This window comes from Carettochelys insculpta, chromosome 1, assembly GCF_033958435.1.
Source record: "Carettochelys insculpta isolate YL-2023 chromosome 1, ASM3395843v1, whole genome shotgun sequence".
Taxonomy (NCBI): domain Eukaryota; kingdom Metazoa; phylum Chordata; order Testudines; family Carettochelyidae; genus Carettochelys; species Carettochelys insculpta.
In genome coordinates, this window is record NC_134137.1 from 288,889,680 (window position 1) to 289,829,883 (window position 940,204).

A 940,204-nucleotide genomic window follows, 5' to 3' on the forward strand; every position below is an offset into this window, starting at 1 on the left:
GGCTATATGTCTTTCAAGGACCTACCAAAGTTTGGACTTTCAGGAAGAATAAAACCATTCACGGGTCTTTGGCTTGACACTGAGCCATTAAGTTTCTGGAGCATGAGTAATAGCCCTCATTAGCACATTTAGAATTATAAACAGATACATACTTCATATTTCTAACCTCACATAGAAGAATGATACATACACATTCAGCGGATTATAACATTAAAATTAATTGGTTACATGAAGTATTTTGTCTAAAGAAAGGGTCAGCAACCTTTCCGAGGCGAAATATTGAAATATGACCTTTTGACCTCTATGTACAGTCTGAGTACCGGTGATACTTTTTAAAGTGACTAATAGTTTTACTTACAACAGATTCATTAATAAATTAAGATGCAGAGCTTTACTGTTTAGGTGATGGTTGGTAGCATCAGCTGGTCTTTCGTTAATCCACAAGTGGTATGGCTTTGAGCAAGCTCCTGCCTGTATGGGGGACACAGGTGGGCTGAGCTCCCACCTCATGTGCCGATGAAAATTGGCTCATGTGCCACTTTCACCATCAGTGCTGGTGTGGAGGTCCTGACCCCGATCTAGAAAATATCCTATCTGAAACCACTGCTGGATGCTAGTACAAGACATCATGTTATATTACTGCTTCATTTCCTTATGGTTACCATATAATGTCCCTGTTTGATTTCTTTGTCCCATAAGCAGTCTTGTTAAACCCATGAAAATATCATACTGCAATGTTTTTAATCGTGTTGCAATGATTCATTTTTATGGCAATATTTAAATTAAGGACATTTTCTATTAGTCCTTTATTCCTACTTTCTTTGACATGTTCAGTTTTGCTCTTCTCTTGAAGTATTCTGCCAATTCTTATGGGGTTTCTAAGACAAAACTATTTAAAATATATAATCTTAAACATCTTTTTTACAATATTCATATTTGCAGGACATCATTTCTGCTGTTAAAATGCAAAATCTTGGAACCTTGTTTTACTTCCTTTCTCATTGCATTGATAAGTCACATTGCTTGTCCATCTTTAGTTTCTTTGTTTAGCATTGAGGCTAGCTGGAAAATCTTTGTTTCTCTAATGAATGGTATGCATGTAAATAACCCAAAGCTACTTTGAAAATTTCAGACACATTAACATTATATCTGATTACATTCTCTTCCACTAGGTGGTGGTATAACAAGGTATTTTTCTTCTAATTTTACCATGAATGGAAAGTCATATTGGGCTCATTTCTTTCTAGATTATTTGTGGTGTCTAAAAAACCTATGGGAAGAATGAATAATATCAGAAACAATCTCCATAAAATTTACCAAAGAAATGTCATCAAAGTTATAAAAGTTATAATAATTCCCACACCACCACAGCCCTATGCAAGGAGCAGGGGAAAACAGCATGAAAAGCAGATGCATTTTCATCTAGGTTAATATTTAATGTGGTTAGTTCCTTCCCTGTAATCTCTTTAATAACAAAAATTCCTTGAGTCAAGACACACACACACAACAGTAAAAATATACCTAATAGTGTTCAAGATCATAATAACTAGAGAAACATCTTGCAGATATTTTTGATATCTTGGACTATATTACAAAAATAGATAATACATTGGACATTAACAGCTTCATCTGTTGACATAATTAAAGTTGAATTTGTTAGAGAAATCCGGCATTTCATGCAAAATACATAATATGATGAAAATCCAGAAAAATCTGTTACACTTAAAAGAAGACACATACTGCGTTTTATAAGATACTGCTTGGTGAGATGTGAAAAAAAAAACTTCACCAGAAAAAAAATCTATGTAGAGAATTCTTGAGTTTTTTCAAGATGACCTAGACAACAACTTAGTTACCAGGTCTTTAAAAGTGTAATCTCCAGCTTTTCAGTGAGTACAACAAAGATTCTGGTGAGCTGATAAATAATTTTTGTGAACCTCCTCAAAGCAGCATATTAAACCTATTAATTGTCTGTGGAAGCTTAATTAATCCTGAACTTTACTGGCCACTTACAAATCTTTTCACTAACATCTGACAATTTACAAGTTCAAATGAGGACCTGAGTCAAATGCTTTCAAATAATTTCCATCAGAAGAAATATCTCAGAGGGGTGATGGCCTGAGAATGATGTGCAATTTTCCTCTTGCAATTATCAGAAGCATTTTTAGTTTAGATGACAGAAAAGGTGTCCTTCAAAATCATAATGTTAACAAGATTTGCAGAGTCTCCATGAAGTGGGAGTTGAGAAACTATTTCCATGGACAAGGAAAACAGGGAGTCTAATTTCATTATCTTTGAATTTTACAGCCTAATGAGATGTATATTTGACACTTGGGCATTAATCCTCTCAGTAAGGGGCAGAAGAAGTAAACGCAGAAAAGAAAGATTTAAAATTCTTTCAGTGGGTCTGCATATTGCCAATTATGGCTTCTGTGCTGGCTTGTGGGACCTCAGGGCAGACCCTTCTCCAAGCAGTGTCCATTAAACTGCCTGGGCACCCCCTACACCTCTCCCCTCAGCATCTCCCAGGCTACGTCTACACTGCATGCCACTTTTGGAAATGGAATGCACATGAGGTAGATGAAAATACAAATGAAGATGAAAATGTAAATGAAGTGCTGATTTACAAACGTATTGAGCATATTTTTGAGGAGTAAAGGGACTTCAAAGTAGTGTGGGCACTTTGAAGTGCCCCTGGCTACATGCACGCCAGCATTTCAAAGTTTGATTCTTTGAAGTTGCCACAGTGGAGAATTAGCCTAATGAAGTGTTGCATATTCACCACAGCACTTCATTAGTAATCTTCTGTCCTGATTAACATTCCCCCTTCGAAGTTGGGGGCAGCTGTAGGCCCAGCCACAGAGTTTTAAAATCACTGGGGTTGGAGAAGGACAGCCTGCTGTGGAACCAAGACCCACATTGTTGATTCCAGCTGTATCAGGTCTGAAGAAAATGGGAAAGAAGATGGCCACTGTTAGCATTGCCAGATCCAGCATTTCAGATTTGTCACATGTCTAATTCTTGCAGGGTCTCTATAGTTCTAGCTCTGAAATGTGGGCCAGCTCCAGCTTCAGCTGCGAAGACTTATGGGTTAATCTAAGTATATCAGTTGATCCTAAGATGTTCTGATCTTAAACTCTGGCTTCAACCTCTGGTCCAGCTCCAGGTCTGTTTTCAGACTGAAAGAGAATTTTTATGTTGGTAACTGATGTGTGTTCCTTGGAACTGAGTGACAAGGTGTCAAGGAAGAGATAAGCATCATTGGTTCCAAGGCTGGCACCATTTTTGTCTGAAAGGAGAAGACTAGGAGATTATTTTTTCTTATTATTCTCTATCTCCTCTTCTAAAGACTTGTACAGGGTCTCTGCAAAGACTTTCTCCCCACACCCTCACCCCGCATCCCCTGCAGTCTTCAGTGCACTCCATCACAGATCTGAGGCCAGATCCAGGACTACAGGAAGATTGAAGAAATGTGTTTCTTCCTGGTTAATGCTTCCTTGTGCCCTTTCTACTGCAGATATGTTCCCAGAACCCATTTGCTGGGGACACTGGCAGACCTGGGCTCCATGCTTTACTGGATGCTGCCAGAGGAATTTTTCAGTTGTCCTCCGTAAGGATGGAGATGTGAGGTTTCTTCTGTACAGAATCTGTTGGTGGAGAAATCCTTTGATTCAATTCTAGCTGAACCATTTTCATCTCAGATGGTGGTGCCTGATATCTGTCTGAAGAGGAATATGAGGACACAGCTCCATTTTTTGAACAAGAATATACTGACACACACTACAATCCTGGTTTGTCACCAGATGGTGTTTTGAGAATTGCTTTTGTCTGTTCTCCCTCCACAGATACTTTGCAGTTCCATGGCCTGGTGAATCACATGGCTTCCACACTGACCTTACCTTCAGTCACTGTAGAGGAAATATCCTATCTGGTATTCAACATTCTTAGGTCTGCAAGAACAGGATATTGTTACCAATTCTTGATGGTCTACTACAGCTGCATTCCACTCCTACCTCTTAACAGCCTATCTCCAAGAAGGCAGACAAATTATATGCTCTTGGAGGAGTTTTTGTATTTTCACAAACATACAGTTCTTAATTCACTGGTGTTGAGATTTAGGTATGAATAAACACCTTTCACCCCAGCTGATAGAGCAAGGAAGATTTATTGTCTTTGGAGAAAACTATTTTCCTTTTCCTCTCTTGACATTAAACTGGCAAATTATCAAGGAGTTATGCCTGCCTATGAATTCCACCTATGGAAAAGATGGTACTGTTTATGCAGGATTTGATGCCTTAGACTCTTTCAGCCAGTGTGTTGACTTCTGCAGTTACTCTGAAGCAAAATGCTTTGCTTCATTACTTTTCTCTGTCTCTGGATACTAGAATTAAGGTGGATGTTCTCGTCTTTGAAGGAGATGATCTTTTCAGTGAAAAGATGAATGAGTTGCTAGGAAAGCTGAAGGAGACAAGATCAATGACTTACTCTTCGGTCTTGAGTTCTTTCCAAGGAGATCTTCTACTCTTTCTTTTCATTACCAGGAAGAATATTATCTCCAATATTCCTTGACTTATTTTTGTCAAGTACAAGACATCACCAATGATTAGGGTTTCCAACTTTCCCAACTGGATGGACTAGACACTGTTTTTAGTAATGGCATGTGGTCCATCTGGTGGGGAAGTTTGGCAGCCGCAGCAATAACACCAGCAAGCTATGTCTTTCTAGAACCAATAGAAAAACTGATCTTTTAAATCAAGGCCTAAAATCTGAACCATCTCCTTTATTTCTGATTTCATGAACCTGAGGTCTCAAATTTGATGGGGAAAATTGGTTGTTGGCTCTCATTCAGCAAGTATCCTTCTCTTTCTCTGGAGACAGACTAGTCAATTTTATCAACACGAGTGGCTTGGAATCATAGAATTGGAAGAGACTTCAGAAGGTCATCAAGTCCAACCCCCTGCTTGAAGCAAGACCAATTCCAACAAAATCATCCCAGTCTGGGCTGTGTCAATCTGGGACTTAACCTCTAGGGATGGAGTTTCTACCACCTCTCTAGGTAATGCATTCCAGTGCTTCCCCACTCTCCCAGTGAAATAGTTTTTTGTAATATCCAATGTAGACTTCTCCCACTGCAACTTGAGACCATTGCTCCTCATTCTGTCATCTGTTACCACTAAGAGCAGCCTCTCTCCATCCCCTTTGTAATCCTCCTTCAGGTATTTGAAGGCTGCTGTCAATTCGCCCCTCACTCTTCTGTTCGGTAGAGTAAATAAGCTTCAAACCCTCAGCCTTTCATCATAATTCATGTGCTTCTGTAACCCACATCTCTGTCCCATGTAGGGGCAGTATGTTGACAGAATTCAGTACTTTTGTCGACAGGCTTCTACCTTTCCACCACATGTCACAATACTTTTGTTGACAGATTCTGTGTACAAAAAACAGATGTGGATGCTCCAGGGGGCAGAGGACACTTTTGTCAACAGAATGGTCTTCCATGGCACCAGCTAGGCAGCCCCCATGTCCACAGCAACCACAGCTCTATACTCTCTGGCTCTGGCTGTGCTTAAAGCTGCAGGGAGCCCCAGAAACCCCATGGCAGGAAGCTGAGTGTGTGCAAGCAGCAGTGCCACCATGCTGCCTGCACCCATTCCCCCCAGCCACTCCCAGACCTCAAACACATGGCAGAGGCCGCCCAAATCTCCCATGGCCCTTTGCAGCACAGGCCTGAGGGGTCCAAGGATACACCCCAGGGGTTGAAGAAGTGGGCTCCATCTTGGTCTGGCGCTGAAATGCGAGACTTCCTGGGTCTCTGGGCCGAAGAGGCTATTCTACACAACCCCTCAGCTGAGTGGTGGAATGCCCCAGGCTACGCATGTCTGGCTGCAGCCCTGGCAGAGTGCAGGCACCCCACCTGCACCCTGGAGCTGGTGCAGGCCAAAGTGAAAGAGCTCTGCCAGGGTATGTCCGGGCACGGGATGCACAGCACAGGTTGGGAAGATGGACAGTCACCTGCCTATACTATACAAAGCTGCACCAGTTCCTTAGGGGTGGGGCATGGACAGCATCACTAGCTGAGAGGCCATTGATATGGCGATGAGGCACCCCCACCACAGCTGGAGCCAGAGCAGCTAGGAGCTCTGCTAGAGCCCCAGGTGGAGCCAGACTCGGACCCTGGTCATTGCCCTGGACTTGGGCCCCTCCAGTGAGGCGACATCCATGGCATCTTCAGACCTCTTTGGGGGATCGTCTGGTGAGTGCATCACCCGGCGCACACTGTGGGGCAGGAGGGCAGGGGCACAAACAGGGCATGCCATGAATCTCGCCAGGCTGGCTTGGGCAGGAACCCACACTGCAGGCCCAGCACATGCAACCATGCGCAAAGCAGCATGTCCTATCTGGACCAAGCAGGAAGCCCCTGGGCATTGGTGCCAGCCCACTGCCAGTACCATGGGGAGTTGCACGAATGCCAGGGCCCCAGAGGAAGAGGGGCCTGCCTTCCCCTGCCATGGTTGGAAGTGGGCCAGCCACACAGATGACAGCCCAATCCCATGACACACTACCAAAGAGTGTGACCCCAACACATGGGTAAGCCCGCATGTGAGTCAGCAACCAGCCCCCTGTGGACAGTGCTGTGGGCCACATGCACATGGGGGCCCTGGGAAGGGCCAGGCTGCACCTGGCTTGCCTGCCACCCATCTGCAGGCCCCTCTGTGGTTGTACATGCCCCCTGGGCTACAAGCCCATCAGGTGGTGGCGGGGGGCGCAGTGATCAGCCTGGTCCACAAGGCATTGAGGAGTCCCCATGGTGCAGGGCTTGTCATGTAGGGGGCACATGCCTCTGCTCCTGGGACATCCCCATCCCATGACCTGAGGGTGGGGGCTGCTGCTCATGGTGGGTGGGGGCAGGGCCATAGGGGCTGTGTTGCAGGAAGAACTCACCATCTCCTCCTCTCTTCTTACAGCTGCACCATCTGAGTGCTGGTCTGCACCGCCATGCCACCAGGGCCGGCCAGCCCAGGAATGGCATGCGAGAGGGCTGTCATCCCACTGCCACCAGGGCAGGCCCAGAGACAGAGGGCTCATCATCAGGCTGAGGATGATACCCCGCATGCCTACACATCCACACTCCAGAGGTAGACAGACCTCCTGGCGCAGCAGCTTTCGGAGAACCAGGCGTGGCAGGCACCAGCCTGGGACCAATTGATGCCCCACCTTGATGCCATCACTGGTTTCTGGCGGAATCAGGTGGCACAGCCACCCCTGACTGCCACTCTCACCTCCCCCGCACTGCTGCCGCTCGCCCTACCCATTGGCCTCGCTGCCATTCCCACACTAGACGTACCCCAGCAGTCCGGGGGTGGGCCGAGTAGTCAGTCTAGGGCCTCATGAGCCAGGACCTGAGGGAGTAGGTAGCATTTCCCCCTGATGCAGAGTGGCATCTGTATGTTCCCAGTGGCCAGCTCCCGGCAGCAAAGGCTGGAGTTGCAGAACACACGGGTGTTGTGTACCCAGTCCGACCACCCAACATAAAAGTCCAGGAAATGTCCCTGGTGGTTGACCAGTGCCTGCAGCACGATGGAGTAGTACCCCTTGTGGTTGATGTACTGGGCTGTGCTGTGGTTCAGGGCATGGATGGGGATGTGGGTCCCATCAATTTCGCTGAAGCAGCTGGGGATTCCCAGGGCAGTGAAGCTGGCCGTGACTGCATTCAGGTCTGTGAGGTGGATGACCCTCAGGAGCAAGGTGGTGGTGATGGCCAACACTGCCTGCACAGGGCAGAAACTGAACACGTGAGGGAGGGTGTGCCTAGGTCCCAGCAGGATCCCATGCCCCCTCCCACCCCCTTTTACCCTGGGCTGTCTCAGCACCCCCCTCTGGGGTCGCTCCCCTGGCAGTCTGTGTGAGGGTGGGACAGCACAGGTCCCCTTGGGTCAGGGTTTCCTCCTGCTCCCAAACCTGACCCCTAACATCCCTGACCCTGCTCCCCAAGGGTCCCCCTTGGCCAGAATCCCTCTTTCCCTTCCCCTGCATGCAGGGCCTGCAGCCCAAGCATGTCTTACCTGCATGAGGATGGCACTGACAGTGTATCTCCCCACTCTGAACTAGTGTCCAACAGAGTGGTAGCTGTCCTCGGTGGTGAGCTTCCACAGGGCGATGGTGACCTGCTTCCCTGGGAGATGGCAGGCCACATCCGGGTGGCTTGTCTGCAGTGGGTGGGGGCAAGACAGGTGCAGAGCTCCAGGAAGGTGTCCTTCCTCATGAGAAAGTTGTGGAGTCATTCCTGGTCATCCCACTGACCCATGACCAGGCGGTCCCACCAGTTGGAAATGGTGCTGTACCTCCAGACCCACTTGTTTATCTGGGGGTGGAGGTGGACATGGATGGGGGCGGTCTGTCCCACCGGAGGAGGTGTGCAACTGTGGTCAGGGTGAACAGCACCTCAGGCAACTGGGAGTAGGTCCAGTGCAAGCCCAGGGGCTGCTCTGGCACCATGGCTAACTGGAAAGGTCAAACTCTGTCTTGGAAAGCACGTGAGTCCGGCAGTAGCTATGCTGCCACTCATGGAGACAGGCAAGCCGTGGCATGGGCAGGGAGGGTGGGTTGGGGGAGTCCCTTCAAGAGTGTGCCTGGCTGGGTTTCCTGCAAGGACTTGCCAGCCATGCAACCCTGTCTGATGTGGTTCCAGGGTCTGTTTTGTTGAGACAGTGGCCAGGCTGTGGGGACAGATTGCTTTTTCGATCTGCTTTTGTGTGTGGACTTGCTCTATTGACAGAATTTTTATCAGAAGATTGCTTCCAACATTAACTTCATCAACAGATCAGTGTAGTGAAGACATAGCCCATGACAAAGGCAAACTGACATACCAGCTAGGGGCTAAAAGGCCATTACTTGCTTAATCTGAGATTCACCCACAGGGAAATTGTATACAATGAATTTACAATTCATTTGAAGGACAACTGGCAGCTCATGTATGGCATGGAACTGCCTCATCCATGGCACAGAAAAGACTTTTCCAGTACAAAAAATCACAGTAGAAGAAGTGGGGAAAATGCCTCCAGATACCTTTATTTCCTCATATCTACTCACAGCAGCAAGCTCACATAAAAGATGAAAAGTGCATCATTGAACTGTGGGAGTTGTCCTGGCCTAGAGGTTTTTTCCAGATGCTACATGCTACTGACAGCCCTTGAGAGAAACATTCATGTTTTTCAAATTATTAGCTTTAGTAAACTTTAGGGCTGTGACCACACTTGACTAAAACTTCGACATGATCATGCCAGTGGCCAAATCGGACAATACTAATGAGGCACTGAAATGAATATTCAGCACCTCATTAGCATGTTGCTGGCCACGGCACTTTGAAAGTGCGGCATTTTGCTCACACATGGCTTGTTTACACAGGGGTCCTTTTCGAAAGGACCCTGCACATTTCAAAATCCACAGGAATAGGGATTTCGAAAGGACTCCCGAGTAGATGAGCCCTACGCGAGCAAAACATCACACTTTTGAAGTGCCATGACCAGCAGCATGCTAATGAGCTGCTGAATATTCATTTAAGCGCCCCATTAGTATTCTCCAATTTGGCCATTGGCATGACCATTTCGACGTTTTTCCTAAATGTAGACACGGCCTAGGAATTTTTTTAAATTTTTTATTCTTATGTAACCAATTCTGGCTTTTAGGTCTTACCACTTACAATCACTTAACATCTATCTTTCTCTAGTTAATAAACTTGTGTTCTCTTTTATCTAAACCTGTGTGTTTAAGTGTTTGGGAAATCGCTACTCAGTTCAACAGACCTGGTTTATATTCATTACCTTTGTTGGAAAGGCAGACTTAAATAATGAGTTTGTATCATTTAGTGGGCTACTGAGGAGCACAAGATGCACATTTCTCTGGGGAACTTGGGGTGGGCGCAAGGTTGGAACTGAGAGATATGCAGTTGTCTCCCTGTATCTATTCATGGATGACTGTACATAGCATTCATGTATTCAGCTGACTTTATGTGTTGGTGGCTGTGAGTGAACAGATCCAGGAGGGGTTTGCTCTTGTTTAGCAAAGCGATGCAAAAGGCATCCCAGGCTAGAGACCTAAGGGGCGCAGAAGCTCAGCTTCAGGTTTCACCCTGGGAAATATCACAATTTTTTATCCTGGGGGATGTCACAATTGATTTAAAAAAAAAAACACTGTGACTACCACATTTGTTAGTAATTAGTCACCTTGTTGGCAGCTCCACTAGTGGCACTAACCAATGAATGGCCGTGTAATTATATGCTATGCAGCAGTGCACAAGGCTCTTTAAAGACAAGGTGCCTATTCTGAGTAATTGAACAACTAGTTTTAGATGTGAAGAGATTAAACTTTCCTCTTATCTTACTAGGCAGAACTTCAGCTCAAGATGAAGATATATGAATATGGTAATGAGGAAATCGTCCACTGATGTTGCTTGTGCTGTGTACTTCCTCTGCACTTCCATAGCTAACCTTCAGTCCCCATCACAGAAGGCCAGATTCTTAGTCACATTACGCTTGCTGCACAATGTCCTTTGAATATTTGCCCTACTAGCAGTACAAAGGAAACAAAAAACTAGCTTAAGTAGACAATTCAAGATTTTCCCTTTGTAGAAGAATCTTCTAGTGATGTAGAGCCATCTATGTCCCAAATATAAAGGCATGTCATGGGTATGGCTAAAAATCTGAGGGAATGGCCAGTGTATCATGATCCAACAAATGTTTACTTGCTGGAACAGGGCTAATACAGTCAAGTGTAATTTAGAGCACTCCTTAGGCTATTTTAAATGAAGGTGGTGGTTGAACTAATCCTAAGATTTGGATTCACACAAGCGAATAAGAGTCATACCTCTATGCAGGACACTATACCAATAAAAGTATGGCTAGGCCCAGGAATGTACTCCAAGGTTAGCTAGCTTCCACGTTCTGGCTCTTTAAAAGAAGTTGCAGAAATTAGCAAAGACTGATATTATCAGATCACATAATTAATTACACAACCAGGGCAGGATGCTTCCTTATCAAGTATTTGCTGTTCCCCTTGCCCATGCTAGTTTTGAGAATTTCAGGGGATAAGATTTCTACAATTGCCACTGAAAGACTATTCACAAGACTCACTGATACACCATTTGGAAGTTTTCCTGGTTTCATGTTGTATTTTTTCTCTTTCAGATGCCTTCCTGTTAGTCCCAATTACACCAGCTTATACCATGCGGAGAGTTATGTCTCACCCTTAATCAATATTAACCAAAACACTTAGACTGGGTCTACACGAAACTGCTCTCCAGGCAGCTCCATGCTAATGAACAGCCTCATAACTGCAAATGGCTGCTCATTAGCATAGTCACGTGAGAGCTTGCTCTCAGCAGAGGGGTGGCAGCAGTAAAGAGGCCTGCCAGCAAAAAAAACCCTCTGTTGCCAGCCCCTTATGCCTGAAGCTCCTGGGAGAGCAGCTCCATGTCGACCCAGCCATACTGTTGAATCTTTCCTAGTAAATCAACAGTTCCCTTATCCCTAGTTTTTGGTTCATTTTGGGTCAGGTGGTACCCATGAGCAGTGCCTTTTTTTTTCCCCAAAAAGTGCCGGTACTCAGCCAGCTCCCTATCCTCTCCCCACAGCCAGTCCCATGCCCCGCTTGCATGTGATGAGCTATGAAACTGCCCTCCCCTGCCCCTGCATGAGGTCTTTAAAAAGACTGCCCCCAAGGTCTTGTGATAGAGAAATTTGGTGCATTAACAACTACTTGGTCATCCAGGCACATGTCCACCTACTCAAGTGTACCCAATGGATGAATTGGTGATCACCCTTTGGATTAGACTTGATTTGATCAAGGTTAATCACCATCTAATTTTCTACTATCTAGCCTCCACCAGTGGAGAAATGAGAACATGAGACTCACTGGCAAAATGGATCTACCTGTACAGAGACCATCTACTACAATGTACCAGTTACTGCTTAGCAGCAACGAAGGGTCCTGTGGCACCTTACAGACTAACAGAAAAGTTTTGAGCATGAGCTTTTGTGAGCACAGACTCACTTCATCAGATGCACAGATGAGTCTGTGCTCACGAAAGCTCATGCTCAAAACTTTTCTGTTTATAAGGTGCCACAGGACCCTTCGCTGCTGTTACAGATCCAGACTAACACGACTACCCCTCCAGTACTTGACAGTTACTGCTTAGGTAACTTGTCTGGTCTCATATGAGTACTCTGTTATGCAAGTATCATGTTTTTACAGATAAATTTGTACCAATATTGCTGCACGCACAGAGAATCTCATTTGTGCTTTGCATTGATGATAATCTATTTCCTCCCCTCTGTTCTATGACATTCACTGCTAGCATGTCTCAGAGGAAGCTTTCCCGTGAATATTATTCCTGAGGACCAATAAGCTATGTGGCATGGGTGCAAAGATTTAAAATGGAAGACAGCAGGGGAAAATGTTTTTTAACTTACGTAGAAAGTGCAGTAAACTAACTGAAAATGTAGATTTGTATTGCAATAAAATACGTACTGGATAGTACAACCAATGTTTTTACGGTATTTTTACAGTATGTCTGCCAATGTGCTGGACTGACTGAGGCACTTAATCAGCATGCTGCTCCTACTTACCAGTGTTCACATTTCATTCTGCCTTTCCATTTAATGCATGGAAAACAATCAGGTATATTCTGAGAGCAGTGATGTAAAACTAGCACAACATATAGGGGCTCTGGGAATAATTACACTGCTCATTCAATCTGCTGGAATAAACCAAATTTATGCACAAAATTTAATGAATATGCTCATTAATTTTAGCTCTTATTTGAGCAAAATTGTGCTATGTACAGCATGGCTGAAGGAGACACCATTGCCACTTTCATCAGTGTTACCCCATCAATTCTCTTCCCAGTAGTCCTCTTCTCTAATGTAGGTACAGCCATGCAGTTCCAGGATATGCAGAAACAGCAAACTCACTACTATTAGAACCTCATAAGAAATGCAGCATATTCTCCATTACATGTTTGGGCAGTTCTGCTAGCCAGTACCTGAGGAAACACAGCCCTGATTCTTCCCCTTTTGGGTGTCTTGAGTCACAGTAAGCAAACACAGTCTGCAATTGCCTCCTGCAGCTGTGAAGGGTCACAAGAGAGGGGGAATCATTTTCTTATATACCTTCCTTGTTTGTACACCTGGAGAAGGGCATAATTTGACCTACTGGATAGTATTTCCACTTAGCATATAGTCCTTAGATTTTATTTTCTCTAGATTAATTATGTAACATTTATTTACACTGAGTCATGTTTTCCATCTGTTGGTTCAATCACCTAAACAATCCAAATTTTTAAAATCTGGTTGTTCCTTACTATTTGCTCTGCTTCCATTTGTATCGTTAGCTGCACACATGTAAGTTTTGTCCCCAAACCTCCAACGAGCACCACACAGACAGATCTCAGAGTTTTTATGGAAGCCCATCGACTTTGAGAGAGCTGAGCACAGATGCAAGAGCCTGCAAGTGCAGAGTTTATTGCAGGGTCAGAGTCTTTGTTTTCAATACATTCACACACACACATTGTGCAATATTTGACACCCAGAGAGATGCAATTCCATTGTCGGATGGAACTAAAGACTACATTTGACCAAACATGTAATGGACAACAGAAGTATAGATTTAAATGCTAAAATTTGGGAGATGGGGGTTATTCCATTTATAATGACTTTCCGAGTTGAAACTGGATGACTCAGATGTTTAGTAATAAGCTCCATATTTTTTTCTCTGCTCTAGATTGATGGTTCAAATGTGACCCAGATCCGTTGTGACTAAGGGTTCAAACTGTAAATCTTAATTCATGTATTTATTTATATAAAACTAAATTTTAATGAAAACACCGACATGAGTAAAGGCTTTCAGAATTGGGTCGTAGTATGTATGTTATTTATATCAAATAATGGTATGTATTCAGTCAGGAAGGCAAGAGCTATAGAGAGTCTCCACAACTAATAATCAGATATCCCATTCTGCTACCATTCCAGGGGAAAACGACATCTCCCATCCTAAATTTAAAATATGTAAGATTCATTTCCTGGATTAAAAAGTGGATTTTATTTGTTTCAGTATGGTGTGAGCAGCTGTATTTCAGCATAAAGCCTGGGTTATGACTTCAAATGGTATATTTTTATAGATAGAGGATAGTTAAGCAAAGATATAAACAAATTCACGTTAAAGTGTCAATGTAAATAACTAAAACATGAAATAAAATATACTTATATGATCTGCTATATATGGAGGAAAACAAGGCTCCCTAAAAGAGCAGTATTCCCCACCAAGGACTTAATTCTATTCCTTTTGAAGTCAATGAGTAAATTTCCCCTGCGTTTAATGAGAAGCTGGATAAGGCCTTGAGTATTTAACACGTTCTCCCTCAATTTTCTTCCTTATCCTCTGTCCTGCTATGATATGTGCTTTTGTTGTTAACTAAGGCCTCGATCTTGCAAGAACTTACACACATACACAAATTTACTCATGTATACTTACTGGATCTGGGCCTAATGAGTGACCTGATCCTGTACCATTGTAGTGGGCACCTTCTATTGCATTCCATTAGAAAGGACTTCTGTCTTACTATTTGCCTATTACCAGCTGTGTTGCCACAGAAATAGTAAATATTAAAGTAATGTACTAAACGAGGTAAGTGTGAAAAGGCTATTAATTGGCTTTACATATACAAACAGTATCAAGCAAAGCATTAGACAAGGATGAGTGAATGACTGTAGCGAGAAAGCAAATTTTTTACATCATTCATAACATCCTCTGGAATTGTACAGGAAAAATCATAATGGAGGAATCATCATCATCATCACCAAGAACCATGGGCTCAGCACCTACTGGTATCTGATGTCTCCCTCACCTTCCATCTTTCCCTGTCCAGTGTGGAGTGGCTTAGTTTCTGCAGACTAGCACCTCACCAATCTGCTATATCATCTACCCATTCACTGTGGGGTCTGCCTCTCCTATTCGAACCGTTCGTTACAACGAATACCAGGGTCTTGACAGTTTGCTCATAGTTCCTAGTGGAAGAAGCCTCACACTGAAGACACTCACTGTCAGCACCACTAGTACCAAAGCACCACTAGTACCAAGACAGGGAAGATCAAGGCCGAAGAGCATCCAGTTCCCTCGGTATTTCCTCTCCTTTGACAAAGGCGAGGCAGAACCCTGCAAACTCAGAGGACTCCTGCTAGGGTTGCCAGCCACCCACAAATGTCCTGGAGCCTCCAAGATATAAAGATGACTCTGCTCTGTGTCCTGCAATGAAACCTCGAGGAATGCAGCCACTCCAAACGGGCAGCCTTAGCCCCTGCTGACCCTGTGAGTGAAGCCAGTGGGAGTTTTGCCAGTGACTATTTATCTTCCCCCACACCGGCAGGTGTCCGTGTGGCTCACAGTGCGCCCCCTCCCCCGGGTTCATAGCTCAGTCCCAGCGACCCCCTCCCCGCCCAGCAGGCTGCGGTGACCTCGAGAGCACGTGGTGCCCGGCAGGCGGCGGGATGGTGCAACGTCCACCCCAACTTCTGCGCGCCCCATCACCAATCCCGTTGGCCGCCGAGAGCCCGTGGCCCTCGCCCTCTCCCTCTCCCCACCGCTAGGGGCTCCCACCGCCCTCTGATCCCGCCCAGCGCGAGGCTCCCGCCCTGAGCCCGGCACTAGAAGACCCAGGACTCACCCGGCTGCAGCTATTCCGAGGTCACAGCAAGAACCCCCGCCCTTGCCCTGACTGAGCTGCACCGGGAACACCTGCGTCTCGCCCCCGCCCTTCGCGTTAACGGTCCCGCCGCGCGCGCCCCGCAGTAGAGCGCGTGCAGCTCCTCCTGCTTTTGCTGCTGGGCGGGCCGGGCCGGGCCGGGCCAGGCGGCTGAGGGGACAGAATCCCCAGCGCATCACCGGCGGCAGCGGCAGCGGCAAGCCGAGGCGCTGGGACTGAGATCCTGGGAGGAGGGGGTGGGGCCAAAGCCAGCCAGCCACTCAGCGACAGAGATCTGTGTCTCCCCAGCAACGGGCCTGGCAGGCCAGGGCTGCGCCTCCTCCCTCCATCCCTCCCTGCTGGTCATTATCTCCACCCCAGACCGCGAGCTCCGGGGCTGAGCCCTGCAGGCTGGGATTTGATGGGTGGCGGGAGGTCCTTTATTGGCCTCATTTCATCCCCCTCACCTCCTCCCCCTTTTTCTGCCACACTCCACCCATAATTGAGCTAGTGCAACTAGAAGGAGGTGGGTCTCCTGCTGCTGCTCTGTAGAGGCTGCAGGGATCCTCCTCTCTGCCCAGATTTAAGGCAGGGCTTTTAGACGAGGAGGAGTTTATTTGTTCGAGGGAGGGGGATTTTGTGAAGGGGCTTAGCTATATCTACAGTATTTGTGCAGGGTGAGGGAGTGTTTGGCTTCTGACCATGGGGAAGGACCAGGAACTGCTGGAAGCTGCTCGCACTGGGAATGTGGCTCTCGTGGAAAAACTCCTGTCGGGGAGGAAAGGAGGGATCCTGGGCAGTGGATCTGGAGCTATTCCCCTATCCAGCTTACTGAGGTAGGGACATGATTCCCCAGCAGCTGCTAGGGATATTAACTTCCTCCCCAACATCATCATCACCACCACCATCACCTTTGTCACCACCCTCATCCTCATGCCTGCATTCTTCTTAGTAACCATAAACTGTTCACTCTCACAAACAAGTATAGTGTGTCAGTATTTAAAGTCACTGACATTCATTATATTAAAATAAGAATTTTGAATTTCTTGTCTTCAGTGTGTCAGAAGGGTTTCAGCTTCTGCTATATTACTAGCATTGGTGCCAAATTTATGCATTTATTGGGTGGATTGTTTTGCACAATGGTGTAATTATGCTCACATTTCATTTCAAATCTTATTTTTCTTCTTTGAATGGTTTTTAATATGTGATTCAGTTGTTAATGATAGAGAAGCTATTGTGTTCGTAGTTAAATGGAAAAAAGGCACAACTCCCCCCACATACTCTCACCCATAGTTATTAACCTTACTTGCAGAAGAAATTAACTATGCCATTATAATGAGTCTGTACAATGAGGAAAGTGAACCTTTTCATGAGAGGTCATCAGCATAGAGTAGGTGTAAAACTTATAAAGCAGGGTAGGTAATAGTAACTGTACTTCCTAGGCATCTGGATTTAGTTGAGTAAAATTGGGATACTGGTCATGTCTAAGTGAAAAGAGACAACTTTAGTCATTAGTCATATGCCATGCAGTGTGTAACAGGGCTTTTGATGTTAAGTTTCATCTTGTTGCAAATGAGAAGTGCATTATCACAAGCATTTATGACATTTGACATTTTTCAAATAAGAAAAGGTCTGCAGCATACAATCTGCTGCCAGACACACTAGACCCAGCACAGCAAAGTAGAATGAATTGAAACACTACTGACCTAAAACTTGAACTAATCATTAAATGTATTCTACTAGAAGAAAAGAAGCAGACTCAGATTAATGGAGATTCTTTAAATGAAAGGCAAGAAATGTTAACTCATTTGAGATTCTGCTGTCAGGATACCTCTATTTTCCAACGTTCAGGCCACTTTATTTATATTATATATGTTGTTCTTCGTAGTAGGCATAATAATGTTCCTGTCAAAATTATATCAATTTATTGTATTTTTTATTTTAAAAAATGTATAGCAATAAACAGCAGTTTAAATAGCCACACAGTTTATGAAAGTTCTGTGATGCCATAATGGGCACATCACAGTTAACTTCTATTTAATTATTATGTTGTCCAAAGTTAAAATACATTTGTACAATTCCTTTTGGTACTGTATTTGAATAGCTTACTTAGCAAGAAAAATGACAGATAATTGCTTGAATTTAAGCAATAAGTGTCACTTATTAAAATGTGATAGATATTTCTTTGTAACAACATCATTTTACCAGAATGAAGTTCATTTCAGTGCAATGATTATTTATGAACCACTTCAACTAGATACATTTATGTAGTTAAATTTTTTAGAGCTGTCCCTTCTGCCCTACTCTTGCACCATTACTTTCTTATTGCAGATCACAACTCCTATAAATCTCTGCAGGAAAGTGTCTTTGCTTGTGTTTATCCAATTATAAAAATTTTTGCATATTAAGTGCACTTATAATGTGGTTTGTACAATGTACAAATGGATATAATAGAAAACTGGTTAACAGGTTATGTTAGTCATTGATTACTAGTGGCAAAGCAAACATTTCATACTATGTAAAGTTAGGTAATGTTCTTTTCTACAATAAGCACTTTGGTTTGTTTAACTATAATGAAGGAAAACTATATTACTGTGATTATGAAATGCCTAACGTTATGACTCAAAACAATCTGGATATGCTCTTTCAGACCTTTTAAAAATGAAGAAATGTAAATAGGAAACTTTAAGCAATTTCAGAAATAAAAATACAATATGCAACATTTTTTAAAAAATTATGAAAGAATAAAATAGCTGATAGATAAAAAGGAATAAGTGTGGACTCAATCCTACAGTTATTTATTATGGGATATAAGATTTTCTACAGTGAATAGTACTATGACTTTGTCATCAGAACTACTCACAGTAGTAAGTAGAGCTGAGAAATTTTTCAACCAAAATTTTTTTGTGGTGAAAAATGCAGATTTGGCAACATCAAAACATTTTGTGAATTTGTGTCAATTTTGACAGAATGTTTTGGGTAAACAAAACCAACAAAACATTTTTATTTCAACTTTTTTTAAATGAAATGTTTATTTTTTAAAATTCTAAATGGCCTTTTGTTCAGATTTTTATTTTAGAAAAAATAAAGAGTAAAAATGTTCCAAATTAAAATAAAAATATTGCAGGTCAAATGAAAAGTTTAATTTGACACAAAACAATTTTTTTCAACGTTACAGTTTGCCAGAAGTTTAAAAAAATATTATTTTTAGTTCAGCTCAAAATTGCTTTTTCAGTTTTGTCTTGAGGTGACTATTAACAAGACTGAGCATTAAATGATTGAGGCGGGTAGATGTGTATGGCTCTCTCTGTGTGTATGATTAATTTTTATTGACTTTTTTCATAAAGAAACAAAATGATAAATGACTTTCATCTTGTATATGTTTCCAAATACTTCATGTAGTCTTTAATAGAATATGCAATTTTACAACTTGGCAATGCTGTAACTACACAGAAACTAAACAGAAACAAAATATTATGGTGGGGTAATGGTAATGAAATAGAAGAAGACAAATGTGAATAGGGAGAGGAGAGAAAGAGAGGAAGGGGCAAGTGGAGTGGGGGAGGGTCTGGAATTCTTTAAGTGGGGTAGTCAATAATTTTTGTCTAGGTCCAAGTTTCGTGGTCAACGTATAGCCAAGGACCAGACCCCAGCCAGCTCCCTTCTCCTGCTCCCTGCCCCCTCAGGTTTCGCCAAAGCTCCCTGCTCATGCAGCCTAGAGAGCAGAGTGGCTTTACTTCCCTAAATCAGCGATTCTCAAACTTCATTGCACTGAATATATTGAGATCCACTGAGGCCTTTCTAAAATTGTGTAATATCCTGTGGCACTGAGATTCTTTTATGGGCTGTGGTAAAGCCCCTTTCCATGCTTTCACAAAGAAATTCAGATTACAGAATTTCCTATTATTAACAAATGGTAGATAGTGGGCATGGATCTGGGGATTTTATAGAGCTTTTTTTTTTTTTTTTTTTTTTTTTAAGTTTCCAGTAGTTCAGGGACTCCTAGCAATCCTAGGGCATCTGGACAAAATAGATGAATTATAGGTATCTTAGTTGTAAGTACCACAAGTCCACTGAGAAAGGCAGGTCATAATATTGTTTTTGCAATAGAAAATGGAAAAAGGCCTCATAAGTGACCATCTGGGAAAGCTACATGATGCCTATATCAGCCAGTTCTTCCAGCTTTTATGTTTGTCCCCAGTTTGCAAGTTTGGCTTCCCCCATATGGATGCTTTTCATGACTGTGAGCATGAAATTGGTATCTCACGGCTGGGATAGGTCCACAACTGTAGTCACCTTATTTTTTTTTTCATTGGACAAAAGAGAAATGGAGGAGACCAGAGGCAGGGAAATAGGATGTATTAATGTAGGCTCAGTTTCCGCATGAGTATAAGAGTATTCACATGCTGCAATCAGTTTGACATCTGTGATGACATAAAACATGAATAGTAATTTTGTAGGTGGGAAACCAAAACTACCCCTTCTCTATAATAGTATTTAAAATGATATCCATAAAAGTTCACCTGGACCCTGCAGGAAGGTTCTAATAATCCTATTTAATTTTCTAAAATAAGACTCTGATATCTATGATCTCAGACCCAGGATGGTGAGGTGCTACACAGCATTTGTATCTTAGCCTTCGCCCAATGTCTGCAATGCTCCAGCTGTGGCCCCATCAGTGCCAAATAGAGGGGAATAACAACTTCTGTAGATCTTCTGGAAATGCTCCTCCTAATGCACCCCAATGTGCCATTAGCATTTCCTAGTCTCTTACTTTTATTCACCAGTTCTTTTATTTATCACCTCAGCTCATAGTCCAGCTCTGGTATATCAGCCAGCATCTAGACTCATCTCCTTGCCTCCTCCTTTGACAGCTTCTTCCAACTGTCTCCTTTGGTTGAATTTGCAGACTCCTACCCAGCTCAAGCTGATGTCTCATTGGCCAGCTTTCTCCCAGGACAGCATCTGTGCCACTGCCTCACAGCTGCTGCAGGTGCTTGTGTCAGGCTCAGGGTTATTACACTTGATCCTTGCCTCTCTTCTGGTCCCTACCCTTTATGCCTTGCTTCCAACAATTAGTTGAGCTTCTGACCTCTGACTTCAACTTCTGACTCTGGCGTGACTCTTGACTTTCATATTTGGCATCTGACCCTGGTTCCAACTCTCAGCTTTGATTCCTGACTCTAGTAAAAGGCAATTGACTTTGGTACTGACCCTCCACTTCTTTCCTCTTCCTGGACACCTGTCCACTAAACCTGACTCCTGCTCTGACCACTAGTCTACATATGTCCTATCGTCTAACACTTTGCTTGGACCACTTCTGTTGGGGAGAGCCCTACAGAATGGAAGCAGCATGTCTCACTTTTTTCCCCAAAGGAACCTAAAAATACTAAGTTTGTAGACTGTCTCCAGGTGGAATGCTAGGCAACACAGGCCCCCTTTATCCAGTTTATGCAGCAACTCAGGCAGTACACCAGCAGGCTGTGATCTCTCTGAACATACAGCTGGCCTCTGGACTTCATCTGCTGTGTCACTCCTCATGCAGGGACCTTGACTCTATTGCTGGGACATTTCAATGGGCATGGCATGAAGTTTTGTGGGTTTTTGAAGCATTGTTGTGTCCAGGTCCTGATTCAGATGCAAGTACACTGCCTTGGCCTACTCCAAAGAGGCCTTCTGGTCAGTCTGTTAATGGGGATTGGGTATACCCCCATTAGAGGGCAACAGCCCAGTGCTAACCAGTTGGGATGCCATCCAGAAGGTGATGTCAACAAGCTTCATCAATCTCCACTATGTCTGCATGGCAGAGGATGTTTTCAGGGTGCTCTAGCGGGGGCAGGGTGTGTCAGGTTGAGTCACAGATATCCCGCTGAGCTTGTCATCTGATGGACTGAACCTGAACCTGCCTACCTGTCCACTTGGGTGCCCTGCCACCCTGTCCTGCTGAGCTAAAAGTTCTGTTCTCCCCCAGCAAAGGCACAGAGTGGGGTTACAGCCCACAGTAGAGCAACAGAGACAGTGAGGGCAGCTCAGCTCTGGGAAGGTTCAGTCACAGGCTCCTGACAGCACCCAGATACATAACCTGAGTGGGTCCAGAATCACAGATAAATCCATTTTCCTCTTCATAAAAGTGTTAATTATACAGATGAAGCTCTTAAGTTTGCTTCTTTTATCAATGCAAGAGAGCTATGCAAAGTTGCTGTTTCCCCTAGGTAACAATTATTTGCACTGGGTTTAATGGTAAACAAAAATTATTTTATTAAATTAGGATTTAAGTGGTTGCAAGTGATAACGGATCAAAATAAGTAACCAAGATAAAGAAAACAAAACATGCCAGCTATGCCTAATATACTAAAGCTATGTCTATTGTTGCTGTTTTGAGATACAAATGTATCCTGAAATAGAAATTCTGTGGCTACTCACCATGCTCAAAATAGCATAGCTATTTTGAGTGTGGTATTCCATTTCTGCTACCCCTCATTGTGAGGAAGTAGTGGAAACCTCAAGATAGCCACTTATTTTGAACTTTGGTGCCATTTGGCAGCACCAAGTTCAAAATAAGTTAGCTGGAAATAATTTGTGTAATTTGCATTGCTCAAATTGCATAAATTATTTCAAGTTACAGTTACAATCTAGACATAGTCTATTATTTTAGGTAAGGTTCTCACTCCGGAGCTATTCTGTCTGACCTGGCTTCAGCAGCTTTTCTCCACACACGTTGTTAGAGTTCTTTTGTTTCCTGGTCTTATCATGTATGGTAGAATCATAGAATCCTAGGGCTGGAAGAGACCCCAGGAAGTCCTTTTGGGGTGGGGAGCAGTCTGTAAAGCTAGCTGAAGGCAATAATTGTTTACATCCCTTTCCCTTATCTAGAATTTTCCCAGTGTGGGAAGTTTTAGTTCAAGTTTCCAACCAATGTGGAAAAGTACAAAATTAAAGATGGATTCCGTTGTCCCATTTTACAGGAAAAACAAGACTATTCACAGAGTATTCACAGACTATTCACAGTCTTGAGTACTAGGCTATTACGGTCTTGAGTAATACCAATGGTTTTCTTTAACACATTTATTAGATATATAAGCAGGTTTATACTTCATATTTTAACTTCAAATACAGGAATGGTGTATACACACAAATGAAATACATGCATTCAGGAGAGCACTGTCTCTCCAATGATACATTGCATGCCACATTTTGCAAAAAGCATATTCATATTGAAAAATATATTTCCATAAATACAGTAAACCCTTGAGTTACATGGGTGTAACTCAAATTTTTGCACAAGCTGAGTGGAGATGGGAACCAGGCTGCAGTCAGGTTCCTGGCTCCCCTGGGCTTGCAGGAGTTGGGAAACCAACCAGCCCAGCAAGACTGGTTTGTTTCCTGGCTCCTAGAATGGCAGAGAGTGGGAACCAGGGGGCAGCCTGGTTCCCATCTCCCTGCTGCTTGCCACTTGCAGGACTTCGGAAACTGAGCGGTTGGTCAGTTTCCTGAGTCCCGCAAGTGGCAGGGAGCTGGGAAATCAGGCAGCAGCCTGGCTCCCCTCCACTTGCAGAGAGGGGAAACTGAGTAGGCAGCAGCCGTGTTCAGTTTCCGAGCTCCAACCAGTGGAGGGGAGCCAGGAACCAGGGGCAACCGGGCTGCTGGCTCCCCTCTGCTCCTTGGAGTCAGGAAACTAACCAGGGCTGCTGCCCTGCTTGGTTTCCCAGGTCTGCAAGCAGAGGGGAGCTGGGACCCAGGCTGACATCTGGTTCTCAGCTCCCCACCACTCCAGAGACTGGGAAACTGCTCCTGTCAGGGGTGGCAGCTGCGAGTCAGGGTGCCATCTCTGCGAGGAGCGGTTTCCCACTGCTGTCATGGACAGCAGCCTGTCTTGTGGCTGCCACCCCTGACAGGAGCAGGAAACCACTCCTATCAGGGTGGCAAGAGTCAGGCTGCTGCCCCTGACAGGAGCGGTCTCCCTGCTATCATCAGGGACTGCAGCCTGACTTGCTGCCCCCAACAGGAGCAGTTTCCTGCTTTTGTCTGGGGCAACAGTCATGTTAACCTGAGACACACACAACTTGATTGCATGAATCTCAAGGGTTTACTGTGTATGGGAGTGCAATTTCACACAGGGTCCAACTGCTACTTATGTGAATTTTACCAAATCTAATAGGGCACAGAGTAAGATTGCAGAGTGAGAGCAGAAGGAGGAAGCCTGCTACTTCACTTTCAATAAGGTGTGAGTGAGAAGGTCAAGAACGTTCTAGCTCCAGTGGAAACACAAACAAAAGTCCCTGGAGGGACACATGCCGGATCCCACCAGAAGGTGCAAGAGTCCAAAATGCCTGTTAGGTTACGGCTCTTAGCCAGCCTTGGCAATTGCCCATGCAGTGAGCCCTCATTGATTTGGGCACCAAAGTTCACTTTATGGATGAGACAACAGCCCATACCCTGCAGCATCCTTTAACATCAAAGACCTGAGAAGAAAAATGCAGATTCTCTACCCCCTTATCAGGATTATGATTGTTCTTCAGATTTATAGCCCAGGACAACAGTCCCATTCAGCCAGGTTTCTACAATGTGTGAAACTGAGCTCGTAGCCTTACATGCACACATCTGAGAGAATTTGACCATAGGTTTCATCTGTAAATCCACCTCACCTGCTTGGGCACCCATTCACTTTGTGGAAAAGAAATATGGCAGCTTGCTTCACAGTGTAGACTTTTATGCCTTGAAGCAGACGATAGAAATGAGTACCTGCTGTTCCTAATCTAGAGCTATTGTACTGAGTAAGGGGATACTAAAATATTCATTAAACTAGACCTTCAGGGTGCATTAGAGCTGAAGAAGAGTAGAAGATTGCCTTTTGGACCAGCTCTAGTCACTTTGGGATAAGACCTGGCAATTGCCCGTGTTACGTTACAGCACTTCATTGATGACATTCTGGCACATCCTAGCTTAATACACAGTAGTATGCCTGGATAATATATTTATTTTTTTAGGCAATTTCAAACAGCACATAACTCATGTCTGAACTTCCTGGAGAAAATGGACTCAGAAAAGGCAAAGGTGGTTCTCAATTGCTCAGTACCCTGGAACATTTGCAAAGTGCAGCACTTTCTGGGCTTCACAAATTTATCCCATTGATTCATCTCAAAATTGAATTCAGTGGGATTCATGGAGGCCAACATGTCTTTGAGCACCTGCAATTTGCATTTACTCTTGACTCTAGCTCACCATAGTACCAAATAAGACTTAATTGTGGAAGCAGATACCTTCAACATGGCAATTAGAGAACTGCTCTCCCAGAGTTGTGGGCCCCAGCAAATGATGCACCTCTATTATCTTCATTCCCATTAAGCAAAATTATGAAATCCTAAACAAGGAACTCCTGACCATCAAGAGTGCTTTCCAGGAGTGGTGAAACTACTTCAGAGGGATCTGACAGCCAGTCCAAATACACATGAATCATAAGAACCTGGAATATTTATAGAAAAATCCCATATCCCAAAAAGGGGAGTACTATGTTGATCTGAAGGGACCCAATCAAGTGTTCTAATACATCCTTAAGTCACATTACTTCTTTGATGCAATGCTGCACCCACATCTGCTTGCTATATTGTAATCTGTCCAGTCTCTATCAAGGGGGCTTCCCCAGATGATTGGGAAGCCATCAACAGAGAAGTGGTTGACAGTCAAGATGCACTGACTTTTGTTAAGAGATACACGTTTCCTGTGGTTGCCCCCTTGTGGCGGTCATGTGGATGTGCCATGATTCCTTCCTATGGTGCATTTTGGCAGTTCCAAAACCCCACATCTGGCCTCCCATTTGTTAATGACCCCACATGTATGCCACAACACAGGCATATGCAGCATCCTGTGATGTGTGTGCCCACTAGACTTCATCATGGCGTTACCTGAATCCAACAGCTAGCTATACAACAGTCTTAACTATTGTTCACCACCTAACAGAGATGGCCCTCTTTGTGCCCTGCTTCCAGGTACTCTGACTGAAGGAGACTGCCTAGCTATGGAAAAACTAAGTCATCTGTCTCCATGAGTTCATGGAGCGCATTATTTCTGACTGGAATGCTCAGTTCACCTCTCACTTTTTGTGGGACACCCTCCAGTTGTTGGGAGTATGCTCCAGCCTCTATGCACAAACAAATGGCCCAACAGCAAGGCTTAACCAAATCATGGAGTAGTAGCTCCAGTGTTACTTCAACCACCATCAAAATGACTGGTCTTTGCTGTTACTCTATGTGAAGTTCATGTATAATAACACTGAATACACCTCTCTGGGACAAAGCCCATTTTTTACAACCTGTGTTTTTCACCACTGTTTCCATCCTGAACTATGAATAAATTCCCCCAACCTGGCAACTTCAGAAAGGGTGCAACTGATCCATTGTATTCAGGGAGTGCTCAAGAGGCACTTGAAGAAAGCAAACAGGAATATAAGAAGTATGCAGGTCAACAATGACAGAAGATCTCCAACTTTTCCATAGATCAGAGAGGATGGATCTATGCAAGGTATCTCCATACTGACAGGCCATCCCATAACCTTGATCACTAGCTCTTTGGCCTTGCAAACAGGCCGACTGCTAACAGGCAGGAGTTTTGAGAGGGGCTCTCCTGGTGAAGGAGGGGGCAAACTACAGCACCTTCAGGTAAGTGGCTGTCTAGAGTGTGTGGGTGTTTGTGTTTGGGGGTTCTGGGCTTGTGTTTGTCTGTTTGTTTGGAGTTTGGAGTGCTGAGCTGTCTATTTGAAAGGCCGTGTGCTCAGGCTGGCAGTTGGAAGCTGTGAGCCTTGATTAGGTTTGAAATCTAAACCTCTGTGCTGATTGGCTGAGCTGTAGCCAGAGGGAGGGGCTATCAGGAAGGCCAGAGCATTTTAAACCCTGCTGGCAAGCAACCAGGGTGCTTGTGACCAGGGCTCTTGCAAACAGGCCGACTGCTAACAGGCGGGAGTTTTGAGAGGGGAATTTAGAGGGGGAGCTTAGAGGGAGCTAGTTACTTCTAACATCCTTAAATCTTTTATAACATCCCCATCTGAAACTTTTACTTAAGAACCCCATATAGGATTAAATTAAATCAGAGGAGGAAATGGAGGCAGAAGGCCAGCAACAGGGGGCTATCCTGTTTATTGCATCGAATGTAATATGTATGATTACCTACCCTGTGGGCGGGTGGCTTATGCGTGCACTCGATTCAAGGAGCTCCTGGCCCTCAGAGACCAAGTGTGGGCTTTGGAGACCAGGGTGGCTGAACTGAAGGAGCTAAGGGAGGCAGAGAGCTATGCTGATGAGGCTTTCTGGGATGTAGTAGGGCTGTCCCACCTCCAATCTGATAGCCCCGATGCTGTTAAGGAGGATGAAAGGCTCAGGGAAGGAGAGCAGTCAATGGGGGCAGAGGGAAACCATCCCATAGTTGGGACCCTCCTTCCAGAGGGTGCTATGGTATCCTCTTGTGCCGAGGATACCTCTCTGGGGGAGGGAGTGCCAGTTGTTAGGAATAGGCAGGTGTTAGTAGTGGGTGATTCGATCATTAGAAATATAGATAGTTGGGTTTGTGATGACTGGGAGAACTGTATGGTGACTTGCCTGCCTGGTGCGAAGGTTGCGGATCTTTCAAGGCATCTAGACAGACTTATATGCAGTAGTGGGGAGGAGCCTGTGTTCGTGGTACATGTAGGTACCAATGGCATAGGGAAGGGTAGGAGAGATGTCCTGGAGGCCAAATTTAGGTTGCTAGGAAGGAGACTGAAATCCAGGACCTCTATGGTGGCATTCTCAGAAATGCTTCCAGTTCCACGCGCAGGGCCAGGTAGGCAGGCAGAACTTCCGAGGCTCAATGTGTGGATGAGACAATGGTGTAAGGAAGAAGGGTTTAGATTTATTAGGAACTGGGGACACTTTTGGAATAGGGGGAGCCTATACAGGAAGGATGGGCTCCACACCTAAACCGAGGTTGATCCAGGCTGCTGGCATTAAACATAAAAAAGGTCGTAGAGCAGTGTTTAAACTAAGAGATGGGGGAAAGCCGATTGGTGCGGAGAAGCTCGTGGATCGGACGGAGACTTCTCTTAGGCGAGACTTCATTGATAGAGATTCTCTAGAATTCAGTCAGAAAGAGAAGAAGGGAGATGACAGAGTATGGGCCAGATCAGATGAGAAAAAATCACATATAAAAGAATCCAATATGTCAGGGAAGGGCAAGCATATGAATAGTGGTAGTTTTTTAAAGTGCTTTTACACAAATGCTAGAAGTCTGTCTAATAAGATGGGTGAATTAGAGTACCTTATATCAAAGGAGGAGATTGACATAATAGGCATCACGGAAACCTGGTGGAATAAGGACAATCAGTGGGACACTATCATACCGGGATATAAAATATATTGAAAGGACAGAATGGGTCGAACAGGTGATGGAGTGGTACTGTATGTGAAAGATAATATAGAATCAAATGAAATAAAAATCCTAAATGAATCAAAATGTTCCATAGAATCACTATGGATAGCAATTCCTTCCTCTGATGGGAATATAGCACTAGAGATATATTACCGACCACCTGACCAGGACAGTGACAGTGATGCTGAAATGCTAAAGGAGATTAGAGAGGCTATCAAAATAAAAAACTCACTAATAATGGGGGATTTCAATTATCCCCATATTGACTGGGTACATGTCGCCTCAAGAAGTGATTCAGAGAGAAAATTTCTTGATGCCTTAAATGACTGCTTCTTGGAGTAGCTGGTACAGGAACCCACAAGGGGAGAGGCAATTTTTGATTTAGTACTGAGTGGAACACAGGATCTGGTCCAAGAGGTAACTTTTATAGGACCGCTTGGAAATAGTGACCATAACATAATAACATTTAATATTCCTGTGTTGGGAAGAACACTGCAACAGTCCGACACTCTGGTATTTAATTTCAAAAAGGGGAAGTACACAAAAATTAGGAGGTTAGTTAAGCAGAAATTAAAAGGTAGAGTAACTAGAGTAAAATCTCTGCAAGCTGCGTGGAAACTTTTCAAAGATACCATATTAGAGGCCCAACTTAAATGTATACCCCAATATTAAAAAACACAGTGAGGCCATGTCTACACTAGCCCCAAACTTCGAGATGGCCATGCAAATGGCCATTTCGAAGTTTACTAATGAAGCACTGAAATAGATATTCAGCGCTTCATTAGCATGCGGGGGGCCACGGCACTTCGAAATTGACGCGCCTCGCCGCCGTGTGGCTCGTCCCTACAGGGCTCCTTTTTGAAAGGACCCCGGCTACTTCGAAGTCCCCTGATTCCCATGAGCAGATGGGAATAAGGGGACTTCAAAGTAGGGGGGGTCCTTTCGAAAAGTAGCCCCGTTGGGATGAGCTGCGCGGCGGCGAGGCGCGTCAATTTCGAAGTGCCATGGCTGCCTGCATGCTAATGAAGCTCTTCATTAGTAAACTTCGAAATGGCCATTTGCATGGCCATTTCGAAGTTTGGGGCTAGTGTAGACACGGCCTAAGAGACCTAAAAAAGAGCCACCGTGGCTTCACAACCATGTAAAAGAGGCAGTGAGAGATAAAAAGGCATCTTTTAAAAAGTGGAAGTCAAATCCTAGTGATCAAAATAGAAAGAAACATAAACACTGCCAAATTAAATGTAAAAATGTAATAAGAAAAGCCAAAAAAGATTTTGAGGAACAGTTAGCCATAAATTCAAAAAACAACAGTAAAATGTTTCTTAAGTGCATTAGAAGCAGGAAGCCTGCTAAAAAAGCATGGGGCCCCTGGACAATAGAGACATAAAAGGAAGATAATGCCATTGCAGAAAAACTAAGTGATTTCTTGGTTCAGTCTTCACGGATGAGGATGTTAGAGGGATTCCCAAATCTGAGCCGTCCGTTATTGGTGACAAATCTGAGGAACTGTCCCAGACTGAAGTATCATTAGAGGAAGTTTTGTGACTGTTTAGCTTATCAGTTAGTTCCAAGTTTCCGGGACCGGATGGTATTCACCCAAGGGTTCTGAAAGAACTTAAATATGAAATTGCGGAACTCTTAATGGTAGTTTGTAACCAATCCTTTAAATCAGCTTTGGTACCCAATGATTGGAAGACAGCTAATATAACACCAATATTTAAAAAGGGCTCTAAAGGAGACCCTAGCAATTATAGACCGGTAAGTCTAACGTCAGTACTGGGCAAATTAGTAGAAACAATAGTAAAGAATAAAATTGTCATACACATAGAGGAACGTGAGTTGTTGAGCAAAAGTCAACATGGTTTCTGTAAAGGGAAGTCGTGTCTTACTAATCTATTAGAGTTCTTTGAAGGGGTTAACAAGCATGCAGACGGGGGATCCAGTAGACATAGTATACTTAGATTTCCAGAAAGCCTTTGACACGGTCCCTCACCAAAGGCTCTTATGTAAATTAGGTGGTCATGGGATAGGAGGAAGGATCCTTTCATGGATTGGGAACTGGTTAAAAGACAGGAAACAAAGGTTAGGAATAAATGGTAAATTTTCACAATGGAAGGGGGTAACTAGTGGCGTTCCCCAAGGGTCAGTCCTGGACCAATCTTGTTCAACTTATTCGTCAATGATCTAGAGAAAGAAGTAAGCAGTGAGGTGGCAAAGTTTGCAGATGACACTAAACTGTTCAGGATAGTCAAAACCAGAGCAGAATGTGAAGAACTTCAAAAAGATGTCAGCAAACTGAGTGATTGGGCAGCAAAATGGCAAATGAAATTTAATGTGGGTAAGTGTAAGGTAATGCACATTGGGAAAAATAACCCCAATTATACATATAATATGATGGGAGCAAGTTTAGCTACAACAGATCAGGAAAGGGATCTTGGAATTATGGTGGATAGTTCTCTGAAAACATCCACACAGTGTGCAGCAGCAGTCAGTAAAGCAAATAGGATGTTAGGAATAATCAAAAAAGGGATAGAAAATAAGACAAAGAATATCTTACTTCCCATGTATAAAACTATGGTACGCCCACATCTTGAGTACTGCGTGCAGATGTGGTCTCCTCACCTGAAAAAAGATATATTGGCGTTAGAAAAGGTTCAGAAAATGATTCAGGGTTTGGAATGGGTCCCATATGAGGAGAGGCTAGAGAGACTGGGACTTTTCAGTCTAGAAAAGAGGAGACTGAGGGGTGATATGATAGAGGTATATAATTTAAAGAATTGGGCTTTTTTAGTTTGGAAAAGAGAAGATTGAGGGGGGACATGATAGCAGTTTTCAGGTATCTAAAAGGGTGTCATAAGGCAGAGGGAGGGAACTTGTTCTTCCTTGCCTCTGAGGATAGAACAAGAGGCAATGGACTTAAACTGCAGCAGGGGAGGTTCAGGTTGGACATAGGAAAAAGTTCCTAACTGTCAGGGTGATCAAACACTGGAACGAATTGCCAAGGGAGGTGGTAGAATCTCTATCACTTGAGATATTTAAGAAGAGGTTAGATAGATGGCTTTCAGGGATGGTCTAAAAAGTGCTTGGTCCTGCCATGAGGGCAGGGGGCTGGACTCGATGGCCTCTCGAGGTCCCTTCCAGTCCTACACTTCTATGATTCTATAAAATCATAAATGGTGTGGAGAAAGTGAATACAGAAAAGTTATTTACTTGTTCCCATAATATAAGAACTAGAGGACACCAAATGACATTAATGGGTAGCAGGTTCAAAACTAATAAAAGAAAGTTTTTCTTCACACAGCGCACAGTCAACCTGTGGAACTCCTTACCAGAGGACGCTGTGAAGGCCAGGACTCTAACAGATTTTAAAAAAGAGCTTGATAAATATTTGGAGGTTAGGTCCATAGATGGCTATTAGCAAGAGGTAAGGTACGGTGCCTAGCCTTTTGTCGAAGGCGGGAGATGGATGGCAGGAGACAAATCGCTTGATCATTTTCTTTGGTTCACGTCCTCTGGGGCACCTGGCATTGGCTACTGTCAGCAGATAGAATACTGGGCTAGATGGACCTTTGGTCTGACCTAGTATGGCCGTTCTTATGTTCTTATATTAAATCTGTTGACAGATCAACCCAGTTACCTTTGAACTCCTTCCTCATTCTCTCAAAATTCACTCTATTTCATGTATTCCTGCTGAAGCCATATATACCTAACCATTTTCCACAAAGAACCCAGCTACGTCATACACTGGTGCCTGTTCAAGACCATGAAGAGTATAATATTCACAAAGTCCTTGATTCCAAAACTAAATGGGGAAAAGTGTGGTACTTGATTAATTGGGAAGGTTTCAGGCCAGAGGAGCATTCCTAGGAGCCTGCTGAAAAAGTCCATGGCCCCCTGAACTCTGAAGACCTTTTGCAAGAACCAGCCTGAGAAAATCAACCTATTGCCACACTGAGGGTACGTGTGTGCTCTAATGTCCTGGAACTCAGACCTAGGGCTGTGTATTCCTAGGCAACTGTCACATGCTGGCCTCCACACAATGTTTGCAGAAACTTGGTGGGCTCAGGAACTACACCTCTGCCAAAGCACTACCCATAGGATCTCTGATTGGAGGATTCTCCACCTCCAACCATGTTATTTAAGTAGAAGGAGTCATAACAGAGTGTCTGAGATACTTTGTGGTTGCCTGTTGAACCTGTTTTTGCTTGCATCCTGCATTTTGCATCCTTTACCAAATACTGTTCCAGATTCCTGGTCTGTACCTGACTCCTGTCTTTGCTCCTGGTTCCCACCATGTTCCTACTCAGTGCCTGATCCTTGCCCCTCATCTACTTTCTGCCATTACCTGTCCCTTCCAACCATCATTTACCAGTCCTGTCTCTGACCTCTGGCTCTTACTGTAATTTATCTCTTGGATCTGGCATATGATCCTGACTCCAACCCTCAGGTTTGGTTTCTGGTTTTGACTCCAATTTCACCTTGGCTCTGGTAACTGGCAGATGACTCTGGTGCTGACCCTTAACTTCATTCACTACCTGGGGCATCTGCTTTTTCCAGGAAACTTGACTACTGCTCTGACGTAAGGTAGACTACCGGTGAAATGCTCCTGAGCAATTAGATCTATCTCCAGTCCAGGGGTGTTTGCCCCTTTACTCTCATTCAAAAAAAAACACATAATTTTTATGCACATGTTCCACATTACCTAATTTACCAACATTTATGGGTTCCTGGATTTGAGGTGATGTGCCTCTGCTGTGATTTGAAACTTTTTTATTAGAGATACTGTATTTCATAGCCTCATCTACTCCCTTATAATCAGCAAACACAGAGATATACACATCTCATAGGGCTGGAAGGTATCTCGGGAGGGCATCACGTTTAGTTCCCTGCACTCACAGCAGGGCCTATCGCTACCCCTGATGAATTAGTTTTCATTTTTTAAATCTAACCTGCCCTAGACAGGCCCCCTCAAGGATTGAGCACACAACAGGGGGTTTACAAGGCCAACACTCCAACCACTGAGCTATCCCTCCTCACAAGTTTGACAGTTAGCTTAGAGATCAAAACAGTTATTCTCCAATCAGCAAGGATTTTACGTACACTGTAGATCCTTTTGAAGGTGCTTATATATTCTTCAGTGCAATTAGTCTCCCTGTAACTGTGGCATAGTTTGTCCCAGTTATGTAGTCTTTGGAGTGGTGGAGTGCCCAGCAACTGAGAGACCTGTTCTTTTCCCAGTATGCTCATGGCATGCTGTCTCTTCTTTTTTGGGCTTTGCACCTTTTCATCTTCCAATTCCAAGCCTCTCTGAGGCTATGTCTAGACTGCAAGCTTCTGTTGACAAAAGTTCTGTCGACAGAAGTTTTATCGACAGAGCACACATCCAGACTGCAGATCTCTCAGATCTGCTGGTTGGAAGACTTCTCGACATCCCTGTTCACCTCGTTCCATGAGGAAGAAGGGATTTCTTGACAGAAGGTTTTTTCCCCAATGTTTGGCCCTGTGTGGATGGGCCAAATGTTGCCCCCCCCCGAATTGTTGTCAAATGATATGCAAATGTGTTTTCAGAAATCTAGCCATAGCCTGATGTGCAGCTATCTCTGCTCCCTGTTCTCTTGTCTGCTACTCTCTGTGCTCTTTCCACTGTTGCCTGTTTCTTTAAGGCCACCCATTTTTGGTTTTTCTGTCCCTTTGGGCTGCATCTATACTAGCGAGTTCTTTCAAAAGATCCCACGGAGAGTCGACACACAAAAAGTGTTCTGTAGGAAATCAATTGAAAGAATACAGTGCTCCTTTTGAAAGTGCTCTTCCACTCCCATTTCAGGAAGAGTGCCTTCTTTTGAAAGCTTCTTTCAAAAGAAAATGTGCGTAGATGCTCCTCAGGACCCTTATTTCAAAAGAGCAGTCCTCATGACTCCAGATTTTTTGATCCCTGGCTCATTCTTTTGAACGATGTGTGTGGCTGCTCTCTTTCAAAAGAGTGGATCGATCTTTCGATCTGCTTTTTCGTGTGTGGACGCACTCTTTTGAAAGAAGCTCTTGCTCCTCCAGTTGATGCTTACTTGGTTAGGATTATGTTTCTGGTCTGCTGATTCTGTGGTTTTCTGTGTTCTATTTCCCTTACCCAAAGCAAACAAATAGAAAATACCTCACATTTTCTTTGGCTGATCCCAATCTTTTCACTTGTGAAGCTTTTAAAACCTAGTATACAAGTGTTTGGTGTTATGATCCTTATTTGATGTGGAAATTGGATGTAAAATCATGCCAGCTATGCCACTGTGATGTTCCATAGGTGTACCAAGTGTTGTGTGGCACTTTACCAGCACCAGCCCTTAGCATGAGGAAGTCTTGTCTGTGCCAGGTGTGGATCTGCTCCCAGCACATACATTATCTACTGGGCCTCTGTAGGCCTCACTCTCATTGTCTAGGCTAGCACAAGGCACACACCAACAGAAATTCAAGTGATAGTGAGAATATTGGAAATAAAAGGTTCTCCTTCAAGGAGCATCCCTGTGAGCAATCTACTTCAGGTGATTCTACATCTCTGCACCGGCAATTGGAGAATTTCAATGGCAGTACTTTGCATGGTGACAAGTATCAGAGAGGTAGCCTTGTTAGTCTGTAGCTTCGAGAACGACAAGAAGTCTTGTGGCACCTTATAGACTAACAGATAATTTTGAGCAGAAGCTTTCGTGGTCAAAGACCCACTTCATCAAATGCATGAGTGGAGGGTGGGTTTCAGAGGGGTATTTAAAGAGTGGGGTCCCAGTAAGAGCGAGGGCCAGAGCTGACAAGATCTATTCAGCAAGGTGGAAATGGCCTATAGACAGTCTGCCAACCTTAAACGTATCCTCACCAGCTGCTACAAATCACAAACCAGTGACTCTAGGCCTGGAACCAGCCCCTGCAACAGTCCTCGCTGCCAACTCTGCTCACATATGTACATCAGTGACATCATCACAGGACATAACACCAATTATACCGTCAGGGGCTCCTTTACCTGCACACCTACTAGTATAATATATGCCATCATGTGCCAGCAATGCCCCACTGCAATTTACATTGGCCAAACTGGACAGTCTCTCCGTAAAAGAATAAATGGACATAAATCAGACATCAGGAACAGTAATGTACAGAAGCCTGTGGGTGAACACTTCAGTCTCCCTGGACACTCAGTGACAGATTTGAGGGTGACAGTCCTGAAACAAAAAAATTTAAAAAATCAAATGGAGAGAGAAATCTCTGAGCTGCAATTTATTTGCAAATTTGACTCCATTAACCATTGATTAAACAGAGACTGGGAGCGGCTCACAGCTTACAAAGGCAGTTTCTCTGCTCTGGGTGCTAATATCTCCCCATTAGACTCTGACAAAGGCTCATATCCCCCTGTCTGATCTGACTTGTTTTTTCCTCTTTCGATAAGTACTGTTGATACTGGGCCATTTCTACCTTGCTGAATAGACCTTGTCAGCTCTGGCCCTCCCTCTTACTGGGACTCCACTCTTTAAATACCCCTCTGAAACCCACCCTCCACTCATGCATCTGATGAAGTGGGTCTTTGCCCACGAAAGCTTATGCTCCAAAACATCTGTTAGTCAATAAGGTGCCACAAGACTTGTTGTTGTTCTCAATGGCAGTACCCGTTTGGGTTAGATGTGCTGTCCCTTTCTTGCGCCACCTTTGGCAGATACATAGCACCATGCAATCAAACCCTTACAGTTGCTTCTCTGTCACACTTGGCTTGATATGGTGTAATGAGCAGTGCCTCTGAGTTTGCCTTTATATTAAAGATTAGATTTAGCTTTAATAGTTTTAGAGCCTAGGTGGTCAGTTTAGCTACACTTTTCTTTCTGGTTTATTTTTACTTTCTTTAAAAAAATTTCTTAGGGAATAAATATTATTTCTTTATTATTCCCAGTTACCCCCTTTAGAATAGCATAGATTCCCCCGCCCCCACTGTCATGAGGGAAACATCTGTGATGAGTTGTAGCCCCTTCATCTGTCACAAGATTCTCTGAGATACCACAGAGCCCACCTTTTCTTCCATCTTGGGTATCATTTCACCTTGTCTTGCAGAGCCAGACTCTTAACCCTCCTCCAGCACACACTCACCCAGCTATGTAATGATACAGACACTGAGCTCAGCACTAGAAGGGCTCATCTTTAAGGACTTGCCAAAGTACCCTGTTGTCTACCTTTCTTGGAGTGCAAACCCAAAATTATATGAAATTCACCTCCTCTCTCAGTGTAGAGGAAGATATGTATAATTTCCTGCTGTCCAGTTAGAAGTTACATAAACTATGTTATATGATAAACAAGAGATAATTTATTAACTACAAAAGGAATTTTAAGTGATTAAACATGTAGCAAACAGAACAAAGCAGATTACAAAAAAAACCCTAAGCTAATTTCAAAATTTGTTATAAATAATAATTCCTCACTATAGGTTTTGTTTTAGGTAGATTCCTGCACAGACCAAATATCTTTCCAGCCTGGGGCAAGCAGTTCTCTCCCTCCCACCCAGTCCCAGTTTTTTGGTTCCAGGTATTTTCAAGTATCAACATGGGTGGGAAGGTGGAGAAGAAGCAAACCAAAGACCCTAACTGTTTTCCTTCCTGCTTTATATAGGATTTCCATAAGGCAGGAATCCTTTTTTTTTTTTTTTTTTGATTCCTCCACCTCCCAGTAGAAAAGTGTAGCGGTATATGATGGAGTTTAATATCAGGTGACCAGGTCCCCGATTCTGTAGTACTGCAGCATCCATAAGTCAATGGAAGTATAGCGTGTCTGAAGTAAGGCCAAGTGTGTCGTCTGTTGTCCTTGTTAAAGGGCTGTCAGCCCCGTCAAATTTTTCTGTTGTTGTACTTGAAGTGTTAGCAGTGGGTGTCACACAAAGCAGCATAGTTGAAATACAGATACATAGTCAATAATCTTAAGTTCAGATACAAAAATGATTCATGCATACAAGTAGGATAATCATATTCTGTAAATCATAACCTCTCCAGTGATACCTTACATGAGTTATCTTGTAGAAAGCATATCTTAATTATGCCATATTTATGTAATAATATTTCTATGAAGAATTCTGTGAATTTCTATGGGCATAACAACACAACATTATTCCTGCCTACCTTGCCAGGAATCAATCCGAGTCACCAGCAGACACTCACAGTATATTTGATATCTCAGTGAGACACATGTTCCATATAAGTACTTAGATTGCAATAATCTGAAAGCCTACACCTTAAAAGGAGATCTTAAAACATAAAACTTCTTCTGATGGAGAAGACTCTGTGCCTTGGTTTCAATCCAGGACTATATGTTTCTGTTGGACACTAGTCTTCATTTGTAGCTTCTGACAGACATTCCTCATCATCATCATCCTGGGATGGCATTCTCCCTCCTGGTTATCGAGGACTGTGTGGTTAGGTCTACACAGACATGTAGTTCTGGCAACTTCATGCTAATGAGCAGTGTCTCAATTGCAAATGTCTGCTCATTAGCATACTCGTGGCAATTTAGCATATCTATACGAGATCTCGCTGCTGTCAGAGGCAGTAAACACGCCACATAGATGTGCCTCTTCCAGCAAAAACACCCTCTGTCACCAGCCCCTTATGCCATTTTCAGTTGCAAGACTGCTCATTGGTATGAAGCTACTAGCACTACAGGTCGATGCCTGTGTGTTTGTCAGCCTCATCTTGTACCAGAGCCAGGGCCTAGTGAACTGCTACTGTTTGTTGACTCACCCTGAACCAGGGTCTGGGTATAGTGATGTCCAAGCACAGACCTGGGCCCTAGGTCCTAAGATGTTGAACTGAAAAACCTGTTGTTAGGGCCAGAGCACAGGTCCAAGACCTAGGACTAAGCCTTGTTGACCAACAGTTTGGTAGAGAACCTAAGAGGCCACCCCTCCTCCATTTTCAAGTGCTGGAACCATCTGCACCATACGTCCTTTTGGAGAAAGTCTGACATCATGACATCATTGTCATGCCCCCTGTGCTTTATGAAAATTGGATTATGAATATGCATAAATTAAGTGTCTTTACATAAAATACCTCATGTAATCTATCAATTTTAATGTTACAGTCTGCTGAATGTATATATGCTATTTTTGTTCACATATCATACATGTATGTGGAAACAATGAGGAGTCCTATGGCACCTTAAAGATGAACGCATTTATTTGGGCATAAGATTTCTTTGGTAAAATCCACTTCATCTGATACATCAGATACTTTCTTTGATCTGACTGTTTTCACTTGTAACTACTTAAACCCTACTTTTATATTTAATAAAAATACTTTTTGTTTATTGTTCAGCCCAGTGTAAATAATTGCTACCTGTGCAGAGGTTGCAACCACTGTGCATATCTGTCTTTCATTGATAAAGAGGGTGGACCTTTTGAGTGTTCTCTGTGCAAAACTTCTACACAGAATAAGATGAATTTATTTTGGGTTTTGGTCCCATCTGGGGGTTGGTTTCCTGGGCACTGAGCCCTGATAGCTGAACCCTCCCAGAGCTGAACTGATTCAGTGTCAATGTTGTGCTGCAGGGAGTCAGAAACCTCAATTCTGTGGTTTAGCTGGGGAAGACCAGAGAATCTAGCCCACTAGTACTTGGTGGTGGAGAGTCCCAGAGAGGAGGAAAGTGGGCATCCATGGCTTGATTAGCAAAGCAAGGGATGATCCCAAGGGGATTCCTATGATTGACCTCCTCACAATCATGTCAAACCAATTGATATTAGAAATAATCAAAGATAGCTAAATAATCCAATTCACCTCCATTCCCCCCACTCATCCTCTTTGTACATCCATCTTTAGGAACCTTCTCACAAGTACCTACTACAATAGGAAGTAAATGACCTCCTGAATTTCAGTGCCATAGAACTAATACCAACACAGTACATAGGGAAGAGATTTTATTCCCATTATTTCTTAACCAAGAAGAAAAGTGAAGGATGGAGGCCCATTCTTAACATAAGGAAATTCAACAAAGACATGAAGACTCCATGGTTCAGAATGATCACACAAGCAATGATAATCCCAGCACTGGAACTAGGCAACTTTTTCTTGGCTCTCAAATTTTATATTGTATATTCAAATATACAATATTTCAAATTGTATATTTTCACATTATGATAAACACATTACAGAAGAGGTTTCTCCGATTTGCTCTGGTACCAAATCACTACAAAGTGCTCTCTTTCAGACTGCGTGAAGCTCCCCATATGCTCTCCAAAGTTTGAGCAGAATTGGTGGCTCACCTCATTTTCCCCTACCTGGATGACAACTTACTCAAAGCTTCCACCTGAGAAGAAGCCTTAGAAGCTAACCAAAAGATAACAGCAACGAAGGGTCCTGTGGAACCTTATAGACTAACAGAAAAGTTTTGAGCATGAGCTTTCGTGAGCACAGACTCACTTCATCAGAGCATCTGATGAAGTGAGTCTGTGCTCACGAAAGCTCATGCTCAAAACTTTTCTGTTAGTCTATAAGGTGCCACAGGACCTTTTGTTGCTGTTACAGATCCAGACTAACATGGCTACCCCTCCCATACTTGTAACCAAAAGATAGTAGCTCTCCTAATACAACTAGGTCTACAAACAGAAAAGCAAAAAAATCAATGCTGATACCCGAACAAAGACTAGACTTCATTGGGGCTGACTTTGATTCACTGGAGGGAGGCCACAACCTCTTTACGAGCACACAGACTTGTCAAGCTAGTCAATCTGATCACTACAACATAAATCAGTCCACAGACATTGGCCAGGACGTGCCTCCAACAATGAGGCTATATGTCAACAACAACACTTGTGAAGCTTGCCAGGTTACACATGCATTGCCTTGAGAACTGGAGCAAGACAGCATGTATTTCACACAGACACACAGTCTAAACAAATGCCTCATAATGCTAATAAAAGCAAAACATTCTCTATGCTGGTGGATATAACCTCATAATGTTTGTGCAGTAGTTGCTTTTGCACAAACCTGTCTATCACTGATACAACAGAAGCTTCTCTGGTAGTTTGATGGGCACATTTGTACTACCACAAAAGTGGTACTTTCAGAGTCACTCTGCACATCAGCTACTGGAACAACAAGCAGTTCACAATGCCTGGTTGCATTTTCTGCCCACAATTAGGAGCAAGACTGTAAAATGATGATGGAAAATACTGCTTGTATGATTTACGTAAACAAATATCTAGTGCTATGTTGCCTTATTGGGCCCCCATTTGAGCACTTGGTGACATACTTCTGCTTTTCTTGGTAAAGGTGCCTTGTCTCATCACCATCACTTTTTGGCATGACAAGTTGGAGACCTTTGGGCTCTCATGGTGCACCCCTACACACAGCCTTTAAAAAAGTTACTGTAAGTTACTCTAAGACCACATCCTAATTTTTTGCTGAAAATACTTTCTTCATTCCACTTTGTCCAGCTTTTATTATTCTTTCCTAAGCTAATGGGAACAATTTAGAAACGATGTTCCATACCCTGGACATCAGAATAACACTGGCATTTTATATTAAAACCCTCTAAAAAGTAGCCAAAATTATTCCTTTCTATTACAGAAAGATCTAAAGGAGTTGCCATATCCGAGCAAAGACTCTCAAAATGGATCTATGGATGCATTGACCTTTAGTGTCATCAACAGGAATGACAACCCCTACCAGGACTGCACATACTCCACCAAATCACTTTCCATTTTGACAATTTTTTTCAGCAATGGATTCTACCAGGGATATCTGCTTGTCTCCAAATGGGATGCACCTGTACTGTATATATCCTCCCCTACCCCTCTCCTATCCAGCATCATACACAAGATAAGGACCATCCATTCCAGAGTCATCTTGGTAGTCCTCACATAGCTCAGACAAACATTGGACTGTTGTCTGTTGAAGATGGTGGTATGCTCACCACACACTCTACCCCTTCTTCCATATCTCTTGTCTCAGGATGCAGGTCGGATCGACCACTGTACCCTAGAAATACTCTACCTTAAGGCATATTTACTCCATGGTTCCAGGGCAGTGAAATAAGCTGTTTGGAGGTGGTAAGGGTCACACTGTTTAACAACACAAGAGATTTCACATATGGTGCCAGAATAGACAAACAGTGGCTATTATCTCTCCTTTACCATTGTTATTAGATTATATACTTGAATTAAAAAATTGGGCCTATCAGTGACATCAATTAAAATACACCTCATGGTATTCATGGCTTTCCATTGCAAAGTTGACAAGTTCTTGATCTTCACCCATCCTATCACTGTATGATTCCTCAAGGGCATTCACAACCCCTATTCAGTCACCTAATATGGAGCACCCACAGGACCACTTCCCAGAGAAGAAGAGATTACTCACCTGGGCAGTAACTGAGGTTCTTCAAAATTGTTATTCCCTTGGGTGCTCTGTTACCCATTCCCACTCCTTTGTACTTTGGCACTTCCTGTTTGGCTTTGTGTGGTAGACAAGGAACTGAGCAGGGTTTGATCACACAGTGTTCTGCCAGCGGTGGTGCAAGATGGGGACAGTGCATGTGTCACCTAAATGGGCACTCTCTTTCATATTCAAATTTGACACATTAACACGTGGTTTGAACCGGGATGCAAACTTTCTGGAACATTATAGGGGCTCTTTGGCATACTTGGCTTAATCTAATTCTTGACTTCCCCCTCCCCCCCCGCCCCTTTGCTCTCTGATTTGCTCACCTTGATAATTTTTTTTTTGATTTGTCAGCTTTGATTACTCTTTGGTTCTCTATGCCTTAAATATTGAGTCTGTTCTGGTATGGCTGTGGTCTGAAGAAGTGGGTCTGTCCCACGAAAGCTCACCTAATAAATTATTTTCATAGTCTTTAAAGTGCTACTTGGCTGCTTTTTTGTTTTGATAGTATATAGACTAGCATGGCTCTTTCTCTGTTACTAAATGGGCACTGCTGGTAAAATTGTCTGATCGCAGGGGCAGGAATGCAGATTCACCTAAAGTGGAGCATCAATAGAGACAATGATCTCAAAGAACTTCAGTTACTGCACAGTGAGTAACCTTCTCTTACATATAAAACAGAATCATATTGTGCTTTCCAGAGATAAAGCTTACCTAATAACTTATCCACCTGTCTAAAGGAACATATCTGTACTATTATAAAAGGAGAGTCATCTGTCTGTCCATCCATGTGTCTCACTGTAGTCATGAACATGTTCTGGAAGAGTCCAGAATGTGATCAGCCTTTTCCCATTCCCCCCTGCCGCCAGCTTCCACTGCCTCCCCTGTGGCCTATGCTGGTTCTCCCAGCCTCCCCTGCACAGCCTGTGTTCCTCTGCCCAATGTGGCCTCTGCTGCCACTGTTGCTGGAGGAGTGTGGTGACCAATGATAATGGCACCCGGCCCACCACAGTGCCCACGGGGCCTGCCCATGGAATCACTGCTGGTAAGTCTCGCCAGACCATGCACTCAGTGCTAGTTACCTCCGCCCCTCCAGAGATATCCCTCCACTGGCAGTGCACTGTGGGGACCAGACTACCAAGCCAGGAGCTTGCTGGCTGCCCCCATCACCTGACACAGGGCCTCCTGGTGATGCCTTTACACAGGCCCACCTGCCCCCCTTCTTGCCACAGGCACCAGTTGCCCCTGTCCCCCATCACAAAGAGCTGGGCCCTGCTAGTTTCACTCAAAGTTATCTCCAGATTTTCAGCGGAGCCTTGTTGAGACGCCTCTTTCATGAAGTAAAGCTGTTCATTTACTTCCTAGGTGAAAGGTGTCAGGGCCCTTCTTTGTCCCCCACATATGCTCAGGAAAGCCTCTAGTGTGCACTTCAAGATAGATTGCCTCCAAACTGCTTGATTTTTCTCTTATTTTTCTCTTTTTGAAGTTTTCACAATCCTCTGATGGTATTCAGTTCAGACTGGAGAAAATGCACTTGAAAAATGCAATACTTAATTTACATGTAAACGACCAAATAAAATTTCTTTTCTGACAACCAGTTTTTTCACATTTGATGGTGATCAGTGCCTAGATATAGATGTGGAGAATATTATTTTCAGTGTAGATATATAACTCCTTACACAACATCCATACATGCATTTTGCAGTGATATTGATGAATAGAATGACATTAGCTTCTGTTGGAAACCTCACATGATACTCTTTAATTAACTAGAATGTACAAAATGGACCTACTAGTTTCCTATCAATCATCTGCTCCCCTTCACCAATTGTATTAAGAGGTTCTTGGTTGGCACAGGTCTCATTCCATACTGTTAGAATTTAACTCCCGGTGACAATAAACATAATTTGACACTAACCACTTCACTATCTCATATCCCTTATCCCTTTAAGGATTGTGTTCTTCTTTTTCCCCCTTCCTGATGGGACCATAGCCTCCTCCTAATTGTGGAAAAGAGGGATAATGGGGAATAGGGTTTCCTATCTGATGGGTTGAATTGAAGGTCAGAGAGGAAGTCTACAGGTATCTGTGTACCTTCAGAGAAGGTTGTAAGATCTTTCCCCTTCTGAGGATGCTATTCTGCTTCAAAAGTCTGGTTGAAATAGCTCCCACTCTTCCTGCTGTCTTGCAGTAGAGTAGGCCAAGTTTTTGGTCTTTGCTGTTGATATCACGTCACCATTTTAGGTAATGGAGGAAATGCCATGCTACATAAGAACAGCCATACTGGGTCAGACCAAAGGTCCATCTAGCCTTGTATTGTTGCCTTGTCAATGTTCATTGGTTTCCATTTAAAAATACTACTGAAGGTGACTAGTTGATCTCTATATCTAAGTCATTTCTGTAGGTAAAACAAAAATGACAACAAAAAAACCTCCATAACCCTCTTTCCCACAGCATTGGAAGTACTGACCTCAGGATCTCGATTAAATCTCTGCTTTTATTTTCTGACTAAAATCACTGTTGCTTACTTTCAGTGTTCTCTTTTCCCAAGTAATTATTTATCCACTTCCATATCCTGCTTGGCATCCCTGTAGCTAATTTGACAAATTATGCACATAAATAATTTGCAATCACTTGGCTTCCTGTACAGTACACAAATACTGCAGTGTGATATTATATATAGCCAAGTGGCCAAGTTATCGCTCAGGGACCTTCTTGAATAATGGATATAAGTAGAATTTCAGTGCACCAAATATAAATTTATATATAAACTAAAATAGTTATATTAATTTATGCATATATTATCAATCAGCCTTCTTGCCTTTTATCAGAAAGTTTTCATTGTGAGCTACATTGTTTATTGGACTATGTGCTTGTGTAAGGGAGTAAGTAGCCCCTTCCCCTGTCACCCCTCACCCTCAGTTTCTTCTTACCACCAGTGATGATAGCTGGAAGTTCCCCCACTTGTCTCTTGCCTTGCAAGCAGATAAGCATTCTGTCTCAAGTTTCTTGTGCATGATTAGCATTATAGTAAAACCCCAAGATATACACACTTGAGTTGCATGTATCTTGTGTTAATGCAACTGCCGCCCCTGACTGGAAAGCCTTGAAACCCAGGGAATAAAAAATGCCCTGGGAACAGGTTTGACAAGATCAGTAGGGGACACAACTAACCAGCTTGTCCTAACAACTACACTAAGAACTACTATAACTATGAACTACAGTAGACAAGGTTTCCCCACTCCTGTCAGGGCCAGCAGCTGCTGCTGTCAGGGGCAGCTGAGAGTCAGGCTGCCATCCCTGAGAGGAGCAGGGAAACTGCTTCTGTCAGGGGTGGCAGCATGACTCTTGTCTGTTGCCCCGGAGAGGAGCAGTTTCCCAGTCCCTGGGAACCAGGCAGCAGTGTGGCTCCCAGCTCCCCTCTGCTGGTGGGAGCTGGGAAACTGACCAGCAACGTGCTGGTCAGTTTTCTGGCTCCTGTCAGTGGAGGGTAGCTGGGAGCCAGGCTGCCACCTGATTCCCAGCTTCCCACCTCACTGTGGGAGCCAGAAAACTGACCAGTGCTGGTTCTGGTCAGTTTCCTGGCTTCTGTGAGATACCTGAGTAAAACAAAAATTCAAGTCCTATGGGGTTGCCAAGAACGCAACCTCCGCGTAAGTTGGGGGTCTACTGTAGTTCATAGTTATAGTAGTTCTTAGTGTAGTTGTTAGAGGACAAGTTGGTTAGTTGTGTCCCTTACTGATCTTGTCAAACCTGTTCCCAGGGCATTTTTTATTCCCTGGGTTTCAAGGCTTTCCAGTTAAGCATCCAGCATATGCGAAAGAGTAACCCTCATTCCTCCTGTCTGAAGTGCCTTGGCAAGGGTCAACCAAAGGACCACTGCAAGATCTGGTGAAAGTCACAACCCAGAACCCTAGAACAAAGGGAGTGGTGTCTCTGGATTTTATTGATGAAGGCTGCTTTGAGACCACAGTCAGATCCAGGCAATGTGGATGCGTTGTCTAGCGTGTCCTCATCCATCTGGAGTGCTCTGGCACTGACAATAGGAATCGGTGCCAAGGAAGGACTCTGTCAGGTACTGGCACTGGAATTCGACCACTCAGACCCATGCCAGCAACTGGCACCCATCCCAGACCCTGGTCTAGAAGAAGAAGAGTCACAGGGGCTGTTCCCTGACTTGGCAGCCTGTGGATTTGCTGGCTCTGACAATGCAGTCAGGCTATAATGCTGAGACACCAGCTGAGACTGCGTCAACCCCTGCCTAGTCCAGGCAGTGGCGTTCCAGCCAGCCTAGTTCATTGGTGCCTTCGGGGCAATTACCCACCCCCTCCATGGCAAAGGAGTTTCATGCAGTGCAGAACCTGATACACCTCATGGCACCATGTTCACCTCCTAGACAGGACACAGAATCCAGTGAGACTAACAGTACAATCAAAGGGGAAGCTGGTAACGATGGCTATGTCTACACGTGCCCCAAACTTCGAAATGGCCATGCAAATGGCCATTTCGAAGTTTACTAATGAAGCGCTGAAATGCATATTCAGCGCTTCATTAGCATGCGGGCTGCAGCCGCGCTTCGAAATTAACGCTCCTTGCCGCTGCGCGGCGCATCCAGACGGGGCTCCTTTTCAAAAGGACGCTGCCTACTTCGAAGTCCCCTTATTCCCATGAGCTCATGAGAATAAGGGGACTTCGAAGTAGGTGGCGTCCTTTCGAAAAGGAGCCCCGTCTGGACGCGCCGCGCGGTGTCAAGGAGCGTCAATTTTGAAGCGCGGCTGCTGCCCGCATGCTAATGAAGCGCTGAATATGCATTTCAGCGCTTCATTAGTAAACTTCGAAATGGCCATTTGCATGGCCATTTCGAAGTTTGGGGCACGTGTAGACACGGCCGATGGCATCTAGATCTTCCTCTCCCTGCCCTTCCAGGGAGAGCAGTAAATCCCCTGTCTCGGTCAAATTGATGTTGAGAGGTGCCGTCCCGCCTTGGTCTTTGCTCTCTAAGTCTGACTCCTACAAAGTGGGGTACTCTGGCAGCCAGAAGTTGTCATCCTGACATGTAGAATACCCTGCTCCCAGTGGCCACTGCGGTGGCTGAACCCTCCCACCCCCTACAATGTCCCTTTTGGATCCCCTGGCCTTTCCCCAGGGTTAGGGCAGGGGCCATGCATTGGAGTGGCATTTGTGGTGTCGGCGACCTTTGTCGCTCTGTGCCATAGAGCAGTGGTCACAAGCAGTGGCCTTGGCACTGAGAACAGCACCAGTTCAAACTATACTGGCACCAAAGTAGGTCACAGCCACAGCAATTCCTGGGTGTCCTGATGCTCTGATGACTCTAGCTCCAGCACTGACAACAGCACTGGCACCATCACCAGTGCAGGCCCTGATGTCGGGACTGCCAACATCCAGTTCTTCAGGCACTGTCTAGGATGACATCAGTAACTCCATCCACTATACCACCTACAACACCATCTGCCTACATATTTCCCTTTTGGTCCAGCTGTAGAGGTGATGGGAGGGAGAAGCCTCCTGCTTTGCCAGCTTCAGCCTCTTCCTCACATGATGAGGCCCTATCAGGATCATCTGTGGCCCCAACCCTTGAGGCCCATCAGGTCTTGAAGCAGTTATTTTGCAGAGTAGCCCAGGGTTTGAGTATTCAGGAAAAGAGGTGTTCAGTGAAGCTGACCTAATTGTTGAGATACTGGTCCCATTGGGCCCATCCAGGATTGTGCTGCTATTTATCAAAACTGTCATGGACATGACTAAGACCTTGTGGCAAACCCTGGCTTCATTGCAGCCTATAGCCAAGTGCGATGAGAGGAGGTATTTTGTTCCCTCTGAGGGGTATGAGTTCCTCTATTGCACCTGCATCACGACTCCCAAGTAGTTGATGCTGCTAATCAAAGGGAGATACAGGGTTTGCAGTGACCCTCTCCTAAGAACAGAGAGGCTAAATGGCTGGACCTATTCAGTCAAAAAGTATACTCTACTGTGGGTTTACAATTATGCATTGCAAACTAGGAGGCCATTGTAAGCAGCATTACCTGCATGGCAATGGCAAAATTTACCAAGCTTTTCTCCTCGGAGTCCAGGGCTGAGTTTTTGACTCTTGTCGAGGAACTCATTTCCAGGCATCTTTGCAAGCAGCATTAGACTCTGCTGATGCTTGTACCAGGGTGATGGCAACCAGAATGGCAGTGTGCAGTGGGGTCTTGGCTGCAAGTATCAGGCCTCACCTACAAAGTGCAACAGACAATTCAAGACTTGCCATTTGAGGGGCACTTGTTTTCTGAGAAAACTGATAAGAGGCTTAGTAGCCTTGAGGACTCCAGGACCATCCTTAGGTCTTTGGGCCTTTATACCCTTTCAGCTCAACATCAGCTCTTCTGATCTCAGCCTCAACAGCATTTCCAGCAACAGACACACGGAGATGTCTAGGACAAGAAACTGAAACGGCAGAAGGAGGCCTTGTCAGCCCTCTGGTTAAAACTCGGGCCCTCCAAAGCCTCCATCAGGGCCTAAGCTCATTTTTTGAAAGCATGGTCAAGAGTGCTCAGTCAGGGAGACAGGGGTGTTCCATCCAATTCTTAGCTTTCCTACCCTTCCACATCCTTTCCCTGTCTGTCTTCAAGGACCATTCTCATGAGTAGCTACTAACACAGGAGGCACAATTTCTCCTATGATTGGGGGAAGTGGAGGAAGTTCCTCAGGAGCACAGTGGCAGTGGGGTTTACTCTTGGTGTTTCCTAATACCAAAAGCTGAGAGAGGTCTCAGACCTATCCTAGACCAGTGAGAACTCAACAAATTTACAGAGAAGCACAAGTTTCGCATGGTTTCCTTGGCTCAATTATATTGTCATTGGATCTGGCAGACTACTGCCCTGAACTCAGGGATGCATATTTTCATATAGCAACTGCCCACCCACACAGAAAATAGGTATGGTTTGTGGTGAAGAAGTGGGAAATGCTGTGATCAGTTTGGAGCTGCCTATGATAATGCATTACTAATGTATCTTGTGCCTGCCCCAGCCCAAATTTCTGTAGAGACCGCGAAGGACTTAGGGCTGCTGGTGGTGAGAATACTGGAGTATGCTCCATTTGATATTTTGTTGGAAAATGATGTTATATTGTTGAATCAGATTTTTGTTCTGTTGCCTGAGAAAGCTATGTTGGGGTCACAAGATCAAGTGCGGTGTGCTTGTCATAGTAGAATTTGCAAATGAACGTACTCAAAAGGGGAGAGGAGATGTCTCACCACCACTGATGATAAGAGAGGAAATAATTTCTGGTAAATAGCAAAAGGTTATCTTCAAGAGAGGCAATGATTCCTCGTAGTCACACAGCTGGAGGAGGGGGGGCAGCAGAATAGCCAGACCCCTCCCTGGGCAAGGTGGTGGGTGGTGACTTTGCACTCACAAAGGAGGGTCTTGGGTAGGAGGGGTGGGGCTGAGGCTAGCTTCCCCCTGCCAACTCTTCACTGCCACCCAGACTGTGCAGCTCAGGGCTCTGGCAGCTATACAAAGGGTCAGGGACTCCAGTTGTAGTGTGGTGGATTTATTGGCTCTTTCATGGATCTTTGGCTTTGTTGATGATGATAACCAGAAGTCTGCTTTGTGTGTTTGTGTTTGTTTGTGTGTGTGTGTTCATGTTCAATGATGTGGGCCCAATGACCACAACAGAGGTCCTCCAAAGACCACAGATGAGATAAGGATCAAAGGCACCTGGCCAGGTTTATTGTAGAGCGAAGTACATTAACTGTTGTCAGGTAGACTGTACTGAATGACTACCCATATGCACTTACCACAATAGAATGACTCAGTCAGTCAGACAAGACTGTTCCATCAAGACACCACCTTATATACAGATACAAACAAGTCACAATGCACTGCTGAAGTATCAAGTTGGCACCCTCTGACATTGTCAGGTTACCACTCTCTGGCGCTACTTAGATACCACCCATCACCCTGTACCTCATGGTCATGTTGTCATTTTAGACCTTTTCCTAAACCTGGGTCTGTATGTGTAAGTAGTTGTTCACAGCTTAATGTTGCTTTATGTTAGCCACGTTTTGTTCATTGTTGCTAGGCCTTAGGCCTCAAACTAAGCCTGTGCTGTATGGGCTTAGGCCTTCATCTTACTATGTCAGTCAATGCTGTTGTCATAGTAGCGGCTGTGAGCCCTGGGCCCTGTTGAATTGCAGGCCTTGGGGCATTTGTTCCCCCCCTGCACTCCACCACTGGCTGGCTTGCACAGAGGCCAGGGGTAGAGAAAGACACTCTGAGGCATGCCAGAGATGGAGAATGGGGAGGCTAGGAATTACTGTTGAACTAAGAACACCATTACCGGGGATTCAACCTGTTCTGACAAGGGAGAGAAAACCCAGCTTATAGTTTTGGCGTAAGTGAGCTGCATTGGGGTAAAGGAAGGAGAAAGTGTCCAGTTCAAGTCTCGGCTACAGAATCAAAGATTTTAGGGTAATGGTGATATGCAAGGGTAAATAGAAAGTTCCCATGCATACCTACACACATATCCATCCAGTTTGCTGTAAAGGGGGGGAATATGTGATAGATTTGAAGTCTCCTGTAATACTTTATACACTGTATTTGGACTTGGTTATTCTGATGTTTAATGCATTTATATATAATAAATGAGAGAGACAGATTTAATTTGATATCAGCAGTATAGGGAAATGTGACTAGAAAGGGGAAGGTAGATCGAGATATACGATAATTTTCTGCAAACACCAAGAGATTATGTAAATGGCAGTCCCTCAGCTCAGTCCCGTGTGTAGTTTTGTCAGCAAGTTTAAGCCTGAAAAACTTGTAACAAAGAATTTTATCTTTATTTAAAGCTGGGCTTGAAAAAAAGAGAGGGAACGTTGAGGTGAAAAATGGACACGGGCACCAAGAGAGTTGGGCTTCCGGTTAGATATATTTACCTGGTTGTCATGTGGTTGAGTTAGTGGGTCTGATAGGAGCGAGATACCACAAGGGCTATTCACTCAACTACTATTTTATTGAAAGCCTTATAATCAGTGCTAACAATGCATGTATGCATGCATCAGATACACTTCACCCATTATGCAGACTTACTTACAATGCCAGACAGGAGTTCGTGGCCTCTATTTTCCCCATGAACCTCCAAGGTGCCCACAATGGTATCTACCAGTCTGATGGGGTCAGCTCCTTTTGAGTTGTTGCGGCAGGCAAGGTATGTGGGGGCATCTTGCTCATTCCATCCCAGCGATCACCTCATTTCTGCCTATATTTATACTAACCTTTACTTTGTCGTTTATGACTATGATTAACCACACATTGTATATAGCTACTCTACTTTCTTATTCCCTAAACTAAATTACACTATCTTTACTATGCTGCTTTCATAAGTTGTATACTCTTTTTGTGACTAATAGTTTTATGGCTAGCAAACTTTTGAACTTATCTGACTGGAAATTTCCAGCACAGCATATTGTTTTGCACTGCTTATGGTCACATTCAGCCTGTCTGCCGTTAGCACAGGAAGTCACATTGGTGCACATCTGCTTTAGGCCTTATCTGCATGCACACGTTGCACCAGACTTTACCAAGACCTAAGCTTGCCTTGTCACATGCTCATACTTTGGTGAAAACAGGGATGTGCAGACTCCCCGCAACTAGTATTATAGGTAAGCCAGACATATATGTAGACCCATTGTTTTAAAATTAGGACTGTCATTTGATGCAATGCACAGTTAATGTGTTAAAAAATTAACATGCATTAATCACAGGCGTTAACACGCGTTAACTGACAGCCCTACTTTTTATACCTCCCAGTGACTGAGGATGTTGTAATCCAAAGCAGAAATTCCACTACTGCAACAGGGGTTGCTTCAGATTTCCTTAGACCATTTAAATGCTAAGTTTTCAAGCCCTGACTTGCATCCTGAATTTATGATGGTTTTTTCATGCTTCATTCAGAGTGCTTCGCTTTTCCAGTGCTTGTAAATAAATGTAGCTACAGCAAGTCCTGTGCTGCTCTTTTCCCACTGTTTGTGATCACTCGATACTTTTCCCAGGTCCTGCAAACATGTGATGCTCACGAGATAAAGACCCCAAGTGCATCGTTCAGTGAGTTGATCATTGTTCTTAAAGCTGTATCACCAACCAATATCCATTGTGAATCTTGCTGTTATTTCCTCTTTCCTCTGTTACCCAAAATGCTCTTTTTCAGTATAACCAAAGAAATGGCTATTGGAACTGTAGGCCTGGCAGTTGCTTTTGCTACAGGAGTGTTAGCAGGTAAGGGCTTCTTTATTCTCTGATGCAGAAACCCCAAAGCACCCTCCCAGTTCCCAACCACATGGCTAGCAGTGAGCTGTTCTGAAACAGAAGGAAGCAGTAGCCTTATCTGAAGCACTTTCAGCTCAGGTTTGCTCAAAGCAGCTATGCTTTACCAGGCATAACAAAAAAAGTTTGTGCATTTACTGGAAATAATTTACTAGGTTCTGGGGAAGGAGCAGAGAGGGAAAAGGTGGAGGTGCTGGAATTAGCTCTTGGAAGACTGCGGGCTTGCAGAATGGTAGACATGTAAATGCTTTGGTGAAGGTGTAATATATTGTCTGGGGAGCTAGAGAGAGTGCTCAATAAACTTAAAGGTTGTGATTAAAATTTTAAAAATGTAATGAGGGTTAATGGAATGTTCTGCTTCAGGTCACAGGCTGAGAGCTCCCAGGTCTCAGGTAGGAATTCCCCTTACTCCTCTCCCCACACATGAGCTAGATTCATGCTGGCTGGTTTACTTTCTTGTGTCAGAAACTGGCCTCTGCTGGAGGCACAATACCGAATAAAATCCTGGTTCTGCCGTGAGAATGGCTCTTGTGGACACCTTTTTCCCATCCTATGACTCTGCATGGGTTTATGTTAGCAGATCTCATTGTAGAATTAGCATTACAGGAAATCCTGTGCACATTGGGCAAAATTGCATGCTGCACCTCCCTCTGATTTGCTAACTTCAAGCATTCGAAAACTGGGAGATTTGATTTGCAAATCAGGAGATTTGTAGAAAAATAAAACTTGGGTGCTGTTTGCTTTCTGGGTTGTGATCCCTTAGGGTTCCCATCTTCAAGGTTTTTTTCTCTATAACCATAAAGGGTACATTTAAAAATATTGTTAAACAGTGTGATTAATTGCAATATTTTTTTTTAATTGCTTGACAGCCCCAGTGGAAATCCTTTTCTCTTATGTAATGCTGTGTCTGTATGGTTAAATAGACAACATGCTAGTTTGAAGAAGGCTGTTTTAGATTACTATCTTACTGATCACTGGCTTGTAAAGAGAAGAAATGCAGGTTCCAAATTCAGTTGGCCCTTCTGGGTGAGCACAGGTGATGTCCTGGGGTACCCTGTCTCTGATCTAACAGTGGTGGAATTGCATGATTTTTTTTGAGAGATTATACATTTCCTTTCTTGGTGTGCATGTGCTCTGCACGCAGTCGTAATTTTTTCTCCATCAGTAGTACCTGACGAGGTGGGTTGACCAGTTTCTGCTGCCACACACAATTACATGATATCAGAAAGGGTTCAGCAGGTTCCAAGCTCCCTGAGTTCCCACTTACTGCCTATGATGGTTGTTGGAATAGTTTGGCTTGCCTTTGCATAAGCTTTTGATGTGTTCATTGTAAATTAATTGTACGTAGTTAACACTGTAGATATTATAAGTTTTATTTTCTGGCCCCAATTAATGTTCTTTTCCATTACTTGTTACCAAGGGATGTGTTAATTTCTGGTCTTCTGGGGTGCTCATACTAGGAAAATCAAGCTGCAACCCTCAGGGTTTCCACAAGGCTCCCAACAAACTTTACAGGACTTGCTGTTTGTAAGAGCAAATTGACTGAGTAATATTGCTTGAAGTACTCAAGGGCAACTCTAAAATCTTTGAGGCTGTATGCTCCAGCTCTGTCCAGAAACTATTTCCACCATAGCAGACCCCTGTGACTCTTCCACTTCTCCTCAGCAGAAACTGCAGAGAAAGAAGAGTAGGCATTATAGACATAGACCTCTTTCTTTTTCTTCCTCTTCATCAATGCTGGCTATACCTAGACATCCAGAAGGTTCTAAACAAGTTTTCTGGTAGAATGCTTAAGGTTGCAAAGCCTGTTTTCAGAATGCCAAATTCCATTTTCCCCAGGTTTGGAAACAGCATTTCCCATTTCCTTTGTTTGGTCCTGGATTAGACCAGACCACTGGGCATTAAGCACTTTGAAAATGGATTATATTATTCAGTTTCTTTAGTTTTTTCTCTCTGACTCTTTCTTCAGGGACCACTCTCACAAGGCACTCATAATCCATGACGTGCAGTTTCTACTTGAAGTAGAATGCATAGAAGAGGTTCCACATTGTCACAGAGAGAAGGGGTTATTTGTTTGTTGTTTCTGTTATTCTTTAATTCTGTGACTTCAGACCAATTTCAGCCTTATGCCGGCTCAACACATGTATCAAAAAGATAAAGTATTACATCATTACCCTGACTTCCATTATTCCCTCCATAGATCCTAGAGACTGTTATGCTGCCCTCAAATTAAGATACACTTAATGTGGCAGTTTATCAAGGTCACAGAAAGTTTCTCAGGTTCACGGTGAGGCATTCTCATTATCAGTTCACTGTGCTGCCTTTTGACCTGTTAGCATCTCCTTGGGTTTTCACAAATGTATGTCTGTGGTAACAGCATTTCTAAGGTGGCTTGGAGTACAAGGTATACATTTGCCTGGATGACTGACTAGTCAATGGCCTATCCAAGCTCAGATTCTCTCCAGTATTAATAAACTCAGCTTTCAAAATTCTAGGTCCGTTGATCAACCTGGACAAGTCTACCCTTTGTCTATTGAAGAGAATAGAATTTATTAGACTTTACTCACGCCAGAGCTTTCCTTCTGAACACAAGATTCCAAACAATTTGATCTCTTATGGCAGATCTCAAGGTTCATCCACTCATAACAGTTCAGAACTGTATGGCATTCCTGAGACATGTGACTTCATACACATATGTTGTCAACATGCCAGGCTGCGCTTCAGGACTCTTCAAAATTGGCTGGTCTCCATTTGTTCACTAAGTCGCCACCATCTGAATAATGTGCTCACTGTGTCCTCTCAGGTACTGACTTAGCTAGTGGGCAGAACCACTTTGGCTGCCTTTGGTCTTCCTTGATGGTGGTGATGGACACATCTGCCCTGGAGTGGGGAGCTCATCTAGGCCCCGTTTGAGCTTGATGCTTGTGGTCTTCAAGGGATCTCTCTCTTCATATCAATAGCAGAGAACTAAGGGCTACTTGCCTCACCTGTCAGACCTTTCTGCTACATGCCAAAGGGAAAAGCCTGTTTGTTTTCACAGACAGCATTGCAGCAATGTTAGCATGCTGGGTGGGTGGAGTGGGACAAGCCCCCGTGTCCCCTGCCATGCCCCTGCCTCAACCAAGCTTCACAATCATCATTGGTGAATAAATTACTGAATTGTTTAAATGCATTTAAAACTTGCATTATATGTATATAATGTCTTTTGTCTGTCAAAAAAATCCATAGACCCTAACTTCCACATTTGCATTAATTCTTTTGGGGAAATTGAACACTTAACACAGTTTAGTTTGAAGTAGTGTTTTCTAGGAACATAACTACAATGTAAACAAGAAGTTACTATGGGCTTTCTCCCCAATCCAATCCTACACAAAGTGCTGCTAAAGACTAAGCAAGAGTTATATTAATAGTTTGAGTCTGGCCTGGGCTGCACTGGTTCTCCACTCAGTTGAATCTGTCTGTGACAGCCCCAACTTCACATTTTCCTGCTGGGCCAACTCATGGCTCATGTGACATGATTGCAAGCAACCTCAGTGACGTTCTTTGTGCAAATCTCTGTCTAGTACATTTGCAGAGCAGGAGCCTGGTCTTCATTTTATGCCTTTGTATCTTATTATGCCATTACTCAATATTCAGAGATGATGCTAGAATTGGATGAGATGTACTCTGCTTTCTGTGTGCATGAACTCTGATTCCTTCTTCTGTGTTATTGCTTGTGAGTCACCTATATTGGAATATATATATGCACTCATTCACCAAATCAAAAAACAGGTAGTAACTTTTGTACCTGTTATTCTTTGAGATGTTTTGTACATGTCCATTCTTTGACCTGCCCTCATGTTCATCTTACATTAGACCTGTCTGATAAGAAGCAACTAGATCCTTTATAATGGCATGCAGTTGAGCATGCAGCAGAGACCACTTGAGCCACATTGGTGGTACAATTAAGTAGACTGTATTCTAGTAACTGTACTCAGCATGTGCACACACCAAGAATGGAATGCAAATGTACAACACATCTCAACATTTGCAAAAGGGTATCAACTATCTTTTCCCTTACAGGTTAGATAAAAGCATGAGTTCTAAAACCTGTAAGTGGTATGTCTGAGGCCATGTCTACACAAGAGAGTTTTGTCAACAAAACCCGCAGTGTCCCCATTTCCAAGGCATTCTGTCAACAGTAAATCAGCAGAATGCGGCACTTTTATCAACAGCATTCTGCTGCTCCCCCATAAGGCAGAATGCCTCTATTGACAGAGATCTGTTGACAGAAAGCCCGTCTGGGTCTGCATGGAGCTCTGCTCAGTGCTGCTGCCAGCAGAGCTATGCAAAGTGAGCTTCTTGAGATTGCAAATGGCTGCTTATTTGCATACTCTGAAAGCTCATTATCATAGCCACACGAGAGTTCGGTGCTGCCAGAAGTAGGTGGCATAAGGGAATGTTGCAGCCATAAGGGACTGGCAACGGTAGCGGGGGAAGTTTAGCTGGCAGAGGCACATCCACACGGCCTCTGCAGTGCTGGCACCCAACTCATGCATAGCTATGGTAATGGGCTTTGGGAGTATGCAAATAAGCAGCCATTTGAAATCCCGAGAAGCTCACATTGCATAGCTCTGCCAGCAGCAGTGCTGAGCAGAGCTCCATGTAGATGCAGCCTGGATGTCCTGGGGAGCCTCCCGTCAATAGACAGGGCTTCTGGGATACTGGACAGCCCTATCTGCTGTGCTTCTGGTTGGCCATTCAGTTGGAAGAGTGGCAGTTTGGATGTTCTCTGTCGACAGAACAGATCCCTCTTGTGATCCACTTGGCATTCTGGTCACAATCTGTCGACAGAAGATTTGTCGGAAGATATCTTCCGACAGTAAATTCTGTTGACAGATCTCTCTAGTGTAGACATAGCCTGACATGGGTCAGAGATGTAGTTAACTCTTTAACAATAGCACATGCCTTACAGAAATATATATTTTGAAATGACTATGAATACATGCAACTATTAATATTTATTTCCTAATTTGAATAGTTATTTATAAATTATATACAATATAAAATATAGTCTTTATTTGGTAATAATTACTCTTTTTTACAAAGATACTTTCATGAAGAAAATGCAGAGGCCTCTTCACAGTTAAGAGTGCATCCACTTGCCTTGATACAATCTCTGTGTAACTCTGGCATAAAGGATGATGGGGGAATGAAACAAGGAGTCAGAAAAACCATTGTGCATATATTTGTTCCTTTCTGCCATTCAAATAACGGAATGACTTTGAGTAATGATATTAACCGATATTAATGCTGCTCAGCCTGAGTTAATTACCACAGTTTGATACACTCTTTTTATTTTGAAATAATAAGCTAAGAACAAAGATTCTAATAAGTTCTCAGAACATTGCAACATATTTCTGTCTCTAGGTCAGTAAGTATATTAGCAAAGTTACAGCAGTCTGCCATTTAGGGTGAAGAAGTAAATGTTGTAAATGAAACCAATATTCTTATTCTTGTCTGGTAAAACAGTGAGGTAGTCAATAGAACAGATGAACAAATACAATTCTAGAACAAAAAGCCAAATAGCTGAAACATTAACCCAATAACCAAACTTTATATCCCATTTCAGGAAAGCACTTAAACTTGTGCTTAACTTTAAATGTGTTTGTCTCATTGAAGTTAACTTAAAGAGAGAGCCTCAGTGAAACCTTTCTATGCTGAATGTGCAATTTTAATTTTGTTTTTAATTAATTTTTAAATGAAGAAATGTGGTATTAAGAATCACAATTGTTGTGTGCTAAGGCTTAGGCTGTCTACACTGTATCTTTTATAGTGGCGTAGGAGGCAGGAGGCACTAAAACAGTAGCAAGCACTATATAGCCCTCCTCCCCCAGGCAACATACACTAAATTTAGTGACTTTCACCTGGGTGAAAATGACTAAAGAGAACTTTCACTATATAGTGTTCACCGCCTGTAAAATGAAGTCAGGCATAGAGCATGCAATGGATTCATAGGAAAAACCATTGAAGGTATGAAATTTGTACTCCACCATGAATAGTAGAGAAGCAGGCATTTCTGAACAGTTGACCACTTAAATATTAAAACCAAATTTATTTATTATCACTGTTACAGTTACTCTGTATTATCCATTACTTCAAATTGTTAATCAGGACCCACCCCTTCCAGAATGGTGAAATATTTCCAAAAAGGTGAGACAATCAAAGATGGCGAGATCCAAAAAGGGGAAGGTTGGTGGTGAACCCAACTATGAGGAAATCAAAAGTTATTTGTCGAGTGATGATTTCTGTGAGCATGTTAAAGGAGTCAAGAATATTGGGGCAAAGAATAATTTTATTCAACAAGCTGGGCATTTCACAATAAGGAATGGAGAGTGCCATACTTTCATGAAGAAAATGCAGAGGCCTCTTCACAGTTAAGAGTGCATCCACTTGCCTTGATACAATCTCTGTGTAACTCTGGCATAAAGGATGATGGGGGAATGAAACAAGGCACTGAGAGGGCACATTGGTTGTGATAGGACCCTTTGGAAATGATCAGACTCAGGATTCTGGTGGCAAAATATGAACAAGGATGTTAGAGAATACATCGCCATCTGCGAGCACGGCCAGAAAGGGGCCATAAAAACCATGCAAGTCAATTCCAGAATGTCACAGTATGCCCATACCAAATACAGTATGGCACCAAATAGGCATAGATTTGTGTTCTTAGCCCAAAAATCCAAAGGGTTTTGTTTGTATTTGTGTTGTAGCAGATATTTCTCCACGTGGCTAAAGGCGAAGCCTCTGTTGGATAAGAATGCCAAACAGGTGGCACTCTTGCTTTATGATCTGATATGCAGATTTGGTTGCACCAAAATACAAGTTAATGACCAGGGGTGTGAGTTCTGTAACAAAGTTTAGAAAAATTTACATCTTTTAACAGGAACAACGAAGAAGGTCACTGGTGTTTACCACCCACAGGCAAATGGCCTTGTAGAATGTGCAAATTGGACGATTCAGGGTGCCATGCCAACAGTGTTAGAAGGTAGCAGAAATGTAGCACTTTAAAGACTAACAAAATGATTTATGTGGTGATGAGCTTTCGTGGGACAAACCCACTAGATCTGATGAAGTGGGTCTGTCTCATGAAATCTCATCACCACATACATCATTTTGTTAGTCTTTAAAGTGCTACATTTCTGCTGGCTTGTTTTGTTGGAGTGCAGACTAACATGGCTACCTCAGTGTTAGAAGGTGAACAAGAGGAAAGGCCAAAAGTGCTGCATTCTGAACATCATGGAATAACTCAACAGGGCTTGTACGTCTTAGCAAATGAAAAAGTCAATACAGTGAGAAGAAACATCATGGCTCAAATCTAAAATCCTTTTATGAGCACAAAATCCCTACAAAGATGAAAGAGCCTCCAAACTCACCACCAGCATCAAACCCTGCAGACACTAACTTCTTATTCAGGGAAAGCCATGATGACATGCCCGTCATTTCCATGCCTGCTACTACTTGTGGAAAAAAAATCACATCCAGAAGACACTGACGTCAGAATTATGGGTGAAAGTCATGCCGACAAGCCCTTCATACCCACCTCAGCTCCTTGGCGAACAGCAGCCTGTAAAAAACTGCAAATTCCAATTCCACAACCAACCAAAGAGCTACAGAAGAAATCAGCAAAGTTGAGTCCACTCTATAATCTAGACAAGATTATTGGTGATGACAAATGCTTCTTCAGGGCTATCAGCAAAGAGATTGCATTGTCTGAAGACTTACTACGCTGCAGTCAGGGCTGCTGCTGTGAATGTGATGAAATCACCTGAATATCAAGAAGCTTTTGAAAAGTTGGATGGTCTTCCTGAGAAGAATTACTTGCTCCAAAGCCAAATGAAACAAGACAAAGTCTGGGGTACAGATTTTGAGCCCTTCACTCTTACCACAGTTCTTCACACTCCTATAGCTGTCTATTACCAGCCATCAGGAGTGTTGAAGAACTAGTATTTTTACAGACTAACAAAGCAGAACATAGATTTGAGGCAATTGTGCATGTGGAAAAGGACCCCTGCATTTATTTACCTAATTCTGGGACTCATTTTGACCAGGTGCTGGGTGTTATCAGTATTTAATCTCCTGTCTTTTTTTCTGCATTTTACTGTGAAATTATTGAAAATGATGAAGAGTCTGAAGAGTCATTTCTTTGTGTTTTATACTTTTCTTCGTAACATGAGTGATTCGCACTGAACAGGCATTACGAACTATAAAGTGAAAGCTACCCAGGAATGCCTGGCTATATAGTGATTTGCGCCCAGGTAAGCTTCATTATATAATGCTGAATGCCTTTAGTCACAAGGCACTATATAGTGCAGTTTACCTGTAGCGCTCCATGACTGATACAGCTGTGCTGCTATAGTGCTTCTGGTGCAGATGCTGTAAGATGATAGAGAGCTCTTCTCTCAGCTTAATAACTCCTTTCTCTGAGAGCAGTGGTGAATTTGTCAGAGGGAAAAGCTCTCCCATCAACATTACACTGTTCACAGCAGTGCTTAGGCCAGTATAAATTGCAACTCTCATCAGTGTGGATTATTCACACCCCTGAATGATAGAAGTTATGCCAAAATAATTTGTAGTATAGACATAGATCTAGAAGGTAGAATTGTGTTGGTGTTCAATGTAACCTACACTTTTTATATATTTTCCTGTTAATATTTGCATAGTAGTGAGGAAATAATTAAGTGAAGGGAAGTATGCACAAGTTAAGTGAGGGATGGCTCAGATAATATAGTTTATGAAGGAGTGACCTTTTAAAAAAGGAAATGCTTGTTTTATAGTAATTATGATAGACAACTTTTTTAGATCTAATTTATTGAAAATTCATAGCTTAAAGCACCCTAGACATTTTTTAGGTAAGAAGAACTGTATCTTAATTTTCTATACTGAAAGTATTATCAACTACTAAATCCAAATATGGGTTAGAATTTGAGGAACACTTACTTCTCAAGTGTTGACTGCCTAGAAGAAGATCTAAAAATGCTGAAGTGAGAGAACTAGCTAGCCTCACCAAAGTGTCTTCATCAATATATTATGGTCTGTTTCCCTGTGTGTAGGCCAGATACCATTAGGACTGTGACTTGCATGCTTCTTTAGTTGGAAGAATATACTCATCTTTCTTGTTCTTTCTTTCTTCAAAATCTTGCACTTCTGTTCAGACAGAACTTGGTAGTTTTCATATTTTTGCTTCTCATAAAGAAAATGAATTTTACTGTGTTTACATTTCATCTTTCATTTGAAATTGGCCCTCAAGGCGGTCAGTTAACTGAGGAAATACTTTCTTTTAAAAATGTTATCTTCAGTTTATTTTCCTTTGATCACAATAAACAGGAGTGTTCCACTAGTTATTGAAATGTTAGGAAAAAGGAACAAAAGTAGAGTTGTCTACATTTGAGATCAAAACCACCCATCTTTAAATCATCTCTGAAAACTGACAGGAAAAAGCAGGGCCATCCTGTAGGGGATGGGGTCTGGGGCAACCCCCCTGCAGTGCCCCAGGTGAAGGACTCAAGGGAACCTCCCACTGCACCACAGGCCCTGCCCCAGCTCTGCCCTGTCCAGGCAATGGGGCCAGGGATTACTTGTGGCCAAGGGCTGGGCATAGCAGAGGCAGCAGGAGTCACACCCTCACCTTCCTGTGGGTGCAGGTGTAGTGAACAGCAGCCTGCTCCACCACGCTACACTGCACTGCTACCCCCACCAGTTTGCTGCACCTCACTTGTCCGCTGGTGGCAGGACCCAGAGGAGTTCTCTGCTTCCTGCCACTGCAGAACAGTGAGGTGCAATGGGCTGGGAGGATGGCATGTTGCAGTGCAGCAGGGTGGAGCAGGCTGTCGCTCCTGCCACTTGTGTGGTGAGTGGGGGAGGGGAGGCAACCCCTGCTGTCTCTGCTGCACCTGGTCCTTGGCACCAGGTAACTCCTGTCCTGCCCATCCAGAGGATGGAAGGAGCAGCTGTGGAGCCCCCAAAAGCATTGGGTCTGGGGCAGCTGCCCCAGTTCAACCTATGCATGGGATAGGCCTGGGAAAAAGCAGTAATGGACTGACTAACTTATCACCTGAAAGAGTACACATCTAATCATTCAACCAGTATTTCACTGCTTGGCTGGCATTACTCATACATTCCTTATGGCTGAATAATTCTGTGGTTAATAACAGATTTTTGGAAAATAAATGCCTATTTGGCTAGCGCTATTATGCTGGACTGTAGATCCGGTATGTGCCACTTAAAATTGGCTTTCCAGCTTTAACTAACTTTATGTTTCTTTAACACAGTATCTCAGGAGTAAGGCACTATTGAACAATGCAGATTTCATTTATATGTGTCCAGCTGCCTCAAAATGGCTCACAAATATGTGCGCCATCATTAGGTCAGATTGTTACAAACCAGGATACAAAACCCAAATTGACTGTGTAATTTATAACTAGATTTCATCAACCAAGTATCATTTGTGAATTTCTCAAGCCCTATGACAGCCTTAACAGGGAATTGGAGACAGTATCATCTGTCTTGCCACCTACGCAAGCCTATCTTTGTGATAAATATCAGAGGGGTAGGTGTGTTAGTCTGTATCCGCAAAAACAATGAGAAGTCCTGGGGCACCTTACAGACTAACAGATTTTTTTTGGAGCATAAGCTTTCGTAAGCAAAGACCTACTTCATCAGATGCATGTCTTTGCCCACGAAAGCTCATTATCCAAAAAATCTGTTAGTCTATAAGGTTCCACTGGACTTCTGATTGTTTTTGTGATAAATGGTCCCTTACACTCACAATTATGTTCATATTATTCCCAGTCCAAAAGTTTCTGTCACTCACCCCATGTCATTTGTACCTTAGGGTCTCTCACCTAAAACAATGCTTATACCCAATCCTGTAATAAACTAACATAAGATTTATTAACCATAAGAAAGAAATGAGAATTATTTACAAAGATAAATTAGGTAAATATATAAATCTGGATAAGTAACAGGTTTCAAGAAGTATAATCTCCTATATTATGCAAGCTTCATATATCCTAAGAGCTAATCCAGGCTGAGTTTGTTTATACTTTGAAATATTGCCTTTTCCAAATTCCAGGCATTGTGATCCAGTTTGTTATGGTCAGTGATTTTTATTCTCCCCGCCCTCTGAACCTCAGAATTCAAGCTGTGACCAGATGAAGTTCTGTGCATGTCCCCTCTTCACAGGTATGGGGGAAGCAATAAACAAGTTTTTTTATCTCTGATGTTCTACAATGACTTGTCTGGTGTGTATAGGCCTTTTTGTTTGGAGAAGAGATGACACCACTTGAAGTAAATGGGTATCTTGCAGTTGGTAAGAATGTGGGGTATTCCAGTTTTATAGCAAACATTTATATAGTTATAAAGCAGATACTTAAATATTTAACTTATAACATGGGGTACAGGTATTATAAGTGAAAATAATTCTCTCAGCACCTCATGAGCATTTCATAAAGTCCAAACCCTAAAGACTTTCTTTGAAACTTAACATCTATATTAATAATGCTAGAACAAAGTGAGCTAGGCTGTGCATTTGTCAGTGTTCAGTGAAGCTTATGGTCCATGAACCTGGTCTACGAGCATCACAATACTCTCAGAATATATTTTTGTGTACTCCTTTTGTTCACCATACTTTTGTGTTATATGCCTCCTATTCCTCTGAGAAAGTCTGTGGAAGAATTTTCTGATTATTTTCATATCCTTGGGCCAACTTCTGTGAAAGTGTTAGTATTAAAGTGTTAGGAGACTTTAATATTAGCTTTTATAGTCTATTTGAACCACTTTCAAAGAAAACTAGCAATTTTTGAAGTTATTAAGATCCTGAAACTCCATCCATTTGGGCTAAATGTCACACTTATAATTTTTATATCCCTTCCTTTGATCATTAAGCTCTTCCTTTTTTTAAGAGTTGTGCCAGTTCTCTCATGTATTCCATACTTCATAGTCAGTAGTCAACTGTCCTGTCAGTTCTTTGATAACATTGAATTTCCACTACAATTTGAATTACTTCTCATAAAACTTACATAAAAATTGCAACACTTAGGCCACGTCCACACTAGCAAGTATGTTCAAAATTGAGGCCAAAAGATGGCCTTCTTCTGAAATAACCTGCAGAGCATCTACACAAACTCCACGATCTTTTGCAAGTAACATCAAAAGAACTGGGCTGTTCCATTGAAGTTGGTCCTCCATTCCCCTGGTGGGAAGAGCTCATGTCTTCGAAAGATTGTTTTGAAAAAAAGTAAGTGTGAATACTCTGCAGACAGCTATTTTGAAAGAGGGAGTCCTCCATGGTGGTGATCAGCTGGCAGGCAGTGACACCGCTCTCAGCATAAGCAGAGCTCTACGGCTCCAGTGTCTGGCTGCATTTAAAGACGCCCCCCCTGGCTCCATGGATAGCCGCATGGACCCCCCCTCCCACGCCAGGGAACCCACAAGGAAAGTGGTGAGCCCTCCCAGGATGTGAGCCAGGCCCTGAAGTGCCAGGCCCCCTCCTGGATGGAGGCTGAGCTCCAGGACCTCCTTTCCTTATGGGACGATGAGGAGGTCCTCCACCAAAAAGGGGTCAGGTACCACAATGCCATGGCATTTGAGCGGCTGTCTAAGGGTCTGATCAGCCAGGGCCACCCCACTTGCACCCTGGACAAGGTCCGTTTGAAGGTTAAGGAACTCCTGCAGGGTTATTGAAAGGCCCAGGATGTGGCTGGGCAGTCGGGGGCAGTGCCCACAAGCTGCCCCTACTATAAAGAGCTTCACCGCTTCCTGGGGCTGAAGGAGGCCTGACCCTTGGTTGTTGTCCTGGACACGTCTGAGACTGAGCTGGAGATGGCAATGGAGACCGAGGAGCTCCCAGGACCAGCAGCCACCCCCAGGCGCCCACGGACGGTCTGGTGCCTGGACCCCACCAGCAATGACGAGGGCTCAAGTGAGGGGGTCTTCATCATCAACATCCCATCTAGGCTGTCCAAGCTGTCCAGCCAGGCCCCTTCCGCCCATGCCTTGCCTGAGTTCTCAGAGGGACCCACAGGTAGGTGGTGTGAATGCCAGCTGCCCCAGTGCCTGGGGAGAGGATTCTGGGTCCTGCCCAGGGTGTCCACCTGCTCTGGTGCATGTGGACTCCAGATGGCCATGCCCCCTGGGCCCCAGGGAGACAATGCGAAGCACTCAGCACCACTCAGCACTCAACTCCACCAGGCCGTCAGGCTGGGGGGGAGTCTGTGTCCATGAGAGGAACACTGGGGCATGGGCATCACAGGGCCCCCAGGACGGGCAATGGTGGGCAGGGACATGGGGGCCAGCGTCTAGGACTAATTGTCAGTTCCCCTCTCCCCTTCGCTCTCCACAGCTTCAGCAGCCAGACCAGCCCCACCACTGAGGGTGAGGGTGAGTGGCCTGGATCCTGAGCAGGCACTGTGCGGGGCTGCCACCACCAGAGCAGGGAGGAGGAAGTGAGGGACGCTTCCCACACCTCAGCCCTGCAGGACCTTACTGGCGTGCTGAGGGAGTGGCTCGCCATGGAGCGGCAGGCCTGGGACTGGGTCGTGGTGAACGTGGATGCCCTGACCCAGGCTGTGGTCCGCCCCCTGGCCCTGCTGCTGCTGCGCCCCCCAATGAGCTGCTCTGCTCCCACCACCGCCTCACCATCCCTGTCCCCCTGTCACCCGGCTGCCCCCCTGCCCTGGTCCCCCTGTCAGCTTCCCCCCCCGAACTTCCCCCACCCCACCACCCACAACAAATCCCTCCCCCACAAGCCCAACCTCGCAGCCCTGGTCCTGAACCACCTTTCCTGGGCCAGCCTCATACAGCTGGCCTGTATGTTGCTGGCCTGGCCTGGCCAGGAGGAAGCTGTCCCCCCCCACCCCCTGCTCCCCCTGTGCTGACCCCAGGGAGGCCATGGGGGCCTCACCCCAGCCATGCCCCTACCTCCCTGTGCCGCTGGTCCTGGTCCAGCCCCAACGGGGCCCCTGGAAATGGGGGGAAGGGGCAGGCACGTGCAATGGGGATCCCAGCCCTCGACCCCCATCGATGCGTATAGCCTGCTGCCCCGCCCCGACCCTCGGCCCTCCTGGGGCTCAGAGCGTGCCCGCCTGGGCCCATTATGCCCCTCTATATAGTTTCCCCCATCCCCCTGTTTGCAGTTCCCTCCATATAGTTCCCCTGAGCCCCCCATTTGCACTTCCCCCGCCCACATAGTTACCTGAAGTTGGCACAGGCACAGACTGGTGTCAGGTGCAATTAAAGAGTTTATTGTGGAGGTTAACCCTGTGTCCCCTGTGCATGTGTGGGGGTGGGGGATGCGTATGCATGGGTGTGATGGTGGGATGTGTGTGCAGGGCGCGGGGGGGTTACTGTGGGCCCCCCTCAAAGGCCTGATGCAAGGCCTCCCATACCCATACCTCATCCTACTGGGCCTGGCAGCACAGGGCAGCAGGGGGCTTCTTGTACCTGTTCCCTGCCTCAGCAGCCTGCCCCTGCATGAATGGTTCATGTTTCACCTCCACAAGGCTGTGCAGGATGCAGCAGGCCCCAGGCACCACCAGGATGCTGTGGAGGCCCACCTCCAGGCTGGTGAGGAGGCATCTGAAGCGTCCCTTCAAGCGTCTGAATGCCTGCTCAGCCGTATTGCGGGCCTGGTTCAACTGCTTGTTAAAAATGTCCTGGCTAGGCTGTGTGTGTCTCGTGTATGGCCTCAATAGCCAAGCCTACAGGGGGTAGGCTGCATCTGCCACGATGCAGGGCAGCATTGTGGTGTCCCCAAGGAGGAGCTCCTTCCAGGGGATGAAGGCATCTCTGCCATGTGGCGGCCAAGCTCCGAATTCTGGGACACCATGGCGTTCTGGGCATGGCTGGACCAACCCATGCAGAGGTCCTGGAAGTGAGCATTGGCATTGACGAGTGTCTGCAGGACCACAGAGTGGTAGCCCTTGTGGTTTATGTGGGCCCCGCTGCTGTGATCCATGACCTGGATGGCACTGTGTGTGCAGTTCAGGGTCCCAAAGCAGTTTGGGAAACCCAACTTGTCAAAGCCCTGGATGGCGTCATCCAAGTCCCTCATGCAGATCAGCTGCCACAGGAGGACCCTGTTGATGGCCCAGATGACCTTCAGGGCATGGCTGAGGGGATGGGCTTGTGAGTGTGGGGTGGGGTGCAGTGTGCTTGCCTGTCTCTGCCCCGTCATCTGCAGGGCAAGCCTCCCTGGGGCCTCCTGCCCCCTGCATGCCTGCCTGACCCCACCCCTGTCCCCGACCCCTGACAGTGCCGCTTGCTTGGGTGTCCCCTGCCTCCTGGCCACCGTGTGTGATGAGGGTGTGACCCAGGCATGGCTTAGCTTACGTCATTGAGGAAGGCCCCAATGGTGGCCCTGCCCACCCCAAACTGGTGGCTGATGGATTGGTAATTGTCCAGGGTGACCAGTTTCCAGAGAGCGATTGCCACTCTTTTCCGGAGTGGGAGTGCTGGCCTCTTGTGTCGCAGTACTGGAGGGCTGGGGCAAGCCAGTGGCACAGCTTCAGGAATGTCCTCTTGGTCATCCTGAAGTTCTGTAGCCACTGGTCCTCACCCCAGTCTTCCAGCACCAGCCGTTCTCACCAGTCCACAAGCGGCAGATGACCCAGGGGACTGGGTGGGGATGTCACGCCCTGAGGATGGCCTCCAGGAGGGTGGCTAGTAGGGTGGCCACCTGGAGCTGCTGATGCACGGTTGCCAGGACCACAGCCAGTGTGCCGCCACAGCCTCGATAGAGGGGGGAGCTGCTCGAGGTCCATGGGAGCCTGGAGGGCCTCCTTCACTCACTCTTCCTGCATGCCTGAAGACAAGTAGTTGGCCCTCTGTGTGTGCAGGCGAAAGCTTGGGGTGGGGGGCAGCCCCAGAAGGGCTTGTCTGCCATGTGATCCTGCCCATGGCACTTCCTGCCTCTGTACTTTCAAACAAGTGCCCTGGGACATATGGATGCTCTCTTTCAAAAGTGCCGTGGAGGGCATTCAAAAGGGCAGGTCGAACATATGCTCCCCATTTGCCTGCTTGGAAGCTCTGTTTCAAAAGGCCCTCTTTTGATGTTAAGCTTCAAACACAGTCCTTTTGAAATGGACCTGTAGTGTAGATGCAGCCTTACTGATCCAACTGTTTCTATTGAAGCACTCTGATGTACTCATGATTTAGGGCCAAATGACCTTCCTACAGAAGACTAGAGTAGGAGTATAAAGTGCTTAGAAAACATTGCAAGTGAGCTTGAATAGTTTTCTCATTATAGCACAAACTGTGCTATCTTTAGGAAGGTGTGAAGGCATGAGCATGAAATCATGTCTCTCTTGTGGATTCTGGAATATCAGTGAATATAGCTAGTCCCTCCTTCAAAATCATCTTCTTCCAACTCCACAGTGCCATTAGCTATCTTTGATATCCATATGCTCCACCTTCTGTCAAGGGGCGTGCATGCATGTATGTTTAAGGCACCAAAGAGTGAATTAATTCTGATGTAATCAGTGTTAAAATCCCCCTAGGCTGTTAGGGCACTATATTGCAAAGAGAAGATGTTTTCTGGCTCCATCTGTCCTGCTCAAATTTTAAGGTTTTCTTGGAGTGATTGTCCATATGCATTCCACTCTCTGCATGCATATGCCCAGCTGTGTCCGACTGGGAAGTTTTGGTCAGCAGTTTCAGTTGTGTCTGAGGAGGTGTCCTGCATGTCCTTGTGCTCTTTACCAAGGGCATAAAGGGCAGAGAAGGCCCAACTGCCCCTTAGTTTCTTCTTACCACCAGTAGCTGCAAGATTGAATCCTAGTGTTTGCAGTCCCTACACTTTTTTAAGCTTTGGTGTAGGTATTTGTATATTGATAGTATTAATTAGGTTTAGTAGCTAGGGTAGCTTGCGTACTGGCAAATTCTTTCACAGTTGAGCTATTTTGTTTTTGTTTTTGATGGAAAATTTTTCTCTGGTTCTAGGATTGAGCCAGGTCCAATCCAAAATTCCTGGGATTAAGAACTGTGAGTAGCCCTTTTAACAATGGTCACATTAGATGCCTTTTCTGCCTTGTGTCCCTGATACACATTCTATTTGTAAGTCCTTTTTCAAAAGACAAGAGCAATGTGTCATACAGTATTACAGTTAGACTGCTCCATGCACTGTGCTTTCATTCAGAGAAAGGTAGAGCCCCCTGGACAGTCTTCATCTAACTCCAGAAATGCACCACATGAGCTTCAAATCATCTTCTGTCTCCCAAAATCAGTCTTCTAAGGCTGCATCTACACTGTGAGATAAAATCAATTTTATTAAAATAGATTTCTTAGCACTGGGTTTTATCCATTCAATTCTGAGCATCTTCACTTTCCCACATGCTTCCCACAAAATCGATTTACTGCTGCCACACACAAGTAGCTTAAATCGAGTATCTCACAGCTCCCTAACCCCCGTAGCATTCTGGCCCTGCAAGTAGGTGTTGGGTATATGACAGCATTTTACATTTCATTCCCGTCTTTTCCCTGCTGTGTTAAGTATGTCTAAGTAGACCCAGGTGCTACACTGAAACTTGAATGAATCATTCACAGTTACGGCTCAGGGCGGCTATAAGACTCCAGACTACAGCCAGATTTGGACCTGCCAAAAAAGACACTCAGGGCAAGAATATTCCCTGCTGTAAGCCTTACTTTGAGAACTGTGGTAATTGTATAACTAATACATTACTTTAATTGAAACATGCGGCTCAGGGCAGCTAAAAGACCCTCGGCTCAAGTCAGCACACAAAAATTATGAAATTAACAGCCTGGAAAACCATGACCGCCCAGGGAGACCCACCACTTGCCCATATGAGCAGCATGCCTAGGCTTTCTTTTGGCCTTAGATATGGATTTAGGCCTCCAGAGAAAGAGGACTCTAAGTAGACACAAGTGCTACATTGAAACTCAAATGAATCATCAGTAATGGCTCAATGCGGCTAAAAGACAACAGACATTTGACAACCATGAAAATCACGACTGCTCACAGAGACCCTTTCATTATGTGGGAACTTGAATCTGGATTTAGGCCTCCTGTGAAAGAAGACCCTTTAGTTTAAGTAGACATGGTTGCTCCAGTGAATCTCGAATCATTGAAACAGTTACGGCTTGCGGTGGATAAAAGACCCCTGACTGAAGCCAGCTCCTTTGATAAAGCCTATATAAAAATTTGATCCCAGAGAACAGCCGCTATAGTAACAAAGTATTTTCTTCCATTGACCTAAAATTGCGTCTGCTGAGGGAGACATCCCCCAGGCAGCTCAAAGACCCCTGGATACAGTCAGCCCCCCAAAATGTGACTACTGAAGGAGACTTCCCCCAGGCAGCTAAAAGACCCCTGGCTACAGCCAGGCCCCAAAAATCATGACCCTCACTGCGCACAAGCTACCTGGCACTTCGTGCAGCATGTCCTTTTATTCATTCAGGGTCAAACCACGTGATGCGGCTCAATGCAGGAATGTTCCATACTGTGTGGTGCCTCCAGGGGGAGGGAAGAGAGGGGATGTTGGGGTCAGGACAAAATGTAAGTGGCTGAAATGAAGTTTCTCATCCAAGCATGACCTCCACCCACAGATCAGTGGCCACATGATGTGGGCAAGGGAAAGTTCCAGAATGCTTGTTGCCTCTCAGGGAGGGAAGAGAGGGGATGTGGGGGGCAGGACAACATGTAAACAGCTGAAAAGAAGTTTTTTGTCCTACCAGACAAGCGTGACCCCCACCCACGACCTAGCTGACACATGGTATCGGGGGGCGGGGGGCAGCGGCTGGCGACAGGCAGCATAGAAAAAAAGGCAGCTAGCAGGGGTATACCCAGAACCACAGATCCCACAGCCGTGGTAATAGCAAATAAAAAGAAGATTTTTTCAACCTGTCATGACCCTTCAGTCATGGGCTTCCACGTGCCAAATTGAAATGGTCTTTCTGTTGTCTAATTCCTCCACAACTGAGAGCAGTGGAGCTAGAAGAGGCCAGAGTGGAGAACTGTAGGGCATTGTGGGCATATACAGGACATCTCTGGAGGCTAATGAATTTGATTTAAAGACATGGTGCGTCGTCACTACCCTTCATTTGGAATTTTAAATTGAACTGAACACTACACCCACCAGGTTACTACGCTATTAAGATATTGATATTATGTCAATTTTAATGCACCATAAATCAAGCTAGTGGAATTTGTGGTGAAGACGGGGACTTGGTAAAATTGGGCTAAATGACTTAAAATGGATATTAATCTTGTAGTGCAGATGCAGCCTAAGACTGCTACGATTGAAGACTCAATAGAACTGTTATATGTTGAGAGGAAAAGTAGTATTGCTCCTTGAGAAATACAGGGAGAAGTCTCCAGTGAGAACAGATTCAGGTCACCTCACTATTCCTATTCTAAGTGGACTTAATGACTCAGCTTGTGTACCTCTGGAGTTCTATATACTCAGCACCATCTTCGGAATCAAAACTTCCTGGCTTGGCTACTGAATCCATTGTACTGATCTCTGCCGCAACACCACTTACTTGTGCATCAGTCCCTATGGTGCCACTCACTTCAACACTAACTACTTTGGCATCATTCATTTTGTCTTCAGCTGCCCCAGTGCAGTGTACTTCTCAGGTGAGAGACTTGGCTGGACCTTCCACTGCCATCAGAAATTTCAGACCTACAGCCTGATGGGGTCAAAGCATCACTCTCATCCTCTGCCTAGCAAGTAGTTTCCAGGAGGATGACAGGGACATGCACACACGCCAAGCCACATACTAATCAGGTATCAGAGGGGTAGCTGAATTAGTCTGTATCTTCAAAAGCAACAAGAGTCCTGTAGCACCTTATAGACTAACAGATATTTTGGAGCATAAGCTTTCATGGGCAAAGACATGCTTCATCAGATGCAGGAGTGCCCCCCCTCCACTCATGCATCTGATGAAGCAGGTCTTTGCCCACAAAAGTTTATGCTCCAAAATATCTGCTAGTCTGTAAGGTGCTACATGACTTTTGTTATGCTAATTATGCTATGCTAAAAGCTGGATTGCTTTTCTCAGAGCACTATTATTATTTACGAAGGATTTGACTCAGTAGTGTATATGGACAGGTTGAATTGCAAGGTGGTTTAACCAAGAAATTCTCCAAGTGGGTATCAAACTGAATCTGACTACTGTCAAATAAGATTTTGTCAAAGATTGTGTCAGGCAATAGAGAAAAATTCACAAAAGCCCATGACTTGCTTAGGACTTTTTCTAAAAATATCTCTGACAGAATGGGGAGCTGCAGGATCCTCACACTGCCTGAGATGGCTGCACAGCTGCAAAAGCTCTGGCTCAGCACTCCAGAGCCACCTCTCCCTGCTTGATATTGGCCACTGTGAATAACAGGGCTGACCCCACAGATCCCAGCCACCATAAACTGAAGTCACAAAGGTCTCTGGTCTCTGTGACCCCCATGACAAAACTGAAGCTTTGTTTATGAGCTAACCTGTTCAGATGTCCCAGTTCAGGTTAGTACTCATTCTGCTCAAGCTCAGGCAGCACCTGGAGCTTCTTTGAGAAGCATACCTATCTCAAAAATACACAGAGCATTTTCCTGGGTTCTACCTGTATTTTTACAAGACATTATTCCCCAGTCAAAGCATCATGATCTGATTAATTTTGTCAGAGAGAAGTAGGGCAATTTTTGTTTAGGTAGATTAATCACCCACTTCCATCTCAGCAGGTTACTGCTTGTGTTGCCAAGAGTGGGATATATATGGACAATCAAAGAAGAAATGGTTACTTACCTTATAGTAACCACCTCTAAGAGTTATGGTTGCTGTAAAGTATGTGACTGTTTCTTTCTCAGCTAAATGATATTCATGCATACGGGCTTTTTTGGGCTTTCAGGAAACAATCATATTTCAGAACCATTGTGCTACCTTCTTTAACTTCAGCAATTTTCCACTTTCTCCCTGCGTACACTCCTCAGCATGGAAAGGAAGGAAGTATGGGACCCTTAACTGTTCTGTATATTTAAAGTATTACTACATCCGTACAGATTAATCAAGAACTTAACCATATTAAAAATGCACTGGTCATAGGCTTCAGTAGAATGCTGAAATGGGATCATTCTATCAATCCATTCTTGTTCATAAGAAGTTTTTCTATTTATATAGTAATTTTCACCAGCTTAAATGATTTGTGTCACAGTGTGTGCTTCTTAATAGTCAGGAGAAAACAGCTTAATGAAGCATTACAGCATAGAATTGTCTGTTAATTATTTCAAGTTCCAATTTTCTCTTTTCACAATCTCACCACTCGTTTTATTTCATCAATATTTCAAAATCAGGATTCAGGCAATCAGCATTAGACTGTAGGCAACATATTGCCATTTCCTCCCTAATTTCAGTGTAGCAGATTCCTCTCTCCTGGAAGGAGTAATAGTGCTACATTGTCATTTTCTTTATGGATTAAATTGTTTTTCTTCTTTCTTGTAATGAGCTCTCAATATTTTCACATGATAGTATATTAGGAAATCCTTATTTTAAGCATAGTTATTTGAGGTGAAAATATAAATACAGCATTTTCAGCTGAATTCACAAGGAGAATCCTATGACACAAATGCAGAAGAAAAAAAAGCAAGTAACAGTATCAATTGGAAGAACAGATGATCAAGTAAGTAGGAGGAAGAATATGGCAACAAGTAGGAATATGAGAAGGTGAACCCTTTGTGTAGTTACAAAAAAGATTGGTGTTCTGACCTTGAGGAAACAGAGAAGTCCTGTCAGATTGCAAATAGATTCTCTTCTCTCAGGGAAAGCCTGGCTGTGGTTGTGGTCTGCCCATGTCTAATTCTGCTATCCAAATGAGGTAATTCCAAATCGTGCCCCAGACTCCAGCCATGGAGCATGGGGCAAGTGGTGTGGTCAAGTCTTAAAATCAGCTACTGGCTGCGGAATCCTAACAACATTGTTAAACGATGAGCTTTTCAGAAATAGAAAAAGACAAGAAGTTTCCAGTGCGACTTCATAAAGAATTGCACAAACATTGTAACACAGAAAGTGAAAAACCCATAGAAGACTCCTTACCCAGTAAAGGCTAGTAGAAGAAAGTTAAGAGCAGCTAAAAAGCAATAAGATGATAGTGCCCAAAAGCATTTAAGGAGAAATGAGAGGACACTGATATATGTGTCTGGTGGGAAGCAAAGAAGGCAGTAGGGAGAAAGCAAATCCATCAATAAAAGAAAAGGAAAATTTAATTAATGTTGACTCAGAATGGCTTGGATATTGAATTCCTTTATTAAATCCATCTTTAAAAGGAGATACACATTTTAAGTTTTTGAGCAACAGATAAAGAAAGAAGACATGGCAGAACTAAATATTGAAAAAGATGGTGTCACAGAATACAATATTTGAATATTTTTTATTCTAAAGGTTAAGTATCCTATAGTATTAAGGACTTAGCTAGGAAACCTGCTCTGACATTTATGTTTGAAATATCAGGGAGACCTGGGAAGATACTGAAAGATGAGAGCAGCAAAGATTATACCAGTTTGCAAAGAGGAAAAGAGATCCTAGAAGATGCTGCCATGGAATAAATGTTCAATTAGATGTATTACGATTGGGATTGTAAGAAAATAACTAATTCTCTACATGTTGAAAAAAGAGCTGCACTGATTTATGAAGAATAACTTGGGGGCCAAAGTTGGGTGCATTTTAGGACAGAATTATAGAATTAGAGGAGGAAGAGACCACAGAGATATAATATATTAGGATTTAAACTATACTGGTATAGTATTTCTGCTATAATTAAGGTTACAACACATCTATTTCAAGATCAGCTGAAGCCCTCTAAAGTTGATGTGCATAGACAGATTTCTTTGAAATTTGCTGTGTCTCAGGAGGGTGCAGAGTAGGGGTATGACCTCACAATTTAGAGTCCTTTGAGCCAAGGATTCCAGAAATACAAGCCCACCCTGAATATAACCATTTAAAAAAATTTCTGGGTGTTTTTTTTCCTCCAAAGCCAGAGATCAAACTATTGATGCAGGTCAAAACAGTCTTAATGTACTGAGTTTTACCCAAAGAAGTGCATGATACACAATAAATCAATGAGGGTTAAGAAAACATATTTTTACATTGCGCTTGCACAAATACAGGGAAGAGAAAAGCTGGAAAGTTTCTCTTCCTGCTACTTTATATTTTTAAACTTGGCACTCTAAAATCATAATGGCTATTCAGATTGCTTTGGAATTTGATGTTCCTCATGGGGGAATGGCATAGCATCAGTGATCCGAATATGGGATAATTTACAGGCTACCCCAATAAAACAATTTATTTTTGTTGTCTTGTATTGAAAGTGAGGCTATGTACATACTATAGCTTAAGTCAGTGTAAGTTATGTTGCTCAGGAGTGTGAATATTCTACCTCTCTCATCAATATAAGATATACAGATCTAAGCACTGGTGTGGACAATGACAGTGTGACTGTGTGTCCTGTTTTTAAAGGGATAGTTCTATATTTAAGGCCTCCTACAGCTATCCCAACTTTTTCTTAAAAATTGGCAAATTTTCCCATATGTTCTGTATTCTCCATCAATGCTGCAGAGTCCAGCTGCTGGCCAGATCTTTGCTTCTCAGCTACTGCCCATTAGTAGTAAGTTGGTGGGGGGAGATCCAGTGGCTGATTGGTGGGGGTGGGTGTTCACGGCTGGTGGTGGAGCAAAACTGCAGCACAGGAGGCCGGCTGCTCCCCCTGCTGCTGTGTATGTGCAGCCCCTGCTGTGTCCTGGCTTTCAGCCAGCAATGCCCTGCCCCCGCCTCCCTTTTCTAGCTGGCAGCGGCTGCAATGGTTGGTGAGTGCAAGCAGGTGCCAGATGGCTACCAGATAAATGTCACCTCTGTTGCCCACCCACCGGACCTTTATGTGCTTCTCTTCTCACTGTTCTCTTCCTGTTTTGCCCCTTCAACCTTCTCCCCAGTGGGACATATCCTGCTCCCAGCACTGCATGGAGAACCAGTCCCCTGATTGGAGCACTGAGCTCACCAATAGCTTGGCTGGCAGGCTCCTTCCTTCCCCCACTACCTTCTGGCTGGACCAGTGCCCTGGGAAAGCTCAGGATGTTCTGGTCTGGGGTGCTGGCCAGGAAAAGCCAATCCCATACAGTGTTGGCACTGGGAAGCCTCTCTTCCCCTCAACTAATCTAAGTAGCAGGTAGGTGGTGAGGGGATGGACAGAAATTTCCATTCTGTTCACACCCTAAACCCGCAGGCTCAACAGCACCTCCCAAGGCAGAAGCTTAGCACCCTCTTCACCCATTTGTAACGCTGCATTCTGCTCCATCCCTGAGGGTGCCCTCCTGCATCCTGGATGGTGTCCTTCTCTGCTGAGCCACCACTCTGTCTGGGTTCGCTGAAGCCCCTGCAGTTGGGTTCCCTGGTCCCTGATGCACACTGCATCCTTAGCGCTTAACTCCTTCCTGTAGCCAGGGGACAGGAGGTGGCTGGGTTATTGTGGTGGCCAGAAACAGCCTGGAGATGTTAGCTGACTTTTGACACTACATGGGCAGGAAGGGATAAGCTGTCTCCAGACACGTCAGAGCAGTGGCAGGGGGAAGAGAAGAATTCTGCTAGATAAGCCCTCCTCCCTTCCATCCCTTTCCTCCTGTACAGTGCTGAAAGGCTGCTGCTGCTGCCCCCATTCTGGAGAGAACCCTGGCAGAAATCGGAAGCAGGTGGGGGGGAGAACATGTGACGCTGCATTCTGCCTGCTCACGTGTTGCCTCAGGAAGATGCTATGCCAAGTGTTAGCCGATGGCCGGGTAATGAGTGGTCTGTGAGCCTAGTTACAGCCGAGTCTTTGACTGCTAGGACTGACAGTCCCTTTGCAGTGGGCAGCCAAAATGGCTGACGGATGCCCCAGAGATCCACCTGAGTCTTTAACTGCTAGGACAGACTGTCCCTTCACAGTGGGTAGCAAGGGAGGCTGACGCGTGACCCAAAGGTTGATGCAGAGAGCTTATTCCACCCGAGTCTTTAACTGCTAGGATAGACTGTCCCTTCGCAGCAGGCAGCCAGGGAGGCTGATGGGTGCCCCAGGAGTCTGTCCTGTGGAGGCGACACGACTCAGCACTCAGCTTTTACTGCACCTTACCACTGACCAGGCTGATATAGCCAAACGGCTAAGGTTCTTTGTTTTGTGTTCAGCCGAGTTACAGTAACTGGAAGGAGTCAGGCTGAAAGCTTAAATGGTTACTATTATTAAAAGCAGAAATAAGAAATCTTAATGGTTACAAGGTTATTGCTCTATCTTCTTAACTACTAGTAGGATGATACATATGACATGTCAATTAGATTACAAGTGAAAAGTTACTCATTTGAAGACCAGACACCTCAGCCTAAAGAGCTCTTACTATTAAATGTGCACAAAATACATTGCAGGTATAATTCTCACCCCTGCGTCCTCAGACTTCGGTGTAGCCAGCATCTTTCACTCAATCCGTTGGGAAGAAGAGTCCGAGGAGGGCGTCTTCTGGGGCCTCAGGAGGCAATAACCTTACCCGACCAGCAGGTATAGGTAATTGGAGCTCAGTTAGAGTGGTCTGCCGGACCCTTCTTTATACCCCTTGGGTCATGTACACTCTTCCTCACCTAAAGATACCAATTGTACTGGTTCATCTTTGTGACGCCAGTTCTTACAAGGGAGTTGCAACTTAATTTACACTTGTAAGATAGAGATAACTGAATCATTAAGACAGGACATTCTTTTCATATGGGCGGGAGATTCTTCTTCTGGGACGATGTGTAGGCGTATCAATTATCAGTACCAGCCAAGGGCAGTTTAAGGCCCTGTGGTCATCAGCTGGCCTGTTAGCCCTCTTATCTGTATTTTTCTGTCCAGGGTCATGATGAGGCAGCACATCTGTGCTCTTGTGGCATCAAAGACTGTGCTTGAGATAAGCACATCTGTGCTCCCAGGCATCTAAGACTGTGCTGTTTCCTTTATCTTTTGTGCTCTGAGGCACCTAAGAGGGGCAAGATGGAGTAGAGCAGGGGGATTCTGTCTGGCTACACCAAGTACCAGGAGAGACAGGTCTGTCTTGGGACCCCAGCCAGGCATGAAGAGCAGAATGTCAGGCACCCCACCCCCAAACGAGAGATATAAGGGAATGTGTGTGTGACAACCTTCCTTGTTTGAACCCTAAAGCCTTAAAGAGAAGGTAAATTAAATAATCCAGCTATGCAGTATTTCTTTTAAATCAGAGCCTCATCACCTTGATGTTAATTAGAATGTGTGGATGTCTGATACCTGTTGAACCCTCTTGAATATGAGTAATTTTACCAGGTGTCCCGTATTCAGCATGGGGAAATATGACCACCCTAGACAGTGCTATAATATCACCATTCATGGATTTTGGAGTAATTAAGTTGATGGAAGAGCTCTCTCCTGTGGAGCTAGAGCATCTGCACATCAGCGCTGCAGCTGTACTGCTATAGGCTTTGTAGTGGAACTGTAGCCTGAGAGGTACTAAAAATGACTTAAGAATCACAGCCCTCTTGATGGTTGTGCAGAGATGCCAACTTCCTCAGTTCAGGGTCATGTTTGATCCCTGCTCTGCCTTTCCTCTCCTTCCCCCCAGCCCACCTTTTCCTGCCCCTTCTCACCCCATTCCACACACCCCTACCCCTTCATGCTACTGCTCTTTCCCCTGCCCCACCTGAGCCTCCTGCACACCCTTGAACAGCTTATTGTGGTGGTCAGGAGGCACCGGAGTGGAGGGAGGCAGCTGATTTCTGGGGCTGACAGTGAATGCTGAGCAGCTACCATTTCTCCCCATGTGTGGTCCAGCCCTTAGCAACCATGGAGTCCATGTCTCTGTAGTTGTTAAATCATCCTTCAAGCAGCATATCTAGGCTACATCTACACAAGCACACTACGTCGAAGTAGCCTATTTCAAAGTAAGAACATCGAAATAGGTCCTTTGACACATATCGTCTACACATCCTCCAGGGCTGGTGCCATCGATGTTCAACATCAAAGTAGTGACGGGGAACATCGAAAGGCACCGCCCTGAAAGGAAATGCGGCACGTCCACACACACAAGCACTCTCCATCAAAATAAGGGGCCAGCAAAGACTGCGGCTGAGTTCATAGTCTGGACTAGCCCTTCTGGGGCAAGAGCAACTGCTCCCTTAAAGGGGCCCTCCCAGAAACACTCGGCCTGCACAGTATGAGGTCCACAGAGCTGACAACTGGTTGCAGACCCCGTGCACACAGCATGGACCCCCAGCTGCAGCAGCAGCAGCAGCAGCCAGAAGCCCTGGGCTAAGAGCTGCTGCACGTGGTGACCATAGAACCCTGCAGGGGCTGGACAGAGCATCTCTCAACCCCTCAGCTGATGTGCACTTCACAGATCTGTCAGTACACCCCCAGCTCCCTCTGGAGCCACCCTGTACCCTACCACTTTGCAGCTCTAGTTCTGCCAGTGCACCCCACCCTCTTGTTCCCCAACCCTGTGCAGTGCATAATTAGGTAAGAGCACCCCAAAACTTCATGAAGGCTACTGATGAGCAATAGGAGAATGTTGATTGGGAAAGCAGCCTTGGATGCCTTCGGTGAAGAGAGAAAGCAGTATATTTATTAGATTTGCAAACACTAAATTGGCAAGTTTTGTGAATAATAGTGAGGAAAGAGAAAAGACAGACATTCACTGAGGCTATGGCTACACTAGGCAAAGTAAGTCAACTGCAGATACACAAATCTAGCTACAGCAACTGTGCAGCTAGAATTGACCCATTTGCGCTCGGCTGACTTGGCCATCCCTACTGAACAAGGTCAACAGGAGAGTTTCTTCCAAGAACATCTTGTGAGGTGTACATGGGTTGACTGTGACCCCTGAGAAGTCTATTTTGCACGTCCCTACCAGATGCACAAAAGCAGACCCCAGAAGATCAACCCTGAGTGGGTTGATCTTCTGGGCTAGTGTAGACATAGCCTGAGATTAAGAACATGGAATGAAACTAATAAAGCGAGGCAAAATGGAAGCTAATGCATCTCTGGGAAGATAATCTGAAATGCATTTCTATGGGAGGATAATACTAATAGAGATTAAAGGATGATATTGGTAACCAGTTTGCTCTACAGTTGGCTGCAAAAAGGTCAATGAAATAAACTGCATATACCAGAGCATTATATTACGGAGAGGAAGGTAAAATAGACACTCATTTTAGGTCTCTGCTGTGACAACATTTGAAGTGCTACGTAAAGCTGGCAAAACTGGCTTAATAGAGAAACAATAACTGCGAATAATTTTAAGAAGTTAAATATATATTGTAAGGAATTTTATACTATACAAAATATTTGAAGGACATGAACCTCAAGGACAGAAAAAAATTACTGATAATGATATCGGGTGATATGGCTAGAGGTAAGAAGATTAAATTAAGGACGAACAGTTAAGATAAATAACATTAAGAGTTTTCTGATGGTGAATTTTATTAGCCTGTATAAAGTCTTCAAAAAGAAGTGCTGGACCATGTATAACATAGGATGTTTAAAACTAGACTGGACAACATACTAAAAAAGATACTATGAATAACATGGAGTATTTGACCTAAAATGACTTTAGTATGTCCAATTTTTATGCTAAAACTGTGATGGTATACAAAAATCAATGACTTAATGAGAACCTCTTTCTATAATTAAAATTTAAATACCTGGTAAATTAGATCAAAACTGAACAATTTGTATGCACCTGTGGGAAAATAATTTGCTAAATTCTAGGCAGACATTGGTTATTAAAAAAGAATTCCTAGGTAATCTAATTATATTATTTGACAGAGCAACAAGATTACTGGATAAACAAAATGTGATAAACATAGCAAAATAAATAATTTGGCATTAGTCAATTTATTTTATACTATCCCATAAGGTACTCTGGTAGGGAAAGTAGAGAAATCTATTTTAGGTGGATATACAATTGAGGAAGAAATCAAACAAAATAATTAGTAGTGTCTCAGTGTCTAGTTGAAATGAATTGTCATGCACCTGGAGACCTAAAATGGTTTATTTCTAGTTCAGTATTTTCATTCACAGCTTGGAGGATGGAATGGAGGGTAGGTTAATCAAATTTCCAGATTATGCAAATCTGAAAGGGATCAAAAATACTTCAGAGAATGTGTTTAGAATACAGTTAGAACAATGTGTTGAAATGAATGTAATGAAATTTAACCAAGAAAACTGTAAAACCATTCACATAAAAAGAATAAATAAAATGCACAGCTACAGAATGAGAAAAGCATCTGTGGGTTATAATTAGTATAACTTATTTATATTATAATATCCTCTAAAGACCCCAATCAAAATCAGGACCACATTGTGCAAGATACTTCAGATACACATGATAGAGACACACTTTGATGGGGTATGTAAATGCCATACTGGGCAAGAAGAGGTTAAAGAACAGTGCTGGGCCCAGGTATCCCCATCCCTCCAGCCCTGCAGAGCATGCTCTAGTTGGTGGAAAGTTCAAAAAGGAATTAACCCAACTCAGAAACGGGAGGATGACAGACCTACCCTGAAGGTTCCTGACAAGAGGAATGAAGATTGTATCCTGAGTATGGTTTAGGCTGATAGTTCGATTGCCTTTTCTTTTGTTTTTCACCTTATATTTGAACTGGAAGCTGGGGGACAACAGCAGAAAGTAGGAAGTGACCCCCCTCAGGTATCTTTGGCAGGCAGACACTGCTGACCCTCCTAGGTCTCTGGGTCAAAACCTGATGAAGTGGGTACAAATAGAGTGAAGAGATTATTAAGACAGGACAGGTGATAAATGAGAACATTACAAGGTTCTTTGATCAGTCACATATAACATTGATATGCTGTGTTCACAAAAAACTCTCCAAAATAAAGACAGCCCCTAATTTTTAGTGAAATAAGTTGACAAGGGAAATGTAGCAGTAAGGTCTAATGACCAGCTGTCATAGTGGTCAGATTATGGCCTTATGGTTGCTAACAACCTAGTCATTCCAGAGAGCCTGAAATCATCCCCACTCAGTCTGATTTCACCCCCCAAAAGTTGTCATTACAAAGGAGAGGGGAAGGGGACAAAGTCACGGGACTGCAACCCACCCACTCCACCAAGTCCTGACTTGGAAACCTAGGTATTTGTCAAACATCCAACCCAATTATTGGGCTATCCCAAACTGTATTTCCTTTAGGTCACATTCTACCAAAATAGAGTTCCTGAGTTTGGAGCATGGTCTCTGGCTTAGCAGACTCTCCTTGATTTCTTACTGCCCATCTTAGTTCCATCTCTTTAGGGCTTTCAGGTCCCAAAGAGAGGGGGAAAACAAATCAATATTGCTAAAGCTTCATAAAGCCATTACCATTCCTGACACAATTATCAGGTCAGCCTGCCTATTTAGTGCCATTATAGGTTTTTGGGCTACCATTGTCCATTTAAATTGTTCCTCCATTGATGGTTACATCTAGAGCCCTATCTGGATACTCAAGGCTAAATTTAAGAAATGTAAGTTAGAAATGGCATAGGACTCCTAAAATCGATGCTGAATTCCACAGAGTTTAAAGTCTTACACTGACTCAAGTGCTTGGCTGAACAAGGTTGTTCTTCAAAGTACACAGAGTTAATCATATGCCTAAGTGTTTTGCAGAATTGGGCCCATAATGCAGGAGATAGGATGATAAGATGCCTTATAGGCATGTTGCCATAGAGATATTGTAGAATACATTTATGCAGGTATGTGAAGGAAAATTTATGAAAAATATGAGTGGAAATCTTATGTCTTCTATGGAAGGCAATGAAGTAGAACAGATAACAAGGTAGTCTGTGTTATATGCTATTCTTGAGTGACATCAGACATGCTAGATTTGAGGAAGACCAGCCAATTCAGAACCATTAAGCACTGACTATCCAAAAATGCCTGCCACTCACACAGCTCACCTCACTTTCAGAGACTGTTCATGATGGTTATATTTAAATTGAAAGATGACTCTCTCAGTCATTCTTTTCACCCATTTCATATCTCCTTCAAATGGATTGATTTTCCATCCACATCACATCAGAGAAAATACAAGTAATGAAAAGATATCAGGAGATTTTATATATATATATTATATAATATTATATATATGTATATATAATATTAATATATAATATTCTTTTATGAGCTAGCAAAGAGAATCAGCAGATGGGAGTTTTTTGAGGATGTTCCCCAAGTAAAGGAGAAGCAAATACATGATCATGGGCTGAGGTTGGTGTCTATTAATTTGTTGTTTGCTTGCTGGCTTGCCATGTACATTCTTGATTCAAGTTTACAGTGTGCTCTTCTTGGAGGACTGTGTGCTGAGCCAAGAGGCTTGCTAGGATAGATTTAGAGCTTACTTATGAAGGTCTAGTCTCTACCCTTCAATCCCTAATCCTGATAGCATACCTTGACAAGGGCGGGAGGGTAGGAAAATTCAGGGAGAACAGAGGTGAAAAAAGCCTGCTTCTATGCAACCAGAGGAGCTACCAACTAGCTCATATCAAACAGGAGATTTGCAAGGTTGCTTAGAGAGGGAGAAAGATATAGCTAAAAACCATTCTAAATTTAGGCCATTACCCCCCCATCCCCACCAAGGAGCAAAAACACAAACAAACAAACCATGCAAGAGTAAAAGTAAGGCAATCAGCAGGTAGTATATATGCACATTCAGTGCAAGAATTTCATAGGCCTCAGAGACCAAATATGGATTTCTGGGAACAGAGCAGATTACTCCTGAGGGCACTCTGCACCAAAAATTTAAAAATTCTGCAAAAAAAAATCTGCACACTATTTTAAAATTCTACAAATTTGGTCATATAAATGTAGAAGTTCCAGTATGGTGTTGGGAAACACTGGCCACACACTGGTGGGAGATCACTGAGGTTCTTCCTCGAGTGTCCCCGTGGGTGCTCCACGATAGGTGTCGGGCTCGCCCCGGCGCCTCAGGTCAGATCTTTTCAGCAGTTTCTGCCGGACCGCGCATGCGCCGGCATGCGCCGCTCCCTTCCGCGCTCCCAGCCACGTGCGCGATCCGGTCCCCTCCAGTTCCTCTTTAACCACCATCGGCTGCAGACGGAATCCGCTCAGGCTATGGCCAGAGTTAGCATATTTAATGTTTTTAAAGTGTTTAGAGCTTCTTTTTCAGTCTTTAGCTTAAGTTAGCTTGTTATTGTTTTCAAAAAAAAAAAAAGAAAAGAGAGTAAAAAGTAAAGTTTTACAGCCTTAGTAGTGAGCGGAGCAGCAGAGGCCCGGGGACGTAAGGCCATTAGGCCTCCTGCCGCGGCAGGCTGAGTCCGAGAGGGGAACAGGCACAGAGAAGGTGCTAAGTACCCTATTAACAACTCAAAGACTCACCACAATGTCCTCTTCAGGATTCAAAAAGTGTGAGTCATGCCACAAAGCGATGCCGGCCTCCGTTGGGCAGAGAGATGCAGCTGAAAATGCTGCTCTTTGACAAGGCCCTCCAGCCAGACGCGCCGGAGCGGCCTCAGCAGGAGGGACCCGCAGGGGCCCATAAAAGGAAAGCTGCTTCCCTAAACCCATCAGCGCAAAAATGAAGGAAGCTTTCACCAACCCGATCCCTGCCGGCAGCCACAGCGAGCGGGACGGGTGGAGCGCATAGCCCCCAGCTGCAGTCACAGCTGAGCGGCGGCAGCGCGGAGACGCACATGGTAGAGGCTGAGCCTCCGATAATCAAACAGCTGCCCCGCACTGTGGGCAGGGCGGCGGCCAGGCAAGCGCCGGAACCGGTGGCACCGCAGCTAGCGGCACCGACCCCCGGGGAACTGGCGGTGCAGAGCTCGCAGGCACGTGGCCTGCAGGCACCGGGGGAGACCACCCGCGCGGCACCGCAGCGGAGCGTGCCGAGTGCGGCGCAGACAGCGGGGCCGAGATCCCCGACGCGGAAAGGGGCGGAGCCAGCCCCACAGGGGAGGGGAAAGGCAGCACGGAAAACCCGGCACCGCAGCCCTTCTCCAGACAGGGCTGCAGGGCTACTCGCTCTAAGCCCTCCACTTATGCTGCGGACTCCAACGAGGCGGCAGGGGTCACCTCCAGTATACCCTGAGCCCCCATCCCCGTTCCTACAGCCCAGCATCACCATGGCTCGGACCACCATTGCCCTTCCTGGGCTTTGAACCCCTGGAGTACTGCCACAAATCAGTCTCTCCATTATCTCAATCACCCGGACGATCTCGCTCCCCCAGACGCAGGGGGTATGCGCCTCCAGAGTGGTTCAGGTCTCCATCTCCGGAACAGTTCCCGTGTTGCCATGGTCGCCCCTATCACGCGGGGCATAGACACCATAGGCATACTCCCAGGGACAGATTCCCCCAGACGGCTCAATATCCCCGAGGGCAATCGCGGACGGGGACGGAAACGCAGATATCTCAGGGGGAGTTGATTCTGGAACCCCGAGATTTTCCCTTGCAAGCATCTAGCGAGAGGATGTATCACCGTCAACAGGACCCAGAGGGGTCCAGAGAGGCTTACCCTAGCGGTTCCTCGCTATCTTCCTCTGACGAGGCCACGGCCCCAGGGAACGTCCATCTCCGGACGATCTCAAACAGTACCAAGAGCTGTTTAAAAGGGTGGCCTTCACGCAAGGCATCCAAACAGCAGAGGTGCAGGAGAAACACCATAAGCTCCTTAAAAACCTGAGACCTCCGGCCTCTTCCAAAATAGCTATTCCGCTGATGAAGCAATCATGGAGTCCGCCACCACAATATGGCAGACCCCTGTGTCCACTCCGCCTATAAACAAGAGAGCGGATAAGAAGTACTTCGTCCCGACGAAGGGCATGGAGTTCCTGTTCAGCCACCCGCAACCAAATTCTCTGGTGGTGGAATCGTCTCAACAGAGGTCGAAAACTTCTCAGTACGAGACGGGGGAACGGACAAGATGCCAAGAAACTAGAGTTGTTCGGCAGAAAGGTCTACTCCTCCTCTACCCTACTGTTGAGAATGGCGAATTACGCAGCGCATCTAGCGAACCATAATTTCGACAACTACTCCAGGCTGACTTCCCTCATGGACTCGCTTCCAGAAGACACAAAGCCGGTGCTCAAGGCCATCGTGCAGGAAGTCTACGCAGCCTTGAGGACAGGAGTTCAGATCGCCCTAGACGTAGCGGATACGGCAGCACGCTCAACAGCTACGGCAGTGGTCATGAGCAGGGAGTCCTGGCTCCAGACATCAGGTATCCCGAGGGATCTGCAGGCGAAGATCGTTGATCTCCCCTTTGACACACAGAAGCTCTTTGCAGTATGAACCACAGCGTCCCCAGTACCACAGGGGCTACAAGCAAGGGCGACATAAACAGCACCAACAGTACAGAGCTCCCAGGCGACGTTCTCAACAGAGCCGTGCATCCTCGGGGCAGGGCCAAAGGCCACAAGTTTGACACACAGATCGAGGGCTGCACTATCACTACCATCGCGCAATGTCATCCGAAGCTACTGTTCCACCATCGCCTCTGACCATTCTACGACCAGTGGCAAAAGATCACCACAGACAAATGGGTACTGGAGATCATAGCCACGGATTACGCGATTCCCTTCCAGTCGCTCCCACTGCCACGACCTCCACCCAGACCCCACCTAAAGGACGCCTCCCACGAAGCGAGACTCAAGCAGGAGGTAGGCCATCTTATGCTTATAGGGGCAGTGGAAAGAGTGCCGGAGCAACTCCGAGGGAAAGGGTTCTACTCAAGATACTTCCTCACAGAGAAAAAGACAGGAGGCTGGAGGCCCATCCTAGATCTTCGAGGCCTCAACCGGTACTTGCGCAAGCAACGCTTTCGGATGATCACAGTCGCCTCTATACTTACGGCACTGGACGATGGAGATTGGTTCGCAGCACTCGACTTACAAGACACGTATTCCCACATAACTATTCACCCGGCTCACAGGCGTTTTCTCCGGGTTATGATAGGCATTTTCAGTACAAGGTTCTGCCGTTTGGCCTCTCCTCGGGCCCCAGAGTCTTCACCAAGACCTTGGCAGTGGTGTCAGCCTATCTGCACAGACAGGGGGTGTTTATATTCCCATATCTGAAAAAAAAAAAAAAAGACTGCCTACTGAAAGGGGCCTCGAAGGAGGAGGTACTTCGGATGATACGTGTCACAGCAGACACGTTCTCTTCGCTGGGCCTGGTCATCAATCTGGCAAAATCAAAGATAGACCCCGCACAGGACATAGAGTTCATAGGGGCACGTATAAATTCCATCACAGCAAGGGTTTATCTACCAGATGCCCGCTTTTGTGCCATTGGTTCCCTCGTGCAAGTCATCACCTTCAGCCCTACGGTGCCGGTTCTGACGTGCTTACAGCTGCTGGGCCACATGGCAGCAGCAACGTTTGTGGTACAGAATGCCCGATTGCATAGGCGCAGCATGCAGCACTGGCTGGCGAGTGTCTACAAACCGGCAGCACACACCATCCACAGGGTGGTGTCGCCCACGACAGAGGTGCACAGATCCCTGCAATGGTGGGTGAGCCCCAAGAACATGCTAACAGGGGTGCCCTTTCACCAACCACAAATATCTGTTTTTCTCACTACCGACGCCTCCCACATAGGGTGGGGAGCACACATGGGTGAAAAGGTGACACAAAGACTGTGGTCCTCCACGGAGCAGTCACTGCACATAAATATACTGGAGCTCAGAGCAGTGTTCAATGCCTGCAAACACTTTCGAGACCATATACAAGGCAAGTAGTCGGGATCAGTACAGACAATACCTCCACCATGTTTAATATAAATCGGCAAGGAGGAGCTCGGTCCCGTGCCTTATGTGTGGAAGCAGTCTGATTGTGGAACTGGTGCATCACCAACAATATAACCTTGAAAGCCTCGTATTTACTAGGCGCTCACAATGTGAAGGCAGACCAGCTGAGCAGGCGCTTCACACTCACACACGAGTGGCAGATCCGTCCCGATCTGCTACGACCGATTTTTCACGCATGGGGATTTCCCCAGATAGATGTGTTTGCCACTCAACACAACAAGAAGTGCCCACAATACTGCTCCAGAGCAGGACTGGGACGGTGGTCCCTGGGGGACGCATTCGCAATCCCGTGGAGGGGCCCCCTGCTCTACGCCTTTACTCCCACAGTGCTTATCCACAAAGTCTTTCAGAAAGCCAGGAGAGAGAAAGCCCGAATGATCCTAGTAGTCCCAACGTGGGATCGACAGCAATGGTTCCCCTTACTCCTGCGCATGTCGGACCGTCCACTGATGCCCCTCCCAGTGGCGCTGGATCTGCTCACGCAAGCCAAGGGGTCCATAGTGCATCCACACCCCCGAGGCCTGCGACTGCAAACATGGTTAATCCATGGCTCAGCTCCCTAGAGAGCACGTGTATGGAGGGAGTGCAACAAGTCATAGAAAGTAGCAGGAGGACTTCCACCAGGAAGCCCTATAAGCAAAAATGGACTCGATTCACTGCATGGTGTTCTACCAAGCAATTAGCCCACCTTGCTGCGCCTATACCTGTAATACTAGAGTATTTACTGGACCTCAAGAGAGGCGGACTCTCCCTATCCTCGTTGAAGGTCCACCTTGCCTCTATATCAGCTTTCAGACATGAAGAGGAAGGGCACACAGTGTTTGCCCATCCCATGGTTACCAGGTTCCTCAAAGGGCTGGTAAACCTATACCCCCCTCGGAAACCGCTTCCACCTTCGTGGAGCTTGGACCTGGTGCTTAATGCGCTAACGGGACCATCGTTTGAACCCTTAGCCATGGTTTCCCTCCGTCTCCTTATGATAAAGACGACCTTCCTTCGTGCAATCACGTCAGCTCGCAGGGTGAGCGAGCTTGCGGCAGTTATGGCAATGCCACCCTGCACAGTAATTTCCAAGGAGGCGGCAACCTTATGGCTGCATCCAGCCTTTGTTCCCAAAGTTTCTTCAGAGTTTCATATTAATGAACCTGTAGTTTTACCCTCGTTTATCCAAAGCCTCTTAACTCCAACAAAGAGGCGCTCCTACACCTCCTGGACGTGAGGAGGGCACTGGCTTTCTATATAGACAGGACTAAGTCCTTCCGGAAAACGGATAGACTCCTAGTCTCTCTTGCTCCCAAATCTAAAGGAGAAGGTCTCTCTTTGCAGAGAATCGTGAAGCACATCATATCCTGCATAAAAATGTGCTACGAACTTAGAAAGACTCCTTTACTGGCCCCGCCTAGGGCTCACTCCACTAGGGCAGTGGCGGCATCAACAGCCTTTTTCAAGGGCATTGCGCTAAAAGACATTTGCAGAGCAGCGACCTGGTCATCCTATGACACCTTCGCCAAGCATTATGCCCTTCACAGGGTATTCCAAGAGGATAGCTGTCTCTCGACAGAGGTCCTCTCGGGGACAAGCTGCACATAAACCGATTACCCACCTCCTATCTTGGGTTACTGCTGGGTAGTCACCTATCATGGAGCACCCACGGGGACACTCGAGGAAGAAAGAGAAGTTACTGACTGTTGTAACGATGGTTCTTCGAGATGTGTCCCCATGGGTGCTCCACCACCTGCCCATCCTCCCCGCTTCAGATCTCTGTTTAGTATTTTTCAGGAGCATCCGAGGCAGTTGGTCAAGGAACTGGCGGGGACCGGATTGCGCACGCGGCCGGGAGCGCGCAAAGGAGCGGCGCGGTCCGGCGCATGCGCGGTCCAGCAGAAACTGCTGAAAAGATCTGACCTGTGACGCCGGGGCGAGCCCGACACCTATCGTGGAGCACCCACGGGGACACATCTCGAAGAACCATCGTTACTACAGTGAGTAACTTCTCTTTCTCTAATCAAATATTAGTCTCAGCAGTGAGGCTGCTCCCAAACCTGACAGTGCAAGGCAAGACCTGTCCCAGAAATACTCCATGACCTTGTCTGTCCATGCCCGGTGTGCCAGGTGGGCAGGGAAGCTCAACAAGGCAGGATCCACCTGTGGATGGGCTTAGTGTGGGAGGATCCTGGTGCGAGTTGAGAAGAGTCCATGTGGGAAATTTGTATGTAGGTGACTCAGTAGTGCATCTGGGCGCAGAAGGGATCTAAGTGCCCAGGGCTTGCTGGGTGTGGGGGTATGAGTGCAGTGGTAATGGGGCTCTGCATGGGTCCAGGTGAAGGTGGCTAGAGCTGTGGAGGAGAGGCTGCGTTTGAGGAAATGGAGCTCAGGAGGAGGGTCTGGGTGTGGGGCATTCAGCGGTGGATCCAGATGGTGGGGAAATGGAGCTCAGTGGGTTGATGATCCAGGTGCAGCTATCCAGGGCTCAGTGGGGTGGGTACATGCACGCATGTGGCTGACTGGATTGATCCAGATGTAGAAGGGGTGGGAGTCATAGGAGGGGTTTTGAGTGCAGGGTAGTGAGGCTTGGCAGGAGGGCCAGGGTACTAGGGAGTCTGGATGCATAGGGGTTGGGTGGATGCAGGAGCAGCTCGCTGAACAGAGGTACCTCCCCCTGTAGCTGAGGAGCCATGGATGCAAGAAACAAGGAGGGGACATTTTACAGAGCTTCCTACAACTGGGGGAGAAATCTGGAGGTGGGTCTGATCCAGCCCCAGATACTGTGTAGGAGTACCCTCCCCAACTCAGCTACAAATAGCAGCGAAGCACAGGCCAGGGTAAGAGCTATCAGCTGGGTCGTCCGCAGTCCTGCCCACACTTCCCAGTGATTTACCTCTCTGGCAGCTGCCCTGGCACCAAAAACATACCGCTCAGAAGGGTTGAGTGATCACTCTTGTGGCTTCCTTTTGTTTCCCTTTCAGAAAATTATTTTTGAGGGAAAGCAAAGAAATCTGCGGTGGACATAAATTGTGCACATGTGCAGTATTACAGAATTCCCCCAAGCATAGTGGCTGAATTGGAAATGCTAAGGAAGGCTGAGGTCCATAGATTAGATTTCCTGGGACACTGCAGCATAGTCCCACTCCCCATATGACACCTTCTTCACTAATGAGGAAGATAGACATCTCAGGGAAAGATAAACTGGAGTGGAGGGAAATAATCCCATAGCTGAGACCAGGCCTGCTGACGGGAGGAGGAGGGTTAAAGGGGGCAGATACTCCAGGCCCAGCCTTGCAAGAGGGCCTGGAGCTCTGGTTTGCTGCTACTTTTGGCAGTGATGGTGGCCAGACCTCCAGGACCCTTTGAATTGCTGGAAGCATTTCTGTGCCACTCTGCGTGACTGTGGAGGGCACAGCACCATGGTCCTGGCAGCACTAAGGGCGACAGCCCTTGGCCCTGCCCCTTCCACCCTTCACCCCTTCCCTTCGTGGAGTATGGAGCTGGGCTCCCCTCCCACTTTGCCCTGTGTCCTGTGTTGGCTGTTGGCACCAGTGGTACAGAGCCTCATCCCATATCATGCCATATCTTTTTGTATTGAGGATACCAATCCATGGGAGGGGGCCCTCCTTATTCAGAGTAAATTAATGATAATAATGCGGGATTTAATTATTAGAAGTATAGGTAGTTGGATTTGTCATGACTGGGGGAATTGCATGGTAAATTGCCTGCTGAGTGCAAAGGACATGGACCTCTCAAAACAGCTATATAGACATATATGTAGTGGTGGGGAGGAGTCAGTTGTTGTGTTATACATAGGTACCAGCAACATACAGAAAAGTAGGAGAGAGGTTCTGGAGGCCAAATTTAGGCTATTAAGAGACTGAAATTCAGAATCTCCTTGGTAGAAATTCTTCCAGTTCCATGTACAAGTGAGGCCGAGCTGTAGAGTCTCCATGCAGGGATGATATGGGGTGGGATAGCTCAGTGGTTTGAGCATTGGCCTGCTAAACCCAGGTTTATCAGCTCAGTCCATTGAGGGGGCCATTTAAGAAGCTGGGGCAAATAGGAAAAGAGAAGGGGGGGGGAAGGGGTGGTGCTTGGTCCTGCCAAGAGGGCAGGGTACTGGACTAGATGACCCCCTGAAGTCCCTTCCAGCTCTATAAGATGTGTATCTCTATTTTATTATTATTATTATAGATAGTGTTGAACTGGAGAACCTTTTGGGAAAGGAGGCCTTTTTCTTTGGCAGAGGAGGAAGGATGAGCTCCAGCTACACCAAAATTGAACCTGCTTCTTTTCGTGTAAAATTAAAGGAATCATTGAGGAGCTTTTACCCTAAGGGCTGCAGGAAAACCAAGAGGTGTGGAAAGGCATGTGAAGGTGTGGTTTAAACAGAAACTTCCCTTGGGGCGGGGATACTCTACATTTTAATAAAAAGAAGAGGATAAAAACTGATAGGCTACGTCTACACGTGCACCCAACTTCGAAATAGTTTATTTCGATGTTGCGACATCGAAATAGGCTATTTCGATGAATAACGTCTACACGTCCTCCAGGGCTGGCAACGTCGATGTTCAACTTCGACGTTGCTCAGCCCAACATCGAAATAGGCACAGCGAGGGAACATCTACACGCCAAAGTAGCACACATCGAAATAAGGGAGCCAGGCACAGCTGCAGACAGGGTCACGGGGCGGACTCAACAGCAAGTCGCTCCCTTAAAGGGCCCCTCCCAGACACACTTTCATTAAACAGTGCAAGATCCACAGAGCCAACAACTAGTTGCAGACCCTGTATATGCAGCACGGACCCCCAGCTGCAGCAGCAGCAGCCAGAAGCCCTGGGCTAAGGGCTGCTGCCCACGGTGACCACAGAGCCCCGCAAGGGCTGGAGAGAGAGTATCTCTCAACCCCCCAGCTGATGGCCGCCATGGAGGACCCCGCTATTTCGATGTTGCGGGACGCGGATCATCTACACGTCCCTACTTCGATGTTGAACGTCGAAGTAGGGCGCTATTCCCATCCCCTCATGGGGTTAGCGACTTCGACGTCTCGCCGCCTAACGTCGATTTCAACTTCGAAATAGCGCCCAACACGTGTAGACGTGACGGGCGCTATTTCGAAGTTACTGCCGCTACTTCGAAGTAGCGTGCACGTGTAGACGCAGCTATAAAGTACAGACAGGAACTGAAATGAAACTATGTTCTTATGTTATGTTCTTATGTTCTTTAAAAAGGGAAAGAGAGGAGGAAGAAAAGTGTGTGAGAGAAAAGAATACCTTCAATAAAAGTGTAAATAGTGTGTGGTATCAAATGCATGATATGGTGTAGTAAGGATGGTGGATTGTTGTGAGTTTTGTTTTTCTTAAACCCTTGTACTCCGGGTGGAGCATAGGTCATCTGCAAGTCTCCTCCACTTCACTCTGTTTTGGGACAAAACTTTTAGCTGACTCCAGGAGTACCCCAGCTGTTGTCCTTCAGTCTCAGTAGATTTTTTCCACGTTGTCCGAGGCCTTCCTCCTTTGCATTTTTCTCACGGGTTCCATTTGAGAGCTTAATGGACTATGCTGGATGATGGTTTTGTGAGGGTGTGCTCTAGCCATCCCCACTTTCTTCTCTTGATTTGGATGTCAAGTGGTTCTTGTCCTGCTCTGTTCCAAAACTCCTCATTTGTGACAAAGTCTTGGCATTTGATGTGAAGGATGTACCTCAAACAACTGTTTATGAATGTCTGTAGCTTGTGATTTGAAGGCTTTTTAGTATACTAGGTCTCCCTTCCATACAAAAGCACACTCTTCACATTTGTGTTGTAGATCTGCAGTTTTGTCTTTGCTGATATTATTTGTGAGCTCCATATGGGACTAAGAGTCTTGACAGCAGCTGTTGCTTTCCCTATCCTGGCATTGATATCCTTGTCTGTTCCTCTGTCTCTGACCACAATATTCCCCAAGTAGGTGAACTGCTCCATGTCTTCCAGGTCATCCCCTCACAGTCTCATGGTGGTGTTGTTGGACTGGTTTTTCCTCATTGTCTTGGTCATTCCCGTGTTAACGCTCAGTCCAGTTACTGAGGCAGTTTTGAGTAGTGTTGTGACCTTTTCCTCCATGCTTTCATGCCAGTGTCAAAGGAGGGATACATCATCAACAATATCAATATCCTCTAGCCATTTGAAAAGTGTCCATTGATTACTTCATTGATGACCATTTGTTGTCTTGCTCATAATACAGACCATTGTGATCACAAACAGGAAAGGTGACAATAGCCACCCGTGTCACACTCCTCAGAATATGCAGAAGGTCTGTCAAGACACCATTGTCATCAGCTTGGCATGTCAAGGGTTCATATGTTGAATGGATCAGGTTAATAATTTTGGATGGGATTCCATGGTGTTGCAGCAGTTTCCACAATGTCTCTGTCAACATTGTTGAAGGCTTTTTCAAAGTCCTTGAAGGTTATGTATAGCAGGGAGATCCATTCAAGTGACTGTTGTATGATCACTGAAAGTTGCTGTTTGGTCAGAACAAGATCTCTCACTTCAGAAGCCAGCCTGTTCTTCCCTGAGCTATCAATTTCTGTCTTCATGCTCTTCAAGAGAATCTTACTGAACACTTTTCCTGGAATACACAGTAACGGTCCCTGCATTCTTTCAGGTTGCCTTTTTTGGGAAGCTTAATATGGTAGCTGTGTTTCCAGTCTTGTGGGATCTCCTCAGTTGCCCAGATAGATTATACACTGATGTCTCACTACTTGCCATGTGGGCAGGGCGATCCAGTAGCTCTTCAAAGTGTTCCTTCCATATACTTAGCTGCTCACTTGGGTTTAGTTAGCATACACCCCTCCTTATCTATTGTCTGCTGTGAACCAGCTAACTTCCGTGTGATGTCATACAGCTCTTTCAAGTGTCAATTTTTGTGAGCATATAAATGCACTAGTTGGCTGTATTTTACTTGTGTCTTTTGTAAATCAATTTAATTATGAGAGATTACATTTTCTAGGGAATATTAAATTTTAGAATGGAATTTCAGGGACAGCTGGCTTCAGTATAATTGCTAGAGCTGAAGTCTGACAGCAGTGATGTCTGTTTCTTTAACTTTTAAATCCCAAAGAATAAGTGTATGTTCCTGGAATTTTACACAAAACACAACTCCCACCTCTTTTCCTAATTTTATCTCACATGTTATCTCAGCCTAATCTTATTCTTCTCTTAATTTCCTTTCCTTTTTAAAGAGTTGCTTACTGCTCCACTAAAGTACCTCCTCCATCAGGAATCAAAAAAAGGCAGAAGGAGATGCACTTGCTCATCATCTTGTTTCATTCTCCTGTTGGCTGAATTCTGTCATGCAAAAGTATTCTGGGCTCTAGGCCTGTTCTGTGTCATCCTCTTCCTTGCGGACTTTTAGACTTGCCCACATTTCGTTTTTTCCTGAAGTGAGGTCCAGGCAACAATAGGAACTTGAACTGCCTTTTCACTTGATCTGTGGAGGAGGGGTGATCAGCTGCAAATAAAAGGCATGATAAGGCAGTATCTAGATTAACCATCCTTTCTGGCACAGAACTGCCAACTGCTCTCAACATCTGGAAACAAATCAGTGTATGCTCCTTACTTGGAGTGTAAACTCTTTGGGGCAGTGACCATTCGTTTTTTCTGTGTTTGTTCAGCACTTAGGTGTCAGCCAACCAGGATGAGAGCACCCATGCCTCATGGTCAGAGCAGGCATCAGGCCCACAGAGACAGAGTCAGTAGACAGGATCAGTGCTCAGAGTCATATCAGAGGACACTGGCTATCAGAGCCAAGCATCAGGCTAGCATCAACAGTTAGAAGCTAATGCCAAGAGCTGAGCCAGAGAGAAACAACTGTTGCAAGGCAGGGGTGAAACAGAGGAAAGGCAGGAGCATACACAGTGGCATGCATGAGCACTGAGAAGACATCAAGCTTCCATTGCTGCTGGTGTAAGAGCCAGCCTGCTGGCCCTTTTAGCCGTTATAGTGGCATGGTCAATCAGGCAGCCTGCAGCAGCTGTACTTAGGCGGTTGCCTGGAGATTAGTTATGCTGTAGGCCCTGATTCCTAGGACACAAGGACAAAGGGGTCCTGGTCCAGGACTAGGGTTCCTATGCGCTATGGTAATACAAATAATACTAATAGGCTATGTCTAGAATAGCCCCCAAGTTCGAAGGGGGCATGGTAATTAGGGTGTTGGGAGATTACTAATGAAGTGCTGCGGTGCATATGCAGCACTTCATTAGGCTAAATCTCCCCTGCAGCAACTTCGAAGTCTGAAACTTCAAAGTGCCGGCTTGCGTGTAGTCGTGGGTCAGCACAAGCTGGCACTTGGAAGTTTCACACTTGGAAGTTGCTGCGGGGGAGATTTAGCCTAGTGAAGTGCTGCATATGCACCACAGCACTTCATTAGTAATCTCCCAACACCCTAATTACCATACCCCCTTCAAAGTGCTAGTCTAGACACAGCCATAATGAGGATGCAAAACATTTGGGAACTAGCTCGTATTCTATGCAACATGAAAATTGAACTCTGAATTGTTTTGGTTTTCTTGCAGTATGGCTCTTTCTTTGATTAGATCTCAGGCAAAGCTGACCCATCTATAGGACAGTTCAGGGCAGCCACTCCAGGCCCTGCACTTTGAGGAGTCCAGGGCACCCAGGGAGGTAGTGGAGGACCTGGTGCCAGCAGCAGATACTAGGCTCATCCCCACATTTAGCAGCATAGGATCCTGAAATAGCACCCACTGTGTAGACATAGCCCTAGTGTAGGGGTCAGCAACCAAAATAGTATGAAGAGCCATTTTTTTAATTCAGTAAAAAACTCAGTAACTCAGGAGCCACAATGCACATGAATACGAGATGGTCCTTAATAAATAACATCAAAACATATTTTTGTAACCCCTATTTTAAGAACAATGCTCATATAAAGATCTGTAATATGATACATATTTGCTTCAGGATGTTCACCATTTATCGAAGATACTCAAGAGGATTTTTTTTTTTTTTACTTTGCAATTATAGCATCAGGCGCCACAGAGAAGTCCTTAAACAGCCGCATGCAGCTCTGGAGCCGCAGGTTGCAGGCCTCTGCCCTAGTGATTTTTAGGTGCCTAAAACCTAAGCATTACTACACTGTGTTTATGTCTACACAGCAGTGTTACTCCTGAATAAGCTATTTCTGAAGAGTTATTCTGGATGAGCTACACACAAAGTCAGTGTCTGCACTACAGGGTGCTTTCGAAAAGCAAGCTTCCAGAGGGCACCTTTTGAAAGACTGGGCTTCGACAGAGCATGAATGCACCCAAAAGTGGATCAATCCACTGATCCATTTTTTCGACAGGGAGCAGCACAGTTGGGGTCACATGGCAGGCGAGCCATTCTGGGACCTGCAGCCAGCCACTCTCTTAAAGGGCCCCTCCCAAACAACCCTGGCTTGCACATGCTGAGGTCCACTGTGGCATACAAAGCAATGCAGACCCCATGCCTGGAGATACCTCCAGATCCAACAGGCACCTGTGGCTGCCCTCCAGCTCCCTGACAGGGATGCCAGCAGCAATGTGGTCAGGCTGTTGGCCATAATAATTGCCACAGCCCTCCTCCTCCTCTGGAGGCTGACCCCTCCCCCCGACCCCGGTCCTGCAGGCCCTTGCCATGGGACATTACTCGCGCTCCATCCCTTGTGCCATCCAGAGCATGTGGTGTCACCCCACCAGCGCCAAGTGGTGGGACCGGTTGGTCATGCGGGAATGGGACGATGTGCGGTGGCTCCAGAACCTCTGCATGAGGAAGGAGACATTCCTAGAGTTGTGCCACTGGCTGGCCACCATCCTTCGCCGTCAGGACATGCGGATGAGGCTGCACTGCCTCTGGAGAAATGTGTGGCAATTGCCATCTGGAAGCTGCCCACCCTGGACAGCCACCGCTCGGTTGGCCACCAGTCCGGGGTGGGCAAGGCCAATGTCAGGGCCATCCTGCTCAAGGTACGTGTGGCTGGGGTCACACACCTACCTCGGGGGATGGGGGCCCATGGAAAAGGGCAGCCATCGGAGATGGGGAAGGGACATGGGGAGGGACCTGGGGATGGGACGGGGCACCCTGACATGAACTCGTGGTGTGCATTCCCTCCATCCCATGCAGGTCACCTGAGCGATCAATGCCGTTCTCCTTCAGAGGGTCGTTCACCTCCCAGACCTTGATGCCACCATGGAGGGCTTTGCCAGCCTGGGCTTCCCAACTGCTTTGGAGCCCTGGGTGGGACCCCTATGCCCATCCGGGCCCCAGATCACGGTGTGGGCTGTTGCGTCAATAGAAAGGGTACCACTCTGTGGTCCTGCAGGCCTTTATGGATGCCCAGGGCCACTTCCTGGACATCTGTGTGGGGTGGTCTGAGTGGGCCCACGACACCCAGATCTTCTGGAACTCCTGGTGAGGCTGCAGGATGGGACCTGTGTGCCCCCGTAGGACCTCCCCATCTGGGACACCACCATGCCCCTCTGCAGAGTGGCTGGTGCCACTTACCTCCTGCACCCATGGCGCCTGCATCCCTACACAGGACAGACCGACACCACCCGGGAGCGTTTCAATGAGCACCTGAATCGGGCTTGGGGCACAGTGGAGTGGGCCTTCAGCTGGCTCAAGGGGTGCTTCCACTGCCTCTTTGCAAGGCTGGAAGTCAGGCTCAGGAATGCACCCATGGTGGAGGCTGCATGCTGTGCTCTCCACAATATTGTGGAGAGTAAGCAGGAGCACTACATCCTGGGGTGGGCCACTGAGGCAGTGCCTGGGTACTAGCATCCGCCCCATGCCTTGGACCACCTGGAAAGCTGGGATGGAGTGTGGGTGAAGGAGGCCCTCAGGGTGGCCTTCAGCGAGGGGCCTCAAAGACGCTCCCCATGGCACCCTCCAGCATGGCCCCCAACACATGCCGTACCACTGCCCCCGTACGTGCATGCCTCACCACTGCCCCTGACATGCACACATCCCCCCTCCCCAACCTATCACATGGGACACAGGGGTGTTTACAGAGAAACATGTTGAAATTTAAAACGATCTGTCCTGAAACATTACTGCAAACAGGGGGTGCTATATACAGAGGTGAATGGGGAGAACTCTGTACAGAGCATGGGAGGGGGTGGGGGCAGTAGAACCTTGAGTTGGGGGCCTTAGTCCTCCATGGGGATGGTGGGGCTGTGACACATGGCAACCAAAGGAGGCCCTACTGCCCTGGTTCCATGGGCCCTGGTGAGGCTGGGATGGGGCTGGGACTATGGGGAGGTAAGGGCGTGCCAGGGTTGCAGTGACCACAGCCTGGGTGCTGGGTGTGGGTGGGGGGGCACTGCGTGGCTCACCCTGGCCCCACCCTGGCCAGGAGAAGCTGCGCCAGCTCCAGCAGAGCAGCTGGTTGGACATTGGGTGGGGGGAGGATGGCAAGGTTGGGGGTGGCAGGGGTGCTGGCGGGGGGGGCAGCAGGGGATTTGTCATGGATTGTGGTAAAGGAGGTGCCAGGGTAGGACATGGAGGACGTGGCAGGGGTGGTGGCAGGGTGGCAGTGGGTGACACCCTGGATGAGGGACCGTAAGGCCCCAGCGACCTCGCTCCAGGCTGCATGCTACCACCCTATGTCCACCTCCTCAAGGTCAAGCCACCACTGAAGCACAGCTGTCTGCTCCCAAATTGCCACCATCTGTGAGGTGGCCTCCTCACTCTGATCCTCATCCTCATGGCAGTGAAAGTGGTGTGGGCTTCACACACGGGCCTGCATGGGCGATGGGTGACACAGTGGCCCAGCCTCCTCAGTACTTGGGGTGGGTGGTGTTCTGGCCCTGGACGGGGCTCACGGAGCCCTCTGTCATTGGTGCTGTGGAGACAAAAGGAGGGGGTGACCCGTCAGCCCTTTGCTCTGGTCCCAGGAGCTGGGACACCCCCTGTCTGTGGCCAGCTCCCCTCCCCACAAGTGGCCAGTGGGCTCTGGGGGACCCTGGGCACCTGGGATTACTGCATAGGTGGGCCACGTACCAGACAGGACCTGTCTCCCTCCAGGGCCCCTCCCTGGGCTTGCAGGTTGTGTTGCTGAGTGCCATGCACAAGTCATGTCATGGTCTACTGCTCGCTGGCATGTGTTGGGACAGGGCAGTTGGCTGAATGGCCAGCCTGCTGCTGGCTGTGATGGGTGGCCCCCCACCCCTGGCCTGGGATGTCTGATTCCCCAGGTCACGTACCTGACAGTCCCTTGAGGACTTCGGGGTGGCCCGGGTGGAGGGGCCCTTACTGCAGGGGCTGGAGGGGATTTCTATAACCAGGACTCCCTCCCCATCCAAGGACGAATCCTATTTTCGGCTGTGGTCTGTGACCAAGGGTCCCATCTGCTCGCCCAGCATGAGCTGGGCCTCTGCCTCTGGCTCCACCGCATCCACCATAATCTCTGGCTCGGCCGCGTCCCTTGGCCCCAACAGCTGGGTGAGGGCTTTGTAATGGGGGCAGCCAGTGAGCAGTGCCCCTGAGCAGTCAGCTGTGTCCTGGGCCCGGGCATACTCCTGGTTCAGTTCTTTAACTTTCAGCCTCACTTGGTCAGCCAAGGAGGGTGCAGGGTGGCCTCAGGTCTTCAGGCTGGCTGACAGCTGGACAAAGTCTGCAGCATTCCTCCCCCAACAGCCCCAACAGATCTCTTATCTCCCCTTGATCCAGGAGGGGGCCATTTTTTTGGCTCCTGGCTGCCCTCCAGGGACTCCTTGGGAGGGTCAGAGGAGGGCCCCTGGGGGCCATGGGGGTCTTGGGCTGTTGCCATGGGGCCGGTGGGGTGCCTAATTGGCCTCTGCCCTTGCTGTGGGCCATACTGCTGCAGGCTCATGCGGTGCCTGCAGCCAGCATGCTCTCAGCGTCCTGCTTAGGGCTTCTGGTCTGGTACATCTTTAAACACAGCTGGACGTGCTGGCCATAGAGCCCTTCATGTGCTGTCAGGAGAGTCTCCACCTGTCAGCTGACCGGTGCCAAGGAGGACCGCTCTTTTGAAAGAATGGTCTGCACAGCTTCTACAGTGGCCCTCTTTCAAAAGAGGGTTTCAACAGGAGGGGCTTTTCCTGAGATGGGAAGGGAAGAATGGTTTTAAAAGCCATGCCACAATCTTTTGAAAATAATTTTGAAAGACCATTTTGTGTGTGTGGTCGTATTGCAGGTTCTTTCAAAAGGATCCCTCTTTTCAGTTTTGCTTTCAAAAGGGCTTACTAGTGTAGATGCAGCTATATACATTTCAAAATAGCGCTCAGCTATTTCAAAATAGAGCATCTATACACAATAGAACCTATTTTGAAATAGAACCATTGGATGCATTATAGCTTATTTCAAAATAGGCTCTATTCCCAGCCTAAATAGCCTATTTCGAAATAGGCACTATTCCTTGTACAGTGAGGTTTACCAATTTCAAAATAAGGCATCCACTATTTTGAAATTATTTCAAAATAGCACTTGTGTTGGGTAGATGCTCACAAAGTTATTTTTAAATAGTGGCTGCTGTTTTGAAATAACTTCGCTGTGTAGGCATGCCCTCTGTATCACAATTTGTAACATCCTTCTTTGGATCCCGGCTTTAGTAACTAATGAGGTTGTTATGCAGCATGTAACTATGAAGGATGTTAAGCATTTGCTGATGCTGGTGCTGATCTCTGAGCTCTGGGACTCTGATTTTAGTATTTAATGAATCATGGAACACTGGGAGAGTTCCAGAAGACTGGAAGAGTGCTTATATTGTATCAATTTTCATAAGGAACAAGCCAAATGGACTGGGTTAGCCAATTAGCGTGACATCAACCCCCAGCAAAATAATGGAAAAACTGATACGTGATTCAGTCAATAAAGAAATATGAATGAGACGATAATTAAATGCCAGCCAGTGTGATTTGATGTAAAGTGGGTTTTGTCATGCAAACTTAATTTCATTCTTTGAGATAAGAATTTATGTCGATAAATACATAGATAAAATATATTTCAAACTTTGTAAGATGTTCAACTTACTGTGCATGACATTCTGATTAAAAAACGAGTACTATACAACACACAGCACATGTTAAATGGATTAAGAGCTGGCTAAGAGGCAAATCTCAAAATGTAGTGATTACTGGGAATCATTATCATATGGGGTATTTCTAGTAGAGTTCAACTGGAAGCAATTCTGGGCCCAATGCTATTCAATATTTTTGTCAGTGAACATAAAATGAACATAAAATCACTGCTGATAAAATCTGTGAATGATGTAAAGACTATAGGAGTGGTAAATAATGAGGACAGAAGAGTCATTCAGAGTGATCTGGATCTCCTGATAAGCTGGGCCTGTTCAAAGTATGTGTTTAATATAGCTAAAGGTATAGCTCTACAGCTAGAGAAAAAAGATTCCAGGGCACAAAGACTTTTCAGAGTCTTTGCGAGTCATGGTAGATAGGCAACTGTGTATGAGTTATGAGTGATGAATTATGAGTGATCTTGCTGGAAAAAGAGCTGATGTCCCTTTTTGGTGTGTAAGCCAAGAAATAGAGAGTAGAAGTAGAGAAGTGATTTTGTCCTTTTGTGAGACAAGTACTGGATTGTTGTGTCCAGCTCAAGTATCCACATTTTTAAAAAAGAATGTTGAAAATTGGAGGCATGCAGAGAACAGTCACAAAAACATATTTTTAGGGCTGGAAAATATGCCTTGCACTGAGAAACTTAAATTGTTCAATCAGTTTAGTTGACCAAAAAGAAGAGAAAGTAATGCAAGTAATTTCACAGCCAGAAAACTTTGTGGTACTTAAAGGTTATTTAATTTAGTGAAGAATGACATAACAAAAGCAATATCTGGAAGTTAAAGCCAGACAAATCCAATTTAGAAATAAGGCACACATTCTTCATGCTGAGAGTGATTAATCACTGTAATACCAGTGGCACTGATAGGTGCCATGGCCCAGAGGCAAGGTGAGAGGGGGGCCCTAGCTCTGTAACCAGAAGGGGTGGGCCAAACAGGAGAAGGGGCAGGGCTAAGGGCAGTCAGCCCTCAATGTGCCCCATACTGCAGCACTAAGCACCCCCCTTACTTCCTGAAAGCACTCCCCTTACTTCCTGTGGTGTTTCAGAAGGACCTGGAGTTCCAAGCCCCTTTGAACCACCAGGCATGGGGCAGCCCTGAGAACACCCTACTAAGGGAAGTGGTGGATTCTTTATCATTTAATATCTTCAGATTACTGTTGGATGCATTCCTGGAAGATATGCTTTAGTCAAACAAATTATTAATTCATGAAAGGGGTAACTAGGTGAAGTTCTGTGATCTGTGAGACATAGTAGGTCAGACTCTGGATGTGAATTAAACAAAATCGAGTTAAGACCACTTTAATTATGAATGAGAGTGTTCATGTTGGTTTACAGCAGCTTAATGAAAGCATTTTCAATTTACACCTTTAGTTTATTCAGATTAATTTACCTGAGTGTTCCCATGTAGACAAGCACCAAGCTTTGATTAGGTAAACCAGACTGTGTTTATAGTTAAATTTGAACAGACTTATTGAAGGCAAACTAGGTTTGCACAAGTTTAAATGCAGACATTTGGTTGGAATAGCCTTATATGCAAGAAGCTCAGCTCAGTGCAATGTCATCCATATTCTGTGCCAGATTTTCTATATAGTTTTAGATATAGCTTCATGTAGAGCATTTTGCACTAAACCTGTGTAGAGATGATACAGGCATAGATTACCATAGAGCAGTCTGAATCCAAAAGAAAAGGGCACAACCTGTACTATTAACATTCCGAAGAATACAATGATTTCAGTAAATGAAAGATTGGGAAACTGATTTAGCTGAATTTTGAACCAACTTGAATGTTATGGGAATAAACAGAGGAACAAAAACTTGTACCTTTTGGAAATTCAGTAGTAATATCCCTTCTGGCTGCTAAGAGCTTTTCATGGACATTTTGGGCTTATCTACACTAGCTCCCTACTTCGAAGGGAGGATGGTAAGTAGGGTGTCGGGAGATTATTAAAAGTCCCTTTACTCCTCAAAATAGGGAGGTAGTGAAGAAACAGCCTTCATCTCCTCCTCCCAACCAAAGATATGCTGGAACACAAAAATTCTGACTCTGCACATGCACTCACACACATGTTCATGGCTTCCACATCATGAGGCAAACAAGAAGACTTGTTACAAATACATTAGAAGCAAGAGGAAGACCAAGGATAGGATAGGCCCATTGGTCAGTGAGGAGGGAGAAACAGTAACAGGAAACTTGGAAATGGCAGAGATGCTTAATGACTTCTTTGTTTCGGTCTTCACCAAGAAGTCTGAAGAAGGAATGCTTAATATAGTGAATGCTAGTGGGAAAGGAGTAGGTTTAGAAGATAAAATAATAAAAGAACAAGTTAAAAATCACTTAGAAAAGTTAGATGTCTGCAAGTCACCGGGGCCTGATGAAATTCATCCTAAAATACTCAAGGAGCTGATAGAAGAGGTATCTTAGCCATTATCTATCATCTTTGGAAAATCATGGGAGACAGGAGAGATTCCAGAAGACTGGAAAAAGGCAAATATAGTGCCCATCTATAAAAAGGGGAATAAGAACAATGCAGGAAACTACAGACCAGTCAGTTTAACTTCTATGCCGGGAAAGATAATGGAACAAGTAATTAAGGAAATCATCTGCAAACATTTGGAAGGTGGTAAGGTGATAGGGAACAGCCAGCATGGATTTATAAAGATCCATTCTGATAGCTTTCTTTGATAGGATAATGAGCCTTGTAGATAAGGGAAAAGCAGTAGATGTGGTATACCTAGACTTTATTAAGGCATTTGATATGGTCTCGCATGATATTCTTATCAATAAACTAGGTAACTACAACTTTGAGAGGGCTATTGTAAGGTGGGTGCAAAACTGGCTGGATAACTGTACTCAGAGAGTAGTTATTAATGGTTCTCAATCTTGCTGGAAAGGTATGACAGGTGGGGTTCTGCAGGGGTCTGTTTTGGGACCAGTTCTGTTCAATATCTTCATCGACAATTTAGATATTGGCATAGAAAGTATGCTTATTAAGTTTGCAGATGATACCAAGCTAGGAGGGGTTGCAACTGCTTTGGAGGATAGGGTCAAAATTCAAAATGATCTGGACAAATTGGAGAAATGGTCTGAAGTAAACAGGATGGAGTTTAATAAAGACAAATGCAAAGTGCTCCACTTAGGAAGGAACAATCAGTTTCACACATACAGAATGGGAAGCGACTGTCTAGGAAGGGGTATGGCAGAAAGGGATCTAGGGGTTATAGTGGACCACAAGTTAAATGAGTCAACAGTGTGATTCTGTTGCAAAAAAAGCAAAACATGATTCTGGAAGCATTAGCAGGTGTGTTCTGAACAAGACACGAGAAGTCATTCTTCTACTCTACTCTGCGCTGGTTAGGCCTCAGTTGGAGTATTGTGTCCAGTTCTTGGCACTGCATTACAAGAAAGATGTGGAGAGATTGGAAAGGGTCCAGAGAAGAGCAACAAGACTGATCAAAGGTTTAGAGAACGTGACTTCTTCTTCGAGTGGTCCCCGTGGGTGCTCCACAGTAGGTGTCGGGCTCGCCCTGGCGCCGCAGCTCGGAAATTCTTCAGCAGTCTCCGTTGGGTTGCGCATGCGGCGATGCGCATCAGCTCTTTGCGCACTTACAGTCACGTGCGCGATCCGGTCCCCGCCAGTTCCTTCTCAACTGCCGACGGCTGCAGACGGAATCCTCTCTGGCTCCAATGCCCGAGACAGATAAATCTTATTTTTTCTCGTGTTAATAGTTTAATAGTTCATAGTTAGCAGTGCTATAGTTATTATAGTTTAGTTACCTTGTTAACAGCTCATTTAAAAGTTAAAGACTATCTTAAAGACTGCAGCGGCCACCTCTGGGCCCGCTACTTTTTTCGTCAAGCCTCTAAAGGCCAGTGGTTATTAACATCACCTAATAGTCTGTTAAGTGTGCTATTAGCACCTAAGGACTCAGAGTTGAACTTTAACAATGTCATCCCCAGGCTTTAAGAAGTGTGAATCTTGCCGGGAGGCCATGCCTGCTTCGGATGGCCATAGCAGATGCATACAGTGCCTCGGGGAGACACACGTTCCCCAGAAGTGCTCCCATTGTTCCAAGTTGACTAATAGAGCTAGAAAAAATAGGCAAATGAGGTTGAAGATGATGCTATTTGACAAAGCACTTCAACCTGCCTCATCAGAGACAACGCATGCGGAGGGCTCTTCAGGATTGCACAAGAGGAAGGCTGCCTCTTTGACCTCCTCTGTGCAGAAGAAAAGAAGAGCCTCGCCTACTCGATCCCTGCCCCTTACCTCTCGGAGCGGGACAAGTGTAACAAAGGGCCCGCGCATGCTGGCTTCCTCCACTGGTAAAGCCGTAAAGCTGCGGTGCATGTAACCGCTCCAGGCCCTACAGCTACTGGGGAGACGGCACCGAAAGCCGTGCAGGCGTTAGACAGTCCGGCACCGGCTACTGCGGCACCGATCGAGGCTCCCCCAGAGGCACCGGAGACGACGGCTCCGAGGACGACGGCACCGGAAACACCGGCACTGAGGACGTCGGCACCGGAAACGACGGCACTGAGGACGACGGCACCGGCGACGACGGCACCAGTGACGACGGCACCGGGAGCAGTGGAAATCAGCATGACACCTGCTACGGTACCAAGCTTACCGATAAGACCACCCGAGAGGGTGAAGGCTAAAACAAAGACCAGGCACTGCAGCCCCTCTCCTGAGGTAATTGCGCTGCCTCTGTCACCACGATCACCACTGGAGATTTGACAGGCAGCAACACCTTCAGCCTGCCACAGACGTCCTTCTCCTTTTCTTCGGAGTCCATCTCAAGGGGCTGCACGCTTCTCTCCATCATCTAGCAGAGACCCCTATGAGTATTCCCACAGAGGCTCTCCCCATACGTCGGTATCATCTCAATGGTCTCGACATTCCATGCACCACCCTTACATCTTTGAGTCATGGTCCACGTCCCCATCACCGGGCCCCTGTCCCTGTTGCTACGAGCGCCATCATTATGCAGGGCGTCAGCATAGGAGGTCGACGTCTCACCGTGGATCTCTGTCGACTGCCCCCTCAACGCCACAGTGTTCAGCTTCCACCTGGGGGAACACCACAAGTTCCCCAATCAGAGGCTGGGTCTAAAGGCATTGAACCCCACCTCGAAATTCCACAAAGGCAATCACATCAATACAGCCAGGATCCAGAGGAATTGGAGGAGAGATACCATAGTGATGCCTCCTCATCCTCGCCAGATGAGGCTGCGGTCCCTGGAGACATTTCTCCCCCAGATGACCTGAAACAGTTCCAGGAGCTGTTCAAAAGAGTAGCTCAATCCCAGGATATCCAAGTGGCGGAGGTGCAGGAGAAACACCACAGACTCCTTAAAGATCTCAGGCCTCCATCCTCTTCTAAAATAGCTATTCCTCTGGACGATGCAATCATGGAGGCAGCCACTAATATATGGCAAACTCCAGCATCCACTCCTCCTACCAATAAAAGAGTGGACAAAAAGTACTTCGTCCCTGCGAAAGGTATGGAATTTCTATTTAGTCATCCACAGCCAAACTCGCTAGTGGTTGAATCGTCCCAACACAGGTCCAAATTGTCCCAGTACAAATCTGGGGGATTGGACAAGGACATAAAGAAGCTGGATCTCCTGGGTAGAAAAGCCTACTCCTCCTCTACTCTGTTGCTCCGCATGGCCAACTATGCCGCTCATTTGTTGAACCACAATTTCGACAACTGTTCCAAGCTTACTGCCCTCATGGACTTTCTTCCGGAGGATAAAAGGCCGATTCTTAAGGCAATTGTACAAGAGGGCTATGTGGCTTCTTGAGCGGGCGTCCAGATTGCATTGGATGTGGCAGACACAGCGGCCCACGCTGTGGCCACTGCGGTGGTAATGCGGAGGGAGTCATGGCTTCACACATCCAGCATTCCAAAGGACTTACAAGTCAAAATTGCAGACCTCCCCTTCGACAAAATAAAATCGTTTGCTGAATCAACCGACTCAGTCCTACACTCGAGCAAAGATTCCAGAGTGACACTCCGGACTTTGGGGATATATACCCCACCGTTCAGAAGGAAGAAGTTTTATCCTCAGCAACGCTGTTATGGTTACCAACATCAACGTACCCAATTTCAACGGGGGTATGATCAGGGACATCATCAACAAACACATTATAAGGGCCCTAGGCGCCGACCTCAGCAGGGCAACGCCTCCACAGGGCAAAGTGCAAGACAGCAGGTTTGATGGGTCTGTCGAGGGCTGCGAAGCCAAGACCGTATCTCAGTGCCAATCTCAGTACATGTTTCATCACCGACTCAAGCCATTTTACCCACAATGGAAAAGCATCACTTCGGACAAGTGGGTATTGGAGATTGTAAACACGGGATACACGATCCCCTTCCAGTCTTTACCTCCACCAAATCCTCCCACCGCACCCCTTCTCAGAGACCCCTCCACCTACCGGAATTAAGGTGGGAGGTGGACCACCTCCTATTCATAGGGGCGGTGGAGAGAGTACCAGAGCAATTTCAAGGCAAAGGTTTCTACTCCAGGTACTTCCTGACGGAAAAGAAGACAGGAGGGTGGAGACCCATTTTAGATCTATGCGCATTGAACCAGTATCTACGCAAACAGCGCTTCAAGATGACTACGATGGCTTCGATAATCATGGCACTAGATGACGGCGATTGGTTTGCAGCCCTCGACTTACAGGATGCGTATTTTCATATCGCAATTCATCCAGCCCACAGGCGCTTCCTCCGGTTCATTGTGGGCACAGATCATTTTCAGTACAGAGTCCTTCCTTTCGGCCTCTCTTCAGCGCCCAGAGTCTTCACCAAGACCTTAGCGGTGGTGTCAGCATACCTACACAGACAGGGCGTTTTCATTTTCCTGTACCTGGACGATTGCCTGCTAAAGGGAACTTCCCGGGCAGAGGTATTACGGATGATGCACATCACCACAAACACATTCACCTCATTGGGCCTCATCATCAACTTCTCAAAGTCAAAGACCGACCCCACGCAAAATATAGAGTTTATAGGGGCTCAGATAGACTCAGTCACGTCAAGGGTGTATTTACCCGAGGCTCGTTTTCGTGCCATCGAGTCTCTCGTACAACTACTAACGTACAGCCCCACTGTTCCAGTTCTTACGTGCTTACAGCTGTTGGGGCATATGGCAACCACCATGTTTGTGGTACAAAACGCCAGGCTGCACATGCGGGGATTGCAGCATTGGTTGGCAACCGTATACAAACCCTCAATCCACACCGGTCACAAGAGGGTGTCACTTACAACAAAGACACGAAAGTCACTAACATGGTGGGGAAACCCCAAGAATCTTCTAACAGGGGTGCCCTTCCGCCAACCACAAATTACAGTGTTCATTACAACAGATGCCTCCCATGTGGGATGGGGGGCTCACATGGACAACAAAACCACTCAAGGGTTATGGTCCCCCGTGGAGAAGACGCTGCACATAAACATATTAGAGCTCAGAGCAGTGTTCAATGCGTGCAGGCATTTTCACAATTATCTGCGTGGAAAAATAGTTGGCGTGAATACCGACAACACCACCACCATGTTTTATATAAACCGACGGGGGGAGCCAGGTTTTGTACGCTTTGTGCGGAGGCGATCCGACTGTGGAACTGGTGCATTGCCAACAATATAACCATAAAGGCTTCATACCTACCGGGTGTCCACAACGTCAAGGCCGACCAGCTCAGCAGACGCTTTGCGCCCACTCACGAGTGGCAGATCCGTTCAGACCTACTTCACCAAGTGTTCCGCAGATGGGATTTTCCCCAAATCGACTTATTCGCCACCCAAGACAACAAGAAATGTCCCCAATACTGCTCCAGAATGGGCATGGGACAGGGGTCTTTGGGGGACGCCTTCATGATCCCATGGAAGGGCCCTCTACTTTATGCGTTCCCTCCCACGACACATATACACAAGGTCTTGGAGAAGGCCAGAAGGGAGAAAGCACGCATGATACTCATAGTCCCAACCTGGGACCGGCAACAGTGGTTCCCATTGCTCCTGCGCATGGCTCAGCATCGGCCATTTCCCCTACCAACAGTACAGGACATTCTCACTCAGGCTCGGGGGTCAATACTGCACCCGCACCCGATGAGACTTCGGCTACAAGCATGGTTAATCCATGGCTAAGCGCCTTAGAAACTACATGCTCAGAGGGAGTACAACAAGTCCTTGAATGTAGTCGGAGAACTTCTACCAGAAAGACCTATCAGCACAAATGGTTGCATTTTTCCGAATGGTGCTCCTCCAGGCAACTAATACCCCAGGACGCCACCATACCTACGATTCTGGACTATTTGCTACAACTCAAACAAAAGGGACTTTCGCTATCCTCTATAAAGGTGCATCTGGTGGCTGTATCAGCATTTCGGCATGAAGAGGATGGATCAACCACATTTGCCCATCCTGTTGTCTCGCATTTCCTAAAGGGGTTGGTGAATCTGTACCCCCCTCAGAAACCAATACCGCCGTCATAGAGTTTAGACCTAGTTCTGCACACCCTCTCGGGACCGCCCTTTGAACCATTGGCTATGGTCCCCCTTCGACTACTCACCATTAAAAGGACTTTTCTCCTGGCAGTCACGTCAGCTCGCAGAGTGAGCGAGCTCGTGGCCATAATGTCCACACCACCCTGCACGGTCTTCTCAAAAGAAGCGGTGGTCTTACGATTACACCCAGCCTTCGTTTTGAAGGTCTCTTCAGATTTTCATATTAACGAACCAATAGTGCTGCCCTTGTTCTACCCTAAGCCTCACAACTCAAATAAAGAGGCACGGTTGCACTTACTTGACGTAACAAGGGCACTGGCCTTCTACATCGATAGAACTAAACCTTTCAGGAAAACGGACAGACTCCTGGTGTCCATTGCATCCAGGTCAAAAGGAGAAGCGCTATCTTCACAGAGGATTTCAAATCACATTGTGTCTTGCATAAGACTGTGTTACAAGCTTCGCAAGACTCCTCTGCCACTTCCGCCAAGAGCCCACTCTACTAGGGCAATGGCGGCGTCAATGGCCTTCTTCAACTGGATCACGCTGAGAGATATCTGCAGAGTGGCGACGTGGTCTTCCTATGACACCTTCGCCAAGCACTACACCATGCACAGGATGCTTGATGAGGATACACGCCTGTCGACAGCAGTCCTTTCACGGGCAAGATGCGCATAAATCGGGTACCCACCTCCTTTTTCGGGGGGGGTTACTGCTGGGTAGTCACCTACTGTGGAGCACCCACGGGGACCACTTGAAGAAGAAAGAGAAGTTACTCACCTGTGTACTAACGATGGTTCTTCGAGATGTGTCCCCATGGGTGCTCCACTACCCACCCGTTCCTCCCCACTTCGGAGCTCTGTTTGTGTGTTTTTCAGGGGTGTCCGGAGCGGTTGATCAGGAACTGGCAGGGACCGGATCGCGCACGTGACCATAAGCGCATGACGAGCCGACGCGCATCAGCGCATGCGCGACCCGATGGAGACAGCTGAAGAATTTCCGAGCTGCAGCGCCGGGGCGAGCCTGACACCTACTGTGGAGCACCCACAGGGACACATCTCGAAGAACCATCGTTACTACACAGGTGAGTAACTTCTCATTATGAAGAAAGGCTAAAAGAACTGGGCTTGTTTAGTTTGGGAAAAAGAAGATTGAGGGGGGACATGGTAGCAGTTTTCAGGTCTCTAAAAGGGTGTCACAAGGGGGAGGGAGAAAACTTGTTCTTCTTGGCCTCTGAGGATAGAACAAGAAGCAATGGGCTTAAGTTGCAGCAAGGGAGGTTTAGGCTGGACATTAGGAAAAGTTCCTAACTGTCAGGGTGGTCAAATACTGGAATAAATTGCCTATGGAGGTTGTGGAATCTCCATATCTGGAGATATTTAAGAACAGGTTAGATAAACGTCTGTTAGGGATAGTCTACACAGTACTTGGTCCTGCCATGAGGGCAGGGGGCTGGACTCGATGACCTCTCAATGTCCCTTCCAGTCCAAGTATTCTATGATTCTATGAGTCAGTGAAAATAAGAAGGGGGAATATGAACAGGTGGAGTTATTGAGCTGCTTTTAACAGATCTATTCACACTGGACCAAATCTTCAATGAGTACAAGTGGTGGGCAGCTATTTATATCAGCTACTATATTTAGTCCAGATTTAACCCATTCCTTTGATAGCTTCAGTGATAACTCAAATAATGACAACCACAACTTAAAATTCATCCTTGATTATCTCCTGTAAAGGGTCACTCAGATCCCTTGTATTCTGAGGATGGAATTAATGAGTAAGGCCTGTCACACTGAGTCAGTAAGAAACACCTCTCCATATAGGATTGCAATGACAGCAAATAGACTGATTTAACTGAAGCATCCTTTATGCTTCCTCAAATGTTTAGCCGTATTTTAGGTTAATGAAAATAGCTGAGTCAACTAATAACTTAAGAAGACGATGGGGTTTCAGAAGCATAGGATGTATCTGACTGTATGAAAAGGAGGGTTTGGAGGGAAGAGACATTGGCATTTTCACTTGTCCCTCACTCTGGAAGGCAGGTAGGCAGGCCTTTGTTCATTTCTTCCAGAAGGGGTATAGAAGGAAGTTAGGAGGAAAGGTATACCTAGGGAGAGATGGAAAATTTGCAAGCATATCCAGTTATTTTCCTAGAGTTTTGAGTTTCATAAGCTTCATAGAACTTCAAAATATATTTTAATGACTTTACAGGCTCATGGACCTTGAAGACTTGCCTCTTTTAAAACACTCCAGTAGGTTTCTTAGAGAGGTTGTATTTGTTTCTGAAAATTTAATTTAGAACTACAGAGGAGTGAAATTTTCTCCCAGAATTTTGGCAGTAACCATGTTGATTTTTAGATATATTTAAAGTTGCAAAAATTTTAAATTTGAAAAAGGGTCTTTCCTTCATTATGTAAAGGAGACCAGATATACATTTTTGTTGTGTTACTTTCTTCTGAGTTATTATTTATCCTCAGATTATTTGTATGTTCTTGTAGCAGTCAAAAAGAACGGGGGAAAAACAAAACAAAACAAAACATTATTTAGCCAGACTGGTCTTGTATATGTGGTAGCAAGTTGTGTTGTTGAATTATCTTGAATCTTAGACAAAGTAAATGTGCTGATTCAACTTCAATCATGTGTATAATTTACATCTGGTAAATTCCAAATGTTGTAGTAAAATGCAAATGAAGGCCTTTATAGTCTAATCCTCATGTTGAAATCTTGAATTGTTGTTTTCTATAGAAGATATATTTGACTTTTATATTGATTCTCACTGTGGAACGCTTGAGCTATTAATATCATCTGCGTCTACGCTATGTTCCCCTTTTGGAAGGGGAATGAAATGCAGCCTTTCAGAAAGTCAAATGCATATCATGCACCTGATTTATATAATGGCAGCCACTTGCTGTTCTGAAAGTGCTGTTTTCAGAAACAAAACAATCAGTGTAAACAGGGTTCATTCAAAAGGAAACTCCACTTTTGAAGGCAACTTTCTTCCTGAAAAATATGAGGAAGAAAGGTGCTTTTGAAAGCGGGGTTTTCCTTCGAATGAACCCCATCTACACTGCTTGTTTTGTTTCCAAAAACAACACTTCTGGAACAGCATGTGGCTGCCATTATGAGAATGAGGCACGTTGTATGCAAATCAGCCCTTGATTTGCATTTTTATCAGCTACATTTGCATTCCCCTTCTGAAAGGGGAATGTAGTGTAGATGCAGCCATCCTGATTAGTATGTCTCTGAATGTGTTGCTATATGAAAGCAAAATCCCAATATATTTTTTTGGTGGAATTTGAAGCATTTTATCAGAGATGCTAACAATGTAATTTCTGCTTCATGATGGCTTAATGTCAAGGGACAAGACAGATTTCCAAATACAGCTAAATGTGCTTTTGACATTAGGGAGGGTGTAGACGCCTGTGCTATGATAGTGCCCCTTGCTGGGCAGCACAGGCTACCCCAGCTTGCCCTGAGTCCCAACGGACCCCGGGTTCTGGCTCCTTTAAGGAACCGGCTGGCGATCGGTCCAGCTGGGGAGGCTGTCTCTAGCCTGGGCGGGGCGGCCCTGAAGGCTCACCCTGCCCTCAAGGCAAGGCAGCAGGCAGCCCACAAGTAGTTCAGGTGGCCCCAGCCCTTGTGGCAGGGCGGGGTGACAGGTAAGGCTGCAGGGTTTGGGGAAAAACCCTACACTCAGTTCAGGGTGGGGCAGCAGTTACAGCATTTAGGGGAAGAGCCCAGCCCTCAGTTCAGGGCGGGGCAGCAGTTACAGCGTTTTGGCTCTCCCCTACGTGGGGTTGGCTTTAGCCCGGCAAGGGTTGACCCCGCCAGGGAGGGTTAGGGGGTCGCAGGCCCCCCCCACTCCACTGCGACCCGGCCCGGGGCCCTGTGGATCGCTTACACCTGCCTGTGGTGGTGGGGATCCAGGCCGCAACACACCACCATGGGTTCCGGTGAAGCATTCCCCAGCCCACTTCCTACCTCCACCTCCATCTGGGTAGGGTCCCAGTCAGCCTGGTCGGCATGTCCCAGTGGGTAGGTCCCCTCCAAGTTGTCTGCCTTCGGGGGCTCCAGCCAGTCCAACATCTCTATGTCGTTGGGGTAGTCTGACGGCGGAAGCACGATGGGTCTAAGGCAATTGGGGGCTTCTGCACTGCAGGGGTCCAGTGGAACTCTGGGGTCAGCCACTTCCGGGGCCTCTGGGTGGCTAGGCCCAGGCCGTCTGTTTGGGCCTGGCAGGCCCTCCGGGGAGGGAGCTCTCCACCAGAGTGAGGGCCCTGATAGATCCGGGAACTCCGGGTAGGTCCCCTGGGGCATCCGTATCTGTAGCTGCCCAGGCTGGTCTGGGGAGCTGGGGGGTAGCTCCCACCGACAGGCTGGGCGGCAGTGGGCTCTCTGCCCCTGGCGCCCAGGAGTCCGAGCAGGAGCTCCCTTCCAGCACGGTGGCCCAACAGTTAATGGGCCCCGAGCTCCTCCCCTGGCCCTTCTGGCCTCAGGCCCTGACCTCTGAGGGGCGGGGCCCCGGCGTTCCAGCTCAGGGCCCGTCCACCAGGACCTCTGAGCAGCCTCCTTCACCTCTGAGTCTGCAGAACACCACAGCGGCTCGCTACACTCCCCCAACCCAGTCCGTTTCCCATGCCATGGGGGCGGACTCCTCCATCTCCCCCAGGCGGGATAGAAAGTCAGCGTTGGTATGGTCCTCACCTGCTCGGTGCCGCACATCGAAGGCTTTGGGCTGTAACGCTAAATACCAATGCACGATTCAGGTGTTGTTGTCTTTCATCCGGGACAGCCACTGTAAAGGAGCATGGTCGGTGACTAGAGTGAAGGGGGGCCCCAAAAGATAATACCTAAGGGCATTACAGGCCAACTTCATGGCCAGGGCCTCCCTTTCTATTACTGCGTAGCGTTGTTCCCTTGGGAAAAGTTTCCGGCTAATATAGACCACCCGGTGACCTTCTCCATTCACCTCCTGGGATAGGACAGCTCCTAGGCCTACCCGGAGTCATCAGTTTGCAGGATAAACGGGTGGGCAAAGTCGGGGCTATAGAGGACGGGTTCCCGGGTCAGGCAATGCTTCAAGATTCAGAATGCCTTCTCAGTAGCCGCTGTCCATACCACCCTTTGCAGCTGGGTCTTTGTTAACAGCTCCATCGGGGGGCAGCAATTAAGGCAGACTGAGGAATGAAGCGTCGATAGTAGCTGGCAAGTCCCAGGAACCACCGTACCTGTAGTTTGGTGGTGGGTGGAGGACAAGGCGCCAGGGCTTGCACCTTGTCCACGAGAAGTTTTATCTGTCCTCTCCCTATGGTATACCCAAGATAAGTTGTCTCTTGCCAACCAATGCAGCATTTCTTTGTGTTCATTGTCAAACCGGCCGCCCTCAGAGACCTAAGGACCGCAGCCACCCGGTTCAGGTGTTCCTCCCAGTGGCAACCATACACCACAATGTCATCGAGGTATGCCGCTGCATAGTCCTGATGGGGCTGGAGCAGACGGTCCATAAGCCGCTGGAAGGTCACCGGAGCGCTGTGGAGCCCAAAGGGCATCCGGGTAAACAGGTGCAGTCCTGAAGGGGTAGCAAAAGCTGTCTTCTCCTTGGAGGAGGGCGCTAGGAGGATCTGTCAGTACCCTTTGCTGAGGTCGAGGGTGCTAAAATAACGGGCCTCTCCCAGACGTCCCAATAGTTCATCGGCCCGTGGCATTGGATATGCATCAAATTTAGAGATGGTGTTCACTCGCCTAAAATCAATGCAGAACCGCCAGGTCCCATCAGGCTTAGGCACTAACACCACGGGACTATGCCACTCACTTTAAGAACATAAGAACATAAGAATGGCCATACTGGGTCAGACCAAAGGTCCATCCAGCCCAGCATCCCATCTGCCGACGGTGGCCAATGCCAGGTGCCCCAGAGAAGGAGAACAGAAGACAATGATCAAGTGATTTATCTCCTGCCATCCATCTCCTGCCCTTGTTCTGAAGGCTAGGGCACCATACTTTATCCCTGGCTAATAGCCATTTATGGACCTAACCTGCAAAAATTTATCAAGCTCTTTTTTAAACCCTAATAGAGTCCTGGCCTTCACAGCCTCCTCGGGCAAGGAGTTCCACAGGTTGACTATGCGCTGTGTGAAGAAAAATTTCCTTTTATTAGTTTTGAACCTACTACCCATCAATTTCATTTGGTGTCCCCTAGTTCTTGTATTATGGGAAAAGGTAAATAATTTTTCTATATTCACTTTCTCCACACCATTCATGATTTTATATACCTCTACCATATCGCCCCTCAATCGCCTCTTTTCCAAACTGAAAAGTCCCAGTCTCTCTAGCCTCTCCCCATATGGGACCCGTTCCAAGCCCCTAATCATCTTAGTCGCCCTTTTCTGAACCTTTTCTAATGCCAATATATCTTTTTTGAGGTAAGGAGACCACATCTGCATGCAGTACTCAAGATGTGGGCGTACCATAGTTTTATATAGGGGAAGTATGATATCTTTTGTCTTATTATCGATCCCTTTTTTAATAATTCCTAACATCCTATTTGCCTTACTAACTGCCGCTGCACACTGCGTGGATGTCTTCAGAGAACTATCCACTATAACTCCAAGATCCCTTTCCTGATCTGTCGTAGCTAAATTTGACCCCATCATGTAGTACGTGTAATTTGGGTTATTTTTTCCAACATGCATTACCTTACACTTACCCACATTAAATTTCATTTGCCATTTTGCTGCCCAATCACTCAGTTTGCTGAGATCTTTTTGTAGTTCTTCACAATCCCTTTTGGTTTTGACTGTCCTGAACAACTTGGTGTCATCTGCAAACTTTGCCACCTCACTGCTTACCTCATTTTCTAGATCATTGATGAACAAGTTGAACAGGATCGGTCCCAGGACTGACCCCTGGGGAACACCACTAGTTACTCTCCTCCATTGTGAAAATTTACCATTTATTCCCACCCTTTGTTTTCTGTCTTTTAACCAATTCCCGATCCATGAAAGGATCTTTCCTCCTATCCCATGACCACCTAATTTACATAAAAGCCTTTGGTGTGGGACCATGTCAAAGGCTTTCTGGAAATCTAGGTATATTATGTCCACTGGGTGCCCCTTGTCCGCATGTTTATTAACCCCTTCAAAGAATTCTAATAGATTAGTTAGACACGACTTCCCTCTGCAGAAACCATGCTGACTTTTGCCCAACAATTCGTGCTCTTCTACGTGCCTTGCAATTTATTCTTTACTAGTGTTTCTACTAATTTGCCTGGTACTGATGTTAAACTTATCGGTCTATAATTGCCAGGGTCTCCTCTAGAGCCTTTTTTAAATATTGGTGTTATATTGGCCGTCTTCCAGTCATTTGGTACCAAAGTGGATTTAAAGGATAGGTTACAAACCACTGTTAATAACTCCGCAATTTCACATTTGAGTTCTTTCAGAACCCTTGGGTGAATGCCGTCTGGTCCTGGAGACTTGTTATTATTCAGCTTATCAATTAACTCCAAAACCTCCTCTAATGTCACTTCAATCTGAGTGAGTTGCTCAGATTTGTCACCTAAAAAGGCTGGCTCAGATTTAGGAACCTCTGTAACATCCTCAGCCGTGAAGACTGAAGCAAAGAAATCATTTAATCGCTCCGCAATGGCACTGTCTTCCTTGATCGCTCCTTTTATATCTTTATCGTCCAAGGGCCCCACTGCTTTTTTAGCGGGCTTCCTGCTTCTAATGTATTTAAAAAACATTTTACTATCGTTTTTTGAATTTTTGGCTAGCTGTTCCTCAAAATCTTTTTTGGCTTTTCTTACTACATTATGGCTACGTCTACACGTGCAGCCAACATCAAAATAGCTTATTTCGATGTTGCGACTCTATTTCGATGAATAACGTCTACACGTCCTCCAGGGCCAGCAACGTCGATGTTCAACTTCAACATTGCTCAGCCCAACATCGAAATAGGCGCAGCGAGGGAACGTCTACACGTCAAAGTAGCACACATCGAAATAGGGATGCCAGGCACAGCTGCAGACAGGGTCACAGGGCGGACTCAACAGCAAGCCGCTCCCTTAAAGGGCCTCTCCCAGACACAGGTGCACTAAACAACACAAGATACACAGAGCTGACAACTGGTTGCAGACCCTGTGCCTGCAGCATAGATCCCCAGCTGCCGCAGAAGCAGCCAGAAGCCCTGGGCTAAGGTCTGCTGCCCACGGTGACCATAGAGCCCCGCAGGGGCTGGAGAGAGAGCATCTCTCAACCCCCCAGCTGATGGCCGCCATGGAGGACCCGGCAATTTCGACGTTGCGGGACGCGGATCGTCTACACGGTCCCTACTTCGACGTTGAACGTCGAAGTAGGGCGCTATTCCTATCTCCTCATGAGGTTAGCGACTTCGACGTCTCGCCGCCTAATGTCGAAGTTAATTTCGAAATAGCGCCCGACGCGTGTAGACGCGACAGGCGCTATTTCGAAGTTGGTGCCGCTACTTCGAAGTAGCGTGCACGTGTAGACGCAGCTTATGACACTTAATTTGGGAGTGTTTATGTTCCTTTCTATTTTCCTCCCTAGGATTTGACTTCCACTTTTTAAAAGCTGCCCTTTTCTCTCTCACTGCCTTTTTAACATGGTTGTTTAGCCATGGTGGTTCTTTGTTAGGTCTCTTACTGAGTTTTTTTATTTGGGGTATACATTTAAGTTGGGCCTCTAGTATGGTGTCTTTAAACAGTTTCCATGCAGCTTCCAGGGATTTTAGTTTAATTACTCTACCTTTTAGTTTCTGTTTAACTAGCTTCCTCATTTTAGTGTAATTCCCCTTTTTGAAATTAAATGCCAGAGTGTTTGACCGCTGCAGTGTTCTTCCCAACACAGGAATATTAAAAGGTATTATATTGTGGTCACTATTTCCAAGCGGTCCAGTAACAGTTACCTCTTGGACCAGATCCTGCGTTCCAGTCAAGACTAGATTGAGAATTGACTCTCCCCTTGTGGGTTCCTGTACTAGCTGCTCCAAGAAGCAGTCATTTAAGGCATCAAGAAATTTAATCTCTGAATCCCGTCCTGAGGTGACATGCACCCAATCAATATGGGGATAATTGAAATCTCCTATTATTACTGTGTTTTTTATTTTGATAGCCTCTCTAATCTCCCTTAACATTTCAGCATCACTATCACTGTCCTGGTTAGGTGGTCGGTAATATATTCCTAATGCCATATTCATATTAGAGGAATGAATTGTTATCCATAATGATTCTATGGAACATTTTGATTCCTTTAGGATTTTTACTTCATTTGATTCTATATTATCCTTCACATATAGTACCACTCCGCCACCCGCACGACCTGTTCTGTCTTTCCGATATAATTTATATCCCGGTATGATAGTGTCCCACTGATTGTCCTCATTCCACCATGTTTCTGAGATGCCTATTATGTCAACTTCCTCCTTTGATATGAGGTACTCCAGTTCACCCATCTTATTAGACAGACTCCTAGCATTAGTGTAAAAGCACGTTAAAAAACTACCACTATTTATATGTCTGCCTTTCACAGACGCATTGGATTTTTTTATATGCGATTGTTTCACATCTGATCTTGCGCATATATTATTTTCCACGTTCCCTATCTGACTAACTTCTAGGGAATCCCTATCTATGGAGCCTCGTGTAAGAGAAGTCTCCGTCCGATCCAGGTGCTCCCCCGCACCAATCGGCTTTCCCCCACCTCTTAGTTTAAAAACTGCTCTACGACCTTTTTAATGTTTAATGCCAGCAGTCTGGATCCACCTTGATTTAGGTGGAGCCCATCATTCCTGTATAGGCTCCCCCTACCCCAAAAGTGTCCCCAGTTCCTAATAAATCTAAACCCCTCTTCCCTACACCATCGTCTCATCCACGCATTGAGACTCTGAAGTTCTGCCTGTCTATCTGGCCCTGCGCGTGGAACTGGAAGCATTTCAGAGAATGCCACCATAGATGTTCTGGATTTCAGTCTCTTTCCTCTTTGGGATGGTTCGATCACTCCAAGGGCCAGCATCACCCGTACTTCTTCTTCCATCACTTCCCGCATCCGGAAGGGCAGTGGGTGAACGGCCTCGCGGACCACCTTCCCAGGCTCCGTGCAGATAATGTGGCAGACCGGGGAGAGTAGTGAAGTTGTCCCGGAATGCTTGAAGGAGGCACTGGGCCTGCTTACATTGTTCTTCAGGTCAGCATTGCCCCAACGGCCAGTTCTGCAAGTTCCCCCCCGTGAGGCACCTGGGGTCCCAATTCAGGGCCCAGGGAGCAGGGATTTATCATGAAGCCCTCCCGGTCCCGCCATGGTTTCAAGAGGTTGATGTGATATCGCTGCGTTTTCCTTCGCCGGTCGGGCTGATGGACTTCATAGGTAATGGGCCCCACGGCTCGAATGATCTCATGAGGTCCCTGCCACCTAGCCACTAACTTAGATTCATTGGAGGGCAGCAGGACTAGGACCCGGTCACCTGCTTGAAACTGCGGCTCCGCCCCTCCCGGTTGTGTGTTCGGGCTTGGGACGCCTGTGCGGCTTTCAGGTTTTCCTCAGCAAGGGCCCCCACCTGTTCTGGGTACTTCTGGAGTTGGAAAACATACTCCAGTAGCCCCTTAGAGGGGGACGAAGGTTGCTCCCAGACCTCCCGCATAAGGTTGAGCACTCCCCATGGGCAGTGTCCGTACAGTAATTCGAACGGAGAGAAACACGTGGAGGACTGGGGGACCTCCCGGATGGCCAAAGCAAGGGAGGGGTAGCAGCTGATCCCACCAGCGCAGGTCCTCTGGTGGAAATTTACACATAATATCTTTCAGAGTGCGATTAAAGCGCTCTACCAGGCCGTCTGTCTGGGGCGGTACATGGAGGTATGTAGTTGTTTAATCCCCAAGAATGCACAGACTTGTTTCCTCAGGCAGGACATAAAATTAGTTCCTTGGTCCGTGAGCAGTTCCTGCGGCAGCCCCACTCGGGCGAAAACGTTCATTAGCTCTCCTGAAATGGTGCGGCCTGTAATACTGCGCAGCAGGATGGCTTCCGGGAAATGGGTCGCATAGTCTATGAGGACCTGCACGAATTGATACCCTGTAACGCTTTTTGGGAGTCTACTCACCAAATCCATGGCCAACCCCTCGAACGGGGTCCCGACGACCGGCATCAGAATTAGAGGAGCCTTAGGGACCCGGGGAGTCGTGGCAAGCTGGCACGCGGGACAGGAGCTACAGTAGTTCTTGACCTCCTGGTGAATCCCCGGCCAAAAAAAGCCAGGATAGTATCCGGGCTAGCGTCTTTTCTTGGCCCAGGTGGCTGGCGGTGGGGATATCGTGGGCCAACTTCATTACTGCCCGTCGGTGGTGCCTAGGCACCAGTAGCTGCATTCTTTGCTCCCTGGTGTGGGGGTACTGGTCCACCCGGTACAGCTGGTCCCAGTGCAGTTCAAAGTGGGGCCACTGGGCCACCAAGTGGGTGTCCGTTGTCACCCCATCTACGGCGGCGACCTGGGCGTAGGCCCGGTTTAGAGTGGGGTCGTCCCTCTGGTCCCGGCAGAAGTCTGAGGTTGCCTCGACGTTGTGGCTGGTCCCTCCTGAGGCCTCGGCCTGTCCTTCAGCCAGTGTTTCAAGGTCTACCCCCATCCTTTCCTTGGCTGGGGCATCCGGCGTATCCCCCTTCAGGACAGGGGTCACTCCCTGCTTGAGTCTGGTGGCTCGGCAGAAGACCCCGGCGAAGCCTGGCCATTCTCGGCCCAATACTATGGGATAGGCCAGTCAGGGGGCTAGACTGACCATCAACCGATGGGTTACTCCTGCGACAGTCAGGGGTACCCACACACTGGGATAGGGACGCACATTTCCATGGATACACTGCAGATGGATGGTGCCTAGGGCGGGGTCAGCCTTCAACCCGGCTCGCTGGCGGACCAGGGTCTGGCTGCATCCTGAGTCTACTAAGGCCACCGTGGCCTCTGTCCCGACGAGCACCGGGACTGTAATCGTGGGCGCCTGTGGAGGCCGGGCCCTCCTTTTGGCCACCCATACTCAGCCAAAGCTGCAAAACTGTTCGGGCAGTCCCTCCAGAGGTGTCCCTGTTGCCCACAGATGAAGCAGGGGCCAGGCGCTGGGTGGGCCCACCAGGTCTGGTGTCCTCCTGGACCTGGTACCAGCGTATTGGCATCCCCCTTGGGTCCCCCTTGCGAGCTCCTGGGTTCTGGCTGCCAGCGTAGACTTCGACAGGGACTGGTTGGTTCCCACATCAGTCCGGGTAGTTCAGAGAGAGGCTCTCCTCGTTTCTTGAGTCCACGGCAGGTGGGGCATGGCAACTGGGCCCAGCTCGTGGGTGCTCCCAGCTCCTTGGCAGCGAGGAAGTCCTCCATGAGGTTGATGGTGACCTGAACAGCAGGAGGTCGGTGGCACCGCACCCAATCCCTCCCTCTCAGCGGGAGGATGCAGAGGAACTGTTCCAAAATGATCTGCTCCATGAGCTCTGTAGCAGTCCTCACCTCCGGCTGCAGCCACCATCAGCACGCATCCCATAATTCCTGTGCCACGCACCGTGGGCAGGCCCTGGGGAATAGGTTAAAGTCCGGAACCGTCAGCGGAATGTCTCGGGGCTAACATCCAGGGCATCGAGGATGGCTGCTTTCACCTGGTCATAGTCATGGGCATCTTCAGTAGATAGTGCCCAGTAGGCCCTCTGGGCTCCCCCCGTCAAATAAGGGGCCAGGAACGTGGCCCACTGGTTCCGGGGCCAACCAGCAACCAACGCCACCTGTTCAGAGGTCACTAGAAAGGCCTGCGGGTCGTCCGCTGGCCCCATCTTGTTCATCGTACCGGCAGGGTTGGGGCGGGGCCCCCCGCTTTGGGCTCCCTGCTGTATCTCTGCCGCCAGTGGCACCAGGGCTGCCAATTGTTGTAAGTATTGTCTCTGGTGCTCTTGGTTCTGGGACATCCGCTCGTTCAGCAGCTGTGTCTGCTGCGCTCCCAGCTGCTGTAGCAGCTGCTGTTGCTGCTGTAGCTGGGCAGTCTGCTGCTTTTGTTGACTGTCGGCTAAATGCTTCAGCAACTTGTCAATCTCCATCGTTTCGGAGGAAAGAGAATCAGCGTGTAGCTACTCACACACACCTCAAGCGCTTTCCCCCTTTTGGGACTCCTGGGGTACGTTCCCCACCCCTTACGTCAGGTGTTGGGATCAAAATACCCACATTCTCCACCATGTGTAGATGCCCTTGCTATGATAGCGCCCCTTGCTGGGCGGCATGGGCTACCCCAGCTTGCCCCGAGTCCTAATGGACCCCGGGCTCTGGCTCCTTTAAGGAACCAGCTGGCGGTCGGTACAGCTGGGGAGGCTGCCTCTGGCCCAGGCGGGGCGGCCCTGAAGGCCCACCCTTCCCTCAAGGCAAGGCAGCAGGCAGCCCACAAGTAGTTCAGGTGGCCCCAGCCCTTGTGGCAGGGTGGGGCAACAAGTAAGGCTGCAGTGTTTGGGGGAAAAGCCCAGCCCTCAGTTCAGGGCGGCGCAGCAGTTACAGCGTTTAGGGGAAGAGCCCAACACTCAGTTCAGGGCAGGGCAGCAGTTACAGCGTTTGGGGAAAGAGCCCAGCCCTCAGTTCAGGGCAGGGCAGCAGGTACAGTGTTTTGGCTCTCCCCTATTCAGGGTTGGCTTAGCCCAGTGAGGGTTGACCCCACCAGGGAGGTGGTAGGGGGCCGCAGGCTCTCTCACTCCATTGCGACCCGGCCCGGGGCGCTGTGGATTGCTTACACCTGCCCGTGGCGGTGGGGATCCAAGGCCGCACACACCACCATGGGTTCCAGTGAAGCATTCCCCAGCCCACTTCCTACCTCCACCTCCATCTAGGTAGGGTCCCAGTCAGCCTGGTCGGCGGGTCCCAGTGGGTAGGTCCCCTCCAAGTCGTCTGCCTTCGGGGGCTCTGGCCAGTCCGACATCTCCATGTCATTGGGGTAGTCTGGCGGCGGTAGCACGATGGGTCTAAGGCAATTGGGGGCTTCTGCACTGCAGGGGTCCGGTGGAACTCTGGGGTCGGCCGCTTCCGTGGCCTCTGGGTGGCTAGGCCCAGGCCGTCTGTTTGGGCCTGGCAGGCCCTCCGGGGAGGGGGCTCTCCACTGGCATGAGGGCCCTGGTAGATCCGGGAAGTCCGGGTAGGTCCCCTGGGGCATCCGTATCTGTAGCTGCCCAGGCTGGTCTGGGCAGCTGGGGGTAGCTCCTGCCAACAGGCCAGGCAGCAGCGGGCTCTCTGCCCCTGGCGCCCAGGAGCCCAAGCAGGAGCTCCCTTCCAGCACAGCAGCCCAACAGTTAATGGGCCCCGAGCTCCTCCCTTGGCCCTTCTGGCTTCAGGCCCTGCCCTCTGAGGGGCGGGGCTCCGGTGTTCTGGCTCAGGGCCTGCCCACCAGGGCCTCTGAGCAGCCTCCTCCACCTCTGAGTCTGCAGAAGGCCACCGCGGCTTGCTACAGAGGGACAACTAAATACGTTTATTGCCTGTTTGTATTTATGCAATTACAAAATCTTCCACAGAATGTAATATACAGAAGATTGTCACACTAAATTTGTGGTTGTGTGATTTTTTTTATAGCATATACTATATTTGATTAAAAAGCAGTTTTAGAGTCACTGTATATAGTTATTATGCAAGAAGAGATATAGTTTCCAGTTCTGAATTGTAGGTATATGGGCTAATTTGCTGTCTGTGAGTTGCTGATTTCTTTTTCTTGTTTGTCTGTGATCATGGGATGGGGTATAAATTTACGATTACACACTTCTCTTAGCATTATCTTTTATTATTTAAGTGCCTTATTGTTAATTTCAGTATCACTCATAAGGACCACTGCTCTACTAGTTTACTGTCTTTTCTTTCTCTATCCTTCTCAGTTGGTCTCTTCATTCCTTATCTTTGTATGTCTCCCTCCTTTCTTTTCTTTACATTTGGTTCCCTGCATCAGTGTCCAATCCCACCCATATGGGCTTCACTTCCACTGCATTCTATGTGCTCAAATGAGCAATAACTTGTTAACTATTGACTTCGAAGCATTAACTCATCTCTTTGCATTAACTTGTGTTGAGGTGAATGATGAGTTTGCTCCCCTCAGAGCAATTGTTTCACACTGTGTCTCAGGGAAATCAGCACAGCATCAACTTACATTTAGTTCAGCTGTGGAAGGTGTTCTTCCTAACTATGAGTGCTAGACTTTTTTTTTTTTTAAATGAAAGTTTAGATTCTGCAGAATCAATCAGAGTATGTCCACCGGGTCACATAAATACATCAAGCAGCTTGGCCAGCAATATATCTACTAAGCAACTTTTATTTGTCTATTTTTACATGATTTTGTGACGTTGTGTTCTTAGATATTGTGCTGTAGAAAAAAAAGGAGTATTTACCTTGAAGGATTTCAGATACCTCACTACTGCTTCAATACTCAGGCTGCCTGTACACTCGCCCTCTCCTATCAGAGGGGGCATGGTAATGAGGCAATTCAAAACAGGCTAATGAGATTTTAACGTGCATATTCAGTGCCACATTAGCATAATGGCAGCTGAGCAAATTTCAAAGTGCAGACTTCGAATTGCAGATTGACAGTGTAAAGGGGGCAGCTTTGAAATAAGGGTCCCTCTTGGACATTCCCTTATTCCCACCTAGTTTTATGGGAATAAGGCAATGTCGAAATGGGGAGCTTATTTTGAAGCTTCCCCTTTATACTGTCAATCTACGATTCGAACTCCACGCTTTGAAATTCAGGTGGCAGCCCTTATGCTAATGAGGCACTGGATATGCAAGTTAGCACCTCATTAGCCTGCTTTGATTTGCCTCATTACCAATCCACCTCTGACGGGATGGGGCAAGTGTAGAGGCAGCCTAAATGTCATTCTAAGCTTTTCCACCACACATTTAATGTCTGGTTACTATGAGATTTAGAAGGCTGACTTCTTCCTGCTCTATTTTAGTTTTAGTTGATCAACTTCACCACTGGTACAAATAGGTTATTTTTACTTATTTCATGCCTGCAATGAGTTTTAACTAATATCCAAATAACATGATGTGTCTGAACCAGGGAGTACTAAATTGTGCTTGAGTGACCACCAGGTAACAAGAATGATCATTAGGAATTGTCACTCTGTCATCTGAGACTGGCAAATGATTTAGTTAAATTATCAGTTACTATCAGTCACTTGGAGGGAGATCATTATCTCAAGTGTTTAAAAAAATAACAAGCTGTCAAGAAACAGATGACACTCTGAAACAATAAGCAGGTCAGCCTCGTGGAGACGGATATTTTAACAGTATTGTTCCCTCCTAGTAAAGATAATGGGAAAAAAAGGTTCCTAGATTGAGATCCTCAGCAATCTTATGAAGCACTGGATTGAAATTAGTTTGTAGTAATTTATTTCATGCAGTTATTACATATATTTTTATTCTCATTTTAAGTGAATGTACCAATTGTAGCTGTTATTTTTTGGAAAGGAAAGCATGTACAATTTCTACTGTTTGTTTTATCAGAGTTCAATTTTAAACCAAATACTTCAGTGTAACTTACACACAGCATATCAAAGAAAAGTGACAAGTGGTCCTATGGCACGTTACAAACTAACAAATTTTTTAAATCATGAGCTTTCATGGGTAGAACTCACTGCATCGGAAAAGGGAAGTTTTGTTATATATATAGGACAATATTCTGTATAAACTGAGATGTAAATCTCTAACGTGCCCGTTTCTATTACCTCGAGCCTAGAATTCTTCTTCACTTTTTTTTAAAAAACAATCATTCTTAAATCTATTCATTTTTTATACTGAGTTTGATATCAGACTTATGTCTCCTGTTTGAATGTACTGTCAACCACATGTATAGTTACCTGTCTGTCATGGGATTCCATTGCTCCATTAGCCTTTGAACTGCTGGGTTTTTCCATTTTTTCCCCTAAAGTTAGAGTCTGGCAAGGAATGTTGTTGTTTTTTTTTCATTTCACTATGGTTTTTGCCTTTCTATAACCACATCTGGTGGAATCTCACAGATATTTCAACCCTTCTGTTTCTGTGCTCAAAGAGGAGTTAAACTCAGTAGCTCTCTCAGCTGGCTCTTCTCCTGGAGAAGTGTTTAACTGTCCTTTATCTGTCCATCCTGGTCTCTGTTTGTCAAGGTGACAGTCTTTGTGGAAACACTTTGATGAAAGCTGTGAATTCCCTTATTTTAGCACCATATCCATATCCAGCTTTCTCAGAGTTGTAGCTAACAAAATAAAAAAAGCTGCTGTTCTGTTCTTGGGCCGAGAGACTGGGATGTCCCAGGAGAACGGGCATGTGTGCCTTGCAAGGCAGGCCCTGCCACATAGGGATCCTCTGGTGCCTCCAGCACCGGGGTGACCACTGTGTTCCCCAGGCTCTCCTGCCCTACAGTCTAGCAGCCTTGGAGGGACGAGGGCATTCCAGCCACAGAGGAGTCCCTGCATAGGTGGCAGGTGTGCTGGGTGCAGTCTGGCCCTCCCTGGAGCTCCTACAGTTATGTGTGACCCATGGTGCTGTCCAAGGGGGTGAGTGCTGACTCTCGCCTGAGGGCGTGCCCATGATCTGAGAGCCATGCTCTTCAGTGGTGTGTCTGGGGACATGCTGTTGCCCATGTGTCTGGTCCACTTGCAGCTGCTGCAGGGGCAGGTGCCCCCTGCTCCCCAGGGCCCTGGGGCTCGTGTGGTCTCCCATGGAGCTGGTAGTGAGCTGACGCCCATGCCCGGGGGCTGCCTGCTAGGTCCAGGTAGGACATGCTGCCTTGGTTGCACATGCTGGGACCACATGGGTTCCTCACCGAGCTGGCTTTGTGGGGCTTGTGGCTCACCACTTCTGCGCCTGCCCCACCACACCCCAGGATGTGTGACCTGTGGGGTACTCACCAGAGAGTCCCACAAAGAGGTCTGGAGACACCCTAGACATCACCTCCCTGGAGGAGCCCTAATCCAGGGTAATGACCAGGGTCCCCTTGCTAGAGTCGGGGTCCAAGTTGGGCTCCTGCTGGGGCTCCGGTGGGGTCCCCGGCTGCTCCAGCAGTGTTGCAAGGGCCTCCTCAGCTGTGTCAATGGGAGCTGGTGGAGCTCCTCATAGAAGGGGCAGGTGGCCTTCTCTCCCTCTGACCTGCACTGCACATTTCATGCCTGGAGGTACCCCTGCCAGAGTTCTTTCACTTTAGCCTGTTCCTGCTCCAGGGTGAGGGCAGGGTGTCCATGATTGGCCAAGGCTGCAGCAAAGTGGGTGTACCCCAGTGCATTGTGCCTCTTTGCTGAGGGGTCCAATAGTATGGCCTCCTCGGCTCAGAGGCCCAGGAGGTCCTGCAAATCTGGCCTGGTCCAGGATGGGGCCCACCTCTTCAAACCCTGGGGTGGGTCCTGGGACCCCCTCAGGCAGGTCCCATGAGGGGCAGTGGGGTCTCAGGCAGCCTCGGACATCCTTCCTGGGTCCCAGGGAGCAGCTGTGAGGGCATGTAGCTAGCAGTGTCTGGCTCTGCTGCTTGCATGCTCTCAGCTTCCTGCCAGGGGGCTCCCTGCAGCTTTAAGGACGGTGTGAGGCAGGGAGCAGAGAGCTTGGCTTGCGGTGGACAGGGAGCCCCTCTGTCCAGCTAGCTGGCAACACGAAAGACTTATCTGTTGTCAAAAGGCCTCTCTGGGCATCCACATGGCTTTTTTGCCAAAGGTTTTGCTGAGAAAGGTATTCTGCCTCATGGGGGAGAGGCAGAAGCCTGACAACAAAAGTGCCAGGTTCTGTCGACTTACTGTAGACAAAATGCATTTTTAATGTGTACAAAATTCACTAGTGTAGACGTAGCCCTAGAGAGAAGGGTCTCTATTGTAACATACTCCACACTAGTAAAAGATTAGAATTTGCCTCCTTCTTGACATAGAATAGGAAGAAAAGTCAATGAGGTGAATCTCATGGACTGTCCACCTATTTTTTTTTGCCGCTCCTTGCCCTGGATTTTTCCAAGGGAGGTTATCATTGGTCCAATTAATACTGTGTTTTAAAATGCTTAATTGTGCAGTTTATTACACTATTTAAAGTGTGTGTGTGTGTGAAATGTGAGTCATTGGTGTCTCTTTGGTAGTTTCGCTGCTGAATGTGGGCCCCATTTTGTCTGATTTCTGTTTTCTAGCTCTATCAGTAAAAGTAATACAAAAAACCTCTGTCAGTAAATGAATTACTGGATTAAAGTTGTCATTCATTCCTGATCTGACTACTTTCCTCCAATCAGGGTTCATTTACAATACTTCATCATGTGAAGGTTAAAGGCAGGCCATCAAAGGACAACACTGAGACACAATGTTATTTATGAGGGATGTCTTATTGATTGCAAGACAAATTCTGTTTGATATAATCCTAAGGATACTAATATCAGAGTTTTAAAAATGAAGGGTCATTTTCTGAGTGATCCTGATGCATGGAGATAGTTGGGAGTTAGGTGTGTGCAGGAAGCCAACAACTCTATGAGATGGAGTGGACAGGGCCCTGAGCCCCCTGTTGGAGGCTTGAGGCCTTGCCCTGTCCCAAGGCCATTGAGAAGTCCTCCAAGAATGGTGGCCGTGAGAAAGTGGCTTATCAGGAGCTAGGAAGGCCTGTAAAGGGGAGCTGCAACACCAGAACCAGATCAGTGTGGCTGGATACTTCTCTGAGGGAACATGTATCTTGAAGAGATTCATGTGGAGAGCTGACCAGCACTGACTGCAGCAGGTGCTGATGTACAGGTAGAGCCCTGAGAAGGGCAAGGGCTCTACTGAGGGCCATATCATCCCAAGGAAAGGTCAAGGACTTGGCAGGCCCATGGGAAGTGGCCCAGGGAAGTAACATCTGTAAAATTGAACTGGGCAGGTAGCTGCTATTTATAGGGTCCCTGGGATGGGATTCAGAGTTGTGCGGGACTATCCCTCCAATTCCCTCCAACCTCCACCCCCAGTAGCAAATGGGAGGTTGCCTTGATATTGGCATATAGTGGGGGTAGGGGGGAGGAGGAAAAGTGGAGCCTAGTAACCCAGCCAGAGTTCTGGAATTAAAAGGGCCAGACAATGACCTAAACACTGTTGCCGGGAGGAGAAGCCCTGGATTCACCATTCTCTCAGAGTGGGGAAACCAACCTGAGATATTATAGAGAGGACACAGGGACAGACCCTGGGAAATGTGTACCCTGGAAGGGGTTGGTTTGTTTTATGATACCTGGACTGTGACTCAGCTGGAGGTCTGAGTGGCCAAAAGGCAGAAAAGACTGAGCGAGAGCAGGTACATGCACTTGGCCAGACGGGGAGCGCTCACAAGAGCAAGTGCCATCCTGTTACACCTCTTTAGGAAGCCTCTGAAAAAGCCTGTAACTACTGCGATGAATTCTGAACACTTGGTTTCAGGCACTGTTTGTTTCATGCAACCTGAGTGTCTTGGATTAATTTAATCATACACCTATATTGCCTGTGATGAAGACATAAGAGCTCAGCAATAATATATTTTATAGATTGTATTTTCTGTCTTTAGAGATATGGACAGATAAGTTAAATCCTTCAAGGCTTACTTGGACAAAACTCCTATTGGAGACAATGGGCGTTTGTGTACAGATCGATTGAGGATTGCAGGATTTGACTAGAAGGGGCAAAACACTGTTGTAGAACACTGATTCTGGCATCACCCCTCAGTTAATTTATATTGGTATAAGAGTACAATTTAACCTAAGGTATTAACTTTATAAACTGCTTGATTTTGACAAGATTCTGCAGCTCTCACTATCTTTTTGTAAGTATTTGGGGTTTATATATTTCCATGATTTATTAAAAACGATGATATGGCTTCATATTCCCTGAATCAAAATCTGCTTTCAGATATAGTGGTGTTTACTGATTGAAGTCAATGAAATTACTGGTGCAAATGAGAGTAGAAATGGACACCCTGATTTTAAGGGTCAAAAGCCAAATCCTCCTTCCCATTTATTTGGTCATGGAAGTCCCTGACACTGAAGAAAATTATGCAGCTTCATTGTGCAGTGGACAGACAAGATACACTGACACTGGAGAGGAGTCTCCATCCTCTTCCCAACATGAGTCTGAGTTCAGTGGGATGTACTTCATTTCAACATGTACCAGGACCCTGGAAGAAAAGGGCCAAGATAGGAAAGGAATCGGAACAGGGCCATTGTGAGGCTACAGTAATGAAAGGAGATGTGCCTTCCTCCTAGCTTCCATAGATCTCTCCAACACACTGTATAGTTACCTGACCTTCTCTTTAAGATGAGAACAGTGCAGAGATAGACAAATTAAGCAGATAGGGCCAAACAGAGTTTTGTTTGATCAAAATGCTTCATTTGTGTGCATTTGTATAACTTTTAAAAATGAAATTAAGTAAATTTCCAAATGCAAAATTGTTTCAAAGAGAGAAATTGAGAGGATTTGTTTAGAAAGTGTCAAAATGTGATATTTAGGCTTTTTAGGTTCTCTTTTTTTAAACTAAAACATTTCTAGTTGAAAAACTAGAGTTGGATGAAAAAGTTGCGTCAACCTCTAGTCCAATCCTTTTAATCTAAATTATCTGCAACCTTGTTAATCTTCAAAGAATCTTCCTTCTGTGCTTGATTTCAGAATCATAGCTATCATTCAAAAATGTCTGGTCTTTTCTATGTACATCTATCTTCCTGAAAAATAAAAAAATGTTCTTTGTACAGCATACCACCAGTTATCCCTACATTTAGGACACCTAATTCTCCACAAAATTTCAGCAGCCAAGGAAGTTACTCAGCTGTAAAAATTATGGGAGTGTAACTCAAGCTATAAATTTTACTGTATTTTAATATAGTGGAGTGCCACATTGTTCTGACTTATTGCATGTGTAAATTAAAATTTCAATCATAGTTATTCAGTTAAAAAGACTTAATTATAAAAGAGCATAACTAATATGTTTGTGTAAATTGCTCAAGATCAGTTTACAGCACAAAAAAGTTAACACTACATAGCTGAATTAAAATGGCTTAAACATTCGAGATATTTTCTGTTGTGAATCGTTTCTCTTAGACTATGTCTAGATTACAGGGTTTTGTTAAAAATTAACAGCCGTTTTGTCAACAAAACCCGTGGAGTGTCCAGATTGCCAAGTGTCTTCTGTAGACTGTAAGTCAACAGAACGCAGCGCTTTTGTTGACAGTCATACCCTGCTTGCCATGAGGAAAAGCTACGCTGTTTGCAGAGATCTGTTGACAAAACGCTGGTCTGGACATTACAGGGGGCCTTCCGTCAACAGGAAAGGCCTCTGAGATGCTACACAATGCTGGTTGCTGTGCTTCTGGGTGGCTATTTTGCTGGTAAGGCAGCCAGGCAGTCTGACTGTTCTCTGTCGACAGAGTGGATCGCTCTTTCTATCCACTCAGCGGTCCAGACGTGATCTATTGACAGAAGTTTTGTTGCAAGATATCTTCTGACACAAACTTATGCTGACAAATCCCTGTAGTCCAGACATAGCCTCAGTGAGGTTGTAAGGGGGTAAAATGACTCATCTCATTAGAAAATGCAATGCTATCTCAATTAAATTAAAAATAAACAGCTATCTATAATATTAGCTCTCATATAGTCACCGAAAAAGAAGCCACTTCTGACTTACACAGACTTATAAATCTATTGAAATTGGCAGAATTTTTGTCAACAATTTCCTAGCTTAGTTGACATAGCCTAAAATCAGAGCATTCATACTGGCAAACATTATAGAGTCATATAAATCAAGAGATAGCTACAGCATATGACTGATCAATCAAGAATCTATTGTCTCTAGCAGCATGAATATTAAACTCTACAATCTAAAAAGTGTATAACACACTGCTGAAGAAGCTATATTTTTCTTTTTAGTCCGTATGAAAAATTTGAATTTTAAACAGAAATATAAGAACTGAATTACATTGTGAGCTATGTTTTGGAAGTCAACATATAAGTACAAATAGGTATTTTTAGAGTCCAGAAATCATCTACTTGGAAAGAGGACAAGGAAGTTAAGGGGGAAGGAGGAGAAAAGAGGGAAAAAAGGCTAGTTGATGTTTCTAATATAGTAGTTGAGATAGAAGTAAAACTAGTAAATGGAAATCTTGGCAAAAAGTTGTTGGAAATATTTTCAGTCCGGTTCCTAACTCTTTAGACTAGTGTACCTTAAATCAGGAGTAACTTTATTTAGGTGGAAATAACTCCATTGTACTAGAATTACAGTAGTTTTATATCAGTGTAATTGAGATAACAATCTGGGCCTATAAAAGTAAAAAGAAAGAGGCACATTTTTACTTTTTATAAAAGAGAATAAAGAGACAGAAGACCACAGAAAGTCAAATGTTAAAGGAACTCTGTCACACTGGGTATCTTTTTGTATGACTTCTGACAGTAAAATATATCTTCTCAGGAAGCATGATTTTTAGACACCATGTGGCTACAATATGCAATATTAATAGTACAGTATGTTTTTGGATAATATCTGCCATGATGGCAAGAGTTCAATATATTCCAGTTGCCTATAGATACAAGCTCTCACTCTTTGGATTGTCACCTTGTCTTGGGGAGTGGGCTTGTGTGTTCCAGTGAACCTGAGAATGATGCCGTAGGGGGTCTCCTGCTCTCAGCAGGGTCACCCATGGCAGCAAGGTCAAGGGGGATGGTCCAGATGAAGAAAAATCCTAAAAAACAAGGCTGCGTCATTGCTCCATCACTGTTTGGCATCTTCATCGCCATGGCCCTTGATCTCATTCATGGCAAGCTTCCAGATGGTGTGAAGATTGTCTATAGAATGAATGGGAAGCTTTTCAATCTGAGGAGACTGAAGGCTAAAAGCAAGACCTTTATGACCTTGATCATGGAGCTCCAGTACATGGATGAAAACATGGTTGCTGTTCTTTCTCCCACAGTCCTTCAGACCATCTTAAGTGCCTTTGCGGAAGCATACAAGAATCTTGGCTTCATACTGAACATCAAAAAGACCGAGGTGCTCCACCAACCCTTGCCAACAGGACAATCTCTTGTACCTTCTATTGAAGTCAATGGAGAACTGCTGGCAAATGTGGAACACTTCCCATACCTTGGAAGTAATTTTTCCACTAAAATCAACATTGATGTGAAAATTCAACATCATCTGAGCCGTGCAAGTTCTGCTTGCACCCACTTGAGACAAAGGGTCTCCAATAACCAGGACATCTATCCCAAGACAAAGCTCTTCATTTACCATGTGGCAGTTGTTCCATCACTACTGTATGCATGTGAAACCTGGACAACATACAAGTGTCATTTGAAGGTACTTGAACAATATCATCAGTGCTGCCTCAGGAGAATCAAATATCTCTGGGGAGAATAGGCACACGAACACTAGCATCCTGGAAGAGTCAAACATGAGCAGCATTGAAGCCATATCATTCATCAATTACTTCATTGGACTGGTCACGTGGTTCAGCATCTGATCAGTGCCTCCCAAAACAGATTCTGTTTGCCGAGTTTGAGGAAGGACAGAGGAGAGTTGGGGGCCAGCAGAAGTGATAAGGACATTCTGAAGACACACATGAAAAAGTGCAGCATCGGTGTTGACACTTGGGAAAACCTTGCCTAAGACCATCCTCAGTGCAGAACAGTAATCCATGAGGGGGTGGTGCAATTTGAGAGGTCCCACGGCAATGCAGATGAAGAGAGGCGGAGAAGAAGAAAAGAGCATCAAAAACTGCCCCACACCCCTCCAACAGCGACCAACAGCCACTTCTGTGATTAGATCTGTGGCTCCAGAATCGGTCTGATTAGCCATCAATGGACTCACAAATAGGAGGGTCACATGAAGATGTCCTACTTGCTATTGAGTGACCACCAAGAAAGATACAAGCTGGGATTTTGGGCACTTTACAGTAACACCTAGTACCTCCAGTTTGCCAGTGATGAGTCAAACTGTTCCTTGGATTCATTCAAGAGAAGAGACCTTGAGCATCCAGTCATCCAGATGGGGCAATACAATACTATGTTAATGTACTTTAACAACTATGTAAAAATATGAAGTGCCAAAGTCAGACTAAATAGGCAGAAATGAACTGATCAGAGTATTCATCTTTAAGAATTCTGAAATATGTATTACTAGTATTGTTATTACAGAAACACGCTGAAACATCACGAGGTTCATGGCTCCATTGTGCCAAGTGCTGTACAGATATAGCCCCTGCCCTGAGCATTTTACTTTCTAATACTGCTGAGGTTGAAAGCTCAATGAAGACGAATGTTGGACTTTCTCAAAGCATGATTTTGTAACTCCACTGTATAATGTTGAGCCACCATGTTTTAGTTGTGCTTAGGGATAGGAAATTGTAAGTGTTTATTCCACAAGGAGATCCTCCAAATGGCTAGTTAAGTACTGTGGAACATTTATGCTACTTGATTGGATAGGACCAAGAATCCTGAAGCTCTGGTTATTAGTAGGCTTAGCACTTTTCGGAAAGCAATGGATACTCAAGCCTCTAACTATTTGTATAGGACAGGCCTTTCCTTTGCTCCTCCAATATGCATAAGAAGAAGTGTACACAGTTGGATTAAGGGAGGGGTAAGTGGTTTCCAAAGTAAAGGGCCTTTCATTCTGGCTATGTCAAGATTCAAGAGAAACGTTGACAAAAGATGTGCAAATTGTGCAGAGCATTGGTGTATCTCCTGCCAATGGTCCTGTCAGGAGAGGCTTTCCCAACATTTGGCCTATCTAGGTCCAAATGTTGGGAAAACCCCCTCTGCCAACACTTCTCTTCTTCCTTGTGAAATGAGGATTTCCTGGATATCAGGAGAGGGTTCCCAGAGCAGCAGACTTCTATCAGGAAACCTCTGGGCTCCAGACAGAAGTCTGGAATCTAGACATAGCCTCAGATGCAAACCTTCAGACGTGAGATTATGTGCTATGCCTCTAAGAGAATGTTTGTATTGCAATCATGACATGTGATTGCAGTTCAGGAATTCATACCAAATGTAGCTATAATTTATCTAGCTTGGTTATCAAAATGGTGAAGCATTTCCTTTTTGCTCTGGCTGGTGTACTGAATAATTACTCAAGGTTCTGAGTCTAAGTTCCCTCTAAGGTGCATTGGCGCACAACCACTCAGCAGCTTATAAAGTGCAGAACACATCAGGAGCTCCATCTCCTGCTGCCAGACTGCTCCTGTCCCTACCTTAGAGGGGGACATTCTGGCCACCTGCTCTCAGGAACTCTTGCTTTGTATCCCTCCCCATGTCTGTGCACTCACTCTGTGTGGGTCATACATACATACATGCATACATACATACATATATGTATGTATGTATGTATGACCCACACAGAGTGTATATGTATATGCCTATCTCAGAACTTGAAGGGACCTTGAGAGGTCATTGAGTCCAGTCACGTACACTCATGGCAGGACCTATCACACTGACAGCTCTTTTTTTTAAAAAAAAAATTTGCCCCAGACCCCAAAATGGCCCCCTCAAGGATTGAGCTCACAGTCCTGGGTTTAGTAGGCTAGGGATCAGCTCACTGCACTATCCCTCTTCCTGAAGGTACACTGTGTGTTTCTGTTCATACATCAATGAAGGATCCTGTGGCACCTTATAGACTAACAGAAAAGTTTTGAGCATAAGCTTTCGTGAGCACAGACTCACTTCATAGCCGTGTCTACACGTGCACGCTACTTTGAAGTAGTGGCACTAACTTCGAAATAGCACCCGTCACGGCTACACGCGTCGGGCGCTATTTCGAAGTTAACTTCGACGTTAGGTGGCGAGACGTCGAAGTCGCTAACCCCATGAGGGGATAGGAATAGCGCCCTACTTCGACGTTCAATGTCGAAGTAGGGACCGTGTAGTCGTTGCGCGTCCCGCAACGTCGAAATTGCAGGGTCCTCCATGGCGGCCATCAGCTGAGGGGTTGAGAGATGCTCTCTCCAGCCCCTCAGCTCAATGGTGGCCGCATGGAGCGGCCCCTTAAAGGTCCCCTCCCCCTCCCTTCCTGTGCAGGAAGCTGAGGGAACGTGCAGGCGGCAGCCCAGACACGCGGCCAGCCTGCACGTCCCTCAGCCATCCAAACCAGCCACCCCACCTGCGATGGCTGCCCGGCAGCCCCCCCAGCGCCCCCAGGGGACCCCCCGCAAGGGGAGCCAGGGCAGCCAGCCCAGCCAGGTGGGCAGCCAGGCTGGGAAGCGGCAGCGGGGCCCCTCCTGGACGGAGGCCGAGCTGCGGGACCTGCTGGGGCTCTGGAGCGAGGAGGAGGTGCTCCAGGTAATGGGAAGCAAGAAGCGGAACGCGGATGCGTTCGCTCGGCTGGCCGACGGCCTGGCTGCCCGGGGTCACCCTGCCCGCACTCCTGATCACGTCAGGAGTAAGGTGAAGGAGCTGCGGCAGGGTTACTCCCGGGCCTGGGATGCGGCCAGCCGATCTGGGGCCGCCCCCGTCACTTGCCCCTTTTACAGGGAGCTCAGGGACATCCTGGGCCCCCGGCACACCTCCTCCCCTCCGGCCACCCTTGATACTTTGGCTGACGAGCCCCAGCAGGCCCTGCAGCCGGAGTCCGCCGCGGAGGTAAGCCCCGAACCCGGGGGCCCCCCCCGGAGCCCACCCCTGGGACATCGCGGCAGGAGGAGGAGGAGGAGGAGGAGGGGGGCTCCTTCTCCGCAGAATCCGGGCTGCAGATCCTCCTCCTGCCATCCCGGAGCAGCAGCCGGGCCTCCACCCCCCGGGGATCTCCAGACTGTGGGAGTGGACCGACAGGTATGTACCCCCCTCTGGTGTACACCCCTGGGCTTGATGGGCGGGGGGTAATAAATATGTGTCCAGGGCCCCCCACATGCTCACATGGCCATGGCCCCAAGGACAGCAGGGCCATGTCCCTCACAGCAGTGCATTAGCCCCTGCCCCGCCCCCCACCCCGCACGACAGTGCCATGCCCCATCCCCGGGGCAGGGGGGAGCGGAACCTCGAGGGGCCCCCGGGAGGAGGGGGTGGGACACCCCGCAGCAGCAGCAGCAGCAACAGCAGCAGCAGCAGCATGTGATGGAGTGGGGGGAGTGCAAAAGGGAGACTCAGGCTAGATATGAGCAACAAGAGCCGAATAGCTCCCAGGGGCAAAGGATGATCCTGGGGCTACAGCTGGCAGGTGACACCTCTGCCCTGAACAAAGAGGAGGGAGGAGCCGAGCTGGCTTTGAATTGGTGGGGGAGGGCGGGGGCCACAGGTAGAGGCTAGGGGAAGGGAGAGCTGGAAGGCAGCCAGCCTGAGGAGGGGGAAAGCTGCATCCCAGAGGGGCCCCCCTTGGGGTCTTCTCCCCAGGACGGGTTGGAAGGACTGTCTCTTCCAACAGCTGGTGCTGTCACTCCTGGGAGAAACTGGGCATCTGTGGCCTAAGAAACCTCTCCTGTCAGACCCTGCGGAGTGAAGTGAGAGTTGCTCCCACCAGGGGACGGGGTGCAGGGCAGGGGGACCCCTGAACCCCATCCATCACAGCAGCATCTCCCGGGGACGGGGATGGGGAACCTGCAGCACAGGGCTGGGGGGACAAAGGCCATGGCTCGGGGCCCACACTAACGCCTGTCTCCATTCTTCTTCCCCCCCTCCTCTCCTGTGTCCCGCACCTGCACCATCAGAAGGACTGGAAGAGAGCGCCAGCGAGGCATCAGTGGTCCCGGAGAGCCCTCCGGGGCCATCGCTCCAGGCAAGCCCCTCGGCCGAGGACCGACCGGCCCCACGGCGGGCTAGACGGCGGACCCCGCGCCACCACCAGCCGACAGCGATGGACCCCCAGCTGCTGGCCGTCCACCGTCGGCAGCTGGAGGTCGCGGAGCAGCACCTGCAGCTGCAGGAGTGGGTGCTGGCCTGGCGCCAAGAGGCATGGGGGGCCTACATGGAGACTTTCAACCGCCTGGTGGACTACCTGGCCCCCCGTGCCGCGCTGGCCGCCGCAGCGCCCGACGTGCCTGCTCTACCCGCTGCACCACCAGCTGCTCCGCCCATCGCCGTCCCATCCGCCGTCGCCCCGCCACCCACCACCGAGGGCCGGAGCGCCGAGGGACCCCTGGAGCCAGCTGAGACTCACCGAGCATATCTTCCGGTCCGGCCCGCCCCCAGCCAGACCCGGACAGGGCTGCGGCCACGGCAGGGCTCCCAGCCGCCCACACCCATTGCCGGACTTTAGGGGCAAGGGGCCCGGGACGTGGCCCCCCCCCCTTGTATATAGTTTGAACTTATTATTTTGTGCCCCCCGTTTGCCCCATCCCCCCCATGTAAATAGTTCTCCCCTTTATCCTCCCTGGTTTTCTTTTTATTACTGAGCACACTTTTTTCTTACTATTGTTTTATTTGTACATATTACTTTGGTTCCACACGTTGTATATAGTTTGTTCTTGTTTTATATATTTAATAGTTAAAAAAAAAAGTTCTCAAAGAAAAAGCAGTTTAAGTTCAGCCACAAGTGCGTGCTGTCATTTGTCCAGGAAAAGTGGGAGGGGGGTGCGGTTGGGTGCTCCATGGTGTGGGCGTTGGGGCAGGAGTGTGGTGGAGGAAAGGGCGGGCAGTGGGGGGCCTGGCAGAGTTCACCCCGCGGCCTCATCATCGAAGTGGGCCCGCAGGGCCTCCCGGACCCGGGTCCCTTCGGGGTCCACCTGCCGACTGGGGGCAGCGGGTGGCTGCACGTCGGCCCTGCCGGCCTCCACAGCCCAGCCTTGGAAAAAGGCCTCCCCCTTGCTCTCCACCAGATTGTGCAGGGCGCAGCAGGCACCCACAATCAGGGGGATGTTGTTGGGGCCCACATCCAGGCGGGTCAGGAGACATCTCCAGCATCCTTTCAGGCGGCCAAATGAGCGCTCCACCACCTGGCGCGCGTGGTTCAGGCGCTGGTTGAAGCGCTTCTGGCTAGCGGAGAGATGGCCCGTGTATGGGTGCATGAGCCAGGGCCGGAGGGGGTATGCCGCATCTGCAATGATGCAGAGGGGCATGGTGGTGTCCCCCAGCGGGATCTCCCGCTGGGGGATGTAGGTCCCCGCCTCCAGCCGGCACAGGCACAGGCACAGGCACAGGCACAGGCACAGGCACAGGCACAGGCCTGAGTTCCGGAAAACCCGGGCGTCGTGGGTGCTGCCAGGCCAGCCCACATAAATGTCCTGGAAACGTCCCCGGCTGTCCACCAAGGCCTGCAGGACGACAGAATGGTAGCCCTTGCGATTCAGGTATCGTCCTCCACTGTGATGCGGGGCGCGGATGGGGATGTGAGTCCCATCCAGAGCCCCGAAGCAGTTGGGGAAGCCCAGGGTGGCAAAGGTTGCGATGGTGGCATCTGGGTCCCCCAGCCTCACGAGCCTGTGCAGGAGCTTGGCGTTGATGGTATGCACAACCTGCAGAGAAAGCACATGGGACAGCACCAATGAGGGGTGAGCAGGGTGTGTGTGGCCCTGCCCTGCCCTCCCCGGCCCTGCCCTGCCCTCCTCTGCCCTGCACTGCCCTCCCCCGCCCTCCTCTGCCCTGCCCTGCCCTCCCCTGCCCTCCTCTGCCCGGGCCCCCCTCCCCTGCCCTGCCCTCCGCCTGTGGGTTCTCTTACCTCCATGAGGACAGCCCCGACGGTGGCCTTGCCGACACCAAACTGCTGCCCCACGGATCGGTAGCTGTCTGGAGTGGCCAGCTTCCAGACAGCAATGCCGACCCGTTTCTGCACTGTGAGGGCATGCCGCATGGTGGTGTCCTGGTGCCTGAGTGCGGGGGTGAGCCGCTGGCACAGCTCCATAAATGTCTGCCGGTTCATCCTGAAGTTCCTGAGCCAGCGGTCGTCATCCCACTCCCCAAGCACCAGCCGCTCCACCAGTCAGTGCTGGTGGGGTAGCTCCACAGCCGCCGGTGTGTGAGGCGGGGGTGGGGGCGGGGTGCTGCAGGGTTGGGGTTTGAGCCCTGCTGCCCTGGGGGCAGCTCCTCCTCCGGGGTAGCAAGGAGGTGCTCAGCTGCCTCCCGCACCGCATGGATCAGGGCAAGCCCTGCTCCTGCCGGGAGGGCTGGGTGGACCTCTGGCTGCTGCTGCTGCTGCTGCTGCTGCTGGGGGTCCATGACTGCGGCGCCCGGGGTCTGTGTGCCTATGGCTCCTCAGACCGCGTGCTGTGCAGGCTGAGTGTGTCTGGGAGGGGCCCTTTAAGGGAGCGGCTAGCTGTTGCCCCGGAAGTGCTAGTCCGCCCTGTGACCCTGTCTGCAGCTGTGCCTGGCATCCCTATTTCGATGTGTGCTACTTGGGCGTGTAGACGTTCCCTCGCAGCGCCTATTTCGATGTTGGGCTGCGCAACGTCGAAGTTGAACATCAACGTTGCCGGCCCTGGAGGACGTGTAGACGTTATTCATCGAAATAGCCTATTTCGATGTAGGCTTCACGTGTAGACGTAGCCCATCCGATGCTGGAGATCTGATCTGATCTGATGGAGATCCAGCATCTGATGAAGTGAGTCTGTGCTCACGAAAGCTCATGCTCAAAACTTTTCTGTTAGTCTATAAGGTGCCACAGGACCCTTTGTTGCTGTTACAGATCCAGACTAACACGGCGACCCCTCCGATACTTGTCTCATACATGTCTCTCTCTCAGACACACATATTGTCTTTCACATTCACCTCCCAATACATATTTGTGTTACTCTTTTTGTTACTTGTTGATACTACCAAAGTGCTGTTATTGGCATTTTTAACTGATCTATGTATTTCATAATTTTTCATTCTCTCTTACACTTAAATTTAATTATTTGAGTAATGAGTTCTAAAATGCCTAACCTGTCCCCTCTGGAATAGTTATCCCTATACTAACTTAAAAAATATTATATGTATTTACATATTTCGTGACAGACCCCTCAACGTCCCTAAAGGGTCGTACGCTTCCAGGTGGCTCCTTGTGGGCCCCAGAAACTCAGGGAGGTCCCCTTTGTTGCCCTGGGGCTTCCCAAAGGCAAGGGTCTCCCTTTACCGAGCCGTTTTCATCACAAGCCAGTCTGAATTTGGAGTGGAGCAGGTTCCTTCTCCACCAGCCTCAAGCTGCTCCAGCTCTACCCCAGTTAGCCAGCCCTACCAGGGAGAATGATGGTGGGAGCCAAGACCCACCCATGGCCCCGGAATCCAGCTCAGGGACCCTAGAGGAGGAGGAAGCCAGTGGATCTTTTTGCCCCTGCCCCACAACAGCTCCCTTTCCGTGGGACTCTTCACCCACCACTACCCTCTGGGTTCTTTTCCCCACGTGTGCTGTGTTGTGCTGTTTTTGGGTACGGTACGGTACGGTACAGTACGGTATGGTATGGTATGGGCCGGGCCGGGCCGGGCTGGGCTGGGCCAGGCCGGTTTCCACACCTCCAGCCTCCTTCTCTCTGGGCACCACCCCCCTCCTCCTCATGCTGCCTGGGGAAAGCCTTTTATAGAAAGCCTGAAGGTCTTTATTGGTCCCAGGTGCTTTAATTACGGCCTGATGCTGGCTGACCCTTGATGAGCCCCAGATGCCTATGCAGCCTTCAAGACTGCGCCCTCTGTGAACTTACAAGAGGAACAAAAAGGGGTTTCTCCAATGCCCAAAATGTTCCCCCTCCCTCAGGCACCTGTCAGCTGCAGTCTGAGATCTGTCATTCTGCCATAATATATTATGTCTAGGTTTTTCATTTGTACTGGTGGCACACACCGCTCAATAGTTTAGTAAACATAACAAATACATTCCACACATGGATGGAAAAAATAGAGGGAACGTAGTTCTGGGTGTACTTGGACACCCAGTTCTGATGCCTCAGCTGTCATGACCTCACTGCTCCATTATCTAACCTAGCTAGATTAAAGCTAACTCAGGTATGTCTGCACAAGATGCAGTCACATTTAACTGCAATGTAGACATATCCTAGGTTCCTAGGGAAATCAGATTACAACCTGAATGATCCCATGATTGTAGCACAGAGAAATGACCACTCTGTAGTGATCTCTACTTGTAGCACAACCTTTGCTTACTGGCTTTTCTGCATGTGGATATAGACATCCTGCCTCTGAGTAAAATTGTCACTGCAAACAGCATTATTTCCCAGGGGATTTTAAAGGCCATGTAGACAAGCCTTTCTTTCTTTTTCTTAGTGTAGCTTGAATCGGGGCTTCTGACTCAGTATTTCCTAATATAAAGGCTGTGATATTACAATCAGTACTTTGTTCCAGTTAGTTCTTTTACTTACTGCCTGCAGGATTTCATTAAAAATGTTCCAAAAGAGGAAAATAAAAAAGAAAGCACACAGGGACAAAATATTAACTCTGAGGGACTACGTCTCCCTAATCATGCAGTTACTCTCTGAGGTTTTTCATAAAGCAGTTTGAAAAGGGCAAAAAAGATTGAAATCTAAATCAAATTTCTCAAAACTACCAAAAAAAAGTTTCATTTGACCAAAACTGAAAAAAAATGGTTCGTCAATCTCCCACCTTTGTGACCTTTTTGTCCTTATTCAGGATAGGAATTTTTTTCAAAAATCTCAAATTCTTGTGGGATGGGAAACTTCCCACCATACCCAGTTTGCACTGTATCACACTTATAAGCTGTGTCTACACGTGCACGCTACTTCGAAGTAGCGGCACTAACTTCGAAATAGCGCCCGTCGCGGCTACACGCGTCGGGCGCTATTTCGAAGTTAACTTCAACGTTAGGCGGCGAGACGTCGAAGTCGCTAACCTCATGAGGGGATCGGAATAGCGCCCTACTTCGACGTTCAACGTCGAAGTAGGGACCGTGTAGACGATCCGCGTCCCGCAACGTCGAAATTGCCGGGTCCTCCATGGCGGCCATCAGCTGGGGGGTTGAGAGATGCTCTCTCTCCAGCCCCTGCGGGGCTCTATGGTCACCGTGGGCAGCAGCCCTTAGCCCAGGGCTTCTGGCTGCTGCTGCGGCAGCTGGGGATCCATGCTGCAGGCACAGGGTCTGCAACCAGTTGTCGGCTCTGTGGATCTTGTGTTGTTTAGTGCAACCGTGTCTGGGAGGGGCCCTTTAAGGGAGCGGCTTGCTGTTGAGTCCACCCTGTGACCCTGTCTGCAGCTGTGCCTGGCACCCTTATTTCGATGTGTGCTACTTTGGCGTGTAGACGTTCCCTCGCAGCGCCTATTTCGATGTGGTGCCGCGCAATGTCGAAGTTGAACATCGACGTTGCCAGCCCTGGCGGACGTGTAGACGTTATTCATCAAAATAGCCTATTTCGATGTTGCTACATCGAAATAAGCTATTTCGATGTTGGCTTCACGTGTAGACGTAGCCATAGAGTGCTTAAAGGAATCATCTAACCTGAAAGTAAGAAAGAATTTAAAACAATGGAAAACCATAAAGTAATAATAAAAGTGCTTATTTTAGATCTGAACAGATGACATCACAACAAAACGCTAGAGGTGTGTCAATTTCAAAGCATCTATTTCCAGTTAATTTTGACTTGATGATGATGATGATGATATCTGCTGAAGTTAGAAAAACCTTCTAACATTTATCTTTTTGACTGTTTTCATAATTTTACATTATGGGTATTTTTAATTGATTGGCTTTTTAATACTCTGTGGCCACGTTTACATGGGAAGCCTCTGTCAACAAACATCGCTGTTGGAAGAGATTTCCTAGCAGGACCTCTGTTGACAGATCAAATCTACACATAAAAGCAGATCTAAAGAGCAATCTGCACTGCTGACAGAAACCAGCCAGACTGCCCATCCCCCTCTCGACAGAATGGCTCACCGGAAGCTCAGCAAACAGGGCTGCCTGGTGAACCAGAAGCTCTGTATGTCGACAAAAGGGGCCCAGATCATCTACATGGCTGTTTTGTTGACAGAACATTGTGAAGAGAGGCATTATACCTAAATGGGGAGAGGTATAACGCTACTGGCAGATGCGTTGGGTTTTGTCAAAAAACTGTCGACAAGGCACATTTAGCATGTAGATGCTCCTCAGATTTTTCCAACAAAAGCCCAGTTTTTCCGGGAAAAGCCACGCATGTAAACATGGCCTATGTGTTCAGTAGCCCTTTTCACTACTTCAGTGAAGATTTAAAAGGCATGATTAAGGATAATTTCTGCCTTTGACAGTTTATAACTTGTAGTTGAGGTTGCCTACAAAGAATTACATTTTTTTAAATCTCGTTGCATGCACAACTTTTGAATACTTCGTATTGTGTACAAAAATATGTTTATTGGAATATATTGTATGTGAAAATTGTACCTTGTCCAATTTCATTCACTAATGACATGCATTAAAGCTCTTAAACCTACTTTCTTGCAAAGCGATTTGAAAAAAAACCCTAAAATTAAGTGAAGTAGAACAAATTACATACAGAGCTATGAAAAAACCCTAACCATTCTTTATGAAGAATAATAAATTTTATTCAATGTTATATTCCTCCAAGCTGCCACTCAATGGAGAACTCTGAGAAGTTTAAAACACATTGGCTGCGTCTACACTGGGACGCTACATTGAAATAGCTTATTTCGATGTAGCGAAATTGAAATAAGCTATTTCGACATGTAGTGTCCACACATCCTCCAGGGCTGTTGCCGTCGTAGGATAGGACTAAATCCAAATAGGCCCCGCAGGGGAGCGTCTACACACAAAAGCAGCCCCAATCGGAATAAGGGGGCAAGGAAAGCCAGCAGACGGGGTCACAGGGCAGACTAGCCCTTCCAGGGCAACATCAAGCTGCTCTCTTAAAGGGCTCCTCCCAGGTAGACTCGGCCTGCACAGCACAGGTCTGCAGAGCCCACAGCCACTTGCACCCCGTGCATGCAGCATGGACTCCCAGCAGCAGCAGCAGCAGCAGCAGGCAGAAGCCCACACAGGTGCCCCCAGAGCAGTGGCCGCCCTGCTTGGTGCCATGGAGGAGGCCGCCCAGCATCACCTAGAAGAAGATGAGCTGTCCTCCTCTGGGAATGAAGAAGCTGCCCCAGACCATGTAGCCCTCCCGGCCTCCGCCTGCTGGGTGCGCCGCCGGCTATGGAGGTACCCACCAGCAGAGTGGCGGGAGTGGCTGGTGTTTGGGGAATGGGGCAACGACCACTGGCTCCAGAATTTCTGGATGAGCCGGAAGACATTCCTCGAGATCTGCCCGTGGCTCACCCCTACCCTGTGGCACCACGACACCCCCATGCGACGTGCCCTCACCATCGAGAAAAGGGTCGGCATCGCTGTCTGGAAGTTGGCCACTCAGACAGCTGCCGATCCATAGGACAGCAGTTTGGTGTGGGCAAGGCCACCGTCGGGGCTGTCATCATGGAGGTAAGGGGACTCCAGGGGCGGGGTAGAGACCAGGGGGAGGGGGAGCCGGGGGGAGAGGGGGAACCTGGGGGGAATCTGGGGGGAGGGGGGGACCCGGGGAGAGCCTGAGGGGCAGGGGAACCTGGGGGGAGCCTGGGGGAGGGCCAGGCACACCCTGCACACCCCTCACAGGTGCTCATGTCCTTCCCCTGCAGGTGGTCCGCACACTGAACGCCCTGCTGCTCCACAGGCTCGTGCGGCTTGGGGACCTGGATGCGGCCATCGTGGGGTTTGCCAGCATGGGGTTCCCTAATTGCTTCGGGGCACTGGATGGGACCCACATCCCCATCTGTGCCCCAGAGCACAGCGGAGGACGCTTCCTGAATAGAAAGGGCTATCATTCGATGGTTCTCCAGGCCTTGTTGGACAGCCAGGGCTGCTTCTTGGACATTTATGTTGGCTGGCCTGGCAGCAGCCACAATGCCCAGGTGTTTAGGAACTTGGGCCTGTGCCACCGGCTGGAGGTGGGGACCTACATCCCCCAATGGGAGATCCCTGTGGGGGACACCACCATGCCCCTCTGCCTTGTCGCAGATGTGGCCTACCCCCTCCAGCCCTGGCTCATGTGCCCCTACACGGGCCACCTCAGTGCCAGCCAGGAGCGGTTGGTTCAACACCCGCCTAAACCATGCACGCCAGGTGGTTGAGAGGACTTTTGGCTGCCTCAAAGGCCACTGGAGGTGCCTCCTCACCCATCTGGATGCAGGGTTCCCCAGCATCCCCCAGGTTGTGGGTGCATGCTGCGCACTGCACAGCCTGGTGGAAAGCAAGGGGGAGGCATTCATGTAGGGCTGGGCTGTGGAGGCTAGCATGGCCTACGCCCAGCCACCCACCGCTCCCCAGTCGCCAAGCTGACCATGAGGGGATCCGGGTCCGGGAGGCCCTGCATGCCCATTTTGACCAGGCTGCAGGGTGAATGCTGGCAGGACCAGCCGATGAGCCACGCACTGCCCCCCCACGCCCCCCACAACACTACCTGTCCCCACGCCCACACCACTGAGCACCAAAGAGCACACACCACCACACGTTTTGTTTTAAATAAACCAAACCTTGAAACAATGATGAACTTTTACATTAATGATGGGAACTATGTACATCGGGGTGGGGGACAGCTACTAAAGGGGGGTGGGACAAGGCAACTATGTACAATTAATGGGGGGGGGGGATATGTACAAAGGGGGACCCGGGGGGCTCAGTCCTTGGCCTCCTTCACCCCTACTGTCCAGCGCCTGGCTTGGGGGGGCGCGACCCACGTCTGGGCCAGAGGCCCCATCGAGGCTGGGTGGGGGTTGGGAGAACCGGCAGGTATGGCCAGGGTGGTTCCTGAGCCCTGCGGTCCCCCTCCTCGGCAGGCTCCAGGACAGGTGGAAGGTGGCTGAGAGAGACGGCAGCTGGAGCAGCGGGGAGTGCCATCTGCTCTGTGATCTGCTTGAAAGTCCTCATGAAGGACCCCCAAGCCTCCTGGCGCCAGGCCAGTGCTCATTCCTGCAAGTGGAGCCGGCGCTCCTCCGCTTGCAGGCGGCACTCTGAAACCTCCACTTGACTCCAGAGGGTGGTGAGAAGCTGAGGGTCAGCAGTCACCCATGGCTGGCTCCAGCAGTGGCGGGCTTGTCCTGGGGCCAGTCCCTGCTCTGCTGCTGGGGTGCCCTGACGCGATGGCCCCGGTGGGCTGTCTGGCACAACAGACAAAGCGCCTGTGCTGTCGAGGCCTTCAGATGGTGCGGCTGCAGAATAGAGGGGGGAAGAGAGAGTAGAGACGGCCGTTAGTCTGGGCCCTGACCCGTGGTCCACGTCCCCCTACCCCTCCGCTGCTGGTTCGCCATCCCCTGTCCTCCAGAGATGATGATGATGGGTGTGGTATCCCCCCGGGGGGGTGCCCTTCTGAGGTTCTGCTCCCTCCTATCTCCAGGGATGAGGCATGGCACTGTCCTTGGGGGCAGGTGCTGACATGTTCTGAGGGACATGCCACTGCTGTCCTCGGGGCCGTGGTCTGGCTGGGTGTGTGGAGGGCCCTGGTTGTGTCCCTTGTCCCCGCCCCTTAACCCGGGGTTGTGCACCTGGGGTACATACCTGACGGTCTGCTCCCACGGCCGGGGGACACCAGTCGGGCAGACGTCCTGCTGGAGCTGCGGGAGGGGAGGTCAATGAGGAGCCCCCTGTCACTGGAGCCTTCCTCCTCCTCCTCTGCTGTCCCAGGGGTGGGGTCCTCTGAGGGCCCCGGGATGCAGGGCTGGCCTCCAGGCCGGACTCTGGCTCTGGGGCCTGCTGGGGCTTGTCGGCCGAGGTGTCAAGGGTGGCTGGGGGGAGGTGGCGTACTGGGGTCCCAGGATCTCCCTGAGCTCCCTGTAAAAGGGGCAAGTGGCCGGGGCGGCCCCAGACCATCTGGCCGTGTCCCGGGCCCGGGCGTAACCCTGCCGCAGCTCCTTCTCCTTACTCCTGACATGGTCAGGAGAGTGGAGAGAGTGACCGCGGGCAGCCAGGCCCTCAGCCAGCTGGGCGAACGCATCTGCGGTCTGCCGCTTGCTCCCCATTACCTGGAGCACCTCCTCCTCACCCCAAAGCCACAGCAGGTCCTGGATCTCGGCGTCTGACCAAGAGGGGCCCCGCTGCCCCTTCCCCCCTGTCTGGATGGCTGGGAGCCCTGGGTCCCCTTGAGGGGGGTGCCCTGTGAGTGCGTGGGGGGCTGGCTGGCTGCCACGGGTGCTGGGTGGAGGATCGGGACGTCTGGAGGGCGTGCATGCTGTGCACATGTCTGTGCTGCTGCCTGCATGCTCTGAGCTTCCTGCCACAGGAAATAAGGGGGCGGGGAGCTTTAAGAGGCTGCTGCACGCGGCGACCATAGAGCTCAGGTGCTGGACAGACCGTGTCTCAACCCCTCAGCTGATGGCCACTATGGAGGACCCCACTATTTCAACGTAGTGGGACGCAGATCGTCTACACATGCCCTACTTCGACGTTGGACATTGAAGTAGGGCTCTATTCCCATCTTCTGATGGGGATAGCAATTTCGATGTCTCGCCACCTTATGTCAATTTCAACTTCGAAATAGCGCTTGACACGTGTAGACGAACCAGGCGCTATTTCAAAGTTGGCCCGACTATTTTGAAATAGCCGGCTAGTGTAGACGCAGCTATTGAAACTTTTTGGAGCACTTTATCTCCATAATAGTTCATAAAAAGAAATTAAAAAAACATATGTAATAGACTAGAACTTGAAAAACAGATATATTAAAATAATTGTGGACCATGTGGTAGCTATTTATCGGGGGAAAAAAGAATGGAAGATAGTTGGTATCTACTCACAATGAGCCAAAATTACTGTTTTGCATTTTAACAGCTTGATGTTATGGAAAATGTGATGGAAGTTCCCCATTTTCAAAAGTGCTCTTGCAATAGTGTTTGAACATGTTTATTTGTTCACAAGCTTGTGTGATTGCAAATGCTACATGAGCATGTGCAAATCAGGAATTTGTGCAGGCACATAATTAGGCTCTTATCTGACTCTAATTTGGGTGTGCAAAAGTGAATATCCCCCTTTGGAAAGATGGATCATAATTGTATCAGTAAAGGAAGTCTTTACGTCTTTTTCTCTGTGAAAAAAATGAACAAATTATAGGCTTTAAACTTCTACCTTTGAAACTAATAGAGTTTTTTCCAGTAAGATCAGGATGAGGCCCAGGGTTGAAATTCACTAGTTCCATGGCTCTACCCTTTTAAGGACTTAAGTGGGTGTCAGTGAGCAGCCTAAGTAGATGCTACAGTATTAGGGAGCAGTGGAATGGGACACATGAGGCACAGAGTCACCCTTGCCCCCTAGTAAGCTCACCCCCAGTAATGTACAAGTGTGACCCCCTTCACCTATTTAATCATAGAATCATAGACTCATAGAACACTAGGACTGGAAGGGACCTCAAGAGGCCATCGAGTCCAGCCCCCTGCCCCAATGGCAGGACCAAGTACTATCTAAACCATCCCTGATAGACATCTATCTAACCTGTTCTTAAATATCTCCAGCAATGGAGATTCCACAACCTCCCTTGGCAATTTATTCCACTGTTTGACCGCCCTGACAGTTAGGAACTTTTTCCTAATATCCAACCTAAGCCTCCCTTGCTGCAGTGTAAGCCCGTTGCCTCTTGTTCTATCCTCAGAGGCCAAGAAGAATAAGTTTTCTCCTTCCCCCTTATGACTCCCTTTTAGATACCTGAAAACTGCTATCATGTCTCCCCTCAATCTTCTCTTTTCCAGACTAAACAAGCCCAATTCTTTCAGCCTTTCTTCATAGGTCACATTCTCTAGACCTTTAATCGTTCTTGTCGCTCTTTTCTGGACCTTCTCTAGTTTCTCCACATCTTTTTTGAACTGTGGTGCCCAGAACTGGACACAATACTCCAGCTGAGGCCTAACCAGCCACCTCCTCTTCCTAGCCATGTGGGTTCAGATAAGAAAGTAAATCCAGGCAGGAGTTGGACCCAGTGGCCAGAGACACGTAGTGGAAAGAGCAAACTAGTGAGAAACAACTGAATTGTTTTCTACAGATTTTACAGTGGACCTTCTTACCCAGCAATTATCTGTTTGCACCAGCTCCTGCACAATCTTTTCACCTCAGCTTCAGTCCACCACCCTCCATGCTCCTCTCCTCTCTTCCTCTTCTCTTCTGTGTTAGTCCACTTATAATTACTCTCTTAGGTGTCCTCTCCCTTCCTCTGGCTTATTGTTTACCTAATAACTTCCTAACAAAACTCCACCCAAAAGAATACAACATAAAAAATACCTGTTATGAAGCATCATGCTTCCCCCTCAAAACTGAACAAACCCAACAACATGGAACTCACTTGATTTTTACAAACCTTCACTCTTGTAATTCTGCTTATCTTGTTATGTTCCTTTCTTTTATCTTTCGTGTAGTCTATTTAGATTGGAAACATTTGGGGCCATGGGCTACCTATCATTCTGTGTTTGAACAATGCCTGCAATTGTGGGGGGCTCCCAGGCTTTACTGTAAACAGTAATTAGTAAAGTGGTGTATTGGTCCTTACTGAGTTCCTTTCCACAGAGGTGTGAAGCAACTCTCACCAAATAACAAATGAAAGCAATGAAAAAACTGCTATTCAGTGTGGGCTAAACAATTTCTTAATTTTTTTTTACTTCCACTATGAACTATTCAGTATATTTATTCATTGTTGGAAATACATTGAATTTCATTCTGTTGTATGTCATAAAGGAGGCGAGCAATTTGTTGAGGATAGTGAGCTATTAACAGTCTAAGCATTGGGTCACTAAAATGCTGAAAACATCAACATACCCATATGAAACACACAAGACCATTTGTGATCATGATTTTCAAGCTGTCACATCTCCCAGTGAAATTATAAAAGCTTTAGGAGTCTACTGAAACATCATGAAAGACAAAGGTTGAAATCCAGTTCCACTCTACTCTAATCAATGAGTCTCTGAAATACTTGAACATTGTGAAGATTAGATTAGTGCCAGAGGTGAGAATGCCGACTTGCAAATTGTTATGATATCAAAGGTCATGGGCACTTTCATTATTCTTTCCCTCATCTCTGAGAATTCAATTACTGTCCATTTTTCTTTTGCCTCTTTTCTTACAAATGTACCTTTGCAAGTGTAGGGACTTGTGTTAACCTAGAACTCTCTTGAGTGCTAGCTGGGAGGTCCAGCTAACATGAGAGAGCACATGTTACTGTTAAGATCCCATGCACATTGTGGGTTTTTTGGCATAAATTCATAGACATAAAAACAGAAGAGACCACCATGGTCATCTCCTCTTCTTGGTGGAAAGTACAGGCTTCTCTGAATTAATTCCCATTTAAATTAGGGCATATCTTTTAGAAAAAGCATCTGATCTGAATGTCAAAATTTCCAGTAATTAAGAATCTACCAACACCTCTGATAAGTTTTTCCCATATTTAATTAACCTCACTGTTAAATTTTTCTCTTTATTTTATTTGTTGTCTAAATATGTCTAGCTGCAACTTTCAATAGTTATTTCTTATTGGACTAATTGAAGAACCCTTTATTAACAAATATTCCTCATATGAAAAGTTATATAGTTTATGATATCACTTTTAACATTCTCTTTGATAAGCTAAATTTGAGTTCCTTGGGTCTTTAATATTAAGGCAATTTTTCCAGTCCCATAATCATTCTCAAGGTTCTTCTCTGAACCAAAATGAGCACAGTTTTACAATAGCAGTTGTACAAATGACAAAGAGATAATATAACTTTACTGCTACGCAATATTTCAGCATGACCCACAAGACTTTTTCAGAAATACTGTTCCCCAAGATAGTTTCCCATGTTGAAAGTGTGTCCTGCATTCTTTATTTTAGACATAATGACTTCCTATTTGGCCCTATTGAAAAGACAATACAATGTAAGAAGGTAAATAGAATAATTTTCCCTCAAGCACTTTTAGTAATTTTGTTCTTCGGGAGAGCTCTCTGCTCAGCCATCCACTCCTTCCAGTGAACATCATGCAATCAGGGGAAAATGTTGCCTGCTGTACAGGTAGCAGCTAAAAATTGTAGTGCTATACACCACAACTGTAACTTTCTCCCTAGAGGCTATGTCCACACTAGAGAATTTTGTCGACAAAACTGGCATTTTGTTGACAAAACTCTTGGAGTGTCCTTATTACAAAGCATTCTGTTGACAGTAAATAGACAGAATGTGGCACTTCTGTTAACAGTGTTCTTCTCTTCCCCCAGGAGGCAGAATGTCTTTCTCAACAGAAAGCAAGTGTGGATGCTCCAGGTGGCCCTGTATTGACAGAAAAGTCCTACATGGCACCAGCCAGCTTCCTCCTGGAGACTCCCTGTCTACAGCAATCACAGCTCTATGTTCCTTTTCTCTGGGCAGTCTTAAAGCTGCTGGGAGCCCCAGAAACTCTGTGGCAGGAAGTTAACAGCACATAAATGGCCCAGCAGCATGCTGCTCTGCACCTCACTCCACAGCCACTCCTTCCTGCTCTTCTGAGCTATGGCGAGCCCACCAGTGAGCCAGCCACATGGTGGCCCCATGGGTTCCTCTAGGAAGCTTCTGGAGGGGTCCCATGAGTCCCCCCCACCTCCCTCCAGGCACAAAATGCCAGGCCCCATCATGAACTGGGCCTGAGGTCAAGGACCTCCTCAGCCTCTGGGCCAAGTAGGAAATCTTGTTGGACTCTTCTGCCAAGAGGTACAATGCCCTTGCCTACATCCAGGGGCCACTGTCCTTACAGCATAGGCCACCCAGCCCACACCATGGAGCAGGTGAGAGCCAAAGTTAAAGATCTCCAGCAGGCATGTGTCCTGGCCCAGGACCTGGCCAGAGGTCAGAGGCAGGACCCACCACCAACCCCTACTAAGACGAGCTGCACCGCCTCCTGAGGGGTGAAGAAACCTCCCCTCCAACTGCACCCCTGGATACCACCTAGGAGGCCCTCCTTCCCTGCTGCTCCTAGAGCCAGAGGAGGAGGAGGGGGAGCACCCTGGGGCCCAACAAGATCTGGAGGCAGACAAGGGGTCCAAAGCTAGCGAGAGTACCCTGGTGATCACCCTGGACTCAGGCCCCTCCAGCCAGGCCACTTCCAGGGTATGCTTAGACCTGTTCGAGGGAGCCTCCAGTAAGTAGCCCATTCATCACACACCCCAGGGCATACGGCGGGGGTGGGGGCAGGTGTAAGGCTTACCAGACTGGCTTGGGCAATACCTTGCGCTGTGGTCCCAGCATGCACAACCATGTGCAAAACAGCATGTCCCACCTGGACCCAGGAGGCAGACCGTGGGCATGGGCACCAGCCTGGTGCCAGCCTCATGGGAGGCTGGACAGGCCCTGGGGAAGAGGGCCCTGCTAGCCCCTGCCATGGCTGGAAAGCAGGCCAGCCACATGGATGATGGCCTGACCCAAGACACACCAGTGAGGACTGTGGGTGCTGGCATGCGGGCATGCCCACAGACAAGAGTCAGCACCTGCTGCCATGGACAGTGCTGTGAGCTGCATGTATGTGTGGGGGTCCGGGGAGGGACAGGCTGCTCCAGCTCACCCAGCACTCACACAGGAACCACTCTGTGGCTGGACACCCCCGAGGCTGCTAGCCCCTCAGGTGGAGAGGGTCAGGGGGATTAGTGGTCAGTGCAGTCCCCAGGGCACCGTGGGGTTCCTGAGCACCAGTGCCCACCATGCAGGACACACATGCCTGTGCTCCTGGGACGTCCCCATGCCTTGGCCTGGGGGATGGTGGCTGCTACTCACAGGGTGGGGAAGGGCCTTTGGGGCTGTGTGGCATGAATGACTCACCATCCCTGCCCCTTGTCTTCCTTACAGCTGCACTGAGGGCCAGGCCAGCCCCACCTCCCTGCCTGGGCCAGCCAGCCCCACCCCGGCCCCAGAACGAGGCAGCCCGGATCAGCACCAGCAAAAGCCGGCACTCCACCATAGCAAAGGCGTGGTTCACAACCAGAAGGGCCATCACCGGGGGAATGACAACCTCCAGATTGCCCACACTGCTGCCCTCTGGAGGCTCATAGGCCTCCTGGAGTGGCAGCTGCAGGAAGACCAAGAGTGGTGTATCCAGGCATGGGACCAACTGATGTCCCATTTAGATGCTGTCACCAACATCTGTCAGAAGGAGTTGGCCCAGCCATTTGCAGCTGTTGCTCCCGTTTCTCCCCAGCCCCTGCCCCACCTGCCCTGTACCCCTGCTAGCCATCCCCCACGGTGTGGTAGACCTGGTGTGGTGGGTGATGTCCATGGCCACTCCCCAGATGCCCCCTGCCATGCCCGCCCCACTTGCTCCCCAGGCCCCCTTTGCTCCCCCAGTGGAGCCTGACTCCACGGCAGCCCCACTGTATCCATACCTCCCTGTGTTAAGGGCCTGAACCCAGCCCCAACGGGGACCCCAAACCCAGATCAGGAGAGGATCCCAAGGCTGACACTGCTCCACTGCCTCCTCCCTTGTGGGATCATGACCCCCTACACCCTCCTTGGACTGATGCTCCCCACCCCCTTTTCCCAAGCCTCCCCCTCACTGTATATAGGTACCTGTTCTGGCACATTGTACGTAGTTGGGTTTTTCCCACTACATTTATTTTACACAAATTCTCTATGTTCAAGTAAAGCAGTTTGTGGTTCACACCCTCCGCTCCTGCATCCCTCGTTATTGGAGAGGGGCGAGGGGTCGAAGGGAAGGGTCATGGTTGGGAGGGGGTAGGACTGCAGGTTCAAGGCCCCCATTGGGGGTGCCCCAGGGAGGGTTACTGGGGGCCATGGGTGAAGCTGTCCCTCAGGGCCTCACTGATCCACAGCCCTTCCTGATGGGCCTGACGGATTGGAGCTGCACTCGGCTGTTCATAGCCATGGCCGATGTCCGTCCCCCACCCCTGGAGGATGGCCTCCTTCTTCCCCTCCGCAATGTTGGGGAGGGCACAGCACACTGCCTCAACTTGGGGGACGTTCTGCTCCCCCACATCCAGGCATGTGAGGAGGCACCTAAAGTGTGCCTTCAGGTGGCTGAAGCCACGCTCAGCCTGCAGCCATGCCTGCTTGAACTGGTCATTAAACAGTTCCTGGCTGGGGTCCAGCTGCCCAGTGTAGGGCTTCATGAGCCAGTGCATGAGGTTGGTAGGTAGCATCCCCCACAGTGCAGAGTGGCATGTTCACATCCCCAACTGCCAGCACCCTGTGGGGGACGTAGGTGGCCACCTCCGTCCTGCAGCACAGACTGGATTTGTGGAACACTCATGTGTTGTGTGTCCAGCCTGATCACCTGATGTATACATAGATGAACTGTTGCCTGTGATTGACCAGGGTCTGCAGCACAATGAAGTGATTCCCTTTTCTGTGAATGAACTTGGCCATACTGTGGTCTGGGGCACAGATGGGGCTGTGGGTCCTATCGATAGCCCTGAAGCAGTCGGGAAACACCAGGGTGGCGAATTCAGTCATGACCACATCCACGTCTGCCTGACAGGTGGCCCTCTATACCAGGATGCTGTTGATGGCTGTCATTATCTGCAAAGGGAGGGAACCGAACACTCACATCAGGGACTGGAGGAGAGAGCCCTTGGGCCCTGGAGGACTCCCCCCACATCTTCCTTCTCCCTTCCCTAGCTCTCTGGGAGCCCCCCCCCATGAGGCTGACCGCCCCCCCAGCAACAGAGCTGTGCATGGGTAGGACAGCATGGTCCCCTGGGGATGGGGCTTCCCCCCACCCCTTTCACCCTGACCCTGCTCCCCGAGGGTCCCCCTTGGGCAACACCCCCCCACACACTTCCCTGTCCAGGGCCTGCAGCCTGAGAATGCCATACCTGCATGAGGATGGCACCAAAGGTGGACTTCCACACATCGAACTGGTTCCTGACAGAGTGGTAACTGTTGGGGTGGTGAACTTCCATAGGGCGATGGCAACCCACTTTTCCAGGGAGATGGTGAGCAGCATCTAGGTGTCCTGTCTCCAGAGGGCAGGGGCGAGCCAGACACAGAGCTCCAGGAAGGTGTCCTTCTGCATTCAGAATTTCTGGAGCCTCTGCTGGTCATCCCACTGCTCCATTGTGAGCTGGTCCCACCAGTCAAAACTGCTGCTGTACCTCCACACCCACCTGAGCACTTGAGAGGGTGAGCACAGGTGGGCCCATGTGGCATCCATGGTGTGTTCCTCAAAGCCAGTACTGGGCTCGTCTTCCCAGAGGAATTGGAGAGCGGCCAGGATGAGGTGCAGCAGAAGCTGCCGCACCTGTGTGTAGGGCCCGAGCAAGCCCTCCAGGGGTTGCTGCAGCACCATGGCTAACTGGAAAGCACAAAGTCTCTCAGCAGTGTGTGAGCCCTGCAAGACATCATGGGCAGGGAATGTGTGTGTTGTGGGGGCTTTAAGGGCACACTTTACTGGGGCTCCTGGAAAGGCTTGCTGTCTATGCAACCCTGTCTGACGGGGTTCCAAGGTCCGTTCTGTCAAGAGAGTGGCTGGGCAGTCTGTCCGCTCTCTGTTGACAGAGCGGCACTAGACAGAGTGATCTGCTTTGCTGTCTGACTGCAATCTGTCGACAAAAGTTTTGCCAGAAGATCTCCTCTGACAGTAACTTCTGTCAACAGATTGCTCCAGTGTAGACATAGTCATTGTATTCGCCAAACGACTAACACTCAGCAAACCAAACAACTACCCTAAGCACCCACAACTAGTAGAGTTGAGAGAGGTTAACACAGTGAAGGGATTTTTACTGAGAGGGACAGATTCAAATTGTTAAGTGTGGTCTGTACAGTACGATATGGAAGGTTGTGGTAATGGTAAGGTGCAGGCCTGTGTGTGAGCAGTGTAGGATATGCCGCGTTAGGTGGCTTAATTACTAATTTTCTTGCATGCGTAGCAATACCTACTTTGCAGTGATAACATTCAGGTGCATTAATATGTGTAGGAGTAGTGATATGGCTCAGTCAATATTGTTAAATCAGCTTTAACTTTTGATATTTCCTATTTCACATGCTTTTCTTGCAATTGTAAAATTCTAGAAATGCTAGGTTGTTGGGTTTTATTGTTATTTATTTTGATTTAATTTATTTAGCCTTAAAAGATTTTCTGGTTAATATTTTATAGTGATCAGCTTTGTCTATACTGACTGTACATGTCATTAAAGTCTTCATGTTTCTGCGAATATAATTGAAGCAGCACAAGAGACACAAGTAAATTCCTTTGTGCTTCTCTTCAGAAAATAGTTAATAGTAGAAATTCATAGGTGGACTCAATTACACGTATTTATTCAGCATCAGTTAAGCTTTACTTCCTTGAAGAAAGTAAAGTCTTTAAAAAAAGGAAATTTTCTTCATAAAACAAAACTACAGTTTAATTATATTTTTGAAAGTATTAGGTTAGGCTCAATATATTTCCTAAAACTCATCCTTAAATTAACTAAGAACAAGATTTTCTGGGATGTACTGATGTTTATAAAGCCCTGTGAATATTTCGTGTTTGCTAAATGCACAGAAGAAATTCAGAATAGCAAGTTTAAGTAGTTTTAAATATAAACATGCTTAAAGACTCATTTTTCTGTCAGGGAATGTTCTTTCCTGGAGGCTGAATGATAACTTGATTTTGTTCTTAATTCTCTTTGTAGAGAAAGGTTTTCTTCCATAACAGCTATTAAATGCTTCTCTTATAAGGGTATCCACTGGTTGTCACTAGTCATACGTAAGTCTTGCTAATTTCACAAGGAAGGAAGTTTTTCTCCCCTCCCCTTTCTCTTATGAAATAGGACTTCCTCTGCTGGACTGCTGCAGCGCTGCCCTCCTGCATCATTTTACTTTAATCCTGAAAGCAGCTTTATGCTAGCTACTTACTGGACACAGTAGAGAGCTTTAGAATGTGAGAATTTCCATGCACAGTTTGCAGGAAGTTTCAAAGGAATTAGTTTTTTTCTGTAACGGGAGCCTTTTGACTTTACTTTTAGGGGAACGTGACAATCTTTTGTGCTGAATCTGCACTAATTCTAGCTCCCTCAGTGTTTGTGTGGTTCAGTGCAGCCTAAGCCAGCCTGTTATGTCCCCACACTTCACTTAGACTTCCTTTAGCAACACTGTACTGTGGTCTGACCAATAGTGACATCCCATTTGCACCAGTAGACTACATTCTTTCTGGGTCCCTCTAACACTGTGACTCAGCCCAAGCTGCCATGTCATCACATCTTCTGTAGGCTTTGTACAGGGACGTAGCAAAAGTAAACTAGCCCATCACACTAGCCTACCTGAGATAGTGGGTCTTCTATATTCTCACCATTTCCATAATGTTTGGGTCTGTGACTGTGTCAATGCAGCCTAATCCAGCTTGCCGTTTGACTATTCCTTTCCATGGCTTTAACTGGCATCAAAGCAAATCCATCTAGCCCATTCCACAAGTATGTCTGTATCAACAGATGATACAAATATCTGGCATCTGCAAGAAAAGTACGGCTAAAATTTTCCCCTTCCTTCCTTCCTTCGTGTGTGTGTGTGTGTGCATGTGCACGCGCATGCCACAGAACTTTAGCGTAGACTTCTGTCTTATTGGGTGAATTGAGAGTTTTCCCAAAAACCAACACAGAACAGAGGTCTAATGTCCCATACCACCATCATGCCAGTGGACAATGCAAATGGGTTTAATCCTGTAGCAGTAGATCAGAATAAAGGGAGAAAAATGGAACAGATATGACATAATTATAAAGCCAATGAAGCTTGCCTATCAGCGCAAGGGAAGATTCCCAAACATTAGTGCTACTGTGCTACAATTCTAGTCATTCAGTCATAACCTCCCCTTTTTCAGAGGACGTTTCTCTCTTCATTCAAGGTATGCACAGGTTGCGTTAGCAGCGAATTGCTATAGAAGTAGAGGAGTCTAACATATTATTAGAATGTTAGTCGTGACAAAGACCCTGGGGATTATTAATATCTTGTCCCTGAAGAGTCTCCCACCCATGAGGCAGTACAAGCAGTTTCTCCCGGATATTTTATGCCTTTCACAACTAGTCCATCTGATTGGAAATAAGAAAGCTAAGAGGCATGAATCCAAGATAATTCCTTTAAGAGAACCTGCTTCTCTAAAGCAAAGTAATAAGCAATGAAAGATAACTTTTAGGGAAAGTAATAAAAGAAAAAAAGAGGAAAAGTTAATATCTCTTGAACAAATATTTATTGAATTCACACCTTAAAAATAAGGACTCAGGTTAACATAAAAAGAAATTTTGGTCTGGTCTTTTCTACATAGCATTGAATTAGAAATACTCCTTTTTTCTACTGAATGGGAAAAAAATTGTTCTCTTGACTAATGTGTCTGGAGGCTAAGCCTAAATATAGTCATCAGTGCCAACTTAGTGGATATGTCAGTAGTGGAAGAAAGGAATTAGCATCTAATAATGTTTCTTTTGTCAATTTTTTGATATGCCAAAATGCCTTTCAATTCTTCCTTCTTCAGAAAGCTGAAATTAACTGTTTTAATTGAAGGGTCCAGAGATAAATGTGACTCTCATAGCTGCAAGTTGCTCACATGACATATTAACTAACATTTTCAAAGTGGCTGGAGATCCTATTGTTGGACCCAGTGAGACTCTGGATAAAAAAAGTATAGATAGAGTGTTTTGTATGTACGATGTTAGAACATAGGCAACTGAAAAACAGCTTTATAATTCTTGAAAGACACTAAGAAATATTTGCTTCATAATAATTTCCAAGAAGACATTTAGGCTACATCTATGCTAGAGAGCGTTTTCAACAAAACTGGAGTTTTGTTGACAAAATTTGTGGACTGTCTACACACAAAATGCGTTTTGTCGACTGTCTGTTGACAAAACTCAGCACTTCCACCAACCGTGTTCTGCCTCTTCACAACGAGGAATAAAGCCTTTGTCAACAGTTTCTGTGGGCAAAAACTATGGGCAAAAAAGCCATGTGGATGCTCCGGGGACCCCTTTGTCAACAGTAAGAGTGTCAGGTTCACTGGGTAGCCCTGTTTGCTGAGCCTCTGGTTGTCTGTTATGTCGAGAGAGTGGCCGGGCAATAGTATTCCTCCTGGAAAATACAATTATTTATAATTCTGAACTAACTAATCACTCAGGTCTGAAATATGGATATATGTAATATCTAGACAACAAATACAGATCTGATATAAGAGTATTTAATAAAAAGCCTTTTAGACCAATCAGCCATTTCTCCAGCCAAGTTTGTTGACTTAGACCATAACAAACAACAATGAATGCAGAATGAATTTTAACTAAATCACTTTAGACCATTTTCTTTGCAAATACATCATGTCTGGGTCTACACGGAGCTGCTCTCCTGGCAGCTCCATGCTAATGATCAGTCTTGCAATTAAAAATGGCTGCTCATTAGCATATTCCTGCATCTCATGAGCATAGCCGTGTGAGATCTTGCTCTCGGCAGGGGGGTGCCGGTAGTAAAGAGGTCATGTGTATGTGCCTCTGCTAGTTAAAACCCTTTCTGTTGCGAGCCCCTTGGCATAATGGGCTGGCAACAGAGGGGGATTTTCCCAGCAGAGGCACGTCCACACGGCCTCTTTACTGCCAGTACCCCCCTCTGCTGCGAGTGAGATCTTGTGAGACTATGCTAATGAGCTGTGAGAATATGCTAATGACCAGCCATTTGCAATTGCGAGGCTGCTCATTAGCATGGAGCTGCTGGGAGAGTGGCTCCATGTAGACCCAGCCCATGTGATTCCCTAAGTAAAGAAAAAATAGGGGTCATCTCTGAAAGCTGAAAATTATGTGCGTGCTTGACATGAACAATGAATGTTGCTCAAGTCTCATATTTCCATATATTGAAAGTTAAAACATTATTTTTGTAAAAGTCTATACTGCGTAAAGTAATATAGCACTAAAATGCTTCCATAATTTAAAAGGACATAGCATCAGATGTAATCAATTAAAAGTGAACTGAAAATACATTCAGGTACTGCACTGACTTTTATAGATTTGCAATCATATTTTCCTTCTTTAAGAAGATTTTTTCCCTATTATTTTGTGAACAACAGGGGCAATCAACAGGAAAACTGATAATAAAGGATAGATAATGAAGTGGACTATGCCCAAATGATTGTCCAATGCACAAAGTTAGCAAACTGAATAAATAGATTAAATAGTTTTTACTGCTCTTTCACTTGTAAAATCTTAAGAGTTACTTTTCATGGAAGTGCATGTAACAGGCAGAATGTGATTTTTAAATTGTTAGTATCTCTTTAAAGGATGTTATTGGTAACAGCTGAATTTACACCAGTTTAAATTAGGAGTAACTAGAAGTTAACTAAGTTATACTTGTGAAAAACTAGTGAAAAGGAAATCACAGAGTATTTCAATATGTTCACTAGAGAATTCCAGGTAGTAGAGCCTTATGACTGGAAGAAGAGATCTGACTGAAATGAACAGAATAGTCATTAGTCTTTCAAAGTTGCTCTACATGAAATTCTAGCTTGATATAAGATGAACATACACAAAATTATTTTTATATATAAATGAACTTCAGTACAGAAAATCCCTTTCCACATACAAGATATTTCTAAATAATTTGTGCCTGATATATTAGCCATTTATATTGCAGGAATCTTTACATTCATGTTGTAATTTCACCATTTTTGCAACTTTTTTGTTTGCTATTACAAACAATAACTTTACAATTATGTTTTATTTTCAGCATCTGGCGAGGCCCAAATATAAACTGCACGGACAGTTCAGGATATACTGCTTTACACCATGCAGCTTTAAATGGACACAAGTAAGTGCCGTGTGGCCAATATTTATTACCATGTTTCTCTGGGTAAACTTAAAGAATGTAGCACATCACAGACTTCTTTGAGGATTGTCCCTATATATTTCATTCCAGGTGTTCATGTAGCCCATGTGACTTTGGTCAGAGAATTTTGGTAGCAGTGCTCATTTTGTCTACACCTGTATGCTAACCATATTGAGTGTATATAGGGCAGTGAAAATGAACTGCTCTCAACATCTTCGGCTTCAGATGGAGCAACTTGCATTGTGCACTTCTTTATGATTCTGCTTTTAGAGATAGCCCTCCACACTTGGACCGTTTCTACACATGCCAATAAATGTTCTGAAATATGCTAATGAGGCATGGATGCAAATTCCCCATGCCCGATTAGCATAAGGTCACATGATTTGGAGTCTGGAAGACGATCTTCCAGACTCTAAAACAGCGTGTAGAAGTGCGGCCCCTGGGGGGTCTTTTTGGGAAGAAGGGGCCTCCGGAAGGAGGACTCCCTTCCGGAAGACCCCCTGAGGGAGTCGCTTCTAAACGTTGTTTTGGAGTCCAGAAGAATGTCTTCCAGACTCCAAATCATGTGACCTTATGCTACTGAGGTGTGGGGAATTTACATCCATGCCTAATTAGCATATTTCAGGCTGTTTATTATCATGCCATTTTCGGAGAAAGTGGCATGTGTAGAAACGGCCTTGGAAAGCTTGTTCTGCCTGAAAGGGAAAACCTCTACCACAGGAAGGGTGTCAAGTAGAGGAAGACTCCCGAGACTGGTGATTACAAGGATAGGTCTGTTTAGAGGGAGATAGTAGCAAACACTGCCTTTCTTGATATTGCCTGAACCAGGTACAGAATGAGTGTTACCAAAAAGGGTGTGTATGCGATTCTAATCCAGGACTGGGCAATAATTTTTCATGGAAGTCCACTCCAAGATTTTGCTAAGTGGTCAAGGACACTTCTGTGGAATGGGTGTGGGGTCTGAGAAGGAGTTTGGATGGAGGAGGGGGTTTGTGGCCTGAGGTGGGCCTTTGAGGCTACAGGGTCTGGGAGGTGGTATGGTTGCAGGAGAGGATTCTAACCTGTGGTTGGGATGTAGGAGTGGATGCAAAGTCAGAGAGGGAGTTGTGACCTGGGGCAGTGGGGAGGAGGGTGCAGAAGGTTAGGGTTGTGACCTGAGGCAGAAGATTGAAGTGCAAGTTGTGGGGGGAGGTATGAGGCCAGGACAGGATTCTGGTCTAGGGAGAGGTGTAGGAGTGGGTGTAGGGTTTGGGAGGGAGTTGGGCTGCCATGCCAGAATCAGGCTCTGGCCAGGAGGCATTTACCTATGCAGCTTCTGGCCAGTAGCACTCACAGGCAGGTTCCCTGCCTACCAGCAGCCCCAGCCCACTAGCTGTTTCATGTGGCTCTCCATGCTGAGTGGGAGAGGGCTTTCTTGGATGCCAAACCCCCAACAAAATCTTTCATCTCCCATGGGCCAGTTTTGTGTGCTAACCTGAGCCCCCAGCAAAACCTATCAGCACCTTTTGGCCAGAAATTGACCAATGGGAGCTAAGAAATTATACTGCAGATTCCGCCCCCAGTCATAGAGGCCAGATGTGGGCTGATTTAAAAGATTTGATGGGGTGAATTCAGCCCCTGGGCTCTATCTTGACCACCTCTGCTCTAATCCCAATCAGGGTACTAAAATACCTGTCAACAAGGTGACACCATTAGATCACAGTCCATCTCTGCAGCCCTATCAAAAATGTTTCCATTGAAGAAATATGAAAATCTGCCACATGGGCTTTGGTTCACACCTTTTCTAAATATTCTGTTCTAGTTCATACTTCTGGGGTATTTGTCTCCCACAGTTCCGCAGTTTGCAGTGATTCTTAAATCTAGGTCTGAGGCACCCATCTCTTTAGAGGGTGTTGTTTGGAACTCATCTGAAAAGGAGCACCAGTGAGGGCAATACTTTAAGAAAAAGAGATTACTTACTTGATACAGTTATTGGAATTCTTTGAGATGTTTATCCCTATGGATGCTCCTCTACCTACCTCACGTTCCCTCTGCTTCAGTGTCTTTGAATTGTGGCCATTGCAATAAATAAAGAACTGAGGACAGTTCGTCTGACACTGCTGTATATACACAAGCTATGGGCACAAAGATAGTGTGCTACCAGAAGTCTCAAATCAAAGGCGCACAAGCATGAGTAAAGCACTCATTGTCAAAGAACTCCAACTTAATGTACAAAGTAAGTATCCTCACCATCTTAACATGGATGAAAACAGTCTAATAAATTGACTTAGCAAAATATTTGCATTAAACTCTTTTTCCATGTTGCATATTTACAGAAAAATTTCTAAGATTATGTGAAACAAAACAAGCAGTCCAGTAACACCTTAAAGACTAACAATTTTATTTATTAGATTATGAGCTTTCATGGGAAAGACCCACTTCTGCAGATTCTGTAGCAGAATCATGAGACTACATGGTTAGTACTGAAGCGACAGTATCATGAGTAACAAATTAGAACAGGGAAATGGGAGCCAGAACCAGAGTTCTGGATTCTGTTTTGGTTCTTCCACTGTCTCTTTTTTCACTGTAACCCTCATTTGTATTGTGAATATTAACCCTGTCATATCTTCTCATAGTTTGAAGAACATTTGGGAATCCTGACTGGATATAAGGGCCAGATCCAAAGCCTACTGAAGCTAATAGAAAAACTTGCATTGGCTTCAGTGGCCTTTGGGTTTGACCTAAATAAAATAGCATACACCCAGAATAATTGTGTAGTCTATGATATTCACAATTCATGACACTGTTGGCGAGACACAGGTGAAGTAATGTAGGAAAGACTGGATATTTATCATGCTATTAATTCCATTACACAAACCTTCCATTTCTCTAATATTGCCGTAGACCATATTCATCCTGCAATCTATGAGTGATAATTTTATTTTTAAATTAACGGACATAAGAACAAATGATGTAAATCATCCAAGTTTTACTCCTGGAGCTAGATTCAGAATAGTCAATTACTATAATTTGTCTCCCTGGAATTTGCCCAAAATAATTAATGTAGGCCACAAAACTCTGTCTCTCTGAAAAAACAGAAACATCATGAGCCTTTTATGATTTATTTCTTGTGCAACTCTGTATTTCCAGTTGTGAGAAGACCAAGGCTTAGCTTGCAAAAACTGCCCAGTTTTTCAGTCTGGCTGTGACTATTTCAGAAAATATGGTAGTATTGAACACAAACTGCCAGTTTGGTACTTTAAAAAGTGAAAATCTGAGCACAAGCATAGATGTTGCTACGATATCCAGAACCAGCCATAGATTTCAGACTAAACATAGTAACATGCTAATATTCTGGAACATAAGGAGGGTATGTGGTATCATTAGGTCTATTTACATTTTCTATTTAGCTAGTGTTTTTATATCTTACACTTTTTAAGAGATTATTTTCAAGCTATTCATTGTTGGCTTTACTCTGCTTCCATTGAAGTGAAAGTCAGGTTTACAGCAAAAATAGTTAGAATTTTAAACTTAAAAGTTGGTATGGACACAGGGCACAATTCTATGAGGTATAAGTACCTCCTGAGAACTGCAGAGCACCCACAACTCCAGATGACTTCAAAATCAAATCTGAGCATGCTCATTATAATTTGGTAAGATTTAGGAACAGCTAATGAGGCCTCAGTCTCTCCATAACCACTCTTGGGAGATCACAATGCACATTTATCCCATCCATTTTGACAGGCAAGTGGACAGCTGCTTTCCTGAGCAAAGGAGGAGTGTCTGGTGGGGAGTAAAATAAAACATGAGGGAAATTGTAAATACACGTTGAATCTCTTATCCAGCACCCTCAGGACCTGACAGGTGAGAAATCAGAGAATTTGCTGGATGCCAGAGAGTCAATATTGTCTAGCACATTACTAACACTTCCACGGCTTACTGGGCTCTTAGATGACATTTTAGAGGTAAAATACAGCTAAATAACAGCACAGAACACTGAGAGTCAAGACTCACGGATATAAACAAACTTTATGTGACTGTGAGAAACTTGGCTACACCTATGATAAGTGGTCATCTGGCTAACTAAAATCAGTCTGGATTACAGATGTTGCTGAACGAAAGAGTTATGGATTAGAGTGGTTCAACCTGTATCACTCTGAAACATGTTTCCAAACAGTTCAAAAATATTGCCTTCCCTTTCAACGGGACAGATAACAAAACAAAGTGCAATCTTGTGACCCTGTCATTGAGGGTATCTGGATATTTGTTACATTCAGTAGCAGTATCCAAAAACTCAGCTCTTACCATTTTTTAAATTAAATATCATTGTTCTAACAAAAGTGTGTTCACTATGTAAACCTATTATAAACAGTATCCAGCTAGCCAAACAAACAAACAAACAAACAAACAAATTCAGCTACCTGCCGGTGCGGAAATTAACGCTTTCCTCTCCCATTAATCTGAGTAAATTTCTTTGTGAATTTCACGTGTTAATGACAAGATTTTATGGTAAAACTAATCATGTCTTTTTTTGCTGTTAATTTTAAATAGCAAAAGATACTGAACAGCAAAAAAGTACAGTAAAATTTTTGAGTTAGTTGAAAATTAAAATTAAAAATAGTACATAAAATAGCATTCTCTACAGCAACATTAATTGGTTCTGTTGCAGATATATTACATTATCTATTTCTGCCTTTTTCTGGTTAAGCCTGTAGGTTATAATAAATATATTACTATTTACTTTAAAATATACAGGATGCACAATGAAGCTCAATAAACATTGTTCCTGGAGTCTAAGGCTATGTCTACATGGCGAGGTTGCTTCAAAATAATATATGCAATTATTTTGAAATTCCTTACTTTGAACTTGATTCCATCCAAATGGCACTGGAGTTCAGAGTAAGTGGCTATTTTGAAAATTCAAGTACCAGAACTACTGCACTTGAAACAACAGTGCTATTTCGAGCGTGGGGAAAAGTCACGATGTTGCTCTATCCCAAAATAGCAATTATCGTGCAGACATAGCCTAAATGTTAGTATTTTCTGATTGTTTGTTTGTGATTTTAATATGTACCTTTAATATTGCTTTCATATGGTTTTTCACATTTATATAGAACATTTCTGTTAAACTGCTTTAAAGCTATTTTTTAACTTTAGTCCATGACCTCTGATTTTTTTTGTCCTGTCAATACAGCTTTTCTCCTATTGGTTTCATGCCATCCACAATTCATGCTTTTCAAATGAGCTGTTAAAAAGACATCTATTCTTTACATTTTGGTAAATATCAGTAGGAAGTTAAGGTCACCTTGGCATTTTTGAAAGAAAAGATAACAAACAAATTTGCATATCAAAGTCTATTTTAGTAGAAGAAGAAATGTTGGCCAGGACAGTGATTATTTACCACTGAATGCATAATAGGTACTATATTTGACCTCATAATCACAGCCCTATTCGTAGAAAACTCAGTGCTTTGTGAAGTGTGTAGGGATACCTAGAATATGATAAACGCATTAAAATCAAATTCAAAACTATTCTATTATACTTTTTTACTAGTTGGTTCTACCACTGCTGTCAATGTTCTCTTCTGTACCTTTTATATCTAACCAATGATCTTTTTATTACCAGTGTGCATCATAGTGTACTACAGTCTTGTAGTAGATTAATGTCACTTGGGGGATGATATAATACATTCCATTAATATGTCATTTATAGCATTTGATATTTCTACTGCATGTCCTTATTTTCTGTTTGTAACTCTTCTTGGATATGGCTTTTTAAATCACTCTCATGTCTTTTTCTTGACAGAGTTTAGTAAAGAGTATATTCTTTAGGAAACTTTCCCCCCTAGACCTCAATAATTTGTATTTGATACAAATGTAAAACCTGCTCTAACTATGCTCATAAATATTCATTTGATTTGGCAAAAACAAAAGTACCTGTATAAAATATTTGTTTACTACTGCATCTTAGTTGTATTTTGATTATAGAATAAGTATTGGACCTATTCATATTGCTTTAGCTCCACATTCAATATCTTGTATGTTTTTTACATTTTTACTAGTACAGTCTGCTACCCTTTAAAAATGTAGCTTGTATTATATTTTTTCATTTGAATGTCTCTACTGTAGCCATTAGCTCCTTGGTTAACTATGCTCATCAGACACTTGAGGCAGTCTGAGGCACATTTTTGTTAGATGTCAAAATGTTGGCTGCCTAAGGATATGTCTGCACTAGAAGATTAGGCTGAATTTGTTAAGGTTGATTTTCTAGCACCCAGTTTTATAAAGTCAGTGGGTGCATGTCCACACTTGTACAGAAAGTCAACGGAATGTGTCCCCATTAAGTTTGCTATGTTTGACTTTGTCAGCAATACACTGTGGGTACATATCCCACAGTTCCTGCTGCCCAGTCACATTGGATTTTTCTCTCAGTGTCTGATGGGACAAAAATGTGCTACAGGTGGTTGTGAGTGTGTGATGTAAGCATCCCTTAATAAACTTCACCCTCCCCTTCCCTTTGGAAAACAACAGGAAAAAGTTTATTTGCGACTTTTTTACATATCCTTGAGGACGCCATTGCAAGGCTAGCATGAAGCCCATGCAGCTTAATAGTCCTGCGGAAACTTGTATAAGCACATCATGCACTGTGTTGTGATATGTTTGGGGCCTAAGGAGCCTAGAGAGTGATGAAGTCTACCAGGAGGAAACAGATATATATGAATATAAGACACTGGAGAAGAAGAATGAGGAGACGCAGACTACACTGGATGCTTTGTACACAGAGGAGTGCTGGTTCTGGTGCCATCAAACAAGCTCAGCTTGGTGGAACTGCATTCTTCTGCAGGTATGGGATGATCAGCAGTGGCTACAAAACTTCCAAATGCATAAGGCCCAATACATAAAACTTTCTGGAACCCTGAAGCCCTGTGATACCAAAATGAGACCTGCTTTGACAGTGTGGCAATAGCTCTGCAGAAGCTTGCAACTCCAGACAGCTATTGGTCAGTGGGCAAATCAGTTCAGACTGGGCAAATCTACAGAGGGGGCTGCTGTCATCCAGGTAGCCAAGGCAATCAATGCCCTTCAGCTATGAAAGACCATGACTTTGGGAAATGTGCTGGATGTAGTGGATGGTTTTGCTGTGATGGAGTTCCCTAATTGCAGTGGGTCAATAGGTGGAAAGCACATCCCTATCACGGCACAAGACCACCTTGCCACAGAGTACATAAACCTCAAGGGTTACTCCTCCATGAAGTTTCAGGCATTGGTGAATCTCAAGGGCTGTTTCACTGACGTCAATGAGGGATGGTTGGGAAAGGTACATGACGTGCGTCTTTAGGAACTGTGGTGTGTTTAGAAAACTGCAGAATGGTATTTTGTTTCCAAGACCAGAAAATCACCATTGGAGATGTGGAGATGCCAACAGCGATTCTGGGTGACCACCTTACCCCTTGGTTTATGAAGGCAGCCTGGACTGCATTAAGGGGCAGTTCAAATACAGGCTGAACAAGTGCAGAATTATAGTAGAATGTGCTTTTGGCCATTTAAAAGTCAAATTCAGGAACCTCCTGATCTGGTTAGATCTCAGCGAAGGCAACATTCCCCAAATGGTGGCAGCTTGCTGTGTGCTTCACAATTCATGTGAAAGCAAGGGGAAAAATTGGCTGGAGGGCAGAGGCAGGTCATCTGACCAGTAATTATGAGCAGCCAGACACCAAGGCTATAAGGAAAGCACAGTAAGGGCCACTGTTAATCAGGGAGGCTTTGAAAAATACCCTTATGAATGACAGACAACAACATGACAGTCATGTCTGTTGCTCTTAAGCAGATGCCCCTGCATGCTGTGTGCTTGCCTGAAAAGCTTGTAAACTGCCCACTCTCAACTCATGCAATAGACACACTGTGATTTTTATTTCAGCTTAAATCATTTTTATTCAGGGGACACTAAAAGAGTTCATGGCAGAGGCTTCAGGGGTAGGTAAGCAAGGGCATTTTGTCATCACATGTGGGGGAATATCAGCCTTCTACTCTCAGAAGCATCCCTGGGAGTGGAACGCAAGGCTTCCCTTGAATTTCCCCCCTGCATTCTGGGGTGCTGAGGAGGGGAGATTAGGGAACGTGTTGAGGATGGCATGTGGTGGTTCATGGATTGCAGTAGGGCTCTGTGCTCCTGTACCAGGGATTGCAGGAGCTCTGGTTCTGCCTCATCTGCTGCAACATCTCCTCCTGGGTTTCCATTTTATGCTCTGTGCTCTTTCCTTGCCTCATGATCCACTCTATTATCTTCCAGCATGGTTCTCCTCCATGGGTTTAATTATTTCCTCTCCTTCTGAGCGACCTCCATTTGCTCCCTGAACATATCTTTCCACTTTCATTTTCTCCTGTGGATCTGTGCCAGTTACACATCTCGGGGGGCGGGGGGAGGGAGGAAGCTAGCATTGATGACAGAGACCACTGTTAAGCACACTGCAACAAACCATAAGTGAAGGCCAGACATTAAGGAGATACATTTACAGTAGATAAGTTTAACAACATACAAAGGAAGCTCATGACTGAAGCTCGGTGAAAGACAGTAGACATGTATTCCCTGCAATGACAAAGTTGGGCTTTTAAGGGTCCTTTGGACATCAGGTACATAGGGATCTTAAGGGACATGCTTCGCTTCCGGCCATGGTAAGGCACAAATCGGGGGCATGCTTTCAAGCCTGTTATTAAAAATCAGTTTCTGCAGATGTGCACACTGCAAGAGGATTTGGGTGGGTTGGTAGGGGAAGTGGCAGTGGTGGTCAGTGCATATGTCTTGCTGTCTCAGTCACTGCTTTATCTAACCCCACCCCCACCCATGTGGCTGGGACATATTGCAGCCAGACAACAAAGTAGATCAAAAAAGCGATCTGCTATGTTGACAGAGAGCCACCAGACTGCTCTCGTGACAGAATGGCCAAACAGAAGCCCAGCAGACAGGGCTGTCTGGTGACCCAGAAACCCTGTCTGTCATCAGAGGGCAGCCCAGAGTGTCCACATGGATTTTTTGTCAATGGATTATAGAATCATAGAATCATAGGACTGGAAGGGGCCTCAGGAGGTCATCTAGTCCAGCTCCCTGCTTCAAGCAGGATCAGCCCCCACTAAGTCATCACAGCCAGGACCTTGTCAAGCTGGGACTTAAAAACCTCAAGGGATGGAGAATCCACCACCTTTCTAGGCAACACATTCCAATGCGTCACAACCCTCCTGGTGAAGTAGTTTTTCCTAATATCGAACCTATACCTCTTTCTCTTCAACTTCAGACCATTACTCCTTGTTGTGCCATCTGACACCACTGAGAACAGTTTCTCACCCTCCTCTTTACAGCTCCCCTTCAGGAAGTTGAAGACTGCTATTAAATCACCCCTTAGTCTTTTCTTCTGTAAACTAAACAAGCCCAAATCCCTCAGCCTCTCCTCATAGGTCTTGTGCTCCAGCCCCATAATCATTTTTGTTGCCCTCCGCTGAACCTGCTCCAGCACATCCACATCCTTGTTATACTGGGAGGCCCAAAACTGGACACAATATTCCAGATGTGGCCTCAGCAGTGCCGAGTAAAGGGGAACAACTACTTCTCTAGCTCTGCTCGAAATGTTTCTCCTAATGCACCCTAGTATGCCATTAGCCTTGGCTACAAGGGCACACCATTTACTCGTATCCAGCCTTTCATCCACTATAATCCCTAGGTCCCTTTCCATCGTACTGTTGCTGAGCCCATTGGTCCTCAGCCGATAACAATGCTTGGGATTCTTCTGCCCCAGGTGCAGGACTCTACACTTCTCCTTGTTGAACTGCATCAGATTTCTTTTGGCCCAGTCCTCCAATTTATCCAGGTCACTCTGGATTCTCTCTCTACCCTCCAAAGTATCTACCTCTCCTCCCTAGTTTTGTGTCATCTGCAAACTTGCTGAGGGTGCAATCCAGTCCGTCATCCAGGTCATTAATAAGGATGCTGAACAACACCGACCCCAGAACCGAGCCTTGCAGCGCTCCGCCTAAAACTGATCGCCATCCAGATATTGAGCCATTGACCACTACCTGTTGGGCCCGATCATCAAGCCAGCTTTCTATCCATCTTATAGTCTCAGGATCCAATCCATATTTCCTTAACTTGTGGGCAAGTATGTTGTGGGAGACTGTATCAAAAGCTTTGCTGAAGTCAAGGTATATCACATCCACTGACTTCCCCATGTCCCCAGAAACTGTTACCTCATCATGGAAGCTAATCAGATTGGTCAGACAGGACTTGTCCCTGGTGAATCCATGTTGGCCAATTTTGATCACTTTCCCCTCTTCCAAGTTCTCCAAAATGGATTCCCTCCATTATTTTCCCAGGGATTGACATAAGGCAGACCTGTCTATAGTTCCTTGGATTGTCCTTCTTTCCTTTTGGAAAGATGGGCCATACCTTTGCCTTTTTCCAGCCATCCGGGATCTCTTCCGATCTCCAAGAGTCTTCAAAGATATGTTGAGAGAGGTGTTCTGCCTTGTGGGGGAGAGGCAGAAATCTGTCAGCAAAAGTGCTTTATTCTGTCATTTTGTCAACAAATCTTTCTAGTGTAGAGAGTTTCTGAGATCTTTGCATATATGTCTGCATTTCTTTTGTTGCACCATGGTTTCACCAGCATGGATACATCCCCCCACCCACAGCAATGAGGTCCTGGATCTCCTGCATGCTCCATGCTGGAGCTCATCTGCAACCCTGAGAATTCATGACCAGATTTGCTGCTCACGTGTGCTGCCTGCTCCACTCACCACACTGGCAAAACAGGAAATGATTTCAAGTTTTCTTGGTCTGTTTCCTGCACATCTGGGGAATAGTGGAGCTAAAAGTGATGGCTCTACTGGTCACTTTGGAGCACTGGGGGACAAATCAGGAGGCCAAGAATGTTGAATTTCACAGCGCTCCATCTCCACTACCCTAAGGTCAATCATAGAAGGTCAAGTTTGGTGTTACTCCTCATGAAAAGTAGGATTACAAAAGTTGACCCTAGGAGTTTTTAAAATTGATGAAATGACCCCTGTAGCAAGGACACAGCACTTTTTCCAGTGGCCTCTTCCTCTCCCAGGCTGCGTCTACACTAGCAAATTTAAACAAAAAATAAAGGGGGATCTTCTGAAAGAACCTGCGAAGCGACTGCACACAAAATGTGCTTTTGATCCATGGCTACATCTATACTAGAGTGATCTTTCAAAAGAAGTTCTTCTAAAAGATCTCTTCCAAAAAAACTTCTTTTGAAAGAGCATGTCCACGCACAAAAAAGCAGATCAAAAATCACTCTGCTCTTTTGTTAGAGAGCATCCACACAGCCTCCACTCTTTTGAAGTGGGTCAGGGATCAAAAAATCCCGCACCATGAGGACAGCTGTTTTTAAAAAAGGGCCACCAGGGTGTCTCCACAGTTTTTTTCCCGAAAAAATCTTTCGGAAAAAGTATCGGAGAGGTAGCCATTTTAGTCTGTATCTTCAAAAACAACAAGAAGTCCTGTGGCACCATATAGACTAACAGATATTTTGGAGCATAAGCTTTCATGGGCAATGACCTGCAAAGGCACTCTTCCTCATCTGGGAGAGGAAGAGGGATGCCAGAAAAAAGTGCTGCATTTTTTCAATTTTAAATCAAAAGCACACCAGAAAAAGTGCTACGTTCATTCAGTTTCAGATTGAAAGAGCCCATTTTGTGTGTAGACACTCTGCGAGCTCTTTCGGAAAAGTCCTGTTTTTTTTATGAAAGAACTTGCTAGTGTAGATGCCTTTTTTTAGAAGATTAATTCAGAAAAAAAACATGTGTAGACACTCTGGGGCCCCTTTTTTGGAAAGAGCAGTCCTATGGTGCTGTATTTTTTGATCCCCGACCCGTTTTTTGAAGGAGCGGGGGCTGTGTGAATGCTCTGTATTGATAAGAGCAGTTTAATCTTTAAATCTGCTTTTTTGTGTGTGGATGTAGTCTTTCAAAAGAGGTTTTTTTGGAAGGCCTCTTCTGGAAGATCTTATTTAAAAAGATCGCTGTAGAGTAGACGCGGCCATAGAGACCACAGCTATTTCATTATGGTTTATTTTTGCCTGCATTTTTAGTCAAGGCCTAAGTTCTTAATGTATTAAATAATGTTTTTGTAGTCCGTTTGAAAGTACTCCTAAGATTTTTGATACATGGCAGCTTTTAAAGACCCAGTGTGCTCTTGTCCAGAACTTTCTTTCTTAGCTGATGGGTGTAGTTAACATATTAATTATTGAGGGATGCCAAAAAGTCATTCTGCAAGAAGACCAATTGACAGGTAAGACACAACTGGTTTATTTTTTAGCATACTTACTAACTCTAGCTTATACCTTATTGTTTTTAAGCAGAACTTCCTGATGAAATTAATATGGAATTTTGTTTTTAAATTAGTGGCTTAATATAGCACCTTATATTTAGTCTCTTATTACATAAAGTATGGTAAATCCCTATAATATATAGTTTAAAAATGCTAACAGAAACCAGATATAGATGAAAAAATAATAATGTTGTTTTGTCCCTCATTGCTCTTGGGAGATGGAAAACAAGAAACCAAAAATAAAAACAGGATTTTCAGGGAGATTAGTAAACACCTTAGTATGCTATCATTAGGTGATCTCTTTCAATAGGACTCAGTGAAGGCAAGGTAATGAAGATGTTACTCTACCAACAGTAACTCTTGTATTCAAAATGAACTGCTTTCCAAAATGACCCTCTCTCCTGTGCTGTGCTTCAGATTTCAATTTATAGCAAGACTTTTGAAGTGGGGAGGAACTAAAGGGATGGGACCCTTACACCTTCATTCTGTGTAAATCTGGAAGGAGATGCATGTGTTCGCTTACTGTTACCTACTTTTAAAAAAAATTCTGTGACACACATGGAGGGGTCCATGTATCCTAGAGTGTATCTCTGTGGATGCAATGAATTAAAAGAACCAAAGTTACGGTCAGTAAGTAACCCCTTTATTCAGTCATAAAAATAAAGAGCAAACATAAAATTCAGTAATATATAACATTTTGGCTATGTTTTGCAGTATGTAGTCAGTTCTTAGGCACATTAGTTTCACTAGGTTTGTTTGAATAATTGTGGGATTCAGCTCGTTGGTTAGTAAGAATAAACATTTTGACAATGTGTACAAACTTTATAAAACAAGTCGTCCTCTCAATTTTTAGCTTTTTTCCCTCCCTTCCCCCTGTTTTCCAGAGATGTAGTTCTCAAATTACTTCAGTATGAAGCATCAACTAATGTGGCTGATAACAAAGGTTATTTTCCTATACACTTGGCTGCTTGGAAAGGAGATGTAGATATTGTGAAGATTCTCATCCATCATGGGCCATCACACTCCAGAGTGAATGAACAGGTGAAGTGATTAAAAATCTTTGTTTATGTCATCAGAAAATAAAAGTAAGTATTGTTTAGCTTTGACAAAGCTATAGCTAGAGTCAGCAAAATATGTGTGTTTTCCAGGCAATTTAAGGCTCTAGAAAATTATTTCTGGGTTTGATAAAATCTTCCATGTTGTAGGTGCAGAATATGTTTTCTGTTGAATCAGACAACTATATTTATGGAAAATTTTATTAAACTATACTTAAGGAAGATTGAGACATTGCTATTTGTTTCTAGAGTTCTTTTGAAGGCATAACTTTAGCTTGTACTATACACTCAGCATACACTCAAGTACAGTAAGCAGCATACTCACATATTCACTTCCTTAAAGTAACTTTTTTGTTGTAAATTATAATATTTTCCTATTTTGAATATTTGGAATGTAACATCATATAAATGTACTGTGCAAACATATGTATTACAAGCAAATATATTACACATATATCTGTGAGTAGCAGGAGTTAAATAATCAATCTCTTCTACAGCTTGGCAAATTCTCGAAAAATATGGATATCATGAAAGATAGAGGACAGAGTCTGTGCAACAGGCTCCTAGCTGTTGATATAGATGCTGAAAGCCAATAGTTATACTGGTGGGATTCGTGGCCAGACAACAGCTCAGTCCATGTCAACTGAGCCCTAGGCTCAGGTGTTTTGCTTACCCACCAAAGTCTGTAAATTAGTCTGTGTAATGGCACTACTGATCAGGAAACCTCTTGATGCAGTGTAACTGATTCTCTGGATGCCCAGCTTATTCTGGAGTCCCTGATAATGCTTATCCATGCCCTGGATAATGCTCCAAATGTGCCAAACACCTGCATCAGTTTCCTGACCTCCAGATGCTTGTACTCTGACCATCCATCTTTGGATTTTGACCTGAATTTTGCCTCCAGTTGCGATGCTGATTTGGCTTTTTGTACAGACACTGATTTCAGTTTTGACCCCATCCTGTGCTTGAACCCTGGTTCCAGCGTTGGTCTTGTCCAAGTTCTGGCCTCCTGTGCTTGGCTTCAAACTCAGCTCAAGCCACAAGGCCTGACTAGATGGCACCAGCACCTGACAAGTATGAGACCAGTAGATTTACATGATTACCTTCCTGTCAAAGTGATGCACTCTTCTGTAGAGTGCTGAGGAAAGAGGTAGCTCAGTAGGTGGCAAGGAGGGCTACCTCAGTTTGAGCATTGCCTTTGTAAAACCTGTCTTGTGAGCTCAATCCTTGAGGAGGCCATTTAGAAGTCAGAGGCAAATTGAAAAAAAAAAAACAACTTCTATAGAAAGTGCTTGGTCCTGCTGAGAGCACAGGGGACTGGACTTAATGACCTCTCAGAGTTCCCTTTCAGCTCTGTGAGAGATGTACATCTTCATATTTAATTTAAAAAAGAAATAAGCAATGCAACCTCTATGGCTGTACTTATTCACCCTCTTGAAGAGACTTCTCTGTCTTCCATATCTCCCTGGTTCTTCGTCAGTGCATGCTAAGAATTAGGGCTGACTGAAAAAGGTACATTTTCTTTTTCATGAAAACAATCAGAAAGAAATGGAAATTTTTAATTTCATTGTCTTGTGGGTTATTTTTATCAAAGCATTCAAAATTAACTAAATGAAAAATTTCATTTTGCTTCAATCTGAAAAATTGTATGTCTTCTTTGAGGGCAGGAGAGTTCTTCTTCTAGTGATGTCCCTATCGGTGCTACACTGTAGGTGTCAGGCCCAATTCTGGTGGCACAGATCAGAGATTTTAATAGCTGTAGCCAGCTGGACCTCACCTGCCCGGTTGGCATCTCACTCTGTTCAAGCCCTTTTTGTCACGTGCCTGGTTTGGCTCAAGCCAGTTCCTTTCAGCTGCCCCGGCCATGGATGGAGGTAACAATTCTCCTCTCCTCAGAGATATTTTCCTCTTAAATATGTGTTATAAACTTCTCCAGTTAGTTATAGTTAGTTAATCAGTTATTACTTAGTGTTAGTTAATCATTCGTTGTTTAAAAAAAACAGTTTTTACTTCATCATTATATTTCAGTAGTTAGTGGTTCCATTTTTTTTGTTAAAATGTTCTCCTTGAACTGTCAAACGTGATGGTAAAAAAAAAGAAGACTGATCTGCCTGCTTCCCCCAAGCTTCACAAATGTGACTCGTGCCCCAAGACAGTGCTGGTCTCCAAAGGCCATTCTTCATGCATTCATTGCTTGGGCAAAGCTCACGTTCCCCAGAAGTGCCCTCACTGTTCAAGAGTTACCATGAGGGCTCACTGGGACAGAGAGATGCAGCTTTGAATGATTTTGTTTGATAAAGCCCTGCAGCCGGTGAAATCATTAACAGGCTCAGACAGTGCTACTGCCCAGAAACAGAGAGCCTTGTCACCAGGCTCGCGCCCTTCAAAAAAGATGAGAGCATTGCCCACCAGGTCTCTGCTGTCCCTTTCAGGTATCAGGGTAGGCTGAGGCTTCCAGTACCATCCCTTCTTAAGTGAAGATGGTGACACCACCGAAGAGTGAAAAGCTGGTGCCCCCCCCTGCCAACAGCATGGGGCCAATTGCAACTGAAAGCAACCTCAGCACCAACCACAATGACCAAGCCAACCGTATCGACACCTTCAGCACCAACACTGACTAACCTGACATGACATTGTCAGCCCCAGCGTCACTCATTTTGGCACTGGCGATCTATATGATGCTGCAGGTCTCGGTATCGAGTGTGTTGGTAACCCCTTCAACACCAAAGAAAGCAGCCTCCAAGTCTAAAAAGTACCACAGCCCTATGCCGGATTCACTGTCACCAGTGTTTTCTCTGGTACCGTTGCCCTTGCCTCTGGCACTGCAGTCTCCAGTTTTGCCCTCCCACGCTGTACCATGCTTGGTTCCCTGCCCTTACCTTATCTACCACCACCATCTCCCTTCCTAGAGGAACTGGAACCTGGATATTATCATTACAGGCACATCTCTCTGTCACCTCCACCTTCATCCAGGACTTCATACAGGCATTTTTACCATCCTGTATTGCCTCGAGCATGACATTAGCATGACTACATGCATCATTACTCATCATGACAGTCCTCACCAGACAGATTTAGTCACCACTAATGACAGATGACCACTACTGTCACAGATCTCATCGCTATCATTGCTATAAACTGAGATCTTTCGAATGGTCGCCTTACCCGGGCAAATCTCCACAGGAACCTTCCCCTCCCTCCTACCTCTTCACTGCCCTCCTGTCTCCAAACCTCAAACTTTACCACCTCAGGGCCCACCTTCTGAGCTTGAGGAGGCACCAATCTCAGAGCTGGAACATGCCCTGCTGGACATGTCCCCAACAGACTTTTCCTCTCCTCCCCTGGATGAGGAGGCCATTCCAGGTGAAGTTTCTCCCCTATATGATCACAGACAATTTCAGTAGCTTTTTAAAAGGGTTGCTGCAGGCCAAGAAGTTCAACCTACTGAAGTGCAGGGAAAGCGACACTGACTTCTGAAGAACTTATGACCTGCCCAAAGCTCTAAAATAGCTATCTCCTTGGATGACTTTATACTAGAAGCTGTAGATGATATTTGGCAAATGCCTTCTTTGGCCCCACCAACAAACAAAAGGACAGACAGGAAGTAATTTTTCCTCTCAAAAGGCATGGAATTTCTTTTTATGCATCCCCAGCCTAACTCTCTAATCATGGATGCTGCACAACATGGATCAAAGACCCGACAAAACAGGAACACAATACGTATAAGGACAGTAAAAGATTGCATTTATTTGGAAGGAAAATGTATGCATCTGCCACATTTGTACGGCAAATGGCAAATTATGCGGCACACCCCTTTAATCATGATTTTGACAATTATACTAAATTGGCTACTCTTATGGACCATCTTCCAGACTCTAAAAACCCCAGACTCAAGACAGTTGTCCAAGAGGGATACACATCATCTAGAATGGGCTTCCAAAGGTCCACAACAACTGTGGTTGTGATGTGCAGAGCCTCCTGGTTACAAATGGCAGGAGTTCCCAGGGGCCTGCAAAATAAAGTGGAATAGTTACCCTTTGATAAATTTAAGCACTTTGCAGAAAAGACAAATGTATTCCACCATTTGAGTAAGGACTCCGTTACTCCCGCACTACCTTCTGTACCCTGAGCATGTACACACCACCATACCACCACTGAAGCTACCCACTATACGAGAGACGGTATGACTACCCATTTGCCAGACAATAACATCAGTCGCAACAGCGGGGTTTCAACCAGTTTTGATTTTGGCAGAGGCCTCAGAGATGCCAAAACCAGCCAATAAGCAGCAGAACTGACTCTTCAGTTGACAGCTACAATACCACTGCCTTTGTCTCAAATGCCCCTCCGTCAACACCCTCTTCCATCATGGACTCAGACCCTTTTTTGACCAGTGGTCAATGATCACATCAGATCAGTGGGTTTTAGAGATAATTTCGTCATGATGCCATCCCCTTCCTTTCCGTTCCACCACTCACCCTCCCACCCGATCCCTCTTCAGGGACCCCTCTCATGAGACTTTGTTGAAAAGCAAAGCATCTCCTTTCTGGTGAAGCTGTGGAGAGGGTACCACCTGAGTTCAAGGGAAGAGGGTTTTATTCTCACTACTTCCTTACTCAGAAGAAAAGAGGTGGATGGTGACCCATACTAGATATTTGCAATTTAAATCATTGTCTCCAGAAACAGCAATTCAAAATTGTAACTCTTGCCTCTATAATCTCTTCTCCAGACAAAGGTGACTGGTTTGTGGCCCTCGACCTTTAGGATGCCTATTTTCATATTACTCATCCCGCCCACAGGACATTCCTGTGATTTACCATGGGCAGGGATCATTTTTGGTATCAGGTTCTACCTTTCAGACTTACAACCACCCTGAGGGTATTTTCCAGAACTCTGGTGGTAGTAACAGTGCACCTACATTGAAAGGGAGTTATAATTTTCCCTTACCTAGATGATTGTTTGCTAAAAGGCTGTTCAGCAGAAACACTCACTATGATAAATGTTACCAGATAAACCTCCTACTCTCTGGGGCTTTGCATGAATGATCAAAAATCTACCCTCAAGCCCATCCATAGTTTGGAATTCATTGGTGCTCGACTAGGCACTACACAGCCTATCTACATCTCCAATGGTTTCAGGCTATTCAGGACTTAATTGAGATCATTATTCACAGCCCAATGGTAAATAATTACATGCCTGCAATTGCTGGGATACATGGCAGCTATGACATACAGAGTTCAACACACCAGATTACACTTCCGTTGTATTCAACCTTGGATACCCCCGCTAAGCATCATGTGCACAGAGTAGCAACACCACCATCCTATGTGTGAGATTCCTTGTGATGGTGGACAAATCAAGAGAACCAACTTGTGTGTCCTTTCATCAACCACAACCTTCACATATCAGAACAATGGACACCTCTCTATTAGGATGTGGGGGGCATATACACAAACGTTTGGCCCAAGGCTAATGCTCACCTTGAGAGATATCCCAGAGATATCCCTGAATATAAATCTTCTGGAACTCAGAGTGGTTTTCAATGCTTGCAGGCACTTCTGTGCACACATCCACAGAACAACAGTAAGAATATTCATGGACAACATTGCTAAGATGTATTACATCAATTGGCAAGTCAGAGTATGATCCCACTTTCTTTGTGTGGAAACAATTTGCCTCTGGAACTGGTGCATTCAAAACAATATCACATTGGTATCATTGTACCTTCCTGGTATCAACAACATTTTTGCTGACTCCCTCAGCAGACATTTTGTACCAGATTACAAGTGGGAGCTGCACGATGATGTCCTTCACCAAATCTTTCAATGTTGGGGATACTCCCGCATAGACCTCTTTGCAACCTATCACAAGAAATGCCACCAGTATTGTTCCAGAACAAGAGTGGGCCCAGGCTTTCTGGGCTATGCATTCCTCCTCATTAAGAGAGGACCACTCCTATATGCCTCCCCTCCTATAGCACACATTCCCCAAGATTCTACAAAAAGTCAAGATAGAAGGGGCCATGGTGATATCGGTAATGCCTGCATGGGTTCATCAGGTTTGTTTTCCATTTCTTCAAGGATATCGCCTTACCCTCCATACCCACTTCTCAACCTAATGGATCTCTTAACCCAGAATCAGATAAGCTTACTGCGTCATTACTAATCTCATACACTTCACTCATGGCATGGTTTCTAATTGGTTAAGTGCATCTGAGAACCTCTGTTCAAGCAAAGAGGTATCGATTCATGGTAGAAGACAAGCCACATGAATTACTTACCTTTCCGAGTAGAAGAAGTATGTCTCCTCATGTTCCTTGCACCAACCTGACTGAAACACAGCTCCTCTGCACACAATCCTTGAGTATGTCTTGCACCTGAAACAGATGGGTCTATCATTAGCATCACTGAAAGTACATCTTGCATCGATTGCAGCCTTTTGACATTCTATTGATGGCATTTCCTTGTTCTCCCACCCTCTTACAAAACATTTTCTCAAGGGACTTGCAAGCCTTTATCTCCCTTGGAGGCCTGTTCTCCCACCATGGAGCTTGGATTTGGTACTTTCAGTACTGGCTGGACCATCCTTTGAACTAATGGCAACTGTTTCCCTCCAAATGATGACCCTAAAAACACGTTTTCTTGCTTGCCAAAACATCTGCTCAAAGGGTTAGTGAAATAGCTACCCTGATGATGAGTCCACCATATACAGTTTTCAACAAGGAAGCAGTCGTACTACGGCCCCATCTGGCCTTCATCCCCAAGGTCTCGTCTGACTTTCATATCAACGAGCCAATTGTGTTACCCTCCTTCTATCTGCAAGCACATGCTTCAATGCAAGAAGCACTTCTTCATTCTCTGAACATCCGTAGAACACTGGCTTTCTATATAAACAGAACTAAGTCATTCCACAAGACAGACTGCCTGATAGTCTCGGTAGCCGACTGGTCCAAAGGTGATGCGTTACCTTCTTAAAGAATTGTGAAGCTCATTGCCTATTCTATTATATTGGGCTTATCTACACTACCACCTTCCTTTGAAGGAAGGATGGTAATTAGGGTGTTGGGAGTTTACTAATGAAGTTCTGCCGTGCATAGGCAACACTTCATTCAGCAAATTCCCCCCCGCGCCAAATTCCCTTTGGAGGAGTAGGGGGACTGCACTTCGAAGTACCGGTGGGTGAACCATGGCTAGACGCGTGCCAGTACTTCGAAGTTTAAAACTTTGAAGTTGCCGTGGGGGGAATTTGCTTAATGAAGTGCTGCCTGTGCACGGCAGAACTTCATTAGTAAACTCTTAACACCCTAATTACCATCCTTCCTTTTTGCATGGTTTGCATTAATATTTTCTTAAGATTTTCTGCACAAAGGAATAATTGTGCCCATGATTAAAAGTTGTTCATGTTATTTTTGTAATATACCCTTGTCGCATAGTTTATTGCAATGCTATGTCAAATAGATATTTTCGGAATGAAAATATTAAAGAACAGACCAAGAATCAAAGATATACAACAAATGAGATCAGCATGTCTTACCTAATAGTAACAGAGAGAAAGCCGTGCTAATCAATATACTACAAAAACAAAAAAGCAGGCCAGTAGCACTTTAACAAAATAATTTATTAGGTGATGAGCTTTCGTGGGACAAGACCCACTTCTTCAGACCATAGCCATACCAGAACAGACGCAATATTTAAGGCACAGAGAACCAAAAATAGTAATCAAGGTTGACGAATAATATTTTTATGATTTGTCAGCCTTGATTACTATTTTTGGTTCTCTGTGCCTTAAATATTGAGTCTGTTCTGGTATGGCTATGGTCTGAAGAAGTGGGTCTACCTAATAGTATCACATACACAAAATTTTAGTAATTAATATATTTAATATGTGATATTGTGAATAAGCAAAATATTCACTACATATTTAAAATATAATCTGCTGATATCATAGAAACATATGCAACATTTTAAGCTCTGAATGCCCCCTACTGTTCCAGTTATGTAAAACTGTGCCTAAAAGGCAGTAAGGAGGCCAACAATTGCATGACAATTATGGGGAAGAGGGAAATGTAGGGTAAGATCTCTCCAAAATTAACACAGATCAATTAGTATAGGTCAAATAATGTATAATTAGGATTAGTGAGGGCAATATTCATGTAGATATATTTTAGCTAATGTGAAAGGTATGTAGATTGAGTTCCAAAAAGTAAGAGGGTTAATACTGCAAAACTGAAAAATGTTTAAACTGAACTGATGGTAGAATCCTGAGAATGTTTAAACTATAGTTTTGCTTTAGATTGATTGGAGAATGAGAGAGCTAGATTTATTAAATTCCTTCATGTCAATATAAGCTCAGGCTAATACTTTCATAAATATATTTCCATCTATTTAGGTATTTCTTGTGAATATTATAATAATAATTCTCATAAAATATGTATTTATAATAAGAAGCCATAATGTGTATTTTTAAAAAGTTAACATGCACCAAAGGACAGTCACCAGATAGCTCAGTATATAAGTGCAAGTAGTAGTAGAAGAAAAGTGTGAAAGTCTTTTTTCCATTTATTGACAAAATAAAATAATTAACAAATTTAAAGAAATGATGTGGACACTGATGATGTTTCTAGGTAGTTCTCCTGTTTACACTCTCTAATTGTCTTTGTCGTTTTCTCTGCATGTGGTACAGGCTTTCCAGAACTTTATGCACTTAATTTATAGCATCATGCTTAAGTGACTTGGACTATATTTTTCATTAAAAGGTAATATGTTTCTGTAGTACCTGTTCAAAGTTTTATTATGAGATGAAGAAAACGATTGTGGATGTTCTTATTGCTGTAATAACGTGTTAATAATTAACATTTATTGGAGCCCCTGAATCATCAGAATGAGGTCTAGGTATTACATGTTGTTACTAATGTCACTCAGTGAATGCAAGGATTAAGACCCAGATAGGCTAAGAAAATGTCTTTTTTCTATTCTGTGTTTAATACAAAAAATTGTGCCCACGCTCCCCCACCAGAGTTCCCTCTCATTTTTCCATCTATGTGCAGAATACATTTTGTTATGTGCACCAAAGCATGTGCAGATGCACACCACAAGTAGAAACACACACTGCTTGCTGTGGATGCTGTGGGTGCTCTGCTAGTCAGCTGAGTAGCATTTGAATCTCTCCTGAGTGGCCACCCAAGCACTCAGTTTACAGGGAACATTGCTCCCCACCTTCTATTCTTAAACAAAGATGTGGGCTGTCTTCTCCCAAGCATGACCTCTGCTTCATTCAAGGCATGCATGAAGCAACTGGAGAGCTTCACTTGCAAGAAAAAAATGGGGATAGATCTGAGTGTTATTAAGAAAGCTCAGTTCCTTAATATGATATATAGGCTGCTTGAAAGGAGAAAAATGAAGAGAGGCATAAAATCTTGAACAGGGAGTGTGAACGTCCCTCAACTCTTAATTGATTACTTAGCAGCATCTTCTTGCAGCTGACATTTGTAGCATCTGGCCGATTATTCTGTAATTTCACTACATTTCTGTTATAAACATCCTTATCCTATAGATATTTAATTCTCTTAAATGTGCTTGTGCTGGTTTGTTTGATCTTCTGACCTAATTAACCACTGTCCAAGACTAGATTATGTGAAAAAACCTTTCTGCATTCTCCCATGATATCTAGATAGCCCAAATCATCCCCCTCCCCCACCATGATGTTCTCCTGAAAAAATATAAGTTAATGTAAATTACATAGATACTGAGATAGACAGTGCCTTTTCTGTTAAAAAGAGGAGCTGGTACTCAGTCAGTTCCCTGCCCCTGCCCCACTACCGCCAGTCCCATGTCTAGGGCTGCCGAGGTGCTGGTACTCAGTACCAGCAAGTACTGGCACAAAAAAAGTACTGGATATAGATTAGATATAATATAGCTATAGATATATCCAAGAGCAGAATATAGTTGTGGAAATGCAAACATTTTCTTCATTGAAGTTTAGAATTATTCTCATTTCTATATTTAAATCACCCAGTGCTTGATTTGTCATTAAATATTTGTTGTTTTTTGGGCAGACCAGATGCAGGTCATGGAACCCTACTCTTTGATAAGAAGAGCTAGTAATCAGAAAGTTAAAGTAGCTATGGAAACCCATAATAAAGTGAAAGAAACACCCAAGTGCCTGGAAAAATGTAGACCCCCATATTAGACTGTTCAGATAAACAAGCTCTCAAAGTTCCTTTTTTACTATTCTTTACATTTGCTCTAGACTGAAATAATGTATTTTTCTTCAGTGAATGATGGTTATTGGAGGAAAGGTAAGAAAAGTGGGTCTTAAAATACTTTGGATATTTTACAGATGACAAGCAGTTCTATAGCAATGTATAGACTAACACATTTATTAGGTCACGAGCTTTTGTGGGTAAGACCCACTTCTTCAGAAGTATTTTTTAGATTATTTGACTTCACTGGGCACCAGGTGAGTTCCAATTTCTGGGGTTTGGGGTTTTTTGGTTTTTCTTTTGGATGGAGAAGGGTTGTTTGTGTGGACAAATATGGACTGTACATCGTATCTTCAATGCTCTTCCTTAGTTGCCTGTGCCATTCCTGAGGCAAGGAAAGAAGAAGAGCAGATGTACTTCTAAAACTGCTGTGAAACAAAGTCTGCATACCTACAGAGTCAAAAACAAATCCTTTCTTAGAGCATGGCTTTAAGAAAGAAATCAACATCAGACCTAGGTAGGCTTAAGAGTTCTCTCCAGTCCTATCTGTTCCTGGAGTTCCTACTGCCGGAGTGCCTAGCACACTCTTGGTTCCCTTTGTAGAAAGACACTCCCAATCCTATTATAACCAAACTAAGGAACAAGTCCTTTGCCTGAGCAAATCAGGAGAACCTGCTTAATTTTTTCCAGCAGGAGCAACACTTGATATCATGATGGAGTTCTTCAAGAAATCACTGTCAGCCTGTTATATTGCAGGAGATAAATGTAGTCCATTTATCTGTCTATTATGTGCATGGAAGATGCACCCAGACTGGTGATTATTCTATTATTAGATATACAAGCTAGAAACAAATTTGCACTTCTTTCTCATCACACCACTTAACAAGAAGTCCAACGTATGGTCTCCTTATGCATTCCAGCCTTGTTTCAGCATCCAGACGTTAAACTTTATGCTGTGTGGCTATTGAAAACAATCAAGCAAAGGGTTCTTTTGATCTCAAAAGACAAGTCACATATCTAGGTCAATATATAATTCAGATTCTATGAAATAATATGACTGTTGTCAATCTTTTAGTATTTAATATCCAAAGGTCTATTTATAAGAGAAAAGAAAGAGTTAAATGGCTAAAAAACATGTGTGTACAATCAAGGTGCTTGCATCAGGTTTGAAACAGTTATGGAATAAACCGTTAGTTTGCAAAAGTTTTCTCTAGAAGTTATGCAAACAGCTTGGAGCTCATCACTCCTTGTTCAGAGCATTTGTATTAGAAATCCAGTCCAGAGAAATAAACCAGGAAATGAAGAGAAAATAGAGATGTTTCCAGAGTCTTTTATGCCCTCTTCCATGTGGATGGAATTTACTGTCCCACCCAAAATTCTCCACCTCAGTTTGGGGAAAAGTACAAGGACAAGATAGAGTCCAGGGTCACAGGAGCAAGTCATATACCCATACCTGGTTTGCTGACTCACAGAAGCAAGCCATTGGTTTCTTGAACTATATCTACAAACTTGGAAATAATCTACACAGTTTGCACTAAGCAAATTGCATAGCTTATTTTGAGTAGATTTCAAAGGAGGCTATTTCATAGAATCATAGAATTCTATGAAAGGGAGGGACCTTCCATGAAATTCTATGAAATTTCATAAAATTCTATGAAAGGGACCTCAGGAAGTCATCTAGTCCAGCCCCCTCCTTTAAGCAGGATCAACCCCAACTAAGTCATCCCAGCCAGGACCTTGTCCAGCCGGGACTTAAAAACCTCAAGGGACGGAAAATCCACCACCTCTCTAGGCAATGCATTCTAGTGCTTCACCACCCTCCTGGTGAAGTAGTTTTTCCTAAAACCCAACCTACTCCTCTCCTTCTGTAACTTCAGACCATTGGTCCTTGTTCTGCCATCTGACACCACTGAGAACAGTTCCTCTCCATCCTCTTTAGAGGTCCCCTTCAGGAAGTTGAAGGCTGTTATTAAATCATCCCTCAGTCTTCTCTTCTGTAAACTAAACAAGCCCAGATCCCCCAAACTCTCCTCATAGCTCATGTGCCCCAGCCCCTTAGTCATTTTTGTTGCCTTCCTCTGAACCTGCTCCAGCTATCCACATTCTTTTCATATTGGGGGGCCCAAAACTGGCCTCATCAGTATCTAATAGAGCAGAACAGCAACCTCGCTAGATCTGCTCGAAATTCTCCTCCTAATGCATCCTAATATGCTATTAGCTTTCTTGGCTACAAGGGCACACTGTTTACTCATATCCAGCCTTTCATTCACCAAAACCCCTAGGTCCCTTTCTGCTGTACTGCTGCTTAGCCAGTTGGTCTCCAGCCTATAACAATGCTTGGAATTCTTCTGTCCCAAGTGCAGAACTCTATACTTCTCCTTGTTGAACCACATCAGATTTCTTTTGGCCCAATCCTCCACTTTATACAGGTTACTCTAGATCCTATCTACCTCTCCTGCTAGCTTAGTGTCATCTGCAAACTTGCTGAGGGTGCAATCCAGTCCCTCATCCAGGTCATTAATAAAGATGTTGAAGAACACCAGCCCCAGAACCAAGCCTTGTGGCACTACAGTTGAAACTGACTGCCATCCAGATAGTGAGCCATTGACCACTACTTATTGGGCCCGACTGTCAAGCCAGATTTCTATCCATCTTAGATCCATGGATCTAAGCCATACTTCCTTAACTTATGGGCAAGAATGTTGTGGGAGACTGTATGAAAAGCTTTGCTGAAGTCAAGGTATGTCACATCCACTGACTTCCCCATGTCCACAGAGCCTGTTACCTTGTCATAGAAACTAATCAGATCAGTCAGGCATGACTTGCCCTTGGTGGATCCACCTTGACTACTCTTGATCACTTTCCCCTCTTCCAAGTGCTCCAAAATGGATTCCTTAAGGATCCCCTCCATTATTTGCCCAGGGATTGAGGTCAGGCTGACTGGTCTATAGTTCCCTGGATTGTCCTGCTTTCTTTTTTTAAAGATGGGCACTATGTTTGCCTTTTTCCATTTATCCGGGATCTCTCTCAATCTCCAAGAGTCTTCAAAAATAATGGCCAAATGCTCAGCAGTGACACCTGCCAATTCCATCAGTACCCTTGGATGCATTAAATCCAGACCCACGGATTTGTGTACATGTAGTTTTTCTAGGTAGCTCATAACTCGTTCCTTCCCCAAGGATGGCTGCCCTCCACCTTCCCATACTGCATTTTCTACCACTGTAGTGTGGGAGCTGTCCTTGTCCGTGATGACTGGGGCAAAAAAGAAGCATTGAGTACTTCAGCTTTTCTTACACCAACTGTCACTATGTTACCTCATGCATCCAGTAATGGCCCCACACCTTCTCTGACAAGCCTTTTATTGTTAATGTACCTGTAGAAACCCTTCTTTTTACCCTTCACATCCCTTGCCAGTTGCAGTTCCAATTGTGCTTTCGCTTTCCTGATTACTTGCCAGCATTCTCCAGCCATATGTTTATGCTCTTCCTTAGTCAACTGTCACATTTCCATTTCTTATATGCATCCTTTTTGAGTTTAAGCTGACCAAGGATTTGCCTGTTAAGCCAAGTTGGTTGCCGACAATATTTGCATTTCTTACTATGCAGCAGAATGGTTTGTTCCTGTGCCTTCAGTAAGACTTCTTTAAAATACTGCCAGTTCTCTTGAACTCTTTCACCTTCATCTTCATTTCCCAACAGATCCTGCCCATCAGTTCTCTCAGGGAGACTAAGTCTGCTCTTTTGAAATCAAGGGTCTGTATGTTACTGCTCACCCTTCTTCCTTTTGTCAGGATCCTGAAATCTACTATCTCATGGTCGCTGCAGTCCAGGTTGCCACCCACTTCTATTCCTCCTACTAGTTCTTCCCTGTTTGTGAGGAGCAGGTCAAGATGCCCACAGCCCCTGGTCAATTCCTTCAGCACTTGTATTAGGAAGTTATCCCCAACATTCTCCAAAAACTTCCTGGATTATCTGTGTACTGCTGTATTGGTCTCCCAACAAATGTCCGGATGATTAAAGTCTCCCATGAGAACCAGGGCCTGTGATTTGGAGCCTTCTCTTAGCTGTCTGAAGAAATCCTCATCTACCTTGTTTCCATGATCTGGCAGTCTATAGAAGACACCAACTACAACATTGCTTCTGTTGTTTCCGCCTCTAAGCTTAACCCAAAGACATGCAATGGTTTTTTCTCCCTCCTTATACTGGAGCTCTGAGCAATCATACTGCTCCCTCACATAGAGCACAACTCCTCCTTTTCTCCCCGTCTGTCCTTCCTAAACAGTTTATAACTTTGCATGATCATGCTCCAGTTTTGTGAATCATCCCACCAAGTCTCCGTTATTCCCTGATGCCACCACAGCCAATCTGGTGTCTGACATCTGTAACTTTGTTCTCACACACAATCATTTCCGTTTTGGGGACAATTTATACCTCCAGATTAGTGGAACTGCTATGGGCACCCGCATGGCCCCACAATAAGCTAATATATTTATGGCTGACCTGGAACAATGATTCCTCAGCTCTCGTCCCCTATTACCACTCCTCTACTTAAGATACATTGATGACATCTTTATGATTTGGACCCATGGTACAGAGGCTCTAGAAGAATTCCACAGAGACTTTAACAATCTACACCCCACCATCAACTTATGCCTCAATTACAACATGCAAGAGATACATTTCCTGGACACTACAGTAATAATCAAGGATGGCCTGATCAGTACCACACTGTACCGAAAACCTACTGATCGCTATACTTATCTACACCCTTCTAGTTTCCATCCTGCACACGTGACTAGACCCATTGTTTACAGTCAAGCTCTTAGGTGCAATCGCATTTGCTCTGATCCAACTGACAGAGACCAAAAACCACAAGAACTTTACCAAATATTCATAAACCTGAATTACCCACCAGGAGAAGTAAAAAAACAAATCGACAGGGCCAGACGAATACCCAGAGACCAGCTACTCCAAGATCGGCCCAAAAAAGCCAAGAACAGAACACCACTGGTCATCACCTACAGCCCCCAACTCAGACCACTGCAACGAATTATTAAAGACCTACAACCTATACTTAATCAGGATGCTAGACTTCAGAAGGCCCTGGGTGACATGCCTGTTCTCTCCTACAGGCAACCTCATGAGGATCCTCACTAACAGCCACAGTCTATACCCCAGGAACACCAGTCCTGGAACCTTTCCCTGCAACAAAGCCCGCTGCCAGCTTTGTCCACATATCTTCTCTGGAAATACCATCACTGGACCTAACCAGGTTACTCACAGAATCACGGACACTTTCTCATGCTCCTCTACTAACATCATATATGCCATCACGTGCCAACAATGCCCAGATGCTTTGTATATTGGACAGACTTCTAACTCCCTTAGACAAAGGGTCAATGGGCACAAAACAGACATCCAAACACTCCAGATCCACAAACCAGTTAGTCAACATTTTAATGGAATGGGGCATTCTGTCAATGACCTAAAGGTATGTGTGTTACTGAAGAAGAATTATCGCACCATTCTGGAAAGAGAAGCAGCCGAGCTGGCTTTTATATTCAAATTTGGCACATTAACACATGGTTTAAATCGTGATGGGAACTTTCTGAGTCACTATAGGGGCTCGTCTGCATACTTGGCTCAATCTAATTCTTGACCTTCCCCCTCACCCTTCCACTCTCTGATTTGCTCACCTTGATTATCTTTTTCCGATTTGTCCTCCTTGCTTACTGTTTTTGGTTCTCTGTGTCTTAAATATTGAGTCTGTTCTGGTCTGGCTATGGTCTGAAGAAGTGGGTCTGTCCCACGAAAGCTCACCTAATAAACTATTTTGCTAGTCTTTAAAGTGCTACTCGACTGCTTTTTGTTTTGATATTTTTTTGACTGTGCCAGGACCTCTAATTCTTCCTGTTTGTTCCATAGGCTTCTGGCATTTGTGTATGAGCACCTTAGAGAAGTGGCTGATTGGCCCACTTTCTCCTCTTCATCCAGGAAACCTACTTGATTGTTCCGTACTCCTTCTCCATTTACCTCAGGGCTTGTGTCACCATCCCCCAACAAACCTAGTTTAAAGCCCTCCTCACTAGGTTTGCAAGCCTGCCTGCAAAGATGCTCTTTCCTCTCTTTGTTAGGTGGATTCCATCTCTTCCTATCAATCCTTGTATATGAAAGAGAATCCTCTGGTCAGAGAATCCAAATCCTTCTCTGCGACACCACTTATGCAACCACCCATTTACCTTGTTGATTTGATTATCATTACCCAGACCCGTTCCTTCCATAGAGAGGATGGACAAGAACACCACTTGTACTCCATATTCTTTGATCTTTCTTTCTAGGTTTATGTAATCGGCCGTGATCTCATCAAAGTTGCTCTTGGCTGTATCATTAGTTCATACGTGGAGAAGTAATAAGGGGTAATAGTCTACAGGTTTAATGATTTTTGGCAGACACTCTGTAATATCCTGGATTCTAGCTCCCGGCAAGCAGCAAACTTGCCAGGATTCTAAGTCTGATGACAGATGGATGACTCCGTCCCTCTTCGGAGGTAGTCCCTGACCACCACCACCCATCTTCTTCTCTTAGGGGTGGTGGTCGTAGAACTCCCATCCCTAGGACTGCGCATCCCATGCCTTACAAACCGTGGGATCGCCATCTGATCGATTCCCTATGAAGTATCAGCCCCATCTATCTCATCCATATCACCTGTTGAAAGAGGCTGAAAGTGATTACTTAACTCCACTGGAAGTGGAGAGACCTGAATTGGTTTTCTCCTCCTGGAGGTAACATGCTTCCAGCTCTCTTCCTTGTTTTGAACAGCCTGCTGTTCCTGCAGTATTATATGGTGCCTTGTATCCAAAAAGTCTTCATCCTCTCTGATGTACCTGAGGGCTGATATTTGCACATCAAGTCCTCTAAACTTCTCTTCCAAAATGGCTTCCAGCTTGCACTTGGTATATAGAAAATCTTTTCTATTGTCCAGGAGGAAGACAAGCATGGCACATGCCATGCAGGTCACAACAGCAGACTTTTCAATAGTCATGTTACTGTCCATTTTCTCCCTTTTCAGAGAGTTCCCTTAGATGCTTCTAGTGCCGCCTTGAAGGGCACAAGAGAAACAAAACTATAAGAAAGGGAAAACAGATATGGGGCTCCCCCAAAAGGTGAACTCCCAGGCAAACTCCCTGTTAACTGCTCCTGTTCGCTGCTCACAGTGTTTGCTGTAGCTACCTACTTATAAGGCTGCTAGCTGGTTAGGCCCAGCTCAAAGCCTTTGCCTCCAACCTGATCAGCCCTTGAAGTCCCACCTGGAGCAAAGCACTCACAGTTTACACCTTGCAAACTTGCCAAACTGCCAAACATGCTTTCCAACTATCCCTCTCTGCAAAACAAGTACTCAGGCACACAGGCAGATATTCAAACTGCCCCTCTCTGCAAAACGAAACAAATGCTCAGACACACAAATATTCAACCCACCAACTCACAATGCAGTCCCCCCAAATGCTGCACTCACCTGAGCTCTTCTTGGATTCTTTCCCAGGCAAACTCCCTGTTAGCTGCTCCTGTTCACTGCTCACAAAGTGTTCGCTGTGGCTGCCTGTCTAAATGGTGCCACATGCTGAAATAGAGCTCTATTTCGAGGCATGTCTGTACGCCTCCTGCAGTAAGGTGTACAGGGATGCCGGAATAGCATGTCCATTATCTCAAAAACTGTTTCAAGACAATGGGCATGTTTCTTAGACATGGGCAGCTATTTCGGGATACCACCATATCCCAAAATAGCACCCTCCATGTAGACATAGCCTTGGAGACTAAGGCGCCTGCAGAAAGAGCCATCAGGGTGATAGGAGTGTCTTCTGTTTCCCACTATGAGAAATAAGTGTTCTTTGGTGGCCATCAATACAAAGCTATATGTCTTCAGTGTAGATTTTACCTGGTTACTCAGGAATATAGCACACACGTAGGATGCCAATACATAAAAATATTTATAACTTCAGATATAAAAATGGCACATGTATGAACAGAATAATCAGCCAATAGTAACTTTCCATTGATACCTTATATAATATATTTTGTATAAAGTTTGTTGCACTTATCTAACAGTAGCAACATGAATGAGATATATATGTGGCTATATTTCAATCATACAGCATCATACTTGTAAAAGTGCCTCATTAAAGAACTCAGTTTTACATCATCCCTCTGCCTTTGGCAAACTATTCATTAGTTTAAAATTTCTTTGTGTCCAAAGACATTTTTTTTCAATACCCTTATTTCCTAGTCTTTTCTTAAGTCAGTTATGTCCATGCAGTAATGGAAGAGTTAGAACTAATGTTTGTCATTCAAAAAAAAAAAAGAAAAGAAAAATAACCCTCTTGTCTAGTTATCTGACACTGGGATTAATGTGATTTAGAAATGTCTCATTGAATTAGTTTGCCCTTTCAAGTTCATTAAATTGATTAAATAATAAAGGAGTCATATTCTTGGAAAACTCTGTAAATCTCCACCTGATTGTCAACACTTGTGTGTAGCTATGCAATGAAACTCCTTATTTATTCACACTATTTGTTAGTGGTGAAGTTTTTTATAAAGACCTATATAATATTCATGAAAGACATTAATATACTTGACTTTTGTCCCATACCTTTCAGCAACCCCACTAGCAAGCTATCAGCAATGTCCATAATATGACACATTTGGAAGTTTGCCATTTCACAATGTGTAAATGTACACTGCTTTCTTATGTTAGAGGTTCAGACCTACGCTGCTGTTTGGTCATATTACTCTTAGCAGCTAAATAAATACTGGTCCAGAAAATTCAGTGCTGACAAATCTAAAGCACATGTGATCATATTAGTCTCTAGTGACTTAACATCAAAAGGGTCTGAGTGTAAAATAAGCTAAAATGTGATTACAGAAATTTGGGCTTTATGTGTAACTACTTGTTTCAAAAATCATAATCAATAGGAAAGGTAAGACACTTTTCTGTACCTTGTCACTCCAATGGCTGACCTGTTTCCTCTTTTTACATCTTATCTTTTTTGGTTTCTTACTCTGCATTTGTCTGTATTTCTCATTTTCCTTATTTCTCTGTCTCTCTTTGCTCTCCTTTCCTGTTTTTTCCCCTTCTTTTTTAGCATCAACCTAACAGTTTCAATAGAACTCAATAAAAATTCTTTACCAGTGACACTGGTTTTAGATTAAAGTTCACTGGGCTCACATAGTCTTAGTCATTTTCAGTCTGCTGCTGCAGCCACAGGTAATGTGCTTGAGAAATTTCTTTCAACATGCTACTTTTTTTCTTCTGGACCAGCTGCATTAGTTATAGTATGTATATCAGACTGAGTGAAGGGAAACTATCCATCCTCGCAGAACAGTGTTCCAAATTCTCAGCTGTTGCTACATCTGTTGGCACCGCAAAAAGTACACACTAATTTGCATATAGACATTTGTATGTTCTTACCAGGCAGTAGTGCATCTTGCTGTTCTGCTGTCACAGTTTGTGCTGGTAGTATTTATGGCTGAAAAGTTATCTTGGGATGTTCTGTTTAGGTTGATTACCCATTTGTTCAACAAAGATGTCTATGTCATCCATGGTTTTAATTCAGAATGTAACTAGTTTTAGAGATACAAGGCCAAATGCAATTGTAATGAAATTCCGTTGAAGTCAATGGAGTTGCTTCAGGAATAAATTTTGTCCACACTATTTAGACAAAACAGTAATAACAGCGTTGTTGAGTTTATTAAATAAATAACTAGAGGCCTTAAAATAGCAAAACGAAAGAGGATGCATTAATCAAAAGTAAAAGCTATTATCTTGGCATGCTAGATTTTTACTTACCATAGGTCAAGATCACCCACTCCTATAGCAAAATAAACATGAGGGGTTCTGGGGCAGAAAGTTTGAAAGGATCCCTTGAAGAGTTCCTTCCCATCATTTCACTGGAGAGCAAGGTTTGTCTCACCCATGCCTGACAGTTGTCAACAGTTTGACATGTCATAGAAGGTCAGAGCCATCCGCATGGGTACCCTGTGCCTCTTCACTGGCTCTGGCTCCTGATTCTCCCCTTCATGCATGTTGGAACAAGGTCTGGACACCACGTATGAAACAAGCAGGAGGGTTTATTACGCACAGCTCTGGTGGAGTGTCACTTGGCCCATCAGGACTCAGTGGAGCACTGCCAGACAATAAGTTGCAATTGATTATATAGGATGCTGATGGGCTGGGGCAGGGAGGGGGAAACTACGTCATGGGTGTTAGCTAAGCCTGGATAGATTTTAGCAGCAAGACGAAATAAGCACAATAAGCTAGTAATCTAAAAAGGTTACAAAGTGTCCCCACCCATAGTTTACAGAACACCTTGTCTCTCATACAAGTGGTTTTCCTTAACAAGTTACTTAAACAAAGTAGACGTGCAATAACATCCATGTGTCTAATTGGATGGATGATGCGTCTACAAGAGTAATGATGGCACCTTCACACGGGCACATCCAAGGGGCTAATCTAGAAGATTAAAGCAGAAGAGACAATAACAGCATAGAGCAACAACGTGTTCGTTTTAAGTACCAGCCTGGGATAGGAAATGGGATAGTGCTGTATCCTGGTTCTCACATGCATGGCCTCTTTTTGAAATGTGGTTGCTGGGGCTACTATTCCTCCCTCCAACCTCCGTCCAAACTCAAGGCCCTGTCCGAGTTGGGATGACCTTCGCTGAGTCTTTTGAGTGAGATGAAGCGGGGCCAAGCAGGGATAACCTTCCACTCATGCTAACTGGGTTTCTGAACTATAGGATTATAGGCCTACTCCAGACTTTAGGGTTCCAATAGGGGATCTTTAGCAGAATACCATAACCTGCCTCAGAAGTTTCCATCCTACAATGCACATCCTGACAAGGCTATTTCCAGAATCCCCTGCCTGTGTCTCAAGGGAAAAGACAATTGAGAATGATCCCGTATTGTTTTTTTCATGGGGCTGGATATAGTAAATGTATTCTCCTTCTTGCTGACCTACCCCCTGTTTTTCTTCTAGCCAATCCAGTTTCTATACCCTCCCTTGTATTGCTATGTGGAGTCCATTCTGTGTGGTCCATAGGGCAGAGAAAGAGTGTTGTGGAGGTGGTTGATACCTCTGCGTTTCTCCTTCAATGCACAGATCTAGTGGGATGGTCCAGTCTTGGTAATGAGCATGACATTGCCTGAATATTTCAAAATACAATCCATACCTTATGGACAGTCCCTCCTTTCATGGGACTTTATTTTATTAATACAGAAATGAAAAAAAAATATTAAGTTCAGCTCAGATCTCGTCTCCAGAAAGGGCAGACAAGTTGCGTGGAAATACTCTGTACAAACTCTGTTTTCTCCTTAGAGACCCTCTTTGATCCTTGCTACATTCAAAGTATCAAAACAAAACAGCAGTCATGTATCACTTCAAAGACTAACAAAATAATTTGTTCGGTGATGAGCTTTCGTGGGACAGACCCACTTCTTCAGATCTACAGCCCTACCAGAACAGACTCAATATATCAAGCAGAGAGGTCCAAAAATTGTTATCAACAAAAGCTCAGCACCGAACAAATTATTTTGTTAGTCTTTGAAGTGCTACATGACAGCTTTTTTGTTTTGATAGGTTACAGACTAACATGGCTCTCTCTCTGGTACCTTTCAAAATATACTGACTATGTAAGAAGCTACTCAATGTTCCCTACTAGTATCAATACCTGCATATGGGATAGAACATTTCAGTTGTATACTGACAGTCTGCCAGAATAGCTAGAAGAATACTGTACAGGGTTCCTAAGTAGGTTGTTATTCTCATTTTTAAAAGTTATTCTGTTTCTCATTCATGAATGGATCCATCCATTTATATTTTTGTGGGGCAGAGGGGTTATTTTGTTCATTATTTATTTATTTAAGTTTTATTTAAAGGTGTCATAACGCAGTAAATACATTGTTCTGTCAGCAGATATATATTGTTTAATTAATATCAGGTCTTTTAGTAGTTGAATCTTTCTATTTCTGGTTCAGCAATGCTCATTTTTTAAATTTCAAAATCAGTTTGTCTTATCTTTAATCTAAGTATAGTTCTACTTCTGCCTACGGGCATTTGGGGTATTATGCAAAAAATGTAGAACTTTTTTTTTCAGAGAACTGTTGTTTATAGAATTAGTAATTCAAAAATTGTGTTTTAAATACATTGTCATATAACAATGCAGGTCAGGTATTCATAATAAAAGAGGAGAGAATTTTCATCCTTTCCTATAAGATTAGGATTTTGGACCAATTGGTGTGCTTTAGATACCCCTCTCTGTTTGTAACTGAATACATTTTGTTTGAAGTATTCATAGCAATATGTAAATAGCCTTGAGCATTCAAGATATGTGAACTGCATATGATTAATGAAAATGGAATTGAATTATTTTCAGACAAATATATCAAACTTTAGATTTGAGATTCTAGATGCTTTTATATATTGTACATGAATGACTAAAAAAGTTGTAGTCCTTCAGATGAACCTTTATAAAATTTCTGGAGCCCACATTTTTAATATTATCCATACATAATGTGGATACAACTATATACCTAATTGCTAAGTGAAACTACCTCCATTGTTAATACAAATAAGGTGTGTCTACATGACAAATGGGCAAGATCAGAAACGCAAATGAGGTGCAGATTTAAATATCTCTGCCCACATTTGCATATTCCTGCATGATCTGGCTTCTGGAAAAGCCATTTCCAGAAGCAAAATCAGCTGTGTGGATGGGGTTCCTTTGAAAGGAAACCACCCTTTCGAAAGCACCCTTCATCCTGAAACAAAATAAGAAGGGTGCTTTCAAAAATGGTGTTGCCTTTAGGTGGGACCCTGTCCACACGACTGCTTTGGGTTCTGGAAATGGCTCTTGCAGTAGCCAGATCAGGTGGGAATATGTAAATGAGGCAGGAGATATTTAAATATACACCTTGTTTACATTTCCAATCTCACTCATTTGCATGCCCCTTCTGAAAGGGAGGGGCTATGTACACATACCTATAAAGGAATTGCACGCACAAGGTACCATGACTGGTATTTTTATGGCAATTACCTCATGCACATACAAAATTGCATAAAAAGTAAGCTACAATTGCCTCTTTATTTTAGTGGAGTTTTGTTCACAGAGCTTTGAAAATTTAGGCCTGTATGAATAACTGATACTTGTGCTTTGGAGTACGGTTTGAGGGACAAACTGTTTACAAAGCTTTTCTTAATTGAAACTTGTATCATCAAAGATGTACTAGGAGTCATTACAGCATACATAGCATCTCAAAAATCTTAACCATTGTGGTTTGTCTGAAAGACAGGAAGGCTACGTCTAGATTATACCATTTTGTTGACAGAAGTTTTTGTCAGAAGCTGTCTTCTGACAAAACTGCTGTCAACAGATCTCTGCCAAACTGTTAAGCAGATCACAAGAGTGATCCGCTATGTTGACAGAGAGTGGCTGGACAGCCTGGCCATTATGTCAGCAAAACAGCCAACCAGAAGCACAACAGACAGTGCTACCCAGTGTAGTGGAAGCTCTGTCTGTCAACAGTGGGCCCCTGGAATGTCCAGACTGGCTTTCTGTTGTCAAATCTCTGTCAACAGAATCATTATGCCTTGTGGGGAGCGGGATATGTCTGTCAACAAAAGTGCTGCATTCTGTCTCTGCTGTCCACAGAATGCCTTGGGAATCTGGATGCTTCCCGGGTTTTGTGAACAAAATGCCAGATTTATTTTATAGACAAACCACACATATTCAAAGATATTCAAAGATGAAATAGTAAGGCAGAACAAACATATACAAGTTGCACGGGAAATAAGCATAAAGAAGCAACCTCAGACTTTTCATTTCTTTATTAAGTAAAATCCCTTTTCTAATACTGTTACCTATTGCCTTTCCACAGTTTGCTAAAGTATCCTCTAAAGCTGCATCTACACTACAGAGTTCTGTTGACAGAAGTCACTGTTGACAGATATTTCCCCAACAGAATCTCTGTCTACAGAACACGTCCACACCTAATACAGGCTCCCCCTGTCAATGCCTTCTGTCAACAGAGAGCGGCCAGACTGCCCAACCCTCTGTCAACAGAACAGCCAACCAGAGCTCTGTAAACAGGGCAGCCTGGTGAACTGGAAGCCCTCTCCATTGACAGAGTGTCCCTGGGGCATCTACACTATTTTTTTGACAACAGAATCTGTCGAACCAGGCGTTATGTCTTGTACTGTCAAAACAGAACTCTGCTGGGAAAACTCCTGTGTTCTGTTGACAGAGTCTCGACAGAACCATTCATAGCATGGATGCTCCCTGGTTTTATCAACAGAAGGCCTCTTCTGTCAACAGAACTCTGTAGTGTAGATCCATCTTAATTGTAGGGGAATTCAGTGTTTTACCAAGGCTATGTCTACACTAGAGGCATCTGTCTACAGAAGTAACTGTCAGAAGAGATGTTCTGACAGAACTTCTGTCGACAGATCACATCTACACATAAAAGCAGACCAATCTTTTAACCAGCTCTGTCGAAAAAAGGGCCCCCTGAAACATCTACACAGCTTTTTTGTTGACAGATTTTGTAGACGAAAAGCATGTTGTGTGTAGACGCTCCACAAATTTTGTCGCCAAAACCCCAGTTTTGTGTACAAAACTCTCTAGTGTAGATGTAGCCAAAGAGTTTCTAGAGGAAAGCTTCAGTTTATATTCTCCCATGGTGATTTGTGGTTATTCAGAATGGGGAGAATTGCCAACTGTAGCATTGTCTTTCCATTATCCCTAATGGCCCCTTATTTGTCTTTTTCTGGATTGTATGATATTAGGGGCATGGGAGCAAACTTCCTCTAGGTGGGAAAAGAGAAGTTACTCACCGTAGTAACGGTGGTTCTTCGAGATGTGTCCCCGTGGGTGCTCCACAATAGGTGTCGGGCTTGCCCGGCGCCGCAGATCGGATCTTCCAAGCAGTTTCTGCCGGACCGCGCATGCACCGGCGCGCGCCGCTCCCTTGCGTGCTCCTGGCCATGTGCGCGATCCGGTCCCCGCCAGTTCCTCGACCAACCACCTCGGGTGCCCCTGCAAAACACTAACAGAGATGCGAAGCGGGGAGGATGGGCGGGTAGTGGAGCACCCACGGGGACACATCTCGAAGAACCACTGTTACTACGGTGAGTAACTTCTCTTTCTTCTTCGAGTGTCCCCGTGGGTGCTCCACAATAGGTGACTACCCAGCAGTAACCCAAGATAGGAGGTGGGTAATCGGATTATGTGCAGTTTGTCCCCGAGAGGACCGCTGCAGAGAGACGGGTATCCTCTTGGAATACCCTGTGAAGGGCGTAATGTTTGGCGAAGGTGTCGTAGGATGACCAGGTTGCCGCTCTGCAAATGTCTTTTAACGCAACGCCCTTGAAAAAGGCTGTTGATGCCGCCACCGCCCTAGTGGAATGAGCCCTGGGAGTGGCCGATAAAGGAGTCTTTTTGAGCTCGTAGCACATTTTTATGCAGGATACAATGTGCTTTGAGATTCTCTGCGAGGAGAGACCTTCTCCTGTCGATTTGGGAGCGAGGGAGACTAGGAGTCTATCCGTTTTCCGGAAGGACTTGGTCCTGTCTACGTAGAAGGCTAGCGCCCTCCTCACGTCCAGGAGGTGTAGGCGCGCCTCTTCGTTGGAGTTATGAGGCTTTGGATAAAACGAGGGTAGAACAATAGGTTCGTTAATGTGAAACTCGGAAGAAACTTTGGGAACAAAGGCTGGATGCAGCCGTATGGTTACCGCCTCCTTGGAAAAAACAGTGCAGGGTGGCGTTGCCATAACTGCCGCGAGCTCGCTCACCCTACGAGCTGACGTAATTGCAAGAAGAAAGGTCGTCTTTATTGTAAGGAGGCGGAGGGGAACCGTGGCCAAGGGCTCGAACGGTGGTCCCATTAGCGTGGTAAGCACCAGGTCCAAGTTCCACGAAGGTGGAATCGGTTTCCGAGGGGGGTATAGGTTTACCAACCCTTTGAGGAACCTGGTAACCATAGGGTGGGCGAACACCGTGTGCCCTTCCTCCTCATGTCTGAACGCCGAGATGGCGGCAAGGTGGACCTTCAACGAGGATAGCGAGAGTCCTCCTCTCTTGAGGTCCAGTAAATACTCTAGTATTGTAGGTATAGGCACCAAAAAGGGGGGCCAGCTGTTTGGTAGAACACCAAGCCGTGAAGCGAGTCCATTTTTGCTTGTAGGTCTTCCTGGTGGAAGTCCTCCTGCTACTTTCTAGAACTTGTTGCACTCCCTCCGTACATGTGCTCTCTAGGGAGCTGAGCCATGGATTAACCATGCTTGCAGTCGCAGGCTTTGGGGGTGCGGGTGCACTATGGACCCCTGGGCTTGCGTGAGCAGATCCGGCTCCACCGGAAGAGGCATCGGTGGACGGTCCGACATGCGCAGGAGTAGGGGGAACCATTGTTGTCGATCCCACGTTGGGACTATCAGGATCATCCGGGCCCTTTCCCTCCTGGCTTTCTGCAAGACTTTGTGGATCAGCACTGTGGGAGGAAACGCATAAAGCAGGGGGCCCCTCCACGGGATCGCGAACGCGTCCCCCAGGGACCCCCATCCCAGTCCTGCCCTGGAGCAGAATCGTGGGCACTTCTTGTTGTGCTGAGTGGCAAACAGGTCTATTTGGGGAAAACCGCATGCGTGGAAAATCGGCCGTAGCAGATCGGGACGGATCTGCCACTCGTGTGTGAGTGCAAAACGCCTGCTCAGCTGGTCTGCCTTCACATTGTGCGCACCCGGCAAGTATGAGGCTTTCAAGATTATATTGTTGGCGATGCACCAGTTCCATAAGCGGATTGCTTCCGTGCATAAGGCACGGGATCGAGCTCCTCCTTGCCTGTTTATATAAAACATGGTGGAGGTATTGTCTGTACTGATCCCGACGACTTTGCCTTGTATGTGGTCTCGAAAGTGTCTGCAGGCGTTGAACACTGCTCTGAGCTCCAGTATATTTATGTGTAGTGACTGTTCCGTGGGTGACCACAGTCCTTGAGTCACCTCTTCACCCATGTGAGCTCCCCACCCTATGAGGGAGGCATCTGTAGTGAGAAAAACCGATATTTGTGGCTGGTGGAAGGGTACCCCTGTTAGCAGGTTCCTGGGGTTTACCCACCATTGTAGGGATTTGCGCACCCCGGCTGTGGGCGACACCACCCTGTGAACGGTGTGTACTGCCGGTTTGTATACACTCGCCAGCCAGTGCTGCATGCTGCGCATGTGTAACCTGGCGTTCTGTACTACGAACGTCGCCGCTGCCATGTGGCCCAGCAGCTGCAAGCACGTCAAGACCGGCACCGTAGGGCTGAAGGTGATGACCTGCACGAGGGAACCGATGGCCCGAAAGCGAGCCTCTAGTAGATATACTCTCGCTGTAACCGAGTTTATGCGAGCCCCTGTGAACTCTATGTCCTGTGTGGGGTCTATTTTTGATTTTGCCAGATTGATAACCAGGCCGAGTGAAGAGAACGTGTTTGCTGTGACGCGTATCATGCTCAGAACCTCCCCCTTCGAGGCCCCTTTGAGCAGGCAGTCATCCAGATACGGGAAAATAAATACCCCCTGTCTGTGCAGGTAGGCTGACACCACTGCCAAGGTCTTGGTGAAGACTCTGGGGGCCAAGGAGAGGCCAAACGGTAGGACCTTGTATTGGAAGTGTTTGTTGCCTACCATGAACCGGAGGAATCGCCGGTGAGCCGGATGGATAGTTATGTGGAAGTACGCGTCTTGTAAATCGAGGGCTGCGAACCAGTCTCCATCGTCCAGTGCTGTAAGGATGGGGGCGATTGTGGTCATCCGAAAACATTGCTTGCGCAGGTACCTGTTGAGGCCGCGAAGGTCTAAGATGGGCCTCCAGCCTCCTGTCTTTTTCTCCGTGAGGAAGTACCTGGAGTAGAACCCTTTCCCTTGCAGTTGCTCCGGCACTCTTTCCACTGCCCCTATGAGCATGAGATGGTCCACCTCCTGCCTGAGCCTTGCTACATGGGAGGCCTCCTGGAGGTGGGGCTTGGGTGGAGGTCGTGACGGTGGGAGCGACTGGAAGGGGATGGCGTACCCCGTGGCTATGATCTCCAGCACCCATTTGTCTGTGGTGATCCTTTGCCACTGGTCGTAGAATGGTCGGAGGCGATGGTGGAATAGTCGCTTCGGATGACCTTGTGCGATGGTAGTGATGGCGCAGCCCTGGATCTGTATGTCAAACTTGTGGCCTTTGGCCCCGCCCCGAGGACGCACGGCTCTGTTGTGAACGTCGCCTGGGACTTCTGTACTGCTGGTGCTGTTGATGTCGCCCTTGCTCGTAACCCCTGTGGTACTGGGGGCGCTGTTGCTGGTACTGGTACCGTCTTTGTTGAGGGTAGTACCTTTTCTTTGTGTATGGAGGGGTGTAAATCCCCAGGGTCCTGAGTGTGGCTCTTGAATCTTTACTGGAATGAAGGACCGAGTCAGTTGATTCAGCAAACAGCTTCTGCGAGTCGAAGGGAAGGTCAACTATCTTCGCCTGCAAATCCCTCGGTATACCCGAAGTCTGGAGCCAGGACTCCCTTTGCATCACCACTGCCGTTGCTGTGGAACGTGCTGCTGTGTCCGCAACGTCCAGGGCGATCTGAACTCCCGTCCTCGAGGCCGCGTAGCCTTCTTGCACTATGGCCTTGAGCACCGGCTTTTTGTCCTCTGGAAGCGAGTCCATGAGGGAGGTTAACCTGGAATAGTTGTCGAAATTATGGTTCGCTAAGTGCGCTGCGTAATTTGCCATTCGCAACGTTAAAGTGGAGGAGGAGTAGACCTTTCTGCCGAACAGCTCTAGCTTCTTGGCATCTTTGTCTGTTCCCCCTGTCCTGAATTGAGATGTCTTTGATCTTTGTTGCGACGACTCCACCACCAAGGAATTTGGCTGTGGGTGGCTGAACAGGAACTCCATGCCCTTCGCCGGCACAAAGTATTTCTTATCCGCTCTCTTTTGGACAGGCGGAATAGTCGCAGGGGTCTGCCATATCGTAGTGGTGGACTCTAAGATCGCTTCATCAAGCGGTATTGCTACTCTGGAGGAGGCCGGAGGTCTCAAATTTTTGAGGAGCTTATGGTGTTTCTCTTGCACCTCTGCTGTCTGGATGCCTTGCGTGAAGGCCACCCTCTTAAACAGCTCTTGAAACTGTTTGAGATCGTCCGGAGGATGGACGTCCCCCGGGGCCGTAGCCTCGTCCGGGGAGGAGAGCGAGGAACCGCTGGGGTACGTCTCTCTGGACCCTTCCGGTTCCTGCTGGTGATGGTACACCCTCTCACTAGAGGTTTGCGAGGGAAAATCTCGGGGTTCCATAACCAGTCCCCCCTGAGATGCTTGAGTCTCTGTCCCCGGTCGCAATTGCCCTCGGGGGTACGAGATCGTCTGTGGGGATCTTTCCCTAGTAGATTGCCGATGGTGTCTATGCCCCGCGTGGTAGGGGCGACCATGGCAGTATAGGCACTGTTCTTGGGAAGGTGACCTAGACCACTCCCTTAGTGCATACCCTCTGCGTCTGGGGGAGGGAGATCGTCGAGACACTGGAGAGAGCGATTTTGCATAATAGTCCAGCGGTTCAAACCCCAGGAAGGGTGAAGGTGGTCCCAGCCAGGGTGAGGCTGGTTGCAAAAATGGAGAAGGGGGCTCCGGGTAGGCTAGGGGGGACCCCTGCCTTCTGGTTGGAGTCTGCAACATAAGCGGAGGGCTGTGAGAAAGCAACTCCACAGGCCTGTCCGGAGAGGGGCTGCAATGCCTCCTCTTGTGTGCAGCCTTCCCCCTCCCTGGAGGAGGTAACTCCGCCCCCTGACGCACAGGGGATCCCGGCCCCGTCCGCACCGTGCTAGGCACGCTCGAAGGCGATGCCGCCCGTGCGGTGTCCTTCGGTGCCTGCAGGCTGCGTGCCTGCGCGCTCTGCACCACCGGTTCCCCGGGGGTCGGTGCCGCTGCCTGCGGTGCCGCCGGTACCGGCGTTTGTTTAGCCGCCGCCCTGCCTGCGGTGCGGGGCGGCTGGCTGATTATCGGAGGCTGAGCCGCTTCCACGTGGCTCTCCGTGCTGCCGCCGATCAGCTGTTGCTGCGGCTGGGGGCTGCTCGCTCCTCCCGTCCCGCTCGCTGTTGCTGCCAGCAGGGATCGGGCTGGGGAGGCTTTCCTCCGTTTTTGCTCTGATGGGGTGAGGGAGGCAGCTTTTCTTTTATGGGCCCCGGAGGGTCCCTCCTGCTGCGGCTGCTCCGGCACGTCTGGCTGGAGGGCCTTTTCAAAAAGCAGCATTTTAAGCCACATCTCCCTGTCTCTCCTTGCTCTGGCTGTTAATTTAGCACAGAAGGAGCATTTCTGTGCAACATGGGACTCCCCAAGGCACCTTATGCATAGACTGTGCCCATCGGACACTGGCATCGCCTCTCGGCAGGACTCACATTTTTTAAATCCTGAAGAGGACATTGTTGGTGAGTCTTTCAGTTGTTAAACGGGTACTTAGCACCTTCTCTGTGCTGTTTTCCCCTTCCAATGGCCTGCCGCAGCAGGAGGGCTGATGGCCCTATGCTCCTGGCCTCCAGCGCTTGTTACTGGGACTGGATTGAAGCTGTCCCGCTTGTAGTTTGTTTGTTGCTTTTGTTTTTTTTTTTTTTTTGCAAAAATAACAACCGGCTAACTTGCAGTAGCCTAAGTACTTGAAAAACTTTAAAGAAAAACAGTTAAAGTAATTGAATACGCTACTTGGCCTTAGCCTAGTTCGGATTCCGTCTGCAGCCGACGGCGGTTAAGAGGAACTGGCGGGGACCGGATCGCACACATGGCCAGGAGCGCGCAAGGGAGCGGCGCGCGCCGGCGCATGCGCGGTCCAGCAGAAACTGCTTGGAAGATCCGATCTGCGGCGCCAGGCAAGCCCGACACCTATTGTGGAGCACCCACGGGGACACTCGAAGAAGAAGCTGCCCTAACTGCTGCAGGCAGAGAAATTCCATCCACTAGCAGTGTGGTAAGTAAGATGTCTAGGGCCCATGTGGGCAGAGCTGAATTTCTGGAAGATCATTAGGCTGCATTAGAGAGATTCTTTCTATATTAGTAACACTTTGATGGATTTGTCTTCCAATATTTAAATTGTATCATATGTCAAACTTTTTCTTTATAATGGGTTACTAAGGACACAGTTAGCATTCTGTGTTGTTGACACAAACTTCTTAAGATTTTCTTTTTTAACAGAACAATGAAAATGAAACGGCTTTGCACTGTGCGGCTCAATATGGACATTCAGAAGTAGTTGCTGTTTTACTGGAGGAACTAACAGATCCTACAATAAGAAACAATAAATTGGAAACTCCTTTGGATTTGGCAGCATTATATGGGCGTCTACAGGTAGTGAAGATGATCATCAATGCATACCCAAACCTGATGAGCTGCAATACTAGGAAACACACACCTTTGCATCTTGCTGCACGTAATGGCCACAAAGCTGTTGTACAGGTGCTGCTAGAGTCTGGAATGGATGTCAGCTGCCAAGTTAGTGTTCTTTTTCTTCTTGTCTTTATATATAAATGAATTTTCCTTTCATTTGTCTGTTTTAAAGTACATAGATGTGGCATTATAAGAAATCATGAAACTCTGCAAGGTAATGTGTAATACAGTAATATTTACAATCTATAGAGTGTACTTAACGGGATCCTATTGCCCTGATTAAAAAATGTTCCTTGCTTAAATCCCATTATTTTAAAGTTAAGCATGTGCTTTGAGATTAATTTGATAATATGGATCAGATACACATCTGAAGTAAATTGGCATAGCCCCATTTTCAGTTGATGTAAATTGGTACAGGGGGTCCTCGTTAAAAGTCCAGGTTATGTTCCTAAGTAATGGAACTTATAGGCTACGTCTACACAAGGACACTACGTCAAAGTAGCCTATTTCGAAGTAACAACATCAAAATAGGCTACTTCAACGCGTATCGTCCACACATCCTCTGGGACTAGTGCCGTCAATGTTCAACGTTGAAGTAGCAATGGGGAACGTCGAAAGGAGCTGCCCTCAAAGGAAACGCAGAGTGTACACACACACAAGTACTCCCCGTTGAAATAAGGAGCCAGGAAAATCCGCAGATGGGGTCACAGGCTGGACTAGCCCTTCTGGGTCAACAGCAAGCCACTCCTTTAAAGGACCCCTCCCAGACATACCCAGCCTGCACAGCAGAAGGTCTGCAGAGTGCTAGCCACACTCTGACAGACCAGCGCACAGCGGCCATGGACTGCCAGCAGCAACAGCAGCAGCAGCAGCAGCACCTAGAAGCCTTCCAGGTTGTCAGCCAGGGAGCAAGTACCCTGCTAGGTGCTGCACAGGAGGCTGCCCAGCAGCTTCTGGCAGGGGGGCCCTTCCTGGGAGCAGACAGGGACGCCGTTGACCACCGGGCTCCCCTGTTCCAACCCCACCGGGTGCTCTGCTGCCTCTGGAGCTACCTCACCAGCTCCGAGTGGTGGGAGCAGCTGGTCATGGGGGAGTGGGATGACGACGTGTAGCTGTGGAACTTCCGCATGTGCCGGCAGACCTTCCTGGAGCTCTGCCAGTGGCTTGCCCCCACATTGAGGCACCAGGACACCCAGATGCAGCGCGCCCTCCCCGTGGAGAAGAGAGTCACAGTAGCTATCTGGAAGCTGGCTACTCCAGACAGCTACCGCTCTGTGGGACACTAGTTTGGAGTGGGAAAGGCTGTGGTTGGGGCTGTCGTCATGGAGGTAAGGAGGCCTGGGCATGCACCCACTGGGGGGGGCAGGGGTCCATGGAGGAGTGCTGGGTGTGGGGCTGGGGAGGGAGGGATGCCAGAGAGGGTGGGGTGCAGAGTGTGGGGCTGGGGAGAGAGGGGTGCCCTGGGAGACAGGGGGTGGGCAGGGGGGGTGCCTGGGGAGGTGCCCAGGCGAGGGGCCCAGAGGGAGGGGCCTGGGGCACCCTACACACAGGTGGTCCATGCGCTCAATGCCATGCTGCTCCAAAGGGTCATCCAAGTCAGGGACCTGGACGCAGCCATTTCAGGATTTGCTGTCATGGGGTTCCCAAACTGCTTCGGGGCCCTAGATGGGACCCACATCCCCATCCACGCCCTGGATCACAGCGGGGGAAGATACATCAACCAGAGAGGCTACCACTCTGTCGTGCTGCAGGCCATGGTGGACAGCCAGCGTCGCTTCCAGGATGTGTATGTGGGCTGGTCCAGCTGTACATATGATGCCCGTGTTTTTAGGAACTTGGGCCTGTGCTGCCAGCTGGAGGTGGGGACCTACATCCCCCAGAGAGATCTCCCTCTGGGGGACACCAACATGCCCCTCTGCCTTGTGGCGGACGCGGCCTACCCCCTCCAGCCCTGGCTCATGCTCCCATACACCGGACACCTCACCACCAGCCAGGAACGGTTCAATGCCCGACTGAGCCCTCCAAGTGGTGGAGAGGACCTTTGGCCGCCTGAAGGGCTGCTGGTGGTGCCTCCTTGCCCGCCTGGACATTGGCGTCCTCAACATTGTTGAGAGCAAGGGAGAGGCCTTCGTCCAGGGGTGGGCAGTCGATGCCGGCATGGGTTTCCTCCAGCTGGCCACCGCGTCCAGTCACCAGGCCCACCGCGAGGGGGTACAGATCCACGAGGCCCTGCAGGCCCATTTTGATCAGGGGTACCCCTGAACACTTCCCTGGCCTTCGCCAGAGGGCCTTCTGCACACCTTCCCCACCTCCTGCACACCGCTCCCCACCACACGCACACTGCCCCCACCACCCGCACACCATCTCCCCAATGAGCACACATCTCAGGTTCTTTGGAAAATAAAACTGTGGATTATTGAATACTGGTAAAGTGTCTTATGTGCACAACGAAAACTGGAACCAATATACAAAGGGGGACAACTATATACAAGGGGGACAACTATATATAAATTGTGGGCGAGCAGATGGCTCAGCCATCGGCCCATCAATTTGGGGTGGGAGTAGAGGGGTGTGACCCCTGGCAGTTATGGGTCGCATCCCCCCCCCTTGTCCACGGTCACCAGCACAGCCAGCTGGGGGCCAGGAAGACTGGCAGGTACTGCCAGGATGCCTCCACCGGCCGGTCTTCAGCTCCAGTGGGCTCCAGTCCTGGGGGAGCTGGCAGGCAGAGAGGCAGGAGGTGCGACGTGCAAGGCAGGTGAGCGGCGGGCGAGGCAGATGGGGCAGTGGGCGAGACAGGTGGAGCGGCAGGAAGGGCGGCAGGCGGACAGCGGGGGGCAGGAGCGGGGCAACAGCCTTCCAGAGTGACCCAGCTATTTCCCGGAATACGCCCATGAACTCCTTCCACTCTGCCCGGCGCCAGGTGGACTCCTCCTGGTCGAAGTGGAGTCGCTCCTCAGCCACCTCCACCTGCTGCTGGAGAGCCACCAGGAGCTGGGGGTCCACGGGGGCCATCTCCTGGGTCTGGCGGTGGCATGCCCATCCTGCTGGCCTTGGTGGTGTCCCTGGGTGCTGGTGGTGCCTGACCTCCAGCGGGCTCTTGGGGACCACGGAGGGTGCCTGGCTGCCTGGGGCCTCGGATGGTGCAGCTACGGAGAGGGAGAGAGGGAGGGGAAGGCTATTAGTACTGTGCCCTGGCCCGTGGCCCATGCCGCCCTATCCCCGCTTGGTTGCTGGGTCTCTGCCCCCCATCGGTGGGTGTGGTGTTTCTGTTGGGTGGCCCCATTGCATTGTCCCCCTGCCCCCAGGGTTAGGGCACAGTGCTGTCTATGGGTGTGGGTGCTGACGGGCACTGATGGCCATGCCGCCATCCTGGGACTGTGCTGTGGCTGGGCAGTTGAGGTTCGGGGTCCGCTGGGGGTGTGTGGGGCCCCCAGTGGTGTCTGGTGCCCCTGCCCTGTGGACCAGGGGTGTGTGCCCTGTGAGTACATACCTGATCATCCACTGCCGCAGTCAGGGGAACCCTGGTGGGCAGACTCCCTGCTGGTGCTCCAGGAGGGGAGGTCTATGAGGAGCCCTGCCCCTCGCTGCTGGACCCCTCCTCTGCCGTCCCGAGGGCTGGCTCCTTGGCTGGGCCCCGGGGTGCGGGGCTGGCATCCGGGCCAGACTCCGGCTCCCAGGCCTGCTGGGACTCCTCAGCTGCAGTGTCCAATGTGGCCTGCGGGGGAGGAGGTGTCCCGGGGGCCCAGGATGGCCCTGCGCTCCCTGTAATAGGGGCAAGTGGTGTTGGGGGTGGGGGGCAGACTGGTTGGCTGAGTCCCTGGCCCAGGCGTAAGCATGCCGTAACTCCTTCACCTTGCTCCGGATGTGATCCAGAGTGTGGGCACGGTGATCCCGGGTGGCCAGGCTCTCGGCCAGTCAGGCAAATGCTTCCGCATTCCACCACTTGCTCCCCATCATGTGGAGCACCTCCTCCTCACCCCAGAGCCCCAGCATGTCTTGGAGCTTGGCCTCCAACCAGGAGGGGCCCTGCTGCTTTTTGGCCCCCCGTTTGGCGGCCGGGGGTTTCTGGGTCCCCTCAGTGGGGGGAGCCCTGGGGGCGCTTAGGGGGCTGGCTAGATGCCATGGCACTGGGTGGTCAGGTCGGGGTCCATAGATGGCGTGCAGGGCTGGCACATGCGTGTGCTGCTGCCTGCACGCTCTCAGCTTCCTGACACAGGAAATCTGGGTCCGTGGTGCTTTAAGGGCTGCTGTGCGCAGTGATCATAGAGCCCCACAGGGGCTGGACAGCGCGTCTCAACTCAGCTGATTGCTGCCATGGAGGATCCTGCTATTCCGAAATAGCGGGACACAGATCGTCTACACACACCCTACTTCGACATTGACAGTCGAAGTAGGGAGCTATTCCCATCTTTCGACAGGAATAGCGATTTTGACATCTCGCCGCCTAACATCCATTTCAACGTTGAAATAGTGCACAGCGTGTGTAGATGTGATGTGTGCTATTTCGACGTTGTTCCGGCTACTTCAAAGTATCAGCTGGTGTAGACGCACCCAAAGTAAAATGACTTCTAAAGGGGAATTAACATCCATGAGGAATAATGTAGTTAGCTTGAGATACATTTCCAACACATACAATTCACACGTGTGGTACATATAATGTACTTAATACCCACAAAAACCAGTACATAGAAATAGAATAGAAATAAATAAATAGAATAAATAAATAGATAAATAATAATAAATAAATAAATAGAAAAAGATAAGCTAGATCTCTGTCTGTCCCTGTGGCTCCCTGCAGCCTCCCACTGGCTTCCTGCCAGCTCCCTGCCTCTCCCTGCCGGCTCCTTGCAGCTTCATTCTGGCTCCCCTCTGGCTCCCTGCTGGCTCCCCACAGCTTCCTGCCAGCTCCCTTTGGCTTTCTGCCTGTCTCCTCAGCTCCCCGCTGGCCCCCTGCAGTTCACCGCCACTCCAGCTACTGCCAGCTCCCTGCAGCTCCCCTCTGGTCACTCATGACTTCAGAGCTCTCTTCCAGGGCCCCTGCACTCCAGCACCTGCTGTCCGGCCACCACAAAGCTCCTCTATGTTCCTGGCTTTTGGTCCCTTGGCCCCTAAATGATGTAAATGAAGATCAGAGTGACTTATAATGAATCTGCTTTCCTGAATTACTTAACGTATATGCTAAACAACATAACAAAGCAAAGAGGACCCCCTGTATATGTAAATGGCACTATGCTGATTTATATCTGCTGAAGATATGTTCCTTTATGCTAAAGAGATTATAGAAGCTAACACTAAATTGGCCTGAGATTTCACTGTAGATGCATAGATAAGGAGTTTGTTCAACACACATAGACCTGAGAAATACACAGGAATTCCAAAAGAAAATTTAAGTAGAGAGCTCTTCATTGTTCTGCAAGATTCATTAATCCTCTTTCATTGTCATGTTTGCAAATCCAGCAGTTAAGTAAGTTTGTTGTGGAAACTGTTTTGTTTTGTAGCAATGGGTAGAGCCAGATAGCTTCAGTTTGCAATGGTCTACCCAGCTGTAAAGACAAAGATATGGATGCTCAGAAGTTCAATGTTCTCAGTTTTTGGGTTTTAATACATAAGCCTAGCACAAGGCACAAGCAACTGCACCAAAATTGTACTGAAAGAGTTTCCCTGAAACTTCTGATTTAACATAATTATTTTCAGCAGCATACAATTCCATATTTCAGAGGGTGCCATTTAAAAAAACCCTATAGAGAGGTACAACATATACAGTGCTGTAGCAATAAACCTTTGACATCCACTCTCTAATGCAGGAAAATGATCTGGCTTGTGAGGTAAAGAGTCTTAGGTAAGACTGTCCTAACTAATTTATGCAATTTTTTCTTGCTTTGTATGCCTGGTCTAAGTTTGGTGTAAAAAATAGTGTTTTTACTTCAAATATAAAATTGCTTGCTGGTATTCTAGGTACGTAGTACAGTAAAGTTCGCACATTCATGAACTTCAGGTTCGCAAATTCGATTATTCGCGAGCCTGGGGCACCAGGGCAGGGAGCCCCGGTGGCTGCCGCTTCCCCAGGGCTTCAGGACAGGGAGGGCCAACAGCTGTCCCTTCCCTGGGGCTCCAGGCAGAAGTGCCAGCAGCTGAGGGTCCAGGCGGGGAGCGCTGCCAGCTTCAGCTTCCCTATACTTGCAAAATTCAAAGAATGTTGAGACCCTGGTGTAATGTTCTGTCCCATATAATGAATGGTTCCTTCAAATTCTTCTCAAAGATAAAACCATTGACATTTTGAAAGATTTTTTGCAAAATTATTTTGTCACTTATGACTCACTCTATTTTTTTAAATATATCCTTTTCTAGAACATTATTGAACTATTCTATACAGGTTGAACCTCTCTGGTCTGGCAGTCTCTAGTCTGGCACATCTGTGGGCCAGCATGATCTTAGTTTACAGGATGGCCACTTTCTTGGGCATGGCCAAGTCTCCTGTGGTTCCATAAAATTTCTTTAAAACCATTAGTCCTGGCTCTCAATGTTCTGTGCTGATATTTAGCTCTAGTTTACCCCTAAATCTCTTCTAAGATCCCAGTAAGCAGTGGAAGAATTGATAACCATACTAGATAACATTGACCTCTATGATTTGGCAAATTCTCTGATTCAGAAGAGTTTTGGTCCCAAGGGTGCCAGACTAGAGAGGTTCAACCTGCATTAACTTTAATATAAATATCTATTTTTAATGTATAAAATACTTTACTGAAAACATTTTTCAGTCTGTGCCTACTTCACCACTTGACTCTTATTGTAACCGATTCTCAAAGAAATTAATGAGATTTCTTAAATATGACCTCTCATTTTAAATCAGTGCCTTTTATTGAGCAGTTTGCATAGGTGTTGTATCTGATGTCCTGACAAATATATTGGTTACTGATTGCCTTTAAAAGACTTCAGTTTTAGTTTTAACACTGAACCTTTTTTAAATGTAGCCTTTTCTTCAGTTTCTTGCCTTTGCAAAAAAAAAATCTTTTTTAGTGAGGAATAAAAAATATTCCCTACTTTTTAAGCCATTTTGTTTGCCATCTGTGTTAGATGACACAATTGCCTTAATTTTCAGTTACTCTAATTTTTCTCAACCAGTTTTTGAACCAGTTTTTTTGACTTCCCATTTTGTATGCCTGAAAAAAATCTGGTGACTGAGGGGCTTTTTGCTGGCAGGGGCACATCCACATGGCCTCTTCACTGCCAGCACCCCACTCTGCCGAGATCAAGCTCTCACATGGCTATGCTAATGAGCTGTGGGACCATGCTAATGAGCAGCCATTTGCAATTTCGAGGCTGTTTATTAGCATAGATCTGCCAGGAAAGCCACACTGTGTAGACCCAGCCAAAGTGTTTTGTCTACAGTCTCAACAGAACTCTGCGTTTGTCTCGACAGTGTCATCCCTCAAAAAATTGAGGAATAATGCTTCTGTCGAGAGAGTTCTGTTGACAGAAGTGCAGTGTAGACACTTCTGTTGACAGAAAAGGCTTCTGGTTCCCTGGGCAGCCCTGTTTGCAGAGCTTCCAGTCAGCTGTTCTTTTGACAGAGGGCTGGGCAGTGTGGCTGCTTTCTGTTGACGGAGCTGATTGCTTTTGTTTGTAGATACACTCTGTCTGAAGAAGTGGGTCTGTCCTACGAAAGCTCACCTAATAAACTATTTTGCTAGTCTTTAAAGTGCTACTTGACTGCTTTTTGTTCTGTCAACAGAGTTTCTGTTGACGCAACTCGGTCGACAGAAAAGTTGTTCCTCAAATTACCATCGACAGTTGCTTCTAGTGTGGACATACCCTGTGTGTTGTGTTTGCCCTTCTGTCCTTTGTGATGAATGTATTTATTTTTCCAAGCAATATCCATCTTTTCTGTCAATAAGTTGTAAATATAGTCTGTCTGTATTCTTAACTTATTGGTTCTGTAATCTCTGAATATTTTTGTGGATAATTTCTATCAGTTCATTAAACTGAGCAGAGCGTACAGTATCAGTCCATTATTAAAACTGAACTCAGCTATTTTAGTATTCATTAAATTGTTCTGCCTCACTAATTGGGAGAGAACAATGTAAAAAGTATAACCCCATGTGGTAAATTAAATTGCACATTTTAATACACTTCAGACAAATTCAGCTTTATCAGCACTAAGGAACTCTCAGGATATAGAGACACCATTATACAAGTAGTTGCAATCTCCTTTGTGTTTGTAAACATTTATTTGAACAAACGAAAGGTTTACTTTAGCTGTTTTCTTCATCTCTTCTGTACTCCCTGAGCACTTTTAATCTTTAGTAAATATTTGGACTAATAATAGATGGCATTTAATTTTAGATTGAATTAATCACACATTTTATTCATTTCCCAGCTCTTTCCAATGTCCTTCAGTATGACATTATTTAGAAGTGGGCAATACAAAACTGCTTCAACTCTTTATGCTTTGAAGTTTTCATTTTAACTGAAACATATGAAAAATACACAGGTTTTGGTGAGTGATAGACTTTGGGCCCTGAGTCCTAAATGACATTGCACAGAACATTGTGTTCCACGCAAGGATTATTTGCACATATGTAAGCGCCCTTCAAAACGTAGCTACTTCTTTTTATCCAATATTTTACCATTTTCACCTTCTTACTCTGTTTCATTAATGATGGCAACCTCCACTGCCTGTCAGTCCATTTTTCCCACAAACACATATGTCCCATCCTTCTTGCTGCCACTTGTAAGTGGAACACAGTTCCTGAATCAACTTGTAAAGCTGGTTCCCTATACTGTAAATCCTCTGCTCAAAACCCGTATCAATCATGAATTGCTTAATGATAAGGGCCGGGCAAGTTGCCTATTAGAGATTCATTAAAATGTCTTCTTTACTTATATATTAAAACACTGATAAAAAGCCCTGCAGCTCGCAAGTGAGCTTGCAAATTATACACCTACCTGAACTTTGTATTATGGTATTCCTTTTGCTTTTACCTTTTCTTTTTCCTCCCTCCAATGTTGTTTTCCATGTCTTCCTGTTATGTATTCTTTCTGTTTGGCTGTAAGCTACTTGGGGCAGATATTCTCTCCTGCTATATGCCTAGTACAGCTGGGTCTGAATCACAGTTAGCTCTTCTGTGGGCAGATATACACTACCAAAAAAAAATCAGCCTAAAATATGCTACTCCAGCTATGAGAATGGCTTAGCTGGAATTGATGTACCTTAAGTTCAATTTCAGGTACGGCCCCACAGCAGAAAAGCAAGAGAAGAAACTCTCCTAACAACTTACCGCAGTCAGTGTGGGTGCTCTCAGGATTTTATTTAGCCCATTCCTACTAGGCATGCTAAATCGAATCCTGGAAGATTGACTGAGGCAGCAATGATTTTCTGCTTAGTGTAAACTCAAATGTATTTGCTGAACAGAAAACTGCAGTTAGTGGGTTCATTTCAGATTTGAATGATATAAATGAGAGCAAAATTCGGCCCATTGTTCTTATGACATGTGATTGGTATCCTTTCCACCAGAGTTCATGTTTGGAGGGTTTCTAGGCACACTAAAAGCACTCACCTTGTGGGGAATATATGTTCAAAAAGGATGTGAAGCCCGGAGGGAGTAGGACAGAGAAAGTTGACTATAAGTCTTGACTTTACTTGCTATATCAAGAATAAAAAGTGTGCTGCTTTATTTTCATTATCAGCTGTAAATGAAAAAGACCTTTACATTTAACACTTTACAAATTATGTTTTATTTCAAAATAATGCAGGAGCAGCTGAAATTTCCAGTTTTTGTCATTTTATGTGGAACTAAGCTTTCTGCTACTGCATCTGTGTAACACTCAGGCTATGTTAAAAAGAACTATTAGTTTTAGTTAAAAAGATAAATTCATGGAGGTTAGGTCCATCAATGGACAGTAGCCAGCATAGGTAGGGATATCCCTAGACTCTGTTTGTCAGAAGTTGGACATGCGTGTCGAGAGAGGGATCACTTTCATGATGACCTGCTCTGTTCGCTTCTTCCGCGGCATCACGCCCTGGCCTCTGTTGGCAGACAGGATACTGGGCTAGACGGACCTTTGATCTGACCCAATATGGCTGTTCTTATGTTCTTATGTCTAGATTGCAGGCTTCTGTCAGGAGACTGGAGGTCTCCCAACAGACGTCTGCTGTATCCACACAAAACATCCGCTTTTCCAAGATCACTCTGAGAAAAGCAGACATGTTCTGCTGACATCCCTTGTATATTGTGTGCTGTGAGACAGAAGGGATGTCCCAGCAGAGGGGCTTTTCCCGACTTTTGGCCCTGTGTGGACAGGCCAAATGTCAGGAAAGCTGATCCCAACAGCCTCAGCATTAAGTTTCATACTGTGTTGCACCTGAAAGTCATGAGACTTGTACATTCCTTTAGGGCTGTGTTTCTTAAGTTATGTTCTGTGGAACGCTGATGTTCCATGAACAACTCACAGGAGTGCCACAAGTGTCTGATACTTCTTTGATGCCATACACTGATGGTGCATATTTTCTGTTATTAAAACCAGATACAATATTACTTCTTCATTGCTACCTGATTAAATTACTTCATTTTGTTTTTGCTGTATATACTGCTGTTTGTTTCTTTGTTTTTTCTTGGTTCAAGAAGTTTTTTGAGGAAAATTTTCATAGTTCTGCAGAAAAAATACTATTGTTTGGTGTTCCTTGGTCTCAAAAAGTTTAAGAAACACTGCTACAGAGCACAGAGATAACAAAAGTCAGTAGTTAAATGTATAGAATAGAAGTATTTTTAACTGTAAATCTTTCCACCATAGCAAAAGTGACACTCAACCACCGATACTCTCTTCTACTCAACTACACCCCTAAAGAAAAATAAAAAAGGAACAACATCAACAAGAACATTAAAACACAAGCAAATAATTCACCAGTTCAAGTTTTTACCTTGAAAATAGAGAAAATCAGATATTCCCTTGTGTCCACCAGGGATTTAAATATTGCTATTAATTCATATGCAAAGCACCCTGCTACTTTAGTGATGGGCAGCAGTATGAAATTTTAAGATAGATAGATTTATTTACTTACCCTAAGTTTTGTTGTCAAAGGTGAAATTTTTACTCAGGGAAAAAAAACTTGCAAACATTTCACTATGAATGTTTCCTAATTGCAGAATCAGCATTTAGTGTGTATTGTTTTTATATGTAACAGCAACGAAGGGTCCTGTGGCACCTTATAGACTAACAGAAAAGTTTTGAGAATGAGCTTTCATGAGTACAGACTCACTTCACATCTGATGAAGTGAGTCTGTGCTCATGAAAGCTCATGCTCAAAACTTTTCTGTTAGTCTGTAAGGTGCCACAGGACCCTTCGTTGCTGTTACAGATCCCGACTAACACGGCTACCCCTCCGATGTTTTTATGTGGTTATTAAATTATCTTTATGGTAGAACTTTCTCTACTTTTGTATGTTGCAGCTCTGTATGAATTATTTTAATAAATAATATTCATGATTATTCTTGCCTGGACAACAATCTTTTATCATGGTTAAGAGAACAAAAAGTACATTTTTTCTCTAAATATATTAGTTTTTGAAAGGATTCACTGGAAATAATTGTTCTATTCCAGACAGAAAAGGGGAGTGCACTTCATGAAGCAGCCTTATTTGGAAAGGTGGACGTAGTACGCATTTTGCTAGAAACAGGTAAACCACATTTCTCATATGATTTTTAAACTAACAAGAGTCCTGCATATTTCTGATTTCAAAAAGTGTTTTCTTTTTGATCTTCTGTGTGATCCTACAGCAGTGGATATAGTTCCTCCCTGCCAACAGATAGAGAAATTACATGTATGTTGAGACTTTGTGTTGATGTCAGCCTTGTATATTAGGGGCTTATGGGCTTCCAGAAAACATGGGGACCACCAAGGCACGGAGAGTTTCTGGCTGCACATGGTGGTAAACTGACAGCCTGCTCATACAGTGAGCCGATTCTCCTGCTCCAGGGCTGTAATATGACAATTCTATCTGGCTTCCTCATACAAGATAGACCCTAAGTCAGATTCTTCACCCATCCAACTGGATAGCAGACAAGGTACAAGATTAGGCTGATTACCTGTAAAACATATACAAGATTAGTCTGAGACCATCTTTCCAGCAAGACACCCAACTGTGAAAGAGTTCCACAAAGGGCAGATTTCTGAGGCCCCCTCAAATGTAAGTAGATTTAGGCCAATCAATCCCCATAAAGGATTCATACTTCCTTTATATGGATTGTTAAAGAGTTTCTCCCTGATTTTTCCAGGTACCTCTGACCCTGGCACCCTATCTGCCCCAGGGAATCCAGCTCATCTGACAAGTCTGTTGGTTTCTGAACCAATAAAGCCCCTTTTGCAACCTAGAAATACTCAAACTCCCAAGTCTGGGCCCCTCTTGAAGCAACACTACCTATGCTGCTAAAGCTCGGAACTGGTTACTGCTGCCTCTCTCAGCCCTTGTATATCCACATGCATAAATTACAGTCTAAATTCACTTTATTTTAGATTAAGAAGGAAGATCCAAGAAGGAACAAAACCAGCATGTGTACCCAAGGACTCAGGGTTTGTGTGACTCAGTTTACATCACACTAGAAGCAAGTTTGAGAACAAAATGTCTGTTATGCTGTACACACAGGAACAGAGCCCAAAATGTGTGGGTTGAATACTCTTACACAAAAGGATATCATCAACAAGTTCCCCATCCCTCCCCATCTACAGGTCCCACTGATTATTTGAAATCTGGGGAGGTTTGTTTGCAGCAGGCTCATGGTTGAATACAGCTCTATTTAGTTAAACACAAGTGTCAGGGCTGATCCCCACTCTGACACCCTGAGTGCAAAAGGTCAGGGTCCACTAGGGACCTAAAAAACACTTGCTTTCATAGGCTTCTACTTAAAAGCTTCCAAAGTCACAGATTCCCTCACTCTGGGAGATAGTTGCCACCACACAAGTGAGAAAACCCCCCTTTAATACCCAGGAAGACATGCTTGTGATGGCTCTTTGTGGGGTAACTCCAAGCTCTTAACCCTCCCTTAGGAGAGAGCTTGAAAACAAAGAGGAAGAAATTAAGCTGCAGTCTAATAACTGCCCTTTCAGTTTTAGGCCTGGATATATACAGACACAGGAATCAAATCATTGCCTTTAAACAAAAAGTGATTTAGTAACAAAACAGAAGATAAAGTATACAAATAAAGTGATAAAGCATACTTGTTTGCTAGGTGTTGCAATACAACTTAATAAAAAAACGGTAGATAAAAGCACAGAGAATTACTTTCCTGTGATTCAGTTTAAAAGTAAGTGTGCTGGAGTCGGGGGTGCATCATCCACCCTGAGAAGTCCCACACCAAACCCAAAATAAAAGTAATCTGATTGTTCCTGACTAAACATTTCCTTTCTTCTTACATACCTGTATGTCCAGATCTCCTTGTGGCCTGAATATTTACTGGATTCGTTAAGCCTTCTTAGGCATAAAAACATCTTTGTCTCTGTCCTCTGGTCACACAAGAGAAAGACCCCCTCAGCAGATAACTGCCTCAATTCAAAAGATCTCTCTTTTCGTTGGCTTACCTGACTGCTTACCAACAGAGAACTCACACTGTCTGGTGTTAACTCTTTACAAGCATTCATTCATGACAACAAGTTTTGATTTAGCAAATCATAGAATCCTACGGCTTAGAAGGGACCTCAGGAGATCGTGTCCAGATCCCTGACCAAAGCAGGATCAACCATTACTAAATCATCCTGGCGAGAACTTTGTGAAGCCAGGACTTAAAAACTTCTAGGGATGGAAATTCCATCTCTCTAGGTAACTCGTTCCAGTGCTTCACGACCCTCCTGGTGAAATAGTTTTTCCTAATATCCAAACTACACCTCCTGCCCTGTAACTTGAGACCTTTATCCTTGTTCTGCCATCCATCACTACTGAGATCAGCCTCTTTCCATCCTCTTTAGAGCCTCTGTTCAGGAAGTTGAAGGCTGCTATCAAATCACCCATCACTCGTCTCTTCTGCAAACTAAGTAAATCCAAATCCCTCAGCTTCACCTTGTAGGTCATGTGCTCCAGACCCCTAATCATTTTGGTGGCCCTTCACTGGACCCTTTCCAATTCATCCACACCCTTTCTGTACTGGGGGCCCCAGAACTGCATGCAATTCTCTAGATGTGGTCTCACCAGTGCCAAATAGAGGGGGATGATAACTTCTCTAGATCTGCTGGAAACACTTCTCCTAATGCACCCCAATATGCCATTAGCCTTCTTCACTACAAAGCCACACTGTTGACTCATATCCTGTCTCTCATCCACTGTAATCCCCAGATCCTTTTCTGCTGCACTGTTACGTAACCATCCTGTAACAATGCTTGGGATTCTTCTGTCCCAAGTGCAGAACTCTGCACTTGTCCTTGTTGAACCTCATCAGATTTTGTTTGGCCCAATCCTCCAGTTTATCTAAGTCACTCTGGAACCTATCCCTATCCTACAACTTATCTACCTGTCCCTCTATCTTAGTGTCATCCGCAAACTTGCTGAGGGTGCAATCCATCCCCTTATCAAGGTTACTAATAAAGATGTTGAACAATACCGGCCCCAGAACTGATCCTTGGAGCACTCAACTCGAAACCGACCACAAACCGGATATTGAGTTGCTGATCAGTACCCATTGGGCCTGATCATCTAGCCAGCTTTCAATCCACCTTACAGTCCGTTTATCTAATCCATACTTCCTCAGCTTGCAGGCAAAGGAAATGTGTTAGTCTTTGTTCTAGTGCTAATGTGTTTGGCCCCCAAATGTTTTGTAGTTGGTATGAAGGTAGAATGCTAGTATGTTTCTTGTTGATATATTGGGGCATCATTCAAAAAGATAAAAGATAAGGTATACACAATGTAAACCTACATACCTTAATATTTTGTATATTGGTTTTCAGAGGTTTAAGTTTATTAACTCACGACATTCTAGAGGAGTACAGGGCATCACTGGGCAACCTTAACTTTGCATTAACAAAGTTGGGATATTTATTTTGTGTGTATGTGTGTAGGGTTGGAGGTTTAAATAAAAAGATTTTCTCAACTGGTGAATGTACTATAACTGAACCCCCCTTCTCCACTACCCCTCACTACTTGACAACAGTTACTCTGGCCATAGAATGCAGTGATTTCATACTAATCCCATCATTCCTCCTGCATTGTCTCCTTATTGTTTGTCTCTGTGCCTGTACAACACAGCTTGATTCTCCCTTCTCAGTGCTCTTGCAAGGGGAAGACGTCATTAGCCAATTTGTGAAGCATGATATACAACATTTAAAATGGGATACATTTGGGTTAAATATTTCTTTTTCTATAATACGTTTTAGTTTTTGTTTTCTTTCAGGAATCGATGCCAACATAAAGGACAGTTTAGGTAGAACTGTTTTAGATATCCTTAAAGAACATCCCTCTCAGCAGTCCCTACAAATTGCTACCCTGCTTCAAGGTAAGTCATATTACAGTCAAACTACTACAGGTAAATTAAAATGTATATTATTCTCTTCTTGAGTTATTTTATGATCCTCTTGTGAATTAAAAAGACTGCAGTACCTGATTTTTATTTGAAAGTATATAAAGTTCAATGGCCACATTTTGTTTTCATTTAAAATTTCCCTGCTTTCTCCATCTGATAACAAAATGTAAGAAGTCACACTTATTTGTTGTGTCATTTGCACTTAATATTACATTTCTGTTAGTAAAAATAACTTTTGATAATATCTCTCAACTTTCATTGTTTGCTGTGTTGTAGCCATGTTGGACTCAGGATGCAAGATAGGCGAGATGGGGCAATACCTTTTATTGGAACAACATCTGCCAGTGAAAGAGACAAGCTTTAGAGTTCCACAGACCTGAAGAAGTCCTCTGTGGATCTTGAAAGCATGTCCTTTTCACCACAGACTTTGGTTTAATAAAATATATTAACTCGTCCACTTTGTATCTACCAACTTCATTAAATTGTATTCCTTTTAAGTTCTGTCGAAATGGTTGGTCAGTACATTAATAAAGCTAATTGAAAAATGAGGAAACTGCTCCACTGGCTTACAAGAGGCAAGTCAGGCCCGTGCCAATGAACACAATGCCTGTACTGAATCAGGGCAATCAGTAGTCTTCACCAGTTCAAGTTTTATCTTTGAGAGTTTGTGCCTCATGGGATTCCTGGTTGACTTTATGCTGAAAACTGAGCCATCTCAATGAGTGCCATAAGGAGGTTCTGAAAGTATTCTAAAGGTGTGCCTCACATTTCCTCAATACACAGGGGCTACGTCTACACGTGAAGCCAACATCAAAATAGCTTATTTCGATGTAGCAACATCGAAATAGGCTATTTCGATGAATAACGTCTACACGTCCTCCAGGGCTGGCAACGTCGATGTTCAACTTCGACGTTGCGCGGCACCACATCGAAATAGGCGCTGCGAGGGAACGTCTACACGCCAAAGTAGCACACATCGAAATAAGGGTGCCAGGCACAGCTGCAGACAGGGTCACAGGGCGGACTCAACAGCCAGCCGCTCCCTTAAAGGGCCCCTCCCAGACACAGTTGCACTAAACAACACAAGATCCACAGAGCTGACAACTGGTTGCAGACCCTGTGCCTGCAGCATAGATCCCCAGCTGCCGCAGAAGCAGCCAGAAGCCCTGGGCTAAGGGCTGCTGCCCACGGTGACCATAGAGCCCCGCAGGGGCTGGAGAGAGAGCATCTCTCAACCCCCCAGCTGATGGCCGCCATGGAGGACCCAGCAATTTCGACGTTGCGGGATGCGGATCGTCTACACGGTCCCTACTTCGACGTTGAATGTCGAAGTAGGGCGCTATTCCGATCCCCTCATGAGGTTAGCGACTTCGACGTCTCGCCGCCTAACGTCGAAGTTAACTTCGAAATAGCGCCCGACGCGTGTAGCCGCGACGGGCACTATTTCGAAGTTGGTGCCGCTACTTCGAAGTAGCGTGCACGTGTAGACACAGCTAGGGTGACATCTGTTGGCAAATTTGGCATCCCTGAACATCACTGTTGACACTAGGGCTGCATCTACATTACAAGATAAAATCGAATTTATTTATATCGATTTGCTAATTCTGGAATTGATAAGTTCAATTTTGACCATCCTCACTTCCACTGTGCTCTCCACAAATTCGAGTCATTGCTGCCACACACAAATTAACTAACATTGACTGTTGCAGTAGTGCATTGTGGGAAGCTATCCCACAGTTCCCTCATCCCTGCAGTGTTCTGGGTATGCTCACTGGTCTTGACGTCATCTTCCCCAATTTCATTTTCCTCATTTTCCTCCCAATGCCTGAAAATATGTTGATCCCTGGAAATAATGCAGAGACCCTCAAAATTAGAAGAGAGATTTTTTGGTTCCCCCCCGACACATTATATTGCCAACACAGGACCAGAGACTGTATTCTCAACTGGCCATCCACTGAGTGTCCGACCTCCCATCATTGCATAAATGTGATCCCTGAAATGAATGCAGGGGCCTGGACAGTTTTTTAAAGTGAGAAGAAGGAGGATAGGAAAGTGTAGGAAAAAGAATTTCTGGTTTCCCCAGACGTTACATTGCCAACATAGGTACAGTGACTGTATTCTCAGCTGGCTCATCCACTTGTCCCACTTCCCATCATTGGGTGCATGTGATCTCTGAAATGAATGCAGGGGCCCTGACTGTTTTATAAAGTGAAAAGAAGGAGAATAGGAAAGTGTAGGAAAAAGAATTTTTGGTTTCCCCCTTCACTATATTGGTGATGGGGAGAATCTTTGGCTTTCCAGTACACTATAAGGCTTCTGTGCAATGACTGTGTTTTCAACTGGCCATCCACTGAGTATTCAACCTCACATCATTGCATGCATGTGATCCCTGAAAGTAATACAGGGGACAGGACTGTGCTTTAAAGTGAGAAGAAAGAGGATAGAAAAATGTAGGAAAAAAGAATTTTTGGTTTTCCTCCGGTGTCAACAAGCCCCAGCATGGGTGAAGTGGGGGTGCAGTGGGGGGCCAGTTGAAGTGGTCCTTCCCTGGCAGCAGCAAGCCCCTGAGCTGCCCAGGGAGACCTTTTCCTCAGTGGCAGTGAGCCCTAATATGGGTAAAGCGGGCGTAGTTCACTGGAGGACCAGCTGAGGTGGTCCTTCCCCAGTGGTAGCAAGCCCGTTAGCCAGCAGGGGAGACCTCTTCCCCAGTGGCAACAAGCCCCAGTACGGGCCAAGGGCGTGGTTTAGTGGAGGACCAGCTGAAGTGGTTCTTCTCCAGGAGCAGCAAGCCCCTTAGCCACCGTGGGAGACCTTTTCCATGGCAGCAGCAGCAAACCCTTTAGCCTCTGGGGTAGACTTTTCCCTGGTGGCAGTTAGGCCTGGTATGGACGAAGAGGGGGCCAGTTGAGCTGGTGCTTCCCCATGGTGGCAGCAAAGTATCTTAACCACTTGGGGAGACTTCCCCATGGTGGCAGCAAAGCCCCCAGTATCTTAACTTCCAGAGGACACTTCCCCATGGCGGCAGCAGCGCACCCAGTATCTTAACCACCGTGGGAGATTTCCCCACGGTGGCAGCAAAGCCCAGAATATCTTTTCCGCCCTTGGAGCCCTAAACGCATGACTGGCAGCACGGTAAGCACCAAATGTCAGGCACATCCTTTTATTGGATTGGGTTGGTGGCTACCAATGTGATGTAGCTGAGCGTGGGAAAGTCCCAGACTGTGTGGTGCCTGTAGGGGAGGAAAGGGGGTTTGCAAACAAATGTAAACTGCTGAGAAGAAGTTTCTCAGTGTGTTATGCAAGAACAACCTGCAGCACAGCCTTTTTTGACATGTAGTATGGCGGGTCAGGGGGCTGGCACCAGGCAGCGCAGAAAAAAATAGCAACTGTACAGACAGAACTGCAAACTCCTTGCAGGGGCTATTTGAATGGGGTAGATGCACTCACAACGCCAGCAGCGTAGAAGTAAAGAAGCCATTTCTCGGGCTGTCGTAAATTAACATGAGTCCATAGCTAAAGGCTCACTGCTCCCAGTTGGAAATTCAGGCTCTTCCTGGCTGCGTCTACACGTGCACGCTACTTCGAAGTAGCGCCACCAACTTCGACGTTAGGCGGCGAGACGTCGAAGTCGCTAACCTCATGAGGAGATAGGAATAGCGCCCTACTTCGACGTTGAACGTCGAAGTAGGGACCGTGTAGACGATCCGCGTCCCGCAACGTCGAAATTGCTGGGTCCTCCATGGTGGCCATCAGCTGGGGGGTTGAGAGATGCTCTCTCTCCAGCCCCTGCGGGGCTCTATGGTCACCGTGGGCAGCAGCCCTTAGCCCAGGGCTTCTGGCTGCTTCTGCGGCAGCTGGGGATCTATGCTGCAGGCACAGGGTCTGCAACCAGTTGTCAGCTCTGTGGATCTTGTGTTGTTTAGTGCAACTGTGTCTGGGAGGGGCCCTTTAAGGGAGCGGCTGGCTGCTGAGTCCGCCCTGTGACCCTGTCTGCAGCTGTGCCTGGCATCCCTATTTCGATGTGTGCTACTTTGATGTGTAGACGTTCCCTCGCTGCGCCTATTTCGATGTTGGGCTGAGCAACGTCGAAGTTGAACATCGACGTTGCCGGCCCTGGAGGACGTGTAGACGTTATTCATCGAAATAGCCTATTTCGATGTTGGCTGCACGTGTAGACGTAGCCCCTGTTACTGTAGAACAGTGGCCAGAGCGGAGCAGTGAGAGGGGCATTATGAGTCACATACAGGACACCTCTGGAGTCTAATAAATTTGCTTTTAAGACATGATGCTTCCACATTTGCCTTTAATCGAATGTCTGAAGTCGAACGTTACACTGTACCCATCAGGTAACTGTGATTTTGTCATCTCGAGATTAGTGCACCCAAAATCGAGCTAATGGTCTTTACAGTGAAGACAGTCATGTTATCAAATCGAGCTAACTGAATTAAATTCAAATTTATCTCATAGTGTAGTCATAGCCTAGGGCAGACAGAGCAATGAACATATCTGCCATTTCAGGCATAGTTGTTTTGCATTTAGAAATTTTGAAGTCTCTGAGCAACCCTCTTTGCTTCTTTGAAGGCATACTTACAGGAACATATTGGACAGCAGAGTAGCATTGAATCTGATTATATTGTTTTGGTGTTTAAAATTCAGAGTAGGCAAAAAGACATGAGACACTGGAATGCTCTTACTAAGGGACTGGTGTACCAGGTAAAACAAGGTTTCATAGTTCAGGAGCACTTTGAAGAGAGCTTGTTAATGCATGGAGCTGAAGTTAGAAGAATATGGTTCAGAAGAGAGGAGATAAGCACCAAGTTTGACACCAAAGTGCCAGACCAAAACCACAGGTATGGATGGGCCACAGTATGCACTGGGATGCTAAAGCTCTGACTAAAGCCCGTGCCTGAGACACCAAGTTAAACAAATAATTGGCAACCATAATAAACTGAGCATGTGTGGGTAAATATGGAAAGAATATACTGATCTTTAATGACACAGTTGGAGCAATGCAGAAATTAATTCTCCAACAGGGAACTTCTTTTGACAAGTACAATCACGAAATGAATGGACTATTCATGGGCCAACATTTATACTTGTCAAATGGTGGTCTACAACATTCAGTTGAAGGGTCTGGGCCATGTTCCCCCTTTCTATAGCCATTCTTTAGGATCAAAAGCTGAAATAATTGAAGGAGTAATATCAGTCTTATTCTAAGGAACTAAGATTTAAGAACAAATATCTTGCCCGGGTAGTATCTATACAATTATAATATCACTGTCATCAGCACAATTACAAAATTTGCTGCTAGCTAGAGATGGTCAAAATTTGGAATTTCAATAAATATGGAAAGAAAAATGTAACTCATGCAAGAAGATGACTCAGGTGGCATGGGACCTTCACCTCAAACAGAACCTGCTTGAACAGGCCAGGCAGCTGGACCCAGTATTGAAGCCCTCTTCTGTGATCACCCTCCATCTCAGAAAGTACTGTTGCCTCTCATTCTGGGGCAGGGACCTCTCTGAAGAGACACAGGAGTCATTCTTCATTGTTACACCAAAGAAAAGGTTGAATAAAACCAATCAGGAGTGGTCCAGGTCTCATGGTAACTCTTCCATAAGAAGACAATGGACTACTACAGGGGCATCTCTGGCATGTGGCATGGCACAGATGTCTCTGACCCTCCCTCAGTATACAGCAGGGAGGGCAGGCACCCTGTACTGTTGGCTCTGGTTATGGCTTCTGGGCACCCATTGGGAATGATGCTAGTGCTGACAATATGTCAGTATGCCAAGCTGTGGAGGACATATTCCTCCTTTCAGTCCCATCCTCACTGTTAGAGTCTTCAGCTGCCAGAGTGGGGAGGTCAGAGTTTGAGACCTGTGGGGTGGAGGGATTGCCCCACATGACATGGGGTAGGGCTTGGGGCTGTAGGATTTAGCCACTGAGCTGGGGGCCAGGGGTTCAATCCTGAGAGACTGGGGATTTGGGACTTCTGCTGCACAGAGCATCAACACTCAGGGCTTCTGTCCCACAGAATACTAGGGCTTGGGACTCCAGGCTGCCAGCATTTGCCCTGCAGGATGTGTGGGCTTTAGGCTTGTGCCATGTGGGGCGGGTTGGCCCAAGGCTTCTGTCTCATGAGGTGGGAGGGGCTCCCCGCTTTGTCTCAATGAAGTAGAAGTGACTTGGAGCTTCTGCCCTGTTGGGTTTGGGTTGCCTGGAGCTCTGGGATCCCACTGCTTTAACCCTGTTTGGTTACAGATCTTGTTGCTCTGGGTTTTAGTTCCACAGAGTGTTGGCCTCAGTACTCCAGGATTCTGGCTTTAGCTCCATAGAGCAGTGAGACTCAGCGATCCAATCTCATGTCTTTAAACCCACATGACAGGGGCTCATGGAACCCCTGAAATGGTTCACAGCTCCTCAGAGGGCTGTGGACCTACAGTTGGTAGCTGCTGGTCTAAACCACTGTTCCACTTCTTCCCTTGTCTTCCCCCTGCTTTGGGGACAGGCTGACCTGCTTTTGTAATGCCTAGATCTTGAATATCTTGGACAGATGGATCATAGACACTGTAGACTGGGCTATACCATCCATTTTCCTCTCCACATCTCCTTTTTGTCCTTCTTTTGGGACCCCTCTTACAAGACCCACAAAATATCTTTGCTTCGTTATAGGAGAATGCAACTTTCAGTACACCATTCTCCCAGTTAGCCTCTTCTGCTTCCCTCTCACCCTGAGCCTTCCCCAAATATTGAGTGATAGTCATGGTGTACGTCAGGAGGAATGGACTCCATATCTTCCCCAAACTCAACAACTGGTGGCTGAAGAGTGGCCCCATAAAGGAGGTTCTTACTTATGTTGACGCCACAGTGTGCTTATTTGGCCATTTGGGAGTCATTCTAAACACTGGGATGTGGACGTTAGAACCCACTCAGCAAACAGAGTTCATTGGAGTCTTGTTAGATCCTGAGACATTAAGGATGTTCCTGCTGACTGCTTCTAGGTGATTTGACAACTGTGTCTGAGTTTGCTATCATAATTGTCTACAAAAGTCTGTGTGTGTCTGAGCCTGTTGGGCACCAGATGATCCAGCTGACCATTTTGCACTATTTCAGTCTTCAGATGTTGTTCAGGATTGTTTATCATCTTGCATTCTCTAGACAAGTTGGTTTGCCTTTCTCCATCAGTTCTCACATTGGAGAGAGTCCCCATCCAATGCATGTCAAGGGATGCCCTTCACTCATCCCTCTCTGACAAAGTCAATGGTTACCAGTGCATCCCATCTTGGTTGGAGAACACATCTGGACTGTTTGAGGATACAGAAGCTGTGTCTACACGTGCACGCTACTTCGAAGTAGCGGCACTAACTTCGAAATAGCACCTGTCACGGCTACACGTGTTGGGCGCTATTTCGAAGTTAACTTCGACGTTAGGCGGCGAGACGTCGAAGTCGCTAACCTCATGAGGGGATCGGAATAGCGCCCTACTTCGACGTTCAACGTCGAAGTAGGGACCGTGTAGACGATCCGCGTCCCGCAACATCGAAATTGCCGGGTCCTCCATGGTGGCCATCAGCTGAGGGGTTGAGAGACGCTCTCTCTCCAGCCCCTGCGGGGCTCTATGGTCACCGTGTGCAGCAGCCCTTAGCCCAGGGCTTCTGGCTGCTGCTGCGGCAGCTGGGGATCCATGCTGCATGCACAGGGTCTGCAACCAGTTGTCGGCTCTGTGTATCTTGTGTTGTTTAGTGCAACTGTGTCTGGGAGGGGCCCTTTCAGGGAGCGGCTTGCTGTTGAGTCCGCCCTGTGACCCTGTCTGCAGCTGTGCCTGGCACCCTTATTTCGATGTGTGCTACTTTGGTGTGTAGACGTACCCTCGCAGCGCCTATTTCGATGTGGTGCCGCGCAACGTCGAAGTTGAACATCGACGTTGCCAGCCCTGAAGGACGTGTAGACGTTATTCATCGAAATAGCCTATTTCGATGTTGGCTTCACGTGTAGACGTAGCCAGGGTCTGTGATCAGAACAAGAGGCCTCACTCCACATCAATGCTCAGAAACTTCAGTACATCCTCCAAGTCCTTCTTGCCTCCAGGGACCATTTCAGGTGTTCAGTGGTTCACATACTTGTGGACAATACCACCATGATGTACTATGTGAAATAATAAGGGGGAGCTCTCTTCAGATCACTCTGCCTGGAGGTGAGTACCCCTGACATTATACCAATAGCCACCCACATTTCAGGAGCCCAGAATCACCTCATGGATCATCTGAGCAGGATTTTCTCCCCAGCCGCAAGTGGTCTCTGAAGATACATGTCCTTTGGACTGTGTTCATGATGTAGGGCATACCTATGATTGACCCCTTTGTGGTGAGGGAAAACAGGAAGTGTCACCTATTCTGCTCTTGGAAGAGGCTCAGCCTGGGCTCCCTCTTCAGTGCTTTCCGCTGTAGCTGGCAATCAGCTACGCTACACTTGTTCCCCGCATCCTGATTCTTTCTAGGGTAGTTGACAAGGCTTGATCAAGGAAGCTCTGGTTCTTGGACCTCCTTGCTATGTTGGTTCAGCCTTGCAAGCTGCTTCTTCTCCTTCCTGACATCCTCACAAAGGACCACGGCCACATCCATCATTCAGTGAGCAACTCTTGGCACCTTACAATGCAGCTGCTCTATGGCTGAATGACAAATAAGGATATTGCTCTTGTTCAACAGGTCCTACTTAACAGTAGGAAGTCTTCCATGACAGTGTCTTATGTGGCAAAGTGGAAGAGGTTTCTGGGTGGTCTGTGGCCTGTGAGATTCCTGTGGTGGGGATTTTCATCCAGGACATCCTGGAATACCTGCTTCACCTGCAGGAATCAGGCTTGGCACACAATTCTCTGAGAGCCCACTTGGCAGCATTATTGGTGTTTCATCCTCCGATGCAAAGGAAATGGATTCAATACAACACCAAAGTGATGAGATTTCTGAAAGAAGTTCTTTGTCTATAGCTTGCAGTGCAAGAGCTGGTCCACTTGTGGGATCTGAACACTGGGTTAGCAGATCTAATGGGCCTCCACTGGAGCCCGTTGCATCTGGTCTGCTGCCACTCTTGTCTCAGAAAACTGCATTCTTGATAGCCATTACCTCTTCCAGGCTGATGTGTGAGTTATAAGCCCTGATGGTGAAGCCTCCTCAATATGCAGTACAACAGGGACAATGTTATGCACTAACAATACCCCATGTTCATATCCAAGCAGGTTTCTAAGTTTCATTTAAGCCAGGTGGTGTATTTTCTGGTATTTTTCTCCAATCTACATTCCTTCCGTCAGAAGCAATGCCTTCATATGCTAGACTTTAGACATTGACTAGCCTGCTATCTGAATAGCACTGAACAGATTTGTCTTTTGACTTGCCCGTCCTTATCATCTGCGAGCCACATGAAGACACAAAATCTCTGCTTGGACCTCTAGCTGGAAAATGTCTTGCATTAGGACATGTATGAGATAGTGTTGGCTGCATCCCCATGGCAGACTTGAGCAAATTCAAAGAGAATGCAGGGAGCATCAGTGGCATCCCTCAATAACATTTCCATATTGAACATTTGTAGGGTGGATCCATGGTCATTGGAGTATACATTTATAGACCATTATGCAACCATTACTGCTCCCAGAGTGGATGATAATGTCAACTGAGTGGTCTTGCAATCCTTATTCAAATAGGCTTTGCTTTCAGTGAAGGTACTGCTCAGTAGTTACCTGCTTGGACTACATATCTGCATTTATTCAAAGAAATCGTTACTTATTGTAACTCTGGTTCTTCAAGGTGTGATGCAGACATGTATTCCATAATTCACCCTCCATCCCTTGTGCATGAGAATCTTCCCCTTGAAAGTCAGTGTAAAGTGACTGAGTGGAGTCAGGATGGCACCACCTCATATAGCTGGGGAGGGTCTACTGGCATGAAGCATGAAGCTCCTCTCTACGTATAAAGCTAGGCAAGTCTCCACCTCCAGTGTGAGAGACGTGCACACACCTGCTTGGCATACACTCTGAATCACATCTCAAAGAACCAGTTTCAAAAAAGTAACTCCATTTCTCTCCATGAGTGAAATTCTTACAAGATGTTCCTCCCAGAAGAGAAAATCACTTATCCATAACACTGCTTCTCAAATAACATAACCCAAAGGATTCTCGCATACCCCTGTACCAACCTTCAGAGCCTGTGTTTATCTTACTTTTCAGTTGTCTTAATTTTTGCTCTGTGTTTTAATATTTTTTCTTTAAGGCGTATTGAAAATACCATGGATCACTTTACATTGGCTTATCATTCTGGAACCATCACCTGTTATGCAGCTGAAGAAACATGGAAGATAATACTTGAAAATGGAGCAATGAAAGCTCTCTTCATAAAGAAGCCCAATTATGGACCAGGACCACATTATGCTAGGCACTGTACAAACACAAAACAAAAGGACAATCCATGCATTATCAAAGAGAGGAGTATCAAATCCAAGAAAAGAGACAATAGGTGTCCATAGACAGACAGGTAGGGGAGTACCAGGAAACAACAACACAACACTGGTCATCATGGTAGGCTGTGATCTCAGTATATCAGCAATGTAGGCTATGTCAAGTGTTTTGTAGGTGTTACTGAAAAAGAGAGTTTAAAAAAGGGTTTTGAATGAAGATAGTGCATTAGTTTTGCAGGCATTTGCAAGACACTCCTCCTAAGTCTGAAGGGCAGCATGGGCGAAATGTAAAGGTCCTTATTAGAAAAATTAACAAAAATATGATTGGAAGCCAGCCACTCCAATATATTTCTCTTAATCAATGTCTACATTGTAAGCAATAGGTGATGTCATAGGGCTTATCTATATTATGTGGAAGATCAACCCAGTCAGAGTCAATCTTCCAGGGTTCTATTTTGCATATCTGGTAGATAAGATCTAGAAAAGCAAAGCGATTAGCTTAGGAATGAAGCTGAGCATCATGAAACCGTTTGTATTCAGCAGCATGTTGTATAGATTTAGATAATGAAAGATTCAAAGAGAATATTAGCATTTGAGAGAAATTATTATAGAAAGATCCTGAGAATAGGATGGACCCAGAAGGTCCCCAATGAGGAATTATATAGGAAGATACAACCAAAAGAGAACCTACTGCAAAAGATTATACAACGCAAGTTACAGCTATTCAGCCATATTTGCAGACAATGGATGAAAAATCAAAACCCTGGTATTTAGCATAATGAACTGTTCGAATAGGAGAGGCAGACCCCACAGAGAATGGGTAGATGATATAGTAGATTGATGTGGAGCTAGTCTACAGAAACTAAGGCACGCCACACTGGAAAGGGAAAGATGGAAGGGTATAGTGAGAAAGGCATCAGACACCAATAGGCGCTGAGCCCATGGTTGGTGCTGATGATGATGCCGATGACAGAAATGTGTGAAATTGATCTGTCTGGGGTCAGCAGTTGACCCCTGTACTCCTCACTATCACGAGGTGTAAGGGAAGTTGACAGGACAAACGCTCCCATCGACATCCCTCAATGAAGACACTCAGGTAAGTTGATTTCAGATACTTGCCATAGCTAGAATTGCGTATCTGAAATCAACGTAGTCCCCCTACTGTAGACGTGGCTAGAGGGTCCATTCCTTATCACTAGTTTCCTGATGTTACTTTGGGAATTCACTCAAAGGCTGTCCCTGATCCATGGTTTGTACCCCATGTTTCTGGCTCTTCATGCAGCCCATAGCCCCTTTCTCAGCTCCAGGAACTGCTGCATTCTTTTTGTGACTCAGCCTTCTGGCTATGCTGCTTTGTGTTTTCCCCTTCCAGGGTGGGGAAGTATAACTGTCTAATATTCAAGTCACTTCCTCACTAGAGCATGGAACTATTCTGCCCACTATTCTGAGTCCCAATCCAGGGTCCCTAGAGATAGCAGCCTCTTGTTTGACTCTTTAACTTCTCCCAATGCTGCTATGTCTCTCTTGGCTGCTTCCCAACTGGCCCAGTACCTTCTTTGTCCTTGCCTCAGGTCACACAAATACCAAGTCTCAGAAGCCATCAAGGAGCTCTCTCTTGCTCCCAGTTCCTGCCGGCAATTGTCCTGTTCAAGGTGCTGTAGGTGTCTCAGCCTGCAAGAGACACAGTCCTAACTTCTCAAACTGCCAGCTGTGAGTTACAATGTTCTACACTGCCTCTCTTCTTATATGGGCCTACTGGCTTCAGATTGGCTTCTTTGTGCAGACCTTCATTGATTGCCTGCACTCCACACAATCTTTCTGTGCTGCTTAGAGGATACACCTCCACTCTTCATCCTGGGGCATAGTACAGTAAGACCTCAGGACCTCCCTTAACTCCTTCCACTCCTGTGTATTGTGGACGTCCCATCATAGGTGTGATTGCTTTGATATGTATACACATACTCATCCTGGACCTCAGTATACCAGTGTGAGAGTAAATAACAAGTAAACCAAAATAGCACAGGTAACAAGAGAAGAGGCAAGACAGAGCTGAGCCACATACAAGCCACTTGAAATAAGTGAGTATGTACTTGGCACACCTTAGCATTGCATATCCTGTGCCACTGAGGCTACACTGCTTTGTATCCTAGCCAATGTGTACGTGCATATAATCAGGAAGGACATCCGTAGCTCATAGTATAGATATAGGACTTCTCCTACATAAATAAAGAAAAAAACTATCATTCTTTTCAAGATCATGGTACCTCTGCAAGCACTTCTCCGGTATTTGAAAATAGAAGATGAAAGTTTCTAAAGGCACTGTGGCCTCAGTTAACATACAACCATTCCCAAAGTGGCTTTTGACCATCTGCATGTTTAAAGAAGACAAAGAAATTACACAAAAGAATTTAGAATAGATTCTAGCTGTGGTTGCAATTTTTCTTATCCCATACTCTTTTCCAATGTCCTGACTAATTCAATATCTTGCAATGGTAGTTTTATTGTGTCCCTCATTTTGGGAGCTTGTTCAATGTTGTGTTTGATATTTGAGGCATGGGTGGTAGAAGAGTCTGCCCATAACTGTAAAAAAAAGTCTGCTCATTTTGTTCTAGAAAAAAACTGATGAAATCACTTGCAAAAACAATCAAATCCAGAATGTCCAAACTATACATCTGTTTACTGTGTTTTGGTTACCAATCCTAGAAGAACTGATTACAAATGACAGTTCAATTTTTAAATGTTTCCCATATGCTAGACGGAGTCATTTTCTGTGGTTTGTGTAGATGTGAGTTGCATAAAACCTAAGAGTTAAAACAAAAATGGAACAACTTCTTGCAGTTTAGTTGTCTTCACTTGCTTCTGAAAAAGTAGCTTTGTAGGCTTGCTCCATTCAAATGATAAACTATCAGGATTTGCCAAGTAAGGCCAGTTTAGTGGATATTTATTCAATGGAAATAGCAAAATGATATAATGAAATATTGAAGTAGTTAACGGTGGTGGCATTTAGGGAATTATGATTAGGCTTTGAAGATGAGAGGAATTCTGCCAAGGCTGGGAGACCTAAAATTAAACCAACCAGCTGTGTTTTAGTTTTAGCACATGCTAATATGACGCAGGTGCATATTGGACCATCATTTAACACTTCTCTGCAGTCTGCTCTATTCTATATTAGAATCCCTCTCTCTGACTAATTGAGGCAAGAGGATTCTTGCTATGAAAAAGGAGACAGCAAAAGACTGATCAGAGAAATGACAAGAAAATAATTCTATGACACAATTGCAAAAACTCACTTTTTGGGATTCATGTGGGATTATACAATACAACATCATGGCTTATTCTACCCTCTAACCCTTTACTCTCATTATAAGCAATAGGATTGCTTCCAGAGTAGGTAACTGCAACACGAGCAATGGAGGGGAGACTGTGTTCTTTACGTGGCAGATTTTTTAAGCTGCAGATTTCTGTTTATTATTATAGTTATTATTATAGGGATATTATGCAATACCTATGCTTAGCTTGATTTATAAGTGCTTTCGAAATCTACTGTGCTTCAGGAGCTAGATGGTAATTATTATTATTAATTTATTTTGTGTAATACATAAGAGCCCCAGTCATGGACCAGAACCCCATTGTGTTAGGCCTGTAGAAACATAGGGCAAAAAGACAGTCCCTTCCCCAAATTGTTTACATTCTAAGACCTTGTCTACATGAAAAATAAGTATGCACCAAGCTGTGTTGTGAATCTACTATGCGTTAGCCTGCCATGACCTAACAGCTAATGTGCACACTGCTGATGCACATTAATATTTGTTAATCTGCTTTGATCTAGTCTTGTTTCAAAAAGGACTAGTTCAAAGTGTCTTAATTTATACCAAGAGAGTCATAGAGTTTCCAAAAGCCTACATTCTTCAAGTAGTGGCCCTTTGGATGCTCCAGGTCAAGTCCCTCGTGTGCCTATGATTAGAAATTTTCACAAGCTGTGTCCATTTCTGGGAGTGTTCCCCAAAACTTCCTTATGATCTGCACTGAGACTATGGTGGACTGGTCAGGCAAGCAATCCTTGGGTCATTCTCAGCCAGCTTGGTTTGAGACAGAGCTCTAGCTTGAACACTTTGAGCATACCTTTTTGACTAAAATGTCAGTATTGGTTTGGACAATATACTTGTTTGGTAGCCTTTACTAGTGAAAGGACTATACCATTTTTCTTCTCCCCTCTATTTGGGAAGGTTTGCTTTCTTCAGGAAGGCATGTCTAGCTCGTCAAGTTTCAAATGCGGTAGCACGTAACTTTTTCTGAGAGATCTCCCACCCAATTACTAAAAGTAAACCTGCTTAGTTTACAAGGGCTGAAAATACCAGGTCATATGGATACAAAAGAGGAAGTATTTCTGAATTCAGTAGGAATTTTAGATGTGTACAGAACATAGGACTGGTTGCTGCATGATTACAGAACTGCAGTATAGTAGAACAATCTTCAGTTTGGTAAAACCAGGAGAAATGCACCATTTATCAAGGTAACTTGCTCTTGCAGACTCTCCACTTTATGTGTCGAATCAGTACAGATACAGAATTAGTATATAGTTTCTCTCATTCTCAGTAGTGTGTGGAACTGTTCTGCCCACTACTCTGGGTCCCAACCCTGGGTCCCAACCCAGGGTCCCTAGAGATAGCAGCCTCTTGTTTTGACTCTTTAACTTCTCCCAATGTTGCTATGTCTCCCTTGGCTACTTCCCAACTGGCATAGTACCTTCTTAGCCAGAGTGACCTGGATAAATATGAGGATTTGGCCAAAAGAAATCTGATGTGGTTCAACAAAGAGAAGTGTGGAGTCCTGCACATGGGATGGAAGAATCCCAAGCATTGCTATAGGCTGAGGACCGACTGTCTAAGCAGCAGTACAGCGGAAAAGAACCTAGGGGTTATGGTGGATGAAAGACTGGATATGAGAAAACAGTGTGCCCTTGTAGCCAAGAAGGCTAATGTCATATTAGGGTGCATTAGGAGGAGCATTGCGAAGAGAGCTAGAGAAGTGGTTGTTCCCCTCTGTTTGGCACTGGTGAGGCAACATCTGGAATATTTTATCCAGTTATGGCTCCCCAGTATGAAAAGGATGTGGATGTGCTGGAGCAGGTTCAGTGAAGAGCAACAAAAATGACTAAGGGGCTGGGGCACATGACTTATGAGGAGAGGCTGAGAGACATGGGCTTGTTTAGTTTACAGAAGAGAAGACTCAGGGGTGATTTAATAGTAGCCTTCAACTTCCTGAAGGGCAGCTCTAAAGGGGAGGGTGAGAAACTGTTCTCAGTGGTGACAGATGGCAGAACAAGGAGGAATGGTCTGAAGTTACAGAGGGAGAGGTGTAGGTTGGATATTAGGAGAAACTATTTCACCAGGCAGGTGGTGAAGCATTGGAATGCATTGCCTAGAGAGGTGGCGGAGTCTCCATCCCTTGAGGTTTTTAAATCCCAGCTTGACAAGGTCCTGGCTGGGATGACTTAGTGGTGGTTCATCCTGCTTGAAGCAGGGGCTGGACTAGATGACCTCCTGAGGTCCCTTCCAGCCCTATGATTCTGTGATTCGATGAAAACCAGGGCTATCCTAATAGTTGCAGCATGATCAAGGCAAGCATGACACCCTTACTTGTTTTGATTATCCCCTTGTCTAGCAATCAGTATTCTGTGCATCACTTCTCTCGCCTACCAGGACACCAGCCACACACTTCATCTCATTCTAAAAGTTCTCTGTTTCCAGGTATGGCTCCTCTATTGTTTGCAGAGATAGAATCTACCTGTTCTTAAGAGGTACAGCGAATATTTTTAAACAGCGGAAAAAACGTGCCTGTAAATTTAATGAATACTATCAGAAAAGGAAAATATTTAATTATTGGTTGGATAATCAGTGACTTACACCTGAATTTTTTTCACTTTCACTTACCCTGGATTATCTGCTACCACTGAAGAAAAATAAATTTATAAAGTAATAGTAGGGATTTTTCATCCTCTAGTGGAGGGCTTCTCAGTGTTCTCTCATTCTGTAACTGTAACATTCATTGGAGAACTGGGATACCTCTTCCCTCAGGTAAAGACTCTCGTTCCAGTTTGAGATCTTAATCGAGTGCTCAGAGGTCTCACAAGACCCCATCTAAATCAATGGCAATTTGTTCCTTTTTGAAGCTGTCTGAGAATATCGCCTTGTTAACAGCCATTACGTCAGCTCTCAGAGTTGGAGAAGTCAGTGTATTGATGGCTGATCCTCCCTTATGGTGTTCCACGGCAAGGTTTCACACTGAATTCCCACCTAAGGAGTCATCTGAATTTCATTTAAACCAGACTCACCCCATTGCCCTCAAACCATGTAGTCCAGGACGGGAAGCTGCTGTTCATGCTTTGTATATCAGAAAAGTATTGACTTTCTATCTAGATAGGTCCAAATCATTTCAGGAGTCTTTTAAGATATTCAGCTCTATTGTGGACAGATGTAAGGGATATACTGTTCCTACACAAACACTGTAAAGATGGGTTTCACTATGTATTATAACTTATGTTTCCCACTGAGATGGTCTTCACTCATGGGAGCCTTGCTTAGAGATTGGGCCTTAGGGGAGATTTGGTGGAGGAGACTGCTGCCCCACCCCACTCCGTCAGGCTCTCGCCCAAAGCCCTCTGAAGGCCAAGGAGGGGTGTGAAACCCAAAAGCACCTTAAAGCTGCCTTCCCTGTGCCACTTCCTACCACCCGCTCTTGTCTGAAATTCACAGTCTGTAACAGGAGGCTGTGATAGCGTCAGTTTATCGCTTGGTAGGCTGAGCCCAGAGCAACTCATTGGCTTCTTGTTGGACATTTTGAGGTTTGTGCACCTCAACACACCCTCATTCTACAAAGAAAGGGGGACATATGGCAGTCCAGCCAGCAGGCAGTTGCCAGTCAAGAGAATTTGTAAGTGTCATCCAGGAGACTTACACTTATAAAAATCTTCAAAGAATTCTAAAAGATAATTTGCTTTACTTGTCATATATTATTTCCTTGCTAATCCCAGTCTTTGTTGAGAGGGTTATTTTTAATGTAGGGTTGGTGTGGTTAAATTTCTTAAACAAGGTGAATTAATGTGTTGCTGACCATAGATTTTAAACAACATGGGAAGATTTCGCTGTCAAAGAAGTAAGTCAGTTATTGATTTCTAGAATAACTGCCCACACTACAAGTGAGATAGCAGTGAGTTAAATTATTGTGGTTCTCTTCTATATATTACAATATGTGCTGTTATCACCTCTCATTATTAGAGTGTCTGCATATACAAATAATGTGAAACTAACAGAGTGAGGAGTCAAAATATCTCTCAAAACTAAGTCTAAACTGAGTCACTGTTAGAAAAAAATGAAATAATTTATATCACGTTAACTTACTGTGTATTATTCTTATTTAATGTTTGCATTATAATAGCACAGAAAGGCCCTATTCAGGAGCAGTATCTCATTGTGCGATGCAGTGTACAAAAGTGTAGTAAGACAATCAAATATATACAATATGTACTTTTGCAGAAACCATTCTTATAATAAATGAAGTCTAGCTTTATCTGGTCATCACTCTAGCTATAATAAACTTGGTGATCTCTCATAAGCATTGCAGCAGAGTTGAGTCTTCAGGAGAGATTTGAAGAAGGAAAGGATATAGATCAAATCAAGGAGTTAACTTTTAGAATACTGCATTTTCTAAACTGCTGGCTAAAACAAACTTTAGGAGGATGTTGTGCGTGCATATGAATGTAACATAGTCTCCAAAGTATTAATGAACAGTGTATCATTTTATGTTCACTAGCTTATTTTAATAAAATCATTACCAATTTTAAACGCAAAACTGGAGAGATGTCATTCAGTAAAAATGAAATATAGGAATAGATGTGTACACTTTTCATAGAGAGAAAAATCATTGCAAAATCCAAACTGATTAATTCTAAATGAGGTTTTGATATTTTCAGCAAATTAAATGAGGTGACTGTCTGGCCCTTATGATGGTCTATCATATTTAAAACAAAGAACAATGCAGAGCAATCATTCAGGAAAGTGAAAAAAATGGAAATATCCTTTCATGAGAAAAAAAGGAGGCATACATTTGTTTGGAAAAACTGAATTTAAGAGTTGTGGTGTCTGTGTGTGTTTGTGTGTGTGTGTCTGTTTAATTACAGAATACATGAAAACAGGAAATGCAACCATTTTGGAGGAGACTGCACAGGAATGCCAAGGGCCAGAACATCAGTCTTGCGTTTTATCCCCAGAAGTTTCTCCATCACAAACAACTAAAAGTAAATATTTCTGTTTTATGACTGCAGAATGCATACCAAAGATTCTTTCTCTAATGATATATTTAATACAACTGATAAAAGATCATTTTATATTAAAACACATTACAGAGTGAGGAACTAAAGGAAGATACTGACATTAGGAACCTTTAAGGGAGACTAATGAGCTTGCCTCTCCATTCCAATAAGTAGCTAATTTTTTAACCCTATAAACCATAATGGGTATTATATAGAAAGCAGCGAGCTAGTAATTTGCTTGATTTTAAGGTACAAAGTTCACTATGAAGCAAAATAGAACCTTGCTCTATGTGGCAAAAGACTCTGCTGGCATTTCCTCTTCAAGTGCCCCATGCAATTTACTCTTGCTGCTCCATACAATTAGCTTGTCCTTTATTACCCTGTCATTCCTCCTGTAAAGATCGCCTATATATGTTGCCCTCCCATTCTCCATGTAGAGAACTTTTACGCCATGTCTTTCTTGGACCATAACCATCTCTCTGGTCCCTGGGTGCTTTCTGTTCAGGTTATGCACAACCACACTCTGCACAGGACCAGAACTTAATACTTCCCTGCCCTGCACAACCTTCCACAGTTAAGAGCTGTCCTATGTATGATGCATTCCTGCTCTCTATGTTGCAATACTCCAGCAGTAGTGATCCCCACAACCCAGGGCACCATTTTGGGAACATGGAAAGAGGTGTGGAAAGCAGCTGTGCAGATCAAGATGCTGCCTGCTTTTCTTCCTGTTCCCCAGACTATCAGAGAGGGAGAGGAAAGTACATGGCTTGCAGAATTTGCACTTTCTCCTCTCTCACCAATAGGCAGGGGGCCAGGAGGAAGAGCAATCAGTGTCCTGGTATGCGCAGCTGCTGCCCCTCCTGCGCTCCCAAAATGGCACTGTTGTCCACAACTCTAGCAGAAACAACCCTGAACAGTGGTTCTTTTCCCCCAAAAAAGAACATTCCCCTAGGTGAAATTCCAAAGTACTCGCATGGCAATAAAACTTTATCTTTTCACTTCTACTGCTCCTCCTGAAGAGAAAAATCAGCTTGATCCTGAAGGCCAGATGCTGATATTCTTAGTCATGTTCGCTACGGTTACACTACAGCCATATGTCAAAGAGGTCGTTGTTGGAAGATATCTCCCAGCAAAACCCCTGTCGACAGCTTGTGGCCATACTCAAAGGTGGATTGACAGAGGTATCTCCTCTGTTGACAGAAAGTGACCAGATGCCCTGGCCATTTTCTCAACAGAATGGGGCCCCGGAAGCTCAGCAAACAGTGTTGTGCGGCTGGCAAGCCCTTCTGGGAGCTCTGGCCAGGCATGCCCTTAGAGGGCCTCCCTCCACGGCCAGTGCCCACCCATGCTGATCCTTGCATACCCCTGTAAGGCACGCACAGGTGGCTGCAGGCCCACATGCTCCCCTTGAGGGATCAAAAACAGGGCACAGCCAGCATGGACCAGGAGCAGCCCCCCAGGCTTGCCCCTCACTGTCCAGCAGCTGCTGCTCCCCATCATCTTGGACTTCTTTCACAACGTGTGAGTGGACCTGCTGGATCCTGAGGATAGTGAGGACGCCCCTGCTGCCCCAGTGCCCCACCTGCCCTTGCCGCCCCGGAAGTCACGGCGGGTGGGGTGACACAACACCAGTGTGGACTGGTGGTACCGTCTAGTAATGGGGGAGTGGGATGACCAGGAGTGGGTGCAAAACTTTTGTATGAAAAAGGAGACCTTCCAGGAGCTCTGCACCTGGCTTGCCCCCGCACTATGGTGAAAGGATACCCACATGCAGCCAGCCATACCTGTAGAGACACAAGTGGACATTGCACTATGGAAGCTTGCCACCCTGGACAGTTACTGCTCCATGGCAAAACATGGGGAAGTCCACCGTCAGGGTCATCCTTATGCAGGTAAGCCACTGTCGGACTGCAGTCTCAGTGGGGAGGTGAGGGGGAAGGATGGGGCCCCAGCCAAGGTAGGGTCCTGGGGTGCCAGGGGTGGAGGAGCCAGTAGGAGAAGCCCCAACACAGGGGCCTGCTGCTGGGAGGGGTGGCCACAAGGGGGGGGGCTTGGGAGGGAATGGGGAGGAGGGGATGGGGGAGGCCATCAGGGCCCAGGGGATGCCTCTCACAGTCCCTCATATGTGTGTTCATTCTCTTCTCCTCCCAGGTGGTGAGGGCTATCAAAAGGATCCTGCTGAAGCAGCTCATCTGAGTCAGTGATGTGGATGCAACCATGGCTTTCTTCAATGCCCTGAGATTCCTGAACTGTTTTGGGGTGACAGATTGGACCCACATTCCAATCCATGCCCTGGATCACAGCACGGCATGGTATATCAACTAGAAGGGGTACCACTTGGTCATCCTTTAGGCCCTGGTGGACCACTGTGGTCAGTTCACTGACATCTACGTTGGGTGGTTGGCCTGGGCACATGATGCCAAGGTCTTTAGGAACTCTGGCGTGTGCTGTAGGATGGCGGCAGTCACATACATGCTCTTTGGGGATGTCCACATGCCCTTATGTATGGTGGCGGGTGCGGCATACCGCTTCATGCTGTGGCTATTTCACCTGTACCCTGGTCACCGGGACCAGAGCAAGGAGGTCTTCAATGCCCACCTCAACCGGGCACGTAACCTAGTTAAGTGCACCTTCGGGCATCTGAAGGTGAGGTTTCGCTGCCTCCTCACCTAGTTGGACATGGGGAGACCTGCATCCCCACAGTGGTGGTTACCTCTGCACCATCTACAATCTTGTGGAGAGGCTGGGGGAGGTCTTCCTCCAGGGGTGGGGGTTGGATGCAGACCACAGCTTTGATCAGCCGTCCAGAGCCCTGGCCCATCCAAGTGGACGTGGATGGGGTCTGCATCTGGGAGGCCCTGTGGGAGACTTTCTCCCAAAGACCCCAATTACCCTCCCCAGGGAGCCCCTGGCAGGGGCCTCAGGCCCACAGCCCTACATCATCCCCACCACAACCCTTCCCTTCAGCTCCTCACCCCCTCTGACCCCTCCTCAATAAAGAGAGATGTGGGGAATGGTGAACAACGAACCATTTACTTAACTGAGAAAAGTGCATTAAAATAAATATCATGACTGAAAACTATGTACTCTGTGCAGTTCAACATAACTATGTACGGGACGAGGGAGTTGGGAGGGGGATAGATCTGAACATGGTTGCAGGGGCTTGGAATAGAGGATATCGGGGGGCTTCAGTCTTGGGAGGAGGTGCGGAGCCCTGACCCCTGGATGAGTGGGACCCTGAAAAGCCTTGCCTGTGGGATGCTGTCCTGCCAAGGTTTTGGGGTCCCTGTCAGGTCTGGGTTGAGGTTAGGAGCATGGGGAGATGCAGGGCTTGTGGAGCTGGGATGGGGGCAGGGTTGGCAGGGGCATCAGGTGGGCCTGGGGAGCAAGGGGTGGGCATGTGGGGGTGACCTAGGGAGCATGGAGGGGCGGCATGGCAGGTGGGGGCCTGGGGAGCAAGGGCACCAGCCACAGCCATTGCCTGCTGCAGGGCCTGCAGCACAGTCTCTGGCATGGGGACTGGAAGGGCAGGGGCTGGGGTGCAGGGTCAGAGGGGGACTGATCACAGGGGGCAGGGAGGGGAGGAACTGGGTGGGAGGGGACAGGATTCAAGCGGGGACAGGCGGGGGACAGCATGGGACGGGGACTGGGGCAGCAGGCACAGTGGGTGGGTATGCCTGGTTTAACATGGCCTCCCAGGCAGTCTTGATCTTGTGGATCAGCATCTGGCTCCATGCCACTTCCTGCCATTCCAGGGCCAGCTCCCACCACCGCTGCTCCTGCTGCTGGTGCTGCTCATTGCTTCCACTCTGGTGGTGCAGCAGGACCATTGCATATGGGCCCACTCCCATGGTGGGGTGCACCAACTGTGGCAAGTTCTGGTCCAGGACTGGCTGGCTCCAGGCAGTGGCCTGGACTGGCTGGCTCTGGTGAGGTGGGCGTGCTGGCCCAGCCCTCTGATGGTGTGGCTGTACGGGAGGAGAGAAGGAGAGCTGGTGAGTCATTCTCACCACACATCCCGTACGGCCCTGCCCTCCACCCACTACAGGCAGTAGCCCCTGGCCCTGACACATGAGAAGGGGCTGTCCTGGGAACATGTCCATTTGTGCCCTGCACAGTAGGCCGTGCCACGTGATGTCCCTGCAGAAGTGTGGGGAACAGACTGACCACTGCACCCCCTTGGTTTCCCTGCCAGATGATCTGGTGGCCCGGGGGAATAATCTGGCCATGGGAGGGTAACTGTAAGGATGGCAGGCAAGTGAATGCAGACTGAACCTTCTCAAGTCCCCCCTTCCCCTGGTGCCCTGGGGTGCATGTGGCCTCCAATGGGGCTGCATTGGGCCGGTGCCCATGCCGGGTGCTATGCTCTGGGTCTTGGTGGGGTGTGTGGTTGCATGGGCTGGGCTTGCATGTTGTGGCCATACATGGGATGACCTGGAAAGTCACGTGGTGTGGCCCATGTGCATCCACACCCCCACCCCATGCCCCCGGGAGCGTGATGTTTGGGGTACTCACCAGAGGGTCCCCTGAAGAGATCCAGTGGTATCTGGGGTGCGGCCTCACTGGAGGGGCCTGACACAATTGCCAGGGTCCTCTGGCTGAAGTCCAGGTCTGAGTCCCCTGGCTGCTGTGGGGCATATGCCTGGTGTGCTCTGGCTCTGGTGCTGGCTCTGACTGTGGTGGGGTGGCCACCTTGGCCCTATTGATGTTGTCAACACTTGGTGCACCATCATCCTCCCCTGAGCAGCTGGTGGAGCTCATCATATTGGGGGCAGATGGGTGTTGCTGCCCCTGACTGTCCCCTGGCATCCCGGGAACACACATAGCCCTAGCAAAGCTTCTTCACCTTGGCCTGCACCTGCTGCAAGGTGCAAGCAGGGTGGCGCACTCCTCCAGGACAGTGGCCAGGTGAACATACCCCAGGGAGTTCTTGCACTAGGCGCTGGGGTCAAGCAGGATGGCTTCGTTACCCCAAAGGGCCAGGAGGTCCTAGAGCTTGGGGCCAGTCCATCAGGAGGCCCGCTTTTTGGACCCCCGGGGTGGGTCTTGGACCCCTGGAGTAGGTTCTGGAACCCATGGGGAACATCCTGTGAGGGGCCAGAAGGGTCTTCGGCAGCCTGGTTCATGTTTGCGGAGGCCAGGGAGTGGCTGTCAGTATGTGCAGCTAGCAGGGTGTGTGCCTGCTGCTTGCATGGGCTCAGCTTCCTGCCACTGGGTTTCTGGGCTCCCTGTGGCTTTTAAGAGTGCCCAGAGGCACTGATCATAGAGTTATGAGTGCTGTGGGGAGGGCGCCTCGCAGCTTCATCTGGCCAGCACAATGGAGGACTGTTCTGTGGACAAAAGCCTCCCCCCAGCTCCACCCCACAGTGTCCACATGCTTGTTCTGTTGACAGAAACTCAACATCAGCGATATGCCTCATTGCTGAGAGGCAGAACACTGTTGGCCAATGTGCTGGGCTTCATTGAGATACTGCTGACAAATCCTATTTTGTGTGTGGATGCTCCATTAGTTTTGTTGACCGAACTGGGGTTTTGCCAGCAAAACTCACTAGTGTATCCGTAGCCATTGAATAGTTAGTCCCTTACTCCACAAGCAGTCCTTTTGACTTCAACGGTATCATCCTTAGAGTAAGGTTCTATTCAACAAAAAGAATAATAGAATCTGGCCTGGAATTAATTAATACAAATTTAAGCATAAAGTTTCCTTTCTTGTTAATAGTAAGATCTTGGTCTTACATTTCTTCTTTCCATATTCAAGGTATAAATAATGTAAGAAAATAAGATCAATTTTGATTCTTTAACTGAACTTCTAATAAAGCCTCAGGGATGTTTTCAAATGTTTTTAATACTGCTAACCAGAAATCAAAATGTGAAGGATTAAAATTCCCGATTCTGAGCCATGTTCTACCCATAATTATTGTGCAAAAATCCCAGTGTAACTAATGGGGGTTTTGAATATAGAAAGTCCCTAGATTTTCAGAGCTGAATGGGGGAATTTAACATACAGCTCCTCATGGTGGTTTTGGAAATCTCAGCCATAATTTTGGCCTTAGTTGTATTTTTAAAAATTATCCTGAGAGCTAAAGCATGACATTTATACCCTACCCTGAACAGAGGGCAGAACTCTACCGGAACGCACACCAAGGAAACTGTGTCTTGAGCAGGCTCAATCTGTCTGAGGTTTCTTTAAGCACACAGACAGGCTACATCTACGCCACAGCGATCTGTCAACAAAAGTTACTGTTGGAAGAGATCTTCTGGCAAAACTTCTGTTGACAGATTACATCCACACACAAAAGCAGATCAAAAGAGCAAAGTAATCCACTTTCTTGACACACTGCACACCCAGGCTACGTCTACACGTGCACCCAACTTCGAAATAGCTTATTTCGATGTTGCGACATCGAAATAGGCTATTTCGATGAATAACGTCTACACGTCCTCCAGGGCTGGCAACGTCGATGTTCAACTTCGACGTTGCTCAGCCCAACATCGAAATAGGCACAGCGAGGGAATGTCTACACGCCAAAGTAGCACACATCGAAATAAGGGAGCCAGGCACAGCTGCAGACAGGGTCACGGGGCGGACTCAACAGCAAGTCGCTCCCTTAAAGGGCCCCTCCCAGACACACTTTCATTAAACAGTGCAAGATCCACAGAGCCAACAACTAGTTGCAGACCCTGTATATGCAGCACGGACCCCCAGCTGCAGCAGCAGCAGCCAGAAGCCCTGGGCTAAGGGCTGCTGCCCACGGTGACCACAGAGCCCCGCAAGGGCTGGAAAGAGAGTATCTCTCAACCCCCCAGCTGATGGCCGCCATGGAGGACCCCGCTATTTCGATGTTGCGGGACGCGGATCGTCTACACGTCCCTACTTCGATGTTGAACGTCGAAGTAGGGCGCTATTCCCATCCGCTCATGGGGTTAGCGACTTCGACGTCTCGCCGCCTAACGTCGATTTCAACTTCGAAATAGCGCCCAACACGTGTAGACGTGACGGGCGCTATTTCGAAGTTACTGCCGCTACTTCGAAGTAGCGTGCACGTGTAGACGCAGCCCCACTTTCCTGAAAGAACAGCAAACCAGAAGCTGAGCAAACAGGGCTCCCCAATGAACCGGAAACCCTGTCTGTAGACAGTGGGCCCTCCAGAATGTCTACACAGCTTTTTTGTCAACAGAAACTTTGGACAAAGATATTACTACTCATCACTGAGAGGCAAAACGCTGTCAGCAGAACTGCCATTTTTTGTTGACAGACTTTTGACAAAATGCATTTTGTGTGTAGATTCTCCGAAGCTTTGTCAACAAAACCAGGGTTTTGTCAACAAAACTCTGTAGTGTAGATGTAGCCACATTGTACAAGCAGCTTCGCCCATTAGAAGGGATAAGATTGCTCCTCCTCAATGCACCAGCGCCACTCTGTGAACTTGCGGGAATATTAAGAGGTCCCTCTTTTTCAGTATCTTACTCCCTAAGGCTATGTCTACACAGCAAAGTTATTGTGCAGTAACAGTTGATATTTCAAAATAACTTTGTGAGCGTTTACACAATGCAATGTGGATGATGTATTTTGAAGTTGGTAAACCTCATTCTATATCTATAGATATTTTGGAATGGGGGTGTGTAGAATCATAGAACACTAGGACCGGAAGAGGCCTCGAGAGGCCATCGAGTCCAGTCCCCTGCCCCGACGGCAGGACCGACCACTATCTACACCATCCCTGATAAACATCTATCTAATCTGTTCTTAAATATCTCCAGCGAGGGAGATTCCACAACCTCCCTTGGCAACTTATTCCAGTACTTGACCACCCTGACAGTTAGGAACTTTTTCCTAATGTCCAACCTAAACTTCCCTTGCTGCAGCTTAAGTCCATTGCCTCTTGTTCTCTCCTCAGAGGCCAAGAAGAACAAGTTTTCTCCCTCCTCCTTATGACACCCTTTAAGATATCTGAAAACTGCTATCATGTCCCCCCTCAATCTTTTTTCCAAGCTAAACAAGCCCAATTCTTTCAGCCTTTCTTCATAAGTCATGTTCTCCAGACCTTTTATCATTCTAGTTGCTCTTCTCTGGACCTTCTCTAATTTCTCCACATCTTTCTTGAATTGGGGTGCCCAGAACTGGACACAATATTCCAGCTGAGGCCTAACCAGCACAGAGTAGAGCGGAAGAATGATTTCTCGTGTCTTGTTCACAACACACCTGCTAATGCATCCCAGAATCACGTTTGCTTTTTTTGCAACAGCATCACACTGTTGACTCATATTTAACTTGTGATCTACTAGAACCCCTAGATCCCTTTCTGCTGTACTCCTTCCTAGACAGTCTTTTCCCATTCTGTATGTGTGAAACAGATTATTCCTTCCTAAGTGCAGCACCTTACATTTATCTTTATTAAACTTCATCCTGTTTACTTCAGACCATTTCTCCAATTTATGTAGATCATTCTGAATTATGACCCTATCCTCCAAGGTAGTTGCAACCCCTCCCAGCTTGGTATCATCTGCAAACTTAATAAGCATACTTTCTATGCCAATATCCAAATCATTAATGAAGATATTGAACAGAACTGGTCCCAAAACAGACCCCTGCGGAACCCCACTTGTTATGCTTTTCCAGCAGGATTGAGCACCATTAACAACTACTCTCTGGGTACGATTAGCCAGCCAGTTATGCACCCACCTAATTGCAGCCCCATTTAAGTTGGACTTACCTAGTTTGTCGATAAGAATATTATGCGAGACCGTATCAAATGCTTTACTAAAGTCTAGGTATACCACATCCACTGCTTCTCCCTTATCTACGAGACTCGCTATCGTGTCAAAAAAAGCTATCAGGTTGGTTTGACATGATTTGTTTTTTACAAAACCATGCTGGCTGTTCCCTATCACTTTACTACCTTCCAAGTGCTTGCAGATGACTTCCTTAACTACCTGCTCCATTACCTTTCCTGGCACAGAAGTTAAGCTGACTGGCCTGTAGTTTCCTGGGTTGTTCTTATTCCCCTTTTTGTAGATGAGCACTATATTTGCCCTCTTCCAGTCTTCTGGAATCTCTCCTGTCTCCCATGACTTTCCAAAAATGAGAGCTAACGGCTCAGCTACCTCTTCTATCAGCTCCTTGAGGATTCTAGGATGCATTTCATCAGGCCCTGGTGACTTACAGACATCTAATTTTTCCAAATGGTTTTTAACTTGTTCTTTTTTTTGTTTCAAAAACTAACTCTACCCCTTTTCCACCAGCATTCACTATGTCAGGCATTCCTTCAGACTTCTCTGTGAAGACCGAAACAAAGAAGTCATTAAGCATCTCTGCCATTTCCAAGCTCCCCGTTACTGTTTCTCCCTCCTCACTGAGCAATGGCCCTGCCCTGTCCTTGGTCTTCCTCTTGTTTCTAATATATTTGTAAAAGGCCTTATTGTTACCCTTTATGCCTGTAGCTAGTTGGAGCTCATTTTGTGCCTTAGCCTTTCTAATTTTACTCTTGCATTCCTGTGTTATTTGCCTATGTTCATTCTTTGTAATTTGTCCTAGTTTCCATTTTTATAGGATTCCTTTTTTAGTTTGAGATCATGCAGGATCTCCTTGTTAAGCCAAGGCGGTCTTTGCCCATATTTACTATCTTTCCTACATAGGGGAATAGCTTGTTTTTGGGCCCTTAATAATGTCTCTTTGAAAAACTGCCAGCTCTCCTCAGTTGTTTTTCCCCTCAGTTTTTCCTCCCATGGGATCTTACCTACCAGCTCTCTGAGTTTACCAAAATCTGCCTTCCTGAAATCCATCATCTCTATTATGCTATTTTCCCTCCTACCAGCCCTTAGAATTGTGAATTCTATGATTTCATGATCACTTTCACCCAAGCAGCCTCCCACATTCAAATTCTCGACCAAGTCCTCCTTATTTGTAGATGGGGAATAGGGGCTAGTTCGAAATAAGCTATAGTGCCTCTAAGAGCTCTATTCCAAAATAGCTGTATTGTGTTTGGACACTCTATTTTGATATAGCTGAGTTCTATCTCCTTAGGCATTTTGGCTGTTTCTACACAGGCCACTTTCTTTGAAAGTGGCATGGTAATACATGGCCTGAAATATGCTAATGAGGCGTGGATGCAAATTCCAAACTCCAAAACGCCGTGTAGAAGCGCGGCCCTGGGGGGGCTTCCAGAAGGAAGTCCTTCTTCCAGAGGCCCCTTCTTCCCAAATTTGGGAAGCCCCTTCCGGAAGCCCCCCCCGGGGCCGCGCTTCTACACGGCGTTTTGGAGTCTGGAAGAACGGTCTTCCGGACTCCAAATCACATGACCATATGCTAATGAGGCGTGGGGAATTTGAATCCACTCCTCATTAGCATATTTCAGCCCATGTTTTACCATGCCACTTTCAAAGAAAGTGGCCTGTGTAGAAATGGCCTTTGTGTGTAGCACAATTATTTTGAAATAAACTACTCCAGAATAGCTCTTCTGGAATAGCTTATTCTGACATAATGCTGTTGTGTAGACATAGCCTGAGGGAGCAGAATGGAGCGGTCCTTGTACTAGCTGGAGCAGAGGGGGTGCTTGCCCATGGCAGGGAGGGAGGGTGTCCTAAACTGGAATGTTTTTGAATCACCACACAGCACATACTAAAAAAGCAAATGGAGGTCACCTTGAGCTGCTCAGGGCCCCAAGAAATTGCTTCATTCACTTATGCATATTGCTGGCTATGAGCCGGAGTACAATGGAGTGAAGGGCCTTCTGTTAGAAGAAAGCCTTGTGTACTTGGGCAAGTGAGGGGGACTTCTACATGGCTCCTTAACGTGGTTACTTACAATTTGGTCCTTCTTCTTGAAGGCAATGGTTTTGTACATATAGCAAAAAAGACATTTGTTTAGGACTAGATTCTGATACTGTTACTCATGCTAAATTGCACTTTACTCCACAAGAGGTTCTACTAATTTAAATGGACTACTTTGGGAAAAAAGTGTTACTCTGTGTAAGAGTATTAGAATCTGGCTGGCCCTAATTAATTCACTGTCTCCATTGTCTCATGACCGGTGAACCTTGCATCACTAAAAGCAAGCATTAACAAAGGAATAACATCTTCAAAGTGAAGAATTTAATAACTGGGCCATTAATCTTGCAATACCTTGAAACTCACTAAACTTGGATTTTTGGTAGACTGCTGTAGGGATCAGATTCTAGTATTTGTTTTTCACTGAAAACATCTCGCTGCAAGTCCCAGAGAGGTTGATCCCAGGGACAGACAGCTGGAGTCTTATAGAACCTAGCCAACATTTAATTGCCCACAGAAATAAAGAGATAATCAAATCAAAGTATTTTGAGTGTTATAGCATGTTCCTCATTCTAGAAATGAATGGCATTCTTCCTTGTCTGCAGTTTTTCAGGCTTAGAGGGCAGAGGGAAAATGGAATCATGTCAAATGCCCCGTCCAGAGTGGCACACAGTTTATTGGAGAGAGCTGAGGATGTAGAAAGCCAGTTAATGCTCCTCTTGGAGTGATGACAACATTACACTATCCTTTATTTGGGATTATGTGTAAGCGTCAAATGTAGACTATAAGGCATGCAATGTAACGAATAGTTTTAACATTATATCTACCCCAAGACTCAAAAGTTTTGCAGTACTTATCACCAGTAAAAATCCCCTGATAAAATTCTGATTATTCTGACTAATTATATCTATTTTTTAAAAGGTGAAGCTGTGACTGGAGAGTTATCAAAGCTCTTAGATGAAATCAAACTATGCCAAGAAAATGAATATTCTTTTGAAGAACTGTGTCACACAATATCAAACCACTATCTGGACAATTTTAATAAAATATCAGAAGAAGAATTTATGAGTAATGGAATCCAAACTAAACTTAATATAGTAAGTAAGATGGGATGTCAAGTGAATGTTTTCAATTGTATTATTGTACATTCAATAATTAAAGAAAGGAAGTAATATAGAGAAGACTGATATAAGAAATCTAAGAATCTGTAAAAGTACACAGTGTATGTCTCTCACAAAGGTAGGACTACATTATGAACCCCATGCTTACATTGGTGAGGAGTTATACAGACAATTACTTAAGCTGCACCGTTTTGATGAGAAACTTTTCATGAATGTAGTAGAATATTTATAATCTAGCTCATAAGACGCATCCTACAATTAGTTAAAACAGAACTCGGAGCTTCCTTTTGAAAAAAATATCGTAGACGTCACTGGAACTATTCAAATTTTCAACTATTAGATGGAGCACCAAGTGCTCACAGGACCATGCGCAAAATGCTCAAACCTTGAAAATGCTAAGCCTCTTCAACATGCTATACAGGATCAGAAATGTATGGGCATGGAAAGGGATTAATTAATAAAGGTTTTCAGAATTAATTTCTTATTATGCATTAAAAACGTTGCTTCTTTTAAACCTGATTCCGCTACAATTATTTATGTTGAATTGTACCCACCTTATTCCATAAGCAAAATCAGTGGGACTACTCATGGAATAAGGTGGATGAACTGGGCTATTTGTATTCTTAAAGGACACAGAGCCAGGTTCCACCTCCAGATAATGCAGTTCTAAAAGAATATAATAACATCTTCTGTGTTATTGTCCCTGTTATAGTACAGGGTCTCAGGGCCACTTTTACAAATCTCACCTAGTGAGATTTACAAAAATGACAAAGCATCTCAGGCATCTAATTTCCTCACTGAAGTCAATGTGAGTTAGGTGTCTACTATCCTGTTTCTCCACATCATTCATGATTGTATAGATCTCTATCACATTTCCCATTAGTTATCTCTTTTGGAAAATGAACAATCCCAGTCTTCGTAATCTCTCCTCATCTGGAAGTTGTTGCATACCCATAATCAATGTTGTTGCCCTTCTCTGTATTTTTCCAATTCTAATATATTTTCTTTGAGAAGGGCAACCAGAATTGCACACAATATTCAAGGTGAGGGCACAGCATAGATTTATATAGTGGCAATATGATATTTTCTGTCCTATTATTGATCACATTCCTATGGTTCCTAACATTCTTAGCTCTTTTTAACTGTTGCTGCACATTGAGCAGATGTTTCCAGGAAACCGTTCACAGTTACTCCAGTATCTTTTTCTTGACAGGTAACAGCTAATTTAGACCCCATAATTTTTTTATGCATAGTTGAAATTACATTTTACAGTGTTAATTATTTTGGATTTATCAACTTTTTTACCTACCGTTTTGTTGCTTTGTTGCTGTTTTGTGAGTTCCCTTTGTAACTCTTTGCTCTCCCGTTTGTACATAACTATTTTGGGTAATTTAGCATTGTTTGCAAATGTTGCCATCTCACTACAGTAAACTCTTTCGTATCCAGCAGCCTCAGGATTGGGAGGTTGCCAGATATTCAAATATTCTGGAAAATAGAGAGGTTTACCTAACAATGAATAACGCTGAAGAAAAACAAGATTAGATTTTTAGAAGCAAGCAAAAATGTGTGAAGAGTACTTTATTTACCAGCAACAGTGGCATTGTACACTGTAAACTTATACTGTATTTGCTGTATCTATTTGTATTTACTTTCACTAAACTGTACGTCTGGAAAACGTAACTAAAATTTACTTATGGTTAAATTTTCAGTTATTTGAGAGCTGGATGATAGAATGTCAGATATGAAAGCGTTTACTGTATTAGCCCTCTTTTCTAGATCATTTGTGAATATGTTGAACAGCACAGGTCCCAGTACTGATCCTTGGGGTACCCTGCTATTAACCTCTCTCCAGTGTGGAAACCAGAAACTTATTTGTACCTGTGGTGTCCTATTTTATAATTAATTACTGATCCATGAGAAGACCCTCTTATCCAATGACTGCTTACTTTGCTTAAGAGCTTTTGTCACTGGACGCTGTCAAAGGCTTTCTGAATGTCCGCATACATTATATCAACTGAACCATCCTTGTGCACATGCTTGATGACTTTCTCAAGGAGTTTTAATAATTAGTGAGGCTTCCCTTTACAGAAGCAATATTAATTCTCCTCCCACAAATTATGTTCACCCATGTATCTGATAATTCTGTTCTTTATTATAGTTTCACTAAATTTGCCTGATGCTTAAGTAGGCTTACTTACCTGTAATTGCTACATAATTTTAATTCATAAGCAGTATTTCCTGAAAGCTGCATGCTTGCACAGCCATCCAGGAGATTCAAATGCTGCCCAGCTGATTAGCAGAGTGACCACAGTTGCATATATTTCAGTGCATATAACAACATTTATTGCACACATGGATGGAAAAAAATTAGAGGGAACATGCTCATAAGCTGTCCCCAGGCCACTCCATCCACTCAGTCTCTCCCAGGCTGCCAGTCGGTCTGGACACACTTTGTCACCAGCGTTCATAGATTCATGGATTCCAAGGCCACCTAGTCTGACCTCCTGTATAACACAGGCCAGAGAACTTCCCAAAAATAAGTCCTAGAGCAGATCTTCTATCAAATCATCCAATCTTGATTTAATATTTGTCAGTATTTGAAACTCCACTGTGGTAAACTGTTCCAATAGTTAATTACTTTTCCCATTAAAAAAGTATGCTTTATTTCTTGCTGAATTTGTCTAAATTCAACTTCCAGGCACTGGATCATGTTAAACATCTGTTAGATTGAAGTGCCCATTATTAAATATTTGTTCCCCATGTACATACTTGTAGACTGTAGCTTAACCCTTTGTTAAGCTAAATTGACTGGGCTTTTTGAGACTGTGGCCATGTCTAGATGGGCAGCTTCTGTTGACAGAACAGCCCTTTTGTTGACAAACCTGACCAAACATCTACACGGCTAAAGTGTTCTGTTGAGAGTTTGTTGAAAAAACTCAACTGTTCAGTTGGCAGCATTATCCCTGTTGCCGATCAGGAACAGCACCTCTGCTGACAGTGTTTTGTTGACAGAGTTCCTGTGTAGACACTTCTGTCCACAGAGAGGGCTTCCGGTTCCTTGGGCAGGCCTGTTTGCAGAGCTTCCAGTCAGCTGTTCTGTTGAGAGAGGGCAGGGCAATGTGGCTACCCTTTATTGACAGAGTGGATTGCTCTTTCGATCTGCTTTTATGTGTGGACGCAATCTGTCAAAAGATGTACTGCTGAGGTTTCTCTGTCAACAGTGACGTCTGTCGACAGAGGCTGCCTGTGTAGACATAGCCTGTGAGTATAAGATAAGTGTTCTAATATTCTAATCATCCTCGTGACTCTGTTCTGAACCCTCTTCATATCCCCAAAGTCTTTTTTAGTCACCCAGTTTGAGGATGTAATCCATCATCCTGAAAGTATGGCATACATTCTTTGTTCCTAGATTCATACGTTTAACTATATTAAAATGTATATTGTTTGTTTGCTTCCAGTTTATGAAGTGATCCAGATCACTCTGAATCAGTGACCTGTTCTCTATATTATTTACCACTCACCCAATTTTTGTGTGAGCTGCAAACTGGATCAGTAGATTTTATGTTGTCTTCCAAGGAATTGATTAAAACGTCATATAGCATGGGATGCCACTAGAAACACCTCCCCTTAGTGATTATACCCTGTTTACAACTACATTTTGAGACATATCAATTAATCAGTTTTAAATCTTTATAATGCATGTAATGTCAATTTTATATCATTCTAGCTTTTTAAACAAAATGTCATGCTGTATGAAGTCAAATGTCTTAGTGAAGTCTATGTGTATGTCACTACTGTAACCTTTATGAACCAAATTTCAATTTTCATTGAAAGATATCAGTTTAGTTATACATGTTAACTCCCCAGTTATCACCCATTTTTCTGAATAAATTCTCTCTCTCAGCTGATTTGGCTCATAATTGTTTTCAGCTTTGTGAAATTGGCCTCTTAAAGAATCTGTAACTAAGTCTTGTGAGCTCTGGGCCCCTTTGAAGAGCTGTGGCAGTGATGTAACAGAGGGCCAGAAATGGGGATAGGGCAGTGGAGAGGTCTGAGTGTCACGAAGACTGACTGTCCTAGACCCTGCCCTTGGTCTCACCTCTCCTGATGGCACAGAGCTGGGGCCTCCTCTCTCCTTGCCCTGGGGCCCACAGTGGCTGTTGGTCCCACTGCTTTGAGTTCATGATTTTGCACCCTTAATTTTCTTTTAATGCAGTGTTTTGGATTTAATATTAGATAAAGTCAATATTAAAATAACAGATTTGTTAATCTAAACTAATTTACCACAAAAATAGTAGTTGGTGGACTACTTGAGCTTTATGGGAAATCCTGAGTGTGTGATGCTGTTCAATGTCCTATGTGGCTCAAGGGAAGAGGAATATGCTGAGCTGTCCCATTGCTAGCAAAGCATACTCCCTTCTCTTTATATTGTTAGGGGTAAAGTCACAGCTATAATTCCTCCACACCACTTTCTGCCCATTTGATTACACTTAGGCATTGCAGCTTTGTTAAATATATTCCCCCTCTCCCCGCACTCAACTGCACATAGACTGTCCATCTAAATAAGCCCTAGATGACTCTGCAAGTGAGCTGGAAGGGCTTTAGACTTCCTTAGGGTAGGTCTATACAACAAAGTTATTTCAAAATAACAGCTGTTATTTCAAAATAACTCACCTAGCATCTGCACAATGTAACCCCTATTTGAAATAATTTCAAAAAAGCGGTTTGTTTATTTCAAAACTGGTAAACCTCATTCTATGAGGACTAGCACCTATTTCGAAATAGCTATTTCAAAACAGGTGCTGTAGGTGCTGTTAAGACAGAGAATAGAGCTATATTGTGGTCCAATGGCTGTATTTCAAAATAGGCTCTACAGCTATGTCTACACATGCCCCTCCCTTTCAGAAGGGGCACGTATATGATGCGAGTCAAAATGCTAATGAGGTGCTGGTATGACTATTCAGTGACTTATTTGCATAAAGGCAGCCACCCAGAGCATCAAAAGTGCTGCTTTCAAATTGCAAACTAGCCACGTGGACAGGGTTCCTTTGAAAGGAAAGCTTGATTTTGGGAAGAAGAGTGCTTTCGAAATCGGGGTTTCCTTTTGAAGGAACCCTGTCTACATGGCTATTCTACATTTCGAAAGCAGCCCTTTCGATGCTCCGGGTGGCCGGCTTTATGCAAATGAGGTGATGAATATTCACATCAGCACCTCATTAGCATTTTTGACCTGCTTCATTTACATGCTACTTCTGAAAGGGAGCAGTAGCATAGACACGGCCTATGTGTGTAGATGCTGTATTTTGAAATAGCTAACTGCTATTTCAAAATGCATTTTTTGTGTGTAGCAGCTATATTACAAAATAAGATCTTCTGGAATAGCTCTGCTGGAATAGATTATTTCAAAATAAGGCTGCTGTGTAGAAATACCCTTACTGCCCTCTGATGGTACCTAAGCCCATGTCACAACTTTCAGATAAGTGTTTGCATCAGAAGTATTTGCTTAAAGAATAATTGAGATTGACTAAGCAACAAGGAATGAAAGGAACCCTGGATCCTGATAAAGATTTGAAATTGTATAATGGAAATTTTAGAAGAAAAAATCCTTTTCTTTAGAAACAATATAATTTTTAAAATCTTTAGTTTCCAATAGATGGCAGCCTGACTCAGTACTTTAAAGAACAAATGCAGCCATCTTATATAAGAATTTTTCAACTTATAATTTTTTTCATTACTGTGCCAGTTTTAAACAGAATTTACTGGACAAATTGCTTTAGAAATAAAAAAAAGTCTTTATTTCTTTTAAGGAGAAACTACTGATTTAGCAAAAATTGATAGCATAGATACATACAAAACAAGATAAAAATCTTCTGTATGGTAACTTATAGCTCAGTAAGTCAATGCTAAAGTTGTCTAAATGAATCCAAGGGAAGCTAAGGATGTCTACTTACATTCCAGGGAGCCAGGAAGAAGGTATGTGATGAGAAACCTAATACAGGGAGGTAAACACAGCTGTGCATCCACACAACACTTTCTTACACTTTTTCCATCCCCTCTGTATGTTTATTGCTTCAGCTCAGATGCCACTTTCGTTTAACACTAATTTATATCTTATACCAGTACCACTTTCTGTATGGGCTTGATATTGTTGTACACATTTTAAAGCTCCAGAGTCAAAACAGAAATGTGTAGTATTTATTATACTGGAATTGTTTAGCTTTGCTTATGTGCAAGCAAGACCAGAGAAAAAATAATGAGGAAAGGACATACGATGCAATTATGTTCAACCTAAAAATAAGGAGCTAATTTTGTCCAAGCCAAAAATAAGTCAAATGTACACTGTAACTACATGTGTACTTTTTGTTTGATATGGGTAACTGATTAAATCTGCTGAATTGTGGAGCAGAAATGTAGTATTAAGGAAATTGCCACATCTCCCACACATGTATGCACAAGATTCTCATGCTGCATGCAGTCCTTTAATTCTTTTCTTTCACAAATGTGATATCATACTCTAATCATAGTATTTTAATCTGTTTATTTTTCAAGACAAGGAATTGTATAATAAAAATAAATAGTTTAAAGTGTAAAGTTTAAATATATGCAGAGAAGAAAAACTAGTATAAAACATGTAACTATTCATTTCTCACTCTCACTTCCACTACTAGTCTTATCTACTGTAGTTAGTTTCCTAATGATAGCTCCAATAGCTGGGCAGGAAAGCAAGAGGAATTTGGGGACAAGGGCTTGGTTTTGCAGGATTTTTACTGCCTCACATCCATGGTTTGAGCATGCTCTGTACCTCTTTTCTCATACAGCTCTGAAATTGTAATTTACTACTGAACTACATCACTCTTTCTTAGTCCAATTTATCAATTTCTTGTTAAAAGACTGCCTTTTGTTTGGTCTGATGGGCAAATGGGGATCTAATATGGAACTACCTTTATCATTTTTATTTGTTGTGTAATCTAAATCTCTATAGATGAAAACTAATTAATTTGCTGTGCTGCATAGTTCTGCCATATACTGCTATTGAGATAGTCAGCTCCAATCTGTTTTTAATTCTTTCACATCAATGTAGCCATCTGAAAAGTGTGGTCAGAGCACACACACAAATTAGAATTTAAATTACTGAAGGGGCAGGTTGGATCAGGAGAACAAAGCAGAAGTAGACAAGGGCGTAGTGTGTGTTGTAAATTACTCAATAATGTGTATACTTTTCGTGGTTTTATGCAATGTGAAATTCCATATATACAACAATGAACAACTTTATATTGTAGCTGATAGAATTATTCATAATCGCCTTAACTATAAAGGCTGTTCGTATATCTTGTACCATCATTCAAACTTGGTTCTGGCTGTTTGTAGTTTTTCTGAGGTCCGGATGACAGATGTTGCCAGATCAGAGAGTCTTGGATTTAAGAGGTTGAACCTGTACTAGCAATATCCTCCTCTTTCCCTATGTCTCGCTAATAATTCCTGTTCCTCTTCATATTTATACTTTTCAAATATTAGCAGACTATTAAGTGACTGTCAGTAATTTAAGCTCTTAGTTCTACTTATATTATGCATTACACACGCACACACATTAAGCCTTTAGTTCTCTTTATGTTCTTTCTGTAGCTAACCAGGCCATGGAAAATCAGGCCTAGTAGTTGAAACAAAAATTTGGCCTATTAGTTAAAGATGTTCACGGTGTGCACACGGTCTAAGAACAAACGAAGGATTAGTACTGGAGGAACAAAAGCCAAATGCCAGATTTGGAGTGTAAACCGCAGTCATACCCCAGAGGCAGAGCTGGGTATCAAAGCCAAAAATTAGTGGGGATTGGAACCAGGGTTGGAACAAATCCAGAGCTGGGACTAGAAGCATATTGAAGCAGGAGCTGTAACAAAGCAGAAGCAGGCAAAGTCATAGTACATGTTGAGCAGTCACTGAACTGCTTGGAGGGTCGGGATCATAAGTATAGTTCTTCTTCGAGTGTCCCCGTGGGTGCTCCACAATAGGTGTCGGGCTCGCCCGGCGCCACAGATCAGAAATCTTCCAGCAGTTTCTCCTGGATCGCGCATGCGCCGGCGCGTGCCGCTCCCCTGCGCGTCCCCGGCCACGTGCGCGATCCGGTCCCCGCCAGTTCCTTCTCAACCGCCATCGGCTGCAGACGGAATCCGCTCAGGCTACGGCCAGAGTCAGATTAGATAGTGTTTTCTACGTGTAAATTGTTGTTTTTTTCTGGTAAAAAAAAAAAAGAGGACAAAGAGAATATCAAAAATATATATATATATGTAATACAATGAGAGAGAGGAGCGGAGAAGAGGAGTGGACGTAAGGCCAGTAGGCCGCCCGCTGCCCCACAGGCCGGTGACTGCGATTCGGGTAAACAGGCACGGACTAAGTGCTAAGTACCCTATTAACAGTAAAAGACTCACTGCGATGGCCTCTTCAGGTTTTAAAAAGTGTGAGTCCTGCCGTGAAGCTATGCCGGCCTCTGATGGGCATAGTGAATGTATCCGATGCCTGGGGGAATCACATGTTACCCAGAAGTGTTCTCACTGTGCTAAGCTCACAGCCAGGGCCAGGAAAGATGGAGAAATGCATCTTAAAATGCTCTTGTTTGACAAGGCCCTCCAGCCGGACTTGCCGGAGACGCCTCACCCAGAAGGGCCCTCTGGGTTACACAAGAGGAAGGCAGCTTCTCTGATTCCCTCGGTGCAGAAACGGAGGAAACTCTAACCAGCTCGATCCTTGCCGGCGGTTTCAGCGAGCGGGACGGGCAGAACACACAGCCCCCAGCCGCATACTCAGGCAAGCGGCAGCGCGGCAGCGCACATGGCAGAGGCTGAGCCTCCGGTTACACAACAGCCGGCACGTGCAGTGCCTGGAGTGTCAGCCAGGCAAGCGCCGGAACCGGCGGCACCGCCACAGGCGGCACCGACCCCCGCGGCACCAACAGTGCAGGGCCGCCAGGCACGGAGCCTGCAGGCACCTGAGGAAGTTACCTGCGCGGCACCGCAGCTGAGCGTGCCAAGCGTGGCGCCGACAGAGGGGCTGAGATCCCCGGCGCGGGAGGGGGCGGTGCCAGCCCCACAAGGGAGGGGCAAGGCAAAATCAAAGGCCCGGCACCGCAGCCCTTCTCCGGACAGGGCTGCGCTGCTACTGGCAACAAGCCCTCCCCCTGTGCTACACACGCCACCCAGAAGGCCTGGACCTCTACCGGCCTATCCAGAACCTCCTTCTCCGTTCCTCCAACCAATGTCACCATGGCTCGGGCCACCTTCACCTTTTCTGGGAATGATCCCCTGGAGTACAATCACAAGCCAGTTTCACCGCTATCTGTGTCGTCGCGGAGGTCTCGCTCTCCCAGACATCGGGGGTACACACCCCGGGAGTGGTCTAGGTCTCCATCCCCGGACCCTTGCCCGTGCTGCCATGGTCATTCTTATCATGCTGGACACAGACACCCCAGGCCTATGGCCAGGGGCAGGTCCCCCTTGGCCATTCAATACCCCTGTGGACATTCCCGATCGGGGATGGAAACACAGTTATCTCAGGGGGAGTTAATTTTAGAACCCCGAGACTTTCCTTCACAATCCTCCAGCGAGCAAGTGTATCATCTGCTGCAGAAGCCTGAGAGTTCGAGGGAGGTTTACCCTAGTGGTTCCTCCTCATCCTCCCCAGATGAGGCCATGGCCCCCGGGGATGTCGCTCCCCCAGATGACCTTCAACAGTTTCAGGAGCTGTTTAAAAGGGTGGCTTTCACGCAAGGCATTCAAACAGCAGAAGTGCAGGAGAAACATCACAAACTCCTGAAAAATTTGAGACCCCCAGCTTCATCCAACATTGCTATTCCGCTGGACGAAGCCATTATGGAGTCAGCCACTACCATATGGCAGACTCCGGCCTCCGTTCCGCCTATGAACAGGAGAGTGGCCAAGAAGTACTTCGTCCCAGCAAAGGGCATGGAGTTCCTCTTCAGTCACCCACAACCAAACTCGTTGGTAGTCGAATCGTCCCAGCAGAGGTCAAAGACTTATCAGTACAAATCAGGGGGATCGGATAAGGATGCCAAGAAGCTTGAGCTGTTTGGCAGGAAGGTATATTTCTCTTGTACCCTGCTATTGAGAATGGCGAATTATGCGGCACACCTAGTGAACCATAATTTTGATAATTACTCCAGGCTTACTTCTCTCATGGATTCACTTCCAGAAGATAAGAAGCCGGTGTTAAAGGCAATTGTGCAAGAGGGCTACACAGCATCGCGGACGGGAGTCCAGATTGCCCTGGATGTGGCAGATACGGCGGCACGCTCAATGGCTACAGCAGTGGTCATGCATAGAGAATCCTGGCTCCAGACATCGGGTATCCCGAGGGACCTACAGGCGAAGATCGTGGATCTTCCCTTTGACACGCAAAAGTTGTTTGCAGACTCAACCGACTTGGTCCTCCACTCCAGTAAGGACTCGAGAGCTACACTTAGAACCTTGCGTATTTATACTCCTCCATATAGGAATTAAAAATATTATCCTCAGCAAAGACGCTACTCGTACCAACCACAGCGTGCTCAGTATCAACGGGGCTACGACCAAGGGCGCCATCAACAGCAGCAACAGTACAGAACTCCCAGGCGATGTTCTCAGCAAAGCCATACACCCTCAGGACAGGCCCAAAGGCAACAAGTTTGACGGGCATGTCGAGGGCTGCACTATCACTACCATCGCTCAATGCCACTCTCATCTCATGTTCCATCATCGCCTCAGACCGTTTCACCCCCAATGGCAAAAGATCACCACAGACAAATGGGTGCTGGAGATCATAGCCACGGGTTACGCGATCCCCTTCCAGTCGCTCCCACCGACGAAGCCTCCCTCCAGGCCTCACCTCCGGGATGCTGCCCATGAGGTGAGGCTCAAGCAGGAGGTGGACCACCTTATGTTCATAGGGGTGGTGGAAAGAGTGCCAGAACAATTCCAGGGGAAAGGTTTTTATTCACGCTACTTCCTCACAGAGAAGAAAACAGGAGGCTGGAGGCCCATCTTAGATCTTCAGGGCCTCAACCGCTACTTGCGCAAGCAACGTTTTCGGATGATTACAGTCGCCTCCATACTCACGGCACTGGACGATGGAGATTGGTTTGCAGCCCTCGACTTACAAGATGCTTACTTTCATATAACTATCCACCCAGCACACAGACGCTTCCTCCGCTTCACGGTCGGCAAGGAGCACTTCCAGTACAGGGTTCTTCCGTTCGGCCTCTCCTCGGCCCCCAGAGTCTTTACCAAAACCCTGGCAGTGGTGTCAGCCTACCTGCACAGACGGGGGTGTTTATTTTCCCATACCTGGACGACTGCCTGCTGAAAGGGGCCTTGAAGGCAGAGGTCCTACGCATGATACGCGTCACAGCAGACACGTTTTCTTCGCTGGGCCTAGTCATCAACCTCGTGAAGTCAAAGACCAATCCCACACAAGACATAGAGTTCATAGGGGCACGTATAAACTCTATCACAGCAAGGGTGTACCTACCCGACACCCGCTTCCGCGCCATCAGTTCGCTGGTGCAGGTCATCACATACACCCCCACGGTGCCGGTCTTAACATGCTTACAGCTGCTAGGCCACATGGCGGCAGCAACGTTTGTGGTACAGAACGCCAGATTGCACATGCGAAGCCTGTAGCATTGGCTGGCGAGCGTCTACAAACCGGCATCCCACACTGTCCACAGGGTGGTGTTGCCCACGACAGAGGTGCGCAGATCCCTGGCGTGGTGGGAAAACCCCAAGAACCTGCTAGCAGGGGTGCCCTTTCACCAACCACAAATTTCTATCTTTCTTACTACCAATGCCTCCCACATAGGATGGGGAGCACACATCGGCGACAAGGTGATGCAAGGGCTATGTCCCCCGCGGAACAGGCACTGCACATAAACATACTGGAGCTCAGAGCAGTGTTCAACGCCTGCAAACATTTTCGAGACCACATACAAGGCAAAGTAGTTGGGATCGATACCGACAATACCTCCACTATGTTTTACATAAATTGACAAGGAGGAGCCCGATCCCGTGCCCTATGTGCGGAAGCAGTCCGACTGTGGAACTGGTGCATCGCCAACAATATAACGTTGAAAGCCTCGTACTTGCCAGGCGCTCACAATGTGAAAGCAGATCAGCTGAGCAGGCGCTTCGCGCTCGCGCACGAATGGCAGATCTGCTCCGATCTGCTACGGCCCATTTTTCATACATGGGGGTTTCCCCAGATCGATCTGTTTGCCACCCAGCACAAGAAGAAGTGTCCCCAGTACTGCTCCAGGGCAGGACTGGGACGGGGGTCCCTGGGGGACACATTCATGATTTCATGGAGGGGCCCCCTACTTTACGCGTTCCCCCCCACAGCGCTCATCCACAAGGTCTTGCAGAAAGCCAGAAGGGAGAGAGCCCGCATGATATTCGTAGTCCCAACGTGGGATTGGCAGCAATGGTTTCCCTTGCTTCTACGCATGTCGGACCGCCCACCGCTCCCTCTACCAGTGGCGCCGGACCTACTCACGCAGGCTCAGGGGTCCATAGTGCACCCGCACCCTCAGGGTCTGCACCTACAAGCATGGCTAATCCATGGCTCAGCTCCTTAGAGAGCACATGTACGGAGGGAGTACAAGTAGTCCTGGAATGTAGCCGAAGGACCTCCACCAGGAAGACTTACAAGCAGAAGTGGACTCGATTCACAGCCTGGTGTTCTGCCAAGCAGTTTGCTCCCCTTGACGTTCCTATACCAATAATATTGAATACTTATTGGACCTTAAGAGGGGCAGGCTTTCTTTATCCTCGCTAAAAGTCCACCTCGCCGCTATATCAGCCTTTCGGCATACAGAGGAAGGGCCCACGGTATTCGCCCATCCTATTGTTACCAGGTTCTTGAAGGGGCTGGTAAACCTGTACCCCCCTCGGAAACCGCTTCCACCATCGTGGAACTTGGACTTGGTGCTCAGCATGCTAACGGGTCCACCTTTTGAACCATTGGCCACAGTTCCCCTACGTCTCCTTACAATAAAAACAACCTTCCTCCTTGCAATTACATGAGCTCGCAGGGTGAGTGAGCTCACAGCAGTGATGGCAACGCCGTCCTGCACAGTATTCTCAAAGGAGGCGGTAACCTTAAGGCTGCACCCAGCCTTTGTTCCAAAAGTTTCTTCAGAGTTCCATCTTAACGAACCAATAGTTTTACCCTCGTTTTACCCAAAGCCTCACAGCTCCAGCAAGGAGGCACGCCTGCATCTCCTGGATGTGAGGAGGGCGTTGGCCTTCTACATAGACAGAACTAAGTCCTTCCGGAAAACGGACAGGCTTCTAGTGTCTCTCGCTCCCAGGTCAAAAGGGGAAGGCCTCTCTTCACAGAGAATTTCCAAGCACATTGTGTCCTGTATAAAAATGTGCTACGAGCTTCAAAAGACTCCTTTGCTGGCCCCGCCTAGGGCTCACTCCACCAGGGCGGTGGCGGCGTCAACAGCTTTCTTCAAGGGCATCGCGTTGAAAGACATCTGTAGAGCGGCGACCTGGTCATCCTACGACACCTTCACTAAGCATTATGCCCTACATTGGGTATTCCAAGAGGATACCCATCTGTTGACAGTAGTCCTCTCGGGGGCAAGCTGCACATAAACCGATTACCCACCTCCTTACTTGGGTTGCTGCTGGGTAGTCACCTATTGTGGAGCACCCACGGGGACACTCAAAGAAGAAAGAGAAGTTACTCACCGTAGTAATGGTGGTTCTTCGAGATGTGTCCCCGTGGGTGCTCCACCACCCGCCCATCCTCCCCGCTTCGGATCTCTGTCTAGTGTTTTTCAGGAGCATTCAAGGCGGTTGGTCAAGGAACTGGCGGGGACCGGATCGCGCACGTGGCTGGGGACGCGCAGGGGAGTGGTGTGTGCTGGCGCATGCGCGATCCAGGAGAAACTGCTGGAAGATTTCCTATCTGCGGTGCCAGGCGAGCCCGACACCTATTGTGGAGCACCCACGGGGACACATCTCGAAGAACCACCGTTACTACGGTGAGTAACTTCTCTTTGCTAAACCAGCAGCCAACTGGAGGCTATGACTGCTCCATTTGTTCCAAGGCAGTGCATCTTGGCAAAATTAGTTAGCGAGCATGTCAGCAGCTGGTTTGCCCCGGTGCTCTCTTCTTAAATCAGTTCAGTCTCTTTATATTTTTCATATTCTTTTTTAAACTCATTTTACTTAACAGTAACAGGGAGGTAGCTGTGTTAGTTTGTTTCCTGACAAAACAAAACAGCAGTCATTTAGCACTTTAAAGACTAACAGATGATTTATTAGGTGATAAGCTTTTGTGGAAGAGACCCACTTCATCAGTTCTCCTTCAGATCTGAAGAAGTGCATCTGTTCCATGAAAGTTCATCACCTAATAAATCAGCTTGTTAGTCTTTAAAGTGCTAAATGACTGCTGTTTTGTTTTACTTAACAGTATTTTCTTCTTCACGTGCTCCTGTGGGTGCTCCTCCTTTAGTTGCATCAGTGCCGCTTTGCGCACTGGCTGTAGGTTTGTAGGTAGCAATGTCCCCCGCCTCAGCTGTCTGCATGCTCAGGGAACAGGCACGAGACACCTTTAGCACTTATTGCACATGTGTGGGCAGCCAGCTCCTCAGTTCTTCCCTGATCACTGTCAGCTTTGGTGGCAACAGTAGTCCTTCATCTCAGTCACCTAAAAAACAAACAGATAAATCAAAAGAATAACTTACTTTCAAGGAAGAACTAAATACAAGGAAAAGAAGACAACAGAGAAAAGCCATGGACATGGTTTCTCCCAAGTGGCTCCAGCTGCTTCTAATGGCTTGGCTTCATAGTGCAGCCACTCCAGTCAATTTCACTTATGCCCAACTCACTGGGTTTTAAAAGTTCTCCGCTATTGGCTTCAGTTTCAGTTGCAGACGGACTCTCTCTCTCTCTCTCTGCATAAGGTGGTTGGGTCAGCACCACAATACAGGAGGCTGTCTACATGGGCAAAGTGTGCAAAAGTGCTTAACGTGGCTACAGGCACTTCTTTGTTCCCGACACTGACAACGCAGGGAGCCCAGATACCAATGCCAGCTCCACCATTTATACTGCAATGCACCACTGCAGGAGAAGTGCCTGCCACCTCTGTACTGTGCACCCCTCTGCTTAGCGAGGGCTTTTCACACAGCACAGGGCTTTCACATTCATCTACTTGAATCAGGTGATGACATATATCTTCAGAGAACTGGGAGAAAATTGTCATCAAAGCCAGCAACAGTAGTGAGTGCCACCACCCATGCGATACGGGGATCCGTGAGTGGCTTTTTGTCACCAGCCCCTTCCCCAGCCATTACCTCAACCTCTACAGATGCACAGACCTTGACCCCTCAGGATTCAGTCACTGGACAAGTTGGAGTTTTCAGAGGTCGAGGACTATGCTGCTTATGCTAGAGGAGATGATTGCTTGAATTCTCCATTTCCATTACAATTCTCTCCCTCATCATCCTCCACAGGCTAGACAATACCACCACCCACTCCCTTCTCAGGTGATGACCCCAAGACTTTTCAAGACTTATTCAACAGGGGCTCAAACAGGATTGAGATGCCCATCTTGACCCCAAGGGATATACATCACAAGCTCTCTAATATCTTATACTCATCCACTTAGAACAGAGTGGCAATACCAATTAATGAAGCCCTCCTGGATCCCACCAGGCTTCTGTGGAAGACCCCAGCCTCCATTCCACCCATGTCAAAGAGGCTGGATGGAAAGTACTATGTGGCCTCACAGTGTGCTGAATTCCTCTTCTCCCATCCACCCTCTAACTCACTAGCTACGTCTACACGTGTATGCTACATCGAAATTTTATTTCGATGTAGCGACATCAAAATAAGCTATTTCGATGAATAGCGTCTATACGTCCTCCAGGGCTGGTGCCGTCGACGTTCAACTTCAACGTTGGGCAGCACCACATCGAAGTAGGCGCTGCAGGGGAGCATCTACACACCAAAGTGGCCCACATCGAAATAAGGGTGCCAGGAACAGCTGCAGACAGGGTCACAGGGCGGACTAGCACTTCCGGAGCAACAGCTAGCCGTGCCCTTAAAGGGCCCCTCCCAGACACACTCAGCCTGCACAGCGCGCGGTCTGCAGAGCCACAGGCATGCACACCCGTCGCAGCAGTATGGACCCCCAGCAGCAGCAGCAGCAGCCAGAGGTCCACACAGCCGCCCCTGCAGGAGCAGTGCTTGCCCTGCTCAATGCTATGCAGGAGGCAGCTGATCACCTTTTAGTCACAGAAGAAGAGGAGCTGCCCCCAGGGGAGGAGGAAGCAGCCCCAGACCCTGCTGTCCTCCGCCCCACCCTCCCCGCTGCACACGCCGCTGGCTGTGGAGCTACCCCAAAACACCGACTGGTGGCAGTGGCTGGTGCTTGGCGAGTGGGACAACAACTGCTGGCTCCAGAACTTTTTCATGAGCAGGCAAACATTCCTGGAGCTCTGCCAGTGGCTCACCCCCGCACTGAGGCACCAGGACACCTTCATGCGGCGTACCCTCAGCGTCGAGAAACGGGTCGGCATCACTGTCTGGAAGCTGGCCACTCCAGACAGCTACTGATCCGTGGGGCACCAGTTTGGCATGGGCAAGACCACTGTTGGGGCTGTCCTCATGGAGGTAAGAGGACCCACGGGGGGGAGCCCTGGGGGTGGAGGGAGCCCTGAGGGGGAAGGCCAGACACACCCTGCACACCCCTCACTGGTGCTCTCCCATGTCCTTCCCCTGCAGGTCGTCCACGCCATCAATGCCCTGCTCCTCCACAGGCTCGTGCGGCTTGGGGACCCAGATGCCGCCATCGTGGGGTTTGCCAGCCTGGGCTTCCCAAATTGCTTTGGGGCTCTGGATGGGACCCATATCCCCATCCGTGCTCCGGAGCACAGCAGAGGATACTTCCTGAACAGGAAGGGCTACCATTCTGTGGTCCTCCAGGCCTTGGTGGACAGCTGGGGCCGCTTCCTGGACATTTATGTTGGCTGGCCTGGCAGCACCCACAACACCCGGGTGTTCAGGAATTCGGGCCTGTGCCGCCGGCTGGAGGCGGGGACCTATATCCCCCTGTGGGAGATCCCTGTGGGGGACACCACCATGCCCCTCTGCGTCGTCGCAGATGCAGCGTACCCCCTCTGGCCCTGGCTCATGCACCCTTACATGGGCCATCTGTCAGCCAGCCAGGAGCGCTTCAACACGTGCCTGAACCATGCACCCCAGGTGGTTAAGTGCAATTTTGGCCACCTCAAAGGGCGCTGGAGGTGTCTCCTCACCCGCCTTGATGCAGGCCCCACCAACATTCCCCAGACTGTGGGCGCATGCAGCGCACTCCACAACCTGGTCGAGAGCAAGGGGGAGGCATTCTTTCGGGGCTGGGCTGTGGAGGCTGGCAGGGCTGACATGCAGCCACCCGCTGCCCCCAGTCGCCAGGTGGACCCTGAGGGGATCCGGGTCCAGGAGGCCCATTTCGACCAGGCTGCGGGGTAAATGCTGGCAGGCCCCCCACTACACCCCCCACATCCTCCACAACACTCCCTGCCCCCACGTCCACACCACAGAGCACCCAAGAGCACACCTCCCCCACTGTTCTTGCAAATAAAAATAGACCTGTTGTTTTTGAAACCCAAACAAAACAGTGGTTTCTCTTATATTAAAATACTAACTATATATATATATATATATATATATATATATATATATCTACAGTGAGAACAAAAGGGGGGAACTATTTACATGGGGGGCAGGTACCATAAAAGAACAGGGGTCTAACACAAACTATATACACAAATATTATATGATGGGGGATATGTACAAAGTGGGGGGGCACATCCTGGGCCCCGCACCCCCTACTGTCCGGCGCCTGGGGTTGGCGGGCGTGACCCTTGCCTCGGCCTCAGCCCTGGCCGAGGCTGGCTGGGGGCCGGGCGAACCAGCAGGTATGGCCAGCAGGTGTCAGCAGGCCCCAGGTCCCCCTCGGCGGAAGGCTCCAGGGTGGCAGACGGCAGTGGGATGGCGGTCGGAACAGTGGTCAGAGCAGCGGGTGGAGCAGTGGGCAGGGCGGGCAGGGCGGGCAGAGCAGCGGGCGGCATGGCATAGGGGGCCAGGTAGTCTGCTATGCGCTCAAAAGTGTGCATAAAGGCCCCCCATGCCTCCTGGCACCAGGCCAGTGCTCGCTCCTGCAATTCCAGCCGCTGCTCGTCCACCCGCAGGCACCACTCTGACACCTCCAGCTGCCACCGGAGGGTCGCGAGCAGCTGGGGGTCCGTCGCCATCCTCGGATGGTGGTGGCTCCGCTGTCGGCCCCGCCCTGGGGCTGGTTGGTGCTCCACCGAGGGGCTGGCCTGCAGCGATGGCCCCGGTGGGCTCTCTGGGACCACTGACACCTCGCTGGCGCTCTCTGGGCCCTCCGATGGTGCAGCTGCGGAACACAGTGGGGGAGGAAGAGTGGAGACAGCCGTTATTGTGGCCCCCGAGCCGTGGCCCTTGTCCCCCCACCCCTCTGCTGCTGGTTCCCCATCCCCATCCCTGGGAGATGCTGCTGCTGCTGCTGCTGATGGGTGTCCCACCCCTGCCCCCGCCGGGGGACCCTAGGTTCCACTCCCCCCATCCCCAGGGATGGGGCATGGCACTATCCTGCTGAGGGGACAGGGGCTGATGCACTCTTCTGAGGGACATGCCACTGCTGTCCTTGGGGCCATGGTCATCTGGGCATGTGGAGAGCCCTGGTCATGTCTCTTGTCGCCGCCCCTCAACCCCAGGGGTGTGCACTGGGGGGGGTACATACCTGACGGTCCGCTCCCACGGTCGGGGGACACCCTCAAGGCGGACGCCCTGCTGGAGCTCCGGGACGGCAGGACGATCCACAGCCCCCTGTCGCTGGAGTAGGATTCCCCCTCCTCCTCCTCCGGTGTCCCAGGGGTGGGTTCCTGGGGGGGGCCCTGGGGTGCGGGGCTTGCCTCCAGGGCGGACTCCGCCTCCGGGGCCTGCTGGGGCTCGTCGGCCGAGGTGTCGAGAGTGGCCGGCAGGGAGGAGGTGTACTGGGGGCCCAGTATGGACCTGAGCTCCCTGTAAAAGGGGCAAGTGGCGGGGGCAGCCCCAGATCGGCTGGCCGCATCCCGGGCCCGGGCGTAACCCTGCCGCAGCTCCTTAACCTTACTCCTGACATGGTCAGGAGCGCGGGCAGGGTGACCCCAGGCGGCCAGGCCCTCAGCCAGCCGAGCGAATGCATCCACGTTCCGCCTCTTGCTCCCCATTACCTGGAGCACCTCCTCCTCGCTCCAGAGCCCCAGCAGGTCCCAGATCTCGGCCTTCATCCAGGAGGGGCCCCGCTGCCTTTTCCCAGGCTGGTTGCCAGGCTGGGAGCCCTGGCTCCTCTTGGGGGGGTGCCCTGGGGGCGCTTGGGGGACTGGTGGGCGGCCATCGCAGCAGGGGGATGTCTTGGGGTTGCAGGGAGGCGTGCAGGCTAGCCGCGTGTTACTGCTGCTGCCTGCACGTGCTCTCAGCTTCCTGCACAGGAAGGCAGGGGGTGGGGAGCTTTAAGGGGCCGCTGCACACGGCAACCATAGAGCTCAGGGGCTGGAGAGAGCATCTCTAAACCCCTCAGCTGATGGCCGCCATGGTGGACCCCGCTCTTTCGATGTTGCAGGACGCGGATCGGCTACATGTGCCCTACTTCGACGTTCAACGTCGAAGTAGGGCGCTATTCCCATCCCCTGATGGGGATAGCGACTTCGATGTCTCGCCACCTTACGTCGATGTCAACTTCAAAATAGCGCTCACCCCGTGTAGACGTGGCGGGCACTATTTCGAAGTTGGCACGGCTACTTCGAAGTAGCCGGCACGTGTAGACGTGGCTACTGATAGTAGGGCCGTACATCAGAGGGGTAGACAGCAGAATGGCAGATGACCACAAGAGATGAAGAGAGGAAAATGCTGGATATCATGGAGGGAAATAGTCGTAATCATCGGCCACCCTACCATTTTGCACTGCCAATTATGGGGCATCGCTTGCAAAATACACACACCATGCTGTTGACCGAAGTCACACCTTCATTGAAACAATTCCAATAGATAAATAAATAAATACAAAGGCCTCATGAGAGAGGGCTGCCTCCTTTCACAGACAGTTGTACCATCAGCTTTGGATTCAGCAGACGCTGCTGCTAGGTCCCTAGCATCTCCAGTGGTCTTGTGGTACACATCGTGCCTACAGTTGTCTGGTTTTCCCAGATAGGTCCAAACCGCCATCAAGGACCTTCCCTTCAAAATGTCTCAACTCTTCACAGAAAATACTGACAAGATGCTTCACTCCTTCAAAGATTCACAGGTCGCCTTACCTACTCTGGGCATCCAAATGGTGGCTGCAAAATGTAAATAAAACAGACTATTTACACAGGCTCCACCCCATCAGTCATTTTAAACATTTGGTCAAAATTCAGACAGCCCTCACAGCTTAGGAGCTCCAGGACAAGCTGCATACCACCTTTGGCTCAAGGCTAGCAGCATGGTACCTTGCATGGCGAGCCATCACCACCGACAAGTGGGTCTTAGTGGTTGTATATCAGGGACCCCTCTCACAAGTCTGTGCTCATGCAAGTGGCACAACTTCTACAGCTGGGAACCATAGAAGAGGTACCCACCAAGCACAGGGGAAGGGTCTTCTACTCAAGCTCCTTCCTCACACAGAAGAATGGTGTTGAAGACCCATACTAGATCTCAGAAATCTAAACTGATACATACTTTGTCAAAGATTCAAGATGGTAACATTAGCCACAATCATCCCTGCACTGCAGAAAAGGAGATTGGCTGTCCACTCTCGACCTCCAGGATGCTTATTTTCATGTTGCCACCCACCCATCACACAGATGATTCCTCAGATTTATGATAGTGAAACAACACTTCCAACATAGGGTGCTTCTCTTTGAGCTATGCACAGCACCAAGGGTTTTCTCAAAGGTCTTTGCACTGGTCACCACATATCGGCTACGTCTACACGTGAAGCCTACATCGAAATAGCTTATTTCGATGTAGCAACATCGAAATAGGCTATTTCGATGAATAACGTCTACACGTCCTCCAGGGCTGGCAACGTCGATGTTCAACTTCGACGTTGCGCGGCACCACATCGAAATAGGCGCTGCGAGGGAACGTCTACTTGCCAAAGTAGCACACATCGAAATAAGGGTGCCAGGCACAGCTGCAGACAGGGTCACAGGGCGGACTCAACAGCAAGCCACTCCCTTAAAGGGCCCCTCCCAGACACAGTTGCACTAAACAACACAAGGTACACAGAGCTGACAACTGGTTGCAGACCCTGTGCCTGCAGCATGGATCCCCAGCTGCCGCAACAGCAGCCAGAAGCCCTGGGCTAAGGGCTGCTGCCCACGGTGACCATAGAGCCCTGCAGGGGCTCGAGAGAGAGCGTCTCTCAACCCCTCAGCTGATGGTCGCCATGGCGGACCCCGCTATTTCGAAGTTGCGGGACGCGCAACGACTACACGGTCCCTACTTCGACGTTGAACGTCGAAGTAGGGCGCTATTCCTATCCCCTCATGGGGTTAGCGACTTCGACGTCTCGCCGCCTAACGTCAAAGTTAACTTCGAAATAGCGCCCAGCGCGTGTAGCCGTGACGGGCACTATTTCGAAGTTAGTGCCGCTACTTCGAAGTAGCGTGCACGTGTAGACACGGCTATCTAAGAACAAAGGGAGTAACCATCTTTCCCTACCAAGACGACTGTCTAATAAGGGGCCACCCCTTAACGCAGAACCAACAGACAACAGCCGTATCCAGAACACTATTCTCCAGCCTGGGTCTATGCATAAACTTGCCAAAGTGCACCCTGACACCAACTCAGACACTCAAATTCATTGGGGCACTTTTGGATTGCTTGACAACAGCCTTGCTGCTTCTACACTGTCTACAGGCAAACCAAGACCTGGTCGTAGTGCTACAGGTCAGACCCAGCATAACTGCTAGGCAATGTCTATGCGTCCTTACCCACATGGCAGCAGCAATCTTGGTCATGCCCATGCATGGCTCCAGATGAGACCAATGCAGGCCTGGTTCAGAGCAGTGTTCAGGCACCAAGTCCATCTGCTGAACAAAACACTGAGCATCCTAGCTACAGCCAGACTTTCTCAGCCAGTGGATGCAGCCACAGAATCTATGCAACGGGCTTCCTTCCAGAGACCCACTCCAACTATCATGCAGATCACCAACAAAACAGTCCTCATAATGATGGACAGTATAGAAACAATGCATTGCATCAACAAAAAGGGTGGAGTATGCTCAAGATAATTCTGCTCAGAAGCAGTGCAACTGTGTGCGTGGTGTATCCCTCAACAAATCCATCTGGTGGCAGCCTACTTACCAAGCAAGATCAATCTACTTCGGACGACCTCAGCCGCAGTTTCCTTCCAATCACAAGTGAGAAATCAACAAATCCACCACCTGCCACATCTTCCACAGATGGGGGTTCCCATCTGTGTCTCTGTTTGCTACAAGGGCCAAGACATGCTGCCTCCACTATTGCTCTGGACATGGATTAGCCCTCAGTTCACTGGGGAATGCATTCAACATCACATGGAATGCACCTATACTGCATGCATTCCCACCAATTCCTCTCATTCAGAGGGTCATGATCAAGGTAAATCAGGACAGGGCTCGCTTCATACTACTAGCACCCAGATGGCCCAGACAGCCCTGGTTCTCCGAAACTCTACAGCTGTCCAGATGTCCCCCATATTGTCTTCCTCCTGTCTTCTTGCTCTTGACCCAACAGAATTGTTCATTTCACCACCCAGCTATCGACCACCTTCACCTCCACGCATCATTCCTGGCTGGCTGGCAGATTCAGAGCTGCACCGCCCACCTCAGGTCCAAACGATCCTGGTAAACAGTAGGTGACCTGCAACAAAGAAAACTTACAAAAATAGCAATGCTTCATAGCGTGGTGCATCTCTCACAGTCGTGACCCCATGCACCTGCCTATTCAAGACCACTCGGTCTTCGCCCAACCACTCATCAAGCATTTTCTATAAGGCTTCCCCAACATGTTCCCACCAGTTAAAGAGCCGATGCTTGCATGGGACCTCAATTTGGTCCTCAGGACCCTAGCCGGCAAACCCTTAGAACCTGTAGTCACCTGCTCTTTGCTGCACTTGTCCATGAAAGTAGCTTTCCTTGTGGCAATCACCTCAGCATGAAGGATGGGAGATATCAGTGAACTAATGTCTGAACCACCATATATGACCTTTTACAAGGAAAAAGTATTCCTCTGCACCCACCCAAAATTTCTCCCAAAAGCACTTACGTATTTCCACTGCTACGAACCAGTGTACTCAGCTGTCTTCTTCGCTAAACTGCATAAGTATGATGGGGACAGAGCCATGCATAATCTCAGTGTCTGTCAGGCCTTGGCCTTCTACCTGCAGAGAACACAGCCATTTCAGAAGGTGACCCATCTCTTCATCTGAAAGGTCCCATGACATGCCTGTCTCCAAACAGAGGCTGTCCAAGCGGATCTTGGGCTGTATGAGACTCACGTACAATAAGGTTAACAAAGAATCTCCAGCAGGCATTTGTGCCCATTCCACATGTGCAATGGCTGCCTCTATAGCCTTCTTCTGAGGCGTATCTACTGACGACATTTGCAGAGCAGCCATGTGGACGTCTGCTCACACTTTCACTCAGCTTTACACCATACAAATGCACAGACTGCATTTGGCTGATCTGTTTTGTATCAGCTGATGTACACAATCTGAAGGACCAATCTCCAAGCAATGACACTGCTTTATAGTCATCTAAAGATGGAGCACCCATGGGGACACTCCAAGAAGAAGGAGATGTTATTCACCCTGTGCAGTAACTGGATTTCTTTGAGATGTTGTCCTCCTGGGTAATCCACTGCCCACCCTTCTCCCCTCTGCTTCAGATTCCTTCTCTGGCTTCTGGATCAGAGAAAAACTGAGAAGCTGGCTGCCCAGGCATGCACAGAAAGTGCTATAGATGTTTCATGCCTGTGCCCTTTGCATGCGGACAGCCAAGGGTTGGGGGACTGCTACCTACAAATCTACAGCCACTGATGCACCTAAAGGTGGAGCAGTCATGTGGACAACATCTTGAAGAACTCCAGTTACTGCACAGGGTGAGTAAACTCTCCTTCTGGTTCTGTAATATGTGGAATTTGAATGCCGTATTCCAAGTGTGGTGTCATCCAGGTCACTGAGGCTAAGTCTACACTAGAGGGTTTTGTTGTCAAAACTGGCATTTTGTTGGCAAAACCAGGGGAGCATCCTGATTCCCAAGGTGTTCTGTTGACAGTAAATCAACAGAATACAGTACTTTTGTTGACAATCTTATCCCACTCCCCAGGAGGCATAATGCCTCTGTCAACAGAAAGCCAGTCTGGACATTCTGGGGCACCCTCTGTCAACAGACAGGGCTTCTGGGACACAGGAACTATGTCCGCACTAGAAGCATCTGTCAACAGTAATGTCTGTCAACAGACTGCATCTACACACAAAAGCAGGTCAACAGAGTGATCTGCTCTGTCAACAGAGCAGCCAGACCGCCCTGCCCTCTGTTGACAGAACACCCGACCGGAAGTTCTGCAAACAGGGCTGCCTGGTGAACCAGAAGTCCTCTCTGTCAACAGAAGTGTCTACACTGCACTTCTATTGGCATAACTCTGTTGACAGAAGTGTTATGCCTCAAATTTTTGAGGGATAATACTGTTGAGACAAATGCAGAGTTCTGTTGAGATTCTGTCAACAGAACACTTTAGCTGCGTCTACACGTGCACGCTACTTCGAAGTAGCGGCAGTAACTTCGAAATAGCGCCCGTCACGTCTACACGTGTTGGGCGCTATTTCGAAGTTGAAATCGACGTTAGGCGGCGAGACGTCGAAGTCGCTAACCCCATGAGGGGATGGGAATAGCGCCCTACTTCGACGTTCAACATCGAAGTAGGGACGTGTAGACGATCCGCGTCCCGCAACATCGAAATAGCGGGGTCCTCCATGGCGGCCATCAGCTGGGGGGTTGAGAGATACTCTCTCTCCAGCCCTTGCGGGGCTCTGTGGTCACCGTGGGCAGCAGCCCTTAGCCCAGGGCTTCTGGCTGCTGCTGCTGCAGCTGGGGGTCCGTGCTGCATATACAGGGTCTGCAACTAGTTGTTGGCTCTGTGTATCTTGCACTGTTTAATGAAAGTGTGTCTGGGAGGGGCCCTTTAAGGGAGCGACTTGCTGTTGAGTCCGCCCCGTGACCCTGTCTGCAGCTGTGCCTGGCTCCCTTATTTCGATGTGTGCTACTTTGGCGTGTAGACGTTCCCTCGCTGTGCCTATTTCGATGTTGGGCTGAGCAACGTCGAAGTTGAACATCGACGTTGCCAGCCCTGGAGGACGTGTAGACGTTATTCATCGAAATAGCCTATTTCGATGTCGCAACATCGAAATAAGCTATTTCGAAGTTGGGTGCACGTGTAGACGTAGCCTTTATGTGTGTAGATGCACCCTGAATTATGTTGACAGAAGGCCTCTTCTGTCAACAAAACTGTAGTGTGGACACAGCCAGGGCATCCCTGTCTGCTATGCTTCTGGTTGGCTGTTTTGTGGAGAGAGCAGCTGGGCAGTCTGGCCACTCTGTTGACAGAAGTTTTGTCGGAAGACGTATCATGATGGGGTTTCTGGGCACCGCTGAAGGAATCAACCCAGGGTATATTTGCTTAAATATGGGCCACTTACAGCGCAGTCTGTGATTTCCTTCTCACTAAGGCAAATCAAACCAGCCACAAAAGTACCTCTTCCAGCCCCACTGGCCAGCCAGAAGCCATGCAAGCAAACTCACAGATTCTCTAACTGCTAGAACAGCCCAGACTGACAGCCCCTGACTTGGGTGAGAGGTTCTTAAAACCTATTTCACCAGCTCCACACAGATTCTTTTGGGTCCCAAAAGCTGCGTCTACACGTGCACGCTACTTCGAAGTAGCGGCACCAACTTCGAAATAGCGCCCGTCGCGTCTACACGCGTCAGGCGCTATTTCGAAGTTAACTTCAACGTTAGGTGGCGAGACGTCGAAGTCGCTAACCTCATGAGGAGATAGGAATAGCACCCTACTTCAACGTTCAACGTCGAAGTAGGGACCGTGTAGACGATCCGCGTCCCTCAACGTCGAAATTGCTGGGTCCTCCATGGCGGCCATCAGCTGGGGGGTTGAGAGATGCTCTCTCTCCAGCCCCTGCGGGGCTCTATGGTCACCATGGGCAGCAGCCCTTAGCCCAGGGCTTCTGGCTGCTTCTGCGGCAGCTGGGGATCTATGCTGCAGGCACAGGGTCTGCAACCAGTTGTCAGCTCTGTGTATCTTGTGTTGTTTAGTGCAACTGTGTCTGGGAGGGGCCCTTTAAGGGAGCGGCTTGCTGTTGAGTCCGCCCTGTGACCCTGTCTGCAGCTGTGCCTGGCATCCCTATTTCGATGTGTGCTACTTTGACGTGTAGACGTTCCCTCGCTGCGCCTATTTCGATGTTGGGCTGAGCAACGTCGAAGTTGAACATCGACGTTGCCGGCCCTGGAGGACGTGTAGACGTTATTCATCGAAATAGACTATTTCGATGTCGCAACATCGAAATAAGCTATTTCGATGTTGGCTGCATGTGTAGACGTAGCCAAAGGGTCCAGCCATGCTCCCAGGTCAAAATATAATTGGGTGTTACCCAAATTTCCATGCTGATGTCAGTCCTTCAAATCTAACATCTAAAGGTTTATTAACAAAGAAAGAAGAACTAGGGTAAAAGAGAAAAATTGTTACTTTACATACATCAGTTACAGTTATTGAAGCAGGCCATTAATGTTGTATGCTGATTCTTAAAAGTCTCTGAAAGTACACCCCATAAGGGGTATGATTCCCGGTTACTTAGTCTTGGTTACTGGAATACTGGAGAGCTGGAATGTTGACTCCTTGGATTCTGGAACTGGACTAAGATAGGCACCGCCAGGGTCATCTTGTAGTTTTCCCAGTGGAGGGAAAAAAGTTATTTCATCTTCCCAAAAACCCTTATGAGTCAGGGTCATCTGAACCAGGTAGGCTGCTGTGGCACTCTACCATTGGATGCATTCCAGTTGGTTGGTGATGCACTGGTTGGTGACAGTTCCAAATTCCTGAGATGTATGTTGGATGTCTGGGAACCTGTTTCTTTTTTGTGTAGTCCATCACCCTGGCTGGGGAAGCGATCACATCTCCTATTGTGAAGCTTATCAATGAAATATTTCTAACACAGCTATAGAGACAAAAATCTAGAACTTTACATGCAAACATGGCACAGACATATAAGTAACATAGACACATTGAGGGCACCACCATCTTTCATTAGACACCGCAGTTGGCCGACCTGGCGTAAGGTTCAGCGTCAATGGTCACAGAAATGGTTTCCATATCCAATTTAAAAATCCAGTAAAGTCACAGATACCTTCTAACAAAAACTTCTGTCAACAAATCACTGTAATCTAGATATAGCCAGAGAGAAAATAACTGTCTTCTTCCTGTTGTGTGTCATATCTCTACCTTTGAAGCCTCAAAGAGGGCTGGTGGTGGGGGCTTGCTTCTTTGCACAGTAAGTCTGATTCTTATTTACAGGGGCTATGTATAGATTGCAGGCTTCTGTTGACAAAATTTCAGTGTCTACTTACAGATAGAGATGTATTTTTTCTGAGGGACCCATTAAAGTAGAAACATAGACACAGCATCATGAGCAGTAGGATGGGTTAATTGCCCCAAGTATTATCTCATCTGAAATCCTACATACTTTTTGAATTAGTGTGCGTTCAGTCCACACAAGCACCCTACATATCCTCGTGCCCTATACCAAGGCTGTATAGATCTGCACAGGTGAACTGCTCTGTGTTCCTCCTCAGTCACCTTTGGCCACAGATAGTTTAGTGTGATCTTGTCTTTTCTTTATATTTGTAGTCAGTAAAAATGTGATGGAGTGCAGAAAGAAGGGCCAGGTATCCAAGGGGTTAAAGAGAGCTTTTGGGCCCAGCTGACTCTGCCCCGCTTTACCTGCAACCAATGCCAGGCCTGGAGGAAGGAGAAAGGCAAGGAGCCTGACTCAGTTTGGAGCTGACTTGCAGGGAGACGGGGAGACTTGCAGGGAGAGGTTCAGTGGAGGTTCTGGGAGACTTGCAAGGAGAGGTTCAGACCACAGTCTGCCTGCTTACCCGTAATGGAATCACAGCTAGTAAGCTATGTCTACACTAGAGTTTTGTCATCAAAACTCCACTTTTATTGACAAAACTCACGGAGCATCCACGCTAAACATGCGTTCTGTTGATAGAGCTTGGCACTTTTGTTGACAGCCATGAGCCGAATGCCTTTCTCAACAGAATCTGTTGACAAAAAAGCCATGTGAATGCTCCAGGGGGCCCTATTTCAACAGACAGGACTTCTGGGTCACCAGGTAGCCCTGTCTGCTGTGTTTCCAGTTGGCCATTCTGTAGAGAGAGTGGTTGGGCAGATCAACAGAGCAATCCACTTTCATGTGTGGCCATGATCTGTTGACAGAAGTTTTGTCAGAAGATATCTTCTGATGGTAACTTCTGTCGACAGATCGCTGTAGTGTAGATGTAACCAGTAGAGGATAAGTGTTCTTCAGAGTCTTTTTTGACTATCCATTCTATCCAGAAGTCACCTTCAGATGACTAACCTGTGTCTCTTTTGAATGGCTTTTCTCATGCAGACATGATTTCTCTGAGGTCTTTATTAGAATATGGACTTCTTCATCAAAAACAACTCCACTTTCAGAAACACGCTTCTATTGAGAGTATGTATTTTAATCCAAAATATGTGTGAGCTGGTAGGAGGATAAAAAAATGGTGATGGCTGCCCACTCACTTATCACATAATTTCCCCCTGCTTCTTTAATTTCTGTTCCCTGTGGTCGTATTTCATGAACAATAATGCATTTTCTATAAGCTCCATCATTCTGCCACCCACCTATCTATCATTTCTTTCACAATTTAAAAGCAAAGCAAAAATATACATTTCCCAGATAATTTGCTTTTAAGATGTGTTGAGTTTTACAACTGTTTATATAACACTCAGATAGTACAGTGATGAAGGATATGTAGCTACATTCTTAGGTGTTTTACCTGCAGTGGTTTGGGGTTTTGCTGGGAAAGTGCATTACAAAACGTGTAAATGGGCTGACCCTGAATTATTTTTTCTTGTATGTATTAAAACTAAATAAGCATCATTTTTTTCTTCACACTGGATTGATAAGTTCTAAAAATATTAACCCTTCTTTCATTTTACGTTAGGCTTTAGTATGCTTCACTGACTATCTCTTTATTATGGACAATATTACACTGGCTCCACACAATGGCTGGGTCTACACTTGTCCCCAGCTTCGAAGGGGGCATCGTAATCAGGGTGATGGGAGATTACTAATGAAGTGCTCTAGTGAATATGAAGCACTTCATTAGGCTAATTCTTCCCTCAGCAACTTCAAAGTGGCAGCATGTGTGTAGCCGTGGGCACTTCAAAGTGCTTGTGCTACTTTGAAGTGCCTTTACTCCTCAAAATTTTGACACTTCGAAGTTGCCACAGCCTAATGAAGTACTGCATATTCACCACAGCCCTTCATTAGTAATCTCCTGTTGCCCTGATTAACATGCTCCTTCGAAGTTGGGGGCAAGTGTAGAGAAGCCCGCTGAGTCATATGTTGGCACAATGCATTTAGTGTGAATGTTCAGGCCTTGATGCAGTGAGATGCATAAGCTTGTGCTTAACTTCAAGCACATGAGAAGTTTCATTAACTTAGTTGAATTTTGTGATAAGCTGGAGTACTTTACTTAATTTAGGGCTCGTAATATACCATACCTATGCTATTCACCCAATCCATAGTAAGTATCCCTTCATGTTGGCCTACGTGCAGTTAATCTGAAGCTTGGATCCACTGTATGACTGTGATGCAGAACCCTCTATAAATACTCATTTTCTGCTGTGTGTGTGGGTGCGTACACAGTGCTTATGCTTGCTAACTGAATTTAACCCCTATAGCTTGATCTTGCAAGCAACATTTGACTGCTCTGTCATAGATTCAGCAAAACTTTTAATTCTTCTTCAAGTGATGGCCCTGTGGGTGCTCCACAGTAGGTGTTGGAAGAAAATAGCAACTAGAACAGGGAAAGCAAGAGCAAGTTTGAAGGTGATGGATAAGATATGGAAAAGCAAAGCGATTAGCTTAGGAACAAAGCTGAGAGTCTTGAAAACGTGTGTATTCAGCAGCATGTTGTACGGGTGTGAGACATGAGTGGTAATGAAAGATTTGAAAAGAAGAATATTGGCATTCAAAAGGAGTTGTTACAGAAAGATTCTGAGAATAGGATGGATGCAGAAGGTCACCAATGAGGAATTATGTAGAAAGATATAGCCAAAAGAGAACCTGCTGCAGAAGGTTATAAAATGGAAGCTACAACTATTTGGGCATATTCGTAGAATGAATGACAAATGAAAAATCAAGACCCTGGTATTCAGCATAATGGACAGTTCAAATAGGAGAGGCCAGACCTCACAGAGAATGGGTAGATGATATAGTAGATTGGTGTAGAGCTAATCTACAGAAACTCTGCACTGGACAGGGAAAGATGGAAGGAAATAGTGAGAGAGGCATCAGACACCAATGGGCACTGAACCCACGATTATTGATGATGATAATCTCCTATACCATCCTACCAACATAATGATAATGAGGGCAGTCATCATTTTCATTATAGGTTACTGAGGTCTCATCAATCACTTTGCCCTCACTATACTGCCACACATCAATCTCATTCTCCCCAACCTGCAAATCCACATGCCCTCACATCACCAGACTTCTCCAAGGCTAATAGATACTATGACCACAGAAGTGTTTTCTCCTCACAGCACTCATCCCTGAGTGCACCTCGTGCATTGCAGTCCTACTCAGATTATCAACATCCTGGAATACCCACACAGGTCTTACTTAAGTGCGAGATCTCGATCACACTGATCACCGGTTCACTGCTGTGAGCCCATTAGGGATCACTTGAAAGTAGCCCCTATTGCGGAATAGCACCAGCCATCTCCTATCGTATGTGTCTCTTCACACCATGAGAAGCAGGTAGATTTGCCTGATACTCACAAGTCAGATGATCTTGAATCACAATTGCTTCTGGACTCGTTATCTCAAGGGGAATCAATCATCCCCATAGATCATCCTTCTCCTGATGACCTAAAACTCTTTTTAGAAGGGTGGCAGTTAGGCAGGAGATCACCTTAACAGAAATACCAGAGAAACAGCATAAGCTTCTAAAAAGTCTACAGCCACCTGCCTTGGACAGAATAGCCCTACCACTCAAAGAAGCTGTAATGGAAGCAGAAGATGAAGTCTGGCAAAATCCAGCCATGGCTACACCTACAAACAAATGGGCTGATAGAAAGTACTTCATTCTGGTAAGGGGCATGGATTTTCTATACTTAAATCCACAGCCCAACTCTCTTGTGGTGAATGCAGCCAATCAGAGAGTAAAAACACCACAATATAGAAGTAACCTTCTTGATAAGGAGCATAAGCACTTAGAGGTATTTGATAGAAAGATGTATTCATCTTCTACACTTAATTACACATAGCTAATTACAAGTTACTTCTAGCTAACCATCACTTCAACACTTACTTAATTGATTCATCATCTTGAAGGCAAGAGACATATTCTTAAGTCTATAGTTCAAGAAGTTACACAGCACTGCAGATGGCACTAGATTCAGCCAATATGTCAGCCAGAGCCCTAGCTACAGGCATTGTCATGAGAAGATCCTCATGGCTACAAGCAGTAGGCATCCCATAAGAACTCCATGCAAAAGTAGAGGATTTACCATTTGATAAGATCAGGCTCTTTGTGGCTAACACTGATGAGCTCTTGCACACCAGCAAAGGTACATGCACTACTTGGTGCACTTTGGGGATGTACACTTCCCCATTCCGCAAAAGGAGATACACCCCATATCACAAGTATAAAGATCAACCCTTCACGAGAAAATCCTACAGGACATATCAGCATAATGCGAATAGACTGTGAAATCAGAGGCACAAAGCCCTGAATAACCATGCAGCGGCACTACCTGCCTCCAAACAGCAGGTTTGAAGTTTTGGTTGAGGGTTCATTGAACCTCCAACATTCTCCAGTGCGCCAGATATCCCAAATTCCATCAACGCCTTCACCCTTTGTATCAATAGTGGGCATTCATAACCACAGACAGATGGGCTTTAGATATCATTGCCCAGGGATATACTATCCCTCTACTCTCTATCCCTCCAACATTGCCTCATTCCCTGTCCCTTCTCAGGGACCCATCTCACAAGAACTTACTGCATCTTGAAATACAGCACCTCCTTCAAATAGAAGTTCTGGAACAACATAAGGGGAAAGGATTCTGTTCAAACTCCTTCATAACATAAAAGAAAACCAGAGATTGGAGATCCATCCCAGATCTACAGCAGCTGAACACATATATTCTCAAACAGTGTTTCAAGATGACTACACTATCCTCTATAATCCCTGCATTGGATGAGGGGGACTGGTTCACAGCCCTTGACCTACAAGATGCCTGTTTCCATATCACCATTCTCCCCACTCACAGGCAATACTTATATTGCATCCTCATGTCAAAGTGTTGTCAGTACAGACTCCTTCTGTTTGGGCTTTCAACTGCCCTCAAGGTATTCACCAAAATCCTCATACCAACAGCTGGACACCTCAGGTATTTGTGTATCTTGATGACTGTCTAATTTGAGGCCCTTCACAAAAGACCAGAAGAGCCATGGCACGGTCTATAAGACAGCTTCTACAATCTCTGTGTTTCCTCACCAATATAGCCAAATCAGCCCTGGAACCTACCACAGTCTTTGATTTTATAGGAGCTTGCCTTGACCCCACAACCACTCGTGCTTACCTACTGTCACAATGCTATGAAGTTATAAGAAGCCTTATATCACAATTCACGATCAGCCTTCAGAAGTGGAGGTTTCATTTCATTGTGCTCAACCAGCCTAACAAATTACAACAGATGTGTTGCTTCTCAGATGGGGAGCACATTGTCAGCAGTACGACATCCAAGGTCGATGGGCCAAGCATGAACAGAGGCTACATATCAATCTTCTCAAACTACGTGCTGTCTTCAATGCTTGCAAGTATTTTCTCCTGCATATTCAAAACAAGACCATCCAAATCCTTACAGACAATACCACGGCAATGTTTTATATCAATCGTAGGGGAGGGGCCTGATCACAATCACTTTGTGAAGAGGCTGTAAAATTGTGGAACTGGTGTATTGTTCACAACATTGTCCTTATGGCACCATATCTGACAGGCATGAACAATAGACTTGCAGACTCTCCTTCAGCTGTTGTTTCTCGCTAGATCATGAATGGGAGCTCCACCAGGATGTGACCCAACACCTCTTTCAGACATGGGGTCACCCAGCTATAGATCTCTTCATAACACCTCAAAATTCCAGACAGCAGGGCAGGGGGGCTGTTGAAGCAAAAGACTTCTCTGTGGTTAGGCGGCTAACATTCAGCTTTATTGAATTCAATAAGGCAACAGGTCCAGCAAGGCTGCTTGATGCAGCTAACTCTAGTATTTTATACCCTTACACAAACAAGCCCAGTGTCAGAGGCAATTAGAGAATTGTAAATCACTTTTCAAAGGGAAACCGTTATCAGCCAGGAGAAACAGGTACCAGGGAGCTGAAGCCCCAACTCCAAACAGTGCATTAACGCATTCCATAGAGCTCATCCTCCCTGCCATTCCCAAACAGGTCAAGGAAAGTACAGGCTCCTGTGTGCGTGCAGAAGTAAGGGATGTGAAAGATGGCTTCCACAGGGGCCAACAGACTTGCTGGACCTCTGGATAAGGTGGGAGGCTGGGTCCATGCTTCTGGAAGGGGCAGGGCCATGGGTGGAAGCAGGGCCATGGGTGGAAGGAGTGCATCAGCATGCTCCAGGCAGCTCTCAGTGCTGCTTGGCGTGCACTGCACCATACCTCCCACTCAGGCAGATGTGAGAGATACTTGGAGTGTGCCATGCAGTGTTCCAATGGCAATTTACAGGGCCTGCGCATCTGGCTGCTGCCTCTCTGGCACTGTCAGTGTCAGTGTCTGGGAACCCTGGCCTTTCCAAATCACCAGGCCTCAGGGAAATTACCTTTTGTACCCTCCATCCTCTCCTCTGTGGGCCTGCACCATGGTGACTCCAGTCAAATTTCAAGTGTTTTTCTAAAAGTATGAAGGCACTAGAGTGTTTCAACTAAAACAATGTGATACATTTTTTAACATGGGCAAAACAATTTATTTTTTCTTAAGCTTGTTCTCAAAAACAGCTGAAAATTTCTGCTGAAAATAAAAAAAAAACAAAAAAACACAAAATGGAACTTGTGATCTTATAATCAATTCTGCTGAAAATAAAAAAAAACAAAAAAACACAAAATGGAACTTGTGATCTTATAATGGAAAGCATCATGAAACCCTAATTATAGGCACTAGTAGTACCTCTTCTAGGGAGGATCCTCATAAAAGATGTCACTGAGTACATTGCCATTTTTTAATTCTCAAACAAAATTAAAATATCTCAGCTACATATAAAATTATTATCATAAGAACATACAACAGCTATTTTGGGTCAGACCAAAGGTCCATCTAGACCAGTATCCTGTCTCCTGACAGTGGGTAGTGCCAGGTGCTTCAGAGGGAACAAAGAGAATAATCATGTAAAGCAATAACAAACAAACAGCAGTCCATTTAAAACTATTATTGGGAAACAATTATTCTTGTTACTGGGGTCTATCTCAATAATATATGAGGTTAGATAATTAAAAGATCTTTCTATTCATTATTTCTACTCCCTTCAGAGTTCCAACAGAATTTATATTGCAGATTCATTATCTGTTATTCTGTCCATCTGATTCCAAAGATGAACCCTATTTTCTTTCATAGTAGCAGTAACAATGTCATATAGTTCAGTGTCAAAGGAGTAGCCATGTTATTCTGTATCTTCACAAAACAAAGTAAGCAGTCCTGTAGCACCTTAAAGACTAACAGTTTTACTTATTCAGTAATGAGCCTTTTGTCAGAAAAGCTCATTACCTAATAAATAAAATAGTTAGTCTTTAAGGTGCCACAGGATTGCTTGCATTGTTTTATAGAGTTCAGAATTAGAGATCTAGAGATTCATTACTTTATTTTCTAGCTGTTGTACAGTTAATGCAGTGCATTATGGGATACATTCTGCCTGGGTTTTGTCCTCCAGACAGGGCACATGAGTTGTATGGTAGACGTGATGGCTAAGGTCTTCTTATGCTCTGGCTGCCAGCAGCTGGGCATAATTTAGTGCAGAGATTCACAAACTTTTCTTATTGTGTACACTCTTCCAGAGCTATCTGCTGCCTGCATATCTCTGCCCTTCATAACACTGATGCTTTGTGTGGTCTTCTTAACACTAGTTGTCTTAAGCAGCTGTCTTTAGCACTGTCACATACTGATATAGTTGTTGTACAATGTATACAACTGAAAATACAAACATGTTCTATTTTGTTTTGAAAATACAAAAACCCTGTCCAAATTCTTTGTTCAGTTCAACTGGGCAGTTGATGGCCAAGTGAACCCAGACTGTACGGCGATGGGGGGAGTGGGCTCTGCATCTCAGTGTCTCTTTGTATCTGTATTCTCTGATTGAAGTAAATTATCTATCATATTTTATATAACAAATTCCCACAGAATTATAAAGTTTTGTCCCAGTAACCCATTATAAAAATGCAGTAAACAAAACAATAAAATCCACCATTACACAATTTCTTCCTCATACCACCAAGAGATATCTCTGTGTGTACCACAGTTAGAGAACCCCTGATTTAGAAGTCCCTCAGTGCAGCTCTAACTTATGCTGTGGAACAGATCAGCCCCTGGCTGTGCTCAGAATTGGATATTCACAAACGTGGCATAAAGTACAGTAGAACCAGATTGGAGGAGTAGGCAGATTGCATGGTGCTTTTTTAAATTTTAAATTATGCATGTGGGTAATATTCATATGAAATTTTATGCATAGGTTTGTAACTGCCAAATTATTTTTCAGATGCTCACAACTCCCATTGACTTCACTATCAGTTGAATATGCACAGCTGGTGGTATTGTTTGTCTGTTAGTGTTTTTGCTTTTTCTAAACTGCTGGAAAACACGAATGATGCAGCCTTAAAGAGGCAGGCATCTTTGTATCAATGTTCTGTAGTTTCCAAGGGGTTAAATAAAATGTTGTAAAATGACTAGCAACTGGGGCGGGAGGAGGAGGACAGCATTAGAGGACAAGTATTTACAGCTGGATGACTCCTGCAACCAAAACCTCCAGCTCTGAAATTATTACAACTGACTATTCAGTGGTTGCTCCTAAAATGACATCTGTTGCAAATACAAGTTAAGTACATTTCAGAATTATATGATGAAAAATGCTAAAAAGTGTTAGTCAAATCAAACATTTTTGCTGACAGTGAATTATTCCAATGGATACTGATTTAAAGTCAACCTATTAGCCATACTTCTGCAGATTGAAAGTAATTATGCTAAAATGTAGATAATATAAGCACAGAGACAGTTTAATGTTTGGTTTTAGATCTCAGCTGTGTAGCATACACTGTCAAATCTCTATTGGGTGCACAGTAGCAGATTTATTTTAGCTACAGAGTGGTCAAAATCAAAATTTCATGCTAGTTTGAGAAAAGCAACAAAATTATTCTTTATTATAAGGATTTTAACTGAGAGAGAGTGAATGCTGGATGAGGATAAGGAGCAGTTAGTGGAGTGTCTTGGAACAAGGGGATAAAATCAGGTCTTCACACCAATACCAGCCACATTTACTAACCTGAAAAAGGAGGGAACACCAGCTGTAAGTTACTAAATGAGGGAAAGACATCAAGTAAAAGAGAATAAAGCAGGCTTCTAACAGATATTTTATCACTGGAGAAGGCCTGTCTAGGTAGTAAAGTATATATGCAATGGCTTTGACTAATGTGAGAGAAGTTCCAAACTTTTGAGTGTTATTATACATCATGAGAAGCACAGACAGGTGAGGCTGCTCTGAGAGGATGGAAGACCTGGGCTATGGACTGAGGGAAGTGATTTTATTTTTACTTGGACTTACTGTAAACTATAGTTGAGAGAAGTATGTAGGATTTTGTTGAATGTGAGGGTGCAGAAGTTTGGATAAATAAAGTGTTTTTTTCTCCTTCCTTCCTGCTCCCACTAACTTATGGGTGCTGATTTGTGCTCTTAGATACTGGGCATGTCCAACTGATGTGATGATCCGTGTGCATGATGTGCACCAACTGGCTAATATAAATAAAAAAAACTATTCTGGAGACAGACAACTATGCTTTCATCTAAAGACACATACAGAGCATAATTATGCCTTCTCTAACCAGAAGTATATTGGAGTAAGTGCAGATGAAATTCATGGTAGATGGACATTCCTCACCTATCCCCTGGAGGAGTAATTCTGCATGCTTAATATCTGCAGTGATCAGGAGTCAAATTCTGGTTCCATAAGCCAAAATAGAACCTCTCCCCCAGCCATGACTTCCTTCCCAGAGTTGCCGCTGACTGCCAGGGGACAGGAAACCCTTCCCTGGTCCCCACCCAGCCTTACCCAGATCTGCTTCAGGTGGGAGACAGGTGCCCCTTCCAGGTGCCTGCTGGAGCTGCTCCAGCTATAGAGAGGAACTTCTCATCTGGCCCCAACTTGCTTTAGTCAGAGAGGACTAGGGTTAGTCCAATCTCCCTTGGGCAGCCTGCACCCCAACCCCCTCATCTTTGATCCCTTCCCAGAGCCTGTATCTCCAGCCAGAGCCCCACACCCCTCTTTTCCTCACTCCAAACCCTTGGCTTGTTCTGAGCTATACATATAGAATGTTGGAGTCTAAATTAGCTTTTACAACTCAGAAAAGAGATCTTGGAGCCATCGTCACTAATTCTCTGAAAACATCCACTAAATGTGCAGCAGCAATTTAAAAAAAAAGGCAAAGAGAATGTTGGGTAGCATTAAGAAAGTGATAGATAATAAGACAATATCTTATTGCTTCTATGTAAATCCATGGGACACCACATCTTGAATAATGTGTGCATATCTGGTCATCCCATTGCCAAAGAGATATACTGGAAATGAAAAAAGTTCAGAAAAGTGTAACAAAATTATTAAGGTTATGGAAAGGTTTCTTTATGAAGAGAGATTAACACGACTGGGATGTTTTAGCTTGGAAAAGAGACAACTAAGGGGAATTATGATTGAGGTCTATAAATACATGACTGATGTGGAAAAAGTAAATAAGGAAGTGCTATTTACTTTTTCTATTAACACAACAACTATAGGTCACCAAATTAAACTAATAAGCAGTATGCTTAAGACAAACTAACAGAAGTAGTTCTTTATACAATGCACAGTCAACCAGTGGAACTCCGTGCCAGAGGATATTGTGAAGACCAAGACTACAACAGGGTTCAAAAAAAGAAATAGATACATTCATAGAGGATGGTCCATCAATGACTATTAGCCAGGACTGTCAGGGAGGGTGTCCCTAGCTTTTGTTTTCTCAAGGTTTTTCATTCTTTTATTTTTTGTATATATCCTCTTCTGATCCTGATACACCTTTTAGGTTAGGACCACTGGTATTCCGTAATTTCAGAATTTCTGTTAGGGTGCAATCTATTGTTAGTATGTTAAACTCAATTAATTTAGGATTTAGGATTCCTAACCTCATGGCTTCCACCTCCCTTTATGGTTTACTAATTCTTTTCTGGTGGGCACTGCTATGTATAGGAGTCACCCTTTTGTTTCCATTTTAATCTTTTAATCCATTCTTTATGGAAAGAGAAACATTTACAGAGGTCTTTTGCTTCACTGAAGTTTCTCCCCAACTATCTGGATAGGTGGAGTCATCCAAGAGAATGAAATCATTTATTCTAATATCCCATTAACTCTGTGGACACATCTACATGGCGTAATGAGGTTCCTGGAAATTGCAAATGGTTTCCCATTTGCATACTCACACGGCAGATTTCAATCTCATCAGAGGGGGCTGCTGGCAGTAAAGAGGTGTGCCCTGGTTGCCTAAACCCCGCTCTGTCAACAGTCCTTTATCCCTGAATTTTTCAGGGAAAAGGGACTGGGGACAGAGGGCAGTTTAGCCAGCAGAGGCATGTCTACATGGCCTCTTTATGGCCAGCAGCCCCCTCTGATGACAGTGAAATCTCATGGAGCTATGCTAATTAGCTGCATGAGTATTTTGCAATTTCTAGGACCCTCATTAGCATAGCACTGCTGCCAGCAGTGCTATGCTCTGGGGCCGTGTAGACATGGCCTAGTTGTTCTTCTTATTCTTTGATTGGACAGTCTAGAAATATTCTGCCTAGAAAATATTTTCCATTTCCTCTTACCTTTTTATCCGTAGCATTTAATTCACTCTACCATTAACCTAATTTATTTCAATTTCATATTTGCATGTTTTACATAAAATAAATCATCCTTTCCTTCCTCTGTCATTTATGAACAGTTAATATTCATCTGCTGTTCATTAGCATTTCATCTATTTGTCTCACTATACTTCTATAATGGCTAAAGATCACATTGTCTCTCTAGCATAATTCAAATTAATCCAATTTATTGTGAATATTCATTTCACTCATGTTAAAGTAGCCTCTATTTCATGTAGTCTTTACGTTTTTTATTGAATTACCTTCACTTTTCCATGAAGTTACAGACTAGTTTGTTGCCTTCTTTCTCATTGTCAGGTACTATTGCTGTTCTTTGCCACATCCTGTAGGGAGTGTCTTTAATTTTGGTTTTTGGGCTAAGAATGCTTAGAACTCCTTATCCCCGTTGCACGTAGCAAAGCACAGTTATTTTAGTACTGCAGATAACTAGGCCCATAGGCTGATTTAAAATGCCACCCATCTTACAGATCAGTGAAAGGTGTATATTCCTCTTCACAATATGAGTGGACCAGCTTTCCTTCATATCCACTCTCCCATCTTCTCTACTGTATACTTGGAGTCTGGCTCTTCACCCTTCCTTTCTAGGTGAACAGTATAGCTTTGAGATTATCAGCTGCACTGTTTATCCCTTCATTGTCCAATCTCAGACTCAGGGCACGTGTCATTAATGAGTTTACTTAGTGCATTGCCCTTTTCTTATTTATACGGCCTGCATGAGAAAGAAGGGGGTGAGTGACTGGAAATAAGAAGGTGGAGATTGTTGTACAAAGTTGATCACATAGGTACAAGTTTCCCCAACTCACATTTTTAAGCAAACCTGTGGGCATGAGTCAAATTTTAGTCCTGCAGCCAAGTGGCAGAGTGCCATTGGCAAACCCCAAGCAAGATTACATATTATATCACATTTGGAGCGCAGTGCCCAGTATTAGTCTTGCCTGAATCAAGAAATGAATTTGGAGGAAGTAGGACTCAGATGTGAGAAGCTAAATATGAGATGTTATGATTAAAGCATTTAAAGCTCAGTGGTTATGAAATTAATCTTGGCTTATCTGAGGTCAATAGACAGACTAGAACTAGAAGACTAGAATTGGAGACTTATTTGTACTGACAGTGGCAGAAAAAATTATTATATCTTCTAGGGAATATTTCTTTATTTTTCGAGTGGCATAAGCAATCCGACAAAGTTATGAAAACAAAATAAGCAAGTGTGCCAACGCATGGGATAGGCGTTGTTTGTTTTATAAAGCTAAATAATTTTTGAGAATAGAAATAGATTGCCACCTTGGTTGGGGAACAAGAGGCAGGGTGGTTTGTTTGTTTGCTTGTTGTTAAGGGAGTGCTTTGTTGCAATGATTAAAATATGTATATTTCCTTTGTAAACATATAGAATAAACACAACATGAGGGAGAATCATATAATGGTAGACAGCATAGCCCCAAGGGCTGTGTCTGATCATAACTATATAACAATAGAATGCTTTCATGACCCAAACCCTGCACAGTTCACCCATGCAAGAGCCATGCAAGAATGCTGTTGTTATAGCAACACAATCTGTAGCACTACTTCACTGTTAAAATAAATTCATAAAATAATATGTTTGGAAAATTAATCTTAAAATGCAAAGTAAACAAACAGACACTCTTAAAAGCATTGTTCCTCTTCACACACACAAAAAAATAAAACAAAAAGAAAGAAAACAAACAAACATATCAAGGTTCTTTTGAATAAAAATAATATGTATTGTTCATTGTACATAACAAAGTTTCTTTTTTTCATCATTGATAAATATAAAATTAAAATGAGATCCTAAACTGTGATTAAATTTCTATTACTTCTCTGCAAAAGCCACTGGCCAATCCGTGCTAAAATCATTGTAGTTATATATTTTTAATTAATATAATATTTGACTGTGGAAACAAGATCCCATTATTTTGTGGTGTTTCTGCATTATTCTACCTATTGTACAATTTCTAAGGTTAGTATAAATGTAAAGCTAGTTTCAGAAAAAATGTTAGTTTTTCTTCTCTGGAGCCTATAGTGAATAATAATAACATAAAAGCTAAAGTTTAAATTACAATAAACTGATTTTATTTTTTAGTTGAAAAGTTACAAGGTGTCTGGTGCTGTACATTATATATAATATGAATTTTGTTTGTACACTGAAGAGCTGGGTGTACACAGCACGACTTTCCCGGCCGATCCATGCTAATGAGCAGCCTTGAAATTGCAAATGCCTGCTTATTAGCATGGTTCTGTGGCTCATTAGCATAGCTGCACAAGAGCTCGATCTCGGCAGAGTGGAGTGCTGGCAGTAAAGAGGCCGTGTTGATGTGCACCTGCTGGCAAAAAGCCCCTCTGGTGCTAGACGCTTATGCCTTTTTGCCAGCAGAGGCACGTCCACATGACCTTTTTACTGCCAGCACCCTCCTCTGCCGAGATGGAGCTCTCGTGCCGCTATGGTAATGAACTGCGGCACCATGCTAATGAGCGGCCATTTGCAATTTTGAGGCTGCTCATTAACATGGATCTACTGGGAAAGCCGTGCCATGTAGACTCAGCCTAGGTGAATAATTACAGTCTCTGAATGTACATGTGATATTCTATTTAAAATATAGCTTACTGTAGCTCACCACATATCTTTTTTCTTTAGATACTATGTTTTACTGACTATTGATTGAACAAATGCACTATATTAAGTTGAAAGTTCAGTATATTTATCATTTTCTAGAAATGTGAAGTTTCTAGATTATGGTGAAAGCAAAATATTTCTTGTTAATGTTCCCATAAACTTGTTTTGCTACAGAGGCCTTCACCAGCAAACCTTTCTCCAGGGGAAGAGGAAGAGGAAGATGCCCAGGAAAACACTTGTGGTCCTGCAGGTTTCTGGGAGGCACTTACACCATGCAATGGATGTAGGAACCTTGGATTCCCTATTCTGGCACAGGTATTTATGTTTGCATCTTAAAATCTGTAAGCTGTAGAGTAGTCTTACAGACTTTCTCTGTCAGACCTTTTGCAGCTGTGCTTATTATCATGTTTCTAAATCCACAGGAATGCAATATAGTGCCGTGTAGATTAGTGGCTCTGAGCCTTCCCAGACTATTGAACAACTTTAAGGAATCTGATTTGTCTTGTGTATCCTCAAGTTGCACCTCACGTAAAATGACTTGCTTGGAAAATGAGACAAAAAAGTACAAAGCACACTAATACTAAAAAATTGCTTAACTTCTCATTGCTACCATATAACCAGTGTTTTTTTTTCTGGGGTGCTGGTATGCACCCCTGGCCAGGAGGCATGGGCAATCCCACAGCCCTGCGGCTGGGAGTCAGCTGGGGCATGGAGCCCTGCCAGCAGCCCCAACCACAGGATCCCCAGCCAGCGGGCAGGGAGGATTCAGGCTGGGGCACAGAGCTTTGCTGGCAGCCCCAGCTATGGGAACCTGATCCAGGGGAGAGAGCCCGCAACCCCACAGCTGGGAGCCAGCTGGGGCATGAAGGCCTGCCAGTGGCCCAGCCGCGGGATCCCTGGATGAGGAGGCAGGGGGGTACCCCACAGGTCTGCGATTCGGAGTTGACTGGGTTGTGAAACCCCACTGGAAGCCCCAGCCATAGGAACCCTGGCCGGGGGGGACACCCCACAGCCCCATGGCTGGGAGCCAGCTGGGGTGCAGAGCCCCGCCAGTAGCCCCATCAGTCAGAACCTCGGATGTGGGGAACATTGATGCGGAGGCGCCACTATGCAATACCAACATGTACAACAAAAAAAGCCCTACGTGTACTTATTAATCAGTTGGAATATAAATATTGTAGTTGCATTTCATTGTATAGTGTATACAATAATATAAACAAGTCATTATATGAAATTTTTGTTTGTACTCCACTAGTGCTTTCTATGTAGCCTGTTGTGCTACAACTAGGCAAGTATCTAGATGAGTTGGTGTACCCCTTAGAAGACCACAGAGACATGCATACTCTGAGTTGAGAACCACAGATCTAGATTATGGACATAATGTACAGACATAAAAAATATCTAATGTACATATCTATTGATACAAAATAATATTTTTCCTGTGATTTCCTCTAGAAAACAGTAATGTTTTAAAAATAGAATAGCGTACAAAAATAAATGTCATGAGCAGTGGACATCCTGTAGAAGCAGCGAAATTCCAAATTCCTGATCACTCTTCACAAAGACACGGGGCAAAAGTACCTAAACGATTTTGGGATACTGTGAGACTTAAGACTCTGAAATGCCAAAGTGAATTTAAAAATGGGTATTAGTCTCTTAAGTCACATAGGCATTTCTGAGAATTTTATCTGAAGTCTTTTAACTTCAGAAAACATCTTCAAAATATAATTTAAAGGAGATGATCATCATACTGCAGTGCCCACCTTACTTTAGCTTACAAAATGTTCAGTTTACTAGGATCTATTATTATTTATGCCTATTTTAGGCAGATTATTTCATTCTTCCTGGGAAAGTCACAGACTTTTCACAAGGAAACTGGAAGTCAGGAAGAAAAATTTCTTCAAGGTCACATAAGGCTGTTAGACCATTGTACGGCAGCTACTGCATATACACAGGACAAAGTCTCCTTTCAGTTTTGTAATACACCTATCCCTCGATTTACAAACTTTCAATTTATGAGCTTTTGCTACAACAAACAATGTAAATTTATATATATTGTTCAATTTGCAAACAGAGTGGAGCGATCTTCCGATTGGCTGTTGTGTGTGGCTGCACTTTGTCAGAAGTTTTGCAGGGAAATCTCTCCTAACAGTGACTTCTGAAGGCAGATCACTGCAGCGTAACTATAGCTTAAATGTTTCTTTATTATATTGTTTATTATATCCTAATTTATAACATAACAAACGTTCAAACAAATGTTTCAGTTTCCTTGAATCAGTATTTTCCATTGGAATATTTTCAACCAGCTCCAATATTAACAAATTTTAAATATTCTGACTTTATTTTAAAATATTTCTTTATGGGGGAAGGGGTGGAGAAACAACAAGAGCAGTTACCCTTTTATACAGTAAGAAGTCTTGTGGCACCTTATAGACTAACAGATCTTTTGGGGCATAAGCTTTCGTGGGAAAAGACCTGCTTCATTAGATGCATGAAGCAGATATTTTCCCATGAAAGCTTATGCTCCAAAATATGTTAGTCTGTAAGGTGCCACAGGACTTCTTGTTGTTCTTGAAGATACAGACTAACACGACTACCTCTCTGATACCTTTCATACAGTATATTTCATGTTCTAAAAATAAAACAAAAAAAACTAAATAAGTTGTAACTGAAAGCTTAACATAATTGAAAGACAGCCACATATTTTAGCTTATCTAAAATGTTATATATAAATACACACTCCAAGTAAGCTTTTGATGTTAAGCTCAAAATGTAAACTTGCCTAAAATATACAATTACATAGGGCCAAATATTCCTGTACACTTATCCCTCAATTTACAAACATAATTTGTTCCATGAAACTGTCTGTAAGGTGAAAATTCACAAACTGAAAATGAAATTTCCATTAATTTCAATGTAAAAAATTGTGACTTGTTCCTGACTCCCAAAAAAAACCCCAATATTTTTCCTACATGTTACAATACTATATAGGGTTAAAAATAAGAACAGTGCTATTTTATTGTTTTTTATGATATTTAGTACAACTAGCCAGTTCTTAGATAGTGGTGAATAGGGTGGTATTGATGCGAGTTCCATGGGATCATCTGAGTCATCATCGGAAACAGCTCTGTAGTGACTTCAACCTCCTTAATTGGGGTTTTATTTTCAGCTTTTGAGGCTAAGGGTTGAGGATCAGCTGACAGTGACAAAGGTTTAGGAGGAGGTAATGAGATTAAGGGATGAAAAAATGATAGAACTGAAATTGGTACTACAGCCGTCTTTTGCCTGTCATACAACTCCTGATAACATTGAATGGCTTCATGAATTTGGGGCTTCATGAATTTGTCACTTGCATGCTGAACTCTTTTCTAAGTTTGGGCTGTTGTCATTGAGAATGTGTTTTCTGTAGTTCATCCAATCCTTCCTCCTTCTTTTCTGATAACCTTTCTGCATCAAGCTGAATTAATTCTCCATTAGTCAATTCTTCACCATGTGAGATTAACAGTCTTGAACATCATTTGTGTCCACTTCATTGAATCCTGCTTGAGTTGCAAATTGCATGATAGAATTTTAGTATCTTTCACTTCACCCTCAAAACCATGGAAATCATGAACATATTTTGGCAATAACTTTTTCCAAACATAATTCAGGACACTTAGGCTGGGTCTACACGTGCCCCTTCCTTTCAAAAGGGGCATGTTAATGAGTGGGTTTGAAAGATGCTAATGAGGTGCTGCAATGAACTTTTGTTAGTATAGTATCACTTCATTTCCTTTTTCCTATGTGTAGGTGTGTGTAGGAGAGTATTTTGGGTGCTTAATCCATAACATTTTGAAAAGATATAATGTATAAACCAAGACATCCTTTGTTGTTTGTATAACTTCCCAAAATATCTTTCACTTAAATTTTGATATTTGCCAAGGAATCATTAGGGCTATGGTTACACTAGCGAGTAGCATAAAGTGGTGAAATGTCCACACACAAAATGCATTTTTTCGACAGTTTGTTGACAGAACTCAGCACTTTTGCTGGTAGCGTTCTGCCTCTCAGCCATGAGGCATAATGCTACTTGCAACAGATTCTGTTGACAAAAAAGGCTTTGGGGACACTATGGGAGGACCTTCTCTCGACAGACAGGGCATCCAGAACAATGGGCAGCCCTGTTGGCTGTGCTTCTGGGTGCCTGTTTTGTCGAGAAAACAGATAGGCAATCCGGCTGCTTTGTTGACAGAGCGGAGCGCTCTTCCAATTGGCTTTTGTGCGTGGCCGCACTCTGTTGACAGAAGTTATGTCAGGAAATCTCTTCCAACAGTGATTTCTTTTGACAGATCACTGTAGTGTAACCCTAGCCTTGTACTCTTGATATCCTCCTCCTCCTCCTCCTCATCAACAACCATGGGCTCAGTGCCCGTTAGTGTCTGATGCCTCCCTCACTATTTCCTTCCATCTCTCCCTGTCCAGTGCGAGTGGCTTAGTTTCTGTAGATTAGCTCCACATCAATCTACTATATCATCTACCCATTCTCTGTGGGGTCTTCCTCTCCTATTTGATCCGTCCATTATGCTGAATACCAGTGTCTTAACTTTCCGCTTGTCATTCATTCTGCAGATATGCTTAAATAGCTGTAGCTTCCATTGTATAGTCTTCTGCAGTAGTTTATCTTTTGGCTGTATCTTGCTATATAATTCTTCACTGGTGACCTTCTGCATCCCTCCTATCCTCAGGATCTTTTCCTCTTGAATGCTATTATCCTTCTCTTGGAATCTTTCATTATCACCCATGTCTCTCATCTGTGCAACATGCTGCTGAATACACACATTTTTTAGATGCTCAGCTTCATTCCTAAGCTAATTGCTTTGGTTTTCCAGATCTTATCCATTTCTTTCAAACTCGCTCTTCCTTTCACTATTCTAGTCACTATTTACTTCTAACAATCGAGATCATAATGTCATGTTGCTCCACAGACACGTGAACTTTTCTATGTTCTCTAGTTCAGTCCCATCTACACTGATCTTTCTTCCTGTTTTCTTATCTCAAAATACCATTGTATTGGTTTTATCAATGTTCAAAATCAGTCCATACCACTTCCCTTCCACATTTAGGACCTGCACTGTTCTCGCTAGCTTCTCTTCGTCTTCCTCGATGATAACTATATCGTCCACAAACTTCAAGTTGTTAATTCTCCTGATTTCCCTTCTACCTGTTCTTTGATCTTGTCTATTGTTCTCTCTAGATGTGTGATGAACACACTCAGCAGTATCAGATCTCCTTGTCTCATACCTCTACTTGTTCTAAACCAACTTCCCAACTCTCCATGCTTTCTCACTGCTGCCTCTGCATTGTCATTGATAACCTTCAACAATTGTATCAGTCTGCTATCCACTCCATGGCTACGTCTACACGTGCCCCAAACTTCAATTTCGAAGTTTACTAATGAAGCGCTGAAATGCATATTCAGCGTTTCATTAGCATGCGGGCGGCAGCGGCGCTCCGAAATTGACGTGCCTTGCCGCCACGCGGCGCATCCAGACGGGGCTCCTTTTCGAAAGGACGCCACCTTCTTCGAAGTCCCCTTATTCCCATGAGCTCATGGGAATAAGGGGACTTTGAAGTAGGCGGGGCCCTTTCGAAAAGGAGCCCCATCTGGACGCGCCGCGCGGCGGCAAGGCACGTCAATTTCGAAGCACCGCTGCCGCCCGCATGCTAATGAAGCGCTGAATATGCATTTCAGCGCTTCATTAGTAAACTTCGAAATGGTCATTTACATGGCCATTTCGAAGTTTGGGGCACGTGTAGACACGGCCCATATGACTTTAACACCTCCCAAGTCACTTTCTAATCTATGCTATCAAATGCCTTCTGAAAATCAACTAAGCAATTGTAGTTGTTCTTTTCTTGATTTTTTTCCGCTAACAATCTTAGTGCCAACATCTGCTGTGTGGTACTTCTATCTTTCCTGAATCCTGCTTGCTCATCCCCTAGATGTTTTTCTATCTGTGATCTTAGTCTCTCAGTCAGTATCATCAGCAGCAGCTTGCCTAGATGACTTGTTAGAGCAATTGTTCTGTAGTTCTTGCACTCCAGTGTGCTCCCTTTCTTGTGTGTTGTCACTAGCATGGGTCTTGTCAATTCCTTAGGTACCTTCCCGTCTTTCCACACTATAAGACTGAACAGTGGCATATACTGAGGCCATGAAAGGTGAATCATATTGCCACAGGACAGGATGACTCTTTGGGACTGTCTACTTGCTCTTATCTCTTTTCTCATGGTATAGCTTTCTCACTTCTGTTATGTCTTGAATTTTGGTTGTGCTACTGAATGTGAGTTTGTCCAATTTCTGATTGGTCATGACATTTTACTATGTCTACTTTCCTAATTGTGTCCTTTCTTGACACCAGCTCTGGTACGCTGCAATAGGATAATATCTCTCATGCTTACTGCCTTGTATGTTCTGTGACTTGCTTATAGTGAATCGATTTTTTTTACATCTGTTGGTATCCTGTGACTTGATGCATGTGCATTTATTGCTACAGCGATGGATGTCTGCTGATGGTCATGTTTACTCCTGGGAACTTTTGTGCCACTCTGCATGCACATAAATAATAAGCCATGCATATTTCTAATTTTTGAAGAAGAAAGCTTCTGCTAGAATGTTGCTTTAGTTTCACCTTTTGTCTACCAGAGGACATTGTGGCAATAGAACAGAACAGCCACTCTCAGCCAGCTAGAGAACAGAAACAGCCTGTCTACTTCATGCCTGTCAAGCCAGGTCAGGAGACAGGGACTGTGGTGAGACAGACAGTGTGGGAACTGCTGGGGCATCAGACAGGAGCTCATAAGGGCTGGTGGGGAGGATGGACTGTATCAGGGGCTGAATTGGAATAGAGGCACAGGGTGACAGAAGAGAGGGAGGTGCAGGGCCACCTGGGCAGAAGAGGAGGAAGGTGCAGAACTACAGAGGTTAGCGAAGAGAGTATCTGAATGGAATGGGACAGATGCAGATTGGGGGTGCAAGGACACAGGCGGGTACAGGGACACAAATGGACAGGGCAGATGTATCTGACTGAATTGGAGGAGCTGGGGTAAGCCATGCTCAACATGGTGGAAGCTCCCTAACAGTCCCTCCATGCTCCCCTAAAAATCTGTTACACATTTTTCCCATCTTTATCTAATAACCCTCTAAGCTCACACAGAAGCTCCTTCCAAGCAAATGCTGTCCACTTCCTCAGCTCCCTCTCTTATTCCTGACTCTCCTAAGCCTTTGCACTGGTTTTGAGGAGTGTGGGAAATATGGTTCTTAGTGTAGTTTAAATGATCTGTTACTCAGGGTTCTATATTAATATGTTTAGCAAGGAATTTATTTGCCAAAAATATGTTATGTTATATTGTTACAGATATATTTGTTGACAGGTCGGTTGAAATAATAGACCAAAATATTTGAAACTGGTATGATTACATTGTGTTATTTTGACAAATTATATATGCTGAATTTGGAAATATTATAAGCAGAATTTTTAATTTTTGGTGCAGAATTCCCCCATGAGTACATGTTGCTTACCACATAATAGCTGTGTCTACACGTGCACGCTACTTCGAAGTAGCGGCACTAACTTCGACATAGCGCCCGTCGCAGCTACACGCGTCGGGCGCTATTTCGAAGTTAACTTCGACGTTAGGCGGCGAGACGTCGAAGTCGCTAACCTCATGAGGGGATCGGAATAGCGCCCTACTTCGACATTCAACGTCGAAGTAGGGACCGTGTAGACGATCCGCGTCCCGCAACGTCGAAATTGCCGGGTCCTCCATGGCGGCCATCAGCTGGGGGGTTGAGAGATGCTCTCTCTCCAGCCCCTGCGGGGCTCTATGGTCACCGTGGGCAGCAGCCCTTAGCCCAGGGTTTCTGGCTGCTGCTGCAGCAGCTGGGGATCCATGCTGCATGCACAGGGTCTGCAACCAGTTGTCGGCTCTGTGTATCTTGTGGTGTTTAGTGCAACTGTGTCTGGGAGGGGCCCTTTAAGGGAGCGGCTTGCTGTTGAGTCAGCCCTGTGACCCTGTCTGCAGCTGTGCCTGGCACCCTTATTTCGACGTGTGCTACTTTGGCATGTAGACGTACCCTCGCAGCGCCTATTTCGATGTGGTGCCGCGCAACGTCGAAGTTGAACATCAACGTTGCCAGCCCTGGAGGATGTGTAGACGTTATTCATCGAAATAGTCTATTTCGATGTTGTTACATCGAAATAAGCTATTTCGATGTTGGCTTCACGTGTAGACGTAGCCAATGACAATTAAAACGATTAGCATGGCCAAAACTAAGACTGTGACAGCGGTTCCCAACCTTTTCCAGATGGGGAGCCATTTTGGCAATTCAGGCAGACTTGGTAACCCAAGGCAATTCAAAAACAGGGGGTGGGAGGGTGAAGGGTGGAGCAGTGTGCCGCAACAAGCTAATTTTGTGCCAGAGACAGGAATATAAAATTGTGCCCTCTCATGTTTATATGTGAGTAGATATTCTATAAATAGGCGAAAATACATTAATAAAATAATACTATTTATTATAGTTTATTATTTTATTATGATGCTTAATCTGAGTTGTGCTGGGGGAGAAATTCATCCTCAAACCACTCCTCCCCACTACCCCAGCTTAAACCCCACACTCTGAGGCTGGAGGGGCTGGAGGGAGTCATACTTAGGGGCTGGAGGAGTCACACTTAGGGGCGGGAGGATAGTCACACAGGCTGGGGAGGTTGGGTGAGGGGGAGTCACACTGAGGCTAGGGAGGCTGGGGGAAATCACACTCAGAGGCTGGGGAGAAGTCACACTCAGGTGCTGGGAGGCTGGGGAGGAGTCACACTAAGTGGCTGGGGAGTATCATATGCAGAGGCTGGGAGTCACAAACAAAAAAATGAAAACTGAGGAATCAGCTACATAGATCAGAAGGAGGCAAAAGCGGGAGGTCGGGGGGGGGGCAAAAATTGCTTACTGCAGGAGTCTGTGAAGTGGTTTGCCTGGGATCACTATGAATATCAAAGAGAGGGAAGCTGTCCTTGTAATGTGTAAGGCAGGGATATCCAACATTTTTTTGCTGGGGGCCACATGGCAACTTTTTAAATGTTCCAGGGGCTGAACACAAAATAGCCTGAAACCACTACCACATCCCTGCCTCAGACTTAGAACTCCCCCCGCAACAGCCCCAAACAACCACTAGCCTTAGACCCCCCAGCAGCCCTGAGTGGCCCCTAAACTTAGACCCCCCACCACAGCCTTAAACCACCCCCCAGCCTTAGATACCCCCCCACAACCTCTTCATGGGGGCTACTAGGCTGGGCAGCTCCCTAAGCCCTCCTGCTCCTAGCAGGTAACAATTGTTAAAAACAAATTTACTCAATTGTTAAGCTTTCAGCACCTAGGCATAAAGTAATTGCTAACTGTATTGATAGAGATAACTGCTGGAGACAGCAGCTACCTCTGTTGATAGATAGTTGGTGGAGGCAGTAGCATAAAGAAACTGCAAACGGTTTCTTTAAGAGCCACATGCAGCTCAGATCTAATGGGTTGTGACCCATAGGCTGGGAATCCCTGGACTATGATAAATCACACATTGACAAAGAGCCCAGGAAAGTAGATGAACTTTGTAGTGTTGCTTGTTCTGAAGATCTGGGCCCTGGAAAACCAAATTCCAGCACCAAGGACTCCTCACTGAGAATGTGGGGGCTGTTAACTTAGGTGACCAAGTTGATTTAACTATTGCAATAGCTAATGAAGAGGGAGAGGAAATGTCTTCAAGATAACTAGGACATAAATCATTTAGAATATTTTAAAACTGACATCTTGATTTGGTTCCTCAGCTCATAGAGGGTTTAATCCAACTCCTGTATTTCTCAGGTATAACTGCAATAAGTGTTCTTACTAGATATGTCAGTACATTTGACATGTCAATGATTCAGATCTCATTATGAAGACATACATAGAGAAGCAAAGTATTTGGCATGAGTCTTTCAAAAATGCAAACTTTTTTTCCTGAGATGTCAAAGAGGAAGAATGGTCTGTCAGCTTTTAAACACCACCATTTAGGCCATTTTGCATTTCTGCTCCAGCTGGGAAAAAACCTTAATTGTTCTATAAGCACTGTATTGTAAATTAAAGCGGAATGGCACATGAAAGCTTATTTCTAATTGAACTGAATTGAATCTAAAGCAATTGGGAGAATAATTCAAATTAAAAAGGTAAAACCCTAAGTGGGATGAAGGTAGTGTTTGTCTCTGGCCTAATGAGCTAGCAGTATTAACAGAAAAGAGAGACTGATTTCCAAGTTTGAGACTTTTCTGTTTTCTTTGACATACAGTAGACCCTTGAGATACACGGGGGTTGCGTTTCTCACAACCCCTGTGTAACTCAAATTTCGCACAATTAAAGGGAGATGGGAACCAGCTGAGAGCCCGATTTCCCACTCCTCGCAGCTCTGGGAGCCAGGTGCCACTTCTCCATGGCTTCCCCCAGCGGTGGCAGCTGTCTGCCCAACTGTCTTCCCCCCTAGTTGAGGGAGCCTGGCGGGCAGACAGCTGCAGAGTGGCTTTGAGTAGTGCTTAACTTGCATTAATGTGAGGTAAGTGCAACTCATAGTTGTGCATTTTGAGAGTTTACTCTATTTGTATTTTAGTTCAGAAGAAAAGTATGGCTGGCTGTATTTCTGAGCACGCAATTGCTAATATCGTACCTATGCAGAAGTCTGCTGCAAAGATAAGTTTCTTACCTCTGTTTGACCATGTCACCCCTTTCTTTGAATCCCTTGACTGGTTTCTCCTTCTGTATCATGTCAAATAAAGCTACTTTATTCACTTTCAAGTTCCTTCATATTCAGGCCTCACCCTATCTATCAGCTCTCATTTGCAATCTATCTGTCAATGCTTTCCTCTAGTCAGTCCGCAATGGCAACCTTCACTGGCCACTTGTTACATTTCAGCTAAGTGCCTTCATGCTTTCCGCCATGCTGCTCAATACGCTTGGGTGGAGAATATTTAAACATCTGCAAAGCTATCTAATTCAAATTCCTCTTCTAAAGTCTCTTCCGCTGTGATACCTACAGAAAAACATGGCAATGTTCAGTTTGCTGGTGGTGTGCAAGGACTGTTCATTCTGACCAGCTGTGCTGACCAGTATTGTCTCATTACATTTGTGTACTTCCCAATCTGTTGTCTTTTATCTTCTCCTAAGGCTGTAAGACCCTTGGGTAAGGACTATGCTTTTGCTCTGTTCTATAGCAGTGCTCAGCAGGGTTCTGGGCCATAACAACATCTCCTGGGTGTTTTAGTCATACAAATTAATAATTTCTGTTGTTCTGTGTGTAGTTTTTAAAAAATTGGCAATAATAACTGAACTTTCATAGAAGTAGCTCTTTCATAGAAGTAGCATAGAAGTCTTGAAGTAGCAGTGATATAGTAGTCTCAGCCCTTCTGCCTCAGGCTCCCTTCTGCAGAGACATTCGATCAGTGAGGAAGGACATAGCAGATACCTAAGTACTCCAGTCAGTGCAGGAGGGGAGACTCTTATCTCCAGCAGTATATCTGCATAATAGAAACTTCCTTTACCTGCTATTGTGCTCTAAGATAATATTAAATAAAAATAACTCCCAAATTAAAAGTTAGAAAGAGGATGAGCTCTCTGTCCCCACAGCTCTCTGTCCAACTAGTGCCATAGTGTTTTTTACATTTGCTTACCCTGAACCACGCCTTTTGGTGTGTTTTTAACAGCCTTTTTACAGGTGTAGCACCGTTAGCGTCTCTTCCTGCTGCTAGAACAGAGCACCTGTAGTTAGAGTACATTCTAAAATAACTCAACATTTTAGTTATTGAATCTACTGCTGGTTCTATCTAGCCTTCAGACAAAGTATGGCACTACTGAGCATTCTCCCTGTCCCAAGAGCCAGGTTCAAAGAGAAAGGTAGTGCACATAAAGTTCTCTGATAAAATTCACTCAAAAGTGGAAAATGAGTAAATGAATCTGCCCTCAAGCATTTGGCAGCAACCCGTCCCTTAGCCAAGCTTATGTCAGATGACCACCAGTCTCAGAAATTTCCCCAACCTTGACAGAGCTGCAAACCAGTCTGTGTAACAGTACTACCCAATCAGGAACCCTCTTGCTGTTTCACACTGTATGAGGCTCTTGAGACTCCCAGCCTGCTCTTGCTCTTGTTCCTATTTCTGCTCCAGGCTTACTTGTACTCTGTTCCAGTTTTGTCCTTGCTCTATTCTGACCTCACTCCAGCCCTGTTACTGACTCATTCCAGCCTTACCTGTTTCCTGACCGTCCATGGACCATCGGATTCTGACCACACAGCTTCAACCTCTGGCTTGCATCTGGACTCCAGCTCTGGCACTGGTTGTCTATGGCCTTTGATCTCAGTTCTGACCCCTGCTTGTCCCTGGATCTCAGTTCCAGTGCCACCTTTGGCCCAGTGACAACCATATGTCCAGCTTTGTCTTCTGCTCCAACAACTAGGCATGAGTACCAGTCAGTCTGACAGTCTTGCTCTTAACCATCAGTGCAAAGTGATCTTAAGAAAGCCACAGATTTACAGCAAAAAATTCTTCCTCTTCAGGGAGAACCTCTGCTGGCATAGCACTGGCAGGAGCAGCATAACCACCTCTTATGCAAGCAGCTCCTCCACCCACTGGCATAAGGGAGATGCTGTGAGGGTGTGTGATAGAACTGAGCTCTGCTACAATCAGTCTTCCACTGGTGTAAGGGGACTTTCATGAGCAGCATAAGCAAAAGCAGGATCTCTGTAACCACACCAGATGTACAGTTTCTAAGTCGAAATTTGTCATATAGTCATTTGCTGCTCTCTTTGTCCTTGCCTTGCTGCATAGATGTGTCAGTATTGTGGAGCTACACTAATCTACATAAGATGAGAGGATGGGTCAGTGCCTTTGAAACCCAGTAATTCCAATTAGAATTCTTAATCCTTTTTGTGTTTTGCCTCAGTAACGCTTTAAAAGCTTTTAAGAATATGCTGAATGAATGATTTAAATGGGTAAATTTCTTATTCCATGTTCTAGATTTTTTTTTCATTCTCCTTTTTTAACAAAAAACAAACTTTGTAAGAAAAGAGATACGGAGATAGTTTTCATGTATATTATCTTGTTGACAAGCTCAGAATTTAACATTTTGTTGTCCTAATCTCTGGACACTTTCAAGGAACCTTAAATCTTAATCTGTTGATTTACAGAATGTATTTTTCTCCTTGCTACATTCTGTATTCCTATTGCTTGTGGTTGCAAGGCTGCTTATATTGCTTTTTCAGAAAGATTATTGAAACTTTTATTTGAGTAAGTGGGGAGTGAGAATGGGAGTGGTGATAAATGTGGTTATATGGACTTTGTCAGATTTTTGAACCTTTAATCTGTTTCTGAATAAATTGCCATTGAATGCCAATAAAGGAATGGAAATAGGGATACTATCCATGTAGCTGATTTTTAATTGCTCTCTATTGCCTCCACCAAACAACTGAAGTGAATGAATTGACACAATAGAAATGTAAATAATCAGTGACATACTTGATTGTTAACTCATTTACTTGTTCTATATCTGATACAATGGCATGCTTTAGTCCAAGACATCTTTATGACCAAATGATTCCCTCAGACATTCACACACTGCACTATGAAGTCAGTGGAAATAGCATGCATGCATCTGAGGGAAGCATTTGGCCATTAAATTTACTTCATTGTAATTTTTAATTGTTCTGTTAATTTATTGTTAGATATATTTCTAGTCTGATAATGTATAGTGTTTCTGCCTGTTATTGAACAACTTACAAGAACAATCACGAGAGTGGACCTAACTGTGGAATCCAATTTCCTGTCTGAAGAACTGAGTCAGGAACTTATAATAGAGAGACTTTAGGTTGGAATTTTTTTCCTTCCCACTCTCTTCAGTTACAGACTATTTGTGCATAAATCTTAACTTTTCTCTTGGGTTTATACCTCATGAATGTTTATGCTCCTCTTTGAGGAGTGCCTCCTTTGGTGCTTCACCAAGGTTTTACGGTATTGCTGCACCCCATCAGAGAATTACAGTAGTAGTTCACTTGGCAGGTTGCACATGTGGAGGAGCCAGCATGTGCTGAATGCAGTGGCTACTGCACGTTTGCATCCTGCCAACCCCTCAGTTCCTTCTTTGCCTCCATTGGCACTGGTGGGAACTGATTGCTGTTCCCTTAAATTGTTATCTCTTCAATATTTTAGATAGTCACTTGTTCATAGTTGAAATCTCAATTTTACTTAGTTGGAATTAGTTACTGTTACAGTAATTAAAAAAAAGTTTTCCTTAGTAGTCTGTTAGAGTTGGTCATGCCTGGATCACAAGGATTCAAAAGATGTCTGACCTGCAGACTGTCCATTCCCATTTCAGAAAGTCATTCTCAGTATGGGAGGTGTTTAGGTGAGGGACACTGCGTCCACTGGGGAAGCTCACCACTAGAACAAGAAAATCAAGAGAACCTCAACTTAAACTTTTCCTCATTAAAAAGTCTGTGCAACTGGTCTTCAACCCTAACACTGCTCACGACTGTTTCAGCCATCACTGATGGCTACTTTGGAAACTGACACCAATCTCTAAACCTTCCCCACTGGCCTCCAGCCTGCAAGGGGCAAGAAGAGACCCGCAGAGACCTGGGAGAAATTGCCTCATAAAAATACTCCCATAAAGAAAAATGAACCCTGGTACCAGCTCACTCTAAGGCACTGGACTGTGAGGTTCCAGGCATCTCTGGTACCAAGGTGACCCAAGGAGCTACAGTCCCTCCCAGGCCAGCCCTAAGGCACTGGCACAAAAGACCCAAAATAGGCTCTGCTGGCACTGACTACAATGTCCTTGATACTAAATATGCTACCGGCCTGCCACGCACTGTCCCTATGCCTCTGCTGGCAACACTGAAGGAGCAAAGCAAAACCTCCTTGGACAAGATTGACCTACAACTGATGGTACAGAGCAAAAAACAGTACCTGTAACAGCAATGTCTCCTCATGCTTCCTCCACACCAGGCTCCACACCTATTCCTCCAGTTACCATGCCTTTCTCCACGGCAACGAACTAACAGTGTCCTTGGTACCGGGCACTGCTCTGTTTGGCACCAGTGATATACCCCTAACTCCCTGCCTTAGCTTAATGGCATCTCCTGCAGGGTCAGAGCCATCCATGAACACTGATGAAAATGATGATGATAACGTAGTAACCTGTGACTCTCCTCATCATTCTTCTAAATTGCTACCACAGTCACCCTATTGGCAACCACAGCAACAGTGGATACCGCCTCCACTTCTGCCACCTCCCACCTGACCTTATTGGGATCCCTAGGCACCTTACAGGATACAACAGCCACAGCTCATGCATACCATGCCACCGTTGCATAGACCCAATATATCCCCAGCTATGTCACCATATTTGGATATAGAGAGAGGCTCTGACAACTCTACAGAAGGACCAGAACCTGAATCTCCTCTTTCTGCTCTTATTGTCATATCTCCAGACAATACTATAATGCCACCTCCACCAACAACAGGAGATGACTTTAGGTCAATTGAAGAGCTTTTCAGGAGGGTGGCTGATTCATTAGAAATCTCACTCCAAAATCTGCCTGAAACACATCACACTCTGATGGACATTCTTCATGCCTCTCGCATAGCTAAACTGTCAGTCCCCATGAACCCAACAATAATGGATCCTGCCAACTTATGGCAGACTCCTGCCACCATGCCACCCACCTCTAAAAGATTAGACAGAAAATACTATGCGTCGCCCCAGGGTGCAGACTTCCTTTTCACCCATCCTGCTCCAAATTCTCTTGTAGTGGTAAACCAGAAGTGTCATCAACAGTCCACCTACACCACTCCTTATGATAGGGAGTGATAAAAGCTGGGCCTTTTTGGAAGGAAGGCCTATTCATCAGCCCCATTACAGCTATGCATAGCTAATTATACCACACTTCTGGCAAAGTACACTAATAACATCTTTGCTCAAATGACAGACTTTATGGCTCAACTACCAGATATAAAGAGGGAACATTTTAAGCACTTCCTCAGTGAGGGAGCATTAATATCCAAGACAGATCTGCAGGCCTCCTAGATTCAACAGACATGGCTGCTTATTCCATATCAATAGCAGTCACCATATGGAGGGCCTCATGGCTGCAGCTCTCAGGCTTCCCCAAGTTGGTTCATGCAACAGTTGAAAATCTCCCCTTTGAGGGCTCGAAACTCTTCACTTAATCTACTGATGCCACACGCTACATGTTAAGACTCCAGGTCTGCCCTCAAAATGCTGTGTATTCATTTCCCTATAATACAAAACAGAGACTTGACTTTAAGCAAGTATACAAGTCCCATTCTCTTTGCATAACCAAAAAGTCATGAGCAGAGATGGAGGCAAAAATAAAACAGACGGCACCAGCAAACAGACTATTCCACCACTTCTCAGCCTTCTACTTCCAGGAAGACATTTTGAAACCCTGGTTGAGGAAAGCTTGGCCCAAAAATCTCTAGGGCAGTCTCAACATCCATTTGTGAGTAGACTCCATCAATTTTCCCTGGCGTGGAGCAACATCACCATGGACAGATGGTTGATTGAGATAGTGCCCTGTGTGCACTGCGTCCACCTTACAACTACCTCCTCTTCCCATCTCCCAGACCTGTCCTTCTTCAGGGACCCATCTCATTAAGATGGTATTTCCAAGGAAAATCCAATACCTCCTTAATCTAGGAGCCATAGAACCTATTCCACAAGAATACAGGGGAAGAGGCATCTACTCCTTGTACTTCCTCACACCCAAAAGACTGGGGATTGGAGACCTATTCTTGACCGATGTAAAATTGCTACATCAGTATGTATCGTTTCAAGATGATGATCTTCTCCATAATAATCCCTGCCATAGAGAAGGGAGACTAGCCAGCTACCCTCAACCTCCAAGATGTCTACTTCCACATCACCATACACCCAGAACACAAGGGGATTTCTAAGTTTCACAATCGTCAACCAGCATTACATATATACTGTACTGCCATTTTGCCTGTTGACAGCTCATCGTGTATTCTGTAAGGTGCTTGTGGCAGCTCACTTTGTAAGCTCACTTACATAGAAAGGGAATAACCATTTTCCCATACCTAGACAATTGCTTTCTGAAAGGGCCCTCTTTCACAGTTATAAAGGAGGCAGTTGCAGTTTCCAGGGCTCCTTTCACAGGGCTGGGGATCCAGCTCAACCTCCAAAAGTGTTTACTAACCACAAAAAGAAGCTGGAGTTTATAGGAGCCTTGATGGATTGCACAATAACTATAGCATTACTCCCACTTCAAAGGGCACAGGCTATTGTTGAGCTAGTATGATCCATGCAAAGCAGTCCCCAGACAACAGCAAAGACAGGCCTGAAATTGCTGAGACACGTGACTTCGTCGACATTTGCGGCAAGCAGACTGGGGCCTAAAAGGGGCAGAGCACCTGTCAGTCCCACGTTCTCCTCTTCTGCATGTGCCAAGAGCCGGGAATCTAAGCTCCTCTTCCTATCTTTCATGTGTGTGACAGGATCTGGTGGATCCTGCCTCTCAGTGAGGTTTCATACTTCGTGCCTGTTTCCATTTCCTCCCTCATGTAAGCCAGGTTCTGAAGGTGGCTTACCTGTCTGAAGAGCAAGTCTGAATCCCTCCCACCATCGGTTCATGTGAGCTGGGATCTGAGATGTCTTATCCCTCTGATTGGGTCTAAGCACATCTAGCTTGCTGCACCCATGCGTTAGGTAGGATCTAAGGAAATCCTGCCCCTCTGGACTGGGATATTTGAACAGGCGTGTTTGACACATACCAGAACCATCACCAGCACTAGCATGAGGAAATGGGAAGAACTGCTTACGTGAATGGAGTAGTAAGAGAGAGGTAGCCGTGTTAGTCTATATTCTATCAGAACAAAAAGGTAGTCCAATAGCACTTTAAAGATTAACAAAATAATTTATTAGGTGGCGAGCTTTCATGGGACAGACCCACTTCTTCAGACCATAGCCATATCAGAGTCTGTTCTGGGGACCAGAGTCCGTTCTGGTATGGCTATGGGCTGAAGAAGTGGGTCTGTCCCACGAAAGCTCGCCACCTAATAAATTATTTTGTTAATCTTTAAAGTGCTATGAGTGGAGTAGTACACCTATCTCAGAGCTATTGTTTTGGGCTATATTCATCTCCTTTGGATGCTCTTTCAACTGAGAACATGTCATTGAAATGAATGGGCCACTTCACATCTCTCTGCTATACTGATGTTGAATACTCCCAAAACATTTTCGAAGTTGCATGGGTACTTTGAAGTGCCCGGGGCTACATGGCTTGCTAGCACTTTGAAGTTAGCTACTTTGAAGTTCCTGTGGCGAGAATTAAGCTAATGAGGTGCTGCATATCCAGCTCAACACCTCATTGCTATTCACTGCTCAGGCTTGTTTACATGTACCCTTTGAAGGAGAGCGCTAGTGTAGACAAGCCCATATGGCTGCTCACTGTGAAGGGAGGTGTAATTGTGGTCCAGGAGTACATGGGATTAGGCGAGAGTGATATAGGTCTGCAACAAAGGAGGGGGATATTACGGTGAAGGAGATAAATGGGAAGAAGAACTGGGGACGTGATTAGGGGAGGGATGGAGAATATGAGTTGCAGAAAGGGCTGTAAGGGTCACTGTCAGCCCTGAATTATTCTCTTTTGTGTGTTTACTGGGATGTGAGGGAGCCCTCTCCCTCTATAGAAGTCTAAGTCCCTATCCCTGCTCTTCTGTGTAACCTGGAATATTGGGGAGGGACTGAAGGTAGTGCAAATTTAAATTCGAGATGTGGAAAACAAATAGTTAAGGTAGACATTACCCCTGTGTGAGATGGTGGTAGGAGGAAGAGTAGATTGGTTGGACTTGAGACATGGCTGGGGATCCCTGGCAGAAGAATAGGCAGGAATCCCAGCTGGGGTTAACAGAGGGAGGAATCTAGCTCAGTGTGCAGCTTGGGGAACATAACCAAGGTAGTCTGCAGCCCTCGAGTAAGCTACAAGTAAGCAGTATAGGACAGCTTCTCACAATAATCATATAGTGTAGGGCTGGAGGAGACTTCAAGCGGTCACCAAGTGAAGCTCCATGTGCTCAGGCAAGAGGAAATAAACGTAGACCATCTCCAACAGGTCTTTGTCCAATCTGTTCTTAAAAACCTCCAGTGATGGAGTTTTCACACTGTCCCTTGGAAGTCTGTTCCACAACTTAGCGACCCTTATAGCTTGAAAGTTTTTCCTAATATCTAACTTAAATAACTCTTGCTGAATCTTAACCCCTTTACTTCTTGTCCTTCCTTCAGCCAACACAGAAAACAATTGATCACTGTCCTTTTTATAACAATAACATATATGAAGATTATCAGGTGCCCACTCAGTATTTTCTTTAATCTTCAGGTTAACCATGCCCAGGTTTTTAAGTCTTCCCTCATAGGTTAGGTTTTCTAAATGATTTATCATTTTTGTGGCTCCCTCTCAGATTCTCCCCAGCTTAGACACATATTTCTTAAATTTTCTGCCCAGAATTGGACACAGTACTCCAGCTGAAGTATCACTACTGCTAAGTAGACAGGGCATTTAACTCCCATGTCTTACCTATGATAGATCTAGTAATACATACCAGAATGATGTTGGCTTTTTAACAACTGCATTACATTGTTGTTTCACTGAATTTGTGAACCATTGTAACCCACAGATTCCTCCTTCTTTCTGGCAACTTGTTGCCTAATTTGTAATTGTGTACTTGTTATTTTCCTTCCTAAGTGAAGTTCTTTGCACTTGTCTGTATTAATTTTATCTTGTTGATTTCAGACCAACCTAATTGTAATCTGCTGTTAGGAATAAGGGGATTTCGAAGTTGCTGGGGTCCTTTCGAAAAGGACCCCCGTCTGGATGAGCCGTGTGGCAGCGAGCCGCATCAATTTCGAAGTGCCGCGGCTGCCGGCATTCTAATGAGGCACTGAATATGTATTTCATTGCTTCATTAGTAAACTTCAAAATGGCCATTTGCATGGACATTTTGAAGTTTTGGGCTTGTGTAGACACAGCCACAGTAATTTCATATAGACCATGTTTCCTACTTTGCTTATCAGAAAGCCAGCTGGGACTGTGTCCAGAGCTTTACAAAAATCAAGACATATTGTCTTGCTTCTCCCCTCATCCAGTAGGCCAATTATTGCATTAAAGAAGAAACGTAGGTTGGTTTGGCATGATTTGTTCTTAACAAATGTACACTGTCTATTCTTCATAATCCTGTTATCCTCTGCATGCTTGCAAATAGATTCTTTGATAATTTATTTTGATATTTTTCCAGACATTGAATTTAGACTGACATAAAACTGATGTGCAAGAGAGGAGAATACTGGTCACTCACTCTAAGCTGTATTGGGTCTGCAATATTAGTGAATGAGCACCACACAAACTTAACAAACATGCCACTAAAGACACATTTATGTCAATCCAAACTAAGTTATTTATCTTTCAGACTTCTCATGTATGTGCTGTCATCAAATTCAGCTCAACATGGCCAGAAGTGAAGTTTTAATATCCTTTCCTTCACTGTGCCCCCCCACCAAAATACTTTCTCCTTTCTTAATTACTGTGGGCAACACCACCAATCACCCAAGTTTATAAGCTGGATATCATCTTTGATTTTGCTCTTCCCTTTCTCTAGCTCCACACATAAAAGTCACTTACAAAAATTTGCAAATTCTTCCTGCAGAACATCACAAATATTCAGTTTTTTCTCTCATTCATAACTTAAAATTAGTTCTCAGATCACCATTATCTGGTGTGTTGAGAAACTGCAGTTTCTTCCTTTTTAGTGTTGACAAATTTTATCTTACTCAGATTTGTTCAGAATACTGTGGTAAAAATAATCTTCCTGACTCAGTACTTTATATACATTACTATCTCTCTTGCACCACCTCTAATTTCCCATTGTCCATTTCATTTAACACAAATGGCTTATCTTCACTTTTAGGACCTTTCATGGCCCATACCCTCCCTCACAAGCATTCCTTACATGCCATTAAATTATTGACCTTTCCCTGTTCTGCCCATAATATTATTCTTGATTATTCATTTGTGAAATTTTACAACAACTTTTAACTTTCTTCCATGCTGCCATTATGCATAAAAGGGATTCCTGTACAAATCTTCAGTCCTCTCCTTAAAACGTATCTATGCCATGATGCCTGCAAAATGATTACAGTGGCTAACCAGCTATTATGCTCTGACCACTGCTTACTATACAGTCACATCTTTGTACTTACTCCATCTGTTCTTTCTTTGCTGGTCCCCTCCCTAAAGATCTCACACTATCTATCTATCTATCTATGAAACAACCTGTAGTAAGTGTTTTGTCAAGTCACTCTTCTGGCAATAATTTTGTTTTAAATTGGTCTCCATAATACCCACCCTTTTCAGCCTTGGCCGAAGGATATGGAAACCTATTAGCTTAACGGACTTTGTGCCCAAATTTTGACCAAAATCTTCATTTCCTTTTTCTGCAGTTGATAGCATGTTGTTGACTATATTGTATTTAAGCATTTTGGGATACAGTTTGTATGAAAGATGTGTTAAGGTCAAATCCTACAATGGTTTAAATTAGCTCCATGGAATTTGTAACCATGTCACTATAAACTAGGCAAAAGATCTGGCCCTAAGAATTTCAAAATATAGTCTTTAGATATTACTCTTATTTTCCATTTAGTGGAACAGATCATAGTGGTTTATCCAGTTCACAAGGTAAAATGAATGAATGGCTGCTGGGCTAACTAATGCACAGAGAGCTCAAATGAGCCAGGAAGATATTTAGAGGCATATAATTCGTTACTGTTTTCTGTCCCTGTTAAATTGTTTGTTACATTTTATTAAGATAATTACACATTACGCTAACATTATATGTACCAGACCATGTAAGTGCCCTGAACTACTTATTGTGGTAGGTATGGAGACAGGTGCCGGAGAGTGCTGGGACTCGTACAGGAAACTCTCCTACCTAATGATGTTCTCACTTTCTGTAAGCTTAGCTGAACAATTCTTTCTAGAATGCCCCTCGTCTCCCTTGCAGCCTGGCAGGTTCTCCATGAGCCACATGAAAATTGTTGCTGAACTAATTGTGTTATCTTTGTAATTTCATAAAATTAGATTATGATTACGTGTAAATGAATTTCATCTAGGGAACTACAACACCCCTAAAAGTGTTCAGATGACTTTTCATCGAATGTTTGCCTTAATGGTGTTTCTTCTGAAGGCCTAATTAAACTGAAGGTTTATTTGTAATTTCCAGAAATCCCATCCACACATTGAAGCAGCTACTGAAAAGTCCAATGTGTGTTCTGTGCAGAGAGAATCAGCAGGTGATGATTATACCCTGCGAAACAGTGATGTAAAATCAGCATACAGGAAAAAAAGTTGTGGCTTATTTTAATGCTAAACTACACTGGCTTAAAGGAACTTTTAAAACACTGAAGCAAATCACTGACTGCTTTATTTAGAATATAAATTTCCAGTTGTATGTGATTTTGATGTACTGGAATACATGCGTTTTGCTGTAGCATTTTTTTTAAAAATATCCATTAAGCATTAAAGACACAAACTGAATGCAAAAAATATTCTGCAAAACACAGTAACTATTGCCACTGAATTATAAATACATTCACTTTAGTCACCATGAACATTTAAGATCTAAATCAGAGCCCTGCAGTAGTACTGGAATCCCATGGGACCCATTGCCATGACAGGGGGGATGGGGTAGAAATTCAACAAATAGTGTAGGAGTGGATAGAAGTGGTTGAGGAGAGAGGGGAAATAAAGCAGAGTTTAAAAAAAATAGTCCTGCACAGGACTTTAGTTTAAGTTACTTCAATGCAAGGGCAGTTGTTGTAGTAGGAACACGGACATACACTACCATAGGGAACTGTGCGTTCAAATTAGGGAATGAACACCGGCAGGGCACAACCTTTGATTTGAGTATAGCTAGATTCCTTGTCTCTCTTGTTCTCTGAATTGAAAGATCAGTTCTGCTGGCTGTTTTGAGCAGTCTGGGATTTGGATCTTTTTCCTTCCCAACACTTTTGAAAATACTGGAGATGGCAGCTTAGAAAAGTGCAAGAACAGCCAGTGTGAACCCTGTACCCAACACCTTGACACTCATTCACAGGGACTGCAAGACTCATTGTATCCTCTCCTTACATACAGAGAGTGATCACAATCTCAACTCAAAGAAATACAAAGGTGAAATCTTGATCAGTGGATTTGGTTCACAGCATAATCACTATATTAATGCAATATCAATAGTTAAAACTAACCAAAAAGTTTCAAAACAAAAAGCAGTCAAGTAGCACTTTAAAGACTAGCAAAATGGTTTATTAGGTGAGCTTTCGTGGGACAGACCCACTTCTTCAGACCATAGCCAGACCATGGTCTGAAGGAGTGGGTCTGTCCCACGAAAGCTCACCTAATAAACCATTTTGTTAGTCTTTAAAGTGCTACCTGACTGGTTTTTGTTTTGATAGTGTATAGACTAGCATGGCTTCCTCTCTGTTACTATTCAAAAAGTTTCAGTAAATGGAAAATGAAGTCAGTGTCTTGAAGGCAAGTTAGTATGAGAATATACATATAACTTTTAAAAAACACACGTTGTGTTAACTAAACTTGTCTTATCTTAGGTATAAAAAGTCAAGTGAATAAAACAGCACTAGGACTGTAATGTAGGACACGCTGAAATTAGAATGGGATGAATCGCTGATTCTTTCACATATTTGCAGCTTAATGGGTATTGAAACACTGAAGATTCATGTGGCATCTTAATGACTAACAGATTTATTTGGGCAAAACCTTGTATGGGCAAAACCCACTTCAGGTATCAGAGAGTAATGGTCAGCACACAGCAGATACCAAATCTGAATCCTGATATTGAGATGGCATATTATGGTATACACTATAGCTACACCTACACTAGAGAGTTTTGTTGGAAAAACACCAGTTTGGTGACAAAACTTATGGAGCATCCACATTACAAGTGGATACACATTACATTGACAATAAGTCAACAGAGACAGTAAATTGATGGAACACAGCACTTTTGTTGGCAGAGATCTGCCATTCCTCTAGGAGGCAAAATGCCTCTCTTGACAATCTGTTGACAGAAAGCAAGCATGGATGCTTGGTCCACAGAAAAGAACTCCATGTTACCAGCCAGTTGCCCTGGGAGACTCCCTGTCCACAGCAATCCCAGCTCTATGATCCCTGCCTCCAGTTGTTCTTAAAGCCTCAGGGAGCCCTGGAAACCCCATGGCAGGAAGCTGAGATCAGGGAAGCAGTCCAGCCACACTCCGCTCTGCTCTATGCTCAACAGCCACTCCTTTTAGCTGAGCCAAGTGATGGCAAGCCAGCCAGTGATCCAGCCAGTGTGCAGCCCCCCTGGAGCCCTGTAGGGAGCCACCAGAGGGGTCCATACAGTCCTCCCTCTGGGGCACAAAAGGCCGTGCCCCATCCTGGATCAGGCCCAAGGTCAAGCATCTCCTCAGCCTCTGTTGGACCCTGCTGATAAGAGGCGCAACACCCCTGCATACACCCATCTGGGCACCGCCCAGAAGGCCCAGGGCATCCCCACCCAGCACATGGAGCAGGTCAGGACAAAGGTGAAGACAAAGGTGAAGGAGCTCCAGCAGGGGTGTGTCTGGTTCTGGGATGCTGGCTGGAGTTCAGATGCAGGATGTGCAACCTGCCCACTTTGAGCCTCCCCCACTCCTGAGGGGCAAAGACACCTCCCCTCTGACTGCACCAGTGGACACCACCTATGAGCCCTGCTGCCGGAGCTAGGGGAGGACCTGGAGCACCCTGAGGCCTAACCAGAGCCAGAGGCAGACACAGGGTCTGAGGCCAGTGAGAGCAGCTTGGTGATCATTCTGGTATCAGACCTCTTGACCAGGCCATCTTCTAGGCAACCTGGGACCTGTTCAAGGGACCTTCTGGTAAGCACCCCACACATCACACACCCCAGGGCATGGGGGGCAGGTGCAGATGGGGCATGCTGCAAGGCTTGACAGGCTGGATCCAGCTGGACCTTGATTTGCGGTCCCAGCATGTGCAACCATGTGCATGGCAACTTGTCCCACCCAGGCCCAGCAGGCAGCTCCTGGGCTTGGGCACCAGCTTGTTGCCAGCCTCCTGGGAGGCCAGATGAGCCTCAGGCCCCAGGGCAGAGTGGTCCACCAGCCCCTGGAAAAGATGGAAGCGGGCCAGCCACATGGGAGATGGCCTGACCCAGACACACCGCCAAGGACTGTGGCTTCTGGCACACGGGCATGCCCGCAGGTGACAATCAGCGCCCACTCCCTTGGATGGTGCCATGAGCTGCACACATGTGGGGGGCCCAGGGAAGGCCAGACTATGCCCAGCTCAATCACCACCCAAGTGGGGACCCCTCTGTAGCCACCTGCCCAGCCACTAGCCCATCAAGAGGGATGGCTGCAATGGTCAGCCCATTCTCTCAGGCAGTGTGTAGTCGCCCTGCATCAGAGCCCACTGTGTAGGGCACAAATGCCTGTGCTCCTGGGACATCCCCATCCCTTCACTCGGGAAGGTGGTGGATGCTGCCTACGGTGGGGGGCAGGACCTCGGGGGCTGTGTGGCATGTATGACTAACCATCCCTCCTCCTTGTCTTCTTACAGCTGCACCATCTGAGGGCTGGGCCAGCCCCACCCTGTGCCCGATCCAGTCAGCACCCCCCCCCCCAGCACTGGAGTGAGGAAACCCAGGACCAGCACCAGTACAAGCTGGCATCCCCACCACTGCAAGGGTGAACCTTCACCTGGAGAGGCAGTCACTGGGGGAATGACAACCTCCAGATGGCCCACAGTGTTGCTCTCTGAAGGCTCACAGACCTCCTGGAGCAGTTGCTGCAGGAAGACCAGGAGAGGCAGATGTGGGCATGGGACCAACTGATGCCCCATTTAGATACTGTCACCAGCATCTGGCAGGACCAATTGGCCCAGCCACACATGGTTGCCACACCCACTCCACCTGCTTCTGCCTGTTCCCCCATGTCTGTCCCTGCTGCCCTGCCCCCACAGGTCTTCCCCCAAGGCATGGTGGATCTGGTGTAGTTGGAAATGCCCATGGTCACCCCACTGTTTCCCAGGTTCTTCCTTGTCATGTTTGTCCCCCCTGCCGCTTCCCAGGTCCCTCTGCCATGCCCATCCCCTCCCTGCTCCGCAGGCCCCTCAGCTCCCTGCACCAAGCTTGAAACTGCTGTAGCCCAAGCACTTCCGTACCACCTCTGTACCTCCCCATGTTATCTGCCCCAACCCAGCCCCGATGGGGACTCTGAACCCATGGTGGGAGGAGATCCCAAGACCGACACCACTTGGAGTCCCCATGCAACCTCCTTGGACTGATGCCCTGCACCCCCTTCCTGAGCTCCCCAAACCAAGTTCAGGTGGCCCCACCCCCTGTCCCAAACCCTCCACACTGTATATAGTTATCTGTTCTGGCACATTGTACATAGTTTTGTTCACATTTATTTTGCACAAATTTTCTAAGTTCAAGTAAAATCTTCTTTGTTCTCCACCTTGCATCCCTTTTTATTGGGGACAGGTCATGGAGAGGTGAGGGGATGAAGAGAGAAGTCATGGTGGGGATGGGGTAGGGCTGTGGGCCTGAGGCTACCACCAAGGGTGCCCTAGGGTGGGTCCTTGGGGCCCTGGGGAGAAGGTCTCCCTTAGGGCCTCCCAGATCTGCAGCCCATCTTGATGGGCCTGGCGGATCAGACCTGCTCCTAGGTACTCATAGCCATGGCTGGCATGCATTTCTCACCCCAGGAGGAAGGCCTCTTCCTTTTCCTCCACAATGTTGTGGAGGGCACAGCATGCCACCACAACATGGGGGGACATAGTGCTCCCACACATCAAGATGGGTGAGGAGGAACCTAAAGGTTGCCTTCAGGGGGCCAAAGGCACCCTTGGCCTGCATCCATGCTTGGTTGAGCCGGGCATTAAACAGTTCTTGACTCAGGTCCAGCTTCCTGGTGGAGGGCTTCATGAGCCAGGGCATGAGGGGTAGGCAGCGTCCCCCACAATGCAGAGTGGCATGTTCATGTCCCCAACTGCCAGCTCCCTGTGTCGGATGTAGGAGCCCACCTCCATCCTCTGTCACAGGCTGGAGTTGCAGAAAACTTGGGTGTTGCGTTCCCATCCTGACCACCCGATGTACACATCAAGGAATTTTCCCTGGTGGTCAATCAGGGCCTACAGCACAATGGAGTGATACCTCTTTCTGTTGATAAACCTGACTGTGCTGTAGTCCAGGGCACAGATGGGCATGCCGCTCCTGTCTGTAGCCCCAAAGCAGTAGGGGAACCCTGCCCCCTCCCATCTCCCTTCTACCTCTGAGCTCTCCAAGAGTATGCCCCCCAAAAGCAGCAGGGCTGTGTTGGGGTGGGACGGCATGGTCCCATGGGAATGGGGCTCCTACCCCGACCCCTTGCACTCTCAACCCGCTCTACCTGTGCAGGGCCTGCAGCCCGAAAGTGCCTTCCCTGCACGAGGACAGCCCTGATGGTGGATTTCCCCAGGCCCAGTTGGTTCCTGATGGAGCAGGGGTGGCAAGCTTCAAGAGAGTGATGGAGACCCACTTCGCCAGGGGGGTGGTGGGCCGCAGCCGAATTTCATATCTCCATACTAAAGGGATGAGCCATGTGCAGAGCTCCAGGAAGGTGTCCTGCATTCAAAAGTTCTTGAGCCACTGCTGGTCATCCCACTGCCCCATGACAAGCCAGTCCCACCAGTAGGAACTGGTGTAATACCTCCAGACCTGCTTGGTCACCCAGGGGTAGGGAAGCACACGTAGGCCTATGCAGCAGCCATGGCATGCTCCTCAAAAGCAGTGCGGGGCTGATCCCAGAGGAAGAGGACAGCAGCCAGGATGAGATGCAGCAGAAGCTGCAGCATCTGTATGTGGGGCCCTCACAAACCCCCCGGGAGCTGCTTTGGCACCATGGCTAAATGGAAAGCACAAAATCTCTCTCAGCGACTGTGTGAGCCCTGCACTAGCTATGCGTTCCCTCAACGAGGTAGGCAAGCCTCAGCATGGGCAAGGAATGGGTGTGTAGGGGGCTTTTTAATAAAAGCCTCACCTGGGCTCTTGGAATGGCTTGCCAGCCATGTGACCCTGTGTGACAGTGTTCCGGGGGCCATTCTGTTGAGAGAGCAGCCAGGCAATGTGGCCACTCTCTTGTCGACAGAATGGATTGACAGAGCAATGCACTTTCGTGTGCGGCAGCAATCTGTTGACAGAAGTTTTCTGACAGTAACTTCTGTCAACAGATCACTGTAGTGTTGATATAGCCTATGGTGGTAGATTTAGAGAAAGAATATGCAAGTATGTTTTAAACAGACATTTTCAGATGTTCGTAGTTATCTTAAGTACTGGTTGTTGCACAGACTTCTAAAATTAAGTTGTGTAAGTATAAATCTACTAAAATAGCCAAATTTCATCTCCACATTAATTCTGAATCACAGATTTTCATGTCTGTAACTGAAATAAGATGCAGCACTTAACTATCAGGATATTCAATATGGCAGAATTATGTTTTATTAGAGTGCTGTATATTTTGCAGCTTTGCGGGAAACAGAATGAATGTCTTTGCTTTCTGTACAGTTCTTTGCCTGACAATGTGAAAAAAAAATCACATTTTAACATTGAAAGCTACAGTACTGAATAACAAATAGGTTTGTATGCATACCACTTCCATGTTGTGGTTAACACTTGTGCTTTAAGCCCAGCAGCTCAGATTTGGGGCTGTTAAACAATCAAGACAGTCAGTTTGAGCCCTGAAATTTTCTTAGAAGCTTCCCACCTTTTCTTTCCAGCTGCCCAGTTTTGGCTAATTATTTAATTTAGGATAGAAGTGCCTTGTAGTTTATTGCTGCTGACTAGATAACATGAAGTGAGTGAAGAGCCACTTGCCAAGAGACTAGTGTTCTGGGTAGATGGAAGTGAGAGATGGCTGGTGGTGCTGGTACACAGGCTGGAGTGTCAGTACAGTTAGTGAAGATACTTGTAGTTTCTGGTCCTATTGGGCTACTGGAGATGCTAGCAATATGGTTGCAGCTACTTAACAGGTCCCAGTGGAGTTTTGGAGCTTTAATACTTTTGTGTCTTTTTGGCTTGGCGAATTTTTTTTCTGGTTATATTTGAGAACCATTGATGGGGAAATACTGAAAATTGTTGGGTAGTTTGTTTTTTCCAGGAATTGTCAGGAGTTAAGGGATCCTGGCTCGGAACAAGAATAAGAATAAATTCCCCAGAGAAGTCCAAAAACTGCATGGAGTTGGTTGACAATTATTTGGGGGCATGTAGCAGTTTGTGACTCGCTGCTGTGGAGCCTCCTGCTGGACACTACAGGAATTAGCTCTGTCTAGCCTCAATGAACCCTCTCCTGGTAGCATCTCTCTTGCTATTACTTTTTTGTCCATTCTCCACCACTTGCCAGGATCTGAATCCCCTCCAGAGCATGGCACCCTTCCCTTAGGGTACTCTCCCACAGCAGTGTTGCCATGCTTTGAAGTCTTTCCCTCCTAGGGAACCCCAACTTCCGGTACCCACCTTGCCTCAATGACCCACTCACTGCCAGTCATCATCTAGTCTCTGTCTCCCGGGCAAAGTGCAGTCTGAAGTGGATACCCATCATTGGCAAAGAGGTGCAAAACATCTGCCTTCTTTTGCCTTTGCTGCCTCCCTGTAGCCCCAGTACCTTCCGGGGCCCCTGTCTGTGGGCCACAGCCTGGTGTTTATTCAGGTCTGATCTCCCCTAGCTCCCCCAACCTTCCCCCAGCACTGCTCTGTCCAAAATACCCTGTCCTAGCAAGCAGCTAGGTCCCTCTTCCTCCAAAGCTGGAGTGAAAGTGAGCACCTTCTGGCACTTTTAATACAACCCTGCCAGGCTTTTATTGGTTGCCTCGAGCCCTTTCCTAATTGGATCCCAGCCTCAGTCCTCTCTCAGGGCTGTTTGAACCCCTTCCATTCCAGCGCAGTGTCACAGTGCAATATTGGTGTTTAAAGAGGACAGCTTAGTATTCTGATACTTGCTGTAGACCATTTTTTACTGTACAAAATTAACTGTCCTCTGAGGGGTCACTGCTATGTCTGGCTTTTCAATTTTGTTTTTATAGCAGCTTTTATCACCCTTGACAGTTATTTGGAGATGAAATAGTGATGTGTTAAATTAAAAACTGTGTTTAAGCTCTGTGGTGAGTTTGGGGACTCAAAAATTGTAGGTTTTTTTTCTTCATTTACTAGAAATTGCAAGGACTTTCTAGAATCTGAAATTGATTCTGTTAAATGAGATTTTCTACAGTTAATAAATGAAATATTACATTAACTCATAAATCAGAGCTAAAGAAAACTATACAAAAGTCAAGAATCTTCCAGATTTGAGATATCAAAGAAAACTGGAGGACCCAACTTTGCTTGGTTTTACACCAAGGTATTTTGGTCTAATTATTGATTCAAAATTTGATCCACTGATTATAATGGGGAAAAGAACTTCAAATTCCAGGCTCTGAGGCCTATTTATAAAACAGATTCAGTAGGGAAATCAAGGTAGTTCCCAAGATGAATGTTATACCTTCCATTTGTTTTTCAAACTGCAATGGTGATTTATTATTTATATTGGCCTAGAGACTGAAAATGTGACAGTAACTTTCTAAATACAGAGGACTACTCATTCATGCCTTGAAGAGTGTATAGTCTTAAAATAATGAGTACCAACAATGATAAAAATGAATGATAGTTTTAGCATGACAGAAAAGGGAAGTTTTTCTTTCGACATGGGTCCATGTATTCCTTGATATTACCAAAACAACTCACTGGAGAATTTGTGGATTCCTTTTTATAAAGGAATATTTCTCCACTAGTTAAATTGTAGTTATGCTCATTCTAGATGATTTAGGTGGTTGCTGGGCAATGCCTTTCTGCTGGAGCTGGTTGGAAATTTTTCATTAGAACAAAATTTGAATGGGAGAGAAACAGGGGAATTTCAGTCAAATTTTAGTAATTGTTCCCAATGTTTCTGATCAGTTCTACTTTCTCACTATGAAACAATGTAAGGCCCTGGTTCAGTAAAACAGTTCAGAACATGCTTAACTTTAAAAATATGTGTTTCTTCAATTGAAATAAATAGGTCTATTTCTGTGATTAAAATCATGCACATCCTTAGCTGCATTGCTAAGATCAGGCCTAAAGATATAAAAGCAAGTTACTGGTATTTTAATATTAACAGAGAGGGAGCCATGCTAGTCTATATACTATCAAAACAAAAAGCAGTCAAGTAGCACTTTAAAGACTAGCAAAATAATTTATTAGGTGAGCTTTCGCAGGAAAGTGGATCTGAAGTGAAGTGAAGTGAAGTCCACCAAAGCTCACTTAATAAATTATTTTGCTAGTCTTTAAAGTGCCACTTGACTGCTTTTTGTTTTGATAGTATTTTAATATGTTCTCTTTGTCTGAGAAACTGATATGGTAGTCTTGCTCACCACCTATTTCCATTTAAAAGGTCCCTCAGCTTTAATATGGAATACTTGGCTACACTACAGCAAGCTGGACCTAAATTCTGTGGCAAAATTGCTGCAGTGTAGTGCAGATAGAGAGAAAATTTTACAGTAGCTTTCTTTAAACTTAAAAATGAAGTGCTCAAGACTGGGAGTTTTCAAAGGATCTTACAGTAGGCAGGTACCTAACCCCAATCATATTTTAATGGTGTTTTGGTGTGCCAGACACTCATAGGGTCCTTTTCAAAAGTCCCATCGGCTACGTCTACACGTGCACTCTACATCGAAATAGCTTATTTCGATGTAGCGACATCGAAATAGTCTATTTCGATGAATAACGTCTACACGTCCTCCAGGGCTGGCAACGTCGACGTTCAACTTCGATGTTGGGCAGCACCACATCGAAATAGGCGCTGCGAGGGAACGTCTACACGCCAAAGTAGCACACATCGAAATAAGGGTGCCAGGAACAGCTGCAGACAGGGTCACAGGGCAGACTCAACAGCAAGCCCCTCCCTTAAAGGGCCCCTCCCAGACACAGTTGCACTAAACAACACAAGATCCACAGAGCTGATAACTGGTTGCAGACCCTGTGCATGCTGCATGGATCCCCAGTTGCAGCAGCAGCAGCCAGAAGCCCTGGGCTAAGGGCTGCTGCACACGATGACCATAGAGCCCTGCAGGGGCTGGAGAGAGAGCGTCTCTCAACCCCTCAGCTGATGGCCGCCATGGCGGACCCTGCTATTTCAATGGTGCGGGACGCGGATCGTCTACACGTGCCCTACTTCGACGTTCAACTTCGAAGTGGGGCGCTATTCCCATCCCCTCATGGGGTTAGTGACTTCGACGTCTCGCCACCTAACATCAATTTCAACTTCGAAATAGCGCCCAACAAGTGTAGCCGTGACGGGCGCTATTTCGAAGTTGGCGCCACTACTTCGAAGTAGCGTGCACGTGTAGACACAGCCATTCTTATGTAATTAAATATGAAATATTTATATTCAAATCTTCTGATATTATTTCCCACATTTTCATTTTGTGCTCTGAAAAAAAATAAAACACACAACCACATCATAGGAATTATCAGTGTGAAAATGAAGATTTTGTTATTTGAGGAATCGTGGGAGACAGTTTGGGATTGTGGGGTAAGCATGTTAGTTAGATGTTTCTCTTTAAATGATGATGAGTGAAGAATTTTAACAATGTTAGCCCACGTAGTCATCTTTAAGTTTCAGATTCACCAGCATTTTGAGATGAATGAAACATTTTATACCCCAGAATTATGACTGCCCACAGACAGATAAGACCACATCAATTTATACTTAGTGCACATTTACTATATATTTCACAACCATAAGGCCTAGAAACATTTTTAATAGAAGCTTGGATTCTGGAACATATCTCTGTCACAAGGGTTGGTTGGTGTAGCAAATTCTCTGGTCAAGAAATTGCAGAATGCCAAAGATATAGTTTTGAACAGAAATGATCAGATTTAAGCATAATACAAAAACAAAATGGATCTTTTCTAACAAAGAATAAATATGTTAGAAACCATATTAAGATCTGCCTACTCTAATAGTGCATTTTTCACTTCTCGTTATAATAGTCTATAATCCCTATTTGTCTGACAATTTTGGAATATCAATTATGCCTTCTAATGTGTGTTTACTTTCTCAGGGTTGTGTTTATCTCTGACTGCTATATTTTAAAAGTTGTCATAGTCCCCAAACTATTGTGTTAATAGAAGACATTAAAAATCTTTGCTGTAATTTAGGGATTACATATAAATTTTAAATACCACATAGGCTATTTAGAGGATAATTTCAACACAGTTTATTTTCATTCAATTTGCATCTAATTATCAATGCAATAATGTAAAATAAATTAAAGTTGTTCCTCTTAATATTTATGTTTATTTTCATGTTGCATTTTTTTACTTGACTTTAAAATAATTAAAAATATTTTGGACCATTTTCTTGTCCTTGTTCTTGTTGATTCAATGTGGGAGCATGTGAATGATCCGTTAATGTAGAAAATATCATGCTATACTTCGCTACCCTACTGCAGCACTAATTTGTTCACCTGAATCAAACTGGAAAAGTAATAAATGGTAAGGAATCCCTCTTTCTGAAACAAAAATAAAGGTTATTACTTGCAACTTTTAAATCCAGTGATCAAATCAGCTATTTATTACTGAGAATAAAAGTATTGCAGGGAGGGGTAGTCCAGTGATTTGAGCACAGGCCTGCTAAACCCAGAGTTGTGAGGTCAATCCTTGAGGAGGCCATTTAGGGATTGAAGCAAATGTATGTCAGGGATGGTGCTTCGTCCGGGCAGGGGACTGGAGTAGATAACCTCTCATGGTCCCTTCCAGCTCTAAGAGATGTGTATCTCCAATCCCCTTTCTATTTCTTTTACAAAATATTAAGGTTAGTCAAGAACAATCTGTACTGTTTCCCCACACAGATTTCTAATAATGCTAGAGTAGATGCTGGAGAGTCTTTAGAAATGCAGACATTTACGTAGAGTAACAAATGATGGAGGGACAAACTTTGTGTTATAGGACACTGAAAAGTAGAAGGTGGTGCTTTAATCATTCTTCACTATTGAGGTCTTCTGCCCTTCATAGAAGTCTCAGCATTTCTGGACTGCTTATCCAAATAGAACTCAGAACCCAAAAACATGTGAAGAAAAGTACATATATTTGTAGTAGCCCCTCACAAGATGGAGAGTAATTTATCTCCAGGCAGCATCATCCTTCCTAAGAGACTGCTCTGCCTAACGTGCTTTTAAAAGTTAGGTGCAGTTGCCCTTTAATCTTTTTGGAATGTGGGGGTAAGAGGAAGATTCTTCTGGAATGTGGGGATAGGAATAAGTTTCCTGTGGACCTTACTTCCTAACTTCCAAATACAGTAGCTCCTTTCTCTAGTGAAATTGGTTCATGCAGACACCATGTTTATAGAGGTCCTCACTGTTGTCGCAAAACATCCATATAACTTGTCACAGCACCATTTAAGTACTTGTGGAGATAGACTGGGATTAAATTGCTGTGTGTTTTCCTAATATTCTAAATAAGGAATAATATGCAGGATTTCACTATTTTATTCTTTTTCATCCTGAAAGTTTTGTCAACATGCAGATATGTATTTTGTATACTGAAGAGTTTATTTTATTTTTAATCTTCTGTTCAAGTAAATATGGCTAATTTAAAGATTACAGAAGAATAAACAATTATCTGAAATTGACGTTGTTATCCATTTCCGTGGAATTAATCTTTTGGCCAATTTTATCTTTTCAATGTCATATTTAATCTTTTCATGCATCTGATGAGACAGGTCTTTCCTCCAAAATATCTGTTAGTCTATAAGGTGCCACAGGACTTCTTGTCATTTTCTCTATAGAGTGATCCACTTTTTGTTTAAAATTAACTTATGAAAACAAATGCAAAAATATTCACCTGCCTATTTTGGAAATCATTCAGCATGCTTTTTGATATCCTAAATTAAAAGAAATGTATTGTTTGAAGTCAGTTACTTTATTTTGCTACGTTAATATAAATAATCATTTTGAATGAAACAAATTATTCATTGAGTTATAACAGTATATTATTTGTAACAGTCAATTATTGCAGAAAGCTCTTATGCATTGCTTCCTCTTTGTGTATATGTGGTCGCATGTAGGAGATCTACAAGAAATCTAACTAAATTTTATACTGCAAAAATTTATCAGTTAGAATTATGATGTCTCTACTCTCAAAATGATCTTTTGGTATCACTCAACTGCTGGTGGTTAAAATTGTATGAGTATTGTCACAACCCACTCCTGTTTTCAGATGCCTATAATTAGTGCTATGCTACTAGATAGTTTTGTTTTGAAAAAGTTTGTGGAAATATTGTTAGGTTACAATTTGCAGGGATTCAGATTGATATAGTTTTACTTTGAGCTTTTAGGTTTGAATTAACTTAAAACCTCTAAGAAACTTACTTGACATGGTAGTTCATATGTTGTGGTACAGAAGCAAGCATATTTTGTACTGCTATTTGAATAATCTTCAATTTTTGAAAATTCAGAGTTGTTCATTAAACCAATTTTGTGTGAGCAATTTATGAACAGTTCTAAGAACATGATTTGAATTTCAAATTTATAACAATCTGAGGCAAGATGAGTAATGTTGCCTGGAGTTTTGTTGGGCACATTTCTCTCAGCTTGTCCAATGACAATGTATATTTACAAAGCCTAAGAATATAAAAACAACCATATTGGGTCAGCTCAAAGGTCCATCTCACCCAATATCCTGTCTTCTAACAGGGGCTAATTCAGGTGCCCCAGAGGGAATGAGCAGAACAGGTAGTCATCAAGGCTGTGTCTACACTACAAACTTACTTCAAAGTTAACTTCAAAGTAAGGGGCTACTTTGAAGTAGCTTGAAGAGTGCGTACACATGCTTTTCCTTACTTGGAAATTAACTTTGAAGTAAAGGTGGCTAACTTTGCAGTCGCTACTCTTTCCCAGGAATGGAGTAGTGCCCTACTTAGAAGTTTACCTTCAAAGTAAGGTGAGTGTAGACATTCTGCACTCACTACTTCAAAGTAAGGAGTCTGCCAAGGAGGCAGCCCCCTCCTGGAGTACAGAGACAGCCTGGCCAACCCAGGCAGGGCTCTATAGTCCCTGCTGGCTGCCTTAAAGGAAGCAGTTCCCCAGAAGCCCCAGGATGGAATCTGATACTGTGCCACAGGCAGGGGCAGCATGAGCTGTCCCTTGGACTGCCCCTGTTTGAAGCACCAACCAGCCTCCATATCCCACCTGGGCAAGGGTCATGCCAAAAGGGACCCTCCTGGTCTGAGGGGGAGCTGAAGGACCTCCTTGTTCTGTTGAGGGAGGAGGAGGTCCTTCGGCAAACTGGCACCTGCCGGCTCAATGTGGAGGCCTTTGACAAGCGGGCTCGCAGCCCAAGGCCACCCCAGCCACACTGGCAACAGCATCAGGATAAAGGTCAAGGAACTGAGGTAGGCATATTGCAAAGCCTGTGATGCTGCCAGCCAGTCTGTGGCACGGCCTGTGCACTGCCCCACAACAGGGAGCTGCACAGGCTCCTGGGGCCAAGGGAGGTGGTCACCCTGGAGCACCTTGTGGACACTGCAGGTGCCCCCACTTCAGACAGTGATGATGAGGCAGGCCCCTCCAGCACCACTAGCAGCCCACGTGGACTGGCCCACAGAGACTGAGGGCAACGATTAGGGCTTCAGCGACAGGACCCTCGTCATCACCCTCCCCTTTGGGACACCTAGCTGAGCCTCATCAAGCTGAGAGCCTCACCTGAGCCCCTGGAGGTCACAGCCGGTACGTATGGGGTGAGTGCGATGTTGCAAGGGCCAGGGATGGTCCCCCCGGAACAGCCCCGTAGCCCACACGCCTGGGGACAGGGAGGGAACATGGCCCAACCCTCACTAGGCAGGAACCTCTGGGCACCTGGGACCCTATGAGGCTCACAGGCTATTGGGTGGCAGGCAAGCAGAGTGCGGGGACAGTGGAGTGATGGCCTTGGCCCCCCCTGGGGTTGGGACCCAGCACTCTCAGGCCATCCCCCCATCCCCTTCTGTCTCCACACGTCCATCATTGGGAAGCTGCCACAGCCCGCCAGAGTGGGCCGCTGTCCCAGGGGACCGTGAGGCCATTGCCCCAGCCTGCATTCCCCTGCAGCCACAGCCAGGCATCCTGGAGATGACACTGGAGGAACAAGGAGGTGGCCATCAACCAGGGGGTCATGCTGGAGATGACCGGGGTGCTCCAGGACTGGCTGGCGATGGAGTAGGATGTGTGAGTATGGGTGGCTGGCAGCCTGGATGCCATGGCCCAGGTCCTGGATGCCTTGGATGCCTGGATCCCTTGGCCGCCCACCTCACTCAACCTCCCCTCCCCACCAGACTGGCCCACAGCTGCCCCTTTGGCATCCACCCCCCTGAAGGCGCCCACTGCATGGCAGACCTGTCACTGGCCCCCTGCATTGGGCTGGCTGGGTGGCTGCTGGACAGGGTGGGCGCACCTGACCCAGCCCCAGTGCCTACCCCCGCACATCCTGGGGAAGCTGAGCCTGCAGCACCCCCACCACAGCCCTATCCCCCTCTGGTCCCAGCCCTGTCACAGCCCCGCAGGGAGCCCTGGACCTGGGGTGGTAGGGGCAGCCGTAGCCACTGTGGCTCCCGGCCCCCCACACCCTTGGGTGACAGACCCTTCTCCCATCCCATCCTCCCTCCTAATTCAGTTCCCCAACCTAGCCCCACTCCCAGTTCAGTTCCCTGCACCTATCCCCCCATTCCTTTGGAGACCATTCCTCCCATGCACTGTAAATAGTCTAACACAATCTTCTGTTTTGGTGTCCAATTATATTTATTCCCCAAAGTAAAGTTTATTGTTCCCACCCTAACCCCATGACCCTGGTGTGTGGTGGGAGAGTGGTGGTGGGGGTGCAGAAGGGGGTGCGTTTGGTGGGGGATTGTGAGAGGTGAGGGAGTGGGGGAGCCTGTGGTGCAGAGTGTGGCTGGGAGGGTCAGAGCAGGCCCTGCATGAAGGCCTGGCACAAGGCCTCCTGGACTCTGATCCCTTCCCGTTGGGCCTTGCAGAACAGGGCAGCAGGCGGCTGGTCATACCCAGCTCCTGGGTCTGTAGTCCAGCCCTGGATAAAGGGCTTACGCTGGCCCTCCTCAAGATTGTGGAGGGCACAGCAGGCAGTGATGACCAAGGGGACGTTTGGGAGGCTGACATTCAGCCTGGTGGGGATGCTGCAAAATCTCCCCTTCAGCCTCCCAAATGCCCACTCTACTGTGCCCCTTGCATGGTTGAGGCAACTGTTAAAGGTGTCCTGGGCTGGCATGGTGTGAGCCGATGCCCAGGTGCCAGCTAAGGGTCTGGTGGGGCAAAGGGGGTGATGCCACACCAGCAGCTACGCTAAGCAGCCAGGGCAGGCTGGGTTCTTTGGTTTGTGTTTAGTTCGGGTAGAGCAGCAAGAGGAAAATTACACTTAGAGAGGCTTTAACAGTTACTTTTTATTTATACAAAGATGGAAACAATTTAACTAAGACAAGTGATCAAAGTACCACAATTGTGAATTTTTGTTTATAACTTTACTAACAGTTAATAGGAAACCGCTGGCAGCGATTTTACAACAGAAGTGGCTGCTGCTTGTAAAAGGGGTTTTAAACTGACCGCTCAATTTATGAATGAAACCAAGATGGCCGCCGAGTGAGTGACAGGATGATGATTTTTCTCGTGGTTACTAATGTTTACAGAAGGTAATTGCTGACCGCAGCTTGCCAGTTAAGGTAAGGTAAGGACCCCCTGTGGTTTGATAGGCAAGATAGTGATTTTCTACAGTTCTGTGTAAAAGATAGTGGAGGATCGCAGTGTTCTAATAGCTCAAAGGGGTAAATGCGTTTTAAAGATAAGGTAAGGGCTTTCCGCCGTTTGAGTGACAGGCTAATGGTTTTTATCAGTTTATAGCCCAAAACAGTTAGTACCCGCGGTTTTTAAAGGGGAAACAACACAATTTAACTTTAGAAAAGGTTTAGACAAACTAGCTAGCTTAAACTAATACAAGTAATGTGTACACAAGAAAGGCCTGTTGCACGTGTGATTTTCACCCCTGCCTCTTAGACCTGGTGGAACCAGAGTCTTTCCCTCTATTCCTATAGGAAAGAAGTGTAGTACAGGTGTAATTCTCACCCCTACCTCCTAGATCCGGTGTGACCCAGAATCTTTCTCTCAATCCCTCGGGAAGAAGTAGATACGAACCAGGCGTCCCCAGTCTCGGGAGTTAATTCCAGACCTGACCAGCAGGTGTAGGTGATTGAAACTCAAAGGGGGGGTGGTCTGCCAAGCCCCTTTATACCCCTTTTGTCACGTATGCTTCTTCCTGGTCTTAAGTGGCCAATTGGGAGGAATATGTTTGAACCCAGGTTTCCCAGGGAAGGTGCAAGGCTCAGTTTGCACCTGTGAATTGTGGACAATTGGGCACCTTTGTAGGTGATGGGCAGGAGTTCCCCGTTCTTCCTGGGGAAGTGATCAAGGCATGTCAATCACCGAGATCAGCCAGAAGGGCGGCCATTAGTTAGCCCATTCACTGTCTGGTTTTTGTGTATAGTAGAGAGGCTGGGCGAGACAGCACACCTGCGTTCCCAGGACATCAAAGGCTACCTGTCTCCCCTGCTTGTTTCTCTCTCTGTCTCTCCCAGTGGGGGGAGAAGAAGAAAAGGCCAAATGGGGGGTTCATGTCTGACTACACATGGTGCATCCAGTATAGAGCCGCATAAGCCATGGGTGCAGCAGGTACGTCGCCTCAGCCACGATGCAGGGGGCATTGTGATGTGCCCGAGGGGAAGTTCCTGTGGAGGGACATACATGCCCTCTTGCATCTGGCTTCCCAGCCACAAATTCCGGAACACCTGGATATCATGGGCTCTGCCCGGCTATCCCACGCATACGCCCAGGAAATGGCCCCTCGTGTCCACCAGGGCCTGAAGTACCACCGAGTGGTACCCTTTCCTGTTAATATAGCTAACCTCGCTGTGGTTCAGAGCCCAGATCGCCACATGCATCCCGTCCAGGGCTCCAAAATATTGAGGAAGTCCAGGTCCACAAACACGGCGAGGGCAGCATCCAGATCCACCGGGGTGACGATGCATCACAGGAGCACTGTGTTGATGGCTTGGACGACCTGCGGTGGGGAGGAAGACACATCCATGAAGGCCTGACTGGGAGGCTCCCCTTCCCACTTCCCCCTTCCCCCTACCCAGTAGCCCCCTCCCCAGGTGGGGAGGTGGACTTACCTCGATCAGCACCACTCTGACAGTGGCCTTGACAACTCGAAATTAGTGGCCAACGGACTTGGTTGTTGGGGGTGGCCAACTTCCATAGTGTGATGGCCATTCTCTTCTGCACCAGGAGCGCTGGCCACATCTGTTTGTCCCAGTGCTGGAGAACTGGGGTGAGCCAGTGGCAGAGGTCCTCAAATGTCTGTCACATCATGCGAAATTTCCTCAGCCACCACTTGTCGTCCCAGTCCTCCAGCACCAGCCAATCCCACCACTTGGTGCTGGTGGCGAAGGCCCTCCAGTGCTGGACTGGGGGACAGGGGAAAGGCATCATGGCGGTGGCCAGGGCCTGGAGGGTGGGTCCCATGTGGATGACCTGGCTGCACCACTGAAATAGCAGGACAACCAGCAGCATGGCCAACACGCTGGCCAGGGTGGAGAGGACATTGTGCTCAGGGAGGATGTGAGCTGGCATGTTCTCCAGCTTTTCTCCCCAGCACATGCTCTTCTGCTGTCCACAGTCTGGTAGCCTGGAGCACGTGCAGGGTGGGGGTGTTGAGAGGGACCCTTGAAGGGGTCAGATAGTTGCGAGCCTGGAAGGGCTTGTCAGCCATGCAGCCCACTGCCTGCATCATCTCCTGGCCCCTTACTTACTTACTTACTTACTTACTTACTGGCTCCTTTCTACTTACTTGTGTGTAGACATTTTACTTTGAAGTGGGGGAGCTTACTTCAAAGTAAGACAGGGTGTTTTTTCTGTGTGGACGCTCTTCTTCGAAGTAAGCAACTTTGAAGTTATTTTGCAGTGTAGACATAGCCCAAGTGATCCATTAGCTGTCACCCATCAGTTTCCAGGAAAAAGAGGCCAGGGAAACCATCCCTGCCCATCCTGACTAATAGCTTTTGATGTACTTATCCTCCATGAATTTGTGTAGCTATTTTCTGAACCTTGTGAAGTCCTGGCCTTCACAACATCCTCTGGCAAGGCGTTCCACAGATTGGCTGTGTGCTGCTTGAAGAAATACTTCCTTTTGTTTGTTTTAAACTTGCTATCTATTAATTTCATTTTGTGACCCCTAACTCTTGTGTTATGGGAACAAGTAAATAACTTTTTTCTTACTTACTTTCTCTGTGCCATTCATGATTTTATAGACTTTTAACATATCCCCACTTAGTCATTTCTTTTCCAAGATGAGAAATCCCATTCTTTTTTATCTCTCCTCATATGGAGCCACTTCATACCCCTAAACATTTTTGTTGCCCTAATCTTCCAATGGCAATATATCTTTTTTTTTTTATGAGGCGACTGAAAAAAAAGTTAGATAAAAACACAAAGAATTGCTTCCCTGGCATTCAGTTTAAAGGTTACAGTGTACAGGAGGGTACGTCAGACAGCCTAAGAAATCCCACACTAAAGCCAAAATAAAAATAATCTGATCACTTCTGACTAAACATTTCCTTCTACTTGCATATCTGTATGCCCAGATTTCCTTGAGGCCTGGCTGTTTACTGACTTTTTTTAAGCCTACTCAGGCTTAACCATCTCTTTGTCTTTCTTCTTCAGCCACACAAAGAAAGACTCCTCAGCAGGTAAGTGCTTCAGTTTACAAAATCCCAGTCTCTCTTCCCATTGGCTCACCTGGCTGCTTGCCAGCAAAGAACCCACTCTCTCTGGGTTTAACGCTTTACAAGCATTCGTTCATGAAAACTACACCTATGTGTATCTAGATACCTTGAGAGATCCGCAAGCTTTGCATCAGGCAGGCAAGTCTCATTTATGTACCCTCTGCCACTCTTAGCTGCTCCAATTCAGCCACCCTGGTCTCCAAAGCCTGTACAAAATATCTGAGGATCAGGAGCTTCTTGCACATATATACCATCTGTCCATAGGGCAGGTAATAATACGTGCTACATAAGGTGCAATAGACTGGATAGCCCCAGTTCTGCTTCTGGGCTTCTGCCTACGTTCTCTTTTAACTCCTGGTGTTAATTCCTTTCTTGATTTTTTTTTTTGAAAAGCAGGTGGCTTTAATGTCAGTTTAAACAAATTTGAAGAATGTTAAGTGTATTTCACCTCCATCATACAGTCCCTCTCAAAAGTCCTGTTAGCTGCTCCTGTTTGCTAGCTCCTCTGCTTAGAAGTGGTCTTTGTGAAGTTCTGACCTTCCTGAGTAGCCCTGCCCCTGATTAAGATTTGATGGTTGTTAAAGGGATTAGGTATCAAAGTCGTATTAAGAGGCACCCAGCTTTGCGTAGCAGACTGCTTGCCTGAGCATGCAGTCCTCCAAACAAACAAGCTCAGCAGGCAGTATTTTTCAGGCAAGCAGCAAGCGCACTACAAACACACACTACAGACGACCACTTACACCAAGGGTCAAGTAATTGCTTGTCCTTCACCTGGAGAACTCCTTTGCAGAACTCCCGTTAGCTGGTGCTGTTCCATGTGTTGGAGAGGAAGAAAATTCATTTCACCTAAATTTTTCAGCATGCATTCATATTGCTGCCTGTGGTCTGGTATGGCACTGCAACAGAGCCCCCTCTGGCCAAGTAGAACTGTGCTCAAGAGGTTGCCAGTTTGGCAGGGAAGTCAGCCAGTTCCTCTTGTCAGAGTCCTGCTGGGGCTTGGTTCTACCTCCTTATTCTTGGTGGGTCCTGGTGCCCAGGAGGTCTGAAAACTCCCTCAGCACTTACATTTCTTAGGGATTGTAACAGAGAAGGAGCTGTGTTAGTCTACATAGTATCAAAACAAGAAAGTAGTCAAGTAGCACTTTATTTTGTTAGTCTTTAAAGTGCTACTTGACTGCATTTTTGTTTTCTTAGGGATTGGTAGGCAAACACTGAGTTCAAGCTCAGAGTCTGAAGCAAGACAGGTAGAATTGGGGCTCAACTTTTCTCCTGTGCCCAAGCTCCTTCCAATCTCCCCAGGTTTCCACAGACTTTTCATCTTGTTGGTTGGTTGCCTCTTCCTAGGGTGCTGTTTCTGGGTGGCTTCTTAAACAGCTAGCTGGAAGGCATTTCCTTCTTCACTCTGCTTGCTCTTGTGGTAGACACCCCACCCCTCTGCTTCTCAGCTTTTGTTCACTTTGTGGTGAGGATGCCAATCCACCTTGGCCAGCAGTACTTGCATTAACCGTTGATTGTTGGCCAGCCATTGGGTACATACACCCCAGGACAGTGACAAAGTAAATCCAGTGTTTCAGCCCTAATGCTCTTCCTGAAATGGGTATGTCAACCCCAGTTTAAGCTGGTGCCATGAATTCTTGGTGCAAGCCAGAAGCAAATCTGGCAGTCCAAGTGATTACCCTGATCTGTTTCCATATCACCACAGGGGTTCTCCCAAATTCTGTTAAGCAGCAGGAAATGAACCTTATTACCATTCTGTGATAAATTACATATTCATGTAGCTAGCTGTCATAACAAAGTACATCGAACTTACTTTGGCTCAGTCATGAAAAATGGTTCTAATTATAATATTACAAAAATGACGTGTGAAGTTATTGACAGTAGACAGAAAAAGTCTTGTTTTTACTAACCGTAAAATTACAGCAATACTACTATTTTCAGATGAATGGAGAAATACTTATAATGAATTATTCGATATTTAATTATGTGCATGCGTTATTTTGAAATTGAAAATATTTTATATCATTTTTACTTCTACTGTTATCATCATTTAAAGGTTTAAAAAAATTCCTGGAACATCATTGTAACTAGAAAGTGTATTTTTTAAAGATTTCATATGTAATAGATTCCTGCTTCTGAATCTTGGTTCCCTCACAGCAATTATGCTAGCACATGTATGCAGAATCATTTACAACCCCTGAAAAAAGACAACCTTTATCAGTTGAGGATTTCAGCTCTACTTCTAATCATATTGTCTGGAATGTATCAATATTTACAACCTTATCTCTACTTTTATGCAATTTTAATTATCTGAGAATATAATCTAAAATTAGTAAAAGTCCTCATTGGTTCCTGCTTTCTGATTCTAGTCCTATGACATCCCTCACCAAATAAGAGTATAATCAAACTACAGTGTTGTTTGCAACTACTTATTTCCCCACACATTATTTAATTATTTTCCAAGGTTAAAAAAAGATAATGGGGGAGATTCTGTCAGGTCCCTATAGAAAAATAAAACTCTTCCCATATTTCTGCAGTACCAGAAAGAGTATATTGTAGTACTGATAATTCCTGGGCCCCTTTTGCAGCTGTGCCTCCTGACAGAGATTTTATTTATCAATTTTATTTTGCAAATATGTTGTCTGGGTAAATTGTAGGACATTGAAGCCATGTCTACATGGCAGAAGCTATTTCGGGATACTGCACTATCCCAAAATAGCTGCCCACATGTATGCAACGTACCCGTTGTCTTAAAACCATTTTCCACACAATGGGCATGCTATTGTGAAATCCCTGTACACCTCATCCCATAAGGAGTACAGGGATGCCTCGAAATAGGGCTTTATTTCAGCATGTGGTGACATTCAGACAGTGCCACATGCCAAAACAGCCTATTTCAAAATCTACTTATTTTGAACTTAGGGCGCTGCGTAGACATAGCTGAGTGTTAACACTAATCAAATGGTGCTGCTTGTGGAGTCCAACACCAACCAGTGCCATTGTAGCAATTAGCTAGATTTAACTGTTTGAGAAAAAGATAATTTCAGACGTATGTTAATTATTAGAATTGTCACTATGAATCACTATGAGGATTTGTGCCATTAGCTTTTAGCAAGCAACGAAAAAATTGTTTTGAACTCAATGACATTTTCAAGAATAGACATGGTCAGGATCATTCATGCACCCGACTTGTGATGCTTCCCAGGGGTGCTCAAGGCTGAGGCCCCTCACTACCATCTGTATTTAGTGTGAACAAGCCTCGGCTGTGTCTGCTGAGAGTCTGCTCCCCGACTCCACCAGTCAAAGGCGAAACAAGGATTCCGCTAAGCCTACTCTATCCTTTCTCTTTCTCTGCAGGTTAGTAATAGACACTGTCCAACCTTAAGACAGACCTCTAACTCTAAGAATCACCCTGGAGCGTAAGTGCTGGAACTAGGAATGCAGTTATCTCCCTGACTTGAAGCGCTTTCCATTATATAGAGGTTTTCCTGTTTGGTTCACTGGCTCTCCATGCCCCCACTTTACAAACTGTCCAGGCACCTGGAATGTCTAGCCCATTCCGAGGGACATTCACAATAACTACAATTTTGCTGCTCTCAGAGAAGCGGTATACCCCAAATTACTGCTCCAATTAACACACAGTGAGTAGGTTTTTTTACAGTGAAAACAAGAAAAAAATTGATTAACAAAGAAGAGATTCAAAGGTTTGGAAGTAGAAATACTGGAAGCAAATGATTATGTATAAATATAAATATATTTTTTAGAACTTAGACTCCTAATTTGTGTGATTGCACATGTCCATTCCACTGTAGATGTGGATGTGCCCAATCCACAGACATTAGAGATTTTTTTCTCCTCAGTGGTACCTGTCAGGGTGGCTTGATTGTCCTCTGTCATCACATGCCACCATATGCTGCTATAACAGAATGGAGTTCCCTGATCCACCTCCATTTCTTGCCACTGGTGATGGCAGTCAGAACAATTTCAGTTTTGATTAATTCAAGTACTTTCCTCACTCTTCTTTGTATATCTTCGTGAATTAGTAGTTTGTTAGTTATAATTAGAGCTGTTTAATCTGACTAAAATTAAAGCTAGGTTACAGACAGCGTAAGAAGGTTGTTCTCTTTTTGACCTTTTTTTCCTCTCTTGGGACAAGTACTGATATTTCTTTCTTGCTGGCATTTAACTTCTGTTATACCTGAACAAAACCCATGCTGGTCAGTGACCTGCATCTAACCTGATTGAAATGTTTAGGAGAACCGCACATCAATGTCAAATGTCCCATCATTAAAGGTTTCAAGCCCACCTCAAATAAAGATAGGGCAATGAGGCTCAAGTGTGTACTTATGAAAGCAGCATTTCAACCTCCACTGAAGTCATCACAAGAAGCTAGCATCCCACTCGCATGGAGCACCACGTTAGAGGTGTTTAGTTCTTGATTTCTTGATTTCATTCCCTGGTACCAGAGAAAAGACTCAGGCCTTCTTTGGGTTTTGCTTCTTTCTCTTTTGTGCGTATATCAAACAAGACAGAGGAGGAAGTGCTTGGGAGAGAGGCCATCCCTAAAATGCTCATCACCTACAAAGAAGGAATCACTGCCTCTGGAGCTTGTGCCAAATCTGTCAAAGCTGTCTCCTTAAAGATTCTTGAGGAGCCAGAAGCCAGTGAAATTCCGAACCACTCCTGAAGCAAATGGAGCTGCAAGGGAATTACCTAGCCTCTCTGTGCCACTAGTAGCCAGAACCGATGCTAATGCCTATGACAGATACCTCACCATATATAATACTCTATGTTACCACTACCCAAATCTCTGCGGAAGCCTATCTTGTTGAAAGGAAAGCCTCTCACAGTTTCCTCAGTGGTGCCATCCTTGAGCTCAAGTGTCTTTCACTAGTCCCATCTGAACTGGCCCCTCTTCTCTCAGAAGCATCTGACTTATCCTTCTCTGACAAAGATGAGCTTCTCTGCATACAGTCTAGGACATGGTACACATCCTACAATTAAAATCAAGGATGTGGGCCATGCAGCAACCCCAGTTTTGTTCTCCTACTAAAGAACAATAACCCAGAAAAGAATGAATCTTAAACTAGTATCAGTGACAATTGTGGTCACTCTTGGGCATTCCCCGTTAACTTTCTTGGGCACAATTGTGGCAGGCCTACCGGAGATACCAGCAGTGAGCACACCATCAGCTGATAACCAGTGCTGAGATCAATAATGGTCACTGATCATCATCTTTATCAACAACCATGGTCTCAGCACCAGTTGGCGTTTGATGCCTGTCTCGCTATTTCCTTCGATCTTTCCCTGTCCAGTGCAGAGTGGCTTTGTTTTTGCAGACTAGCTCTGTGCCAATCCACTATATCATCTATCCATTCTCTGTGGGGTCTGCCTCTCCTTTTCAAACCGTTCATTATGCCGAATACCAGAGCCTTGATTTTTTGTTCATTGTTCATTCTGCAAATATGGCAGAATAGCTGTAACTTGCATTGTATAACCTTCTGTGTTAGGTTCTCTTTTGGCTATATCTTTCTATATAATTCGTCATTGTAGTGGTCACTAAGATCAACATTATCTTCTGCCTGCTACCAAGACTGTTACTGAGCATCCAGAGGTCGTGCAAGCAGCCTCTCCATTGCATGTTACGGATCAGACACAGATGCCTACTGTAAACTAAGGGGAAGTACTTTTTCTCCTGAGGGGTATGAACATTTTTTATTCTTGCCCCCTGCATGGGCAGCCACCAGTGAGTGGGAAAGATTGGGACAACAAGCTTCCATGACAAAACGCAAAGATTTGAAGAGGCCAGATCTGTTTGGTTTCAAGTTTTACTCTTCAGGAAGCCTGAAGTTCAGGATTATAAATTTCTTTCAGATATTCAACACAACTGGTCATAGTAGTTGTAGCTAGTGTTAAGGACCAATCAATTTCCACTCCAAGAATCTCTTCCTGAATCTCTTCATACATTTGGTTATGCTTCCAACTGGCTAACCCCATCCCACCAGCTAGGTTGTTGGCATACCGTATTGGAGCATAGCCAGCTTCTGCAGCTTTTCTGACCAATCACAAACCTTTGTAAAGTGGCAGCTTGGTTATCAGTCTGCACTTTTGTTTCTCATTATGCCATTTCCCATCAGTCCAGAGACAATGCCAGTTTCATGTGGATTCTCTTACAATCCTTGTTCAGTTAGATTCCAAACATACCTTTATGCATGTTTGCTTTTGAGTGACCTATAATGGAACTGACATGTGCAATCTTTCAAAGAAGAAAATATGATTACTGTATTTCCATTGTTGTAATTCTTTGTGATGTACTCCACCTGTGGCCCATAAGGCCCCTGACTGTTCCCCTCCCCCCTACACCTCTCTCACACCAGAGTACCAAAGCCCTGCACTTCCTACTCCTTCCCTTCCCTTCCACCACTTTTGCAGAATTTGAATAATCTTATTTGCACTCTTTTCCAGCTCCTCCCCCTCCCTCCCAGAGCTTGAACAGACACTCACACAGCCCACTCATGATTCATGGTTGTCCATCGCTGGTCTGAGGCATAAGTGGCCAGGCTAAGTGGCTACTGTTGAGCTGGTGCCATGGAGACAAGAGGTGTCCACTCGGCAGTGTTTGGTTACTAGGGGTCAGAGGAGTTGTGACAGCTGAAATCAGTAGGGAAGAGTCAGGATCAGTTCAGCTGAGGTTGGAGACCAAAGATCAGAAGTAACTACTAAGTGGGAGTCAAGAGACAAGAGTCAGTATCAAAGTTAGGCTCAGGTCAGAGATCAAAAATGAGAGAGTGAATCAAGCTGTGGAGGTTCAACAAGCCAGACATCTGCATGGTTGCCCAGACAGCTCTTGGAACTCCCTCCAGCGTTAAATAGTAAGTGCGAGCTAATCAGAAGGCCACAGGAGGCTGTTGCTCTGACACCTTTTGGACGGAACATTCCATGGCATCTAATCTCCATAGTGCTCCCTGGGTGTGGTTTTGCATGGCCTTCTGGAGGTGATGTAGGAATGTCAGTTGTCTCAAGTTCTGCAGACCCAGGAATCTTACAATCACCAGACACCCTCCTGATTTGTGTGTTCCTTACTAAAGATTTTGCAGTTTTTGCTAGCTGGTGAGTCAGTATGCATGCTAGATTTACATTGTGAGAGACACAACACACACTAACCAGAGAGAGACAAGCATCTATTGCCCAATGCCTGAAGAGAACTGTTGGAGGCATATCAACTCTGGTGACCTGCCTTTAACTTCAAAGCTGTAAAAACATAATTTCTATTGTAGATATACTATTTCTTAAATATTATCCTTTTCTGCATTTCCCAGTGATTATCCTGACCAGTGGGCACCTCCCTCTCGGTAGGGATCTTACATGATGCCCTTTGATAAATTCTTTTCACAGTCTCCAGGGCTCCTGTAAAAGTCTATCCCTCCCTATGCTCCTTGCCAGTTGGCAAGTGCTGATTACTGTGTCACGCTATCCCATTCCTAAAAGGATGTCTCAAGGCTAAGTGAACTATTTCCATTCATCTTTGATTTTTATTATGGCTATGTCTGCACTAGCCCACCCTTTCAAAAGGGGAATGCTAACAAGACACTTCAGGATATGCTAATGAGGCACTGCAATAAATATGCATCACTCATTAGCATAATGGCGGCTGGCAGCACTTCGAAAGTGTCATTTTTGATCGTGTGCAGCTTGGGTACACGGAGTCCTTTTGGAAAGGATCCCGCGCACTTCGAAATCTCTTTATTCCTTTCGAAGAGGACACTGTGTAGATGAGACAAGTGCGATCAAAAGCAGCACTTTCAAAGTGCGGTGGCAGCCATCATGCTAATGAGGTGCTGCATATTCATGGCAGCACCTCGTTAGCATATCCTGAAGTGTCTCATTCACATCCCCTTTTCGAAATGGGGGGGACTAGTGTAGACATAGCCTATGTGTCTTATGTAAAATATGGCAGCACCTAACATGTAATGACACCGAAATCATGTGTCAAAAGAGAGACTTATGCATCTGTTAGACTACTTAGTTTTCAAATGACATAGTGTGCTATGAGCTTCAATGCCTAATAATCTGGGAAGCTTTGAAAGTAAGTGTTTATAAATTTAGAATCCATAAATTATAAATAAGATACTATATGGTGACTGACGACATACTTATGTGAATTAACATTGTGTAGAAATTTTGAGTGAAATTTAATGACACAATTTTTTAAAAAGGCAGTAAATCTGCTATCACTTTCCTGGCAGTGGTTCTTGATTCTGCTATTTCCCATGATTCATAAGAGACTAAAGAGGCTTCAACTGGTTTGACTTCTATGGGACAGAAGACAGACAACATAAAAAACCTTCTGCCAAATGCAATGTCTTTCTTAATGTCAGTTCAGACCTGAAGCTTCTTAACTCTCCTCAGTTGGGGGTTGGGTTTTCTATTTAAGGTCACTTTTAAAGAGCACCTTACCTTACTCATGGTCTTTATTCTGCAGCCCTTAAATTCATATAATTCAAATGGGAGTTATGTATCCATAGTACAGTTTGCATTGAATATCTAAGCACAAAGGCATGCCAAATTGGGAATAATGGAGTCTGAACTCCAAATTTCCTACTTTTTGACAATATTACTTGAGTTATGTAACCTTACTTTTGCGTGTTTATGTTTAATTTGCCCTGGAGAGTTTTTATACAGAATATTATCAAGTGAAGATGGTCTAAAATGATATTTTAGAAAAATTTATCTCATCATATTTTGAACATTATCAGCCCTCCAAAATAAGAGCTGCCATGTTTAATATCTTGTCTTCACAGTGGCTGATTTTTAAATGAAAAAATTCACTCCTGGAATAGTCTATGAAAAATCATGTACATAATGATTAGCAATTTTCTCTCTCTACAATGTTTTGTACTATCAAAAATACCTTTTGTGGGTAAAAGCCGCTTATTTTACTAAAGTTGCAAGATGCTAATGATCCAAAAATAAAACATCCTTAGGAGAGGAACAGCCCTGTTCCATTCCAGTTATTCTTTTGCTTTGTGCCCTCTTCCATGAATATTATTGTGAAAGTTTTGAGCCTATAAGTTCACAGAAACAGAAGCAACAGGTGAACCAGAAAGATAAGATAATTTTCACACATATCAAAGAATTAAAACAAAGCTGACATAGTATATGTCAATTGTGAAAACTTCTCCTTTACATAAACATAGAAACAAAATCTATGAGAGAATAGTTAGAATATATGTGCTTTCTACAGCAGTAATTGGGAACCATGAATTTTGTGTAGGTCACATGAGTGGCCCTCCTTCCCCTCAGTGGGTTTCAGAAGCCCACAGCCCTCTTGGGTTCCACCTGTGACCTTCATTCCCCGTGCTTCTCTTATGCACTGGTGCAGCAGAACCCGCACTTTACCCACTCCTTCTCCTCCCTCCCAGCACTTTCAAAGCATGCTGTACACATTGTAGAAGGGTAAATATTATTATGACAGCCTATCAAACCATCAACTGAGTAGTCCATAAAAGGAATTATTCTATTTCTGTGAAATGCTCAAGTTTCAAGCAGCATAACGACAGGTATTTTGACCCAACAAGAAAGGTGCTGCCCAGTCTCAAACCACAGGAGATAATGGTCAATCCAAGATATTGAAATAATATTATAGTTCCTCAATTTTCAAGCCCATTCCTAAACCTAGAATGAAAGTGTGGCCACTTGCGTGTGTGATACTTGTGAAATTTTGAAATGACTTATGCTCATTGCGTACGTGCATATTGAATTTATTGAGCACTACTAGCCTCAGCAACTGCAAAACCAAAAGAATTGAAGCATACCATCAGTCCATTTAGGTCTTTGCAGTGCATTGAGATAGTCTGTATACCATCAGTCCCAGGACTCACAAACAAGCAGGACACTCTTTTGCAGTGGAAAGTGTCTCAGTTAGCTGGAAATTGTGTGGCAACACCACCTCCATAATTATTCTGTTTTGTTTACACAGAGCTGACTATCCAGAGAGTACCAACTTGCTTCAGATCAGGTCCTTCGATATTGTTCAAGCAGCTTTCAGTTGTTGTGTATTGGGTTGTGGTACTGATAGATGTGATTTTTGTCATAGTAACTGAGTTAGATCATTAGAGGGGTTTAGTGCAGACAATTTTGGTTGGTTCTATCTTGGGGTACGAGACGGAATAATGGGAAAGCAGCTATCCATGTTCAAGTAACTTCCTAAACTCGGTTATTCCAAACAATGCAACGGTGATACACGTAAAGTTGAGGGCCCCTTGATTAAATCAAAATGATGGAAAACTTGGTCACTAATCTTTTGTTAATCCATGTGAACCAAAAACTGTTGTCCTGACACATCAGCAGTTCCCAGCAAAATTGAAATTAAGCCTACTAGGACATCACTGGATTTAAGTTTTATTTCCCTAGAGGACAGAAGATAATTTACTTACATAGTAGTTAAGAGCAGACATCTGCAGCCCCATTCTTCCTGTTCAGGTGTATGTAACTGCAGTTGATTTCAGCAAGGTCTACTCAATGTCAAATGAAGAGTGAATAAACCTTAAACGAGCTTCCCTTTTCTCCAGTTTGTCAGCTGCATTTGTAGAAGCAGTAAAAAGTGTCCAAGTTCAAACAGACAGTAGTTCAGGCTGGATTTGAGCTGGATTTGAGTTACTTCTGACTTTTAGTTCTTGAGCCAAATTTATATGTGAGCACAACAGTAGCAGTGATTTGGCTCTTTAATGCTAAGCAGAAGGTCACACAGTCAGCCTTCCCAATTCTAAGTAATGCCATCTCTGAAATATGTTACCACAGGGAATGATGACAATGAGCTAAAGATGCTGTAATATCACACATCTAACTACAGTGCATATACTTGCAGGTAGTACTCCTGAAAATGGCATAATAATAGAAGTTGACATTAGAATTAATACAAACAATTGAGTTGTAAAGAGTGGAAAGAAAAAAGGACAGTTAGAGATAAATATTTTGGCTGAGTCCGTACGGAGCTTTGCTCAGCACTGCTGCCAGCAGAGCCATGCAAAGTGAACTTCTTGGGATTGCAAATGGCTGCTTATTTGAATACTCCCAAAGCTCATTACAATAGCTATGCAAGAGTTCAGTGCCAGCAGAAGGGGGTGCCAGCACTGCAGAGGCCATATGAATGTGTCTCTGCTGGCTAAACTGCCCTATGTCACCAGTCCCTTAAGCTTGAAACATTATGGGTGCGTCTACACTAGCCAGCTATTTCGAAGTAGCCAGCACAATGTCGAAACAGCATGCGTCGCGTCTACATGTGCCGTGTTCTATTTCAACGTTGAAATCAACGTTAGGTGGTGAGATGTCAAAATCACTATTCCCATCCAAAGATGGGAATAGCGCCCTATTTCAATGTTCAGTGTTGAAGTAGGGCATGTGTAGACGATCTGCGTCCTGCTACTTCAAAATAGCGGGTTCCTCCATGGCGGCCATCAGCTGAGGGGTTGAGAGACGCTCTGTCCGGCCCCTCCGGGGCTCTATGGTTACAGTGTGCAGCAGCCCTTAGCCCAGGGCTTCTGGCTGCTGCTGCTGCAGCTGGGGGTCCATGCTGCATGCACAGGTTCTGCAACCGGTTGTCGGCTCTGTGTATCTTGTGCTGTGCAGGGCAAGTGTGTCTGGGAGGGGCCCTTTAAGGGAGCGGCTTGGGACTTTGCTGGCCCCTTATTTCGACGGGGAGCACTTGTGTGTGTGGACGCTCCACATTTCCTTCCGGGGTGGCTCCTTTCGATGTTCCCCATCGCTACTTCAATGTTGAACGTTGATGGCACCAGCCCTGGAGGATGTGTAGACGATACACGTCGAAGTAGCCTATTTCAATGTCTTTACTTCAAAATAGGCTACTTTGACGTACTGTGCTAGTGTAGACGTAGCCTATATGTTATATTTAGTGTGAGAAGCATAGGTGTAGAGGTCCTGAAAGTGAAATAAGAATTATGACCTAGAAAAAAGTTAAAAAAAAAAAGCATAGTAAGTGAAGGGATAAAAAGAGAAGAGGTGGTGTGTTTAGATCTATAGTTATGAAAAGCTTACTTGGCAGCTGTACTTCATATAGATTATAGGAAATTATGTGGGTATGAGAGAAGCCAGAAAGGATAACATAATAAGGATAGGAAATAATCTCCTGAACTGGTTTTGAAGTGTGAACAGAATGAAATAGCAAGTTTTGGATGCAATCTAGAAATTAGAAAGAGGGAAGAATGAAAGATGACTCCAGATTGTTAGCATGAATGCTAGGGAAAATAACAATAGTGACAGACAATGGAGGAAGTGAATAGGCTTTTGACCATATTACTTTTAAGATGATCATGTGGGATCCAAGAAGAGGTGCTGAAGAGACTTCAGGAAATGTATGTTTGGATGGTGAGAGACAAGTCAAAAGTGAAATGGTAGATTTCAGACTCATCAGAGAATAATTGAAACCACATGAATGGATAAAATCACCCAGACAGAAGGTGGAAAAGAGGAAAAAAGATTCAAAGGTTGAGTCTGTTGGACATACGAACAGGATAGAGAAGTGTGGTGGATCCATCAAAGCACACCTTTTCATGCCTAGGATTTAAAATGTGTAATGTTAGATTTAGGGCTGTCGATTAATCACAGTTAATTCTCATGATTAACTGAAACTTTGCAATTAAAATACATAATTAATAGCAGTTTTAATTGCACTGCTAACTAATAGAAAACTAATTGAAATTTTGGATGTTTTTCTACATTTTCAAATGTTTTGATTTCATTTACAACACAGAATACAAAGTGTTCAGTGCTCACTTTATCTAACTTTTATTACAAATATTTGCTTTGTAAAATAGACTTTTTATACATAACTACACTCAGAAACAAAATAAACTTTAGATCCTACAAATCAGTTCAGTCTTACTTGTTCAACCAACTGCTAAGAGAAACAAGTTCATTTACATTTACGGGAGATAATGTTGCCCAGTTTTTATATCACAATATCACCTGTAAATAAGAACAGGTGTTTATATGACTTTTTTATTGGCATTGCAAGGTTTTAACATGACAGACGTGCTAATTGTTCCTAGGCCCCTTCATACTTTGGCCACCATTCCAGAGGACATACTTCCATGCTGATGATGCTCATTAAAAATAATGGGGTAGTTAATTTGTGAGTGAACTCTTTGTGGGGAGAATTGTATGTCTCCAGGTCTGAGTCATGCCCACATTCTGCCATGTATTTCTTGTTATAGAAGTTTTGGATGATGACCCAGCATATGTTGTTCATTTTAAGAACACTTTCATTGCCAATTTGACAAAACGTGAAATTTCTAAAGATAACTACAGCACTCGACTGAAGATATGAGTATCTGAATTGCCTTCCAAAATCTGAGGGATGGAGTGTGGCACATGCTTTCTGAAGTCTTAAAAGAGCAACACTCCGGTGCAGAAACTATAGAATCTAAACCACCAAAATAGAAAATCAACCTTCTGCTGGTGGCATCTGATTAAGACAATAAAAATGAAGATGGATTGGTCTGCATTGCTTTGGGTCATTATTGAGCAGAACCCATAATCAGCATGGACACATGTCCTCTGGAATGGTGGTTGAAGCATAAAGGAATGTGAATGTTTAGAGCATCTGGCAAGTGAATATCTTGCAATGGCAACTACAACGGTGCCATGTAAATGTCTATACTTGCTCTCATGAAATGTTGTAAACAAGAATGGGGCAGCTTTATCTCTTGCGAATATGAACTTGTTTGAGCAATAGGGTGAACAAGAATTAAGACTGAGTGGACTTGTAGGCTCTAAAGTTTTACATTGTTGTATTTTTGAATGCAGTTACAGTTTGTAAAGTCTACATTTGTAACTTCAACTTTCATGATAAAGAAATTGCACAACAGCGTAAATATGTATAATAAAAATGAATCTAAAGTGAGCACCATACACTTTTATATTGTGTTGCAATTGAAGTCAATGTATTTGAAAATGTGCTTTAAGAGCAGGATAAGATACACTCACCTATGATCAATTTTTTAATCCTTTCATTAATCATGATTAATTTTTTCAATCACTCGAGTGCCCTACTTAGATTGTTATCCAGTGCTGTCCAGCACCTTTTAAATCTCTAGTGTAGATCAGGAAAATTGTGCTTTAACATATGTTAACTTTGTTAATATAAAGTATAGCAGGCAGGCTACCCTTTAACTCAACTAGCTTAAAAGTGTGTCTTATTTACAATTGGCTTCTAAAATGTGTCAGCATCTGTTAAACTAACATATGCTAACAATAACATCTTTAAATCCTAGCTGAGGCAAGAGAATCAGGAGAAGACAGAGTTCTGAAACTCAGGATTTTTGCCCTACTTTCTCAAGAGTACCAAATATTCGGTTTGTTTGTTGATGTGATCCTACAAGACAAAATTTTGTCCATAATCTTATAATTGAGAGATTCCCTTAATGTAATATATGATTGTTCTGTTCTCTTTTCTTTTTCCAATAGCGTATAGTGATATAAATTAGATAGACTTTTCTCCTTCTTCATGGCTTCCTACTGTTGTTTTATTATTTCTCTCTAGAAATATACTCCTACCTATCTGCAATCAGTCTTTTTTCCTCTTTCTGCTCTCCACCCACTTGGCCCAGATATGACACATAAATCACATAGCTGAAAAAAATGAAACTGCTAATCAGTTGATGCTCAGAACCGTGCAAATTATCTGGATGTCTTCCAATCAGGGGACTGGTATGCCACTGGCAATTTTATAGCAACTGCATCCCAGCGCACTTTTGTCATGATTAGGAGCAGAAAAGTCCCAATATGTTTGCTTCACCTTCTGCATTGCACTCTCGCTAATGCTTTTCTGACCAGTTGCAGTATTTTTCTTATGTTGTTTATACACATTCATCCTCTCTACTAAACTAACTACAACATGTTGCCAGCTCAAATAGCTTTCTTTAGAACTTTCTGAAGTTCTTATTTCACATTAGAAATACTTTTGATAACAGTTAGTTACTAATTAGCTGATATGCAGTTATGTGTATAGCTTTTCCATCAAATCCTAGACAGCTCTGACATTTCAGATAGGTTTGTAGAGATTGAAGATTGAATCATCTCTAAATGGTTAAAATTAAACTTGAGTGAGATATAAGTTAGATTTTGATTCTGTATATTAACAATTATTCAACAATAATGCAACTGTCATTTTAATTGGATTTATTATGTTCATTTGTACATTTAAGATAAATTTGGGACCAGTGTGGACTTACTGCACACTATAATTGCATGGAGAGGGGGCGGAGAAGAAGAGAAACAAAAGCTTCTAATGCTGAAAAGATTATTGCACAGCTTTCCATTTTAGAAATAGTAAGGATTAAATTGTTTTGTACCTAAGCCTTCAAAACAATTTTATGGGATTTGCTAATCTCTAGTTATTTAATTTGTATTTAATGATGAATGGACTTTGGCACAATACAGAAAGGCGCATATCACATCAACCATGAAGTTTTTCCATTGATTTCTTGTTTCAGAATAAATTAATTTTATATATGTATTTTACCTACATATTCTTTATTGAGTTGAAGATTAACTTTTAGACTTAATTGTTCATCTGATACTATTTCACATGTGTTTGGAAATTGGTTAAAGATGAGTTTTTGGCTTTCACATGTATAACTTACATTGGCCACTTTATTGGCATTATTTGCATTATTAGAATATTAGGGGAAGTTTACTTGTTGGTAACTCAGCTTCCACCAACATTACCAGTAAGCCTCAGGGGTGGCAAGCCACAATCATTTCCTTTATGGACAACATGGGAAAAATTTATGGCCAGACACATTTTTTTACCAACATAATCTTTATATTATATTTAGACAACATAAATGGACAAACTGAAAAGTAATCATCATCCATCTGTCACAAGAACAATATGCTATTTAACTCACTTTCATTTAGTTAGTCATGTTGCCAATGCGCTGATGCTAACTTGGTTGGATAATGTGGATGATAACATCACGTGGATCACGTGATTCATGATACATCACCTCAACCAGTGAGCTAAATAAACAACTAAAGCATCCAATTTCCACTACTTCACAGTAAAGTGGCTTAAGCAGCACAGAAAAAGAAAATTAATTGCTATGGAATAATTGCTGTTTTTTGAAATTTTATTGCGCTTTTACAAAATTTGTGGACACCTAAATTATTTTTACAAAGTTTAAGGACACGTCCAATTTTGGCTAATTTTTATGGACTGTCTGTAAATTTGCTGATGGTTGGCAACCCTGATAACTCTATCACTTTTGATAATTTTAGCCTGGCACTTTATAGTAATCCTCTAGTATTAGTTGCATAGTTCTGTACTGAAAGCAGAATTTGCAAACTGGAAATGGACATCTTGGGCAACTCCCAAGCACCCTGCACATGCCTGTCTACAAGCAGTACCACTGACTTTTAGAACAGTGTAGTTGACTGTGGATCCCGAGATAGCGTGTGCTGTAATCCACTCTTGGCAGATGTGCCATCACCCTGAGCTCTGCTCCCTGTATTATGCCAGCAGAAGATGACAAGGGCTCAGTTGAGCTCTGTTATTGTAATTAGTTGCCATGGAAAATAAATAGGTGTTTTATGTCATAAAATACAGTCATAAACACAAAGGGGCAAATGATTTCCCAGAGTCATGGCAAAGAAATTCTTTCCTTCGCTATGGGGTAATAGCAGCTGCCAACCCCTTGTGAAGGCGCAGATCTGCAATTTATGAGAATCAACCCCTCCTCCTTCTTCAGGTTCCCTTGTGAGACTACTCGCAAGGAACCTCTGTGGATCAGAGTGCCAGGGGATGCATACCCTTGGAATGATGTCTCAAAATTTCCACCTTTCTGTAAAGTGGAATCACACTGGCTCTGCTGTGTCTGGGGCCCATGCATCTCTCTGTAAGGTGGGGAGACAGAGTACAAGCTTTATCTAAAATTCAGGCAGCTGTTATTCCTGAATTGAGAAAAAATCATGCTGCTTGCATCCCTACATTAATTTGAAAAAAACTCTTCTCTTCTGTCTATTCATTAATTTCATATACATAAAACAAGCAAACCCATTAATTCATTTGTGGATTCCAATAATCCAGTAGGATGGAATTAGCATTGGTAGAAGAGGTATTCTGCTTTTGTTCTGCTTGAAATAAATGAAACATTTTACTAGTACAGTGCTATCCTTCCCATCCTGTAAAACATGCAGGATTTTGTAGGGTTATGTGTATGAGTTCAATGTACACATTTGTAGGTCTTTGCAGGGTTGGCACTAAAGGCACCATTTTGCATTTTCGTCATTTGGAGATTGAGACCATTGTGAGTTTATAAAATTATATTTTTAGGGTTGCCAATTGGGGCTGGATGTATTTGTGGATATTTTAGGACTGACATAATCTTTAATTAAAAGTTAACCTGTAATTCCTGCAGACTCCTGTCCAATCCTGGATGATTGGAATCCCTATATGTTTGACTATGCAGGAGGCCCAAATCCACATGTGCCTCCTTTTATTTTAATTTTATTTTATTTTATTTTATTTTATTTTTGGTACCTAGTGTAATGTATGGCACTGCATAAACAAACAAAGATGCTATTCACAGAGCCTACAATATGAATGAAAAAACATGCAGACAAAGGAGGGAATGGTAAAAGGTGTAACAGGTATTTTCCTAACCATTCATTGTTTCATTTATTTTAAACTGTATTTTCTTTTTATCAATGGAAATTGTTATTTTAATTATTGAAGCTAGCCTCTTTCTTCTCTTGCATATCGTGTATTTATTACAAATAATTCTTATCAGAGAGATAGCCATGTTAGTCTCTATTTTCAAGAACAACAAGAAGTCCTGTGGCACCTTATAAACTTACAGATATTTTGGAGCATAAGATCGCACGAAAGCTGCCACAGGACTTCTTGTTGTTCTCAAATATATTCTTATCATCTCTGGAAAACATTTCCTGTAATCAGTTTAGGGCTGTTTAATCAACCATTTTCTATGGCACAAAGCGATTCTGCTTTTCTTCCAGCTTCTTCTTTACACTTCCCTTCCCACAGTCATCTCCTCTTCCCTGAATCCACAGCCCCTTGCTCTGATATAAGCAAACAGTTCACTTAAATTTGGTTTTGCTAATGACAGTCGACAGCAGTGCCTTGTTTGTTAAAAAGAAAGAGGAGCCGGTACTCTGCTGGCTGTCCACCCCATTGTCAATCACTCTCATGGCTGGGGCTGCTGAGGTGTCGGTACTGAGTACTGGCAAATATTGGCAGAAAATAGCACTGGTAAGTGATATCAAAAAGAGGCTCTGAAGGTACTCACACTGCTCTTGCCATGACACTGCTGCCAGAGTCCCTGCCTTCCAGCAGGTTCAGAACCCTCCTATGTATCCGGCAGAAGTCAGTAGAGGAAAAATTGTAGAAGGTTGTAGTAGTTTAAGGGTACAATCAAAGCACAGATCTTCCACAGCAAAAATGGTCTGATATCTACAGCCATCAGTTTGCCTTGGGCTGGATGAATATTTTTGAGTCTCTGGCAACCTTTGGTTTTCGGCTTATCAGGGTAATCTTTTGGTGGCCTGTAAGATATTTTGCTGACATTGGCCATCCATCCACACACATGCACACCTCTCCCCATTCCTCCACTGCCTCCAGTGGCCATGATTTGCCATTCCTGGCCAATGGGAAAAGCAGCAGCCTGCAGAAAGCAGCAGCCAACACATGCCTGCAGACTGTGCCACTTCCTGCAGCTCCCACTGAACAGGAACAGTGAACCATTGGGGGCTGTGGGAGTGTGTGCCTGCAACATTCAACATCAACCCAATTTCTTACAGCCTGCTACCAGATTACTCGGATGGGCTAAGAGCCAAAGATTCCCCATCCCATGCAAATGGCCATTTCGAAGTTTACTAATGAAGCGCTGACATACACATGCAGTGCCTCATTAGCATGCGGATGGCCGCGGCACTTTGAAATTGACTTCGAAATTATCCTATGAGCAGATGGGAATAAGGCGACTTCGAAGTAGGTGCGGTCCTTTCGAAAAGGAGCCCCATCTGGACGAGCCGCGCGGCGGTGAGCCGCGTCAATTTCGAAGTGCCGCGGCCATCCGCATGCTAATGAGGCACTGAATATGTATTTCAGTGCTTCCTTAGTAAACTTCATAATGGCTATTTGCATGGCCATTTCGAAGTTTTGGGCTAGTGTAGACACAGCCATTGTCTTTGCATACTTTATATGTTTTTGCTGGATTGCAACCACAAAATTAGAGACATTCCTGTTCCAGACTTTCCTATTTTCATTCATGTTCTGAGTCAGCCAAACGCTATTTAATTGACTGAATACCAATCTCATGGCATTGTTAACATGTCATATCATCTGTCTGTTTGCTTCTTTCCAGCATTAGCAAATGTAGGGAGCGCATACTTTCAGAATCCACCATAATATTTAAATATTAATTAAGGCACAGTCCAATTCCTCTTGATGTGTCCTATATTAATCTATTTCTTGGTAAATCACAATCAGTAAATATCTACTTCCAATTGCTTCTAGACACGGGTAAAACCTAGTGCCTATAATGATAGCCATTCAGGATATTCCAGTGAAAACTAACCTCTTCTGGGTTCTGCCATCAAGCAATAGATCAGTTATTCATGTATTATATGTATAGTATGAACAAACTCACAAAATCCCTGACAACAAATAAATTCCATTTATTAACTCTACATAATTGTTTCTTTCATAAAAATATACCTTGGCCATGTCTACACATGATGCTCCCTTTTGGAAGGAGCATGTTAATGAGTCACTTCAGAACAGGTTAATGAGGCGCTGAATATGCATCTTCAGTGCCTCATTAGCATAATGCCAGTCGCGCTTCAAAAGTGCTGCTTTTGAAATGCAGACTGGCTGTATGGACATGGGGGCTTTGAAATAATAATAAACCAGTTTGTTTCGGGAATAAGGGAATTTTGAAGTGAGGTGCTTATTTTGAAGCACTGTGTCTATACAACCAGTCTGCATTTCGAAAGCAGCACTTTCGAAGCACGACTGGCCACCATTATGGCAATGAGGTGCTGAATATGCATGTCAGCACCTCATTAACCTTTTCTGAAGTACCTCATTAATATTCCCCTTCCAAAAGGGAGGAGCATGTGTAGACACAACCACAAAAATTTGACCAGAATATATACCTGAATCAGAATTTAACAAAAAAGGTACAGTAAAAGCAACAGATGTATAGTATGAATAAACTCACAAAACCCCTGACAAGTTAATACCTTTCATTAACTCTACATCATTTTATTTCTGTCATAGACTACAGTTTTAAAATCTGACCAGAATATATACCTGCATCAGCACTTACCAAAAAACTTACCATAAAAGCAACTTTGTTGGAGTATTTGCAATATGTCAAATGAAGAGTTAAGAAAATCCGTACAAAATAATAATCACAAATAATAAAAATAAAATTTAATGTTCAACATAATTATTTATTTATAATACAATATTAGTAATCCCTTCTAAACCCACTAAAATTAGGGTTTCAATAGGAAGTGATTTATTTAATCTGTTAAATTTTTAGATCTATATTTGATGGTTATTGAACTATTTTATTTTTTTCCAGTTTTACTGCATCCACCAAGGCTATTTTCATCATGTAGTTGAACTTCTACTTTTCAGGAGGCTTACCCGAAGAAGAGGAGCTATACGCTGGAAGTAGTGCCTTCTGCTTCCTTTGACGCTCATTCTTCAGAGAACGAAAACAATCTTTGTGATTTCATGGACATAGCAGTTACAAAGAAACCTTGTTCTTTAGAAATAGCAAGATTACCTGCCTCAAGAACAGGTAAATCACCATTGTCTTCTTACCTTATCAATGATATATTATTATGATATGTATAATATTTCAGTGTTGTCATATAATATTTTGCCTTACAACAATGCCTTCCATCCAAACATCTCAGTATGATTTATACCATTAATGATCATCTGTATGGTAGGTAAACATTATCCACATGTTACAGAAGAAAAGCTAAAGATTCCTGTGGAAGTCTGTGGAAAAGCCAGGAATAGAAACAAATTTCTAGAGTCTCAGGTTTGTGTTGTAACCTCATCAACGTCCTATTTTTACCAGATATTAACAATAATCGGCAATACAAACAAAGTAAATAAAAAGGCTCTGAATATCTGACTACTCAACATAAACAAAATAAACAACAGAGAATAAAATTAAGGAAAGCACCTTTGAATTAATGTATATGGATACAAAACAAAAGCACAAAGGTCCCATTTCATATACAGGTTGAACCTCTCAAATCTGGAACTCTCTGGTCCTGCAAACTCTGTAATCCAGCAAGATTTTAGTGAGCCAGATGACCGTTTGTCATGGGTGTGACCCATGTTTCCATGGGTCCCACAAAGTTTGTTTCCAGCCATCAGTGCGGGCTCTCAGTGTTCTGTGGTGTTATTTAGCTCTAAATGTCTTCTAAGAGCCCAGTAAGCAGTGGAATTGTTGGCAATACTGCTAAACAGTATGACCTCCTGTGGTCTGGCAAACGATCTAGTCCAACACGGGTCAGGTCCTGAGGGTGCTAGATGAAAGAGGTTCAACCTGCAGTTGCAGTGAATGAAAACAGAGACATGAAATGACAGTCTGAAATATTTTTAATTTGACAAATTGGTGTGCAGATTACACAGTTTTGAACAGCAGTGAGTTATGTTTACAAGATAATAACAATTATACTGAGTCATATGAATAATATTATAAACAAGGAGTATGCTTACATTTTCCAAAATTACACACTTTTTCCTGTTGCCCTTGTTTTGACTTTTCCTGAGTCACCCATTTGCAAGGTATAATCTTCTAACTACAAATAATTGGAAAGAGAGTACATTTTGACAAGTGAGAAATCACAACAGTAAATGGAACCATGAGGAACAGCAACATTGACTTCATCACCATAGTCTTTTTGGTGACTCATAATTTTGTAAATAAGTATGAATGTTAGATTATTAAGGACGAGACCATAAATTAATTACCTGTTCCGAGCAAATGGCAGGTCCTTGTTTTCCCTAGTGTTCCACTGTAAATAAATAATGAAAGACTGATATGAGCAAGTGAACTGGATGCTGGGTTTCCAACATCCTAATTGGCTGCCCTGTTTTGGACCCATAGGCAACAGTTGGCTAGCACTGACCTAGCATAACCTCTGGACTTTAGTCTCTCTCTCTCACTTGCTCACTCTTTTGTAACGAACTACTGTGGAACAGTCATCAGGCCTGAAAGAGAGAGAGAAAACAACTCTGTCATCCACTGGAAGACACAGGGTCCTATCCCCATGTTCCAATGACTCTTTTATTATTTGTCCACAGTGGTACAACTTCAACAGGTGAGATGGAGGGAACCCCACATCCCAGGTAAGTTCTGTAAATACTAGGCTATGAGTGGACACCTCTTTCTTCCCAGTCTGCATGCAATGAGCCATGTGCCTAACTTATTCCTGCAAGAAACAACTTTGGTGCCTAAGCCTCCAGACTCCCATAGGGCATCTGTCTCCCATTTGTGGGTTGCTAAGTAAAGATAAGCACCTCACTGCAGTCCATATGTAAGTACCTATCTCCAAGAGAAGGATGGGATTTAGCATATTTCCTTTTCACCATCTCCCATTGGCTGGTTGAGGTGGCTTAGTGCTTAGTGTGTTCACTTTTGTGAATCTCATTCTTAGGTGCGTATCTCTCACCTTCTATTGGATAGGTAGCCTATGTGCCTAAAATTACATATTGTGATGCTCAGCATTGCAAGATCAATGTCCTTTCCTAGATCCCACCCTATGTTCTGTTCTTGTCTCTGAAAACAGGCTTGCTGAATGACTTCTGTCTGACACAGTTTTCTCACATCTGAAATTGAGATAATACTTTTCTCACAGCCATATTCTGAGGCATTCATTAATTTTTCCAAGGATAATTTTGCAATTTTGGATTGAGGGGAGGTTCCATACTAAACAAAGTTTTAAAATACAATTTTTTCAGGCAATTTTTCTGTAGGTAGTTGACAAATTGGAAATTCAATTGTCTTTCTCCTAGCTGATCAGAAAGGTTCATATTACCCACCTATTTTGGCTTTTTCCTAAGTAAAACCTGGATTGATTCTTTTATTAGGCATTTTAATTTATGTACTCTATCTTAAAAGAGATTCATATAGGTGATATACTTAACCTTGTGAAATCATAAAAGCATAGTAGTCCATAAGGCAAACGAATATTATCCTGATCTTAAGACTGCAGTCAAGCTTTATGAACTTTTAACAATAAATCCACCATCCTTTTAAAATGTATAAAAATAAATCTCTAAGTGTAGAGCTATGCAGCAAAGTTATTTTGAAATAACAGCCATTGTTCTGAAATAATTATCCTAGTGTTTACACCAATGCACAGCAACTCATCTATCGAAGTTCTATGTATCTTGCTATCACTGATTTCAAAAGTTCAAATGGAACAAAGTGCTTTTTTGTGCTGTATTTGTAGCTAGTCTCTTTCAGGCATTTTGGAAGAGCAAGCTACGAACCAGAATAGTGCATGACACTTCTGAATGATCATTGTTCTGTAATGGCCTGGTACGTGTGTTTAAAAGTGTATACTTTACCTTATGTTCTCTAAAACAGACCATATGGGGTGGGAGCCATTTCTGTCTCTAGCAATATGATGATCCTTCCTCATGACCACAGAGGACTTGTCTTGCTTTTTGCATCCTCTGTCTAAGGCTTTTTCCACCCCTTAGGGTAGATATCAGTTCTTTACTATTTTAATATGTGTATTTCCTATCTGGGTCTCCAGGAGTACTAAACTCAAATAGTTAAGGCAAATGCTATGAAGATTTGATCCTGAGGATACTAGGACAGTCGGCAATCTGACACTGTTCAGTATTTGTCAGGGTACTGTTTATTTAATGATCATGGCAGCGCTCCCTGACCCAGGCCAGCCATCTTTACCTTCCAAAACAGTTTTCTGCAATCACATATGTGCGCAGTGTAATATAGATGAGTCCTAAGAGACAGCCTAATGTAGATACAAAAATGCTTTAGCAATCTGGCTCAGATAGCGCTTCTCTGCTGCATATACCCAGGACTTTTTTATATTACAAAGCTTGTAACTTTTTAATTATTCTGGCATAGTTAGTATGGTACAACTCACCCTTGAATGGATGCAACTAGATTTTATGTAAAGGTGTACACCATTATAGCTATTCCAGTATGGGAATAGGAATAATAATACGTGTATATATCACCTTTTATGAGCTAACTGCACCTGCACTAGGTTTTTTCTTGATATAACTATTTTGTTTTTTTAAAAATCACACTCTAACTAAAATTGCAAACCAGAATACACTAGGTCCAGTATTCATTACTGCAAAGAGTTTGGTGTGACCTTTAAAAAATGCCCTATTTAGAAACAAATGGTCCAACTCAACTTCCCATTGCTGTGAAATATAGATGGACAAATCCTCAAAACCCACTGTCAGAGGATAAAATGTTACTATTGGCCTAAATGGTTCTAAGATATTACAATGTGGACTTTTTAAAGAGTTTAACACACAATTTAGAACTTTAGTTAGCAGAACTTAGCATACTTATCACTGGCATTGTAGTCTCTGCTTAATTGATTTTTATGTAAAATGGACAAAGTCTACATCACTGCAGGTACCTGATAGTTACTATTTTAGCAACACAATTACATACTACCCAAGACGTCTTAGGGTATGTCAACAGAGCAACCTTATTTCAAAATAAGCTATTCAGGAAGGCTGTGGCCACACTACCCCTCCCTTTCAGAAGGCACATGTTAATGAGGGAGTTTGGAAGATGCTAATGAGGTGGTGACATATATATGCAGTGCCTCATTAGCATAATGGTGGCTGCGCATGATTCTAAAGTGCCGCTTTCAGAACGCATGCAACCCGTGTAGGCAGGGACCTTTCAAAAAGACCCCCTTAACTTCGAAACCCTCTTCTTCCTAAAACCAAATAGGAAGAAGAGGCTTTCAAAAGGTCTCTGGTTACATGGGCAGTGTACGTTCCAAAAGCAGCACTTTCGAGTCACTCTTGGCCGTCATTATGCTAATGAGGTGCTGCATATTCATATCAACTCATGTCAATGTCTCATTAGCATATTCTGAACTCCCTCATTAACATGCCTCTTCCGAAAAGGCCCCCAGAGCATGTACAGAGCATTTTTGTTGACAGAAGACTGTGCATTATACCTGAATGCAGAGGGGCACAACACTGCTGGCAGAAGTGCCGAGTTTTGTTGATAGACTGTCGACAAAATGCATTTTGCATGTAGATGCTCCCTGGGTTTTTCTGACAAAAGCCCAGTTTTGTCAGAAAAATTCTCGTGTCTAGCTCCCTTGTTCTGCCTCTTCCCATCTCATTCCTCCATCTCCCTGAGACCTCAACTCACTGCTCTCTGCACTTTCCTAAGCCCCTTCCCCAGCTGCCAAACAGCTGTTTGGTGGCATTGCTGATCAGCTGTAGCTGGAGGGTGCTGAGCATCCATTAGTATTTTTTGTGGGTGCTTTAGCTAGGGAGCATCCACAGAGTCAGTGTCTATGTGCAGAATAATTTGTCTGTTGCACAGATAATTCCCTTACATGAACAGTACTATAAAAATTGTGAAGAAATCCTAAAATCAAGTCAGTAACAACTGCATCCACCCAAAGAAAAAAGATATAGCTCAGAATACTATGCACCTGGGAAGCATATGCCAAAACATAGGCTTGGTGTGGGTTCAAACTCAAATTTTCTCTTTGGGATTGGCAGAGACTAACCCACTGCAGGGTCAAGCTGTATCTTTTCCAGCATGAATTGTACCATTTCTCAGATTGCTCAGTGGCTAGCCAAAAGCAGCAACTTTTAAAGTTGAACACAGACAAGACTAAGATGGGCAAGGTAGGAAAGGATTGCTCCAAAGAACTTGCCATTTCTACATCTTTCCCACATCCCATAATCTGAAAGCCCCTGCCTTCATGTTGTTTAGTTGTTCTGCAGCCTCAGTCTGCAGACTCATGACTTCTGGATACACAAATGGCTGTAGCAGCAAAACACATTCACTTTCATTCATGACTCATCTGAAGGCTTCACCCCATCCACTGAACTGCCACAATGCACCATTATATGAACTATTTTTTGGGAGTAGGTAGAGTTACCATATTTCCCATAACACCTTCAGCTTCTTGCATGATAGTCTTAGTTACAGACCTAGCAAATGAATATAACTTTAATGGCTACAGGGTGGCTGAGGGAGAAAAATTCTCTCCATCTACAGTAACGCAAGGCATTACCCACTGTCTCAGGGTCTGAGGATACTGCAGATGCAAAGACGCGGATGAGTCACCTGTCACTCAGAGCCTAAATTCAGCATCACAGTATAACCAAATCTTCTCTCTTCTTTTTGTGTTTCCATGTGTATTCATTTTAAGTATGACCTCTGCAAAAGTTGGGGGAGATAATGTCTGTGCATTATTTCCCACCAATACCTTATTTTAATTAGGATCCTCTTAAGCAGATGGAATCTAAGGGGCTTTATGAGACCACATATGCTTTTAGCTGATCTTGATTAGCCCTTTGAGCAGTTCCTGAACTCTATAGAGAATATTTTGGCCTTAGCAAAGAATCTCACAATTTATTTGCCCTCAGAGGTTAATTTGTAAAGAGCTAAGCTCTGCATTCAGAGCTCCAAAATATAAATTACCAGAAGAATCCACTGTGATAGACTCTATACTAAATTCTCCTAACTGGGTGACAATGATGGCACACTCCATTTTTTGTCGTGCTTGATGCCATAATAGAGAGAGCTCATTTCCATTTAAAAAATATCCTAGATTAATGCACCAGTGTTTTCAAGGAGAACTTTAAAATTTACACTAAATGTTAGTGACTTGTGGTGGAGATAAGGGATTCTTCCCATAAAGTAGCATTGTTTTTAAGGAGCTATTCACCGATAATATAATGAGTTTTCTGAATGTTCCCAAAATGATGCTTCAGTAACCTTTACTGGTCAGATATTCCCTGGAATATATCATTTATTTTCTCCTTTTAATACTTTGCTGATTTTATTCTTTTACTTTCTCTCTCTTTTATTATTTGTAGAGGGCAGAATATCCTAGAGTTGTAGTTTCTGTTTACTTAGGCTCTGAAATAATCCCAATTTATTTTGAATCTATTTTTTCAGTGTAAATATAGATTTTGTACCACGTCCTCTTGTTTTACCTACAGTGGTTGTTCCTTCAAATGAGTATTACTGGTCTTTTCTGTGTACTTCTCAAATCCTATAAACTCAGGTACAAATGGTAGTGAGTACTAGACAAGAACTGAACACAGCTGTACTTAATATTGTTCAGATACAATAACTTTCATACTGCTGTCTTCTCACATGCTAAGTTAGCATTTTAGAGAAATACTGGCAGACACTAATTTTCTTTGTCTTCTTTCATTGTTTTATTAATTTTAAACTGTAAATATTTTTATTCTGCTTTACTCCTACAATACAATTAAATGGCACTCACCATATTAACCAGATTTTATCTGGTCTCAATGAGTATCCTTGCTATTGAGCTTCCAATTTCATGTGCCAGTTCCTTTAATATGCCTCCCACCTCCCAGTTTACTACATTAAGCTGTTTGTGTTTAACTCCCACCTCAGATATGGTAATTTCTATTTACATGTCCTCATTCCCATTAACTACTCTGCCATTACCCCAACTTCTTCATTACCTTTGTTAAAGATTGAGGCAAAGTATTTGTGTAGTTTCAAAACAAAAAAGCAGTCAAGTAGCACTTCAAAGACTAACAAAATAATTTATTGGGTGAGCTTTCGTGGGACAGACCCACTCCTTCAGACCATTTATGTAGTTATTGGACAATGCTTAGATTATTTTTAATCTCTACCTCATCCTTGCTGCTTAGTGGTCCCATTTCTTCTTTTCTTGATTTTTGTTTTTAAATGGACATGGCTGTAGAATCTTTTACTATTGGTTTTAATTTCCTTTGCAAGGTCCAGCTCTGTTTGATTTTTGGAAGTTCTCACTTTATCCCTACACTTTCTGACCTTCAGGAGGTAGCTTTCCTTTGTCTATTCCTTATAAACTTTCTTGAAAGCAAAATATTTGGATATCACTTAGCAATCCTTCTATTATGTTACAGAGAGAAAATAACAAAATTTAAGTTCTTTGGGTAATGTTCCTGTGCCTTTGATGTGAGGTTTCTGGTGGCAATGCCCTGCACATCCTTGTGACCCATCCTGAGGTTATATAGGGCTACACAGGTGAACTGCCCTCAGTTCCTTCTCAGTTGCCTTCTGTCAAAGACTGAGGCTATGTCTACGTTATGAGATAAAATCAACTTTATTAATATCAATTTTGTAACTCTGGAATTTATAAATTTGACTTTGACTATCCTAAACTCCCCATGTGCTTCTCACAAAGTTGACTTATTGCTCCCACATTCAATCGGCAAACATCGACTATTGCAGTAGTGCATTGTGGGAATATATCCCACAGTTCCCTCATCCCCATAGCATTCTGGGTTTTTTCACTGGTCTTTGACATCATCTACCCGCATTGCATTGTCCTCATTCCCCTCCTGTGTTAAGCAAACGTCCATTTTTCCACTCAGAAGGAAGGAAAAGCAGGGCATCAACAAAGACCGCAAAGTTAACAGTAAGCTCTTTCTTCCATAAATGAATTATCAAGAATTTCATAAAAATCAGCAAGTGTGTGTCTTCTCAACTGGCCATCCACTGACTGTGCCCCCTCCTGTGATTGCATCTGATCCCTGAAAATAAACATAGGGACAATGCAAAGCTTGAAGAAAGAGTTGACAGTAAAATTTTTGAAAAAAGAGGGCTGCGGAGGGGAGGGTATTTGGCTTCCCAGTTCATTATACAGCTTCTGTGCACAGTCTGTATTTTCAACTGGCCCTCCACCCACTCTTCCCTGTGTGAAGGGGTGAAAAGTTAGAAGAAAAAGGATAGAAAAGGTTAGAAAAAAGATTTTTGTCTTCCCGCTTCACTACACAGAAACTGCCAACATGGGATGGCAGTGAAATCTCATTCACTGAACTTATAATGGAAACAGAAATTTCAACTGTCCTCCACTCACTGTTCCCTGTGTTTTTCTTGGGGGTCAAATCATGAAGAAAGAGGATAGGAAAAGTTAGGAAAAATAAGTTATAAATGAAATATCAAAGATTTTGCAAAAAGGAGCAGATGTCTGCAATGGGCAGCAAGCCCCTGAAAATACTTTTGGCCGAGCGGGAGGGGAGGTGGTGGTCTGGGGTTGCAGAGCTAGTTCAAATGTTCCCCTGCCCCTGAAAATCTTAGTCACTGGGGGAGACTTCCCCCCGCAGTGGAAGCAAGCCCCCGAATATCTTTGCCACTAGGGGAGACAGCATAGGCCCTGAAAATATTTTTGGTGGGGGCCAGTTAAAGTAGTGTCCCTGGGTGGCTGCAAGCCACTGAAAACCTTAGCCACCAGGGAAGACTTCCCCCCAGCAGTAGCAAGCCCCTGGAATTCTTTCCAGCCCTTGGATCCCTAACCTCATGCAAGCCAGGACATGGTGCTGCCTGGCAGCATGGTCATCACCAAATGGCAGGCATGTCCTTTTATTGGGTCAGGGGCTCCCCAGGTGATGTGGCTGAGCTTGGGAAAAAGCCTGACCGCATGGTGTCTGTTGGTGAGGGAAGGGGGTTTGGGCACAAATATAAATTGCAGAGAAGTTTCTTGTTCTCCTATGCAAGCGTGATCCCCAAAAGATCCTTATTGCCACGTGGTTCCACGGGGCAGCGGCTGGTGCCAGGGAGCATAGAAAAAATATCAAGTGTGGAGACAGAACCACAAACTCCCTGCAGGGACTACTTGTAATGAGTAGATGCGCTCACAGTGCTAGTAGCAAAGAAAGAAAGACATTTCTCAGGCTCTCATACAAACATGACCCCACAGCCACAGGCTTGCTGCTCCCACTTAGAAATTCAGTCTTCCTGTTACTTAATTCCTGTGCACCTGGAGAGCTGTGGCCAGAGCTGAGGGGCATTGTGGGTTACATACGGGACACCTCTGGAGGCTAATAAATTCGATTTTAGGACATGGTGCTTCCACATTGGTCTTTAATCGAACTTTCGGATTTGACCTTGACCTTACACCTAGCAAGTACCAACGATATCATGATACTGATACTAGTGTTCCCTAAATCGAGCTAATGGTATTTACAGTGAAGAGAATCACAGGGTGACATTGAGCTAACCACCTTAAATTCAAACTTATCTCACAGTGTAAATGCAGCCTGAATATGGCACATGCTTCGTTTCCTCTTCTGTTTATTCCCTCTGAGCCTGCGAGATGGGTCCATATCACCTTTTTGGACTGGACATGGATAAGTTACATGGATGGTCTGACCGCCAGGCACTCAGTGGACACCTCTCCCAGGGGTGGGTCTCAATATCCCTCATTCGGGTGAGGTTCATTGGAACATTTGGGGGCATTTATGAAGGTCTTAAGGTGGATTGTTCTTAGATATGTTTGCCTCGAGTGATTCTATAAGGAATACTAGGCTCCAGACAACATAGCCCTGGGGTTCATTGGAACACACAGGCACCTCCAGCACAGCAAGGTAAGAGTCCTCCCATGGACTTTAACTATAATCCTTAGAAATTCCAAGGAGATTTTTAGGTAGCATGAGACATCTACACTATCACTAGCTTGTACTCCCCCATAATAACAGCTTTTCCCTCTGATAGATTATAAAAGGGTATTACTGAACCCATCATCCTATTCTCTGGTACGATTTGGCAGTTTGTAGCAGATATCAAGTACCCAATCTTGTACTTCGCTGATCCATAAGCATTCAAAGTCACCTGCTTCTGAGTTGTCAAGACCAAAGAAACAGGTAATCCCATTTTTGTATAGACTATCACTTCTCTTTCCTCACTCATTTTGCCTATTAAATGGGTTATAACCAGTGATTTTAATGTTCCAATCACAAGACTCTTTTGATTAAGATTCAGTAATATGAATTACATTCAATGAAATTGCTCATAGCAATGAACAATTTAAATTTCTGTTGTTTGCTACTCAGGCTGCTAGCACAGATGTGTGGGCAATTTAAAAATTTTCTTCTCTTCATGCCCGTTTGTACCTTGACTAATTTTGTGCTTGACATCTTGATTTTGTGCTAAATAAGTGTTCATTTGTTCCTCTTTCTCCCCGTCCACTGAATGCATTGAACAAGGCAGGATCCTATGGAAAAAAATAGCATGTGATCATATACTCAAAGCCAGTATACTAATGCCTTTGCACATAGGGACTAAATTTAAGATTCCAGAGGTTTTATTTCTGGCGTTTCCAAAATGTTGAGTGGTTGACTTCGAAACCTTAATATTCCTTTAACGTCATTTTGTATGTGTAATTAAGATGTTATGTTTTAATGACTCTGCTTTACATATTCCTTCAGGTATGTGTTACACTGCATAAAAATCTCCAAATACACAAACCAGTCAGACACCACTTTAATGGAGTGGGCCATTCTGTTAAAAACCTGAGAGTTTGTGTTCTACTGAAAAGGGACTTTAACAACCATCTACAGGGAGAATGCTCAGAACTAATATTCATATTCAAATTTGACACATTAGCATGTTGTTTGAACAGGGACAGCAATTACCTGACTCATTATAAGGACTCTTTTACATGCTTTATTGTTTTATCTAACTCTTAACTTCTCCATCCCGCACACCCCCACCCCGTCCCTCTTCTTTTCTGATTTGCCAACCTTGATAACAATTTTTCTGATTTTTTAACCTTGAGAACAATTTTTGGACCTCTGTGCTTCATATATTGAGTCTGTTCTGCTAAGGCTATGATCTGATGAAGTGGTCCTGTCCCACAAAAGCTCATCACCTAATAAATTATTTTGTTAGTCTTTAAAGGGCTACTTGACTGCTTTTTTGCTTTGATAGAATACAGACTAACACGGCTATCTCTCTGTCACTGGATAAAAAGAGTTATTGCTAAAAGTACTGTAGCATTCTCCCAAAGGTACTACATGTAGAAATGAAGTAAGAACCCTTATTGGGACTTCTTAAGTAATTATGAAAACACATAGGTGTGCATCTATCTCCGTGTGTGCCCATAAACTCAGTTTTATATGGTTAAAATGATCAATCCATTTCCATAGTGCTGACAGTGTTTCTCTTTTACCAACAAATCTGTAAGTCTGACATACGTTAAAAATTGCATTGTGATTTACATTATGATTCATTATTTATTTTTCTTATCTATTAAACTGTTATAGGAAACATAGCTTCTTCTTTGGGTGCTGTCACTGTGGGTGCTCCACTCTAGGGCTATCTCTGCTCTAGAGAGTTTTGCAGACAAAACTGAGGCTTTGTAGACAAAACATGTTGGAGCATCTACACACAAAATGTGTTTTGCTGACAGAAACTATTGAAATAAAAAAAGCCGTGTAGATGCTCTGGGGGCTAGTTTGTTGACAGAGTGGATCAAAAGATCGATCCGTTGTTATGTGTCAGCACGCTCTGTCGATAGAAGTTTTGTAGGAGCATCTCTTCCAACAGTAACTTCTGTAGACAGACACTTCTAGTGCAGACGTAGGTTAAGTGTCAGTGCGTCCTCGCACTGGTGATCGGAGATTTTTCCTAGCAGTGCTTGGCTGTGCCGCACGTGCACAGTAGTTATCTTGAGGTGCCATTAGTGTCTGTTGACTGCATGCACCAGAAGACAGCTACTGCACATGTTTGGCATGGCCAGGCATTGCTAGGAAAAAACTCCCATCACTGGAGCAAGGATGCACTAACACCTCGAGTGGAGCATCCACAGGGGGACGCACCTCACAGAACCACTGTTAATGTACTAGGTGAGTAACTTCTTCTCTCAGGGTAGATTTGAACCATTTTAGACACTAGATGGTGAAATTGTTTTCCTCATCAGCATGTATAAATTATGACCAGATCTGGGCTTCATTTACCCAAGTGTGTTTACCGTGCAGAATTGACTGCACTCTGTTCAAACAAAGAATTGATTCAGAGACATTTATTTGTGTTGAGGTTCTCTATATTTTAGAGCTTTTGCCTTAATGCTTTTATCAGATATACTTTATATAATAATAGTCATAATATTCCTATTACTTTTTGTAATAATAACTAATAGTTAAGGCTTTTTTTGCTAGTTCATTTTAATTAGGGACAAAATGAAGAGAGGCAGCGTACAAACCATTTTAGTCTATTCAATAACTGCAGTTTTAAAAATCTTCTTAACCCTTATTCTGTCTGTAATTTAAACACATATAAAACTGATGGTTAATTGTAAATTAGAGCAGGTATATGGAAGATGATGTTTCTTTAAAATCTCATTAGATTACCATAATAGTAACAGTATTAAACGGTATATTTTGTCTCTAAGTTATGTTAATGTAGCCAGGTTCCAGTTTGTTTTTTTGGGGCCAAAATTGTGTGAAGGGTGTCGCATAGCTGAGGCACTCAATGAAGAGCCTGACGAGGCATTTGACCTGAATTAGCTGTGCTTCTTGGGTATCCAAGTTGTGCAGGGAAGGAGTTATTTGCTGCAGCCCTTTTCAGAGTGCAGATTAATCCTCATTCCTGTGTATACTTCAGCAGTGCCACTGACTGGTGCTTAGATGTGACAGAATTATGACCCACCTGTTCCCATAATTTATACATAGGAGCTGGGTCTACACATGAGCACCCTTTCAAAAGGGCAAAAATCAAAGTTCGGTGGTTGAAATAGTGGCCGTCAAAACAGAGCACCTGACGCCATTAACGGATCTGCTTTTCAATCCGCTCTTTCGAAGCAGTGCCGTGGTCTTTTGAAAGAGAGCATCCACACAGCTCCAAGCCCTCTTCTGAAGGAAGGGAGGCAGGAAATGCTGTGGAAGTGGTCCCATGGCCGAGAAACCCTTCGGGGGCCACAGCCAGCCACTCCCTTTAAAGGGTCCCTCCCTACACCCTCCACGCCGCACAAGCCAAGTGTTGCCCAGCCTTTCTCAGCCCAGCAGAGCCCACTCGTGCCCACGATGGAGGCCCAGCGACAGCGCCTGCAGGAGGACACCCTCGTTATGGACGCCCTTCTGGCAGAGCTGTGCACCCTCGCCGCAGCTGCACCCAATCTCATGGGCAGTCTCCCTGGGGCTGTGGAGCTCCCCCACCTGGGGCACTGCTGGTCACCCCCCGGGTGCCCCAACGCCTCTGGACCCACCCCAGCAGCACCGACGAGTGGGAGCGCCTGGTGCTGCGGGAGTGGGGCGAGGAAAGGTGGCTGCGGAACTTCCGCATGTTGAGGCAGACCTTTGAGGAGATCTGCCACTGGCTCATCCCTGCACTCTGACACCAGGACACCTGCATGCAGCGAGCCCTCACTCTGGAGAAATGGGTCACAATCGCCATCTGGAAGCTGGCCACCCCGGACTCCTACCACTCCATGGGACAACAGTTCGGGGTTGGGAAGGTCACCATCAGGGCTCTGCTTATGCAGGTAAGGTGGGGCCGGGTCATGCGTCCCTCACAGGTGGGTGGGGGGCTGAGGTGAGGGGAGCCCTCTGCTGCACGGGTCCAGATGGGGGGGGACAGGGGGCTGGATGGGAGGGTGGCAGAATGGGCCCAAGGTTGGGGGGAGATGGCCCGCCACCTGCACTAGAGCACGTGTTCTTCCCCCCCATAGGTCGTCAGAGCCATCAACGTGATGCTGCTCCATAGGGTCATCCACCTGGGGGATCTGGACAACACTGTTGCTGGCTTCCAGGACTTGGGCTTTCTGAACTGCATCAGCACTTTGGATGGCACACACATCCCCATCCGCGCCCTGCCACAGAGCACTGGCCAGTACACCAACAGGAAGGGCTACCATTCAGTGTTGCTCCAGGCCCTGGTGGACACGAGGGGACAGTTCACTGACATCTATGTGGGCTAGGCTGGGCTGGCCACACCCATGATGCCCAGGTCTTCCAGAACTCCGGCCTCTTGCCAGCACATGGAGGCCAGCACATTCATCCCCCAGCGGGAGATTCCAGTGGTGGAGTTTGTCACCGTGTCGCTCTGCATGGTGGCAAATGCGGCATACCCCCTGCAGCCATGGCTCATGAGGCCATGCGTAGGACACCTCGACCTCAGCTGGGAGGCATTCAGTCAGCGCCTCAACCACGCCTGCAACGTCATGGATCAGGCCTTTAGGCTCCTAAAGGGGCGGTGGAGATGCCTCCACACATGGCTGGAGGTCGGGGTCCTGAACATGCCCTAGGTGGTGGGCGCCTGTTGCATCCTCCACAACGTTGTGAGGGGAAAGGGGGTTGCCTATGTCCCTGGGGGGGACCCTCCTTCCGGTGCTGACTGTGAGCAGCCAGGCACCGCCCCCACCTGCCAGGCCTACCAGGATGGCCACCACATATGGGAGGCCCTCAGGCAGGCCTTTGCCGATGGCCACCTCTGACCCTCATGCACACCCACATCCCATGCACATCTGCCACCCACCATCCCCCCCACCCCCACCAGCACCGCACCCACACATCCACCACCCACCATCCCCCTGAGGAGCACAGCACAGAGTGGTGAACATTAAAATATATATTTATCTAGACTATTCTCATTAACTGTGTACGGGGGTGGGAACCTAACTTGGAGGGGACTTGGGGGAACCTAACTTGGAGGGGGATGGGGCACTCATTCCATGTTGGGGTGGTGGGCCGTGAGCCCCATCAGCCCCTGGAGCCCCTGCCTCCCAGGGTGTGGGGTCCCCATGGGGAGGAGAGGGTGCGGGGAGCACCAGCAGGTTAGCTGGAGAGTGGGCCTGGTGGAGGCAAATGGGGTGGGCTCAGCAGGGGTGGGGGGCAGGCTTGGTGGGGGGACGCTGCCGGGGGGACCAGGATGTGGGCAATGTTGGCCACATGGTCCCGGAGGGTGTGGATAATGACCTCCAAGGTGGTCAGCAGCCTCTCCCAGGCTGCCCTCTGCCACTCCATCTCGGCCTTAGTGAGGCAGAGGTGCTGCTCAGCCACCTCGGCCTGGCACTGGCTGGCTGGGTCCTCCTCAGCCCGGCAGGGGGCTCAGTGGTTCCCTCGCCCGCCTGGGTCCCTGGTCTGGGCTGCTTCTCCTCCTCTGGGTGCAGCTTCTTGGCTGAGGTGTCCAGGAATGCTGGGGTGGGGAGCTGTCCTGGGACCCCAGCATGCCCTGGAGCTCCTGAAAGGAGGGTCATGTGGCTGGAGCTGTCCCAGAGCAGCTGGCCTGGTCCGTGGTCCCTGGTCCATGGCCCGAGCATAGCCCTGCCACAGCTCCTTTACCTTGAAGCTCACCTGCTCCATGGTACGCTCCAGGTGGCCCCTGGTCTGGAGGCCCTGAGCCAGGCAGCCAAAGGCAGCGGCACTGCACAGCTTGCCCCCCATCTTGTGCAGGACCTCCTCCTCCTTCCACAGGCCAAGGAGGTCTCGCAGCTCCCACTCTGTCCAGGATGGGGCCTTGGGGGGGGGGGAGGGGCGGTCCATGGGGCTCGTGGGCGGGCTGGTTGCTGGCCATGCTGTGGCGCTGGAGCACATGCAGAGGCTGCTCCTAGCATGCTGTCAGCCTCCTGCCACAGGTTTCCTGCATGCGTGCAGCTTTAAGGCAGCTGGATGCAGGGACCATAGAGCCCCACTGCTGCCAGCTGGAGTGGCCCCGCGCTCCAGCTGACTGGTGCCATGGTGGACACGTATTTTGAAAGAGCGGACTGTGGAGCGTCTGCATGTGTACTCTTTCGATTTAGTATTTCGAAAGGGAGTGATCTTCCTGATGTGGGATCGGGGTTCAGATTTCAACGTTTGCACCCCGTTCTTTCGATTTCCTTTCAAAAGACAGCGCTACGCCTGTGGACGCTCCTCCTGCTCTTTCAAAAAAGGGCCACTTATTTCGCTGTTTTGTGCATGTGTTGACACAGCTAGAGAGTGTAACTGCCATGTGGGTACTGTGCTGCTTCTACCACAAACATTAAGATACAGTTGTTCTGATATGACTGCCTAGGTGTAGTTAGTACTGTAGTTCTGCTACTTCCATGCGCAATTGAGTTACAGCAAGTCACAGTTTAACATTAAAAGTTAAGGGCCCCTTCTGAACTTCTTACCCAGATGGATCCCTTATTGTTAGCATTCATTGAGCAATGTCAGTATAATTGGGAATTCACTGGTCGAACATAATTCTATAATATAACTATCAATAGTGTTGACTTCCATTCTCTGCTAATCTTCACCAGTTCTAGTAACCTAAGGGTGAAATGTTTCATATCTCATTGCCAATGTCTTCAGTCTAGACTCCTACAATTAAAATTTTAAGTTTAGGATTTGTCTGAAATGTGAAGGAGATTGGCCTCACAGACCTACAAGATTTGGCATGTAAGATTGAAAGAATTTTCACTCTGTTATATCAGGAACTGATTTTTTGCATTAGCACAAAAGACATTTTAGTAGTACCCTGAAGTAAACTTTTCTGTAACTTTTGTGGATTTAGAATGCAAACTTCTTGGCACACCTTACTTTATGCTGTTATATTCAAAATATCTGTTAAAATATTTACTAATTAGCTAAATGAACCACTTCTGTATATAATGAGCAGATTTATTTGTTTTGTACACTATTAGTGACTTGATTTAAAAACACACTGATTCCCAATAAAGGAAATCAGTATTATATTTTGTCAAAAAATCTCTCTTGTTTTATTTTAAGTTCAATAATAACAAATCTTGTTTACTTCCATTTTTTCTGCTTCTCTCCCTTGTTGCATCTGCTATTCCTGATGGCAATGTGCACATCACTGCCAGAAAATTCTTTTTCTTACATTTGATCCCATACATTTAGTTTTTATTTTTATCACTTTTATGTCATGCAATAAAGAGTGATGAACAATATTTTTGCATCACTGCACCCCAAAACTGGTAGTGACTTCATTGTTAGGCCTAGGTGTGCAAAAAATGCAGGCTGAGGCAATCTCACATGGAAATTTCGATCATACAATGAATACCTAGCTTAAGAGAAAGCACTGAGGATGATCCCACATTATTATAAATGCAGAATATTTTTACTAGATGGAATCATTAGCAACTTCAGGCAGAATAACAAGTAAATTGGCACATCTTTTCTCCCCCCTATGTCTTTCTAAATAGAGAAAATGTGGAAGAACCTATATGAGACCACATCAGAAAAAATGTCTTTTTCAGGCTCTTCAAAAAGATCATTCCCTTTTCTTTGCTCCAACCTTTACTACTATTTACGTAACATACCATATTACCCCATGCAGAGGAGCCAAATCTTTATATCAGGTGGTACCAAGAGTGACCAGTAATAAAATAATTCTAGTGCAGCTGTGCAAACTTTTCTCCTCCCTTTCTCATCCGCATATAATTTCCCTCCTCTTTTGGAAGAGATTTGAGTGATGTTTATATAATGTAGTTAACATCAATTCCTTACCATTACTGCAGATAGCAAAATTTGTCACACAGGAAACTACAGAACTTCAACATCTGGTTTTGTCCTGAGTCATGTAGAAAAGTCCAAATATCAATACTTTTGAAGAAGGAAAAGTTCTGCAATAATTTCAATATGAAAATTTCAGTGCTTTATTTTGACATTGTTGATTGAAATGAAATGTCTGGATGTCGCCAAGTTGAAACATTCATTTTGGTTTCTTAAACAAAAATGTTTCATTTCAGATTGCCATTGTTCTCTGAGGGTATGTCTACACAGCAAAGTTATATTGAAATAACAGCTGTTATTTTGAAATAACAATCCTAGTGTCTACACAATGCAACCACTATTATGAAATAATTTCAAAATAGCAGTTAGCTTGTTTCGAAATAGATAAATCTCATTCCATGAGGAATAGCACCTATTTTGAAACAGCTATTTCTATAGAGGTGCTGTTAAGACAGGGAATAGAGCCTACTTCAAAATAAGTCACAGTACATCCAATGGCTGTATTTCAAAATAGGCTCTGTGTGAGGATGCTTTATTTTGAAATTGCTAAGTGCTACTTGCTGAGCCAACAAGGCCTGCCAGATGGTGGTAGTGGCATCAAATTGGGCCATAAGTTTGTCCCAGGCCTGTGTCTGTAAATCCCATTCCCATGCCCTCCACTCTAGGTCGGCCCGCAGCTGCCACTCCTGGAGGTCACTCTGTCTTCTGTGGGCAGCCATGTAGGACTGCAGGGCCTCCTTGTTGGGCCAGTGATGGCCTCTCCAGCCACAGGTAGTGGGGTGCCTGCTTTCTTAAGTGCTGGTCCTGGCCTGTCTGATGGTGGGCTATCTGATACCTCGGATGGTGCAGCTGTAAGGAAGACGAGGGGAGACAGTGAGTCATTCCCACAACACAGCCCCTAAGTCCCTGCCCCGCACCCTCCATAAGCAGCAGCAACCACCCCCTAGTCAAGGAGGTCCTGGGATGTCCTGGGAGCACAGGCATGTGTGCCCTGCCTGGTGGGCCCTGATGCACAGGCACCCCATGGTGCCTTGGGGACTAAGCTGACTGGTGTGCCCCCATCACACTAAATGGACTGGTGGCCAGAGGGGTGTCTGGCTACAGAAGTGTCCCCACATTGGTGGCAGGTGGGCTAGGTGCAGCCTGGCCCACCCTGGGCCCCCTCCCTCATGCATGTGGCTTACAGCGCTGTCCCCGGGGTGGGGGGCGGTGCTGGTTGTTTCCTGCAGGCATGCCCAAGAGCCAGGAACCACAGTCTTCAGTGGTGTGTCTGCTGCCTTAAGAACGTAAGAAAAGCCATACTGGGTCAGACCAAAGGTCCATCCAGCCCAGTATCCTGTCTGCTGACTAGAAGCAGTAGACTGAACACGTATCAATCAAGCAATCTCTCTCCTGCCATCCATCTTCAGCTTCTGAGAAACAGAGGCTAGGGACACCATGCCTCACCCATCCTGGCTAATAGCCATTAATGGACCTAGCTTCCATGAATTTATCTAGCTCTTTTTTAAACCCTGTTGTAGTCCTAGCCTTCACAGTCTCCTCTGGCAAGGAGTTCAAAAGGTTGACTGTGGGCTGTGTGAAGAAGAACTTCTTTTTATTTGTTTTAAACCTGCTGCCTATTGATTTCATTTGGTGTCCTCTATTCTATTGTTCTATTCTCCTTAATCTCTCTACATTTGGGGCCTGTTCCAAACCCCTAATTTTAGTTGCACTTTTCTGAACCTTTTCTAATGCCCCTATATATCTTTTTTGAGATGAGATCACATTTGTATGCAGTATTCAGGATGTGGGCATACCATGGTTTTCTATAAGGGCAATGAGATATTCTCTAACTTATTCTCTATCCCTTTTTTAATGATTCCTGTTTGGTTTTTTGAGTGCAACCGCACACTGCACGGATATTTTCAGACAACTATCCATGATGACTCCAAGATTCTTTCTTTTCAAGTTATAGCTAAATTAGCTCCCATCATACTGTATGTACAGTTGGGGTAATATTTTCCAATGTGCATTACTTTACATTTATCCACATTAAATTTCATTAGCAATTTTGTTGCATAATCACTTGTGAGATCCTTTTGAAGTTCTTCACAGTCTGCTTTGGTCTTAACTATCTTGAGCAGTTTAGTGTAATCTGCGAACTTTGCCACCTCACAATTTACCTTTTTCTGCAGATCATTTAGAATCAGTTGAATTGGATTGGTCCTAGGACTGACACTTAGGGAACACCAATAGTTACCCTTCTCCATTCTGAAAATTTACGATTTATTCCTACCTTCTGTTTCCTCCCTTTTTTAACCAGTTCTCAATTCATGAAAGGATCTTCCTTCTTATCCCATGACAACTTAATTTACATAGAGCCTTTGGTGAGGGCCCTTGTCAAAGGCTTTCTGGAAATCCAAGTACACTGTATCTATTGGATCCCTCTTATCTACATGTTTTTTGACCCATTCAAAGAACTCTAATAGATTAGTAAGACATGATTTCCCTTTCCCTTTTTACCCAGCAAACTATGTTCTTCTATATGTCTGACAATTTTACTCTTTACTCTGGTTTCAACTAATTTGTCCGATACTGATATTAGACTTACTGGTCTGTAATTGCCAAGATCACCTCTAGAGCCCTTTTTAAATATTGGCGTTATAATAGCTATCTTCCAGTCACTGGATACAGAAGCTGGTTTAAAGGATAGGTTACAAATCATAGTTAACAGTTCTGCAATTTCACATTTCAGGTTCTTTCAGAACTCTTGGGTGAATGCCATCTGGTCCTGGTGACTTGTTAATGTTAAGTTTATCAGTCAGTTCTAACACCTCCTCTAATGACACCTGAATCTTGGACAGTTCCTCAGATTTGTCACCTACAAAGGATTGCTCAAGTTTGGGAATCTCCCAAACTTCCTCAGTTGTGCAGACCAAAGCAAAGAATTCATTGATGATGACTTTGTCATCTTTGAGTGCCCCTTTTTATCTCAATTGTCTAGGGGGCCCACTAATTGTTTAGCAGGGTTCCTGCTTCTGATGTACCAAAATATTTTGGTATTGCTTTTTGAGTTTTTGGTTAGCTGTTCTTCAAACTCCTTTTTGGCTGTTCGTATTTTATTTACATTTTTACATTTAATTTGGCAGTGTTTATGCTGTTTTCTATTTTTCTCACTAGGATTTGACATCCACTTTTTAAAAGATGCCTTTTTATTTCTCACCACTTCTTTTACATGTTTGTTAAGCCACAGTGGCTCTTGGTTGGGTCTTTTACTATGGCCCCTTTTCATCTCGAGAGATGATGGTTAGCAGCGGCAGTGAGGATCTATTCTCAGTGTTTGAGTCTGCAGCTTCTCTTGTGACTTATCCATCCAATGTTGGATTTGCACTGTCAACTGCCATAACCGCATGTCAGATTATTTCCAAATTCTTGAGTCTGAAAGTTTTTCCTTCTGAGTTGAAGTTCTTTCATGTGAGTTGCACGTATACTATCAAAGGATGATGTGCCCAGTCATAACAATCATCTCCAGGTGTTTCAATCTGATGATGCGGATTCCCAGGATTTTGGATCAACGTTGAATTTTTTCATGGCATTTTTGCATGTCTCATCACTCATAGGCTACGTCTACACGTGCCCCAAACTTCGAAATGGCCATGCAAATTCCCATGAACTCATGGGAATAAGGGGACTTCGAAGAAGGTGGCGTCCTTTCGAAAAGGAGCCCCGTCTGGACGCGCCGCGCGGCGGCAAGGCGCGTCAATTTCGAAGCGCCGCTGCCGCCCGCATGCTAATGAAGCGCTGAATATGCATTTCAGCGCTTCATTAGTAAACTTCGAAATGGCCATTTGCATGGCCATTTCGAAGTTTGGGGCACGTGTAGACACGGCCATAATGTGGACACACTACAGTCACTGATGGATTCTCTATCCAAAGCCTGCAAGTTGTTTTCCCTTGACATAAGCATGAAGAAAACTGTTGTATTCACTCAAGGTATACCTCAGTGACCCAATGTCATTCTGGATAACAGCCCATAAGTGGTTCAACAATTCTGTTACCTTGAATCTACTGTCACCACAAACCTATCCATGGACGAAGAACTGAACATCAGAATGGGGAAGGCAGCTATGATTCTGGCAGACTTACGAAATGAGCATGGAACAATCCTAAGCTGACAGTGAAAACAAAGACACTAATCTACCAGGCATGTATATTGAGTATCCTTGCTATATGGTTCTGAGGCATGGATCCAGGAGAAAAAATTGAACAGCTTCCATTTTCGCTGCCTCCACAGAATATGAATATCAACAGGCAAGGACTGGCAAGATAAAGTTTAAAATGCAAATATCCTGTCCAGATTTAGCATACCCAGCCTTCTAGTGATCCTCAATAGCAGAAGACTACAATGGCTTGGTCATGTGAGAAGAATGGGTGATGTACATCTTCCCAAAGAACAACAAGAAGTCCTATGGCACCTTATAGACTAACAGATATTTTGGAGCATAAGCTTTCATGGGCAAAGACCTGCTCTGTCAGATGCATGAGTGGATGGCGAAGCTGGTCTTTGCCCACAAAAGCTTATGCTCCAAAATATCTGTTAGTCTATAAGGTGCCCCAGGACTTCTTTTGGTTCTCAAAGATACAGACTAACACAGCTACCTCTCTGATACTTGTCTTCCCATTCTCTTCCGTGAACTGTCAGGTGGGTTGAGAACAAGAGGAAGACCAAAGCTAAGATTCAAGGATAAATGCAAAAATGCCATGAAAAAGTCCAACGTCAGTCCAGAATCCTGGGAATCTACATGATCAGATCAAAATACCTGGTGACGATTGTTATGGCAGTATATAGTATACGTGCAAGCCATGCAAAAGAACTTTGTCTTAGGAGGAAAAACTCTCAGACTCCAGAATTCGGAAACAGACTGACGTGGTTATTGCAATCAACTCTGCAAATCCAATATTGGACAGAAAAGCCACAAGAGAAGCTGCAGACTCAAAGAAAGACCATAGATCCTCACTACCGCTGCTAACCACCGTCTCTTGAGATGAAAAGGGGCCATAGCATAAACATAGCATCATTGCCATTTCATGGATGCAAAAAAAAAAAAAAGTGGTAAAATGGTAAGTCTGTGGGTGGGGACAAATCCCAGGGAAATGTGGCCAGTATATGGGCAGGATCATGTCCCACACCTGGGGAAGAGAGAGGAGAAAATTTCCGGCTACTGGGGAACCATACAGAGGGGCTAAAGTTTGAGAAAGTGATGTGGGACTTGAAGAGATTCAGGGGTGAGATTGGGCACCACTTCCCCCTTTGGCTGGGTTTTGTTTCTGGCATGTTCCACACGTCCAGAGATTGATCTATGTGCAGGCTGGGAAGCCATGACATCATAGTAGCTTGGACACTTGCAGTGCAGGCATTCATCCGTATAACCAAATAATATCTGACTACAGCAAAACAAGAACAAAAAATGCAAGAAACTGGCATATAACAGCATCATTGACCAGCAGCTGGCAAGGCCACAAAAAATAAACAGAAATGTCCCGGCCACTCCAGTCCTAAACCATCTAAGCATAGTATATGTTGAACCTCTCTCATCTGGCACTTGGTGTCTGGCAACATCCATAATCCAGCATGATTTTAGTTAGCCAGATGACCACAGACCAGAGATGTAGCCAAGTTTTCTGTGGTCCTATTATGTTTGTTTGCAGCCACTGGTCCTGGCTCTTGGTGTTCTGTGCTGTTATTTAGCTGTAATTAACCCTTAAATGTCTTGTAAGAACCCAATAAGTAGTGGAAGTGTTGGTAATGCTGTTAGACAATATTGACCTCCCATGTTCTGGCAAATTCTCTCATTCAGCACAGGTCAAGTCCAGAGGGTGCTTCATGGCTATATATTACTATTCCCATACTAGGGCTATGTCTACACTAGCACAGTACATTGAAGTAGCCTATTTCGAAGTAAGAACATCGAAATAGGCTACTTCAACACGTATCATCTACGCGTCCTCCGGGGCTGGTGCCGTTGATGTTCAACGTCGAAGTAGCAATGGGGAACGTCGAAAGGAGCCACCCTAGAAGGAAATGTGGAGCATCTACACACACAAGCACTCTCTGTCAAAATAAGGGGCCAGCAAAGCCTGCAGACGGGGTCACAGGCTGGACTAGCCCTTCCGGGGCAAGAGCAAGCTGCTCCCTTAAGGGGCCCCTCCCAGACACACTCGGCTTGCACAGCATGAGGTTTACAGAGCCAACACCAGTTGCAGACCCTGTGCACACAGCAGTGGCCCCCAGCTGCTGCAGCAGCAGCAGCAGCCAGAAGCCCTGGGCTAAGGGCTGTTGCACGTGGCGACCACAGAGCCCTGCAGGGGCTGGGCAGAGTGTCTCTCAACCCCTCAGCTGATGGTTGCCACGGAGGACCCCGCTATTTCGAAGTAGCGGGTTGCGGATTGTCTACACACGCCCTACTTCGATGTTGAAAGTCGAAGTAGGGCACTATTCCCAGCTCTGGATAGGAATAGCAATTTTGACATCTTGTCACCTAACGTCGATTTCAACATCAAAATAGCACACGGCGTGCGTAGACAAGACGCGTGCTATTTCAACGTTGTGTCAGCTGCTTTGAAATAGCTGGCTAGTGTAGACACACCCTAGATGTTGTAATGGTTTAACTCTTTCAGAAAAAGGCATTTCCTTAACTGTAATAGTCATCCTGGTGGAAATATTGCATGTAGATCAGGTCAAGCCTAGGGCAACAACTACACTATGAGATAAATTCAATTTGATTAAATTTGATTTTGTAACACTGGGTTTTATAAATTCGAATTTGAGTATCCTCACTTCTCTACAAACCCCCTGGAAGGTTGAGATAACGCAGCCACAATAAATCGCCAAATATCAACTGTTGCAGCAGTGCATTGTGGGAACCTATCCCACAGTTCCATCTGCCTTGTAGCATTCTGGGTTTTTTTGCTGTTGCAGTATTGGAAAAAAATGTCCCACAAGTGGTTGTGAGTATGTGATGTCCTCTTCCCACACTGCTTTGCCCTTCTCATGGAAAGCAAATGGCCATTTTTGCAGAAAGGAAAACAGGAAAAGTAGTGAATCCCAGATGAACGAAAATCAAATAGGTTGGCTTCAGAAGGTGACTGAACCATGTAAATTGGTAGTTCAGCTGTTTTTCCCCCATTAAAAGAACACTTTCACATTAGTCCTTTTAGCTATGACTTTTGCCTGATCAGCTAACTACGCACCAGCAATACCAACATGGGATCACCCAGGTGACTGTGCCATCTCAACTGGTCCCTCAGCTGCTCCCCCCCCTCCCCTTGAAACCTCCTTGCCTGGGCAGAATGGTATGACTTATATGTAATCAGCCTACTAGTGTGACAAGCAGGGGACAGTCATACCACCCTGGGAACTCCCAGTGACTGTGCCATCTCAACTGGTCCCTTAGCTGCTTTTTGCCCCCTTGAAACCTCAGATTGCCAGAAACATCATCTCTGAAAATATTACGGGAACAGATTACAACATGTGATATCTGCCCCCCTGCCCATGTATGATGTGGGATGCGGGATGTAGTTGAAGGGCCAGTTGATAGGGTCCCTTCAGGGGCTTTCTCTAGCCAGGGGGCAGCCATGAATAGCAATGACTGCTGGGGCCAGCCCCCATCCCCCCAACATACAATAAGCGGTAGGGGGTGTAGTTGAAGAGCCAGTTGACGGGGTCCCTTCAGGGGCTTTCTGCCAGCCCCCCACCGTGTGCTGTCCCACAAAAAACATAGCAAAGACCAAGCTCCCCAGCTTGTGAGGCCTATGAGAGGCCATCCAGTCTCCCTGCCTTCCCCCCGGCGACAGCTAGCCGCTGCACTCTTTGCCATGGGAGGGGAAACTTCCCCCTGGCAACAGCCAGTCGCCAAACTCTTTGCTGCAGGGGGAGACTTTCCCCCAGCGATAGCCAGGTGCTGAAAATCTTTCCTGCCTTTAAGCCTTCACTGTAGGCAACTTAGGATATGATGTCTGGCAGAATGGTCTGCACTGCACCATAGGCATGTGCTTTTACTGGGGCTAGCCATGTAATGTGGTTGGGCGGGGGATAGGCCCTGACAACATGGCACCCGAGGGGAGGTGGGGGCTACCCCTGTACAAATGGTTCTTGTAGTTTCTTGGCCTCTCATACAAGCATGACTCCCACTGCCTAGCCACCATGTGGTGCGGTGTGGAAGGGGCTGGCACTAGTACTGAGAAAAAATTTCGGCCTCTCCTGCTATGTCCTGTGCAGGGAAGAAGGCACCACCCAGTGTTGAGGCTATTTTTTCATGGCTAGATGCTGTCACTGTGCTGATAATAAACAAATTAATTCAAAATGGGCCCAGGTGCCCACTTCAATTTCCCAGACTTCCTGGTGCCAAATTCAAATGTGTGGACTTCCCTTACCTACTTCCTGTGTACCTGGAGAGCATTGGAGATGCAAACGGCCAGAAGAGACAACTGTGGGGCATTGTGGGATATATGTGGGACTCCTCTAGAGGACAGTAAAACCAGCTTACGTAGAAGGTGTTTCCACACGACCATTAATCCAAATGCTTACATTCGAGTTTCCCATTAATCCCATTGGGTTGTCACGGTAAGAATATCGGCTGTAGTAACCCCTAAATTCGAAATAATGGTATTTGATATTTGAACAGTCATGATTTAAAATGGATCTAAATTGCTTAGATTTGAATTTATGATGTAGTGTAGACAGAGCCTAAGCTAAATTGATATGCTACTCATAGACTCATTTAGAAGTGTTGAAGAAAACTGTTGCACCAGTTTAATTACGTTCTTATTTAAATGAACTGAAATTGTTTCTAGTTTTGCATGGAAACAAATTGTTTCTAGTTTTGCATGGAGACAAACTCTTCTAGTGTACAGCAAGAAAGATAATTGAATAAAGTGAATTGTGGTTTGAGGGGAAAGCTGTTTTTTTTTCCTGTTTATGTTAATCAGTTTTCCATTTTCTTGGAGCTCTCATCTTTGGGCTCAGTTTTTACTTAGGCAAAAATGCTGTTAATTGTAATGGAATTTTTGCCTGAGTGGAGCGCCGAGTATCAGCCCCTTTTGAAGAATGGCTCAGACCTGTAAAGGTATTTAGTTGTTGCTCATCTCACCACTGCAAAGCTTTACTCACTTAAGAGCTTAAGTCTCTTTTACAAAAGTCACTTACGAGACTTGATATCATTGAAGGTCAATTACTTAGGCTTCTAAGTGCCTAGATCCTTTTTGAAATGGAGAATTAAGTTCTTAACTCAGTTGGGCATTTCCACACAGAGTGGACCAATAACTAAAAATCTTTACAAGTGTGGGCCTATGTTATTATTTCATCTTTTTTACAAATGGCAGCAGTGCCTAATTTTTTAAAAGTAATTTAAACCACTGCTACTGTTTTCTATTTATTATTTAGCACTCTTGGCCAATTTTGATTTTTGTTTGTAATTAATGATAGCGATTTCCAGGTATTTTTGGAAAGAATATCTGCACTATGTGAATTTTGGATACATAAATACAAGTATTCTCAAAGGCAATATGAATCTGAGTTATGTTTATCCAGCCTGTGAAAAGAAAGATACCAGGTGACACGTCCACTGAAACCGAACCAAAGTTTTTCAAATTTGAGTATTGAATAAGTGCAAAAAGCTGTGTGAATGATTTGTAGATTAAGAAATATTTCCCGAAAGCATTTGATAAATAAATCTGGCAAAATTATAAGATTCATGTGGACAACCAGAATAGAGAAAGGATAAACTTGTTGCATAAATTATTCACTCAACTGTTAGTTATTAACCCTGTCAATAGTATGGAAGTAAGTTTATGACAAACCTAATTTCCATGAGATATACTGGTGAAATTTCTAACTTTACAGAAGCTTGAAAGGTAGACAACATGCTGACTAAAGCTCTGAAAACTACGCTGATAAAGTTCTGTAAGGTCTGAAATATTCTGCTTAGGCCAAATACTAACTTGTGATTCTGAGGCTTATGAAACCTAAGCCATATTTGGAATTTATTGGAAATTAGAGCAAGAGCAATCAGCTTATCCAAGAGTATCTTGTAACTCTCATGAGCCTTGCTGATAAAACATATGTCTCATTAAGTTAACAGGTAACATCTATTATGTCTTTTTTAGTTGTGATGAGAAAAATATACTTCTATTGGATAAATCTAAGATGTTGGAGGAGCAATAGCAGGTTACAGGATATAATCTGTGATAAAATTACCTATTTTTTGTAAATTGTTTTGAAAATAGCTCAGCAAAGTAAATGCTAAAGATTACAGAGATGCAATAGCTTTTTATAGCTAAGGTTGTTGTTAGGCTTCTGTTATAAACTTGATTTGGCCATCTTCTACTTCCATTCTGTGACTCTGACAGAATTAATTTGATTTGCCTTAAATTTCTCATGTATGATCTTCTGACAAAGGAGAAATTTTGGCAAGTTTGGACAGCAAGTTGTGACAATCTGAAAAAAAATCTGATGAATTTAATTTTTGTAAAAAACATTTTGTCTTTTCTTTAATATTATATCTTTGCCCTGGCAAAGCTAAGTAAGGCCAGAAGTTTGTGTGTGCTCCTGCAGTCTATGGGGACAGGTACACTCTTTTGTCCAGACACACTTCCTAGGTTAGTGAGTGGATGTCGTACCTGTGTTGGGGGAATCTCTTCCCTGTGGAGATCCACCATAGGAAAAAAAACAAAGCAGAAATGTGGCACTTTAAAGACTAACAAAATGATTTATTCGGTGGTGAGCTTTCATTTCCAATACAGACTGACATTTATAAGTACAGAGAACCAAAAAAAAAAAAATTGCAATAAACACTGACAAATCAGAGTATAGAAGACGGGTGAGAGGTGGAGGGATGTTAATTGTCCTGTCTGAGATAATTATGAGCATCAAAGGAAGAGAAGCAGTCCTTGTAATGCATGAGGTAGTTGATGTGTCTGTTCATACCACAAGTTAATGTGTCAAATGTGAATATGTACTCCAACTCACAAATCTATCACTCTGTTGTTAAATTCTCTGTGTTCCAGGACACAAATTCTCAGGTCTTTAACAAAATGGCCCACTCCGTTGAAGTGTTCACTGAGCAACTTATATGTATTGAGTTTCTTGATGTCTGCTCTGTGTGCATTTATTCTTTGTCGAAGGTTTCGCCCAGTCTGTCCAATGTACATAGTGTCAGGACATTGTTGGCACATAATAGAATATATAACGTTACGGGAAGTGCACGAGAGTGTGCCTTAGATCTTGTAACTAACGTGATTAGGTCCACTGATGGTATCCCCAGAATAAGTAGGTGGACACAGTGGGCAGCGTGGTTTGTTGCAAGGAAAAGTTCCAGGATTAATTTTACTGTGATGTAGCCTGTGATTGCTGGTGAGACTCCTTCTCAGGTTAGGAGGTTGTCTGTAGGAAAGGATGGGCCTGTCACCTAGAGCCTTCTGGAGTGTAGCATCCTGATCCAGAATAGGTTGTAGATTTTACCATGTGTAAGGCCCCTTTGCTTCAGGAAGCGTATGGGAAGCAGCCTTAATAGATTATTATCAGACAAAAGAATTAGGTCCTATATATTTAAAAAAAATAAAAAGCTTTATGCTTTTAGTATAATTTTCCAACACTGGAAATTATGCCTTTGAGTAGTCTGCAAATTTTCATGGTGAGATCATTTGTAATTTGGACGCTTTTGAAATCCCTGAGCTTTGCGCAGACTTCATATAGTTTGTGGCCTTTGTGGGAGACTGTAAGCTCCACTATTTGAATCACTTGATGTGAAGAATTTGTAAAAGTCTCCGGGGTTCACATCTAGACTTTTAAGTGTTTTAATTTTCTTGGTTTCATTTTGAACTTTACAAAATCTATTAGTACAGCCTACAGCATTCTTTAAATTGGGAGCTTAATTTACTTGATTGAAGGACATAAAAGATTCTGAAGACCCAGGCTACCTCTACACTACAGCAATCTTTTAAAAGAAGTTCTTCTGGAAGATGCCTTCTGAGAAAAACTTCTTTTGTAAGAGTGGGTCCACACACAAAAGAGTGGATCCAAAAATCGATCTGCTCTTTTGATAGTGTGTCCACGCAGCCCCTGCTTTTTCAAAAGAATGGTCTGAGGATTGAAAAATCCGGTACCATGAGGACTACCCTTTCGAAGAAAGGGCCCCTGGGATGCCTGCACACCTGTTTTTCAGAAGGAATCTTTCGGAAAAAGGTGCTCTTCCTCATCTGGGAGACTAACAGAACTGCCAAAAAAAGTGATTTGTTCGATTTCATATAGAAAGAGTGCATTTTGTGTGTAGATGCTCTGTGGGTTCTTTTGGAAAAGGCCTGTGTTTTTTTAAAGAACTTGTTAGGGTAGACGCAGCCCTAGAGTTTAAGACGTTGTGCTGCCATTCAGCCAAGCAGAAGATACATTTGATGAGCGTATAGGAGTGTTAGGTAGTGCATGATGTTTAATTTACATTTACTAACCTGCTAGAGAATTTTCTACATTACATGGACTATTTTTTTCTCGGAATAGCTAAAAAAAAAAAGAATTCAAGACTTAAGGAAATTCACAGGAAAAAATGTTAAAACAGAATTCAGATTGTAAACATAAATCATTTACCTGTGAGCTAACGTGACTTAGTGTGACTTGACTATTTCAACCTTAGTTACCAGACTTAGAAACACTTGGATGAAATTTAAAAACAACTTATTTTAGAAGTGTCAAGCTTCCAAATGTTTGGCTTCTTTTATAATTACAATGTTTTAGAAGGAGTGTTATTAAGTAGCTGGTACTTGCATGGGTTTTAGAACATTTTTTATAGCAGGGGACCTAAAGCTATTAAATTAAACTGTAAACCCTGTATATGGTGGAAACCACTTCATGCCAAGATGTGCTGTAGCATCTCCAGTATGAATAATCCCTGCCCCTATATGTAACTGCCAGCACAGAATGAAGACTGTACCTATATAATGTTGTCTGAAAACAACATTGAACAGAAGACTAGATATAGGTGAATACTTCATACTTTACTTGTAAGATTGCTGAAATTTGGTAATTAACATAAGCAATCTCTGGAGGCTGTTGTCAACAATGCTAAAGCACTTATGGTGGCTCACTCTGATGATATATTTCAGGTTGCATTCTGAAATGGACTGCAAAGAAAGCACCCTCATCAGTCATCCACTAAAGTTCTGACCGCGCTTACAGAACAACAAAGTTTGTATATGCACTTTTCAAAATATTATTTTCTAGGCTACATCTACACTAGCACACTACATTGAACTAGCGCATTTTGAAGTAGCAACATCGAAATACGATATGTCGACACATAGCGTCTACACATCCTCCAGGCCCGGCACCGCCCACATTGAACATTGAAGTAGCACTACGCTATGCTGAAAGGGGCCACCCCAGATGTGGAAAGGGAGCATCCACACATATAAGCATCCCCCTTCGAAATAAGGGGCCAAGAAAGCCCGCAGATGGGCTCACAGGGCAGACTAGCCCTTCTGGGGCAACAGCATGCCGCTCCCTTAAAGGGCCCCTTCCAGACACACTCAGCCTGCACTGCACAAGCCCTGCATTGGTGACACAAGCCTCGCAGACCTCAAGCCCACAGACATGGATGTCCAGCAGCAGCTGGAAGCCCTCCAATCCACCTCCTGCGGGGCAGGCACCCTGCTAGACGCTGCATGGGCAGCTGCCCAGCAGCTCCTGGCAGGGAAGCCCTCCCCGGGGCCACAGGGGATGCCCCAGATCATTGGGCCCTCCTGCTCCACCCCTGCCGGGTGCCCCGCTGTCTCTGGAGCTACCTCTCCAGCACCGACTGGTGGGAGCACCTGGTCATGGGGGAATGCGATGATGACCAGTGGCTGCGGAACTTCCGCATGAGCCGGCAGACCTTCATGGAGCTCTGCCAGTGGCTCATCCCTGCCCTGAGGCACCAGGACGCATGGATGTGGCGCGCCCTCACCATCGAGAAGAGGGTTGCAATAGCTGTCTGAAAGCTGGCCACTCCAGACAGCTAGACAGCTTCTGCTCCGTGGACCATCAGTTTGGTTTTGGCAAGGCCACAGTCAGGGCTGTCATGATGGAGGTAAGGAGGCCTGGGCCTGCACCCACTGGGGTTGGGGGGGGTCAGGGAGGGGAGTCTGGGGACAGGGGCCTGAGTGGGGGAGGGAGGGGAGGGAGGGGCCTGAGGAGGGGAGTCTGGGGAGGAGAGAGCACTGGGGAGGAGGGTCAGGGTGGGGGGCCTGGGGAGTGGGGCCTGGGGGGAAGGGGGGCCGGGGGCAGGGGTAGGGCACACTCTGCATACCTTCACTAGCACTGATGTCCCTTCCCCACAGGTGGTGCGTGCGCTCAATGCCCTGCTGCTGCACAGGGTCATCTGAGTTGGGGACCTGGACATGGCTGTCACGGGATTCGATGCCATGGGGTCCTCTAACTGCTTCGGGGCCCTCGATGGAACACACACCCGCATGTGCACCCCGGACCAGAGTGGTGGGTGCTATATCAACAGGAGGGGCTATCACACCATGGTCCTGCAGGCCATGGTGGACAGCCGTGGCCGTTTCCAGGATGCGTATGTGGGCTGTCCCGGCTGTACTCATGATGCACATGTGTTCCACAATTTGGGACTATGCCGCTGGCTGGAGGCAGGGACCTAGATCCCCTAAAGGGAGATCCCTCTGGGGGACACCACCGTACCCCTCTGCCTCCTGGTGGATGTGACCTACCCCCTCCAGCCCTGACTTATGCACCCCTACATGGGCCACCTCAATGGCAGCGAGGAGCGCTATAACGCCTGACTGAACCACATCTGCCAAGTGGTCGAATGGGCCTTCAGACACCTGTAGGGCTGGTGGCGCTGCCTCCTGGCTCCCCTGGATGTGGGCCTCCCAAACATTCCTCAGGTTGTGGGTGCCTTCTGCACGTTCCACAACCTGGCGGAAAGCAAGGGGGAGGCCTTCGTGCAGGAATGGGCACTGGAGTCCAGAACAAGCTACCCCCAGCCGGCTGCTGCCGCTAGCCACCAGGCCCACTGGGACGGGGTCCAGGTCTGGGAGGCCCTGTGGGAGCACTTTCACCAGAGGCCTAGTGAGCACCACCCAGGCCATCCCTGGTGGGTCTCCTGCACACCGTCCCTACCACCCGCACACTATCCCCACTGAAAGCACATGGAACACAGGAGCTTTTGAAAAATAAAACTGCTTCCTTGCTAAATAACCAAAAAACTCGCCTCTGTGCATAAAACTAAAAACAAACAGAATCATAAATATGTACATGGAGAGTGATGACTATATACGGGGGGGACTACTGTATACACAGGGGCACAACTATATACACAGGGAAGATGTGACCAGGCCAGCCATCAGCCCATCACTCCAGAGTCGGGGTGGATGGGCACGACCCCCACTGTGTCCGGATGGTTGGACCCCCCCTCAGCCAGGGTCCTCAGCGAGGCCAGCTGGGGGCCGGAAGGATAGGGAGTTACAGCCGGAGTGGGTCCTCAGCCCAGTCGTCGGCCCCAGTAGACTCCTGCCCTGCGGAGCTGGCAGTCAGGGCAGCAGGTAGGACGTCAGGTGGGGCAACAGGCGGGGCAGCAGGCAGGACATCAAGCGGGGTGGCAGGTGGGATGTCAGGCAGGGTGGCAGGTGGGATGTCAGATGGGGCGGCAGGGAGCAGCATGGAGGGCAACGGGCGGGGGGGGCGCAGCCAGGCCACCAGCTCCTCAAAGGTGGCGGCCATCCGGTTGAAGCTGGCCATAAAGTCCTGCCGGCCTCCCGGTGCCAGGCGGCCTCTTGCTCCTCGAAGTGGAAACTCCGCTCCGTGATGTCTGCCTGGTGCCAGAGGGCAGCGGCCACCTCGGGGTTGTGGGTGGTGCTCCTCTGACCCTGGCAGGGGTGGGCCCATCCTGGTGCCAGCGGTGCCTCCGGGCGATGATGGTCTGGGGATCTCAGGGGGGCTGTCCAGGACCATGGACGGTGCCATGCTGTCCTGGCCCTCGGATGGTGCAGCTGCAGAAAAAAGGGAGAGGGAGGCCATGAGTACCGAGCCCTGCCCCATGGCTCACACTCCCCAACCTCCCATAGGCATCTGGTCACCATCCCTCATCCCCCATCAGTGTGCGCAGTGGCCCTGTGTGTGGCCCCTTCCTGTGGTCCGCCCCCTCCCACCTCCCACCAGGGGCAGGGCATGGCGCTGTCTGTGGGTGAGGGTGCTGACAGGCACTGGTGGCCGTGGCACCATCCGTGGGCCATGGTCTGCTTGGGCCCTGGTGGGCTGGGGTCTGCTGGGAATATGGGGGGCCCCCAGTCACATGTGATGCCCCCACCCCATGCCTTGGGGTGTGTGCCCTGTGGGGTACGTACCCGACAGTTCACTGCCATGGCTGGGGGAGGCCCATTGGGCAGATGCCTGGCTGGAGCTGTGGGAGGGGATGTCCAGCACCAGCTCCCCCTCCTTGCTGGACCACTCCGTGGTCGGCGTGGATGGACCTGGCTCTGACCCTGGAGGTGCAGGGCTGGGCTCTGGACCCAACTCCAGCTCCAAGGCCTGCTGGGGCTCCTTGGCCATAGTGTCAAGGATGGCTGGGCGGGTAGGAGGTGTCCTGGGTTCCCAGGATGCCTCTGAGCTCCCGGAAATAGAGGCAAGTGGCGGGGGCAGCCCCAGACCAGCTGTCCGAGTCCTGCCCCTGAGTGTAACCCTGCTGCAACTCCTTGACCTTACTCCTTACATAATCAGGAGTGCAGGCAGGGTGACCCTGGGCGGTCAGGCCCTCAGCCAGCCGGGCGAATGCTTCTGTGTTCCGCCGCTTGCTCCCCATTACGTGGAGCACCTCCTCCTCACCCCAGAGCCCCAACAGGTCATGGAGCTCAGAGTTGGTCCAGGAGGGGCCCCGCTTCCTGCCCTGCTGGCTGCAAGACTGGGAGCCCTGGGATGGCCTGGGAGGGGAGCCCTGGGGGAGCTCGGGGGGCTGGCTTTCTGCCATGGTCTCTTTCTGGGCCATGCAGGGGCTCCTTGTGGTATGGCTCCTGCCTGCACGGTCTCAGCTTCCTGCTACAGGGTTTCCTTGCGGCTTTAAGAACTGCTGGGCACAGAGATCATAGAGCCCCACAGGAGCTGGATGGCATGTCTCTGCCTAACAGCTGATTGCTGCCATGGCGGACCCCGCTATTTCGAAGTAACAAGATGCGGAACGTCTACATGCATCCTACATCGATGTTGGACATCAACGCAGGGTGCTATTCCCGTCTTCTTATAGGAATAGCGATTTCGACGTCTCGCCATGTAACTTTGATTTCAACTTCGAAGCAGCATGAGCCATGTGTAGATGCGGCGCGCGCTATTTCGAAGTTGGGCTTGCTGCTTCGACGTTGCGTTCTAGTGTAGATGCACCTTATATGTTTTCAGTGTTCCACTACTGCTCCCACTGTAGTATGGGAGCTTTGCTACTAACATAATAATAACATAAATATGAGCACAGTCAGCCCCCATTAAGATCCTAGATTGTTCTCTTTGCGGGAGGGTTTGCAAAGCAAAATCAACAGATTACATTTTTACATTGCATTATATTTTAATGGGTTACAAACATAATCATGCATTTTGGCTTATGTAACCACATTCTGTCATTTGCCTTCTAAAAACCTGACAACTAGACTAGAATACCAAGACAAAGAAAATGTGAGGCTATGAAATGTGAGTCAGAGACCCTGCAAACATTTCATGTAAACAAAGGAAATATGCAAAATCTGTGCTAAACACTCTTAATTATGAGGTTAGACCCCCACCCCCAAAATAAGATAAATAACTGTAACACCGTTTTGGAAAATTCCTTTAGCCATCTGCAGCTTGCAGAGGTAGAGTATCGGATGATTATTCAGAAATAATGTAAATGACCAATCATCCAATCATCTCTCATTGCTATTTAATGTGAGAGGTCTTGTCAAACCATTGTCTGGCTCTGGTGGGGTTATGCAAATTTGAAAAAAAAATGCAGGGTTTATTTTTACAGGGAGTGATGAAAAGAAATAAAAAGTTAATCATCAGATCCAAACTCTCACAGATGATACAGAAACAACTAACCAGACTCCCTGCTGCCACTGGGATGCATTTCACCAGCAATTACTTCCAAACACTATCTCAAAATAGCTTCCAGATCCAGTACCCAGCCACTTATAGCTACAAGTGCTTTCAACAGAACAATTTCAGCTATATATTTACTATCAAACGTGGAACAATGCTAATTCAGGTTTGCATGTATAAGAAATAAAATAAATTCAAGAGAACAAATACATAGAGTTTAACCCAACTGTTCTTCCCACATATCAAGTTCAGCTGCTCACTGATTCCATGCCTGAGTCTTCAGTGCGACATTTTCTTTTGGCATTTTCTCTAGTACCTGTTGTCTTTAGATGCCAAAATATGTAATTTGTCCCATGTAAATCTGATTTTTGTACCCTGGTGGAGGGTAGCTGTCTCTTGATGGGGGGGTGACAGTTCAGTTATGGGTTTCTGCTAAGAAAGGGCAGCTTTTAAGTCTGAAGCCCCACACTGGTGGAATCTGCCTGGAGGACAAAAATCAGGGGAACTTCCACCAATTTGGGAACTGCTCCACCCATTTTTGGGCCTTGCTTGCTGGCTCCAGCATCTTCAGTGGCTTGGGCCACAATGTGCCTCCATTGCAGGATTCTTGCTATTCACTTTGCAAATTACATGCAATTCATTAATGAAGTGATTTCATTTTAGCATCAACTGCACTTTGCCAATGATTTACTAAAGCAGGGTAGTTTTTGTTCTCAATTCCTATAACACTGTACACATAACTGTGCTGAAAATCATTGAGATGAAAGCGTGTGATAAAATTTTCAGCGCTAGTGTGGTTATTTTCTTATTTTTAATTTTTTAAAAAAAATCTTATGACTACCTTTGTTCTGCAACAGGCTGAGTTGAAGAAATATTTAATTTCTAAAGCTAAAATTCAGATGAAACCTAAAATGTGGATAAAACATATAGGGCAGATTTACCAATACACTCAGTTATTTACACAATTTCAGTGACAGTATGACACAAAACTAAGGTGACCATATTTCCCAAGGGTAAATACGGGACATTCTGGGGGCAGTGATTGTCCCAGCTGAAATGAGACAGATGGTCACCCTGCATCAGGCAATGGCTGCACCCTTCTTCCCATCCAGACCTCTCACCTCCCACCCGCCCCTGAACTCCCCACCCACTGCTGCACTTTACTCCCATCCAAACACCCACCTCCAGCCCACTCCTGCGCCCTCCCTCCCAACCAGAACCCACACACCCACCCCCCGCCCACTGGGCCTTGGGAGAGAAACAAGCCTGCAGCAGGTTCTTTAGAGCTCAGTGCTGTGGACTCCAGAGGGGCTCTAGCCCTAGCCCCAAACCACACAGGGCTCCAGGACAGGGGAGCTCTGGCCCTGCGGGACATCCGCGGAGGCCTGGGCCGGTGGGGCAAGGGCTTGCGGGCGGGTGGCTCCACCCTCATGCCAGGCAGGGCTCTGGCCCCCAGTCCACAGCAGAAGCTACCCCAGTAGGGCTCCAGCCCCAGCTCCACCCCAGCCCTGTGGTAGGACCCCAGGAGTGGGGGCTGCTGTATAATTACTCAGATAATTTGTGGGCTATTGTTCATACAGTAAGTTTTCTTCCTTCTAATATTGTATATAAAAGGACACACGGGCTGCACGTACACAGCAGCCCTATTTCGAAATGATCTATTCCGAAATAGCACTGAGGTATTTCAAAACACATAGTCTGCCCACATAGCCCCTGTCTAAACTTCAACATACTTTTGAAAGGATGGCTTTTGAAAATACACATCAAAAGACAACTTTTCAAAAAGGAGCGTCCACACAGGCAAATGGGGACTGAAGGTCTGGCCCATTCCTTTGAAAGGCCTCACTGTTCTTTCGAAAGAGAGTGTCCACACGGCCCAGGGTGCCCTTTCGAAAGTACAGGGCCAGGAAATGCCATGGGCTGGGTCGCATGGAAGCCAAACCCTTCCAGGGCCATCACCAGCCACCCCTGTAAAGCCCTCCCTACCCCCGCAGGAGCCTCGGCCTGCACACGCTGAAGGCCAGCTCGCTGTCCTCAGGCAGGCAGAGGGCAAGCAAATGGAGGAGGCACCCCGGGCCAGCTCATGGACCCCCAAGCAGCTCCCCTGACATTGAGGCCATGGCTAGTGCTGGCCATGGTGCTGGCCATAGTTTTGCAGTGGCTTTGGGTGGCCACATTGGTGGCCACCCTCCTGGAGGCTGTCCTCAGGGCATGATGCCCTTGCCTGGTCCCCTGGGCCATCTGCCACTTGTGGGACTTCCCCAGAAGCAGTGACAGGTGGGACCGTCTGGTGATGGAGGAGTGGGGCAATGACTGGTGGCTGCAGAACTTCAGGATGACCAAGGGGACATTCCTGGAACTGTGCCACTGGTTTGCCCCAGCCCTCCAGCACCATGACATCCACATGAACCCAGCACTCCTACTGGAGAAAAGGGTAGCAATCACCCACTGGAAAGTGGCCATCCGAGACAGCAACTAATCCGCTGGGGACCTTGATGATGCCAACCAGGGGTTTGGTGAATTGGGCTGCTGGACAGCACACATATCACTATCTGGGCCCTGGAGCATAGCGGCAGGGCCTATGTGAACTGCAAGGGCTACCACTCCATGGTGCTGTAGTGCTCATCAACACCAAGGGCCAGTCCCTGGACATCTGTCTGGGCTGGGCTGGCCACGCCTGTGATGTCTGGGTGTTCTGGAACTCTGGGCTGGGCCACTGGATGGCCAAAGGGACCTACATCTCTCAGTGGGAGCTCCCCACTGGGGACACCAAGATGCCACTTTGCTTCATGGTGGACACAGCCTACCCTCTGCAGGCTTGGCTCATGAGGCTGTACATAGGTCACACCCAACCAACACAGGAAATTTTTAATGAGTAGTTCAACTGGACCCAGAATACAGTAGAGCAGGCATTTGGATGCCTGTAGGGGTGCTTCCAATGCCTCCTAACCAGGCTGGAGGTGGGCCTCCCCAGTGTCCCAGCATTGGCCGGGGTGTGCTGCACCCTGTACTACCTGGTGGAAGCCAAGCCAGAGCCCTTTGTGCAGGGGCAGGCTGCCAAGGCCAGGTGTGGATAGGAGCAGCCATCCACCGCCCCATGCCACCAGGCCCAGTGGGACAGGGTGCAGATAAGGGAGGCCCTTCACGGGGTGTTCACCTAGGAGCTACACTGACCACCCCCAGCATGCCTCCCCCCACCTCCACACACACACATCCTCTGCCACCACCCCTCACACATGCACAGGGACACAGGTGTAACCATGAATAAACCATTTACTGCACACGTATGAACAATGTGTTTGTGCTCATAACTGTAGAAACTGTTTACAGGGGATTTGGTGGAACTATTTACAGGGGGGTTGGGGGACCTCTGAACTGGGGGAATTGGGGGAACTGTGAAGGAGGGGTTGGTGGAACTGTGAAATGGGGGGTTGGGGGAACTATTTACAGGGGTGTTGTGGCCCAGGGTGGGCAGACAACAATGCCCTAAGAGGGCTGGGGGTAGGGGTGCGGAGCCTTAACCCTTGTTGGGGGTCGAGGGACAGGATCTCTGTCACCTGCATCTGACCCCCCCCCCACATACAGGGGCCCTGTTGGGGCTGGGCTGGCACTGTGAGCACAGGGAGGTAGGGGCATGGCTGGGCCGCAGCCTCCACAGCCTTCCCAAGGTTGGCACAGGGCAAGGGGGCGGGGGAGCCGCCTCTGCATGGCCAGCCCTGGCCAAGAGCATGTGGGCCAGCTGGAGGAGCCTGACTGGGGGCAGACGTGTTGGGACCAAGGCAACGAGATCAGGCTCGAGGGGGAGGGGGAAGGGAGGAGAGTGACAGAGGTGCATGGTGTAGACAACAATTTGTGCATGGTGTCAACAACGGCAAAGTTATTTTGAAATAACTGCTGTTATCCTGAAATAACTGGTCTGTGTGGCCATAATCAAACATCAATATATCCATGTTTTGATTGATATTATAAGGTCTGGTTCCCAACTGCATGATTTCTTTATCTAATAGTGTAGTGCAGTTCCTACATTATTTAACAATATGACTGTTGATGGGGTACTCAGTATTTTTGGAAATCAAGCCCAGCTTGTGTACTTTCCTGTGAACAAAGAAGCTCAACTTTAGTCACCCATTTTGGCTCCCAAGAAACATCCAGCTAAATATAAAACTCTGTTAATAGGGCATTTAGGAAAATACACCACATAAGCCAAGTTTTATTTTATGCCAAAGGTCATTTTGGGTATTTATCTTACACTTGTGTAAATGAAAGGTACAGATGAAGTAACTAACTCTCAACCTTATTTTCTTATGAAAAGATTAGTTAGAGAATTCTTATTATGTTTACTTCGTTAGACACACGTTAGTGTTTACTGAGAACTCCTTTTTACATGAACAGGATACCTGGATGACCTTATTAATTATCTCTCAACAACTATGAACTGAGGAGCAGAGAAGATTAGATGTCGAGTAGAACAGGTCCGCCTTTTCACTCCCTATTCCCTCCCTTGCCACCGTTCTATTACATAATTGCAGAGACATAGCCGTGTTAGTCTGTATCTTCAGCAGTTACTGTGTTGTCCTAATATTCTTAGACGTCTGTACCACTTAGGGCTTGTCTACACTAGCCCCCTCCTTTGAAGAGGGCATGTAAATGAGCCCGATCAGAGAACAGCAGTGAGGTTCTGCGCTGCATATACAGTACCGTATTAGCATAATTCTCACTGTGCTAACTTCGAAGTTGCTAAATTCAATGCTCTGGCAAGCAGTCTAGCTGCAGGCACTTAGGACTACCCGTGCAGCTTCAAAGTTCCCTTACTCCCAGAACAGCACCTCATTGCTATTCGCCGCTCTGGCTCATTTACATGCCCCCTTCAAAGTAGGGGGCTAGTGTAGATGAGCCTTGGGGTTACAGAGGCACTTGACTTAGTCCTGCCTGACATTCGCCTTCAAAAATGGCACTATTCAAACAATGGTCTGAAGAAGTGGGTCTGTCCCACGAAAGCTCATCTAATAAACTATTTTGCTAGTCTTTAAAGTGCTACTTGACTGCTTTTTGTTTTGATATTCAAAAACCAGTGTGATCATCTTATGGGAGAGTTTTTAATGGGATCCCCAGAGTTCTGTTTTTGTTCCTCTTCAATATCTTCATCAATGAGCCTAAGAAAATATAAATAATTGTTGGTGAATTTCGACATAATGACGGAGACAGCTCATTTATACATATAGATCTGGACTGGCTGGGACAAGTGGGTTTATTTAAACAACAGGCTTTTTTATCACAGCAAAGTGGAAATGTAGGTCATAATTAATTGAGTGGAGATGGTGTCCTAGAACGCAATGAGACTGAAAAAGCTTTAGGGATAATGGAAGATAACCAACTACACATGAGCTCCTTTAGTGTAATTCCGTAGTTTAGAAAGCAAATGCAATCTTTTGACACATAAACAGTAGAATATCAAGCAGGACACTTTTATTCCTCCTATATATGGCAATAATGAGACCATTACTGGAATAGTGTGTCCAGGTCTGGTATCCATACTTGAGGAAGGATGAAAAAATTGGAAAAGGAATATGGCTAACTTCTATGTTAGTCTGCATGTATTTACAGTTAGGGCTATCTTAAAAAAATACTACCTTTCAAATCAGGGGTGGGGGTTGGTCCTATTCCCAGCAAGCAGAAAGGTAAAGCAAATTAGAGCATTATAATTATGCAATTATTTCTATTACAGAAGAAGATTAATTCAAGGCTTTTTATTATTAATGAAACTGCATATCATATACTGAAACTAGGAAATCCCTTTGCTATAATTGAATTGGTAATGATTCTCTCTCTGATGAAGAAAAGCCATGTGGTACATCATTAATGGTCATTTGATGGTAGATCATACAGTGAAAATAAAAAGCTGTTCACAATAAGGACATTGGTTATAAGAAAGAGCTACATAACCTTTGGAAATGGCAGAGAGTCTGAAATGTTGAAGTGTTAGGTTCTTTTCAGAGTGCCTGTGTAATTGAAAATACATTGTAGAATTTAGCATGTAAGAATGTAATGTATTCCAATTAACATGAAGGGACCTGATTCTTATCTAGATTCTATGCTCAATATATGCTGCTTTGGTAAAGAAGATTTATAGTGGGAATACTTACATTTTGACTCACTCAGGGCCTCTTTGCAAACTTTGTAAACTAACTTTAATAGAAATGAGGAATCAGAATCAGACCCTGTAGAGAGCACAGGTTTTACATCTAGTACAGTTCTGAAGATTGCTTTTCATTGTGCTGGCCCTAAAAAGTGGATTTTAAGTAGGGGTACTTTACATTTATATTCACTTTATCTTGCTCCGGCAGCCTATAGGGGCCTTAAAGGGGCTTTAATATAATTAAGATTCTGGCTCTATGGCTGAGTCTACAGTTGTCACCAACTTTGAAGGGGGCATGGTAATCAGGGCAATGGGAGATTACTAATGAAGTGCTGCAGTAAATATGCAGCACTTCATTAGGCTAATTGTCCCCCCGGCAACTTTGAAGTATCAAATTTCGAAGTGCCGGCATGCGTGTAGTAAAGGAGTAAAGTCACTTGGAAGTAGCACAGGCGCATCAAAGTGCCCACGGCTACATGCATGCCAGCACTTCAAAGTTTGACACTTTGAAGTTGCCGCAGGGGAGAATTTGCCTAATGAAGTGCTGCATATTCACCACAGCACTTCATTAGTAATCTCCCACCACCCTGATTACCTTGCCCCCTTCGAAGTTGGAGGCAAGTGTAGACACACCCTATATGTTTTAGCAACTAAGAAATGTGTTATTATGTCTCTCAACTACTCCTTTTAACAGTAGTCATACTTTGATTATGTATTTTCCAAGTTGTGTTTATAACACTAACATTCCCTAACCCATAGGAGCGTATAGGCATCAATCCAACGTAGCATTTAATCATGTACTTGATTTTAAGCATGTAAGTGGTTACACTGACTCCTGTGGGATTGCACAAATGCTTTAAATTAAGCACATTTAAGTACTTTACTGAATCGTTGCCTTAATGGTTTTATTACAGCAAGGCTGACCACAAAGCAATATGACCTGCAGTTGATATTTAGCTGTAGATTATTCGGAATGTAAAAGCAGTATTGGGACCCATAATGAGTAATTCAGAAAAATGAATTAAACATTTTTTTTTAATTTTGTGTATTAATATTTAGGTACCATAGGGGGTGATATATACGAGCTTAAATGGAGATAAAACATACTAAAAAAGTAGACTGATATGCAGTATTTTCCTCGCTGTCTGTGCTCAACAATGTTAATTTTTCAAACATGAAATATGGTTCTGTTTTGTAAAATATTTTTTTATTTTAAAAGATACATGCTGTACTAGTGTAATAGGTTTATCAAAATGCTATTTTTATTCACAGATAATGCTCCTCAGGTAGCAATTACTGCACCAGGAACTGGTAACCATAGAAACAGCTCTACAGGCCCAACACCTGACTGCTCTCCTCCATCACCAGACACTGCACTTAAAAATATAGTAAAAGTTATACGCCCTCAGGTAGGTGATCAAAATAAACTCTCTTGTTACTTGTTTCTGAGTCTGTGTACAGTTGACTGTATGCGCACACACATGTATATATGCATGCGCTTTGGCTCTAATGAGGAACTTCTGAATATATAAATGCCAATAATTTAAATATGGACAAACAGAAATCCAAAACATTTTCTGAACTCAGAAAAAGGTTTTATATGTTTACACGTGGGGAAATTAGAACTTCTGGTTTTATGGTAAGAGAGAGTATAAGGTGTTAAAATAAATATACAACTTTTTATTTTTACAGAGTGACAGATAAAATCTTTGTCTCATGCTAACGCTATATTTGCCTGCCATCAGTTCTCCAAGTTTTTGTTCTCTTTCCATTCTTTTTCCAGGCTTCCTTCCCTTACTATACTTCTGTCCACTCGATTCCACAACTTTCTCTACATTACTTACTTTACTTTATCTTATACTATTATTGAGCCTACATAACTTTACACTTTTACAAGTTATTTGGTTCTTCTTTTTCTTTCTCCAGGAGGAGAAGCACACACAGGGGTGTGTCTTGCTTTAGTAGTTTTGATTTTCTTAAAAATACGTGGGTTGCTATGTTCCTGTTACAGAAGGCAAAGGCAAAGACATGCCTTGTATTTGGAGTAGAAGATAATGAGGTTTGTGATAATCTTTTTCATTCCTGGAGAAGTCCCTCCACAGTCTGGGACCAGCCCACCACACCCCCTCTTCTGTCTCTCACATGGATGAGCTTTGCCCATGTTGTTAAGAGTTTTATTTTACCAGAGAGTAAAGTTGTGGAGCACAGTCTCCATCCTGGAGCTTGGAGTGGTCTGCTAGTTAACCTCAGTATGGGCAATGGAGGGCTACGAAAATAAGGACCAAGGGCATGTCTATGTTAGACCTTACAGTTGACTGTATATATGCAATTCTAGCTACAGCAATTGTGTAGCTAGAATCAACATATCTATAGTCAACTTTTGGGTCTGTCCTCACTAAGGGAGGTCAACTGAAGCATTGCTCCCTCACAGTACAGCAGCTGACTGCCAACTCTAGAGAGATCGACTTTGTGCATCTTGATAAGACGTGTGAAATTGAACTCAGGAAGATCCACCGTGATCAGGTCGATCTGCATGGAGGTGAAGACAGCCCTTAGACTTTGAACTTGATTTGATAGTCCATGTGGAAAGAGCAGAGAGGCTGAAGACTTCATGACAAGATAAATTGTCAGATTGCTAGAGTCCAACTGAGAAGTGAGACAGGCCTGAATAACTGAGTCCATGTAATCATCCACCAAGATGGAATGGAGTCTCTGAATTAACTGCTGCTGTCTGAGAGTTTAGCATCAGGAAGGAATCCAAGAGTAGTCTTAAACCATGGAGTAAACTGATCACTTATGATTTGTGACATGGTACCTTTAACCAAAAGAGATTGTATTGTGGCTGGAGACTTTGCAACATGTTTTTCTCAGTCCACCAGTGCCACTAGTGCTTTTTCTTGCTTGGGTTCAGTTTTAGCCAACAGCTCTTCATCCATGACATGAAGCCATCCAAGTATTGGTCTATATTGGTGGTAGCTGTGCGGTTGCATGTGATGGAAGATTGGTAGAGCTGAGTGTCATCTGCATGTTATTGCCACTTAGTTGTCTAGCGAGTTCACCTGCTGGCTACATATAGATGTTGAAAAGGACTAGAGAGATCCTTGTGGGGCTCCACAGTGAGGACTAGTGGCAAAGGTGCAGTTTCTCATCAGTACTCTAAGAATGACTCAAACCATTTAAACACATTTCCTTGCGCCTTTGTTGTCTCTCATATGAGACTAGTATCTCATATGACTAGTTGACAGTGTCAAAACACTGCAGATAGGTCCAGAAGAATGAGAATGGATATTTGCTCTCCATCCATTGACATCCATTAATGTCACCCTCACAGTTTCAGTTCCATGTTCTGTCCTGAATCCAAACTGTACTATGTCTAAAATATTAGCTTCTTGGCCTTTATTGCCTTTTCCCAATTGTCTCCTTCTTATTCTGCTTCTGCAGTCACTTTCTTTAGCTGTCCTCTACATCACAGTAGTATTGGAGTACCTTCTTCCTTCTTAGTTGTTTTTTCTAGTAGGAGGCAGGCAGAGAGGCATTCGAAATATTGTTGGAACAAGTTGCTATGTGATAATTCATTGAAAATAGCATTTAAAAATCTGTTTTCATCATGCTATTGCCAACAGATGGACCCAGAACATTGAATGGTGATGTTCTTGTGCTAGTTCATTTTGAACAGAGTTCATAGGGACGCAGGGGAGGAGTTGTTTGGATTTAAACCAGAACCATTCACCCACTCTCAGTATATATGATATCAATCTCCATGTTAGTCTGCAGCATCACAAAAAAACAAGCAGTCCTGTAGCACCCTAAAGACTAACAAATTTATTTATTTGGTAATGACCCTTTAACATTAGGCAGTAGGTACTCTGTTGCTCAGTGTGCATTAATGTGTTCGCATCTGTGCCCAATCCACTGAGGAGATAGACGTGTTACAGCTCCCAGCTCCCCTTCCCATTATTTCCCCTTCTCCCTTAGATCCCTACCTGCTTGTCTTCCCCTCCCCCACACTTCTTTTAACTTTTCGTTTAACTAATCTCCTAGCAACAAAAACCTACCCTAAGATGTTTTTTTAAAAAAATTGTGCAACATGATATTTGCAAATCATCACTCACTTCATTCTGGTTCCATATTTACTCCATTTCCCCTGTCCTTTCTCTGTCCTTTTGAGCAGGGATTATTACTGTAAGGCTATGTCTACACTAGCCCCAAACTTCGAAATGGCCATGCAAATGGCCATTTCGAAGTTTACTAATGAAGCGCTGAAATACATATTCAGCGCCTCATTAGCATATGGGCGGCCGCGGCACTTCGAAATTGACGCAGCTCGCTGTCGCGTGGCTCATCCCGACAGGGCTCCTTTTCGAAAGGACGCTGCCTACTTCGAAGTCTCCTTATTCCTATGAGCAGATCGGAATTGCATGGCCATTTTGAAGTTTGGGGCTAGTGTAGACATGGCCTAACTGTATTAGGTGCCTTGGTACAAAGGGGCCCTGATTTTGGTTGGCATTTAAGCACTCTCATAATAGAAATAAACAATAATAATAATATATTCTACACAGATAAATTCTTTTAAGGGCATAATTTGTCCCTGCAAGGGTCACTTTATGCCATTCTTACAGAATAGAGAGGTTTTAAGGGGAACACAAAAAGGAACAAGGAACAGCCCCAGCATAAGAGTTGACTAAATTGCTGTGTTACTTTTTCCTCTTCTTTATCTAGTATAGGAACATACCAGAGGAGTGTCTGGATGGGACAAGTGCCAGAAAGTAAATTTCTCTGGCTTCTTTTGGACTGTTGAGCTCCCCTAGAACTCAGAGCTGCTTTTTCCTTTTGCCAGATCGTACACCCACCAGGGTCTTCTACCTGCTTTGCCACCTCCCATTCAATATTCTTGGTTCCCTCCTATTCCAGTGCCTTCTGTTAGATTCCAGGCTACAGACAGCCTCCCTAGGGAGAAATTTAAGAAGCTGCTTCTGATATGTGTGGGCAGCAGAAGACAGAACCCCAGGCATTCCTCTGCCTGCAGACTCAGGCACTGTGGATGCCCTGAGTTTCCTCTGAATCACGCTTTTCTGATTTTCTAATTTTCACCATACTCAATAAGCGTATGCGCATTGATGTCTAGGCCATTCTTTGAGTCATTCATTTTACATACAAACGAACAGCAAAAGACTATGAAGTTGAGCATATGACTAAGTGACAGTGAGACCTATTTTCTTCATCTTATTCAGACAAATTCTGCCAGGGTCTAAATCCATCAATAATTATTTTGATTATTAAACTTTAGCCTGGAAAAGCAAATACAACCTCAGGCCATGAATTACATCTGTATGAAAAATCAAGCTTTTCACTCAGAAGTGTTCCTCTCACTCTAGAACTACTCACAGGGCTTATCTACACTTGCCCCCAACATCAAAGGGGCCATGGTAATCAGGGCAACAGGAGATTACTAATGAAGTGCTGTGGTGAATATGCAGCACTTCATTAGGCTAATTCTCTGCCACGGTAACTTCGACGTGCCCATGCCACTCTGAAGTCCCTTTACTCCTCAAAGTGTGATGCTTCCTAGTTGCCACGGGGGAGAATTGGCCTAATGAAATGCTGCACATTCATTGCAGCACTTCATTAGTAATCTCCTGTCACCCTGATTACCATGCCCCCTTCAAAGTTGAGGGCAAGTGTAGACCCAGCCACAATCTTTTATGCCGAAAGGAATAATTGGAAATATTTTTTATAAAATTCCATGTGATATCAAAATTTTGAACATGAATATTTAATATTTGTGTTTGCTAGCACATAATTGCGGGTTTCCATATATTATCAGAGTGACTCTGTAAATTAACAAAACCCCACTTTTCAAAGCACCATTATAAAAACTGGCATAATAGATCTTTTTGTTTCGTCCACTTGACTTTATTTGAACCCCTTATTCTTTTATTTTCAGCTTCGGTTTTATTAGAATGATTCATTCATTCATTCATTCGTGCCATGCTGATTAGCGTAGGCGATCATGACCCTCCGCCCCATCTATTAAGAGTACTCTGGTGCATCTCCACAGTACTGCGGCAATGCAACCATGAAGTGATACTATCCAATATTTTCTTATGTTGTCTACCTCATCCTCGCTTCCATTATACTTTCCTATTGTCACTAAATTTTCAAGCGCAGACTTTCTAATTGTATGGCCCATAAATTTTGCCTGCCTTGTTCTTATCCTATTTAAAAGTGTTCTTTTGCTGTTGGCTTCATTTCAGACAGACTCATTCGTCCTTTTGCTTGTCCATGAGATGTACAACACCCTTCTTAAAAACCACATTTCTGTGGCTTCGACGTACTTCTTAACTTGTTTAGTGATAGTCCATGATTCACATCCATACATGAGGACTGGTTCTACATAACATCACAGCACTCTTTTCCTAACCTCCAGTGATAAAGATCTGTTTGTGAGAATGCTTGTCATTTTCTGAAATGCTGCTTTTGCTTGAGCAATTCTGCATTTCACTTCAGTTAAACACCTACTGTTGGATGTGATATACTTGAATGTAGTCACTTGATGAAGAACTGTTCCATTTGCTAGTACCTCACATGTTGGCAGTACTTTCGTCTTTGTAGTAACCATTACTTCCGTCTTCGAGATGTTCAGGTTGAGCCCCTTCAGCTCGCTTTCTTTATTGACAACGTTAACCAGTTCCTGAAGACCTTTTTCACTTTCTGCTATTAAAACAGTATCATCTGCATACCTCAGGTTGTTGATGTTACATCCTCCAATGTTTAATCCTGGCAGACCTTCTATTTTGTGCATTATTCTTAAAACCGTTATTAAGAAGAAGTGGATAACTGAGGAAATTTTGCAACTCATGGAAGAAAGAAGAGTCAAGAAAAAAAATCTTCTGAATATGAAAAGTTGAACAAAGAAATAAAGTTAAAATGTGCAGCTGCAAAGGAGAACTGGTTAAATGAACAGTATAAAATAATGGAACAGCAACATGTAAGTGATACAAAAAAGATGCATACAGGAATCCAGGAGGTAACAGGAAGGAAAACATGTTGATCATCTGGCTGTCTGATGTCGAAGGATGGTAGTATAATAATGGAAAAGGATAAAATTTTGGAAAGGTGGTCAGAATACATTTCAGAACTCTATGATGATGAGAGAGTGGAAGAGTTGAGTCCCTCTAAGAATGCAGATGGTCCACCTATACTCAAGGAAGAAGTAAGAAAAGCTTTGAAATGCATGAAAAGAGGAAAATCTCCCGGTACGGACAAACTCACGAGTGAGATGTTTGAAGAGTTAGAAGACTTTGGTATTGACACAATTACAAAACTCTTAAATGATATTTACAGTACAGGGCATGTCCCAGAAGACTTGTCAAGATCTGTTTTTATTGCCTTGCCAAAGAAACCATGTGCAACTGAATGTGAACAGCATAGGACAATCAGTCTCATGAGTCATATGACCAAAATTCTTTAGAAGATTATTATGAATCGGATTCAAAATCAAATACAGTCTGAGGTCTGTGATGAACAATGTGGATTTGTGAAAGACAGAGGTACTCGTAACACAATCTACATTTTAAGGTCATTAATCAAAAGAGCACAAAAGGACATATATTTGTGCTTCATTGACTATGAGAAAGCATTCAACAGAGTAAAACATGAAGAAATGATGAAACTGTTGGAAGAACTGGATTTACATGGGAAGGATTGGAAAATAATTAAAAACATCTACTGGGAACAGACAGCAGCCATCAGGGTCAGAAAAAAAAACTTAGTAGATATGTGAAGATAAAACGAGGAGTGAGACAAGGTTGTGTTCTGTCACCTGATCTCTTTAACTTTTACAGTGAAAGAATAATGCACAAAAATTAGAATGATAGGCACTCTTAAACCAGATTTTCATTTATACTGAGCCCTTCCCCACCCCATACTACAGTAAACTCTTTCATATCCAGCAGCCCCAGGTCTGGGAGATTGCCAGATATTCAAATATTCTGGGTAATAGAGAGGTATACCTAGCAATGCATAACACTAAAGAAAAAAGATGAGATATTAAGAAACAACCAGAAAAGTATGCAGAGTACCTGATTTACCAACACTAGTATTGTATATTGTAAATTTATACTGTATTTGCTGTATTTACTTTCACTACATTGTACTTATGGAAAACGTAACTAAAAATTTACTTGTGATTAAAATGCCAGTTATTTGAAAGTTATGAATGATTGAATGCCCGATATGAGAGAGTGTACTGTACTCTAGCAATGTAAGAGTCTCTGAACATGTTCGTAAATTACATTTATGTCCATTTTAAGACTTTCTGATACTGACTGAGTGGTGTAAAGGTGCTTTGTTTAAAGGTGTATTGTTAGATAGCGAAAGATAGATTGATCTAAGTAACACCTTGTAAAACTCTAGAGTCTCTTTTGAGTTTCATCTTGAACACTTACCATGTACTAAAATACATCTTGCTTTGCCTGCACTAGAGCTGTGGAAGGTGTTAGACTGATATAATATTTTTAAATTGTAATCTAATGGAAACCTAAATGAGACTTATGCACATAATACTTTACATGTGGGCTTAGTCAGTACACTCAACAAACCACTGGATTTACAGAAAGGCATGTGTTAATCAGCATTTGAATAGAGGTACAGCTACAGAGCTGTAGGACATCTATGGCTGGCCTGTGCCAACAGACTCCCTGGCTCTTGGAGCTTGGACTGCTGGGCTGTTTAAATGCACTCAGGCCACAGCCTGAGCTCTGGAACCTTTCAGAGCTGCTTTGTCCTTTTGCAAGATCCTACACCTACCAGGGTCTTCTACCAAACAACTGAAGAGCCCTAGAAACCAGATTCCAGGCTGAAGCTGGAAGTCTAGTCTGCAGTTATACAGCCCCACAGCTTGAGCCCTGTGAGCTCAAGTCACAGCACTAGCCAGCTGCAGGCTTTCAATTGCCATGTACCTATACACTAGGTGAGCTGCATTCTCTTGCAATGATGTCTCTATAATGTTCCAAGACACAGATGTACAGATCAACCTTCTCTGCACCTTGTTTTGTGATGTTTTTCCCCCTTTGAGCTAGCTAAGACATGCGGAGTCTTGGGAAATAATAATGAATTGCTATTCTGAACTCTCAGGGGAACCTTTGAAATGTGTTCATTAATTTATTATAATGTATTGTCTGCTTTTTCTCTTCATGGCTTGCTAAGGCGGGTTCCACAGGGCTAACTGCAGTTATGGTTTTTGATGTCCAAAGTGTGAACTATTTAAAAGTGTTTTGGGCCTTATCTTCTTTGGATAAATGCTCATTTCTTTTTGTGTGAACAAGATCGTTCCCTGAAATTGTCATAAGTGATCTGGTGCTTAATGAGTGGCTGATTTGCAAGAGGGCGGGGATGGCTCTGGGAGGACAGAATAAATTTCAGTGGTTGTGACAGTTCACATTTAGAAACAGGGGCTTTTTATCCTTTGGAATATTACTAGCTAAAACTGCTTCCCTGTCACATTTGGGCTATGTCTAGGTTACAGGATTTATCAATAGAAGTTTTTGTCAGAGAAATCTGTGTACAAAACTTCTGTAGACAGATTGTGGCCAAATTGCCAAGTGGATTGCAAGAGCAAGAGCAAGAGCAATCCACTCTGTTGACGGAAAGCGGCTGGACTGCCTGGCTGCTCTATTGGCAAAATGGCCCCTGGAATATCCAGACTGGCATTCTGTCGACAGATCTCTGTCGAAAGAGCGTTATGTCTCATGGGGAGTGGGATGAGGCTGTTGACAAAAGTGCTGCACTCTGTCGATTTACTGTCAACAGAATGCTTTAGGAATCTGGATGCTCCCCAAGTTGTGTTGACAAAATACTAGTTTTGTCAACAAAACTCTCCAGTGTAAACATAGCCTTACTGTTTAAATTGTGCAACTCCCAAATGAGTGCTTAGAAAAATTCTTTTTAACATTTCCGGTTCTGCTGTCTTTAAAAGTATGGTGAGCTCAGACACTCGCAACATATGGTGAACAAGTGTGAGTGTTATCTGTGGTCCATCACAGCTAGCAGGGCTAGGAGAAATGTGCTGTTAGCAGTTCAGCTCTACAGGAGAAAGAATACATTATTTCAATCACTGTAGAGCCACTCTGGCTGACTAAAGGAATATAATCAATTTACATTTATAGAAGATATTGAATCCAAATGTAGATGTGAGAAATTCCTTCCCATTCACACCAGCGTGTCACAGAGACATATTTAAAAACACTTGTGAGTAAGCAAAGGAGAAGTTAAGATCCCAGAAAATCACTCCCATCCCCACCCCCGCAAGAAAAGTGGCTAAAGACTATGAACTTGATCATGCATTATGACACTGCACATATTGCCATGTATGCTAGGAAAAGGAAATTCCTGTAACAGGGTCAGGCCAGACGGCAGCTATAGCAGGGGGGAAAACAGCCCAAAAAGGAAGAGAAGGGCCAACTCCCTAGCTAATGTACTGCTGCAGGGTAATCAGTGGCACCTGGCAGGAAACTGCCCCACTTAAAGGGTGGCTAGAGACTGGGGATAAGGGAGAAAGAGAGAGAGGGTGGGGAGTATCAGAGAGTGAGACAGAGGCAGAGATGCCAGCAGGAACAGCACTAATCACTGTGAGTGAGGGATAGCCAGGGATGGGGACCCAGAGGTAGAAACTGGGAGTAGCTGTACTCCAGTCCCAGAAAATAGCTGCTACCCTGACTCCTGTCAAAGGGAGAGGGCTGGTAGCCCCAAAGACTGGCAGGGAGACAGAGGGCTCCTTGCCACTTTTCTTATTGTGCTTTTCCAAAAAAATATGCAGTAAGTAATTTTTAAGATGTGGCAATTATCATTAATCTGCATTACAGTAATGCTCAGAAGGCCAAACTGAAAGTGGAGTCCCATGATGTTATGTTGTAGAAGGAAGGATCTACTCCTTACCTTATTTTACAGATTGTAAATTGAGGCTCAGAGACTATGTGTACATGAGAGGCTTTTTCCTGCTGGGCTTTTTTGTGAAAAACCACGGAGTGTCTGTATGCAAAACCCAGGACATCCACCAGCAGTGTTATACTGCCCCTAGTTCATGTTTAATGCCTCTCTTGACCTGTAAATGCTCTGGAGCCCTTTTGTTGACAGACTGGGCTTCTGGTTCACTGGGCAGCCCTGTTTGCAGAGCTTCCAGTCAGCCATTCTGTCAAGAGATGTCTGGGTAGTCTGGCAGCTCTCTGTCAACAGAGCAGATTGCTCATTTGATCTGCTTTTATGTGTAGACGCAATCTGTCGACAGACGTTTTGCTGGGAAATCCCTTCCAACAGTTGACAGAGGCTTCTCTTGTAGATGTGGCCAGAGAGATGAAGTGACTTGTCTGATGTCACAAGCATCCTGTGGTGGAACATGTGACACTACCAACATCTCAGCTGAAAGAGTAGATAAACTTCAAAAATAATTGTTGGTATCTCACAGAACCTCAAAAATTCCTAGTTAAATGTGTGATTCTACCAAACTGGTTTTTTGTTCTATTTTTCTCACACTGAGTCAGGGTCACTTGCAGGCAAAGCTGTTGCAGAGAAAACTGGTGTTTACATTTTCATTTTTTATTTGTTTCTTGTATTTTTTGAAGAACCTAATTTGACTTGTATGGTGCCTCAGGCTGGTTATCCCATCTCCAGCGTTACTCATCTCCACTGATTTCAAATTCCTTTAGGATATACACTAAAATCATAGAAGAGAATGAACAAAATAGAATAGTAGAGAACAGATTAAAAAAAACCACTGTGACATATCCAATGAAATATTGTTAAATATGCGTGGAAATACCCTACTGCCAGAAGACCCATTACAATGACATTTCATTTAATAAGAAAGAAACAAAGAAATCTACAAGGGGTCATGTTATGTGAGATGCAGAGTATTCCCTGCAAAGAGCTGAGCATCCCAGACTCCCATTAAAGTCAAGGTACTTAGCATCTTTTATGATCAGCACTTAGATTTAGGTATATCTTAACAAAGGAAAAAAAGATCCATCGTTGACTCAGTTCAGCTGACTTGGGCTTGTGGGGCTGAACATTTCAATGGCATGCTCAAGTTCAGGCTGGAGCTTGGAATCTTCCTCCTCATAGGGTCCCAAAGCTCAGGCTCCAGACTTAACCCAAACATCTACACAGAAATTTTAGAGCTTCACAGCTTGACATGTCCTGCCCCACCCTTCATGAAAATTGTCTTCTGAATATAACTATACATGACTCAAAGATGCTTTAGTCAAAATGCTTCATGTGATATTTCATTTTTAAAGTTACAATCTGCTGAATATGTATATTCTTGTTCTGTCATGTATCATTTTGGTAGGTGAAGTTAGAAATATCAAGTGTAGATAAGTTTATAATTCTAGATATACTCACAAGAGCCATTAGTAGTACTCCAGAGACATCATAGCCCAGGGCTCAAGACAATGATCTGCAAAGGGGTTTGTTTTTCCTGCAAGCCTTCATTGTGCTTAGGCCTACCTAAACATGTGGTCAGCCCTGCCCATACTTGAATCCATTTTGGATCTTGTACATTTCCACTCAAGATGAGAAAAGGTAACTGAACAAAAAGAATATCTGCCTTGGGCATAAGGGATATAAAGGTGGGAAACTGTGCAATAGGTGTGGTTTCAGATATCCCACTTACTACCGAAGATGCCTTATGGAAACATCTAAGAATGAATGGGGGAGAAGGATTGTGCCCAAGACAGAAGGCTGCTTAGCTTGTAAAAGACATGATTAGAACAACAGTAGGGTAAGAATTTGCTCATAAGAAGTTTATTAGTGTATTAGGATTAGCTGGTGTGTTTTGTTTATTTTGGCTTACTAACTCACTCTGATCTGTCGCTTGCAAACACTTAAAGTTTGTTTTCAGGGGGAGGGCAACCATTGTGTATATCTCTCTTTCATTCAAAAAGAGGGCTGACCTTATGAGCTTTCTCTCTGTAAAACATTTATACAGAGCAACACTGATTTTTGGGGGTTTACTCCTCTTTGGGGCTGTGTTCATTGGTGCTGTAAATGGTTTTATACCTGAGTCCTCCCAGAGTTGAGCTGGTTCAGCATCTGTGTCATTCTGCTGGTGGGTGAAACCAACTCTGTTCCTTGGCTGGGGAGACCACAGCTTTTGATCAGCAGGACATGTGGAGGGGCACCCCAGAGGGCAGGTATGTGGGCCCAGTAGCATGACCAGCACACTGTGTGACATTTCTAGTGGGATCCCAGTGATTGAACTTGTCACATAGCTCTATGTCTCACAAGCCCAAATCAGCTGACCCAGGCCAGTCATATGTGTTCAAAGCTGCCTTCATTCCTGATTCTCAGATTGTCATATGCCTATACGGAATTTTTATTTATTTATTTATTTTTCAACCTAAGGGCTGTGTCTACACTAGGAAGTTCTTTCAAAAGTGTTTTCAAAAGAAGGTGGGTCTTTCAACAGCTCCCGCGAAGTGTTTACATACAAAACGTTTTCTTTCAAAAGTAAATTGAAAGAATGTGGTGCCCCTTTTGAAAGTGCTCTTCCACTCCTGTTGCAGGAAGAGCCCCTTCTTTCGAAGGCTTCTTTAGAAAGAAAGCTCATGTAGATGCAGGGCCCTTCTTTTGAAAGAGCGGTCCCCATGGTACCTGATTTTTTGATCCCCATCCCATTCTTCAAAGGAGTGGGAGCTGTGTGGATGATCGCTTTCAAAAGAGCAGATCACTCTTTTGATCTGCGTTTTGTTGTGTGTGAATGCACTCTTTCAAAAGTTCTTTCAAAAGAGATCTTCCAGAATGGCTTCTTTTAAAAGATCTCCATAGTATAGAGGTAGCCAAGGTGTTTATCCAAATCTAATGGGAACAGTTCAAAACCTTTTTTATCCTAGTGATACTGAAAGCAAGAATGTTTTCTGAAGTGGCCATAAAAAAGAAATAAAAGGTATGCTGTCAATGTCTATTTTAAAAAATTAACAACTCACACACATGAATACAAGACAAACCAAAAATTACCTTGCATTGCAATGCAAAAAACTTGTATACAAGTCATATAGGTTTAGAAATAAAAGTATATTTTTAAACAAAATTAATGGGGAGAAGGCTGAAGATATCTCTAGAGCAGAATATTCAGAAATCCTTGTTTAGAAAATAATAGACACTTTGTGATTACTTAACACAATTAACTAAAATGTTATTCATTGTGCACATTATGCGACCTTTTATTTTGACAGATTATAAAACATTATTCCAAATAGATGATCTTAATTAGAGCTGATCAAATATGAAAATAAAAACATCTGTAGAATACACAGTAGTGATGAAAAAAGAAAACAAGTTGTATGAGTGCATTCATGCTTTTGATTCATCCTTGGTTCAGCAAGAAATGTAAGCACATATCTAAGCTTAAGCATGTGAATAATCCTCACTATTAGTAGTGCTATGTTTTAGTTTTGTGAAGATAAATTGTCTCCCTGGAGTTGCCCTGCAGTTTGAATCTTCTGATACAATGTGTACATAAGAATCAGAGGAATTCAAAGTTATTCATATCTCTATTTACAGTATATAGGCCCAAACCTCTGAGCATCCTCAGCGTTGTGTAGTCTGTCAGACCTCTGTTAGATAAATTGTGGAACAGTAGATCACAGAATATGTAAAAGCCTCAATGAATAATTAAGCAGACATTTTTCATTGAATATAGTGCATATAAAAATTGTGAACATGACACTTTTCATAATCTCAGAGGTTAAAATCTCTGCAGATTAGGCACAGCAGTGGCAATAAACATTTTTCCACTGTTTTCCACTGTATCAACTGAATAATTATCAAACACACTCAAGCCATTATTACAAAATGTTCAGCATTTGTTGATGTTGTTATGTGCCACATTTTCAAAAATATGGGGAATGGATTTAATGTATGATCTGTTCTAAAATGGAGATTTTTGAAATGTCTGGAAACTGAGGTCTTTAGAAAATCTGAATCTATTAGATTTTTTCACTTTCTGACTCAAAATAACAGTTTTCCTGCCCTCTATATTTACTCTCTGTTCTTGGAAGTCAGCAGTTTAAGTAGCTGAGAATGAGGTTTATCCATTATCAAATTTCTCATTTTATGCAATCAGACATTATTTCCCCCAAGACAAGCAGAAACTAAGGCTGAAGCAGAGCTGGCAAGAATTGGAACAAGAGAAGCAGGCCTGGCACAAGTGCACAGAAGAGTACATAAACCAGCTATTGTGCTACTATTGCTGTAAGCTGCGTCTACACGTGCACGCTACTTCGAAGTAGCGGCACCAACTTCGAAATAGCACCCGTCGCGTCTACACGTGTCGGGCGCTATTTCGAAGTTAACTTCGACGTTAGGCGGCGAGACGTCGAAGTTGCTAACCTCATGAGGAGATAGGAATAGCACCCTACTTCGACGTTCAACGTCGAAGTAGGGACCGTGCAGACGATCCGCGTCCCGCAACGTCAAAATTGCCGGGTCCTCCATGGCGGCCATCAGCTGCGGGGTTGAGAGATGCTCTCTCTCCAGCCCCTGCGGGGCTCTATGGTCACCGTGGGCAGCAGCCCTTAGCCCAGGGCTTCTGGCTGCTTCTGCGGCAGCTGGGGATCTATGCTGCAGGCACAGGGTCTGCAACCAGTTGTCAGCTCTGTGTATCTTGTGTTGTTTAGTGCAACTGTGTCTGGGAGGGGCCCTTTAAGGGAGCGGCTTGCTGTTGAGTCCGCCCTGTGACCCTGTCTGCAGCTGTGCCTGGCATCCCTATTTCGATGTGTGCTACTTTGACGTGTAGACATTCCCTCGCTGCGCCTATTTCGATGTTGGGCTGAGCAACGTCGAAGTTGAACATCGACGTTGCCGGCCCTGGAGGACGTGTAGACGTTATTCATCGAAATAGACTATTTCGATGTCGCAACATCGAAATAAGCTATTTCGATGTTGGCTGCACGTGTAGACGTAGACGTAGGGTTTAAGTGATGATTGGTTAACTCATCTGAACAACTGGGGAGTACAGTCAGTTTATTGGCCCCAGCTGAGTTGGACTGCCAGGCACTGAATCTGGAGGTAATTGATTTCTTAACAATGGGAGAGCTACAAATAGGTATCCTACCTCAGAACTCATTGCAGCTGCTTGAAATTAAGAAATGAAAACTGGGGCCCAAGGAGAGACGCACCATACGAACCCTCCTTCATTCCCAGACATTCATGTCAAGCAAACTGGTAGTCTGAGATGAAACAGGGGAGGAGCGGAGAAGAGAACAGCTGATTTCTTACATTTGATGATGTCATCTAGCAGAGAGGTCAGGAAGAAGGACTAGAATAACAAACAGAAAAGGCACTGTGAATGAACAAGAACAGAAAGCACTATGGATACACAATGCACAGAGAAATACACAAATGGACAATGACATCTGTGCCATTTTGAGTGTGTCAGTAATGCTGTGATGCCCATCAAAGTATGTTAACACACTCTCAGGCGAGCCTGAGGACTGAAGGGCTACATCTACACGTGAAGCCAACATCGAAATAGCCTATTTCGACATAGCAACATCGAAATAGGCTATTTCGATGAATAACGTCTACACGTCCTCCAGGGCTGGCAACGTCGATGTTCAACTTCGACGTTGCGCGGCACCACATCGAAATAGGCGCTGCGAGGGTACGTCTACACGCCAAAGTAGCACACATCGAAATAAGGGTGCCAGGCACAGCTGCAGACACAGTCACAGGGTGGACTCAACAGCAAGCCGCTCCCCTAAAGGGCCCCTCCCAGACACAGTTGCACTAAACAACACAAGATACACAGAGCCGACAACTGGTTGCAGACCCTGTGCCTGCAGCATGGATCCCCAGCTGCCGCAGCAGCAGCCAGAAGCCCTGGGCTAAGGGCTGCTGCCCACGGTGACCATAGAGCCCCGCAGGGGCTGGAGAGAGAGCATCTCTCAACCCCCCAGCTGATGGCCGCCATGGAGGACCCGGCAATTTCGACGTTGCGGGATGCGGATCGTCTACACGGTCCCAAATCCTTTTTGTTAAAACAGAAGTCACTAGGATTTTTATTTGATTGGCAATAAATTAAATAACTTAGTTATAAAATTTATTGTCTTTGTAGTACATAATTTTTGGTTAAAGCAAAGCAAACATTTATCCTTTCATTTTTTAAATTCTCATGGTGTTATGAGGTCTCTCTTGTAGCTCCTTGGGACATAATTTGCTTCTAAATACAATGTAATTACTGCGTGCTGCTTTGAATTAAGACATTAGGAGGTATAGAAAAGCCAAAATTATCAGTATGAATGTTGAAGGATGCTTGCTTTTTTCTTTAATTTTAGTTGTATTTGTAATTTGAGAGGTGGCTTTGAAAATCTGATATCTATTGCCATAAAATTAATGCAGATACGAAAAAAAGTGTTTCTTCTTCTTGTTCATTTATTTTGATGTTTGAAGAACTAGTTGTCTTGGGAGATTTGTCATGGAACAATCAAGTCTTTCCAGCTCCAGATTACTAGTCTGAATCAAACCCAGTTCAGTAGTTGCTATCTCATGGCTATTTGATGCTCTCAGTTCAGATCCTCATAAATAAATGAGCAATTAATACATAGTAGTTACCTTTGTTGCTGCTAATCTCAGTAAGCAGGCTGAGAATGAAATAGGCTTGGTGAACCCTCCAGGTCAAAGTTAAGGTTCAGAGGAAGGCAGAGGTGCAAACTGCCACTGTCTGTGTTGTTCCAGGTCTCTGGGAGAACAACAGGCTTCATTCCATTTTATGATGTCTTACTTGTACTTAAATGCAAGGCTTAAATGCAAGGCTTACAATCTACTGCTTTGCATTTTACATCTTTTTATAATGTAATGAAATATGAGACTACGATTTAAATAGGTGAGTTGAGAAACCATTATGTCTAATACTTTTCTCTTCCAATAGATTATAAACCTATAGATGGCTCTACATAGAGGACAGAGAACCAAGTCAGATATCTACATTGTAGTTGTTCCATGTTGCTATTTTTACCATATAAAATGTTTTGGGTCAAATAGTTACAGAAAATTGACTTGTAATGACCTTGTTTCATTTTGAACTGATGTCTTATCAAGGTTGTGACATAATACTGTACATATGAAAAGCAATACTTAAATGCTGTTCTATTTCAAGCATTTTAATGCTAACTTTCAATGTTTCTCCACCACAGGCAATCTATAAATGATGTTTTTTCTTAACAATATACTCTAGTTCACTCAGCCTATGTACTTTGTTATTCAGCCTTTCCTCTGTTATTTGTTATTCAGCTTCATTACATCAACATTTTGACTTGAAGCTCCTGCAGAGGAGTATTACAAAGGAGCTTGTTGGCCATCAGTTTTCTCATAAAGAAAAATTTAGGTAGCTCTTACTACATTTTCTAGAAGCCTGCATAAGAATCCTCTATTTTGACACTAATGTTCAGGAGCCAAAATCCTGCATAACTATACTAATTGCTGTATGTGTGCTGCCAGTTCTTGTTATCTCCAATCCATATATAAGAGAATTAGACTGTTTGCCTCTCTGGCACAAAGGGTAAGATACAGAAGATCCTTGAGAAGAACTCTGAGATGAGAAAGAAATCTTTCTATTAGATTTAGATTTTATTGGTTTAATTAATTATGCCAGGCCCCAGAGAGAGGGTAAATTTGAGCAGTGTGTGTAAGTAGATTATATTCAAAACAGAGTAGGAATGTTACCTGCTCTGGAGCCACATGTGGCTCTTTTAGGCCTTCTTTGTAGCTCCTGATACTGTAATTCCAAAGTATAAAACAAAAACCAAAAAAACCCCCTGATTGTTTCCGATAAGTGGTGAACGTCTAAAAGCACAAAAGTGAACAGCTCCTGTCTAAACAGCAAACAATATGTTATTTCAAAACACTGGATACGTCCCCCTAGCATGCTCCAGAGAGAGAAAAGTTTCGGGAGTGAAAGTCAGGAACACAATGGGACAAACAAGCACATGTAAATTGTGAGGAAATAGAATACATAAAAAATTTGTGAAGTCCTGCAGTAAATGTGTTTCACATTACAAATCATTGTATTTTAAGTACAGCACACATACAGCTACCAAAAGTATGGTTTGATGTTATTTATTAAGGACTATCATGTTCAAGTGTATTGCGGCTTTTGAAGTATTGAGTTTTTTATCAAATTGGGAAAAATGGTTCTTCTTGGTATTTTGGTTGCCAATTTCTGGTTTAGTACAATAGGTGGGCTTGCAATCCCAAATTCTGCATGCACAGGAAGATTAGAGGATGATTCCTGACAATCAGCCCTTTGTGCAGCTGCACTGAAAGCCTCCTAGCTAAGTGCTTAGGCATCTTTGCCACAGTAGGGTGAAAGCATTTAGAGAGACAACTGAGTATGTAGCTACAATACCACCCAGCTGCAGGTTCGATTGTTGTATGAAAATAATCACATTTATTGTTAAATAGTCATTTAAAGCAGCAAGAAGTATTCCCTAAAACAGGAAAGCATCACCTGCAGTGTCCCACCCCACCAACCTTTTTATAACATGTGACCAAAAAGGAACCCCTCTTGCCTACTGTAATATACCTCTCTCCCTTTTCTCATACTCTTGCTTTGCTAGCTGGGATTAATCACTATGGGAACTTAGGATCAGTACATGGGGAATTTAGGAGGAGGGCAAATATTAGGATCAGGAAGAGATGACTTCCTATCAGCTAAGTCCCAGAGACTTAGCTGAGCAAAACACAAACATGCATGCATCCATTCCTTTGAAATTAATGTAATAGCTTTTTCAAAATGTGGGCATTTGTGCATGAGGTTTTCACAGAATCTTTAAAAAAAAGTCCCAGTAGCATATATCATTCTAGACTAATATATAATAAATCAGCTGAGCAGTAATAGGCTAACCAGGGGCAACGTGGTGAACGGTCAGCTACTGTTCTGCCTGGTAAGTGATACAGGACTGCTTGGAAGGGAAGGTTCCATGTCAGCTGGAAGGATAAGAAGAGGCTTGGAAGAAAAAAATGGAGATGGCTGCTTAGGATGTTTGAGTCAGAGTCCATAGTTACCTGTGTGTGACTGGGCCTGTCTCACTTTAAGAATAACTAGAGTGATGTGTATAAACCTATTATATCACACACAAAGCTGTGACACCAGCTTCTCTCAAAAGCAGAGACTGACCTGTCCTAAGGTCCACAGTTGGATCTGAGGCAAGAACGTTTATCTAATAGGTGTGAAACCTTGCAATATGTCCCTTTTAAACATAATTACTTCACTGATGAATTTAATTTCAGCAAAAATAAATTATGTGCTTTTGTTAGCATATATTAGTATTTTGAGCCAGATTGGAGAAGTAGTTTGACTAAGATCTGCATCAGTAACTCTTACCCAAACCAATCTGATGCTGGAGTCTGCTCCCCTCACCCTCATGAAATTTTTCACTGCAATTACTGGACATAGGAATAAGCCTTACGAGGCATAAACTATTTTTTGGATTATTAAACAAGTTAATTTGTCTCAACAGACTGCAAACAAGTACCAACTGGGTTCCTGTCTTTACTTACAAACCTTTTTCAGTTTTAAATGTCCACAGCCATTTTATATTATGCCCAAAATTTAGCTAATGAACAAAAAACTTTTACAGAATGGGAACGAAATGATGTTTAAGATTTTTTTCACATTTTAATAAAAACAGCAAAAATACATTATTTTTTGAATTTGTAATGAACATCTCAATATTAATAAACCCAAAATGAAATGGACCACAAACAGAAGTGAAAATTACTTCATTGGACTAGATTGGACTTAAACATCTTGTTTTGAGGAAGGGATGTGAGTAGCTGTGGGTCCCCAGGAGGAGCCCATTGATTGTAGGAGTAATCATTTGCTATTGGACCTGACTTGGAGCAGATTCTTTTCGCTTCAGATGATCTGCACACATGGTATGCTGAGAGGCTAACCAAAGTTCCACCTCCGTTTTTGTAGTTTCAGTTTTAATCATCTTGAATATTATGAAAATAGGTGAGGGAATATGTTTCCAACATTTCGTATTTAAGCTAACAATGTCCCTTTAGTTATTAAAAAGCTTGTAGATCTTTGACAATCTTTGGCCAGTTAAGATCAGCCTTGCCTATAGCCAAATTTAAGAGTCTTGCCTGTATAATAAAACATTGGTGGGGAGGATGCCTGACCCCGATGAATGAACTGTATCTACTATCATCCCTGGTTTGTTACTTTCATTATTTAGACACCAGAGAGAGAGAAATCTAAATGTTTTTCCAGATATATAGTGAGAAGAGCAAAAGTTCAGAACCAGCTGCTGAAAGGAGTGCCTCTATGTTTTAAAAGAGGATTACAATTAATGTAAATAAATCTGTAGAACCCTGTTATCTTTCTAGGTAAAAAATGTAGTCTGTGGTTAAGGTGATGAGTGTGCAAAACTGTTGCTCAGATTGTGGAGAAAAAGTTGAACACAAGTCAACACAGCTTGTCTTGTCTTTGGCTAAATAAAATTTTTAGAAAGAGATGAACTCCAAGTATGTAGGGGTGAATGTCACATAATAAAGAAGGGAAAAACTAATGTAAAGGCTGGAATTACTGCTGGAGTTACTAATTACAATTTGAATTCTATTTTTTCAGCCCAAGCAGAGAACATCAATAGTGACTGCTCTAGAATTTCACCGACTAAATCAGAGGCAAGATTATTTTGAAATCAACTCATCCATTGGATATGCAAGCTTTACTTCCAGTCCTTCAATCAGCCCAGCCAACTTTTCCATTGGATCAATTGAAGAGAATGAACTTTCAGGTAATAAAACAAATAAAGTACATTTTTTTATCAAGCTGGGGAAAACAAAAACATTGGTTATTAAATCAGTGGCACAAGATTTCAGTTTTGCACTTGAAAAGATTTTCATGAGAAAAGAGTTTAACTGGATAACATTCTATATAATTTTAACAAAACAAATATTGCCAAATTCTGCTATGATATTTTTCCAAACAAGAGTAGTGCAACTTCTAGGCTTCTCTGGTGGGGGAAATAGTTTTACTGTAAAAGAGCAAATCTGTCTGTCACTTCTCATGCAACCCTACAAGTGATTTCACAAAACCCTGCCATCATAATTAAAATATATTACCTTCTTCTGAATTTTGTGTTTTAATGTCTTGATTCTTTTTACATAAATTCATGAAGCATTAGTATTATATGTGTGGGATATATATTTGAAGTTTACAATTTCTGTTTGAATTGGAATACCCTGGTTCCACAACATGAACTTTAGGTTACAGGAAAATAAATTGAATTAGAAATGACAAATTTGCCTCAGTACAGAGGGTGAAGGGAAGATAAATTTCCAGTTTCTACCACTGCAGTAGACTAATATTTTATTCTATTTTAAATATTTTGGAGAGAGGCTTCTTGCACATAATGTTATCCTATAAACAAAAACTATTTAAAAGGGATTGGGGTTGGTTAAGTATCAGATCACTCTGGGTCCCAATGCAAAACTCTAAGAAGCAGGGAAATGCCAAGTTATGGGATGCTTTTTAACTGCACCCTAATGCCTGCAGAGCACATTTACACTGATAGTGACAGACCCTGCATTATCACAAGGAACTTCCTTCTGCTCTTAACTGATAAGGAATCATGCTACAGGCAGCACATTAATCTTCCTTGCAAAATCCTAATTGAGAGCTCATGCTTCCCCCATAAACACATATCAGTCCTAAATATTTGCTCATGTTCCTGAGGCGGTGATTAAGGCTGTTATACTGGAAATATTGTTAGTGTAATGGAAAGGATAGGAGCAATCAATAATAACTTTGCTTAATCACAACTTAATTCATTCAAATGTACATTCAGTGATAGTTGGGAATGAGATGTAATAATATGGAAAGTTTGAAAAATAAGAAGCCAGATACTTGTTAGTAAATGGGTAAAAAATATCAGATATAGGCCATTTATTAAGCATCCCACTTTTAAATCAGTTTCAGTTAACTCATAAAAGAAGTAAAGAGTCAGTTGAAAATCCCCCAGCCGCTGAATTTTTACTCATAGATTGTAAGATAAATAGTTTCAGAGGGCTCGCCGTGTTTGTCTGTAGCTTCACAAAACCAAGCAGTTCTGTAGCACCTTAAAGACTAACACATTTATTTATTAGATCATGAGCTTTCATGGGTAAGACCCACTTCTTCAGATTTTCAGACTGGACTCATCTCAAAATCTGACAAAGAGGGTCTTACCCATGTAAGCTCATTATGTGTTAGTTTGTAAGGTGCAACAGGACTGCTTATTTATTGTACAATAAATTACACTATTTTTCATACAAAATAAAGAGGTTGAAATCTTGCTTTAAATTAAATAAATGAACCTAAAATGTACAGGTATTACCCTGTCTTGAAAGTGTACCTCATGAGTAATTATCTTGGTCTTGCACCTATTCTGTGGCTACTAAGGTAATGGATACTGACAGTCTAGTTTAACAATATAACTAAAAGCATATTTTGTGTTTTATACATGGCAAAACACCCATCACCACCCTTTAGGAACTCATAGTATGATTTTAAATATTTTCTTACATAAATTCTTATATCGGGAACACTTTTAGTTAAACTGAAATTTATTTTAGTTTGCATTGACCAAAAAGAGAACCATACCTGAAAATTCAAATGTGCTGGGAATGTCTTTCTGGTTCATGATCTATATGCCCTATTAATTGGAAACACTTATTGTAAAGTCTTACTGTAGCTGAGTATTATAGATCTATTTTTATAAGCATATTTGTTTTAGACATGCATCTACCTCTGTGGATATACATAGTTTAAATCACTAAGGATTTTAGATTCCATTTCATGTCACTAGCTTTTATAGAAATCCATATGTTAAAATATATTTTGGTTTAGTTAAATATATCAGACTGCAGAATATAATATGTAACATTGTCTATATTAAATAATAAAAAATGACTTCTAGAGGAAAAATAGCTGCAAGATGTCAAAGCAAAACAGTATTTTGATCATTTAGTTTTGAGAATGCACATTGTATTTCTAAACAGTATTATCCTATTATGCAAAACTAACATAACTCGTGTAGCTGAAGGTCCATGATACTACAGGATGCAATCATGTGCCACTTGTAGTTTATTATGCACATCAAGTCATACCAATGCATTTCCATGTCCAATGTTTGGTAATTGTTGTCTTTTTCTACTTCAGAACTAATTTAAGAAGTTGTTGTTCTCAGTTCATAGCAATAGTGAAGAAAATGAAATTTTGTCTGTTTCCGCTAACAAATGCAATGAGAAATTCAATCAAACTCCACTTGCTGAACACCAGTGGCCTAAAATTTATGTGTTTGCTAAGGAAACTTACCCTTTGGTGAATTTACCTGAATTCTTAATAGGGCCATTTGGTCTCCAGTTGATCGTTTTATAACTACAGGTTATAAGCTTTTGATTTAGTGTATGGCACATCTAGATTGGTGCAACACAAGAAAAAAAAACTTGATGGTCAGACAGAAAAACACATTTCGTTATACCAATGCAAATGTGTTCTCTCATTTTAATGTTTTTTTTTACCTGTCTATCAACATCTTTCTATTTCTTGTTCTATTTAAAAAGAAGACTTATACACCCACGGACCAGGCTACATTTAGCCTTTGATTAAGCTAACTGAAGAAGGTGTAATACAAAGTACAGGTTCTCTGACAGCAGCAGATCCCCACACTCTTCCCCTCAAATAAAAGGGTTTGCACTGCAGTACAGACAATGTCAGGTAGAACTGCATAGCGCAGGCAAAGGACATTTATCACATTTGTGAGAGATATCAGTACTGAAAACTAGAGTTGGCAAGAAAACAAGCATTCCATTTAATAAAAAATAAATACATTCTCCACAGCCAGAAGGGATCAATGTAACCATCTAATGTGACCTGCTATTTAAGATTCAGACATTTATTTTCATTAGATATCAAAATGTCTGTTTCATTCTAATTTGTGTGTGTGGAAAAAGTGGAGAGACTGACAAGCCTGGCCCAGAATAGCCAGTATTCCAGTAGTTAGAGAACTCGCCTGGGATGTTAGAAGCCCTGTGGGAGGTTGCTGCTCTTCCTGGTTCAGAGCAGGAATTTAGACCGCCCCCAAAAGTGTCTGAAGCTTTTGGAGGGCTTTTTCTCCCTTTCGCTGACTGAAAATTCCTTCCTAGACCTGAAATTTTTCCTGTGTTTTAAAACTGTTTACGTTTCCATTAAAAGTTTTTGGTTTTGAATCAGCACTGACAAACAAAAAAATACTTTCGACAAAAAAATTCCCAACTCCACTTTACAGAAAACCTCCAAGCACTCAAGATTCATGGCTCTAGTCTCAAAACTTTACAACCCTGGTTTAAACATAATACTTTTTTTAAAATGATGTTTTATTTGCTTTCTAGCTTTGTTCTCAAGGATTTTCCCATACCCCTAAAACCTAGAAGTTTAACCTTAACTAAATGAAAGCTGAGATTCTCTTGCATTCTTGTGATTCCATCAGCTGGGGCTTTAAGAATTCAGAATATCATAAACATCTCACAAAACAGAACATCCTAGGGCTGCTAGCTTTTGCGTCAGTTGTCATGTGGGCAGTCTGCTCAGTCAGCTACCCCAGCTGCAACTAACAGTTGCCCACTCTGACAGAATGCCAATAGTGGCTCAATGCAAACACTTCCTGCCTTTCCTTGAGGGTGACCTCATCAGTCCATGGCTGAACTCTCCACCCTTACATATACCTTCTGGCAACTGTGGGCTCAATAGAACCATTGAATACCTCAATACCATCCTCTAAAAATAACAGATCTTTAACAAAACACTAATATCTAATTAGCAAGTCATAAAAAAGAATATGTTCCGTAAGAAAATAGCCTTTGAGGCCTAATTAACCTTTCCGTAAACCCAAAGTTTTTATGACAATCAATAATGATATCCAACTCCACTTTAAATTGAAAGAACCATTTTTATAACGGTTTATTTTGCGAGTTATTTTTTTCCACTCAGAATTTCTCTACAAATGCCATCTATGTAAAAAATGTCAGTTATTCAGAATAACCAAGGAAAAATCAGACCTCTGTTCTTTTAATCACTCACCCTGCTACGGTAAGTGAAATGTAGCTTTTTCTATGTAGATTGAGGTGAAGGGGGTTGCTGAGGTATAAAAGTCAAATAGATATTTAATCCTGCTTTTACAGGATTATGGAACAAGCATCAGCAGGAATTTATGATGTGTAGGCAGACTACATGTGACAGATCTAATGATTGTTGCTACCTTCCCCAGTATCTCTTATTCCTCTGACAAATCCGTCTTAATCAAACAGAGTCTATTAAAATCTTCTGAGTATCCTTTCTTTCACAAAATCTGAAAGATACAGAATGTGTTGCTGTTAGTTTTCTTAGATAGCAAAATTTTGGAAAAAATCCATCTGTCTAATATTATAGGCAGATAAAATAAATGTTTAACCTCTTATATACATTACTGAACAAATGTCTGCTCACACCAAGCTTTTATACAATATTCAAAGAATGAGAAAGCCAGTCCAGTGAAAATTTAAGTAAGTAGACACTTTCTGGCAATCATGATTCCTTGTCTTCTCTCCTGAAGATAAGGACAAGCTTAAATCTTCATTTTTGAAAACAAGACATATTTTAATCAAACCAAGTGTATATGTGTACTCATGAATATAGCAATTCTATTCAAGCTCAGCAGAAAATCATTCTCTTTAGTGGTACATTTCAGTTATTAGTGGCAGCAATGGTTTATCACTGCCATACTATAAATTCTTCCTAATGATCAGAAATTTATTTTATACAACTGCAATGATGCATGTCTTGAGTTCTTGAAAGCAGGAAATCAGAGAGAGGAAATACAAAGTTGATTAGAATTGGATAATGAATTTCTGAAAATGTCTGATGTTCCACATTTCTTGTTCAATGCTTTTATCTTGAGTATTTGCTTTAACTTTACATAGGATGTTTATTCTATGTAGGATAGAGTGTAATGTTATGGACTAAATGTAAGCAGTACCTTTCTTTTAATATAGATGATTGTGCAGTATGTTTTCATCATGGTACATTTCCTTTTAATCTGAGAACTATAGGGGGATTTTGTGAAGGCTATAGTTCTACATTTATTTCCAGATTTTTAATATAAGATACTGATAATTCCTTTGACACATAAGAATATGGGACTTATAGACCCAAGCAAAGTTACTTTTAAATTAAAACCTACTCCTGAATACCAATACTGCAAAATGCTCCTCCAAAGACTTCATATTATTGCCTTAGGAATTGAATCTAGCGGTTCCAAATGAGCTATCTCTTCTTCATTTATGAGAACTCTTATAAGATGTGCTCCCGGAATCTTTTAGTATTTTACCAGCCTGAGCTTTGCCTGACATTGTTCTTTGTAAAATTAGATTTAATATTGACATTGGAAATAATAATCTACTGCTTTGCCAAAAAGAAATTCTTACCCAATTGGAGGATCTGAAGGCAATAATAAGTTTATGAACTTCCATTTCTTAAGTATTACTGTCACACGTTCAAAGATATCCCACTTTCTCCATTCCTATGGTCTGCACTGTGTCCCTACCTTACACGGCTATGCACAAGTGAGGGGGTTAGGAATGGAGGAAGCATGAAGCCCATAGAAGGAGAGTCTAGAAGTATCTCTCCCATTTCTGGCCATCCTTACAAAAGAGCCTTTAAAAGGCATGTAACAAAGCAAGTGCTTTTTTGTGTGTGTGCTGGTACTTGCTGGTAGTGTGTACCAGAACCTCAGCAGTCCCAGCCGTGGGATTGGCTAGTGGGGCAGGAACTGGCTGAGTACTGGCTCTTCTTTTTTTTCACAAAAGAAGCACGGTGGAGAGCCGTTGCCTCTCTTTGAGGAGGAATACCTGCCTGCTTTAGGAAGCGTATCTCCATAGTAGCAGGAGGCATCCTTCAGTCTGCATAGACTATGGGTCGCGCCCTTTAAAGTTTCAATTGAGGACTTCATTTACAGCGTCTATTTTGACTATAAAGACCCACACGAGACCTATCTGCTATTATCAGGCGCAGTTTAACTCCTTGAACTAGGTGGCTCCTGGGGGGTGGGATGGGATGGAGTGGAGTGGGGAAAGGGAAATGGAGATGTTGAGAGTTCTTGGGAATAAAAGGAAAAGCAGTCAAGCAGCACTTTTTGTTTTGATAGTGTATAGACTAGCATTGGGAATAAAAGGTGAGGGAAAGGCACATGGCATTTACAGTTTAAAAGCCTCCAGTTAGCATGGCCTGAAAAAATCATGCTGTATTACAGCAGGTATAGGGTGGAAGAAGTGGGCAATCAGATTGGTCCTTCACCACTTTTTTTCTTCATCTGCTAGGAGATTTTTGGTTAAGGACTTGGTGTGTTCATTCACTTCAAAAATAGTCAGATTCCATCTGGGATGTGGAATGGGCAATAGCTCAGCTACATTTTGTTTTTGAATTCATCTAATGAATGCATATAAATGAAAAATTATTAATGATAGAAAAGAGTCCAAAGAGTCAGGGCAGGTGCAAAGCTAATCTTTTCAGGGAGAGAGATGAGGAAGGAGATCTTAGTTAAAAGGTTCCATTGGTTGTTACTGATTTTTGTTTATATGTTTAACTGTACTTTTAAAACAATTGTAAAAGATACATAGCACTTGGAATAAGGTTATTTTGTCTGTATGAAAAATCAGTGATACGTAGCTATTCGTCTCCCACATAGAATACATAATAATTTTATTACCCAGCTCTTCTAGGAAAACTAAGGTAAACTCCTGTCAATGCCTTTATATTGTTATCTCTGACTTAAATGAAGTCTGTGGGGAGCTGAACTGTGTAACAGTCCCTGGGTGTCCACCCTTCTCCCGACAGTGCCTGTCGCCAGGCTGCCCTCCCACCCCCCGCATGCAGTCTAGGTGTGAGCTGGCACGGATTACCTGGATGATGATGGCCGCGATGGTGGTTTTGCCCACCTTGAACTGGTGGCCGATGGATTGGTAACTGTTTGGGGTAGCCAGCTTCCATAGGGCAATGGCCACCCTTTTGTGCAAGGGGAGTGCCAGCCTCAGGTGTGTGTCCCGGTGCTGGAGGACGGGAGTGAGCTAGTGGCACAGCTCCAGGAATGTCCCCTTGATCATTCTGAAGTTCTGTAGCCACCGGTCGTTGCCTCAGTCCTCCAGCACCAGCCAGTCCCACCAGTTGCTGCTTATGGGGAAGCTCTACAGGCAGCAGATGACCCAGGGGCCTGGCTGGGGACGTTGCACCCTGCGAATGGTGTCCAGGAGAGTGGCTATTGTGGTGTCCACCCGGAGCCACTGCAGCACAGCAGCCAGGACCATGGCCAGGGCGCTGGCCACAGCACTGATGGAGGAGGAGTGCTGCTTGGGATCCATGGGGGTCCAGGATGTCACCTCTGATGTCTGTCTGTCTGTCTCTCTCTCTCTCTCTCACACTGCCTGAGGACAGGGTTGCTGGCCCTCGGAGTGTGCAGGCTGAGGTATGGTGGGGGGGGCGCCCTTTAAGGTGACGGCGGGCAGTGGCCCTGGAAGGGCTCATCCGCCATGCAACCCTGCACGTGGCACTTCCTGCCCCTGCTCTTTTGAAAGAGCACCCTGGCATGTGTAGGTGCTCTCTTTTGAAATTGTGCTGGGGGCCTTTCGAAAGAACGGACCAAACCTTCAGTCCCCACTGGTGTGTGTGGATGTTCCGTTTCAAAAGAGCATCTTTTGATGTTCTCTTTCAAAGACGTTCTTTTGAAACAGAACTGTAGTGTAGATGCAGCCTATGTGTATTATATTTTAAAACATCCAATACCAAACACTCCACTGTACACGCTTCCACTTGGGAAGAGGATAAGAGAATCAACCACCTGTGAAAAAAGTTGGTTGCATATAATCAGAAATGTGGGTCCTAAAGAAGGCACCTAAAGAAATTGACTCCAGTGCCCTGCACTATGACAGAACCAAGTAAGTGTAGCTCCTCCCTGATTGTTGTTTGACCAACCTATTTTAAAAAATCTATGATGATGGAGATGACACAACTTCTCTTGAAAGCTTATTCTGACACTTTACTATTCTTAGCATTAGAAAGCTTTTTACAATAGCTAACCTACATCTTCCATTACTACTTTTCCTACTATGGACATGGAAAACAGTAGAGTGCTTATTTCTTTGTAACTGTCCTTAATATATTTGAATATTGTGATCATGTCCTGATCATGTCCTTTCTGAGCATGCTAAGTTTTTTCGTTTTTTTTTTTTCTTTAACCTTTCATGTTGCTCAATTTACTGCTGGAATGTACTCACTACAGTTAGGAAGGCAATAATAAAGCCTATATAGAATAAAAAAATACATCTAGGGAAGAATAAATTATGGACACTTACAAGAATCTAAGAATCTCAAACAAATACTTCAGTTGTACATATATAGGTATCGCTCAACTTCAACAAAGAAACAATAAGAGAATTGAATTCAAACATAAGTCAATTCCTGAGTATTTTCATACTCCTAGTAGCAATATACAATACTCAACTTTCTCCCTGTTTGTTGTCTCAGGCTGGCCTTCACTTGCAGCTCTTCTTGTCAAGCTGGAAATAAAATAACTATGTAACTGGGTTGTCATGGCATGGGAGCACTACAAAGACAGATTACTCAGTCTATAGCCAACCTCTCTTGCATTGTTCTGCTACAATCCCTGTTGCCATTTGGGGAAAAAGTTTGACCAAGCCTAATGAAGGAGCCTCATCTAAATTTCCTCAGCCAGAAGTGTTGTCAATGTGAAGTGCGGGCCTTGAGAAGGAAAGCTACATAAGCAAAACAATTGAAGTTTGGGGGGTGGGTTCTTCAGCTATTAGTAAATGTGAAGGCATAAAAGAGCCTGAGAGGGGAAAATGGTAAAAAGTAGAAATAATAAGTCTCAATTTTTCCACTGTTGATATGAGTAGACTAGATTTCTCTTTCCTTTTTTCTGTTGTGAATATGATTGAACAACTTTCATTATTAGTTAGAATATTCTATGCAATCTATATTCAATACATATTTTTCTTGTTCAATTATCCTGCCTACTTATTCTTATTTCAATAGCTCCTTTGGTCCTTCCTCTTGCCAGATTGTTTATAACTTTTTAAAAGCTTTCTGCTTATCAGTTATATTTGTGTGGCATATGTGAGATGACTGGAGCAGAAAGAACTGGCAAAAACCTGTCAAGCATATTAGAAAAAAAAAAACCCAAAGCTCCAGTCTTTCCAAGTTATTCTATTGACCATCTGAAAAAATATCACATCTATCTTTACACTGTATTGAAACTCTGTCCACTTTTACCATTACTCCTTTTGGGAGGAGAGCAAGTCTTTTCCATTTTTCCTCCCTAGTCTGTGTATTCTGCAACTCAGTTACACTGCTCTCATCATCTTAATGATCATTCACTGGAATCTTTCCAAGCAAAAGGAATATGACTGAGGATTTTCATTTTTTTGTATTGGTACATGAGTCAACTCCAAAGAGGAAAGGATTTTTAAAGTATCTAAATGAGTGAACCATAAGTGCAGAATTTCTTTTTAAAGGCCATAGAAGATTTGCTAGAGTCAAACATGTCACTACAATGTCTGTGCTTAATATAATGTGGAAATCAATCAGGGAAACTATTTAGGACTTTCTGCACCAGCCTTTTTTTTTTTTTTTTTTTTTTTGTGGTACAAACATTACAAAATCAAGGCAAAGGTACTGTTTTAAGTGACAGTGTCTATAATACATACTTATATAACATATTATATATGTTTATATTTGTTCCATTTATGGTGTTGCATACACCTGAGATCAGGGTGTTTTGGGCAGAAGTATCCATTGTGACTATGCATGTGTCCTGAGAGTCCTCATTCCCCTCATGGAGCACATAAAAAGTGACTTAACACCTCTGGTTTCAAGATGGAGGTGCTTGGTAACCATGCTGTCTTTTGTCTTCCTTGTGTATTGCCCAGCCCAGTTAGCAGTTAGTGTAAGAGATAATTAGGTCAGTTATTTGTCCACTGGCAAAATTTATTAATAGGTTTCCTTTTGGAAGAACAGGAGTGATTAAATATACTTGTCTGATGACTGTTTCATTTGTTAATTTATTTAACATATGAACCAGCAAATACTGGCATGCTAATAAATAACTGTAAGCACCAATCCCACTGAAAATTTTCACAAAAAAGTACCAAACTCAGCTCAGCCCAGCTCTGTCACTCGGTTTTCCATAACAGGAAACATTGCTGCTTCACCTTCAGATACAGATAGCAATGCTATCCAGTACTTCTGAGCTTAGATCTTAAATGAACTCTTCTTGGTCATGATCCATTGTGACATTTATACCAGCCCATGAAAGATGGCCATGAGGCCCCTGCACTTGCTTGCTGGCCTTTCATTTCTCTCCCCTCACAAGATTCCAGTTAGCTGTTACTAGCTTTCATACGCCTCACAGATCTGCATCAGGCAGGAGAGAGAAGGTTTCCTTTTCAATGGGAAAATCTTTTTTTATTTCTGGGAACCAGGATATAGGGACAGCTAATCCTAACTTCTACAGACTGAAATATGTGCTCCAGTGAAAGGCTGCTATGATTATTAAAGATTGGGACACAAGATGCTCATTTAGTTTGAGAGAATTATATGGGCCAACTCAAATGCATGATATGTGTGTCTTTTTCAAGAAAGATATTGTACTCCAAGGCAGCCCATCTTTAAATGTATTTAATGGACGGGTCTATGAGACTGAGACTGGCATCAGATCCTGGTGCACCTCACTTCTTGTATGTGTGTGCCTGTCTGCAGGAATGCTCCTGTCAGCACTAGAAGCCTCATCAGTCAAAACTTCAGTTCCAAAAGAAACTTTCTGCCCAAAAGGCATATAGCTTGGGGAAGGTTAGAGGTAGATCCCCAACAACAATGTTCATTGATAGGATGACTTCTCATACCATTTAAGATCTAAGGAGGCTTTGCAGTTCAACGTAGTTACCATTGAAGATCTCAGTACCAAGGCTTCAACAGTGAAACAGTACATGCAAACTATGGTTGCATTGGTACTAGCTCATACGGTTACTTCTGCCCAACTTTCAGCACCCCCCACCCGTGCTCCAGTTGGGACTACTACTCTGATATTGATTATATTAGTAGTAACAATAACAGTGTTGCTGACCATTCATCCAAGCTCCATTTTTTCCCCCACTGCACTGTACAGTATTGACTACATACATGGCAGAAGGGGACCTCCAGGTGAGGCAAGTGCATGAGCTTCCACTGATTTCTTCAACTTTCATATCAATGGTATGCCCGCTTCCCTGGTCTTTCTGTAATATAACTGTCCATTCTACCAGACCATAACCTTTGAAAATGAAAAATATGAAAAATAATCAAATTTCAAACACATTCCATTTGCCTGGCACATCCAAACCCTGACCTTGCTTTCAGTTATGATAAGAAGAAGCTGCATACCTAATTTGGTGGTCCTACCTCTTACCATTTAGGAGTAGTTCTTGAACAAACAGGCTTGTGGATGGACAGCCACAGAGAGAGAGAGAGAGAGAGTGTATAGTGTATATAGTAGGTACAGACTTTAATTTGCCACAGGACTCCTCCTTTAAATCTATATGGAAAACATTGTCTCATTTTGATTATCATTATTTAACTAAGAGTGTGGTTTAGCTTCAATATGGTTAAATTGAATAAATCGAGGTTCAGAAAGTTCAAGAGTTATGACTAACTTGAGGAGAGGAAAGTCTTTCTTTAAGGTTTAGCCGTCTTAACTGAAATATTTTTGATGGCTCCTTCACTCAGACACACACACATGCATCCTTGCTCATTTAAAATATACATGAGACCTAACTTTTTACTATTATGCTTCTTAATTTGTTTAAAGTATAGGCATTAATAAATCATCCAGGAATCAAGTGGATAGATAAATCACAGTTCTAGAATAAACCAATAAGAGTGTATTTTTTGAGAACGGCTAATGCTCAAAATAATTAAACGGAACATGTCAGCTTCTTTAGATATTTATTGTTAAGTTCTCTAAACTGTTTCTTTATTTTGATAAAAAGATTGACATATAGAAAAATATTACCATATACAGGAGAAAAGTGTAACTGCTGTCCTAATTACTTTACTCAGGCTATTTGCATCCAAGGCTAGCTTCCTAATGGGTTCTGCTTGTCAGTTGCCTTTCTGGATATTAAGGCTACGTCTACACGTGCAGCCAATATCGAAATAGCTTATTTCGATGTTGCGACATCGAAATAGTCTATTTCGATGAATAACGTCTACACGTCCTCCAGGACCGGCAACATCGATGTTCAACTTCGACGTTGCTCAGCCCAACATCGAAATAGGCGCAGCGAGGGAACGTCTACACGTCAAAGTAGCACACATCGAAATAGGGATGCCAGGCACAGCTGCAGACAGGGTCACAGGGCGGACTCAACAGCCAGCCGCTCCCTTAAAGGGCCCCTCCCAGACACAGTTGCACTAAACAACACAAGATACACAGAGCTGACAACTGGTTGCAGACCCTGTGCCTGCAGCACAGATACCCAGCTGCCGCAGAAGCAGCCAGAAGCCCTGGGCTAAGGACTGCTGCCCACAGTGACCATAGAGCCCCGCAGGGGCTGGAGAGAGAGCATCTCTCAACCCCCCAGCTGATGGCCGCCATGGAGGACCCAGCAATTTCGACGTTGCGGGACGCGGATCGTCTACACGGTCCCTACTTCGACGTTGAACGTCGAAGTAGGGCGCTATTCCTATCTCCTCATGAGGTTAGCGACTTCGACGTCTCGCCGCCTAACGTCGAAGTTAACTTTGAAATAGCGCCCGACGCGTGTAGACACGACGGGCGCTATTTCGAAGTTGGTGCCGCTACTTCGAAGTAGCGTGCACGTGTAGACGCAGCTTAAGTGTGTGTGTGTGTGTGTGTGTACGCGTGCATGTGTGTGTGTATGTACGCGCGTGTGTGTGCGTGCATATATATATGTATATAAAGATGAGAATACATAGTAACTTTGCTTCAGCTGGAGGCATATTAAAAAAATGATAGGAAAATCACTAGTACACTTTGCAGGAAAACCACATTGATGAGACTGAGTTAATTTCTGTTCTACTATATGATGAGTAATAAGCTTCTTCCAGTGGACATATTTCTCTTTTATTCTTCAAGTCAGCTACACTCTATTCTAAATTATACATGATTGTCAAGTGCCTCTCTGGGCTTGATACAACCCACACAAATAAATATACTGAAAACGGGTGTTTGGATTTAAGGTCACTGGCTGTCAGACTTTTTCAAAATGAACTCCTATAAAATAAATTGTAAAAACAGTAAATAGTGTCCAGCTGAGTCACAGCAAGGGTGGTGATACCCCTTTCTTTCTCCCTTTTTGTGGAGAGAAATAGGTGTGTTAATGGCAGGAGTTCTCAAACCTGTCATGTCACTGAGGCCTGTCATTCCCAGTTTAAGCTTGGCTTTGTTGTGCTGTCCTAAATTCCTTCAAATACTGCAAAGCAGACACTGCTTTTAAAGTGATCACGTCTGAAACAATCACTCCATTCCATATATGAACCAGCATTTTCTCACATAAGTCTAGCTATACCTAAGAAGAGCTATTCCCATAGAAAATTTCTAAAACTACCAAATTCTGCACAGCCATGACCATTTTCCATTATATTGCTTCCTGCTCCCAAATAAAAGTGCTATCCAATACTTCTGCACAAGGACCTTAAGGCTACGTCTACACGTGCAGCCAACATCGAAATAGCTTATTTCGATGTAGCAACATCGAAATAGGCTATTTCGATGAATAACGTCTACACGTCCTCCAGGGATGGCAACGTCGATGTTCAACTTCGACGTTGCGCGGCACCACATCGAAATAGGCGCTGCGAGGGTACGTCTACACGCCAAAGTAGCACACATCGAAATAAGGGTGCCAGGCACAGCTGCAGACAGGGTCACAGGGAGGACTCAACAGCAAGCCGCTCCCTTAAAGGGCCCCTCCCAGACACAGTTGCACTAAACAACACAAGATACACAGAGCTGACAACTGGTTGCAGACCCTGTGCCTGCAGCATGGATCCCCAGCTGCCACAGAAGCAGCCAGAAGCCCTGGGCTAAGGGCTGCTGCCCACGGTGACCATAGAGCCCCGCAGGGGCTGGAGAGAGAGCTATCCTTTAAATCCACTTTGGTACCAAATGACTGGAAGACGGCCAATATAACACCAATATTTAAAAAAGGCTCTAGAGGAGATCCTGGCAATTATAGACCGATAAGTTTAACATCAGTACCAGGCAAATTAGTAGAAACACTAGTAAAGAGTAAAATTGCAAGGCACATAGAAGAGCACGAATTGTTGGGCAAAAGTCAGCATGGTTTCTGCAGAGGGAAGTCGTGTCTAACTAATCTATTAGAATTCTTTGAAGGGGTTAATAAACATGCGGACAAGGGGCACCCAGTGGACATAATATACCTAGATTTCCAGAAAGCCTTTGACACGGTCCCACACCAAAGGCTTTTATGTAAATTAGGTGGTCATGGGATAGGAGGAAAGGTCCTTTCATGGATCGGGAATTGGTTAAAAGACAGAAAACAAAGGGTGGGAATAAATGGTAAATTTTCACAATGGAGGAGGGTAACTAGTGGTGTTCCCCAGGGGTCAGTCCTGGGACCGATCCTGTTCAACTTGTTCATCAATGATCTAGAAAATGAGGTAAGCAGTGAGGTGGCAAAGTTTGCAGATGACACCAAGTTGTTCAGGACAGTCAAAACCAAAAGGGATTGTGAAGAACTACAAAAAGATCTCAGCAAACTGAGTGATTGGGCAGCAAAATGGCAAATGAAATTTAATGTGGGTAAGTGTAAGGTAATGCATGTTGGAAAAAATAACCCAAATTACACGTACTACATGATGGGGTCAAATTTAGCTACGACAGATCAGGAAAGGGATCTTGGAGTTATAGTGGATAATTCTCTGAAGACATCCACGCAGTGTGCAGCGGCAGTTAGTAAGGCAAATAGGATGTTAGGAATTATTAAAAAAGGGATCGATAATAAGACAAAAGATATCATACTTCCCGTATATAAAACTATGGTACGCCCACATCTCAAGTACTGCGTGCAGATGTGGTCTCCTCACCTCAAAAAAGATATATTGGCATTAGAAAAGGTTCATAAAAGGGTGACTAAGATGATTAGGGGCTTGGAAAGGGTCCCATATGGGGAGAGGCTAGAGAGACTGGGACTTTTCAGTTTGGAAAAAAGGCGACTGAGGGGCAATATGATAGAGGTATATAAAATCATGAATGGTGTGGAGAAAGTGAATATAGAAAAATTATTTACCTTTTCCCATAATACAAGAACTAGGGGACACCAAATGAAATTGATGGGTAGTAGGTTCAAAACTAATAAAAGGAAATTTTTCTTCACACAGCACACAGTCAACCTGTGGAACTCCTTGCCCGAGGAGGCTGTGAAGCCCAGGACTCTATTAGGGTTTAAAAAAGAGCTTGATAAATTTTTGCAGGTTAGGTCCATAAATGGCTATTAGCCAGGGATAAAGTATGGTGCCCTAGCCTTCAGAACAAGGGCAGGAGATGGATGGCAGGAGATAAATCACTTGATCATTGTCTTCTGTTCTCCTTCTCTGGGGCACCTGGCATTGGCCACCGTCGGCAGATGCGATGCTGGGCTCGATGGACCTTTGGTCTGACCCAGTATGGCCATTCTTATGTTCTTATGTTCTTATGTTCTTATCTCTCAACCCCCCAGCTGATGGCCGCCATGGAGGACCCAGCAATTTCGACGTTGCGGGACGCGGATCGTCTACACGGTCCCTACTTCGACGTTGAACGTCGAAGTAGGGCGCTATTCCGACCCCCTCATGAGGTTAGTGACTTCGACGTCTCGCCGCCTAACGTCGAAGTTAACTTCGAAATAGCGCCCGGCGCGTGTAGCCGTGACGGGCGCTATTTCGAAGTTAGTGCCGCTACTTCGAAGTAGCGTGCACGTGTAGACACAGCTTAAGTGTCCTCAATATTAGCCAACAACCCTGCTTCGGCAATATCCGTTATGACCCATGGACAAATGCATGAGGGAAATCAATAAAATCTCTCCACCTGCTTGCAGGACTTTTATTTCTCTTCCCTCACAGAGTGCCAATTATTTGTTACCAGTTCACAAACACCCCCCAGACCTGTGGCAGCCAGGAGTGGAGGGACAACAACAGGAAAATACTGTAGTTAGATGTCAAGCTACAAAGGACAGGTAGCCCTGAAATATCTGACATCTGGAGACCAGGAAACGCCTCTTAGTCACTCCAAATGATCAGGGAAACTTCTAACAGTAAAAATCCACTTTAGTCTCATAAAGCAATCTGGGCAAATTACCATTGTTTTTGATGACATTTAGCAAGCTTTCTTGTGTCACCCTTAAGGAGAGGTACAAGTGAATGCTGAGCATTTAAACCATTATTTTTGTTTAATAAAATAATCACCAAATTATTAGAGCTATATTGAAAGCTTGCCACCTGCCCCCAGCCCTTCTTAGTGATGAGAGGATGCTAGCAAAAGGCTATGTCTACACAGCGGGAGCTATTTTGGAATATGGTGGTATCCCAATATAGCCGCCCATGTCTAAGGAATGCACCAGTTGTCACAAAACAGTTTTCAAGATAACAAGCACACTATTCTGGCATCTTTGTACACCGTATTACAGGAGGAGTACAGGGATGCCTCGAAATAGAGCTTTATTTCATGACATGATACCATTTAAACAGCACCACATGATGAAATAGCCTATTTTGAAATCTACTTGAAATATGTTATGCAATACGCATAGCGCAAATTGCATGTCTTATTTTGAGGTTAGTGCTCCATGTAGGTATAGCCAAAGTGAGCTGTAGGATGACCATCCCTGAAGGTAAAATGGCTTCTAGGATGTTACTACAAGTACAAAAAGGTACAGCAATCGTGAGGCTGCTAACCGTACACATCACGACGGACTGTGTGTAAGAATAGAACCTCATTTTACACGTGGGAAACATAGGCCCAAATCCTCAAAGGTATTTACGCCCCTAGTTTCCATTTGATTTTAATGGAAGATAAGCTTCTAAATACTTCAGAGGATCTGAACCAGAGAGATTATTCCTCTGCAACCCCAGGCAAGTCATTTAATGGATTGGAGATCCCCTGAGTCCCAATCCAGTTTTGAAACCACTAGTCAGTCTGTCCTCTTTTGAAATGCTGAACTATTATATTGTTGTCTTTTATTCATTAAAATTCTTCAGTATTCTGCAGTATACCTCAAAAATATCAATATCGTTGATAGCAACAGTCGAGGTTGCACCTCCCTTGTCTGGTATGGTTGGGACCTGGCAAGTCCCAAACAAGAGAATTTGCAAGATGAGAGAAGGTCCAGGGCTTCTGCCCACAGACAAGCCTACATTCTGGAAGCTGCTGTGGCCCAGCCATCAGCCTCCTCCTCTCAGGATTCCAGTCCCAGTGTAGGCTCCCCAGGGCTGCCATGGGGCTCCAGCCCCTTCCCCCAGCTACCACAGGGCAGCCAGGGGGACTCCAGATCTGTCCCTTGGCCCTATGGGGCAAATGGGGTGGGGATCCAACTTCTGGCCATGCACTGGCTCCGTGGTCCAGCATCATACTCTCTCAACCTGGAACATCTATCCGTATGCCAGATCATGGATGTTACCAGACAAGAGAGTGCCAGATCTGAGAGGTGCAACTGTAGTATAGGGGGAAAAATTTCCTTTTTCAGCAGTGAAAATATAGCATTGTCACAAAAGCTGTGATACATCAGTATTAGAACAGCATTTTGCCATGGTGCATTGCTGGAATCGTAACTGTACATTTTAGATCTTTAAATTCTTCTTTGAGTGCTGTCCACATGGGTGTTCCACAGCAGATGTTGGGCTCACTCAGCACCACAGCATGGGGATCTTTCATAGCAGCCCTGAGTGGGGCTGCACACATGCCACCCTGGCATGCACCATTCATGCCACTAGGATAGTGCATGCAGCCCCGATCTCCTCAGATGCTTCTTTGCCACCCTTAGCTGCACACAGAGTAACGGCTCTCCTCTCACCTCAGAACCTGTAGACAGAATTAGATTTAGTTAGTTAATTCTTCATATGTATATTTACTCTACTATAATTTAAAAAAATTTAAAAAAGAGAGAGCAAACGAAGAGGAGTGGAGACTTCTCCCACCTCCTCATCAGTTTGTTTGTGCTAGTCCGTTTCGTGACGTGCCAACTTCTTCAAAAAATAAATAAATAAAAAGAGAGAGAGTGAAGAAAACAGCTTATCAGCAACTAAAACAGAGAAGAAACAAAAGATCAACAATCAACCGGTCTTCAGGACACTGTAAAAAATGCCTCAAGTGCTGGGACCCCATGCTGACTTTTGATGAACACTCAGACTGTGTCCGTTACCTTGGGGAATTGCACACCCCCCATCGTTGCTCTGACTGTAAAACTTTAACAGCCAGAGGAAAAAAGGAAAGGAATCTCAGACCTAAAAAGCTTCTGTTTGACAAGGTACTTCAGCCTCAAATGGAGCTGCCACCAGTGGGAAGTGGTCTTTCTGTCAGGGACACTCCCCCATCGCTGCTAGAGACTCATTTCCTTTTAAAACAATTCCCCATGCCTGGATCAGAGATCAGCATAGGGGCACAAACTGGGCACCTTGGACATTCAGTCCACGCTGAAGCCCACAAAGTTAGCCTTCTCAAAATCAGCATCACACTTCCAAGTTGGCTTCAAACCCCACAGCACTGACTGCTCCTGAAGCAGTGCCATGGCTGGGACCAGCACCAGCAGACGTACTGGGAGCTGCCCTACCCTCCACGCAGTAGGCACTGGTAGAGATTCTACTGGCACCGGTGCCTGATCATCGTGTGGTGCTGTATTCCCCCTCAGCACTGGGGCAACTGTTGAGCACGCAACACCGAGAAAGGCTCGGGCTAAAACAAACAAGCTCCCTGCTGACAACAACAGACATAGCCCTGTAATTCAGTCACTGATGGAATGATCCACTACAGCCCTCAGCTCTGCATTTCACAGATGTTGTGTGGACACACACCAGCAATGCTACAGGTCACCTCTCTACTGTAAAACTGATCTGTACAGAGACTGGTCATCTGCAAGAAATAGATGGCTTTCATGAAATTGACTATCTCTATATTCTGCTAGAATCAACAGATATTTTCATTATAGAAATTCCCTTTATTCAATACACTCATTACCAAGTATTACTCAGGCACTGTGTTACCACCATGACCAATATCATCGTCGCCACCTATACGACTCACACAGTTCTGGGTTGCGAATGCATCCAGCACCCTGTTGTTGTGTTAGTCCTGCTAGGAGCTACTCAGAACCATGTTCCATTTAATGACAATATCATTCATCCCCTGAAGGAGAGGAATTATATGATTCACAACTACCAATAGACACTGAATCGCGGACTTGCCACTGGCTAAATCAGCTATCTCCCATACTGAAGCCCTTTCACCCATCTATCAAACTTCTCCAGATGATCTTAAACAATTTCAAGATATATTCAGAAGAGTGGCTGTCACCCAAGAAATCATACTGACCAAATTACCAGAGAAAGACCATAACATTTTAAAGAATCTACATCCTCCTACTGCAGCAATAGTAGCTTTTCCCTTGGATGAAGCTCTCCGGGAGGCAGCAGACAACATCTGGAAAAATCCAGCCACAGCTACCCCAACCAGCATGTGGACTGAAAGAAAGTACTTTGTCCCAGCTAAGACCATGGACTTTTTATTTCAGAATCTGCAACCTAACTCCTTAATAGTAGATGCTGCCAATCATAGAGCAGGGTCCTCACATACCATTGCCAATAAAGAGATTGTAGTAATTTGGCAGAAAGATATACTCTTCTGTTACCCTACCACTGTGTATAGCCAATTACTCAGCTTTACTTGCCGATCATGATTTTGATAACTACTCCAAGCTCTCTGAGTGGACACCTTATCTACTTGAAGACAAACAATCCATCCCAAAAGCTATAGTCCAAGAAGGCCACACTGTGACAAAGACATCATTGCAGATGGCACTGGATTCAGCTGACATGGCAGCTAGAACCATAGCTACAGCAATCACCATGTGAAGATCATTATGGCTCCAGGCAGCGGTCATTCCAAAAGAGATCCAGGCCAAAGTTGAGGATCTGCCATTCAACTAACGGAAATTATTTGCAACAAACACAGATGAAACCCTTCATTCCAGCAAGGATACAAGAACCACCTTACATTCCTTGGGAATGTATTCTTCCCCATCCAGGAAGTGAAGATACATCCCATACCAATAGTACAAAGACCAGCCATTTAGCAGACACTCTTACAGTTAATACCATTTCAGTACCAACAAAACAAGAAACCAGAAGTGTAAAGCTCAAAACAATCACTCCGTCCTTCCACTGGCCTCAAAGCAGCAGGTTTGAAGCTTTGATCAAGAGCTCACTGAACCTCCAACACTCACCACTGCAGAACGAACAAATTATTCCATCATCCCTTGTGTCCCTTTTACCATCAGTGGATATTAATAACCACAGAAAAATGGGTCCTAGACATCCTTGCTCAGGGATACACTATCCCTCTTTTTTCCATTCCCCCAAAATCCCCCCTCACCTGTCCTTCCTCAGGGACCCCTCCCATGAAAACTTATTATAACTCAAAGTGCTACACCTCTTGCAAATTGGGGCCCTAGAAGAGGTTCCAAAACAACATCAGGGAAGGGGATTTTATTCAAACTACTTTCTGACACAGAAGAAGATGGGAGTCTGGAGACCCATACTAGATGTACAGCGATTGAACAAATACATTTGCAAGCAGTGTTTCAAAATGACCACCCTATCCACTATCATCCCTGCACTGGATGAGGGGGACTGATTCTGAGCTCTTGACCTCCAAGACACATATTTCCATGGTCACCATTCTTCCTGTGCACAGACGATTCCTGCACTTTGTGCTAAGAGATCACTACCAGTACAAAGTACTTCCTTGAGAGCTTTCAACTGCCCCAAGGGTATTCTCCAAAGTTCTTGCCCCAGTAGCATCACACCTCAGATTCCACAACTGCCCGCGCTTACCTCACTATGCAGTGTCACAAGGCCATAAAAAGCCTGACATCAGAGCTTATCATCAGCCCCATGGCACCTGTACTTACATGCATCCACCTCCTTGGCCATATGGTGGCCACCACATATGTTGTCCCCAGTTCTTGATTACATTTTCGGGGCCTGTAGCATTGGATGACATTGGTATATACCCCTGGTAGATATCAGATTTACAAGTCAGTGTCCTTACTGCAAAAAGTAATTGACTTATTGCAATGGTGAACTCAAGAATGGAACACTCTAAAGCCGTGTCTACATGTGCATGCTACTTCGAAGTAGCGCCACTAACTTCGAAATAGTGCCCGTCATGGCTACACGTGGCGAGCGCTATTTCGAAGTTGAAATCGACGTTAGGCGGTGAGACGTCGAAGCCGCTAACCCCATGAGGGGATGGGAATAGCGCCCTACTTCGAAGTTGAACGTCGAAGTAGGGCACGTGTAGATGATCCATGTCCCGCAACATCGAAATAGTGGGGTCCGCCATGGCGGCTATCAGCTGAGGGGTTGAGAGACGCTCTCTCCAGCCCCTGCGGGGCTCTATGGTCACCGTGTGCAGCAGCCCTTAGCCCAGGGCTTCTGGCTGCTGCTGCTGCGGCTGGGGATCCATGCTACATGCACAGGGTCTGCAACCAGTTGTCGGCTCTGTGGATCTTGTGTTGTATAGTGCAACTGTGTCTGGGAGGGGCCCTTTAAGGGAGCGGCTTGCTGTTGAGTCCACCCTGTGACCTTGTCTGCAGCTGTTCCTGGCACTCTTATTTTGATGTGTGCTACTTTGGCGTGTAGACGTTCCCTCGCAGCACCTATTTCGATGTGGTGCTGCCCAGCGTCAAAGTTGAACGTCGACGTTGCCAGCCCTGGAGGACGTGTAGACGTTATTCATCGAAATAGACTATTTCGATGCGCTACATCGAAATAAGCTACTTCAATGTAGCGTGCACGTGTAGACGTAGCCTAAGTGTTCCATTGCACTGCAACCAACCATCCTGCCAAATTATAACAGATGCTTTTTTTCTTGGCTGTGGAGCGCTTACCAACTACAGCATGCCCAAGGCCGATGGCCCACAGAGGAACAAAGTCTGCATATCAACTTCCTCAATCTACACATTGTTTTCACTGCTTGCAAATATTTCCTACCTCACATTCGAAACAGGACCATCTGCATCCTTACAGACAACACAATGACAATGTTCTAGGTAAATTATCAAGGAGGGGCCTGATCACAATCCCTTTGTGCAGAGGCCATAAATCTTTGGAACTGGTGTATTGGCCACAACATTGTCCTCACAGCATCATACCTGCATGGCATGAACAACACCCTAGCACACGCTCTAAGTCAGTCTTCTCTCTCCACCAATAGTGACCACTCTTCCAGATGTATGGCCAAGCTGCGACAGACTTTCTCACAATGCAAGAGAACACCAAATACATCTGTTACTGTTCTAGAGCAGGCAACGGGCATGAGTCTCTAGCAGACGCCTTTCTCCTTTCCTGGAGTACTCACCTCCTGTATGCATTCCCACCTATTCCCAAGGTCCTCAGGAAAATCCAGACCAATGGAGCATGAATGATCCTTGCTGTTCCAGCATGGCCAGACAGATCTGGTTGCCTTTACTCTATCACCTATCTCTTTGTTATCCTTACCTGCTTCGCTCCCATCCAGACCTGCTCTCACAGAACAACGGTGCCATGATCTGCCTTGGACAGCAAACCCTCCATCTGACCACTTGGTTTCTCTGTGGATCCAAGAACACACACAACACTATTCCCAGCAAGTGAGGGATGTGCTCCTACAGAGCAGATGAGAAACAGCTCAAAAAACTTATCTCTCAAAGTGTAAGCAATTCGTAGCCCATTGCTCTCAAAGGGGCAGACAACTGACAGAAGCCCCACGGTGTATGGTCCTGGACTATATACTCTACCCTGTCACTGTCTTCACTTCATATTAACCCTTCAGCAATCTCAGCCTTTCACCCACCTACAGACTCCTTCTCAGTTTTCACTCGTCTTATTGTAAAAGGATTCTGGAAAGGCCTAAAATATATCATGCCTCCTTGCAGTCTTATACTCCCAGCCTGAAATTGAGAATTGGTCCTTCACACACTCATGGCACACACCCTCCCCTTTGGACCAATGGCTACATGCTCTTTGGCTATGCTAACAATGAAAACACTATTTCTAGTAACACTAACATCAGCTCAAAGAGTTAGCAAGCTAGCAGCTCTGACTGATTCTCCTCCACCTTATATAACCTTCCACAAAAACAAGGTGGTACTACACCCACATCCCACATTCGTACTGAAAGTGTGGCCACAGTCCCATATTAATGAGCCTATAATATTACCTACTTTCTACCCTAAACCACATGCTTCCCATGTGGAAGCCAAACTGTATGCTCTGGATATCAGGAAGGCTCTATCCTTTTACATAGAACTTGATCCTTCAGGAAATCACAGAAATTATTTCTATCCATAGCAGAGAGATCAAAGGGACTGCATCTATCATCCCAATGCATATCGAGACTCATATCTTCATGTATAGTGCACTGTTATTCCACTCAAAACAGACCACTACCAGCATCTCCAAAAGTATACTCTACAAGATTGATAGCAACATCCACAGCTTTTTTTTTTTTCTTAAAGAGAGTGCCTTTGCAGGACATTTGTTGAGCAGCTGCATGGTCTTCTAACTACACATTCATGATTCACTATGCACTGTAATCCCACACAGACAGAGATATGGCAGTAGGTCAGGCAGTACTGTCCATAGTAAAGGCACCGAATAAAAACCCACCATTCAGTTAGAGGGGTACTGCTCTAGAGGGTAGGTACAGTCACCTACTGTGGAGCACCCTTGGGGACAGCACTCAAATTAGAAAGAGAAGTTACTCACTTCATATTGTAATGATGGTTCTTCAAAATGTGTGTCCCCGTGGGTGCTCCATGTCCCACCCACCTCCCCTCTATCTGGTGCAATAGCTATAGTTGGGGAGTCAACAAAGCAACTGAGGGGAACGGGGCTATGCGTGCAACTTTAGTAGCATAAACAGCACGTGCCTGTGTGATGCAAGCACAGCCCCACTCAGGAGTGCTATGAAATATTTCCATGGTGTGCTGCTGAGCAAATCCAACATCTGCCATGGGACGCACATCTCGAAGAACCATTGTTAAAACATGAAGTGAATAACTTCTCTTTTTTTAGGGGACATCTCTGTAAATTGAGCAAGTCCACATTTGTCAGGACTACGTTTCTCCTTTCTTCTGTCACTTCTTACCCTGTGGATGATCATGTGTTGTCTTAGAACCTGTCTAAGCTATAAAAATACTCATTTGCTTCTGAAAGTATTGTAAAATGTTTCCATTCTTTACCATATGAGATTGAAATAAGTCAGAGCTAGGTACACCTTGAATAATTTTTGAAATTTTCAGTATAATTAAGTATCATGTTGAGATTTTTCTCTGTTATTCTTATTTTAATTCTTCTTAGAAAACTACTAGATTTGACTTTTATGAGAGCCACGTGATTCCTTGCAAGGATGGAATTCAGTTCATGGTCCTTTGTGACAGCTAGCTCATCACTTACTGGTGCTGGTGCAATGTATAAAGGATCGATCTTATGGGAAAATATATAGAAAATAGGGAATGGACAGCTGGAACCATACATTTCAAATATTACTCATTTTAGTCCCAAACCTACCAATGTTCAGGACAAATCTGACAACTCTCAAGAATTATGAGAAGTTATATGAAGCAGTGGACATGTTGGAATGTTGCTAGAAAACATAGACCTCCCGTGGTTTGGCAAATTCTCTTGTTCAGCATCAGTCAGGTCCCTAGGGTGCTGGACTAGAGAGGTTCAACCTGTACTAACTACTAATGAAATGTCTCAAAAAACTGTGGTTAGATACAATGCTTAGCTCTATTGTAGACTGTTCCTGGAAAGCAAAAGGAGTAGAAGTGAATGTGTAGAACCAGCTATGCTGATACATTTTGTTATTGGCATGTGTTTGTTCTATTTATATTTTTAAGTCCTGGTAAATGTAACAGAATCTCTGATACAATCTGTATATTCTATTAAGAAAAACAAATTTAAAATGCTCATTACTGGTTACAACATATTTACCCTTTAGGGGCCTGATTCAAAGCCTCTAGAAAACTATGGAAAGACTTCAACTGACTTGTAGAGGGCTTTGGACTGGATCAGACTTAGTACAATAAAATTACATGGATGGCAGATTCCTCATCGGGTCAGGGTATTTTTGTTTGTTTGTTTTTCAGGAAAAAAAATACTAGAAGCAAATATATGTATTCAAAAATACTGCTGGCACAATTCTAAACCAGATTGATAAACATATGTTTTAAAATTTATTTAAAACTGGGTTTTGTTGGACTGGAACATTTAATTGATGAGCCACAGGATTCTGCTATACTCTATAAGGTCATGTCTACACTAGCAAGTTCTTTTGGAAAATCAGGCCCTTTTCTGAAAGAACAAATTGGAGTGTCCACACACGAAATGCGCTCTTTTGATCCAAAATTGAAAGAATGTGGCTCTTCTTCCAGAAGCCCTCTTCCACTCCTGGATGAGGATGAACACCTCCTTTTGAAAGCTTCTTTCAAAAAAAAAAAAAGGTATAGATGCTTTACAGGCCCTTTTTTTCAATAGAGCAGTTCTCATGGCTCTGAATTTTTCAATCCTTGGCCCGTTCTTTCGAAAGAATGTGGCCTGTGTGAGTGTCTCTATCGAAAGAGCAGATCCATCTTTCAGTGACTTTTTTGTGTGTGGTTGTGTTCTTTCAAAAGATTGATGTAATGTAGGTGTGGACTAAGTACTTAAATCTGTATGCCTTCCATGTTTCTGATATTGAAGATCAAACTGGGGCATTTTAGCACAGGATATCACTTAGGTTTCATATTCTAAAAATTGCTTTGAAGTACATGCCAGATACACAAATTATTTCTGGCGTTAGATGAAATAACTCATTTTCTGCAGCTTTGACAATTATGGAGTCAGTAATTGCTCAAGAATATATATATATATATATATATATATATATATATATATATAATATATTTAAAAAGAGTAATGTGAAAACCCTAATGCCAGCTTTAGCATTCAGTATATTATGTGCTAAACTGCAGCATGTAGTCACAAGTCCTTCCCAAGGAGGAACATCAAGGACATTTTGTCTCAGACAGGTGCAGTCTGCTCCACTGCTGTTTGACATTTATGGGAACAGAGGCTGGTACAGAAATGTTTCCTCTGGAATGTCAGCCTCACTGTGCAGGCTGGTGTTGGAAAAAATACAGACATGATTGTGTTTTCCTGTCCCCAGCTTTTTGACAATCTTCTTGGTAGCTGGAAGGGGCAAGAACAGGTGCATTTGATCTCTGTGCTATCAAAAATAAAATTTGTATGGGGATTGTATGCTGTCCTTGAGCTGCAGGGGCTTCTATCCTGAATAACTAAGCAAATGCAAAACTCAGTCTGGCCCTGGGAAGATTTAGAATGATCCCTAAAGACTTATGAGTCAATAAAAATTGTTTTGGCAGCTTTTGTCAAGAATAGAATTACATTCCCTTTGGAAGGAAATAGTATACTAATTTTCTTCAGATCATCACTCTGAAATACCAAGCCAGAGTCTCTACTGTTGTGGAATGGAAGGGTAAATTCAATCTCGCTGTGCTAGCAAGACCATCTAGGAAGTTTACCAAAGTGAGACCACATTTTGTTATCAGAATCTTTGCAGGGTTCTCCCTGCAGATTCTAGCAGACAGTTTTAGTTTTATCAATGAGTCCAGATAAGCCTCACCAGCTGCACGAATTAATGTTTTGAATCATGCATCTCTCAGCCATCCTGACTATAAACCCGTGATGATTAGCTTGCACTTGCCAAATTTGCCACCTCTGACTACTGTTAGAGAGGTTTCTCTTTGTCTTGATTCTCTTAAGTTTTTGGCATTGTAAGCCTTGGATGAATTCAGTCCATAATAAAGTCATAAAAATGTGGAATTATAGGATCAAAGGGACCCTGGGAAGTCATCTGGTTCAGTTTCCTGTGAACAAGGAAAGACTAAGTAAAGACAGTTCCTGAAAGGTGTTAATCTAACCTGTTCTTAACCTGCCCCCCAATGAATTTTTCACCCTCCTCGTAACAACCTTCTATATATTTGAAAAGTGTTATCATGTCCCCCTACCCACTTAGTCTTCTCTTCTCCAGTCTAAATCCACCTAATTTTTTTCAGTCTTTCCTCACTGATCATGTTTTCTTTAATCATTTTTGTTCCGGTCTTTCTCTGGTTTGTTCGCATCTTTCCAGCAATGTGGCACCCAGAACCAGAAAAAATACTCAAACAGATGCCTCATCAACACAGAGAGGAAGAATTACTTCTTGTATTTTGCCTGCAATACTCCTGCTAATACATTCTAAAATGATGTTAGCTTTTCTGCGCTAAAGTTACTTTTTTCACTCATATTTAGATTATAATTAACTGAAACCCCCAGATCCATTTCCACAGTACTCCTTCCTAAGCAATAATTTCCCATTTGGATGTGCAACTGATTTATTACTGATTATTACATGTGCAACTGATTTATTACTTCCTAAGAGTAGTAATTTGTATTTTGTCCTTTTTATTTCAGAAAACTTTTCCAGTTCGTCAAAATAATTTTGAACTGTAAACTTATCCTTCAAAATAACCCTTCTTAGTCTGATATCATCTGCCACTTTTATAACTGCAATCTCTATGCCATCATCAAATTCATTTATGATGACATTGAACAGGATTGAGCCATGTGGGATCAGTTTGACTGTGGGCCATGGATGATAACTCTCTGGGAACAGTTTTCCCTGCAGTTCCATGCTCCTTATATTGATTCCACCTAAGCTGTATTTCTCTAGTTTGCTTGAGGTCATTTGAGATAGTAAGGCTTTCAAAACTGAAGTCAACATATATCACATCTACTGCTTCTCCTCATCCACAAAGTTTATTAGTCTGTCAGAGAAAGCTCTTAGATTGCTTTGACGTGATTTGTTCTTGACAGCTCCACTTGACTGTCACTTATCACCTTATTATCCTCTTGATGTTGGCAAATTGTTTGATTTGCTTATTTGGTACGTTATCCTTCCAGGTGCTGAAGATCACTGGTCAGTAATTTTCCAGTTTGTCTTTGTTCACCTTTTCATAGTTTGGCACTGAATTTGCCCTCTTCCAGGCATCTGGAATCTGTCCCGTCTTCCATGAGTTTTCAGAAATAATCATTAAAGACTCATCTGCCTCTTGAGTATTCTAGCATGTATTTCATCAGGCCCTGCTGACATGAAGACATCTAATTGTCCAAGTGATTTCTCACTAGTTCTTTTCCTATTTTAGCCTCAGATCATGGCTCATTTTTATTGGTTTTCACTGTGTTAGACATTCATTTCTGTTGCTAACTTTTCTGGTGAAAACAGAAATAAAAGTGTCATTTTGCACATGCCATTTCCATATTTCCTTTATTCTCTCCCAGCCCCACTGAGTAATGGCTCTACCCTGTCCTTAGTCATCCTCTAATTTCTAATGTATCTGTAGAATGCTTTCTTGTTATCCTTTATGTCTCTAGCTAGTTTAATCTCATTTTGGCCTTGGTCTTTTTTTTTTTTATTTTGCCCCTACATGCATTTGTTCTTTGTTTATATTCATCCTTTGTAGTTTGATCTAGTTTTAGTTTTTTGTAGGATTCTTTTTTGAGTTTCAGATCATTACAGATGTATGTCTAAGTCACATATCCTATCATTCCTATGCAGTTTGATGGTTTGCTCAAATGTCCTTAGTAGAGTGTCTGAAAAACTGCCAACTCTCTCAAACTTTCTCCTTAGACTTGCTTCCCCGAGGATCTTACCAACTTCCTGAGTTTGCTAAAGTCTGCCTTCTTGAAATCCATTATCTTTATTCTGCTGTTTTTCCTCTGACCATTATTTAGAATCATGAATGCTATCTTCTCATGACTCCAGATTTACAGGATGAGCAAAATGGATACCAGCTTCTGCTAAATGATTTAGAACACCCTGCATGAGAGAGCAAAATAGAGTAGAACCTGCTTATTCAAAATATGAGAGGCTTTTACATGTTCTGACATGTTGCATTCACATCAGTGAAATGAAAGTGTCAGGCAGATTACCAAAAAGATAATTCCGCAACACATGTTTTGGTGTTTGATCTATTAATAGGAATATACAGTTAATCTGAAGCAGAAATTATCTTTATAAGTGGGGATGACCATATGAATTTGCTTTTTGAAAGGTAATTACCAAAGTTGTATATGGTAGCAGAATCCTTGAATAAACAAAACACACAAGGGTAGGCCCAAATGTGATGCAAATGTAGTTCTGCAAATATTACTCATAACGAGATCAACATACTGAGAATACATATTTGTGATAGAGAAGGATTTTGCAAAAACTGTGCTTTCCTGATAGTGTGCAGAGTTTCAAAAAATCAAGTTAAATGTGAGCATCTCCCAGATGGCAAAATTTCACTCCAAGGCATTTAAATTGGTACTCAAAATGTCACTGTGTTCATGAAGATTCCTTTGCGGTTGTATAGTGAAAGCTTCAGTGTGTTCTACCCACTATTGCTGATTAGAAAGAAGAATAAATGTGCACAACAAATGCAGATCTCAATTTACCCTCTTCCCTCTTTATAAAAACAAACGCCTGTAACATATCTTGCTTTTTCTTTGCTGCAACCTGTATCAAGAGGCACCGCTTTCTTCTGTGAAATGTTAGTTTAAAAAAAAAAGTCTCTGAGACAGACGTCAGCACTGTTCCATTACAGACAGATTTCTTTCCACTTAAATACCACCTGTCACAATCTCTGGATGTAGGTTTTGTTCCAAAGAAGTATATTTTTAATCAAACACTTTATTATATAGTTTATAGCACTGAATCAACATTTGATTACCAATAATCATTGAAATACCATCTAAAAGTATGGTCTAATAGCTAGTATTTTCTCTTGTCCAGAGGTTTTCTTCCTTTCTTCTGATTCCTTGTGATTTTAATACTTATTTACTAAGTATTCTGTTTAGATATATTGTGAATACCAGTGCAGGGTTTGTTTGTTTGTTTTTTTAAATTTTGCAATTTTTTTTTGTTACCTCAACTTTGACACGTGCATTATTCTATCTGTGAGTCATTGCAAAATAAGAATGCTTACTTGATTAAAATACTGAAATTTAGAGTGTTACTTTGCTAAATAGTATGCAGTATTGACAAGTAATTCATATAACAGATATCACTGCTGTTTGAAAATCAAGCTAATTAAGTTGAGAAATATTGCAATATTTTTAAAAATTAAAATCTTGACAAACTCTTCTGCAAAAAAAGTAAAAAAGATTTTTCTAAAGTTAAACAGATGTGTGTCTGCTCCTGCATTACTGTCTCATTTCCTGACTTTTTTTGTAGCATTAATTAATGTTTTTGTGAAAAATAATACCATATAGTTATTCTTCTAATCCCATATTTTGGGTGTGTGAGGGAAAAATATGGAATGATTGTGCGTAAAATAAAATAATCCAAATTAGCAATTATGAGAATTTCAGCTTTCATTTGGAAAAATACAAAAGTAAGTTTCTAGCCATATGCTTGCAAAGAAAAACTTGAAAAAGTGACCTGAGTACAGCCCCAGGACTCAGACAGTGAAAGACAGAAATTGATGGGGTTTTTGGCAGTTTAACTCATGATTTTAGAGTACTAGGGGTTTGTGGTGCCAGATGGTACATTTACTACAATTTGATAATTGCTTAGATAATTGGCCTAGAGTTAGAAAGAAAATCCAAAATGTAGAGTTGGGTGTTTACTAGAATACAGATCTATAGCCTGGAATTTTGGAGAAATTTACATCTAGAATTTAACTTAATATCACCATCAAAAAGTAGAACTGTTCCATGGTTCACATGATCATGAAGCACACTGCATTCTAAATGTAACTTTCAGCATGGTTTCTCAGGACATCTTCATTTTTGGAAACAATCACTGAGAGATTTGGAGACTATTAAACTATTCAACTGGGAGCACATGCACTTTTTGTAACTGCAGTGCTAGCACCAAGTCACTGTGAATTAAAAAAAATAGGTACTTTTGCATGGACAAAACAATTACTATAAAATCAATACATTAAAAAAAATCAAGTACTAAGGGCCCAATCTTCTTCTCATTGAAGCTTGATCATTAAAACAGGAACTGGATCAAGCTCTAAAATGCTACTTAATGTGAAAAATTAATTTACTGTACAAAAGCACTGCATTGCTCTCACTGTTACTGACATAGACAACTCTGAAAGCTCAGGTGAAGGATTACAGTTCCAAGACTATTTGTTGCTCTTGTCTTACATATGAAGAGAAAATAAAATGGCACAAAACTGGGGAAAGTAATGAAGTGCATGGGCATGAGTGAGACGAAAGGAAGGGGAAGAGAATTTATGGCTGTTGTGGCTTACCAAAAGAACAAATACTTGCAAAAGTTCCCCAGTGCACAGGCAGAGAGATGACAAATACTTCATCTGGATCCCTCCATGCCCCTTTCCTTTTAGGAGTAGTTATTATCACACAGGAAAAGGAATGGGCATGAGCTGATTTTTCTTTTTTTTTTTCCCTTCAGTTCAGCAGCTGAACCAAAACTAGCTTTTCAAAAATTGCCTGTCAAACAAAATTATTATTTTAAGGTACCTTCTGTGCTTATTTTTAGTTAAATGCAGATAAAATTCTAAATGAAACATCATCCTGAAATGAAAAGCTGCCTCGTTTTGGCATTTTTGGAAATTCTTTCCTTTTTCGGAGCAGGAGATGGGGGCTTGGCTGGCACATTTTGCTGAATTTGACCTAAATTTTCAAAAGGTTTCAGTTAACCTAAAACTGTTTTTTTCAACAAATAAACTATTAGTTGAAAAAGATCGTTACCCTGCTTTTGTTATGACTGCTCCCTATGCCAAGGACTCAAGGGGCTTCATTCTTAGTACCCTTCCTCCTCCCATTCACCAGTCCAGGAGCTGGTCCCAATCAAGTTCATGTTAGTAATTATGATTTGTCTACCTAACATTTCTCTGTAATTGTAACTGAAGGTGGTATATTCTTCACTTTCTCTCCAGGACTATTATGGAATTAAATAGAAAATAAAAATCTCAGAGTTTAGTGATGTGCCCTTCCAGAAGGTTGAGTTCAACAAAATTCAAACCTCAGAAAACCAGGCAAGATGGAGTTAAGGCAAGAATCCATGTAATTTTAACTCTGCCCTGCTGGGTCTGGAAATAGTCCATAGGCGCTACCTGCATTTTCTGTGTGTGAGGTTGTAGCTGTATTGAATGGCTTGAATGGAAGAAGATGGAGATCAGTTTGAGGAACAGTTCAGAAAATGAGAAGTACATCGTCAAACCTAATGGTTGGAATAGTGGTTATAATTCCTAGTGTGCTGGTGGAGATTGGAACCAGGAGTCATATTAGCAAGAATCAAGGACAGGGCTAGAACAAGGATGGATCAGGATCATAATCAGGCTGGGCTGGAACAGGAGCAGGAACAGTCTGTCAGAATCACCACACAGTGGGAGATATTCCTGGCAAGATAGAAACAACGAGTTTACTGTAGTGGGTGCTCTCATTGGGAGTTTATCCTGGCCTTGGGATTAGAATTGTACCTGTGGATTGTCTGAGCCCTGGCTGATTGACATCAGGCCCTCAAGTAATCAGGTTGAGTGATGAGTCTTAAAGCTCAGCAGCATTTACCAAGATCAGAGATTACTTATAGGCTACATCTACACTAGGATGCTACATCTAAATAGGCTATTTCGAAGTAACAGCATTGAAATAGGCTACTTTGACGTGTATTGTCCACACATCCTCTGGGGCTGGTGCCGTTGATGTTCAGCGTTGAAGTAGTGACTGGGAATGTTGAAAGGGGCTGCCCCAGAAGGAAAAACAGTGTGTCCATGCACACAAGCACCTCCCTTCGAAATAAGGGGCCAAGAATGCCCGTGGAAGGGGCCACAGGACAGAGTAGCCCTTCCAGGGCAACAGCATGCCACTCCCTTAAAGGGCCCCTCCCAGACACACTCAGCCTGCACTGCACGAGCCCTGTGTTGGTGACACAAGCCTCACAGACCTCGAGCCCACAGACATGGACATCCAGCAGCAGCTGGAAGCCCTGCAAGAGATCCCTCTGGGGGACACCACCGTACCCCTCTACCTCGTGGTGGATGCAGTCTACCCCCTCCAGCCCTGACTTATGTGCCCCTACACAGGCTATCTCAGTGCCAGCCAGGAGCACTACAACACCCGACTGAACCACGCTCACCAAGTGGTCGAACGGGCCTTCGGGTGCCTGAAGGGCAGGTGGTGTTGCCTCCTGGCCCGCCTGGATGTGGGCCTCCCAAACATACCCCAGGTTGTGGGTACCTGCTGTATGCTTCACAACCTGGTGGAAAGCAAAGGGGAGGCCTTCATGCAGAGCTGGGCGCTGGAGACCAGAACAGGCTACCCCCAGCTGGCCGCTGTCCCTAGCCACCAGGCCCACTGGGATGGGGTCTAGGTCCGGGAGGCCCTGCAGCAGTACTTTGACCGGGGGCCTAGTGAGTGCCACCCAGGCCATCCCTGGTGGCTGTCCTGCACACTGCCCTAGCACCCGCACACCGCCCCCACCGAAAGCACACGGGACACAGGGTTTTTGAAAAATAAAACTGCTTCATTGCTAAATAACCAGAAACCTTGCCTCTGTGCATGTAAAACTAATAAGAAACAGCATCATAAAAAATAACTATATACAGGGGGGACAACTATATACACGGGGGAGACATGGCCAGGCCAGCCATTGGCCCATCATTCTGGGGTGGGGGTGAACGGGCGTGACCCCTGCCGTGGCTGGGTGGCTGGTCTCCCCCTCAGCCAGGGTCCCTGGCGAGGCTGCCTGGGGGCCAGGAGGATGGAGAGGTATGGCCGGGGCGGGTCCTTGGCCTGGTCATCAGCCCCAGTGAGCTCCTGCCCTGCGGAGCTGGCAGGTGGCGCAGCAGGTGGTACGTCAGGTGGGGCAGCAGGCGGTACGTCAGGTGGGGCAGCAGGCAGTACGTCAGGTGGGGTGGCAGGTGGGACATCAGGAGGGGCGGCAGGGAGGGCAGCACGGAGGGCAATGGGAGGTGTGGGCAGCCAGGCCACCAGCTCCTGAAAGGTGGAGGCCACGTGATTGAAGGTGGCCATAAAGTCCCACCACGTCTCCCGGCACCAGGCAACCTTCCACTCCTCGAATCAGAGCCTCCGCTTCATGATGTTCACCTGGTGCCAGAGGGCAGCGGCCACCTTGGGGTCATGGGTGGTGCACCTCTGGCCTTGGCAGGGGTGGTCCTGTCCTGGCGCCAGCAGTGCTCCAAGGCACTGATAGTCCAGAGTTCTCGGGGGACTGTCCCGGCCCTTGGATGGTGTGGCTGCAGAAACAGGGGGGAAGTGGGAAGGGAGGCCATGAATACCAAGCCCTGCCCCATGGCCCACACTCCCCACCCCCCCAAGGGCATCTGGTCCCCATCCCCCATCCCCTATCGGTGCATGCAGTGGCCCCGTGGGTGGCCCCTTCCAGTGGTCTGCCCCCTCCCACCTCCCACCGGGGGCGGGGCACAGCACTATCCATGGGTGAGGGTGCTGATGGGCATTGGTGGCCGTTGGCACCATCCCTGGACCATGGTCTGCCTGGGCCCTGGCAAGCTGGGGTCTGCTGGGGTTGTGGGGGACCCCTGGTCATGTGATGCTCCCACCCCCTGCCCGGTGGGGGGGTGTGCCCTGTGGGGTACACACGTAACAGTCCACCACCATGGTAAGGGGAGGCCCATCGGGCAGGGGCCTGGCTGGAGCTGCGGGAGGGGATGTCCAGCACTAGCTCCCCCACCTCGCTGGACTACTCCATGGCCCAGGTAGATGGTCCTGGCTCTGGCCCTGGGGGTGCACGGCTGGGCTCTGGACCCAATTCCGGCTCCGAGGCCTGCTGGGGCTCCTCAGACATGGTGTCAAGGGTGGCTGGCGGGGAGGAGTTGTCCCAGGGGCCCAGGATAGCCCTGAGCTCCCGGTAATAGGGGCAAGGGATAGGGGCAGCCCCAGACCAGCTGTCCGAGTCCCACGCGCAGATGTAACCCTGCTGCAACTCTTTGACCTTACTCCTGACATGGTCAGGAGTGCGGGCAGGGTGACGCCGAGTGGCCAGGCCCTCAGCCAGCCGGGCGAATGCCTCTGCGTTCCGCCACTTGCTCCCCATTACATGGAGCACCTCCTCCTCACCCCAGAGCCCCAGAAGGTCACGGAGCTCATAGTTGGTCCAGGAGGGGCCCCGCTTCCTGCCCCACTGGCTGGAGGCTGGGGAGCCCTGGGGGCGCTCGGGAGGCTGGGTTGCTGCCATCACTGTCTCTGGGCCATGCAGGGGCGCTTCGTGGCATGGCTGCTGCCTGCACGGTCTTAGCTTCCTGCTATGGGGTTTCCGGGTCCATGCGGCTGTAAGAAGCACTGGGTGCAGAGCTCATGGAGCCCCACAGGGGCTGAACAGCACATCTCTGCCTGACAGCTGATTGCCGCCATGGTGGACCCCGCTATTTCAAAGTAGTGGGATGTGGAACATCTACACGCGTCCTACATCAATGCAGGGTGCTATTCGCATCTTCTAGCAATTTCGACGTCTCACCGTCTAACTTCGATTTCAAGTTCGAAGTAGCGTGTGCCGTGTGTAGATGCACCTATACAGTATAACAAAACTGTAGTTATGATATGAGGAGAGAAGAGTTTATGCCCATCCCACATCTGCAAATAAAGGAAAGGGGAGTGTGTACATTGAGGATCAAGTCTGCATCTTTTATTGCAAATTGTGTAGATAGTCTCATGACTGAGCTACTGAGGGGCTCTTGACATGTAAATTATCAGTAAGATAGTAAGGTATGAAAGCAATCTCTGGGTTTAATGACAGATAAGTGAAAATATAGGTTTTAGATCTGTAGAGGTGGCTGCGTACTGTTAGTAGATGAAGTTATCCCTGTGCATTTGTGAAAAAGTTTGAGAGCTTTGTGATCATTTTGGAAAGTTTGAAATCTTTGTGATCTTTTGATAAAAGTTGCTACAATTGTCTGGTGTAGTCTGAAATATCCTGAGAGTAAATAATACTCTATGGCTGTGTCTATGCTGGAGAGTTCTGTCGACAGAACTCAGAGGATGTCAACACACATATAAAGCCTTCTGTCCACAGAGTCTCAAGAGAACTTTGCTTTTGCTTCAACAGTTATCCCTCAAAAATTTGAGGCACAACGCTACGTCAACGGAGCACTATTGACAGAAGTGCATTGTAGACACTTCTGTCGACAGAGAGGGCTTCCGGTTGTCGGGCAGGTTCTGTCAAGATTTCTCTGTCGAGAGATGCTTCTAGTGTAGATGTAGCCTAAAGGTTTCTGTTTGCAGATGTAAAGCAATATGCAAATATTCTTTCTTCTTTTATTGGCACTAGGAAAGTGAGGGTACTGCTAGGAGAAGAGGTTTTTATTTTTAAAAACAAATGTGAAAGCAAAATAGTGGAGAACACTGAAAAGTTAAAGGATAAATGGAAAAAGAAAATGAAATGAAGTTCACCTAATATTTATGAAGAAGCAAGAAGTGAGAGCTTTACTGCCAAAGTACTTAAAAGAAAATATTCATTCTTGCTTTTTCTTCAAATTTGAAACATGACCATTCTCCTTGACAGACACATAAGAAGTTTGACAAGAATAGTAGCTATTGTGTACAAATATTAGTAATAATATTATTTTCCTCTCTTATTGCATATCAGAAGGCTAAGAAGTCTCTAATCTCCCTGTAAAGGCATAGGTTCAGAATCCATGTAAGACAGAAAATATAGCTGTGACATGCAGCCAAATTTAGGAGCACTTTTTAAAGAGATGTGACTGCTATGACTTTTTATTGGTGGAAATGATACACAAAACATTAAAGTCCAAGTACAGCATATATGTATTAGAAACCCGTAAGGTTTCTAGTACACATATAAAATCAGAATAGTATAAAGTATACAGCAGGGAAACAATAATAATAATGGGTGTGGAACAGCCCCCATATAAATAGAGGTTAAAAAGACTTGGGCTATATGTCTTAGAAAAGAGAGAATTAAGAGGGGACATGATAGAGGTCTATACAATCATGAATGGTGTGGAGAAAGTGAATAAGGAACTGTTACTCACCCTTTCAGATAGCACACAAACTGGATGTCACTCAATGAAATTAATAGTCAATTGGTTTAAAACTTGGGTCTTGTTGACACTAATTATGGGAGTTCATGTAAGTGACATTACTTAAGTTTCATATGTTACATAATGTAAGTTACGTTACATTAGTTAAACTGACTTAAAGCTGTCTACCCCACATGGTGTCAATGGGAGATGATCTCCAGTTGACGTAGCTTCCATAGCAAGTGATGTCTTTTATTCTAAGACTGCTTGGGAACGATAACCCTTAATGGGGCCCTTCAGATTTTGAACATTCAGCTTGAGCCTGACCTGCTTCTTTTGCAGCCTCCATTTTGGAGTGATCTTAATTTTTATTGTGGATCAAATGACATGATACTCAATCCAGTAATCATTGGCATTTGTCATTGCTCTTAAAAGTACATCACTGTGATCTTGGGCATGAACTATGATATAGACAAGAAGATGCCAGTGCTTTGACTCCAAGATGTCTCCATGTCTCCAAGATGTTATGATGTCCTTTTGTTGGAAAAGGGTGTTTGTGGTGGTAAATTCATGTTCAACACACTTAAGCCATGTCTGCACGAGCGGCTTTTCCAAGTAAAACCTGGTTGTTGCTGGAAAAAAATCCAGAGCATCTACACAGCAAACGCGCTTTGTCGACAGTTTGTTGACAAAACCCAGCACATCCACTGGCAGTATTATACCTCTCCCTGTTCAAGTATAATGCCTCTCTCAACAGTGTTCTGTCAACAGAATGGTCGTATAGATGCTCCGGGACCCTTTTGTGAATGGATAGGGCTTCTGGTTTACTGGGCAGCCCTGTTTGCAGAGCCTCTGGTCAGGCATTCTGTCAAGAGAGGGCTGGGCAGTCTGGGTGCTCTCTGTCAACAGAGCAGATTGCTCTTTTAGTCTGCTTTTATGTGTAGATGCTCTCTGTTGACAGAAATTTTTTGGGGGAAATCCTTTCTGACAGTAACTTCTGTCAACAGAGGCTTCTCAAGTAGATGTGACCTTGGTAAAGAGCAGAATTCCATTTGAGTTACTTTTGCCTACTCCTTTCCTGATTGAGTCTCACTGCAGGTCTGAGACTCTTCCAAGATGTGCAGTGAAATCCTCCAGAAGGATGATCTTTTCTTGTTTAGGGGTCTCCAATAAAATGGTTTCCAGCTGAGAGCAGAAATCTTTTACATCCCCATCAGCATCCAGTGTTGGTGCTTAGGTGCTTACAATAGTTGCCTGCTGACTTTTAGTGAGCTGTAGTAGGAAACTTATGAGCCGTTCATTGATTCCAACTGGTATCTCAGAGAGTCACCTGAGGAGCTTGTTCTTTATAGCAAAATACACTCCATGCAATCAGAAGTTCATAAAAAGATTTTCCATTCCAGAAGAAAGTGTATCTGCCTTTCTCCTCCCTCACCTGTCCTTCATCAGCTCTTATAGTTTTGGATAAGGCAGTAATAATGACGGTAAATCAACTCAATTCATGAGCAATTCATGAGCAATGATGGCTGTATGTCACACTGGTCAGTTGCTGTTTGAGATATCCATCAGGTTTTGTACATTTCAAATTCCAAAATTAAAAAGTTCCTACATTTTTGACCACTGGGATGGTGATCCTGTTCGATGTGGATCTCCAGCTGAAAAGATCAGCTACTTTGAAATAGCTGGGTCCACCATGGACCTGCTTCAGCTCAGTGGTCTCTTTGCTTGGTTCCTCCTTCTCCATGTTGTGGTGAGTGTCAGCTCCTCCTGCTCATGGCTCAGCCAGTGCGGTGGCTCCTCCCACCACCACCTGCACTGTTGGGCTGCCCTTTTCCCTCAGAGGTGCCTACTTCTCCCAGGTGGCCCAAGGTGGGACCATGCCATGCCACTTCTGCTCCTGTTGCACCTGCATTGCATAGTGGGGCTCTCCTCTCCTCTGAGGTCAGTGTGCTGCTCTCCAGCCTCCTCTGGCTTCAGCACAGATTTGAACTTGGTGGGCACTCAGGAGGTCTCTGGGGCTCTGAAGCAGCCCTCCCTGCCTAGCTAGCACAGTGCCTCCCCTTGCAGGGGCTTCCTTGTTCCAGGCCAGTGGGTCTGGGGCACCCCATCACCAGGGGCTGCCAGGAACATGCTGCTCCACAGATGGCAATGGGATTCTGCTTCCTGTGTGACCAATGGGTGGGAGAGGAGTGGGAGGAGTAGGTGGCTGCGAGCAGTGCAGCCCCCTGGAAGAGGAGGTCTAGGTGCCAGGATGGTGCCTGGTGCCTGTTTGGGAATTCCAGTAGACTGAATACCAGTTATGAGTTTACTGTACTTCCAGGATGACAGATTACAGTTACAGAGTGATCTGAATTGCTTCCCTCAGTTGTCACAATTAGAGCTGGTTAGAGTCTTTCCAACAACTGAGTTTTTATATTCTTTGTTTAGAGATGGTGGGGAGAAGGGGTGTGCCTCCCTTTGAAGTAGGAGATATTGTCCACAGCTAAAGATGAGACACCAAACAGGGTAGACTAGTGTTCTGAGGTGGTACAGAGTATCCTCTTTTCAGATGCCTGTTTGGAAGGTCTTGGTCACATGCTCATGTTGGTTGTCATATTTGGGATTGGCAAAGAATTTCTTCCCTCATCAGATTTTCAGGGAATTTGTTGTGAGAGAAAGAGTTTGATGCCTTCTGTAGCATGGGACATAATTCACATGCTGAGATCACTGTGACACATCTCACTTAATCAGTTCCCTCCAACTGCATAAGACATCACTGACACCTTGAGGGAATGCAGTTTAATCTTCTGTGGACTGTTGCAAGGATGAAATATTTTGGTCTAACTAAAGCCTTTGGACTTAAGCCTTCGGACTTAATGTAGGGGTATCTCAGTGAAATTTGATGTCCTTCAGTAGTTCCACACCCCCATTTAGGGGCAAGTATTATGCCCAATACTTGGTTGAGGTGGTGTATGCATTAGCTTGGGGCAGGGAAACATCACACAAATATCCCCACAGCAGAAAGAATTCAGTCCTCTGTATCCTATCAAATCATGTTTTTACTATATTGTATAAAATAGTTTATCTGTGTTCTACCTACAATAAAACTTCGCTGATATAAAATACATCAGACATTGTAGCAGATTCGGAACAGTTAGCATGCCAAATACTGCCCTTACTAGCAGTGAATAGGACTGCATTTATGTAACTGTCTATAATTGTTCCAGTTCACAAACAGAAGAATTGAAACAGACGTTAGGTAGAGTAACAAGATCATACTACAACAATATGTTAGTCATTTGACTGGTGTTTAGTTTTGTCTTTGATGTTATTCTATCAGCATTGTTTAAATTTAGATTATCCTAATTGTAGGATAGAAATGAGAAATCACTGTCTCTGAGCAAACAGTTGTTTGAAATGGCCTTTCTTTAGAGCAAAGTATGCTTGAAATAATTCTATAGTACACTGAGCATCCTTAATGATTGTTTTTAAAAAACGAAAGCATAAGTGCTAATATTGTAACTCAGTGAAGTTAGTCAGGATTTATGCAGGTAAAGCAATGCACTTGTATAAAATTAATTGTTGGATTAAGGGCCTTAGATTTGCAGAGAACATTAGTTTTTCTCTAGTTTTATATATAATAGCTATATTATGATTAAAACCTATTCACAGTTAATAGTCTCAGAAGGGTAGCCATGTTAGTCTGCAGCTTCACAAAAAATGAGCAGTCCTGTGGCAACTTGAAAACTAGCAATTTTACTTCATTATTTGTTTATTTTGTTTACATTTGAAAGCTTCTACAGTATTAAATGTATAGATTAAATTACCATTTATTGTATTATAATATGAAACTTTTCCAAATCATATGAAGCAAAGATACTACATTTTCTGCCTCAACCTCTGGATTGTCACCTTGTCTTGGTGAGTGGGCTTGCATGTTCCAATGAACCAGAGAGCAATGTCATAGGAAGTCTCTTACTCCCAGCAGGGTCACCCATGGTGGCAAGGCCAATGGGGAGGGTCCAGATGAAGAACGAACCTAAAAGTCCTCAATGGCAGAACAGGTAGAGGATAGCAAAGATAATGTTACAATGGCTATGAAGGCAGAAGAAGGCTGCAGTGGACAGGAGACTCCCAGTCATCATGGATCCTATGCCATTGTACCTGGGCCTTCTATCCATGAAGGATTGTGTGGTGGCTGCTGTACAACAGGCCCCCATGTTAAAAGAAGACATGCCCAGGGGTCTTCCTATGCATACTACTCTCCTAAGCTTAAACCCTACAGTGACTGGTGATGGGAACAGGATTGTGAAATCTGGAATCGTTTAGTAGTGGACCAGCACATAGGCAGTGGATGTACATATCAGTTGTTCCATTTTGAGGCTGAGGTGGTAGAACAGCCCAGCAGTTGCATCCGTGACTTAGAAGCCCTATTTAGAATCAGTTCTGCTCACTCCATATAAGCTACGTCTACACGTGAAGCCTACATCGAAGTAGCTTATTTCGATGTAGCGACATCGAAATAAGCTATTTCGATGAATGACGTCTACACGTCCTCCAGGGCTGGCAACGTCGACGTTCAACATTGACGTTGCACAGCACCACATCAAAATAGGCGCTGTGAGGGAACGTCTACATGCCAAAGTAGCACACATCGAAATAAAGGTGCCAGGCACAGCTGCAGACAGGGTCACAGGGAGGACTCAACAGCAAGCCGCTCCCTTAAAGGGCCCCTCCCAGACACGGTTGCACTAAACAACACAAGATCCACAGAGCCGACAACTGGTTGCAGACCCTGTGCATGCAGCATGGATCCCCAGCTGCAGCAGCAGCAGCCAGAAGCCCTGGGCTAAGGGCTGCTGCACACGGTGACCATACAGCCCCGCAGGGGCTGGAGAGAGAGCGTCTCTCAACCCCTCAGCTAATGGCCACCATGGCAGACCCCGCTATTTCGATGTTGCAGGACGCGGATCGTCTACACGTGCCCTACTTCGACGTTCAACTTCGAAGTAGGGCGCTATTCCCATCCCCTCATGGGGTTAGCGGCTTCGACGTCTTACCGCCTAACGTTGATGTTAACATCGAAATAGCGCCCAACACGTGTAGCCATGACAGGCACTATTTTGAAGTTAGTGCCGCTACTTTGAAGTAGCGTGCACGTGTAGACACGGCTATAGAGAGGAAGCTACAAAAGGAGCTCTAAATATAGTCCACCTCAAGCCACCATGACTGGATAACTGCATCCAGTGGGTTCACCTCTGTGTGGTCAAAATCAAAGGGTAAACTTTGGAACATGGGGTATTGGGACTCTAATGGACAATCCAGACAGTGAACAACCTGAAAGATGCATGGCAATTATCACCCATAAGCTGTGATGATTCAATATTGGTAGAGCAGTCCTGGCAGAAACACATAGACCAGGAGTAGGACCACTAAGGGAAGAATCCCAAGCATTGTTACAGTCTGGGGTCCGACTGGCTCAGTAGTAGCTCAGCAGAAAAGGACCTGGGAGTTGTAGTGTACGAGAAGCTGGACATGAGTCAACAGTGTGCCATTGTAGCCAAGAAGGCTAATGGCATATTAGGTTGCATCAAGAGGAGCGTTGCCAGTAGATCCGGAGAAGTGATTGTTCCTCTTTATTTGGCTTTGGTGCAGCTGCATCTGGAGTACTGTGTCCAGTTTTGGCCCCCAATTATAGGAAGGATGTGGATACACTGGAGAGGGTCCAGCAAAGGGCGACCAAAATAATTAGGGGGCTGGAGCATATGACTTATGAAGAAAGGTTGAGGGAATTGGGACTGTTTAGTCTGCAGAAGAGAAGACTTGATAACAGCCTTCAACTTACTGAAGGGACGTTGCAAAGAGGCTGGAGACAGTCTGTTCACAGTGGTCATGTATGGCAGAACACGGAACAACGGTCTCAAGTTGTGGTTGGGAAGGTCCAGGTTGAACATTAGGAAAACTTTTTCACTAGGAGAGTGGTGAATGATTGGAATGGTCTACCCAGGGAAGTAGTGGAGCCTCCATTCCTGGAGGTGTTTAAGTCTTGCCTCGACAAGGCGCTGGCTGGGCTGATCTGATGAGTTTGGTCCTGCTTAGATCAGGGGGCTAGACTAGATGGCTTTTTTAGGTCTCTTCCAGCTCTATTGTTCTATGATTCTATGATTAAGAAGGTGGAGGGATATCTTCAACTGAAAAGGAACCCAAAAGGAAAAAAAATGAATTAATGGAGTAGGATTAGTCATCAAGAATGAACCAGGCAAAGATCCTATCTGAAATCCATGTCTGCATCAGTGAGCATTTCATGACTCTCTGCTTGAAACTTGACAAATCCGGCGGACAACTATGCTGAAGATGATGAGGAGAAGGTCTGCACACAATTGCACACAGTCTCGAAAGACATTTCCCCTCCAACCCCCAGAGAAAACAAAATTATTCTCTTGGGGAATTTCAATGCCAGCATCAGAATACACATGGACGTTTGGCAGACTGCCATTGGAAAAGAAGTCAGCATCAGTAACTCCAATGGAGTTCTCTTCCTTATGAAATGTGCTGTCATCACAACCACCCTCTTAAACCAGAAAAATAAATTTAAGGCCTGATGGCAACATCTTCAATTGAAGCAATGGCAACTCATAGACTTGCCGTTCCCACTTACTGATACCCAGGCTGAGGGGAATATTCAGTGTGAAAGGCACCTGCTGGTGGAATCTCTCAGGCAGCAGGTGGGGGAGCTACAGGAGGAGGTGGCTAGGTTGAGGAGTATCCGAGTCCATGAGCAGTTCCTGGATAGTATTCAGGTGGAGACTGCGGAGGTAACTGTCCCAGTACACAGGACGGCTGATAAAGCACTGGAGGAGGTGGACCAGGGTGGACACTGGCGCCTGGTTACTTCTCGCAGCAGGTAGTGTCCCACCCCTGCTCAGAACCCTCCCGCCGTGGTACTGAAAAACGATTATGCTGTACTCGATACAGGAGACCAAGAATTACCCTGTACAGAAGAGGAGAAGCCTCGTACCCCCAAGGCTGGGAAGTCTACTGCCACCCCTGCAAGAAGGAAACATAGAGTAGTGGTGGTTGGAGACTCTCTTCTGAGGGGGACGGAGGCGCCCATCTGTTGCCCTGACATTTCATCTCGGGAGGTGTGCTGCCTGCAGGGGGCCCATATCCGAGACATTATGCAGGCATCATCAAGGATCATCCGGCCCTCTGACTACTATCCCATGCTTCTCATCCATGTGGGCACTAATGATACTGCGAGGTGTGACGCTGAGCAGGTCAAGAGTGACTTCAGGGCTCTGGGGACACGGGTCAGGGAGTTTGGGGCACAGGTGGTATTCTTTTCAATCCTGTCTGTCAGAGGTAGGGGCCCAGGCAGAGGCAGGTGTATCCTAGAGGTGAATGCTTGGTTGCGTAGATGGTGTCGCCAGGAAGGCTTTGGTTTCTTTGACCACGGGTCCTTTTCTGGGAAGGACTGCTAGGCAGAGATGGTGTTCACCTTTCGAGGAGGGGAAGACCATATTCGGACACAGGCCGGCTAACCTAATGAGGAGGGCTTTAAACTAGGTTCGACGGGGGCAGGGGAGCAAAGTCTGCAGGTAAGTGGAGAGCATGGATATCTGGGAGATGAACTTGAAATGGGAGGGAGTATGGGCTACACTGGGAGAGTAAAAAGAGGGCCAGGGCAAAACTGGTAGGCAAGACCAAATCAATGTCTGAGATGCCTACATACAAATGCAAGAAGTATGGGGAATAAACAAGAAGAATTGGAAGTACTAATAAATGAATACAACTATGATATCACTGGCATCACAGAAACTTGGTGGGATAATACTCATGATTGGAATGTTGGGATTGAAGGGTACAGCCTGCTTAGGAAGGACAGTCAGGGAAAGAAGGGAGGAGGTGTTGCCTTGTATTTTAAAAATGTACACACTTGGACAGAGGTGGAGATGGACATAGGAGATGGACGGGTTGAAAGTCTCTGGGTTAGACTCAGAGGAGTAAAAAACAAGGATGAGGTCCTACTAGGAGTCTACTACAGGCCCCCTAGCCAGGTGGAAGAGGTGGATGAGGCTTTCTTTAAACAGCTAACAAAATCATCCAGGGCCCAGAATTTGGTGGTGATGGGGGACTTCAACGATCCAGGTATATGTTGGGAAACTAATACAGCAGGGGACAGACTGTCCAATAAATTCTTGGATTGCATTGCAGACAACTTTTTATTCCAAAAGGTTGAAAAAGCTACCGGGGGGAGGCTGTTCTAGATTTAATTTTAACAAATAAGGAGGAAATTATTGAGAATTTGAAAGTGGAAGGATGCTTGGGTGAAAGTGATCATGAAATCATAGAGTTCACAATTCTAAGGAAAGGTAGAAGGGAAAACAGTACAATAGAGACAGTGGATTTCAGGAAGGCAGATTTTGGTAAACTCAGACAGCTGGTAGGTAAGGTCCCATGGGAAGCTAAACTGAGGGGAAAAACGGCTGAGGAGAGTTGGCAGTTTTTCAAAGGGACATTATTAAGGGCCCAAAAGCAAGCTATCCCACTGCATAGGAAAGATAGAAAACATGGCAAAAGACTGCCTTGACTTAACCAGGAGATCTTGCATGATCTCAAAATAAAAAAGGAATCGTATAAGAAATGGAAACTAGGACAAATTACAAAGGACGAATATAGGCAAACAACACGAGCATGCAGGAGCAAGATTGGAAAGGCTAAGGCACAAAACAAGCTCAAACTAGCTACAAGCATAAAGGGAAACAAGAAGGCTTTTTACAAATACATTGGTAACAAGAGGAAGACCAAGGAGAGGGTAGGGCCATTGGTCAGTGAGGAGGGAGAAACAGTAACAGGGAATTTGGAAATGGCAGAGATGTTTAATGATTTCTTTGTTTCGGTCTTCACTGAGAAATCTGAAGGAATGCCTGACATAGAGAATGCTAGTGAAAAAGGGGTAGGTTTAGAAGTTGAAATAAGAAAAGAACAAATTAAAATTTGCTTAGAAAAATTAGATATCTGCAAATCACCAGGGCCTGATGAAATGCTTCTTGGAATCCTCAAGGAGCTGATAGAAGAGGTATCTGAGCCTATAGCAATCATTTTTGGAAAATCATGAGAGACGGGAGAGATTCCAGAAGACTGGAAAAGGGCAAATATAGAACCCATTTATAAAAGGGGAACAAGAATAACCCGGGAAACTACAGGCCAGTCAGCTTAACTTCTGTGCCAGGAAAGATAATGGAGCAGGTAATTAAAGAAATCATCTGCAAGCATTTGGAAGGTGGTAAGGTGATAGGGAACAGCCAGCATGGTTTTGTTAAAAACAGATCATGTCAAACCAATCTAGTAGCTTTCTTTGATAGAATAACGAACCTTGTGGATAAGGGAGAAGCGGTGGATGTAGTATACCTCGACTTCAGTAAAGCATTTGACACGGTCTCACATAATATACTTATCAATAAACTATGCAAATACAACTTAGATGGGGCTACTATAAGGTGGGTGAACAACTGGCTGGATAACCGTACCCAGAGAGTAGTTATTAATGGTTTTCAATCCTGCTGGAAAAGTATAACTAGTGGGGTTCCACAGGGGTCTGTTTTAGGACCGGTTCTGTTCAATATCTTCATTAACGATTTAGATATTGACATAGAAAGTACACTTATTAAGTTTGCAGATGATACCAAGCTGGGAGGGGTTGCAACTGCTTTGGAGGATAGGGTCATAATTCAAAAGGATCTGGATAAACTGGAGAAATGGGCTGAGGTAAACAGGATGAAGTTTAATAAGGACAAATGCAAAGTGCTCCACTTAGGAAGGAACAATCAGTGTCACACATATAGAATGGGAAAAGACTGCCTAGGAATGAGTACAGCAGAAAGGGATCTAGGGGTTATAGTGGACCACAAGCTAAATATGAGTCAACGGTGTGATGCTGTTGCACAAAAAGCAAACATGATTCTAGGATGCATTAACAGGTGTGTTGTGAACAAGATACGAGAAGTCATTCTCCCGCTCTACTCTGCGCTGGTTAGGCCTCAGCTGGAGTATTGTGTCCAGTTATGGGCACTGCAATTCAGGAAGGATATGGAGAAATTGGAGAGGGTCCAGAGGAGAGCAACGAGAATGATCAAAGGTCTAGAGAACATGGCCTATGAAGAAATGCTGAAAGAATTGGGCTTTAGTTTGGAAAAGAGAAGATTGAGGGGGGACATGATAGCAGTTTTCAGGTATCTAAAAGGGTGTCATAAGGCAGAGGGAGGGAACTTGTTCTTCCTTGCCTCTGAGGATAGAACAAGAGGCAATGGACTTAAATTGCAGCAGGGGAGGTTCAGGTTGGACATTAGGAAAAAGTTCCTAACTGTCAGGGTGATCAAACACTGGAATGAATTGACAAGGGAAGTGATAGAATCTCCATCACTGGAGATATTTAAGAAGAGGTTAGATAGATGGCTTTCAGGGATGGTCTAGAAAGTGCTTGGTCCTGCCATGAGGGCAGGGGGCTGGACTCGATGGCCTCTTGAGGTCCCTTCCAGTCCTACTCTTCTATGAGTCTATGATTATCTGCATTCAGGATTAACATGATGTGCTTCTCACATGCATTGGCTAGTGCTGATGACTGCTGGACTCAATCACCACCTTATTTGATCCACAATGGTAATTAGGATTGTCACCAAATGGAGAATTCAGGGGAAATTGATCTGATGAAAGATCAACTTACAAGGCTTGAAGGAGCCCATCAGATGAAGTCGCTTCCAGATAATGCTCTAAAGGAGGTTGATGACAGTACATCCTGAAAACGTGGAGGAACACTGGTGTCAATTGAAAAATCCCATCACTGAAGCGTGTGAAGAAACCATTGGCTACCAGTCCAAGAAGCATCAGGTCTAGTTTGAGAATGATGTGGAATTTAAACATCTGTGGCGAAAGGAAAAGCTTTTAGGGCCTGACAAAGCGACATCAGCTGTGCACCGAAGAGAGAAGCACAGGCCAAGGAAGAAGTCCAATGTAAAACAAGGATTCTGAAAAACCAATGGTGGACTGAGAAGGCACAAGAACTCTAGCACCTTGCAGACATCAATGATACAAAAGGTTTCTTCAGTGTCACCAAAACTACTTATGGACCAAGAAACCATTAAATCAATCTCCTGAGATTGAAGGATGGTACCCAGTTCTTGAAAGACAATGAAGCCATTGCTTCTTGCTGGAAGGAGCAGTTTATGAGCTCTTGAAGTGCTCCTCCAGCAACCATCTAGGGATGATCTTGCAACATGTCCTACCCTGAATGAGGTCCAAGCTGTTATCAAAATGATGAAGAGGAATAAGGCAACTGGGCTAGACAGATTCCCTTCCAAAGTCTTCAAAGATGGCAGGTCATAGCTCCACAAACAACTCCACCTCTTGATTCTCAAGATCTGGATTAAGGAGCAGATGTGTGACAGTTCTGAAACACACTGGTAGTCAGTCTCTTCACAATCCAATTTGTCACTCTTCTTGGAAACTATCATGGCATCTCTCCACTGACAACAGCAGAGAAAATCTTAGCTTGAATCCTTGAAAACTGACTTATACCACTCTCAGAAGAAATTCTTCCAGAATCCAACATAGTTTCCAATCATTCTGAGGAACAGTGGACATGATCTTTGTTGGGAACTGCAAGAAAAATGTCACAAACAAAACCAAGCCTTTATATGTGAGTTTCATCGACCTGACCAAAACATTCCTCTTAATCAATCGTAGCACCCTGTGGACCATCCTGTCAAAGAACAGTTGCCCCAAAATCCATTAACATCCTGAAGTTGCTTCATGACAACATGACCGCCGGAGTGTTGAGCAACAACAGATCCCAAAGTGATACTTTTGAGGTCAAAACCAGAGTCAAACAGGTCTGCTTCATTGCCCCAGCACTGTTCTGCATCTTCATAGCTATGACCCTTCACCTCACTGATGTTAAACTTCCAGATGGCATGAAGACTGTCAATAGAATGAACAGAAAGCTCTTCAGTCTCAGGACACTGCAGGCTAAAAGCAAGACCTCCATGACCTCAGTCATGGAGCCCCAGTGCACAGATGACAACATGATCACTGCCTTTTTCTGGAGCCCTTCAGACCTTTAAACACCTTCACCAAAGTGTATCAGAATCTAGCCTCATGCTGAACATCAAAAAGACCAAGTTGCTCCACCAACTATCACCGACGGGACAATTTACCCTATATTGAAGTCAATGGAGAACTGCTGGAAAATGTACAGCATTTCCTATACCTTGGAAGTCATCTTTCCACTTCAGTCAACTCTGATGTGGAAATCCAGCATAGTGGCTACGTCTACACGTGCAGCCAACATCGAAATAGTCTATTTCGATGAAGAACGTCTACACGTCCTCCAGGGCCAGCAACGTCGATGTTCAACTTCGACGTTGCTCAGCCCAACATCGAAATAGGCGCAGCGAGGGAACGTCTACACATCAAAGTAGCACACATCGAAATAGGGATGCCAGGCACAGCTGCAGACAGGGTCACAGGGTGGACTCAACAGCAAGCCGCTCCCTTAAAGGGCCCCTCCCAGACACAGTTGCACTAAACAACACAAGATACACAGAGCTGACAACTGGTTGCAGACCCTGTGCCTGCAGCATAGATCCCCAGCTGCCGCAGAAGCAGCCAGAAGCCCTGGGCTAAGGGCTGCTGCCCACGGTGACCATAGAGCCCCGCAGGGGCTGGAGAGAGAGCATCTCTCAACCCCCCAGCTGATGGCCGCCATGGAGGACCCAGCAATTTCGACGTTGCGGGACGCGGATCGTCTACACGGTCCCTACTTCGACGTTGAACGTCGAAGTAGGGCGCTATTCCTATCTCCTCATGAGGTTAGCGACTTCGACGTCTCGCCGCCTAACGTCGAAGTTAACTTCGAAATAGCGCCCGACGCGTGTAGACGCGACGGGCGCTATTTCGAAGTTGCTGCCGCTACTTCGAAGTAGCGTGCACGTGTAGACGCAGCTAGTCTGAGCTGTGCACTCTGGTTCCACACACCTGAAACAAAGGGTCTTCAAGAACTGGGACATATGTGCCAAGACAAAGCTCCTTGTATACTGCACAGTGGTTGTTCCAACACTACTGTATGCATGTGAAACCTGGATAGCATACAAGTGTCATTTGAAGGCACTTGAACAACATCATCAGTGCTGCCTCAGGAGAATCTTGACTATATCTTGGGAGGATAGGCACACAAACACTAGTGTCCTGGAAGAGTTGAACAGGATTGAAACCATTATCATTTACTAACTTGGTTGGATTGATTGATACTGAAGAAATCTTTCCAAACATGCCAATGTAAACCAATGATGAGTTCTCTTTCTGAGTATTCAGAAAGGCAGCCTGCAACAATGGGCTCGATCCCCTGAGTTTACAAAAGGACCATCTGGAAGGAGGAGATGGCTTTTTTTGCTCTCCCTTTCTTGGACCAGCTATGAACTAAAATTGCGCTTAGTGTAATGTAGAGCACCTCTCCCTGTATGAGCTGCGTTCTCTGTTCTGGATTTGCACCCGCAGATTCCTTTGCATGAGGGAAATACTCAACCATTCACATTGGGCAGCTCTTAGGCTAGGCTCAGGTAAGATCTGGATCCAGCCCACCAAGCCTTTTAATACACCCTGCATCCTGCCCTTGTCACAGAGCAGTGCCACTCAAAGTGGCTGGCTGTTCCCTGTGGGTATGTGTGCTGCACAGGGGAAGGGAGGGCATTGTGCACGGTCCCCATCCCCAGCAAAATCTCTCAGCTCCTGTTGGCTAGGAATTGGCCAATAAGAGCTGAAAGATTTTGCAGGATGGGCGGACAGAGTACAAAGCCTTTCCTTCCCCCCCTCCCCCCACAGTGCAGGTTGCCACATGGAACAGCCAGGCACTTTGAGTTTTCTGGGGCTTCTGGCAGTCAGGGAAGTTTGAATGAGAAGGCTGCTGGCTGGGAGCTGCTTAGGTAAGCGCCTCCCAGACACAGCCTGCCTTTTGCATTCTACACCTTCCCTCATCCCAACACCCTCCCAGACCCGGTACTCACACATACATCCTTCCCCCAAGCCAGAATCCTCTCCTGTACCCATACTCCTCCTGCGCCTCAATCCCCTTCTAAGGTAACCACTCAAACTATCGGAGGGGTTGCCGTGTTAGTCTGGATCTGTAACAGCAACGAAGGGTCCTGTGGCACCTTATAGACTAACAGAAAAGTTTTGAGCATGAGCTTTCGTGAGCACAGTGAGTCTGTGCTCACAAAAGCTCATGCTCAGAACTTTTCTGTTAGTCTATGAGGTGCCACAGGACCCTTCATTGCTGTCACTCAAACTATCTGCGCCCTCCTAACATCTGGTTCAGGTCACAACTCCCTGCCAGACACAGTTCCCACTCCTACAGGCCTCCCCAGGGCAGAATCCTCTCCTGTGCCCATACCTTCTCCTGGACCCTGCATCCCAATACCCTGCCAAAGGTCACAACTTCCTCTATCCAACCTCCCTCTCAGACTCCACGCCCTCTCCTGCATCCCAGTCCCCTAACCCAAGCTGTCTTCTGCACCTAACTCCATCCTCCATAGGAAAGTGTGGCGCTTGACCACTTACAAAATCTTGAAGACCACCCTCATCGAAAATTCTTGCCCACCCCTGTCTAAGGCTGTTTTCAGAATAAGATCTAAAAGCTCATTTTAATAATTCTGGAAAATGATTGAGGCATCCCACATTCACTTTTATGGCTTTTTTTGCCTGGAGGGAGGCCTCACTGGAATTGCTCAGTCAGAGCAAACTGCAAAGAATGGGTCAGATGGTTTTCAAAGCTGGTGGTTATTTTAATAATTTACACTCACCAAGACAGCAACAAAACAGCTTCTACCATGCCTTCCTGGTTACCCAGAAGCCAAAACACAGCTCTCAATCCAACCCAGCCTTGGGCTCTGACCCATACAGCCTAGTCAAATATGAGCAGGATTACTGAAAATCTTGTTCAGCATGTATGAAGTTCAATTAGATGCAAGAGATTGGACACATTACCCACAAGGCCAATTAATATTTTATATCTTACCCAAATCCATACTTAACAGCAAATTCTTATTAATTCACTAAGATATATTCAAATAGATTATGGTTAAAAGATCGTTATACACACTGTTATGAAACTAACCTAAAAACTTTATTTATAGGAGAGCTGGTGAGCTGCTGAGTTGCAAAAAAAAAAAAAAACCCCAAACAAAAAAACAACTTTCCAGAATCAGGTCTAAAGCCAGATGGGCAGTCCACATATAGAATTTGTTGGAATTCTTCCATGGCAATTAGCAGGGTAATCACAGAATAGTAGAACACTAGAACTGGAAGGGACCTCGAGAGGTCATTGAGTCCAGTCCCCTGCCCTCACAGGAGGACCAAGTACCATCTAGACCATCCTTGATAGATGTCTGTCTAACCTTATTTTAAATATCTCCTATGATCGCAATTCCACAACCCCCCCCAGGCAATGTATTCCAATGTTTAACTACCATGACAGGAAGTTTTTCTTAATGTCCACCCTAAACCTTCCTTACTGCAGTTTAAGTGCATTGCTTCTTGTCCTATCCTCAGAGGCCAAGAAGAACAATTTTTCTCCCTCCTCCTTGTAACCCTCTATTAGGTACTTGGAAATCATGTCCCCTCTCAGTCTTCTATTTTCTAAACGAAACAAGCCCAATTCTTTCAGTCTTAACTGATAGCTCGTGTTTGCAAGACCTTTAATTCTTGTTGCTTTTCTCTGGACCTTCTCCAATTTCTCCACTTTTTTTTTAAATGTGGTGCCCAAAACTCGACTCAGTACTCTAACTGAGGCCTCATCAGCAAAGAATAGAGTGGAAGAATGACTTTGCATGTCTTGCTCACAACACTCCTGTTAATGCATACCAAACTCTTGTTTGCTTTTTGCAAGAGCATCTCACTGTTGACTCATATTTAGTTTGTGGTCAATATGATCCCTAGATCACTTTCTGCAGTACTCTTGTTAACCACTTGCTTCCCATTCTGTATGTGTGAAATTAATTATTCCTTCCTTAGTGGAATACTTTGTATTCGTCCTTATTAAACTTCATCCAATTTACCTCAGACCATTTCTCCTGTTTGTCCAGATCATTTTGAATTATGACCCTATCCTCCAAAGCAGTTGCAACCCCTCCCAGCTTGGCATCATCTGCAAACTTATTATGTGTACTCTTTATGTCAGTATCTAAATCGTTGAGGAAAACATTGAACAGAACTGGTTCCAAAACAGACCCCTGCAGAGCCCCACTTCTTATCCCCTTCCAGCATGATTGTGAGCCATTAATAACGGCTCTCTGAGAATGGTTATCCATCCAATATGCACCCACCTTATAGTAACCTCATCTAAGATATTTTGGGCCAGTTTATTGATGATAAGCTCATGTGAGAAAATATCAAAGGGCTTACTAAAGTAGTGTCCATCACATATAGCCCCTACCTAAGGCCTCTCCAACGCATCATCAGTGGTTTGCAACCCATCCTGGGCAATGATCCTTCACTCTCAGAGACCTTGGGAGGCAGGCTTGTCCTCGCCTACAGACAGCCTGCCAACCTTAAACAAATTCTCACCAGCAGCTATAGATCAACACACAGTAACTCTGAACCTGGAACCAATCCCTGCAAAAAACCTTGCTGCCAATTCTGCTCACATATCTACACTAGTGATATCATCACAGGACCTAACATCAACCACACCATCAGGGGCTCCTTTACCTGCACATCTCCTAATATAATATATGCCATCATGTGCCAGCAATGCCCCACTGCAATTTACATTGGCCAAACTGAACGGTCTCTACATAAAAGAATAAATGGTCATAAATCAGACATCAGGAACAGTAATGCACAGAAGCCTGTGGGAGAGCACTTCAATCTCCCTGGACACTCAGTAACAGATTTAAAAGTAGCAGTCTTAAAACAAAGAAATTTCAAAAATCAAATGGAGAGAGAAATCTCTGAGCTGCAATTTATTTGCAAATTTGACTCCATCAACCAAGGATTAAACAGAGACTGGGACTGGCTGGCCCCTTACAAAAGCAGCTTCTCTGCCCTGGGTGTTAACACCTCTACATTAGACTTTTCCAGTCTTCTGGAATCTCTCTGGACTACCAGGACACTTCAAAGATGATAGTTAAAGGCTCAAATACCTCCTCTATCAGCTCCTTGAGTATTCTAGGATTCATTTCATCAGACCCTGGTGACTTGCAGACATCTAACTTTTCTAAGTAATTTTAACTAGTTCTTTTTTTATTTTATCTTCTGAACTAACCCCTTTCCCACTAGCATTCACAGTTAGACATTCCTTCATCAGGCTCCTTGGTGAAGACTAAAGCAAAGAACTCATTAAGTACCTCTGCCGCTTCCAAGTTTTCTGATATTGTTTCTCCCTCCTCACTGACCAGTGGTCCTACCCTGTGCTTGGTCTTCCTCTTGCTTCTAATATATTTGTAGAATGTCTTCTTGTTACCCGTTATGTCGCTAGCTAGTTTGAGATCAATTTGAGCCTTTGTCTTTCTAATCTTGCCCCAGCATACCTGTATTGTTTATTTATATTCATCCTTAGTAATTTGTCCTAGTTTCCATTTTTTATATGACTCTGTTTTTGAGATCATACAAGATCTCCTGGTTAAGGGGGTCTTTTGCCATACTTGCTATTTTTCCTAGATAGCATAATAGCTTGTTTTTGGGCACTTAATAATGTCCCTTTGAAAAATTGCCAACTCTCTTCAGTTGTTTTTCTTCTTCCCATGAGACCTTACCTACCAGCTCTCTGAGTTTACCAAAATCTGCCTTCCTGAAATCCATTGTCTCTATTTTGCTGTTCTCCTTTCTACCATTCCTTAGAATCATGAACTCAATGATTTCATGATCATTTTCTCCCAGGCTGCCTTCCACTTTTAGATTCTCAACTAGTCCCTCCCTATTCATTAAAATCAAATCTAGAATAGTTTCTCCTCTCGTAGCTTTTTCAACCTTCTGAAATTAAAAAAAAAAAAAAACTTCAGTGTACTCCAAGCAATTGTGGGATAGTCTATGCATCGCTGTTAGTTTCCCAACATATGTCTGGATAGTTAAAGTCTCCCATTACCACCAAATCCTGTGCTTTGAATGATTTTGTTTGTTGTTTAGAAAAAGCTTCACCACCTCTTCTACCTGGATAGGTGGCTTGTAGTAGACTCCTAGCATGATAGCACCCTTGGGCTACGTCTACACTAGCCAAAAACTGGCCATTTCGAAGTTTACTAGTGAAGTGCTGAAATACATATTCAACGCCTCATTAGCATGCGGGTGGCCGTCCCACTTTGAAATTGATGCCGCTCACCGCTGGGTGGCTCGTCCAGAGGGGGTTCCTTTTTGAAAGGACCCTGGCTACTTCGAAGTCCCCTTATTCCCATCTGCTCATAGGAATAAGGGGACTTCGAAGTAGCCGGGGTCCTTTTGAAAAGGAGCCCAGTCTGGACGAGCCCTGCGGCGGCGAGCTGCATCAACTTCGAAGTGCCGCGGCCGCCCGCATGCTAATGAGGCGCTGAATATGTATTTCAGCGCTTCATTAGCAAACTTTGAAATGGCCATTTGCATGGCAATTTCGAAGTTTCTGGCTAGTGTAGACACGGCCTTGGTTTTTATCCCTTTTAACTTAACCCAAAGACTCTCAACGCTTCTGTCTCTTATGTCCATCTCCACCCCAGTCCAGGTGTGTATATATTTTTAATATATAAGGCAACACCTCCTCCCTGTTTACCCCTCCTGTCCTTCCTGATTAAGCTGTACCCTTCTAGACCACTATTCCAAATGTGTGTATTATCTCACCACATTAGAGCTGGGGACCTCAGTCTTGTGATGCAAGTTTGCCCTGAATAAGCTTAAGCATATCTTAAATGCAAAAACTAGAGGTCTTCTACAGTTTTTGTCAGGCTCCTTGACAGCCAGTATTCCTTGAGTGAAGCATCATGACTTTGAAGTAAAACCTCTCATTTCCTATGTATACACAAGTAATTAGTTGTGTTCATCAGCATAAGGTAATTATCCATTAAGTGGTTCGTAGACCATTTACTACAAGTTGAACCTCTCTAATCCAGAACTCTCTTCTCCAGCAACATCCATAATCCGGCATAATTTTAGTTAGCTGAATAACCACTTATGGGTGTAGCCAAGTTTCCTGTCATCCCATAAAGTTTGTTTAAGCCATAAGTCATGGATCTCAATATTCTGTGCTGTTATTTGGCTGTAATTTACCCCTAAATATCTTCTAAGAGCCAAATAAACAGTGGAAGTGTTGGTAATGTGCTCGACAATATTCATCCCACATGCTGGTCTGGCAAATTCTCTCGTCGGCACTGGTCAGGACCCAAGTGTGCCAGATCAGAGAGGTTCAACCTGTACAAACTTCAAAGAGAAACATAGCCGATGATATCGTTACACCCAAGTTCCATCCAAATGTTAATATCCTCTTTTGATCTCTGAATCAGTAGGATACAGTAATAGGAAACATCTGATTACATGGTTAACCACTAATAAGATCTAGGCAAACACAGACTGATATGATCATTATCTTCTTCCAATTCTCTAACAATACAAGTCTATATTTCAAAGCTCCAGAGCAGGGGTGGGCAATAATTGATGGAGGAATTTGCTAAGTGGCCAAAGGCTGAACTTTTCTTTGGAGGTCTTGTGGGGTCTGGCAATGGAGGTTGGCTGCAGAAGAGAATTTGGAACAGGGAACTGGGGTGCAGGAGAGGGTGTGGGATCGGTGAGGGAATGTGGGTGAAGATGGGAGTTCTGACCGGGAGCAGGGTATTGGGGTGCAGGGTCTGGGGGCATATCTGGGTACAGGAAAGGATTCTGGCCAGTTGGGAGGGGTGTAAGAGCACATGCAGGGATGGGAGGGAGTTGGGATGCAGTGCCAGAGTCAGGGTCTGGGTACCAGGTGCTTACCTAAGCAGTTCCTGGCCAGCAGCATCTCAGCCATGCTTCCATGCCTGCCAGCAGCCCCAACCCACTGCCTGTTTCATGTGACTTTCTGTGCTGCAGGGGTGGAAGGGCTTCATGCTCTGCTCCAGCCCACACCAAAATCTCTTATCTCTCATTGTCTGGTTCCAGCCAATAGGAGTGGAGAGTTTTTGCTGAGGGTGTAGGCAGCAAACAGTGCTCTGCCCCCTCTCCAGTCACAGGGGTGGACTGCAGATCAGATTAAAAGTTTTGACAGCCTGGATCCAGCCCACAAACTATATCTTGTCTACCCCTGCTCTAGAGCCTATCTAAAGTGGCTTTGTAAGATTTTTATAAGGAATTGCCTTAATTGTCCTTTATACACATTCCTAACATGTTTCTAAAGGTTGATTTTGAGTCATTTAGCCTATGTTGCTTAACCTGTTCTAGCTTTATGTCACAACTTTAATTTGAGTTAGTTCTGTATTCTTTTGATTGCAATGTAAATGTGCAGACTATTATAGGAGCTTATCCTGAAAACACCAAAGCAATGATTTGAATGAACCTACTGAATGAGAGTAAGGATGGCAGATTATTTCCCATGGTAAATCAGAACATCTGCCAACCAATGGTTTCTCCTTTCATGTTACCAAACATTAATTTTAAATTAAATTGTATTCTGCACATTTAAAAGAGGCATTCCTTCCAGAAGGCCTGATCATGCCAACAGGTGCACAGGTATAATTAGACTCACCTGAGTTGTTCCCCTGGAGCTTATTTTTCTACTTAGATGAGTAAAATTATACACATGTATGCAGGCTTGGGCCCTATGTTGGAAATCTGTTGAAACACATTGTTTTCTCTTGGAAGAATTAACTAAACTGTTTTTTTCTACACTTTAATACTTTTGAAAACAGCAGTGATTATCATAAGAAAAATGCTGCCTGTTTAAGAGGTGATTACAAGGATATGGAACTGACAACAAAATTAGTGCTCTTCATTTTTATCACATTATTAGCATCTTATACTTGCAGACTGAATAAATCTAGTTTCTGCTACAATTGTCTAATTAGAAATATTTATATATTTATGGCAGAGGAAAGTACTGATTGGTCATAAATAAACCCCATTGAAAAATGATTAAAAGTCAAATATAAACTTCTTAGTAGATTGGCTATAGCTAATGTATTTAGTTCCTGTTGTCTGAAGTTTAACAAATTACATCCTAGCTAATGTTAGTCAAAGGTTTTGTTTCTGACCAGTATCATTTTATAGTCTGTTTTGTAAAGCTCTGTGACCATTTACAACACTGTGTGAATCATTGCAATAAATAGGCAGAAGCCTGTGAAGAACATTTTCATGCTATTAATTTGCAGAGTGGTAAGTTGACATTTCCAAAATCTAAATGGCTAACTTACCCTATATCCAGTGCAAGAAAATAATGTTAGGTAATTTTGACAGGCAATACTTTTTTGTTTAAAAAAAGAAAGAAAAGAAAAAAAAAGAAAGAAAAGGGAGCCAGTACTGAGTACCAACAGTTATAATTGCTTATTTACTAATTATTCGGAAGTAATGTAACCAATATTAAACTGAGGAATATGGTTAGTAAAACTCATAATTATATAATTATACTATAATTATACTTTATATAAGCAGTTTATCTTATAAAGCAACTGATCTTCCTTAAACTTTGTAACAGGAAATTAATGGACTTGATCCAAAGCAAGTCAGTAAAGTGTCCATTTTCTTCAGTGGGTTTTGGATGAAGGCCTAACTGACATTATTTTAGTGTTTCACTTCAGTTCATTTACAACCATTTGAATTTTTCTCAAAAGTAGAATTATAATATTACTGTTTCTGCACACATTCCCCATCTCTTACCACCATTCATATCATCTCAAACTCATGGTCACGAAACCCTTGTAGCATATTATCAAGTATTCCGTCAATTCCCTTTTTGGATCGAACAGCAATCACAATGCAGACCATTTTACCTGTGTTCTGTATTTTCTGCCTTCTCATTGTAGAAGTGCTAAATTTTCATTGTGCAGTAAACACTTTCATATCCAGCATTGTATAATTTGGAACTCTTAAATAACCAGCATTTTAACCGTAAGTTAATTTTAGTTGTGTTTTCCATAAGTATAGTATAGTGAAAATAAATACAAATAAATACAGCAAATATAGCATGTTTACAGTGTACAGTACTACTCTTGGCAAATAAAGTATTTTGCATCCAATTCAGCTTGTTTCTTTGTATTTAGGTTTGTTTATCTTAATGTTATTGCATTGCTAGTTATACCTTTCTATTATCCAGAATATTTGAATATCTGGCAACCTCCAGGTGCCGGGGCTGTCAGATATGAACAAGGTTACTATCTTTTGTTCCTTGCATTCCCATAGAAATCTCAGTGAGAACAAGAAGAAAAGTAGGCTGTTTGTAGCTGGAATAACATACACCATCTGTCTCTGAGTTTAAATGTGTTATCTGGAGAGTAAAGTAAATATACCTGAAAGAAAAGAAAAATGTGTGCTGCCGATACACTTTAATTTCACCTCATTAGGGGGACACTTTTTGAATAATTATATTTCTGTTTGAAATCAGTGTATCTACTGTAGTTACAAATAACTACTTGTCATGAAAACTGAAAGGAGTTAGAAAAACATTTTTTCTAACTTCTCACTTTACTTTGTACATTCAACAGCATTTTGTGTATTCAGTTGTTTTTTCAGTTTTCCTTTTATATTCAATTTCTTACATGCAAAACTGACTCTTATAAACATCAGGCTGGGAGCAGAAAAAGTCTTTAAGCATTTTAAAAAGAATTTTGGTTCTCATGACTAAATTGTCCATTAATGTAAATCAGTTATTTATTCCAGCTCAAGTCCTGACCCATTATTTTTGGAAGACAATACTGCAGTGGCGGGTAGCCTGTGGTGCATTAGGGTACTATGTGGAGCCCACGAGACATTTTATTTATCATTGCCCATGTTTCAGGGTTGCCAGATTATGCTGGTTTTTGTCCTCATAGATTTGTCCTACTGGTATTATAAAAGAGTAACACACCCTCAAAGCAAGGGCATGTGAACTGAAGTGCATGGTGATTGCGCACAATATTGTGAGAGCTGTGCTGCTTCAATTCAATCGGCATACTCCACAAATTCTAGGTACTCGTGCTCAGTTAATAAAATTACCCTGTCCCGGGTAACTATCTTGGTTACAACAGTCTTGTGGCCCACTGAGATGCTGGAGAGCCACTCATGTGCCTGACTCCCTACCTTCCCTGCTGCTTACTGCAATACCATCTACCACTTGTACAGCTCTTTTCAATGGTAGATCTCAAAATGCTTTACAAAGGAAATAAGCATAGTTATCCCCTTTTTACAGACAGGAAAGTAGGGGGCCAAAGAGAGATGAAGTGACTTGCCCAAGGTGGCCCAGGAACTCAGTGCTGAACCCAGAAATATAACTCCTGTGTCCCAGTACATTCCTTTATCACTAGGCCACAGTTTTACCTTCTGATACCACATCAGAATTTGGAGTTCAAAAATATCTTTTATAAACATTCAGTTTGACAGTGCCCCTGTTTAAGATAAAGTACCAGAAAACTAAAATGGTCTAATTTGTTGCTTTTGCATAAGGATTTTTAATTATAGATATATGGGCTGGTTAGGTTAAAATGATGATTGGGACTTTCAAAGGAGACTAAGGGAGTTAAATGCCCTTTGGCTCCTTGAAAGTCCAAGTCATCATTTTAATCTAAACTATGTCCCTCTAAAAGTGTTGGTTTTATCCTTCTAACTGCCTGTTTGTATCATCCATTTTTTTTCCTGTCTCTTGTTATGTTACAGCTCTGAGATTGAATGATAATGAGTAATAATTTAGTGCAAGCCAAGTATTCATTTTTAATTTTGATAACCTGATTTCTGCAGTTTTTTTCTGGTTCTGAGGTAATCCTGTAGGATGGATAATGTTACAGTTAATATAATTTCAGATTTTCCTGTTAGTGGTATATTTCCTTCATTTTAATCACTGGATCTACTTATCTCTTCCACTTAGGACATAACCTGGAGAATCCAATGGTGAATAATATGATCTGTGATCAGTCATGAAATATAGGTGAAGCTTAGGTTGGTACCTTTTATGTAGAAACCCTCATTTAAATTCCTTACCCCCTCTTCTCAGTACTTCATCGAATGCATTCCTTCAGGAGTAACTGACCATGGTATTGACCTTCTGATTGATAGATTTCTTGGATGTTTGCCAAAATTTAATAAATAATTCCTGTTTCTAAGCATGAAAATGTGTACAATTACTAGTCTCTCAAAAGACCTAGCAGCTTCCTTCAGTTATTGCTTGCTGCATTTTTTCTTTCAACAGAAAAAGGGGTAGATGAATTTCTTCACTCTGATGAAAGTAGGGCTGAAAGGAATTATTTTCTTTAAATGGTCAATTGTTTGATATTATTAAAGAGAGAACTTGCAGGAACACACCTATGAGTTTCTCATTCATCAGATAAAACAAGCTGTTACTCTTAAGGATAATGTTAAATCAGGGAAATGAAATATTAATACAACAGATTGAGCAATAGAGTTATATCACAGTGAAGCCGTGTCTACACGTGCGCGCTACTTCGAAGTAGCGGCACTAACTTCAAAATAGCTCCCGTCACGGCTACACGTGTTGGGCGCTATTTCGATGTTAACATCGACGTTAGGCGATGAGACGTCAAAGCCGCTAACTCCATGAGGGGATGGGAATAGCGCCCTACTTCGACATTAGGAACGTGTAGTCGTTGTGCATCCCGCAACTTCAAAATTGCGGGGTCCTCCATGGCGGCCATCAGTTGAGGGGTTGAGAGACGCTCTCTCCAGCCTCTCAGCTCAAGGGTGGCCGCGTGGAGCGGCCCCTTAAAGGTCCCCACCCCCTCCCTTCCTGTGCAGGAAGCTGAGAGAGCGTGCAGGCAGCAACAGTAACATGCGGCTAGCCTGCACGCTCTTCTGCAGCCACCCACACCCCCAACCGACCTGATGGCTGCCTGGCAGCTGCCCCAGCGCCCTCAGGGAACCCCCCGCAAGGGGAGCCAGGGTTCCCAGAGCAGGAGCCAGGCTGGGAAGCAGCAGCGGGGCCCCTCCTGGACGGAGGCCGAGCTTCGGGACCTGCTGGGGCTCTGGAGCGAGGAGGAGGTGCTCCAGGTAATGGGGAGCAAGAGGCGGAACGTGGATGCATTTGCTCGGCTGGCCGAGGGCCTGGCCACCTGGGGTCACCCTGCCTGCACTCCGGACCATGTCCGGAGTAAAGTGAAGGAGCTGCGACAGGGTTACGCCTGGGCCCAGGATGCGGCCGGCCGATCTGGGGCCGCCCCCATCACTTGCCTCTTTTACAGGGAGCTCAGGGACATCCTGGGCCCCCGGCACACCTCCTCCCCTCTGGCCACGCTTGACACCTCGGTTGAGGAGCCCCAGCAGGCCCTGGCGGCGGAATCCGCCCCGGAGGCAAGCCCCTCACCCCGGGGGCCCCCCCAGGAGACCACCCCCGGGGCACTGGAGCAGGAGGAGGAGGAGGAGGGGGACTCCTCCTCCACCGACACCGGCCTCCAGATCCTCCTCCCATCCCGGAGCAGCAGCCGGGCGTCTGCCCCCCGGATGTCCCCCGACCGTGGGAGTGGACCGTCAGGTATGTACCCCCTGCCGGTGCACACCCCCAGGGTTGAGGGGTGGGGGTAACAGATAGGGCCAGGGCCCTCCACATGCCCAGATGACCATGGCCCCAAGGACAGCAGTGGCATGTCCCTCACAGGAGTGCATCAGCCCCTTCCCCCCCGCCAGCACGACAGTGCCATGCCCCATCCCCGGGGCAGGGGGGAGCGGAATCTCTAGGGTCCCTCGGGAGGAGGGGGTGGGACACCCAGCAGCAGCAGCAGCAGCAGCAGCAGCAACAGCAGCATGTGGTGGAGTGGGGGGAGTGCAAATGCGAGACTCAGGCTAGCTATGAGCAACAAGCTGAATAGCTCCCAGGGGCTAAGGATGATCCTGGGGCTACAACTGGCAGGTTACACCTCTGTCCTGAACAAAGAGGAGGGAGGAGCCGAGCTGGCTTTGAATCGGGGGCCGCAGTTAGAGGCTAGGGGAAGCGAGAGCTACAAGGCTGCCTGCCTGAGGAGGGGGAAAGCTACACCCCAGAGGGGCACCCCTCGGGGTCTTCTCCCCAGGACGGGTTGGAAGGACTGTCTCTGACTGCTGTACTGTCACTTCTGGGAGAAACTGGGCATCTGTTGCCTAAGAAACCTCTCCTGTCATACCTGCTGAGTGAGTGAGAGTCACTCCCGCCAGCAGATGGGGTGCAGTGCAGGGGGACCCCTGAACCCCATCCATCACAGCAGCATCTCCCAGGGACGGGGATGGGGAACCTGCAGCACAGGGGTGGGGGGACAAGGGCCACGGCTCGGGGCCCACACTAACGGCTGTCTCCACTCTTCTCCCCCCCCGTGTTCCGCAGCTGCACCATCGGAAGGACCGGAGAGCGCCGGCGAGGCTTCAGTGGTCCCGGAAAGCCCTCCAGGGCCATCGCTCCAGGCCAGCCCCTCGGCGGAGGACCGACCGGCCCCACAGCGGGCAAGACGGCGGACCCAGCAGCAGCAGCCGCCGGCAATGGACCCCCAGCTGCTGGCCCTCCACCGCCGGCAGGTGGAGGTCGCTGAGCAGCGGCTGCGGGTGGAGCAACGCCGCCTCCACCTGCAGGAGCGGGCACTGGCCTGGCGCCAGGAGGCATGGGGGACCTACATGCAGACATTCAACCGCATAGTGGACTACCTGGCCCCCCCATGCTGCGCCGGCCGCTGCTGCGGCTGCCCTGCGTGCTCCACCCGCTGCGCCACCTGCTGCTCCAGCCGCTGCGCCGTCCGCCATCACACCGCCACCGAGGGCCATTCCGCTGAGGGGGACCTGGGGCCAGCTGACACTCTCCGGCCGTATCTTCTGGTCCGCCCGGCCCCCAGCCAGCCCTGGCCAGGGCTGCGGCCGAGGTGGGGATCCCAGCCGCCCACCACCAGTGCTGTACTGTAGGGGCGTGGGGCCCAGGACGTGCCCCCCCCTTGTATATATTCTCCCCACTTTTATGGGTTTTTTGGGCTGTACATAGTTTGTATTTATTTGTGACCCCCGTTTTCAATGTCTGATCCTTCCCCCCCCATGTAAATAGTTCTTCCCTTCCTTGTTATCCCTGTTTTTATAATAATATACATACATATATATGTTAGAATTTCTATAGTTAATAAGAAGAGTTCCAGTAAACATATTTGATTTGACAAACAAGTGTCTGCTTTTATTTGTACAAGAACAGTTGGGGGGGGGTGCTGTTGGGTGCTCTGTGGTGTGGGCGTAGGAGCAGGGAGTGTTGTGGAGGATGGGGGGCAGTGGGGGGCCTGCCAGTGTTCACCCCGTGGCCTCATTGAACTGGGCCCTCAGGGCCTCCCAGACCCGGGTCCCTTCGGGGTCCACCTGCCGACTGGGGGCAGCGGGTGGCTGCACATTGGCCCTGCTGGCCTCCACAGCCCAGCCCTGAAAGAAGGCCTCCCCCTTGCTCTGCACCAGATTGTGTAGGGCACTGCACGCACCCACAATCTGGGGGATGTTGGTGGGGCCCGCATCCAGGCGGGTGAGGAGACACCTCCAGCGCCCTTTAGGCGGCCAAATGAGTGCTCCACCACCTGGCACGTGTGGTTCAGATGCTGGTTGAAGCGCTCCTGGCTGGCAGACAGATGGCCCGTGTACGGGTGCATGAGCCAGGGCCGGAGGGGTATGCTGCATCTGCGATGACGCAGAGGGGCATGGTGGTGTCCCCCACAGGGATCTCCCGCTGGGGGATGTAGGGCCCCGCCTCCAGCTGGCGGCACAGGCCCGAGTTCCAGAATACCCAGGCGTCGTGGGTGCTGCCAGGCCAGCCCACATAAATGTCCTGGAAATGGCCCCGGCTGTCCACCAAGGCCTGGAGGACCACTGAGTGGTAGCCCTTCCGGTTGATGTAACGTCCTCCACTGTGCTCCAGGGCGCAGATGGGGATGTGAGTCCCATCCAGAGCCCTGAAGCAATTGGGGAAGCCCAGGGTGGCAAAGCCCACGATGGCGGCATCCGGGTCCCCCAGCCTCACGAGCCTGTGGAGGAGCAGGGCCTTGATGGCGCGGACGACCTGCAGGGGAAGCACATGGGAGAGCACCAATGAGGGGTGAGCAGAGTGTGTGTGGCCCTCCCCTGCCAGGGCCCCCCTCCCGTCCCCTGCCAGGGCTGCCTCCCTCCCCTCCCGCCGTGGGTCCTCTTACCTCCATGAGGACAGCCCCGACAGTGGCCTTGCTGACGCCAAACTGCTGGCCCACGGATCAGTAGCTGTCTGGAGTGGCCAGCTTCCAGACAGCGATGCCGACCCGTTTCTCCACAGTGATGGTACGCTGCATGGCGGTGTCCTGGTGCCTGAGTGCGGGGGTGAGCCACTGGCACAGCTCCATAAATGTCTGCCGGTTCATCCTGAAGTTCCTGAGCCAGCGGTCGTCGTCCCATTCCTCAAGCACCAGCTGCTCCCACCAGTCGGTGCTGGTGGGGTAGCTCCGCAGCCGGCGGCGTATGAGGTGTGGGGGGGTCGGGGTGCTGCAGGGTTGGGGGTTTTATCCTCCTCCCCTGCGGGCAGCTCCTCCCCTGCAGGCAGCTCCTCCTCTGTGGCAAGGAGGTGCTCAGCTCCCTCCTGCATGGCATGGAGCTGGGCGAGCACTGCTCCTGCAGGGGCGGCTGGGTGGACCTCTGGCGGCTGCTGCTGCTGCTGCTGCTGGGGGTCCATCATGACTGTGTCGCTCGAGGTGTGCGTGCCTATGGCTCTGCAGACCGCGTGCTGTGCAGGCTCAGTGTGTCTGGGAGGGGCCCTTTAATGGAGCGGTTAGCTGTTGCCCTGGAAGCGCTAGTCCGCCCTGTGACCGTCTGCAGCTGTGCCTGGCACCCTTATTTTGATGTGTGCTACTTTGGCGTGTAGACGTTCCCTCGCAGCGCCTATTTCGATGTGGTGCTGCGCAACATTGACGTTGCCAGCCCTGGAGGACGTGTAGACGTTATTCATCGAAATAGCCTATTTCGATGTCACTACATTGAAATAAGCTACTTCGATGTAGGGTTCACGTGTAGACGTAGCTTGAGTGACAGAAATGCATTGCAGTAGTCACCCATTGAAATTTTGAAAGGGGAGCTTTTTTTTTTTTTTGTCAGAAGGAAAATATCACATACTTCTAGATATAGTATTGTTAACACTAGCAACATGATTATTAATATCCTCAACTCTCTTTTGCTGTATATTTATGGATGAAAACCTGGGCAAATTGACTGACTGATTCACTGACTTGTGTAAGCCCAGTGGTAGGACCCATTATCCCATAGCACTGATTGCAATGGAATTAACGAATCTCCTCCTCACTTATCTGTAGAATAAACTCACTCCAGGTAAAATCTTTTTCTTTTTCTCAGACACAGAATACTCTCAGATAGTAAATCTCCTAACTTTACCGGAACCAACCGTCCATACGTTAAATGCATATGTGCTGGTAAATGGAGGTGGTCTCATGGTAAACCTTTGGTGAATTGCACCAAAATTATGTCTTGCATATAAAACAAAATACTATATTTGTAATATTTTGGCATTTTCATGGCCTTCCTATGTTTGTTTGTTTTTTTTCTCGGCCTCCTTCCTCCATTTTATTTTTTTAGGGTTTTCTTTTTCTTTTTCAGAGTCTGCCATCTATCTTCATTTCCATTGTCTGGTTTCCTTCACAATCATTTTCCTCCTCTTTTCATGCTTGTTTCTCTTGTTTCTCATGCACCTTTCTTTTATTTGTGGCTGAAAACTTCCTTCTGTTCAGCCCCCACTTTCTTCTTTCTCATCTTGTCTGAATCTCTTGTCTTTCCTTCATATAATCTTCTTTTTCCACAGCCTGCCCACACTCTTCAATCAATAATCATTAAAAAAAAAAATATCCCATCACCCACACACACTCTGACCTGGCCCAACTGTGCTCTCAAGGCACATCTTCACTGGGGCTATGTCTATATTAGAGTGATTTGTCAACAGAAGCTTTTTGCTGTAAGGTATTTTGTGACAAAACTTCTATCAACAGATCACATCCAGACAGCAAAGCTCTACCGGCAACATGGCCACCCCGACCCAGAGCAGACAGGGTCGCAGGTCACCATTGTCTTGCAGGAACCCCGGCAAGATGCTCCCTTAAAGGGAACCCCCAGACAGCTGTTCCCTGCCTATACTGCAGCCATGCCTACCTCCTTGAGGCACAGCACACCCTTCCCATACCCCTGCTCAATAAAGAGGTCACAGGTGTAGCAAAAAGTGACGTGCCTTTTAAGCAACAACAAAACTTGTGCAAAAAGCAAACAGTACAATTAAAAAGTATTTACAACAAACTGCAGTGCAGTGGACTATACATGGGAGGCCTTGTGGTGGGGTGTCAGGCATCAGAACTTGGATGGGGGGACTTGAGACAGGGCTGAGGGGGGCCTCAAAACATGGGTGGTACGGGGAGACCCATGAACCCGACATTCTGACATCCATTTCCAACCTCTGACAAACAGAGGCTATGGACACCATTTCTACCTATCCTGGCTAATAGTCATTGATAGTGCTAATCTCCAGGAGTTTATCTCGTTCTTTTTTAAAACCTGTTGAATTCTTGGTCTTCACAACATTCTCTAGCGAGGAGTTGCACAGGCCTACTATGCGCTGTGTGAAGAAAAACTTCCTTTTCGTAGTTTAAAATCCGCTACCCATTAACTTCATTGCTCCAAGTGAAGATAAAGCCATAGGTTATGTCCTCATTACAGGCTAATTAAAAGTTGGGCATTGTACATAGTCATCTCATGGCAGCCTGTCTCACAATTTAGTTCTGTCTAGTTCCTCATGCTGCTGTCATGCCTCTATCTACGTTGGTGATGTAACTGGATCATGAGAAGCAGTAAAGATACCTCGATTCATATTTCATGTTCTACAGTGCTGTCATTCACACTCCTGATCCATGCTTGCTTTTGCAGGACATTTTGTCTGCCCACTCCAAGGACTATGAGAGAAAATGATCTAAGCTCAGGAAATTAATTAAGCATATGGCTAAAGTGTGTGGTATGCATTACATCCTAGTGCTGAAGATATGGTTCCTGCTATCCTAGGATCTAGGACCAACATCTTCCGACTTTCATAGAGTAAATGTTCTTTGGTATGTTTCTTCAGAAGCTGCTGCCAAAATACAGGGGTGGGTATTCTGGACACAGCTTTTTGTCCCCAGATGGCAGTGGCAGTGACTTGCAGTTACAAGTGTAAGTGCAATAACAACAGACCACTGTGGCATGTCATGAATGCCCACTATCAGTGCATTGTGCTGGTGAGGATCGCAAGGTCTGGCCTTTTTTTAACATGCAAAAGCTGAGAGATTGTTCTGCCTATAATGAGTCTGTCATTATTGGGATGTCTGTGCAAATTATGATTTTAGGTGATCTTATCTTATTTTTTCTAGCGCTGATTTGATGAATTGCTAATCCTGATTCTACCTGCTGGGCAGGAGGTAGCTCAGCTATAGACAAAGTTAGGTGCAAGATAGTAGTGTGATGTGTGTTAGGCTAACTGCACTGCCTAGAGAGTACATGGAGGATAATTACTGGGACTGGCACACTGGGACAGTTGTCTTGAAATCAAATGTAGTGATTGCACATGAATTAAAGAAATATGGTTCATTTGACATTTCTTTTTCTTTACTTACATTTTTTGAAGATAAAGAACTGCCCTAATAGTTTAAGATGGTGGGGGGGGGGGGAAACAATTTCAGAACAAACCTCCCTGACATAGCATGAAACCTTGGTGCATCACAAATAATGACATTGCATATCATCAGTATATCTGTTCTTTTATCCACTGTGGAATGGATATGGAGGGCATTAGATACTAGATGAAGCATTGCCAAGGCCTATTGATTGCTTAATTGGTTTGCTTGCACAGCCATTAGTGGCCATAGGTTAGAAGACATTGTAAAAGGGCTAAAACCTGTCTATATATTTTATATTATTCTGAATATTACAAACAATGGCTGCACCCATCTTACACAGGTGAGATGCTTTGTTCTCATCTGGATTTTTAAAGAGGATCCCCTCAATAGCACTTTCCTCTTACTGGTCTGAATTCCGGGGGTGTTGCTGTGTGGAAGGATGGATTTTGTATCCTTAAGGATACCCAGATTCCAAACCCACACCTCTTCTTGTTCCACAAATGAGTCCATGCTGTACTGGAGCTCTGTGCTCTGTGTCTTACTCAGCATGCAGTCATCCCCTCTTAAAATGGGAGCTCATCAAGGCAGCACTGGACTTGTGATTGCTAGCCTTTTGTTTCCAGTAGCCCACCCTGATACCCTTATCTTCTGCCTTAATTCTAGTCTGATCCAGTTGATCCCTTGATCAGTTAGTGGTTGTCAATGCATGTTGTGATGCAGTTGAAGTGAATGAGTCTGTCCAACGAAAGCTCATCACCTAATAAATTAGTTTGTTAGTCTTTAAAGTGTTACATGACTGCTTTTTTGTTTTGATAGAATACAGACTAACACAGCTATCTCTCTGTCACAATTGAAGTGAATGTTCCTCTTCAAGGATCCAAGTCATGGGTCTTGCGTGCTTCAGCCAAAATATCCCCCAAGATTTGGTATCAGCCTCCAGCCAGGTGACAGCATGCTGATACATGGGTTGGTTATTAGGCAGTCTTTCAGAGGCCAAAGATTACTTCTACAGTTTTGGTTATGTGACATTGAAGGTGGGAAGCAGAGGCAGATAAAGACAGTTGGCTTCTGGTCAGCACACCAATAGATGACAGTATTGTACGCAAGATTGGGTATACTTTCTCACAAGCTCTGTATTGGTGAACTATCATCTACCAGTTGTTGTCACTGGTCATGGCCATATACTTTCACTGCTGTCTTTTGGGATTAGCAAAATATGAGGTAAGATAACTCATGCTCTGCCCTGTACCACAGAGCATGGTGACTGCCTTGTCACATGGCACAACCATGGAATGACAGCAATGTTGTTTGAATGGGGAGCACATTAAGGAGAAAATTCCTGGTGGAAACACAGTTAAATTTCCAATGAAGACAAAGCCTCTGAGTCTACAAATAGGTATACCCTATGCCTAAGGAAAGAAACCAAATTGACACATCATTAAGTTTCTAGAAAATCTTGTAGTTCTCCAAAAACAGGTTTTTAAAAGAACCAAATGCTTGATTTTGCAAAAGTAGTTTAGCTACCACAAAGCCTTTCTGTGACTTTTTATAATTTTCCCCTTGATTCCCAAGAGCTGTGATATTGACAATGTTATCATGAGTCATCCACAAAATTGTCCATGACAAATCTACAGCTTGAATTATAAGAGATGAAATAAAATGGAATACTGAAAATAATACCAATCTTTGAAAAAGAAAAAGTTGCATAATAGCGTAATTAAACATATGCTAGGTACACAGTGAAACTAATGACCGCATGTAGTGCACTTCAGTTACAAAGACAAAAGTTGAGATTGAGTTTTAAACAAATATTTGAAAGCCTCTGTTTGTCCCTAGACAGTGATTTGCAACAGATGTGGGAGATGGCGGAGGAGAGTGGCTGAAAGTCAGTGACAGCTAATTTCATTTTTTGTTAACCAAATGAGTTGCTTAGCAAGTGATATAAATGTAATAATGCTAAAAGTAGGAGAAAAATATACCAGTTTTGATGGCATCCAGCCTCGTAGTATGGATAAAGTTCTTGATTTATCTCTTGCTTGGATGAGGGCCAGAAATGTGTATGGATGTTTATTAGGATACTTTAAGGATCGTCCTTAAATGCTGTTTTTAAGTTCTTCTACTGTCAGCTTCTTATATATCTCATCCCCTATGCCTGGAATGTCCTATTGATTCTTATGACTGAATAATTTCAGTTTTAAGTTCTTCTTTATAATTCTCTTGCTTTGCAAATTCGCCGGCATTTCTCTGTAGTAACATCTGCTTTGTAGAATTGGTATCTGATGCATTATAGAAATATTATTCTAACTGTAAGCCCCTTCATGTAAGTGTGTTTTTAAGAGCAATGCAAACTTTGAGATAGAATGACCTATCAATAAAGAAAAGAACTGTTAAGTCAGAAGATAAAGATTGTGTTCTGACTTTGCTATTAATCTGCCATGTGATCTTCAGCCTCCTTACGCAGACGGACAATACGTAATCACTTTTGCAATATTCGTCAGATGATTCTTTATATTGTAAAGTGCTATAAAAGTGCAAAGTATTATATAAATAGCGTGTTGCATATACATGACATTAGCAGAACTACCACCTTGATTAAATCTTACGACTGGCTCATGAAGAATTTAGTATCAGCATTTCAGTGATTTCAAGGAAATCCAGGCTCCACAAGGAAGTTGATATTCAGTATGTGCTCATCTTTCCCCCATATCAACAGTCAACTAAGATCAAAAGTGGTTAAGAGCCATTGTGCTGCTGAAGGTGCTGTCATTGAAATGGTGATAAACTCCTCTAAGCCAAGCTTACATTTCAATGAATTAAGCCTAAATTAAGGCTAAAGTTGGAGTTTGGGACGAAGGTTGAGCAAACAAGGGAGCTTGGGGTAGGGGATGGGGGTGTAGAAGAGGGTGTGGGGTCTGAGAGGGGGTTTGGGTGAAGAGGAGGTTGTGACCTGGGGGAGGGGATTGGGAGTAGGGTCCAGGAGAGTGTATGGGTGCATAAGAGGATTCTGCCTTGGGGGAAGGGTGCAGAGGGGGTGCAAAGAGTTTGGGTTGCGACCTCAGCAAGGGATTGGAATGCAGCGTCAGGGAGGGGGTATGGGTGCAGAAGTGGGTTCTGGCCTGGAGGAGATGGAGGAGATGTAGGATGGTGCGTGGTCCTGCCAAGAGGGCAGGCAGCTGGACTCAGTGACCTCTGGAGGCCCCTTCCAGTTCTATGAGATGTGTACATATATACACACTGGGTGGGGGAGGGGAGGAAGAGGAGGGAGGAGGCGAGGAGAGAGGGGGTTAGGGAGGGAGTTTTGATATGGACCAAAGAAATGCAGAAAGTTTGAGTGGTGGCCTGGGCAGGGAATTGAGGGGGAGGACTGCCAGGTCCTGGCTCTGAGGCACTTACGTAGGTGGTTACTGGCCAGCAGCCCAGCGGGACCCTCAGGCAGGCTTCTTGCCTGACACAACTCTAGGCTGCTCAGAGTGCCTGGCTTCTGGGCCTATGTTCCTCTTGGTGCCACACGTGCCTGGGGGTGGGGGGAGCAACCCCTGCACAATCCTTGCACTGCCTCCTGCACAATCCTCAGTGTTCCCATTGAACAGTTTATGCACGCAGGGTCTCTCCATCCCCCATTCATGGCAACTGGAGGCACATTTCCCCAGCAGCCAGCCACTTTGAGTGTCCTCAGGTTGCAGCAGGCAGGAAGTCTGCCTGAGGGTCTTGGCAGGCAATGGAATGGATCCAAAGTCTCTGAGCTGGATCTGAACCACAGGCTGTATTTTGCCTGTCCCTGGATTTGATCGAACTAGATTTGCATGGCTCCTAACTTTAGATTGTACTGAAGAATGTGCACATTTCCTGAGAGGACATTTCTTGTCAGTATTTGAGTGATTTGTTTCTGAGTGAGAACTGCCTCCTCAAAGTGGTGCTAAGAGTGCAAGAGTTGTCTTGGGGATTTGTCAAAGACTGCCCCCATATTTAGTTGTTAGAAAGGAGTCAACTCACTCATCTCTGGTTTACTACAAACTTCAGCTTAGACCTAGGTCCAGAACATCCTAAGTCTCTCTCACAAGAAAAGACATAAACGTTTATAAACCCCTTGGGAGCTTGGTGGGAGGGCAAAGCAGTGTATTTGAAAAGTAGTTCATCTGCCACTACAACCACAGCATTTCTAGGCAGTGTAAGAGACCCTGAGAACTGAGGCATCAGGTGTGGGAATTTTGAATCTATCCTACAACCATCTGGGATGGAATTTGAGGAAAATTCTGGAGTCCAGAAAGCTGATCAGAGTAGATAACTACAGTGGTTCCTTCTCCCCTTAAAATCTATGAATCTGAATTATAAGATATTGAACTTTTTCAGACATCTTGCTATTTATTTGGTATCTGAGAGTTCCAGCAGAAGAGCAGATTGTCTGTTCCCTTGAATCGACTTTCACCATCTGTGAACCTTTAGCTAATGCTGCCTTTATCTTGTTCATATCCAAATATGTAGAGAGAGTTCCCCAAGTCCACAATGATGATTTGTTAAAAGGTTTGTACTTACTCCAGGTCAGATTTCTGGTTGTTCAGGTAATTTATTGAATAATCAAACTAGTAAAGAGCACCTTCAACAAGGATTTTATGGAGAAAATCATGTATCTCGGCCCGCTTCAAATGAAACTTGCAAAATTATAACAAGAAATGATGCAGTACAGTTTCTTCACCCAGGACAGACACCTCTTGTTACTGAACCAGCTTGTAGAATTGGAAAAAGTCGCAACAATAATTTGAATCCTATAGGATTACTTTACACTTACCTTTGGCTTTAAATTTTCTGCCACTATACTACCACTGATACAGCTCCATCAAAGGTAACAATCCATGGGAACACTGTGGACAGGCCACTAGTATTTTAACCACTATTATCTGGACTTGGGTTTTTTGTTGGGCTAAAATGTAGCCAGGTGACTTAGACTACTGTTGAAACTATAGCTAGACTCAATGGAGCTGACTGGTGGAAAACATAACAGTAGATGTTAAATAATATTGTGAAGCATATACTGTGGAAATGACTATTAAAATAAAATGTAAATAGTTTTGCAATATTTATTTACAACACTGTTTAAAATTCTCTGTGAAAGTCATGTTTTAAATTTCTTGGTGATCTTGTTTTCTTTTCTCTAATACTACTTAGCCTGTCATGTAGCACTTTGAAGACTAATAAAATAACTAATTAGGTGATAAGTTTTCATGGCGTGGACCCACTTCTTCAGATCTGGAGATAGTGCTGTACTGGAAAAGTCCTGCCTGAGATCACAACTACTATCATATATAATATATATGTATACATGATATTTATAGTGATCTCAGGCAGGACACTTAACAATGAGTAATTCTCTCCCCTCTTCCCCATCCCTTCACTCCCTCTTTATGTTCTATGTCTCTGATTTGTCAGTTTTTATTTCAGTTTTTTTTTTAAATCTCTGTGTTATAAAACCACCATGCCATTTCCAGTACAGCACTATCTCCAGATCTAAAGAAGTGGGTCTGCCCCACAAAAGCTCATCACCTAATACATTTATTTTGTTAGTCTTTAAAGTGCTACATGACTGCTTTTTTTGTTTTGTTAGGTTACAGACTAACAGGTCTACCTCTCTTTTACCACTTAGTCTGTGGTCATGGTATCTTGATAGGTAATATTTATTCCTATTTTCTGTTACTCTGGATAACTAATCTTAAGGGACAAGAAACAGCATTGGGTTTAAGGATGTATGAAGTGATTCCATACAATCAAAATATACCACAACCTCAAACCTTCACCCATTATTATTCTGTAGTGCATACAGGCCCCAGTCAAATTTTATGTTCCTATTGTGCTGTGTCTTATAATGTTTTTAAAGAATATCTTTTTACATCCTGAGAGGGTAAAATACTAAAAACTCAAATCAAATTGAAACCCAACCTGCTTTATGGCCTAAGAACTTCAGCTAATTTTTCAAATTATTTTTTTCATCACATATTTGTCATTCTGAGTTCTGACCTGGAGCAAAAAATATCAAAATACCAGAAGATGGTGGTTCTTACAGTGTTTCTTGGCCAAATGGAAATGAAGTAGATGGGCGATAACATGCAGAACCCTCTCCTTGTGGATTTGACAACCTATAACCATTGAGCTCTTGGAACATCAGCATTTACCAACAGTCAATTCTTACTATATCCCTAACAGCAAGAAATAACTCTGATGTGTCTGATGCTGTTTGGTCTCTGTTAACATTGCACTGGTGGCCACTGTGTGCATGTGCAGTCTTACTGATACCAGCAGGAGCTCCATGTATATTTCCGAGGGATAGACTTGGACCCCAAAATTGGGTTCACATTGAACATGGAAATGTACAAGTGATGCTGAATCTTTCTTTTGCTAGTAAAACTGTAAGCATACAAGAGTTGACTCTGATGGTATTAGATAAGACATATTTAATTTTAGTGATGTAAGTGCCTGTCTTGTGTTGTGCTCTCTGATGTGCCTAGCACATATCGGGGTACTGTAAAATAAGGACAGCCCAGAATTAAGTAGAAATGTGCATATGCCATTTACAAATGCATTATATGCCTACTTTTTCTTTATGTTGCCAACATTTCCTTTATCAATCTTTAAAATAAAATTCATTTTCTCATAGAACCTTGTGGCATATTCACCCCAGAAAACACAGAGTGCTAATTATGTATTCTTATATCTATGACTCTCATTGGCACACAAAAGACTTATTTATGAATTACTTTTATTATATAGAACCATTAGAGAAAGGTGCATTAAAGACCTCTAGCTATTACATATTTGTTTAATCCTTTTTACAACATCATCAGACTCAACTGTTCTACTTTTTTTCCAAACGTCAGTTTGAGCTTGTGATTTCAAATATAATAAATAGGCTATTAACTTAGTGAAGTGTTATCTCTAAAAGCCCTTAAGAATTTATTATTGGAATCTTCTCTGAAAGGTCATTTGTGTCTTCAGCATTCTTGAGATTGCATCAACTGTGCTCTGAGTAGGTGAAATACAAAAGAGGTCAAAATTAGGTCACTTCCTGACACTGCCATTAATAGTATTACTCAGTTCATTTTTGGTATTTGGAAATGCTTTTGTCTATTCAGAAATAGTTCTGTGTTTCTAATAATAAAGTAAAAAGGCTACTGCATAAGCCCATTTTAAATTATCTATGTAAATATAAGATTGCCCTTTTGTATCTGAAATATTGTTTTAAAAGGACACAGCTCTCTTCGTAATCAGCATCTTACTTTGCCTTGTTTTGAATGGTGCTTTGAGTTCTATTGATGGTAAGAGTTATAGAAGAGTATGTTAGATAACCAATTTTCAGTACCAAACTGACATGTTCAAATGTTCTAGGTAAAGATTTTAAATCTCAAAGGTATGAAGTAATTTATATGGGGAAGAGATGATATAACACAGCAGTCCAAAAGATATCAAGTAACTTAGGGTGCAAATGTTGGTATCTTTAGTGTACCAGAATGCATCAGAAACTTTGTAAACAACTGCATCCATCTTCTAATGTTCAAAACAAAAAGGGAATAGTGTCTGATCTACATACTCAGTCCAGTTGGGTCAAGGTTGATGTACTGTGTACTGAGAGTGAGAGTACAAACAATGCATAAGTTTGTATTGCTATTGCATTAGTTGTGAAGAATGGACTTTTGTCTCCAGGGTTGTCAGTCTTGCACTGTAATTGGTTAAGTCCTTACTTGGAAAAACAGAAATTCTGGTTTACCATAGTGAGGACTGCAGAAAGAGTTCCTGGCTGGTATACTGATGAATTATATGCTGACCACAAGTTCAGAAAATAACCTTACCCTCTAGAGCCTAGAAAGTTGTTGTGAGATATTGATTCTTTGCAATCAGGAAGGAGGGGAGTGCTGAATCATTTTGTCCTTAGGTGTGCAAGTGATGATGAGTGCTCTCTGGCTTCTGTTGAGAAAATATTGCTGAAGGTAATTACTTGTAGGCTGAATTTTCACATCCATCCTTTAGGTAAGCAACACTGTATTCACATGCTTATACAGCCATTTTATGTGCTCATACAAGTGCTCAGATAATTGCTTACACATTTAGATACCTAGAGACATCTCTGTACAGATTTTCACATGCAATGAAGTCATGGTGACAGGGCAAGCTGTGCCTTACACCCCTTTTCACAGTTAGAAATATACCCCTCATGTGACAGACTTCACTTCCCTCATCTCTCTCCAGGTTGAGCCCCACAATTCAATCATTGTGGGACTGGATCTCTGAGTTGCAGAGAACCAGTTATGTTAACAGAGATGGCTTCGACTATATTTGGCACTTGACTTTTTTCAGGAGCCTGTCATTGCAGACCAAAACCAGCACGTGACTCCAAATGACTTTTTCAAAGCAGAATATTGTTTATTCAACCACGGTTACATGGCAGGTAGAGTGAGTGTTAAAACGCTGCATGTCAATATACTTCTGGTCTCACCTACATGATATCCTTACAAGTTTTTGAGTTTTGGTAAAGTTCCTTTAGCCCAGCTACCTTCATCTGTGAGCTGGGAAGGGCAAACTGTCCTGCTGCAGTTTTTCTCTCTTTTTTTCTCACAGCATCTCTTTGCAAATGTTTGGTGTCAGATCACCAGCGTTTCTCTCAATGTCCAGGAAAGAGCATTTAACACAGGAGTGGGGAACTTTTTTTGGGTTGGGGGGTAACAGACCCACAGAAAAAAATGAAGTCAGGCCACACAAGTGAGAAGCCAAAAAAAATCCAACCCCACAACTGAAAAACAAACAGAAACAGAGAGACTCCCCTCATCCCTCTCACACACCAGCCTCAGAGCCTAGGGATGCCAGGGCTAGTCCATTTTGTGGGCCCCTCTAGGCTCTTAAGCCCAAAAATGGTGGGGAGAGGGATGCCAGGAAGTGGGCTTGGAGTGTGGTGTCTGGGTGGGAGGGAGCGTGTGGGAGCAGGCTGGGAATTGGGGGTCTGAGTGGGAGGAGGATCAGGAACAGGCTGGGTTGGGCAATCTGGGTGGGAGTGGAGGTTCAGGAGTGGACTGCAGGTGGAGGGCTTTGGGTGGGAAGGGTGTCTGACTGGAGAGGGGTGGAGGTGCAAGGGTAGGCTGAGGGTGTGGGCTCTGAGTGGCAGGAAGGTTGGGGTACAGGGTGGGAGGGAGGGGAGAAGGTATAATAATACAGTTACCCTAAGGCCCATTATAGGACTAACTGTAATTTCACAAAGAGATTTTAATACCAGATCACAAAGGGCGACATCTGAATTGGAATTCATTTGCAAGTTTGATACATTTAACCTGGGACACAACAAGGATCTCAATTATCTTGCTCATTACAAGGACAATTTCCTCACCTTTGATACTTGCAGGAATGGCACACATCTCATGTAACTTAATGTACTCTTCCCAGAGGTCCTCTTAATGATAGGTTCTGCTCCCTCCTGTTTTGTTTTCTTTTTCTTTTTTTTCCCCTTCCTTCTTCTGTTCCCCACTTTCTACTCTTTGCTCTATATTTTCCTGATTTCTCACTTTTTCTCCAGAATCTCAAGAAGCAGGTCTTGCCCACAAAAGCTCATTAATAAATAAAATAGTCTTTAAGGTGCTGCAGGACTACTTGCTTTGTTTTACCACAATAACTATGGACTGACCGTCTTTTTAGTAAGGTCCTATGTTCTCCACACACAAGGCAACTAAATGGGAATCAGTCCACATTTGTACTCAGCTCTTAGTTAATCATGAAGGTCTGATACCTATGTTGGCAGAACTGTCCTGCAATCATTATTTACAGAGGTGCAAGTGCCCTCGTCCTATTTCCAAGGTCACTGTGTCAGCAGAAGTGGAGATTTATACATTCTCTACAGTGTCAGTGTCCTTTGAGATTCCCATGACAGGTGTCAAAAGAATTGAGGGCCAGTTCCACCCTTTGTGTCCTTTGTTAGGGAGATATAAGGTTCTTCAGTGCACAAGCATGGCCCCCACAGACAATGCCGGGTAAGGAATCAGATCTTTTATACATGGGATTCATTCATGCTAGAAGAGAAACATGTACTCTTAACAACACATCTTGAAGAATCACAGCCATGGTTAGGTAAGTAACCATTTTTAAAAGAACTTCATGCTTTCTGTGCACAGAATCAGTATCTTTAGCAGAATTCCCTGATAGTATATTTCTGGAGCTTGATGGATTTTTTAAGGTAGATTAGAATTTAACTATCTTTAGAGAGGTTCTGCATAGTTGCACACATTAAATTTAATTTCTTGTTACTGTGCCTTCCCTACATAATGCTGCATAGCCTATGGGAATGTGCAGTGAGCTAGAAGTTAAAGGACCATGATTTATACTCCCAATTCATTAAATTTGCATAACATATCATGTGGAGTTGCAAAAAAAATTGTAGTTCTGGATACCAGGAAAAATATTGGAATTTGATAATATTTTTATGTTTCATTATATACACCTCAGTTTTCCCTCTGTATTTTGCACTGCCATGTGGTGAGTGTAAAAGGAAGGAAGAAGATGTTTGTCTCACAGATCCATCTCATTAAAGACCCAGAATCATTAGAAAACAGAAAAATGTCTGTGTATGTGAATGGTGAATTTGGAAAAGACAATGAAAACTTCCATGACTGGGACAGTCACATCTCAGGAACAATAGCCAAGAGGAGGAGGTTCTTCCTACCTCTCTGCAGAGGAGCAGAGCATAGACCTGGAGCTGGAAAACAAAGATATCAGAGGTTTGTGTTTGTATTTGTGAACTGGAGTCACAGGGTCACACTGGAGACAAAGGGAATAGAGACAGCAAGGACAGAGCACAAGGAAACAGCAAATGAAGAATGCACTTCTGCCTCTCTTCTGCTTACCTGAGGACTTTCAAATTTTGTTTTCTAGGTAACTAGTAAATTGTTGCCTTGCTTTTTAAAGGCTGATGGGTGTTGCTGCAGAGACTGAGAGCATAATGCCTTCAAAAGGTGGAAAAACTCTTGCAAGAGTCTGGGTTGGTTAGACTTGCTGGAGGAAGCCGCAGGGAGAGAGGGGGACATTTCTAGTACCTGAAGGCCACCTTCTGGTATTGTACAGGTCCTGGGCCTATCTCTGCGGGGATCCTTAGGGTCCAGCACATTAAAGCGGAACTCCTGTGAGAGTGGATAAAGATCAGGGCAAAGGCCAAATCGTGTGAATGTGCAACAGTTGTATTTCTGATGAAAGGCTTCTAGACCCCTGTCTGAACCTTGTTTTGATACCGTTGGTAGTAAGACTTCTTTTGTTCTGGTAGCTTTATTTGCTGCTACCTACCAAAATTTCTTAATGACAGAGAAATTTCTTAATGCTTCTGGGCACAGGAGAAATCTCTAGTTAAGTGACGTACTTGGAATGTGGGTCCTTTTTGGTTTTTAGCTCTTAGAAGGGCACTGATTCTTCTCTTGCCTGACTTGTTGAGACACGAATTTCTGGCAGACTATGATTGGGAAAGAAGGAGTTGGTAACAGCAGCTCCAGGGGAGTGCTCCTCCTTATAAAATGTGCAGAACATGAACCAGTCACCAAGAACGCCCTGTTCTGCCAGAAAAAAACAAACTTAAGACCTCATGGCAACGTCCTTGATTGAAGCAGTGGAACCTCATAGACTATGTCATTGCCTGTGCTCAGGATAGGCATGATGTCTTTCTCACATGCAGTAACTAGTGCTGAGGACTGCTGGACTGATCACTCCCTTATTCAATTCACGGTGATGACTAGGATTGTCACCAAATGGAGAAGTCAGAAGAAACAGATTGAATGAAAGATCAATGTACAAGGCTTGAAGGACCTCATCAGATGAAGTGACTTCCAGATAACGCTCCAAAGGAAGCTGCTGATGGTATGCCCTGAAGATATGGAATACTGATGTTAGTTGAAAAATGGCATCATTGGAGCTCGTGGAGAAACTGTTGGCTACCAGACCAGAAAGCATGAGGACTGGCTTGATGAGAATGGTGCAGAAATTGAATGCTTGATTGAGAAAAAAAGGAAAGCCTTTAGGGCCTGGCAAAGCAACATCCATTGCACAATGAAGAGAGAAGCACATGCCAAAGCCAAGGGAGAAGTGCAACATAAAACCAGGACTCTGAAAAACCAGTGGTGGACTGAGAAAGTGGAACAACTTCAGCATCTTACGTACATCAACCATACAAGAGGTTTCTTCAGTGCTACCAAAGCTATTTATGGACCGAGCAACCATGGAATCAGTCCCCTGAGATCAAACGATGGTACCCAGTTCTTGAAAGAAATGAAGCCATTGCTTCTCGCTGGAGGGAGCACTATAATGAGCTCTTGAACTGCCCCTCCACCAAGGTCCTAGAATCCCTTAACTAAATCCTTCAGCAGCCGCCTAGAGCCAATCTTGGAACACTTCCTACCCTGTGCGACGTGCAAGCTGCCTTCAAAGTGATGAAGTGCAGCAAGGCAACTGGACTAGATGGAATCCCCACCAAAATCTTCAAGGAAGGTGGGCTAGAAATCCACAAACAGCTCCACCTCCTGATTCTCAAGATCTGGGATAGGGGGCAGGTTTCACAGCATTTCAGAAACACACTGATTTTCAGTCTTTTCAAGAAGGGTGACAAGTCATATTGTGGAAACTATTGTGGCATCTCCCTCCCGGTAACAGCTGGGAAAAACTTAGCTTGAATCGTCACAAACCAACTCATGCCACTCTCAGAAGAAATTCTCCCAGAACCCCAGTGTGGCTTCTGACTATTCTGAGGAACAGCGGACATGGAACACTAGTGTCCTGGATGAGTTGAACATGACCAATATTGAAGACATTATCATTCAGTAACAACTTCATTGGACAGGCCATGTGGTTTGCATGTCTGATCAATGCATCCCAAAACAGATTCTGTTTTCTGAATTGGAGGAAGGACAGAGGAGCGTTGGGGGCCAGTGGATGTGAATTAAGTACATGCTGAAGGCACACATGAAAAAGAGCTACATCAGTGTTGATGCTTGGAAGACTACCAGTAGGGGAGAGGGTTAGCTCAGTGTTTTGAGCGTTGGCCTGTTAAACTGATAGTTGTGAGTTCAATCCTTAAGGAGACCATTTAGGGGTCTGGAACAAATAGTTTAAAAAAAAAAACTCTGAGGGGTGGTGCTTGGTCCTACTAAGAGGGCAGGGGACTGGCCTCAATGACCTACTGACGTTCCTTCCAGTTTTATAAGATGTGTATCTCCATGTATTTTAACTTTATTTTATTTTAACCTTGCCCAAGACTATCCCCAGTGGAGAGCAGTAATCTGTGAGAGGATGGTGAAACTGAGTGATCACATTACAGTGCAGATGAGGGGAGGTGGAGAAGAAGAAAAGAGCATCAAAAACTGCCCTAACAGCTACTAACACCTGCTTCTTCTGTGATAAGATCTGTGGTTCCAGAATTGGGCTTATCATCCATCAATGAACTCACGCATAGGTGGGTGACCTGAAGACATCCTACTCATTATTGAGTGACCACCAAGCAAGGAGAGAGAGAGAATTACTTAAAATCTCCCTTTTCTGTTAAGGACTGACAGACTGAGTAGTATCCCAATACATGAAGAGGCACCCCAAAGGCAGGCAATCCATCACAGCAACCATTCTTATGCTGGTACTGCATCTGCCACTTATCATAAAAATAATGCCATGCTAACATGTTAGTACCCTTCTGGTACCTACAGACTGCAGCCCGACAGCGCTATGGTATAAGAGAAGACACATAATCTCTTCCATATTTTTGAAGCCTTAAAGCATGGGAATCCAACCCTTCCTGGAGCTTGCTGTATCCGGCTAGTGATTCACCCCACCATCTGCACCTGCAATTGTCAAGACAGTAAATTACTTAAACCAGTTTCTTTCACAGCACTTTTAGGATTTTTTTACTCACCAACCTCCTAGATCTTTGTTGCAATTTGAAATCAGTAAGTCTCGCAAACTGTCCCATCCAAGAAAGAGGTTGAAAAAATAAATTTATTAGGTGACATGATATGCTCTGGGAATTAGTTGAAGAACATGCCTGAGTGGAAAATTTCCGTTTTGAAGAAGACGCCCTTTTTTCCAATCTAAAGCTGGTGAGAGCCTTGAAAATATCAAGGAAATAAAATTTACTTCCAGGTTCCTCAGACTTGGTATATTCAGAGGAAGACTGGGTTTACTTAATTTTCATTTAGAACCCAGTCAGTAACCCTTCATTGGACACTTTGGCTACGTCTACACGTGAAGCCAACATCGAAATAGCTTATTTCGATGTAGCAGCATCGAAATAGGCTATTTCGATGAATAACGTCTACACGTCCTCCAGGGCTGGCAACGTCGATGTTCAACTTCAACGTTGCGCAGCACCACATCGAAATAGGCGCTGCGAGGGTACGTCTAGGCTACGTCTACACGTGCACCCAACTTCGAAATAGCTTATTTCGATGTTGCGACATCGAAATAGGCTATTTCGATGAATAACGTCTACACGTCCTCCAGGGCTGGCAACGTCGATGTTCAACTTCGACGTTACTCAGCCCAACATCGAAATAGGCACAGCGAGGGAACGTCTACACGGCAAAGTAGCACACATCGAAATAAGGGAGCCAGGCACAGCTGCAGACAGGGTCACGGGGCGGACTCAACAGCAAGTCGCTCCCTTAAAGGGCCCCTCCCAGACACACTTTCATTAAACAGTGCAAGATACACAGAGCCAACAACTAGTTGCAGACCCTGTATATGCAGCACGGACCCCCAGCTGCAGCAGCAGCAGCCAGAAGCCCTGGGCTAAGGGGTGCTGCCCACGGTGACCACAGAGCCCCGCAAGGGCTGGAGAGAGAGTATCTCTCAACCCCCCAGCTGATGGCCGCCATGGAGGACCCCGCTATTTCGATGTTGCGGGACGCGGATCGTCTACACCTCCCTACTTCGATGTTGAACGTCGAAGTAGGGCGCTATTCCCATCCCCTCATGGGGTTAGCGACTTCGACGTCTCGCCGCCTAACGTCGATTTCAACTTCGAAATAGCGCCCAACACGTGTAGACGTGACGGGCGCTATTTCGAAGTTACTGCCGCTACTTCGAAGTAGCGTGCACGTGTAGACGCAGCCCTACACGCCAAAGTAGCACACATCGAAATAAGGGTGCCAGGCACAGCTGCAGACAGGGTCACAGGGCGGACTCAACAGCAAGCCGCTCCCTTAAAGGGCCCCTCCCAGACACAGTTGCACTAAACAACACAAGATACACAGAGCTGACAACTGGTTGCAGACCCTGTGCCTGCAGCATGGATCCCCAGCTGCCGCAGAAGCAGCCAGAAGCCCTGGGCTAAGGGCTGCTGCCCACGGTGACCATAGAGCCCCACAGGGGCTGGAGAGAGAGCATCTCTCAACCCCCCAGCTGATGGCCGCCATGGAGGACCCGGCAATTTCAACGTTGCGGGACGCGGATCGTCTACACGGTCCCTACTTCGACGTTGAACGTCGAAGTAGGGCGCTATTCCGATCCCCTCATGAGGTTAGCGACTTCGACGTCTCGCCGCCTAACATCGAAGTTAACTTCGAAATAGCGCCCGACGCGTGTAGCCGCGACGGGCGCTATTTCGAAGTTAGTGCCGCTACTTCGAAGTAGCGTGCACGTGTAGACACAGCTTTTGTGTCCTTCTCTAGAATTTTTCATATTACTAGTGCTGAGGGATTGTAGTAAAAGGAAGGCACTTCAGACAGAGATGGAGTTCTTCTGTGTCTATACAGCCACAGTCTAAAACATTGTCTAGGACTGAATGTTCATTTTGTCTCTAATACCTAACCTTCATTTTGGAAATTGTTTCATCCATTTCGTAGGTTCGTGGAGTGGAATTATCACAGATTTTTCATTGTTGAAAATGATTTAGTTTGGACACTTGATTCATCTGCATTCCATGCCATCTTCCAATCAATCCTCCGGCGATGTCTTTTCCTTTTCCAGAGATTTGTTTTAGGAAACAATGGGTACATCAGAAATGGTTTCTTTATTGTGGAGAGGCTGGATGGAAGTCCTAGAACAGTACAAAAGGGAGGTTCTGAGTTACTTTAATTTAAACACAGAAAAATAACCTTTGAACTTCAGGAAATCGAACAGTTATACCAGAAAGCATTCAGAATTTGAAGTTATTCTTTTTTTGAGAATGATTCTGGACTTACAAACTAAAAATGTGTATTTTCATACTGTAGTCGAACAAGACCACCTAAAATACCTTAAATTTTTGCCTATGGGCTGCCGTTACTAAGATTTAGATTTTACTCTTGCTACAGAATTAGGGAATGTTAACCAAGTATGTGGCAATATTGGCAGTATCTTACCCATGCCATGGAATCCACATGCACCCTTATCTGGCCAACTGACTGATTCAAACTCAGATATATCAAGTATTGAAGGCAACTTTGAAGCAAATATGTAGTTTGATCCAGTTCTTAGGTCTGCATATAAACTGGGGAAAATGTACCCTAACCAGAAAAAAATCCTCCTTCAGTGGAGTTGTCCTGTAATTTGTAGAAGACAAGGCTTTCCTTCAAGATAGGACTTGTGGATGCTGCTTAGCCACATTCTTCCTTAAAGTATGCAAGGTAGGTGGTGGCGGCGGGAAATATCCATCAGTTTCAATGCTCTGTTTTGCCCGTGGCGATTAATAAACTTTGTTTCTAATTGAAGAAGTCATAGTCTTTTATTTTTATTTGTTTTGTGGTGAGTTAAGGGATTTCATTTATTTGAGTTGCATAGAGTAATTTTATTTGTTTGTTTGGTTTACCTGTAAGATAACTCAAGGTAATTTGCTTGTTAATACTTATTCATTCCATGTTCCAAAGGATGATTGGATCTATAAATAGGACCAGAGTATACGGTCTGCTTAGGCCCCTTTACACGTTATGCAATACAGTGTCTCTAAACATCCAAGATTTCCCATAGAGAATTCCTACTGCGTAAGAGGAGAAATCTCCACTGTCACCACAAAACTGGCAGAGGTGATATAGCTGCCACCTTCATCAGTCATCTCTCCGGCCTTCAAGTCAAAGAGTCAGGACAGGTTGAGCGTGTAACAGGGATGAGAGAAGACAATGGAATGCTGACTCTGCTGTACTAAATCTGCTGCAGGACCTCTTCTTTCTAACTTTTGTTTGGTCTGGGCAGCCCTTAGGGAGTCTGAGTACAATTCAAACATATTGGAGTATCAGGACCATGGTCTGTATCCCAAAAATATCACTAGGACTAGGAACAAACAAATAACAGGGAGGGATTGTGAGAAATGAGGAAAAGAGTTATTAAAAGAAGATTACTGAGTAGCTTTCTAGAAGACATGAACCAGCTGAATCAGAAATTAGAGTCTTTAAACAGGAGCTATTGGGTGAAATGTTACGGTAATGTTATACAGGAAGTCAGATTATATTATTATAAAGGCCCGTCTTCCTTTGAAATCTAGGGGTGTCATGAACATATCTTGAAGATGGATTTAACTTTACAGCAAATTTTTTACTGATGTTTTTGATTTTTTTAAAATGTCTGAGTTTATTCTCTGTAGGAAAGGAAATGACTTTTTTGTGCTGGAAGAAAAGTCACTAACTGGTTGGATTAAAAAACAAGAGAAGCAGAAAATGATAACAATACGTCAGTGATGCAAAGGGGATAGACTTGAGTGAGGAAAATGAGTACTGGTACATAGCAGATGAACAAAGACAAGGGTGAAGATGAGGCAGATGAGAAAAATGATGGCAGCAAATGCTGTTAGGCATGTATTAATAGTGAAACAGTAACTAGCTGTAGAAGTCCAATATGCTACCAAAGTACAGTTATAATGTAGGCGTCTGATGTGAGGAGCAAAACAAAATAAAACTGGGGGCTTAAAAATCAGGTAGTGACCTTTTGAGAGGTTTACAGGTTTCAGAAGGCTTGTGCTGTTGGTGACACTGTGTATGTGATGTTTGAGGGCACTGAGAGCAGATCCCCTTGGTGTCAGGTCCCTTGGGCTCTAGTGGAAGAGTTTGAGGTAACACAACTGGCTGCTGCTGCAATTGGTGATGAGAGATTCACAGTAGAAAAAATACAAGGCTGTGCAATATCCCATGTTTCTGATAAAACTGCTTAAATAATCACATTACTACAGCTCTCATGCAGGTGCAGGGTACCTAACCATAACATTTACCCAAGTGAGAATATACTGCAGTACCTCTTTAAAGAAATTTGCTACCACATTGCCTTCAAGTAGCTGGCACTTATTCAAAGCACTATTGTCTGCTGTATGAAGTAATGGTTTGCTCTTCTATTGCTTTTGCCAAATGCTTCCAGTTCAGAGTTAATATACTGTAATTTTACTACTTTACCCAGCTCATCATTTTGTTTTATGCCACCTTGAAAAGGCAAGGGATATCATTGATCCACAAGGTATTTCAGCACATCAGACTTTTTTTTTTAAACAAAGAGGCTGCCATTTGTCTACCATCCTCTTCAGCAGGTGGCTCCATAAGTATGTAAGAAAGCACAAGAGATGCTCACTGCATTATCTGCTAACTTCATGGAAATTAGGATTTCTAGTTTCGTCAGCTGAGTGATTACGTATAATTCAGTGCTGAGGATACAGTTATGGATAGCGATTAGACATGTGCAAAGCATAGTGCTAAAAACATCTTTTCAGATCAAACACATGTAGAATTTGAATAGATTAGAAGCAGAGGTGCATTTGATTGTTACCATAGCTATACACAAAGCTCTACAAGCAGATTTTTGTTCTACATTAAAAACTCTTGCCATGGCAACAACAGTGCTTGTTAGAGACGTTACTTGGTAGATATAATTTATCCATTACATTTTTGTACCTCTTTCCTTCCCACCCCCCCTTAATAATAGGTACTACTCTTTTGCTAAGTCTACTTCTGTTTTGAAATAGGCATCTCTTGGGATACAAGTATGAATAAGTCAGTTATAATGTCAGAATAGAAAATTCACAAAATGTATTTGAATTTAGAATACTCCTGAACTTTATTTGATAAATTGTGCAGTTTCTCAATGAGATTCAGAGAGTAACTTAGCCTGATGAGACACATGTAAGTTACACCACTCAAACAGGAAATGAGAAATAGGAAATGATAGTCAGCAGAAATCCATATTTGTGCCACAGGAGGAGTACTGGGGTTCACTCATATGTAAATAGGTGTTTAAATTGTAATCTGTTGACTAAACCAAATGTTGGTTTTATATACCCTAGTGATACCAGCAAAATAACAATAAGAGACTGTGAGATAATGGAAAATCTAGATTATTTATTGTCTGTAAATGGAAATATGTTGCAAAATGTTTTACGTGAACTGTGCATGCACTGTTATCATGGACCATTTCATAACAAAGGCAGTCAAGCAGGCAATATATGCACTGCACCCAAGAATAATGATAACATCAGAGTTGCTGAAATAAGGACATATGTATGTATTTTTGCACTTTAGACATTATTTGTGGCTGTAAGCTTGTGGGCTAGTACAGCAGCAGCAAAAACAATGTTCCCTTCATAAGCAGGGTTCCTCAAGGTTTTTGTGAGGATCAAAGAGAAAATGAAATAGTTTAATATGAATCAAATTACTTCAAGTGAGAGTCAGCTGAGGAACTCAGCCTTTTCCATGTTTTCTCTTTCCTGGGTTTCCTGAAGAGCTGCTCAAATAGTTTTTCTCTGAGAATCTGTGCAAGGCTAGAAATGAAGGTTGGGTAGATGGAGATAACCCTCTACCAAAACAGTGCCCTTACTTCAGTGTCAGTTAAATAGATTGAAACAACAATTAGAGATATTTGTAAATACTTAGTGAAGATCAAAGAATTTCAGTGAGGCCTACAAAAACTAGGGTACTGAACATGTTGTAAAGAGCAATAGGAGCTGACTATCTATGTGATGGCTTTAAAATTAATTGTAACCACTCAGGAAACAAATCTATAGACAATTCAGTGAAAACACCTTTTCACCGCACAACGGTAGTCAGAAAACAGTGTAGCCTATTTTAAAACAGCAAGCAGGAAACCTTGATTTAAATTGCATTTGTACTTTTCAGTTATTTCCCTAAAGTAAGGTTGATTATCATTATTGATATATTATCAGATTGATCACATTGATTATCATGTGGCTTGAAACCATCAAAATATGTTGATTTCCAAGTAAAGACAGCCTTCATACAAAACTTGGTGCTTCTTTTTGCTAGCCAGGAGGATACATAATTTCTGTATGCATTTCATTGGCTGTGTCTACACTAGCCCCAAACTTCAAAATGGCCATGCAAATGGCCATTTTGAAGGTTACTAAGGAAGCACTGAAATGCATATTCAGCACTTCATTAGCATGCGGGCGGCCGCGGCACTTCAAAATTGACATGCCTCGCCACCGCGCGACTCATCCCAACGGGGCTCCTTTTCAAAAGGACCCCGCCTACTTCAAAGTCCCCTTATTCCCATCTGCTCATAGGAATAAGGAGACTTCGAAGAAGGTGGGGTCCTTTCAAAAAGGAGCCCCATTGGGACGAGCCGCGCGGCGGCGAGGCGCGTCAATTTCGAAGTGCCGCGGCCGCCCACATGCTAATGAAGCACTGAATATGTATTTCAGCGCTTCATTAGTAAACTTCGAAATGGCCATTTGCATGGCCATTTCGAAGTTTGGGGCTAGTGTAGACACGGCCATTAAGTAATTACATAAATTACGAACACCCTATTCTGCCCAAAAAACAAATTTAAAATCTCATGGCAACATCCTCAATCGAAGCAATGGCACCTTATAGACTATGTAATTGTCCTCACTCGGGATCAGTGTGATGTCCTTCTCAAAGGTGCAATCACTAGTGTTGATGACTGCTGGACTAATCACCACCTTATTTGATCCACAATAATGATTAGGATTGTCATCAAATGGAGAAGTTAGAGGAAATAGATCCGATGAAAGATCAGTGTACAAGGCTTGAAGGACCCCATCAGATGAAATAACTTCCGGATAGCACTCCACAGAAAGCTGCCAACATTACACCCTGAAGATGTCGAAGAATACTGGTGTCAATTGAAGAATGGCATCATTTGAGCTTATGCAGAAACCATTGGCTGCCAGTCCAGGATGCATCCGGACTGGTTTGATGAGATTGATGTGGAAATTGAATGCTAGATTGAGACAAAAAGGAAAGCCATTAGGGTCTGGCAAAGTTACGACAATTGCACAATGAAGAGAGAGTGCATGCCAAGGCAGAAGTGCAACATAAAATAAGGACTCTGAAAAACCAGTGATGGACTCAGAAAGAATGAGAATTCAGTCATCTTGCAGACATCAACAATACAAGAGCTTTCTTCAAAGCTAGTAAAGCTGTTTATGGACTGAGAAGCCATGGGCTCAATCCCCTGAAATCAAAGGATGCTACACAACTCTGGAAAGACAAAGCAAGCATTGCTTCTTACTGGAGAGAGCAATATAATGAGTTCTTGAACTGCCCCTCTACCGTGCATGTAGAATCCCAAATCCTTCAGCAAGCCACCTTGAGATGATCTTGTAACACTTCCTACCCTAAGTGAGGTCCAAACTGCAATCAAAGCAAGGAAGTGCAATAAGGCAACCAGACTAGACGGAATCCCCGCCAAAGTCTTCAAAGAAGGTGGGCCAGAACTCCACAAACAGGTCCACCTCCTGATTCAGACAACTAAGAGAAGCTTCCTTCAGATAACTAAGAGAAGTCACAGGCCCTGGTTCTTAAGGGAGACTTTAATCACCCAGAAGTTTGTTGGGAGACAATCCAGTAGCACACAGACAATCCAGGAAGTTTTTAGAGAATGGTGGGGATAACTTCCTGGTACAAGTGCTGAAGGAACCAACGAGGGGCCATGAGCAGCTTGACCTGCTGCTCACAAGGGCTACGTCTACACAAGCCAAAAACTTCAAAATGGCCATGCAAATGGCCATTTCAAAGTTTACTAATGAAGCGCTGAAATACATATTCAGCCCCTTATTAGCATGCGGGCAGCCACGGCACTTCGAAATTGACACGGCTCGCCGCCACGCAGCTCATCCAGGCAGGGCTCCTTTTCGAAAGGACCCTGGCTACTTCGAAGTCCCCTTATTCCTATGAGCAGATGGGAATAAGGGGACTTCGAAGTAGCCAGGGTCCTTTCTAAAAGGAACCCCGTCTGGACGAGTCATGAGGTGGTGAGCCGCATCAATTTCGAAGTGCCGCAGCCACCCGCATGCTAATGAGGGGCTGAATATGTATTTCAGCGCTTCATTAGTAAACTTCAAAATGGCCATTTGCATGGCTATTTCGAATTTTTAGGCTAGCGTAGACACAGCCAAGCAGGGAAGAAGTAGTAGGAGATATAGAAGTGGGTGGCAACTTGGGCTGCAGCAATCATGAGATGGTAGATTTCAAGATCCTAACAAAAGGAAGCAATGTGAGCAATAAAATACATACCCTTGAGTTTAGAAGAGCAGACTTCAACTCCCTGAGAGAACTGATGGGCAGGATCTTTTGGGGAATGGAGTTCAGGAGAACTGGCAGTATTTTAAAGAAGTCTTACTGAAGGCACAGGAGCAAACCATCCTGATGTGCAGTAAGAAAAGCAAATATGATTGGGAACCAGCTTGGCTTAAAAGGAAAATGATTGGTGAGCTCAAACTCAAAAAGCGTTCTTATAAGAAGTGGAAACTTGGACAGATGACTAAGGAGGCGTATAAATATATGGCTGGAGAATGCCAGGGAGTAATTAGGAAAGCAAAAACACAATTGGAACTGCAGCTACTAAGGGATGTGAAGGGTAACAAGAAGGGTTTCTACAGGCATGTTAACAATAGGAGGGTGATCAGAGAGGGTGTGGAACTGTTACTGGATGAAGGAGGAAAAGTTGAAATACTCAATTTTTTTTTTTTTGCCTCAGGCTTAAAGGACAAGATTAGGTCCCAAACTACAGCACTAGGCAATGCAGTATGGGAGGAAGTGGGCAGCCATCGGTAGTGAAAGACCAGGTTAAGATCTGCTTAGAAAAGCTAGAGGTACACAAATTCATGGGTCTGGATTTAATACATCCAAGTGTACTGAGGGAATTGGCAGATGTCATTGCAGAGCCTTTGGCCTTTATCTTTGAAAACTCACAGAGATCAGGAGAGATCCCAAATGACTGGAAGAAGACAAATGTAGTGCCTATCTTTGAATAAGGAAAGAAGGACAATCCAAGGAGGTATAGACCAGTCAGTCTTACCTCAGTCCCTGGATAAATCATGGAGGGAATCCTCAAGGAATCCATTTTAGAGCACTTGGAGGAGGGGAAAGTCATCAAGAGTAGTCAACATGAATTCACCAAGGGTAAGTCATGCCTGACCAATATGATTAGCTTCCATGATGAAGTAACTGGCTCTGTGGACATGGGGAAGTCAATGGATGTGATATACCTTGATTTTAGCAAAGCTTTTGCTACTGTCTCCCACAACATTCTTGCCCATAAGTTAAGGGAGTATGGATTGGATACATGGACTGTAAGGTGAATAGAAAGCTGGCTTGACATACAGGCCCAATGGGTAGTGGTCAACGGCTCAGTGCCTGGTTTGTTGTCAGTTTCAAGTAGAGTGTCCCAAGAATCGGTTCTAGGGCTAGTATTGTTCAACATCTTTATTAATGACCTGGATGAGGGCAAGGATTGCACCCTCAGCAAATTTGCAGATGACACTAACCTACATACACTGGAGTGTAGGGATAAGGTCCAGAGTGACCTACAGAAACTGGAGGATTGAGCCAAAAGAAATCTGATGAGGTTCAACAGGGAGAAGTGCAAAGTGCTGCACTTGGAATGGAAGAATCCCAAGCACTGTTACATGCCGGGGTCCAACTGGCTAAGTAGCAGAGCAGCAGAAAAAGACCTGGGGATGACAGTAGATGAGTGGCTGTATATGGGTCAACAGAGTGCCCTTGTAGCCAAAAAGACTAATGGCATATTAGGGTGTATTAGGAGAAGCATTTCCAGCAGATCCAGAGAAGCTGTTATTCCCCCTCTACTCGGCACTGGTGAGGCCACATCTGTAGTAATGCATCCAGTTCTGGGCCTCCAGTATAGAAAGAATGTGGTTGCATTGGAATGGGTTCAGCAGAGGGCAATGAAAATGATTAAGCGGCTGGAGCACATGATGTATAATGAGAGGCTGAGAGATATGGGCTTATTTAGTTTGCAGAAGAGAAGACTGAGGGGTGATTTGATAGCAGCCTTCAACTTCCTGAAAGGGGCCTCTGAAGAGAATGGAGGGAGACTGTTCCCAGTGGTGACAGATGGCAGAACAAGGAGCAGTGGTCTGAAGTTACAGAGGGAGAGGTGTAGGTTGGACATTAGAAAAAGCTATTTCACCAGGAGGGTGGTGAAGCACTGGAATGCATTACTGAGAGAGGTGGTGGAATCTCCACCCCTAGAGGTTTTCAAGTCGTGGCTTGACATAGTCATGGCTGGGATGATTTAGTTAAGGTTGATCGTGCTTCAGGCAGGGGGCTGGATTTGATGACCTCCTGAGGTCCCTTCCAGCCCTAGAATTCTATGATTCTATGATTCTCAAGATCAGAGATAGGGAGTATAAGCCACAAGATTTCAGAGACATGCTGATTGTCAGTCTTTTCTAGAAGGGCAACAGGTTAGACTGTGGAAACCATCATGGCAGCTCCCTCCTGACAATAGCAGGGAAAATCAGCTAGAATCCTTGCAAATCAATTCCTGACACTCTCAGAAGAAATTCTCCGAGAACCCCAGTGTGGCTTCCAACCATTTCGAAGAACAGAGGACATGATCTTCACTGCCAACAACTGCAAGAAAAATGTGAACACATTTAAGCCTTATATATGAGTTTCATCAACCTAACCAAAGCATTTAACTCAGTCAGTCGTAGCGCTCTGTGAACCATCCTCTCAAAGATCAGCTGCCTGAAAAACTTCACAGCATTTTAATGCTGCTTCTCAACAACATCACTGCCACAGTATTGAACAATGAAAGATCCCAAAGCAACCCCTTTGAGATCAAAACAGGAGTCAAGCAAGGCTGCATCATTGCCCCATCACTGTTCTGCATCTTCATTGCAATGACCCTTCACCTCATTGATGGCAAGCTTCCAGATGTTGTGAAGATTGTCTATACAATGAACGGGAAGCTTTTCAATCTCAGGAGACTGAAGACTTAAAAGCCAGATCTCCACAACCTCAATCATGGAGCTCCAGTATGCGGATGAAAATATGGTTGCTGCTCTTTCTCCCACAGCTCTTCAGACCATCTTAAGTGATTTTGCTGAAGCGTACAAGAATCTCGGCCTCACACTGAACATCAGAAATACCAAGCTGCTCCACCAACCTTCACAGAAGGGACAATCTCATGCACCTTCTATTTTAATTAATGGAGAACGGCTGGAATATGTGCAGCACTTCCCCTGTCTTGAGCAAGCTCTGTTTCGCCTACCTGAGACAAAGGGTCTTTGAGAACAAGGAAATGTATTGCAAGGCCAAGCTCCTTGTATACCATGCAGTGGTTTTTCCAACACTACTATATACATGTGAAACCTGGACAGTAAATGGCCATTTCGAAGTTTACTAATGAAGCACTGAAATGCATATTCAGCGCTTCATTAGCATGCGGGCGGCCGCAGCACTTTGAAATTGATGCACCTCGCCGCCGCGCGTCTCGTCCAGACGGGGCTCCTTTTCGAAAGGACCCCGCCTACTTTGAAGTCCCCTTATTCCCATGAGCTGAGGCGCGTCAATTTCAAAGTGGTGCGGCCACCCACATGCTAATGAAGCGCTGAATATGTATTTCAACACTTCATTAGTAAACTTTGAAATGGCCATTTGCATGGCCATTTCGAAGTTTGGGGCTCGTGCAGACGTAGCCTTTTTGTGATAAAATCTACGGCTCCAGAATCGGGCCAATCAGCCATCAATGGACTCACAAATAGGAGGGTGACATGAAGACGTCCTTCTTGATATCAAGTGACTGCCAAGAAGACATACATTAGGAATCTGACTAAACGTAAGGTGTTTATATTAAGTTAGCAAATAGTCAATGATGCAGTCCTTATTTATATTGATTTACTTTATTTGTGATTTGAAGTGGGCTCTGTTTGGAAATTCAAATGCAGATAAAAAAAGCACAGAGTAGTATTGTACCTTTTAAATTAAATAAACTACTTTAAATATGCTTGTTATATATGTTTGCTTTAAAACGTTATGCATTTAAAACTGACTCATTGTTAATTTAACAAATGTTTCTGGTCATCCTGTTCTTTAATCTTTTAAAACTAGTTGATTTTATCATCTGACACCCAGTTTTTATTAACTGATTGGAAGAGAAAAAGAAGCTTTTACAATTTTTTCAACTCTCAGTGGTATTTTACCGTTGAATCAATTAATCATTGAACTAGATGAATAACTGAAATATTTTCTCTGTACTTACATAAAGAAGCTACTGCTATCAAATCTGGTTTAGCATGTCAGCAAAATCTGGTTCCAGATACTAAGTCAGTAATTTCCACCATTGAATAGCTTCACTTTCCTTAAAGCTTATGTGCAAACATGTATTGCTTCATATTGTTTTTGAATTTAATTTAAATGATTTTAATAATTATAGCGGTTTAGGTCTTAACAGAAGTTGTCAATTTCACATTTAATTTTAATTAGGTTATTTTTTAAAAAAGAATTAAAATTAAAAATCTATTATTTTAGAATTTATTTTAAACCATTGATTTTTATCCACCCTGAAGAGGGACAAGCAAAAGAATGGACTAGGAAATAATATTTAAAATACCACATTTTAAGCATTCTGTGTAGATATAGTCCAGACTCCCACGTCCAATTTTGGACATCCACATGATTAAATAGAAATAGGAAGGCTTTCTACACAGATAATAGTTATTGAGAACTATGGAAAAAACATCTGCCCGACAGTGATTGGAGAAAAAGTAGGACTGCCTAATTTGGAGAGAAACAGAAAAGAGGGGCATGATGTGTTTAAAATAAGGAAGGTATAGAGATGCTAAATCTGGCACTCCTTTGTTCCATTTCTCATAACAAAAGAATATGGGGATGGACATTGAAGCCAAGAATTAAAGTTTAAAATTGATGGAAGGAAATACTGTTTCTTACAATTCAGGAGTAACCTGTAGAACAATTTGTGGCTAACTATTATTGAACTCAAAAGAACTCAAAAGAACTCAAAAAGGAATTAAAACCAACTATTAATATGGATAATGAGAACATCCATTCCCAATTATATTAGACAGAATAACATTTAACTGTATGTTTTATACCTCGTGTTTCTGGCTAATAATTACCAGCTGAAGCGGGTCTTTGTCCACGAAAGCTTATGCTCCAAAATATCTGTTAGTCTATAAGGTGCTACAGGACTTCTTGTTGTTCTCTAATCAACACTAGGAGTTGTGAGAGCCTGAAGCTTGCAGTGATGATGAAATCCTCAGAGATTTTAGCTGCTGAAAGCTGAAAATGTCTCTACTGTGCATGTGCCAACTGAGATTTCTTCAAAGGCTTTTAACTTGTCCAAATTTGGGGCAATTTTCACAGGAACAAAATGCAGTTACCTGGCATAAGGGCCACTTCTCTGCGCAATTTCCAGTTTTTATTCCAAAGCATGAGGGGGAGGAAGAGGCCTGACAGCTCTTTGAAAAAGGATGTTACATTGTGTTAAATGTCAGGACTTATTTTCTCCCTCACTTCGTTCTTGGAAACAGTTGAATCATTTTGACTTTAACATTAAAAACAATCATCCTGCGGCAGACAGACAGTGTAGCAAATGTCAGCCCAAATGGTTAAACTTTCGTATTCTCACGCAAAGTGTCTCAGAGTGCTACCATCCTTGCCTGAAATATTCAGTACTAAAATGACATTAGGGTGAAACTATTTTATTAACTATTCACATTAAGTTTCAGTAACATTGCTGTCATAAATCCGCTTTTCAGTTCCTCCCCATAATAATCTTCATCGAGTAAGAAGAGAGCACCTTTCCAACAATGTTTTATGAATGTGTAATTTTTCGTACCAGAGTGGCCACCCAACATTGGCCATGTCAGATAGAGACCCTGCCTTAAACTTTTGACAGACAAATGCAGATATATGCATGTGACCATGAATATAGTGGATGTTTGTTTCTGTTTCTTTTGTATTTTGGCTTCATTAGTGAAAGATGGATGCATCAAGACTATCCAGGCTTTGTTAGCCATGAAAAATTACATAAAAAGATTCACATGAGGGAAACTCCTTATCACTGACAAAAGGAGTGGGTGTGAGAACATTTGAATCTTATTCCTGGTCACTGAACTATTTTTACCTTGGGTTACTCCATGGCTACGTCTACACTAGCACACTATCTTGAAGTAGCCTATTTGGAAGTATGAACATCGAAATAGGCTACTTCGACGCGTATCATCTACACATTCTCCAGGGCTGGTGCTGTCGATGTTCAACGTCGAAGTAGCAATGGGGAACGTCGAAAGGAGCCACCCCAGAAGGAAATGCGGAGCGTCCACACACACAAGCGCTCCCCGTCGAAATAAGGGGCCAGGAAAACCCGTGGACTGGGTCACAGGCTGGATTAGCCCTTCCGGGTCAACAGCAAGCCTCTCCTTCAAAGGGTCCCTCCCAGACATCCCCAGCCTGCACAGCACAAGGTCCGCAGAGTACTCTCCACACTCTCGCAGACCAAGTCACAGCAGCTATGGACCCCCAGCAGCAGCAGCAGCAGGAGGAGGCCCTCCAGATAGTCATCCAGGGGGCAAGCGCCCTGCTAGGTGCTGCCTGGGAGGCTGCTCAGTGGTTCCTGCCACAGGAGCCCAACCCAGGAGCAGACGGGGACACTCCTGACCACCAGGCTCCCCGCTTTCTCCTCTGCTGGCTGTGCTCCCGCCTGTGGAGCTATCCCACCAGCTCTGAGTGGTGGGAGCAGCTGGTCATGTGGGAGTGGGATGACAACCAGTGGCTGCAGAACTTCCTTATGTGCCGGCAGACCTTCCTGGAGCTCTGCCTGTGGCTCACCCGTGCACTAAGGCACCAGGACACACAGATGCGGGGTGCCCTCCCCGTCGAGAGGAGGGTCACAATAGCTATCTGGAAGTTGGCCACTCCAGACAGCTACCGCTCCGTGGGACACGAGTTTGGAGTGGGAAAGGCCACGGTCGGGGCCGTCGTCATGGAGGTAAGGAGGCCTGGGCATGCACCCACTGGGGGTGGGGGGGCTGGGGGTGGGGCTGGGAAGGGAGGGGTGCCGGGGAAGAAGAAGCTGGGCAGTGGGGTACCTGGGGAGGTGCCTGAGGGGAGGCCTGGGGGGGAGGGCTCTGGGGCACCCTGCACACCCTCATGGGCACCTGCGTTCCCTCCCCACAGGTGGTCCGTGCGCTTAATGCCATGCTGCTCCAGAGGGTAGTTTGACTCAGGCACATGGATGCAGCCATGGCTGGATTCGCCGCCATAGTGTTCCCAAACTGCTTCGGGGACCTGGATGGGACCCACATCCCCATCTGCGCCCTGGACCGTAGCGGAGGAAGATACATCAACCGCAGGGGCTACCACTCCAGGGCCACTTCTAGGACATGTACTTGAGCTGGCTCAGCTGCACACACGACGCCCGTATTTTTAGGAACTTGGGCCTGTGCCGCTGGCTGGAAGGAGGGACCTACAGCCCCCAGATTCCAATCTCTCATTACCCCGATCTTCAACCCTGGCGTGTTTTTTTTTAACTTCAAATTTTGCATATTGGACCTATCTCTAGCAATTTCGTCAACTACTGCTAACCAGATACTGTTCTTCCAGTTCTTGCTCATGTCAGTTCTAAGGAGATGTGGTATGGGCCATGTGCACCGTTGTTGTAAGGTATTTCCCCCAGAAGCATCCACATGTTGGCTATTGAGACCCCCCTAGATTGGTGCCAATATGTCAGTGTATATGGACCACAGCCGACCTCACCCCACTCACTTAGTTTTACTACCAGTGATAATTGTTGGAGCTTCTCTCACTCTTGCCCTAATCAAGCGTTTCTTCTCCCTTTATTGGGTAAATAGTTACCAGTTGTATTTTCTTTGTTGTGTAGATAGTTAAATGTTAAAAGTTAGCAGATAGTACTTAGCAGGGAGTGTGTATGCTCCCTTTCCCCAGGGCTAGGGCATACTTCAGACCTATGAGTTCAAACGCTGTCTCCTGCCAGAAGTTTATGCCAATGGAACATTTCCCACAACTCCTGTCTGTAAGTCTCTGGGGGAGGCATATCTTACACATATACAAAGTTTTACAAAACAAACCAGCAGTCATGTAGCACTTTACAGACTAACAAAATACACTCATCCCTCACTCTACGAGCACAATTGGTTCCCAACTTTGTGCTCGTAGGCGAAAACTCATAAGAGAGACACTTAATTCTCATTAAAATACGGGTGAAAGTCTCTGATTAGTTCCTAGATCTCTGCAAAGGAGTGGCAGCAGGTGGTGCGGCTTTTAAAATGTAAGTGAACCTTGGGTTTGGGGGCTGGAAAAGGTTAAAGGTTGGGTGCAGTTTGGGGCCAAGAGTGGGAGGGAGGGTTAAAAGCTGGTGGCCGGTTAGGTCTGTGGGGGTTTCAGGCTGCTGAAGGTTGAGTGTGTAGTTCAGCAGGGGTGGGGTGAGGTCAGGCTGCAGCAGGTTAGGTCTACAGAGGTGTCAGGCTGGCAGGGGCAGGGTTGTTGGGCTGGCCCAGGGCCAGCAGAGGGTGGGGGGTCAGGCTGCCATGGGGCCAGAGGAGGGAAGGAGGATCAGGCTGCCGTGGGGCGGTGGAAGTGCGGGGGGTCAGGCTGCTACAGAGCCGGTGGAGGGAAGGCAGGTCAGGATGCTGCGGGGTGGTGAAGGCGGGTTCAGCCTAGGAGGTTGCAGGTGGTATGTACAGGATGAGCGGGAGGTCACCAGGGATGGGGACAGTCCTTCCCCTGCCCCCAAACAGCCCTGCAGACCACTCGCCTGGGGATGATGGAGGGAGAGGGAACATGGACTGACCCTCATCAAGTGGGAACCTCTGGACACCCAGGATCCCACAGGGCTCACAGGCCATCGGGCGGCAGGGGAGTGGGGTGGATGCCAGTAGAACAGGGGCCCTGACCCCACCAGAGGTGGGACACAGCACTAACGGGCCATCCCGTTGTTCTCTTCTGTCTCCACAGGTCCATCATCAGGATGGCACTGCAGCACACTGGAGTGGGTTGCAGCCACGGAGGACAAGGTGGTTGCCCCACTGCCCTAGCCTGCACCCCCCTGTGTCTGCAGCAGGGCCTCCTGTAGATGGCACTGGAAGGATGAGGAGGCAGCTGCCAACTGGGTGGTCATGCAGGAGATGACCACGGTGCTCCAGGACTGGCTGGCGATTGAGGACCTGTGGGTACAGCTGGCTGGCAGTTTGGACACCATGGCCAGGCCTTGGCCAATCGCCTTTCCCCTCATCATCCCAGCCCACAGCTGCCCTCCCTGCCGCTGCCCCTCCAGCAGCCACCCATCTCCCACAGGACCTGTCACTGTTCATCTGCCTGGAGCTTCCTTGGTGGCTTCTGACTGATGCGGGCTCACCTGGCCCAGCCCCAGTGCCCCCACCCACCCACACACCCTGCAGAGGCACCACCACCCCACCCCTACCTCCCTGTGGTCTCAGCCCTGTTGCAGCTCCGCAGGGGGCCCTGCACCTGGGGTGGTAGGGGCAGCCGTGGCCAACTCGGCTCCTGGCCTCCGGCGCCCCTGGGTAACTGAGCCTTGCCCCACCTAGCCCCACCCTCCCATTTCAGTCTCCCCACCTAGCTACCCACCTCACTCCTGTGGACCATTTGCCTTGTGCACTTGAAATAGTTTCACACATTGTGTTGTTTTGTTTTTTAAAAAAAGCGTATTACCCCAATACTAAAGTTCAATGTTCCCACCCTAACCCCATGTCCCTGGTGCTTAGTGGGAGAGTGGGTTGGGGAGCATGAGGGATGGGGTAAGTGGGGGCCATGGTACGGAGTGTGCCTGGGAGGGTCAGGGCAGGCAAAGGCCTGGCACAAGGCATCCCTCTGTGCCTAGTGGCATGGGGCAGCAGGCGCCTGTTCATAGCCAGCCCATGAGTCCACGGCTCAGCCCTGGATGAAGAGCTCCCACCAGCCCTCTACAAGGCTGTGGAGGGTACAGTAGGTGGTGATGACCAAGGGGATGCTTGGGAGGCTGACATCCAGCCTGGTGAGGAGGCTGCAAAACCTGCCCTTCAGCCTCCCCAACTCCCACTTGAATGTGCCCCTGGCATGGTTGAGGTGATCATTAAAGGTGTTCTGGGCCAGTGTGGTACATTCAGTATAGGGCTGCTTGTGCCATGGGTGCAGATGGTACGCAGCGTCGGCCGTGATGCAGGGGAGCATTGTGATGTCCCCTAGCAGGAGTTCCTGTGGAGGGACATATGTTCCTTCCTGTGTCTGGCATCGTAGCCATGAATTCTGGAACACCTGGGCATCATGGGCCCTGCTTGGCTACTCCACGCACATGTCCAGGAAATGGCTCCTCACGTCCACCGGGCCTTGGAGTACCATGGAGTGGTACCTCTTCCTTTTCATGTAGGTGCCCCGCTATTGTCTGGAGCCTGGATCACCACGTGCGTCCCATCCAGATCTCCAGAACAACTGGGGAAGCCCTGGTCTGTGAACCTATCAAGGGCAGCATTCAGGTCCCCCAGGGTCATGACTCATGGCAGGAGCATCCCACTGATGGCTTGGATGACCTGTGGCGGGGGGAAGGAAGACACGTCCATGACCGCCTGACTGAGAGACCCCCTCCACCCTCAGCCCCCTCCCACCAGGGACCCCCTTCCCCTTGCCCAGTAGCCCTCTCCCCAGGGCGGGTCCATGGTGGGGGCCAGACTTACCTCAATCATTACCACTCAGGCAGCGTCCTTGCCAATGCCAAATTGGTGGCTAACAGACTGGAGGCTGTTGGGGGTGACCAGCCTCCACAGGGCAATGGCCACCCTCTTCCACACTGGGAGCGCTGGCTGCATCCATGTGTCAGGGTGCTGGAAGACTGGGGTGAGCCAGTGGCAGAGGTCTTCAAATATCTGGCAGGTGATTCTGAAGTTCCTCTGCCACTGCTCATTGTCTCAGTCCTCCAGCACCGGCCAATCCCACCACTCACTGGTGGTAGTGAAGGCCCACCACTGCCAGATTGGGGGGACCTAGGAGAGGGGCAGCAGTGCCGTGGCCAGGGCCTGCAGGCTGGGTCCCATGTCACATGATGAGGACCTTGTCCTCAGGGAAAGTTGGAGTGGGCATGTTGCTTGGCTGTTCTCCCCAGCACGTGCTCTGTTGCTGTCCACAGCCTTGAGCATGTGCAATATGGGGGTGCTGGGAGGGGCCCTTTAAGGGGTCAGCTGGCTGCAAGCCCGGAATGGCTTGTGGGCCATGCAGCCCCATGCCTGCATCATTTCTTGTCCTTTTACTTCAACGTAGGGGCTAATTACGTGTAGACACTTAATTTTGAAGTGGGGGGAAGCCTACTTCAAAGTAAGGGAAGGTGCATTTTGTATGTTACGCTCTACTTTGGAGTTGCTTACTTTGACGTATAACTTCAAAGTAAGCAACTAAGATGTCATTATGTAGTGTAGACAAAGCCTATATGTCTGATAATATTATTCTTTACTATGGTTTCAATTAATATGCCGAGTACTGATGTTAGATTTACTAAGCTGTAATTTCCAGGACTGCCTCTAGAGCCCTTTTTAAATATTGGTGTTACTTTAGATATCTTCCACTCATTGGGTACAGAAGTTGATTTAAAGGATAGGTTGCAAACCACAGTTAATATTTGGCAATTTCACATTTGAGTTCTTTCAGAATTCTTGGGGGAAAGTCATCTGGTCCTGGTGACTTGTAACTGTAAAGTTTATCAGTTAGTTCAAAAACCACCTCTAATGACGCCTCAATTTAGACAATTCTTCAGGTTTGTCACCTACAAAGGATGGCTCAGGTTTGTGAATTTCTATAACATCCTCAGCCTTGAAGACTGAAGGAAAGAATTCATTTAGTTTCTAATCCTTGACTTGATTGTCTTTGAGTGCGCATTTTGTGTATTGACCATTTGGGGGGCAACTGGTTGTTTAGCGGGCTTCCTGCTTCTGATATATGTAAAAAACATTTTTTTACTGCTTTTTGAGTTTTTGGCTAGGTGTTCTTTAAACTCTTTTTTGGCTTTTCTTATTATATTTTTACACTTTAATTTGGAAGTGTTTATGCTTCTTTCTATTTTCTTTGCTAGGATTTGACTTCCACTTTTTAAAAGATGCCTTTTTATCTTTCACTGCTTCTTTTACATGGTTGTTAAGCAATGGTAGTTCTTGTTTGGGTCTCTTACTTTGTTTTTTAATTTGGGGTATACATTTAAGTTGGGCCTCTATTATGGTGTCTTTAGGAAATATCAGGGTTCTGTTTCCATACATATTTAAGTAACAAAGGCCATGCACAAAATTTCTTGCATTAAGATCAGTATGATTTTTAAAGTATGATCAGTATGATTTGTGTAGTAAAGTATCCATATGGTTTGATGAAAATTATAAAGAGAAAACATGTTCTATTTTGCAGAGAATCTTTGTCAGGATGATATATCCACCGAAAACAAGCTTCCCAAAGGACACCCTGCTGAGCAATTTGCTGGTCTACTTCATGGGTCTTCACCTGCATGTGACCCACCTGAAAATCCACTTCAGCTATATACTGCAAATGATTGCAGTGATCCACAGGAAAACAGTTTAAACCAGAACACAGCACAACAGAGACAGCTACAGCTGGAAAGCAACCCTGATCCTCCAACTAAGAAAAAAAAACCACCAGTTGTAAGCAGAACCATATTTCATACTAAAATGAATCCAGTAGAAAAACAATCTTTGGTTGGCACAACAACAAGAATAGGCGAGCAATGGGTTATTACTACTGGGGGATTTGTGGAGCGAGCATGTACACTTGGGAGGATTCGATCTTTACCAAAGACGCTGCTTGAAATGCATTTATCCAAAAATGTTTCGAAGTCTGACTCTAATCTCATGTCCTATCCACCTAATGGGAAAAAAGCAGGAAGCAACTGGAGTGAACCCCCACCAAGCAGACAAAATTCTAAAGGAAACTCTGAAAGAACACCATCCTTCACTTCAGAATGGGAAGAAGTAAGTCATTGATCGTTCTACACAAACATGCATGAAATTGTGAAGAAACTATTCTGTTTTCCAAGTCAGTGGGGTGGGAGAGGACATTGCAAAGTACATATGTCCAACAGCAAATTCTCCCGGAATGTGTGTGTATCCTAGGGTAATAAGTGGTGGTTTGACAGTTGGGACAAAATGGAATCCATTTCTGCTCTCAATACCAAACACTTAGCAGAGTTCTATTGTTTCCATAGGTATTGAAATCAACCAGAAGTAATCCTATAACTGTCTGTGATGTTCAGGAGAAAACATATATCCTACTAAACCTCTTCACTGCTGGAGTTTATAAATATGATAAAATAGCTTCATGTTGCTGCTTGTCCTTGCTATTTCTGTGCTCATTATTATTTTTATTAGCCTCTTTGGGGCACTAGTTAATGCCAGCAAGGAACAACAGAAAATAGCAGAGATGAAAAATCTGTAGATTTCACTTTTTTAAGTGGAACAAAGCCTGCTGAGTTTTCACACTTGGTGTGTAACACATCATCTGACAGTCAATTGCCCTTTTACATGGTACTTTGTATATTCCTAATCCTTGCAGAAATGAGTGGGTTTTGTAGATGGGCTATACGTGGAGCAGTTTTGATTTAAGATATGGGTACACATTAATGCTAGTGTGGTGTGTTTAAAAGGCATTTTTCTGTAGTTTCAGAATTTGATTTAATGTTTTCAGTGTTTTTATAAGCTGTGTCTACACGTGCACGCTACTTCGAAGTAGCGGCACTAACTTCGAAATAGCGCCCGTCGCGGCTACATGCGTCGGGCCCTATTTCGAAGTTAACTTCGACGTTAGGCGGTGAGACGTCGAAGTCGCTAACCTCATGAGGGGATCGGAATAGCGCCCTACTTCGACGTTCAACGTCGAAGTAGGGACCGTGTAGACGATCCGCGTCCCGCAACGTCGAAATTGCCGGGTCCTCCATGACGGCCATCAGCTGGGGGGTTGAGAGATGCTCTCTCTCCAGCCCCTGCGGGGCTCTATGGTCACCGTGGGCAGTAGCCCTTAGCCCAGGGCTTCTGGCTGCTGCTGTCGCAGCTGGGGATCCATGCTGCATGCACAGGGTCTGCAACCAGTTGTCGGCTCTGCGTATCTTGTGTTGTTTAGTGCAACTGTGTCTGGGAGGGGCCCTTTAAGGGAGCGGCTTGCTGTTGAGTCCGCCCTGTGACCCTGTCTGCAGCTGTGCCTGGCACCCTTATTTCGATGTGTGCTACTTTGGCGTGTAGACGTACCCTCGCAGCGCCTATTTCGATGTGGTGCCGCGCAACGTCGAAGTTGAACATCGACGTTGCCAGCCCTGGAGGACGTGTAGACGTTATTCATCGAAAGTTGCTACATCGAAATAATCTATTTTGATGTTGGCTTCACGTGTAGACGTAGCCATAGTGTCTTTAACTAAGCTTTTTTTCTTTATTGCTGTGATACATGTGAAGCATATAAATTGTCCCCAGTAAAGACTGAAGTTTCCATCTTTATTGTGCTGAATGAGCTGAGAGAGGGAAACGTTTGAAATTTTCTTTAAAGGCAGATAAATAGAGCCCTGGGCAGATACAAATGCCTACCAACAAATGTGTGGCGGTGACCATCCATCCTGTTTTAAACAGAGCTATATTTGGAACGCCTTCCTGGTGTCCCATTTTATTTTAACAAAGGAGCTAATTTCCCTATATGCGGCTGCTGGGAGCTGGGAGCACAAGGGCCCGGCTCCTGCCTGGTTCCCAGGTCCCTGCAGCTTGGGGGATCCAGAAAACTGGCCAGGGCTGCCACACCTGGCTCTGGGTTCCCTGCTGTTTGTGGGAGCAGGGCGCCAGTCTCAGCAGCACAGCTCAGTTTCCTGGCTCCTGTGAGCAGCAGAGAGCTGGGAACCAGGCAGCTGCTGGGCCCTTGCACTCCCAGCTCCCAGCAGCTGCATCTGGCTCACGGCTCCCCTATGCTTGTGGGAGCTGATAAACTGACCAGCACTGCTGCACCTAGCTCCAGGCTCCGTGCCTCTCACAGGAGCCAGGTGCAGCAGCGCCAGTCAGTTTCCTGGTTCCTGCAAGCAGAGGAGAGCTGGGAAACTGACCAGTGCTGCTGTGCCTGGCTCTGGACTTCCATCCACTTGCAGGAGCTAGGAACTGGACTGGCATGGCTGCTCCTTTCCCAGCTCCCCGTGGTTCCAGAAGCCTTGAGCAGCACCAGCATGGGGAGGTCACCCATGGGGCTGCAGCTGGTTCCTGGCACCCCAAGGCATTGAGCAGCTAGGAGCTGCAGCTGCCCTCTGCAGCCACGGAGCACCCCACCACCCAGCAGTGTGATAGAGGGCAGCCAGCGCCTGACTCTGGGTGACCACCTGTACTGTGTTGGCCAGGACAAGCCCGCCTCACGACAGCTGTCCCATATTTGGCCTATGGGAATATGGTCACTCTATGAATGTGGATGTCCATGGATAGCCCTCAGGATGCACAGGGCTCTGCTCTGACACTGAGACACAGCAGCCAATGGAGGGGGTGTGATCCCATTGAGCCCAAGAGCCAGTGACCCACACTGGCAGCTCCTTCCAGTAGCACAGCTGCACTGACCCCAGCCCCTTTGCCAGTGGTGCTGTATGACCCCAAACAGCAGACATTGAGGGAAGTAAAGCTGCACTGCCAGCTCAGGGCACCAGCTTTCAGGTGTACTGGGGTACATTCTTATCCATCTCTTGGGAGTAGAGTTCTGAGGATCCCAATGTCTGTGGATATACACATCTGTAGGTAGGCCTTTGCGTCAGTACAGGGATCTACATATAGAGAAGGCATCAAAGGTGTGGAAGGATTTCAGGTTTTGGTTCAGTTTATTTTTTTAAAGCTCATTATTCAAAATCAGAAATGTATGTCCTATCTTCTAGGAAGATTCTCTAAGGACTAGTAAAATGTTGATATCACAAGATTCAACAGGATGAAAACTGAGCAATCAAGTGAGGAAGGACTTTTATTTGCTTTTTAAAAATTCTTTTAAAAAATTGTTATCACCTAATTGATTTCAATTACTGACTAATATTTTTGAAGGAGAACATGACACTACTTCTTTTCAATTAAAATTTAAAAACTAACAGTGCATATCCTCAGAGACATCCATTAGCCCCTCCAGCAACACCAAGGGAGAACAGAGATTTATAGTCTAAAAGCTTGTTTACAGTCAGGTTTTGTTTGTTTGTTTTTGTGTACAGGACTAAGCCATTTTCTGGGGCAGATCTTTTTTTACACCAGTTTACCTCTATCCTCTCTACTCTTGCAATTTACACGGCAATGCAAATACATCAGCTAACTCCTGTGGGGACAAGGTGCAGGATATTAAAAAGGCAATAAAAATTGAAAAGAGCAGAACTTTCATACCCTTATTTTGTCTCAGAAAGAAACTCCATTTTTAAAAATATTGTGGCAGATCACTTCCACAGCTGATTTAATAGGCTACTAAGAACATAAGAACATAAGAACATAAGAATGGCCATACTGGGTCAGACCAAAGGTCCATCGAGCCCAGCATCCCATCTGCCGACGGTGGCCAATGCCAGGTGCCCCAGAGAAGGAGAACAGAAGACAATGATCAAGTGATTTATCTCCTGCCATCCATCTCCTGCCCTTGTTATGAAGGCTAGGGCACCATACTTTATCCCTGGCTAATAGCCATTTATGGACCTAACCTGCAAAAATTTATCAAGCTCTTTTTTAAACCCTAATAGAGTCCTGGCCTTCACAGCCTCCTCGGGCAAGGAGTTCCACAGGTTGACTGTGCGCTGTGTGAAGAAAAATTTCCTTTTATTAGTTTTGAACCTACTACCCATCAATTTCATTTGGTGTCCCCTAGTTCTTGTATTATGGGAAAAGGTAAATAATTTTTCTATATTCACTTTCTCCACACCATTCATAGGCTACTAACCAGGTGGATTAAATTGTCAAGGCTATCGCTTCTCAGTGAAAAGACATTGAGAGTCCCATTATAATCCTCTGGAGACCCCCTGCCCCACTCATGTGTCTGATGAAGTGGGTCTTTGTCCACGAAAGCTTATGCTCCAAAATATCTGTTAGTCTATAACGTGCCACGGGACTTCTAGTTATTATAATCTCAGTCGCTGGTATATGATTCAGGATTTTAGGAAAATCATGAAGTACGTGAGTCTAAAATTTGGCCCTTTTAAATAATGAAAATTTCATTTACCAAAAATTGCACAGTGGTTCTAAAATTGCAGATGCTGGCATTTTTATATCATCTCTAATTTTTCTCCTGTCACTTGGATTGTCACTTAGGAAGAAGCAGAAGTTCTCTTTCCTAACTTTAAAAATAGGAACAAACATACAAAAATTACTCTGTTTCCAATCGCTTTTTAGTTATTTTCGTTATGCTTTCCTACTTATTGTACCATGCCAGCCCTTAGACCCACTTTTATTAAAATGGTCTTTCTTGGAAGGCAGTGGAGTGGTGGGATTGCATTAAGTACAGTAGCTGTAATATCAAAAAAGAATAGAAGGGATGACCTGGGTAATAGTAGGCATGTCAGTCAGATATTGAGATTCAAGGCAAAATAATTGAGCAGCAGATGTTAAATGCAATTAATAAAGAATTTAAGGAACATATACATTTAATGTCAATCAACATGGAATTATGGAAAATAAATCTTGTCAAACTAACTTATGTCTGTCTTATGAGACTGCAAGTGTGGTTGATAGAGGTAATAATGATCTAATATTCTTCTGTAAGGGGTGTGACCTGGTGCTGCATGACATTTTGATTTAAAAACTACAACTCTGTGCAAATAAAATGGAACACATTAATTGCATTAAAATCTGACTAACAGATAAATCTCATAGGCTGGATCTACACTTGCCTCAACTTTGAAGGTGGCATGTTAATTAGGGTGATGGGAGATTACTAATGAAGTGCTGAGGAGTAAAGGCACTTCGAAGTAGCATGGGCATTTCAAAGTGTCCACGGCTACATGCATACTAGCACTTGGTAGTTGCCGTGGGGGAGAATTAGCCTAATGAAGTGCTGAATATTCACTGCAGCACTTCATTAGTAATCTCCCATCACCCTGAATAACATGCCCCCTTCGAAGTTGGGGGCAAATGTAGACAAGCCCAAAATTTCCTTGAGCAGATGTGTTTCTACTGGAGACTGGGTCTTGTCTTTATGTCATTTAAAACTTCTGTAAATGGCCTGAAAGAAGATATAAAATCAACACAGGTAAAGTTTACAGATGGCATAAAAATTGGGGAGTGGTAAATAATAAAAACAGCAGGTCTCTTATACAGAATGGTTTGGATTGCTTGGTGTACTTTAATACCAGACTTGCTGATTAGGGCGGGAAGGAGGCTGTTGGCCCCTGGCCCAGCCTTTTAGCAGGGCCTGGATCTCCAGCCGCCTTTCATGCCAAAGTAACAGCAACAGTGGCTGGAATTCCAGGCCCCTTTGAACTGCCACAGCAGTGCTGCTCCAGTTACATGTGACTAGGAAGGAGTGGGAGAAAGGCAGGGAGGGCTAGCACTGTGCTCCTGGAAGTGCTGAGAGCCGAATGCCCTAGGCTCTGCCCCTTCTGCCTTTGGCTCCCACCCTTTCTGGGGCACAGAGCCGGGCCTCTCCCATCTTGCGCTGGGTCCCATGGCAGCTCTCAGCAGCACTGTTTAATACTATTGAATGTATACATGTAGGATCAAAGAATGTAGGTCATATTTACAGGATGGGGTGACTTTATCCTGGCAAGCAGTAGCTCTGAAAAAGTTTTTTGTGGTTGCGCTGGATAATCAGCTGATTGTGACCTGCCATTGAAATACTGTGGCCCAAACAGCCAGAGCAATAATTAGATACATAAATAGGGGAATTGCACATAGGATTAGAGAGGTAGTTTTGTTCCTGCGTTTAGCACTGGTGTGACTGCCACTGGAATACTATGTCTGATTCTGATGCCTACAGTTCAAGAAAATGTTGATAAATTAGCGTGGGTTCAGAAAAGAGTAGTGATAGTGATTAAAGGAATATAGAACATACCTTACAGTAGTAGAGACTGTAATAAACTTTTCTTAAGTATTGAGTTCCTTAAGTCTAAGTAACAACACAGTGAACACATATTAAATAACAGGGTTTTTCAGTATAGCAGAGAAAGATATAAAATAATACAATAGCTGGAATCTGAAGCTAGACAAATTGAGACTAGAAATAAAGCATTTTTAACAATGAGAGTAATTAATATGTGGAACAATTTATCTGAGATTATGGTGGATTCTCCTCCATCACTGACAATATTTAAATCAAGGTTGGATTTTTTCTGAATGACATGCCTGTGGGATTATTTTAGATAAACTCTGTGGCTGGCTTGTGTCCCCCCTGACCTTGGAATCTACAAAATTAGCAAAATCCTAGATATTAACTAATGTGCAAAGGCATCCTGGGTGAGATGCACTATGGCCTCACAATCCACATCTAGCTTCAGTAGGCACAATTTTATATTCCAGTAGGGGGCTTGGGAAAAAACAAACAAAGAGGATTTAGAAAATTACCTTACAATTGTAAAAGGACAAGCGAGGTGGTGCTTAATAACCCAAACCAATATCGCTACTGGTTAGTGTGATATGTCAATTTCCTGCAATATCTTTGGGAGATCTTACTGTATGAAGTTTTGTATCGTGGGCCAGGGATTTTTATTGCTTTTCAATTTTCTGTTTTATTGTCACCATTTACATGTCTGTACTTTTTCCTTATGACAAAGGAGTTAAAGGATACTGATAGTTTACCTTACTAGGAGTTTGTGAATTGGAAAAGAAGAAAGGGAAAAATTCAGCTGTGAAGATGTTAGCCTTTAAATTGTTCTTTGAAATCTTGATTGCATTGTTTTTATAACTATAAAAACGCCCTTCTTTCTGTTGCTTGAAAAATTGCAATAAAATACAATAGATTAATTTAATGACTTTTTGTCCTGCTTTCTGTCTTGCAGATTGATAAAATAATGAGTTCCATAGATGCTGGAATTAACAATGGGCTGGAGATGAATGATGATACTGCAAGTAAGAGAGAGAACTTTTCTAAATATTACTTAATAGCCTGGCTTTTAAGACACATAGGAAAAGTGGTGATAGAATTCTCCTAAGTAATACTGTATGTTGGAATCATCTTATATTTACTTTAATACCAGTGGACCAAATTAGTTTCATTCACTTTCATAGAGGCAGTATGTCAGCTATTCCAGAATCATCTTTCTAAATGGTATATTGGGATCATTAATGTTGTGTATAATCTTAGCAGAGGGATAAGGTCAACAAACGTTCCTGTAACAAATATTTCCTTCAATAAGGAACGTTTTTAAAATGCCTTCAGATGAGTCTTTGTTGACAATGTAGGGTTCCCTAGTGTAGATTGCTGGTGATGCTGTTTTTAGCACCATGTTATCTTACCATGCTTTGAACAAACTGAACATGGCCGAAAACAGTGCTAATAGCCAGAAATAGGTGTTAGCAACAGTGGGAAAATTTTTAAATTCTCTAGCATAGAAAATCTGAGGTGTTAAAGTCATAGTTGGCGTGTTGGCATGTCAGCATAAATCTGTTACTGTCCTGAGATATTAGACTTTAGAAATTATTTACCATTTCAACTCTGGTGGAAGAAAGAGTTGTGTAGAGAGTAATTTGATCTTTGGGGAAGCTACACAGCTTTTGGAAAATCCCTGATAGTTCTTTCGCAGTGTCCCACAGGTCTATACTGGGCAGGGAGTAAGCATTTTATCATGTAGGTAAAATAACGCAGAGCATTCCAACAGCTAGCTATTTCTTCATAGAGCAATACAGGTGTCTATACTAGAAGAGACTATGAAGTTCATCAATTAGGCAGAAGCAATTGCTAACCAGTAAAAGAAAAGTTGGAGAAATAATGGATCTGAATGCAAATATAGTTACAAAAAAGTACATGGGACATGTAGACTTGTTTTTGAAAGAGAATAAGCAGTATGGTGGAAAAATCAGGAAAGTGAAGTTAAGGGAGACTGGAAAATACCAGGCATGTTTGTGCTAACTTTCCAGAATTTTAATAGAGGGGTAGCCATGTTAGTCTGTACTCCAACAAAACAAAGCAGAAGAAATGTAACATTGCAAAGACAAACAAAATGATCTATTGGGTGATGAGCTTTCATGGGACAGACCCACTTCATCAGATCAATTTCATTTCCAGTATAGACTGACGTTTATAAGTGCAGAGGACCAAAAAAAAAAAATTGCAATAAAAACTGACAACTCAATTAGTATAAAAGGAAGGGGGTGAGAGGTGGAGGGATGTTAATTGTCCTGTCTGAGATAATTATGAGTATCAAAGGAAGGGAAGCAGTCCTTGTAATGCATGAGGTAATTGATGTCTCTGTTCATACCACGTGTTAATGTGTTGAATTTGAATAGGTACTCTAACTCTCATATAGGCACCATCACTTCATGTGACCAGACATTCATTTCCCCTGATTTTTTCAAACTTTTTCAGATATATTTCCCAACAATTCTAGCTATCAAACGTAGTGCCCACTGATAAGGCAGAAAGCATGTATGTTCCATACTCCTCTTCTTGACACTTGCATGTGACTTTTGGTTCTCCAGCCCTTCCAACTGGCAGGAAATCTATTGGGTTCTTCACTTTTCTGTTCCAAGAAAGCCTCTGGATCTCAGCTGCCTTCCTTTCAGTTTTCAGTTGGCTGAGAACTCAGCTTTCCTGTACCATCTTTATCAGTGTAAGAGCAACTGAGCTCCATTATATAGTTCCACCATCAGTGAAGAATCAAAAGTTTACAAACAAAGTAGGCACATATTTTTCTAATCTAGTCATCTTTAATGCAAACAAAGTTCTCTTTCAAGAAGTGCCAGTCTTCCTCAGAGCTTGCTACAAACAGCATCACCATTAGAGTTTTCACTTTATAAGAAGTCCTGTAGTAACTAAGGCTGCATCTACACTACAAGATAAATTTGAATTTATTTATATCCATTTTCTAATTCTGGAATTTATAAGTTCAATTTTGACCATCCTCACTTCACACCATGCTCCCCACAAAGTTGAGTCGTTGCTGTCACACACATATTGGCTAACATCCACTGTTGCAGTGGTGCATTGTGGAAAACTATCCCACAGTTCTCTCATCCCTGTAGCATTCTGGGTATGCTCGCTGGTCTTGACGTCATCTTCCTCCATGGCATTTTCATCATTCCCCTCCCGATCCCTGAAAATATGTTGATCTCCAGAAATAACGTAGAAGACCCTCAAAATTAGAAGAAAGAATTTTTGGTTTCCCCACGCATTACATTGCCAACATGGTTGCAGCAACTGTATTCTCAACTGGACAAACACTGATGATTGCATGCATGTGCTCCCTGAAAATAATGCAGGGCCCTGGAATGCTTTTTAATTTGAGAGGAGTGTAGGAAGAAAGAATTTTTGGTTTCCCTGTTTATTATGTTATTAATGTAAAGGGTATTTTGCTTTCCAGTGCATTATAAGGCTCCTGGGCAGCAACAACTGTGCCTTCAGCTAGCCACCCACTGAGTATTCCGTCTCCCATCATTGCAGAAATGTGATCCCTGAAAATAATGCAGGGGCCCAGAATGTTTTGTGGTAGTGCTGGCCTGGCTCCCGGGCCTCCAGGCCCCTGTTTAGTCCACTCTCCTATGGCCAGGACACTGGTGCCCTTGAGACGGGGGAGGGAGAGGGAGATGGTGGTCTGGGGGGAACCCGGGCCCCACCCACTCCTTCCAGGTTCCGGCCCAGGGACCCTGTGTGGCTGCTGGTGGTGGGGGAGGGCTCCCCTCATTATGAGCACTGCAGCTGTTCCCTGGGCCACTTCCCCAGCTGAGTTCTCCCCCCATACCTCCTCCGTGGCTGTGGCAGTAGCAGCAGCAGCAGCCTGTCCCCCCTTCTGGCTTGGCTCCTCCTGTGTGTTCGGCCTGCTTGGCCCTACACCAAATCTCAAGGCCTCCTGGGCAGGGGCTTTAGCCCCTGGTGGTTGAGCACTCCTCTCCTCCTCTTGGTGCCCCTAGAAAAACTCCTTTTGCTTTGCTTTGCTTTGCTTTACTTCTCTGTTCTCCTCTCCTCTCCTGTCCTCTCGCTCTCTCTCTCTCTCTCTCCCTGCCTACTGGGTAAGGGTTCATTTAACAGCAAGCTTAAGTGGGACCAGCTGGCCCCAACTGACCCAGGGCGGCATCCTTCCCAGCTGCTCCACTCTGCTTGTTTGTCTGCCCTGTTTTTCCCTCTTGTTCTTACCCCCTCCCAGCCTTACCTTGTCACACATCCCCCTCCCCAGCTCAACACCACGGGGTTGGTCTACCTGGGACAGCATACAGTGTACCCGGGACAGGCCATCAGCATTCCCGTGCTGGGCCCCAGCCCTGTGCTGCACTCTAAAGTGGGACGGCTGCAAGGACAGGAACCACTGGGTTATTTTTGCATTCCTATCTTTGTTTCTGTGCATCCACTGTAAGGGCACATAGCCCGTTGCAAGGGTAAACTTCTGTCTGAGGAGGTAGTATCTTAAGCTTTCCACCTCCCACTTCACCACAAGACACTCCTTTTCAATGATGGCATAATTCTGCTCTCTGGGAAGGAGCTTGCGGCTCAGGTGTAGGATGGAGTGTTCTCCTCCTGTGACCATTTGGGACAGCACAGCTCCCAAGCCCATGTTGGAAGCATCAGTCTGTAGTAAGAATTCCTTCTCGAAATCTGGGGCGATAAGGACTGGGTTAGTACACAGGGCTGTCTTTAAATCCAGAAATGCCTCCTCCGCCGCTGGGTCCAGTTCATCATGTCAGGGCCCTGGGCTTTCGTGAGATCGGTCCGGGGTCATGCTCTAGATGTGAAGTGGGGGAGGGAACTCTGATAATACCCCATGAGTCCCAGGAATGCCCGGACTTGTTTCTTCTGGAGTGGTGGAGGCCACTTTTGTTTTGCCTCTACCTTGTTTAGTTGGGGTTTCACTATGCCCCAGCCCACAATGTACCCCAAATATCTCGCTTCCGTTAGCCCTATAGCATATTTTGTCGGGTTCGCCATAAGGCCAGCTTCCCTCAGAGTGTTTAACACTGCCTCTACCTTCTTCAGGTGGGTGTCTCAGACTGGGCTATGGATAACAATGTCGTCAAGATAAGCTGCAGCATAAGCATGATGTGGTCATAATAACTTATCCATTAGCTGCTGGAATGTTGCGGGTGCTCCATGTAACCAAATGGGAAGACAGTGTACTGATATAAGTCTTCTAGGGTGGAAAAGGCTGTCTTTTCCCTGGCTTCCCTGGCCAGGTGAATCTGCCAGTATCCCTTGGTCGGGTCGAGGGTAGACAGGAAGCAGGCCTTTCCCAACCAATCTATCAGTTCATCAATAAGGGGCATGGGGTATGCATCAAATTTGGACACTTTGTTTAGTTTTCTGAAATCATTACAAAACCCAAGGCTGCCATCGGGCTTAGGTACTAAGATGATAGAGCTAGACCACTGGCTATGAGACTCCTCAAGAATACCCAGTTCCAGCATCCTCTTCACCGCCCTTTGCACCTCCTCTCGTTTCATCTCTGGGCGTCTGTAAGGCCTCACATGCACCCTTACCCCAGGTCAGTGACAATGTGATGTTCCACCTCTGTGGTTCATCCACGGTTTGCTGAAAACATGTCTGCATGTCGTTTCAACATGTTGAGGACCTCCCCGTGTTGGTTGGTGTTTAGCTCTGGGGAGATGCCCACCTGTCCCCTGGTCTTCCTCTGGCACCAACATGCTCAGGGCAGCCAACTGCTCTTCCCAGTCCTGCCAAGGTTTTAGCAATTAATATGGTAGACCTGCTCAGTCTTCCGATGACCTGGTTGTCATATCTTGTTGTTTACCTCCCCAATGGCCTCAATTACCTCATAGGGGCCCTGCCACTGGGCTAGGAGTTTGCTCTCAACCGTTGGGATCAATACCATCACCCAGTCCCCAACATTGAATTTCTGGACGGTAGCCTGTCAGTTATAGCATGCCCACTGGGCTTCTTGGGCCTGTTCCAGGTGCTCCCGGATGATGGGCATGTCCTTGTTGATCCGGTCCTTCGTCTGGAGCACATGCTCAATATTTCGCCCATGGTTCGGCTGCTCCTCCCAGGTCTCTTTGGTGAGGTGCAGGATGCCTCGGGGGTTCCACCCATACAATAGCTCGAATGGAGAAAACCCTGTGGAGTGCTGGGGAACCTCCTGGATGGCAAACATTAGGTATGGGCACAGGGCATCCCAGTTTCCCCCATCCTGGCTCACTACCTTGCAAATCATGCTTTTGAGGGTGTGATTGAACCATTCAATGAGGCCATCCTTCTGTGGATGGTACATCAACATCCTCAGGGCTCGCATGTGGAGCAGTGAGCACAAATCTTTCATGAGTTTGGGGACGAAGAGTGTACCTTGGTCTGTCAATATCTCCCAGGGGATTTCGACTCTGGTGAAGATCTGCACTAGCTCCCTCGTAATGGAATTTGAGTGAGCATTCCACAGGGGTACCACCTCTGGGTATGAGGTGGCATAGTCCAGGACTACCAGGATGTATCGGTGTCCTCAGGCTGACCTCTCCACTGGGACGAATAGGTCCACAGCTATCTGCTCAAAGGGGATCTCAATAATGGTAGGGTCACCAACGGAGCTCTCAGATGTGGTTGCAGTCCACGCAGCTGGCACTCAGGGCAGGAGGCACAGAAACACGGGACTTCTACATATAATCTGGTCCAAAAAAACCTCCACAAGATCTGGTTTAGGGTCTTCTCGACCCCAAGGTGACCCCCAAACAGATGGCTATGGGCTAAGTCCATTCCTGCCCTCTGCTGTCTTTGGGGCACCAGAAGTTGCTCCACTGGCTGGTCCTGTACTTTCCCTACACACTATAGTAGATCTTCCCTAATAATATAGTATGGTCCCTGTCCTTTGGCTCTTCCCTCCACAGGTAACCCATTCGCCTCCACTACTTCCTGATGTGCGTTTCGGTATACCGGGTCTTTGGTCTGTTCCCGTGCAAAGTTTGGGAGGGAGGACCCAATATCCTTAAGCTTGGGGGAAGCTCCCTCTTCTTCTGATCCCGGGGCCCCCCTAGTACTGGGCCCAGCCTCAGGTTCCTCTATCCCTTGGGTTGCCCTCCTCTCTGCAGGTTCAGCCTCTTCCCTCACTAGGGCTTTCCCCACATCCCGGGACTGGATTCGGGTACCCAGCTGTTTGGCTGCCCTCCTCTCATGCCTCATTCCACGGTTTCCGAGGTGTAGCAAAGAGGTCCTGGGAGAACTCATGGAAGAACGGGTGTGACACTTCTGCTCTCCCTCCCTCTGTGGGCAACAGATTGCCGAAGCCAGGGAAGTCCCACTCAATCACCATCGGGTAAGGGAGCCTCAGTACCACCCCTGCTGTCATTCTTATGATGTTTCCTTGGAGCTCTATTTGCACGGGGATGACTGGGTAATAATACACATCCCCATGCACACAGGATATCCCTGTATGCTTGGCTCGGGTAGGCTGGTCTGCCCCACCAGCTGCCCTGAGAGTAATGTGAGGGCACTCCCCGCATCCACTAGAGCCGTAGTCTCCACACCATTCATTTTCAATGGCTGGGTATACCAGTTGGGGGCCATTGCAATGCCCACCACATCTATCAGGCTGCAGAGTCCTCCCAGATCCCCAGAGTTTCACTGCATGTGTTCATCCGCATTTGGGCAGTGGAATGCTATGTGCCCCAGTTCCCCACATATGTAACACTTATACCCCGCATGCAGCATCCGCCTTCCCTTGGGGCTGCTAGGTCTTACCCCTGGATCCTCCTTCTCTGGTCCCCCAAGTCCTCTGGGGACACCCGGTTGCCCCTCCCTCTCCTTTCTCCCACTCCCAATCCTGCCTAGGGGCTCTAAATGCCGGGCCCAGGGAGTGGGAGGAGCCTGCTGGCCCCACCAGGCTTTTTCCGCAAGGGGTCATGCGAGAGCTCAGGTTGTTGACTGTCTCTCCATGAGAGCCACTATTCTGTCGTATGAGGATGGGTCATTCTGGCAGACCCATCCCCGAAAGTCCGGCTTAGCCCCCTCATGTACCAGTCCAACACAATGGTCTCCAGGATCTTCTCTGGGCCATGGGTCTTGGGCTATAGCCATCTTTGGGCCAGATGGATTAAAGTGAACAGTTGGGCCCTTGGCACTTTTTCCTCCTGGTACTTCCATTCGTGGAACCTCTGGGCTCTGACAGCTGTTGTCACCCCAGTCTGGGCCAGGATCTTGGCCTTCAGCTGGGTGTAATCTGCAGCCACTCCCTCCGGTAGGTCGAAGTAGGCCTTCTGGGCCTCTCCACAGAAGAATGGGGCCAGGGTGCTAGCCCATTGCTCTCGGGGCCAGCCTTCCTGTATGGCCATCCTCTCAAAGGCCAAAAGGTAGGCTTCTCTGTCGTCCTCCCCTGTCATTTTCTGGAGGTAGTTGCTAGCCTGCAGGGGTCGAGTCCCGTCTGGGCCATGCACCCAGGCAGTCAGGGCTGTCAGCTGCGTTACGACCTCTCCAAGGGTGGCTCGGTCCTGGGCTGCCTGGTTCATGAACAGCTGTTTAGTCTTCTTCTGTGGAGCCACAGGGCCTCCTGCTGGGTAGCTGCATATGCCTGGGTGGCCTCCTGCTGCGCTGCAGTGGCTTGTACAAGGGCTTTCACCACGTCCTCCGTCTCTCTTTTCTTTGAGTTCCTCTAGGTGGGTTGGCTGCAGGTTCTCACAGCAGCACTCTTATCCCACCACTGCCACCACATGTGGTAGTGCTGGCCTGGCTCCTGGGGCTCCAGGCCCCTGTTTAGTCCACTCTGCTATAGCTAGGACACCGGTGCCCTTGAGATGGTGGGGGGATGGTGGTCTGTGGGGAACCCGGGCCCCACCCACTCGTTCCGGGTTCCGACCCAGAGACCCTTGTGTATGCTGGTGGTGGGGGAGGGCTCCCCTCGTTATGAGCACCGCAGATCTTCCCTGGGCCACTTCCCCAGATGATTCTTCCCCCCCATACCTCTTCCGTGGCCATGGCAGTAGCAGTAGCAGCAGCAGCAGCAGCAGCCTGTCCCACCTTCTGGCTTGGCTCCTCCTGTGTGTTCGGCCTGCTTGGCCTTACACTAAATCTCAGGGCCTCCTGGGGAGGGGCTTTAGTCCCTGGTGGTTGAGCATTCCTCTCCTTCTCTTGGTGTCCCTAGAAAAACTCCTTTTGCTTTGATTTGGTTTGCTTCTCTGTTCTCCTCTCCTCTCACTCTCTCTCCCCCTGCCTACTGGGCAAGGGTTCTTTGAAAAGCAGGCTTAAGTGGGACCAGCTGGCCCCAGTTGACCCAGGGTGGCTCTGCTTTGTTGCCTGCTCTGCTTTTCCCTCTTGTTCTTACCCCTCCCAGCCTTATCTTATCACAGTTTCTTATATGGAGAGGACTAGGAAGGAAGAATTTTTGATTTCCCCATACACTATATTGGTTTTGGGAAGAGTCTTAATGCATTTTCCCCCAGAGACGACAAGCCTAGGTATGGGCCAAGATCGGGGGGGAGGAGGTCACTGGATGACCAGTTGAAGTGGTCCTCCCCCAGCAGCAGCAAGCCCCTGAGCTGCCAGGGGAGACTTTTGCCTGGCAGTAGCAGCAAGCCCTTTAGCCACCAGGAGAGACTTTTCCCTGCTGGCAGCAGCAAGCCCAGGTATGGACCAAGGAGGAGAGAATCAGTGGATGACTGTTAGAGCTGTTCCTTCCCCAGCATCAGCAGCAAGCCCTTTAGCCACCAAGGGAGACTTCCCCATGGCCACAGCAAAGCCTCCAGTATCTTAACTGCTGGGGGAAGCTTCCCCATGGTGGCTGCAAAACCCAGACTTTCTTTCCTGAGTGACTGGAAGCACTTTTGTCCACATTGAATGTCAGGCACATCCTTTTATTGGGGTGGGTTGGGGGCTACCCATGTGATGTGGTTGAGCGAGGGAAAGACCCAGACTGTGTGGCACCTGTGAGGGAAGGAAGGGGGTTCATATGCAAATGTAAACTGCTGAGAAGTTTCTCGGCCTGTTATGCGAGCATGACCCCCAGCACAGTCTTCTTGACAAGTGGTACAGTGGGTCAGGGGCTGGCACCGGGCAGTGCAGAAAAAAATTAGTAAGTGTACAGACAGAACCGCGAACTCCCTGCAGGGACTAGTTGAATGGGTAGATCCATGCACCTGGCTAACAGCATAGAAAGAAAGAGACATTTCTCAGGCTCTCATACTAACATGAGCCCACAGCTAATGTCTCACTGCTCCTGCTTGGAAATTCAGGCTCTTCCTGTTACTGGAGAGCAGCGACCAGAGCAGTGCACTGAGAGGGGCATTATGGGTTACATACGGGACACATCTGGAGGCTAATAAATTCACTTTTAAGAAGTGGCGCTTTTACAATTGAACTTCTGAATTCAAGCTTCACACTATAATGGTAGTCTGTCGATCCGATGATGACAAAAAGCTTGACGCTATACCTGTCAGGTAACTGTGATTTTGTAATCTCAGCATTAGCACACCCTAAATAATGGTCTTTACAGTGAAGACAGTCCTGTGGTAAAATCAAACTAACTTACTTAAATTTGATTTTATCTCATAGCGTAGCCACAGCCTCAGAGCCTTTTTCCATCTACCATCCCATCGCCAACTATTAGTAGTGACAGATTAGCTACATGGCATAGGCCGGTTCATTATGCCATCTCCTCCAAAAACTTATCATGATCAGTCTTGAAGTCAGTAAAGGGTTTTTCTGTTTGTTTGTTTTTGTATTTTTTGTCACCACTACTCCCCTCAAAAGGCTTTTCCAGAATTTTACTTTCTAGAAGCTTAGAAATCTTTGTCTTATTTCAAGCCTAAATTTGTGGATGTTTATATCCATTTATTCTTATGTCAATATGAATGCTTAAATAACTTCTCTCCCTCCCTTGTATTTTTCTCTCTGGTGTGTATACAAAGCATTCATCTGTCTCCTCAGCTTTTGGTTAGGATACTTAGGTCAAACTCTTTTGAATCTCCTCTCATAAGGGAGATTCGTGAAGTGATTGCTCATATCATTTCAATGTAGACATGCGCACTCACCACATGCACTGGTGCTGGAAGATTTTTCCCTCAGCAGTACCCCTAGGGGAGCTGACGCAGGCTCCCTCAGTGAGTGGCAAGTGAATGCTGCACTATATAGGGCACCTCTGGCCCCTTCCCTCCTCAGTTCCTTCTTGCTGCCAGTGATGGAGCTTGGAACTGAATGTTTAGTTTAGGCTTTACTCTTAGCATAGCATAGCACTCCTTTTTCTCTTGTAAATAGTTATTTTTTTGTTAAGTATGCGTAGATAGTTGATATATAGCTGTAGTTTAGTGTTGTTAGATCCCCCACCCACTTTGGGACTTAGCTATGGGATATGCCCTGCTCCCCTAGCTTTAAAGCCTGTGTGTCTTCTCACAAGCCTATGTCCTTAAGCCATCCTTACACTGATTGCCTTAGTTGTCTGGGGGAAGGTCACAGGTAAGTGCAGGATCTGCAGGCCCTTTTGTCTGAGGACGATTAAAGGCAAGGTGATCCATCTAAAAGCCCTGCTAATGGAATCTGCACTTTCACTGCACGATCAAGGGTTGGTTTCCACATAGAGCATTGGTGCTAAGAGGTGGAAAAAGTACGCAAAAAGTTACTAGAGTAAAAGTGCAGTTGCTTTCACTTCTGGATTCTTGAGCAAAATCTAAATGTGATGTGTGTGCAGGCACACATATGTGTACTTTTTCTCTAGTTTTCCAGAGGGACACCAGTGACTTGTACTTAAGTACAATTCCCCCAAAAGCAGCTGTACTCTTACTTAGGTAATGTTTTGGAATTTTTTTCCACCTGTTTTTACCACCTCTGCCAGTGTTTCAGTGTGGAGTGTCCCACCGGTACCACTGGCTCATTACTGTACATTGTCAGCACCCAGAAGAGCAAAGGGCATGGGGAAGGACTAGTTGCCAGCTACCAATAAAGGAAGACTCAAAAAGGCTGACCATGTCATGGACATGACACTGGCTTTGATGGAGCAACATAGTCCCGTATGCTGCCTGGCACCTTCTCTAAGCATCCATGCCCCATCCCTTCCCAAGGATTTCCAAGCAGTGCAGGATGTTATGGACATGCTGGTACCAATGACACTGGCCCTGATGGACCCTAGGCATACAGAGAAGCTTGATGGTCACCCCGTGGTCGCTGAGCACCTGTTGCTCTTGTACTTCTGTGAGGACATAGAGAAGAGACACTCATAGCCCCTCACGATCTGTGAGAGAAGGACTATGGTAGGATGCTGCTCTTCAGACATCACCAGATGTGGAGCACAAACCTGTGGAGGCACATGCCTGGCATTGGTGGCGTGAGGTCTTCGGTTACCCTTAGCTGCCATGGAGATTGAAGTTATCTTCCCAACACCAAGCATTGTTCTCTGCTGACAGAAGCGGGTCCCGGGATTGGAGATGATCTCCAGGCTGCTGACACAGATATCTGCTGCAGTCACAGGTGTCATCCATGTCAGACCACTCCGGGTACAAGAAAGTTTGAAGTACCTGGTTTCTGTTGTGGCAGAGTGTGGCCTCTCAGTCCTCCTCCATTCCTTCACCACAGTCCTCAGTGCTGTCGTTACTGTTGGAGCCTTTGCAGGCCACCCCTTGGCCCCAGGCCCAGTGGTCATCTCAGTGGTGCCCTTGGACTTCATGAGGCTCTCCTGCAAGGCCACAAACAACCTGCTTGGTCACCAGCAGATTGGAAGCACTTTCAAGGACCTGCAAAAGCCACACCCAGGAACCCAAAGCAGTGAATTCAGTTACCCCTCCAGTTTAGGAGGACACAGGTGACCTCCTCAGGGGTTGGAAGAAGTCCAGATAGCCCAGGCATCTTCATTCTCATCCTCTGATGAGGTCATCATTGTGCTCCCTTCTGTGGTCACCCAGGATGATACTAAGACCCACCAGGACTTTTTAAAGAGGGTGGCCACAAGTTTGGACCTCCCTCCCAGAAGAGGTAGAGGGGCTTCCAAACTGGTGCTTTGGGGTCTTGGGTCAGGCAGGTCCATCAAGAGTCTCTTAGACACCTGCAAATGGGCATAAATATCTGTACACCCATGTGACGCCAAACTCCCTATTTGTGGAGTTGGTAAATCACAGGGAATGCCAGGCCCAGCCTGCCCTCACCCCTAAAATAAAGACTCAAAGAACTTAGACTTGTTTGGTTGCAACCTTTATTCATTGACCTGTTTCCAGCTATGCATGGCAAACCAACAGGCACCCGTTGCCCACTACAACCTGAATGTGTGTCAGGCCATGTCTAAGTTTGATTCAGTGCTTCCTGAGGGCTTCAAAAAAGAGTTCAAAACCAACATGGAAGACTGTTACTGGACAGCCAGGGCGGCACTGCAGGTGGCCTCTAGTTCAGCGGAGTCTGTTGCCAGATCCATGACTTTTGTAATTGCCATGAGGAGAGTCTTGTGCCCCCTTCTCTTGGGGTTGTCTCTAGAAGTACAGAACTCTATCCAGGACCTCCCATTCAATGGTGTGACGCTGTTTGCACAAGAGAGACGCACTAAATTACATGGGCTAAAGGATTCCTGAACCACTTCGAAGACTTGGGGTCTCTGCATCCAGACAGAAAGAAATTTAAGCCTCAGCTGTCTCAACATGAGGTTTCTTATCCCTGGCATGAGCAGCACAGGGGAAAACTAAGGCCTTCAGGGGTCAGGCTGCCCACCACAACTGTCGGTGTGGTCAGCCTCCACTGAGCCAAAACAGTGTGGAAAATGCCCCTTTAGAAGGTGCTCCCAAGGGTAATACACATGTCAAACTGGATTCCCCTCCCCTCATTTTGTTATCATTTCATCTCTGCTCCTTTCCACCTGCCTGGAGGGCCATCACTTCAGACTGCTGGATCCTGGCCACTGTGGAGCATGGCTACACTCTCCACTTAACACCTACCCCGCCTACCCTCTCTCCCTCCCAGCCCCTCTTCGGGGACCCCTCTCATGAACAGTTCTTTGAGCAGGGTGTCAGGATTGCTGCATGTCAGAGCAATGGAGGAAGTGCCATTTCAGTAGAAAAACAGGGGATTTTGTCCTTGTTAGCATTAGGGTTAGGGGGCCTGTGTCCCATCCTGGACGCAGTGTAAGGCCTGAACAGATGCCTGGTCTGCCTCAAGTTTCATATTGTGTCCCTGGCTTCTATTATTCACAGCCTGGATTTGAGGGATTGGTATGCCACCCTTGACCTCAGAATGCATACTTCCATGTGTTCTTTGAGGGTCACAAGAGGTACCTGCGATTCGTGGTAGGTGTCAACCTGTGCTAGTTCACAGTTCTTCCCTTCCAGGGTACCCATGACCCCAAGGGTGTTTACAAAATGCACTTTTGTGGTGGTGGCGGCTTACATGAGACATCTTGGGCTGCAACCATATCCCTATCTTGACAACTGTCTGGTAAAGAGTTGGTGCTAGTCCAAGGTACAGCATGGAGAGTCACAGAATCATCTCATACATCCAAAAAAGCATCTAGAAACAGCAAGATCTAATTAAATCTCCTAAAAATATTGATACTGAGTTAAGTTATTTGAATACTAGCAGTATTTTCTATTTTTTGACATTTATGACTTCCATCAAAACAAGGTCCTAGTCTGTGGCTGGAGCAACCTGGCTTAAAATAATAGGAATAATAAATAATTAGAGAGGGGTGATTTTTTTTTCCAAACAGTTTATTCATCAACCAGTGCTGTTTCTGGTAGACTGAATTTTTTTTGCAAATTCATGTCAAGTTTGCCAGATGTTTGAGTTGAACAGAAAAAATTTAATATTTTCAGTAGTATCAAAATGAAATGTTTTATTTTGACTCCAAAACTGAGATTTTTCAGGTGTTTTGACCAGGAAAAAGCAAAGGATTCACAGAACAGCTGGCAGAAGAGGTGGGGAAGCACTAAACCAGTGGATAGTCTGTCTCTCTCTAGCTCTCTGTCTTAGTGGTCACTCAGTAATGACTAGGACATCTTCATGTCACCATCCTCATTGTGAGTCTATTGATGGCTGATCAGCTCGATTCTGGACCTCAGGTGTTACCACAGAAGGAGCAGATGTTGGTTGCTGTAGGAGGGGCAGGGGGAGCAGCTTTTGCCACTCTTTTCTTCTTCTCTACCTCATCTCATCCTCACTGTGGGAGGACCTCTCAAATTGTGTCACCCCCTCATCGATTACCGTTCTCTACTGGGGACTATCCTGGGCAAGGTTCTCCCAAGTGTTGACAACAATGCTGCACTTTTTCATGTATGCCTTCAGCATGTGCTTCTATTGCTTCCTCTGGACCCCAACACTCCTCTGTCCTCCCTTCAAGTCCGAAAACAGAATCTGTTTTGGGAGGTGCTGATCAGCCATCCTAACCCCGTGACTGGTGTAGGAATGACTCCACAACTTCAAAGTTAGGATGCTCCCCTTGAATGTAGGAGACGGTGTCATGCAGAAAGAGAAGAAAGCTATCAAGTCTTTCCTCTCCTCATCCCAAACCCTTGCATTGCACTAAGCTCAGCCAATCATGAGCCTCAAGCCTATATATAGGAAAATCAATGTAATATTAATGACAATTGTTTTATATAATTTCATGTTTTAAAATAGTTGATCAGTTTTCTAAATTTCATAGATATAGAAAATTTCCTGTAGTTTTATTTAAACTTCTTTGTAACAGATTTATAGAGAGGAAGACTGAAAATGGAAGATTGCTATTTAGAGTTCATTGTACAAGTCAAAAAAACTTTGTACATGTTTTACATTCTTTTGTTTGAAACTGGTTAGATTATTTATTATGATATTCAGAAAACATCAATTTTCTTTTCTACTAATACCATCTATCAATCAATAAACCTCAAAAAATAATACATTATTGTGAAATGTAATATGAAATGGCATAATTCATTTTTATTTGTCTTCATTTATTACTACATGATGATATTTTCAATATATGTTAGAAGAGGCACCACTTAAATTTACACTTATGTACAATTGAGGGGGTGCTGTTGTCATCATGAATAAGTCAGACTATGAACAGGAGGCAGCCAGACAAATCTCCAACACCACATTTTACAGACCTCTTTCCTCTGATCCCACATTGCAATTCCAAAAGAAATTACAGCTACTTAAGGAACTCCCTGCTGCTACTCAGGACCTTATTCACTCAGACACACCATCTGAGCCCCAGCCTGTATTATTCTATTTACTTCCCAAAATCCACAAACCTAGAAACCCCAGACGCCCTATCATTTCGGGTATTGGCACCCTTACCACCAGACTATCCAGTTATGTGGACTCTCTCCTCAAACCCTATGCCACCAACACTCCCAGCTATCTCCGAGATACCACGGACTTCCTGAGGAAATTACAAATCATCGGAAAAGTCCGTGACAACACCATCCTTGCCACAATGGATGTAGAGGCTCTGTACACTAATACTCCACACAAAGAGGGATTACAAGCAATCAGGAATACCCTCCCTGATGTCACCACAACCAATCTGGTGTCTGACCTCTGTAACTTTGTTCTCATCCACAATTATTTCCAATTTGGGGACAATTTATACCTCCAGATTAGTGGAACTGCTATGGGCACCCGCATGGCCCCACAATGTGCTAAAATATTTATGGCTGACCTGGAACAGTGATTCCTCAGCTCTCGTCCCCTATTACCCCTCCTCTACTTAAGATACATTGATGACATCTTTTATGATTTGGACCCATGGTACAGAGACTCTAGAAGAATTCCACAGGGACTTTAACAATCTGCACCCCACCATCAACTTATGCCTCAATTACTCCATGCGAGAGATACATTTCTTGGACGCTACAGTACAAATCAAGGATGTCCTGATCAGTACCACACTCTTTAAAGTGCTACTGGACTGCTTTTTTGTTTTCATGTGTAATTGGTTTAACAATCATGAAAAGGGTTTGATATTGCGTAGTATCTCACTTTCATTGAATGATATCAGAATGCCTATATATAAATCTGCACTGTGATGAATATTATGATAATATGAGTTAACTGCAGCCAATCTAGGGCAGAGTGAAATGAAAAAAACACCTGTCTTTTTTTTTTTTTTTGGTAGACAAGATACTTAAATTTGATTAGAAATATACATTCTGCAAAGACTTTAGAAAAGCAAATAAAATGAAATATCAGCCATTTGCACTGCCATGTAAAATTAATAATCACAAATAATAATTCACATTTTCTTTTGTATGATTATAAGCACATTTTTCCATGCAAATTTTTCGTTCAAGTGCAGAACAGTGTCTCAAGATTAAAGAGAGATCCACGGCTGCCCAGCAGCAGTACAAAGATTATGGGGCTCAGAGTTTTGTCTATTTCTGAAAGTTACTTGAAAGAGAATAACTAAGATTTAGCCACTTTGGGGACCAATGACTCTTGAAGGCAGGGAATAGGAAGTAAATCATACTGGAAATAAGAATGCTTCAGGGATCTAGTATTTAAATGAGTGATGAGTTAGGCTACTTCTGGATGGTTTCACATTAAAGCAAGTTTGAAGAACATAAAAATGGGTATATTGGGTCAGATCAGTAGTCCATATAATCTAGTATCCTGTGTGCTGACGGTGGCTGATACCATATGTTTCAGGGAGAAGAAATTAAAGCAGCTTAATTTTATAAGTGATCGATCCCCTGCCAGCCAGTTCCAGGTTTTAGCAAACTGGGGAAACCCAGCCCATGGAATTGTATCCCTGACCATCTTGGCTAATAACCATTGAAGGACTTATCTTCCATGAACCAATCTAGTTTTTAAACTCAGTTATGATTTGGTCTTCAAAACATCCCCAGGCTATGAGTTCCACAGTATGTTATATGAAGAAGTATTTCCTTCTGTTAGTCTTAAATCTGTTGCCTATTAATTTCATTGTGTGATTTCTGGTTCTTGTGTTAGGTGAAGGGGTAAATAACATTACCTTATTTTTTTAATCTTTCTATACCAGTCATAAGTTTTTGCCTTTCTTTACATTTTTACAGTTCTATTATGTATTTTTTGTGATGGAGCAATCCAAACTGCATGCGGTATTCAAGATCTGGATGTATCAGGGATTTACCTAGTTGTATTATATTTTTATTTTATTTTTCATCCATTTCCTAATAGGTCCTAACATTCTATTAGCTTTTTTGACTACCACTGCACACAGAGCAGATGTTTTCAGAGAACTAGCCATCATGACTCTAATGTCTCTTTCTTCTTCACTTTGGACATGGCTACACTAGCAAGTTCTTTCAGAACACACAGAGCATCCACACACAAAATGCGCTCTTTTGATCCAAAATCAAAAGCATGTGGCTCTTCTTCCAGAAGCCCACTTCCGCTCCCAGAGCAGGAACAGCACCTCCTTTCAAAAGCTTCTTTCAAAAAAGGCATATGTAGTTGCTCTGGGGGTCCACTTTTTTTTTTTGAAAGAGCAGTCCTCATAGTGCTGGATTTTTCAATCCCTGGTCCATTCTTTCAAAAGAGCAGGGGCTGTGTGTATGCTCTGTATTGAAAGAGCAGATCGATCTTTCAATCTGCTTTTTTGTCTGTGGACTCACTTTTTCAAAAGAAGATCTTCTGGAGGAGCTCTTCTGTAAGATCATCTTTTGAAAGATTTCTCTAGTATAGATAGCAACGAAGGGTCCTGTGGCACCTTATAGACTAACAGAAAAGTTTTGAGCATGAGCTTTCGTGAGCACAGACTCACTTCATCAGATGCTGGTCTTGGAAATCTGCAGGGCCAGGTATAAATAAGCCAGAGCAAGGGTGGGGATAACAAGGTTAGCTCAGTTAGCAAGGGTGAGGCTTACTACCAGCAGTTGATCTGGAGGTGTGAACACCAAGGGAGGGGAAGCTGCTTCTGTATTTAGCCAGCCATTCGCAGTCTTTGTTTAAGCCAGAGCTGAGGGCGTCGAATTTGCAGATGAATTGTAGCTCAGAAATTTCTCTTTGGAGTCTGGTCCTGAAATTTCTTTGCTGTAGGATAGCTACTTTTAAGTCTGCTACTGTGTGGCCTGGGAGATTGAAGTGCTCTCCTATGGGTTTTTGTATGTTGCCATTTCTGATGTCTGATTTGTGTGCGTTTATTCTTTTACGTAGAGACTGTCCAGTTTGTCCGATGTATATAGCAGAGGGGCATTGCTGGCACATGATGGCATAAATTATATTGGTAGATGTGCAGCTGAATGAACCCACGATGGTGTGGCTGATCTGGTTAGGTCCTGTAATGGTGTTGCTGGTGTAGATATGTGGGCAGAGCTGGCAACGAGGTTTGTTGCATGGATGGGTCCCTGAGTTAGAGTGACTGTGGTCCGGTGTATAGTTGCTGGTTAAGATTTGCTTCAGGTTGGCAGGTTGTCTGTGGGCAAGGACTGGTCTGCCTCCCAAGGCCTGTGAAAGTGGGGGATCATTGTCCAGGATGGGTTGTAAATCCCTGATGATGCGCTGTAGAGGTTTTAGCTGAGGACTGTAGGTGATGGCTAGTGGTGTTCTGTTGGTTTCTCTCTTGGGCTTGTCCTGTAGTAAGAGGCTTCGTGGCACACATCTGGCTCTGTTGATCTGTTTTTTCACTTCCTCGGGTGGGTATTGCAGTTTCAAGAATACTTGGTAGAGATCCTGTAAGTGTTTGTCTCTGTCGGAGGGGTTGGAGCAAATGCGGTTATATCTTAGTGCTTGGCTGTAGACAATGGATCGTGTGGTGTGTCTGGGATGGAAGCTGGAGGCATGAAGGTAGGCGTAGCGGTCAGTAGGTTTACAGTACAGGGTGGTATTGGTGTGGTATTGCTTGATTTAGTATTGTATTGATTGATTTAGTATTGTGGTATTGATTGATTTAGTATAGATGTGGCTTTCTGTGTATAGCTGGAATTATGTTTTCTAATGTTCATTGCTTTGCATTTAGCAACATTATATTTCTTTCACTTTTTTGTTGCACATTCACCCAGTTTTGTGATGTCCTATTGTAGCTGCTTTGGATTTATCTATGATAATTAAATTTTACAAATTGACAGCTTTGCCAGTTCATTGTTCATCCTCCTTTCGGATTTTTTATGCCTCTGTTTAACACCACCTGTCCCTGTACAGAGCTTTAGAGACCCCCACTATCTACCTCTCTTCACTTATAACTACCTTTTCCCTTATCTTTTTTATCAGTTACTGATCCATGAGAGGACCTTGTTTCTTATCCTGCAACTGCTCATTTTGCTTCAGAAACAGTCTTTGATGAGTAACTTTGTCAAAGCTTTTATGAGCGTTGAAGTATTCTGTGTCCTCTGGATCTCCCTTGTCCAAGTGATTGTTGGCCCCCTTAAAGACTTCCCATACATTGGTGAAGCATGTTTTCCCTTTAGAAAAACCGTGATGATTCTCCCCCAGCATATCTTGTTCGTGAATATATCTGATCATTCAGTTTTTTCTATACTTGCAACCAATTTGGCTGGTTCTGAACTTAGGCTTAACAGCCTGAAATTGGGATGACTGCCTCTGGAGCCCTTTTAAAAAAAATCAGCATTGTCTTTCTTATCCAATAATCATCTGGTACAGAGGTAGCTATACACAGTAGGTTTCATATTATCATTAATGGTTCTGAAATTTCATATTTGAGTTCCTTCAGAACATTTGGGTAACTATCATCTGGACCTGATGGCCCATGAATTTTTGTATTAGTTGGTTTGTTCTAAAACCTCCTGTGTACTTCAATCTGGTGCAGTTCCTCAGATTGTCACTTAAAAAGAAAAAGAAAAAAGCTCAGGTGTGGAATTCTCCTGCAGAGTGTCTAGTGACAAAAGATACAAACATTCATTTAGTTTCTCTGCCACAGCCTTATCTTCCTCAAGTATACCTTTAGCAACTCACTTGTACAATGGCTCCACTGAGGCTAAGTTTACACAAGAAGCATCTGTCAACAGAAGTGACAGTCGGAAGGGATTTCCCAGCAAAACTTCTGTTGACAGATTGTGTCTATACATAAGTGGATTGAAAGAGCAAGCCACTCTGTTGACAGAGAGCAGCCATACTGCCCAGCCCTCTCTCGACAGAATGGTCGACTGGAAGCACTGCAGATGGGGCTGCCTGTTAAACCAGAAGCTCTGTCTGTTGTCAAAGGGGCCCTGGAGCATCTACACAGCTGGTTTCCTGTCAGAACACTGTCAAGGGAGGCATCATACCTGAATGGGGAGAGGTATAATGCAGCTGGCAGATGTGCCGGGTTTTGTTGACAGTCTGTCAACAAAGTTCATTTTGTGTGCAAAAGAAATTTTACAGCAAAGAAATTTCAGGACCAGACTCCAAAGAGAAATTTCTGAGCTACAATTCTGCAAATTCGACGCCCTCAGCTCTGGCTTAAACAAAGACTGCGAATGGCTGGCTAAATACAGAAGCAACTTCCCCTCACTTGGTGTTCTCACCTCCAGATCAGCTGCTGGTAGTAAGCCTCACCCTTGCTGACTGAGCTAACCTTGTTATCCCCACCCTTGCTCTGGCTTATTTATACCTGGCCCTGCAGATTTCCAAGACCAGCATCTGGTGAAGTGAGTCTGTGCTCACGAAAGCTCATGCTCAAAACTTTTCTGTTAGTCTATAAGGTGCCACAGGACCCTTCGTTGCTGTTACAGATCCAGACTAACACGGCTACCCCTCCGATTTTGTGTGTAGACACTCTGCAGGTTTTTCCAACAAAAGCCCAGTTTTGACAGAAAAATCTTCTCACATAGACATAGCCAAGTGATTAGCTGGATTTTTTTCTGAGATACTTAAAAAATAGCTGTTAGTTTTTGTATCTTTTGTTAGTTGCTCTTCAAATTCTTTTTCGGCCTGGCTGCTTATATTTTTGCATTTGACTTGTGAGAACTTGTTATTTTCTATCTTCCTCAGTGGAATTTGATTTCCCTCGAAATTACAATTTTCAGGTCCACTTGAACATTTGAGAGACCTACATGTGTAGACTAGGTCCCACAGGTGCTATTTCATTTGCCATTTAATAATGATAAGAGTTATTTTGATTTTTTCCTGTCCAGTTGTATCGAAAGAGGGAGTGAAATAGTTCAGGAAGCCTGTTTCCAATTCCATGTGTGCATACAAGAGGCAAAAAGAATAGACATTAGTCTGCTTAACTGACTAATGTGCTGGGTGTTGATCCTTACTGCAAAAAGACATAATCATAGTCATGTTTTCCTATTATCTTTTGCACTTGCCAGAGTGAACAGCACACACTATTCTTTTTTAAAAGTCTGAATTTTTCCTAATCATATGAGTGAGCTGCAGTTGGGGAAACTGCAGCACACCACATTTTCACTCTGCAGGGACAAGACACATTCTTGAGTGCAAAGTTTGGGGGAGTAAAGTGAAAACATCAGCACCAGATTCTCTCGTTTGTAAGGACACCATGAGTATGGGATCATGGCCAAAGAAGCAGAATGAGAGCAAAAACAAATCGAAATTAAAAGATACAATGCCAAAAGTGAAATCCCTGCAAGCTTCACGAAGACTTTTTAAAGGTACCATAATAAAGATACAACATTGTAAGAGTACAAAAGATGTCACTATGGCTAAATAAGAAAGCAAAAATAGCAGTGAGAGGTAAAAATGCATCCTTTAAAAAGTGCAAGTTAAAACCTATTGGGGAAAATAGAAAAGAGCATAAACTGTCACAAATGAAATGTAAAATATAATTAGTAATGTCAAAAAAGAATTTGAGGAGCAGCTAACCAAAGACTCAAAAAATCTTAGCAAAAAATTAAGTAAATGAGAAGAAGGAAGCCTGCTGAATAATCAGTGGGGCCACTGGACAATCAAGATGCTAAGGGAGCAGCCAAGTAAATAAGGCTATTGTGGAGAAATTAAATTAATTCTTTTAATTGGTCTTCATGGCTGGGAAAGTAAGGGAGATTCCCAAATCTGAGCCATCTTTTTAGGTGACAAATCTGAGGAACTGGCCCAGACTGAGGTGTTAGAGTAGGTTTTGGACCAAATTGATACTAAACAGTAATAAATCAGTATGATCAGAAGGTATTCATCCAAGAGTTCTGAAGAAACTCAAATAGGGGCTGCATTAGGTCCAGGACTGTTAAGCAAAGCTGTCATGCGATAAGTAAGCTGTCATGTGATAAGAGGGACGGTCTGCTAGTGGACTGATAACTGGTTAAATACAGGAAATAAAGCATAAGAATAAACTGTCCATTTTCAGAGTGGAGAGATGTAAACAGTAACGGCGTCAATTAATCACAGTTAAATCACAGGATTAAAAATTTAAATTGCAATTTAAAAAAAAATAGATTAATCTCCGTTATAATCACACTGTTGAACAACAGAATACCAATTGAAGTATATATTGCATATTTTGGTGGGTTTTTTCCTATATTTTCAAATATATTGATTTCAGTTACAGCACAGACTAAAATGTATACGGTGCTCACTTTATTATTTTTATTACAAATATTTGCACTGTCAAAATGATAAATGGAAGAAAAATTCAATTCACCTCATACAAATTCACAATAAAGAAATTTCACTAATGCAAGTGCGAATTAAATATATAGGTTTGTTTTTGTTTCATAACTGCAATCAAAAACAAAGCAATGTAAAATTCTAGAGCCTAAATGTTCACTCAGCTCTATGTCTTGTTCAGCCAATTGCTAAGACAAATAAGTCTGTTTTCCTTTGTGGGAGATAATACTTCCCACTTCTTATTTATGGTGTTATCTGAAAATGAGAATGGGAATTTGCATGGCATTTTTGTAGGTGACATTTTAAGGTATTTACCTGCCGGATACACTGAAGATTCATATGTCCCCTCATTTTCAGTCATCATGCTGAAACCAAGTTTATGATACTCATTTAAAAAATAACACATTACTTCCATTTGTGACTGAACTACTCTGCTTTACCATTATTCTGCCATATATTTCATGTTAATGGCATCTTGGCTGATGATCCACCACATATTCATTTTAAGAACGCTTTCACTGAAGACGTGACAAAATGAAAAAAAGGAACCAAACCCCCCACCCACCCCCCAAGAAAAAAGCAAGCAAGCAAGCAAACAAACAATGTAAGATATCTAAAGATAGCTGTACAGAACTTGAAAAATCTGAAGAACCTTTCAAAATCTGAGAGGGGCAAGGTGTGGAGTGTGTATTTAGAAGTCTTAAATGAGCAATGCTTTGATGTGGAAGCTACAGAACCTGAACCACCGAAAAAGAAAATCAACCCTCCGTGACATCTGACTCAAATGATGAAAATGAACACGCATTGGTCTGCATTGCTTTGGATTGTTATTGAGCAAAACTTGTCATGGTCATGGATGCAGATCCTTTGGAATGGTAGTTGAATCATGAAGGAACATACATATTTTTGGTGAATCTCACACATAAAAATCTTGTGATGCCGCCTACAGCAGCTCCAGGCAAATGCCTATTCTCACTTTTAAGTGACATTGGAAACCAGAAGCAGGAAGAATTATCTTCAGAAAATATAAACAAACTTGTTTGAATGATTGTCTGAACAAGTAGAACTGAGTGGACTCATCAGCTTTGAAATTTTCCATTGATTTAATTTTGAATTAAGTTAATTTTTGGAGATGATACTACAGTTGTGAGTTCAACTTTAACAATAAAGAGATTGCGCTGTAGCACTTGCATTAGGTGGATTGAAAATTTATTTTTCTTTTGTATTTGTTATAAAAAAAAAGTGAGCGCTGTATTTTGTGTTCTGTGTTGTAAATTAAATTTATATATTGGAAAACATAAAAAAATCTAAAATATTAAATAGATCATATTTTATTATTACCAATGCAATTAATTGTCATTATTTTCAATTTTTTGACAGCCTTAATAAATAGTGCTGTCCCCCAGGAGTCTGTACTGGGATCAGTCCTATTCAATGAAGTCATATAAGGGGTAAACAGTGAGGTGGAAAAACTGGGAGATGATACAAAATTATTGAAGATAGTGAGGTTCTAAGCAGACTACAAAGAGCTTCAAAAGGATCTCACAAAACTAGGTGGCTAGTAAACAGGCTGGCAGATGGAAATTCAGTGTTTATAAATGCAAAGTAAATGCACATTGGACGACATAATCCCAAGTATACATATCAAATTATGGGGTCTAAATTAGCTTCTACCACTCACAAATGAGATCTTGGAGCCTTTATGGCTGCCTCTCTGAAACACACTGAGTGCACAGCAGCTGTCAAAAAAATAAACAGAATGTTGGGAATCATTATGAAAGGAATAGAAAAGAAAACATGAAATATCATATTGCCTCTGTATAAATCTATGGTATACCCACCTCTTACATACTGTGTGTAGATATGGTCACCTGATCTTCAAAAAAGCTCCATTAGAACTAGAGAAAGTTCATGAAGGGCTTGTCTACACTAGCTCCGGACTTCGATGGGAGCATGGTAAGTGGGGTGTTTATTAGTGTAGTTGTACGGTGCACATGCAACACTTCATTAAGCAAAGTCCCCCTCACGGCAACTTCAAAGTGTTAAACTTCAAAGTGCTGGGTCGCATCTAGCCGTGGCTCACCCACCAGTACTTCGAAGTACCACTGGGTGAGCCGCAGCTACACGCAAGCCAGCACTTCAAACTTTAACACTTCGGAGTTGCTATGGGGCGGGGCGGGGTGGGGAGGATTTGTTTAAAGAAGTGCTTCATATGCACTGTAGCACTTCATTAATAAACTCGCAGCACTCTACTTATCCTCCCTTCGAAGTAGGGCGGTAATGTAGACACAGACCAAGACTTTTCAGAGTTTGGAAAAGAGATGACTAAAGTGGGATATGATAGAGACGTATAAAATCATGACTGGTGTGGAGCAAGTAGATAAGGAAGTGTTATTTATTCCTGTTCATAACACCAGAAGTAGGAGTAACCAAATGAAACTAATAGGACACAGGTTTAAAACAAACAAAATGAAGTATTTTTCCTACAATGCACAGTAAACCTGTGGAACACCTTGCCAGAAAATGCTGTGAAGGTTATAACAGGGTTCAAAAGAGAACTAAATAAGTTCATGGAGGATGGGTCCATTGATGGCTAATAGTCAGAATGGGCAGGAATGGTTTCTCTAGCCTTTGTTTTTGAGAAGCTGGGAATGGGCAATGGGACAGCACCAGGCATTGGCCACAGGATACTGTGCTAAATGGACTTTTGGTCTGACCCAGCATGACCGTTTTTATTTACACTTCAGAACCCTGTAGCCTGTAGGTGTGCTTTTCAGACTCGTGATTCCCAGAAGCTAAGAGTCCAGCTTCCCTGCCTTCACCCATCTGTTCTGAACATGCATGTACCATGAAATCTGTCATGAAATCGTACCCTCCTCCAATGCACTTCTGCTTCTGAAAGCTAGAATTTGGCTTAAAAGACATCAAACTTTCTTTGTATGAAAGAAGACTTGTTGGACTGGCCTTTTTCTCTGTTTGCTGCCATATGGTTGCAGCTTTGGCAAAGCAGTCTTCCTCCAAAGCTGTAAATATCCTCCCTTCTCAAGGGCAGAAAACAGATAAATTATAAGTACTTAATTAAGGCAGTATTTTAATTAGGTATGTGTAGGCAAGTTGGCATAAGGCTGTTTTCACAGGGGTTAGTTATATATCTGCAATGATATATTTTAATTGTAGTTTAGTATGTTTAGCTTAAAGCAATTGCTTCCTCTCTCTGACAGCTTTTGTTAAACTTAGAACCTTAATATAACGCATCCAGTTCGTGTACTTCAATGAAAGGTGCTCCGCTCATCTGGATTCTTTTGATTAGATCTGACACAACTATCTGACTCTCCCATTAGAGGGACGAGGTGGATAAGATAATATTTTTCACTGGATCAACTTCTGTTCACGAACAAGACAATCTTTTGAGCCAAAAATATTGACCTGTGTAGAGGGTTGTATTGGATGAGCTAAACATGATCTCCCAGTATGACATTATGGCCAAAAAAAGCTAATGCTGTTCTTGTGTAAATAAATAGAGGAATCTCATGTAGGAGCAGAGAAATTATTTTAGCACTCTATTTAACATCAGTGTGACTACTGCTGGATACTGTGTCCAATTCTGATGTGCATAATTCAATAAGCATATCAATAAATTGGAGAGGTTTTGGAGAGGAGTCATAAGAGTGTTTGTAGGATTAACGAATCTGCCTTAGAGCTATGGAGACATGGAACTCTGTCTATTTAAAACAAAAAAAAAGCAGTCATGCAGCACTCTAAGGATGACTTGATTGCAGTCTGCAAGTTACTACATGGGGAACAAATATTTGATAATGGGTTCTTTTGTCTAGCAGAGGAAAGTATAACATTATCCAATAGATGGAATTTGAAGCTAGACAAATTGAGATTGGAAATAAGATGTACATTTTTAACAGTGAGAGTTTTTTCCTCGGTGGATTTTTCATCAGTGCAGTTTTAAATCAAGAGTTGGTATTTTCTAAAAGTTATGTTGTAGGAATTTTTGGGGGGACATTTGATGGCCCATGTTATGTAGGAGGTCAGATTAGTCAATCACCATGGTTCCATCTGATCTTGGAATCTATGAATCAAGGAGTGAAATCAGTGTGTACTGAAGTTACAGTCATCTTTGGTGTAAAAAAATCTCATGTCCTTTCTGCAGTTTCAAACTGGTACACAAAGTTAGACTCTTACATCATAGAATCATAGAACAATAGAGCTGGAAGAGACCTAAAAAAGCCATTGAGTCTAGCCCCCTGCTCTAAGCAGGACCAAACCCATCAGATCAGCCCCACCAGGGCTTTGTCAAGCCAAGACTTAAACACCTCCAGGGATGGAGACTCCACTACTTCCCTTGGTAGACCATTCCAATGCTTCACCACCCTCCTAGTGAAAAAGTTTTTCCTAATGTTCAACCTGGACCTTTCCAACTGCAAGTTGAGGCCATTGTTCCATGTTCTGCCATCTGTGACTACTATGAACAGCCTCTCTTCAGCCTCTTTGCAGCTTCCCTTCAGTAAGTTGAAGGCTGTTATCAAGTCCCCCCTCAGTCTTCTCTTCTGCAGACTAAACAGTCCCAATTCCCTCAACCTTTCTTCATAAGTCATATGCTCCAGCCCCCTAATTATTTTGGTCGCCCTCCGCTGGACCCTGTCCAGTGTATCCACATCCTTGCTGTAAAAGGGGGCCCAGAACTGGACACAGTACTCCAGATGTGGCCTCACCAAAGCTGAATAAAGAGGAATAATCACTTCTCTGGATCTACTAGCAGTGCTCCTCTTGATGCAACCTAATATGCCATTAGCTTTCTTGGCTACAACGGCACACTGTTGACTCACGTCCAGCTTCTGGATGAGGGGTTGGATTGCACCCTCAGCAAGTTTGCAGATGACATTAAGCTATGGGGACAGGTAGATACGCTGGAGGGTAAGGACAGGGTCCAGACTGACTTAGACAAATTGGAAGACTGGGCTGCAAGAAATCTGATGAGGTTCAATAAGGACAAGTGCAGAGTCCTGCACTTGGGCTGGAAGAATCCCAAGCATTGTTGCAGGCTGGGGTCTGACTGGCTCGGTAGTAGTTTTGCAGAAAAGGACCTGGGAGTTGTAGTGGACGAGAAGATGGACATGAGGGGGGACTTGATAACAGCGTTCAACTTACTGAAGGGAAGCTGCAAAGAGGCTGGAGAGAGGCTGTTCATAGTGGTCATGGATGGCAGAACATGGAACAATGGTCTCAACTTGCGGTTGGAAAGGTCCAGGTTGAACATTAGGAAAATCTTTTTCACTAGGAGGGTGGTGAAGCATTGGAATGGTCTACCAAGGGAAGCAGTGGAGTATCCATCCTGGAGGTGTTTAAGTCTCGGCTTGACAAAGCCCTGGCAGGGCTGATCTGATGAGTTTGGTCCTGCTTAGAGCAGGGGGCTGGACTCGATGGCTTTTTAGGTCTCTTCCAGCTCTATTGTTCTATGATTCTATGATTCTCGTCCACTACAACTCCCAGGTCCTTTTCTGCAAAACTACTATGGAGCCAGTCGGACCCCAATGTTTGGGATTCTTCCAGCCCAAGTGCAGGACATCTACGTTAGGAGTTATCTGAGCAGTCTCTTCAACCACAGGATGCTATTCTGTGAAAGAGGACATGTGGGAGGAGATGAGGTCCATCTAACCAAGAAGGAAAAGAGTGTCTTCACACAGTGGCTGATTGATCAGTCTCATGAGAGGGATTTTAAACTAGTTGCAAAAGGTACAGGTGACAAATACCCATATCTAGGTAGCATTATCAGAGGCCTAAATGTTGGGGAAGAGGCTGAAATCTAATAGGGTCCTAGGAGCAACAAGAGGGGAAAAATGGATATCTGCTTCACATTAGATATCTTCACATACATACAAGGAGGATGGGGAATAAATAGGAAAAACTGGACATATTCGTTCATAAACTAACTCATGACTTAACTTTCATCACAGAAACTTGGTGGGATAAATGTCATGGATTGAAAACTGGTATAGAGGATTATAGATGATTCAGAAAGGACAGGCAGGATCAAAAAAAGATGTTGCAGTATGCATCAACACAATATACTGTCATTCTGAGGTCATTGGGTTGAAGATAAAATAGGGAAAAATAGAAGCAATATCTTAATGGGGGCAACAGTTAAATGAGGAGGAGGTGATGAAGCCTTTCTAGAACAAATAACAGAAATATCCAAAACCTGTCTCAGTAGTCATGGGGGACTTTACAGGGATATCTGCTGGAAAACTAATATGGCAAAATACATAATGTCCAATAACTCCTTGGAATATATTGGGGAAAGCTTTTTTTCAGAGTGTAGAGGAAGTAACTAGCCATTTTAGACTTTCTGATTAAGAGGTATGAACTAGTTGTGAACCAAAAGGTTGATGGCAACTTGGGTGAAGATGAATGTAAAATGATAGATTTCATGATTATAAGGAAAAGAAGAAGTGAGAGCTGCAGAATAAGACTATGGACTTCATAAAAGTGAAATTTAACAAAGTTGCCAAATAGAGTTCCCATGGGGAAAAAATTGGAAAAAGAAATTTAGGGGAGCTGTCAGTTTCTCGGAACTACAGTATTAAAGTTGCAGCAGCAAACTACCCCAGGCAAAGGATATGTAATAAAAGGACAATACAGCTGTGTCTACACAGCAAAGTTATCTTGAAATAACAGCAGTTAGTTCAAAAAAACTTTGGCAGTGTCCAAGCGGCACACACTTTCAAAATAAGATTGAAATATTGGGTATATTATTCGATTCTGGTAAACCTCATTCCATGAAGAATAATGCCTATTTCAAGATCATTATTTTAAAATAGGTGCTATTAAGAAATGGGATAGTGCTATTTCGAATATAGCCATAATGGGCTCCAATGGCACTATTTCAAAATAGAGCTATGGACCCAAAAATGCTATTTCAAAATAGCTGGATGCTATTTTGAAATGCATTTTGTATGTGGGTGCGTCATTTCAAAATAAGTTATTATGAAATACAATCCCTGCTGCAAGAACATATATTCTAAGTATAAGATAAGAGACAACAAACTAATACATATTGATAGATGGGGAGTACAGAGAAACAATGAGCTATTACCCAGCTTTCTAGGCTGTGGTCTCAGCACATCAGCAGCCTAACCATTGTCAACTTTTTTGTATGCATAAATCAATTCATTGAGGAAAGAATTTTGAGGAAAGAATTAAAAGAGAATAATGATTTAGCTTTGTAGAAGTTAAGAGGAACTCTTTCCAACCACAAAGGGAAGCATGGGTAAAAGAACAAATGTTCTGATTTTAAGATTTAGCAAGTGATCAGTGGAGGCTTATTTAATTGGCCAGTTAGAGGCAGGAGTTCATAGTGAATGAAAGGTGCTAGGTAGGGTTGGTATAGACTGCACAACTGAAGACAAATAGCTTTTGTCTATGAACTACAGAACTTATACTAACACAGCGATGGACAACCAAACCTAGTGAAGAGGCCACATGCATGAGTGGCCCTCCATCTCAGTGGGCTTCAGGGATGAAATCAGGCATGTGCACTAACCATGACCCCAAGAATAATAATAAATATTTGCACTTGACTCTCCTTCTTTATCATTCCTTTTCAACACAAAGTAATCCATTAGTAGGGACAAATGTAAGATAAAGAACTGGAAAGAGCGCACGACTCTCACAATGTTGTATGCAATCAGCAAGCACCTCCCAAGTGCCCTTGCATATATGCATGTCACTTTTCATTTTGCCAGGGGTTGCTTGACCCACTCCCCTGCTTCAGACCCTGCCCCACTCCACCTTTTCCCTCAAACCCTTGCCTGACCAGTTTCCTGCCTCCTTACCTGAGCATGCTGCCTCCGTTGTCCTCTCACTCGTTCCAAATATTTCTGGCTGATTCATGCCCCATCTCCACTCCTCCTCCTCTCTCCCAGAGCTCGGACCTTGCAAATCATCTGATTTATGATGTTCAACCTGTGGGAGAGATGGTGAAGGAGTGCAGATCAACTGTTTCACAACACTCTAGAACTGCTGGGAAGGAGAGGGAGAAGTAGGTAAGTATAGGGACCCCAGCACATGAGAGCTGCAGGGGAAAGGGGCAGAATGGGGTACACATGTTACATGTAGAACCCTGCTGGGCTCTGTGTGGCCTGTGGGTGTCACGTTGTACAGCACTGTATTATCATGTTAGTTTGAGAGCTGGTAACGTTGCAACAATCTGTTTTTCTGCTATCCCATTAAATGAAACAGAAGATTATACTTGGGTTTTCAATTAATTCTTCCAATGTTGAATTTGTCTCAAGGTCTAACCAGTGTATGGTGAAATTGGAATTGCTGGTTAGGAGTTTCTATAATGTTTGCATCCTAAGTATTCTAGTCCTACAGCAAATTCATAGTGGCATCTAAATAGTCATCATCATAAGTTTAGTACTGTGTATTTTTTATCGGACTTCCCTCAGAGCAGACATATACATGATATGTAAGTGCTTTCCTTTATTGCCCAAATTCATTCCAGATGTAAGTTTGTTCCATTTTAGTGCCATTTAATCTGAGATTAATTTGATCTATCATGTCTAAAATGGATATAGAATGGCTTTCATTTTCCTCAAGATCCTATGTGTTTCCCATTTGAGGCTTTTTGGAGTCTGGATTTGGTGCACATAACACAAGATTTCTTTCTTATCAGTATCATTTCATTTTCCCAACAGCAGAAGGTTGTCCTCCCCCTTCTCCCCAGATGTATTTTTATAAATGTATTAGAAGGTTGTGGATTTATTTTTAAACATATGGCCCTGCCTGAAAGATTTATGTTATAACACATAGTTCATTGATGTGACATGTAGCACTTCCCTTTGGTTCAGTGGCCTCTCCTTCACACACATCTTGGAACTAGGAAGTTCTTACGAAGTTTACCAGGTCATTTGAAAATATTTTCTTTCTCAGTAGTTGCCTGTGGTTTGAGATTTTATTTGCCATGGAAATACATAGGTAGTTCACAGCAATGTTTAAATAAGTAATGAAATTAGAACAAGAAAACAGTGGATGGGCTCATTAATAAAGAGACTAAAATAATAAAAGAGCTTCCTGCAGCAGATTGTTCAATTATATAGTATTTTCTGATTTTGTCAATTTGTTTTTTATGGCAAATTCTACTCCATGAATTCATTTTTCTTCCTTTGGAGTTCCTTTCCAGAAAAATGTATACCCTCCACTTTCTTCTTTTAGCTGTCCTTCTTCTGGTCTACATGTTTCTGCCAGGGCAGCGATATCGATGTTGAATCATTGCAGCTAGGGGGCGATAATTTCCGTGCATCTTTCAGGTCGCTCACTGTCTGGGTTGTCCATTAGAATCTGAATATTCCATGTTCCAAAGTTTACTGTTGGATTTCGATCACATGGAGGTGAACCCACTGCATGCAATTATCCAGGCAGGGGGACTGAGGTGCACGATGTTTAGCGTGCTTTTTCTAGCCCCCTCTCCATGTGGGATGAGCAGAGTGGATCCTAAACAGGGCTGCTCAGTCATGAATGCAGCAGCTGGACTGCCCTACTACCTCAGTCCTTGAAGCAGAATGACTAATACATACATACATCGTCTACATGCTGGTTCAGGGCTAAAATTTTCCAGATTTCACTATCCTGCTCCCATCACCATTCGCCAATTGCTATAGGTCTTATGTTTAGAAGAGTAGTACACCGTGGAAGACGCCAATGTGTGACTTTTTAATGTGGGGGGACTGTTGCACTGCAGCCACCACATGGTTCTTGACAGATAGAAAATTCATGTCCAATGGCATGGAATCCATGACAACTGGGAGTCTCCTGTCTGCTGAACTCCCTGTTAGTATCAATGAGCATCTCATGATTCCATTTTTTCCTAAAAACCAGCAGGGAACTGTCATCAGTGCTTATGCACCAACTCTTGACGCTGAAGGTGATGTTAAGGAGAAGTTCTACACCCAGCTGAACACAGTCCTGAAAGACTTAGTCAAAGAAGGCAAGACTGTTCTCTTCGGGGATTTCAGTGCCAGGGTTGGAAGAGATGCGGATCTCTGGCAGACTATGATTGGGAAAGGAGTCAGCAACAGCAACTCCAATGGAGTGCTCCTCCTTACTAAATGTGTGGATCATGAGCTAGTCATCACAAACACCCTGTTTCACCACAAAAACAAATTTAAGACCTCATGGCAACATCCTCAATGGAAGCACTGGCACCTCATAGACTACGCCATTGTCAGCACTCCGGATCGGTGTGATGTCCTTCTCACACGTGCTGTGACTAGAGCTGATGACTGCTGGACTGATCACTGCCTTATTCGATCCACAATAGTGATTAGCATTGTCACCAAATGGAGAAGTCGGAGGAAACAGATCTGATGAAAGATCAAAGTACAAGGCTTGAAGGACCCCATCAGATGAAGGGACTTCCAGGTAACACTCCAGAGAATGCTGCCGACAGTACACCCTGAAGATGTGGAAGAACGCTGGTGTCAATAGAAAAATGACGTCATTGGAGCTTGTGAAGAAACCTTTGGCTACCAGACCAGGAAGCATGAGGACTGGTTTGATGAGAATGATGTGGAAATTGAATGCTTGATTGAGGGAAAAAGGAAAGCCTTTAAGGCCTGGCAAAGTGACATAAATTGCACAACAAAGAGAGAAGTGCATGCCAAAGCCAAGGCAGGAGTGCAACGTAAAACAAGGACTCTCAAAAACCAGTGGTGGACTGAGAAGCCATGAGAACACCAGCATCTTGCAGACCAATGATACAAGAGGTTACGTCAATGTTACCAAAGCTGTTTATGGACTGTGAAACCATGGAATCAATTCCCTGAGATCAAAGGATGTTATCCAACTCTTGAAAGACAGTGAAGTCTTTGCTTCTTACTGGAGGGAGCACTATAATGAGCTCTTGAACAACTCCTCCACCTTGTCCTAGAATTCCTTGACCAGATTCCTCGGCAACTGCCTAGAGATGATCTTGTAACACTTCCTACCCTGAATGAGGTGCAAGCTGCCATCAAAGTGATGAAGTGCAATACGGCAACCAAACTAGATGGAATCCCCACTGAAGTCATAAGAGAAGGTGGGGCAGAGCTCCACAAACAGCTCCACCTCCTGATTCTCAAGATCTGGGTTAGGCTGCAGATGCCACAAAATTTCAGAGATGCACTGACCATCAGCCTTTTCAAGAAGGGCAACAAGTCAGACTGTGGAAACTATCGTGTCATCTTCCTCCAGGCAACAGCTGGGAAAATCTTAGCTCAAATCCTCACAAACTGACTCCTGCCACTCTCAGAAGTTCTCCCAGAATCCCAATGTGGCTTCCAACCATTCTGAGGAACAGCGGATATGATCTTTACTGCCTGGCAACTTCAGGAAAAAATGTTGTGAACACAATCAAACCTTATATAAGAGTTTCATCAACCTCACCAAAGCATTCGACTCAGTCAATTATAGCACCCTGTGGACCATCCTTTCAAAGATCAGCTGCCCCAAAAAATTCATTAGCATTTTAAGGCTGCTTCACAACAGCATGACTGCCACAGTATTGAGCAACAACACATCCCAAAGTGACCCCTTTGAAGTCAAAACAGGAGTCAAGCAAGGCTGGGTCATTGCCCCATCATCGTTCTGCATCTTTATCACCATGACCCTTCACCTCATGATGGCAAGCTTCCAGATGGTGTAAAGATTATCTACAGAATGATTGGGAAGCTTTTGAATCTCAGGAGACTGAAGGCTACAAGCAAGATCTCCACAACCTCAATCATGGAGCTCCAGTATGCCGATGACAATATGGTTGTTGCTCTTTCTCCCACAGCCCTTCAGACCATTTTAATGCCTTTGCTGAAGCATATGAGGATCTCAGCCTCACGCTGAACTTCAGAAGGACCAAGCTGCTCCACCAACCTTCACCAATGGGACAATCCCATGTACATTCTATTTTAGTCAATGGAGAACTGCTGGAAAATGTGGAGCACTTCCCATACTTTGGAAGTCATCTTTCCGCTAAAGTCAATATTGAGGCAGAATCCCGCCTCATCTGAGCTGGGCAAGCTCTGCTTTTGTCCGCCTGAGACAAAAGGTCTTAGACAACCAGGACATCTATCCCAACACAAAGCTTCTTGCATACCGTGCAGTGGTTGTTACAATGCTACTAGGTGCATGTGAAACCTGGTTAACATACAAGTGTCATTTGAAGGCACTTGAACAATATTGTCAATGCTGCCTCAGGAGATTCCTAAATATCTCTTGGGAACATAGAAGCATGAACACTAGCATTCTGGAAGAGTTGAACGTGACCAGCGTTGAAGCCATAATCATTCATGGACAACTTCATTGGACTGGTCACATGGTTCATATGTGTGATCAGCACCACCCAAAACAGATTCTGTTTTTCGAATTGGAGGAAGGACAGAGGAGCATTGGGGGCCAGTGGTAGCACTATAAGGACCTGCTGAGGGCACACATGGAAAAAGTGCAGTTTCAGTGTCGATACTTGGGAGAACCTTGCCCAAGATCATCCCCAGTGAAGAATGTTAATCCCTGAGGTGGTAGCGCAATTTGAGAAGTCCGAAGAAAAGAGAGTCAAAAACTGCCCTGCACCCCTCCAACAGCTACTAACACCTGCCTCTCCTGTGATAAGATCTGTGGCTCCAGAACTGGGCTGATCACCCATCAACAGACTTACAAATAGAAGCGTGACATGAAGATATCCTATCCATTATAGACTGACCATCCAAAAGAAAAATAATTTTCTGGTTTTAAATACTATTAATTTTTTCATAGCACTTATAGTTTTATATTTTTATATAAGTACTAGAAGATTTATTCAACATTGTTTGGGTTCTTGTGTGGTCTCAGAGCAAGGGATGGGGGTGCAGGAGTCAGGGCAGGGGGCTGAAAGGTGTGGGGTGGTCAAGATAGGGGTGTGAGTGCAGGAATCAAGGTAGCAGGTGGGGGGCTTTGTCAGAAGGCTCAGTGCAGGTGGTGGGGAGTGGATGGGGAGGATCGGGGAGGTAGTTGGGAGTGCAAGGTTCAGGTCAGATGGGTGGGAAGCTGAGGCCAGGGGACTGGGAGGTCTGAGGAGGGCTCACCAGGGTCTTCTATGGCAGCAATGGCCACAATGGTCCAGCAGTGGTGGCTCACAGGGCCATGCTGCTGTGGTAGCCGTGGCTGTCTGGGGTGCCCAGGTCTGTGCTAGTCTGGTGATGGCAGCTGCCTGGGATGCCCACAGAGACAAAGGCTGCAATGTCCGACCACTCGTCACCCCCATCCAAGGCTGGAGCCAAGAATGGAAAGGGTAAATGGCTTGGACTGTCCCTGGGGTGGGCCGGGGGACAGTGGATTGGGTTTCTCCTTAGGGACATTGTTGCCAGCAGAGGGGAGGGGCAACAATGTCCAGCACCAGCACAGGAACCTTACTGTGGACTGTGAACAGCAACATTCAGAGCCACTCCCGCAGCTGGCCATTGTCTTACTGGTGTGGTCACTGTAGTACAACTTTCCCTTCTATCAGCCCCCCTCCCTTTCTGTGTTATGGAAAACAATGGAAAATAATCCCATTCCAGGCACATCTCATTTTCATGGCACAACCAAATCCTGACTTTGTTTTACGTTAAGATCAGAGGAAGATGCATTACCAAATTTGGTGGTCCTACCTTTTACGATTTAGGAAGAGTTCATGAACAAAGGGATTCTCAGATAGATGGACAGATTCATGGACAGACACACGGATGCACAAACTCTTTAAAAGATATAGTAGATTTCTGAAATCTCTCAGACATATTCAGTGTTGTAAAAACAAGAAAGGACCCAATTCCTGCCTCCTAAGAGTTTGCGGTCTGTCAGACACAGAACAGATGCTCATGGTACAGATATTGAATGATTAATCTCAAATGGTGAGTTTTTTACAAATATCTGTTTTTGGACTACACTTCACAGACATTGTGCTTGCCTTTAAAAAGCTGTAGCCTAGATTTAAAAGATCTATACTAAGGGTGCAAAGATGATTAAAAATATGGAGATATTGTACAACTAGGAATTAAGTAGGCTTGAAAGTAAAACACATAGAATTATTTGAGAGAATTCAGTGAGGGGTTTAGTAAAAATGAATGAATAAAGAATAATACTGTACAATATTAGGAGAAAAGTGGGGCTGTGATTTGGTTTACAAATTCCATGCCAAGGCTGAGACAAGGAATGGGCTAGGGGAACTGTGCACCTTAGGGACTGCTGAGCATGCTTCTGAGGAGGAAACCAACATAATGAGAACTTCAGAAGCCCCAGGCAGTAGGGAAAGAAAGAGGTCCTTTATTGGAGGACTTCTGCTCTGCACGAAGGAGAGAGGGAGCATCTGCTGACAGGGCTTGGCTGTGAGTCTTTCCTCCCTCTCTTAGACACTACCCAAGAGGAAGAGAAAATGGGCAGGGTTTGAGAAGGCTGCATCAGCCCTAGAGCATGAGGATTTTGAAGCAAGGACTTCAACAATGACCACACTCCAAACTGAGATTACAGGTTGGCAGGGAAAGGTGAGCAAATGGGGTGGCTGAATGTATGACGGTGGGGCATTGCTAGCACGTGAGTGGATGTGTAGGTGTTTGAACCCTGATGGTGTTGCTGACGCAGTTGGGTCCTATGATGTAGTCACTTGTATAAATACGTGGACAGAGGTGACAATGGGGTTTGTTGCAGAGAGAGATTCCTGGGTTAGTGTAGTGTGGTGTGGTGTATGGCTGCTGGTGAGTATTTTCTTGAAGTTGGGTGGCTGTCTGTATGCAAGGACTAGCCTGTCACCCAAGGTCTATAGAAGTGAGGGAATATTTTCCAGGACAGGTTGTAGAGTGTCAATAATGTGCTGGAGGGGTTTAACCTGGTGGCTGTGGGTGATACATGGTGTTCTGTTATTTGCCTTGTTTGGCCTATCTTGAATTAGGTGACTTCTGGGTTCTTGTCTGGTTCTGTCAATCTGTTTCTTTACTTCCCGAGGTGGGTAATTAAGTTTTTAAGAATGCCTGATAAAGATCTTGTAGGTATTTGTCTCTGTCAGTGGGACTGGAGCAGGTTCAGCTGTATTTTAGGGCTTGCCTGTAAATAATAAATCATGTGATGTGTCCTGGATTGAAGGTAGAGGCAAGTAGGTAAGAAGAGCTGTCAGTAGATTTCTGGTATGGAGTAGTGTTTATATGGCTGTCACTGATCTGTACTGTAGTGTCCAGGGAGTAGATCTCTTGTATAGGCAGGTCCAGGCTAAGGTTGATAGTGGGGTAGAAATTGCTTAAATCCCTGTGGAATTTTTCAAGGGTCTCCTTCCTTTGGGTCCCTATGATAAAGATGTCATCAATGTAGCATAAGTAGAGGAAGGGTGCTAGGAGATGGGCCTGAGGAAACGTTGTTCTAAGTCAGCCATAAAAATATTGAAGGGGCCATGCAGATGCCCATAGTAGTGCCATTGACTTGAAGGGATGAATTGTCCCCAAATTGGAAAGAGTTGTGGGTGAGGACAAAATCATGTGAAGTAACTGAGGTCAGAATTTGGCTTATATACTGTAGTTGGATTTTAAAGGGAGCTGGGATAATTTTATATTCAGTAATAGCATTGATAATTAATGCCTAATAGTAAGAACGCTTTGCTTTTATTTAGAATCTTTCATTGGAACACAATCCCACCCCCCAAAAAGCTAAGAATCTATATAGGGACTGGGAGATCTGTAATATACAGAGGAGAGAAAGGGTAAGATTCAAGGCAATGAAATAAGACATTTACATATTTAATCACAAGTACTTGAATTGAATTACTGGGTGCCCACTTCAACTATTTCACTTGGTCACATAATACATGGAAAGGACCCCTTCCTACCGAGATAAATAGCTTAATGATCTACTTTCTATACTTGATGAATAAAGAGAATATGTGAATAAAAAGAAAGCTTCACTCACCATAATTAGTCAAGAGATAGTTCACAATTTGTCCCAGCGGTTGGCAGAAAAACCAATTTAAATATGAGAGTGTGAAGGTTATAACAGTGGAAGATCATGAGAGATATTTGTTACAGAGCTCTTTTTATTTTTAAATTTAATATATTAATATACGCAGCCATTGTCTTTGAGAACTGAGTGAAGGTTGTGATATAAAGCTGATCAACAGAAGTGAGTTTTATGAGAATGTTTAAGAAGAGTGGGACTGCACTGCCTATAGAGCCAGGAAGTATGGTTTAGTCATGGGAAATGAAGCTATATAAGGAAAAGTCTAGGTCCCAAAATGGTTCTGTTCTAACTGGAGTATTTGGGATAACTCAGATGGAAGCCAGTGGAGTTACTCTGTATTTATATTAGTGTAAATAAGAGCTGGATTTTGCTCATGCAGTCAGTGGTGCTGGAAGAATTTTTATAGTGGGGATGCTGAAGGCGGAAACCAAGTATTTGAGTTGTTATGACTTCAAGACAGTGGGCAAAGTAGCACCCTTAGTTCCAGCACCTATGTATGCAAGTACTAATAGGAATAGAAAGTCAGGGGAGTAAAAAGTGGGCCAAATGTAGGGAATATAGGGCAGGGGAGTGTTTGAGGATGAAAAGTCTGAATGTGTTACAGGTGACAATCAAATGCCATAACAAAGACTTGAGGGGTGACACAGTTGGGATAAAATGGAAGAAATACAGTTTGAGCAGCAGGACCTTGGACAGAGCTGGAGACTGCAATTTGAAATATGAGACGTCTGGGAAATCAGAGATCAAGGTTGCAGAAGTGATTGCAAAAGATGATCATGCCATAATTGTGGCAGCATGAAAAGCGACTTATTTGAGGGATAATTTAGAGGAAGAGAAACTGCAAAATTTAGCAACAGCCTACATGATTGTGGCTGAGAAGAACAAAGAGAAGTGAAATTTGGCAACAAGGTTCTGAGCCTGAGTTAAAGGAAACATGGTTAAAGGTTGGGAGGGAATAGCATGTGGGGGAGTGTAGAAACTATACAATCAATTAGCAACGTAACAAGAGAAGCAGTTAAAATCTCAGGAAGTCTGAGAGACTAATAAGTACCACAAAAATTTCCATAAGTGTTACTGTATATTCAGATTTTATAATTTTCTTCATCTAGAGATAAGTGAGTTGTATGAATAAGGCATGGAATGAATATTGCAAAGTGTTCATCATGGATCTCTCCATCCCAATAAATAGATGTAGCTGTACATTATACACAGATGGTTTATGTCACTTGTTATTTATAGATAAAATATCCATATGAGTTTTCCACTTATTTAAAATGTGGGGCTATGAACTCTTCTCTTTATCATGACTAACATTTGCAATTAGCCAACACATGTGGGCCTTATTCCACTCTGCTTTACATCTAGTATATTCATTGACACCCATTTAAAGTGAATATAAAATTGTACCATATCAGAATTGCTACCTTTTAATTCCGTTTGAGTAGCAAATGACTACACAAGTTGTGAGGCAATGGAGAATTAGCTCTGTGTTTGCAAATGACATGAGATAAAGGGCTGTCTTCTGCGTTCCTTGTAGAGAACATGAAATGCATATATTATATGTTCCTGAATACATCGTTAAGATCATATACATTTTATAGAACAAATTATAATAATTCAGCTATGCGACTTTGGGCAAGTATGCTGTGGAAGCTTGAAAAGAAGAAATAATAAAGTTATTTCTATATTTTAATGATTTTTTTTCAATTCCAAACAACCTTTATAGAAGAAAAGGAAATGGTGTGGTAAATGTTCAAAGCATTTTTGTGGCTTTTAACCACAAGTTTCCTATTAAAGTCTTATACCCTAAGCTTCTCCTTGAATATCTGCTATTTATATATTCTAGCTGCTCTGGCAAATTTAATCCTGAAGGCTCCTAAAGATAACCAACATATGTATATTATCCACACATGACTGAAATGCAGCCACCTAGACAAAAATATGCCAGAGGGCAGCAAGAAAAACCAGAAATATTATATGCAGCGACAATGATGGGGAATTTTGGAATCCAAAATATATTAACTCAGGTTTTCTACATCTCTAATATGGTCTTTTTTATTCTCATGCTTGCCACCAATAACTTCCTTTACATCTTATTCTTCTGTGCCTTTTCTTTACTGCTTTCTATGCTTAGAATTTCTTCTCTGAATCTGTCCACCAAGCCAATTCCTTCACATTCAAAACTCACTTTTTGTTATTTCACTACCATAATCTGGGAAGGTGGGTAAGTGGAGTAGAGATAGCTAAAAAATATTTTTAAAAAAATATTGTGGTATACTTCACTGGTAACTCGGTCATCTTATTATTATCCTTGTTGCCCTTCCTCTCCTCTTCCTCTGTCTTTTGGAGTCTCATTTGTACCTTCCTGAATTTAAATGGACTTCTGTAGGACTTGGTATAAAGAGATTTCAGCCCACTCTGATTTTATGGAAGACTTAAGGCTTAAAACTGCATGATTTCAAAAGTCATTGTTCCACTGGAGGTGCCATTTTGGAGCAGAACTAAAACAGAGGTCATTACCCACTTCTGGTCACCATTAAACATTTCCCAAAAGAAAAAGTATTAACTATGGTGCCCTAACAAAACAAAGCAGCAGAAATGTAGTACTTTAAAGACTAACAAAATGATTCATTCGGTGATGAGCTTTCATGAAACAGACCCACTTCTTCAGATCAAAGGTCTGTCCCACCAAAGCTCATCACCGAATAAATTATATTGTTATTCTTTAAAGTGCTACTTGACTGCTTTTTTGTTTTTATTTCCAATACAGACTGGCATATATAAGTTCAGAGGACCAAAAAGAAAAAATATCCTATTTGATTTCTCAGTGTTTATTGCAATTTTTTTTCTTCTTGACACTCTGTACTTATATATGTCAACCTGTACTGGAAATGAAATTGATCTGAAGAAGTGGGTCTGTCCCATGAAAGCTCATCACGAAATAAATCATTTTGTTAGTCTTTAAAGTGCTACATTTCTGTTACTTTGTTTTCCTGGAGTACAGACTAACACAGCTACCTCTCTGTTACTATGGTGCCCTAGTCAATTTTATAGTATCCAAAAGTGTGTTAAATCCCACAAAAACATGTATTGTTTGCTGAAGTGTACTATGTGGAAAGATAAGGATCCATTTATGTGATTGTAAGACTGCATCCCTAGGGAGAAGAACTCTGCCTACCATCATACTGCATGTGGGGCTGGGAAGGAATTCTCTCCAGGTCAGATTGACAGTGATATTGCAGGGGTTGCTGCCCGAGATATATCTCACCAAATAGTTTCCTATCATTGCAGAGGCCTTGGGCATTGGTATACCTCACTCCTTCCCTTTTTTTTCCTGTGGTTCATCATCTCCTGAAGGATGTAATACTTTGGTCTAATTTCAATTGTTGGCTTTAGTGTGAGGATGTTTGGCTGTACTGGTGGCCTATGACATACAGGTAAAATGCTAGGTGATCTGATAGTGTCTTCTAGCTTTAAAATCTATTATTTTATGTTCCAGATCATTTACATAAGAGCACGTTCATGACTAGGGTTGCCAGGTGTCTGGTTTTCATCCGGTGCGTGTAGGCTCACAGCTTTGGCCAACACTGCTGACCAGGCTTTACCAGTCTGGTCGGCAGTGCAGTGGGAATACAGCAGGCTGTCTACCTGCAATGGCTCTTCATGGTTCCTGGAAGCAGCAGCATGTCCCTCCTCTGGCTCCTACACATAAGGGCAGCCAGGAGGTCCATGCACCCCAGTGTCAGCTCTGTAGCCTGCATTGGTTAGGAACAGCAGCGACTGGGAGCTGCAGGAGTGGTGCCAGCAGATAGGACAGCATGCAACACAGAGTCTTAGCCGTGCCTGTGAATGGCAACTGGGGCAGGGACCTACTGCTGCTTCTGGGAGCTCTGTGAGGTAAGCTCCACCTGGATCCTGTACCTATGAGCCCCTTCCCCACCTATGCAACAGCCCCCTGTCCAAGCCCTGACACCACGCCTGCCTGCTGAAATCTTTGATCCCATCCTGGAGTGAGGGTGGGGAGAGTGTGTGACAAAAGGAGGGGAGTGGAGTGAGTTGGGGAGGGGCAAGGATGTTTGGTTTATTGCAAGTAGAAAGTTAGCAACACTCTGTTCAGCTAATTAAAAAATCAATAGCTTATTGACCGTTTACTTATTAATAAATCCTTGCAGGTGCCCCCATAAGGTACTATGAGAGTTATATTTCCTGTGCCACTTTATTAGGACATGAGGAAAAACTTCCTACCTGAGATGATGGTGAAGCACCGGAATAAATTGCCTAGGGAGGTTGTGAAATCTCCATCAATGGAGATTTTTAAGAACAGGTTAAACAAACACCTGTCACGGCTGGTCTAGATGGTGCTTGGTCCTGGCATGAGTGCAGGGGACTGCACTTGATGACTTCTTGGAGTTTCTTCCAGTTCTGGTATTCTGTGATTTTATTAATTTAATGTCTGTAGTTCATAATCTCTGGTGCCACAAAAACTCTTAGAACTTTGCTTTCTCACAAGTGTCTTCTGATGCTTTTACATTGTCATTCAAGTTAGAACTGATTGTATTATATAAGTCCATCGTTCTTTTTGAATTATTCATTATTATCAATGTTGGTGAAAAAATTGTGGATTATTCTTTAACCAAATTTAGTTTAAAATATATATTTTCATGGCTAATCAATGGATAGTTTAGCTTGGATAAACTTTATTTTATTGTTTAGAAATGGTCCGAGTAGATATTTGCTGTTCGTTGTGTCTCATTAATTATATGAGTTCCTTGGTTACTTCTGTTTTCAGACTGGATGTCTGAAACTTTTAAAAGAGCATAATGACAAAAAATGAATTTTCTTGTTCAGGTGCAAATAACCTTATTTGCATGTGATTTTGGTGTTTGTATAAAGATCAGCCTTTTCCCCCAAAATATATGCAAATGTCAATCCATTCACAAGGAATGTTTGCAAACAGGGGACTAACAGGAGAACATGAATGTGGCTGAGTCAAACAGTTTTTCAGAATATGAGTGAATGTCTATGAATACTGATTTTGAGTACTCAACAAGCTCTAAACTTTGAGCTTGTTTACATAAGAAGATGAGAAAGGCAATATTAGACCAATGGTCCTCCTAGCCCAGTATTACAGTGGTCAGTGCCAAGTGCTTCAGAGGGAGGGAACAGGACAGGCCAATTTATTGAGTGATCTGGCTATCCCCCATTATCTAGTTCCAGCTTCTAGCAGTCAGAGGTTAAAGGACACCAAGTAGATGGGGTTGCATCACAGTCCAACTTTGATAATAGCCACTGAGGGACCTATCCTCAATGAATGTGAACCCTGTTTATGCCTTTGGTTATCAAACCATCCCCTGGCAATAAGTACCACAGGTTATTTATAAATTGTGTGAAGAAGTACTTAAATCTGTTGTCTATTAATTTCGTTAGTGACCACTGGTTCGTATTATGTAATAGGATAACTAAGCCTTTCCTATTATCTTCTATTAACTATTAGATTGATCAATGAGAGGACTTTCCCTCTAATCCCATGACTGCTTACTTTGCTTAAGAGTCTTTGCTTAAGAATTTTTGCTGTGGTCATTGGATCAATCTTGTCCACATGCTAGTTGATCAATCAAAGAATTCTAATAAACTGATAAGTATGATTTCCCTTTACAAAAAATCTGTGTCTCTTCCCTAACTTATCACATTCATCTATAAGTTTGATAATTCCACTCTTTTATATAGTTAAAACTAGTTTGTTTGGTACTGAAGTTAGGTTTGCTGGCCTGTAGTTACTAGGAGCATTTCTGGAGCCTTTTAAAAATATTGGTATCACATTAGCGATCTTCCAGTCATCTGGTGTGGAGGCTGACTTAGCAGTAGATTTCATAACAAGTTGTTAGTTCTGCTTTTTCATAAATGAGTTCCTTCAGAACCCTTAAGTCAATGCCATCTGATCCTGCTGGTTTTATTTGTTTACGCTACAGAATTTACCAGTTGCTGGCACTAGGTGTCAACAATGGGTACAACTAACTTGTAGATTTTCACCCTGGTTTTTCAAAAGTTACTGAAACTAGTTTATCCATGCCTACTTTTGTATCTAAACTGTGTTCAGGACCACTTTGTCTGTTGCTAACATCAAAGTTATGTTTGGATTAGAGTGATCTGTTGGCAGAAGTTTTTGTCAGAAGATATCTTCCAACAAAACTTCTGTTGACAGATCACAGCCACACTGCCAAGTGGCAGAATGGCCAACTGGAAGCACAGCAAGTAGGGTTGCCCAGTGTCCTGGTAGCCTTTTTTGTGGACAGCAGGCCCCCTGGAACATCCAGACTGGCTTTTTGTCAACAGATCTCTGTCAACAGAGGCGTTCTTCCTTGGGGCAAGCAGGGTACAGCTGTCGATAAAAGTGCTGTGTTCTGTTGACTTACTGTCAACAGAACGCCCTTGGCAATCTGGATGCTCCCCATTGTCAACAAGGAGGAAATTATATAGTGTGTCAAAGACAATAGGGTCTTTAAACTATAAATCTAGTTTCTGTATTGCAGTCTTGACTTTTATACCTAGTTCATTATTGTTAGAGCTGGTCTGGAGGTTTTCACCCCCATTAAAAACTGCTGATTTGTTCAACTGGAAATAGGGTTTATTTGACAAATTTCTCAGCTGAAAAAATGTAGAGCGAAAAAAAAAGTTTCAAAATATCAGACTGTTATATTTTGACCTTTTAAAATGAAAAAAAAAATAATTTTCCAGTTAAAAATTATTTTTAATTTAGAATTGTAAGATAATTGGAATGCAAAGGGTTTTTAAATGTCTAAATCACGACATAATACTTCAGAATATCTAACTGAAATGTTTCAACGAACCCTAAACAAAAAATGTTTTTTTTTAAATTATATTTCTCGTAACCTCTTGGAGCCTAGAGGGTGATTTAGAGCAACTACATATGCTAACCCGCATCTACATTGAGACAATAGTGGTTACAGTGGGATTAGTTCAAACATGATAGCAAATCCAACGTGAGCTTAACCATCTTTCCTAGTCTAGACAAACCCAGAAGCTAGTTCATTTTTAATTACTCCTTTTTGTCCTCTATTCTTTAAAAAAAAGATGCATGAGAAAGGAGATGAGAGAAAAAGGAAGATCAGCTATAGATATACTGTAAGACTCCAAAAATCTAGGGCATGGCAGAAAAGGAGCCAGTGATAAAAACTGTTAAATTGAGACAGTGGAAATAAAAACAAATAAAGAGAGGAAGCTGAAAGAAGAGAGGGAAGCATAAAGAACAGGAAGAGGAGAGGTCCTGAAAATCAGAACAGGAAGCAGAGTGAAAATGAGACAAAAGGAAGATGTCCTTCCAAAGTGACATGATCTAATTTTTTCATGAAAAATATCTAAACGTGTCATCTTGTACAGATTTAAGATTCAGTACCTGCAGACATGAAGTCGGCTACAGTGTTACACGAGCCTTTCTGTCCGTGTCACTGGGCCTTATTAGAAACCTTTCAAGCACCTTAGTTTTAAGGATACTATTTATTTTATACCCTTGCAAACTTGCAGCTTGTATGCTCCACTGCTGTAAATATTCCTGAGCAAGGAATGATGCTCTCAATTCCTTTTTGGGAATTTCGTTCAAAAATTCCTCTATGGGCCACATCTATTACTTTGCAAGACAAGAGTTACTGAGGACATAGTCGCACAAAGACATGCTTTTAAAAACGTGTTTTAATTATACTGTTTTGTGCTGCTATACAATATAGTATAAAATGTTCTTTTCCTAAAAATGGTATCTTGAAAATGCCTTGCTGAGCTAAATAATAGATTTTGAATCAGGCTGTCATGCCAAGTGTGAAGGGTTTCTTTTCTTAAAAGTAGTTAAAATCAATGACAATAATTAGTTATAGGTGGTGGGCATAATGTTACTATTATTCATGAGAACTTCCTGAGAATCTCATGCAAACAGCAGGAAAAACATTCAAAGCATTGCTCTAATTTTTGCCTCACCACAGCACTTTCCAGAGGACGACAGAGATTGTTTCTCAGAAAGAGTATGGTTCGCTTTCACTGAAGCTTGAGTGTAAAAGTGTAAATTATACCTCCTGTGCACCAAGGAGAAATTCTTGTGAGGTGGTCAGAAAGTTATGCTGCTGCAGGCCCTCTGCAGGCATTTCTATTGGGGGAAGAGTGTTAAGTTACACCTAGGGCTCCATTAAGACATGATTCTAGCATTCCATACCCCAAACCAGTGGAGAAGGGGGAACAGATGACATGACCTCCACCAAATCCTTACTTAAGGGGGAAAGAGCTAAGCTGGACTTCAGTTATACCCTCCCAGGACCTAACATGGTCCCAGCACATGTCAAGAGCAGTGCAGTCTACTACAGTAGCATAAAAGCCACCTTTCCACTGTCAGCTAGTGTCCTCAAGAAGCAGCAGTTTGTGCTCCACTGTTGAAGGCTCAGTGTTCAAACCCTGTTGATGAAGTGTCATGAAATGATTGTTGGAATTGTTCATAACAAAATTTGATATTATTTCTTGTCCTTAAAACCCCTTCTCAGAAGTTACAAACAAATACTTATAGTTGAAAGAATATTATCTAAAGTGCAAAATCAAGTGCTGGAAAGTAGGGAAAATATCAGTTTATCATTGCCATATAAACTTAATTCACCCTCTTTGTATGTATGCATTTTGACTTTTATTGCAGGACTACATGCTGTTTTTCCATGGGACTTTATTCAAGACAGAGGATAGATGTACAGGTGTACTAAATTAAGGTTGCACTCACAAGTGTAAATCTGGCATTTCATAACCTTTGATCATTTTGATTTTGCAATCAAAGCATTCTGTTAATGGTTATTCTACATACTAAGTATATATTGACATGATAGACTAGAGCAGTTTCAAAGGAGCTGTTGTTTGCATAAATAATGCCCAAACAAAAGTGAGAGAGAGAGAGAGAGAGAGAGAGAGCTCACCAGGTATTAAAAAGTACAGTTCAGTCAATCTTTGACAAATCATGCACCAGTTTCCTAGTCAAAAAGATTCATTATCCTAAGAACTCATGCGTGTAGGGATGAGAGAAAAAGGAGAGCCAGAGTCTCTCATTTTTTCTTCCTGTGGAGGTCAAAGTCACAGGATAGATTGATTTAAATAATTGATTTTGACTCTTTTGCATTTATGCTTTTTAATTATTTGTCTAAGAAAAGGTTGATTCTGATTGGCTGGCAACCATTAAAACATACTGAATTAGTACTAAATATAATATTTACACTATAGCTGATGCTTCATTTTGTTAGCCGGGATGGTACAGTATAGCTGTACACACTTATTTAAACCATATAATTTAACTGAGACATATTCAGATTCTTAAATGTTAATTATGTTAGAAAAAGGTGAATGATGCATTTCTTATTTGCTAGGTACCTCATATTTCTCTTGTAATTTGTGTTGAGGGCTGTTTGGTTGGAAATTCAAAGCAAATAAAAATGCACACAGGCAGTATTTTATTTTTTTAATTTTAATTTTTTCCTCATCAAAACAAGTATTTAATTTAAAACTAATTTTATTCAATATCTGCAGCTAGTGAATTGAACGGGAAGTTTCTGGTCATCATGTGCTTGAAGATTTGGGAACTAGTAGCTCTTACTCCATAGAGGCTGTGTCAAAACTACCTCCCTACTTCGAAGGGAGGATGGTAAGCAGGGTGTTAGGAGATTATTAATGAAGTGCTGCGCTGCATATGCAGCACTTCATTAAGCTAATTCTCCCCCGCAGCAACTCCAAAGTGTTAAACTTCGAAGTGCTGGCTCACGTATAGCCACGGCTCACCCGCCAGTACTTCGAAGTGCCTGAGGTACTTCGAAGTCCCTTTACTCCTCACAATTTAGAGGAGAAAAGGGACTTGGAAGTTGCCCAGGCACTTTGAAGTACCAGCGGATTAGCCGCGACTACACACGAGCCGGCACTTTGACGTTTAACACTTCAGAGTTGCTGTGGAGGAGAATTTGCTTAATGAAGTGCTGCATATGCAGCGCAGCACTTTATTAATAATCTCCTGACACTCTGCTTACCATCCTCCCTTCGAAGTAGGGAGGTAATGTAGACAAGCCCTAAGATTTTCATTTAACCTTTCTTCGTTCTCTTCCCTATGGTACTTTTAGAAAGAAATCATCCATATTTGGTGTTAGATAGTAATAACTGTCCTGTTTTGAGGAAAAGAGAAAAAGTTGGACTGGGCCGGAGCTGAAATTTTTGCTGCTGATGTTAAAGTCTGATCCCATTTTTTAGAAAACAAAAAATAGGACAAGAAATGCAAAAGATGTAAGAATAAAGCATTGGGTCATCATTCAGGATATGTCTATGCTGCAATTAAAAACCCATGGTTGGCCTATGTCATTTGATTCAGGTTCACAGGGCTCTGTCTAAGGGGCTCGTAAACTGTAGTATAGTCTTTCAGGCTCAGGCTGCAGCTCAAATTCTGTGATGCTCTCACTTCTCAGGGTCTAGAACCTGGTCTCCACCCTGAGCCCAAACTTTTAGACCATATTCAAACCACTAACTCATGCATGTAGGGATGAGAGAAAAAGGAGAGCCAGAGTGTCTCATTTTTTCATCCTGTGAGATGTTAATGGTTTACTGATCACAGTTAACAAATACAGGCTGGAGCAGTCCCCTACCTGCTGCAGGCAGTGGGTTGATTCAGCCCCATGGCGCCTGCCATTTGTGGGGCCACTCTAGCATGGCTGGAGCAGCTTGTGTCCATGGTTGGCCAGGAGGCACTATGGGCCGGGGCAATCCAGACAGGCTAGAACAGCCCTGGTCTGTGGAGGTCTTGGGAGTGCCATGGGTGGGGGCTCTCCCAGGCCTGGCAGAGCAGCTGTGCTTTGCAGCAGTCCCACCCTCCCCCCTCCCGCCCCTGTTTAATCAGTTAAGGGTTAAACTTAATGTTTAACCAGATAACTAATGAAACAGGATTTTACATCCCTAATTTAAACAGCCCTTTGGCCTAAGCATTTGATCCCAAGTCACCTGGCGCAGGCCATCTGAGGGTTCTTAATTGCAATGTAGACATGCCCTTAGTTACCTCTTTGGTCACATGCTTACAACAGTGTTATAAAATACATGGTATTGGACAGAAAAGCGAGACTCTAATTTTATTCTGATGACACTTGATGGGGGGAAGAAGAAGTATATATGGGAGGGAGGAGGAAGAAGGTAATACAATTTTATCACAGGTAAGCGGTTGGTATTTATCTGGAGCCAGTTCAGGTGGCTTTTACAATGTTAATGACATCTGGGATTCCCCCTGTCTGTTCTCGTCTGGTCTAGTCAGGACATCTCTTAAGATTAGAATGATGAATGTCTGGTAGTGATGCTGTGAATTCCCAGGGTCCAAGAACATGATGAGTTTGGGAGCCATGAAGGTGAAGCTCATGTCTTTCCTATTCACTCATCTCTTAGACAGCCATTATTTTGAGACAGCTCCCTTTTCTGTTCCTTTACATTTTGTTCTGAAAGGTCTTTTCTTTTAAGGATACCAAAAGGGAATGATGTGTTGAATACCCAAACCTTTATCATTCTGTCTACCAGTTAAGTCTAATTTCCAACACACCAATTTTGTCATTAATTTCATTCGTTTATCGGGCATGATCGTAACAAAGTCATTAAGAATTATATCATTTGGCTTTTTAAATTGGGCTAATTCTGTCTGTCTTTCTTTTGCACCTTTTCCCATCAACTTGTTGCTACAAGATATTGTGACATTTTATAAACTTTCACTCATGCTTTAATATTTCTCTCACTATTGGAGGAAATTTGTAGGCCCATTTTATGTAAAGTGGATGTTATTACCTCTTGCCTTCAGGCACAACTTTTACCAGCCCACCATTCCAGCAAACTAGACAGAGACCCAGATCCACAAAGGTTCTTAGGCACCTCAACCTAAGATCCCAATTTTAGACATGTCTTCAGCACCTCAGGCATCTAAAATCACTCTGCAACTAAATATTTGCTTTAAAAGTTACCTAGGTTTCTGCCTCCAAATATGAGTGCCACAGCCTCCCTCCAGAGATTTGGTTGCCTGTCTCCTACCTAAGCCCCAGAGCAATTCTCAAACAGGGGGAAGATAGGTGCAGAAGAACCTCTCTCCACCTCATGGCTTAATCTGCTAGGCATCTTCTGAGCACCTGTACCACATGATTGTGTGAAAAATCTGGCAACTGCAGCCAGAGTGGCTGCCACTGCCCACTTTCTACTTTAGCTCAATAGTTGGAGCACTCACCTAGGACTTGGGAAATCCTGATTCAATTATCATTTCTGCCTGATGGGGAGACAAAAAATTGAATAGAGGGGCTTTATATTTCAGGAGCATGCTCAAACCATGAGCTTTGGGTTATTGAGAAGGTGGTGATCCCATAGTCTCTCCTCTTGAACCTGCTTGATGTTAGATTAAATAAATAAAAAGTTGAACCAGAGTGAGTGAGATTTTAGAGCCCACTGGTTTGGGTATCAATCAGGGAGATGTAAATCTCAAGGTCCAGGACTGCTGCTTCAGTATCTTTTTAATTAATTATCCAAAGGCACTCAGAACCAATTGAGTGAACCTCCCAAAAATATCCCATAGTCCAGTGGTTAGGGTGCTCTCCTGAATGGTGAGACATACCTGTTCAGATTCTTTCTACCCAGCAGTCAGAAGGGTGAATGGAATCCTGGTCTTCCATATCACAGGTGAGCGCCCTTAACCACTAGGCTAAGAGTTTGAAATGTGGTCATGACCAGCAGAACCTTTTCCATCTGTTTTGTGTAGAATGAGCCAGGCATCTAACTCTTCACAAGTTATGACTTGAGTGCCTAAGCCACTGGAGTCCAGGAGAGGCCTTCCAGGTGCAGACCACTAGCACAGATAAGCCGTGTCTACACGTGCACGCTACTTCGAAGTACCGGCACTAACTTCGAAATAGCGCCCGTCACGTCTACACGTGTTGGGTGCTATTTCGAAGTTAACTTCGACGTTAGGCGGCGAGACGTCGAAGCTGCTATCCTCATCAGGAGATAGGAATAGCGCCCTACTTCGACGTTCAACGTCGAAGTAGGGACCGTGTAGTCATTGCGCGTCCCGCAACGTCGAAATTGCGGGGTCCTCCATGGTGGCCATCAGCTGAGGGGTTGAGAGACGCTCTCTCCAGTCCCTCAGCTCAATGGTGACCGCGTGGAGCGGCCCCTTAAAGGTCCCCTCCCCCTCCCTTCCTGTGCAGGAAGCTGGGGGAACATGCAGGCGGCAGCCTAGACACGCGGCCAGCCTGCACGTCCCTCAGCCACCCAGAACAGGGCCAGCACCTGCCATGGCTGCCTGGCAGCCCCCCCCCAGTGCCCCCAGGGGAGCCCCCCCCCAGGGGAGCCAGAGCAGCCAGGCCAGCCAGCCCGGCAGCCAGGCTGGGAAGCGGCAGCAGGGCCCCTCCTGGACGGAGGCCGAGCTGTGGGACATGCTGGGGCTCTGGAGCGAGGAGGAGGTGCTCCAGGTAATGGGGAGCAAGAGGCGGAACGCGGATGCGTTCGCTCGGCTGTCCACGGGCCTGGCCGCACAGGGTCACCCTGCCCGCACTCTTGACCATGTCAGGAGTAAGGTTAAGGAGCTGCAGCAGGGTTACGCCCAGGCCCGGGATGCGGCTGGCTGATCTGGGGCCACCCCCGTCACTTGCCCCTTTTGCAGGGAGCTCAGGGACATCCTGGGCCCCCGGCACACCTCCTCCCCTCCGGCCACCCTTGATACCTCGGCCGACGAGCCCCAGCAGGCCCTGCAGCCGGAGTCCATCCTGGAGGTAAGCCCCGCACCCCGGGGGCCCCCCTGGAGCCCACCCCCCGGCCATCGCTGCAGGAGGAGGAGGAGGAGGAGGAGGAGGAGGAGGGGGGGGGGTCCTCCTCTGCAGAGTCCGGGCTGCAGATCCTCCTCCCGCCGTCCTGGAGCAGCAGCCGGGCGTCCACCCCCCGGGGATCTCCGGACCGTGGGAGTGGACCGACAGGTATGTACCCCCCTCTGGTGTACACCCCCGGGGTTGAGGGGCGGGGGTAATAGATATGTGCCCAGGGCCCCCCACATGCCCACATTGCCATGGCCCCAAGGACAGCAGGGCCATGTCCCTCACAGCAGTGCATCAGCCCCTGCCCCCGCCCCCCCCCCCCACGACAGTGCCATGGCCCATCCCTGGGGCAGGGGGGAGCAGAACCTTGAGGGTCCCCCGGGAGGAGGGGGTGGGACACCCCGCAGCAGCAGCATGTGATGGAGTGGGGGGAGTGCAAAAGGGAGACTCAGGCTAGATATGAGCAACAAGAGCCGAATAGCTCCCAAGGGCAAAGGATGATCCTGGGGCTACAGCTGGCTGGTGACACCTCTGCCCTGAACAAAGAGGAGGGAGGAGCCTAGCTGGCTTTGAATCGGGGCGGGGGCCGCAGGCGGAGGCTAGGGGAAGGGAGAGCTGGAAGGCAGCCAGCCTGAGGAAGGGGAAAGCCACACCCCAGAGGGGCACCCTTTGGGGTCTTCTCCCCAGGACGGGTTGGAAGGACTGTCTCTGACTGCTGTGCGGTCACTCCCGAGAGAAACCGGGCATCTGTGGCGTAAGAAACGTCTCCTGTCAGACCCTGCTGAGTGAAGTGAGAGTCACTCCCACAAGGGGACGGGGTGCAGTGCAGGGGGACCCCTGAACCCCATCCATCCCAGTAGCATCTCCCGGGGACGGGGATGGGGAACCTGCAGCACAGGGGTGGGGGGACAAGGGTCACGGCTCGGGGCCCACACTAACGCCTGTCTCCATTCTTCTTCCCCCCTCCTCCTGTGTTCCGCAGCTGCACCATCGGAAGGACCGGAAGAGAGCGCCGGCGAGGCATCAGTGGTCCCAGAATCCCCTCCGAGGCCATCGCTCCAGGCAAGCCCCTCGGCAGAGGACCGACCGGCCCCACGGCGGGCTAGACAGTGGACCCCACAACAGCACCCGATGGCGACGGACCCCCAGCTGCTGGCCATCCATCGTCGGCAGCTGGAGGTCGCGGAGCAGCACCTGCAGGTGGACCAACGCCGCCTGGACCTGCAGGAGCAGGCGCTGGCCTGGCGCCAAGAGGCATGTAGGGCCTACATGGAGACATTCAACCGTCTTGTGGACTACCTGGCCCCCCATGCCGCACCGGCCGCCGCAGCGCCTGCCCTGCCTGCTCCACCCGCCGCACCACCTGCTGCTTCACACGTCGCCGTCCCATCCGCCGTCGCCCCGCCACCCACCACCGAGGGCCGGGCCGCCGAGGGACACCTGGGGCCAGCTGAGACTCGCCGGTCATATCTTCCGGTCCGCCTGGCTCCCAGCCAGCCCCGGACAGGGCTGCGGCCGAGGCGGGGCTCCCAGCCGCCCACCCCCAGTGCCGGACTATAGGGGCGTGGGGCCCGGGACGTGGCCCCCCTGTATATAGTTTATAAGACTGTTGCGACATTTATTTGTGCCCCCCCATGTAAATAGTTCTCCCCTTCCTTATAATCCCTGGTTTGTTTTTATTGAAGAACATCTCCATTCTATGCAATCTTTTTTATTATTGTTTTATTTGTACAGAATACTTTTGTTAGAAGAGGTCTTGTATATAGTTTGTTCTTGTTTTAATTATAGTTAAAAAAAAATTCTAAAAGAAAAACCAGTTTAAGTTCAGCCACACGTGCGTGCTGTCATTTGTCCAGGAAAAGTGTGGTGGGGGTTGGGTGCTCTGTGGTGTGGACGTACGGGCAGGGAGTGTTGTGGAGGAAGGGGTGGGCAGTGGGGGGCCTGGCAGAGTTCACCCCGCTTCCTCATCATCGAAGTGGGCCCGCAGGGCCTCCCGGACCCGGGTCCCTTCGGGGTCCACCTGGCGACTGGGGGCAGCGGGTGGCTGTAGGTCGGCCCTGCCGGCCTCCACAGCCTAGCCCTGATAAAAGGTCTCCCCCTTGCTCTCCACCAAATTGCGCAGGGCGCAGCAGGCACCCACAATCTGGGGGATGTTGTTGGGGCCCGCATCCAGGCGGGTGAGGAGACATCTCCAGAGTCCTTTCAGGCGGCCAAATGAGCGCTCCACCACCTGGCGCGCGTGGTTCAGGTGCTGGTTGAAGCGCTCCTGGCTGGCGGAGAGATGGCCCGTGTACGGGTGCATGAGCCAGGGCCAGAGTGGGTACACCGCATCTGCGATGACACAGAGGGGCATGGTGGTGTCCCCCATAGGGATCTCCCGCTGGGGGATGTAGGTCCCCGCCTCCAGCCGGCGGCACAGGCCCGAGTTCCGGAAAACCCGGGCGTCGTGGGTGCTGCCAGGCCAGCCCACATAAATGTCCAGGAAACGGCCCCGGCTGTCCACCAAGGCCTGGAGGACCACAGAATGGTAGCCCTTGCGATTGATGTAGCATCCTCCACTGTGATGCAGGGCGCGGATGGGGATGTGAGTCCCATCCAGAGCCCCGAAGCAATTGGGGAAGCCCAGTGTGGCAAAGGCCGCGATGGTGGCATCTGGGTCCCCCAGCCTCACGAGCCTGTGCAGGAGCATGGCGTTGATGGCATGGACAACCTGCAGGGAAAGCACATGGGAGAGCACCAATGAGGGGTAAGCAGGGTGTGCGTGGCCCTGCCCTGCCCTCCCCTCCCCTCTCCTGCCCTGCCCTCCTCTGCCCTGCCCTGCCCTCCCCTCCCCCACCCTGCCCTGCCCTGCTCTGCCCTCCTCTACCTGGGCCCCCCTCCCCTGCCCTGCCCTCCCCCCGTGGGTCCTCTTACCTCCATGAGGACAGCCCCGACGGTGGCCTTGCCGACACCAAACTGCTGCCCCACGGATCGGTAGCTGTCGGGAGTGGCCAGCTTCCAGACAGCAATGCCGACCCGTTTCTCCACAGGGAGGGCACGCCGCATGGCAGTGTCCTGGTGCCTGAATGCGAGGGTGAGCCACTGGCACAGCTCCATAAATGTCTGCCGGCTCATCCTGAAGTTCCTGAGCCAGCGGTCATCGTCCCACTCCTCAAGCACCAGCCGCTCCCACCAGTCGGTGCTGGTGGGGTAGCTCCACAGGCGGCAGCATGTGAGGCGGGGGTGGGGGCGGGGTGCTGCAGGGTTGGGGGTTGAGCCCTGCTGCCCTGGGGGCAGCTCCTCCTCCAGTGTAGCAAGGAGGTGCTCAGCTGCCTCCCGCATGGCATGGATCAGGGTGAGCCCTGCTCCTGCCGGGAGGGCTGGGTGGACCTCTGGCTGCTGCTGCTGCTGCTGCTGCTGCTGCTGCTGCTGCTGCTGGGGGTCCATGCCTGCATCGCCCGGGGTCTGTGTGCCTATGGCTCCTCAGACCGCGTGCTGTGCAGGCTGAGTGTGTCTGGGAGGGGCCCTTTAAGGGAGCGGCTAGCTGTTGCCCCGGAAGCGCTAGTCCGCCCTGTGACCCTGTCTGCAGCTGTGCCTGGCATCCCTATTTCGATGTGTGCTACTTTGGCGTGTAGACATTCCCTCGCAGCACCTATTTCGATGTGGTGCTGCGCAACATCGAAGTTGAACGTCGACGTTGCCAGCCCTGGAGGACGTGTAGACGTTATTCATCGAAATAGCCTATTTCGATGTCTCTACATCGAAATAAGCTATTTCGCTGTAGGCTTCACGTGTAGACGTAGCCATAGACTCCTGCCTGCATCTTGGACTTAGGCACCTATACTTGTGATGGGGTGGGACTCAGTATAGACACCTTTCCTTAGCATTTCCCATTTGCTAGTGTATTGGTTCCCTGCTTAGCTTGCTAGATTTTTTTATCCTATTCTTAGGTTCCCATCTTTCCTCATTCATTGTATAGGGAACCTTGGCACCTAACTCCATCTTTGTGGGTTGCAGTGTTGATTCATTGATTTGGTAGGCACCTAAATGCTTAATTTCCTCTCTAGATCTGGGCCGGATATCTTCCACAAGTTCTCAGAAGGAAGACATAGTGCAAAATTCTGTAATGACCTCAACCAGCAATTAAGTCTTTTGGTGGATCCTATACATAGAACCAGTTGTGGGATCAGGACCATATCCAGCAGTATAAACTAGTCTTGGAACGTAAGGTAGTCAGGAAATAGATGTACGTGGCAAAGAAGCAATGAAGTACTGCAGTAGTACTGCAAAATGAGTCACAGGTTTTATCTACACTCAAGAATACTCTCGTTCAAGGACACTGATTTAAACATTGATGTAGTCAAACGAGTGCAAACCCCAAATGAAAGTTCCTTAAAACCAGTTAAATCCTCACATATGTCAATTTAATTTGTGTTAATAAATTAACAGCTTAGGTTACATTGATATGAACAAGCATCAAGTGTCTCTGAATTAGATTTGCACCAGAAAAACCAGACCCGTTTTTAAATACATTTTGTTAAACCAATGGAGTTTTCTAGTATAGTCAAGGCATAGCTCCTCTTACAAAGGAAAGAGAAGGCACGTAATGAGAGGTCTCTTCCTGTTCTAGTGTTCTATGATTCTATAAAATGAGGCATGACTAGTGAAAAAGAGAATCTGTCCATTGAGAAAGTCCCACTTAATCTAAACTATGTTGTGGACTTACAAATGTCCAGAAGTCGGTAACATAAAGGTTTAAGTATTAGAGGGGTAGCCGAGTTAGTCTGTAGCTGCAAAAACAAGAAGTACTGGAGCTCCTTATAGACACACAAATGTTTTGGAACATAAGCTTTTGTGAACAAAGACCCTCATCATCAGATGCATCTGACTTCAGACAAGCACATAATGCACATGGACTATATCTATGAGCCATTCTGTGGTTCCTGTGTGCAGTGCCATGAGCACAAGTAGTACACTAAAATACATCTTCCACTGCAGAATTGGTATCAATGTTGCATAACAGTCATGTGTTTAGCAACAATTCATTTAAATAAATAAAGGCCTCTGGTGTTAAAATGGTTTCCTAGACCATACCTATGGCTACATGTGTGTAAAATATAAAAAACTAAATGTTGTGTTTTGCTTCTTCCACAAAAAGACAGACAAAAATTGGCCAACAATTTCTATACAAATAAAGTAAAAATTAAAATATTAAAGTTTAATTCTGCCCAGTAGCTCAACTACTGTTATATATTTTGAGAAATATGTACACAACAATACCATAACTTAACAATTTTTATTATTCCCCTTAGGTATTTAAGCTATTTGTTGTGTTTCTCCCAGAAGTAGAGCAAGGTGTCCAACCAAAGAGGTCACAGAGAAGGAAATTAGAAGAAATTCCTTTGCATGAATTAGTTCAAAATAAATCAGTGTGCCATCATGACTGCTTGATACAAATGCTGTATATCATAGAGCAAAAGGATATCCTGCTGTGTTCCTAACACTGGAAGGTCACGAGATGGCAGATCTTAAAATGTGAATGTGTTCAGTAGTGAAACTTGTTAAATGAAAAGTCATTAGTTTAAACAAACTTTTTATTGGATTGTATAACCAATAACACCTTTAAACATTAAAATTCAGAGAAGTTAAAATCTAATCAACTTTTTAAACACACTTGCTGTAGTTTACTTTAGAATTTAATTAAGCTTGGGTGATGATCTGGCAAATTAATGCGCTGGTGCAAATGGTTATACTTCTCTATCGTCTCCCGTTTTCCTGACTCTGCTCCGACCTACATGGTTATCAATCAGCCATAAAACCTGTGGAGTCAATGAAGTTATTCATATGCAAGCCAGAGGAAGTAAAGTGGACCATTGTTTTCAGTGCTACTCTTTACAAACACAGGCCTTACTGTAACCTTGATTGGGCTAGGCGTCACTTCATTGTCCTTTAAAAAAATTCATGTAGAAAAATAGCTGAAAATCCAGTGTTCAGTTTCTAAGCATTTTCAGCAAGGATTGCCCATGATCAGCCTCCCCGCATTCAAGTCCCAAAAATAACTAAATAAATGAATGTAATTAAATAACTTTAAAAAATCTTGTGCTGAAAAATCAAATAATAGTCTAATTTTACAACATAATATAGCTATATTATAACCCACAATTATTAGCTTTATGGTTACAATAAATATGAATAAAGAAAAACAAATTAAAATTTGAATAGTTCACTCCATACAGAACAATTAAGATATGTCTACACTAGAGAGTTTGGTCAACAAAACTCATGGAGCAGCCACACCAAAAATGCATTCTGTCGACATATTGTCAACAGAATTTGGCACTTATGTTGACAGCCTTCTGCCTCTACCCCAGGAAGCAGATCGCCTTTCCCCACAGAATCTGTTGACAAAAAAGTCATGTGGATGCTCTGGGGATCTCTCTGTTGACAGGCAGGGCTTCTGGGTCACTCAGCAGCTCTGTCCGTTGTGCTTCTGGTTGGCCATTCTGTCAGAAGAACAAGCGGGCACCTGAGCACTCTCTGTTGACAGGGTGGATCAACAGAGCAATCCACTTTTGCATGTGATTGTAATCTGTTCACAGAAGTTTTATTGGAAGATATCTTCCAAACAGTAACTTCTGTCACCAGATGGCTGTAGTGTAGATGTAGCCAGTAAGAAGAAACTGAGCAGTCCCAGAAGCTTAGGTTCAAATCACTTAAGTCTCAGTGTCTTTGATCACCAAATCTGCACAATTTGCTGAGTCTAAAATATCTACTCTCCCCTTGCTTGTAGGAATCTTCAGCTGGACTCCATGCTGACCCTTCCTCTGCTATGGTTCACTGCTAGCCAGTGAGCCGATTGACAGGAGGTGGCTGAGGGGGCATGCAGAGCCTCTGACTCTTTACAGCACTGTTGGAGTGTTGTACAGCAAGCTTTGGGCAGTTCTGAAGGCTGGGGGTTCAATCCATAGTCCAGGCGGTGCTGATGGCTGGCTGCCTCCAGCTCCACCCCTTCTAGGGATGCAGGGCAGGGCCCCCTCCAACCTACCCAGGGGCCCACTAAGGCTCTTGGCCTGGCTGCCAGCCAGTCTGCTAACTGATTAACCAATCACTCAGTTAAGTCACTGGTATATGGATTTAAAGAAAACCATTAGGGACAACTGCCTACTTTCTGCTCCTGGCCCATCTTCTCCCAATCCACACGGGGACCTTAGTAAAGCAATTGCTCTAACTGCTTCCCTTAATGGAATCTGGCCCCAGCAAAAGAGACAGAACCTATTGGGGTGGACCCTCAAACTACCACGTCCAGTTCCAGAAACTTCTGGGTGTGGAGTGTTAAATCTGCCTAGCAACAATAACCCAGGCACAATTCATTCCTGTTTCTCCCCCATGGGTCTCTTAAAGAGTTATTTCCCTACAATTTACATGGGTTACATTAGCACCAGTATATCTGTCTCAGGACTGGAAGTTTGAGGGTGCCATTTGTCATAGTGGGAGCCTTCCCACTGCCTTCATTGGATGCTTGAGTTGGGGCTTTAGTTGATCATACTTTGATTCTCATGCACGAAGAAAGTGCTGCCACCTTTAGGTTGTAGATGCTACAGTGGGGAGTTTACATTCAAATATTGTGCATTGATTTTGTTTGTGTGTGTGTGCTAGGAAAACATTTTGGCTTAATATTAGATTTTGTAAAATTAACTTTAACAGTAGCTAATGTGGTTATCCAAAGTGATAGAAAGTTGTACTATGTGCAAAATTCATTGGGTTTAAATAATGCATCTGGTTAGTTCAAAGTTCCATGAAAGGAGAAAAGCCAAAGTGTAAGCACTTGAATACTGTAGTTCTTCAGTATCCAATTCATCAGCTATGTCTTTGACTTTTCTCTGGCATATTAAGAAAAAATGCACAACCTCTGCTTTTCATTGACACTCACGTCTGTTATCATTCAAAGTTCTTTTTTTTTTTTTTGAGAAAGGATCTGCACTTTCAGCTTTACTTTGTTAAAAATATCTCTTTAACTGTTAATCTGAAACAGTAACCTTTTCATGTTGAATCACAAATAGGCTAGAATGAAGGTTTTCTTGTGTCTAATGATATTTTACGGTTGAAAAATCCTGGAGATAGTAAACTAATTGTTTTGACTAAAAGGTCGTAGTGCAATTTGTTTTGTGGAAGGTTACAGGAAAAACATTTTAAAATGTATTAATTTGTTGTTGGTTCATTAAAGAAAAGGAATGTTTAGTTTCAATATAATTTAAGAAGAGCTATAGACCAGCATTTACATTGTATTAAACAGGGAATATTTAGTAAACTATGCTATAGACTCTGGTTAATGTTTTGCATTTCCTGATGTTTTTTGACACGTAAAAAATCTACAACAAACAGTTCTGTTATACGTAATCGGTATGAAGATTCTATTCAGATTGAAGAGCTTTAGTTTGCTTTTGAATCTTTCTATTTTCTGCATTTGTTTTGACTGCTCTCATCATTCAAGATTGACACTTGGATGAGTGTGTAGGAGGAAGCAGCAGCAGTAGGCTTACAGCTTGCAGACAAAAAAAATCTGCCTTATCTGATGGCTATTATTGAAAATGCGAGGTGTAGCCTAGGCTGGGTAATGAAGGGGAGCGAGCGAGGGGGAGCAAGGAGCATGGAGCTGCATACTGATGAGTGTAGGAGTACTTGATAAAAAGAATTCTTGCTGCTGGCAGTGCATTGCTCATTGTGGAGTATTCCAACAATCACATATAACGACAAACAGCTTAGCTGACAGCTTGATTTGCCTTTTTTTCCACTGTATGACGTTATGCTCTGTAGTAAAGATTAATAACTAAGAAATGTTGAGCTAGGACCAGATCATACGCTATAGCCTGCCCTGTAAACTATGCTTTACTTCTGACTTTCTTCCTTGCTGAAAACGTTAATCTGTCAAGCTGGCGGGCTCCTTTGATAGCAACTTTTCCAGGAACATGATGTGGCAATGCCACCTCTCAGCCCAGGACTATCGCTACTATCCAGTGGATGGCTATTCATTGCTTAAACGCCTCCCTCTTCACCCTGTTACAGGACCCAGATGCCCTGTCCAAACAGTGGGACAATGGTTGGAAAATATCGGGCTACCTCAGTATGAGAACCACTTGCTGGCTAATGGATTTGACAATGTGCAGTTTATGGTAAGACTCTTTCTCTGTGTTGCTGTGTATAGAGATCGTAGCTGCATTTTTATATTATTATTCTCTGTCTCTGATTCATATGTGTTATTGTATAGCTTAGAACTATTCTGCTTTTCACTGAAATCTTGTAGTGCTTCAGTTTTCTACATGCAGCTGAATGAATATGTAAGGTGTTCTTCAGATAAAATTCCAAAATATACATGTTATGAAATAATATCTCTAGCCAGGTACATGGCCAAGGAGAAGTTGTGGCTTAAGTTTCTCTCCCTCCCCCATATCAGTCTCTTGTTTTTTTCTTTTTTTGTTTGTTTTTTTTAAAGTAGAAATGCATAGGACTTGTACACCATCATTGGGAGGGGGCAATTCCCTCATACCTAAAGTCTTGGACACACCCCTATCTGTAGCACATCACATGACATTACTTTTATTAAACATTAGCACCAAGTTAATTAACATGTTGTGCCATTGTTCAGGAAGACCTATTTAAATTATTAATAACTACTGAACAAGCTTCACCAACTCTAATTCTGTATGTCTTAGTAAAGTGATTTGGTCGGGGGCGGGATGGGGGTTAGGTAATCAGTTTATGATCTTCACTCCTTTAAACTGGAAAGCAAGAGTATTCCTTTAAATGAATACCAAAAACTTTCCCAGTTTAACTCTAAATATTTCACTGAGAAGGACAAAAGGACCAAATTATTTCAGATATCTTACCTTTTAAGGTATCCATATGTGGGATGGATGACAAACCTTAAGTGTACAATCTCCCAACTTGAAATAAATGTGGGTAAGGGTAAAATAAAAGATTGCTATGGAACCATGAATATACCTCTTCCAATGTTTATTATTTTTATTTGGGGTAAAACCATACTTACACAGTACTGGGTCTCAGCACATTATTCTTTGTCCCTAATTAAGGTATTTTCCTCAGTTAGAATTTTCATCCTTGGATAGCTCTATTATACTAACAAATCTCTCACATACAGTAGGTAAGATGTACAAGTGGACTTCTGCATGAATATATGTTCTGGTTACAAAGGCATCATCTCAGTCATATTTAACCCATTTAACTTTTTTGACAATAATAATGTACACCTATGAGTAATTGATAGGGAAATTCTGAAAAACCAATCTTTTTTTTTTCATCTATAAGTGTTTTTGATTTTTTCCTCTTACCTCTACATGGCTACTGTATGTTCTTTTGATAATAGCAACAAAAAAAACTTAGCATCTTTTGCTCCTCTTTTAAATATTCTTAATTTTAAGAGGAGGAAAAATTAGGCTTTCATAAAAATAAATTCACATGTGGGCTTCATCCATCCAATGAAGCTTCTTAAATGGATTTCATTGTGGCCAAACTTATAACCAATAGTATCTTACATATTCTGTCGCTTTAAAATTATTGAAGCAGATGTGCATAAGTCATAAAAAGATTACAAAAGGGAAGTTGTTCACAAGGGGTAGTAGGTGATATACAGATGTGTAGAGGTGCACCTACCACAGGTAAAAAGTGAGTAGGTTGGAGCTAGCAAAATTGATTTTGGGATGTTCCCAAACATTTACCAGAGCTGGAAGAGCCTGATCCAAAGTCCATTAGCGTCAATGTGGACCTTGGCATTGATTTCAGTGGGCAAGCCTAAATTGTTCATTAACATAATTATAAATATAAATAAATATACCTATTTAAATATGAAGTTCTGTTAATAAATGTTCAAACCAAACTTTTTCAGGTATCATGTGGGTTAACTTATGGCATTATGTTTGTAAGTTATCCAAGCATTTTGGTCAGCATAGTCTACTAGCTCTTTTCTAATTTTTTTTTCTTGAATACAAGTCACAGGTAAAATATACAATTTCCACTAATGATAGTCAGGTGCAGATGCAAATGAGATATTAGGTCTCTACATTTAATTTAGTAATTAGGCATAATGTTATGAAATTATATTGTAATGAAACAATAATGATATAATTTCAATATTTAGAATATTTTGATATGCTGTAGTTTGGGCCACAATACATCAAATATTTATTGCAACAAAATGATCTGAAATCTTAGTTTGTTTATATGTCTCATTCTTTAGCAAACATCATTACATAGTGTAACAGGTTTCTCCTGGTATAATTCATAAATGCTTAAGGTCACTAAAATATTTTCCTTGCTATCCAAATTTATAGAAGAAATGTAAACCTACAATATAGATATTAAAATTGAAGAATAATAGTTTGTTAAGGCAATAGGATAAATGAGATCTCTGTTAACTTAAATGTGCTATCTTACATTTTTCTATAATATCAGAAAATTGTTTACCTTACTAAAAATTGTTGACATAGTCATCTATTTTATGTGAGCTTATTTATTCAATTGTAGATTTGGCTAAAATGAGTTGGCTGTCTGCTTTTGAACAATATTATTATTTTAATGCAATGAAAAATCAGACATGTCTGTTCTTTATTCTGTACCATGTTTCTGCTTTTGTTTTTCTGAAACCACATTCTGACCTGCATTTATTCATCTTGTTGCCTAAGCAACAGCCACTGCACTCTTATTATATATGATGTAGTAGTACAAGCCTCAATAAACGTTTAGAACAAGAAAGGCAATATCATGAGGATATAATTAATGTTAGAAATACCATACTATATCTGAGAACAAATATAGGCAACTCTTAGCGGCAAACCTCTGTTAATTAAATCGGCATTCTGGTAACTAAGGTATTTCCAAGATAAAAGGATTTCATGATAAATCATTCATTAGATTAATAGAAATTATATCCTTGGTTTATTCTGCTTTCACTGTGCAGGGAAGAAAAATTTTATGGCAGTTAAGTGTCTAAGAGGATGTAATTTCAGAATTTTCTGTGCATTACCTCTTTACCTATAAACAATGTCATCTGAATTACTCTTTTCCAATAGTTTATCAGTTCTTGTAGGCATTGTTACAGTTGTTTTAAAATGTAGCATTTAAAATTAGTATTTGAAAAACTGCTCTTTCTTTTCTTACCAAATCAGTGTCTATGTTTAGAATATGCATGCACACAGCACATGAAGTTCACGTCTTTTTCTTGCAGTAATTCAAGAGCAGCAGTCACATAACATTTAGTAGTCCATATATAGGTTCTGTCCCAAATTTTGGCTTATAACCACTTATAGAGATAAAGTCATGCCCAAACATATCCTGTCATTATTATTATGTATTTGTTGAACATTTGGTAAAAGTTTGGTGCAGTGCTGTGGAAGTGTGGTAGAAGCACTGATGACATTGAAAAACTTACAATGTAAAGATTCATTTGCAATTAAACTGCCTCCCAGACAGAGGAGGATTTTTATCCTCACAATTAAACCACTACAGCTAGTTATAAATTAGAGTATGTTGTCTGGATATAAGCAATGAAGAAACCTATTGAGCTAATGGACAGCATAACAGATAGATGAATGAAAAATATATGTGATCATAGGTTAGTTGGTGTCCTTAATATGTCTGTTTATAACTTTGGAGATAGATCATAGTAACTTTCATTGTTGGTTAGGGAGATGGATACACAGAACCAATTGCAACAGATCAGATTACCGTATCTACTGGGGCCCAGTTCTGACTGAGGGTTGCATATGACCATGAATTTGTAGTTATTCCTTAAAATTTAAGTTGAGGCATTTAAATCATATCACTTGCTATTACAATCTGACCAAATTGAGGTCTCTGAGACCTACAAACATGTGAGAGGAATGTGGACCATACCACCAAGAAGAGACAGAGTTCACAGAAAAATTAGATATTTAATTTGATGAACAAATTATTTTTATATTGTAACACTTACTGTTCACTAGTATCCATCCAAACACTTAACACTTCATTAATTTTAATTAGCATTTTAAAACCGGAACAATGGTTTGTCCAACATTTTACTTAGAAACTTACACTTATGAGTGACTTTCTGTCCAGGTGCTCATATGGCCTCCAACACCATAGCATCTGGCATCTCCCAAATATTGATACATTTATCCCCATTTCACAGATGGCAAACTGAGACAAAGGGAAACTAAGTGATGTAACCAAAATCACACAGGGCTGGGAACTCAATACAATTCAGGCAGGGCTTGGCAGCGATCTTCAAATACTTTCAAGGCTGCCATAAAAGGGAGACAATTTGTTTTCCTGCCCCAGAGGGCAGAACAAGAGACAAGGGATTCAAACTATAGCATAGTAGATTTAGACTAAATCTTAGGAAAAACTTCCAAACTGTAAGAATAGAAGGACAAGGAAAAAGAAAGTAGCCTAGGAAGTTGTGGAAGCTCCTTCACTAGAGGCTTTCAAAGGGAGACTTGAATTACTTAGGCACAAAAAACCTTGCATCTTGTCACAGGTTAGATTAGGTGACCCTCGTGATCCCTTCTAACCCTATGATTATGTTAGAATAATGTAAGTGCATTTTGCCATATACAACAGTTAATTTTAGACACAGATTGCTTTATATACAGTTATTCTCAAAATATGTAATAGAAATGTGATTATTTAATAAGTCTACTTAGGTAACTGGGAAATCAGGATTGGACACTAATATCATTATTAATTTAGGTAATATGCTAAAATAGTGCATGAGCTCAAAAGATAATGCCTCTCACCAAAGGCTATTAAGAAAAGTAAGTTGTCATGTAACAAGAGGGAAAGTCCTATCATGGACTGATAACTGGTTAAAATATAGGAAATAAAGGGTAGGAATAAACAGTCAGTTTTCAGAATGGAGAGAGGTGTCCCCCCAGATCTGAAATGGGCCCAGACATATTCATCATATTCATCAATGATCTGTAGAAAAGGATAAACAGATAGGTGGCAAAATTTACTTATCGTAGTAAATTGCTCAAGATAGCTAAGAACAAAGCAGACTCTGAAGACCTTCAGAGGGATCTCACAAAACTGCAAATAATAAATGCAAAATAATGCACATTGGAAAATATAATCCAAAGTATATATACAAAATGATAGGGACTAATTTAGCCATAACCACTCAAGAGAAAGATCTTGGAGTCATTCTGGATACTTCTATGAAGACACCTGCTCAATGCGCAGCAGCAGTCAAAAAAAGCAAACAATGCTAGGAATCATTAAAAAAGGGACAAAGAATATGACAAAGAATATTTTATTGCCTCTATACAAATCCATAGTATTCCCACATCTTGAACACTGCATACAGATGTGGTCACATCATCTCAAAAAAAGACATTGGCATTGGAAAAGATTCAAAAAAAGGCAAACAAATGATGAGGGGGCTAGGAATGGGGTGACAGTAATGGAGAAAGTGAATATCAAAAAGTTATTTACTTGTTCCCAAACATAAGAACTAGGCATGACCAAATGAAATTAGTAGGTAGCAGGTTTATTCATACAGCAGACAATCAACCTGTGGAACTCCTTGCCAGAGGATGTTGTGAAGACCAGGACTTTAACAGGGTTCAAAAATAATTAGATAAATTCATGGAGTTTAGGTCCATCATTACTTGTTAGCTAGGATGAGGAGGAATGGTGTCCCTAGCCTCTGTTTGTCAGAGGCTAGAAATGGTTGACAGGAGGGGGATCACTCAGTTTTGTTCACTCCTTCTGGGGCATCTAGCATTAGCGACTGTTGGAAACAGGATACAGGGCTTGATGGACCTATGGTATGCAGTGTTCTCTCTAACTTTTTCCATTCATGTGCAGAATAAATTTTGTTATATGCACCAAGGCATGTGTGGATGTGCATCATAAATAAAAAACACGTGCTGGTGGCTGTGGGTATTACCTTATTTTACACTAGAGACCATCCCAGGGTTACACTCATAGGCCACATATATACAGCATTCCTGTTGTGCGAGAGGAGTGCAAATGAGGGAACCCAACATTGCAAATGAAGTGCTGATTTATAAATCTCACACTTAATTTTCATAATCACATGAAATCGCATTGTTGGGAGAGATTTTTAACAGAAAACAAACAGCTGTGTAGATGGGGTTCTATCAGTGAAAACCCCTTTTCCGACAGAATCCTTATCCCTCATTCTTTTCAGGAATAAAGGTTCTGGCAGAAAGGGATTTTCACCAACAGAACTCCATCTACCAAGCTGTTTGTTTCTTGCCAAAATCTCTCCCAACAATGCAATCATATGAGATTATGCAAATGCAGCATGAGAAATTCGGCACTTCATTTGCCATGTCGGGTTCCCTCATTTGCATTCCTCTCACAAGAGGTATGCCGTGTAGACGAGGCCATATGGATTTGTTAAACGCCACTATTGGATTAAAGGAAAAAGTGGAACTAACTTTTAAGCACACATTTCAACACATTCATACCCTCCTGCACTCACACACTTAGACAGGCAAACTCATGCAGGTGAAGAGTTGCATGGGGCAATGGAGGAAGACAAAGCATAGCAGACCCAGTGTGTCTGGCTGCAGTCATGAATCCTGGGTGGTGAGCTGATTGTATGACCCCCCTTGACAGTGTAGTAATCAGGAGCAGTCAGTACCATCCATCCTGGAGAGATGTGGGGGGGTCCTCCTGCCTCCCCAGCCAGCTACGACTAACTCCAGCAGAGCAGTGCTGGCAAGAGCTCCCTATAGTTTTGCATCCATCTTTATATGTGTTTCAGTCCATAGCTCTTGTCCTGCCTCACTACCCCAGGACTGTATGACCATGAGTCATCAGCTAACAGCAGATGGAACCATGATCTTCTCTTGATGGGGCCTCTTTCTCTTTACTGGGTTTTTGCAGGGCTCCTATTATTCCTTGCCCATCTAGGTGCTGCTGCCACTAAGCTGGCTTTGGGGACTGATTCCATTGTGCACACGTACATATTCATACTTCTAAATGAAATTGCAGACACACCTAACTTTCTAACAGCCAGGCTTTCTTACAGATTTATGGTATCTATAACCAATTTATTATAATACTTAATATAGAACTAGCAGCTGCTACAAAACAAAGCTTATGAAACAAAATATAGAACAAAGCTAAACCTATCAAACAAAGCTACTGTTAGAAAGCTTACAGAAAGGTACAGTAATTAAAACCATCAGTGACTGAAAGTTTCAGAACTTATGTCTGCATTGTACTGGACTGAGTGGAAGCTTTACTCAGCAGTGGGCATTCTGCTCATCAACTAGTAACATCTGAAACTCTCCTGGGTGGCCATACAAATGCCCAGCTTGCAGGGCACACTGATGGTCTGACCCAGTATGGCTGTTCTTATGTATGCACTACCTTAATATATGAGGTTATGCTTTAAATCCTTCACTTTGGTAGGTAAATACAATTAGGTGTCACCTTTGTGTTGATTAAAAGAGTGAAAAGTTTGAGACCACATAGTTAAAGAATTTGCTTGTTATCCATAAGTATTACAATACAGGGAATTAGATAGAGTTTTCTACGAAAGCTGAGTTGAAGTAATTTCAGTTAAATTAACATGTTATATTCAAGCATGACTCAGACATACTTTTTATTACGTGTTTTCTGGTGGCCAAAAGAACTGAAGACTGATTCTGCTCCCAGGGAATAATAATAATGCCTAATGCTTATCAAATGTTTTTGTAATAATAGGTTCTATTTAGTGCACTAGTACTCACCTGTGGTTTGTGGATACCTGGGGGTCCACAGAATGTCAAAGATTTCCCAAAGGGGTATGCACCTCCATTCGAAATGTTTAGAGGCCTGCAGTTGAAAACCACTGATTTAGAGTATTGATCAGTGAGATATCTCACCTGGTTTATTAATCAAAGATTAAATATCTAGGATTAGTCAACAGAAATACAGAACATATATATTAATTTGTCCACTTGCACTGGCCCAATCGGTTAACCTTTCCATGTATATTACAGTTTGTGGTTGGTTGCATCACTGAGCATTATCCAATTATCATGAAATGTCAATTTTTTGTCATCGGCATATATTCCGTTATGCTCTAAATTTCCATTTACAAAAAATCATAACTTCTGGCCTATTTAACAAGAGATTAGCATGGGTTTAAAACAAGTGTCTTATCCAATAATTTCATTGGGCTCTCTGCGATTAGTTACATACTCAAATTTAACGTTTTCTGCAAGGTGATTTACATTGCAGTAATAAAATGCTTCTTCTAGCAGTTTCCCTTGATTCTCCTTTCACAATGTGCCTACATGCTTATTCCCTTTTTTGGGGGGGCGGGTGGGGCAGGGGGGTTGACTAATTTGTTATTCTCTTACCAAAAATATCCCCAGTAAGCAGTTGCAAAAATAGGTTATGAAAGGGTCGTTCCCTTGGACACATTTCTGTTCCCTCAGTAATATTTTTACATGCATTTATATGCTAATACACTTAAAGTCAAATATATCTTTCAGTCCTTGTGAAAAAGCTTACTAGGGATTCTGAAAACACTTAGGCCTTTATAGCAACATTTTCAGTGATAGATCTCACAGCGCTTTAGAAAGGGAGGTAAGAACCATTATCCTAATTTGAGAAGTGAGGAAACTGAAACATAGGGAGACAAAATAGTTTGCTCAGTGTCACCTGAAAGCCAGATACAGAGCCAGGAACAGACCCCAGTTCTCCTGAATCCAGTACACTATTCTTTCTTCTAAGAATACAGTGCCACAGAGACATATTAGCACTGAAGTCAATGGAAAAAGTCCCAGAACTCAGAAGTGACTCTGACTGGAGTAACGTGCCATTCTATTTCTTAGAATTTAGGAAGAATACAGGAAAAAAACTGGTCAAATTATAAAGAAGGACAACAAAAATGATAGTGACTAAAAGTTAGCTGAAGAGTTAAAACTGAAGGAAATTGTGTGTATAGTTCAGAAAACTGAAGCCTTGAGGGATACCTGGTGAATTTACATTTAAATTTACAATATAGAGTATAGATGAAAGAAGAGAAATTGTGCATTGTAGGAAATTGCAAAGGAAGCTGGTCAAAGTGCCGTTATATAAATGTTGTAGAATAATATTGCCTGAAAGAAAGGAAATAGTTGGGAGCTTTGGCCTGCAGGTAAACTCACCTCACACAGTGATTATCCTCAGACTACATTAAAGATGAAGCTAGTAGGAGATAGCAGTACAGAAGGACTTAATTACAAGTAATTACATTTTGAAAAATTAATGAAGTTCATAGGTAAAGCTTAATGACTAGAAGTACTACAAGATAACTATCATAACATTTCAGCAGATAACTGTCTATCTACAAAATAAAATTAGGTAATATGAGGTGGAAAGTTGGTTATACCATGGTAGCTTAAGGAACGGAAGTGAAAAAAATAAATTAAATCTAAAATAAAGGAGAATACAATGCATGAACAGATAATAAAAGCAACCAACGACACTAAAGAAAAATTAAGTAAGAAAAATGGTGTCACACTAACTGGGGAAATAAACTGAAATAAGACAAGTTTTATAAATAAGTCACGGTCCAAATATTAAGGAAAATATATGACTGCTGCTAATGTTCATATAACAGAAGACGTGGAGAATGCTCTGAAATACTGAACCAAAATACTTATTTTGTTTTTTTATGTAAAGTAAGAGGCTAAGTAAAATACAGTAGATGTTAATGAAGACCACTGGGATATTAGAGACATAGGCAACATATAAAAGAATACTTAGATAATTAAAACATAGGAATCATCAGGGTCAAATGTTATTTGTTCAAGAGGTCTTAAGAAATTTGCAGAGGAAACAATAGATCCTTGGCAGTCATCTTTGAGAATATATATGGATGTAGTAAGGGACTAGAGGCCTAGCAGAAATGCAAAATAGTGCCAAGATTAATTTCAGAGTGCAGGATTGCACTCTGTATACACAGTCCCACTTTACTGATCTATTTGTATCAAACCCTCCACACTGAGACAATCTGGTGCACCATCCCAGCAGGAAATCAGTAGCCACATTATTACCACTAGATAGTTACTCCCAGTAGTGTGAGATGGTGAGGGAAGGGAGGAAAGGAGAGCGTGTAGCAAAAGGCAAAATGTTTATTGAGCCATAGACCTGTCAAGAGCAAGACATGAAGAATTACCTCCATCAGGCCTATTCAAACATCAAGAGGAGGGAGAAGCTATAGGGATGGCCTAATTACCTGCCCAGAGTTAAGGGGAATGGGGGGGAAGTTGTGACATGACCTTTTTAAAAATAATTTTACTTCTTCACATATCTTTATTTACTGCACACTATTCAACCCTGCTTGGTATACTCAAGACTCAGGAATCTTGGATTCTATTCCCTGCTTTGGAGCAGAGTGTACTCATTAGGTAATATGAGGGCAAAACTTGGTTACACCATGGTAGCTTAAGGAGCGGAAGTGAAGGAAAATAAATAAATAAATCTAAAACAAAAGAGAATACAAAGCACGAACAATTAATGAAAGCAGCCAACGACAGTTAAAAAATATAAGCAAGGTGTAATTTGTGCCTGCTACCCCAAGCTTGATCATTCTGTCCCATACCTGTAAAGCTCAGCTTCTTCCAGTACTGTATCTTCCCCATCCCAGTCCCATTACCCTCTCCTTCTGTGTCCTAATCTTCTCTCCTCAAACTTCTCTTCCAAGCCACAGTCTCGTTGCCCAGCCAGTCCTACTCTCTCCCACTCTGCTTCTCCCACTCTTGGTTCTTTATCTGATTCCAAGTCTCACATTTTCTCCCTGCCCCCACTCCACATCTAACTGCCCAGTCTGGTCCAGTTCCTCCTCTTCCTGGCTTTAAATCTCTCTCCTCACTCCCACCCCAACTCCCCACTGCCCCAGATTGCATCTGCTCTCCAGACTCCCAATCAATCTCTTTCTCTACCCAACTGGCTCCTTGACTCCTTTTCCCCATCCCTGCCCAGACACTCCCAGTTCTCTGTCTGTACTCTGGCTCCTCATCAGATCTGTCCCCATTCTCTCTCTCTCTCTCTCTCTGTCTCTCTCTCTCACACACACACACACACACAGGTTCCCATTATCATTGTTCAGGCAGGCCCAATCCATAAAGCCAATCCAAATCAGCAGATATCTCCTTTGTGACTGCAGTTACCCTCATCTGCAGGTGTGGCTATAGCTATCCATAGCTCATTTTTGCAGATATGGATGCGGACACAAAGTTTATGTCTAGAGCCCTGAAAATTTGTAGATATCCACTTTATATCCACATCCTCAGATGTCAGTGCAGCCCTCCGTGGCTCATTTTTGCAGATACAAATGTGGCTGGAGGTAGAAATTCTGTATCTCTGCACGGCTCTACCAATCCAGCCCATTTCCCCCAGCAGTCTTCTGACCTCCATTTTGCTCCCTGCCAGCTGGCTCCCAGGCTTCATCAACCCTTTTTCCCTCACTAGCTCTGAGTCCAAATCTTCTTGCCCAATCAGTCTCCATACTCTTATTGGCTCTTAGTCTCCCCATAATCATAATCACCCCTATGAGAGATTGAGACTAGGGGTATGTCTATGCTTTGAACAGAGGTTGAAATTCCCAGCTCAGTGAGATATACCCACTCTATTTCTGATAGACTAAGTGCACTAAAACTAATATGTAGTCACAACAGTGCAAGTCATGGGAAAGGCCAGCTGCCTGGAGTGTACATCCATCTGAGATACTAGGCATGTGGGTGGGGCAGCTTGCTCCCCTGACCACTTGCACTGCCACAGCTGTGTTCTAGTTTTGCCCACAGTAGCTTGACCTTAAATTGGTACATATCATAGAATCATATGATTGTAGGGCTAGGAGGGACCTCATCTAGGCCAGCCACCTGCCTAAAGCAGCATCAACTCCAACTAAGTCATCCCACCCAGGACCTCGTCAATCCAGGATTTAAAAACCTCCAGGGATGGAGAATCCACCACCTCTCTAGGCAACACAAGATAGGAATCACATGCCCAGTTCAAACATAGACATACCCTTAATCAGAGGTTCTTTCTCACTCACACGTTCAGTCTCAGTCTCACCAGATCCCTTGTCCAGAGCTACTCTTTTCACCTTCCTTTCACCCTACCCACCCCCGCCCCTCAGCTCTTGTCCACTCTGCATTAGAGTCAGATGACTTCTACCTCCACACTGCCTGGGGCACAGCAGGAGGGAGGGAAGTCATTAAGATCACAGTTCCAGTGTCTGGTTCCATCCTGGCCTGGAAAAGCAACTAGGGAGAAAGCTGTCTTCATCTTTTTTCCCCGGAGCTAGCATATACTCTGTCACTCTGAAGAAATAGCGCCTGCAGAGTTCTGTCAAAACTAGGCATTGTGAAAGGCTGGAGCATGCTCAGTCACGATGAAATCTCCAAAGATTTTAGTTTTAAAACAGCATCCTGTCTCTACTGACACTTTGTGAATTGATATTTTAAAAAAGCTTATAACCAGGCCTAGTTTACACAGATTTTCCCAAGAAAAGCCAAGGGTTTTTCCTTGGCACAAAAGCATCCACCTGCCCAAATTTCTAGTTCCCAATTCAAAACACAGTGAAGCTAAAGCATTTCATAGAAGAAGTCTCAAGAATTTATCATGGGCAAAACAATGTATTTTTTCCAAACCTCCTTCTCTGCAATGGCTGGATCAGTATAGCTGAAACTTCCTCCCCTTAAAAGGAAGCCTGAAGCAGATGCCTAGCATGGAAAACTTCAGATCAAACTATTAAAGCTTGGCAAAATTATAAGCAGCTGTATATAGGGTGTTATATTAGGAAGAAGGAACAAGCTTTATAAGAGGTGGTGCTACCAGACCTGCCTTTTAATTTAACTCAAAATTATCTGGGTAATATTCTCTGCCATTTCTTCTAATTGGTTTTCCAATTGAAAAAGCCCCACAGTCACATTCGTTGCTGGCAAATTGATTTAGCTTCATTGAGCTGCACATGCTTATACCACTACTGACCAGTTAGCCTCCAGTCTTTTACTAAGTCCACTTTTGATGGAAGTATGGTTTTGAGAAAGAAGTAATGGAAGCAATTTTTAGCAAATAATTAAATAACTTCATCTTTCCATAAAATCATGTATGTATCCTTCCCACTGAGACTCAGAATGTGCATGTTTTATCATCCCTCATATAACTCCAGTTGGTGTACAGATGAGACAATATCTCGAAACAATAAGTTGTATTTCGTTTACGCTGTAAATATTGATGCAGATGCTAAATATAACTGTAGATAGCATCCAACCCATGTCTCATTTGAAACCATAAATTTTACACCTTTATTAATAGTCTTTTATGCACTACACTACTGAAGTATTGAAATCCAAGTAGACTATGCTTACCACTTTTATTCAGGTTAGCTCCTCAGAGAAGTTAATCGCATGTACTATATACAGTTTTCCCTGATCAAAATCATTTTAACAGTCTTTGACTGGACAGCATCAATTCAAAAGATTTTTTGACTCCAACAAAAATATCTAGACGAGAGTTAGGCAGTACTAGAAAAATCAAAAATCTCTTAGGGAAACTGCTTGGAGGAATAAGTTTAGTGCAAATAACAATATCATAACGTGTCTCAAAGGTTTTGAATCTATCTCCATTGCTGCAATGATCAATACCTCCCACAGCACACCTTTGAAGATCTATGGGTCCTATATATGCTTCTCACAATATGTGGTCTGCCCCACCCCATGTACTAAATGTCCCAACAACCACACTCTCACATAAAAAGATGAGATCATCATATTACCCATGGCTGGACATTTTTCACAAAATGATCTTATCTCTTACTCTTCATCCTCAAACTGGCACAACTCCTTCAGAAGATTTTGTTGGGATCTTAAATTAATAACTTTGTCAGACATTAAAAATCATGGACTTAGTAAAAAATGCTGGGTTTATACCTTATCGTAACAGTCTGTAAACCACTAATCATCTTGTGTCCTCCAATTGCAGAGATGTTATCTGCCCACTTCACCTTGAATGGTCACTTACAATGGTTGTTCTCAATCGGGGTGTAGAGAGGTATTCCAGAGGCTACATCAGCTCATCCAGATTTGCCTAGGTTTCCAAACAGTCTACATAAAAAGTACTAATGCAGTCATTACCACTAAAATTTCACAAAAATAATGTTTTGTTTATACTGATCTATATGTACTATATTCAGAAGTTTAGGGATATATTTGTATTCCAATTAATTTATTTTATATAGGTAAAATGAGAAAATAAGCAATTTTCCGGTTAAAGCACGCTGTGACACTTTTGTCTTTATGGTTATGTCTACACTAGCCCCAGAACTTCAAAAGAGGCATGATAATAAACTTAATTGAAAGATGCTAATAAGTCACTGCCATGAATATGTGGCACCTCATTAGCATAATGGCAGCCGCAGCACTTCGAAAGTGTCACTTTCAATCGCTTGTGGCTCATCTACTTGGTTTTAGGACTAAGGGGCGTTTGAAAAATGCAGGGTCTTTTTGAAAAGGACCCTGTGTAGATGAGCCATGCGTGATCGAAAGTGGCACTTTTTGCAGCTGCTGGTATGCTAAAGAGGCATATTCATGGCAGCGCCTCATTATCATCTTTCGATTCGGTTCATTATCATGCCCCTTTCAAAGTTCTGGGGCTACTGTAGACATAGCCTATATGTTTGATTTTGTAAGCAAGTAATTTTTGAGGTAAAACTTGGGATGATGCAATACAAATCAGACTCCAGAAAAGGTTATGGTAGTCTGAAGAGGTTGAGGGTTGCTGTCCTACAGCTTATCTCCTTGTGCTAAAGAATTTGTTCCATCTTGTAGCTATCTGTGGCCCTCTGAGTACCCTTCTTCGGTTATAGTGGGAAAGTCTGATTTGCATTGCATATTTTCTCATGTTAACCCTAATACATACATGTGATTCGTGTTTTCAAGACTGTCTTCACTAACATGAGGTCAAGAAATTGTATATTGCCTCTTGGGTTTTCCTCTTCAAATCTCCATTACAAGTGGGCCCAAATGGCATTCCCTCAGAGAAGACTAGAAGAGCTGTGAAGTTGTAGAATAGGTTGTGTAAGGTATGAAACTTGAGAGAAAGTGATAAATGCTTTTTTGGGATGAGAAGTTTCTGAAAATGGAATTCTTGAATTGGAAGGGACCTTTTCTGTTATTCACCAGCAGTGAAGGACTAAGCCAGTCATGACTCCTATGTAATTTGCACAGCAGCATAAAAAGTTATGTCAGGTAGCTAATTTCTCAAGTATTTACGACTACCTGAGCTGCTCATGTATGGGAGGAAGGCCCTACTTGTAGTACAAGTTATGGAAGTTATTAATGGTGATTGCTCTTTCATGGTATATCTGAGATACAGGAAATGTGTAGAGGTATGCACGCCCTGTCTGCCTTTGGGGTGGGGCAGGAAGTGATCCCATTGTTGTTACAGTTCACCTGACTGTCCTTAGGGTCCTGCTTATGTGGCCTAGTGGCCAGAGTCAAGAGAGCAGGCTGCCACCTAACGGTGGGTGGTGATGTGGGGAAGACCTGGGATCTGCCTCTCCACAAGCTCTCAGTCCACATCCCTTTTTGCAACAGGAGTAATTACCACCCAGTCAGCAGGGAATTCTGCTGCAGTGCACTAACCTTACTGGAGTGCTAGATGCCACTCCTCACATCTCTCTGGGCCACTTTCTGCCTCAGCTTCTGTGATTGCAGCTGCTACACTGCTGGGACCCCCAGGCGCCCTAGCAGGGGTAACACTGTGATTGAGCTCCCATCTGAGTGCTAAGAGCAGCAGGTCACTAGTCTTGTCTCCAGGTCCTTGGGTTGTTGCAACCCATGGCTGTAGCAGCTCCTGGCCTCTCTTCAGCAGTCAGCTCCAAACGAGATGGACAGCTTCATTTTATACTGTGGTAGCTCCTAGAACATGCCCAGTACAGCATGAGGGGTGAAAGTTCTGCTGCCCATAGTATGGGGTTAACCTCCTCTTGCCCAGTGAGGAGTACACACACCATGTTAGAGGGTGGAAAATTGAATGCGGTAAGATTGTGAATGAAGGGAGAAAGGTGGACAGAGTGAGGGATTAGACTAACTGAACCAGGTGTGGAAGCATGATTTGGACTGAGAAGAGCTAAGTGGTGTAGGAAGAGAACTGGAGAGAAGTGGAAGTGGAGTGAGGGAGTTGGAAGAGGGGAAAGAGTTTTGTGCGATGGACACCAGGTGTGGCCATGAGCCTAATGTGGTATTTCTTCTCATATTTGAAAGTCACAGTTTTGTTGCTGCTGACCTAGATAATTAAAAGACAATGAAAAGATCTGTTTCGATGTCTGCAATGCTAATATTCTGCATGGGACCAATTTAATAGCTAGTGATTTTTTTTGTTGTTGCAGGTGATGTCATACCATGACACTTACAATTTTATTAAAAGCAATGCCTGGCTTAACAGTGAAACAGTAGTGCTATAACTGGGTTCCTATTTGTAGAGGAATTTGCTGCAGAATTCACCTCTCACATACCCCTCCCCACAAAATTGCTTTCCAAGTCTAAGCTTTCATTTTTAAATAAAGTAGGTCTCTGATTTGTGTAACCTTTTCCAGGACTCATTAGCCAAGTCTATCCAGTTTTCTTCCAATTCTTTCAGTGTTTGGTATGGGCCAGATAGTGATTGATCAATAAACGGAAGGGAGGGACTTCCCCTGTCCCCTGCATATGGCAAGCATTGGGCTGCATCTGTAACTTTCCTGCTGGAACTACTTCTTTTGTCCCTTGAATGTACATCATCCCAAAGAAGATGGAAAGAAGTCTGAACCATGGCCCAGCCACCTGGTGCCAGGACAAAGTGCAGGCCTAGCAGAACCAGGGACAGTATGTTGCAACCCTGAAAAGGTGTGACAGCTGCAAGTTCCCTCTCAGCACAGGAGGGAGCCCCAGATAACCAGTAGAGCGGAGCAGTTGCTATGTTCTTGATGATTACAGGCTCAGTGCAGCAATGGATTTAGCACTCCAGTCCCAGTTCCACACAGCAGTTAAACAAAATAAATTTTACTTTACTGACAGGGATGCTGGAACAGTTTGTAGAGTGGGGTGGAGGGTTGCAAATGGAGGGCTTAGAGCCACTGATCCACATAGTAAACCCTCTACATGATGGAAACAGCTTTAATGCAGACAGTACTGTCACCCCCAGCACTTTGTTTACTGGTATCTGTGGAGCAACTCATGCTTAGCATTATCCATATATTATGCACTTTGCTGGATCAGGTTCTCAGAACTAAGGATCAAACCTAATAAAGAGAGAAAACCAACTGGCCAGTGCTCGGTGCGTTCTACAAGGCATGTTATGCACCTTCCTGATGTCTTCTTCTCCAATGGCTCCTAATACAGTGATGTGGCCCATGCACCAGTCAAATGCTAATTAAGCTTATTTTATCAGCATGTGGAAAGGTATTCTCAAAAATATCATCAGAGAACAATAGCACAAAGTATTGACATAAAGCACACAGGATCATATTACAGCAACCTTGCTGTTGCCACGGTAACTAGAGTGGGCCCACAAAGTGAGCTGCTCTGCAGCTGAATTGGAAAGAATAAGAAAAGCACAGCCTACTTCCTGTGTGAAATGAATTACAATACCAAGTAAAGAAAGAAAAGAAAATTGTCAACCCTTAATCAAACATTCTTATATTTTTAGAAAGGGTATGGAGGAAATAGAAATCATCTCCTTTTTCACTTTGGGTTTCAGAAATTTGGAAGGTAAAATATCTGCACTCACTGTGAAAGTAAATCACACCAGATTGTATAATAGAAGTCTCAGGAGTGTGCAATATTAGATGACAGCTCATTCAGTCATGCTATGTGTTGTCTTTGCCTTTAGGAGCAAAGGCCCAGATTTTTAAATGTACATAGTTGTGGCTTGTATCAGAGAGGTAGCCATGCTAGTCTGGATCTGCAAAAGCAACGAGGGGTCCTGTGGCACCTTATAGACTAACATTTATAGACGTACATTTCTGTTAGTCTACAAGGTGCCACAGGACCCCTCGTTGCTCTTATAGTTGTGGCTTGTGCTCAGCATTGCAATAGCAAACTGATTTAGGAGCCTAAGTCCCTTTTAAAATGGGGCTTGGCCAAAATTCTGCTAAGCTTAACTGAATATTTTTTCCTATGTGACTTTCATGGAAATAGGAGATGGCATTTCTCTGTTGCTTGATGACAACTCTTTTGTGTTTTCAGCAAGATTCTTTCTTTGTCAATGTTGCAGATTATCATAGACATAGCAGAATATCCAGGAAACATAGTTAAACATGCCAAATCAAATATATAGCAAAAGCAAAGTTTTGTTTCTAATATTTCTTATTTTCAGAATTAATTAATCAGATTGTTTTTAAAATACCTAAACATAAAAAATCACTTCAGTTACTAAATAACTTACTGATGTTTATTATTTTTAGCATTATACTATGGAACTTAAATTTGAACTAGCCAATTTTAACAGGATATGGGCCATCACCTAGAGAGTTTACAGTTTAAGTCCCTGATTCTATGTTATGATCTTTTCAAATAGACTGCTGCATCTGCATGGATCACAGATAGTTATCAGGGTCCCATTTTAGATCTGACACAACAACTGAGGATGACTATAGCAAGGGAAGGAAGCACAAGACTGCAATAAAATGCAGTTATCTTAAGATGTCCTTGTGAGCAATACTGTAGGACGTTTCTGGAGGTGAGAAGAGGTTTAAATTTATTACAGACACACCAGTCTCATCTTTAAAGTTGAATTCCATTTTCCATTTAAAGCAGGTATTCAGCATCTTTTTATGTGTGAAAATATTTTGCTGAGAATTTACATTGTATTAGTTTGTTAAAATTATTTAAAACTAGGTCCTTTAAGAAACTTAGGATCTAGTTCAACTGTCTTTTCCTTTGTCTCCAATTATCTTAATTAGGTAAGAATACAGACTCATTAAAATTAATTGAAATCTTGTGCATGATCTACGTTTCAAAAATTTAGGCAGTAATTAAATTAAACTATGAATAACTAGCTGATTGTTGTGATTTTATGTTATATATAGGGTGAGATCTACAGCTCAGGTAAGTGGGTTGCTGAATCAAAAGTAATTCAGCTTTTTATAGATAATTTGCATGGAACAGTTCTGTTGGCTGTAATGAAGATGAAGTGTCAACAGTTCTCATTGGCTGAGTACTTGGTCCAGCTGTCACTACTGTTTCAAGGTTTTTGGTGATGCTAGTTTTGGCATCTGTACTTGAAAGGTTCCTGGTGATATTGTTGCCTCAACTCCAGTGAAGCAGCTCTGAGGGGGAACCCTTACAGCATAGATAGATTGGGTCTCAGAAGCTACTGGGCGCCTCTCATTCTGCCTTTCCTGTGATGCTGATCTCACTAACATAGCCCTATAAAACAATAAACTAACTGCAATTGAAGGGATAAATATATTAGTAAACGTCATCTGCTTGGGATCATTCTACTGATGAAAAGCACCTGTAAACATAATTACTCAGTGCACAATGGATGCTTTTCACAGTACTGTATAAGGGTGAAAATGACCTGAAAAATTAAATTTAAATAAACATGAACCCTCGTACTGCATTTCTTTTAGCCATTAGAAATATTGCCTGTTACCAAGTTCTTCAGGTTTCTTGTTTTAGTAATAGGAAATTCCAAGACAGAAATCTACAATAAGTTGAAATTAAGATAAAGCATATTCATCAGTATTCGTAAGTTAAGGGAACAAGAGTGGCAAATTTGTAATTGTTCCCAAACCAAAAAATTACAAAATCAGAAAAGTCCAAGTTAAGATACATTTAAAATAAGTTCAAACATACTGAGATATAGAAATATACAGTTTAGTTACTCAAAACTCTGCCCTCTAAAGAGCATATGGAGGATTTATTTATTTATTTATTTTTAAATATGTGATGTCTATATTAATCATATAATCGTAGGGTTGGAAGAGACCTCATGAGGTCCTAGAGTCCAGTCCCTGTTAAAAGCAGGACAAATCCCAACTAAATCGTCCCAGCTAGAGTTTTGTGAAGCTGGGATTTAAAGATTTTAAGGAAAGGAGATTCTTCCACCTCCCTAGGTAACCCATTCCAGAGCTTCACCACTTTCCTAGTGAAATATTTTTTTCTAATGTCCAACCTAGAGTTCACTCATCACTACTTCAGACCACTGCTCCTTGTTCTGTCATCTGTCATCACTGAGAACAGCCTTTCTCCCGCCTCTCTGGAACTCCCCTTCAGGATAGTGGAAGGCTGCTATCAAATCCCCCCTCACTTTTCTCTTCTCTAAACTAAACAAGCCCAATTACCTCAGCCTCTCCTCATAAGTCATGTGCGTCAGCCGCCTAATCATTTTTTGTCATGTTCCACTGGACTCTCTCCAGTGCATCCATATCCTTTCTGTAATGGGATCCCCAGAACTGGATGCAGTACTCCAGATGTCGCCTCAGGAGTGCTGAATACATGAGAATAATCACTTCCCTAGAATTGCTGGGAATGCTCCTGCTGATGCACCCCAGTTCCAAGGGCACACTGGTAGCTCATATCCAGCTTCTCATCCACTGTAATCTCCAGGTCCTTTTCTTCAGAACTGCTGCTTAGACAGTTGGTTCCCAGCCTGTAACAGTGCCTGGGATTCCTCTGTCCTAAGGGCAGGACTCTGCACTTGTCCTTTTTGACCCTCATCATATTTCTTTTGGCCCAATCCTCTAATTTGCCTAGGTCTCCCTGGACCCTATCCCTACCCTCCAGTTTATCAACCCCTCCCCCTAATTTAGTGTCCATGGCAAATTTGCTGAGGGTGCAATCCATCCCCTCATCCAGGAATTACAAGGTTTGAAGGCATGCATGATTTGTTTTTTCAGGAGGAAGTCCTGAGCTTGGTTAATGATGGTGTTAAGCAGTGTTTGCAGGACAAAATAGTGGAGGCAACGTAAGTTATTGCTGGCTATGCTGACCAGTAACAGCAATCACAAGAACCTGGTATGGTAAAAGCACAAGCAGATGGATCTAAGTCTGGGCGGTGGGGAGATAAGGTCCCTGCTTTACTGATGGGAAGAAGGAGGGTTAATGGTAGGCTGGGCCTTCTCCTCCTCAAATTCACTTCCCTGTTAGTCATCCCAAGTCTCCTTTACAGGCCGAGGAACCCAAAAGTTACTATCACTGCAATTTCACGGGGCACCTGAGGAACAAATGCCCATTGCAGGGAGTGTGGAATAAGTAGCAGGTAACTCATGAAAATGGTACTTCCCAGAAGGTGATTACTTATCATACAAGATTTTTCAAACTAGTTAGCTCAACACAAGGTCTGAGGTCTGTCAAGGTGAAAGGCCAAGTCATCCCTGAATGGAGGGATACTGAGGCAGAAATTTCTGTAGTGTAAAGACCTATTTAATGAAGGAGATAACCTTCTTGGGGATATGGCTGAACTAGAATTGGTTGGTGGCCATAATATCCCTGCAACTTTGCTAGGGTACAGATTCATGCTGGGCAAAAAAAAGCTGGGTTAACTGTTGCTGCTGTTGACAGAATTTTGTACCATTTATTTTGGGAAATTACTTTTCTGAGGTGGCAGAGTCTGTAGCAGGAATTGTTAGTAGCAGGAAGGAACCTTGTGCTGAAATCCAAAGTGGGGACAGGAAATGCCAAAGGGGCTATAGAGGAGATAGTCTCCGATTCCTCACCAGAAGTGCTGGACACTTCGTGTGGAGGTGGAGGGAGACAGAGGAAGCCATCCCCAGCCCTGAGTTATTGCCTAGCGCCAGGGGACTGTCCAAGCTCTGAAGTGTCCATGAGGGGTAGGAGGGACAGCAAAGCAGCAGGGGACAAGTCCAGGTCTGGGATGCACAAGGACATGTGTTTTGGAGGAAACCTTCAAGATTAGGCAGGGGTCCAAGAAACCACTGCAGGAGCTGTGGTATCCAGGTGCCTGATGATTAAAGTTCAGCCACATTCAAAGGGAGAAAAGGAAACAGGGCTTGCTAGGGAAGGGTCTGTCGTGGCTGGGAGCTGTGTGCCTAGAGCTGAACAGATAGCAGATGACTTGGAGAAGGGAAAACAAGAGTGAGTGTCCCTCCATCCTTAGCAGGGGAGAATGGAGAAAGAATGTTGGGTCTACATCTTCAGTCCCAAGCTGCCCATCTGTCATCCAGGTGTCAAGTGAGGGGAATCATGGGTCTGTGCTCCCAGAGCAGGATGACTCTGCATTTGACCTTTTGGGAACATAATCTGTGAAGATGATGGGAACTCCACTAGTTGAAAATACAGTCATGCCATACATGAGGCTGGCAGTACCCATCAAAGCTAACACTATCTGTTTGAGACGGGAGGGTAAAATTCACATCCAATGGTGGGATAGCTGCAAACATGCCAATAGACCACCTGAGCAAGAGGAAGGGGAGAGGTGGAGAACAGCTCAACACAAGAAGAGAGAACTAAAAGGAATCTTCTGGGAAGGAGTGGCATTTCATTTCCTTCCCAAAGCCTTAAGGGATTACTTGAAATGGAACACTTTACTGAAGCAAGAAGGTAAATATGTAGCTGAATACACATTTTGGAATACGGAATGATTGAAAGGGGTGATAAACACTAATTATCGCAAATGGTTTGAACAGAGGGCATGGGATGGAAACTATACTTGGAAACACCACCGTGTTGCAGGTTTGCTGGTAAATGTATGTCTTTTTCTACAGCACCTATGGATCAAATCAAAGGAACTCATATTAATGGTAAAAACCTTGAAAATGTGCAACATGTATAACTTTTGGAGAAAGCTTTTGTACATGCTAAGAACAGGATGAAAATGTCACATAAGCATGCAGCTTCTAAGCTAATACTTGTAAAGAGGTTTAGTGCTGGGTATATAGCAGCAAAGACATAGAACACCTACATAGCTGTGTGGAAGGGGAAACTGAGGGACAATTCCTCATAGCATTGGTGGCTAAATGCCAAGACATCAACACTTAAAAAGTATTGCTTGTGATAGTCTTGGAGCAGTGCTACAATCAAAAATGTCTTCGGGCATCTGGGGAACAGGACCAAGAATTTTGGATAAACTCCTGTGAATTATATCACAGGGTTTGGTGACACTGTGTCGTTGTTTACCCAATGCCAAACAGAATTTTTAAACATACTGCCTTTTTACTGGACACTTTCCAACCTCTAACAGTGATCTCAGTGGAGAGATGTCACAGCCCTCCTTGCTTTATGAAAATTGACATATGACTATGAATATGCATAGCTCAAAGATACTTTATGCAGAACTGGTGATGTAACAGGGCATTTTCAACGCTGTAGTCCACTGAATCTGTATATACTATTTTTCTGCATGTATCTTTTTTTGTATGTGATGATAGAAATATTAAGTGGAAATCTGTTTTATTAGTCCATCTATTCTAGTAAAAGCCATCAGTGATACTTCAGGAACTTAATGTCTGTGTCTACACTACCTCCCTACTTTCTAGGGAGAACGGTAAGTAGGGTGTTGGGAGTTTATTAATGAAGTGCTGCACTGCATATGCAGCACTTCATTAAGCAAATTCCGCCTCGTGGCAAGTCTGAAGTTTTAAACTTCGAAGTGCCAGCTCGCATCTAGCTGCAGCTCACCCGCTGGTACTACGAAGTTCCCCTTTACTCTTTACTCCTCAAAATTTTGCCCATGTGGTGTAAAGGGACTTTGAAGTACCCAGGGCACTTCGAAGTACTGGCGGGTGAGCCGTGGCTAGATGCAAGCTGGCATTTCTAAGTTTAAAACTTCGAAGTTGCCACGGAGGGGAGGGTAATTTGCTTAATGAAGTGCTGCATATGCAGCACAGCACTTCATTAATAAACTCCCAGCACCCTACTTACAATCCTCCCTTCGAAGTAGGAAGCTAGTGTAGACAAACCCAATGACTTGGTGATCAAGTCAACACCTATGAATGGTTTTGATTTTCCTAAAAGTCCAGACTGTGGTTGGTCCTACAAAGACATGTGGCCAGGCCACCTGATATTGAAATCCATTTTGGATCTGATACTGTTCCATTCAAGGTGAGAAAAGCTTGAACTGAACACAAAGAATTCCCACCGTGGGCAAAGGAGATGTAAAGTGGGGAACCAAATAATGGGGTGTGGCCAGAGACTAGTAGAACACCCACCTCTCCTCTTACCACCTAAGAAGCTGAGACTGAACAGGGGGAAGGATTTGGCCCAAGCTAAGCAGCTGTTTAGCTTGTCAAAAGGTGATTAGAATAACTGTTTAGGGGAAGAACGTACAGGTAACAAGTTTCTTAGTGTATTAGTTAGCTTGCGCGTTTTCTTTATTTTGGATTACTGTCTTAATTCAATCTATCAGTTTTTAATGCAATCACTTAAATCCTACTTTTTATACTTCATAAAAATACTTTTGTTTATTATCAAGCCCAGTGTAAATAATTGTTACCTGGGTGGGGGGCAGGGAGCAACCACTGTACATCTCTCTCTTTCATTGATAAAGAGGGCAAATATATAACACTTCTGTATATAATGTTTTTATACAGAATTAGACATATTTGTTTGGGGGTTTGATTTCTATTGGGGGTTGCATTCCTGGGTGCTGACAAAGGCCATATACCTGAGCTTTCACAGAACTGAGCTGATTCAGTGTGTGTTGCTCTGCTGGGTTGGGGTTACCGAACTGTGTGCCTTGGGTGGGGGAGAATAGAGTATCTGGCCCACGAGGACAGGGTGGTGGAGAGGCCCAGAGGGCAGAAAGGTGGGCTTAGTGGCTTGAGCAGCACACTGGGTGACAATCCCAGGGGGATTTGTGTGAGCCAACCTGTCATAGAAGGGACTTTACAAGGATATAAAGGCCATGGCTACAGTAGCCCCTGCCTTTGGAAAGGAGTAGGCTAATGAGCCACTTTGGCAGATGCTAATGAGGCACTGACATGAATATGCAATGACTCATTAGCATAAAGGTGGCCATGTGCATTTCAAAAGTGCCACTTTTGAAATGCACACTGCTTGTGTAGACAGGGGCCTTTCGAATTGACCCCCGGAATTTGAAAGCCCCTTCTTCCCATTTGGTTTTGGGAAGCAGAGGCTTTTGAAATCTGGGGGGGGGGGCGCCTCTTTAATGTCTGCCAAAGTGGCTCATCAGCATACCCCTTTCGAAAATCAGGGGCCAGTGTAGCCATGGCCAAAGTGAATAGGGGAGGTGAACCATGCAATCTCTAGCCCAAATGCACAATGCCATTAAGCAGCTGAAGAAAAAAAGTCAACAGGCCCAAAGGAGATCCCCACTGAACTTTTTAAAGATGGTAGATCAGAACTAATGTGGCAGCTTTACCTGCTCATCCTTAAAATCTGGATAAAGGAGGAGATATCCAGTGAAATAAGGTATGTCCTTAGAGCACTGTCCTTGTATACCCAAAGTTGTGAGTTCAGTCTTTGAGGCAAGTGGGCTGCAAGGGTCTGGTGTAGGGTAGACTGAAAATTAAAAAAAAAACTATCAGGGATGGTGATAGGTCCTGCTGTGAGTGCTGGGGACTGGACTTGATGATCTCTTGCGGTCCCTTCCAGTTCTATGATTTGGAATGTGGGAGATAGGCATATACCCCCTCAAGGGGGAGGTGGGAAGGGTAGATAGTTCTGTGGTTTGAGCATTGGCCTCCTACGCTTAGGGTTGTAAGTTCAATCCTTACCTTTTAGCAGTCAGGGGTAAATAGATTTAAAAAAAAACCTCTCAGGGATGGTGGTTGATCCTGCCAAGAGGGCAGAAGACTGAACTTGATGATCTCTCACAGTCCTTTTCAATTTTATGAGATTTGTGTGCATGCACTGACTGTTACCCTCTTCAAGAAAGGGTATGAAGCAGACTTTGGAAACGATCATGGATCTCTCTCCTTGACACTGCAGGCACAGTTGTGGCATGGATCCTTGAAATCTGCCCTTGTCAGAAGAAATTTTTCTGGAGTCACACAGTGGTTTCTGACCATGTCACAGAACTGCAAATATGATCTTCATAACATGACAGCTGCAAGAAAAGTGTTGGGAGCAAAACCAAGCAATGTATATGGCTTTTCTTGATGAACCGAAGCCTTTGATCCAGTGAATTGCCATGATCTCTGGATTGTATTTTCAATGTTTGGATGCCCTGACAAATATATCAACATCCTCAAGTTGTTTCGCAACAACATGAAAGCAACTCTTCTGACTAGTACTGGCTCCAAGAGTGAATATTTCAAAGTGGAAACAGGATTCAACAAGGACTGCATCATGAGCCCAACCATGTTTGCAGTTTTTATTGTCGTAATTCTTTACCTAATAGCTGTGAAGCTCCCAGCTGGCATTTAAGCCATTTATAGAATGGACACAAAGCAGGCTGGCAGCTAAGAGTGAGATTTCCACCACATTGATTATGGAACTACAGTATGCTGATGACACTTTTTGCCCACCCTGAGAAAAATCTTCAAACTATCTTCAACATGTTTGTTGATGCTTACACGTCTTAGTCTCATACTCAACATCAAGAAGACTAAAGTGTTCCATCGTCCCTCTCCATCTATTAAAATCAATGGAGAAATACTGGAGAATGTCAACTATTTCCTCTGCCTTAGAAGTCATCTATCATCCAAGGCAGATATTGATGCAGAAATCCAACACTGTCTGAGCTGTGCCAGTGCAGCCTTTGCTTGGAGAAGGATAGCTTAAAGAAGTGCAATATTGACATTGACACTTGGGAGATACTTGCCCAGGATCACTCAAAATGGAGAGAAGTAATACATGATGGTTCCCTTCATTTTCAACTTGCCTGCTGACAAGCAGGAGGAAGGAGAGGGTGGCTTTCAGTCATGGTCAGCAGACTCCTGCTGTACCTGAAAACATCTGTCCTCACTGTAATAGAACTTGTGGTTCAATTATAGTCCTTATCAGCCACTTGAGGATCCACAGCTCCATGGAAGCACTCAGTAATGTGTGATCACCATCATCATCAGCCTGGATAAGAAGAAAATAAAACAAATCTTCCATGTAAATTTGTTTAAAGTTTGGAAGCATAGGAGTGACTATTTATAGATGTTTGTGATCTACCTGATGACTTGGGACTGGAGATACAGCCACCTACAGCCCTCATATATGTATCCCTAGAATGAAACTGTCCTCCATGTCTGTGCTGGCAGGATAGGAATCTGTGAGGGTACTTTGGCAATATCTTCTCATCTCAGATAGTTCGAACTCACATCCTGGCCTATCAGATCTAGACAAATCTGGATGTCAAGCCCCCACATACAACCTGTTGAGTCCCAAACAACTGCATGGAGCCCTAGAATGAGATGTTTCTGCAATGTTAGTAGTAAATGTCCTTGAAGAATCCAAAATCCCTTGGTGCAGTCCACTGTTACTGGTGCCCAAACCAGAAGGTACAACCCAAGTTCTGTGTGGATTTTAGAGGCTTGAACATAGACTCACAATATGGCACTCATCACAGCTGCCAAGCTGACAAATTCTAGGAAAAGCAAACGGTATTACAACATTGGATTTCACCAAAGAATATTGGCAAATGCCCTTTCCATCTGACTCCTGGAAAAGGCAGCTTTTTCCACCCTTTTAGGGCTGTTCCATTTTATAACCATGCTGTTTGATTTAAAAGGGACAGCAGTCACTTTTCGGCCTCTTATCAATATGCTTCTTCACACCAAGCAGTTTCTAACAACTTAGCTGAATGACGTGGTGACCTTCAGTGAAGACTGGTAATCACGTCATGCATAACACCTCTACTGCAGTCACTGAAGCAGGTTGGACTCACTGAAAACTTGAAGAAATGTAAATTTGACATCCAGGAGACTTAATATCTTAACTATATGGTTGGGACTGGGAAAATGTCTATATGATAGGGAGATGTAAACTGTACTACATTATCATTCCATTTGTTTATTACTTATTTGTAAAAAAGTATTTTAGAATTTGAAAGAGTATTAATATAATTTTTCGTGCCTCAGCCAAGTTTTCTTTGTCATGAGTCCAACTGCAGTACTGTGTAAAAATGATACTGTCTTACTCAGCAGATCTTCCTTTGTATTCAGAGTTCTATCTGCTTGGTTTAGTGAAATAAGTAAGACCTTACTTCTGACAGGTGTGCAGAATCAAAAAAGCTCAAGGAGAATGAACTACATTCTTTCCTGGCCTGTGCATCATTAATAGCTGAAGTCAACTAATTTACACTGGAAAAGAGGTGTACATTTTTAACAGTGAAACTAATTATCTATTGGAACATTTTACCAAGGGCTGTGGTAGATTCCCCATCACTGAGAATATTCAAATCAGGATTGGATGTTTTTCTAAAAGACCTGCTTCAGAAATTTTGGAGAGAAAGTTCAAGGGCCGACAGGAGGCCAGACGAGGTGGTCACAATAGTCCATTATGGTGTTGGAATCTCCATACACTATTGCTACCCAGAATTCAAATGGAAGACCTCCCCTTTGTCTTCAAATTCTGATCTATTATATCTGGGTAACTCCACTGAAGACAAAATGCTTGCACAGGTATAACTAGGGTGTAATTTGAGTCTAATCATGGGCCTGCCAAAATCAGTATTTTGCATCTGATTAGACAAAGAAGCAACCTCACAAGTAAGGCTGTTCTCCTAGGATTTCCAGCCCAGGAACTAATTTAAAATGAATATACAAGCCTTATGAGAGTCATCCATCACTAACAATGCATAGTCAATGTGTTCATAGGAATGCTACAGTAAGTCATGAGTAAGTAATGTGTTTGGTTTATTGATGTGTTAGCAGCTTTCCTTTAAAATAAGTACTTCCTTTCAACACTGATTCACACATAAAGTGTTTATTGAAGGAAAACACAGATAATATGAAAAATATTTGAGAACCACTTTAACTGCAAGAAACTGTGAATATTTCATTTTACAAGTCTCACAATGCCTTAAATGTACTTTTAAAAGAATAATTATCAAACAGGAAATTGCCATCTTGATAATTTGATGCAGATTAGGCCTGAACGAAAAATCACAGTTTTAAAATTTGCTGTAAGGTGAGTTTTATGTTTTTAAACTTTCAATGGTTTGTTTAGCAGTGTTTTATCTTAACTCCTAAATTAACTGCAGAAATATTTTTAAAACAAGTAGAATTTAACTTGCAGAACTTCAAAGTATACTGGGCCAGATCCTTAGCTAGCATAGATTACCACAGGTCTATTCGCAAGTACATGCATTAAAAGAAATGAGGTTACATTAATGTGGAACTGGAATGAGAGCAGAATGTGGCTTACTACAAGCAGTCTTCACGAATCTTTGCTACCTCAATTCAAAGCTGAAAGTATTTGTAAGGACTATGGAACAGACTGAAGAAACCTACAGCATCAAAGCCTTTAGTGGTTTTGTTACACATGGTGCAAATTACAATACCAATAGTTAAGTTTACCCTCAAAAGATTATGTATGTCTATTCCAGGGCATGTATATGCACACCTTGTGCACAGTTATCAGAGAATTTTTTCTCAGTGGTACCATTGGAGTGCACCATTTCCTGCTGATATAAGAGAATAAAGCCAACCCCTCAATTCTTTCTTACAGCCAGAAATGGTTGTTGGAGCATTTCCAGTCCTCTGTTGTGTTTTTGTCGTTTAGTAGTTAGATACAGACTATAGTCAGTGTAAGTGATAGGTTTCAACTTTTAGGTCCTTTTGGGACCCAATTTATTTCTTGGTTCCAAGGTTAGGAATGCAACCATGCCACCCTTTCAGTGGCTCAAGTCCCACAAAAGTGGTGTGCCAGCCATTTGCTGGTCAGTGACTCCTACTCCAGCTGCCTAAAATGTTTAGGGGAGTCCCGCGTAAGTGACAAGAAGGTCACTTTATAGAAGGTTTGAGCCTTGCTCTAAAGAGCACAGAGCAGTGAGACTTAAATGCCTCCGTATGGAGGTAGCACTTGCCCTCCATCAAAGCCATTTGTTTCAGAGCACACGTGGACACTGAATGCACCTCCTAAGATGCCTTCTGCCCCACATTTGTTGTATCTAGTACCAAGAAAGATACAGATCCTCTAAGCACATGGTACCTCATTCAGCAAGATATTCACTACAAAGGCCAACTAGAAGCAAGGTTTCTGGGAGGGATTCTGAGGAATGTCTTCTCCTGAGAATTTCCCTGTTGTGGGACATGGAGGGGGTTAGTCAAGGCCAATTGCTGAACCTGCTGTATGCCAGACTCAAGACCCAATTCTGGTACCGAAGATTGAGGAGGTATATGTTGCTCTCAGAGAATGGTTTCACTTTTTGATGCATCATCTTTGGTGGCACAGGAAAGCTTTCAGTTGGTACTAATGACTGTAATTTCTACAGCAGCTCTGCAAAAGCATATGAGACCAATGCACTTCCATTACCTAAAAGCCAGGTATGTTCCATGGGCAAGCCACTGTTAATGCCTCCTGGGTTTGGCTCACCTAGTTTCTGTCCATATGGGTTCTGCTCCACTGTTGTTAGAGTGATCTTTATCAGTTTCTGAAGCAGGGTCTTTTGTGTCCCATACAGAAGGTAAACTTACCTTTCATTAGAGCCTTTGGACCCCGGATGACACAGTATACCAGGCAGTGGGCACATTGGAAAGAACAATGGCCTGTGATATTATGAGGCCCACAAACACAATGTCAGTGTCTTTCTGGACACTGTGGGGTGTCTCTTCCTGGTAGACTTTCTCTCATCCATTTGAAATTTTATTCAGTACCAGAACCAGTACTGAACAACTGGCGACAGCTCCTCTACAGCAACATGCTGACTTGCCATTGCCTAAGCATCCTGATACATCTTTTTCTGCTTCATGGGATTTTCCACCACCAGTGGATTATAAGGCTCACCAAGAAGTGCTTAAAAGGGTGGGCTCAGTTTTAGACATTCAAGCAGCAGAGGTGTAGGACCAATCTCTCCTTCTAGTGGGAGTCATAGGGGAAGGTCTTCTGTTCCTCCAGTGTAAAAGGCTTTTATGCTGATATTGCCTTATTCTCAAAGCAAAAGGTGGTCTCAAACCAGTTTTAGAGATGAGAGACCAGTACTGCACCTGAAGAAAATAATGTTCTTCATGGTTACCCTAGCTTCCATTATTCCTGTCCTTGAACAGGATGACTGTTATGCTGCCATCAATTTATAGGAGACTTACTTCCATACAGCAACCAGTACAGACCTCCAGAAATTTCTCAGGCTCATAGTGAATGAAATCCATTGCCAACTCACTGTACTTCTTGTTTGGCCTATCAGCAGCCCTTCACATTTTCACAAAGTGCAGGTGGAGGGGAAAGGATCGTGTTCCCATACCTGGATGATGGGTTGGTCAGAGGCCAGTCTGAGTTTCATTTACTGCTGAGCATCACTGTTGTTCAGTTTGCCTTCAATTCATTGTGCCTGTGTCATTGGGGTCCAATTACTGAAGCTGGCACCTCCTCCTGGCCACTCTAGGGATTTGTTCTTTCCAGGTCCTGGGATCCTTCCTATCTGACTTTCCCTTCTCAGACCCTTCTTTATATTGTGTTTTTTTGATCTGCAGCTCCCTCTCACTCCAGGAGCTGATGCTGCCTCTTCATAGCTTGGCTGTGCAGTCAGGTCACTCCCCTTTAAAATTGGGGAATGGGTATTTTTCTCACTATACTTTTTTTCTCACTATACTTTCCTATCCTGAACTCCAAGGGAGTCTGAGAACCATACTCAGTCTTCAAAATCTCAGCAAGTACAAGAATGAAAAGATTTTGTATGTATTCTATTTGGACCTGAAAGAGTCAACTCAATTGCATACCCCTATTGCAATTGCTTGTCTTTAAGATGTAGTTTGCATGTGTTTTCCATAACCTGACCTCTCTCCCCTCTGCATCAGATTCCTTAGCCACACATTCTGGTGCAACAGAACTGAGGGGAGTCAGGGCATTTCCACCTTTATATAGCCTTGAGAGGGATTATGGGGAGGAACAGAGAATGTGTACTTCCTCAAAAGTTACAAAAGGCTGTCCAGCACATGCACCAAATAAAATACATGTATGAGTCACATCTTGAAGAATAACAATTACAATACAGGTGAGTAAATGTTTTTCCCCTTGCAGTTGCTTGTGCCAACTGTTGGAAGGTCATTCTTTTATTCTTGCTAAAGCCCTGTGGCTCTGCAACTTATATTCTTCTGAACCACATATGTAGACATGATTATGTATGTGAGCGTAGTAGTGCTGATGTCCACAATTCAAGGAGCATGTTGACAAATTGAAATGGGTTCAGCGATGTGACATAAGAATGATAAACGAATTAGAAAATATGTGTTATAGTAACCTACTAAAGAAGCTCAATCTGGTTCATTTAATAAAGACAAGGTTAAGGAGTCATTTGATTACTCTGTAAGTTCCAACATGGGTAACAAATATTTGATAGTGGACTCTTCAGTTTTTTATACAAATCTATAACATGATCCAATGACTGGAAGCTGAACCTAGACAGCCTGAGATTGGAAATAAGGTATACAGTTTTAACAGTGAGGGTAATTGGTAATTGGAACAATTTGCCAAGGCTGTGTCTACACTAGCCCAAAACTTCAAAATGGCCATGCAAATGGCTGAAATACATATTCAGCACCTCATTAGAATGCTGGCAGCCGCAGCACTTCGAAATTGATGCGGCTCACCACCGCGCGGCTCGTCCAGACGGGGCTCCTTTTCGAAAGGACTCCTGCAACTTCAAAATCCCCTTATTCCTAACAGCAGATAGGAATAAGGGGATTGTGAAGTTGGTGGGGTCCTTTCCAAAAGCATTTGCATGGCCATTTTGAAGTTTTGGGCTAGTGGTTGTGGTAGCCCAAGAGTGGTTGTGGATTCTCCATTTGCAATTGTAAAGTCAAGATTGGAAGATTTTTCTAAAAGATATGCTTTATGAATTATTTGGGGGCAGTCCTGTATATACAGGAGGTCAGATTAATATACAGGAGGTCAGATTGCGGGTTCCTTTGGGCCATGGACCCAGTATACTATGCATGCCATTGCATATAGTTTTTCACTTTTAGGAACTGAGGAAGAGTGGTGATCTACAAACTTGTAAATGAGTTGCCTTATGGTGCCTGGTGCTGGCCCCAGTGAGGCCTGCACACAACCTGTCACCACAGTTTACCTTTTGTACCCTCATATAAACTCCTCACAGCTTTTTTTCTTTCAGTCCAGTTACAAATAGCCCTAGTTGGAGTCTGATTTATTAACTTTAAGTTTAAAATTAAACACAATGGTATTCCCTCCTGCCTTCCACTGGGTATAGCTCAAACTCCCCTGGTTTGGTCAGAATCCTTCTTCTCTTCGGCTATTCCGAAACCTTTCTAACTGAGTAGTTTCTCTTGTGTCAGGGTCTTCCATACATTTTCTGCAATCTCATCATAGGTTCTCCCTTACTGCAATCACTTATTACTCTTTGTACGAAATTGTCAAACTCCCCTCAAATGGAGCTCTTTCTGTGATCAGAGTTTGCTTTGCCCCAGCCTCTCCAGCCCAAGGGCAAGCCACCTTGTTACATGTAATTTTAATGAAACATTACAGAATGATTCTAACTGCATCCATCGACAGATGCATTTTGTGATTTTTTTTTCTACCTTGAGTAAGGAAGAGTATAGTATATGGGGAGAAGTAAAGAGGAATGGAAGATGCACTGTATGCATATGAAAACAAAAAGCAGTCAAGTAGCACTTTCAAGACTAGCAAAATAGTTTATTAGGTGAGCTTTCGTGGGACAGACTCACTTCTTCAGACCGTACAGCTTCCTCTCTGTTACTATTCTGTATGCATATGGTTACATGTTATGATTGCACCCTTGTCCTCAAACAAATGACAGAGTGGGATAGAGGAGAAAGATTCAGTTATGGAATTTGTTTCTGGTGGGAACTGCAATTTCTCCATCGGCAGCACTGCCAGCAAATTAGAAATTGTCCATGAGTTCAAGGTCCTTTCACATTTTGAAGACCTGGAAATCAATGCAATTATCAGTAATTTGTGATTCATGTTGAAGTGTATGTTAAGTAAAGTTATACTCTTTTAAAGACAGCATTGGGGCATGCTTCAGGATTGTTTCTGATCTGAATATCTCTTTTTTCAGGGAAGCAATGTAATGGAGGATCAGGATCTGTTGGAGATAGGCATACTTAACTCTGGACACAGGCAAAGGATTCTACAGGCAATCCAGCTCCTTCCAAAGGTACAGTTTCTTTTATTATCTTATTACCAAGTATCATCAAGAGCTTTTAATTCTTAAAAATTTAATACCATTCTTAAATAGAAATGTGGACATTGTGAGTCTAATTCTCTACTGCCTTATGCTTTTCCTAGTCTATTACACCATGGAAAGTGGGTGTAAAATGATACCATTCTGGTTTGGTAGCATTTTCCACCCACTTTGCACAGATGTAAATGACTACACAGGAGCAAAGCAGAATATAATCAGGTCCCATATTCATGAGGCTAATTATTTTAGAAATGATTATAGAAATGTTTGATGTTTCAATATTTTATGACATAAAGCCAAAAACAAATAAAGTGGGGATGGGGACGGGTTTTGAGACAGCTTTTGCTTATTGACTGTTTTGTCAAGTCTGTAAACAAATTTGTATATAAACCCCAGACTAATTTTTCTTAATATCAAGGTCAGATTGCAAATAGAATTACGTAACCCTAGAAAATCAAGATATTCCCTTATGTATGCAATACACATCTTTTGTAAGTGGATTGAAGACTATCAGCAGTTGTGTTTTGTTTGTCTTGCGAGAGTATTTTAATTCTGCTCTTCAGATGTGTGATCCTGTAACTTGCACCCATTTTCCAAAGTATTTTGGGTGCAGTGTGGTCTTCAGATCAGATTGGGAATGTGTTAAGCATGCTAAGAAAAAATGCTTGTATCTTTGGGATTTAATTTACATGCCAGACAGATGACCAAAACTTGTCTATGGGTCATTCACAGCTGATTGCTTATACCTCTTTCTTGCTAACCTTGCTGTGTGCAGTAATCTAAGGTGCACAGAGCATATTGTGACTCAGAAGATTGTCACATAATTTGGGAAGCCACCTAAGGGAATGATGTCAGGCAGAAGCTGGAGTTGCAGTCTGCCTAAGTCCAAGGAGGCTGCCAACGGGTCCTGCATACATATTGATTCTGTGGAAGATAGCTCAAGAACAAAGCTCAATGTAAGATATATGAGTGCTCTGGAGTTTGTGGACAACCTGTATAGAATGAGAGGGAGCTCTGTATCCAGTGTCTAGGCCCCTATAGGCAATGTACACAGAGCAAATAAAAGATTTTTCCAGACTGTAGAATGAAAATGAATTGGGTCAAAAGGCTTTATGGTGCATGGTAGCTGGATGGCTAAGGAAGGGTGTGGTCTTGGGGCCACTTGTGAAAAAGTGTTTTGAGAAGATGGACTGCAGAGTGAACTTTGGTACATCCGTGCATGTAGATGGTCATTAGCTGCATGTAGTGCAGCATAGTTAAAGACAGCAGTATATAGTCCTTAGACTGTACTAGAAGTATAGATGTGAGTAAAGTGGAGTAGGAAATAGATACTTTAGTTTATAGATAGAGGGCAAGTGAGTTTATGAAGTATGTTTGGTGTTTACATTTTAACTGTGAATTTCTTAAGTTTCTGCCTTTTTTAGCTATAAAAGTATGCTTTTTTTTTTACTGCTGACGTTAGCTCTCTCCATTGAAATATTTTGTCTGCATAGCCGTGTCTACACGTGCACGCTACTTCGAAGTAGTGGCACTAACTTCGAAATAGCGCCCATCACGGCTACACGTGTTGGGTGCTATTTCAATGTTAACATCAACGTTAAGCGGCGAGACGTCGAAGCCACTAACCCCATGAGGGGATAGGAATACCTCCCTACTTCGACGTTCAACGTTGAAGTAGGGACCGTGTAGTCGTTGCGCGTCCGGCAACATCGAAATTGCGGGGTCCTCCATGGCGGCCATCAGCTGAGGGGTTGAGAGACGCTCTCTCACCAGCCCTGGCGGGGCTCTGTGGTCACCGTGTGCAGCAGCCCTTAGCCCAGGGCTTCTGGCTGCTGCTGCTGCAGCTGGGGATCCATGCTGCATGCACAGGGTCTGCAACCAGTTGTTGGCTCTGTGGATCTTGTGTTGTTTAGTGCAACTGTGTCTGGGAGGGGCCCTTTAAGGGAGCGGCTTGCTGTTGAGTCCGCCCTGTAACCCTGTCTGCAGCTGTGCCTGGCACCCTTATTTCTATGTGTGCTACTGTGGCGTGTAGACATTCCCTCGCAGCGCCTATTTCGATGTGGTGCTGCGCAACGTCGATGTTGAACATCGACGTTGCCAGCCCTGGAGGACGTGTAGACGTTATTCATCGAAATGAGCTATTTCGATGTAGCGTTCACATGTAGACGTAGCCTATGTTTCCTTTTTTTCTAGTGCTTTTTCTTCTACCTCTAACTAAAAAAAATATTAACAGGATTTTGTAATATTATGATGTTAGTGAGATGGGACTCATGAGAATTATATACTCTGAAGGCTATACTAGAAACAGTATACAAGAAATGCCACAATTAATTCCCACCATTGTGAATATTTTTGTTATTCAGCTCTAGCTGCATGTGAAGTTCCTAAGCTAGATCCCACCATTTGTTCTATATCTGTAAAACAAATCTGACAAAGAAATCCGCAACTTGTACAAATACAGAAAACTATAAAATTCCATTTCTAACTGTGCTTGCTGTATATTGAGCTAGAGATTCACATATTCTGCCATATGTATTCCTTACAAGTACTGACTCCCTGAAGCATGAGGTACTATTCAATATGAGTAAGGATGGCAAAGTCAAGCTCTGAATGAACCCTCAAAACCAGCTGTTTCTGAGAACAAATGAGTCATGCAGTTTCCTGGTAGAATCCACATTCTGTAAATCTGGGATTGTTAAATACAGTTGCATGACTGAAATAAGTGCCGTATAACAGTGACAGGGTGTTTAGAGGTTGCCAGCTGAGGCAAAAAATAGTTCAAAAAGATCATGTTCCTAGTGCATCTTTAATGTAAAAATGTTGTATCAAAATGAAAGAGGTTGGAAGCAAAATCTGTGCATCAAAACTTTTTATTTAAATGACTTGGCAACACAAGAGAGCTTACATAGTAACTACACATCGTTTCCTCTTCAAAACCCAGCTTTTTAAGGCAGAGCTGCCAAAGAAGCTATATCATCCATAAATCAGTATTTTAATAATTCTTATCTAATAAAGCCCATCCTGGTTATATTCTCAATAGCACACTGCAAATTTTGAAAATCCATTCAGGTGCTGCCGGGGAAAATACAGTGCTAATATATTTTTTAATTCATAGAAGAGTCCAGCCTCATAAACATTTTCCACATAACATTTTAAATTGTTTTAAAATATCCAACCAAGTAAGAACACTAGGACAATGGACAGATACCCTAGGAGGCTGTGGAAGCTCCTTCACTGGAGATTTTCAAAGTGAAACTGGATAGCTATTGTTCTTGGATGGTTTAGACCAGTGGTGGACAACCTGCAGCACATTGAGGTTCTCTGTGTGGCACATGAGACATTTTGTTCACCATTGCCCATGCACGGGGTTGCTAAATTCTGCTGGTTTTCATCCACATAGTTTTTGGGGTTTTTTCCCACCTACTGGTATTACAAAAGTGACATGCCCATAAAGCAAGAGCATGTGAAGTGAGCTGTGTGCTGATTGCACACAACATTCTGAGAGCCATGAGCTCCCTCTGCATCCATTCAAAGTGCTTATGTGGTTCAATCAGCAACCCCCTCCCCAAATTCTAGATATGCAACTGCAGTTAGCAAAACTACCTTATCCCAAGAGGCCATCTTGGTTATAACAATCTTGTGACCCACTGAGATGAAGGAGAACCACTCATGCAGCCCAAACACTAACCTGGGATGTCACTCACTGATTTAGACCCAACAAATTCCTCATCTTGGTAGCGTGTTAGACTAGGTGACCCTTGCAATCCCTTCCTAACCTATCATTCTATGAGTGGCAGTAGAAAAACAACTTTTAATTTAATTTGCTTTTAATATTTCCCTATTTCCATTCACAATACCTCTAAAACTTCAAGGGCTTCTTGTGGGCCTTTTTTGTTTTGTTTGTTTCTTATTCTGTGATTATCTATAACTAGAACACGGAGGAGAGGGGTAGTGGTTTTGAGAAATTCTTATGTCATGATGCTACTTTAATCCACCTTCTTGAAACAGAAAGTACAGGCTAAGCTTAGAGAGTAAAATAACAAGTGACAGATCTAATGTTATACTTTGAAAATGTTCATTTTTTTAAAGCTTTCCTTTCCCCCCTCTAGCCTTCATTTTTGGGGAAATAGGCTTGGAAATGCAACAGAGATCCAGTAAAAGAAAATGAAAACTCTGCTTTGATGATTTGATGCTGCCTGCCTGCTAAGTAGCGAACCTTTTGCATTTCTAACAGCATGGAAAGATTTAGACACTTCTCTGCAAAAGTTTATAGTATTTTAGAAATAGAAAATAATAATTACACTTTAATATATAGACAAATATCATTCTATACTCCCCTATGCTTTATTTATACCAGCATAACAAAGTGAATTTAATCCCAAATCTTAAAAATATGTTATTTTTCCTTAATAATGATTTATCTCAGTAAAAAAGTGCTTAAAAGACCAGAATATAAAATAAAGGTAGTTGATAAACACAATTTCAATAATCCAATCTGTTCTCATAATAATCCATTACTGCTCTCCTAATGCCATTTTCTATTATAGGGTGTGTCTACACTAGCCAGCTACTTTGAAGTAGCTGGCACAACATCGAAATAGCATGCATCATGTCTACATGCGCCATGCACTATTTCGACGTTGAAATTGCTATTCTTATCCAAAGATGGGAATAGCGCCCTACTTCAACGTTCAACGTCGAAGGAGAGCATGTGTAGATGATCCGCATCCTGCGACATCAAAATAGCGGGGTCCTCCATGACAGCCATCAGCTGAGGGGTTGAGAGATGCTCTGTCCAGTCCCAGTGGGGCTCTATGGTCACCGCGTGCAGCAGCCCTTAGCCCAGGACTTCTGGCTGCTGCTGCTGCTGCTGCAGCTGGGGTCCATGCTGTGTGCATGAGGTCTGCAACCGGTTGTTGGCTCTGCGGACCTCGTGCTGTGCAGGCTGAGTGTGTCTGGGAGGGACCCTTTAAAGGAGTGGCTTGCTATTGCCCCAGAAGGGCTAGTCCAGTCTGTGACCCTGTCCATGGGCTTTCCTGGCCCTTATTTCAACGGGGAGTGCTTGTGTGTGTGGACACTCCACATTTCCTTCTGGGGCGGCTCCTTTCGACGTTCCCCATTGCTACTTTGACGTTGAACATTGATGGCACCAGCCCTTGAGGATGTGTAGATGGTACACATCGAAGGAGCCTATTTCAATGTTCTTACTTCAAAATAGGCTACTTCGATGTAGTGTGCTAGTGTAGATGTAGCCATAGTGTTGGTTTGGAGATACTGGAACATATTCTGATTGTTCACTGATGTAAATGCAGGGTAACTTCTAAGAGAGCAGCATATGAGTCATTACTATTAGTTTAGAGTAAAAAGGTGTTTCTACATAAATATAACTCATGAAATGAATACTTTAAAATTGAATTATACCATGCTCATTCCTAACTTGTGAGCAAATTTCTTAACAGAGTTTGACAAAATGTGGGTCACTTGGTTCTGAGTGAAGTAAAATGTATTAATTAGGGTGAAATAATGGACCTGAAGAATTAAAGTATTACATAGTGCAATCACTGTCCATTATTAAATAGTTCTAGACACGTTTGAAGCTTAATATTCAGAGACCTTAGCCTCAATAGCATGGTGGTCAATGCACCATTAAATACTATTTTAAATTTTTATTAAAGATACAGAAAAGGAAGAAAAACAGCTCATGCATTTGAATTTTAAAATATTAAATGAAGATTTTATTTTTGCAGCATCCCTTGTTCTTTTTCCCTTTAGTGGAATTTTGAAAAAAAAAAAAGAAAAGAAAAGAAATATTCCTTGTTTCACAGTTTCCGTGATGGTATTAAAGTTTGTAATTGCTGTCCTTTCTAGGGAAAGGAGAAGTTAGTTGAGACGGGCTAGAGCAGTTGAGGATGATACAGTCCCATCCTATTTCCTGCAGAGACAAAACAAGACAATCACACACAAAAAGGGATAGAAAAGAATAACAAAGATAGAAAATACAGCTTCTGGTGCTGCTGTTGCAGCCTCAGTGTTGGAAAATCACAAACCCAGGATATAGTCTTATCCAGAGCTTTTTTGTTCGAGTACTTGCTGGTACTGAGTACTGGCACCTCAGCTGCCCAAACCATGGGATTGGCTGAGGGGAGCGGGAGGGAGGGGAGCTGGCTAAGTACCAGCTCCTCTTGCACCTGCCCACCCCCCCAAAAAAAAAAAAGCACTGGTCTTATCAGCTACTCTGGCAAACTTGTAACTGCTGATTTAGGGCATTATTTTTAGTTGCCTGTTTGGTCACAGGCTGATAAAAATGTTGCCAACTAAGCCAGAAAAGAAATGTGCTGGGGGAAGAAAAGGAAACAAGGAAGGGAGGAGGGGAGAAGTGGATGATGAAGACCAATATATACATGGAACAACCCCAACTATACATACAAAATGATGGGGATTAACTTCGTTATAACCACTCAAGAGACAGATCTTGGAGTCATTGGCTGGGTGGAAAGAACAACAAAAAGTCTTGTGGCGCCTTATACACTAACAGATATTTTGGAGCGTAAATGTAACCCTTCTATTAATGCCAGGTGCCTGACAGAAGGGCCGGGTTCAGCTCCTAGGGGTTTCCTGTCAAGGATACAACCAACCGGCTCGAGCCCCCACCCAGTAGCCTGGGACAATCTCACCCCACTTGCTGGGTGCCTGTAAGTTCAAAAAAGGGCAACAAAAATTATTAGGGGGTTGGAATAGGTGTCATATGAAGAGATATTAGAAAGATAGGGATTTTTCATCTTAGAAAAGAGGAGACTAAGGGGGGAATATGAAAGACAGCTACAAAATCATCACAGGTATGGAGAATGTGAATTGGGAAAAGTTATTTACTTGCTCCCATAGCATAAGAACTAGAGGTCACCAAATGAAATTAATAGGTAGCAAGCTTAAAACAAACAAAAAGAAGATTTTTCTTCACACAGCACACAGTCAACCTGTGGCACTCCTTGACAGAGGATGTTGTGAAGGCCAGAACTTTATCAAGTTTCAAAAAACAACTAGATAAATTCATGGACATTAGGTCCATCAACACTAATTAGCCAGGATGGGTAGGAATGGTGTCCCAAGGCTCTGTTTGTCAGAAGCTGGAAATGGATGACAGGAGAAGAATCATTTTATGATTGCCTGTTCTCTTCACTCTCTCTGAAACATCTGGCATTGGCCACTGTTGGAAGACAGGATGCTTGGCTAGATGAACCTTTGGTTTGACCCAGTATGGCTGTTCTTATGTTCTGTATGGGGGTAGGGGATGAAAGAGATCTGAGGGCTCTGGCTGGGTTTGCAGACTCTAGGGTGAGGCTGGGATGAGGTGTTTGGGTTGTTGGGTTTTGCTCTGTGCCAGGATCAAGGAATATGGAGTGTGAGAGGGGGATCAGGGCTGCAGCAGGGGTCATGGGAGGACCAAGCATGATCTAGACTGTCTAACCTGCTCTTAAAAATCTCCAATAATGGAGATTTCACAACCTCTCTAGGCAATTTATTCGAGCGCTTAACCACCCTGACAGTTAGGAAGTTTTTCCTAATGCGAAACCTAAACCTCTCATTGCAATTTAAGGCCATTATTTCTTGCCCTATCATTGGAGAAAGAATTTTTCTCTGGCCTCCTTGTGACATCCTTTTAGATACTTTAAAGCTATTATCACATCCACTGTTTTCTCTTCTCCAGACTAAAGAAACCCAGTTCTTTTTTAATCTTTCCTCATACGTCATTTTTTCTAGACCTTTGATTTTTTTGGGTGCTCTTCTCTGGACTTTTTCCAGTTTGTCCATATCTTTCCTTAAATGTGACATCCAGAACTGAACACAATACTCCACCAGTTCAGGCCTAATCAGTGCTAAGTGGCATGCAAGAATTATTTCTCATGTCTTGCTTATAATACTCCTGCTACTACAACTGCTACTACAACCCAGAATGATGTTTGAGTTGTTTTTGTTTTGTTCTGTTTTTGGTCTTTTTGTTTGTTTGATTTTTTTGCAGTGCCACGCTATTGACACAGATTTAGCTTGTAGCCCTTTATGACCAATAACTCACTTTCTGCAGTACTCCTTCCTAGACATCCCTCAGCTGTCCCACACCGTAACCCTCTGAGCCAGTCCAGTGAAAATGAGTGGGAGAATGAGTGTGGGGAGAGCAAGCAAGAGAGGGAAGGGGGATGGAGTGAGTGAGAGATGGGGGCCTATGAGAAGGAGCTGAGCATGGTCAGGGCCTCAAAGGCAGTGTGGGGCATGAACAGAGCCTCAGAGGAAGGGCAGAGCAGGGGTATTCAGCTTTGTGTAAGTAGAAATTCTTCTTCCAGTGGTTGCTCATGCGCATTCCAATTTGGGTGTGCGCCAAGTGCATGCCCAGTTGCCAGAAGCTTTTCGCCCTAGCCAGTAGCCCTAGGGTTGGTGCGGTGCCCCCTGGAGTGGCGCCCATATGGCTGCCCATATATGCACCACCTGCCCTGCCCCCCACTCAGTTCCTTCTCGCTGCACTGTCAGTTGCTGAAGCTCACTCATTGTTGAGTGTCTGCTGTAGCCTTTATTTTTAAATTAGTTGGTAGTTAGTGAAAACAGTTGTAAAAAGTTTAGATTGTTGTCTTTCATTTGTAAATAGTTCCACTTAGTGCTTAGTGAGCAGAGGTGGGACTTTAACCTCCCTCGGCGCCTCAGCACCGGGTGATGCCTGGGTCCCTGGGATGTAAAACTTGCTCAAAATGTGGCAAATGAATGCCCAAATGTGACCCACATAGGGCTTGCCTGATCTGCCTCGGTGAGGCCCACCTCTGGGAATGCTGCTCTATTTGCAAGCCTAGGACTTTGAAAGACAGAGGTCAACAGCTGAAGGCACTACTAATGGAATCAGCCTTGCACCCGGACATTTCCCCGGCTGGAGCTCAAAGCGGTGCATCGTCGGTGCAGAGCACTCTGGCACCGATGGTGCCGTTGAAAAGCTCCTGGCGACAAGAGCAGGACTCGGTGCCTAGCACCCCCCAGTGCCATTAGAGCCAGTCCCTGGTGCCTCACAAGAAGAGTAGGCAGGACCGGGGTCGATCCCAGGAGAGGAGGAGGCGATGGCAATCCTCGGGAGAGTCTGCCAGATCGCACCGTGACCGGGGTCATGAAGGGCGGGCATCGACTCCAGCGTGAGGCGGGAGCCCGTGCTCTCCCAGGCTGCCCTCGATGCAGGAGGCCTTTAGGGCAGCACAAGGCATCCTGCAGATAACGATGCTGCTACAGACGCCGCACCAGGAGCTATCATCGCCCCAGATACAGGCGTCTGAACAGTCTCTAGAGGCCCCAGCATGGTTTCTGACACCAGTGAGACCCCCGCAAACAGTCACCTCCCTCAGTGTCTCGCATCAGATGGTGCAGGGCACACAGGAGCAGATAGGCGCCACAGGACCCTCAGCACCGCCGTGGTCATCAGCATCAGAGTCATCATTGGCGTCGGACTCTTTTTACTCCAGCTCAGCTCAGAGCAGGAGTACAAGATCATCCCGACACAGTGGGTGTCGACACCAGCCCCAACGCCCCTCAGATGGGAAGTGGCAAATGGCCCCCCCCAGGTGCCCCACAATGGCCTTTCTGGACTCCATGGGTGATCCATGAGGCCCAGGAGTGGGCACTGAAGCGTGCTGGTGGTGCAGTGCAGGGAAGCCTGCCCTTCTGCTGTCCTTGCTATACCACTGTCCTTTCATGATTACTGCCATCACCTGGAAATGCTTTATAATGACCACCAAAGTTTAATCATGGCAATAGATCGGGGATTAACATTCAAAACAGTTAATGTTAATCATTTATTCACATCACTGCGAAAACCACACTCCAATGACATGAAAAATAAAACAAGCAAACAAAAATATGCACAGTTGCAAAGAAGCTGTGTGTAACTTACTGTGTGAGGTACAACAGGAACAGCATTCATAGTACCTAATCAAATTCAGTTGTATTTTCTAATGTCTAATTCTCTTAAAAAGGCACACAGCACCTTTAAAACTTACCGAAAATTTCAGATAAGTCACATAGCCTCTGAAATCAAATCCTTATTTCCTGTTCTGTGTTTGGCTATAGGGAAAAGTACTGTTCTTTCAGGCTGTCCACACTAGGGCGATCTATGGACAGACGCTATCTTCTGATAAAAGCTCTTTTGACAAATTGCAGGCAGACACCAAAGAAGACTGAAAAAATGGATCCGCTCTGTTGACAGAGAATGGCCAGACTCTCCAGCTGCTCTCTTGACAGAATGGTCCCTAGAACAGTATCAGACAGGGTTGCATGGCCAGCAATCCCTTCCAGGAGGGCTGGCAATCCCTTCCCAGGAACAGCGCACTCTTAAAGGCCCCTCTCCCCTCAACACGACTTTCCTGCCCATGCTGAGGCATGCCTACGCCTACCTCCACGAGGGAGAGCACCGCTGCTACAGCAGGGTTTGATGCTTGCTGAGAGAGACAGAGAGCTTTCCAGATAGCACTGGTGCCAGAGCAGCCCCTGGGCTTGCCCTGGCCCCACCCTGAGGTGCTTCAGTATCTTCTGCAACTGATCACGGCTCATCAAAACTCTCTAATATAGATGTAGCCAAAAAGATACTATATGCTCTGGGTTCCCATTATTGAGTCTTAGCTTCCTGATATGAGACATGTAGGAACTCTCCTTGTTCTCATTTTTTTTGTTTTGTTTTGTTTTTTGTACTCTGAAGTATGGGTAGTTTCACTTCAGCCCTTCCCTGCATTCTGTTTCAACTCTTTGCTCATTTCCCTTTAGAATCTTCTGTCGTTCCTTTCAGACTGCCGTTTGAAATTGTTCCCCTGATTTTTCCTAGTACTGCCTTAACACTTTCTAGGACGCTGTCTTACTTCAGGCAATCCTTTGTGTTGGTCGGTTTCTTCTCATTTGTTCCAATTAATCAGCTTTCATCTGGTACTTAACTGTTTATCTTAAGTTTCCTTAGAAGCTGCAGTTGTTCTTTTCTTATTGAAGTCTGGGCTTTGAAGGAACTGCTCTTTGTCTGCCTATAAACATTCAGAACATTTTCTTCTTCCAGATGCTCTGCCTCTGATAACTTTGAAGGCTTAGTCTTCCACTCTTCAGTTGGTCTGTGACAGCTGAAAATAATTGCTTTGCTGAACCAGTTGTTGGGGTGTTTCTGATTTTCAGTGTTTCTCTGGGGAGGTTTTTCAGGGATCTGTCAATATGAAGATTTTTTTCCATCTCTACCTCACCAAATATAATGTGAATTTTCTTTATTGCTTTCAAGATAATAGATTTCCAGTCCAGCATCCCCTGCCATCAGATCCGTGGAGACCTAACCCCAAAGTTATCCACCAACTTGCTAGGACACATTCTCCTGATTGTTAAGAGGACTTCATAGGGTATCTCATTTAGCTAACTGGAAGCAGATGTTATACTTAAAATGTGCAAGAGCACTAAAGTTGTGAAGCATGGAGAATTTGCAGTCATGCAGAAGAAACCCAAGATACCATTGCAGACTGCTCAACCCTTTACTATCAGTTGGGAAAATACTCTGGTACTATAGACCCTCTGCTTTTTTGTGTCTGGGTTTTGGCATATTTGATGCACTTTGTGTCTGTTTCAGTGCATTGGTGCCAAGCATAAGAAACACTCCAGAATCTCTGCCAAGGTGTGACACTATCTTAGTGATGAGATACTTAACTATTAGGGCGCCACTGAGATGAAGTGTTTCATGCTCGGTAGAGCCAAAAAGATACAATACGCCTTTGTTCTAGAGCATCAGAGAAGTGAGATGCCTTGAACTTGGGGCACAGGTGTTATGAAAGTGGAAAGCTGCTGAGCTGAATCCTCATCTTTGAAGCACAACTACTTCAGAGCCTCCACCTTGGTTATGTGGTGCCTCAGCACACTGATGTCTTTATGTGAGCACATCAGTACCACTGCAAGTGTGTTATTCTGGCTCTCCAGTAATTGGATTCTGGTGTGCTTTGTGGAGATTAGGTAGGTTGGATCTTCACATTGTGTCCTGAGGGGAAGCACCTCAGGGTTTAGCAGGTAGAATTTAGGTACTACAAATAAAAGGTGCTGCATCACAAAGCTATATTATATGATGACAGTGGCTCCCTTTCATCACTATACGTCAGGTATCCCTGGTCAGTACTGGAGCACTAGTGCCCTTCCAAATTTCCCTAGTATTGTGCACAGGGCAAAATTTGCAGCAGTAGCCTGTGAATCTTTGGCTCTGATATACTGGAAATAAAGACAAAGCAAGTGGAGCTAAATATGCTCCAACTTTCTGTTTTTCCAGCTTCAGGCACACAGACATTGTTTGGGCTGATTGGGGGATGGTCATTCACCTTTATTGCACTGTGTGCAGCACCTTGACTCCAAGGTCAGAATGGAGCACTAAAATTACATCTAAGCTATGCTAATACAGGAAGTGTGAGTGAAGATTAAGCAAAGTCCTGCTTGTTTTACAGTCAGTCAGTAGCTAAGATCACCGTTGATGCTTTTTACGTAAAGTTTAGAACCGTAGCTATTGAAATGCATCACTTATGGTTATGTTGTTGAACCTTCCATATCAGAACCAAGAATTCAGGTAAAAGAGTCCAATGTAATGGAAAAACAACATGTAGGTCTAGAACACAGGAGTTTCTAGAGAGACAAAGACAGGTATGTCTACTGTGTGGTGTCTGGGGATTGCTCAGCTCCCTAGGAAATCATTTGGGATACCAGAGTTTCATTAGCTGAAACAACCATACCTGGTTTTCCATTAAAAGAAAGCAATCCCAGCAATTAATCCCTATTCAACATCAACAGAGACGTGAGCCCTACAGATCATGAACTAAAGGATCACTGCATCATCATCCTTGGCTTGACTTCTCAGTTTTAAGAGATAAATAAGAATTTCTACTTTTTTTCCCATTTCTCATATACTTCTGATACCGTTACCACAGACCAATGGATTTTGGAGATTGTTTGAAAGGATTGTTCCATTCAGTTCAAATCCCCATCTTTCTACATGGATCCTTCCTATGAAAACTTTCTAAAAACAGAAATTCATTACTAGAGTCACATGTTAGAGAGGATTTTCCAAAGTTCCCATAGAGTTTGTGTGGAAGGGATTTTATTTCAGGTAATGTTTCATCCTCCAAAAATAAAGGTTTCTGACCAACTCTAGAGCTTCAGAAGCTCAAGTATTTTATCACAGAGTCAGATTCTGCAGATATTCCCTAGACTCAGTGATCCCCTCCCTATTTACCCAAGACTAACTTGAGGCTCCTAGTTCACATGGCCGATATTTCCACTTCTCATTCAAACATTCAGATTGAAAATTACCTTTCTTCCTGTTATGGGATAAAATTATTGCCAATATAAAGTCCTTCCTTTGGCACCACATGTGTTCATAAACTTCCTGTCTCTGATAGTGGCACATTTGAAATGTCGGAGTATCCATGTCTATCCATGTTTGGATAGTCTCAGGGGGTAGCCATGTTAGTCTGTAGCATCACAAAACATAAATAAAAACAAGCTGTCTTATAGCACCTTAAAAACCAACAATATGATTTATTAAGTAATGAGCATTTGTGGGTAAGACCCACTTAATCAGATTCTGAAGCAAAATGGGAAAACGGGGGAGATATGTATATCAGGAAGAAGGTGGGGGAAGGAGGAAAAAAAGAAGAAAAAGGCAGGGGGAAAGTCACCTGCCATTGATAGGATCTGTGGAAGAAGTAAATTACATTAAATGGGATGAGTGCCATTCCTGCGAATATCAGAGGTGGGGAAACTATCGTCCCTGTAATGCATAAGGTAATTAAGATCTCTGTTAAGTCCCTGATTAAACTAGTAAAACTTGCAAATGAATTCCAATTCAGATGTCTGCCTTTGTAATCTCTTTTTAAAATCCCTTTGTAACAAGATTGTTACCTTAAGGTACATTATTGTATGTCCTGCGAGATTTAAGTGTTCCCCTACAGGTTTATGTGTATTCTGATTCTTGATGTCTGATTTATGTCCATTCATCCTTTGGCGTAGGAACTGTCCCGTTTGTCCAGTGTACGTGGCAAAGGGGCATTGCTGGCACATGATGACATATATCACATTAATCAATATGCAGATGTATGAGCCCTGGTGGTGTGACTGATGTGGTTAAGTCCAGTGATGGTGTTTCTAGTATAGATATGTGGACAGAGCTGGCAATGGGGCTTGTAGCAATGATAGGTTCCTGAGTTAGTGTTTCAGGGGTATGGTGTGTGACTGCTAGTATTTTCTTGAGGTTGGATGACCATTGGTAGGTAAGAACAGGCCTGTCACTCCTGTGAGAGTGAAGGATCATATTCCAGTGTAGGTTGTAGATTACCAGTAATGCGCTGGAGGGGTTTATGCTGAGGGTTGTAGGTGATGACAAGTGGGGTTCTGTTGTTTACCTTCTTGGGCCTATCATGAAGTAGTGGCCCTGTATTTGTCTTGCCCATTTCTGTTTCTTGTTCATATTTGGATAATTGGCTCATCGGGCCATCCTCACAGAAGATCATGTCAAACCCTACAAAATAAACACATTTTATTCTAAATTGTTAAATTCAAGATAAACCAGAAGAAATAACACACAACTTTTCCCTAGAACGTAGCTTTTTTTTGGAGCAGTTCTGGATTTTCCAACAGGAATCATTTTCCTTCCATAAGGAAGGTATCTAAAGGAAGATATCTATTGTCCTTACAACAATAGAAATACTACTGGAGAGCTCATGTCAGATAGTGAGGCTCTTCCTCAAGGTGATGAATCTATTGTCTTTGCTGGCATATATAATTTTGTGTACAGGTCCAAAGATGAAATTGACACTGTCCAGGAATGTCATCTTATCCCTTATGTGAAGGATTCAGAGTCACAGTGCTCTCACTGGAGTTGTATTGAAACCCCTAGCTACACTGGCCATGCTCATCCATCTTGGATGCCTCCAGACAGGGCAACTTACAGTCTAGTAACTGGAATTCCTGGGAGGAAAAAAGCATATAGGTGGTTTATAATGAAGATGCATTAGAATTTCAAATATTCTCTCCCTTATCTAAATGGCAAAGTAGTTATTGTAGTCACTGGCGAGATGCTAGAAATGTTTTAGGTAGGAAAAGTAGGATCCAGACAGCTCTGTAGGAGTTGTTCACAGTATGCCAAATTTATCCTGTGGCTCTTCATTTTGCAGGCCGGGACAAAATACTGGCATAACAGTAAATCAACAGTAAATCAAGCAACATTTTCTCCCTTCCAACCACACCCCACCCACCCTGAATACATAGAAATAGTATCTTTTTGCAAATAAGTCACCTCCAAGTTTCAGAGGTTTTGTTCTAGAGAAGGTGAAGATATGTCCATCTTGGATGTGTTTATTTTACAGTGGGATGTGGATCTCTTCTGTACATCCCTCTCCTCCTCTACGTTCCCCTAGATCAAAGTCCTGAGAAAAATCAAACAAGACAAAGCCAAAGTAATTTAAAAAGTAGAGACTGCTGAATTTAGTCTTGCCTAAATCAATTTTATTTTTTACAGTTTATTTGAAATGTAATTTGAATTCAAGGCAGTAGAAAAACTTTAAAGTTTTCTATTGAAAGCTGGAGTAGTGTTCACTTAAATATACAATGCTGTCACATCACATATTTGTCAGAGACACCCAGCCCATCTTGATCTTGATTGTATTTGTTGCAGTTCCCTAGAGGATCTGGCAAAATTAGGCATGCTGCTCAGAAAGTCTGCCACTGTCTTCTCTTTTCTTTGTTGCAGGTACTGGATATAAAAGTTTATGTGATGTGAGATTGTTTTGTTAGATCATAAAACATGGGCCGTGGAATGAGTAATAAGTTACTTAATCTGTCATCTCTACTTCTGTGACTGAAGGGCTGTATCTCTCATGTCAATGACTGAGATTTAATATAGAGTAATCTTATAGTAAAAAATGAGTTATGTGTGGCTGTGGTAAAGCTGGGCAAGGAACAGTAATTCTGTTTCACAGAGGATTTCAAAGTCTGGTTTCATTCCAATCCAGAACAACATCACAACATTTTGAAGTCCTCAGTGAATTAAAATTGTCATTCTCCACCAATCTATGCTAGAAGACCTTGCTCCGGGGCAGGCTTCCTCAGAAACCGGGGACACTGGGTGTGTAGTTCAAGCACACTCACTCCAACTGGACAACCTCAGAATCAGAGCTCTCTATGCTTCCACAGTCCTCAGAGCTGGGAAAACATCCTAGACCTTGTTTTATGATCGAAGACGATAATTTCACAGTCATATCTGGCATGTGCAACAAAGAGTCAAGAAATGGTGTGGCAAACTCAGCTTGCAAAGTGCCTAGCATTGCTTGTTCTTTTGGGGACCTGCCACAAAATAAGATGAAGGACATACAGTGCTAGGAGTCTGCTGGGTATTTGAAATGACAGCATTGTATAGTCATCTGAACACTTCTCCAGATTTCAAAAGCAAACTATGGCCTTGAATTCCAATTTGAATTCAAATAAACTGTAAAGAAATAAAATTGGTCCAGGCAAAATTTTCAGCGTTCACTACTTTTTAAATTACATTGTCACTCACTTAAAACTTAAACTCAAAAACATTATGCTCCTGTCACCCTTGTTTTGTTCCTTTAAAGTAAAAATGTGTGTAGCAGAGAAAAGCAGGAGACTGACTGCCAGAACTCACTATATTACAGTTTCACGTCAGAAATTCTGTGCAAAATGTAAGGCCTTCTAAACCTCCTAAATCATCTTAAAAATGTACTGGTCCCGTATGTGACTGAGTTAAACACTGTTGTGTAAAGATTATGATACAATATTATTGCATATTGAGTTACATAACTGCATCACTCTTCTTACATATGCCTTTTGATCCATTACTTTTGTATATTCCTATGCATAGTATGTCTGAACTGAACAAACTGGGATTTTATATATTCTGTGCTATCAGATTGTATCATTAGTAGCTAACTCGAAAAATCTTCAGCTTCATCATTGCAGGGAATTCAGAACGTGAAGTGACAGTTCTTATTGGTAGCTTAGAGGAATTTAGAAAAGTAAAATCAAAATCCTAATACTTTTACCTTTTTCAGATTACACTAATCATTAAAGGAATATTCATAGAATCACCAAATAGTAGGCATGGGAGGGTCCTTGAGAGGTCACCTAGTCCAGTCCCCTGCACTCATGGCAGCACCAAGTATTAGCTAGACCACTTCAGACAGACATTTGTCTAATCCTGGTCTGGCTTTTCTAGATCTGGACCCTGAGCTTTGGGACTCCCCTCTCCAGCATCCAGCTTGCAGCAAAGTGGGAGGTGGGGAGCCCTGAGACTCACAGGCCAGATCAGGCAAGCTGGGACAGCATCAGGAGCATGGGCTCTGCCGGGTGCTGTGGGGCAGGAAGCAGCTCCATGCACCACTGTTGCTGCTCCCTCTCTCTCCAGCTGGGGAAACATGGTACTTGTGGGAGGGTTTCCTTACTGTGCCTATTGGTTGGATTTTGGCCAATAGGAGTAAAGGAGGGTGGTACCTGGGAGTGGCAGGGAGCGTGGAGCCACGTGAGTGCCCCCACACATGCCTCATGGTCAGCTCCAATGCCCCTATCCCTCTCCTACACACCCCTCCTGCCCAGCTACCCCAGCCCCAGTCTACACGTGCACCCCCTCTTGCTTGGATCCCCGGCGCTGGTCCATTCCTGCACCCACTCCAACCCAAATCTCTCCTCTGGTCAGCTCCTGCACCCTCTCCTTCCCAGCTTGCCCAGCCATGGTCTTATCCTGCATCCCTCTCCTGCCCAGATCTCCCAGCTCAGGCTGGCTCTTGGACCCTCTTCCCACCCAATTCTCCCACCCAGGTCTGCTCCCGGAGCCCTTCCCACCCAGCTTTCCAAGCCTCCATACGTTTCTGTACCCACCTTTGTTCCTGCACCCTCCCCACTGGCCAGTCACCCTACCCCCAGTTCACTGCTGCACCTTCCCTGCCTTCCAGACCTTCCACCCTCAGCCCTTTCCTGCACCCTCTTTCCTGGCCAGCCTCTGCACCCACCGTTGCTCCTGCACCTTCCCACCCTTCTAGACACCCCACCCTAAACCCACTCCTGCATGCGCCCTCCCAGCCAGCCCTCCACTCACAGCATGCTCCAGCACTCTACCTCCCACCCAGACCCCCACACTCACACCCATTCCTATGCCACTCCAAGGCAGCCCCCTCCCACACACTGAATCCCTCATTGTGGCCTCACCCCAGAGCCTTGGGGGGGCTCACAAAAATCTACTTACCCTGGGACCCCAAAAGAGTTAATCTGATCCGAGGGAAGCCCTAAAGCTTGGTCATCTCTGTCTCCTGCTCCCCTGCCCCACTGTGGCTCTGGAGCTCCAGGAGAGTGAGATATCTCAGTTGGGGGCCACATCACAGAGGGTGGTGTTTTAGGGGTTTACCTCTTACTTGTTTGGCCCCTGACTGATTTTCTGTATATCAGTGCCCCCCAACCCAAAAAGGGTTCCCCACCTCTAGTCTAACCTGCTCTTAAAAATCTTCAGTGATGGAAATTCCACACCCTCCATAGTCAATTTATTCCAGTGCTTAACAACACTGACAATTAGGAAGTTTTTCCTAATGGCCAGCCTACACTGCTCCTGCTGCTAATTGTTTTATCCTTAGAGTTAATGAGAATAATCTTTCCCACCTCCTTGTCACAATCTTACAGGCTGTGTCTACATTACCACCTTCCTTCGAAGGAAGGATGGTAAAGAGGCTGTTCGGAGTTTCGTAATGAAGTGCTGCTGTGCATAGTCAGCACTTCATTAGGCAAATTCACCCTCCCACACGGCAACTCTGAAGTACTCCCTGACGAGTAAGGGGACTTCAAAGATGCCCTGGCACTTCGAAGGACTGGCGAGTGCGCCGCAGCTGGTTTAAAACTTCGGAGTTGCCACGGGGGCGGGGGGAATTTGCTTAATGAAGTAAACTCCGAACAGCCTCATTACCATCCTTCCTTCGAAGGAAGGTGGTAATGTAGACACAGCCTTATATATTTGAAAAACCGTTCCCATGTTCCCTGTCAAGCTTCTCTTCTCAAGACTAAACAAAACCATTTTTCCAATCTTACCTCATAGGTTATATTTCTTATATCTTTAACCATTTTTGTTGCTGTTCTCTGGACTTCTTCCAGTTTCTCTAGATCAGGGGTCAACAACCTTTCTGAGGCGGAGGGCCAAAATTTGACCTTTTGACCTCTATGTACAGTCCAAGTGCTGGTGATATTTTTTAGAGTCCTACTTGCAGCAGTTTCATTAATAAGTTAAGATGCACAGCTTTACTGTTTAGGTGATGATTGGTAGCATAAGCTGGTATTTTGTTAATCCACAGGTGGCATGACCTTTAAGCAAGCTACTGACTGCATGTGGGAGGAGGGGCAAGGCTGAGCTTCTACCTCACATACCAATGAAAATTGACTTGCGTGGCACTCTTGATATCTGTGCCGAGGGTTGCTGATCCCTGGTCTACATCCTTTCTGAAATGTTGCGTACAGAAATGGACACATTATTCAATCCAGTTGAGGTATAAAAACTGTGGACCGGGGCAGAAGTATTACTTTATGTGCCTTGCTTCAACAGTCTGCTAGCACATGTCAGAATGATGTTCACTTTTTTGCAACACCATTCATTACACTGTTAACTCATATTTAGCTTGTGATCCACTACAACTCCAAGATTTCTCTCTGTAGTTCTCCTTCATAGGTAGTCATTTCCCGTTTTGCATGTGTACAACTGACTGATCCTTTGTAAATGGAGCACTTTGCATTTGTCCTTCTTGAATTTCACCAATTTACTTCATACCATTTCTTAAGTGTGTTTAGATAATTTTGAATTTTAGTCCTGTCCTCAACGCACTTGGAGCCCCTCCCAAATCTGGTATCGTACCTAAACTTTTTGAGTGTATTCTGTGCCATTATCTAAATCATTGATAAAGATATTGAACAAAACTTAACCCAGAACTGATTCCTGAAGGACTTCACTCAATATGCCCTGTGACTGTGAACCAATGATAACTATTCTCTGGGAACAATTTTCCAACCACATATGTACCCACCTTGAAGTAGCTCCATCTAGGTTGTATTTCCCTAGCTTCTTTATGAGGCGATCATGTGAGACAGCACCAAAACTTTTATTAAAGTCAAGATATACCACATCTACTGCTTCCACCCTATTTTAGCCTTTAAGCCTACCTATTGATCCAAAAAAAAGTTCACATTGATCCAAAGAACTTTAACACATTTTATTGTTGTCAGAATAAATGCCTAACAGCATTTCTAGTAATCCATAGTCAATTTTATATTTCAGATGAAGCAGATTGGTAATGATGGTTACAACCCCACCTCTGTGGCAGACTGGCTGGACTCCATTGAACTGGGTGACTATACCAAATCCTTTCTGATTAACGGCTATACATCGATGGACCTTGTGAAAAAAATCTGGGACAGCGAATTAATTAATGTAAGTTAATCTATTTGTGTAATGAAAAGCAATTCTTCAATGAACATACTCAGTTTCAAATACCCTTAAATACATCCCATTACAAATCAAAGTGATAATATGAAAGACAATAGCAATAGAAATTGATATTCTTATACTGTTTTTATCTCATATTTATTGTTAAAGATTACAGTTTTATTCTTGAGATGATATACCTTTCCTTTTCATTTTCTTTATCCGTAATTATGTTATTTACATTTGTATGGTACGGGATTTGGCTTCAGGAAGACTAACAACTTTTTTTAAAGTACATTTTTCAAAAAAAGTATATGACAACAAATGTGATAACTATAAAATGTATTGTCTCCGGTTTGACTGAGAAGAGTAGAGCAACAATACTTGCACTAAGGTTGCTTATAATTTATTTTTGCCATATACCCAAGCTTGATGAAGCCTAGTTAAAACAATCCTTGAATATATTCAAGAAACTATGTTTAAGAAACAAAATATTTTAACTCTTCACTTTTGATTATTATCTTGTTTTCTTATCTCTCAACTAAGATGGATTTGGTGATGCACGAATACATGGAAACACCTGTAAACATTGTTATATATTGTCTGTAGCGCAAGTCCAGTTTCACACTGTGCTATAATGACTAAATTGACAGCACAACGTTATTATGTAGAGCTTTTTTGGAGGCTAAGGTACCTGCAACTAAATTATTGTCTATTTGTAAAACTTGGGTGCTACAACTGGTTAAAGCAGCCATACAAACATCTGAACTTGCCTGTAGTGGATTCCCAGGGTGGCAAAGGCCTCTTATTCCACATATTCTGCCCTTTCCGCAGAAACAGAAAGTGTACTCCATTCACTGGTGAAGGGGGCATTGCAATAGTGCTTCTGTGCCACAGCAACAGGACTACCAGGACTATCCTTTGGGAGCCACAGGCAGCCAGGCATTCATTAGAGTAGTGGTTCTAACTTATGCTTAGGAAAAACCCAGTCAACCCCAGTGCTGGGACAAGGGAGAACATAAAAATGGTATGAAACCATCTTCCACTGTACCCTGAGCTACAGAGAGCACAGCTCAGATTCAGCCCAGAACAGGCACTTGAAAAGGAATTCATAAAAGGAAAGAAAAAATATTACTTAATACAATTTCTTCTCCCCCCAGTGACCTCATAAAAATCCCACTATACACATTTATTAATGTAAAAATTGACTACTACAAGGACCAATTTTTTCCCAGATGTTCTAGACATGCATAATATCTACTGAATTCAATGGATATTGTATACACATACCTGAAGACCATTTACAGGCTGATACAGAGATCCTATCTCTAAATATGACTTCTTTCTTTAACTTATAACTGTGATTACCCAAGGCAAAGTCAGTGAAATAAAATCTTCCTGGAATTCCGGCCACAAATGGGAAAAACTATTTCAGCAGTTTGTGTAAATTATCAGTATTAAGGTGAACAGGGTAGCACATGGGGAACTTTGTTTCACAGGGTTCCCTGGCTGTAGTAGCTATTCTAAATTAATTATATGTTCTGAACACTTTGCCAAAATCAACTTGGCAGCAAATTGCCCTTTAGCTCCCCCAAGTGGATCTTTAAACCTCATTAAAGGTTTTTGGCCTGATTCTGGCTCACTCAGACCAATGTAAATGAGGACTAATACCATTAAAATCAGTAGTTTCACTACTGTAAAACTGATAAAACTCAAATCAGAATAAGGCCTCAGAATCGTTAAAGATTAACATTGTCTCCTTTGCAAATTGTCCCTATGCATCCATATTTTATACTGTCGAATGACATCTGGAAATCGACGAAGCAATTGTAGATGCTCTTGTTCTTTCATTGAGCTTTCTCTGCTATCAGTCTTAATGCCAATATCTGCTGTATGCTTCTTCTATCTTTCCTGAATCCAGCTTGCTCATCTGCCAGATGTTCTATCTGCGATCTCAGTCTCTCCATCAGTTTCATCATTAGCTCCTTGCCTAGATGATTTGTTAGGGCACTCATTCTGTAATTCTGGCACTGCAATGTGCTCCCTTTCTTGTGTCTTGTCACTAGCATGGATCTTGTCCATTCCTTAGGTGCCTTCCCTTCTTTCCATGCTATATTACATAGTTTGTATATTTCCTGAATCATACTTTCCCTGCCCTATTTGATCACTTCTCCCGTGATTTTATTATTTCCAGGACTCTTGGTTTTCTTTAGTCATTTCACTGATCTTCTTACTTCCTCCTTCAAAATATCGGTCCCGTTCTCTTTGCTTAGCAGAGATATCTCTTTCAGTTCTTTGGTCAGTCCCTCTGAGATACTTGGATACAACCTGTGCTTTGTATAGATCAGTGCAATATCTCATCCATCGCTGTACAACCTTCTCCTTGTTCATGTGCACCTCGTTGTTCTTGTCTTTGATCGCCACCTGCTTTGGCTGCCACTTCCAATTAATATTCCTGATCTTTTATGCCTCCCTGGTCTTACACTCACCATAATACCTCTCTGTATCTTCACACTGCTCTTCTAACCGTTTTGCCTTATCCTTTCTGGCTGCTTTCATTATCTCATTGCATTTCACTCCATTGCTGTTCTGCCCTCTTGAAAACATCCCTTCTGATCTTCAGTGCTCTCTTCTCTTGGACCAACTTCAGTGCTTCCTGCATAATCCACTTCTTATTGATCTTCTCGTCTTCTGAAACAGTCTGCTCAATTGCCTCTTCTATCGCTGTGGCTATTCCTTTGACTCTTTTATCTAGGTCTTTCTCTGTGCCCACATTCCTAATCTTCTCAAGTGCTGCTCTGTACTTAGTCCCTATTTCTTCCTTGCCTAGCCTTGCCATGTCTTTTCTTTTCTGAAATTGTGTCTTATACTTTCTCTTGGGTTTCGTCTTGATGTTTGTGATCACTAGACTGTGATCTGAGTCTAAACCTGCTCCTTGGAAAGTTCAGCACTGCAGTACTGATGTTACCATCTAGAATGTGTGGAGAGTTGGCAAGTTTGTTTAGAACGAGTAGAGGTATGAGGCAAAGAGTCCTCATATTGCCAAGTACCTTCATCACCTACCTAGAGAGAGCGATGGACAAGATCAAGGAAGAGGTAGAAGAGATACTCATGCACAGGATGAGAATCAACAACTTGAGGTTCGCGGATGATATAGTTAGCATTGAAGAAGAGGAAGAGAAGCTAGTGAGAACAGTGCAGGTGCTAAATGAGGAAGGGAAGCAGTACGGACTGATTATGAACATTGATAAAATATAAACAATGGGATTTGGAGATAAAGAAATAGGAAGGAAGATCAGTGTAGATGGGACTGAACTAAAGAATGCAGAGAAGTTCACATATCTGGGGTGCAACATAATGTCTGATCTAGTCTGTAAGAAGGAAATAGAGACTAGAATAGCAAAAACAAGGGCAAGCTTGAAGGCAAGTGATAAGATCTGGAAAAGCAAAGCGATTAGCGTAGGAATGGAGCTGAGCATCTTGAAAACATACATTCAGCAACATGTTGTATGGATGTGAGACATGGGTAATAACGAAAGATTCAAAGACAAGGATATTGGCGTCTGAGAGTAGTAGTTATAGAAAGATCCTGAGAACAGGATGGATGCAGAAGGTCACCAACAAGGTATTATATAGGAAGATACAGCCAAAAAGAGAACCTACTGCAGAAGGTTATACAACTGAAGTTACAGCTATCTGGGCATATCTGCAAAATGAACGACAAAGGAAAAATCAAGATCTTCTCACCAGCAGTCATCAGGTCTTCCCCTGGACATGTGGCAAATTATCCCACATAATGGACAGTTTGAATAGGAGAGGCAACCCCCACAGAGAATAGGTAGATGATATAGTAGATTAGTACAGAGCTAGTTTACAGAAACTAAGACACTCTGCAGTGGGCAGGGAAAGATGGAAGGAAATAGTGAGGGAGGCATCGGATACCAATGGGTGCTGAGCCCATGGTTGTTGATGATGATGATCCATGTTTTGGGGGACATCTTCCCTGATTCCAGAATTTTTTGACAAGGAGTAACTGTTGTGGCTATACAGAGCTAACCCACCAAACTGAATACTGTAGATTAAGTTACACAAGATTTCTGATGCAATGGTTCTGTGTACCTAACCTTCTGCCATGTATATTTTCCTACCTTCTTTTTTCTTTTGGCAATTCTTGTAGACTGACCTACTACAGTAAACCCTCAATATAGCGGACCCCATTTTACAGGACATGAGTAATAACAGACGTCCACTATCCTTCCCCCAAAGAAAATAGGATCACCTCACCTGTGGGATCCCGTTCTGTGGCTGAGAGAGCCGCCAGCGCTGCCGCCTCACCGGGTCCCCCAACCCCACACCCCGCTGCTGGGATCAGAGCCCAAGAAGCCCCCACGCTCTGCCCTGAGCGCAGGTGGCTCAGAGCCAGGATGAGCCCAAGCACTGGCACAGAGTGTGGGCGTCTCAGAGCTGAGGAACACGCACTCAGGGGAGAGCACAGGGGCATCTCAGAGCTGGAGGAGCCACCTCTCTCAGAGTAAACCCTCAGATATAATGGACTTTCTGTTTTAACAGACACCCCTCCACCCATTAGTCCATTATATTGAGGGTTTACTGTAGTTGTATTAAAATATAGTTCAGCAAGCAAACTTCTTATTTAGGTTTACATTTATTGTTGAGTGCAGTTTTAATTTCCCATCTTTTCTCTTAGAAAATCAACAAGAATATTGGGCTTCGGACATTGTAAATCCTACTAAAACAAAAAGTCTACATCAGACCAATATGCCTTGTGTTTGAATTGCTTCTAAGAAGATTCCACATCAAGCAGTTTTCTAGTACATACCGGCTTCACCATTGAGCCATGCAAAACAAGAATTTATAATAAAAAATGTTAATGAAAGACTATAAAAGAAAAAGCTTATAATTCTGGGACTAGAGCTTTTGTTTTAATAGGTCAAAACCACAAAAGAGAGCAAAACCCCAGATCTGAAGCTCTAAGGTAAGTTCAACATAATCTCAGCTGTGTTGTCCTCACTGCTGGCAATTCAGAATCATGATATCAAGCAAAAGCACTCCATTAGAGCCCAGCACAAAGCAAATATATTAGGGACTGCAGATCTGAGCTCCCTTTGAGATTGTCTCCTCATGTGTCCCGTCTGAACCTCTCCTTGCTTCTATGCAAAGCATCTTCAAGATCTTGCTTTGTGCTTCGTTCCTTTATGGCAGTGGGAAGCCCTCTAGTGCTTTCTGAGAGATAAACAATCTTCATTCTACTCTCCTATTTCAGAACTCTGTGTCAACATCTGTTTCTGTGCCTGAGGCTCAAGTTCATGAGTCTTTAGGTTCTGTATCCAATCCATAGCTATAATATTAAATGCATGATACGTCTGAGATCAGTGGCCTCATCTGTTATCTTAAGCTGTCACTTATGCTTGTATGCCTCTAGGCTTCCATGTGAGGTACTGACCAAGGAACTTGCTGTTCTTTTGAGTGATTGCATACAAACATTCCACTGTAGATATGTGCATGCCTTATACAAAGTTGGAGATTTTTCACTCAGCAATACCTTTCAGATCAACCCTCTTCTACCTGGCACCACTGCACCCTGGTGTAAAGAGCAGAGCCACCACCAAACTGTCTGTCATTTCCCTCCTACTACTAGTGATGGTTGCTGGAACTACTATCTTTGCATTAGCAATTGTTACCCTCATTTGTGTATCTAGTACAGTACCTGTAGCATTAATTTGAGTGTAGTTTAGATAGAAGAATAAGTTTTGGATTAGTATGTAATAGCATGACATGATCAGTTTCCATTTGGGTATCAACACTGTGCTTATGCCTTGTTCTCCTGGCTTCAAGCCCTGTCACTTAAATGACTGGGGGAAGCTCATGTGAGCAAAAAATGTCACATGAGTAGGGAGTTCAGTTGCTCACCATCATAGCTTTCTTGTTCAAAGCCTGTGCTGAGCACAACTGAGTCTGTTAGGACTGCTCACCCCAATCTGACTGGGTCAAAAGGCAGATCTTTGTCAGCAGTACAGAGGAAGAGACAGTGCAAGTGTTCAAAATACTTAGTGGATGCACTGAGTAGGGACAAGGACATGGAGGCAAAAAAAAGTTCTCAGGCACAGGCCTTAAGCCAAGAGTGTTTGCTGACTTCAGAGCCCCTTTATCTGAGGGAGTGGTCTGCTCACCAAACTCTGAGGTTCACTCCAGCATCTCATCCCGTATACGATCAGCACCCCCAGTGGGTGCCTGCCGCATGGGCCACAGTCTCAACATTCCAAGGACCAATGGCCCAGCCATAAGTGGATCCACCCTCTATATCAATGGCTTTTGAACCTTGGCCTCCCCCCTTACCGCCCCCCCTCAGTCTAGAGCATCTTTGCTCTCCCTTCTGTCCTACTTCATCAGGTACATATTGGGAGTATCTACAACACAGTCACTCTCAGATCACACACACACACACACACACAACTATTACCAGAACCATGCCTGGGGAATTGCATCCTCTGAATTCTGTGGATGAGTCAGAGAAAGCTCTACTGCAACAACACTTAGCTTTCTCTTCTTCATCTCCTGATAAGATGGTAATAACAGAATCTGCTCTGCCCTCACCCTCAACAATTTGAGTCATCAAAACATGTTGAGGAGGATAGCTGCAACTCAGGATATCCAACCAGGAGAGTTGCAGGAAAAGTCATGCAGGCTGGTAGATATTTTAGCCTTGAGAGAACTCCCTGAGCTAGCTCAACCTATTAATGAGGTCATGCTTGAACTTGATAGAGCATTATGGGAGACTTCATCTTTCCTGCCTCCTACTGCAAAATGAGTGGAGGGGAGATATGTTCCTTCGTAGTGGTTTGTAAGTTTTTATATCCCCTCCCCTCCACTTTCAAACTGCTAATGAGAAAAAGACAGGATGCCAGCCCTTGATACCGACAGGGAAAGAAGCAAAGAAGCTTCACCTTTTTGGAAGGAAGATTTATTTCACAGTAGATTTACAGCTTAGAATCACAAACCACCATGTTCTGCTTTGTTGGTACAATTTCTGCCTATGGGATGGCTTCCTGAAATATAAAGACGGGCGTCTGGACAAGGCAAAGCAGCAGTTCAAGGCTATGATAAAGGAAGGCAAGTTAGTTGTGGGATAGCCTTGCAAGCAGGTCTATATGTGGCAAACTCAGTTCCTCAAATTGTGGTTTCCTATATCACTATGTGGCATTCCTCTCACCAGCAGTCATCAGGTCTTGCTCAGGACATGTGGCAAATTATCCCATACCTCCCATTTAAAAGCCCCTCACTTTCTGAAAAGACTGCAAGAGACTTCATAGTTTGACAGATTTGAGAATAACCATTAAGTCTCTTGCAATGTATATACCAGCAACCACAAAAGTTGTTATGCCTACATCAGTCTTGACTCTTGCCACTTTTCATGTCTTGTATCTGGACCAGTCCAGAGAGGCAAACAAGTTTACAAGAGGTGTTCTCATCCTCTTCTGTAACCAGTTCACCTAGGAAAACTCATATTCAAAACAAACATTTTAATCTATTGGCTGAGGGCAATCATTCACGCCCCATTGTACCATCTTTCTCCACCCCAATATTTTTCAACCACCTGTCCCACTTTCTAACTGCTTGGCTGTGTCTATACTAGCTCCCTACTTTGAAGGGAGCATGGTAAGTAGGGTGTCAGGAGATTATTAATGAAGTGCTGCACTGCATATGCAGCATTTTATTAAGCTAATTCTCCCCCGTGGCAACTTCGAAGTGTTAAAGTGTGAAATCATAGGGAAAAGCACTATTCACATCCGCTTCATGTTAATGTACAACTTCCTTCATGCTGGTTTCCAACTTATTTCTCTGTCCCCCTCCAGGCACCATGACTCAGGGGTTTAGACTCTGATAAGATTCACTTCTGTACATTGGGATCAAGGATTTATGACAGCTTCTCAGTTTTCCTCTTTTGTGAATTTGTCAGGATGGTGAGATGGGGCAGAGCTCCCATTGTTTGAACAGCCTCCTTACCTTGGCTTGTCAGGCAATATTCAGTTCTTCTTGCCCTGAAAATGGATTTCAGTGTTTGCGCTCTTATCTCCCATATTTTCTAGTCCATGCACAAGGTGAAATTCTATACCCAGATATAGGTTCACTTTTTCTAGCTTGGCTGGCTGTTTAGACCTTAGTCTGACTTTCTGAAAAAGGTTAATGACATTCCGCTGAAATCATCTAATTTGTGTAAGATGATGATCTGTGCATTCGAGTGGAAATGCTTTTTGTGTGATTAATTATAAGATGTTCCTTGCCCTTTGTCACTGTCTTTTATTCCAAACTACTGATTCTCCCTGAAGAAATCTTGCTCATCTTTCATCTAGATTTGTTTATCTAGCAGCGACAGCAGCAGTATCCCTACAATACTAGAATCTTCTATTTTCATACATTCTAAAAGATTCCATATGTGGATAACTAATCTTTGACTTACGGTACACAATTATCTAGTTTCAAGTGTTCTTAAATTCAGTTCTTACCAGACTTCTATCTCCATTGTTTGAGGCAATGGGGAGTGCACTTCAAACCAACTCTCCCAAATCGCATTGCAGTTTTAAATTATTTCCACAAAATGGGTATGAGAAACTAAGGCACTTTATTGCAGATTGATCTTTCACAGATATCAGCAAGCAGGTTGGTGTTACCTTAAGGATGAATTTAGGGTGAGAATGTAGTTTTATAATTTCTCTTGAATTCACGTACTAACCTCCCCCTCTTCTGAGAATCACAAAGCTTGCCTCGGAAAGCCAGACTCAACAAATTAAGTTTTAAGAGCTGTAGGCTACTGTTTGCAAAATTGAACAAGACCAAACCTTTTCAAAAATCTTTTAGAGATCATTTTTACAAAGTTATTGTTTTTTGAGGAGAACTTAAGGAAGGAAATCATCTATGTTCAGATATTTCCAGCATGGATCACAATCTGCAGAGATTTTCACAATGCAGCTTGCTCAGCACTCAGATTTGCTATGGCTAGGTAGGTGTCCCACCAAGCAGTGTCAGTCTACTCTCATAGAGCAGAAGGTTTGACTTGGCTTGATGGAAAACCAAAGATTTTCCATGGCTTGGCTGAAAAATGCAAACCATATACAGGTTGAACCTCTTTAGCCCAGCATCCTTGGACCTCTCACCCTAGGGGGAGGGTATAGCTAAGAGTCTAGAGCATTGGCATTGCAAACCTAGCATTGTGATCTTAAGTCTTCTGGGGGGGTGGACTTTCAAGGGTCTGGGACAGGTTAGATTTACAAAAAAAGAAAACAAAACTTTAAAGGATGGTGATAGGTCCTGCTGTGAGTGTGGGGAACTGGACTTGATGACCTTTCAAGGTCCCTTCCAGCTCTATGAGCTGTATATATCTCCATGTTTCCAAAGCTGAATGAATTTGCCAAACACCAAGGAAGGTCAACGTTGTCTAGCAGCATTAGCAACACTTCCACAGCTTACTGAGCTCTTAGAAGACAGTTGGCGTAAATACCAGCACAGAACACTGAAAACCAGGACTGATGGCTCCAAACAAACTTAATGGGACCAAGGGAAACTTTGGCCACATTCATGATAAGAGGATATCTGAGCAACTGAAATCATGCACCATTACGAATGTTGCCAGACAAAAGAGCACTGGATTAGAGACGTTCAACATTTACTGCTGACTTTTATACAGCTGCTGCATGGAGTCCAGCCCACTTAGTGATTCAGCTTTGCACACACTATTTTGGGTCTAGATAAAATGTTCCCCCCGCCTCTTTTCTTAGGAGGGCATTCCATCAATCTCCAGTCAATTAAGAATTCCTGAGTTCTCCTGTGACTATTATTACTGCTGAATCTCCCAAGAGTGCCATTTTCAAAGGCAATTCTGGAAGGAAAACGGAAGGGTTTATAACCAGTTACTTACCAGTAACTGTCATTCTCAGACAGTATTACCTCCTATGCCATTTTTCAAAATCATTAAATGAACTGAGTGTGTTTGGAGACACAACCCGTTAGACTCCTCCCAACAGTCATTTCTGAATGCAAAGATTGCAATTGCTTTTCAAATGATTCCATGACTTTTGGTGTTGAGAAGTGCTTCCAAGAGAGTGTGTCATTCAAGTTATTGGCAAATAAATTTCCTGTTCAAAATCGCTGGTGTTAGAAAAGTCTTTCTTTCGGACATGGTAAGAGCTCAGAGAATTTGGTCTTACTTTGCTGTGGAACTCCTTCCAGATATTTAGGAATGTTCTCTAGTTTGTGCAGGCTTTGTTCCGACAATGTGCATGCTGTTGCCTAAGTCAAATTAACCTAAGTTGGACTCTGTGAATAACAAGTATATGTAATTAAAAGTAAATAGATATCAGAGCTGATTTAGTGATAGGACTGTATTTTAAATGTACGCAGATAAGTTGAGAAGAGGCAGCCATTCTGATGTTCTTGGGGAGGAATTTTATTCTGACAAACAATTTTTGTTTTTTAGAAGATTTGGTTTTCCACTAACATTTTACACATTTGGAACCTGATTGAAACCCCCCTAAAATTATCAGGAATCTTTTCACTTACTTCACTGGCTCTTTGATCAAATTTTTCCTGGAGGTCTGTGGCTATGGAGATAATGAAATACTGTTAATGATTTTTTTTCTAGAAATCGTGCTTTTGATAAACAGATACACTGTGGGACATATTTGGCCCACAAGGCTTTTACTCAATGGACTGAACCCATTTTACATGGCAGTAAAATGATGGTGGTTGACCCAGTGAAAGCTCAGAAGGTTCAGAGAAGCCATGCCCGCTCACTCCTGAAAAAAGTTCTTGCAGACTGTACCACAAGACTTTAAAAGGTTTTCATTAACTCTTTGTTTTAGTTGGTATTTGTTTCCTCCAAGGTTAGACTGGGAAGTGACATTTCCCATCTCTCACTTTTACACACTTCTGGCTCTGACCCTCCTACCTGCAGGTTCCTTTTCATTCAAACCCAGGTCTATTGCCTCCTCCCACCTCCACCAACTATCTTCAGTTTAGAAGGAGAACATATTAATATAGTCACTTTTCAGCTCTTAACTCAACAGTTTACCAGGTTTTATATAGTAGAGCCTAATCCAGACTCTAATTAAGGCTTTGCAATTTTTTCCAGTAGTGAGAATTTCAGAAGACAGTTCATTTTGCACTTCTGTAATTTAAAGGAATTCTACCAATGGCCCAAAGTTTAACCTTCTTTCAGTATTTTGCAACTGTGATTTGTGATTTTCAAAAGTTTACAAACAGCTTGTTTTGTTCAGCTCTTCCTGCGCAGTCTTGGTTGCACTCTGTTGTGCAAGATCTTCAGCCATTACTGCCATCATCCAATAACTGACTCTAACTGTTATTGTTATGTGTAGATTTATGTCCTAGTTATAGTGGGAACCAAATATTTCTTGCCTGTCTTCTTGTTATGGGACTCTTTAAAGATTTCTAGCAGGCAGCTTGAGTTACAGTTCTTTCAGGTGCAAGTTATGTAATCTAGAGAGAGAGATGATTAGCATATCTAATAAATTCCTGTAGATTACATTTTGACATGCTTTACATTTAAATAATCACAGCAGTATAAGTAAATAACCTCAGATCTTAAACATGTATTTGTGTCTGTGTATGATTGATTTGGAGAAATGGGGAGAAGTTTCAGAATTCATTCAAATACTTGGTCCCATCATGTCTGTTTGCAAACACCTTCTATAGAACATAAATAGTAGGACCAAATACCTACAGTTAAGCATTTTGTTTGTGGATGTTTGGCAATAGGGTGGTTACTCATACATGTAAAACATGACATTTGCAATCACATTTTCATAACATTGTGAAGGAATTGAATGACTGTTATCAAGAAAAAACATGCCAGGATGAGGCGAAGCTGCGTATATGGTTTTGCTCTCTAGCTCCTGGGAGCAACAAAATTCTATTGCATATATTAAATTAATTTGGTGCAAGCTGGTGCAACTATAAATCCAAATGACAACTCTAAGATGACTAGTTCTCTTGGGAATAGCATTAGTAGTATGGTGTGTTCAATAAGCAAACTGTATAAAAACTATAATTTGTTTACCCATGCAAATATTGTTACGTGTTCAACATGTCCAGTATAATACAGCAATCCTCAACGATCTTTGTATTCTACCACACTGCATTTTGCTTTGTTTTTGTTTTTGTTTTTGGAGGGGGCTTTGGGGTGGAGGAAGCAGGAAGATGACATTATGCAAAGATGGAAATGCTCAGCAAAAGTACTCCTAAGTCAGTTTCTTCTATTGGATCTTGCCTTTGGTCATAGGAAAAGATTCCTTCTGGTATCCTTTTCTTTCCACTTTAAGTAATGGTAATGGTCTTTATCAGTCATTAAGTTCTTGAATATCTGTAGTTGTTCCTGGGTTTTTTCCTCAAAAAACTACTCTTTTTCTTTTAAATATTGCTGTCTTCTGCCAGATGTCCATTTGGAAGTTTACAATACTCAGTATCCTGCAACCGTGTGCTAATATGTCAACAAGTTATTTTCCTACCTTTGGATTTTGTGCTAAAATTATGCTTACTGTATGAGTGCTCTGCACTGACATTATCTCCTGTGTATTGTGATTGCCTCACTTGTTGTCTGGTGTGATGTAAAAACTGTTTATCCTACTCTTGATGGTAATACAAAACACCTTTTAAATATATCAGCAATTTTAGCCTATGCTGTTTCTAAGTGAAAGTTAGGATACTGTGCAAACCCTGGCAATTTTTCTAAGTTTTTCCCTGCACTGCCATCTCCTCCCACTTCATCTTGGATCTCAGCAAGGCTCAGATTCAGGAGAAAGTGGGTGGAAAAATATGAAGTAGTTTGTTCAGTTTTACAATATACATAGGAGGAGAACAGAAGGTAGGGAACATTTCTGCTGTGGATCTCATCAAAGTTATAAATAGTTTGCTGATGAAATAGTGAATTTCTTCTCATCTATCTTGTGCAGTTGTTCAGAAATTAATTAACGAGCCAGTATATGTAAATGTAACATAATGGCTACGTCTACACGTGCACCCAACTTCGAAATAGCTTATTTCGATGTTGCGACATCGAAATAGGCTATTTCGATGAATAACGTCTACACGTCCTCCAGGGCTGGCAACGTCGATGTTCAACTTCGACGTTACTCAGCCCAACATCGAAATAGGCACAGCGAGGGAACGTCTACACGGCAAAGTAGCACACATCGAAATAAGGGAGCCAGGCACAGCTGCAGACAGGGTCACGGGGCGGACTCAACAGCAAGTCGCTCCCTTAAAGGGCCCCTCCCAGACACACTTTCATTAAACAGTGCAAGATACACAGAGCCAACAACTAGTTGCAGACCCTGTATATGCAGCACGGACCCCCAGCTGCAGCAGCAGCAGCCAGAAGCCCTGGGCTAAGGGCTGCTGCCCACGGTGACCACAGAGCCCCGCAAGGGCTGGAGAGAGAGTATCTCTCAACCCCCCAGCTGATGGCCGCCATGGAGGACCCCGCTATTTCGATGTTGTGGGACGCGGATCGTCTACACGTCCCTACTTCGATGTTGAACGTCGAAGTAGGGCGCTATTCCCATCCCCTCATGGGGTTAGCGACTTCGACGTCTCGCCGCCTAACGTCGATTTCAACTTCGAAATAGCGCCCAACATGTGTAGACGTGACGGGCGCTATTTCGAAGTTACTGCCGCTACTTCGAAGTAGCGTGCACGTGTAGACGCAGCCAATGAGTTTAATATTTTTGGCATTTGTTAGTTTAATAAAAATGGTTCACTCTTTCTGATAAGTTACAAATAACATATCCATTGAAGCACATTTGATTTAGAAAATCTTGTAATTGAAAGTTTTGTTTTTAAAATCCATTTTCACTTTCCCTGCAAAATTTTTAAATTTAGTATTGTCAGTAACATGAGGTTGAATCTTACAACAATGCCTCCTACTCTTCTCCGTAGAGGCTAATGTTTGTTTTTATATCAGGACTGTTTTAAAGGCAAGTTGCAGGGGTTTTTTTCCTCTCTCTTTCTTTAATACCTCCACTCTTCCTAAAACATCTTGCAGTCAAATACTGAAACTGCTGATTGGCATCAATTTTAAGCTCTAATAATCAAAGATGAGCAATGTTCGTACCTAGTATGTTTTACTTGCAGGACGATTTTCTTATAATGCAACACTGTGCAGCACAAATGAGTCATTTATTATGTAAGAGATGGGTGGATTTTTTTTTATAGAGACTTTCTCTGTTGGTTGAAGCAAAGGGTACCCTTCAGGAAATATCATAATGAGTTTTTTCTTCAGACAGGAAGAAAATAACCCACCATATGACCTAATCATCTCTACTAAATATCAGTGTTTTCTTTTTGACATTTCAGCATAATATCTCCAGTGTAGGAAGCAGAAGAGCAGGAAAATAAACTCAAGAGCAACCTTAGCATTCCCACTGCCCTTAAGCAAGTAGAAAATGATCAAGCACCCCTTCTCCCCACACTCCCCTTCACAGTGGCACAGACAATAAGCAAATAAAATAGTTACTAAACAGTTTATTTCTATAAGCAACTGCTTGTTCTGCCTATGATGTGTTTGAACAACATGTAATAAAGTAATTGTACTTTGCTTCTTATCCCTTTGTTATCAGTGAACATACACCACAAATACAATAAGATGGGGCATTTAGTCAAAAGATATGTGTCCTCTGTTCAGCTGTCTTAATTTGCTTTATTTAAGACATTTAATCACCAGAATATCCTCATGAGGGAGACATCTCCCTTTGGTCACGTCCCAGCAAACGTGCAGTCTTACAACAGTAGTCTATATATAAATTATGTAGTAGAACCGTGTTGCTCAAACTGGGGTCTCTAGACCCCTAGGGACCATAAGGGCATTCCAGGGGTTCCGTCGGCTCCATGGATCAACTTCTCCCTCTCCCTCAGCTCCCGCCCAGTACCTCTTGCACATGGGTGAAACAGCAGGAGAGAGGGCAGGGCATGCTCAGGGGAGGGAATAGAAAGAGTTGGGGAAAAGGAGGGGCACAGGTGGAGCAGGAAGAGGTAGCACCAGGGTGGGCCTTTGAGGAAAAGGGTGCAGTGGGAGTAGAGACTGGGACTGAGTGGTGGAGGGACATGAAGGTCCACAAAAGTGGGAGTTCTTGGGGTGCTAATGCTTGAGAACCACTGTTACAGAAAACACTCCCTCTAGAATCACTGAGCAGTGCTTATTTAACTTTCGTCTCTGCGCCCAAACGCCTTTTTCATAAGTTCCTTAAAGGCAAATAACATTTGTGCTCATTGTCACGGAGCAAATTATTTTTCATTTGGTGGTTGCTATCCAAAAGCCTGTCTCCCATAGTTTTGGTTGCAGGTGTTTTAAAGACTATTTGAAGTCCATGGTAGATTATGTCAGCACAGATATACTAGCACTAAAGTTTAGAGCACATTTATACAATGTTGTGAACCAATCTTGCTGCTTTTGTGTGGGAGAAACTTGGTCCATCATAGAGGTCACAAGGAAGAGTCTTCAACAGATAGGAAAGTGAAGCTTCCAGAGTATACTGTGCATTGTAGTAATAGAATACTATAGAAATAGTACCACCCTTTGCTTTCTCAGCGACATTCAGACAGTGCTCCCTTGGAGTAGCATTCTCAAGGAACACTAATTCCTTTAAAAATAATGTTTTTAATTCAGGTTCTTCTGTTCCTTCATAGTTTTGAGAGATCTTCATTGTGGGTCTCAGCCCATCTAAAACACACCCTGCTCCTTTTCATTGCATGTGTTGCTGTCTTGGTGTTCTTCCCTGTCAATTGATGTGTCAGCAGTGTGGCTGACAGAATTGCTGGGCCAATGGGCCAGGTGGGTAGAGCCCAGCTCTGCACTCCTGGAACTGGCAGGACCTCAGGTAAAAGGGGGAGGACCGAGGGCAGGCAGCCCGCAGTGCAGCCCAGACTGTGCCATGTCCCTTCCCACCAGCCCTCAGTGTTGCTTAGAGCTGCAGTGACAATTTAAAGGTCCTGGGTTCTGGCTGCCACCACTGCCATAATAGCAGTGGTGGTGGCCAGGAGCCTTGGCCCTTTTAAAATTGCTGGGCTCCAGGGCAGTTGCCCCCTTTGCTCCCTCACCCTGGATCAACAGATCTGCATGGCAGGCAGCCCCACAAGATAACTAACCCCGTCTCACCTCCCTGCTCTTTCCTTTGCCAGGCACTGGAGACTACCACCCTGGCTCCCCAACCTGCTGGTTCTTTGGGCTTCCCCAGTTCACATGCAGGAAGCTCAGTCATGAGATAGCAGAGTTCTGGCTGAACTCTGGCCCCCATGGAGGAGGACATGAGATCCTTAACTCCCACAGTTACCCTGCCCTGCCTCTTTCCTGACAGACAGAGCCATGAAGTATGGAAATTATAAAGAGCTTAGTAACAATGTAAGTCACAGAGATAGACAGTGTTTACACTAGAGGGTGTTGTTGACAAAACTGGCATTTTTTGTCTACACGAGCCAGGGACCATCCGGACTTCCAAGGTGTTCTGTCAACAGGAAACAGACAGAATGCAGCACTTTTGTCACTCTTATCCCACTCCCCACGAGGCACCCTGCCTCTGTCAACAGAGATCCATCAACAGAAAGCCAGTCTTGACGTACCAGGGGGGCCCTCTGTCGACATACAAGGCTTCCAGGACATCGGGCAGCTTCCGGTTTGCCATTTTGTCGAGAGAGTAGCCAAGCAGTCTGACTGCTCTGCCAGAGTGGGTTGCTCTTGCAATCTGCTTGGCAGTTTGGCCTTGATCCATCAACAGAAGTTTTTTCAGAAGATATCTTCCGACAGTAACTACTGTCGACTAATCTAACTAGCCATAGTGAGGAAAGAACAGATTTTAATGACATTAGTTTGTTTTACAAGTGGTTTGGGGGGTTATACTTGAGTGAGGTGTTATCTACAAACTCCAACATTTTTAGCGTAAATCAGGGCAGCATTTTGGAAATGTCAACAGTGGTGTAATGGAGAGGAGGAGAAGGTGTTTTCATTTTGTCTGGAAAAGGCATATGCCTTGTCCACTGCATCCCCAGAAGTGAGAGATCGTAGCCATCAACACATTTTTGAGATTTTGTCCATTTTAATGTCATAAGCAAAGAAGTGTCTGTCAATTCCCGTGGAAAACTATTCCATATTCTAATAGATCTCACTGTTGGGAACCCTTTGATATTCAATCTGCATTTTCTTTTATTAATTATGTTCCAATACCTCTACTTATACCTTCTTCTGAAACTCTAAATAATAAATCTTTAATCCTAGCCTCTACACAATTTAAATATTTTTTAGAAGTTGTTATTATTCCCTTTCCTTAGTAGTTACAATGTAGCCAAGCTGTGCATATTTAGCTCTTTTGACCTTTTGTTATCTCAATATCTCCAGCCTACAGGTTTTGAGTTTTACTTTCAAGTTTTTTGTTATAAACTTTATTCTCACACTTAACAAAAATGTTGTTTTCTTCAGCAGCAATATATGGACTTAATTCCATTATTGTATAATTTGGACAGGAATTTAGGAAAGTGGGGGTGGAATCCGGGCTAGCGTCAGACTTTACTGGGCACTAGGTAACTGGTGTGGGGGCTTTGCTCTGAGCCATGGAAGAGGCAGCAACTCAGGCAGAAGGGGAAGGGCTAGGGGCTAGCTTCTCTCAGCACCAACTCAACCACAGCCCCCACTGAATTCCAGTGCCAATTTAAAGGGGCCAGGGCTCCAGCCACTAATGCTGTTGCAGTAGCAGCCTGGATCTCTGGTCCCTTTTAAATTGCTGGGCTTTGGGGCAACTGCTCCTTATGCCTACCCCCTTGCTGGCAGCCCTGAGTAGAAGTGTGTGCATGTCCACTGATACACAGGACAGTACTTGGATAATGAATTGCAGCATGGCCAGGGTTAGATCTAGTTTGTCAAAAGAACTAAAAGCTTTCCATTTCATCAGGAAAAAGAGTACCACTATGGTTCTAGACATTGGAAAATCCTGTGCAATGTTAAATCTGTAGCTGTTCAGGATGAGGAAGAAATAATAATAAACATTATGATTTGGGTACCCAGCAAATAACAAATGGTACGAGCACTGAAAATAAAATGTAGTCAGAGTCTGATCTCATTTACACTGTTGTAAATCCATTGAGGGTGGAGTTACTCTAGATTAGCAACAATATAACAAAAAATAATTGAGCAAAATAGTATTTATATTTCTGCTTCCCATAGCAATTACTCCTAGTCAAAAAAGAAAATCTAATTACATATCCATTCTCCTAACTGCTATTTTTATTATACATACAGGAATCAGCCCAAGGTTTTGACCATCCTGCTTTCCTCAGGGGTTAAACATCCAAGATGCTACACTACCATTTAAAACAACATCAAAGTCAAAACTAAACGTCAGGGGTAGAAGCAGCTGAGCTGCCTCACAGCTGATCAGCCAACTACATCATCAAAGAGGATCCCCCCTCATCATCCCCTCTTCATGTGTAAGCCATCTGAAGAAACAAAATGCAGTCATCATAATAACTACTGAAAATACTTGTCCTTCCAATAATCAAAGGAATCCACATACTGTACAGCAATAGATCAAGATTTATAAAGAAACTCTATAACTGAATAAAGTGAATTAAACATTCATGTTCCCCAACCCAAGATGTTTCTACAGTGTTTTCAATAAATGTGACTAAACACAAATCAGTTTGTGCTTGCTGTCTTATGAGTTCAACATCAGGGAGACCTATATTAACAATATCATTGACGCAATAACTGAGGATTTTGGATGGCAAAACTTTGGGTCGATTCCTAAATGTACACTATGAATAAGTAACAAGAAAATGGATATGTACGTGATCTTTTTTTTGTTTGAACTAAGCAATCTGCCAGGGACTGTAATCTAAATATTGTGGAACCAATTCTCTTTCTCCTTACTTGATCCTAGTAACACTGGTTGGGCAGTGGATCTTGGATGGTAGCACATAGGTTAATAGTATATATAGATCCCCATTAACTTGTACGACCTGGTTTAATATGCACGTTTGTTTTTGTTAGTTTGTGGCTCCGCGGAAAGTGGAAATACAAAATGTGAATTGGAGAAATGGCCTTGAGGAGTTGAATGTAATGTTAAAAATGTTTATATTTTTTCAAGATTTTTAAAATACAAGGTGATTTTCGTATAAGGCCCCCTTCTCCTCCCACCTAAAGTAGTTTTGCATTACAGCAACTCAGTAGCCTGCTGTGGAGTAATTCCCAATTGACACTGGTGTAGATAAGGAGAGCATTGGGCCCATAGCATGTATATAAGCACAATCATTGCATGCTCAGAATAAATGGTACAGAGATGTAAGATGTTCTCATGATTAAGAGGAAAATTTAAAATAGCTAAAGAGGAGAAACACACCTGAACAAAAATCAGTAAAACAGTTGAAGCTGACCTATAACCAAAGTTTGCACATACAGTTTTCTCAGAATTATATCTTGCAGAAGTTACATCTGCTGAACAAATAAACTCTTTTCATTTATTATATAAAGTTTCTTCTTCACAGTAGCTAAAATAGTTATGTCCCTGAAATCCTGACTCTTTGACTGTGTCCTCTTTCAAAAGAGGCATGCAAATGAGGGAAATCAAAAATTCAAATGAAGTGCAGATTTACATATCTAGCACTTCATTTGCCTATTCTTTTGAAAGACCTTCTTTCGAAAGAAAGGAAAAAAGTAGGGAGGACATGGCTCTTTTGAAAATAAACCCTATCTTCAAAAAAACCCTTCTTCCTGAAAAAAAAAAAAAGAAAAGCTAGGAAGAAGTGTTCTTTCGAAGATGGGGATTACTTTCGAAAAAGCTGTATCTACACTGCTTTTCTTCTTTCAAAAGAAACTGTTTCAGGAGAAGAATATGCAAATGAGGTGCCAAATATGTAAATCTGCACTTCATTGGCATCTTCAATTTCACTCATTTGCGTGCCTCTTTTGAAAGAGGAATGCTAGTGTAGATGTAGCCCTTGTGTTACATCATCTAAGGCTGCATTTATTTCTTACCCTAGCCCTGGTACTCCTGGCCTCAGCAAGGCTACAACTGAAACACAGTATACCTTATTAATAGATAATGATTGCCTTTTCATTAAGATAAACGTTACAAGTCACCATACAAACCCCAGCCTAATGGATGAAAACATTTTCAAATTAAGTTTTACATATGTTAATTTGTGTTGCATGTGCCAATGTGATCAGTTCAATGTTAACCAAGCTCCCCAATACTTGACGTGGCAGTGTCAGAAAACAAAATTATGGAGGTGCCTCATGACAGCTGTATGTTATAAGCATAGTGGCATGTGATCAGATATTGACATCTGTTTTGTGATGGAATGCTTCATAGTTATAGAGTACCTGGCCTTGGCAAGCATGGGGGTATAGTGGTGATTTAGCATGGGGACTTACACCAGGCAAGCTTTTATACACCCACTAACCTGTGATGTCCAGTGACTCAGTGAACTAAGACCTCATCTGCACTGGAATCATCATTCTTCATCTACACTGTTTGACATGACTAGGATGAAAGAGAAGAGAGGAAGCCAAGAGAATGACTGTTGGGTGGGGTAGTGAACTGTGTAATCATAACAGAAAGCAAAGATCAGACTCAAATATAGGAGGAGACTGAAGTGGTGGTTAGGTTGGTTAAAATATCACAACAGGACAGAGTAGAAATAGATAAAGGATTAACACCTGGGGTGTATTCACAAAACAAAAATAGCAGTCCTGTAGCGCCTTAAAGACTAACAACATTATCTATGAGGTAACGAGTTGTCATGGGAGAGACCCACTTCTTCAACTCTGGAAAATACTGATAACTGAAAGGGAGAGAATTAAAAAAAAAGAAAGAAAGAATTGAAAGAAAAACTGATGAGTCAGCTGGATAAATCAGAAGAATGCTGGTGAATCTTATAGGAGGTATACATAGGGCTTGAGATTTCTTTTAGTATGAATCAATTATGTCAGTGATGTGCCTGTCTAAGACAGCTGGTAGTTTGGCTTGCGTGTATGTATTTGTGTGTATGTTTAAAATGTATGAATTACTTATTACAGTAAGGCAATCTGAAGCATATAGATGTGTAAAAGGTACATACAAATTCAGTAACAGGAAAAGGGGGGCATTACACTATCACTAAACAAAGTGAGATAATTTAAACCAGTGTTTCTCGACTAGGGGTACATGTACCCTCAGGGGTGCACCAAGGTCTTCTGAGGGTACATTAACTCATCTAGATATTTGCCTTGTTTTAAAACAGGCTACCTAAAAAACACTCGTAAAGTCAGTGCAATCTATAAGTTCATTCAGACAGTCTTGTTTCTACAGCTTCATATGCCTTACGCTGAAATGTAATTACAATGTTTCTATGCCGATTCATTTGCTTGAAAATAAGATGGTAGAAAGTCAGCAAGTTTACAGCAGTAGTTTTGTGTGATATTTTTGCATGTTTTTGTAAGTAAGTAGTTTTTAAGTGAGGCGGAACTTGTTGGTATGCAAAACAAATCTGATTCCTGCAAACAGTATAGTAATCTGGAAAGGTTGAATGGCACTTGTCTCAAGCTTTTATACACCCACTAACCTGTGATGTCCAGTGACGCAGTGAACTAAGACCTCATCTGCATTGGAATCATCATTCTTCATCTACACTGTTTCTGAACTGGTTTCTGAACTGGTAGGATACATGAGAGAAGTTGGGGTATTTCAGTTTTTTTTAAAGGGGTACTTTATAAAAATAGGTTGAGAAACACTGATTTAAACCATAGCTGTCTGATCCACTTTTTGTGCCATGCTAATCTGGCTCATTTCCTCCCTCTCCTTCCTTTTCATGTTGAATACTTATTAGTTTCCTCCTTTTAAACAGTTTTGAAAGCATTAGTACTGAAAAAATCAAGAGCAATGCCGTTGTCATGGTATTTCTAACCTAGTCAGAACTAGTTCAAATTTTTTCAGTAGTTACACAGCTAAGATGTATTTTAAAGGCTGGAACATTTAACTGGCCATTCCAAGAATTCCTCTGCACTCTAAAGGGCGTTTTGAGCCAAATCTACGTTTTTTCCAACTGATGCCCAAAGGAGTCAGAGCTTAGCAATAACCACCATTAAGATAATGATCCATTCACTGGAATAAGGAGACAACTCAGGTTAAAATATATTATGATCACTAGGTGAAATGACTGAAGTGGAGTCACTAGACAGATGGAAGACTGCATGTTTTTCACAGACACAGCTGGTAATATAAAAATCTCAATGCAACTCTTAACATTCAGGCACATCATGGAGAATATGGAACACTTCCCATATGGTTTTATTTCTATTTAAAAACAAAATCCTGGCTTGAGAAATGGATGATCTTTCTCCCAAAGGTGTCTTGCTTTTGGAACAGAAAGTTCAACCTTCTTCCCAGAACTATCTTCCAAAAGTTTCAAAAGCTAAGAAGCACATTTCAGCATGGAACTTTTCATATTTCTACTTAGAAATATACAGGAAGATTGCCTCTTGAAATTTCTGGTATTTGGAGTAAGCAAATTATTGGTGGTTCCTTTAAATTGGTTGAGAACACAGTTGGTCAAATGAAGCCCTGGCACAGGTGGAAATAAATTGAGTTGCATTTGCCTACAGTAGGACTGAATGTGGTTCCATATAAGAAGACAGAAATTTTGTCCAAAATGAGAGGGGCTGAAAGTTTTAGGGCTGAAACATATTACAGAATATAGCACATCTGTTAGAGAAGTGAAAAGGATTGTCACGCATCTGCTTTTTAACCCTGTCATGCTTTACAGTGTTTATTTTCATAGTATGCATAGCACAAAATATAGCAACTGCTACTCCTTGCTTTGGACCCCAGCCGTTTAGTCAGAGTGAGCAAGATACAGTCCAAAGTCCAGATCTGGCCCTGCAGCCTTTTCAGCTGGCCTATGGCCAACCCTATGGCTGCAGAGGTGGGAGAGGTGTGGGTGCTGCCCCCTCCCACAGCAAAGGTTCTCAGCCCCTTTTGGCTAGAAACCAACCAATGGGAGCTGAGAGATTTTTTTGGGGAGAGGGCAGTGCAGCACAATTTTTCAACTCCCATTGGCTGGTGTCTGGTCAATAGAAGATGAGAGGTTTGGCTGGGGTGGGGGGTGGCACAGGAATACTTCACCCAACCCCAGCACAAAGAGCCACATGGTATATTTTGTGGGCTGGCTCTGCTGGCTGACAGGGAGGTGAGCCTGAGGGTGCTGCTGGCCAGGAGCTGCCTGGATAAGCACCTCCAAGCCAGAACTTCCTTCTGGCACCACTCCCCAACTCCGTCCCAGACCCTGCATCTGCTCCTACACCCTTCCCCCAGGCCAGAATCCTCCCCTGCAACCATACCCCCTCCAGGCCCTGCCCCCCATCCCTTTCCCCAGGTTACAACCCTCTCCACCAGAATTCTCTCTCAGGCCTCACATCTTCTCCTGCACCACAGTCCTCTACCCCAGGCTCCCTTCTGCACCCAACTTCTATCCCAGAGCCAACACCTCTGCCATAGAAATGTGTATCCCTTGACCACTGCGACAAATCCCTTAGTTCCTTCGGGATCCTGCACTTCCATGTGGCTCCTTGTGGGCCTCAGAGACTCACAGAGGCCCCTGGTTGCCCTGGGTCTTCCCAAAGGAAAGGGTCTCCCTTTACCAAGCCATTTTCATCACAAGCCAGTCCTAATTGGAGGTGGAGGAGGTCTCTGCCCACCACGCTCGAGCTGCTCTGGTTTTGCCCCCGTTGGGCAACCCTCCAGGGGAAATGGTGGGGGGAGTCCAGTCCCACGCACTGTCCTGGACTCCAGCCCAGAGACCCTAGGGAAGGAGGGCAGTGGAGGGGCTTTTGCCCCTGCCTCACGGCAGCTCCCTTTTCCTGGTCCTCTTCACCCACCGCTTCCTTCTTGTATCTTCCCCTCATATCTTGTTGCTGGTGTCACTCAGCTCTGCTCCATTCTATTTTGCTTTCAAAACCTCCAGCCTCCTTCTTTCTGGGCATCACTCCACAATGCCCTTCTGCTACCTGGGGAAAGCCTTTCATAGGGAACCTGGAGGCCTTAGCTGATTGCAGATGCTTGATTACGTCCTGTTGCTGGCTGACTCCTGATGACCCCCAGGTGCCTGTCCAGCCTGCAGGACTCAACCCTCTGGGAACTTGGGAGGGGAACAAAAAGGAGTTTGTCCAGCACCCGAAATGTTCCCCCTCCCTCAGGCACTTGTCATCTGCAGTCTGTGATGTGCCACACCACTTACTAAAATCTTAGCATGGTCCCCCGCCATCAAAAATTATTGCACACCCCTGCTTTTAATAATGGTAACAGGGACACCAATAGGCACCACAAGTCCTGGGGCAATGGGGAGGGGCCAGCTCCATGCCCAGAAGGGGCAGATCCATCAGTGGAAGGGGCAGAGCCAAGGGCAGTCAGCCCTCAGCATCACTCATACTATGGTGCTGGTCCCCTCACTCCCTGAGGGCTGTGGGCAGCTGGAGCAGCACTGCTATGGTATTTCAAAGGAGCCCTGAGCTCTGGCTGCTGCCACTGTTCTTTTTGCAGTAGCAGTGGCTGGAGGTCCGGGCCCCTGTGAAACAGCCAGACCGGGAGAAATTGTCCCCTTCCCCCATCAGTGGCCCTGGATGGTAATGATGATTTGAGCATGCCCAGCACAGGAATTGATTGATGGTTAGTCTTATTTTGAAGTATATGTTGTATTTAGAGGGAGAAAAATGTGGGATAATCTCATGTAGAGTAGACTTTTATGTGAACTCTGGTGTGATGCTTGTCTTGTATCCCCAGCATTTTCTGCCAAAGTCCACATTCCTTACTTGTGCACAATTCACATTCAGGTAATATGGGACCTGACTTTCTAAAGTACTGAGCATCTATGCTTCCCAGGGATTTCAGCTGAAGATGTGGGTACACAGCAGCTATGAAAATCAGGCCCTTTGAATTCTGCCTGAAGAAGGACTGAAAGCTGGACCAAACTGCACTTCATACAATAAGTTCAAAGGACATTCCTTGGAAGGTGAATTGCTGAAGAATCAGTGCTTGGCAGCAAGAATAACACACCCTGTACACCAGTGCTCTCTGAAAATATAGACCCAGGTGTGTCAGCTATATTCAGTTAAATGTGTGCTTCAGTTTTGCAGATGTGGAAGCCCTTCTTGACAGCAGATCCATATGCTGAGCAGAGCTGGGCGATTCCTTTTTGGCAGCATGAAAACATTTTGTAAATTTGTATCTGTTTTTGATAAACTGTTCATGTAAAAAAAAATCCAAGATGTTAAAACATTTCAGTATAGCTATGTCTACACTAGAGGGTTTTGTTGATAAAACACCAGTTTGTCAACAGAACTTGGAACTTTTGTTGACAGCCTTCTGCCTGTCTCCCATGAGGCAGAACACCTTTCTCAACAGAATCTGGTGGCAAAAAGGCCATGTGAACACTTGGGGGTGGGCCCTCAGTTAACAGGCAGGGCTTCTGGGTCACCCAGCAGCCCTGTCTGCTGTACTCCTGGTTGGCTGTTCTGTTGAGAAAGCAGCCAAGCAGTCTGGCTTTCCTCTGTCGACAGAGCGATCTGCTTTCGTGTGTGGCCATGATCTGTCAACAGAAGGTTTGTTGGAAGGTATCTTCTGACAGTAAGGCTTATCAACAGGTTGCTGTAGTGTAGACACAAGCCTCTGACATTTTTAAATGAAAAGTTTTTATTTTTCAGTTTGAAAATACTTTTTATTGACAGTTCCTTCAATTTTATTTTTAAAAGTCAGAAATGTAAAACAATTCTCAAACAAAACAGTTTTTGTTTCAGATTGAATCAAAGTTTCATTTGACAGAAAAACATTTTACTCTTCACCTAATTTTGATAAGTTTGACCCTAAATTATTTTTTAAGTGCCAGCAAATTGAAAAATCTGGTGTTTACACAGCTTCAGTAGTGAGATCTGTCATAGGTTCCTCAGGATTCTTGTTTAATTCTGTTGTCCTAGTCACAGAAAAATCAGGATGTACATGTCACATTCATCACCTTCAGGCTGTACCCCTCTGATTAGTTAATGGTTGTGAGGCAAGCCTGAATATGTGTGTTACTTGTTGAAAAAATGGCTGATAGGGTCAAATTGTCAAAATGTATCTTAAGCTAAGCTCAATTTTTATGTGCATAAATTTGTTCACTAAGTCACAGGATAGCACAGTTTATGTACATCACTGGTGACAATAAAACATCTAGTGTACAGTAGACGTATAAATTGTTGGTGCTTAATAGTGTGTGGATATGTTGTCTAAGGTTGGGTGTGGACAAATGAGCTTTTAAACATGGCCTGGAACACTTTTGCCAACTCTGTCTATTTAAAATCTTTCATAACCATTTCTGTCTCATCTTCTAATGTTCTGAACAAGAGAATAAACACCATGCTAATGAAGCTTACAGATGCTATTATGTTTGGAGGCATTCCAAATACAACTGAGGACAGAGAAATAGTACAAAGGAATGTAGATAGACAGAAAAAAATGATATTCTGGAAACACTGAGGAGTCCTGTGGCACCTAAAAAACTAACAGAAGACATTCTTCTGGACTCCAAAATGCTGTTTAGAAGCATGGCCCCCGAGGGGTCTTCCAGAAGGAAGTCCTTCCGGAGGCCGCTTCTTCCTGAAAATTTTTGGGAAGAAGGGGCCTCCGGAAGAAGGACTTCCTTCCAGAAGACCCCCTGGGTGCTGTGCTTCTAAATGGCATTTTGGAGTCTGGAAGAACGTCTTCCAGACTCCAAATCACGTGACCTTATGCTAATGAGGCATGGGAAATTTGCATCCATGCCTCATTAGCATATTTGGGGCCATTTATTAGCAAGTCACTTTTGAAAAAAGTGGCATGTGCAGACACGACCAGTGTGTAAGGTGCCATAGGACTCCTCATTGTCTTGTGGATGTAGACTAACACAGCTACCCCTCTAAAACCTGGAAGTTATAAATATCTGTGGGGAACAAATTCACATCACTGGGAAGGAGAGAGGGCAGGTGTCTATAAAGAAATAATGATGGCAAAGACTGAGGAGAGGCAATAGATATCTTGCTTGATAGCACTCCAAATGAGAGACCAAAGTATTGTTCTCACTTTTGAAAAGCAACTTAGAGCTAGGAGCTAATAGTCTCTAATGTCACTACACCTGGAATATGTTCTTTTGTTCTGGGTACCTGCTTGTCGGAATTGACAAGAATTCAGACAAACAAAACTTACAAGGTGATTAATGAAAATGATTTACAAGAAAAGGTCAAAAGGGTTAACTATTTATATCTGTGTGTATAAATCTTCACTATGCAGTTTGGAAGGAAAATGATAAATCAACATATATAGGAAGAATATAAACACTAAGGATTTGTCTACACTATAGCAGTCTGTCAACAGAAATTATTTTCGGAAGATAAAACTTCTGTTGGCAGATTGCAGCCACACATGAAAGTGGATCTAAAAAGCGATCCATTCTGTTGACAGAGAGTGGCTGGACTGCCTGGCCACTTTCTTGACTGAATGGCCAACCAGAAGCACAGCATAGAGGGCTGCACAGTGACCCAGAAGCCCTGTCTGTTGATAGAGGGCCACCCGGAGCATCCACATGGCTTTTTTGTCAACAGATTCTGTCAAGAAAAGTGTTCTGCCTCATGGGGGAATGGCAGAAGGCTGTCGACAACTGCTGAATTCTGTCAATTTACTGTTGACAGAACACATTTTTAGTGTGGGCACTCCTCGAGTTTTGTCAACAAAAGCAGAGTTTTGTTGATAAAACTCTCTAGTGTAGACATCGCTTAAGAAGGAGACAAACTTTAGAAAAGTTCAAAGAGGTTTGACTAAACTAGTAGGATTAATTTAAGAAAAAGGAAACACCTAAACTCATTTAAAGGCCATGAAACAATCTTCCAAAGCAAGTAGTCCACATATTTTCAAAAAATAAGAATAAAAAAATAAAAAAAATAAGCAGAGAATAAAACAATAGTGGGCAATATAGAAATGGTCCTCAATGGAAGGAGATGGACTGAAGACCTAATATGTCTTTTCTATTCCTAACTCTTACAATTCAGTGGGTGATATTACATTCTAACATCTAACTTCCCCTTAGAAGTGCTTACGTTTGCAATTTTTAGTTTACAAAATGGCATTAAAATCACTGTAGTAAATGAAAATTCCACTAGGTGGTTCTGGTGTTCTTCTAACAAGTATCAAGAATTTTAGAGCGTTCTAATAGTAATTTTACCATCAAACACTCATGTTGCAAATGATGCTGTATTTGTCAGAACCTAAAAATGTGGCTATTTTCCCAATGCATATATTACTCTATGTTTCATAGTTAATTTTGTTAGAGGTGTGCCAGGATGAGTCTGTTGAGCATTGTTCAATTGCATCGGTGAGTTATAAGGTATAAGGTAAGGCTTTTTAGTTAAATCACTGCTGGAACTAAATTCTCTCCACTAGTTCTACTTTTGCAGCTTTGCTGAAGTCTGTAGTGTTGCATGAATGTAGGAGAAGATGCAATTTAGTCCAGTATACCTGACCATATCACTTCAGTGGGCACTGAGCCAGTTTTATTTTTTAAGGCTGCCTCAATCTGCTATTACCAGAGTAGCCCTTTTGTTTTCTTTGAGGCATGAAGTTAGAGCTTGGTGACAATTTCAAAAATTTTAACAAATTAGGCATTCACCTCAATAAAAAATTGAATTTCTTCAGCTGTGTGTGTTGCCCACTCATGGTTAAGTCAGTGAAATGACAGTTGGGAATTTTCATATGAATCTGAAGCAAGTATTCGAGAATAGTAATGGACATAAATGTTGAATAGTTGCACTGGAGACTTGATTCTGTGAGATCTGGTTATCCAGTCAGGGAGCAGAAATCATGATAGATGAGTTGTGTGTCCTGTCAAAATTGACTAGCAAGCAGTAGCTTCCACAGAGAATTCTGAACACACATAACTAAATACTTAAGAACAAATCCCAGGCCAAACGTTTGTGTATTCCACACAAAACATTAGCCCAAAACGAGTACAATCAGCCCTTCCAATTCCTTGTTCTCCACTTATTTCATTTCTTCCACTCTATGTAGCTGCTGAACCCACTTTTTGAAGAATATTTTCACTATCTGTCTATGTGTAATAGTACTTTGGACAGATATTTCAGACTTTGAGTAAAGCAATCTCCGTCAATGTGCCTTTAGATCAAGCTTCTCTTAGTTCATATTTGTGTTACTTTGTACTAGGGCTTGACAGCAGCTGAAGTACTTCATATAAATAACTTCTCAAAACTGTAACAGGGAGGTAGCTGTGTTAGTCTGTACTCCAACAGATCTGATCTGATCTGATGATGTGGGTCTGTCCAACGAAAACTCATCACCAAATAAATCATTTTGTTAGTCTTTAAAGTCCTACATTTCTGCTGGTTTGTTTTCTCAAAGCAGGGACTACTCTGGCTGACGGATGTTGGGGGTTGGATTTTTGTAATGTGGCTATACGAGGGACGTTTATTTCAAGCAATGGACAAGAGTGAGATCGGAGGCAATCTGCTGGCAAAAGAAAAAGTCAAAAGAACTGTCACACATGTGATGACATTCAGCCTGCAAAATAAACAAATATAAAAGGCATTGGGATATGATGATTGGCCGACGTTCACAAAAGTCCCTATTTTTCTGTACAAAAAGAGGACAAATTCTTTTTGCAAGAGAAGGAAACAGGACTTCTGAAGCCACAATCCCTCTCCAACCTTGCAATAGTCAACTATCCTTAACAAGAGTAGAGCAATAGTGTGAGATGAGGTTCTTTTTAGTAAGATTATCAGCTAATGGCAGCTAATTCACACACAAAGCAAAACATTAATAATGATTTTAACAATTAATCACATTTGTTAAACAATAGGCTACCATTTGAAATTTATTAATTTTTCTATATTTTCAAATACATCTATGTTTGACAATACAGAATGTGAAGTGTAGAGTGCTCACTTTATATTGCTGTTTTGATTACAAATATTTCCACTATAACATAAGAAACAAAAAATAGTATTTTGCAGTTCACCTTATGCAAGTACTGCAGTGTCATCTCCTTATCATGAAAGTATAACTTACCAACGTAGAATTTACATAACCTCACTCAAAAACAAAGCAGTGTAAAAGTTTAACCACTGCAGCTCCAGCTTGAAATAAGTTACAAGGCATCCTATTTCAAAATAAGTGCTTATTTCAAGCTTCCCAGTAACCCTCATATGACAAGGGTTACCAGGACCAAAACAACATGCTTGAAATAGCCCTGCTATTTTGAGCATGGCGTTTGGCCACGTTGTTTCTATTTTGGCATACAAATGTGTCCTGAAACAGAAACAGTAGTGTAGCCTTAACCTTAGAGTCCACAAGCCCATTCAGTCCTCCTCCTTTTTCAGACAGTTCCTGAGATAAACAATTTTGTTTTCATTTATGAAAGATAATGTTGCCCACTTCTTACGTAAAGTTATCTCAAAGTAAGAGTAGGTGTTTGCATGCTGCTTTTATAATCAGCAATGCAAGGTATTTACCTTCCAGATGTGCTGGAGATTCATATGTGCCTTCATGCTCCGGTCTGCATTCCAGAAGCCATGCTTCCATGCTGATAATACTCATTAAAAAAATAAGGTTTTAATTAAATTTGTGATTCAAATTCTTGAGGAAGAATTGGATGCCTCCTGTTCTGTTACCCACATTCTGCCACATATTTTGTGTTGTAGCAGTCTTGGATGATGGCCCAGCACCTGTGTTTTTTTAAGAACTCTTGCAATGTAGATTTGTCACAACACAAAGTACGTACAAATGTGAGATTTCTTTAAAAAACAAAACAAAAACAAAAACTACAGGACTCGACTTAAGGTTTAAAGATCTGAAATGCTATTCAAAAATCTTAAAGGGACAAGAGGTGGACCATGCTTTTAATTTTAGGTGTGGTGCAGGATTTCTCAGGCTGGCTGATGTACCCCCCTGTACACTGTAACTTTTAAACTGAATTCCAGGGAAGTAATTCTCTGAGTTTTAATCTTTCTTTTTAGCTGCTCTGTAACACCTAGCAACCAAATATACTTAACAAGTATGTCCTGGTGTGTGCCCCACTCCCTCCCCCAATAAAATCACCTTTTTAAGGCAATGATTTGATTCTTGTGGTCTGGAAGATAATAAGAGGTCTGTGTAGGCAAGTCTCAGACTGATAGACCAGCTAGCAGAGATTGCAGTTTGTTTTCTCTTAAGAAGAAAGAAAGACAGAAAGCTGTCTACTAAGGGAGGGTTAAGAGCTTGGGAAACTCCACAGAGAGACATCCCAGGTTTGAGAAGCGAAGTCCGCACCAAACCCAAAAGTTAAAAAATAACCTGCTCATGTCTAACTAAACATTTCCTTTCTATTCACACATTTGTTACTCCAAGATTGTTCTCAAGGCATGGATATTAGTGAAAACTTCCAAGCCTGGCTCCTATGGCCACACAAAGGACTCACCCAGCAGGTAACTGCTTCAATACAAAAAAAATCCTTTTCTGTTTCATTGGCTCACCTGGCTGCTTGCCAACAAAGGACCCACTATCTCTGGGTTTAATCTTCTGCAGGAAATTAATTTATGTGAATATTCTGATGTCTAGAAAAGGGACAGTAGCCCCCCCATTCATCATGAAGGTGAATTGAAAAATACTATTTGTTTTGTTTTTATACTGCAAATATTTGTAATAAAAATGAATATTAAGTGAGCACTATACTCTATGGCTGTGTCTACCCTAGCTCCCTACTTCAAAGGGAGCATGGTAAGTAGAGTGTTGGGAGATTATTGATGAAGTGCTGCACTGCATATGCAGCACTTCATTAAGCTAATTCTCCCCCATGGCAACTTCGAAGTGTTAAGCCATGGCTAAGCTGCCAGTACTTCGAAGTGCCCAGGCAACTTCTAAGTTGCCACGGGGGAGAATTAGCTTAGTGAAGTGCTGCATATGCACTGCAGCACTTCATTAATAAACTCCCAACAACCTACTTACCATGCTCCCTTCCAAGTAGGGAGCTAGTGTAGACACAGCCAATGTAATTGAAATCAATGTGTTTGAAAATGTAGAGAACATTCAAACACATTTAAATAAATTATATTTTATTATTGTTTAACAATATGATTAGTCATTTGATTAATCATGTTTATGTTGCTTGTCCCTTCCCCCCCCTCCACTCCCCCCCCCACACATACACAATCACGTGAAGAGGAGAGGCAATGGTTTAAAAACATTTGTTCCATCATTTTGAACTCTTGGGGAAAAGAATAAAAATGCATGACCAGAAGGAAGCATATCCCTCTCTTCCTTTGCTATCCAGGAGAGGGCAAGACTTCTAAGCACAAACTGTTTAGGTTGGGTTAGCCTTAAAGTTCATATAAAGTTTGCAAATTACAGCCACTTCTGTTACTTTTTGAAATGCAAAACTGTCATTCATTTTCCTCTGTTTGTTTATGTGCTTTAATTGTGTAAATAACTCTTGCTTCTTCTTCCTAATTAATTAATCTTTAGTTAGTTTATCACAGGATTACCTACAAGAGTTGTCTTTGGTGTGAGGTCTCAGGTACAGTGAATCTGGAGTGACTGGTCCTTTGGGACTGAAGATAGCCTGAATATTGTCGTGATTTTTGGTGCATGGGGCCATCTGGCACAAAGACAGGCTTGACTGGGTGGCAAAATAGACTGGAGTGCCCAAGAGAACTGTCTGTGACCCCGTATTAAGGCCGTCACAGTGCATGAGGAGTTCAGACTTTGACACTTGGTTGATGATACTTGGTTGATGGCATATAAATATAAAAAACATAGCCAATTTGGGGTCTGTAGCTTTTGTCTTTTTAGAAGGACAATAGGACCACTTAGAGCAAAGGATATGAGAACACAAAAGTGACATATGCAGAGATATTAACACCTAGTTGCCAAGCACTTAATCACCCAATAATCAGTTTTAAACATATAAATGGTGAAAGTGCATGGAATTACCAATGGAAGATGTGGCATCTAAGGAGGGCACTCGTGATAAAGAGATCTCCCTGAAAACTCTTAATCTTTCAGCTTCAGATATCAACATATATTTAGGGATCAGATGCCTTAAATTAGAATTGGATGCTATTGCTTTAAAGATAATTTGATCACTATTGATGCGCATTATTGGCTATATATGAACAATTCTAATATATGGGGGAGTCTGAGGAATCAATACATGGGGGTATATGGCATGAAGAAGATGAGCAAGCCTGAGCCACCACGCTTCATTTTAGACCACGTTTCATCTGTTAAACAATGAAATGTTCAGCCTACTGGAATTCCAATAGCCATATTATAAAAAACTTCCATGATATGTGAAAGCAAAATAATTTTCAGTGACCACATGGTCTTTAGGGTGTCTTAATTTCTGGGAATAAAAACAACAGATGTGTGAAAATACACAACTCTTTCATGGTGACTTTGTCATCTGCACTGCCAAAATCGCAATCATAGTCAGAAACTGAAGGATTTTCTGTTCTTTTCTTCTGGTGTGCTGCAAGTAATGCCTCTGTGTGGTCTTTAACAGTGTCTGTCATGGTGTACTATTATCATGAGAGTACCCACCTATTGTATGTAGTTTCCAAGGAGAGCATATAAAATATCACACGCCACACTAGAAATTTTACATTCCCTGAATAGTTTCTAACATTGTACTGTTTTAGTGTGCCACTAACAGTCAGCAAGTCTTTATAGAGTAGCTTCAGTCTGAATTCTGATTTCATACCTGTTTTCAAAGCTGTGATGCAGGGGTGAGGAACCTTCTTGGGTTCTGAGGCCACTGATCCCTAAACAAAGCAGTCAGGGGCCACCTCATTAATGTGGTCCCCAACTGTGTGGGGGCCAGGCCTATGGGGTCTGGGCAGTGTCACCCTAATTTACACTAAAGACCACCCCAGGACAGAGGGCCTGAAGGCTAGATTTAGGGTCCTAGGTTAAAGTTTAGGACCTACATGGTAGCATTCTCTGAAATGCTTCCAGTGCAATACACATCGGCATGTAGACAAGCAGACCTGTAGAGTGTGAGTACATAGATGAAATGATGGTGTTTGGAAGAGGTGTTTAGGCAAATCAGGAATGGGGGAATCTTTTGGTGGGAAGAAGTCCATATAGGAAGGAGCCTATGCAGGAAGGATGGCTTATAAAATTAAAAAAGATGTAGAGGAGATTTAAACTAAGGGTTGGGGTGCAGGAGCATATGGTTCAGACAGACACGTCCCTGAGGAGAGGAGTTATTAAAGGAGATTCTCTATTTCAGGGGTCAGCAATCTTCTGAGGTGAAGTGGTGAAATTTGGCGTTTTGATATCTCTGTATGGACCGAGTGCCAGTGATACTTTTTAAAGTCACTACTAGTCCTACTTACAAGAGCTTCATTAATAAATAAATTAAGATGCAGAGCTTTAATGTTTCTGTCTTTAAATCTTCATCTAGCTGGGGTTTTTAAATATTGAAAAATGTCCTGTATTTTAATACAGGTTGAACTTCTCTTATCCCAGATTCTCCGGTCCAGCAACATGCTGTGTGCCTCCAGACATTTGTTAATCACAGAAAACAATTGGTTTCCTGTGGGCTAATGTGTGAAGGCATTCTCTTAAAATTGCAAAATATTTTCAGGCTCAAACATATTGTCAACAGCAATCCTATATATCCCTCAATTGAAAAACAAATGAATACAGATTTAGAAGTACACTCATAAGGCTACTCTTAAAATGTTAGTTTAATGGTGTTAGGAACTGGAGGGCACTGAATCCCATTAATCTATAACTGAAAATTTTAGTAATACTATTTGTCAAACCCATCCATATAATTTGACAGAATGGCATTGGAACACTGATTGCTGAGAGCTGTTTGGTGATGATTAAGTTTGCTGATGATGTTATGGCTCTGTTTAAATTTTCAGCCAAGCAACTCTCTCACAACTGGAAACTCAGGAATATTGTGAAACCTGATGGGCAACTCTCATTTACAATCTAATAATTTGGACATCCACTCCCTGAAACCTGCCAAAGTTTCAGTCCCAGGCAGCCAGGGACATGAAGCCACCATCTGGCCTAGGGCCAGAGCCCCAACTGGCCCTGGATGCACAGCCACCACCAGCCTGGGGCAGGGGGCCTTGGCGGCCATGGGCATAAAGACACCACCAGCCTCAGGCAAGGAGTCAGGGTGGCCTAGGATGGGTATCCAGAAGTGGCCAAGGTGTGGAATCCCACCTGGCCCCAGTGAGGCAGCAGCTTGGGGCATGGAGCCCCTGAGCAGACAGCTGCCACCAGCCCCAGGAAGGAGCCACTGCAGTGACCTTCATGGAAGGAAGAGGGGCGAGGTTGAGCTCCCACTGCATGCCAGAGGAAATCGACTTGCATGCCACCCTTGGCATGCATCCCAGGGGTTGCTGACCCCTGCTCTATATCCCACTAAGGAGGACAACATATAAGTTTATAAAGCATAGATGAGAACTGAACTGTTACATCACATGAAGGCAGATAATTAAATATTGACAAATTGCATAAGTTTTTTGTATGCAAATGCTACAAATGTAAATACTCGGATGAAGTTGAGTGCCTCACATTAATTGAAGATATTGATGATATAGACATGATAGAAGCTTGGTAGAACAATGATAATCAATGGGCCATCGTAATACCAGGGTACAAAATATATGCTGGAATAACAGAGTGGGTCATCAGATTGGAGTGTAGTATTATGCAGGAATATATAGAGTCAAATATAGGAAAAAATCTACAATGAATCTCTGTGTTTCATAGACTCTCTTAAATAAGAAGATTATCGCGGTAGGAATATACTACTGACAACCTCACTGAGGGTGCGTCTACACTAGCCAGCTACTTTGAAGTAGCTGGCACAACGTCAAAATAGCACACGTCGCGTCTACACGTGCCGTGCACTATTTCAACGTTGAAATCAACATTAGGCGGCAAGACATTGAATTCGCTGTTCCTATCCAAAGATGGGAATAGTGCCCTACTTTGACGTTCAACGTCGAAGTAGGGCATGTGTAGATGATCTCCGTCCCAGTACATCGAAATAGCAGGGTCCTCCACGGTGGCCATCAGCTGAGGGGTTGAGAGACGCTCTGCCCAGCCCTTGCAGGGCTCTCTGGTGGCCATGTGCAGCAGCCCTTAGCCCAGGGCTTCTGGCTGCTGCTGCTGCTGCTGCTGCTGCAGCTAGGGGTCCATGCTGTGTGCACAGGGTCTGCAACTGGTTCTTGGCTCTGCGGACCTCATGCTGTGCAGGGTGAGTGTGTCTGGAGGGGCCCTTTAAGGGAGCGGCTTGCTGTTGCCCCAGAAGGGCTAGTCCAGCTGTGACCCCATCCGCAGGCTTTGCTGGCCCCTTATTTCGACGGGGAGTGCTTGTGTGTGTGTGTGGACACTCCACATTTCCTTCCGGGGCGGCTCCTTTCGACATTCCCCCTTGCTACTTCAACGTCGACCATCAATGGCACCAGCCCCGTAGGACGTGTAGACAATACGGGTCAAAGTAGCCTATTTCAATGTTCTTACTTCAAAAGAGGCTACTTCGACGTAGTGTGCTCATGTAGATGTAGCCTGAGATGGTAATGCTCAGACATATTATAGAGGCTACAGAAACAGAAAACTCAATATTAATGAGTGATTTCATCTAGCCCCATATTGTCTGCTTACATGTCACTTCAAGACAGGATGCAGAGGTAAAATTTCTGTACATCACAAGGGACTGCTTCTTGGAGCAGCCTGTACTGGAACACATAAGGGGAAAGGCAACTCTTGATTTAGTCCTAAGTGGCACACCAGATTGGGTTCAAGAAATGAATACAGTCTGAACCGGTCAGTGATAACAACCATAATTTAAATAAATCTAACGTTGTAGAGGGGAAGACACCAAGAAACCCACCTAAGTGGCATTTAAGTGCAAAAAGAGAAACTATACAAAAATGAGGCAGCTAAATAAATGGAAATTAAAAGGAACAGTCTCAAGACTGAAATGTCTGCAAACTGCATGGACACTTAAAAAATTCCATTACATAGGTACAATTGAAATGCATACCTCAAATAAAAAAAAACCTGAAAAGAACCCAAAAAATACCACAATGGATAAAAAGAGGTGATTAGAGACAAAAAAAATCCTTTAGAAACTGAAAGCCAAATTCTAGTGACGAAAAGAGTAGGGGCCATAAACTCTGCCAAGTCAAGTGTAAAAAGTATAATTAGGCATGCCAAAAAAGAAAACATCTGAAAGCAATTAGCAGAAGAAATAAAAATAAACAGCAAACATTATTGTAAGTACATCAGAAAAAGGAAGCCTGCCAAACAATCAGAGGAACCAGTGGATGGTCGAGGTGCTTAAAAGAGCAAAGGCCCTTGCAGAGATTTTAAGTGAATTCTTTTTATCGGTGTTCACTGCACAGGATGTGAATGAGATTCCCATTCTTTCTTAAGAATATCAGTAGAGGAGGTTTTGAACACACTGATGAATTAAACAGTAACAAGTCACCAGGTCCCACGAGTATTCAGACAAGAGTTCTGAAGGAACTTGAATATGAAATTTAAAACTATTAAATGTGATATGCATACTACTGCTAAAGAAATATCAGCCTCCATACCAGAGGAACGGAGAATAATTAATGTAACACCATTTTTTAAAAAAAGATTCTGAGGTGAGCCTGGCAATTACTTGTCAGTAAGCCTAACTGCACAAACGGGTAAATTGATTGAAATTATAGTAAAGAACAATTATCAGACACATAAAAGAACATATTATGTTCGGGAAGAGTCAAAATTATTCACAGATCTATTAGAATTCTTTGAGGGAGTTAACAAACATGTGACAAGAGTGATCTAGTGAAGACTGTGTACTTGAACTTTCAGAAATCCTTTGCAAGATCCTCACCAAAGGGTCTTAAGCAAACTCATGGGGTAAGAGAGAAGGTCTACTCATGGATGAGTAACTGGTTAAAAGATAAAAAGAAAAAATTGGGAAAAAATATTAATTAATGATCTAGAAGAAGGGAGTAATCAAGAAGGTGGCAAAGTTTTCTGATGTACATTTATTTAAAATAGTTAAGTCTACAGCTGACTATGAAGGGATCTGGCTAACCTGGGTGACTAGGCAGCAAAATAGCAGATGAGTTGCAACGTTGATAAGTGCAAAGTTACGCACGCTGGAAAACATAATTACAATTATACACACAAAGTGATAGTATACACTGCTTCTTACCATTCAATAAACTGATCTTGAAGTCACTCTGATAGTCTTCTGAAAACATGTGCTTGATGTGCAGTGGCAGTCAGACGGCTAGAAGAACATTAGGAACCCTTAGGAAAGGGATAGATAGAAATAGCAATTGCATTATGTAGATGTTAAGCTAGTTAACAGCTGTTATTTCAAAATAACGTTGCTGTGTAGGCCCGTGTTTATCAATGCATGGTACTCATACCCTTATGGGTACATGAGGGAAGTCCAGGGGTATGCACAGAGGAGCAGTTAGTGGCTCTTTGAGCAATAAAATGCTCAGAGCCACAAGAATGCTGGGAGCTGCTCTGCGCAAGCATCCCTTCCTTGCACTTGGAGGGAGACATGGCAGTGGCGCGGGTGGTGGTGTTGGCTCCATTGAGTCACCAGAATTTTTACAGGAGGGGTGGGGTGCCTGGCTCTGGAGGGGCAATTGGGTTAAAAAGTGGGAGGTGAGGATGACTGGGGCTGCCTCGCTTTAGAGGTGGGGGCGTTGGGCTAAAGCAGGGAGCTTGGTGGGTATAGTTCTGGAGGAAAGGAAGTGGACTGGATTAAAGTGGGGAGCTGGGGTTGCTTGGCTCTAGAATATTATGCTTGTTAGCTGAAGTAAGTGATAAAATTGCTATTTATACAATTTTAGTTTAGTATTTATAATTACACCTGAAAGGATTTTAAATAGACCAATTCCTTGTGAAAACTGAGAATAAAACTGCAGATTTGGAAGAAGGGATTACAAAGGAAACTGTATCAGAAACATTGATTTAATTGTGGCCCTCAACAGTTTGAAACCTAGGTTTGAACATTTGATTTCATCCAAACAAGCTCAAATTTTGCATTAAATTCATTATATTTTTTCTTGTAATTTCATTGATCACTGTTCATTGATGTTTGCATAAAAATATATACATATGTATGAATAAAAAATTGGATTTATTTTATATTCATCTAATTTTTTTTATTTATCCTCTTTTCACAATCATAAGTGCGATGCAAGTTTATTGTTTACAGACAATTTCTTCCAACCAACCAGTCATAATCATTTGTTTAAACAAATGTGTTGCAATGGTAGAAAAACCTTTTGCACGTCTGAAAATTGTGGGTAATGGGGGTACTTATAATTTTTTTATATAAAAAAGGTTGAAAAACACTGTTGTAGATCTACCCTTAGAGATGAACAAATTTATTAGCTCAGGAGCTTTTGTGGGTAAGACCCACTTCTTCATGAAAGCTCATGACCTAACAAATTTGTTAGTCTCTGCTACGGAACTGCTTGTTTGTGAAGCTACAGACTAATATGGCTACCCCTCTAAGAGGATATGGTACCATGTTTGTGAGCTTGAGTAAACGGGGCTTAAAGTGAAAGATTGACATCTCCTGAGATGAACTGGAATTTGGTTTTAGGTCAAGGTCATTGTTTGCATATTACAACTCGTTCATTGGCTAAAACTTAGAGTGCCTCAAATTGGTTTTGTGAATATCTGATCTGAACAGTAATTCGTTATATTGTTCATGATTTGTTTATTCAGAGTATGATGCAAGGGATTTTCTTGTGAGGCAAGATATTTTCCCAGTATATAATAATTTGGATTTTTATTCAAGCATGTTGACCATTTTCTATACACGTTTTTGTATTGGTGGCCAAAACATTTTTATTTCTGTGTAGTTTCCTACAGGCGTATGCAGTGACCTATTTGTCTACATCCTCTTCAGCAAATGCCGGGAACGTTAGACATCATTTGGTTGGTGGTTACTGGACTGTAGACGTAGCATGTAGTCATTTTCTTTTGAGACTCTACATGATGAAGGTAGTGATCTGTAGACTTTTGAAGCATGTCTGCCCAAGAATCATTTTAGAATACCCAGAAATTCATTTTTCCTTTCATTTCACTGTATATGGTAACTTGGCTATTTCAGTTCTATTCAGAGCTTTATGGAGTTTGGTAATGTCTTTATCTGGTTGTCTATATCTTTTCACTATATTTTAAAACTTAAATATTAAGTTACCGGATGTCTGTCTATTTGTGATTGTACTCTGGTTGACATTAGAAAACCAACGCTTATGAACAGATATCACACAGTTACCACAGTTATTTGCCATTCAGTTTTTGGAAGAGTGTGAGATGGGAGGGTGCGGCAGGGAGAGAATATGGGTTATACCTAACGAAAGAGTGTGTTAAATTGTTAATGAATCAGGATTTTTAGTGGTTACTAATGTAGTAATAATGTCATAGATCTGAATTCAGGTGAGTCAGACATGAAATCATTTACATGTGCGGGGGTTGATCGAAGTATATTAGTTTATTGTACTCCCATTAAGCTATATTCTCAGCAAGGCAAAATCTGAGATTTCAGAAAAGTTTTGACTCATAGCAAATAAATGTGTTATAACTTGGCTTTTGCACAATGCACCTTTGCATATCTGTGGGATCAATTTAAATACTTACATTACCCCCTCATTTTACTATCTGAGCCTCTCCTAGGTATTTGGAATAGCTACAACAGTAACTAGTTCTGTCTCTTTCTTCTCAGACCACAACAGAAATAAAGCCAATTGTGTGATTTTGTGTGCATACTGTCTTTGTTAAACTAAAGGAAAGCTAAAGCAAAGCGAAGAGTTTTTCATTCACTCCTGGAAGTGAGAAGTTTGGTACTCAGTATGTTTTCTCAGGTTGAGTCCGTAGTCAAGGCCCAGGTCCTGTGAAGCTTCTGTCTGTCACAATCACAAGCCTCTCTCCATTGCCTGATAGGTTTCATTGGTGTAGTGGAATGTAGCACGGGGATGTTCACAGAAACAGAGTTGACTCTCTGGATAGCTAGGGACAATCACGGGGTGCACTGAGTACGTTAGTCATTGGGTAGCCAGTGCAGAGAACAGAGCAGTGGGAGTATGCCCTCACGGCAGTTTTTGCTACTGAACGAAGTACGTGTGACTTATTCTAAGCTCTATAAGTTGTTCTAAGGAAAGGTGGAGACCATAAATGTGTGAGTCCCTTTGGCCAGATTTATGTTCACTAGGATGGACTACAAATGGAAGGGAGCCATGACTATGTGGACATCCAGCAGAGCTGGGGAGTCCAAAAATATCACAAGGCTGAGGCCCAATTTAACAGTCTGAGGGGAAATGCCCACAACAGTGAGAGATGTGACTGACGAGGCAATGGACTTAAACTGCAGCAAAGGAGGTTTCGCCTGGACATTAGGAAAAAGTTCTGAACTGTCAGGGTGGTCAAACAGTGGAATAAATTGCCAAGGAAGGTTGTGGAATCTCCATCTCTGGAGATATTTAAGAACAGGTTAGATAGATGTCTGTCAGGGACGGTTTAGACAGTACTTGGTCCTGCCATGAGGGCAGGGGGCTGGACACGATGGCCTCTCAAGGTCCCTTCCAATCCTAGTATTCTATGATTCTATGAGGCTAGGTCTTCCGAGTGCTTTTCTCTTTCTACCAGCTCCACCTGCATGTTGTCTGGGTTTATGTTTACCATTGGCTGAGTTCATCAAGGTTGGGGAAGGCTGGGACATGGTGCTGGTCACATTTGGCGATAAAGGGCATGCTATATGGCCTCTATTACTATTACAATCCTCTGGGTTTAGTCTGACAGGGAGGACAAGAACCATTTCAGGTAATTTATGACAATCCCTGCTACCATTTGGAGGTGGGACAGGAGTGTTTGGTGATCAAAGTATCTAATATTACAGGGGATTAGATGGGGGATTATACAGGCCGAGTTTGAGTGTGTGTTTTCTTTGTTTACCAACAAAAGGAGGTAATGAACAAAAGGAAGAAAACTGTTTTGTCTCTGGATTTGGTCTCTGGTATCTGCTTGGTTTTGGTGGTGGTGGTGGGTTTTTGTTTTTTGTTTGTTTGTTTGTTTTTTTGGTGGCTTCCTGTGAAGCTTCATAGATGTAACTCACCTTCTATATGAAACAACAATAACTCTTTTTAGCAGCTGATGGTATGTTCTGTAGATCACTGGACTTTGAATTTGAAAGCAATTTTGCAGTTCAGAAAAATTCTGTGGGACTGAAGTTTGCTGTCTCTGCAGCAAAGAAAAGGTTGGTGCACTCTCCTACTTTCATGACATAACAAAGGCTTATAGAATTCTTAGGTCTGTATTTCTCTATATCAAAGTTCTTGTCTGACACAAAGTTAAGTTTTGTTTCTTCCTGTTTGTAGCTGCTCTGTGCACTCTCTCATGAAGATCTAGCTTTTAGTTTAATTTTATGTTACTCTTTTTATAGAATGACCCAGCTACCTCTCTGTTACTATAGAACAGTAACTTTTTACTAGGAGTACAATGTGTTTGTTCTTTGTGTATGTAAAACTTTAATAAATGTTTGTATGTCACACAGAGCCCTATATGGATAAAAAAATGATATTGGCATCTGCATCTGCAAAAATTATCTGTAAATATTTGCATCTGTGTAGGTGAATACCCTTGGATATAAAGCAGATATATGCACATTTGCAGGGCTCTAGTCACAAAATTAGATCCACACCCACACCTGTAGCTGCAAACTTAGGCTGCAGATTTCTGCGTCCACATCAATGGATGTGAATATCCATAGACAGACGGTGGATATCTGTGGATTTGCAAGGCTCTATTGTTACAAATTACATAATACAGAATATGCTGTTTAAATTGGGGATGTCAGTTAATTACAGTTAACAATTCTATAAGATGTGTATGTGTAACTCAAGTGATTAACATAACATAACATAAATTGACTAGATTTTAAAAATTAGTTGAAATTAATCACAGTTTAATTTGCACTGTTACAAAAGATAGAATAGAGATTTAAGTTTATTGTAAATATTTTGGATCTTTTATATTTTCAAATATTCAGAATTCACTTACTGCACAGACTATAAAATGTACAGTGCTGACTTTATATTCCTATTTTTGCTGGCAGACACTTGCACTGTAAAAAAATAAAGAAAAGAAATAGTATGTTTCAGTTCATCTCAGACAAGTACTGTAGTGAAAAATTGCTTTATCATGTAAATGCCATTTACACATCTAAGGCACATTTTAGACCTAGCCATAAAATTAAAGCATGATTGACTGAGCCACATTTATTGGCTCTTCCTCTATTAAGCAAGCTGCTCCTGGTTATGACAGCTTTTCAGTTGTGTCACTGCCGGGCCAAGCGCCGTTCCCCAATCCAGAACCCTGGGGTGGATGTGAAAATTGCTCAGAAGCTGGCCAGAGCTTGACCATGGAACAAAACTGTGCGAGGACAAAAGATAAAGCCTTTCAAGTGCACTTTAACATGCCCTTGGAAAACAACCAAACCTCCAGCCTGGGAAGGCACATCTGCTCCTTCCTAAATAAGCTGAAGCAGATTCTGAAGCGTATTGCATCCACTGAGCCTCCCATGCTCTTGAACAACATCCAGGAACAATTTGGTGGCGTGTGGTGGAGGGGCAGAAACTGGCAGCAGGAGCAGCGCAAAGTTGCGGATTGTGACAGGGCCAGGGACTGAGAAAGTTCCAGGCTCTTGAGACTGACTATCAAAGCCCACGGCTGGGGATGGAAAGGAAGACTAAGCAGAAGGGTCTCCAAACAAAGTATTTTGCTCCTTATTAAAATGATTTTCCTGGGTGTGTTTTGTGGGGCCACCAGCCAAATTCCTTGTTTCACTGCACATACTTTTTGGCATTTTAATATGTACATGGCCTCTAGTAGGAAGGAACATTTCCCCTCCCAAGCCCTAGCTCTCCATTTGTAAATTGTCAGGCAAACGACCAGAGCATTGGAACCTGAGTGTGTTGTTAATTAATGCCTAGAATACCCACTGCCTACACAAATCAACCATTTCAGCCTTTCCCTCGCAGGACCACTACCAATCTGTGATCACATTTCCCACCTTTGCTATAAACCTGGCTCTAGGCAACTGCTGTGTTTGCAGCTCTGTTGTTTCTTCTGAGCCCAGAAGGAAATAGGCCTCCCCCTTGGCAGTTGAATTGCATGGTTACTGATACTAAAATGAACTAGAATGGGGAACATTTCTGAACAGACACAGCCAGCATTAAAGCCTATGCGTAGAAGGGTTAGGAACTTTCATGTTTTGCAACCACTGTAATCCTTTTACTATTCATTTTGAAAATAAAATGTCACCCTGAGAAAAAATTCTCTTTTTTTAAACTGACCTACATTGTTTCTCTCTGAAAAAGCTTCTTGTACATATAGAGTACCTGACACTGTGCTCCTTCCTTTTCCTGTAGCAATGTTGCTCCTAGGTCGTCTTCAGAGGTTTCTACTTGAACTAGGAATACAAATAAAAATATCCAAGCACTGAAGTACAGACTGCTCATGTATATTCCTTGTTAAGGCTTTGCACCCCAGATGTACTGACTTGCAACTTCTGACACTCATCACAGAAATATGAAGGAGGTTCTTTCTCCTAGTTCTTTAATGAAGGCAGCGAGTGAGGAAGAGTCATAATTTGCCTATGAGTACTAATGTCCAAACTGAGCTCCCATTGCTAAAAACAAGCCTCCTCCTTCCTTTTTAGCATATCTTAAAACAAATAGGTTACAGCTATGTTAGAAGCATCTGTTGACAGATGTTTCTGTTGGAAGAGATTTTGTGACAAAACATCTATTGACAGAGTGCAGCCATATGCTAAAGCAGATTGAAAGAGTAATCTGCTCTGTTGACAGAGGGGCCAGACTGCCCAGCTGCTGTCTCAATAAAACAGGCACCCGGAAATACAGCAGACAGGGCTGCCCAGTGTCCTGGACAAACGGTCTGTCAACAAAAGGCCTCCCAGAGCATCCACACAATTTTTTTGTTGACAGAATCTATCAACAAAGGCACTCTTCCTCATCTGGGAGAGGCAGAAGGTTGTTGACAGAAGTGACAAGTTTTGTCGACAAAACACTTTTTGTGTGTGTATGTGCGGCAAGTTTTGTCGACAAAACTCCAGATTTGTCAAAAAACTCATAGCCGTAATGTCCAAGGCTTTCTTTCATGTGGGACACAGTGTGCGGTGGAACTCACAGGCCTATCACAAAAAATAACCACATTTGTCTGTAGTTTGTGCTTGTGCGTTTTCATTAATTAAACTGAAGGAATGAGAGAGAAACCTGTAACAATGCAGCTTGTCCCCAGAACGGAGGCTCCCTGCCTCACTCATGATTTTCTTTGTCTAGTGTCTGCCCCAACACCGGAAGCTTGTTAGCATTTCTGCATATTAAGTGATCCAACTCCAGAAGCACTTCTGCTTAGTCTTTTAGGTTATAAGTTAGGGTTTCTTGATAAATGAAGAACTTTTCAAACATGTTGTTCTCTCCACTCATAAAACAAACATGTTACTGCTTCTGCTTTGTCCCAGGTTATTTGGATAGGTAGCAATGGTCATATTGTCTGTATAATCACCTTGTAATTTATATTTTTATGAGCAACTGCTGTAAACCTCACAAAACTATTCTTACAAGAAACTCCTTGACGCCAGGTTCATATGTTTCTATTTGTACTATACAACATCCAGCACATTTTTGCCACGTGTAGCTATCATCAAACAAATACAACAATCAAACAAATGTAACGGAATTATTTAACAACAACAAAAATAATCAAATAATATTCAAACAGCTCTAAAATAAGTCATCTGAATTTGAGGAAATGCAACATGTATTTGCCATTCTGAATGATTCTGCTTTTGCTGTAAAGTACTGTTAGCTTAACTGAGCGCACAAGTTTGCTCTCTGGTGCTAACTATCACTAACGCTTTCCAAAGAACCCATAGTGAGTAATGTATCGAATTAATTTTATCTCAGTCTCTGTAGGTGAATTAGTCAGGAGAATATTACTGTTTTCTCAGATGTATTCACTATTTGATGTATCTCATGGAATTATTTCTCTGACCTACTCTAGGCCTACAAATTGTTCGCAATTGCAAGTATTCAAATATTGAGCTATTTTAGAGATGTATGATTAGACAGTCAAGTGGAACAGTATGTTTTTGTTCCAGGAATAGTTAAAAGAAACTTTTAAAATCAGATTTCTATGGGGAATATTCACATGTACAAGTTCAAAATTTGCATAATAAATGCTTAACATTATCTGTTTCTGCAGATAATTTTACTATTAATCTCATTTGCTACAATATCCACAGAAAGTAAGCACAAACCCCAGCCAACGTAGATTCAGAGTGTTACTCAAGCAAATCTTAATGGAAATGTCCACTGATCAATCCAGATTTCCTTGAGCATGCTCACTTGGAATTTCTCTGAGCTGCCAGAATAGAGATGACTTCATTTTCTCTGTCTGGAAAATGGGATCACCTAGATCCTGAACTCTATGGTTCATTTTAAATAGAGGAGCTAATTATGAGTTCTAGATATCTTGTGCTGGCATTAGGTGCAGTCTGTAATTCCCCTTGTGCCTCTCAGTAGCTAACTTCATAAAATAACCCAAAGTGTTTAGTTGCTAATAAATATTTTACTCTACTGGCTTCAGCAGCACTACACTGAGATGTTCCAGCAAAGGCGCTAGTTTTGATTCTTTATTTATTTTTAATATCACTTTTCAGCAAGTCTTCATGGAATTATGTAAAGCAAATAGCTTAACATCTATGGACTTTTAAAAAATTCAGCTTCTTTGTTAACTAGGCAAATGCAATGTTGTAAGTGTGAAAAATCACACACTAATCCAACAGATGATAGATAATGGAAAAGATGTAGGGAAAATACAATGTGCATGGCTGTAATTTTGTAATACCTTGCAGATTGTAGGTAACACAGATATTTGCCTTGGTTCATTTCTTTGCTAAATTTGAGCTAGTCATTTATCAGCTATTATCACATGAAAGGTATTACCTAGGTAGCCTTGTCTCAGATACCACATGATGAAACAAACATGAGAGGACTGGGGAAGACTGAGCATATGTAGACTTTTCAGGTGAGCCAAGAAATTCAGTTCAGATAATTTTCTGATTTTTTTCCAAATGATTTTATTGGCTTCCTGACTGATACCAGCGGTAACTTTGCTGGTAACCTTTTTTGCCTGCTCACCCATTACCTCACAGAGCTATTTAATGTGAAACTCTTGATTATATTTTGGCTAACCTGCTTCTACTCCTAACAATTTGCACACTCAAATTCCAAAAATATGTATGTCCCTTGGTGAATTAATTATCTCCATGATCCAGCAAGAGAGGCTAAGAGATCCCATTTCCAACTTCACATATGGGGGTTATCTATCTATCTGTCTAGCTAAATAAATAAATAAATAAATTTTCATGCAAATTTAAAAAAAAACCAAACTACTCAGAATCAAACACCCCCTCTGTTCCCTTCATTAGTAAAGTACAAAACCTCTAAAACTGACTGCAGGATGAAATATAAGACATCTCTCACTAGTCTCTGTCCTTTAGGGTCACTGTACATTCGAAGATAATATTTTTCACACGTGAGCACCTATATACAGTGATTAAAATTGAAGACCTGGGAAACTACTGTGCAAAGTCTGCTTCTCTGTTTTGTTCATCCATCATACTGCCTCAGGCTGGTGACTTTTTACCTGCTCACCCCTGACCCCACCTTGATATGAAAGCAGTGGAGCCGACAGCCATGTGAGCCCTGGGACAAGGTTGGAGGGGAGCCCAGCAGGGTCAAGAGCAGTCAGCCCTTAGCACTGCCAGGACTATGCCACTTACCCCACCCCCGCACCCCCCCCGCGCCCACCTTCAGATCGGCGTGAAGCAGCGGAACAGCACTGCCACAGCACTTCAAATGGGCCTGGCACTCTGGCAGCTGCCGCAGCTGAAGTAGGAGTAGCAGCAGTTGGAGCTCCGGGCCTCTTTGAAATGCCAAGCCCTGGGACAACTGTCCCCCTTGGCTGCCCCCCATTCCCCATGGCCCCTGTCCATGGGCCTGTATGAAAAACTTTGTTACATTTTGCTTAACCTACTTCTACTCCTAATAATCTGCAGCAAAGATAAAAATAAACAGAAGTAGGTACTTGTCCTCCCCACCATGGGGCACCTGCTCTGGAATGAGTCAAGCCTGTGACTCCACTGATTGCTACAGTATATTTCCCCACCTCCCTTAGGACCCCATCCAGAACATAAACGGCCATATTGGATGAGACCAAAGGTCCATCTAGCCCAGTATAACACTTTCTGACAGTGGCCAGTACCAGGTGCATGAGAGGGAATGAGCAGATCAGGAATCCTCAAGTGCTCCATCCTCTGTTGCCCATTCCAAGCTTCTGGCAGAGGCAAGGGAAACCATCTGTGCCCAAAATGGCCACCAGCCGTTGATGGACCTTTAAAGCACATAAGCACCTGTTTAACTTTAAACATGAATAGTTCTATTTATTCAATAGACTTCAGTGGAACTACTCAAAGCTTAACTGATTCGCTGGTTTGGGGCCTATAAGAATAAGAAGACTCTTATAAAAACCTACTATTGATACTGGGCCATTTCCATCTTGCTGAATAGACCTTGTCAGCTGTGGGCCTTCCTTTTAATGGGACCCCATTCTTTCAATACCCCTCTGAAACCACCCCCTCCCACTCATTCATCTGACGAAGCGGGTCTTTGCCCACGAAAGCTTATGCTCCAAAATATCTGTTAGTCTATAAGGTGCTACGGGACTCCTTGTTCTTCTCGAAACTACAGACTAACAAGGCTACCTCTCTGATACTTATAAAAACCTAAATTTTCATTTTGGCTGCTCCTAAACTGTGGTACCTAGAGCATATGGGCATCACAGCCTGCCTTTCTTCTGCTCATAGATATTCGTTGTGGGTTTTAATTTCCTAGCAGGTCCTGTTTCTGGTAACTTTATGTAAAACATTCCCTATTTTAAAAAAGCAGTGTCTAAAATGTGCAGTGGATGCACTAAAAAAGGCCTCTCTGAAATATTTAATTTATCCATCTTTGCTAAACAACATACTTCAGATAGCAATCGCATATGACAACCAAAAAAAGCAACTGCCGTTGTCTCCTACACAAATTGATTTAGTTCTAATAAACACAAAGAAATCCTTTCTGTTTTATGATGGCTTGTTCTTCTGCCTTTTTTTCAGGCAGAGGGACAATCAGGTCTCACATATGACCCCTGAAGAAAAAATGTCTAGAAACTCCTGGAAGCACTGCCACCTGTTGGATCATAGCAGCATGGGAGCCCTGAAATATGTAGATATTAGCGATTCATCATTTCTGCTATACTTTGTATTAAGACCAGAAGATGTACATAGCCCTCCATTTGAATTTTGAATAAGCCTCTATAATGTAAATTTTATGAAAAGCTATTGTTGGCTTACCTGAAGTCCTCTGGGATCATTAGCATACAATCAACCTTATTGGATGTTGTTAAGTAAAAATGTAATAATAAAGGCACATATAAGCTAAATACCACCAGCTGAAAACATTTTTACATTTATGAGGCTCATCTCCTCAGACAATTGCCAAAGATTATTATCTATCAACATAAAAAAACTGAGGAATATAAAATAAATATATATCAGAGGGGTAGCTGTGTTAGTCTGTATCTTCAAAAACAGCAAGAAGTCCATGCATCTGACGAAGTGGGTCTTTGCCCACAAAAGCTGATGCTCCAAATTATCTGTTAGTCTATAAGGTGCCACAGGACTTCTTGTTGTTTAAAATAAATATAAAAGCTATTCCTCCAATGAGTAGAAAAGTTAAAATCTATTATCTCTGACTACTTCTTGAATAATAAAAAGTGTTGACAAAAGTTCTCATCCTCTGGAAATCAAAAAGAATAGAGGTAGGAGCACAAGTTGCCTTCCTGCCTTTATTAAAAGAAACTGAAAATCAAACCAAGAGTGATTTGAGGCAAAATTAAATGGCTGTGTAGTTGTTTTCTCAGCACTACTGGAAATAAACTCATAGGCCAGGCCTACACTGTACAATAACTTCGAAGTTGCTTATTTCAAAGTCCAACTTTGAAGTGACAGACTTTGAAGTTGCACGTCTACACACACAAAGCCCCCAGCCCTTATTTCAGAATAGTATCCCGGTACTTTGAAAGGAGCATCTACACGCCAATAGCACCTATTTCAAAATAAGAGGCCAGGAAATGACGCGGGCAGGGCTGACAAGCCCTTCTGGGCTCGCAGCCAGCTGCTGCCTTAAAGAGCCCTTTGCAACACCCCCCCAGTGCTCCATGTGCTCAGGGCTGCCAGGTTGCACACAGCAGGGCAGACTGTGCGCCAGGGAGCAGAGCTAGTTAGGGACAAGATGGCTCACCAGCTCCTCCCCCAGGGGAATCGCCTCTCCACTGTGGCCAGCCTGCTGGCCATGATGCTTGCTGCTGTCTTCTAGCAGCACTGCAGGGCCAATCACATTAGCCCCATCCTGCAGGCTCTGGGCTGGGCCCTGCTGCATCGTCCCCAGTGATCCGGCACTGATGGGCCCTCCCTACCAGCACAGAATGGTGGGACTGGCTAGTGCTGGGGGACGAGCGATGGCTGAGAAAGTTCTGCATGGCCAGGCAGATGTTCAAAGAGCTCTGCCACTGGATCAACCCCAGTCCTCCAGCACCACAACATGAGAATGCGGCCTGTGCTCCCTAGAAGAGGGTGGCATTAGTGCTGTGAAAGCTGTCAACCCTAAAGAGCCACCAGTCTGTTAGCCATCAGTTTGGGTTGGGCAAGGCCACTGTTGGGGCAGTCCTGCCCAAGGTAAGCCTGGCCCAGCCCACATACCCAACATGGGGAGGGGGCTACTGGGCAAGGTGGAGGCACGGAAGGGGCCCTGCTGGGGAGGAGGGGAAGGGGACCACTCAGGCTGGCATTCATGGACGTGTCTTTCTTCCACCCATGCAGCTCACCCAAACAATAAATAACATGCTCCTTCGCTGCGTCATCAACGATGGGGACCTGAATGTCATCCTCACTAGGTTTGCGGTGCAGGGGTTCCTGAACTGTTTCGGTGCAATGGACAGAACATACATCACGATTTGGGCCCCAGACCACAGTGGGGGTGCCTATGTGAACAGGAAGGGGTACCACTCAGTGGTCCTCCAAGCCCTGGTCGATGCAAGGGACATCTGTGTGGGATGGTCAGGCAAGGCCCATGATGCCTGGGTGTTTCAAAACTTGTGGCTGGAATGCTGGATGGAGGAGGACACCTATACCCCTCCACAAGAGCTCACTCTGGGGGACATCACAATGTCCCCCTGTATCGTGACTGACACAGCATACCTGCTGCACCTGTGGCTCATGCGGCCCTCCAAGGGTCACACCACCTCATCCCAAGACCTTTTTAACAGCTGCCTCAACCACGCTGGGGGCACTGTTGAGCGGGCATTTGGGAGGTTAAAGGGGAGGCTTCGCTGCCTCCTCACAAGGCTGGACATCAGCCTCCCAAACGTGTGTGGTGGTTGCCACCTGCTGTGCTCGCCACAATATTGTGGAGAGTAGGCAGAAGTACTTTATGCAGGGCTTGGCTGTGGACCCAGGGGGCTGGTTACAAGCCACCACCTGCTGCCCCGTGCTGCCAGGCCCGAAGGGAAGGTGTGAGGGTCTGGGAGGCCCTACCTGAGGCTTTTTCCTGGGGCCTGCTGTGACCGTCCCAGCCACCCTCCCCATCACACCTCCCTGCTCCCCCCCCATCACCACTCCCCCACCACACACACCTCCTCCCACTGCCCCCACTCACCACTCCACACTAGGGACTCCAGGTTAGGGTTAGAATATAACATGTCCTGGGGTTTGTCAGAATAAATATGTTTTTTTAAGAAACAACAAAACAATGACTGAACCTATTTACAAGGGGGAACTATGTACAGGAGGGACATGTGGGCTGGGGTGGGGGGGAACAAACTTGAAGGAGGGGGTGGGGTGAGGGAGGGCTCAATCGTCCACTGGGGTGTAGGGCTGGGAGCTGTGGCAGCCAGGGGCGCCTTTATTGCCCCAGGTCTGGGACCGCCCCCCCCGCAGGGCGGGGACAGAGCTGGGACCATGGGGAAGTAGGGGCAATGTATGGGCGCTGCAGGCTTGGCCTCCCCAGGGTGTGCAGGGCAGGATGGGAGGGGCTGCAGAGGCCACTGCTAGGGTGTCCACACGCCACAGACCCAGTTCCAAGCAAGCAGCTGGGGACAGGTCTGCCGGGAGGTGGGCGCCTGTGGGAGGGGCTGCTGAGGGGAAGACTGCTGTGAGGTGGGCTGGCAAGGGAGCGTGAGGCTGGGCAAGGCAGGTGGCCACAGCCTGGGTGAGGATTTCCAGGCTGTCAGCCACCTGCACTCACACCTCCTGCTCCTTCGCCAGGCAGTCCTGGAGCACAGCGGTCATCCCCTGCACAACTGCCTGGTTGGCAGCCACCTGCTCATCCCTCCATTGTCAGCAGTGTCCAGCCCGGCAGTGGCCCTGTGGGGATGCAGGCTGAGGTGAGGAGGCGGCCTTCTGACCCTCCACAGCCGCAGGCTGGTCTGAGACGGGGCTGGAGCAACTCCCGGGTGGCAGACTTGTGGAGACAGACAGGGACAGGGGACGGCCCATGAGTCCTGTGTCCCCATGCCATCCCAAATGCCCCATATCTACCAGCTGCTACCTGCAGGACCTCGGGCTATGCACAGCTCAAGGAGGCCTGGCTGGTTGTTCTGAAGGGGAGGGCGATGATGAGGGTTCCATCACTGGACCCCCCCACCATCATCACTCTCGGCCTCTCTGCCATGGTCCCTGGGCAGGGGGCTGGTGGTGGCCGCTGCACCCAGCTTTCTCCTCTGTGTCAGGGGAGGGGACATCAGTGCCCATGAGGTGCCATAGTGGGGCTACCTCCTTCGGCCCCAGGAGGTGATGCAGCTCCCTGTAATTGGGGCACTGGATGGGCCGTGCCCCCCGCCCCCCAGTGGCCGATGGCATCCCTTGCTCACCAGTACGCCTGCTGCAGTTCTTTCACTTTGGTGCAGACGCATTCCCCAGGTCCCACAGAGTGCCCCCAAGTGGCAAACACCCTGGCCAGCTGCTCAAATATGTCTTCATTCCGCTGCCACACCCCCATGTGGAGCAGGGCCTCCTCTTCTCCCCACAGTCCAGGGAGGTCCTGCAGTTCCACTTCGGTCCAGGAGGGGGCCCTCTTTTGCCACAGGTTACCCAGCTGCTATGAGCCCTCAGGGGGCTCGCTGGTGAGCTCCGGGGGGGTCACAGGGCTCCTGGCTGAATGCCATTGTTAGTTGTGGGTGTGTGGCATGGCTCCAACATTGAAAGGGTGCCATGCTGCAGGGAGCTCATGGTCTCCCTGCTTCTGCCACACTCTCAGCTTCCTGCCTGGGGTTGCTGGGTAGAAGCTTCCTAACATGCGGCCAGCAGTGACCATAGAGCCCCGATTGGGCTGGCCAGTGTGTCTCCAAGCTCCTGTGGAGCTGCTGCAATGGTGGTCCTGCTACTTTAAACTAACAGGATGTGGAGCATCTACAGATGTCCTATTTCAAAGTTAACTTCGGGCAATTTAGTCCTGGGAATGGAGTAAGCACTTTGAAGTTGGGCTCCCTTACTTCACAGTTAATTTTGACGTAACACAAAATGTGTGTAGATGCGCCGCACTCTACTTTGAAATAACCCCTAACTTAACTTCGAAGGTCATTGCTAACGTAGACACAGCCATAGGCTATGTCTACACTAGAGAGTTTCATCAACAAAACTGGCATTTTAGTGACAAAACCTACAGCGTGTCCACATTCCCAAGGTATTCTGTTGAAAGTCAATTAACAGAATGCGGCACTTTTGTTGAAGGCATTCTGCCACTGCCCCATGAGGCAGAATGCCTACGTTGACAAAGATCTTTTGACAGAAAGCCAGTCTGGATGCTCTGGTGAGCCTTCTGTCGACAGACAGGGCTTCTGGGATACTGGGCAGCCCTGTCTGCTGCACTTCCAGTTGTCCATTTTGTCGAGAGAGCAGCCTGGCAGTCCAGCCTCTCTCTGTGTCAACAGAGTGGAGCATTCGATCAATCTGCTTTGCAGTCTGGCCACAATCCGTCGGCAGAAGTTTTGTTGGGAGATGTCCTCCAATAGTAATTTCTGTCGACAGATAGCTGTAGTGTAGACTTAAGCATAGGTGCCAAGGGTAATTCTACCTGTCCCAAGGTAGTCATAGACAAAGATAGGTCACATTGGTTGCAGAGTACCTGACAGAGTTTAAAAATTTCCATCCAAAAAGCATGGTGAAATGAGAGTAGAAAGGTCACATCAGAAAGCATCTGAGTAGATTGTGAAAGGGAAGAAAGAGGGATGAATGACTGTTGTTAGATTAAACACTCTGAGAAGCCTGTGAGAAGAAACACACTGGGAAGCTGTAATCATCATGACACAATGGTTAAAAATAGCACTTTCAGTCATGGTGTATCCACCAATCTCAAGGTAGCAGCTATCATACTGGGTTGCATTTATATATGGAAGTATGAGAGCAGCTCTGTGAAACACCCTCAGCAGGACTTAAGCAAGCTGCCTCCTGCAGCTAGCTGTTCTGTAGTAAATCAGAGTACTTTGACCAATTCTCCATAGCAGCAGAAAAATCTTCCTCCTCACAACTGAACAAAATGTTGCAAATATTTTTCAAGGCAGAGATTGATCTGTTCATGAAATCTCTGAAAAACCTTCTCACCACATCGCCTGATTCGTTGTTTGTGCTCTCTAAGGGTAAGTCTACACAGCAGTTATTGTGAAATAACTACGCTAGCATCTATACAACACAAACACCATTTTGAAATAAATTTGAAATAGCAGCCATCTTATTCCGAAATTGGTAAATCCCATTGCATGAGGAATAGCACCTATTTCAGAAGAGCTCTTTTGAAATAGGTGCTGTTAAGACAGGGAATAGAGCCCATTTCAAAATAATCCATAGTGAGTCCAATGCCTCTTTGGCTGTGGCCACACTTGGCCAAAACTTCGAAATGGCCATCAATTGAATATTCAGCACCTCATTAGCATTAGGACGCTTCCAGCTGCAGCGCTTCAAAAGTGCCACTTTCCAACACGTGCGGCTTGGCGCGGCTACATGGGGGGGGGTCCTTTTCGAAAGGACCCCACAGATTTCAAAATTCCCTTATTCCCTTCCACTGAGAGGAATAAGGGGATTTTGAAATGTGCGGAGTCCTTTCGAAAAGGACCCCCCGCCGTGTAGCCACGCCAAGCCGCGCATGTTCAAAAGCGGCGCTTCTGAAGTGCTGCGGCCGGAGGCGTCCTAATGCTAATGAGGCGCTGAATATTTCATTTCAGCACCTCATTCGTAATCTTTTAAATGGCCATTTGCATGGCCATTTTGAAGATTTGGCCAAGTGTGGCCATAGCCTATGTGTGTAGACGCTCTATTTCAAAATAGCTAAATACTATTTCCAACTGGGCTGCGTCTACACTTGCATTCCTCTGTTGAAAGAGGCATGCAAATGGGGGAAATGTAAATGCAAATGAGGTGTAGATTTATATATCTGGCACCTCATTTCCATATTCTTCTTTCGAAGGTAAACCCCATTTTCAAAAGAACCCTTCTTCCCATAAAAAAGGGAGCTCTTTTGAAAGAAGAATATGGAAAAGGGGTGTCAGATATGTAAATCTGCACCTCATTTGCCGTTTCAATTTCCCTCATTTACATGCCTTTTTCAAAAGAGGAATGCAGGTGTAGACACAGCCTTGTAGTTTTGTGTGTAGCAGCATTATTTCAGAATAAACTATTTCAGAATAACTATTCTGGAATAGTTTATTTCTGAATAAGGCTGCTGTTTAGCCATACCCTAATAGAGGTTTGCAAATAAATTAGATTTCCAGTCAGAAATCAAACAAAACAAATCTGAAAAAAAGATTTGTTGCTGGTCCACAGAAATAACAATGTTTAGGGCTTTTTTTCCTGAAGTGAAAACTAAATATGAAAAAATGTTTCAGGCCAAGTTTCATTCCACCATCTCAAATGTTTCATTTTTGGAATGTTTTTAACCTTTTTGTGTCTTTTAGTTTAATCTTGAAAAATTTGAAATGAAAACAGATTTCAAAATGGGCTTGTCTCCACTTGCCCCAGGCTTCGAAGGAGGCATGATAATCAGGCTGATGGGAGATTACTAGTGAAGTGCTGCGGTGAATATGCAGCACTTCATTTGGCTAATTCTCCCCCATAGCAACTTCGAAGCATCAAAGTTCAAAGTGCCGGCACGCGTGTAGTACCTTGAAGTCCTCAAAATTTTGGGGAGTAAAGGCACTTGGAAGTAGCATGGGCACTTCACAGTGCCCCCAGCTACACACATGCCGGCACTTTGAAGGTGCCAAGGGTGAAAATTAGCATAATGAAGTGCTGCGTATTCGCTGCAGCACGTCATTAGTAATTTCCCGTGGCCCTGATTAACATGCCCCTTTCGAAGTTGGGGGCAAGTGGAGACCCAGCCAATGAAAAGTTGAAATGTTACATTTAGCAGATATTAAGATTAAATACTGCCCACACCACCACTCTTTTTTCTACCCAAATCTATTAATTTAGCTGTTTAGATTCACAGGCAGTTTCCATTGACCCAAACCCACATTTTTTAATAAACTAACTACTCACTGAAAATGTTAGGTAGCTCTCCTGATTGATTTGTCCAGACCTCTTTGTTACAATATCTGGATCTGAACCCTGTGCTTTTCATTCATTCATCCTTTACCTGATAATTCGTTCGTGCATCTCAGACCTGGAACATTGGATTCTCTCCATAGATTCCCATTGCTTTATCTGAAGCTGTCCCTTTTACTATCGATTCTAGGATTAGAATCTCCCTCCCTTGTCCTTCCTAAAGCTTATTGTTCTTCAGACTTGTCTTGTCTTCACAGATTCAAGCCTAAAAGTGTGCATAGTACAGCCTCTCAGAAATCCCCAAAACTAGTTACAAAACTTTAGAAGAAATCTACTCTGTTTTCCTTTTTTCCTGTAGTCATGAATAATCTACCTCTTGTGCTACATCTTCGTCCTTTTCCCATCAGGTTCTGGTTTTGACAATACATCAAAAGTGTTTAGGAAGACAAATACCAGATTAATTGAAAATATTGCAAAACATATATAAAGCATTAGCATAGGAAATCCCCTAAGGGACTTTTAAATTAAAATCTCAAAGATATACTTGCTATTCCAAACTGTGCCTTGAGAATGATCTCAGCACCAGCAAAAAATAGTTATGTGCAGCACTTAGCAAAAGCTGCTATAAAATCTAAAAGGATAATTTGCAATTATCCTAACATTCTACCCTAATATCTCTAAGGCTATGTCTAGATTGCTGAGAACTGTCAACAAAAGATTTGGTCCACATGGGGCCAAATGTCAGAAAAAAGCCCTCTTCCAACACATCCCTTCTTCCTCATGGAACAAAGATGACCGGGATGTCGGCAGGAGGCTCCCGGAGCAGCAGACTTCTGTCAGGAGACCTCCAGGCTCCTGACAGAAGCTGGCAGTCTAGAAATAGCCTAAGACAGGTGCTTCTGTTGCTCAGCTAATTGAGAAAACAGTTAATCATGGAATAAAATCTCAAAAACTCCCCTGTGATGTTTTGGTAAATCTATGTCTGCTACAGTCTCAGGAAGAGCTTCCTTATTTCAGATATGCAAGATTTTCTGTACATTCACATTCTGTCTTTAGGAGAAGCAAATACAAGTGTGTTTTGAATCATCTTTTTTTTCCCCTGTATGATTTCGTAAGTGATACTACCTGTTTTTCATCCTCCAGTCTCCTTTATTCCTCACAGGAAGAAAATTCTGGTTAAAAGCCTTCTGAAATGACTCAGTCATTAAGAGTCATTTTTCTAAAACTCCCTTTTATAGCTAGATTTTCAGAGACTATTTGGGCAGTGGCATTAAGGATGCAAAAAAAGGACAGCTTCCTGAGGAGCCTAAGGAGGAGAGTTACTCTTGGAGCCTAAGGGACAGATTTAGAGCATTTTCCTCTTCCAAGACAATGAATAAAAAATAAAAGCAGGAAGTTGTCATCCCCGCATTGTTAGCCCCACATAGGGTACAGATCCAATGCTGTTTTCTCATCCATGTACTGCCAGTGCTCAAATCAACAGCCAGCTGTAGATTACTCAAGGTGCCTATTCCATTATTTTTTTCTTCATTCTTTCTCCTTATTTTGTAAAACAACAAGAAGTCCTGTGGCACCTTATAGACTAACAGGTGTTTTGGAGCATAAGCACTTATTTTGTAAGCTCTGTTCACCTATTCAGCCCAAACAATAGTTTATCCTTTCTCCAGAAGATCCAGAATTTCCTATCCCAGGTAGATATTGTTCTGACCCATTCTCCTATCATGTCATGTTAGGGTTATTCAAGATGCTATCTATCCTTCAAGAGGATCTTGAGCCTGGATGATTTAATCAAATATGTTCTGATGCTTCAGTTCCACAGGGAACGCATTTCCTTTTCTCATGCAAGAAGTTTCATCTGAGCATTTCTGCTATTCATAAGTGCTGGAGGTGGCCTTTTTCCTGAAGTTGTTTCTTCCCTCCATTCCCTCCCCCAACATCTCACGATCACATGGTCATCATTTCCTCCATTTGGAATATTGTCATATTTTTCCAAGCTGATGGTAAAACTTATACGATAATATTCCTTCAGGTTGTCAAGCATTCATGTGTTTTACTATGTATACAGCTACAATGGGATCCCTGGAAAACAACCTGGAATTGTGGGACCACTGTGCCCTCTTAATTCTCCGGTGGGGGATCTCTCTCACAATGCTTTGGAAGTAACAAGCAGCAAACCTCTCCAGGTGCTGTTATCACTCAGCCACCAGCATACAGAGACACCCACAACTAAGTAGCCTGAATGTTCTCCAACTCACTCCAGAACGATACAAAGGGATACATCAGCAAATCCCCCTGAGCCTCCAGCCTTGCATTCCAGAAATATACCATCCCGCCATGCAAAAGATTCACCAAGCATTTCAGACAACCTTGACCCACCTTGCCCAGGGGCCCAGCAAGTCTGTCAGCTCCCCCCCCAACCCCAACCAGTGATGAAATATATGCTGTGTAGAGCCCTCCCTTCCTTATACTGACGGACAGATAGCTACAGTCCTGGAATCCAGCAAACATCTTTCATTCTCAGGAAATACCACTGCCCCTTCTCTGATGGGGGGTTCCCTTGACAGGGAATGAGACACATTTATCCTATCTATAAATTGGTCTTGTCAGACTGAATGAAACCAGCAGAGAATATGATAGAAATGAGGGACAAGACACAATTTTCTCTACCTTACATTTCCTAAAAACCACTAGAAGTCCTGTGACACCTTATAGACTAACAGATTTATTGGACCATAAGCTTTTGTGGGCAAAGACCCACTTCATCAGATGCATGTATCTGATGAAGTGGGTCTTTGCCCATGAAAGCTTATGCTCCAAACATGTTAGTCTAGGAGGTGCTACAGGACTTATCTTTGTTTTTGTGGGTGCAGACTAATATGGCTCCCTCTCTGATACTTTACATTTCCTAGTGCTTTAACCAAATTAGCATGGGGGCCTCCCCAATTTTCCCATGGGAACTTGAAGATCCATGTCTCTCTCTTTTTTAAAATTGTTTCTCTCTTTCTTGTGTTGATCATATTCTCCAAATGAGCTACAGTCACTCTCTTTGGAAATACTCTCCAAAGAAGTTAGTGGACTGTAGTCCTTGTGCACTTCATGAGACTGGTGTACATCCCCTCCACATGCTACGGAGCACCTTTGTGTCCAAGATGTGTGACAATAGATTGTAGATGCCTCCAAATTAATATATGCAGTACTATGAGAAAACCAACCTGACTCCGCAACAAAAATATATCAGTGACACAGGAAGGCAGCCATATGAAAGCAACCTCCGAGTAAAATCAGTCATTTTAGGTTCCGTAGTGACATTCTTCTGAGATTACTTAAAAATATATATTTGTGATGAATTCATGAATGACGATTTTGCGTTCTATGGTTTTCAGCAATTAAGAAGCAGTTGTAATTTTGGCAGTGTCACATTACAAAACTACTGGCATTTCTGAACAACAGCCATCCCTTGAAACCAGGAGGAGCAGCTTGGGAAGCAATGTTTCCCATAGACTGGATTACTCAGAAATACTATGGACCATTCCCTCCATACCTTCTGTCTGAGGATAGAAATCAGAGTTAAATGCAAATGTCAAGATGTTAATTTAAAAGGAGTAGGACACAGAACAGTTTGTTCACAGTTTGAAAGATAAATTGCCCTATTTTGACTTATACATTTAAAAGGTTTACAGAAGGAATTAAATAAGCAGGAGAACAGACAAGGACATACTGTGATTTACCTTATTTTCCTTCTTGGGGTGGCATTTCAAACCCAGGTAAGACTTTAGAAGTGGCACCTGATTCTCCAATAATATTGGCAATGCTGTGAGACCAAGTAGGATCATGTAGTCCTTCCACTTTATCATCTGTTTCCCAGAGGAAAAGTATGGCTGTAGAGGAGCACAGCCCAGATAGGTTAGTGTAACTGAAAACTCCCTTGAGCCTGTGGCAAGTGAAAGCAGAGAAAAGCTGTGAGAAACAGAGAAATAGGAGGAAAGTGAGCATAGGAGACTGGTTCCTGCAGGGGAAGTGGTGTGGGGAAGGCTGCCAAGAGGGGCAAGGAGGGGGTAGGAGGGGGCATCCCGTTTAGCAATCAAAATTTTGATGGTGGGGAAGTAGTGTACCACCCAAGGGCTACTACGAGTCACCTATGGAAGTAAGTTGAGAAGTAACACTAGACAAATAAGGAAATAAAACGTGCGGGGGAAGGACAGGTTGGTAACAGCAACTGGACCAGATGTTTAAAAAAATCCTTCATCTGGTATAATATATGTAGGACTTCTCTCCCACTACAAGTGCACTTACCTGCTCACTGTTCTTCAGGGTAATGTTTAGTACACAGCAGCATCCACAGCCACCATGTGCCTTGGGGTAAGGTAGAGGCAGGGCCCGGCTCCCTTCTCAAAGAAGGGGCAGGGTTTAGGGCAATCAGCTTTGCCTGAAGAGTGGCAACACACATCTGAAGCATTTCAAAGGGGCCCAGAGCTCCGGCCACTGCTTCTGCTACTGCAGCAGTGGCTGGAACTTCAGGCCCCTTTAAAATGCTGGGTCCAGGGTCAACTGCCCCTTTTGCCCATCCCCCCAGTCAGTGGACGCATTGATATGTAATTTGAGAAAGTGGATTTGAAAATACAATACAACAGGAAGAACTTGGAAAAGGTATCACCACTTACAGCCATGTGGAGGACCAGAAGTATCAAAACGTCTTGTAGATCATAATGCTTTAATGTTTCCTAACCAGGCAGGCTTAGGCTTTTAGTAGTAGCACACAGAGCCTTTTACTTCTACTCCTGACTGAATGCTTTTAGTTTGACCCAGGTGGTTAATACCCGAAGTTGTTGGTGTGTGATGGCTGTTTGGTGGCTTGTGTGAGATGAGTTTTAGGGTCTCCCTTGCAATTTTCACATAGGGCACAAATTGTCGATCCAGCTATAAGGCCAGGGATTGAATGGATGCAGCGGCAAATTACCTCATGTCCTGCAAGATGATTCCTACAGAAATGTATTGAAGTATATTGTCAGGCTTGTTGGCTTGCTGCTTGTGCTGTACATGTTCTGTGAAGATCCATGAGGGAGGGAGAGTGGAAGTAAAAAGACAGGGAAGGCTTTAAGAAATACTGATACATTGGGGCTAGGTTAAAAAAAGAGGCAGGATAGCTGAGGTAAGCGTGAACATGAGTTTAAAAAATAAAACTATAATATTAAAATGAAGGAAAGCTACTGAAGAAAAAATAGGTAAAGAACTATTTATAGAAAAGTAGATAATGAATAGCATCAGAAGGGGGAATAGTCTAAAAAGAAATGAAAAATAGTATGAATAAAAGAAATGAGGGACACGGTAAAATGCACTAAAGATAAAAACATGAAGGAAGGCAAGACCATGAAAAGACTGAGTAAGGTACAGCAACAATGGTCAGGGAGTACATCTGGTATGCGGATGCATTTCAAATGTCTGTTTATATCCTTCAGAATAAATCATTCTTTTTATTAATTCTTATTTTCTCTAAGCAAGTTATTCACAAGTACTCTACATCTGGGTGGCTAAGTCATGTTTAGGGTTTTATGTTATTTGGCAAAGTATTTTGAGTTTATGTATAAGTATGAAAAAAATAAACATCTCCTCACAGGTGATAACTGAAATTTTCATCTTCTGCTGAATATGGAAAAATCTCTTTGTATTTCCTTATTAGTCAGGTGCAAAATAGATAAGATGCAGATATTATGGAGAATGCTATTATCTCCATCATTAAGGCTGAAGCCAGTACCACATTATAAAGCCAACTTCCACATGTATACATATATTTTTGCTTTAATTTTTCGAACCAGAAATCACACTATTTGTTGTTTAGTAGGCTGCAACCTTATACGATACATGTTTTATACAAATTTAGGTGAAATCCATCAAGATGCCTTGAATCTATTAATATAGTAAGCGTGAGATGTGTTGCAGGTTTTACCTTTTCCAAAAATATTTCTGCTCTCCTTATCAGGAATTGTAATGGGGTGGATTAATCTCCAGTGCCCCATACAGGAGACCAGAGGTTTGGCTGCATCCTATCACAGTGGGAGGAGTAGATGGGAGGTCCTCCAGGGAGGATACAGCTGCTGTTTTGCATCAGCCAGTCAGGTCCCAGCAAACCAATATAAAAGAAGGTGCTGGGCTAGGGCCGGGCACTTCCATTCAGGTTCTCAACCCAGGGAGATCTTTATGTTGTCTGGTAGCCCAGCAGCATTTGGACAGCTCCAAAGTGAGCTCTCAGCTTTAAGCTGGACCAGACACAGGTCCTGTGGCCAGAGACTGGCCACAAACCTAGTAGAAGATCTGACAGCACCCTATATAGGGCCCACTGAGATGAAAGAGGGCTACTCATGTGGCACACCCAGAAATCTAAGTTGCTGCTTTAGGTGTTTCGTGACACTGGAGCTCCTAAAAAGACTTTTATTCTGGCCCTTTTGTGCACTTGTGGAGATATGCTGGAAAGAAACTTTGCTATACCCAACATCCTGAGCAGCACAAACATGTTTAAGTTAAAGACTTCTCAGCTTGAGTCCATAACTATGACAAACAACAGTGGGAATATGCATATAGACTGTTCTACAAGTTACAAAAAAGACTGTGATGCCAAAGGAAAAGTTCAGTTTTGTTTGAAAGGGTGTCTATATTCTGTATTACCATTAATCCAAAGAAAAGCGCTTTAAAATGGAAAAAATCATAAATTAACAAATGGTTAAATATCAGAAGGTTTGAACATTCTTGCTGAAGGTAGCGAGTTTGTGTCATATACACATAACTTCCCTATTCATTAGCTTGAACCAAGCAAGGATATCTGTGTGCGTGTGTGTGTGTGTGTATATATATATATATATATTTGCACATAGCTTTCCTTTTAATTGTACAGATGTAAGTAAGCCAGAAGAGTAAGTTCACATTGTTTGGTACAATGTGGCTTAAGCTACTTTTCTGTTGAATTATAGCATCCATGCAGCAATACAGTTTTTCTACATATGCATGAAGCATTCTAGACAGATATCCCAGGGTACAATATTTTGTTGGTAGCTCAGTGCATTAAGGGTTGTTTTTCATGGTGGATTGTTAGATGCCCTTCATAACTTATTGGAATTCTGGAACTTGGAATTGAATTCTAAAGATTCCTTCCATGTTTCCCGTAATTTGTCTGGGTTTTGTTAGCCATCAACACTGGGGCTACATGAGAGAATTTTGTCGACAGAATGGGCCTTATGTTGACATTACTCGTGGAGCACCTACACCCTGAAAGCATTCTGTCAACAGCATCTCGACACAACTCTGCATTTTCCTCGACAATGTTATCCCACAAAAATTTGAGGCATAACAATCTCTGGACAGAGCACTGTCAACAAAAGTGGAGTGTAGACACTTCTGTCGAAGAGAACGCTTTTGGTTGCTGGGCAGCCCTCTTTGCACAGCTGCCATTCCACTTTCTGGCGCCAGAGAACAGTGCAGTCTGGGAGTTCTCTGTCAAGAGAGCAAGTTGTGTATAGATGCAATCTGTTGACAGCAGTGCTGTCAAGATTTCCATGTCAACAGTAAACTTATGTCCACAGATGCTTCTAGTGTAGACATAGCCAAAGTGTTTTCAAGCTATTTCTATTTCAAATAAATTTCCAAACTGCCATCAGCCAGGATAGCGGAGGCACTGCTGAGCACTGGAATCATGACCATCATTAATATAAATACACTGGTCCAGATGTATTGGGAGTCAGACAATTAGGTGGCTTTGAAAGAAATGGAAGAGCACTACCTTCACAATGCTACGTGGTATTATGTTGTTTGGAATCATCGAGTTTAAGAGGGAATCACTTGAACACAGAAAGATGTTTTCTCATTTATTCCATCTCACACTACAAGCTAGAACCAACCAAAGACAGCTGAGCTAACTTCCTAATGACCTAACTCCGTTACTATGACAACAATCAGATCTATCTTTACAACTCACACTACACATGGATATTGCTAAAGGAAAAGGAAACTAAGAAGTTATTTCTGTATAATGTTTTTCTGAACGGACTTCACTCAAAGGAGCAAGACCAGCAGCAGGATCAGCCAACTAGCAATAACTGGACAGGCTATTGCTGACCAGTGATGACTGCAGAACTTCAAGATGATGAAGGCCACTGGAGATCTACACAGAGCTTACCACAGAGCTGTAGAGTCAGACCACTAACATTCAGAGACTTGTGAAGTCATTGCCACCTGGAAAAGTGTCAGCCCCATCACTCAGTAATGATCCACCTCAGTCTTGGTAAATCAGTTGTTGGAACTGTTGCCTAGGAGGCATGCACAATTATTAAGAGGCTGCTGCTGCCCTAGTTCATAAATCTTGGCAATGTGCAGGAGGCTATTAACAGGTTTGAATACTTGAGGTTCACAGATTTTTAGCAGACATCTATAGGAGTCATGTGCCTATTACTTGTCCTATCTTCCCCAACAGGCCTCAGAATTCATAAATTCTCCAGCAAGTTTTAGCTGACCCCTGGGACAAATTCACTAAATGTGGGTCATGGGGTGGGGTCCACAGCTTCCACAGGCCCCTGGGCAAGGACAGTGGGGCTGTCTCTGCACCCCAGGAAGAGGTGGGGCCTGGGGGTGGAGCCAGGCATCCACACCTTAGCACCAGATGGAGCTGCTGCACCCCCAGCCCTCAGAGCTGTGCAGAGCATGAGGCATGGCACAGCACTCCCACAGAAATTTAAAGGACATAGGGGTCCAGCTGCTACCACAGTAGCAGCAGCAGTTGACAGGAGCCCCAGATCCCTTTGAATTACTGAGCCCCTGGGCATTTGCCCCCGTTGTCATAGCCCCACCTCCCATCAGCAGGCCTATGGGTCATTTGAAATGGTCCATGATGCCAGCCTCCTTTATGCAATGAAAAGTGGATATTTTTTCCCTCTTAAACCAATATGAGCTTTAATGGTGTTGGGTTCCAGCTGTTCATCTGTGAGAGCCCATCTTCCTCCTTGCTTCCTTTTTGTGCTTCCCTTGGGTTTAACTATACCCTGAATAGCCACGGAATGACTGTGATTTGTTCAATTGGAAGACCGAAAAGAAGGTGGAGATGCCTCCTGACAGGGCTGGAGGCTTTTGAGAAACATCTACAGTTTATTATACTTGTTTGTTTCATTTGCATGGTATCTGTAAGAGCAAGGGAAAGATCCTTGCCAATGGGAGGTGGAGGGAGCAGGAAGAGGGTGGGGTAATGAAGGTGGAGAGACTTTCAAAATGCTATGCACAGCCAGATATAGTGTCTGTATCAAATGTCACTAGAAGCCATAGTGACAGACATATGCTTATAGGGGAGAAAGATGAATCCATTGTAATGTATGGAAGGAATTGAAATGAAAACAATGCAATACATACTGTCTGAGAATTTATTTTGTTAGCAATCGATGTTATCGAGGAAAGCTGTACCTAAATGAAATGCTTCAACCAAGTGCAATTGTCAATAACGAAAAAAGTATTGCTCTGACTACGGCTGCCAAAAAATTTAAGAAATTATCACAATTAATTATGAGATCACAAATAGTGATTAATCACAGACTTAATTGCACTGTTCAGCAATAACAGAACACTATTAATTTAAGTATTTTTGGATTTTTTTACTTTTTCAAATGCAATGATTTCTATTACAACAAATAATGTAAAGTGAGCATAGTTGGTACATGAATACCATGCACTGCCAGCTTTTAAAAAGTGCCACTAGAATGCTTGTTTTCATGTTCACATGATAAATAAGAAATATGTGACATTATCTCCCATAAATGTAAACAAACTTGTTTGTCTTCATAATTGGCTGAACAATATGTAGGTCTTAGTGGATTTTAAGCTCCAAAGTTTTACACTGTTTTGGTTTTGATGCTGTTATGTTACAAAAACTATTTGGCTATGTTTACACTGACCCAAACTGCTGGTAGCAGTATGCAAATGGGTGGCCTGAAAAATGCAAATGGCTGCTCATTTGCATATTTGCTCACCAGCAGATGCTGCCACAAGTGCAAAAATAGCTGTGAAAATGTGGTTCTGCTGGTGAAACCCCACTTTGTTGGCAGCCTCTTATGCTTGGGAAAAAATCAGGCATAAGAGGCTGCTGACAAAGTGTGGGTTTTGCTGGCAGAACCACGTTTTTTTGTGCCAGCAGCAGCATCTGCCGGTGAGCAGATATGCAAATGAACATCCATTTGCATTTTTGAGATCGCCCATTTGCATACTGCTACTGGCAAATTGAGTCAGTGTAACCATAGCCGTCTACATTGTATATTGTACTTTCAAAGTAAAGAGACTACACTCCAGTACTTGTATGAAGTGAACTGACAAATACTATTTTTGTTTAGCTTTTTTACAGTACAAATACATGTAATTAAAAGTAATAGTAAAGAAAAAGTCCAAAAATATTTATAATAAATGTAAATTTGTATTATATTATTGTTTAGCAATGTGATTAAAGCAATAATTTGTTTTGAGTTAATCACTTGAATTATCTGTGATTAATTAACAGGCCTAGATCTGACAGACAGCAAGTCAGTGCAAAGTTTAAAACAACCAGACCAGTGCAGACATAGCCAAAGAGCTGAGTGAACACATGTTTAGGCAGATTGTATCACAAAAATACATAGTTGGGAGCATAGCTGTTCTTCTCTTGGCATGTGGAATAGCACTGGAACAAGGAAAGGGGTTCCCAATATCCTGTTTTCCAGAAGGCAGCAAGGCAGGGTCAGCATGGGTTGTTACACATGAGCACAGCACAAAACGCATTCACCATCTGTGGCAGCATGTAGCCAGTACCAAAAGAAAGGTTCCCAGATCACCTGAAGCAGACACAAATGGGATAGACAATACCGCACTTTTTATGTCAGCTGTTCTGTCACTCTGGAAGTGTCTGCAGCAGGTTCCTGGCTGGCTTTACAACATGCTGAAGAGATCTTGGCTAGCTGGGGAAATCTCCTTCTGTTTGAGTCTGGCGCTGCCCATGTGACTTCAGTGCTTCAGGCCACTGGCAAATGTTTCTCGTACATATTGTACTAGAGTGTGTGGTGGCATTTCAGACAAAATCTGGTCCAGCTCCTGCTAGTATGTACAGGTAGTGGGATTGTTATCGGGTGGTCTTGATTTTGTCTTTGGTGATTTTTTAATTCTGCCTCAGCTCCTTGGCTTTGGCACCGTACTGGCTTATATCTTAGAGGTAGCTTGTCTCATGCATTTGCTCCAGTAGCTGCTGGCAAATCCTGGTGTTCAGATGATTATAAGAAAAATGAGATGGAATTGCACCTCACCCCAAAGGTGATTGTGACTGTAATGGACTCAGGACCTGTGGACTTGCCATGACATAGAATCACTAACAGATGCCATGGATATATGCCAGCATTTAAACACAGTTGAGTGAAAATAACCCAAGTCAGGGGAGAGCGCATAAGTAACCAAACAGGCCAATCCAGATACAAAGCAATGCAGTGTGGGACAGCAGTGGTAGGACTACCTAAAGCAGTGTTTCTAATTGAGATACATCTGTACAACCCTTATTATGCTATAACTCATTCTGAAATATTTCTGATGCTCCCGAAGTAGGTTAATTATACTAGGAAAAGATGCAACATAAAGCAAAATAACAGATCATTTGTGTGGAGATGCCAGGCACCTTATGCTGAAAAACTTTCCCCTTCAGACAAGGCCTAAATTTCAAAAAGAAGACATTTTTAATTACTGAAAAGATTTACGTGTGCCTTTTCAAAAAGCTAACACTCTAAGGTCACGTCTACACTAGCAAGTGCTTTCAAAAGGAACTTTGAAAGAAGGGCCCATTCCAAAATTCCCCACAGAGTGTATACACACAATCTGTGCCCTTTCAAAGTTAACTTGGAAAGAACAGGGCCGGTCCTCCGTTCCCATGGTAGGGAGAGCACCCCTGTTCAAAAGACTCTTTTGAAAGACAGCGTGTATAGACACTCTCCGGACAGTTATTTTGAAAGAGTCCTCCATGGCACTGATGAGCTGGTGGGCGAAGACACTGATGATGATGTAAGCAGAGCTCTATGGCTCCTACGTCCAGCTGCATTTAAAGATGCAGGCTCCTACAAACCCCTAGGCAGGAAGCTGAGAGCGTGCTGATAGCAGGGAGCCAACAGTGCCGAGCTGTGCACTTCCTGAAGTGATGCCCCAGGGAAGCAATCGTGCTTCCCAGACCCATGGCCAGCACCCTGGACCCTCACTTCCCCCGGGTGCCCCACAGAGACACTGGGGAAACCACTCAGGAGACCAGCCAGGCCCCCAAAAAGAAGGCCCTTCCTGGATGGAGGCTGAACTCTGGGACCTCCTCGTCTTCTGGTAGGATGAGGAGGTCCTGCACCAGGGAGCTGAAGTCAGTTTGGGGAGTGGGGCTTGCTTGGTACAATACACAGCTATCATGTGTGTGACAGATCATTCATGAAGCTATGTTTTAAAGCATCCCTTATTGCTGCTGCCTGTGCATTGTTATTGGTGAATGGACGTGTAGGCAGCTGCGAGTAAGCCCTGCTGATGGCCTCAGCCTCAGAATTCCTGATGTATGGGAAATTCTCCTGCCTGGATTCACAAATGTTGTGCAAAATAATGCATGCTGTAATCACTGTTGGGATGCTAGTTTCAGAAAGGTCCAAAAGGATCAATGAGCACCTGAACCTTGCTTTTAAATGGCCAAAGGTGCATCCCACCACTGTTCTGCACCAGCTGAGTCCCTGGTTGAAGTTTTCCTTGCTCGGGTCCAGGGCTCCTGTGTAGGGCATCACAAGGCAGGGGAGCAGAGGGTAAGCAGGGTCACCCAATATTACAATAGACATCTCCATGTCATCAATCTGGGTTTCCAGTCTGGGAAAAACATCTCATCCAGGACCTTTCTGTACAGTCCAGAATTTCTGAAGATGCACATGTCATGAATTTTCCAACATTGAGATCAGTGAAATGACCTTTGTGATCTACCAACGCTTGCAGTACCATGGAGAAGTACTCCTTTTGGTTCATATACTCAGACACCAGGTATTCCAGGGCCATGATGGCAATGTGTGTGCCATCTATTGCCCCACCACAGTTAGGAAACCCCATGGAAGCAAAGCCATCCACTATGGCCTCTACAGCTCCCAGCATCACAGTCGTCCTGAGGAGACACCGACAGATTGCATGGGCCGCCTGCATCACCGCAGACTCCTCTGTAGATCTGTCCACCCCAAATTGATTAGCCACTGACTAATAACTGTCAGGCATTGCAAACTTCCACAGAGCGATTGCCACTCTGAACTGTTGAAGCCAGCCTCATCCTTGTCTTGTTGTGTTTCAGTGTAGGGGCCAGCGCATCACAAAGCTCCATAAAAGTGGACTTGCACACACAAAAGATCTGCACCCATTTCTGCTCCTCCCTGGACTCCAAAACGATGTGGTCCCACCAGTGTGTGCTGGTCTCACAAGTTCAAAACTGCCACCCTACTGTCAGCAATACATTCAAGGCAGCCAGCATTTGTGAGTTCTTGGACCACAGTTGAAAGATTTGCTCTTCAGAACCATCATCATCATCATCACCATCATCATACTTAACCATCACTGTGTTTTGTAATAAAAAGCAAAATTACGCAACATTCCGGAAGGTTGCCGCAACAGTGTGTGCAACTTGAAACAATTGACAATCCATGCTTGTGCTAGTGCTGTGCCAGAGAAAATGCTGGTCAAAATGGCACAATCTCCAGTTTGTTTTTGTGTGGCTACTGGGTGATCTGAATTCTGGGACAATGCTTTGCATTCTGGGCTTCTAACATGAAATACCCACAAGCAACAGGGGCTAAGGCACTGTGGGATAGCTACCCACAATACACTGCCCACGCAGTCAAACTTGGATAAGGCAATGGGGTTGCGGAAACTTGACATGGAGAAATGGTGGCTCGAATTTCCAGAAGGTTTGCAGACACTTAAATCTGAATTCATAAGAACTGTTGACCCAGGTGAAAGGTAGCAGGATATATGGATTTAAGAAGGCTTTCCAATCTGACTTAAAAGTTGAAGATTATAGGTTCACACCTCCCCCGAGTTAACGGTTAAGTCTGAGGCAGAGCCTCAGGCTCAGGCTGGAAGTGAGTTTTCGGGATTCCCAGTGATTGCACAGGCAATAATTTTAGCAGCACTTATGGTTTGTTTATTTAACAGCACAATGGTATATATGTAGCACTTAACCAATATCAACTACAGGTATATAACATGGTCAGTATTTGAATTACAATTAAAAGATTTCACTTAACAATATTTCTAAAGCAGTGCCTATTGCTTTACTAATTGCACATGTGGTTTAAACCTCTGCTAAGTAACCAGGATGCAATACTCACTGACTCCTTTTGAGTTCTTTAGGAGACCAGCTCACTTCAATCTGTCAGTTATTGCAGTGGTTAGGTAAAAGGAAGAAAACAAACAGTGTTCCAGGAGAAATAGCAAGATTAAGAAATTACAGAGAGAGAGAGTTGGGGTGACAGGCACCCCCCTTGTGTGGATCCATCTGGTGCAGCTTAACACAGTGCAGCACTGAGTATTCCTTCTTTGCTACTTTCTCTGTACCCCAAGGGGTTTTTATACCCTTTCTCCCTCATACTGACTAAATTAGGGTCTGACTTAATGGAATCTTTAACACCTGCTGAGACCCCAAATTTCCGATGATCTTATCCTACCTGTCCTTCCAGTTCCAAGAAAAGTTCAAGGAGAAAATCCCATCTAGCGCCCTTCACCTGAATCTAACAGACAATCTTACACTGCTTCCTTTAGGTAGGGGCCGGGGGGAGTTTAGGTGTATGTTGGTGTCAGAGATGTGTCCTTAGATGGCACAGACTGATACATACACCATTACTAACCTGACCTTAAACCTATGTATGGAAGAAAGCCTAGCCCAAAGCTTCCTCCTCATGCCACGTTTAACTGGCAGGCCACTTGCATTACCACTGACAGGAAAGATAGGTAGGCGTAGGCATTTCTAAGCCTCAGTTAGCTATACTGTCATGGCTTCTCAATGTCTATTATAATGCAATAAGTACTGTCCTGAACCATAATCTATAACTAAGTTAAGCTGAATGCAGGGTACAGAATGAGATTAAAAATTCCAATTTAGTAAATACAAATTTATCTCATAGTGTAGACACAGCCTGAATATTTCATCATATTAGTAAAAAAGAAAACAGCCTTATTAGTAGTGTGTTTGGTTTTGTTTTTATATCAGCATCTAATCCAATATGAAAAATTCTCAGGAATAATTAAGTTTTATTTTAATTTAATAAGGGTTTCTTTTCCAAAGACACCATACTAGAGGTCCAACTTAAATGTATACCCCAGATTAAAAACACAGTAAAATAGAGCCACCGTATCTTAACAACCATGTAAAAGAAGCAGTGAGAGATCAAAAGGCATCTTTTAAAAAGTATAAGTCATATCCTAGTAGGAAGAACAGAAAGGAGGATAAACACTACCAAATTAAGTGTAAAAATGCAACAATAAAAGCCAAAAAGGAGTTTGAAGAACAGCTAGCCAAAAACTCAAAAAGTAATAGCAAAATGTTTTTAAGTACATCTGAAACAGTAAGCCTGCTAAACAACCAGTGGGCCCCCTAGATGATAGATATATAAAAGGAGCACGCAAAGACAATAGTCAGTGTGAAGAAACTAAATGAATTCTTTGCTTCAGTCTTCATGATTGAGGATGTTAGGGAAATTCCCAAACTTGAGCCATCCTTTGTAGGTGACAAATCTGAGGAATTGTCTAAGACTGAGGTGTCATTGGAGGAGGTTTGAAACTAACTGATAAACTTAACAGTAACAAATCAGTGGGACCAGAGTTTTGAAAGAACTCAGATCACAGAAATATTAACTGAGGTTTGTAACCTATCCTTCAAATAAGCTTCTGTACCCAATGACTGGAAGATATCTAATGTAACACCAATATTTAAAAATGGCTCTAGAGGCGATCCTGGCAATTACAGATCAGTAAGTCTAACATCAGTACCGTGCAAATTAGTTGAAACCATATTAAAGAATAAAATTGTCAGACATAGAAGAACATAATTCGTTAGGCAAAAGTCAATATAGTTTCTGTAAAGGGACATCATGTCTTACTAATCTTTTAGAATTCTTTGAAAGGGCCAACAAACATGAACAAGAGGGATCCAGTAGATATAGTGTACTCAGATTTCCAGAAAGCCTTTGACAAGGTTCCTCACCAAAGGCTCTTAAGTAAATTAAGGTGTCATGGAATAAGAGGGAAGATCCTTTCATGGTTAAAAGATAGGAAACAAAGGGTAGGAATATATGGTAATTTTTCAGAATGGAGAGGGCTAAGTAGTGGCATTCCCGAAGGGTCAGTCCTAGTACCAATCCTATTGAACTTATTCATAAATTATCTGGAGACAGGGGTAAACTGTGAGATGGCAAAGTTTGCAGGTGATACTGAACTGCTCAAGGTAGTTAAGACCAAAGCAGTCTGTGAAGAGCTTCAAAAAGCTCTCACAAAACTGAATGATTGGGCAACAAAATGGCAAATGAAATTTAATGTGGATAAATGTAGAGTAATGCACATTGGAAAAAATAATGCCTACTGTACATACAACATGATGGAGGCTAATTTAGCTACAACTAATCAAAAAAGAGATCTTGGAGTCATCATGGATAGTTCTCTGAAAACATCCATGCAGTGTACAGCACCAGTCAAAAAAAGCAAACAGGGTGTTAGGAATCATTAAAAAAGGGATAGAGAATAATATGGAGAGTATCTTATTACCTTTATAGAAAACCATGGTATGCCCACATCTTGAATACTGCATACAGATGTGGTCACCTCATCTCAAAAAAAGATATATATTGGCATTAGAAAAGGCTCAGAAAAGGGCAACTAAAATAATTAGGGGTTTGGAATGGGTCCCATAGGAAGAGAGATTAAAAAGACTAGGATTTTTCATTTTAGAAAAGAGGAGACTAAGGAGGGGATATGATAGAGGGATAAAAAGTTATGAGTGGTGTGGAGAAAGTGAACAAAGCAAATTATTTACTTGTATCCATAATATAAAAACTAGGGGGCACCAGATGAAATTAATGGGCAGTTGGTTTAAAACAAGTAAAAGGAAGTTCTTCACACAGTGCTCAGTCAACCTGTGGAACTCCTTGCCAGAGGAGGCTGTGAAGGCTAGAACTGTAATAGGGTTTAAAAAAGAGCTAGATAAATTCAAGGAGATTAGGTCCATTAATGGCTGTTAGTCAGGATAGGTAAGGAATGGTGTGCCTAGCTTCTGTTTGTCAGGGGCTGGGTGTGGATGGCAGGAAAGAGACTGTTACCTGTTCAGTTCACTCCTTCTGGGGCATCAGGCATTGACCACTGTCAGCAGACAGGATACTGGCTGGATGGCCCTTTGGTCTGACCCAGTATGGCCATTCTTATGTTCTCTAAAGCCCATGGCAACAGTAAGAAAAATATTATTTCCTTAAACTTCATTAGACTATTATGTATTTAGTGTCTTTGACATGTGAGTCCTCCTCTGCTGAAAATTCTCTGTATACAGCCTACCATATATTTGATTGAAATGTAGCAAGCATTAGAAATTGTTCTGTTTTATTGGATACAAATTGTTTACCTTTATATTTGTAATCGGAAAAGTGGTTCTTTCAGAAAAAAAAATATGTATATTGTTCATACACTCTTCAGTTTATCATACAGCAATGTGTTTGTTGGCTTCTGTCTGTCTGGCAAGCTGGCTATCTGCCCCTGTTACAGAAAGGCATTTGTCTGTGAATTCTTTTCTTATTGCTCAATATAATGCAACATGGCATGGAAGGGTGTGTATTGTGCTGAGACACGGCTATGTCCAGGTCTGTTAATATGTTTTTCCTACCATTCAAGTCTTATGGGGTGACATTCTGTGCAGGTCACACTCTGAGATAACTTTCTGAAAGTAGAAAAAGGGATTATATAAATATTACTATACTTCTAAACTAATACAAATAAAAAAGAAAAATTTATATAAAATATATAGTACATAGATAATACAATGAAATGATACTTAAAAATCAAATAAGTAAAATGCTTGCTTGTTCTAATAATTTTTCTTATTTTTTAGCTTATTGTTTTCCTGCAATGGCCATCCCTTCCCCCTTCCAAGGCTTAGCTGCCCCTTAAATGAGCCTTTGTCTTACATTCTTTTCTAAAAAAACAAAACAATACAAAAACAAGACAAAAATGCTGACTCCACAGTTTAGTTGTACTCCTGATTCATTGTGTCCCTGTGACATACAAGGCAAACGTGGGCAGGGTATCTGTGAAATAAAGTGTGGCTCAGACCCTCACCTCAGCTTCCCAATTTCAAACTGTATTTCTACGACAAAGCCTTGAATAACACTACAATGTGTGTTATTGGCTTCCAGCCCAGGAAAAAAGGACCCCCTCCAGAGACCATTAATATTGCTACTTAATCATCCAAAACAATCATTTCCAGGCAATGTGAGGCATTCTTTCTCCTTAAGGGCCTAACCATGCTGTCTGCATGGTGCTTCCAGTGGGGAACTAAGAGACCAGGCCATGAAATTCAATCGAGGTTTCTTTCATGGAAATGTAGAGCACTGATCAGCCTGTCACTGGTCTAGTGTTAGCATCAAAATTTGGTGGCATATACTTGGTTTTAGACAAATATTAAATGGTGGGGTACAACCTTGATTTTATTCTAAAGTATTATGAGTCATAGGTGACCTGTTCTTATTTGATAGTCCTGTTGCCTAATTTGAACAATTATTAGACCTGCACTGTTCTCAGCATGTCTAAACCAGTTATTATTACAAATCATTAAAACTGAGTTAATTAGTTGTTAATTAATTTTGTCATCCAACATTAACATTTTTTTCTGTTAATGAAATAATTTAACTGAACTAGGAAACATGGCAAATGGGGGGCATTCAACATGGTTGTCTTCTCCCACCAATGTTGACAGGAGGAGTACTGGAATCTTTATCCCACCTTGTGGGAGAAGCAGTGTCCTCAGCAATTGCATCTTTGTTGTAACACATTTAAAAAAGCCTAACTTGACTTCCTGCAGGTGTCTGTTAAAAAATAAATTAGACTTTAAGGTGGTACAGATAGAAAACAGAGATAAGATTTGGAAACACGTTTCAGTGAAAAAGAAAGTATTAGGGAGGAGGATGGTTTCAAATGAACAAGTTAGCCCTGTTGATGGTAATATAGGCAGGACAGGGGCTAATGACCAGTTTGTGCTTCTCACTGTCAGCGTGCTTGTCTTGGCTCATTGTGTGAGCTTCTTCTGAAAAGTGCTGAGCCACTCCTGAAACATCCTCAGCTCCCAATGGCTTGCTCTGTGCCTTATGTGTTCAAGGGAGAGCTGGAACCAAGCGGTGACAGCCTGGGCCTATTGACAATGGGAACCTAAAAGACAGGGAAGGGGAAGAAAAAATATTTAGTAAGAAAAGCACTGGAAAGGAGATAGAACTGGTGTCGTTATGGTTTTGTACTCTAGATCCTAGAGCTGTTTGATGTTTCTCATATTTGTTTGCATTTTAATTGCTCCATTTTCTCCATTTTCCCCTCCCCTGCCATGCCGTTGGAAAAGCAAATTATTGTCTGACTGTATTTGTAAGATATTGTCAATTAACCCATTCACTGGTGAACAGGAGGATTCATTTAGAGTAACTCACACATCATTTACAAAGTACTGTAATTATAGCCCGCTGGGTCTTTCATACATCTGCAACTCATAAAATGCTTTTGCTTTATTTTCAGAGTTTGCATATAAATTGCCAAATTGTATCATCAGGTATAAAAACACTGCTCCCCACTGGGGCTTGAATCAGGGGTGGCACATGGTTGTATGCTCTCCCAGCACATCTGTATTTTAAATGTTAACACTGTTAACTATTTAACTGCTCATCAAAGCAAATAGAAAAGAAAAGAAGTGTCACCTTATGAAGAGCTACACAATCTACTCTGATTTTGGTGCACATATGTGTGAATTCCAGCCAGAGATCATCAATATGATTATTTAATCATCCAAAAGAATAATTACGGGGCAACAGAAGACATTCTTTCTCCTTAAACATGCTGTCTGCATGCTGCTTCCAGCTTGGGACTGAGAGACCAGGCCATGAAATTGAACCCAGGTTTCCTTCATGGACTTGAGAAATACCTCTACTTATTTTTATCCCCCATCAAGGAGGAGCTAAGCAGAACCCAGCAGGGCATTTGAGCATCACTAAGGGGGAGTCATGGCAGAGTAGCCCAGCAGAGCCAGGGAGCATGCATGATCGTAATTAGAATACCATATGACTGCTGAGCATATCACTTTTGGCACCACATGAACAAATCTTATTTGGTAGATGGTTTGTGGCAAAGAGCCACTACTTCCCCAGCTACCCACATTCCCAATTTAACCTGTAACTTGCATGTAAGCATCACTAGTTATATGCCCAATGATGGAATTTGGCCCAGTTTGTTTGCTACACTATCTATAGACCAGTGATATGGGAAAAATTAAGTTAATGTATAAACAGAAACACCTGACCATGGCAGTGGCTCCCAGCCTGAGGTCCAGGGTCTGCGAGGGTATTGCCGGGGGTCTGTGAAAAAACAAAAGAGAAATAAAAATGATCAGAGATAACAAGTTTTAAATAAATTGCAAAGTTACAAACAATTATTATTTTTAATTTAATTATCTTCCAATCATTTTACTAATTGCAGCCCAAAAATTTATCATGTGGTTTCCTTTCTCATTTAATGAAGTGTGGATAGCAGGTAGAACTGGCTTTGATGAGGGATCCGTGAACAGTTTGGGTGGGGGGTGTGATTGGGCGTCTGCACAAGTGACAAGGTTGGGAATCACTGTCCTAGGGCTTGTAGGCCCTTTGCAATGGCAAGTCCACAAGGGGGTACTCAAGGACCTCTCTACTGGGATTCTGGAGCTGGCCAGTCAGCCCCTGTATCGGGCAGTGATGGCTAGAGATAGGGCACTTTGGCAGGGTACATAAATTATGTTTTATTTTAATGCATGCCACCTGCAATCTTCACTGAAGGGTCTCCTGTGGCACCTTGGGCATAAATTGAACCTGTCCTCCCCAGTAGAACCCTGAGGGGACGGTAGCATCAGATGCCCCGCATACCCTCCCTTGAGGGGTGGGTCTCCTTGGAGCACAGGTGCCCCAATGCCAGTGGAAGCCAAATAATCATCAAGTAAAGCTTGCTAGAAACTTTGTAGATCGGAAACATTCTCTAGTCATGCTTGAAATGCTTTATAATGTAGTAGGTCACCATTCACACTAATATGCAGCAGCTGATGTGCTATAACTATTAGGTGTGACAAATATGTCATGTGTTATGTTATTTGTGCATAACTCTACTTTACAGCTTGCTTAATGTGTTATAATCCATTGGTAGACAACCCTTCAAATTAAAGATGAACTAGGCCCGGGCATATTCATATACAAATGATGTGAAGATAGTAAACATAAGACAACTATATGGTGCTAAGATGTAAGCTGCAGGTACATTCAGGAACAACTTTTTGAGAGCCAAGAGATTAATGAATGAATAATTATTACTGAAGTAAAAATCCATTTTTTTCTTGGGCGATGTTTTTCATATCAGTGCCCCACACGGGGAATTCATTTTAGTGTGCAGTTCTACTTTGAAAAATGATTCAGGGCTCTTTTCTGCCTTCCTTTCTTACTGTGATTAGAAAGGTTACTGCAGAAGATATTGCCGTTGGCATCAGGTAGCTACTCATGGAATAAGGTACCAATCATCAAAAGTATATGTATCAGAATCTACCCTGAGTGGTTTTCAGACTAGAAATGCACTTTAACATAAATAACCAAGAGTAAATTGGCACAAAGGACTTCCATATGTAGTGGACCACATTGTGGCCTGGCTTAAGAAAGTACCAATGCCACAGTAAATCAATGGGGTGATACCAGGTTAACTTAGGGAAGAATTTGTTCTACCATGTTTTGGTAATGTCTACCACTGTTATTAATTTACAGATGTGTTTTCCTAATGCTAGCCCTGCAAAATCAAGCTGGAGTTGTTCTTGGCAATATACATTCTGCAGATTCTATTATGCTCTCAGTGAGTCCTGTACCATCATAGTGATCACACTAGGGCTTGCCTGAGTATAACCAATTGGCACTTAATAAACAACTGCATTAATGGTACATAAGAATGAACAGACTCCAGTTTCCTTGCTCTTAGTTACATTGGTTGCACATGACTAAGAGGAGAGGGAAATAGTCAAACATACATTTTGGCTGCATCTATACTACATTCCTCTCTCGAAAAAAGAATGCAAATGAGGGAGATCGAAAATGCAAAAGAAGTGCTGATTTACATATCTCACACTTCATTTGCATAATCTCATGTGATCGTGTTTCTGGAAGAGACTTTTCTGAAAACACAAACAGTTCTTCCTGAAAAAATTTTTTTTCTGAAGGACTCCCATCTATATGACTGGTTTTGTTTTCAGAAAAGTCTCTTCTAGAACATGATCTCCTGAAATTATGCAAATGAAGTGTGAGATTTGTAAATCAGCATTTCATTTGCATTTTTTATCTCCCTCATTTGCATTCCTCTTTTGAGAGAGGAGGGTAGTGTGGACCTAGCCTTTGTGTGCTAAAGTCAGACAGTACATCTTAGAATACATACAGGTAGCTGAGCTGTTCATTAAGATGCCATTTCCATAATTTCTTTTCAGTGTAGAACTGCACTCTAAAATGCATTGAAAATCAAAATAGATTATAGCAAGACATGATTGTCAGTTATACCGTTTCTTAGTGAGTGTCTTTCTCGCCATAAGATTGCTAGTACAGAAAATACTGAGATTCTGCCTTTCTCAAAGGATGGAAATCTTACAGTATTTCCAGCCAATTATGCTGGGATGTTAATAATATTTGAGAATTAATATGCTTTATGTACAATAGCAATTTCCATAAAATACTTAAGTTACCAAATTTAGGCCACAAACAGATTGATATTCCTGCAAGAACAGGGAATTGCAATTTGCACTGGATGAGACCAGGCCAGGAAGGACCAGCCACCCAGGAGAGGAGGTGAGTATCTCCTGGGCAGTATTTGCTGGGAAAAGACAGCTCTACAGTCTGGTCAGGACCCCATAAGTGTCCACTGGTGGAGACCACTCTGCTATGTCACCCAATTTCGAGCCTGCACTTGTTAGAACTAGGCCCACAACTGGGAGTGTGAAAAACTTGTACCCCTGCACCTTTGAAATAACCCAAACTACTGAGGGGTATGTATAGTGCTGCAAGATTGGTATTGGGAAGGGCTCTGCAATAATTGTGACACGTTTTTTGCTCCTATCAAAGCCGACTAAAAGTGGGGTTTTTTTTCAGGTGTCTAAGTGCATTTCATCTCACTGTTGTCCCTCCATTTGTTAATTTTGTAATTGTGTCAAGAACGGAGCTGTGCTCTGCTGGGAAAATGTGTTATTTATTAACACTGGTTGTTATTCATGAATGTTTAGTGATTTTTCTGTTAAAAGTTCTAATAATATATGGAATTTATAATGCCTCTCAGAGCTAAGAAAATGACATTCTTCATATTAATTAATTGTGTCTCATAATACCCATGTTAGATAGGTAAATACTAATATTCCCCTTTTGCAGGTGGGGAATCAAAGAGATAGAGATGTAAATTCACTTGTTCCAGTTTATACAGTGAGCCTGTGGCAAAGCTGAGAATATAGAACTCTGGTTTCTTGGCTTCTGGATGTGTGCCTTAATCATGGCATTTCTGTAGGGTAATCAAACTCCCATCTCTGTCAGGAGTGGCAGGGAAATTTCTCACTGTACTCTCAAGAAGGAAGCCAAGGATACAAATATTATTACGAATATTAGAAGCTAAATTCCCAGTAAATTCTCAAGTTTATTCTATTATGTTTGGAAAATCAGTAGCACATTTTCTTTTCTTCACAATTATCCAGGATTTTTCAAAACAAATTGTCAGCTAATGGATTTATTCTAATACTAATTCCTAACACTGAACAAGATGACTTGGACAATTTATTTTTCTTTTTTTCTTTTCCCAGATACTAAATAGTCTGTCACACTTCCAGTATATTGGACTGAATTCTTTGGTTTTTCAAGTTCATTCGTTCCATATTAATGAACTTAATGCATCTGGAGATTGCTCCGGAGAATTCTCCAGTGTAAAGAGAATCTCTGCCAGTGTAAAACTGATGGGAACAGCTCCCAGCCCACCTCCACTGTTTCCTACACTGGAAGCTCCCTCCCAGCAGAAAAGGGAGAGGTCAGGGAAAGGCTATGGCAGATCTCTATCAGTGACATTTTGAATGTCCCCAAGAAACACAAAACGACTTAGTTTAGATGTCCTATGCCCATGCTGAAGGAATGAATCTAAGGGAAGGTTTTCCCAAATACTTGTGATGTGTGTGTGTTTTGGTATTAGTCATTGCCAACCCCTTTCTGTTGGAATCTATCTTTCTTTCTTATTAGCGCTGGCAGTAACTGGTTGGCATTCTTGCTGTACTGTATCTTTTACTCTAGTTTCTTGGAATCTTGTACTTTTGTATTTATCTCATCGTGAATTCTCTTGTGGTTAGATGTTTGCATTAGAATTTTGTCACCTTCTTCATAGGTCTTTGGATTGATGTTCTTAATAAAAGATAGCTTTTCACCAGTTTTTAAGTCAGGTTAGCTGGATCAATTTTTGCAGTTTATTAGAATTTTAGGGGAAAGTTTCCCCATTTTTGACTAGAAAGAGAGGTAGGACTTGATGGACTGCTTTATGAAAAAAAAATTTAAAATTAGATGTGTGTAGTTTGGCTAAGTCCCAAACACTGCAAACACTTAGGCTACATCTGTAGAACATCACAATTTCAAAAGGCTCCCTTTCAAAATCCACTTTTCGAAAGAACACCTTTTGAAATTGTGCGTCCACACACAAAAAGGATCGAGGTCACAATCCGCTATTTGAAAAACTCGGCCCAGCATTTTGAAAGGGAGCGTCTACACAGCCACAGCCATTCTTTTGACATAATGGATCAGGAAACACCACGGATGGGATCACGTGACTGCCAAGCCCTTCCAGGGGCTGCAGCCAGCCACTCCTTTAAAGGGCCTCTCTCAACGTCTTCACGCTGCACGTGCTCAGGGCTGCCAGGCTACCTACAGCACAGCAGACCCCGTGCAGCGACATGACGTCTGTTAGAGACAGTATCCCTCCCCAACAGCTCCTTGAGGGGGAGTTCCTCCTGGCCTTGGCCAGCCTGCTAGCCTCACTGCTTGTGGCTGTGCTGCAGCAACACCAGCGGTCCAACTGGACAGGTCCCCTCCTGCAGGCCCTCTGCCAGGGGCAATATCTGTGCCCTTGCACCCTGTCAATCCAGATATGCTGGCGCTATGCCACCAGCAGCAAGTGATGAGATTACCTCCTGCTGGGGGACTGGGACGATGACCAATGGCTACAAAACTTCCACATGTCTAAGCAGACCTTCCAGGAGGTCTGCCACTGGCTCTCCCCAACCCTCCAGCACCAGGACACCAGGATGCAGCCTGCACTCCCTCTGCAGAAGAGGGTAATGTTAGCCATCCGGAAGCTGGCCACCCCGGACAGCCACCAGTTTGTCGGTCACCAGTTCGGGGTAGGCAAGACCACCGTTGGGGGCTGTCCTTATGGAGGTAAGCCAGGCTCAGGCCACACACCCAACATGGGGAGAGGGGAGAGGGCTCCTGGGCAAGGGGGAGCCCTGTGGGGGTCTGGGGAGGGGCTCCCAGTGAGGGGGCCCAGCAGGGATCTGTGGAGGGTGGTTCAGGGAGGCGACCCTGCAGGCCATGCACTCACAGACGTGCCCGCCTTCCACCCCATGAAGTTGTCTGGGTGATAAACACCCTCCTCCTTTGCCAAGTTGTCACCATCAAGGACCTGGACATTGCCCTTGCCAGATTCGTGGAGCTGGGCTTCCCAAACTGTTTTGGCACGTTGGATGGAACGCACATAGCCATCCGGGCCTTGGACCACAGTGCAGGAGATTTTTTAAACAGAAAGGGGTACCACTCTGTGGTCCTCCAGGCCCTTGTCAATGCAAAGGGCTGGTTCATGGACATGGGCATTGGCTGGTCAGGAAGGGCCCATGACACCCGGGTGTTCAGGAACTCATGACTGGAGTACAGGATGCAGGAGGGACCTATCTTCCCCCCACAGGAGCTCCCGGGGGAGATCACACTATGCCGCCCTGCATCATGGCTGACGCCGCATACCCCGCTGCACCCATGGCTCATACAGCCCTACATAACATGCACAGACCCATCCGGGGACCTTTTTAACACACACCTAAACAATGCAGGGAACACTGTTGAGTGGGTGCTCGGGCGCATCAAAGGGCGCTTTCACTGCCTCTTGACGAGGTTGGAGGCCAGCCTCCTGAATGTGTACTCAGTGGTTGCAGCCTGCTGCACTCTCCATAATATTGTGGAGAGAAAACAGGATCCCCTCTGCCGGGGTGGGCTGCAGAGACCAGTGCCGGGTATAAGCAGCTGCCTGCTGCCCCATGCTGTCAGGCACAAAGGGATGGAGTGTGGAACAGAGAGGCCCTGCATGAGGCCTTCACCTGGGGCCTGCAGAGACCCTCCCTGAGCCACCCCTCCACCACAAACCCTCTCCTGTACCCCACCCCTCACTGCTGCCCCACCATACAAGAGGAACACGGGGGTAGGGGTGAAAGTTGAACCATTTACTACTGAGATGGGGCTGAGACAGTGGGGAGACAGGGGACTGGGAGGGGTACATTCGGCTTGGGGTCAGCAGGGTGCACAGGAGGTGAGGGGGGTACCAGTGGGGAGGGAGGAGCTGGCTTGCCCTGGCTGCCACTGGCCACTAGCCACTGCCCCAGTGCCACCTGGGCAGTAGGTGGGAGGGCGGGCAGGAGCAGTGCCCCAAGCTTGGGAACTCCAGGGTGGGCTGCAGGGTGAATTGCAGGGGGGGGGAACTGCAAGGGGACCGCAGGGTGGGCTGGCAAGGGAGGAGGAGGCTGGATGAGGTGGGTGGCCACAACCTGGGAGAGGGTGTCCAGTCTGTTGGTCACCCGCACCCAAACCTAGCACTCCATGACCAGACAGTCCCAGATCATGGCTGTCATGTCCCTCAGGGCCGCCATGTTGGCAGCCACCTCCTCCTCCCCCTGTCGGTGATGACACCAAGCCTGGCGACAACTCCGTGTAGGCATGGAATGGAGTGGGGTCACAGCCTCCTGGTCCTCAGCCGGCTCCCAGGGAGTGGACCTGTGGAGACAGAAGGGAACAAGGGGAGGTCCCATGGGTCCTGTATCCTGACTGGGGAGGGGATCTGGGACCCCTGCCCCCATGCCCCCTCCTCCCCTGATGTCCAATGACCCAGGGGACCCATGGGATATTGTTTGTGAAGGGGTCCCTGCATGGTTGGGCTCGCCATGGGTTCAGGCACACCCCCCAGGAATGCAGTATCTGGGGCTGTGCAGGGTGCAGGTGCTGAATGCCATGCATGTGAATTGCCCCTGCTGGATGTGGCAGGGGTGGGTTCCCCCTTCCCAGGCCCCGGGGCATCCCGAATGCCCACTATCTCCCTGCAGATCCCTCCATGAATTTGGAGGAAGCCTGGTTGGATGGTTCCCAGCTGGATGACCCAGAGGGGATGGTGATGACAAGGGGCCCATCATTTGAGCCCTCATCATCACCGCCCGCCTCAGTGTTCCATTCCTTCATGGGGAGATGGTGTCTCCCAATGGTTCCGGGTCCTCCTCTGAAGCCTCTGTCTCCAGCTCAGGGTTCGGCCGGCTGCTTCAGCCCAAGGAGGCAGTCCAGTTCTTCACAGTGGGGGCACAGAGTGGCTAGTGCCCCGACCGGCTGGCTGCATCACAGGTGCAGCAGTACACCTGCCGCAGTTCCTTAACTTTTGACCACACCTTCGTGGGCATGCAGCTGGGGTGCCCTGGACGGTGAGGCCCTTGGACAGGTGGACAAAGGTGGGCACATTCCAGTGTTGGAACCCAGTTTGTAGCAGGACCTCCTCTTCCCCACACGGGCTGAGGAGGTCCTTGAGCTTGGCTGCAGTCCAGGATCAGCCCCTGGGGGTCGGGGGGCTGGCTCAGCTCCTGGGACTCCTGGCTGGACTCACTAGGGGGGCCTTGGGGGGTGCGGGACTCCTTGATGCTTGCCATCGCCACCTGGTAGCGGATCTCGTGGATCTCTCGTCGTGGGGGTGGGGGGCGTGCTGCAGGGAGCTCGTGCTCCCTCTGCTGCTAGCACACTCTCAGCTTCATGGCACGGGTTGTTGGATGGCTACACGCAGCCGGCAGTAACCATAGAGCCCCACCAGGGCCAGACAGAGAGTCTCCATGCTCCGGCAGGCTGGTGCCATGCTGGACCAGCTCTTTTGAAAGAGCAGACTGTGGAGCATCCACGCACATCCTATTTCGAAGTTATATACAATCATACGGGAATGGAAGAAGGAATTAAAAATGCAAGCCCCGTTACCTCAATCACAGTTTCGAAATAGGGCATATTGTGTGTAGATGCTTCATGGTGTTTTGTGAAAGGGGGGCCTTTTTTCTAAATTAATTTCAAAATACGTTGCTAGTGTAGACACAGCCTTGGGCTACGTCTACACTAGAGATCGTTCGAAAGACGGGACTGGGATCAAAAAATCAGGCCCCATAAGGACTGTTCTTTCAAAAGAAAGGCCCTAAGGAGCATCTACAAGCATTTTCTTTCAAAAGAAGCTTTCAAAAGCAGGCGCCCTTCCTGAAACGGGAGTGGAATAGCACTTTCAAAAGAAGCACTGCATTCTTTCGATTTATTTGCAAAAGAACGCTTTTTGTGTATGGACACTCCATATGATCTTTCAAAAGAACTTGCTAGTGTAGACATAGCCTTAGTGTATGCAACTTTATTCACAGGTATGAATCTGCCAACTTGCGTAAGTGTTTGCAGGATCAGGCCTAAGTGTTTGCAAGTACCTGAAAGGTATAGAACATCATCAAGGAATAAGGATGACTACACAAAGTTATGACAAGTAAAGAGCTGAAATTAATTAATACAGGAAAAATTTAGGTTGACTATTGGCGGGAGATGGAGGGGAATTGTGTTGTAAAGATCCATTAGGCTGTGGCACTGCGTCTCAGTGGAAATTACAGAAGCCCCATCTGTTGGAACCTTTTAAATTAGACTGGCTAAACACTAGAAAAATTCTGCTGGGAATAATCTTTGCGTTTGCAGGGGGTTGAATGGGATAATCAGAGACCTCCATCTCTAACTTCTATAAATCAATTTAATACAGAACAGTGTGAAATAATAAAGTGAAGGATGGAAAAGTGACAGAAGATATTCTTTAAATGGTCACAACTGTGGGCATTGATAGGACAAAAAGATATGGAAGTTAGAATAAACTGCATTCTGTAACCATCACTTCAATATTCAGCAATGTCTGGGAAAGCAAACAGAATATAGGGATATGTCAACATTGAAGGGGAGCTAAAATCAGAAGTGATTACTATCCAAAGAGCTGATGAGATCAATCCTAAAGTACTGTGCAAAATATTGTGCACTATATTCTAGGAAGGATAGTACAGAAATTAAACTGGTAAAAATGAGTGTCTTGAGGGCTGTACTTGTGAAGAAATATTAGTGAGAGTTAAATTTCTGTTCATTGGAAAAAATTAAAATGGCTGTTTTATAAGATTCTGACAATAATACTGATGTCTACACAGTTCTGAGATACAAAAGCTGGTTGTTAAAGCCCTTAATTTTGCAAGCCTGGACCCCATTCAGGACCTTCCTCCATGAGCCTCATCTTGACAGATGTGTGTTCATCCACACCGCCTGGCATTCAGAGATCACCCCACCAACCTTCAATAACAATACAATTGTGCCTTTGATATGATGATTTCTAGGATACTGTACTACCTGCTGCTAAGCAGCCTTCCAATTTTATCTTTTCTCACTCCTAAAAGTACGTTGAAATGTCTTCCCCCCTGCGCTTTTAATATGACCATGACTAGCTGAGATATTACTTTTATTACTTTTTTCTCCATGCTCCTTTTTTGTTCCTTTGTTCATATATACTTAATCATATTCTAGCAAGTTTTTAATAATATCTAGAAACTCAATACATTTCACTAAATTATTTCTGTCATAAAGGCTATGTCTACACTAGCCCAAATCTTCGAAATGGCTATGCAAATGCATATTCAGCGCCTCATTAGCATGCCGCTGGCCACGGCTCTTCAAAATAGCTGCTTTTCGCTACCACGTGGCTTGTCCAGACAAAGATCCTTTTCGAAAGGACCCTATTCTGCTGATAGGAATAAGGGAATTTTGAGGTTGGTGGGGTCCTTTCGAAAATGGCCCCTGTTTGGATGAGCCACGCGGCAGCGAAAAGCAGCCATTTCGAAGAGCCGTGGCCAGCGGCATGCTAATGAGGCGCTGAATATGCATTTCAGTGCCTCATTAGTAATCTTCAAAATGCCTATTTGCATGGCCATTTCGAAGATCTGGGCTAGTGCAGACACGGACAAAGTGAATGTCAGCAAACCGTTTGGGAGGGAATACTATGTTCAAATGTAACAAGACAAACACTGAAAGCAAAGAATGGTTTTTTGTTCCTAGAGGCACATCAAGGTGGTATTCTGTGTCCCTGATTTATTTCTAACACAAAGAAGCAACAATATTGCAACAATATTTTCTACAGCTATACATGAAAACTTCCTGAGAGATTTAGGCCTTCCAAGAGTTTAGAAGCCTGAATTAGAAGGACAGTTCCAAATAACTTTGAGCACTTATTTACGTAGACTTCTCAGTAGTACTTTATATGTATCCTGTTTGGAATTGTTCACAATCATAAGTCCCAATTCAGCATACACTTGCACATATGACTAGTCCCGCTAATTTCAGCAGGTTATGCACGAATGTAAGTGTCTTGCAACATGGGGATGTGCATGTGCATTTGATTCTTCTGTAACTTATTTTTTTAAATCTGTGATTTACTTTCCTTAATCCATGTTCATTAATATTTTACCTGTCCTGAAACTGAAACTACAAACACTTTGAATAATGGATTGGATGATTGCCTAGTTTCTGTAAGTGCCTGTGTATCCTTCACTAACTGAAAGAATCAAAACACTGGTGAATTAGCAGAAATATTATGTTTTTGGCTGTTTGATTACAGCTTGGGTCTCTGCATATATGCTAATTTGAAAAAAGGCCCTGTATTTTAATCGGTTATCTGGAATATAATCACTTCACAGGTAACTAAGAATAATTGCTGAAAATGTTATGAGACTAAAATTTTAAAAAACTCTTTAAAACAAATCAGGCTTGGTAAGGAAGGTGGGAATGTGCATAGTAAGCAAAAACAAGAGAAATAAACAACAGAAAGAAGACATTTGGTAATAATTAAGGAACTGGTTTTGTATATCAGATGGAGAAAATAAGTTGTATAATAAAATGTATTCATCCAATTATCCAAAATATGAATCAATTATAGAAACTTTGCAAGCAAGAATTTTAAAGTACTCAGGATCTCTTAATTGCAGCTAATCAGACCCAATGATTTGTATAATGCGGAGTAAGGAAATTGTACTAGTTTGTTACTTATTCATGAGAACAAATAGAACTCACTGAGCAACCAAAACAGTTTTCTGGGTTTTCTTTACAGGCCTTCATTCCAAATGCAGAGGCCTGATACTATTTAGTAGCATAGGAGATCAGACAAGATCGCCTTCCAAGATGATAATGTTACAAGCTGTAAAAGTACAGTTCTAGCAGACTGAGGTCTTCGATCACTGATAAAATACAAAGCAGGTCATTGAAGATTGTGAGTCTGCGTAGATGAGATTGAATTTGTTTGGATTTTCAAGACATTTTAAAGATATGTCAGCAAAGTAAAAATCTAAAAATAGTTTCTGGCTGTTATCAGGTCCACCAACAGAGGGGCACAAAGGGGTCAATTGCATAGGAGTCTGGTGGACTTAAGGGGACCCAGGACTGCCACTTCCATCAATGCTCCTGTAGCCCTGCCCAGGTCCCAGGTCTTTTTAGATAGTACTACTATAGAAGTGTGGCAGGGCAGCAGGGAGCCCCGGTGGTCAGATCCACAGATCTGCAGCACAGGAGGTGGGCCTAGAGGTTGTAACCTTATGAGTGTGTGGGGAAAGGAGACCTGGGCTGGGACTGGAGGTGGAGCAATCTGGGAAGAGAAAGAGGGACCAAGCTCTGTGGTAGCTCCAGGCAGGGGTCTGCCAGGAGTCGGTGGCAGATTGCAAGGAACTAGGCTGGGAAGGATAAAGAGTGGAGAGGTGGGGGCCAGAGGTAGGCAGGGACAGCTGAGAGAAAGGAGCTGAGCTGGGGAGGGCCACAGGACTGCTAGGAGGCACAGGTGGGCTGGGGCAGAGAGGGGAAGGGGCCGAGCTGGGCAAAGGGTGGCTGGTGGGGACAGAGAGGGGAAGGAGCTGAGCTGGACACAGAAGAGCTTGGGGGAAGAGCTGGGCTGGAAGGCAGCGGAGTAGGGAGAGACAAGCACCTCCAGGCAGGTGAGGGATAGGGTTACAAATGACCAGGGGGTTCTCTTATTGATGGGTGGAGCTTCAGGGGCTGGTGAGGGAGATGATGGGAGCCCCCGATGGTGCTATCCCGGGGGCCCAGAATTCCTGTCAGCAGGCCTGGCTATTAAATACTAACCAAAAAGGATTATAGAAAAGTGTAATTGTTTCTATTTTTTCCTAACTTTGTTTACTATGTGCACTTGACAGTACTGAGCACAGTCACTGTCACTGCTTTTCATATGTGTTATTTACAGTGTGGTTTTTTTGTACAGTGCTTGCTGGTGCTGAGTACCAGCACCTCGTCAGCTCTAGTCACGAGATTGACTGGAGGAGGGGGTGGGGAACTGGCAACACCAGATCTTTTTTTACAAAAAATGCACTGGTTATTTATATTGCTCTAGATGCCCAAGACCCATCGTGCTGGGCCCTGAACACACATGGTGTAAAGATGGTGCCTGCCCTTAGAAGCTTGCAGTAAAATTAACCAGTGCAGTCATTCAGCAATCCCTGGTTTAAGTATGGGTCTTTTTCACTGACCAAGGGGAGATAGAACTGCTATTTTAAAAATGGGAAAACACCATTCTAAAGCTCAAGGTTTGCTTAGGGACCTCAAAGATACCTTCCATACCTGAAGCTACTTCTAATTCATTTCTTCAAACTGCCTGGATTTCAAGTTGACAGTGTCCCTTGAATATTTCCACTAAAAGGCTATAAAATTTAAAAGAATAAAACAAAAAATACCACAATAATCAAGGGGCAATTAGAAATCAGATAACATATGAGTAAAATCTTGGCTTACTGAAATCAAGGACAAAATTTCTCTTAACTTCAACAAGGCCAGGGTTTCATTCATGGGTTTCAAACTCACGATGTGCAGCCAGTGGGAAAATAAAAGGTACATGCCCTTTTCAATGTCTTCTTGATTTCCCCCTTTGATGTCGATTTTGCCCTTAGTTTCTTCTGCCCTTTTCTCTCTCATACACAGACAGTGAAGTTTTTTATTCCCAGGTAGCTGCGGTGCTAAAAACGAAGAGTACTTGGATTGAGATGGGCCAAATTCAATATTGGTGTAACTTGGTACAACTCAATTGTCTTCAATAAACCAACAGCTCTTTACACTAACAATGTCTTTGGCCTGTCAGTGTTAAAGTTGGATAAATGGCTAACCAGTGCTTCTTCAGTCAATGAACCTCTGTGCAATCTAATCTATTTCTTTTGTGTATCAACTGTTCCATCAGGCTTGGAAAACGACTGTTTTTTTTTCCTACAGTATTCAAGTACCTAAAGCTTTTATTTTCTTTACCAGACTTCTTGATGGTGACAGCCTTTGGCAAAGCACATATAAAGCTGTATCTACCTCTCTTCAGTCTTCTGCTCAGTACTCAAAGACAGTGTCTCATCTGAACTCTTTCCAAGAAATCACCTGTAAATGTTTTCTCTCTCCCTCTGGTTTGACCCCACCTGGTAGGGAAAGTATTTTTCTCAGTTAACCACTAGAGGGAGATTTGGTGACTTCTCTAGCATAGCCACACAACCACAACTTTATGGGGCTCTGGCTCCCATACTCAACTCCTTGTCCTGGTGCACCCACCAATCTCCGTTGGATTGAGGAGGTTCTGTTTCAGTGGGTACTTTGCTTCTTGGCAACATTTTGCCAAACATCTGCTGTGTTCCTGACCTTCATTCTCTATACCTGACAGCCAGCATAAGATGGGTCATTCAGAAATGGAATGTGCATAGTCACATTTCAATGCACCCCACCTCTCACACCCCTAACAACGCTTCTACTGTTGGGTTCCTACTGCCTCCAATGCTCCTGCTCTTTCCTTTCCTCACTCCCCTGATGTCCATTGCCCAATTTGTCTCTTTCCCCTCAAGTCTTCCTGAGGATGTCTCTTCTCAGAGTCACTCCCGCACTGGTCTCAAACCTCTGTCATCCAAAATGACAATATCTCTTGTCAGAGGTGGGTTTGAAATATCTTTAGAACTCCAGGACTCTTCTAAATGTCCTTGTGAGACCTAGCAATCTCTTCAGCCATTTCTATGCAAAGTAAATGTCTCTGATTGCAAGTCCTCTCTTACCTTCTTCAATAAGTCATCCTCATAGAATCATAAAACAGGAAGGAACCTTGAGCAGTCATCAAGTACAGTCCCCTGCACTAATGGCAGGGACAAGACCATCTATACCATCCCTGATTGGTGATTGTCCAACCTGGTCTTAAAAATCTCCAGTGATGGAGATTCCACAACATCCCAAAGCAATTTATGCTAGTGCTTAACCACCCTGTTCCTTATGGCCAACCTAAACCTCCCTTGCTGCTCATCAAAACCATGCAGATTTTACGAACCAAGAGGAAAAAGATAATAAGCCAGAAAATATCATGATGCAACTTCATAAATCTATAGCACATCCCACATCTGTGTGCAGTTCTGGTTGCCCCATCTCAAAAAAATGTATTAGAACTGGGAAAAGTACAGAGAATGGCAACAAAAATGAGTAAGGATATAGAATACCTTATATATGAAGAAAGATTAAAACACTGGAACTTTTCAGCTTGGAAGTGAGACAACAAAGGAGGGACATAATAGACATCTATAAAATGATGAATGGCATGGAAAAAGCAAATAAGGGAGTGTTATTTATTCCATCACGTTAAACAAGACCCAATGAAATCAATAGACAATGGCTGTGGCTACACTGGCCCCCACCTTTTGAAAGGGGTATGCTAATGAGCCACTTTGGCAGATGCTAATGGGGCACCACCATAAATATGCAGTACCTCATTAGCATACTGGCAGCCACACATGTTTCAAAAGTGCTGCTTTCGAAACATATGCTGCTCATGTAGACAGGAGCCTTTCGAAAGTACCCCCCAAACTTCGAAAGCCCCTTCTTCCCAAAAGCAAATGGGAAGCAGCACTTCTGAAATGTGCGTGGCCTCCATTATGCAAATGAGGTACTGCATATTTATTGGCAGCACCTCATTAGCATCTGCCAAAGTGGCATATTAGCATACCCCATTCGAAAGGCGGGGGCTAGTGTAGCCACAGACAATATATTTAAAACAAAAGGAAGTACTTCACATAAGAAACACCACATTTGAATGAAATTATGCTTAGGCAACCTTAGATATGCTTAGCAGGTTTCAGGCCATTTTTCCATAACAACTTATAGCAAATGGTATATTTGATATTCTCTTCTGTCTACAACCAAATAGCACAAGTTGAACAATATCTGAGGTCAGTGCTTTTGCCTTTTTCATTCCACTGTGGTCAAGAACTTTTTCACCAACAAAAGTCCTTACTGAAAGGTCCTTCATGTAAGAAGCTGCTTAGTACTTATTAAGTTTAAATAATTTCACTGTCCATTTGGTGATCATATCTGCAAGCATATCCAGTGACCATTAGTTATCCAACTCTGATAAATCAAGTGACTTCTACTGTGAATAATAAAATTATCCCAAACAGAGCAGTAAAATTTGTTTCCTTAGCTACAATTTTATTGCCCTGGAATAGTAATCTAACACTACACCAGGATCTATCCTGCGTTGGTTGCTTTTTGCAGCTCTTTGTTCAGTTGCACAGTCTTGATCAATGTCTTTCTCATCAGAGCATTTTTGATTGTAGATAGAAGAGAATATCAAATATACCCTGTTTGTGACACATTTTTCATCTAGACACTTTTCTCTCCTGATATTTCAAGGCTGTGTCTTCACCAGAAAGTTCTTTCGAAACATTTTTTAAAAGAAGGGGGCTATTATGAACTTCTCAGCTGAGTGTTTACACACAAAAAGCATTCTTTTGAAATTAAATTGAAAGAACACAGTAGTCCTTTTGAAAATGCCCTTCCACTTCTGTTTCAGGAAGATCGTATTTTTTCAAAAATTTCTTTCAAAAGAAAATGTGTATAGATGCTCCACAGGCCCTTTTTTTTTCAAAAGAGCAGTCCTCATGGCACCTGATTTTTCAATCCCTGGCCCATTCTTTCAAAAGAGAGAGGGCTGTGTGGATGCTCTCTTTCGAAAGAGCAGATCACTCTTTTCATCCACTTTTTTGTGTGCGGATGCACTCTTGAAAGAATTTCTTTTGGAAGACATCGTCTGGAAAGGCTTCTCTTGAAAAATCTCTGTAGTGTAGATGTAACCCAAGAGTTTATCTGATTTTGTCATGTTTTAGGTTGCAACACTTATACACCTGTATGACTTTAAGCACACACAGGCCATTTCTAACACAGGCCACTTGCTTCGAAAGTGGCATGCTAATACATGGAGCAAAAGATGCTAATGAGGCGTGGATGCAAATTCCCAACACCTCATTAGCATAACATCACATGATTTGGAGTCCAGAAGACCGTTCTTCCGGACTCCAAAATGCCATGTAGAAGTGTAGCCCCGGAGGGGTTCCGGAAGGAAGTGCTCCGTCTGGAGGCCCCTTCTTCCCAAAAAATGTCAGGAAGAAGGGGCCTCCAGAAGAAGGACTTCCTTCCGGAAGCTCCCCCGCACCCCCAGGGCCGCACTTCTACACAGCATTTTGGAGTCTGGAAGAACGGTCTTCCGGACTCCAAATCACATGACATTATGCTAATGAGGCATGGGGAATTTGCACCCATGCCTCATTAGCATCTTTTGCTCTGTGTATTAGCATGCCACTTCCAAAGGAAGTGGCCTGTGTAGAAATGGCCACAGAGTGTAATACCACTGAAATCAGTAATACAACCCATGATTAAAGTTAAATTTGTTCATCAGTGTTTGCAGAGTCAGGGCCTTGTTTTTGTGTGTTTGGCAATATGGCCTGCAGCACAACAATGTCACTAGAGGATACTTGCTATAAGAACATAGTGAGGGATACTGGGAAAAATTCAAAAGAATCCTGTCATTCTGTTTCTGGTGTGCAACCCAGAAAATTTTCCAAGCCTGACAGAGTACTGCACACCTATTTAGTGGAAAGAAAACAAGAAAATATGAATTTTATTTTTACCACTCTGTTTTTATTAGGTTTCTGTGCTGAAAGAAATTAGAGACTAGAAATACAGTAGAAACTCAGAGTTACAAACACCAGAGTTATTTGTTATGAACTGACCACCTCATTTGGAACCAGACATAGCGTATGTCTACACAGTAGCCTTATTTCGAAATAAGCTATACTGGAAGGCTGTGTCTACATTTGAATTCCTCTATTGAAAGAGGAATGCAAATGAGGCTAATCAAAACGCAAATGAGACACTGATTTACATACATCATGCTTCATTTGTATAATCTCTTTTTGGAAGAGATTCTTTCGAAAGAAAAAAGCAGTGCAGACAGGCCTCTTTCAAAAATAAAATAGGAAGAAGGGTTCTTTCAAACATGGGATTTATTTTCAAAAGAGCCCCATCTACATTGCTTTTTTTCTTTCAAAAGAATCTCTTCCAAAAAAAGACTATGCAAATTAAGCACTAGATATGTCAGTCAGTGCCTCACTTGCATTTTGATTTCCCTCATTTGCATACCTCTTTTGAAAGAGGAATGCAAGTGTAGACACAGCCGAAGAGCTATTCCGAAGTAGCTTATTTCTAAATAACACAGCTACACACAAGATGCATTTTGAAATAACAATTAGCTATTTCACAATAGTGTCTACACACATACAGAGTATTTTGAAACAGTGCCATTGGACACACTATGGCTTATTTCAAAATAGGCTCTATTCTCTGCCTTAACAGCACCAATTTCGAAACAGCTAAGTGACTAATAGCTATTTCAACACAGGCGCTATGCCTCATATGCTGCATCTACACTAGCACTTCCTTTTGAAATACATTTGGAAAGGAGGGGCTATTTCAAAAGCTCTGCGGAGCTTCTGCACGCAAATGTGTAATTTTGAAAGTAATTTCAAAATAATGCAGCACTCATTTTGAAAAACTGACCCCTTCCCATTTCAGGAAGAATGCCTCATTTTGAACAGCTATTTCCAAAGACAACGTGTGTAGCCATTCCACGGGTTGCTCTTTCGAAAGAGTGGGTCCTTCATGGTGCCGGCCAGCCAGCATGTGGTGAAGCCCCTGACAGCACATGTGAGGCTCTATGCTCTGCGCTACCAACCATGTTTAGAGACACATGGAACCAGAAACCCCGAGGCAGGAAGCCGAGAGTGTGCTGCCAGCAGATAGAGCACAGGTTCCCACCAGCCCGGCCTCCACACCAGCCAACAGGTCCCTGAACCACTGCAGAGTATTAATGGCTAATGGCCAGGAGCCCCATGCCCCTCAGAGATCCCCACCACCACCCCATTCAAGGGGTTCCAGCCCGGAGCTGAAAAAAAAGGCCCCCCTTCTGAAGTGAGGTTGAGATTAAAGACCTCTTGGCACTTGGGGGATGACGGGCTGCTGCTTCACATGACTGGGCAGCACCGCAATGCAGCAGCCTTCGACTGTCTGTCCACCGGGATGACCTCCTGAGGCCACCCTGCCCACACCAGAGAACAAGTGTGGAGCAAGGTTAAGGAGCTGCAACAGGCCTATTGCTGGGCTTGTGATGTGGCCAGCCGCTCGGGGGCAGAGGCCACCACCTGCCCAAACTACCAGGAGCTCCACCACCTCCTGGTGCCCAAGGAGGCAGCCCCATCCACCAACCTGCTGGACACTGCTGGTCCAGAGCTGGAGCCTGAGAGCAAGCCCCAGGAGGTGCTGGGAATTGCCACAGGCAACAGCCCCCTCCCTCCCCAATGGGTGCGGAAACAGAGGCCTTGAGTGATGACAGGTTCTCAAGTGATGGGGCTGTCATCATCGTGCTCTTCTCTGAGCCATCCAGCTGGGCCCCCTTCACTCTGGCCTCCCCGAGGTCCTGGAGGGCCATGCAGGTAGGTCCCATGTGTTTCAGGTGCCCGGGTATGTGGGGAGGGGGTGCCCCCCATGCCACAGCTGGTAGAAGGCCATTCCCACAGATGGCAGCTTTAGTCAGGATGCTCCCTCAATGGCTGAACTTCCTGTGCCCTGGCAGAGGCCGCACATGGCACTCAGCACCCACCCCTGTGGATAACACTGCAGCCACGCACCCTGGTGGGAGGCAGAGGGACTACCACCTGCATGTGCCTCACCCTTGCGGGGACCCCTAGCACCCCAGATCCCACAGGGCCCGCATGGCAATGGACAGGTGAGGTTGGGAGGGGATGAGGGGGCAGAGCCCCTGAGGCCAGGTCATGGTACTGATGGCCTGTCCCTCTGTCCCCTTCTGTCTCCACAGCTCCACTGTTCATGGGCAGGCTGAGCCCCGTACATGGGCCGTGGAGCCCTGCACTGGGGGCAAAGAGGGCTGGGACCACAACCCAACCAGTGGCCATGTGGGGCCAGTGCCAGGCTGTGCAACAGTGTCACCATGGGGAGGAGGAAGATACCACTGACACTGCCTACACCGCCACCCCGCAGGACATGACCACCATCATACAGGAGTGACTGGTGATGAGCAGGTGATCTGGGACCGGGTGTTAGTCAGCCTGGACACCCTCACCCAGGCTATAACCACCCACCTGACTCAGGCTCCCAGTCCCTCACTAGCCATTTCCATAGTTCCCCCCACATCAGCCCCCCAGCAGCTTCTCCAACAGCTCTCCTGCAGCACCCCCCTCTCCGAACTTTCCCCGTGGTCCAAGGCCTTGCTGCCCTGCTCCTGCCTGATCTCACCCCAGCCTCCCAACTGATGTTGACCCATTAGCTCACAGCCAGTGGCGCCCAGGATAAGTTAGCCCCACTTCTCTCCCCACCCTTCCTTCCCTCCCTGTGCCTCCACCTGAGCCTGAGCCTACAGAACCCATCCCCCGCTCCTACTTCCCTGTACTCCCAGTCCCATCCCAGCGCCAACAGGGACACAGACTCGTGGCAGTAAGGGCTCCCATGGCCATCACAGGTCCCAGCCTTCAACCCCAGTGGACTAGTAAGGCCCCCCAACCCCCCTGGACCACCTCCAAGTTCTTTTGCTCCCACCCACTGCCTCAGGACCCCATTGTATATAGTTCCCCCCAATCCCTCTTGTAAATAGTTAAAAAGCTTTCCTTTCCTGGTTTGTAATTGTTTGACAACATTTCAGTAAATAATTTATTTGTCACCACTCCCATATCCCTGGTGTATGGTGAGGGGGCAGTGAGATACACAGGTGCGGGAGGGGGATCATGGTGTGGGAGTGATGGGGGGTGCAGGAGGAAGATTATCATTGTGGGTGCGTGGGGAGGCGTGTCACAGGGGCCCCTGGGCAAAGGCCTCCTGCCGGGCCTTTCTGACCTGCATCCTGTCCCATGGCACCTGGCAGCATGAGGCAGTGGCTGGCTACTTGAAGCCCTGGCCAGCCTCAGAAGCCCACCCCTGCATGAAGACAACCCAGCGAAGTAGGACATGGTTGATTGCCCAGACAACCTGCATGGGGTGGAGGGATAACATGCCCGTTCATGCATGGCTGCGTGATCCACGAGTCCCCGTCCTCTCCCCCCACCTGGCCCCCTCTCTTACCCTGCCCCCCTGTCCCTGGACCCCCTCTGTGGACCCGCTCCACTGTCCCCATGTCCTCTCCCGCACCCTGCCCCTGTCCTCAGGCTCCCTCCCCAAGGCCCCCCACCCCTGGTCTCCAGGGGTCCCCCTTGCCCAGGAGCACCACCCCTCGGTGGGTGTGTGACCCAAGTATGGCTTACCTCCATGGGGATGGCCCCAATGGTGGCCTTGCCCATCCCAGACTGGTGGCTGCCTGACTGGTGGCTGTCCAGAGTGGCCAGCTTCCAAATCGCGATGCTGATCCTCATCTCCAGGGTCAGCATGAGCCGCATCCGCATGTCATGGTACTGGATGGTGGGGTGTGGCAGTGGCACAGCTCCAGAAAAGTCCCCTTGCTCATTCAGAAGTTCCAGAACCACTGGTCATCATCCTAGTCCTCCATCACCAGCTGGTCCCACCATTTGCTGCAGACAACCTGGGGAGGTGGCGCTGACATCACCCCATGAGGGCCACCCGTACTGGGGCAGCCATCAGGGTGGCTCCCTGGAACCACTGGAGGATGGCAACTAGCACTGGGGCCAGCAGGCTGGTCATGGCCTCAAGGAGTATGGCATCAGGGAGCTGCTCGGAGTCCATCGTGTGCCCCAGAGTGGCGCCTCTGTTTTCGCAGTGTCTGCAGTGCTCTGGGTGGCAAGCCAGTCCTCAATGTGCATAGGCCAACAGGGGTAGGAAGGGGCCTTTTAAAGGAGCGGTGGGCTGCAGCCCCAGGAAGGGCTTGTTTGCCCTGTGACCCCATCTGCAGCATTTCTGGGCCCTTTCACCCTGGGCTGTGGGGATGCTCCTTTTCAAAAGATGGGGACTGGTCTTTCGAATGCACAGATCGAGATTGCGATCTGCTTTTTGTGTGTGGATGTGCACTTTCAAAATGCGGTCTTTCGAAAGGTGAGTTTAGAAAGTTAGCATTTCGAAATTGTGCTGTAGTGTCGATGCAGCCAATGAGGTTTACTGACTTCAAAATAACAGTTGCATTGTGTAGATGCTGGGAAAGTTATTTCGAAATAAGGGTTGTCATTTTCCAATAACTTTGCTGTGCCGACCCATCCATATGCAACCAGGTGGTAGCAGAGAGAAAAAAAAGACCAACAAAGCAAATACAGTTCAGTACTTTGTTAAACATAAATTATTAAAAAGAGGAAAAGCAGCATTTTTTCTTATGTATAGAAAAGTTGCAAAGTTGTATTAAGTCAGTGTTCAGTTGTAAACTTTTGAAAGACTAACCATAATATTTTATTCAGAATTACATTTCAGAGGTAGGAACAGCCTTCATTTCCAAGGTGTTCATAATTCTGAGGTTCTACCATATTTTAGTTCCAAAACCAATTATTATACCTAATCTAAAGATGGTAGAAGTAGAATGTGATCAAAATTACAAGCCTTTTAAAATGGTATGATACTCCAGTCCATATATACATATACAAACTACAGTACTCATACAGGAAAAGAAAATATAGAGATGATGGTTTGGCTGCTGTTGATTCCTATTGTGTAGACTGAAATAAGAAATCCAAGTTGCGCAGCAAGTTGTATTATCAAATCTTTTATAAAAATAGTCTAACCTAATTACATTTCTTTATGACCAAAAATGAGCAGCGGAAAAAATATGCGCATTGTTTGAGTTTTCTTGTTTGGTTTGGTTTGGTTTTTGGGTTTTTTTTTTAGTACAGTTTTCCTCCTCTTAACTGTCTGATGCAAATGATTTGAGTATATTTACAAAACATTAGCAGAGGGTCTTGTTACTGTTATCTATTTATTTGGTCAGATGTAGCCTGTGATTTCAGTCCTGTCCTTTGCTTTGACTAACTTCACAGTGGTGCTTATTGAAGTAGGAGCTCAAGAGATGTGCTTTGCATCATACCTTACAGGTCATCATCATGTTCTCATTATGCCTCTGGCATTCAGGGCAGTGACTAAGCTCCTCCATTGTTACCTATTACTGGCAAGTCATTCAGTGATTCCTCAGATGTGCCCCAGGTTTCTCAGCTCAGCTTCCACAGTTCTTCTCCATGTTATTTCCAGACTGCCTTGTTTTCACTTGCCTTCACATGTCCATCATATTGCTACTCTGGAGGTGGAATCAGTTTCTATCTGAAGCACATGGACAATCCATTTCCAAGGCTTCATGGCAAGGATGGTGCTCATATCTTCTTGACTTTACTATGTGAATAGATCTTGGTTTGATATTGCTGTAGGCCAAAAGATACAGAGGATTATTCTGAGGCAGGTTGTGTGGAATAAAGACTGGTTGCATAGATCATACTTTCTCATTTCCCAGCATTCTGACTGAGATATTTGAAGAGGCTCAACCTAACTCTGAACCCCAACTCCACAAGTCTTTACTTTAACTACATTCCTTACTGATAGAATGTTTTGTGTGTGTGTGTGATTCCATTTCATTGCAGTAGTTCAGACCTGCAAGGAGGTATATATAGTAAAAGAATGGGAGTCTAGACAGCAAATGAAAGATAAAATTAATTGAGGTTTTAAAAGTAGTACGTTGTATTATATCAAAAATCTTAATTCCAATTTTGTTTCTACCCAGTGCATTTAATTGTTAATCTTTTGGTTTTTGTTCTCCCTGAAGTAAAATTATCAACATTCCTTTTGTTGCATTATCCTGAGAATTTTGACCTCTAAAGTTACAATTTAATTGATAAGACCCTTCAACTTTAAATGGGGTCTATTCCTTGCAATGAGAAATTATACAATTTATACTGTATTCATCAGCAACAAAAATGCCTGTGTCAGTGATGGACAGAATCAGGTTGATTTCACACTGCAGTCTAGGCAAGCATCTTCAAAATGCTGATTATCCTGAAGCTACTTTTTCTGATACCCTAAAAACAGCTATTGCATAATTATCAACTGTCAATGTCACTGCACATTCTCAGGCAATGGTGCAACTACATGACAGAGCTATATATCTACCAAAGATAGAAATTACTTCAGAGAGGGGGACCATGAGGGAGCTGGTTATAGCTTGCTGGGTGTCTACCTCATCCCACCCGTAGCACTGCAAAAGGTGTAGAGTGGGGTAGAGAATGTCTCTTTAGTTCAATTTATGGCCCTGAACAAGTATGTACAGCAATAAAAAAGCCTGAGCATGAAAGAACAACATGAGACTCCTGTTAGAGGGACAGTTGAGGAACATACATTTGACAAAGGTTTCAAATTTGGTTAGATATTTCCCAGTTTTAACTGACCAGAACTACGTACAGCCAAATACTTAAAACTTATTTCAACACATATTAAAGTAATATCTCAGCAACTATAAAGGATTATTTTTATTTGTTACTTTATTATTTTAGCCAGTATTTTCCCATGGGTTTGCAGAAGCAACATCTGAATATTTTTCTGCTTTATCATCACTATATAAAGAAACACGCTATTAAAATGTTGTGAACTAGGTTCAGAAAACTTGGTACAGAGAGGTGCATGTTGTGCCTTCCCTGAGACAACCAGCTAAGCTCTCTTGTCTGGAGGGTAGGAATCACCAGGCAGATGGATTCTGATAGCAAGTGAAAACTCTCTCTCTCTAGAAAGCCACAGAACTCTATCACCAGGAGCAGTGGAGAAGAGATGAAAGAGAGAATACCCCCTCACTGCCCGAGCTGTGCCCCCGCCAGCTAGGAAAAACAAGTTATCTGAAACCAGCTTTTTGGCGGTTGAGCCTGCTTGAAGGAGGCAGCTGGACTAGATGACCTCCAGAGGTCCCTTCCAGCCCTATGATTCTGTGATTCAGTGCTTCTGTGAAATGTGCTGCCTCTTCTTGTGCCCAAAACAAGCAAAAGTGTAGCTCAGGGTGCTCAAACTCAATTTATCTCAGAGCCAGGGACACAGCCTCAGGAATTACCAGGCCAGGTGGAGGGCTCCACTGCTATTGCCCACACAGGCTCTGTGCTTCCCACTATCACAGTGAAGTGGAGTGAGCAGGCTGGCCTGGGAGATGGTGGCAGAGTGGAGCAGAGCAGAGCAGAGGCTGCTGCATCACTCTACTTCCCCATGGCTCCCACCACAGCAGTGAATATGGGGAATCCAACCCCTACTGCTGCCCCGTTGCCAGGCCCCTCTTCCCCCCATAATCCCAGAGGTTGTGTCCCTAAGGGGATGGGATATGGGGGCAGGGGCTCAATGTGAGGGAGAGGGTGGGGCCAGTGGAGGAAGTTTTGGGGTGAGATCAGATCAGGGGCTGGGCTTGGGGGACCACTATGAACACAGGGAGTCACATGGCAGCAGCCACACACAAGCTGGATTGTGGAACTGCTCCAGTTAAAGATGGCCCATAGGCCATGAATTTGAGACTCTAATGATCCTGGAACACATTCCAGCATGACTAAAGCCTTGTGTGAAACAGTATAATTAGCAAATCCTCCCCAAGACAGATCAAATTAGGCTCTCATTTTAGCTACTATTATTATAAGGATAATGGTGGCAAATATGAGAATTTATTTTTTTCACTTTTTTAAGAAACTAGGAAATTACATGCAAAAAGATATGTTAAAAGAATGTTATTTAGATTGCAAAGTCATTCATTCCAAAAGCTGGGAAATCCTAGAACTGATCACCTATGCAACCTTTATTTGGCATCCTTGCAGCCTATGCTATGAGCGATACTGAGCGAGAGACTCTGTGGAAGACCACCAAGGACTTCACTATTAATTTTATGCAGAAGGCACACAGATATGATGGGTGACCATATAAAATCCTAAAGTAGAGAGATGTATGGTACATCTTCACAGGTGAATACATGAGCAGCTAGCTTGAATCATCACTACTACCAGTTATGCTTCTATTTTTCAGCTTGCTAACTTAGGCTACGTCTACACGTGCACCCAACTTCGAAATAGTTTATTTCGATGTTGCGACTATTTCGATGAATAACGTCTACACGTCCTCCAGGGCTGGCAACATCGATGTTCAACTTCGACGTTGCTCAGCCCAACATCGAAATAGGCACAGCGAGGGAACGTCTACACGCCAAAGTAGCACACATCGAAATAAGGGAGCCAGGCACAGCTGCAGACAGGGTCACGGGGCGGACTCAACAGCAAGTCGCTCCCTTAAAGGGCCCCTCCCAGACACACTTTCATTAAACAGTGCAAGATACACAGAGCCAACAACTAGTTGCAGACCCTGTATATGCAGCACGGACCCCCAGCTGCAGCAGCAGCAGCCAGAAGCCCTGGGCTAAGGGCTGCTGCCCACAGTGACCACAGAGCCCCGCAAGGGCTGGAGAGAGAGTATCTCTCAACCCCCCAGCTGATGGCCGCCATGGAGGACCCCGCTATTTCGATGTTGCGGGACGCGGATAGTCTACACGTCCCTACTTCGATGTTGAACGTCGAAGTAGGGCGCTATTCCCATCCCCTCATGGGGTTAGCGACTTCGACGTCTCGCCGCCTAACGTCGATTTCAACTTCGAAATAGCGCCCAACACGTGTAGACGTGACGGGCGCTATTTCGAAGTTACTGCCGCTACTTCGAAGTAGCGTGCACGTGTAGACGCAGCTTTAGAGAGCTAGAATGTCTGTCCTAGCTGCAGTGTAGACATACCTACCATCTTCATTTACATCATAACATACCATTTGTTTTCCCTGCAGTGTCCCTGCCTCATTCGGTGTACATTTTGAATAATGAATAAATCAGGGTTGTGCAGTGGATGAGCCTCTTGTCTATAAGCCTCCTTCCTCATTCATTGCAGTAATTGGTAGGTGTGGAGAGAATGAGAAAAGACTAAGGACAGTCTTTTGGATAAGACAATTGAAAGCCATTCTAAAAGATGTAACAAACAGCTGGAGGAAAGGTGGCAGGACAAGGAAAGCACCAATAAATAAATAAATGCCTTTATATAAGCCAGTGAGGGCATAACTAGACCATTCTCAGAAAATTTTAAAGTGTAAATGAAGGTATAAACAAATAAATAAGTTAAATATCATAAACAGAAGTCTCTGTTGGCCAACTACCCAATCATTGCCACTTAGCAATTTGCCTTATTCATGGTGCTACCAGTCTGAAATAAATCTGCAAAATAAAATAAAGATGGTAACACTAAGAAGGAAATTAAGGCTCTGCAAAGGTGACTGTTTCACATACCAGCTTAGGTATCAGCTTAGGTATCTGAACAAATTTCATTTTATAGATCAGTATTTCAGCTTTAGACTGACGTTCATTCAAATAAGTGCCTAAAAATTCTCCAGCCCTCCATTCCTTAGCAATTTTCATGGAAATGAGAAACTTAGGAGCCAACCATGGTAACTTGCAAGGGACTAATACTCAGAATTCCCACTTTGTGTTCTAGTTGAATAACTACAGTTGGAGGGATTAGATATGTATTGATAAATGTCAGTAAAAGTCATGCACGAATGGACAAAAATATTTCTGTGGATGACTAATTGAAGTGTACAGACAAATACAGTAAGAAGAATGCTGCTTTGAGGTCTTTAGAGTCAAACTCTAGTGATTTCAATTTTTGAATTAGGCTTGTTACAAACTTCCTAACAAATACATAATAAAACCAGGTCTGATTTATGGACTGAGGATATTTATTTTGTATATTTGATATGTGGTATTAACTATTTGTGTTTTAAAAATTTGTAAAGCATGAACATTTTTAATCTCAACATCTCCATCTATAATTAAATAATTATTGGCTTCCCCTCCCTCCCTAATTTCCTGCAACAGAGAAAAGGTAATCAGTAAAAATCTAACAAAAAGTGTCAAATAAATACTGGTATGATCAGTGAAAGTTTATTTTAAAACAAAAATCAAATGCTTCCACGCCTATCAATAACTTTTGCTCTGGGTTATGTCACGGCAAGAAGAGACTAGGATGACAGATAGATGACCGAATCAATACTCCGCTGTCGAGGAGGGTCGAAGCCCTCCTTGGGTCCCAGGACCTGGACCAAACACTGCTGCGACCCCCAGGTGTCAGGAGAGTGCCACCCCGGGAGAGTACATGAGGACCCACCCAGGCCACCCAGAGAGAAGGAGCTAGCGGAGAGAGGGAGACCGGGACAAGAGAGTGCTGAACAACAAGGTTAATGTCTTTATTAGGTTTATAAGTACTTATTAGGAACGACTATACAACTATTTATTCTAAACTAGCTATCTATGCTGTGCTGTATTATACTACACTATACCATACTATACTATGTACATATATACAAATATACATTGATTAAGAACAATAGGAAGATGGGAATAGGTGTTCAGATTCTCAGGCTACCTTAAAAGGACGGGCGGGGGCGCTACTCCCCGCCACGATCCTCGGGCCGGGGTGCTAACCAGGCCCGTCTGGTGTCAGGGAGACCGTGCTATAACACCAGCCTATATTTAAGCCTTACTGGCTGCCTCCGTAGAGGTGCGGGCAGGAGGTGCTAATCCCTGCCCGTAAATATAAGTGATAGCATGAGAATCTGAGCAATAGAGCTAGGATGAGGTAATTAATTGTCTTTATATATTACTATCTATGTAATAATTAACTATACTAGTTAACTATCTTAATACTAGTAATACTGTCTAATAATTGATACTAACAATACTGTCTAATAACTAAACATACTTAATATGAACATTGGTATTTACATATATATACTACAAAAAGAACCTGGCCTGGGCCTTTAGGCCTGGCCCTGTGTAAAGTTAGATAAGAGGTGACGTGTTCAGTAGTCTTTATTCAGGATAAACGATCAAGTCTGGTAGTCACTATCTAGGTAGATGGTCGAATTCGGTGTTTGTCATGTCTGGTAGAATGTAGTAGTTAGTAATGAAGTAGCCAGTGTGAACAGTCGGTTAGTATGGCGGAGATGATGTTACCGCAGATGAAATAGTAGAGCTGCCGGTATGGTGGCGATGATGTTGCAAGATGGCAGCAGTGATGTTAGCGCAGGCCAGATGGTGGTGCTGCTGGTGCGATGGCAACCTCAGGGTTCAGTGGCCGGGTACGCAGTACCCGCTGCCTGACAGCGATGGGCCAGTTCGCCACCCAGCCACGTCCTCACTGAGGCTGCTTGCCGCTTGGGAGCGCTGATGTCTCTCAGGTGCGCTGGTGGCGGGCGCCGCAATGACAGAGCAGCGCCGGTGGTTCTTCACAAAGGCTTTGCCTTGTGGCTTACCTGAGGGATCGGTGGACGCTGCCAGGCAGCCAACACCCCTCTATGCAGGGTAACAGAGTTCTCATCCGTGTCCCCAAGGGCTGCAGAGTGCTCTGCAGCACCTCCTTATAGTCCTTATGAATAATTCATAACATGATTATAATATTAGAGTTCTGTACAGGTGTTTTCAACAAGGTCCTCTGGGGCTTAGAAGATGCCAGAAGGTCTCACCTCCGCCCAATCAGAGGCCTGGAATTTGAAAGCTTGATCATGAATAATTCATGAGTTCAGGTTACCGGGGAAACCAACTGACACAGAGTGACTGTTGCAGGGGGCCTGCTAAATGGCAGCCTATGAGACTTTGGATTTTTCATGTGCCTGCATTGATGTTGAATGGCCAAAGGCTTGTTTCCCCTGGCCCACAGGGACGATAATGCCCAAGGGATAAAAATCCCTGACAGGTTACATCTCCGATCCCCCATGAATAAGGTCCAGGGCCTATTCAGGAATTCAATAAAACCATTAATGTTCTAGTCAGTTGTAAGGAAATTAATTTAAATTATATCCAAAACAACTTTTAACTAAAAATTGGGTTTTATAAAACTTCTGAATATTGATCACATTATATCAAAATCTATAAACCTGTTTCTTTCTTTTATTTACTGCTGTGAATGGTTTAATAGGCATTACAGTATTGGAATTTCTGGAACTAAGTGATCAGTGTCATCTGTGGATTGGTACTGATTTTTTTACATTTTAAAATTATTCCAGACAATATATATATTCTGTCTCCAAAAGCAGGTATCCATTTGATATCAGGCTGTGTAGCCTGTTTTTCATTGGATCAGGTCCATACCCATTATTTTCCAGTTATATCATAAATGCATTAAAGTTCTTACTGTAACAATTTTTGAAGCAAAACATTTACCAGAATTAATGACTAACTTGCTTATGTAATGGTAAAGAATACAACACCTCCTTTTTTCAAGTACAATACTAATTTATTATTGTAGCTATTATAAAAAGGTAAATTTGTCTGACATTTGCTGCCTTTGAACAAAAGCTTCAGATTAATATAGCTGTAGAATCAGTTTGATGAGAGGTGACTTCTCTGGGGTCATTTAATACATCCTCTTGTAACACGCAGGATTGATTCAGTTATTTATAAACCATCCCCAAGAATAACAAATGGACTTCTTATACATTATTTCAGTCTAAACTGACAATGTCACAGCCTTGCTGGGTTGTACCATCACCTCACTGTATAGTTATACAATCTTTCCTACTGTTTAATCTACATTTTTCCATCTAATTGTTAAACTAATTGTCCATTCTTCTGAGATTAATCAGAAAAAATGACTCACTTTATAATATCCATTTAATTTTTTGTAAATAGTTGCTCTTATGTCTCTTTTGGATAGAATGACCCTATTTAACTCTTTAACAGTCTCTCATAGGTCTTATTTTGCCAAACCTTTTCATTTGTGTTGCTCACTGCCAAGCTTTCTACAGCTTGAATACACCTTTTCAAAAGTGTGGTCCCCACATTGCTTAGTATTACTGACATATTTTTCAGAATCCCATTGGAAGTGGTATCTGAGGTTTAGGAACCCAGCGAGCATGGGGAAGTGGTCAATGTGCAAGTCACAGGAAGTGGAATAAAGTGTGAGGTAGCAGTTGGAAGAATTGTCTGGGAATTCCTTGCTTTTTCCATTAAGTGAGATGTAGTCCTTCAGAGAACCTGGACCATGGCACACAAATATTCCCATACAGTAATGAGCTCATAAGGAAATGCAATTTAATGGTTTGTTGGACTGATTTTGGGGATGTATGAGGTGTCTAGGGAGGAGTTGCATCTCTGGTGTGGGGGACTTGTCATGTCTTTTTGGGAGCAGTTTGTGCACCTTTGGTCCCCATCTGGCACTCAGCTCTCACCTGTGGCTCCAAGAAGCTGTAGCATGCCTTTTGGCTACACCCCTGATAAACCGCTTCGACAGGCAGGCTAAACCAGGTGAGGGTAGCTGACAGGTCTGAAATCTTCAGTGTGATAGGAACTTGCCTATCCCAGTATGCGAAGTTGGCTCTGATGGATTGGACGGATGAAATCAACAGTGAGATCCAACAACCAGGAAGGCAGCTCTGCAATGCTTTGTGGAGAGCAAAGGGCATGACAAGGCACCAAAGATGGCATGGCCATCCACTGCAGCCTGGGAAGTCTCCAGCCATTACAACTTTTCATACCACTGGAACTAGGCTTCTGAGGCAGAGAGAGTGGAACTGCCCCTGGGCATCAACTTTTCCATTTTAAACATTCTTCTGCACAGGTTCTTTGCACATTCTCATCTCTCAAATCAGCCTACTTTAGTAGTCTACTTTGTCCTTCTACATCTTCTGTTTGCTTCAAAGTCCTGTGGAGATGAGGGAGGAGTGAAGTGATGGATAGAGGTGACCACTGGGAGTCATAGTTCCAAACCTGCACGTAGGTGGCCTGTGGACTTTGGTTGCTCGACTCTGATCCTGGGACAACAGAGGAGTTCAGCAACATCCCAGGCGACTGAGCAGGCCTTTATAGGAGCAGCACTGCTCACCCTCAAATGAGGTAGAGGACTGGAAAAGGTATCCCAAAAAGTGCTTGTCCCAACCAAACTGGCCAGCACGCTGCAGCTGGCAGTTTTGCCCTTACAGCAGTTGAAAAACAGTGAAAAGAAAGAAGATATTTGGAGCATGGAACGTTTGCTCCGTCTTGGACAGGGAGAATACTATGAGGCCTGAGAGAAAAACAACCCTCACAGCAAGAGAACTGGCACACTGTAACATTGACATAGCCACCCTGAGCAAGACCAGACTTGCAGAGGAAGCATCCATCTGCGAACAAAAAGGAGATTACATGTTCTTCTGGAAAGGCAGGCCAGAAAACGAAGACAGAATCCATGGACTGGGACTTGCCATCAAGACATCACTTCTTCACCAGCCTTCTGACCTACCAACTTCCATCAGTGAGCATTTGATCAAACTCTGCTTCCCCTTCAACCCCTCTCACCACATCACAGTCATCAGTGCTTACACCCACACTCTGACCAGCAGCAATGAAGCAAAAGAGAGTTTCTATGAGGACCTTGACCATCTTGCAAAAGCAACTCCTCCTAGTGACAAGCTTCTCCTGTTGGGTGACTTCAACGTCAGAGTCAGCAAGGACTGTAGGAACTGGAAGAGGTGTTGGGGCATCATGGCATTGGTAACATGAATGCCAGTGGCCTTCTTCTGATGAGCTTGTGTGCAGAAAATGACCTGACGATTACCAACACTCTCTTCAGGCAGGCCAATAAATACAAGAGTACATGGATGCACCCGAGATCAAAACAGTGGCACCTGATTGACTATGTCATCAGTCACCAGTGGGACATTTGTGATGTTAAGATCACCAGGGCCATGCGGGGAGCTGAGTGCTGAACTGATCGTAGATTCGTCAGATCTGTCCTTATGCTTCACATCACACCACTGCACCACAAGAAGTTCAGGGTTGTCAGACCCTTCTTCAGTATCAGGAAGCTGCAATATATTGGTCATCATGAGCAATTTGCAGTCACCTCTGATTGGAGATCCAACACAAAAGTGTCAAGTATCGGAGGGGTCGCCGTGTTAGTCTGGATCTGTAACAGCAATGAAGGGTCCTGTGGCTCCTTATAGACTAACAGAAAAGTTTTGAGCACGAGCTTTCGTGAGCACAGACTCACTTCATCAGATGCTGGTCTTGGAAATCTGCAGGGCCAGGTATAAATAAGCCAGAGCAAGGGTGGGGATAACAAGGTTAGCTCAGTCAGCAAGGGTGAGGCTTACTACCAGCAGTTGATCTGGAGGTGTGAACACCAAGGGAGGGGAAGCTGCTTTTGTATTTAGTCAGCCATTCGCAGTCTTTGTTTAAGCCAGAGCTGAGGGCATCGAATTTGCAGATGAATTGTAGCTCAGAAATTTCTCTTTGGAGTCTGGTCCTGAAATTTCTTTGCTGTAGGATAGCTACTTTTAAGTCTGCTACTGTGTGGCCTGGGAGATTGAAGTGCTCTCCTATGGGTTTTTGTATATTGCCATTTCTGATGTCTGATTTGTGTGCATTTATTCTTTTACGTAGAGACTGTCCAGTTTGTCCGATGTATATAGCAGAGGGGCATTGCTGGCACATGATGGCATAAATTATATTGGTAGATGTGCAGCTGAATGAACCCACGATGGTGTGGCTGATCTGGTTAGGTCCTGTAATGGTGTTGCTGGTGTGGATATGTGGGCAGAGCTGGCAACGAGGTTTGTTGCATGGATGGGTCCCTGAGTTAGAGTGACTGTGGTCCGGTGTATAGTTCCTGGTTAGGATTTGCTTCAGGTTGGCAGGTTGTCTGTGGGCAAGGACTGGTCTGCCTCCCAAGGCCTGTGAAAGTGGGGGGTCATTGTCCAGGATGGGTTGTAGATCCCTGATGATGCGCTGTAGAGGTTTTAGCTGAGGACTGTAGGTGATGGCTAGTGGTGTTCTGTTGGTTTCTGTCTTGGGCTTGTCCTGTAGTAAGAGGCTTCGTGGCACACCTCTGGCTCTGTTGATCTGTTTTTTCACTTCCTCAGGTGGGTATTGCAGTTTCAAGAATGCTTGGTAGAGATCCTGTAGGTGTCTGTCTCTGTTGGAGGGGTTGGAGCAAATGAGGTTATATCTTAGTGCTTGGCTGTAGACAATGGATCGTGTGGTGTGTCTGGGATGGAAGCTGGAGGCATGAAGGTAGGCATAGCGGTCAGTAGGTTTACGGCACAGGGGCTGCGTCTACACGTGCACGCTACTTCGAAGTAGCGGCAGTAACTTCGAAATAGCGCCCGTCACGTCTACACGTGTTGGGCGCTATTTCGAAGTTGAAATCGACGTTAGGCGGCGAGACGTCGAAGTCGCTAACCCCATGAGTGGATGGGAATAGCGCCCTACTTCGACGTTCAACATCGAAGTAGGGACGTGTAGACGATCCGCGTCCCGCAACATCGAAATAGCGGGGTCCTCCATGGCGGCCATCAGCTGGGGGGTTGAGAGATACTCTCTCTCCAGCCCTTGCGGGGCTCTGTGGTCACCGTGGGCAGCAGCCCTTAGCCCAGGGCTTCTGGCTGCTGCTGCTGCAGCTGGGGGTCCGTGCTGCATATACAGGGTCTGCAACTAGTTGTTGGCTCTGTGTATCTTGCACTGTTTAATGAAAGTGTGTCTGGGAGGGGCCCTTTAAGGGAGCGACTTGCTGTTGAGTCCGCCCCGTGACCCTGTCTGCAGCTGTGCCTGGCTCCCTTATTTCGATGTGTGCTACTTTGGCGTGTAGACGTTCCCTCGCTGTGCCTATTTCGATGTTGGGCTGAGCAACGTCGAAGTTGAACATCGACGTTGCCAGCCCTGGAGGACGTGTAGACGTTATTCATCGAAATAGCCTATTTCGATGTCGCAACATCGAAATAAGCTATTTCGAAGTTGGGTGCACGTGTAGACGTAGCCAGGGTGGTATTGGTGTGGCCATCATGTATTAGCACTGTGGTATCCAGGAAGTGGATCTCCTGTGTGGACTGTTCCAGGCTGAGGTTGATATTGGGGTGAAAGTTGTTGAAGTCCCAGTGGAATTCCTCTAGAGTCTCCTTCCCATGGGTCCAGACGATGAAGATATCATCAATGTAGCATAAGTAGAGATGGGGTGTTAGTGGACGAGAGCTAAGGAAGCGCTGTTCCAGGTCAGCCATGAAAATATTGGCATATTGAGGGGCCATGCAGGTACCCATAGCTGTGCCGCTGATTTGAAGGTATATGTCGTCGCCAAAGCTGAAATAGTTGTGTGTGAGGGTAAAGTTACAGAGCTCAGCCATCAGATGTGCTGTAGCATCATCAGGGATACTGTTCCGGACAGCATTTATTCCATCTTTGTGTGGGATGTTGGTATAGAGAGCCTCTACATCCATGGTGGCTAGGATAGTGTTTTCTGGTAGATCATCAATGTCTTGCAGTTTTCTCAGGAAGTCAGTGGTGTCTCGGAGATAGCTGGGAGTGCTGGTGGCATAGGGTCTGAGGACAGAGTCCACATAACCAGACTGTCCTTCAGTGAGAGTGCCAATGCCTGAGATGATGGGGCGTCCAGGATTTCCAGGTTTGTGGATCTTGGGTAGTAGGTAGAATAGCCCTGGATGGGGCTCTAGAGCAGCATGCAGAAGACCAAACAGACTGGTGTACTCTCATACGACATGCATATGACAACTTCGAAGAGCAATGACACATATGCCTGATTGACACTCGTGAGAGGAGGAAAGCAACAGCAGCAGCCACACCGACAGAGCCAGGACAATTACCTTGCGCCTACTGTGAATGCCCATGCCATTCAAGGCTTGGACTCCTCAGCCACATGCGAGTCCACAACAAATGAGCCTGTGCAAGCTCAAGACGTCATCATCAGAAATGACGGACTACCAAGGAAAGGGACTGATTTTAAATAAAACACTTTAAATAAGTTTAAAAAAATCTTGATTTCAGTCACTTAGACTTACTTACTTAGGTCCGCCTGTGCGTCTGGGCACATTGGGCAACAAGTGCTCTCCAGAGATTTCGGTCTGATGCCACTGTTTCTGCTTCTTCCCACGTTATACCAATGTTCTTAAAGTCTTCTTTAACCGTGTTTCACCACATTTTCAGTGGTCTTCCCCTCTTTCTCCTCCCTTTAGCTGGTGTGCATCGCATTGCTACCTTTGGATGAAGATTATCTGAAAGACGCAAGATGTGTCCAGCAAGATGCAATCTATGCTCTGCCACAACATCCTGCAGTCTCCGCAGACCACATCTTCATAGAATCTCTTTGTTAGTCATGCGATCGATGTAGGTAACACCAAGGATCTTACGCAGACATCGTTGATGGAACACATTCAGCTTATGTGATATTCTTGCAATGTTTTTCCATGTTTCACTGGCGTAAATTGCAGTGGACATGACAATCGTGCTATAGAGTCGAAGCTTTGTAGCAAGGCCAATTGTTGACACAGACCAAATTGGGCATAGTCCGTGGAACACTGCCGAGGCTTTCCCGATTCTGCAGTTGACATCTGCCTTGACATCCCCATCATTGGACAGAGTGCTGCCAAGATAGGTGAACCATTGGACATCTTCTAAGGACTGACTTTCAACCACTATTGGTGTGTTCGCCTGAGCTTTTCCGATCTGCATCACCTTTGTTTTATTGCTGTTTATCCTCAACCCAACTTTACCTGCTTCTTTTTCTAAACTTGTTGTCATGTCCTGCAAGCATTCGCCTGTTTCTGCAAGCAGCGCGATATCGTCAGCGAAGTCCAGATCCGTGAGCCAGCACCGGTTTTCCCAAGAGATACCAAAATTTGTCCTGCACATTGCTTTCCTCATAATGAAGTCCACAGCCAAAAGGAACAAGAATGGCAATAGAACACACACTTGCCGCACACCAGAGTCAATATTGAAGAAATTGGTCATACCACTATCGGTCCTCACACAGCAACTGGAGTTTAGGTAGAGATTTTGGCAGGTGTTGATGTAGTTTTGTGGGATACCACAACTATGTACTGTGTTCCACAATGACTCTCTATGTACGCTGTCAAACGCCTTTTTGATATCGATAAAGTTTATTGACAGCGGCCGTTGAAATTCAATACTCTGTTCAATGATGTTGCGCAACGTGAAAATTTGCTCGCTGCATGAGTGTCCGTGCCGAAATCCAGCCTGCTCCTCCCGCAGTGTATTATCCACTGCGGCCAGAAGCCTCCTGAGCAGGACAATACAAAACACTTTGCCTGGGACTGATAGGAGCGTAATGCCTCTCCAATTACTACAATCGGTGATGTTCCCCTTTTTTGGTAACTTAACAATCACTCCCTTCCTCCAATCACTTGGGACACACTTTGCTCGCCAGCATGCATTCAACAACCACGTTAGTTCTTGCATGACACTGTTGCCCCCGTGCCTTAGTAATTTGGCCATGATTTGGTCAAGACCAGCAGCCTTGTTATTCTTCAGCGATCTAATGGCTTTATCAGTTTCTTCAAATTTGATCACGTCTAGGTCTACTTCTAGTTTGTCAGAGGGATTGGAATTACTAAAATTGTAGGTTGTGGCTGGACCTGGCTGGTTTAATATCTGTTTGAAGTGCTCTATCCAGCGTGCTTCTTGCTCTTCTTTACTAAGTAAGATCTTCCCGTTCTCACCCTTGATAGGAGCATTGGAATTGCATCTTGCACCCATTAATTCTCGGACAATACAATACAGCATCTTTGTGTCACATTTCTTAGCTGCTTCTTCTGCTTCAGCACCCTTACATTCCAACCATTCTTTTTTGTCAACCAGCAGCTTTTCTTAACTTGACGATCCAGTGATTGATACTTTGCAATAGCTTCTGCTGTCTTGTTTGGCGATTTTGCCTGGTCTCTATGCTGTTTTGCAATTTTACGCTCATCTATCAGTTTCCAGGTTCTGTCTTGTATCCAGCTTTCTCTTTCCATGCCTCTTCTCCATCCAGTCATCTCTTCCACGCTCTTAGTCACTGCTTGTTTGAACCACGTCCAGTGGTCTTCGAGTTCATTTTCATGACGCATTTGTTGGAACTGATTCTTGAGTCCGAGCTTGTACTGTTCAGCCATGGCCTGATCGCTCAGCTTTTCAACTGCGAAGGACCAGAGTGGTTGCCTTTCTCTTTTTCTTTTTAAGCGAAGGCGAAGCGATGCCATCAGAAGATGATGGTCCAATCCAATATCCGCTCCACAATACACTCGTGCATCTAACAGCACTGATCGCCAGCGTTTGCTGATACAGAGATAGTCGATTTCGTTGTTAGTGATGCCATCAGGAGACCGCCATGTTTTCTTATGAATATTTTTGTGTGTGAAATAGGTGTTTCCAATACACAAGTTGTTCATACTACAGAACAGCAGTAGGCGCTCTCCGTTATCGCTCGTTTGTGTCGCTGATCCGTATGGGCCAATCACGTGTTCCCATCCTTATCTGTTGCTATCTATTCATGCATTCATATCGCCCATAAGTAGTCTCATGTCATGATTGGGGACACCATTGATAGTGTCTTGCAGCAGTTCGTAAAATGCTCTTTTTCGGTTTCGTCAGCATCCTTAGTTGGTGCATATACTTGAATCACGGTAGTCTTTGCATGCCTCGACTGGAACCTTGCTGTGATAATGCACTCACTCATGGGCTTCCATCCAATTAATGCCTGTGTTGCATCCTTGCTGAGTACCAGACCTACACTGTACACGTGTCGGTCATCATTTCCAGAGTATAGAATGGTCTTTCCATCACTGAGTATCCTGTCGCTTCCTAACCACCTCATCTGGCTAATGCCTAGAATGTCCATTCGGTAGCTGTCAAATTTGCAAAGTAACTGTGCTAGCTTTCCACACTGGTATAATGTTCGTACGTTCCAGGTTCCGACTTTCATCGTGGTTTTGGCACTTAGGATCGAGCTCTGCATCAGGCACTGAATTTCCTTTCAGCTTTCATTTAGTGCCATCATAGAGAAAGAGCTGATACCTTCATGCTGAATTAGGTTTTGTTTATTTTATTGGGTTGCACTTGTTGTTTCTGTAGCGATTGATAGGTTTTATGGGATCGGGTTGCTAGCCCAATGCCCAACCTTCCTCCTTTTTCATCCAGGCTTAGGACCGGCAATGGCAGAGTTGATTTCAGTCAAGCCAACATAATAAAAACGAAATAGTTTCATTAAAATTTTCCATGGAAAACTGAATTGTTTGGCAAAATCTAAATTTTTCCATGGAAAATGTTGATTTTTTTAAATTGTATTCATGATCAAAAAAGTAAAATTATTTCCTGCTCAAGCTCATTCATCTATTGTCTACAGTAAAAAGCCCTCCCCAGCAATACCACCACTATTAAGCAGCAGAGAAAAAAACTTCTCAGGTTAGCAAACAGGGCTTTCATTGCCTTTCTATTCTGTTTTCTTACTTAGAGAAAATATAAAGAAAAATATAATCCAATAGTAACCAACACACATATATCCCAAGGCCAATACTCCAACCTCTGATTATCCACTCAGTCCTGGATCAGATGCCGAACCCGTTCAGTGCCTAACTCCCTCTCTGAGCAAACTCCAGTTCAGTAGGATTCATGCTGCTTGTTTTTTTTTTTCTATTCTGGTGGCTTTTCACTTAAATTAATACAAAATTCAGGTATAATATGCAGTACTTTATGCCACTGGGATTTTCCATTCACATAATTGTTCTATTGTTTTTTTTCCACTTCTACTACACAGTAATATTGCTCACAAGTCTTTTACCCAACTCTCTGAAGATGGTGATGATCATGACTACTTATAAAATCTATAATTGTGTACCCAGCTGTGTAGATGAAATTCAGGTGAAAATCCTTTTGAGGTCAATGGGATATGTGTCAGAGCAAAGACCACAGAACCAGGCTCTTTAAATCATATTTTATATTGTTTTATCTTCCTCTGTTTTCCAAATGTACTGAAATGATACACTATGTACACTATGATATAAATTTTTGTTTTATTAAATTCAATTTTATAACACTGAGTTTTATAAATTTAATTTTGACTATCCTCACCTCCCCACAAAGTCGAATTAGTGGTGCCACACTGAACTGCCAAACACTGATAGTTGCAGCTGTGCATTCTGGGAACTTATCCCACAGTTCCATCAGCCCCGTAGCATTCTGGGTTTTTTTGCTGGTGCAGTATGGGGAAAAAATGCCTCACAAGTGGTTGTGGGTATGTGATCTTTCCACATTGCATTGCCCTCATTGCCCTCCCATGGAAAGCAAATGGACAATGATTAATTTTAGCTTGCACTGAACTCCACTTCTCTGGCCACAATGGTGATAAGAGATGGTATTTATGTCAGCAGTCCAGTCCAAACTTGCAGTGCTAATTTTTAACACTGAGTCAGATGACTCAGAATTGAAAAGGAAAATCATTTAACACTGGAACTTGTAGAAACTTGTTTGAGCATTCAGGACATTATGATAATAAGAAGGCTTGCTGAAAAAATTGCTTCAACTTACCTTTAACAGATAATAAATTATCATCATAAAAGATTATCCAGAAAAAAGATTATCCAGAAAAATTCCAAGATACAGACTGACTAAATATTTATAAACAATGCATCTTGGAAAGAAAACAAGCTTTCCCCTCCCCTCAACAGACCTCAGTTTGCTTAAAAATAAATCTGCAGCCACCTGTATTTAAACAAGACTGCAAAAGCTCTAAATCTGGTTTCTCAGTGGAAACTGCATGATCAGTTAATCTGCAGAAGTCATTTCATTAATATCAGAGCAAAGTCTGCTATGCATTGCAAAAAGAGCAGAATGCATCTTTACCCATACTTTCCACCTGGGAAATGTGACACAATGAGCTCTTTGGCCATCTTCATTAGGTTGGGGTTGTGGGGGTTAATCTGAAAAAAAAAAAAAAGCCTTGCTGTTGCGGTGTGGGTGGAGAATGTTTCTCTTTACAGAAGAAGACAATGTATGGAATGCTTTTCCCCAACACATAGAATCATCATAGAATCATAGAATCATAGAACAATACAGCTGGAAGAGACCTAAAAAAACCATCGAGTCCAGCCCCCTGCTCTAAGCAGGACCAAACCAATCAGATCAGCCCCGCCAGGGCTTTGTCAAGGCGAGACTTAAACACCTCCAGGGATGGAGACTCCACTGCTTCCCTGGGTAGACCATTCCAATGCTTCACCACCCTCCTAGTGAAAAAGTTTTTCTTAATATTCAATCTGGACCTTTTCAACCACAACTTGAGACCGTTGTTCTGTGTTCTAGCATCCGTGACCACTTTGAACAGCCTCTCCCCAGCCTCTTTGCAGCCTCCCCTCAGTAAGTTGAAGGCTGTTATCAAGTCCCTGCTCAGTCTTCTCTTCTGCAGACTAAACAGTCCCAATTCCCTCAACCTTTCTTCATAAGTCATATGCTCCAGCCCCCTAAGTATTTTGGTCACCCTCTGCTGGACCCTCTCCAGTGTATCCACGTCCTTCCTATAAATGGGGGCCCAGAACTGGACACAGTACTCCAGATGCGGCCTCACCAAAGCCGAATAAAGAGGAATAATCACTTCTCTGGATCTACTGGCAATGCTCCTCTTGATGCAACTCCACTAGAAACCGACCGCCATCCCGACATTGAGCCATTGATCACTACCCTCTGGGCCCGACCTTCTAGCCAGCTTTCTATCCATCTTACAATCCATTTATCCAATTGACATTCCTTTAACTTGCCGACAAGAATATTGAGGAGGACCGTATCAAAAGCTTTGCTAAAGTCAAGATAAATCACATCCATTGATTTTCCCCTATCCACAGAGCCAGTTATTTCATCGTAGAAACTAATCAGATTGGTCAGGCATGACTTGCCCTTCATGAATCCATGCTGACTATTCCTGATCACTCTCCCCTCCTCCGAGTGCCCCAAAATGACTTCCTTGAGGAGCCCCTCCATGATTTTTCCAGGGACTGATGTAAGACTGACTGGCCTATAGTTCCCTGGATCATCCTTCTTCCCTTTTTTAAAGATGGGCACTACATTTGCCTTTTTCCAATCATGCGGGATCTCTCCTGATCTCCACGACCTCTCAGAGGTAACGGCCCAGGGCTCGTCAACAACATACTCCAACTCCCTCAGAACCTGAGGATGAATTAGGTCCAGACCCATCGATTTATGTACATTTAGCTTTTTTAGATAGCTCCTAACCTGTTCTTTCCCCACCAAAGGCTGTCCACCTTCATCCCACAATGCATCACTTATCACATTAGTCCAGGAACTGTCTTTGTCCGTGAAGACTGGCAAAGAAAGCATTAAGTACTTCAGCTTTCCCTACATCATCTGTCACTGGGTTACCTCCCTCATCCAGTAGGGGCCCCATGCCCTTTCTGATCACCTTCTTCTTGGTAACATGCCTGTAGAAACTTTTCTTGTTATCCTTATACTAGTTTCCATTATACTATTGTTATACTAGATGCAGCTCCGCTTGAACTCAATGCAAGTCTTTACGTTGGCTTCACTGGAAGTTGGATCAGCTCTGTTGTCAATTATTGCTGAAATAATTATGGTATGCAGAAGTCTATGAGGTTTTGTAGCCCACGCATTAAAAAAACAAAAAGAGGATTTTCTTTGGCCATCTCTGGACCCACACAGAGAGATACGATGAATCAGATCTTCAGGCTAAGAATGGGCAAGGTGCCAACGAGTTAGCACATCAGTATAATCACTTGATGTCTATTAGTCCCACCCCCACCCCTGCCCCAACCAAGAACATTGCCATGGTTCACAGATGTACCACAATAGATGAAGTGCACATATAAATAGCTATAATGTCAATGGCACACAAGCATTCTGAACCCATCCTTCATCAGCAACAACAATTCTACAGGATTACACCGCTGCAAGAATAACAGACAGCAGAGCTACCCCACAAACTGAACTCAGACTGCATAGTCCAGATGTTGGACTGAGCTTTGACTACTGTGAGTCGCTGCCAGTGTACTTTGCTGTTAAGATCCCCTGAACACATATGAAATTAAGCAAGAAAATTCCTTTCCTGATAAACATTTTCCATCCCATCACCTCAGCTGAATTTGACTCCATCACACATGCCAAAGGTCAGGAAGCCCTGAAACATATTTATTTACAACTTCTGAAATGGATCTCTGCGTCTCCTAACTGGTGGAAACAAAGATCAACTAACCTCACGAGTAATGGAAATTGCTACTGACTCCCTCAGAGAAGCATATTTGCCAAACTCACTGAAAAATACAACAGTCTCACCCAGTCATCAAGAAGCCAAAAGTAGACCCTGACGACTTATTTAACTACCATCCCATGTCCAGCTACCCATTCCAGGGCAAAACAATTGAGAAAATAGTAACATAAAGACTGAATAACGTGTGACATCAGTCAACATCTTGGATGCACGACTATCAGGGTTCTGAGCACAGCACAGAGCTAGCCCTAGGAGCACTGAAAGACTGTCTCCTTATGGCCGTGGAAGCAGGCAGAACCTCCATACTTGGAGTATTGATGGATTTCTCTGACTGACACCACTGACCTGCCTACATGATCTACCAGCTGTAACTTGCCCAGCATTACAATGATTTCTTTCATTCCTCTCTTCCTCACCAGCAATATTCCACCGGGATTCCCCCTTATCTTCAATATATAAATGAGACCACAGGGACAGTGTGAGACAATACCAGCTCAGCTGCCAGCAAGATATAGACAACATTCAGTCATTTCTCATTCACCATTGTCACAACCTCCATCATTACTAAGTGACCCAAATACCTAGAAGAAATCAGATTATGGATGGAAAGTCACTGGCTCAAGCTGAATCCAGGCACAAGTGTGGTACTGGTTGAAAAGGGGGAAGTTTGTGAAGAATTTAGTACAATACTGAAGAATTAGCTACTACATTGAATGAGTACAGCTACCATTTTTCAAGTTGGTTCAAAGCCTTGAAGTCCCTTTTGACATGTCACTATGTCTGGAGGGCAGGATAGTGTCAGTTTTTAAAAATGGCTTCTTTCACATCCAGGTTGCAGTGACTCTTCACATCTTTCTGGGATCTGGCCATTTGTCATCTCCAGTCTGAATTATTGTAAATCACCATATTTGAACCTGAACATGAAGAGTGTGCCCATCTTGGTTCTAGCTGGCATAAAACATGATTGCTAACCTACTCCATGGTCTAGGTCAGGGATTGGCAACACCACCCCCCAAGAGTGGCATGCAAACTGATTTTCAGTGGCATGCAGAAGGAGCTGAGCCCCACTCCTCATCCCTTGATGCAACAAGGCCACAGAGATTGGAATGGGTGAGTCCCTACTGTGAACTGGATGGCCGAGGGGCCCGCACCTGGACTGTCTTAATGCAATCAAGATCTTTTTGTCAGAAAAAAGGTCAAAACTACCCTGAACTAGACAATTACAAATGGGCCACACAACTTATGTTTCTAACAGACATCATTATGACTATAAATGAACTCAACCTCTGTCTTCAGGGTTCAGGCCAAACTGTTCTGGTCTTTTTGAAACATGGAAGGCATCTGCTGAGAAACTTGCTGTTTTTTCTAGGGACATTGACACCTTGACTTTCTGCTATTTCCAGCATCTTAAAGAACTATTGAAACATCGCACCATCAGTGTTGCTGTGACTAAAATGTACTTGCAAGAACTCACATCAGAATTTTCTGTCAGAAATTTCAAGTTTTCTGACATTTTGGTTCAATGTTTTCCTTTCTAATCAAGCCAGACAACTTTGCTGCCAATGACCTGTATTCAACAGTGTTTCAGTGGATAGGTATTGAGGATTTCAAGATGCAGCTTAATGAATTACAATGTTCTGACTTATGGGCCTCAAAGTTTAGGGGTCTGAGTCATGCTCTTGAGGCTCTCAAGACAGAACATGAGGTCTCTGTCATGGCCTGTTGGAATTCCCTGCCTGTGAAATTTTGACTGTTTGAAGAAAGTGGCATTTTCGCTGCTCTGAGCCTTTGGATCTACATACCTCTGTGAACAAATATTTTCACATGTGAAGACAGTTCTTTGCCCCTCTTGGAGTCAGTTAACAACTGAACGCTTGGGGGCTTGTATGCTGCTTAAAGTATCAAAATACAAACCCGAGGTCAGAGAACCCACAAGGCAAAGCAAGGCCAAGGATCTCACTAAACAGTAAAGTTCTGATATCTTAATTTACTTATTAGTGAAGCTGTTTTAAGTAGGAGTATTAGTGATTTCTTGAAGTATCACCAGCACCCAGACCATACACAGAGGTAAAAAGGTCAAATTTTGACACTCTGCCTTGAAAACGTTGCTAACTCATGCTCTAGGTCATACCAGTCACATCAGGTCCATGCTCATGTACCTTGATTGGCTCCCAGTCAATTTCGGATGTCTGTTTAAAGCCCTGATCCTAATCTTCGAAGTGCTTATTAGTTCAAGTCCCAGCTCCACTAAACACTGAATTTCAATCTATTAACTACTGAGGCAATACAGATCCTAAAACTCAAGAGAAGCACATGAAAGCTCAGGACAAGCATACTCAGTTAAAAGGATTCACCTATGGAAACAATTAGAGGAGATGAGGCAGATTTAGAGACCATCTTTAGAAAGTGCGGCAAAACATTCCTCTTCAAAAAACTCTTTCCAGCACAGCAAGAATCAAACTCACTACATAGATAATCCATATATTTCATATTTTATATTTTAAATAATTAAAATGAAGCATTTCAATACATCTGTTTTCATGTTTCTGAAATTTAAAAATTCAAATTTTTATTCCACAAAAAAATTAATTTTTTTGTTCTAATTCAGGAAAAAAACAAATTTTGAAGTGTTGGAATTTCCCATCAGATGGAAATTGTTTTACAATCAGATCTGCTCAGTATAGACTTGTTGCCAAACACAGGTGCCACCATGCAATCTGATCTGCACAGGTACAAGAGTCTGCCCATGTGGATGCAGTTACAGGATTGTGGCCTTAGGAAGCAGCATAAGCTATTCAAACGAACATGACATTCGAAAACCTCTTCCAGGATTTTTTTTTTTATTGAAGTAAGCCTAAAACTGTCAGCTGTTTACTTGGTAAATTTACTTACATAAACTCAATCAATATATATATATATATAAGATTCTTTTAAAACATTATTGTGGGACTGTCTGTCTGCACATCCATTTTAGCATTTCAAACCACACACACATGAATCAGCAATTATGATAAAGAGCATTAAAATAAGTTACTTTGTTCACTTTAGCCAAACCTGTACTACCCGTTCCAAAGTCAGTATTATTATGCTTTACAATTTTTTCCAAAAAGTGGGCAAATTACTGTAACCAGAAAGTTTCACATAACTTTTCTCTTTATGCAGTACTAGCGTGGGGTGGGGGGGCGTGGGGAAGAGAGGAAGGAATGGTATGCACCGTAAACACATTTTATTGTTGTTAATACCCTAATGAAGTAATCTTTTATGAACAGTAAACATTTACTGTTTGAGTTATGGTGCTTTCCAAAATGTTTCCACTCAGCATTGGTTAAGACATAATTAAGTCTTTGAGGAATAACATTTCAAAAGGGCCTCAAACAGACTGTAGTCCTGTGCACAAAATAACTAATGCCTGGAATTCTGCGCCCATACACATACAAAATGAGACTGTCACTGCATTTTTCTTTTACTTTAATTTGTAAGTTAATTGCCTGTGCAAATGATAAACTCACAGGCTACGTCTACATGAGGGGAGGTTTCTGGCAAAAAAGGGCTTTTGTCGGAAAAATCCGCAGTGTCTACACTCAAAATGTGCTTTGTTGACAGTTTGTCAGCAAAACCCGGCACATCCACCAGCAGCATTATACCTCTCCCCATTCAGGTATAATGCTTCTCTTGACAGTCTTCTGTGGAAAAAAACAGCCATGCAGACAATTCAGGGCCCTTTTGTCGACAGACAGGGCTTGTTCACCAGGCAGCCCTGTTTTCAGAGCTTTCGGTCAGCCATTCTGTTGAGAGAGGGCCAGGCACTCTGACTGTTCTCTGTCAACAGAGTGGCTTGCTCTGTTGATCTGCTTTGATGTGTAGACACAATCTGCTGACAGACGTTTTGCCGGGAAATCCCTTCCAACAGGCACTTCTGTCAACAGGCATTTCTCGTGAAGGCATAGCCAAGAGTACTGCCTTAGCATGTGTGCATGCTGTGAAAGATGGCTTCAGCAGCTGCCACTGCATGTCAGCTCTGATCTGCTACGTACCTCCCTCCTTTTACACAACTGGTCTACTCTGTAAAGTTAGGTTGGCGTAAGCGACCTCTGTAAGCATCAGTATTACAAATTTGCTCCCACCAGTGTAAGTTGCTCATTACACTGATCTAATAACTCTACCCCTGCTAAGTGCTTAGGTCCCTGTCAGTAAGGTGGCACAGTGCCCATGTAGACACTGCATTACTTACATTGACTCTTGGCTGCCAGCACCACATGGGACTCACAGCTGGTGCCCTCTTGCCCCACTAAGTTGGTGCAAACTCTACTACTGAGGCCTCACACCATCAACCAATTGAATTATTGTGGTGGCTGCACATTGATCTAATCCACTCTGATAGACTTGTGTTGATAAGGCCTTAGTCCTTCTTTTGCAGAGACAGCAAATCGTATTAAATTTTAATGTAGTGACTTTCGATGTTTAGAAATAGAGAACATAGGGCAAAAACATTAAATTCACCCTTTTGTTTTGTTTAAAACCAAAAACATCTAAAAATTTAGGCCCTGCTCTTATAGTCCACATTGATGCGCCTGTGACACTTTGTGGATCCAATTGCACAATAAAACTATGTCTACGCAGGGGGAGCTATTTTAGGATATTGCGGTATCCTGAAATAGCTGCCCCATGTCTATGCAACGTGCCTGTCATTTTGAAATATTTTTTGAAATTATGGGCATGGTATTTCAACATCTCTGTACGCCTCATGACGGGAGGAGTGAGTATCAGAGAGGTAGCCGTATTAGTCTGTATCTTCGAGAACAAGAAGTCCTGTGGCACACTATAGACTAACAGATATTTTGGAACATAAGCTTTCGTGGGCAAAGACCTGCTTCGTCAGATGTATGAGTGGGGGGAAGGCTTGAAATAGCACTTTATTTAGACATGTGCTACAGTTTAGACAGTGCCACATGCCAAAATAGCCTATTTCAAATTTAGACGTAGCCTAAAGGCCTACATCCTTTAATCGATTAGTTTTTAGAGTAAACCTTGCAGTCTATCGGAACTGTAGCAAAGTAGCATAATCACATACAACCCATCTTCGCGCTTAGCTCATTATAGTAAAATAATTTGACTTGGAAAAATTCTGATCTTAGACCCACTGGGTAGAACTCAGCCTTTGTGGCTACGATCAACTGTAGATGGGCTACTTATTAGCTGAAATGTAATCTTCCGATCACGTGTATCTGGAGCAAGGCAGGTTCTGATGTACAATTCTGAACCATGTTCAGTGCTTGTTACTGCTGTGACCCGCCTCTGTGCCGCAGATGACATGTGTTTTAGTTCTTATCCTATGGAGTTTGGCTATTAATTGGTTGTAAACATTCATGCAATAAAACTGGTTAATCTGCTTGTCTTATTACATAAAAGTTCCCTGGGGGAGGGAAGTAACACTTGACAGCCACCAGGGCAATGGGAAAGTGCGACTTCGTCCTGGGACGATTGTAAAGTTAAATATTAAGGACATTATCTTTGGTTTTCTATTTCCATTATTAGCAGCTCTCGTTGGGAGGTGGGGGCACTTTTTGTGGAGAAAACAGTGGGGTGGGGGGCTGGTAATTAGGTCCCATTAACTCGGGGACTGGTCCCTTGCTAAGGTGCATCTAACCCGTGCTGTAAAAGCAGGGGGCTGAGCTGGGGGGCGAGACGGGGAAGCTGCCTGGGAGGCGGGCGGAAGCAAGGCGGGTTTTTTCCTCCCCTCCCCAAGTTGCAGCCGCCGCAGCCCGGAGTCTCCCGCTTCACTTGTGGGGTCCTGCCGTGGTGTCCCCCACTTCCCGCGCGAAGGGGATGACCGGGCTCCGGCCCACGGCGGCGGGGGCGGGGCCGGGGCCCACCTCTGACAAGCCCTGTCTCCCCCGTGACACCCCCGCGCCCTGTGCCCCGCAGCCCGCCTGGCTCCGGCTCGCCAGCCGCGGGGGCGGGGGCTGGGGCCCCAGGTGCAGCAGCGGCAGCAGCCGGCTTCCCAGGGCGGCATGTGGGCGCTGCACAACGGCCGCCGCCCCCTCCCGGCGCGGGGGAGACACGGCGCATAACCATAGTAACGGGATGCGAGCGGGGGCCGGCGGACGCGGGGGGGCACAACCGCCAGCGCGGCACCGGGACCCAGCCAGCCCCGCGGGGGAGGAGGGGGCCGGGAAGGAGCGCGAGAGCGCGCGCGCTCTCCCGCCCCAGCCCCTCCCCCGCGCAGCCCAGCGCGAAAGCGAGCGGGCGCTGAGCGAGCCGCTGCCACTGCCGCTGCCGCTGCCCGGCGCGCGCGCGCGGAGGGAGGGGGCGTCGCGGGGGCGCGCGCGGCGCTGCCGGCTGGCTGGGGAAGGGAGCGAAGCGGAGCGGCTCTCCCTGCCTCACTCAGCGGGGCAAGGCAAGATGCACAAAGGCGAAGGCTGAACGCCGCAGCGAGCGCGTCCCTCGCCCCGAGAGCAGCGGTCCCCCGCCCAGCCCGGCCGGGATCGCCCCCCACCTGCCGCCGCCGACGCTCCTAGGTGACACCGGGGGCCGGTGAGTAGCCACGGCGCTAGAATGGCCATTGCATGGATCGCTGCTCCCCCGCAGCACCGGCTTTGCGGGGAAGGGCCATTCGTGCCAGTGGGGCAGGCAGCTGAGCCCGAGCCTCGAGGGGCGCGCCCCCTTCCCCCCTTGCTGTAGTTTGGGTTGCGGCTGGGGGGTTATTGCACGTTAAGCTGTGCTGCTGTCTGTCTATTTGTTTGCCTCCCTCGCTCCAGCTTGGGGCGGGGGGACGGTGCTGCAAAGTGCAGGTGATCCCAAAGGATCGGTCCCCCCCGGCCCCCCCCATGTTCCGTCTTCAGGAATGTCGCGCGTCCCTCGCTTCAAAAATAAAGGGTAAAGCGAAATGTTAATCGCGTGCGTTGTAGTTCCAGCTGCCTGATGGAGATGGTCCTGTCGTCTGGTGAGTTCTCATCACCTCGGAGGGGAAAGAGACACCGAAGCGCTTTATCCACCTTGCGCTCTCTCCGTGTATTTTTAAGCAATGATTAATCTTTTGGGGTGGGGGAGAGTGGGCATGTACTTGCAAGTGATACACCCGGCGAGCTCTAATATAGCATGCGGCGCCTGCAATTGCTGCTTTCATGAAGGTTGTGTCAGCGTTTACATTGCTAACCTGTATTTTCAGAGACTTTATAACTCCGGACTAAAACTTGTCAAAGAAGGTCTCAGCTTTACAGCCATACTATTCTGCCCTTTTGGTTTGGACAGTGTCAAAAAAAATCAGCTGTTCAGGCTAGGAAGGTGAAGAAGAAACAGCAATGTGTACAGGTTGAAATTACGATTCATGCTTTCATAATACAGAAAGGCTTAGATTTAAAAAAATAAAGTCTAAGAAGCTATTCTTTTGTATTCTGGAATGCAGATTGGTAGTATTGACATTAGCATATTATTTAAAATGCTACTAACTGCACATGTGCCGTAATGTTTTTCTTAGAGGGTGTTAAACATGTGGACTAAAACCTATTTTCATGTATCTTGCAGAATTCCTTTTCATTTTTGTACAGGTGTATGTAGTGGTTGATTGTTGACAATGCATGCCCACATCCCCAAAATCAAGATTAGTCCATAGTGGCCTGGATAGCTGCAACATTAATAAAATAAACCATAATGTCTGTTTTTGGGAGCATTAATGACAAAAAAAAATCTTAGTGGCTCTTTTGGAAACCTTTTCATCTATTATGTCGATGAGCTACCAACTAGTCTGAAAGTAGCCTTAGCTGTGAGACAGTAATGTCTCTTTTGGATCCATGTGAAAAATCTGCATAATTATGTGCCATACTGTATAAGAGAAAAAATAAGATATAATACTTTTCTGAAGAATAAGATCAGCAGAATAGAATGTTGTCACAGTGTAATGATTTTTTGTTTCTAAACGAATGCCAGTACAAAGCCAAGGCATTTATGTAAAATGAGTAGATGTTTATTATCAAACGCCTTGATCCTGCAACGTGTTATTACCATGATGTTGTAAAACTCCATTCTGATGGAATCACAAAAATGTTTAGTGGTACTATAAAAGGAATGGATTTTTTTTGTAGCTGATTAATTTTGGTATAATAATTTGACACTTGTTCATGGGAGTGGGTGCGGGGGTCTCTTTGATGTGGCTTTGTAACTCACATAGGCCCTGATCTTTCAGTTTCTTACAGGTGTGCTTAACGTTAGGTATGTGGGTGATCCCAGTGATTTCCCCTGTTAAGCGTGTGTGCAAATGGTTGCAGGGTTGGCACCAGCAAAATGCCTATATGTCATTGAAGGGATAGGGGAGATCTTGTAATACTACTGATCTGTTTAACTTTGATTGGTTTAAAGGAAGGCAATGTGGTGATCAGCCTGTGGCAGACAAGCTTATCCATAAAAACACCATTACAAAAATGCATTATGCTTATGTGTATTAATTCAAAGCTTTTGTAAGTCACCCATTATGATATAGCTATGTGGTAAGAAACAAAGTTGGACTGTTAAGGACTCAGTTTTCCTTCTGGTGATGCCTTCTTAAAAAAAAATCAAAACACAAAACACTTCACTTTCACGTGGATCAATTTCCAATTTATTTAGAGGATTGTGGGAGGGGTAGCACATGCAGAAAAAAAACCAAGGGACTCCAGCTGTGATTTACAGCTTTCCTTGAAGGCAACCAGTGAGGGAATAAAGCAAATGTCTGGTTGGTAGTTCTGTAACAGAGGACTTTCAAGAAGGACCCTTTCCTTAACTGGGTCATAGTTTAACTTAAGTTCTAAGAACAGAGCACAATTAATTGTGCTTCAGTGATGGACTTTTTAATATTTATTTGTTTTCTTTTAATTTTTCTCAGTAATCTGGGTGTCACTAATTTCAATTTTATCTAATCTGTCCAAAGTACACATTTTTAAAAAAAAAATCCTCCTATGTATTTATCTGTTAAGCAGTAATGATAAGCATAATGAGCTGTAGTGTTCACATATATATCGAACTTCCACAGTATTTTGAAGTTTACTGAGGTATTGTCAAGCTTTGTAATTAAGTCCCCTAGACAGTTAGTCCTGGGAGCTTTCATTTTGCATGTAGGATAAGGGTTGAGTTGGTGGGGGGAATGAAAGGTACTTTTCTAAACTCCATAAATAGTCCAGACTTCAACCACTTAAAACATACTGAAAAACAAGACATCACTCTCTTAGACTGTACAGAGGTTCATATTGTGACCCTCCCCCATGATTTGCTCAGCCTTGATTAGCAATATTAAAAATTTAGATTAAAATTAGGCTCGAGAGTTAGCACACCTTTGAGATGAAGTGACCAGTTCATACCTCTATCAGAATTATTGTTTCAGGTGTCTTTTATAAAATTAGGTAGATATCAGTTTAAATTTGGTTCACATTTTGAAAGTTTTTCTTCACAGCTGTAAGAACTAGTGAATGCGTTTTTCATTTAAAAATGAGTTAAATTCTGGAGAATGAATGAAACTGCCAGGGAATTGCAACAGCCTTCTGAACCACCACAAATCAGCATCCTTTGTCATAGGCAGTAGCAGCAAGGTGATAACAAAAGTCTTCGTCATCCTCCTCCTCATGCCAACTCACGTCAAGAAAAGATAATGTTTGGTCCCAGATTTCAAGATGGTCTAGACTTTATCACCACCAAGAAAACAGAACTCTGGAAACAATTGCTGCCATGGTTTGATCACTGCTTTTATCAAAATTTTTCTCTTGGTCCTATTAATTTTCAGATATCCTGTGCTGGTGGTCTGTTATATCTCTGCAGCAGTTCAGATCTGTACAAGTACCAGCATGTTCCTTTCTTCTCATCCATCTTCAGTAGGTCCCTGTGATTTGCTGATTACCTCTAAGAAAAGAAAAAGTGAGAACAGCAGGGAGTTACCATGAGAGGTCTGGTAATTCATCTGTCTCCAACATAAAGGCTGCGTTTACACTACAGAGATCTTTTGAAAGAAGCCCTTTAGGAAGATCGCTTCCGAAAGAACTTCTTTTGAAAGACTGCATGCACGCACAAAAAAAGTGGATCAAAAGAGCGATCTGCTCTTATGAAAGAAGGCACCTACACAGCCCCCACTCTTTTGAAAGAACAGGCCAAAGATTCAAAAATCAGGTGCCATGAGTACTGCTCTTTTGAAAGAAGGGTTCTGAGGAACATCTACACACGTTTTCTTTCAAAAGAAAGCATTCTTCCTGAAGTGGAAGAGCGCTTTTGAAAGGAGTGCTACATTCTTTTGATTTACTTTTGAAAGAACATTTTTTGTGTGCGCAGATGCACTGCTGGATCTTTTGAAAGAGTCCCTTCTTTCAAAAATATCTTTCGAAAGACCTTGCTAGTGTACATGCAACCAAAGAGCGTGGTCAGAGTGAGGAAGGAAGACTAACCTTTCTTCTTCTGCCTTTGTATTTGTATAATCTGCACTAAATTGCTCGGAGATAGGTGATCTAGGTGAAAGTGAAAGAGGGCAGCCATCATGTAAACCTGTGTCCTAAGTGGAGAAACATCCAGCTCTGCAAGTAGTACGCCTGAATTGGTGTTAATTATATCTGTGCCCTTTCTGGCTGAAAGGGATATCAGCCAGTGTGGAAAGAAAAAAAGACTACTTTTTCCAGGGCTTTTCTAAAGAAATAATGTATGTGCACCAGTGTCCCAAATAACTACCCTCCTCTTTCTAGGTAAGATCACTGAAAAAGTGATAGCCAACCAACTCCAAACCATCTCAGATCTAACACATTCAAAATTGGGCCACAAAATGGAAATATTGCTATGGTTGATCTTCCAGGGATGCTAGGAAAAGGTCAGTCATTGTTACTGCCATTCATACATCTTCAACAGCCTTTGACCCTATCAGTCATAAGAGACTTCTTGCTCAAATTGCCTGCCACACGAATACTTTAGAGTGATCCTGATTATTTCTTTCTAGGCTTTCCCAGGAGGCAATGATGGATCACTGCTCTTCTTACCAGGACCCCCGTATGTAGGGTTCCACAGGTGTCCCATTCCTGTCACTGTTTTTATTAAACATCTGCTTGGAACTGTTGAGGGATTCATGAGAGGACATGGACTGTAATGTCATGAGTATGTTGCTGATATCTGACCCAGCCACCACCATCACAAGGCTTATAGAAGTAGGGACCTCAGTTGAAATTTTTTGCCTTTCATCTGGACAAGAAAAAGATGAGACTAACTCTTAATGATAATAGTTTTCAGGATCTGGTAGCATCTATAACTTCTCTGTCAACAGAGATGGTGTACCACTATCACAGTGGTCTAGAACATAAGGATACTGCTTAGAATCATCACTGCTCCTAGGCACCCAGTGTACAAGTGGCAAAGAGGTTTTGCTCTTGTTGTGTTTTCCCATATATAGATTTTTTCTCAATTACTCACATTTTCATGACTTCTTGGCCAGATTGCTGAAATGGACTCTTATAGGATATTTTTTTGTGAACTCTATCTGGAAATTCCGGCTGGTTCACAATGTAGTCACCCGCTTTGAGTAGGGTGGTCAAATGAAAGCACATCATGGCTGGACTTGTGATTCTGCCCTGTCTGCTATTCAGCTGCCTAGTAAAACCCCAGGTGGCTTGTGTATATACATTTATCTGAACTGAGAAGATTGTAATGACCATCAGATTATCCCCCAGTCCACCAGTTGATGTAGATGCATCTGCAGAGTTCGCACTCAGTGTCTCATGGGTCGGATTTAATGGTGTTCGCAGGCAGAGCATTCTCTCAAGCATGCCTCTGCCTCTTGGCATTTGTTCTCCTATCCCATTCCCTGAAATACATTTAAGCACATACCTGAACATATGTAGAAATTGCTTTAAAATACATCTCTTTTTTTCAGATGTTTCCATCTGTTTCGCTTAGGAGATCTTAATTTCCTCATGTGACTGGACAGATTCTTCTCTATTCTCTTAGAGAAACTGTAGGCAGCAGGGAATCAAGTGGTTCTACTCTTATTTGGAATGCTAAAGACCAGATAACCACAGTGCTGACACTCTGTACTAATAATAGCAAATTAAGTCAATGGAGAGTCTTGTGTGTTGACTGTAGGCTTTTAACCCATTGATTAAATTCCAAAATGCTTTTCTCAAGCGGTATTTTTTTCTTCTTCTTTTTTTTTGGGGGGGGGGATAAAATAGTTTAAAAAACTAAGAAAAATAAGATGAGAAATATTGCAATTATGTAAAAGAAGGTGAATCATTTTTCCAAGCGTTAGCTTGGAAGTTGATCATGTAATCCCTTATTAGGTGAGTGGTCCCACTGACTGCACTGTAAGAGCCGACTTGATGGAGTATGAATTAGGACTCAGTCTTGCTTTGATTGATCTCAGTGGGAGTTTTCTCACAGAAATCAGTGGGACTTGTGGTCCCATTAGTGTATATGAGCTCCACAGAGCATTGTCTTCCTTCCAATTCTAGATAGCGGTGGTGAACATCATATTATACCTAATTTGTTTTAATTTCTAAGAGCTATGAATGATTTCAAACTCATGGATAGAATAATGAGTCAAGGCAATAAGTGAGTGTGATTATCTCTGTATATGAAAATACAAAGTGGTTAACAGTGTTATTTATCAGAGGGGTAGCTGGGTTAGTCTGTATCCACAGAAACAGTGAGAAGTCCTGTAGCACCTTATAGACTAGCAGATTTATTGGAGCAAAACTTTCCTGGGCAAAGACCCACTTTGTCTAAAACTTCGACAGTGTTGTTGGGATTTACTGCTGTATATTTTGAGAGGTATCTGTGTTAGTCTATATCTTCGTAAAACAAAAAAGGGGTCCTGTAGCTCTTTAAAGATAGACAATGTAACTTAGGTGATGAGCTTTCATGGGACAGACCCACTTCTTCAGATCTGGAAGATCCTGATCAATGAGGTATATTTATACATTACCAAAACATGTGGATAAAGAGAAGCTATATATTAAGATGATTTTATAATGGTTGGCCATCTATTTGATTATGGGTCTCATCCTGCTGTCATGGAGCCATAAGATTGCTGTTGTGCCCCCAACTTTTGTATAGTCCCTAGGAGAAACCCCTTACATGTGCCAACCCCTCGCTCCAACCTTCCCATGGGTCTCTCTTCCATCTGGCTTCACTGCCCCCTTAGACTGGACCTCTGGGCTATCAGCATTTCTGCTTCACACAACGAGCTTTGTTCAATGATTCCAACTGCAGTGGACTCCTGATGGAGACTTGTACGCTCATCGTGGGTTAGTGCACCTCACCAAGCATCTGCAGCAACACTCACACAGGGCTGTTCAAAAGATGTATTTGTGAAATAGAATGCAGCACAGGAAGTCTTTACAGTACCATAAAGAAGTGAAGATTGAATGCATAGTCCATATTGGTTAGCCCCGTAACCTAACCAATATGCAGTGAACTCTTGCTTCAAGCTCTCTGTCTCTTCATTGGATCTCCTTGGTCAGACTCCACTTGTGAGCCCTGACTCCTTGCAGAAGTCTGCTTGCCAGTTCATGCTTTCCAAGTGAGCTGAGGAATGCTCCTCACGTACCTCCTGTGAGGTCAGAAGATCCAAATTCCTTGGAGCTCAATGTCTGGACAATTGGCTATGCCACTGTCTTCTTAAATGTTCCATTGGTATGGGACTCAGTTCACAGGCAACTATATAATGCCCACACCCTTGTATCTCAGCCTGTCCTCAGAGCAAACAGTCCCCCTGCTCCTACCATCCCCAGGTATCAATGAATCAAATGGGGAACTGAGGCACGCATAATCATGTAAACAGTACTGGTTTGTAAAAACAGTACAAAAAATCCCATTTCATCACACCTGCTTTCACTGACTTCAGTATCAAAATGCTTGTCAACTTTAAAAGTTTCCAGAACATTTTGCAGAAATAATTTAATACACTGATCTTTTTATTTAGTATTATAAAGCCTTACATGATTTCAACTGCAGTTTGAATTCTTGAGTAAGCAATAATTTACAAATAATTAGAAATTAGAATTTAAAATAACAAAAGGTGCCCAAACAGAAAAGTCAAGCCTATATAAAAACAATAAAACATTTGTGCCGTTCATTGTTTTGATATTTACTTTTCGAGATCTGACTTCGTAGATCATACCAAAATGTAATAAAAGTACGTTATCAATAATGCAGTCACCTAGAAAGCTATTTTTGATTAAAACCTGATTCACTTGCCAAACATCTGAACTATAATTTATATGAGAAATGCAAGTAAATCTATAATACTTTCCATTAATTATTATTAAATTACCATTGAAATCAGGGGGTTCAAAATGCATAGGTAACTTTTTTAGTGAAAAGTTTTCTGTTGGTGTTTAGCGAAAAGAGCACAGTATGTGTGTGCTATGGAATTGTAATTAAACCACATACTATATGCACATAATTATTTTCCTTAAAAATACGAAAGGGAATTGGTGTTCGTAAAGGGCGGGAGAGTCTTAGCACTAGCTTTAGCCAAAAAAAACAGAAGGAAGGTTTTTCACAGGATTGTGCTAAGGCACATCAGGTTTGATCGGCAGTGTCCTGTGTTACTCAGATGAAACTGCCAAACTCATTTTCATTCGTAATCGAACATGAGAACTGGAGTCTTTAGGAATATACTTGCCCATTACAGCACTTGATTCACTATAGTGATTGCACACCATTGATTAACTTCTTAAACTGAGCCTTGATGATGATTTTCATGTCCATACATATTACATGATGGCTTGAGCTCATGTAATTTTTGTACAGTTTGATTTATTTAAGGAAAAAGAACATGACAGCAGCTCAGGAGTAATATGCCTTATATAATTTTCTACTTTTATTTAATCTCTAGTTTTGTTACCATTTGAATAGGGATTTTTGTGGCCCTGTTACATACCAGGATAACAGGTGGAGTCTCTGCCTAGACAAAATTTTGAGAATTAGGGTTAGTACATAAGGCCAATTAGGGTTGGTACATTAGGCCAATTTCAGAAGTTCTGTCCAAATCCTATCCATATCAGAAGCTATCTGAATTGCTCCACTCTATCCACTCAAATGTGTTTCTACATTAAGTTGATCTCTGCACAATAATAACAAATAGTTATATAATATTTTCAACGTGGAGGGCACTTCCAAAACATTTTCTGATGCCACCAAGCATCATGCGATGTTCAGTAAAACTGGAATGGATGGAGCCCATCAACTATTTATCTGTCAGGGATGATCTAGATGGTGCTTGGTCCTGCCATGATTGCAGGGGCCTGAACTCAATGACCTCTCCAGATTTAGTTCTAGTATTCTATGATTTTCTGTAACTGTTCAGTTTTTGCAAAACTTAGGGCTTAATTATGCCTCTAAAATGAGGAGCTGCACAGCAAGGTTCCAGAGAAGGTCACTAGTTATTTTTATGTCCAGAGTAAATAATGTCTTTCCCAGGAGAGGCACATAAGAGGCAGCAGAGGACTGAGGCATCATCTTCTGCCCCAGCACACCCATGGTTGAGGCAGCCATAATGTAGCCAGCTGCCAACACCTGCTGCCCCAGAAAGGATTCCTGTGGATAGGATGCCTAGTGGAATTGGGCCAGATCCTCAACTGTTGCAAATTGTCATAGCTCCATTCATTTCAACTGAGCAACAATTTGTGTAAATTGAGGATCTGGCCCATTACGCCTGTGTCAAGCCTGGTATGATGGAACATTGGTGGAATGCAATGTTGAGTAACATCTGTTTCAGTGTGTGCTTTTTTATAAGGTTGAATCAGCACATCCCTTGGCAGAACAGGTACTGGTGTTAGGCATCCTATCCAGATGAATCCTTTCTAGGGCAGCAGGTGTTGGCAGCTGGCTACATTATGGCTGCATCATCTGTGGGTGTGCTGCGGCAGAAGATGATGCCTGAGTTCTCTGCTGCCTCTTACGTGTCTCTCCTATGAGACATTATTTACTCTAGGGATAAAAATAAACAATCTGCTAGAACGTCTGAGAAAATCTTCATCAAGAAATGGACCAAAATTTCTAACACTGTTGTCTAAGGTTGGGCTCCAAATTTTGTATTTCATTACCTAAATAGAAGTGGCATGATTTTTCAAAGGTGCTGAGTTCCTGAAGCTCTGGTATGAATTTCAGACGAAGTCCCATATTTGAAATTTTTGGCTCAAGCTTTCTAACTCAGGTGCTTTTCCCCTTGGCTACCCACCTTTAAGTATATTATGGTCTTTGACTGTATGTATAATCAACAACTGATCTGGTTGAACTTTACTGAAATCCTTTTGTGCTTCCATTTGGAAAATTAGAGAATAACATTACAGATCAAGTTTTCACAATAATAAAATAAGACTAATGTAAAAAACTAATTTCAATAAAATCTGAGAATGTTTTGAAATAAAGTCTGGACGAATACATGTTGCCTAATAATGAGTTCTCAGTGGCAGATATTCCTCTTTGAATATTTTGATTCCTTAATTATTTTTAGTGTAAATATGTATTTTATCCTCATTTTGTCTTACTCCACTATGTCCTTGATTTTTGTATCCTTGACATTAATGGAAAACCTTGTATTTTGTCTAATTCTTGGCCCAAAGAATCATTTGAGTCAATCGAGGATTGGAAAGATTTCCCGTTTCTAATTAAACTAGTGTCACAATTATTTTCACAATGAGAAGGAAATCTGGACCACAGTTTAGCCACCAGCTGGTGTGGATGGTGTTGGACACAAAGGCACCTTGGGGTTGACAGTGCCCAGTAGCTGGCAGTCAACATCTGGTGGCCTCCCAATGCTTTGTCAAGGTGGTAACTGGTTTCCCAGCCTACCAGCCTCTATAGTGCTGCATTGGTATAATTCCTTATTGTTTTCCTTATTCCCCTTCATCTGCACAGCAGAGTTCGGTGCTTGTTCCCAAATAATGCTTGTTTCACTTTGGTATAAAAACATTTCCTTTGCAAAAAATGCTTAGAATAAAAACTGTCTCTAAAGAAACAAGTGCATTAGAGATAGTGAACAGATGCAAAGCTAAAGGCTTTTTTCATTTTTTTAAAACTGTGGTCATTGATGTGTATGTTACATATTTTGAGTTGTGCAATATTTATGTAGAAGTCATGTTATTTGAAAGTATATTTATTTCTGGAGGTATAAATATGAATTTAAACTTTGACTTAACTAGTCTTTCTTTGAAGATTGTTGCCCTTCTCTGTACAGGTCAAACCTCTCTAATCCTGCTCTCTCTCACCTAGCGACATCTGTAGGCTGGCATGGTTTTAGTTAGCCAGATATCCTCTTGTCATGGGTGTGACCAAATTTCCCATAATCCCATAAAGTTTGTTTCCAGGCATCAGTCCTGGCTCTCAGTGTTCTGTACTGTTGTTTAGCTCTAATTTATCCCTAAGTGGCCGTGTCTACACTAGCCAAAAACTTTGAAATGGCCATGCAAATGGCCATTTCGAAGTTTACTAATGAAGCACGGAAATACATATTCAGCACCTCATTAGCATGCGGGCAGCTGCGGCACTTCAAAATTGGCATGGCTCGTGCGGACGGGGCTCCTTTTCGAAAGGACCCCGGATACTTCGAAGTCCCCTTATTCCTATGAGCAGATAGGAATAAGGAGACTTCGAAGTTGCCAGGGTCCTTTTGAAAAGGAGCCCCATCTGGATGAGCCAAGCGGTGGCGAGCCGCGTCAATTTCGAAGTGCTGCAGCCGCCTGCGTGCTAATGAGGCACTGAATATGTATTTCAGCGCTTCATTAGTAAACTTCAAAATGGCCATTTGCATGGCCATTTCGAAGTTTTTGGCTAGGGTAGACACGGCCATTGAGGTAAGGATACTGAGCATAGAGCATTTTTGTTCACACCATAGAGACATTCAAAAAAGCTGTCTGCTGCATTCAGAAGGATATTCACAGTCTCAACCACCTCTTTCTTCTTTTTCCTGTGCACCCTTAAGAACACATGCGCCAAGCAGAAATTTCTGTAACCTAAAAAGGGGAGAAGAGTACGATATGGATATTAAACAGCTAACCAGTAAGCATGAGGTTTATTAGCGCACTTATCAGTTAACTGGCTATTGCCTGTTAACTCTGCTAGCAGCCCCATGAGCTGGAGCAGGTCCAGCCATGAAGGGGCTTGCGAGCCAAGTGATTGGGCAGCAGCACCTAGATTTAAACAGTTAACTGATTAAGCACTGTTGTTTAACTGGTTAACCATTTTAATCTTCCTAAAGACTCTCAAAATTCCTGATGGAATTTGCTATTACCAATCTATTTAATGTTGAAGGTGTTAAACCTGTGGGATTAGTGTTTGTAGCCTACAGTCTGAATTTTCTTGATTTTTGCAAGTTTAAGTTGGTTCTTTCATGTAAAATGGTGATATTTAGTTTTGATTTACAGTTTGCTAAAATGCATCATTCATGCCACTTAGCAGGAAAGTCAGAGAATCCTAAGCATGTGACTTTTGAGCACTGCCTGTGTGGATCCCAGTGCTTGTATTAGGAGGTTGCTTATGAGCTGAATTCAAGCTGGAGACCCCAAGTCTGCTAAGGATACCACATCTTGGTTCCAGGAATTAATACTGTCCTCTTCAGAGCCCAGGAAGTAGAAATTTAACTACGTTGCAGGTGAACACTACCACAGCACATACCATCAGTAGGTTAAAATGGCCACTTTGAAATCTCTGCATTTGTTTTCTGTTAATATAAGAAGTCTAAGTATTCTTTCAAGACATAAAATTGGATGTCTTAGTGGCTTCAAAGCATCACAACAATAATCTAAAGGGTAAAAAGAAATCTAATAATCTGTATAGCTATAATTGAAATGTAATAGTTCTGGTTACCTTTTTAGCCAACATCATGATCTTCATCATTCTGAGCTCAGAGTACAGGGATTACTGCAGCCATCGTGGCTTTGGCGTGTTATGCAGTTTTGTGGGAAGAGTGGTCTGACTACAGATATAGTTGGTTGTTACAGCACCTCCTGGCAGAGGCACAATAACATCATGTAGAAATTCAGATGCCATTGAGCTCTAGAATACAGGAAGTAATTCATCAGCCACATTTTCCCTCCTTGTTGCAATGGTGGTCCGATATCTGGTTTATCAGTGTGCAAAAATATCCAAATCTTTGCCAAGATTTTCTTTTGACATGTTCTTCCAGACTATCTTCACATGGTGAGAGTTTGGCCAATGACTTGCCTTTATTCATGGTGCAATCAGTTGTGGTTTCAGTCTCCTTTTTCACTTGTCATACAGCACTGCTACCCAGTTCCTTGCTGTAGAAATTGTGGTTTGTCAGTCTGTTTTTTCAGTGTGGCAAGATCTCTGAAGAGGTACACTTCTTTTGTTTTGATGCCATTAAATACAGCTTTCCCTCCCCCGCCCCCCGTCAATATGAAATATGGAGCTACATCCTATTTAATGCACGTCCAATAGGAAATATGTTGCAGAAGTCAAGAGTGAGTCTGTCATGCATTAAATACACAAGTATGAAGTGACATTTGTCACTTAGGCACTGTTGCCAGCATGTGTCAAATCTGTTTGTTCCATTTTGGAAAGCAATAAACAGCACAAAACGTGTATCAGATGACTTAATTACTGTTCTTTGACACCAAAGGACCCCAAAGCCATCCATGTTGCCATATTCAGAATGCAGAAGCATCTTTGTGTTCACTTCTTTGTGACTACTTATGCAGAGGGTAGCGCCACCACCTGCCAGCTGATCGCCGTCATGGACAACTCCCTCTTTCGAAATAGCCGTCTGCAGAGCATCTACACTTGCTCTGTTTTGAAATAATCTTTCAAAAGGGGGCACTCTTCCCACCGTGGGAATGGAGGACCAACTTTGATGGAACGGCCCTGTTCTTTTGAAGTTACTTTCGAAAGTTTGCAGAGTGTGTGTAGATGCTCCATGGGTTATTTTGAAAGAAGGCTGTCTTTCGACCACACTTTCAAATGTACCTGCTAGTGTAGCTGCACCCCTATAGAATTAGATTTGTCAAATCCTTTTAGGATCTGTGGCAAGTACTCATCAGCCAGTTTGCTGAATGTGTGGAATTTGTCTCCAGCCATCATTTGTGTGACTGCTGTGGCATTTTTGATATATGCTGCGGTTTCTTTGTGGCATGCTCTTAGTTCATGGCTTCTTTCAGCTTGAGCTTCCATGTGATGCCTTAATTCAGCTTTGTCTGTTCTTCACATCATTCCTTCAGAATGGAAGACAGGGCATATCCACAGGTCCTACTGGAGGGCTAAGAGTAGTTTCCATTAAGATGTCTTCTCTGCAACTTGCTGAAGACACTGCTCTGCAGAAAGCAGGGCCTGGAATGAAAGCTTCTGTGATTATTCCTCCATTGCCGGATCACTATTCGGCCTTCTCAGTCATGTCAGCATACGTTTTTATGCCAAATTTCTTGACCAGGCTAAAGGAGCTACAGGTCCCATCAAAATCAAGTGTACACATAGGCAGCAGGTAATGGAGGAAAGGGAAGGCGTTGTCTTCCCAAAAAGATGGGGTGGTGGCTCCACCCATGTTCTGGCCAGCTGGCAGGACTGGAGCTGGGGCACAGCTGACAGGTGATGAGGCTGGCCAGTAAGGCTGGGACCACAGTGCAGCTGCTGGCTGCTCTGGGAACCAGAGGGGAGCTAGGGGTGCATAGCTCCCTGGTTGCTTCAGGGTCTGAAGCGGAGCTGGAGCTGTTTTGGTTGCCCAGCTGCTGTGGAGGGAGCTGGGGCTGGACAGCCACCCAGCCAGTACTGGGAGATGGGAAGGAACTAGTTTTGGGGAGGGGTCATGGGGAGGGACTGAGACCGCAGGGCCACAGTGGGATGGGGGCTAGGCTCCAGTGGCCATAAAAGAGGTGGGACCCTGGGGAGAGGGGGCAGGTCTGGGGCTTGTTTCCCCAAACCAGCCATTCACTCACCGCTCATGAGTGCACTTCTCATGAATCTCTTCATTTGTTCTTCACTACCACCTTCTGTTTTCAGCAGAGAGTTTTGTACGTCTGATGTTGTGTGCAGTCTGGTTGATATGCCAAGTACCTCTGGATACAGTTCAGGGTCAAATAGATTTGTCATTTTGTGGAAGGTAAGGGTGGTAAGAACTGTTCTCTTCACCCTCTTCAGTGTAGAGACAAGGGTGTATTTGTGGACTCTCTTTATCACTACTTTTTAGGTCACTTTTTCTCCAAGCTTTTGCGTATTCATAATATGAGGCTGTGTATTGCCACTAACACTGACTTGTGCATAACTGTCATTGAATTAAAAAGCTAGTTTCTAAAATATTTTCTAGACTAGTACTGCATACGTAGGTAGTTAGAAATTAAAATCTCCTGTCAGGCGGACTAGGGAGCTGAACTGGTTCAAGCCACTATTTTGAAGTGAGCTGGAACCAAACCTGAACCATAATGTGCTACCCGCTGAACTTGAACTAGAATCAAATCGGAAAAAAGAATTGAGTTATTGGTTAAATGTTGATATTCACCATTTTGCCACATGCTAAACAGGTTCATCATTTCTTAAAAGCCTAGTCCACGTAAAACAAATGCAATTTTTTCAATACACTGCCATTTTGTAGCTTTGACTAGTAAGCACCATATTAAGGGGTTGAAATTAGCTTAGACATTATAAAGCCGTAGTCACATTGCTGTTTCTGGAACTATGCAAACAATGAAACATTCTCGTTTTGGGGAACGATTTCACTTTTGCTATGAGCCTGATTCTGTGGCTGGCCAGGAAGGTTGGGGCCACAGCACAGTTGCCTGGCTTCTCTGGGGGCCAGAGTGAAGCCAGGGCTGCATGCCTCCCTGGTTGCTCGACAGCTACACCTCACACCCCATCTAAAGATACATAAGATAAGCTTTTAAGTCAATTTTGGTTTGTGTGTGTGTGTGTGTGTGTGTGTGTGTGGATGGAGGGTACACTCAACTCCAAAATATGTCCCTTTTTAGAGAATTGCTGCATGCCTATATCATGATTGAGGTCTTCTGGATTTCTCTTTGGCGGGCTAACAGGAATATCCAATTTCTGTTTTAGAAGTCTTGACTTCCTCTGACAGAAGATGAAGAAATGACTTTCAAAGTCTGCTTTTGAGATCTTCAGATTTCTACACTCTGTATGCTAAGAAATATTCTATCATCTTTTGTATCTAGAGTTTGGGCTTGTTTAGGCTGTATAGAGGTGCATGGTCTTCTCAAATATAGCTGGGTTTTGCTAAACAGAAAAGTAGATGTCTGAATCTGCCTTTACTGGTTTGGCACTTACCATGTGTGGGGACAAAAACAACAGGTTTGGCAGTTCTGTCAAGAGGCTTCAAGGAAGTTTCACAAGAAGGAACTGAGGAACAAAATCATCTCCCTTCTCCAATTAGGAGCATTAGAAAAGAGCTGTTAGCTGTACAAAAATAAGGGCTTCTACTCAATTACTGAAAAAAGAGTTTGTTGCAAACTGGATGCAAGGTACTCAAAAGTTTATAACAAGCAGAAATTCTATATGGTGACATTGGTATCCATATGATCCCAGGGCTGATTTGTAACTGTCAGCTAGAGAGACATTTCCACATCATGAGTAGCTTTGCTCACTGGAAGCACCTACAGTTTTATGTGAATGATTTGCTATAGTCTGCCCCTTCCAGGGTTCATATCCTGTTCAACACAAGTGTTTGTTGGTCTCTGTTTCAGCCTTTGATTTTTCTGATCTTTCTGGCTGCTTTTCTTAATTTATTTTGAGGGCCCTGCAGAGCCTTTCAGAACCCACCAATTTGCTACCTTTGACTTCTGGGTTTGAAAAGGCAGTAAACAGTCAATGTAATCAGAGTAAACATAGCACAAACAAAACAACAATCAGTAAATCTTCTACTTCTTGCTCCCAGAGGGAAAGCCAATCTTAGAGTTTGGCAGTGCTTCTCTTCCTGTTCTCAGTCTAGCGTCTAGACTCCTAAGCTGTTTCTACAGATGCACAAAAAATCAAAATAAGCGGCCCTTTTTCGAAAGAGCAGGAAGAGCATCCACATGTGTAAACCCGTCTTTCAAAAGAAAATCGAAAGAACGGGGCTTAGACTTCGAAATCCGAACCCCAATCCCATACCAGGAAGATGGCTCCCTTTCGAAATACTAATTGAAAGAGTACATGTGTAGATGCTCCACAGTCCGCTTTTTGGAAATAAGGGTCCGCCATGGCGCCGGTCAGCTGGAGCATGGGGCTGCTGTAGCCAGCAGCAGCGGGGCTCTATGGTCCCTGCGTTTGGCTGCCTTAAAGCCGCATGCACACAGGAAACCCGTGGCAGGAAGCTGAGAGCGTGCTAGGAGCAGCCTGCACACACGCTCCAGCCTGATGCTCCAGCACTGCAGCATGGCTAGCAGCCAGCCCCCCTACCCCCCCGTGAGCCCCGTGGTCCCCCCTCCGAGCCCCTGCAGGGCTCCCAGGGGGAGAAAAAATTGGGCCCCCTCCTGGACAGAGCGGGAGCTGCAGGACCTCCTCGTCCTGCCTCCTCGTCCTGCACCTCATGGGGGTTAAGCGGCGCAATGCTTCTGCCTTTGCCCGCCAGGCGCAGGGCCTCCAGACCAGTGGCCACCCGGAGCGTACCACAGAGCAGGTACACTCCAAGGGCAAGGAGCTGTGGCAGGGCTATGCCCAGGCCAGGGGCCTTACTGGCTGCTCCAGGGCAGCTCCAGCAACATGTCTCTTTTTCTGGGAGCTCCAGGGCATCCTGGGGCCCCAGGAGAGGTCCCCACCCCAGGCATTCCTGGACACATCCGGTGAGGAGCTGCAGCCAGAGGAGGAGGAGGAGGAGCAGCCCAGACCAGGGACCCAGGAGTGCGAGGGGACCACCGAGTGGTTGAGTGAGGAGAGGGACCTCACCATTGTCATCCCCTCCCACTCCTTCAGCCGGGCAACTGGGAGCTGGACATCCCCGGAAGTCGCCAAGGGACCCTCCAGTACGTACGGGGAGGGGTGCACACCAGCTCCACAGGGTGGGGGCAATGCAACAGCTAGTCACCCGCACACAGGACCGGTGGTCCCGAGCCACACACGGGCTACCCCCAACATGGGATGTGACACCCTGCGGTGGCGCACCAGTAATGCCCAGCACCCGCCCTCAGTGTACAGCGCTGCAAGCCACATGGGGTGGCAGCTGGTCAGTGCCAGACAGCACCTGAGGCCTGCACACCGCAGTCCAGGAAGGGCCACCTGCATAAGAGACCCCTGGATGCACCCCCAAGCTGGGAGGCCCAGCCCGTGAGGGGCGGGTCAGTGTCCTTTGGGGGGGTGAGGGCCCCATGGGGTGGGCTTGGGCAGGTGGGCCACAGCCAGGTCCCCGCCATCTGGGGCACATTAGTGATATGAGCTGTGTCTACACGTGCACGCTACTTCGAAGTAGCGGCACTAACTTCGAAATAGCGCCCGTCGCGGCTACACGCGTCGGGTGCTATTTCGAAGTTAACTTCGACGTTAGGTGGCGAGACATCGAAGTCGCTAACCTCATGAGGGGATCGGAATAGCGCCCTACTTCGACGTTCAACGTCGAAGTAGGGACCGTGTAGACGATCCGCGTCCCGCAACGTCGAAATTGCCGGGTCCTCCATGGCGGCCATCAGCTGGGGGGTTGAGAGATGCTCTCTCTCCAGCCCCTGCGGGGCTCTATGGTCACCATGGGCAGCAGCCCTTAGCCCAGGGCTTCTGGCTGGGGATCCATGCTGCAGGCACAGGGTCTGCAACCAGTTGTCGGCTCTGTGGATCTTGTGTTGTTTAGTGCAACTGTGTCTGGGAGGGGCCCTTTAAGGGAGCGGCTTGCTGTTGAGTCCGCCCTGTGACCCTGTCTGCAGCTGTGCCTGGCACCCTTATTTCGATGTGTGCTACTTTGGCGTGTAGACGTACCCTCGCAACGCCTATTTCAATGTGGTGCCACGCAACGTCGAAGTTGAACATCGACGTTGCCAGCCCTGGAGGACGTGTAGACGTTATTCATCGAAATAAGCTATTTCGATGTTGGCTTCACATGTAGACGTAGCCATGCTCTCCTCCTCTCCACACAGCCACACCATCCATGAGCTGAGAGAGCTCCGCACCGTCCCTCGTCCCCAAGAGCCCCCCCCGCAGCCCTCAGAGGTGCCTGCACACCACCCCAGGCAATGCGCCATCGGGGCCGTGGCCAGAGGGTCTCCCGCCGGGCCGAGGAGGACCCAACCAGCCAGCATCAGGCTGAGGTGGCCAAGCAAAACCTGAGGCTCACCCAGCCTGATGTGAAGTGGAGGAGGGCAGCCTGGGAGAGGCTGCTGAGCACCCTGGTGGACATTGGCCACATTCTCCAGGACCATACAGCCACTGTTGCCTGCCTCCTGGCCCCCCGGCAGCTCCCCCCGCTGAGTCTGCCCTCCCCCACCGCCACCAAGCCTGTGCCCCTGCCCCCACCGAACCTGCCCCTCCCACCCTCACCAGGCCCACTCGCCAGCAATATCTGCTGGTGTACCTGCACCCTCTCCTCCCTGCCGGGGATCCTGCACCTGTGGAGGCAGGGGCTCCAGGGTCCGACGGGGCTCATGGACCACCACCCCTGCCCCAGAATGAGTGCCTTGCCCCCGTCTCCAAGTTAGGTTTCTTTTATTGTTCGCCATTCCGTGTTGTGCTCCTCGGGGGGCAGTGGATGGTGGATGTGTGGGTGCAGTGCTGGTGGGGGTGGCGGGGACATTGGGGGGGCAGATGTGCGTGGGATGTGGGTATGCACGCAGGTCAGAAGTGGCCGTCGGCAAAGGCCTGCCTGAGGGCCTCCCGGATGCGGTGGCCATCCCGGTGGGCCTGGCGGATGGGGGCAGTGCCCACCTGCTCATAGCTGGTGTCCCCCTTTTCCTCCCTGACATTGTGGAGGACGCAACAGGCGCCCACCACCTGGGGCACATTGAGGACATCAACCACTAGCTACATGAGGAGGCACCTCCACTGCCCCTTTAGGCGCCTGAAGGCCCGCTCCATCACGTTGCGGATGTGGTTGAGGTGCTGATTAAATGCCTCCCGGGTGTCGAGGTGCTGATTAAATCCTCCCAGGTGTTGAGGTGTCCCATGTACAGCCTCATGAGCCACAGCTGCAGGGGGTATGCCGCATCTGCCACCAAGCAGAGTGGCATGGTGACGTCCTCTGCCACTGGGATCTCCCGCTGGGGGACGAAGGCGCCGGCCCCCATGCACTGGCAGAGGCCGGAGTTCCGGAAGATGTGGGCATTGTGGGTGTGGCTGGCCCAGCCCACATAGATGTCAGTGAACCGGCCCCTCGCGTCCACCAGGGCCTGGAGCAGCGCCCAATGGTAGCTCTTCCCATTGATGTGTGGTGGGGCACAGATGGGGATGTGCGTGCCATCCAAAGTGCCGATGCAGTTCAGAAAGCCCAGGTCCTGGAAGCTGGCAAGGGTGTTGTCCAGATCCCCCAGGCGGACAACCCTATAGAGGAGCATCGCATTGATGGCTCTGACGGCCTTCCTTGGGGGGAATCAGGGACACGTGCTGTAGTGCGGGTGTGGTGGCTGTCTCCTCCCGCCTTGGGCCCATTCTGCTCCCCTCCCATCCAGCCCCCGCCCCCATCCAGCCCCTGCCTCTTCTTGCCCCTTGCAGCGGAGGGTTCCCCTTGCCCCAGCCCGCACCCACCCACCTGGCACCACCTTACCTTCATAAGTACAGCCCCAACAGTAGCCTTGCCCACCCCAAACTGCTGCCCACAGAGCAATAGGAGTCTGGGGTGGCCAGCTTCCAGATGGCAATTGCGACCCCTTTCTCCAGGGCGAGGGCTGGCCACATGCAGGTGTCCTGGTGCCGGAGTGCGGGGGAAGACGGTGGCAGATCTCCTTGAAGGTCTGCCTCGACATGCGGAAGTTCCACAGCCACCTCTCCTTGCCCCACTCCCCTAGCACCATGCACTCCCACTAGTGGATGCTGCTAGGATGGGTCCAGAGGCGTTGGGGCACCTGGGGGGGACTCCCGGCAGTGCCCCGGGTGGGGGAGCCCCACGGCCCTAGGGGAACCACCCAGCCACCCGATGAGATCGGGTGCATCTGTGGTGATGGTGCACAGCACTGCCAGCAGGGCATCCATGATGAGGGCGTCCTCCTGCAGGAGCTGTTGCTGGGCCTCCATGGTGGGCACGAGTGGGCTCTGCCAGGCTGGGAAAGGCTGGGCAGCACTCAGCTCATGCGGAGGGGAGGGTGGAGGGAGGGCCCCTTTAAAGGAGGTGTCTGGCTGTGGCCCTGGAAGGGCTTGTTGGCCATGGGACCCTGTCCATGGCATTTTGTCTCCCTTCTTTTGAAAAAGGGCTTGGAGCTGTGTGAAAGAGCAGATTGAAATGCCGATCCGAAAAATGGTGGTGGGTGCTCCCTTTCGACGGCCGCTATTTCGACCGCTGAACTTTGATTTTTGCCCTTTCAAAAGGGTGCTCATGTGTAGACCCAGCTTTAAAGTTCCGAATCCAAAGTTTGAATTAATCTTCTATCCAGGAGTCCAGACCACTCCTTTTCTGTGCACCCAGCGGCATATGGTCTTTTTGTTGTTCGTCCAACAACACACCCCATCGTACAGGCTTGCTTAATAATGTTTACCTATACCAACTTCTCAGATCATGCAATTTTAGGTAATTAATATAGTCTCTCTCCCTGGTGAGAAACCACCAATTTCACGTTCCGATCATTTGGTGACTCCACAGCTGCAAGAATTTTCATCAGGTTCCTGATATTAGGGGTTCCCACTTTAGTTAACAAGTCATTAATAACTAACCCTGTTTTGATATCACACTGACTCATACAGATTATTCTGAGAGATTACCTTTATGATTATTACGGTTCCTAATCCTCAGGATAAAAATCGAAAGTTCCATATGGATCCCTAAAAAAGATAATGGAGCTTCCAAGAGTGATTGTGGTGCAGGATAGATTCCAGAGAATGGTCAAGGTACTTTTGCTATTTAACAGCAAATAAAGATCTCAAATGTATTAAATTCATAATTCATATGTACCTGTTCATATCTTCCTGTACATATGTGAGTCTCCAAACCAGATCCCAATTTAATCTGTTGTCAGGTTGACTGAGAACAATATTTTGACTGCATCCAAGTGAGATGAATTGACTGGTTACTGTGCCTCTTGCAGTTTTGAGTTACCTTCTGTGGTGGATAGAATCAGACCATATCTGCAAGGAAGTTCTATTCAGATCTACTCTATCTTCTGCAATCATAATAACAGACACTTCAGATCTGGGCTATGGCCAAGCCAAGGACTGTGGGATGTTTGCAAATGGTAAATGTGGCTTGGAAGTGAGACTTGGTTACTTGGCATACAAGAGTTTTTTTTACCATGTACAAAGTGCATATCAATGAAAAGTCTGACAAATAGAACCACTGGCATTTATTATGGCAACCTGCAGGGCAAAACTCCATCTCTGTCGTTTAGTTGAGAAGCCATGAAATTCTTGATTCTGTGTGTCCAACACTGCATCAAGCCCACAGCTCTGCATATTTCAGACAATGAGAGTAGTCTGTCAGATAACCTCATCTGGAAATACTATGCCCAACTAGCTCAAGCTTGAAGTAGTCAATAACCTATTTCCAAAACTGGGAACCCATCAGTTAGACCCATTTGTCATAGAGGACAGTGCAAAGCAGTGTTGATTTGCTTTGGGATAGGGAAAGGTAGGGGGTCTCTGACAAATATATTGATCTTTGTCTTAAATGGAGATTACTTTATAGGTTTAATCCAATTCTTTTTACCCATAGGATGCTCAGAAATATAAGGGAGGACAGTGCCCGAGTGCTGTTCAGAACACCAGTGTCAGCTTACTAGCTTTGGGTTTCTGTTTTGGTAGTGGAGACTAAAATCCTTCTGCTCACTGTGCTGAATCTTGTGTTTTGGGGGCAAGGCCAAATTTTACAACCTTTCAACAATTCTACAACATTTCAATTATGATTGTTCCTTGGAGGTGTAGCAAATTTTACTGGAAGGCAAGAAGCCTTCCACCAATAATAGTAACTCTTCAAAATGGATTTTTTTCCATGGGGTGAGACGAAGGTCTGGGTGCCCACTAGTCCTCCATCCCTTTAATTATGGGCTATTTGCTTTCTTTAAAGTAATATGGACCCATCATTTTAAGACGAATGCTTCTGGTTTTAGTGTTGGTCTTTTTGCCTCTCTGTTTAGAACTATATGTTTTGTTTATCTTACAGAGAAATTCTTGAAAGATTTACTCCATGAATTTGCTCTTGTGCATGAACCTTTCCTACAATTGTGGCATTTCCCAAGTTATAGAGCCTCCATTTTGAATCACTATCAGTGTGCTTTGCACCACCTCTCACTAAAGAATGAATTCTAAAGAGGGAAACTTCATTGTGGCGAGTCTAAGGTATAAGCAGAGACCCTGACCCACCCTGAATAGTGGTCTGTAAGTATAAGGTGGTCCTTTCCCCACATCTCAAGTTCTTACCAACTGTGGCCTCTGATTTTTATTGCAGCCAATCCCACAATGCATCTCTGTCTTCCCCTAAGTCCAATTCACCTCTGGAGGAAGCCAGACTACACTAGATAGTGAAAGTTGTAAATTACTTTCTAAACAGGAATAAGCCAATCTGGATTGTTTGTAGCATGAAGCTAATACTAGGGGCAACTTGGGTTTCAGCCAGAAACTGTTCAAATGGTTTTATATTCTGCACACTCTTGCTGTGAACTAGCAAGACCTAGAGTGTATATATATTCCTGTCATGATTGACCTAGACAGTATAACAATACTGACAGAGGCTGGGGCACTTTTACCCATTTCCAAGGCAACTTTTACTGCATGTCTCAGGAATGATTCCGTTACAAAAGCTGCTATCTCGGGCTGTGCTTATTACTTTCCATGGAACTCTTTTTGGTTTAGTCTCTAGATCTACAGCTCGCTTTGGGAGAGTAGTCCTGCAGTCAGTCTTTAATTATGTCTTTAGAGCCACTTCCCCTTGGGCTTCAGGGCTGGTTGTTTAATCACCTGCACCGGTGATCACAGCAGGCAATGCTTTAATAAAAATAATGTTTTCTTACTCCAGTAACTGAAGCCCTTCAGGGTGATCATTTTTATCCATCTACCCTACCATTATTTCAGAATTTTCCTGTGGATTCTTGTTATTATATAAGTGAAGGAACCTGAACAGCAGTAGGGGCCATGCAACTTTCTATACACTGGCTAGTAAGGGTGCATGTGTGGGTAACTAAAAGGTACCAAGTTCACCCTGCAGAAGTCACATCTTGCCCAAGACTATGGCTCCAAACCAAAAATCATCTTGAAGAATAATTGTTCTTTTCATGATTAGTGAGGAAATTGCACAGCATAAAGCCCCCACCATAATCTGTGAAAACGGGGATGAAATATAATGCAATCAGGTGTGTCTTTTTTTTTTCCTTTTGCAACACTGGACATAATTTTGTGCACCTGAAGGTATGCATAAAAGAGCTAAAGATTCTGTAAAGAATAGTATTGTGCAGTTGTGTGTTTGAAATAAAAACGAAAATAATGGCACTTACTGTTAATAAAGCTGACATTTTAAAGTTCCTATTGAAGCATCACTAAAAAAAAACCTCAGACTTGGCAACATTAATAGTATGTGCGCTCTCTCTCTCTCTCGCTTCCTCTCCTCCTCTCCATCCCCTCCCCCTCCACACGTTCATGTGTCCATAAAATATTTCAAGAAGCACCTCAGCAGGAACATAAAGATATGGTCAGGATTGTGTTGTGCATGTTTTATCTGCACCCAGCCTTTGAAGATACCTATATCATGATGAGGATCAAGCATATTTTATTTACATTTTGAATTCCTGGGCATTGGAATGGATTATTTTGTGTTCTTTCTGAATGTTCTGTCGACATTCAGATTTGATTTTTTGGATTTTTTTTTTCAGTGTAGCAGTGACTTTGCTCAGTTGCTAGGTAACAAGGTATTGCATTATTTGCAGGAGCAATAGATGTGTTGCTATTAGCGGCAATGAGTTATACAAAATGTATTAGTATATATCATAGAAATAATAATAATTGAGGTTACAGATTTTATTTATGCCTGTTAGTAGAAAAAATATAATTAACCCATTAGAATAGTTTCCCTACTGTAGGAAAGAAAAGAGATTTCAGCAAACTAGCTGAACACGCACATACCTGCCCCCCCTCCCCACACACTCTCTCTCTCTCTGTCTCACTATGTATTTGGCAGTCTTTCAGATGGATAAGCTTAAGGTAAAATTATATAAAATGTGGAGAATACAAGGACTTTTATTAGGATAAGTTTTCAAAAATGATTATATTAGTTTTATCTTTTATAGCTGGTCTTGGTTTTCCAGCAACATCCTACCCTCCAAGGATGAAGACCAGACCTACCAGTTATTGGATTAGAACATGGTTCATCCCCTCTGGCAGCCTGCCCTCTCAGTTCTGCCTCCAAACAGACTAGCTGGTGGTCTACAGACCTGTCAGTGTTCTTCCTTCCTTCCCAGAAAAAAAAAATTGAGAACTCAGAATGCACCTGTTTGCCTCCAAGATAGACCCTATGTGTTTACTCCAGACAAAAGAACTGAAGAGTGAGCCTTGGATGTTGACTCAGACATATCCAAAAACTCTCTGCTGTTTATTTTCTGATGCCACCATTATCTGTGCTTAGGGTGACATCTGTTAATGGAGTGATTTTTTTTTCCCCATGATCCTAATGTTACTCTTACTCAGAGCTCATCTCCCATGCTCCAAAGTCTTAGCCTGTCAGGCAGAATCTATTAACTCAGGACCCATTGCAATTCTTGGACCCTGAAAGACTCCACTGAACTTCATGGCTTTTTTGAAGAGTCAGTTAAGGAGGAAACTCTTCTCTGTCTAAGTGGTGGAAGCTCTGTCTTAGAAATAGTTGCATGTGGCGTATGCCAAAATATGGAAGAAATTCAGTGTGTGGCACAAATCTAAACAATATTAAGCTAAATCATCCAGAATTGCCCAAATCCTTGATTTCCTAAAAGATGGATTTTTTTTCCTAAGATTGAAGCTGAAAATGCATTACGTGTATATTTATGCTCTTCACAGTGTTCTGAGATGGACGAGCCAGGACTGATCTCATTATCCCCTAATTGATAATTTTTGAAGAGCTGCAGCCACAATTAACCTATTAGATACATGCAAGCCCCTGTGGAGAGTGAAGCTGGTTTTAGACGTTCTTACAAAGCAATCCTTTGCAGTGCTACACTCCATCTCTCTTTACTATCTTGCTATTTAAGTTGCGCTTGTGACTGTTCTCACCTCTGCCTGGTGGCTCTGTATTCCAGGAATGTTATCTGTGAGACTGATACTTTATGTGTGAATAAGTGTGTAATTTAATGTACCTACAGAAGACGAAAATGATGTTTATTGGTTGGGGGTGGACAATAAGATTAATCCAACCATCCCAGAACATTAGATCATTCTGTGCAACAGGAGTATCAGGCCACAAACTCTCTTGCTTCCTCAATTCTCAGCCTGCTCTGGATCCTGTTCCTGAACAGTCTTTCCTAAGTGCTGTTCCAGTCTTGTTGTTGCCCTGCTCTGACCTCACTCCAGCCCTGTTACTGACCTTCCCAGACCCTTGGACTTTGACCACTGAGCTTCAACCCCTAGGTTTCACATGGACTCCAGCTGTAGTACTGATTCTGGCTCTTCTATGTATTCTGACCTTGCTTCTGGCCTTAATCTTGCTCCTGGATCTATATTCCAGTGCCACCCTTGGCCCAATCCCAACCTAACAACCAGCAACAACTTCCATTCCAGGCTCTAAGCCTGACTCCCAGGCTCCGCTGCTGTCACCAGAAGCCCACAAAAACTCAGGTTCCAGATTGAGGTCCTCCTCCAGTCTCCTCCAAGTCTTCATTGCCCGATTGGCACTGGGAGCCATTCTCACAGCTATATTTGTGCTGAAACTGATGAGGCCTCAGTGCCATCAGCTGCCTCCTTGGCTCTCCCTCTCTATCAGTGGCCCTGCTGCCACTTGGTCATATTTGCACATGCATTTATGACCCATTATGCCATTGTAGCAGCATTCAGACCATGCAAACTCAGGAAGGCAGTTCTGCAATCCTTGTGTAAATGGAGTCTGAGCCCCAGCTCCTGCTAGTCCTTCTTGTGGGTCATCTAGGTGAGTATGTGGCTCCACTTACTCAAAGAAGAAAAGTCTCAGAGGGGTAGCCGTGTCAGTCTGTAACTTCACAGGTAACAAGCAGTCCTGTGGTACTTCCAAGACTAATAAGCTTACTAAGTGTGTTAGTCTGTAAAGTGCCACAGGGTTGCTTGCTATCAAAGAAGAAAAAACAATTCCTTTTCTGTATTGCAGCTTGAGATTTTGTTCATGGAGATGTAATGCAGTTGTATATTCCACCACCCACCCTGTTGCCCCTCAGCATCTGAGTCTCTACTCCTAACAGTCAGTGTGAAGGAGCTGAGTGGGGTCAGAGTGGCTCAGCCTCATATACCCATAAAGGAGCTGCAGCCGTGAGATGTGAGTGCCATCCCCTACAGGTACTGCCGGGCAGTTTTCTGGTTCCAGAGCACTGGACATGCGCACACCTATGTGGAATACATGTCTGCGTCACATCTCCAGGAAGAACAGTTCCAGTGCAGGTACAGAAGTGTGTTTTAGATGGCCCTCTGCATTATTAATTTTTAAATAATTTTCTCCTCTCCTATCTCTGTCCTGGTAAATATAATCAGTTATTTTAGGTAATAAACTTAGGAATTAAAACATGTCAGTTTTTTGTATTCAGTCTAAATGCTCTATTCCTGTCTCTGGAAAAAGTGTACATCTATATATGGTCATTCTGCTAGTTTGGCATTTGTGATCAAAAAAGATGGTAGTCTGAGATGTCAGTCAGGAGAACATCAACATTTTCTTTTTTACACAGAGTTGTCTCATGAGAGAGACTGTACTGAATTTTTTTTCCACAAGGATTATGTTTAGTTTATGAAAACAAAGAGCAGCATAAGGAAACTGCACAAAGCATCTGGTTTTATACATGTATTATTTAAGGACAACAGTGAATGCAGAAGGGCAGACCCAGGAGTGTCTGGTCACACAGCATACAGTGCAGGCTGGCGTGGGAGTGCAAAGTTTCATAAAGCTCTGCTTTGCAATTTTTGATGTTGGGTCTCCTGTGTGTAGTGCCAGCACGGTCTTTGATTTAGAGCACTGGATTAGAACCCAGGAAATCTGGATTCAGTTCCTTGCTATGGCAAAGACTTTCTGAGTGACCTTAGGCAAATCACATAATCTAGCTGTGCTTCAGTTCCCCTTCTGAACGTTTTTAAAAGTTTAAAACTTCTTTTCTCCCATCCTCTGCCCAGGGGTGATCACACTGCATCTAGATAGTTTGTCCAGAGCCAAATTCTTCCAGTATTGTACCACAAAGTAGGCATACTTCATGAGAGTGTCTGGTCCTGGGTAGAATTCAAGTATGTGCTTTTAAACAAAAATAAATGAATGGGTGATCTGCTTTAAAATCTCATGGGGAGATGGGAGATAATTGCTGCAAGAAAATCAGGGTACAAAACTAGATTTCCATGTAAAATAATGGAGAAAGAAAGTTCATAATCACTACTAATAAGTCATCCTTCTGGCTGCAGGGAGTCAGAAGGCTGAAATGCAGCTGGCCTACCACAATTTCCTAATTCCAGTCTCCTTGGCAGTTGTTTCTATGGAAGCATCTTAGAGGTTGTGGAAGAACCAAAGGAGTAGTCACAGTATTGTTATCAGATTTGTGAATTGCAAAGATCCATGGAAACTGGGTATGCAATCGAAGAGTCTGTGTTTCTGTATGTCATTCCACTGTTGATATTCTTTCAGTCCAGAGAAATTTAGTTTTTCACTGTTTTCCTCCTCCTCTGTTGATTTCATTTATGGGCTCTTTTCACATGAATATGTTCTCTTTTTTTAAGGCCTTTGCACAATGTCCGTAAATATTGCAATTATATTGAGTTGTGGAGAGGAGAATAGAGCCCCTAAACTTGGATTGTTCTCACTGACCTAAATTCTCATTTTATCTTTCATAAGCTCTCCATATACAAAGGTTCTGTGCTGCTGCAGTAAGATTAAACGTGTAGGTTTGTATTCCATTTGTCGAAGAAGCTAGATAATGGGCAAAGAATGGATGCAGGCAGCAGACCATCAGTGTGAGTCTATGTTGTATTAAATGGCTATAAAAGTAAAGTGAAAAGAACATGCCGTCATTTGCTCTTCACTTTTCTTTAATCATTTTTTAGCCTGCTGTGAAATAAAACATTCTTATAATTTTCTTATTCTTAAATCACTTTCCTCAGCCCCATTTTCATTTATCTAGTAAATCGGGAAGCCTTGTCTGAGAGCATGAGTAATATTTGGAAGTAGTTTCAAACACAATGTTAGCACTGACTAAGAGAAAATGTAGTTGAGCATATATAGTGACTGCTAAGAAGAAGAGGTTACATTACTCCCTCACGCAGAAAAGCTCTGAAAAGTTTACTTCAGCATTTTCTGTATGTGATCCCATTTGCCTCCCTTCTCCCCACAGAATGGAAAGGGGGTTTGCTCTCTAATCTGTGGCTATCCTGGACTCTATGGTGGGGGGAATCTTAAAGATCTTGGGTCATCTAAGAATGGATTGGGGTTTCTGTCTGAAAATCCTGGTTCCCCTCTTCCCACATGGCAGCAAATTTCTTCTCAAGATCTATCCAAACATAGTCTACTGGCTTGCCTCTGTCCCAGCAACACACTAGCATTCACAGTTCAGACAGGGAAGGGATGAATGCTCACAGTCTACGTGGAAAGCAGCTAGAGATAAAATTAACAGTGTCCTCTTTATTTTATGCCACTATATTTTTGCATGTGTGAGAGGTAATGAAAAATGCTGCTTTATGTAATGGCTGTCACCCAGCATTGTCTCCAACAGGTTAGATTCCAGAGAAGGGGAAACTTGCTTCCCAGGTGCATATCCCCCTATCACCTGGGTCCATCTGTGGTATGCTCATCTCACCAGTGTTAAGGGAGAGGAGCATTGGAGCCAATAATGAAGATAATGCTGGAGGGTATTTGTGGGTGCTTACGAGCTTGTCTTTGATCTAAGGGCAATCACAGACCAGACCGAAGCTTGTGAGCCTGGCTAGTCATGCTTCACTCAGGCTTTGTTTAGTAACCTGGTTCAACTCTCTGATCTTATCTATCCCCACTCTTCCTATCATCTCTCATGCACTACTGCTGCATTGCCTCTCTCCACCCGCTTGCTAAATTTTCAAAGTGCCTTTGTGTCTTCTCCCATGCTTTCCCTCAAGTTTGGAGGAGTTTCCTATGAACAGTAATTGGCATCCTTTGGTCTCAAGACAGTATAGGTATGTGCCCTGAAGAGGGACAAAATTTACTCTGTTTTATGGTGGTTGTGGCTGAAGAAGCCCATTCAAGAGAGAGAATCTCCGCTCATGTTTAAAGGTGAAGTTTTGATGTTTTAAGCTCTACCTTCTGTGAGTTTCTTCTCCTCAGCTAAGCTAAGCTGCTTCCTCTCATAACTTCAAGACCTTTTATAGAATCATAGAACTGGAAGGTACCTCAAAGATATCAAGTCTAGTCCCCTGCACTCAAGGCAGGATAAAGCACCATCTAGATCATCCTCTACAGCTGTTTGTCTCACCTGCTCTTAAAAAATCTCCAATGACGGGGAGTCTGCAAACTCCCTTGGCAGTGTATTCCAGTGCTTAACTACTTGACAAGAAGTTTTTACTAATGGCCAACATAATCCTCCCTTTCTGCAATTTAAGCCCATTGGTTTTTGTCTTATTATTAGAGGTTAAGAAGAATAATTTTTCTTCCTCCTCCTAGTAACCACTTTTTAGGTACTTTGTCTCTTATTTCAAGAGGTTATGGTCTTGAGTGTGAACTTCCCATTTATGCACATCCACATCCACATCCATTTTGTTGAGGTCTTGCTTGCACCCATCCTTGAAATGCAGTTTTGGGTGCCCCTTTGGGTCTTTTTCCACCTATTAATTTGCCACAGAAGAGGACCTGTGGGGTGTGCCCATCACTCATTCAGCACACATGCCAAAGCCAGTGGAGGCATCTCTATTTGAAAAGTGTTTTCATGGTGGGTATGTTGGCCTACTTGAGCACCTCAGTGTTGGTAATTCTGTCCTTCCAGGTGATGCCAAAGATTCAAGGAAGGCAGTGCATGTAAAAGCTGTTGATCTCCTTTTCCTGATGAGAGTATAAGGTCCATGTCTTGCTCCCTTACAAACGTTACCTCATTAATCTCCTTCAGACCATTCCTTAAAATTCTCCTTGGCCATGAGGCCTACAAGAAGTTTGACAGTGGTTAGGCTACTGGTTTACTGAGATGAGTGCCAATCAATACTGGATGACATTCATAAAATCATAGAAATGTAGGGCTCGTTGCAAGGGGAAGTTGGGCCCCTTTGCTGAAATGGGACCAAGTAAACCTAGACTATGCATGACAGGCCTTTGTTCAGCCTGTTCTTAAAATTCTCCAGTGATGGAGAACCCACAACCTCCCTTGGAAGCCAACCAGAATTTATTACCATAGATATTAGGAAAACTGTCTAAACCTCCCTTGTTGCAAATTAAGACCATTACTTTGCCCTTCCTTCAGTGGATAGGGAGAACTGATTACTCTCATCTTTATAAGAACCCTCAACAAATGTGTAGACTGCTTAGGCTATTTTGCTCAAGGCTTAATATGCCCAGTTTTTTGGGGTTTTTTTAAACCTTTCTTCATAGTCAGGTTTTCTAAACTTTTCATCATTTTTGTGGCTGTCTCTGGACGCTCTCTCCAATTTGCATATTTCCTAAATTCCCATAATTACATTGTGTTGCAATTGCAAAAAAGACCATTGTTAATGCCCATTCAATTTGTGATACATTGTAATATGCCACATCCTTTTCAGCAATGCTACCAGCTAGACAGCATTTCCTCACTTTGGAGTTGTAGATTTGATTTTTCCTTTCTAAGTATTTGTCATTATTTAATTTAATTTTGTTGATTTCAGACCAAATCCCCAATTTGCCAAGGTTGTTTTGCATTCTCATCCCACCCTCCAAATTATTTTAGCCCCTCCCCATTTGGTGTCATCTGCATATGTTATAAACAAACTCAGAAATCCATTAGCCATGTCATTAATGCTGTCTGATTGTTTCCTTATACTCTTTTGTCTTTGTATTCATCAGTTGTTTCTTGTGTTATACTTCAATTCTAAGCTCTTTGAAGCAGGAGCCATCTTTTTTTCCAGTATATGTACAGCCCCTAGCAAAATTGAGTCCTGGTACACAGATAGTGCTCCTAGGCACTATACTAATACAAATAGTAAATAATAATAATAATAATAATAATAATAAAAGTACTGGAAAGGCAGACTTAGAAACTGAGAGTGAAGAAACTGCTTTCTCTTGTTTGCTCCTACTGTGTTCAGGGAAACAGGCCTCTGTGTAGATATTTTTTTAAACAAACAGCATTATACCATAGAACTACCTAATCCATGTAATGAATTTCTACTCCTAACAGAGATTAACCTGCCAATGTACCTGGGCCAAGGGGCACAATAATTTTCACGGTTAGTGTCCCTATCAAAATCTACCTTGTATATTCAAAGAGGAATATAAAAATTATCAGCATTACATACAAACAGGACAGTGTTTCCAACAGGCATTCAAAAGCTTGAGCTGGAGGGCCACTTTTTAAATAAACATTGAATTTTCTTTATTGGCATTCTTGTTTTGGAATCTTTATATTAGACTTGCATCCTATTTTCAGGCTTTGCATGGACTCAGAGAATACTGAAACTGGAAGGGACCTCAAGAGGTTATCAGTCTTGTTCCGTGCCCTCACATAATCCTGAATCTCCATGAGCTTTTAGTGAAAATACAAATATTGCAAGACAGAAAATAAAATTGAGAGTTGAGTACATACTGAAATGTGAGTGTATTCTGAAATGTGATTATGTATAAAGGACAGTACTGTACTTTTGCTTCTCAGTGACTTTCTGGTCAAGTTTGCTAAAATTTACCAGTAAAAAGGTGTTTCTAATAATCAGCCTGAAAACACACCACTAGATCTGAAAAGTAAATTATATTCTTTGTAGATCTTATGTCACTGGCCATAATAAAGATTCTGCAGACCAAAGGTACAACTGGATCGCTAAAGTCTGTCTAAATACACAATTTGACCTCTGGGTGTTCCATAAGTAACAGTTCTGTTGAGGCGAAAGCCTGCATACAGTATTACTGTCCCCAAGCATTCAACAATTAAGTAATTTTTCTATAATAAATGAAAAATTATTTTTATTTGCCTTCTAGTCTGAGCCTTGAGAATTAAGTTGTTTCACATTTTTAAGCTTTTCCCTGTAACACTAGGGGGTTAGAGACTTCCTTTCTTTTTTCGCATCAGTACTGAAATTCTCATGCAATCTCCAGATTCCAAAATTTGGGGTTTTGAGAAAAGAATTACAAAAAAGAATCAGAATGACATAGACCTGGCAACACTGAATAGGTTCAGCCTCGCTCTCATGTAGCTTTGTTGGCTCTGACATAATGCGATAAAAAATCCAGACTTCTGTAGTCACTAAGACAAACAGATCTGAGTTTGAATACAGTAATCCCCCAAGATAAGTGCATTCGAAATGCACATATCTCATGTTTACGTGAGACAGGACTGGGGGTGGGGAGCAGTCATGTGGGGAGAGGGGCAGGGAGACCCCACAGCCCAGCAGATGGCAACTGGGGCAGCACCCAGGCAGCAGAACCAGCCACAGAGTCTCCAGCCGGAGGGCGGGGGTCCCCTGCCACCCCCTGGCTGGGAAACAGCTAGGCTCCTGGCTCAGCCTCCGGCGGCAGCCCCAGATAAGGCTGCTGCTTGGTTCCTCTCTCCTCGCTACTTGTGGAACCCGGGAAACTGACCAGCCATGAACTTGCGCAAAAATTTGAGTTACAGGAGGGTTGCAGTACCGCAACACCCACATAACTCAAGGGTTTACTGTGTACACATGGAGAAGTTCTGCAGAGTAATAAGGTGCCATAGTCAGTCTTCATAGTAGAAACTCATTCTGAATGTGTCCCTTTCTGGGATCCATTGCAATTTCCATTTCTTTTGGAACACAAACTCTTAAATGAAATCCTGGCCCCACTTCAGGGAAGAAGTGTTTTGATGTTAATATCACTGTGACCAGTATTTTATCCTTGGTGACAGGAGGTATGACTTGTCAGAGGGTCCTTCAAAGAAATGTTATATAACATCAGAATTCCCTGTATACATATAGTCTTCGAAGGATTAGATTTTTATCCATAACATAGATTTCACTATATACACAGAAACCACAAAAAAATTTTGTTGTTAATGTCGAAAGTTTACAGACAGACAAACTAAGAATAGCTTATTAGAAAAAGCTTATTAGAGTTTGTTTAAGAACATTTACTTTGACTATTTTGACATGGGATGTTGACAATTTGAGTATTAACAGTTATAAAGCCTTAACTTTTTGAATCTGCTTTCACTAAAAATTGTCTGGCCCCCTCCATAATTTCCCAAAACTGTGAAAATTTAAATTGATTAAAAATAAGAGGCTTAAATCCCATAATCTTCACAACTAAATATTTTCAACCAGATAAAAATTTAAAAGATTAAATAGAAGCATCAATGTTATCCGTGGAAATTCTTATTAAATATTATTATTATTATTATTATTATTATTATTATTTCATCTCAAATATTATTCTTATTAAATATTAATTCTGCCATCTCGATATAAAACATTTTTTTGAAAAATCACATGGTGCTAAGGTAGATGTGCTTCAGATAATGTTAGTCTCTCTTAAGACAATAGTCTTGGTACATGCATACAACAGAATAGATCATTTACAAGCAGAGCCTATATTTTCCAGAAGAAACAAGGAATCTTGGACCTAGAACATATGCATAAACTTAGCCCCAGAAGGGTTACTAACTGTGAGTTGAATGCTCACAATTTAAATCAGGCTTGCAGATCCCGTACATCCCTTCTACATGAGATATATAATACTCATCTACAATGGGGAGGCAAACAAGTGGCTTTTTAGTAAGATCCATTGCCTTGCTCATGCACAGATTTCCACAGGAAATGGGAAGAAAACAAATTCCTTTTGCTTGCAGGATTTTTGTCCTTAATGTTTGAGTTAATGAAATGTCTGACCTATTGAATTACTTTTCTAACCGTTACCCCCTTTAAAATGTATGAAAAATTTAATACTACTGACATAGCAAACATGATTTGTCTCGAGTGTTCATTCAGTGTATAATCAACTGGGAGTAGTTGGATATTTTTTCAGTTTGGTGCACAGAGATTTAGCCATTCACTTTTGATCAAAGTTTAAAAAATAATAAAAATGTTTCCCATTTAGTTCTAGACTATATTTCTTCTTCAAATAGTGTCCCCATGGGTGCTCCGCTCTGGGTGTTGAGGCATCCTTGTGCCGGCACTTGGAGATTCTTTTTTAGCCATGGTTTCCCATGCCACACACGTGCAGTAGCACGTCCTCGTGCTATCTGGCACACACGGCACAGGCTCCTCACTTCCTTCTCTGCCATTCTCGGCTTGGTAGACAGAGCTTCGTCCTCTCTGCAAAACAGAAGTTAGACATTTAGTTAGTGTGTTTCTATAGTTTCCCTTTCTCCAAGTTATTCTTCCAGTTCACTTCACTATTTAAAAAAAAATTGTAGTGTTAATTAGCTTTTGTTGCTGCATCACCACCATATCAGGCTCCCCAGGCTCCAAGCAGTGTGAGACTTGCAGGGAAGCTATGCTAGTTTCCAATGGCCATGCTTCCTGCATTAAGTGCCTAGGCAAGGGTCATCAGGCTCAGTCCTAGGTGCACTGCTTCAGATTGACCGTGTGGGCTCGAAAGGATCGAGCCAACAGACTTAAAACCTACCTATATGACAAGTCTCTCCAGCCATCAGCCCTGAGCAGCCACCTGCTAAGAACTCAGTGCCAAAGCCCAAAGTGAACTCTAAGTGCCCCTCTCCCTTGGCTAGCACCTCTCCCATGCCACATCCATCTCCGGCAAATTCCTGGCCTCCAGCACCATCGTTATGGTCTGTGCCCGTGGAAAAGTCCGCAACAGTTTCACCAGTACCATCTGCAATGGCACTGCCTAAAAGGGCACTTTCCAGCTGTGCCACAACCATTCGGCTGCCCTGACGCTGTCAGTACCATCATCTCCTTCAGTTTTGAGCACACCGATATTTGGGCAGAAACGGTCATCAGTCACCGCAACACCACCCTCAACACTGGGCTCTGAGTGCAGTCAGCACTATTAAAAGTTGCCACACTGCCCACATGAGATACAAACTTTGACACCATGGAGAACCCAGGCCACGACTCCACCTCACTCCCGTGCAGAGTCCTCAACGGCACCAAAATAGCGCCACACTGATGCACCAAAGGAATCACCCACACTGGGGCACTCTGCTTTGTCCAAGAAAAGGGACACTAGCTTGCCAAACAAAGCAACTTTGGTGCTGTACCCAGCACCACCAAACACTCTGCACCACCTGGAGGCCCACAGCACTGGAGCAAGGGGTCAGGTGTTCGATACTCATGATGAACCTGATCACTGAGGCAGGTGTGGCGAGGCAAGTGGCACTACTTACCTATGGCATTGCTTGCCTCACCGCACCTATCTTAGGACTCCAGTTCATCAGGATGATCAAACACCCAACCCCTTACTCTGGGAAGAGGTGGCTCCAACTGCCCTAGTGTCGTCTCCTCCCAGCATTCAAACCTGATGCATTCTGCATGGCAGAACATCCTGCCTATTATGGTGTATCCTCCTCCTCCTCCATGGTTTGCATACCACTACTCTCGCCACCACCAGGCACTGGAGTAGTCCTCATGGCCAGCATGGTCTTCCTGTTCTGACACCAAGTTGGTACTGTCCAAGGTGTTGGGGGACTGTTCTCCATCTCAGCGCCCATCCACCTTGGCATTGTATCATCCATCTCAGAGCTTTGGTACTGGGGACTCCCTCTCTGAAGGAGACAGGAAGGAGACAGGACTGCCAATTCCACCTCTCCTCTTCCTCACCCGATGACATGGTGCTTTCAATGTCACCTCCTCTCACAGATGACACCAGGGCTTTCAGGACCTCTTTTGTAGGATGGTACGGGCCCAAGACAAAGACTTACAGGAGGTGACAGTTAAACAGTAATGGCTCCTGCACACACTGCAACCTCCTTCTTCATCCAAGCTGGTGCTCCCCATGGATGAAGCCACAATGCACCTGACCAATTTCATTTGGCAAACACCAGTCCATCCCTCCCACAAACAGAAGGGTGGACAAAAAGTACTTTGTTGCCTCTAAGGATGTGGAGTATTTATTTGCACACCTGCGCCCAACTTTCTGGTGATGGTGATGGATGCTGTTCACAATAAAATGAAGTCATTCCACTCTACCCTCCAGCAAAGGCTGCAAAAAGTGAGACATAATGGAGAGTAATGTATATTTGTCTGGTATGCTCCTCCTATACACGGCCAACTATACAGCTGTGCTGATGGATGATTACTATTAGACTACTCCAAACTCCAAGAGCTGGTTCCGGTGCTGCCAGAATACCAATGCCAGGCTCTTGTGGGTATTGTTCGTGAGGCGCATACCGTTACTAGTACACCGGTGCAGTCCATGATGGACATTGCAGATACAGCAGCTTGGGGCACAGCATCCTCTGTGGTAATGCATCGCACATCCTTGCTCCATTCCTCGGGGTCCCCAAAGAGACGCAACAAAAGGTGGAGGACCTGCCTTTGGATAGACAACATCTATTTGCTGAGAGAACCAACAATGTCCTTCACTCTATGAAGGACTTCAGAACCACACTGTGTACACTTAGCACGTATAATCCTCGAGCAGCACCAAAGGCACAGACTTCAGCAACGACACTCTGGAAGGCAGCAACACCAACGCTTTTCAGCATCACACCCGCAGCCACTGAAGCAGCAATTTTGAAGGCATGGTTCAGAATCTGGGAGATGGTTTAGTTCAGGCCAATGCACCTGCAGACGATCCTTTCCTTCATAGTCTTTTTACGTCACATTAACAGCACCTTTTTACATCTCTGGCAGGCCATCACCATGGACAAAGTGGGTCCTGGAACTGGTGGCTCGGGGGTATTCCATCCCTGTCAGCTCCACATCCCCCACCCACCCCCTTACCCTGTCCCTCTTCAGAGACTCTTCTCATGAGCATTTGCTCAAGCAGGTGGTTCAGTACCTCCTCTGCTCGGGGCTGTCGAACCAGTTCCTATGGAGTTTCGGGGCAAAGGGTTCTACTCCACCTGCTTTCTCATTCAGAAGAAAAACTGGGGATGGAGACCAATCCTGGATCTAAGGTGGCTCAACAAATACGTCCTTTACTGCCACTTCAGGATGGTGATTCTCGCTACCATTATCCCGGTCTTGGACAAAAACAGCTGGCTCACAGCGCTCACCCTACAAGATGTCTATTTTCATATCACTATCTTCCAGCACACAAATGCCTCCTCTGCTTCATGGTGTGACCCCACCATTACCAGTACTGAGTCCTACCATTTGGCCTCTCCACCACACCGAGTGCTCTTCAAGACTCTGGTGGTAGTAGCCGCACACTTGCATTGACAAGGGGTCATCATCTTCCCCTACCTGGATGGCCACCTCCTCAAGGGCCCATTGTTCACGGAAGCACAACACATAGTGCATTGCATCATGGAACTTTTGCTCTATTTTAGCTTCCACATAAACTATGACAAGTCCACACTCCAAGCCATGCAGTCTGTGAAGTTCATAGGAGCGCACATAAACACCATCACTTCCAAGGCCACACTATGCAACCAACAGTTCGGGACCTTCTGCCACTTGATTCAGGTGGCACTTTTGTCATCCACGTCATGGCTCCTGCCAGCCTCATGCTGCTGGGACATGTATCTGCTACTACCCATGTGATCAAGCTGGCTAGAGTCCGCATGCACTGACTCCAGGCATGGCTGGCCTCTTGCGACATCCTGGACAGGGACCCTCTCTCCAAGTCTGTGGCTGTTCTGCCATATGTCCTTGCATTGCTCCAGTGGTGGACTTGCGTGGGCAACACCCTCACTGGCATGTCGTTTCACCAACCACCGCCATTCATTTCCCTTACTACGGATGCTTCTTTCTCTGGGCTGGGTGGCCCATCTGGACTTCTGTACAGTGCAAGGCAAATGGCCGTTCAATGAACAGACACTCCATATCAACTTTCTGGAGCTCCTGGCTGTTGTTACACATGCAGGCATTTCACATGGTTCCTGGAGTACAGGTCACTCAGTATTCTTACGGAGAACACCACCTGCATGTATTACATCAGTCGCCAAGTAGGAGTCCAGCATATTCAGTCCATCATTCAGCAACCATCACAAGTGGGAAATCAACACGGAGATCCTCAACCAATTGTTTTGCCTCTGGAGCCAGCCCTACATGGACCTGTTTGCGATGTCACCACTACTGTTCCAGAGCTGACCTTGGCAAGCACTCTCTAGGGGACACCTTTGTCATCTTTACAAGTTCCCTTCCCTTCCCCTAATTCACAAACTATTAATATCAAGCAAGATTGTGCTGGCCTCATCCTGGTAGCCCCAGCATGACCTAGATAAACTTGGTAAATTTACCTCTTTCAGATGTCAGTAGTGGCTCTTTATCCCTTTCCTCTTTGCTGCAACCTTCTGCCTTGGGACTTTGGGTGCACACTCCTTCCTGGCCCTCTCAAGCGATGCCTTCGCACACGGCTCCTTCATGGCTCCAAAATACCGAAACCCTGTGCTCTGAGGAGGTAAAGAAAGTTCTTGTCAACAGCAGAGGGAGTCAGTATGCAAATCCTACCCCCACAAGTGGTGGTGGTTTTCTCATTGGATAGACACTCATCATTCTGTGCCCCTTCATCCTGCATCCCCTCCTGTACTCCTGGACTATCTATTCCACCTATGTGAGTCGGGCCTAACCTTTAGCATGGTCCATATGCATGCTGCAGTGCTGGCAGCATTCCACCAAACAGAGGATGGATACCCATTCCTCACCCATCCCATTGCCAAACTTTTTCCAAAACACCTTTCCATCAGTTTGCTCCCTGGTCTCTGTTAGGAACCTTAACCATGTACTCCATTGCCTGATGAGACCATCTTTCGAACCCCTGGCAACATGCTCCTGGCCGCACCTGTCCATGATGGTCTTGTTTCTAGTGGTCATCACATTGGCCAGGAGGGTTGAGGAGCTTGCTGTCCTAATGGCTGAGCCCCGCTACACTGTCTTTATCAAAGGTAGTCACCCTTCGACCTCATTCCAGGTTTCTCCCAAAGGTCCCTTCTCCATTCCACATCAATGAACCTATCCGCTTACTGACATTTTTCCCAAAGCCACACTCTGACCCTATCCATGCAGCATGGCACACCCTGGATGTCTGCCAGGCTTTGCCCTTACATACAGTAAACCCTCGATTTAACAGATTAGTGTGGCAAAGGGGTGTCCGTTAATGCCAAAAGTCAGTTATATCTAAATGCTTATACTGTATGATGATGCACTGACCTTCCCAGCCCATCACTCACTCCTGTCCTCTTTCCTTTGCCCTCCCCCACCCCATTCTTCCTCTCAAACCTCCATCTCCCTTTTCCAATTACCAGGAGAGGAGGTGAATGCCAGCCTGGCTCCTTCCACCTCCTGCAGCTCTCAGTGCTGCACCTGCTCCAGACCCCAGCTCTGAGTTGCCTGTGTGCAGGTAGAAAATGGCTGCCCCCAGCCTACCAGCAGGCAACAGCCTCTGACGCCGTGGCTGCTGTTCAGCATATTGCAGCCAGTGGCGGCCGGGTGCCGATATGCTCCACACATACAGGGCTGGAGGAGGAGAGCTGCTGCACTCTGCTGCAGGCCCCTGACTCCTTTGGCCCTGGTGGCCCCAGCCACTGCAGTGGTCACTCCAGTCCTGGTGGCCCCAGCCACTCCGGAAGCTCCTCCAGACCTGGCGGTGGCTCTGGTGAGTCTCCAGCATTTTGATGGGGTGTGTGGGTGGGCTGGGAGACAGCATCCATCACTTCTGAAGTCTGTGTTATTGGGGTCTGTTAAATGAGGTTTTACTGTATTGACCATATGAAGCCTTGGCACAAGTCTCTGAGACTCCTTCTGTCCTTTGTGGAGGGTTCTAAGGGGTTTGCCTTGTTCCTCTCAATGACTCTCCAAGTGGATGTTCTCCTGTATTTATACTTTGCTTCAAGATTCGCTGCAGGGAGCTCCCAGGAGCTGTCACTGCCCACTTAACCTGAGCGATGTCATCTACTACAGCCTTTCTCAAAAAGGTGCCCCTTATGTACATTTACAAGATGGCCACAGGGTCTTCCAGTAATAGGTGTACTAGATATTGTGCTCTTTCAGCTACCATCGCTTCCTCCATCCAAGTGGGACCAACGGTGTTGTCTACTGTACTAGTTACTGAGCTCCAGACCCACCTCCATTCTATGACTACTGCTTTATAGTCACTCAGTGTGGCGCACCCACAGAGACACTACTCGAAGAAGAGGAAGTTACTCAACTTGTGCAGTAAATATGGTTCTTTGAGATGTGTCCCCCCTTGGCTGCTCCATTTCCCTTCCTCCTCCCCCTGCTTTGGAGCATCCTGTTCTAATTGTCAGGTAGAGAAGGAACGGAGGAGCTCTTACCATGCACATGCACCAGATAGCACAAGGAGGCACTACTGTTCATCACAGTATGGGAAACCACAGCTATAGAAGAATCTTCAAGTGCTGGCACAAGGATGCACCGAATCCCAGAGTGGAGTACTCACGGGGACATGCATCTCGAAGAACCATTGTTACTGCACAAGGTGATAAAACTTCCTCTTCTCAGAAAACAAATACATGGACCAGATTGTTGGTCCTGTTTTTGCCATCCTAGTGATGCAAGGCAGGTTCAGAACTATGCTACCACCTTCCTTATGTTTATTCTTTTAAAAAAGACTAGCTTACATATAAGATTTTAACTCTGCAGTTACCCAGATGCTGGGGTTTTAAAGTAATTGTTATATTGAAATCTGTAGTTTGTGGCTTTCCTAATAGTCTTCTCCTGATGCATCCCTGGAATATTTTATTCTTCTTGAATTATCAAACTGAAGGTATCTTACAAAGAAAAGAAAAATGCCTCTCTGCTCATTATATTGACAGAGGGTTTGTAATTTTAATGTTTCCTGTCATCTACCAATCCACACTCCCCACTGCATTGAGGAGACATCCCACCAAATATGCTTTCTACGTGTTGCTTGAAAAATTAAATTGATTTTAAACTTGGAGTAGGCTATATGAATAACTCTATGTAATTCTTAATTAGGCATTTCTCAATTACGATGATGTTGCACATCAAAGAAATACCTGAGATGGTCCCCCCTTTGCTCCTCTCTGCCCCTTTTGGGTTGGTGGCTAGTCCTGATGCTAACTAAATAAAGGCATAGGTTTCCAGGGGGTTAAAGAAGAGGAGAAGAGTCCTTCCACATTTTTCCCAGCCCCATTTTTGTACACACGTGTGCATTCCCTCAGAAGCTGGTGCAGAATCAGCTCCAAGGAGTAATATGGCCTCAAGCCACAATACAACATGCAGGGGTTCCTGCTTGCCACGGAACTTCCTTTTAGGGACAGAGGAGAAGGAGTTAGGAGAAATTTCTCTTGTAGCAGGTGGACTGACAAGGCAGTGTAAAATTGTGGAAATCATTGTGATGGATCCAGGAAAATTATCCTTTCTCCTGCCATAATATAAACTGATCTGTGGGGAAAAGGAAATTGGCTCATCTTTTAGTGTGTTGGTTTTGGGAGTTCGTTTTGGAAAAATAATTCCTTGGAAATTTTAAAGTGCAGCTTGTGTAATAAGGCACCCTTCATTCCCCTTAAGAACTGTTTTTTGCTGTCAATTGTTTCATGCTTTTACACATATTTTAAAAGAGATTGCTGGACTCTGCCTCTTTAGCATTTAAATGAGGCCAAATTAGTATTCTACCAGCAAGCAGAAGGAAGGGGTGTGTATAGTGCAAAGTTGCAAGAGGCAATGGATAATCTTGCTGATACATACACATGCCATGTTCTCTTAAAAAATAAAATTCCCAACTATTGCTGCAGCTATACCAAAGCTGCCTTGGATGGCTTTGACATGCATGCCAATTCTTGGCCTTAATTTTCACTTGGTACTAAAATAATGTCGTGTTAAATTAGACTGTTTATTAGTATTTTCGGCATTATGCCATAATACAGTTCAGTTTGGACACTGACAAAATGCAAAAATCTCTTCATTGGTTAATACATTTTGACAGTTTTTCATATCTACAGATTTAAGGTTCACTACGTTTAAAAATGCATGGCAGAAAATGGTGTTACAAGTTGAGCCTCTCTCATCTGGCACCCTTGGGAACTGACGGGTGCTGAATGTTAGAATTTGCCAGATCATGGGAGGTCAGTATTGTCTAGCAGTATTGCCAACACTTCCATAGCTTGCTGGGCTCTTAGAAGACATATAAGGATAATTAACCACTAAATAACAGCACAGAACACTGACGGCCAGGACTGGTTGCTGTAAACAAACTATGGGACCACAGGAAACTTGGTCACATTCACTATAAGTGGTTGTTCAGCTAACTAAAATCATGCTGGATTATGGGTGTTGCCGGACGAGAGTCCAAATTAGAACTGTTCAACCTGTAAAAAGTACACTCATACTCAAAATAGCCATTCTGCAGAATGTCTTATGTTTGGTAAAATGTTGAATGTGCAGTACAAGCTTTGTTATTAAGTGCGCATGAGGAGTGGGCATTAGCAGTTAATCACGTACGTGGGTTACGCAAGCTTTTTCACCATACGCAAAAATGTTTAAGAAATGAAATAACCTGACTTACCAATACACCGTTTGACACTATTACTGTATGTAAGTGTTGTAATTTACTGCTCCGTTACTTCCTTAGGGCTATCAAACAAACATGACTTCCGCAAGCGCTGGAAAATGATTCTGGATAGTTATCAGAACTTTTCTGGTTAAGTGAAGGGGGAATTGTCATCTGTGTCAGTTAATCGACTTTTCCGGACAATAAAGTGCTGAATAACAAGGCTTATACTGTGTACCAGTTGAACCTGTGCAATCTGGGATTACCTTGTCCAGCAACATCCTTGGTCTGGCATTGTTGGCAACCCTGGGGGTGCTCTGGAACTGGAGCACTTACGGGGAAAAACCGACAGCAAGCTCCCTTGTTGCCCTGTGCTTAGCAACTCCTCCCCGTCCTCCCGGAGCTTCTGGAGTGCCATAAACGACTCAGAGGCTGGGAGCAGAAGCTGGGGTTGGGACCCAAAGTGGTCATAGCCAGCCAGCATTGACATCTCCTGATCCAGCAAACCACTTGGTTTGCCACCAGTCAGGTCCCAAGAGTGCTGTACCACGGAGGTTCAACCTGAAACTAAACTTTATATGCAGTAGTAACAATAAAAGAGTAACATTTTAATAGTAAATTAAGGCATCCAAGGCCCCAGTTTATAAGAAGGATTTGCTGAAATATTCGTAGCAGCAGCATCTTGAGTGTTATAGGAGGCTGATTATAAACAAGTATCAGAGAGGTAGCCGAGTTAGTCTCTATCTTCAAAAACAACAAGAAGTTCTGTGACACCTTATAGAGTAACAGATATGTTAGTCTATAAGGGCTTCTTATAGAAGTCATGTTAACCACAGAACTTCTTGTTGTTTTTTGATTATACACAGATTGAAAAAAGAAAGTTGGCATGTTTACCATTCTTTTTCACTTTTTAACTGTATCTTTGGGGTCCAAATAAGAACTACTGTTTACCATGCAAGCCAAATCCATAACAAGGTTGACACCACAGTAGGTGATTCATGCAAAGGGAATTAAGTATTAGGAAAATACCAGTGCTTTTTTTTGTGATGGTATGTGCAGGTATAGCATAGTGTCACCTTTTTTCGGAGCAAGGCCAGGAGCTGGCGCTCCCACCACTGCTCTGGCAGCCCCAACCACAGGAATGGGAGGGAGGGAGGTGAGAAGCCATAGAGTCCCCTCTTTTTTGTTTTTTTTTGTTTTTTTTTTTTGTAAAAAAAAAATACCACTGGGTAATGCATTCCAAATATTTATCTATTCTGCCATTTTAAGTAAAAGCCTCAGGTAATTCAAATCATATTTTATTATTATTCCAGCAGCTTGACTTTCTTTTTTTTTAATTTGTCTGTCTGTGGTGTTGCTTTTTTTCCTTATTCTCCCTCAGTTTTGCCATTTCTACCCTACTTTTCTATATTGATCAGCAAGCTGGAATGGCAAAATGAGATGTGAACTCAGATTAGATAGCTGAGCCAGGTGAAAGTGTGCAAAGAAAGAGAATGGACCAAGAACAAAGCTGCTGGGTGAAGAGGAACTCATATGGGATGCTGAGCTGAATAGGAAAGAGAAAGTTTTAAAAAAAGAAAAGGTTGACTGACGAGAGAGAAGGAGCTGTGAACTGCCAAGAGGGAAAGATATAAAGCAGTCTGAGTAGCTAGACAAAAACATTATTTACTGTGATTTACTGCATACATCTTATAGCCGTCACGTCTACTATCTTTCAAATCTTATCTTTACATTTAGTTGTACGAATGCCACGTTAGTTGTTATCTGATTACTTTAATGATCTCCTTGCAGATCTTTTTGTTTGTTCTATGTTAATTATGCAGTCTCTTCCGATTTCTGCTACTCATCTATCATTGATCCCACAATTCCCATTTTAGCTTCTTGTATCAGGGACTTACATTGGTTGCCTCTGAAATTAGGGAATTCATATAACATTTTATTTTTAGCATTTAAAGCTCTTCATACATATACTTATTTGTATATTCAGAATTTTTCATGTTCATGGTTTATAGTCCACGTTGCATTTCTTTTTCTTTTGTTGTCTGCATGCCTTTGCCTTCGTTCATTTGACCCTGGTCTGGGGGAAATTTCTGTCCTATGTGAAATCTCTTTATTTGAACCTCAGTTTATAAAGTCCATAAAATAAGGGTTTTTTTCTCTCTCTTTGTAATGCACCTTATTCACTGTAAGGTGTTGCGTATTGTTGGCTGCGTTCCATATAAATTGATAATGAAGCATATTCAGTACACCCACAACCATACCAAGACCTTTCAGTATGTTCCTACAGGTTAGATTGCAGCCCTTCTGTGAAACAGCTCTGAGTTAGAAGGGCATTCTGGAGTGGTGATGAGGAAATTAGAACTCTAACCATTCCACTCTGCTTCAGAATCCCCCTGTGCAGCAGTATCACAACAAGCAGGTTTTGTACTGGAGCCTCTGTTTCAATGTCAAGAGAATTATTCCACCTGAAAGCTGTGTCCTAGCTGCTGTGGAACAAATGAAAAGAGTTGGGTGTGGTTGTGAACGTACCATGTTCTCTTCTCTGTCTTCTAAGTTAATCAGGGAGATTGTTGCCCGGATTGAGACTAAAGACCTTCATTTTGCATCCTGAATGACGTCTTTAAAATATTCTATTAATATTACATCACAGACTAAATCTTCAAGCATGATACATTTGCCAAATGATTTTTAACAGTAATCACAGAATGTCAGCTTGCCCCTCCAAAACTGATCACGTACCTTTGTTTCCCAGCAAGAGAGGATACCTGAAACTAGAAATCTCCTTGAGAATCCTGGGACTTAGTAAAATACAAGAGATACAGACTAAAGTCAGAGAAAATTAACTATACATACATTCATTTAAGAAATGTATTAAATACTGAATCCTTAAAATCAGAAAATTAAACCTACAGTATGTTATAAGGGCGCTTAATATGATATGTTAAAAAGACATCTTAACCTTCTCCTTAAATATTTTCAGTACTTGTATTTAAACAACAAAGACACTTTCACTGCAGTGCAGAAATTCTGTTCTCTTGCACTATTGAATATCCATGACATATCTGTAACAAAGAAAATACAAATGTAAATCAGGAGTAGAAATATTTTGAGCTCTGCAGTTCTAGAAAGTGTGTGCTACACAGGAGCAGCAAGAGCTTCAGTGTCAGTTTTCTTGGAGCGGATTTATCCTCTTTTCTTGAACTAGATTTTGCTGCATCCTGAATGTAAGAAATATTTGGAGAATTTAAAGAAGAATTATGTAAACTGATGTGCACATGAATAATTGAGTATTGGAGACTATATTTAAATTAATAAGGCCCAGATTTAAACACATTTATTTCACAGAAACAGTTATTTAATATTGTAGTTCATGTCAGATGTAAAGTTTAAACCTAAATGCACATGTAAATATGTCCTGTAAAGTTACATATTAGAACGCTGAATGACTACCTAAATTGCATTATTATTTCATCATTTTAACTTAATAAAGTCTTTTTTTTTTCCTCTTTCCTTGGTATTCATCCTGTCTCTGCACATCTGATTCATTATTAATCATAGCTCATGTGGTGACTTGCTATAAAATGTTCATGACAGGTTGTTGGGTTTGTTTGGTTTTTTTTCCCTGTAGTGTGTTAATTTGATATGTACTGTAGCTTGCATTTGTGAAGCAATGATGTGAAAACCTGTTTGGCTTCACAGAATATTGTTGATTAATATTCCCAGCGCTGTATGTTCAACATAAAAATTATACTTTTTACTTCCAGATTTTTAGTTTCAAGCTCTAGCAAAGATTCATGTTCTACTGTCTTGTCACAATAAATGCAGATCTGTAGGGGCATTATTTCCCATCTAAAGACTGATTCTTTTGTGCTGTAGTAGGATTTGTACAATAAGATTTTTTAGAGAAATAGGCTGAATCAATTACATGGTATTTAATAAGAAAAATGTGAAGTGATTTATGTAGAAAGCAACATACAGGAAGGACTGAAGGGTCATAAACAGGAATACCAGAAGGCAGATATTGAACTGAACATGAGTCAACAATGTGATTTAAAAAAAAAAAAAAGCTGATTCTGTAATTTTATATGTTGATGGGCATAATACCTAACATGTAAGGCTAATTATTCTACTCTTAGGCTATGTCTAGTTTGCCAAGAGTTGTCAGCAAAAGATATGCAAGTTATGCAATCCATTTGCATATTTCTAGTTGGCTGTTCTGTCAGGAGAGGCATTCCTGACATTTGGCCCATCCACACAGGGCCAAATATCAGGAAAACCCTGTGTGAAGACATCCCTGTCTTCCTCATTCCACAAGGAAGAAAGGATGTTAGCAGAATGCTTCCAACAGAAGCCTGCAGTTTAGACATAGTCTTATAGTATAGATTAGATCTCTGTTGGCCCCTTTAAAAACAAAAAACAAAAAACAAAACTATCACAATTACAGAAAATTCAGGGGAGATAAACCTAAAAGATAATTCTTTGAAAAGTAAGAAATGTGGTATCAGGAAAAGGTGCAGGTGACCTACAAAGCTAAAAAAAATGGCCTCTGTTTGCTTTTTGTTCTGCTTTGTCACGTATAAATGTAGAAGGCTAAAAAAAGAGAGTTTTTTGTGGGGAGTAGTGGGTTTCTTTTTTTAATCTCTTTGTTTGGTACATTAGAAATTCAGTCCTGTCTCACCTGGAAGTCTCTGATAACTGAAGAATTAGTGCAATAAGCATGCTCCATCTAGTGAGAACAAGACTGAAGGCAATTGCAATTCTCTGCCAATATGTATAGGGAAGTTTATAAAAAAAATAATAATTATTTTTGCAACTCAACAAGAAGCTACAATAGAGAAAGTTTAGGTTAAAAATTAGAAGAAATGTTATAATTCCACAATAATACTGGCAAGGCATTGGCTCAAACAAGTTTTGTAAATTACAATATAGCAGATGTTCAAATATAGAACTAGTTACTGAGAAAGGAATGGTTTGGTAATAATCCTGGGCATAATTGTCACCTACTCCGTGCCCTCCATGCATGGATCTCAGTCCTGCAATGAGAATAGTGCCCACAAGAGTTGCAAGCTTTCTAATCCCAGAAAACCAAACGCCCTTGGCCCAACTCCAGTTGCTCTATCCTCCTTCCCTCTGTGGCTCACTCCCTCCCACCTTTACTCATTTGCTCATTTTCACTGCGCTAGGACATAGGGTTAAGGTTCAGGAGGGGATGAAGGCTCTGGCTGATGGTATGGGCTTCAGGGCAAGGCTGGAAATGAGGGGTTGAGGGCACAGGAGGAGGCTTCTGGCTGGGAATGGATATAAAGGTACTTGGGGTGCAGAAAGGGTTTCTAGGATGGGGGTGAAGCTGAGGGGTTTGGAGTGTGAAAGGGATTCTGGACTGATGCAGGGAGTTGGGTTGCGGGGGGTGTAGGCTCTGGGCTAAGGGTGCAGGCTCCAGGGTGGGGCCAGAAATGAGGTGTTCAAGGAGTGCAGAGAGGCATTGAGCTGGGAAAGGGTTATAAGGTGTGGGAGGGAGGAACGCTGCAGCTGGGAGTGCAGGTCCTGGGGTAGGGCCTGGGATGATGGGTTTGGGGTGCTGGAGATGAGTCTGGGCTGGGCCAAGGGGTATGGAGTACAAGAGCAGGCTCAGAGATGGGGAAGGGGCTGGGGCACAAGAGGGGATTCAGGGTGATGGATCCAGGTGGGAATTTAGGTGGAGAAGGGCTCAGGGTTGGGCTGTGGTTGGAAGGTGCAGGACGGGATTGAGAGTGCAAGATCTGGGTGGCGCTTACTTCAGGTGGCTGCTGGGAGTAGCAGCAGCAGCATGTCCTTCCGGCTCTTGGGAGGCTCTGTGCGCTGTTCCTGCCCAAGGCACCACACCACAGCTCCTGTCTGCCACAGCTTCTGGTCAATGGGAGCTGCAGAGCTGGTTCTTGAGGTGGAGCCAGTGTCTGTGGCTGCTGCTATGCCTAGGAGCCAAAGGGCATGTGCAGCTCTTGGGAACTGTGCAAGTGGTGAGCCTGCTAGCCTTGCGCCAATCCAACTTTTAACTGACTCATCAGATGTGCTGACCAGAGCCACCAGGGTCTCTTTTTGACTGAGTGTTCCAGTGGAAAAGTTAGGCTTACTACAGCCCATGGGGTGCTGTGTGGATACAGGGATCTGACCATATGGAGGTAAGTGCAGCACTGAGATGATGGATTTGATTCTTCTGTATGGAATGTGTGAATGTATGTATGGCTCCCTGCCATTGTCCTGTCTTCCTGGGGTTTCATTCCCAGGATCTGTACAGGCTGAGGAATAGGAGGTGGGTGGGACTGAGGTGAGGAACAAGACAGGCACACCATTCCCACACCAGCCTCATGAAAAGTCCTTTTAGAATCCCAGAGACCTCTGGAGAAGATCACGAAAATGAGAAATCAGGGGGCAGGGCCAGGGGTGGGGGGAATGCTACATCATTCCGCAGTGACAGCCCACTGTGGTAACTTCTTATAAGAGACACTGGGGCTGAAAATTACTGAAAGAGGCTTTCCTGTGAAAACCCATGAGTTTGTGGATTTGGCCCACATGGAAGTACTCTCAGGATAGCCTTTCTCGCTGTGTGCCAGAACTTGGAAGCACAAGAACATGCAAAAAGCATATATGTAAAATTTTTAAAAATTAAATGAAAGTTTTGTGGATATAGCCAAAGACTTGGGGACTGGTGGGTCATTTTTCTGTTTTGACTTTTGCTTTTAATTACCTGCGAGGGGTTATCCTGTCCTTACGTGGAAGTCACAATCAGCCTCCACTTTTGAAAATATCTTAGAAAGTTCTGCCCAGCTTGCTTCCAGACCAAAACTGGGTTTGATTATTCTGTGCTAATATTGAATATTTAATGAAGAAATCTGCATAACGTGTGTGATTTTAATGGCCTCATGATTTCAGTTTATCTCAAGCAGGGTGGCTATGAATCTATGTCCGTATTCGTCATGTTGTTCAGAGCCGCAAGCGAGACCTCTCTTCAGCTATTGAGGGATGAATATTTTTTGCCATTTTGTTTGTATCCTTTCGTAATCCCCTCTTCTCTGATGATGTTGCTCCCCAGGCTCCCCACAAGGCGTGAAAGGAAATGGTATTTGGAGAAATGCTTTCACTGTCCCCTCACTGCCCCTGGTGGAGTTAATCCAACTGTCCTGCTGTGCTCACAGAGTCTGTTTTCTCCCACCCACAGTGTTTCTTCCTCACAAAGTCAGCATTGAAATACAGCATGATGCCAGCCTGCGATGTGTGAGATTCACTGGCAATGATGATCATTGTCTTTCAAGCTAGTAACTTCATGTATTTTAGTTGATCCTTTGTGAACACTTTTGTGATACTTTGGAGTATAGGTGAAGATGATGCTTGTCCTCTTCTTCTTGCCATGACTTCCCTCTGTTTTTGTCTTTCAAAAATATACAAACAAGTTTCACATTTTTTAACTTTAAAACTCTTCCTTTGTAAAGTGACTACATTTATACTGTTGTAGTAGTGCAGTGTTTGATCAAATATTGAATTCAGAGGCTTGGCAGGTAAGGATGAGTAACGATGGCAAGATTTTGGACAAACATGTCATTTGTTTTCTATTCTGTGCACATCGCTGTTCAATATAAAACAGCCTGAATACACGTGAAAATGATCTTCATTAACAGTTTTGCCTGCGGAAGGCATGCAAGATTTAAGCCTGTAGTGTTCAGTTTAGTTTGGTACACAGATCCAATCATTTACTGCATAGATTTTTGTTCTCTGTATATCAAGTGTCTATTTTTATTATAATTGTATCAGGTGGCATTATTTGTTCCCTTTGGTTTTCTCTGGAATAATCGTCATTACCATCAGAGTATTTTGGCACATATATAATTCCATGTAGCAATTCAGTGATCATTTAATAAAAGAATGCACTCTTTCCTTTTACCTGGAATGTATAACCTTGATAGAACTGTGTCATAGTTAGCAAATGCATCCATTTTACCCTAGTGAGTATCAGAGTGTTATAGATATTCACGTTTCATTTCTGAGATTTCATCACCATAAATGCTGTTCATCCTTGGATATAGATTTCATATGCTCTCCTAGCAGCAAACTGCCCACTGTATATTTTTGAGAGTTTGTCTGTTTGATCAATACCTCCTCATAAACAATAAGAACTAGGATTGTTGATTCAGTGTACAGCTCCCGTTTATCATAATTTAAAGCAATATAAGGCTTTGATTGTGCCAGAAAAATGGGATGTGCCTGGAACTGGATTGCTTCTTTTAAAACCAAACGGAAAAGAGGTAGGATCACCAGATCAATTAATCACCAGATCAATTACAGTCATCAAAACTGACATAACTGAGCAAGTGTTGAAAGAGACCAAACCAAGAAGAAGACATAAGACTGTTGACCCATCAGAACCCTCAGAATGCAGTTCTAAGGCTGAGTTATACTTGTGTCTTATTTTTTCCAGGTAGATTATTTATCTCACTTCTTCATGACTGACTTATAGAAACAGAATTTATTAGACAAACATCTGTCTGTGTAAAATGTTGTTGTTACCAAGACAACTTGACATCTGCTTCCAAATGGTTAATGTATACAGTAGGATAATGATACATATCCTGTATCGTTTATAAGCTGTCTCGATGTGAATGAAAGTGATGACTTCTGTTGAAACAAGGGCAACCAGAAATGTGTTGCTGTGTCCAGCTATGTTGCAACAGCTCTTTTACCTCAAGATAACATCAGACTAGAGTGCTCCTTTCTTGAATACACACACACAGCATGCACAGCATGGAGCCTTTTGTTGCATTAAGCATGCAAAGGATCCCCTGATGCTTTGGGTTGTGTTTGGGATGGGGAAGAATAAAGTGCTAGCCTGCAGGGGATAGTATTGTGGAGTGGCTGACTGTGTATTCCTGGGTAAAAAGGTGGCTGGAAGTTAGCACAGCATGGAGCTGGAAGAATTTGTGGCAATACAGGAGCACTCTGCAGATGTCATCGTGCCACCTGCATGGCCAGATTGCTTCTCTCTGGTACCATATTTCTAAGAGGAAGAGAGGAACAGTGAATAGTTTAGAGTGGCAGGCATCCACTGCAGGCCACTCTGCGTACAGGGATTTAGCAGGTCCTTTCTTTGCCAGTTCCTAGAATTCATGGGGTTGAAGTGACTCACTTCATGCAGACCCTAAGGGCTTCAGACCACATGCCTTGGGGAAGGAATGTTCAGCAAGAAAGCTTGCAAAATGAACAACTTTTTTCCCTGTGTCTCTAATACCCTGCAGCAAGTTCCTGAGCATGATGGAATAGTGAGGCCTGGTGTGCTTTTAACACTATTGCAGGTTACATATGTGTGTGTGGACAGTAACCATTGTTCAAAGTTTAACGGTTCAGCCATATTTACTTGTCTGTAAAAGGAAAGCGATTTGCCCCATGTAGCAGATACCAACTGTCAGCCTACAGCATAGTTTTCTGATTAAATTATAGATTAGGAAAGATGGACTTAGGCACTGGCAGGACTGCAATACTTCAGTTTCTTACAATTTTTCCTTAGGAAACATTCTTCTGTGTTATTACAACTGCCTTATCAGACCTTGTTATGACATGAATCCTGTACACCAGCTTTTTAAAATGTATTCTAAAAAACACACTAGAGGACTAGAAATGCTTTACGTTTTAAAAGTGTAAAATATATTTTAATACCTTAAGTGCATAAAGTTCCACTGTGTATCAGGGGTTATCACACATCTTCTGAAACTGCTGTGTCTCAAATCTCTAAAAGCTTACTAAGATGGCTGAAGTTTGCCACAAGCAATTATAACCAAACCTGGTTTTTAACTATATTTGAAAATAGATCCAAATACAAATTACTGTACAAGTCCCAGTGTGGACGAGGCCCAAATTTTAGGGTTTGGCAGATCGTTGTCTCTACAACCCCAGAACTGTGACAGGATGTTGTAACATATGGGCTACGTCTACATTAGCACACTATGTTGAAGTAGCCTATTTTAAAGTAAGAACATCGAAATAGGCTACTTCGATGCGTATCGTCTACACATCCTCCAGGGTTGGTGCCGTCGACATTCAGTGTCGAAGTAGCGATGGGGAATGTCAAAAGGAGCCGCCCCGGAAGGAAATGCGGAGCGTCCACACACACAAAAACTCTCCGTCGAAATAAGGGGCCAGCAAAGCCTGCAGATGGGGTCACTGGCTGGACTAGCCTTTCTGGGGCAAGAGCAAGCCTCTCCTTAAAGGGCCCCTCCCAGACACACTCGATCTGCACAGCACGAGGTCCATAGAGCCGACAACCAGTTGCAGACCCCATGCACACAGCATGGACCCCCAGCTGCAGCAGCAGCAGCAGCCAGAAGCCCTGGGCTAAGGGCTGCTGCACGTGGCGACCATAGAGCCCTGCAGGGGCTGAACAGAGAGTCTCTCAACCCCTCAGCTGATGGCTGCCATGGAGGACCTCACTATTTTGATGTAGCGGGACGCGGATCATCTACACATGCCCTACTTTGATGTTGAACATCGAAGTAGGGTGCTGTTCCCATCTTTGGATAGGAATAGCGATTTCGACATCTCACCACCTAATGTTGATTTCAACGTCGAAATAGCACACAGTGTGTGTAGACACGACGCATGCTATTTCGACATAGTACCTGACTAGTGTAGACACACCCATGTAGTCATACATTATGTGATTTCATATTCTAGAGCCGTGTCTACACGTGCACGCTACTTCGAAGTAGCGGCACTAACTTCGAAATAGCGCCCGTCACGGCTACACGTGTTGGGTGCTATTTCGATGTTAACAATGACGTTAGGCGGCGAGACGTCGAAGCCGCTAACCCCATGAGGGGATGGGAATAGCGCCCAACTTCGACGTTGAACATCGAAGTAGGGCACATGTAGCCGATCCGTGTCCCGCAACATCGAAATAGCAGGGTCCACCATGGCGGCCATCAGCTGAGGGGTTGAGAGACGCTCTCTCTCCAGCCCCTGCAGGGCTCCATGGTCACCGTGTGCAGCAGCCCTTAGCCCAGGGCTTCTGGCTGCTGCTGCTGCAGCTGGGGATCCATGCTGCATGCACAGGGTCTGCAACCAGTTGTCGGCTCTGTGGATCTTATGTTGTTTAGTGCAACTGTGTCTGGGAGGGGCCCTTTAAGGGAGCGGCTTGCTGTTGAGTCCGCCCTGTAACCCTGTCTGCAGCTGTGCCTGGCACCCTTATTTCGATGTGTGCTACTTTGGTGTGTAGACGTTCCCTCGCAGTGCCTATTTCGATGTGGTGCTGCGCAACGTCGATGTTGAATGTCGACATTGCCAGCCCTGGTGGACATGTAGACGTTATTCATCGAATGTTGCTACATCGAAATAAGCTACTTCGATGTAGGCTTCACGTGTAGATGTAGCCTAGGATGGTCATATCTGGAAATGATCTAGATGTTTGCCTGGGGGCTTCATTTATGACAGGAGTTCTGCTATTCAGGCTGTGCAGTTTGTAGGTGTCTAAATGTTCCAGATCCTTATTTTACCAAGCACTGTACCCATCACCCTTTTCAGTAAGAGCATCTCCAGAGATGTAGGGGAGGAGTCATTTCTACAGGCTTTCAACTACGAAACTGATTCTGTGGGTATGGACTTAAATCCAATTCATTTACATTTCCAGGACTCCCCACATGACTGCATATTGGCTGCTTTTCGTTCCCTGAATTCTTTGCACAAGAACTGTAGATTGATGCATACATTTTGAAGGTGCCCATTGCTGTAGTGTATGGGGAGGTCTGGACACTTAATTCTGGTGATGTTTGATAATATTCAACCAGTGGACACAAAGTAGGGGGAGAGTGGTAATAGTAGTTAGACTTCCCTCATCCAGCACCCTCAGGACCTGACCAGTCCTGAACAAGAGAATTTGCCAAACCAGGGGAGGTCTCCTGCCACCAGTGTCCTAGCCTGCTGCCCCTCTCCGCTTCTGGCTCAGCTTGGCCTTGAATCCCCCCACTGATTGCCCACTGCTGCTGCCAGATGATAGCCCACCTTCCACTGGGCTCTCTGAACTCTCCATGGATGTTACTAAACCAGCGAGTCCAGGTTTAGGGAGGGACATGTACTCAATTTATTTTCTGCACACAATCCAAGAAAGTTTATGGTTTTTCTTAAGTGATCAGTAATAGTTAAGTGTTGAATTTCGAGTGAAGTTTCAGACGTTTACCTGCAAGCTCACAAAGACGGCGCCTAATTGGTTCATATTTACAAGGTTCCTTCACAACCCTCAGGCCTTAGAAACAATTTTTAATTAAATAAAGTTAAAGTTAAATTCTGGAGAAACTGATGGTGCATGAAAATACTAATACTATTCTGAGCTCTGTTTACTTTGTTGTACTGCTTCCAGCTCAATGGCACTGGAGTGCCTTTGACTCCTAACGGAGACAGCATCCAGCCTTTTCACCCAGCCATGGCTGTTAGTACTGCTGCCCTGGGAGTAGGTGCCTGTTTCGTACCACTCCAAAACAGTCAACACACTATCTAAACTAAAAAAAGCTCTTTGTCTATCTACCAGGTGGATTTATTAATAAAGAAATTAGAAGCAACTGTGTATTCTCCTCGAGCCTTCTACCAAGGGTTAGGTGTTCTTAGGGTTTCTAATTCAGGACTGCCCAGACCTCATGAGCAGGCAAGATGCTGCTCACGGCCTGAATCCAGCCTGCCAAGCCTTTTAATTCAATATGCAACTGGCCCTCTGGCTGCACGGGGGGGGGAGCCTCAGGTGCTGCCTCACCTGCACCAAAATCTCTCAGCTCTCAGTGGCTAGTTTCACATGCTGCCCTTTCCCTTAGCAAAATTTATCCACTCATATGGGCCGGAAACCAGCCAATGGGAGCTGAGAGGTTTTGCTGGAGGGAAGAGTCAGTGCAATGCAATTTCTCAACTTCCATTGGCCGGTTTCTGGCTAGTAGGAACTGAGAGATTTTGCTGGGGGTGGGGGTAATGCAGGAACCTGTGTGGGAAGTCCTCCTCCGGCCTTGCAGAGAACCACATGAAACAGCTAGTGGGCTGGGGCTGCTGGCCGGCAGGGAACCTGCCTGTGAGTGCTGCTGGCCAGGAGCTGCTTGGGTAAATGCCTCCTGGCAGCCCAACTCCCTCCCAAACCCTGCACCTACTCCTATGCCTCTCCCTAGACCAGAATCCTCTTCTGCACCCTTACCTCTTACCAGGCCCTGCACCCCAATCCGTGCCCCAGCTCACCACCCACATCCTGTCCACCCTTCTACCCCCCATCCCAGATCACGACTTCCTCTCAGACCCCAGGCCCCTCCCCTGAGCTGCCTCTTGCACCCAGCCTCCCTCCCAGACCGTCCCCTCCTCACATAGAAAAGTGCATCCCCTGACCACTTATCAAAATCTTGGCGTGCCCGCCCCCATCAGAAGTTCTTGCCCACCCTTGCCTGAACTCAGCTGTCTGTAAAGAAATGGTCTCACCTGTCTGAGATGTGCATGGGGTACGGTGAGTCCAGCGAAAGCCATTTATCCTTTGTGCCACAGGATCAATACCTACTGACAAGGTGGGATGCTTCCGGCATACTGACCTGGGGTCGGACCTCTGCATGGTTGGAGCACTGGTGCAAGCTCCTTGAACCTTGGGGGTTGGATCCCAGCAAGCCATAGGCCAGTTCCAGCCCCGCAGGCTCTGCCTAGCAGAGGGGAGAAGGAAGTGGCTCTGTGTGTTGCTACTCCCACTTCCCCCTGGCTGGGGGAAAGGCAGTGCAGCGAAACACTTGGCTGGAGGCTTTTTTCCCCTGCCCCATGTCATGGCTAATGGGAGTGGTGCGGGGTAGTGCCTGGCAGCAGCTGGGAAGGCGCAGAGCCAAGTTGGCCCACAGAATCAGGGCACCAGGTAAACACCCCACCCCATCCACCTCAAGCCAGACCCTGCAACCCCATCGCCCTCCCTTGTTAGTCCTTCCCAGACCCACCCCTCCACCCAATCCTGCCCCTGCATCCTTACTGCCTCCCAGGCCTCGCACCCCCACCCATAAGGCGCATGAGGTGCATTAAGTCTTTATCTTATGGCATGTTGTTCAGGTACTGCACTATATAATGGTTCGTACGTACAAAAGCTTTAGTAATAGACTTTGTTCACCCTTCAGCAAACACCCATGGTCTGGAAAATTCGATAATCCAGCAAAGCCTTTTCCCCAAAGTTGCTGGATTAGAAAAATTCAGGTGTATTCACCAGATTTCATAATTTTTCAGGCTTCATTTTCTTGAACTCTGCTAGACTTGATAGTCCCTAAAAGAGACTATAGTCTGACCAAGAGTGGGGAGGATTATAAAAACATACCCTTAGATCACATTATTTAAGCAGAAACTGACATACTTGGAGGATAGGAGGGGGGATCATTGCATAAATTTATGCCAATTGTAGCTGACATAACTTTTGCTTTTTCAGCATCTATATGGATGTAGTCATCAGGGAGTTACCAGGATACATATGTGCATGGTTTTTTTTCCCACATCTGTCAGCTAAATCAGAAATGCAGATGCAAAGTGTTAGTCATATTTTATGAATCTGTAACCTTCTATGGTGGGATGAATGGAGAATGTGGAAGCAGCAGACCAGGGACAGGAAGCTGCAGCTGGGCTGGAGAGTGGTGGACCATGTCTGGGGAGCTGTGGCTGGTCTGGGGAGTGACAGACCATGGCCAAGGTTCTGTGGCCAGGAAGTGGCAAGCTAGGGCTGGGAAATGGTACACTCCAGCTGGGAAGTGGCAGCCAGGAAGCCAGCAGGTAGGGGCTGGGAAGTGGGAGACGAGGCAAGGGAGCTGCGAGCAGCATCCAGGAAGTGGCTTGGGCTGACAGTGGGGAAGTGGCTGATGGCCAGGGGGGAAGCCTGGAGCATTGACCTCCCCTGGTCTGGCAAAATCCCTGGTCTGGGACTGCTGAGGTCCCGAGGGCTCCAGACCAGGGCAGTGCAACCTGTATTATTTTATCTCTATGCCTGTATTTTTCTTTGAATAATAAGAAGGTAAATAAGCTTGGAGGTCTCTGCTTGGAGGAACAGCTACTCACAATGATCCTCTGGGTTAAATCTGAACAGAAGGTCCTAATTTTTGTGGTGTTTCCAGTGACATCTGTAGTGGCAGGCAACTAGAGGCTCAGCAATATGACATAGGACAGACAGGACCAGCAGACTGAATGTGAATGCAGGCCCCCTGTTTGTGGACACAAGGTCAACCACCAAAGCAACAAATAGGTGTTTCTGTACTGTTCCCTGTGCTGGCGGCAGATTGAATGGGATATGAGATATTGGTTGCCAGCCTGCTTAGAAAAGGGACATTAAAGGTCAGGCAGCAGTTTGTCAGGTCACAATTGTCAAAGGATTGTTTCTTAGTAGTGTGCAGGCCTCCTGTTTTAGCATGAAAGAGAAATCTGCTGCATCCATGTCAGCGCTGGCAGTCTCTGTGAGCAGTGGCCCCTCAGCAGAAACTGCCGTGTTCAGGAGGAAAGGGAGCAATTTGAAACCTGAAATGTCCTGTAAAGGTTTTAATTTTGCCACACTTGCGACCGTGAAGTTGTGTCCTTGCCTCCTAGCTCAGTGGCACAGATTTGTAGGAATTCTTTATATCAGACTTTATTTTCTGTCACTAATGCTTAATTTTTCTGTATTCTCCTTGTCTTCCTCCTCTCGCCTGGCCTGGCCGTATTTCCAGCAGCCATGGGTGCAATGGAGGGGTGCGAGGAGGGAGTGAGAGAGAACTGACTTAGGCTGTCGACAAAACCTGCAGAGTGTCCTGATTCCCAAGGGCATTCTGCAAGTCCACGGAATGCAGCACTTCTGTCGACACCTGTATCCCACTTGCCATGAGGAAGAACGCCTCTATCGACAGAATTTTGAGGAAGAAGGGGTTTCTGGAAGGAGGGTTTCCTTCTGGAAGATGCTCGCGGGCCACGTGTCTGCATGTGTATTTTGGGGTCGAGAAGAGCTTCTTCTGGACTCTGACTCATGTGGCCATATGCTAATGAGGTGCGGGAAATTTACATCCGCACCTCATGAGCATCTTCCAGATGGCTCGTTACCATGCCGCTTCTGGAAGAAGTGGCACATGTAGACACAGCCTCAGAAAGGTTGCTGGCCCCTGTGCTACAGCATCCATAGCAGTAGTTAGGGTGTTGTGTTTCAGTAACTTCGCTCTTTCTCAGCTATACTTTTATTTAGAAATTAATGTTTGGCGAATCCAAAAGGTTTTGGTCAGTCCCCTGAGGGCAGTTGTTTGTTGTCTTCCTTTGGAGAGGGTTTGTATTTCTTTCTGGAGGAGGATGTGGTCTGATCAGGATCGAGAGAAATCAAATTTGGGTTTGTTTGTTTTCTTCCGTGTACATACTGGCTGAAGGTATTGCTCACTGTGTTTGTGAGACTGAGATTCTTTCTGTGAAGCCTATGGTGGTGAATTATGGAAGTACCATATTTTCTATTTCCTCTTCATTTTCTCCTGCTCTTGTCTCCTCTCCCCTTTCCTCATACCATTAGGCTAGTCACTCTTTCCTTTTCTGAGAACCATTATCCCTCCATTTCAGGTGCTCGCTGTTGTCTGCATTCCTACAGCTTCTCCCCCAATCTTTGCTTGGTGGTTTTATTTTTTTTTCCTTTTTTTCCGGTACTGCTGCTCCATCTGGAATTGAATCAATAATTCTCTCTCCTCTCCTTTCATTTCCCTCTACTCCCTCCTCTGCTGCTCTTCCCATTTTTGCTTTCCATAATTGTACCTGCTTTTCCCCCCCACATTCTGTACCATTCTCTCCTCTTCTGACTCTCTGCATCCTTCTCTCTGATATGTCATGCCCTCTGCTAATCTCTGCACTCCTTCCGCTACGCTCCCTGACCCCCACTTGCCTGTTAAGAAGTTTATAGAAAATGCTTTTGTTTGTTTGTTACTGGTTCTTTGTTTGATGATTTTAATCAATTTTTTTTACCTGAGCTTTTATTATTTTTCAGGTCTTAAAAATCAGCTTGGTTGGCCACAGGAAACGCATTTTGGCTTCTCTGGGAGATAGGGTTCACGAAGATCCTCCTCAGAAACCACCAAGATCAATTACCCTCAGGGTAAGTTCTTGGCAAAATTGATACCTTGTAAAGTCATCGGTCATTTAAAAAAATCGTATTAAAACACCTGAAAGCACAAAGAATTGTCACTTAGTAGCAGAGCATATAGAATGAGTTTTATCACTTTCCTTTTCATTCTTACAAGACCAGTTATTTGCTTTGCTGCAGTGCAAGTCTATTTTTTTAGTTATGCAGAGCGAGCTGACATCAGTGAAACAAAACAGCAGTCATGTAGCACTTTGAAGACTGACCAACTGATTTGTTAGGTGATGAGCTTTCGTGGTTATTATTTGGTTAGTCTTTAAAGTGCTACATGACTGCTGTTTTGTTTTGTTAGAATACAGACTAACCCGGCTATCTCTCTGTCACTACCTGACATCAGTGACATAAACATGAATGGTACCTAGCCATTCCTGGAGTGACCATCTGACCTGTTTTCACTGGGGTAGTGCCATATTTTAGGCAGTCATCCTACCTTTTTTACACAAAAGTTAATTGTCCTATATATACACTCCCCCACTGAGCTGCCCTTCCCCCAAGTCAGCGCAGCTGCAGGTAAAAATGACTCAGAAGCTGGCAGGACAGCATATGCAGCATATACTGACCGGTCAGTACAGGCAGCATCAGCCCCATTCCCAGTGCCTGGAGGTACGGGGCAGCTAGGAGCAGCAGCTGCCCCCTGCAGGGCATCAGTCCCCCATAGGGCAGCCACCGCTGGAGCCAGGGAACATCCCTGCAGCACTTCTGGAGCCTGATGGTGTGGGGCAGTCATCTAAAGCCCCTGTTCCACAGGGCAACCACCCCTGCAACTGAGGAGCTCCCCTGTGGGGCAGCAGCCTCGTTCCAGTGCCCAGAAGGATGGGCAGCCAGGAGCCACAGCCATGCCCAGATAGGGCAGCCACTGCTCGAGCCAGGGAGCATCCCTGCAGCATTCCCAAGAGCCCGATGGTGTGGGGCAGCTGGTGAACCCTCACCCTTCCACAGGGCAACCACCTCTGCAACCGGGGAGCTCCTCTGTCAGGCAGCAGCCCTGTTCCGGTGCACCATAGCATGGGAGAGCCAAGGTGCTGCACTTGCTTGGTAGCTGCAACCGGGGAGCAACCCTACCTGCCCCCCACCCTGGGTGTCCTGCATTTGGCATATAGAAATATGGTCACCCTAGCATTGCCTTGATAGCAAAAGTTATTTATCTTATTCCATTTTCTTTAATAACGCTATTTCTGCGAGCCTGGTGGTGGTGTCTCCTAGGATTTTTCACATTCACTGATTTTTAAACCCCTCCCATTGTGATACATTCACTAGATTTCTACCCCAGAAATGTTGCTTTCTTGATATTTATCACCCGTATAACACTGTGATCTTCTTTACTGGGTTGTATTCAAGGTTATTCATTTTCATTAGCATCTTTTACTATGGCATTTTCATTCAGTTCTTCCCTATTTGAGTAGATTTGATTTCAGTATTTCCATGGTGACTGCTCCTTCAATTGGAAATTCATTCTGGAATGGATTTCCGGTTGTCAGAGGTATAATGTTCTCCCCAGTTACATTTCCTGGTGTTAAGAGGAGAAGGTAAAACTGGAGTGGGAACTGCTGGGCCTTTTATAACCTTGTTTTAATAGAAAATTGTTGATTCTGTGCCCTTCCTGTTTTTACCTTCTCTAGTCAGAAAAGCTGTATGCAAATACTTGGATTTAGACATCTGTTTGTAATGCTGTGCTAGCAAAAGTGTTATTGAGTTCATGATCTCCTGCCCTAGAGAACTGGATATTTTTAGTTACATTTTATATCTTGGTCTGTTGTGTGAATGGTTTCCTGGCACACTGCAAGTGCTAAAATGAAAAAAAAAATGGCGGGTGACTGAAAGTAGCACGTTCTGAACTCAGTGGGTTTGATACACTGGATTGGAAAAGTATTTCTATAGATGAGAATTTTTCCTCTTCTGCTGGTGCAAAAGCTTTCATAGCCTATGTTACTAGTGGCCTTGTATGTTCTCAGGGGACAGTGAAGAGTACACTACATCTCCTGCTCATGTAATCAAGGATGAGGAAAAATATTTCACTGCCCAACAGTAACTAAATATTTTTCTTCACCTTATGGTCCAGTTGTCTTCAGTGGGAGCCCTAAAGGAAAAGATATGCCTTTCTGATTAATGTCTTCTACTCCTTTGATAGCCGAGGATGCTATACCATAGAAATACTCAAACAAAATCATAAGATAGTGTTTACCTTATAAGATTCACTAAAATTTTTATTTCAAGGTGAGATGTATAGATATGAACGACGAGCAAAAAGTCAAGGTCCTGGTATTCGGCACAGTGGATGGTTTGAACAGGGGAGTCAAACCCACGGAGAATGAGTAGACAGTATAGCAGATTGGTGCAGAACTAGTTTACAGACATTAAGCCTCTCCGCATTGGGCAGGGAAAGATGGAAGGAAATAGTGAGGGAGGTATTGGACACTAACAGGTGCTGAAAACATGGTGGGTGGTGGTGGTGATGATGATGATGATGATATGTATAGTTGCTGCTGTAGGAAGATCTGTTTCTATCTAGCACATTGAAAGAAGATTATCCCTAAAAGTATGTCAGTATATGTCTTAGCTGGGCTAAAGTCACATACCACCACTTCAGTTTTTCTAATTCCTCTGGTGGCTTTAAACATTATCTTTTCATGACCAAAACCAGTAAATGTTAGAGAAAAAATGTAGAAGAGACAATATGAAATGCAGGTATTTATGCCTGTTAGCTATGAGCAGAAGCCTTCCATTGGAAGAGCAACTAAAACAGTAGACCACTTCTGGCTTCCTTTCTCTCCTCCTGGTCTCTCAAGTAGGCTGAAGTAAGGTGCCTTGGAGTTGTCCACAGTGTAGTTTGGCTCTGTGGAAAACTGTACCACAAATTCACTTTAATTATTCTAAAGCAATAAAAGGTAGCTTTTCCTCCCTGCACCAGAGCAGTCATTTGCATCTCAGCATTGTTGTCAATTGCCTTCAGGCCCACTGTTTAATATTAAATATTTATACTATAGTTATGCTGTATAACCTGGTACATTCCCTGCTCCAAAGACCTCTGGTCTAAGAAAATTACCTTCTCCTGGTACTGTTTGCTGGTGCATGTCATTCCAAACTGGGCCATCTGCTCAAAAACTGGTCAGAAACTAGACCATTCACAATAATGGGGATCACTTGTAACTGTATTTTCTTGTCACCCTGGATCTGAACAAGGACTCTTGTGAACCTCAGGCCAGCTTAAAGCATCTCTGAACAGAAACTTCTTTTGAGAGAACATTCAAAAGCAGCTTGGGAAGCTAACATTGAAATTTGGCGATTGCACAGAAGTGGGTGCTGCCAAAAAGGTGTACACCCATAGAGACTGGAGATGTACTGCCCAGCTCTTCATGTGAGGGCTTGTGGAGAACTTGACCCTACAACAATGTCCAAAAAATTCATCAGAGTCTACTTAAGAAGAGACTAGTGCATTTTGGGATAGATGTGGGAGGAAGAATTGATCCAGTGCAGTGGAGTATAGGACTCATGTAGACTGACATGGTGAGAGAGAGCACGCTGTTTGCTCTCCTCCTAGCGATCACAGCTGCACTGGTAATGTGAACACCTGTGTACTAGTATTTGCAATATGGTGTGTTGTTGAATGTACTAGAAGGTTGCAGTTCCCAAACTCCTCCAGTGCAGACAAGACCACAGTGGCCTGCATCTGTTGCACGTAAGCGGTCTGGATAGATGCTGATTATTGATGTTTAATGGAGTTGTAATTAGGGTTCTGTTTTTTCTCTCTAATATCCTTATGTAATTTGTATTCTGCAGGGGCAGTACAGATAAAGTATGGGCATGTCTATACTACCAAGTTTTGTTGACAAAAACTGCCTTCAGTAACAAAAAGCAGTAAGAGCATAGAATGTCTTTTTTTCCTGCAAAAATACCCAGTTTCAGTGCTAAAAGCTTCCACCCCTATGAGGAACTTTTTTCTTATCCCCTCCCTTTATCATCAACAAGGAGGCAGTGTAGACACTGCCATTTGTTTTGTCAACAGAAATGGCTTTCACCAGTGCCCCCATTCTGGTGCCACCAGTATGAATATGATTTGTCGACAGAGGGAGCAAGTGTGAATGCCCTCTGGCAATTTTTGTTTTGCTGACATTTGAGCAATGACCTGAGTTTTGTCAGCAAAACTTGGTACTATAGACTTAGACTTACCTTAGGTTTAGCCTTTGTATTTTATGTCTCTGCCCACTTAATTTCTATCCCAACACACGGAGACATTGCTGGAGTACAAACCACTGGACTTCTCCAAAGTAACAACGTATTGCCCCTTACACATAATTCAGGCATCAATCATGCCTGTACCCTGAGAAGGGCAGTCATGTACCTGCATCTTCACAGGAGCAACTCTGGGATAGGACTTGACCTTGGGAAATGGGGATGTAGTTTTCTACGAGCTCATACCAGCAGTAGATTACTTGCCCTTCTGCTCTGGATCAGCTTCACTTACTAAGGGGCAGAGCCAAGATTTTGCCCATTCTCCGCCTATCTCCATCAATGTCCATCCACACAGGAGGAGTAGTGTCTCCATGGTGCTTGCTCACAGACAAGTGATGTGGGGAAGCGGTGATGGAAAAAAAAGGGTTTTATGACTGTCATATAAATGTTGTGTAGGGCAAGTCACAAGCTAATACAATATAGCATTCATCATAAAGTCAAGAAATACTCCTAATTGTTGTACTGCCAGTAGTTCAAATACAGTTTTAACAGGTTGCTTGAAGACATAAAAATGGTATTATACCATGCTACATTTTCCATTTCTATCCAGGAACCCAGCGGTAACCATACTCCTCCTCAGTTGTCTCCCTCACTTAGCCAAAGCACTTATACTACTGGTGGCTCCCTAGACGTTCCTCACATTATCATGCAGGGTGATGCAAGGAGAAGAAGAAATGAGAACTATTTTGATGATATTCCCCGGTCAAAACTGGAGAGGCAGATGGCACAGGTAAGGTTGGAACGTTGTCCTCGTGCTGTTGATCAAAGAATTCAATCTAGCCGCTGTTGCATAATCAAATGTTAGGGCCATATCGAAATCAGCAAATACAGCATCTGCTTTTGTTCTTTGATTTTTTTTCAAAGCAGCCTATGCCATGTTTGAATCCTACACTAAATTGGTTTGTGCATATCTCTCTCTTATATTTTCAGACGTGTGTGTATGTACTTCATTTGAAACTCCCCCGACACCAGATTTTGAACAATATTTAGTATTTCCTAAATCAGGGGTGAGCAAAATGGGGGGCAAGCCCTCTTGGGGGGCATGAAATTTCATGAGGGGGGCGGGGTGCAGCATGAACAGCTGTTGGGTCTCAGGCTCATCCATCTCATTAAAAATGCTGAACTATGTTACTGTTTTTACATCTGCGCATTCACATTTATAGACCAATTAATAAAGTTTTTACATGTCTCTCACTTATTTTCTTATACATACCTAAAGGGCTTTTTATCATCTGAACATAACTGAAATTTCCTTTGGTTTGAATTACATTAGACAGGTTTTGGGTGGGCCCTGCTATTGCAGGGAGGAAATGGTAGACCAAGATTTCTTCAGACAACTAAGAGAAGCTTCCAAATCACAGGCCCTGGTTCTCATGGGAGACTTTAATCACTCGAACATTTGTTAGGAGACCAATACAGCAGCACACAGACAATCCAGGAAATTTTTGGAGAATGTTGAGGATAACTTCCTGGTACAAGTGCTGAAGGAACCGACCAAGGGCTGTGCACAGCTTGGCCTGCTGCTCACAAACAGAGAAGAACTAGTAAGAGAAATAGAAAAGGGCAGCAGCCTGGGCTGCAGCGATCATGAGATGGTAGATTTCAGGACTATGACAAAATGAAGAAAGTTGAGCAGTAAAATACAGACCCTTGATTACAGAAGAGCAGACTTGGACTCCCTGAGAGAATTAATGGGCAGGATCTCCTGGGACAGTAATATGAAGGGGAAAGGAGTTCAGGAGAACTGGCAGTATTTTAAAGAAGTCTTACTGAAGGCACAGGAATAAACCATCCCAATGCACAGTAAGAAAAGCAAATATGGTTGGCAGCCAGCTTGGTTTACAAGAGAAATCCTTGATGAGCTTAAACTCAGAAAGGATGCATATGAGAAGTGAAAACTTGGACAGATGACTAAGGAGGAGTATAAATATATGGCTGGAGAATGCCAAGGGGTAATCAGAAAAGCAAAAGCACAACTGGAATTGCAGCGAGCAAGGAATGTGAAGTGTAACAAGAAGGGTTTCTACAGGTGTGTTAACAATAAGAGGTTTATCAGGGAGGGTGTGGAGCCATTACTGGATGAGGGAGGTAACCTAGTGACAGATGATGCAGGAAAAGCTGAAGTACTCAATGCTTTTTTTGCCTCAGTCTTCACGAACAAGGTCAGCTCCCAGACTATGGCACTAAGCAATGCAGTATGGGAAGGAGGTGGGCAGTCCTTGGTGGGGAAAGAACAGATTAAGAGCTATTCAGGAAAGCTAGATGTACACAAATCCATGGACCCAGATTTAATCCATCCAAGAGTACTGAGGGAATTGGCAGATGTCATTGCAGAGCCCTTGGCTATTATCTCTGAAAACTTGTGGAGATTGGGAGAGGTCCTGGATGACTGGAAAAAAGGCAAACATAGTGTCCATCTTTAAAAAAGGAAAGACGGACCATCCAGAGAACTATCAAACCGGTCAGCCTTATCTCAATCCCCAGAAAAATCATGGAGGGGATCCTCAAGGAATCCATTTTGGAGCAGTTGGAAGAGGGGAAAGTAATCAAGAGTAGTCAGCATGGATTCACTAAGGGCAAGTCATGCCTGACCAATCTGATTAGCTTCTATGATGAGGTAACTGGCTCTGTGATCATGAGGATGTCAATGGATATGATCTACCTTAACTTTAGCAAAGCTTTTGACGCTGTTTCCCACAACAATCTTGCCTATAAATTAAGCAGGTATGGATTGGACACATGGACTGTAAGATGGATAGAAAGCTGGCTAGATGGTCAGGCCCAACAGGTAGTGATCAATGGCTCAATGTCTGGCTGGCAGCTAGTTTCACATGGGGTGCCCCAATGATCAGTTCTAGGGCCAGTACTCTTCAACATCTTGATTCATGGCCTGGGTGAGGGGATGGATTGCACCCTCAGCAAATATGCAGATGATACTAAGATAATGGGAGAGGTGGATACATTGGAGGGCAGGGATAGGGTCCAGAGTGGCCTAGATAAATTGGAGGATTGGGACGAAAGGAATCTGAGGAGATTCTACAAGGACAAGTGCAGAGTCCTCTACTTGCGATGGAAGAATCTGAAGCATTGTTATTGGCTGTGTGCCAAAAGGCTAGGTATCTGTGCTGCAGAAAAGGGCCTGGGGATTATGATGAATGAGAGGCTGGATATGAGTCAACAGTGTGCCCTTGTAACCAAGAAGTCTAATGGCATGTTGGGGTGCATTAGGAGAAGCATTTTCAGGAGATCTAGAGAACTTATTATTCCCCTTTTTTCAGCACTGGTGAGGCCTCATCTGCAGTATTGCATCCAGTTCTGGGCCCCCCAGTATAGGAGGAGGAGCAGGTCTAGTGGAGGGCAAAAAAAATGAATAGGGGTCTGGAACACTGGCCTATGAGGAGAGGCTGAGGGACTTAGGCTCATTTAGTTTGCAGAAGAGAAGAGTGAGGAGCAATTTGATAGCAGCCTTCAACTTCCTGAATCAGGGCTGTAAAGAGGATGGAGAGAGGCTGTTCTCAGTATTGATGGATGGCAGAACAAGGAGCAATGGTCTGAATTTACAGAAGGCACGGTGTAGGTTGGGTATTAGGAAAAACTATTTCACCAGGAGAGTGCTGAAGCACTGGAATGAGTTACCAAGAGAGGTGGGAGAATCTCCATCCCTAAAGGTTTTTAAATCCCATCTTGACATAGTCATGGCTGGGATGATTTAGTTGGGGTTGATCCTACTTTGGGCAGGGGCCTGGAGTCAATGACCTCCTAAGGTCCCTTCCAGCTGTAAGATTCTATGATTCTATAAAAAGTTTGCTGTAAATACAGGTGAATGCCTATGGGCATTTGAAAATTCCACTGAGTGCCTATTTGCATCTTTAGGGATCTAAATATTCTTAAAAATGAAGCTCACAATCCCACAAAGAGCTAATTTTATGCAGGATTAGGACCTATATTCTTAAATTTACAGTGCTGAACCCATCTTTTAAAGAAAAAAAAATGCAAAGTAGTAAGGAAAAAAATTGTGGAAAACAACTTTACTTTTAGAGAAATGAACTAGAATAGGACGTAGAAAAAGATTTGGGCCATAATCTTGCCATCTGCTTGATCTGGCCAGCTCCTGTGAAATGGATGCAGGGCGCTTCTGTCCAATGAAGGGCTCCAGGGAGACATTAGGTATATGTGGGGATTGCTTATACTTTTCCTTCCAGGACGCTTATATATTGACTAGCCTTAAACAAGTAATTGCTAGGTCATTGCTCAGGAAGTCATCACTTGATGTTAAAGGCATCACTGTCCTGTTTAAAAGTTTCTCTTCCTGGGGAAACTTAATGCAGGTTTTCTCATAGCAGCCCAGGTCTTGTTTACATGCCTGGGGGATCTGGCAGAGCCAGGAGGGCCAACGGCCGCCGCGGGCCCCAGGGCAAGGTAAGGCCCAGGTCCATGCCTGCTGGAAAAGGTGAGGCTAAGAGTGGAAGAAGTGGAGCCTTGGCACTGCTTGGTCTGTAGTGGCGGGGCTTCCCTGCCCCAGAGCTGCGCAGAGTGGCACTGCCTTGGCACTTAGAAGGGGCCCAGAGCTCTGGCTTTTGCTGCCAAAGATGCAGTAGTGGTGGATGGAGCTCTGGGCCCCTTTGAAATGCTGGGCCACCGGGCAACTGCCTCCTGTGCCCCCCATGTCGATAGATCTGGGCAGAGATGAATAGGGTTGTTCTTTGTGGACTCTATAGCATTCCATAGCAGAGTTTAGAAGTAGCTCCTCTTCCACAAGTCCTCTCATAACCCTTCCTTGTGGTAGTAGTCTCTTGCGCTGCCTGTTCTAAACAGGCAAATGTATGAGCTCCCGAGACAAAATTCTGTTTTAAGCTGTGTTTTCATCAGTATTCAGAAAACATTAGCTTCACCTCTCCTTTACATGAGAAGGTGCCGATTCCTAGCCCTGGCTGTGACAGCGACCCAGATAAAATGAGGTGGCAGACCCTCACTAAAGAGAAGACAATCATGAGAGAGGTTTGCAGGGAAACTAACGAGGGGTCTGCCTGCTTCCTGTACTGGGTGTGCCTGCCCTTTTCTAAGGAAGTTTAAAATCACAGGGTTTATCTGGACGTCTTTAAAAGGATTGTGATTGATTTATATAATGACTTATGCGCCCATCACCGTTGCAATCAACATTTAAATCAAACCGTCAACAGCATAAATGAGTCCCTTCTCTGTACTCCTTCAACCACGCATAAATAACGTACTGATGATTTTAAATCAAGCATATGTTTGACCAAAAAGATGTGTCTTCTACCACTCTAAAGGTCAATAAATTTAAGCTGCCTGCAAAAGTGCCTCTGGATGATTTCTGCTGTTCGTTATGTGCAGGGAGAAAGATACCCAGTTCTAAATCATGTAATGCTTTGCAGTGTACATCGAAAATAAAACTTGGAATTGCACCAAAAAACAGATGGGAAGCCAGTGCAGTTCATGGAGCACATTTGTAATATGAACAGTTCACTTCACTAGGCAGGCGGGCTGTTACATTCTGCTCTGTGTAAAGCTTCCAAGTAGTCTTCAAGCATAGCCCCAAGTAGTTCAACCTTAAAGTGGCAAAGACTGTTCAAATGGGTGTGTAATAGCCCTTGCTCGCTGAGCAAAGGCAGCAATCTCTTTGTTAAGTGTGTGCAGAAGAAAAAGCAATTTAAAATGCAGATGAAAAAATGAAACCCATCTGCTACCTGGGAATCCAAGAGCAGTTGATGAATTCCATTTGTTAAGGCAAACATGTCTAGGAAAGTCAAATTCGATTTTTTTTTCTTCAAATTAAAACCTGACTGTTGTATAGTTCCACCCTATGGAATTAGGGATCCCCTTCTAATCCAGAAACAGAGCTGGAGAACATTGCATGGTGTACAAGTGTGCATTCAATCATAATGCTAGGGCTTTCACAGTCAGAGGAGGTTTGATTGAAGTCCATGGGCGGGAGGGAATATATCCCTGTACTTACTTAACCGCTTTTCCTATGAAAAGTACTCCTTTGGAGGACACAAACTTAGGTGTCTGTATATGACATATCTCATTATTTGTGGGAAAACAGACTGATTTGTGCACGTTTTATCACTTTGTTCACTCTCCCCTCTTCCTCTTTTAGTCTCTAATGTATTTCTAAGTTTCTTTTTAGCATCTCAACCACCTTTCACTTTGCTCTTTCCCTGTGTTAATGTCCTCATCCTCCAGCATCTCTTCCCGAGATATATGTGGACTTTTCAGGAAAAAAAAATTGCTTTTCCTGAAAGTTCATGATATGTGTCTCATATCCAAGTGGAGAACAGGGCAATTAGAACCTCTACTGCTTCAAAGCACTTGAAAAAAGACTTGTTTTATTCCCTGGGATCTGGTAAACTGTGAATGCTCTTCTGCCCCTTCTCTCACCTTTTCAGTGAAAAATTAGTGCTAGTCATTCAACAGGATTCCGGCAGATACCACATGAAAAAGCTAGGCCCAGAATGTGAACACAACTTGGGATAGCTGCTGTGTTAGCACCTGAATGCAAATCTGTTTGGATTCTCTGCTAGCTCTGGTACTGGTGTGTGCAGAACTCCTATTGATGTCAATGAGACTATCAGTAACTCCATGATGTGACCATTCTCAGTTTGCGAGAGTCATGAGTGAACCAATCTAGTCTCAGAATAAGTATTTTAGTTCTGAGAGTGGGGCAGGGTTTGGCATCTTGACGTTTGCCCCAAATGTTTTGTTGAAATTAACTTTATTTGGAAACATAGGACTGAAAGGGACCTCTTGGCTCATTAAGTGGAGTCTCCTGGTATCATAGACAACTCCATCATGTGAGCAATTCTCATACGTTTATTAAGATCAGTTTTAAAACTGGTTAGTCTGTTGTCCCTGGGGCTCCTAGTGAAAGGCTACTGCAGATCTTTAGTCTCTCCCAAAAATTCTTCCTGACAGTACAATGTTCAGGTTGATCCTAAGCACAGGCAGGCTGGGCTCTGCTGTACTTGGCATTCTCTTCTCATCCAAAGATGCATGTTACTTTCCTTTGTGCTAGACTGACTTCTTCGCTAGCAGCGCTGAAAGTATCATACCCTCTCCCCCTGACCCCCCAACCCACTAGCTATAGTACTTCTCACAGACATCTCCTTTTAATTCTACTATGTTACTGAGATGGTTTGCATATTTCCTTATTCTGTTCACCCTTTCTCTGCCAGGTTCCATTCAAGGGGTATACGCTTCATCATAGAGGGATTTATGTGCATTCAGATAACAGCATCAAGTCCACAGTGCTGTAATTTTGGAGGGATTTTTAGATTAAGTTTTCATTGCATATTTCATGGGCACATTTTAGCTTACACCGAGGAGAAGCTACTGAATGAATGACAGCTTGCAGCTTTATAGCTTACTGAAAAGAACACGTGGCTCCATCACTGTTCACTTTAGCTCTTTTCTCAACTTTGTTTGATTTTATAGCTTTCTGGCATTCCTATTTTGAGCCTTAATCTAAAATTCAAAGAACACATTTTAGAAGAACCCATGTGCTCTAGTTGTTCTGTCATTAATATGACACATCTTTACTATATTCTATATATTAATCATCAAGCATGCTGATTATTGCATTAGATATCAATCCTCGTGCTTTTGCTAAGACAAGACCATTTTAAAGGACAAAAGGTTTGCATCACTTTCCTAAATCATAATGAGATCTTATTTCTAAATATCTGTGACTTATTTGCTTAACTGAGATAAGACTGGATTAAATTTGTTTAACACACTGTCGGCAGATGGGATACTGGGCTGGATGGACCTTTGGTCTGACCCAGTATGGCCATTCTTATGTTCTTATGTTTTTTTTTAACACAGGTGAGCCTGCCACCAAGATATGCAGGAGATCAGACTAAATAATCATCAGACATATATTCTGTGTAGTACATGGAAATAAAAAAGAGCAATGTGGAGATTTTCAAAAGAGCCTATGGGATTTGAGTGCCTAGTGCCTTTTAAAATCCCAGCCAAAATGTCAAGATCTTGGAAATCTCAGTAGTTGACTGGAAAAAACAAAATTGCCAAAATGTATCCCAGATAATTGTGAAAAGGACTTTGTGACACCTGTAAAGATAGGACTGGCTAGCTAGTGTATCATTGGTATTGAAGACAGAAGAGGATTTAATGCTGAACTTGCAAGTTACAGATGAACATGCTCAAATCAGCATATTCAGTGTAGCTCTAGTTACACTCAAGATTACTAAACCTTGAAATTGGAATGAAAATCACTGATTCATTTGTTTGGGGAATAAATGAAATGATTCTTGAAGGTCAGCAAAAGACAGCTTGTCACAGGCAACTGAGCTCTTTTCAGAGGAGCATATTAATCTCTGTGTTCAAAGGGTCCATTGAGAAGATCAGAGTAGAGATGTAACTTGAGCATCTTTACTTGCCGTAGCAGTCAAAGCGTACTTGTGGAAATGTAAGGCCCAATGGAGTTCATATTCATCCAAGTGTCAGGCCTTTGTTCTTGCCTCCTCCAGTATGACTGAGAGAATGTTCTGTAGCTCCCAAATGGGACTGCCACTGAACAGTGCTTGCCCCTGTTCTCCTTCTTTCTGGCAGCTGAAGCCGAGCACAGGTTAGTTTGCAGAACATGACAGGAGATTACACTGGTGGAAGCTGCTGCTTCTAAGGTGTGGTTGGCAGGTCTTTGGAGTCCAGTGCCTTCTACAGAACGGTCCGCACTGTGGTGCACTTAATGATCCTGATGTTCGCTACCATCAATACTAACTGATAAACTTTGTGGAAACAGATTTTTTAGGGCAATGACTAAGGGCCAGATTAAAAGGTCATTGATGGCTATGGAAAGAGCACTCTTGAACTTAGTGAGGTTGAGAAACCTCGAAGATCCATCATTTGTGGTGAAACTTGTGAGTGTGAAAAGGAAGACTGGTTAAGTTCCTTAAGAAAAGCTGCTTAAAACCTCAGCTCTTTAAAAATTCTACAGACGACAAAGAAAGTCTAACACCTAAGCTACGTCTACACTAGAGCACTCTTTCAAAAGGGTGCCTTTCGAAAGAGAGTAGTTGAAAGATGCCCTTTGGTATGGGAGTGTCCACACATGGGCTGAGGCTGGCATTGTCGATTGATGCTGTCAAAAGGGCCATCCACTCTTTTGAAAGGGGCCAACGAGCCCTTCAAAAGAGAGCATCTACACGTACCCATGTCCTCTTTCGAAAGAAGGAACCAAGAAACGCCGGGGCTGCATGGCAGACAAGCCCTTCCGGGGCCACAGCCGGCCCCCAGCTTCAAAGGGTCCCTCCCCAACACCACCCTGCACAGCATGAGGCCTGCAGAGCTGCTACCAGCTCCGCAGACACAGTGCCTGCAGGACAGAGCATGAAAGAGCAGCAGCTGGAAACCCTGTTTGCTGCTGCCAGCGGAGTGGTCGCCCTTTTGGCCACAGCAGTGGTGGCCACCCTGCAGCTCCGGTTGGGTGAGGCCCCCCAGTGGCAGCCAGGGATGACCCAGACCTTTGGCCCCTTTGGTGCCACCGCCACTCCTGGGTGCTCTGCTGGCTCTGGAGCTACCCCACCAGCTCAGACTGGTGGGAGCACCTGGTCACGGAGGAGTGGGAAGACGACCAGTGGATCTGGAATTTCAGGATGCGATGGCAGATCTTTATGGAGCTCTGCCAGTGGCTGTCCCCCGCGCAGGGACATGAGGACACTCAGGTGCAGCGTGCCGTCCCGTGGAGAAGAGGGCTGCGATTGCTGTCTGGAAGCTGGCCACTCCAGACAGCTGCCACCCCGTGGGACACCAATTTGGTGTGAGGAAGGCCACAGTTGGGGCCATAGTGATGGAGGTAAGGAGGGCCAGGCCATGCACCCACGGGGAGGCCTGGCATATCCCGCACAGCCCTCGCAGGTGTGCAGGTCTCCCCTCCTGCAGATGGTGCGCGCCCTCAATATGATGCTCCTCCAGAGGGTGGTCCAGATTGGGGATCTGGACGTAGCCATCACTTTGCTGCACTTGGGTTTCCAAATTGGGTCGGGGCCCTCGACGGGACACACATACCCAGCCACACCCTGAAGCACAGCCGAGGACAGTATATAAGTAAGAGGGACTACCGCTCCATGGTGCTGCAGGCTATGATGGACAGCTGGGGCCACTTCCAGGACATCTAAGTACGTTGGCCCAGCTGCACCCATGACACACATTTTCTGCAGTTCAGGCCTGTGCCGCTGACTGGAAGCAGGGACCTACATCCCCCAGAGGGAGATGCCGCTGCGGGACACCACAGTGCCCCTCTTCCTCGTGGCTGATGCAGCATATCGACTCCAGCCCTGGCACATGCAGCCCTATATGGGCCACCCCATCCCGAGCTAGGAGCAGTTTAACACCCAGCTCAATCATGCTCGTAATGTGGTTGAGTGAACCTTTGGCTGTCTCAAGGCCTGGTGGCACTGCCTCCTAGCACTCCAGAATGTGGGTATTTTCAATATCCCCTTGGTGGTGGGCACCTGCTGCATGCTCCATAATATTGTGGAGGGTAAGGGGGTGGCCTTTGTACACAGGTGGGTGGCTGAGGCTACCCCCAGCTGGTCGCCACCCCTAGCGGCCACGCCCACCATGACGGGGTCCATGTCTGGGAGGCACTGTGTCAATAATTTTACCAGGGGCCCTGGTGAGCACTGCCCTGGCCACCGCTAGCATATCTACCACACATGACTCTCCACCCTGTGCACCCCCATTGCCATCTCCCACACGCAGCCCCCTAACCCCTCGCACATTGCCCCCAACCTCCCACATACTCACTTCCCCAGTGGGCACACAGGGATATGGGTTAAATAAACTGTTATTATTCAACACAACAAAGGATTTTTTTTCAAATTATGCCAAACGTTATCATACACCTATATACAGGTGGGGGGGTGAACTATTTGCAGGAGAGGGGGCCATGGGTGGCCTGCGTGGGGGGCCCTTTCTGCAGGGCAGGGGTGGACAGCCTCGACCCATGCCGGCCATGGGACCCATGCTCCCCGATCCGGGGTCCCCGACGGGGCTGGGAGGGTGCAGGGAGGATGGGGAGGTAGGGCTGGGGGTCTGTCCCAGATGGGTGATTGGCTTCTCCAAGGTAGCTGGCGGGAGAGCTCAAATGAGAGGGGCCACAGGGGGGATGGCAGGAGGAGGCATCCAGCCCAGCAGCTCCCTGAAAGTGCCAGCCACATCCCTTGGGGTGCCCATCAGTTCCATCCGGTGCCAGGTGGCCTTGCCCTCCTCGACACAGAGGCGCCGCTTTGCCACTTCCACCTGCCAGCAGATGGAGGCAGTGAGGTGGAGTGAGATGGAGGTCCTCTGCCACCTGCCTTTGGCCCCTCCAGGAGTGGGGTTGCCCTGGCTCTGCCAGTGGCACTGCACGGTCCTTGTCCCTTGCCTTGGGGGGCTGTTGGGCACTTGGGAGGGTGTGAGGCTCTCCCAGCCATTGGATGGTGCAGCTGCAAAAATAGGAGGACAGAGAAGGAGAGGCCATGAGTACCTATCCATGGCCCAAGCCCCCCATCCCCTGGCGGGTGGTGGGTCCCCCTCCCCTGTCTGATGGTGGGGCAGCCCTGGCGGCCTATGGTGGTGGCAGGGTCCCCATCCCCATGGGGGCAGCTCCCTTGTGTGGTCTGGCCCTGGCCATCCCCTCCCCCGGGAGCGGAGCACAGCATTATCCATAGGAGTGGGTGCTGAAGGCCACTGGTGGCTGTGCCCCCATCCCAAGGACCACAGCCCAGCTGGGCTTTGGCTGGCCAGGGTCCCCTAGGGGGTTGGAGGGACCCTCTGGTGAGCATGCAGCCTCCACCATGTGGTCTGGGGTATGTGCCCTGTCCGGTATATACCTGATGGTCCACTGTTGAGGTCAGGAGATGTCCTGGCTGAGGCACAGCTGGAGGTGCGGGAGGGGAGCTCTATGACAAGGTCCCCCTCCTCGCTGGACCAGTCTGCCTCTGCGGCAAGCTCTGGTTCTGGCCCTGCTGGCATTGCGCTGGCCAACAGTCCTGGCTCCTCAGGTTGAGGCTCCTCCGCAGAGGCATTGAGGATGGAGGTTGGGGAGATGGTGTTCTGTGGGTCTAGAAGGCTTCGGAGCTCCCGGAAAATGGGCACAAAGCAGGGGCAGCCCCTGACCAGCTGGCCAAGTCCTGAGCCCAGGCATACCCCTGTCACAACTCCTTGACCTGGCTTCAAACCTTGTCTGGAGTGCAGGCAGGGTGGCCACAGGTAGTCAGGCCCTCAGCCAGTCGAGCAAAAGCGGATGCATTCCGTTACTTTGTGCCCGTTTCACACAGGACGTCCTCCTCTTGCCATAGGCCCAGCAGGTCCTGGAGCTCATGCGCCATCCAGCAGGGGGCACACTTCCCCCTCAACCTGGCTGGCCCCCTGGGAACCCTGGGCACACTGAGAGTGGGGGGCCTGGGGCTTCTCTCCTCACTGGCTGCAGGCCATGCTGTGCCGGTATCTGCTGTGGGTCTGGCTGAGGCGTGCAGGGTCACCGTGTCTGATGGCTACTGCCTGCACACTCTCAGCTTCCTGCAATGGGGTATCTGGGTGCATGCAGCTTTAATGGCTGCTGCATGCAGAGACCATAGAGCCCCGCAGGCACTGGACAGCACGTCTCTGCCTAACTGCTGATCACTGACGTGGTGGACCCTGCTCTTTGGAAAGAGCAGGTCGTGGAACGTCAACACATGCCTTCTTTCGAAAGGGGCGGCTTTTCCTGTTTCATGTTTGGAAGAGTGATTCGGCAGCTGGGGCACATTCCTTCAATTTCATTTTCAAAAGACCACACAGCGTGTGTACACGTGCCACTCACTCTTTCGAAAGAGGGCATGGGCTTTCAGAAATAATGACTAGTGTAGACACAGCTCTAGAGTGACAATCCATCAAACATTGCAGGACCAGCCCTAACTAATTTATTGTGCTGGCCTTTGCGCATTGAAATATTGTTCTGATTGGAAGGAGGACGTTTCATTTCTCAAAAGACTGGGGAAAAACAGAATTCACTTATTCTTGGGCTAGGAAATTCACTGAAGAGAGCATCTAGGGCTGAACCCTAGGTCAACTCTGTTTTTAAGCTTTTCTGAGATTTTTGTTTTTATTATTTGATTTGATGTTCTATTCTAGAGCTTAAGGGCTAAGTAATGTGAGAGGATAATAGCTTGGTTATGTACATGAAGTAAAATAATTCCAATAAGTGTGGTGCTATAGAGGAATGTGAAGGTTTTGTATATCTGCAATTAATTGAAGATTTAGGATAACACCTAGAAGTGGAACAATACCTACTGGCAGCAACTAAATATTATTTCAGTTGAGTAAAAACATAATAAAAACTTGAGAGGGAGATACAGGTTTCTGTGAAGAGATGAGGAAGAATATTTTCAGTTCTTTATATCTTGAACAAGTGTTTTACAAACATTAATAAATTTATTTCACAGTGTCCTTGAGAATACCATGGGTGAATATCATGCCCTCCATTTACGCCTAGGAAAGCTGACACACACAGGCTGTGTCCGTACTCCAAAGTTTTGTCGACAAAACTCGGAGCATCTACACACAAAAGGCATTTTGTCACCAGAATCTCAGCAAAACAGATAACTTTCTCTAACTGCGTTATGCCTCTCCACATTGAGGAATAACACTTCTGTCGACAGACGTCTGTCAAGAAAAGTGCAGTATAGATGCTCCATGGCCCTTTCGTTGATAGACAGGGCTTCCAGTTCCCTGAGCAGCCCTGCTTGCAGAGCTTCTGGTCAGCTGTTCTGTCAAGAGAAGGCCGGGTAATCTGGCTGCTCTGTCGACAGAGTGGATTGCTCTTTCAATCTCCTTTTATGTGTAGATGCAATCTGTCAAGAGAAGTTTTGCCAGGAAATCCTTCCGGTAAATGTTACTGAAAGAATGTTGTCTTTTTGCCTTCAATTTGATCTGACTAAATGTCACCAAACTCACTTCTCTGAATATGGACTACTAGTGTATTGAACATGGCAAAGTTAACTATAAAAAAGGAATTAAGAACTAACTCAGAAATTTCTGGTTGAAAAATCCTGGTATTCTAAAAAACATGACTCAGTTTTGCTTTTGAATCAGTGCAGTGGGATGTGGATTAGATTTGCACATTGTTTCAGCATGCAGAGTCTAAGACAATTGTGTCACTTTAATAGCTGGGGTTGATGGTATGGTTAATGCCATAAATGCTAAACTAAAATGGGGATGTTTGTGATAACTAATCACTTATATGCTTTCTCACTTATACAAGCATTATTTTTGTAAGGATCATCTGGATGATCCAGTGAGTGTGATTGTACCGCTCAACAAAGTAACTCTGATTTTAATAAAACAAAAAAATCAAGGATCCCTGGAGTCCAGACAAAGAGCTCTATGCACTGATATGCAAATCTTTTAGCTCCTGGAAAGTACTAAGGCCCTCAAATGGAGCTAGAGTACTTTTCAAAAAAAATATTTTATGTATTTTAGGTGCCTAAACATGGATAATTGGTCCTTAACAAGTTTAAATATTATGTTCTCAGCTCTTAAATGGTGGTTGTTAGTACAGAACTTTGTGGTTCATTGTCTGCCAGAAGCTCCACGTTAAATCATTGCCTGCAGTGAAAAATCGGTGTAGCTATGATCAAATTTCTTTAGTCCCAAGATTATGAACATTTTCTTTGTTAAATCTGTCCAGCAGTCAATATGATGACAGTTTGAGGGTTCCCCCCATCTTTTACACAGTATTACCACTGAGATGCATACACACAGGAAACCGAACACGACAACCTCCAAAGATGTCCAGTCTGAGGGTAACTGACAGATGCAATAAGCTGGGGAGCATTTGTAAGGAAAAACAGTAGCATGGGGAAGTGGTCAGTCAGCAAAAGATTTGGTGTGTGCTGTATATCGGCACACTATTACAGTAACTGCAAGGATATATCTGGCTCTGAGGAAACTGGCACGTTTTCTCATATTGCACAAGACACTAATAGTCTAGACAGACTGGCAGAAGGAACCTTAAGCAATCTCCCCCTTATAAAACCCAACTCCTGTAACAGGACAAAAACAAATGTGAAACCAGCTTGTAGTCTACCCAGTCTCTCTGCATGTAGTAATTCATCTCAACCACAGGCAGACTGGTTGAGTGGAGAGAAATTCCAACCTGGGTATCAGAGGTTCCAATGGCAGAGGTCTTCTGCAGGTTCACAGACCATCCAGGGAAACCTTTTCTTCTGTTTGTGTCAAAGGACAACTTCAAGATACGTACTTCTGCAACAGATGCTGGGAGCCAGTATTCACGGCTCAAGTTGCTTTCTTAGGAAGATGTCACATTTCTGGAAATCCTTCTCACATCAAGAATTACCAGGAAAGCAGGACCCCCTTCATTTTCACTAGGGAGGCCAGAGGGGCTTGTTTGTGAAAGTAACCTTTAGCTGTTCCTACTTTGGCTATCCCTCCCTCCCTGTCCTCAGAGCTTGGAGACTCTCTGGAAAACGATGGGGCTACATGAGGGCCGTCTCTGCTCTGAACATTGATTTTCATGGGATTATAAAAGCACCATGCAAGCCCAGGCATCCCAGTTCATTCCTTCCTGTGGCCAGCTGTAGCTCAAAGGACCTGCTCTCCACTCCCAAAGTGATTTTTTGGGGGGGCCGGAGGGAGGGTTAATTTCAAATTACCTTAATTTTTAGTACAAAATTGAATTATAATGCGCTAGTTAGTGTTGGGTATTTTGTGTCAATCTACGTATGGTTTTTGTTCTGAGTCCTGTAGACCTGGGTAGGAGAAATGTATTTCAGTTTTTGTGCCTGGTGCCCCTCCAGTGATGGACCTGCATATGCATTGTTTATTATGCTTGGGAGAGGAACAGTGGAAACAACAGAACATTGCTGCTGCTCATTCATGCCAACTGCTCACTGCCCCTTCTTCCTCTGAGTTCTTCCCTGTGACTTCTCTGGGACTCAACAGAAAGAACTGAGATTCCTGGATCTGCCCATCTGTTTTACAACTGATGTTCCAAAAAGAGATTCCGTGCACAGGAAACCCACTCTACTAGCAGGAACACTAGCTAGGAACATGCTGCTTTATTCAGCTGCATAGTAGCTGGAGGAAACACCTGCTAGCTAAACAGGAAGTAAAGGAGGGATGGAACATGGCACCAATCTATAACACTCTTAAGTGACTCATTTAACCCCTTGATGACCATTTTAGTGCAGGCTCCAAATATTTCATGTGGCAAGAGAGCACTCACATAACCCTCGTCGCCTCTGGAGGACTGCTTTCTGGGTGGATTTTGAGCTCTAGTCCATTAGGGGTTGCATCACACAATCATCATTATGCACAGGCAACTTGCTGAAAGATCCACAGTTACACCAGTGTAGCGGTTAGGACCATTATAAAAGATCATTATGATCATATTGGTCTGACTTTCTGCACAGCAGACTAGGGACTTTTCACCTGCGGCGCGCAAATACTCACTAGCTGGTTTGGAACATATTTTTAGATGGATATCCAGGCTTGATTTAAAATGGTCAGGTGACAGAGACTTCACCACCTCCCTAGGTAAATAGTTCCAATGGTTAATTATTCTCACTATTTAAAAACTTGCACCTTATTTCTAGTCTGACATTATTTTATTTTCAGTTCCAGTCACTGGCTTTTTTACTGCCATTGTCTGTTAAACTGAAGATCTCTCTGCTTTCGGAAAGCTTTTCCCCTATAGGACTGCGATCAAGTTCCCTGTTAACCTTTTGTTGGATAAACTAAATAGACTGAGCTTCTCTAGCTTCTCACTGGTGGGTTTTCCAGGCTACAGATCGTTCTTGTTGTTCTGTTCTGAAATACTTCAAATTTGCCAGCAATCTTTTTTTAAATTGCAGAACTGGAATCTGTGTCCCTGGGATGGCCTCGTGCATGCTGTGTCACCTCCCTATATGTACTCAGGAGTCCCTTGCTTATATGTTGAAGGAGCCCATTTGCTCTCTTGGCCACTGCATTGCATTGTGAGCATCTGTTCAGTCTCAGAGACAGCCCCCACCCCACCCCCCACACACAGGTGCTGAATATAGGAAATAAATGCAAGCTTCTTCCTCTCAGCTGTCTTCACAGTAGTGCAACCGTGGGTCTGTTCTATAGCTCTCAAGCAGTCAGCATTGTTCATTTATCCCGTGGCTCAGCAAAACATGCAGCATCTCTGATTACAGCTGGCTGGATCAGATCCTGCTCTGAAAATGTCTACAGGACGTCCACTCTCTCATGACTAGGCAAGGTTAATGTAATGTTGTGTAGCCATGTTGGTCCCACTATTTTAGTGAGAAAATGTGGGTGAGGTAATATCTTTTATTGGACCATCTTCTGTTGATGAGAAAGAGAGAGAAGCTTTTCAGCTTACACAGAGCTTTTCACCAAAGCACTTGAAGTTGGTCCAATAAAAGATATTACCTGAGCCCCCTAGTCTCTCTAATGGCCAAGATTAAAGCATTTTTAATTCCAGCATTTACTATTTTATTTGCGGGTAGGGAGGGTAATGAAGTTACAGTAGAAATTTTTTTATAAGTCGCTACCTGGCAGCCCTTCCCAAGTTCTCAAAGTGTTACAAACTCACTATCAGTATTTTAATAGATGCAGCCTCTGTTTGCTGGGGACAGAAAGCCATTATGAACTCTGTGTGTGGCATTTAAGGACATGGTGTGCGGGACCAAAAAAAGGGTGAGATGCGTACAACCTTTTCTCTTCTCTTCCTCTGCACCTATCCTCCCTTGTTACCTTGTGTTAGAAGGGTTCGTATCTTAGATGGTTATTGGTGTGCTGGCAGATAGGACACCTGAGATGTGGAGACTTGGTCCTAATCTTGACTCTGCTGTTGATTTCTCCATCCTGGTGTGCAGGCTGTGGGGTGAGCTGGGGATTAGGCGTTTGCAGGAGGTGGCTCCAAGTTGAAGGGGCTCAGGACTGAGGCAAGGAGCTGATGTTCAGGACTTGGGCCCCAGCTTACCTCCAGGAACTCCCATTCAGTGACACAGTGGTCGTGCTAACTCAGGCTTCCTGCATGATGTGACACCACATCCCGTGTTGTGCCCTGGAATTGCCCAGCAGCAGGTCCAGTTCCGACATGGGACAGCCAGACCATGGAGGTTGCCAGACAAGAGCGGTTCAACCTGTATTCCATCACATAAAATAAAGCTGTGCTGAGGTAATCCTTCAGGAGAACTAATGTTAAATGTGTAAAGTACCTTTCTTTAGTTTAATAGTCCATTTGTAACTGATACAGATCAGATTACTCATGTACTAATGCACTATAAATGTAGCTAGTTTTGCAAAAGTATAATTCCCTTCCTTCACAGAAATGTCATCTGCAGGTAGTCACAAAGTCATTCTCTGGAGTGTCTCATCAGCGGAAGAGTAGGCATGAGAAGACCTGACAATTTGGGGTAGCTAAAGAGAGGAATCAAAGGACCACGAAGAAAGGGGTGTGGACAAAACTGTGTGAAACAGTTAAAGAGGAGTATTTGATGCAGCATTAAGACCTTGGAAATATATTTCAAGATGGCTAATATCCTGAGGTGGGTCAGAAGCAAGGTTGATAGGTGTGGGAAGGGGTATATGTTTTGAAGAGGATTGCAGAATCAGGATGGACAAGGAGAATGGAAAGGCCAAAGCTATGTTTTCATTAAATATTTCTTGCCATCAGAGTGTAAGGGTATGTCTAGACAGCAGCATTATTCCAGAAGAGTTATTCCAGAACAATTTATTTTGACATAACGCTGCTACACACAAAATGCATTTCAAAATAGCACTTATCTGTGTCAAAATACAGCATTTACACACAACAGAGCATATTTCAAAATAGATCCATTGGACGTACGATGGCTTATTTCAAAATAGGCTCTATTCCCTGCCTTAACAGCACCTATTTTGAAATAGCAATTTTGAAATAAGCGCTATTTCTCAGGGAATGAGGTTTACCTATTTCAAAATAAGCCAACTGCTATTTCAAAATTATTTTGAAATAGCTGTTGTGTGGTGTAGATGCTGGCAAAGTTATTTCAAAATAAAAGCTGTTATTTTGAAATAACTTTATGTTGATCTACCCTTAGTGTCCTGTGGATCCTGGAACTCAAATTATTCAGTACACCACTGGGGCATGGTGCCTCTAGATATGACTTTTGGGGAACAAAATGGAGAGGCAAAAACTGGACAACATAGATGGGAAGGCTTAAAATGTTCTGATTTGAGATGAAGCGGGTCTTTGCCCATGAAAGCTTATGCTCCAATAAATGTGTTAGTCTCTAAGGTGCCAGAGGACTTCTTGTTATATTTTTTATAAAATTTGTGGAAATTTGAGGGAAATAAAGACAAGCAAAGGATACTGGTTTGCCAGTAGCTAGTCTGGGAGGTCTCACAGTTCACTCCAGAGGAAGCCAATCTGCTTTTGCCAGTCACCAGAATGTTAGCAGTGATTTAGCCCATCATCCAGCAAGGCATCCAGATTTCAGACAGCAAAAGGTAAGGGCAACAATTGCTTCCTTGGAGACAGTTATGTCTGTTTGAATGCTAACTTTATGGACAAAGATACTAAATTATTGTTGTCTTTAGCTGCTAGCTCTGCTGTGTATACTGTAGTTAAACTATTGATGTATTAATTGCTAACTATTCTAGATACGGCAGTTGGATTTCTCATGTGTTTAATGCCTTTTGTTGCTGCCTGCTCAGGATACTGTGGGCAGTTCCCATGTCTGGTGCTTATTTTAGTTGCTTGGCTCCCATGAAATGTTATCTTAGCATTTCTTGCAGTGTCACAGTGGCTTTCTTGATGGCATCTCACCAAGGGAAATCTGCAGAAGGGACCAACAGATACTACATCTATATGGTTCTGTTGCTTTTGCTACAGTTACTGCAGTATGATCCTTACTTTGCTGTTATTAACAAAGGCTGCTTGTGAAATACTGGAGGGGTAGTATGAGATGAATTGTGCCCATTTGCTTGACTTCAGGGAGATGCATTAGTGCAGTGGAGGGCAGTATTTGGCCCTATATATTTCTATGAAAGGTAATTACTGTTGGAGGGAGGTGGAGGATGATCATTTCACTTTACTGTCTTGCATTCTCTTACATTAATGACTACAGTGTGAATGGAATTCTAAGTTATTTTACTCTTATTTTTCCTAATTCCCCTTCCCCACAAAAAAACCTCCATGAACCTCTCTTCACCCATGCCAACATAATATACCAAAAAAAAATACAATTGAGCTTGTGACTATAAAGAAACTGAAAGGAAGCCATTTTGCCTCCTGTCTATTTATTTTATTTATTTTTTCTTTGTTTTCCATTTTCCTTTTCACAGAACTGCATTTCCCCAACGTTTCTGATGAAATTATTTTTATTGTGTGTGCAATTGAAATCTCTTCAGAAGTCTCTAAATAAACTATACTTTCTTCCAGTCAATCCTAAAAATGTTTTGTCGGCGAATAAAGGAAAGCTGACTCTAAGTACTGCCGTTTTAAAACTGGTTTTGTTTTTTATAATGTTGTTACAGTCTTTTTATTTTCATACTTATTATTTCTGCTTTTTTGATGGCTGTAGTGCACTAATATATACAAGATGAGATGTAGTTTTCTGTTTATATTAGCAGTCTTCTGTCTGTGAGATATGGACCAACCAGAATGCAGGATTTCCTTTCTCATCGATGCATCAGGTTCATAATGTAAGATTCTGTAATAAATGGCTACATTGTCACTGTATGGAAGTGTAATGTGTTGCCATGGTGTTGTTAGTACTTATATGGGTGTCATGTTGAAATTGCAAACTAATTTCTACTGTCGGCTGATGAGTGGGATTATGTGTGTGTACATTCATTTATCATGGTGTGTGATTAGTTTTATGTGGATCGTATGACTGGAGACAAAGGAATTTTTTAGTCCTAGAGTTAAGTTAAAACTTACCTAATGGTAAGTGTGCTCCAGTAATTTTTGTTTGCTCATGTTTTAAGCAAGAATGAGTAAATTGCTTAGTTTGTGCTCCCTGTCTTGTGCATCAGCCTCACTGTTAGTCAGTAGGACCCACACACATATTATCTAAATGATGAATTTTGAGGTGATGCCATTTTTACTATGGCAATAAGCCATTTCTTGTGAATTACATGTGGCCTTGGTAATGTCCCTGATCGGTGTAATTTATGTAGAAAACTGTGCTGTTCAAGTGATGGTAAAACACTTTTCTGTATTGCAACAAGCTAAGCAGAACTCCCTTTCTCCTCCTCTCTCTTTCTCTTAAAGTTCACTTTTTTCACATATATGCTGCTTTTATAAGGTCCCATGCACATGATATGACTGCCGTTTTGGATTACCTTTGTGATGGGAGGATCTCTCAGCTCCCATTCTTTGGAATGTTTGCAGTTTGTTCAAACATACACCAACAAATTTTTCAAATCATTTCAAAATCTACTTTTTTTTTAAAGACAGAAAAAAGACCAAATATATAAAACATTCCAAAGTAGCCCTAGGAAATCTCTTTCCTGACAGTAGACATTTAAAAAAGAATTGAGCTAGATTTTGGCTGGTCCCACAGAACACTTAAAATTCCTCCAGGGATAATACATTTAAAATTTCAGCTAAAAGCAATGCATTGTATGTGCTCCTCTTTATAGTTCTGGCAACTAATGTACAGTGCTGAAAGTAAGACATCTGGCTTTACTGGTGGACAATCACGACAAATAGTCCCTGTTTACAGAAACAAATTCAAAACCCTCTGAAGCAGACCTACTCTAGCTTGTCTGTGTTATGTTTTGTCCCTTCCGTATTTTAAAATGAGATTATGAATGGTTTAGAGAGTTGATTAAAAAAAATTTCTTGGGATCACTTCTGATATCTCTGTCTCTGCAGCCAGATTCCTTAGTTACCAGGAGTCAAACTGCAGAAGCAAACATTAAAACTAACTTAGGTGTAGCAATTCTAAAAGTGGCCTAACCGTTTTAATCTACATTTTCAGTGTCACTCATGAATATGACATAAATCAGTCCTTTCAGGGCTCAAAGCAAGAGGAGTAGCAGGAAGCTGGACGTCTTTCCAATCCCAATGGTATAGAGTACTGTAAAAACATGAGACATCTGATTTTAAACTCTGACATTTAGGCTCTGTCTACACTTGCATTCCTCTTTCAAAAGACGTATGCAAGTGAGGGAAATTGAAAACGCAAATGAGATGCAGATTTGCATTTGGGGCTCCTCATTTGCATATTCTTATTTCAAAATAGCTTCTTTCGAAAGAAGATATCCAGTATAACCCCTGCTCTTTAAAAAATAAGCCCCGTCTTCGAAAGAATCCTTCTACCCTTTTTTTATGGGAAGAAGGATTCTTTCAAAGAGGGAGCTTACTTTCGAAAGAGCAGAGTCTACACTGGTTTTCTTCTTTCGAAAGAAGCTATTTTGAAATAAGAATATGCAAATGAGGGGCCAGATATACAAATCTGCATCTCGATTGCATTTTTGATTCCCCTCATTTGCATACCTCTTTGGAAAGAGGAATGCAAGTCTAGACACAGCCTTATGGCTAGAAAATCCATCACTGATGAAGGATTGAATCCTGCCCTCCTGGGCTTGGCTTGGGATTTTCTTGTAAGGGGAAAGTCTATATCTGTGGAAGGGAAGAGAAGAAAACATTTCTCTCTCAGGGTAGTTTGGGGAAAACAAACAGCATAGTGGCTGTTGGGAGCTGCAGGGGGTGGATGAGCAGAATGTTAAAATAAGACCTAAGGAGAGAGCCTGGTAGGTATACAGTGCTGCCACAAGTATCTGAAAAAATTTCTTTGATATCTGAAAAAAACTAAAGATATTCAAGGAATAAATGTATCGTATGTGTCAGTTCATCACAGGGATCTCACCTCCACATTTATGGTACATTTTACTAATGAAATGTTCAGTTGTTTGGTTAGCTCTGGGTCGTGCAAATAAAAGTATAATCAGTGCTCTTTTTGTAATAGAAGAGGAGCCAGTACTCAGATAGCTCCCTGTCCCCCCTCCCGCCTCAGCTAGTCCCACAGCTGGGGCTGCTGAGGCACCAGTACTGATTACCAGCAAGTATTGGCTCAGAAAAAGCACTGAGTATGAAAAACAAAAGATTTATAAGAACATATCCACTGTTAAAAACTAATCTAAATGTAGTAGGCCCAGAATATTAGCTTATAAATGGAGAAATATAATATAATATAATATAATATAATATATGTGGCTGAAAGTGTATTAGATGCTTGTGAATAGGCCTGAATCCCAATATATGGACCGTATGTTAGTATCCAGACTCACCATTCATGTTTGGCATTATTTGTAACTTGGAAGTTTCATCATAAGCTTCCTCCTTAAGACCTACAGTTTCTCTTCTTTAGGGATCTCCTCTTGCCCAGAGAGCTGCTTCCACTCCTTTATATCTTTGGATGGACTTAACTAGATTGCCCTGGCAACATGACTTGGATATAATCATCCCAAGTTTCAGTCCAGAATTTTAGTGAATCTCCAGAAAAGTGCCTCTATTCCTGTACAGGGGCTTGGACTCCGACCTGTTATCCCAAGAATAAATAGAAAGGCACGGTCACTGTCCTGAACAGTTGACAATGTGACTTTACACGTGATGAGAGATGTGAAGATGAAAAGCAGGAGGGAAACGATGTAGTTGGGAAAGACAAAGTCTACTTCTTAGTTGATACGCACAGGCACATTTGTGCCAGTCTAAGTCTTTTCAAATGGCAATTATTATTATTGACTTAGTAGAAGTAGTGGGTATTGGCAGTAGCATCTTAAATTATAAGGAGCTTTGTGGGAGACAACCAAAAAGAAATCAGATGAAAAAATAGCTTCAGCTGAATACTAAAGACCACATGATATAGTTACTAAAGAGCATTACAGGACTCTGTGGGTAACAGGTCTCCATTTTAATCAGTGAAGAATAAAACACACTTACAATGTTTAATTTTTTGCTGCCTTTCTTAGTAGTTGCTATCTCTACAGGGAGATGCTGATTGGAATACACAAAAAGTCTTCAATTCCTATAGTCTGTCAGTGACAGCAGTTATCTGTAGCTCTCTCAGGTGTGTTGTGTTTAGATCCACCATTGTAGACCCAAACACTGGGGAGTTTTATCAGGTTTTTTTTTACTCTAAATGTAAAGGGAATAGGGTCTTTATTTGGATGATTGTACTTATAAACTGAGTGATTAGCACAAGGGAATGGTACCTTTACAGTCCCTCATTCATGATCTTTGTTGTTTCAGCTAAAGATTATTTATCACTTCCTCAAGAGTGCCACTTCCTAGTTCTTTTATACACTAGGCCTGTCTGATAGCAATATTCAGCCTCTGCTGCCACTGCTCTCTGTTTACACACCAACATATTGATTCCTGAACAGCTTTTCAAGGTTTTTGTTTAATATTTTTACTTCTTAATATCTTCTGTGCAAAAATACTGTAAGAAGTTCATTAATTCTGTTTACTCTTTCTCTACTCTGACCTGTGAGTATGAAAGCAAATCTTCATAGGGCCAGCGCAACCTGGACCTGTAGGGGGATGACCCCTTGTCATTTCTACTGTGGGAATCCAGATCCTACATTATTAAGATCCTTTCAATACCCAGGCTCCAAGAAGCAAGGATCAGTCTTTATCTTGTATGGCTTCTTTACTCCATCCATAATTGTATCAGGCCTGTTCCATAGCAGTGTCCTCTTGCTACCTGCATGGGCTATGCTCTCCTGCAGAAGTTTCCTCCCATAAATTTTCCAGCAGATCTTTATGTCATCAAAAGCCACTACTAAAGAAAGATCAAAGTCTTAAGGCAAGAGGATTTCAAGTGTTCTGATATCTAGGGGCTGTGAAAATGGAACACTGGGGACAACATGAACTCTCCCAAAGGATTCAGTCCTGCTGTCCTTGTATTTGGTAGTGTATCTCCCACTGAATTCAGAGAGAAGAGAATCAAGTTTAAAAATCCCTGCCCTTTCTTTTTCATCACATTGAACCAGCATTTTTGTAAAAGTGGGTGAATAGTCTCTGAACACATCACAGCATGCCATAAACTGGAGCAGTGGCAACACTGCTTTCCTTGCAAAATGTGAGCCTTGCAGCTACGCGGCCTACACTGCTAACTTCTGCAGAGGGACATTCCATATATCTGACTAGGTGCTTATAAAGTCCCCATTTCTGGAGTAGCTAAGCAACATTAAATAGGCAGATTGTGAATTACCGTAGTGCTGTGGAAGGGAGCAATAAATGTTGGCATTTAGTAGCTTCTGCTTGTTTTATGATGTGTGCACTTGCTTTAAGTTATCCCATTGGCAGGGTAACATTGATGTTTCCAGATTTACCTCTTGCTTTCATTGCAGTTGTGCGAGTTTCTGTCCTTTCACTACTGTGTGACACATGACAATGGATGTACAGTCCGTGTTTTGTTTATTCTGTCCTGGTTTAATTCATAAGGCAGCTGTTTGCTAGACTTAGAATATTTTCATATGTTTTATCTCAATTATTAAGTGTTGCCATAACCTCTTAAAGAAGGAATTTCATTCCAATCCCATTTTTCTATTAATAGGTTAAATTACATGTTAATTAACTGTCAATAATTTGTTGCCAATTCCAACCCAAACTGGAAAAAATGTATTGCAAAGATCCTTGTAGACACAAAGGTAGAACAAAACGAAGCAGAAAATAATTATGGGGAGAGGACAACCGTAATAGAGAGAGACCTGTTGCAGAAAAAGAGAGCATTTCTGCAAGTCAGTTGTATCCCCGGAAAATGATGCATGATGGGAAGCATCCATATCTGGATCATCAAGTCTGTGATGGCCTTTTGGATTGGACCTCTACAACCTTTTCCTCTGGGAGAAAATAGATGGAACAATTGAGAACAGTGTCAGAGGAGGGTAACAGAAAAAGACAGAAGTCAATACAAATGTTAAGTGTAAAAGTGAAAAGGAAATGATATTAAATATACAGGCAGACGTCAATAAAAGGTGATCAAAGTAATTAAGTAGGTAGAGAGCTTAAAGAGGAATGAATATATAGACTGTAATGATTTAACAAAACAGCAGTCCTGCAGCACGGTAAAGACTAACAAAATAATTTATTAGGTGATGAATGTTCATGGGACAGACCCACTTCTTCCCATGAAAGCTCATCACATAATAAATTATTTCGGTAGTCTTTAAGGTGCTAGAAGATTGCTTTTTTGGTTTGAGAAGTTAGACTATCACAGCTACTTCTCTGTGACTATAATTATTTTAAAATAAGAAAAAAGAGACCCGGCTCCCAGCTCAGGAGATTAAAATTTGGGGATAATAAGGAAAAATTTACAATGGGAGTGAACAGTAAGAATTATTCAAAGCAAGGAGCTTTCATACACACAAGATGTTTGCAATAAATGTAGACAACTGAGCTTTCAAAGATCTGCTTATAACTCTTTTTGTTAGCCTGAAAAACAATCTTACTATGAATTTCTTTCATTCCATAGTGAATTGTTGGTGACTGTTGGTGGCAACAAATTTTTCTTGATTAGCTGGCTGTGGCTCACTGCCCTGGCACAAAATTTTGCTCTTCAGAACTGTATTTTGCTTTCTAATATGTGAAAGTCTCCATAATTACAACAGCATGTTTAGCTTTGTACCCTTACATGTTTATAGACAAAAAGTATTTAAATCCTGTCAAGGTCTGAATTTTTTGGATTATTTGAAAAAATATATATACAGTATATTGTATTAATGACATAAATTGGGGTAATGGGACATGTGTTAGCTGTGCAGAAAAGTCTGCAAAACACAAAGTGGAATTATATTTCTATGAATGGGAGAGATTTTTCTGTATTTCATGACTTTCCAAGCTCTCACTTTTTTATACATGTCTTTTAGACTTCTTTTTTTTTTTTTTTGGAAGAATTCAAGTGTTTAACAATTTTATTCTAAAAGTAAACCAATTAAGTTCAAACATCACCAAACTGTACAGAAGGTGATTCTTGGATTATAAACTGAGCAGTGAAAAGTACTATATACAAGTTAGTTTCAAATTTTATATTATTTATATAACAAAGATAGTTAGTACACACTACATGTAAAGCAATTATAGCAATAGCGAGCTTACTTTATAGCTAATTTGCATCCAGCCTATATTGCTTTTAGAATAAATATGATTTTCAGACAGGAGACTGGGGAGAACCATCTATTACCTTACGGCCACCTAACGAAGCCACAGCATCAACTCCAGTACAGTACTGGCAACATCACCCAGAGAAACTCATCTTCCAGTCATGTGATTATAAAGCATTTGTAAGTATCTGTAAAATCAGAGCTTTGGTTTTCGATAGATTGCACATACATGTGTTTCTGATTGTTAAATGCTGATGATGTTGGCTATTTTTTAACGTATAATATTTTCCAGACATAAGAGGTCGTTATCTATTTTTCATGGACCAAGGTATTTCCATAGTTAACAAATAAGAAGCAAAATATTTTATATTTTGGTTCTCTGATATTGCAGTCCATGCAACCATAGCAACTGAGAAATGAAGCCATCAGAAACAGGCTCAAGGGCTGTCCAAGTGACAGTGAAAGGAAATGGCCATGCTGTCTGTGACCATGCTTTCTTCCACAGTCTTATAAACTGATGCCTTTATGCACCCAGCACACAAGTTCAGCCATAATAGAATTTTCAAATGATAACATATCTATTAAAAGGATGTTACAACCACAGGTAAACTTCTAAGGGCTCATGGCCCCATATCCTATATGTATGCAACAGCAAGAAAAGAAATCTTTTACAGCAAAACGATAGTAGAAAGTAGCCTCAAGATTATGTAGAGTGTTGTAGACAAAACTGGGGTTTTGTCAATAAAACTCATGGAGCATCTATACACAAAAGCATTTTGTGTGCAGAAACTGACAACAAAAAAGCCATGTAGATGCTCCAGGAGCCCTTTTGTCAACAGGGTAGATCAGAAGATCAATCCACTTTTATGTGTAGATACGGTCCGTCAAGAGAAGTTTTGTTGGAACATCTATTCGACAGTAACTTCTGTAGACAGATGCATCTAGTGTAGACATAGCCTATATGATTGCGGGGGTGGGGGGGGCATTGTTTGTTTTTTTACTATATACTATTGAAATACTGTACTACAGGTTTAACCACTCTAGTCCGGCACGCTCTCATCCAGCAACATCCATAGTCTGGCATGATTTTAATTAGCTGGGTGACCACTTATCCTGGGTGTGGCCAAGTTTCCCATGGTCCCATAAAGTTTGTTTACAGTCTCCAGCCCAGGATCTCAGTGTTCTGTGCTGTTATTTAGCTCTAACTTACCCCAAATGTCTTCCAAGAGCCCAGTAAGCAGTGTAAGTGTTGGTAATGCTGCTAGAAAACATTGATCTCCTGTGGTCCAGCAAATTCTTTCATTCAGCACTAGTCAGGTCTTGAAGGTGCCAGACTAGAAAGGTTCAACTTGTAGAATGTCAAATGGAGGTTGTTACTACATAGCAGCTGTGTCTATATTACCACCTTCCTTCGAAGGAAGGATGGTAATGAGGCTGTTCGGAGTTTACTAATGAAGTGCTGCCGTGCATAGGCAGCACTTCATTAAGCAAATTCCCCCCCTCCCCCCGCATCAACTCTGAAGTTTTAAACTTCGAAGTACCGGCACGCATCTAGCCACAACGCACCCGCTGGTACTTCGAAGATGCCCTGGCACTTCAAAGTACCGGCGGGTGAGCCGCGTCTAGACGTGTTCTGGTACTTCGAAGTTTAAAACTTTGGAGTTACCGCAGGGGGGAATTCACTCAATGAAGTGCTGCCTGTGCATGGCAGCACTTCATTAGTAAACTCCGAACAGCCTCATTACCATACTTCCTTCAAAGGAAGGTGGTAATGTAGACACAGCCAATGTGTATGAAACAAAAAGACCTAGCAATAAATGAATTTGGAGGGAGAACTTATAAGCAGTGACAGCAAGTAGTTTCTCAAATTAAACACAAAACACTCCCTCTTCTGTAGCAAGTGTCTACACTGAAGCAGTACAGAACAACTGTACCAGTTAAAGTGTAGACATACCCTTAGACAGTATGCTGTGCGTTAAATGTTCGGATAGCAAAGATTGTTCCAGTGTGAATGTTCTTCTATAAGGGACCAATCTTGCTTGCCCAGATGTCAGTAACAAAACTCCCATTCACTTTAGTGAAGCCAGATCAGTCCCTGACTGGGACTTGATCCAAGGTTTAGGTAGAGTTTCAGATGTTTAGCTTACATGCTTCAATTTCAATTTACTTTATAACATACTATACTTAACTGAATATAACTAGTCTACGCTATTTTTACACAGTTGTACTGGGCATGTTTGCCTTTCTATTTTAGCTGTAGTTGTCCTCAGTCCTGTAAGAGCTGCCATGCAGAGTGTGTGGTGCCCTCCCCAGGTGGCTGTTGCATGCGACTCGGGGAGCACATGGCTAGCCCCACGTAGGCTGCCACACAAGTAATTGGCCCCACCTGATTGTTGGGCTGTAGTCTACTCTTTCTGAGCATCCCCTCTCCTGCCCCAGTCCACAGGCGCAAGCCGTGAGCGGCTGCCTGCTCTGACGGCCAGAACAGATCATGGACTTCAGTGTGTTCTGATTCCCACAGAAACTCACCAGTTCATCCGATGCCGCTAACACACCTTTTGTCTGAGTAAAACATAGACACAGGTATTTAATTTCAGTTTTTCTCCCCTGCAGCAACTAGAAGATGAGTGTGGCTCAAGGTGATTTGAGTTTCATAGGTAGCTGTCCCAGGGATGCCAACCAATAGTTCCTGGCATGTTAGAAGGTGTAAGAAAAAAGAAAAAGAAAATATCCCCCAAGATATTTCATAGAAATCAGTTAGGGCTCACAGGGTGTTCTAGGTGTAAAGCCTGACTTTTCCTGCCCCCAAGAGCATACAGTCTGAAAAGACAATAATCTTATGGGACCTTGCACATCAATAAAGCTTTTATGCCAAGGATCTCTGTAAGACACTTAAAAGGTGGATATGACTATTTCTGGATTTATAAATGAGCAAACCGAGGCCCAGAGAAGTTTAATGGCCACACAGCAAGCCAGTGGCTGAATACAGCTAAATTTGTATTTTGTATTCAGAACATTTGTATTTCAAATGGAATTTCAAGCAACCAAAGGGACCAGGTCCAAACTGGGTACTGTGCTATTCTAGCTATATTCCGTTTTTCAACATGAATCCATACAACAGAATAGGTGTCGTTTTCTGCGATTCATGCTGTCATCAGTCTCCAAAGCCCTTAATAAATTTGTAACTGTTTTGTAATGTGGTTCAAAGACCAAAATCCCTTTTATCCCTGCTGATCGGGGAAACGGGTAGAAAACCTAAGAGACATACTTCCCAAAGGCAATGAAATGCTTTTCTTGAACACGCTTTTCAGGTGATGTGAGAAGCACTTCATCCTACAACCATTTTGTAAACCTATAATATAATTGCCTACACATATGGGACAGCTTGAATAGATGGGTGAAACTTCCATGTGCATACCAACCAAGGAGATGTTTGTTAACCTAGGTTGTAGCACTATGATGTTTAAACACAGTAATAACTTGGCTCAGTTCTCTAGTGTGAACAAAGCCACAATCCTGTACATGTGTGTGGAGGGTCCTGGAGGATCCTGCAAAGAGTTACATGTGACACTGATTGTAATGGAAGTCAACAAGGCTACTCACCTGCACAGAAGTTCAGCATGGCTGTATCTACACTTGCATTCCTCTTTCAAAAGAGATATGCAAATAAGGGAAATTGAAAATGCAAATGAGGTGTCAGTTTGCGTGTCTGGCACCTTATTTGCATATTCTTATTTCAAAATAGCTTCTTTTGAAAGAAGAAACCAGTGTAGACACTGCTTTTTCAAAAGTAAACCCCATCTTCGAAAGAATTCTTCTTCTCCTTTTTAATGGGAAGAAGGATTCTTTCAAAGATGGGGTTTACTTTCGAAAGAGCAGTGTCTCCACTGGTTTCTTCTTTCGAAAGAAGCTATTTCGAAATAAGAATATGCAAATGCGGTGTCATATACAAATCGGCACCTCATTTGCATTTTGATTTCCCTCATTTGCATACCTCTTTCGAAAGAGGATTGCAAGTATAGACACAGCCCATGTGTTTGACTTTTTCTAGGGTTGGGAGTCTGTTATTCGTCCTACAATACAGAATTTCATGACATCTGAAGGAGCAGTTAACAAGTTAATGAATTCATTTTAATATTTTAGTTATTTTTCAGCCTGAAATAAAAAGGCATTGAAGGGGAAGTAATAATAAATAGATGGGCCATGGGGAATCAAACTTGATTTAACTGTCTTTTTTTAAAATCACACTGTAAGGACTAAAAATAGCTATTTTTTCATTGAATAGCACAAAAGAAAAAGTTAGAGAAGTCTGAAAGTAAAATCACATTTTCTCTGACAGAGGTTTGGCAGTCATGCTTAGTACTTCCCTCAACATATCATCTGGTCCTATGTCCTTACAGAATCAGACCTTCAGTGCAACCCCCATTCAATTTCACAGATGCATTGAAAAAACTAAAATAATTTAAGTATTTTAAAAAGGCTAAAAATATATTACATGCACTTCAAAATAAAATTTAGTCTCCAAATTATTTTGGTAGGTTTTACAGGCTGAAAACTTTTGTTGTTGTTGTTGGTTTTTTTGTTTTTTTTTATATGAACATGACCAGAGTTTCCATCAGCTTGGATTATATTAAATAGGTTGGGAGTGGGGAGAGAAGGCTGCTAATTGCAGGTATGAAAAGTGGGACCCAACATAAAAAGTTTGCTCACCCCTAAGTTTTTAAAGAGGCTCTCTGAATTTAGGCCTAGAAACAATATATTTTAACTATCTATGCATATCCATTGGCTCACATCAGCTGCACATAACTTATCTTTACTGTCTTCTGCAACCCTATAATTACATACAGCGCTGTGATTTTTTGCAGATGGCTGCTTTAAAAGAAGTGGTAAATGCTTCAGTTTGCAATCAGATGCAATTTCTTAAGATGGCAGTCTGTAGAGCTTTCACTTTAATTTGAGGAACTACTTGCTGTTACCACTTACATGTTCTCTCTCTAAATTCATTTATTGATGTAATGGTAAATGTTCCTGTTTCAAACAAACTATATAGTAACAACCTCCATTTGAAATATTAGTATTTCAATAACATATAATAAAACCCCCAAATCATATAATGTTTAGACTACCTACTACTATTATGGTCTCCACAGCTTTTTAGCAGCCTTTTGTAGATTTATCTTTGTTCTGGATTTTAACTACAGAAAATTGAATGTATTTTTATTTTAGTATTTAGGTTCTATGCTGGTAAAAGAGCTTAGAGGTACAGAATCAACACAGGATGCCTGTGCAAAGATGAGGGTAAGTCAATACACGTATATTTTTATGTTGAATAATTGATATGGTAGATGCTGTTTAGAGAAGTAAAGTTGCCACTTGATAATACCACATTATCCATTTATTTCCCACCATCCTTGAAATTACATTGGTATTCAACATAAAGTCCATTCTGCCCTGGATCTTGATTTTAAGTAATGGATATTTTATGTCAATTTTAATTATCACAATGATGCTAAGAGATTTGTACATATCTATTCACATTATGTACCATGGTTGTTGCGACTTCTTTGAAAATAAGTAGTTTTCATACATTTGAGCATGCACATTAGAGAGTATAAATCTTTTTTATTTCATTAATGTTATGGTTCATGCATGGTAATATAAATATAATTCACTAAATGGAAATTTATGTATAAAAATACACTAGTAAATAATTTATTAACATATTATAAAGTCATTTCCTAATACAGAGCACAGTGCTACAATCACTTAAAAGTATGATTAACTGTACTATTTTTAACAGTCCCATTCTGTTAATGAAACTACTCATGTATTTATGTTTTTGCAAGATCAAGCCATCAGGCCTATGGAGCTATATTCGTTTCTACTCTTAGACAGAAAAAATGGCAAATATTTGGAAACTACGTAGAGACATAGTAACAGAGAGTAAGCCGTGCTAGTCTATACACTATCAAAACAAAAAGCAGTCAAGTAGCACTTTAAAGACTAGCAAAATAGTTTATTAGGTGAGCTTGCGAAAGCTCACCTGATAAACTATTTTGCTAGTCTTTAAAGTGCTACTTGACTCTTTTTTCTTTTTTTACTTAGAGACAGTTTTTGTGTTGACCTGTTGCCTCATTCTAGCTACTTAAAGAAATGATTAAGAAGCCAGCTCTGGATCCAGCAGGCATAATCCTATTAGAAACACAAAATACAGGCAGCCTAGCTGTACAGTATCTAATTGTAACATACTTTATTACATGTAGCGTACAAGCGACTGAATTCTCATATACATAGTAGTCCGAAGAGTAATCTGTGCACATGACAAACTATAAGCATCATCTGTTCATTGGTTTCTGAAACTTACAGGCATCATGCGTGATGTCTCTTGAGTGCTAGGTTTAGCATTTATATCTGCTGTGGAGCTAAAAATGTGTAAAGCTCATGCAGTCAGACAATCATTTCCTTATTGGTTCCATATCTACAGTACACAGGTTTTCACACAAGCCATTCGAGCTACGGGCTGACAGTAATTTATGCTTTAGAAATAGCCTGAAGATCTGTGTTTTTTCTGCAGATTTTATAGTAATAATTTTTACGTGCATTAGAAACTCGTCCTCTTGGTGGAAACTCACCCTTTTTTGAAGGATCCACAATCTAATTTAGGTTTTCAGCACCTCACATTCAGATTAACTTTATTTTTCAGAAATATGCATATACAGACCTGAGGACAGAATTTGGCATCCCAGTAACATATGACATCCTCAATAAATACATTATATTTCATTCAACCCAGAACAACATCAAAATCGTTATAAATATGCTATGGCAAATGTATGTATGTTTAAAATGTGCTATCACTCTGATTCAGATTTAAATGACATTCCTTGAAGATCAATCTTATGAAAATCAGTTTAATATGAATTTTAGATTTTTCCCTGACAGTAACATAATGATGTAGAAAAACAAAAAGCAGTCATGTCACACTTTAAAGACTAACAAAATAATTTATTAGGTGATGAGCTTTCGTGGGATAGACCCACTTCTTCAGATCTACAGCCTTACCAGAAAAGACTCAATATATAAAGCACAAAGGTCCAAAAATTGTTTTTGAGGCTAACAAATCAGAAAAATTGCACACACACAAAAAAAAATACACAAGTTCAAAAAAGACCCATCAAGAGGAAAAGTGTGATAGGGTAGATATACACAGAATAAAATATTCTACATAGAATATTTCGAAATAACTATCCTAGAGTCTACACAATGCAACCACTATTTTGAAATATTTTTGTAATAATGATTTGGCTGATTTCAAAATTGTAAAATTCATTCTATGAGGAATAGCATGTATTTCAAAATAGGGGCTGTTTAGTCAGAGAATAGAGCCTATTTCAAATAAGCCTTAGGGCATCTAATGGCTCTATTTCAAAATAAAAAGCAGTCAAGTAACACTTTAAAGACTAGCAAAATAGTTTATTAGGTGAGCTTTCATGGGACAGACCCACTTCTTCAGATCATAGCCAGACCAAACTCAATATTTAAGGCACAGTGAACCAAAAACAGTAAGCAAGGAGGACAAATCAGAAAAAGATAATCAAGGTGAGCAAATCAGAGAGTGGAGGGGTGGGGGGAAGGTCAAGAATTAGATTGAGCCAAGTATGCAGACGAGCCCCTATAGTGACTCAGAAAGTTCCCATCACGATTTAAACCATGTGTTAATGTGCCGAATTTAAATATAAAAGCCAGCTTGGCTGTTTCCCTTTCCAGAACGGTGCGATAATTCTTCTTCAGTAACACACATACCTTTAGGTCATTGACAGAATGCCCCATTCCATTATGTTGACTAACTGGTTTGTGGATCTGGAGTGTTTTGATGTCTGTTTTGTGCCCATTGACCCTTTGTCTAAGGGAGTTAGAAGTCTGTTGGACAGACTTCTAACCAGTTAGTCTACATTTTAATGGAATGGGGCATTCTGTCAATGACCTAAAGGTATGTGTGTTACTGAAGAAGAATTATCGCACCGTTCTGGAAAGAGAAACATCTGAGCTGGCTTTTATATTCAAATTCAGCACATTAACACATGGTTTAAATCGTGATGGGAACTTTCTGAGTCACTATAGGGGCTCGTCTGCATACTTGGCTCAATCTAATTCTTGACTTTCCCCCCACCTCTCCACTCTCTGATTTGCTCACCTTGATTATCTTTTTCTGATTTGTCCTCCTTGCTTACTGTTTTTGGTTCTCTGTGCCTTAAAATATTGAGTCTGTTCTGGTCTGGCTATGATCTGAAGAAGTGGGTCTGTCCCACAAAAGCTCACCTAATAAATTATTTTGCTAGTCTTTAAAGTGCTACTTGACTGCTTTTTGTTTTGATAGTGTATAGACTAGCATGGCTTCCTCTCTGTTACTATTTCAAAATAGGCGCTGTGTGTGTAGCTAAGGACTATTTCAAAATACACTTTTTGTGTAGCTCAAAAGGGGAAGGGGTAGCTCAGTGGTTTGAGCACTGGCCTGATAAACCTAGGGCTGTGAGCTCAATCCTTGAGGCAGGCATTGAGGTAACTGGGGTAAATTAATTAATTTTTAAAAAAAAATCTTTCAGGGATAGTGATCGGTCCTCCTATGGGTGGAAGGGACTGGATTCAATGACCTCTGAAGGTCTCTTCCAGCTCTATGAGATAGGTATAGGTAGCAGTGTTATTTCAAAATAAGCTATTTCAGAATAGCTCTTCTAGAATAGCGTAGGCTGAAATAAGGCTGCTGTGTAGACCTTAGTCTTTCTTAATCCTTAATAGAATCAAGAAAATTAGGAATGGACATAAGCTGCTTAATATGTGAGCTGTTTTAGTCCTTGCCCAAGATGGATTATCCCTTCCAGTAAATTTTTTAGTTGTTTGTGTTTCTAGATTTCAACCTGAGGATCACAGCCATCAGGTCTATGGGAATTGCAATCACTCTCTTGGAGATACACATGTCTCCTAGAACTGGAAGGGACCTCAGGAGGTCATCTAGTCCAGCCCCCTGCCCTTTTGGCAGGACCAAGCACTATCCCTGATATATATTTGCCCCGATCCTTAAATGGCCTCCTCAAACACTGAGCTCACAACCCCAGGTTTAGCCAGCTAATGCTCAAACCACTAAGCTATCAGTTATGTAGTGAATTGGAATTGCAGTATTGAAAAGAACCGTTGTTTTAATAAGGTCCCGTTTTCTGATTGTCCATTTTGCTTTTTTGAGTTTTACATCCTAGTATGTCATGTGATCATTTTGTTTGGAAATGAAAACTATTTAGAGTTGCTTGGAAGTGATTTCAACATGGGATTCCCACTGAAATTTTGGATTCCTTGCTTCTAAGAGCTTATCACTGCTCTTGATTCATCCAGAATTGTGGATATTTGGCAAAAACTACATCCAGGAGAAAGGTTACTTTTTTTCTCCCAGACACATAATTTGATTGGATTAGGATTTATTTTTTATGCCTGCCTGTTCAGTTTCAGATGACTTCTCTTATAACAGCTCTCCCTCCTTCTGCAAACCACAGAGCACTCTCCATATCTATTGCCTTTCTGCACCTGCTGTAAGGTGACCTTTGGTATTCCAAGATTAATTTTTTCTGGCCTGACACAACATGCTTTTATTAATTATATTGAGAAATACTTCCAAGAATTTAAGGACCTGCATCCCTCTCAGCATGAACTGGGAGATAGTAAAAGCTGTACTTTCAGATCAGATTATTGCCTTTGCTTCAAATCTCTGTAGGAACACGAAGGCAGAATGGAATGTCTTCACCTTTGGAAAAAAAAATCTCCCATCTGGAGCTAGGCAGATTCCTGTTTCTACTCTAAGCTCACAGTCGTGTCCACACAACTGCTTTCCTTGAATATTGACTATGCCTAGAGACCACTATGTTATACCTTCTACTAGTCCTATGAGCACATACATAAGGGGACTGTTTCACTGCAATTAATTAAAAAACCTTAAAGTTGCACCACCAAATCATTCAGATTCTAAACAATCACATCTCCAGTGGTATTTGAGAATTTGTATGCAAGGATAGATTCCTTAGATACCAATGCCTCTGTAGACAATAGGAAGACTTTTCTAGGTACGGAGCTATAAGGAGTCAAGGTTCTAAGGTCCTGATTCAGCAAAGAATGTGCTTAACTGCTGAGTTGCAATTTAAATACGAGAGCTGGCAGTATTACACAGTTCAGTCCTTCCATCTTCAATGAACACGATAAGCAGAATGGTAGCTGCCTTTCTCAGACAATGTGCCTTATAAGAAATGCAGAAATGGAATAAACAGGGGCAGCTTGTCAAGGCCCAAATCTTTTCCTCCTCCCCATATAAAGAGGAGAAGTCAGATGGAGATTGTGGCCTCTTTGGTTCAGTCATTCCTTCCCCCAAACAAAAGTGAGATAAGAAGATTGTTCACTCTCCCTTCCATGTGCCATGCAGTGGAGCTGACAGTGCTTGCAGAGGGAGAGAGGAGAATGGTGCATGCTGATAACTACTCTGTAAGCACCCCTGCCGCTCACCTCCCCATAAAAACCCATGGAATTTCAACAATGTCATTGTCTAAAATGTGGGGTCTGTAATTTCATGTCCTTCAATGTATGAGAGCTCGGTTTGCATTTCAGAGGGCTTAGATAAACAAAATTGATAAAAAATTATACGTAACAATTTGAGGCAAAAGGACAGAATTTGCCAGATTCCTGTAAAAGGTATCTATCTCATGTTGATTAAATTGGCTTGTGAAAAATACGATCTCATTCTGAGACTAAATGTGTTTTGTTCAGGCTGAAACAAAAACTATGAGTATGAAGAATGAGCAGGAAAATTGCTAGCAGCACATCAAGCACAATGAATAATACCTGTCATCATCACATCAAATGGTATATTTCTGCGTAGTTTGTCAGGCATGAGCTAGAGAGTTTTTTCATTCTTGATTTTTTTAAAAACTTTATGAATCAGAAATAAATGGTGACTGTTGCTCACATTTTGAGATGGGCTTGATACAGCTTTTATTGCTGAAGATGAGAAAGCTAGAAAAGCTTAAAAGGTAGGCGGAGACATTGGCAGTTGCACACATGCTGAGTCCTGGGAAGATTCTGGGTGAGGCTATTCAGAATTTTACGAATGCTACAATGGTTAGCCAAACCCAGTCTTGTTATGAATGTTTAAGAAAGTTAACCATAATAGATTTTTCTTGATATAATTTGATTAAAATAGTAAAGATATTCATACCAAGATGAGGTAGAAACTTACAGAGACATGCAAGCTGTTGTCTAGTATAATTCATTAGTGTTGTGTTGGGGTATGCAAGAGTGCTTATGGGCTCAAAAGAGGATCTGGCACCAAAATTAAGACATAATTTCTCAAGTGGTTTATAAAAGAATGAATTCTGAATGCCAGCATAGGTGGTCACTTTTAGTTAATATGTCACATGAAAGATTCACATTGCATTGTCATCATGATTCTGAATGTGAAGGCATTTGACAGGGTGGAGAGGTATTAGTTTGCTAATTCCAAAAGACATAGTTTCTTTCAATAAAGTGCATATATTTTAGATAAATCCAACAGATTTGACTTTATGTACTAATGTTGATCCTGAAACTGGATCCACATGGGCTCAAGGAATCTGCCTGTGAAAGGCTTGTTGCAAGATTGAGGGATGGTTTCGCACCATTTGAGATGTCAATAGATCCAAGGCATGGATGCTTCCAAGTGTCATCTTTTTTTATTATGACTTTGGGCCTTTTTGCCAGGACAGTTAGAGGAAATATCTTATTCAAAGAGATTACATTATTATAGCCAATAAGTATGTAGGTGATTTTGTAAAAACCCATGGAATCACAAAAAAGTTGGAAAATTTGCTTGACCATAGTAAGTACTGTCGAAAGTGCCTTGCTACAACACCAATTGGAGGAAAATAAATGACTGTTACTATTTTTCTCTCACACACAAACAGCATTGTCCAGTTAGATTACTCAAAATGTCAGTAAGGATATGTAATCTGCCCAAAAATTGTAAATAAGGCACTTGTGGGTAAAATGCAGGATTCCTGTTCTGAAACACTAAGCTTTGGGAGAGGTGGAAGTTGGAACAAATTTCTGCTAACAGTGTAGAGTCATGTTCAGATTTTTTTTAGAAAATGGTACTGACTCTGCAGTTTAATTATATATTTGGTAATCTCCACCTATAATCTTCAGATAGCTATCAAAAGCAAACACAGCCCATAATTAGCAGATTCATTTGGGAAAATAGAAAGACTGGATTAAACTTTAAGATTTTACAAACTCCTAAACTTGTACTCCCAATTTATATATTTATTATGTTGCTAATGGTTAGGAATAATTGAGTAATCTCTTTAAATAGTATAAGCAACATCTAATTTAGTTAGTTATAGAGGAAAAATATAGAAATTAATACGATTTTATATTGGCCACTATAACTTGATAACCAATCATAAACAAAATAAAATGAATAAATTGTATATTTCTATTACATTTGCACTCAAAGGTCCCCTCAGGATTGAGACTCTCGTCTCCTACTTGCTGCACAAACAAATTCAGAAACCTGCTTACTCCCTTGAAGAGTTTACATTGTAAGAACAGTGAACTGAAGGGAGGTGCTACCAAATACACATTTTAATTACAAATAAAATAACATACAGCAAACCCCATCTGCCTCTCAAGCAATCATTAATAAGAAGATTTTTAGGGATATAAAGGCAGGGTGGGTGCCAAATGAAATAGATGTGAACTGAGTTCATTTTCTAAGATTACACTTACTGGGAATGTCGATGGCTGCTACACAAGTTTAGGTATGCCAATTGCGTACCTAAAATCAATTTTGCAGGCGTCAACATTGGTTCCTGTGTTCACAGCAGAATGTCGATGGGAGCGCTCCTCCTGCTGACATTCCTTAATCCTTGTGGCTTGCAGGGTGTTCCAGGTTCAACGTTGATCCCGGAAAGCACGGTTTCGTTAAGCGTCTGATCTTCCACAGCTAGTGTAGACCTAGCCTCAGGCTACAGCTACACTTATTGTAGCAGATCAACTTCTCTGGGCTGACCTTCCACGGCAGTGTTTTGCACATGCATCTCAGAACTCCTCATGAGCCACCAGGATTAAGGAAAGTTGCCAGGAGGAGCCCTACCATCAACCTTCTGTTGTGAAGATAGGCACAAAAGTTGACAGCTGCAAAGTCGATCTTTGGTACGCAATTGGCATACCAAAAATTACATAGCAGATGTCAACCTTCAAAGTAAGTGTAGACATAGCCTAAGTAAGAAAACTGCTGACACAGCAGGCATTTACCTACGTCATTGTCTAAATCACTTCTTCCTGTCTTGATTTATTGGTTGGGAACGGGATTTATAGAAAAGTAGAAATCTGGTTTCTGATTCCTAGAAGATTTTGAGGCCTCAGTACCACATTACACAGTACACAGGAAGCATCAGATCCACTGACATGGCCCTTTTTCCAGGATTTGTGCCTTAGACATAACAAAGCAGAAATTACATCTAGAGAATTTATAAGTTGTTAACAGCTTGAATGCTGTATCAAACCCTTTATAGGCTGTTTACCATGTGACTTTCCTTACATGTCCTCTCAAAAATATGTTCTACCTTAATGGAGTTTAGTTATCCAATTAAATCACTTCAATCTTTAAAGGTAACATGGAAGAAAGAACTGGGAATTCAACTCCACAGTGGCCACTGGGAAATATTTCAAATGCGTCAAGACAATCACAAATTAAAATAATGTTTAAAATTATTCAGAGTATATTAGATACCAACACACATTAAACTATGCAAGTTAAATAACTAACAGATGCTGGTAATATGATAGCAAAGGGGATTTTCTGATGCATTTTCTCTCATGATATCTAGAGTTAGTGAATATTAAGTAGCAAGCATGTAACATTGAAAACATACGGGATTCTAAAATACCACACAAGTGTGAAAAATATGGTAGATTATTGTGGTATTTCAGCAGATGTCTCTAGATCTTTTCAAAGGTTATGGAAACTATTATTATAACAACTGCTAAATAATTAATGTGATTTAACAGTAAATAATTTTATCGTTATGCATAATTTGTTTCCATTTGTGCACACACTATTGTATGTCCTATAGACGTATAAAAGAAGCAGAGTCACTGCTCGAAAAAGATGAACAGATGAATGTTGATGAACATTCAAGGGGTCATGGTACTAAATGACCATGTTGTGGTGGTACAATTATTGATGATGCAACATTGTTTGAGCATATCTCAGTGTAGATCCCAGCATAGGTGCATCAGTGCTGCCTGTGCATAACACTGGATTCTTTTAAAGAACAACAGTGATTTGGGCCACACTTGTGTCATTCCTCATGCACAAAGGGTGAAACAGCCATTGCCATCCATGAGTCCCTGCTTACCACTCATGGGAGTAAGATAAAACCCAGTGAGTGCCTGATCCACTATTACTCAAAATAAATTGGTGAAAAAAAATTATCTTCCCTCTTCGTCTTTTCATGTCCTTGAATTGGGCATTCTTAGGGATGTGGGTGGGTGGGTGTGTAAGTACAATGAGAAAGAAGAGATGCACGCTCCCTGTACAGCAGGACAAGATTGCCAGTCACTGAGTGGTTGCTAAGCTGTCAAGGTTCAAATCTTGCCCATCCTGAATTCCCTCATCAATGGGCACAGCCTTTGCTCGGGGAGAGTTCAATATGCAGGTTGTGCTTAACTCGTTGACATCTATTCAAGCAATCTATGAGTCACATAAGTTTCAGAGGAAATGAAAACTTGAATTGGCATTGAAAGAGCCAATATCCATCAATGCTTCCCCGGCAGAAACGATATCCTAGAATCAGTCAGCAGAAGGGTGGCATCACAGGGGACACTATCAAATCTGCATGGAGAACCTCGTCACTGGCAATCTCAACACATAAGCTGACGTCAGTGCCCCGACACAGAAGGGTGATGCCAAGAGAAGAAGCCACATAGTGCATTAATATAGCTTCAGACGCCCATCCCACGAGGACGATATAAAACCTCATTCTGTGGACTAAGCCTCTAGGTCCTCCACATAGATGGCAACAGCACAGGGAAGAGGTTTCCCAGTACAAATGTTAACATCCATACCAGTGTTGACAAGATTTTTTGGTATTTTGAGCTTGAGAAAACCACTTAGGATTGAGCTGGGTAAGGAACTCTGGCAAAACCCAGCCACTCTTTGTCCTACTTCTAAAACAGTATGAACAGTTTTACAACAACCCAAATCCAGGGTCCTTGGTAGTGTCCACTGTCCAAGAGAAATCCAGGTCTTCAGAGGACATAGACCTTAGGACATAGACCAAAGAGAATTAGACCACTGGGGAGTGCTGAGCATACTTCTGTACCTCGCTAAAGATAAGCGTGACAAAATACCAGGCCCTGGTCACAAAACACAACTCTCTCCTCTGGGAGAGGCTCGCTTCCTTCTTAATGGAGATCTGCAGGAGAACAGGCAGGAACTGAACAGATCATAAAAGAGGTCTACTGGTAGCTAAAATAGTACTGACAGTGGCTTTGGAATGTATCTGGGACAGCTACAATGTCCAAGGCCACAGCAATCAAGATGACAGTCCTCTTGGTTATTAACGTTTAGAGTGCCGAGCAAGGTAGTAGCTGCTGCTGTGGCCCTGCCCTTTAAATGCTGGTGGTAACAGAATTTTTGAGGGGATAGAGCATCTACTTCTGTCTTTACATGGATGACTGTACGGCAAGTCCTAGTAGGAAGAAGCAATGAGCTTAGATATGTTACCGCTCTAGGTCTCCAACTGAAATATGAAAAATCATCTCTTATCTCACTGCAGATGATAGAGCTGATAGGAGCAATGATCGACTCCAGAGTGCAGAGTGTATACCGGCCAAAAACAGGTTTCTGTCACTGCACTCACTGCTGCTTGAGATAAAACCAAACCCCACTATATGGCGCACACTTGCTGTGAAGATTAGACCATATGTTGGATTGTACATGTGGGACACTGCTCACCAGACTTCACTTGCCATCTCTACAATTCTGACTCAGATCCATTTAGTCTTGAATGAAAATTTATACCTGGCTCATTCCCAGGGTGATGTCTGAATTCCATCTGAACCAACCAATCAATCAGTCTCTCTTCTTCCTGAAACCTCACTCCTTCATCAAGAGAGACATTAAATGTGCTGGACTTGTAAAGAGCTTTACATTACTGTATTCACAAACCCAAACCATTCAGGCTGTTTCTGGTTATTTCTGGCCATACATGACCATTCCAATGGCCAGTCCCATCACATAAAGAATATCTAAGTGGTATCTCTCTAGGTTGGCAGTTGCCTGGGCACTTCCCTCACAGCTTGCATCCCTTGACCTAACATGATGTCCTACTCTTGCTTTGGAAATGTGTCAGTTTCCAATGTCTGCAAGCATAACCCACTAACATTTATCTCACACTGTGCTTCAGACTGGGTGGCCAAAGCAAATGACAGGTTCGGGAGAGCAGTACTGCAATCTCTGTTTGACAAATGCAACTGATATTACTCTTCCCACTAGTCAGAAGGAGCACTGCTTGCCAGTCGCCAATCATGGGATTTACACTGATATCCTGAAAGAAGAAAGACTAATTCTTTACCCAATTCTAACTGATTCTGTGAGATGTTGTCAGTTTGGATCCTACAATCTGCCCTTCATCCTCACTTTCAGAATCCTCAGTGAATACAAGCTTCAAACTGCAAGAGAACTGAAGCCACTCCACTCTTTATGCCTTCCTGATGGCGCATGAGGATGCACAGGGCACTGTGTGGTTTCTCCTCTCAGCATAACCCTGACAAACACTGGTATGCAAAAGAATCCAGTCGTGCACACACGAGGCACTCGGGCACGTGCAGTGGCCTCCAAACTGGCACCATCATCTCAAAGAACATTCATTTTACTTTGTTTTACATCACTTGTCTTCAGAAATAATCTATCTCCGGTTTTCTCTCAACCTTGACATGCAGGGCAGCTAGTTGATGTACATAGAATTGGCTCTTCAGAGAGGATTTAAACACCAGCAGTGGCCTTGCAGATCATAGCTGAGTAGGGGTGTTCCATCTGTAAGGGGCAGTACAGGAGAAGGCCAAAGAAGTAACGAAGTGGGCTAATCGTATGTACACGTGGCATCATTGGCAGAGCAAAGGAGTGATTTGAAACAGACAGAATGGAAAAGTGTTGGGGGAGCAGAACTATGCAGAGCTTTGAGGGCAAAGACGTAAAGCTTGAACTTGCTATATTTGAGAAAGGGAGTCCAGTGGAGAGACTAACAGAGATGGTGATGTGATTGGACCAATGGACAGACAGAGTTAATATGGTGGGTTTGTTTTTATAAGGACTAGGAAGAAGTGGATAGTGTTACTAGGAAGGCCAGAAAGGAGGCAGTTAAATTAATTAAGATAAGAAACATTGTCTGAACAAGAGATTTATCTGTAGGGACAGAAAGAAAAGGACGGATGTTGGAGGCTGAGGTGCTAGATGATTAATCTGTGTTGTCATGTTTGTGAATATTTTGTCTGGAACTAAGTGTAAGTTGGGTGTACAGCTTGCTGTTCTGATGAATGGATATACTTGACCTTTTATGAATTCACCATCACATATTCTGTGAACTATCACTGACGTTTCTGAAGGAGCTCCTATTTAACATTTTTTTCACATACTCCTTTCTTCCCTCGCCCCATGTTCAGGAGAAATGTGGATGTAATTATTAACGTCAGTCAGATTTTGCTGCATTCTCTGAAATTGCCATTTAAGTTTTCATTTTTGAAGGGTTTTTTATTTGTTTGTTTGTTTTTTTGTTTTTAAGTTCTTCTGGTTACAAAAAGCTTTATTCAGTACAGATTGTCTTGTTCAGTTTCTCACCATTAATAAGAGAGAGACAACCAACTGCATGCATGTGTACACACACACGCACGCACACACGCACACACAAAGAATATATAGGGATTAACTATGAACCATGATTAGCAAAGACAGTTATTTTCATTGTTCATGGAAACAGACATTATTGCAGAATCTGGTTTTCAATTTCATGTTGTCATAAATGCATAATTCTATCTGAGTCCCGAGAGAACAAGACTTGATTAGAAGATCTGATCATTGACCCTCTCCTCCAAGCTCATGATTATTTTGCTGTCTACTGTTAATTCTATTTTTTGCTCAGACATGTTGTTTCCAGATACAGCAGCTAGTCCTTACTTTAGATCTGTGCTGTTTATTTTTTATATATCTAGCACACTATAAATATTGTAGTTCATCTAAGGCTGCGTCTATACTTACCTGGAAAGTCAACAGCTGCTACATGATTTTAGCTACACCAACTACATAACTGAAATCAACTTTGCAGGCGTTGTCTTCTGCAGCTATCTTCACAGCAGAAGGTCGATGTGTCCATTGACCTTTCTTAAACCTCGTGGCTCACGAGGAGTTACGAGGTTGACATTGACCTGGAAAAACACCATTTCATGAATGGGCAAAACAGTGCCCTGAAAGATAGACCCTGAGCGGTCAATCTTGCACAGCAATGTAGATGTAACCTTACTTAAAAGTTCTACTGATCTCTGTAGGTTAATTAGCAGTTTCGGTTTCTTTCCCTGTTTGCTCACTCTGACTTTAGTGTTATCCCTATATTTGATTGCAGCTGAGTTTGTTTTCCTGTCCAAAATATATATCACTGATCCCATCTCATATTTTTTTTCCATTTGTGGAGCTCACAGTGAATGAGTACTCTCTGAACACTGCTTACCAGCCAAGTACTAATCTATACTACAATAGTTTCATATGGTAGAGTTTTGTTCCTACTGGTATTTCACCTTTCTACAGTGCAAATGTAACCATTGCATTCCTTTTCTCTAGTAAATCAACATCTGTTGTGGGCTGTGGTGTTAGCTGTTTCACAAACCCAAAAAAGCATAGTCCAGAGAAGGAGATATATATTCAAATTAATTGTTTTTCTTTCACTTAAATTCACATATATTTTTTCCAATGGGAGAAAAAGTTAAACATGCTAGAACAGGCTACATTTGACAGTGCAGAACAAACTGTTCTAACAGCTGTCATGTTTTTATTTCAGAAGTCTACAGAGCAAATGAAGAAAGTCCCTACTATTGTTCTGTCTGTCTCTTACAAGGGAGTCAAATTTATTGATGCAACAAATAAGGTAGGTGTAATTGCTGGACATCAGATTTTATTCCTCATTGTGCTGGACAGGTTATCTGGTAAAAGCCACACGGGGACAAAGACTTAGATTCCAAGTTCTCCCACCCCTCCCTTTTCTTCCCTTTCCTGACCTGAACACACAGAGCACCACTCTTGATCTCCAAAACTCCACTCTTGCGGACAAGTGTAGCCTCACTGCTGGCAGGTCTGAATGGAAATGTCTCCATCTTTCTGCTTCAAAGGGAAGCTCACCCCAAGAAGGGTTTAACAGGGTGTCCCTCCTCACCTGAACAAACTCTCCCAATCTATTTTCCCTTTACACACATTATGCAGAAAAAGTATATGTTCCTTGCTTTTCAGAACAGCCCATATGGTGTCTTTTCCCAACCCCCATAAGTGTAGGAAAATTGTGATATTTGTACAAGACCCAATGTATCAAAGGTCAAGAGGCATGACGCTGGCATGATTGCTTCCAACCATTTTAAGTGAGTGTCGTAGGTTGTGCCTGCCTTTTGGTGCCCCCTTCTGACCAAGTATGGCTCTTCAGACTCATGCCTCAGTTTCACCTGAACTGAGGCTCCCTTAAAAAGTCCACACTTGTCAAGTATACAGAATTTGCCCCTTCAGGGGTATAATTTATTACTTCCAGCCTGAAGTCTTTCAAAGACAAAACTCATCTGGACTCAGCCTCACCTCCCTGATTGTCTGTGTTACCGCTGTCCCAGCATCTCTTACCAGAAGGCCAGGGATATTCCTCCTATTGACTCAGGAGATTCTTTACACCCTGCAGGCATCTGTTAGCTACTTTCGTCTGTCTCCCCTTTCCTAAGACCCAAGCAGCTTCCCTGTAGGCCCAATCGGATAATCAGTGTAGATGCACTGGACACTGCTCCTTTTCTTGCTGAGGCCAGTCACCCTGTGACAGGAAGTTTTACAAATATTTGCATGCCGTCTTCCTGAACTGCAGCAGCCTCTTCATAATCTCTAGGAGTCTCTTCATTCTATTGTGTACCAGGGCATGTGGTGTGTATTTTAAGGTTTTTTTTATTTAATTAGATTTGCAGCATTATAAACCACATCACAGATTGAAAGATAGAACATAGTGCTGGAAAGTATGATGATTTTTTGCTCAGTGAAAATAAAATTTGCAGGCTCCCTGAGGGGTCTGTAATGTGCTAACCTCTAAGATGTCAAGAAAATACTAATATCAATTCACGTGAATAACACCATTTGTGTTATTGCATGGTTTCATATGTGTGACTGGCCTATCTGGCCAGGTTACCAGTGTTTATGACTGTCTTGCATTGCTACGCTGGTGCATTTAACAGTTGAGCAAACTTTTTACATCAGGTCCCAGCTTTCATCCCCACAATTAGCAGAGCCTCATCGCCCCCCAACCTGCCTAATGTCATCCAAACCAACAGAAATTTTAGTTATGTTTGTATGAAAAAAAGAAAAAAACATTACAGCATGTAAGAAAATATGTGTATAAAATGTAAAATCTTTTTCAATTGGTATATAAACGTAAATACTCACATGTGAAAACAGAACTATTTCAACATTTTTAATGAGGTGGATGAGCCTGAGACCCTGCAGCCGATTGTGCTGCTCCCTCCTTAGGATATTTCATGCCCCCCACTTTGTGCACCCCTGCCCTATGCTATCCCATTATCCCTCAGCCTTCCAACTGCCAGTCACTTTATGCAGGCATTGAATTAGAAGTGGGTGTTCAGAGAGGCTTTGAATCTGGACAGGATAGTGGTCTTGTGGACCAGTTCAAGAAGGCTGTTTCATGGATTTATAAAGCCAGAACAGATATCTTTGTGATCTAGCCTGCCCTCCTGCATAACAAAGGACAGAGAACTTCCCCTAAATAGTTCCTAGAGCAGATCTTCTCATTTAGAAAAACAGCAAATTGTGATCTAAAAATAGCATGCATAGAGGAGTAGGGGAAATGACCTGAACTGACTATGGAAGATGTAAATTAAAAGCGTGTCGACTTTGGCACCATTGGCCAAGCAGACAGCCCAACAATTTCACTCAATTTACTGTGTTTCATTGAGATCAAAAATTGCTTTTTATTTACCTTTTCCTCCTTTCTTTTGGAGGAACTTGACAAATTTTATGTTTGTAAATATTCTGCACTGAAAACTTGCATTCCAGGATGCAAGAATTTTTCTATTTTGGCTAGAAAGATAAGTAAAGCCTCAGTCCTATCCAATTTCTCAAACAGCAGAATACTGTCTCACACTGCTATTAAATGTTTTCACAGATCATATGCGCAGGCTTAGCCATTTCAGGCTAAAGACTATACAAATGAATAAAACTTTTCACTCTTAAGTTGTTATGACAAGATAGGGGGTTTAAATAGCAGAAGGACTCATAACTCATTCCACCAGAGCTGTATCACTGGATATTTGCATTTGACTCATACTTTGATTCAGCACATTGTTGAGAGCAGATACAAGTTTAGAAAGAGCAGACTCTAGCTTCTTTATTCTTGATTACATCTCATTTCCTGCTTTCTGGAAGATTTGTAATGCTAAGTCGTCTTCTGAGATTTTTGGTGGGGAAGTCAGCTGAGACAAGTTAGAGAGGTGATAGGAACATTACTTTACAGTAATTAGAGCTCATCAAAGGTGTGCCTTAGCAAAGTCATACTCAACTTCCTTTCTTTATTTCCTTTCAGAGCTACTGAGAATCTTTTTTAGCCCAGTAACTGAGTGGCATTTTGTAGATGGGACCTTTCATACCCTTAGAATTTTTGGCCAGTGGTAGAGGGGTGTTTGTAATGGTTTCAGTGCTTACACAGCAACATTATGAAAACAAAAAGCAGTCAAGTAGCACTTTAAAGACTAGCAAAATGGTTTATTAGGTGAGCTTTCGTGGGACAGATCCACTTCTTCAGACCATAGCCAGACCAGAACACAGAGAACCAAAAACAGTAAGCAAGGAGGACAAATCAGAAAAAGATAATCAGGGTGAGCAAATCAGAGAGTGGAGGGGTGGGGGGGAAGGTCAAGAATTAGATTGAGCCAAGTATGCAGACAAGCCCCTATAGTGACTCAGAAAGTTCCCATCACGATTTAAACCATGTGTTAATGTGCCGAATTTGAATATAAAAGCCAGCTCAGATGTTTCTCTTCCCATAACGGAGTGATAATTTTTACTTCTCCTGGTGGGTAATTCAGATTTATGAATATTTGGTAAAGTTCTTGTAGTTTTAAGTAAAAAAACAAATCGACAGGGCCAGACGAATACCCAGAGACCAGCTACTCCAAGATCGGCCCAAAAAAGCCAAGAACGGAACACCACTGGTCATCACCTACAGCCCTCAACTCAGACCACTGCAACGAGTTATTAAAGACCTACAACCTATCCTTAATCAGGATGTTACACTCCAGAAGGCCCTGGGTGACATGCCTGTTCTCTCCTACAGACAACCTCCCAGCCTCATGAGGATCCTCACTAAGAGCCACAGTCTATACCCCAGGAATACCAGTCCTGGAACCTTTCACTGCAACAAAGCCCGCTGCCAGCTTTGTCCACATATCTTCTCTGGAAATACCATCACTGGACCTAACCAGGTTACTCACAGAATCACGGGCACTTTCTCATGCTCCTCTACTAACATCATATATGCCATCATGTGCCAACAATGCCCAGGTGCTTTGTATATTGGACAGACTTCTAACTCCCTTAGACAAAGGGTCAATGGGCACAAAACAGACATCAAAACACTCCAGATCCACAAACCAGTTAGTCAACATTTTAATGGAATGGGACATTCTGTCAATGACCTTAAGGTATGTGTGTTACAGAAAAGGAATTATCGCTCCATTTTGGAAAGAGAAACATCTGAGCTGGCTTTTATATTCAAATTCGGCACATTAACACATGGTTTAAATCGTGATGGGAACTTTCTGAGTCACTATAGGGGCTTGTCTGCATACTTGGTTCAATCTAATTCTTGACCTTCCCCCCACCCCTCCACTCTCTGATTTGCTCACCTTGATTATCTTTTTTCTGATTTGTCCTCCTTGCTTACTGTTTTTGGTTCTCTGTGCCTTAAATATTGAGTCTGTTCTGGTCTGGCTATGGTCTGAAGAAGTGGGTCTGTCCCACGAAAGCTCACCTAATAAACCATTTTGCTAGTCTTCAAAGTGCTACTTGACTGCTTTTTGTTTTGATAGTGTATAGACTAGCACAGCTTCCTCTTTGTTACTAAGCAACATTATGGTTCATCAGCTATGACAATGTCCCAGAAGAACACTAGCTCATTTCAGGCAACCACTTACAGAGTGAGAGGGTTTTGTATAAAAACTGGGTGAAGAGAAACTCAACCAGTTGTGTCAGACCATAGAAATTCATGATCTTTCTTTCAAGCAAAAATCTGTGTATGGATAAATGACAAAAACCTCGAGATGTCAATTTTTAATGCTACAAAAGACTGTTGTGAGTTCCAACTCATTTTAAAACACAAAGCTCTAAACCAGACTCTTTATGCTGAGTCCAGGGTCACTTGATAGGCTTCCCAAAGGTTAGCAATGGACTAAAGCTTTTTCAAGTTTATAGCACATTTGAAACCAAGTGAGTTTTATGTGGCTTCTGGTTTGGGTTAACATTTCATACAGTTCTAATATCTTTTGAACATTAATTCTCTTTTCATCTTTAATGAAACATTGATAACACACCATGTAATGTATTACAGCTTTATTTATAAGAAGTTAAAGGCTTGCTTTTTAGTGTGATATTAATTCTGGCAAAAAAAAATTTTTGCATAGGCCAACATTCTTGAAACAAAAGACCAAAAGAACTATAAAGAACAAAAGAAATATAGAGAAAACCACATTATTGTGTTTTGCCTAAAGCAACATAAAATCAAATGAACACTAAATATAATTGAGTATAAAGATCTCCACAAAGGGGTGTCCATCAAGGCCTAATAATTGTTTGTTTTCATTTGGTATGAGTAGTGCATTATACGGAAATAGAAATCAAATAATATGCTACAACAGTTTAAGAGGATTATGCCGCGTCTTCAGTTACAATTTTTTTGGAGTGTTGCATAATTTGAATATAAAATGTTTGCAATGCTGCTCTTTTATCCAGAGTTTACTTGCTCATTATTTCCTCAATTAGATATTAATAGCCATTTCAGAAAACATGCTAATTATGCAAGTGAGTCTTGGCAGGTTATAACAATACAGGGAGTGTAGTTCAAATGACCAAGTCTGAATTAATATCCCCTCCAAAAACAAGAGACGTGGTCAAAGAATGCTTTTAATTTGCATAAATGTTACTGACACAATGAGCAGACAGAGATCTCACCGACTGTGACACTTTCATCATATAGGTTATGGTAATACTCTTTGTTTAGTGTCAGAAACAGTGTATAGCAGCACTACAGTATTTTAATCAAGTAACGATATCATAGGGCAGAGAGGTGTATTCTGTGTGTGGAAATGCAGGAGCTACATTGAATAAGGCTGTGATTTAAGAAAGCACTTACCCATGTGGTGAAGACCATATGTATTTATTAACTCTTTTTGAGTGTGTGTCTTTGCTGAAATATATAACCATAAGTCAGTCTCCCCTTTGGCTTTCTGGGCCCTCTGGGCTAAACAAGGTGAATATACAACAGACATCTCAAGCAGGTGAACATTCATTATTTTCTCCTAGGCTTTATACAAAGTCAACTTTTCACCCCATCAGGCAGACATACAGCATTCTGTAGTTTAATGTGGCCATTACTTAAGTGTCCCTGTCTGCATGAATAGTCTGATTTCTCCATATCCCTCTTGTAGGGTGCTCTTTGGAGTAAATTGAGATATATTGCCACGTTTTTCCAAAGTAACCCGTTTCCTAAGTAGAAACCCCTTTAACAGCTCTGTACTATACTTTGATGAGTATTATTATTTCTGTCTAATGTGGAAGAATCAGACTGAATTTCTTCAAACTTCAAATATAAGGATCAAGAGTGCACACCTGCAGTGTCCTATCTTGTCCTATTTATACGTGGACTGCATTGCTATCATATGCTGATTGTTAGAACAGAAACAGCAGCATCAGTGGGCATACAAGTAGAAAATGAATTATCTGTTATAGTTATTCTCTCACCTGTGTCCCATGAAAGATACCACTTTTATCACAGGATGCCATGTAAATTGTACAGTGCTCTCATTTGAAAAGCAGCAGAGAATTGGAGGAAAGTTCCAGATTTTTGCAGGTTCCTGTCAGATTCGCAGTTGGTGGTAAATAATATTTTGGATATCGTTGAAGGGGCCAGAATTCAATGGTCTTTGTAAGAAACTGAAAGTGTGCTATTTTAATCACAGTTTAATTAAAACCTTGTATCTCTGAAATATTTTAGTACAGAAGATGACTATAGCCTTAACGTGTTAAAAACTGGTTAAGTTATTACCTGAGGGGCATTTACCCTTAACCCCCATGTTCACTGAAAAATAGTGATGTTTCCATTCTTTTTTTAACAGAATATTATTGCTGAACATGAAATCCGCAACATTTCCTGTGCCGCACAAGATCCTGAAGACCTCTCAACATTTGCATACATCACTAAAGACTTAAAGACTAATCACCACTACTGCCATGTATTCACTGCATTTGACGTGGTCAGTTTACAGAAACCGTTTCATTTGACAATTTCTTTTATATATCATTTCATTAAAAATTAACAGGATAAAATTAGTAATATTAAATGTTACATATATTGAAAAGGTTTAGAGATACTTGTTGATAAGATGACACCTCTGCAGGATTGCAAAGCATTTCTCTGCAATGTTAGCTCATTTCCCTTCACTCCTCTGTAGAATAATTTTCCACTGTAAGAAATTTACTCAGGTTTCTCAGCTGTTGATTCTAATTAGCAGGTTTGGTAAAGAGCTTTCTCCAAAGCAATTTAATACATACAATTCCTTTACCTGGCTGCTATGGGAGTGGCTCAGAAAGTTCTTTATTAAAAGTTTGGTCACCCTTTGTGAAATCTTAAGACATTATAAAGAAAAAAAATCTTAAGTACCCTCAAACTCTGATCTGTTTCCATGAAACAGCAACATATTGCACATTTGGACTGACGTACTTTATGCTTTTGGGACTTAATCCAACAAGCAGTTGAGTACTTTGGCTCAATCCAGGAAAGCAGGTAACTTTAACTTGAAGCATGTGAGTAGTCCCATTGAAATCAATAGCAATGTGAATCCTAGAAATGAATGCATGATTGAGCAAATGGTGTTGGCAGTAGCACGTTGGCTGCCTCAACCATGAAATGCTGTTCTATGAAAGAAAACTTCTGGGGGAACATGGGGTTCCCCAATCACTGTTTGAGGATACTCTTCCCCATCTTGACTCACCAGCCTAGTAAGGCAGGCTTTGAACTAGGAAAGAGAGGAAGTGATAAATGCCTACACATGTATTTTTTAACAAAGAGATGACCTTAATAGAGCACTAAATATCAGACAGGAAATGGAAAATTATAGTAGAGACATAAGAGCACACATAGGGGTAACAGTCAGGGAGTCTGCTCAACTTAGATGTCTTACCACAAATACAAGTAAAATGGAGAACAAACAGGAAGAAATGAAAGTTTTAGTCCATAAGATATATTGGCTGTGTTTATGGTAGCTCCCAACTTCAAAGGGAGCATGGTAAGTAGGTTGTCGGGAGATTATCAATGAAGTGCTGCAGTACATATGCAGCGCTTCATTGAGCTAATTCTGCCCTGCGGCATCTTCAAAGTGGCAAACTTCAAAGTGCCGGCTTGCGTGTAGCTGTGGCTAACGCACGGGTACTTAGAAGTTTGAGGAGTAAAGGGACTTCAAAGTAGCCCGGGCACTTAGATGTACCTGCGGGTTAGCCGCGGCAACACACAAGCTGTCACTTCGAAGTTTGCCTCTTCGAAGTTGCCAAGCGGGAGAATTAGCTTAATGAAGTGCTGCATATGCACCGCAGCACTTCCTTAGTAATCTCCCAACACCCTACTTACCATCCTCCCTTCGAAGTTGGGAGCTAGTGTAGACCCAGCCATTATGACTTAATGGCATCACAAACATTTGGTGGGATAAATCGCATGACTGGAATATTGGTATAGAGAAGCTTGGCGTGTTAGTCAAAGAGAGACAGGAAAAGTGGGGGGAAATGTTGAATTATATGTTAAAAATGTGCACACTTGTTCTGACATTCAGAAGGCAGTGAGAGGCAGACCAGGTGAAAATCTCTGGGTTGAAGATTAGAGAGGAAAACCAGGGTGACATCATGGTAGAGGTCTGCGTCAGACAACCAAATGAGGACTAGGCATATAAGGCCTTTCTTGAACAAATAACAGATCCAATACACAAAATGTGGTAGTAAGGTAAGTGGGGGGGCGGGACTTTGACTACACAGAATTGCTTGCAAAAGTAATTTGACAAAACACAGGATGTCTAGGAAGTTCTTGGATTGTATTGAGGACAACCTTTCGGTTCCAGAAGCTGGAGGGCAAAATCAGCAGGACAGCCATTTTATATTTGATTCTAACCAACAGGAAGGAGTGGGTTGCAAATCTGAAGGTATAAGGCAGTTTGGGTAAAAGCAATCATGAAATAATAGATTTAATTATTCCGTGGAAATGGACTGACAGCAGCAGAATACGGACAATGGTCTTCAAAAAAGCAGACTTAGAAAACTGGTAGATAAGGTGCCATCGGAAGGAAATCTAAGGGAGAAAAGAATTCAGGAGACCTGGCAGTTTCTTAAAGAGACAACATTAAGGGCACAACACTAAACTATCCCAAGGTGAAGGAAAGATAGGAAGCCTAGTAAGAGACCAATATGGCTCCATCAGAAATACTTTAATGAGTTTGAAATCAAAAAAGGAGTCCTATAAAATGTGTAAACAGGACATATCACTGAGGATGAAGACAAAAGAATAGCATGAACATAGTGGGACAAAATCAGAAATGCTAAGGCACAAAATGAGTTTCACATAGTAAGGAATATAAAAGCCTAGACTTTGTTCTATAACTAGTAGCAAGAGAAAGATGAAAGTGTCATTCTCTGTTTAGCAGAGAAAGGCTGTGTCTACACGTGCCCCAAACTTCGAAATGGCCATGCAAATGGCCATTTCGAAGTTTACTAATGAAGCGCTGAAATGCATATTCAGCGCTTCATTAGCATGCGGGCGGCAGCGGTGCTTCGAAATTGACGAGCCTTGCCGCCGCGCGGCGCGTCCAGACGGGGCTCCTTTTCGAAAGGGCCCCGCCTACTTCGAAGTCCCCTTATTCCCATGAGCTCAGGGGAATAAGGGGACTTCGAAGAAGGTGGCGTCCTTTCGAAAAGGAGCCCCGTCTGGATGCGCCACGCGGCAGCAAGGCTCGTCAATTTCGAAGCGCCGCTGCCGCCCGCATGCTAATGAAGCGCTGAATATGCATTTCAGCGCTTCATTAGTAAACTTCGAAATGGCCATTTGCATGGCCATTTCGAAGTTTGGGGCACGTGTAGACGTAGCCAAAGAGAAGTAATAGTAGATGACATCGAGACAGCTAAGGTATTTAATGCCTATTTTACTTCAGTCTTTACTAAAAAGCGTAAGGATGACCAGATACTTAACACTATTAATCTTAAAAACAATTGGGAAATAAAAAAAGCCAAAAGTAGGAATAGACGCGATTAAAGAATGTTGAGATAAATTAGCTGTATTGATGGCAGCAGGACCTTGTTTTGTTGGAGTACAGACTAACCCAGCTACGTCTCTGTTACTGTTCAGCTTTGACTGTGGAGTGAAGAGCATGATTAAGGTCATGGAAGTCACAGATTCCATGATTTCCAGGACTTCTGTGACTTCTGAAGTGGCTGACGTTGCCCCCAGGGAGCACCTGAGCAGCTCAGGCAGTCCCTGAGCCAGCTGTATCAGCCACTGTTGGGGCAATCTCAGGCCAACGCACACACTGCAGCAGCAGGAGTTTGAGTGCTGGATGGGATTGGGTACCGGAGTGTTTGGGGGATCTAGGTAGTTCTTACTTTGGGGGTCTCCCCAGTAGTGTCTCTGTTACGAGCTCTGCACACTGCCTCTACCTGCAGGCCCTGCCCCTGTAGCTCCAACCTGTCACAGTTCACAACCAGTAGAGCTAGGTAGGGGACCTGCCAGTCTCACATGCAGTCCCCTGTTCCTCCCTCCCCCAAGCACTATCAGGGATCCCAGGCTGGCACCCACATGCCCCACTGGCCTTCTCCCATGAGCACCTGCAATGACCCCTGGACCCCCTCCCCTCAAACACCTGCCATGCCCTCAGACTGCTCCTCCCAAGATTTAGTCAGAGGAATGTAGTACAAATCACAGAGCAGTGACAGACTGTGGATTTTTGTACTACCCAGTGACCTGTCCGTGCCTTGTACTAAAAATACCCGTGCCTAGAATGTAGCCTTAGTTATGATACCTGAAGATGACACAAGCTGAGAGACGGTTCTAGTGCTTGGGAGTACAAGATTAGAGTTAAAAAAAAAATTGACGAGTTGGAGTTGGAGAATTGGTCTGAAATCAACAACATGAAACTCAACAAAGCGAGTGCAAAGTACTAAACATAGGGGTGCAAAATCAAAGTTACAGCTATAAATTGGGAAAAGAGTGACTAGATAGTAGTAGTGCTGAAAAGGATATGGCTTTTTGCAGGCAATCACAAATTGAAGAGGTGTCAACCGTGTGGTGCAGCTGCTAAAAAGGCTAAAAGAATGCCAGGTATATTATTAGAAATGTATGTAAAATAAGAGAGGTAACTGTCCCACTCTACTGGGCAAAGGTGAGGCCTCAACTGGAGAATTGTCTTCTATTTTGGGGACCACACTTGAAAGTAGGTTAAAAAAATTGGGCATGTTTAACCTTGGGAAAAAATAAAGAAAACCCAGGGAGACCAGATAAAGTCTTCAAATATGTGAAGGGCTTTTTTAAAGAGGGTAGTGATTGATTGTTTTCCATGTCCATTGAACGGATGACAAGAAGTAATGTCTGCAAGCTTCATCAAGAATGATTTAGGTTAGTTTAAATATTAGGAAAAAATTTCCAACTATAAGCATACGTAAGCACTGGCTGCTAAGGGAGGTTGTAGAATTCCTGTCACTGTATATTTTAAAAAACAGGTTAGACCAAGGACGGAAATCTCCAGCGCCCGGATCACGTGTGGTTTGTTGAGGTTTTTGTTAACCAGAGTATCTACAGGCACAGAGCTCTGCAGTTCCCAGTGGCCACAGTTCATCATCCTGGCTGATGGGAGCTTCAAGAAGTGGTGACCCAGCTTATGCCGCTTCCTGCACTCCCATTGGCTGGAAATGGTGATCTGTGGCCACTGGGAGCTGTGAGGCTCCATGACTACAAACACTTAATTAAACTGTCTGGCAGTCTGGCAGTGGCTAACCCTGATGAACTGCATGTGGCCATCATGATGGAGATTCCTCACCTCTGGCTTAGTCAACCCAGCCACAGTGCTCAAAAATAAGGGGCTTGATCTTATAATAGTTAAAAAATTATATGGTTAGATTTTTACAGCAAGTTCAATTAATTACACAATAGAAAAGCTGAGGGTATAAAACTTTCCTTGCTAATATATACAATTACTTTAAAACATTTATATCAAATATTTATATTTACTTGGATGAAATACTATGGCCCCTTTTCATCTGCAGCTTCTTTCATGGCTTATCCGTCCAATATTGGATTTGTATGGTCAATTATGATAACCACATGTCAGTCTATTTCCGAATGTTTGAGTCTGAGAGTTTTTCCTTCTAAGACGAAATTATTTTGTGTGACTTGCATATATACTATCAAAGGATGACGTGCCCTGTCGTAGCAATCATTGCCAGGTATTTTGATCTGATGATGTAGATTCCCAGGATTTTGGATTGATGTTGAATTTTTTCATGGCGTTTTTGCCTGTATCCTTGAATCTTAGCTTTGGTCTTCTTCTGGTTCTCAACCCACATGACAGTTCACCAAAGCGGATTTCTTTGGGAAGACGTTCATCACCCATTCTTCTCACATGACCAAGCCATCCTAACCTTCTGCTGTTGAGGATCGCTATGAGGCTGGGTATGCCAGTTCTTGACAGGACATCTGCATTTGAAATTTATCTTGCCAGTTGATATTCATAATTCTGTGGAGGCAGTGAAGACGGAAGCTGTTCAGTTTTTTCTCCTGGTTCGAGTAGGTGGTCCATGCCTCAGGATCCTATAACAGGATACTCAATCCACATGCCTAATAGATTAGTATCTTTGTTGTCACTGTCAGCTTAGGATCATTCCATGCTCACTTTGTAAATCTGCCGAAAATCGTAGCTGTCTTCTTGATTCAGATGTCCAGTTCTTTATCCATGGATGGGTTTGTGGTGACAGGAGATCCAAGGTAACAGAATTGTTGAACCACATGTAATGGGCTGTTATCCAAAATAACATTGGGTCGCTGAGGTATACCTTGAGTGAATACAATAGTTTTCTTCATGCTTATGTCAAGGGAAAACAACTTGCAAGCTGTGGATAGCAAATCCATCAGTGACTGTAGCATGTCTTCATTATGAGCGATGAGAGCTGCATCATCTGCGAAGAGGAGTTCCCTAATGAAGATGTTTTTGACCTTAGTTTTGGCCTTGAGTCTTGCCAGGTTGTCGACAAAGCCATCAAATCTTGTGTGAAGAAATACAGCGCTGTGTGAGTTTTGAAATGTACAGTTTAGTAGAACTGAGAAGAATATGCCAAAGAGGGTAGGGGCAAGAACACACCCTTGTTTGACTCCACTTTTCATTGCAAACGGTTCCAATATATATCCATCATATTGCATTGTTGCTTTCATGTTTTTGTGAAAGGATGTTATGAGTTTGAGTAGGGTTGGTGGGCAGCTGATCTTCATTAATAATCTCTATAGTTCTGATCTACTAACTGTGTCAAACACCTTTGTTAAGTCCACAAATGCTATGAATAATGGCTTTCCTTGTACTCTGCATTTTTCCTGTAGTTGTCAAAGTGAGAAAATCATGTCCATTGTTGACTAGCCAGCCCTGAAGCCACATTGTGTTTCTGGGTAGACTCAGTCTGTGAATTTTTCAAGGCATTAGAGAATGACATGGGCAAATGCTTTGCCTGTGATGCTTAATAACAAGATGCCTTTGTAGTTGTTGCAGTCACCCTTGTCGCCTTTGTTTTTATAGAGAGTGATGATGTTTGCATCCTTCATGTCATGTGGGACATCACCTGCTCTCCAACATTTTAGGAGTAAGTCACAGAGGAAGGGGATGAGCACAGCCTTGTTTGCCTTCAGGACTTCAGCTGGAATTCTGTCATTTCCTGGTGCTTTTCCGTTGGAGAGAGCATCAACAGCTTGAGAAAGTTCCTCTACCGTAGGCTCTGCATCTAGTTCGGACATTTCTGGAAGAGTTGGGGTGAGGTTGTCAAGTTCAGGCTGTATTGTACACTCGTGGAAATAAAGACTTGAGTAGCGTTCCACCCATCTGGACATCTGCAGCTTTTTGTCTGTGGTCACCTGTCCATTTAAATGCTTCAGTGGGGCGACTTTGGTAGTGTTTGGTCTGAGTGCTTTCTTCAATCCATCATACATGGTTTTCAGGTCACCCAAATCAGATGCCTTTTAAATATTAGAATATAGGTCAGCCCAATACTTGTTCACACACCGACTGGATTCTCTCTGAAGAACAGATCTTGCGTTTGAAGTTGATCTCTTGTGCTTTGAGATGGGTTCTTTATGTTATTTGGATGTGCCTTGTAATTTTCTTCAAGAAGAGGCCTAAGAATGTCAGCACTTTCATCGATCCACATCGATTTACTTGGATGAAATATATTCTATATTTAAAGAGGAAAGTACCTAGATAACTGAACTGCCTCTCAAGAGATCCTCGGGACACCATGGTAACTAGCTACCACAAGTGGCCTCTCAAGTTGTTTTCAAACTCATAAGAGAAAATGGATACTAAACTTTTTGTATCTGTTGTTCTTTGAGATATGTTACACGTGTCCATTCAGAGTAAGTATGTGTGTGACCTGAGCACAGTCACCAGAAATTTGTCACTCAGTGGTAAGCATTGGAGTGGCTATGGCATCCTCTGGAACCTAATATTTAGCATGCTGAAGTAAGGGGCCCAAACTTTCAGTTCCTTCAAATCTTCAGTTCCTTCTTTCCAGCCAGCTCCAATAAATACATGGAGGAGGGATGGAAGGGACATGTGCAATACACCTTAAAGAACAGCAGTTACAGAAAGATTAACTGCTTTTTCTTTGAGTGATTGCACATGTCCATTCCAATGTAGGTGACTACCTATGCTGTCAGCAGACAGGATACTGAGCTAGATGGATCTTTGGTCTGACCCATATGGCCATTCTTATGCATATCTATATGGGTGAACAAGGAATTCAAGACTGGGCCCAGTTGCAAATTCTGCTTTAGCATGGATTTTTTTTCCAGCTTAACTGTATAAAGCTTTGAAAATGGCCTTATGGATATTAGCTCTCAAGAGAGAAGCCAAAATATCAGATAAAAGCACTTCATTCTCATTTTCAGGGGTAAACCCATATGCCTTGATGTCTCAAAAATCTTGTTTCTAGGAATAATTTCTACAGCTACTACTTACTATGGAAACAAACAACTGAATAAGTGCACATTACATTATTACTTTACATCTTTCTGTGGTGTCATTTAGCTATTTGTAAAAATTGCACACACATGTAAAAGCATCAGAATATATTGTGCGTATATTCTTGAAACACATTTCCCATGAATATAAATCAGTTAGATATATCAGAAACAATTCAGCCAAGTCTGAACATGCCACTTTGGCTGTTGCTGTTCAGGCAGTATTGGTAGGTGGTAAATAGAAAGGTTTAATAATTTTAAATAACTGTTCCAGACATTTAGAAGACATTTTAGTTTTCATTAAATATTTGTATTGATTATTTTTCTTTCTGATGAGATTTTGATGTGAATAGGGAATAGAAAGAAAATTAAATTTAGATTTAAAAATATTAGTCCTTGGTCAACATGATGTGTTATTAATTAAAGAGATTGGAATTAATGAAAAGTGAACCAGCTGGAACTGCCTTGATTGAGTGAATTTCATTTACTAATTTCCCAATCTTTTAAAAAGCTCATAATATCTACAGTGTACTGTCTCTTGCCAATAAGGTTTAATCACAAACACATATAGTTCCGGGCATAGTGGATATAATACAATTTTTCTCTGCCTTCTAACTGGACACTAGAGATTGAGGATAATTCCCGTATCTTTTTTACCTTCCTTACGCTGGGTGCATTGCTAAATAGTGTAAGCACTTATCATGGCTATTTTAACATATACAGATAGACTTTCATTTCTGGCTGTTTTAACATAGTATTCTCCTGGTACCGTAATTCTCACCAGGGAGCTGCCTGTTCAAATATTCTCTCTGTTTTATTTTTATTTTTGTTGCTCGGGATGTAACATTTTTGGTGCAACCACAAGCTCCATCAGAAATAGCTAAATGAGTACAACATAAACATACAGTAGATTGAGATCACATTTTCTATTTAAAGTACGGTGCTTGTTCCTATGGTAGCTTGATATGGCAAGCAGATTTTTGTTCATAGAAACAATAGAGTCCTGGGCTATATACCACATTTATAAATAACTGCAAGAGTTGGTCTTATATTCAACACATTACAATAGTTCTTTCCAGCAAATCCAATTGTATCAGTAGAAAAACGTGCATTTGCATTTATTTTGTTCCTAGCAATATATTTGGGCAACTTAAAATAATAAAATTAGCTCCTTTTTTAACTTGTAAAAAATACTTCCTCTCATTTCACATTTTTCTGGGGAGAAGAAATCAAATTTAATGTAAGGAGAGGTAAACTATGGGATTTGTTCATATTTAGTAATATGGGATGATTATGTGCTATTTAGCATGCTCACAGATTAATGTTTTTTTATGAAAATATCCAAAATATCAGGCCTTGAGAATATTGTACCAAGCTAGGACCTGATTGACCAATACAATACAAGGTATGTCTACACTGCAGCCTTATTCCAAAATAAGCTATTCCAGAATAGCTTATTTCGAAATAAGGCTGCTACACACAAAACTGCATTCTGAAGTAGCATTTAGCCATTTTGAAATGCAGCATCTACACAGACAGTCCACATCTACACTACAGTGATGCTTCAAAAGATCTGTTCCAGAAGATCTTCTTTTGACAGTTTGTCCACGCATGCACAAAAAAGCAAACCGAAAGATCGATCTGATCTTTCTATAGACAGCATCCACACAGCCCCCGCTCTTTCAAAAGAATGGCCCGTGGATTGTAAAATCTGGTGCCAGGAGAACTGCTCCTTTGAAGAAAAAAAAAGGGGGGGGGGGTGCTACACGTGCTTTTTTTGAAAGGAGGTGTTCTTCCTGATCTGTGAGTGGAAGAGGGCTTTCAGAAGAAGAGCCGCATTCTTTGGATTTCAGATCAAAACAGCACATTTTGGCTGTGGCCACACTAGCAGCTCATTTAGAAAATTATTTTGAAATGAGGGGCAATTTTGAAATGAGCAGGAGAGCGGCTACACAGCAATTGCTCATTTTGAAATTCATTTTGAAATTAAAAGGCGTTCACTAACACGGCTACCCCTCCGATACCATTTTGAAATGGTTGTTCCACTCCCGTTTTGGGAACAACGCCTCCTTTCAATGTTAATTTCAAAATTAAACGTGTGTAGCTACTCCCTGCTTGCCGTTTCAAAATGAAAAGTCCTCCACAGAGCCGGCCCCTCCCACCAGCAGCCAGAGCTCTTTGGCTGTCAGCTGCAGGTGCCTTAAAGCAGCAGGGACACAGAAACCCCATGCAGGAAGCTGGAGTGTGCTGGCAGAGGTAGGAGCACGAGATGGCCAGACGACACTCCCTAGCACCCCTAGAAAGTGACACCCCACCATGGCTGGACCGATGGCCAGCAGCCAAGACCCCCAGGATACCCATGGAGACAAGGGGTCTGGGCGGCGGGGCTTCCAGGGCTCTGGGCAGCCCCCAAAGAGGAGGGGCCCCTCTGGCTGGAAGCTGAAGTCCAGGACCTGCTGGCTGTCTGGAGGGAGGAGGACATCCTGCTCAGGAAGGAGGGGCAGAAAAGGAATGCAGACGCCTTCGCCTGCCTCGCCAGCAACCTCACCGCAAGGGGCCACCCACTCCAGATCCCCGACCAGATCTGCTCCAAAGTGGAGGAGCTGCGGAAGAGCTATGCCTGACCAAGGGACTCAGCCAGGCAGTCAGGGGCAGCATTGGCCACCTGCCCCTACTTCAGGGAGCTCCACCAGCTGCTGGGACCCAGGGAGGCTGCACCACTTGAGGAGACCCTGGACACGGCAGAACCAGAGAGGTGGGATGAGGAGCCCCAGCCAGGACCCTCAATGTCTCCCCCCTACAGCAGGCCCCAAAGTACCTGCTGGCACCGGCAACAGCGACAGTGGAAGCGAGGGATGGCTGTGCATGGCCGAGCCCTCTGAGGGCCCTAGCCAGGCTACCTCCACCCAGGCCTCCCCTGAACCACCCGAGGAACCTTCAGGTAGGACCATGCTTGGGGTGCCCTGGTCATGCAGGGGAGGGGGCGGCCCCCGACACAGCTGATATGGGCCTGGGCACACGGCCACGGGCCAGGGACCTGAGGATGGCCATCATCGTTGCCGGGACGGGGGCCCGCATGGGGCCATGGGCTGCTATGAGGGTCAGAAGCCCAGGAGGGCTGGGGCAGCCACTCCAACAGGCCCTCATTGATGGACTCCACAGAAGATGGGCCGCCCCAGAGCCCCTCACCACAAGCAGGGTGGGATGGCAGTGGGGACAAGGCCACTGGCCCACAGTGCCCAGGCTCATGACTGACAGGAGATCACCCTCTTGCCTTATGTCTTCACAGCCTTAGCATCTGCCAGCCACCCCAGCCCCCTGGACGTGCCCAGGAGCCCTGCAGCAGCAGAGGAGAGCAAGGGGGCAAAGCCTCCTCGAACCAGGCGCCATGGTGGGAGGGGCCGCCGCCGCAGCCAGTCAGATGATCTGCCGGCAGCCCACATGGCTGCATGGCGAGAGCAGAACCACTTGCTGCGGGAATGGCTCTCCATGGAGTGGGCAGCCTGTGACCGGGTGGCCGGGTATCTTGACACCCTGACCCAGGCCATCGCCAACTGCCTGGCCCAGCCGCCCGCCCCATGGATGGTCTTTCCTGCAGCACCCCCCTCTGCCCCAGCCTCCCCTTCCTACCTGGTACACTCCTCTTCCCTGCCACCCGCCTCTGCTCCAGCCTCCCCCTCTTCCCCGCCACCCTGCTCTTCCTCACCTCCTCCCTGTTCCTCAGCCCCTTCCTGCGCCCCTTCCACCTCCCCGGCCCTTGCAGCTCTGCTCCCAGCCGACATGACCCTGACCGAGCAGCAGGAGCTGGCGCGCTGGCTGTGGCCAGGTGAGCCCTGCGTGTCCGTGGCTCCTCCGTCTCCTCCCCATGAGTCCGAGCCCCTAGACACCCCAGTCCAGCCCTACCTTCCTGTTCCACCTTCCCCATCGCGGCCCCACTGTGGTCTCCGGACCCAGGGCAGTCACGGCTCCAGGGGCCATCGTGGCTCCCAACTAGCCACTCCAACGGAGGATTGAGGCCCCCCCCAACCTCCCCATGTATATAGTTCACCCCTGCCCCCCATGTAAATAGTTCTCCTTGCCACCCCCCGCCATAAATAGTCACACGTTCTTTATGTTCCAAACATAGCAGTTGAATTTATTTAACAGTGTATGTGTCCTGCCTTGGGTGGGGATGGCAAGGGTGGTGCTGGTGGGGCATTGCATGGAGTGAGCTGGGTCAAGTCATGGGGGCCCCCGGGCAAAGGTCTCCTGGAGGGCCTCCTGCATGAGCACCCTGTCCCAGTGCACCTGGCGACACGGGACCGCACCTGGCTGCTCATAGTGTGGCACGGCCTCAGCTGCCCAGTGTGCCACAAAGTGCTCCTGCTTGCCCTCCACGAGGTTGTGCAGTGCACAGCAGGTGCCCACGACCACGGGCACTCTGGGCAGGTCTACCTCCAGGCGCATCAGGAGGCACCTGAAACACGCCTTCAGATGGCCTAATGCCCGCTCCACGTTGTTCCTGGTGTGGTTGAGGAGGGCATTGAAGAGGTCCTGGCTCTCATTGGTGTGTCCCATGTAGGAGTGCATTAGCCAGGCCTGGAGTGGGTAGGCAGCATCGGTGACGATGCAGAGGGGCACGGTCATGTCCCCCACCAGCAGCTCCCGGCGGGGATGTAGGTGCCCTCTGCCATCCTGCGGCCAAGCCACGAGTTCCGCAGAACGCAGGCATCATGGGCCCTGCCCAGCCAGCCCACACAGATGTCCATGAAACATCCTCAGGCATCCACGAGGGCCTGGAGGATGACGGAGTGGTAGCCCTTGCAGTTGATGTACAGTCCCCAGCTGTGTGGTGGGGCCTGGATGGCAATGTGGGTGCTGTCCAATGCACCGATGCAGCTGGGGAATCCCAGGTGTTAGAAGACAGCCATAGCACAGTGTCCACATCCCCAAGGTGGATCAGGTGGCACAGAAGGATCCTGTTGATGGTGGTGACAACCTGTAGGGTAGAGGGCACAGGCGCCTGTGAGTGTGTGGTAGCATATGGGGCACCCCCTCCCTGGGACCCCCCTCCCAGGGACCTCACTCCCCAGGGCCCCACACTTTGGGACCCCCCTCCCCAGGACCCAACCATGTGTGCGTGGCCCCAGGTGCCTTACCTCAAGGAGGACAACCCCGATGGTGGCCTTCCCTCTCCCAAATCGGTGGCTGACCAAGCGGTTGCTGTCCAGGGTGGCCAGCTTCCACTGAGCGATGGCCACTCCTTTCTCCAGGGGGAGCGTGGGCCACATGCGGGTGTCCTGGTGGCAAAGTGCTGGTGCCAGCCAATGGCACAGCTCCATGAAAGTGGCCTGAGTCATCCGGAAGTTGCGGACCCACTGGTCGTCATCCCACTCTCCGAGGATGATGTTGTCCCACCATTCCCCACTGGTGGGGTACTGCCAGAGGCGACAGCGGGGCTGGAACAGGGGGTGCTCTGGATGCACCGTAGGGGGAAGCCTGCACAGGGTTGGCCATGTGTCAGGCAGCACGTAGCCTCATATGGCATGCTGTCAGGATGGCCGTCAAGCTGGCCGTGATGTCCAAGGTGTCCCCATCAGTGAAGTACTGTGGGTCCATGGCAGGCAGTGGTGTGGTGGCTAACCAAGGTTCTCCCGAGTGCTGTGCTGGAGGTCGCATGCTGCAAGCAGCCAGGGTCCTCAGCATGTGCACAGGGAATGTGTTTGGGAGGAGCTCTTTAAGGGGTTGACTCGCCCATGCTCCAGGAAGGGCTTGTCGGCCATTTGACCCTGCCCTTCCCATTTCCTGCGCTGTTATTTCGAAATTAAGCTGTGGCTGTGTAGCCGCTCCATTTCAAAATGACTGCGAGTCTTTTCAATGTTGCGGCTCGCAACATCGTTATGTATTTCGTGTGCAGTCGCTTCCCTGCCACTTATTTCGAAATAACGGATAGGGATAAGCCATTTCAATGTCAGTTGCTCGTGTAGCCACAGCCTTTGTGTGTAGACACTCCACATGTTCTTCCAAAAAGGGACAGATTTTCTGAAAAACTTGCTAGTGCAGGCACAGCCATAAAGCCTATTTCGAAAGAGAGCCATTGGATGCACTACGGCTTATTTCGAAATTGACTCTGTTCCCTGTGGCTGTGTCTAAACTGCCCCTCCCTTTCAGAAAGGACATGCAAACACGGCCTATTGAATCTGGAAATGAGGCATCGATCTGCATATTCAGCACCTCCTTTGCATAGTGACGGCCACTTGCCATTCCAGAAGTGCTGTTTTCAAAATGCAAAACAGCCATGTAACGGGGTACCTTCAAAAGGAAGTCCTGCTTTCAAAATCACCCTTCTTCCTGAAAAAAAGGAAGGAACCCCATCTACATGGCTGTTTTACATTTTGAAAACAGCACTTCTGGAATGGTGAGTGGCCGACATTATGCAAATTGGGCACTGAATATGCCAGTCGACACCTCATTCACATTTTCAATCAGCCACGTTTGCCCCGAAAGGAAGAAGCCGTGTAGATGCAGCCCTATCTTAACAGAACCTATTTCAAAATAAGTGCTATTCCTCGTAAAATGAGGTTTTCCAATTCTGACATAAGGTGGCTGCTATTTCAAATTTATTTTGAGATAGTGGTTGCATCATGTAGACACTAGCATAGTTCTTTCAAAATAACTTTGCTGTGTAGACCTACCCTATGGCTGCTTTGCACTCTCCTGTAGCACAAAGCAGCCATAAACATGGTTTCACTTGCCATGGAAACATTTCCTCCCATAGAAAGGAGTTCTCCAATGGTAAAAATCTGCCATGGCAGATCGTATGCCAAACTTCAGTTCACTCCAGGGCGCAGGCCCTTTGATCAGCTGGTCCATAGCACCTAGAAATAGAAAGCAGCAAGCAGAACAGAACAGCCTTTGGGCTGCTCTGATTCATGCCAGACCAAACCAGAGCCCCCACAACATAAAACCACATTTTCCTTCTTTTGCATGTCTCAAGACTTGCACTGAACACTCTTAGGCTGGGTTAGAGAATTGGGACCTATATATACATATATATCTCCACATCACATGGAAAAGCATTAAAAATGTTATAGGTGACCTTCAAAAGGAAAAAAAAACTAGGCTTGTTCCATTTTATTGTTTTATTATGATGAATAAAGGCAGCCTGAAAAAAAATTTTATAAATTCCCTGATTGCCTTTACATTACAAATTCTCAGCTTGTCTGTCCTTGAATACTCTATTGTGACTGAACTAGGGAAATTATGAAGTCGCAAGAGACAAGAATCTGAAACTTAGCAATTGAGCAGGGAAGGGATTTTTAGTAGGTTGTGTTAAACTCCACTGTACTTTTGTTGGGCTTTGCTAACACTTATTTTAAGTCCTGTATTTGAGACGTTCGACGGCTTTATTAACCTGCTCCCACCTTTCTAAGACGCATTAGCTCACAATAAGCTTATAGAGAGACATATCCTACCCCAGAAAAGTTTATCTAGTAAAACCAGGCAGCATTTCACCACACCAACGAAGACCAGATTTGACAATCCTGAGCTTTAAGGAAAAACAAAAAAAAGCAGGGGGTGGGAAATACTTACGAAGCAGCAGAAAATGTTCAGGTCCTCCTTTGAAGGAAAAAAAGGGGGAGAGGGCAAAATCCTTTATTTTTAATAAATTCATTGCAAGTCACTATTAATGAAAAAAATCTATAAAAACTAAATGGCATATGTATGATTGGCTTAAATATCTTAGTAGCTTTAATATACCCTCCTAAAAGCACAGTGAAGCTACAGCAGTAATGTATGCAGTGCCATATGCAAACCTCTGAAATGTTCACACATTATAAAGCACATAATGTAATGAACCAAATATAAGATAGTAATAGAACATTTAGGCTGCATGTGACAGGAGATTCTTGGGCCAGGCTGGCATGCTGAGGCATGTATGTGTTACAACTTGAATTTAAAAAAAAACAAAACGAGAGAATCCACCTCTTCCAGGACATACCGTGGCAGCATTAACTTACTTTCCTTCTCACCCATCCTCAGACAAAGATTGGGCCACCAGCTGTTGCAGGAGTTCCAAGCAGCCCATGGGTCCAACAGCTCTGCATTCCTTTCAGGGAGCCTGAAGGGGTCTGTGGGAGCAGAAGTCCTCCACAGATATCAGGGGATCCACTGATTTTTCAGTCCTGAGCCTCCTGGTTATTCCACTGTGAACAAAGTTGTGTCTCCTGCAAACACCCCCAAAGAAGGTCCAATGGAAACTCCGCAATGAACCCTTGTGGCATTTCCATGCTCCTACTCAGGTGTAGCACATGTAAGGCACCCAGATTGGTCAACTTCAGTACAGCATTGCGTTCCAGTATTGAATATGCAAATGAGAACTCCCCAAAACTAGTATATAGTATTTTTCTGCAGTTGGCTCTCCCTGTTTTAAAAATAACCAGACACCTGCAGACTCTCAATTCCATTGCATCCTTGCCTTATTTCAAGGTGCTTACTTAATAGACAATGTAGCATTCCTTTCCCATTTACAGCCATGATATTCTTTAACAAAATATGGTCCTTCCCCTCTACTAGGTTATATCTGGACATATTATCAGGCACAACTATGTTTACATGTGACTACTGTGAGCATTTCTGCACTATCAAGGTTTGTCACCTTTTGGCGACAAACAAGCTCATACGCATTGCAGTGCAACTTTTGTCCAGGAAAACGCCCTGTTTCAGCAACAAAATCTTCCACCGCATGGAATTTTTTTTTCTTTTCCCTTCCTTTTACTGTGACGAAGGAGCCAGAGTAAACACTTCTCTTTGTTTTCTTCACAGAACTGGCTTCCATCAGTATCCCACAATGCCCATCCTGACAGCTGTACTGAGTGTTTTGACCTCTGCTGCCCTGCAAGCATGCGCCCCTCCCCTTTCAAAGTTCAGGGAAGTATCTGACAGCCGAGTGTGCTGCTCTGTTCGGGAAATAATGGACGGCTCCTGTTCTGCCCTCCCTGTGCTAGCAACATGGTGGCAAGCAGACTGGTCTGGTTGGGGGACGGGAGGGGAGAGACTGCTAGGCTGCTTTGACATTCCTCAGCAAGGAGAGCTCAGAGCTACCCATAACACTACGAGCTCAGGGAAAATCCCAAGATTCATGGGGATCAGCTTTGTCATTCCACAGCAGTGGATGGTGGGGTACATACTCACACTGCATTGCTCACACGCTTGATGATGGGACTCCCAGTCTGGACGTGATCTGTCAACAGAGACAGCAAATAAGAACACCCTCTGGTGGTTTCTGTTGTGTTGAATTTTGGGTGTCAAACTCCGGGTTTTTTTGACAACTCTTGGTAGCATAGACTTAGCCTGCACGTCAAGCTCCTCTGTGGATTATTCAGGTTCTGGGCATGGCTGTTGTCCAATTATAAAATGTGCTGAAGAGGAAAATAAATTTCAGCATCTCCTGAACTACTTTTTATTACCAGTGGGAGGCAGGGTCCCAGACTAGCTGGACCTTTGTTCTGTTGCTGCATGGCAATTCCCATGTTGCCAGTGCAAACTCTGTCCTCATGACCTTTTGTGCCATGCTATAAAGTGCATTGCTGGACTCAGTATGCTCTTTTCAGGGCCATTTTTCTACCTAGCCTTGTCAGTGTGTTCCTTATCAGTATATAACTTCACTACAGTTAATCTTAGGGAACAGTGCACTCTCATGTTCCTACAGCTGTGCAAGATGTGTCTCTACAGTCTTAATCTTATGACATTTGCATAGGCATACCATTGGGAAGCACACAATGTGTCATTCTCTGCATTGATGGCAAATATGGTCGATGGGTTTCTCAACTCCGTGGCCTACGTTCAGATGGATTCACACTAGATTGCCATAATCATAGAACACTAGAACTGGAAGGGACCTCAAGAGGTCATCAAGTCCAGTTCCCAGTCCTCTTGGCAGGACCAAGCACCGTCTAGACCATCCCCAATAGGTGTCTATCTAACCTGCTCTTAAAAATCTCCAGAAATTCCACAACCTCCCTAGGTAATTTATTCCAGTGTTTAACCACCCTGACAGGAAGTTTTTCCTAATGTCTAATCTAAACTTCCATTGCTGCAGTTTAAGCCCATTGCTCCTTGTCCTCTTTTAGGTACTTGAAAACTGCTATCATGTCCCCTCTAAGTCTTTTCTTTTCTAAACTAAATAAGCCCAGTTCTTTCAGTCTTCCCTCATAGCTCATGTTCTCTAGATCTTTAATCATTTTTGTTGCTCTTCTCTGGACTTTCTCCAATTTCTCCACATCTTTCTTGAAATGTGGTGCCCAGAACTGGACCCCATACTCCAATTGAGGTCTAGTCAGTGCTGAATAGAGCGGAAGAATGACTTCTCATGTCTTGCTCACAGCACTCCTCTTAATGCATCCCAGAATCTTGTTTGCTTTTTTTGTAACAGCATCACACTGTTGACTCATATTTAACTTGTGGTCCACTATAACCCCTAAATCCCCTTCCACAGTACTCCTTCTTAAACAGTCACTTCCCATTCTGTATGTATGAAGCTGATTGTTCCTTCCTAAATGGAGTGCTTTGCATTTGTCCTTCTTAATGATTGGTTCCTGTAGGCCTTAAAATATGTGAATCTTCTATCAAATTGCATCTGCTGAACTGACCAGTTCTGACTGGGTTTCCCTAAGTAAAGTAGTTGGCCCTTACTCTTTTTGGTTTAAGCAGGTGATTTCAGTACCATAGGTATGAATCCTTGAGCAGCTTGTGGTGATGGATTTGATCATAGTAACTACAATGAACTGAGAAAATACCTGCTCTGTCTTCTGAGTGCTATGGATGAGTTGGTTTCTCTGGTTGCTGCCTACTTGAATGCAAAGAGTTAAGACAGATTGGAGCTTGGGGTCAGCTGGAGGCAGGAACTGCTGCGAGTACTAAGATATAAGACAGCTACAGGGTCACTCTTTCAAAGCAAGTAAGAGACCTATATCGGGGCCCTCCACCAGGAGGAGAAGTTACCTAGATAGCTCCTGCCGGTTTGGAATGTCTTTGCTCTGCCCAAGGCTAAGCCTAGGAACAATGGAGTCCGAAGGCCCCAAAGATCCTAGCAAAGGGAAGGGGAGGGAGAGTGTACTGGAAGAACTGGGCCTGGACAGATACGTGAAAAAATGGCATGGTGGAAGAACTCAGTCACAAGCAGGACGAACATTGGGAAGGAAGCGTAGGCTTGTTCTCCCATCTTAGAGATGTGGGATAAGACAAATCTTCCTGAGCTGCAGCTAATGGAGATTCACATTAGGTAAGGAAACATGCACGTAAGTCTCTCTGTTATTTTAAATCCCCCTCTTAAGACTCTGTGCACATTTTGGCACAATAAATTCTGCTTTGTTTTAAAGAAGTTATTTCTCTATTGCTGCAAACGTGTGCTGGCACAGAATGATTGGTTGCTAGGGAGTATAACCCAGAGCCCTAGTCAGAAAGTGTTTGGATTGTGAGATCCCATCCCAAACAGAAGGAAACACGTGGGCCTGCCTCTAGAAAAGAGTTCATTCAACAGACTGGAAAAGGGTCTCAGCAGGCACAGTGTACTCAAGGACCTTGACAGCAGCTGATCACATTTGGGTAGACATGTTAAAAAGTAATTTTTTTCTATCTAGTCTATCACTGGACAATGACCAACCTTGGATGCACCAGAAGAAGATTTTATACAGAGTCAAATGCAAATCTGGAATCCAATTAATGTCTCTATTTGCATAGATGCAACTGCCACTTAAGGCAGTGGGAGTTGTACCTGTACAACTGATGGAATAATTAGTCCCCTTTGTTAGCAGATGCAATTCCACTGAAATCACTGGAGGTGCACCTGCTTCCACAGGGTCTGAATTTGGTACTCTGTTCCTAAAGTGGGTGTAACAATAGCACAAGAGAAAATATCTTCATGACAACAATGGGGATTTAGCTTATGGCTTGAAACAAGGCAATAGGATAAAATTATAAGGCCTAACTAGTGAAGGGCAGATTCTGTATTTAGCAAATCTCATGTGGGTTCATTGTTAGTGGAAACTAGAAACATACCCATGGCTAACCTTTTCAAAGTGTTTGTGCAAATATATGGCTTTGCAGAAAAGTCATGTGTGACTGACTGAGCATGGTTTCAACCTGAAACTGAATGAAGCATGGTGATTTCCTTTAAATTTCACTTTGAGATTTGGGTTTTGTGCATATCTGAAACTCAAAGTTCCCATGGGGAGTGGAACTCAAAATCAAAGGAAAGGTTCACACTAATCTGTCAGGGTATGTGTATCCAGCAAAGTTATTTCAAAATAACTAACCTAGAATCTGGAGGATGCAACCGATATTTTGAAATAAATTTGAAATAGAGGATGACTTATTTTGAAATTGGTAAGCCTAATTTCATGAGACATAACACCTGTTTTGAAATAGGTCAAAATAGGTTGCAATAGGCACTGTTAAGCTAGGGAACATCGCCTATTTCGAGATAAGTGATAATCACCCAGTGGCTTTTTTTTTAAGTAGGTTCTGTGTATGTAGACACTGTATTTTGAAATAGGTAAGTGCTATTTCAAAATGCATTTCTGTGTGTAGCAGCATTCTTTCAAAATAAGATCTTTTGGAATAGCTGTTCCGGAATAGCTTATTTCAAAATAAGGCTGCTGAGTAGATGCACCCTTAGGTCCAAATTCCCACGTTTCACATCTTTTTCAGCATGCACCAATTTCAATAAATATCCTAACCTACATTTTGTATGTAGTCTATGAATGAGCGCTCCTGTTATTCTAGTTACACTGTCACCCAGTGATCTTATTCTCAAATAATCCGTCGTCTTTGGTTCCAACATATAACAAAGCACAGTAACCTTTTAGAATTTTCTGGTATTCTAATTCCAAATTAACAAATTGAGCACCCAAGTGCCCTTTGGCCAATTCCTGCAGGAGACAAAGCCTGAGCTTGTTGCTCACTGGCCTGCTACTATATTTTCTGCTTGCAGCCCAGTGAAGCGAAGGGTGTCCTTGGAACATTTTCCTTTAGATCTTCTGGAAATTCTCACTGAAGTTGAGTTCCCTTTGCTGTTCTGTTCTAGTGCAGCACAGTGTGATCTGAGACCCAAGAGAGGGGAAGTAATGACTCAGACTGCAGATTTTCAAGAAGGGCATGTCAGAAGAGCAGGCTAGAAGCAGAGCTGGGTAATATATCTCACCCTCCCCTTCTGCTGGCTGAGTTCTGTGATCTGTCACTAAAATAATATGAATTATCGTGCCGGAGCACAAAATGGAACTACACAGAAGAAATACAAGAACATCAATCTATGCATTAGTAATCTGGTTCGCAGGCCATATCCATCTAATCTAATCACCTTTAAATGTTTAGCAATTGAAAAATTGTGTACAATAATTGAATAATGTCTTTCCCTATGGCAACTCACACTTGGGTTGCCCTTTGACAGGTATACACTGAATCACAGCTGCTGAACGTGGAAAAGACCTATCAAGACATCTTCAGTGTATTTACATTGTTTATTTATAGGGTAGCACTGAGCTGGATAGTACAGGCATGGAAAAGTCTACCCCATGGCACTAGATAGGATTGTCCTTAATGACTATTTATAAATGGCAGTTTATCCTAACTCTATTTTTGAATGTTTTGTTATTCCAGAATTTAGCCTATGAAATCATTTTAACACTTGGACAAGCATTTGAGGTGGCCTACCAGCTCGCACTACAGGCACGAAAAGGGGGCCATTCTTCAACCCTCCCAGAAAGCTTTGAAAATAAACCCACCAAACCAATCCCAAAGCCACGTGTTAGTATTCGAAAGTCCGTGGTAAGTAGCAAATAGGAAAACTAAAACTTAGCTAGACAATAAAATATGTTGGCATGAATCTGATAAGAGTTTATCTATTTGATCAGAAAAGCTCTCTCTCCCCCCCACCCAAGGTAAGCTAAGCCATAGCCCATCTTCACTCCCGAGTCAGTCCACAAGGAGTTAGAATCTCAGTTGGTAACATTTTATTTCAGACCCTTCCACTCTAAGAAGATGTATGTGTAACACTGGTCACATACATATTATGCTGCTATTCCCATGGCTTGACATGTTTCTGTGGTTATTTCTGTGTGTAAAGCAGCTGTTTCAAATGCCCTGGACCACAATCAGCTCTGATTTACAACCCATGCAATCACTTTGACTTCGCTGAAATTGCAACAAGATGTAAATCAACCCAAAATTTAGCTTTTTATATTTTATCCCTTTTTGTTTAGCTTTGATGCTAGTATAAATATCTTCATTTTTAAAAACTAACTAAAAATGAGTCTGAGGACAATCAAATATTAGCACAATAATCCTGTCATATCTCTTATTGAGTGTCTGTGACTCCCCCCAACACGGGATTACTGCAGATGCAAATCAATAGCTGACAAATTTTGAAGGCACAGAATTTATGATTCAGATAAGGCCTCCTACAACTGAGTCCTAATTTAAGCCTTGACTGAACTTTCAATTATCTCCCTTTTCCCGCTCTCTTCATGTCCTATCCTTTTAGCTTTGCCCTCTCATCCAAACCAGGTCCTTCTCTTTCCTTCCTTCAACAGTTTCCCCACCTCCATTTTCATTTTGATTTGGGATTTTTTGTTTGTTTTGTTTTGCTTTTGGAAAGTAACACACTTAAAGAGCTGTCAGTTCAAAAGATTGCTAAAATCTAGCTTGAGTAGACTAGTCGGGAATCGTTCAGTCAAAGAACGCTGGCTTCTAGGACCTGAATAGTTCACAAAAACACTTTGGATTTGATGAATGATGAATTTTTGTCATATCATGGATAAGGTTCTGCCTAGGAGAACACTAGATTGGGAACAGTGGGCTTCAAGGGTCCGTGGTTCCTGGGCAACCATGTGGCCTGGCCTGAGTATAGGGACTCCAGGGTTTCCAGGCTCCCTGAAGAAGAGCAGGGGCTAAGTTTCAACTTTAACTGTGACTCAGCTCCTAGCTCGCTCAGTGGGAAGCCGGAAAGCCCTAAAACCCTGGCTTGACTCAGGGATTGCAGGGTTTCCAAGCTCCCTGTTGCTGCAGTCAGGAGCACGGCATTGCTAGTAGCCGTAGCACATGATAAGGTTTTCAGGATCTAGGCTCCCAGAACTGCACAAGGCAATGTGGAAGTCCTATGAGCCCCAGCCTATTTGGGAGTCTCAAGTCTCAGGGTTTAGAGGATGCTTAAGGCTGAGATGGATTCCCCAAGCAGCTAGGGTCCCACAATACAAGAATAGAAGTTGGCAGGTTGGGAAGCCTGCTCGCCTGGGAGTTTGGAAGTTTTGGGATTCCTTCCCCAGGAGCACTCTGCATGACAGGGCTTCACCAGAGCTGTGACCATTGGATCCCCTGCCACTGCTGACATGATTCATGTCAGTGCTACTGAAGGCTGCCACTGAATACCAGAAGTGAAGCTGCCCATCCAAATCAGGCTGAAACACCATTGGCAATGTCAAAACATCCAGTGAGCTGGATCAGTTGTAATACTGAAGTCTCAGCAGATGTAAGAAGCGCCTGTTGGGATGGAAAAGAAGGCAGGCATATTTTTAACAAGAAATAAAAAAATGTTCATATACAATTTGTTTTTTAGTAAAGTTCTTATTACATCTAAACGGATATCCTGCCCAAAAAGAAGACCTGATAGAATAATCTCCAGGGCTACTGTGTACATTACTAATTCTACTCCATTTAAAACTCCCATCTGAGGCGTGTGAATGTCAGAGAGGTATTGTTCTGTGTGTGTTTGTTCCTATGAATTTTGCATCGGGGGAGGGAGGGGAGTGTGCCTTCATTCTATATCCCTGGAGCATTAGAAATTTGAAAGCAGAGTCTATTGGTCCACATATGAGTCCCTGGATCACCCTGTGCCTCCAACTGAAGAGATTAAAAATATGGTGGGGTGACCACCTCCCCTTCTCCTTCTCACAGCCACATAGTTTGGTTTGGAGCCTCTAGAGTCCAAAGCTTCAGCTTTCTCCTTTCACAGTGACTCTACATACATATATGTAAATAGTGTCATAGTTTTAGTGTTTTAAAGTTTGTATCTGATCATGTTAGTGTTTCATAGTTAGTTGGTCTTCCTGTCCTGGGCAGCACTGCCCTCAAACTCCATTTGGGTATTGGATTATGCACAGGACACTCCGCTTCAAAATTTGGGCTTCCTGCCCATGATCCTTCTTGATCAGCCTTGACTGCCACCAGTGCTTGTATTGCTTCTGGAACACGTACATCATGGCCAGGAGCGATATCTGCACTTCATTCCCTTGCCATACCTAGGAAAGGTGGGAACTTCACTTCAAGAAACAACTACTATTAAAGGCCATGAGGCCTCAGTCAGGCCCAGGCCAGGGGAACCCACTACCTTCCCATATCAGATTGACTTATCGAGGAGTGCATCTCCTGTCACAGGGTCTGAGTCTGAAGTGAAATGGATCCTCCAAAGACCCTTCAGCAGCATCCTGACAGGAGAGGTAGGAGCATTTCCCTCAGCATGAGTCTGTCTTCCTCCAAATCCTCCTTAAAGAAGTCAGATTCTTCCGTGCCTACACTGAGCAAGCTCAGACCAAGAAAACTGAGTATATCCCAAGCCATGACCAAAAAAAAAAACAGACCTCACAAGAAAACCCCCAGTGCAAGTGTTCCATCAGCACTGGATTGTGCTCAAGGACACTGGTGCATCTGGTAGCACACCCAAGCACAAAACGTGGGAAGTGCTAACACCATTGAAGACCAAGCACCAAGAGCATCAGTTACCTACAGTACCATCTTTGTCTTCACTAACTGAGGTGATCAGGATCTTTCTCACGCTGGGAAGAGCTGAGTCCTACATGCCTCCTTCCCCCTTTGGTTCCTCCCTCTAGAGAGAGGTCATAAGTCTACCAGGCGCAGAGGTACTGATATCCTCTGTTACCTGGGGGGGGGGGTGCTCAACCCCCAGCCCCTGCCATCATCCCTTCCTTCCCTCAAGCCCCCCTTATGTTCCACCTCTTCCTGCCCTGTCCCTGTCAGGGCCTCATTCCCAGCCCTGGTCCTAGACCCACTCCCAGCTGCAGGCCCAGGCTTCGTCCCTTTTATCCTGTCTGGATCCTCACTCGGGGTCACATCTTTGGTGTGGACTATGAGGGGTGGGATCACAGATAGGAGTAAGGGGGAGCACAATACTGAAATTTTGGGGCCAGGGCACTAGAACATTCTCTAAGAAGTGGAATATTTCTTACCGTGAGGCATGACAGTGACTTGCTCTTCAGTACCAAGGGGATGTAATTTACTTGCCATACTTCCTAATACCCAAAATAGAGGGTGGTTGGAGATCCATTTTTGAATTCTGCCATCTCAACCACTTAATTCACAAACTCATGTTCCTTATAGTGATGTTGGCATCTACAGTGCCGTCCCTGGAAAGAGCCAGGTGGTTCATGGCACTTGACATGGGCACCTACATTCACATGGACATCCACACTGCTCCAACAGTTTTCAATATAGTGTACTCCTTTTGGGCATTGTAAAAGACGAATATGATTGTTGTAGAAGATGAGTATATGAGACATTGTGGTCGTAACCGCTTGTGCATTTCTTCAACAATTGGCGCTTTATCTCCAGGTCATGCCAAGAGACCTGTGCAGTGACTTAAACAATGCTACATGCAACTCCGCTCTTCTTTGGGTGTCAGTGTAAATGCTGAAAAATTATACCGTAACCCCTTACACTGAATTTAGACTTCATCGGGGTGTCTTTAAATTCAGCCACAGCAAGGCGTGTCAGGCTATGCACAATATTACAGACCAACACATAAGCAACTCACCCATGAGTGCCTGCCACAGCCTGTCTAATGGCCTCCTGCGCTTACATCATGCCATTTGTAAAGTGCTATTCCTATTGTCCATAAGCATGGCTTCAAACTGTGTACTTGCCATACCAACAGTGCAGGAATACCACAGTGGCTGCTCCCACCATAGTGAAACTGTTCCTGATATGGTGGAAAAATTCCCAGCAGGTCTCTGTTGGTGTTGCCTTCCTGACTGCTGTATCAGATAGGTTGATCTTTACTGTTGATTTGGTGAATGCACGTGGAGGGGCACAGAGCACAAGGCACGGGACATCGCAGGAGTGCTAGAGTCCCATCAATATTCTAGAGCAATGAGCAGTTTTAAGGACTTACAAACCCTTTCTCCTGTTCACTCAAGATCATGGTGTTCTCATAATGTTGGACAATATCACAACTGTCTTTCACATCCAACAGGAAGGTACGAGATCTGTTCACTGTGTGGAACTAAGGCATCAGCAATCAGATTACCCTGTCAGCAATCTACCTAGCGGGACAGCAGAATATGCTAGTGGGCTCCATCAATGGACGCTTTTCTGTTGATCACAAATAGGAACTAGACATTCTGTGGTGAAAAAAAAAAACTGCTGTATGGGAGCCCCCAACAGGGGCTTGTTGGCTTCCCAGCAAGCATGGAATGCAACATATAAGCTGCGTCTACACGTGCACGCTACTTCGAAGTAGCGGCAGTAACTTCGAAATAGCGCCCGTCACGTCTACATGTGTTGGGCGCTATTTCGAAGTTGAAATCGACGTTAGGCGGCAAGACGTCGAAGTCGCTAACCCCATGAGGGGATGGGAATAGCGCCCTACTTCGACGTTCAACATCGAAGTAGGGACGTGTAGACGATCCGCGTCCCGCAACATCGAAATAGCGGGGTCCTCCATGGCGGCCATCAGCTGGGGGGTTGAGAGATACTCTCTCTCCAGCCCTTGCGGGGCTCTGTGGTCACCGTGGGCAGCAGCCCTTAGCCCAGGGCTTCTGGCTGCTGCTGCTGCAGCTGGGGGTCCGTGCTGCATATACAGGGTCTGCAACTAGTTGTTGGCTCTGTGTATCTTGCACTGTTTAATGAAAGTGTGTCTGGGAGGGGCCCTTTAAGGGAGCGACTTGCTGTTGAGTCCGCCCCGTGACCCTGTCTGCAGCTGTGCCTGGCTCCCTTATTTCGATGTGTGCTACTTTGGCGTGTAGACGTTCCCTCGCTGTGCCTATTTCGATGTTGGGCTGAGCAACGTCGAAGTTGAACATCGACGTTGCCAGCCCTGGAGGACGTGTAGACGTTATTCATCGAACTAGCCTATTTCGATGTCGCAACATCGAAATAAACTATTTCGAAGTTGGGTGCACGTGTAGACGTAGCCATACTGTTCCAGAGGTGCCATAGGATACTACTCACAGAATGATGCTCCCCTCCTTCCATGGTTAAACCATCTGAACTCTGCCTTCCCTCCACTACCACTCCTGCCTGGAGTTTTGTGAAAGGTTCAGCAGGCATGGCACAAGTCAGTCTCATGGCCTCCGCTTGCCCCAAGCAGCTTTTGTTCCCAAGACTCCCCCACATGTTGTCTCAGTCACTGATCATTTTCACAGGCTTCTGACCCAACCCACATACACTTCATCGCAGAGCTTGATTTTTAGATGGGCATCATCCTGAAAGTGATTGTGTTATGAAGCTGTATAGAACATCCTTTGTAACAATGGGAAGGATTCCCCTCGGAAATATTGCTGAGCCCAGTGGAAGTGTTCTGTCTGGGCACATCAAAGACACACATCCCTACAAGCTGCAGGTGTTACTCTCATTTTGGACTCTCATTTCCATAAAGAGAGCAGCAGGTCTGTTATTCAGTTCCTTCTGAGTCCTCTTGGGGCCAATCAGTGCGTGCTACCCATGATCACGGGGCTCCTTGATCTTCGCACATCCATTAACTAGCAAATTCTAGAAAAACCTAATGAGAGTCTTTCTGCCAATGAAAGTCTCTGAGTGTCATCTGAACCAGACAATTCACTTTCCTTTGTTCTTCCCAAAGCCGTATGCATACTCAGGAAAAAAAAGAGACTCCATACCCTTGAAATTCAGTGAGCCTTTTACCTTTGGACAGCAAAACAAATGAAGATGTCTCCTGGACCATTTGCCAGAACAGCAGAAAGAGACAGGGGTCAGATTACTCAAACTGGATCTCAGGCTGTATTTTGCTTTGTCAGCTGTCTAATCTTCCCCTGCCTCTTGGGTCAAGAACTTATTCCACAAGAGTGCAAGCAATGCCTATGGCAACACTTCAAGAGGTGCCATTACTCAATATCTGCAAATCTGCTCTGTGGAACTCTGTCCACACATGAGTGAGATGCTGTGCTATGGTATAGGATTCCTCTACTGATGCGTCTTCTGGAATGGCAGTCCTTCATTTGGGTCTGCCATCTATAGCCTTTCAACTTCCTCCTAGTTGAGTGCTACTTATCAGTCACCCACAGAGGAATACGCTTAAGGACCATAATTTGAAGAAGAGAACATTACTTACCTTATAATAGATGAAGGTTCTTCAAGATGTGAGTATTTTTCTGTATTCCACTACCAACCTTCCCTCCCCTTTACTTTGGATTGTCTTTAATTTGTGGCAAAGAAGGAACTAGAGAGGTGGTCAGATTACCCCACTTTTTAATCTCCTCTTTTGGAAGTGAACCATGAGCCAGGGTACATGGGTGGAGCAATGGACATTGCTTTCAAAATTCTCCAACTCCGGGTGCATGGAGCACATACGCATCTCAGTGGACTATAAATAGGGATTACCCATCTCAAAGAACCTGTGGTTACTATAAGGTCATTAACTTTCTGTTATGTTATGTGTAACAGAATGCTTTGTGGAAAATTGTCATAAGCACAATTTTTGGCCACTGATACTGTCAGGTATATATTAAAAAAGGTTAGCGCACATCTCAGAATCAAGCCCTTAATAAAACTTAGTTATTGTCCTGTATAGACTTCTCTGTCATGGTAAAAAAATGGTCTTCATTCTGTAGCCTCTTCAGCACGTTAACTAGTACGTGAGATGTTTTGTACAAATACGCTGATCCAGTTGAGCACATGCATTAAACTGTATTTGTTTTAAAGCAGATAGATCCATCAGAACAAAAGACTCTCGCTAATCTACCGTGGATTGTAGAACCTGGGCAGGAAGCTAAAAGAGGAATTAATACCAAGTATGAAACTACAATTTTCTGATACAGAACTGTCCTCTGGTTCTTGTTGTGCCTTGCACTCCAAGTAGTCACAGCACAGCCTTTCCTTTACGGCAACATTTCAATCCAGTAGAGAGGAAGACTGCACTGTAAGAGTGGCCTTGTAACTAACAAAAAAAAAAAAAAGGCTGGTACTCATTTTTGGTGAGGTTCTTTCTGCAGCACTGATGGGAGAATGACATTATGTGAAGACTTTTAAATTACAGCCGGCAAGAAGAGCGTGGAAATATTTCTCAAGCAGTTCTCTCTTGTGACTCCGCCGCAGTGCTTTCTTTGATTATTTATTTTAGGATTATACTTTTTAAAAAGTTCTCTAAACTAACATTAATGCTGCCTACACGTATGACATTGGGTTGTGGTTTTTTTGTTTTGGAGTTTGGGGGGGTTTTTTGTTTAAATGTTGGCAGGTTTTAATTGAAATAGAATTATTAAATACAATATTTGTGAGACAACTGAACTTCTAAGAATTAATTACACTTTATTGTATAAAAATAATCACAAAATAACAAGAAGTTAGTTACCCCAATTTCTGTATGTGCTGGTTTTTTATGTAATCATTAGTGTCCTTTGATCCTCTTAAAAATAACCTATCTCCCTGTGACAAAGGATCAGAATTTTATGATTGACTAAAAGAGAGGAAATAATGCACAGAAAATGTCTTGTATTAGATATTTTTATGGAAGAGAATGCTGTGGGAAAGCATAGAAATATTTATGGGAGATGAAGTCAGAGTAACTATGAAAGATTTTGTTTATTTTAAAGTTGACTAAACAATTGCTGTGGTACCTTTTTAACACAATATCAATTGTGGATGCACAAGGTGCTTTATCTGATGGCGGTAGAGTAGAAGCAGACTGCCATTGCATACACAGACTGCACCATATAATGTTGCTATAGTTATGAATTCTATTGGTATTTTTAAAAATCTAACAGCAGTTCTGGAAAATGCAATCAAAACTACAGCTCTTGCTATCAAGGTTCCTGTCACAGAAAGCTTGTTTGAAAGAAGTGCTGAGAAGTGCTCTATTGCAGACATTTTTCTAAATTAAAAAAAAGAGAAAAAAATTCCAAAGTAATAAAACTGTTTTCATTATACACAATTTGTTAAGCATTTGCTTGAGGAAATGAAATTTACTTACATTTTCTTTAAAGTGTTTTAATTTTTTTAATGTCTGTGGAGTATTTGTATAATGCCATAATGTATATTTATGTAAAACTGAATTATAATGATACAATATCATAAGACAAAAATAACATTTTAATGTATATTGTTCTATCCAGTCAAATTGTGAATCATTTTGAAGTTCATTATAGAGATATTGATAAATTGTGTGGTTGTCCTACTGTTTTTATTATTATCATTATTATTATTATTGTTATTATTCTTATTATTCTTATTATTATTTCATATCTAACTGAGCTTTTCAATTACAATAATTAATTGGTGAATTCCAAAAGTGGATAACTGGACTTGATTTAAAATTGATAATTGTATATGGTTTAATTAAACCTATAGCTCTGAGTAATGAAAACCTTTTACTACAGTATTCAATTTACTTGAACAAATAGTTCCTTGTACATATTTTGCTTATTCACTGTTGATATGTATGTAGTAAATTGAAAGTAAAAATAACATTGAAAAATATGGTACCAAAAGGCAAATTGTATAGGAGCAAAGTAAATAATAGCCTCACTGCGACAAATACTTATATGTAAATATGCTTGGGCTTCCAGTTATAAATTTTGTAATTTTGTCATTTATTTATATCCTATAAAAGCACACAAAATAAAATGAAGTTGTACAGTCACTACTTCGTTGTGTGTCATTCTGCTCTCAGTGAGGTACATAAAAGGGCCGTTTTTGAAGTCTACTAATCTGAGTGTAGTGTTACTAGGCCCTGCATTTTCTAGCAAGCAAAGCTTATCTATGCTCAGGGGTTCCTGGTGTGTGTTTGGCAAGGCTGCACTGCAGCACAGAGAGGCACTGGCCCCCAGCACATTTCTTACCAGCTGGTCCTCAGCTCCTGTAGCTTGGGTGGAAGGGCAGAAGCCCTTCCTCGTAAATTCCTGGTGTTCTGGAAGACTGTGGGACAATGGCCCATCCATGGGATCTCCCTTCACCCCAAGAGTGGAGCTGGGGATGGGAAGACTGAGCACCCATAGCCGATGACAGCGAGGGGAAGGGCACCCCCCTTGGTGAGTCCCAAGGGAAGAGAAGCACTGAGAAGCACAGGCAGGCCAGTTTTGAGTGCCAGAGAATCTCAGGATTTGGAGGCACTGATGCCAGCAGTCACTGGGATGCAGCAATAGGTGAATTTGCAAAAAACAGGGAATGAGGAGGGCCCAGGGAGAGGGGTGTGGAGCCTGAGTCAAAATGAGGTAAGCAGGGGAGCTGCTGGGCTTGACATAGCCACCTGGATGTGGAGAACTGGAGGAAGCCTCTGGGGGTGGCGAGAATGTCAGCACTGAAAGAGGGTGGCAAGCTGCTAGGAGTCTTTCGTGGAAGCTGATGTGGTACAGAACCAGGATGGTCTCTGGCGAGCCAGGAGCAGGGACGGGTTTGAGGGGCGGCAGGAAGACAGAGTGGAGCTGAGGGGCAGGGAGTAACAGCAAGTGGGCTTGATCACTGGGGCGCAACTCCACTGAGGGTTTTTAAGTCCTGGCTTGATATAGTCATGGGTGGGATGACTTAGTTGAGGGTTGCGCCTGCTTGAGGCCGGGAGCTGGACCCAATGATCTCCTGAAGTCCTGTCCAGCTCTGCGATTCTATGGCCTCGAGATGCCAGCGTGAGCTGAACCAGGCTGATGTGTAAACTCAGTCAGTAACTGGTTTCAAGGTAAAAGTTCCCTGGACACCTAGGTTTCTACCTTTGGGTAAGTGAGGTGGTGTCTCCCACGAGGCATCAAAGCCCCTACCTTTGCGTAAACCCCAGTGTGATTTGTAATCCGGGGGTGATCAGCATTTCCCCACCTAGCTCACCATGGGCCCACAGCCTTGCACAGAGCTTGCCTCTGGGATGGGGTTCCACTGAGGCTTGAGGACACAGTGCTATTGCTCACCCTATCACAGTGGGACTGGGAGCTAATGCCCAAGCCCCACCAGCCACAACTGAACCCAAGAATATAAATGGCACGGACACGTCATGGGCTAGAAGTGAAAAGTCACAGCCTGTGACCTATCCAGGAGGTCTACCAAAAATTCCCCTGGCTAAATCTGTACTTCTGAGGCCCCACTACTGCTCTTTGCGGCCTCCCCCGGCTGTGGAGGCCCTGCTGCAGTGCCGGGGGGATGACGCCCCACCAGTGCTGATCCTGGAAACCATTCGCTGGCCAGCATCCAGGTGCCCTGGGGGCTGCTGCTCCAGCCACCCTGGAACACCTGTTTGGGCAGTTCCAGGGACCAGCACACCAGTTGCTACTCGTCCTCCCTGCCCCCAGGGCCATCTGAACAATGACCATGTGGCTGGCTTGGGGACACTCCTGCAGGCGCCTACTACTCAGAAGGGGGGTGTCCACTAGACCAGCTGCTGGGGGGCATCCTAAGCAGCAACCAGTGTGGCTGGATCCAGCTGTTGCTGGAGCAGCTGGCCCTGGGTCACTCCAGCAGCAGCTGGTGCTGCTGGCCCGAACTCAGGAGCATCAGCCAGTGCAGCGGCCCCAGAGGTTGTGGAAAGGCTCAGACTCCATGACCACCACAAACCCTGTGACTGAATCACAGTTTCAAAAATTGACCCCCAAATTGCCAGCCTCCCAGCTGAGTCCACTCCCCTTTGGACTGCAGGGTACAGAGTCACCCACCCACCCTGCTTCTTGCAGCCATTGTGTGCGTAGAGAGGCAGGCACATTTCAATACTTCTCACAAGAAAAAACTTGACCCCTGAGTTGCCTGGTTCCATGAGCAGGGTTCCTGGCTATGGCTGGCAAGCAGAACGTGGCACCACCCTACCAGGTGGACTAAGGTGCCCAGCTGTGCAAAGGGAAGGAGAAAGGACACAGCTCTCTCTCACTGGCCGCTCAGGAGGGTGAGCTGGTTGGCTTTTGTGGGTTCTTAGCCACCTCTCACCCCCATCTTTCTTTATATAGGCAGCTGCAGCACCTGGCAGATACTGCCCCCCCCCCCCCCCCGCATGGTTGTTAAATGGTTTCTTTTTTTTTTTTTTAAAGCTCCTGAAAATTAACCATTGCAATGCTGAGTGTTGCAACCCCGAAGTCAGACTTTGTAGATCCTGGACTGGCTTGAGGACCAGGTCACTGACCAAGCCTTGGAGGCAGACGAGTCTAGAACCACCATTGCTGCACTGCCGGGGGGGGGGCGGGGGCGGGGGGAAACGTGTGTGCCTGTGTCTCTTGCTGGCTCACACACACACCTGCTGGGTGTGGTTCCGTCGCCTGTAGTGGCACCTAGGCCACTTATGGCATGAAATAAAGTCTCTGCTACAGCCTTAGCTGAGAGCCAGCTGCCGTCTAGCTCATGCGCTAGAGCTCCCAGGTTTGGATCCTCCCATCGGCATTACAACTGCATACCCAACAACTAGGGCACAGTGGCTGCCCCTCCATCTGAGCCATAGTGTTAGACAGCAGCAGCCGCACTCCCTGTATGTCAGGTCCCACAGCTCAGCAGGGGCCACGCCCATCAGTCTGTGACCATGGGGAAGGAACGTGGAAGGTCGTTTTGGGTATTTGGCATGATTTGCAGGCAGTAGCCAGCTCCCAGCCAGGAATGGCAGATGGGAGAGGGCAGATAAACCAGGTAAGTGAGGGGGGCAAAACCTGTGACAATGGGATGGGTCTTGGTCACGTGGTGAACTCCATTTTGTACTGGGCGATAGCTGTACAGCACACCAATAGGCATTTGTAAAATACAAAAAAAAAAAAAAAAAAAAAAAAGAGCCAAAAAAAATGGCTGCAGCATTAAACAGTGGCTGGCGGCCCACAAAGCCCAGGGATGCTGCAGCCTGGTGATGGTCTCATCCATGCTTGTCACTGTTTCCATCACACTGACTCCTGCTAGGCTGCAGAGCTACACCGTATACATGGCTTGTAATGTGGATTTGGTGCTGATCCCACAGGTGTGGCACTGAGGCCTTACACTGATGCCGCAATTGCACTGGGGGTCACAGCGGGCCTCTTTTTTCATGACCAGTTGACACACTGTAGCCTTTACTACCACTGGTTTGGCTACTGGTAAACTATTATGGAGACATGAGGATAATAGGCCCCTTTGCATTACACCTATGCAGCTAAATGTAGGAAAGCGGGCCCTAAAAGTTGATTGATGTTAATATATCAGCACATCAACGCATTAGAAGTATTACATAGTAGGTGTCTCTGTAGGTTTCTAGTCCAAAGTGGCTGTATTTCTGACAGGTTTCGTCTTTTCAAAAAAGACATTCTCAGACAAAAGTTATTAAGACTAGAGAACAGCCACAGCAATAACCTAACGTACGCTGCAGTACAAAGAGGTTGAACTCATCTCAAAAAAACCCAACCATTATAATCCCTGGAAATTCAGCGTTAAGGTTAAAAAAAAAAAAAAAAAGCAAAGGTAAGCCATAAATGCTACAGTAGAGCAATGCACTGTAAGGCCACCTGAACAATCTAACACTGTCCTGCAGTGACACCATGAGGAGAAGCCATTGATTAAACTAGTTTTTGAAAATAGGTTAAATTGCTGAGATTCTGAATGCTACAGACTGTATGCATACTTACGAGCTCTTTGCTTGGCGCATTTAAGGTTGTTAAATTTTAGAAGCTATGTTCAGATTTAAATGGAGGAAATTCACTGCTGGGTGGCAACCCTCAAATGGATTACCACCTCAACTTACTGCTCTTTGCAATCTGCCTTGGTCTATTTTAACATCATTTTAGCTGGGCCTATTCACCTGGCTGCGGTTGGCATTATGGGCTTTGCGTTGTGGGGAAGGCCTGCCAGGCGTCCCAAGTGTGAATGGTTTTGTGTTCAAATTTTAGTGTGTGTATGCTTGGTTGTGTTTGGGTACAATGGCAGCTGAGCAGAGGTTGGTGGTGAATTGAAATACTGTTATAACTGCCAATCTTCCCTCCTTCTGGCCCCTTCCCCCCACCCCCGGCAAGAGCTTATTCGGGTAGGAAAGCCACTGGGGCAACCTGAACATTAAGCTAACAAATTTCTGTGGGACAACAAATGTGCTTTGCTTAACATGTTAATATTTTCCTGTCCTCATCTCTGTTGGCCTTTGAATCTGCTCACATTTGAATGACTTTTCATACCATTCACCCCAGAATGCCTCTGCTGCTCTGTGTGTGAGAGAAAGAGAGAGAAACTCTCTCTTGTCTCTGGGCAGGTCTACACTAGCAGGGAAAGTTGAATTAAGGTACATGATTCCAGCTATGTTACTTATGCAGTTACCACTGATGTACCTTAATTCCGGCTGCTACATTGTCTCTACTAAGGGAGGTCACTAGCAGTGCAGCCTCCCGTCAACTTCCCTTGCTCCTATTGGAGGGGGCAGGAGCACCACAGTCAATGGGGGGAGGGGCGGAATGAGGCTGTAAAGTTGATTTATTGCATCCTCATTAGGTGTGCTAATCAAATTCCAGAAAATCGACCATGTCAGGCTCGCTCTTCCCCATGGTGAAGCCATCCCCTCTGTGTCATTTTTATGTCCATCACTAGCAGACATTCCCTGAGAACATCTGGAGGGCTACTGTGACAGTCAATAACGTTACTAGCGCCAGCAGCACTGGCCATCCTGCCACCCACCATAACATGTAACTCTGAAAAGAAGAACACTGTACCCTGAAGCTTTGCCTGAAAAACGTTATTGCTTCCCGTGACCAGCTAGTGAGGCACAGCAGCAGGCTGACAGCTGACCCCCTCCAGAACCAACTAAATGAGTCTTAATAAAATGCGGCAGAAATGTGGCATTTTTAACAAAATGCTGCTTTGATTTGTTGGAGTGCAGCCTTACGTGGTGCCGGCTCTGTTACTAAATGAGTTTTAGTCAGTCAGTGACTCTTTTCACTGCGTTTAGTGCAGAAGAAAAGGCATTGCTTGTTTCACTTCTGCTTGAGCAATTAATGCAGTGGAGCACCTCCCAGGCAGTTCAATGGTTTAAATAGTTTGTGAAGAATGAGGTACCATGAAACAGCAAAGCAATTATATTGTCTAATTTTAAAAAATGAATTTGCTAGTAGCCAGGAGTCTACCTTGTGTCTCTCAATCACCATCATTAAGACTTTGTGCTTAGTATTCACGCCTCACTCGTACAGCTAAGGCTGTTGCTCACATTTCTGGAGCTGTCAGCCTCAGCTGCAGGCTTATAGTGTCCTAAGTGAGCTCCACTCAAGTCACATGCACATGCTAATTTGCTTGCCTGTGTGCTGCCCACAGGAGCACCAACACAGAGAACTGTAAGCTATAGCAGCGATTTAAAAAAAAACAAACCACCACAGCAGGAAATTACTCTGCATGCTAGAGCTACAGGCCTACATCATGTTATCTGGCCCAGTGTTTCTTAAACGATGTTCCAAGGAACACTGGTGTTCCATTACCAACTCACAGGTGTGCAGCGACCACGTGGCACTTTTTGATACCGTACACTGATGGTCTATATTTTCTGTTATTAAAACCAGATACAATGTTACTCCTTTAGTGCTGGGATACTCGATTAAATTACTTCATTTGGTTTTGCTGTGTATGCTGTTCTGGGTTGTTTTTTTTTGGAAGAAAATTTTCCTAGGTGTTCCACATAAATATTGTTTGGTGGGCTGAGAAAGTTGAAGAAACACTGAGCTATACTAACAGAGCATTTTGTCTTTCCACAAATGTTCTGTTTGAAAACAAAACAAAACCAACCAACCAAACAAAAAAAATCCCAGCACACTAAACACTGGCTAAGTTTATGTTAAAAACATGCCAGCTCCTCCAAAAATCCCTTGCTAGCGACTGGGTGTTACACCAAAAATAAATGGCCTCCCACCTCCCCAAGCTTTCTTCTTACCCTTTGAAATGAGCTTTTGAGTTCCATTCTTTTCTTCCTAAGCTGCTCTAACACTGATGGGCCTGGGACAAGACAATGCCCTGTAATGGTCCAGCTCTCTGACGCTAGCAGCTCCATACTCTCGTATCCCTGTGCTTGATGCATGATTCAACCTGCTTCACACAGCTGAAGTCTGGAGCCAATGAACAGCCCTAACCAGCAGGCTTTCAACTGTATTAATGTTGTCTCCAGGCGGAGGTGACTGGCAGGAGGTGCGCGACACTGGTAAGACCCAGCTGGTGCACTCAGGCATACTTCCAACCAGGTTCCCCGTGAAAGGGAGCTGGCTGGGGAGACGTGCCTCCGCACCAGTCTGAGCCTATGCACAGCTTGCCTGCCTCCCAGCTCCTGAAACTACCAATTATGCAGCAAGTTTGTCCAGTCGTAGGGAAACTCAGGAGAGCAAAGACTTGTGCTGCGGTAAGGGCAGTGTTTATAGATAAAGCAGTGATGGAAAAACTCTGCTGCAGCTTAGATAAGGAAAGTACTTTTTGGAATGACTGCTTGAAATGCAGAATTATCCAGAGGCTGACGGTGTTGATTTTTAGCTGATGATAAGGAGCCTAGCTAATGAAAGTGGAGATGTTTGTTAATTGTTGATGTATTAGATTTAGCAGCAGAAATGTTTCTGTTTGCTCTGGCATCACAAGAGATAATGCCAGTGCTAACGTTATCTAGATAAGTTGCTTCTGGCTAAACTTCATTTTTGTGGTAATTGGAACATAGCTAAGCATCAAGGAAACCTATCGAATTTGCTGACCAAGCTCTTGTCCCCCACCCCCAAAGACTATATATTTTAGAGTTTGGATGCCTGTGAGTCTGTTTGTTCAAGAAGTCCTCCTAAACCGTCAGAGCTAGGGCCACCAAATGTTGATGTGCAGCTTCTTCTTATCCGAACTGAAAACAAGGTCGGGGCTGGCTGTATCAGCACAATGGGATGTGCCTGAAATCAGATCGTTTCTCATGAAATGGAAAGGGAGGGCTCTGGCAGGACAGAAGTTATAGTCCAGAATGGGCACAGGGGGCAGCAAGTGAGCCAGACTCAAGGAACAGCCGCCGTATGGGAGCACAGCCCCCTGCTGCTCCAGGAGAGCCCCCATACACCTCCCAATCCCTTGCCTTGAGCCCCTTCCCCAACCCTCCTCCCACCCACCCCCTTCACAACCCCCAGCAATGACGTCTGCATTTCCACACCCTGCCGTGAGCTGACCTCCTGCCCTGAGTCCCTCTTCAACCCCAGTCCTGACTCCTGCACCCTCCTCCCAGCACCCACAGCCCCTTGCCCTCAAGAACCTAAGCAACACCAGCTAAATCTTCTAGGGTGGTTATAAAACTTTGTCTTAACTGTGTGCATGAAAAGAAGTTCCTGGTATCTTTGGCTCCTATTTTTAGCAATATGATTTTGCGTCTTCTATTTGACGTCTCTGTCATGAAACTTTAGCAACACTATTGACGCTTCTCTCGTCAACCATATTTGCTAGGCTACTACCTGGATTTAGTGTTAACGTAGGGTAGGACCCAGGACAAAAAGCCAACTGCACTGGCAAGCTGCGTAAGGACAAAAGCTGCAGAAAGGGGTGGCCACAGACAGAAGAAAGGGACAGCTGTACTGCAAGGGGCCGGGGGGCCGGTGACTCTGCTGCACAATGGCCACTGGGGAAAGAGCATGGGACAGGCACAGGGGCACTTGTACTGACCCACCAAGCCAAGGGAGAGCCCAGAGCAGAGCAGAGCAGAGCAAGGTCTGAGAACAGCCCACCGGGCCATAGGGGCAGGTCTGGGATTACAATGGGGAAGGGCCGGCTGTGCCGCATAATGAACGCTAGAGGCAGCAGAAGGTGGAGAACACAAAGCGGTGGCTGCCCTGCGTTACGCCCACTGGGAGATGCGGGAGGTCTATGTGAGGCCTACCCAGCACATCGGGCACAAGGGGGAGAAGCCGAGATGGCGGGGGGGGGGAGCGACAATACGTATTGGGCACCAACCTCCTGTAGCTGCCCCCACTGCCTGTTTGTTGTCTGCTGCTGTTTCTCCCCGTGAGGCACTGCTGCCCTCAGCGCCCATTATGCGTTACAGCCGCCCCTTTCCCGGTTTTCACTCTCTGCCCCCCCAGTGCTTCTCAAGGAGCTTAACCGCCTCTTTCCCCGTCTGATCCTCGCCTGCTCCTGGGCGCATGTCGCTCCTCCTGCCGGCCCCGCTGCACAGCATCCGCTGTGCTTATACTGCCGCTCCCCCATCTCAGTCTGTGCTCCCGCTTGTCCCCCTGGTGAGTACAGCTCCTCTTCCCCTCCTCAGCCTGCTGCTTCTAGTGCCCACCGTGTGACCCAGTAGTGCCTTCCCCACTTCATCCCCTGCTGGCCGGTACCTGGCACGGCCGCTCCTTTTCCCTCTCTGCTTAGCCTCAGGCCTTGTTAAGCAGCTCTGCCCTCGCCCTTTCACTTAGGCTTGTCCTCAGGCCCTGGTATGCTGCAGCTGTGCGTTTCACCGTGTGCCGCCCCTCGTGGGCGTTACAGCCGAGCCTTCCTTCCAGCTCCTCACCCTCTGCTGTCACTTGTCCATGTTAGGCAGCTCTGCCACCATGTTCCCCCTCTGCAGGCTTTCTTACCCCTCACAGCCTCTACACAAGCTTCCTGCCTCTTCTCCCCTTCTGTCTTGGCCCCCCCCCAACCCTTTGTGAAGAAATGTGGCAACCCCTTTTTCTTCCCTCTGCTGCCTTTCTGTCTCATTTGCCATATAGCTGTGGTTTCCTCTCCTCCCAGTTTTCTCCCCCTACACACGGCTATGTAGTAAGGTCAGCCCTTCTGCCTGCCTCCTACAATGCCCATTTGGCAGTACACCTGCCCCTTTCATTCTCCTGCTGCTACCCCTCGTGTCTGTTAATCACAGGTTTCTCTCCTTTCCTCTAGGCTGCCCTGGCTGTGGGGAAGCCCATAAACACAAACATCTCATAGAGCTGGAGGGACCTTGGCGGGTCATGAAGTCCAGTCCCCTGCCCTCTTGGCAGGGCCAAGCACCATCCCCCTGTTAAAAAAAAAATCATTTGCCCCAGATCCCTAAACAGCCGCCTCAAGCACTAAACTCTCAACCCTGGGCTTAGCAGGCCAGTGCTCAAACCACTGAGGTATCCCCCCCACAGCAAACTCACTTTGGAATAACAGACACTATTCCAGCACAATTTTGCCACCGTCTACACAATTCAGACCCTATTTCTAAATGATGCCCCCCCCCACTGGTCTGCTGACCCTAATGCCAGTTGTGCAGTGTATCTACTCCATTCCCTCCCGTTTCCCATTCTGCTGCCCTGAATACCCATTTGGAGGCATACCAGTCCTTCCCCTTGAACCGCCTTGCGCTCGGCATGCTATAGAACTGCCTTTTTCACAGTCTGATGCCACTAGTGCCTCTCAGGCTGTATTGCTGGCCCTGGTTCCTCCCGCCAGTGTGGTTCCAAGTTCCCATATACCTAACCCTTCCGCCCTCTTTGCTCCAAACTAAACAGACCCAGTTTTTCCCCATCTTCCCTCAAAGGTGCTGTTTTCTAGACCTTCAGTCATTATTGTGGTTCTTCTCTGGGCTCTCTCGGGTTTGTCGGTGTCCTTAGTGAAATGTGGTGCACAGAACTGGATGCAGTGATGGAACTGATGCCTAATGACCGCAGACAACAGCAGAAGAGTTACGGTAAGACTGCCACTTTTCTGTCCTGTTGGCAGTGCCTGTTAGGAGGTATAGTTGTTCCCTTCCACTCCTCAGCCTGTTCCAGTACCCCTAGCACTTCCGTTGTAGGCTGGAGACACTCCTTTCTCCCTTTCATCCTCTCTCGCTCCTGCTGCCCTTTAGCCATTATAGGGCCCCCTGTCCTAGCTGCCTGCTCTGCTGCCCCTCGTGCCTTTTTCAGTATAGCTACCCAGACCCCTTTGGCCCTCCATTGCCGCTAGCATCCATTAGGACCTCTAACAATCCCTTTCCTGTGTTTTCCCCATGACTTGCCCAAGTGCCCGTTATTTATTTTGGCTCCTCCCACTTTTCACACTTACGCCCAGTGCCTGTTTTGTGTCACTGCTCCCTGTCCTGCTTTTCACTCTCTGCTTCTCCCTATTGGACATTAGGCAGCTTAGCCACTCTTCTCACCCCTTCTTGACCTTTGCTGACCCTCCTGGCCCTCATGAAAAATGGTTGCCACTTCCCTGTTTCACCCTGTGTATGTCCAAATCACTGTCAGGCAGCTTACCCTCCCTCTCTGCATCTCACCCTCTGTTTCACTAGCTCGCATTACAGAGTATAGCCACCCTTTTCCCGCTTCTGTCCTGTGCACCCCTTGTGCCTATCAGGCAGCATAGCCACTGCTCTCTCCTAGTCACCATCTGGCATCCCTAGTACCAGTTGTGCAGTCTGGCTGCCCCTTTCCCTCATTTCACTTTCTGCTGCCCATGGTGCACTTGGCACAGTAGAGCCCATTCTCTCTTGCACGCTGGCTGTGTCTACACTTGGCCAAAATTTCAAAAGGAACATGCTAATGGCCAAATTGGAGAATACTAATGAGGCACTGAAATGAATATTCAGCACTTCATTAGCATGCTGCCAGCCACGGCACTTTGAAAGGCAAAGAGTCCAGGGGAACTGGCAGTATTTTAAAGAAGTCTTACTGAAGGCACAGGAACAAACCATCCTGCTGCATAGTAGGAAATGCAGCCATGGTGGGCAACCAGCTTGGCTTAACAGGGAAATCCTTAGTCAGCTTAAACTCAAAAAGGATGCATACAAGAAATGGAAACATGGACAGCTGACTAAGGAGGAGTACAAACGTACAGCTGGAGAAAGCTGGGGAATAATCAGGAAAGTGAAAGCACAACTGGAACTGCAGCTGGCAAGGGACGTGAAGGGTAACAAGAAGGGTTTCTACAGGCATGTTAACGATCAGTGGGTTATCAGAGATGGCGTGGGGCTGTTACTGGATGAGAGGTAACCTAGTGACAGATGATTTAAGAAAAGCTGAACTACTCCATGCTTTTCTTGCCTCAGTCTTCACGGAGAAAGTCAACTCCCACACTACGGTGCTACGCAATGCTATATGGGAAGGTCGAGGGCAGCCATCTGTGGGGAAGGGACAAGTTATGAGCTATCTAGAAAAACTAGTTGTACACAAATCCATGGGTCTGGATTTAATGCACCCAAGGGTACTGAGGAAATTGGCAGATGTCATTGCGAAGCCTTTGGCCATTGTGGGAGCATGAGCACCTGGTGGCCGGGCCTCACTCGCAAGGCAGAATGACCATACACTCCATCTTGGAACGCTATCATACAACGGCGGGAAGGTCTGAAGTCAGGCCAGGAGAAAGAAATCAGAAAGTTGACAAGTAGTTGGAGAGTCCCCAAAGAGAACATCCTGACAAGCAGATAGTAAGCCCCCAAAGAGAACAGCTGGGGCTAGTAGCTGGAAGCCCCCCAAAGAGAACATCTTGGTTGTACAACATCAGAGGGTCTCAGGGGAGGTTCAGAAAAAGACCAAGGACAGAGGAAATCTTGTAACATGTTCTGACAGGCCGGGAGGATAGAAAGCCCAAATTAGGTAACAAACGCTTTAATTGGCCAGGTATCGAACCCCCAAGTAAGAAACAGTATAAAAGGTGATTTAGCAGGAATAAGGGTGTGGGCTCCTGGACACAAGGCGGAGGCTAGCAACTTCCAGTCCAGACAGCAGACCCCAGCCTGATCACCCGGACGTCACCACCACGAAAGGTCCCAACCAAGCCGTATCTCTGACTTGAACGGCCGCTGTAACGTAGTTATTGGTGAGATGTGGGAGCATTGGATGTTATTGGTAAGTCACATGTAATTATATATAGTTATATGTAACCTAGTATTTAGCCTATGCCAAATAAATAACTCTCTCTCTCTCTCTCTCTCTATATATATATAACAAGTGTTAAGTAATTGTAGTTACGAATAAATGAATAAATCACTATTGGTAAATACCACTAGCTGGTCTAGCTGGGTCTGTATAGAGAATTATTGGGACTTAGAACAGCCACAGGGCATTGTGGTGTTCACAATCGGAGTGTTATTGTTCCTGGTACTCATAATACTGTGGAAACCTAGGTTTTAAAGTGGATACACTGAATCACATATTGCTGCTACACTATATCAGGCTGCTATAAAGGTGGGGTGGTTGGTCCCGGGCCACCCGACTCCCCCCGCTGTATCACACCCCACGTGCACCCACGGGACCCGGAGTAGGTCGGCACATCGTCAGCCATTATCTCTGAAGACCCTTCGAGATTGGGAGAGATCCTGGATGACTGCAAAAAGGCAACTGTAGTGATGTAGTGCCCATCTTTTTAAAAAAAAAGGACAATCCAGGGAACTATAGACTGGTCAGCCTTACCTCAATCCCTGGGAAAATAATGGAGGGGATCCTCAAGGAATCCATTTTTGATCACTTGGAAGAGGGAAAAGTGATCAAAAGTAGCCAACATGGATTCACCAAGGGCAAGTCCTGCCTGACCAATCTGATTACCTTCTATGACAAGGTAACCGGCTATGGGGACATGGGAAGTCAGTGGATGTGATACACCTTGACTTCAGCAAAGCTTTTGAAACAGTCTCCCACAACATTCTTGCCCATAAGTTAAGGAAATATGGATTGGATCCTTGGACTATAAGATGGATAGAAAGCTGGCTTGATGGTTGGGCCCAATGGGTAGCGGACAATGGCTCAATATCTGGATGGCAGTCGGTTTCAAGAAGAGTGCCGCAAGGCTTGGTTCTGGGGCCGGTGTTGCTCAACATCTTTATTATTGACCTGGATGAAGGACTGGATTCCACCCTCAGCAAGTTTGCAGATGACACAAAGCTAGGGGGAGAGGTAGACACTTTGGAGGGTAGAGAGAGAATCCAGAGTGATCTGGATAAATTGGAGGATTGGGCCAAAAGAAATCTGATGTGGTTCCATAAGGAGAAGTGTAGAGTCCTGCACCTGGGGCAGAAGAATCCCAAACATTGTTATAGGCTGGGGACTGACTGGCTAAGCACCAGTACAGCGGAAAGGGACCTAGGGGTTACGGTGGATGAAAGTCTAGATATAAGCAAACTGTGTGCCCTTGTAAACAAAAAGGCTAACGGCATATTAGGGTGCATTAGGAGGAGCACTTTGAGCAGATGTAGAGAGGTGGTTGTTCCCTTCTATTCGGAACTGCTGAGGCCACATCTGGAATATTGTGTCCAGTTTTGGGGCCCCCAGTATAAAAAGGCTGTGGAGGGGCTGGAGCAGGTTCAACAGAGGGCAACAAAAATGATTAAGGGGCTGGAGCAGAAGACCTATGAGGAGAGGCTGAGGGATTTAGGCTTGTTTAGTTTACAGAAGAGAAGACTGAGGGGTGATTTAATAGCAGCCTTCAACTTCCTGAAGGGGAGCTCTAAAGAGGATAGTGTGGAACTGTTCTCAGTGGTGTCAGATGGCAGAACAAGGAGTAATGGTCTGAAGTTAAAGAGGGAGAGGTGTACGTTGGATATTAGGAAAAACTACTTCACCAGGCGGGTGGTGAAGCATTGGAATGTGTTGCCTACAGAGGTGGTGGATTCTCCACTCCTAGATTTTTAAGTCCCAGCTTGACAAGGTCATGGCTGGGATGACTTAGTGGAGGTTGACCGTGCTTGAAGCAGGGGGCTGGACTAGTGACTTCCTGAGGTCCCTTCCAGCCCTATGAGTCTATGATTCATTCAATTTAATTATTTATCAGTTCAATTATTTAATAAAAATTATACTTTTACAAATACAAAATTTGTAACACATAAAAGGCAAAATTCAGATACCTGAACCAAATGCTGCACGTAGACTACATTTAGGTCTATGAATAGTTAGAAATAGTTGAGTTGAGCATATTTTGAACATGTGTCTGTGCTCAGTGTTCAAGATGATGTATTCTGTGGTGGATTTGAAACCTTAATGCATTTCATGCTTGTTTATTTTGTTGTATGCGCTACTATGTTGCAAATCTCTCTAGTAAGACCATAGCCATACTAAATATAAGTAAATGTGACGTTTATGAGCAATCGATTCGGCTGTGGAATTTTGTCTCACTGAAGTGTGCCATGCTACTGCAAAGGTTGGGAACCACTGAAATATGCTTATACAAAGTCTGTGAGAGACCAGCGGGAATCCCCAGAGGCTTTTAGTTTTAAATTGGATCCCAAAGTTAATAGGGAGCCAGGGTAGGCATTTGACAGAGGAGATGTGGATACACAGTTTTGTGCATAATGGCAAGGTTGTAGCATCCTGTACATGCTGCACCCTGGAGGGTCTTGGATTGTACGTGGAGAGAATTGTAAGGCAAAAACAGGCAATATGATTGAAGTTATCTTTACCAGTGGAGTCAAAGCAAACGTGCATAGGGACAAACAGAGTTGGTGTAGGAATGAAGGGAAATATGTTTCTTTGTTGTTAACGACCTATAGCAGTTGAAGAGGGCCTTAAAAGTGTAACTGGCAAGATATGCTGTAAAAATGCTGAGTTCAAAATGTAATCAACAGAAGCCTCTAATTTTCCAAACTGGTTAGCAGACAGGTATTGTTTTATGGTGTGATAAACTTATATGGACCCCCTGAAAAATAAATAAATAAAATCAGCAATCTTTGCATGTTTTACCTTTGAACCCACCCCTTTTTCCCAAATCTACTATGCAATTTGCAGTGTCTGTCTGTGGTCCTATGTTTGTGCAAGCACTTCTCTTAAACCTTAAGAGCTACGAGCTCTTACCCCAACTTAAACTAAGGTTGCGGTTTGGCTGTGCCTGGAAAATGGGAAATGCCTGAAATCCCAGGATTTCCCAGAACAAGGAAAGGGAGGGGCACTGACAGGAGTGACGACGCAGCTAAAACGCACCATTGGGGCAGTGAGCAAAGGGAACAGCCATACTGCAGTGTGACAACTTGGGGCAGTTGCAGCAAGAATACAGTGACCACAGGGAGACTGGGCTCTT

General features: G+C 44.1%; 1 protein-coding gene across 9 annotated transcripts; it reads left to right on the forward strand.

The window, feature by feature from the left end:
• Positions 1 to 16,432: 16,432 nt before the first annotated feature.
• Positions 16,433 to 925,010, forward strand: ANKS1B (ankyrin repeat and sterile alpha motif domain containing 1B). 9 transcript variants are annotated; one of them, XM_075011325.1, is made up of 28 exons: positions 16,433 to 16,566; positions 162,633 to 162,713; positions 175,934 to 176,090; positions 207,550 to 207,846; positions 219,343 to 219,418; positions 223,116 to 223,217; positions 241,870 to 241,986; positions 253,690 to 253,869; positions 296,296 to 296,423; positions 358,840 to 359,005; positions 402,156 to 402,292; positions 422,512 to 422,680; positions 442,979 to 442,986; positions 526,632 to 527,195; positions 534,182 to 534,251; positions 595,557 to 595,663; positions 629,598 to 629,696; positions 650,062 to 650,214; positions 836,829 to 836,936; positions 841,762 to 841,941; positions 861,837 to 861,911; positions 868,374 to 868,502; positions 873,549 to 873,624; positions 886,212 to 886,219; positions 887,444 to 887,530; positions 894,024 to 894,161; positions 915,791 to 915,958; positions 923,081 to 925,010. In XM_075011325.1, the coding sequence occupies exons 1-28, from the start codon at positions 16,433 to 16,435 to the stop codon at positions 923,189 to 923,191; spliced, it is 3,825 nt and encodes a 1,274-aa protein (XP_074867426.1). In that variant the 3' UTR covers positions 923,192 to 925,010. The 9 variants fall into 9 exon arrangements, with proteins under 9 accessions (XP_074867426.1, XP_074867436.1, XP_074867473.1 ...); XM_075011335.1 differs by having other exon boundaries at positions 861,840 to 861,911; positions 923,084 to 925,010; XM_075011372.1 differs by lacking the exons at positions 442,979 to 442,986; positions 861,837 to 861,911 and adding exons at positions 445,822 to 445,847; positions 457,018 to 457,029 and having other exon boundaries at positions 526,656 to 527,195.
• Positions 925,011 to 940,204: the final 15,194 nt, after the last annotated feature.

What these genes read in the sequence shown, in the direction of transcription:
- ANKS1B (XM_075011319.1), top strand. Translation starts at nt 16,433, where the DNA reads ATGGGGAAGGACCAGGAACTGCTGGAAGCTGCTCGCACTGGGAATGTG. An exon ending in GAATGGATGTCAGCTGCCAA is followed by an intron (nt 207,847 to 219,342) that starts GTTAGTGTTCTT and finishes GTTCTATTCCAG; the next exon opens with ACAGAAAAGGGGAGTGCACT. An exon ending in TCCATCACAAACAACTAAAA is followed by an intron (nt 241,987 to 253,689) that starts GTAAATATTTCT and finishes ATTTTTTAAAAG; the next exon opens with GTGAAGCTGTGACTGGAGAG.